The sequence below is a fragment of the Saccopteryx bilineata genome, chromosome 4, assembly GCF_036850765.1.
Source record: "Saccopteryx bilineata isolate mSacBil1 chromosome 4, mSacBil1_pri_phased_curated, whole genome shotgun sequence".
Lineage (NCBI taxonomy): Eukaryota > Metazoa > Chordata > Mammalia > Chiroptera > Emballonuridae > Saccopteryx > Saccopteryx bilineata.
Window position 1 is genome coordinate 104,141,315 of NC_089493.1, and position 1,118,551 is coordinate 105,259,865.

At 38.8% G+C, this 1,118,551-nt stretch overlaps 3 protein-coding genes, 1 long non-coding RNA gene, 2 other non-coding genes and 1 pseudogene across 15 annotated transcripts in view; 5 read left to right on the forward strand and 2 right to left on the reverse strand.

The window, feature by feature from the left end:
• The first annotated feature begins 109,286 nt into the window (after positions 1 to 109,286).
• Positions 109,287 to 208,319, forward strand: ARHGAP5 (Rho GTPase activating protein 5). 4 transcript variants are annotated; one of them, XM_066277683.1, is made up of 7 exons: positions 109,287 to 109,376; positions 120,988 to 124,869; positions 161,060 to 161,207; positions 194,390 to 194,467; positions 197,504 to 197,635; positions 200,372 to 200,477; positions 205,300 to 208,319. In XM_066277683.1, the coding sequence occupies exons 2-7, from the start codon at positions 121,156 to 121,158 to the stop codon at positions 205,625 to 205,627; spliced, it is 4,506 nt and encodes a 1,501-aa protein (XP_066133780.1). In that variant the 5' UTR covers positions 109,287 to 109,376; positions 120,988 to 121,155; the 3' UTR covers positions 205,628 to 208,319. The 4 variants fall into 4 exon arrangements, with proteins under 4 accessions (XP_066133780.1, XP_066133779.1, XP_066133778.1 ...); XM_066277682.1 differs by lacking the exon at positions 109,287 to 109,376 and adding an exon at positions 109,643 to 109,755; XM_066277681.1 differs by lacking the exon at positions 109,287 to 109,376 and adding an exon at positions 109,908 to 110,138.
• Positions 158,559 to 158,634, reverse strand: TRNAT-AGU (transfer RNA threonine (anticodon AGU)). The gene has a single exon. It is a non-coding gene; the product is annotated as a tRNA-Thr (tRNA).
• Positions 208,320 to 219,759: 11,440 nt separating the features above from the next.
• On the forward strand, positions 219,760 to 219,866 carry LOC136336898 (U6 spliceosomal RNA). The gene has a single exon (XR_010731634.1). It is a non-coding gene; the product is annotated as a U6 spliceosomal RNA (small nuclear RNA).
• Positions 219,867 to 373,102: 153,236 nt separating this feature from the next.
• Positions 373,103 to 900,389, forward strand: AKAP6 (A-kinase anchoring protein 6). 4 transcript variants are annotated; one of them, XM_066277686.1, is made up of 14 exons: positions 373,103 to 373,166; positions 483,866 to 484,223; positions 590,430 to 590,681; positions 600,407 to 602,170; positions 628,556 to 628,678; positions 649,364 to 649,460; positions 650,636 to 650,799; positions 735,002 to 735,150; positions 770,526 to 770,646; positions 811,339 to 811,485; positions 814,472 to 814,696; positions 855,227 to 855,442; positions 884,946 to 888,370; positions 893,762 to 900,389. In XM_066277686.1, exons 2-13 carry the CDS (start codon positions 483,900 to 483,902, stop codon positions 888,327 to 888,329), a joined length of 6,966 nt encoding a protein of 2,321 aa, XP_066133783.1. In that variant the 5' UTR covers positions 373,103 to 373,166; positions 483,866 to 483,899; the 3' UTR covers positions 888,330 to 888,370; positions 893,762 to 900,389. The 4 variants fall into 4 exon arrangements, with proteins under 4 accessions (XP_066133783.1, XP_066133785.1, XP_066133784.1 ...); XM_066277688.1 differs by lacking the exon at positions 373,103 to 373,166 and adding an exon at positions 475,460 to 475,483; XM_066277687.1 differs by lacking the exon at positions 373,103 to 373,166 and adding an exon at positions 479,144 to 479,283.
• On the reverse strand, positions 734,075 to 734,999 carry LOC136336207 (uncharacterized). The gene is made up of 2 exons (XR_010731394.1): positions 734,950 to 734,999; positions 734,075 to 734,289 (listed from the first exon to the last, which is right to left on the reverse strand). It is a non-coding gene; the product is annotated as an uncharacterized lncRNA (long non-coding RNA).
• On the forward strand, positions 893,976 to 974,595 carry LOC136335518 (uncharacterized; annotated as a pseudogene).
• A 22,349-nt stretch (positions 974,596 to 996,944) lies between these two features.
• NPAS3 (neuronal PAS domain protein 3) overlaps positions 996,945 to 1,118,551 on the forward strand; it is a 947,754-nt gene continuing 826,147 nt past the window's right edge. For 2 of the 4 annotated variants that reach the window (XM_066277694.1, XM_066277693.1), the window contains exon 1: positions 996,945 to 997,015. In XM_066277694.1, coding sequence (XP_066133791.1) covers positions 996,945 to 997,015 — 71 coding nt within the window. Of the gene's footprint in view, positions 997,016 to 1,001,296; positions 1,001,357 to 1,118,551 lie in introns of those variants that run through there. The other 2 variants (XM_066277691.1, XM_066277692.1) reach the window with 1 other exon arrangement.

Sequence of the window (1,118,551 nt, forward strand, 5' to 3'; positions counted from 1 at the left end):
ACAGATTTTGATATGTTGTATATCACTATCATAAGGTTTGGAATATTTTCTAATTTCCCTTGTGAAATTAGATTTGTTTTACTTATGAGTTGTTTAAGATTATGTTGTTTCATTTCAGAATATTTAGGCATTTTTCAGATATTATTATTTTATAGGTTTTTAAATTTAATTTAATTGTAGTCACAAATTATGCTCTGTAAGATTTCAGTCTTTTGAATGCATTGAGACTTATTTTATGGTCCTTTTTTTTTCCTTTTTAGTGAACATGCCTTGTGCTCTTGAAAAGAATGTGTATTTTCAGGTATTGAGTGCAGAGTTTTCTAAATGAAAATTGGGTCTAATTAGTTGATAGTTTTGTCCAAATCTTCCCTATCCACTATGATTATTTTGTCTAATTGTATCAATTACTGAGATAAGGGTGTTAAAATTTTCATCTACAATGATCTATTTCTCCCTTTAGTTCTTCTAGTTGTTGGAAGCTCTATAATTAGGTAAGCATATGTTTAGAATTTTTATGTCTTTCTGATTGAATTGACATTTTTCTTTTTAATAGATATCCCGTTTTATCTGTGCTATATACTCTTTATTTTGTCTTATATTAATAAACCATAGCAGTTGTCTTATGTTTACTATTTATGATGTGTCATTTTTCATCCTTTCACTTTAAGTTGTCTCTGTCTTTATATTTCAATTGCATTTATTACAGGCAATATTTACTTGAGTTTCATTTTTCAATTTCTTTCTTATAATTGGACATTTAATTAATTTACATGTAATATAATTATTAGTTTCAAGTCTATTATATTATTTTATTCTAGTTGCCTCATATATTCTTTTTTTCTTCCTTTTCTGACTTCTTTTGGGTAAATGGAATACTTTTTAATGTTAGAACACATGATTATCTCATAGATCACTGAGATTTGTTCACTTTTTTAAAAAATTTTTTATTTTTTTAAAGACTTTATTCATTTTTTAAAGAGGAGAGAGAGAAGCGGGGAGGAGAAGGAAGCATCAACTCCCATGTGTGCCTTGACCAGGCAAGCCCACAATTTCAAACCAGTGGCCTCATCGTTCCAGGTCGACACTTTATCTACTGTGCCACCACAGGTCAGGCAAAATTTTTATTTTTCAATTGCTGTTTATATTCAATATTATTTTGTATTAGTTTCAGGTATACTGCATAGTGGTTAGACAATCATATGCTTTACAAAGTGTTTCCCCTGATATTTCAAGAACCCACCTGGCACCATGATTAGTTGTAGGGTGTTTTTTTTCACTTTTCAAATCTATCTCTCATCTCTAAATTAGATCATGTCTATTTACCTCTCTTCAAGTTTACTAATCAATAATCTGTAGTCTCTAATCTGTTACTAAATCCATCCTGTAAAGTTGTTATTTCCTATATTGTACTTTTCAGTTTTAGAATTTTCATTTGTTATTTTCTATATTTGCCATCATTTCTCTGCTGAGATTTCCCATCTATGCACTTATTTTGACCACCTTTTACTTTAAGTCCCTAATATATTTGTAGTACCTCCTTTAAAGTATTTATCTTGAAATTCTAAATCTGGATCCTTTAGGATTCTGTTTCTCTCTCTTTCTCTCTCTCTTTTTCTTTTTTTCTTTAGTTTAGGTCAAAATTTTCTTTTCCTTTGCATTCCTAGTAAGATTTTATAGTAGCCTGGCCATTATGGATGATACGTTATAGCAGAGGTTAGGAATCTATGGCTTGCGAGCCAGATGTGGCTCTTTTGATGGCTGCATCTGGCTTGCAGACAAATCTTTAATAAAAAAATAATAATGTTAAAAATATAAAACATTCTCATGTATTACAATCCATTCATTTCCTACCACTCATGTTCATGGTTGCAGGTGGCTGGAGGAAAAAAATAATATATGAGGCAACTAGAATAAAATAATAGACTTAAAACTAATAATTATATTACATGTAAATTAATTAAATGTCCAATTATAGGAAAGAAATTGAAAAATGAAACTCAAGTAAATATTGCCTGTAATAAATGCAATTGAAATATAAAGACAGAGACAACTTAAAGTGAAAGGATGAAAAATGACACATTATATAAATAGTTGCACAGCTGTCCTCCGGGACAACACCAAATTTTTATTGGATAATGCATAACGTACACAAGTCGTTGTATGGCTTTCATGAAATTACATTTTAAAGTATGTAGCATTCATGGCTCTCCCAGACAAAAAGTTTCCCGACCCCTGCATTATAGAGAGTCTGGATTATATGTTGAGTTTAGAGTGTTGTTTTGTTCTTGTGAGCATTTAAGTTAGTGTTAGATCCTTCTTGGTCCTGTCAATCCCAGTTTTATTTTTTGTTAAAGCAAGGCTATTTGCCTTTGACTTTAGTCTCAGGTGTAGCCCTCACTCTTTGATGTGGTTCTTACTTCTGCAATAGAAACTGCATTCCTAAAGCACTGTTTTCCATGGATTTAAACTAAATTCTAGACCAGAACTCCAATATCTGTTAGTGCTACACATTCTCTGGCATTACCATTGGTGTTATCATTCACCAGCTAGCTCTGTAGCTGTCAGTCTCTATTGGACCTCACTGAATCTTGCCTTTGAAGTGCAACCTCGCCCTTGCCAAGGGCCCATGGTGAATCCCCACACAGATTTTTGGAACTTCTAATCTGCACAAGTTCTTCTCCAGCATCAGGTCTCACAAATTCTAAGTATTTTACCAGCCTGGAACTGTAATCTTTGCCTTATCTGTTCACTCTGCTTTGGCTCTGTCTTCCTATGGTATAGAAGGAATGTACCCATGGCAGAAAACTAGGGCAATTGTGGGGCTTATCTCAAACTTCCCTTTTCTTTTCTTCTCTTTTTCTCCCCCCCCCCCTTTCTCTCTCTCTCTCTCTTTGAGTGAGAAGAGGGGAGATAGTAAGACAGACTCCCACATGTACCCCAACCGGGATCTGCCTGGCAACCCCCGTCTAGGGCCAATGCTCAAATCAATTGAGCTATCCTCAGTGCCTGAGGCTGAGGGTTAGACCAATTGAGCCACTGTCTGTGGGAGGGGAGGAGGGAGAGAGGGAGAGAGGGAGGCAAAGGGCCACTTCCCATGTGTGTTCTGACCAGAAATTGAAGTCCTTACTCAAGGCCAACACTATCCAGAGATCCAACCAGCCAAGGCTCTCTTTTCTTAAGAATTATAGTCTTATGCTTCCTATTTTTCTTTTCCTGAAAACTATTGCCTCATATATTTTGTTCATTGTTATAGTTTACTTCAGTAGAAAGACAAGCCAGGTATCAGTTACTCTGTCATTGTGGGACACTGAAGTCTCTGAACACATTCTCCCAAAACCATTTTGAAATATAGTAAAGAATAAATGCTTGTATATGATGCCTGACAATGTGGAGACCAAGCTACTATAAAGAAAAATATGGCTATTTAATGAATGTTTAAAAGATATTGTAGCTGAAAATGTAACACCATTAATTCACTCATCAAATAGCTAAAAAGTGTTTATGTTTTATACTTGGTATACACCAAAGAAGAATAAGACCACTTAAACCAGTATTTTTGATATCCTATGTCCAAGAGTCAGAAAGAAAATTAGGCAATGAGAATTTGAGATCTTGCTCCCCAGACAATGTCATCAATTTGGCTCAAATAAAATCTTACAAATATAAATTTTAAAAATGAAAAGAAAATTAAGCAGAGTTTTAATGTCAAGAAGCTTTTGTTATACCAGGAAATATAAATCACACCTACAAAGCAAGTTTATTTAACTATTATGAAGGCAAGGCAAAATACAATTACATGCTAAGAGTGGTTGGAACAAATAGGTGAGACGAGCCTGTGTTAAATTCCCTTTCTGGCTGCAGGTGCACCTCGGCATCATGCACGATCCCTTCCCCACACCCACGTCACAGGAATGGGACCAACATTGAATACCTAGCTTGGTGAGTACCAATTCATAGATGAACATTAACCAATGAGATTTCCCTTTAAGAATTTGAATTGAACCTAACCAAGCGGTGGCGCAGTGGACAGAGCGTCGGATTGGGATGCAGAGGACTCAGGTTCGAAACCCTGAGGTCATCAGCTTGAGCACAGGCTCATTCGGCTTAAGTGTGGGCTCACCAGCTTGAGCATGGGATCGCTGACTTGAGCATAGGATCATAAACATGACCCCATGGTCACTCGCTAGCTTGAGCCCAAAGGTTGCTGGCTTGAAGCCTAAGGTCACTGGCTTAGGCCCAAGGTCACTGGCTTGAGCAAGGGGTCTCTCACTCTACTGTAGCCCCTTGGTCAAGGCATTTATGAGAAAGTAGTGAATGAACAACTAAAAAAGCTGCAATGAAGAATTGATACTGCTCATCTCTCTCCATTCCTTCCTGTCTGTCCCTATCTGTCCCTCTCTCTGACTCTCCCTCTATGTCTGTCAAAAACAAACAAACAAACAAAAAACTGAATTGAGAAACTCAGAGGTTGTAGTCGGATAGTAATGGATATTTGATGAGTAAGGCTATGTAGAGTTGGCAATGAAGTAGGCACTAAGGCAATCCAAAGTAATGGCCAAGTTATGGATCTGGAGGAGCAAGAATTATGGTTAAGAATTCTGCAGAGACTAGAGTAGATGCAAGAAAGAGAATAGAACTAGTGTAGAGGCTGAGAGAAAAAAATTGATTTTTTCCTGAGAATTTTCTAGCTATTGTGCTTCTAATATTTAATTTATATAATAGCCCACTGTATCAGTAATGCCCTTTTTACTTGGGATGGTTTTAGTGGTTATTATTTTCCCCCTTATAATGACATATACTCTGACCAGAACATCTACACTACATGAAAAGTGCAGATGTTCAACCAAGATAAAAATTACTCTGGGGTATACTAGTCAAAGAAGGCTTCATAGAGAAGATGAACTTAAGGTTCACATCAAAGGACAAAATACAGTTGAATGAAATACAGTATGGGTAAGCTTCACATGGCTCACAATTTCCCTTTGTAGTTCATACTTACCAATCTTTAAAAATAAATCACTAGCTTAAACTTTGCTTTATATTTTTATCAGTCATTGATGGTTGCTCTTTTATTTGCTCTCCATGTCAACAGATGAATCTTGTGAGGTCTCAAGGTTTCAATCCCCTGTGTCTTACTCTCCTTTGGTTTTATAGGCAAAGAACTACAGTTACAGAACTGCCATTACAACTCTATAGAATTATTTTTATTTTTATTCCATCTTGGACCTTCCCCATGTGTTTATTTTGAGCGTTTGAGATGTAGAATCCTTTAGGGTAGCACTAGCACCAATTGAGAAGTGGAATACTAGGTTTTAATCTAGTTTCACTAATTCACTGTGGCCTCCCAGCACCTAGCCCTGCTCTCCTTATCTGTGTGAGTATTGAAGGTCTTAGTTCTTGTTTCATGTCAAAGTATCAATATAAAATTTAATGAGATTATGTTCCTAAGAGGATGTAATATCTTCATTGTGGTAAAACATCAGAGATTGCAAATCTACCCAGCAATTGTTGCTATAATAATTGTAGTGAGCAATAGAGAATCTAAAGAGAGAAGTGATTTTCTACTTTTTCTTGTAATTATGGAGAGGATTGGGAAGTGAAAAAGAGGGGGTAGAGAAATAAAAGCCAGCCTCACTTTGGCTTAGATGGCATTTGACTTTCCCTTGGAGGTCGATAGAGTTAAGAAGAGTCTTAGAAGAAGTCATTTCTTAGTCTTTATACAGTACTGCTCATAAAAATTAAGGGATTTTTTTTTTTCTAAAGTGAGAAGCAGGGAGGCAGAGAGACAGACTCCTGCATGCGCCCAACTGGGATCCATTCAGCAAGTCCACTAGGGGGTGATGCTCTGCTCATCTGGGACATTGCTATGTTGCAACTGGAGCCATTCTAGTACCTGAGGCAGAGGCCATGGAGCCATCCCAAGTGCCTGGACCAACTTTGCTCCAATGGAGCCTTGGCTGTGGAAGGAGAAGAGAGAAATAAAGAGAAAGGAGAGGGGGAAGGGTAGAGAAGCAGATGGGTGCTTCTCCTGTGTGCCCTGATCGGGAATTGAACTGGGGACTTCCACACACTGGGCTGATGTTCTACCATGGAGCCAACCAACCAGGGCCTAAAGGATATTTTATCACTTCATATTAATTTTGAAATACCCCCTAATTTTTATGAACAGTGTACATTATCGCAGCCTTCTCACTGTCCCCTTTGAGAAAGCACCAGTGAAAACAGCTCTGTTTTAATGATGTTTTCCTATTTGTTGGGATAAATGGTGACATTTGGTGTAATAGTAGGGCAGGGCAGGTTGAATAATTACTTTGCTGTGAAGGGATCCCAGAGAAGAAGGCAGAACTGTAAACAACATGAGACAGGGAAAGTATTAAATTTGCAATGTCCAATGAAGTGAGGGCCTCATTTTGCATGTTTGGGTGGTTCATTTTACTGTGTAGGCAGCATACTGACATGCACTGGCAGAAATATCATGCAAGACTGAATGAGTGATAATGGCCCCCACATAGAGAAAAACTAAGGGCCAGAAGGCAACCAGCTAACATAAAAGTAATTAATTGGTTTACTTTTTAATGGTCTGGCAAGATTGCCTTTGAAAAAATGAATCATACAAATGGGACCATGATGTCAGACAGATTGTCCATTGAGACTTAAGAGACTAGTTCCTGCTATAAATTATGATAATGAGTTAGTTTTTAAAATGTTTTATGAACTTGAGAAGTGCAATGTCAAATTATTTTTCTTCAATCTCTCATTGCCTTGAATGTCTTTCAGAAAATGAAGGGTAACATTTCCTTTCGAAATTCCTTCCAACTTTACTGGCTGTTGCTTTCCCAACCAGGTCTTTCTCCAGGATGGTTTTAGTGCACGATTTTCATGACTCAGCTTAAAAGGAACAAGACCCCATTGTTGGCTTTCTTGTTTTTGCACCAGCATTATTGACAAGATCTGCATAACTCTTGGGAAAGGTCTGTTGTCTAACCAAGCTACTATGGAAACCTGATCCAGGCCATTTAGAAGCCGAATGCCTTTTCCTCTTGAATTTGTTAAAAATTTTCAGGCTGGTCAAACTTCACTCAGAAAATATTCACCAGGGCAGAAGAGTACAGCTTGTTCACCACACTTTGCTTTTCATCTTAAATCAGCTTTGCAAATAAAATCACTGGGCCAGGGGCAGGGGCAGGCTGCACAGCCCAAGGGGTCATTGTAAAACATACGGAATTCTCTTATTTTGCTCCTTATGTTCTGAGTGGGCAGGAATAGAGAGAAGAAAGGGGTTGGCTTGTTTGTTTGTTTGTTTTTTAAAAAAAGCATACCCACAAAATTGATAGTTGGGAAACAAAATCCTGTGTGCCTTTCCTACATCAATAAATAGCTTTATATTCAAGAGAAGAGTTAAAGCTTTACTTTAAAGTTCCAGGTTCTAGCCTGACCAGGCAGCGGTGCTATGTATAGCAGGCATCCCCAAACTACAGCCCCGTGGACCGCATGCAGCCCCCCTGAGGTCATTTATCCGGCCCCCCGCCACACTTCCGGAAGGGGCACCTATTTCATTGGTGGTCAGTGAGAGGAGCACTGTATGTGGCGGCCCTCCAATGGTCTGAGGGACAATGAACTGGCCCCCTGTGTAAAAAGTTTGGGGACCCCTAAATAGAGCATCAACCTGGGACACTGAGGACCCAAGTTTGAAACCCTGAGGTCACCTGCTACAGCGCGGACTCACCAGCTTGAGCACCGGCTTAAGATCATAGACATGACTCCAAGGTTGCTGGCTTGAGCCCAAGGTCACTGGCTTAAGCAAGGGGTCACTGGCGCAGCTGTAGCCCTCCCTACCTCCCAGTCAAGGCACATATGAGAAAGCAGTCAATGAACAACTAAAGTGCCACAACTACAAGTTGATGCTTCTCATCTCTCTCCCTTCCTGTCTTTCTGTCTGTCTGTCTCTCTCCCTCTTTGCTAAAAAACAACAACAACAAAAAGTTTCTGGTTCTAAAGAGGAGCTCAATGGTCTATAATCTGCTGTTCCATAAGCATTTCCCTCCTCCAACCCATGAAAGGTGAAGCTAGAGTCCACGCATTTCTCGGGGAGCCAATACCAGGAGTGCCCCAGCTGTGGCTGGACAAGGACTTTCCTTAAAAACTGTTCAGACCATTTTCTTTCCTTATTCATTGCCAAGTATCCTGAGGCCTTCAAAGAGTACAGGGAGGCTTTGCACTGCCAATATCTTTAGGTATAAATCTCATCTCTGGGAAACAAGACTTGAAAAATTTATAATGTGGTTATTCATCATTTATGATTCATATATATATATACTTAAACTTTATGACGACTCTGACCACAGTCATCTTTCCTGGCACATGGGCCAGAAAGATAGAGCCTGGGGGACATTTCCCATGACCATTGACGAGATACCTCACTATATGACAGCTGGGGACTGGGTGTCTGTGAGTAACAACCTTCTTGTATTTGATTTGCTGGATGTGCTCATGGTGTGCCGGGCAGTGTGTGGAAACTGAGGAGATCACAGCCTTTTCATATTCTCCTCTCATCCTCCTCAGAGGTGATGATACAATCACACTACTCTCTGAGGCCATTGAGATCATTCAATACACAAACTCTACCCCCAATGTTTGCCAGTATTTCAAATTCTTTTCCTCCCAAATCTTTTTAAGCTGGAAAATCAGTGCTATTGATATTATGTTCCTCCCACCCCTTCGCTCAGGTTATGCGAATCATGGCAAAATTGCTGGTGCAAAACAAAGCAAGGGGAAGGGAAGAAGCAAAAAGAGTTTGAACAGTCGATGCTGGATTATCTGTCTTCAGCGAAGCCATTCTGGCCCAGAGGGTACAGCGGAAGTTGGGATATGGTTTGGGCTCCTTCCGAATCCACTTGGGAGAGGGCAGTTTTTCCAACAGTTTTCTTTATAGAATCTAAGATACTGGCACAAAAGGCTTCAAGGAGGTAGTCAGAAAAAAATCTTAGTGCCCAGTGAGAGCGGTTCCTGTGACTGGTTTGGCAGTAGTAGAAAGAGCAACAATTCATGGGCAGTCTGGCTCTGCTTGGTCATGACCACTCCTGGATTTCTGGCTTGTCTTTTTCATTTCTCTCATTGGCTGCACAGCCACAGACACTGTCAGGGAGATATTCTACAGTTTATTCATGTATTTATCCCTCAAATACATACTTAGCACCAGTTTTGTGCCAGTCACTGTGCCGGATGCTGAGGATAAGAGAGACTAGCCATGAGCTCTATACCTCATTGTAAATTTATGAACTTGAAGTTACTTGAACTGGCTTAATAAACGGGGTGAAGATGTAGATAGCAATAACACCTAATACACCTTGGAACTTTTATCTAATTACTTCTGGTTGTATTTTTTTAATTGCTACTTTTAAAATAAAATTTTAAGAATAAAAATCATTCCAGTGCCATGCGGACTTTTCCTGGATGTGATCTTTTCCTGGACTCCTGCTCCTTGTGATAGCTCCTAACAGACTGAACTGGGGTTGGGTTGCATTTGCAGGGATTTGGCATGGTGTTGGTGCCAACTTGGACTTGGTGAACATGTTAAGGACACTACTCTTGTATGGATTTTTGCTGTATTGGCCAAGAGTTTGATTAATGGCTTTAATCACTGTAAAAAAAATAGAAGACTGGATAAAGAAGATGTGGCACATATATACCATGGTATACTACTCAGCCATAAGAAATGATGACATCGGATCATTTACGACAAAATGTTGGGATCTTGATAACATTATATGGAGTGAAATAAGTAAATCAGAAAAAAACAAGAACTGCATGATTCCATACATTGGTGGGACATAAAAACAAGACTAAGAGACATGGACAAGAGTGTGGTGATTGGGGGGGGGGGAGGGAAGGAGGGAGAGGGGGAGGGGGACAGGGAGGGGCACAAAGAAAACCAGATAGAAGGTGACAGAGGACAATCTGACTTTGGGTGATGGGTATGCAACATAATTGAATGATAAGATAACCTGGATATGTTTTCTTTGAATATATGTACCCTGATTTATTGATATCACCCCATTAAAATTAATAAAAATTTAATTATAAAAAAAGAGAATAAAAATCATGCCTTGATTTACTCAGCTGGACTGGGTCTCTGCTCACTGCCTCATGAGGATCTCATTCAGTTCCTCCCAATGACCCTTTGAGATGACTGCTATTAATCTCCGTATTACAGATAAGAACAGTGGAGCTAAGAAAGGTTAAATAACTGTCCAAGGTCACCCAGCTAGTTAGGGGAGGCTATGGTTTGTACCTAGGCGTGTCCATCCCAGTTTGTTACTTTTAGCCTTTACACTCTAAAACAGAAGTTGGCTAACTTTTTTTATAAACGGCCAGAAAGCAAATATTTTAGGTTTTGTGGATTATGCAGTCGCCATCACAAGTACTCTGCCACTGCGGTGGCGAAGCAGCCGTAGATGGTATGTAAATGGCCAAATGGCTCTGTATGCCAGTTAAACTTTACTGGCAGATACTGAAATCTGGATTTCATATCATTTTCATATTATGAAATATTATTTTTCTTTTCATTTTTTTCAACCTTTCAAAAATGTAAACCCCATTTTTAGCTCGCAGGTCATTAAAAAACAGGCAGAAAACTAGATTTGGCAGATGGACCATAGTTCTCAACTCCTGCTCTAAAAGATAAAAATCTCTTATCTGATGATCTTAAACCTAGGAATTTCCCACACACGATGTGTCAGTTAGATTTTGATCCTCATAGCTTTGAGATGTTAGAGCTGAGAAAACTGAGGCCCACAGCAGCTGTTACTTGCTGAGGTCCACTGAGAGGTGGTGGCTGGCCCCAGTCATAGGCTTCTGAAAGGATCATTTTCCAGTCACTCATGGCTGCCCACCTTCAGTAATGCTGAGGGTAGCAATCTCCCAGGAATGCCATCCTGGTCCATGTTGGGTCTCAGTCTATTTAGCTTAGGGTTCTTAATAGTAAAACCTTGAGACCAGAAAGGAAAACAATTCCTGGGTTTGTGAGGAAACTTAAAGAGGACATATGAAGAATTAATTACATACCTTTTAAGCACCTTTGCGTTTGGCATCTGAGCCAAATCAAATAATTATCTCTTGCCAGACCCTTTGCTTTGAATTTAGCCATTTCAGTATATTCCCTCTCCCTAGTCCTTCTTACTGGTGAGAAAAACGAGCCCCCTAGCTGTAGCATTTCTGGTCAGCTGTGTCTGTGAGAGCAGCTCCGCCCAGCAGTGATGCAGGGCCTGCCACGCCAGCTGCACTGTCACAGTCTTTCTAGAATCTGCCTGTCTGTGGTGCCTAAAACACAAAGAATACTCTGTGACTTTCAGTTCCACATTAACCGTAATTCTCTACACTAACATATATCATAATTTTAAAGGACTTTTGGGTAAAACTTATTGATTAAAAACATCAAATAGGCCCTGGCCTGTTGGCTCAGTGGTAGAGCGTCGGCCCAGCGTGTGGATATCCCAGGTTCAATTCCCGGTCAGGGCACACAGGAGAAGTGACCATCTGCTTCTCCACCCCTTCCCCTTTCTCTCTCTCTCTCTTCCCCTCCCGCAGCCACGGCTTGACTGGTTCAAGTGCGTAGGCCCTGGATGCTGAGGATGGCTCCATGGATCCTTCACCTCTGGCACTAAAAATATCTTGGTTGCAAGCATGGACCCAGATGGGCAGAGCATAGGCCCTTTACGGGGGTTGCAGGGTGGATTCTGGTGGGGGCGCATGCGGGAGTCTGTCTCTATCTCCCCCCATACACTTGTAAAAAGAAGAAAAAAGCAACATCAAATAAAAAGGTGCGATGAACCTCTCACTGTCTTTAAAGGGGAATACAAAAGATAAAAGAGCATTTTTGGAGAAGGAAGAGGATAGTGTTTGGAAGGTCAATAGCCTGATCTTCCTAGAAGCTGACCCCTGAGTGACTGTTACGGAATGGGGAGCCGATCACATGAGGCCTGCGTTATATCCTAAGTGAGCGAAACGAGGGAGGGCACTGATTTAGCCTTTGGGAAGCTAGAGACTTAGGTACTATTGTCCTAGTTTGAAAAGGTGATCTGAAATCTGAGCTCCTCTGTATGTAAACAGAGATTAAGAAAGCTGAAGGAGGTGAAGCAGCAAATTCCAGGTTGGAGCTGTTACATGGCATGATACAAACCAAAGTCACATGATTATCATAAATCTAGGAGAGGAGAAGGGGCGAACTGTGGTAGTGATGCAGTGCTAGAGGCAAGATCTTCTCATCCCTGCCAATGAAGTCCTGGTGGCTCCATCCAGTTCTTGCCTCCAAGAAACCTGGCCCTACCAAGGGACCTCTCAACATTCCTATTCTTGGATTGTATAAGATTCCTTCTAATTAAGGTGAGTCTCCTTTACTAGAGATTTGATGAGTGGGTATCTGTTTATACCAATCAGAAGAGGGATAACTAGAACACACATTTATTTGTTCACTCAATATTTGTTTTTAAGATTTGGGGACAAAGACTTTGGTCTTATGGGGCTCACATTCCAGGAGAGGGATAAAGATGCTAAACAAATAAATAGGTGAATATATACTATATCTGATGCTGGTAGGCACATTGGAAAATGTGAAGAAACATTTCAAGGGTGGGGATAGAGGAAATGGCAGAAGTTCTCACTGATAAAGTGACATCTGAGTAGAGACCTTAGAGTCTCTACTTAGAGATAAGGGAGCTAGGCCCACAGAGACATGGGGAAACATTCCAGGCTGAAGGTAAAGGGAGGCATGTGCTAGGTGTGTCTGGCCATCAGCCAGGGGACCTGTGTGGCGGGGCAGAGAGAGTAAGGGTGAAAGTAGCAGAAGATGCATCAGAGAGGCTGTCAAAGGATTCCAATGATTATTATTCACTCACTAATCTTTCTTGAATGCTACTATGTTCCAGGATGCCTGAAAATCCTGGAATCAAGAATTAGGATACAAGTGTTTTCTGTCTTTAAAGACTACAAATTTTACTACAGCTATCTGACACCAAAGTAATCTGTAGCTTGTATTCCATCCATACTCAGAACATGAGGCAAATGAATTAAGAAAAGAAAGCAATTGAGTAAAATGCTTACTCCTGAAGACCAGTATGTTACATGGAAAAAGATGCAGAGTCATAGAATTGCGACTAGACTTCCTCACGTACTTTGGCCTTGCCTGCATGAGGGAGTTGCCTCAAGTTGCCCTAGAAATGCAGCCCTCTCTTCTGTGCTCTCAAAAGATCCAACTGAGGGATTTTATAGCTGTCTTTGGAAATGCCTTCTACAAATCAAGCATTGAACTTGTGCAACTCTTCATGAAAACATGAAGGCTTTCCCTTCAATGTGCTGCTACTACCAAAAATGTCACCAGGCGACCCAATTTCTTCATTCAGATGTTATTTTTAGTGACTGTCAGATGAAGGAATAGTATCATTATGAAGCTGAGAACAAATCCGCTGCATACGCCTCCTCTTTTCATCTGCACCACCCATGGAGGGCGAGAGCAACACTTGGCTGGTTTCTCTCTCAAGAAAATGAAATCTGACTAGATCCTAAAATAGTCATGCTTCAGCCAAGAGATGAATCTGCCTTTTCTCTTCCAGAGAAAATCAAAACTGTCCCCAAATTAAGTTCCTAAAAGCATAATAACTCTGCTAAGTAATGGACTTGAATGTAATTTATCATTCAGAGACAGAAATAACATTAATAACTATAATTTGGATACAACTACTCCTCAGATTTACAATCAATCTAAGAGATTATATTTATTTCTATGTCTTCTATGAAAAGTCTAAATGTTGACCTGTGATCCCTTAAAGAGAATGCATGAAAATGAAGTATTGTCAAATCTCCCACTCTGCTCTTATGATAGACAAATCACTGGTCACCCTTGTCTCTACTGTTCTGCTGCTGTTGGCTGTGTGTGTGTGTGTGTGTGTGTGTGTGTGTGTGTGTGTGTGTGTAGGATTTGGAGAATCTACATTAGAAATCTGCCTTCTGCTCATCACAGTAAATTTCCATTTTCTATTTCATCATTTTTACAAGCCAAGAAAGGCAAAAAGAAAGTTTACTCAGTTGTCAGAAACACAGATTCTTGCCATCTGCTTACTAGGATACAAAAATTGAAATTGCTCAAGAGAACACTTAGGATTTAATGAAAGCAGTTGTTTTCTTTGGATGAAGTGCAGTGCTAGTGCAACCAGGACACAGGTAGAATCCCTTACGGGCCACCTAGAATTGCATACAGATGAAACCTGGCTTCATAGTCAGATCCTCAATCAGTTGTCCTTTTAATGTTCACTCTTGGCCACATATAGGAAGCCACAAGAGATGAATATGGCTCCATGAGAATCACTACAGAGGAAATGGCTCAAAGGGCTGGTCCTGCCAATGGGAAATACCATCTATATGACATAATGACTGACAGTATATTGCCAACACTTGCTGCTTATGTGAATATGAAGAATTCAACATCTGTACATGAATGTTTATTTTTGCAGTATGATTAGTTTCTTTGTATACCCAGTAGTGTCTAGTGGTTAAGATCCTGAGCTCCAGAGTCAAAGAATTCTTAATTTGAAATCCTCCTTCATCTCTTACTGGTTATGTCATCTTGAACAAATTAATGAATTTCTCTAAGCTTCAACTTCCTATCTGTTAAATAGAAGATTAATGGCACCCAGCTCATTATTATGAGGAAAATAAAAGATGATGCTTATAGAGCACTTGGCATAGCATCTCCCATTATAAGCATTCAAGCACTGTTAGCTGTTGTTATCCAGTATTATTTGCTTTCAATGCCTATTGTATCAGGTTGTTGCAAACATTAAATGAGATAATCCAAGCACAGAGCTTAGCACAGTGATTAATTGTAAAGGTTCAGGAAATGTTGGTCATGATTATAGTGATAATGATGATGATAATCAGAGAGGTGGAGTAACTATCCTAAATTGATACAGTTGGCTAGTGGTTGAGTGAGGAATAGAATTTGAGTACAATGGCAGTTCTATACTATGTCTCTATATAAAAGCATAAGCTAAGAACTGGTACTTAAAATTATCTTTCTGAATCTTAATTTCTTTCACTCAATACCAGCAGACAACTTCTTAATATCTGAAAAGGTTGCTTTTCCTTATACTGAAGAATCCAGGTGTTTCTAGAACCACATTTCAAGCAAAAGTCTATTTTTTGTCCCATTCTGCACATCATGAATTAACCACCTTTTCAATTTTCAATAAATTCATTGGTCTTTTTTCATAGAGAAAATTCATCACTTCTGGAAAGCTATTGAATACCAGAGTAGTAGAGAACAACAAAGCTAAGTTGAAATAGGTTGAAAATGAGAAATTCCTATAGAACTCCAGGGTCACTTACAAATAGCAGAAATTACAATTGTAAATATGCCATTATGAAATTGTCAAATGCCAAGGGTCTGCCCTCATTAATTTCCCAGGATATTGGTCTAAGAAACACCTTTGGAGAATTTAGAAAAAAGCCTGAAATAATTAAAAAAAAACAAAACATTAACTTTAAACTATCTCTTGGTATGCAAGTTTGCTACACATTCAAATTTAATCTATCTCATTTTTTTAAAGTTTAAATAAAGAGACACGATAATAAAGGATACTTATTACAGCCAGTGGTAGAGAGGAAGTTACTGTTTTAATCTCACTAACGTATCATTGTGGTTGAAATGTTGGATATGGGAAAAGCACATTTCCTCAGTAATGTTAAAGATCTTTTTTCTTTAACAAATCTTATTTGGAGTTTTAGATTTTATCTTACTTTTTTATATTTCATTAATTATTATTTTGGATTCTCCAATCAATTATTACTTTAGACTCAGGATAACCAGCATTTTTCAAAAGCCATTCTACCTATACTATGTTGGGTCTTCCAGAAAGCAATCATAGATTTCATAGGCGGTAATTCCTGGACTAGATGTTTCTGAAATATTATGGGAATAAACATATTTCTCATTTTGTTGCTTCTTTTTCTCTCCTCAGCAGAATTTCTTCCTCACATTTCATGATAATAAAAATTATTTGAGGCATTCTATAGAATGGGAGAGGAGGATAATGGAAAGAGTTGAGAGAAAACACAACACAAGCAATACTAGATAACAATGAAGTAGGTAGCCTGATGGTCATGTCTTATCATGATTATATGTCAGTGGAGACCAAAATGAAACCTATCCTTCATGTGCAAGGTGAACTCCACATTATCCAAACTGTCCTGGAATTTGGGTAGAGAGGAAGGAGGGGGCTCCCGATTCCTGCTTCCAGTGACATGGCGTGTAGATCAGTGGACCATCCATGTGCGCAGTCCTTGTACCCCTGCTCCTTCCCCATACATGAAACTCAATACCTTTCACTGCTTGCCACAAGCAAGTAAAACAACAGAAAGTCCTCACTTGAGACCTTTGTGTGCACAGCAGACTTTATATAAATATGTGGAGATGGAGGATTTTAGAACCCTGAAACATAACTTCAAACTGAACTAAACACACCCTGGGCCTAAATAGCTCTGCCCTTGCCTCCTGACATGTTGTTCAGCCATCTCACTCTTCCTTTTGTCTCACCTCTGAAGGGCTAATGTCTTCCATTTTCTTATGCATAACCATTAATTTTCCTTTGTTCTTCCAGACGCTGTATTTAGTCTGTCTAAGTGGCCCATATGCTTTTTATACATTTATATTTTTCTCAACAAATAGTTATTGAGCACCTATCCTGTGCCACCACTAAGCTAGGCACTAGGTCTTCAAAGAGGAGCAAAAGAGATACAGCTCTTATCCTCATGGAACTCAGCAATCAGTTCTCTTGACAAAAGAGTATCTGGTAGCGACAGTTATGATAGTAATTCTTTTTAAACCTCGCTATATTATAAATTAGCATCTGAACTTCTTACTTCAGCATGTCATTCACTATTCTGTCATCAAGATGCTAATTTTCAAATGTGTTAAACCCTCATGAGAATGGGGCAGTGGGCTATTCATGTCCCGAGTTTCCAAACTTTAAAATCCACAAAGGGAAAACAAGATCTAGAGAGATATTTAAGATGCTAACTAAATCCAAAGGGGATTATTCTGAACCTTCCCTGAAGGCCTGGACACAGGCCTAGCTGACCTCAGAGCCCTCGGAGAAAGAGCCCTGTCATCACTGCATGGCCTTCTTCTTTGGAAAAAGTACAAGAGAAGTACCCAGCATGTTTGTAGGAATACGGGTCAAAATAAACAGTGCTTTGTGGACACATGAAAACAGCATTCTTTAAACATGTTCAGACCTCAAATTAGAGATGCCCAGGACACACAAGAGTGGAACAAGTGTGAGGGACAGGAGTTTGAATTAGCTCAAAGGGAGCCCTTTCTCTTCTCTTACAAGTGCCATGCAGGTGCAACTGAAAAGCGTTCAATTGGGGGCAGCTAGAGACATGCAAAATAAGAGACTCTGGTACTTGGGACAGAAAGAAGACCAGCAGTCAATGGGAAGATTGTGCTGGCTTCTTATTGGACCTCACAAGCCAAATAGTGCAGGACTTGTCCAATATGCAGATGAGGAAAGAGCAGATTCTTGTTTTCTACTAATGGCCCATAACTACTGTCAAGTAAGAAGCTATAGCAACAGGCAGACAGGGGATTTATTTAGCGAGAGAGTTGGAATGGCTTGTTTCAGTCTAGGCATCGTGCAACCAGCCCATATAGCAGCGTGCCAAGCTCAGCTCTGTCGAGCAGAACCCCAACAGAACCAATGTGGCTGGGAGTCTTTATCAGATACAGCAGGGTGTGACCCCCAAAGTCTCTGCCCAGCTACTTTACCTGCAGGAGTGAGGAAATGCCACTCTCCATAAACCTGGCATTAAGCAGACTACTCACAGAAGTTGGAAAAGTTGGTTTGCCTTCTCCCCCATTATGTTAAAAATATAATAGAATATTATACTTCACAATATATTGCTTTTATAAAATATAATATTTCATTATTAGTTAAATTGTTTTATATGTCTCAACCCCTGAATCTGTGGGGAAAAATTTATATTCCAAGAAGATGGACTTGTTGATCCCTTGACTACCAGTACTGGTCACATGGCTATATATTCCCCAGGAGGAGAAGGTGTGTGTTCTGATTTGGGAAATAGATCATAGTGGAAATGAGTGACAATGCCAAAAAAAGTGTCGCATATGCTGGAGAGGGCTGCAATCATCTAATGTCATCATTTTGGCACTGCCACTACCACACTTGTTCCATCCTGTGCCCAAATGCTGGTGTCATTTGGATTTCAGTTCAGTCACTTAAGTATGATAAACAACCACACAGCCATCTTCTTAAAAGATTGAAAAGCTATGCGTTATTTTAATCTACTTGCCTTGGTCTCTCACAGACATAATCAGCAACAGCCTCTGTTCTCTCTGGACAGACCTGTAAAGAATGTCCGGAGACAGAGATGATCAAAATTGTTGGTCATTAACTTCTTCCTCTTTCATTTTAGAATGGAAATAATGGGCATAAAAGAAGATGTGTAACATCTATCTTTCCTAAAGTGAGATAGAAACTGAGAGTCAAGTGAAAGAACAAAAACTCTTATCCCTTCCCAATTTCATAATACTACCACTTTGGCTATGTAATCCACATGAGAGAGATATAGGAAGCTCCAGTTATATCTAAAATGACAAGTCTTAAGAGTAAAACAGAATGTGGAGGCAAGTGTCCAGGGAAAATTCTAGTTTGTTCCTAAATAACCTAGGTGATTCAGATACAAGTGAGATTTTGCCTGAATGGCCCAGATAACTACATAATGTCCCACAGCAATTGAAAGATTGCTCCAAATGAAGAATGTGAATACAACTGTTTGAGACATACCATGACCAGAAGAATAATTGGCCAATTCTTTGAAACACTTGGTTGCAGAAGAAAAGAATCATGAATGTGTTTCTCAATCCATTACTTTTCTCTACTTTAGTTGAGAATATCACTTGAGCCCCTCCCCCAATCTAGGAGCAATCTAGGAGGCATTCCTCCAAGTGACTGAGGACACGTGTTCATGTGGGGGACATCCCAAGGAAAATCACAGCACTTGTCACAGCTGAGGGGAAATGGCTATTCTTTAACCCAGAGGTTTGCCTGCAGTGAGTGCCGGGAGACTTGCTCTTCTAAGTGAAGCAAGAGATCTCATGGCTCAGGATTGGATTACACTGGTTCAAAATGTGTACCAGCCTCTGACCTGTGGTGGCACAATGGATAAAGTGTCAACCTGGAATGCTGAGGTCGCCGGTTTGAAACCTTGGGCTTGCTCAATCAAGGTACATATGGGAGTTGATGCTTCCTGCTTCTCTCCCTTCTCTCTCTCTGCCTCTGTCTCTCCCCTCTCTAAAATGAATAAATAAAGTTTAAAAAAATTATTAAATGCGTACTGGAAAGGGTGGATCAAACGCTGTCATGGATAGCTGCCTTGCCAAAATTCATATAAAAATGAGAACTGGGTAATCAAACTTGAAGTCACTTCTGGAACTCCAGCCTTAAAATCAAGAAAAGAGCGATCACACCCTGTATTTTGGCAGTTGCCAGTGGGACATGTATTATCAGGAGCTGGAGTATAAAGGAAGCTACTAGCCCATGCAGCCTATTCATAACAGAGTGGTAGGACCCTCCTAACACTTAACACAGTAAAAGTAGCTCTACCAGCATTCACCTAAGATGAAGCTAGGCAGGAATCAGAATGTAGCTGGACAGGTTTCAACATTCCTTCTTTTTCCCTTTTATCCTTTTTAAAGCCAAGCCTTGACTCTCCAAGAGAATTTCCAAGGTACAAAAGTTGAGATTCTATTGACCTAATTTGACATTATAACCCAGTAAAACTCTGGGCTGAAAACCCAATCAAGATGGGCTGCCAATCAAGATGGTGAGGGGTTCATCCTGAGAGCAGCGCTGTTCTGAGCGTGCACACAAAAGGTGTGCAGGCCCAGCAGGCCACTGAGGAGAAACTGGTCATCGAGTCTGAAAAACCACTGGCTGGACCAGGGAGAGAGGGCGGGGTGCCTGCTCACTTTCCTTGCGCAGCTCCACCTTGCACCCCTCAGGTGGGGCGTGGGCAGCGCTGCTGAGGGAGGAGTCCGCCTGCGCACCCGAGAGCTTGGCTGCCGCCAGCCCAGCTTCTACAGGGAGTCATCTGATGAACAAATTCCCACTGGCGTGTTAATGAATGATTTAGTGTGTGCTTTGTTGTCTTCTTCCAGGAGACAAGGGCTTGGACTCTCTAATGCTGGAATTCCACAGACGCTGTTGAACCTAGAAGGGAGTGTTGGCTGAGATTTAGGCCTTTTTCTCTCCCCTGGGTCCCCACCACCATGTCTGACAGCTTTCATGAGAAGGTCTGCCCACTATCAGCCTCCCACTTTCTGTTCTGTCATAGAATTGATCATCAGCTTCCCTGACCCCAGAAGAAGCCATCTTGCCTGGTTTGTTTGTCCAGTAGGAGGCAAAAGGAAAGTAGAGCCTTTTCCAAAGATACCTACTCATCCTCGGAGACTGGGAGGCTATACAAAGTTAAACAGTGTACATAAGCAGAGAGACTTCCTTTAGTCCTGGACCTGGCTGTGTGGAGCCTGCAGTACCACGTGGGGCATTAAAAAATAATGTCGGGATTAATGCCATCTCTTCCCTGTTTGTTCTTCTGAGTCATGCTCCAGGTTGAGCAGCAAGAAAGGCTAGGCTCTTTCTCTTCACTCTAAAGAGCAGCTGATACATAATGGAAATTTTTGAGAAAGTTGTCATCATGAACCAATTCAATGGCCAGGACGTTTCCTGTGAGACCTTTTTTTTTCCCCTCTGGAGAAAGATAATTTCAGGGTGAGAAGCCTGATGTGGTGGGAGGTTGGGTCAGGAGGTTCAGGGAAGTGTTCGAATGGCAGGGAGACCAGGAACAAGTTCCCCTTCATGGCTGTGGCTTTCATATTTTCCCTGAAGTTTTTCTGGACTTTTAACACGAAGACATAAAGGATTCTTTGGGATGTGGGCAGGGCAAAGACGTTTGAACACAGACCTTGGAATTTTATCCTGGCCGTGCTAATAACCTGCTGGGGAAAGGCACATTTCAGTTTCTTCTCTCACATAGAGGTGATCATTCCTGCCCCATATAAATCTTATAAAAATGTTTGACAGATGATGTGGTTAATCTTTGGGTGATACCCAGGTTAAAGGGTAAAGAAATGTGCAGTTAATTCCCAATCTGAATTTATTTTATTTTGATTATTTTTCCCATGACACGTCCATGTTGCTGTGTATTAGGAGGTATTAAAAAAGGCAGCTAGCCCTGGCCAGTTGGCTCAGTGGTAGAGTGTCGGCCTGGCGTGCAGGAGTCCCGGGTTCGATTCCCCGGCCAGGGCACACAGGAGAGGCACCCATTTGCTTCTTCATCCCTCCCCCTCTCCTTCCTCTCTGTCTCTCTCTTCCCCTCCTGCAGCCAAGGCTCCATTGGAGCAAAGATGGCCCGAGCGCTGGGGATGGCTCTGTGGCCTCTGCCTCAGGCGCTAGAATGGCTCTGGATGCAACAGAGCGACACCCCAGAGGGGCAGAGCATCACCCCCTGGTGGGCGTGCCGGGTGGGTCCCGGTTGGGCGCATGAGGGAGTCTGTCTGACTGCCTCCCCGTTTCCAGCTTCAGAAAAACGAAAAATAAATAAATAAATAAATAAATAAATAAATAAATAAAAGGCAGCAAAACTGGGTCTCATTATCTATTTAGTTATTTTTCAAAAGCCTTCCTTGGGGGCAGATGGCTAATGAATGACATAAGAGTAAAGAATATGAAGGAATGTCTTGCATAGAAGATAGGCACTAATTAATCTCTGTTGAGGCTGGAGAAAGAGGAAGAAAGAAATTTGTACTTAAGCAAAAGTGATACAGTGTAGACATAAGGAAGAACTTGCTGATAACAAGCATTTTAAGTTGCTGAAAGAGGCAAGTAAGATCATAATCTTGGCCAATATACAGTGTGTCCGTAAAGTCATGGTGCACTTTTAACTGGTCACAGGAAAGCAACAAAAGACGATAGAAATGTGAAATCTGCACCAAATAAAAGGGAAACTCTCCCAGTTTCATACCTATTCAGTGCAGTTTGATGTGGGCTCATGCACAGATTTTTTAGGGCTCCTTAGGTAGCTATCTCATATAGCCTCTACGGACTCGTCACTGACTGATGGCCTACCAGAACGGGGTTTCTCCACCAAACTGTCAGTTTCCTTCAACTGCTTATCCCACCGAACAATGTTATTCCTATGTGGTGGTGCTTCGTTATAAATGCACCGATATTCACATTGCACTTTGGTCACAGATTCGAATCTAGCGAGCCACAGAACACACTGAACTTTCCTCTGTACCGTTCACATCTCGACTGGCATGGCCGTGGGCTGCTCCACTGTATACACGGTGTTACGTCATCATCTGTGCATGCGCACATGCTGCCACATCATCCTACAGAAACGGAGAGGGTTTTCCTTTTATTTGGTGCAGATGTCACATTTCTGTCATCTTTTGTTGCTTTCCTGTGACCAGTCAAAAGTACACCATGACTTTACGGACACACTGTAGAAAGCAATGAAGTGAGCCAAATTTCCCACAAAGAAAGAGTCCATTTTATCTGAATTAGGTCTGCTTTTTGACATAAACTGGCTTAAATTTCCACACAACCAGCACTCTAACTTGTGGGCTTGGCAATTTTAGAGTCTCTCCCTAGAAACGTTGTTTTTAGAAACTAGAGCCTTTCTCATCACTGTGAAAGCAAACTTACCGACAGTTCTAGGAAGGCTATAGATTTGTTAACTGGGAAGGTTCCTTTCTTCCTATCTTCCTTCTTTCCTTTTTTCCCCCCCTGCTCTTTCCCTCCCTCCCTCCTTCCCTCAGTTTCTTCCTTCCCTTCTCCTTTCTTCTGTTTTTCTTTCTTTATTTCACTCCTTTCCTCCTTTTCTTCCTTCCTTTCTTTTTCCTTCTAAGCCATGCTCACTGCACCTTCCAGAACCATGGTTGGAAAAATTAGATTGCTTCTTGGAATCTAGAATAAAAGGCTTGGCTGAAAATCACTCCTGGGAGGTCCAGAAAAGCCAGGACAGGTGTTCTGATTTGTTTATTCATTCAACAAATATTTATTGAGCAGCTACTACGTGTCAGTCCCCAGAGGTTGAAGCTATAGTATTAGCAATCTTTAAACTGAGAGATAGTCTTGCACATCTGACCTGTGGGCTTAATTGAAGATTAGAGGATGGACTAAAAGATCTTGTGTTATTTCCTAGCCCTGCATTCATACTCATTGATTATTGCTAAAAAAAAAAAAAAAAAAAAAAAAAAAAAAAAAAAAAAAAAAAGTACTCAGAGACATTTTACAAATATTGCAAACATTCCAGCGGCCATACTAGTTTGCCTTGGAATGTCACTAGGATTGTGTGTAGTATCTAGTTTTCTTTTTTCCAGCCAAAGATCCCTTCAGCATGGCAGTGTCTGGCCCTTTCAAATTCTTTCTGGGCAACTGGTTTCTAAATCATTGTATCAAGTGTTTCCTGTGGATAAACCCTTCCTGATAATGGGTTCATCATCTTATCAGGTGAAAATGTAGCAGCACAATTAATATTTGGGGATAAAAATAAATGACTGGCTTCTAAATAGGAAGCCCTGAGTCTTGCTTTAGAGCTTAATACTCAGTGCAAGACCAAATTAAATTTTTTTCATGAGAACTGACAGACTTTACTTGAAACCAACTACACTTCATTAAAACTCTGATAAGAGTCTGCAAAACAGCACAGAAATATGCAGCTGTGGGCTTTCACAGGAAAGGAAAGAATCCTTATATTGTTCAAGTATGACACAATGAGTTTGAAATGGAGTCACTCCATCCCAAATATATTTGGATTCAATGCATTAATTCTCCTCGCCTGCCACCGGGCTCACTTAATGGTGAGAGGGAGGGAGCTACCAATTCTCTTACTTGCTTTAGACTGTACAGGAATTGAGCAACCAAGTTGGGGGTTGGGAAAGATGCATAATAAGGATAAAGTCCCTCTAATAAGAGTCTGGTACCAGGATCAAGAACAGTTTGGGCAGGTAATGTCCAGAGGTGGAGGTAGTGACCAACCTTTTTGACTGCATGAGTGACCCTGCCATTAGACTAGGGAAAGAGGGTGTAAGGCCACTCAGAGGACATCTCCTCCAGGAAGCCTTCTATGATTCTCAGACTGAGTTAGGTTACTTCTTTGTGCTCCCAGATATCTTGTACAGGCTCCTTTATATATAGTTGTTACCACCTTGGAGGGCTGGCTTTAGCTCAGTGGTTCCTTCAAGTCAAGTTTGCTTGTTTGTTTCTACCACCTTCTATTGAATTGTCTACTTTTTCACAGTGGTTACACCACAGACTTTGGAAAAAGGTCACTTGGTTCTGTTGCTAATTAGCTATGTGACCTTAGGCAACTTACTTAATCTCTCTGAGATATTAGAGGTAATAATACAGAGGTCCTTGGGTTACGACAGTCTTGACATATGACATTTCAAATTTGCGATTCTCGCTCCCATAAACACTTTAAAGAAACTGAGATGTGAGTATTTTGGCTTATGCTATTAGCATTGTATTTACGGACGATGTGGGCGCACTAGTTTGGTTGTATGGAAGGATACGCAGTACCATGTACAGTAGAGTATATTTATGTCCTTTTCTTTTTTCTGTGGCTTAGTTGTGTTTTTATGTCCTAGATTATGATTTTGCAACTGTGTTAGGATAGTTGCCTAGTGACTTAGGCAAGGGTGTGTTTTGACTTACACCAAAATTCGGGTTATGTCAGTGGTGTAGGAATGGAATTGGGTGGTAACCAAAGGACCCCCAGTACTTAATAGGGTTGATGTGGGAATTAACTGAGTCCATAAGGGCCTGGCATATACTAATTATTATTATTGTCATCATCACCAATATCATCTTTCTCTCTTGATCATAAATTTCTGATGTAGAGGGTTTATATACTAACAGCTTAGCAGTTAGGATGCTCCCAATAAAAGTCTGTTCAATGAGTTTCATAATGGTAACTGCCAGCATATAGTAAGAGGCTAGACGTGCTTCTCATGGGAGGATAATTTAGCCTGGAGAAAACTAAGAATACCAAAAGTACAAGGAGTCACCTACTTTTCTATATCTCTGCAGTGTCAACAAGAAGTGATAGGAATGGCCTTTGCTGTGTGAGGGGTTAGGATGGGGAGGGTTTCTTCATAAGGAGATGGTATGATGAGTCCAGAGACTCTTGCACCAGATATAAGCTTCCTGCCATACCTCAGGTGTCTCCATGTAGAGGGGTAACTATTGGAGCACGTCTACCAAAAAAAGGTTCCTGATAAAGAACCCAGCATAATGTGTGTAGAGAATGAAGTTGTGGGCTACTGTGCCCTCCTCCACCAGCACTATCTTTGGCTTCTCACACTGTGCCTGTGTGGTGTGCACTCATATGGAGTTCACACTTATGAGAGCTACTAGACACTAAAGATCAGCCGGGTCTGTGGTGGCACAGAGGATAAAGTGTTGACCTGGAATGCTGAGGTCACCAGTTTGAAACCCCAGGCTTGCCTGATGAAGGTATACATGAGAAGCAACTATTATGAGTTGATGCTTTCTACATTTCCCCTGACTTCTCTCTCTACTCTCTCTGAAATCAATAAATAAAATCTTTAATATATATATATATAAATTTTAATTCAGTGAGAGGAGGGGGGGCAAAGAGACAGACTCCCACATGCATCCTGACCAGGATCCACCCAGCAAGCTCCCTGGGGGCAATGCTCTGCCCATCTAGGGTGTTGCTCCATTGCTCAGCAACTGAGCTCTTCTTAGCACCTGAGGTGGAGGCCATGGAGCCATCCTTAGCGCCTGGGGCTAACTTGCTCCAATTGAATCATGGTTGCAGGAAGGAGAGAGAGAGAGAGAGAGAAGCAAGAGGGAGAGGGATAAAGAAGCAGATGGTCACTTCTCCTGTGTGCCCTAACTGGGAATTGAACCTGGAACATCCACACGCTGGGCTGATGCTATACCGAGACAACTGAACCAAGAGACAGAAAGAAGAGAGAGAAAGACAAGAGAAAATCATGGCATTTCTAACCAAATTGTTTCCACAATATTGCCTTTCTTAAAATTAGCATAGCTAGTAGGCATGAAGATGTGACTACTGACTTGGAAATATTTCACATAGCAGTGTTTCCACCAATTCATCAGAGTTGTCGTTTAAGAAAGAGAATGACTGTGGTAGAGTGTCGGCCTGGCGTGCAGAAGTCCCGGGTTTGATTCCCGGCCAGGGCACACAGGAGAAGCGCCCATCTGCTTCTCCACCCCTCCCTCTCTCCTTCCTCTCTGTCTCTCTCTTCCCCTCCCGCAGCTGAGGCTCCACTGGAGCAAAGATGGCCCGGGCACTGGGAATGGCTCCTCGGCCTCTGCCCCAGGCGCTGGAGTGGCTCTGGTTGCAACAGAGCGACGCCCCGGAGGGGCAGAGCATCGCCCCCTGGTGGGCAGAGCCTCACCCCCTGGTGGGCGTGCCAGGTGGATCCCGGACAGGCGCATGCAGGAGTCTGTCTGACTGTCTCTCCCCGTTTCCGGCTTTAGAAAAATACAGAAAAAAAAAAAGAAAGAAAGAGAATGACTAAATCTGGTAATAGATAACTTGGCTTTTGCTGAGGAATGAGACTGGCTCACCCAAGCACAGTGGGCTTCATAATTACAATGGGAGACATTTGTGTGACATGGAGGCAAAAATACAGCTGAGGAGAAGTTTTCATTAGTAAACAGAGAATAGAGAATCTGGGCTCTAGTCCAGGGTCGGGTACTAACTAGTCTTTGGCCTTGGGCAAGTCACTTCACTTCCTCAGGCCTCCGTTTTCAATAGCTGGTGGATAACCTCCAGCACTAACTTTCTAACATATTACAGCACAGGCATATGTACAAATGAAATAGCCAATAAGACATAGCTATTCTCTTTACCTTTTCTTGCGCATTGGAATTATCACCCTGCATTACTCCATGTTTATTCATGTCTAGACAAATATTCAAATGGGTTATAAATCAATTCTTTTTCAAAAAAAGTTTCCCACAAGGAGCAGCAAGATGGCGATGGAGTAGGAGGACATACCAACTTCCACCTCCCAGAACCAAAGTGGATTACAACGTACTTTTAAGACATCATCTAGGAAAACCAACTTTAGATTAAACTAAGAGGACTCTTTAACCAAGGAACACTGAAGAAACCACACTGAGACTGGCAGGAAAACTGGAAACGCGGAGAGGGCTGCCCAGCTCCTGGGAGCAAACGGCAGCCCAGATAGACTCGCGTGGCAGGAAGTGAGTTTAGCAGAGAGGGGAGGGTCCTGAGCCCCAGGAACAAAGCCCCAGCCTGCAGTCCTAGAGCCCGGAAGAGGCATATGGACAGTATTTAGCTGCAAAACAAGTCAGCATACTGTTTGTGAGAAAGAGACAGATTTCTCAGACCCAGGATTCTTCTTAAAGGGACTGCACAGAACACCTCTCTCATAACCATCACCCGGGGCTCTGGGGGACGGGAGAGAGGAGAGGACTAGAGCAGCGGGAAGAGAGTGTAATCTAGGAGGCACAGGGAGAAACACTTTGAGGGACAGCCACCCTAACCCCTGGGATGAGTCATTCCCCAAATCCGAAAAGAAATTTCCCCTGGAAACAGCAATACCAGCAAAGAAAAGCAGGACACCAGCCAAACAAGCTCTCCTGCGGCACTCAGAGCAGAGCTGCTTAGAAGGAGGAAGCTTTCAGGACTACATTATGGAGTGTTAGGGTCTGACGTGCAGTGCACCCCCCCCCCCCCGCCCACACAGCTGAGGATTTGCTGGAAGTCAGGCGGTGGCACACTGCAGACGTGCGGTTCTGTCGGCAAGAATGGGAGCTGGTCCAGCCATACCTGAGGCCCAGCATAAGCTCAGTCTAGCCCGGCAGGAGCATGAGTGAAAGTGGTCAGGCCCAGCTGTGGGCCCGCCTGCAATCCCGTCTGTGGGGGAATGGTGGGAGCCCCAGAAGAGGTGGAGACCCGCTTGTGAGCAAGAGCATGCAGGTGTGCAACCTCACCTGCCTGGCCCACGGAACTGAGGCTTGCGGCCTGACATGCAAGCTGGCTCCACCCGCGGGGATGGGGCGAAAGTCCAGAACAGGCGGAGACCCGCAACTAGGCAAGGGTGTGCAGCCCCGCCTGGCCCGCGAAGCTGAGGCTTGCAGCTGACCCGCAAGCAGCCTCCTCCCATGGGGATGGGTGAAAGCCCGTAAATAGGCGGACACCCACAGTTTAGCAAAGGTGCTTGCCTGCCTGCAGCCTAGGCACAGGGCATAACCCCACCCATGGGGGGTGAAGGCCAAGACCGCTGAGGCTTGTAGACCCAGGCACATGAACACAGCCCCTCCTGTGGAGGAGAGGCGGAAACCACAGCAACAGCCCCAGTGGGCTGGCACTGGAAATGCCCATACCTGAACGCCCTAGGTAGCAGCAGCAGAGGGGGTAGTGGGCCAGCAGACAGACCACACCTAGGAAACACAGAGCCCACACCCATTGGACTCCAGTGGCCAAAACCTTCTTATACACAGATAAAATGAGAAGGCAGAGAAATGCAACACAAATGAATCAAGAGAAATCCTCAGAAAAGGACCTGAATGTGTCAGATATAACCAAATTACCAGATGCAGAGTTTAAAATAATGATTGGGATGCTCAAAGATCTTAGAACAACAATAGATGGCCATTACAAACACCTAAAGACATAGCAAATATAAAATAGAACATTGAAATAATAAAAAAGAATCAGTCAGAAATGAAAAATACAATATCAGAAATGAAGACCACAGTGGAAGAAATTAAGAGCAGGATGGATAAAGCTGAGGATTGAATCAGCAAGTTAGAAGACAAGATAAATGAAGGCATGGAAGCCGAGCAGCAAAAAGAAAAGAAACTCAAAAAGTCTGAAGAAACTCTTAGAGAGCTCTGTGACAACCTGAAGAGAAATAACATCCACATCATAGGGGTTCCTGAAGAAGAAGAGAAAGAACAAGAGATAGAAACTTTGTTCAATCATATCATAGCTGAAAACTTCCCTAAATTAATGCAAGGAAAAGTCTCACAAGTTCAAGAGGCACAGAGAACTTCATTAAAGAGATACCCAAAAAAATCTACACCAAGACACATCATAATTAAAATACCAAAGCTAAGTGATAAAGAGAAAATTAAAAGCTGCTAGAGAAAAAAAAGCTTTCACCTACAAAGGAGCCCACATACAGATAACATCCGAGTTCTCAACAGAAACACTTGAGGTCATTAGGGAATGGCAATAAATATTCAAAGTAATGCAGAACAAGAGCCTACAACCAGGACTACTTAATCCAGCAAAGCTACTGTTTAAAATTGAAGGAGATATAAAAAGCTTTCCAGACAAAGAAAACTCAAAGAATTCACTACAACCAAACCAATGCTCCAAGAAATGCTAAGGGGCCTGTTGTGAACAGATCAAAGGGGGGAAAAAAATAGAGCAAAAGAGGAATACAGTTTTAAAGAATAAAATGGCAATAAACAACTACATATCAATAATAACCTTTAATGTAAATGGATTAAATGACCTGATCAAAAAACATAGGGTAGTTGTGTGGATAAGAAAACAGGGCCCATACATATGCTGTCTACAAGAGACACACCTCAAAACAAAAATGCACATAGACTGAAGGTAAAAGGATGAAAAAAAATATTTTATGCAAATAGAAATGAAAAAAAATCTGGGATAGCAATAGTTATATCAGACAAAATGAACTTTAAAACAAAGTCTATAGTAAGAGATAAAGAAGGTCACTACATAATGATAAAGGGAGCAATCCAACAGGAAGATATAACCATTGTAAATATCTATGCATCTAATATAGGAGCACCTAAATATATAAAGCAGACTTTGATGGATATAAAAGGCAAGATCAACAGCAATACTATAAAAGTAGGGGATTTCAATACCCCACTAACATCACTAGGTAGATCCTCAAGAAATAAAAGTAACAAAGAAACAGCAGACTTAAAGGACACATTATATCAACTGGATTTAATAGATATCTTTAGAACCTTTCACCCTAAAGCAGCAGAATATACATTCTTTTCAAGTGCTCATGGTACATTCTCTAGGATAGACCACATGTTAGGGCACAAAAGTGGTCTCAACAAACTTAAGAAGATTGAAATCATATCAAGCATTTTCTCTGATCACAATGGCAGGAAACTAGAAATCAACCACAACAGAAAAACTGAACAATACTCAAACACTTGGAAACTAAATAGCATGTTATTAAATAATGAATGGGTTAACAATGAGATCAAAGAAGAAATAAAAAATTCCTAGAAACAAATGATATGAGCATACATCAACTCAAAATTTATGGACACAGCAAATGTAGTCCTGAGAGGAAAGTTCACAGCACTACAGGCATACCTTAAAAAGCTAGAAAAAGCTCAAATAAACAACTTGACCCTGCATCTAAAAGAACTAGAAAAAGAACAGCAAGTAAAGCCCAGAGGTAGTAGAAGGAAGGAAATAATAAAGATCAGAGTGGAAATAAATGACCTAGAGGCTAAAGAAACAATACAGAGAATCAATGAAACAAGGAGCTGGTTCTTTGAAAAGGTAAATAAGTTTGATGAACCTTTAACCAGACTCACCAAGAAAAAAAGAGAGAAGACTCAAATAAATAAAATTAAAAATGAGAGTGGAGAAATAATAACTGATACAACAGATATACAAAATATTGTAAGAAAATACTATAAAGAATGTATGCCAAAAAACTAGAAAACCTAGATGAAATGGACAAATTCCTTGAAACATATAATCTTCCAAAAATTAATCTGGGAGAATTAGAAAACCTAAACAGACCAATTACAACAAATGAGATCAAAACAGTTATCAAAAAACTCCCAAAACAGAAAAGTCCTGGGCCTAATGGCTTCCCAAGTGAATTCTACCAAATATTCAAAGAAGAACTAACTCCTATCCTTCTCAAGCAATTTCAAAATATTCAAGAGGAAGGAAGACTTCCAAGCTCCTTTTATGAGGGAAGCATAATTCTGATTCCAAAACCAGGCAAGACAACACAAAGAAAGAAAATTATAGGCCAATATCCCTGATGAATTTAGATGCTAACCAGATCCAGCACTTTATGAAAAAAGTCATACATCATAATCAAGTGGAATTTATTCTGGGGATGCAAGGCTGGTACAATATTTGCAAATCAATCAATGTGATTCATCACCTAAACAAAAAGAAAGAGAAAAACCACATGATAATTTCAATAGATGCAGAAAAAGCATTTGATAAAATTCAGCACCCATTCATGATCAAAACTCTCAGCAAAGTGGGAATACAGGGAACATACCTCAACATGATAAAGGCCATCTATGAAAAACCCACAGCCAACATCATACTCAATGGGCAAAGATTAAAAGCAATCCCCTTAAGATCAGGAACAAGGCAGAGTGCCCCCTTTCACCACTCTTATTCAACATAGTTCTAGAAGTCCTAGCCACAGCAATCAGACAAAAAGGAGAAATAAAAGGCATCCAAATTGAAAAAGAAGTAAAACTATCATTATTTGCAGATGATATGATATTGTATATAGAAAACCTTAAAGTCTCAGTCAAAAAACTACTGGACCTGATAAATGAATTCAGCAAGGTGGCAGGATATAAAATTAATACTCAGAAATCAGAGGCATTTTTATACACCAACAATGAACAGTCAGAAAGAGAAATTAAGAAACAATCCCCTTCGCTATTACAACAAAGAAATAAAATTCTAGGAGTAAGTTTAACCAAGGACATTAAAGACTTGTACTCGGAAAATTAAAAAACATTGATAAATGAAATCAAGGAAGATACAAACAAGGGGAAGTATATACCATGCTCATGGTTAAGAAGAATAAACATCATTAAAATGTCTATATTACCCAAAGCAATTTATAAATTCAATGCAATACCGATTAAAATACCAATGACATACTTCAAAGATATAGAACACATATTCCAAAAATTTATATGGAACCAAAAAAGAACATGAATAGCCTTAGCAATCTTGAAAAAGAAGAATAAAGTGGAAGATATCACACTTCGGGATATCAAATTATACTACAAGGCCATTGTACTCAAAACAGCCTGGTATTGGCATAAGTATAGGCATATAGATAGATGGACAGAACAGAGAACCCAGAAATAAATCCACACCTTTATGGACAACTGATATTTGACAAAGGAGGTTAGAGCATACAATGGAGTAAAGACAGCCTCTTCAACAAATGATGTTGGGAAAATTGGACATCTACCTGCAAAAAAAATGAAACTAGACCACCAACTTACACCATTCACAAAAATAAACTTAAAATGGGTTAAAAAAAAATGTGAAACCGTAAGCATCTTAGAAGAAAACAGAGGCAGTATGCTCTCCGACATCACTCGCAGAAATATAATTACCAATTTATCTCCACGGACAAGTGAAATAAAAGACAAGATAAACAAATGGGACTATATCAAACTAAAAAGCTTTTGCACAGTTAAAGACAATAAAAACAGAATAAAATGACAAACTACACAATGGGAGAACATATTTGACAATACATCTGATAAGGTGTTAATAACCAAATTTTATAAAGAACTTGTAAAACTCAACATCAGGAAGATAAACAATCCAATCACAAAATGGGCAAAAGAAATGAATAGACATTTTTCTAAAGAGGACATACAGATGGCCAATAGGCATATGAAAAATACTCTCCCTGCACTGTGGGGCTCACACACACTCGCACCTCTCACTCTCTCCACACACTCCCTGCACTGTGGGGCTCACACACTCTCTCAACATCACTAATCATTAGAGAAATGCAAGTTAAAACCACAATGAGATATCACCTCACACCAGTAAGAATGGTGCTCATCAACAAAACAACACATGATAAGTGCTGGCGAGGATGTGGAGAAAAGGGAACCCTCCTGCACTGCTGGTGGGAATGCAGAATGGTGCAGCCACTGTGGAAAACAGTATGGAAATTCCTCAAAAAATTAAAAAATTGAACTGCCTTTTGACCGGCTATCCCACTTTTAGGAATATACCCCAAGAACACCATAGCACTGTTTCAAAAGGAGAAATGCACCCCCATGTTTATGGCAGCATTGTTCACAATAGCGAAGATCTGGATACAGCCCAAGTGTCCTTCAGTAGACGAGTGGATTAAAAAGCTTTGGTATATATATACTATGGAATACTACTCAGCATAAGAAATTATGACATCGGATCATTTACAGCAACATGGATGGACCTTGATAACATTATACTGAGTGAAATAAGTAAATCAGAAAAAACTAAGAACTATATGATTCCATACACAGGTGGGACATAAAAATGAGACTCAGAGACATGGACAAGAGGGTGGTGGTTACGAGTGGGCGGCACAAAGAAAACCAGATAGAAGGTGACAGAAGACAATTTGACTTTGGGTGATGGGTATGCAACATAAGCAAATGTCAAAATAACTGGAGATGTTTTATCTGAACATATGTACCCTGATATATCAATGTCACCCATTAAAATTAATAAAGAAAAAGATAAGTAATAAAAAATATTAATTATAAGCCTATGTTGTATAACTGAAACTCACCAGTGAGGGCAACAATTGTTGAGAACTTAGATCAACGAAACTATTTTTAGGAACAGCGTGTTATCGTTGACATTGTTTGGCATTGCCACCACGTGATAAATCTTTTCTAAAGGACTTTTACAGAGATGGAGATGATAGCACAGGGGATATAGTCAGTAACATTGTAATAGCTATGGATGGGGCTAGGTGGGTATTGAAACATCAGGGGGATCACTCTGTAAAATACACAACTGTCTAACCACTATGCTGTACATCTGAAACTAATACAGAGTAATACTGAATGTAAACTGTTTGAAAAATAAAAATACATAAATAGTTAAAAAAGAGAGTTTTCCACAATAAAATTTGCAATAATAACAAAAACACAGATTTCCCAGCCCATGGCATTTAATTCAAGTAATGATTTCTACACTTAATTATTTTATCCAATTATTTAATGAGCATTTTTAGCACCTGTGTGCCTAGTGCTGTCCAAAGGAAGAGGACAGCAAGACTGCTATACTTAAGAAATTACCACAAAATGACAGTTAAGTGAAACAACCTTAGTAGCATTTGGAATCTGTCTGAGGATCTGGCCTGCACGCACATTATGAAGCACTTGTTTACATGAGCATTTCAGCTAAAGGCCACTAGTCCAGGGTTTGTCTACCACCAGCAGCATATAAAATGCTTTCTTCAATGCTGTGTCGTGCGCATTTGTATTGACTTGCCTGAATCATGGCTGGCATAAAATTCTACCACCTTTGTCCAAGGAACAATGCCAACATAAAAGGGAAATTTCCACCTTAAGTCTGAAAAGACAGAGTCTGGGATCCTGATAACTTTAAAGAGGATGATGGGTATCCCCTGTGTGTTGGGATTATCTACTTAATTCCATCTTCTAAGAACTGGTGAAAGTGGTGATGACTAGAGCCCTGGGTATGGAGGATGTCCTTTGCATGTTTTCCTGTAAACAGTTCTCTGCTTTCCTGAAGCTATCATCAGGCATCCTGGCCTCTGTGTGGTTCAGATTTGAGGGGCACTAAAAACCAATGAGAGCGGCCACCAAAGTGAGTGCAACAGGCAAGGATGCTATTCAGGTATCAAATGTCAAAATAACCTGGAGATGTTTTCTCTGAACATATGTACCCTGGTGTGTGTGTGTGTGTGTGTGTGTGTGTGTGTGTGTGTGTGTGTGTGTGTGAAAGAGAGAGAGAGAGAGAGAGAGGTTTTCTTCTTTCCTAAGGATTAGGGAGCCCTGAGGGGTGGGCCCCAACTGAGGGTCAGATATGACTGTGAAAGAAATTGGGCAAATAGCAGCCCTGGCTTTCAGTAGCCTTGATTTACAAAAATCCTCAGGAACTCCTGGACTGAGTCCTTTAGAAAACCGGATAGGGATTTAGAGAAAGATGTATCAAATACTAAATTACAAGAGCTGTGCAGTCCCTGGGAGAAAATTTATCCTTAGGGGAAGAAAAATTCTGGCACAGCAAGCTGGGCTTGGCAATAGGACTTAAGGATCAAAAGGAGTAATGACTCTCAGTTCAGTACGGAGGCTGTTACTTGGAGCCACCCTGGCCCAATTATCTTGGTGTTGTATGCTTGCCCTAAAGAGAAGAATAAATAAAACTGGAAAAGCACAGTTACCAAACTCTGCAATACTGCGGAGCCTAAACATCCTACTGCAGGTTGAGGCCTCTCCCCAACAAAGCCCAACTGACACATAGAGGAATACCATTTCCTTTCTGTGTGGCCAAGCGCTAGGTGGTCAAGGCACCTGGCAAGGTTCTGTCCCCAGAGCAGGGCATCGGCCACAGCAAAGCTGTCAGCCCGCAGTGGCAGAGGCTGGCAGGGTGGGGAAAGGATGCACGCAGAGGCGTCATCTCAGTAGGCATGGGCCCAGTAGTGTCAGACAAGACTACCTACAGGGTGAGGGGCTGAGGAAAGGAGTAAAGTGGATGGTCCTAAAGACCAGCAAAATCCCACATTAAGGACAAACTTGCTTCATTGATTCCTATAGCCTGGAGATAGTTGGGTCACATTTCTTTGGAAATGTGCTTTTGAGAAGTGTGTCAAACACTTATCTTTCCCTTCAGTTAGTCAGCCTCACTTATCTTATTCCAGTGGCTGTAGCAGTCACTAACTCTGCCTGCTCCAGTGGACCTCACACAGGTGCCACCTGACACTATCTGGCGTCATAAGTGCACTGCAAGCCCTTCACCTTTTTCCTGGGCTTTCCCGTTGACACAAAATCATGTGACTGCACTAGGTGCCCATGCATGAGCAACAACCTGGACATGCAAGAGAACTAACAAGCTGATGGTTTAAATCTTTGACCAGTGGGAAACACAGGGCTCTCCCCCAGTGGTGGAGACATTCTTCCAGTCTTTTTCTCCTGTCCCAATACAACATACAACATCTGGGATGCAGTTAATACAGTTTCTTAGAGGATGGCCCTACCAGATGAAGCAAGGTTTGGAGAGCAGATATATGGCTTGACCTCTGGGGCTGGGAACTAAGTGTCCTGATCTTTGTGTCTCATATTAATGATTAGCAAAGAGTATCCACCACAGAGGAGGATTTCAACAACCAGAGGGACAGATGACTGATTCTGCAGATAAACCAGTATCTCTCCTCAGCCACCCCGGTGTTTGTGTAGTGATTCCATAAACAGGGTAACCAAGATAACAAGGAAGGAGCCTGGGCCTGGGCCCAAAAGAATGGGTTCCCTCTCACCAGTACTGCTCTAACACCGACAGTACCAGAAACAGAGGTAGACATTGATTCCTTGATATGACAGCACCCTTTAATGAGGTCAGCCAGCCACTTTGTGGCAGGGAAGTTATAATGGTTCTTTTTACCCTGGCAGACAGCACTTCGTTGCTGTGGGAATTGATGCCTACTGTGCATGTGGGTTTGTTTGCCCTTCACATAGTGCCTCCACCAGCATAACCACTCAAGGCCTTTCAGAATATATTGCTGTGGTGGCCCTCACAACATTACATAAGACCCAGAGACCCATTTTACAGCAACAGCGAAAGAGGTGTGACAGTAGGCACATAGCTACAGGGCCACTCTCATCCAGAAGCAGCAGTCTACTAGGGTGGTGGATGGGCTATTAAAAGATTAACTAAGTTGTCACCTTGAAGAAAATATAAGAGTTGGAGTACTTCTTCTGAATATGCAATATATGTATGAAATAACAGCCAAAATATGGTGTTATGTCCTTGGTGTTCAGAGGTCACAGTAAGGTTTCCATTGAACTTGAAATTGCAGTAACCACCAAGTCACTTCTGGTGGATCAGCAAGCAAAGAAAGAGTTATTGTACTGAATACCATGAGGAGCTGTGGTTGCTTTGCACAATGTGAGCTGGGAAACGTACATCTGAAATTGACATGATTCATGAAGATGGATTTTGGTGCATCCATGGAAAATAGGCAATTACAGAAATCACAGCCCGAAGGCAAAGCAAGAAAGACCTCAGACCCCTTGGGGATGTAGATCTTGATTATACCACTAGGCAAGCAGTGCAGATCAAAGCAAAGTGCTAGCCAAAGTTATAGAAATGTAAATGAGTGGTGAAAGAAAGGGATAGTGAATGTCAATTTTGGCCTTGGGACCAGCTGCAACTCTGGAACTAAGTCGTATTTCCCTAACAATCTTGACTTGGAGCTCTATGGAAATTTCCACTGCCATCACCTTAAGGAAGACCCCATTCTGTGACTAACTGGACTCAGATCTCCCTCTTCAGAGAAAAAGTGAGGGCATCTTGTTCTCAGAAAAAGAGAGGCTCCAGAGTGAGCCAGGAACAAGCAGGCTGCCTGATGCAAAGGGTGAACTATAGTAGACTGTTCTCATCCAGCACTTTTGATCTCTCAGCTTCACTTGTCTCTTGTTCCAACTGTCAGTGCAGCAAGCAGCTTCACAAAGGCACACCCTGACAGCACTTGGCATCACACCCATGCTGAGTACTGCTCACCTGTTACTCTGAATTTCTTTAATAACAAGACATAGGAACTCACAGCAACCCTTATACATGTGCATCCTGGGTATGCTGGAGCATTAACTCTGTAGAGTGAAACCTTGACCAATAGGATATGGGAACAGGGAATAAATCCTTGCACAGAAGGTCTTTTCTGAGACATTGTTTACATGGGTTCATGGAAGATGATTCCGTGATATCAAACAATCGACTGTGGTCAGAGGGGGCCAGCTCAGTACACTTCCTTGAATTGGTTCTACCTCCTTTCCTGTCTCACTTCCCTTGTCCTTCACTCCTCATCCTTGGTGTACCCTCCCTCCTTAAAGAGTAGCATATGAACCCTTGCCTCGGGTTTTGCAGTCTGATGAAGTCAAGCTAAGAAAGTGGTTACCTCTGAAGACAGAAAAAAATAGATTAATGTACAAAAATAAAAATATTCTCCTCCAGAGAGGAAAGGGAAGTCAAAGGTTAATCCTAAGCATAGGAGGACAGCCCATGGTAAAAACTGTCCTGTGTGGGGATAAGATTTGGACTTGAGAACTTGGTATGAAGTAGCAAGAGCTACAGAAGAGTAAGTAGTCTATAAACCTTGCTAAATTGCCACAGGATAGTTCCATTGGAGTTTCAGAAAAATTTTATATAGAATTCAAGAGCAGCAAACACTAATATTGGATTTGAGTTGGCCCATGGTAACCTTGTAAGAAGGTAAAGGTGATCTTTAATAGCTTTCCAGATATTCTTTCTGTATCTTGCACTCCTCCCCTAAGGCATCAGTGCTTATATCCTCTTTTCCCTCTTCCTTATCAAGACCTGTGTAGCTGCACATTGTTTGAAAGTGGTCACTTAAGGTTTGCAATTGAGTGTTAATGACTGATTGACTTTAACCTGGTAGTCCTCCAAGAATCCCAGGAATTTTTTATAAACTAACCCCTTAACAGCTATGTTTCTAATGGTGGAATTTCTGCCATCAACCATTGACTGGCAGAGATAGATTTAATGGTTTTTATTTTTAAAATCACATAACCAAGGCTTACATTTAATTTATGTCTAGAACTTAGTCCAAGCTATTTTCTTTCTATCTCTTTTCAGGTAATGATCTTTAACTATGAGAAGAAAGGGCAAGAAAGGAAAATAAAAAACCTGACTCAGTTTTTATCCCACCACATTATTATAAAAATTTTAATAATAGTTGAAAGTCAGAATAATTTTACATGAGCACCCTTTTACCTGCCAAGTAGATTTTTAAATTAATATTTTACTTTACTTGCCTTATCACATATCTACATACCTATCCATCCCTCTATCTACCCTCCATCTTACTTTCTGATGTATTTCAAAGTAAATTGCTGGTGTCACTACTCTTCCTCCTAAATACTTCACTGGTTTGATTTTCCTCTCATTTAGTCTACATGTCAAGACAAGCAGAAAAGAGTTCAGCAACTGCTGCCTAAAAAATCATTCATTACTTTAGGAATAAGACAAAGTGAAACACATGATGGAATGAATTCAGTTCCTCCTCCTATTGTCTAGAATAATGAGTGGGTGACTCAGGTGATGAATGTTCATTTCCTGAAAACTAAAGTCCTGACTTGTCCTCTTCATAGTTAGAAAGAACCATCAAACATAATAGGTCTTATATAGTCACATGTTATAGTAAAACCAGCTTTCAACTGTTTATTTTAAATACTCAAATCATTTTGCAGGGGTTTTGTATATATAGGTAAAAGTCTTTGAAGCTATAAATCTTGCCTTGGACTAAGTACAAAGTTTGAGTCAGACCAACATAAGTTGCCTGATTGCATTCCTGACCCACACAGATAAATTGCCCCATCTCAATCCTTTTTAAATTCATGATCTCCCCTGGCACCAGCCACTGGGTTTGCAGTTTCCCCACCAAGTGGTCCTTGACCATTTCAGCCCATGTTCTCTCATGCCCACTCAGCACAGCTCTATTTACTATCACACAGTTGAGCACTTACTTATTTAATTATTTTATATAGCACAGTCCTGTCACCCTCCTGGAGTCTAAGTTCTTGGAAGAACACCTGTCTTCTGAATCTTTACCTTCAGTTCTAGGGGGGCTGAAACAATGGTAGGCACACATCTAAGACTTTACAGACCTTAAAGCTTTCTTATATATACTCTCTCATTTAAACTAAATGTATAGTAGTAGACTGGTCTATTTGCTTTCCAAAAACTGGCTCTGGGAACTTTTAAAGCACTTGTCCCAGGATATGTGATCATAGAAGCTAATATGGCCAGGATACTTTCCAGCAAATCCACAGGCAGTCATCATGAGCAGGAACTTAGAGACAGGGCTTTTCTGTGTCCGAGCCAGAATTCAGAAATTCTCTGCTTTTCTTGGGTAAAAGAGATCCAGGGTTTTTCTTTTCAACACCCATTTACGCTGACCTCTTTTTCTGGCTTCTCAGTAAAAGGATTAAGGACTCAGGAAGCATTGGGGGAAAATGGCTTGCTTAGCTGGCGAGGGAGTTTAGGCAAGTCTGACACTGTAGGGTTGAATAGCCACGAAGGAGCTTCCATCGCTCTATTTCTGGTCATTCCACAAACTTCGGTCGCTGTCCAACCCTGGGTCATTCCAGTGACGTGCATAGTGGTAGGTCTATTACATACATTGAGTCAAACTATTCTCTCAAGTAAACACACCCTAGCAGTTAGCAGGACATAGGGTGCTAAAGTCCTGGGGCAATTCATTAACCTTAATTACCTAAATTATTTTTGTCAGCTTCCAGAGGGTCCAATCTCTTCTGAAACTATAGCTCATGGTAGCGTGTTGATCATTATATGTGGGTGTGTAACTAAATAATAAATACACTGATATGCTTTAAATATGAAAACGCATTCAAGCAATAGATGAATGTGCCTTTCTTTCCCCTAAATTTTTCCAGAGAAACTTTCATCTTATTCTGAATTTTATATAATAAAGAAGTCATCTACAAATGTGCTGGAAATATTGACAGTAATTTCACTGAGGTCTGATGATTGGTGACAGCAACTGGGTCTCCTGGCCTATTTCTCACCTGAGCTGGATTTAATTCCAGAACTCAGGTGAGCTATGAAGTGACCCTCTCTTCATTAATCTTATTTTTTTACTGTGATTTTGTGGTGGTTTTGGTGAAGAACAGACTGAAAAAAATCTTTAGGGGCTTATTATCAAAGTTGGATACAGAAGCAAGAATAAAAGGCTCCAAGCAAGAAGCCAATTGTCTAGAGAAGTGTGAGTCCCAGAGCATCCCCATTGTATCTCCTCCTTTCTCCATCATTCTACAAGATCATCGCCTTCAATATATGTCAGAACAGCCTTCCCAGGAGTGCTCTGGAAAACAAAGAAGCATGGAGAACACATTTAAGTGCACCAGCAGAGGAGAGGTGGAGCAGCTTTACCATGCTCTTGGCAAAGGAAGTACCATCTGATATTCAGGGGCCAGTCAGTCCTCCCCTCTGCACCCATATGTGTGCAGCATTGGATTCCAGTCAGAGCCTACACACTTTGACACCTGGAGGTACAAGCAACCTCTACAACCATCTTAGACACAGCCCATGGGGTGCCAGATTGGGACCGCAGCAGCTCACTCAGACGTTTGCATGCAGTTGGCCAGCGTAGCTACAAAATGGTTGCTGTAACTCCAGGCATTGTGACCTCACAAAACCGTTTCTAAAAGCAATTAGCAGAAATGTTCACCACATGACCACTCTGGCTGTAAGGGAGGCTAGGAATACAAGTATGTGCCTATTTCAACCTATGTAGGAAGATGGGGGGCTGTGAAGGCCGGTTGAGAAGCCAACCAGTAGTGTGTGCCACAGTTACAAAAGAAACAATGGCCTTTGTCGCAGGAGAAAGATCCTGGTGCACTAAGGGCTAAAGTGAAGTTTGAGGTCACAGGGCTATTTGACTTACTGCCACTGGGGGGAAAAAAATAAGCTTCCACTCAAGACCAGCCAGAAAGAGCAAAAAAAAAAAATCAAAAACGAAAACAAAAACAAAAAACACAAAACAAAACCAACCAGAAAAAAAACAAACAAACCCAAAACCAAATTAATTAATAAAATTTAAAAAGCCAGCATCCTGACAGTCTTATCTTTCAACCAGTTGCTGGAGTGTCTGGGTATAAGCAGTTCTTATTAAATTATTTATCCTGACATAATGGGGAGGAGATCAGATGCAACTGGTGTGGTTCTTCCTGCTTGCCGCATGGCTTTAACACAAGCTTTCAGACACCGGGCTCCTCAGCAAAAGCAGCTGGAGGTAAATCAGCTCAAATCAGCTGTATTTTATGCTAATTATCAAAATACTACAATATTCATCAAATGGGGACATTTTGTTCCAGTGTTAGTGATCATAAAGTGGAACTCTGGAAAGGAAAGGAGCATATTACATAACAATTTGCTTTACATATACTCCAAAAGAGCCTCTCGGATGCAAGATAAGGTCACAGTCCAAGTGTTCTTGTAAACTTGGCTAGAATCTCATTTTAATAAGCTTAAAGAGACGTCCAAATTGCTACATTACATCCAAATCTCATTTAATTTGAAGCTATTGCTATAATATACTAAAATATACTGCATTGTTTCCTGGGTTTAAAATTCACTTGCACGAAATGTTAGATGTACAATTCATTTGCAAATGACTTGGGCGGAGGGAGGAAGAGATGGGCACCAAAGGGTGTGCTTGCCTTGTGCCAACCAAATAGACCCAGAAGTGAACAATGCTACATCCTTCTGCAGTGACTACTTGAATACAACACAGTATCTTAATGAAACATGACATATTTTTCAAATGTTAGGTGCTTATGTTTTGCAGTTTTATAAATTGCATGATTGCTGGTTTTGCCCCAATTTTTCTTTCTCTCTCTCTCTTTTTTTTTGTCAAGAACTCATTGTATTAGTACTAACAGCTATAGAATACAATAAAATGAGCAGGGTTGTGAGTTGCCATTATGTATTCAGAAAGCAATTAAAGGTTCACTAAAAACAGTCTGTAACCGGAAGATGCTGAGCACACACAAAGCAACCTACCCAGATACGCCTTCTCTCTTCTCGGCCTGGTGTGAGCTATCACCTCCTCTGTCCCTTAATCTCCCTGGACTTCAGTTTTCTCATCTGCAAAATAAAGAACTGGACATGTGAACTCTAGGGTTTTGATAGTTTAAAGTTTTATGAGTCTACACACCTAAATCAGAATTTTAACAGAATCCCACATTATAAATATCAGTAAGTTGCAGACTGACATGCTTTTCCATAGGCCGCTAAGAATATTTAACAAAGCAGACAAAACATTGTATGAGAAGGAAATGTCTTTATTCAAAAGATAGGTGATTAAAGGGGTAAATATTTCTAAATGCTTTGTATGATATTTTTCCTCTCCACTATTTCCTGTATCCACACTGATAAATAATGTTAATATGTGAAGCTCACTGAAGGCATGGAAATAGCCTTGATCAGTTGGATGTTAAAATGGCATTCTCCCTACATTGTGCTTTATGAATAGAAGGCTAATGAAATTGTGCATGTTTCAGTTTTCACTCTGCAGGTTATTTTGTAATAGGGATGAGACCATCCTACCTTTAATTTGGTGTCTTGTTAAATCACATGCATTTCAAAGGCAGGGCCATTCTATTCCACTATTGTCTTATATTCACAAGCAAGTGCTCTCTCTTGTTGATTCTTTTAGGAATCTCTTGTTTCCAGTTAATGTGATGTAAGCCCATATTTTGCACACAGAAGAAAAAGCTATGTATTTCCATAAACTGGAGGTCTTTAAACTGAGATAGGAATTTCCTTTTGGATTTCTATGATTTGCTTTCATTAAAAAAAAAAAGACTTTAAGCAGATTGTTGGTTCTCAACTAACAGGTTACTGGCATTGGATGAGACAATGCTCAGTTTGCATGACTGACCTGTGTATTGCAAGGTATTTGGCATTGCTGGGTCCCACCCACTAAATAACGAAAGAAAGCACCCTTTGATTATTATGACAACCATCCTGCCCCCACACCCATCTCCAAATATCAACTTCTCTGAAAGAGTCCAAAGTGGATGTGTCCCTCTGCAGAGAGACAAGAGATTTGTTTTTGAAATCCCAAAGAGCATGTGTGTTCACATGTGGAGAAATGTGGCTTTAATCATTCCAGCCCATGTCTCTACATGACATACCTTGATGCTGTCATTGCTCCCCAGTGGCAACAATTATATTAAGAGAAAAAGCATAATGTTTGAGAATCACATGACATATAAAAATCATACACTTGTCCTAGATCTTACATAAGAATTAAAGTTTTGTCTTGCAACTTTATAGAGAATGTAGGCTTATTTCCCTTTTATATTCTATAAAATAACCCTTGAGAAGTAAAGATCCTGCATAATAAAAAGCCTGCACAGGAAAATGAGTGAAATTTCTTTCCATGTTCCAGATTCCTCTGCGCCTTCAGGGTTTTGTGTTCTAATAAAATTCAACAAACAAGTATTGGGTGCTAAATGAGAGAGATGCTCTCTTGGGCCTTGGGAATGTAAAAAATGAGTAAGACATATTCTCTGTTTTGGAGACTCACAGTTGTGCCTAGGAAACTGATTTTTGGGTAACCAGGATATAAAATAGTAAGACCACCACATAGGTATGTTTACATACTATGGGAATCAGATTAAAAAAACAGCTGATTTTACCCAGGTTCAGGGGTGTTTCAGGGGAAGAGGGAGACGGGCAGATCCAGGGAAAGCTTCAGAGAGAAGGTATCAAGTGCATTAAGCCTTGGAGGATAAATAGGTGTTTGCTAGGTGGTGTTGGGGTAAGAAATGGAACTTCTAGGCCCTGGCTGGTTGGCTCAGCAGTAAAGACTGGTGTGTGGAAGTCCTGGGTTCGATTCCCAGCCAGGGAACACAGGAGGAGTGCCCATCTGCTTCTCCATCCTTCCCCCTTCTCCTTCCTCTCCGTCTCTCTCTTCCCCTCCCACAGCCAAGGCTCTATTGGAGCAAAGTTGGCCCCGGGCACCAAGGACAGCTCCATGGCCTCTGCCTCAGGCGCTAGAATGGCTCCAGTTGCAGCAGAGCAACACCCCAGACCAGCAGATATCGCTCCCTAGTGGGCTTGCCAGGTGAATCCTGGTTGGGAGCATGTGGAAGCCTGTCTCTCTGCCTCCCCGCTTCTCACTTCAGAAAAACACAAAAATAAAATAAAATAAAATAAAATAAAATAAAATAAAATAAAATAAAATAAAATAAAATAAAAAGAACTTCCAGGAGAGAAGAGCATATACATGGTCACAAAAATGTGAACAAGAATAGAGAAAATCCAGTGTGGTGGACATCGGTGGAAGGGAAGGTAGAAGGTCAGGTAGGGGTGGCAGCATGTAGAAGGCCTAATATGCCAGACTAAGAAACTGGAGCTTACCTGATAGGTAGAAGGGAAGCAGTTTAGGTTTTTTAAGAAGGAAGGTAAAATAATCAGATTTATATAGAAAAGAACTTTGATGGCACTATGGAAGATGCGTAAATGTAGACAAACTTCAACCAGGGATATTAAGAGAACTGATCTTAAAATTTCTCTTCTAAAGAGACCGGCGATGTTCAATAGGAAGAACATCATACTGCATTATGATAATGCCAGGCCACATGCTGCTTTGGGGACTCGTCAAAAAATTGCAGAACTAGGCTGGGAAATTCTGTTGCATCCGCCATATTCCCTGGACTTAGCACCCTCCGACTATCACTTGTTTTTGTCCTTACAAAATTTTTTGAAGGGCAAAAAAATTCAAAAATGAAGAAGATATCAAACAAGCACTGGTTCAATTTTTCATATCAAAAGATAAAACATTCCTTGACAACATTATACAGAGTGAAATAAGTAAATCAGAAAAAAAACTAAGAGGAATTCATACATAGAAGGGACATAAAAATGAGACTCAGAGACATGAACAAGAATGTGATGGCAACAGGGGCGGGGGGTTGGAGGAGGGGGGAGGGGGTGAAGAAGGAGAGAGGGGTTAGGGGAGGGGAGGGGCACAAAGAAAACCAGATAGAAGGTGACAGAAGACAATTTAACTTTGGGGGAGGGGTATACAGCACAATCAAATGTCAAAATAATCTAGAGATATTTTCTCTCAACATATGTACCCTGATTTATCAATGTCACTGCATTAAATTTAATAAAAAGTTAAAAAAAAAAGATAAAACATTTTTCAAAAATGGGATATACAAATTGCCCTCATGCTGGCAAGAAATCAATAATAATGGCAATTATATTACTTAATAAAGTTTGTTGACGGTAAGAAAAAAAACCCAAAAAAAACCAAACTTCACTTCTAAAGACTCGTTTATAAGATTAGGAAAACCAAGTTAATTCAGAGCAAATTAAAAGCAGATAATAAATTTGGAGATTATTCACCAGGAAAAACATTTTTTAAAGATTTTATTTATTCATTTTAGGAGACAAAAGGGGTGGAGGAGCAGGAAGCATCAACTCCCATATGTGCCTTGACTAGGCAAGCCCAGGGTTTTGAACCAGCAGCCACAGTGTTCCAGGTTGACGCTTTAGCCACTGCACCACCACAGATCAGGCCTTACCAGTGACAATTTTAATAATTTATCCTATTCCTGATTTTCTGAGTGGCAGCTCCAACCCTTGTTCTTTCTTAACAAAGAAGGCATGCAGCATTTTTTTACACCCAGTCACCATGTTTGTATGATCTATTTCCACTAACATAGACACAGTTGACTGAATCAGAGATTCACAGTAGGCACAGAAACAGTTATCAATAGCCTGAGTGGACTGGCTCTGTGTTCTGGCCAGTGACAGGTGCCCTTTATTGGGTAAGAGCTATCCCACTGTAAGATCCTCTCAAGGTGTCTGAACATAAGATATGGACAGAGACTTGCAGAAAACACAATGGCAAGGAAGCCAAGATACACAGAGAAAAGCTCACAGAAGCCTATGTAAGGAGAAAGCAGGGGGCACTGGGAAGAGCAGAGGTGCCAGTCAGAAGCAGCGGGAAAGAAAGATGTTAAGTCAGTGTGGAGATGAGTCCCATGGGTGGGATAGCCAGCATTCCTTCTGAGAAGTACCCCTGAGCTTCCAGGATGATTGTCCCACTGTTAGAGCCTTTCTCATCATCTGTGCAATGTTCTAATGCCAAGAGGCTGGCTGTGTGGCTGTTCAGATCCTTTTCCTGCTGTTTCTTACGTCCTTGCATCTCTTTTGAAATAATTCAAATTAACAGAGATAACGTATGTCTCTGTTTCTTGCAAAATGAAGGAAACTCACACAGTTCCCTGAGTGAGATGGTGGGATTTCTTCACAGACAATAATAAAGACACCTTTTGCTCAGTGCTCATTGTGGGCCAGGCACTGTCACAAGAGTTGTGCATGCATGACCTTGCTGACACCCCATGATAACCCTTTCAAACAGATTCTTCCATTATCTCATTTTACAGATGAGGAAAAGACCTCAGAGAGGTGAAATAACATAACTGTCTCTGCAAGGCTTAGAGTAGCAGAACTGGGGTCTGGATCCAGACCCATGGGGCTTTAGAACTGGAGTTCTTGACCATTGAACCTTTGTGTCAGAGATGGCTAGCTGTGCTCCTCAATTCATGCTCCACCTTCCACAGAACACAGTTGTTGCTGAGAAGGCACTGCATTTTCAAACCTCCTTGCTTCTAGAGGAAACCATGTGACTATTATTTGCTAGTGGAGTATGAGCTTTGGTTTTGAGGGTTATTTGCAGGCTGAGTGACTTCAGCTGAATGCATATGATGTGGACAAGGCTCCAGAGCAGTGGTTCTCAACCTGTGGGTCGCGACCCCGGCGGGGGTCGAACGACCAAAACACAGGGGTCGCCTAGGCGCTGAGAACCACTACTCCAGAGGAACAACCCCCGCCGGGGTCGCGACCCACAGGTTGAGAACCACTGCTCCAGAGGAACAACAGAGCTACAGTGTGGAGGAACCCATGTCCCTGAACCATAATGTGGGGGAAAGTTGTTGAACTGGAACATCTATATTGTATTATTACATGAGCAGGAAGTAAACTGAGATTGTGGTTCTATTTGTTGCCACACTCTAATACAGCTGTGCTGCCTCCCTTTCTTGCCTTGGGGGTTGAGAGCAGAACAATAGCTTGAAGTCGGGACCCTGGTGCCTGGAAGGTTGTCCAACATTGCTAAAGGATTGTGGTAACTATCTCAGATTGCACTGTTTTCCCACACTAACAGTAGCTTCCTTTTTTTATTCAGCATAACAGAAAAACCAGAAGGTGTCATAAACACAGAGTATGTTTATAAACACAATGTTCTTATGCCTTCTCAAAATCCTTGAAATCGCAGAAGGAAAAACAACAACAGAGCTTGCAGCCTAGTAGCACCTCATTTGTGAGAGGCCTCCATTCTAGTCCTACTTATATTTAGATATCACTTCCTATTTTACACCTCTGCTTGCCACATGGCAGCCACCTTTGGCGTGAAATCTGACACCTGTTTAATGGGCTTACGAGATGACACAGCTGTTTCCAATAGTAAGTAAAAGAGTAACACACCTAGGAAAGGGAGTGAGACTGGAAAAAAGAAAGGCTAGGAATTTAGAGAGTTCACGTATACTTTTATCCAGTTGTGGACTAGGTCACTGATGAGGACAACTGGGATCAATCCCACAGGGACCCTTACGGGGGACATACAGAATACAGCTCAGAGTTATCTGCCTGATGAATAAAAGGGGAAAGTGTTTACTTACTGATAATCAACCACCCTCTATTGGTCAAGGATGTTAAGACCCCTGTACTTCCAGGTTGTACTTTCCTGAGGGCTAGTTCCAGTAGGTATACCATGCTCAGGGGTCAAAGAGGATACCTTAACGGAGGAAAGGATATGAGGAGGGCACCAGCAGTGTCTGATACACACCTCAGTGCTGGAAAATGAAGGCAGTTTTTGAATCCAATACCTTCTAATAAAGACGCACACTGTCACTGCCTACATGCCTCTGTTCACCTGGCCTGGGGGAAGAATGCAGGTCTGCGTTGCATGTTGGAGCACTGCCTCTAGTTCTAGAATAGCTGCTGCTGGCTACTGGTCCTAGGAGAACCTCTAAAATACAGATACTGAACAAATCCATTATCTCCCAAATTATGTTTAAGTATACAGTCATATTGCAGAAAGTTAATTAAGAGGTATAGCTGGGAAGAAAGGGTTTGTTATCAAATAAGATTGGTAAGTGGAGCAAACAAAGTTATATGAATTTCTTCACTAAAAAATTTTAGTCTGTATAATATACACTATATCTTCAGTATATGTAGGTGTATATAGATATATAATATGTGTGTGTGTATATATATATACATTCAGTCTTTATAGTGTATATTAGACAAGATTTTTTTATTTGAGAAACAGCTCACAGGATTAGATTTCTATTCTAACATTTATTGAACCTTACCATTTGCCAGGCATCATGCCAAGAATGTCTCATTATTATTTCAATCATTCATTTTTATAAAAAAGTATTTGTTGAACTCCTGCTATGTGTACCACATTGTTTGTGGCTCTGGAGATAGATACCTCCATGAACAAGACAAAGTCCTGGGTTTTACATGGGGGTTATGAAGAGAAAAGACAGGAAATAAATAGGTAAACAAATGGACAAAAATATTGGCATGCATGATCTTATCTTATTCTCACAACTAGTGAAACAAGGACTATTTTTATCATGCACATTTTACAAATAATGAGATTAAGGATTAGAGAGGGTAACATTTAAAATGATAGAGGTGGAAATGCCAGAGCAAAGACTCTTTCTGCATTAAAGCCTGCTTTTAAAATGTTTTTGACATCAGGTGCACAGAATTGGATTAATCAGTATCTTGGATCAATTACATACCTTGACACTGACCCATGTTCAGCTCATGCCCATAACCCCTATGGTCTCAACCACTCTGCTCTATTGTCTCTTCTACCATCCTGAAGGTCCATACTTTGCAAAACACTGATTTGAGAAACAAAGTCTGGAGAAGGGATCTTACAGCCCTAATGAGACAAGCAGTAGCAAAAGACTTTACTCATGCACATAGTAGAGATTTGGAAAGCAAATGATTGAGAAGTGACAGAATTGCAAAGTACTACATAATGTCTTGTGAGCTATGCCTCTCAATGATTCTGAATAGATATACATTATTCTCTTCTTACCATAATAATGAAATTTTTTTCTCTATAAATAGTAAATGATGTTTGCGGAAGTTCTTGCAACTTTAAAAATCTAAGGAGTGACTTGTCAGTGGTAAGCTGATTTTAAAAGCCTATACTTTATCTTAACACCTTCCTTTGAAGAAAATTAAAAACCCTGGGCCCAATTTTAATGATCCGTTGGTCTGTGGTATCACTATCAGAAATAATAAAGCAGAGGAAAGAGAATTATACTTTCTGTGTATGGTTTATTGAAATGGTCAGGATTGTGATATTAGAAACAACAAAATAACCTTTGAAGATTTGAACTATTGGTATGTAGATAACGCTTTCTTAAATGCTTTGTTATTTTTACCACTGAAAGACTCCTCTTAGAACTCAACCTTGATCTAATCTGACTTTAAAACTTCCTGGCCAAAAGGAACTTGAGAGTCATAGTTTATATAAAATCCCCACAATAGATGAAAACATCACACAACACACACACGCACACATGCACACACACACACACACTATTCTGTTTAAATAACTAAGTGACTAGATTTAAAAAATAGAAAAAGGAAGCAGGTTGCTCTCCCTGGATGGTTTTACAGTAAAGGGTCATAAACAACAAAAATAAGACAAGACAATCTTAGAAAGATGTCTTTTCCAATCATCTGAGGCCTTTAGAACCTTATCCCTGTTCTCTAGGAAAAACTATCAGAAATTCACAGCTGAATAGTTTCTTCTACTTCCATTAATTGGGTCCTGTTAGTTATGTGTGCACTAGGGAAAGGAATGGGAAGTGGATAGGGACAGGGCAATGGTTGACTGTTCACCATAGACCATGTGTGTTTATTTGTCTTACTGTATCATTTTTTAATAGGGTTGAGGCAGGAATCACCTTTGATTTCTGACTGAGACGCAAGTAAAGGTGACTTAGAATGTAATGTGTTGGCATCATGAAGGGAGAATGTTGAAAGTGCTGACACTTTTATGACTCGCTACTAACCCCTAAGGCAAGCCTCAAAAACTGGTCCTCTGCTTCTCTACAAGAAAGTATGGTCATCCATAAGTATTCTTTTTTTTTTTTTTTTTTTGCATAATCAAGCTTTCATCAAAGGGGGAGTAATTGTACAATATTCAAGTAGAAGATCAAAAGAAATCCATCCCTGTTCTAAACAAGTCATAACAGAAAACTAATTACAAATGATTGCATAACGACAAGGGCAGGGTGTTGGGATAGTGAGATAGAAAAACAAATTATAAAGCAAAGGCCATCTCATTTGGTCTTTGAAATTATTGATTCAGGATTGCTGTGCTCTGATTAAGAGGAGATGAATGTTAAAGTTATAATTCTCATCTTGCACAAGGAGGAAACTATTTGCTACCTCTATAAGAATTCTTTGGATACTTGTGTAAAGTCAGAAGGAAAAGGAAAAACCCGTGCAAAGAAAATATTTGCAACCTTTTTAGAATAAAACCAGAATTAGAACTGCTTTCTAGAAATTACTGGGATAGTAAAGGTTTAGTGTTCTGATTTAGAGGGGACTTAGTCCAACTAGGCCACATATGCTTTTATTCTAACACACTGTCACCAAGCTTAGACCTCCTCAGGGTCAAAAACCTACCTCTAGTCTGAGACAACCTAGTTTTTCAACAGAATGACACGAACAGAATGCTGTCCACTCTCAAAGTCCACACGTGGTCATTAAAAGGAAACACCAGTGATGAGTACAGATGACTAATTTTTCTTTGCATTGACTCATGAAACATATATTGAGTACTAGGTCTTGGGAATACCAAAGTGAACGACTCCTTGTCTTTGTAGAGCTTTCAGTTCAGTGAAGTATGATAGATAAAGTCATAGCAACCAATGTTGTGGTAGTGAATGCGGGAGATACATTGTCTGGGAGAACAGAGAAGAGATGCTTAAGAAGATTTTGGGAAGCCAGTGAAAGCTTTCACAAGTTGCCAAAATACAACGGCTTTGAAAAGGGATTCAGAATTGAGTAAAGATTTCCATTTATGTATGTTGGGTTTTTTTGGTGTCTAAGTACACAGAAATCCCTTCTAGAAACTTACCATAGTTTTCTCCTGAATGCCGCCATTCAATGCTGTGGCAGGTTGAATGATTCTGGCCCTGAGGACCTGTTGATGATCTGTTAAAGAATGCTTCTTTGTGTTCTCCTAAAATTCATATGTTGAAACCATACCTCTTGTAATGGTATTAGGAAGAGGGAGGGACCTTTGAAAAGTTATGAGGATTAGGGTCATAAAAATGGAGCCCTCATGAATGAGATTAGGATCCTTTTCAGAGAGAGATTGCTTCTTCTCTCTGCTTTCTGCCATGTAAGGATACCATGAGAAGTCAGAAATCTGCAACCTAGAAGACAGCTCTCACCAGAAAATGACCATGCTGGCATCCTGATCTTAAAGTTCCAGCTCCCAGAACTGTGAGAAATGCATTTATGTCATTTATAAGCCACCCAGTTTTTGTTATTTTGTTATAGCAGCTCAAGCTAAGATATAGTCCCTTGACTAACTTCACCTAGTTTTACTTTCTTATTAGTCCTATTAGTTCCATTGCTGTCTGAATTCTTGTCCAGACTTGGTACAAGGATAGTGTTATGCACAAGTCCACTTGAAGAGCTTAGCCTTCATCATTGTCTTTTTTTTTCTGAAGTGAAAAGCAGGGAGGCAGAGAGACAGACTCCCGCATCTGCCTGACTGGGATTCACCTGGCCAGCCCACTAGGGGGTGATGCTCTGTCCATCTGGGGCATTGCTCCGCTGCAACAGGAGCCACTCTAGCACCTGAGGTGGAGGCCATGGAGCCATCCTCAGCGCCCAGGCCAACTTTGCTTCAATGCAGCCTTGGCTGTGGGAAGGGAAGAGAGATAGAGAGAAAAAAAAGAGGGAAGGGTAGAGGAGCAGATGGGTGCTTCTCCTGTGTGCCCTGGCCAGGAATTGAATCCGGGACTTCCACACACCGGGCTGATGCTCTACCACTGAGCCAACCAGCCAGGGCCTCATCATTGTCTTTTAATCAAAGCACAATGTCAGCTTTGCCTCTTTTATCATGCTGATAGCCTATCAGCAAACTGCGGCTCACGAGCCACATGTGGCTCTTTGGCCCCTTGACTGTGGCTCTTCCACAAAATACTATGTGTGGTCACTACCTTGATAAGGAATGTACCTACCTATATAGTTTAAGTTTAAAAAATTTGGCTCTCAAAAGAAATTTCAATCGTTGTACTGCTGATATTTGGCTCTGTTGACTAATGAATTTCTGACCACTGGCCTATACTAATCAAATTTAACATTTTTGTCCTTCTATTCTTTTTTTCTAGCTATCATTCCTTTAATACTTTATTACTTATTTCTTCATGAGAAATAGTTTTTATTCAAGGTAGCAGGAGTAGGGGTAAAGAAGAAGCTGATTGCAAAAGTTTTATCTAAGCAGAGATTCACACAAAACCAATTAACATAAGTTCAACAACAAAAAATGTGTCTATTATGTGCCAAATATAGGCAACTTAAATGTAGGGTATATAACTTGACATATATGCAAATGAATGAATGAATGAATAGATGGATAATGGATGGATGAATGGATGGATATGGTTGAAAGAATGGTCAGTCAAGGCAGCTACCTCTACCCTCTAGAACAGGGGACCCCAAACTTTTTACACAGGGGGACAGTTCACTATCCCTCAGACCATTGGAGGGCTGAACTGTAAAAAAACTGTGAACAAATCCCTATGCACACTGCACATATCTTATTTTAAAGTAAAAAAACAAAACGGGAACAAATACAATATTTAAAATAAAGAACAAGTAAATTTAAATCAACAAACTAACCAGTATTTCAATGGGAATTATGGCCTGCTTTTGGCTAATGAGATGGTCAATGTCCGGTTCCATATTTGTCACTGCTAGCATAACAAGTGATATGACACACTTCTGGAGCCGTGTTGCATGCATCCTGCGTCACCGGAAGTAGTACTGTACATGAGCTATGCCGTGCTTTGCGGCACCGCCACATACAGGACTCCAGGAGTACAGGATGCAGATCTCACTGACCACCAATGAAAGAGATGCCCCTTCCGGAAGTGCGGCGGGGGCTGGATAAATGGCCTCATGTGGCCCGCGGGCTATAGTTTGGAGACCCCTGCTCTAGAATCTCATCAAAAGTAAAATAATTCACACAGCTAGTGGAATATATGCCATAACAACAGTTGCCATGTTGTCAAAACCAAGACTGCCAAGTACTGGCATGTTTATGTGGATATTTAAAACTGAGATTGCCAGAGAGCTAGGATTTAAATTCATTTTACCTATAACAACATACAAAATAAAATCTTAAAAGAACAAATTAATTCTGACCAGGAATAGAGGGATGTCTACACAAAGGAGTTAATATGTGGGTTGGTGGTAAAGAGCGAGCAGGATTATTCCATCAATTGACCAAGAAGAGCAAAATATTGAAACAGACACTGTGAGCAAGGGCACAGAGCTGAGTAAGACTGTTACCCAGCAGGGCCGAAGGGTTGCGGTTCTGCCCTGAGGTACTGGCAGATGAAGCTCAAGAGAAGGATGAGGGCAGATGGTGAAGAAGTTTTCGCTCCATTGAAAATTAGAAGCCATGAAGAAGTGGCACTTGAATCCTGAAATAGGAAGAAGAGAAAGAGGTCTGACAACACATCTTGAGCTCCAGAAGACCAAAAACCATGTCTTCTAGTCAGAGGCAGATTAAGGTCTGTTGAGGCCCTGGGCACAGAAGAAAATATTGGGCCCCTTAAAAAAAGAGAGAGAGAGAGAGGGAAAATAAAAATACATGTTAACCATATTTTTAAATAAGTAAAAAATATTATGTACTATTAATGTTAAAATTGCACATATGAAACCAAACTTGGTTTCGTTAGAATAAAGTGTAAAGTTGGGGTTTTGCGGGGCCCTTTAGAAGTCAGGGCCCAGGGCGTGCACTCAGTGTGCCCGCCGTTAAATCCGCCTCTGCTTCTAGTTCAACTCAGTTTCACAAGTAAACATTAAAGTTTAAAGGGAGATTAGAATTAATCTAGCTTGACCAGGTGGTAGCACAGTGGATAGAGTGTCAACCTGGGACACTGAGGACCCAGGTTCAAAACCCCTGAGGTCACCAGCTTGAGCACAGGCTCATCAGCTTGAGTGCAGGGTCACTGGCTTGCGCATAGAATCATAGACATGACCCCATGGTCACTGGCTTGAGCCCAAGGTTGCTGACTTGAGCAAGGGGTCATTGACTCGGCTGGAGCCCACAGGTCAAGGCCCATATGAGAAGCAATCAATGAATAACTAAGGTGCCACAACTAAAAGTTGATGCTTCTCATCTCTCCTTTCCTGTCTGTCTAGTCCAGGCATGGCCAACATACGGCCCACGGGCTAGATCCAGACTGCATAATGAGTTTATGCAGCCAGCGATTAAATTTTTAATATTTTCTGCTACTTTAAAATCTCAGCTACTCAGAAGCGGAAGCATCTTTGATTACTGGAAATCAAGATATTTAAGAAGATAGTGATACACGGAAAAGAATTCCACGTGTGACTAATCTAGGGTTAACTTCTAATAATTGGTTGAATGGATTCACAATATTTCTTTACTTTTTAAAAAATTCCATTGTAAAGATTTACAACTTTTGTACTCATCTGTACTCGATATGAACTGTTTGACATTTAGCTGTGATGTGAAACCCACACTCTTTTGGGCGGAGTTTGCCAGTGAGCACCTAAGGTCAAACAATTTGTTATTTTTGTGGTCAAGGGTGCTGAATCAAGTGGCATTGTAGCATAGACAATAGCTGCAGTTGATAACTGAAAACCTGTCCAGGCTGTTTGTAAAATAAAATAATTGTTTTATTTGCGATATAACTCCTTCAAGCTCATTCTATTAATTAAATATTGTTTTGATTGATTGCAATACAGTTTGGATATTTATATGATATATAATTATATTTTTATAAAAATAATATTGTATATTAAAATTTTTTTCACTTACATTTATTCATAAACAAATTACATAATAAAATTTTGTTTACTTAAACAAATTGTTTTTGCATTTAACATTTTTAAATTTTAATATTTTCTCCGGTCTGTGAAAAAAGTTTTCTTTCTAATCTGGCCCCGGGGGCAAAAACTATTGGCCACACTTGGTCTAGTCTCTTTCTCGTGCTAAAAAAAAAAAAAGAATTAATCTAGTGTCCAGATGCCAACAGCCCTTATCTCCAAATGGGAAAACTTAACATCTTAACTCACATAACTACCAAATGACTCATGTACCACTTAGTGATAGTGATAAAACCAAATTCCTGCTTTGCCACTATAACTATCTCTGGTTTTAGGCAAATTACTTGACTTTTCTAAGTCTTAGTTTCCTCATCCATAAAATGGATGGTTGCCTAACCAGTGGTGGCACAGTGGATGGAGCGTCAACCTAGAACACTGAGGTGCAAAGTTCAAAACCCCAAGGTCGTTGCTGGAGTGCAGGCTCACCAGCCTGAGCACGTGGTCGCAGGCTTGAGCACTGACTCACCAGCTTGAGTGCAGGGTCCCCAGCTTGAGTGTGGGATCATAGACATGACCCCATCATTGCTGGCTTGAACCCAAAGGTCACTGACTTGAAGCCAAACTCACTAGCTTGAGCCCAAGGTTCCTGGCTTGAGCAAGGGGTCACTGGCTCAGCTGGAGCCCCCCTGTCAAGACACATATGAGAAACAATCAATGAACAACTAAAGTGCTGCAACTATGAGTTGATGCTTCTCATTTCTCTCCTTTCCTGTCTGCATTTTTCTTTCTCTCAAAAAAATTTTTTAAAAAAAGGATGGTTGTGATGATTCAGTTATTATATATATATATATATATCAAATGCTAAGTAACATGCCTAATGCATAGGAAGAACTCAATAAATATTAATAAAAATTATTAACAACAAAAATATTAACTACAATACTATCCAAGTTTTCTGACTTTGTTCAATGCTAATTTATGTGTGCCAGTGGTGCCCAATCCTGGCTGGTCATTTGAATCCCTTGGGGTGTTTTGACAGTCATAAATTTCCTGGCTTGTGCTTGGCCTGTGGTGGCGCAGTGAATAGAGCTTCGTTCGACCTGGAATGCTGAGGTCTCTGATTTGAAATCCTCGGCTCACCCAGTCAAGGCACACACAACAAGCAATCAATGAACAACTAAAATGAAACAACTATGAGTTGATACTTCTCATTCTCCTGCCCCTCTCTCTTCTCTCTTTGTAAAATCAACAAATAAAATCTTTAAAAAAATTCTTGGCCAACTCCAAACCTACTGACTATGAATCTTGAGGTTTTTGGAGAATCTGAACTTTTGAAAAGCTCCCTAGATGTTTCTAACAATAAAAACTAGGATTAGAAACAACTTTCCATATTAACTACTGTTCAAACTTTATTTTCTTAGTCTAACAACTTGGAATCATTTTCCATGTTTAGTCCTTTAAATGTAGGCGTAGGAGCCGGGGATGGGAGGAGGGGCAGTGCACATAACACTGGGATCCCAGGAGGTTAGAAACATCTGTGCTCAAAAGAAAGGAGGGATTGGATGGCAAGATTGGAAATGGGATATTCATCACTAGAGGAAATGATTAATTATGCCCAATTTTGCACATACATTTTCATGCCTCTTAATATAACATATGCAAATACATCTTTAATAGCACAACTTGTTTGCCAATGTTGAATACTAAGTGTAAATAATTTCTATTTTTTGTAGTGTTTAGGAAACTTCAATATGGCACTTGCTGGCAGACAGTTGCTGTCTCCTGGATTTAGCAACATAGTAATTATTACAGAAACATTTTTCACTTACTACTAACAAAAGAAGTCTAGACAATTATTTGTGGCTGTCAATGGAAACAGAAGACAGGTAAAGCAGGAATAATTTAAATTTATGGAAAAAAGTTTAAATGCGGTCTATAATTTCCATTTTTTCTTTATTATGTTTTTGTTAATACAGAGTAAAATAGGCCATTAGAAGTTTCACCCTTTCTTTTAAGATCCTAGTTACTTTTTCTGATGATGTTACCAAGAGGCAACATAAGATGGGTGATAGAATAAATAAGAGAGAAAAAATAATCAGAGGCTCTGGGACATTGAAACTAATCACTGAATAACCACCTGTTGATATCCCCCTCTTCCCATCCTCCTCCCCCCAACCTCCTAGCCATTGTTCTCAGTTTGTATAAAAATCACAGAAACTCCTATTTGACCTAAAGATTCATTGAGGCCCACTTTCAGAGTTTTTAATATAGTATATCTAGAGGTAGGCCTAGGAATCTGCACTAATAACAATATCCTCCCTCCCTAATCGACCCATGATATTCATATGGATGGTTCTCAAAAGATACTTTGAAAAACACTGGCAGCCCTGGCTGGGTGCTCAGTTGGTTAGAGTGTTGTCCCCTTATGCCAAGGTTACAGATTGAATTCCTGGTCAGAGCACATATAAGAGTCAACCAATGAATGCATAATAAGTGGAATAATAAATTGATGTTTCTCCCTCTCTCTAAAAGAAAATCAATAAATTTAAAAATAAAAAGTGGAGCACTGGCCTGGGTAATATAGAGCCATGAAACTCAGTGTGTTTCCTGGGCCAGCAGCATCAATATCACCTGGAAGTTTATTAGAAAACAGACTCTCAAGACCCACACTGGGCCTACTCAATCAGAATCTGCATTTTAACAAGATCTCCTGGTGATTCATAGACACATTCAAGTTTAAAAAGCACTGGTCTAGAGGAGGCATCTTCTTCCCTGTACATGCGTGAATCTATTTGTTTTCCCCACAGCCTTTCCCTCCTAAATTCCCTGGGAATGGGGTGGGCCCAGCAGTATGTATTCTAACAAGCTCTCCAGTGACATGATTCTGATGCAAGCTAAGGTTTGAGAACCGCTGGCATGGTTAATGTTATTGGCCTGCATTTGAAAGTGAGGTTTACCAAAATACTCAGTATCTTCTGTTGTGTAGAGCAAATAAGCCAATGTTACCCGATAGAGGACAAATCACACACTCTTGGTCTGTGTTGTCAATCACCTAGCATCAGTAAATCCTACAATACCTCCTATCTCCTGTTTAACGGGTGAGGAGGATGGTTTCACTAATGCAAGTGTCAGAAGCAGTCATCTCTTGTGCTAATTAATGAAATGCCAGGACCTAAGAGCAACCTGGGCAGCCGTGCTGTATAATGGTATCAGGGGATGAGTGGCTCAGACAGTTGAGTTTCAAATGAAAAATAACTTCCTAATCCAAGTACCTTGGAGGTTACAAATTAATATTTTCTATTCTGGTGACTGACCTGCCTGGAATAGCCTGAGTAAAAATATCAAGTATAGGTGACACTCAAGAGAGCCCCTGAATATAAACTGGAGGGGCAATGTGGTGAAAAGGTCAGGGAAAATATGACTGGTTCACTGAGCAAGTCAATTTAAGCTGAAAGCATCCACCTTTGTTTCACTCTTGTTTGAACTTTCCAACAGATTATTATACTCAATGCCTAACCTAATAGCAACTAACTCTAAGTTAGAGGTTTTTGTTTCCCTCTCAGCCCCTCTCCATGTCATGGTCATGGGCTCTCTCTCTGTTTCTCTTTCTTTCCCTGTCTCTTCCTCTCTGTATCTGTTCATCACAGTCTATGTCCTTCTGTCTCTGACTCTTTCTACTTCCTATTCCATCTCGTTAATGAAAAGACTTAAGGTACCTCCCAGGGTTGGGTTTGGGGAGCATGGAGGCAGGGAGTGGATTTCAATATGGACTAAAGCAAAGAGCCTGCAAATAAGGTTTTGTTGGTATAGTACTGTTGATTAGTTGAAGAGTTGCATGTTGTCCTGCTATCTCTGTTTCTTCTTCCTCTTTTTTTAAATTTGCAAGCATTTGTCATAGATTATTACCATGCTATTTCTCAACAGGATTAGAGTACCAGTATATCAAAATGTCAGCGTAAAGACCAAAAGTCAAGCAGATTTGCTGCAATAAGGAGAAGCTGTAAATTTGCAGTCAGTTAAGAAATTCTCGAATTCAAAGTACAAGCCTAGCCTAGCCGAGAGCATTTTTGAATAATTGTGACTGAATGAGTGTGAGGTTAACCCAGTGTGTTTGCACTTTGATCTTGTGCCTTGTTAAATTTCTCAGTTTTAATAATTGGTGCTACTATTTATGCTATGATTCCAGTAGCTATGCTATCAGGGAATGCCTGAAATATAAAATCAGATCTATTTTGCTAATTTCTTTTGTTGAAACTCACATCTGTCCCCCTTTTATTCTTTTGAATGTTAATGATCATGTATCCTGGAATAAGACTTTCTTCTTCACGTATTAATTATAGTTTGGGTGAAATACTGAACTGTTTTAACATTGAAAATATTTGGCAAATAAGCCTGATAAGAGGAATTTTATAATAGTTCTCTTTGTGTCTTCACTATAAGCACAAAGAGATGAAGCACATGGAAAAGACCTAACCTTGGAACTTTAAGTCTTTCAGCAATGCACAAAGGAGTGGAGTCACACGCAAGACAAAAAAAATGATTTCCTCAAATCTAATTATCAAAAAGCAATTCGTCTTGTTTGAGTGTTTCAATCAACGCATCCCTGAAGCCACTTTCTCAATTTGCCCTCCTGTCTGATGTATGGATTTGTGTGTGTGTGTTACCATTTGGAGAACCTCTTAGCATATGGTAGAAAAAATTGCTGTTTTGCTAATTTTATTTCTTAATGACCTACTTCTCTACAGCAGCTTTAGTGGAATGGTTCAAGCTCAGTCTGACTTTTTTGAGTCCTTTACTCCGTGGCAGTGACTCAGCTGAAATAGAACCAAGATGTTTACATGATTGGGTAGGGGTTAGCATTGGCCTCAGCTTTTGCCACTTTGGCGAGAGCTCACAAATTGTAGGCACTCAGAATAAGTGCATCGTTAGTGGGTGTAAAATGTCCTGTGGGTGTGGGAGTGATTTAGAACTCCAAGGTTCAGTGAAGAGAGTAGGACAGGGGCCCAGGTGTCTGAGGGAACAGGATCCAGTGGTTGCACTCAAATGTGACCTTGGTAAATCACTTGACCTTAATTCTTTACCTTAAAATAAGGCAAATATATGCATTCTCCTCTTCTTGAAATGCTGCAAATTATCAGGGCAGTATTTGCCAAGCACAAGGAAATCTTTTCATTTTAAGACAATTATTTTAGGTAATGTTTTGCAAAAGATTACTTAACAGAGGCATCTTCAATATAAGATTCTATGAAAATTGCATGTGTCATAGAGGACATCAGCTCCTGACTGAAGGGATTATTGGCAGAATAATTATTTCATTTCCTTAAAATAGCAAAGATAGTATGAGCTCTTTGGAAATTTGATCTTTTGCAACTCAAGTTGAAACTGTACAAATAATTTAATCAACCAATGTTTTGTAGCTAGGCCAAATGATCATGTTTACCTTAGGCTTCCCATGAAATATGAATACCTTTGGTGAATCAATAAAGCAGAACTCAACTGAGTTCTTTCTATGTAAACCTTAGCTATAGTCCTTGCCCTCCAAAGCTTTGCATTTTAGACCAGAATTCTTAAATAGAACCTTCTATGTTGATGGAAATGCTCTGTATTGGTGTCATCCAATAAAGTTGATACCAGCCACTTGTGGCTATCAAACACTTGACTGTGGTTAGTGTAACTGAGGAACTAAAATTTTAAATTTTACTTTAATTTTAATAAATTTGAATTTAAACAATCACATAAGTTAATGACTACCTTATTAAACGGCCTATTTATTTATATTTTTTTTTAGAGAGAGAGAGAGGGACAGACAAGCAGGAAGGAAGGGAGATGAAAAGCATCAATTCCTTGTTGCAACACCTTAGTTGTTCATTGACTGTTTTCTCATCTGTGCCTTGACCAGGAGGGCTCCAGCTGAGCTCATGACCCCTTGTTCAAGCCAGAAACCTTGGGCTCAAGCCAGCAACCTTGGGCTTTAAGCCAGCTACCACAGAGTCATATCTATGATCCCATTCTCAAGCCAGTAACCCTGCACTCAAGCCAGATGAGCCCACACTTAAGCCTGTAATTTCGGGTTTCGAACCTGGGTCCTCAGCATCCCAGGCTGATGTTCTGTCCACTGCACCACCACCTGGTCCAGCTTGAATGGCCTTTTTAATTAAAGACAAAATTAATTACCATAAAACCATTAGTGACCATCCACAAGGAGGTATATAAAAGATTTCTTGGACAGTGGGGAACTTGAGCTGAGCCTGGTAGGCTCAGGAAAAACAGAAAATGGAAACGAGAACAGCGAATGTTTTGGACAGAGGGAATAATAAACCAATGACCTAAAGACAAGAGGAGCCTGGTATTATACCTGAAAAGTTAGCATGTCCCCTTGATAGGAGGTAAAGGTTCCTGTTAGAGCTGAGGGGGAAAGAAGACTTGTGTGGGGGAGAGCGATGGGGTGGGGTGGAGGGGTCACCTGTCATGTACTAGGCACCTCATATGTATAATATAACTTAATCCTCATAACAAACTGATGAATAGCTACTGCTATTATCTTTATTTTATGCTCTGAAAAGTCATTTCCCTCACGTCACAAGCTATAAAGTAGTGACTGAAGCTTTAGTGCCCAGGCGGCTTTCTCCCAGATGCCACATTTCTTAACAACCTGACTCCACTACAGTGGTTGGGAATTTGGGCTCTGTAGTCATTGCTTTTCTGAATCTTCTGAGTCTTCTGAGCTTGTGACTATGGGCATCTATAAACTGAGGACAGAAAAGGTATATCATTTAAGGTGGTTGTGCAAGGGTTATATACAATGTTGCATGTGGAGCCCCTAGCAGTGCCGGTTACATAATAAGGGATCAATAAATCTTTGCCTAATCTTATTATATCAGAAATAGACTCAAAAAGTGGACAAGAAGTTAGGCCTTGCTTAAGTAGGTATCAGGCAATACTACAGCTTTTTAAATTGAGATTTGATATGTTGAAACTATCATCAAGAGCAAAGGGCAAGCCCTGGCAAGATAGCTTGATTGGTTAGAGTCGTATCGAAGCACAGAGGTTGCTGGTTTGATCCCCAGTCAAAGCACACACAGGGACAGATTGATGTTCCTTTCTCTCTCTCTCCCTTCCTTTCTCTCTCTAAAATCAATAAAATAAACATTAAAAAAAAAAAAGAGTAGCCTGACCAGGCAGTGGTGCAGTGGATAGAGCATTGGACTGGGATGCGGAGGACCCAAATTTGAGACCTCAAGGTCGCCAGCTTGAGCATGGGCTCATCTGGTTTGAGCAAAGCTCACCAGCTTGTACCCAAGGTCGCTGGCTCGAGCAAGGGGTTACTTGGTCTGCTGTAGCCCCATGGTCAAGGCACATATGAGAAAGCAATCAATGAACAACTAAGGTGTCGCAACGAAAAACTAATGATTGATGCATCTCATCTCTCTTTGTTCCTGTCTGTCTGTCCCTGTCTATCCTTCTCTCTGATTTCTGTCTCTGTAAAAAAAAAAAGGGCAAAGGACAAAAAGGAAAAGGGAAGGGAGACTGGAATCACAGAGGCCTCTAAGAGGAAGTTGCAGTCTTAACTAGGTCTACTCTAGAGGCTCACATTCAACAAAAGAAATGCAATTTTATTTTCTCCCAGAAACAAAAGTAATATTGATTGGGGGTAATTTAAAATTTTCAGAAGAGGATAAGGAAGAAAATTAAAATTACCAATAATATCATATCTAAGAGAGAATCAAAATCAGTATTATGTTATATATCCTTTCTATGATTGTATTAATTCCTACATGGGTGTTAATTCCTATTTTAAATTTGCCATATTTACCTACAGTAAAATTTACATTTTTGGTGTACTATTCTATGAGTTTTGACCAACACAGACTGTCATATAGGCACCAGTACAATGAAATTATTAAAGAGTTCCATCACTCTCAAAAACCAAACCTCTCCTCTTACTCTCATCCCAACCCTTGGAGACCACTGATCTGATTTCTGTTTCTATAATTTTGCCATTTCTGGAACATCATAACTGGAATCGTGCAGGTTTTAGCCTTTTGAGCCAGACTTCTCTCATTCAGCATAAGACATCTGAGATCCATCTATGTTGTTGTATTCATGAGTAGTTCTCTTTTTGTTGCTGAGTATCGATACACCACAGTTTGTTTCAGAAGGACATCGAAGTTGTCTCCAGTTTTTAGTAATCTGAATATATATACATATATATATGTATATATATATAGTTTTCTTTTTCTTTCTTTGTTTCTTTTTTTGAGAGTGACAAACAGGAGAGAGCATCAACTTGTACTTGCATTCACTTTATTTTTTAATTTTTTTTATTTTGTGACAGAGAGAGAGAGAGACAGAGATAGGGACAGATAAGGACAGACAGACAGAAAGGGAGAGGCATAAAGTCTTCATTGCAACACTTTAGTTGTTCATTGATTGCTTTTACATATGTGCCTTGATGGGGGGGGCTACTGCAGAGTGAATGACCCCTTGCTCAAGCCAGCGACCTTGGGCTCAAGCCAGTGAGCCCACGCTAAAGTCAGTGACCTTGAGGTTTTGAACCTGGGTCCTTTGTGTCCCAGTCTGAAGCTCTATCTACTGTGCCACCACCTGGTCAGGCTGCTTTCAATTTAGTTGTGTATTGATTGCTTCTTGTACATTCATTTATTGGTGATCAGACCTTAGACTCAAGCTGAGCCAGCAACCCCTTGCTCAACCCAATGATCTTGGGCTTTTCACACTAGCAACCTTTGGGCTTAAGCTGGTGATCTTTGAAATTTTGAGAATGATCCCCTCAACTCAAGCTCACCATGTTCAAGAGCTCAAGAGCCCATGCTCAAGCCAAGCATCTCAGGATTTCAAACCTGCTTCAGGTTGACACTCTACCCACTGAGCCACTACTGGTCAGGCTAGTAATAAGTTTTTATTTCTCTAAGGTAATTACCCATGAATGAAATTGCTCAGTCATATGTTAAATAAATATTTATGAGAACATTTTAATTTTTATTATAATTTCAGAGTGGCTGTTTCACATTTGCATTTCTACTAACAAGTATAAGAGTTCTAGCTGCCCCACATCCTAATCAGTGCTTAGTATGATCTGTTGTTTTAAACCACTCTATTATATATTAGTATGTAACAGTGCTTTTAATTTGAATTTTCCTAATGAATAATGTTGTTGAGTATCTTTAAATGTGTTCTATAGGCTCTTCAAATAGAGAAAATCTATTTCTTCTTTTTGATCTATGCCTTTTAAAAAAAATCTTGCATTGATCAATGTCACCTCATTAAGTTTAATTTTCTAAATAAAATAAAATTTAAAAAATCTTGCCTTATTGCATTAGCCAGGACTGTCAGTATGATGTTGAATAGGAATGGTGAGAGCAGGTACCCTTACTTTGCTCCTGGTCTTAGTGAATTCTTTCACCATTGAGTATAATGTTAGCTGTCAGTATTTTTGTAGATGCCCTTTAGTAGGTTAAGGACTGTCCTTTTATTTCCTAACTTGGTAAGAGTATCATGAATAGAGGTAGAATTTTTTGAAATGCTTTATATGAGATAATCATATGATGATCAGGAATCTGGGGAGTCTAAAAATCTCTGACTTATGGTAGTAACCTTTAAAACTTTAATATATAACAGAGCTCTATTGTTTATACAGAAAGTTTTTCTTCTATTAAAAAATACTTGTGTATCCATGGCTAGATAGCTTGGTTGGTTAGAGCATCATTTGAAAGCTACAGAGGTTGCCGGTTTGATCCTTGGTCAGGGCACATACAGGAATAGCTCATGTTCCTGTTTCTCTCTCTCTCCTTTCCTCTTTTACTGAAATAAATAAATAAAAATTAAAGGAATACTTGTACAGATTGATATAGATGTAGATATATGCATATACGTGGGCTCAGACAGAGAGTATCAGCAACGTTTTGATAAATTTAATTCAGAAGCATTTTTTATTTTGAGATGTTTCTTCCCTCAACAAGTAAGATTTTTTATTTTTATTTTTAAGTAGAAATGTGTTTTCTACTCTAGAAAAATACTTTCAAGACTGATAAACTGTAGGCACCTACTTTAGGCTTATTTTTAGAATTTCAAGAATCTGCTTTTTTTCGAAGTTTTTTAGAAAGTGCAATCTTGTTACTTTTCACATCCTTATAAAGAAAATGGCATTGCTTTATTTTATATGTAAGACAGAACTTGAGATAATGGCAAATCTTGCCAAAGGCCTCAAGGATACTAAGCATGAACTTTTGGAGGAGTAAGATTTGTTTTAGTGTCTCTCATTCCCGGACCAGGATTAAAATGGGTCTTGATCTCTCAAAATGTTTGCATGAGAGGATAAACTTCAATGTTTGCATCATTTCCCCTGTTTTATACTCTCCTCGCATAGGCCACAGCTAAGAATTTTAGAGAAAAGACGCTTTCGGCAAGTGCAAAGTGGTATTGTCATGTTGCTACTGGAGCTGTCTGTGAGAGCCAAGAAAATAGGACAGAATGAAAAGGAAGTAAAATAACTCATAGTGAAACCTTCTTTCTCAGAGGAAGGAAAGCAAACATTGAAATATTGCTTTTTCCTGGCTGCTTATTAAAGAGGAAATTTGCCTACTGTGCTAGAAGAGTCTTTTATTCATCGTTCTGTTGATGTGAAGCATCCAACTTGTTTGTTTTTGTATGCATTATCCATTTTGTTTCCTAAGGGGAGCTCACTCTACTGACAGTGAGTATTCAACAAATTCAGAATTTCTCTGATTAGAAAAGATGTTAATTTGTTTTAATCATTCAATAATTGATATTAGACCAATTCCTTGAAACAGTTCAATTTAAACATGTTTGTTGCAAAGTCCATTCAAATTTCTGAAATATATGGAATCATTATTTAAACAAGAGTGAAAATCTTGTTTTACTTTTAATATAGTTTGTTTGAAATAAGAGACTATTTGGATATTTTGTGGAACTTACATAATTTGGCCACTTTCAGAAATGAAAGTATCTGGGGTGTTGTAAGTTAATTAACTAACATAAATACCTGGAGTTTATAGGTATAGAATTGTAGAGCTACATCCTGCAGTTAAATACCCCACATTCTATTTCCATAAGTTCAAGGTCATTGGTCTAAATTACAATTATATAATTTCTGTTCTGATTGTTGGTGATTGGTATAATTTGACTAATTATTGCCTAAACAATGGAAGTTGGCTGGGACTCAAACCGCAGCAAATGCTTTCTATATGAGAAGAGCAAGGAAACTAAATGTTTTTTTCTTTTGTCATTCATTATGTTGGGCTGCAATTAATCACAAATATTGCACTAGTGGTTATGAAAAGCTTTTTTTATTTTCCAGGATCATCTTTCTCTAACAGAAAAAAGGTAACCCTCCCAAAAAGAAAGTAAATGATCATGTTTAGTGAAACATCATATTGACTGACTAGTTGGCAGAACAGTGGAAAAATCCCACAGGAAATGGTCTGGAGCCTGTGACTTTTATAGTCAATACTCTTCTTAGGGTAAACATTTCTTTTAATGACATAAAAATCCATTTAAATTGAAGTAAAATCTGCCCAACCTTCTTATCTGACCAGAGTCAAGAATAACCATTGCCAGATAAGGGAATAATTACAGGTTTTGTGAAATATACAGTGAAATTGTGTCTAAACAATAAGAAAGGGGAAGTTTCATGCATATGTGAATTCTCTATGAGCATGTATTAAGACTTTGATTTGTTCCTTTTTTAAAAAACAATAAGCGCAATTACAAATTATAATGCTACCCTTTTTTTTGAAAAGGCACTTGTACTTTTAGGCAATTTAATATATTACATAATTTACTAAATCCTTCTTGGCCTTTTCAACCTGTTCAGGTAATTTCTTTGTCTATTTTGACCACAAGCTCTGGATAAGAGAACTTGGTCATTGTCACTTTTCAAAGGCATAGTGATCTATGTGAGCACAGATAACCAAACCTACAATTCAGAATAGAAAAGCTAGGGAAGAAAATAATGGCATTATTTATCTGTGCACTCTAATATATTAGAAATTGCACAGAGTTCTTGGGATTCCTTTGTATCTCTACCAAGGCTGGGGTACTCACTGGTCCCTAGAGGTGGGAAGTGAACTGAAAGGATTCACTTCTGAGCAGGTGCTGCTGGGACATCCCAGGCTCAGACATGGCAACAAATTTCTTCCAAGAGCCTCAAGGCCGTGAGGTTTTCCCAGTCAAAGCAACAACAGTGAAAATTCAATCTGTCTTATGGTCACTTCCCCCAAATTCTAAGTAAAGTTGCCCTATCTTCCCCAACCCTTTGCGAGGAGCTTTATCATTTGAAAGTGTCCAGAGGCTACAAATCCAGGCCCTTGATGTCAGAGAAATTTTTATTAAAAAGAATAACAAATTTTATATCACAAATCTTCCATGCTAGTATCACACTCCGAAATTAATAGTATGGCTTCTGAAGTACTGAATGAAATAAATTGCCTTTGGTACAGCACAATGTAGCATAAATAAAAAAATGTAAGCTCCTTATTGAAATCTTACTTGAATATTTTATGCTTCTCACCTTAGAGATAGTCTCATTTCCTTGGCAGCTAATGACAGGTAGGCAGCGACAAGCTGACTGTTGTAGAGCTGGACTTTGTGGAAACAAAAGAGGCCTTATGGAAGGCAGTCTGTCATACTGTTTACACTTGTCAGATCTGGATCCCTGCTGCATGGGTTAAATTCTTATTCTGCCATGACTAGCTATGACTCTAAGCAAATTGCTTAACTTCTTTGGATCTCAGTTTCTACATTCATAAAACGAAATATATAAAATTATACCTACCTCATAGGGTTATTGTGAGGATAGACCAAGATCACTCATACCAAATACTTGATACATTTTAGCTGTCATTATTATTCATTCATTTCATCATTTTGATATACCTTTCTCTGGCCTTTCAGACATCAGGATTATTCAGAATTATTATTGAGAATTATTTAGCCTACCCAAATTCTAAATGCCTAAACCATATTTCTTTACAAACTACTTGGGTACAAATTGAACATGTTTCCAACAAAGACATATCTCTCTGTATACCCTTCAGCGTTGATAGGATATCCTTAGGCCATAATTATACCCAAAGTTATGTAAGTGGGCCCAGAGCCTCCAAGTAGTGTTCCAATGATTTCGGAAAGTCATAATGATAGCTGAGGTACCCACTGGTCCCTAGAGGTGGCAAGTGAACTGAATATAGGACATATTCTCTCATTGGTCTTGGCAGAAGGAGCTCTGACGTTCTTTCAGCTCTTTTCAGGCTCACAGAACTTTTTTCCATCTAAGAAGATGCAGTAAAATGTGAAAAGAGAAGATGCTTGAGTACCTATATAGCATGATGCCCACATGGTCTTTGAAATCTCATTGGTGGTTTGGTTTTGAAGTTCATATTTTGGGTTAATATATGAATTAGAAGTTGTTGGCTAGAATATTTTTAAGCAAGGAAATAAAGGAGTTACTTTGGTTTTTTTAGTTCATAGCATTTATGAATGTTATTAAAGATTAGCATGGAATATAAAAAAGTGTTTCCCTCAGAATTCTTGACCTAAATAAGTAACCTTTTCATTTTAACTTCTGAGCTTACCTTGCAATACAAGTAAATAGACGGTAGCAATATTATACTCCTCAACTGCAGCAAAAAACATTTTCTCTTTCTCGGATGCTGCAAAATCATAAACTGACGAAGTCAAAGCCAATTTATGAGCTCTTCAAGATCTCACTAAGGAAATAGCTAGAAAATACATAGCAAAAGTATATTTATCTTTATGATACATGCAAAATAATCTCAGAGCACTTCCCTTAAGTGACTCTACTACTATGCTATAAAGACTATGTAAGATTATGAATGCATCGAGTTTACTTAATATGATGCTTTGGGGAACATGGTTTAATTGAAAGCTTTGGAGATAAAACTAGCATCAATTGAGTTGGAAAGTTCCTTTTTAAATAAAAGCTGTTAAATTATACTGCAAACTGCTGGAGAAAATATTGCACACTATCTAAATGTGAAATTAATCTCTCCCTCAACATTGCTGTAAGTGCATCTCAACTTAGTTCATAATTGAGTGAATTGTTTCTTTTGTTTCTGGTGATTCAGAATTCTCATATAATTTTTTTTTTCTTTGTCTCTTTCTGTAACCAAATTCTGCTGCTGGACTAGGTTGTTTGAGCAAGCAAATTAGTGCCTTCTGGGAAGGTATTAATAAGTCACAGAGCAAAGAGGAATATTTCAAGGAAAGTAAATGTACAGTATTCTGAAAGTGCAGTAAGTTTGCTTTATTATTTTCCTCATTGAGTTAGATCTATAGCTTTTTATCAGTGGTCTTCTTTCTCTTTTGTAACTGTGACTTGATTTGTGTGACTCATTTCACTTGTTTAGCTTGTTGCCGTTGACACTAATCATCCAATAAGCTGTACTTTGGGCATTTTAAAACAAGATATAAATCAACAATTCTCAACCTGTATTTTCAAATCCACGGTTGTGTTGATGTAAACCAAAGGCTATTTTTAATTCTTTAAAAACAAACTCAAAGTAGCTTTGAACTTCAAGATGCTATAGAAAATTAAAATGAATGCTTATGTAATGACATACTTTCTAAGATTTCAAATACTGTATACTTGAACAATTCTTAGTGTAGATGCTCAACTACCTAATTGAAGAACTTGGCTGCTAAGCAAACAGCTGAATTGTTTTAAAAGTATAACTTAAGTTATACCTGCTTTCATTTTTGGATTCTCATCCCCTTTCCCAAAAATCACGATATTTAGACTCACTGTGTTGATATGATAAAATTTAGGCTTGACCTGGGGTGGCACAGTGGATAAAGTATCGACCTGGAACACTGAGGTCAGTGGTTTGAAACCCTGTACTTGTCTGGTCAAGGAACACATTGAGAGTTGATGCTTCCTGCTCCTCCCCACTACTCTCTATATCTCTCTCTCTCTCTCCTCTGAAAAATGAATAAGTAAAATATTTTTTAAAACATATATAATAAAATTTATAAGGAAAGACTGCTTCTTACATTTTACCATTGAAATGTTTGGGCTATATATATCTTTATCATTTTAAAAATTGGCTTTCTTGGGCCCTGGCCAGTTGGCTCAGCGGTAGAGCGTCGGCCTGGCGTGCAGGAGTCCCGGGTTCGATTCCCGGCCAGGGAAAACAGGAGAGGCACCCATTTGCTTCTCCACCCCTCCCCCTCTCCTTCCTCTTTGTCTCTCTCTTCCCCTCCCACAGCGAGGCTCCATTGGAGCAAAGATGGCCCGGGCGCTGGGGATGGCTCCTCGGCCTCTGCCCCAGGCGCTAGAGTGGCTCTGGATGCAACAGAGCAAAGCCCCAGATGGGCAGAGCATCGCCCCCTGGTGGGCATGCCGGGTGGATCCCGGTAGGGCGCATGCGGGAGTCTGTCTGACTGCCTCCCCGTTTCCAGCTTCAGAAAAATGAAAAAAAAAATTGGATTTCTTTAGCCAAAGAAAATCATAGATGTTTGATTTTATAAAGTCTTTATTTTACAAATGAGGAAACAGAGTCCACAACATTTAAAGGAATTGTTTGAGTTTACCCAACTATTTAGTGACAGAATTCTCCCAAGAACTTAGGCCTCTCCCGACCAATATTGTGTTCTATTTTTTTCCTGCTATGCCAGACGACCATCTCTTTGGCGTGGCTCCATATATTTAGAATAAAGCAAGTGACAAGGTAAGGGAATAGTAAATTGAGAATTGGCAATTTGGGATTAAGTCTATGACATTATTTTTCAGAGTGTGATCTGAGATTTACCTATATTAATTACCTGGATGCCTATTAAAAATGTAGATTCCTGGACCCTATCCCAGACCTATTGAATCTCAATCTTTCTGGGAACCAGGAATATGCAGTTTAAACAAGCTCTCTAGGTAATTTTTCTATAACACTAAGGTTTGCATTCTATAAGCCAATGATACCCTACACGTTTCACTATAATGTTATTTAATATGTCCTAAATTGTCATAACAACCTAACATATTCCTTGCAGGGGACTCTAAGAAGTGATGCAGAGGAGGCCTGTGTTAGAAGGAAGGGCACTGAATGTGGGTTCCAATCCAGGCTCTGCCACTTCACTGTGTGGGCCTGGGAAAGTTGCTTAACTTTCTGAGACTCCAATTTTTCTTCTTTAAAGAAGAATAATGCTGCCCTTGCAGGATTGCTGAGAGGTATTGGATATAAAATGCCTGGCAGGAACTGGGCCTAGCAGAGTCGAGGCATGCAACTGCTAATTACTGTCATTACTTAAGCTAATATAACTATTATTTTCCATGCCTCTTTCCTTACCTTTTAAAGTAAAAATACACTGAATTCTACATTATTTCAGACCTAGCTACCATTTTGTGGATTATTTCTGTCTTTTGCTCCTCCTCCTCCTCTCCTGTGTGGCTTCCAGCCTACCTCTTAGCCATTTCAGTCTTCATTAGTCACCACCACCAGGAGGAAAGGGAAAATAAGAAATTCAGATGAAAACATTCATTTTTCTTATATATTATTACTTTCAGCAAAAGATTTGGTTTGAGGGAAATAAACTAAATCATTGGCCAAAATAGCATTTGTGTGTGTGTGTGTGGAGGGGGGGTTTCTTAGAGTATATCTATTTTTTAGATAGTTTCTATTCTGCTCTTATAATGGGTAAACATTGCACAATAAAAGGATATTTCTAAATGAATAATTTTAAATCATTCTTCCTTACTTACTTTTTAGGGAAATCTAGATGGTTTCATTTAAGAAAACTCATTAAGATCCTGCAGAGAAGGAGCCCAAGTATAAAGGAGGTCAAATTCCACCTCCCCGGCCATTCCCTTGAGGCGTTGCTGACTTTTTCTAGCTCAGCAGAGGTGGACTGTGTGTGGATGGATTCCTGGATTGCACAGTTCTTGGGTAGGTCTATATTTGGACCTAATGAGAAGGATCCAGTACAGGGCCAGAGATCACAAGTCTTAATTTTCACGTCAAATGCCCTCAGTTCCTTCAAACCTTCAGGTTTTTCTCCATGAAAAGCACTGTGTCCCAGGTGCTGAGAGCTCAGGGTCGGCTGGTTAGAAAGGAGAGCCACAGCCTCTACTACAAGAAATGTGAGACTCTGGTGGTGGTGACAACCCACGCATCACGCAAAAATGAGTGTAGCAGCAGTAAGCAAAAGTTTTCTCTACCTGCTGGTCTGTAGTCAGACTGGCAGGAGGATGGGGGTGTATGTGGGGGGGGGGGGGGCTGGCAACTGCCTGGATACCTGATTTTTCTTCTCCTCACTCTTCATCTATTGCCAGTTCTGAGTCCTGATGGGGCGTCTGATATTCTCAGATGAGCTGATGGTCTGGCTGAGGTGTGTGACACAACCAGTCCTCACTAGAATGGTGTCTCCTTGAGTGCAGGTATTTTTGTTTACTTTATTTGCTGCTCTAATCCCAGGACCTAGAACCAGGTCTGGCATAGAGTATGTACTCAATAAATAATTGTTGAATAAATTAATAAATTAATCATTAGGGTTTATAAATGTTTGTTTAAGAAAAGGAAGAAGAGGTGGGCAATGGAAGAGGAAAATCATGAGATGATTCTGGCATAGTTGAGTCAATCTGATTATCTGAAAGTACCCCTTTCAGATAACAAAAGATATTTCTTTGGTCAAAGGCACATTCGATTTCTGCTACTGCTAGACTCTCCAAACAGTTTTAGGATCTCTCCCTGAGATTACTGATGCTGGTGACTGGTTGGATTGGAAAAATAATAATGATGATGATGCATAACAACAATAGCAGCCACAAATGTTTATATAACAATTAACACTATGTGGCTCATCTTTACAGTCCATTTGTAAAACTTAATGCGTAATAATACAAGTACAACTGCACTTTGTCACAGCAGTGAGAAGCTTGATATAATATAGTTCAAGATCCTCAAGTCACTGGAATACAATGTTATAAATTGATCCCGGAGGGAGCAGACTAGCCTGGTTTCCCTAAAAAGTCACTGTGTTTATGTGTTTGTGCTGATGTGTCTGTGTGTCTGTACATCTAAATGCACAGTCATTTTAGTAATTATCTTGATTCTGGAAGTTGGGTTGCTAGGTTAAGCTATGTGTAAGTTTCACCTTAATACCACATTCTTTTATTCAGTTCATAGTTTTCTGGGAAGTTTCCAAAACCAAATGACAAACGCAAATGACACATGCATCTCTAGAAATTTCCCTTTTAGGAGAATGGCAGTATGCCAATAAAGGTGAATAATAGAGCATACTTCTAAAAAAGAGCCCCTAACTGAGCCTGTATTTTATAGATCTGCTTTTTGACCCTTATTTTGTCCTCTCTGTTTGCTTCTTTAACACTTTGGCTCTCGAAGGCACTTTATTTAAATAAATTTGATGAAGGCAAACAGGAATGAGTGGGATCATTAAATAAACCGTAGTGTCCTTGAGTGTGTCCTCTGTAAAACGGCATGGGCTTTGGAGGAAGACAGTCTTGGGTGGTTTGGATTTCAGCTCTGCCAGTGACCTTAGATAACTTTCTTAAGTTCTCTTTAGCAAAAGAGAGAAAGAAAGAACTGCAAAGGGTTGCTGTGAGAATAATATATATAAAATAAACAATATTTATATAAATGCTCAGCACAATGACATGGCTATATAAAGTATGCATATAATTATTTCCCTTATTACCTGATGTTATTAACGCTGTCAGCATCCTGCACTACATAGGTAGCTCAAGTACCTGGACATCCCCAGAACTATAGTAAATTAAGGGGAAAAAAATACTTGTTCTTCCTTTGTATTTTTTCTTTACTTTCACACAAAAAAACTTCACTTCTGACACTACTGGCCAGCAAATGTGTGGGGTTTCCCCCCACAACAAGCAATTCTCTGTTACATTAGCTGGATATTCTACAATTTAACTCATCTATGATGCTGTCTTCTTGGAGAGAGTGTCAAACACCATAGGTTAAGGGTTCAGTCCCACAGACAGCTCTCATCCCTCTTTAGATGCCATCACAAGGAGTAAGTCTCCAGGTTATCCACAAGTATTGTCTGACTTGACTACAAATCTGAGATTTCCACTATCCACTCCTTGGTTTGGATTCAGTGGTGGAATTCAGCTGGTTCATACTGGTTTGGCAGATCAGATACCAAATTCTTTGTTGAGTTTGGGGAACCAGTTGTTAAAATGGCACTTGTAATCAGGATTTCCTCTAAGGTGGGCACTGGGCAGCCACCCAATGTGGAAATCACAAATTTACATTCCTTACTCTTTTTCAACATTCATCTGTGCAACAGGGTAATCTAAGTGCCAGTAGTAATGTTCATTCAGTCCATAGGTGAAAAATATTTGATAGAACTATGCTTGTAATATTTATTTATTCATTTCATAAAATTCATTATACCTTTGATGAAATACTATATTTTAATTCCCTTGCATTTGTTACTTCAGTAAATAAACATATAATGTACAGAGAAAAGTGTCAACCAGGAGGTGACAAGCTGTCACTTGTTTCAGCTTTGTATCACAGCCAAAATTCCCCCAAGATACTATGAGTGTGTCGATTGGTGTTCCCCAAATGGTGAAACCAATAGGAAGCTAGAACACAATGAACCTATAGAAACATAGATTTCAAGGGTTTAAGGATAAATCACACAGTTGATAAAAGCTGGGATAAAAGCAAAAAAATTTGCAAGTGAAGGTGCCAACCAAGAAGCAATATGGTCTGACTGGGCAGTGGTGCAGTGGATAGAACATCAGAATGGGATGTGGAGGACCCAGGTTTGAGACCCCAAGGTCACCTGCTTGAGTGTGGACTCATCTGGTTTGAGCAAGGCTCACCAGCTTGAGCAAAGGGTCACTCAATCTGCTGTAGCCCCCCCCTCAAGGCACATATGGGAAAGCAATCAACAAATAACTAAGGTGCCGCAACGAAGAATTGATGCTTCTCATCTCTCTCCCTTTCTGTCTGTCCCTCTCTCTGACTCTCTCTGTCACAAAATAAATAAATAAATAAATTTAAAATGCTTTAAAAAAATAAAAAGAAGCAGTATGGAAATATCTTAAGTAACAGTTTTACTATTTTTTGTCAGATATTATTTAATATTTTTCATTAATATTTTAGAACTCTTTCTTATAACATAGTCTAGTTTTGTGTACATCTTTTATTGTTCTTATTTAAGTATTAAATGCATGAAATAATAAACTACTTTTCAGTATATCACTTTTTATACTTAAAACAGTCATTAGGGCAAAGAACCAGTTGTTAAATTATTTAAATCCCACCACTGGTTGGATTAATTTGCTAGAGTGGCTCACAGAACTCAAGGAAACAGATATGTTTACCAGTTTATTAAAGGATATGATAAAGAATAAAGATGAACAGCCAGAAGAGATACATAAGGTGAGGTCTGGGAGGGTCCTAAGTTTAGGAGCTTCTGTCACTGTAAAGTTAGGTGTGTCACCCTCCTAGTATGAATGTATTTGCCAATGTGGAAGCTCTCCAAACTCCTTACTATCGGGGTTTTATGGAGACTTCATCACATAGACATGATCAATTATTACCTCCATTTCTAGTGCCTCACTCCTCTCTAGATAAGTGGAGTGGGGGGAGGGCTGAAAAATCTGTTTCTCATCAAGGCTGGTCTTTTGGTGACCAGCCTCCATTCAGGAATCATCCAAGAATCCACCCAGAGTAAGCTTTTTAGAATAAAAAATGTTCCCAGTGCTCTTATCATTCAGGAATTTACAGAGGTTTTCGGAGCCCTGTGTCAGGGACTGGGGACAAAGATCAATGATATATAGTATTTCTTATTATAAATCACACTACCTCATAGAGCCTGAGGGCAACCTCTTCTTTCTCTCACATGCTGTTGCAGTTATAGGTAGAATTGTATTCTAGCCCAGTGGTCCCCAACCCCCAGGCCGTGGACTGGTACCGGTCCATGGGCCATTTGGTACTGGTCTGCAGAGAAAGAATAAATAACTTACATTATTTCCATTTTATTTATATTTAAGTCTGAATGATGTTTTATTTTTTAAAAATGACCAGATTTCCTCTGTTACATCTGTCTAAGACTTACTCTTGACGCTTGTGTCGGTTACGTGATACAATACATTTATCCATCCCACCCTAAAGGCCGGTTCGTGAAAATATTTTCTGACATTAAACCCAGTCCATGGCCCAAAAAAGGTTGGGGACCACTGCCCACATTCTGCATTGCCACATTATATTAAACACACAAATGCACACACACATTTTTTTATTCCACTCTCTTTTTTGTTTTCTGCTGCCTACAGCAGTGATTTTCAACCTTTTTTGAGCTGCGGCACATTTTTTACATTTACAAAATCCTGGGGCACCACCTACCAAAATGACACAAAATGACACTCTAACACAGTACATATTATAATATAGTTAATAATATAGTTTCTAAATGTATTTATACTCACTTAGTGTGAAACCTGGGCCTGTTTCGATGAACACAAAAGGAATATCCTTGCAGGAATGGTAGAAAGACACACATAAAGCTCTTCCTCAACAGTTCTCAGTCTCTCTGTTTTTAGTTTTTATCGCAGTCAAGCTTGAGAAGCTCAGCTCACATAGATATGTGGTTGAAAACGGGAGCAATGTCAAAATAGTTTTGTTGGCCAGAATGGGAAACTCCTTGGCAACAGATAACCAAAAACTGTCCAAAGGAAGATCAGCAAACTTTAGCTTTAAAGTTAGATAACATTGTGATGCATTGTGATGCATTGTATATCACCCTCTATGGGGGGTCTCTTTTAAAAAGAAAAAGGTCAAATATCTATATACACCATCAGGATAGGCATAACCATGCTTCATCTAGTGGTGGCAACATTTACCTCCAGTCCTGACCAGGATTAGAAACCAGGACCATGGGTAGGAGTAGCAGCTTCAACTACTCACCTCGGCCACACAATGACAAGTGCACGGCAACCCGAGCAGGGACGTTCCTGGGTGTGGATGAGAGGCGGCCTACTATTGGTTCATCGCTAGTGGTCGGGATGAATCCTAGAAGATGATTGGTCAGTGAGCGTTCCCTGTGCCTCCACTCTTCCAGTCGCTGATAGCTGGAGGGATTGTGAGGGGAATGTTTATGTTTGGATGGTGGCAGCTGGCGGTGGGCTGGATAAATAGCCTCCGCGGTATCTGGCACGCGGGCCGTAGTTTGGGGACCCATGTTTAATTTCCCCACGGCACATCTGGCCATGTCTCATGGCACACTGGTTGAAAAACACTGGCCTACAGGATAAACCCTAAGCTTCTTGCTGAAGCATGCAAACCTTCCACATCTAGCCTTAGGCCTGTTGACTCATTTCTTGCCAATCCTGAACTGTTTCTTCAACCTTGACATGCCCTTTTATACCTCTGTGGCTTTGCATATATGAGTTTGGTTTTTCCCCAGCCTCCAGTGCCCTTCCATGCTTCTCCACCTAGTGTATATCCACTATTGCTTCTTTCAGGGTGAAACTCAAGTGCTATCTCTATAAAGCATCTCTGGACTGCCTGAAGCCAAGACAGTAACTTACACCTGTTATACCTTTCTGGCTCCCATAGCTCTTTGTTTATATCTTTATTATAGCTGGGTCATATAGAAATTAAAATTCAAACACACCTAGTAATGCCACTTTCTGGATGTGTAACCTTAGGCGAGTGCTTAACCTCTATAGCCTAGTCTTTGCTTGCAAAATAGAGACAATTTTAGAACCTATCTGACAGTTATTTAAATATTAAATGAGCTACTTCATATAAAACACATAATACAATGCCTAGAACATGGTCTCTACAGGTCTATCTTTGTTAGACTATGAGCTACTTCATTTTTGCATACCCGGTACCGAGCACAAAGCCTGGAACACAGGAAGTATTTAACATAAATTTGTTGGAAGTAAAGAAGGAAGCAACAAGCTACCTTTCATCTATATTAACAAAAAAAAAAGAAGAAAATGTTAAACTGTATTTAAGAGGAAGGCTCATTAATGCTTCTTTTCTTTCACACTTTAGTTAATATTCTTGGATCTTCAGCTATAAAAATGCCTGCTCTTCCTTCCTCAAAAATGCTTACAAGAAACAATATGTAAAAATTACACAGCCTTAAGTCCTCTAGATACTTCTTAGCTGTAGAAACTAAACCAATACTGTCCCCCCAAAAGTGGTAAGATTATCTCATTTTAAGAGTGCATATAAAATATAAAATTAAAGAAATTTGGTAAAATGGAGGTCAGCTAAGACATTCAATAGCATTTATAGAGTTCTCCACTTTCTGTATATTGTGTCAACACTTATGTTTTTAGGAAAGTCACGCCCAATTACCAATTTCTTCCTCTTCTAATCAATTGTTAATAAAATGATATTGTTGTCTTCTTATACTTAAAATTCAAAGCCCAATGATTTAAGACAAACATTGTGTTTTACTGTAATGAACTGTAGCAGCCTATTTCTGTCTGTCTAAAACTGAACTCTGGAAGTGGGGAGTGAGAGTTTGGGTTCTAGTTCAGGAGCAGGTATTGGTAAATCAACTAATCCAGTCAAGTTTATAATTTGCCACCTCAACAGCACTGCTGATTATTTCTTAGATGCTTTATTTTTTTTTATTGATTCCAGAGAGAGAGAGAGGAAATGAGAGAGAGAGAGAGAGAGAGAGAGAGAGAAAAGAATTAATTTGTTGTTCCACTTAGTTGTGTATTCATTGGTCACTTCCCATATGTGTTCTGACTTGGGATCAAACCTACAACCTCAGTGTTTCGGGATGATGCTTTGAAATTTTTTAGCATTATTTAATTTTTCTGCTATTCAAGTTCTTCATTTGCAAAAAGAAGATAAAAATGCTTACATGAAGGCATGAAGATTAAATGTGACTGTTAATGAATAATATACAGAAAACATCTAATATAGTGCTTTGCATGTAGTAGATACCAAATAAATGATATATTTTTTCTCATCAGGATTTTGTTTACAGACCTTGTTTTATTCAGATTAATATGTTTATATATAGGTCTACCTCACTATACTATAGACTCATCCAAGGCAGGACTTATGAAATACTCATCTTTGGATTAATACCTAGCACACTGCTTGACACAAAACATGTGTTTAATAATTATGGAAGACAGGAGGAAAGGATGAGAAGGAAAAAAGAAAGAAGAAAGTAAGGAGAAAGAGAAAGGCAGGGAATTAAATGCTAGGTAAAGTTAGGTACCATAGAACAAAAATCTTTATATAATTATTCAAGTTACTGTATTTTAAATATTTGTTTTACATATTAATTAAATAATTCTAAGAAATTGCCATTATAAAAATGTAGTTGAATACTCCTTCATACATTTTGAATAAAATAAAAATCTGATGTGTCTCCTTTTGTTTTATGCCAACACACATGAACAAGCATTACTGAATAAAAACTGCTTGTCAAAAATATAACTAATCTGAGGTGGGGCTGTGATTTTGATGGCATTTGTCATTTATGCCAGCAAAATGAAAGGAGTGTCACCATGTTTCATGGATCACATGTAGCACTTAGGAAAACTCTGCAATCTACTCATTCTGTGACCTAGTCAAAGTGATTTATCACAGGTAGAAAGCATATGTTTCATACCTTTTTAGTGACATGCTTGATACATATTATGAAATAACACAATCTGTAGAGTATACAGTTGTGGTGCATACCATCAGACATGTTATGTTTTTTGTTTGCATAATTCACTATTTGAAAATAGCTTATCTGCCTGACCTGTGGTGGTGCAGTGGATAAAGCGTCAACCTGGAAATGCTGAGGTCGCTGGTTCTAAACCCTGGGCTTGCCTGGTCAAGGCACATATGGGAGTTGATGCTTTCAGCTCCTTTGTCTCTCTCTCTCTCCCTCTCTCTCTCTCATCTCTAAAAATGAATAAATAAAAAGTTTTAAAAAAAAAAAAAAAAGAAAATAGCTTATCTAAGAGGAACAAATATATGGTGACAGAGAATGATTTGACTTTGGGTGATAAGCACATAATGCAATCAACAATTCAAATGCTACGGAGATGTTTACCTAAAACTTTTGTACTTTTATTGATCAATGTCACCTCATTACATTTAATTTTCTATATAAAATTTAATAAAATAAATAAGTAAACTACATATTTTAAAAATACCTTATCTGATATCAAGAAAAGAACAAAAAGCTGCTACCAATACAGTTTTGAGTCTTCTCAAATAAACTTTCAGTACCTCTCTCAAATGAGTGCTGTAGCTTTAACTTTCTTTCTTAGGTTTCTTGTTGCTGTTGCTGTTACTGTCCTTTTCTCTTAGTTAACAGCTAATAAATACTCTTTATGTTTAATTTAAAAAAATGTAACCATAAAAATATGAACCACATAAAATTATAATAGATAAGAAATTTATCTTTGCATTTTACCTACTTTTCTTGCACTCCTTCCACAGGAATGCATCCTTCCAAGCCTTTCCCATATATTAAATGTATTGATATACACATATATTTTTGGATAAATGGAATCCAGCTGTATATATTTTATTAAGCAACATTTTTTAAAACTTAATATGTCTTAGAGATCTTTTTATGTTAGTACATATAAATTGATATTACTCTTTCTCTTTTTTTATTTTCAGAAATTTTATTTGATTCTTTTTGAAATCTGCCCTTTTTTCCCACAGTGTTGGGTATATTCCTTATTACTTAATTTTTTAAATTATATTTAGTGAGATGACATTGGTTAATAAGCTTATATATCCCTGGCCGGTTGGCTCAGTGGTCGAACATCAGCCCATCGTGTGGAAGTCCCAGGTTTGATTCCCAGCTGGGGCACACAGGAGGAGCACCTATCTGCTTCTCCACTCCTCCCCCTCTCCTTTCTCTCTATCTCTCTCTTCCCCTCCCACAGCCAAGGCTGGAGCAAAGTTGGCCCGTACACTGAGGACAGCTCCATGGCCTCCATGTCAGGTGCTAGAATGGCTCCAGTTGCAACGAAGCAACGTCCCAGATGGGCAGAGCATCGCCCCTAGTGGGCTTGCCACGTGGATCCCAATCGGGCACATGCGGGAGTCTGTCTCTCTGCCTCCTCGCCTCTTACTTCAGAAAAATACAAAAAAAAATTTTTTTAAACTTATATAGGTTTCAAGTGTACACTTCTATGATACATCATCTGTATATTGTAGTGTGTGCCCACCACCTACAGTCAAATCAACTTCCCACTGACACTGAATACTTGGCCCCCTCACCCCTTTACTACTTCCCACCCTCTTCATACCATACTGTTCTCTGTGTTTATGAGTTTCAATTTTATATTCCACATTAGTGAAACCAGATGGTTCTTAGCTTTTTCTTACTGATTTATTTTACTTAGCCTAATATTCTCAAGGTCTATCCATGTTGTCACAAATGGCAGTATTTCATCTTTTCTTATGACTGAATAATATTACATAGTATATATGTACCATCCATACCACATCTTCTTTTTTTAATTAAATTTTATCGGGGTGGGTCTAGTTAACATACTTATACAGGTTTCAGGTGCCCAATTCTACAACATATCTCTGCACATGGTATTATGTGTTCACCACCCCAACTCAAGTCTTCATCCATCAGCACTTTCACCCCTGTGTCTATCTTCACTTCCTGCCAGCAATCTCCACAATGTTGTCCATGTCCATGAAGTTTAATTGTCCTTTTTTTTTTGCTTTATCCCTCCACTTCTCTTACCCAACTACCCCCCTGCCAACAACTGTCAGCTTGCTTTTTCTGTAGAAGTCTGTCTCTATTTTGCTTGTTAGTTCATTTTGTTCATTAGATTCCACATATCAGTGAATTCATATGGTACTGTACTTGTCTTTCTCTGACAGGATTATTTCACTTAAGCATAATGACCTCCACGTTCATCCATGCTGTTGCAGAAGGTAAGGTTTCCTTCTTTTTATGGCTGCATAGTATTCTGTTGTGTAAATGTACCACTTTTTTATCCACTCATCTACTAATGGGAACTTGGACTGTGTTCTGATTTGGGCTATTATAAATAATGCTGCAGTGAACATTGGGTTACATATATTCTTTTGAATTACTGTGTCCTTTTGAATTGTTATTTCCAGAAGTAAGGTTGCTGAGACATAAGGCAGTCCTATTTTTAATTTTTTGAGATAACTCCATACTGCTTTTCACAGTGGTTGCACCAATCTGCATTTCCACCAGCAATGAAAAAGGGTTTCCTTTTCTCTGCATCTTTGCCAACACTTGTTTGTTGATTTGTTGATGATAGCCGTTCTGACAGATGTGAGGTGATATTTCATTGTGGTTTTAATAGCTCCTTTTTATTCTGAAATGAGAAGTAGGGAGACAGAGAGACAGATTCCTGCATGCGCCCGACTGGGATCCACCCGGCAAGCCCACTAGAGGGTGATGCTCTGCCTGTTTGGGGCATTGCTCCATTGCAACCGGAGCCATTCTAGTACCTGAGACAGAGACCATGGAGCCATCCTCAGTGCCTGGGCCAACTTTGCTCTAATGGAGCCCTGGTTGTGGGAGGGGAAGAGAGAGATAGAGAAGAAGGAGAGGGGGAAGGGTGGAGAAGCAGATGGGCGTTTCTCCTGTATGCCTTGGCTGGGAATTGAACCCAGGACATCCACACACTGGGCTGACACTCTACCACCGAGCCAACTGGCGAGGGCTTCATTGTGATTTTAATTTACATTTCTCTGATGATTAGTGATGGTGAGCATCTTTCCATATGTCTAACGACTGTATGTCTTCTTTAGAAAAGTGTCTGTTCAGGTCCTTTGTCCATTTTTTAATTGGATTGTTTGTTTTCTTGATGAGTCTTAAAAGTTCTTTATAAATTTTGAATATTAATCCTTTATCAGATATATTGGTGAATATGTTCTTACATTTAATGGGTTGTCTTTTTGCTTTGTTGATGGTTTCCTTTTCTGTGCAAAAACTTTTTAGTTTGATGTAGTCCCATTTGTTTATCTATTCTCTCATTTCCCTTGTCCAAGGAGATATATCTGAAAAAATATAACTATTAGAAATGTCCAAGATTTTACTGCCTATGTTTTTTTCTAGGATTTTTATAGTTTCATATCTAATATCTGAGTCTTTAATCCATTTTGAGTTTATTCTTGTTTATGGTGTAAGAAGGTGGTCTAGTTTCTTTTTTTTCACATATCTGTCCAATTTTCCCAACACCTTTTATTGAATAGACTGTCTTTACCTCAAGGTATGTTCTTGCCTCCTTTGTAAATTATTGATTGACTATACCACATCTTTTTTATACAATCCTCTATTGATAGACACTTTGATTGTCTCCACATCTTGACCTCAGTGAATAATGCTGCAATGAACATAGGGGTGCAAATATGTTGAAAATAAATGTTTTTAAGTTTTTCAGGTAGATACCCAGAAGAGGAATTTCTGTCTTATATGATAACTCTGTCCTTAATTTTTTGAAGAATTGCCAAACTGTTTTCTATATTGACTGTACCAGTTTACATTCCCACCAGCAGCGAATGAGGGTTCCTTTTTGTTCACAACCCCTTTAACACTTGTCATTGCTTGTCTTGTTGAGAATAGCCATTCTAATACATCTGAGGTGGTATTTCACTGTAGTTTTGATTTGCATTTCCCTAATAGCTAGTGAAGTTGAACAACTTTTCATATACCTGTTGGCCATTTATTTGTCTCCTTGAGAGAGGTGTTTGTTCAGGTCCTCTACCCATTTTTTAATTTAATTATTTGTTTGGTGTTGAGTTGTATGAGATCTTTATATATTTTGGATATTAACCTCTTGTTATAGCTGTTGTTTGAAAACATCATCTTCCATTCAGTTGTTGTCTTTTTGTTTTGTGGGTGGTTTCTTTTGCTTTTCAGAAGCTTTTTAGTTTGATATAGTCCCATTCATTTATTTTTGCCTTTACTTCACTTTGCCTTTGGGGTCAAATTCATAAAGTGTTCTCCAAGACTAAAGTCCATAATTCTAGTACCTATGTTTTCTTTTATATAATTTATGGTTTCACATCTTATATTTAGGTCTTTTATCCATTTTGAATTAATTTTTGTTCATGAGGAGAAACTGTAATTTATTTTCATCCTTTCACATGTGGCTTTCCAGTTTTTCCAGTACCATTTATTGAAGAGGCTTTATTTTCTTCATTGTGTGTTTTTGGCTTTTTGTCAAAAATTATTTGTCCACATACATGTGGTTTTATTTCTGGGCTCTCAATCCAATACCATGCTGTTTTAATTATCATAGTTCTGTAATATAATCAGGTAGTATGATACCTTCAACTTCATTCCTTTTCTTAGGATTGCTTTGGCTTTTTTAGGTCATTTGTGGTTGCATAAAAATATGGTAATGTTTTATTCATTTAAAAAAATGACATTGGGATTTTTATGAGGATTACATTAAATCTGTATATTCCTTTGGGTAATATGATCACTTTAACTATGTTTATTCCTTCAATCCATGAATGAAAAATATAGCCCGATTAAGAGGTGGCACAATGGACACAGTGGTGGACTGGTACTCGGAGGACCCAGGCTCAAAACCCCAAGGTCGCTAGCTTGAGCCCAAAGGTCACTGGCTTGAAGCCCAAGGTCACTGGCTTGAGCAAGGGGTCACTCACTCTGCTATAGCCCCTCAGTCAAGGCACATATGAGAAAGCAATCACTGAACAACTGAGGAGCTACAACGAAGAATTGATGCTTCTCATCTCTCTCCCTTCCTAGTTGTCCCTCTCTCTGACTCTCTCTCTGTCTCTATCAAAAAAAAGAATTAAAAAAAATCTTTCCATTTCACTGCCTTTTTCAATCTTTTTTAATAATGCTTTGTAGTTTTCAGTATATAGGTTATTCACATCCTTTGTTAAGTTTATTCCTAGGTATTTTATGTTTTTGAGTTTGCGATTGCAAAAGGAATTGTTTTATTTCTTTTTCTGATGTTCCATTGTTAGTATATAACAAAACAGTGAATTGTGTGTGTGTGTGTGTGTGTGTGTGTGTGTGTGTGTGTGTGTGTGTGGCAGAGACAGAGAGAGTCAGTAAGAGGGACAGATAGAAATAGGCAAGAAGGGAAAGAGATGAAAAACATCAATTCTTCATTGCGGCTCCTTAGTAGTTCATTGATTGATTTCTCATATGTGCCTTGATGGGCTACAGCAGACTGAGTGACCCCTTGCTCGAGCCAGCGACCTTGGGCTCAAGCTGGTGAGCCTTGCTCAAACCAGATGAGCCCATGCTCAAGCTGACGACCTCGGGGTCTTGAAACTGGGTCCTCCAGACCCCAGTCTGACTCTCTATACACTGCACCACCGCCTGGTCAGGCAAAGCAGTGGATTTTTGTACCTTACAACTTTACTGTATTTGCTTACTATTTTTAAGGGTTTTGGTTGAGTCTTTAGGGTTTTCTATAGGCAGAATCATGTCATCTGCAAAAACTGACATTTTTACTTCTTCATTCATAGCTTGAATGACATTTATTTATTTCTCTTACCTGATTGCTCTGGCTAGGACTGCCAGAAATGTATTAAATGAGAGTGGTAAGAATGAGATTCCTTGCTTTGTTCTTCATTTTAAAGGAAAAGTTTTCAGTTTTTTGACCACTGAGTATGGTATTAGCTGACAGTTTGCCATATATAACCTTTATTACACTAAGATACTTTCCTTCTATACCTATTTTATTGAGAGTTTTAGTCATTAATGGATATTGTATCTTATCAAATGCTTTTCAGCATTTATTGATAAGATCATATAATTTTTATTCTTTGTTTTGTCAGTTTGGTGTATTATATTGACTAATTTCTATATGTCGGTTGAATCATACTTGTACCTCTGGAATGAACCCTACTCAATTGTGATATATTAATTTTTTAATGTATTGTTGTATTTGACTTGCTAGTATTTTGTTTAGAATTTTTGTATCTGTGTTCATTAGAGATATTGGTCTCTAGTTTTCTTTTTTTGTGTTATCCTTGCCTGGTTTTGGTATCAGGTTATGTTGGCCTCATAAAATGTAAGAAGTATTGCTTTTTCTTCAAGTATTTGGAAGAGTTTGAGAGGATAAGTATCAAATCTTTGAATGTTTGGTGGAATTCACCAGTGAAGCCATCTGGTCCTGGACTTTTATTTTTGGGAAGGTTTTTGATGGTGTTTCAATTTCCTCACTGTTGATCAGTTTATTTAGATTTTCCAATTCTTCGTGATTCACTTTAGGTAAGTTATATATTTCTAGGAACTTATCCATTTCTTCTAGGTTATTGAATGTGGTGGCATATTGTCTTTCATAGTATTCTAGTATGATTCTTTTATATCTTTAATATCTGTGGTAACTTCTCTTTCATTTCTAATTTTGTTTATATGAGTCTTTTCTCTTTTTTTCTTAGTGAGTTTAACAAAAAGTTTGTCAATTTTATTAATCATTTTAAAGAACCAGCTCTTTGTTGCATTAAATTTTTTTTGTATAGTCTTTTTGTTCTCTATTTCATTCAGTTTCTTCTCTAATTTTTATTATTTCCTTTCTTCTGATGAACTTGGGTTCTTTTGTTCTTCTTTTTCTAGTTCCTTAAGATATAATGTTAGATTGTTTACTTGGAATTTCTCTTTATTTTTAGATAGACCTGAAATGATATAAATGCCCCTCTTATTATTGCTTTTGCTGCATCCCAGAAGGTTTGATATGTTGTATCATCATTCTCATTTGTCTCTACATATCTTTTGATCTCACCTTTTATTTCTTCTCTGACCCAGCCATTTTTTAGTAGTATGTTGTTTAATCTCCACATATTTGTAGGTTTCATTATTTCCTTTTTGCAGCTGATTTTTAATTTCTTATTCTTTCTAATAGTCGCATGGTTTTCCTTACCATGGTTTTAACATAATTCATTTATCTATTCTCCTTTTAATCAGAAATAAATTTGTTTTTTTTATATATACAACATAAATAGTACAGCAATGAACCTTCTTTTCTATTTACTTTCCATAGAATAAAGTTTTAGAAGTAGAATTTCTGTGTTAAAGGGCACACAATGTTTTAAGGGATGCTTAGAACAATCTATTGCAATATTTAGTAATCATTGTTATTTGGTTATCTTTCCTTGTTTTACACAAGGTTGGATTCCACTTTTGCTTAATTAATCCTTTGAAAACATTGAGATGTCAGCATCAAGAAACTTAGTTAGTTAGATTCTTTTTGTAGATATTTTATTGATTTTAAAATTTTATTGATTTGGGGGTAAGGGAGAGAGAGAAGGAGGAGAAAGATGAGAAGCATCAACTTGTAGTTGTTTCACTTTAGTTGTTCATTGATTGCTTCTTTTAAATGCCTTGACTGGTGAGCTCCAGCCAAGTCAGTGACCCCTTGTTCAAGCCAGTAACCTTGTGCTCAAGCTGGTAAACCCACTCTCAAGCCAGAGAGCTGTACTCCAGCTGAAGACCTGGGGGTTTTGAGTTGGTACTTCAACATTCTAAATCAATGCTTTATCCACTGTGCTACCATCAGTCAAGTTACCTAAAGAAGCTTGAGCCTCTTAAACAAAAGGGGGAAAAGGAATATTATGCTACTTATATTAATTGAATCAGAAAATTTCAATGATGTCATAATACTTGGTTTTCACCATAACAAGATTCTTTTTTTTAATTTTTTAATAGTTTTATTTAGACAATTAATTTTAATGGGGTGACATTGGTCAACTAGAGCACATAGATTTAGAGAAAACATTTCCATATAATTTTTGACATTCAGTTATGTTGTATACTCATCACCCAAAGTCAAATTGTCCTCCATCACCCTTCATTTGGTTTTCTTTATGCCCCTCCCCTCCCACTACTCTCACCCTTTCCTCTTTTCCCCTCCTCCTGGTAGCCACTGCACTCTTGTCCATGTCCATGAGTCTCAATTTTGTGTTCTACCTATGTATGGAGTCATATAGTTCTTAGTTTTTTCTGATTTACTTATTTCACTCAGTATAATGTTATCAAGTTTCATCCACATTGTCGTAAATGATCCTATGTCATCATTTCTTATGGCTGAGAAGTATTCCATAGTATATATGTACCACATCTTCTTTATCCACCCTTCTATTAAAGGGTTTATTGGTTGCTTCCATGTCTTGGCCACTGTGAACAATGCTGTGATGAACATGGGGCTGCATGTGTCTTTACATACCAGTGATTTTGAGTTTTGGGGTATTTACCCAGTAGAGAGATTGCTGGGCCAAATGGTAGTTCAATTCTTACTTTTTTGAGGAACCATCATACTTTCTTCCATAATGGTTGTACTACTTTACATTACTACCAACAGTGAATGAGTGTTCCTTTTTCTTCACAGCCTCTCCAACACTTGTTACCTGTCTTGTTTATAATAGCTAATCTAACAGGTATGAGGTGATATCTCATTATAGTTTTTTTTTTAACAAGTAAATTTTATTTATTTATTTATTTATTTTTTACAGAGACAGAGTCAGAGAGAGGGATAGACAGACAGGAACGGAGAGATGAGAAGCATCAATCAGTTTTTTGTTGCGCATTGCGACTTCTTAGTTGTTCATTGATTGCTTTCTCATATGTGCCTTGACCGCGGGCCTTCAGCAGACCGAGTAACCCCTTGCTGGAGCTAGCGACCCTGGGTCCAGGCTGCTGAGCTTTTTGCTCAAGCCAGATGAGCCCGCGCTCAAGCTGGCGACCTCGGGGTCTCGAACCTGGGTCCTTCCACATCCCAGTCCAACGCTCTATCCATTGCGCCACCACCTGATCAGGCTCACTGTAGTTTTGATCTGCATTTCTCTAATAGCTAATGAAGATGAGCACTTTTTCATATATCTATTGGCCATTTGTATTTCTTCTTGGAAGAAGTGTCTGTTCATGTCCTCTTCCCATTTTTTTATTGGATTGTTTGCCTGTTTGTTATTGAGTTTGGTGAGTCCTTTATGTATTTTGGATATTAGCCTCTTATCTGAGCTGTTGTTCAAAAATATCATCTCCCATTTAGTTGGCTGTCTGTTCATAACAAGATTCATTTTAAAGTTGAGTTCACTGTAAATTTTATATTTCTTTTATCTTGTACCACATCCAAGGGGAGTTTAACTGTTTAAATGTGTAGTCACTTAAAAAGTTATCCTATAGATAAATCTGAGGGGGGAAGGCAAATAGGGAATGAAGTGATTCTCAGTAGATTAGAGAATTGCAACCCAGTTCTATTGAAGCCTTACAAAATGATTGCTGCTAAATTGAGTGTACACTTTCTGATTTCTTTGGGCTTTTTTGAGGGGGGGGCGGTAGGAAAAATGCTTACATTATTTCCTTTGTGTCACAAAAAAGGAAGCATCTAAAAGTTCTGAATTTTTAAGTGTTAAAAAAATGAGACATGTAGGCTAAACAATATGAGCCATGTTTTAAGCTATCTTTTTTAAAAAGATCATAGAGCCTGACCAGGTGGTGGCACAGTGGATAGAGCATTGGACTGGGACATGGAGGACCCAGGTTGGAAGCCTCGAGGTCGCCAGCTTGAGCATGGGCTCATCTGGTTTGAACAAGGCTCACCAGCTTGAGCCCAAGGTTGTTGGTTTGAGCAAAGAGTCACACGGTCTGTTGTGGCCCCCCCAGTCAGGGCACATATGAGAAAGCAATCAATGAAGAGCTAAGGTGCTGCAACAAAGAATTGATGTTTCTCATTTCTCTTCCTTCCTGCCTGTCTGTCTCTGTCTGTCTCTCTCTGTCTCTGTCATGAAAAAAAAAAGGAAGAAAGAAAGATCATGGAGAGTTTTAAGAATGGGATATATCTATCACATCTTCTCAAATGGGAAGTTATAGATAATATTCAAAGAGGATTGAGAAACTAGAGCCATAGAGTTTTGGGATACTATCAGATGACATCTTTTACGGGTTGTTTGGCCATGCCTCCTGGACTCTCTGCTGTATTCTCCCAGTACTCCTACCTGTCCTGAGTGCTATGGTCACAAAGAAAACTGATCTTCTTTATTACTTTATTGCTAAGCTTGTGCCACACCTTTAAAAATTATAAAGTTTTAAAGTAGATATGGAGTCTTTGGAGACCACTGACTCCTTTCTCTTACCCTGAAGCAGTAAAATTATAAGGTGCATTCTAGTAGAATCTCAAGTAATCTCTTTCCAAATGGTTTACTGAGTTTATTTCACCATTTTTTGTTTGTTTGTTTTTTGTATTTTTCTGAAGTGAGAAGTGGAAAGGCAGAGAGACTGACTCTTGCATGCACCTGACGGGGATCCACCCATCAAGCCCATTAGGGGGCAATGCTCAGCTCATCTGGTGTGTTGCTCCTTTGCAACTGGAGCCATTCTAGCACCTGAGGCAAAGGCCATGGAGCCATCCTCAGCACCCCGGCCAACTTTACTCCAATGGAGCCTTGGCTGTGAGAGGGGAAGAGAGAGATAGAGAGAAAGGAAAGGAAAAAAGGAGAGAAAGAAAGGGTGGAGAAACAGTGCTTCTCCTGTGTGCCCCAGCTAGGAATCATACCCAGGACTTCCACATGCTGGGCCGATACTCTACCACTCAGGGAACTGGCCAGGGCTGGTTTGTCTGTTTTTTCTAATTAAAAATAATTAGCCTAACCAGACAGTGGTGCAACGGGTAGAACTCAACTTGGGACACTGAGAACCTAGGTTTGAAACCTTGAGGTCCCCAACTTGAGCCCAAATGTTGCTGGCTTGAAGCCCAAGGTCACTGGCTTGCACCCAAGGTCACTGGCTCGTCTGGAGCTACCCCCCACCCCAGTCAAGGCACATATGAGAAAGCAATCGATGAACAATTAAGTGCTGCAACAATGAGATGATGCTTCTCATCTGTCTCCCTTCCTCTCTGTATGTCCCTGTCTGTCCCTCTCTCTCTCTCTGTCTTCCTCTCTCACTTAATATATATATATGGCTAAGGAGAACAGAATGATTGAATTAAACTCCTCCTTCTCCTTACCCTCTGCACATTGCAGCTCCCTCTCTTTCTTGAGATTCTGGTGAGTCATCACTTCCTTGGTGACTGAAGCCATCTTTGGTACACCCTCACTTCCAGTGGAGAGTATTCTTCTATCATGCTTATTATTATAATTTAATATTGTTCTCTTATCTCTCCCATTAAATAGTGAGGACAGGTGATTTGTTTTGTCTTCATATCTCCAGCACCAAGTACAATATCCAGTACTCAGTAAATGTTAAATGAAAGAATGAATGAATGAACAAATGATGGATTGAATAAATCAATTTCACAAACAGTTCTTTCTTAGATGTTAAAAGTGTATTTCAATCTAGAGAAGATGGATTGATTAAAGATCCCTCTCTATTTTGGAGTCCATATTCAAGCTATAAAATCATTTTACTTAAACTCTTTCAAGTCTTTGTGAAGGGGTAATAAGTTTTAAAAATGAGTATTACATGATTTGGTGTTTGTTAATATTCCAAAATCTATCACAACAGCAAAAGGCATTATATCCACCCATCAACTGGTAATTTTTTTGATTCTTACTTAGCCCAAGGAAGTGATTAAAGAGGTTTGTTGTAAAGGTCTCAGATCAGTTGAACTGGGACAAACTGATTTATAAAAATTTGGATTTTTCAAGGGCATTTGCACCAAGAAACATTCCCAAATTGGTGTGGGATTATATTTAGGTTTGATTACCTTTTTCCTCTTCTTCCTCCTCATTCTCTTTCTCCTTCTTCTCTTCTCTTTCTTCTTTTCTTCTTCCTCTTCTTCCTCCTTCTTTGTTAGATGAGGGTAAGAATGACAATACTCTTATCAAAATAAAATATGCTGTGAAAACTGCTACATAGTGGCATTTGGAAAACATGGTTAAATGTGTGTGCTTTTGTAAGAGTGATTAAACTGAAACTGAAACAGGATTAACAAAACTTCAGGGTTCAAGATTAGCATAGAAATTAATTTCTGAACAAGTAGGTTGTCTTGTTTCATTTAATTGCCTTCTCTGTGATTATGTAAAGCTGAAATTAATTTCTGAACTTTTTTAAGTGTTGAAACTATAATAGTGTTTTTCGAGTTTTGTCTACGCCTAGATTCCCATTTTCTGTCTTCCCATCATGTAATGGCCAGTCAAGGGCTTATTTATATCCTCACATTTCTGACTAGTTGCTTCTGACCCTACTTATCTCATGGAGCACTTTCCATAGCATATCTGAACCATCCTTTTATCAGTGTATTTTTTAAGGAAGATCTTACCCCATCATGCAATCCTGAGAAAACTTTATGAAGAGACTACTCAGTAACCTTAAATTTGCAAGTGCTTAGTCAGGGTGCAAAGCTTGCTCCAGTTTGTAAAGTCAGTCTCATGAATGCATCTATATGCACACAGAAGAGTGGCTATGAAGCAAGGCAACCCCTTCTAGGGGCCTGCAATGTGGCCCAGTCATCCTAATTCATTCAGGAATGAGAAGAGTAAAAAGAAGGAGGAGCCTTGAGTTGAGAGAAGTGTCAATGCCATAATCTTGGCTCTATAGCAGTTTCCTAGGTTTAGGGTCCTTATGATTTGAGCTCCAATTTTTCCTTTTCACTCCCAGCTAAATACCTGGACCGTTATAGTGCTTACTTTGACGCAAGTTCTTAGATTTTTTTACTCAATATAATTTTTATACTTAGATAAAATGTAAACATACTAAACCAGGGGTTCCCAAACTACGGCCCGCGGGCCACATGCGGCCCCCTGAGGCCATTTATCCGGCCCCCACCACACTTCCGGAAAGGACACCTCTTTCATTGGTGGTCAGTGAGAGGAGCACATTGACCATCTCATTAGCCAAAAGCAGGCCTGTAGTTCCCATTGAAATACTGGTCAGTTTGTTGATTTAAATTTACTTGTTCTTTATTTTAAATATTGTATTTGTTCCCGTTTTGTTTTTTTACTTTAAAATAAGATATGTGCAGTGTGCATAGGGATTTGTTCATAGTTTTTTTTATAGTCCGACCCTCCAACGGTCTGAGGGACAGTGAACTGGCCCCCTGTGTAAAAAGTTTGGGGACCCCTGTACTAAACCCTTGGTAAACTGGTACTGGTTTATTCAAGATGATAGTTCTATTGCTCCAGATTGAAAGCTACTCTTCCTCTGAGTACCTTAGGTACTGAGTAGCTCTTAAAACATTGGCTATCCCAAGTTTCTTGGAGTAGAAATGCCTTTATTATTAGACTCCACGTATTTTAAAACAAAAATGTTTTCATGTAATTAGGCTTTAAAATAATGGTACAGCTTTTAAAAAGGAAAGTTATTCTTCTGGCTACTTAAAATATCCACTTAAAGATCAAAATGATCAATAAAAGGAAGAGATGTGTGCATGGCATTTAAATATTATATATGTGTATTTATATATAAAGTCATATTAGTTTTATATATAAACTCACTAAAAGAAAAATATGTTCAAAAGAGTAAAATAAATGCTAAAGATAACACTAAAATCATATTGCTAAAGAAAATTAAATATCAAATAAGGATATAAACATTAAAATTAAAATGTGACTTGATCTTTTAAGATTAAAACATAATAATTTGCCTGACATGTGGTGGCACAGTGGACAAAATGTTGACCTGGAATGCTGAGGCCGTTGGTTCCAAACCCCAGGCTTGCCTAGTCAAGGCACCTATGATCAAGGCACCTACAAGAAGCAACTACTACCCCGTCTTTAAAATAAATAAATAAAAATGGGGGGGAGTATAATAAATTGTTGAAATTTACTAAGAACAGCACTTACTAGCCATGGCTGAATAGCTCGGTTGGTTAGAGCATTGTCCTGAACTGCAGAGGTTGTCACGGTTAAACTCCTGGTAAGGGCACACATCCTGCCTCTCTCTCTCCCCCTTGCTCTTTCACTAAAATCAATAAATAAACATTTTTTTAAAAAGCAGCACTTATTAGAATTCCAATAAATCAGTTACTCTCAAAATTTTTCTGCAAATGTTATTTATATAAGCAATAATAATATTAATATTAAATATTTTAAGGTATAGCTCAACTTCAGCACTTAAAAAATACACACAAACTCTGATACAGCAGCATTATAATTTTTTAATCAGTTTTAATCAAATAGCATAAACTGGAAAGATACTGAGTTAAGAGTTATCTGTAATTAGGACAGTGATAATTTTAGAGAAGAGAATCACCTACAGTGATTATTTCAATAACTTTCTCATTACTATGAAGGGAGCATCAATAAATTGTTTGCAAATTGTCTCTTGCAGAAATAATCTCCTAATGACAGCTCCATTTTAAACTATTTCACTGACCTACTATGTGATTGTTTGGACAGACTTCAATGTTTCCATCTATAATATAAGGACAAATATATTGAAACCTAATTTTTAAGATCTAAATGAAATATAAAATATAAAGCAGTATTTAATTATAAACATGCTGTATATTTACATTGAGTTCACTAACCATAAATGTATAGGAAGATTGATAAATTTTTATAAAAACAACTTTCTTAGCAAGCTTTCTTAAATATTAAATATTGCTATCTATTGACATTTACAACCATATGTAACATTTAAATCCAGTTATGTGTGGTTGCTAAATAAAGGACCCGATATAATCAAAAAAGTTTTAGAGTTCAAAGGATTCTTAAAGAGCACCTAGTCCAACTGCCTTATTTTATAGATGAGAAAATTAAAGTTCAAAAAAGAGAAGACATTTGCTCATGTGTTCAAGGTGTTATCACAGATCAGATCTCCACAACTCAGGTGGGCCATTATTTTCCTTAGAGGGCTGACTTTTGTTGGGACCTTTGAAGATGCATATTATCTCGGAGCTTACGATTTTTTAAATATACAAATGCCACTGAGATTAACAAAGTACACTCATTTAAAAATGATAAGAAAATTTATGGTAGTTTTTGGTTATCATCTTGTAGTTTTCTCATCAATAGATTCTCAAAATACAAAATATTACATGGAAACTGTTGAAAATTTTTGAAGTGAATATTAAAAATTTTGGGAACCATGACATAATATCCCTTCTTATAAATATTAAAATTTTGAATGGTTTAAAATGTCACAAATATTGGGAAAGGATAGTGGGGTTTTTTTGTTTTTTTTTTTCTGAAACTGGAAATGGGGAGAGACAGTCAGACAGACTCCCGCATGCGCGACCGGGATCCACCCGGCACGCCCACCAGGGGGCGATGCTCTGCCCCTCCGGGGCGTTGCTCTGTTGCGACCAGAGCCACTCTAGCGCCTGGGGCAGAGGCCAAGGAGCCATCCCCAGCGCCTGGGGCAGAGGCCAAGGAGCCATCCCCAGCGCCCGGACCATCTTTGCTCCAATGGAGCCTCGCTGCGGGAGGGGAAGAGAGAGACAGAGAGGAAGGAGAGGGGGAGGGGTGGAGAAGCAGATGGGCGCTTCTCCTATGTGCCCTGGCCTGGAATCGAACCCAGGACTTCTGCACGCCAGGCCGACGCTCTACCACTGAGCCAACTGGCCAGGGCAGGATAGTGGTTTTTTACTAGTTACTTTATTATTGTTATTATTTGTTATTATTAATTGCAGCAGCAATAGTAGTAATAGAGGCAGCTGTGGGAATAGATGATCAGTACTATTGATGCAAAAATGAGTCTGAGAGCAAGGGCTCAGACAAGTAATGCAGTGAGACAAAGCAAGCTGATAATCACTCTGTATTGGTATGTACCCCCTGCCACAGGAGCATTATGGATCCTGTGTTCTCATACCAACTGAAAGGTAATCGTTTTGCTTTATAAGCATATTAAGACACAGAGAACATTTGATTTTAATGGTATTTTTCACTTGACAAGAGTAATATCATAGGAATATGATATTAGTCCTTTATTCTGACTTACCAGTGGCACTCCTGACTCTCTGGTTTTAAATATCTCTAGAGAAGATGCACAGCACTATGGTATCAAATTTTTTAAATCAGCACTGTCAAGTCTTCCTTTTTTTTTTTTTTTTTTAAGCAAGAGAGAGAGACAGACATATAGGAAGGGAGAGATGTGAGAAGCATCAACTCGTCGTTGTGGCACCTTAGTTGTTCATTGATTGCTTTCTCATATGTGTTTGACCAGGGGGCTCCAGCCAAGCCAGTGACCCCTTGCTCAAGCTAGCAACTTTGGGCTCAAGCCAAAGACCTTGGGCTTTAAACCAGTGACCATAGGGTCATGTCTATGACCCCATGATCAAGCGGTGACCTTGTGCTCCAGGTTTTTGAGCCAGTGACCTCAGGGTTTTGAGCCTGGTTCCTCAGCATCCCAGGTCGGCGCTCCATTACTGCTGTACCACTGGTCAGGCAAGTCTTCCTTTTTTTTCACCTTACGGCAGTGTAAGCTCATTTCCTTTTGTTCATTCTTACTGTGTCCTTTATATGCTTAAAAATGTTTTTTTCTTTCTCAAGCAAAAGAATCCAAGTTACTTCAGCTCTTGTGGAGCATGTTTCCAACAAATTAGCACACTCAGAAATATTTGTATTAAGTTGTGCTTTGTGAGTAGACGATGCACAGCATAGCACTGAAACCAAACAAAGGAAAGGTTTAAGAAAACATGCCAAAGCTTTCCCAGATGAAATGAGGACCTGGAACACAACCCTTATTACAATTCAACAAACTAATTGCTCATTCACAGAATGTTCTCAGAGGCTCCTTTGCTATTATATCCTGTGTGTTCCATGCTTGCCTTGATGTACTTGCCTCATTCCCATTAACTTTAACGAGTTTTACTGACACATTAAAGAGACTGATCCATGTATGTGGGAAGCTGCAATACACTGTCTTTCTCAAGAAACAAGATGCCACATATGAACTAATCTGACATCGGAATATAGCCAAGGTCTTCCTTAACACATCCTTTTCATAGCAGAATCTATTTGTTTCTCTTTGTATTTACAGTGCTTAGAATCCAAATAAACTTTGCATATAAAAGAAAAACTAAGATCTTTAGGTTAAGAATTTGGCAACTCAGAAACATTTAGTTTTTGTTCAAACAATTAAGAAATAGCTCACATTGCTAAAGAATTGTATTATTTATATTGTACCAACTAATACACATATCAAATATTAATTATTTTTAATTCTTGGATTTTCTAAATTTGTTTAAAAGGGTTGGTGTTTTAAGTGTGTGACTATATTATGATTATTATTTTTCTATACTATTACTACTGCTCCAGCTGCTACTACTGTTAATACCATCAAGAGGACTTATTGAGTAAGAATTCTGTGTTTGCTTGTCTAAAACACCTCCCTTTATCACTTTTCTTGGAATGTCATGCTAAAAATTTAGCTATATTGAAAGAAATAGAAACAGCATATGAAAAAGAGATGGCTTTTATAAAATGGAATTTGAGGAATGTTCTTGTTTTGGATGAGCTGCAGACTTCCAAATTCCACAGAAACCTAAATAAAAACAGTTATGTGCCAGTTAAAACAAGACTTCACTCAGTTTTGGAATGGCCTCTGTATCATTTGGTAATATGGCACTAACCTAAAGATTGCAAAAAACAAAACTACAAGACAACAAATTGACAATAAAAAAGAAAAAGGAGTTGATTCAAAGTGCCTCTAATACTCAGAATATGAATCTGAAAATACCCAGTCATAAAAATTAACCTGAACAAGTTAGTCGGTTAGTTTGATTAAGAAGAAATTATTGCCCGCTTAAGTTTGTCATTCTTCAGAAGATTCTATCTATCTATCTATCTATCTATCTATCTATCTATCTATCTATCTATCTATCTATATCAATCTAGTTTGCCATGTATAAAGTGAGAAATTGTAAATGATGTAGCTATTATAGAATAAAATTCAAAGACTTATTTGCTCTTCATTAAAAAACATAATCTATGGGCCTACTTCACAGTAAAGATTCAATCCTAGGACATGAAAATGAGCTCATTTAAAGTACAAACCATGCCTTTCATGTTTATATTTCTGATTTGAGCACAGACTTTGGCATATAGTGGGTACAAATTGATAGTCGTTGAATGAGAGAGAGTATATTAAAATACTATTCCAAAGAGATGGTCTACCTAAGTTTCAAAACTCTTGTTCATTGTATTCTGACAGTCAGTGTAATTTTAAGAAATGTTGTGAATGAGAAGATATGACTAGTATGTGCAGCATTAAGAAATACCCTATTTTTTAAATTCTAAAAAAGTCTGTTTATGTATAAGAAAGTATATATGAGAAAGTATATAAGAATCATATGTAGAAAGGTATATATGATAAATATATTTTTCAGAAAATTACCCAGGATAGCCACACTATCTTTATTTCTTTTCTTTAAGTATTTGTATGCTTTTTATATTTGAACAAATTTGGGATCAGATTGAATCTCTAGTATATATCGAACTCCAAATAAATATCATATATAAAATAATCCAGAATAAACTAAAAATAACTACCCTATAACCAGCTTACACTTAATATATATCACTATCAAATAATAAGAGTTCTCAACAAAACTAATCTAGAAACTAAAACTAAATAAGATTTGTATCAAGGTAAGACTCAAAAGATTTCTTGGATTTCTGGGTTGTCAGCATTCCTAAAGTGTTTCTACTTTGTATGAAGACTTTTCCTTTTTTTTTTTTTTTAAGTGAGCGGGGAGGCAGAGACAGACTCCCACATGCACCCCCACTGGGATCCATCGGCAAGCCCCCTACCGGGCAATGCTCTGCCTATCTGGGCCACTGCTTTGTTGCACAGGAACCAAGCTATTTTAGTGCCTGAGATGAGGTCATGGAGCCATCCTCTGTGCCCAGGGCCAACTTTGCTCCAACCATTCAGGACTGCTGGAAGGGAAGAGTGAGAGATGGTGGGAGGATGGAGGAGAAAAAGTAAATTGTTGCTACTCCTGTGTGCCCTGACCGGAACTGAACCCAGGACTTCCACACACCAAGCCGATGATCTACCGCTGAGCCAACCCATGGCTGACTTTTCCATTTTCAAATGAAGACATTTCATCTTAGCAATGTCACCAAACACTTGCTTTTTATGTCTTTTTTTTTTTTTTCATTTTTCTGAAGCTGGAAACCGGGAGGCAGTCAGACAGACTCCAGCATGCGCCCGACCGGGATCCACCTGGCACGTCTACCAGGGGGCGATGCTCTGCCCATCTGGGGCGTCTCTCTGTTGCAACCAGAGCCATTCTAGCACCTGAAGCAGAGGCCACAGAGCCATCATCAGCGCCCGGGCCAACTTTGCTCCAATGGAGCCTTGGCTGTGGGAGGGGAAGAGAGAGACAGAGAGGAAGGAGAGGGGGAGGGGTGGAGAAACAGATGGGCGCTTCTCCTGTGTGCCCTGGCCAGGAATCGAACCCGGGATTCCCGCACACCGGGCCAACGCTCTACCACTGAGCCAACCAGCCAGGGCCAGCTTTTTATGTCTTAGGATTGTTTGATAGGGAAGGATTCCCTCTGAGCTACAGGTTTACATAGTGGCATCTCATGTGGAAAATACCTTTGCAAATACTTATTATTGTGATGATTTAGAAATACTTAACTGAATGGTAGGCTGTAGCAGCTGATTACAAAGAGTTAATTGATGAGATGATTGGGGAGAGTAAAGAGTTTTATCCTCAAGAAAATTCAAAGAATTGTTAGTTACCTGTTCCAAAACAAGGCAAACATATAGAACACTGTCAAAGCCAGAACTCTTTCATTAGAATTAGAGTGACATGTGAGGTGCATACCACAGTAACATGAACCCTCGGGCCACACTGTGGATGTATACAGAGTAAATCAGAAGTCAGTATTCAAACTGCAATAGCCTCTTTTTCTTTCTAATCCCTAAATCACTGCAGCACATGATTTATGGGGGGCCAATAAGTTGCCTTGCACTGCAAAGTATTAAAAGGCATGGCAATGTTTCCAGGTATCACATGAAAAGATCACTTTGAAGTGCTCTAAAATTATATTCTCTTTGCTTAAAAGAGTTAACTCACTTTCAAAACACATACTAACTAAAAATGAATTAGGCAGCAAGGTTAGTTGTAGTTATTCATTTTTGATGAAAATGTTTCAAAAGTGCCCAAGGGTTATGTTATTGAGATAGAGATCCCAATTGTCCTGGATCAGGGAGCATATTGCTCATTGTTTAAGAGTCTTTCACCCAGATTTTCTGATAGAATGAGTGTACTGTTTCTAACAACAAAACTCAAATAAGATAACTGGCATGAAACTATTCTGTTTGAAAAAGAAAGCATGGGAAAGAAAGTCTACATAAAGACTATGTATTGCCAATGAAGTAAACTGCCTGTAAGAATGTCCTAGAGGAGAAAATGTTTTACTCAATGATTTTGTATCTTTTACAACATTTTGCAAGTTGCAAAAAGACATATTGAAAACATGCAAAGAAGTGATTCTTGGGAAGTATTGGGAAATAGTCAAATAAAGTCATCATTGAATTAAGAATAAATCTTAAGGATTTTTTTGGGAAAAACGCAATCCAGGAATTTAAGATCCAATGAGGCTCAACTCATTTATAAGGCTAAAAGCTCAATTAAAAACTGGGCAAAATATTGGGATATCTTATCAAAGAAGAGAGACCAATGTCTAGTACGCACATTAAAAAGATGATCAACATCATTTGTCATTAGGAAATGTGAATCCAAACTACATTAAGATACCACTTCATACCCATTAGAATGACTAAAATAAAAAAGACAGACAATAACAAGTATTAGCCAGGTTGTGGAAAAACCACAACCTTCCTACATTGCTGATGGGAATATAAAATGGTACACTTTGAAAAATATTTGGCGTTTTTTACAAACATAAATTTATTATATGACCCATCAATTTGACCTAATGGTATTTATCTAAAAGAAATGGAAACATATACCTATACAAACATTTATGTGTTCATAGCACCATTATTCATAATAGCCAAAAAGTGGAAACAATCTAAGTGTCAATTAACTAGTGAATAGATAAACAAAATGTGGTCTATCCATACAATAAAATACTACTTAGTAAAAAGGAAGGAATTACTGGTGAATGCTAAAATATACATGAACTTCAAAAATCTTATGATGAGAAAAAGAAGCCAGATGCACAGACCACATATTGTATGATTCCATTTACATTAATGCCTAGAATAGGCAAATCCTTAGAGATAGAAAGATTAGTGGCTGTCTGAGGCTGAAGATGGAAACAGGACTGACTAAATGGGTATGAGGGAGAAAGACATGGGAGAGACCATGAGCAGCCTGAATGGGTTACTAAACAGGTTTGTGGGAACCCAGGATTGTTTACACGGATGTTCTGGATTATACTGCTGGTGGTGGTGGTGGTGGTTGGCGGTGGGGGGCAGTGATGACTAAATTGTAGGAGTATAAAGAACTGAGGGTTTAGAAATTACAAGGAAACCTTTTGGCAAAGAAAGTTCAGAGCAGCTGACCTTATAACAGGGATGTTCTAAAAAATCTGGAGGTCCAAACCTAATGAAATAGACTTTGGGAATAGGTTTTGGAGAAATGTAAATTAAGTTGGTTTCAACAGGATAAAGTTTCTTTTTTCCCCCTTGAAGGTTGGAGGCAGGATAAGGTAAGGGTCCAGACAAAACCAATGGAGAAGATAAGAGTAACAGTTTTGTCTTATGTGTGGTGGTAGGTGTGGGTGGGTTTCAAATGAAGTGTGAACCAGAAAAAAGTGAAGTCTGGTCACTGGGATAAAGCTTCAAAATGATTTCAAACTAAATAATGTCATAGTAGCAAAAGGATCATTTTGTGCATGTGGAAACGTCAGCTCAGAGAGATCCAATGACCTCTGAAGGTCACACAGCAAGCAGAACCACAGACACAAATTCAGGTCTCTGGACTCGCAGTTCAGTGGTCTTTCCACTTCAGACTAATTTGTGCCCCAGCATTCTTATGCACGGTAGTAAGACCATTTTTACCTTTTCTTTAAACTGGTTATTGATTGTACTGTGCTAAGGAGGATATAATGGAGGAGAAGCACTAAGATAAATGTCCCAACTCAGAAAAGCAACCCTTAGGTCCCTGGGGTGATGAAAGACATTTTATCATAAACCTTATGGTCCAAAAGAAAGTATCAAAACATGTGAAAAGATCAGCTCACTTTATCAGTATTAGATACACTATCTATTGTCTATACCAGAAAGCTTTTGAACAGAATCTTAGTGTAGAAACAGTTTAAAAATAGAATCTATACCATAAGACCATCAGCTATAGGCAATAGTATTGGCAAAATACATAATTAAAAATAGTGATTAAAGCATAGTGGATAAAGCGTCGACCTGGAAATGGTGAGGTTGCCCGTTTGAAACCCTGGGCTTGCCTGGTCAAAGCCCATATGGGAGTTGACGCTTCCAGCTCCTCCCCCCTTCTCTTTCTCTGTCTCTCCTCTCTCTCTCTCTCTCTCTCTCTCTCTCTCCTCTTTAAAATAAATAAATAAAAAATAAAATAAAAATAGTGATTAAATATAATAAAGTGCTTTTTGTTTGATTTGTTTTGGTCTGTAAAAACTTTTTAAAAAAAAGTAATCAAAGATAATACAATCAGTGGTATTGCCCAGGTCATTTCATTCCATTACATCAGAGGTTGCTGCAGACAGAACCAGGCAATGCCCATGGTGGCCCGTAAAAGTCCAAGAGATAATTAAAAGAGAAGAAAAAGAACAAGAAAAATTAAAAAGTAAAAAGAAAGAAAGAAGGAAGAAACATCTAATGTAGGAGTAAGAGAAAAAAGATTAAAAAAAAGGGAAGAATAAGAGAGGAAATAAAGAGATATATGTAGTAGATAGTTCAATTACTTCAAGATAGTTTAGCTCATCCTGCTTTATACAATCTCAATTTTCAACACCACTATAATCCAAATTTTTATTGCACAATAAATGTTTATTCTAAAAAATTAGAAAATACAAAAAGCAAAAAGAAGAAAATAAACATTATATAGATTAAATCTTTATTAACATGTTGGCCAATAATATTATCATCTTGCTTTTTAAAATATTTTAATAATATTGAAAAATGGAATCATACATCTTTTATTGTTTTATAGCTTGATATTTTTCACAAAAAATGATATATATTTTATGCTACCTCAATAAATATGTACTTTTAAAATATTTTATATATTTGCCTCTACTTATTATTATAATAATTTGATTTAGATGACACATGTAGCTTATTATGAACTTTGGCTACTTCACTTTGTTATATTTGTAAAATCTCAGAATTTCTAATGTAAATGCTTTTTTGGGGGAAACAATAAATAGTTCTTCAGTGTCTCTTCTGATGGGAACCAAAGCTAGAAATAAATGAAGTATATGCTACGGCTGGAAGAGAGTTGGGAAGCCTATATGAAGAAAGGTGAGTATTATTATTCCTTACTATGTAGTAGATATGTTGAAAGAAGCTAGAGAAAGGGAATCAGAAAGAGAGAAACACTGTTCGTTTCCTGCACTTATTTATGCCTTCATTGGCTGACTCCTGCTTGTGCCCCACCTGGGTATCAAACCCACAACCTTGGCATATGGGGAGGATGCTCCAACCAACTGAGCTACCCAACCAGGGCAGAAAGCTTTCTGAAGACAATGCAGTAACATGATTGGGCAAACATTTACCACTTATTGCAGCTTATAGCAATAAGGGATAATGACAAAGCCTATATAGAGAAGCAATTAGATAACCTATTGTTAATTTCAGAAACTTTTAAAATGCACCAGTTTTTAGAATGTTCCCTGATATTTTAGATTCACATTTTTTTTTGTTTGTATTTTTTGGAAGTGAGAAGGCAGACAGACAGACCCAGCAAGCTCACCAGGGGGCGATGCTCGGCCCCTCTGGGCCATTGCTCCACTGCAATTGGAGCCATTCTAGCACTTGAGGCAGAGGTCATGGAGCCATCCTCAGTGCTGGGGCCAACTTTGCTCCAGTGGAGCCTTAGCTGCAGGAGGAGAAGAGAGAGATAGAGAGAAAGGAGAGGGGGAAAGGTGGAGAAGCAGATGGGCACTTCTCCTGTGTGCCCTGACCAGGAATTGAACCCGGGACCTCTACATGTCAGGCCAACACTCTACCACTGAGCCAACCAGCCAGGGCCTAGGTTCATAATTATTTCTTGCTAGTAATTCACACTTATCTACTAGAGAGATGTTATGTGGAGAAATGTGGGTTGTACTTGGAGAAAGAGACCTAACTCAACTTTCACAGGCTAATTCAGCAATTTCTTTAAATGATTTGCATTTTCCAAAGTGATTATCTCAGCTGGTACTTCAAAATATAATCTAAAGCCTTATGTTAGCAATAAGTCCACAGAAATCCATAAAACCTAGAGTGTTTCATATTATTATCAAACATTTGTTGAGCTTTCTACTAATGATATTCTAGTTATTGTAGAGGGCCAAGCATTAATTTAGGATCCCTTTCTAGGGGGGCTCACAATCCAAATTTGACATAAAGAGAATGGGAATAGGAGATATTCACAAAATTTATGTTCTGTGGTTAGTCAAGCAATATATGTTCCTGTTTCCCATTATAATGATCTACAAACGACAATTGTAACTATCACAAATGACAGCAGTAACTATCTCAGATAATTCAGTTAGCAACCTTTGCAATTATTTTTTAGCTTTATGAGGTTAACCTTATTGGGGTTGATTAAACTCAAGCTGTGATCCTTCATAAAAAACTCAATGGAGGGTCCAGATGGCTCAACTATACCTCCTTTTGTGAAAGGAAATAACTTGAAGACGTTTTGTCTAACTAAAGTATTGGTGCTGGGTGGACTTGAATGAATTGTTATTCCTTTAAAAGGAGTCTGCATTACAAATAATCTTTATAAAATACTAATGATTCAAAAATAGAGTTCTGCTTTCAGTATTTCAGTTATGCCCTAGGAACAGAGGGGCATGAACATGACATCTTGAAGCTAGATTCTGATACCATCTTTGGGATTGAGGTCTGAAAATACAATTCTGGAAAATCAGCAGAACAAGACTCTGTGGAACAAAATGCCAGGAAGGTCAATGTATTACTTTCCTACTGTTCCAGACCCATGCTCACAATTACCTAACTCTTGTCAAAATATTTTCTACAGTAACAGCCAAGACATAATTAGCACCTTTTCTTCATGCTGAAAATATCACTGATAGCCATAAAGCAAACTTGGAGAAAACCCTTCAGCACCTTAACTCAGCAAAAGAATTATTGGTATATTTGCCTACTAGTCGGAATGACACCCAATCATACCCTACCTGCTCTCTTACCAAGTCTTAATTGTATGAGATAGGGAGAAAGACAGAAATCTAGACAAGACGTAGAACAAAGTATAGGCTGGGGTAGAAATGAGTTGTGAAATTCAACAAGAAAGTAAGACAATCTTTCAGTGCTTTGGTTATTTAAGTTGTTTTTGTTATTTTCCAACTTTTTGTATTTTGTCTGTAATCAAGGTCATAGTCTGAGGTAGTTTGCTCTCCAAGAGTGTGTTTTGTATCAGACAGACAAAAATGTAATGGTCAATTTTGTCATGAAAAGAAAGTCTATATGGTTTTCTATATGTTCTTGGTTGAGAATGCAAAAGTCAAAATAGTTATGATCAGAAATTTCCAGCAGGGGGTGTAGTTGCTTCTATAGGGTAAATTTTTTTGAAGCTTTTTCATCAAACATCTGCATCTTGTAGCGTTACAAGTGATGGTGGAAGCATGAATTTTGACATTTTTATGGCTGTCATCTGTTTGATCTTAAGAAGGCCATGAATATTAATACTTCATTAGAATGTGTTACAGAAGTAGAAATTCGTTGAGAATATCTAAATTAAAAATCTAAAATGCCTGACTAAAGTCTTATACTACTAATTTTTTCTAAGTAAATAAAGAACAGAGTCTCAGGTGATTTTACTTATCCAGTACAGTAGAACAGTGCTTAATTATTATTATTATTATTATTATTTTAGATAAGACAACTAATTGATCTAAGACGGCTTGGTAATCTTTCGTGTGTGTGTGTGTGTGTGTGTGTGCGCGCGCGCGTGCATGTGTATAACAAGTTATTTATTGTCTCAGAATATCCTTTTAATTGGGGAGGAAGGGCGTTTAGTTATTTCTCTGAAGGCACAGCTCCTGATCAATTTTAAAAGGTGCCATTTTATCCTTTGGTTTTTGTTTTATTTTCTGCTCTTTATTTCCTTTTATTTGTAGATATCTGAGCATTTTCAACCTTACAATCTTGGCCCCCAATTCCCGTTTCCAGATTTTTATTTGGACCAAATACTGTATGCTTCATATTTTTGAGAAGCTCAAATAACATAAAAACAAATACTTATTAGCCTGTTTGTACAGGTAAGCAGCTTTAAACTAATAGTTATAAATAAAGAACAAAGTCCTAAATCACGTTTTTGAATCAAAATGGATGATGTAGAATAACTAAAAATGTCAGCTATGATAATTATTGCTCAAAAACCATGCCTTTTCTAAAAAAAACCCAAAAAGCATATTCTGTTGTCTTAACCATGAGAAAATGAGATTTCAAATCTTTCCCCCCCCTCTAGTATCATGTCCTCATTCTGCATTATCAGTCTGATTTAGAGGAAATGTTTACATATAAAGGAGTTGAACACTATATGTTAATGTTCCCTTTAAAAGCCTTGATTTATTTGACGTTGCTTTATGTTAATTAATACATGTCCATGGTTGTGAAATTTGTTTATTTAGGAATTTTTAAAATACCATACGGTGGACACGCTAGAGTACTTTACATTTCAAAATCAAAGTTATGACTTTGAATTGGCTTCTTGTATTCTCAAGGACTTATGAAACAGAGGTCAAGAAATTCATTTAAGCCTGACCTGCAGCGGCACAGTGATAGAGCTTCCATCTGGAATGCTGAGGTCGCTGGTTTGGAAACCCTAGGCTTGCCCGGTCAAGGCACATACAAGAAGCAACTACTTTGAGTGGATGTTTCCCTCTCCTTCTCCCTCCCCTTTCTCTCTTTCCTCCCTCTAAAAAAAAAAAGGAAAAGAAAGAACTGCTTTTAAATGCATGATCTCTCCAGCCTATACAATCAGTATGAATGCTAGCACCATACTTTGAAGTTCCCACTCCCCCTCCCTAATTTTCTCCTTTATTCTTTTTCTCCTTTTCTCCCCTCGACATTTGCTTGCTTGCATTTCAAGTTTTCTTTAGGTCCTCTTCCCTGCCCATGGCTTGTCACTGAAAGAAAGTAGTACCTACAGACCTTAACCTATTCAGTACCATTCAGATGCAAGAAAGAAGCTCGAGTAAAGAATTTTAGTGACGCCTTTCTAAAATTAGAAAGGTTGAGAAATTAAACATCTCTCTCTTGCTTTTGTCTGTTGTGTTTACCTTTGAGATATATGGAGAGATATAAGGGGAACAACCGAACTTCTACAGGAATTATGTGACAGATTTACTAACAAATATTTTCTAACAGATTTTAAACAAAAGGCAGTTTTTTGTTTTTCTTTATTCAAAGACTGTAAATGTATGTAGTTGGCAGCAGTTGCATTATTATAACACTAAAAAGCAACCCTGGCTAACTTCAGTACGTTATATAACAGAGATAAAGAATAAACTGAATTTAAAAGTCTTTTTATACTTTAACTTTACTGATTATGAACTGCTTTCAATATAGGAAACGAATCTTTCCCCACAGAGAAATTCTAGCCTGAATTACTTACTTCATTTAGAGTTAAAAGCGAATTGGGGTAGATTTATGTTTTTGCTCATTTTTTTTTTTTTAATCTACTGGCAATTATCTTGAGTCTTCTAAATAAAACAGATTCAGATGACCTTGGGAAAGTCACAAGACTTCAGTTTCAGTGGTAAAGGGAAAGGCACTTTTTCTACTGTTCTTTCTACACCAATCAATGCCAATGCCCAGATGAAAAATACACCGAAAGCCTAGGGTACCCCAAACTTGTGCTGTTTCAAAAATACTGAATATATTTAAAGCAGCATAATAAAATCCAGGTTGGGCTGGTAGTGGTGTGAGCAGGGGTCTTTTGGGCCACCCTTATACCCAAATTGCGCTCAATTTCCATAAGAAGAGACTAAACCGAAGGCCTGAAGCCTCCCGGTGCCGCGTCCACAGAGAAAAGGATTCTTCTGGCTCCCATGGAGTTTTGCCTTCTGGGTGAGTACGCCACCAGGTCCCAGGCGGATGTCTGTAGTTGGCGAACGATCCCCAGGCAGAAAGCTGGCTGCACACAGGAGCATACACGCCAGTCCCTGCGAATGAGGTTGGCCGTAGATTTTCCTCCCCGGAATTCTTTAATGCACAGAGACCGGGGGGGGGGGGGGGTATCAAGAATCATTCAGTGCCCACGCGACGTTTCGCAACGGCTAACACAAAGTCAGGTTCCTTTGCAGTATGTAGTTCGCTCCATTTCGGCCAGAAACCGGAACAGAAGGAAAGGGAGAAAGCAAGGAAGGTTCAGAGACAACCGGGCTCAGGACTGCACAGTCTGCAGCTTCTAAAGCGTGGAGGATGGGACAGGGAAGGAGCAGAATACTGAGACAGGAGAAAGCTAGGGAAAAATACTCACGCCAACGGGTAAAAGGGAAAAGGTGAGAAGGAATGGAGTAGAAGAAGGAACCAATGGATGGGAGAGGCGGAGGAAGAAGGGGGAGGGGCAGAAGCCAATGGGGGAGGGAGCCTGGACGCGAGCGAGGACGCGGCTCCGCGCTTGCTCTCCTCCCTCCCACTCCAGAGCTCGCGCCTTCCGCGGCTCCCGGGAGACGAGGGCAGGGGCGGGGCCCAGCTGGGCGCGAGGCGCGGGAGGCGTTGCGAGGTGAGGGCGGCGGGGGTGGGGGGAGTTGTGCGGAGGGAGCGGCGGGCACGCGCGCGCGCGCCCCGCCGAAGCTGCGCGGCCGCTCCGCCCCCGGCCGGGTGTGTGGCTGCGCGCGCGCGTGCGTTCCGGCGGTGCGCGCCGGGAGAGATGCTGAGGTAAAGTTCGGGAGAGGGAGAGGGAGAGAGATCCGTCAGCGTGAGGGAGCCCGAGTGGCCGCCATTACTGAACCCCGCGCGGCGGCCGGCGCAGGGGAAGGGGGGAGGGACGGGGCCGCCGCTGGTGGCGGGGAGGGAGGGAGGGTGGGTTCCCCGGCAGCGGGAGCCGTAGGGCTTAAGGTTTCGGGGCGTGTGTGTTGGGGAGCGCGGGGGAGGTGGCTGAAGGGACGCGGCGCTCGGTGAGCGCGCCGGGGAAGAGGCGAGCCGAGAGTGGAGGAGGCGGCGGCGGTGGCGGGAGCGCTCCCCAGGAATGTCGCTGCCGCCGCCACCGCCACCGCCGGGGCCGCTGCCGCTGAGGAGACGGAGGAGACCGACGCTGTTAGGTAGGACCTTGCGCCCACCCCACCCCGCTCCTGCGGGCCTGCCCGCTCGCCCCCATCCCCGCCCCGCCGGGGACCCTGCCGCCGCCGCCGCCGGTTATAACCAGTTCGAGTGGCTGGGGCCCCGCAGCCGCGGAGGGAGCCTGGCCCCGCGCTCCGTCCTTGCGGGCGGGAGGGGGGGACCGTCGGCGTGAAGGGCAGAGAAGCCGAGGAAAGGGGCGCTTTCTCCACAGGTGACGGGCGGGGGTCGGCGAAGGCCTGGTGTGGCCGGGATCGCGCCGGCCCGCCCGCAGCCCGCTGCCCGCTCGCCTTCACTTGCCGGGGTCTCGGTGGTACGTGGGGAAAGGGAGGTTGCGGTGTCTGTGGGCCGGGTTGCTGCTAATGAGTTCCACCTGGAGGGGGAGAGGGGATGGGCGCTCATCCGCGGAAACACGATCTCGTGCAAACTTAAGCGCGTTTCAGGGGACTCGGCCCTTTCACTTTTCCCCGTCTCCCCCCGTCCGCCTCGGTTCTCTTCGCCCATTCCCCTGCTGCTGCTGAAACTCGGGGGACGGTGTGAGAAGTTGCACTGCGCAGCTAAAACGTGCGGTCCGACCGGCTGGCTGTCACCGGGAGTTTTCGCTGGAATAATACCTTTAGGTTCTCCCTCTGTTTCCACTAAAGAAAAGTATCGGGGTGGGGGCGGGGAGCCGCGGGAGCGCGCGCGCACTTAGCACACAGAAATGCCCTCGCGCCCTCGCAGCCGCCCTCCGCAGCGTTATTGGAAATGCTAGTGAGGCTCTGGGTGTAGCTGAAGCTGGAAGGTGCTGGGAAGTGAAGGCAAACTAGCAGGACGTTTAGTAAAATTTCGAGAAAGTTGTATGGAAGACGCTTATACTTTTACCAGATGACAAAGCTCTAGCTTTGGCCCCTGCCTAATATTATGGGAATTTAAATGTTTTAAAGTTAGACCAAAGTAGGCTTGCAGATGGTGTATACGCGCGTTTTTAAGTTTAAATTACCAAGATGATTTGCTTTTTCCTTTGTGATCGATAGGAAACGATATAATTAAAAGAATGTAGAGGCGTAAAACAGTGAACTATGTCGTTGTGTTTACTGGTCTTGGCTTATGCTGCCTTCTACAGGTGTTGGGGGCAGGTATTCAATTTGAACAATATATTAGGGGGTGTTTACTGACATTGAGGACCTCATGCACTTTAGGGACTATTTCTCTAAATCCCCATGTAAAATTTTTTTCTAACCAAAAATTTGATCTAGATGCAACTATTCAGGAAAACATTTGGTTAAGGTATCAGTAAAGTGTGTTTGGAAATGTTTTACTGTCAATTTCAGTTTGACTTTAATATGATAAAACTGCTCTTTTTTTTTAGATAGGCATTCTGACCATATATGTAACCTACTAGACAGTTTCCAGATTAAGGTTTTGCTTCCATTTTAGATTGCTTTCTCATTTTTGGCTCCTCTTTGTAATTGACCCATATTTCTTATATCTATAGTACAGCAAAGGAAGAGAGTGGTAAGCGCAGATCACCAAAAACTTACATAGGCCTTGGAGTATGGATGATTAAACATACACCATTGGAAAGCTGGTATACCTATGCATGTAACTTTCAAGAAATAGCATTATTGACCTGAAAAACTTAAAGCAGAAATTGGAATGACATAGATGACACTAGATAATCAATGTGGTTGTCTTGTGGAGTCTACATATTTTTACCCACCCCAGCAGGTCTGACTTTATTATTTTTTGTACATTGTAAGAACATTGGGGAATGGGGTGGGTTACACTTTGATATGAGGGAATTGTCACAGAATTATGATATTTTTACCAGTTTTTAAGCACTCTTATTTCCCATTTAAGTTACTTTAGCAAGTTAAAAAATATATGCAAAGTTACTATCTTAATTCTGTCCCATGGTACTTATTCTGAATGTTTTGAAACTCGCCCTACCCCCTTTTTTCTGTTTGAAAGGCAAGTTTAGTACACTTACTCCTTTGGAGAAAATAAATTATTTTGACCTTGCAAGTTAATAGTTTTTAAGGAATGCAATTCCTTTTTTGGATTTGAAGCTTTAGAATAATAGTTTTGTAACTCACATTTTTTAGTTTAAAAGTTATGTCTCATGAAAACTATACTAAACTTTTTCAACATTAGCAAGACTTAACTGCCTTTATGATATTTTCTAGTAGCTACAGAATAAGTTTTAATTGTCACAATTTCAGTTTTTATGGATATTATTTTAAGCCATCTATTTGTCAGATCCATGATTTAGCAAATAATATAACTGAAGGAGCACTGTGTAGTGTTCTGTTTCAGTAATGTCTATGATCCTAAAAGGTGTTTGTGAAATACATTTAAAACATACCAAGGGAATTTAGTTTTTAAAAGAAATGTGCAGTAACTTTGATAAAGTGATCCATAATTTGATGATTTGAGTAATCAAGCTCCTATTTGTTTTAAGTGAAGGTTGTTATAGATTGTTTTATCAAGACAGGAAAGGGTATATTAGAAATTAAAGATATATGGTAAGGATTTTTAGTATTAATTAATTGGATTTCTGATTCTGTTCCTTGGAGTCCTTATGGATTTTTTCTGGGTGTCTTGAGATTTCCTCTAACAACCCACCCATTACAAACAAAGTCAGCTTCTATATTTATCTGTTAAATGTATTGTACTTAAATATAACTCCTTAAAAAAAGAAATCACCTGTGTTAAAAAAAATTGAAAGCCTCTGATTTTGTTACTCTTGAATTCACTATGCCTTTATTTAGCTTAGCACTTACTGTATCCCTGGCCTTGATAAATTAGAGATGATATAGCTCAGGCTTAAACTGAAGAGGTAGTTAACTATAATTTTATCAGTAAATAGTTACAAGTACTAAGAGATGCAGAAAAGAGAACTATTTCTCTCAAGACATCCTTAAGAATTCCTTTTTTTTTTCCCCCCCAAATGAGAAGCAGGAAGCAGAGGGACAGACTCCCACATGCTCCTTACCGGGATCCACACGGCATGCCCACTAGGGGGCGATGCTTCTTTGGAACTGGAGCCATTCTAGTGCCTGAGGCAGAGGCCATGGTGTCATCCTCAGCCCTCAGGCCAACTTGCTCCAGTGGAGCCTTGGCTTCAGGAGGGGAAGAGAGAGAGGAGGGAGAAGGGTGGAGAAGTAGATGGTCGCTTCTCCTGTGTGCCCTGATCGGGAATCGAACTGGGGATGTCCACACATTGGGCCAATGCTCTACCACTGGCCAGAGCAGAAGAAAAATTTGAATTTGGATGTTTTAACTGCAGAAGTTTGAATGTAAGACAGTACACAGGGTTGGTATTCTTTTACTGTTTTGGAGCTTGTCTGTCCATAATACCTGCAGTCAAATAAAATATGTTGTTAATGTTTGGTCATCCCTGTGTGTTTTGCTTCTTAGAATTAAAATTATTACTTGGGGGGAAAATTATACGTAACTAATTTTAGGGTTAAATATGACCAGTGTGTGTCACTTGGTTTGATTCTCAAGCTTTTCATTAATAGTAAAAAGTGAATTTTCATTTTTCTAGCTTCATATTAGATTTAACCTATTTTATTATTCCCGATCAGTATTTTATTAAGTGGCTGGGCACGGTGAGTGATACAGGGAAGTATAAACTATTGCAACTTTAATAGGGCTTATAGCTTTGTTGGGGAGTTAGACAATTTAGGAATAGTTAAATGCCAGTTCAAGGCAGAGTAGAAGAACCATATACGAGCAGTACATACTGCTTTAAAAACTGATATTAAGAGATTTAAAGGAGATAACATTTGGAAGTTTCAAAGGAGTGGGATAAGTGAGAAAAAAGGACATTTAGGTAAGTTGGTGACACTGGACCAAAAGCACAGGGAAGTACAGGATAGGTTGGCAGGTGAGGGAAAGATGCAAGGTAAAAATTTAAGAGCATCAATTTGTACCTTATGAGCTACATTGAGAGATTTGGGGGAAAGTATTAAAACAAGATTAATTGAAAGAGGGAGAAGTAAGTCATGTTTTCATTATTGTCTGTTCTCTTTGCTGTATTTGGTATTGTTAAATGGCCTGGGAAAAACTCCTACCTTGGTTTCTGATATAGTTCAGTTAATTTTTTTTTCTTTTCAGAATCAAGATATTTTTGTGTGTATGTATGTATGTATATATGTATGTACTCATTGCTTTGGCTGACTAGAGAACCAGTGGAAAATTAACATTCCTATATCTGAGAACTTAAAAGGTCCAGATTTCTATTCTTTATTAACTATTTAACTTCTCAGATGTTTCTTTTGAGTATTAAATCAAATGATGTCTTAAATAATTTTCTAAAGTTTATGATCTTAAATGTATTACTAATCTTAATCTTGCCCCATTTCATTTCTGTATTTTCATTTGTTTTCAGGAATAGTTACCTGAAACTTGAGTGATACCACCATTTACTGCTTGGATTTAGTTTTTCATAAAGAATCATTGACTTTCTTTTTTTTTATTTCTTATATCTTGCAGCCAATCACCAAATTCTTGTTGTCTTAGTTTTTTCTTTTTAGTTCAGGTGCTTTAAAACCTCCAATATTTGTCCATTTCTTGGGCTTTGTGCTCCACCAAATCTAAATTTGTGTTACACTTTAATCTATAATGTCTTGTTATTGCTTATTTCAAGATCTAATTCTTCTGCCCTTGAAAACCCTTGATAGTCATATCTTATATCTTCAGAAATAAAAGAAATAAGAAATGTCTCTACTTTCAGAAATAGTAATTTCTACCACTCTACCCTAATCACACACCTGGAATGACTTCTACATATTTAAATCTAAATCCAATTTATTTTTCAAAGTTTACTCAAATCCTTACTCGTTGAAATTTAGAGGTCTGCAGATTTTGGTTTCTGGGCCAAGTCCTCCCTTCTGCCTATGGCTTTTCACATTTTGAAATAGTCAAAGAAACAATTAAAAGAATAATATTTTGTGATATGTTAAAATTAAATGAAATTCTCGTTTTAGTGTCCATAAACACAGCCATAGTCATTTATTTAATTACTATGTATAGCTTTTTTTGCACTATGACTGCAGAGTTGAATAGTAAAAGACGCTTTATGGAACGCAAAACCTAAAATATTTACTGTCTGGTCTTTTACAAAAAAAGTTTTCTAAGCCCTGATCTATTCTGATTGTGCTGATCCTTCGTTTATTTGAATTCCTATTTCATTTATCATTTCCAAAGAAAACACATTGCCTTTGTCTCTAACTATGGTATTATAGTTAGTGGGGAAAGTGCTTTTGAGCCTAAAAAAAATTCATACCTCTTTTTAAAGTCTAAAACCCTTCCTGAGATTTTTACTTTCCTCTTAATGTTCCCATCATTAAGAAAATTGTTAAACCTTACCTAATGTAGTTTGTGTAATGAAAATAATGGTTTCCCTCCTCTGTAGCATGCAGTATTGAATGTCAGATTACTGGAAGGGAGGTGAGCATATTCACAGCACTGGTTTAGTGGGCTTCTGTCTACATACCTTTGTACCCTCAAAACCTTTTGACATGAAGCTACACAGATAGTAGCTAAGCCCAGTAAATACTTAATGAGTTGTTTACATAGGCTGATAAAAATAAAATGACCTTTGGTTCTTCTGTTTTAACAAGAAAAATAAGGAAATGGTCTAAGAAGAGTATAATTTTTTATTTTTGACAATTTTTTTATTTTTTATATTTTTTAAAATTGAATTTATTGGGGTGACACTGATTAACAAAATTATACAGGTTTTAGGAAGAGTTTAAAATAACATTCACACCAAGGCCTGCCTCAGTGACATAACATGTTAGAAGAAAGTGTTGATTAAATAATAGGCTAGGCAGTTAATCTGTTTGGGAATGGTTTAGGTCATTGGTTTTTAAATATTAACTGAAACTTTTTTTCAAGTAGTAAATACTTGAAATATCAAAAGGTAAAGATAGGTAAAGGCAGAGTTATGTTTGCAGAGTAGGGTTTGAGGAGCTTCCAGAGTATTACCTACTAGGACCCTCCTGGAAATACTACCATTAAAGTTATAATAGTTATAATTTGTATTAATGGCAGACTATAGTTCTTGGAGGGGAAAAACTGGACTTTTCATAAGAATATTCTACTGTAATAGACCTTATGGGCCCATAACAGTATGTGGTTTTTGTTAATTGTGACTACAAATGCGACTTCAGGATGGCCTGTTGTTTTAGGATCTAAGTTTGGAAATTGATTTAATTATCAAATATTTGAGTACCTACTATGTTTCAGGCACTGTTCTGGGTGCTGAGAGTATGGTGAAAAAACAAATAGTTTAAAAATCCTAACAGTTTAGTTCTAGAGCCTACCAAGATATGCTTCCAGGTTATCTAGTTACTACATAAACTGGTGAAAAAACTTTTATTTATTTATTTTTTTGGTGACAGAGACAGAAGGACAGACAGATAGGGATAGACAGACAGGAAGGGAGAGAGACAAGAAGCATCAATCCTTCTTGTGGCACATTAGTTGTTCATTGATTGCTTTCTCATATGTGTCTTGACAGGGGTGGGGGGGTACAGCAGAGCAAGTGACCCGTTGCTCAAGCCAGTTACCATAGGGTCATATCTATGATCCTGTGCTCAAGCTGGATGAACCTGTTGCTCAAGCCCTAAACCTCCAGGCTTCGAACCTGGGCCTTCCACCTCCCAATCCTACGCTCTATACACTGGGCCACTGTGACAATTGGTGAAATTTTTAATAGATTCTCTTTTCATTCATCTGGTGATAATCTTGTCCAAAACTAATTCATAGGAATGATGACTCTTTTAATGTTTCTTTCAACATTAAGACTGTGTGCTTGGTCAAAGAAAATATGGAATATGATGGACTCCAACAAATTACAATGTTTAATTACTTAGTTATGTGTTAAAATAACGTTTTCATTTCCTCTTCTAATTTTTCACAGCATTAATAGCTTTAGGAAACCTTTTAGATGAATAAATTACAGGACTTATTTAGTAAACATTAACATATTTTACTTTTTTATTTGCCAAACAATTAAGAATTTGATTTTACTAATATTTATCAGGATTCCTGGATTTATTGAGTAGTTGCTATGTGGGAGACACTGTCCTAGGGTCTTGTGATATATTAATGAAATACAGACATGTGTTTTTGTGGATCTTTATTAAGCCTGAAGTGGGGTGGGGAAAGGGATAGAGGTAATGACAAGTAATAAAGAAGTAAGTTGTATACTAGATAAGGAGTTAAGCAAGGGGAATTTGGTGGAGAGGGGAAGGTATTGGGAAAAGTCAGTGCAAAAGCAAGAACATACTTAATTTACTGTGACTGGAGCAGAATGAGAGTGGGACAGATAGCATGAGAGTAGGTCAGAGAGAAAGGATTGGAAAAGGCAGATCTTACAATGAGTTGTTGAAAGGACTAGTTTTACTTTTAGGAGCCACTGGAGAGTTTTGAGCAGAAGAATGGGAGGCTCTGATTTATATTTTTGTTTTTTTTATTCTTTTTCAAAGTGAGAAGAAGGGAGATAGACCCCTGCATGCACCCTGACCAGGATCCACTTGGCAACCCCCATCTGGGTCCGAGGCTCACAACTGAGCTCTCCTTAGTGCCTGAGGCGGAAGCCATGGAGCCATCCTCAGTGCCTGCGGCCAACTCCCTCCAATCCAACCATGGCTGTGGGAAAAGAGAGAGAGAGAGAAAGAGAGGAGGGGCAAGAGAAGCATATGGTTGCTTTCCTGTGTGCCTTATCCGTAATCAAACCCAGACTAAATGACAAGATAACCTGGAAATGTTTTCTTTGAATATATGTACCCTGATTTATTGATGTCACCCCATTAAAATAAAAATTTATAAAAAAAAAAAACCCAGAACATCCACATGCTAGGCCGTGCTCTACCACTGAGCCAACTGGCCAGGGCCAACATGTTTTAAAAGGAACAATTTGGCTCTTCATAAACTGGGGAAGGGGCGGAGTGGAAGCAGTAAATTAGTTTAGAAGCTTTGGAATAATCTAGGGCCAGAGATGATGGTCAGTTACAGCACTAGGTTGAGGGAGGGTTGGAGAAGCAGGTGGTTGCCTCTCCTGTATGCCCCGACTGGAATTGAACCAAGACTTCCATTCTCTGGGTCAACACTACTACTGAGCCAGTGTTGGTCAGGGCCTATTTCTTTTCTTTATGTTCTTTATATAATTTCTTTTCTCTGTAGTAGATAATTTTCATGTATGTTGGTATATGTAACTGAATATTTTCCCTATCTTGTAAAATTTTAATGTGGTAGAAATTTTGTATTGTTTTTGATTCAAAAGATTGTGAAGAATCTCCATATAAAATTTATAAGAGACTAATTTGTTGTGCCCACATAAATAACCTAATTTAAATTACATGGAATTCTTAAAAGTTGTGTAATGTTGCTGGTATATAAGATACTTCTAAAAGTTTGTCTCAAATATATAATACAAAATTCTTTTGCTTGTTGTTTCTTAAATTGGTTCATTTGAACTACTCTGAAGAAATAAATACAGTGATTTCTGTATTTAGAACATTTAGAAATAATTTGACAGTAAATTATGTCTCTTGAATCTATTAAGAAATTGGCGCTTAGATTGTGTGTGTGTGACAGAGATAGAGAGAGGGACAGATAGGTACAGACAGGCAGGAAGGGAGAGAGATGAAAAGCATCAATTCTTAGTTGCAGCTCCATAGTCTCCTTAGTTTTTCATTGATTGCTTTCTCATATGTGCCTTGACCTGGGACTACAGCAGAGCAATTGACCCCTTGCTCAAGCCAGTGTGACCTTGGGATCAAGCCACCGACCATGGGGTCATATCTGTGATCCCATGCTCAAGCCAGCGACCCCACACTCAAGCTAATGATCTCGGGGTTTTGAACCTGGGTCCTCCTGGTCCCAGTCCAACAATTTATCCATTGCGCCACCACCTGTTATCCAGTGCTATAACTCTGGTGAGGTGGCACTTAGATTTTTTAAAACTCATTTACTTGGCCCTGGCCAGGTTGCTTAATGCGTAGAGTGTCGTCCCAGCAAGCCAAGGTCATAAGTTCAGTCCTGGTCAGGGCACATATACAAAGCATCCAGTAAATGCACAACTAAGTAGAACAACGAGTTGATTCTTCCTCTCTCTCTCTCTCTCTCTCTCTCTCTCTCTCTCTTTCTTTCTCTCTCTTCCCCTTCCCCTCTCTCCCTCTCTCTCTTCTTCTCTCCCTTCCTTCCTTTTTCTCAAATCAGTGGAAAAATTATTTATTTTACAAAAGTGGATTTGTAGATATGAAATAAAAATTGGTCCTTCACCTTAGGTAGTCTGAGAAGCATTGATCTAGTTAAATACTATCATTATTTACACTAACTGTCCATTTTTTCTACTTCCCCTTTTAAATATTTGAATATCTTGCCTGCCAGGCAGTGGTGCAATGGCTAGAGCATTGGCCTGGGACACAGAGGACCCAGGTTTGCAACCCCGAGGTCACTGGCTTGAGCAAGGAGTCACTCACTGCTGTAGGTCCCCCCCCCCACCCCGTCAAGGCACATATGAGAAAGCAGTCAATGAACAACTAAGGTGCCACAACTAAGAATTGATGCTTCTCATCTCTCCCTGCCTGTCTGTCTCTATCTGTCCCCCTCTCTCTCTGTCACCAATATATATATTGAGGGGATATGTGTGTGTGTGTGTATATATATATATATATATATATACACACACACACACACACACACACACACACACACACGGTCTACCGGAAAGTTCTGTCCATTTTTGGAATAAAACAAAATACAAATTTTTCTTACCATCAATAAACTTTATAAAATAATGTAATTGCCATTATTATTAATTATTTCTTGCCAGCATGAGGACAATTTGTATATTCCATTTTTGAAAAATGTTTTATCTTTTGATGCGAAAAACTGAACCAGTGCTTGTTTGATATCTTCTTCATTTTTGAATTTTTTACCCTTCAAAAAATTTTGTAAGGACAAAAACAAGCGATAGTCGGAGGTGCTAAGTCCGGGGAATATGGTGGATGCGACAGGCATGCTTCTGTAGCATTTCTTCCTTGTTGAAATTCGTAAAAATTACAGTGGCGTAAATGAACTTTAATCAGTAGCCATGGGTACACTATGGCTTCACACATAAGACTAACGTGAATCAACTTTGTTTTAGTTAATTTGCTACGTCAGTATGTATACATTAAGTGATAAAAATAGGCACACATGCGCCAAATAAACATGTGCTTGTGTGTCAAAACTTGTGATAGAAACGGACAAAACTTTCCGGTAGACCTTATATTTGAATATCTCAGTTTTCTTTGGGCATGATATTTGATAGATTTCATAGAAGTGTATTGAAACTTATTGAAAAAAAATTTAATTCTAAAATCTTACTAATAAAGTCATAAAAAATTTTATTTTAAAGAATAAGTTTCAAGGAACCAGATTATAAAGCAGGTTTTTAAAGGTTGTGAGGGAGTTGTTAAAGCAACTAGGACATTTTAGTTATCACCAAATATGCCCTTACTGTTATAGAAGGCAGGAAAATTGAGGGGCTAGTTGTTATCTTAAACTTAAAGGAAAGAGTAGAGATGTAAGGTACATTTGGTATATAAGAGCTTATTTTAAAGTTTATGAGATACTAAATTTTGTGTTAGTTATTTTAATTGTTAGAATTGCCTTAAATTTTGAGATCATTTTGCATTTATAACAATAAACCATAGACTAGGGTAATTTCTTAAAATACATGTAACATTATTAACTTGCGTGATGCTTTGTTATGAACATCTTTAGTATGTATATAATTTAATGTGCGTGAGTCATGATTAACATTAGTCCTTTTTCTCCTCTTTCCAGGAAGATGATCCATTTGATCTTGAAGACCTTTCTGCACAGAAATGAGGGAAATACAAAGAACCAAATATAGTTCTGAAATTCAGGATCTGTATTTTGAGATGATTTTATTTTCAGAATGAGAAGTATATCTGGTTACCTTTATGAATGTAGAGACATGAGAAGAGAGTTATGATGGCAAAAAACAAAGAGCCTCGCCCCCCATCCTATACGATCAGTGTAGTTGGACTCTCTGGGACTGAAAAAGACAAAGGTAACTGTGGAGTTGGAAAGTCTTGTTTGTGCAATAGATTTGTACGCTCAAAAGCAGATGAATATTATCCAGAGCATACTTCTGTGCTCAGCACCATTGACTTTGGAGGACGAGTAGTAAACAATGATCACTTTTTGTACTGGGGTGATATAATACTAAATGGTGAAGATGGAGTAGAATGTAAAATTCATGTCATTGAACAAACAGAATTCATTGATGACCAGACTTTCTTGCCTCATCGGAGTACAAATTTGCAACCATATATAAAACGTGCAGCTGCCTCTAAATTACAGTCAGCAGAAAAACTAATGTACATTTGCACTGATCAACTAGGCTTGGAGCAAGACTTTGAACAGAAGCAAATGCCTGAAGGGAAGCTCAATGTAGATGGATTTTTATTGTGCATTGATGTAAGTCAGGGATGCAATAGGAAGTTTGATGATCAACTGAAATTTGTGAATAACCTTTTTGTCCAACTATCAAAATCAAAAAAACCTGTAATAATAGCAGCAACTAAATGTGATGAATGCGTAGATCACTATCTTAGAGAAGTTCAGGCATTTGCTTCAAACAAAAAGAACCTTCTTGTGGTGGAAACATCAGCACGATTCAATGTCAACATTGAAACATGTTTCACTGCTCTGGTACAAATGTTGGATAAAACTCGTGGCAAACCTAAAATTATTCCCTATCTGGATGCTTATAAAACACAGAGACAACTTGTTGTCACAGCAACAGATAAGTTTGAAAAACTTGTGCAGACTGTGAGAGATTACCATGCAACTTGGAAAACTGTTAGTAATAAATTAAAAAATCATCCTGATTATGAAGAATATATCAACTTAGAGGGAACAAGAAAGGCCAGAAATACGTTTTCAAAACATATAGAACAACTTAAACAGGAACATATAAGAAAAAGGAGAGAAGAATATATAAATACCTTACCAAGAGCTTTTAACACTCTTTTGCCAAATCTGGAAGAGATTGAACATTTGAATTGGTCAGAAGCTTTGAAGTTAATGGAAAAGAGAGCAGATTTTCAGTTATGTTTTGTGGTGCTAGAAAAAACACCTTGGGATGAAACTGACCATATAGACAAAATTAATGATAGGCGAATCCCATTTGACCTCCTGAGCACTTTAGAAGCTGAAAAAGTCTATCAGAACCATGTACAACATCTAATATCAGAGAAAAGGAGGGTAGAAATGAAAGAAAAATTCAAAAAGACTTTGGAAAAAATTCAGTTCATTTCCCCTGGGCAGCCATGGGAGGAAGTTATGTGCTTTGTTATGGAGGATGAAGCCTTCAAGTATATTACAGAGGCTGATAGCAAAGAGGTGTATAGTAGGCATCAGCGAGAAATAGTTGAAAAAGCCAAAGAAGAGTTTCAGGAAATGCTTTTTGAGCATTCTGAACTTTTTTATGATTTAGATCTTAATGCAACACCTAGTTCAGATAAAATGAGTGAAATTCATACAGTTTTGAGTGAAGAACCTAGATATAAAGCTTTACAGAAACTTGCACCTGATAGGGAGTCTCTTCTACTTAAGCATATAGGATTTGTTTATCATCCCACTAAAGAAACTTGTCTTAGTGGCCAGAATTGTACAGACATTAAAGTAGAGCAGTTACTTGCCAGTAGTCTTTTGCAGTTGGATCATGGCCGCTTACGGTTGTATCATGATAGCACCAATATAGATAAAGTTAATCTTTTCATTTTAGGAAAGGATGGCCTTGCCCAAGAACTAGCAAATGAGATAAGGACACAATCCACTGATGATGAGTATGCTTTAGATGGAAAAATTTATGAACTTGATCTTCGACCATTTGATGCCAAGTCGCCTTACTTAAGTCAGTTATGGACTGCCGCCTTTAAACCACATGGGTGCTTCTGTGTATTTAATTCCATTGAGTCACTGAATTTTATTGGGGAACTTATTGGAAAAATAAGAACTGAAGCTTCTCAGATCAGAAAAGATAAATATATGGCCAGTCTTCCATTTACATTAATTCTGGCCAATCAGAGAGACTCTATTAGTAAGAATCTACCAATTCTCAGGCACCAAGGGCAACAGTTGGCAAACAAGTTACAATGTCCTTTTGTAGATGTACCTGCTGGTACATATCCTCGTAAGTTTAATGAAACTCAAATAAAGCAAGCTCTAAGAGGTGTATTAGAATCAGTTAAACATAATTTAGATGTAGTGAGCCCAGTTCCCACCAATAAGGATGTATCAGAAGCTGACTTGAGAATTGTCATGTGTGCTATGTGTGGTGATCCATTTAGTGTGGATCTTATTCTTTCACCCTTCCTTGATTCTCATTCTTGCAGTGCTGCTCAAGCTGGACAGAATAATTCCCTAATGCTTGATAAAATCATTGGTGAAAAAAGAAGGCGAATACAGATCACAATATTATCATATCATTCCTCAATTGGAGTCAGAAAAGATGAACTTGTTCATGGATATATATTAGTTTATTCTGCCAAACGAAAAGCATCAATGGGAATGCTTCGAGCATTTCTGTCAGAAGTTCAGGACACCATTCCTGTACAGCTCGTGGCAGTTACTGACAGTCAAGCAGATTTTTTTGAAAATGAGGCCATCAAGGAGTTAATGACTGAAGGAGAACACATTGCAACTGAGATCACTGCTAAGTTTACAGCACTATATTCTTTATCTCAGTATCATCGGCAAACTGAGGTCTTTACACTGTTTTTCAGTGATGTTCTAGAGAAAAAAAATATGATAGAAAATTCCTATTTGTCTGATAATACAAGGGAATCAACCCATCAAAGTGAGGATGTTTTTCTGCCATCTCCCAGAGACTGTTTTCCCTATAACAACTACCCTGACTCAGATGATGACACAGAAGCACCACCTCCTTATAGTCCAATTGGAGATGATGTACAGTTGCTTCCAACGCCTAGTGACCGTTCTAGATATAGATTAGACTTGGAAGGAAATGAATATCCTATTCATAGCACCCCCAACTGTCATGACCATGAACGCAACCATAAAGTGCCTCCACCTATTAAACCTAAACCAGTTGTACCTAAGACAAATGTTAAGAAACTTGACCCAAACCTTTTGAAAACAATTGAAGCAGGTATTGGTAAAAACCCAAGAAAACAGACTTCCCGGGTGCCTTTGGCACATCCTGAAGATATGGATCCTTCAGATAATTATGCGGAACCCATTGACACAATTTTCAAACAGAAGGGCTGTTCTGATGAGATATATGTTGTCCCAGATGATAGTCAGAATCGCATTAAAATTCGAAACTCATTTGTGAATAACACCCAAGGAGATGAAGAAAATGGATTTTCTGATAGAACCTCAAAAAGTCATGGAGAACGGAGACCTTCAAAATACAAATATAAATCTAAAACCTTGTTTAGTAAAGCCAAGTCATACTATCGAAGAACACATTCAGATGCAAGTGATGATGAGGCTTTCACTACTTCCAAAACTAAAAGGAAAGGAAGACATCGAGGAAGTGAAGAAGATCCACTTCTTTCTCCTGTTGAAACTTGGAAAGGTGGTATTGATAATCCTGCAATCACTTCAGACCAGGAATTGGATGATAAGAAAATGAAGAAGAAAATCCACAAAGTAAAAGAAGATAAAAAGGTAAGTTTAATTTATAGTAATGTTTATTAAGATGTTTGTTTTTATCTTAAAAAATTTTTTTTTAAGATAATGGATTTGACATTGGTGAGAACTTAAGCTGCCTTCTGTCATTTTGTAAATAAAATTATCAGCTCTTTAAAAATTTCTGAATGTTTTGTGAGGGAAAATGGTATTTTGTTACTGATTGTATTGAGTTTATGCCTTATCTTATTTGGGGTAGTTTAATTTCATATTCTTCAGCATGAAAATTCTTGGTGAATGTATTCTCTGTATAGAAACTCAGATATAAAGTGATTTTTTTTTGTTTTGTAAGCATTGCATTTGTCTTTTCCATCTGACCTATCAGTTTTGCAATATTAATTTGATGCACCTTTCTCACTAAAGCATATTTATTTTTTATTTTATTTTTTTGTATTTTTCTGAAGCTGGAAACGGGGAGGCAATCAGACAGACTCCCGCATGCGCCCGACTGGGATACACCCGGTATGCCCACCAGGGGGCGATGCTCTGCCCATCTGGGGTGTTGCTCTGTCACAGCCAGAGCCATTCTAGCACCTGAGGCAGAGGCCATGGAGCCATCCTCAGCGCCGGGGCCAACTTTGCTCCAATGGAGCCTTGGCTGTGGGAGGGGAAGAGAGAGAGAGGAAGGAGAGGGGGAGGGGTGGAGAAGCAGATGGGCGCTTCTCGTGCGTGCCCCGGCCGGGAATCGAATCCGGGACTCCTGCACACCAGGCCAACGCTCTACCACTGAGCCAACCAGCCAGGGCCCACTAAAGCATATTAACAGTACAGTAAGACTGCAGTAATTTGTCTTAGAAATTTATTAACTTTTCCAGGCAACTTCTTTGTGGATAGGGGAATAATGCCTACTGACTTACAGAATAGTTTAAGTTTGAATTGTAGAATTCTGTCCAAATAGCAAGTTTTTGTCTGTTATATTTTAAATAGTTACTAATTTAGTATTAGAAACTGAAACATGTATGCTATTAAAGTTGTATTTAGTAGTTTTTATTTTTATTAAATATTTTTTCACAGTGGTACCCTAAGCACCTTCACTTCTAATTATGTTTGACACTTGAGAGTACATAAACTTTTATTCAAGGTTTTTATGGTTTTCAGGTAGGATTCAATAGGTTTTTATTCTACATATTGATAATTTTTTCATTTGGTAACTCCATAGTCTTAATATTTACTGCAGCTGACTGCTGTTTATAGTAAGTCCAATCAATTAAAGATACAGATATTTTGGATAGTTGAGCTACATTTAATAATTTCTGCTCTACAGTTGGGTAGAAGCCATTTTATTTTCTAAGTTTAAGCTGCAGTGTTTCCTTATTTTATTGTTGTTCTTTCGATTAGGAATGTAAACTGTTGAAATAAGACAACTAGATGTACAGCATAAACTCAACTCAAGACACTACTAACTACATATCTCCGGCATCTTTTAAGTCACCGTTATCACTAGTCCTCACTACATATTTTATTACTGCCAAAGTACTTAATTATTTTTCTTTTAATTTTCTTATGTTATAAAACTTATGCTTATTAACAAAGATAACATCCACAATCTTTCTATTTTAAATTGCTTTTATTTTTCTGTTATTTACTATTCTGTTGTTGTTTTGTTTTGAGAGAAGGGGAGATAGATTCCCGCAGGTGCCCCAACCAGGATCTACCTGGCAACTCCCTTCTGGGGATAATGCTCTCCATCAACTGAGCTGTTTTTAGTGCCTGAGGCTGACTCACTGGGGCCAACCCACGTATTCTCACCGCCTGGGGCAACGCTGGAACTAGTAGAGCCACTAGCTGCTGGATGGGAAGAGGAAGAGAAGGGGGAGAGGGAGTGGGAGAGAAGCAGAAACTCTCTTCTCTTGTGTGCCCCAACTGGAATTGAACCCAGATGTCCATGTGCTGTCCATATGACATTCTATCCACTGAACCAGCTGACCAGGGCCTATTTTTTCATTTGTGATCACAAGTCTACTCAGTTGTTTTGCTAACTTTATTTTGATATCATTTCAACTTAGAGAAAACTTATTGAAAGAGTAAAAGAAAATTATATTTCTTGTCACAGAAAAAGAAAGAGAAGCTCTTATATACCTTTCATTGAGATTTGCCATTTGTTTACATTTTGTCCTACTTGCTTGAGCTGTGTTTGTGTGTGTGTTGGTGTTTCTTTGTTTTTTAGCCCTTTAAAATCAAGGTGGAGATATTGAACTTTTTTTTTTTACCATTAAATACTTTCATACTACCTAATAATAAGAACATTCTCTTAAATCACAACAGTACAGATACCAAAATCAGGAAGTTTAAGAATGATGCAGTACTATAGTAGTCTTCGCTTATCTGCAGGAAATACATTCCAAGACTCTCAGAGGCTGCCTGAAATCATGGATACTACCAAATCCTGTATAACTGTGTTTTTTTCTATACATATCTATGATAGAGTTTAATTTATAAGTTAGCACAGTAAGAGATTAACACTAATAATAAAAAAAGACAGTTATAAAATATGCGGTAATAGCCTGAGCAGGCGGTAGCGCAGTGGATAGAGTGTCAGTCTGGGATGCGGAGGACCCAGGTTTGAAACCCCAAGTTCGCCAGCTTGAGCACGGACTTATCTGGTTTGAGCAAAGCTCACCAGCTTGAGCCCAACGTCACTGGCTTGAGCAAGGGGTCATTCGGTGTGATGTAGCCCACTCCACCTCTCAGTCAAGGCACACATGAGAAAGCAATCAAAGAGCAACTAAGGTGCCACAACAAAGAATTGATGCTTCTCATCTCTCTCTCTCTCTCTCTCTCTGTCCCTCTCTCTGTCACATACATAAAATATGTGGTAATAAAAGTTAATGTGAATGTTGCATTGTTGAGTAAAGTAAGGGTACTTGAACATAGCACTGTGATACCAGGACAGTTGATCTGCTAACCTAGCTGGCTGTAAGTGACTAATGATCTGGTGGCATGCACAGTGGGAATATACTGGATAAAGGGATAGTTCGTGTCCTGGGCAGGATGAAGCAGGACAGCAAAAGGTTTCATTACTCAATGTGCAATTTAAAACTTATGGATGGTTTATTTCTGGAATTTTCCACTTAATATTTCTGGACCAAGATTAAAGGGCACTGAAATTGTGAAAAGGGAAGCTGTGAATGGGGGGCAGAGTGACACGACTGCTATTTAATCTACAACCTGTGTTCAAAAAGGTAAAGACAACATTATTAGAACATAGATTTTTTTTTTCTTTTTCTTTTTTTCTTTATTCATTTTTAGAGAGGAGAGGGAGAGGGAGAGAGAGAGACAGAGAGAGAGAAGGGGGAGGAGCTGGAAGCATCAACTCCCATATGTGCCTTGACCAGGCAAGCCCAGGGTTTCAAACCAGCGACCTCAGCATTTCCAGGTTGACGCATTATCCACTGCGCCACCACAGGTCAGGCAGAACATAGATTTTTGAACATTATGAATCTGTGTCCCAGTAACGTCCTTTTTATCTTCCTTCCAGTATACCTAACTTTTATTTAGTTGGAATTAGTGTATATGTATTGATTTTTTACTTAGTCATATTCTTCCATATTGCTCCTTAGTCTTTCAAAATTATACTTTTAGTCATTACATAATTTTCCATTTCGTGAATTGTATCAAAACTAAATGGTTAAGCTTCCAAATTTTAAATTTTGCTGTCTTTTATTGCAGTGGCCAATTAATTTGCTTTAAAGTTTGTTCCTTTTGGATTATTTCTTTAGGATAAATGTACAAAAGGCATGAGTATTTCAGTGGCTTGAAACTAAGAAATTCTGAGCACTGTGAAGGGAAGCAAGGTGCCAAATTTGTATTTATATTCTGAAATTTTTAACACAGTCCTTGATTCCAGTTTATTAATGATAATGTTCTTTAAATTGAATTAAAACTCTTCACATCTGATTTGCCTTAGTTACATAACTATTGATTCAAAAATGCATTTTTTAACTTTTTAAAATCTCTTAAATCTGGATGTGTTTAGCAATTGCGGACATGTTATAATTTAAATAGCATAGGTTTTGTTTTTAGAGTACATAAAGCAGCAGTGCCGTTTTTAGTCACTGGCATCTTAAATTCAGATATTACAGTAATTTGTTTTTAATTTTGTTATTCCTAGCCACAGACACAAATGGGAGTTAATATCAGACCTAGATTCTCTTCCCCCAAACTTGCAAATGATTTATATATTTGATTCAGTGCTTTGTATAATATACCTCTTTCATTTGATGTCAGTCTTGCCTCACTTGTATTGAAATGAGGAGTTGGCTATGAAGTGCACTTAAAATCTGCTCTCTTGATTTTGCTCACAGTCTTCAGCTATCCTACTTTTAGAGCTGTTATAGAATTTCCTTGTGCTTTTATATAACATTGTTTTAATTTTTAGATTAATGTGTTATAATACTGGAACTCTTAAGAACATTGGAGAAATATTTTAGAAGTTTTTATATCTATAATTTTAAAATCTAGTGTCACTTAAACATTTGGTTTGGGGACTTACAGTCTTAAAAAAATTAACATAGGTTACAGTGCAACTTCATAGGTACAGTTTTGTGCCACAGTTATATTTTAGGGCTTTGTATTTATGTATTCACAGTGAAATACTCTAGATCTTTCTATGGCTAGCAGTTACTCGTGGTATGTATTTTTTAAGCATTACAGAAAGGCTGGAACCCTTTAGTGTAGATTAGTGTGTTATAAAGTAGCGCACCTCAGATTCTGAAAGGCACTGTACCTCATTTCATCAAGTTCATGTAGAGAGACACCCAGTCCAGATGAATTTTGAAGAGTTTTGGTACCTTACAACATCCCTACTGGTTCTATTTCCTAAGTCAAATCCTTGACTTAATTTACTGAGGAGTATGAGGCTGTTGTCTAAGGTTATTAACTTATAACATGTAACACAGTGGTCCCCAACCTTTTTGGGGCCACAGACCAGTTTAGTGTCAGAAAATATTTTCATGGACTGGCCTTTAAGGTGGGACAGATAAATGTATCACGTAACCGAGACAAGCGTCAAGAGTGAGTCTTAGACGGATGTAACAGAAGGAATCTGGTCACTTTTTAAAAATAAAACATCGTTCAGACTTAAATATAAATAAAACGGAAATAATGTAAGTTATTTATTCTTTCTCTGAGGACCGGTACCAAATGGCCCACAGACCAGTACCGGTCCGCGCCCGGAGGTGGGGACCACTGATGTAACAGATATTTAACAGACAGGAACAAACCTTGCTATAAAATTGATTAAACATGGTACAAGACAATATTAAAGTAAGAGGACCAATCGCTGCAGATAATAGGATTGTTAGGGTGACTAATTAAACATTATTTGAAAACTAGTTTTCTGACTGTTCAAATTATTTTTTCTACAAACCTTCTACAATCTTCACAAACCTTCTGCAACTTACATAAACCTTCAACTTTCATAAACTTATCCAGAAATAACTGGCCTTCACAACAACGTGCTTTTTCATTTTTCTTTCAAAAATATTTCCATACCTTATACCTTCTATTATCAAAACCATACAATTCCTTTCTAGTCAGAACTCTCAATTTCAAAATCTCAACCTTTAGTGACAATTAAGTTGACTTTTGTTTTCCTCTAGTTTTCCTTTTCCCAAAGTCTGATTAAAAGAGTCCTTAGTTTTTTATATATTCGCCATACATAGACCAACCAGCTTCCGGTTTGTGGTTGGAGTAGGGCCCTCTGTTTTTCTACCTTAGCAGCAGTGGGAGTGGTCAGGATTACAGTGTGTGGACCTAAGTCAGTCCTTGGGTGATATAATGCTGGAAGCGCCTCTTGACAGTCTTTGAACAGTTTGCTGAGTAACCTGTAAATCCTGCAATTACTTAGGGAAAGGTTGGTGATGTTTCTTTTACTATTTGATTCATGCATTTTACTTGCCTGGACTTTTTGGTACCTGTTGGCATTGGTTTCTAATTATTATTGGGTTCCTTTCTTACTGGCCAAATCCTTTTTCTAATAGGTTTCAAATATACATTTGGCAATAAGGGTCCCAAGACCCCACTGGTTCTGGGTGGCATCTATTCATTTGAATTACTATGTTCTGATTTTGAGGCAGACTGGAAAAATATACAATTAACAATAAAATTCAAATAGCTAATGTTAATAAATACTGTAATTAGCATCTTAATACAATAAAGTGACTAAAGCCTACTAGATTATTAAACAAAAATAAAATTCTAACTAATATAACAGGATTCAAAATAAAATTCTTACAGTCAGAAATGTTCTTAACATGTTAATGTAACTTCACTAAGTCTGAGAAATGTCCTAAAGAACAGGAGTTACACATATTCAGGAAAAGTTCACAAGGCATTGGAGTTGTGCTCACATTTCTACACTTTGCAGCTAGAGTTTAAGTCCTAGTGACCACGGCTTCTAGTTGGAATTAGGAGCAGCTCCCAGCCTCCATGGGCATTGAGACAAGAGGAATAAAGGAGACACTATACATTAAATAAAGCAATAAAATCAGTCTGTCAATACCCACAGTAGAGATCTTCAAGGGATAAATAAAACTCAAATATTCAGGCAAGGCATAGTAAATGGCCCTTGTGTTCACAAGAAATGAGATCAGTTTACCTGCTTCTTGGGAGGTGAACTATCTCGTGAATGATGTTGTGAGATGGGGCCGATGGCAGGCCTTGGGCACCTTCTATCCTTCAGTGGCAATTCCCAGCATGCTGGGCAAGGTCAGGTCACAGGTAGCTGGAGCAGGGCTAGAAGAGACTGAGCCCTCCCTCTATGGAGCAAGGGGCAGCTTACCTTCTCGTGTCCGTTTTTCCACAGCGAAGACATTTCCTCTGGTGGGGCCGAGAAGCCTGGCAGGCCTCAGTTCAGTGACCTTTCTTTCCACTCTTGAAGCAGGGCCCTGCTGGAATTCTATGAAGCCCTTTCTGGGCGCTGGAGCCTTTATGAGGGAATGCCAAAAGCTGGTATTTCCAAGCCTCTTAGCAAGACAATGGGACTTCTAAGCAGGACTTGAATCAGTTTGCCACCTGTAAACTAACTGCCTTGCATTGAGCAGCTAAATACAATTTTCACAAAATTACTTTCCCAATAGTGAGTTGCTTTAGCCTATATGAGGTTTCCAGTTTTTCCCGCAATTCCCTGAAAATTCTTTTTACAGTTTTTACTATTTTGGTTAATGCTGTGGGTCTTCCTTATGAACTTTATGTCTTTTACGTAACTGAAAAACTTGGAGAGACTCCAACACCCTTTCTGCCTGTGGGAGAGTGTTGGAACTTTTCCTCATTTTTACACAGTGGGGGCAACAAGCCATCATCCCCAACACACAGAGAGCTTATTTTTAATTTTATTCCCAATAATCCTATTACTTATGATTCTATTACTCCTTCTGGAGTTGGCAATTTAATTTAAGAAACTGCCAATTAACTAGTATGGTCCACACCTACAGTTTGTTAATTTTCTAAATTCCTTTTCTTTCATTTATGCATTTTTTTAAAGCAAAGTTTCAATTTTTAGTACTATCCTTACCCTGTAATTTCTAAATGGGAAAAACCTTTTTGGTCTGCCTGTGGACATTTGAAACTAATTTCTATTCTACATTTTAGTTATTTATCCTTACTTTATTGCTCTTTTCTGTTGCTCTACACACAGCAGGCTGAATCCTAACCTAACAGTGCGCCTGGAGGCAGCGGACTATTTACTGTTTGCCTGCCAGACGGAACAACGATGGAGGGGGAGGGACCATGCTACTCTGCACCTCGTGTCGCCGCTCCGTTTTTCTCTCACTCAAACTGCTTACTTGTTAGTCCTTTTGCTCCAGAGTTTGGAGAAACCCTTTTAATTTGTAGGCTCCGGTTTTCTTTCATTTAAATCGCTTGCTTGCCAGCCCTATCAGTATTGAGCAAGCTTTTAAGCCACTGTGGTGGATTCATTGTTAAATTTAGCCACCGATCAATGTATGGAAACTGATCGGGACAACATGGGTTCCCAATTACTATATTCCAGGCTGTCCTTATTATCCGGGGATTAGAATTCTCGGTTGCTGTTACTTATTACAAAACTGAAACTTGTTTCAGGAGAATCTAAGAATTAGTGCACCAATAAAACAAATATAAAACAGTTAACTAGCACCCGGAATAAGAGGGTATTTGACTGTAGCGATATTAATTATTACACAAGACAAGGGGAAGAAGCCAACCGAAGAGAATATTTTCCTTCAGGGGAGAAGTCAGATAGAGTGCCCAGAAGGTAGATTTTGAGAACAAAGAAAGTCACTTAACAGAGCTTTTAGTCAGAAACTTCCAATCTTGACACAAAAAACTCGAACAGACACATTTAGACATTGAACAAAGGACTTATACACAAGCAATGCTCATCTATTTCAATTAAATAATACCGGATAATTTGATGAATGAAGACAAAGCCTCACAGAGGAGGGGGAAACTCCTCCTCGTGGCCTCTCAGGTGCATGCAGGTCTCGGTGCCAGATATTTCTTAACCAGGGGTTTTAGAAACAGAAACATTAAAATAATGACTGAGATCTTGACAAACACAGACGTCTCTTGGAAGTCTTGGGTTGAGATTAATCAATCCAGGTTAGCTCAGCCTCCACTGATACAGTGCGATGTGAGACTGACTAAACCTGGACGAACTTAACCTCCATTAGCCTTCCTAGAGATAGACGCGTGTCCCCACTTCTGGCGTTCACTGAGAGCACAACTAGAACCCAAGGCAGGACCACTAAAACTTTCCACCAACGTCTCGGTCTTGGAAAGCCTGCGCGAACTTACTACCACGTCTAGTCTGTTTCACAACAGATCCAGTTCAAAACATAAAAACCATAGACTAGTAACAACTGGCAAAGCAGTTTTGAAAGCCCTGCTTACTTACATGGGGGTTCCACATCCCCAGAGTCACAATTCAGCAAAGCCCCCAAATCCACTCTACCTACATTCTAGTCCAACACAGACTATAACAGGGGTCCCCAAACTACGGCCCGTGGCTCCTGCCGCACTTCTGGAACGGGCACCTCTTTCATTGGTGGTCAGTAAGAGGAGCATAGTTCCCATTGAAATACTGGTGTATAAACTAGTTAATCATAAAAACGAAAGCAAGAGTTCAAAGGGAAGCCAGAAAGTTCAGAAAAGCAGAAAGAGTAGCTTTACCTACCTCCTCGATTTTCTGCCAGATTGTCCAAATTGTTGAATTTGGGAACCGAAAGGCGTCTACCAAGGAATGGTCCGGACCCCACAGGAAGACCAGGAGCTCTGAAAAGTCTCAGGTGGCGCACCTCTCCATGAGATTCAAGCAGGGCCAGGCAGCTCAGTGGAGAGTCCAGCCAGTTTGGGGTGTCTTGATCCAGTGACGCGAAACACCGGATCCCGGATGAGCCCCCATATGTTATAAAGTACTGCACCCCAGATTCTGAAAGACACTGTACCTCATTTCATTGAGTTCATGTAGAGACACCCAGTCCAGATGAATTTTGAAGTTTTATTAGAGGAGGAAATTTTAATATGCCAGCTGCATATGGCTGATAGGGGGCATCTGCAAGCCCAAATCATGCAGTGCCAAAAATAGTTCAGGGGCTGTTTATATACCCTTGCTCACATACGGGTGAGGGAGAGCATGACATCATGGTACAAACTGGCAACATTTGCTTAGGGGATACACAAACATTAAAACTCTCAGGGTAACACAATCAAAGATGTTTACACATCTTTCAGGGTTCATCTTCCCTCACTAGCCTAGAGGTATTTTACCCTCAAGATTCCAGGAAGGAGGAGGAACTACAGTCAATGCAAGGTGGTATGTAAATGCTGCCTCCTATTGAAAGAGAAGTTTCTGGCTGGCCGGTTGGCTCAGTGGTAGAGCGTCGGCCTGGCGTGCAAAAGTCCCGGGTTTGATTCCCGGCCAGGGCACACAGGAGAAGCGCCCATCTGCTTCACCCCTCCCCCTCTCCTTCCTCTCTGTCTCTCTCTTCCCCTCCCGCAGCCGAGGCTCCATTGGAGCAAAGATGGCCCGGGTGCTGGGGATGGCTCCTTGGCCTTTGCCCCAGGCGCTAGAGTGGCTCTGGTCTCCACAGAGTGATGCCCCGGAGGGGCAGAGCATCGCCCCCTGGTGGGCGTGTGGGGTGGATCCCGGTCGGACACATGCAGGAGTCTGTCTCTCCTCGTTTCCAGCTTCAGAAAAATACAAAAAAAGAAAAGAGAAAGAAGTTTCTAGGTTAACCTTTATTTTAGATTTAAAACTGAATGACCCATTGTTCTTGCAGGCCTGAAACTTCTACATTCCTCTCTGTCTCCTCCCTAAAAGAGGGACGGGACAGGAAAGCCTGACCTTTCCTCTCAGAATATCAATTTCAATTTTCATCTTTTTGGTGCCTTACAACAAGTGTGCCTAAATATTATTTTCATAGTGTAAACTGAACTTGAGTAAAGTTGTCTTATGTTTCAAATCAGTAAGCATTGACTAAAAACATGCTTACGTGTAAAAAAAAACTTAAAGGGTATAAAAAGTTGAAGACATGCATTTCTTAGACAGTTTAAATATTAGTTTGAGAGAGAATATCCTGTGGTTGGGTCAGGATTAGAAAGTACTACCAGAGCATTTTAAGGAAGCATAATATAATAGTAAGAGCACATGGTCTAGAGCAGGGGTCTCAAACTCAACTCAGCATGTGGGCCGCAGAACAAGATCACAGCTGTTTGGCGGGCCGCACTAGGTCTACAAAAGGCAACTGTTACGCAACACTTTTCTCACTGCCGTTGATAACAAAAAAAAATCAGTACAACAAGCACAATCGCGCCCGATCTCGTCTGATCTCGGAAGCTAAGCAGGGTCGGGCCTGGTTAGTACTTGGATGGGAGAACAAGCACAATCGTACATGCAGTTTACTCAGTGTCACAAAACGACCAGAAACTGTAGTTCGCATCACAACTGCTATTAACTAAGCTAATATCTAGCTAGGATGCTAGAGAAATGAAAAATACAAGTAGGCCCCTAGGCTTACTTAATTTTATCCAAAATATTTTGAACTTCGTGGATTAGTCTGCGAGCCGCACAAAATTGTTCTAGAGCCAGACTTCTGGGACTTACTGTGTAAGGATGTAATTTCTTTGTACCTCTATCTAGGAAAACTGAGATGATCATACTTAGAACTGTTATAAGAAAGTTCATATTGATTTAGAGTGCCTGGAACATGGTAAATTTGTTAAATACAAAAGTATATATATATATATACACACACTTTGGTGATAGTATTAAAGGAATATATGATGAGAGATCATAGAGTGTGTGGAGTTGGTTTTGCAGAACTTCATGAAAAAGATAAATCATCAGTTTTGAGTATGTTGATTGTCTTTTTTTTAAAAACGTATCTGCCAATGTAAATCTTTTTTTAATTTTTTTTTTTACTTTTTACAGAGACAGAGAGTGAGTCAGAGAGAGGGATAGACAGGGGCAGACAGACAGGAACGGAGAGAGATGAGAAGCATCAATTATTAGTTTTTCATTGCGTGTTGCAACACTTGAGTTATTCATTGATTGCTTTCTCATATGTGCCTTGACCATGGGCCTTCAGCAGACTGATAACCCCTTGCTGGAGCCAGCAACCTTGGGTTCAAGCTGGTGGGCTTTTTGCTCAAACCAGATGAGCCCGCGCTCAAGCTAGCGACCTCTGGGTCTTGAACCTGGGTTCTCTGCATCCCAGTCCAACGCTCTATCCATTACGCCACTGCCTAGTCAGGCTGTTGATTGTCTTTTAAGAAGGAAAAATATTTTAAATGGGGAAAATCATTTGTACAGCGGTGTAAAATTGTGACTAAGCAAGGTGAGATATGATAGGAAACTGTCCTAATTCAGGGTATTTTGAAATAGCATTGTATTTATAAGAGTCTGCTGAACTGAAGTGCTAGTCTAAATCCAAAAGCAGTTAGTTGCAACAGGACCTGAGCAGCAGTAAGGAAAGTTGGGTTTAACTTTGGGTTACAAGTTGAGAAGAGACTGGTATTGGCATGAGGTAATCTGGAGAGGAGGCTGATGTGCACATTCAGTTTTAATGTAATAAGAGTATAGAGACCAAATGAGAAGTCAGCAAAGCTAGAAGTTGATTCTTTAAGAAGACTAGAAAAATAGACATCAGCAAGACTCACCAGAAACAGAAAGAGAACATATAAAATAAACATGGAATGAAAAGGGGGGCATAATTACAGATAGATTGGATTAAAAAGATAATAGAGAATACTATCAACAACTTTGTATTTACAATTTAAAGGTTTAAAAACAAACTTGCAGAAAAATATAATTTACCTAGACAAGAAAGCTTTGACTAATCCTGTAACTGTTAAATACATTGTGAAGCAGTAGTTACATCTTGCCACAAGAATACCAGCCCCAGAGACTTTTATAGGAGACTTTTTAAGAAGCCTATCATTTCAGTGTTCTATAAACTGTTCAGAAAATACATAGAAAGTAGAGAACACATTTTTTTTTTTAAGATTTTATTTATTGATTTTAGAGAGGGGGGAGATAGAAGGGAGGGGAGGAGTGTAAAACATCAAATTGTAGTTGCTTCTTACACGTGCCTTGACCAGGCAAGGCAAGCCTGGGGCTTCGAACCGGCAGCCTCAGCATCCCAGGTCGACGTTCCATCCACTGCGCCTCCACAGAACACATTTCTTAATTTACTCTTTGAAGCCATCTATCTTTAATTCTAGAATGTTGGGCAGGTAAAATATATTATGCTCACTTTGTTAAAGATGGCACTGCGCACGTGGAAGCCCGTCTCCCAGGTGATGATATTAGTTGCCCTTATGCTTGGAATGGGCATAATTATATTAATGTGTATTGGGGGTGGGCAGGATCCTTGTAGCCTGGGGCTTGGTTTTACGACTAAGCCTTTCCCACCCTTTTTGATGTGGGGTGGACTTTGTATCAGAGACTTCCCTATTTTGTATATTAGATTAAACAGCGGACCCACAGGTTGAGAACAGCTGGATTAAAGGTTTTGATTTCTGCACTATAAGGTGGGGCAGACCGGGAGTTTACTCTCTTGGTTCCTGAGATTAGCATTAGAAGAGAGAGCAGAGAGGAGAGCAGAGGCTGTGTGGAGGAGGCCAGGAGAAGTAGCCAAGATAGGGGAGTGTTGAAGAAGAAGCCAGTTTGTGCAGAGAGAAGGAGATGGGGAACAGAGGTAAGTAAGTCTGGTGGGCTAGAAGAAACCTTTGATTCTAGGAAACTCGGATAAGTCAGTAGCTTTGTGAGCACTAAATGAGTGGGTTTTGGAGCCCCGTGTGTGTTTTTACTTGCCCACCGGGTGCAAACTAGGATTAAAGCTAATGGCCCACCCAGTTCTTGGCTCCATTGTTTCAATACCGTCTGTCCAAATCTAATGCGAACCTGCATGGGCCAGGTGGCTATGATGGTGGCTGTGGCAACTGGCCATGCATAGAACCAGCAAGAACGGTATAAGAAAGTAAAATGATAGTTTCATTTTAATTATGAGTATACATGAAAAAAGTCATAAATTACAGATCCATAGACTTAACTGTAATTTTAAAGTCCAGTGACCTCTGAAAATCAAGTTTTTTCTTTTTAGAACTTGGTAATGCAACCTGATTTGACTTTTTCTTGTTGGTAAAACCTAATTCAAACTAATGTGAGACTTACTTAAAATCATTGTTCATCTTGTTTAGAGTGAATATTTATATGGTTCACTGCAAAACTGTTTATATATTTAAGGACAGGGTACTGACCCTCATTTTGCTGAGGTTGTTATATAATAGGTATTTTTTTGTACTGTATGTTCTGGCTAACTAGAAATTTCTGAATTCTAAAACATATTTTGCTCCAAGGGTTTTAGATAAGTGGTTTTGGACATATAATAGCAAAAATATCCAAGTGTTTTAACAGCACTTGATAAAATGTAAAATGATGAGAAAGCTGCTGTTTGGAACTTCTTAACTTCCAAAAAGGTATCTACAAATAAACAAGTAAAAGCTATAGTAAGCATCATTCTAAATGGAGAAATGGATTCCCCTTTCAACTAGGAACAAGACAAAAATGTATATATTGTCACCATTTCTGTTCAGTATTCTACAGAGCACAGCAATATGATAAGGAAAAAAATTAAAAGCATGAGTATTGAAATGAAGAAAACAAAATTGTCATTATTGACTGATATGATTGTCTAAGTAAAAGCCAGAAGGATCTACAGATAAATTATTAGTATTGGTAAAAGAGTTAGCAAAATATCTTGATATAAGAGGCATAAAACTGTGACTAAGCAAGATGAGATGTGATAAGAAACTGTCCTAATTCAGGGTATTGTGAAAGAGCATTGCATTTATGAATCTGCTAAACTGAAGAGCTAGTTTAAATCCAAAAGCAGTTAGTTGAACAGGGCCTAAGCAGCCAGGAAAGTTGGGTTTAACTTCAGGTTGCAAGTTGGGAAGAGATCAGTAATCAAAAATTGATTGTATCACTATACATCAGCAATAAGCAACTGGACACTATTTTACAAAAGGCAGTTTATCAAGTGCCTGGAAGTTATAGTATCATGTTCAAACCTCTGGAGAAGTATAAAACTTTATTGAAAGACATTAAAAAAGACCTAAATTAAATGGGTAGCTAGTGCCTTTATGTCCATGAATAGTGCATATTATAAAGAAGTCATTGCTCTTAAAACTGACCTCTGAATTCATTGTTTTCTTCAAAGCGTCAAGGATTTTCAGGAAACTTCACACTGATTGTAATTCATATATGGAAAAGTGAAAAACCTAGAATAGCCAGGACGATTATGAATAAGAGGCAGAGGTGGAGTGGTAATGATGCATGTGTGCTTATTCTATCAGATGTAAAATTTAGTGTTTAAGGCAATGTGGTATTTGCACTGGGATGGGCACATTGACCAATAGAACATAAAAGAGTCCCAAAATCACAGACCTGGCTTGAAGCTGTCCTTCCAACATAGTAGCCACATGAGGTCATTGAGCACCTGAAATGTGCCTGGTCTAAACTGAGATATGCTAGTCTAAAAAGTGAGAAAAGGCTTCCCTAAGAAATGCCATTTTAAGTGAGATCTGATAGATGAATAGAACTTAACTAGAGGACTAGTTGGGTGGATGGAAGAATATTTAATGCTGAATGAATAGAATGTTAGTGTGGTGAGAGGTAACATAGTATGTTTTTTTTAATTTTATTTAGAAAATTAAATAAATGGGATGAGTGATCAGTGAATACATAAGTTTCAAGTAAATACCTCTATAGCATTTGATGTCGATTGTGTTATGAGCCCATTACCCAAAGTCAAATCATTTGTCCCTCTTATAGTATGTGTTCTTAAAGGAGGTCACAGTGGTTGATTATTTATCTAAGGCAGTGTTGGCATAGTTTCTCTATAAAGAGCCAGATAATATTTTAAGCTTTGATTGTGATAATAGCCTCTGTTATAACTATTAAAATCTGCTCTTACAGTATAAAAGCAGCCATAGAAATATGTAAATGGATGAGTTATGACTGTTTTCAAGTATAGACAGCAGGCTGGATTGAGTGGCAGGCCATAATCTTGCTGACTCATGATCTCAGTACTGAAGAGTAGTAGTAGGAGAGACTTGAGAGTAGGGACTAGACTCAGACCTTTTAGGCATTGTTAGGAATTTTTGTTATTTAGCCTAAGAGTAATTTGACACTAAGTTAATAAGTTCTGATAACCCACTACCATCGGAGCAGCCACCTAAGAGTAATTTGAAAATAGACAGTGAGTGGATTTGAAATCACTTGGTTTTAGTGTGGAGAATGGGTTGAGTGACATGGAAAACCAGTTGGGATATTACAGTAGTCAAATGAACCATAGTGAAAGCTTTGAGTAGTTGAAGTGAAGCGGGAGATAGAATGGGATGGGTTTGAGAGGTACTTAAGTTCATAAGATTTGATGATGTTTTGTATATGTGGGGGAAGGGTGAGGATGATGAACAAGGTGGAAAAGGTAGCTTGTTGGTTTCTAGCTTGTGCAGCTTCATCAGCGATGATGCTATTCATGATATATATATATATTAATAGAACATTTGAAATTTACTGGGTTTGGACTTGGGGTGTGGAAATAATTAGTTTTAGAGTTCAAGTGGAGATGTCAATTTGTCAGATATATGAGTTCTCAGAGGAGGGGTCTGAGTTGGGAATATATATATTTAAGAGACATTGAAGTAGTGATGTCAATAGGTGAAGTAACCTAAGAAGTGAAAACAAAGAAGTGCCTATCAGCCTTGAGGAACTGCTGGTGTTGAAAGGCCAAGTAGCATAGACGATTCTTAAAAAACAGTAGGTAGAGAGTAAGTATATAAGAATAAAGCACTTACCCTTTCTTAGGTGGTTCCTTCACCTATAAAATGGGAATGTCAGATGATCCCTGACTTATAATGGTTTGACTTGTGATTTTTTGACTTTATGAAACAATACATATTCCGTGGAAACCATGTTTTGAATTTTGATAGTTTCCCAGATAAGTGGTTGAAATTCTCAGGCACATGGTCACCAGGGTAAACAGCTGATACTCTACAGCAGGGATCCCCAAACTATGGCTCCCTGAGGCCATTTATCCGGCCCCGCCGCACTTCCAGAAGGGGCACCTCTTTCATTGGTGGTCAGTGAGAGGAGCACAGGATGAGTACTGTATGTGGCAGCGCCACAAAGCGCAGTGTCGCTCACGTACAGTACTACTTCCAGTGACGCGGGATGCACGCATCACGGCTCTGGAAGTGCATCACATCACTTGTTATGGCTAGCAGTGACAAATATGGAACTGGACATTGACCATCTCATTAACCAAAAGCAGGCCCATAGTTCCCATTGAAATACTGGTCAGTTTGTTGATTTAAATTTACTTGTTCTTTATTTTAAATAATATATTTGTTCCTGTTTTGCATAGTATGTACAGTGTGCATAGGGATTTGTTCATAGTTTTTTTTATAGTCTGGCCCTCCAACGGTCTGAGGAACAGTGAACTGGCCCCCTGTGTAAAAAGTTTGGGGACCCCTGCTCTACAGCGTACTGTGCTGCAAGTGTTTTGTAGATGTTGTGTTCTGGGCTTAAGGTAGGCTAGGCTAAACTGTGATGTTCAATAGGTTAGTATATTAAATGCATTTTTGGCTTGCGATATTTTCAATTTACAATGGGTATTGGGACGTAACTTCATTGTAAGTTGAGAAGAATCTGTATAATACTTGGAATTGTGCTAGAAATTGGAACTATGTGTTTCAAGTCCCTGGCATATACCAGTGCTCAGTAAATATTATTGATAGTATCCATCAGAACTGAAATATTTCAGTATACTCTGCCTATATTTCAGAACCATCCTTTGTCCCATTTGCTGGATTTGTTTCCCCAACTCATTTTTAAATATTTATATAATTTCTGATCCTGAGCTTATGCATGTCTTCTTTTTTTTCTCTCTCTCTTTAAAAGAAAAGTTCAGCCTGACCAGGTGGTGGCACAGTGGATAGAGCGTCAAACTGGGATGTGGAGGACCCAGATTCGAGACCCCGAGGTCGCCAGCTTGAGCGCGGGCTCATCTGGTTTGAGCAAAGCTCACCAGCTTAGACCCCAGGTTGCTGGCTTGAGCAAGGGGTTACTCGATGTGCTGTAGCCCCACAGTCAAAGCACATTAGAGAAAGCAATCAATGAACAACTAAGGTGTCGCAACAAAAACCCCTGATGATTAATGCTTCTCATCTCTCTCTGTTCCTGTCTATCCCTATCTGTCCCTCTCTCTGATTCTCTCTCTGTTCTCTGTAAAATATAAAAAGGGAAAAAAAAGAAAAGTTCATTCTGTTTACCTTCATTCTTTGATTCCAAGATGGGAACCATAGTCTAGAAATCTTTTCTCAAATATAGAAAATCATAACTTTTGGGCATTAGTGGCATATAAGAAAGGCTAAGAGGTCTGTTTAGTTGTCATTCCTGCCAATCAGAGAAGTCTTTATTTGACTGTCTTTGGTTCTGTACTCCAAAATGAGCTTAGTTGTTAGTTACTGGAAGAAAATCTCTAATAAATTTTTTTACTACAGCCATCTGTGAAAATTATTTTTTTTTAATTATTACCCGTTTATACACACAAACATTTCTACATAGATGAAATATCAAAAAAACACTTAACTATACCGTATATGTTATTTTGATTTTCTCTTGTTTTTCTTTTTTAGCGAGCGTGCATGAGAGAGACAGACACAGATAGATAGGAAGGGAGAGATTTGAGAACCATCCATTTCTCGTTGCAGCACCTTAGTTGTTCATTGATTGCTTTCTCATAAGTGCCTTGATCAGAGGACTCCAGCTGAGCCAGTGACCCCTCCTTGCTCAAGCCAGCAACAGCATGCTCAAGCTGGTGAGCCCGCGATCAAGGGGGGCAACCTTAGGATCTCCATCCTGGGTCCTCTGCATTTCAGGTCAACACTATCCACTGCACCCCAGCCTGGTCAGACTTTATTTTGATTTTATAATCTATTATTGGGGAAAAAAGTGCCGGTTGTGACCTACCAAATTGATTTTGTAACCTACAGCTGTTTGAAAATAGTGATTTAAAAGAATGATGAAATGAGGAAAAAATTTTTTTTAATTTATTCACTTTAGATAGGAGAGTGTGAGAGAGAGACAGAGAGAAGGGGGAGGAGCAGGAAGCATCAACTCCCATATGTGCCTTGACCAGACAAGTGCAGGGTTTCGAACCTGCGACCTGAGAGTTCCAGGTCAATGCTTTATCCACTGCGCCACCACAGGTCAGGCGAAATGAGGAAAATTTTAATTGTATTAAGTTGCCAGTGTTTGATACATTTATTCAATGAAAAGAGGCATACCTTGTTTTAAAAGCTTTTTGTTTTTCAGTATCTGTTCCAGTGCTGTCGGCTTGGTTCAGGTAGTGAATAGTAAAATCCTTTATGAATTTCATGGTGCATTGGAGTAACATGGTATTCTCATGATTTTCATATTCAGCTTTTTAATTTTTCTTAAATTTCAGGTCATGAATTTTTTTCATCCTCTTATATTAGCAACTACCAATTCCTGTTTTAGTCTCAAATGTTTCTTCCAGTACATGTTCTTTTCTTTGTATCGTACTGCTGCTCCCTTCTTATTAACCCCCATTATTAGATGGTGTCTTAGAAGATTCTGCTGCTATAGCCATTGTAATAGGGTTTGGAGCCTATTTGGGTAATAATACCAAAATAGGTCTGTTTTCTTTTAAAAACTGAATAATTATATGTATATATTGAGTCATAAGATAATTTACTAGTAAATAGTTGATACCATGCTATTAATATGATAGAACATTTGGAATGTAGGGAAATCTTAGGTTTAGAATTATTTGACTTCTCTCTTCTAGAACCTTGGTCTTTATTAAGTATAATGCCTTTTAAAAATACTTTTAATCCAACAGTGATGGCCACAGTTTTCTCTTGATCCATAAATTGTTTAGTTATAAAAGTAATGAAATATATGAAAACATGTCAGTGTTAAGCAGCTGTTTTTATAAAAAATGCATAAGATACAGGGTAAGTACTTTTTGTTTTTAGTGTGTATAACTTAACCTCTTGATAGTCATTTGTCAGTGTTCACATTTGAGAGAAACTATGTTTTTGAAAGAATTTTAATTAAGGCTAAATAAAAATTGTATGCTAAAAAGCTGACTATAGAAAGAGCAATACTTACATATCCAGCACAGATAAGGTGGTAGGCTTGCACTTGTTTAATGACCAAGGTCGTTTTACAAAATCTTGAGCTGCTTGGTAGTTTTAAGATTTTCCTTTTTATACTTATTTTTGGGAATACCTTGGTTAGATTTTTTGGCAATTGATGTAGGGTCTCCATTATATCCATTATTACCTGCAGACATTTCCTTAGGGAAGAAAGTGAGGATGATTTTTATAAAGGATGTATGTTCAGAGGAATGAGAAAGCTGTTTTCCCAGACCCCTTGACTAGCATCTTTTCTAGCCGCTGGTTTTGTTTTTTTTTTCCCTCTTTCGTTTTTTTTCCTGAGTTAGAAGATGGGAGCAGTCAGACAGACTCCCACATGCACCTGACCGGGATCCACCCAGCGTGCTCACCAGGAGGCGATGCTCTGCCCATCTGGGGCATTGCTCTAGTGCGGCCGGAGTCATTCTAGCGCCTGAGGCGGAGGCCATGGAGCCATCCTCAGTGCCCTGGCCATCTTTGCTCCATGGAGCCTTGGCTGCGGGAGGGGAAAAGAGAGAGAGGAAGGAGAGAGGTCGGCAAGGGTGGAGAAGCAGACGGGCGCTTCTCTTATGTGCCCAGACTGAGAATGGAACCCGGGACTTCCACACGCCAGGCGGACGCTCTACCGCCGAGCCAACCAGCCAGGGCCTTCTAGCCTCATTGTCTTGAGTTTGGTACTGTATCTATCTATTTCTAACTCCTAACCAGTAAATTCTAGCGAGAGGAATAGAATTATGCAGTTGAATCTAGGCCCATGCTTATCCCTAGGGCTCTGGGTATAATTGACTTTCCCCCTTATTGGGATGAAATTTCTAAAGGATGAAAATCACAGTGTCTACTACAGGCAAGATTTATATCTTGTATTTTTTGCTTTGTTTTGTTTTAATGTTTTTTTTACATTAGAGGAGGGAGATAGAGAGACAGATTTCCATAGGTGCCCCAACCAGGATCCACCCAGCAACCCCATCTAGGTTCGATGCTGAATCAACCAAACTCGAACCAGTTGAGCCACTGGCTATGAGAGGGAAAGAGATATGGGAAGAGAAACAAGGGAGAAGGAGGGGAAGTAAAGCAGATAGATGGTCGCCTCTTATGTGTGTCCTGATTTGGGATCAAACCTATCTGCACACTGGGCCGATGCTTTATCCACTTAGTCAACTGGCCAGGGCCTATATCTTGTTTATAATTGATCTCCTCAGCCTAGCATGGTATATTTTTGTATTGTGATCAGTTGAAATCAGTGTGAATATATGGCTTTGTTTTTTAGTGGTAATAAAAGAATGGTTTATGTGTTTAAGAATTAGAATTTATTTATTTTGATTCAAGGAAGCTCTCATATTCAAGGAAGCTCTCATATTCTCATGTTACTGAATGCTCACTATGCCTAAACACGGTCTAAAGCTAAAGGATACAGGGGTGACAGTTATGGAGTCTGCTCTCAAGAAATTTGGTCTAGTAAAATTGATTTTTTTGAAAATTAAACATTTAAAAATACTTTTAACAAGGTTAGCTAAACTTCTAGTTCTTTCATATCTTCTCATCTCATTTGAAAAACATTTAGTGATGAGATTATTTTCATTTTCATTTTATTTATTGATTTTTAGAGAAAAAGAGAAACATTGATTGTTCTACTTGCTTATGCATTCATTGATTGATTCTTTTATGTATCCTGACCAGGGATTAAACCCACAACAACCTTGACATATTGGGATGATACTCTAACCAAATGAGCTACCTGGCCAGGGCTATTGAGGTGTTTTTAAAGTCACCTTTTCTGTTTATTTCTTCTGACTGTTTGGCTAAATTGATCTACTTCAGATTGATTAGTTATGTGGTGTTTCTAAAATTTCTCAAGTTAAAATTGGTTTCTTTAGTAACACTGGTGGTGCTGGCTACCTCAGTATAATATAATATGAGTATTCTGCCTACATTTTACTATTTGCTATATCTTCTGTGCTGTCCATTTGACCATGAATTACTACTTTTCAATTTCAGATTGAAGTATAACTAGGTGGTCCATTTTTAAAGTATATTTCTGATTCATGTGTTCCACTGAGGCTTAATTTAAATGATTGTCAGTAGTATGCTTGTTTTTAGTAATTTAAAACAAAAGTAAATTTCATAAGTTTAGCTTTCTATTCAAACTTTTTTTTCTTGCCTTTAATAGCATATTGAATATTTAGCAAAAACTGGCATAGCATAAATTATTTTAATTACTCTTATTTCTGTAACTTATTAATTATAATTCTTAGAATGTACTTTGTTCACATATCAAGAAGGCACTAACTACTGTAACATAGAGCAGTGATTTTCAACCCATGTGCTGCAAGAATTTTTAAAACATGCAATACCTAACTATTTTAGTCAGGCACACTGACCTCTTTTCCCTTAGATTGTCAAATTAAAAAATGACAACAGCCAACACAACAGTAGCCACACCAGTTTGAATCAAAATTGTACCTATTTTTTTTGTCAGATTGGCAAAACATGTGTGTTTTTGTTTGTTTGTTTGTTTCTGAAGTTAGCAAGGAGGTAGAGAAGACAGACTCCTGCATGTGCCCGACCTGGATCCACCCAGCATGCCCACCTGTGGGCGATGCTCTGCCATCTGGGCCATTGTTCCATTGCAACCAGAGCCATTCTAGCACCTGAGGCAGAGGCCATGGAACCATCCTCAGTGCCCAGGCCAACTTTGTTCCAGTGGAGCCTTGGCTATGGGAAAGGAAGAGAAAGATAGAGAAGTAGGAAAGGGGTAGGGTGGAGAAGCAGATGGGTGCTTCTCCTGTGTGCCCTGGCCGGGAATCGAACCTGGGATTCCACACACCAGGCCGACGTTCTTCCGCTGAACCAACCAGCCAGAGCAAAAGTATAGTTTTTGGTTTGCCACAAAATTTTAAAGAGTTGAAAATTACTGACATAGAGTTTTGTCTTATTATTATAGTTTTATATCAATTGACAGTTGTTACTATTGCAAAACTTACAAGTAAGTTTATAGGGTTGTCAATTTTATGTGCTTCAGTGTGTGGTATATTACATATATTGTCTTAATATGAGAAAAGTTATTGCAATTGGCATAGTTTTATGATTTCTAGCTCTGTAATATTTTCTTGCCATTTCAACTGATGTTGTGAAAGAGTTCTCAAATAAATAGGGTTTTAATCTCACTGGGTAAAGAGAAATCCCAGTAGAAGGAGAACTGCTTTTTAAAGCAGTAATTTTTTATGTTTCCAATTCTTAGAGTAAAATAAAGGGATGTGACTTCAATGATCTTATCTAAGTTTGCCCAATTAGAAAGTACACCTTGCATACTTCGTATAAAGTAATTGTTTTGAGCTTTTTTGAAATTGTTCTTAGGCTTTAAAACACTGGGGACAAGTTTGGGTATTTTCCTTGGAAAAATACACATGAACAAAATTTTATTGGAGTTTTAAGGGTTTTATATACTTGCTAAAGCTGTGGACTCTTAAGAACTTCTGTTAATGTTAAGGAAGAGAGAGAGACACTAAAATTTCTCTTCATTCTTTACTGCTGATTGACAACCATTAGAGTAACAGAGAGCACCTAACAGATGAAATAGGGGAAGTAAAGAAAAGATGGTTTTAAGAATGAAATACTGGGTATAATATAAAACTTACTTTAACTTGAATACACTTTTAAGATATATATTTGGGGAAGTTGGGAAGAAATCCACCCATTATTCACTTGAATAACTAAGTGTTTTGCTAGGACTGTCTCCAGGTGAATCCAGGTGTATTTTTTGTTTGTGAATTTGTTAATGGCAATAATAAAATACTTGCTAGTTAGATGATATATGTTGAAATGCTTAATAGAAACATACTGTTTTAAAGGTGAATTAATGCTAGAACCAGTGTTGCGGCACTTGATTGCTCATTGATTGTTCATTGATTGCTTCTCATACATACCTTGACCGGGGGCTCCAGCTGAGCCAGTGACCCTTTACTCAAGCCAGCAACCATGGGATCATGTCAGTGATCTCACACTCTAGCCAGTGACTGTGCTCAATCTAGTGAGCCTGTTTTCAAGTTGGCAACCTCAGGGTTTTGAACCTGGGAACTCATCGTCCCAGGTTGACGCTCTATCCACTGCACCACCACTGGTCAGGCAGCTTTTATAGACTTCTAAAAAAAGAATTCAGTTAAACCTTTATGCAGTTTTTTCTCCCATTAAACACTTTTTTTCTTATACTGATGTATTATGATATGTACAGTGCTTATTCCTCTCACCTAAAGTAATCACTTTAGAGTAGTTTTATTACTTTGTAGTTTAATATTGTTTCTCTTATTACATGGTAAGCTTTTTGAGGACAATTATGATTTATCTTTAGTACCATACAGTAGTGTTTCTCAATCTTGAATTAAGTACTGACCTATTTTAAAGTTAAAATTCTCAGACTTCTCAAGACATATTTGTGACCATCTTCCAAACTTGAATTATTGGTCCTTGTTTTAGCACAAAGGTTCTCAACCAGGTTTACTTTTGCCGTCCAGGGAGCATCTGGCAACATTGGAAGACATTTTTGGCTGTTAAAACTGGGATGGGGAGTTGCTACGATATCTGTTGGGTAGTGGCCAGAGATGCTGCTCTATCTCCTACAATAGGATATAGTCCACAACAAAGGATTATACAAACCGAAAATGTCAATCATAATGTTGAGAAATCCTGTATGAAAAAATGTGACTTCAAAGGAAATTCCTGTGAGTTTCTAGAAGTCATTCTTACAAGGCATGTGTGTACCTGCTCATTAGGAAAGGCAGGTTTTTCCTCATATGTCAGAGCTTTTACTTCCCTATCCTCACCATGCTTGGGTAAGAAACATTTTCAGGAAGGAGCTAGTGTGGGCCAAAGCTACATTCTTTGCTGTTGGTTCTACTTAGCTGATCTTTATTCCACTGTAAAATGTTTTCATTGTCATAGTCTTACTTGAGCTTGCCATAACTTCTTAGATTATTGCAATGACCTTTTTTTAAAAAAAAAAATCATTTTAATTTGCGATAATTGTAGGTTGACAAACCATTGTAAGATAATGCAGAGCTCCCATGCATCCTTTGCCAATTTTCCCACAAGGTAGCATCATCTAATATTATATTGCAATATTACAACAAGAATGTTGACATTGGCCCTGGCCGGTTGGCTCAGTGGTAGAGCGTCGGCCTGGCGTGCAGAGGTCCCGGGTTCGATTCCCGGCCAGGGCACACAGGAGAAGCGCCCATCTGCTTCTCCACCCCTCCCCCTCTCTTTCCTCTCTGTCTCTCTCTTCCCCTCCCTCAGCCCAGGCTTCACTGGAGCAAAGATGGCCATGGCGCTGGGGATGGCTCCTCGACCTCTGCCCCAGGCGCTAGAGTGGCTCTGGTCGCAACAGAGCGACGCCCCGGAGGGGCAGAGCATCGCCCCCTGGTGGGAGTGCCGGGTGGATCCCGGTGGGGCTCATGCGGGAGTCTGTGACTGTCCCCCGTTTCCAGCTTCAGAAAAATACAAAAAAAAAAAAAAAAAATGTTGACATTAATGTGATCCCCACAGATTTTGTTTAGGTTTCTCTGGTTATACTTGTACTTGTTTGTGTGTTTCTGTTTAGTTCTATGTAATTTTTCATGTGCAGGTTTGTGTACCACCACAGTCAGGATGCAGAACAGTTCTGTCACCAACAGATCTTTCCTGTTGTCCTTTTATAACCATATCTTCCCTTCTCCTCACTGCCTTTCATACATAACCCCCAGCAACCACTAATTGGTTTTTCTTTTTGTCATTTTATAGTTTTTCCATTTCTAGAATATTATATAAATGGGATCATAGTGTATGTAGCTTGCTGGGATTGATTTTTTTTTTTTTTTCATTCAGTATAATTCCCTTTGAGGTTCAGACAATTTTTGCATAAATCAAGTTTGTTCCTTTTTATTGCTGAGTAATATTGCATGCATGGATATAGCACAGTTTCTTAACCTGTTGAAGAACATCTGTATTGTTTCCAGCTTTGGGCTATTATGAATAAAAGTGCTATGAATAATCAAGTATGGATTTTTATATAAATATAAGTTTTCTTTTCTTTGGGATAAATGTCCAAGAGTGCAGTTGCTGGGTCATATGGTAACTTCATATTTAGTCTTACAAGAAATTTTTCTAGAGTGGGTGTACTATTTTAAGTTCCCACCAGCAATGTATGATATAATGGATCAAATTTCTCCATATCCTTACCAGCATTGGTGATGCAGTAACTTTTTAATTAAGTTTCTGTGTCTCCTGTTCACTCTTGCTTGAAGCTATTCTATTATGTTGCTTTCTGGGCAGTACTGTTAAATAGACATGCCTAATCTCTCGCCCTACAACATAATATTTGTAGTTTCTGCTTAAAATTTGATTCATTAGTTAGGCACCTAAAGCCATTTGCAATGTGGCCCCTGCCTACCTTTCATTATTCGTTTCTATACATACATTTTAGTTCCAGGTGTGTTGACATAGATGTAAAATTGTAGCTATCTCAGAGGTCATGTGATGATTAGATTATGCAAATATTGCCAAGTACCTAATATATAGTAATAAATAAATAGCAGTTTTTAGTAATTTCTAAGGCCTTTTCCTGACATATGGTAGTCACCCAGATGTTTAGATGAGTAAATGACCTATAGATATATTTTAAATTCCTGTGATGGCTCCAACCTCATCTCTTTCTAAGTTCTGCCTTTTTGAAGTCTGTGTTTGAGCCTTACATCTAATTATTTTGACAATCATATATGCTTTTGCATGTGCTACTACTGAAATGAATGGTAGTGAAATGTTTTTTCTTCATAATAGATTATCTGTTCCTTGAGGGCATTTAACTTCCACTGATTCTTGTATCCTACACAATGCCTAGCATGATGCTGTGCACATAGTGCTCAGTTCTTACCCACTGAAAGTATATCACTTTATATTCAAATGAATTCACATAGAGTTGGCTATTTTTCTTGTAATTTTATGATAATCATTATTTTGTTTCAATCCTGATTTTATTAGGTTCAGATATTTAAGCTTAGGCACACCTATACAATGACTCCCATAGGAACAAAGAATTAGGTATAATGAAACTGTTTGCAGAAATGAGTAAGTAAACCAACAGTACTTGGTATATTTATTAACAGAAGTCTTATATGATAAAGGCTTTCTCAGATTCCTGTTTAAAATTTTTTTTTTGCTTCTGTTAGTGTTTACTAGAGCACCTAGATACTGTGCCAGGTCCAGGTACTGAAAATGGGAAAAGTGCATATATTCTTATGCTTCTTACACATTTGCTCTGGAGAGGAAAGGAACAGAGAAAATCAGGATTGACTTCTAGATTTATGGGTTAAGCAATTGGTGGATTTACTTGAGATAAGTGATGACTGAGGGTAAAAGCTTTCAGGCTAGATGGAATCAAGATATCTATTCTGTGCTTTTTATGTTACATTTAAAATATCTGTTTTAACATCCCAGTGGAAGTATAAAAGTTAGATTATGAATCTGGTACTCACAGGAAGAGTTATTAGGATGTTAAAGGTTTTAAATCTATGGTATTAATGCTGCAATGAACATAGGAGTATATATATCTTTATGAATAACTTTTAAAATTTTTCAGGTAGGTACCCAAAAGAGAGATTGCTGGGCCATATGGTAATTCTATTCTTAATTTTTCCATAGTAGCAGTACCAATTTACATCCCAATCAGCAATATTGGAGGGCGCCTTGTTCTCTGCATTCTCTCCAACACTTATTATTACCTGTCTTGTTGATAATAGCCATTCTAAAAGGTGCGAGGTGGTATCTCATTGTGGTTTTGTTTTGCATTTTTCTAGTGTCTAGTGAAGTTGAGCATCTTTTCATGTATCTATTGGCCATTTGTAATGTCTTCTTGGGAGAGATGTCTATTCAGTCTTCTGCCCATTATTTAATTGGATTGTTTGGTGGTGGTGTATGAATTCTTTATATATTTTGGATATTACTCCTTATTGGAGGTGTTTGCAAGTATCTTGTCCCATTTGATTGGCTTCTTTTTTGTTTTGATGATGGTTTCTTTTGCAGTGCAGAAGCTTTTTAGTTTGATATAGTCCCATTGATTTATTTTTGCTTTTTTTTTTTTACCTCCCTTGCCTTTGAAGTCAAAATCATAAAATTCTTTATCAGACAGAGATCCATAGGTTTAGTACATATGTTTTCTTATATGTATTTTATTATTTTGAGTTAATTTTTGGTGTGATGACAGATAGCAGTCTAGTTTCATTCTTTTGCATGTAGCTTTCCAGTTTCCTTCAGTAGATGTTGGATAAAGAAGATGTGATACATATATACTGTTGTAAAGTACTGTACCCCAGATTCTGAAAGGCACTGTACCTACTTCATCAGGTTTACGTAGAGACACCAAGTCCAGATAAAGTTTGAAGAGTTTTATTGAAGGAGGAGATTTGTTAAATATGCCGGCCACATATGGCTTACATGGGGCATAGCAGACTCAAATCGTGTGCGCCAAGTATATTTCAGAGGCTGGTTATATACCCTTTGACTACATACAGGTTGGGGGGGCTTGACAGCATGACACAATCATGAACAAGATTATAACATTTGTCTAGGGCAGGGGTAGTCAACCTTTTTATACCTACCACCCACTTTTGTATCTCTCTTAGTAGTAAAATTTTCTAACCGCCCACCGGTTCCACAGTAATGGTGATTTATAAAGTAGGGAAGTAACTTTACTTTATAAAATTTATAAAGCAGAGTTACAGCAAGTTAAAGCATATAATAATAATTACTTACCAAGTACTTTATGTTGGATTTTTGCTAAGTTTGGCAGAATAAATCTTTATAAAACAACTTACTATAGTTAAATCTATCTTTTTATTTATACTTTGGTTGCTCCGCTATTGCCCACCATGAAAGTGGGAACGCCCACTAGTGGGCGGTAGGGACCAGGTTGACTACCACTGGTCTAGTGTCTATCTCTACTCCTTTGCCTAGAGGTACATGTTAATCTCAGATTCCAGGAAGGGAGGGAGAGCTAAGATCAGTGTAGGGTGGTATGTAAATTTTGTCTCTTATTGAAAGCAAAAGGCAGTTCTTCAGATAACCTTAATCCTTTCAGAGAACTTAAAACCAAATGACCCTAGTTGTCCTTGTATTGTAAGTCAGGAGATTTCTATATTCTTTTTCCTCCATTTTCCAAAGAAAGGACAGGAAAACCTGACCTTTCCTCCTAGAATATCAATATTTTGCAGCTTTTTGGCTAAGAGAGATATTAGTATTTACAAGTTTATAAGAATGACCCAGAAGAGGGACAAATTTATGTTATTAATGAATGTATGAGATACATACATTTTTCTTGAAGACAACTCCAATGTTAACATTGCTCTTTTAAAAATGAAATCATTACATTTCTCATTCTTTTATTTTCAACTTTAAGAGTCTGTTGAAGGCATGGTTATTTTAGTTTTATACCAAGTATGAGAATCTTTTATAGCTGATATTATTCCTTTTTATAAGTTTCATGTTTTTCTCCTCTAGCATAAATTTGTCCCTCTCCTGGGTCTAAGAAAAATGTATGTATCTCATAAACATTCAGGTGAAGATGGCAGGTAGAATGTTTCAAATAAGTTTAGAGTTTGGGAGAAAGAGTTGAGCTGAAAGTATTAATTTGAGGGATTAGCATATGGATGTCATTACCAAAAGGGTGAGTATAGATGTTGAGAAGAAAAGACATCAGGGACTGAGGGCTGGGGTATTAACAGCATTACAATGCTGGCAAGGAGGGATCAGCAAAAGAGACTAATGAGAGAGCGATTGAGATAGAGGTGGTTTTCTGAAAGCTCAATGAAGAGTGACTATTGAAGGTCAGGTAAGTTAAGAGCTGAGAACTAATTATTAAAGAACAATCATTGATAACCTTAATTAGAACTGATTTAGTGGAGTGATGAGGGTGCTAGACTAATTTTATACATAGTAAGAGAGAACGGAAAGAGGAATTGTAGACATCTAGTACAGATGACTTCTGTGGTTTGTCAGCAAAAGTAAGTGACATAGAGCAAGTAACTAAAAACTAGAGGAAAATTGAGACTTTTTAAAATGGGAGTAAAGGTGTGTATATATTTGGTATGAGTCATAGGAATGATACAGGAGAAGGGTGAACTCTGATGACTTTCTACTTTAGTCTGATCTTTTCAATCATATTGAGTTTTACTAAAGAAGGTTTTACTTTTTTAATGGGGTTTCTTCAGTGTCTTTGTATTTTACCTCCTTTTGTCTTGTTTCTTTTTTGATCTTTTATTTCTAGAATCCCATTCTAAATTTAAGAAATAGAGAGGTCTATCTTTTCTTTTTTGCTGGATTGGTTCTTTGAAAGCTTTGTCAACTGCTTTTTGCTACTTAAGTTTCCACCTTGGTATTGTTTGCAGAAGAACCAGCTGAGTATTGTTTTTGTAAATGTTATCGATTATATTATTTATTTGAGGATGTTGCTTAGATGTCCTTGTTGTGTTGTTGTTATTGCTGAAGTGGGATTGCAATTTCTGGAGAGAGCTATACTTCTTTACCTTTTCTTGGTTCTGTTCACTTATACTAATGATAGTTTTTTTTAATATCTGCAACCTTTAATTGATAATGTTTATATTATTTGTGATTGGAATATTTATTTTAATGTGAATGTGCTTTTGCAGACTTGAGGTTTACTTAGGCAGAAAGAAAGACTGGCCATTTGCTTAGGCAGAAGTTAAGATATGTATGACTATGGTAATGGATCAAAGTTGGATTATCAATAATCAGATTAATTTTCTCAGAGGCACACTTATGTAATTGGGGGATGCCATTTCTGACTAACGGTTAATCATAAACTATAGATATACATGACCAAATAACCAGACTCATCTTTTTTTTTGCATTCAGAGAATCTTGATGACATTTAATAGCAAGTATAATTATCTAGCCTTAGATGGTTTAATTTATGAAATAGGTTTTAAATTATATCCATCATTTTAATTGGTATAAATTTATAGCTCTAGATCAGTAACTCTTAGCCAGAGTGGTATATATCATTGGGTAGAGTTACTTCCCAAAGTGATTCTGATACTTGAGAACCATCACTTACAGAAAAAATGAATTGTATACATTTTTATTCATTATAAAAGCTAATACAGTAATGTCTAATCCAGAACTGTTTTGGTTTTTATCTTGGCATATAGACTTTTTTTTAGCAGTGCCAGTTGGTAGAAAAACTAGTAAAGCCACATAAGCTTTTTATGCTGCACTCCCCCAATATATATGAATTATAACTTGACTACTGGGGTACTTCTGTTACTAACTTTATCCCTTTAGAGTTTGTCAGACATTCCATGCTATAAGCAAGCATTTAGTCTTTCATTACCTTACATCACTATCCCTGAATATTGGTGTAACTACAGAATTAAGTAATTTGCCCTTGTAACTTTGTAGACCTTGGAAGATATTCCTTGAGCATATGCCAGAGATTCTGCTTTCCTGTTTTTTGATTTCCTGTCTCCACCCCTCCATCTTAATTTGAGTAAAGAATTCAAGGCTTCTTATATAAAGTTGACACTTTTCTTTTCCCTGTAACCTCAAAGGTAAGAGTATAATGATTTCAGAATTATCTGAGAATTTTTAGATTGGTTTCTGAAGGGCAGTGCTGAAGAGAATTTCTGAAGGGTTGATTGGGAACAGTTAGGACTATCTAGCTTACTTTTAAAACTATAGGTGGCATTGCAGCCTGTTCTGTTAAAATTGTTTCATCTCTTCATTCCTGTTGCTCCTGCCATAAGCTAAGCATTACTATTTTCATAAATTAACCTAAGAGTACTCTTTTCACCATTGCTTTATCTCTTGGAAAACAGTTTGTGCATCTTTGCTTCAGTTTTCAATTTCCTAATCAGAATGGTGCAGCTAGTAGTTTGCAGGCTTGAAAGTACCTTAGTGCTGCTGGGATTGAGAGGATTTAGCAATGTATCCCCACCTCAGCTTTGAAATTATAGTCTCATTTCTACTTCATTGCACATTGTTCTGTTTTGGTTGTCATGGTAATGGCAGGATCCTTTAAAGATTAAAGATCCCCATACTACTTGATTTGGTGGGTTCTTGAGCCAGAGCAAACACTCCAGTGCTTTGATGGCAATGTTCTAGACATCTAGTTATATTGTATGTAATCTGTATCATTGCAGAGTGATAGAATATGAGGATTTAGAAGTTGGATTTCATGACCTCTTGACAGTTTGCTAGGTAGAGCAACTTGAAATTGAAAGTAAGAAAGGACTTAATTAATTATTTAAGATATCCAGAGACTTAGAAGAATACACTGGAGGATCCATCCAAAAGAGAGACTACTCCAGAAAGAATGGGAAATTAAGATGAGGATTGTTTCTTTAGGCATTGAATGCTCTACCTGTGCTCCCTCCCTCACCCACCTACACTTTTCTGATTAGAAATGGAATGTTATTGTCCTATTTGTAAGTCAATAGTGATATTTATAATAAATATGACTAGGTTTGTTGTTTATACCAGAGAAAATAAAAATTTATAGATAAAATTAGACTAAAAAGGAACAAATACTGTCAGTAAAGGTGCTCTAAGGCCCTGGCCAGTTGACTCAGTGGTAGAGCGTCAGCCTGGCGTGCGAGAGTCCCAGGTTCAATTCCCGGCCAGGGCACACAGGAGAAGCGCCCATCTGCTTCTCCACCCCTCCCCCTCTCCTTCCTCTCTGTCTCTCTCTTCCCCTCCTGCAGCCAAGGCTCCATTGGAGCAAAGATAGCCCGGCGCTGGGGATGGCTCCATGGCCTCTGCCTCAGGCGCTAGAGTGGCCGTGATTGCGGCAGAGCGACGCCCCAAGATGGGCAGAGCATCGCCCCCTGGTGGGCATGCCCGGTGTATCCTGGTCAGGTGCATGCGGGAGTCTGCCTCCCCGTTTCCAACTTCAGAAAAAAGGTGCTCTAACATTATGAGTTTCTGAAAACTTCCTCATCTTTCTATGTTTTAGAGATTCTCAACTGGGAGTACAAAATAGAATCATCCCGTGGAAATAGTTACAATGTCCAACTCCAGAAAGACTGACTCAGAATATCCTTAGCCATTGAATTCTAGACAATACTTAGGTTTTGAGATGTTCACTCCCTGATTAAGAACTCATTTTCCCCCAATATTGATAGCAGTTAAACTCTGAAACTTCTTATTTAATTTTGTTTTTCTCTATTGTGAAAAGGTTTGGTTCATTACTTGTAAAAATTATCTTTAAGAAATAGAGTCAGGAAGGAAAAAAATGGTAGAATAAGAAGGGAAAATGATGGAACTAAAAGTTTATGGAATTACATAATTTCATTGTATAACACTGGGGAACAAAATTTTTGTTGCATCCACAAAAACACTTGTTCTTACCTAATTCGAGTGTGCTGATCTCAAATCTGACATTAGTTTTTCTCTGTAAGCTACAGTTTTTTTGCAATTCAAGATTTTAGGTTTTCATCTTATTTTAAAATTTTCAACATTTAGTTTAACATAATGAAGTAAAATGTCTTCTTGGACATCATCTTTGTGAAAATATTAATTTATCTAAATGCAGTAAATACACTAATACACTAAAAGATATGATTGCATCACAATTTGTCCACAATTTCAAAGTAGAACATATTAAAATACGTTTTTGTTTTGTTTTTTTTTTCCATTTTTCTGAAGCTGGAAACAGGGAGAGACAGTCAGACAGACTCCCGCATGCGCCCGACTGGGATCCACCCGACACGCCCACCAGGGGCTACGCTCTGCCCATCCTGGGCGTCGCCATGTTGCGACCAGAGCCACTCTAGCCTCCTGAGGCAGAGGCCACAGAGCCATCCCCAGCGCCCGGGCCATCTTTGCTCCAATGGAGCCTTGGCTACGGGAGGGGGAGAGAGAGACAGAGAGGAAAGCGCGGCGGAGGGGTGGAGAAGCAAATGTGTGCTTCTCCTGTGTGCCCTGGCCGGGAATCGAACCCGGGTCCTCCGCACACTAGGCCGACGCTCTACCACTGAGCCAACCAGCCAGGGCCTTAAAACACGTTTTAATCATAAAAATTTGGGTTTGTCGCTCTTGCGTTTGTGTACTTGTTGAGGACAGTCTCATTTGATGTTCCTGCAATAGTCTGCTCATCACTAACAGCTCCAAGATTTTCGGGAAACTTATCAAGGTGACTTGTTCAGGAAGTGAATCTTAATGCTCATGTTACATCCAATGTCGTGGAAAGCCAACAGCATTCTTTGAACCAGAAGTTCATAGTTTTCTGTTTTTTTGTTGCCAAGGAAGTTCTTTGTAACTGCCACAAAAGACTGCCATGCTGCTTTCTCCTCCTTATTCATCTTCCTGGCAAATTCTTCATCATGTATGAGGGTTCGAATTTGAGGTCCATCAAATACATCTGCTTTTATCTTCTCGGAAGACAAGGCAGGAAAAGCAGAAATAATATGTTGAAAGCATTCACTTTCTCTATTCAAAGCCTGAACAAACTGCTTCATTAAGCCAAGTTTGATCTGAAGTGGGGGGAAAATGATCCTGTCTCAATTAACTACAGGTTCATTCACAATATTTTGCATCCCTACTTCCAGAGCTTCACGTTTCGGCCATTCCTTCTGTGTCCAGTGTTTCTCCTGAGCTTGGTTGTCCCACAAACACAGAAAGCAAGGATACTTTGTGAAACCCCTCTGTTGTCCTAGCAGGAAATTTACCATTTTAAGATCCACACAAATGATCCAGTTATGCTCCTCATACTTCAGACAGTCGAGGACAATTTTTATGTCATTCTTAATCTCGTAAATGAGTTGAATAACCAATTGAAACCGCTGCAGAAACATTACCGTTGTGTAGGAGAACACATTTCAGACTCCCATTTAGAGCTGTCAAGAAATAGCCGCCATTCTGTTGGAGTGTAAGTGGTAACACCAAGCTGGCTGAGAAGACTACTGATATCGTGACAGTAAACAAAGTGTTTGTCTTCAGAAAAAAAGTCCACAAAAATTTGTTCATGCTTCCTGAAATGGGATACTTTAGCTGACCGGTGAAGTACATTCTTTTCTTGAAGCCTGGAGGTTAATAACTCAGCTGCTTTCTTTGATAGGCCCAAATCTCTTACTAAGTCATTCAATTCAGGTTGGCTAAACTGCTGAGGGGTTAGTGACTGCTTGGCATCAGAAGAAGACCCTTCAGATTCTACAACCATTTCCTCACGCATCTTATCAAAATACACTTAATCACCGTATTCACTTTCTTCATCCTCGGAAGAAATAAAACCATTGAAAACTGGAACCGGGAGTTTTCAGGATGTGGGATAGGTCATATTGCTGAAGGAATATTAGGATATGCAATCATATGCTGTTTTTTCTTTTCAATGCCCTTTGTATGGATCAGACAGAAATAACAGTCACTGCTGTGGTCCTTAGGTTCACGCTAAACCATGGGAATACCAAAAGGCATTCCTTTGCATTTTCCTTTTGTCCAGTCATGAAGGATTTCCTCACAATCATGACACACAATATGAGGAGCCCAATTCTTGTCTTGATTGCCAAGGGGAACTTGAAAATAGGCAATATATGCAAGTGTCACAAATGATGAAATATTGCGCCTTTGACGTTGAAGTGTGTAACAGCCACATATATAACAGAAGGTGTCAGGACTATTCTTACGTTTACGCCTACTCGAAGACATGATTCAATCTTAAAATAAGAGGGTGTTTTTATCAGATAATTTTTTACATTTAAAAACAATTACAATTATGTAAAAGTGATGTTTGTAAAACATTAATTACCTTGTAGTTATGTTCAATCCAAGAGACGTTGCCCTTTACTTCAATTTAAAAACCGATGCATGCCATTAACTGTAACAAAAAGAAATTAAAATTGCATACAAACTAGAGCATGCACCAAAAAAACGGATTTCAGATTTGGAATCAGTGATGCAGAAATATTTTATATATATATATATATATATATATATATATATATATATATATATACAGTTCTAAAACCTCATGCAACAGAAAATGAAAAAAAATTTGTTCCCCAGTGTAATCAATAATTAGAGCAAATACATCTATGCCCAAAAACTTCACGTGACTTGTCCCAAAGACCAAATAAAATGAACAGACCACACGAATTGAGCATTACTTCTAGTTTTTCCTTTGCATTGGCACTGAAAAATGATCTTTTCTAATCTCCCTGCCTATCCAGTTTCCATTATTTTCTAAAGGGAACATTTTTTTTCTGCTCAGCTGTTTTTTCTCTATTTACTTTTTTGTCTCTTCATTGCTCAAGTTGCTGCTTCAAGCAAAATTTATTTAATGATTTCCATTTTGGTGGGCATGGTTGGATGTGGCTTTTAAATATTTCTTTTGATACAGATTATATATTTCATTACTTACTGCTCATACTATTTTGAAGAAAATTAATTTTAATAGTTTTAATTTGAATATGTTTTCTTACAGCAGAAGAAGAAAACTAAGAACTTTAATCCACCAACGCGTAGAAATTGGGAAAGTAATTACTTTGGAATGCCCCTCCAGGATCTGGTTACAGCTGAGAAGCCCATACCACTATTTGTTGAAAAATGTGTAGAATTCATTGAAGATACAGGTAGGGTAGAAATATCATTGCAAGAGATTTGATTTAAAATTTCACTTTTGCCGCACCAACAGTCTGTCACATGTTCATGACTTAATAAAGCTAAGTTTTGAAAGAGGCTATGTAGTTCTCATTAGTATTTTCTTGAGTATTAGCTGTAGATGTAACCATCTGATACTTGAAAGAAGTTTTGTTTTCGGCCAATACTGCTTTTTTTTGTTGGATTTCTCTTTAGTAAGTGACCAAGTTGAATGCTAAACTGTTAAACTTACCTTATTTTGGAATTTAAAATAACTTGGTTGTTAAATTATGCTATCTATTCAGGGGTAGTTACGATTTAAATCTATAACTTGAAAGTTTCCAATATTTTAAAGTAATACTGTTGATTTTTATTACTCATTTTACACATGAATTTTTCTTGAAAACTCAACCGTATTTATGAATGTATGAAAGGCAGTTTGGGATGTTACTTTTTATTCAGCAGCACTAGTTTGGTGTGGTTTATATGATTTAAGTTGTATTTTTAAGGAGTGTGCAGATATCCTTACTATTTTAAAAACAAGCCTGGTTTTGTGTTTACTTTGTCCAATGTCAGCCATTTCTGAGGGTTAAACTAGTCAGAGTTGGGGAATAAAGATAGAATATAATTGAGTTTATGTGCATTTAAAATGAGTAAGAGTTAACCATAAAACCTTAGTGATTGAGTGGACTATAGAATTTGATGGTTTGAAAACATGAGCTAATTCTATTTTAGCTTCATTCTTAATGATCTCCTTTAATAAATAAGCATTATTTTAAAAACTAGGACACATATATTTCATCTAAAAATATCAAGCTCATTTTCACTTAGATGTACGTCTTACTTTTTAATCACTAGTCAGCTAAGTTGTGTACATATTGGCTTGTCTGGTGAAAAATGCTGACTTTAACTTTTAATAAAGTGGAAGACAGGGCAATATATGTTATCCACTGGTATTATAGTTGAAATAGCTTCTATCTTTTTTCTTTCATTGTTGTTAATTTTAGAGCCTACTTTTGGATATGCCCTTAGTCATTATTTCTTCAACAGATGTGTAAAAGGCAAATTTCTAGTCTATATTCCCATTCATCTTTAGCCTAGTAGAAATGCAAACGTTCTTATGATGTTAATTTCCTGTTTTGAGCTTAAAGAATTCTCATTTTCAGCCCTGGCTGGTTGGGTCAGTGGTAGAGTGTTAAGCTGGCATGTGGAAGTCCCCAGTTCAATTTCCGGTCAGGGCACAAAGGAAATCAACCATTTGAGATTTCTAAAGCAATAAGAAGAGAAATTACCTGTATTTCTACCCCTCCCCCTTCTGGTGCCCTTTCCCCCCCCCAGCCATGGCTCATTTGAGCAAGTTGGCTCTATGCCCTGAGGATGGCACTAAGGCCTCCCCTCAAGCGCTAAAACCTCTCAGTAAGAGAGTAATGCCCCAGATAAGCAGAGCACCCTCCTGTAGGAGGCTTGCTGGGTGGATCCCAGTCAAGGGACATGTGGGAGTTTGTCTCTCTACCTCCTCGCCTCTTAATAAAAAATAATAAAAATTTTCATTTTCTCTAGTGATATAATTAGGCCTTATGGATATGACTGAGCAATTAGAAAACACTTTTCTTTCGTGGTTAGAAAATTATAGGTAATAATGAATAGCATTTTGGACATGTATTTTTATAATTAAAAATACCTGTTTTTTGAATATTTTGATAGTAGTTGAGTGATTTGGTTTGAGGAAAATTAATGCTTTCCAAGTGTAAGATAAAAGGGAATTCTGGTCCAATTCTAAGCACAATTTGAATTAGTTTATGTCAACTGACAGGTAATTAATATATTTAAGTACTTTGTTAGCAGTATACTGAGGTACCATAAGACCACAAGAATAGTTATATAAAAGATTTAAAACTTTTTTTATTGTTGCATATTGATTTTATTACTGATTAATGCTAATGAGTTTTAGCCAAAATTTCCACTTGATTTAAGAGTTTAATATTGAATTCTCAGCTATCTTCTATATAAAGTTCAACTTGTAGTAATGTAAATATATATTGGATACCTATTAATTAAAAATTTCACTTCATTGTTTATAGATCCTTAGATGTAGTAGTATAAATGAGCAGTATTGTTATAATCAACACTCTTGTTTAAAGAACTAATTTTTTTTAACCAACTTGGAAGAAAATAGTATGGTAGTTTTAAAAATCAACTTTATTGGTAAAATTTACATAAAATAAAATTCACCAATTTTAACTGTACAGTATTAGTTTTGATAATTCTATAGTCATAGTCGTATAAGCACAACCACAATCAAGTTAAAGAACATTTTTGTCACTCCAAAAAACATACAGTATTTTATCATTAAGTAATGTTAACTGTTGGTTTTTTGTAGATGTTCTTTATCAGGTTGAAAAGTACCCTTCTATTTCTAGTTTGCTGCATTATTATCCAAAATGGATATTGATTTTGTCATGTGGTTTTGTCTATATATTGAGGTGATCATATACAATTCTTTTTGAATCTTTTTATGGTGACATATCAATTCATCTTCATATGTTAACTCACCTTGTATCCCTGAGATAAACACCACTTGGTCATAATGTTTTGTCCATTTTGTGCACATATTCTGGATTTAGTTTGCTAAAATGTTAACGATTTCTGCATTCTGTGGGATACTGTAGTTTTCTTGCAGTGCCTTTGACTGGGTTTGGTATCACAGTATGGCTGGCTTTATGTAGATTGTCTATTTTTGGGAAAAGTTTATATAGAATTGGTAATACTTCTTTCTTAAGTTTTGCTAGAATTCACCAGTGAAGCTATATCAGGGGTCCCCAAACTTTTTACACAGGGGCCAGTTCACTGTCCCTCAGACCGTTGGACATGAACAAATCCCTATGCACACTGCATATATCTTATTTTAAAGTAAAAAAACAAGTTGGGAACAAATACAATATTTAAAATAAAGAACAAGTAAATTTAAATCAAGAAACTGACCAGTATTTCAATGGGAACTCTGCTCCTCTCACTGACCACCAATGAAAGAGGTGCCCCTTCCGGAAGTGTGGCGGCGGGGGGGGGGGGGTAGATAAATGGCCTCAGGGGGCCACATGCGAGTTTGGGGACCCCTGAGTTATATATTTGGACCTGGCATTTTGGCCTTTTGTTTGTGAGGAGGGTTTTAAGTATGGCTTAATTTTTTTTATGTTTATTTATTGATTTTAGTGAGGGCAGGAGAGGGAGGAGAGACCAGAACATTGATCTGTTTTTCCATACATGCCCTTACAGGGGGATTGAACAGACACACTCTGCACTTCGGGAAGATGCTCTAACCAATGAACTATCCAGCCAGGGCAATTAAATTTTTTAATAGGTACAAGACTGCACAATTTTTTTTCTTTTTAAATTTTCCATTGCTTGAGAGAGAGGAACAGATGGAAGAAGGGAGAGAGAGAGAAGCATCAGTTCGTTCCATTTAGTTGTATACTTACTGATTGCTTCTTGGACTGGGGATTGAATCTGCAATAAGGGTGCACCGAGACGATGCTTTATCCACTGAGTCCAGGGCCAAGGCTGGTCAGATTTTTTTAAAATTTCTACTTGAGTAACTATTGGGTTTTTGCCTTTCGAGGAATTTGTTCATTTCATCCAAGTTGGCATAATGTTTTATAAAATTTATTTACTCTTTTAATGCCTGTAGCATCTCTAGTGTCTTCTCTTTTGTTCTTGGTATGATCAATCTGTCCTTTTTTATTCTTGTTAGAAGTTTATCAGTTTTCATTAATCTTTTAAAAGAAGAAACTTTGGAGGTATTTTCTCTATTTTTTAATTCATTGAATTGTATTTTTTATTTTTTTTATTTTTTTTCTGCTTTCATTTGGTTTTTTTTTTTTTTTTTTTTTTACAGAGACAGAGAGAGGGATAGACAGGGACAGACAGACAGGAACAGAGAGAGATGAGAAGCATCAATCATTAGTTTTTTGTTGCGCGTTGCAACACCTTAGTTGTTCATTGATTGCTTTCTCATACGTGCCTTGACCGTGGGCCTTCAGCAGACCAAGTAACCCCTTGCTGGAGCCAGTGACCTTGGGTTCAAGCTGGTGGGCTTTTGCTCAAACCAGATGAGCCCGCGCTCAAGCTGGCGACCTTGGGGTCTCGAACCTGGGTCCTCTGCACCCCATCCGACGCTCTATCCACTGTGCCACCACCTGGTCAGGCTCATTTGGTATCTTTATAGTTAAAGTGGAAGCCTAGATTGATTTCAACCAATCTTTTCTACTACAATATTTGTTAAAATTTGCTCAAGCATTATTTTAGGTGCATGCTACAGATTTTGGTATGGTGTTTCCATTTCCATTCAATTCAGATTACTTTGTAATTTCCCTTTGATTCTTTTTAATTTAACTCATTGGTTATTATAACTTTTATTTCTAAATATTTCTCAGATCTCTTTTCTGTTATTCATTTTAGTTTAGTTCTATTGCAAGTGGAGAACAGTTTGATGTCAGTGTAAGTTTATTGAGATTTGTTTTATAATGTAGAATATGATCAATTTTGAAGAATTTTCCATTGATTAACATCTGGGTTATTTCCACTTTTTCACTATTGATAATAATGCTGCTGTGAATATTCCTATACAAGTTTTTGTGTGGACATGTTTTCCAGTTCTCCTGAGTGAATTGCTAGATCACATCGTAGGTAACTATGTTTTAACCTTTTGAGGAACTACCAGTCTCTCTTCCAAAGTGGCTGCACTAATTTACATTCATACCAGCAATATTACAAGACTTCCAAACACATTATTTTTCTCTTTTTTGATTATAGCTATTCTAGTGGGTATCTCATGATTTGCATTTCCCCGATGACAAATGATATCAAGCATATTTTCAAGTGTTTATTAGCTTTTGTATATCTTCTTTGGAGAAATACCTAATTCAGATTCTTTGCCTATTTTTATTTATTTATTTATTTATTTATTTATTTATTTATTTATTTATTTTTGCATTTTTCTGAAGCTGGAAACAGGGAGAGACAGTCAGACAGACTCCCGCATGCGCCCAACTGGGATCCACCCGGCACGCCCACCATGGGGCGATGCTCTGCCCATCCTGGGCGTCGCCATGTTGCAACCAGAGCCACTCTAGCGCCTGAGGCAGAGGCCAAGGAGCCATCCCCAGCGCCCGGGCCATCTTTGCTCCAATGGAGCCTTGGCTGCGGGAGGGGAAGAGAGAGACAGAGAGGAAGGCGTGGCGGAGGGGTGGAGAAGCAAATGGGCGCTTCTCCTGTGTGTCCTGGCCGGGAATCTTTGCCTATTTTTAAACTGAGTTTGTTTTTCTGTTGAGTTTAAGGGTTCTTAATATGCATATTCTGGATACAAGTTTCTTTCCAATAAGATTTTGCAAACATTTTTTTTCATGTGTGGGTTGTCTTATAATTTTTTATGATATCGTTTGAAGCACAAAGTTGTAAACTTAGATATTCAGTTAATTTTTAAAAATTTTTTGACATTGTGCATGGTAACATATCTAAGAAGGTTTTACCTAATCCAAGATCACAAAGAGTTATTCCAATATGTTCTCCTAAGAGTTTTATGGTGTTAGCTTTTGCATCAAGGTCTGTTACCCATTCTGAATTAATTTTTTTGTATGGTGCAAAGAAAGGTTTTAGCTTAATTCTTTTGCATAGCTATCTATTGTCCAAGTACCATTTTTTTTAATTGTCCTGGTATTCTTTTTCAAAATCTATTGACTATAATCATGAATGTTTCTGGACTTTCACTTGTAATATATATGCTTATTCATATATGCTGGGGCATTCTTTTTTCATTATTGTAGCTTTGTAGTAAGTTTAGAAATTGGGAAGTATTCAATCCTCCAACTTTATTCTTCTGGGGATATAGTTCTAGGCTAATGGATTTAAAAATTTTCATTCAAATTTTTAAAGACTTATCATCTGCATGATAACTAACAAACAGTTTGCTATTGTTCTTATTTGTGATCCTGTATGTCAGGGATCGGGAACGGATGGCTCACGAGCCAGATGTGGCTCTTTTGATGGCTGCATCTGGCTCGCAGACAAATCTTTAATAAAAATAATAATAACGTTAAAAATGTAAAACATTCTCATGTATTACAATCCATTTATTTCCTACCGCTCATGTTCATGGTTGCGGGTGGCTGGAGCCAATCACAGCTGTTCTCCAGGACAACACCAAATTTTTATTAGATAATGCCTAACGTACACGGGTTGTTGTATGGCTCTCACGGAATTACATTTTAAAATATGTGGCGTTTATGGCTCTCTCAGCCAAAAAGGTTCCCGACCCCTGCTCTATGTGATGTATTCTCCTTTCTCCCTTCTCCCTCAATTTCCAGCTACTTTTAAAATTATTCTCTCTGGTTTTTAGCAGTTCTATTAAAAATATAGTTTAATGTGTGCCCCCCCCCCCTTTAATACTTCTGCTTGAGGCTTCTGGAGTTTCTTGGATTATTTAGTTTCTAATTTTTTAAATTGGAAAGTTTGGCATCATTTACTGTTTTATTTTCCGTACATCTGCTTCTGGACTTCAATTACATGTGTATTAGACATCTTAAAATTGTTCCGCAGCTTACTGAGGTTCTGTTTCATTGTGTTTCATTTTGATTAGAGTATATATATCTATTGCTTTTATCTTCTGATTTGCTGATTTCCTTTTCTGTATGGTCAAATCTAGTTCCTTTAGAATCTTTTTTTATGTATTTCATTTATTCTACCTATTGTGTTGATATTTTCCTTTACATCTTTGAGTGTACTTATAAAATTTATAACTTTTAAGATCCTTGTGTTACTAATTGTAATATTTCATTTCTGAGTCTGTTTCTTTTCTATCAATTTTTCTCCTGATTATTAGTTGTTTTTTTGCTGTTTTAGGGGTTTTGATTTGATTTTATATCAGATATTTTGAATTTTACATTATTGGGTAGTTAATTTTCTAGTGTTCTTTTAAAGAGAATTGGATTTCTTTGACATTGTAGGCCCAGTAGTAGTGGCCGTCATTGCCGCCAGGCACATGCAGGTTCCCATTAGATTCAGACAGACGGTAATGAAGCAGCGGAGCCTAAAACTGGTAGGCCATTTCTTTATTCTAGTCTCATACCCGGCAGGCGAATAAAAAACACACTAGGCACCAAAACCCACTCATTCAGCGCTCATAAAGCTACTGACACGTCCGGGTTTTCCTAGAATCAAAGGCCCCTACCAGCTCACTAAGTCCCCTCTGGTTCCCCATCTCCTTCTCTCTGCACAAACTGGCTTCTCTTTTAGCACTCTGCCATCTTGACTGCTTCTCTGCAAAAATGTGGCCTCCTCCTTCCTCCTCCTTCTCCTTAAAACTTTTTGGCACAAAACCCCTTCTCCCTCACATATTAGCATAACAAAGCCCCTTCCCAAGCAGTTTCACCTGGCAGCATCATTCACGTGGGCAGCGCCATTTTTGGTGTTTGTTTGTTTGGGGTTTTTTTTTTTTTTTTTTGTATTTTTCTGAAGCTGGAAACGGGGAGGCAGTCGGACAGACTCCCGCATGCGCCAGACCAGGTTTCACCCGGCATGCCCACCAGGGGGCGTCACTCTGTTGCCACCAGAGCCAGTCTAGCGCCTGAGGCAGAGGCCATGGAGCCATCCCGAGCGCCCAGGCCATCTTTGCTCCAATGGAGCCTTGGCTGCAGGAGGGGAAGAGAGAGACAGAGAGGAAGGAGAGGGGGAGGGGTGGAGAAGCAGATGGGCGCCTCTCCAGTGTGCCCTGGCTGAGAATCGAACCCGGGACTTCCGCACACCAGGCCGACGCTCTACCACTGAGCCAACCGGCCAGGGCCGGCAGCGCCATTTTTAACAAAGTGAGAATAAAAGTCACATTTTACAAATTTATTTGCCCAACAGTCATATATTAAGTATTTTGTGAAATAGTATGATTCTTTCTAGGTTTGCTTGTACTTTTTTGTGGATCTAGAGCAGCTTTTTTTTTTTTTTTAGATTTTATTTATTTATTTATTTTAGAGAGGAGAGAGAGAGGGAGGTGGGAGGGAGAGAAGAGGGAAGAGCAGGAAGCATCAACTCCCATATGTGCCTTGACCAGGCAAGCCCAGGGTTTTGAATTAGTGACCTCAGCATTTCAGGTTGATGCTTTGTCCACTGTGCCACTACTGGTCAGGTCTAGGGCAGCTTTTATGCTACTGTTTATTTAGACTTACAATATAGTATGAGGATTTGACCCAGTGCCCTGCCATTAAAAGGTCTTTTGAAAATAGAACTTGAACTGTTCTCAGCCTCCCACATAAGGAAGTTTCCTGTCATACATACATGTGAAAAGTATTCATCCATTTGCTGGGGACTTTTTTTTTTTTTTTTTTTTTAACATTTCTGAGGCTCTTTCTCTATGTAGCTCTTCCTTTTTCTTTCTTTTTTTTTTTTTACTCTACCTTATAAATTCTCATGATCTCATTCTTTCTGAACTCCTGTTTTCCTTCTCTACTCTGGTAGACTATACTGCTTTGGTGGGATTACACCTTTCTGAAGTACTGTCTAAAAACTGTTTCCAGGCGTTAATTGGGGACAAACAGTTTAACTTATGTATTTCATTTTTCTCACTGATCACAGTTCTGAGCTGCGTGTTATCTGAAAACTGTTTTAAATAATGTTCCAGGTTTTAGTTTTTTACTATGAGAGGGCAATTGCCATAACAGTTAATCCTTAAGGTAGAGTCAGGTGGTCCTATAAAAGTTTTTATAATAGATACTATATATTAAATTGTGCTGAATTATTCCTAATGGGAAATGACCCTTGAAATAGTAGTATAAATATAAAGTTGACAAAACGGTACCATATTTCCCTATGTATAAGACACACCTTTTTTTTGAAAAATTTGGAGTTTAAAAACTAGATGCCATCTTATATAATGGTTGTAGATTTTTTTTTTACTTGAATTTCTTGCTTTTTTGAGCTTGTTTTTGTGCTCATTGTAAGTTTTTACTTGCATTTTCCACTTTTTCGCACTTGTCTTTTTTTTTTTCTTCTAATTTCAGGCTCCAAAATTAAGGCATGTCTTATACATGGGGAAATACGGTAATACCTAAGAAACTAGAAAGAGAACATAGGCCTCTTGGGAATTAGGGTGATAAACCTGATATGGGGTTGAAAGAGGACTCAAATGCCTGTCAGATTGCTGTATTAGGGTGACTGCAGGTGGTGTATTGTTAATGAAAGTAGAAATGATAGTATGAAAAGTATATTTCACATTTTGATAATGGATTGCTGTTATGTACATGTTAGACTTAAAGTGCCTGTGGGGTACCCTTATCAAACCGAAGACTTGTTTGAATATGTTATAGTTGTGGATCTTTGAAAAATAGTTTGGTCTTAAGATTTTGGTCATTGCCTTTGTATAGATATTAATATAAGCTATGTGTTTTGTTTTTTGGGTTTTTTTTTTTTTTTTGTATTTTTCTGAAGCTGGAAACGGGGAGAGACAGTCAGACAGACTCCCGCATGCGCCCGACTGGGATCCACCCGGCACGCCCACCAGGGGCGATGCTCTGCCCACCAGGGGGTGATGCTCTACCCCTTCGGGGTGACGCTCTGTTGCGACCAGAGCCACTCTAGTGCCTGGGGCAGAGGCCAAGGAGCCATCCCCAGCGCCCGGGCCATCTCTGCTCCAATGGAGCCTTGGCTGCGGGAGGGGAAGAGAGAGACAGAGAGGAAGGGGGGGGGGGTGGAGAAGCAAATGGGCACTTCTCCTATGTGCCCTGGCCGGGAATCGAACCCGGGTCCCCCTCACGCCAGGCCGATGCTCTACCGCTGAGCCAACCGGTCAGGGCCAATATAAGCTATGTGTTGATGAACCTGAGAAGAAAATGTAAAGTGAGAAGAAAAGTTCACAGTGCAAAATAGGCCATACACAAGAGTAGAGCCCTACAACACTAGGGAGAAGTAATGTTTTAATAAGAATGAAACATAATTATTAACACTGAGTGTACACTTGTCAGGCTACTTAGAAAACATTTTTATTAAGGTGAAATTTGTATAACATAAAAGTAACCATTTTAAAGTATACAACAGTTATCTAGCATATAGTACATGTAGTGTTGTGCAAACACCAACTCGTATAGTTCCAAAGATTTTCATCACCTTAAGTAAAACTAGCTATTAAGCAGGCACTCTCTTTAGTCCTCTCTTGCCCTAGTCTCTGGTAAGCACCATCCTGCTTTCTTTATGGATTCACTTTAGCTATTTCACAGAAATAGAATCATACCACATATGACCTTTTGTCTTTGTTCTGTCACTTCACATAATGTTTTTGAGGTTCATCTATTTTGTAGCATGTTTAATTGTATGGATATATACCACATTTTATTTATTCATTCATTAGTTGGTAGACATTTGGTTTCTTTCCACCTTTTGACTGTTATGAACAATGCTGTATGACTGTTCACATACAAATATTTGTTCAAGTACTTATTTTCAATTTTTGTGGGTATGATCCTAAGTGTGGTGTATGGTGGTTCACATGGTAATTCTATGTTTAACTTGTTGAGGAACTGTCAAATTGTTGTCTACAGTGCATGTACCATTTTACAATTCAACTAACAATATATGAGAGTTCAAATTTGTCCGCATTCTTCCCAAAACTTTTTATATTCTGCATGTATGTGTTTTAATTTTAGCCATTCTATCCCTTTTGATAGGGATTGTATTTTGGTCTGTAGATCACTTTGGTAATTCTGCCATCTTATAAACAGTATTAGCCCTTTCAATCCATGAACACTAAAGGCTTCTTCATTTATTTAGGTGCACCTATATTTCTCATTACTGTTTTGTAGTTTTCAGTGTACAAGTCTTATATCTCCTTAGTTAAGTTTATTCCTAGGTGTTTATTTTTTTGAATGCTGTTGTAAATAGCATTTTTTTTTCTTAATTTCATTATTGGAATGTTTGTTGGTGGTATATCGAGCTGATTTTTGTGTGACGATCTTTTAGCCTGCAAGTTTGCTAAGTTTTTTTTTTATTATTATCTCCATTTTTGGTGTCTGTGTTCTTTGGGATTTTCTGTATGTATCAGGTCATGTCCTCTATGAATAGGGATAGCTTTACTTCCTTTCAAATTTGGATGCCTTTTATTTCTTTTTGTTTTTGCCTAATTGCTCTGACTTGAACTTTTGCAATTTTGAATAGCTGTGGTAAAATCACATTCCTTAGCTTATTCCTTAGCTTATTAGAGGAAAGCTTTCATTGTTTCACGTGACATTATGATGTTATCTGTTTTTTATAAATGCTCTTTAGTATGTTGTAGTAGTTAAGTTCCCTTCTGTATTAGTTTCCTGGGGCTACCATAACAAAGCCCCATAAACTGGGTACCTTAAAACGACCAAAATTTATTCACTCACAGTCTGTGGACTAGAAGTATTGAAATCAAGATGTCAGCTGAGTCACAGTCCCTTGGAGACTTTAGGTAGAATCCTTTCTTAACTCTTCCTCGCTTCCGGTGGAGAGGACATCAGTCCTTGGTGTTTCTTGACTTGTAGCTGTGATACTCCCAGCTCTGCTTTTGGGTTCTCCTGTGTATCTCTGACTTTTAAGGATACCAGTTATTGGCTTAAGAACTCCCTCTGCTCCAGGTTAGTGGTAACTAATTACATCTGCAATGGCTCTGTTTCCAAATAAAGTCACCTTCTAGTTTGTTGAATATTGTTTATTATGCAGACGTGTTGAACTTTGTTAAAGGATTTTCTTTGTCAACAGAGATGATCGTGTGGTGTTTTTTTTTTCTTTCATTCTGTTAACACGATGTTTTATGTTGATTTTATTTTTTTAATTTTGAACCACCCTTACATTCCTGGGATAAATCCCAGTTGGTCATGATGTATAGTCAATCCTATTAATATGTTGTTGGATTCAGTTTGCTAGTATTTTGTTGAAGATTTTTGTACCTGTGTTCATATGGGATATTGGTCTATAGTTTTCTTCTGATGTCTTTATTTTGGGCTTTAGTATCAGGGTAATATCTCATAGAATAAGTTCGGAAGTATTTCCTCATTTAGAATATATTAGTATTTCAATGAGAATTTTCTCTGGTTCTAAGAGTGTGCTATCTTCAAGATTGATAGAGGCATTCCTGTGTTAGAGACGTTCTAAATTTTTTTCTTCATTTTATAGTTTTTCAATTTCAGGCTTTATTGTCAGTGTACCTCCTGCTGATCATCTTATTTTGCTTTTCCAACTTGTAGCTTCTACTCTGATGTGAGTCAGGAAAGCACAAGGCAGAGTTAGCTTAAATTGTGCTTTTGGTTAAGTTAAATGGAATCTGGAAAAACAGGAAATGTTTCTTGTATAAATGAAATAATGTATTTTAGTGCAAGGCCTTTGTGTTGGCTATTTATTGACCTTTTTTTTCCATTTTTCTCAGTTATGATTAGGTGATCAGATGACCAGGGTCCAGAGAGGTGAGGAATTTTTTCATCTCTGTTGGCAAATTTTATATTTGCATGTAAATGTAGTTAATCTGGAGTAGCCCCCCACACTATTATAAATGAATTATAAAGAAATAGAGATTATTTCTAAAGCTTAGAGGTTATATTTCTGATAAGACTGAGTTCAGATAAATGGGAATGAGGTTGTTTAAATATAGGTCTAAAGATTATGTGTTGCTCCAGCACACCAATGATGATGAAATAATTGAGGGGAGGTGGATGAATGAATCTTTGTTTTATTGTTAAGGTGTAAATATAATTTTTAAAACAAAGCCTTTTAATTTAAACTTTATCATTTCTTCTTGATGTTTTGAAGAACTTTTGATATTTCTGAATTCGTTTTTATGTTCACTCCTTTGCATACCTCCTCAACCCCTACCATGTTTTTCACTTGGCAAACATCAACTTTGCTTAAACTATCTCTCTGCATACTCTGTGGTTGGACCAGAAAGTGGATCGTGGTTATAGAAAAACATAAACCATGCATTTCACTTTATATATATGACCACAAATCTGAAGTAATTGTCCCATAATTCCCTAGTCAATTTGTTCTTTTATTTTCATAAAGGATCATTTCTTTTTTTAAATAAGCATTTCTTATTTTATTAAACTTTGAAAAGTTTTAACCTTCAGAAATGTTGCAAGAATAGTATGATTAAACATCCCTATACCTTTCACCTAGATTCACCACTTATTTGCTTTTTGCCACATTTCAACTGTTTCTTGTTTTTGTTTTTTTGCTCAACTGTTTGAGTAAGTTATGGATACTATGACACTTTACTCCTAAATCTTTTAGTTTATATGTCCCCCAAACAAGGACACATTTCCCCCATGTAACCTCAATATAAATACCACTTTCAAGAAATTCAACTTTGATAAAATCATATTATTTGATAGCACGTCTATATTCAAATTCCCTCCACTGTCCCAGTAATGTCTGTTTAAAGCTTTTCCTTCTTTCAATTCAGGATCTAGTCAAGATCATGAGTTATATTTCTTGTTAGCTCTCTTTAATTTTTCTTTAATTTAAAATAACTTTTTAACCTTTGTGTGTGTTTTTAATATGTCTTTTGAAAATTTTAAGCTTTTTTATCCTGAACATTCCTTAATTTTAATTGTCAATTCCTAGTAAGACTCCAGTTAAACATTTTTGTCTGGAATACTACATAGGGCTAATATCTCCTTAATACATCACAGGATGCATTTGGAGACAAATGATGTCATTTCCTAAAGGACTTTTTATATTGCTTTTGAAATTCTGGGCTTTTAATAACCTTAACAGTGTCATAAAGGTATGTGCTTAAAGTTGGTATCATTGACATCTCAATTTAATGATTTGGTTGACCTTGTTCATTCTTCATCTGTAAAAAGGAAATTATATATTAGCCCTTAAAGCATTTCTTTAGATAGTTGTAGTATGCCTGTGTCTAGCAGAAATTCTGTAAGGTTTTCTGGTATATTAATAGTATTTTTATGACGTCTAGCTTTTGAAATACACAGCTCACAAAAGTTTGGGAATATTTTATCGCTTCATATTCATTTTGAAATATCCCCTAATTTTTGTGAACAGTTTATGTTTTTATCTGTTAGCAAGAACATTCATGCCTTTTTTAAGTACCTGGTCATTGAGTCTTAGCTAATGCTTAAAAAAATTTTTTTTTTTTTTTTTTTACACAGCCTTTAGACCAGGGGTGCGGCCCCCTGAGGCCATTTATCTGGCCCCCGCCGCACTTCTGGAAGGGGCACCTCTTTCATTCGTGGTCAGTGAGAGGAGCATAGTTCCCATTGAAATACTGGTCAGTTTGTTGATTTAAATTTACTTGTTCTTTATTTTAAATATTGTATTTGTTCCCGTTTTGTTTTTTTACTTTAAAATAAGATATATGCAGTGTGCATAAGGATTTGTTCATAGTTTTTTTATAGTTGGGCCCTCCAATGGTCTGAGGGACAGTGAACTGGCCCCTGTGTAAAAAGTTTGGGGACCCCTGCTTTAGACCATAATCTCTGTGAGAGTGTAGGCACTCCTCCTCCTAAATAGTGTATAATTAAATTTTTATTTAATACATGTTTTAAAAAGGAATTCCAGTTTTTTGTAAGAACCTTCCTGTTCTTGTGATATTAGTGATATATTAATGTGTAAATCTTTATATTCCAAACTAAAATTAATGTTTTTTTCTACTAATCTAAGAATGCATGATCATTGATTGCTAAAATTGAGAAAATGGAGGTATTTGTGCTACAGTAAGACTTTTCAGATTTTATTTTTTGTAGCAACTAATCTGGTTTGTGCTGAGTCACTAAATCAAAATATAACAATACAGAATTTTGTATTGTGATAATAATGGATGATGAAAGTGATGTACAAGGTATGAGATTCTCTGTGGTTATGACAAGGAAACAAAAGCTGTTCTTGGGTGAAGGCTATCTTAAATGCTTTGATTTTTAAGTGAAATAGAAACATTTTTACCATATTTCCCCATGTATAAGACGCACCTTAGTTTTGGGGCTTGAAATTTGAAGGGAAAAAGTGTTACATAAAGTTATTGAACTCATTTTATTCATCATAAAATTCATACAACTCCCCATCCACGCGAAAAAGCAAGTAAAAAAAAAATCTACAACCACTGTATAGGATGCACCCAGTTTTTAGACCCCAAATTTGGGGGGGGGGAATGTGTGTCTTAATACATGGGGAAATATGGGTCATTGCCATTTTTGTGGTTGTCAACCAGATGATGTATGCCAGAAAATGAATGTTGTTCAAGTCTGAAGAAACACTCTGCCTTGACTCTTCTTGTCTCAGTTGAAATAATTACTTTGTTAATATAATAATCACCTTTTATTACATGTTTACTATTTATACAGTAAACTTTCAGTATGCAATAAAATAAGTAGTAAATAGAATAAACTAATATTCCTAGCTTGCTCAGTTTATGTCCTTTAGGAAGTCACTTCATTTTTCTAAGCTTGTTTTCTTATCTTTAACTAAGGCCTCTTGCCAGTTGTTTTGAAGATGGAATGAAGACTTGGCATGTAATATTTACTTTATGAACTTCTAATCATTATGTGTGAAGGAAGTGAAAAAAGAAAGATTGGAAAAGCTATTGTTGCTTTTTCTTAAATATTAAATATTTAGTAGCTGGAAAATAGTGACGTATTAATTCTGTAAATTTAAATTGTAATAATATACATACCCCCCCCACCAAGTGGTATTTTAAAATACTGGGTTTTTAAAAAAAATTTATTGGAGTGACACTGGTTAACAAAATTATAAAGGTTTCAGGTGCACAATTCTACAGCATATCTCTGCACATCGATATGTTGTAGAATTGTGTTTAAAAGTCAAGTCTTTGTCTAACACTATTTATCCCCCCTATACTCTCCTCCACTACTCTTCCCCTCTGTAGTCTAACCACACTTTAGTTTGCATCCGTGAGTTCTTTCTCTCTTTTTTTATCCTTTTTTGCATCCTCTTCACTCAGCTCCCCCTGATATGCAGCTGTCAGCCTGCTCTCTATTTTGCTTATTAGTTCATTTTGTTCATTAGATTCCACATGCATGTGAAATTACAAGGTACTTGTCTTTTTCTGACTGGCTTATTTTCTTAGCTTATCTCCAGGATTATCCATGCTCTTGCAAAAGGTGTGGGGTTTCCATTTTTATAGCTGCATAGTATTCTATTGTGTAAATGTACCACAGTGAGAGAGAGACAGACAGACAGGAAGGGAGAGAGATGAGAAGCATCAACTTGTTGTGGCACTTTAGTTCATTAATTGTTTTCTCATGTGTGCCTTGACAAGGGGTGGGGGATCCAGCTGAGCCAATGACCCCTTGCTCAAACCAGCGACCTTAGGCTTAAGCTAGCAACCATGGGGTCATGTCTATGATCTCATGCTCGAGACAGATGAGCCCGCATTTAAGCCTGTGACCTCAAGGTTTTGAGCCTGGGTCCTCAGTATCCCAGGCCGCCATTCTGTTCACTGGACCACAGCCGGTCAGTCTGTACCACAGTTTTTTTAGCCACTCATCAACTGATAGGCACTTGGGTGGCTTCCAAATCTTGGCTATTGTAAATAACACTGCAAGGAATGTAGGAGTGCATATACCCTTTCGAATTAGTTTTTTTTGTTTGTTTGTTTTTGGTTTTGGTTTTGGTTTCTTCAGATAAATTCCCAGAAGTGGAATCACTGGGTTGATTTTTAATTTTAATTTTTATTTAATTTTTTAGGTGAGAGGAGGGGAGATAGTGAGTGAGGCAGACTGCTGCATGCACTCAGACCAGGATCCACTCGACAACCCCATCAGGCCAGTGCTCAAGTACAGAGCTATTTTTAGTACTTGAGGCAGATGCTCTCCAACACAGCTATTCTCAGTGCCCGGGGCCACACTCAAACCAGTCAAGCCACTGGGTGCAGGAAAAGAAGAGGGAGGGGGACAAGAAGCCGATGGTTACTTCTCCTGTGAGCCCTGACCCCTGACTGGGAGTCAATCCAGGACATCCATATGCCTGGCTGATGCTCTACCCATTGAGCCACTGGCCAGGGCTGATTTTTTTTTTTTTTTTAAGTAACTCCAGAGTGTAAAATGCACACAGACTAGAAGTAAAGAGGAAAACAATATTTCATGCCAAATGAAAATAAAATATTGTTTTTGATTGAGAAAAAAGAATAGTGCCTTTAGCCATGTTATTTCTGTAGTGGCTTTGTGCCTAAAGCATTACTTACCAGTTCTAAAAGATTTGCTCTCCAATGGTGTTACTTTATCCTTAGAAGCTTGATCTGTAGATACAGCTATCTATATATCTAGCTTTAGAGCAATTTTAGGTTTACTACAAAATTGAGAGGGAGGTACAGAGATTTCCCATATATTCCTTGCCCTCATTTATGAAACCCCTGCCTCATTTCTGTTACTTTCATCATTCATTAGAATGGTACATTTTTTACCAAAGATGAACTTGACCAATCATACCAAGTCCATAGTGTACATTAGGTTGTACATTCTGTGGGTTTGGACAAATGTAAAATGACATATATCATCATTATAATAACATACAGTATTTTCATTGCCCTAAAAATCCTTAGTGTTTTTTGCCTATTCTTTCCTCTCCTTCCCTCAGCCCTGACAACCAACCGCTGATTTTTTTTCTTCATAGTTTTGCCTTTTCCACAGTACCCTGTAGTTGGAATCATAGTACATGTAGCCTTTTCAGATTGGCTTTTTAAATTTAGTAATATGCATTTAAGTTTCCTCCATGTCTTTCCAGAGCATTTTTTCATTATTTGCCCTCTGTGTATCTTGAAAAGGGTATGTGTTAAGGTCTTTTACCCATTTTGTAATAGAGTTGTTCTCATGTAACTGCGTTTTAAGAGTTCTTTATATAATTTGGGTAACTCCATCAGATGTGTTTTGTAAATATTTTTAATTTGTGGCTTACCTTCTAATTATCTTGATATTGTCTTTCACAGAGCAGTTTTTAATTTTAATGAAGTCCAGCTTATAATATTTTTCCACAATATTTTTACAAAAAAAACACAAAATACAATATTGTATCTTTGGTGTTGTATCTAAAAAGTTATCACCATACTCAAGGTCATCTAGGTTTTCAACTGTGTTACCTTCTACAAAATTTCTTAGTTTTGCATTTTTACATTTAAGTTCATGATCTATTTCGAGTTCATTTTTTCAAGGGTTTAAAGTCTATGTCTAGTTTCACTTAACTTGTGCATGTGAATGCTGAGTGTTTGTAGCACCAGTCATTGAAAAGACTAGTTCTGTTGTATTTATTGCCTTTGCTTCCTTTTCAGAGATCACTTGACTATTAATGGGTGTCTGTTTCTGAGTTCTCTGTTCTGTTCCATTGATCTGTTTGCCTATGCTTTCCCCAGCACTATATAGTCTTGATTACTGTAGATTTATAGTAAGTCCTTAAGTCAGGTAGTGTCAACTTCCAACTTTGTTCTCTGTTAGCTTTACGTCTTGACCTTTCTGTATAACTTTAGAGTCAATTTTTTGACATCCATAAAATGCCTTTTGGGAATTGGAAATGCATTGAATCTATAGGTAGTAGGGAAGATCTGGCATCTTGACAATAATTGTGTTTTCTTATCCATGAACATGGAATGTCTTCATTTATTTAATTTTTTAAATTTTATCAGTTTTCTTATAAATATTTTATGTATAAGTTAGATTTATATTAGAGTATTTCATTTTGGAGTATGTTAATGTAACTGAAACTGTGTGATTTTGTTAACCAGTGTCACCCAGCAAATTCTACTTGTTCATTAGTATGTAAAGAAAGCATTTGATTTTTGTGTATTAACCTTGTGTCCTGTATCTTGCTATAATTACTACTTTCAGGAATGTTTTTGCCTATTGATATTCTACATAGATGATCATGTCATATGTAAAAATGATAGTATTCTTCTCCATCTAGATACCCTTGATTTCCTTTTCTTGCCTTATTGTTTTAACGCGGGCATAAAGTGTGATGTTGAAAAGTGTGGTGACTGGGGATATCCTTGCCTTGTACCTGATCTTAGTAGGAAAGCTTTGAGTTTCTCACTGTTATGATGTTAGCTGTAAGGTTTTTTGTAGATAGTCTTTATTAAATTAAAGAAGTTATCCCATATTCTTGTTTGCTGACAGTTTTTATCATGAATGAGTTTTAGATTTTGTTAAAATGTTTCTGATACGATATTGTGGTGGTTCATTACTTTTTAGTCTAATGATGTGATTAATTACATTAGTTGATTACCAAATCAATTCATCTCATCTGAGATGAATCTTACTTGGTTGTAGTGTAGAATTCTTTTTTATATTTCTTTGATTCAATTTGTTTATACCTTGTTAAGCATTTTTGCATCTATGTTCATGAGCGACATTGATCTGTAATTTTTCTGTTATGTGGGACATAAGTTTTTGTGTTTTTTTTAGCATGCGAAAAATCTCAGCCTGAGATTTCTGAACATCCTTCATTGTTTTAAGACTTTAGCGGGCTTACTGAACTATATATAAACTATGTTATATGCAGGATAGTATATTGTCTTATATTACACATGCATATTCTAATGTAAAACACACATTAGGCATTTTATTAATAAACATTATATCTGTTTCAAGTCAAAACATCTCCATAAAGATCTTCATATATCTTTTGCATCAACCAGGTATACCTTTACTCAATTTCAACAAGTTAGAGCCATCTCATTTAGTGTTGATTTCATTCATGCATATATTTTTTTTTATATTTGATTTTGGGTTTAAGTCATCACATCTATGAGAATGACTCTCAGATTTTTTTTAATCTCCAGTGTTATATTCCTGACTGCCTGCTGAATATTTGGATGTGATATCTTGGGCTTATGATTAAAATTCAGTTCATCTTCCCCTAAGCCACTTACTTTTTTATATTTTTTTCTCTTATAATGTCAATGTCTTTCTCCCAGTTATGGAAGCAGAGGTATTTCATTAATGTGACTTTTACTCATTGTGCCCACATACCAGTAATTAATAAGTTTTGCCCTTTCTTTGCAATATCTCTTCCTTCCATCTGCTTTTCAGTCATTACCATGTTATGATATGTCATACCACATTTCTCCTGTTGCTGCTTGTGATCCAGTTGTTTTCCTACCCCAGTTGTCTCCTACTTAAAAGTATTCAGTGCTTAGGGGGAAAAAACAGATCTAAATTTCATAGCCTAGAAATTAATGCTTCTTAAATTTAAATTATTTTGGTTGCAAGAAGTCAAGTGGAAAAATACATATACTTAGTTGGAATGAAGGATATCTTATGAAACCAAGAGCATCTAATCCCTGTGGACTAAAACCCAGGTAGTGTTGTCATCTGTTCCCACCTCCCTCTTCCTCTTCTTCTTCTTCTTTCTCTCCCTCCCTCCCTCCCTCCCTCCTCCCCTCATCTTGTCTTTTCACAAAGCCTAGATTTTTATGTCTTAGTTTTAACTGCATTCTGAGCTTAACCAAATGTCTTTGACTCCCAATTCCAAAATTCCAGAGAGAATCTGATGAGTGTACCATGGTCACAGCTTAGTTCACCAGTTGCCAAACAAATACCAAATTATTTAATTTTTTGATAACTGATTAATGTGGAACATGTTTTAGTGGTTTTAAATGCATATGACATTGTATAGTTTTCTTGAAATATTTTGTCCTTTTTTAAGTGAGAAAGACAGACAGGAAGGGAAAGAGATGAGAAACATCCATTTGTGGTACTTTAGTTGTTCATTGATTGCTTCTCATCTGTGCCTTGATCAGGCAGCTCCAGCTGAGCCAGTGACTTCTTGCTCAAGCTGGTTGATTGAGCCCATGCTCAAGCCCCATGAGCCTGCCCTCAAGCTGGCAACCTTGGGATTTCAAACCTCGTCCCAAGTCAACACTCTCCTACTGCACCACCACCTGGTCTGACTTGAAATATTTTGTCTTATTGTTACCATTTACCTATATACCTCCTTCAGTTGGTGGGAGTGTAAAGTAGTACAACCATTATGGAAGAAAGTATGGTGGTTCCTCAAAAAATTAAGAATAGAACTACCATATGACCCAGCAATTCCTCTACTGGGTATATACCCCCAAAACTCAAAAACATTGGTACATAAAGACACATGCAGCCCCATGTTCATTGCAGCATTGTCCACAGTGGCCAAGACATGAAAACAACCAAAAAGCCCTTCAATAAGTGATTGGATAAAGAAAATGTGGTACATATATACTATGGAATACTACTCAGCCATAAGAAATGATGGCATCGGATCATTTACAACATGGTTAGACTATGATAACATTATACTGAGTGAAATAAGAAAATCAGAAAAAACTAAGAACTGTATGATTCCATACATAGGTAGCACACAAAATTGAGACTCATGGACATGGACAAGAGTGTGGTGGTTACCAGGGGGAGGAAAAAGGAGGAGAGGGAGGCGGTGGGGGGAGGGGGAAGCATAGAGAAAACTAAATAAAAGGTGACGGAAGACAATTTGACTTTGGATGATAGGTATACAGCATAATCAAATGTCAGAATAATCTGGAGATATTTTCTCTGAATCTAGGTACCAATGTCACCCCATTAAAATTAATTGTTTATATAAAATTTAAAAAAATTATATCAAGCAGTAAGAGTACACATCTAATTTTGTAGCAACTAGCCTAAATAAGCTTGTATTAATACCAGTGCTTGAAATCTTTTTCCTACATGTGTTTTTACCTTTTTGTTGAGATAAAAGTCACATAATACCAATTTTAGGTGTACAGTTTAGTGGCATTTAGTACATTCACAGTGTTGTAATTACCACCTCTTTAGTTCCAACCTATTTCATCACTCTAAAGGAAATCATGTACCCATTAACCGGTCACTCACTCCTCATTCATTATTCCCACAGCCTCTGGCAGCCACCAGTTTGTTTTCTTTGTCTATAGATTTTCCTATTCTGGTTGTTTTATGTTAACTGAAATCAAACATGACTTTTCTGTCTGGCTCTTTCATTATGTGTAATGTTTAATCAGCACTTCTTTTTTGTGCCTGAGTAATATTCCACTTTTTTGATATATCACATTTTGTTTATTCATCCACTGATATATCTTTGGTTTATATACACTTTTTGGATGGCTATTGTGATATAAATAGTTCTTCTATGTAGAGTACCTGCTATGAGTTCTTTAAGTTACATGCCTAGAAGTATGTTTAGCTTCTTGAGGAAGAGGCTGTACCATTTTACATTCCTACCAGTAATGTATGAGAATTCTTATTTCTCCGCATTCTCACTTATTTTCCGTTAGTTTCTTATAGTCATCATTAGTGAATGTAGATTGAAATACCTCATTGTGGTTTTGGTTTGCATTTCTCTAATGATTAATGAAACTGGACATCTTTTTGTGTGCTTGCTGGCCGTTTGTATATCTTTGGAGAAATGTCTTTTCAAGCCCTTTGCCAATTTTTATATTGGATTGTTTGGTTTTGAGAGTTAATTATATATTCTGGGTACTACACCCTTATCAATTTTACGATTTGAAAATGTTTTTTCCTAATTTATAGTTTTATCTTTTTGTGATAATGTCCTTTGATGAACTAAAGTTTTAAATTTTGATGGAATTCAATTTATTTTTATTTTCCTCATGTATTGGTGGCTTATCTAAGAATCCATTGCCAAATTCAAGGTCATGAAAATTTTACATCTATGCTTCCCTCTGTGTTTGGTAGTGTTAGCGCTTACATTTAGTTAAAGTTATCAGCGATTAGGGAAAATTGTACTTTATTCCTTTACACTTTAGGTTTCATTTATTTCTTTTTCTTGCCTAATTATTCTAACTAGAACTTCATTATAATGTTTATTTAGAAGTGGCAAAAGCAAGCATCCTTTCCTTATAATTCTCACTTCTGTTTTTCTCCTTTATATTTTACTTATATTCACTTTAATTTTTATCATCTCCCTAGTTCTCCTAGCTTTGAGTTTAGTCTGCTCTTCTTTTTCTGTTTTTTTAATGTTAATCTAACCTTAAAGTTGAAATTATCTTCTTTTTTAAGTATACATTTACAGCAACAGATTTCCTTCTGCTTTTGTTAGGTTTTGGAATGTTATATTTTCTTATTTATCTCAAAGTATTTTCTAATTTTACTTGTAGTTTCTCCTTTGATCTATTGACTCTTTTAGAGTATGCTTTTTTTAAAAGAGTATGTTGTTTAATTTCCATGTATTTGTGAATTTTCTTTTTGTTACCTGTTTCTAGTTTCATTCTTTCGTGGTCAAAGAACATTTGTATTGTTCCAATACCTTTAAATTTATGTAAACTTGTTTTATGATGTAATATCTAATCTGTTCTAGAGAATGTTCCATGTGCATTTGAGAGACATGTATCATGTATATTGTGTTGTTGAGTGGGAGTGTTATGCTTATTTGGTTTAGTTTGTTTATAGTATTGTTAAATATTTTGTTTTCTTGATCTTCTGTCTAGTTTTATCATTATAGAAAGTAGAGTATTAAGGTCTCTTAACTTTTTTTTTTTCACAAAGACAGAGCGTCAGAGAGAGGGATACATAGGGACAGACAGACAGGAATGGAGAGAGATGAGAAGCATCAGTCATTAGTTTTTCATTGCGACACCTTAGTTCAGCGGTTGTTCATTGATTGCTTTCTCATATGTGCCTTGACCGTGGGGCTACAGCAGACCGAGTAACCCCTTGCTCGAGCCAGTGACCTTGGGGCCAAGCTGGTGAGCTTTGCTCAAACCAGATGAGCCTGCGCTCAAGTTGGTGACTTCGGGGTCTCGAACCTGGGTCCTCTGCATCCCAGTCCAATGCTCTATCCATTGTGCCACTAAGGTCTCTAACTTTTATTGTTGAACTATTTCTTCCCTCAAATTCTGTCAAATTTTGCTTAGTATATTTTGGGACCCACCCTGTTATCAAAGTATTCAATATCTGCTCACAAAAATTAGGGAATATTTCAAAATGAATATGAAGCTATAAAATATCCCCTAATTTTTGTGAGCTGCGTATAATGTCCTTTAGTGTCTCTTACAACAATTTTTGTTGTAGAGCCTATTTTTTCTGAAATTAGGGAAGCCACCTAGCCATTTGGTGACTGTTTGGATGGGGTGTTTTCCTATCCTTTTATGTTCAGTGTATCATTGGATCATAGTCAGTGTCTTGTAGTCTTATAAACTTTATATAGTTTCTTTGTTTTAATCCATTTATTTTTGAAGTAATTTCTGAGAACTTAATTTCTACCATTTTCCAGTTTGTTTTATTTGTTAAGCCTTTTGTTTCTTAATTCCTGTATTATTGGTTTCTTTTGTAGGGGTGATATTTTTTCTATAATGCATCCCTTTTGCTTATTTTCTGTTTTTCTGTATACTTTTAAATTATTTTCTTAGTCATTATCCTGGGGATTACAATTAACATCTTAATTTTATAGAAGTCAGATTTTAATTAAAAACAACTTTGCTTCAGTAGTATATAAAATTTCTCCTTTACAGCTGCCTCCTACCCATTTGTAATGCTATTCTCACAAATTACATTTCCGTACATGTATGCCCATAACATAGATTTATAATTGTTATTTTATATATTTATTTTAAGTCATATAAAAACAACAGATGTTATATATCAAAAAATTCAGTACTACTGGCTTATATACTTAACTAGGTAACTAGTTTTACCTTTGTTATTTATTTTTTTGTATGGCTTCAGTTTACTCTCTGATGCACTTTGATCACACAGCCTGGAGGACCTCTATTAACATTTCTTATAGGTCATGTCTACTAGTGATGCACTACCTCAACTCTTGTTTATCTAAGAATGTCTTAATTTTTTCTTCATTTTTAAATGATAATTTTGCTAGGTACATAATTCTTGGTTGATAGTTTCCTTCTCACCTCCTTTTTTTTTTTTTCCCTGAAGAGAAATAGGCTGTTAATTTTATTGTGGATTCCCAGTATGTGATGAGTAACTTCTCTTGTTTTTTCAGTGTAGCTCTCGTTAAATTCATCCTGATTGCAGTTGGTTGAACTTCTTGGATGTTTGAGATGTTTTTCAGATGTTATTTCTTAAAATATTCTTTCCCTCCTTTTATCTGGGAAAGTCTTTGTGCACATATTGGTATGCCTGATGGTATCCCAGAAGTCTCTTAGGCACTGTTTATTTTTCTTCATAATTTTCTCTTTCTGCTCCCAAACTGGATAATCACAATTAACCAATTTTTAAGTTCACTGATTGTTTCCTGCTTAAATCTGCTGTTAAAGTTCTGTAGTGAATTTTTTATTTTAGCTATTATACTTCAGTTTCAGAATTTTTTAGTTCTTTTTATACTCTCTGTGTTTATTGATACTTGTTCAGTCATCATTCTCCTGGTTTCCTTTAGTTCTTTGTCCATGCTTTTCTTTACTTCCTTGTGTGCTTCTCTCCCCGCCCCGCCCCCCCCCCCCCCCCCCTGAGAGAGGCAGGGAGAGAGAAATAGGAATTAAGCTGCTCCTGTGTGTGTACTGACTCTGACTAGGGAATCGAACCAGTAACCTCTGTGCTCTGGACCAGTGCTTCAGCCAGCCAACTAGGGCTTATATTGATAGAGACAGAGAAAGGAAGGGAAAGAGGGGAGAGGAAGCATTCATTTGTTGTTCTACTCTCTCGTGCATTCATTAATTGCTTCTTGCCTGTGTCCTGACCAGGGATCATGCCCACAACCTTGTTACTTCAGGATGACCCTCATAACTGACTGAATTAACTGTCCAGGGCTTCCTTGTGCATTTTTAAAACAGTTGATTTAAAGTATTTGTCAAGTAAGTGCAATAGCTGATTTCATCCTGAACAGTTACTGTTAATTTTTTTGTCTTTGAATATACCATCCAGTTTTTTGTATTTTTCTGAAGCTGGAAATGGGGAGAGACAGTCAGACAGACTCCCTCATGTGCTTGACCGGGATCCACCCAGCACGCCCACCAGGGGGCGACGCTCTGCCCACCAGGGGGCGATGCTCTGCCCCCCCCCCCCCCCGGGGCGTCGCTCTGTTGAGACCAGAGCCACTCTAGCGCCTGGGGCAGAGGCCAAGGAGCCATCCCCAGCGCCCAGGCCATCTTTGCTCCAATGGAGCCTCGGCTGCAGGAGGGGAAGAGAGAGACAGAGAGGAAGGAGAGGGCGATAGGTGGAGAAGCAGATGGGTGCTTCTCCTGTGTGCCCTGGCCGGAAATCGAACCCGGGACCTCTGCACGCCAGGCCGACGCTCTACCACTGAGCCAACCGGCCAGGGCCATACCATCCAGTTTTGTTTCTTTTTATGTCATTTGGTTTTTTTGTGTGTGTTGAAAATAAGGTTTTGCATATTATAATATGGCATCTCTGAAAATCAGATTATCCCCCATTACCAGGATTTGCTGTTGTTATTTATTGGCTGTCTTTCCTTTTTCTGTTTTCTAAACTATATTTGTAAAGTCTATATTATTTGAATGTGGCCACTGAAGTCTGTATTTAATAGCTTAATGGTTAGCTAGTGGTTTTTCAGTTCCTAGAGATGCCTGGAAACAGTGGAATGAAATTCCAGGTCTTTGCAGATAGGTTCTGGGGCACTCTTTCAACACTTAACCAAGCCATTTATAACTGCCTAAGCCTTCACGTTAAGCTTGGACAAAGCCTGTGGCCAGCTAGAGGTGAAAGTTTAGAATCTTGCCAGGCATTTTCTGAATATGCATCAAGCCCTGGGCGCATGCATTATGGGTTTCTTAATATCCTAGTATGTGCAGGAGCTTTTGAAAGCCTTCTTCACCCCACTATTTCTTTTCCCAACATTTTTTCTCCTAGGCTTTTCAGTTTTATCTGTTGCTTGTCTGACTATTGCTCCTTTTCCACATTGCTACTGTAGCCAGTATTTGTGCCTTTAAATGCCTGAAAGAAGCTACCCCAGCCCTGGGAACACTTCAAGTGGAGTCAAATATAGGCAACCTCTTATGCCAATTTTTCCAGGAGCAGCCAAACAGGTCAAAATCCACAGCAGCAATTTTTTTACAGTAAGATTGTTCCCTGTGACACTTTCAACCTGCACCTAGAGTTGCCAGTCTGGGGAGGTGAAGGAATGGTAGGTGGGCAATTTAAAGCTGCTTTCTTCACCAAGCCTTGTTCTGGGGGTTGTGATTTTTTTTAGCAAGATTCCAGAGTTCTGCAAAAGTTGGTTCTGACACTTTGGCAGCTAATTTGTAGCTTTGTGGAAGAACCAAACCAAGAAATTCCCATTTTCATTTCTTTTACTGATGCCATTCTCCATGGACATACTTCATTTATGGTTTATCTACACATCTTAATCTTCACCCTTTGTAATTTATTTTATGACTTACACTTATAACCTGAAGGTATATAGAAAGAAACGGTGAAACCCTTGTATTCTATATGTTAGCAACTTAAAAAAAACTCGAGCATTTTAGAACCTTAGTTATCAAGACTTCTGTGTGGTACAATGGTTATTTACCTAATAAAAGAAAAAAACAGTGATGATTTAGTTAAAAGGTATTTTAAATTTCTAAATGTTTATACTTAATTTTGGAAATTTGGAATAGATTTCTAATGCCTTTATTGTTTATAGGCCCTCAATAGAATCTTTGGGATTTAAGGAATTTAAGTCTAAATAAAACATGGCTAATTCACAATTAAGTTATTGTTTTTATTTTTATTTTATTCACATTATTCAGTTGTTAGTGAATGGAAGGCAAGATTTTTGGCATGGATGATTAGGTACCATATAATTTTTCCTTAGCAAATAATACTAAAGACATAATATGTCAGGATTTCTCAGCCTCAGCACTATAGGTATCTTGGGCTATTTAATTCTTAATTAGAGCCCTGGCCGGTTGGCTCCGGTAGAGTGTCGGCCTAGCGTGCGGAGGACCCAGGTTCGATTCCCGGCCAGGGCACACAGGAGAAGCGCCCATTTGCTTCTCCACCCCTCCGCCGCGCTTTCCTCTCTGTCTCTCTCTTCCCCTCCCGCAGCCAAGGCTCCATTGGAGCAAAAGATGGCCCGGGCGCTGGGGATGGCTCTGTGGCCTCTGCCTCAGGCGCTAGAGTGGCTCTGGTCGCAACATGGCGACGCCCAGGATGGGCAGAGCATCGCCCCTGGTGGGCGTGCCGGGTGGATCCCGGTCAGGAGCATGCGGGAGTCTGTCTGGCTGTCTCTCCCTGTTTCCAGCTTCAGAAAAAAAAAAAAATGAAAAAAAAAATAATAATTCTTAATTAGAGGGGAAGTCTGTGATCTCATCTAAGTGCATTGCATTTGGTGATCATGTTTTTTTCAACACCTTTAATTTGGAAGAGTTCCTGAACCTCTTTTTCCTTTCTTGCCTTTGAGACTATCATCATATTTTTAGCTGATATCTTTGGTCTTCATTGATGTTTTGTTTCTTTTTTTATCTACCATTTCTCTGTGTTTATTGGTTGACATTTTTCTGTATGAATGAACTTTTCTTTTTACTTTAATTTGCATTTGTCTGATGTTTCATTATTACTAGGAATTACATATTTTTGTTACAAATACCACCGAAGTGATGTTCTGTTTTTAGAAGTGCATCATATTTGTTGAGGTAGGATGTCATTTTATTTTAATGCAGGTAATAATAGTTTTGATCATTTGGTCATGTCTGCCAAATTTCTTCACCAAAGTTAAAACTTTGGATTTAATAACTTATTGTTTATTTATATTGATATGGGCTCATGTATTATTATTATTATTATTATTAGTGTCAATGAGCTATAATCCACTAGTGTCCTTTTAAGACCTGTTCCCATAATTTTTTAAGCACTTTTGTACTATCTGGCACAAAGTGTACCAGGCTTGCCTTACACTTTTCCTCATCCAGCCTTGGAATCAGTGTTTTCTCCAAAGAGTTCTGGCTTATTTTGGTATTTGGAAATCATTATTGGGGTTGCTTCAGGACCCTCTCAGCAGACAAAGCTAGGAAATACACAGGGTGGGGCAAAAGTAGGTTTGCAGCTATGAGTAGTAGTACATAAGACAGTTTATCGTTGTATTATTCTTTATTGTATTACTTTCTATATGAACAACTGTAAACCTACTTTTGCCCCACCTTGTAGTATATATATTTGCATATATATACTTATATTATACCATTATATATATATTAAAAACCATGAATTTATGCTGATACCTCCAATTTCAACACCACTAAAATACATTTTAGTTCTAGTTTCACTTTTGTTATTATTAACTCTCTTCTCCAGCAGTGAGAAACCTTGTTCCCTTTTATCATCAGCATACTCATTTTCTCAACTCTAGGATACACAAAATGTATAATGCAGGGGTCAGGAACCTTTTTGGCCGGGAGAGCCACGAACGCCACATATTTTAAAATGTAATTCCGTGAGAGTCGTACAACTCCCGTGTACGTTACACATCATCCAATATAAAATTTGGTGTTGTCCCGGAGGACAGCTGTGATTGGCTACAGCCACCCACAACCATGAACATGAGCGGTAGGAAATGAATGGAATGTAATACATGAGAATGTTTTATATTTTTAACATTATTTTTTTAATTAAAGATTTGTCTGTGAGCCAGATGCAGCCATCAAAAGACCCACATCTGGCTTGTGAGCCATAGGTTCCTGACCCCTGGTATAATGTATCACTCTAGATTGGGAACCTACTAACCTAGAGTTCAGTTATTTGCTCGTGGTTCTTTTCAAAGGGCCAGTTACATAGAGTGAAGTGCACCAAATTTAATGGTAGAACTAATGAGTTAATCAGTTTAATCTACACACCTGTCAAGATATAGAACATTTTAAACACCCTTTATATCTCTTCCCAACTAATCTTACAACTGCCAGAGATAACATCTCTTTTCTGATTCTCCCCCCACACACACACTTTTGTTATAGGTAAGTATTGCATGGTTTAGAACTTCATTTTAATGGAAAAATACTAAATTCTTTTGTGTTCAGTTTTTTTCATTTATCAGAAATTCATTCATGTTGACTATGTCAGTTAAACTTTATAACTTAAAAAATATAACTTTAGTCCATGATACTTTTGTCAGTGGATTTTTGCTCTTTATGTCCATGGATTTCTGAATATTTACTTTTCCCTCCAGTATGTTTTATTCCCTTTCCATGGCCTTATTTTTTTGTAAAGAATAATTATAGTCAGGTGAAAAATTAGAAGGAATTACTACATCATACCTTGAAAAGGCCCTGACATTGGTCCAGGACTACCTTTTTTACAAAATTCTTTTCCAGGTTTTTATTTTCCCCACTGTTGTCAGAAAAAGTATAATGCCTTATAAAATTGAGTCTCTTTCAGAAGTGGTTTGAGGAATTTCCCATTGGTATAGACAATGGCACAAATATTAGATCTTTGTTTCAAATATGTTTATAATTGCTTATTGAAGTATTTTGTGATGGCTACTTTAAAATCCTCATCTGATCATTTCACAACTGATCTTTGTATTATTGACTGAAAATTGTCTTTTCTCATTCAATTTGAGGTTTTCTTGGTTCTTGGTATGATGAATGATTTTAGTTTTATTATTATTGTATCCTAAACATTAAGGATATTATGTTAAAAATATTTGGATCAGCCCTTGCCAGGTAGCTTGGTTGGTTTTAGAACATCATACTGAAGTTCAGAGGTTGTCAATTTGGTTCCCAATCAGAGCACGTACAGGAACAGCTTGATGTTCCTGTCTCTCTCTTTTACTCCCTTCCTCTCTCACTAAAATTAGTAAGTAAAAATTTAAAAAATTAATAAATAAAGGTATTTGGGTCATATTTATTTATTTTTTTATTTAATAATTTTATTTTTTAATGGGGCGACATCAATAAATCAGGGTACATATATTCAAAGATAACATGTCCAGGTTATCTTGTCGTTCAATTATGTTGCATACCCATCACCCAAAGTCAGATTGTCCTCTGTCACCTTCTATCTAGTTTTCTTTGTGCCCCTCCCCCTTTCCCCCGTAACCACCACACTCTTATCAATGTCTCTTAGTCTCACTTTTATGTCCCACCTACGAATGGAATAATGCAATTTCTGTTTTTTTCTGATTTACTTATTTCACTTTGTATAATGTTATCAAGATCCCACCATTTTGCTGTAAATGATCCAATATCATCATTTCTTATGGCTGAGTAGTATTCCATAGTGTATATGTGCCACATCTTCTTTATCCAGTCGTCTATTGACGGGCTTTTTGGTTGTTTCCATGTCCTGGCCACTGTGAACAATGCTGCAATGAACATGGGGTTGCATATGTCTTTACGTATCAATGTTTCTGAGTTTTGGGGGTATATACCCAGTAGAGGGATTGCTGGGTCATAAGGTAGTTCTATTTTCAGTTTTTTGAGGAACCACCATACTTTCTTCCATAATGGTTGTACTACTTTACATTCCTACCAACAGTGTATGAGGGTTCCTTTTTCTCCACAGCCTCTCCAACATTTGCTATTACCTGTCTTGTTGATAATAGCTAATCGAACAGGTGTGAGGTGGTATCTCATTGCAGTTTTGATTTGCATTTCTCTAATAACTATAGAAGATGAGCATCTTTTCATATATCTGTTGGCCATTTGTATTTCTTCCTAGGAGAAGTGTCTGTTCATGTCCTCTTTATTTGGGTCATATTTAAATCTTCTATTTTAGCTGTCCTCTTCTGACAGTGCACCATCAGGGAAAGAAGGCTGCCTTATTACTACAAGGTGGGGGTCAAAGTCTAGGCTTTTAACTTGGTCTCTGCTGACACTACCACAGTAGGAAGGAGAGAGCCCCTTACCTTGGGGGATGGATGGAAGTTTAGGCCCTCTCCTTAGTTCCTGCTGGCACTGCAGGGATATGATGGGCATTTTAGTTACTGCTGGGCACTGGTGGAATCCTAGTCTCCTTACTTGGTCACCCCTGATATGTGTTAGAAGTGGTGGGTTCCATGGCATTTGACTGGTGTAGGGTGATCATAATTTTTTTTTAACAGTTTGTTTTGATTGCTAGGCTGTATCTTTTCTAATTCTTTCCCTAGAGGGAACAGGCTTTTTTGTTGCTTTTGTTATCGATTTTCTCTGTGTTGTTTTGTTTTTATTTTTTGCCTGTGCTCATTGGTATTTCTGGGTTGCAGGCCTCTCTAGTGCCAGGTCCAGGATATATAAGATGTAAAAGAAAACCTAGAGCCTGACTGGTGGTGGTACAGTGGATAGAGCCATTGACCTGGGATGCTGAAGACCCAGGTTTGAAACCCCAAGGTCGCTGGCTTGATCATGGGATGGTAAACATGATCTCATGGTCTCTGGCTTGGCTGGAGTTCCCTGGTCAAGGCACATATGAGAAGCAATCAATGAACAACTAAAGTGCCACAAGTATGAATTGATGCTTCTCATCTCTCTCCCTTCTTGTCTGTCTCTGTCTCTCTCTCTCTCTCTAAAAAAAGAAAAAGAAGAAAACTCTCACTGTCATATTGTTTCTCAAGATCCAGGTCACTAGCCAATGAATCTTCTATTTTCCACCATTCAGAGCCTTTTGATGTTTGGTTTTTTATATGTTGCTTTCAGGAATTTAGTTGTGTTTAGTGGAAGAAATGTATTCTCAATTACATGGTAACTGGATGTCCTAAATGGTTTAAAATAAAAAAGTCTTTTAAGAACTTACTTAAAATGAAATGCTCAAAAGAACTTAATTCTTTAAAATATTCTACCATGGCCCTGGCCAGTTGGCTCAGCGGTAGAGCATCAGCCTGGTATATGAAGTCCCAGGTTCAGTGCTTGGCCAAGGCACACAGGAGAAGCACCCACCTGCTTCTCCACCCTTCCCCCTCTCTTTTAGCTCTCTCTTTCTCTCCCTCCCTCCCTCCCTCCCTCCCTCCCTCCCTCCCTCCCTCCCTCCTGCAACCAGGGCTCCATTGGAGCAAAGTTGGCCCTGGAAACTGAGAATGGCTCCATGGCCCCCACCTCAGGTGCTAGAATGGCTCTGGTTGCAACAGAGCAATGGCCCAGATGGGGGCAGAGCATCACCCCCTAGCGGGCATGCCGAGTAGATCCTGGTCGGGCGCATGCGGGAGTCTGTTTCTCTCCCTCCCTTCTCATTTCAGAAAAGTACAAAACAAAAAAACAGCAAAAAAAAATGAAAAAATAAAATATTCTACCACAGTATTTTTGTAAGTCCCTAGATATACATTTAAGGTTATGTATGTCTCTCTATTCTTTTAGGATTATGTACTGAAGGACTCTACCGTGTTAGTGGGAACAAAACTGATCAAGACAATATTCAAAAGCAGTTTGATCAAGGTAAGGTGATAATTATATAAAATAATTATTTCCCTTAATTCAAATTTCATGTTGGGAAGATTTTCATATGAAAACCTTCTTAGAATATGAATGTTGAGGAGAAAGTTTTTTAAGTAAGGTTAAACATATTTAATAGAAAAGATACTGCAGTCAAGAAACAGGAGAGTTATAAAACTGTTATCAGGATTGGAAAAGTAGCAAATTGACTTATGACACATTGGCATATTTGTATTATCACAGATAGTACTTGAAGTAAAAACAGAGCTGAATTCCTTACACACATTAAAGAAAATTGTTTATGAGATCAAAGATTTAAATGTTTAAAATGAAAACCATAAGTACTAGGGAGAAAAATGAGTGAAATTTTTTTAGTCTTGGAGTAGGGAAAGGCCTCAGCTCAACCTTGAAAAGTATGAACAAGATGATAAACTGGACTACCTAAAAATGTAAAATTCTGTATGAAACAGTGGATTAAACATAAAATCAGAAGAAAAATTATAAACTTGGGGGAAGGTATGGAATATTTACTGTAGATTAAGGAATTTACATCAGATGAAAGCAGCCAACATATAATATATATGAAAATATGTACTGCCTCTTATCAGTTATAAAAAAATGAAAATTAAAACAAAAAGATTGTATTTGTTTAGTTTATTGTCAGACTGAAGAAGATTGTTGGTAGGGTGTATGCAACTGTATTTTGTATACTGTTGGTTGTGAATGCCCTTTGAGTCTCTATTAAAATTCAGGTAGCTTTACTAGAGAAATACAGCTTGTAAATATTTGTTACAGAAATCTTTGTGTAAGCATAGCAAGGTATACTTACAAGGGCGTCATTCTTTGCAGTCTTTTTGTAATATATATTTTTTTAAAAGGAAGGGCGACTGACTACCCATGCATTTATAAATAGAATACTAGAAAACCATAAAAATAATTTAGATTTATGAGTGTTGAAATGGTAAAATGTCAGTTATTAAGTGGTATATGTTTGCCTTACTTTGAAGGAGTATTGCGTATAGGATGTTATTTCATTTAAAAAAAAGTACTTTGTTAGAAAAACTAATCTTTATAATGTGAAATTGGTACAGTTTTACTTCTGGTAATAAAGGAATGGTGGTAGTCAATGCCAAGGCCTCTTGCATTAGATTTCCTGGTTTTGTTTTCTGGTTCTGCCACCTAATTAGTGTCCTAGGGAAGATAATCTTTCTATATCTCAACTTTTTCATATCAGGATGGAGTAGTAAGAGTAACTATGAGAAATAATGAGATAATGCATATGAAGAGTTTGCTATACTAGGCACCATATTAAGTGTTCATTGGGTAGCTGATATTACAAGGAATGTAGCCTTAAGGAAATAAACAATAGTACATAAAAAACATTTATCATAGTGTCTTTATGTTTTTAAGTGAAATATATCTAAATGTTTAGTAATAGAATATTATATAAATTGTTAAATCTGGAGAATATTGTGTAGGCATTAAAATTATTTATGTAGGGCAAAATGTTAATGATTGCTGATTCTTCCTTAAGGATGTGTGTGAGTTCTTAGTACTATTCTTGCAAATTTTCTTCAAGTTTGAAATTACAATTAAAATAAAATATGTTATCCAGACCCCAAAAAGGTTTTGAAAAGTTGCTTGTGAAATTTTTTATTTTTATTTTTTACAGAGACAGAGAGAGAGAGTCAGAGAGAGGGACAGACAGACAGAAAGACAGGAAGGGAGAGAGATGAGAAGGATCAATCATCAGTTTTTTGTTGCAACACCTTAATTGTTCATTGATTGCTATCTCATATGTGCCTTGACTGTGGGCCTTCAGCAGACCGAGTAACCCCTTGCTTGAGCCAGCAACCTTGGGTCCAAGCTGGTGAGCTTTGCTCAAACCAGATGAGCCTGCGCTCAAGCTGGCGACCTCAGAGTCTCAAACCTGGGTCCTCCGCATCCCTGTCTGATGCTCTATCCTCTGCGCCACCGCCTGGTCTACTTGTGAAATTTTAATAACCTTGGATAATGCCTTAAAAATGAAGTCCATTATAAAATATGTATCTGATTTGTTTTTGTATTGTTTTGTTTTCATGTGTTTTAATGATCAGAAAGGGGCTGAAAGAGAACATCCTAAAGTATAAACTGATTGTCTCTGGATGATGGAGTAATATTTTTTATTTTTGTGGTCTATATTTCTACATCTCTTATTATAAGTAGTTGGGGTTTTTTTTAAGCTTTTTTTTTTATTCGTTTTTGTAGAGGAGAGGGAGAGAGAGAGAGGAGAGACAGAGAGAGAGAAGGGGGGGAGGAGCTGGAAGCATCAACTCCCATATGTGCCTTGACCAGGCAAGCCGAGGGTTTCGAACCAGCGACCTCAGCATTTCCAGGTCAACACTTTATCCACTGCGCCACCACAGGCCAGTAGTTATTTTTTAAGTCAGAACTTCACTGTTTAAACTTTTATGTAAAAAAAAATTTAAGTATAACCTGAAAGGTGTAAATTTGATTTTATATGTATAATTCCTATCTTTGTTTCCTTATGACCTCTTTTAAATAGCTTATGTAAACAAGATATTTTAAAAGAAAATATTAATAAAAAGCTAATGTTCTTCAATATACTAATAAGCTTAACAGCATTTTCTATTGTAACAAAAACACAAAAAGACCTTGGCCTGGCCTGTGGTGGCACAGTGGATAAAATGTCAACCTGGAACGCTGAGGTCACTGGTTTAAAAAGCCTGGTCAAGGCACATACAGGAAACAACTACTATGAGTTGATGCTTCCCGTTTCTACCCCCTCTTCCTCTCTCCCCTCTCTCTCAAAGTCAGTTTTTAAAAAAAAGCTTTCTTAGTTTTCTCTTCCTTTATCTCTATAGTTTATCTATAACAACAAATTGTGGGGGAGATATGGATCACCCTGTAAAGAAAGGTGGCTGATGAGAATAGTTAAATATCTTTGGATCCATAAGTGTTTATCTAGCATAATTCAATAATAACTTAAAATTTTATTATATAAATTAGAAATTAATATTTGATTTTTTTGTCTTGTAGATCATAATATCAGTCTGTTATCAATGGAAGTAACAGTAAATGCTGTAGCTGGAGCTCTTAAAGCTTTCTTTGCAGATCTGCCAGATCCTTTAATTCCATATTCTCTTCATCCAGAGCTATTGGAAGCAGCAAGTAAGTATAAGCCTCTTTTATTTTTTTAAAATTTATTTTGTATTTTTCTAAAGTTAGAAGAGGGGAAGCAGAGAGACAGACTCCCATATGTGCCTGACAGGGATCCACCCAGCATGCCCACCAGGGGCGGTGCTCCGCCCATCTGGGGCGTCGCTCCTTTGCAACCAGAACTATTCTAGCACCTGAGGCGGAGGCCATCCTCACCGCCTGGGCCGCTTTGCTCCAGTGAAGCCTTGGCTTCGGAAGAGGAAGAGAGAGATAGAGAAGAAGGAGAGGGGGAAGGGTGGAGAAGCAGATGGTCGCTTCTCCTGTGTGCCCTAGCCAGGAATTGAACCAGGACTTCCACACACGGGGCAGATGTTCTACCACTGAGCCAGCTGGCCAGGGCCTCTTTTTTTTTTTTTTTTCCCCGAGGGGGATGATGGGTTTTGTATATTGATTGCTATGTGTTAACATCAGCCACACACTAGAATGCATAGCTAATAAAATTCAGCTTACTAGCACTTTTTTTAAAGGTATTTTTCTTTATAACATCAAGATATATAGATATACCAGTAAGAATCCCTGGGGTTGGCCCCCACAAATATTTAGTTTCCAAGGTGACTTGGTGCTCCTAGATGTTTGAGAGTTTTGTTTTTCATTAAAACTCAAAGACATTGTAAGAAAATTAAGTAAACTTTTCAAATGAATGTATGTATAATCTTTTTCAGTAAAACAACCTGTATATGGTCTTGAAACATGTATATTTAAAACTTTTTAAAGTCAAATTAACTTTGGCCTCATGTCTAAAGTTCTTTTTTGAAAAGTAAGGCAGAAAAAATGGGTACTTATTCATTATTCATGTTTTGGTATTACTCATTCTGATGTTTGCATTAAATAAATACTCATTTGTTACCTGGAAAAATGACATAGAAGATCTATTTAAGTATTGGTTAACTTAGTGCTTAATCCCACATTGTGTTCTCAGTGGCTAAAATGAGTATTTCTAAGTATTTCTCTTTATTTCCTTTTGATTACTAACCCTCAGAACACTTTACTGTCAGACTACTTTCTTATAATTTTTATTATGTTAAAGTTCATAATTTTCTTTTCATTAAAAACCTCCCTAGCGTGCGGAGGACCCGGGTTCGATTCCCGGCCAGGGCACATGGGAGAAGCGCCCATTTGCTTCTCCACCCCTCCGCCGCGCCTTCCTCTCTGTCTCTCTCTTCCCCTCCCGCAGCCAAGGCTCCATTGGAGCAAAGATGGCCCGGGCGCTGGGGATGGCTCTGTGGCCTCTGCCCCAGGCGCTAGAGTGTCTCTGGTCGCAACATGGCGACACCCAGGAGGGTCGCAACATGGCGACGCCCAGGATGGGCAGAGCATCGCCCCCTGGTGGGCAGAGCATTGCCCCTGGTGGGCGTGCCGGGTGGATCCCGGTCGGGCGCATGCGGGAGTCTGTCTGACTGTCTCTCCCTGCTTCCAGCTTCAGAAAAAAAAAATGCAAAAAAAAAAAAAACCTCAATAAGGCCCTGGCCCGTTGGCTCAGTGGTAGAGCGTCAGCCTGGTGTGCAGAGGTCCGGGTTGGATTCCCGGCCAGGGCACACAGGAGAAGCACCCATCTGCTTCTCCACCCCTCCCCCTCTCCTTCCTCTCTGTCTCTCTCTTCCCCTTCTGCAGCCGAGGCTCCATTGGAGCAAAGATGGCCCGGGCGCTGGGGATGGCTTCTTGGCCACTGGCCCCGGCGCTGGAGTGGCTCTGGTCACAACAGAGCGACGCCCCGGAGGGGCAGAGCATCGCCCCCTGGTGGGCAGAGCGTGGCCCCTGGTGGGCAGAGCGTCGCCCCCTGGTGGGCAGAGCGTTGCCCCCTGGTGGGCGTGCCGGGTGGATCCTGGTCGGGCGCATGCGGGAGTCTGTCTGACTGTCTCTCCCCGTTTCCAGCTTCAGAAAAATACAAAAAAAAAAAAAAAAAACCTCAATAAAAAAACACAGTATATTGTCACAAGGTATAGTTGCCTTATACAGGCTTTCATATGTAAACTGAGAAAATGGTTCAATTGATACCTTGGATTTTCTTAAACAATAGCTTCAGAATTTTCCTACTTAGAAATTTTTGAGGACTGATTTAGAAGTAATCTGTGGCAAATCAGATATTAACAAACTATGGCCTACAGGACAAATTTAACCTGCCATCAGTTTTTGGTAAGTATTTGCAAGCTAAGAATGGTTATTACATTTTTAAAAAGTTGAATAAGATTAAAAGAAAAAGAGTTTTGGTGATCCAATAAAATTATATAAAATTCCCATTTCAAAACTTATTTTAACACAACCACACTCATTTGTTACATATTATCTGTGTCTACTTTTGTGCTATAACTGCAGGATTGAGTCATTGACCCCACAAAACCTAAAGTATTTATATACCATGAATATTAAGAGCCTATCAGCTTTATAAGTATTTGAGTCTAAATTAATATCTAATTATATAAATTGCTTGAGTAAATTGCTAATATGCTATTTCCCGTTTTACTATATCTGAGTCACTTTTTTTTTCAGCGATTAGTTTACTTACAAAAGGGTTTTTGTAATAGATAGTAATGTATATTTAGCAGGTTCTTTTCTTTGTTTTTGTTTACTTATCCTAATATGCTTCAAATACATTCTTGATTTTTTTTTTTTACAATAAGCATAGTAGGAAGCTTTATCAAATATTTTAAATGTATGAGTTTCACAACAAATTCCTTACTACTTTTACAGAAATTCCAGATAAAACAGAACGTCTTCATGCATTGAAAGAAATTGTTAAGAAGTTTCATCCTGTAAACTATGATGTATTCAGATACATAATAACACATCTAAACAGGTATTTTCATTTTTTGTTTTTGCAAATAAAATGCAGTACAAATTTTAAATGTAACTTTATAAATTAGTAATTACAAGATAGAAAAAGGGACATAAACTATTTAAACGTACAATTTAATTTTAGTTTTCTAAATTATTTTTCTGGATTTTTAAAGGTTTTTTCCACCAACTTGTTTAAAGAAAGGTATATGAGTCTTTTAATACATGTAATGATTATAAAAATAATAACAGTTCTCTTTTATATATAGTCTGAAAATTTTAGGTATAAAATAACATTTAGATTATCCATTCAGCCTATTTGAAGTTGGAAAAATTGAGGTTTTCTGCCTCATGTCATATAATTAATAAATGATACATGACTATAATCCAAGTCTTATTAAAAGGTTCCATTTACTTTTTCTATCACACTGTGTTGCTTTTGTGTATCTTGCTTGTTTTGTTAGGATATTTGACACAGTGAAATTTTATCAGAAAACTGGAATTCATATTACTGTCCACCTTGATGGTTACTGAAAATGCAGGACATTGATCCTATATTAACACTATATTAAGCTTCAAGTTTATGCTTTTGTCTAAAGATACTCCTCCCAAGGTCATCCATTAAAGTGAAAGGCAATATTGTGTAATATCTTAAATCTCAGACTGTGGAATCAAACAGGCTTGGTTTTGAAACATTTTAGTTCTGTGGCCAGGCAAATTATTTACCCTTGCTAAGTCTTGATTTTTATCAACTATGAGAAGAATAAAATTCACACACAGTTGTTCTTGGAACTGAATGGAATTATTAGTGTTTGTATTAATTTTTTCAAAAATCTACTCTTTTTTTATTGATGGGTTTTAGAGAGCCATATAGAGAAAAGCATTCGTCTGTTCCACATAGTTGTGCATTCATTGTTCATTTCTTATACATGCCCTGACTAGGAATCGAACCCACAACCTTGGTGTTTCGGAACAACACTCAAACCAATTGAGCTAATTTGTCAGGGCCAAAAATCTACTTTTAATAATATTTTCTACTGATATTTTTATGAACTGAAATTTGTTTTTTTAACTAGTAATGGCAATGTCCAACCAAGTACATTTCAGCCTTTGCCTCTTAGAAGAGAATATTAACCAATATTTAAAGTTTTGTTGCTATCCTTATAGAATAAAATTGTATTAGCGTTTCTAGTACCTATTCTCTGAAGTGTTCCTCCCCAAGAAAATACCAATATACACAGTAGTGCAGTATAATTAGTGGAATTTCCTCTTTTGAAAATTACCATGTAAGTGGTTCATGGTAAAACAGATGTGCACAGAGTTCTATTATAGGAGGCCTTACCCATTAAGGAATATAGAGATGATTTGTGAACATATTATTGTATGTCCTGATTAAAGTGCTGAAATAAGAATTGTACTTCATTACAAAGTACAGGGCCCTGGCCAGTAGCTCAACTGGTTAGAATGTAATCCTGATATGCCGAGGTTGCAGGTTCAATCCCCAGTCAGGGCACATAGAAGAATTAACCAATGAATTCATGGGTGAGTGGAACAATAAATCCATGTTTCTTTTTTTCCCCTCTCCCTCTCCCTCTCTCCCTCTCTCCCTCTCTCCCTCTCTCCCTCTCTTCCTCTCTTCCTCTCTCTCCCTCTCCCTCTCCCTCTCCCTCTCCCTCTCCCTCTCCCTCTCCCTCTCACCCCCACCCTTTTCCTCTTATCCATACCTTCTCCCCCCTTCCCTCCTCCTCCCTTTTTCTCTCTCTCAAATCAGTAAATAAAAAATAATTTTTCAAAGATCATATAAAAAGTATAGGGAAGAGCATGTGCAAAGAATCACCATGCTAGTCCACTATCAATATTATTTTACACACTTAAAGTGTTTGGCTCCAGAGATAACAGTGACACAGGCCAAAGCATAGTTGATTTGTTGAGAAACAGCAAAGAGGAGGCTATGGGATTGAAACAGAGTGAAGGAAGGACAGAGAAAGAGATAAGGGAAGAGAGCCAGTGCCAAATTATATAGGACAGTACTATAATTAACTTTAGTCCTCAAAATGTTTTATAGGCAAAATAAGGATGCTTCATGTATATGTCACCAAGCATACTGGAAATCAAATGGCATTTATTGGGAGTGAGGGGCCGGACTTTCTCAACGAAAATAGCATTGCTTGTTTTTTACTCTGAATGATTATGGGGAGCCACTAGAGAGGAGAACAGAGAAATAACATCATGCTTAAATTTTAAAAGGAATACTCAACTAGATTGTAGTGGCAGCTCTGTGCCAGGTACTGTTGTAGGTGCTACAGACATAGCAGTGAATAAAGTAGTCGCCTATTATATGGAATTTACATTCTGCTATAGGAAATAAAAAATAAATATACAATGGATGATTGACAAATTACAAAAATTAATCTGTGGAGTTAGACTTGGTTATGTTTTCTTTTTCTTTCACTCTCCATATTTAGTGAGTTATTACTTCAATAATTATTTTTTCTTGTTGTTTCTCTACCACTACTTTAGTTTAGGCTTTATCCTTTTTCATTTAGGGAACACGTTTCTTTGTTATTGAGCTCTCTCTCTGCCATTGAACACCTTAAATACTGAAGAAAAAAATCCAAACTCTTTAGCTTAGCGTTAAGTTGGTCTATCTTTTGCTTCTTCAGTTAGGTTTCCCCAATACACATGCCAACTAACTGCCATTGTCTTAAACTAATAGCACTCAATCAGAAGTTCAATTTGTAGCTCGTCCCTAGTAACATCTTAACATAACTCCTTCAGTCTTTTTCCAAATGCAGTCTTCAAACCTGCAGCAACAACAGCATCACCTGGGAACTTGTTAGAAATACAAATTTTCAGGCCCCACCTCATACACAGCCTTCAATTTCTGTTTCAACAAGCCCTCTGGGAAATGACTGATACACACAGAATTTGAGAAACAGAGTTTTGACTGAATTGCCCTTTCTTCCTACCATTTTTTACCAAGGCTCATCACCCTGGACTCAATTCTAACATTACCTTTTAAAGGAAGCCTTTCCTGGCCACCCACACCTCTGATTTGGTACATTTGCTTTGTACTTTTTGATTCAGTAATTAGACCCGATGCTTGTACTCTTGTCTTTTAACTTTACAGGTATTTTCAGAATCTAGACTTGCTTGCTGCATATAAATATCTAAGTGCACTATAATTTAACAAAAGGTTGATTTTACTCTGAATATTGTAATTCATTATCTTAACAAACAGCAATAACTTATATCACAGAACACATGTTTTTAGGGCACATGTTTTACCTTAGATGAGCAGCTCAACTCCTATGTTGGTTTCAGATTTTTTTTTTTTTTTTACAGAGACAGAGAGTCAGAGAGAGGGATAGACAGGGACAGACAGACAGGAACAGAGAGATGAGAAGCATCAATCATTAGTTTTTCATTGCACGTTGCGACACCTTAGTTGTTCATTGATTGCTTTCTCATGTGTGCCTTGACCGTGGACCTTCAGCAGACCAAGTAACCCCTTGCTTGAGCCAGCTGGGTCCAAGCTTGTGAGCTTTGCTCAAACCAGATGAGCCCGTGCTCAAGCTGGCGACTTCGGGGTCTCAAACCTGGGTCCTCTGCATCCCAGTCCGACGCTCTATCCACTGCGTCACCGCCTGGTCAGGCTGGTTTCAGATTTTTTGATGTGCGCCTGACCAGGCTGTGGTGCAGTGGGTAGGGTTAGACTGGGACACAGAGGACCCAGGTTTGAAACCCTGTGGTTGCTGGCTTGAGCATGGGATCATAAGACTTGAAGCCCAGGGTCACTGGCTTGAGCAAGGGGTCACTCTGTCTGCTGTAGCCCTCTAGTCAAGGCACATATGAGAAAGCAATCAGTGAATAAGGTGCTGCAACGAAAACTTGATGCTTCTCATCTCTCTCACTTCCTGTCTGTCCCTATCTCTGTCTCTCTCTGTCACAAAAAAGAAAATGTTTTTTGATGTGCAAATTTAAATATAATATTTTACTACTACCTTGCATACTGGATTGTTTATGTGTAAAATTAAAAGTTTGGATAAAATATCTAAGATTCGTTCTCAGCTTAATAATTTTGAGTTATAATTCAAGATTTGCCTCTAATTCTTGCTTGTTATACGTCTTGGTAGAAGGGCTTACTCACATAATATTTAAAGGGCTAAATGCAAGTCAGTTAATGTTTATTGGTACTTTTATATTTAAATATGTTTATATTTATTGTTGAATTACTTAATGAATTTTAAGGTGGAATGTGTTTCTATGAACTGTGTATTAGCTTTTTCCAAATTAAATTTGTAACAATGTATAAGATATTTAATGATTGAAAAGCTAGTTTTTTGGAATAGTAGAAACTAGTATTTTAGAAAGTTAAAAGTCTTCTGGTTAGAGGTTAGGATTAAGTAATTTTTTCAAAGTTCTTTTTTTTTTTTAAGATTCAGAGCAATGGCATAGTATGATTTGTCTTTTCATCTCTCACAGTAGTCAAGAAATTTGTATATGTAATTAGAATTTCTGTTTCTGTTGGCAGAAACTCATCAAAATTTGTCACATGTCCTTACCCTGAGAAAAAAGTTTTTTCATATACATGAAGTGGTTTCTATAAGTAACTTATAAAACCCCAAGCTACAACATTTTTAAAAGGCTACCTTTATTCTTAGTAAGGGATGGATTTTACTTATGTCTCCTATTGTTGGAATATAGTTGAACAAGAAGAGTTTTAAATGTGAAGTTAAAGGGTAAAACTAAATCATCTCAGATCAATTCCAGCTCTAAGATTTTTAAATTGTAATGAGTTTTGATTGGTTTTCTAACTGTTTTTTTTTCTATTATAATTTTAGGGTTAGTCAGCAAAATAAAATCAACCTAATGACAGCAGACAATTTATCCATCTGTTTTTGGCCAACCTTGATGAGACCTGATTTTGAAAAACGAGAATTTCTGTCTACCACTAAGATCCATCAATCTGTTGTTGAAACATTCATTCAACAGTGTCAGTTTTTCTTTTACAATGGAGAGATTGTAGAAATGACAAATACTGTGGCTCCTCCACCACCTTCAAACCCAGGACAGTTGGTGGAACCAATGGTACCTCTTCAGTTACCACCACCATTGCAGCCTCAGCTAATACAACCACAGTTACAGACGGATCCTCTTGGGATTATATGAATAGGAAGTAATTGCAAACAGCCTGAAAATGGACAAAAAGCAAATCTAGATATGCATGTTTCAGGGTTCAGTATTCACATTCAAAATGATGAGACACTTTCTCTTTGAACTGTATGGTATTCCTTTTTCATTTACATTATAAATCTAAGACCATGTGATAAGCATGACTGAAGAGGTTTAATTTTTATAAACAAAAATAGCTATAAAATACAAAACTGCTGTTGCATGCAACCTTATTGCAATCAGTATATCATTCCTGTGGCATTTTCTGTCACATTATATTGTGAATAAAATTTTTCTATAGAAATTAAATGATTTACAACCACATATATGAAACATTTAATGCTTTTCAGCCTGCTTTATGGCTGGTTTTGTTATTTGATGTGCTAACTTGGGAAACCTAATTTAAATTTTAGCAGTCTGTGTAGATAATTAAAGGTCCAGTTAAGTATTTTATTATTTCAGGCTACTTATGCCATGCTTGGGATGTTGTTTGAAAGAAAGCAAAATACACTTAATGTATTTCTGCACCTTCATCTTTACTGCTAAGTGAACTGTGGATGATTTGATGAGGGGTAAATGAACAGACTCTTGTACACACATACCAAGGACACACTTGTGGCTAAAGTGAATTGATAATGTTGTGCAAAGATAGTTGTCACCAACTCATTTCTTTATGGTCCATAATAAAATAAACATCTTGTATACTGTTAATTCTATAAACAGATGCATGTTCAAAAGATCTATGATGGTCTTGTAATCTTAATCTAATATATTTTAGATATTTTAATTTTTTCCCTCTTGGGAAATAAATACATTTAGTATAGTGTAGAATATTTCATGACATTTTCATATAAGGTTATATAACTTTTCATACATAAACATGGAATTTGTTGTAGAAAATTCTTTAAACCAAACATTTTAATCTAAGACTTCAATTTAATCTGTTCCTTGAATCTATTTTTATGTGGCCCTTAAAAACATATCCAAAATTCATTGCTAATATAGCAATAAAAATACCTTGGGTACTGACAGCCTCTTTGGAGTGTATATATAAATAATTGCAAACTTGTATTCAGATTTTTTTTTCTGTGATATCTTGTACTAAAATCTAAAGTGGCTTTTGCACCATTTTTTTAAACCAGTTTTTTCCTTTGATGTTGGTACCAGATTTGCTATAAGTGACTGCTGCTTCTGGCATTAAACATATTATTAGTGAAGATATACCAGAACACTAAATAATGGATAAAATTTTCAGAAATGGTGGCATAGGTAAATTTTGTTAGGCTTTATTCAAAATTTGTTCATTATCACACCTTGTCATTTTTTTCTGGAAAGAAAAACAAAATGGTTTGTTTTTTATTGCTAGGTTATATTTTGTGTAATGAAGAGAAAATTCTTTGGTCCATGTTGTAATCATCATTCATACTGCAATTTTAAGGTTGTCTTATGTATACTATAGTAAATAGATGATTTTGAGATTCCACACTCCTAAGAGTTTGATTTGCTCCATTTTTTCATAAAATAAATGTTGTCCTTCACAACTATTATGTCCTAGGTATTGTACTTCAAATTTTAACTTCAGAATCAAAATGTCAACATGAACCAGACTGCTATTGAAGTACATGTATATTATAAATTATCTTATTTGTGTTATACTCTTTCATGTTATTATCTTTTCTAAGAAAACAAAGTCCCTATTATTCCTATTGCAAAGCACACAGGAATTAAGAAAGTACAGTAATTTTTAAAAAGAAAAATCTGGTAAATGTAGTCTTCTTAACTTGTTCTATATTACTTATACCTGTTGTCTATATAGCTTTAATTTATAGCTGTCAGTTTAACATTGGCATGTTTGGCAAAGAAAATTAAACTTTAAGAGTTTTATAAACTTTCTAGGTTGCTAAAGAATTTATTTTTCTACTATATATGGTATAGACAAAGGTCAAAACTATGTACAGGATAAAAGTCTATTTCTTTGGAAGTAGGCTGAAAAGAGAATTTTCAGAACTGTTCATGTCTTCAGTTCACTCACTCATAACTTTGCTATTGTAATATGTGAATCCCAGTTTATTTAAGGTATTCTCTTTTATACTATGTTAATTTAACTTCCCTGTGCATTTGGTATCGGTTTTGTTATTAAAATTAGCATTTATAATTTTCTACATTAACTACCTTATACCTTCCCTAATATCTCCACTTTTCTATGCATCTCTAATTGATTTGAAAATCTTTGTAGTGAGTCATTAAAAAAATCTACATTTGGTTCAACTAACCAGTAGATTACAGTTAATTGAAAATTAAAATGCAGTTTAAAGCTCAGTCTGTTACACTGAATTGATTGTTTGCCAAGGGTTTAGATATGTTTTTAAATATTAGAAAAATAATTCTAAGAACAGAATAATATAATTAAACTTTTTTCTGATAAATTACTGGAAGGTTTCATCACTTAGGGAAATATATGAGACTTCTTAAATGATAAAAAGAATATTAGATAGGCATAATTATGGGTAAACATTAAGGCACTATATTTTACAATTTTAAATAAAATTCCATCTATATACATGTTGCCATTGTTTCATTTAAGCTTGTAGTTATTACTATTATACTAATCTAGATTAGCGATATGAAGTGTAGTGGTACTCTCGTTTCAAATTTTCAGTAGATTTATTGGAAGTCAAATTCTGTTCAACAATTAGGATATATAAAAAATTTCAGGCACAATATATTTCTATATGAAATAGTATTTGTTAGTAGTGCTTCCCCCCTTATCATTTACAGTGTAAATACTGTAGGTAATAGCAATCTAACTTGGCTGAATAGCAGCTTTTATTTTCCATACTGTTTGTAAATAATGTAGATGTTTTCTTTGAGGTACTGGAATTTAAATTCTAATTATCTCTTAGTTATAAATGAAAGGGAACAATTGGAATAAGAACTTAGGCCTTAGCTTTACATGGTAATTTTTAGTTTTTTATACAGTAATGTGATGCTTATTTGTCAACTGGATATAAATATATATAATTTTAAAAAGTCAAAAGTTCTTTGTTTTTTGTTTATAAATATCATTTTGGTGCTTCACCCACAGGATGCTTCAGTCAATTAAATATCAGTGAAGCTTCTTCTGTATAAAGAATGCTATGAATAAAACATTAAGAAGCTGTGTAATTTTAAGTTTTAGTTGCCTCTGATTTTTACCATTTCATTGGTAATAATCAACTAGTTTTGTGCATAAAAGAAAATAAAAATTATTTAAATTGATGTCAATATGATAAAAGTTTTATTAGGGAGGTATATTACTGAGCTTTTACTGTACCATGAGAAGAGATTCAAAATTCATTCTGGATGTATACATACAGATGAAATTTATTTTAAAAATGTTCTAGAAAACAAGATTGCTCAGATTTATGACTTAAATGTGACCTGGATCTCATTTTTAAGCTGTGGCTAGACATTCTTTTGAGTTACTAGAAATATGTTGGAGCCTGTTCTAATTTATAGCAGAGTTGCTTACATGGAAGAACATATTTTTGTTTACTCTTCATGGTTTATGAATATTAAGCCACATTTCATGGAACATGTCCAGTTCCTTGGATCTAGTGAGGTCTGTTTGACTTGAATCTTTGTATATGCTTATCTTGAATTTAATCATTTTAACCAAGTACCTTAATATTTAGGCTGAACAATTTCTGATGTTTCAATACTTGTAGGACATGTTTAATTTCCTACAGTATTTGAACTCTTGAAGTTCTCAGTAGCCTTTTCAGTTTATCAAATGTCTGGAAATAAAATTTTCTAAGATTTAATAAGGAAAGGAACTATTCAAATTTGATTTCTTATGGTAACATCTGTGTGTAGTTGGGAAGCTTTATTAGCTCATATCCAGTATCCAGTTATTGGATATGAGATAGTAATGTGATATCTCATAATGTGATAATGGGTTATTGTGTGATCCAAGTATTACGATTTAAAAGAAATTTTTTTCCATTGATTTAAGAGCAAGAGAAGCATCAGCTTGTTCCACTTAGTTGTTTCATTTAGTTGTTCATTCATTGGTTGTTTCTATGTGCCCTGACCAGGATCAAACCCCTGACCTCAGCTCACCATGTTGGTGCTCTACATTGAGCCGTCCAGCCAGGGCCCCTTGATCTTTTAAAATATTTACTATTTAGCCTGACCAGGCAGTGGGGCAGTGGATAGAGCGTTGGACTGGGATGCAAAAGACCCAGGTTCGAGACCCTGAGGTCGCCAGCTTGAGTGCGGGCTCATCAGGTTTGAGCAAAAGCTCACCCGTTTGAGGCCAAGGTCGCTGGCTCGAGCAAGGGGTTACTCGGTCTGCTGAGGGCCGGTGGTCAAGGTACATATGAGAAAACAATCAATGAACAACTAAGGTGTTGCAACATGCAACGAAAAACTAATGATTGATGCTTCTCATCTCTTTTCATTCCTGTCTGTCCCTGTTTATCCCTCTCTGTCTCTATAAAAAATAAATAAATACATAAATAAATAAAATATTTACTGTTTAATTGAACCTCATCATCATCCAGTGAGCATGATAGCATTTTTCCCTCATAATGTTAGTTTTACCTCTGGGTGGGTGTGTGGGTGGTGAAATCCATATTTCTCACATTGTTCAAATCTTAAAATGTTTAATATTAGTCTTATAAATATTTCAGGCAGTAGCAACAATTTTGTAAAGTTTAAAGGTAGTCAAATTTTTGGTTATTACTAAGTTTAATATATAAAATTATAGATCTTGGAATTACTGCTGGCAATTTTGGTTTAGTCATTTTTACCTTAGTAAGGAGTGCTAAGTCTTGCAATGTATGAACTCGGAGTAGTTGTCAAGGAATTTGTAGTTTAAAAACAATATTTGCTTATTCCCACAGTGCAGATTTTCAATTTTATTTGCCTCAAGTGATAAAAGTTATTATGAACAAATTAACAGTGGCTGTCCTGTTTTAATAGCCTAATTTTTAGTTGAGTTTCTTAGTGTTATAACCTAGTTTTTCAAATTTATTTCTATTTTGCATTAAATTTTTTCTAATATAAGTGATGTAGGTTTAGCAATTAATCTATATATCACTTTACTAATTCATCCAGACTAGTTTTAATTATGTATCTGTACTCACCAGATCATTTTCTTAGGATCTTGAATTGAATATTTTGTCCTAATCATCTAATATTTTGGGGTACTTGCTAGTTTTTAAAATGTCTTACCAGTTTTAGATTTGGAGCTCTTAGTTTCCCTTTTCTCTAAATTCTTTGTATTTCATTTTATTCAGATGTCTTTGTAGATGTTGTTTCAGTGAAGCCAATGTATATATTTATTAGTACGCTAAAATTATAAGTAAAATTAGAAGCCATGCACATTATCCTTATTGTTACTATTTTTTTTAGGACTTGAGTTATTTTAAATGTGTCACTGAAAAGATTAAAAACATATAGCTATCTGGAAGAATAGTCTTTAGATACCTTCTCACATTTACTTGGAAATTTTCTTCCCAAATTTATCTTTTTTTGCACTTGGTTTATAGAGAAAGATCATTACTGATAATGTACTATACAAATAAAAACATCCAATTCTTTAAAAAAAAATTTAATCAATTTGAGAGAGAGAAGCATTCATTTGTTCCACACTTAGTTGTCCCTTCATTGGGCACTTCCGGTATGTGTCCAGAGTGGGGGGCATTGAACCTGGAACCTTGGTATCTCCAGATGATGCTCTAATCCACTGAGCTCACTGTCAAGGTTGATCCAGTTCTTTATTTACAAAATAGTTGGCTGATCCCTGGCTTATACTCTTAGTAATATTAAATCTTCATGTTTTATCCATGTGGAATAATTTAATGATAGATTAAGATAGGTAAAAGTAAAATTTTACAAAGGAAGATAGTTGCTGTATTAACCATCTTTCCTGAAGGAATCATCTTTTTTAGTTGAAGGTAATGAGTAAGTGCAGAAAGTTATGTAGAATAGTTAATAGTTTTAAAAAGTCATGAAAAGTATTAAAACATTGCATTTCGTATATAGGACTGGTGATAAAATTGGCCGTAATTGCATCTCTACACACATTAATCATGATCAATATAGTAAAAGAAAATCAATAAATTGTGACAGATTAATGTTTTTAAACTACTAATCCTAAAATGTAAAAAATCATGTCCTTAATGGATAGTCTTTAAAATGTAGGTCTCTGCTTTTGAAGTCTTTTTGGTTGTTTTTATACTATATTTAAGTGCTAAATGAGGCAAATCTTAAAAGAATCAGACTTAAGTTTAAACAAGCTCCTGCTAAAAATAACCATGGAAGTTTTAAGAATGTTCAGGCTTTTGAGTGTTTTTCTGTTTATAGCAATGGTTTCCAAACATTAGAATCACTTGTGGGAACTTTTTAAGAATTATGCTATCCAGAAGCCATCCAATCATATAAATCTCTGAGGTGCAAAAATGCAATTTTAAACTCTTAATTATAGCAAACATAGACTTGATAGTTACTAAGCAATTTTATAATCAAATTGTAATCAAAACTTTTTTCATGGCAGAGAACTAGGCACATTATTAAGGAAAGAATGTTATTTTCTAGAAAATTTTAATTCCCCTTCCCCCTTAATTGATTAAAAGGGGTCTGCCAAAGAAACAAAGAGAAACATAATAAAAGAAATAGGTTAAGGAATTGGAGGAGAGTAATTTGCATTGCAGAATGTTTTGGGGTTTGTTTTTTAATTTATTGGAGTGGCACTGGTTAAAAAATTACAGGTTTCAGGTGCACAATTCTATCACATCTATACACTATTTTTAGTATTCTAATATGACTACATCCTGAAATTTGCAGTTTCCATCTTATTTTTCTTTAATGTATGCCTTAACAAACATTAGGTATATAGGTTCAGTTTTCATATGAGATGTAGGTCACACCATATAACAATATTTAAAAAATGTAACTTTCAAAACCCATATTTTTAAAGGCATCAATGTGATGTGTAAATGAAATCTAAAATAGATTTAGTGTCACGGAGGGTAGGACTATTCAGAGGTTAGTGGAAAATAAACATTTTTCTCCAATTTCCTTTGTAGAAACTGGGCTCAGTCTTGGTGTCTGGATTTGGTTGAGGCAGGAGGACATGTTAAGGGAAAGAGAAACCAGCCATGCTTTATTGATTGATTAGGGCTGGAGTAACAAATTTGAAATTTTGAAAGGCCTTAAAATAATAGCCAGTCCCTGTCAAGATATTTGCTAAATGTTGAAGCTTATTAAAGCTAAAAATTTCTGAGAGGCAGGGCTAATAACTCCCTTGTAGTCTTTTGTATCTGAGGAAATAAAGGTCCAGGTTCTAAACTGGAAATTTTCTAGGCCCATACCCTGGAACTGGGATAATTGTGCTAAATCCTACAAAAAATTTTAACTGCCTAACAGAGAAAAGGGGGAACCCTCTTCAGAGGAAGGAATTATCTCAGAGCCTGTAGTACAATTCTTTTATACACAATATCCAGGATAAAATTTAAAAGTTACTCGATATGTGAAGTGACAATCATGACATAAAGGGTTAGGGGGAGTAAAGTTGATTCTGTAGTCTAGATCAGTGATTTTCAACCTTATTTATCTCATGTCACCCATAAACTAAAATTCTGCGGTAAAATTATTAGACAATCTAAGGGAACAGAGGTCAGTGCCCTTGACTAAGTCAGGTATTGCATGTTTTAAAAATTCATGCAGCACACCAGTTGAAAATCTATCTATTCATAGATCTAGATTGTGGAGTTAAGACAATGACTTTAAGTAATCCTCAATGTGGGGGAAAATGACTAAATGTTGACAAATGAGTGAGATTTTTCATCAAAAATTTTTTTAGCTTTTTGTTTTAAAAGGACATCATAGAACTGGGGAAAAAATAGTCACATCAAGAACTCTGGATGAGGCATCAGAAAACAAAATCAGTGAACTGGGATACAGGATTATCAATAGATAATAACAAACATACTTTCAGAAAGTCTTAACATGTAACTTGGAGTCAGAAAAGAGAATGGGGAGGGAACTATGTTTGAAGAGATGACCAACAATTTCCCAAAATTGATGACATCCTACATATTAAAGCTCAGTCAATTCCAGTCGAAACTAAATGTAAAAAAACTACACATAGGTATTCCTGGCAAAAATGCAGAAAATCAAAGGAGAAAAGACACATTGCCTTTAACTGAGCACCAATAAGACTGAAGTTCATACCTTAATAGAAATGATCAAGACAGGAGACAGATGGAATGACATCTTGAAAATGCTGAAGGTTGGGGGTGATGCCAATGAAAAGGTCCTGGTGAAATAAAAATGGTTCACACTAAAGGTATGCATCACCAATAGGCTTTCAGTAAACAAAAACAAAGGAAAGCAGAAGTGGATCTCAGGTAATTTAACTAGTGTTGTCATTGAAAGTTCCAACTGTTTCATTCCTGAAGAAGTCAGAGCATCTTTTAAGTTCCCTCTAAAACCCACAAAGTTTGGAGTTTTTAACATCTCAGGTAAAAGCAAGTAGAGGCTGTGAGGTCATTCTTTGTCTCTTCCAGCAGCTCTAACTGAACTTAAGACAGCTCAAACCATCTAAGCTACTGTGGAAACGAGTTAAGTATGTGTGGAGGAAAGACTTTGCCCACCAATTAGTATTCAGGTTCCTTTGAAGAATTCATATACAAGATAAACTATGTGTAATAAATGTGAACAGGCATTCATTCAGAAAGGCACATTTGAATATCAGAATTCACACTGGAGAAAAACAATATAGTAACTGGAAAATTAAGTCACACCTCTGAATATCTGCAAACACCCAGGAGAGAAATCTTGTACATCCATTAAATATGGGAGGTATTCACCAAAGGACAACTTATTTTTGTACACTACTGTCAAATTGGAGAGAGACCTATAAATGTATTGAATTTGAAAACGTCTTCCCCTGTAAGTCAATGCTGATTGAAATTCAGAAGATTCACACTGGCAACAAGCCATTTGAATGCAGTGCCCAAGGAAAAGCCTTCATTCAGAAATCACAATTCGGTGTATACCAGTTGCATACTGGAGAGAGACTGAGTGTGGAAAGGCCATCAATCACAAGTCAAACTTGCTTATTGAATGATAACCAGCCTCCAAAATGGTCCCCAAAGGTACTGGCTCCTGGTATTCACATTTTTACATGCTCTCCTACTTCAGTTTTACCAAGTTGGTCTTGTGTGACCAATAGCAAACAGCAGAGGTGATGGTATGTTAGGTCCAAGATTAGGTTAGAAAAGACTGGTTTTCCACTCCTGAGCATCCACTATATCTATGATCTCTCACTCTGAGGGAAACAAATTGTCATATTGTGAGTGACCCTATGGAAAGTATCATATTGTGAGGAACTGACATCTCATTAGCAACTAGAGGAACTAAGATCTACCAATATTACATGAATGGGTGCGGAAGCCATTCTCCTTCCCCAAATGACAGCTTGAATGAAATATCACCAGAGAACTTGACCAGTTCTACCTACCCAGCTAAGCCTTTCCCAGATTCCTATTCCTCAGAAATGTGATGTGTTGTTTTGAATGCTGAGTGGGGGGATAATTTATAACTAGTACAACTGCACATTAAAGTTCACACTAGGGTGGTACTTTGTGAATGTGATGATTGTACATTTCCTTTACTTCCAAGTGACAGCTCCAAGTGTATCAGAAAATTTTCAGTGAAACTGAAACCATACATATATGTACTGAGTGGGAAAACACATAAGTGCTAGGTTCAATCTCCATATATATCAGAGAACTCACTGGAATGAAAAACTATTTGTACTAAATAAGTGAGAACCTTGTGTAAATCTGTTTTAAATACACACCAGAGAACATATATTAGAAACATTATGAATGTACTGATTGTGGTAATTCCTCTACAAAATACCACTGCAACATCAGCAGATTCTCAAAGGAGAAAAACTTGTATTTTATGTATGTGCGTGTTTAGGAAGGCTCTTTGAATATCACCAGAGTAGTCATACTTGAGCCACCATTACTGCACTGACTATGGCCTGGCCTGTAGTCATTCAATGGATAAAGCATCGACCTGGAATGCCAAAGTTGCTGGTTCAAGGCCCTGGGCTTGCCTGGCCGAAGAACATACAGGAATCGATGCTTCCTGCTCCTCCTCCCTTCTCTCTTTCTCCTCTCTCTAAAGTAAATAAAATTTAAAAAAAACTATTTCAAAGAAAAAAATGCACTGACTGTGGGAAAGGCCTTCGAGTTAGCTCCCAGTAATATATCTGAGAATTCATAAAACTAAGAAAGTTGCTTATAGTCAGATAAAATTGCACATTACAGATTTTACATAACCCAGAAAATATATGACTATATATAAATAAAACACTATAAGAACCCTGTTCCTTCTTTACCTTCCTTGTTCCTTTTTTACCTTCCTTCAACAGTATAAAATTAAAAAAAATTTTTTTTTAATTTTTCTAAGAACTTAAAACTTATTTCAGAAAATCTGTTCTTGCTCCAAATTTCAGCAGTGTTGATTTCAATTATACTATTACTCTAACTTCATATGGAAATAAACAATAAGCTTTACAGAGTTATTGAGTAATATACTGGCATTCAAAGATTGCTCACTGACAGAGTGTTAAGTATGAGGCCTTATTTCATACTCTTGGCTCCCATTTATTGTGTGCTGTGTCTTGATTTCAAAGATGTTTAAATATGAAGAAATGTATATTCAAGTGTTTAAATAATTTGGTTATAAAGAAAGGTTCAGTTCTTTTAAATTTTTTTATTTTTCTGAAGTTGGAAACAGGGAGGCAGTCAGACAGACTTCCGCATGCGCCCGACCGCGATCCACCTGGCACGCCCACCAGGGGGCGATGCTCTGCCCATCTGGGGCATTGCTCTGTTGCAACCAGAGACATTCTAGCGCCTGAGGCAGAGACCCCAGAGCCATCCTCAGCGCCCAGGCCAACTTTGCTCCAATGAAGCCTTGGCTACGGGAGGGAAAGAGAGACAGAGAGGGAGGAGAGGGGGAGGGGTGCCCTGGCCGGGAATCGAACCTGGGACTCCTGCACACCAGGCGATGCTCTACCACTGAGCCAACCGGCCAGGGCCCAGGTTCAGTTCTTTTAGAACATACTTAGGTGAATTGGTATTCTCTGCATTAGTCAAAACACAGAAACAGATTAAGTGCAGAACTTACAGCTACATCTTTCAACTATTAACTCAACAATGGAGTTTAGTTTTAGCCTAACACATCATCTATCGCAATAAATGTTAATTTGAATTGCATTGATTTGTAGTTTATAACACAAATCAATATAACCAAAACCAATGTAGTTAAATTTGTTTTTAGTTTATAATAGCTATAAGAATATTTATACAGTTTTATGTTTATATACATTTAAATAATATAACAGAAGTAATTTTAGGAATACTGGAAGTCTAGAAAGAAGTCATTTCTTTAAAAGGGAGATAGGGGTCAAAAGCCCTGGCTGAGTAGCTCAGATTGTTAGAATATGGTCCTGATACACTAAGGTTGTGCGTTCGTCCCCAGTCAGAGCACATCAACCAATGAATGCATAAATAAGTGGAACAACAAATCTGTGTTACTCTCCCTTCCTCTAAGTCAATAAATAATAAAAAATAAAAAGGAAACTGTTATTACATTAAAAAAATAAAAATACAAAGGAGTCACTAATAAAGACCTGTGAGAAATTCTGCTCTAGCTCTTTAACAGCACATTGTTCAGCAGTGCCATGACTCTAAAATTATGCTCTTACACTATTTCTGTACACATCTGATATTTTAGTCATTATAAAGATTTCCCTCCCCAAGGATTTGATCTCTTTTCAACTTTTTTTTTTTTTTTTTTGTAAGTGGCAAACCTTTTCCCTCTTTTCAAAGGATAAAAGGCTTAAATGTGGTCATTCAGGAGTGCGGCTTTCCTGAAGGAATAGAGAAATCAAGTGTATGATTCTGGAACTCTGACCATTCTCCAAATGTAGATTAATCTAACCATATATCTTTTTTTTTATAGTGAGAAAAAGAGAGAAAAGCATCAACTTGTAGTTGCATCATTTCAGTTGTTCATTGCTTCTCATATGTGCCTTGACTAGGGGGGCTCCAGTCTAGCCAGTGACCCCTTGCTCAAACCAGCGACATTGGAATCATGTCAATGATTCTTTGTTGAAGTCAGCACCCCCCCCCCCCAACCCGCAAGCTGGTGAGCCTGCACTCAAGACGGCCACCGCAGGTGTTTTGACCATCAGCATTCCAGGTCAAAGCTCTATCCACTGTGCCACCACCTGTCAAGCTAATCATATATCTTTTAATAAATTGGTTGTAAAGTTTCTAAAGAAAACACGAAGGATTTTTTTTAATAATTTTATTTTTTTAATGGAGTGACATCAATAAATCAGGATACATATATTCAAAGATAACAAGTCCAGGTTATCTTGTCGTTCAATTATGTTGCATACCCATTACCCAAAGTCAGATTGTCCTCTGTCACCTTCTATCTTGTTTTCTTTGAAACACGAAGGATTTTTTATATATTTCTTCAAATCATAAAACTGAACATCAATTTACTATTTTTTTTTTAAGTTAGTAGAGGGGAGATAGTGTGATAGACTCCCACATGCCCCGACAGGGATCCACCCAGCAACCCTGCCTTAAGCCAATGCTCAATCAACCAAGCTAATCTCAGCGCCTGAGGCTGCCGGTCTCAGATCAACCAGCTATCCTCAGCGCCCCGCCATGCTCAAACCAATCAAGCCTACTGGTTGCCAGAGGAGAAGAGGGAGAGAAGGGGGAGAGGGAAGAGAAGCAGATGGTTGCTTCTCTTGTGTGCCCTGACCCTGAATTGAACCCAGGACCCAGTGACGCACTCTATCCATTGAGCTAGCTAGCCAGGGTTACTATTTCTTTTTTTTTTTAATTTTTTAATTTTTATTAATGTTAATGGGATGACATTAATAAATCAGGGTACGTATATTCAAAGAAAACATGTCTAGGTTATCTTGTCATTAAATTATGTTGCATACCCCTCGCCCAGAGTCAGATTGTCCTCCGTCACCCTCTATCTAGTTCTCTGTGCCCCTCCCCCTCCCCCTAACTCTCTTCTCCTTTGGTCCTCATTTCACAACGCACAAGGCTGTGATTTAAGCAGTACGGTTTTTGCGGTAGTTAGGATCAGTATCTTGAACACTAACATTCAGGTATTCTCTTGCAAGTGGGTCTGTTCTGTTTATTTGGATCATAACAGGGTGAGGGTGCGGGGAAGTATAAGGAACTACGAAAATGACTCTCCCTTCCATCCCTAACTGTAATTGTTCGACTCCACCTCTCAGGCCAAAAACATGGGCTTCTGCGTGCTCCGCGCAGCAGCCGGCGGAGACCTGGCTCCACCTCGGCCTGGAGAAAACGCACCTGCGGAAGGCGTGGCCTCCTCCGGCCCGTGCGTCCCCTCCCCCATCACACCGGCACCGGGACTGGAACGGCTCAAGCCCGAGACACTAGTGCGAAAGTTTGCTGAGCCCGAGGGACGTCGAGAGTGTGCTGACGGTCCGGCCTGAGGGGCAAGGCGTTGGGAGGAATTCCCCGCTGGTCTGGTTTCACCAATACCTTGGCAAATGGCCAAGGCCCCGTGTCGCGGGTGAAATATCCGTGATACCTTCTGTATTTTGCTGGGAGGACCAGTGCTCAACCCTAGTGGCCCAGCAGGCCAGCCGACTGGCGGAGAGGCCGCCTAGCTCATGCCAGCCAAGGTGCCTCACGGAACACGAGTAGCCCAGTCGCCTAGACCTCGAAAGAGCTGTGCTGGGCGGCCGGCAGGCTTCGCGGATCCAGCGCGAAAGACAGGACCTACATCCCGGCCTCGAGTCCCGCCACGGGTTCCATACCCAAGCTGCCCCGCGCGCTCATTTGCATGTCCCACCCGACAGGTAAACCAGGCAGCTCAAGCGCAGTTTAGAGATCCTAACAATCAACGTGCTCACCTCATGAAATAACCTTCTTGCATCGAATCCCCCCTAAACGTTTCTAAGTCGTGAGAAGACACGCAATTTACTCACCATAAGTAAGATAGAATAATGTTTGCCACGCCTTAAATATGCTGCGAACGCAGAGAGAACCGTGCTCGCTTCGGCAGCACATATACTAAAATTGGAACGATACAGAGAAGATTAGCATGGCCCCTGCGCAAGGATGACACGCAAATTCGTGAAGCGTTCCATATTTTGTGCATTTGCCCAAAGGGGAAACTGAGGCAGAACACCGTGTATTGCATTGAACTGCAAAATTGCAACTCTTTACTATAAAAGTACTCTTGTAAGGCAGTCTGTGAAATGAAAACGAAGCCGAGCTATTCCTGGGTTATTTATGCCATTGTGTTAACTTGTCTTTTACAAACCTTATTCTGAAATCGATTTATGGTTTTGTCTCAATCAAAAACTCAAATGTACAGGTGAGTTGGCTTTTGTTCGCTACAAGACTGCCTGGCACAGAAATTGCTCAGTGAATCCTTACCTAATAATTTCAACTATTGAGTTACTCAAGGTAATGAATTTTTACTAAAAGAATAAAATTAGTGTTCATTTGTTGTGTCCACTTTGTTAACATTCTTCAGCTGTTTTAGATATGACTGCATTACCTTGTCTCAGACTGCGAACTGCACAGAGGCAGAGACTGTTACCAAAGAGTGGAGGGGTGAGATCAATGTTGGCTGGCGCCTGTGGCAGAGCTACTGAAAACTGGCTGGGAGCGCCAGGCCCATTGAGATCTGCATTCACAAGTCTGAGACCGGTTTTGTACGCCTGTTTTTATCTGGCCTTTAAAAAGCACTCAAATGCCAGCTTATCTAAAACGGACAGATTCTATGATGGGAAATTCGGTCAAAAGTTCATTGCTCAAACCAATTTAATCAATAAAAATAAGGTGGAAGTTGGTGGAGGTACAGCTGCCCCTCAAGCAGGAAGATAGAAGGTTTCTTGAGTCCAGTAGAGCCTGAGCACAAGCCCAAAGGGGACCTGTCAGCTTCCTCTCCAGAGGCCCACGTGAGGACTCCTGACGCCCATTGAAACAGATGTACGAAAACCTAGTACTTGGCGAACCTCCGTGTAGTTCACAACTTCAGTAAGTTTGTTACTAGAAGGGGCCAGCAGGCACACCCACAGCACATTTAAGGCACGACAGGCATTGTCCTCTGTTACTTACGGTGAGTAAATTGCTTGTCGTCCTGCGACCACGGGACGTTTGGGGGGGCGGGGAATTCGATGCAAGGACTTCATCTCATGAGGTGGGTACGTGGATGGTTAGGATCGTTAGGCTGCGCTTGAGCTGCCTGTTTTACCTGTCGGGTGGGACATGCAAATGAGCGTGCGGGGCACCTTGGGTAGGGAGCCCTTGGCTGGACTCGAGGCCGGGATGTGGGTCCTCAGTCGTTCGCTCTGCGTCCGCGGAGCATGCCGGGACGCCAAGCACGCCGAGGCCTCGGCGACTGGCACTTTCGAGGGTTTGGAGAGCCGGAGTGAGGACTCTCAGGCATTCGTGGTGCCGGAACAGCACCATACTTTTACGAAAGTCGTTTCCCACTTCAGTTTCCTCTGATGAGTATCTTAAAAAAACAACAGAAAACACGAAAATAATCAGTTAACCATTAATTATCACAACTCAAAAAGTTAAGGTAGTTCCTTAATATACCTAATATTCACCGTACGTTCACATTTCTTTGATCGTTTCAAAGACACCTTTTATTGTTGGTTTATCAAGAATTCAAGCAAAGTCCCGTTTCCCAGACTGTATTTGGTTGCTTGTCTTCAGCCTCTATTATTCTCTAATGCCATCGCTCCCCCATTTCTCTTCACGCCACTGATTTAGTGGGCAAACTGGGTATGTGCCCTGTGGAGCGTCACCATTCTTGCCTGTGGCCCATTTCTTCCTGATGCTGCTGTTTAACTTCTCTACCTTCCATGTCCCTTGAAAACGCCTAGTTAGAGCTAAGGGCCCAGGTGGAGCCTGGCTAACTCTGTAAGCACGTGCGGTCCCGGGCGGGGCGGGGCGCGGGGGCCGGGGGCGGGGCGCGGGAGAGGTCGCGGTGCGAGGTTTGGGGTGCGAGGTCCAGGCGGCGAGATCCGGGGGGCGAGGTCTGGGGACCGGGGGGGGGGGGGGACGGGAACGGGGCGGGGACCGGGGGCGAGGTTTGGGGTGTGAGGTTCAGGCGGTGAGGTCCGGGGGGCGAGGTCTGGGGACCGGGGGGCGAGGTTTGGGGTGCGAGGTTCAGGCGGTGAGGTCCGGGGGCGAGGTCTGGGGACTGGGGGGGGGCGGGGCGGGGACCGGGGGCGAGTTTGGGGTGCGAGGTCCAGGCGGGGAGATCCGGGGGGCGAGGTCTGGGGACCGGGGTGCGAGGTTTGGGGTGCGAGGTTCAGGCGGTGAGGTCCGGGGGGCGAGGTCCGGGGACCGGGGGTGACGTCCGCCGCCTGATCTCTCCGTTAGTTTCCTGCAAGTCTTTCACTTAATGATTTTAGAATACAGTCGTGGTGGGTGCAGGTAGCGGTTTGTTGGTTGCTGTTTAATGCTTGGCTCCTGAGCTATCACGATGTAAACCGAAGGCGATGGGGGTCCAGGTTCTGTGCTCCAGGGGAGGAAACGGAGGAAACAAGACCAGGAAACGAATGAAGGAAGAGTACCGCTGTGGTTTGAGTCTTTGGACCACTCATTCCATCCCAGTTTGGTGACGTGAGCCAGCAGCTGTCTCCTCACTGCTAAGAAGTTCTGGAGTCACTTCCGGTCGCCCTGAGTGCTGGGTCTCCACCTCTCGCGCAGTGGCTAGACTTTAGCTGCACGTGTGTAGAATCAAATAGATAAGAATAAGAACTCCACCTACTCTCATCTCTGTTTGAACTCTGAATGAATGTAAGCTGATGCTTCTTTTCTGGATATTTTCTGAATGTTGTTGTCTGTCAGGCTATACATTTATTGAAAACCTCATCCAGTAGGACAGTGTGCTAGAGGCAAGCACATTAAAATGTAACGTCTTGGATTTCCTTACTCTTGTTCTCTCTTGTACACAGTTGTCTTTCCCCCTCAAACTCATGTGTTCCCCTACAGTCTTGTCCTCCTGTTTTTTCCCCCTAACCTGCACCCCGCCCATCTACACTGCATACTTTACTAACTGAACATATTTACTCCCTTTGTAATTATATTCATGTCATCACATCACACATTTGCAACATTAAAACACTATTGGCTTCTGCCACACTAAACAATATTTAAGGGTCAATGCTTGCATTTTGACAAAAACAATTCTTGCTCTTAACACTGCTTAAGTATATGTAAATCTCTAATCACTTTCTTATAAGGAGATAGTGTATTAACTCTTTTGGCGGTCATATGAGATAGCTGTTTTTTTCAGTTAATTTTTTGTATCCTGAGTTAAAATTTGACTCATATGAGAAGTCCCAATAGACACTGTAAACAAATTGACTTTAGGAGAGATTGATTTAAAAGATTTTTCTTAGCTTACTAATTTTTTTGTGTGTGTATTTTTTTGTATTTTTCTGAAGCTGGAACCGGGAGGCAGTCAGAAAGACCTCCGCATGCGCCCAACTGGGATACACCTGGCATGCCCACCAGGGGGCGATGCTCTGCCCATCTGGGGTGTCACTCTGTTGCAACCAGAGCCATTCTAGCGCCTGAAGCAGAGGCCATGGAGCCATCCTCAGTGCCTGGGCCAACTTTGCTCCAATGGAGCCTTGGCTGAGGGAGGAGAAGAGAGAGACAGAGAGGAAGGAGAGGGGGAGGGGTGGAGAAACAGATGGGCCCTTCTTCTGTGTGTCCTGGCCAGGAATCAAACCCAGGACTCCTGCACGCCAGGCCGATGCTCTACCACTGAGCCAACCGGCCAGGGCCCTTACTGATTTTTTAACAAAAAGTTTTTATTTTTATGTTCTGGAATATCTGGGCTCTTACAATACATGTTGTCATCATAACTCCAACTGTTAACATTAACAGGGGAATGATACAATTATCCATTTTTTTTAGGTAGCATATAAAACTGTGGTGCATCATCCACTCAATGGCATTTTAGATCCAAAGAGATGTTGTATCTTGTTTTTCAGAGAAGGAAACGGAGGCTAAGTGCATAGTGATTTTTCCAGGGTAGTACTGGCACTGGTCCTACAATCTTCTGGGACCAAATCCATTGATTATTATACTGCACCTTGTAGTATTATAAGGTCACACTATTTACAATATGTGTCAAAGAAAAGAATGAAGATTTCAATCCTGCTGTTTTACAACCACACTTCTGGGTTCTGTTTATTTGACTGCACAACAGAATAGCACACACTGTTAAGTGAAAACTTTTTTTTAAATTCACATAAAGGGAGAACATTCAATGATATGACTCAGTTGAAACACGCAAAAACCACAAATCATCGCCTCTTCAGGAAATTTGCTCTAATTAAAAAGAAGAAGAACTCAACCAAAATCCTCACATCTTCTTAAACAGGAAACAGATGAGTCCCTGAGAACGAGAGCATTGATGTCCAGCTTTGCCTGGTGTGACATTGGTGAATTGCAGCTAAGGAACAGAAGTTGCAACTGGGCTGCAGGTTGTAATCACCATGAGAGCTTTTTAAAATACCGATGCCCAAATACACCCTGAAAGTTCTGATTTAATTGTTTTGTTTCTCTGTCTCGCTCTACTGTGAGCTCTCAGCCTTCACAGGTCTGCTTCAGGCTTGTAAGCATCCTTCTTTTTTCCTCCATGGAACACACTGTTTTTGACTCTCAAAATGACAGAACTTTACTGACTGTCTGCTTTCCTAATTTTAATATTGTTCTCTATTAATTTTGTGATTTGTCTTTGTTTTGTCTACAGCAATAAGTCATTGACCACTGTTGGTGGCAGTGACTGGGTATTTGGTGTTCTGGGCTGACCATTTGATGAGCTCTGGGAATAGATTAGTAATTTGTAGAGATCTAGTCTCTCTTGGGTGAGAGGCAACAGAGAAACTAGTTAGTTTTGCTTGTTTGCCTGTTGTTCATCTATTTGCGTTCAAATCAATTAAGGATGTTGTGTGCCACCAAGGAGAACAAGTCTCTGATATCGGAACCAGTACATTTTTTTTGTCCGCTTCTCTGTTTACTCCTGACTCCTGACTAAAATTTTAGAATTGAAGCTATAAACTGTGTATATCTGTAATTCAGAAAGGTCTTTACCTCTTATTGTATGAATGTGTAATGTTTTCCTACATGTTTGACAAATTAAACTATAAAATATACTAAATTAAAGGAGCCTTGCTCTATTTGGCTTATGAGATATATAAGTGCTTGTATAAATATAATATTTCTATAATTATCAGAAAATGAGGACTTAGAATTTCTAGATATTAAGTGTGCTAGATTTAAAAAGTTTTTAAAAAGAAACCATCCCAGAAACGTTTTAAGATTTTAAGTTCAACTCATTTAGGTAAATCTTTGGCAAACTAGTTTAATTATTTGGTTTAATGAAAACAGCTCTGTCTTCTTTGATTTATCACTATTACATGTAATATAAATGTACATTTTGATTATACTTGTGTATATTTTTCTAAACTTATACAGGTTTACTTACCAAATAAGCTAGTATCATTTCTACTCAATACTTGCTTATGAAAAATATAAGTTTCATATAAGAATGACTCTCTGGGCCAGTCTCACTGCTTCTAACAGTGGCTCTGTATATTTCTGGAATATAAAGTAAGTAGGAGTTTGGTTTGTATACCAAGACCCCAGCTGCATAAAGCATTTACTTTTTTTTTTTTTTGTATATTTCTGAAGCTGGAAACGGGGAGAGACAGACTCCCGCATGCGCCCTACCGGGATCCACCCGGCACGCCCACCAGGGGCGACGCTCTGCCCACCAGGGGGCGATGCTCTGCCACTCCGGGGCGTCACTCTGTTGTGACCAGAGCCACTCTAGCACCTGGGGCAGAGGCCAAGGAACCATCCCCAGCGCCCGGGCCATCTTTGCTCCAATGGAGCCTCGGCTGTGGGAGGGGAAGAGAGAGACAGAGAGGAAGGAGAGGGGGAGGGGTGGAGAAGCAGATGGGCGCTTCTCCTGTGTGCCCTGGCCGGGAATCGAACCCAGGACTTCTGCACGCCAGGCCGACGCTCTACCACTGAGCCAATTGGCCAGGGCCAAGCATTTACATTTTATATCTCTATCTACACTGTGATTTCACCTGCCTCTACCAACTCTATTCATTCACACAACTGAAAGTTATTGTCCTTGCCTTTTATTCTCACTTTTAAAAAATGTACTCATTTTAAAGAGAGAGAGACAGAGAGAAGATGGGGAGGAGCAGGGAGCATCAACTCCCATTTGTGTCTTAACCAGGCAGGTCCAGGGTTTCTAACCCGCGACCCCAGCATTCCAGGTCGACACTTTAACCACTGCACCACCACAGGTCAGGCACTGAAAGTTATTGTTTTGCCAGGAAATTTAAGCTTCAGGTCCACCAGAAAAACTGAAGCTATCCTTATTGAAATATTTGATAATATATCACTGCAAATAAAACATTCATCAAACAAATCTTCCTCTCAGATGTATTTCTGAAGGGGAAAAAATATAACTTTTTAGTTAATTATGTGTTTTGGATATTCTGCATAGATCCCTAGGTCTTACGGTCAGAATTTAAATCCCAGTTCCACCTCTTGGACAACCCACACCCTCTTATGGAATAGGGATAATAATAATATCTGCTGCATTTGCTTTTTGAGGGTCAACAGAAGGATCTATGACAGGGTTAGGGAACCTATGGCTCGTGAGCTAGGTGTGGCTCTTTTGATGGCTGCATCTGGCTCACAGACAAGTCTTTAATAAAAGAAATAATAACGTGAAAAATATAAAATATTCTCCTGTATTACAATCCATTATTTTCCTACCACTCATATTCATGGTTGCGGGTGGCTAGAGCCAATCAAAGCTGACCTCTGGGACAACACCAAAGTTTTGTTGGAAAATGCTTAATGTACACGGGTCGTTGTGAGGTCAAGAAGTAAACTTCCCTCCTTTTAATCAAGTAGTCACCTAGCTAATTGCAGAAACCTTTTTGACAAAGAAGATGGCTAAAAAAAAAAAAGATGAGGAGTATCGTATTTTTGGAATGGACAGAGGAATTCACCTTTGTGGAGAGAGCAGGTTCTGCAGTGTGTCTAATATGCAATGATAAAATTGCATCGATGAAAAGGTCAAATATAAAGCAGCACTTTGACACATGCCACACTACATTTGAATCGAAATATCCAGCGGGGAACAGCAGGAAGAAAGCATGTCAAGAGCTACTGTGCAGAGTGCAAGCTAGTCAGCAGCAACTCCATGTTTGGACCCAACAAGGTGACTGGAATTCGACTAGCTTTGCTAGTGCTTTAGCAATTGTGAAAAATGGAAAGCCATTCACAGATGGGGAGTATGCCAAAACATTCATGTCTGATGTTGCCAGTGAACTTTTTGATGATTTTTTGGATAAAGACAAAATAATCAAATGAATAAAAGATATGCCTCTGTCAGCAAGAGCTGTTCACGATCGTACCATCAGGATGGCAAATCAAATTGAGGCAACACAAGTGAAGGACATAAATTCAGCACCATTCTTTTCTCTCACTTTGGATGAGTCAACAGACGTAAGCCATTTATCCTAGTTCAGCGTGATTGCAAGGAATGCTGTTGGTGACACGCTGCTACGTGAGGAAAGACTTGCTGTTTTGCCTATGAAAGAGACAAGAGGGGAGGATTTATTCAAGTCTTTCACTGAGTTCACTAAAGAAAAAAATCTACCGATGGATAAACTTATTTCGGTGTGTACTGATGGTGCTCCGTGCATGGTGGGGAAAAACAGAGGATTCGTAGCACTTCTTCATGAACATGAAAAGAGACCCATCCTAAGTTTTTACTGCATCCTACAATACATCAGGAGGCGCTTTGTGCTCAGATGTGTGGCGAGCAGCTGGTGAGGTGATGTCATTGGTCATTCGGGTGGTCAACTTTATTGTTGCCCGAGCTTTAAATGGTTGCCAGTTTAAAACACTGCTGGATGAAGTTGGGAATAATTATCCTGGTCTGCTTCTGCACAGCAATGTGCGTTGGTTGTCAAGAAGGAAGGTGCTCAACCATTTCACAGCTTGTCTGAGAAAAATCCAGACTTTTCTTGAAATGAAAAACATCGACCTGACCTGTGGTGGCGCAGTGGATAAAGCATCGACCTGGAAATGCTGAGGTTGCCAGTTCGAAACCCTGGGCTTGCCTGGTCAAGGCACATATGGGAGTTGATGCTTCCAGCTCCTCCCCCCTTCTCTCTCTCTGTTTCTCTCTCTCTCTCTCCTCTCTGAAAATGAATTAAAAAGAAGAAAAAAAAAAGAAATGAAAAACATTGAGCATGCTGAGTTAGCTAACACTGAGTGGCTCCTGAAGTTCTACTATTTTGTGGACATAACTAAACATCTGAACCAACTCAATGTGAAAATGCAAGGCATTGGAAATACAGTCTTATCTCTTCAACAAGCAGTGTTTGCATTTGAAAACAAGCTGGAACTCTCCATTGCCGACATTGAAACAGGTCATTTACTACACTTTGAAAAACTGGAAAAGTTTAAAGATGCGTGCACAGAAAGTGACCCTGCTCAACATCTCGATCTCCAGCAGCTAGTGGGCTTCACATCTAATCTCCTGCAGTCATTCAAAGCATGCTTTGGAGAATTTTGTGAGTGCACTCGTCTTTTTAAGTTCATCACCCATCCACACGAGTGTGCAGTGGACAGTGCCAACCTGAGTTACATCCTCGGTGTCTCCATCAGAGATTTTGAGCTACAAGCTGATGGCCTGAAGGCCTCAGACATGTGGGTGAATAAGTTCAAGTCACTGAATGAAGATTTGGAAAGGCTTGCATGACAGCAAGCAGAGTTGGCGGGCAAACACAAGTGGGGAGAAATGAAAAAACTTCAACCTGCGGACCAGTTGATTGTCAAAACTTGGAATGCGCTTCCTATCTCATGCCACACACTGCAGCATGTGAGTATTGCTGTACTGACAATGGTTGGCTGTACGTATGCATGTGAGCAGTCTTTCTCACATCTAAAGAACGTTTAATGGATGGAAGTCTCAACGCCTGCATGAAGCTTAACCTCACCACGTATCAACCAGCCTACAAAGCCATCAGCAAAACCATGCAGCACCAGAAGTCCCATTAATGGTAAGAAGTACTTTATTCATCATTGGTTAGCAACAGCATAACAATGTTATTAAAAAGAATTCAGAGACTTATTGTACTTTAAAAGTGTTGGTCTTACATAAAATGCACACATTTACTTGTATTTAGTGTTAAACATATTGTATGGCTCTCACAGAATTACATTTTAAAATATGTGTTGTTCATGGCTCTCTCAGCCAAAAAGGTTCCCGACCCCTGATCTATGAGAAATGCTTGGGAAAGTATCTTGTGCATTGCAAAGCTCTGCAAGTGTGTAAATAGCTGTTGTTGCCATGAAAAGCTTTCTTAGCTTAAGGTCTGCAGTTTGAATATTTTTACTTATTAATTCAAGAAAAGCATTTGGGTATTTGCATCACAGGCCCTCACTACATCCTGAAGAGCATCTGCCTACAACTCTTAAACTGAGAATGCAACCCAGTATCCATTGGGTGTTACCTTGGAAACTAGGAGATTTAAAGATATTGGAAAGGAAATAATGTAAATAGGAGGAAAAGCACACTTAAAGCCGATGACCTTTGTCCCCTCAAAGGCTTAAAATATTAGGCACCTACCTGTTTAAACATTCCTAATCATTTTTTTAAATCCCAGAGCTATGTACATTTGGGTTATTGTTATTAAATAAATGATGAAAATGAGAGGGAGAAAATATGTTACACTTTGAGGAAGTTAAAACTTACAAGTTATACTACTTGTATCTGTAAAGTGGTCAGCAATGGGGGAAGGTCATGTGAGGAACCCAGACCCAGGAACTTTGGCTGGAGCCACCCACACTCATGTGCACCAAAAGAAACTTCCCAGGAGTCCCTTGTCCCTTGGAAAAGAGCGACTGTCCATCAGCCAGTGAGATTTCACCACATCATATTAGCTCGACCACCCTACAGACCCTTTAAATATTCCCCACGTGGGTCACCTCATGCAACTTCCCTGGCTTCTGTTTCCAGGACCAGGGAACATTGTCGGGTGGGATGCGCTGTACTAAATAAAGCTTTTACTATTCCACACTTTGTGGCTACACCCCTTCCTTCTTCCTCGAAGGGGCAAAATATCTTACATTTGGTGCCAAAACCTGGGAGGAGTCAGAAGTCCGCAAGGACCGCTCCTCTCTCCTTCCCCTGCGAGAAAGAACCAGGACCTCTGACCTTCCACCCACTTCGGCGCACGGTGTGGTAAGTGCCTCCAGCCTCCTCTCAGTTCTTTCCGCGGTGACTCCCTGTCTGAAACTGCAGCTGCATCAGGGACCTCTTTTCTGTTTTGTTCCGAGTGCGTGTGTGCCCATGGAGACATCCCGAGCACATCCACTTTACTTATCCATCCAGTGGCCAGAACGTGAGTTGTGGGACGCCAATTCTCATCTCTGACCACTCCGAGGACTGAGGACAGCTATGGGGGCACAGGAATCTAAACCTAATCCAAAAACACTCCTGGAGTAGCCTTATCCAAAATCCCTCCCTCCCTAAAGAAGAAGAAACTGTTCTTCTCCACTGTGGCCAGGCCACAGAACCCACTGGAGAATAGAACCAGGTAGCCTCCTGAAGGGACTCTCAGTTTTAACACCCTCACCAATTTATCACCAAAAGAACTGGGAACTGGTTGGAGATCCTTTACATTCAGGGCTTCTAGTTATTCGCACTCCCATCCTAATCTCTGTGCCACCTGCTACATGGCGCAGGCGCTTTTTTGGCCAGAGAAACCTCACCTAAAACCTCCGCTTCTAATCTTTCCTTCTCTGCCAAACCCCAACTCTCTCCCCCTCCTGCCTGACCTCCAGGGGCGCCCCTCTCTCTGGACCCCTCTCTGATCCCTCTGCGGATCTCTTCCCTTCAAGAGCCCCCTCCCCTCCCTTTGCAGAATCCTGTTTCTCATTCACCTGCAAATACCAGTCTCTCTTTCTTCTCCTCCTCTGCTGGCCAGGGGCCCTTCCTTTCTCCACTGTGTTCTTAAGCCCCTCCTCTGCCAGGCCATTCTCAGCCTGTCATGGCCCTTACACCGGTTTGCAGGACACCCAACCCTAATCTTCTTATAGGAAGGCCTGGCCCTGTCCTGCCTCTGGCTCCAGTGTTTCTGGCCGGATCTGGATGCCAGGCTCCCCAGGAACCCCCTTCTCTTATTCTCAACCCTCAAACCCCTATCCAGGACCTGTGAACATGGCATTTAAAGTTTTTAATAATTGCGACTAGTAGGAAAAGGCCAAGGCTGTTTGCCAGACCTGCATGCAGCAGAAGGTAACGCTCCAAACCCAGACTCTTGTGGCAGCCCTGAGGCTGGCAGAGCAACAGGGGCAAGGCACAGGAAGTGCCCGACCCAAGTCCAAGCCACAAAGAGGAATCCCACCAGCAGCTTGCTTTAAATGTGGCAAGAAGGGTCATTGGTCCTGGCAGGGCCCCAGCATGCGGCTGCCCACTGAACCCTGCTCTAACTGCAAGCAGTCCGGTCACTGGTAGAGTGATTACCCCTTTGGGCAACAGGCTTTTCCTCAGCATCTCTACGTGGAGGACAAGGACTCAGATGAGAGGCCAAGCCAGCCAGACAGGCCCATCTCTCAAACTCCTAGACATCATGAATGACTGACACGGCCTGGACTCGGAGACCCAGATCATCCTCACCCACGCTGAACCCAGGGTAAGTCCATCTCATTTCTTGTGGACACAGGAGCTACCTTCTCTGTTTTGCCATCACACTCTGGACTGCTAGTTCTCTCACAGGTCTCGGTTATGAGAGTGGATGGGACCCCTTCCTTTCCCCTTCTTACGCCACTCCTGACATACAATTTTCCCCCTTCATATGTCACTCCTGGCATACAGTTTTGCCCAAGTTTGCTGGCCCTTACCCATCTCCGGCTCACCAAAAGGCTGGACCCTATTACTTCTCTTTTTTTAAAAAAAAAAATCCTTACAGGACTGCATCCGTGAAGTTTCTCCAGTCACAGTCTAACAGATATTCCTCCCTACTCCCCTCAAAGCCACCACCTGCCGCTCTCTCCCTCCCCATGATGCCCCTAATCAGCAGGAAGTAGCCAGATGAATAAGTGGCACCCCTAATTAACACAAAAGATTGGAATGTAAGGTGGTCAGCAATGGGGGAAGGTCATGTGAGGAACCCAGACTCAGGAACTTTGGCTGGAGCACACCGAAAGAAACTTCCCAGGAGTCCCTTGTCCCTTGGAAAAGAGCAACTGTCTGTCAGCCAGTGAGATTTCACCACATCATATTAGCTCGACCATCCTACAGACTCTTTAAATATTCCCCACGGGGGTCACCCCATGCGATTTCCCTGGCCTCTGTCCCCGAGACCAGGGAACATCGTTGGGTGGGATGCGCTGTACTAGATAAAGCTTTTACTATTCCACACTTTGTGGCTACGCCCCTTCCTTCTTCCTCAGCGGGGGGAAAAATACCTTACAGTATCTACTTTTTACCTACTATTAGCCTATTGGTTTTGTCTACAATGCTATCAACAGCCCTAAGAGTCCAAATGTAATTATCCAGGACTTCAGAGAGAAAGAAAAAAAATCATCCAAGCACCCAATAGTGTTTTCACCAAAAACTTCCTCATCCTTGTGCTAATGTATAATTCTGGTTCATGGCTAAACACACAAACTGCTTTTTTTCTGCATCCTTCACTGGCTTCTCTTTGTTATGACTCATAGTTGTTGAAAACCCCAAGCCTTAGTGCTTGGATCCTGCTTTCCTCGTCAGTAACTTTGGGTAAGCTCAGCCATTTGGGGTTTGGTCTATATCTTACCTCTGACTTAGTGGAGGATGTTTACCTCCTCTGAACTCATTTAATCCATATTCCTGGGAGTGTGATTTTGTGATTTAGTAGGACTGGAGAGGAGCCCTGGAATCTGCATTTTAATAGGCAACCAGGGAAATCTGATGTAGAGCTCTGTAGAGTATTACTGTACTCTCTAATTGCTGGCCTAATTTTTACCTTTGATCTTCATCTTTTATCTTGAATTCAGTGAGCCTAAAGCTCACTTTCAGAAGAGATACAGGTTTGTCTTCCCTGTCATAATGCCTAATTATGACATATATAATCAGCAGAGTCTTTGTTCTTCCATCTTCTTCTTCTTTCCTCCTCCATCTTTTTTTCTCTCTCTCATCTAGTCATCCACTAAGTCTGGTTGGCTCTTCCACCCTAGTCTTCATTTACATTACATGTCAATCTCAAGGCCACCCCTCTAAAATCCCCATCCTCACAAACTCACACCTGAACTATCCAAAAGTCTTTTCGTTTTTCTCTTCCTGCTCTCACCTTTTTTCATATATTGACTCTCATTTTGTACAAATGTCATTTTCACCACATCACTCACCTACTCAAGAATAAGTAGCCTTGGCTGGTAGGCTCATCAGTAGAGCATCTGCCTGATATGTGGAAGTCTTGGGTTCTATTCCTAGTCAGGGCACACAGAAGCGCCCATCTGCTTCTCCACCCCTCCCCCTCTCCTTCCTCTCCGTCTCTCTTCCCCTCCTGCAGCCAAGGCTCCATTGGAGCAAAGTTGGCCCGGGTACTGAGGATGGCTCCATGGCCTCTGCCTCAGGTGCTAGAATGGCTCCAGCCACAACAGAGCAACGCCTCAGATGGGCAGAGCATTGCCCCCTGGTGGGCATGCCAAGTGGATCCTGGTTGGGTACATGCAGGAGTCTGTCTGACTGCCTCCCTGCTTCCAACCGGAAAAATACCCCCCCCCCAAAATATATATATATGTGCGTGTGTGTTTGTGTGTGTGTGTGTGTATGTATGTATGTAGTGATTTTTCAGTCACCCATATCAGAATTGAACTTCTGTCCCTACTATTTTATGTTTCTTATAAACTGTGCTCTTTATTATTCCAAAATTGTATTTTTTAGTATCTTAACAGTCCATTAACAGTGCCTACAGTCCATTATTTAGGCATAACTTTTTTACTCTTACATTTGAGTATATATTCTCAAAATCTATTCATTATAAACTTTTATAGATGTAGAATTACTTTGTTAATGGGAAATTTTGATACACTGACTACATTATTATAAATCCCTTTCCACTGGCAAGGGCCAGAGAGGAAACCAAATGGACTGATGAACTGATTGGATGCAGACTTACATTCTTCGGTTTTATCAGAGTTAAACTTCCCTTTGGTGGTTTTCTTAGATTAAATTGGATTTCTTTTACTCAATGAACTTTGACCTTGAACTTTTAGAAGCAGCACCTTTCAATATATTTATTGGTAAAGTTTTTCTAGACACAGGCAGCCAAAATTTTAAGTAAAAATATAGTCAATATTAAAAAATATTACTTGTCCTAAGATGTTGTATACTTACTTAATCTGAATCTACTAAGACAAAACTCTGGCATGTTTTGAAAATTAGAAATAATTACCTAGAGATTCAAGAGCGTTAGATAGCTGGTCTTTCGCATAGCAAATCTTTTGCTCTTCTTATTCCAGTTCTTTGATGTCTCTTGTAGTTAAGGAGAAGCTCAAGTTGGAAATGGTTTAAGTACTTGATAAGTCAACATGTTTCTTTTCAGAGCACTTGTCATTGAGGTTAGCCACTGTCTGCCACCTTGAGGAAGACAATTCTCAGCCTCTTTCCACTACAGCATAACTGCCCTAAGGGATACCCCTCTTTCTGACAATAACAGAGGTGTAATAAATTAGTTCTGAAAGGATTTCTCCCTTTTCTCCTCTCTAGGCAAGGTGGGCATTTGAGAAGTTTCTCGGGTGGTTCTAAAACCGCTGCCCATTTTCCACTGGGAATCATAGCTTTCAAATCTCCTAATTGCTTCTTCTTTAATATAACTAAAATTTATTGCCTTGATTTATTAGTTTTTGAAAGATTTGTGGTAAAATGTAAGTTTGTATTTTTAGTTCTGAAAAAGGTATTGCGATTCTATCACTTTTGCTTCATATAAATATATGCTTACAAGTTCAAGATTGTTATATCTTCTCAGGATGTTTCTAACTTTAGATAGTGTAACTCTATCTCTGCTAATGCTGCAGCATTAATTTTTATATTGTCTGATATTACTCTTCCTAAGTATGTTTTTTTTTTAATATTTGCTAGCCATATCTTTATTTTCAAACCTTTTAAAAGTTATTTTCTTATAAATAACATAGTTTTCTTTTCTTTTTTTTTTTTTTGGTATTTTTTCAAAGTTAGAAGCAGGGAGGCAGTCAGACAAGACTCTCACATGTGCTGGACTGGGACCCACCTGGCATGCCCACCAGGGGGCGATGCTCTGCCCATTTGGGGTGTTGCTCCGTTGCAGCAGGAGCCATTCTAGCGCCTGAGGGCGGAGGCCATGGAGCTTTCCTCAGCACCCGGGACAACTTTGCTCCAATGGAGCCTTGGCTGCCAGAAGGGAAAAGAGAGAGAGGAAGGAGAGGGGGAAGGGTAGAGAAGCAGATGGGTGCTTCTCTTGTGTCGCTGGGAATCAAACCTAGGACTTCCAAATGCCGGACTGACACTTTACTGCTGAGCCAACTGGTCAAGGCTTGTTTGCATTTCTTAAAAAAATTGACCCACTCTCTTTTCCCTTTTTAATAAGTAGTTTAATCCAGGGATCAGCAACCGTTTCTTCTAAAGGGTGAGATAGTTAATATTTTTGGCTCTCTGGGCCATACAGTCTCTCTTGTAATTACTCAGAAATAGACACTGACAATACAGAAATGAATGGGCATGGCCAGATTTGCTTGCCAGGTATAGTGTGTCAACCACTCGGCTTAATCCATTTATAATTTTGTGATTGATAATAATCTGGATTTATTTCTACCATTGTATTTTGTGTTTTCTGTTTACCATCTGAATTACTTACAGCAGTGCTAATTGAGGTTACACATTGTAAAGCTAGTAGCCATGGCCACCATCACAGCCGCCTGGCCAGTGCAGGTTCACATTAGATTTGGACAGATGGTAATGAAACAACAGAGCCAAAAACTGGTGGGCCATTAGCTTTAATCCTAGCTTGCACCTGATGGGCAAGTAAAAACACACACTGGGCTCCAAAACCCACTCATTCAGTGCTCACAAAGCTACTGACTTATCCGAGTTTTCCTAGGATCAAAGGTTTGTACCTCACCAGCCTTATTCACCTCTGTTTCTCATCTCCTTCTCTCTGCACAAACTGGCTTCTCCTTCAGCACTCCGCCATCTTGGCTGCTTCTCCTGGCCTCCTCCATGTGGCCTTTCTCTGCTCTCCTCTCTAATGCTAATCTCAGGAACCAAGAGAGAACAAGCTCCCAGTCTGCCCCATTTTATAGTGTAGAAATGAAAACCTTTAATCCACTATACAAAAAAGGAAGTCTCTGATACAAAGTCACTTATCTGAGGCATAATGGAATTCCTCATGAGAGTGCACCACCCACATGATGCAATCAGTCAAGGGTGTGAGGAAAAGCTTAGTCTTAAAACTAAACCTTAGGCCCATGATGGCGAACCTTTTTATAAAAACCGCCCACTTTTGCAGTGCTAGTCAACCTGGTCCCTCCTGCCCACTAGTGGGCATTCCAGCTTTCATGGTGGGCAGTAGTGGAGCAACCAAAGGGCGCTGCAATTGGCCCACCATGAAAGCTGGAATGCCCACTAGTGGGCGGGAGGGACCAGGTTGACCAGCACTGCAAAAGTGGGCCTGCTTACAGCCTGTCCCCCACACCCAATGCAAACTATAAGCAAGCAAACATATATATCATATTTTAAAACTTATTTGACCAACACACATGAACCAAGAAATATCAGTGATTTAACACAGTAGAAATATATATTTTGACCTGTGGTGGTGCAGGGGATAAAGCGTCGGCCTGGAAATGCTGAGGTCGCCGGTTCAAAACCCTGGGCTTGCCTGGTCAAGGCACATATAGGAGTTGATGCTTCCAGCTCCTCCTCCCTTCTCTCCCTCTCTCTTTCCTCTCTAAAAAAAAAAAGAAAAAAGAAAGACACTGCCTTTCATCAGAAAGAGTGTCAAAAAAAAAAAAAAAAAAGAAATATATATTTTGTTGTGTAAGATCCAGTTGTGTGGGGAGGGGTGGTCTGCCCCACACAGTCATTCAGGAATCCAGGCTCCTTCCATTTTGTGACTCTGTCACTCCCAACATGTGGGTTCTAAGGTCACCATAGAAAGGGAATGAAGAGATAGAGAAGGCACGCCTGTTTTTTAACCACATCAGCCTGAAAGTAATTTATATCACTACTCCTGGCATTTTGTTCATGAGGACTAGACACATGATATTACCTAGAAGCAAGATGGGCCCGGGAAATATAGTTCATAGCATGATAGCCACCTCCCAGCAACAATTCCTCACTGTATGAGAGGAACACAAATCTTTGGTAGATAGCTGGACACTTCTGCCACAGCCACCCGCTTTTCATTTTTATTTTTTCAGCCTCCTGTGGCTGAAAAAAAAAATCTACATACACACACATATATATATATACATATACTCATCATTTTTAAAATTTATCTAAAGCTTATGTTTATTCAGTATCTTTTCTTCTGTTTGAGAAAAGAATCTCTTCATTCCTTCCCTCCCTTATGCAGATACTCCACACATCTTTCTTCTTATTGTTGCCCAGGATTTTATTTCAACTTAAAAAAACCCACAAAAATAATTGTTATTATTATGGTTAAGGATTAAATATGCCATTATTATATTTCTATCAGCTTGTATTTTTATTGTCCTGTAATTGTTATTGCTCCAGTGCATTCTCAGGTTTTTTGTTTGTTTGTTTGTTTTCAGTGAGAATCCCTGGGTGATAAGCTTCCTTAGTCTATTATATCTGAAGATCTGGGTTTAGAAGTCAAGGCGGATAATTATTTTCTGTCTGTATGTGGAAGGTATTACTCCATTTTCTTTTGGCATTGATTGTTCCCAATGATACAACTATTGTCAGTCTAATTGTCATTCCTTCATAGGAATATATCTTTCTTTCTCTAGGAACTTTTACAGTGTTCCATAGTTTGACTACACACTATGGCTGTAGATTTATTTTTATTGATTCACTTTGCCTCAGAGTGTATTTTCAAACTGTGGATTCTTAAATATCTTCAGGTATTGAAAATTATTTAGCCACTAATCCTGTGAATATTGCTTATCTTCCATTAACTCTGCTCTTGTGGAATTGATTAGATATGCCTATTGTTTTTTCAGTTTTTAAATTAAAGTTAATCTTTCTTTTATTTTTGTGAGAATCCCAAGAATGCATAAACACTTTTTGGATATTCTATTATTTTTATTGCATTTGCAATGTTGATTCACTTTTCTTGGTTGTCTTTTTTATTGAGAGATTCTCACTTTCTCTTTCCTTCCTTCTTCACTCATCCCTCCTTGGTGGTCTCTACCTCAAGACTCCTGCAACCCTGTTCAGACCAGGTATCACATGGATGGTGGGAGAGTCCTGCCCTTTGCGCTACTGAACAGGTCACAGGCCTGGTCCTTGCGTTCATTCAAGGGCCGCCCTGCTCAGCTCCTTGTTCAGGTCAGCTTGATCTCAGGACTGTGTTGGTCTCCTCCTGGGTTTGCAGCTTCACAGGGGACTTAACCTCTGGCAACAGCTGAAGTAGTTGTCTCCTCATGGGTAGGGTGAGCAGGTGATACTGGTCCAGCCCTGCTTTCTCACAGTGAGCCTGGCTCAGGGCACTGCCATGTGGAGCATCTTAGTCACCATAAATCCCCGGATTGAAGTCAGCTGGGTCCAAGAAGATCATTATCTTGCTTTAGAGTCCACTTTTAAACATCTCCTTTTTTACATTTTATCTGTTACTTTATGTTTGGAGAAGTGGTAAGAGGGGTGTGGTTCCATTCCTCTTTTATTAGGAACCAACCCACCCTGATTTGCAAGTTTTCCCCTATTCTTTTGGAACCCTTCATTGGTGGTCACACTGCTCAACCCATTTTCTCACCTCCCATCACTGTTGGACCTCCAGATACACTCAGAACAAGAGAGCCTGGATTGCTCTTAGTAATTCTCCTCAGAGGCAGGTGGTGGTGACTGAGCCCGATGACGGGAATGGGTTGGGTCTCAGTGTCTGTGTGAAAATGAGGTTAGGACATGGCTGGCTTGAGTGTCAGTACTGACACCATGTCCCCTCTTGCTTGCTCCTCTTAACACTTCTGCCCTCAGCTAGCCTGGCACAGACTGATGCCCCAGCACAAAGAGGAGTGTGAAAACGCTGCCTTTGATTTGGTCTGATCCAGATGTGACACTTGCTGTCTTTTCTGACACTCTGCCTTGAGCCTAGTTACTTCTAGCCTCCGAACTATGGGCATGGGGGAGCTCTGTTGGCTATGTTGTGCATTATTTCTGAGCATAGGAAGCAGTGAGGAATGAAATTATGCCCATGTTCCACCCAAGCAGTGCACCCACAGGGCTGTGTGAGGACCTTCTACACACAAAGATGTGGGTTAGGCTGTGGTGGTCATACAAGGGTATGTCTCTAGTTTCTTTCTAGGTTTCTCGTCACCTTGGATAAGGTGGTCTATAAACCCCTTCTTAGCTACCCTTAGAGACAGGATGTTGCTGAACTCCACATTGGGGACGCTTTCCTACTGGGATGTAATGAATGGAAGATCAGGCCTGCTGCCAGGTTGTTGTACCACCTGACCACCTGCTGGAAGAAGCTCTGGAGATTGGGCTTCCTTCCTTATTTCATTGTAGAGTTGGCAGATAAGGTTCCAACTTCCCCTTTTATCTGGGTTAAACCTCAAACATCTTCTGCAAATAGTGATGCCCTCAAGATGCCAAGTAGCCAGAGTAGTTTCGGGTCTTTATTTCTTTTCTTTTCTTTTTTTAATTTATTCATTATAGAGAAGGGAGAGAGAGAGTGAGAGAGAGACAGAGAGAGAGAAGGGGGAGGAGCAGGAAGCATCAACTCCCATATGTGCTTTGACCAGGCAAGCCCAGGGTTTTGAACCAGCAACCTCAGCGTTTCCAGGTTGATGCTTTATCCACTGCGCCACCACAGGTCAGGCGGGTCTTTATTTCTTATAGGGACCAGCTTTTTGTGTACAGCGCCACTGACACCTTGGGTCTGGATCTGAACCCTGCCCCCAGCTCCCAGCTGTGCAAGTTTCTGGCCATAAAGGTATTAGAAATCAGCCCCAGGGAAGGAGTTGCCAGAAATCCAGCCCTTTGTATAAAGGGAAGTCATGGTAAATACCACCTTGCAGTGCTGCCAGGATACTCAATATAAAGTAATATCATAGCCTGACCTCTTCTCCAGAGACCCTGCTGTACTAGTGCTGGAGGCAGCACAGAAGCATGTGGTTTCCAGACCAAATGCATGCTTCCTTTTCTGTTGTTGTTTAACTAGGTTTCAGCATCCTTGATACTTTTCATAATATCCAAAACTTGCCAGAGAATTCCTTCAGGGAGGTTTAAGAAATGACAGAATGAAAGAGAGGCTCATTTGTAATAGGAGGAAAAGCAATAATTATGAAAAGGACAGAGGAAGCTAGAGAAAGAAAATCAAGGAAAAGAGACTAGGAACAAGTTCAGTGTGAGGGTTACCATTGTGGCTGGTAGATTTGGGTTGGAAGTCTTATTCTCAGAAATGGCTTGTGCTAGCCACTGTACCTGAATCCAGTTAGCAGGGACAAGGGAATGGGATTCACAGGCAATGAAGAATATGTGTTTCATACGACCAGGGTGCAGGAGTGGGTGAGTCGGCCTAGCAAACCAGAGAGTTGGAATTATGGAGGCTTTTGATGAACTCTTCTGGGAAGGATTTTTCTAGGCTAGACTGAGTTGATCAGTGCAAGGAGTAGGAATGTGGCATTGATGTTTGGAGCAGGAGATCTCTTCCTCATGTGGGAAGCTATTTTCAGTCAGGCACTGAAAGCATTTGAAAGTCTATATATACCTTCCATGATTGCTATGAAGAAAATATCAACCATGGGCCCTTGAACACAGAAGAGCAGTGGTAGATAACATTTCTAGAAAATTAAATGGTCATGGAATTATCAAATTATCTCTAAGACAGCATCTCAGGTAGCTGCTTGCATTTAGATCAGGGAAATCAAATGTAAAGATTTGAATGTCATTGGTCCCATGGGAGAGATGTAGGCATTACACATAAGAACTAGGGAGCAGAGAGCAGGGAGGGGAAGTCTGTAGGTAGATTATAGATTGTATAATGAGGATGGAACTTGAGACCCACCGGAAAATCAGGTTTTCATGAATGTGGCCATTTGGGATGCTGAGAAACCAGAGTCTGGGAGAACTTTCCCACATTATGCTCATGGTTTATTCCATATCTGTTTCACTTTTCTATCTACTTCTACATCTGTTCCCTTTCTTCTACCCCTACCATTTTACCACTTAAAGTAACCCTTCTCTACCATCACAAAAAGAACTCCTGCAATGTTCTATTATGAAAAAAATAACAGTTCCTATAGTATGTTAAGCTTAGTGTATTTCACATGCACCATCTCATTTCATGGTCCCTGCAATCTTGGAGGTAGTTATGAGAAAACTTTCAGGAACTCTCCAAATAGCATTAATGACCCTTGGGCCTGACTATGTAAAGGTGTTTCATCTCATAGGAACAGAGGGTACTAGTTAATTGGGACCACTATTTTTAAATCAGATTGAGGAGGGTTGCTACAAGAAGATCATGCAAAGTCTTCTCTAATGAAGGGGAGATGACTAATACATGCTTTGCTTAGGCTCTTTTTAATAATCAAACAGGTCTGGGAGTCAGGTTTGAATGAAGTGTCAATAGCAAGTCAAGGAATGTTGGTACCTTTCTAGGCAGGGGGAATGAAAAAACATATACCTTGCCAAGTAGGAGTAGGGGTGAAATTGTATAGTTGAATCCACTGAACATACACTGGTTCAGGAGAAGCATGGAAGGCTGAGCAATTGATTTCTCAGTGGTGGACCTAGCTGGTCAATTCGTAGCAAATTTGCTATTCCAACTCTATTTTCCAGCTAAACACAGATGGATCTTTTGGTTAGAGATGTTTTGCTGTCCTTAGAGAACTCATAGCTAAAGCACAACCAGGCACTGTGAGCAGAGACAGTTTTTACTTAATGAGAATCACTTTGATGAAGTTATGTAATCCAAAGTGTCTGATTCAGGAAAAGATGAAGGCAGTGAGAAAGCATAGAGATCCCGGAGGTTTGTGTTAGGGTTTTTAGGGGATAAGTAATGGGATGAAGGAGTAGGAGATGGAGTGGGCATTTGATGGCTTTCACATGGTGCTGATGGGAGAAAGAAATTCTCACTGACCAAAAGATCAAGTCATCGATTCATAGAGCTTGAGGAATGGGTAGAGCTTAAACAAACAAACCTCTCATTGTGCAGATGAAAAACTAAGGCCCCAAGAGATTTGTACAAGGTCACACTGTAAGGAACAGGTGGAATGTCTTCAAACTCTAACTTTACTTATAACACATTAAGTGAACTTGAATTTATTATTTTAAGGTTCCTTTTTTTCTTTTTTTTTTTTTTCTTTTTTTTTTGCATTTTTCTGAAGCTGGAAACAGGGAGAGACAGCAAGACAGACTCCCGCATGCGCCCGACCGGGATCCACCCGGCACGCCCACCAAGGGGCGACGCTCTGCCCACCAGGGGGCGATGCTCTGCCCATCCTGGGTGTCGCCATGTTGCGACCAGAGCCACTCTAGCGCCTGGGGCAGAGGCCACAGAGACATCCCCAGCGCCCGGGCCATCTTTGCTCCAATGGAGCCTTGGCTGTGGGAGGGGAAGAGAGAGACAGAGAGGAAGGCGCGGCGGAGGGGTGGAAAAGCAAATGGACGCTTCTCCTATGTGCCCTGGCCGGGAATCGAACCCGGGTCCTCCGCACGCTAGGCCGACTCTCTACCGCTGAGCCAACCGGCCAGGGCTATTTTAAGGTTCCTAATTCAGTCTTGCATTTGATATGGCCAATGAGTCTCTTGCTTTCTTTTATGAAGACAAAGACTATAGGTTTGCTATTATGTCCTTATTAGCAATGATGCCAGAAGCTCATCATTTTACACAGCAAATAAACTCCTACACATGGTCTGAGAGAAAGGTTGAAATATTTTACATTAAAAATAAAAAATCCTAAACACATTCATGGATCCAATTCTTACTAACATTCCTTTTTTGTTCTACTTCTTTTTATTTTTGATGGTTTTGGGGCTTCCTGGAGTGAATGATGATTTATCTTGCACAAAATAGAATCTGTTCTTGCATCCTGCTAGTTTAAAACTAAGCTAAACAAATGGCAATAGATATAAGGAATGAATCAGACTTCTTGCTAAGAAAGCAGCACATAATTCAGTCCTATCTGGTAGACAAGAAAAATCCACAGTGCTAAGAGTCCATCTCCTTGTCCGTATGTTGGACCTCACTCAAGCTTTTTGTTCATTTGTGGCATGATAGAATTCCTTGCTTCCTTTTCCTCTGGGAGGGGTCTTTAGTAAGACAGAAAATAAAAAAGACTTTGTCAGCACAAAAGTATTTTGACGTTTTGCTATGAAAGGTGGTCAATATTAGCAAGAAAAGGTGTGCTGGAAGTGGTGTTTCTCCTAGACTCTGGAGGACTTAAAATAATCAGGACTCACAGAACACAGAGAAGCTGACTCACAGTCCCCTCCCCCAGAGGTAGAGGGAAGACTCCTGAGGGAAAGACAGGGATGGAATAAATAACAGAGATGTAGATGAAGAGATAAAAAGGGCCTCACAAAGTTCATAGAGAAAGGCTCTGCAAGGACTGAGGAGTTACTTGATGGAAAAAATAAATGACTCTATGTATATTTGTGATCATCTACTCAATGGAAAACATTTATTTTGGTGGTAGGCAATATACCTAAGGTAAAATATAATTTGCTGTCCTTTTTTAAGTGAAGGGTGGCATTACCAGTTAAACTGTGTTGAGCAGATAAAATATATTATGCTCACTTTGTTAAAGATGGCACTGCCCATGCGGAAGTCTGTCACCCAGGTGATAATATTAGTTGCCCTTCTTGCTTGGGATGAATATGATTATGTTAATATGTGCTGGGGGAGGGCTTTCACAACAAAAGGTTTTAAAAGTAAGAGAGATCACGTTGTTCCAGAGGAAGAGTGATTACGTTCTAGGAGAAGCCCATGCTGTAGGAGAGCAGAGAAAGGCCATATGGAGGAGGCCAGGAGAAGCAGCCAAGATGGCGGAGTGCTGAAGGAGAAGCCAGTTTGTGCAGAGAGAAGGAGATGGGGAACAGAGGTGAATAAGACTGGTGAGATGAGAAACCTTTGATTCTAGGAAACTCGGATAAGTCAGTGGCTTTGGGAGCCCTGAATAGAAAAGGAAGTGTTTTCCCACTGTGTGTTTTTACTTGCCCATCAGGTGCAAGCTAGGATTAAAGCTAATGGCCCACCAATTCTTGGCTCCATTGTTTCATTGCCATCTGTCTGAATCTAATGCGAACCTGTATGGGCCAGGCAGCTGTGATGGTGGCAGTGGCTACTGGCTTTACATACTGATACAACAGATATTAACTGGTACTATCAGGTAAATCTGGACATATGGTCACAGACTGTACCTATACCCCTTCTAGAACTCAAGGACATAGGGCAGAAGTTAGACTTACACTTATTCAAAGCACAGTTATTAAGCACTGATGTATCTGGCATTGTGATTGGTACTGAGCATTCAAAGCTGAGCTCTTCTGTTTCTGTACCAGATGAGTTGTTTTTTCTGTGGCTGACACTGTCATGACATCAAAGAGCAAGGCAGAACCTTTACAGTCCAGTTCACAAACTATGCTCCTTCTTAGCAGGGCTTGTGTATATGGCTTCCACCTGGTCTCACCTGCGTGGTGGTGGCTGTACACCCTGAAGCACCATGAGTCAGAGTGGTGTGATTTTGTTCTGCCTCTGCCCTGCATATGCTGATTTTAATCAAATGAATGCCTAATCCTGTAGTGAATCTTATTAAGCCCTTTGCCCTTCCCCATTCCATCTGTTACATGTCTCTTTCTCTATCCTCCAAATGAAATAAGCTTTGTTTTTTTCTCAGACTTTTTTTTCTCTCTTTGTGTTTGATGTCTTTCAGAAATAGGCCTGGAGTCAAGAATGACAATCCAGCTGGAGTGGGTCTCACTGAGGGTTTTTAGCGTCCTGAGTTACTTTCGCTAATGCACTACTTCTCTTACCAGCAAAACCTCCAATTTTGATGGCTTTTAATGCGGTGTTCTGTGGAGCTCCGCAGTTGATTTCACAGACCTTCCCCTTAGAACTGCAATCACTGACTCCCCAGGCTGTAAAAGGCCCTGAGGACACACAGTTATGGTCTCATCTACTTGAATCAGGAGGCTGTGTCCCATCCCTGCTGCAGAGCCCAAATACCTTCTGATGGATGGATCATAATCTTGCTTCAGTGGGTCTTTCTAATCTTTTTGATCGGTTTGAATATTTTACCATTTTACTAACCAAGTCATTCATACACATCAAACCAACTCAACCTGAAAAGAGACCTCAGGGCCTCTATCCTCAGAATAGCAAAAGAGTACAGACAAATCTTCCCTAAGGAACATATTTCTGTTTATTGTAGTTACTCTCCTTGGCAGGTGTAAGGCCAGGAGCCGCCATCGTGGCCATTCACATGCAGGTTCCCATTGGATTCGGGCAGACGATAAAGAAATGGCAGAGTCGGAGGATGGTGGGCCATCCTATTTATTGGTGTCTCACCAAGACAGACAAACCACAAAAGAAGACAAGGGAAAAGCAGAAAACCAGCTTTTCCCATGAAGGGCAAGGGATCAGGGAAGCCCCTGCAATTGTGATAGCAGGAACTGTGTGAGCAAGCTCCTGGTCTGTCCCACTTTATAGTGTAGAAAACCAAAAACCCCTAATCCAATATACAAACAAGGAAGTCTCTGATACAAAGCCACTTATCCGAGGCATAATTTGATTCCTCATGAGAGTGCACCACCCAGATCATACAATCAGTCAAGGGTGTGGGGAAAAGCTTAGTCTTAAAACTAAACCCTAGGCTACAACGACCCTGCCTGCCCACAGTCCGTCCCCCACACCCAACACAAACCACAAGCGAGCAAACACATATATCATATTTACAAACTCATTTGACCAACAGCAGGTATGATAAGGTTTTAGTCTGGAGGAATGAAAAATATTTAAAAGGTGTTGATGGTGTGGCAATTTCCAGATTTGGTTCCCTTTCAGCAAGCACAAGCTCGGACACCTGGGCTCTGTCCTTTTGTATTATGTATTTCATGCCTGTGTCAACTTTCTCTGCTTTTAGCAGAGGAAGGTCCTTAGAGAGGACGCTTCTTGTGTCTCTATCTCTCAAAGCCTCCCTCACTCTACCCTACCCCACCCCACCCTTGTGCTAAATCTATTATTTTCCACAGAGAAGGTAATCGATACATGTTTTCAAACTCAGTTGGTCTGTAAATCAGTAATTTCTTTATTTGATACTTCCTTATCACTGACTCACTGAAAGGTTCTTAGATGGAATGCTGGGGTTAATGTCCTTTGAGTAATAAGGCCATGCCAAAGGTGTGGAAAATAAGAAAGTCACTCCGTGTGTAGTCATATGGGAAGGTTTTACTATCCCAGGTGCAGAACATTCAGGCCCCTGGGGGTGCAGGTAAAATATGGGGTTGATGCCACATCTAGTCTTTTGATTCTCCTGCTTATTGCTATTGCTGTCAACATATGCATAAAAATACTTTGCCATCGATGGAAGGAAAGATATCTTTTACCTAAGAATACTCATCTAAACTAAGGCCCAGGGTCTGCCTCAAAAGAAGCACCCTGATTCCTCAGTTGGCTCCCAAACCAACTTATCTAGTATGTGCTACACCTGAACTAGACAGGAATCAATCCAGCATAAAACACCTAAGGGAATAGGAGACTGGACAAATGGCCACCTGATTCTCTACATCCTATTCCTGTTTATATAGTGTTTCAACTCAGCTGTAGCATGCTTTTCCCCATTTGACACTTTCATGTTGCTTCTCTCTATTAACAGTCATTGGCTTCTGGTTGGGATTCATTACCACCTCTGGGAAAAACTCTGGTTGCCAGGACTTCTATGTGTGTTGTATTTGAGAACAATCCAAACTTCTGACTCACTAAGGGCAGCGTGTGTGTGTGTGTGTTGGCTCTTATGAACAGATGATGAAAGTTCAAGGCATTAGGAAACTTCACATGAATTTCCTAGTAAAGAATAAGAATGCAAAATATAGCAACATTCTCTATTTAGAAAGTAGACCCCTCCTGTTTAGGACTGGGAAGTGAGAAACCTGAGGTAGTATCTTCTATTTATGTAGTGGTAGGCATGAATTTGGAAGGCAAAGAGGCGTTATACAGGGTCAGCCATGTATGGACATGCAGTGTGTGCCCTGCACAAAGCCTGCATCCAGTCAGGAGGGAGGAAGGGGTGGCATTTTGTCATCTGTCTGCCCAGAGGGGATGCCCTTTTGCAATTTTAATAATATTGGGATTTCTAGTCATCTACCCACCAAAAAGAAAAGAAACTATCACAAAAGTTGTGTCTTCATTACCAATGACATTCCTAATTCAGCAAAGATATCCAATATAGTCTTGATTTTAGATAGGTGTTCTTTGCCTAGCTCCATCATTTTGCTGTGTGTGTGTGTGTGTGTGTGTGTGTGTGTGTGTGTGTGAGAGAGAGAGAGAGAGAGAGAGAGAGAGAGAGAGATCAGGGATAACCCAGAAATGCTGACTGTTAAATTTTTTCAGGTTGGCTTTTCCTTCTACCCCTTTTCTGAGTTCCTGTATTTTAAACTTAAAGATTCTATCTAGCAAGGACTGATGCAACACTACAAATAGCTATTGTACTAACAGCAGGGCTTCTGTCTCCTGGGAATTCTTGGTGATCAATGCCAATTGGAGTGACTAAAGCAACATCTGAGAGAACCTACAGAAACTTAGAGTTTTCTAATCTTGAAATAAACAGCCAGTTGGGGCTTCTCTGAAGTGTAGAGATTGGGCAGATATACATAGGTCCTAGATTGGTAAGAAAGGAGGTAAAATATTCTAGTAAAAGTGAATATAGGCCCAAGCCGGGTGTCAGGGACAGCTAGTTTCTTAGTATGGCTTGGACTTAAGTTTCATGAAAGAAATGAAATTTTAGGAACTTGAATTTTTAAACACAGGTTTACGAAATGTAATGAAATTGCAAGTTCAATAGACATGGACTGTGTCTTACTTATTAAGTGTAATGTCAGCTGCTAAAGTCAGTGAATATTCAATGAATTGGATTTAGTTTTCTGAAGATAAGAAGGGAGTTAGTGGAAAGCTCTGATTTGGGTATTTTTTAGTCCCTTTTCTCTATGCAATACTATGATTTTAGGAAGGCCAGGAGGCAAGAGAGAAGGTGCCAAGGCTGAAAATTTGAAAGAGATTTAGTGTGGCTGAACTATAAAATGTGAAGGAGTTCTGGTCAGAGATGAGACTGGAGAGGTATGTGGAGGCCAAGTTATACAGGGTCTCTTCAGTTGGTATAAGGCAGGGGTCCCCAAACGTTTTACAGAGGGGGCCAGTTCACTGTCCCTCAGACCGTTGGAGGGCCAGACTATAAAAAAAAAAACTATGAACAAATCCCTATGCACACTGCACATATCTTATTTTAAAGTGAAAAAAAAGGGAACAAATACAATATTTAAAATAAAGAACAAGTAAATTTAAATCAACATACTGACCAGTATTTCAATGGGAACTATGGGCCTGCTTTTGGCTAATGAGATGGTCAATGTGCTCCTCTCACTGACCATCAATGAAAGAGGTGCCCCTTCTGGAAGTGTGGCAGGGTCTGGATAAATGGCCTCAGGGGGCCGCATGCGGCCGGCGGGCCATAGTTTGGGGACCCCTGGTTTAAGGCATTTGGACTTAATCCTATAAGCTGAGGTGCTACAGAAGGATTTTTAGCAAGGGGTATGACACACTTAGATCTACCTATTAGAAAGATCATTAGGTGCAATAAAGAATGGATTGGAAGAACTCAAGAAGGGACAGAAGAACCAGCTGGCAGACAGCTCACGGTTGGGACATGATGGTTTTTACCTGAACTAGGCTACTAGCAGTGAGAGTGAAGAAAAAGAAATAGATTCAAGAGAAGGAATTAACAGTTCTTGATACTGATTAGATGTGAGGGAATTTGGGTGAGGAGGAGCCAACAGTGAAGGATGACTCCCAGGTCTCTGATTTGGCTAATGATAAAAGGTGGTGCCTTTTGGTAATCACTCCAAATTTCCTGTTCGTAGTGGCACTCCTCTTGATTCTCCAAGTGGCACCTTTCCAGATTCTCAAGCTTTGACCTCAAGTCGACAAACACCTGAGCCCAGATGCTGTCTTGAAATTCTGCAAGTTGCATCTTATGTAAATTAAGATGGCTGCTGCTATTTCTAATGGCGGGAAACAGCACCCATAGCACAGGTCCTCACCTCTCCCAGCCTCTCCTTCACTTATCTCAGTAATGATGGTCAATTAGAAATCCACGACACCCTAGAACAGTAGATTGGATGATGGTTGCTGTGGTTATGAGGTTGCTGGTAATGGCGATCACAGGGCCCCCAGAGGTGCATCCCCCACGGCATTCCACTGCTCCCTGCTCCACCGGCCGGAAGCGAGGTCAAAGATCCTCTAACGGCCTAACCAGAAGTCCCAGAACTTGTTGTTTTGGCCTACAGACCTCCGGCACAGAGTGTTTACACTACAGCAAATGTTTTATCCTCGGCTACTGCACCTGGCCATGCAGGAGCCGAGGATGAAACGTCCTTCTAGGCATGTGGCCCCATATTTCTCTGGTATGTGGCTATGTGTCATCGAAAATGGCTACGCATGTCAGAACTGACATGAGTGTCATAGGTTCGCCATCATGGGCCTAAGGCTTAGTTTTAAGACTATGACTTTCCTAACCTTTTGAGGAATCCCATTATGCTTCAGATAAGTGACTTTATATCAGAGACTTCTTTGTTTGTATATTGGATTAAAGGTTTTGATTTGTACACTATAAAATGGGGCAGAGGAGCCCATGTTGAAGGAGAGCAGAGAAAGGCCACATGGGGGAGAGGAGAAGCAGCCAAGATGGTGGAGTGCTGAAGGAGAAGCCAGTTTGTGCAGAGAGAAGGAGATGGGGAACAGAGGTGAATAAGGCTGGTGAGATAGAAACTTTCAAGTCTAGGAAACTCGGATAAGTCAGTGGCTTTGGGAGCCCTGAGTGGAAAGGGAAGTGTTTTCCCACTGTGTGTATTTCTTGCCTGCCCAGTGCAAGCTAGGATTAAAGGTAATGGCCCACCAGTTCTTGGCTCCATTGTTTCATAACCGTCTGTCCGAATCAAATGCGAACCTGTGTGGGCCAGGCGGCTGTGATGGTGGCTGCGGCTACTGGCTTTACAGGAGATATAAGTTGAAGTACAGATTTGGGGTGATATGATGTAGACATGGGAATAGATGAGTGTTTAGGGAAATACTAACATTTAAGGGCTTGGTAGAGGAAGAGGAGGTGTAAAGAAACCTAACCATAAGTGGTCAGAAAGGAAGAAGGCAAACAGGTATGCAGAGAGGAAGAGAGAATATTTATAAGAGGGAACGATCCAACTTCCAAACATTTAAGTCATCAAATTTTGAGGTCCCCAAATATTTCAAGTTACTTTTGGTCACTATATCCTAGATCAGGAAAAAAAGAATATCCAAGCACTACTATGTGAATGATATAACCTAAGGTCATTGGTTTTTTTATTGAAATATATATAGGTTTTGCTCCTGCTGAGGATTTTACCTAATGCTAAAGAGAATGAGAAAAAATACTCTTTATTTATTCATTTTTATATTTTATTTATTCATGTTAGAAAGAGAGGAGAGGGAGAGAGAGAGAGAGAGAGAGAGAGAGAGAGAGAAGGGGGGAGGAGCAGGAAGCATCAACTCCCAAATGTGCCTTGACCTGGCACCCTGGGATTTTGAACCTGCGACCTCAGTGTTCCAGGTTGATGCTTTACCCACTGCGCCACCTCAGATCAGGCAGAGTCCTCTTTATACATTGTATCGATACAACTACACTGAAAGTAGCCAGCAGGGATATTGACCTATAAATGCTCTGTATGCATTAAGGTAAGTACTTTTTAAAAAAATGCTCTGTCTTTTGGCTATGGTTTAATGTGATGATTGGTGAAAATGGAACTGAAGAGTGACAGGAAATATTAATGGAAAGCATACACAGTCTTTCGGTTTAGAAAGAGCAATGGGTTATATCTGTTCCCAGAGGGAAAGTTTGATGAGTAATGATATTGATATACTTTTTAACATTCTGACAGTGATGTAATGAGTGCTGCTTTTACCTTTGGACAGCAGATTCTGCATTGCTGTCGTTGGGTCTACTACTTCAGGTCTATTTAGAGGGCCACCTGAGGGTATCACGACAGACACATTGCAACGCCTATATTTCTGTTATGGGAAGTGGGTGCTGTGAGAGGCATGCTATAAGAGGCTGTAAGTGGGTGCTGTGACATCAGGGCCAGCTCTCCCTGCAGAGGAAAGAGTGTGAGTTCAAGGTCCTGAGAAGGCACACTTTCCCAAAACATCCCACTCCCCAGATTGCTAATTAAAAGCTGATGATTCACATCGCAATTACATGCCCCTCCACCCGAGTCTGCTCCTAACAGCAAAAATTGGGTCAAGCTCAAACCTTGCTAAGAAAACAGATTGGCTCTTTTTAGTCTTAGCAACACTGAAAACTAAGACAGACTCTGTGGGAAGGCAGATCCTTAGTTACCTCCTCCCCAAGCTGTTGCAGGAATTTAAGACCTCTGCCTGCCAAAGCACTTTAATAGAGTTCTAGTTTTCTTGGGGGTGGGGTGGGGTGAGGGAATGCCTTCAGTGACCCAATATCCTACCCTCTCTGGGCATCAGTATTTTCCTCTTAACAGAGGGGTTTGGATTAAGGGATCCTTGAGATTCTTCAAGGCCTAGTCTGTGCCCCCACCAGCCAGCCTCACCTGCAGAGAACTTGTCCTCAGCTAGGCCCTTCCCTGATGAAAGGACTGCCCTTGCCATATTTATATTTGAACAGGGCAAATCATGATATGTCAGTGTGCAGAGAGGGAGCTTGTTTGGAGTGGGAATTCCACAGGAAGAAGCTTCTAAGCTGAAAATGCTCATACCCTCTGGGAGATGGGAGGAAGACGAAGAGGCCCTAGTTGCTCAGGGGTCTAGAGATCGGAATGGTGAGATTCTGCCTGGCCCTGCCAGTGCGTTGCAATTCCTTGGCCTCCTCAGTTTGTGTTCACCTGTGTGAAGAGACCACTGGTTTAGAGAAAAGGTCTCAGAGGAAGACAAACGTAGCTTTGTTCCTTGGTGGTGCGTGACCGTCAATGAGTTGTTGAACTTTCTGCACCTAATTTTCTTTTTCCGTTAAATGAGGAGGCCTTGTAGGTCTGTGTGAAGATTAAATGAGATAACACATGTGAGTCTGGCATGGGGGGTTCCATCCCCAGTTTTTCTCTTTCCTTTTACCTTTCCTCACATATTCTCCCCTACCTGGACCATTCTCTCCACCTTCCCACACTTGACTAACTCTTAGTGCTCACTGAGGCCTTCCCGCCTGTCCCAACGCAGCAATCTTCCTGCTGACCTAGCATGCATTATTTGGCTTCACAGGCTGGTAGGTGCTTTCTTTCTTAACATTGTTTTACTAACTTTGCTCATCTAGATTGCCGCTCTCTGAGGACAGGAATCCATCAAATACTGGTTATCTTTCTGCAATACCTGGTAAGATGCTAGGTGCATACAAGGGGCCTAAGCAATATTTAAATGATTGAATACAGAAAGAACTAAGTTACAGAGAGAACAAGGGGCCACATGTGCCGTGGTGAAGGCATGAATGCAGGAACTAGCCTGCCTGGGTTTGAATCCTGGTGTTATCAATTATGAGCTCTGCAACTTTAAAAGTTGTTGAATCTCTCTGCTTCTCCATTTTCTCATCTGCATGATGGCTGTGGTGAAAATAATGCCTCTGTTCTAGGGTTGTTGTGAAGATGAAATAAATTAGACCTAAAGAGTGTTTAGATCAGTGCCTGACACATGGTGCTGTGTAAGAACCCAGCATTATTATTTTAAAGAATATGAGTTTAGGATTAGGAAAACTGTAGTTCAAAGCCTGTTCTACTGCTTACTAATTATGTGACCTTAGACAGAAGTAATTTAACTGCTCTGTGCTCCAGTGCCCTTATCTGTAAGATAGAGATAATATACCTGCATTATAAATTGTTGGGGAGATGAATTTGAGATTAGAGCCTAGAACACCGTCTATGCTTAATAACTGGTGGCTGCTGGAAACTTACTTTAGTCTTCCCGAAGCAAGAGTTTGAAGTGACTACATGAGGAAGCACTGCAGTAGCCCAAGCCCTGTTTAGGAAACAGAAAATCCCGGGCTTGCCTTGACTAGGGAGGGTTGAGAGAAGAGTCAAAACAAGGGTTATGTGTGCACTGCAGGAGGAGATAAGGAAGTTACTTTGTGCTAGTTGCTAAACTGTATCACCGAAATCCTGACCAAATTAGGTCATTAAAAACATATTTGGAAGGAGCTAGAGACTTTTGCCCGTGTGAAATTCCAACACAGGTCCATGCATGTCACCTAACTGCATATCTTTGATTATGTAAGGTGTTTCTGTTACAGTGATGCTGCAAGTGTGGATGAGTGGAGATGCGCCATTTTCTACTGGCCAGGTGGGTCTCATTTTCTGAGAAAGTGAAATTTGCCAGTTCAGAGAGAATGTATCAGAAGGCTGCCATTTGGCTTCTTCTTCTTAAGCCAAGTTGAGACTCAGAGAGTTCTAATTTCTATGGTCAGTTTATTGATTCTTACTCTCAAGGTTTGATTTGGTGCTGAATGATGTTTTAGGCCCTCAGGCACCTGTGACCCCTTAACCTCTGTCTGTAGTGAGGGGCTGACTGCTCTCTACTGTTTAGGGCAGAAGGGATCTGAATGGTTTCAGTCAGGAGCCTAACAGGTCCACTGGCCTTGAAGGGAGGTGTGGGAGGGGGTGGAAAGCAAAGGAGAGGCAGGCACTGACTTCTTCCCAAGGCGACTTGGTTGTGTTTGTATCTCAGGACTGGGATTTGAATCTCTTCTCCACTATCCTCTGGATCTGAGTTTAGAGTTTTTGTAATGCAAACTTCTCACATCCCTTTCTTTTCTCTGTCCTTCTACTGAGTCTTTATTTGAATTTAATGCTAAATTCTGCAATGCAATTAATTCTTTGGTGAGGAGCTGTAATATATTACTACCTCAGAATTATAGAAATCTATAAAATTATAGATTTTGCTACATCATCTCACCATCTCATCAATATCTGGTGGCTTCTTTGTTAGCAGTACCAACAATTGGTTTCAAATATCAAGATTAAAGTACCCTTTCCCCTCTTTCCCCCATTACCTCAAAGTTCTTTATGAGTATAATCTTATTTTCACTGTATTCAGGTGGGAGGACTCTTGATCAATTTTATTATGCAGAATAAAATTCAGACATGGGGAAGTTCAAAGAAGGCAGTTAATTATGTTTAGGTGGTAGGCAGAGATGGATTAAGGTCGGTTGAGGCCCTGGGCACAGAAGAAAATATTGGGCCTCTTAAAAAAAAAGAGAGAAACAAGGAAAATAAAAATACATGCTAACCATATTTTTTATTTTTTATTTTTTATTTTTTTTTTTATTTTTATTTTTTTTATTTTTTTACAGAGGCAGAGATAGACAGGGACAGACAGGAATGGAGAGAGATGAGAAGCATCAATCATCAGTTTCTCGTTGCGCATTGCGACTTCTTAGTTGTTCATTGATTGCTTTCTCACATGTGCCTTGACCATGGGCCTTCAGCAGACCGAGTAACCCCCTGCTGGAGCCAACGACCTTGGGTCCAAGCTGATGAGCTCTTTTGCTCAAGCCAGATGAGCCTGCGCTCAAGCTGGCGACCTCGGGGTCTTGAACCTGGGTCCTTTCGCATCCCAGTCCGACGCTCTATCCACTGCGCCACCACCTGGTCAGGCTCATATTTTTAAATAAATAAAAAATATTATGTACTATTAATGTTAAAATTGCACATATAAAACCAAATTTGGTTTCATTAGAAAAAAGTATAAAGTTGGGGTTTTGTGGAGCCTTTCAGACATTGGGGGGCCCAGGGCGCACGCCCAGTGTGCCTGCCGTTAAATGCGCCTCTGGTGATAGGCCTGGCTATGCCCGAGGAGTTTTAACAAGTACAATGCCTAGGTCCCACCCCGATTCAACTAAAAATGGCAATTCACTGGGATAGTGTCAAGGTAAGGATGTTTTAATATTTTCAGGTGAATCTACTTGGCAACCATGGTTGAGGTCACTACTGAATTTAATAAGGAGGCTAGCTTTAACTTTTCACTGTTTGGATGAGGAAATCACAGGAACGATTGTAAAACAATTTAAGAGATGTAGCTTTTTAAATAATTTGCATTTTGCCTAGGAAGGTTTTGGATATCAGCAAGTGCAAGGCTTTGTGTTTGTGTCTGACTCCTCAGGGTGCTGGGACTGCGTGTGACCGGGGCTGCCACCGCTCTGGCCATGCAGGTTCTCATTGAACTCGGGCAGATGGTCAAGAAACAGTGGAGCCAAAAAATGGTGGGCCGTTCATTTATTCTAGCCTCACAACCAGCTTGTGAGTAAACACACACAGGGAAAAGCACTTCCCTTTCACTTAGGGCTCCAAAACCCACTCGCACATTCTCCGGATCCACAACCCGGAGAATCTTCTCCGGTTTTTCCTAGAACCAAAGGCCCCACCAGTCTCAGTCACCTCTGGTTCCCCATCAGCACACCTTCTCCCTTCTCCTCGCTGCACAAACTGGCTTCTCCTTCAGCATCCTGACATCTTGGCTTCTCCTTTCCTTCCTCTTTTCCTTCTAAAAAACTACCTGGGCCCACAAAGACTCCTCCTCCAGCACACATTAGCATAACAATGGCTCTTCCCAAACAGGAATGCAATCCTCAATCAACTGCCCTGCTCTGACGGTAAGCACACAGGTGATTGCCCAGCACTTTTTTTTTTTTTTTTTTACAGAGACAGAGTCAGAGAGAGGGATAGACAGGGACAGACAGAAAGAAATGGAGAGATAAGAAGCATCAATCATTAATTTTTCGCTGCGCATTGTGACACCTTAGTTGTTCATTGATTGCTTTCTCATATGTGCCTTAACCATGGGCCTTCAGCAGACCAAGTAACCCCTTGCTCAAGCCAGTGACCTTGGGTCCAAGCTGGTGAGCTTTTGCTCAAACCAGATGAGCCTGCGCTCAAGCTGGCGACCTCGGGGTCTTGAACCTGGGTCCTCGGCATCCCACTCCAACTCTCTATCCACTGCACCATCGCCCGGTTAGGTATGCCCAGCACAATTTTTAACAATAGAAGTGAGCAAACTCAAATAACACAAATTTTACAAACATATTTGCCCAATACCATTCCTTTACTCAAGTCTCACACCGGCCAATGAGCAAACACGAGGGGAAGACCGCTTCCCCCTCACTCAGGGCTCCCTCCTAGAATCAAAGGCCTCACCAGTCTCAGCAGAGCTTGCAAAGCCCCTCAGCTCTGGTTCCCTATCTGCACACTTTCTCTTTCTCTGCAAAACTGCCTTCTTCTCCAGCACTCTGCATTCTCTCTGCTCTCCCTGCAAAACTACTGGGGCCCACAAAGACCCCTCCTCCTATAAACATTAGCAAAACAATGGCCCCTCCCAAGCAAGAAGGTAATCCACAATTTGCAATCAACTACCCTGCTCTGAGGGCAAGCACACATGTGGCTGCCTAGTGCCATTTTTTAACAATAAAACTGAGCAAACTAAAAAAAAATACAAATTTTACAAACTCATTTGCCCAACAGACTAGAAATGCTCATCCACTAATTAGGACTTTAAAGCACCTGTGTGTTGTCTTTGGCATATGCCCATGTTAACCTTAGTGATTTCCAGTGAGGTTGAGCAGAGTGCCCTAAGGGCTATTCAGAGTTGCATTTTCAGAGTAAAACTTTTCCAAACTACACCCTACACCACATCCCCCAAATTTCTCATTCTGACCAGCTCCTCTGAGGACCCAATTAAGTGATACTGCTGTAGTCAGCCTTGGTAACTAAGGGGATTGTATCTTTTGGGTATATGAAGGCAGAAATTAGGTTAAGAGCCACTTTCAAAAAATATACCCCCCCCAAAATACACACACACACACCCACACCCCTAAAGACCTGACTTGTGGTGGCGCAGTGGGTAAAAGCGTCGACCTGGAACGCTGACGTCACCGGTTTGAAACCCCAGGCTTGCCTGGTCAAGGCACGTATGGGAGTTGATGCTTCCTGCTCCTCCCTCTGTTCTTTCTATCTCTTTCCTCTCTCTGTCTCTTTCTCTCTCTGTGTCCTCTCTCTCTAAAAAAAAAAAAAAATTAATAAATAAAATGTAAAAAATAAATAAATTGTAAAAATATATATATATCTAACACTCTATGAATATGGTATACAGTATTTATCCTTGTTTTTAGAGCTTTATGTTGAAATATCAAGCTAGTTGTTGCAACACACCTGGGACTGGAAATTCCTTGCATTGTATCTGCAAATTTGTTGCACCTATAGTTGGGTTCTGTCCCTTTTATGGGTGGGAGTTCAGAGCAAAAAGGAAACCATTCAGTGAAAGATTTTCCCAAAATGGCACCTCTGGCTGGCTGAGTCTCTCTTGAACCACTTTGCGACTCTTTAAATTTCTAGCTTGGCTGGGTGGCTTTTGGAGCCAGTGAGAATTCTAATCATTAGCATTAGTGAGTTGTTGCTCATTAGCATTTGTGTGGAGTACCCAAATCACACCAACAAAGGGTGTGAAACCCTAGCTTGTAATGGGAGGAAGGGCCAGTGGTATTGTTTCTCTTTGGATTAATACCAGCGTTATTTCCCTTGGTGCAGATCCATTCTTCTCTGTGTGGGAATGTTTCGTGTTCATGCTGTTAGGTGAGAGTCTCATTCGGAGAATTTAAAAAACAAAACAAAACACAGTCTTCTGTTTATCTTTAAAACCCCCCACAAACCCAACAAAATACTATTTGTCATGACTTGTTCAGAAATTTGAAAAGGTCTTCTGCTATATGTGAGGGCTTTTCATGCAGTGTGGGTCCACTAGCCATTCAAGGGAAGAGTTAACCGAGGCCTCAGAGGCTTCTCTGGCAGCCTGCAGGCTTTGTGCAATAGCCAAGCTGGGGGCTGAGAGATGCTGATATTCATTTGTTTGTGTATGAAGCTTTCATTCCCAAAGTCTTAGACATTGCATACCAGGAAAGAGGATTGTGAAAAGCAGGGGCAAACTCAAGTGTTTCCCGGCTGTTCTGGTTGCCTTTGATACATCTAATTCTGCCTGACAGTGTTTGCCACTTGGTTGTCTAAACAGAATTTTCTTCTCTGGTGGTGAGTGGAGATTAATAACTCATGTCCAGCAGTCATCGTATTATCTAAAAGAGTTTACAGTAAAATCTTTAGGTTGGAGGTCACCAGCCCTCTTTTTTTATTGCATCATGCGTAAACTTCACCCTGGAATTATGCAGCTTGATAAGGTCTTTGATTCTGAGAAGCTGTGCAGAGGGATTGTGCAGAGAGGCCCAGCTAGAAATGTCTTCCAGGGCCCAGAAAGCTCTGTCACTTCCTTTTTGTCCATGTCGCCGAACTCCTTGGGTCTGGATATAGCAACAGCACCCCCTAGTGTGTGCTAAATTGAGGATGGGCTCCTGGTTAGCTGAGTAAGGTGAGGTGTTCAGGCTTCACCAAGAGAGATGTGAACAATATGCAGTTTGGCATTTATTGAGCAGTGCAGCTAAATGTAAATATACAACAGCAGCATGTCCTCTAGGTTTGACAGCTGAGAAAGGATAGTAGAGATAACAAGAAGAGAGGGTTTCAGGTTATTTTACAAAGATGTAAATGCTAAGGAGAGCCACAGGAGAGAATCTGGAGGTCACTGGGGAAGGGGGTTGTTCCTATGAACAATTTGCCATTCTTCCATTGGCCATATGTTTGGGGTTGAGGATAAGTAAGGCCTGGCCACAAAGAGCCTCCGTTGCTGACTGAGACTGGGTCTGCAAAGCTTTTATTAAAGAGATAAAACTGAAATTTCAGACACTCCAAGCAGTGAGTGGCTTAAAGGCTCCTAAAGTATAAATGACTGATAGATGTTACCTGAAAACAGAGTATTGATTAAAGGAACTTGGCTTTAGTACAACAGGAGCAGAAAAGGGGTAGAAACAGACTATAGAGAGAAGGGAAGAGGAATACTTCCTTTATTTTATTCATCTAACAATTTATTGTTTTACTGCTATTTAGAGCCAGCTTCAGAAAACTGGAGGTTCAGATGTAAATTAAAGAGAGTCCCTGCCCTCACAGAGCTTATATTCTTTAAAAAAATTTTTTAATGATTTGAGAGATAGCCTGAGAGAGAGAGAGAAAGGGAGAGATCTGTTGTTTCACCCATTAACACATTCATTGGTTGATTCCTGCACGTGCCTTGACCAGGGATCAAACTCACAACCCTGAGTATTGGGACAATGCTTCAACCAACTGAGCTGCCCACCAGGGTGAACTTACATTCTTTATAGTTGCCAAGGGACAGGTCACTATATCTCAGTGTTCCATATTTACATTTTTAAAGAGTGGTTTATTTATAGGCAGGATGTGATTCAGAAAGTATCCTCTCATCAAAATTGTGTCTGCTCCAACCATTCTTTCCTGAAATTTCTAAACCTAAATCCCTTGTTCGTTAAAGATCTGTTTTCTGCCTGGCCAGGTGGTGGCACAGTGAATACAGTGTTAGACTGGGATGCAGACGACCCAGGTTCGAGACCCCGAGGTTGCCAGCTTGAGCGTGGGCTCCTCTGGTTTGAGCAAAAGCTCACCAGCTTGAACCCAAGGTCGCTGGCTCCAGCAAGGGGTTACTCAGTCTGCTTAAGGCCCGCGGTCAAGGCACATATGAGAAAGCTATCAAAGAACAACTAAGGTGTTGCAATGCGCAATGAAAAACTAATGATTGATGCTTCTCATCTCTCTCCATTCCTGTCTGTCTGTTCCCGTCTATCCCTCTCTCTGACTCACTCTCTGTCTCTGTAAAAAAAAAAAAAAAAAAAAGATCTGTTTTCTGAGAGAAGTAGTAATGAAGTCAGATGCTTTCTCTCCACACTTACCATCTGGTAAAAATGAACAACTTGAAAAGACCTAGAGGGATGGAGATTCTGAGGGGTAGTGTTATAACTCTAGCACTGTCAAGTTGTGACCATGGAGAGCTTATTTTTCAAAGGCAAGGTTTCCTCATCGGTAGAAGGAGCTGTATTAATCCTTGTCAAGTCCTTTCTAGCTTTCACATTCTATTGTGTTTGGCAGATAGCCTCTAGGAAAGCACAGAACACGGGGCACCCTTGGGAACACTGGATAATTGTTTGGGGTTGGGTCTGGATCAGATTAGACACTGAAAAAAAGAGGGAAGCATGAAGAAGGAGCGTGATTTGACAATAATATTTGGGCTATTTGAAAAATGTTTCTAAATATATATATATTTCTAGGGTATTTATTCCTGGATTCCTTTTGAGGAGCCACTGCGCCACCTCACCCGCAGGTGTTGTAAAGTACCAAAAGCTACAGAATTAATATTAATATTTTGGGAGGCTTGAAGAACATTTTATTAATTTGGGTTAAGGTGTGCAGAGAAATTGTGAGAAATAGTCTCTGTACTGTGTGATTGGCATAACCAGGATGGCCCTTGGCATTGTATTGTAAATGCAAAGGGGAGGAAAACATGGATCCCCAGACATTCCACCACACCTGTGGGGAAAGGGGTGAATGGCTAGCCAGGTACAGGGAGAGAAAAGCCAAAATAAACCTTTTCTTATAGCAATGAGCCATTTGCGGGCATTTGTCCCCACGGAAACTACCTCTCCCATATGAATGCATATAGTTAATGTGTGTGACTCTGGACAAAGAGATGGCGGATAAACATAAGAAAATATAGGAATGTCTTTTAATATGTAAAGAGACATCTTTCTATCATTGTGTTGACTTGTAAATTTTGTTTTCTCCAAAATGATGTATGGCTTGCAAATTGAACATGGTCCTATCATGTTAAAGGACATATGACTATAACCAATAGTGGTAAAGGGCACCTAATTGCAATTTTTACTTCTGTACTTCCCACTTACAAAACTATAAAAACTAGGTAAAACAAAGGACCAGCGCGCTCTCCCTCAGACTTCTGTCAGAGTTGCTGCCGCTTGGCCAAGCTAGACAATAAAGCTTTGATGTGTAATCGACGAACTTTGTTCGTGTCTTCAATATTTCGGGACCCTCTGGATTAGGCTTAACACTTTCTGACTAGAAATTGCCTAGAAAAGAGGGTGATAATGTGGATATGGTTGTTGCAGATTTTTAAGAGAAGCCCCATTACTTATACTTTTGTAGGTCAAATGAGTTTTGAAAGTCATCTGTACTGCTCATGGTTATAGAGCCAACCCCTGAGCTGTAACTGCTGCTGTAAAGGGTTTCATGGTGTGGATTTTTGTTCTTGTTTTGTGGGGTATTTTCCCTTCGACTTTTCTGTTCAAGTTAGAAATGGAGCACTATAGGCTGATTGATATTCTTTGAATCCTAGAGAACAAGTGACCTACTTACTTAATATTTCAATTAGAGTGTATTTTAGAAAATACTTTTTTCAACTTGACACATGATTTTGCTTTTGTGAAAAGACACTTCAGTAGAGAGACACTTAATTGGTTTTCTTGGTTGTTGTTGGGCAAATAAGTTTTAACAAATGTTTAAGTTTGCTTGCTTATAGTTTGCATTGGGCAGCACCACTGTGTATGAAGTCTGTGAAAGGCTGTGGCAGATTGCAAATTGTGAATTTCCTTCCTGCTTGGGAAGGGCAATTGTCTTGCTAATATTGGCTGGTGAGGGTTTTTTGGTTGCCCCAGCCAGTTTTTGCAGTGGAGCAGGAGTGCAGAGGCAGAGTGCTGAGGGGTTTTGGGGAACCCTGCTGAGGCTGGTTGGGACCTTTGATTCTAGGAAGAACCAGAGAATGCGTCAGGGCTTTGTGAGCCTTGAATAAGGGGGAAGCAGTCTTCCCTGCCTGTTTGCTCGTTTGCCAGTACGAGACTTTAATAAACGGAATGGCCCACTATTTTTTGGCTCCACTGTTTCTTTACCATCTGCCAGAATCCAGTGTGAACCTGCATGGCCATGATGGTGGTGGCCACTGGCCCTACAGTTGTTCTGACTTTGGATACAATATGACTTCTGTATGGCCAGCAGTCCAGCCATCATGGCCGCCAGGAACATGCAGGTTCCCATTAGATTTGGACAGATGGTAGAGAAACAGTGGAGCCAAAAACTGGTCAGCCATTTCTTTATTCTAGCCTCACACCCGGCAGCCAAGTAAAAATACACAGAGCACTAAAACCCACTCATTCAGCGCTCACAAAGCTCCTGACACATCCGGGTTTCCTAAGATCCAAGGCCCCCACCAGCCTCAGTCCCCTCTGGTTCCCCATCTCCTTCTCTCTGCACAAACTCTGCAAAAACTGGCTTCTTCTTCAGTACCCCACCATCTTGGCTGTCTTCTCTCACTCTGCAAAAGCATGGTCTCCTACCTCATCCTTCTTCTTTCTTCTTAAAACTTTTTGATGCAAAACCCCTCCTCCAGCAAACATTAGCATAACAATGGCCTATCCCAAGCAAGAAGGTAATTAGCCATTTCACCTGGCAGCGCATCCACGTTGGCAGCACCCTTTCTAACAAAGTGGGCAAATAAGTTTGTAAAATTTGTGTTATTTGATTTTCCTCACTTTTATTGCTAAAAATGGCCGCTGCTTGGGAAGGGGCTTTGTTATGCTAATGTGTGCTAGAAGAAGGGTTTTCATGCCAAGAAAAAGTTTGTGAAGAAGGAGGAAGAGTCGGCCGCTTTTTCAGGAGAAGCAGCCAAGATGGTGAGGTGCTGAAGGAGAAGCCAATTTGTGCAGAGTTTGTACAGAGATAAGGAGATGGGGAACTAGAAGTGAATAAGCTAGTGGGGGCCTTTGATTCTAGGAAACCCGGATGTGTCAGTAGCTTTGTGAGAGCTGCTGAGTAGGTTTTGGTGCCCTGTGTATTTTACTCGCCTGCCGCGTACGAGGCTAGAACAAAGAAATGGCCCACCAGTTTTCAGCTCCGCTGTTTTTTTACTGTCTGTCTGAATCTAATGTGAACCTTTACGTGCCTGGCTGTGATGGCTATGGCTACTGGCCATACACCCCCAAAATACAGATTTTACAAATTCATTTGCCCATCAACTTCCCTCCTTGAGAAGAGGGAATTTAAAATCCACGGGCTTCTTTTAAAAGGACAATTCATAACTATACCTTTATATGTGCATGTGTAATTAATGAATGCCTTGATTGGGTTTAGAAATAAAAAAAAATACGTGAGTTGTTTGCTAGGCTATTTGATAGCTAGAAGATGTTGATTCTGGTCTTTGCAGTTTATTGGTCATGATTTCTTTACTTCCTCGTCTTTCTCTTTGCAAAGAATTTCAACCTCTCCAGGAAGACCAAAGTACTGTATAAACAGTATTCAAGGATGGAATGCGGGTGGGGCTTTTTATTTGCAAAATTGTTTTCCTACACATGGCTGACTTTTAAAGAAAGAACACCAAGGACCAAAAAAGAGGCAGAGACCTTGGATGGCTTTGGAGTTTTCTATGTGTGTGTTCTGCCATCTGCTGGAAAGGGATCACCACGCTTGGAAAGCTGACTGGTGAAGAGGAGGAGGGTGTGCACTCCTGGCCCCTCCATCCCTCTCACAGGGCTGGGCAGAGTACAGCAAAGTGCACAAAATGTCATGGTGTGCTTGGTTTTCTGTTGGATCACCTTAAATTACAACTAGAGTAATCCCACAGGGATTTATCCACTAGTCTGCTGAGGTCAGGACTAGCCAGCTCAGGCCCAGGGTGCTTTGGGAACCTGCATCACATCCTCTGGCCTCACTCCTGAATCCAGTTTGTTGACTGGGATTGCCTTGAAGTACTTTTCACTGGTTTAAGGTGGAATCAAAACAAACCATTAAATCCAGAGTAGGAAGCAGGGTGACTGCCTTTGTTGTGATGTCAGTATAAGAGGGCCAACTGACCTATCAGAAAAGGAATGCCCTTTTCTGAGATTATAATCCCATTTTTTTGCTGTTAAAATGCCCTTTTACAAAATAATGGTAATAGATGAGACTTATCACTTTAAGCATATATTTACTTGGCGGGAAAAAAAGTTTGCAACTGTAAATCATTCCCCTAATTCTTTAAAAATATTTTCTTGCCTGTGAAATTCCAAAGTCTGGGCAGATGTGGTTTGCCATTCTCTGTGGTCTCACCTTTCCCTTCGTATGACTAACTTGAGTGAAAAAGTGAGATCAACAGTCCTCAATTTTAACTTCCATATTTTCCCTGGCAAATTCTCTGTGGATTTTTCCCTGCTGTGACCCACATAGAAACACAAAAAGAATAGTGTGGTGGAATGAGGATAATAACTCTTCACTAACTGGGTCACTGCTTTATAGATGAATTTTGGTTGTAGTAAGTGCTTGGCCTGGTTTTGCACCCCTTTGGATCATTTTCTTCCTGTGGAGTCTGAATGGAATGTGACCTTCCTGGGCTGGATGTGCCTGTGGAGCTCCCATGGGTGAGACTTAGATTTTTGGCAGTCAGACCCTTAGGGCGACTGGGACAGGATATGGAGGTCCAACCTTCCTGTTTCTTCTTAAAATTTTCTCAGAGGCATACAATACTTCTGAAAGATTTTAAAATGGGAATATGAACATTTTAATATCTATAATTAGTTAAAAGATTCTAGTAACTGAAGTAATGACTTTATTTAGGGTTATAATTACAAAAGAATGTTATCCCCCCTCCAAACATTTAAAAGACTAATTCAAATAAAATTATAAAGATTAAAGAAAAAATAAAAGTGAAGCTATTCTGATTGAGGCAGGTTTGGCACTTGTGTCCATGGAACTTGACTTGAAAATTGCTAGTTTAGAACAACTAAATTAAAACTGATTTAGGGGAAGACATTTTGTTAAGAGGACAGATAGTTGAGATCTGAGTAGGTACAGGCTGGGAAAATAAGTTTGTAACTGAAGCCAGAACACATGGTCTCTTCACTGGAAATAGATGTTCCCAGAGAATAAACTGTTTTGTATATTTATCTGTTGGTAATAACTGTTTCTAAACTGAACAAGGACATTCAAGATTGCAGGGTGTGAGTTTCATATGGACACACACAGAGACTTGTGACCTTAAGGCCATGTGAAGAAGGTGGAAAAATCCTCCCCAGTTAAATTGTTAGAAATATGTCCAAGAAGTGATTGCATAAAAATTTTGAAACTTGGCTGAAAATCCTGGCAGAAGTGTATCATCTGGTAAATATTTAGGACTTTGTGTATATTATTTTCAAGGAAAGGCAATAAACTGTATAAAGTTTTTTATTTCCCCTCCAACAAAAACAAAATATTGCAGGATTGTTAGCTTTTGAATTAGAATTTTGATAAAAAAATGGTTTTTTTTTTCCAATGTGGGGAAAAGAAGTATTAGTTCTGATAGAATTATCTTTTATTGATTGAAGTTACCACTGGATTGAAGTTTGTTATGATTTGCATGTTAATTCAGCAAAGTCTGGACATATGGTAGCTTCATTTTTCATCAACTGGTAGTTAAAAAAAATTTCCTTGCCTGAAAGAGTTTATGAAATTTCAGTATTACCTACATCTTGAAATTTCAGTATGTAACTCAATGGCAATTGAAAATGTGAATTCTCTTATGTCTTAGGAGAACTAGAAAGCAGAAAGATAGACTTGAGAAATAATACTTTAAAAGGGAGCAATCAAAAGTCAAGGCCATGTCCTGGTTTGCTCAGGTCATAACCTTCTATTAATGATATCATCTTGTATTTCAGATGGGCTTCGCATCTGTCATCTCATTTGTTTTCAAATATCCATTAAAGTAAATGGTTACAGTAACCATACACCTGTTATACGACTTGGGAAACAGCCACAGATCCTCATTACTTTCCCGTCTTTCTTTTCCTCAATTTATTGTTCTGTTGTAATTAAGATAATACAGACATCAGCCACTAACTATATGCCAAACACTCTACATGCATTATTTCATTATTTTTTTGTGAACACATGGTATATTTCTTTTTATTTTTCAGATAAGGAAATAGTAGCTTATAGAGATTTTTAAAAAATGTTGCCAGAAGTTATACAGCTAGTAAGTGGTACAACTGGGAACTGACCCAGCTCTGATTTTATGACCTGTACTTGAAACCATTACACCATACTGCCTTTCCAGTAATATGCTACAGAGAAAGCAGCTTCCACGGGCCAGTTGAACTCAGTTATCTATTACTGGGCTCCCAGCCCAGTTATCGTCTGTATGTCTAACATCCAGAAAAACAAGGTTTTGATTTAGACCTCCCCAGGAAGGGTTCTGGAGAGGCAACAGGGTCCTGTTCTCTAGCTTAGTGTGAAATGTCACAGGTAAAAACCCTCTTGACCATGTTTTAAAACAGCATGACAGAGACACAGTAAGAAAATATACAGTCTACACAAGCCTCAGTAAACAGCAGTCCAATAATTGCCCAAGGCGTTAGCAGGCAAGCAGGAAGCTGCAAACTGGACATGCTTACCCAGTGTGTAGGCAGGAGTCATCTCACAGGCTTTCTTCCCATCCCAGCTTCTTCCCTTTTCTGTTGACTCAGGCAGAGTTTCAGCTTTCCCTTACAAAAGATCAAAAGTAAGGCTTCTTGGCTGCACAAATCATATCATCACTGAGGTTTGGCCATCTCTCAGAAAAGATAGGCTGGGTTGCCCTAAAGTTAAACTTTCCTCCCTTGGTATTCCAGGAAATTCAAACTCCACTGAAGGACCTTAAAAGCAAATATCTCCTTCATATCACAGAATGCTTTTGACTGAAAAATTGAATGTACCTGACATCAAGTGCATTCAGCAATTCGGGATACTGTCTAGACTCCCCAGTTTTTAAAAACACATTTGTCTTTTGAATCCCAACCCCTCTCTTCCAGATCCCAGGCCTGTACAAGTGAAATTCTATTTGGGTATAAAGTCTATTCTGAAAAGGAGGTGCTTATTGGACTGCCACTGTTTTTTAATCTTAATAGCTGTCTTGGTGACTTTGTTGATTATGAATTTTCTAGAAGGAATAATTTTGTAGAATACACGTACTCTGGACACTGTTTGTGCAAATTTCACTTTAAGGGAAAAATTGCCTGACTGCACTCGAGTAGTCCCCTGTGGGTCAAATAAGTTTGCAAATATGATATATATGTTTGCTCGCTTATAGTTTGCATTGAGTGTGGGGCACAGGCTATAAGCAGGTAGAGTCCTTATAGCTTAAGGCTTAGTTTTAAGACTAAGCCTTTCCCACCCTTTTAATACTAATATCTTTTCAAAACTAAGCTTTTCCCCACACCCTTGACTGTTGCATAATGTGAGGTGGTGCACTCTTATGAGGAATCACATTATGCCTCAGATAAGTGACTTTGTATCAGAGATTTCTTTGTTTGTATATTGGACTAAAGACTTTGATTTCTACACTATAAAGTGGGGCAGAGAAGCCTGTGCTGGAGGACAGCAGAGAAAGGCCATGTGGAGGAGGCCAGGAGAAGCAGCCAAGACGGCAGAGTGCTGAAGGAGAAGCCAGTTTGTGCAGAGAGATGGAGATGGGGAACAGAGGTGAGTAAGGCTGGTGAGGTAGAAACCTTTGATTCTAGGAAACTTGGATAAGTCAGTGGCTTTGGGAGCCCTGAATGGAAAGGTTTATGGCCAGGAGCCGCCATCGTGGCCATTCACATGCAGGTTCCCATTGGATTCTGGCAGACGGTAAAGAAATGGTGGAGTCGGAGGATGGTGGGCTATTCTGTTTATTGGTATCTCACCAAGACAGGTGTAAAGCCAGGAGCCACAGCCAGGGCCACTATCGGAGCAGCCCAGCCCTTGCAGGTTCGCATTGGATTCAGACAGTCGGCAAAGAAACAGCGGAGCCAAAAACTGGTGGGCCATAGTCTTTAATTCTAGCTTTGCACCCGGCGGGCAAGTAAAAATACACACTGGGCTCCAAAACCCAGTCACATTCAGTGCTCACAAAGCTACTGACTTATCCGAGTTTCCTAGAATCAAAGGTTTCTAGCTCACCAGACTTATTCACCTCTGTTCCCCATCTCCTTTCCTTATCCCAGATACAAACTCTGCCCAAATTGGCTTCTCACTCAGCATTCCATCATCTTGGCTGCTTCTCCTGGCCTCCTCCACGTGGCCTTTCTCTGCTCTCCTCTGCTCTCTCTTCTAATGATTATCTCAGGAACCAAGAGCCCAAGCTCCCACTTCGTCCCCATTTTATAGTGTAGCAATCCAAACTCTTAATCCAATATACAAAACAGGGAAGTCTCTAATACAAAGTCACTTCTCTGAGGCATGATTGGATTGTACCGCCCTACATCAAAAAGGGTAGGAAAGGCTTAATCCCAAAACCAAGCCCCAGGCTACAAGGATTCTCCCTGCCTTTAGCCCACCCCAACACACATTAATATCACCTGGGCAATGGCCTCTTTAACAAAGTGAGCATAATACATTTTATCTGCCCAACAACAGGCAAGCCACAAGAGAAGACAAGGGAAAAGCAGCAAACCTGCTTTGGTGATAGCAGGAACCCAGAGAGAGCAAGCTCCCGGTCTGCCCCCATTTTATAGTGTAGAAACCAAAACCTTTTAATCCAATATACAAACAAGGAAGTCTCTGGTACAAAGTCACTTATCTGAGGCATAATGGGATTCCTCATGAGAGTGCACCACCCTGCATCAAAAAGGGTGGGAAAGGCTTAGTCCCAAAACCAAGCCCCAGGCTACAAGGATTCTGTCTGCCCACATTAATATAATCACGCCCATCCCAAGCAAGAAGGGCAACCAATACCATCACGTGGGCGATGGGCTTCCATGTGGGCAGTGCCATCTTTAACAAAGTGAGCATAATATATTTTATCTGCCCAACAACCACCCACATCATGCAACAGTCAAGGGTGTGTGAAAAAGATTAGTTTTAAAACTAAGCCTCAGGCTATAACGAACTGGCCTGTTCCCACACCAAAAGCAAGCAAACATATATGTCATATTTAAAAACTTATTTGACCAACATTCCACCCCTTTTGCTTGCTTACAGTCTAAAGCACAGGTATTCCTACACAAGGAAATTAGGCACATTACACAAATTACAACATGACAAATTACACAATTTCAACAATTACAAAGATACACTTCACCAGTCCCTAAGCACTTTGCCAAAAGCACAAAATGTCCTCAGACTTCTTTCTAGCCACAGGAAAAGCTTCCCGGGGCAGGGGAGTGCTTCCAGCAAAACAGCCCCCACCCCCATCAGGGTATCTCACATTGTCCAAAATCTGTAAGTCCATCCAACAAAGGAGCCAGTGCTCACTCCGATCATAGTCCAGGAATCAGTCCATGCACATGGGGCCTTAACCACCCCCTCATCCCTGCCATCCTGGTAGGTCTTACACTGTCTCAAGAAGAAGCACGTGGCAATGGCAGTCAGCATTTTCACCTCTGCTCCAGAGAGCATGATGGCATCCACACCTATATCCCAAAATCTCAGAAATACCAGGGGCATAGCAGGTACTCCTTGCTGCTGGGCTTTCACCTCCTGGACACTGCAGATCACAACTCCAGCCCAATTCTCCTCATCTTCCAAAGAGGAACTGGAAACACCAGCTCCTGCTGCCAGAATTGAGCCCCGGGCTGCCGCAGCCTTCTGCTCAGCAGGTCTTGCAGCTCTGGCCCTGTCCTCAGCCCCGGCCTCCTGCTGCACCTGGCTCTGGGAAATCTCCAACTCACACACCTGTGATTCCTTTTCTAGCACTTGCTCCATTTCCAGGTGAATCTCATGAACCTGGTCATCATCCTCTGGTGCTTGCTTCAGCTCCAGGGTCAGCATCTCTTTCTCCCATATTTGCTCCAGCTCCTTCCACTGCTTGGTTTGCAGGTCCCAGGTAGCCTCTTCCACAGAACTCTTGGTTTCCCATAAAAGTCAGCCAGCCTATGGTCCCCTAAAAGACAGACATTGGGAACCATATCAGCAGCCAGTCCTCTACTCCACCGCTCAAAGGTGGTGGCGGCTCCATACCAATCTTTGAATCCTGCCACAGACTATGCCAAATGTAAAGCCAGTAGCCACAGCCACCATCACAGTAGCAGGGCCCATGCAGGTTCCCATTGGATTCTGGCAGATGGTATAGAAATGGTGGAGTTGGAGGATGGTGGGTGTTGGTCAAATAAGTTTACAAATAATGATATATATGTTTGCTTGCTTACAGTTTGCATTGGATATGGGGGGACAGGCTGTAAGCAGGCAGGATTCTTATAGCCTAAGGCTTAGTTTTAAGGCTAAGCTTTTCCAACCCTTTTTGATGTAGGGTGATGCACTCTCATGAGGAATCCCATTATGCCTCAGATAAGTGACTCTGTATCAGAGACTTCCTTGTTTGTATATTGAATTAAAGGTTTTGATTTCTATACTATAAAGTGGGGCATACCGGGGGCTTGCTCTCTCTCGGTTCCTGAGATTAGCATTAGAGAGGACAGCAGAGAAAGTCCATGTGGAGGAGGCCAGGAGAAACAGCCAAGAGGGTGGAGTGCTGAAGGAGAAGCCATTTTGTGCAGAGTTTGTAGAGGGAGAAGGAGATGGGGAACAGAGGTGAATAAGTCTGGTGAGCTAGGAACCTTTGATTCTAGGAAAACTTGAATAAGTCAGTGGCTTTGTGAGCACTGAATGAGTGGGTTTTGGAGCTCAGTGTATGTTTTTACTTGCCCACTGGATGCAAGCTAGGATTAAAGCTAATGGCCCACCAGTTCATGGCTTCGTTGTTTCATTGCTGTCTGTCCGAATCTAATGCAAACCTGCATGGGCCAGGCGGCTGTGATGGTGGCCTTGGATACTGGATTTACAGTGAGCCATTCTGTTTATTGGTATCTCACCAAGACAGGCAAGCCACAAGAGAAGACAAGGGAAAAGCAGAAAATCTGCTTTTCTCATGAAGGGCAAGGGATCAGGGAAGCCCCTGCAATGCTGATAGCAAGAACCGAGAGAGAGCACTGCCCCACTTTATAGTATAGAAATCAAAACCTTTTAAACTAATATACAAACAAGGAAATCTCTGATACAAAGTCACTTATCTGAGGCATAATGGGATTCCTCATAAGAGTGGACCACCTGAGTGACATCAGAGAAATGGCACTGTGAGGAGCGCGACCGACAAATCTCCCCAAAAGTTCAACAAGTTGATCAACTAGAGACAGAAAAATCTGTCCTTGGAGAGTTCAGGAGTTCCACACACTGAAGGCGAAGGTAGGATCAAACGAAAAATTGACTAAATATATAATCAACCTTGAAGGAAATAAGTCGGACAAAAGAATACGCTGCCTTCCTCACTAACCTGAGCAAAGGCTGCTTTCACTTGGAACTGAGAGTTGGGGGGGGAGCTAAGGGCATGGAGGAAGCTAGGCTGCAGCACGGATGTTTGTTCAAGCCGAGGAAAAAGTGTGCCTGTGGTGAATCAGCCCACGCAAGCAAATGCTCATGCGCGCCACGAGCAAACGCCCGCACCACGAGCAGCAGCTGCCAGCGGCGCGCGGGGTGTGCGCCAAAGCGAACTTCCCTACACCCGAGCTTCTCTGGGTGGCCAGGGCGCCTCACCCAGCCATTCAAGCTAACAATCAAGTGTCAGGTGAGGGGCGTGCGGGCAGCTTGCAGTCCTTTCTGGAGCGGATTGGTGGATCCAATTGCTGAAATTAGCTTAACCCACAGTCTGCTCACCTCCCAACTGACCTATGCAGCTCTAATTGACAAGATCTCTCTCAGTTCAGCAAACTAAGACAAGAGGCATGATATTTTTTAGTGCCTCTTGCTAAAGGAGTGGGGGCAACTTCTGATTGGCAGAGCTTTCATACTCAGGGATATACACTAAAAAGAGGGACTTGGCAGATGTTAAGACCTCCTGTACTGCAGGGAGTGACTAGGGCATCTTCTTCCCAGCCAAAACAGGCTACAAAGTGTGGAAAGCCTGGGGAGAGTGGTCCCACAGAGTGCTAGGCATGCTGAACAGGCCTGGAGGCTTATAGAAAGTCACCTTGAGCGTAATTGCTCCCAGCCCCACCTGATTATGCTGGCAACTCTGACTGCCAGAGCCTTACCCAGAGCCCTGCATTGAGTGGGGATAGAGTGGGGATTTGCCAGCTCTTTGAGCCTCATACTCCCCAGGAAGAGACAGTGGCAGCCTCATAGCTGGATCATCAGCCTGCCAATTCAGGAAGGAGAGACTAAGAGAGAGGCTCTGGGAAAATGGACTCTCTCATTGTCGGAGCCTGCAAATGCTAACAAGCCTTGACTACCAACGAGACTGAAGCCTAATATATGACATCACCGTAGAGTCTCATCAACTGCAAATCTCTACCTAAGCATGCCATAGGGGCAGAGCCTGGGGTACAGAGTCACCGACCAGGAAGAGGGAAAGGAAAGAAAAAGGAAGAAGTTAACCTCTCAAAATCAAGAAAAATCCACAGACTTTATAACTTGTTCCACTATTATTTTGTTTCTTTCATCTTCTTGCCTTTATTATTATTATTTCTATTTCTTCCACCTTGGTCCTTTTATTCTCTGCCTGTCTTATTCTTTCCTCTTCTTGAACTACACTACCCATAAGTGTTACATTTTATTTCTTTTCTTCTTCCTTACTCTCCATGAGGGTTACACTCCAAAACCCTTAACTCTCTCTCTCTTTCTCTTTTTGTTTTTTTTCTTTTTTCTTCTTTTTTCCCCCTTTATTAGTTTCTTCTTTTCTCCTTTTACTTTTCCTCTCATTCAATCCTCAATCATGAACAAATTATTTAATTTGGAACTCAAGTTTTTTTTTTTGTGGCATTTTGGGTACTTTTTACTTTGCTTTCTAACTCATTAGCATTCCTACCAACCCAGGATCTCCATTCTATTTAATTTTTGCTCCAGTTAATACAATAGTTATTTTTTTCCCTTTTTCCTATTTCCCTCTTATCCCTCTCATTATATCTCTTAGTTGACCATCACTTACAAGCAAATCATTTTATACTTGACCCAAATTTTTTTCTTTTTTGCATTTTGTGGGTCCCTACTTCCTTTTTTGCCCTTGAACACTTCCCCCCAACTCAGGCCCTTTGTTATAGGCAGTTTTTGTTCCATTTAGCATAATATAATTCACAATTCATCATGATATTTTCCTAAGAAGGAGGGGAGAGAACGGGAAGAGAAGAAAGAAAAGGGGGAAAATAATAAATTATTATCATTTTTTTGTTTTTATTTCCAAGTTTTATTTCCATTTTTTACTTTTTATTCTTTATTAATTCTCATTACTGCTATTAACAAGACCACCATCAGATGCCATTAAGAAAAAGGAAATCAAATATTATGGATACAAAAGATATAGAAGTAGCACAGATAGATGTGGGAAAATCTATGGAAAAAAATTTAATATATTGGAAACCTTGGAGCTAAATGACAGAGAATTTAAAATAGAAATCCTAAAAATACTCAGAGATATACAAGAAAACACAGAAAGGCAATTTAGGGAGCTCAGAAAACAACTCAACAAACACAAAGAATATATTACCAAGGAAATTGAAACTATAAAAACAAATCAAACAGAGATGAAAAACTCAATTCATGAACTGAAAAACGAGGTAACAAGCTTAGCTAGTAGAACAGGCCAGATAGAAGGTAGGATTAGTGACACAGAAGACAAGGAACTTGAGGCACAACAGAGAGAAGAAGAGAGAGATTCAAAAATTCAAAAAAATGAGAAGCCTGACCTGTGGTGGCGCAGTGGATAAAGCGTCAACCTGGAAATGCTGAGGTTGCCGGTCCGAAACCCTGGGCTTGCCTGGTCAAGGCACATATGGGAGTTGATGCTTCCAGCTCCTCCCCCCTTCTCTCTCTCTGTCTCTGCTCTCTCTGTGTCTGTCTCTCTCTTTCCTCTCAAAAATGAATAAATTTAAAAAAAAATGAGAAAGCCCTACAGAAATAGTCTGACTCCATCAAAAAGAATAACATAAGAATAATAGGTATATTAGAGGGAGAAGAGAGAGAAAATGGAATGGAAAATATATTCAAACAAATAATAGATGAGAACTTCCCAAGCCTGTGGAAAGAACTAAAGCCTCAAATTCAAGAAGTGAACAGAAACCGAGTTTTCTTAACCCCAACAAACCTACTCCAAGGCACATCATAATGAAATTGGCACAAACCAATGACAAAGAAAAAATTCTCAAGGCAGCCAGAGAAAAGAAGAATACAACATATAAAGGAAGGCCTATTAGATTATCATCAGATTTCTCAGCAGAAACTCTACAAGCTAGAAGAGAGTGGACCCCAATATTTAAAGTCCTGAAAGAGAGGAACTTTCAGCCGAGAATACTATACCCATCAAAGCTATCCTTCAAATACAAAGGAGAAATAAAAACATTAACAAATATAGAAAAGATGAGGGAATTTATCATCAGAAAACCCCCACTCCAGGAAATACTAAAGGGGGTTTTCCAACCAGATTCAAAGAACAAAACAAAACAAAACCACAAGTAAAAGCTCCACCAAGAACACAATAAAACCAAATTTAAACTGTGACAACAAAAGCAAAAAAAAGGGGAAAGGACAAAGATTAATAGTAGCAAAGGACGATGAAGTGCAGAAACACTCATAAGATAGGGTACTACAATGAATATGGTAGGTACCCTTTTCATTACTTAATGGTAACCACCCTTGAAAAAACCACCACAAAATCACATGACTTAAAAAAGGTAGCAACAGAGGAAAGAAGTATGGAATACAAACAAACAAAAACAAATGATAGAAAAACAAAAGAGAAGAATCAAACAAGATACAAAACTAACAGAAAGCAATTTCCAAAATGGCAATAGGAAACCAACAAGTGTCAATAATTACACTAAATGTAAATGGATTAAACTCACCAATAAAAAGACACAGAGTAGCAGAATGGATTAAAAAGGAAAATCCAACTGTATGCTGCCTACAGGAAACACATCTAAGCAACAGGGATAAAAACAAATTCAAAGTGCAAGGCTGGAAAAAAATACTCCAAGCAAATAATATCCAAAAAAAAGCAGGTGTAGCAAAACTCATATCTAATAATGCTGACTACAAGACAGAAAAAGTACTCAGAGACAAAAATGGTCATTTCATAATGATTAAGGGGAAGTTGAATCAAGAAGACATAACAATCCTTAATATATATGCACCAAACCAAGGAGCACCAAAATATATAAGACAGCTACTTATTGACCTTAAAACAAAAACTGACAAAAATACAATCATACTTGGAGACCTCAATACACCACTGACGGCTGTAGATCAAACATTCAAACAGAGAATCAACAAAGATATAGTGGCCTTAAACAAAACACTAGAGCACCTGGATATGATAGACATCTACAGGACACTTCATCCCAAAGCGACAGAGTATACAATTTTCTCTAGTGTACATGGAACATTCTCAAGAATTGAACATATGTTGGGCCACAAAAATAACATCAGCAAATTCAGAAAAATTGAAATTGTACCAAGCATATTTTCTGATCATAAAGCCTTGAAACTAGAATTCAACTTCAAAAAAGAGGGAAAAAACCCACAAAAATGTGGAAACTAAACAACATACTTTTAAAAAATGAATGGGTCAAGGAAGAAATAAACGTAGAGATCAAAAGATATATACAGACAAATGAAAATGACAATATGACATATCAGAATGTCTAGGATGTAGCAAAAGCAGTAATAAGAGGGAAGTTCATATCGCTTCAGGCCTATATGAAAAAACAAGAGAGAGCCCAAGTGAACCACTTAACTTCACACCTTAAGGAACTAGAAAAAGAAGAACAAAGACAACCCAAAACCAGACAAAGAAAGAAAATAATAAAAATCAGAACAGAAATAAATGAAATATAGAACAGAAAAACTATAGAAAAAATTAATAGAACAAGGAGCTAGTTCTTTAAAAAGATCAACAAAATTGACAAACCCTTGGCAAGACTCACCAAGGAAAAAAGAGAAAGAACTCATATAAACAAAATCCAAAATGAAAGAGGAGAAATCACCACAGACATCATAGATATACAAAGAATTATTGTAGAATACTATGAAAAACTATATGCCACCAAATTCAACAATCTAGAAGAAATGGATAAATTCCTAGAACAATACAACCTTCCTAGACTGAGTCATAAAAAAGCAGAAAGCCTAAACAGACCAATTAGCAGGAAAGAAATAGAAAAAACTATTAAAAACCTCCCCCAAAGTAAAAATCCAGGCCCAGACGGCTATACCAGTGAATTTTATCAAACATTCAAAGAAGACTTGGTTCCTATTGTACTCAAAGTCTTCCAAAAAATTGAAGAAGAAGCAATACTTCCAAACACATTTTATGACGCCAACATAACCTCATACCAAAACCTGGCAAGGATAGCACGAAAAAAGAAAACTACAGACCAATATCTCTAATGAATACAGATGCTAAAATACTAAACAAAATACTGACAAATCTAATACAACAACATATTAAAAAAATAATGCATCATGATCAAGTGGGATTCATCCCAGAATCTCAAGGATGGTTCAACATATGTAAAACGGTTAATGTAATACACTATATCAACAAAACAAAGAACAAAAATCACATGATCTTATCAATAGATGCAGAAAAGGCATTTGATAAAATACAACACAATTTTATGTTTAAGACTCTCAACAAAATGGGTATAGAAGGAAAATATCTCAACATGATAAAGGCCATATATGATAAACCATCAGCCAACATCATATTAAATGGCATAAAACTGAGGACTTTCCACCTTCAATCAGGAACAAGACAGGGTTGTCCACTCTCTCCACTCTTATTTATCGTGGTGCTAGAAGTTCTGGCCAGAGCAATCAGACAATATAAAGAAATAAAAGGCATCCATATTGGAAAAGAAGAAGTAAAGATATCATTTTTTGCAGATGATATGATCTTATACATCAAAAACCCCAAAGACTCCACAAAAAGATTACTAGAAACAACAAACCAATACAGTAAGGTTGCAGGATACAATATTAACATACAAAAGTCCATAGCCTTTCTATATGCCAACAATGAAATATTAGAAAGCGAACTAAAAAAAAAATAATTCCCTTCACAATTGCAACAACAACAACAAAAAAGTACCTAGGAATAAACATAACAAAGAATGTAAAGGACCTATATAACGAAAACTGCAAAGCATTGTTAAAGGAAATCGAAAAAGATACAATGAGATGGAAGAATATTTCTTGTTCTTGGATAGAAAGAATAAATATAATCCAAACTGCCATATTACCCAAAGCAATTTATAAATTTAATGCAATTCCCATCAAAATTCCTATGACATTTTTTAAAGAAATGAAACAAAAAAAATCATCAGATATATATGGAACTATAAAAATCCCTGAATAGCCAAAACAATCCTAAGGAAAAAGAATGAAGTAGGGGCATTACAATACCTGACTTTAAACTATATTATAGGGCCACGACAATCAAAACAGCATGGTATTGGCAGAAAAATAGACACTCAGACCAATGGAACAGAACAGAAAGTCCAGAAATAAAACCACATATATATGGTCAAATAATTTTCAATAAAGGGGCCAATGACACACAATGGAGAAAAGAAAGCCTCTTCAACAAATGGTGCTGGGAAAACTGGAAAGCCACATGCAAAAGAATGAAACTCAACTACAGCTTGTCCCCTTGTACTAAAATTAATTCAAAATGGATCAAAGACCTAAATATAAGACCTAAAACAATAAAATACATAGAAGAAGACATAGGTACTAAAATCATGGACCTGGGTTTTAAAGAGCATTTTATGAATTTGACTCCAAAGGGAAGAGAAGTGAAGGCAAAGATAAATGAGTGGGACTACATCAGACTAAAAAGTTTTGCTCAGCAAGAGAAACTGACAACAAAATAAACAGACAGTCAACTAAATGGGAAATGTTATTTTCAAACAACAGCTCAGATAAGGGCCTAATATCCAAAATATAAAAGAACTCATAAAACTCAACAACAAACAATCCAATAAAAAAATGGGAAGACGACATGAACAGACACTTCTCCCAGGAAGAAATACAAATGGCCAACAGATATATGAAAAGATGCTCATCTTCATTATTTATTAGAGAAATGCAGATCAAAACTACAATGAGATACCACCTCACACCTGTTCGATTAGCTATTATCAACAAGACAGGTAATAGCAAATGTTGGAGAGGCTGTGGAGAAAAAGGAACCCTCATTCACTGTTGGTGGGAATGTAAAGTAGTACAACCATTATGGAAGAAAGTATGGTGGTTCCTCAAAAACCTGAAAATAAAACTACCTCATTACCCAGCAATCCCTCTACTGGGTATATACCCCCAAAACTCAGAAACATTGATACGTAAAGACATATGTAGCCCCATGTTCATTGCAGCATTGTTCACAGTGGCCAAGACATGGAAACAACCAAAAAGCCCTTCAATAGAAGACTGGATAAAGAAGATGTGGCACATATACACTATGGAATACTACTCAGCCATAAGAAATGATGACATTGGATCATTTACAACAAAATGGTGAGATCTTGATAACATTATACAGAGTGAAATAAGTAAATCAGAAAAAACCAAGAACTACATGATTCCATACATTGGTGGGACATAAAAACAAGACTAAGAGACACGGACAAGAGTGTGGTGGTTACTGGTGTTAGGGGGGAGGGGCAGGCGTGGGAGGAAAGGAGGGAGAGGGGAAGGGGTAGGGAGAGGGGTACAAAGAAAACTAGATAGAGGGTGACGGATGATAATCTGACTTTGGGTGATGGGTATGCAACATAATTGAATGACAATATAACCTGGACATGTTTTCTTTGAATATACGTACCCTGATTTATTGATGTCACCCCATTAACATTAATAAAAATTTATTTATAAAAAAATAATTGTATAAAATAAATTTTCTCTTAATGAAAAACCGATTCAGCAAAATTAACTGAAGAATAAATCTGGACTAAAACGAGAAAAATAAAAGAGTGGACCACCCACATCATGCAACAGTCAAGGGAGTGGGGAAAAGCTTAGTCTTAAAACTAAGCCTTAAGGTATAACTACCAGGCCTGCTTACAGCCTGTCCCCCACACCAAAAGCGAGCAAACATATATGTCATATTTAAAAATTTATTTGACCAACAAAAGGGAAATGTTTTCCCACTGTGTATATTTCTTCCCTGCTGGGTGCAAGCTAAGATTAAAGGTAATGGCCCACCAGTTCTTGGCTCTGTTGTTTCATTACCGTCTGTCCGAATCAAATTCGAACTGCATGTGCCAGGCAACTGTGATGGTGTCTGCAGCTACTGGCTTTACTTCCCCCCTATCTTTTATTTTGTTTTCTTGAATTTCAGTTACCCATTGTTAACTATAGTATGAAAATATTAAATGGAAAATTCCAAAAATAAACAACTCATAAGTTTTAAATTATGATCCATTTTGAGTAGTGTGATGAAATCCTGTTCTGTTCCACTCTACCCCACCCAAAAGTGAACCACCTCTTTGTCCAGCATATCCACACTGTATTCCCTTCTTACCTGTTAGTCACTTAGTAGCTGTTTCATTTATCAGATAGGTTCTCAGAGAGAGAAAGAGAGAAAAGTCACAGTCACATGACTTTTATTATAGTATATTGTTATAATTGTTCTATTTTATTATGTTATTGTTAATCTTTTACTGTGTCTAATTTATAAAATATACTTTATCATAGGCAGATATGTATAGGAAAAAATATAGTTTATATAAGGTTTAGTACTGTAGAGCCAGTGGCCGCTTCGTGTCATAACCATGCAGGTTCTCATTGGATTTGGGCAGATGGTAAAGAAATAGTGGAGCCAAAAAATGGTGGGCCATTCCATTTATTAAAGTCTTGTACCAGAGGATGAGCAAACAGACAGGGAAGACCGCTTCCCTCTCATTCAGGGCTCCCAAAGCCCTGATGCAGTCTCTGGTTCCACAACCAGGAGAATCTTCTTCGGTTCCTGGAATCAAAGGTCCTCACCAGCCTCAGCAAAGCTCCCAAAGCCCCTCAGATCTGGTTCCACATTCGCAATTCTTCCTGTCTTTCTCCTTCCTCTCTTCTGCAAAACCCAGGCTGTGGAAAAAAATCCCTTCTCTAGAAAATATTAGCAATACTATGGCCCCTCCCAAGCAGGAAAGTAATCTGCAATTTGCAATCTGCTGCCCTGAGGGCAAATACCACACCCTTTCACAGATTACATACACAGGGCACTGCCCAGGCCAATGCAAAATATAAGCGAGCAAGCCTAAAAAACACATTTTACAAACTTATTTGCCCAACAAGTACTATCTTTGGTTACAGGCATCCACTGGGTGTCTTGAAACATATCTTCTCCTGAGGAGGAGACTACTGTATTTGTTTTAGAAGGAGAAAAGATATTTGTAAGGCCAGGAGGCACGGCCACCACTACAGCCGCCTGGCCCATGCAGGTTCACATTGGATTTGGACAGACGGTAATGAAACAACAGAGCCACAAACTGGTGGGCCATCATCTTTAATCTACCTTGCACCCGGCGGGCAAGTAAAAACACACACTGGGCTCCAAAACCCACTCATTCAGTGCTCACAAAGCCACTGACTTATCCGAGTTTCCTATAATCAAAGGTTCCTAGCTCACTAGCTTCTTTCTCCTTTGTTCCCCATCTCCTTCCTTATCCTTGCACAAACTCTGCACAAACTGGCTTCTCACTCAGCACTCCACCACCTTGGCTGCTTCTCCTGGCCTCCTCCATGTGGCCTTTCTCTGCTCTCCCCTCTAATGCTAATCTCAGGAACCGAGAGAGCAAGCTCTCGGTCTGCCCCACTTTATAGTGCAGAAATCAGAAACTTTAATCCAATATACACAATAGGGAATTCTCTAATACAGTGGTCCCCAACCCCTGGGCCATGGACCGGTACCGGTCCGCAGAGAAAGAATAAATAACTTACATTATTTCCGTTTTATTTATATTTAAGTCTGAATGATGTTTTATTTAAAAAATTGACCAGATTCCCTCTGTTCCATCTGTCTATGACTCACTATTGATGCTTGTCTCAGTCACGTGATACATTTATCAGTCCCACCCTAAAGGCCAGTCTGTGAAAATATTTTCTGACATTAAACCAGTCTGTGGCCCAAAAAAGGTTGGGGACCACTGCTCTAATACAGTCGTTTATCTGAGGCATGGTGGGATTGCACCACCCCACATCAAAAAGGGTGGGAAAGGCTTAGTCCTAAAACCAAGCCCCAGGCTATAAGGATCCTGCCTGCCCACAGCCCGCCCCCAACACACATTAATATTACCTGGGCGATGGGCTTCCACGTGGGCAGCACCATCTTTAACAAAGTGAGCATAATATATTTTACTTGCCCAACAATATTTAAGCTCTTTGTTTCTTTTTCCTTTTGGTTATGTGAACTAGTAAGACTTAACTCTTTAATTACTACTATGCATCAAAAAATCAAGTGTCTTAGTTACTGTTGGGCAAATAAGTTTTTTAGATCCCAAATGGAAGATAATGATGGGCTCTGCATTTAGCAGGTTACGTATGATATCAAATAAAGCTGTGTCCTTTGTGAACACCTCTAACTATAAAGAGACCAAAGTAATAAGAATAAGAAATACAAACACCCTGCTGTGGGTCATTGGGAATGATGGTAAACGAGGCCACACCTTCCACCTCTTGGTTCCCAGATGCATGAATTCTTCCTATTAGAACACAGGAACATGTTAATTCGGCACCTGTACTTTATCCTGGAGGATGGCACACCATCCTTGTAGAGAATTGCTTCATAGTTGGTATTTCAGCTATACCTTCACCAGGACATTTCAATGCTTTATCAGGCCAGTGTCTGATGCAGCATGTGATATGACCAATATCCTTCATTGTGAAGTGGGTTCCATGGACACATGCTATGTTTTGTAGGATTCCATGTCTGTGGAATAGGTACACTATGATCCCTGGATGGTGGTGCTGCTTGAGGCTCTGCAGATATTAAAGGCAAACCTGCACTCAGAATAAGTGTCTACTTCTATAAGAATGAACCCTTGCCCCTTGAAGAGTTATAGTGTCAACTTGCCAACAATTGGCTATTTGGTTTCCTCAAGAAATAGTGCCATAGAGAATTTTCAGCATTGAACTCTGAGGGTGGAAATTCAGAGATGACAGTAGTTAGATTACTGGATAAGTGGGAATTATGTTGTTGTGTCCAGGAATAGCCTTCATCTCTGCCAGTGTGAGAATGTGCCCATCTTGTTAGTTCTGGGTGGTTAATGACAAAAGCTGACTCATGTCAACTGGCAGAGTCATTTGCCTATTTAATTGCTCAGTGTTTATTCCATGGTGTATGCCTTCTGATGGGCATTAACATGAAATACAAAAATCTTCACACTTCATGCTCACAACTATATGTCTACTACATGGATCTTTTTGTCTCTTATCTTCTGATATCTTATCCTTTCAGGTTTCTTGACTAGCCAGCTGCCCATCTAACCTTTTCAGTCATTATAGTAATTTTTTCTCTTGATTTCTGTGCTGCTATCTGGCCTCTATTGCTTTGGGGCCCCATCAACCCTATTAGTATCAACAAGGCAAGATTTGTGATCACCTGTCCTATCATACAGAGTCTCTGGCCTACAGAAGAGAGCCACCACTGAAGTTTTCTTAGTGATGCTGGTTCCCCTCACATTAGCAAATTCATGATGGCCTTGGGAAAATGTTGGTCAAATAAGTTTGTAAATATGATATATATGTTCACTTGCTTATAGTTTGCATTGGGTGTGGGAGACAGGCTGTAAGCAAGTAGAGTTGTTATAGCCTAAGGTTTAGTTTTAAAACTAAGCCTTTCCCACCCTAAATTACTTTCTATCAAAGACTTCCTTGTTTGTATATTGCAGGGGTTGGGAACCATTTTGGATGAGAGAGCCATGAATGCCACATATTTTAAAATGTAATTCTGTGACAGCCATACAACGACCCATGTACATTACGCATTACCCAATAAAAATTTGGTGTTATCCCAGAGGACAGCTGTGATTGGCTCCAGCCACCCGCAACCATGAACATGAATGGTAGGAAATGAATGGATTGTAATACATGAAAGTGGTTTATATTTTTAACGTTATTATTATTTTTTATTAAAGATTTGTCTGCGAGCCAGATGTAGCCATCAAAATAGCCACATCTGGCTCACAAGCCATAGGTTCCCGACCCCTGGTATATTGGATTAAAGGTTTTGATTTCTACAGTATAAAATGGGGCAGAGGAGCCCATGCTGGGGAAGAACAGAGAAAGGCCACGTGGAGGAGAGGAGAAGCAGCCAAGATTATGGAGTACTGAAGGAGAAGCCAGTTTATGCAGAGAAAAGGAGATGGGGGACAGAGGTGAATAAGGCTGGTGAGGTAAGAAACCTTTGATTCTAGGAAACTTGAATAAGTCAGTGGCTTTGGGAGCCCTGAATGGAAAGGGAAGTGTTTTCCTACTGTGTGTATTTCTTGCCTGCTGGGTGCAAGCTAGGATTTAAGGTAATGGCCCACCAGTTCTTGGCTTCGTTGTTTCATAACCGTCTGTCCGAATCAAATTTGAACCTGCATGGACCAGGCGGCTGTGATAGTGGCCGTGGCTACTAGCCTTACATTTGGCATAGTCTGTGGTAGGATCCGATATAGATTGGTATGGTGCCACCACTACCTTTGAGTAGTGGAATAGAGGACTGGCTGCTGTTATGGTTCCCCATGGATGTTCTTTTAAGGGCCGTAGGCTGGCTGACTTTTACAGCCATGCATAAGGAAACTGAGAGCTCTGTGGAAGAGACTGTCCAGGACCTGCAAATCGAGCAGTGGAAGGAGCTGGAGCAAACATGAGAGAAAGAGATGCCAACCCTGGAGCTGAATAAAGCGCCCGAGGAGGCCGACCAGGTTGGTTAGATTCGCTTGAAAATGGAGCAGCAGCTGGAGAAGGAATCACAGGTTTGTGAGTTGCAGATTGCTCTGGACATAGTGAAGAGCCAGCAGTGGCGGGAGGCTGGGGCTGAGGCTGAGGCCAGGGTTGCAAGGCCCGTGGAGCAGAAGGCAGCGGCCTGGGGCTCAACCCCGGCAGCGGGAGCTGATGTTTTCAGTTCCTCTTTGAAGGATGAGGAGAATCAGGCTGGAGTTGTGATCCACAATCTTCAGAAGGTGAGAGCCCACAGCAAGGAGTACCTACTACACCCCTGGTAGGTCTGCAATTTTGGGACATAGGGGTGGATTCCATCATGCTCTCTGGAGCAGAGATGGAAATGCTGACCACCATTGCCACATGCTTCTTCTTGGGACAGTGTAAGACCTGCTAGGACAGCAGGGATGAGGGGGGTGGCTGAGGTCCCATGTGCTTGGACTGATTCCTAGACTACTGCCGGAGTGGGCACTGGCTCCTTTGTTGGATGGACTTACGGATTTTGGACAATGTGAAATACCCTAACGGGGGTGGGGTGGCTTTGCTGGAGGCCATCCCCTGCCCCAGAAAGCTTTCCCCATGGCTAAGAAGAAGGCTGAGGACATTTTGCACTTTTGGCAAAGTGCTCAGAGACTGGTAAAGTGTATCTTTGTAATTGTTGAAATTGTATTGATATATTGTAATTTGTCATGTTGTTGTAATTTGTGTAATGTGCCTAATTTCCTTTGTAGGAATATCTGTGCTTTAGATTGTGAAGCAAGCAAAAGGGGTGGAATGTTTGTCAAATAAGTTTGTAAATTTGATATATATGTTTGCTCACTAATAGTTTGCATTGAGTGTGGGGGACAGGCTGTAAGCAGGCAGGGTCGTTATAGCCTAAGGCTTAGTTTTAAGCCTTTCCCACCCTAAGTGACTTTGTATCAGAGACTTTCTTGTTTGTATATTGGATTAAAGGTTTTGATTTCTACACTATAAAATGAGGCAGAGGAGCCCATGCTGGGGAAGAGCAGAGAAAGGCTACATGGAGGAGAGGAGAAGCAGCCAAGATGGCAGAGTGCTGAAGGAGAAGCCAGTTTGTGCAGTTTGTGCAGAGAGAAGGAGATGGGGAACAGAGGTGAATAAGGCTAGTGAGGTTAGAAACCTTTTGTTCTAGGAAACTCAGATAAATCAGTGGCTTTGGGAGCCCTGAATGTTCAGAAAGGGAAGTGTTTTTGCACTGTGTGTACTTCTTGCCCGCTGGGTGCAAGCTAGAATTAAAGGTAATAGCCTACCACTTCTTGGCTCCATTGTTTCATTACTGTCTGTTCGAATCACATGCGAACTTGCATGGACCTGGCGGCTGTGATGGTGGCCGTGGCTACTGGCCTTATAGAAAAGAAGCGAACTCTTGGCACTTCTATGAAATACATATCTCTGGTGGGCCAAATGTGATGCAAAGGTGGCCGCCACTTCCTGTATATCCCCCACGCAGGAAGCACTACAGAAGCTTCTCTGCCATGGGCAGCACAATGCTGCCTGCAGGAGTGGTGCTGCTCCCCTCCAGTATACCAGCTTCCCTAGCCTCCTGATCCCTTCCTCTATCTCTTGTAGCAACTCAAGCATTTTCCCTTTCCTTAACATGGGCTTTCTCCAGACTGCTAGGTGCCACCCTAAAAGTTTGCTCTTGGCCTGGGGAATCTGCCAGGGTGTTAAATCCCATGTCCCAAGAGAGTGCCCCCAAGTCAATTTATTCTAGCTTATACAGTCTTAGATTCCTCCTCCCTTGATCAAGCACCCTCCAAGTGAAGCCACTGAGGTCCTCTCATGCACTGTTGGGACATGCTAATTCTTGCAGCTCCTTAGGTATAATGTCTTTCCTGTCTTATCAGTTCTAACATGTCACCACATGTTATGCTGTAGTTATTACTTTGCCATCCAGGGAACAAGGTGGGGTGGCCCCTGAAGGTGGCATGTGCTATTTTTGGCACAGAGGCCTCTGTAGTGTCTTCTTATCTAGGGGGTGTGCTAGTTCCTAACAAGGAGAGGTGGGCCAGCTCTGCAGACTCTGAGGGTTCAGGGGAGTCTCTAGAGCCATAATCCTCAGGGGCCTATGCTCCCATATGGGTTCTAGATTTTTCCAATGATGAGTTTTGCATAATTGACCTGCCTTGGCTAAGCATTTCAATGGTTCTGGACCAGTGATGGGATTCAAGTAATTTAACAACTGTTTCTCTGCTCTAAGGACCATTTTAAGTATAAAAAGAGATATCCCAAAAGGTAGTTTATTATTTCATGCCTTTAATACTTAAATAAGAACAATGAAAGAGGTACATAAAACTAGATTATAGGAAAGAGTTTTAAAATATTAATGAACAAATATTAAATAATACCTGACAAAAGACAATAAAACTATTATTTAAGATATTTCCATATTGCTTCTTGATTGGCGTCCTCACTTGCAATTTTTTTCACCTATGGATGGAATGAACATTACTATGGGTGCTTAGAATATGCTGCTGTGCAGATGAATGTTGAAAAAGAGTAAGGAATATAAGACCCTGACTGGTTGGCTCAGCGGTAGAGTGTCTGCCTGACGTGTGGTCAGGGCACACAGGAGAAGCGCCCATCTGCTTCTCCACCCCTCCCTCTCTCGCTTCTCTCTCTCTCTCTCTCCTTTCTTTCTCTCTCTTCCCCTCCTGCAGCCATGGCTGGATTGGTGTGAGTTGGCCCTGGCCGCTGAGGATGGCTCCATGACCTCCACCTCAGGTCCTAAGGAGGGCTCTGTTGCTGAGCAATGAAGCAGGGCCCCAGATGGGCAGAGCATCACCCCTGGTGGGCTTGCTGGGTGGATCCTTGTCAGAGCGCATGTGGGAGTCTGTCTTTGCCTCCCCTCCTCTCACTGAATTAAAAAAAAAGTAAGGAATGTAAATTTGTGATTTCCACATTGGGTGGCTGCCCAGGCACCCATTATAGAGAGAACCCTGATTACAAGTGCCATTTTAACAACTGATGCCTCGAACTCAACAACAAATTAGGTATTGGTTCTGCTGAACTGGTGTGAACCCGCTGAATCCCACCACTGCCTGTGACCCTGCCTCTGTTTCTATTTTGTTCCTCAGTTTATTGTGTTCATTAGATTCCACATACAAGTGGGATCATACAGTATTGTCTTTCTCTTCCTGGCTTATTTTGCTTAGTAAAATATTCTCCAGGTCCATCCATGCTGTCACAAAAGGTAAGATTTCTTTTTTTTTTTTTTTTACAGCCACATAGTATTCCACTGTGTAAATGTACAACAGTTTTTTATCCACTCATCCACTGATGGACACTTGGCCTGTTTCCAGATCTTGGCTAATGTAAATAATGCTACAGTGAACATGAAGGTGCATAGCTTCTTTTCAATTAGTGTTTTGGGATTCTTAGGATATATTCTTAGTAGGGGGGATAGCAGGGTCAAAAGGCAGTTCCACTTTTAACTTTTTTTTAGGAAAAGCCATCTGTTTTCATAGTGGCTGCACCAGTCTGCCTTCTCACCAGCAGTGCAGGAGGGCTCCCTTTTCTCCACGCTCTCACCAGCACTTGTTTGTTGATTTGTTAATAAAAGCCATTCTGGCAGATGTGAGGTGATAGCTCATTGTAGTTTTAATTTGTATTTCTCTAATGATTAGTGACGTTGAGCATTTTTTCATCTGCCTATTGGCCACCTGTATGTCCACTTTGGAGAAGTGTCTAGTTAGGTCCTTTGCCCATTTTTTTTTAAAATTTTTTTTAAAAAAATTTATTCATTTTTAGAGAGGACAGAGAGAGGGAGAGAGAGAGATAGAGAGGGCGAGAGAGGAAAGAGACAGAGAGAGAGAGAAGGGGGAGGAGCTGGAAGCATCAACTTCCATATGTGCCTTGACCAGGCAAGCCCAGGGTTTTGAACCGTTAACCTCAGCATTTCCAGGTCGACGCTTTATCCACTGCGCCACCACAGGTCAGGCCTTTGCCCATTTTTTAATTGGATTGTTTGTCTTTCTAGTTTTGAGTTTTATAAGTTCTTTATAAATTTTGGTAATTAACCCTTTATCAGATGTATTGGCAAATATGTTCTCCCACTGAGTATGTTGTCTTTTTTTATTTTGTTAATGGTGTCTTTTGCTGTATAAAAGCTTTTTATTTTGATGAAGTCCCATTTGTTTATTTTGTCCTTTATTTTACTTTGCCTAGGAGCTATATCAACAAAAATATTGCTATGAGAGATATCTAGGAGTCTACTGCCTATGTTTTCTTCTAGGATTTTCATGGTTTTGGGACTTACATTTAAGTCTTTTATTCATTTTGAGTTTACTTTTGTAAATGATGTAAGTTGGTGGTCTAGTTTCATTTTTTTTTGCATGTACATGTCCTATTTTCCCAACACTATTTATTAAAAATACTGTCTTTATCGTATACTCTTGCCTTCTTTGTCAAATATTAATTCTTAGTTGTCAAATTTTCAGTCAAAAATATAACTGTCCCATTTTTTTCATGCTCTTTACCATTTATTTCTTTGTAGAATTATCCTTAACTATGCTTTTTATTCCTGAAAACTGGATTTACTATCCCTCACAAAAAAAGCATTTATGTTACTATTTTATGAAGTGTGAAACAATTTTTTCTCATTTCAAAAGGACCCTCTCTCCTCATTTTGACCAATAAAAGTTCAAGAAAAATGAGTTCTCTACACACTAAAAAGTCATCTTTAGAAATCAAAATCATAATGAAATATTACTTCACATCCTTGGGATAGCTAAAATAAAAAAGACAGATAATTACAAGTATTGATGAAGCTTTTGAGAAATTGTAAATTTATACACTGCTGGTAAGAATGTAAAATAGGGTAGCCAATTTGAAAAAAACAGTCTAGTAGTTCCTCAGATGTTTAAATATAGAGTTAGCAGCATATAATCCAGCAATTTCATACCTAGGCATGTACCCATGAAAAGTGAAAACATATGTCCACATAGATGTTCATAGCACTGTTTATACCCAAAGGTAGAAACATCTCCAATGCCTATCAACTAATAAATAGATAAATAAAATAAGGCATATCTATAAATGGAATATTATTTTGCAGTAAAAAGATATGAAGTAGTGATATTGGAGCAACATGGATGAACCTTGAAAACATGCTAAGCGAAAGAAATCATACACAAAAGAGCACATATTATATGTAATTCCATTTATATTAAATAGGTAAATTGAGAATATATAAAACAGATCAGTGGTTGCCTAGGGCTGGGCTGGCCGCACAAGGATGGGTAATAGGCCAATGGGGATAGGGCTTATTTTGGGGGTGATTAAAATATCCTAAAAGGGACTATGGTGATAGTTGTACATATCTTAATATACTAAAAACCATTGAATTATACATTTTAAATGGGTGAATTGTGTGATGTGTGAATTACATCTCAGTAAAGCTTTTTAAATTTTTTATTTTATTTTATTTATTCATTTTAGAGAGGAGAGAGAGAGGGAGAGAGAGAGAGAGAGAAAGAGAGAAGAGAGAGAGACAGGGGGGAGAAGCTGGAAGCATCAACTCCCATATGTGCCTTGACCAGGCAAGCCCAGGGTTTCGAACCGACGACCTCAGCATTTTCAGGTCGACGCTTTATCCACTGCGCCACCACAGGTCAGGCTCAGTAAAGCTTTTTAAAAAAGAAAAAAAAATTAAAACAGATTTATCTTCCAATGATTAATACTACTTCTTCATGAAATGCCTATGGATGAGAAGTGTTTTTATATCCTCTTCTTCTTTTTTTAAATTTTTCTTATGTGAGAAGTGGGGAAGCAGATAGACTCCCACATGTGCCCTGACTAGGATCTACCTGGCAAGTCTGCTACTGGGCGATGCTCTGCCCCCTGGGGCCATCGCTCCATTGCTTGGCAACTGAGCTATTTTAATACCTGAGGCAAGGCCATGGAGCCATCCTCAGTGCCCAGGGTCCAACTTGCTTCAACCGAGCCATGGTTGCTGGAGAGGAAGAGATAGAGAGAGAGAAGGGAGAGGGGTAGGGGTGGAGAAGCAGATGGACACTTCTCCTGTGTGCCCTGACTGGTAATCAGACCTGGTACATCCACACAGAGGGCCAATGCTCTACCACTGAGCCAACTGGCCGGGGCTTGTATCTTCTTGATGTAAAATTTCCCTCATTATATCAGAAGTCAGGCTCATTCCTCTGTCTAGTAATTGCTCTTTGTCCTAATAGAATATGTTCTGCTTCCTTTAAGTTTCAAAATAATTCCATATCGCGCTTTTTCTTATGAGGGATAAGGCTTTTTCTTTACTGTTTTGAAACAGTCAACATTTTAAGTTTAGGTGGCATAAATTTTTTAATGTTTAGTTAAATTTATGAATTTTAGCTACATATTTCAAATATATGTAAAAATATAAGTTTAATGAAACCTTACTTACCTATTGCTTAATGTCAAAAATTATTAACTCATGAACAATCTGTTTCATGTAGATCCTACCTACTTCCTTCCCTCTCCCCTCAACAGTTTTTTTTATACATAAAGTTTTATTAATTTTAATGGGGTGACATCAATAAATCAGGGTACATATATTCAAAGGAAACATGTCCAGGTTATCTTGTCATTCAATTATGTTGCATACCCATCACCCAAAGTCAGATTGTCCTCCGTCACCTTCTATCTAATTTTCTTTGTGCCCCTCCCCCTCCCCCTCTTCCTCCTTCCGTTCCCCCCCCCATAACCACCACACTCTTGTCCATATCTCTTAGTCTCATTTTTATGTCCCACCTATGTATGGAATCATGCAGTTCTTGGTTTTTTCTGATTTACTTATTTCACTTCGTATAATGTTATCAAGATCCCACCATTTTGTTGTAGATGATCCGATGTCATCATTTCTTATAGCTGAGTAGTATACCATAGTGTATATATGCCACATCTTCTTTATCCAGTTATATATATATATATATATATATCCCCTCAACAGTTTTTAAAGCAAATCTTAGATATTCTTTTCATCTATAAAGATTTCCATACCAAAAAATAAGCTTTCTTTTTTTTTTTTTTGTCTTTTTCTGAAGCTGGAAACAGGGAGAGACAGTCAGACAGACTCCCGCATTTGCCTGACCAGGATCCACCCGGCACGCCCACCAGGGACGACGCTCTGCCCACCAGGGGGCGATGCTCTGCCCATCCTGGGCGTCGCCATGTTGCGACCAGAGCCACTCTAGCGCCTGGGGCAGAGGCCACAGAACCATCCCCAGCGCCAATGGAGCCTTGGCTGCGGGAGGGGAAGAGAGAGACAGAGAGGAAGGCGCGGCAGAGGGGTGGAGAAGCAAATGGGCGCTTCTCCTATGTGCCCTGGCCGGGAATTGAACCCGGGTCCTCCGCATGCTAGGCCGACGCTCTGCCGCTGAGCCAACCGGCCAGGGCCACTTTCTTTTTTAATAAACATAACCACAAAATCATTATCCTAGCCACAAATTAGTATTACAATCATTAAACAATAAAACTAACAATAGTATTAAATATTATCTAATATTGAAATTTCATGAATTTCCTTGACTGATTATATATAGCAGTTTGTTAAAATCTAAATAAGGTTTAATCATTGAGATGGCATTTCTTAAATATCTTTTAATCTATGATTTCATTTCCATCTCTTTTTCTCTCCTCTTGAAATCTACTTCTTGTTGTTGAAGTAATCTCCACAGTCTGTATTTTGCTGATTGCCTCTTCATGGTGTTGTTGATGAATATGCATCTCTGCACCCAGTTTTTCCTATAAATTACCAGTTAAATTTAGTGGTTGATCAGATTAAATACTTCATAGATTGCTGTTTTGAGTACACCACCAGGAGATACATAAATGTCTGGTATGGTATTCTCCTTTTTGGGGATGTTAGCAACTTGATGATTATTTTCTAGATCTATTAATTCATAAGGCACTCTAAAGGGTGATGTTCTGTTTTTAATTTTTTCTGTTATTAACTGGAATACTTCCAATTTACAGAAAATCTTCCCTTTAACAACCATTAAAGCTCTCTGAGGTACACTTCATAAGGGAAAGGCAAGGAAAGTGCTTGATTCTTTCCCTTTATTGATCAGCTTTAAAAATATAAAGTATTTCTTTAGTGTGCTCCTGTGCTGCCCAGGACTTTTTATTATCTTGAACTTATGGGTTTAAACACATGTAATATATTCTATTCTATTACGGGTATTATCCTTATTTGTACCTAAATTTTTCCATATTTGGCCAGTTGGAGCATTCAAGTTGGCTCCTGGGTCCACTAGATACAACTCTAGTAATGTCTGATGATTTTTTTATAGTATAACCCAGGGATCAGGAACCTATGGCTCACGAGGCAGATTTGGCCTTTTTGATGGCTGCATCTGACTCGCAGACAAATCTTTAATAGAAAAAATTAATAACGTTAAAAATATAAAACATCCTCATGTATTACAATCCATTCATTTCCTACTGCTCATGTTCATGGTTGCGGGTGGCTGGAGCCAATCATAGCTGTTCTCCGGGACAACACCAAATTTTTATTGGATAATGCATAACGTACATGGGTCGTTGTTTGGCTCTCATGGAATTACATTTTAAAATATGTGGCATTTATGGCTCTCTCAGCCAAAAAAGTTCCTGACCCCTGGTATAACTATTTGTTATGGGCTCATCTTTTACATTTCTTGCTCCATACTTGAATTGGCCATATCTTCAAGAAGACCTGAGGTGTTTTTTGTTTTGTTTTGTTTTGATTTTGAGACCACATGTGGATGCTGTGTTATTGTTTCTGATTTGGTCATTATTTCTAGGTCTTTTCAGTGGACAGATATAGGAAATCTTTTTTAGATGAATTATGAACTCATACTTATACTTACAATTCAAAAAACAAGATTTTAACTTAATTTCATTGATCTTATATCCATGGTTTCTTTCTTCTATAAAAATCCCTGTTTTTAACACCAATATAATTACTCATTTTCCTCATCTCACACTAAATACTCACAGTAGTCTGAGGGGAGCATTACTAATGCTACTGTCAACAATATAATTAGTTTATTTGATTCCCGGTCAGGGCATTCAGGAGAAACGACCATCTGCTTCTCTCCCCCTCCATCTCTCTCTGTTTTCCCCTCCCATAACCATAGCGTGAATTGTTTGAGCAAAGTTGGTCCCTTGTACTGAAGATGGCTCCATGACCTCGCCTCAGGTGCTAAAATAGCTCAGTTGCCAAGCAATGGAACAATGGCCCAGAAGGGCAGAGCATTACCTGGTTGGGGGCTTGCCGGGTGGATCTCAGTTGGGGAGCATTTGGGGGTCTGTCTCTGCCTCCCTACCTGTCAGTTAATTAAAAAATATATATGATTAGTTGAAAAGTTTAAAGTTGTTTGCACTTTTTATAATGAGGGTATATACCCAAAAAAATAACCACATATTGATAAATTACTGTGCTTTAAAGTCACTTGGAATGATTTGTTTCTGGTGGTTATACTACTAACTGGACATATATTTAGTGTTTTCTTTTCTACTAAAAATTAAAAAAAAGTCTTTTTATTAAGGTATAATTTACATATTGTAAAATTTATCCCTTTTAATGTGTAGATCTTTGGGTTTTGACAAAGGCATAAAATCATGTACCTTGCACTAAAACCAAAATATAGAAAAATTCATCACCCTTAAAACTGTCTGATCCCCTTTGTAGTCAACCCTCACTCTAGCTCCCAGGAACCAGGTACAAGCTGTTTTCTATCCCCATAGTTTTGCTTTTATCCAGAATATCATGTACGTAGAATCATACAGTATATAGCTTTTAAAAAATATTTTAATTACTTTTAATTTATTGTGTTAACATAGATTCAAGTGTCCCACTCAATATAACTCCCCACCCCCCTGTCCCTCATTACCAGCCCTTTGTCCTCTTCCCTCTAACTCCCTGCCCCCTAGCCTTTGGGATTTGCTGTCCTGTTATCTGTATCTATGTGTTAGGTATATATAATTTCACTAATCCTTTCACCTTCTCTGATCCCATCTCCTCAGCCTCCTTCCCTCTGACAGCTGTCCCTCTAGTCCCTGTGACACCGCCACTGCCTCTATTGCATTCCTCAGTTTACTTTGTTAGATTCCACATATAAGTGAGATTGTATGATATTTGTGTTTCTCTGCCTGGCTTATTTCACTTAGCATAATAATCTCCAGGTCAATCCATGCCATTGAAAAAGGTAAGAGTTCCTTTTTTTTCATGGCCACATAGTATTTCATTGTGTATATATACCATTGCTTTTTAATCCACTCATCCACTGATGGACACTTGGTCTGTTTCCAGATCTTGGCTATTGTAAACAATGCTGCCATAAACATGGGGGTGCATTTCTTCTTTTGAATCAGTGATTTGGTATTTTTAGGATGTATTCCTAAAAGTGGGATAGCTGGGTCAAAAGGCAGTACCATTTTAATTTTTTGAGGAAACTCCATACTGTTTTCCACAGTGGTTGCACAAGTCTGCATTCCCATCAGCAGTGCAGGAGGGTTCCCTTTTCTCTACACCCTCGTCAGCACTTATTGTGTGTTGTTTTGTTAATGAGCGCCATTCTGACAGGTGTGAGGTGGTAACTCATTGTGGTTTTAATTTGCATCTCTCTGATGATTAATGACATTGAATATTTTTTCATATGCCTATTGGCCATCTGTATGTCCTCTTTGAAGAAGTGTCTATTCAGTTCTTTTGCTCACTTTTTAATTGGGTTGTTTACCTTCCTAGTGTTGACTTTTAGAATATCTTTATAAATTTTGGTTATTAACCCCTTATCAGACATATTGGTGAATATGTTACCCCATTGTGTGGGTTGTCTTTTTCTGTTGTTCATGGTGTCTTTTGCAGTGCAAAAGCTTTTTAGTTTGATATAGTCCCATTTGTTTATTTTGTCCTTTACTTCACTTGCCTGTGGAGATAAGTTAGCAAAAAATATTGCTACAAGAGATATTGGAGTTTCCTGCCTATGTTTTCTTCCAAGATGTTTATGGTTTCATGACTTACGTTTAAGTCTTTTATCCATTTTGAGTTTATTTTTGTGAATGGTGGAAGTTGGTCTAGTTTCATTATTTTGCACGTACCTGTCCAATTTCCCCAACACCATTTATAAAAGAGATTGTCTTTACTCCATTGTATGCTCTTTTTTTTTTTCATTTTCATTAGTCTGTATATATCTTTTGATCTCTGCACTTATTTCTTCTTTGACCCATTCATTTTTTAAAAGTATGTTGTTTAGTTTCCACATTTTTGTGGGATTTTTTTCCTCTTTTTTGCAGTTGAATTCTAGTTTCAAGGCTTTATGATCAGAAAATATGCTTGGTACAACTTCAATTTTTCTGAATTTGCTGATGTTATTTTTGTGGCCCAACATATGGTCAATTCTTGAGAATGATCCATGTACACTGGAGAAAAATGTATACTCAGTCACTTTGGGATTAAATGTCCTGTAGATGTCTATCATATCCAGGTGCTCTAGTGTTTTGTTTAAGGCCGCTATGTCTTTGTTGATTCTCTGTTTGGATGACCAATCTAGAGCCGTCAGCGGTGTATTGAGGTCTCCAAGTATGATTGTATTTTTGTCAGTTTTTGTTTTAAGATCAATAAGTAGCTGTCTTATATATTTTGGTGCTCCTTGGTTTGGTGCATATATATTAAGAATTGTTATGTCTTCTTGATTCAGTGACCCCTTAGCCATTATGAAATGGCCATTTTTGTCTCTGAGTACTTTTCCTGTCTTGTAGTCAGCATTATCCGATATGAGTATTGCTACACCTGCTTTTTTTTGGATGTTATTTGCTTGGAGTATTGTTTTCCAGCCTTTCACTTTGAATTTGTTTTTATCCTTGTTACTTAGATGAGTTTCCTGTAGGCAGCATACAGTTGGATTTTCTTTTTTAATCCATTCTGCTACTCTGTGCCTTTTTATTGGTGAGTTTAATCCGTTTACATTTAGTGTAATTATTGACACTTGTGAGTTCCCTATTGCCATTTTATATCTTGCTTTCTGTTAGTTTTGTGTCTTGTTTGATCCTTCTCTTTCGTTTTTCTATCTTTTGTTTTTATTTGGTTGTATTCCATACATCTTTCCTCTGTTGCTATCTTTTTTATCTCATGTGCTTCTGTGGTGGTTTTTTCAATGGTGGTTACCTTTGAGTAATGAAAAGGGTCCCTACCCTGTTCATTGTAGCGAACTATTTTGTGAGTACTTTTGCACTCCATCGTCCTTTGCTACTGTTAATCTCCATCTTCTCCCCCTTTTTCTTTTTGTTGTTGTCACAGTTTAAATTTGGTTTTATTGTGTTCTTCTTGGAGCTTTTACTTGTGGCTCTGTTTTTTTTTGTTCTTTGTATCTGATTGGAGAACCCCCTTTAGTAATTCCTGGAGTGGGGGTTTTCTGATGATAAATTCCCTCATCTTTTCTGTATCTGTGAATGTTTTTATTTCTCCTTCATATTTGAAGGATAGCTTTGATGGGTATAGTATTCGTGGCTGAAAGTTTCTCTCTTTCAGGACTTTAAATATTGGGGTCCACTCTCTTCTAGCTTGTAGAGTTTCTGCTGAGAAATCTGATGATAATCTAATGGGCCTTCCTTTATATGTTGTATTCTTCTTTTCCCTGGCTGCCTTGAGAATTTTTTCTTTGCTGTTGGTTTGTGTCAATTTCATTATGATATGCCTTGGAGTAGGTTTGTTGGGGTCAAGAAAACTCGAAGTTCTGTTTGCTTCTTGAACTTGAGGCTTTAGTTCTTTCCACAGGCTTGGGAAGTTCTCATCTATTATTTGTTTGAGTATGTTCTCCATTCCATTTTCTCTCTCTTCTCCCTCTGATATACCTATTATTCTTATGTTATTCTTTTTGATGGAGTCAGATAATTCTTGTAGGGCTATCTCATTTTTTTTAATTTTTGAGTCTCTTTCTTCTTCTCTCTGTTGTGCCTCAAGTTGCTTGTCTTCTATTTCACTAATCCTCTCTTCTATCTGACCTGTTCTATTAGCTAAGCTTGTTACTTCGTTTTTCAGCTCGTGAATTGAGTTTTTCATCTCTGTTTGATTTGTTTTTATAGTTTCAATTTCCTTGGACATATATTCTTTGTGTTCATGGAGTTGTTTTCTGAACTCCCTATATTGCCTTTCTGTGTTTTCTTGTATATCTCGGAGGATTTTTAGGATTTCTATCTTGAATTCTCTGTCATTTAGCTCCAAGGTTTCCAATATATTAAATTTTTTCTCCATAGATTTTTCCTCATCTAGCTGTGTTACCTCTCTTTCTTTTGTATCCATGATATTCGATTTTCTCTTCCTTAATGGCATCTGAGGGTGGTTTTGTTGATAGTATTAATGAGATTTAATAAAGAATAAAAGGTTAAAAAAAATAAAAAAATAATAAAAAATCGAAAAGAGTTGTTTTTTTAAAAAAAATTAATAATGAAATAAAGAAAAATAAAATAAAATAAAAATTAAAAAAAAAGAAATTATTCCCCCCCCTCCTTTCTTTCTCTCCTCTCCTCTCCCCTCTTTCTTGAGAAAATCTTGTGGTGAACTGTGAATTATAACAAACAATGCCTGTGATGGAGGGCCTGAATTGGGGAAAAGTAATAAAGGGGCAAAAAAAAAAAAAAAAAGAAAAAAAAAAGAAAAGAGAGAAAAAAAGAGGGTATGGACCCACAAAAAGCAAATAAGGAAAAAATTTGGGTCAAGAATAAAATGATTTGCTTTTAGGTGTTGGTTGTCTAAGAGTTATGATGAGAGGAATAAGAGGAAAACAGAAAAATGGGGGGACAAATTAAAAAATTACTATTGTATTTAGTGGAACAAGAACTAGATAAAATGGAGAGCCAGGGATGGGAGCACTGCTAGTGAGTTAAAAAGGTGAAGTAAACTCCCCCCCCCCAAATGCCACAAACATAAGTTTGAGTCCCAGATAAGATAATTTGTTTGTTATTGAGGTTTGAATGAGAGGAGATGTAAAGGAGAAAGGAAGAAACTAATATAGCAAGAGAAAAGAAAGAGAGAGAGAGAGAGAAAAAAAGGGAACCACTAAAAGAAGAAAAAAGAAAGGAGAGAGAGAGAGAGAGAGTTAAGGGTTTTGGAGTGCAACCCTCATAGAGAGAAAGGAAGAGGAGAGAAAAGATAATGGGAGATGTAACACTTATGGGTAGTGTAGTTCAAGGAGAGGAGAGAGTAAGACCGGCAGAGAGTTAATCGGCCAAATTGGAGGAGGAAAAAAAGTATCAAGAATGAAGATAAGGATGACGTCAGAGTAATGGCGGGGTAGGAAGCGATACCGATAAATCTCCCCCAAAACTCAACAAGATCTTCAACCAGAAACAGAAAAACCTATACTTGGAGCTTCCAGATTCTTCGCAATACACCCAAAGGTATGATTGAGTGAAAAATTGGCTAAATATATAACCAAACCCCGAAGGAAATAGGGAGTAAGAAATGCTCCGCCTTCCTCACTAACCTAAACAGAGCGGCTTTCTCTGGTAACTGTGAATATAGAAACTGAGGCGGGCAAAGGGGGTGAATAGATCCAGGCCGCCGCAGCAAAAACGGCCGAACCAGGCTGTGGCTCGGAGATCCAAGCCGAGGAAAATCTGATCCTGTGGCAACCCGGGCAATACAAGCTAACACTCGCGCCAAACCCAAACAAAGAAAGACAAGCGGAGCGGCCATTTTACCCGGTCTCCTGGTCGGTGCGCAGTTAGTGGAAGAGAGATTTCTTCCTAAGCCGCGGAAGTGGGTGCCCGTGTTGCCCCACGGAGAGGCAGGGTCAGAGGCCTTTCTGTGGGCTGAGGGCAGAGTCTCTGGGCAGCCCCAGCGCCCTGGGAAAGCCACGCACGGGAGGGAGTGAGAACTAATCCCAACGGTGGAGATTTTCCGTGCTGGAGGCTGTTTCACTCAGAGGGAACCACGGCCGGCCTCATATCCTGGTTTGCGCGCGCAGATAAGGAGTGAGCGATTCCTCCGAGTGCCTCGGCAGTGCGCGCCCGTGTTATCGCACAGAGGGGCAGAGTCAGGGGCCTTTGTGTGGGCCAAAGCGGAATCTCGGGCCGCCCCAGCGCCTTGCAAAACCCGCGCACGGGGACGGAGCGAGACTCAATTCCAACGCTGCAACTTTTCCCTGCGGTTGGGGATTTCACTCAGAGCGTGAGACTGCTGGCCGGATATCCTGGTTGCAGACAGTGAGTGAGAGTTTCCTCCAAGCGCCCCGGAAGTGGGCACCCGCTTGTGTTACCGGATAGAGTGGCAGAGCCAGAGGTCTTCGAGTGGGCGGAAAGCCCGCCTGATTATGCTAGCAGCTCTGACTGACTGAGCCTTACCCAGAGCCCTGTGCTGAGTGGAAATAGAGTGGGGAGTTGCCAGCAATTTGAGCCTCTTACTATCCAGGCAGAGGCAGCAGCAACCCCATACCTGGACTATCAGGCTACTAATTGAGGAAGGAAAGACTAGGAGAAAGGCTCCAGGAACACGGACTCTCTCACTGTCGGAGCCTATAAATGCTAATGAGCCTCGACTCCCAACGAGAATAAAGCACAATACATGACATTGCCATAGAGACTTATCAACTGCAAACCTCTACCTGAGCGTGCCAAAGGGGCAGAACCCGGGGTACAGAGTCACCGACCAGGAAGAGGGAGAGAAAAGAAAAAGCAAGAAGATAACCTCTCAAAATCAAGAATAATCTGCAGACTTTATAACCTATCCCATTTTATTATATTTGTTCGTTTGTTTCTCTTATCTTCATTCTTGAGACTTTTTTTTCCTCCTCCAATTTGGCCGATTAACTCTCTACCGGTCTTACTCTCTCCTCTCCTTGAACTACACTACCCATAAGTGTTACATCTCCCATTATCATTTCTCTTCTCTTCCTTTCTCTCTATGAGGGTTGCACTCCAAAACCCTTAACTCTCTCTCTCTCTCTCCTTTCTTTTTTCTTCTTTTAGTGGTTCCCTCTTTTTTTCTCTCTCTCTTTCTTTTCTCCCTCTATATTAGTTTCTTCCTTTCTCCTTTACATCTCCTCTCATTCAAACCTCAATAACAAACAAATTATCTTATCTGGGACTCAAACCTATGTTTGTGGCATTTTGGGGGTTTTTTACTTCACCTTTTTAACTCACTAGCAGTGCTCCCATCCCAGGCTCTCCATATTATCTAGTTCTTGTTCCACTAAATACAATAGTAAGTTTTTAATTTGTCCCCCCATTTTTCCATTTTCCTCTTATTCCTCTCATCATAACTCTTAGAAAACCAACACCTAAAAGCAAATCATTTTATTCTTGACCCAAATTTTTTCCTTATTTGCTTTTTGTGGGTCCATACGCTCTTTTTTTTTTCTTTTTTCTTTTTTTTTTTTTCCTTTTTTTTTTTTTTTTTCTTTCTCTCTTTTTTGCCCCTTTATTACTTTTCCCCAATTCAGGCCCTCCATCACAGGCATTCTTTGTTATAACTCACAGTCCACCACAAGATTTTCTCAAGAAAGAGGGGAGAGGAGAGGAGAGGAAAAAAAGAGGGGGGGAATAATTTCCTTTTTTTAAAATTTTTATTTTATTTTATTTTTCTTTATTTCATTATTAATTTTTTTTTAAAAAAAACAACTCTTTTCGATTTGTTATTTTTTTATTTTTTTTAACTTTTTATTCTTTATTAAATCTCATTAATACTATCAACAAAACCACCCTCAGATGCCATTAAGGAAGAGAAAATCGAATATCATGGATACAAAAGAAAGAGAGGTAACACAGCTAGATGAGGAAAAATCTATGGAGAAAAAATTTAATATATTGGAAACCTTGGAGCTAAATGACAGAGAATTCAAGATAGAAATCCTAAAAATCCTCCGAGATATACAAGAAAACACAGAAAGGCAATATAGGGAGTTCAGAAAACAACTCCATGAACACAAAGAATATATGTCCAAGGAAATTGAAACTATAAAAACAAATCAAACAGAGATGAAAAACTCAATTCACGAGCTGAAAAACGAAGTAACAAGCTTAGCTAATAGAACAGGTCAGATAGAAGAGAGGATTAGTGAAATAGAAGACAAGCAACTTGAGGCACAACAGAGAGAAGAAGAAAGAGACTCAAAAATTAAAAAAAATGAGATAGCCCTACAAGAATTATCTGACTCCATTAAAAAGAATAACATAAGAATAATAGGTATATCAGAGGGAGAAGAGAGAGAAAATGGAATGGAGAACATACTTAAACAAATAATTGATGAGAACTTCCCAAGCCTGTGGAAAGAACTAAAGCCTCAAGTTCAAGAAGCAAACAGAACCCAAGTTTTCTTAACCCCAACAAACCTACTCCAAGGCATATCATAATGAAATTGACACAAACCAACAGCAAAGAAAAAATTCTCAAGGCAGCCAGGGAAAAGAAGAATACAACATATAAAGGAAGGCCCATTAGATTATCATCAGATTTCTCAGCAGAAACTCTACAAGCTAGAAGAGAGTGGACCCCAATATATAAAGTCCTGAAAGAGAGGAACTTTCAGCCACGAATACTATACCCATCAAAGCTATCCTTCAAATACGAAGGAGAAATAAAAACATTCACAGATACAGAAAAGATGAGGGAATTTATCATCAGAAAACCCCCACTCCAGGAATTACTAAAGGGGGTTCTCCAATCAGATACAAAGAACAAAAAAAAACAGAGCCACAAGTAAAAGCTCCAAGAAGAACACAATAAAACCAAATTTAAACTGTGACAACAACAAAAAGAAAGAGGGGGAGAAGATGGAGATTAACAGTAGCAAAGGACGATGGAGTGCAAAAGTACTCACAAAATAGTTCGCTACAATGAACAGGGTAGGGACCCTTTTCATTACTCAAAGGTAACCACCATTGAAAAAACCACCACAGAAGCACATGAGATAAAAAAGATAGCAACAGAGGAAAGATGTATGGAATACAACCAAATAAAAACAAAAGATAGAAAAACGAAAGAGAAGGATCAAACAAGACACAAAACTAACAGAAAGCAAGATATAAAATGGCAATAGGGAACTCACAAGTGTCAATAATTACTCTAAATGTAAACGGATTAAACTCACCAATAAAAAGGCACAGAGTAGCAGAATGGATTAAAAAAGAAAATCCAACTGTATGCTGCCTACAGGAAACTCATCTAAGTAACAAGGATAAAAACAAATTCAAAGTGAAAGGCTGGAAAACAATACTCCAAGCAAATAACATCCAAAAAAAAGCAGGTGTAGCAATACTCATATCGGATAATGCTGACTACAAGACAGGAAAAGTACTCAGAGACAAAAATGGCCATTTCATAATGGCTAAGGGGTCACTGAATCAAGAAGACATAACAATTCTTAATATATATGCACCAAATCAAGGAGCACCAAAATATATAAGACAGCTACTTATTGATCTTAAAACAAAAACTGACAAAAATACAATCATACTTGGAGACCTCAATACACCGCTGACGGCTCTAGATTGGTCATCCAAACAGAGAATCAACAAAGACATAGCGGCCTTAAACAAAACACTAGAGCACCTGGATATGATAGACATCTACAGGACATTTAATCCCAAAGTGACTGAGTATACATTTTTCTCCAGTGTACATGGATCATTCTCAAGAATTGACCATATGTTGGGCCACAAAAATAACATCAGCAAATTCAGAAAAATTGAAGTTGTACCAAGCATATTTTCTGATCATAAAGCCTTGAAACTAGAATTCAACTGCAAAAAAGAGGAAAAAAATCCCACAAAAATGTGGAAACTAAACAACATACTTTTAAAAAATGAATGGGTCAAAGAAGAAATAAGTGCAGAGATCAAAAGATATATACAGACTAATGAAAATGACAATACGACATATCAGAATCTATGGGATGCAGCAAAAGCAGTGATAAGAGGGAAGTTCATATCGCTTCAGGCATATATGAACAAACAAGAGACAGCCCAAGTGAACCACTTAACTTCCCACCTTAAGGAACTAGAAAAGGAAGAACAAAGACAACCCAAAACCAGCCGAAGAAAGGAGATAATAAAAATCAGAGCAGAAATAAATGAATTAGAGAACAGAAAAACTATAGAAAAAATTAATAGAACAAGGAGCTGGTTCTTTGAAAAGATCAACAAAATTGACAAACCCTTGGCAAGACTTAACAAGGAAAAAAGAGAAAGAACTCATATAAACAAAATCCAAAATGAAAGAGGAGAAATCACCACGGACACCGTAGATATACAAAGAATTATTGTAGAATACTATGAAAAACTTTATGCCACTAAATTCAACAACCTAGAAGAAATGGATAAATTCCTAGAACAATACAACCTTCCTAGACTGAGTCAAGAAGAAGCAGAAAGCCTAAACAGACCTATCAGTAGAGAAGAAATAGAAAAAACCATTAAAAACCTCCCCAAAAATAAAAGTCCAGGCCCTGACGGCTATACCAGCGAATTTTATCAAACATTCAAAGAAGACTTGGTTCCTATTTTACTCAAAGTCTTCCAAAAAATTGAAGAAGAAGCAATACTTCCAAACACATTTTATGAGGCCAACATAACCCTCATCCCAAAACCAGGCAAGGATGGCACAAAAAAAGAAAACTACAGACCAATATCTCTAATGAATACAGATGCTAAAATACTAAACAAAATACTAGCAAATCGAATACAACAACATATTAAAAAAATAATACATCATGATCAAGTGGGATTCATCCCAGAATCTCAAGGATGGTTCAACATACGTAAAACGGTTAATGTAATACACCATATCAACAAAACAAAGAACAAAAACCACATGATCTTATCAATAGATGCAGAAAAGGCTTTCGATAAAATACAACACAATTTTATGTTTAAGACTCTCAACAAAATGGGTATAGAAGGAAAATATCTCAACATGATAAAGGCCATATATGATAAACCATCAGCTAACATCATATTAAATGGTACTAAACTGAAGGCTTTCCCCCTTAAATCAGGAACAAGACAGGGTTGTCCACTCTCTCCACTCTTATTTAATGTGGTACTAGAGGTTCTAGCCAGAGCAATCAGACAAGACAAAAAAATAAAAGGCATCCATATCGGAAAAGAAGAAGTAAAGGTATCACTTTTTGCAGATGATATGATCCTATACATTGAAAACCCCAAAGAATCCACAAAAAGACTACTAGAAACAATAAGCCAATACAGTAAGGTCGCAGGATACAAAATTAACATACAGAAGTCAATAGCCTTTCTATATGCCAACAATGAAACAACTGAGAAGGAACTCAAAAGAATAATCCCCTTCACGATTGCAACAAAAAAAATAAAATACTGAGGAATAAACATAACAAAGAATGTAAAGGACTTATATAATGAAAACTATAAACCATTGTTAAGGGAAATCGAAAAAGATATAATGAGATGGAAGAATATACCTTGTTCTTGGCTAGGAAGAATAAATATAATCAAGATGGCTATATTACCCAAAGCAATATACAAATTTAATGCAATTCCCATCAAAATTCCAATGACATTTTTTAAAGAAATAGAGCAAAAAATCATCAGATTTATATGGAACTATAAAAAACACCGAATAGCCAAAGCAATTCTAAAGAAAAAGAATGAAGCTGAGGGCATAACAATACCTGACTTCAAACTCTATTATAGGGCCACGACAATCAAAACAGCATGGTATTGGCAGAAAAATAGACACTCAGACCAATGGAACAGAATAGAAAGTCCAGAAATAAAACCACATATATATAGTCAAATAATTTTTGATAAAGGGGCCAACAACACACAATGGAGAAAAGAAAGCCTCTTCAATAAATGGTGCTGGGAAAACTGGAAAGCCACATGCAAAAGAATGAAACTGGACTACAGTCTCTCCCCCTGTACAAAAATTAACTCAAAATGGATCAAAGATCTAAACATAAGACTTGAAACAATTAAGTACATAGAAGAAGACATAGGTACTCAACTCATGGACCTGGGTTTTAAAGAGCATTTTATGAATTTGACTCCAATGGCAAGAGAAGTGAAGGCAAAAATTAATGAATGGGACTACATCAGACTAAGAAGTTTTTGCTCAGCAAGGGAAACTGATAACAAAATAAACAGAAAGCCAACTAAATGGGAAATGATATTTTCAAACAACAGCTCAGATAAGGGCCTAATATCCAAAATATACAAAGAACTCATAAAACTCAACAACAAACAAACAAACAATCCAATAAAAAAATGGGAAGAGGATATGAATAGACACTTCTCCCAGGAAGAAATACAAATGGCCAACAGATATATGAAAAGATGCTCATCTTCTTTAGCTATTAGAGAAATGCAAATCAAAACGGCAATGAGATACCACCTCACACCTGTTCGATTAGCTGTTATTAGCAAGTCAGGTAATAGCAAATGTTGGAGAGGCTGTGGAGAAAAAGGAACCCTCATACACTGTTGGTGGGAATGTAAAGTAGTACAACCATTATGGAAGAAAGTATGGTGGTTCCTCAAAAAACTGAAAATAGAACTACCTTATGACCCAGCAATCCCTGTACTGGGTATATATCCCCAAAACTCAGAAACATTGATACGTAAAGACACATGCAGCCCCATGTTTATTGCAGCATTGTTCACAGTGGCCAGGACATGGAAACAACCAAAAAGCCCATCAATAGATGACTGGATAAAGAAGATGTGGCACATATACACTATGGAATACTACTCAGCCATAAGAAATGATGACATCGGAACATTTACAGCAAAATGGTGGGATCTTGATAACATGATACGAAGCGAAATAAGTAAATCAGAAAAAAACAGGAACTGTATTATTCCATACGTAGGTGGGACATAATAGTGAAACTAAGAGACATTGATGAGAATGTGGTGGTTACGGGGGTAGGGGGGAATGGGAGAGGGATAGGGGGTGGGAGGGGCACAAAGAAAACAAGATAGAAGGTGACAGAGGACAATCTGACTTTGGGTGGTGGGTATGCAACATAATTGAACGACAAGATAACCTGGACTTGTTATATTTGAATATATGTATCCTGATTTATTGATGTCACCCCATTAAAAAATAAAATTATAAAATAAAAAATAAATAAAATAAATAAATAAATAAATAAAAAGAATGAAGATAAGAGAAACAAACGAACAAATATAATAAAATGGGATAGGTTATAAAGTCTGCAGATTATTCTTTATTTTGAGAGGTTATCTTCTTGCTTTTTCTTTTCTCTCCCTCTTCCTGGTCGGTGACTCTGTACCCCGGGTTCTGCCCCTTTGGCATGCTCAGGTAGAGGTTTGCAGTTGTTAAGTCTCTATGGCAATGCCATGTATTGTGCTTTAGTCTCATTGGCAGTCGAGGCTCATTAGCATTTATAGGCTCCGACAGTGAGAGAGTCCGTGTTCCTGGAGCCTTTCTCCTAGTCTTTTTTTCCTCAATTAGTAGCCTGATAATCCAGCTATGGGGTTGCTGCTGCCTCTGCCTGGATAGTAAGAGGCTCAAAGAGCTGGCCACTCCCCACTCTATTTCCACTCAGCACAGGGCTCTGGGTAAGGCTCAGTCAGTCAGAGCTGCTAGCATAATCAGGCGGGCTTTCCGCCCACTCAAAGATCTCTGGCTCTGCCACTCTGTCCGGTAACACAGGCGGGCGCCCACTTCTGGGGCGCTTGGAGGAAACTCTCATTCACTATCTGCGTGCGCAGACCAGGATATCCGGCCAGCAGTCTCACGCTCTGAGTGAATCCCCCAACCGCATGGAAAAGTTGCAGCGTTGGAATTGAGTCTCGCTCCATCCCCGTGCGCGGCTTTTGCAAGGCGCTGGGGCGGCCCGAGATTCCGCTTTGGCCCACACAAAGGCCCCTGACTCTGCCCCTCTGTGCTATAACACGGGCGCGCACTGCTGAGGCACTTGGAGGAATCTCTCATTCACTATCTGCGCGCACAGACCAGGATATGAGACCGGCCGCATTTCCCTCTGAGTGAAACCCCCACCAGCACAGAAAATTTCCACCGTTGGAATTAGTTCTCGCTCCCTCCCGTGCGTGGCTTTCCCAGGGCGCTGGGGCTGCCCAGAGATTCTGCTTTCGGCCCACAGAAAGGCCTCTGACTCTGCCTCTCTGTGGGGTAACACGGGCACCCACTTCCGGGGCTTAGGAAGAAATCTCTCGCCCACTAACTGCGCACTGACCAGGAGATCGGGTAAAATGGCTGCCCCGCTTGTCTTTCTTTGTTTGGGTTTGGCGCGAGTGTTAGCTTGTATTGCCCGGGTTGCCACAGGATCAGTTTTTCCTCGGCTTGGATCTCCGTGCCACAGCCTGGTTTGGCCGTTTGTGCCACGGCCTGGATCTATTCACCCCCTTTGCCCGCCTCAGTTTCTATATTCACAGTTACCAGAGAAAGCCGCCCTTTTTAGGTTAGTGAGGAAGGTGGAGCATTTCTTACTCCCTATTTCCTTCGGGGTTTGGTTATATATTTAGCCAATTTTTCACTCGACCATACCTTTGAGTGTATTGTGAAGCATCTGGAGGCTCCAAGTATAGGTTTTTCTGTTTCTGGTTGAAGATCTTGTTGAGTTTTTGGGGAGATTTATCGGTATTGCTTCCTACTCCGCCATTACTCTGACGTCATCTCCCATTGTATGCTCTTACCTCCTTTGTCAAATATCAATTGACCATAAAGGCGTGGGTTTATTTCTGGGTTCTCTGATCTCTATGCCTGTTCTTATGCCAGTACCAAGCTGTTTGGATTGCTATGGCCTTGTAGTATAACTTGATATCAGGAATTGTGATACCTCCCACTTTATTCTTCATTTTTAAGATTGTTGAGGCTATTCATGTTCTTTTTTGGTTCCATATAAATTTTTGGAATATTCTTTATCTTTGAAGTATGCCATTGGTATTTTAATAGGAATTGGATTGAATTTATAGATTGATTTGGGTAGCAGAGACATTTTAATGATGTTTATTCTTCCTATGCATGAACACGGTATATGCTTCCACTTGTTTGTATCTTCATTGATTTCTTTTTTCAATGTCTTATCATTTTCTGAGTACAAGTCTTTTACCTCCTTTGTTAAATTTACTCCTAGCTCCTTTATTGGTTTTTTTTGTTGCAATAGTGAAGGGTATTGTTTCCTTTATTTCCCTTTCAGACAGTTTATTGTTGGTGTATAAAAATGCCACTAATTTCTCAATATAAATTTATATCCTGTCACATTGCCAAATTCATTTATCAGGTCTAGTAGTTTTTTGACTGAGACTTCAGGGTTTTCTATGTACAGTATCATATCATCAGCAAATAATGATAGTTTTATTTCTTTTTCAATTTGGATGCCTTTTATTTCTTCTTCTTGTCTGATTGCTGTGGATAGGACTTCCAGAACTATGTTGAATAAGAGTGGTGAAAGGGGGCACTGCTGCCTTGTTCCTGATCTTAAGGGGATTGCTTTTAATTCTTGCCCATTGAGTATGATGTTGGCTGTGGGTTTGTCATAAATGGCTTTTATTATGTTGAGGTATGTTCCCTGTATTCCCATTTTGCTGAGAGTTTTGGTCATAAATGAGTGCTGGATTTTATCAAATGCTTTTTCTGCATCTATTGATACAATCATGTGATTTTTATCCCTCCTTTTGTTTATGTGATGAATCACATTGATTGATTTGCAAATTTTATACCAGCCTTGCCTTCCCAAAATAAATCCCACTTGATTGTGGTGTATGACTTTTTTAATGTATTGTTGGATCCTGTTTCCTAATATTTTGTTGAAAATTTTAGCATCTATGTTCATCAGGGATATTGGTCTATAGTTTTCTTTCTTTGTAATGTCTTTACCTGATTTTGAAATGAAGATAATGCTTACCTTATAAAAGGAGCTTGGAAGTCTTCCTTCCTCATGAATTTTTTGAAATACCTTGAGAAGGATAGGTGTTAATTCTTCTTTGAATATTTGGTAAAATTTGCCTATGAAGCCATCTGGTCCAGGACTTTTGTTTGCTGGGAGTTTTTTTGATAATTATTTCAATTTCATTTGTTGTAATCAGTCTGTTTAGGTTTTCTGATTCTTCCAGATTGACTCTTGGAAGATTGTATTTTTCTAGGAATTTATCCATTTCACCTAGGTTGTCTTTTGTATAAGGATCAGCTTCCTTCTGATTAGAGATGACAGCAGCTCCGTAAAAGCCCCAAGCTCTGTAAGATTTGTCTCCACTTTTCAGCTCCTCCTCCTCCTCTTGCAGCTGTCTGGTCTTCCTACAGAGACTTCTGTAGTAAGATTGTACTGTGGGTTCAGACTGGCCTCACCCAACCAACCCCTCTACAGGTTGCATGCTTGGTTGGTTAGGGCAGCTGAGCTTGGCAATACAATGTTAGTGGGACCCCCTACTTCAGGGGTCTCTTGGTCAGGAGCTCAGTATGGGGAATGTGGCCCCTACTCAGAGCTTAATCCCTCAGGCACTGATGTATACTCAAATTTTATTTCTCCCCAACAAGGTGAGCAGCAGGTTCAGACTGAGTGTGGCCAACAGTCCCCTTTGCAGAAGTTCTTACAGCTGGTATGACCCTGGTTCCAGGGAGGAAGACTAAGAGAGTCCTCTTCTGGGGCTGACTGTCTCCCCCCCCCCCGCCAAAAGGTGTCTAAGCCCCTCGACCAGATCCAACAATAGATGTACAAGGACCCACACATTAAATGTCCATGCTCCAAATCTCTCTTCCTTCCCCCTGTGGAATCTAGCCCAGCAGGGCAGGATATCCAGTGCCCAGGCCGGCTGAATGTGAAACTCCACCCTATCAAATGCACATGAGCTGCTGTGCTGGTGCTAATCACAGAGTGTAGAATTCGCCTCAGCTGGGCCAGGTGTGAGGAGCTTTTGCTTAGTATACCACTCTAGTAAGGTTTATTAGGTCCTGAACTGATGTTTTCCACAGCTGGCTCCTGGATGTGCCAGCTCTGGGCCTCCCTGGCAGGAACCCAGGGAAGACTAGTGGGAGACACTGCGCATGACTGGCCCTCACCAACCTTCTTGGAGCTACAAGCAATCCAAAGTTTGTGGCTGTCTCTGCTGGGTCCAGGTGCTCATGGAAACACTAAGCTGCACACCTTGGCTGATTTTTATCCACACTGGGCCTGGGGGAAGGTCTGCTTAAAAGACCAAGATTCTCAGAGTCTCACCTCCTGCAGCCTCTGTCTGCTTGTTGGGCTTCAGCTGCTGAAAAAATCTCTGCTAGAGTCTGGAGCCTGTGGCAATTCAGGGATTAGAAAGGATGGTGGGTGTGGCTCCGCCCCTTGGCCCCAAGTGTTAGTCTGTCCAGACTTTTTTCATAGACCTCATTAGGTTGTGGCCCCAGGAGTCCAGTGGGTGTGGCCTCTGAGACCCAGAGGTGTGGTCTGCCTGCTCTCAGGACAGTTCCCACTGAGTCTCCCGTGAGGTGGAAGCACCATAGACTTCGGAGAGTATGGGGGGGGAGGGAGTTCTGGTCTCAATACCAGAAAAATGAGTCACTGATGCACCCCCTGCTTCCTGGACTCTCAGAACTGCCCATCACCATGGTGGGTAGGAGAGACTCCTGAGGGCCGGGCAGTTGCTTTTCCCCAGGCTGATGGAACATAAAGGGGATGCTCCACCCGAGAAAGATAGTGACTGCAGTACTGGAGAATGACTCAGCACAGGAGTTCCAGTGGCCGGCCCCCACAGTGTCTCTCCCTGGACCTCCAACTTTACACTCTTCTCACACAACTCTAGTCCTCTCAGCTCTCCCTCTACCAGAGCCCAGGGTTAGTGGATTTGAATGAGATTTTCTGCACAGGCCCTTTAAGACAGAGCCTGTGTCTCAAAGAGCTCCGTCTCTTTCTCACAGACAGAAACCCTGGCTTTTTTCACCTCCAAATGCTGTGTGGGCACCTTTTTTATGCTCTGGCGCTCTAGGCTGGGGCTCCGGGCCTGGGTCTGAGCACCCAAACCTCTCAGGGTGACCCTCCATGCCATGAGAGTCCCTCCGGACCTTTAGCTACTGCTCGCTCCTGGGAGCGGGCAGCCCTTCCCATGTCTCTGCCCTTCTTACCAGTCTCAGTGTGGCTTCTTCTGTGATCCTTGGTTATAGACTCCTCTTCATTTAGTTCAAAGTTGGTTTTTAAGATGATTGTTCTTAGGCCCTGGCCGGTTGGCTCAGCGGTAGAGCGTCGGCCTGGCGTGCGGGGGACCCGGGTTCGATTCCCGGCCAGGGCACACAGGAGAAGTGCCCATTTGCTTCTCCACCCCCCCTCTTTCCTCTCTGTCTCTCTCTTCCCCTCCCGCAGCCAAGGCTCCATTGGAGCAAAGATGGCCCGGGCGCTGGGGATGGCTCCTTGGCCTCTGCCCCAGGCGCTAGAGTGGCTCTGGTCACAACAGAGCGACGCCCTGGAGGGGCAGAGCATCGCTCCCTGGAGGGCAGAGCGTCGTCCCTGGTGGGCGTGCCAGGTGGATCCTGGTCGGGCACATGCGGGAGTCTGTCTGACTGTCTCTCCCCGTTTCCAGCTTCAGAAAAATACAAAAAAAAAAAAAAAGATGATTGTTCTTAAATTAAATCGTAATCAAATTTGGTCCTGGTGTTGGCAGTTGAAACGTCCGCCTACTCTGTTGCCAACTTGGAATCTCCTATAGCTTTCTTAGTATGAATTCAGCATAACAAGATTGCTGTTTAAAATTTAATTTTGTTTAAAATGATATAAAATATTTACATGATCCCACAGCCAAATCAACAAAAGTATATGCAAAAGTGTAGTTTTTAGGTTTGCCTTCTCTACTTTATTCCTTTCCTCCCTCAATTTATAGCCATATTCTATATTTTGATATCTATTTTTATCTATCTGAAACCTATTTTATATCCTCCTCTCTCTTCTTAAACACTTAACATGCCATGCACAATTTTCCTAGGTGGTACATTTTAGTTTAACTTACTTTCAAGAACTCAGAATTAAAAAGGCTTAAGGACTGACCCTGGAGGGTTGGCTCAGTGGTAGAGCATCAGCCTGGCGTGCAGGAGTCCCAGGTTCAATTCCGGGCCAGGGTACACAGGAGAGGCACCCATCTGCTTCTCCACCCCTCCCCCTCTCCTTCCTCTCTGTCTCTCTCTTCCCCTCCCTCAGCCAATGCTCCATTGGAGCAAAGTTGGCCTGGGCACTGAGGATGGCTCCATGGCCTCCACCTCAGTGCTAGAATGGCTCCAGTTGCAACCTAACAACACCCCAAATGAGCAGAGCTTTGCCCCCTGGTGGTCATGCTGGGTGGATCCTGGTCAGGCACATGCGGATGTCTATCTCTCTGCCTGCTTGCTTCCAACTTCAGAAAAATACAATAAATAAATAAATAAATAAAAGGGCTTAAGGATTATAATATATTTGACTAATTTCTAGTTTTAAATAGAAATTTTGGGTATGATAAAAGGAATTCATCACTATCTTTCCTTTCTTTCTTTTCTTTCTTACTCCCAAATGTTATGAGTCAGTGCTGAAAATGTCTCTACTGAAGTGTACTTGGATGGTGGTGTTCGTGTTGCAGGTTAGGGTTGGCTAAGATTTCCTGAGTTGTCAGTATCAAAGTGGCCTTGTGCAAGCTAATGCTGCAAAGAACAGCAATTACTGAGTACCTGACTTGTACCAGACATATGCAAAATACGGGGGTTAAGGCTGGGAATAAGTCAGGCACTTTCTCTGGTCTCATGATTGTACAGTTCCCTGAGAAAAGGGTTAGAAACATTTGCCATGTATAAAAGATGGGAGAAGCTGGGTTTTCCTGTTTTCTTTTGTGGTGGCCAAACCCTGTCATAAGAGTAGCGGGAGTAGGCTGCCATTTATCTGAAGGCCCTCTTTGACCTTAGAATATCTCCTTCCCAAGCGTGGTCTGGAGACTGAAATTTCCATATCTGCAATAGTCATTCCCTTGGGCTACCATTATCTTCAGAAATACTTATTTAAATGTATCAGAAAGGTGCAACCCATTAATATATTAGAACTTGTTTAATTCTTGCCCAATGTCTTTAATAGATTTCTAGAAGACAGAAGGGTCCAGAGGAATATTAATAAGAAGATATGGGGAGGACAGCCAGGGTCAGATGGTAGCTATAATAAAGCTGAGGTAGCTGATGTATAGAATGACAGATATTCAAAATGATCTTGTAAGGTTTGGAAGATGGGCCTGGTATTAACAGAATGAACAGATAAAAATAACATTTAGAATTTTTCATCAAAGAGCTAAACACCTACACTGGGTCTAGGATTTGGAGAAGCTGAGGGAAGATCCAGGCAAAAGTAGAACAAGTTGCAAGCCCAACTGCTGCCTCATGAAAATGAGGTGAGCCAGCAAAGGTAAGCAGCTACCTGTGTGAGCTGCAAATTGCTGCTGCATCATTTTGACCCACCAAACCTCCAACAGGAATCTTTTTTTTGTAGCCAACCCTCATCTGAAATATATAGGATAGGGAATTCCGGGAAATGTAGTTCAGCTTAACCAAATTGACACATTTAAAGAGCCACCCAGGTGTGTATTATTGGGACTCTTTGGTGGCAAGTAACAGGTTCCAGTTAAAATTAGCTAAGGAAAAAATAACTGGTAAGACAACAGGGTGACTCAAGTAACCCCGAGCAAGAATGCAGCAGGCGTCTGGAAGACCTAGAAATTAGGAATGGCACACCATCATGATGCTTTCATTGAGTCTCCTTGGCATGGTTGCTTCATTCTTTCCATAGGTGCATTTCCTCTGCCCCTTTGATCTACCTTGTGAGTACAAGATGGCCAGTCCACAGGTCCCATACCTACATTCATAGTTACTGGATGAGGCATCCCAAGAGACTGTGCCAAAATGTCTCTCAGTCTTTTCCTTCTTCCTTCCTCACTATTTCAATTCAAATGTTTAAGTGGACTCTGATTGGTCCAGCTTAGATTTCATTCCTATTGTCAGTCCAGTCAGAACTGCGTGATACAAAATGGCTCCAGGACCAAGATTCACCACTATCAGGGAAGCAGACAGTTAAGGAGAGCTCACTTAACGAGTTTCTAGAATTTGTTCACCAGCCAAATGTTCTAAAATTTGTTCTTAGCAAGCTGTGAAACCACAAGAGATGCCTCTACTTCCTTGTGGTTCTGAGTAGTGCAGTGTGTCTTTGTTTTTCCACCTTCTGATTTCTTCCCTCTTCCGCCTTGTAGTGATCAGAGCTCTGATGCCCCAGTCCCTCCAGGGCTAAGAAAGCAATTGATGTATGACCTTATTACCCTCACAATGAACTAGAATGATCTGCATTTTTAAAGAGAAAGAGGAAAGGGCAATGTAGTATTTAATCTAAGGGAATTAATAGTAATGTCTGGACCCAAAACAACAACAAAACCCACCAAACCAACCAACCAAACTTCAAAAGCCTTTGTAGTAAGTAACTACTTATTTTGATTCTGAGTCGGATAAGTCTTAGGTTTCAGAGAAGCCAAAAGTTCAAAATAAACACGAAGACTGAGCTAGCCAAAAAGTGAGCATTGCCATTGGTTTAGCCCAGATGGTAGTCTTGAAAAGGGTCCTAACATTGGGGCAAATACAAAGATACCATTCAACCTCATCACCACCAATATTCTTTGTTAAACAATCCATTGTTTTGTCTTTACTGAAGGATTGCTTGGAATGATAAATAGCTAGAAACAATGTTACCAATAGTTTAAAATCACCTGAGAAATAAATTTTGTTGTGTAAAGCCAGGAGGCACAGCCAGAGCCACCATCACAGCAGCCTGGCCCATGCAGGTTCGCATTGGATTCGGACAGTCGGTAAAGAAACAACGGAGCCAAAAACTGGTGGGCCATTTTCTTTAATTCTAGCTTGCACCCGGCAGGCAAGTAAAAATACACACTGGGCTCCAAAACCCACTCACATTCAGTGCTCACAAAGCCACTGACTTATCCGAGTTTCCTAGAATCAAAGGTTTCTAGCTCACCAGCCTTATTCTCCTCAGTCCCCCATCTCCTTCCTTATCTCTACACAAACTCTACACAAACTGGCATCTCACTCAGCACTCCGCCATCTTGGCTGCTTTTCCTGGCCTCCTCCACGTGGCCTCCTCCCGCTGCTGGCTCTACTCTCTCTGCTCTCTCATGCTAATCTCAGGAACCAAGAGTGCAAGCTCCCGTTCCGCCCCTATTTTATAGTGTAGCTTCACAACCTTTAATCCAATATACAAAATAGGGAAGTCTCTAATACAAAGTCACTTCTGAGGCATGATTGGATTGTATCACCCCACATCAAAAAGGGTGGGAAAGGCTTAATCCCAAAACCAAGCCCCAGGCTACAACGATCTCCAACACACATTAATATCATCTGGGCGACGGCCTCACGTGGGCACCGCCATCCTCAACAAAGTGAGCATAATACATTTTATCTGTCCAACATGTTGCTCTCTGTGAATTATGTAAAGACTTGGGGTGAGAAGAAGCAATTGTATTGCCTGGATACTGACTACTTATTAGTGATAATTGAGATGATAGCATCATCAGGCCTGTTTCTAAAGGCCAGAAATGCCTATTACAGCATCACTATTATAGACAAACTCTGAAGTAGATGAATTTTGCAGTTTGTGAACTATGCCTCTAAGCCCATGTTGGGCAGATAAAATGTATTATGCTCACTTTGTTAAAGAGGCTGTTGCCCAGGTGATATTAATGTTTGTTGAGAATCGTTGTAGCCTGAGGCTTGGTTTTGGGATTAGGCCTTTCCCACCCTTTTTTGATGTGGGGCGGTTCAATCCAATCATGCCTCAGAGAAGTGACTTTGTATTAGAGACTTCCCTATTATGTATATTGGATTAGAGGTTGTGAAGCTACAGTATAAAGTGGGGGCAAAACGGGATTTTGCTCTCTTGGTTCCTGAAATTAGCAAGAGAGAGCAGAGGAGAACAGAGAAAGGCCACGTGGAGGAGGCCAGGAGAAGCAGCCAAGATGGCGGAGTGCTGAGTGAGATGCCGGTTTGTGTAGAGTTTGTATCTGGGATAAGGAAGGAGATGGGGAACTGAGGAGAATAAGTCTGGTGAGCTAGAAACCTTTTATTCTAGGAAACTCGGATAAGTCAGTGGCTTTGTGAGCACTGAGTGTGACTGGATTTTGGAGCCCAGTGTGTATTTTTACTTGCCCGCCGGGTACAAGGTAGGATTAAAGGCTATGGCCCACCAGTTTTTGGCTCCATGGTTTCTTTACCAACTGTCCGAATCCAATGCGAACCTGCAAGGGCTGGGCTGCTCTGATGGTGGCCCTGGCCGTGGCTCCTGGCTTTACAGCCCACCTCACTGAATCATTCAGCAAATATTTACTGAGTACCTAGTATATGATAGGTACTGTGCTACTCTCTAAACTCTTATTTAAAAAATAAAATAAAATAAGCCTTAGCTTAAGAAGGCAGCTTAGAAGACAATTGATACCCACTCTGTAAAGCCAGGAGCCAAGGACACCATCAGAGCAGCCAGGCCCATGCAGGTTCGCATTGGATTCGGACAGTCAGTAATGAAACAACGGAGCCAAAAACTGGTGGGCCATAGTCTTTAATCCTAGCTTGCACACGGCAGGCAAGCAAAAAACACACATTGGGCTCCAAAACCCACTCACATTCAGTGCTCACAAAGCTACTGACTTATCCGAGTTTCCTAGACTCAAAGGTTTCTAGCTCACCAGACTTATTCACCTCTGTTCCCCATCTCCTTCCTTCTCCCTACACAAACTCTGCACTAACTGGCTTCTCACTCAACACTCTGCCATCTTGGCTGCTTCTCCTGGCCTACACCACGTGGCCTCATCCTGCTCTCTGCTCTGCTCTCTCCTTTAATATTAATCTCAGTAACCAAGAGAGCAAGCCTCTGTTCTGCCCCATTTTATAGTGTAGAAATCAAAACCTTTAATCTTATATACAAAATAGGGAAGTCTCCAATACAAAGTCACTTATCAGAGACATGATGGGATTGTACCACCCCACATCAAAAAGGGTGGGAAAGGCTTAATCCCAAAACCAAGCCCCAGGCTACAAGGATTCTGCCTGCCCACAGCCCACAGAGACACACGTTAATATCACCTGGGCAATGGCCTCCACGTGGGCAGCGCCATTTTTAACAAAGTGAGCATAATATATTTTATCTGCCCAACACACTCCATCTAAGAATGTATTCTAGTGATATTAAATGTTCTATGTTCAAAGGAACCTTCCAACAGTTGTTGGTCATCTCTGAGTGATCTAAGGCTCTTCCATATGCTGTGATGAAACTTGATTCCTATTTCTACAATGGATTCTAATCTGTCACATGAAGAACACAGTCTGATTCCCATTTACACATGACAGTCTCATAAGATTTGCTGGTGTTACCGCCTCTTGCAAGTCCCCTCCAAGGGGAATATCCCCAGGGCTCTTGGCTGTTCCTGCAGTATCACATGAGCACTCCAGTTCCAAGTGTTTCTCTTCAAACATGATGCTCAGAACTGGATACAGCAATCTATAAGTGCAGAGTTTAGTGGGAGTGTTATACTGAGGTGGTAATGTGATCTACATTTGCTTTAATTTGAACATACTGAATTTGGATCACTTAAGACTACAGGGTGAAGCCAGATCTCTCCTACTCTACTCCTGCCATTGATTTCTTGAATTCAAGTATAGCAAATTTGACTGTAGTCAAAGAAGGCTATATTAGTTCTTATTACTACTGAAAAAAATCAGCACAAATATTGTGGATAAAAACAAATTTATTACTTTACAGGTCTATAGGTCAGATGTCCTTGTTGGTCAAATAAGTTTATAAATATGATATATATGTTTGCTCGCTTATAGTTTGCATTGTGTGACAGGCTATGAGCAGGCAGGGTCGTTACAGCCTAAGGCTTAGTTTTAAGACTAAGCTTTTCCCCACACCCTTGACTGTTGCATAATGTGGGTGGTGCACTCTTATGAGGAATCCCATTATTCCTCAGATAAGTGACTTTGTATTAGAGACTTCCTTGTTTGTATGTTGGATTAAAGGTTTTGATTTCTACACTATAAAATGGGGCAGAGCAAGAGCTTGCTCTCACTCAGTTCCTGAGATTAGTTAGCATTAGAGAAGAGAGCAGAGAAAGGCCACGTGGAGGAGAGGAGAAGCAAACTCTACAGTCCTACATGAATCTCACTTGACTAAAGTCAAGATATTAGCAGGGTTGTATTCCCTTCTGACAGCTTTAGGGGAGAATCCATTTCCCTGGATTACCAGCATCTAGAGGGTGCCCACATTTCTTGACTATGTTCCCCTTTCTCCCTCTTCAAAGCCAGCAGTGTTGCATCTCTCTGCCTTTCTTCCATAGCCACATCTCCCTCTGATCCACCTCTTCTGCCCCACTTTTTTATTTTTAAGAACTCTTGGGGTTATATTGGGCTATTCTGGATAAACCAGGGTGTAAAGCCAGTAGCCACGGTGTTGGTCAAATAAGTTTGTAAACATGATATATATGTTTGCTCGCTTGTGACTTATAATGGGTGTGGGGGACAGGCTATAAGCAGGCCAGGTTGTTGTAGCCTGAGGTTTGGTTTTGGGACTAAGCTTTTCCCCACACCCTTGACTGATTGTATGATCTGGGTGGTGCACTATCATGAGAAATCCAATTATGCCTTGGATAAGTGACTTTGTATCGGAGACTTCCTTGTTTGTATATTGGATTAAGGGATTTTGGTTTTCTACACTATAAAGTGGGACAGACCAGGAGCTCAGACACACAGTTCCTGCTATCACAATTGCAGGGGCTCCCCTGATCCCTTGCCCTTCATGGGAAGAGCTGGTTTTCTGCTTTTCCCTTGTCTTCTTTTGTGGTTTGCCTGTCTTGGTGAGATACCAATAAATAGGATGGCCCCCCATCCTCTGACTCCGCCATTTCTTTATCGTCTGCCCGAATCCAATGGGAACCTGCATGTGAATGGCCACGATGACGGCTCCTGGCCTTACAACTGGCGTAGTTTCCGGCAGGATTCAGAGATTGGTATGGAGCCACCACCCTTGATGGGTGGGATAGAGTACTGGTTGCTGCTCTGGCTCCCCATGGCTGTCCTTTTAGGGGCCATGGGCTACATGTTTTTTACTCAAGAGGAAACTGCCCGAGGTCAAAAGCTTCAGCATGAATTACAAACAGAACGGCAGAAAAGGCTGGAACTGGAGCGAGCACTGGAGAAGGAATTACGGGTTCGAGAGTTGCAGTTTACTTTGGAAGCTGAACGTCTTCACCGGCAGTTGTTGGAGAAACAACTGCGGATTCAAGAGCTCGAGTCTCAGCTTCTGACCAAAAGCCAGCAGCCACAGGAGCCTAAATGGTCACCAAAGGAGCAGCAGCATCCGTGCCGATGGATTGGCTTTGAGTCAGCGGGAGCAGGCGCTTGTGACTCCTCTTCTGAGGATGAGAAGGCTCAGGCTGAAGCTGCCATACGCACACTGAGAGCCCGACCAGTTGTCGCCAAGAAGGTAAAAACCCAGCAACAAAGAGTCCCTCAGGGGCAGCCACAGCCTCCTGCCCAGGTAATGGAACACTCTGTGGTCCGGCCCTATACCCAGGCAGAGCTGATGGAGTTGGGGGCACAATTTAGGCAGAAACCTACTGAATCCCTGGTAGCCTGGTTACTACGATTATGGGATATAGGGGTGGATGGCATCATGCTCTCCGGAACAGAGATGGAGAAATTGGCTGCCATTACCACACACTCTTCCTTGAGGCAGCGTCTTCAGAACTGCCATGGCAACCCAGGAGACCATACCCTATTAGAATGGGTGATGGCTGCCATTCGTATGGTCTGGCAGAATGCTGGAGAACTGCCGGGGGCAATGAGTCAGTGGCAGTGCTACAGTGAGTTAGTAAAGGTCCTTCGAGAACTAGGTATGAAGAATGCTGTTTTCAACCCTGGGTCTCGTGGGCCAGACGAAGAAGTGTTTACGGCCAAAATGAGGGAATTTGTCCTTGCTAGCGCCCCGTCAGCCCTTTTTGGGTCACTTGTGGCTATCTTGGGCCCCTATATAGGGCAGCCCATCAATGCAGTTACACAGATGGTAGCAGATTTGGGAGAGCTGGAGGCCGCTCGGGATCATAAAGCAGTGAGGGCTGCTGCCTATGTTTCCCCCCCAACTAACAAGGGAAACGGGCCTGTAAAGGTTACCCGAACGCAGATGTGGGTAGACTTGATTGCGGCTGGAGCAGATAAGGGGAAATTGGATGGCCAGTCTAATAAAATTCTTTTGGAGCTTTGGCGGCAGCTTAAACCAGAACAGAAGTTCCAGCCACTGAGACGAAAGGCCCCAGCAGCTACCAATAAAACTTTTGGTGCGCGCACAGCTCGGTTACAAGATTATATGATAGAGACAGCCGAGGGAGAGGGGAACTCCCAAGACCCATTGTACCAGTTTGAATAGGAAAAAGGCCAAGGGACCCGTCTAACAGGGATGGGCGGGGACCGGAGGCCACATGTGGAACTGGCTATCCACTGGTCCCCTTCCAACGTACAACAGGTGTTGGCCTTGGTGGATACAGGTGCAGAATGTTCCCTTCTCTATGGAAACCCAGAGCGGTTTGCTGGGACCCCAGTGGCCATTGACGGTTATGGGGGCCAAACTGTTCAAGTGAAGCCAATAACTATTCCATTGGGGATAGGGAGACTGCCTCCTAAGCCATATAAGGTGTATGTATCTCCTATTCCTGAATATATTTTGGGGGTAGATGTCTTGCAAGGACTGTGGTTGGAAACTACAGCTGGGGAGTTCCAGCTGCGGATCAGGGTTGTGAAGGCAGTATTGCGGGGACATGCATCACATTCCCCTTTGCAATTACCCATCCCTCGGCGTGTGACTAACACCAAGCATTACCGCCTGCCAGGTGGTTATGAAGAAGTCACAGGGACAATCCTTGAACTAGAAAAGGTGGGGATCATCCGGCCAGCACACAGTCCTTACAACTCCCCAGTATGGCCTGTGCGCAAAGCGGATGGAACCTGGAGAATGACAGTAGATTACAGGGAACTTAATAAAGTTGTTCCCCCTTTGCACGCTGCTGTTCCCTCAATAGCTAACATAATGGATCGGCTAAGCCATGAGTTGGGGACATACCACTTTGTGGCAGACTTGGCCAATGCTTTTTTCTCTATTGATATAGCCGCAGAGAGTCAAGACCAATTTGCCTTCAGTTGGGAAGGGAGACAATGGACCTTTACAGTGTTACCCCAGGGCTATTTGCATAGCCCCACCTTGTGCCATGGGCTGGTGGCTGCTGACCTGGCTAAATGGAAACAGCCAGAGGTAGTCCGCATGTACCATTATATTGATGATATTATGCTAACTAGTGATTCTCTTTCAGAATTGGAGCAAGCAGTCCCTACCCTGCTATCCCATTTGAAAGCATGTGGCTGGGCAGTTAACGAGAACAAATTACAAGGACCTGGGTTATCTGTTAAATTTTTGGGAGTTGTCTGGTCGGGTAAGACAAAAGTTATCCCTGACGCAGTTATAGATAAGATTCAAGCATACCCCGTGCCCACTACGGTAAAACAGTTACAGGAATTCTTAGGTTTGTTGGGGTATTGGCGAGCATTTATACCGCATTTGGCTCAGTTACTACGCCCCTTGTACAACCTTATTCGAAAGGGGGTTCGCTAGGATTGGACTGAGCAGGCGCAAGGTTCATTTGCAGCTGCTAAGAGAGCTGTCAAGGTGGCACAGGCCTTGAATGTGTTTGATCCTCCCAGGCCCTGTGAGCTGGATGTTCATGTAACCTCGGAGGGGTTTGGATGGGGCTTGTGGCAGCGGACAGAGCGCCTACGGCAACCTATTGGATTTTGGTCCCAATTGTGGAAAGGTGCTGAAGTTCGTTACTCATTAGTAGAGAAGCAGCTGGCAGCTGTGTATGCTGCCCTCCTGGCAACTGAGAGTATTACAACCACAACACCAGTTACAGTCAAAACAACATACCCTATAGCTGGATGGGTGAGAGATTGGGCAACTAAACCACGTAGTGGTATGGCCCAAATGTCTACCCTGGCCAAGTGGGGTGCCTATCTGCAACAACGCTGTGCTCTTAGCACTAGCCCATTGAGGGCAGAACTGCAGGAGGTCTTGGGTCCAGTCACCTATGCGACCTTAGAGTCAGGTGCAACTGGGGCTCAGGAGGCAGAACCTGAGGTCAGTCCTTACCAGGAGGGGCGGGTGCCCATCCCCGAAGATGCCTGGTATACTGATGGTTCCAGCAGGGGCCAACCTGCCAAATGGACAGCTATCGCCTTCCATCCGGCCACTGAGACTATTTGGATGGACACGGGTACAGGCCAAAGCAGCCAATGGGCAGAATTAAGAGCTGTTTGGCTAGTTGCCCATAATGAACCTTCACCTCTGGTGATCTGTACTGACAGTTGGGCTGTCTATCGTGGACTGACCCTTTGGATTGCTACTTGGCACATTAACCAGTGGATGGTAATGCACCGTCCATTATGGGGTCAGGCCATGTGGCAGGACTTATGGGAAATAGGACACCAGAAGCAGGTGACAGTATATCATGTCACAGGGCATGCCCCTCTAGCCCATCCTGGGAATGATGAGGCAGATACGTTGGCAAGGGTGCGATGGTTGGAGACTGCACCTGCAGGTGATGTGGCACAGTGGCTCCACCGGCGCCTGCTCCATGCAGGACAGAAAACTATGTGGGCTACGGTTAAGGCTTGGAACTTGCCTGTGTCCTATGCAGAGGTACTTGCAGCCTGTGAGCAATGTGCAGTATGTTCCAAGGAACACCCTCGGAGACCACTGGTGTCACCTGGACAGATCCAGAGGGGTCATGTCCCACTGACACGATGGCAGATAGACATCATTGGACCCTTACCAAAGTCAGAAGGGTACCAGTATGCAGTCACTTGTGTAGATACTGCCACCGGGCTGCTTGCTGCTTACCCCGCTCATAACCCTGACCAGAGGGCAGTCATACAGGCTCTGGACCGCCTGAGTGCTGCATATAGGTGACCGCTGGTCCTTGAAAGTGACAATGGTACCCACTTCACTGGTTCAACGGTGAGGCAATGGGCTCAAAAGCTGGGGGTGGACTGGAAGTACCATGTTCCCTACCACCCCCAGGCTGCTGGCATCATTGAGCGTTATAATGGACTCTTAAAGCAGGGACTGCGACAGGAGGGGGGCACCGGCTCTCTTACTGGATGGACACGCCGCTTATGGACAGTACTCCGGATTTTGAATGAGCGACCTTGACGGGGAAGCCCAGCTCCAGTAGAGGCCCTCCTGCATCGGACAGCTGCCCCTATTTAGTTGCAGATACGCACTAAGGACATTTTACTCAAGCCAGGTTTCGGACAGCAGGGCAACGTGCTCTTGCCTGCTCCAACAGCCCTTCTTAAAGGACAACGGCTTCAATGGACTTGGCCCTGGACTGTACAGGCCCCCCATCTGAGATGGGTGGCCTTGTTGGCACCATGGGGAAAGGGGTTAGAGGTGGACCTCCAGTTAACTCCTTGGGCAACCAGCACCTGGCCACCTAAGGTAGAAGTGTATTATCCCTTGAGTGCTCAAGGGGACAGCATTTTGAAGGGCACCTTTGTAATTTCTTTATGGCCAATAATGAGTTCCCCTATTTTACTACACATAGAACCAGCAGATGCTGGTGTATTGGCCAATAAGGTTTGGTACGCCCGCTCAGGGCGGCCTCTGGTGCTGTCTGCAGATAAAACTCTGGCCTGTATTCTGCCAGAGGGAAAAGATTTGCCTCTCTTGGTGCCACTGACAGCTCTCTCATTTCGCCCATAGTTTTTGATCTGTTAATCCTATTGCTGTAGTTGGTACTATTTCTGTTTATGCAATGTATCCTACTCTTTGTACAGTGACCATCATGGAAGATGCCTGTGGTTTAGATTGTAAAGTGAGCAAAAGGGGTGGAATGTTGGTCAAATAAGTTTGTAAACATGATATATATGTTTGCTCGCTTGTGACTTATAATGGGTGTGGGGGACAGGCTATAAGCAGGCCAGGTTGTTGTAGCCTGAGGTTTGGTTTTGGGACTAAGCTTTTCCCCACACCCTTGACTGATTGTATGATCTGGGTGGTGCAGTATCATGAGAAATCCAATTATGCCTTGGATAAGTGACTTTGTATCGGAGACTTCCTTGTTTGTATATTGGATTAAGGGATTTTGGTTTTCTACACTATAAAGTGGGACAGACCAGGAGCTCAGACACACAGTTCCTGCTATCACAATTGCAGGGGCTCCCCTGATCCCTTGCCCTTCATGGGAAGAGCTGGTTTTCTGCTTTTCCCTTGTCTTCTTTTGTGGTTTGCCTGTCTTGGTGAGACACCAATAAATAGGATGGCCCCCCCATCCTCTGACTCCGCCATTTCTTTATCGTCTGCCCGAATCCAATGGGAACCTGCATGTGAATGGCCACGATGACGGCTCCTGGCCTTACACACGGTCATCATCACAGCTGCCTGGCCCGTGCAGGTTTGCATTTAATTCAGACAGACGATAATGAAACAACAGAGACAAGAACTGATGGGCTATTACCTTTAATCATAGCTCGCAGGCAAGAAATACACACAGTGGGAAAACACTTCCCTTTCCTTTCAGGGCTCCCAAAGCCACTGACTTATCTGAGTTTCCTAGAATCAAAGGTTTCTAGCTCACTGGCCTTATTTACCTCTGTTCCCCATCTCCTTCTCTCTGCACAAACTCTGCACAAACTGGCTTCTCCTTCAGCACTCCACTATCTTGGCTGCTTCTCCTTGCAATGCTAATTTCAGGAACCGAGCCAGAGAGCTCCTGGTCTGCCCCATTGTATAGTGTAAAAATCAAAACCTTTAAACCAATGTACAAATAAGGAAGTCTCTAATACAAAGTCACTTATCTGAAGCATAAATGGGATTCCTCATAAGAGTTCACCACCCCACATCATGCAATAGTCAAGGGTGTGGGCAGAAGTTTAGTTTTGAAAAGATCTTAGTATTAAAAGGGTGGTAAAGGCTTAGTCTTAAAACAAAGCCTTAGGCTATAAGGACCCTGCTGGCTTACAGCCTGTCTCCTACACCCAATGCAAACTATAAGCAAGCAAACATATATATCATATTTACAAACTTATCTGACCAACATAGGGTAACTCTCTATTTTAAGATCAGCTAATTAGTGACCTTAAGTCCATCTGCAAACTTAATTCTCCTATGCCAGTTTACCTAACATATGTACAGGTTCTGAGGATTAGAATGTGGACATCTTTGGGGGCCATTATTCTGCCTACCATGGGGCTATAGCAGCTCCAGATATTCTCCTCTCACACAAGAATATTTTAAAACTGGAAAGGGTGCCATATCTTCTCTGTGTCCCCTTTTAAGAAGGAGGCAGAAAAATTTCTTAAGGGCTCCTTGCTCCCATCAGACTTCCTCAATCATCTTACTGGCTAAAATTATGTCACATGCCATTCTTAACCCAATCACTGGAGAGGAAAATAAATTACCATGATTGGCTTAAGCTAATCAAGATGTATTTCCTAAGGCTAAGGAGAGCCCAACCTCCCAGAAGGCAAGTAGGCCTCTGACAACTAAACTGAGTGGATTAAATTGAGTTTCTGGTAACAAAAAAGACAGAAAATTGCTTTTGGGTATAATTTATCCTGTAATGTCACCATGATAATGGCTTCTAATTATGACCTAATAATGTGAAGAAGAGAGCTATTTAAAATTATTTTTCGTTTTTCCTTTCTATGTTGAAGAGAGCAGAGATTTGGTATATCTAGAGAAAAGAAAGAAAAGTATCATTACATTTTAAGTATATGGGTGTTGTTGGTCAAATAAGTTTGTAAATATGATATATATGTTTGCTCGCTTATAGTTTGCATTGTGTGTGGGAGACAGGCTGTAAGGAGGCAGGGTTGTTATAGCCTGAGGCTTAGTTTTAAGACTAAACTTTTCCTCACACCCTTGACTGATTGCATGATAGGGGGTGGTACACTCTCATGAGGAATCCCATTATGCCTCAGATAAGTGACTTTGTATTAGAGACTTCTTTGTTTGTATGTTGGATTAAAGGTTTTGATTTCTACACTATAAAATGGGGCAGACCGGGAGTTTGCTCTCTCTTGGTTCCTAAGATTAGCATTAGAGGAGCCCATGCTAGAGGAGAGCAGAGAAATAGGAGAGCAGAAAAAGGCCACGTGGAGGGGAGAAGAGGCAGAGTTTGTGCAGAGAGAAGGAGATCGAAACAGAGGTGAATAAGTCTGGTGAGCTAGAAACCTTTGATTCTAGGAAACTCGGATAAGTCAGTAGCTTTGGGAGCCCTTTATGAAAAGGGAAGTGTTTTCCCACTGTGTGTATTTCTTGCCCGCTGGTGCAAGCTAGCATTAAAGCTAATGGCCCACCAGTTCTTGGCTCCGTTGTTTCATTACTGACTGCCCAAATCAAATGTGAACCTGCATGGGCCAGGCGCTGTGATGGTGGCCGTGGCTATTGGCTTTACAGGTGTTGTATCAGTCAGGGTTCAATCAGAGAAATATGCACATGTATATTTCCCCAGCTCCTACAATTACATAAGGTCACATCCCTGTAACAGATCCCTTTGCATGTGCACGCGTTCATGTAAGTACACACATACACAACACACACACACACAGAGGGGTTTGTTAGAGGGATGTGTAATTGTGGGAGCTGGTCAGGCAATCTCAGGAGGTGTCTTCACATTGGATGCTGGAGCTCGTGGACACATCAGGCTGGAAAGGGCAGGTACTTATGGAGTGCAAAGTGCAGGAGAGCGAGAACAAGTTGGAACCACAAGCACAGAAGGATCCCCCAGAATGGGCTGCAAATGTGAATTCTTTTTTTTTTTTTTTAAGGCTTTATTTATTCATTTTAGAGAGGAGATATATAGAGAGACAGAGACAGAGAGAGAAAGAGAAGAGAGGGGGGGAAGGAGCAGGAAGCATCACCTCCTATATGTGCCTTGACCAGGCAAGCCCAGGGTTTTGAACCTGCAACCTCAGCGTGCCAGGTTGATACTTTATCCGCTGCGCCACCACAGGTCAGGCTGCACATGTGCGTTCTGGTTGCCTCTGGTTGATTGAATCTTACTTGGATTCCAGTACTTAATCTACTGAAGATTTATTGCTACTCCTGGCTTTTCTTCCCTACAGTTGGACTTTTTTCCATTTAGGAACACTGGCAAATTTAAACATTCGAATTGGTAATGTTCATTGATTAGGGGCCTGTAATTTAAGGGCTTCATTTTCTGCCAGCAGAATGGGGAAAAAGGAAAGGTTAATTTAACAATTTATGTTTCAGGTGTTATGTTAGGTGGCTCCATTTGTTTATCTTTATTTTACTGTGCCATCTAAGGCTTATGAGTGATTTAAAAACAAACTCTTGAAACATTTGTTTCTTTTCAGAATGATATGCTTTAACAATTTTGTTAATAGTCTGTTTTAGGTTTGGCATTGCTTTTTGGTGACTGGATTGAAAGATTACAGTTAGGATGTCAAAACTTCTCTTTAAATTAAAATTATGCGTTTTGATATAATTAACTGTAGTCATGTTTATTAATCACAATACCCATTATAGCTTATGAAGTATTTTTGGATAAATCACTCACTTTTGGATTAAAAGGAAGGGAATGAAATACATTGAATGCCCAGTATTTGTCTGGTGCATACTGGGTGTTCCCATCTCACTAATGCACATCCCAACCATATGGGGAGCAGCCTCCCATTTACCGTGGAGGAAACCATGTCATAAAGTGGCTCCTCATTTGTCTCAGGTCTCCTGACTGTAAATGGTGGAGTCAGGATTTGAACTTGGTTCTATCAGGGGTAGGGAACCTTTTTGGCTGAAAGAACCATGAATGCCACATATTTTAAAATGTAATTCTGTGAGAGCCATACAATGACCCGTGTACGTTACACATTATCCAATAAAAATTTGGTGTTGTCCCGGAGGACAGCTGTGATTGGCTCCAGACACCCGCAACCATGAACATCAGGGGTCCCCAAACTTTTTACACAGGTGGCCAGTTCACTGTCCCTCAGACCATTGGGGGGCTGGACTATAAAAAAAACTATGAACAAATCCCTATGCACACTGCACATATCTTATTTTAAAGTAAAAAAACAAAACAGGAACAAATACAATATTTAAAATAAAGAACAAGTAAATTTAAATCAACAAACTGACCAGTATTTCAATGGGAACCATAGGCCTGCTTTTGGCTGAGATGGTCAATGTCTGGTTCCATATTTGTCACTGCTAGCCGTAATAAGTGATATGACGTGCTTCCGGAGCCATGACGCGTGCGTCCCGTGCCGCGCTTTGCGATGCTGCCACATACAGTACTCCAGAAGCACAGGTCCAGGAGCACAGGATGTTCTCACTGACCACCAATGAAAGAGGTGCCCCTTCCGGAAGTGCGGCGGGGGCTGGATAAATGTCCTCAGGGGGCCACAGTTTGGGGACCCCGATGAACATGAATGGTAGGAAATGAATGGATTGTAATACATGAGAATGTTTTATATTTTTAACATTATTTTTTTTATTAAAGATTTGTCCGCGAGCCAGATGTAGCCATCAAAAGAACCACATCTGGCTCACGAGCCATAAGTTCCCGACTCCTGTTCTATATGATTCCAAAGTCCATTTTTCTTGTTGTTGCTTAATTAAAAAAAAAAATAAGACTAATCCTTGTTATGTTTAGGTTTCCTTAGTAAAGTTCGTTATGATATACTATAAGATAATACACTGATTTGAAATGAAATAAAATGGCAGGGTGTATATATAGAAGTTCCTCATTTTATTGTGCTTCACTTTGTTGCACTACACAGATGTTGTGTTTTTTACAAATTGAAGGCAAGAGCATCAGCAACAGAAAGATTACTACTTGCTTTATTACGGGGATCTGGAACAGAACCTGCAATATCTCTGAGGTATGCCTGTTTGCACACATACCTATGTTCACGTACACTTACGATCACACACTTTTCTGTTAGGGAGAGGGATTATCTAATCTGACTCGACATTGAAAGTAATTCTACATTAAAAAGGCATGGTGGTAAAATAGTACTTTATCTTTTTTTTTTTTTTATGTGAGAGGAGGGGAGATAGTGAAACAGACTCCCGCATGAGCCCCGACTGGCATCCACCTGGCAAGCCCTGTCTGGGGCCAATGCTGAAATCAACAGAGCTTTCCTCAGTGCCCGAGGCCAATGTTCTGACCAACCAAGTTATCTCAGTGCCCGGGGCTGATTCTTTTTTTTTTTCCTCATTTTTTTAAAATTTAATTAATTTTGTTTACATAGATTCTAGGGTCACCCTGAATGCATCCCCCCTCCCTCCTATTCCCCTCAACAGCTTCCTTGCCCCCCTCCCCACAGCACCCTCCCCCCTTCCCTTCAGGTTGATCCTATCCTATCATCCCCTTTCTCTTTGTCCTCTTTTGCTCTGATCAAAGGGACCCAGGGTTGTTTCTTGAACCACTCAAGCCCCTGGCTGCGGGAGGAGAAAAGTGAGAGAAGGGGGGAGAGGGATGGGGAGAGAAGCAGATGGTTACTTCTCTTGTGTGCCCTGACTGGGAATCAAATCTGAGATGTCCATATGCTGGGCCGATGCTCTATCCACTGAGAAAACTGGTCAGAATCTATCCTGTTTGGTTTTTTTTTTTAAAGGGAATTATTTGTAAGGTGTGTGTTTATATACATAAAATATTGATGTCTACTAATAGCATCAAAATACACTTTTCTTTATTAATCTTATTAAACTTATTAATGACAACAAACCATGATTATTAGTATTCTCATGTAATTCTTTTTTTTTTTTTACAGAGACAGAGAGTCAAAGAGAGGTACAGACAGACAGGAACAAAGAGATGAGAAGCATCAATCATTAGTTTTTCATTGTGTATTGCGACAACTTAGTTGTTCATTGATTGCTTTCTCATATGTGCCTTGACCGCGGGCCTTCAGCAGACCGAGTAACCCCTTGCTGGAGCCAGTGACCTTGGGTCCAAGCTGGTGAGCTTTTGCTCCAACCAGATGAGCCCACACTCAAGCTGGCAACCTCGGGGTCTCGAACCTGGGTCCTCGGCATCCCAGTCCTACGCTCTATCCACTGCGCCACCACCTGGTCAGGCTCTCATATAATTCTTATATCAACTCCAAGAAGTTATTTAATTGTTTGTATCATATTTAGAATTTCAAAATGAACAATGGAACTGAGTACCAAATCATCTTATTCAAAATCCACTTTTGGAAGTTTTCTTTACTTCTGCTTCTCTTTGGTTTTCTGTTCTTATTTTCAATTTACATAGAGCTTTAATACTTTTGAACCACACTTAAAAAATTTCACTTGTGGATAGAAGTAAATATTTAAGACAGTATGAATTTATATTGCTATTTCCTAAACATGTTCATAAAACATATTACCTTATAATATTCCCTTCTTATTCAAACACCTGGTAGCACTTTTTGTGGTCTACAAAGACTGAAGTAGGTTTGGGTAAAAATGGACCCCATTTCTTCTTCCATGTTATGCTTGGCTCCAGTGATGTCAAAAGCTGCTGGCCTGGCTGGATAGATTGGTTGGTTAGAGCATTGTTCTGAAGTGCAGAGGTTGCCAGTTTGATCCCTGGTAAGGGCACATACAGAAACAAATCCATGCCCCCGCCTCTAAAGTCAATAAAATAATAAACATTAAAAAAAAGAATATTCATACCAATTAAGTCGAGTGTTTAAGGTGCAAATTATTTGTATCACAAAACCCTTAAAAAGAAAAAAAAATGTTTTGCCAACTTCGGCTAGTCCCTCATGCTACTTTGGGATTGAATCCAGGCTAGGGTATACTGAGGGATAGAGCTCAACAGTGATTTAGGAAAGTGAGGCTACACACCTGCTCCATTGCTTATGGAGTAAGGGAAGTTGGGTAGACAAAAAGAGACAGGCCTTGGCTGGTTGGCTCAGTAGTAGAGCATCGGCCTGGCGTGCAGGAGTCCCGGGTTCGATTCCCAGCCAAGGCACACAGGAGAAGCGCCCATCTACTTCTCCACCCCTCCCTCTCTCCTTCCTCTCTGTCTCTCTCTTCCCCTCTCGCAGCCAAGTCTCCATTGGAGCAAAGTTGGCCCGGGTGCTGAGGATGGCTCTGTGGCCTCTGCCTCGGGCACTAGAATGGCTCTGGTTGCAACAGAGCGATGCCCCAGATGGGCAGAGCATCGCCCCCTGGTGGGCGTGCCGAGTGGATCCCGGTTGGGTGCATGCTGGAGTCTGTCTGACTGTCTCTCCATTTCCAACTTCAGAAAAATACAAGGAAAAAAAAAAAAGACAAAGTTTGTGTGAGTTGCAGAATTGTGGCTCCAAGAAGCAACAGTTTAAGGCTAAGTTTCTTGGTTTATCTTCTTTATATGTTATATGCAAGGGCCGAGGCACTGCTGGCAGCCCAGCCCGGTCCAATGCCTAGGGCAGAGACACCTGCCACTTGCATAAGAGAAGTGTTTGTCAGGTTGAGGGCCTTCCTTACTCCTGCCACAAGGACTGGAACACTGGATATTAACTTCTTTTCTATAGATTCTGTTCCATTTCTAATTTCTAAACTAGACCTAGGACTGAATTTTCTTTTTTTTTTTCTTCTTTTCCAAGTGAGAGGAGGGGAGATAGAGAGACAGACACATGCACCCTGACTGGGATCCACCTGGCAACCCCTAGCTGGGTGTCCCAGTAGAGACCAAGCTCTATGTCGATCAGGCACCCCTGATTCAACTTCCCCCTGCAGTGGGACACTCTTGCTTATCAGCAGGGCTGGCAGCCTCTTTGAGACTACTCTTGAGGCAGCTATGAGGACGCTACTAATCAGTGCTAACACTAACTGCCACGGGAGGAAAGACACAACCGACACACAGAGTTAATTGCGATAATCACACAGGCAATATTACTCACAAATCCTTTTGGAGTGCCTGGGTACAGCTTAAGGGGGCCCTGTCGGCGTGCTCCTCTCTGCTGGCTTTGGTCAGAGCTCAGAGTGGTGTGGAGATAGTCTACATCAACGTTGGAGTCTGGGCGACTACTACAGCACGGGGCCCCTCAGCTTTAGTACCTTTTCTGGCCAACGCCTTCTAACAGGTGTCAATCTACAGAATTATCAACTCAAACCACCTTTTTGGGAGTTCCTCACAGGGAACCCCCTTTATGTTAATCTACTGAAATGTTTATATCAAACCACTTTTTAAGATGTTCTTATTTACATTAACTTACAAAGTTATGACACCAAGCCACTTCTTATCTACGTATAACTTTACACACATACTAACTGGGCCCTGCTCGAAAGTCAGAGTCTGTCTATCACATCTGCACACACTATATTAATTCCTATCCAGACAGCATAACTTGAACTTCCTTATTTTTTTTTTTTTTACAGAGACAGAGAGAGAGAGTCAGAGAGAGGGATAGATAGGGACAGACAGACAGGAACAGAGAGAGATGAGAAGCATCAATTATCAGTTTTTCGTTGCGACACTTGAGTTGTTCATTGATTGCTTTCTCATATGTGCCTTGACCACGGTCCTTCAGCAGACTGAGTAGCCCTTTGCTCAAGCCAGCATCCTTGGGTTCCAGCTGGTGACCTCGGGGTCTTGAACCTGGGTCCTCTGCATCCCAGTCTGATGCTCTATCCACTGCGCCACTGCCTGGTCAGGCTCCTTAATTATTTTTAATATTATATTTTAATTACTTTTATATATCTTCCATATTTTTGTTTTTTATATTTCTATATATTTAATTACTATAACATTCTATTACTACAACACTGAGGCTGATGCCCTGCCCATCTGGGGCCATGTTAGTGACCGAGCTATTTTTAGTTCCTAAGGCAGAGGCTCCACAGAGCCATCCTCAGTGCCTGGGGCTGATGTGCTCTAACCAATTGAGCCATGGCTGAGGGGGAGACAGAGAGAGAGAGGGAGAGAGAAAGAGAGAAGGGGAGGGGGAGGGGTGAAGAAGGAGATGGTTACTTCTCCTATGTACCTTAACTGGAAATTGAACCCAAGATATCCACACACTGGGCCAACGCTTTACTACTGAGCCAACCGTCCAGGGCTAGAGTTTCTTATAGAAACATGAAGAGCTAGGATTTTTACTAGAAAAGAAGTTAACATTTTAAGATTGTGAATAATTTCCAGGATCATAAACTGAATGCAAAAATTGTGCAAATGATTTGTCTATTCATGGATTTGTCTACTTTGGGTAAATTCTTTGCTTATTCTGGTCATACCAAATATTTCCATAGCTATACACCTAGATTTTGAAAACACTGAACTTTTCTAGGCAGGAACTTTTCTGCTGGGCCAAATCATTCAAATAACTTGCCCTAAATTTGTTTTGGAAGCATATTTATAATGAATAAAAATATTAAAAAATTATAATTTGGCAATGTATACTAAAATATAATCTTTATTCTCTTTCTATGTATACATTCTAATATAAACACATATACTTTGATCTAGTAACCCCATATCAGAAATTTATTCTACTAAAACACTCTGAAAAGTGTGTATTGATATTAGTCATTAAAAACTGCTTAAAAACGTAAATGGAACACTAGTCAGCTGTTAAAATGAATGAAATAGATCTACAAGCAGCTACAGTAATTGAAAAGAGCAAGTAGCAAAAGAGTATATATTATGATCAAATTTTTGTCTTAAATATCTACATATATGTAAATGACACACAGGTATCTTTGCCTATAAAAAAAAGCTAAACAAAAACACTGAATCATTACCTCTGGGGAGGTAGGTTTCAAAAATGTTTCAAGGTTTAATAACTACCATGTGTTTCTTTTGAAATAAAAAACATACTTTAAAAATACTCTATCTCTTTTTTCTTTGCTTCTTCAAAACAAGTCAGGGGACCCAATCAGGGGAAGTATTGGGTCTGAGATCCTGAGGGTATTGATGAATTAGGCCTTGGGCATCCCTGCTTGGTCTGTTTTATCTGAAAAGTCTTACCCTGACCAAATCATCAGGCCTAATTAAAAATGGAAAATTCATGGAAGGAGAAGCCACCATGCACACCCCCTGAGAGCCATTTTTTCCTGGCTCCCTCTGGGTTCTTCCAGTTCATTAGCTAAGAGGCAGTTAGAGAAAATGTGTCCGGCCACAGCTGCTGCCCTCTCAAGTGTAGCTCTGATCTGGTCAGCAAAACCCCTGGTGCAAAGCAGCAGGCTCTGAGCAGCCTGCCAGCCACGCCTGTTGTCTGCAGGTCTACAGGCTGGTCGCTCTCCTCAACCTTCCCCCTCCTTCCTCTCCAAGCAAGCCACTGTGCTATGGAAACATGGGAACTGAGGGGCTTTATTCTTCAGGATGGGGTGTGCCAGAAAAGAGGCACTCAGATCCTGGGGCTTTACTACGGATATTTCAGACCTGAGGGTTTAAAGATGACCAGAGCTAATGGCCTTATTGGGTCAGAAACATCACGTATCCCCTGGCAACTATAATGTATGGTCCAGTAGGGTTTAAATTATAAGAGAACTGCTTTTTCTGTGAACTTGAGGTCCCCTTTGTGAGGATGCTCGCCCTTACCATGAGAAGTACCGAGGGACACAAGACTGAGAACAGGGTCTTATTAATTTGACCGTGGCAGGGCAGGATGAGTTCCATAGCAATTAATCACACAAGGAACACCTGGATTGGGCTCTGATCTGGTGGCAGCCCACCTGACTGTGGAAATGGGAGAGTCCAGCAAGAAGATAGAAAGCTCTACTCAAAAGGGTCTTTCTCTACTTCTTAACTCTAGAACTGTGCTCCCATAAACCATGTTTCATCACAGTTACAAAAATATCACAGTTTACTTTGGTCATTTCCTGACAGCCTTCTCTGTCCCCACTCCTTTTACTGATAGGAGTATATTAACAGCAAAACAGATGGAGCAGGCAAACCAGGCTAGTTCTGTGAGAATAGCCCCTTTCTCCATTTGAGGCCTAATCATTCAACTTTCTTTTTATCCTAGTAAATCTTTTGTTTTCATTATTTTAGTAAGAAACTAATCTTGCATATCTTGATTACTTATATATAATTTTGGTGCCTTTATTGTGTCATTGTAAAACAAAGTATTTTTAAAAACATATTTGTGTACGGATAATTCAAGTAGGGCAAATTCTATTTAGGTAGAGATAAATTACTCTAAAGAAAAGATTCTGGCCCTGGCTGGTTTCAATGGTAGAGTGTTGACCTGGCAGAGTGTGGAAGTCCTGGGTTCGATTCCCAGCCAGGGCACATAGGAGAAGCGCCCATCTGCTTCTCCACCCGCCCCCTTCTCCTTTCTCTCTGTCTCTCTCTTCCCCTCCCGCAGACAAAGCTCCATTGGAGCAAAGTTGGCTCAGGCACTGAGGATGGCTCCATGGCCTCTGCCTCAGGCGCTAGAATGGTTGTTTGCAACGGAGCAAGGGCTCAGATGGGCAGAGCATTGCCCCCTAGTGGGCATGCTGGGTGGATCCCTGTCGGGTGCATGTGGGAGTCTGTCTCTCTGCCTCCCCGCTTCTCACTTCAGAAAAATAAAAAATAAAAATAAAAAAAGAAGAAAAAGAAAAAATTCTGGGTTTATAGAGATAAATTACAATGAAGAAATTAATCTTGTTTTTTTTTCTTTCTTTCAAATCAATGAATTTGCTGCTTGTGGTAGAATCTACTTGAACTTACTAATATCTGTGTTCTTTTCGCCCTGGGAATAAAACTAGACCTCATTTCTTAGCTTCTCTTGCAGCTCTGTGTGGCTTTGCCTGAGTTTTGTCAATGGAATTTGAGTGAAATTTATGTACTCCTCTTCTGGGCCTGACTCATAAAAATCTCCTGTGGGAGCCTGACCAGGCGGTGGCGCAATGGATAAAGCATCGGACTGGGATGCGGAGGACCCAGGTTCGAGACTCCGAGGTCGCCAGCTTGAGCGCGAGCTCATCTGCTTTGAGCAAAAAAGCTCACCAGCTTGGACCCAAGGTCGCTGGCTCGAGCAGGGGATTACTCAGTCTGCTGAAGGCCTATCTATGGTCAAGGCAGATATGAGAGAGCAATCAATGAACAATTAAGGTGTTGCAACAAAAAACTGATTGATGGTTCTCATCTTTCTCCGTTCCTTTCTATCCCTCTCTCTGACTCTCTCTGTTTCTGTAAAAAAAAAAAAAAAAAAAATCTCCTGTGGGAAAATCCACTCCATTTGTCTGCTGAACGGGGAGATTCAAAGACTTGCAGAAGATCAGAGTTACAGGACTGAGGAACCTGAGTGCTGAGTATCTGTGGAGCAGAGTCCCTCTGATGAGCCTTGTTGGACTGTGATGTGAACATAACATACACTTTTAAAGGTATAAGCTGCTGAGATTTGGGGGTTCTTAACTATAGCAGTAGGTCCTAATTTAAATGAGCAATTTTAAATTAAGGTTCAGAGATGCTTTCTACTTTACTTTGTTTTAGTCATAGGAAATACTACAGAAATATTAATATTCTATATTGTTAGGTCTTTATTTAGAAAAAGAGCTAGTTCATGGCATCAAAATTTTTTGAGGCAAGACTTTCTTCTTTCTTTCTTTCTTTCTTTCTTTCTTTCTTTCTTTCTTTCTTTCTTTCTTCCTTTCTCTCTTTCTTTTGCAATATCCTGTGCTATATTTATGGGTAAGCCCTCAGAGACTATTTACACTAGAGTGTTGTTATTATCAAGGGCAAAAAAATTGACTTTCTATGTAGTAAGACTAAACACAAAATATTCACTTTCTTTAATTACAATGTAATGGTCACGGGTACAGGAGTATTATCATTAGATCATTTCTAAGATGCCTTACAGGTACAATGTTCTGATTCTCTAAGTATCAGGAACTGACCAATTAAATTTTATTAAAAGGGAGAGAAAGTTTTAAAGAATAGATTTGTGTAGCTCACATGATAACAGAATATAAGATCTTACAAGTGTGGAAGCTATAGTGGAGCCAGGATCTCAGTCAGAGGAGCTCATGAAAAATCTCTTTAGCTGTCACCAGAGTGACTCAGTTCACTTATGCTCCATCTGCTCCTTGATTGCCAGCGTTTCATTTCCTAGGGGAGAGAGTCAGATGTAGATTGTTTACATGCCTACCCATTGGCCATGATAGGGTGTCAAGGCTGAGAGACCCTGGAGTGCCACAAAGAGGGTGAAAGAACACCCCCAAAAGAAAGGCAGAATTCTAAAGCATCCCTTTAGAAATATAGAAGGTGGTAGCAGGAAATATAGAAGCAAAATGATGGCTGTCACTCTTTGCCTGGTTGTGTTTTCTAAGAAGCTTTTTTTTTTTTTTTTTTAAATTTTTATTTATTTATTTATTCATTTTTTAGAGAGGAGAGAGAGGGAGAGAGAGAGAGAGAGAGAGAGAAGGGGGAGGAGCTGGAAGTATCAACTCCCATATGTGCCTTGACCAGGCAAGCCCAGGGTTTCGAACCGGCGACCTCAGCATTTCCAGGTCGACGCTTTATCCACTGCGCCACCACAGGTCAGGCTGCCTGGTTGTGTTTTCTGATGTGTCATCTTTCTTGTCTAATAAATATATAAAAAGGCACTAGCTAGATGGCTTGGTTGGTTGGAGCATTGTCCTGAAGTGCAGAGGTTGCTGGTTTGATCCCCAGTCAGGGCACAAAGAGGAACAGATCGATGTTCCTGTCTCTCTCTCTCTCTCTCTCTCTCTCTCTCTTTCCCTCTCTCTCTCCCTTCCCTTTATTCTCTCATAAAAAGTCAACAAAATAAATTTAAAAAAATTTTCTGAATACTTCCATTTCTATACTTATCTTAAATATATATTCATATATATTTCATGTATACATATATTGTCTTATATATGTATATATATGCATATTTCATACATATATATGTCTATATATGAAAAGATGATGCCAGGCCGATACATAAAGCTTTATAACTAAAGGCATTATTTATAACTAAATGAGTGAGTTACCAATCATTAGACAAGCCATAGGCATTATCACCAAAAGCTTAAAATATTTTACTATGTTTAGTTGCTTATAATATGACTGAGATTCCTGGGCACATATTCCAGAGGGCTGAGATATAATCATTATAAGCATGTGACATTGTAGGTAATTGCAGTTGTTAATACTATGTTTAAATTAGCAATATTAACAGGTTTAGCTGGGAAGTATCTTCAGATTGATAACAATTTTTAAAGTCACTTCTTAATTTTGGTAAGATGGAATGCTTGGGCTTATTAGCATCTAAGGTGGAAAGGACAATGAGTAAATCATATGAGGCCTGTTTATTGATCCTTGAGTCACTGGGCTCTGAATCCACAGCATCACTGGCTCCTTGTCTGGATTACGTCTGCCCTGTGAAATGCAGTTGCATTCATTTTTAAAAACTCTATTTTGAAATATCTTGGACTTATAGAAGAGTTGTAAAGGGAATACAGAGAATTCCCATATACTCATATACCTAGTTTCCTTTAATGTTAGCATCTTTTATATCCATAGTTACAGTTGTTTTTTAGTGTTTGAACATAAACAGCCATTTAGACTTGAGAGAGACAGATGGATGCATTGAAAAGCATAGGGTTTAAGATTCTGACAGACTTGGATTCAGGTACTGTCTCACACTTGCAAGCTCTAAGACAATGTCAAACAAGTTACTGCTCTGTAAAAATGGGGTACCATCTCTCTTATAGGGTCCTTGTGGGCATCAATCATTACATAAAAATAGAATCATCTTGTAAAGTTTTGGTATATAGTAGATGCTTAATAAATATTCCTATTTTTCTCCCACCTCAATCTCTCACCATGCTCTTAGCTCCCACTCCCCCATCCCTTTTTTTCCCTTTCTTTCTTCATGTTATTGGATAATGTCACTTATTTTGACTTCTAGTTTCCGCTTTTGTTTCTGTCTCCAGCCACATTGCCTTCCCAGCCCTCTAGTTCTGGCATTTTCTGATGCTGGAGGCAGAGATGACCTTTGTGACCTTAATACTCTTGCTGATTTAGCACTAACATTTATCAACCTGACTTTGAAGTACAGAATGTTTCCACATTAATAGCAAGAACGTGGAAAAATTAAAAGGAAGAAAATGAAACCAACTATCAGTTATAGAATGTGTGTGTGTGTGTGTGTGTGGGGCGGCAGTAACCAGACAAGGATATAAACTGAAAAACAACTCAAGCCCCTCTGTACTTTAACACTGGAAGGGATTCCTACTACATGAAGTCAAGACCCTGGATCCAAATAATCCATTTTTGCCAAGTGGGACTCCAATCGTTGATGGGCTCATGTACTCTTGTCATTTACTCTGATGAATGTCCACAGGGAAGGAAACAGTACAATCCTGGCACCATTTCACCTCTCAACAAAAGTCTGCTCAAACCCAGATGCCTGGTAGCCATATGACAGACGCTCCACCCTGAGGAGGGGCTCCCCTCGGGGATCCAGGGGAGGCACTGGTGATTATGCTGCATGCCTGCTTCTGAGCCTAATGGGCAGGCTGGGAGGGAAAGATGAAGCCCTGAACATCTTGGAGGTGACACCCTCTAGGCCATAAGTGCTCCAAATAGGATTTGCCTCAGCTCAGCAGCTGTCCCATGGCAGCAGCCCTTTTGCCATATGGGGGAGCTACATTTGGCATTGAATTGGGATCTGCAGGCTGGTAGAAACCTGTCATCGATGTGAGAGAGTGGGTCGGAGGCCTAATTTGAGAGTGAGAGAGAGAAAATAGGCACTCTCAATCTCTCAATCTCTAATTGCCTCTTTAAAAAAATTAACTCAAGAACTGTTATTCCAGCTTCTAAGCCACAATAAGAGGGGGAGTGAGTGTTCGTTTGTCACCATAAAGGAATATAATAAAGAAAAACAAAAATCAGGGTCATACTGGCAAGGAGTTTCACCAAAAGGAAATGTTGCCCATGGTGGGGGTGGGTTTGCTAGAAGGTCCAGCTGGGGTCATTGGAAGAGTCACAAACTGAAAACATGACCATTGGTAAAGAAAATATAAGCCAGATGTGAGAAAGTAGCATTTCTGTAACAGCTGCACACTCAGATTTGTAGCAGGTCGAAAAGCATGGGGCTGACGCCAGGCAGGGTTCTTGCCTGGGGTGGCGGCAGCTGGGTCATAGGACCAGAGGGTGCCTTCTTTTCCTAAGCCACACAGGAAGAGTGGGCAAAGAGGGATGACCAGAGACCTAATTTGTTATGTTTAAAGATTTGTTCATTAGCATTTAGCATTATAACACAGGAGATATTTGAGCTCTGCAGAAATATAATCATTTTGATTAAGAGATCAGTGTTAGGAATATTTAAGTTTGTACAAGTAGGATAAGTAGTCTTTTATTTTATTGAATAGAATAGAAATGCTAATGTGTCACATCAGTACGACTGTATGGCCTAACAGAAAAATGGCTTAGAAACAAGAAACCTGATTTATAGTCTAAGTTCTATGGCTCATTTGCCTCAGTTTATTTATACACCAATGGGAATGATAATACCAGCTAACACCTCCTTATGATTAGCCTTGGGCCAGTACTTTCTGTATACAGGCACTATTATCATCCTCTTCATTTCATAATGAAGAGCTGAAACCTGAGTTCGATGACTTATTGAATGTCATACAACTAGTAAATGACTATTTGACCCTGGGTTGCCTCACTCCAGAGCTTATATATACTGCTCAAAAAACTTAGGGGATAGTTAAAAATGAATATGATGCGATAAAAAAAAGCATTTGATTTTTTTTTATTAAACAAGAACATCAGAAAAGCAAACAAGTCAAAGAAAGTTGTTTGATTATGCAAATGAGATGCAGTACCAACTTTCATTTTATTGGTGAAAATGCACTATACAAAAGGCTGAAAGTACCAGAGTATCTCTGCATATTCTCCTGGTCCCCTAATTTTTGTGAGCAGCATATATTTATATTCAACTCCCACCATACTGTTCACTATATTTAGGTGACAAGGATGGAATTAGGTAATAGAAAGGAAGAGATTAGTTTTGAGATGGCTGCTAGAATGGAAAGAGACTTCCTTTTGAAGCCTTGTAGCTAAGCTACAAATTACTTTATCTTATACGTTTTGGTTCTGTCATTTAAAAATGAGAATTATAATGCCTATTTTTATGTTTCTTGGAAGAATAAAAATTATATATATATACACACACACACACATACATATGTAATGTTCAATTTGTAGCGGGAACTCAAAAGTTAATGGCTGTCTTTGCTTTCTCCTACTTTCATTTGTTAGTTTTGAGTAGTTTTCTCCTACTTTCATTTGTATCCTAGTTTAGTTATTATGGTATTGAGCACTATGTTATCACTGAGCTATTAATAATAATAACTAACACTTAATGGAAACTTTCCATGGGCTAGGTGCTATTCTAGGCTTTTTACATATATTAACTCATTTAACTGTCACAAGATGAAGAAAATACTCTTAGTGTCCTGATTTTACAGATGAGGAAGTAACATTCACAGACATACAGTTTTGTGACAGAGCTTGGATTTAAAACCATCAGTCTAGCTCTTTTTCTCCCCCATTTTTATTTTGTTTATTAAATTTTTTTAAATTTAAAATTATTTGTATTTTTCAATTATAGTTGACATACATTATTGTATTAGTTTCAGGTGTACAGCCCAGTGATTAGATATTACATAAATTACTAAATAATCATCCTAATAAATCTTGTACCCATCTGATACTAAACATCATTTTTAGAATAATATTGGCTATATTCCCTATGCTGTATTACATCTTTATGACTATCCCTTAACAACCTATTTGTACTTCTTAATTCCTTCTCCTTTTTCACTCATCCTCCCAGCCACCCTCCCATCTGTCAACCATCAAAATGTTCTCTGTATCTATGAGTCTCTTTTTGTTCTGCTTGTTTGTTTATTTTTTTTTTAGATTCAACTGTTGATAGATATGTATTTATTTCCATTTTATTGTTCATATTTCTGATCTCTTTTTTGTTATTCTTCTTAAAGAAGACTCTTTAACATTTCATGTAACACTGGTTTGGTGATGAACTCCTTTAGCTTTTTCTTGTCTGAGAAGTTCTTTATTTGTCCTTGAATTCTAAAAGCTTTGCTGAGTAGAATAATCTTGGTTGTAGGTTCTTGCTTTTCATCACTTTGATGAAGGAACTTTGTGCTATTTCCTTCTGGCCTGAAATGTTTTTGTTGAGAAATCTGCTGATAGTCTTATGGGAGCTCCTTTGTATGTAACTAACTGCTTTTCTCTTGCTGCTTTTAAGATTCTCTCTTTGGCCTGACCAGGCGGTGGCGCAGTGGATAGAGCATCAGACTGGGATGCAGAAGGACCCAGGTTTGAGACCCCGAGGTCGCGCCAGCTTGAGCGCGGGCTCATCTGGCTTGAGCAAAGCTCACCAGCTTGGACCCAAGGTCACTGGCTCCAGCAAGGGGTTCCTCAGTCTGCTGAAGACCCACGGTCAAGGTACATATGAGAAAGCAATCAATAAATAACTAAGGTGTTGCAACAAAAAACTGATGATTGATGCTTCTCATCTCTCTCCGTTCCTGTCTGTCTGTCCCTATCTGTCCCTCTCTCTGACTCTCTCTCTGTCCCTGTAAATAAATAAATAAAATAAAATAAAAGATTCTCTCTTTGTTTTTAGCCTTTTGCATTTTAATTATGATATATCTTGGTGTGGGTCTCTTTGGGTTCATCTTGTTTGGGACTCTGTGCTTCCTGGACTTGTGTGTCTATTTTCTTTATCAAGTTAGGAAAGTTTTCTGTCAGTATTTTTTTTCAAATAGGTTTTCAATTTCTTGCTCTTTCTCTTCTCCTTGATGCACATCATGATGCAAATGTTTTTATGCTGGAAGTTTTCCCAGAGGCTTCTTACACTATCCTCATTTTTTTGAATTTTTATTTTTACTGTTCTGATTGGGTGCTGTTCTGATTGGGTGTTTTTTGCTTCCTAATATTCCAAATCGCTGACTTGATTCCCAGCTTCATCTTTGCTGTGGATTCCCTGTAAATTATTCTTCATTTCAGTTAGTGTATACTTCATTTATGACTGTTCCTTTTTTAGGCTGTGGAGGTCCTCTCTGAGTTCATTGAGCATCCTTTATAATCAGTATTTTGAACTCCACATGTAGTAGAATGCATGTCTGCATTTTGTTTAGCTATTTTTCTGGAATTTTGTTTTGTTCTTTCATTTGGAACAAGTTTTTGTTTCCTCATTTTGACATCCTCCCTGTGTTTGTTTCTATGTATTCAGTAAAGCTGCTGTGTCTCCCAGGCTTAGTAGAGTGACCTAATGTAGTAGGCATTCTGTCAGGTCCAGTAGCACAGCCTCCCCATTCACCTGAGCTGGGTGCTCAAGGTGTGCCCCCAGTGTGGGCTGTGTACACCCTCCTGTTGTAGTTGAGTCTTGATTGCTGTTGACACATCAATGGGAGGGATTTACCCCCAGGCCAATCACTTGCAAAGACTGGCTCTTACCACTGTCCACCAACCTCTGACCATTTTGGAGGATCAGCTGTGCAGGGGCCCATCCCACAGAATAGGACTTACTTCAGCAAGGCTCTGGTGCCTGCTGAGTTTTCCAGTTTTCCCCTTTAGTGTGTTGGTTGTGGGGGTGGTTGGGTGGTGATGCTTCGACATGGTCTGAAGCCGTCCACTGGGCGCACTACCTTCAGGACCTCCTGGGAGGTGCAGACCAAGGTCAGCCACCTCCTGTTTTCTGCCCATTGTCACCTGGCATGAGCTACAAAGAAATCTGCAAATTGCTGCTGCTCGCACTGGGCTTGGAAGGGCCCATGTATGGCCAAGCTGTGAACCAGGCTGGCTGCTGCTAGTGTTGGTTGTGAGGCCATTCAGTGAGAGATATGGGGCACACAGAGGCCAGAGCTGCTTGTTGAGAGACTTTAGAAAAATATAAAGCATGAGCCAAGACAGGTGTTTCATTTGGGAAAGCCACAGGAAATAGCTTAGGTGGGTTCAAAATTTGAGGGTAGGGCTCAGGGAATCACCAGGGCATGGAAAACAGTGTAAGCAAAGTTGATGGAGTCTCAGATATGGCATACTTCTGTTTCTATGGGGGGAGGGCTTATCAAAGGACCAATGGCCTCTGCCAGCCCTTCTGTGTGAGAGAAAGCTGCCCCCTAACTCTTGTCTTGATGTTGAACAATTCAGTTTCTCCCTGTATGTCTCCAATGCCTTTTAATTGCCGCCTCAGTGCTGGAGCTCAGAGTGAGTGATTTTGAGTAATTCTGTGTATGAGCCTGGTACTCCAGCATCCATCCATTTGCCTCAGCCTCCATTTCCACTGGTTTTTACAGCCAGAAGTTATGGGGACTTTTCTTCCCAGTACTGGAACCCTGGTCTGGGGGGCCTGATGTGGGTTTGGGATCCTTTGCTACTCAGGGAGGCCTCCACAACTAAGATATCCCTTCTGATTTATATCTGCTACACATGGGTGTGGGACCAGCCCATTCTGTGTCTCTGCCCCTCTTACCAGTCTTCATGTGGCTTTTCCTTTAATTCCCTAGTTGTAGGACTTCCATTCAGCCAGATTTCATGCAGTTCTGAATAATGGTTGTTCTGTAGTTTAGTTGTAATTTTTATATAGTTGTGGGAGAAATTTAGTACCACATTTATCATCTAATTCTTAATTACTATGCTGTAGTCATAGATTTATAACATCATAGATTTGGAATAAGAAATAGAAGTTTTATAATTCAACCTTGTGTTGCACAGTGAGAATTATGTGCTTTATATTTCTGAGAAATGTTTATTCAGCTTCTGCTTCACAATCTTTAGTAACAAGGTGCTCTATGACCCAATGAGGCAACACTTTCAATTGTTGGGCAACTCTTTGTGAGGGCTTTCTAATGATAAATTGAAACTGGCTTTATCCTTCCCTTCTCCATTGGCCTCCTAGTTTTTTTAGGTACCTAGAACAAGGTTAGCTTGTTCTTCAACATGACACTCCTTTACTACTCTTTATTTTTAAGCCAGTAAATTCAGTGTTTTCTCAATGGTGACTTATCATCCTGGTTGGCTCTCTGACTGTTTCTTTTTCTGTATGGTAGAGTAAAATGTGATGATTATTGTGCAGCAACAGTATATTATTTTTTTCTCAAAGTAGGTTCAGATTGCATCGACCTTTTGGACAACTTTATCACACAGTTCCCTCCCATTGACTTTAGGTAACCATAATCTCTTGTTTATTCAACTTTCCAGGCTGCCATAGCAAAATACCATAGCCTAGGTGGTTTAAGCAACAGATGTTTATAGTTTCACAGTTCTGGAGTCTAGAAGCCCAAGATCAATGTTCTGGTTGATTTAGTTTCTGGTAAGAACTCTCTTCCTGGCTTGCTGACACTCTTCTTCCTACAGTGCCCTCACAAAGCTTTTCTGTGATGTGTGTGTGGTGGGGAGAGAGAGAGAACTCTGTTATCCTTTTGTCTTTATAAGGATACCAGTCCCATAAGATTAGGACCCACTCTTATGACCTCATTTAACCTTTATTACCTCTTTATAGGCCCAAATACAATCTTATTGGGGGTTAGAGCTTCAACATGTGAATTTTGGTGGAGAGAACTCAGTCCTTAGCATCCTGTGACCATAGGGGTATTACTGAGTGCTGGTCACCTGTGGAGAACAAAGAGAAAGGCCCATAGCCACTTAATCTTGGACTGCAGGGCAGTGTGAAAAGAGTCAAAACTGCCTCTCTGCTTTCAAGGGCTGTGGTACCTATCTGTATAATCTTACCAAGCCCCTGAACTTCTTTCTTGGTTTTGAGTAGCTGGATGCCGACAAGGTGGGGACAGAAAGGGAGACAGCTGAAATCTGTTATTGCATCAATAACTCTGAGCTTCAAGCCCAGGGATTTCCCCATTATCTATATTGGGCACTTTGCCTTCCTGCCATAGGAACCAGATGCAGGGAGGACAGGTTGTAAGCTGGAGACCTTAAACATAAGGGCAAAGGGAGCTTTCCCAAGACCTTCAGTGCTGGCAAGATGACTGTGGAGACCTGCCAGAGAAATCCTAGCAGCCCTTGCAGAGAAGCTTAAGTTAGGGAGATTCATTACTCTTGTGACCCAGCCTGCTTCAGCCCAGAATAGAGTGAGGACAGGGAAAACAAGGCATGTGTCCATTAGAATTCTCTAGATTGGAAGTGCTAGAAAATCTAACCTAAAGTACCTTAAGGAAAATGGGAATGTATTGGTTCACATCAAGTCAGGCAGGCTGAGTTTCCAGTGTGGTTTGGTCTAGCTTGCTTTTGCTTTACTGGCTTATTTCGTGGTTTCATATCTTGTACTACCAATTCCAGAGGAAGCCTAAACATGTTTCCTTGGCTCTGACTGGTTTATGTGGCATTCTAAAACTAATCAGTGTAGCCACAAGGATGGATTTTTATTTTAGGCCAATCAGGGATTTCCTTATAGCTAGGTTTGAAGTCAATTCCATGGAAACCACATGACTAATGATTAATGGAAGGTGGTTTCCCAAAGGAAATTTTGGATCTTCTTTTCCAAAGTAAATTGAATCTCTTATAACTTTTGGGTTTGGCTGTTGGACCATAGCAATTTGTGTTTATTACAGAGCATTTGTGACATGGTCCCTAAAACAAATCTTTAGTTAGTATTACTGGAATGTCCCTGAGAACTATAATAAGCTGCCACTTTCTTTTTGTAGTCTTATATAACAACTTTATGTTTTTATATGTTGAAGTATAAGTATCCTCAGCTTATCTCCCATTTATATTTGAGATTTCCCCCATGGTTTTGTGTATTGTGCCTATCCAACCAGAAAAACCCATATAACTTACTGAGTATCTATTGTGTGCCAAGGGATGCTAGATATCGGGGATGTTGCAGTAAACAAGGGAGGGATGGCCGCTGCCCTCATAGGGCTTTCAGTTTTGTGTTCTCGTCTTCTCTTCCAGCTGCCATACTGGTGCTTGCCCATCATGTCGTGTGGCTCAGGAATCTATACTCTCCTTCAGGCCATGGCTGTCCCCACTATTATCCTGGTCTCGCCACACAGAGAGTAGGATCTCCCTTTAATTCTGCACAACATGGCAGAGACTATACTTGCTCTCATATGTACAAGATAGTACTTGTCACAATTGTCATGAATTATCTATATATCATATTTGTTGATTTAATATCTTTCTCCTTAAACTATTCATGAAAGTAACTACTGTATCTATCTTATTTACAATTGCTTTCCCTTGTCTAGTGCAGTGTCTGGAACATAGTAGGCATTCAAATTCCTGAAAGATCTGCTAGACTGTCAGGATTAACAGGACATTTAAGGTAAAGGAATAATTTTAAAAATACAAAGAATAAGTATCCTGGCCCAGAAAACAAAAGTTCATAACCAGACAGCTTTACTGGTGAATCCTAGCAAACATTCAAGGAAGAACTAATACCAATTGTTTTCAAACTCTTCCAAAAAATAATGGAGGAGGTAAGTCTTCCAAAGTCATTTTGTGAGGCTACCATTAACCTGATACCACAACCAGACCAGGGTGCCACAAGAAAACAGTAGTAGAATCCAATACCTTGATGGACATAAATGCAAAAATCCTCAACAAAATATTAGCAAACCAAATTCAACAATACACTAAAAGGGTTATACACCATAATCAAATAGGATTTACTCTAGGAATGCCAGGATGGTTCAATATACACAAATCAGTTCATGTGATATACCACATTAACATAATGAAGGATAAAAATCTTATGATCATCTTAGTAGATGCAGAAAGAACATTTGACAAACTTTACATCCATTTATGATAAAAACTCTTAACAAAACAAGTATAGGGGGAACATACCTAAACATGATAAAGGTCATATATGAGAAGCCCACAGCTAATATCGTATTCATCAGTGAAAAGCTAAAAGCTTTTCCTCTAAGTCCAGGAGGAAGATAAGGATGCCAACACTTGCCACTTTTATTTAACATAGTATTAAAAGTATTAGCGTATTAGGGAAGAAAAAGAAATAAAATATATCTGAATTGGAAAGCAAGAGGTAAAACTGTCACTTTTGTAGATGACATGATATTATATATAGAAATCCTAAAGACTGTTAGAAATAATAAACAGAAGCAGTAAAATTGCAGGATACAAAATCAATACACAAAAATATTTTTTATTTCCATACACTAATAATAAGCTATCAGAAAGAGAAATTAACAATTGTATTTACAATTGCATCAAAAAGAATAAAATACCTCAGAATAAATTTAACCAAGAAGTTAAGTGACCTGGATATTGAAAACTACAAGACATTAAAGTAAGAAAGTGAAAAAGACACAAAAATAAAAACATATTCCATGCTTATGAATTGGAAGAATTAATATTGTTAAGATGTCGATACTACTCAAAGCAATCTTCAGATCCAATACAATTTCTATCAAAATTCAAATGGTATTTTTCACTGAAATAGAACAAACAATCCTAAAATATTTATGGAACCATAAAAGATCCCAAGTAGCAAAAACAATCTTGAGAAAGAACAAAGCTGGACACATCATGACTTGGTATTTATTTATTTATTTATGACTTTATTTATTCATTTTAGAGAGGACAGAGAGAGAGAGAGAGAGAGAGAGAGAAGGGAGGAGCAGGAAGCATCAACTCCCATATGTGCCTTGACCAGGCAAGCCCAGGGTTTTTGAACCAGCGACCTTAGCGTTCTAGGTCAATGCTTTATCCACTGCGCCACCACAGGTCAGGCCATGACTTGGTTTTAAACAATATTACAAAGTTATAATAATTAAAACAATGTAGTGCTCACATAAAACCAGACATATATATCAATGAAATAGAATAGAGAGCCCAGAAATAAAGTCACATGTATATGATCAATTAATTTATGACAAAAGAGCAAAGAATACTCAATGGGAAAAGGAGTCTTTTCAATAAATGGTGCTAGGAAAATTAGACAGCCACATGCAAAAGAATAAAAATGGGCCATTATCTTAAACCCTATTCAAAATGAACTCAAAGGGTCTTAAAGACTTGAATGTAAGACCTGAAACCAGAAACCTTCTAGAAGAAAACATAGGTGGTAAGCTCATTGACATAGGTCTTGGTGATGATTTTTTGAATCAGATGCCAAACACAAAAACAACAAAAGCAAAATTAAACAAGTGGAACAATGTCAAGCTAAAAACTTCTGTACAACAAAGAAAATGATAAAAAAAGTGAACAGCAGTATATTTAATGGTAAAATATTTACAAATCATATATCTAATATGGAGCTAATATTCAAAATAGAAAAAATATAAAGAATTCATACAACTCAATAGCAGAAAAACCAAACAATCAAATTAAAAAATGGGCAGAAGATCTGAATAGACATTTTTTTTCTCAGAAGACATGCTGATGGCCAACAGGTACATGAAAAGATGGTCAATGCTACTAATTATTAGGGAAAGGCCAATCAAACCTACAATGAGATATCATCTCACACCTGTTTGTGGCTATTATAAAAAAGACTAGAAATAACAAGTGTTAGTGAGGATGTAGAGAAGAGGAACCGTTGGTGAGAATATAAATTGGTGCAGCCAGTATGGAAAACTGTATGGAGGTTCCTCAAAAAATTAAAAATAGGACTACCATATGATTCCACTTCTGGGTATTTAACTGAAAAATATGAAATCCATAATTTAAAAAAATATATGCACCCCAATGTTTAGTGCAGCATTATTTACAAAAAGACAGGTATGGAAACAATCAAGTATTCATCATAAAGTGAATAATATTTTGCCATTTGAGACTATCTGGATGAATCTCGAGGGCATTATGCTAAATAAAATAAGTCAGACAGAGAAAGAAAGTATAATATAATTTCTCTTACATGTGGAATGTAAAAAATAACTAGTTAAAAATCCAAGCTCATAGATACTGAACAGATTGGTGGTTGCCAGAGGGGATGGGAGAAATGGATGAAATGTTTTGATTTTTGGGGTTTTTTTTAGTTTAAATAAATTATATATGAATAAAAATAAAATCATGTAATTAGAGTCCAAGATGGCGACAGAGTAGGCAGATGATCCAACTATCACATCCCAGGACTAAATTGGATTACAACTTAATTTAAGAACAATCATCTTGAAAAACCAAATTTGGACTAAATGAAGAGGAGTCTATAACCAAGGATCACAGAATAAGCCACACTGAGACTAACTATTAGAGATTTTAAGTTAAAAAAAATACTCATAGACACAGATGGCAGTATAGTGATTAACAGGAAAAGAGGGGTGAAGGAGGTAGGAAAGGGTAAATGGTGATGAAAGGAGACTTGGGGTGGTAAGCACACAATACAATGTACAGATGATTTATTATACCCACTGATCACAAAAATTAGAGGATCAGGAAACTCTAAGGATCAGAGTGCAGACACTCCAGTACTTTCAGCCTTTTTGTAAAGTGCATTTTCACCAATAAAAGTTGGTTTTATATCTCATTTGCATAATCAAACAACTTTCTTTGACTTGTCATTTTTCTTTTTTTAAAAAATTTTAATTTATTGTGTTTACATAGATTATAGTGTCCCCCCGAATGCATCCCCCTTTCCCTGTGTTCCCCACATCCCCAGTTTTCCCCTCCCACAATGCCCTCCCCCTTTCCTCTAAATTAGCTTTTCTGCTCTCTATAACATTGCATTATGTGTGTATAATTTCACCAATCTCTTTCTCTTTTCTGATCTCTTCCTCTCATCCCCTTTTCCTCTGTCTGCTTTCCCTATGGACCCATTGATTCTGCCTCTGTCTCTATCCCATTCCTCAGTTCATATTGTTCATTGGGTTCCTCAAATGAGTGAGGTCATATATTTTTTTTCTCTGCCTGGCTTATTTCACTTAACATAATAGTTTCCATGTCCATCCTTGTTGTCACAAAAGATAAGATTTCCTTTTTTTTCATGGCCCCATTGTATTCCATTGTATGTACCACAGTTTTTTAATCCACTTGTCCACTGATGGACACTTGGACTGTTTCAGATCTTATATTTAGTTCATTGATCCATTTTGAATTAATTTTTGTGCAAGGAGATAAACTGTAGTCAAGTTTTATTCTTTTGCATGTGGCTTTCCAATTTTCCCAGCACCATTTATTGAAGAGGCTTTCTTTTCTCCATTGTGTATTTTTAGCTCCTTTATCAAAGATGATTTGACCATATGTATGTGGTTTTATTTCTGGGCTCTCTATTCTGTTCCATTTTGCTCATCATCACTAACTATTTGAGAAATGCAAATCAAAACTACAATGAGATACCACCTCACACCTGTTAGATTAGCTATTATCAACAAAACAGGTAATAACAAGTGCAAGAGAGGCTGTGGAGAAAAGGAACTCTTGTTCATTGTTGGTGGGAATGTAAATTAGTGCAATCATTATAGAAGAAAGTATGGTGGTTCCTCAAAAAATTAAGAATAAAACTACCATATGACCCCACAATCCCTCTACTGGGTATATACCCACAAAACTTAAAAACATGCATACATAAAGACACATGTACCCCCATGTTCATCGCAGCATTGTTCACGGTGGCCAAGACATGGAAACAGCCCAAATACCCTTCAATAGAGAATTGGGTAAAGAAGATGTGGTACATAGATGCAATGGAATACTACTCAGCCATAAGAAATGATGACATAGTATCATTTATGACAACATGGATGGACCTTGATAACATTATACTGAATGAAGTAAGAACATCAGAGAAAGCTAAGAACTGTATGATTCCATACATAGGTGGGGCACAAAGTTGAGACTCATGGACATAGACAGGGATGCAGTGGTTACCAGGGGGAAGGGAAACATGGAGAGGGAGGGGGATGGGGAAGGGGAGGGGCTTAAAGAGAAACAAATATAGGGTGACAGAAGATGATTTGACCATGGTTATACAACATAATTGACTGTCCAAATGATGTGGAGATGTTTTCTCTAAATCTCTGTACTCTGATTGACCAACACCACTCTGTTAAATTTAATTGTCTGAATAATAAAAAAACCTACATTTAGGTTATTTCACATTATTCATAAAAAAATTGGTAGTTGTGCCTGACTAGGTGGTGGTGCAGTGGATAGAGCATTGGAACACAGAGGACCCAGGTTTGAAACACAAGGACACCAGATTGAGTGCTGGACCATTTGACTTGAACAGAGGCTCACCAGCTTGAGCACGGGGTAACCGGCTTGAGTGTGGGATCATAGACATGACCCCATGGATGCTGGCTTGAGCCCAAGGTTCTTGGCTTGAGCAAAGGGTCATGGCTCAGCTGGAGCCCCACAGTCAAGGCACATATGAGAAAGCAATCAATGAACAACTAATGTGCCACAACAAAGAATTGATGCTCCTCATCTCTCTCCCTTCCTGTCTGTCCCTTCTCTTTCTCCGCTAAAAAAAAAAAAAAAAAAGACCAAGAAAAATTGGTAGTTGTAACCAAGGGCGCATTTGGATGTCTTTTTTAAAACAAAGATTCCTTCCACCCCAAAGAGAATTCAAGTCCTGTACATGGGCAGATAGAATTGCTTCTAGCATTCAGATGGCGGCCTTCCTTCCAATACTCTCTCCCCTCAGATTTTACCCATCAAGGTTTGGAATGTCTTCTCAGAGTGGCCAGAATTCACATTATCCTTACATCGCTGAGTCTGGTACTAAATAACATAGCATAATATCTTAGCCTCTGAAGCTAGCTAGCTCTTTATATCTCTGACTCTTAGTGGTTGGGATAAAAAAAAAACACTCCTAAAACTGCCAGAAATGTTTGGAGCATAGTTTTTCTTTATTTTGAAAGTCATCTAGGTCAGATAGCTATAATTTTAAAAGCAACTCCTGATTAATTGAAATAGCCTTGAATAGTGGTAAAGTCAACCAAATATAAATACTTCAAGCTGAGCTGTGTTTTCTTTAGTAATGGAAAATAATGTTTCTTGTAGAGAAAGATAAACTTTTAGAAGTTTTTTCTGTTTGTTTTTTCTGCCACCTTCATTGATGGATTGGTCTCGAATTTCTGTGTGGAGTATTTAAGATGACTGGTAAGTGTTCCATAGTTCAATGAAGAAACCATCAGGAGTAAAAAATAGTTTCCAAATGGTTGAGTCAGGGTGTTATGTATTTATTGGTAATAATGGTAAGGATGAGTAATATTATATATTGCTTTAGAGTTTACAAAATGTCTGGTGGGTTAACATTGGATCTGTTTTAGGGACAAGCACTCTGCTCAAGCCCAAGCTAGTAACTCCAAATCTCATCATTGTGATAGGCCTGGAACACAGTTTTGCCTTTTCTCACCCCAGTGCTGCCTCTACTTCTGCTAGGTTACTGTGTTCTCTCTGCCCTGCCACTACCTGCCTCCTGCATTTCTGGAGCTTCTGCTGTACCTGGGAACAAAAAGCCATGGAGAGTCATGAGGAAAGAGCTGACTGTGAGATAACTAGATTAAACACATAACTATTACCTGGATCCTAGTACTTACATAACCATTCTGGCTCCCCATCAGCCATTGATGGCTATTTGCTGTTACAGACCCATATGATGCCACCAGATTCTGTATTTTTCCATTACCTAGCTGAGACCCATTGTTGGCAAATGTTACCTTGGCAAAGTTAGGAATGTAGAATCAGGAAATCTGTTCCTGAGTTGGCTAAGGGAGGCTTTAAGATCTGCGAGCACTGATTGACCTTGGGGATGTGGTGATGAGAAAGAGACGACAGAATTTGCTCTGTGGACACTTTCCTTCTAGCATTATTCCCCAGGCTATCACCCTTGTGAATCCCTTGCAGAGCAGGAGATACCCAGACTTTCTAACCATTGGCCCTTCTGCTCAGAGAACTTTCAGAAAACTGCTCCTCCTCTTGGGGTTTTGTGGATAAGTCCTGCTGGGAGTGAGGATGATGGAGACGCAAAGATCCGACTTCGAGGACCAGGTTCAGTGACACAGATCCACTTTATTCAGGAAGTAAGCTAACTTATATACACAGGTTCACAGCCTATAGGGTGTTACAGCATGTCCTTTATAGCCAATGGCTGAAAAGATCAGGGAGCTGCGTGGTTGGTGCTGAGTCACTTCCTTATAGTGGGCGAGCTTCCTTCCTGGGTGTGCCCAGGAGGGTTCTGGGAGCTGGAGTATTCTCACAGCATTGCATTAGCCACAGCTGCTAGGAATGTGCTCTGTGCTCCACCCACATCTCTCCCTTCTCTTTTAATTAAGGCCACTTGGACTTGATGAATGACAGCTTGCTGTTGTAGTAACTTCTGAATGCTATGCATTATGCAACGGAACCCTAGTAGAACTAAAACAACTATAATACCTATTAAAATATATGCTAATAGATTAGCTGGATTAAACAATGAGGCAAGCTTCTGTAATGTTTGACTAGTTAGGAAATAGAACGGGGGTCTTAAACAGGGGATTCCTCCTAGAGGTCGGGATGTCATTTCCCTCCCATTGTGTTACAGAGACCTTCTAGGTGCCATTAAACACAGTTCCATTTTGATTGTAAAAAATGGATGTAGGTCCATGCACGCCCCCTTCCCACAAAGGTCCCAGCGTCCAAACATGAAACGGATGTCTTGCTGCAGGCTGCATACTGCATATGGTTAAATTCCATCTCTCAGCCTCCAATGCCAAACTCCAAGGTTGATGGTCTGTGCATCTGGGCCAGAGGCAATGCGGCAGTCTCTCCAGGGAATTCCTTCTCTCGGGAGTGTTCTTAGATGTTTGTCATACAGGAACAGGCAAAGAGGTGACCCTGGGAAGGCAAAGTTAGCAGGGCAGGCCCAGCTGTTGGTAGCTAGGGGGAGGAGGGCTTGTAGGCCAAGTATTGAGCCTTGCTTGGTAGTACCATTTTCAGCAAAGTCCCCCGTAGTAAGATTTCGAAGGAGGACCCACCCCTCCAAAGGGACGGTGTTTATTATTCAGAGTAAACTTAAGTAGCATTGAGTCACTGAGGTTACCCCATATAGTGCCGTTCCACTGTTGGGATTCCTGGCCACTGTTGTCACAAGGGAGACTAAGGGAGCAGTTACTGGAATATACTGCTGGAAACTGTGGGCTATTAACTTCAACAGGCATAATTATGCCAGGGTGGGGAAAAGCAGCCCATATGTGGGGGTCTGCCTGTGTCTGGGAGTAGCAGTCACTATAGTACACACAAGCAAGAACAGAGGACCAGGGCCTGGGTGTTGTGGACCGTAAGTGGCAAAAAGCCATTATAGATCCGAGGCTTAGCAAAAGGCTAAGTTTCCCCCTCCATCTCCATATTTGGCTTTGATGCTGAGTATTTGTACCCACTCCACTTGCTTCCTTGGGTTTGCTGGAAGCAATATACATGCCCTTCCTCTTGCTCTTTCTTTGTTTCAGTTGTTGGTAGATTTCACTAATGTATCCTGTTTTTACCTTGGGAGAGTTCCTGTCTTAGCCTTTGATGTGCAACTTTGTATCAGGGTCCTTGATTTGCATATGTTTATATAATAAAGCGAACTGGGGCTATGGGGCACTCAGATACTGCCAGGCAGTTTGAGGAGTTCTCCCAGTCCCATCGTTTTTGTTTTGACAAAATGTGTTTCCTTAATTCCGCACTGTTATTTGGAGCTGCGCTGGTCTGCGGCACCTGGGGGCCCATCAGGGGCCATTCTCTAGGCCTGCCCCACCAAAGCTTCCACATCCCCCCAAGTGATGGAGTGTGCATGCTGGCTGCAAGGTCTTCTTTTGGAGCATTGAGGACCTCTTCCCCTCAGGCGTAGTTGGTGTGGAGAAGGCCAGGGCTGTGGCTTTGGACAGGTGAAGACTGAACCATTTAGTGGGTGCCCGAGAAACCCTGTCAAGCAGGTTGTGGGGTGGGGGGTGGGGGTTCCTGGTATCCAAATTTGCTGAAAAACACAAGCATAACCTCTCCCTTGTGTTAGAAGAGGGTGTAATCCCCACCACTGTGCCATGGCTGGGTCCTTCCAGCGTCATTTCAGAGAGAGGGGCGGGGGAGAGAGAGCGAGAGATACAGAGACAAGACAGACAGAAAGAAAAAAGACACATGGGGGCGTATAGGCTGGCCCATGGGTCTGCAGCAAGAACACGTGTTGGAGTTAAAGCTGGGATAGAAAATGGCGTCTGAGAGGCTGGAGTGGGGCATTGAGCCCCGGCAGGGAATGCAGAAGTAGCAACTTCCGCTTTTTCTGGCAGCAGAGCTGATGGTGGCACAGTTAGCAATTCAGTTGATTTTGTTTCTGCACGCTCAGCCGCGATTTTATCAAACTCTGTGGCTAAACTACTTTCCTCCTCAGTGGAGGGGGGCGAATAGGGAGGTAGGGGCTCCTCAGAGAGAGAGAGGCAGCCTGCAATATCTTTGGCACTGATGGAGGGTCCCCAGGAGGAGCACTGATCAGGCAGGCATGTATCTCTAGCAGGGCAGGAATGAGGCTGAGAGGGAAGGTTTGTCCCCCATGTACTTCAGCTGAACGGACGCACCAGAAAGCTTGGGCCCAAGTATCGGGGTCCCAAAGAGGCTTGTCCCAGAGCCAAGGGTTGAAACCTGAGAGGATCTCCCAGTAAGTACAAAGATCCTTTTCACAAACTTCAACTCGCCTACTCTGCAATAGGGCGTGCAGGGCTTGAGCCTGTGGGGCTCGAGAGTGAGGGAAAAGGTTTCCCATTGCAGAGGGTCACTCACCCATCCCTTGGATGCTGGTTAGGTCCCTGCCCCATGTTAGGCACCAGTTGTGGACAAGTCCTGCCAGGGGTGAGGACGATGGAGACGCAAAGATCCAACTCCAGGGACCAGGTTCAGTGATGCAGATCCACTTTATTCAGGAAGTAAGCTAGCTTATATATACGGGTTCAGCCTATAGGGTTTTACAGCATGTCCTTCACAGCCAATGGCTGAAAAGATCAGGGAGCTGCGTGGTTGGCACGCTAAGTCACTTCCTTATAGCGGGCGAGCTTCCAGTTCTGGGAGCTGGCGTGTTCTCACAGCATTGCATCAGCCACAGCTGCTAGAAATGCGCTCTGCACTCCACCCACAGGGTTCAGACAAGCACGGTTTGTTGTGACCTCGCATTTCCCATTGCTGAGGAAAGAGGAAAGCTCTGGGTTATAGAGAGCTCATCAGGCCTGTGTAGAAAACACAGATTCTGACTTGTTCATTCTCAAAGGGCAGATTTTTCCTCATTTGCACATTAATAAAAATACTCTCCTGTAGTAGTAACAGTGATTTTGATATATCTTACTTTAATCCCTTTGAGTTATTTCATTAGTATGTTTATTTACAGTATGATGTCATTTTGATGTGCTATGTTTCTATGACAGTGCTGAGTATTTGGACAGGTGTGCTGATGTCTTCATAGATGTAATATTTAGTAGCCAGAGGATGTATTTTCCCTTTTGGAATTGATCTTATTGGAAGAATATTTCTTTATATGTGGTTCATGGTCAAGCTTTACCTGAATTTAGCTCTGTTTTCTTTTTGAACCTATACTCATATATATATTATTAAATAAACTTCCCTCTCTATGTTCTCTAAGGGAAGCCACGTGTCAAAAAGGAGTGCAAAAAGAGGAAATTCAAATGCATCTATGCTCTTAGTTACTTTCTCAAACAATGGTTAAAATATTCACCACAGAATGTAAACCTTGCCTGTGAGGATGGATGGAAGACTCCATCAGTATTTTAAGTTTATTTTCTTGGCTTCACTCTGGTCATTCTACCAAACTGTTTGTCTTTTCCTCCAAGCTATCAGCTGGTTCTCTCTTTCAGCTAGTTACCTGGGTTTTTCTGCTGTTTTCCTGATATCTGAATCGTGACGTGGAACCTGGAGGATGGCTGTCTCTTAAGATTTTTTGTTTTTGCATGTCAGTGAAAGTCTAACCTGGGTTGAAGTTTGAGAACACAAATGCCTAGGAATTCTATTCTCTTCAATTATTAAATGAGTCAGGCTCAGTGCTCTACTCAGAATTCTACCAGTTTCTTCTTTAAATAGCAGCATAGAGATTCTGTCTCTGATACCTACCTGTATACAGGACTAGTATGGAGAATGTTGTATTTAACATTCATTAGCATTTAAGCTTCCTCAATTTGCAGGGTTTGCTCAATTCTTATTGACCCAGTTCTCTATATCAGTGTTTATTTGCATGGGAGACTTTATCTTCTTGGTATACAGGTAGATAAACCACAGGATAAGAAGGAATAGTCTGGGATTGCAATGATTGGTACTGTTGCCCTACTACTATTGCTACTGCTGTTATTGGTGCTGCTACCTGCTGCTCTAACAGTGATTACAGCTGATGCTGTTGTGGCTGATTCTGCTGCTGCTCTTTCTGCTGCTGCTGCTACTACTTACCATTCACATGTTCAGTTCTATGCTAGGTGCTGTAGGGATTCAAAAAATCACTGTCAAAGACTTCAAGATCTTTATAGTCTACCAAAGGCTAACCTGAGAAATAACAGCTGGCAAACAAGCATGATAATTACCATTTATTTAGCACTAATATGTGCCAGATGCCTGACATAAATAGCTCATTTAATTATTTAATAATAGTAAGAGACAGGTCTTACTATTAACCCTTTTCAATAGATGAGTATACTGTGTTCAGAGAAGGCAAGTAATGCACCCATGATTGCTCAGCTGATGAATGACACATTTGGGATTTAAACCTAGGTTTTTTTTATTCTCTAGAATTTTTACTATTTTCACTAGGCTGGCCTGAAGCCTTTAAATACATAAAGCACATTCTCCTTTATTATCTCAGGGGATTTCAAAATAGTCCCCAGAAATGGCAGGGTATATATCATGAAAAAAAAAAAAACTGTAACAAAGAATATGAATGACTCTCAGAGCTAGTTACTAGGATTGAGCCTCAGGGCTCCCAATTCCCAGCCCTGTGCTCTGTTTCCCTGTGGAGCAACAGTGTTTTACAGACTCGGTATTTATAAAGCAACCCTGCAAATTAGCACAGGCCCAGAGCCTGAAAATCAGGCTAGGAGGACAGAGTTTGAGCAATTATTAGGATTTTACTTCCCTGTTTACTCTCCATGCCATGTATGTTGTGCAGCCATATTCACTTTCAGCAGCAGCATTGCCTTTACAGAACCTTTGTCCCTTGAGCAACTTTGGCATTCATAGCATGGAAATAAATACCTGGTCTGGTGGCTGAACATTTTGGAGATCTGTGTATTGCTTTGCTCAACAAGAATTTACTGAAAACTTAGTATGTGCCCCTCTCCCACCCCCATCATTTGATTGTAAGTAGTTCCATTTTTTAATTTTTTGAGGGATCTCTACACTGTTTTCCAGAATGCTGTACTTGTTTACATTGCCACCAACAGTGTATAAGGGTATCTCTATATCCTCACTAACATTTGTTATCTCTTGTTTTTTAATTATCAATATTATAGCTATCCTAACAGATGTAAGGTGACATCTTATTGGGGTTTTGATTTGCATTTACTTGATTAGTGATGTTGCACTTTTTTTCATATACCTGTTAGCCATTTGTATGTCTTCTTTAGAAAAATGTCTGTTCAGCTCCTTTACCCATTTTTTTTCTTTTCTAATTTTTTTTAAATTTATTCATTTTAGAGAGGAGAGGGAGAGACAGAGAGAGAGAGAGAGAGAGAGAGAGAGAGAGAGAGAGAGAGGGAGGAGAGACAGAGAGAGAGAAGGGGGGAGGAGCTGGAAGCATCAACTCCCATATGTGCCTTTACCAGGCAAGTCCAGGGTTGCAAACCGGCTACCTAAGCATTTCCAGGTCGACGCTTTATGCACTGCGCCACCACAGATCCGGCTACCCATTTTTTTAAATATAGATTTTATTTATTCATTTTTAGAGAGAGAGAGAAGAGGGGGAGGAGCAAGAAGCAACAACCCCCATATGTGCCTTGACCAGACAAGCCTAGGGTTTTGAACCAGCAACCTCAGCTTTCCAGGTTGATGCTTTATCCACTGAGCCATGACAGGTTAGGCTCCTTTACCCATTTTTAAGTTGGATTATTTGTTCCTTTCTATTGAGTTGTAAGAGTTTCTTACATATTTTGAATATTGACTTCTTATTAGATATATGGTTTGCAAATATTTTCTTCTTTGTTGATTGATTCCTTTGTTGTGTAGAAACTTTAGTTCTATGTTGTCCCAATTGTTTATTTTTGTTTTTGTTGCCTGAGCTTTTAGTACATTATCCAGTAAATTATTGCCAAGACCAACATCAAGGAGCATTTCCCTTATGTTTTCCTCTAGAAGTTTTATAGTTTCAGGTCTTACCCTCAAGTCTTTAACCAATTTTGATTTGATTGCTGTGTATGGTATAAGATAAAGGTCCAATTCCTTTTTTAGCATTGTTTTCCTATTTCTGTAAAAAATGCATTGGAATTTTGATAGGGATTGCATTATTTTGTATATTGCTTTGGGTAGGATGGACATTTTAATAATAGTAATTATTCTAATCCATGAACATAGGATATCTTTCCATTTATTTCCATCTTCTTCAATTTCTTTCATCAATGTTTTTTTTTTTTTTTTTTTTTTTATAATTTTATTTTTTTAATGGGGTGACATCAATAAATCAGGATACATATATTCAAAGATAACAAGTCCAGGTTATCTTGTCGTTCAATTATGTTGCATACCCACCACCCAAAGTCAGATTATCCTCTGTCACCTTCTATCTTGTTTTCTTTGTGCCCCTCCCACCCCCTATCCCTCTCCCATTCCCCCCTCCCCCCCGTAACCACCACACTCTTATCAATGTCTCTTAGTTTCACTATTATGTCCCACCTACGTATGGAATAATACAGTTCCTGTTTTTTTCTGATTTACTTATTTCGCTTCGTATCATGTTATCAAGATCCCACCATTTTGCTGTAAATGTTCCGAAGTCATCATTTCTTATGGCTGAGTAGTATTCCATAGTGTATATGTGCCACATCTTCTTTATCCAGTCATCTATTGATGGGCTTTTTGGTTGTTTCCATGTCCTGGCCACTGTGAACAATGCTGCAATAAACATGGGGCTGCATGTGTCTTTACGTATCAATGTTTCTGAGTTTTGGGGATATATACCCAGTAGAGGGATTGCTGGGTCATAAGGTAGTTCTATTTTCAGTTTTTTGAGGAACCACCATACTTTCTTCCAAAATGGTTGTACTACTTTACATTCCCACCAACAGTGTATGAGGGTTCCTTTTTCTCCACAGCCTCTCCAACATTTGCTATTACCTGACTTGCTAATAACAGCTAATCGAACAGGTGTGAGGTGGTATCTCATTGCCGTTTTGATTTGCATTTCTCTAATAGCTAAAGAAGATGAGCATCTTTTCATATATCTGTTGGCCATTTGTATTTCTTCCTGGGAGAAGTGTCTATTCATATCCTCTTCCCATTTTTTTATTGGATTGTTTGTTTGTTTGTTGTTGAGTTTTATGAGTTCTTTGTATATTTTGGATATTAGGCCCTTATCTGAGCTGTTGTTTGAAAATATCATTTCCCATTTAGTTGGCTTTCTGTTTATTTTGTTATCAGTTTCCCTTGCTGAGCAAAAACTTCTTAGTCTGATGTAGTCCCATTCATTAATTTTTGCCTTCACTTCTCTTGCCATTGGAGTCAAATTCATAAAATGCTCTTTAAAACCCAGGTCCATGAGTTGAGTACCTATGTCTTCTTCTATGTACTTAATTGTTTCAGGTCTTATGTTTAGATCTTTGATCCATTTTGAGTTAATTTTTGTACAGGGGGAGAGACTGTAGTCCAGTTTCATTCTTTTGCATGTGGCTTTCCAGTTTTCCCAGCACCATTTATTGAAGAGGCTTTCTTTTCTCCATTGTGTGTTGTTGGCCCCTTTATCAAAAATTATTTGACTATATATATGTGGTTTTATTTCTGGACTTTCTATTCTGTTCCATTGGTCTGAGTGTCTATTTTTCTGCCAATACCATGCTGTTTTGATTGTCGTGGCCCTATAATAGAGTTTGAAGTCAGGTATTGTTATGCCCCCAGCTTCATTCTTTTTCTTTAGGATTGCTTTGGCTATTCGGGGTTTTTTATAGTTCCATATAAATCTGATGATTTTTTGCTCTATTTCTTTAAAAAATGTCATTGGAATTTTGATGGGAATTGCATTAAATTTGTATATTGCTTTGGGTAATATAGCCATCTTTCATCAATGTTTTAAAGATGTCAGTATATAGATCTCTCACCACCCAGGTTAAATTTTTTTATTTCTAAGTATTCTTTTTGATTTTTTTTGTAAATAAGATTGTTTTTCTTAATTTGGGGCGGATAGTTTGCTAATATATAGAAACACAACTGATTTTGAAGATCTGGATATCTTAATATGTTTGGGCTGCTATAAGAGAAATACCATAGACTGGGTAGCTCATAAACAATAGTAATTTATTTCTCACAGTTGTGTAGTCTGTAAAGTCTAAGGTCACCACTGACAGATTCATTGTCTGTTGAAGATCTACTTCCTGGTTCGTAGAGAGCGCCTGTTCACTGTATACACCTCACATGGCAAAAGGAAGCAAAGGAGCTTTCTTGGTCTTCTTTTACATGGGCATTAATGCCATTCATGAGGCATCCACTCTCACAAGCTAATCACCATTAGAAGGCCACACCTGCTAATACCATCACCTTGGGGGTTAGGATTTGAACATATGAATTTTGAGGGGGGAGATATTTGGTCTATAGCCCTGGATAAGCACCATAAACATAGATAGGTAAAGTAATGCTTTTAATACAATATTTTGTTGTGTTTTTTAAAATGATGTTTCAATGTATATATTGAATATTATGGTATATGTTCTTTCGTGACATCTATAGTTATGACTATTTTAGATTTGCTTTCATTTTTGTGTGTATAATCCTTTTCAAATAAATTCCATGAAACAATAATATTTTGTATTGTAGTAGAATGTTTTTTTGTAATATGTACATTGATAGAATGTTTACTCCAGCAGTAAATAAGTAAATTTAAAAGTGATATGATGCCATTGGTAAAAATGAGAGGGAAAGACTGGTGTTATGTGCAAAAATTCATTATCACCTATGTTTTTAAGTGTTTTTAAGTATGAGTGTGTGTTCAATGCACATATATTTATGTGTGACTGGTGATTTGGGAGTTTTTAATTGTGTATCTTTAGCTGGTAGTAGAGAATGAGAGGAGGAATTAAGTCTTTGATCTTGATAAACTCAGGAAAAGAAACATTTACTAGGCAGTGTACAGAACAAGTGTTTGCTATACAACCAATACTGTTCTGAAAGACTAGAATTTTTTCTGAAAAAGCTTGAAGATGTTTCTATGACAGACATGTATCCAGTTAATGGACTATAAAGCAGGCCGATAGAAATACTCAGGTAGAGTTAAAATAAAACTGATGCTTATGACAGGTTGCAGGATTTCAGCTCTCTCATTTGTTTCATAGCATCCTAGAAAGTAAAGATTACTTCACTAGTGATGTGTAACTCTGTGCTTTATATAGAGTTGACTTTTAAGAATGCATTTATTAAATTGGATTAAGCACTAAAAAAGTTTGTATTTGTAAACAAATCTTTTTTATTATAGCTGCTTGTGACTTAGTTACAATAAACGTTTTAAGGTCTTATTTACTGAAAGAATTTTACCTAAGAAAATAAAATAACCTGGCCAGTTGGCTCAGCGGTAGAGCACTGGCCTGGTGTGTGGATGTCCTGGGTTCCATTTCTGGTCAGGGCACACAGGTGAAGCAACCATCTACTTCTCCAACACTTCCCCTCACCCTTCTCTCTCTCTCTTCTCCTGCAGCCATGGCTTGAATGGTCAAGCAAGTTGGCCTGGCGTGCTAAGGATGGCTCCATGGCCTCATCTCTGGTACTAAAATAGCTCAGTTGCAGAGCAATGGAGAAATCGCCCCAGATTGGCAGAGTATCACCTGGTAGGGGGCATGCCAGGTGGATCCTGGTTGGGGCACATGCAGGAGTCTGTCTCTCTGCCTTGCTGCCTCTCACATAATTAAAAAGAAGGTGTAATTTGTTTATAAATGAGGGTTAGTTATTTTATTAACATTTTTTCTCAGGTAGGGGAAGGAGTATAATTTAAAAGACTGTGTGAACTGAAAATGCTATTAGTTATAAGACACATTTGTAAATAATTTGAAAACGGTTATCATGACCACTACTGCCTTTAGCTCTGATCACATTTAGAAGTTATTTGCTTGCTTACTTGCTTTATCATTTTTTGGTCAAAGGGAGGTAAAATCTTATCATATTTCAAACTCTGGGCTGATAAGAAAAAAGCTGCTAGGAAGTTTGTCTTTGACTGGAATGGAATCAATTTTATTTAAAAAGAAAGAAATTAATTAAGAAGGATTTATTATGAAATTACTTATCCTTAGGAGTGTGCTAAGGATTATGGGGAAATCAAAAGTAGCAGAAGACATAGTTTGTACCCTAAAGCATTATCTACTTGAGTAGAAAAGATTAAGGCCTATAAAAAAAAATCAAATACCCAAACAGGAAAGTCCCAGAAATACTTGGGCAGGGTTTAAGTAGCTCATAAACCGTCCTTCATATGTCTGTCCTGAATGTTATCCTCCCCAACATAAGGCAGCACAATTGTGCTGTGATGAACATGCTGAGGTCACTTAGGTTCATGTCTTCATGACAAATGTTTGTATTAAAGTTACATCTAAATGAAGCAGGAAATAAAATTAATCTAAAAAGTCATGCAAGAGAAAAATCTCAAATTCAGCAGATGGCAAAGAGATTGCTGAACTGGCTGGGGCCTGTTTCTGTGGACAAAGTCACCCTAACGTCTGTTTCAGGTTCTATATCTAGGTCATTATTCAAGATATAACCACCGTTTCTGGGCTTTTTGAGGCTTTTGGCCTTTGTTAATGTGAATTTTGCCTGGGAAAGGACAGAAGACTAGGTCTCAGGCTGACTGGGATATTAGGTCACTGTCATAAACCTAGGAATGTCCAAGAGAAAGACAGATAAGGCCATGCATCTTCCTTGTGAGGAGAGTTGGCCGGTTCGGCCCTTAGAGGGATTTCGTCGCTGAGGTCACGAGCCATTCCAGAACCTGAGCTTTTCTTTGCCCTTCCAAGGAAGCCCATGCTAATGCCGACAACTGACATATTACCCCGTTTCTCTGATGGCATTGTGGGTTAGTTAGGTTTCTCTTTACTGTGATGGAAATCTCAAAACATACAGGCTTACACAGAAAAGGGTACTTTTTGGCTTTTATAACTGACAGAACCAGAGTAGGGCCAATTTCTGGCGCAAGCAGTGTCACCAGGACTCAGTTTCTTTTCTCTCAATGCAGCTTGCTTTCCTCCTGGTTGGCTTTATTCTTAGACCGATTCTTCACTCAAGAATGCAAGACGGGTGAGCAGGTTCAGCTGTGACATTGTTTTACCTTCAAAATTAGAAGGCAACAGTGATTTCCATTAGAATGTCATTGCACCTCATTGGTTTCAGTGAGGTACCATACCCGTTTCTGAACTAATTTCTGTAGGTCAGGGAAATGTAACAAGCTGGTTGGTTTAAGACTGTTCCATTCCTTTAGTTGGAGTCCCACCCAAGGCATATATGTTTAATTGTGGAGGAGGAGATGTCTGATAGAGAATAATAAATCCAAACATTAGGTAACACCAGGAATAGTTGATCTTATATACTATATCATTATTGTGGCTGCAAAGTTCTATTCTGATCACCAACAACTAGTACTTTTCAGACAACAATTTCATTTTTGCTTGGTTATCTAAAGAAAGTATAAGAGATACTGAGCATTTAAGAACAATAAGAGACACAAATGTCCACTGAAGCTTGGTGTCCAAATATTTCTGGCTTCCAAATATTCAGAGAAAGTATAAAAGTATACTGATTTAAGCAACAATGACAACCAGGATGTGGTCATATAGGCATGTGGTTGAAGTGTTTGAATGCTTTTATATTTTGTGAACAAAGGTCAATTTTGAAGCCAGAATTGGACAGTGTTGGTAGAGGATTAATTAAAGTCTTTCTCCTTCTGCATGGCAGTCTGACCTTCCATTAACTTTGCAGATCTGTTCCCCTGGAAACCTGAAAATGATAAAATGTCAACATCATTGCTATGCAACATTGCTTGGGATAAAATTGACCCTTGGTTAGTAAAAATGGCTATCTGGAAGTAGGGGAATTTCTCTGGTTTGGACCTGCCTGTGCTCCCTAAGAAAAGACTATTCTGCCCTTTGGCTTGGTTCTGAGGGACCCCATAGATATTTATCCAATTATATTCTCTGGTGACATCTGAAGTGGGTGATGAGGGAGGGGTAAAACTTGTTGGTCTGGGTTGAGAAAACTATAAATCTTAAGAGGAAGCAATAATTTGGAGCTTCTCTGAGTCCAGTGACTATTATAACTGGGCATATTTTTTGTGGGGACTCAGGAGGTTATGCTTACGAAATTGTTACAAGATACTGGCTCCTTTGTGGAATAGTGCTTTTAAGACTACGCTATTGAACTTGCCTAATGTGTTCTCCTGAGCTGTCATCTAGGGGCCAGATAGAATAGCTCCTGGACACAGTATGGATTGCTGTAAGACTACTGCAGAAGAGTACTGCCTGATGCTGCCCTGCTGGCAAACTCTCTGAGCAGACCAGTGCCCAGTATTGGCTGTGATAGTCTTGTGTGTCTGAATGTTCAGCTGAGCTTAGGAGGGCCTGCTGGTGGTGTTGCAGACATATGTAAAATGCAGCCTGAAACAAGGCTCAGATTCCTGATCCCATGATGTGGCAGAGACTGTATCATTGTGCATTACACCTGGTTTTTCTTCCTTGGGAACAAAGCTAGACTCCATTTCCTGGCCTGTTGAAGTATATGTGGCCATTTGACTGAGTTCTAATGAAGGGAATGTGGTTGGAAGTAAAGAAAAGTACTTCTAGTCTGACCAGGCAGTGGCACAGTGGACAGAGCACCTCACTGGGACACGGAGAACCCAGGTTTGAAACCCCGAGGTCGCTGGCTTAAGCACGGGCTCATATGGATTGAGCTTGAGCCCAAGGGTGCTGGCTTGAGCAAAGGGTCACTCGATCTGCTGTGCCACCCACCCCAGTCAAGTTACATATGAGAAAGCAATCAATGAACAACTAAGGTGCTGCAACAAAGAATTGATGCTTCTCATCTCTCTCCCTTCCTGTCTGTCTGTCCCTATCAGTCTCTATCTGTTCTTCTCTCTGTCTCTCTCTGTCTCTGTCACAAAAAAAAAAAAAAAAAAAAAAAAAACAAAGAAAGAAAGAAGAAAGAAAAGTACTTCTAGATCTGGCCCAAAATAACCTCTCCCACACTTTCTCTAACTGCTGATGAATGCCAAGGACTCCAAGGCTCTAGAGCAGGGGTCCCCAAACTACGGCCCGCGGGTCACATGCAGCCCCCTGAGGCCATTTATCCGGCCCCTGCTGCACCTCCGATAGGGGCACCTCTTTCATTGGTGGTCAGTGAGAGGAGCACAGGATCCATCCTCATCCTGTGCTCCAGGAGTACTGTATGTGGCGGTGCCACAAAGCGCAGCATAGCTCACGTACAGTACTACTTCCGGTGACATGGGATGCACGCATCACGGCTCCGGAAGCGCGACATATCACCTGTTACGGCTAGCAGTGACAAATATTTGTTCATAGTTTTTTTTTATAGTCTGGCCCTCCAACGGTCTGAGGGACAGTGAACTGGCCCCCTGTGTAAAAAGTTTGGGGACCCCTGCTCTAGAGAAAGGTGGAATCTCAAGATAGAGTCCCTGAATAACCACATACAAGGTCACCTGCAATGGGGAACATCATTTAGACTTCAAGTGAACAAGAAACACTCAATTATTGTATTTAGCCAGGATAATTTGGAGGCTTACCTGTGAAATCAATTAGTATTTCCCCAAAAGTTGTTAACTAACAACTAGCGTTCCTGAGATCTAGAAATTTTTCCATAGTAGTCTAAGGGATACAGGCCTGCCACATTTCCAGGAATGGCTTTCAGAGTTTTTAAACTCTAAAAATACAAACACAAGATGTATAGACCATGAGCTAAAGATTTGGAAATAAAACTAGTTTGTTCCTGAAATGGTAAGGATTTGGGTCACAGCTCCTAATTGTAGTAGAGGGGAAAATGTCCAGGAGGAAACATTTGTGTAAATGTTGTTCTGTCTATAATAACATCACCGAATTTCTGCCTTGCCAGCCAGGATGCAGAGAAAGACTGGAGGCCAACTGGGTTGTCCCGGGGATGAGAGTACACTTGTCCCTCTTCTATAGCCTCCAGGCTCCGTCAGGGGCTCAGCGGGGTTCTAAGCTATTGTTGTTCACAGTCATGTTTCTCATACTGTGAGCTGACAGCCAATGGAACATTAGTCCACGAAAAACAGGACTTTATGATTAAATAAATTAGGAAAGTACTATATACTCTATTCCCCCCATGGGAGAATCTCAGTGAATATCATCATAACAGACTCTGAGAAAGTCTGTAATAAGAGAACTTGTTTGTAACATTTTCAGCTTATAACAAATAGTAATACATAATATTATAATATTATTATATTATATTTTAGTAATTATATTGATTTTATACTTTGTTAAATTGTTATTATAATTATCTATAAATAGATAATTTATCTGTACTAAACTACCCCAACGTCTCAGTGGCTTAATTCTTAAAGGTTGATTTCTCACTCCTTGTAGTTCCATGCGGGTTAGTGGGTAGTTGGGAGAGAATAGTGGTGCTTCATGTGGTTGTTCAGGGACCCAGGCTCCATTCACAGCGTGGGGCCGTTATCTTCCAGAGCTTGAGTTCACCACTAGACTCTTTGCATCCAGCTATCAGGGGAGGAAATATGAAGAAGGCACACAGGTTCCTAACCACCTTTGGAGGTGTCACTGTCCCCTTCCACTCACATTCCATCGGCGAGAACTATTCCAAGGTCCCCTAGAGGTGAGGCACTAGGAATGTGCCTAGAAGGAAGAGGAAAACATGGGTATTGGTGAGCAGTCACAGGAGCTGTCACAAGTTTTCCTGCTGTGCCTCAAATATTTTTTTTTGCTCTCTTTCCCCTTACAACATACATATTCACATCCAAAGGGAGATACCCAAGGTCCCATCTAGTCTCTGCATTAAGCAGAAAATCCAGAATTTTTGGTGATGAGAGTTGTTTTCATCAGAGGCAAAATGGGAGACACATGGTCTCTGACCAACAGTAGTCTTCTGAAATCCTTCTACAGGCATACTTCAGATATATTGCATGTTCAGTGCCAGACTACTGCAGTAAAGCGAGTATTGCAATAAAGTCAGCTGTAATATTTTTGCTGGTCAAGGGTCTTGCATTCAATTTGTAAAACATGTAACATCTGGGAGGCACAATAAAACGAGGTATACCTGTAGTCACTCAGGTCTGCCTCAGTTCATTGATCTAGACGTGATTCTACTCTCCAGGAGAAACTTCCTTGTTTACTGTTGCCCATGGCCCTGGCTCTGTGCCCTGAGAGGATCCCTGTTCGTTACCTTCCCTGAACTCATCTGAACTGAGTGGTGAGGAGTCAGGCCTTGTGGGTAGCTGTGTTAGGCTTGCTCACAGGGTTACCAGCTGCAAGCATTTTGCCTGATTGGTACGTGAGTGCGTGGCTGTACCACGTGCTATGGGTGCTTGTGCTCAAGAGAGACGGGGGGATTGAGGATGTGCGGATTGCCTGCCTGCCACTGTGAGGGGCCATTTTGCTATTTGTTTGCCCAAGAGTCAGTTTCTCCAGTCTGTGTGCTTGTTCGCTGTTGTGAGACTTTATTAAATGGAATGACCCAACCCTTTCCACCTCTGCAGTTTTTCTACCATCTGCCAGAATCCAATGCGGACCTGCCTGGTCTTGGCCACCAGCATTACAGGCCTCCTTGATAGCTGTGAAGACTTTTTGCAAGCCATTTTCCAACCATCTTATTTCAGAGTCCAGAATCTGCTGGACCTACAGTTGAGAGCTAAAGATCCTCCAGTAATTGGGATGAGTGGGCTATTAATGACAGTATTAATAAGGTTTGACATTTCTGCGATGCCACTGGTTTTTGAATGCTTTTATATTTGTCATATTCAAATGTTTTATATCTTAAAACAATCTCATGGACAGGGATGGGGGTAACTGAGAAAGGCCACTGGGAAGTCTACTGTGCATTAAGTACTATAGGCCCATTCACAAAGCAAGACAACTCTTCATGACTTGCTTCTGCTTTATGGGTCTTCTTTTTTTACCCAGTGTAGGGGAAACAGTTGTGTTAGACTTGCTCACTTGCACTTTGCGTGATTAATATGTGAGCATGAGGCAGCACCATGTGTGTATAGCCTGTGGAAGGCTACAGGTGCTTGCCCTCAGAGCGGATTGCTTGCCTGCATCTGCGAGGTGCTGTTTGGCAGATCGTTTTCCTGCCACCGCAAGGGGCCATTTTCTTGTTTGCTTAACTGCCCCCCACAACGGGAGATTTTGCTCTTTGCTTACCTGCTACCATGAGAAGTGGTTTTCCCTGCCTGTTGGTTCGTGTGCCATTGCAAGACTCTAATAAATGGGAACGGTCCACTGCTTTTTGATTTTTCTCCCATCTGCCCAAATCCTGGCCTCAGCCACAGGCATTACACCCAGTCTGGGCCATTCTGATATTTAGGCAGTTCAGGTTGTTAAAAGTCTGATGAGGCCTCAGTTTGTGGAGTCATCCATCTCTTCCCACCAAATGACTTGCTTTTGGCAATGGCAATGGAGGCTGAGAAGATTCCACTCATTTTGAGAAGCCAAATTCAAGTCTGGAATACCTGATCCCACCATGCTCTCTTCTCTCTACAGAGCAATGAGATTTTAGCTCTGAAAAGGCTGATAACATTGTTCTAGACCAGTAGTAGTCAACCTGGTCCCTACCGTCCACTAGTGGGCATTTCAGCTTTCATGGTGGGCGGTAGCAGAGCAACCAAAGTATAAATAAGAAGATAGATTTAACTATAGTAAGTTGTTTTATAAAGATTTATTCTGCCAAACTTAGCGAAAATCCTACATAAAGTACTTGGTAAGTAATCATTATTATATGCTTTAACTTGCTATAACTCTGCTTTATAAATTTTATAAAGTAAAGTTACTTCCCTACTTTATAAATCACCATTATTGTGGAACCGGTGGGCGGTTAGAAAATTTTAGTACTAACAGATACGAAAGTGGGCGGTAGGTATAAAAAGGTTGACTACCCCTGTTCTAGACCCATGACTTGCACTCCATCTTCTCCAGAGGCTGAGTGGTTCTCTAGAAGTGCCTTCAGGCCAGATTAGGTAGGGGCTGGGGTTAAGAAAGGTTCATTAGTCTTGGCTTTTGGGTTCCCCCCCCTTTGACCAGGGAAGCCCAGATTTGGTCTGTTTCACTACTAACAAAAACCCCTTGAAAACCATGGTTAATAGCTAAATTCATCATCTCAGTAGATGAGAAACTTGAAGCCCAGAGAGGTTGATTGATTGGCTAAATGTCACAGAGGTGCTCAGTGAAGAACCTAGCATTAATACTGGGTTTTTCTGAATCCCAAATAAATGCTCTTTGCATGGAAGTGGTGTTCTGCTACTTCCCTTGATGTGGCATGTGGTCTGAGATAAAGGGAAGGACTCAGGCTCTGACCATGACTGAGAGCCTGGGCGGCAGGACAGGCAGCTTCACCTCTTGCTCTTGGTCTCTCAATTCCTCGTGAAGTGAAGGGGAACAGTCCCGGCTTCTCATCCAGGCCAGAGCTGCTCTGTGCATGGCTGATGGTGCACCCTGCCAGAATCTTGGCACCTCTCTTGCATTTTATCAGCTCCTGTTTGACTGAGGCAGGCCTGAATTTCTTCTGTCATTTCCCCTGTTCCCACCCCCATGCAGTTGGCTAACAGTGTCATTTAAAATCTCAAGCAGGAGGGGACAACATAATTGTCTCATTAGATTTTGGACTTTTAGAATGTTGTTCTTACCCAGATGTGAAGATGGAGTGCATGGAGATCAGCTTGATTCTGTCTCTATCCAGGTTCTGAAAGTATTAAATGTGTATGAGATGGGGCCATGTCTCCTCCCCTCTAGTTCTCACCACATATTTGTTTTCGCTTAGGACTGGAAAGGAATGATTGCTTTAGATTTGCTTTTCTTTTACTAACTGGAGAAATACCTCACTGTATCCTATTTAAGTGTGGCTTTTCACACAGTTCCAGCTTTTGTGGGAAGAGGGCATGAGTAATTTCTTTCTGGGTGTCTTACTGCTCTGAAGAGGGGGAAACAGAGCCCCAATGTTTGGAATGCCAGTGATTTAGGGAGTTTCTAGCAGGTTTGCTACTTTTTCCAACCACAAGGTTTGATCTCAGAAAAGACCCTTGCATTTGGGCCGTAAGTGGGAAGGGTTCTGCAGGCCAAGGGAAGATGTTAAGACTGGTGTGGTATGGTCCCCTGGATTCTAAACCTCCTTCCACATGCCTATTTGATGTGCAAGTGAGTGCTGGGGCTACTCCGCATGAGAAGGTTCTGTGGTTTGGTGACCATGAGGGTTTCCGCTCAGGGCAGACTTCATTGGTAGCACCTGGAGCATGCTTTGAGCATTAAAGCCTATTTACTTTAAAATTAAAGTGACAGTTCCAGCTGTTTATATTCCATTTTAAATTCTTTCTCTTTTTTTCTCCATGTTTTATTCTTTTGATCTTTGGCAATTGAGCAAAATAATTTTTTGTTGTTGTTGTTAAAAAGGTACTGTAATGCTTTCCGGAGAAGAAAAAGTGATCAAATTGGCTAACCGAGAAACACTGTTCATTTGAGTTTATGTTTGCTCAGTATTAATCTATATCCCACCCCATTCCCCCCTTTCTAAATGTGTAACAACAAAGTAGGAGGTAATTTTTATTCTTTCCAAATTGCCTTCAGGGAAATCCCTTTTAAATCTATGAATTTTAGTCCAATGAGGGATCCTCTTTGGTCTAAATTTTGCATATCGTCTGTTTCCTACAGGGCTTCCGTATTGTCTCAGGCTCCACTGGAAATGCAGCAAGGATTCCTGGCACATCCCAGTTGCCATAGCAACAGCAGTCTTTCCCATAATGAGCTGCATCATCTGAACTGATGTCACAGCATCATGCAGCAGGTCAAACAAGGCATCTCCTAGTATTGCATCCTACAGATGTGCTGTAAACATCAAAAGAAGACGGCGGGAGCAGGAGATGGTGAGTGTTAAATGTCTGGACATTAATTGCATGGCTGTTTTGTTGGTTAGTCTGTGTCTGCTAAGGTGGAGATGGGAGGATGTTGTTTGCTTAAAATGGACTAGGGAAAGAAGGGCTGTTTTCCCTAAATCTGTTTTTCAGTCTGCTGGGTTAAGACAAAGGCCTGTAAGACTCATAAAGCAATCAAAATACATGAAATTATTTCTTGCTCCATCTCTGCCTGTTATTTTTAGTGTTCTCATGGAATTTTTTCATAAGCCTAAGATAATTTTCTATTGCAAAACTCCAAATAGGCTCTAAAATGAATAGTTCACAGTCTTTCAACATGGTAAAGCTATATATTTCTTTTTTATGGGGCAGAGCTAATCGGTCCCCTATTTGCTCTTGTGATTTATGAAATATTTAGTGATTTGCATTATGAAATTCAGTATTTACCACGGTTGGGTTTCAGTTTCACCATGGCAGGGAACGACTGCTGAATAAGCATTTGACATAACCCTGATGTGAAAGGGGATCTATTGCATGTCCAAGACAGAATTTATTAAAAACATGACTACTCAAACCAAATAAAATTACTTGAGCCTTTTGATTTATATGATAGTCCTTCAACCCATGTCCTTCATAGTTGAAGGACTGCTACGATGTTTTTCCATTTCTAGCTAGTCTTTAAAATAGCTGGAGTTCTTTGCAAGCTGACTTGTAACAAGTCTCCTCTCTGCGGCAGTTGCAATGAAGGGTAACCCTGAGGAGAGCCTCTGAAAGTGGCAGTGGTGTTGCTACTCTTGTTTAACTTTAGCAGAATCTGATAAGATGCATAAATAGCAGGGTCCTCAGTGATTGTGGTGAATGCAAATCTCTGGCTCAGTCATACACGCTCAGCTCAATTCTGTAACTCCAGATAAACATGTATCATCTTCATTTCAACTCCAAGCTCTCTCTTTGGGCATCTTCATTGTATTTTTTTTTTCCTAAAAAATGTGGTCTGACAATGTCAGATAAGGAGCAGTGTGTTGCCTTTTGTTTTGGGAAGTGAAACAGATTTCCCTGGTGCAGCTGATCGCTACTGAGGGAGAGAAAAGAGGAGGCACATGTCAGTTCAATGGATCAATATGTCCACTTGGAATCAGGGAGTGGTCTTGTGGCTCAGTGCTGCCAAGTTGATAGTTTTAATTTGAAAAGTCTTACAGGAAAGAATAGCTATCTTGAGTTTCTCTTCTTCTAGTCTGTTTGTTAAGCCTAAAAGAGATGTATCATAGGAAGCAGGAAGGGCAATAATACCTCTAGCCAGCTTGGAGTCTTTTTTTTTTCAGAGTCAAGCATATTGGTCCCATTATGCACTAGCTTGAATGAAAGACCTCAGGTTTTAATTAGTTTGTTTATACACATCACACACATGCTAATCCAGTTCTTAAAGCTTATGAGGTTGACATTCAGCTGTAGGGGATGTCAGCTCAGGCTGGCTTTATTGCAAGCACCTAGGAGCGTGCATTGTTCATTGCCTGCTTTTTGTCGTATAATGTGAACAGAAAGCTCTGCTGTGACTGCTGGGTGTGAACGCAGCTAAGTCAGAAGCTCTAAGGTGACAGGGAGGAGTGCTAGAGGATGACGGGGGAAGGGAAATTGTGTCTAGTGGGTGGATTTGACTGGAGAAAATCACCCAGTGTCCATTAGAATTCTTTTAAACTATTACTTTTAAAGAAAAGCAGTGAAGAACAATTTTTTTTGGTAATGTGAATTCCTAGGAGTAAAAATAACCAAACACATTTTAATGAGATTTTATTTGCTTAATTTTTATTTCTTTTATCTATCAGTGTTCTCAGCTGCTTCATCATGGGTGATTTGCACAGTTATTGGAAGTTGCAAAGCCAGATTCCTTAAGGGCAGTGTTAGAAAAGTGGAGTCATGCTTTGAGAGTGGAGAAGGCGCTGGTGGGTGTGGGCTGCCGCAGTTATCTGGTGGAATATGCTTCCAGTTCAGAAGAGCCTGTAATCTTTTCCTGCTGCTGCAAATGTTGAAAATGCAGTTGCAGTTCCCAACTTTATGCTTTTGTGTTCCTTTTGCTCCAGGAAAACAAAGCCCTAGTAATAGGAGCTGTCATCCTGGTGTTCAGTTTCTTCACAGAGGGCCACAGCCTGTGCTACTCTGATTAGCTGCATGTCTTAATTACTGGCTAATGCTATTTCAGTTGCCTTAGTTTTTTAAAAAAATATATATCCTCAAGGGGTTGACGGGTTGAGTATGGGGGAGGGGAAAGATTATTCTATGGCTGCATTGAGTGGTGTTTCAGTGAAGCTTCCTAGAGTTTAAATAATTTTGTTTCATTGTGATGAATAAAAGATCATCATGACCATATTTACTGTGGCCAACCTTTGGCTATGGAAGCCACACAAGAAGCTATTCTCCACCAGGCTTTTGGTTATGGCTTAATTTACTGAATTACAAAGTTACAAAGAACTTACTTCTTTGTAGTTGACTAAACCATGGTAGGGGGTGATAAAAATAATAATCATAATAATCACAGCTATCCTTCATTCAGTTTTATTATGTATCAAACATTGCACTAAGCATTATATATATCTTACTTAGTTTTTATCATGACATGAGACAGAGTTAATCTTACTTTGTAGGAGTAAACGTTATTATTCACATTTTTTTTTATTTTTTTTTTATTTTTATTTTTTTTACAGAGACAGAGTCAGAGAGAGGGATAGACAGGATGGAGAGATGAGAAACATCAATCATTAGTTTTTTGTTGCGCGTTGCGACACCTTAGTTGTTCATTGATTGCTTTCTCATATGTGCCATGACCGCGGGCCTTCAGCAGACTGAGTAACTCCTTGCTTGAGCCAGTGACCTTGGATTCAAGCTGGTGAGCTTTTGCTCAAACCAGATAAGCCAGTGCTCAAGCTGGCAACCTCGGGGTCTCGAACCTGGGTCCTTCCACATCCCAGTCCGACGCTCTATCCACTGTGCCACCACCTGGTCAGGCATTATTCACATTTTATAGAATAGAAACCAAGTCCTATCCAGGATAACAAATTTGGCTAAGGCCACATAGTTAAAAAGTGAGTGGTCCAAGATTCCAAACCAATGTGATTTGACTGTGGCACCCTCATGTTTACCCAGTCATCTTAGTTTTATAACATCATAACAGAGTCTCCTATACAGATCAGTCATTTTTATCACACTCACCCAACCCCTTCTCATCGTAATTGGAAAATCAGATTTCACATGTCGAATGAAATCCCGATTACAGCACTAAGATGGGTTCTACTGCAGGGTTGAGCAGGAATCTTGATCAGATCCTACTTTGATCCCAGAGCTTTAGTTATGCAGAATTGAGGCTCAGACTTTTTGCCACTACCCTCATTGGACATATTTTTCTTGCAGGGTTTGCATATGGGAAATGCTACACAAATGAGCATGGGGTGATAGAGTTGCACTAAAAACAGGTCTTACCTGAGTCACATTCAAGTTTGTTTTACCTGACTTATCAACTTCATATGTCATGCCCTGCTAGCTTTAAGATGTTTGCATTCCCTGGCAACACTAGGCAAGGACAGAAGAGAAAACTTGTCTCACAGCCGGGAAGGTATACTCTGAATCCATGTCTTGGGTCAAGAAGATAAAAAAGTTATTTTGCTTAGTGTATCAGTGGCTATGTCCAGACACTGGCTATCTCTGACAAGGTACAAGAATGACTTGTGCAACATCCTGGAAGCCTGGTATTTAAGAAGAGCTGATACAGTCATCTCTGCATCATCTTGTCCATCTCCAGCTACCCACGCATAGCAGCATTATTGGGCTCTAAGGGCTGTTCTTTGTTTGAGGGGCTAATGCACACACTGATGGCGCATTGATATTGATTTTGATACGGTGAATACTTACAAATATTATTCCACAGAGCTCATTAGCCTTTTCTAGGTTCTGGGAAGAAGTTAATCTTTGTTCTAGCCTCCTCCAAGGAGGCCCAAGCTCTTGTCTGCATGAGCTACAGGAATGAAAGGCTGATCAGGAAGCAACAGAGTTACAGTGACTATGGGAGTTATGTTCCAATTAGGGAATAAAAAAGCCTGTGGAATTTAAGGAAGTTGGTTGTCCTGCTACATGTCTGATTTCCTTCTCTTTCCATCCTAGAATTAGTGAATGATAACTTGTTTTAATTTTATAGACTCAATTCAATCCAACAAGTATTTATTGAGTATTTACTATGTTCCATACAATGACTGGAACACAGCAATGAATAAGATTGACGCAAATCTTTCTACCACTACATTCTAGAAAGGGAGACAAAAATAAAGTTATATTTAAAGTGAAATAATTTAGACGCAAATCTTTCTACCACTACATTCTAGAAAGGGAGTAAAAAATAAACAGTTATATTTAAAGTGAAATAATTTATTCTCTCTGATACTGTAATACTATTTCTATTTACTTTTATTCCATGTGCTAATAGATAAAGCCATTATCTCTGCACATATGTATAGGTACAGAAGCATATATAGTCCACATATGCTGGTAAAATCATTGCATTGAGTAGTAGTGTTTTGTTTGTTTGTTTGTTTGTTTTTGCTTTTGTTTGGATTGAAATCTTGCTGGGTATAGACAGAGCCAATATGGCATTAGCATTTTGTTAGTATAAGCTATTCTGAAGACTATAACTGTAATCAACCAAAAAGTACATGTCCATTTCAGTTGACATAAACCTGACATATGGAAATATTAAATGTATGTGGCAGATTAGTTAAAGAGAGATTTAAAAATTTTTAATAAAAGCTATTTCTTTCTCAGCTTTAAAAATGGTTTGTCCAGAGAGCCCTGTAGATAAAAAGTCATAGCCAGCATGCCAGTGGAGGCATGTGCCACATAGGGTAAGTGTACCAGTCTCCTCCAGCCATGAGCAGCCTGTCCTAGTGTGCCTTACCAGCATCACTTTAAATGGGAAGCATTTCTCTAAATTATCATATTAACTAATATATTTAAAACTATGATTGTATTTTCTTTTTAAAATTTATTTTTAAAATTTTATTTAGGGAATTAAATTTAACAAGTGACATTGATCAATAAGAGTACATGGGTTTCAGGTAAACATTTCTATAGCATTTGAACTGTTGATTATGTTGTGTACTCATCACCCAAAGTCAAATCATTTTCCCTCACCATATATTTGCCCTTCTTTACACCCTTCCCCCCACCCCTCCCCCATCTCCCTCCCCTACATCCCCTTCCCCTATATCCCCCTCCTCCTGGTAACCACTATACTTTTATCTATGTCTATGAGTCTCAGTTTTATATCCCACCTATGTGTGAAATTATACAGTTCTTAGCTTTTTCTGATTTACTTATTTCACTCAATATAATATTCTCAAGATCCATCCATGTTGTCATAAATGATACTATGTCGTATGATTGTATTTTCTTTTTTTTTTTTTACAGGGATAGAGAGAGAGAGAGTCAGAGACAGAGACAGATAGGGACAGACAGACAGGAACAAAGAGAGATGAGAAGCATCAATCATCAGTTTTTCGTTGTGACACCTTAGTTGTTCGTCGATTGCTTTCTCATATGTACCTTGACCGCGGGGCTTCAGCAGACCGAGTAACCCCTTGCTCGAACCACTGACCTTGGGTCCAAGCTGGTGAGCTTTTACTCAAACCAGATGAGCCTGCGCTCAAACTGGCGACCTCAGGGTCTCGAACCTGGGTCTTCTGCATCCCAGTTCGATGCTCTATCCACTGCGCCACCACCTGGTCAGGAGATAGAATTTTCTTAATAAATATTTTCCAGGTACACATTTACTCATGGGGAAGGTATGTCTGACTTGTGACAATCACTTGCAGATTGATGATTCCTCTTTGATGGCAGTTGCACATACCCAACTCTGAAGATGGGATATGAGCGGGAAAGCTTTTCAGGGGCATATTACTTTTTATAGGACTTTGGCCATAGCTATCGATTTTAAGTATTTTGAATTAACAAGGTAAAAGATTTCTTCCCCCAAGCACACATGGCAACAGCCGCATCCCCAGTTGGTTTTATGACTTGGTGTGGACAAAGGAGAGACTTTCTTTCCTTTGTAAGCCACCAGCCAGGTTTTATTCTGTTCTTCAGAAGTCATGCTCCAAACTCTTCCAGCCATCTTGCAACTGTGTGCTTTGAGTCATAAGGGGAAAGGGGAAACCGTTAGAACAGGGTCTCAAAGTGGGTGATTCATGAGTTGGACCTGGCCTGCAGCTTGTTTGGCATGATTCCTGGGTAGGCCCATAGGCCCTGTGCTTAGAAGGATCCACACTTGATTTAACACATCTTGAAATTCTTATTGATGTTTTGAGCAAGGAATTCTGCATTTTCATTTTATACTGGACTCTGAAAATTATGTAGCCAGTCCCATATCATCCTTTTTATATAAAAAGAAATGGCACACACATCTAAAATTTTTAAAAAAAATTATTTATTTATTTTAGAGAGGAGAGAGAGAGAGAGAGAGAGAGAGAGAGAGAGAGAGAAAGGGGGGTGGAGCATCAAATCCCATATGTGCCTGGACCAGACAAGTGTCAGGGTTCTAGGCTTACCATTGAATTAGATGATGTGGCTCACTCAACCAGAGTGGACTGCCTTAGGTGGAGTGGTATTCTCCAAAGTGGAATGGTCTCCCCAAGCTCCCATTCATTTATCTCTACTGCCGCTGCTTGAGCCCTTTGGGTGTTTGAGTTTGAGTCTTCTACTCTGGAACAATTTAGATAGAAATTGTAGAGCTTAAAAAAACTAAAGGACAATTGTCAGAACAATCTGGAGCAAAGATCCCGTGCTTGGTAGTTCAGAGGCATCCGTGACAATTCAGCGCCAGACACAGTAATTCAAGGGCATTTCTTTTATCGGCGATGGGAAACATATTACCTTACCCTTGAACATATTTGGCAGGTCAAGCTTATTTGTCACCACCATTGCTTTCAGGGGAGAAATTAAATCTTTGCAAAGCCAGCTAATTAACCATCCTATTGGTTCATTGTTTATATTAATTCTCCTGCCCTTTGTTTTGCTATTTGATTACTTTTATTGCCTTCTTTATTTAACTCTGATTTAAATTGTACAACATTTTTATGCTGGCTGGGTATTTCTTTTTTTCCTTTCCTTTTTTTTTTTTTTTAAAGCATTATCCTTTTATTCTCTTTCCTGAAGGCTGAGGGCCTATAATTTGAGGTTATATTACTACAGGAAGAGTTCACATTTTTTCAATTAAAAAGGGAATTCCGGTCAATATTTATAATGAACCCTTCTCCATCAGGCCAGTTCCAGCCAAGCTAATGTTTGTAAGTTCAGATCTGCCATTACTGTTTATACTAATGAGATGCTGGCAACAGACTCCAGGCCCTTACAGGAGGTGAAGCATTCTCACCCATCACGTCACAGTTGGAAGTAGCTGTATTAATGAAGATGTACAGAGAATTGTTAGAGAATTAACACAAATGACCACACTTGCCATACAGGAAAGAGGTAATTTATTATTATTATTATTATTATTTAGTGGCTGAGTATAAACAAGGACCTGACAAATCTAAAAGGAACACTTGTAATCCCTTAGAAGATGGGGTAGGATAAGAACTCACGGCCCTACTCTGTATATTGTACAAGCTGTAAAACCAGCTGTTTCAGATAATTTCACCAGTAGTCAACAATCAACAAATGTATAAAATGTCTATCATGTCCAAGATCATGTGATAAAGGAACATACACTTGCACATTAGGATGCCCCAGGCATGCACGTGTGCGTTACGTGGAGAGCTTATCATAGATGTAACAGTTGTTTGGGCATGGCCTGTGGAAGGTCCCGATTAGTTCTTCTCTGGTGCAGGTATCAAGACAGGGCTCCAGGCACATCTAGGGCTGCCCTCTCTTCTGTTCTTTTCATTCAGTTTCTTGATTTAAGTACTTTTCTTGAACAACTCACTACTTTTTCTGGCCCACTCAAAATTATTGTTTCCTGTGCCCTCCTTGGCTTTTTCAGTTCATAGTGCTCGTAGTTTGTTTCTGTCCCAGCGACTCCCATCACTGTCACCATCTGGAGTAGCTCCGAACCCACCATACTCCTGCCCATTAGCAGTCCCTGGGGCCTCCATCTCTCCCGCCACTGTTTATTTCCTAACACATAGCATAAAAATAGCCCATCAAAAACCAAATAACACTGTAAGTTTGTGAAGTAATCTGCTTACATTTAGCTTTTAATAGTTAATTCAAATATTACACGGTATTTAAACTTTTTTTTTCTTTCTGTGTGAATTAAAAGGGAATGACTTTAAAACTTGTATTACTCACTCTTGTAGGCAGTCTGTGTGGGACATTAACTAGAAATCTAGAAATAGGTCCTGGCTGGTGGCTCAGTGGATAGAGCGTCAGCCTGGCCTATGGATGTCCCGGGTTTGATTCCTAGTCAGGGCACACATGAGAAGTGACCCTCTGCCTCTCCCCCCTCCTTCCCCTTCTTCTCTGTCTCTTCCTCTCTCACAGCCAGTGGCTCCATTGGTTGGAGCATGGCCCTGGGCACTGAGGACAGCTCCTTGGTCCGAGTGTGTGGGCTTCAGGCACTAAAAATAACTTGGTACTTAAGCACTGGCCCCAGATGGGGTTGCCAGGTGGATCCCAGTCAGAGAGCATGTAGGAATTTGCCATACTATCTTCCATCCTCTCACCTAAAAAAATAATAAAAATCTAGAAATAACTAAAACACTGGGACCTTATTGGTAGAAGACTATATGGAAACATGAAAACAGGTGTGCAAATGTGGTTTTACAATAATTTATCCTTTAGTGTTATTAGGACATTGCATGTTCAATTAAAAATAAATAAAAAGGGGTGGGGGTGGGAGAAGGTTGGGCAGCACAGCAAGGTGCCAGAGAGATGACATTTCTTCAGCTTTGGCTAGGAGTGGCATGCAGCTTCTAGAATGTGATAATATACCTGTCTCAGGAAGCAGCAGCTTGCAGAGAAGGAACAGTTCTGAAAATAAAGATAAAAGAAAAAACCCACCATAAAACCAGGTATGATTGCTTGGAGAACTAACAAAGAATCAAAGTGGTGAATTAAGATATTATTGTTTTCACTAATTTAGTAATGAATAATTGATAACATGATTTTTAAGCATTTGAATTTTGACTAAAATGAAAAGGTGTTTAGGTTTAGAGTGTCAGGAAATGGAGTGAATCAAGAAAGCAAACATGGCTGTTGCTCTCACAGTCCACCCACACTGCTGACCTACCTTACCACTAATCTCCTACGTGGAGAATATTAGTCTATATACATACATATGTGTAAAGTGTTGAGTTTTAGGATTTTAAAGCCAAAAATAAAAACTTCTCATTTGAGGCAAGCTACTGCAAAAAATCACTTTAGGTTTGTAATGTGACCTTTACATTGCCATTTGAGGTTCTAGTATCTGAACAGAATCATTTGTTTTGTTTGAAATTGGTAGACCACACTCATTTTGCTATTTCTTGTTTGGGTATCTAGGCATATGTGGTATTTGCACAAGGATGGTGTTAAAATCTAGCATCTGAGAACAGAGAAATATAGCATGCTGGAGACCATGATTTTTATTTTCTGAAAGAATAATAAAAAGTCGGAAAAAATTTGTTTACTCATCTTTATAGCAAATAAATCTAATAATACAAACCAGAGCAAAGAACAAAAAGAAAAACCCTGTAAGTTAAAAATAATATGGAGAAACATGTCTTTTATTAAACTGGTTATGTTACCTTTTTCTTGGTCCTCTGCCTCTTAGCCTGGCAGGGTGGATTTTGGAGCTAGATATATTACCTTTGAAACTTAGCTCTATCATAAAATTATTAGTTCTGTGATCTTGAGTTTTTTAGGTATCATTTTCCCCATATATACAATGGGGAAAATAGTCATTTTATGGGATGAAATGAAATATTTTTACATAAAGTTATTGGCACAAAGGTGGTTTATTAATACAAGTTATAATTATTATTTCACTACTCAGAAGTAGTGGTATAAAATTATTTCTCCCCAGAGAAGAAAGGTAATTTTTCCTCAGCTCCAACCCCCAAATCAAGAAAATAGCTTTTATTAATGGAAAGTAAACCCCTTTAATACAGTTTATTTTTTTATTCAATATTTTTATTTTTTTTTAGTGAAAGAGAGAGAGGGAGGAGGGGAGAGAGAGAGAGAGAGAGAGAGAGAGAGAGAGAGAGGAAGGAAGAGAGATGAGAAGCATCAACTCATAGTTGCGGCACCTTAGTTGTTCACTGATTGCATTCTCCTATGTGCCTTGACTGGGCGGCTTCAGTGAGCCAGTGACCCCTTGCTCAAGCCAGTGACTATGGGGTCATGTGTATGATCTCACACTCACGCTGGTGATTCTGTGTTCATGCTGGTGAGCCTGTGCTCAAGCTGGCAACTGAGGGGTTTTGCACCTGGGTGCTCAGCATCCCAGGCCGATGCTCTATCCATTACACCACTGCCTGGTCAGGCCCTTTAATACTGTTTAAATGCTTTTGCTGTGTTAAGCACATATATTAATATTATCTTTTGTAATTTCCTTTTCTCACTTAATTTTTCTCTGTAGCACATATCACCATTTACAAACTATGTGTTTACTTATGTATTGTTTGTCTCCCCTAAGTTTAAAGCAGTTTGCATGAGGCAGAGATTTTTATTGTTTCCTTTTATTATTAATTTTAATGGGGTGACATTGATCAATCAGGGTACATAAGTTCATAGAAAACATCTCCAGGTTATTTTGACATTTGATTATGTTGCATACCAATCACCCAAAGTCATATAGTCTTCCGTCACCTTCTATCTGGTTTTCTTTGTGCCCCTCCTCTCCTCCAAACTCTTTTTCTTCCCCTCCCCACCCCTGGTAATCACCACACTTTTTTTTTAATTTTTAATTTTTAAAAAATTTTTAAATTTTTTGTCTTTTTCTTTCTTTGTGCCCCTCCCTTCCCCAACCCCCTCCCTGTCCTCCCCCCCCCCCCCATCACTCTCTTTTTTATTTTTTCATTGATGTTCCTTAGCTCCTAGAATGGTGGCAGGCATATGGTAGGTGCTCCACAGATATTTGTTGCAAGAGTGAATGAATTCACAAAGCCCTTTAAGGAAGTAAATGTACTTGTATTCATTATGTAGAAAATGAATTCTCTTTTGCAGTGATGGCTTTCAAGGTTCTAAACACCTTGAGTGATACTTACTATTCTAGGTAGCATGCCAAGAAACCCTTGTGGCTGATGGTTAGAGCATCCTGTGCAATCCAATTGTTTTAATTTTTTTCCACTGAAAGTGGGGATATTGACTAGGCAGCTCTGATGGGCTTCTTTCTCTTCTCTGGGATTTTTATGAGGGAGTGGCATTTTCACAGGTCATTTGAAACATTGGTTCTTCTACTGGTGGGTGTCTCTTTCCATTTCTTTAGTATATTTGAGTCTCCTTCAGGAACAATTATTTATTCCCCTTTTAAACCATGAATCTTAGCTGTAAATCTCAGATTGATTGATGAGTTATAGTGGATTTTTGTAAAAAATCTCCAAGGAAGGCACAAATAGGAAGAATAATATGCTATAGCAGTCAACCCTTTCTTATTGCCATTAAAAGTATTCTAATGAGAAATAAAGCAAAACATAGGCACACAACAATACAGTTGTTTCACCAGAAGAACATACATCCTCAAAAATGAAGAAATAATTAAGATAGCTGATCTTTGCTATTTATTTTGAAATAGAGACAAACTATCTTTTAGCAGTGACTTTCTATAGCTCAATTTTGTACCAAATATCTAAATGTCATGCTTTTGAACTAAGTATTTCTCAGTAAGGTGTGATATTTTTTTTTGGAATTCAAACCATTATGACAGCATCAGCATCCTATTTTTAGAATGCCTCCTTCCTCTTTAAAAGGGCAAAACAATATCCAAAAGCAATTAGACACTGGGAGAAGGCAGTGTTCTGGTTATACCATAATAATAGCAGGCTGAATAAGAAAATGTGATGCTGTTAAATTTAAAAACTCATAGTGTTTTTATTTTATGGTTCTGAAACATATTTAATACATCTAGTTTTAGCAACCTCACCATACTACAAGATAAAAGATATGCCTCATGAGAATTTCCTTACATCTGCAGTTCATCCCACGGCTGTTGTAACACAAAAGGACATTATTGTGTTCAAGTAACAAGTTGTTCTGATACTGTAAAGAGCTCTACACTGTAAGGAAGGAACCTAAGTTTTGGTACCTGCTGACATAATCTTCCTGAACTTTAGTTTCTTTCACAATTAAGCGAAAGTGTTAAAATTAAATGATTTTTTTGTTGCCTTTTAGTTCTAATATTTTATGGTTCACTTACAAGGCTATCTATTTCTTTCAATTATTCAGCTTTGTGATTTTTCTAAGATGTTGTCCCATAGAATATTTTAAATTTTCTTACTGCTCCCATGTAAATGAAGACATTTTAATTTATATACCATTTAAATTTTACACTTGTGTTTTTTATTAGCTTGTGTTTCACAGTACTCTTGGTGGTTAAAGTATAGTCGATACATGCAGTTTCACTTAAACTAACAAATTACTGTCTTTCACAACAGGTTTCTTTTTTAACTATTTGTCTTGCAAATTCATGTATCTTCAATTCGTTCTTTCTCTTTTTATCCATGATTTTCTATAAGGAGCTGAGTGAAAGGAGCTGTGGCCACCCCCCTTTCTCTTTGGCTATAGCCACACTCTAGTCTGTGCCTGTGTGCTGTGTATATGTGGGTTTTCTTTGGCTAGTCCCTTCACCTTCTGTCATCCACTCCCCCAATGCCTGTCCCCTCTGACAGCCGTCAGTCTGTTGCATATATCTGTCCATGCCTCTGTTTCTGTTTTGTTTGTCAGTATGTTTTGCTCATTAGAGTGCATGTATAAGTGAGATCATATGGTCTTTGTTTTTCTCTGCCTGGTGGAATAAAGCCGTATCTTCAATCCCATCCCTCAGGGTAGAGACTGGGTCATCTTCACCCTTCCATTCCATCGTTCCCTTCACTCAAGTCCTGCTGAATCACCAAGTCCTGTTAAGGTTTTAACTCTCTGGGATTTGATGAAAATGAGCTTAGGACCACCCCAAATAATTTTTTATTGTATAATATAGATTTAGGGCATGCTCCACCACCTCCTGGTTTCCCTTTTTCTAAACCATAGAGCTGATATTATTAGACTTTTTCTCATGGAAGGCCCTTACATCCCATGGTCTTTCAAGCTGAACTCTGAACCTGTTTGAGTACTATGAAAGCCTGTATCCAGGACAACCTCAGGTGTCCAGCGTGGCCAGTCACTGTGGTGAAGAGGGGGAGAACATGCCCAGTGTGAGCCCTGCATGGGGACTGCATGAACAAGGGATGTGTTATGCTAGAGGAAAAGACTTGTTTCACTTTGAAAAAAATAACCATCTGATCAGAGAGTTCTAAAATTTGATATATAAAGAAAGTTACTACATACTGACTCAAAAGGATTACATACTGCTGATTTCAGCACCAGAACGTTTTCTTCTTTGCAGGCATGATTCTCATTTGTCTTCTGAAATAATACCAATGGACAGAAGCCAGTTTTAACTCTGTAGCCCACAGCACTGGCATTGTTCACAGTACTGTTCACAAAAGCAAAGCAGCTGCCTTCTTTTCCCCTTGGAGGATTTAGATGACTAGTTCCCATGAAAAAGGCAGGTGGCGTATTGGTGAGTTGGACTTGGGTTCAGTTAGATCTTCTGAGTTCAAATACCAGTCACCCACTAGCTCTGTGCCTGGGGCAAGTTGCCTAACTTTTCTGGGCTCTACTTTTCTTCATAGTGCCTGCCTTGCTGAATGTTGTGTAGTTTAGACACAATGTGTATAAAGCACCTAGCACAGTTCCTGGGACACAGGAAATTCTCAGGAGTGGTCAGTGTTGGCTAGGACTATTCACAATGTAAACGGAAAATGAACTGGTGGACAGTTCCACTGCCTGGCCTTGTTTTAGCTGTGTTTCTGTTTCAATTCTGTTTCAAACCTGTGGGATTTCAGTGGTCACATTAGTCTTGTACCAGCATCTTGTCCAGCTACTCTACTTCTTCCCTAAATTGGACAGGAATAATAACATCCTATGATTAATATTGATATATCACATTTTATTTTTCTTATGTTTCCTTCCTAATTTGGGGAAGATGTTTCCATAGAAAATTATTTTAGGCCCAGTGAATAATAATTTACTGTTAAAACTCTCATAATCTTTTCAAGGGAAATTCCACATTTTAAAATGTACATTTACTTTTTAATATAGATTCAATTCACATGATTGAGTGAATTGAACACTTGGGTATTAAAATTACCTTCACAAATACAATTAACTTCACATTTTTTTTTTTTTTGCAGGTGTTGAATATGTAAGCAGACACAGGGATTAAACATCTACTCTCAGGGGACAAAATTGCTTAGAGGGTTTTACCTGTACAGGTAAAGTTTTGCCTTGGAAATGACTATGTGATTTAGCAATGAAAGGTTACTATTCCATATTCTGTCAGCTATGGTGTAATCTGGCGCCTCTCTCTGAGCTCCAGACATGTCTAGGCACATCTGTTGAATGTCTGCCCTGTGTCTGCAATGAGTTGGTGGTCTGTCCCATCAGAGGACAGGAGTTACTGGCACCAGGTTCAGAAGAGATTTCTGGAGAAAATTCATCCCGAGAGACGTGGAGTGATTCTGAGCCCAGAACGATGTGGGTCACAAGGGGGTGTTCTCTCTTAGTCATTCCCTGGACTCAGGACTGAGTCCTGTAAAAGCAGGGGAGGGGCCAGTGGGCTGTGCTTACGAGTTATTCCACTAAAGAATCTGTACCTCATTTGAGTACAAGATCACTGCTTTTATAGCCTTCAGCAGAGTATACTGTGTAAGAGGAGAAAGGCATGTTTCCCTCGTATCCACGGATGCTGCAATCAGAGGTTTCCAAGTTCTTTTGACTGATAATTCTAATCTGTTAAAAAATATCTAAGCCCTCTCTTGCTTTAGCATATAATGTATTCTATAAGGCATACACAAAAGTAAAAACTAAAAAAGATGAAACAAAACCAGAAACTTGAATATTTTCTTCACACCCTCAAAGGTGTGCCTTTGCATCTCCTATGGGGTGAGCCCCCACCTTGCAGATCACTGCTCTGGAGCATTCGTGGGAGGAGCTTGCTGGGACCAGAAAAGAGCAGAGCTTTCTGGCAAATGCTGCAGTGCATGTGGGCAGCTCTGCCTGTCCACACTGTAATGAGTGTGTGCATAAACGAGACCCTGCTTAAATCTCATGAAATTCTACACACGGCCGTCTTTTAGGTAGCTGGCTCTGGTGAGGCAGGTAGGAGAGGGAGAGAGGTTAAAGAAACAGACCAGCAATGCTACTTCATTTATTTTTCCAGGATGGTGAGCCCTGAGGAAACTTAGATTATACAGATCAAAAATATTTTTGAGACAGTATGTTCATACTGGACTTTAGTGTTTGCCATCAGCTTTCATATGTAATTCCTCAACAACTCTATACAGAATGAAAATTGAGAATGCTTTTAAGCCAGTTTGATTATACCCAATTTTAAGGTTATTTCTGAAATAATAGTAATGACCCAAGAAGTTTGAGGTGGTGATATCTCCTCTTCCACAACCTGGCTATCAAATTGTAATGAATACAATCCTCAGATTAAAATTGACTGTACATAAAGATGGAGGGAGTGAGGACATCCTGTTTTTCTGATATTGTACTGGCTGGCACATACCCCCCACCCTCTGCACTGTATATTTCAGATATCACTTTATAATTTTCTGTGCCCAGAAATAAAGCTTAAATTGTCATACATATCACAGATTATACTGAAGTATTTTTAAAGTAAATTACAGATTTTGTAATATTGGCTTACCATTTTACATTGTAGCTTATGATCTATGATTTGCCCAAAGTCTCTTAGCTGGTGAGGAATGAATAAAAAAATGAACCCAGGCATAATTGACTCTTGATCCTATGTTTTCTTTGTAAAACCAGTGCACCTGACTCTATGAACTTACAGTGCTGGCCTCCTAGGATTGAAGCCCTGTTCCTATTGGCCACTTTTTAATAAAGTCTTAAGTTTAGTTAATAGTAATATCTTAATGTTAGAAAGTAAAGAGGCCCTGGCCGGCTTGCTCAGTGGATAGAGCGTTAGCTCAGTAAACAGACATCCTAGGTTTGATCTCCAGTCAGGGCACACATGAGAAGTGACTATCTACTTCTCTTCTCCGCCCTCTCCCCTTTCTCTCTCTTATCCCCTTTTGTTGGTTTGAGTGTTGGCCTGGGCACTTAGAACAGCTTGGTAGATTTGAGCATTGGCCCAGGACAGGGTTGCTGGGTGGATCTTGGTCGAGGTGCATGCGTGAGTCTGTCTCTCTATCTCTCCTCCTCTCAATTAAAAAAAAAAAAGTAAAGAATTGCTTCTTCTGACTTGGTTCCTCCTGTACCTTTTCCTGAGGAGAGGAAAGACAATCCACATAGGAATTATGAGACTTTGCTTTGGTCTTTATCCCTTTTTTCCTTAAGGAAATTGGGATGTTTTTCAGGGCCCAGAAGACATGTGTGAAACATGTGTCCCTGAGGGCTGCCAGTGAAGTCCAGGGGCTGTTCTGGACAGAGATGCAGATGAACCTAGAGGAAACAGCTAGGTGGAAACATGCCGGGAGCAAGCTGAAAAGTTCCAGGTAGGCCAGACCTGTCTATGCTAGACAGGTGCCAGGAGATTTTAGAAGTTGCATCCTATAGCAGGGATCAATAGGCTTTGCCCAGAAGAATGTAGGCCTGGGACAAAGCAAAAATAAAATGAGTATATTTTGAAATACCAAGAGCAAAAAGCAATTATTCAAAAACAAATAAAAAGATAAGAAGAATGTGGGGAGGCATCTGGTATATCCTAAGCCAGGGTGACTTTTTCATAGTGCTCCTCATTCCACAACTCTGCAAGGCTCAGGTAATGCCCTGAAAGATATGAATGACCTTATATCTCTTACTCATTCCTATTCTGCTGTCCTAAGCCTGTCAATTGGTCCTGGGGTCCTTTCATAGATCCTACTAAGACACAGCTCTGATTCTTGTGCCCAGAGGATTCCTGGCAGCCACTCTAATTAGCCAGAGCACTTGAGATAGAGCCCCTCTTAATTCACCCTTTTAGAACCTTTGCTATTGGTTATTGGGTTCATAAAAGGGACTCTCTAGTACCTATTACTTAATAAGAACCGTGGCATTGGTGTCTGACAGAACAGAAATTGTTTGAAGGGCCTTTTACAGATCTATTGGACAATTGCCATTTTTATACCAATGACATTGCAGTATTTCAAAATAACAGCCATTTTGGGCATGAATTCAAAACTGCACTCTGTAGCTCCAAAGTGAGTTTGGTATATGGGAGTGATTTTTAAAAGTGCCCTTCAAATGTTTCATTTTAATTTAAAAACTTAAAAATCAAGAGACATCTTTTTCCATAGGAGTCCTTTGATTTTATGGCTTTGTGTAGATCCCAAGAAAGGAGGAAAAATATTTTATGGCTAGAAAATGCAGAATCCTGGATCAAAGGCAGAGGAATATCTATCTCTTGGCCTTATATGGTACGGAGTGTCAGAAATATAGAAAGATCTGTGGGCCTATTCAGACTCAATATAACGACTAATAGGATACATTTTGGTTTCGGATTTGAAAGTTCCAAGTTTACTAAACATGTGCATAATAACAATGCCAACACCGATGATGGCTTTCTTCCATTTACTGAGGGATTACTATGTGTCAGGCTCTATGTTAAGAAGTGCTTCATATACACTAATTAAATCTTCCACAAATTTATTAAAAATAGTTGAAGGGACATACTCAGTGCCCACATCTTGGTTCTAAACAGTATTCTTCAATAAGAGTAGTAAAGGCTCTTTGGAGAAATGGCTAATTTTAGGGCTAAAGCAGGGAAAAAATTAGATGAGTATAAATATGGTAAGTGTGAGAAAGTAAGGAAGCACTCTGGAAAGAAAAGAGTAGGGCATGGCAAAGTAACACAGGAGCCAAGCAAAAAGAGCTTCTAATGGCCAAATTTGAAATGATTTGAGCAACACAATAAATAATGTAGTATTGAGTTATAGTTCAAAGTACACATAAATATACCTGAGTATATATTAAAATAAATAAATGATTGAATAAGTAGATAAACAGGGGAGAAGAAACAAATCTTTTATAGAATACTTCCAAGTAATGTATATAAATACTCCTATTTCTAGGAATAGGAGCTTAAACTATCTCTCTACTCCCTGGAGCCAGGGTAAGATTTAGTGACTTACTTTCAAGGAACAGAGTATGAAAAAGGGAAAATAGTAAATTTATAGTGGAGAAGTGTGACAAACACTACCTTAGGCAAGTGATGAAGGTTCACATCAGTGATGTCATGCTGGTATGTACCCCTGGTATGCTGCGATGATAAGGTCACCTCTTCTCTATGGTGTTCTTTCCAAAAAACCATAACCCCATACTAATCATGAGGGAAATATCAGAAAAACCCAGATTCAGTAACATTCTACAGAATAGCTGGCTTGTCTTCCTCAAGACTGTCAAGGTCATGAAAAACAAGGAAAGCTCAAGAAAATCACAGACCAGAGGAGACCAAGGGGACATGACAACTAAATGCAATGCGGTACTCTACAGTGTGTCCTGGAACAAATAAGGAAGTGAATGGAAGAACTGGTGAAGTTTACATAAAGCCTGGATTTAATGAACAGTAATGGACCAAGTCCAGCTGTATACTTTTCACACATGTGCCTTGACAATATGAGATGTTAACAGTGGAGGAAACAGGGTGGGTTATTAGGGAGCTCTCTGTACAATCTTTGTAAATCTAAAATTATTCCAAAATAAAATGCTTATTAAAATAGATAAATGAATAAATAAATAAGTAAAGAAAAAACGGTTTAAAGTTATACAGGCTTATTATTTTTATTGTTATAAAAAGTTACACAGGCTTATTTTTTAAAAGTCAGAGTATTATAGAAAATGAAAATTTAAAAATTTCCTTTTCTTTAAGTAGGAATTCCAACCTCACCTCATGCCAATCCTAGAGGTAGATATAGTTTAACAATTTGGTATAAAATTTCCCAGATATTTGCTGTGATCTATAAGTACATACTTTGTGGTAGCAGAGTGGCGCAGCGGAAGCGTGCTGGGCCCATATAAGTACATACTTTAATGTATAACTGGACTCTTGCTTTTTATTTTGTCCTGTGACTTCTTTTTTTCTCTACTAAATGTTAAATTGTGGACTTGGTTTCAAGACAGAATGTAATAATTTTCCAGGTGATTTTTAAATGTTTGTTAGAGAATATTGCTTTTACAGAGGACTATTAAGTCTACTTAATTTGTAAGCCTTTTAGTTATACTTTTTTTTTAATAGATATTCCTTAGGCATTCCTAAATTGTCATATTGTCCAAAAGTATTGCCTGCTGTGCTCTAAAAATAGTATTTGGTAAACATAGAAACAAAGATTATGAAAATAAAGTTGTTAATCGTTAAAAAAATATAGAAGTAGGAAAGATGTTGTTAGCTGACCACATTTAGGTCATAATTTTGTAGATAGACGCTAACCGAAGTTGTTAGTGATAGAAATCTGTGTGTGTGTAATATATATGTATATAATTTAAAAGCATTGCTGACTCAGGTAGGATAAGAATAATAACTTATGATTGTCTTAGCTGAAAGCCAGAGAAATTACTAATATAAAGAAAGGGTTTCTTTTTTATATGCACCCCTCCTGTAATGCAGAGGAGCTGGGGCTTGAGCCTGGGTCTGCCTTTAGTATTCTGCTGCACTGCCCCTACCCCTACCGGGTAGCCCTGGCAGAGAAGCTGTAGAGTAATACAGTGGAGGGATCTGATTTCTGTGCAACCTGGGGGGCTGTTGTGTGTGGAGGGGGGCTTCAGCATGCTCCTCAGATTGTATCTCCTAGCATCACTGGCTCTCTCCCATTCTCAGCCACATTGTAACAATCCTTTACCGGTGAGCCTCACTGTACCTACCATTCCCAACCTCCCATTTCTCAATAGATAGCTGAGAAAAGTGAAGCAAATGGTAGGAATCTCTCCCATATCCTATCTCCCAGATAGAAATCTACAAGCTGGTACACCCTTTACCTGCTTTCTCTGAGTTTTATAGGAAGAGGCAAAGTGTTTTTCAAAGCATGGATGGGTTTTGATGTCAGGAGAAAATGTACCTTTTCCCCACTCTGTTACTGTAGCTGGGTAACCAGGAGCAATTGCTCGGAACTTTCTAATACTTGATTCTCTATTCTTTGAAATGGACATAATTATATTGTAGTACCTACTTGATAGTACTAGAAGATAACACAGGTGAAGTCTGTTTAGCATGGTAGCTCATACAGTAAGTGTCTCGCATGGTAAATAGCAACAGTAACATCTTTCTGTTCAGATTAAATCTATCTTCTAGGGCTTCCCTAGATCTGAAATTTCTCCTATTGCTCTGGCTCTTTCCTTTATCTATAAATATGCTCAAATAAGAACAAAAAACGCTCCCTTGATCCTGCCTTTATTTCCTATTGTTCCATTTCTCTTTTCACAGGGCCAAGCTTTTTAACAGAGTAGGATAATCTGCTTCCTTTATGTCAGCTCTTAGTCTAAAGCAGTCTGGATTCCATGCCCCTTCCTTGGAAACTGTTCTCGCTCACGTTGCCAGTGAGACCCCCTGAGGTAGACATCTGCTTTTGTTTGCCTGGCATCCTTTTCCCTTCTGGTGCCAGTGTGCCATCTCGGGAGCTGCCTGACCCCGTGGATCCTGAGTTAACTCTCGGTTCAGGCACCCTGCTCTCTCCCAGCCCAAGGGTTGGACAATAGACCCCAAGTCAGACCAAGCAGACTAGCAACTGAGGGGAATGGTGCATGGTGGCATTTCCTTCCGGCTTCCCTGATCCCTCTGGACAGGCTTTTTTCCTGTGTTTTCTATGACTGAATCTTCAGTTTTTCCTGGAAGTAAGTGATCTGCCTCATGTTCCTTCAGTACATTTCTTTTGCTTATATTAGATAGTAGTTGGTTCAGTTACTTACAGCAAAAAACAAAGCAAAAAACCCAAACTGATAACAATATTTTGAAGCTTCTTTGATGTCTCACATATAGTTGACTCCTTCCTCCTTTCATCCTTGAACTTAGCCTATGTTTCTAGTAAAGTTCATGTTACTTTGCTAGTTCAGAATCTATGAATTACAATCATGTATCCATATATACTGCTCACAAAAATTAGGGGAGTTCAAAATGAATATGAAGTGATTCAAAAAGCATTTGATTTTTTTTATTAAACAAGAACATCAGAAAAGCAAACAAGTCAAAGAAAGTTGTTTGATTATGCAAATGAGATGCAAAACCAACTTTTATTTCATTAGTGAAAATGCACTATACAAAAGCCTGAAGGTGCTGGAGTATCTGCATGTTCCCTGAACCCATAATTTTTGTGAGCAGTGTATTTTTCTTTTTCACTGAACTATGAAGTTCTTGAGGAAAAGGGCCATTATTTTATTCATTTATGTATTTCTAGCTCCTAGCATGGTAGGTAAGAACTCTTACCATATAGTTGTTGTTCCCCACAAATATTTGTTGACATACTTAGTGTTACTAAAAAAAAATCACTATTATGTGATTTACGCAGAGAGTAGTTTGTTTTAGGGAACAAGAGCAAACTAATTAGTCTCTTCCATTATAAATTTAGAACAAAATTTTAGCCTCACTGTGTAACATAATTGTACCTCTCTAGTGGATTAACTAGGTCAAGGAACTGTTCTGGTGTAGGAAAAACAAAATTGTAGATTTTTTTTTTTTTTTTTTTGAGAGAGGCTGGGAGAGAGAGACAGAAGCATCAAACTGCTTCTATATGTACCCTGACCAGGGAATCAAACCGGCAACCTCCAAGCTCCAGGATGATGCTCTAATCCAGTGGTCTCCAACCTTTTTTGGGCCACAGACCGGTTTAATGTCAGAAAATATTTTCACGGACCGGCCTTTAGGGGTGGGACGGATAGATATATCATGTGACCGAGACAAGCATCAAGAGTGAGTCTTGGATGTAACAGAGGGAATCTGGTCATTTTTTAAAAATAAAACATCGTTCAGACTTAAATATAAATAAAACGGAAATAATGTAAGTGATTTATTCTTTCTCTGAGAACCGGTACCGGTCCGCGGCCCGGGGGTTGGGGACCACTGCTCTAATCAACCAAGCTATCCAGCCAGGGTTTAAATTGTAGACATTTTAAAAGCTGGTATGAATTTCTGTTCATAAAAGTTCAGCCAAATATGTCTGTTTTAAGGTACTGTTTTAACTAGATATTATTGTCAAAGATTATCTGAGTTTAGGTTAGATTTACTACAAGTGGAAATTTAGAGAAATAAACAAAAAGTCATGAATATTTGTGGGTTGTTACTGTGGACTGATGTGGAAGAATTCAGAGACAGACAGAATTGCTGAGTGGTAAACAATCTTACAGTATGCAGTAAAATCTTGGCTGCTGCTGGCACCTTTACATAAATTAGAATAAGGCATCTCTCCTCAAAACGTTTTACTTTCATCTTTAGTAAATTGTCATTATAGACTGATTTTATTAGAACAGGGTGCTTTCCTGTTATCTTCTGAAAAGCCACCACTAAATATGTAAATCTGTAGTATCTGTGATGTGAACCACCCCACCCCAGCAGTGGTGTTCTTGTACACCTTACATTGTACATGTATGGCTGCCTTAGCCATGGAATTGTATTTAGCATTCCCTCCTTGTATGTCATTTTGCTACCAATTACTTATTGTTTAAAAGCATTAGCTGCACTTTAGTAAATGGGGGAAGAAGCTAACTTTGGGTATATCCAAGTGATTCTCAGGCTACATCTAGACTGTTGTCCCCTATGCAATTGAAACAGGGCACCAAAGAGCACTGTGTTTAGGCTGTTGCTTACCTACCTTGAAAAGCATAGCTTTCATGGGTTCTGAAGCACCACTAGCACTAGCTATGGCTCCAAAAGGGTCCTCCTTCAGTTCCCAACTTCTTGTTCTAGAATTCGGGGCCAGATCTCCAAGGTCAAATTTTAAGGTCAGCATCTCATTTTTGCAAACTCTTATACTTCCTTGGTCCAGAACATGGAATCTCTCTTCCCATGCAAATCCTGTTTTATGCTCAACATAAGAAGGCAGGAAATTATTTGTTCCCTGAATAAAAGTGCATCCTTGCTTATTTTCTCATAAAGAATGAAGTTTTGGATCTAAGAAATCTGCATATGCTTTGTTTCTCTTGTTCTTTTTTTATTCTCTAGGTTTGGTTTCTAACCTGTGTGTTGTGTGGGGGTTGGGGCAGATATACTGTGAGCCTTGGCAATGTACTCTAGCTTTATTCTCATTTTTAACCTCTCAACAGGAGCACCATAGCAAAAAGCCATGATCCCAATAAAGCTGGTAGGTGGATGTAATATTCTGAGGATAGGTACAGCTTGTAGGTGGGCTTACTTTGGAGGCGGAGTGGTGGGTGGGGCTAGTGGAAAGGGAGAAAAGCTGTGGTATGTGGGCCAGATAGGAAGATGTCTGGATCAGTATGAGAAGCCCACTGGGTAAGGATCAATGATCATACAGGCTGTATTTTTAGTAGTGACCAGCGATGACAGAGATGTGAATTGTCATAGGACTAACTGTTCTCAGAGCTCTGATACAAAGTTTCATCAGAGCAGACACCTGCTGAGGCCCCAGGTGCAGATGAGGCCTGGTGACAGGGCAGCTGGCAGGCTGGTCCCAAAGCTAGGGTTGGCTCGGGGGGCTGGCCGTGGATGGATGGAGGCTTCCTTCCACGATAATAACTCAGCTGACACTCCTTGGATTCTAAATGCTGGGTGGGATTAAAAAACATTTGCCTCAGTAGAGCTGCCAAAAAAAACACATTGCAACGAAAAACAAAGCAGGATGAATGGAGTGCTGCAACCAAGCTTCTGAGCAGACAAAAGCAAGAGGGACTGCAGCATAAGGAACACTTGACCCGCTTGAGAGGAAGCGCCTTCTCCAAGGTGGTCTTTAAATATAAATATCTTTCTGTTTGTTCCCTATTTTTCAAGGAAACATGCTCACTTTAGAAAACTGAAAGCACAAAATACACGTAAAAAGCAGAAAAAAAAGGAATACTTTTAAAAGCTATTTACTTTGAAATAATTTTAGTTTTATGAGAATTGCAAAGATAATAGCGAGTGTCCCCATAAAACCCCATATATCTCTCTCTACCCAGCTTCCTCTCATTTTAACTTCAGACATAACTGGGATGTATATAGTCACACGAGAAGATTAGCACTGTAGCACTGCTAGGAACTAAACCACTGACGCCCCTGCCCCCTGATTTTCCTATTTATTTTTCATTAATGTCCCTTTACTCTTTCAGATCCAGTCCAGGATCCCACACTGCATTTAGTCACCATATCTCTTTAGCCTCCTCTGGTCTATGACAGTTTGTTTCTCTGTCTTTCCTTGTCTTTTATAATTCTGATACTTTTGAAGATGAGTGGTCAGGTACTTTTTCAAATATCCCTCGATTGGAGTATGTCTAGCGTTTTCTCATGCATAAATTAAGGTTATGGATCTTGGAGAGAATACCACAGAAATGATATGCCCTCCTCATTACCTCATTTGAGAGGGATCGTGATATCTACACAACTGATTGCTGGGGATTTTAACCTTGATCACGTAGTCAAGGTGGAGTTGCTGTGCTCTTTCTAAGTCCAGGCCACATTCAGGGGGAGGGGATTGTGAGCTCTACCTGTTGGACAGAAGTCTATTAAAAAAACCTGTAGGCATATGTCAAAAGCACCCCCGTCATTAGTAAATTTGGGGGAGGTATTCTGAGGCTATGCCAATATCCTCTTTCTGCCTAACATTTTTTTTTTTGCCACTAATTATAGCATTCATCAATGGATCATTCCTGTAGCAATTGTTCCTGGTGTTATAATAGTGACTATGTTTTCTTCATTCCTCTGCAATTATTAATTGGAATTTTTTAGTAAGGAATGTCAATCCTGCATTTATTTATCTGATCAATCATTTATATTAGTATAGACTCATGAATATTTATTTTATATTTAGGTTAAAATCCAATACTATAGTTATTTATTACATTGCTCAAATTGTTTCACCTTTGGTTATTGAATATATATTTTTGAGAAGCTGGGGAAGGTCGTCATAGACTGAGAACACAGTGTGAACAATGTTCATCTGGAAGGGGAGGGATTTGGTGGGATCAGGGAATTGAGGTTAGGTTCTACTATAAATGTCAGAGGATGGAGTGAATGGTGGTGACAAACGCCAGCCAGGAGGCCAGTGAGGCCAGCACTGGAAAGAAGGCAGCAAACAGCATCATTGGCAGCTGTTTCAAAGCACAGTTAACTCATGAATCACTGGACCATTTAAAGGGATGCCATCTAGAGTTTTGTTTTGGATTCTGCTGAGTGAACGGTGATGTGAGGGACCAATTAGAGTTTTTTTTTTATTGCCTCTGAAATCTTTCTCCTTCCTGCAGGGGCATTTCCAACTGCACTTGTAGTAAGGATGAGCTTCTTATTGGTTTCTGGTAAGCCTGTACATTTTTATGTGGCTCAGTCTCAACAGAGACCAGGGCTCACTTAGGCTACAGGGAAAATTGTTTGGTTTTTTTGTTTGTTTATTATCCTTTGATTGCTGTTTCCCATTCATTAAGGTCAGTAGGGTGCTTCAGTGTTTAAAGAAGGTTCACTTCCGGTGTGGAGGCTAATCTTTGCATTGAAGTTATTAGGGGTTTTGCTGCTGGTGAGCTGCAGGAACCTGGGCAAGTCTTCTCCTTTCCAGATTTCTCAAGGAAATAATTTGCCTACCTCACAGGTCTGCTGTGAGAAATAAATAAGATGATTGATTTTTTAAAAAATCACTTAGCACAGTGCTTGGCCTATTGTCGGTATACTCAATAAGTATGAGAATCAGATTAGAATTGAGAGTCTTTGAGGGATATCTAGCCTGTCCCTCTGCCTATGGACCAGCGACTGCTCCCAGCAGTATGGTTAAATATTTTGTATTTTCTTCTCAAATATTTCCAGACATCTGCACTCCATAATCATCCTCAGCAGTGGTAAAAGCATTTATTAAGAACCACCTATATGTTAGTACTATATGGCTTTTGTGCATTACAAAGGTGAATAAGATATATGTCTTGGGCAACAAGTTTAAATAATATTGTAGGGGAGACAGCTGTGTAAGCAGAATTAAAATTCAATTTATTAAATGCTATACTAGGGGTATGGCAAAGAGATGTGGATGCATTGTGAGAAAAATGAATAGATTGTGCTAGATTCAATCACATCAGAGATTTGGAGAGAAGTTAACATTTGAGATGGATCTCTATCCCAAATAGGAATCAGTGTTTATGTGTGTGTGGATGTATGTGTGTGGGAGACAGACTGGTAGTGGTGACCCAGGGAAGGTGAATGGCATATGCAAAGGCATGGAAGCAGGAACCAACATGGAATGTACTAGTTTAACGTAACTTGAGTGTAAGGTGAATAAATGGCTAGTTGGGGCAGGTAAGCCACAGAGGAGAGGTGAGTTGGAACCATGCAAAGAGTTAAGACTTTACCTATTGAATAGAAAAGTTGCACAATTAGACCTGTGCTTTAGAAAATTATTTTTGCAACTACTTGAAAGGTGGTGAACAGGTTACTGTCAAAGGCCTGGTAAGAAAAGACAAATCTGGTATTAGAGTGTGACTGTGGGGTTGGAGAGAAGAGAGAGTCAGTACTGCAGAGGTATATATCAGGACTTGGATGGAGCAAGGAACGGAAAGATGGCCCTGAGTTTTGTATTGTGTATAGCTGAATAGATGGAATTTTATTATCTGAGATATGGACTACATAATTTTTGTTAGTGTGATGCTAGATGCATGCTCACCTGGTCACTGGAGCTACAGAGCAAAAATGCATAGTCCCCTCTGTCAAAGAATTTACCACCCTAGTGAATACATTGAAGTGCAAAAACCAACTAACCAACCAACCAACCAACCAACCAACCAACCAATTCCCTAATTATAAACAGGTTGATTATGTACTAAGTGATGTGGTAACACAGTAAAACAAGCATTTAAGTCTACCAAGGGGAGTAGAGAAAAGGTTTCACAGAGGAGGAGCTTCCAGTGAAAAGATGAATAGGTGGTTGTTTGGGAGATAAGAGGGCAGTGACAAGTCCATGGTGAGGGAGTAACATTTGATAGGTAAAAAAATTATGAGAGAATGGATTGTAAAGTAAATGGCTGACTTCCCCATTAGGTTGTAAGCAGGATGAAGGTAGGGACCATGTCTCTCTTGCTCAGAATTGTGTCTCCAGTGTGCCAGGTAGGAGAACAGGAAACAGGAGGCGTGGTAGCAGGAAGTCACTTTACACTGGGGTGAGGATGTAGAAACAATAAATCAGGACTGTTCTTTGTAAAAGCTGAGCAGGAAAAGGAGGGGGTGAAAAAGAAGGTGGCAGGTTTTTTTTTTTTTTTTTTTTCTGAAGCTGGAAACAGGGAGGCAGTCAGACAGACTCCTGCATGCGCCCGACTGGGATCCACCTGGCAGGCCCACCAGGGGGCGATGCTCTGCCCATCTGGGGTGTCGCTCTGTCGTGACCAGAACTACTCTAGCGCCTGAGGCAGAGGCCATGGAGCCATCCTCAGCGCCTAGGCCATCTTTTGCTCCAAAGGAGCCTCGGCTGCAGGAGGGGAAGAGAGAGACAGAGAGGAAGGAGAGGGGGAGGGGTGGAGAAACATATGGGCGCTTCTCCTGTGTGCCCTGGCCAGGAATCAAACCCGGGATTTCCGCACACCAGACCGATGCTCTACCACTGAGCCAACTGGCCAGGGAAGGTGGCAGGTTTTGAGGATAGAAATTGATACAGAGAAATGAAATAGATTTGGACCCTCTAGTTCAGTACTGGTTGAGATTCTTCTAGATACTGATGCAACCGCCTCCATTGTAAGGCTCCCTATTACATTTTACCAAAACCAGGGCTCTTGGAAGATCTGACTGGATCATAAGCTGTGGATGCTGTATGGCGGGCAGGGCAGAGTGGTTTATCTGACTGTAGTTTTGCATCTATGACGTCAGTGCCTCTGCACAACCTCTCCCCCTATCCCCATCTGTTGAAAGGCTGTGATGGTGGTGGTGGTGGTGATGGGAAGGATTGGGATTATTTCAGTAAGTAACATAAATAGCCATAATTTTTTTTTTATATCTTTCATACTGGCTGTATTTTTCAATCTTTTATTCATTTGGAGCATGTTCCCCCTCTGCTCCAATACTATCAGTTACCTATCTGACCCACCCCCCTCAGTGACGTGTAGAAATTCCACAGTGTAAAGCCAGTAGCAGCGGCCACCAGCACAGCCACTTGGCCCATGCAGGTTTCCATTTGATTCGGACAGATGGTAATGGAACAATGGAGCCAAGAACTGGTGGGCTCCATTGCCCACCAGTTCTTTTAATTCTAGCTTGCAACCGGCAGGCAAGAAATACACACAATGGAAGAACACTTCCCTTTCCATTCAGGGCTCCCAAAGCCACTGACTTATCCGAGTTTCTTAGAATCAAAGGTTTCTAGCTCACCAGCCTTATTCACCTCTGTTCCCCATCTCCTTCTCTCTGCACAAACTGCACAAACTGGCTTCTCCTTCAGCACTCCACCATCTTGGCTGCTTCTCCTCTCCCCCATGTGCCTTTCTCTGCTCTCCTCCAGTATGGGCTCCTCTGCCCCATTTTATATTGTAGAAATCATAACCTTTAATCCAATATACAAACAAAGAAGTCTCTGATACAAAATTACTTATCTGAGGCATAATGAGATTTCTCATGAGAGTGCACCACTCCCTATCATGCAAGAGTCAAGGGTGTGAGGAGAAGCTTAGTCTTTTTTATTTTTTTCAGAGACAGCGAGAGAGTCAGAGAGAGGGACAGATAGGGACAGACAGACAGGAACAGAGAGAGATGAGAAGCATCAATCATCAGTTTTTCGTTGCAACACCTTAATTGTTCATCGATTGCTTTCTCATATGTGCCTTGACCGTGGGCCTTCAGTAGACCTAGTAACCCCTTGCTTGAGCCAGTGACCTTGAGTCCAAGCTGATGAGCTTTTGCTCAAACCAGATGAGCCCACGCTCAAGCTGGTGACCTTGGGGTCTTGAACCTGGTCCTCCGCATCCCAGTTTGATGCTCTATCCACTGTACCACTGCCTGGTCAGGCGAGAAGTTTAGTCTTGACTAAACTAAGCCTTAGGCTGCAATGACCCTGCTTGCTTACAGCCTGTCTCCCACACCCAATGCAAACTATAAGCGAGCAAACATATATATCATATTTACAAACTTATTTGACCAACACATGGGAAAGGAGATAAGATTTTCACTCCAAGAAAAAGTGAAGAGAGGGCTTTTTGAATCATTTCCCACCACTTACATTCCAGAAGTTCCAGCTGGGAAAGCTACTTTTCTAGATAGTAATTGACAACGTGAACAACAAATCAATACAACCACACTGGTATCCTGGTCAGAACGTTTCCATTTTATCTGTTGCTGAATAGTAAATTTAGGTCATCAGAGATACTTGGACTCTGGAATTGGGCACTTAATTTATAAATCGAATTAATGATAAAATTATAAAGAAAAATAGAATCAGGGGATATTTTAGAAATTATCTAGATTCTAGGGCAGATGCCATACTTTACAGATAAGGAAGATGACACTAAGAGTCTGATCTACGCACCAAGTTAGCAGAGGGAACCAAATGAGGCCCGAGTTCCCAGGCCCACCTCTGACTTCCTGGCTCTGCTGCAGATGACAGGATGCAGTGCTACATTCCCTAATTGCTTCCGGCTGCTCTTATCTCCCCCTAAGCTACAGGGTGGCAGTGTTTGTGTCCAGTGAGTCATCTCAAAACAGTAAAGTTACTTATCTAGTGATTAAGTCATGGTGCAATAGGGAGAGCTCTCTAGGCAGGAGTTTTCTACAGCACATAGGCCTTTCCACTCTACGTCCTCACGCTGGGACCGGGTCTCCCCCTTTTGTAGAGAACTCACAGGGACACCTGCCTTCAAGGGTGTCTGATGCCTCACCAGGACCCTACAACCTGTAGAGCCTTCCTTTGGAATTGACCATAAAATGAGTGCCTTGTATTGTCAGTTAACCTTCTTTGACTACACTGATTCCAGCCCTTTCCTACCTCCTCAGACCAGAATAGCTTCTTCTAGCTGCTTTGGTCCTTAGGGGAGGTTCTTTCTCCTGTGATCTCCCAGGGGTGCTACTGCTGGGGCACCCATACCCAGGTTAACTCTCAGGAGAGAGTCACCAGGCAGTCCTCCTGGTCAGCCTTTCCCATGTCCTCTCAGCAGACAGTGCAAACTTTTACCTCAAACCCCTCCCTGCCACCTTACCTTCTCCCCTGGGGAAGACCGTGACCCTGATTCCATGACATTGTTGATGTAGAATGAGAACTAGTCCTCAACTTCTGTGCCTCAGGTGTGCTTCTTTCCATGCAACTTGCACTCCCCATTTCTTCCTTCCTCAGGAGAGAGATGTCTTAGCCCTGTCTGCAATTAGCCCACCCCCTCTTCCTTCTTGGGGCCCTGACGACTGTGGCCCAATGGTCACTTCCTCTCTCTTCCCTCTCTCTTCAAGCCTCTGTCTTCATTGACCCTTCCCCTTATGATACAAACATCCTCAAGATCTCTACCATTAAAATAACCAAACATATAAGTAAACCCACACACATCAAACAGCAAGCCACCTGTCCATCTCTCCCCATTGCAGCCTTCCTTGTTTGTCCTCCTCCGTGAAGACGCCTCTGCAAAGGCCTCATGCCATTGCTCCCATCCAATGTAGTGGTATGATGCCTAATCACCAGACTACATTATTTCACTTGGTTCAAGTTCTCCTTCACTTAGAGCTGGACACTTGAGCTTAACTTGGTTCTGTTCATCCTCAGGAGTTAAGTATTTGTTGGGCAGTCCCTTCTGGGGTCAAAGTCTCAGGGTGGATTGTCATTCTGTGAGCTGATAGTCTGTTTCCTGCACCACCCAGTGGCCAGTAATGAGTGCAGTGGGATGAGGGGATCACTGTGATCCTTGCCAGATACTCTCTGACTTCAGTCCAAGATCTTTAGAAAACTATTGTGAGAGTGAGACAGTATGTCCTGAGAACCAAGCCCTCGCATTTTTAGAATGTTGACTTTAACTGGCATTGCATATTTTATCTCTTGCTGTGTTTCTTTTCTAGTTACAGTGTGAAATCTTTCTCTCTTCTAACTGTACGTTGGGGAGTAGCAGTGGAAAGTGATGTTAGTCATCAAAACTGTAACAAGCATTTTCATTCATGTTTAGTCTGTTTAGTCAAAATGTTATGAAACTTGAAGTGATCACATCTTAAATTTGTCCTCTAAAAGAAAGAAAGGTTTGTACAAGGTCTTAGTACAACTCAAAGTAAGCTGAGGGAACAAAATTCTCATGCAGTCACCAGGGCGCTTTACAAATCATACTGAGTTCTTTCTTTGTGAAACTCTAGAATATATTCTTGAAAGGGGCCTCCATCATAGTCAAACATGAAGGCATTATAAAGTTTCTTGCAATGGGTTGCTTCAACTCGAACCATGAATTATCCAGAAGATCTTTGGAAAGCTCTCCTGGGAATAGCTGTCTCACACTCCCCTAAGATGAGCTCTTTTGAATGAGAGAGGCCCAGCCACTTCCTCAGACTATGTAGCCAGGAATTTCTTCCCTGTCCAATTAAATCCACAAAACAATGGGACCTCCAAAATATAGATCAGTGTCATCAATTTGTCACCTACAGTCTCATCTCAGAGCCCAAAAAGACTTGTACTTCTATACTAGCGACTGATGCTTGGGTTAAGAATATGAAATGGGCCCTGGCTGGTTTGCTCAGTGGATAGAGTGTTGGCCCAGCGTGTGGACATCCCTGGTTCGACCCTCAGTCAGGGCACATGTGAAAAGTGACCATCTACTTTTTCCCTCTTCCTCTCTTCCTTCTCTCCCACTTCCTATCTCTCTGCCAGTGGCTTGATTGATTTGAGCATTGACTCAGGCACTGAGGATAGCTCGGTTGATTTGAACATTGGCCCCAAACTGGGGTTACCAGGTGAATCTCGGTTGAGGTGCATGCGGGAGTCTGTTTCTCTAGCTCCTCCACCCTCAGTTAAAAAAGAAAAGGAATATGAAGTGGTCAGAAATATTCATGCTCATAGAATTAAGTGGTTGAAAACTTCATCTTCTTGCTTATTTTCTTAAAGTATTAATGGCCCAGGAGCTAAGATTATGAACATAAGTATTATTGGATATTATTTGTTATGAAAAAAATAAGATATTTTTCATCTTGGATTAAAGTGAACAGATTTTTTTTCTTTGCTTTTTATTAAAGGACTACTGATTTCCATATGTAATTATTTTTATTGTCTTTTCCAACAGGAATCGCTTGCCATCAACCACATTCTTATGATTTTAATTTTCTCCTTAGTGACCGTGTCACCTTTAAGATTCTGTTCATTAAACCTTGTTTCTTGTCCTACTTGATCAAGACTCATTTTCTTCACAGGATGTAGAATGGGAGGGCTGAATTCCCAGCGAGGTCTGTGAGGTATGCTTAGGCACAGTTTCTCTACTTCCCTTATCTGCTTAACTATTTTGATCTCTACTACTTTTCTTCTTTGCTACTTATTACTAAAAATAACCTAGTCTAATCTCACATCCCCGCCAAGTCCTCTGGAGTGACCTACTGAGTGCCTCTGGAGACAGGAAACTCAGTGCTTCATAGACAGACAGCACGTTCATTTTCAGGTAGCTCTGAACGCTAAAAAGCCCAAACCTGATGCCCTCAGTTTCCTTCCATTGATTCCACCAAGGCCATATGAGTCAGGTTTAATCTTTCTTCTAGAAATTTGAAGGCAGTTCTCATGTTCTTTATTTCTTCCTGCCCTGCTACCCTCAGTCTCTCTCTTTTCTAAGTGAAACTATTTCAGTTTCTGTTTTGCAGTCTACTAACCCTCCTGATTGCTTTTTTCTGAGCAGACAGGGGCTATGTGTGCATTAACGTGTGGTACTTGGATTAAACATGACCCATCCCAGAGTAAGGCGACTGTCATCCCATTTCATCTTTTCACTGTACCTTTAAGATCACATCAGCTTATTTTCATGAATTCAACAGTAATTTATTAATTGCCTTGCAGGTGGTAGGTCTTGTATGAAGTGCCTGGTTGCTGGGAATATCTATAACTGAAATTAAAGAGAAGACCAACCAGGAAATGGAAACAGAGAGGGAGAGGATGCACACTGATAACTGGAAAGTGTGATGAGTATTGGCCTAGGAGAAGCGCAGTGCTGTGGGTGTGAATAAATAGTGGGAGGACATTTCCTAGCCAGAGGTGTTGGCAAGGCCTCCCAGAGGAAGTGACTTTAAAGCTGGCCCCTAAAGGAATTAGGCAAGAGAACAGAGAGGTGAGAGAGGTGGAGGTGCGGGAAGAAGGAGAATGCACCAAGCAGAAGGAAGAACATCGGAAAAGGCCTAGAGGAGAGAAAGGAACTGCACACAGCACAGTCTGCTGAGGATGAGACTGTGAAGGTGAAAAGGCAGAGATGAAGTAGGAGATATAGGCAGTGCCCAAACTGTGGGCCCCTTAAAAGCTGATCATTCAAAATGTGTTTGAACACCTATATGCTAAGTGCAGTTCTGGGCTCTGGGGTTATGACAGTTAACACGCTCCCCCTCAAACTCCCCCTGCAAACAACCCCAAAACAAAAACATTCAGCCCTCATGGTACCACCTTTCGTGGGTATTAAGAAGTTAAAAAGCTTTGTTGAAGAAGTTTGGGCTTTTCTCCAGGACAGGTGGAAGCCACTAAAAGGGTTAAGTGGGGGAGTGATGTGGTTAGAATCATGCTGTTTAAGGTTAGGCATATAATTCCACCCACTGGGGGGGCACTTTTGAGAATGAAAGTAATTATTAATAAAAAGTACTACTACTAATTAATAATAATAATTATTATTATCCTGGTGCAATAGGCATAAACTAGGCAAAGCAGGAAAGATGAGGACCCTTTTAAAATGTGGGAAAAAGAGACTAAAAGGAAGTAAGACTGGAGGCAGAGACTGGCCCTGCAGGAGCCTAGGTGAAAGACAGTCAGGACAGCACCAAGACGCGCATTGCAGGGGGGCCTGTGGGTGGGTCTGAGAAGCGCTAAGAGGGGAGCTCTGCTGGGACAGTGAATGCAGTGTGGTACCAAAAACCTTCTTCCAGACTGACAGGAACCTGGAAACTGGTAACAGACAAGGCCAATTAGCTCTGTTTCTTATTTCCTATTGTCCTATCTGGTCCACCTCACTTAGTAAAAACTTTTGATGAAATCTATGAGTACACTTTTAGATAGGTACTCTTACATTTTTCTAAACTGCTTCTCCAGTAAACCTGTTTAAAAACTAAGAAGTAGGGGAGGTTAGCCTGATAGGACTTACTCAGAGTCAATGTCCTTTTGATATTGTTACTTCCTTTCCTTTCAAGTGTTGACTTATGATTAGTGCACTGTATTAGTCAGGGGTCTCCAGAGAAACAGAAACAATGGCTATATGTAAATGCAGGTGACCACTGAATAATATAGAGGTTAAGGATGCCAACTTCTGACCACCCTCCAAAACTTCAGTTGTTCCTTGTGTGGGGACTGGTTCCAGGACCCCCTGCAGATGCCAAAATCCATGGGTGGTCAAGTCCCTTAAATAAAATAGCACAGGACAATGCAAAGAGTTGGCTTTTCATGCATTCTCAGCCATGAGTTGAAAATACTGGTTTTTGATCAGCAGTTGGTTAAATTCGCAGATGTGAAACTCAGAGATAGAGGGCTGACTGTGTCTATTTATTGAAAAAAATCTGCATATAAGTGGACCTGCGCAGTTCAAACTCATGTTGTTCAAGAGTCATCTGTATATATGTGGATATTTATTATAGGACTTGGCTCATGCAGTTATGGAAGCCAACAAGTCCCACAATCTTTTTTCTGCAAGCTGGAAAAACAAGAAAGCTGGTAGTATAATTCAGTCCAAGTCTGAAGGCCTGAGAATTGGGGAACTGAAGGTTTAAGTGCCAATCTGAGTCCAAAAGTCTTTGAGTCAGGAGCACTGAGGTCTGTTCACAGGACACGAATGTCCCAGCTCAAGTAGAGATTTGCCCTTTCTCCACTTTTTTGTTCTATTCAGGCTCTCAGTGGATTGCGTTATGCCCGCCACAATGGCGAGGGTGATCTTCTTTACTCAGTCTACTGATATACATACCAAATTTTCTCCACAGACACCCTCCCAGGTACACTGAGAAATAATGTTTTATCAGTTATCTGGGCATCCTTTAGTCCAGTCAAGATGACACACAAATTTAACCATCACATGCACCATATGTTTGTTATATTGAATTAAAGAATCTTCCACACAGATGAGGGAGAGAACTATCCATTTTAAGCATTCAGTTTATTTTTTTAGTGGTTGACCTTCTCCAAAATGTAAACAACAAATCTCATTGTTCTCAATGATTTTTTTGGTCTTTTTTTTTTTTTTTTTTAAGTGTGTGAGTTCCATTTAAATCATAATCACCTAGAACAGCTTAACATTGAGCAAGTAAGCCCATTATTTCTAAGTTATTGTGTTGTGTTCCACTTTGGACCCAGAGCATATGATGTGTGGCGTTTTCAGGATGGGATCAGAGGTTCCAAAATGTCTGTCATCTGTCCAGAAGGGACCTGTTAAAAATGGAAAAGACCATGGACAAATCAGCACAAACCAGAAACTACAGTTGCAGAAGCACCTTGGTGCCAGCCCCCAGGGGAGTAAGATAACCTTCAAACAGAAGAGAGAGAACGTCTTGGTCCTTGGCCACTATCATTTTGAATCTTCTAAAGATGATGCTGTTAATCTGATGGTGGTCTAGGTTCTTCCATGGAATGCTTATAAAAATTGTTGCTGAACATGCTATATATGCACTGTGATTTAAATGCTTAATTACCAGAAATGAACTCAAATAATGACTGAGTTTGATTCCCTACAGACTAGAACTGTTGTTTCCGATGCACAACCATTAACAGAGTTCGGCAGTGTTTCTAATCGCACAGTCCTGAGGCTTAAATAAGTTGCTCATTGATCAAGGAGGAAACCAGTGGCTCTGTCAGTGCTGGTAAAATGGAAGAAGGACTGAGTAGTTTGCATAAAATAAATCTTTTACTTCATTGTTAAGTGATGCGGGGAAGGGAGGATAGTTCCTTAAATCTAAAATATATTACTCTTATGAAAGCTCTCAAAATGTAAACAAATGACTAATTGGTTAAGGATCTGTTTAGGGTTTGTATTTTCTATGCTTACTGGCACTCATGGACTTGGGCAGGTTTTAGTACTGGTGGGACCTGCCTCATTCTTTGAGCATTCTGTCCATAATTGCACCCTCTTTCCTTGTGTAAGAGGAAAAGGAGTGACTCACGATGACTCCTGGTTTTAGTTTCAGTCGATTCCTAAAGGTGCAAAACTGAGTAAACAATTCTTTTTACTTAAACTCACTCTGACTGATATCTTTGTATCTTTTGAGGGGAAGCTATTTGATGTATATGCAGTAATACTGAGAAGTAGAAGATATATATTAAACTATGGAAAGAGAAATCCAGCAACATGAAAATTAACTGTTAAAAATAATTGTTCATCTTGTTTTCTCTGACTTAAAATTTGTCATCAATATATATGAGCCATAACCCCCATCTCTCCTTTCTTTTTTACTACCTATCTCTCTTCCTTCCTTCTAACATATGTTTACTGAGTGCCTACTTTATTTCTGGTACTATAGTATGTTCTGTGAATATACCCCTGCCCCCTGTAGAGGTGATAAGAAAACAGTTGTCATAAGGAAGGACACATGTACTTCTGAAGAGGCTAGCATGCTGAGGGATGGAGAACAGGCTGGGAGTCAGGGGAGGCTTGTTATGTAAATCAAAATGACAATGTTGTTTATTAACTTAACATTTTTCTTTTACTTTTGATGGGTCCTTTGTGTATTTCTGTGCTGTAGAGCAATTCTGAATCACTATCAAAGATTTTTTACAATGGTATAAAGAAATGCACCATCGACAGGCAGAAGAGGAGATGTTTCAGCTCAGTGAACTTGGGCCAATGCAAATTTAGAGGACCAGATACAGTGTTGGTAATTGGATAAGAAGTAGTAGTGATCCAAATCAAATATCATCACCATAAAATAGTCAAATTGTTTTATTAGAGAAAAACTTCTTTACAATAAGTGCAATCGTTAAAAATTATAATTTTTAAGTTTTTTATTTTTAGACACTAGAGATAAAGTAGAGAGAATGGCAAGACTCAGATTTTTGGAATCAAGCATTGACTAACTAATTGACAAGAATTTTTCTGAACATGGAATAAGGTGGGATTAGGAACTCCCAAAGCAATTTTTGGGTAGTTTTGGAGACTGTTTCTCATGAGAACACAGAATAATTAGAAGGAAGTAGAGTGAAAGGTTGAAGTATTACTGCTAATTATTGCTGATTAAGTTTTAGTAGAAGATGGGGAAGTTAGATGCAAACTTTGATAAAAATTCTGAGGGACATTTTAATGTTTCAAGTCTAATGGATCTAGTTCTTTATAATATAAAATTTTATTTTAAAACTTATGGGTTTTGTATAAGGTTATTTTTGGCACTTCTAGAAATAGAGCAAGCATCAGCTAGTCTTAACTGAACTTCTCTTTTACATGTTAATGTAAAAGTCTTTATACAGAATAAAACCCCTTACTACATAAGTATAGAAACCAGACTTGAAATGTGTGCAACCCATTTGGCTTATAACACAACAGCTGTGTACCTCCTGATGTCACAGTAATCCCTGGTTAAAGATGAGGGGTAATAGGAAAAACTCATCATATGGAACAGAGGACAGACAAATTGCTACCAAATGAAGTAAAAGGTCTAGAGAGAGCAACTTAAAACTTTGTACAAAAATAGCACACTTAGTTTGGTGTTCAGTTTAATTCACAGACAGGTTTTGAGGGCCTAGAATGTGTTGGAACTATGCTAGTTATTTTGTATGCAAAGATTGAGAGACATAGTCCATCAAGGAGCCTTTAGTGCAGCTGGGAAAAACACATAAGCACTAACTAACCATAGTTTAACAATACCTGATAAATCAATCAGTTAATTTTGTCTGGGAAATCATCTCAGAGGGGATGTTGCTGTTAAGAACAATTAGATATTTGCCAGACAAGGAAATAATGGAAAGGTCTTCTAGGCAAAGAGAAAAGGATGATAAAGCCTTGGCAACAGAAAAATACATAAGGCATTATTAGGGGATGTTGACTCATTCCATTTGGCTAGTACATAGGGTACAAATTGGGGTTAGGGGGAGAATAGGAGCCTGGAGTGGTAGATTGGAGTCAAATTGTGAAAGGCTAACTTAAGATGTTCAGATACTATTCTGTAAATAACAGGGAAAGTTCATAGTCCTCCCTCCACCAACATTTTATTATGAACAGTTTTTAAACATATAGCACAGTTGAAAGAATTCTACAATGAGCACTTGTACTATTAATATTTTACTAAACTAATTTGATGCATCCCCTTATAATCTATCAATCCATTTTTATGCATTTCCAAACAAATTACAGGTTTCAGTTCATTCCTCTCTAAATACTTCAGCATGACTATTATTAGAGTTCACTGTTTAATATATAAAATTATAATCTTTATAGGTTTTAAAGTTTGAGAATAAGATCATTGATTTTATATTTATGAATATCCCACTATAGAGAATTGATTGGGAGAGGAAACCAAGTTAGAAACCCTCTTCAAAAATCTAAATGAGAGATGGTAAGAATGTGTTGAGAGCTTATGGTAGGACTAGAGAGCTACCTCTTAATTCAAGAGATAACCCAGAAATGGAGTCAATGGATTAGTTGACCAACTCAATGTGTGTGTGTGTGTGTGTGAGGGGGTGTGTGTAATGGAGGGCACAGGCAGGGTTAGGGAAGTATAAAAAGTGAAAAATTGATTCAAGATTTTCTAGCCTGGGCAACTGGGTATTTGATGATGCGATATGTAATACAGGGGAGAAGAGAGGTTAGAAGTATAATGGAAGATGATAAATACAGTTTTGAGCAGGTTGAGCCTAAGGTGCCTGTCGCACATTTCAGTGGGTATATTCAGGTGATGTTTGGAGATATTCTCAGTAGTTATGGGGAAATGCAGAGCTGGCATCAGGCCAGGTAAGCTGAAGCCACCTCTCAGGGAGAGCATTTAGGTAAAGGGAACTAAAGGGAGAACTCCGGGGAGAGTCATTATTTAAGGAACAAGAAGAAAATGCTGAGATAAGAAGGGAGATAGAGAGGAACAGTCAGAAACTAGAAAGGAAACTAAGCCATAGATAGATAGATAGATAGATGATAGATGATAGATAGATAGATAATAGATAGATGATAGATGATAGATAGATAGATGATAGATAGATAGATAGATGATAGATAGATGATAGCTAGATGATAGATAGATAGATAGATAGATAATAGATAGATGATAGATGATAGATAGATAGATAGATATTATGTATTTGCTATTTGCTATGTTCCAGGTATCTTAAATGGTTTATATTCATGGACTTGTTGACTACTCACAACAACTTTATTTTGTAGATAAGGAAATAAGGAAATTCAGGGACAGAAAAGTCATGTATTTGCTAAAGATCTTGCAGTTAGTAAGTGGCAGAACCAGGTTTTGGATTGAAGTTATTCAGATTTACCTTATTATGGTGGCTAAAGAAAGAGGGAATTTCCAGGAGTGAGTAGTCAGCAGTTTACAGTCTTCCATGATTTGACACTGACCTACCTTTCAAGCTTTGTCTTCTAATTACTTGATATTGGTCAATTTGAAGATTCCAAGCGTTTTATACAGGCTCAAATTCTACTACCACTTCCAGAGTGTTTTGTGGGTCACTAGGTACACAAGATGCTCTGTGACAAAGTGTGTTGTGGTCAAGTAAGTTTGAGAAGTGCTGCCAACTCTATTCTCCTTGGAAATTTGCAAGTTAAATTTGCAAGCCCACCTAAGGTATTGGGAAGTTCTGTAGTAAAGAACCTATTTTAACTTTGTCTATCAAGTGTTTACCAAACTTATCTGAACTTATTTGACCTTGGGACACATCCCCTTTTTCCTCATAGGACATCTGTATACTTTCTTCAGAGCTAGGGTTCTGAAATACTCCAAGTGAAACATTACTTTACTTTTCCTCAGGTGGTTTTAGGTGAGACACACTAGCTTTATCTCCCTCTCGCTCTTGATGGCCATAGAACCCATTCTTCCCTGTGATATTGCTATCTGTGCCCAGTACCTCTACTGTGCCCCGGGGGGATGGAGCCCATGTCTGTTTCATTTTGGTGTACCTCGCAGTAACTCTCACATATGTACTAATTTTTCATCAGAGTCTATTCTTTGATAAATAGAATCCACAAAACACAGAAGAAATAAGTCCTTTTAATAGAGAACATTTATTTGAAAGAAAAGATACTAATCTGGTTCAAAACATATGCAAATTTAGACTCAAACCAGGCTTTTATTTGACAATACGGAGAATGTATGTTTTCAGTATTTTTCATTAGAATTGTTTGCTTTTGGGTTCAGTTGAAGGGTAAACTGAGGAAGGTAATTAACATTTTCAGCAGTTTTCTGGCCTAACTGCACATAAGATATACCATGAAGTCCTTGGAAACATCATTTTTCGTGAGCAGTATCTGGTCTTTCCTTATAATTTAAAGGCAGACTTGGATTTTTTTTTTTTTAATGGGGCAACATCAATAAATCAGGATACATATATTCAAAGATAACATGTCCAGGTTATCTTGTCATTCAATTAGGTTGCATACCCACCACCCAAAGTCAGATTGTCCTCTCTCACCTTCTATCTAGTTTCCTTTGTGCCCCTCCCCCTCCCCCTTTCCCTCTCCCTCTCCCCCCTCCTCCCGTAACCACCACAATCTTATCAATGTCTCTTAGTCTCACTTTTATGTCCCACCTATGTATGGAATAATGCAGTTCCTGGCTTTTTCTGATTTACTTATTTCACTTCGTATAATGTTATCAAGATCCCACCATTTTGCTGTAAATGATCCGATGTCATCATTTCTTATGGCTGAGTAGTATTCCATAGTGTATATGTGCCACATCTTCTTTATCCAGTCATCTATTGAAGAGCTTTTTGGTTGTTTCCATGTCCTGGCCACTGTGAACAATGCTGCAATGAACATGGGGCTGCATGTGTCTTTACTTTTTTAGGCTAAATGAGCACACGCCTTATACCCTTTGAGCCGTTTACTGGTTTGATGCCATTATTTCTCTTGCTCCTTCTGACTTACTGGTGTCTGTAGTTCTATTGGTTTCATTTCACTTGTGTATCCTTATATGGAGTTTAATCAAATGTAATGTGTCTGATCTTTCTCTCCTTTAAATTGTATCACACATTCCGCTATGCCATCCTCTGTCAGAGGAGAAATTTCTCTGACTCTCTCCCACATTCTTTTCTGCTTCATGCGGCTCCTAACTCCCACGTATGGATGTCATATAAAAGTGTGTGTGTGTGTGGGGGGCAGAGTGGAGAGAGAGGGGGGTGGAGAGAGAGAGAGGATGTGTGTGTATAAGCCAGAGCATGAAGATCACCAGGAAAGGCCTGGACATTTGGGAAAAATGGCTGCTTTCCTCCTCCACGTTGACCCCACCTGCAGCTCAGCTTTTGTTTATATGTTAATTGGATGTCCTACATCTGGAGAAGAACACCAGAGTCTGTGAATTTGGAGACTGTAGGAATTTTATTATCTCACAATACTTACTTAATCACAATTACTATTTTAAAATGAGTCTAAGATTTTTTAAATGGAAAAGGCAATCCTACTTAGAGTATATATTTTTTATATTTCTTCAATGTGATGAAGAGTGAATTATTAGCCTGGCCAGGCGGTGGCACAGTGGATAGAGCATCAGACTGGGATGCAGAGGACCCAGGTTTGAAACCCCGAGGCTCATTCAGCTTGATAGCAGGCTCACCAGCTTGAGCTCAAGGTCGCCAGCTTGAGTAAAGGGCCACTTGCTCTGTTGGAGGCCCCTGGTCAAGGCACATAGGAGAAAGCAGTCAATGAACAACTAAGGAGCTGCAACGAAGAATTGATGCTTCTCATCTCTCTCCCTTCCTGTCTGTCCCTCTTTGTCTCTGTCACAGAAAAGAGAGTGAATTATTTGAATTTGCATATGTTATGTGGTAATGGCACATTGATCATTATTCAGAGAAGCAACAAGTATGGTAGCCACTTATATTGAAAGTTGTAGATTTATTATATTACATGATTTGCAGTTTGGGAGAAGAAGAAAGTCTTTAGAATCAGATATGGCTGAGTACAATAAAAGAATATTACATTATCGAGAATAATGCTCCGTGCGCTCTCCCTCCCTGGAGCACACCTGTGGCTTTCTTGTTCCCCTCTTCTTGTCCTCACATGCATTACCTTTGCCCTTCTCTCTCCCATGCTCCACGGGCCCTTCTTTTGTCTCTATAACTTGTTTCCTGAGCCTACGCAGCCCAGCTGGCTCACTTCTACTATTTCTGTAACTTTCTAAATAAACTTTCTCTTATAATTTGAAAAAAAATAAATAATTGTCATAATTTTTCTATAGTGATATTATAACATTCAATTAAAATGGCAATATTCTGCATGGTGTGACAAGATTGTATTATCATGGCCACCATATCAATAAGGAGAAAACTAGCATTTAGTACCAATGTTAATAATACTGAAATATTTTGAATAAACATTAGATTTTTTTTTTAGGGTGAACAACTATTATGATGTCATCAAAATGGAAAGTGTTGCAAAGAGAAGAAAACACACTTTTGGCTGAATGCACAGCGAATGCTGATGGTATTCATTAAGCATAAAATAAGAGGAGCACAATTTTCATCTCTGTCCCCTCCCCTACGAAATATCTTCCATGTTTTCAGCATTCCCTTTGAAGTCAATATATGATCTTTGCTTTAATCCATTTTTAAAGCTTTCTTTGAAGTCAGTGGGAGCTCATGCCTGGAAGAGAGGAAAGTGGCTGACGACTGGGATCCTGCGAGGGTGGGGAGACCAGCCTCATCACCACCAGAAAATAGCATTTATCGATTGTGCTCATGTGCATGGTCTGTTGGGCTCCACATCAAAGTGACTTTGAAATTGGTCTGATTCATTTGCTAGTATTATAAAACTTCATATTAAGATGACCCAAATCGGTTACTTCTTTTTAGGACAATGTTTTTATTTCAAATGGTTGGAGAAAAGTGAATATTTATAAATAGAAATAATTATTTTATCCTGACATTCTTATAAACGCTGTGTTTCACCTAAGTGAATTTTCCAGATAACTGAAACTAATAATTATCTAATAAAATAATTCCTTCTAAGATAATTGAAGACTGTAGAATTATTTTCTCCTCTATGAAATCACTTCAAACTGCTTACCTTAAAAACATTTTTTTAATTAAATACTTTGGCGAAAGGTAGCAAGTAAATTGTTCTCACTCTTCCTGCTTCCTTCTTGCCTGCTGCCAGCTGTCCCCTGGGATGCGGGTTGTGTTCTGTTTCTGTCGGGCTCTCTGATTTTACACAGTTGCCTGAAGAAGAATGGGGCGGTCGGAGGTGGCTTTCTGCCTTTCCTGCCAGGTAAGGTATAAAGACTGTCCCTTGTCTCATTTTCTTTTTCTCTCTTCTCATCTTGTCCTCTTCCTCACTTTCTGATCCTTCTCTCCTTGGGTGACCTGTTTCTCATTCTTTTCCCTATGGTCCACTCCCATGATGTCAGCCCCTCCTATGAGCAGAGCATGCCTCAATTGATATCTGGCCCATAGATTTTGATTGTAGGCTTGAGCTCTGCATCTCTGGTTGGATCTTGACCTATTTGGTTCTCAAGGTCTCAAACTCAACACTTTAATGCTGAGCTCAGCAGCTCCTGCCAACATCTTTATTTTCAGTCTCTAGGAGTGGCATCACCTTCTATCTAGCCTGAAAATCTGTGAATTGTGCTTGGCAGCACTTTCTCCCTGTCATTGCACCTCTAATCATGTATCAAACCCTATCATGTCCACCTTGGAAATCCACGATCTGCCCTTCTTTGCACTCCTCCCTGCCCCGGTCTGATCACATTCTGCTGATGACCACAACTACCTCCTCTCTGGTCACTTCCTCATACAAACTTGCCTTGTCATGCTTTCTTTCTAAAATCTGATGCTGACCATGTCATTCTCAGACTTAAGAATCTCCTGTTTGCCTCAGTTGAGCATCTAAAGCATGTTATCACCTGACCTGACTTTCCAGCCCCTTTTCTACACCACTGCCCATTGCTCCTACTACTAAAATTGCTGCTTAATTCACTTGGCAGATGTCAATGTATCTTCCAAGATTAGGTGGAGTTTCTTTTCTTTGCAGCCTTCCCCAGTGTCCTTGGGGAAGTCACCTGCCTTATCTCTGGACTCCCACTCCGCTCTTGCCTCAGAGTATTGGTGAGGTGCCCTGCCATGATCTGTTTGTGTGTGTCTCCTGGTGAGTGCAGTTTATTGTTTATTTTTCTCTTAACCCCCATCCCAATGCCTACCTTACATCAGCTACAAATCAATAAATATTTGATGAATCAATTAGTGGAGATTTTTCATTTACATTTGGGCTCAGAGTTGTGTTTTATGTTATTAGAGATGCTGGCTCAGACATTAAAATAATAAAACATTTTAACAGATTCTCCCTTCAGGAAGTATATAGTGCCTGACTGGGTGGTGGCACAGTGGATAGAGCGTCGGACTGGGATGTGGAAGACCCAGGTTCGAGACTCCGAGGTCACCAGCTTGAGCAAGGGCTCATCTGGTTTGAGCAAAAGCTCACTAGCTTGAGCCCAAGTTCACTGGCTCGAGCAAGGGGTTACTCGGTCTGCTGAAGACCCGCGGTCAAGGCACGTATGAGAAAGCAATCAATGAACAATTAAGGTGTTGCAACACGCAATGAAAAACTAATGATTGATGCTTCTCATCTCTCCATTTCTGTCTGTCTGTCCCTGTCTATCCCTCTCTCTGACTCTCTCTCTCTCTGTAAAAAAAAAAAAAAAAAAAAAAAGTATATAGTTACAAAAGGTATAATATTTTTTATCTCTTATAAGGGAAAACAATGCCTACAACACTGATGATCCAGCAGAAAGACAGAAAGTTTTGGTTAGTGATGTCATAAACCCTTGTACTACTTTCAGAATCACTTGCGATTAACATCCCTATCAAATGAGAAAAATAACCCCTATCACGGCATCTTTTAATGGGGTACCACGGGCAGTCGTCTGCTTCAGAGCTTCTACTTCTACTTCAGCTAGGAGCCTCTTTGTTTTGTTTTGTTTTTAAATTTTTATTTTATGATTTTAGGAAGAGAGGAGCATGGAGGAGTGAGAGAGAAAAGGAAACACTAATTTGTTGTTCCACTTATTTATGCATTCATTGGTGACTCTTGTATGTACTCAGACTGGGGATTGAACCTAAACCCTTGGCATATCGGGATGATGCTGTAACCAACTAAGCTACCTGGCCAGGGGTAAGAGCCTCTTAAAAAGTTTTTTCCTTAGTGTTTTTAGCAAGGCATATAAATCAAACATACAAAACCCCGAAGTATTATTTTTAAAAATGATAATACAGTTGGAGAAACACACAGCCAAAGTATCAATCTATGATAAGAATGCAAACCTTTTAAAAGAAGAAATGTAGAAAATGTCAATAAGTCCTCTTCCTTATGAAGAGGAACTTGGTTTTAATTTCGGTGATGTTTCTGGGCAATGATAAAGACAGAAAATTAACTGTTTAGATAATTTAAAAATTAAGTGGGAGCATCTCACTTTACTTAATAAAATTATAAAAGACACTTCAGTTCCATTGTTTTGGAAAGTAGAGGGAAGAAAGTACCAGACTGAGCTCTGGAGTCGGAGCAGGGGGAGGAGGAGGAGGCAGAGCACAGCCTGGCTCGGAGGGAAGGCTAGGCGGGAAAGCAAGCCCAAGAGAAGAGAAAGTCCCCCCCCCCCCATTGCTCCATAACCTTCTCTTTGAGGTCTATGCTTCATTGTCCCTCCCTCCTTTCTAAAAGTACCTATTCTGGCCCAAACCACCCCCCACTCTCAAGGCTGCCCTGGGTGCTTCAGGCTCTTCCCTCAGTGTCGAACGGCCTCTGCCCTAGACCTCACCAGCCCAGGTCCCAGTCGCTGTGAATCTCACCTCCTTTCTCTCTTTTCCTAGTTGAATGAAGTTTCTGCCTGCTCATCTCCAGTGCAGTGGAGTTCTAACTTACCTTTGGTGTATTATTTAATCCTCTGAGCCTCAGTATTCTCATCTGAGTAATACATACCTCACAAGATTGTGAGTCACTCAGCAGATCCTCAACACACATTCCTTCCCTCCTTTGCTGTTTCCTGCTCTTCCCATTGCCTCACTTTGACCCTGCTGATACCAGTGTTCTCCAATCCTCTCACCAACTAAGCCATCAGCTGGGAATTTGCCTCTGGAGACTGGGAGAAGGGTTCCATAGGGAGGTTCTGAAGTGAGGACATCTTTGTACCAGCTTCAGAGTCAGACATCACAGTGCAGGTCTTGGTCCCACCCTGTACTTGCTTGGGAGCTTAGAACAGGCTCTGTACTCTGTTGGCCTAGTTTATTTCTACTTGATAGTAAGGATTAAATGAGCTACTTAATGAAAAGTACTAGTGCAATGCCGAGCACATTGTAAATCCTCAGTGTATGTTATAGATACCACAATGTGGAAAATATGCTGAGTATCTTTTGACCAATGGAACAATGCCCTCGGGGCCTCAGCTTCTTCATCTTCTCTCCATAGGAAAGTGTATCAGGATGTGAGTGCCAGTGACAGCCGTGTCTCCAGAACAGGCCTTGGATAGATACTTGCTGGGTTCAGTACCTGTAGTAGGCGGGGAATGTGGTGGAAGTGTGTACCGGTTTGATTCTGTGTGTACGTGAAGCAGTGCCAGCGGGGACGGAGGCAGTGACGTGGACGCAGCCCTCTGGGACGGGAAAGGTGGGGGGGGGGCTGAGCGAAGGAGAGTGGGCCCACGAAGGGTGCTGCTGCAGTCACCTGACCATGTTTTGGTATCTCCATTGGCCTCATCCTCTTGTCACAAGATCAGAAGTTCCCTAATAGTAACAGATCCCTACAACCCCTGCTTTATAAAAATGCTGCTTTGCAAAATCATGGTCCACAGAATTAGGATTCCAAAGGAGTCTGGTAAGTATGTGTTATAACATAAGAGAGATAAAGGCCCCAGACTGGAGCCATGGAATGAAGTAGAGAATGGCCTCTGGTCTTGTATTTCTATGGCGTAAGAATGAACATTCTTTTTTATTGTTGAAGGAATATTGACCGTTTATTCAATTATCATTGAATTTGTTATTAGAACATTGGTGAGGCTGGTCAAAATCTAATCATTTTAGATGGCGTAGGAGATGAAAATGATCCTAATTTTTAAAAAATTTTTATTTTCAATTACAATTGACATAACAATATAATGTTAGTTTTAGGTGTACATCCCAAAGATTAGATATTACATAACCTACTAAGTGAATATTCTGATAAATCTTGTACCCATCTGACATGATGCATAGCTATTAGAATATTATTGACAATATTCCCTATGCTCTACTTGACATCCCCATGACTGTTCCATTACTGCCAATTTGTACTTCTTAATCCCTTCACCTCTTCCACCCACACCCCCCAAGCCCCTCTTCTGTCTCACAATCATCAAAATGTTCGCAGTGTCTATGATTCTTTTTCTGTTCTGCTTGTTCATTTTGTTTTTTAGATTCAACTGTTGATAGATATGTATTTACTGCCGTTTTATTGTTCGTATTCCTGATCTTTTTTTTCCCCATAAAGAAGACTCTTTAACATTTCCTGTAATACTGGCATAGTGGTCATGAACTCCTATTGCTTTTTCTTGTCTGAGAAGCTCTTTATATGTCCTTTGATTCTAAAGGATAGTTTTGCTGGGTAGAATGGTCTTGGTTGTAGATTCTTACTTTTCATGACTTTGAATATTTTGTGCCAGTTTCTTCTGGCCTGAAATGTCTTTGTTGAGAAATCAGTTGATAGTCTTATGGGAGCTTCCCTGTAGGTGACTAACTGCTTTTGTTTTGCTGCCTTTAAGATTCTCTCTTTGTCTTGAATTTTTTGCATTTTAATTAGGATGTGTCTTGGTGTGGGCCTCGTTGGGTTCCTCTTGCTTGGGACTCTGTGCTTCTTGGACTTGTATGTCTATTTCCTTCACCAAGTTAGGAAAGTTTTCTATATTATTTTTTTCAAATAGAGTTTCAATTTCTTGCTCTTTTTCTTTTCCTTCCGACACTGCCATGATGCAAATGTGTGTATACTGATAGTTTTCCCAGAGGCTCCTTAACTATCCTCCTTTTTTAAAATTCTTTTTTCTTTTATGATGTTGAGGTTCATTGAGCATCCTTGCAATCAGTATTTTGAACTTTGCATGTAGTAGATTGCTTGTCTGCATTTTGTTTAGTTATATTTTGGAATTTTATTCTGTTCCTTTACCTGGGACATGTTTCTTTGCCTCCTCATTTTGGAAGCCTCCTTATATTTTTTTCTATGTTTTAGGTAGAGCTGCCCTGTCTCTCAGACTTGGTGGAGTGGCCCTATGTGGTAGGTGTCCAATAGGTCCAGTGGCACAGCCTCCCCATTCACTGGAGCTGGGTACTCTAGGTATACCCCCATGTGGGCTGCGTACACCCTCCTGTTTTCATTGAGCCTTGATTGCTGTTGATATATCAATGGGAGGGATTTACCCTTATGTGGGTTGGCTACAAAGACTGGCTGTGAATACTACCATGGAGGATCAAATGTGCAGGGACCCACCCATGGAGAAAGACTTACTTCAGTGGGGCTCTGGTGCCTGCTGAGTCTGCCCCTGGACTGTGTCATTTGTGGAGGTGGTTATGTGGTCCTTCCACAGGGTCTGAAGCTGTCCACTGGGTGTGCTGGCTCTGTGGTTTCCTGGAAGGTGCAGGCCAAGGTCAGCCACTGCTTGTGTTCTGCCTGGGGCCACCCGGCATGAGCTACAAAGCAATCTGCTTATGGCTACTATTTGTACTTGGCCTTGAGGTTCCCAGGAGAGGCCAAGCTGCAATCCAAAGCCATCTGTCACTAATGCCAACCCTGTGGCCACTTAGTGAGAGGTATGGGGAATGCTGAGGGCAGAAAGCATGGAAACTTTGAAACATGAGCCAAGACAGGCCATTCATATAGAAAACCCACTGGAAACAGCTTGGGTGGGCCTGAAGTTGGTGGGGCAAGGTTTCATGGAATCCTCAGGGTGGGGAGAACAGGGATAGCCCGGTTGATGGAGACTCAGGTTAGTGCCCACTTGCTGGCTCTGTTGGGGAAGGGTCAGAAAAGGAGCAATTGCCTCTGCCAGCACTTCTGTCGGGCAGAGAAAGCACAGCTTTCTCTCCACTTCTCACCTTGATGCCAGACAATTCAGTTTCTACTTGTATGTATCTGGTGCCTTTTGAGCTACTGCCCAGTGCTGGAGCTCAGAGCGAGTGAGTCCCAGTATGTCTGTTTGCGGGCACCATAAGAGGAACTGCATGGGACTCTAGCAGTCCTTCTCACTCAGCCATAATCCCTGCTGGTTTTTATAGCTAGAAGTTATAGGGACTTCTCTTCTTTGCACTGGAATCCTGAGCTGAGGAGCATGGTGTGGGGCTGGGACCCCTTGCTCCTCAGGTTGACCTCTGCAGCTGAGATGCCCTTCCCTATTTTTATCCATCGTGGGTGTGAGACCAGCCCCTTCATCTGTGTCCCACGTACCAGTCTTGGAATGTGATTTCTTCTTTATATCCTTAATTTTAAAACTTCTGTTCAACTAGATTTCAGGTGGTTCAGACTGATGGCTGTTCTGTAGTTTATTGAAGTATTGCATTTATCTTGATCCGAAGCCAAAGGTTTGAAACATGTATGTTTCTTAACTTGGGTTCTATCATTTAGAGAAGCAATTCCTGACTTATAGATATACCTTTATTTATTTTTATAGTATATCAAAGGCTCTGTATTTTCCATTCTTCAAAAGTAAAGGAAAAATATGCTGTTTTCTGAAAAAATTGTGAGGCAAAACAAATGTGTGAAAAATGAGGTGTCTGCTGAATAACATCAATCATTATAGGGTGAATTCTGGTGCAAGTCAGTGTCACCTTGGTTTCCTTTCCAGGGGGCTTGGTTAAGTTAGGGGTTGACTTCAGGAATTAAGTAATAACTTCTTTCAGGGATCAGCAAAATATTTAGGTGTGTAAAAAAGGAATTGTCTTAAAGCAACTTGAAAAGAGCACCTGTTATTTAACTACTTGTCAAAAATAATAGATTATAGTCTGGCTACAGAAATAGATCAATATTTTAAAATAAGAAACGAGATGGGTCTGTGTGTATATGTACGTAAAGGTACTATATATGTCATTTCCTAGTCTAGTCAGAAAAGGCAGATGAATTATCTTTCAAAGGCCTGTATTATTTTATGGAATGACTATAGTTTCTGAAATTGATAATTTATCACATACTCTGAAAAATGAGACAGAATATCTGGATTTGGCCAGGCCCAGAAAATCCAGTATGCTTGCCTGGTGACCATGAAGTTACATCAATGGTCTATATAGGGTGAGGCAAAAGCAGGTTTACAGTTGTTTGTATGGAAAATAGTACAATAAATAATAAAAGAAGAATAACTGTATTTTGCACACTTACAACTGTAAACCTATTTTGCCCCACCCTGTAGTTATATAGTGAAGTTATATAATGAAGTTATATCATGTGACGTTTAACATGCAAAATTTACAGAGGATCATTTGGAAAGAACTTGATATATTGTGAGTTATTCTACATGCTGATTCACTTAATAAGCCTAGACCTCTCTGAGAGCTCCCTTAGGTTGGGGGATTGCTTTTGCTTTTTTCCTTAGTCATCTTGGCAAGTATTTTTGTCTCTTATTTAACCCAAGAAAGTGTCATCTGTTCCAATTCTAGAGAAAAATAGTATTACAGAGGAGACAAGTATCAATTTCTAATGTGTTTTCCTAATGGATTTTCAAGGATGATTTTCAAAATGAGCATCTTTTGCCTTGAGAATTTAAACCCTGGTGAAATGTACTCCTCACTTTACCATTAGTTGCCTCTCTCTCTCTCTTTTTTTAAATTAGAGGAGAGGAGAGGGGAGGAGACAGAGACTGACTCCTACATGCCCCCCTCACACTGACTGGGTTATACTGGCAAGCCCACTATGCAGGGATGCCTGTTGCTCCATTGCTGGGGCAACTGAGCTATTTTTAGCACCTGAGGGGAGGCTCCATCCTCAGCATGGGTCCAATTCACTCAAACCAATCAAGCTATGGCTGCAGGAGGAGGAGAAGGAGAGGAAGAGGGGGTGAGGTGGAGAAGTAGATGGTTGCTTCCCCTGTGTGCCCTGACCAGGAATAGAACCTAGGATATCCACATGCCAGGCTGATGCTCTACCACTGAGCCAACTGGCCCATGCCTAGTGGCCTCTCTTATCTGCCCTTCCATACTCCCTCTCCAAACTCATGTTCTCTTTCTTTGCTATTGTGCATATAAGTGACCAGGAGTAGGCAGAAGGACTGGTTCATGACCAGTAAGCGGTCACTAGTAATTCGGTGCTCAGTGCTGGAATTAGGAGCACCTGATTAGGAGTTAGGGCACTGCCAAATAAAGGTTTAGTTTGGGGAAAATACTATGAAACAGCAAAAAGTCTTAACTTGTAAAGCAGGTTCTAGCTCAAGAGGAATTCGGTCATTGTATTCTTATTTTGCTAGCATAATGAAAGGAGTGCTTTCCTTCTAGACTAGGTAAATTCTCACAATACCAGAGCAATAGATAGAGTCTCTAAGGTACAAGTTTTCTCTTGCACTGCCCTATTCTGAAGAATTTTCAGATTTTTTTTTGAGAGGCAGGAAGAGAGAGACAAGAACATCGAACTGCCCCTGTATGTGCCCTGACTGGGGAATCAAACTGGCAGCCTCTGCACTGGTTCGACACTCCAACCAGCTAACTATCCAACCAGGCTTTTATTTGTCGATTGATTTATTGTTTTTGTTTTTGTTTTTAGAGAGACAGAGAGAGGAAGGGAGAGAGGGGGAGTGAGAAGGAAAACATTCTTTTGTTGTTCCACTCACTTGGGCATTCATTAGTTGCTTTCTGTGTGTGATCTGATGAGGGATTGAACCTACAACCTTGTTTCAGGATGACACTTTTAACCGACTAAGCTAACCAGCCAGGGATTCAGGATATTTTGAATACAAGTAGACAAATTCTCATAGGGAGTGGGAGGTAAAACTGGGAAATTATAAGATTGTCACCTCATGTTCAGTTACTGTTGCTTAGTGATACGAGGAGGAGAGAAGCAAGGGATAGCTAGCTGGTAATGGCTACCGACAAGAAGTCATAGAATCGTAGAAGTTTGGTAAGGGAGGGGGCCTCAATACTACTTACTGAGTTTCAGAGGGGTGAAATGATTTCAGGTCAAATACATAGCAGAGACAGGACCAGAACTTCAGCTTCCTGGCCCAGGCTGGTGTTCCTTAGGCTGTTCCAATGTCTGATATACTGATTTAATAGGAACTGGTTTAGCCTGTTTTGTGATAGTACAGCCCTACCCTTTAATGAGCTCCCAGAAAAAGGGAGAACAAAGTCCACATTATTTTTACTTGTTTCGATTTAGGAGGAGTATGATTATTATTGGCAAAGTGCCAAGTATTCCTAAACTCTGAAAATATTTCAAGCTTAAATGTGCTGGGGGTGGGGAGGGATTAGAATAGAGTGGGTTGAGATAGGTGAAGGATTACAGATGATAATGAAAGCCACAACTGCAAAAATTGATTCCATTTATTATAATGGATGCTTATGGAATTAATGGGGATTTTATGAATATTTCTTGATTTGATCAGTTTGGCATTAGGCAAATTTGCAAGGAGTAAATTTGAAATGAGAAATAGCTCTAGGCTGCTTTGTTGGTATTTTGCCTATCATAGTGCCATCATGGGTCTTGCTTTAATAACAAAACTCCTTTAGCCTCCAGATACTCCGAAAAGAAGGTTGGGCCTATTTCAGCAATTTGATAATGATATACCTTTGTGTTTATCCTGCTTGGAGTTCATTAAATATCTGGGATTTGTGGGTATGTATTTTCCATAAGAGAGGACATTTTCTGTCACATTTTTGATGGCATAACAGTCATTGTGAGTTTTATATTGTGTGAGTTGAATTTTGTTGTATTTCTTTAAAGAGTGTTGAATGCATTGTAGCAGAAGTTAGATGGTTTGCCAACCATTTAAACATGTTAGAGTTAAGGTGTTATGGACCCTTCTGGAGTCTCCACTGAATACTTCATATATTTGAGGAAGTTTTTTCTACTCTGGCTAGTGGGAGTTAGGATTCCCAGTTCTGTGTGAGCTTTGGGAATTATTCAGTTTACATCTCTCTTTAATAGCTATTTCCTAGGAAGTTTTCTGGCCTTGAAAGATTTCATTTACTCCATGCACAGATTGTATTCAGCTAAAAACTCAATGTGGCTCCTAGTTATATTTCTTGAGCTTTTTCTCTTTGTAGCTTCTTTCTCTCTGGTATTCTGGAAGCCTTAACAATTTAAGCTTCCATGCTCTCTCCAAACTCCAATTTCTCTCTTCTTAATTCAGCAAGACCACTAGCTCTCTTTGCAGTCCCTCTCCCTGCAGTATATATGGTCTGTAATTTGCCTCCAGACAGAAATCTGGGTCGACCATAGGACTGAGCTCATTTTTTCCCCTTTTTCCAAGAGTCATAGTCATGTCGCTCTCTGTGGCCTAATGACTAAACACCAGGGCTGAGACCAGGGTAAGGAGAGATACAAGGGTACAAAATTTAAGAAGGCATTCACTCTAAGGGTTATGCAAGTGCAGGATCAGTCTTAAAAAGGAATGATTTCTTAACTTTTGTACCCTGAGCACCTTTCTTGCTTCAACCTAGTTCCAGCCCTGATGAAAACAATTTTTTTAATATATTTTATTCACATATTCTTATTTATGGTGGGAGGGGCTTTGCTAATCACCCTCATTGTCCAGAGTGAAAGTCCTCTGGCATCTCTGTATGTTTAACTCAACAATAATGTATGGACATCATTTTACATAAGAGAATTTAGATATTTACCACCCTTTAAAATGATTGCCTGGTATTCAATTGTGTGGATGGATTTGAGAAATTATGGAAAGTAAAACTCATTTCTTAAAAAGTCTCCTCATTCTCAGATGTGACATTAATATAACACTGAAAGTAAAATATGTGAGTGTGCATTAAAGAACTCATTTAGAAATGTGTTTGGTATTGAGTATGTTAACTAAAAAACAAAAATAGATTTTTTATTGTATACTCCTTGATTTGTTGCCTGAATGTGTTTGCCAATCTAGAAGAGTCGCCTGGAAGTAAAACCTGCCGCTGTGGCAGTGTCAGCATGACATCCGGAGCTTGAGGCGGCTGAGCAGTGGAGCAAAACCAGAGTGTTGAGAGACTGACAAAACACATAACAATTCCTATCTTCAGGATTTTACTCAGCTGTTTTTCTTTCTCACTAGATTTTATTTAGAGCAGATAAAGGTAAAATAAAAATATTAAGATTAAGATCTACCTAGTATTTAAAACAAATATAAATGGAGAATAGACTATCTGATATATTTTGTCTTCTTGTCAGTTTAACAACAATCTAGGTATCCAAAAATTTTAGTTTGTTTTTACCAATATTTTAAACTATCTAAATATTGTTTTCTTTTAACTATCATTTGGAACTTTTATGGTGCCTTTTTCATTTTTGAACCAAATATAGAAATTTTATTATTATCAATATTATTAGAAATTATGTAAAACCAATAAAAATACCAGAAGGATATATAGAAATATAATAAAACATTGATTTATATAAATGATAGGATTTGGGATAGTATTTCTTTCCCCATTTTATCCATTGCTTTTTAATGCTGTTATCACATTTTTAGAGTAGAATATTGAATATCTACATTAAAATTCAATAAATTGCCTGACCAGGTGGTGGCGTAGAGGATAGAGCATTGAACTGGGATGTGGAGGACCCAGGTTCGACACCCTGAGGTTGTAGCTTGAGCGCAGGCTCATCTGGCTTGAGTGCAGGCTCACCGGCTTGAGTGCGGGGTCACTGGCTTGAGTGTGGGATATCATAGATGTGACCCCATGGTTGCTGGCTTGAGCCCAAAGGTCACTCACTGGCTTGAAGCCCAACGTTGCTGGCTTCAGCCTTAGGTCACTGGCTTGAGCAAGGGGTCACTCACTCTGCTATAGCCCCCTGGTCAAGGCACACATGGGAAAGCAATCAATGAACAACTAAGGAGACTAAGAGACTAAGGAGCCGCAATGAAGAATTGATGCTTCTCATCTCTCTCCCTTCCTGTCTGTCTGTCTCTATCTGTCCCTCTCCCTGCACTGTCACAAAAGAAAAAAAGAAAATTTAATATATCAGTAAAATATTAGCAAAGCAAATCTAACAATGTATAAAAGAACTATATACACCACAGCCAAATGGGATTTATCCCAGGTGTGCAAGGCTGATTCAGCATTAAAAGATGAATTAATGTAACCTATCACATCAACAGGCTAAAGAAGAAAGATCACACAATCATATCAATAAATGAAAAATAACATATTTGACAAAATTCAACACTCATTCACAATAAAAACTCTCTGAAAACTATAATAGAAATAGATAGGAACTTCCTCCATTTGATAAAGAACATCTGCAAAAAACCTATACCCACAACATTCTTACAGTGATGAACTGGAAGCATTCCTGCTAAGATCAGAAACAAGACAATTACATCCTCTGTCACCACTTCTTTTCAACATTGTACTGGAAGTCCTAGCTAATGCAATAAGATAAGAAGAGGATATAAGAGATATGCTGATTAGGAAGAAATAAGTAAAATTGTCTTTGTTTATGGATGACATGATGATTATGTAGTAAATCTAAAATGAATTTTTTGGATCAAATAAATGACTATAGCAAGGTTGCAGGATCCAAAGTTATTTAAATGTCAATAACTTTCACCTGACCTGTGGTGGCACATTGGATAAAGTGTCGACCTAGAACACTGAGGTAACTGGTTTGAAAACCTAGGCTTACCTGATCAAGGCACATATGGGAGTTGATGCTTCTTGCTACTCCCCTACCTTCTCGCTCTCTCGATCTCTCCTCTCTAAAATGAAAAATAAAAAAAAATTAAGAAAATAAAGTCAATAACTTTATTATATACCAGCAATGAACAAATGGAATTTGCAATTCAAAACACAGCACTGTTTATATTAAGCATCACATATATGAAATATATACATAACAAAATATGTATAAGATCTATAGGGAAAAAAAATCACAAAATGCTGGTGAACAAAACCAGAGAGAAATTAAATAAATGTCGAGGTATTCTATATTTATGGATAGAAAGAACTAGAACTGTCAAGATGTTAGTTCTTTCCCAACATGATTTACAGAGTCAACATAATTCTAAACAAAATCCCAAAAGTTATTTTGCAGATATCGACCCACCAGTCCTGAAGTTTATACAAAGAGAAAAAAGACCCATAACAGTATCAGAAGAAAACAAAGTCAGAAGACTGATACTACTCTACTTCAAGACTTATTATAAAGCTTCAGTAATCAAGACAGTGTGGTATTGGTGAAAGAATAGACAAATAGAATCAATGGAATGAAATAGAAATAGACCCACTCAAATGTGATTAACTGCTTTTTGACAAGGAGCAAATACAATACAGTGGAGTGAAGATAGTCTCTTCAATGGTGATGCTAAAAAAATTGGACATCCACATGCAAAAAAAGAAAAAGAAAATGTATCTAGACATAGATCTTACACTTTTCATAGAAATTAACTCAAAATGGATGAGAGACCTAAATGTAAAATGCAAAACTATAAAACTACTAGAGATAATATAGAAGAAAAAGTAGATGACCTGGTATGGAATGATATTTTAGATACAAAACAATTCATAAAAGAAGGAATTGCTGAGCTGAATTTTATTAAAATTAAAAACTTTTGTTCAGCAAAAGACATTGCCAACAGGATAACTTAAATCACACACTGGGAGAAATATTTGTAAAACATATCTGATAAAGGACTTGTATCCAAAATAAACAAAGAACTCTTAAAACTCATTAATAAGAAAATATACAACCCAATTTAAAAAATGGACAAAATACTTGAACAGATGTGTTGCAAAAGAAGATATACAGATGACAAATAAGCATATAAAAAGATGCCCCCAACATCATATGTAACTAGAGAATGGCAAAATAAAACAACAATGAGATATCACTATACATCTATTAGAATGGCCCAAATCCAGAATACTGATAACACTAACTACTGGTGAGGATGCAGAGCAGCAGGAACTCTCATTCATTGCTGGTGGGAATGCAAAATGGTACAGCACTTTGGAAGACAGTTTAGCAGTTTGTTACAAAACTAAGTGTACTCTTAAAATATAATCCAGAAATTGTGCTCCTTAGCGTTTACTCAAATAAGCTGAAAACTTATATCCATACAAAAACCTACACACGGATGAATATAACAACTTTATTCATAACTGCCAAAACCTGGAAGCAACCAAGATGTGCTTCCGTAGATGAATGGATAAAGAAGCTGTAAAACATCCAGACAGTAGAATATTATTCAGCACTAAAAAGAAATGAGCTATCAAGACATTAAAAATCATGAGGAATCTTATATTACAAAGTGAAAGAAGTCTATCAGAAAAGAATCATACGGTATGATTCCAACTCTATGACATGCTGGCAAAGGCAAAACTATGGAGGCTGTAAGGGATCAGGGGTTAAGGGTTAGATGGAAGAGAAGGATACATAAGCAGAGCACAGATGAAACTACTCTATCTGATAGATACTGTAATGGTGGATACACACCATCATACATCATACCCCACCAAGAGTGATCCTTGATGTAAACTATGGATATTGGGTGATGATGTGACAATGTAGATTCATTGATTATACTAAATATGCCACTCTAGGGCAAGATTTTGATAGTGGAGAGATTGTGTATATGTGGGGGCAGGTAGTACACAAGAAATCTCTGTACCTTTGCTTAATATTCCTTTGAACCAAAACTGCTCAGAAAAAAGTCCATTAAAGAATTCAATGCAAAACTAAAAAACAATTCTTAATATTATAAAGCCAAGTTAAAAGTCTTTGCTTAGTTTCTCTGGAAAGCAGAGCCCAAAACAAGAATTCAGTGCTTTACTTGAAGATGCAAATCAAAGTGGTAAGGATTGAGAGTCAAAGGGAAGAGAAGCAAGGAAAAATGCCAGGATACGTGATGCAAAGCATTATTGTGTTCAACAGCACTTGGCAGTGAGCAATAGCTCACTCATCAGGCAGGTGTCCTTGAAGACTTCTCTGAAAAGTTGTAAGAAAGATCTGCATATTTAAGTATACTATAGTATCTGGAAGTTGAGGAGTAACCCAGTGCCAGTAGGACACTAACCAAGAGACAGTAAAAAGGAAGTGGTTAAGGGAATATGAAGACACGCAGGTTTGTGTTCCAGTGCAGCAAGGAAGAACTGGTGAGGAAAATGTAGAAAGACATGGTAGTCTCATCAAAAGTCAGGAAGGGCAGTGGGCGACTAGATCAGGATCCTGGACCCGTGAGAGAACAAGGAAATTAACTTTGGAGTTAGACCTGATCAAAATCCATGTTCCATCATGTAGCAGTTGTATCACCCTGGGGGAAGTTAAATCGCCTTTCTAAGCCATATTTTCTCAGTTCTGAAAATGAACTGAAATATCACTTTGTAGTGCAGTTTTGAAAAATAAATGTATTAATTTAATGAAATTCTTGCCACTCAATGTATTCTTGCTTTCCTCTATTCCAATTCTGTTATTTTAATTTCACAAAAGCCTATTAGTCCAGTTCTTCCCTAGCATTTGTTTCTAGGGAGATTGGATCATTAGGGAGAAAAAAAACTCATTGTTGTTCCCTAGCTTTATTGGGAAATGAGCCAATAAATTTGAATGCCTAGCATGGCTAAAGGGGAAATCTCATTTTGCCATTTCAGAGAATAAAAAAGACCAACATGTCTCTTTTTAAAAAGTGAGCCATTCATTCTTAGATTACTTTCTTTAGGTACAATTTTACAATCTCTTAATTTTTTTTGCCTTTTATCAAAAATGTGACTTAATTAGCTTGTTAACTTTTCGAGTAAGGACATGAGTAACATAGATAACTATGCATTATGCTCTATCATTGGTGTTTTACTTCCCTTGGAAAGTGCAACTGCACTTTTATCCTCGATGAAAATGCCTTTACTCACCAGTTGAGCATGAGGTTCAGGATTGGTAACAGCAGCTAACTTTACTAGGTAGCCATTTCCAACAGCTTTGGAGTCTTATTAATGCATAAAATCTGTTTTTATTTATCTTTGATTTATACTTACATTATTTCAATGATTAGCCATTTTTTTACTTCTACTTTTTTTTTGTATGTTGCTCAGTAGTATGACACTAATTTGGTTATTTCTCATTTTTTTAATTTTTGTTTTGGAGATGGAAGACTTTTAAACAGGAAAATGGCATCATAGAGAGTATCTAGAGCCTATATTCTGAATAAGGGCACTAATACCCTGCTTCCCAGAGGGTGAAAATTGGTTATTGAAGGATAAAAAATCCCTACTCTTTTTTTTTTAAATTTTATTTATTTATTTATTTATTTATTTATTTATTTATTTATTTATTTATTTCAGAGACAGAGAGTGAGTCAGAGAGAGGGATAGACAGGGACAGACAGACAGGAACAGATGGATGAGAAGCTCAATCATTAGTTTTTCATTGCGCGTTGCAACACCTTAGTAGTTATTCATTGATTGCTTTCTCACATGTGCCTTGACCACGGGCCTTCAGCAGACCAAGTAACCCCTTGCTGGAACCAGCGACCTTGGGTTCAAGCTGGTGAGCCTTGCTCAAACCAGATGAGCCCGCACTCAAGCTGGCGACCTCAGGGCCTCGAACCCGGGTCCTTCCGCATTCCAGTCCAATGCTCTATCCACTGCGCCACCGCCTGGTCAGGCAAAAAAATCCCTACTCTTAATATAGAGTGCACAGGTATACATATAGTATATGTATGGTATATCAGTGGTGCTAAAATTTTATGAGGGTGATTACAAAAAAATGTCTAAAATAGCACTTGAAGGGTGTGACAATGAAAAAAGTTGAAAAACACTGTTGGTTTGTGTGGCTATTTTTTATTGTTTTCTAGTAACAATTAAGTTATATATTAACAGATCAGAGTCAGAGTTCATTGAGTTGTTGGAATAAAGTTTGGAGTTTATAATTATTTGTTATTTTTTATTCCACTACAAATGAATGCCTTCTCCTTTTAGTTTATTTCTTGGCCCTATACTATTTCATTAAAGACAAAACAATACAAAATTAAAAAAACGACCCAGAACCGTTGGTAAGTAATATCAATAACAAACACAAATTTTCTGGTGTCCCTAACCTTTCTATTAGCTAATACTCTTCCCTTTTGACTTTCCAAGGCACCTTTTGCACCACCATTTTGGTATATAGCTTGGCTTTATAGTCTTTTCCTTAGTTCTGTTTTATGGTGATTCTCATCTTCCTAGCTGCAGAGTGTTTTGGTCTGTAGGTACTGGCATTCAGAAGGTGCTCAATAAATATTCATTAATACTTCATTAATTATTAAAATACAGCTCAAAAGAAATATCCCAGAAATGATTAATTTAACTTAAAATCTATATGGAATTTTTTCTAGGGGAGGTGCTTTATTGTAGCTGAGTGAGGAGCCATCTCATGCAAGGAAAGGAGGCATCCTGCCAGACTGAGGCAGGCTTATCTGTATAACTCATGTTTTAAGAAATATTTTCCTCTTCTAGAATTTTCCTCTTCTAGAATTTGAACAAGCTGTCTTTATTTTCCTCAATTCTTCTGAACAAAATTTTATCCTCAGAACAAAAGACTTAAAAATAAATTATAATCTCTATGAGCAGATATAGAATGGTTTCCTTGATATATTAAGTTGTTGCATCAGAACAGTAAGATAAGACGTCTTGCCACACAATCAATTAATTAGCCAAATTAAGAAATTAGGAGTCTTTAATTTGCCGGCTACGTGGACTGCATGGAAACCTAAGTCATTCAAATCAGTGTGGTGGGGAATACAGTTTGGGGCCGGTTTTTATAGGGAAAATTACATACTGACTGAAAAATGGGAAGGGGAGGAAGCATAGCAGTAAAACAAAGCAGTGAAACAAGCTTTCTTACAATGTTTATCTATAGGGTCAATTCAGGGAGAAACATTTTGAGCATCTTGAGAACACTTGCTACTTCACAAAGCTAGTCCAAGGCCACAGTCTGGGAAACCAGCCTCAAGGACAATAGGGAGTAACGTTTTCAGAAAAAAGTAAGTTCCGCTAAAAGTCTCTTTGTTTTAGAGAAAGTTTGCCAAAAATTATTTATGTTACAAGCCTTTCTTTTCTACACTTCAAACTGAAAAATATAAATGACTATCTGTAGTATGGTACCTTTCATTTAAGAAAGACAGGCAAGTGATAAAATATTTGTTAGTGAAAAAAGAAATACTTTTTGGATAAACCAGAAGCAAATGAGATGATAGGAGGGAAACGAGTGTGTGTGATCGGGAAAGAATGGAAGTGGGATACAAGAGATAAAGAGGGACTGACTCTTCTCTGAATGTCTTTCTGTGCTGTAGAACATGTTAAGATTTCACTTACTAAAAAAAAATCTAGGATGTGGGGACACCCAAAATAAAATACCAATAGTAACTATTGAACCCCTTACACATGAATAACATAACCACAGGGAATGGGATGGAAAAGGAAAGAGTTAACTTGCCTGACCTGTGCTGGCGCAGTGGATAAAGCATTGACCTGGAGATGCTGAGGTTGCTGGTTCAAAACCCTGGGCTTACCTGGTTAAGGCACATATGGGAGTTGATGCTTCCTGCTCCTCCCCACCTTCTGTCTCTGTCTCTCTCTCTCCCCCTTTCTCTCTCCTCTCTAAAATGAATAAATTGAAAACCTTAGAAGACAATGTTTATAAAAAAAAAAAAAAAAAAAGAAAGAGTTAACTTGTCGCGGTCCAGCTGCAACGAGTCTATTACAGGGTCTCAAATGGGAAAAGGTATGGAATGGAATAAATGATAGACGGGGACTTAAAGATACACACACACACACACACACACACACACACACACACACACACACGGGTTCAGGAGGACACCACGGCCAACATTCTCTACTGTTCCTTAGCCCTAACGTGCCTGCTCCCAGAAACACATCCACTTTTATTCATAGAAAAAATGTGGTCCATTAGCAATTCAATTAAGTTTCCAAGGCAACTCAAAGACAACCCCCACCATACCATCCAAATCTACTTTACACTAATAAGAAAGTAGTTTCCAGCCTCCTCTGGAGAACATGGGTGAGACAAATGAGAATCAGGTGTAGCTCTTTGTTAACTAGGCAAATGAGGCGGGGTTTGGGCCCAGCACCTCTGTCCAGATTGCAGAAATACCCTGTTTATTTATTTGGTCCCCAACATTAACCTAAGCAACTTTGGGGAACCCTGTTTGACTCTATATTGTAAAGCAGAAGACCAAAAGTACTATACACAAATAATGTTTTCTGGTTATAAGCACATTTTTCCACAGGTGTAGGTTAGCAATTTTGAAATGATTTTATATGTATTCTAGAACAAATAAATATATTGTAGAAAATGAAAACCTACTCTCACTCAGAGAAAGAAAATACAAAATAAGGAGAGAGGGAAGGCTAGAATCCAATCCCTATAGTGGATTGGAATTGGAGTTATTAATATGAACTCGTGGTTTTTAATATATAAACAAAGACATGTAGAAATATAGCTTTTTTATATGCATGGCTTAATATGCATACGTATATTTCCTAGTCGATTCACTGAAAGGGCTTATAATAAGTAAAAACCTAGTAGCCATGAGCACTACTAGCACAGATCTTGGTTTCTAAGAAGCTTCTTCAAATAAAAGGAACTTCAGCAACTCAGAGAAATGGCTGATTCCAAGGTTGAGACAGAGAAAGTATAAGATGAGCCGAGAGCATTATGCCAAATAGTAAGGATGAGCTCAAAAGATTGAGATATGTGAAGCGAATATAGAAACCAGCTTAAAGAAGCTACTACTAGCCAAATTGAAAACAACTTGAGCAACAAAAGGGGTCATAGAATAGAATATTTATAGAATAAAATAAATATCCAAAAATCCATAGTTAAACCTAATAAATAAATGGTGAGAGGGGAAATCTCTTCTTATAGTAAAATTCTAATTAAATGTAGGATAAATGATGGAAATAAAAATACTACCATTTGTCAAATATTACAATAATAATTATTACAAGCAAGAATCATCAATGTATGTTAAAACTAGTGGATAGAAATATTTGCATAGTATCTTTCCACAAAACACAAAAATTTCAATGGGAAAAATAGTAGCTTAGCATTACAGTAGAAAAACTTAGTAGACACTCCTTAACTAAATGATCAAAATTGATATCACTGAAAAGTAGACATATTGATATCATGTGTCTCCTGAAATGACGTATTGAGAAAGATACAATATCACTTTTATGGTATTCTTTTTTTAAATTTTTTATTGATTTTTTTTTTTTTTGTATTTTTCTGAAGCTGGAAATGGGGAGAGACAATCAGACAGACTCCCGCAAGCGCCAGACCGGGATCCACCCGGCACGCCCGCCAGGGGGCGATGCTCTGCCCACCAGGGGGCGATGCTCTGCCCCTCCAGGGCGTCACTCTGTTGCAACCAGAGCCACTCTAGCGCCTGGGGCAGAGGCCAAGGAGCCATCCCCAGCGCCCGGGCCATCTTTGCTCCAATGGAGCCTCGGCTGTGGGAGGGGAAGAGAGAGACAGAGAGGAAGGAGAGGGGGAGGGGTGGAGAAGCAGATGGGCGCTTCTCCTGTGTGCCCTGGCCGGGAATCGAACCCGGGACTTCTGCACGCCAGGCCGATGCTCTACCACTGAGCCAACCAGCCAGGGCCTATTTTTTATTGAATTTATTAGGGTGATACTACTTAACAAAATTATATGGGTTTCGGGTGCTCAGTTCTACAACAAATCATCTATACACTGTGTTGTGTTCACCACCCCAAACCAAGTCTCCTTCCATTACCATTTATTCCCCATCCCCTCCTCTACTTCCTTCAATGCCCCCCAACAGCTGTCAGCCTGCTTCTCTGTGAGTCTGTCTCTATTTTGCTTTTAGTTTATTTTGTTTATTAGATTCCACATATGGGTGAAATCATATGGTACTTGTCTTTGTCTGACTTTATTTCACTTAGCATAATACTCTCCAGGTCCATCCATGCTGTTGCAAAGGGTAAGATTTCCTTCTTTTTCACAGCTGAGTAGTATTCCACTCTATAAACCTTCCACATCTTTTATCATCCACTGATAGATACTTGGGCTTCTCCCAAATCTTGGCTAATGCTGTAACTTCTATGGTGTCATTGCAAAAAAGATGCATAAGCTAAATTTAATAATAAATAAATATCAAACAAACCCAAACTGAGGAACATTCTATGAAATATTAAGCTATTACTCTTCAAAAATGTCATCGTTACATGGGGGAGACATAAATAAATGCATGTGTGACCTGAACTAGGCCCTTGAAGGGAAAAGCAATAATAGTGGGGAAAATTGCAAAATTTGAATCAGGTTCAGAGATTAGTTAATATTACATCAATATTTATTTCTGGTTTTGATAATTGTACTGTGGTTATATAAAATATTAATATATGGGGAAGCTAAGTGAAAAGTTTATTGATATCCTTGTATTATTTTGTAACTCCTTTGTAAATCAAAATTAAAACTTAAAGTTACAATTTGAGAAAAATCATATGTAAAAAACATAAAAAAATTGTAGCAGGGAGAGATTTAAAAACAAATACAGTTTCTAATCTTTTTTGTGGCTATTAGTATTTTTGGACGTGACCAATAATTATCAAAAAGAAGAAAGAGCCATTTCTCTAAAGAAATAGATACATTTATAAACATTGGAGATTTATATTGTATTTAAAGTTATCTGTTTCAACTCTAACTGCCAAAGTCAAATATATGAAATATAAATCAATATTATATTAAGAACATAAATAATAAGATTAAGTGCAGAAATTAGATGGAAAGGAAAGAATAAGTTTTTTCTTTTTAAGCAAAGGGAGGGGATATAGACTCCCCATGCACCCCAACTGGGATCCACCCAGCAATCCCTATCTGGGGCTGATGTTCCAACCAACTGAGCTATTTTTAGCGCCTGAGGCTGATGTACTCTGACCAACTGATCTATCCTTAGTGCCCAGGGCCAGTGCTGGAACCAATAAAGCCACTGGCTGTAGGAGAGGAAAAGGAAGAGAAGGGATAGAGGTAGCAGTAGAGAAGTAGATGGTTGCTTCCCCTGTGTGTCTGGACTGAGAATCGAACCTGAGACTTCTGCATGCTGGGTTGATGCTCTATCCATCGAGCCAACTGGCTGGGGCCAAAAGAACAATTTTTTAAGAAGAAACAAAATTATATTAAAAAACTATATTTAATCAGGTGCCCCAGGCTTCAATTATTGCATATTTAAAATTAATAACTTTTAAGCACTCTCATTTACAGTCATGTTACATGATTATACTTAACACAAGTACATACATTCTGCTTTTTCAACTATGAAATTGACATATGGTACTGTAACATTCATTAAGGTGAGATTTGATCAATATATGAAATTGAAAACCATGTGATAGTATTCTTTCAGGAGTTTTTCTGATGCTCTTCTTGCAAGGACATTTTCTACTGTTATCATCAATAAAATTTACTGAGCATTTATGATGTGTTGAGTGTCAACCGTAAGGGATATATTCTTTGCTTTCTCAAGGCAAATGTTTTAAACTTTCACAGATTTAGTGTTCCAAAGTTGTCTGGCAAGTATGTGCCATTACATTGGGGAGCTAAAGGTCCACCCTGGGACCGTGGGGTGGAGTAGAGTGTGGCCTCTGGCCTTGTATTTTACAGGGTGAGGTGGAACACCCTTTCCCAATCAGCTGAAACAGTACTATTCTTAACTTGGGTTCTGTTATTTAGTAAGAGAAGTAGTGCCTGACCTGCAGGCACAGCTTTATTTTAAACATTAAAGGCTCTATATTTGCTATTCTTAGAACCTAAAGGAAAAGGAGGCTAAAGACGCCCATTTCTGAAAATTTGGGACAAAACAAATTGTACATGTAAAAAAGTTAAATGTCTGCTACAAAGCATCATTCATTATAGAGTAGAGTGGATCCTGGATTAAACCTGGGCCACCTTGATTTCCGTTCCACAGACCTTTGTTACCATAAGTTAGGAGCTGACTTGAGTTTAGTAACAGCATTAACCTAGAGTTGATATTTTCACCTTTTCCCACTGGACACTCAGAACAGATCCTGTTCATACCTACTATATATAATCATGAGAAACCCAGAGATATGTTCTATCTCCAGCAGGCCAAATACACCTCTATCCCCTTTCTCCTCCACCCCTAAAAAGCACATGAGAGTGCAAATGATAGTAGCAGGATTATAGTGATAACCTTGAACCTGCTCTTATTTTTTAAGTGGTAAATTATTTGCATATTTTAGTACTTTATTATTAGTAGCAAGTAACTTTCAACATATCTCAAAACAGTTAGATAAACAGCCCTTGAGCCCCACACTGAACTGGAGAATCCTGCCCCAGGATGGCTCTATTGCAGGGGTCCCCAAACTTTTTACACAGGGGGCCAGTTCACTGGCCCTCAGACCATTGGAGGGCCGGACTAAAAAAACTATGAAAATCTTTATGCACACCACACACATCTTATTTTAAAGTAAAAAAACAAAACAGGAACAAATACAATATTTAAAATAAAGAACAAGTAAATTTTAATCAACAAACTTACCAACATTTCAATGGGAACTATGGACTTGCTTTTGGCTAATCAAATAGTCAATGTCCGGTTCCATATTTGTCACTGCTAGCTGCAACAAATGATGCAAGTGTTTATTGGTTAGTCTAGATCGGGTTGGACATTTAAAATTTTTCATCCTAGAAAATGTCTGTTCGCAGACATAAGTGCTGCCAAAAATTGTTGACATTTTAAGATCATGGTTCCTGATATTAGGATATGTCTCTGATGAGAGAGAGGCATAGAAATTAGGCAAGTTGTTTGACTTGAATGCGTCTTTCAGAGAGTCACAATTCTGCAGTTCAGCCAGTTCTGTTTGGTAAATTGAATCCACATTTTCAATGTCAATAGAAAATGGGTTACGGAAAAGCTGAATGTCCTGTTCATGGAGATGAAGCTCTTTAAATCTAAATTGGAACTCCTTTTGCAACTTTTCCAGTGAATCCACACATACTTCTTTTGGGAATGCAATCAAGGGTTTTTCCGCTAACAGATTTTGAGTTAAGGGGAGATGGCAGAAATTTTCCTCCTTTACTTGTTTAATAAGGAGGTCTAATTTTACTTCAAATGCTTTTACATGTGATTGCATATCACAGATGAACTTCCCTTTTCCTTGAAGTTACACATTGAAACTGTTGGGTAGCTCTGTTACATCTGTCAGAAAGGCGAGGTGCCATTTCCATTCTGCATCATTGAGCTCTGGTACTTCTTTGTTTTTTGAAAGCATAAAAGCTGTAATCTGTGGAAGTAAGTCATAGAAATGTCTCAAAACTCTCCCTCGACTCAGCCAATGGACTTCTGTGTAGTACAGAACATCTTCATAGGCCACATTTAGCTCAAACAGAAATTCCTGAAATTGCCTGTGGTTTAGTGCATTAGTTCTAATGAAGTTAGAACTTCACAAGTTAGAACTTCACAACGTACCACAATTTTCATAACAGAGTCCCACTTCAGTGATTTACTACATAACGCTTGTTGGTGGATGAGGCAGTGTATGGCTATAGGATGAGAATGGTTAAGTTTGTCCATCTCTAGGTTAATGCGAGCAATTACTCCTTTCTTAGGCCCCACCATACTAGGCGCATCATCAGTTGTCACACTGGATAGTTTAGCCCAGTCCAGCTCCAAATCCTTCACAGTTTGGGAAACCTTTTCATAGATATCCTCTCCCGTAGTTGTTCCTTTGATGCTTTGCAGTGCAGCAGGCTCTTCTGTGACTTCGAAATTGTCATTCATCCCACGAATAAAAATTAGAAGTTGTGCAGAATCATGAACATCATTGCTCTCGTCGAGTGCCAAGGAAAAATAAGAAAGTTTTCTCGCAGAGTTTTGCAAATGCTGATGCAAATTGTCCCCCATTTCTTCAATCCTTCGTGTTATTGTAAATCCTGAAAGACTAACTGTACTAAATAAGTCTGCCTTTTCTGTGCACATCTCTTTGGCAACAGAAAGAAGACACTCTTTAACAAATTCTCCCTCCACGAATGGTCTGCCAGCGCACGCTATTAGCTTGGCAACTTGAAAACTTGCTCACAGTGATGAAATATTTAGCTGCTTCTGCTTCACAAAAGTATTTTGCTGAGTTGACAATGAATTTTTCAGTTTTAATATTTTATCTTTTCTCACATCTCCAACCAAACAATCATATTTATCTTTATGTTGAGTTTGATAGTGTTGACGCAAATTATACTCTTTGAACACAGACACTATATTCTGACATATCAAACACACAGCTCTTTCCTTGTACTGCATGAAAAAGTAATCTTAAGTCCACTGTTCTTTGAATATCCTACACTCTGAGTCAATTTTTCTCTTTCTTGGCATCATTGTTTCCTAGGGATTCCAAATTGATAATAGTTAAATACCAATATATATATGCTCTCTGCCCCTCCATATAGGTCCCATGCTCTCTGCCCTTCATGTAGGTCCAGGCCTCCGCCTCCCATGTAGGTCCAGGTTTCTGCCCACAATGTAGGTCCATGCCCTCTGCCCCCCCATGAAGGTCCATGCCCTCTGCCCCCCATGTAGGTCCAGGTCTCTGCCCACAATGTAGGTCCATGCCCTCTGCCCCCTATGTAGGTCCATGCCCTCTGCCCCCCATGTAGGTCCAGGTCTCTGCCCTCATGTAGATCCAGGTCTCTGCCTCCCATGTAGGTCCATACCCTCTGCCCCTCATGTAGTTCCATGCCCTCTGCCTCCTATGTAGGTCCATGCCCTCTGTCCCCATATAGGTCCAGGTCTCTGCCCCCCCATGTAGATCTAGGTCTCTGCCCCTCATGTAGGTCCAGTTCTCTGCCTCCCATGTAGATCCAGGTCTCTGCCTCCCATGTAGGTCCAGGTCTCTGCCTCCCATGTAGATCCAGGTCTCTGCCCCCCATGTAGATCCAGGTCTCTGCCTCCCATGTAGGTCCAGGTCTCTGCCCCCCATGTAGGTCCATGCCCTCTGTCCCCTATGTAGGTCCATGCCCTCTGTCCCCATATAGGTCCAGGTCTCTGCCTCCCATGTAGATCTAGGTCTCTGCCTCTCATGTAGGTCCAGGTCTCTGCCTCCCATGTAGGTCCAGGTCTCTGCCTCCCATGTAGGTCCATGCCCTCTGCCTCTCATGTAGGTCCAGGTCTCTGCCTCCCATGTAGGTCCAGGTCTCTGCCCCCCATGTAGGTCCAGGTCTCTGCCCCCTATGTAGGTCCATGCCCTCTGCCTCTCATGTAGGTCCATGCCCTCTGCCTCCCATGTAGGTCCAGGTCTCTGCCTCCCATGTAGGTCCAGGCCTCTGCCTCCCATGTAGGTCCAGGTCTCTGCCTCTCATGTAGGTCCAGGTCTCTGCCCCCCATGTAGGTCCAGGTCTCTGCCTCTCATGTAGGTCCAGGTCTCTGCCTCCCATGTAGGTCCAGGTCTCTGCCTCCCATGTAGATCCAGGTCTCTGCCCCCCATGTAGGTCCAGGTCTCTGCCTCCCATGTAGGTTCAGGTCTCTGCCTCCCATGTAGGTCCATGCCCTCTGCCTCCCATGTAGGTCCAGGTCTCTGCCTCCCATGTAGATCCAGGTCTCTGCCTCCCATGTAGGTCCAGGTCTCTGCCTCCCATGTAGGTCCAGGTCTCTGCCTCCCATGTAGATCCAGGTCTCTGCCCCCCATGTAGGTCCAGGTCTCTGCCTCCCATGTAGGTTCAGGTCTCTGCCCACAATGTAGGTCCATTTTAAAATCCAATTAAAAAATAAATAAAAAATATACTTACCTAGTGTGGCAGCCGCTGCCGCGCTATGGACCCGGCACCTCAGTCTTCAGTCTGTCAGGCCTAGATACGCATGTCGCGCGCTACAACGTCGCAACGTGATCATCTAGGTAGGACAGTGAGCGCCGAGCGCAATACAGGAAAGAGTTCCTGTATAGCCGCGGGCGCATTATTTCAATTGTAAGAGCCAGAGCGCTTACAATTGAAATGAATCAGGGAACCAGCTGAATCCCTGTAAGTGCGACTGGGGGGGGGGGGGCTGGGTAAAAGGCTGTCGCGGGCTGTAGTTTGGGGACCCCTGCTCTATGGGCTGTAGTTTGGGGACCCCTGCTCTATTGCTTTGTTATACATATGAAATGCTATGTTGTCTATGGTGACTTCTGAAACAAAACTTATACCATGCCTCCACTATTTATCTTGCAAAACCTGTCAGGAGTATCAACCCTATCCCTGGCGTCTTGGGTGGAGTTCATTTCTTTGGCATCTATAGTACATGTATAGTATAGGGATATACATCTATTATTGACCGCTGCACTCTGCATTGTGCTCATTTGTTCACGTGCCTGTCTCTCCGCCTCACTGTGGGTCCTAGAGATGGGGACCCACCCTTATTTATCGTTGTATCACCTTTGCTTAACACTGTGTCTGGCTTAGAGTTTCTGCTTCAGTTAATGTCTGGCTAGCAATGGAAATAGCTCTAGATACATTATTTGTGAATAAAATATGCAATAATTTTCTGAAATGTGTGTTTCTATAATGGGGAAATGGCCAAAAGACCTCTGCTATTCAACAGAAAATTATATTGTTAGGGGTAGGAGAAGAGGGAGAATGATGGGAGGAGAAATAAAAAGTAGTATTTCATTTTCACTGATCTCCTGAGGTTGCCTGTGGTAGTTAGTTGATAAATCTACCTCCAGACTAATTGCCATTCAGTAACAGAGGGTGGAGTTTGTGATTTGGGGTTGCCAGACTCATGACGTTTAGCTCTAATTGCCATGTCAAGAACAGTTGATTTCTTTTCCAAAGAGCATGTTGATTGGGGTCGTCTACCTATCAATCATCCCTTCCTTCTCCTCCCTAGCCAAACCATGATTTCCCTTTGGCACCCACTCTCCTCCAGCGTGGGGCAGGTGCTTGTGGGCGCATCCTGACTCCACTTCCAGGTGAAGGAAATGGGCCTGGTTGGTCAATTCCGTTCTTCCTGCCAGTAATTGTCCCGGGATGGGTTTGTGCTGCAGTTTGGACCAATGATAAAAGAGGAAAGATGTGCTAGAGATCTCTGGGAAATATTTCCCTCACTTTTTTGGGGAGAGTTTCCATAAGAGAGACCTTTCTCTTCCACAGGAGGCTTCTGTGTGCTGGTCTGAGACTGACCTTCTGATGCCATCTCACCTGCAGCCTAAGGTGAAGTTGACCCTCAGATGAAGGCAGAATTTATTATAAACTTGGCCAAGTTTATAATAAAGAAGACCTTTGTGTTATGGGTAAATTCTCACTTTCTAAGAGAATAAGAACTTCTTGCCTTTATGTAGCTTGATTCAGACAAATAATTACTTCATAAATAAGGAAGAGAACTGCTGTTTGAACAAGGGCCAGGAGAGCTTCCATGTTTTCTTTTCAAGCAGCAAATGGTGCTTCTGAACGTGATGGAACTGTTTCTGACTGTGGAGGGAGGGAGTCGCAGCTGGCAGCGGTGAGGGCTTCTCTCTGCCAGGGAGCCACTGCTTCCTGCAGACGTTTCTTTCACCTAGGCACTTGTTCACCCTGAGGCAGGGTTGGACAGGGCTTCTTGGCTTTAAGTCTCCCTTTGCATTTCCTTTGGTGTCAGGTTGGCCAAGTGATTCACCCATGCTGGAAATGCAGAGAAGAAAGAACAGCCTTTCCCTTGGCCAGGAATGGATTAAGAAACTTCAGATTGGATGAGCTTGATTGGATGCAATCCCTGTGATTTGCAGCCATCCTCATGATATAGTCCTGCCTTCAGGCTGCTGCGGGGTCTATCCAGCAGAATGGTGGGGCATCTCTGATTAGTAAATTTATGATGATTACTAAACTGCGGACTTTCACAGGGCAGAGACATTTCTCCAACACAGGAATTAAAATATTTTATTTACCTTTTTTAAAAAAATCTTTTATTTATTGATTTCAGTGAGAGAGTCAGGGAGAGAGAGAGAGAGACAGAACGTCGAGCTGTTCCTGTGTGCGCCCTGACTCAGGATTGAGCCGGCAACCTCTGCACTTTGGTACCATACCCTCACCAACCAAGCTGTCTGGCCAGGGCTGGAATTAAAATTTTATTTGGTAAAAATTGATGATACGTACCTTCCATTTTCCCCTTTATGTTTCTACAAGTTATTAGGAATAAATTTTCAAGGAAACACTCCTCACTTAGGGAGTCAGAGCAAGAAACTATAGTAAGGTTGATAGAAAAGACTCAGATAATCAGAGGTTTGAGTTTAATATGGTAATTTTTTAAATGTTGGCCTTTGTTGTGAAATACTGTAAAATATAAATATTAAGCTGAAAGGTGAAAGTATTGAATATAATAGAAAGGTTTTGCAGAGTAAGACATTTCACAAAGCTTTTTGTCAGATGTTCCCTCCATACTCTCAACAATACCATGGCCAGTCAGTCGGGTAGCTGCTGTCTGGTGTTGACCATGTTTCAGCAGGACAGGGACAAGTCTCTCCTTGTCATTGTAGGGGTGGGTGTTGGGTTCCATTTAAAGCAGGACGTTTGGGGGCTCCCCTGCTTAAATACATACATTATAAAATGCTTTTTGGAGCAGTGAGATTAACCCTGTCCTTCCCTAGCTTCTCTGACAACCTCTGTTCCAGCCCAAGCTGATTTCATATTGAAGTCATACATTCTTTGCTGAGAATTCTAGAAGTTGAAAATTTCCCTTTTGTATGTCTTTCTAAAATCTGCATTTTAAAGAAAGATAGCATTTTGTTTTTTTCTCATATTTTAAATTCTTTCATTTATTTTTAAAAAATAACTTAAAAGCTGCTCTCCTCATACTTCTATTATGTGAAGTTCATATTTGTCATGTCTGCTGACTTTGGCCGTGGTGGCATGTTCCTTCAAGATTTCTGATTTAACAAGCTCTTGCTATCTGTGAGAACCCTGTATGGTCTGGGAACTCATTTTATGTTCATTTCCGTGTTTGGAATTAACTTGCCATTGCAGGTAGTATAAATCCAAATCTCAAACCCACAAGGGGAAGCCCCGTGGTTACCAATTAGCAAGGGAGATATTTTCCCTTAGACTTCTGCCTAAGACAGAGAAGGTTCTTTGTTGCTTCCCTCTGTGGGTAAAATTTTTCTAGTTTCCTGTTCTCGGAGAATATAGCCCTTCTAGGGTCCTGGCTCAACATAAGACTCTCCGTTCTGCTGCCCCACTTTGTGACTCCCCCATGTGTCATTTACATACAAGCCCCTTTTTTATTCAGAATAGCAGTGACCTCCAGAGTAACAGAAACTTGAGTAATGGTTTTTAGTTTCTCTGTGTTTTAGGCCTATGGGGTTTTCCTTCCTTTCCTGAAAGTAAAAAAAGTCTCCATATATTTATGGGCTATCTCTTGAGATCTGATTGACTCTGGACTCGAAGAAGCCATTGAGAATCCTCAGGGAGGCCTCACAACCTGGAAATTCCTTAGAATTATAGAACCCTAGACAGAGTGTAGACTTGAGGAGTTTTCTCTGGTTAATTTTTATTTAAATGTGAATTTAGAGCCTCCGTAGAATACAGGGGGTCCTCGGGTTATAACAGTCTCGACATACGATGTTTCAAGTTTACAGCACTCACTCCCATAAAAATTAAAAAAAATTGAAACGTCAATGTTTCAACTTAGCATTGTACTCTTTTTACACTCATTTTTCCTGTTATTATAGTACAGTGTACAGTACAGTATATTTATGTCCTTTTCCTATTTCTGTGGTTAGTTGTGTTTTTATGTTCTAGATTATGGCTTTACAACTGTGTTAGGATAGTTAAGTTACATAGGCTAGAGTGTGTTTCGACTTACACCAAAATTGCAGGTTGTCACTGTTGTAGGAACAGAACTGTGTTGTAACCCGAGGATGCCCTGTATAGAGAGGTATGGGCTAAGGCAGTCTATGTCCTCTGGCTTTGCCATAATGGGATGAAAACTAGATTTAGAATTCAAATCAAAGTTCAAATCTTGACTTGTTATGTAATATTGGGCAAGTTAACTTAAATTGTCTGAGTGTCCGTTTTCTCACCTGTAAAATAGAGACAATAATAATTCCTGACAGAGTTGCTATGAAAAGTTAAATGGTATAGTGAAGGTAAAAAAAAAATTTGGAACAGAGTAAGCATTTAAAAATAGTAGGTGAATGAAACTACTTGTCATCTTAATAGTTAGACTCTGCTCAATTGCTGATTACTTGACCTGTGTCCTTGACATTGTGGTTGAAAATTCAGCACTCTTTCCACTCTAGTCTAAACCATTGGTTCACAAATTTAAGTGGATCCGAATCACCTGGAATTCTTGTTCAAACACAGATTGCTGTGTACCAACTGTGGAGATTCTGATTCAGTTAAGTCTGGTCGCAATAGTTTGCATTATCCCAACTACTGCTGCTGGTCTGGGGAGCAGGTGGTCACGCACTGACAAGAAATTATGATAGTCCTATTCTTCCCATTGGTGATTGGTTTAGGAAGGGCATGTGTTCTAAATCTGCCGGAAGAGGTATAAGAGGAAGTCTGCTGAGAGCTTCTAGGAAAGGTTACCTCAATCCTGAGGAAAAGAAACAGGAACAACTGATCTTGTTTTTCCTCTGGACATTGTGTCAGGACATGATGCCTTAGAACTGCCACAGGCATCTCGCTTCACCCTGAGGCTGAAGCCAGTCTAGGGTCGAGAGCAGAGCCACGCAAGTCCCAGGGCAGCAGAGTTGCCACTCCGATAGCTCCTCCTTCGCTAGGTACTGCCCTACCTCTGTCATTTCATTATGTGAGATATTGTATCAGAAAAACTTAATAGAAGAATGTAAATACAGTTTGAGTCAGTTTTCTGGTTATTTGCAACCTCGAATATTCTAAGTGATATAGCTATTGTATTGGTATGTTATTCTCCGCAACCCACAGCTACAGAGTGCTAAAGTATTTGAGTTCACTTAAAATAGTGCTTTTATTTCTTTTTTTAAACTAGTAATTTGCTTTGATACTTTCTTCTCCATTTAGCAGCCTGTCCCCCAATCTCACCCAGTCCTCTAGGGATATGCTATAACACTGTCAAAATGGAAAGGAAGCCACTGCTCTGAATGTGCATCTCCTGCTTCATGTGGGACTGCAGGACCTGTTTCTGGCTGAATGCCTGATGATAGTTTTACTAGATGTCTACTTCTATACATTGTTATTATCTTACAACCTCAGCCAATTAATTACTTAATCTATCTCCTTTCAGGAAATTCCAATTTCTAGAATTCCCCAATCAAGTCAGCATTGATTCTACCAGAATTTCAAAATTCTATGTCAAATTTTTGCTGGGAAGAACTGCAGCAAGAATGAAGGCCGCATGATGCAAATGCCTGAACCCTGAATCATGACCAGGACTGCAAAGAAAATAAAAAGGGAGCTCTGTAGGGCGCTGAGCAGGTTCAGCACTTTCCACACGGAGTCTGCGGAAGGGAGCAGTGATCTTTTCCTCTTCCTAGTCTGGACAGCTTCTTTATTTCAAACATCAAGGACTATTGACAGTTGAATAAAAAGAGTGGGGGCTCATAGGATTGCTAATGAGATATAAAACCACCTTGGAATCAAGATAAATTTCTATCAGTTGGCTCCTCTGACCATGGGGAAATGAATGAAGAGCCTCAAGCCAATTTCTATTGATAGGTATCCTTATCATGGTTAACAGGGGATGCATGTTCTAGCTGGATTCTGAGAGGGAAGGGCTTCCAGTGTGTGCTGTCCTCCCAGCAGATAGCTGGGCCAGAGTGCAGATCAGTACTAATGTGGCATGAAGCACACTCTCTGGTAGGAAAATAAGGTTCTTGGTAATTATAGCTCACATTGATTATAAAATTAAAATTTTCAGCCCACAAATTAAGGCAAGTAGTAAAATGAAGTTTTTTGTTTGCTTTGTTTTAGTGAGAAAGACAGAGACAGAGAAAGGGACAGACAGGCAGCACGGGAGAGAGATGAGAAGCATCAATTCTTCATTGCAGTACCTTAGTTGTTCATTGACTCTCTCATATGTGCCTTGACTGGGGTGGGACAGGGGCTCCAGCAGAGCAACTGACCACTTGCTCAAGCCAGTGACCTTGGGCTCAAGCCAGCACCATGGGGTGCTGTCTATGGGATCCCATGCTCAAGCCAGAGACCCCACACTCAAGCTGGCAACCTTGGGGTTTTGAACCTGGGCCCTCTGTGTCCCAGTCTGACGCTCTATCCACTGTGCCACCACCTAGTGAGGCAAATGAAGTTTCTTTTTCTGCCTTACATGGAAATATATAATTGATAAGACAATATAGTGAGCTTAAAACTTTATAGTTATAACTCAGGTGTACAGAAATGATTGGTTATTTTTCTATTACTGAACCTAACTTAGCTCAAGGCCCTGTTTGCTCAGTTGTCTGAGAAGCATTACTCTTGCCATAAAATGAATAATTCTGTTTTCTGATATCAAATGCATTTTCTCACTTCCTCTCCAATCCTAATTACTTTTCTAGACCATATCACATTCTAAGTTTTCTTTTGAAGCCTTGTCTGACAACTCAAGCTAGAAGTAATATTTTTCTTCTGAGTACCTGCAGATGTTATCTTATCTGTTGCTATCTTATTTTGCAAACTTTACTATGTACTTCTTTGAAGGCAGGGACCATATCATGTCTTTTCTTATGCTCTCCATACAAGATTCAACACAGTGCTTTGTAGGTAGTAGTCACTTAATAACTATTAATTCATCAGTTGATTTTTTAAAATTTTTTATTAAAGTATGTAGTACTGTAAACTCAGAAATCATCTAAGAAGAGAGATTTCTTACATAGGACCCAAGGATGGGCATCAGGGCTTCTGCAAACTCCCTGAAATTGAATGCAAAGTAAACATTTTCTGGGGAGAAGGACCATAGCTGTCAGCAAATTCACAGAGGTTTCTTTCTAAATGGTAAGAGTTGCTGAACACGTTTATCCATTTTCTTTCCTTCCTGATAAAATGAGGTCCAAAGGCCATGTCCATGATATCACAAATGGTGCAGGTAGTAAGAGGTCTCTTGTGAGGTTTCAGTTCCCGTTTTCAGTTGTTCCTGAAAGAGAAGCTGAGATTACATGGAATTCATGTACTGTGCTAAACTGATCATATATATATATATAATTATAATTTTATAAATACAAATATACATAATTTATATATGTAATTAAATATATTTTATATATTTAATTAATATATATTTAATTATATACTGTTAAAGGGACTGTGCCCCCAAGTTTCAGTAGAAATGCTGTATGTTGGTGGTTAGATGCGAGGGCTGGAAGCCAGATGGCCTGCACTTTCATCTCAGCTGTCAGTTACTAGTGTTAAACTGAAAATAAAAACCCAACTAGCATTTTTTTTTTGAGATAGAAAAGAATTGTAATACTGGGGTTAGATTCAAGCAGAAACCCAAATTACGGGGTAAAGGCAAGTGTTTTTTATGAGAAAGGGACGGGAAATAATTACATAAATAGAAATAAAGGAATTTCTATTAGTGTTAACAAGTTAAATTACATTTTAGCTATGCATGGCTGGTTACTGATTCTAAACACTGTCTATAATCATCAATCCTTGTGGTCAATATGTCTGCTTTCCTGTTAGTGTTATAAGTAATTATTTTTAACACAGTGTTGGTTTGGCCCAGTCTATAGGTTATTTTGCCTAGTCCAAACATTCCAAAGGTTTAGGAGTAAGATGTGCAAGGCAGGTCCTGTGGAATGGCTATTCTAGATCTGTTTTAAAACGGCTCCACTTATGTCAACGTTTCACACTAGCTGTTTGACCTCGGACAAATTACTTAAACTCTCCGAATCTGTTTCTTCATCTGTAAATAGCAATAGTAATGGTGGTTAATTCCTGGGGTTGCCCAGAGGATTAAATGAGTCAATGATTTTAAAGCATTTAAAATAGTGCCTTATACACATTGTAAGCACAATATGTTAGTTATTATTTTTGTTGTTCAACTCTATCTCTTATTTTCACTAATACAGATTAGTCATGGTAATTGTATCCTTAATGGCCCTTTAACCACCTGGGTAATCACATTAGGGTCAGATCAGAATGATAAATTGCTTTGCAGAAATTATGCTGTTTTACGTTTTACTGGGTATAATCCTATGTGTTCTTGCTTGAGTTTGCTTGCTATTCTGAGGTATAGTTTTCATACAGTGAGACTATTTTAGTCATTTTATAATGGGAGAGAATCAAGATCTTTTAAATTTCAATGAATATGCCTTTTTTCTTAGAAAAAAATATTGTTTTTGTATTTTTCTGAAGTGAGAAATGGGGGCAGACAGACAGATTCCCTCATGTGCGTGACCGGAATTTACCCAGCATGCCTATCAGGGGGTGTTGCTCCGTTGCAACCCGAGCCATTCTAGCAGCTGAGGTGGAGGCCATGGGGCCCTCCTCAGCACTTGGGGCCAACTTTGCTTCAGTGGAGTCTTGGCTGTGGGAAGGGAAAAGAGAAAGAAAGAGAAAGGAGAGGGGGGAGGGTGTAGAAGCAGATGGGAGCTTCTCCTGTATGCCCTGGCTGGGAATCAAACACAGGACATTCACACGCTGGGCTGACACTACCATTGAGCCAACCAACCAGGGCCTTCTAGAAAATACTTTTTGAAAACTATTAACAAAAGTGTTTTTCATTCTGAGAAAAACTTTTGGTAGAGTCCTTCAGTCATCACTTTAGTTGCATTAACTTGGAAATTCAGAGGACGTGGACAGACTGAAGTCAGTACTGTCTGGTATTAATTCTTTCAATTAGCTTTTTGACTAACCCTTTTTAAATGATGAAGGTTTTTTATTAATCCCAGAATGTATAAATTTAATTTACAGAGACAATATGACTGATGACGCTTTAGTTCCTATTTTGAAAGAAGCAGAAAAATAATGGATTTTTGTGAAGGGAAAGGTTGTGCTAAATGAGGCAATTTGTCCAGTGTTATTTTTATGAGGCAACTGGCAAATATGTGAGAGGGCAGGTGATTTGTTGAGACCATGCTGCAGAGATGGCTCAGCTAAGTGCACATCCTGTGATATTTTCCCTGAAAACTGCTACTGTAATTAAACAACGAATATCAACTACTTTATTCCCAGAATCTTAAGATTCCATGGAATTGTAATATATATATATATATCTGTATATGTATATACAGATATATATATATGTATATATATATATATACTTAAGGAAGATAAAAATTTCCATTTGAGTCTAGGATAATGAAGAGTTATAACAAAAACGAGGGTTATGAGGAGTACAAATATATATTAGTCTGAGTCTTGGCAGAAAAAAGTTGATATATACAAATTGGGTAATTTTCAGAGAGTTTAAATAAAACAATTTATAAAGGTATGGGCAGAGTATAGCAAAATGACAAGGATAGTGCAGTATTCTTAGGCTTCTAAGGGATGAGAGTGGTGCCTGTCCACCCCTGAATCTGCACTGGCAAGAGGGGCAAGCAATGATTGTAATCCACAAACAGAGAGACAGGGAGAGAATGAGAGAATCAAATGTGTGGAGAGGGTCTCTGCTAGGAGCTCCAATTCTGGCTAAAGTCAAAGGATGGTGGGAAGGTAAATTGGCACAACCAATGTGGAAAACAGTACGGAGGTTCCTCAAACAAACAAACCCACAAACAAACAGAAAAACAAAACAAACTAAACTAAACTAAAACTAGAACTACCATATGACCTAGCAATCTCACTTTTGATTATATACCCAAAGGAACTGACATCACTATCTTGTAGAGATATCTGTACCACCATGTTCATTGCAGCACTATTTACAATAACTAAGATACCAAACAACCTAAATGTCTGTCTATGGACGAAAGGATAAAAAAAATTGGTATATCAGAACACTATACAGTGGAGTATTATTCAGCCATAAAAAGAAGGAAATCTTGTCATTTGTGACAACATGGACAATCCTGGAAGACTATATGCTAAGTGAAATAAGCCAGACAAAGACAATATTGTATGGTCTCTCTTATATGTGATAAAGAAAAAGAGAGTAAAATAGTTGCCAAGGGCAGGGAGATCAGGGAAATGGGGAGATGTTGGTCAGAGGGTACAAAGTTTCAGCTGTGCAAGATGAATTAATTTTCAAGATCTAATATACAGCAGAGTGACTATAGTTAATATTACCATATTATATTTGAAACTTGATAAGAGAATAGATCTTAAGTATTCAGTCACACACACAAATAAAAGAAAAATATACGAAGTGATAGATAGGTTAGTTACCTCCACTGGAAGAATCATTTCATAATATATACATATATGAGAACATCAGGTCCTGGTGGTGTACCCCTTAAATACATTCAGTGTTTATTTGTGCACCTTAGATGTATACAATGCTTATTTTATGTACCCTAAATATATATAGTGTTTGTCAATCAATAAATAATAAAACTTTGGAAACAAACTCAAAGAATGTTGCCAGACTGGGGAGCATGTGAGGCAGAGAAGTGACAGAACCCCCAGTCTCGTTCTTTCCCACTCCTGATCTCCCCGCAGGGACACGCTTTCTCTGCTCCAAAGAGATGATGGTGTATGCAGCATTTCTGACACCCAGAACAGATAATTTTTAACACTCTTTCCACTGCCCATCTAGGACAAAATTCTTTTCCATAATCATGTAAATAATTGGTCATAATCACTGTTTTCTTGATTCATCCTTAAGTTTTACAATAAGTAGATTAACAATCAAAAAAGAATAAATTACAAAACTAAAGTTATTTAAATTTGGCAAAATCTTTCATGTATGATTTTAAATTTGCATTTATTGAACAGAAACATTATGATTTTATGCTGATTTACTGTTTACACTATGGTTACTGTTTTAAATATTAAACATGTATTAAAAATTCCAGGTGGTAGCCCTGGCCAGTTGGCTCAGTGGTAGAGCATCAGCCTGGTGTGCAGGAGTCCCGGGTTCGATTCCCGGCCAGGGCACACAGGAGAAGCGCCCATCTGCTTCTCTACCCCTCCCCCTCTCCTTCCTCTCTGTCTCTCTCTTCCCCTCCCGCAGCCAAGGCTCCATTGGAGCAAAGTTGGCCTGGGCGCTGAGGATGGCTCCATGGCCTTTGCCTCAGGCACTAGAATGGCTCTGGTTGCAACAGAGCAATGCCCCAGATGGGCAGAGCATCGCCCCCTGGTGGGCATGCCAGGTGGATCCCGGTTGGGTGCATGTGGGAGTCTGTCTGACTGCCTCCCCGTTTCCAACTTCAGAAAAATACAAAAAAAAAAAAAAAAAAATTCCAGGTGGTCACACAGAATGGCAGAATTGATATAACTGAAGTTATGATTCTTCCTCTTGACAATCACAATTCCCAATCTACTGTTTAAATAAGGGATGTGTAAGAACTCTGTGGGCTGGAGGCAACAAGTGGTCCTGTAGCAGGTTTCAATGATTCTGGACCCTTAGAACTTATTCTGGAGAGGAAAGCCTATAGCTGGGTCTCTGAGTGTTGGGCTGACAGTATAGCTAGAAGCATGTTGAATTAATTTGCATATTACAGTATGTTTAAACATGTATTTACAATTTTGTCAAAAAAATGAAAATGCCTAGGAATAAATTTAGCCAAGCAGGTAAAAGACCTGTACTTGGAAAACTCTAAGACATTGAAGAAAGAAATTGAAGAAGATACAAATAAATGGAAGCATATTCTGTCCTCATTAACAGGAGCAATTAAAATCATTAAAATGTTGATGCTATCTACAGATCCAATGCAATCTCTATTAAAACACAAATGGCATTTTTCACAGAACTAGAACAAATCCTAAAATTTATGTGGTTCTACAAAAGACCCAGAATAGTGAAAGCAATATTGAGAAAGAAGAACAAAGTTAGAGGAATTATGCTACCTGATATCAAACTATACTACAAGCCTATAGTAATCATAACATCATGGTACTGACAAAAACAGACACATAAATCAGTGGAACAGAATAGAGACCTCAGAAATAAACCCACACCTATATGGTCAATTAGTATATGACATAGGAGGTAAGAATAAACATATGGTAAAGATGGTCTCTTCAATCAATGATGTTGGGAAAACTGGACTGATACATGGAGACAAGTGAAAATAGACCACTTGCTTACACCATATACAAAATAAAGTTATAACGAGTTGAAGACTTAACTGTAAAACCTGATACCATAAAACTCCTAGAAGAAAATGTAGGTAGTAAAGTCTTTGACATCACTTTTAGCAATATTTTTTGGGGTAAATCTCTTCAAGGAAACAAAAGAAAAAAATAAACAAATGGGATTATATCAAACTCAAAGTTTTTGCACAACAAAGGAAACCATCAACAACAAAAAGGTCTACTGTATGGCAGAACATATTCACCAAGGCCAGATCTGATAGGGGTTAATATCATATATATATATGGAACTAGTAAGGGGTTAATATCCAAAATATATAAGGAACTCATACAACTTAACATCAAAATAAACAAACAACGTGATTAAAAATGGGCAGAGGACCTGAATAGACAGTTCTCCCAAGAGGACATACAGAAGGCTAATAGATATATGAAAAGATGCTCAACTTCACTGTATCAGGAAAATGCAAATTAAAATCCCAATGAGACATCACCTCACGCCTGTCAGAATCGCTATCATCAATAAATCAACAAACAAGTGTTGGCGAGCATGTGGAAGGGAGCTCTCCTGCATTATCGATGGGAATGTAAATTAGTACAGCCACTATAGAAAACAGCATGAAAGTTGCTCAAAAAATTAAAATAAATAAATAAATAATATGGCCCAGCAGTTCCACTTCTGGGTGTTTATCTGAAGAAATCCAAAACATTAATTTAAAACAGTAATTTAGGCCCTGGCTGGTTGGCTCAGTGGTAGAGTGTTGGCCCGGCATATGGAGGTCCTGGGTTCAATTCCTGGTCAGGGCACTCAGGAGAAGCACCAATCTGCTTCTCCACCCTTCCCCCTCTCCTTTCTCTCTGTCTCTCTTCTCCTCCCACAGCCAAGGCTCAATTGGACCAAAGTTGGCCCTGGCGCTGAGGGTGGCTATGTGGCCTCCACCTCAGGTGCTAGAATGGCTTGGTTGCAAGGGAGCAACGCTCCAAATGGGCAGAGCATCGCCCTCTGGTGGGCATACCAGTGGATCCCGGTCGGGTGCATGCAGGAGTCTGTCTCTCTGCCTCCCTGCTTCTCACTTCAGAAAAATACAGAAAAACCCCCAAACAGTAACATATGCACCCACCATACTCATTTCAGTGTTATTTACAATATCCAAGGTATGGAGGCACCCAAATAGCCATCAATAGGCAAATGGATAAACAAGTGATTATACACATATATACACACACACTAGCATATTACTCAGCCATAAAAAATAACAAAATCTTTTTTTAAATTTTCTTTTTAAAAAAATTTATAGATTTTTTTTTTTTTTTAAGAGAGAGAGAAGAAGGGTGAGTAGATGGGGGGAGAGAAGAACATTGATCTGTTTTTGTATGTGCTCTGGCTAGGGATCAAACCCACAGTCTTTGCATATCCAGGATGATGCTCTACCAACCAAGCTCTCTGGCCAGGGCCTCTGTGATTCTATGGACTCTTGTCACCCTATTAAAGTTAATTTTTTAATTTAAAAAATGAGAGGGACATGTCTAAAAAAACCATAGGAGTCAGTCAAAAAGGTTTCCACTGGCCGAATCTGAGACAATTTGAGCTTCAAAATAATGAGATTAATAAATTTTAATTCATTAAGTTAAAACATCTGTGAGTTCACCCTTACAGCAAACAAATGTAATAGAAGAGAATACCAACTAATAAATCTAAGACGAATGATAGCGTTAGAAAATAGCCATTTGCAACCATTTTAACTCTTAGACAAGAATCATCAGTGGAAGATAAAACCAGTGGGTAAGAATTTGTTGAGAACTAGAATATTTACAGTTCTTAAAGGTATCTCTCCACGAGTTTCTCTTTGATTGCAAAGGAAAAACAGGAACTTTACCATCGAGTAACCTGGTGGAACCACCCTAACTATTTAAGTAATTAATCATAGTTAATGTTGCCAACAATTGGACAAATTAAAATTAGTATCATGTGCTCCCTGATACAATACACAACCTCGTTTACATACTGTACTTGAAAAAATGTATAATCTAAGTCTACTCATAAGGAAATATTAGACAAACCCAAATTGAGGCACTTTTACAAAGGAAATTGCTGGTACTATTGTATTAATAAATATTAATGATGTGAAAGACAAAGAAAGTTTGATTCTGGACCAGAAAAATAAAAATTGCTATAAAAGGGCATTTTGGAGACAATTAGCAAAATTTAAATAAATTCTATAGATCAGAAAAAATAAAGAATGAAATCTTGCCATGACAGCATGGATGGACCTAGGGAGTATTTGCTAAGTGAAATAAGTCAGACAGGGAAAGACTAATATTGTACCATATGGAATCCAAAACAAAATAAGTGAACAAACAAAACAAACACATTTACAGATACAGAGAACAAATTAATGGTCACCAGATGGAAGGGGAATGGGTGAAAAAGGGATTAAGAAGTACAAATTGTCAGTTGTAGAAAGAGTCATGGGATGTCCAGCTTAGGGAGTAGTCAACAAAATTGTAATGATGTATGATGTCAGACGGGTACTAGAATTATTGGGATGACTACTGTATAAGGTATATAAATGTCTTAGCACTATGCTATACACTTGGAACCAATCTAAGGCTATATGTCAAATGTAATTGGAAAATCAATTAATGTAACCCCCCCAAAACAATGATGCATTAATAAGAAGTGCATTTAAATGCACAGACATAGCAGGAGGTCTATAAAATTTCTTGATTGGGCAGCACAAGTTAATGCATCACTGATCTCCAATGTAATAAAATTTGATATAAGCCCATTTCAAAAAAAGAAAAATGCTTCCTAGAGCTTTCAGGAAATGCCATCCTGGGATCATTTTGTACTATCCTCTATGCATATTCTCCTTCTCTGGGAGTCTCCACCCCTCTCCCAAATGTCTCCTGTTCATCTGCCTTCTTTTTCTTGCTTCTATGAGTTTAAAGGACATGGTTGCTCCTTTGGCCTTCTTGCCTTTCTTCTCCTCACTCCTTTCTTGGCTACCTCTGTTTTATTCTTTTTTTCTTCACTGGACCAGGCATAAATTTTTTTGGGGGGGGGGACTTTTAGTAATCTATGGAAAAGGTTGTTAAAGACTTCATGTCAAATGTTCAGTTGCTTGGTAACTCAACCAACGTCCTGCCAAGTTTATGTTCAGAGAATTATGCAAAATATTTAGTCCCACTGTGTTCAGTCCTGGGCAGCATCTGTTCACCGGCTCAACGATGTCTGAGGAGATCCCCACACAGGCCCAGAGAGGAGCCTCAGCCCCCACGGAGCATCAAGGGTGCAGGCAGAGGCTGACCCTCTCCAGCCAGGCCTAAGAGCCATTGGGGAGTCTGGCTTGTCCAGATATACAGACACCTTTGAAGAGCAACATAAACTGAATAATCACTGCATGTTCGTGAGGTAGTTTGAAGTTTTTCTACTTCTTCCTTTGGTCTACCTTATGATCTCTCATTCTCATTTCATTTTCTAGTGATTTGCAGGAAACCCATAGACTTAGACTCAAACTCTCTAACTAATGGTACCAGGTAACCTCAGAGCAATATCATAGAATTCATTCTTGTTGTAAGCCACCACAAACACACAAAATCCCTTAGGATTCTGGGTTTGTAGATACCGACCAGAAGGAAACAAGGCTTCCATAGTGGTAGGTAGGATGAATCCAGGTAAAATATTTGGTTTTAATGCCTGTTAGGAGCTGAAGCTCCAGAAAAACACTCTATGGTCCTGCAAAAAGTTCTTTGCTCGACTGTAGATGACATTTACTGCCTAATGATGTGCAGAAAATTTCCATAAAGGTAGGCTCCTGGGCAGTGTCAGGAACCTCTGTTACCCACACAACTCCTCGGTCTTGTAACTCCTCCAAATTGTAACACTGTGGAGATGGAAAACTTCTTGGAGATGGGAAAGCCACAGCATGAATAAAAATTAGTGTTTGGTAGACCAAGCGAGGGGCGGGGAGGGTGGGGGAGCAGGGCCTTCTTCAAGACTGGCTGCCTGGGAGCCAGGATTATTCAAGTAGAAATGAACTGGGAAGGAGGGGAAAGAACAAGTCTATAGAAGGGCACAATAAAAATGTTAATGAGTCTTCAAATGTTGTATTACTTTGTAAAACTAGTCGTTGAATCATTTATAAATTAAGATGAAATGATTGACATGAGTTGGACTAAATCTTAAAAATGTTACAATAAAGGAAAAGGTCTCAGATTAGCTACAATATTTATACTAAGAAGTATTCAGTGTTCAGAGTAACAGATAAGGTGTTTTTCTGGTGATTTTAACTTTTGGGAGCTCATTTGATTTTTCATTTGAATGGATGAGATGTCTTTCTGAAGAAAACAAAAACTCAGGTATCTGTTGCACAGTTTCCTTAAGACTACAGCTAAACTGCATTAGACCTGATTTTAGCCTCTTTTCATAATCAGGTATATTAATTATGTCCCGTTGTAGTTTAAAATGACCTCCAAGTAAGTATATATAGGGGAGGAGGATAATCTTTGTACAACTGTTCTCCTGGCCTTGGGGTAGAAATAAGGATCACTACTGGTGGGTGGATAGTGATGAAGGCTGGATGCTCATGTTCATGGATAGGGTGATGCTGGTGACAGATTACATATGTGGGATGACTGACAAAGCCAATTAAGATAGTTTATAAAACTGGTCTAGTACAAAGATTTTCTTTCCTTTTGAAAATGCTAACTACCAAGTAGATTTGGCTAGCTTTCTAGTTGATTCACAACAGATTCATTTTCTTTAAAAAGAAAAATTGCAGCCATTTATCCTTGGACATATTTCAGGAATCTTGCTTTTAACGGCAATTTCTTCCTGGGATGCGAGGTTGACAGAGAGCTCTGCAGGTTCCTCTCTGCACTGGACTGTACGTTTGGTTAGCAAAAAAGGGTGTTTGTTTTTACATGCAAAATGTACTTTAGATGCAGATTAGCATAATAGCAAAGGTTTTCTTCCTCCTCTAATTTGAAACTGACATTAAAACTAGCAAACAAGGTGAAAGGTAATAAAATTTCAGATGTTCAAACTGTGGATATATCCTTAGGAAAATCCACCTGATCTACCCATCTCTCTTGTTCATGTATGATGAGGTTTTTAAAAAGGTAATGATGATGATGATGATGATTATAACTCTCCCTTGAGTGAAAAACATCAAACTATTTGGAATTTTATAAAGTAACCACTAATTTATTTCCAATAGGTAGACAATATTAATAGTTTAAAAATATTTTTTAATTTTGTAATTCTTTTGGGATTTTTTAGGAAGTATTTTGTTTTAAGTTTAGATCTTATGAAATATAAAATAATTTTAATAGAGAGGTATTAAACCACATTATGCTTCCTAAGTGATTAATTGATGCAAGCACAAATTGCAAGTCGATTTATATTCACCTGTACATAATTTCAGTTAATGTCTGAGAAGCTGATTTTGAAGCTCTGAGTTTGTTGAGAGAGGCATGTCAACTGTGAGCCTAACTATAAGGCAGTGGTTTTTAGCCAGGGGTGATTTTTGTCCCCCAGGGAACATTTGGCAACATCTAAAGACATTTCTGATTGTCATAACTGAAAAGGTGGGAATACTACTAACATTTGGTGGGTAGAGACCACAGATGCTGCTAACATCCTATAATGCACAGGACAACCCCTCACAACAATGAATTATCTGGCCGAAAAGGTCAATAGTGTCAAGGTTAAGATATCCTACTGTAGGATGATACGTGCTGTTTACTGATGGGATATCTTCCCCAACAATATCTTTAGGCCTTTCCTTTAGATCTGATCAGATTCTAACCTCCTGACTAAAGGGTCAAGGTTATGTTGATAGCATTCTGGGTTCTAAGTGGAAGAACAGATGAGATCTAAGCATTCAATAGGTATATGTGACCTCATTTCCCAGTTTAGGGAAAGGTGCCCCTGCCTTCAATTGTGTTTGGCATTTTCTAGTCCAGAGACTTCATTTTACTTTCTCCAGAGAGAGGCGAACTCCCAAGAGAAGGAATCTGGGGATTCTAGCAGCTTTGTAAATTGACTTTCAGACAATTATTCTATTTTTAGGCCCACCTCACCCCACTTGCAGGGGAATACGATGCCGTCAGTTGTGGGGCATTTGGGACCCTCCATCCATAAACTGAGTTGGCTCTGTTTCCCCACTGCCAGCTTTAGCGCTCCCAGATCTGCTAAATCAGTTATTTCCCGCCCATTTGTATTTTGGTTTCCCAAACTCTCTTGCCATTTTTATATCTCTTACTGTTTTTTCTTATGTTTTGTTTGTTTGTCTTGTGATATTTTTGTGGGGTTTTGAGAAGGGGCTGAGGCTAATGAGAGCATTTGACTTTCTACCTTTATAGAACTATAAAATAATTTTTTCTTCTCTAGTATGTTTTTGTAATACTGGCTGCTCCAGTTGCCTGCTAACACCAGGAAATGGCTTTTCTTTCATTGTTAAGAACATAGATTTATTGGGTATCTTGTTTTTTGTGAGATAAGGTCCAGATTGAGTGTTACCTCAATAGTTTCAGTTGTTACTAGAAACAACACAAAATAAAACATTTCCCAGTATTATTTTTAACCTCTGTATTTTTTCTCTTTAACTATTTTATAGCCACTTACTTAATATGTAACATACAATTTTCTCCCACAATATTGATATAAAGCCTTCATTGCCTCACTAATTGCATCATTCATGGATTTATACTCTCACTCATTCCCTGACTCATTCACATGTTCAGTACATGTTAGGAACAGGCCTGCTGTATAGAAAGGCTCTGAATGAAACAATATGTAGGATGCAAGAAGTTTACAATCCTCTTTGCATCTTTTGGAACTAAATGACATGACATGACATGTTTTCATGACAAGGTGGCATACCTCGTAATCTGTGTACATAATGGTAACAAAATACCACTGTCCCCTTTTTTTTTTTTTTCATTTTTCTGAAGCTGGAAACAGGGAGAGACAGTCAGACAGACTCCCACATGCGCCCGACCGGGATCCACCCGGCACGCCCACCATGGGGCGACGCTCTGCCCACCAGGGGGCGATGCTCTGCCCATCCTGGGCGTCGCCATGTTGCGACCAGAGCCACTCTAGTGCCTGAGGCAGAGGCCACAGAGCCATCCCCAGCGCCCGGGCCATCTTTGCTCCAATGGAGCCTTGGCTGCGGGAGGGGAAGAGAGAGACAGAGAGGAAAGCGCGGCGGAGGGGTGGAGAAGCAAATGGGCGCTTCTCCTGTGTGCCCTGGCCGGGAATCGAACCCAGGTCCTCCGCACGCTAGGCCGACGCTCTACCGCTGAGCCAACCGGCCAGGGCCCACTGTCCCCTTTTATACCATCAACTTTGAAAGGAATCGTTGGGCAAGACTATGCATAAAGTAATATGCTATTAACATTTAGGGACTCCACTTTGTCAGACGTCATAGCCAAAGGAAAATTACTGCTTATTTTCCTTTGTGGCTTTACTGAGTCCTTAGGAGATAAAGCTAAAAACTCATTGCTGAATACTGGAAAGGAGCTTCCAGTGTTCACATTCTTCAAGTCACTAGGAAATAATTTCCCTAAAATGAATCAACATATGCCAGTGTGTCCAAAAGCACAGTAGATCTTCAATGATACATGGCAGAGATGATGGTGTCAGCAACCTGCCTTGGTCTAGTCCTATACTTCTTAAGAAATACAGATGCCGTTGGTTAAAGAAAAAAGATGGTAGGATGGGCTAAGAGTAGGTGTAGACAATGCACTTTTGTTTGTCTTAAGAGTGACTTTGGAGGTTATTATTGTAAACAAGGTATCAAGCCTATACTTGCCATTCTACACAGTGTCTCCTAGATTTCTACTGGGAAGCCTGTCCAGGTCCTTACAAACAGATATACTACATTAAATTGTCTGTCTGTCTTTCTTTTTAACAGCTTCTGTCCTGACTACCCAAAGATAATATAAGAATAACATTGAACAAATGAGGCAATGGTCATAGGGACTAAAAACAAAAATTTCCAGGGCAAGTCATTCTTAAGTTCTTATAATATGCATCCAGGGGTGGGGTGGGGGGCGACCTCACAGTCATTGAACCACAAATTTCTCCATTGTTTTCTGCCCCAACTCATCCCCAAAATATAACTCAAGGTGAAGTTCCCTGCCAGCATGCTCTCTGCTGAATTCACCACAGCTTTTAGCACAATGTCTTGATGGGAAAAGAAACTCTTCAGACATTTCTTCACTGACTGTTGGGTGAATCCAAACTGTAAGAACCATTGTTGGATTTTTATGTCCCTAAGGAGCGCAGCCTCCTCGTCATGTGTGGAGTGTGCCTTTATTGATTTTGTCATAGGAAGAAGGTTGAATTCAAAGTGGAGACCTAAACTGACAGGTCTCTGCAGAACATAAAAGGGAAAACCTGGACACCGAGCACCAACAATGCCAGTGTCAGAAATCAGCCATAGATTTGGCTAGCCAGTATCTAGAATGCCAGATGAAGGTCCCAGTCCAAAACTAAGAAAAGGTTGAAAGGGACATAAGCTTATCAAAAGTGGAATGAGAAATACAGAGTTGAAACTGAAAGGCACATCAAACGGGAAAGGAGGTATGACTGGCAGTCCTTCCTTTCTTCGATGCTGGTTGAGTGGACTGGGAGAGCCGAGGTGCTCAGGAGCAGGGACTACTGAAGTCGAAGGGCCAGGAGGCAGAGTAGGAAAGACTTTTTGCTTTTGAATACATGAGGCCTAGAATCTACACTCTTCTTGTGTACAAAGATTACTTGGACTTTTTTAGAACAGTGTTCCCCAAAGTATCCCAAGTAGCCCTAGTTCTGTTAATGCAGAAAAGTGTTTGGAAAACATTGGATTAAACAAAAGTAAAAGTAAAAGGAAGACTCCTAGGAGCTAATGTGTGCTGTCTCTCCTGTAGGGTAAATGCATCAGCACTGTTTCCCAGAGGTGTTCAATCTCCAAACCTTTTCTTATGAGTACTTCACAGAGCCAGTATTATGTGGGCCACATTCGGGGCAATGAGGCTCGGTCTGCTATCAGTGTTCACGTAGAATCTCCACAACTTCTGTTAGGAACATTCTATTCTTCTAGCTGTCAGAGCTCACCATGTAAAATTTTTCAGCTGAATGAATATATTGATATATGTTATCATTATTCTTTATTTACTAAGATGGCTCAAAGAATTGAGAAAATTTTGAACCTCTTTCACTTTCTAGCCATGTTACAAGGAGAGAGTGACCAAAGTGAAATTTCTGGTAAGTTCAGATCTCTATTTAGCTTTGCTCTGTGGAGCAAATGATCTCAAATAATTTACCAGACTAATCTAGTCACCGAGTTAAACTTATCTTTGTTCCCATAACTAAATTTGGATGTATGTTTAGTTTGAAGCAGAAGTAATTATTTTATTTATTTCTAACCCTCTTTGCCCAGTTCAGTTTTAAATAGAATTGATCTAATTACAACCTATGAATGAGATTTAAAAAAAAAAAATTCTAAGTATTTCATGGACACAGAAATATCTGGTGATGTTGGGGAAAGAAGTAAAAGACAAGAAGGAAGGATTAAATCTGCACGATGATGAATTCTTTGAGAGTTGTAATGCAAGATACAGGCAAGGAAGACACTCTATTAGCAATTGGAAGATGTCACCCTGCAGGGTTACTGTATGGAATACACGTGCACTTCCTAAGGTTATCAGTGTAATGATTTTTGTGTGAGCCCACACTGTCTGTACCCCAGTGCCTTAACTGAGCATATACACAATAGGTTTTAAGAATTGCCTTTTATGTTAAGACTTGTAAATTTTTTGCCTAGTTTTGAAAAACAAAAATTAGTGTTATTAATTCAAGTGACTGCTTCATAGTCTGAACCCAAGATGCTATTTTAAAATGTTTTGCCCTTATAAATATAAATACTTTAACTGTTCTGCCCTCATAAAGAGAAATGTTTTAAAGCACTGTTAAGTTACAGTGTTTTACTTGTGTTTGCCTCACAAGTAAACTGAGTTTATATTGTAACTGAGAGTCTGTTATAATATAAACCTTGCTATACATATGTATATATATACATAAATCTTGTCATATTAGAATAGGGTTAAAATATAAATGTAAAATTAAAGGTTTTAAGAACCCAGTGAAATGATTGGCAAATATCTTTTTTTTTTTTTTTTTTTGTAATAGACCAAGAAACTTAGTTTAAAAGAACAGAGACTTGACCCAGCAGGATATTTTCTCATCTGTGTCTCTGGAGATCCCGAAAGGCCTTCGTATTAGGCATTCACTCCTTACCAACCACAGTCTATGAGCAGGCTTGGCACAGGGACCAGGCAGGAGAAACTCTCATCTACATCCCCAAAGACCCTGAAGGACCATATTTGTGACTCCAGCTTCTTCACAGCCTTGGTCTGTCAGTCTTCCAGCAGTTCTGGGGGCCCAGGGACCCAATGGGAGACACCAGGAGCCCAGGGACCCAATGGGAGACACCAGCAGATCCTAAAAGGGCCCTGCAGTTGGCTCTAGCCCCTGTAGTCACAGTTAGGGACCCAGGGACCAGTCCAGCCTGCTCGGGGACCTGGCAGGAGACATGCCTATCCTGCCTCCAGAGCCAGGTGGCAGGCCTCAATCTTGGGCTCTGGAACATGAAATAGCCATGGTCAGGGCCAGTCCTACTCACCCAGGGACCCATCCAGTGATCAGACTGTGGTTGTCCCAGGATCCTGGTAGGAGCAACATCTGTTGCACACCTGGTAATAGGACCTCTGTCTGAGGACACAGCTGTAGACCCTTGTTCCAGCATCATTTACTGAACAAGGTACTAGAGGCAGTCTTATCCATCTAGTCATACCCACTGGATGGAGACCCTGGTAACAAGACTCCAACCACTGATTCTATTGCATAGCCAGCAGCAGCCTCATAATCAGCTCCAGTACAGTACAGTACAGTACAGTATAGCTGTGATTCTGGAGGTGAACCCATCAACCTGGGAAATAGACAAGAGGTTTTCTACTTGCTAGAAAAACTGGAAGTGGTTGTGCCTTCAAATGCACAGACCCCAGTGCAAGGCTACAGGGATCAGTAAAAATCAGGCAAATGTGACAACATCACAGGAGGCTAATAAAGCTCTAGTAACCAACCTCAAAGAAGTAGAGATCTACAATATGCCTGACAAAGAATTCAAAATAAGCTTAAAGAAAATGAATGGAGAGCAAGAAAACACAGACAACTAAATGAAATCAAGAAAACAAGGTGTGAACAAAATTAGTTTAATAAAGAAGTAAAAACCAAAAGAAAGATCCAAACAGAAGTAATGCCTTGAAGGCAAGACTTTCCCAGACTAACAAAAGCTAAGCAAATCCATTACTACTAGCTCTGCTTTACAAGAAATGCTCAAGAGAGGCCTTCAAGTTGAAATGAAGGAGCACTAACAGCATGAAAACATAAACTCCCCAGTAAGGTAAATAAATATACAGCTGAATTCAGATCCTAGTAATATGATGGTGGTAGGTGAATCATTTTCATTTTTAGTATAAAAGGTGAAACAATAGTATTAAAAATAGCTATAGCTACAATAATTTGATAATGGATGCACAATATAAAAAGATAAAGTGTGACATCAATAGCATAAAATGTGAAGGGAAGAGAAAGCTTTCTAAGAGTTGGGTATTTTTTATGAGGTTGAAGGTAATTGTTATCGGCTTAAAATGTACTTATAAACATCTCTAATATGTTTTATTAAGCCACATGGTAACTACAACAAAAAAAACTTTTAATAGTTACACAAAAAATAAAGGAATTAAAGTATACCACTAAAAATATAAATCATAAAGAAAAATACTAAGAGAGGAAGAAAGCAACAAAGGAACTAAAATACAGTCAGAAAACAATTAAGGAAATAGCAGTTATAAGTCCTTACATACCAATAATTACTTTAAACAAATAGATTAAATTCCCCAATCAAAATATGCAAAGTAGCTGAATGGATTAAAAACACAAGATCTAACAAGATCATGCAAAAGGCTCACCTTAAATTCAAGGCTACATATAGGTAGAACGTGAAGGGATGGAAAAGATATTCCATGCAAATAGTAACTAAAAAAGAGCAGGAGTAATACATTCCTCTTCCTTATGAATCTGTCTTCTTTTAAATTTTCATGTTATTTCACACATTTTGGTGGAAGCAGAGAAAAATAACTATATTCTCTCAGCTGCTGGTGCTTTACATTATGTTAAAGCATGAAACAGAACAAAACTCTCTCCTTATAAACTCCAGCTTAATTAAAGGTCATTCAGAATACACTTACTTTGAAAACTGCCAGCTGTACGTTAATGTAATATTCTTGATTAAGTCATAGGAAGTGACATTTCTTGTTGAGGAAACTCATTTAAAGGATCTTGAGTATCCAAATCAATGTTTGAATCATACAGAACTACTAAAAATGATGAATCATGGCAAAGGGGACAATGAATAGAAGCTATGAAAGGAGAATTTGTCTGAGATTCATTGTATTTGGTTACAATGACTAAGTAAGACCAAAATAGCTGTGTCATGTGATGTGTGATACGATTGTGAAGCATTAATTGAAAAATTATAAACTGATGATTTCTAGAGCCTGTTGGAGAAGGACCAATTGTTTCTGAGTGTCACACCAATTGTAACTATTGCTAACAAAACCAGATATAACAAATTAAAAAGCTAGGGACAGCTTTCAAGTATCTGACTGACTTTTGGATGACGGCCACTCCTGGATAATGTTCACATGCTCCGATGATGACCACAGCTAGACTCGGTTAGTGGTAAGTGATAAAATCAAATGACTGGCTGGAGGGGTTTTGCTTTCAATTTAGGCTTTAGCACTCTTATGGGACAGGGGAGAGATTATGGATTGGTCTATTGTAGTGATCAGCATCTTTTGTCCTTTATACTTAAGTGATTTAGAGGAGCCCCTACATTTTTCTTTAAAACTGTTTTTCCATCTTTGCTGAAAGGAAGATCTGGCAAAGCATTCTGTAATATTCAATCTAATTTTCTAGAGTTGATGAAGGCTGTCCTAGGTTTATTTTAGAGAATTTTTATATCATTAGCTCTTACTCAGCAGTTGCTATTATTGTTATTTATTTTATTAAGCAAGAGAATAATAATTTATTAAGAAAGACAAAAAGTCAATGAAGATGAAGATGAATTTCTGCTATGTTGGTTTATCCCTCATGCTTTTATTGTCTACTTAGCATACATGGAACAAAAATATTTATGTCCTTGTCCTATTAACTGCTTTTTGGTAGAAAATATGAATTTTATTTTTCTTTGAAGGTTCACGATATATAACTTTTATTTGTTCCAGGAATTCTTTTTTAAAGTACAAATTCATGTCAGCACAAGTCATACTTTACCAGCCACCTTCAATTTAGATGGTTGATTAGGCAGAAGTGCTTTACAGTATTTAATTAACTCGATGCATTTTAAGCAAAATCATTGTAAAATAGTTGAAATAATTGGATTCTACCTTACTGACATTGTTTCTTTGAAAAGAAGACATGCCAGACCTTTAATTATTCTTTCTGTAATAAACAGCATTCAGAGGGAGGATCTCTGATCACATCAGACCTTTGGAAAATAAGAGCTTTTGCTTTCTCCCATTGCTATTTTTAATCTGACATCGGAATCTTGTAAAGAAAATCTTTTCTGCATGTTTGGGATGGTAGGGTGAGCAGGAAATACTAGTGAATAGGAAATAATGCTTTTGAAAATCCTGGTCTTTATGAGAGTTCATCACCCATAAAATGCTTTCTGTTTATGAAAAAATAGCAATGTGTGTAGTTATTTGATGTGTTCTCATGTTGCAGCATGAACAGTTAATTCAGATGTAACATTAGTTGAAAGATTTGGCTTAAGTTCACTATTGTGTTTCACCTTGATTTAGTTGTCTTTAAAAATAAAAGTTATTTACTCTAGAATATACCTATTTGTGGGACAAATAATAACCTTACCTTCAACTCGATCACTTAATCACCCGTGGCTTTCATAATGAGATCAGATTTAGTTTATGAAAACAGTTCTTTCTTAAAGGGATTATTTGAGTGAAAGAAATATTGAACTAAGTCACAGTGAGCATTTTGTATTAAAAAATACAGTCCAGTGTTTTAGGAGGAGAGTAGACACACTTTAAAACTTAGCGTTTTAATCAAATGTCCTCACTTGGTTTTGTGCCATACTGTCCCAAAAAGCAAACAAAAATAATCATTTTCATTGTCAAATAAGTTTGAGAACTAATGCACTTTCTATTCCTATTTCCTCTTTGGAGATGCTCAATGCGCCTGAGAGTATTAAAACCCTGTATTGCAAGATTAGAACGACAATTAATTTAATATGGATGTTTTAAAGTTCTATGTTTGTACACAAATAGTTAAGAATCAAGCAGTTCTGAGGTTTAAGAAAACAGCAGTAGGACTCTCTTCTTTTCCACTTCCTATTCTCCAGAGGCAACTACGTTTCATCTTTTAGCTGATTCTTTTGGTAACTACCTTCATTTTGAAACAATACGATAGTGGGACTACTTCCTGAGTATTTTTTATCTTTTCCTATTGACTTCTCAGTATGAAAGATGAGAATTTAATTGGCTTGTTCCCCCACCCCACTTTTCTCACTCTCACAGGTGTGCACGTGTACATATGTGCACAAATACAAACCATCACTCCACCCCCAATTTCCTGTAGCATCTCTCTCTCACAGGGCTGCAAATGCACATGCTTGTATGTACATAAACCCGCTCCCACTTTTCCTGTAAAAGTTGTGTGATTTGGATTATATCGATATTTATTATTTATTATTAAGAATAAGTATGCAATTTTTAGCTAAACCACATAGAATAATATAACTCCTCTTCTATTTTTGTGAAACTTTGTATTTTTTCTGGAGTTTATAATATATTTGCTCAGTTTTATATGTGTTTATCTCTAATTCAACCCCCCACTTCTCCAACAGTTGGATAAACCTCTTTTAGGTAGCTATGTTCATTCATATCAGGTTTTCTCTATCAAAGCGGTATGTTTAATACAGTTGTTCTAAGAGTCTTGTGACCTGTCCCAGTGTGGACAGGATGCTTCCCTTGTCTGGTACACAGTGGCTATCCTGAGAATTCACTTCCTCATCACCCTGGGGTCCTAGGTCTCCTGTTTTCTACATCCCATTACTTGCTGTTTCTTGGTTCTCTCTCTGTGCTAGAATATCTAGAGAGACTCTGATATCGTATGAAAAAAATGTTTGATGTTTGTTTGTTTTTGTATACAAAATATCTAAAAATATTTTTATTCTGTCCTAACACTTGATTGTTTATCAATCTGTATTATTCTTGGTATGCAATTCTATACTAGATTTCTTTTTCCTTCTTAAAGGAAACAATTGTCTTCTAGCAGTCAGTGTCACTGTTGTGGAAAACACCTCCTCTGTGTCTCCTCTATTCTCAGTACTCTACCTCCTGCCCTTTAGGTCACCAAATGAGTGGTGGTTTCTCCCACACCAGCCAATTCTCTACCTGAAGATAGTATCAAATCCCACAGTTTAAGAGCTCAGTCCCACAAGACAGTCTCCTTCCCTCTTCTCACTTTAGACACCAATTGCCAGCCCAGGTTGTTACCTGTGCATCTGAGCAACTGACTAGCTATAAGTTGATTTTCTCCTCAGGTTGGATTAACTTGTAGAACCACTCACAAAATGCAGAAAAAACAGTTTACATACTAGACTACCAGCTATTACAAAGGGTATTAAAGGACACAAATAAACAGCCAGATGAAGAGATACATGGGATAAGGTCTGGAAGGGTCCAGAGCACAGGAACTTCTGTCCCTGTGGAGTTTGGGGTGTATCGCCTTTCCAGCATGTGGATGCATTCTTGTTGATCCATCAAGAGGCTTTCTGCACCCTGTCCTTTTGAGTTTTTATGGTGGCTCCATTGAACAGGCATAAATGATCAAATCACTGGCAATTAGTGAATGATTAAACATCCAGACTCTCTTTTTTCCAGAGCTTGGGCTGTGGGACTAACAGTTTCAACCCTTTAACCTCAGTTTGTTCCCCTGGCAACCAGTCCCCATCCTTATAGGCTTTCCAGAACTCACTTCATTAGCATTAATCCTGGTATGGTTGGAAGGGTCTTGTTATGAATAACAAGATTGTTCTTTCACCTTTATGGCTCTGGAACGATTTCAGGAATCAAGGACAAAAGACCAAATACTGCCTGACCAGGCAGTGTCGCAGTGGATAGTGTCCGACTGGGATGTGGAGGACCCAGATTCAAAACCCTGAGGTCACTGGCTTGAGCATGGGCTCATCTGGTTTGAGCAAGTCTCATCAGGTTGGACCCAAGGTCGCTGGCTCGAGCAAGGGGTTACTCAGTCTGCTGTAGCCCCCCAGTCAAGGCACATATGAGAAAGCAATCAATGAACAACTAAGAAGTTGCAATGAAGAATTGATGCTTCTCATCTCTCTCCCTTCCTGTCTGTCTGTCTCTCTGTCTCTATCTGTCCCTCTCTGTGTCTCTGTCACACACACACAAAAATACCAAATACTATAACAAAAGATGCTTCCATTGCTCTTGTGCTTAGGAAACTCCAAGAGTTTTAGGTGCTTTGTGCCAGAAATGGGAGCAAAGACCAAATAATGTATGTTTCGTATTACAAGTAACAATATTACAGTTGCTGCTGAGAAACCCAAAGCAATCTAATCTATGATTCTTTGTGTGTGGGAGGAAGACATTTTTCTCTACCCTCAAGGTTGTTCTGGCTGGTCTGATAATCAATTGACCTGAGACAGATTAGCAAGAGAGAATAACCAAATTTAATACCCATTTATATGGGAACCCCACATACATGAGAGATTCAGAGACAGAAACAAAAAAATGGGACTATAAGACATGCTGAGGTAAGGGTGAGGCAAGGGGTGCTAGGGACTTCAGAGGCTCATTGCAGGACAGACAATAAGAGCAGATGTTCAGCAAATAGAAGTTTTTTTTGCCTTACAGATAGGGCAAGAACCTTGATTCAGGTTCTTTTAGGTAGTTAAGGAACCGGCAGAAGTTTTTCTTGAGCCCACAGCTAAAGTTGCCTTTAGCTCAAAACAGTTCACATACCACAGAGGCACATCTCAGGGTGACTCGTTCTGAACATGTACACTTGTGTATTCTTCTATCTTCAACCAAAGATCATTTTCCCTAATAGTCTGAGACTTCAAATGAAGTGCCTTGATGTATGTCTATTGTTATACACTAGATGGGTGTTTTAATTTAGAAACTCACGTCCTTTTTTTTTTTTTAATTTAGAAAATTAAGTTTAATGTGACAACATTTGTCAATAAGAGTACATAGGTTTCAGGTGAACATTTGAACTGTTGATTGTGTTGTGCGCCCATCACCCAAAGTCAAATCATTTTCCATCACTGTATATTTGTCCCTCTTTACACCTTTGCCCACATTCCCACCTCACTCTTCCTTGGTAATCACTTCATTTTTATCTAGGTCCATGAGTCTCATTTTTATATCTCACCTATGTGTGAAATCATGTAGTTCTCAGTTCTTTGTGATTTACTTATTTCATTTCGTATAATGTTCTCTAGGTAAATCTATGTTGCCGTAATGACAATATGCCATCATTTCTTATGGCTGAGTAACATTCCATTATACACATCTTCTTTATCCAGTCCTCTATCAAGGACACTTTGGTTGTTTCCATGTCTTGACCACTGTGAATAATGCTGCAACAAACATGGGGGTGCATGTGTCTTTGTGTACCAATGTTTTCACATTGTTTTTTTGGATAAATACCCTTTATTTTCTTAAGATATTTTACGTATTTTCTTCTTTCTTTTTTCTTTTGCCTTAAGGAATTCTTATTCTTTAGCTGTTGAACCTCCTGGATTGGTAGCTAATTATCTTACCTTTTCTCTTCTAATTTTTGTTATCTTTTTGCTTTACTTTCTGTGAGATTTCCTCAACTTTATTTTTAGCCATTGTATTTAGATTTTTCCTCACTGCTATCTTGTTTTTAATTCCCCAAAATTCTTTTTTGTTCTATAAATATTTCTTTTTTAAAATAACATTCTGTTCTTGTTTCATAGATGCAATATCTTATCTCTGATTTTTTTTTCACCAAATCATCTTTTTCTTTGCATAATATGTTTTCTTTTGGTTGAAGTTTTTTGTTTGTTTACTTTATGCCTGTTCTCTATATTAGTGTTTTCCCTAAATCCCTGCTAATCCTCGACTGCCTGATCATATTTAGGAGTAGGAGACTAGAAAGCTAATTGAATGCTCTGAATGTGTGGGCAGGTCTATTTACTGTGCATGACACTGTAAATTGATTAGGATGTGCTAATTTCAGTATCTTATCTTCTTAGACTGACTAGATTGACAGAGGAGATCTCTAGTCTCTTAACTGGAGGGTAAAGGCTTTGGAGAGCCAATTGGGCAAGAGGACTGGGGGGCCTCAGCGCTCAGAATGTCTGTGTTAACTCAATCCTCCTTTTTAACAGGTATGTCTGTCATCAACTGTGCCCAATGTTCTTAAGTCCAGAGAACCTTTGATTGAGTCATTCTGGAGAACGAACTTCTAGTCTTCTATCAGAAGTGAGAGTGGAAGCAACCACATAGCAATACAGAATAAGGAAAAACTTAGAGTTCTGCTTTTGAAATATTTTTATACCAAAATTAATGTTCTCTATGCTCCTTTTGGCCCAGGAGGCCAAACTCAAGGTTAAGTGTATAGTCCTCCAAGACTGCCAAGTCTGCCCAAGACTTCTGACATTAGCTGTAAGTTCAAGGGTCCCCAGGGCTATCCTCACTTTGGACCAGCTGGCTATAAATTTGGGGGTCCCCTCAGGCTTCCTCAGATTTGATAATTTGATAGAACAACTGATAGAATTCAGGAAAGTGCTATACTTATAGTTTTATTACAGCAAAAGGATGCAAGTCAGATCCAGCCAAAAAAAGAAATACATAGGGTAAAATCTGGCACTGAGAAAGTTCCAAACACAAAGCTTCCATGTCCTCAGAGATGCGTTACTTTCTTGTTATTGATGTGTGACAGTACTCATGGAATATTGCCACCCTGGGGAGTCAGCTTGAGCCTCACTGTCCATAGTTGTTTTTTTTTTTTTTTGGCTTTATTACTTAGGCATGCATGATTAAATGGTTGCTGTGTGGTTGCCCAAAGCCCCAGCCCTCTAATCCTGTGGTTGGTCTTTCTGCCTGGCTAGCCCTCATCCTGAGTGGCCAGTTTAACATAAACTGTGAGGTGTGGTCTGAGAGGCCCACTATGAATAACAAAAATACTCTAATCAAGAAATCCTAAGGGTTTAGAGGTTAGCTCCCAGGAGCTGGAACAAAGGGCAGACTTCTCTTTAAGTAAATTCTTCACTACACACTTTTCCTTCTCTACTTCCAGAGGTACCTGATTTCACCAACTTCAAAGTACTTAAAGGATCCTGAAGTAAAAGCAGGTTGGTTCTTTGCTTTCTGCACTGCTGGCTTGGGATTTAGCCTTCTTGAATCGGCCAAGGCATTTATTACTTATTCATGTTATTTCCAGCTTCCAAAAACATTGTAACTTCTCTCATCCTTGAATGTTTATATTAAACTCCAAGCCAAAATGTCATTTGCAGCGGTGTTAGTGGGGTTTCTGGAAGAAGCAGAATTAGAGACATATATTCAGTTCACTATTTCTACCCGGAAGTCACCAAGCACTATTTCAATATATTTGTCAGTAGCAACTTTTTATAGAATACATATTGACATCTGGTAAATAAGCACTGAATTAGCAAATATTTCTGTATTTCTGCATTAATACAGATAACTAGTTAATTTAGTCTTCGGAATCTTTAAAGGGCTCATTTTCTTTCTACTTTACATGTTGGGGTTACAAAAGATAAGTAGCTTTTTATCACTTATTGACTGGGGATGAGACTATGGGGATAGAGGAGGATCTTTTAACTTCAGTGTTATCTATTTTTACAATGTTTTAATTAATTTATATTACTTTTTAATTATTGAAAAATAATTTTAGAACAAGAAAAATGTAAAAACTTTGCATAAAAGGATCCTTAAAATTTTTCCACTTCAAATATAGGATGCTAAGGTTAATGGAGAACTAAAAATGGAGAATTCTTTTTATATTTAATGGAGTAGGTAGAACAGCACAGAACTCCTTTAATCACTCTGCTCTGAAAGTCAGACTTGCAACCTCCCCCTCTCTCAGTCCGCCCTACCTTCCTCTCTCTTCTTTCACTCTGTCTCTTTCTCTGTCTTTCTCTTTTTTTTCTAGGCTAGAAAGAGGTTTTTAAGGTCACATTTTATATTAATGAAGTCTGTCTGGAAAAGAGGATGTTGATCCTCTGATAATACTGATTACTCATTTTATTTTTTTGGTAAATAAGAGTACATGTATTGATTTTTCTGTGCCATTCTAGGACACAACTGTAATCCTATTTCTCTTTTTTTATAATCTTTTTAGAGTTCTTGCTCCTTGTGAGATTCATTCTAAACTCCATAATGTGGCGTTCACAGCCCTGTTATCATATGGCTTCAATTTACCTGTAACTTTGTCTGTGTCTGGTCCCCATCAAGTTCCCAATTCCTCTCAACATTGAATTTATTTGCTGAGTCACCCAACTCCTTGGTGCTGAGGTATCTTTGTCTATGTAGTCTCCCCAGCTCCATTCTTTCCTCACCTCTCTTCTCTCTCAGCCCATCTAAATTGTACCCATTATTATGAGCCCATCTCAAATGTTATCCTCTCCAGTAAAGGTTCCCCTTAGCTTTTCTTCCCCAGGATTAGTGCACTCCACTGGGGCCTCGCAGGGTTTTGTTTGCCCAACAGTAGATATTAGTGGGTGAGGGGGTTTGAGGAGGAAAGTGGAGGGAGGGAAATTGTATCTATTAAGTTATAATTTCTTTGATGGTAAATATGATGAGTCATATGTACACATAACACCATATATGTAGTTGATTCTCAGTAATGTCAGTTTGATTTGAAATATTCTTTGTGTTAATAGCATTAACAAAAGCAACAACTATATAAATTATGTATGAGTTCTACAGATCCAGTTTTTCTCAAGATATTTTTTTTAAAGGAAAGGTATCTGCCTAATGCTTAAAGGTGATTATTAGCAGGTTGGGGTGGGGGTGAGAAATATGAACACTCTTTAGTGTTCACTGAGTCCAGGTCCACATACTCATGACCATGGGCACCATTTGCTGCTGACAAGCTGATGCAGCCAAATGAATCTCTAAGTGACAGGTACTGACTACTCTAATGGGGGTGGGGGAACACAGGAGGTATGGTAACTGGCTGAGTCAATCTGCGGTTCCCTGCCACGGGAAAAGGATCTGAATAATCGGGGGAGGGGGGGTTTGAGGGTATTGAGGTAAGAGAAGGGCTTCAGCGAGAAAGACGATTGATGAAGTGTGTTATAGCTGACAGAAGACTCTATGTTCTGGGCAAGAAAATTAGTGGTGATTGAAGGGAGACCAGGGGGAATGTGCATGATCTCTATGTGATTAGCAGGATGTAATCAGCCATCTGCCTGAGGGCACAGCGTACACAAAAGACATATTAAAGTAAGAGAGATAAAGAGAGAGAGAGCAGTAACATCAGTGATAACTCCAAAAATAACTTCTAAATTGTAGAAATCTGTCTGGGCCCCACTGTTTCACTATTTTCATGCTATCTCCCCCCCAACTCCTCTTCCCCTTAAAACTTGAAGTCCTTCTCGCTGATATCCGCTTGCAGGCTCTTCTGTTATGGCGTGAGGATTAGAAAATGAGACTAATCTGTGTTGACTCAGTGATCTCACTAAACCGTGTTATTACAGGTGAGTTCTGGACGGTGCGGGGCTGGGAGGAGCGGACCAAGGAGAAGGAAGAAACACAGTGATTATGGAAACACCCTTAGGAGCACCTTATAAAAGCCGTTCTCTCTTTTATTCCCTAAGTACAAATTTAACTTAATATTTGGCTGAAGCTCTTTGGCTCTTTAAGAACTTAAAGCCATTTAAAGTTTTCCAACTCTTGACCTTACAAGAAGCTAGGAAAGTGGGTAGACAGCAAGATTTAAAACTAGGTGATGACAACATAATCAAATGTCAAAATGATCTGGAGATGTTTTCTCTGAATATATGTATTCTAATTGATCAATGTCACCCCGTTAAAATTAATTGTCTAAAACAAACACACAAAAAACTAGGTGATGAATTAGAACCCCATTCACCTAGATAGACCACAACATTTAATGAAGTAATTTATTAAATATGTTGTGTGTTTGTGTTACTTTCTCAGAGCCAGGTTCCAGAGCCCTAGAATCAGGTACAGGATGCATGTCTTGAGTTCGTTTATTTTTCCTAATGCAGTCAGAGCATGAGAACTAACCTTAGACAAAAATAAAAACATTCCAGTTTAACTGTTTTTTTCTTCCAAAATTCAGTGTCTCTATGAATAGCTTCTGTAAAGAGTGATTATGAGAATATGAAAGAAAAAATGAAGAGGGAGAAAATTGGACACTTAGTGATACCTGACAATTTTCTCTACCTCAATTGTACAACAACATGTGTTCTGTAGAAAGCAGCTTTGTTCATTTGGCTAGAATTATGCTCTAGTTTCTCACTGGCTTTCAAAGAAGTAAGCAGAGCACAGAAAAACTGAGAGTATTTAGGCTTGATGTTGATTCACATAACGATGTCTGCCTCTCAAATTATACATATGACAATGCTCTTGTTTGGAAAGAACCGTTCTTTTTTCTAGGAAAAAAGAGAGAACTTGAGTCTGTTTAACTAAGAATGGCTTTGTCAGCTGGATATGTTAATATAGTACTATTAATTTATTTATCCTGCTTTAATATTGCTCAGTTTCTGGGGTATATAGTCTTGATTTTTCTGAACTGTTCCTGCATGTGCTCTGTCCACCCATTCTTCTCCATAGTGATCCTTGTTTTGGCAACGGTCTCCTTTTCCTCAGCTCACTTATCACTGTTCGTTTGCAAAAGCCTGCCTAAAACCACACAGGCCTGAAGTTTATACATTAGTTTCCTAATAGGGACAGCATGGTAGCCTTCTCTTTGTAAGCGATTTAGGCTCCTAGGAGTGTGTGAAGCTGGTGCCCTGCGGACCTGCCACTGTTCTGCTGGGGCCGGCGGAGCAGCCCTAATGGCCTTTAGCTTGCGTGGCCACAAGAAGTGAACCCGAGGGGGGAGAGAAGGAGGAGCCAGACGTTTAATCCTGAAGGACCTTTAGGGACAAAAGCATTTACAGTGAGTATAGTCGGCAGATTCCTGGCTTTTCTATTCTTTCATTTAAGAGAGAAACTTACAAGAGAGGGGAGAAAGAGGTGGGCAGCTCTGATGCTGCATAGCTGCATTTTCCCCTGCTAGTTCGGTAGAACACATTCCTGATTTAAATGTGTCTTATTCAGATTGAATGCATTCTGCTAATATCAGGTTTCAACTTAAAACGTGTGGACTGTCAGAGAGATGGCAGAACCAGTCCTTGTTAGGAAATATTCTATGGTATGTTTCTTTTATTTCTATAAGATGAGAGAATGTGATTGGAAAATCTTTACTACTTTTAGCTTTTGCACTTTAAATGTTTAATCTTCTTTGTATTTGTGGAAAGGAAAGGATTTGATCTATGTTATTTTTAACAGCAGCTGGGATAAAGCTTGTATTATCTCTAATGCTGGAAAGGTGACCACAGATAAGCATTTGATGGGGGGGGGGGGGGAGTGTCTCTGGATTCCAAAAACCTGGTTGATCACTCCTCTCACACAGCTTTGGGGCCAGAGTTCTAACTGGGTGGGGACTTGTCTGCACTTGAGTCAGTGCTTTCATTTGCACCTTCAGGAGTTGTGTACTGGCTTTTTCTTCTTTTTAATTTCTCTGTAACAAGAAAAGAATCTTATTGCAAGATGTCTGGTAAAAGAAGGACACAAAACCTATAGTATTTAGAAGGATGTATAGATTTGTGCTGAATTTTCTTCTATTTGTTTGCATTCAAATGAGATACTTAATTTGATGGGAAAGCATCTTGAAGAGTCAGGATAAGGGCAGGAAAAATATACACAAAGATGTAACTATAAGTCTTCACAATGTGAAACAGTTTTTCTTTAAATGATAAACTTAAGATATCTTAAATAAGAAGTGACTTTGTGAAAATCAGAAATAGAGATTGGTTATTTGAGGGTGGTCATTTAAATGTGAACTACTAGAATTGACAATTAAATGTTTATAATAATTATTTTCCATGAAAATGGATAATTAATCAAATTTATGCCACTTCCCAGGCTTGCTATGCTATTATGATACATTGGACTCCTTTCCCAGTGGCAGGGGTATGTTAGGGAAAGTAAACAGATACAACTTAAAATAAAACTAGAGTCAAGTGCTTTGCTTTACTTCTCTGGGTTAAAGAAATTCTCTTGTTTATAGTCAGATAAGTTAAATATAGAAATACCACATCCAGGCTGAAATTTTATAACTCAGGAAAATTTTGTTTTGACAGCTCGAATATAAGGTTTCCTTCCCCTTTACTCATATGTGATGCGCTCCAGCTGTAGTTTTGTTTAATGTTTTTATTTTATTCTATTACATATGTAACCACGTCTGTCTGTGTTGTCAATCTTAAATTGCAGACTCCCAGAGGGGATAATTTCCCATATTTGTTCCTTTGGAAAGAATTAGCAACACATAATGTATAAATAATGATTTAGAAAATGCATTTGCATGGTAGTAATTTATCTCCATTAACTAGGACAAACCTATGGATGCCGTTTGTATGCTTTGGTAACACGAAGGCCATTGTTCAGTATGTACACAGCTCTCAGTATAGGCAGGATACTGCCAATAGTTTTGAAATCTCTGGATAAACAGGTAATCACAGATATTTAGGGTCAGCTGGGATCTTACTAATCATGTGCCAATTTTGTCATTTTATAGATAAGGAAACTGAAACCCAGAAATGTAAAGCACCTTGCCCCAACTCACACAAAACTTCACTGTGCTTGCTTGGTGCATGGCTGGATTGTATTTATAGAATTGTATGTTGGGACATAAATTGCATTGAGCCAATTCTTTGGGAGGTATATTCTTTAATTTACAATATGACGTATATTCCAGCACAACTTTCACTTAGGAGTTTCAAAGAAAACTCAATGACCAGGCATCATTTTCAGTTGTGCAAGGCTCTCGGGCAGGGAGCCGGGTGTGAGTGAGTGTGGCTGTAGCTTAAAGAGTTCATTGTACATTGCCTTGGCATTAAATAGATGAGTCTGGTTTCTTAGAAAAGGGAACCACTGTGACACCAGTGTACTCATCATTTACCACCAGTTCTATGACTGTGCATTGGAAACCTGTATTAACCTTTGTTTATCAGACTCCTTCTCTGGGATTGTGATTCTAAACAGATCTCCCAGACAGCAGGGATTGATTAAAATTTTAAAAGTGCTTTGGGAGATCAGAATCAAAGCCTGTCTGAGACTAGGGTGTGGTTTATAAGTAGCCCGGCAACTTGCTCTTTCTGGAGTTTATTGTTTCCAGTGAAAATTTGGTATCTTCTAATTGGTTTTTAAAAGTAGCCAGGTATAGTAGTATTGTTATTTTAAAAACTGTATGCAAGTGTAGTTAAAAATGTAGGGTGTAGATTTCTCCCTCATGTAATCAGGAAGAGAAAGCTGTTAAATTGAAGCCTAAAACCATTCTCTAAGGCAGGTATCAAAGTGATAAACCTACTTTGTGACATAATAGTTTGCTTTTTGTAAATAACTTTACTTTTAAAAATCTATCTCTAAACCTCCTATTTAATTAAAAAATCACCTGATTAATACATTGGGAAGGGGCACCATGCTGTATCTAGCACTGGAAAGTTTCTAAAATAATATGTCATAGGAGTAACTTATATTTAAGGCTTTTGTTAATTCAACAAGTCTTTTAACTGCCTGTGCCCATTCCTGTATGGAAAGTTACATGTTCCTAGTCAAATCAAGATCTTTCTTGATTCTCACCCCCTTCATTTTTGTAGGTAAAATAATTTTTTTTTATAGTGAGAGAGAGACAGAGAGAGGGAAAGATAGGGACAGACAGACAGACAGACAGGAAGAGAGTAAAATGAGAAGCATCAAGTCTTTGTTGTAGCACTTTAGTTGTTCATTGATTGCTTTCTCATATGTAGCTTGACCAGGGGCTCCAATAGAGTGAGTGGCCCCTTGCTCAAGCCAGCGACCTTGGGCTCAATCCAGCGACCTTGGGCTTCAAGCCAGTGTGACCTTTAAGCTCAAGCCAGCAAACATGGGGTCATGTTTATGATTCCAAGCTCAAGCTGGTGAGCCTGTGTTCAAGCCAGGTAAGCCTGTGCTCAAGCCAGTGACCTCAGGGTTTTGAACCTGAGTCCTCAGCATCCCAGTCTGACGCTCTATCCACTGTGCCACCGCCTGGTCAGGCTAGAAGAATTTTTTTTGATATTAAGTGAGTATTAAAAAATCTAAAGACATAATAGGCTACTTTCTGATTATCACATTTAATATTATATTTTGATCAGATGCCTTTCATCTTTATGCGTCGGTAGCTATAAAGTAACTTGAATGCGTAGAACCAGAAAAAGCCTTATTAGAAAAAGAAACCCATTGCCTTGAGTAAAAAAGCTTCTCCTGAAACTAAAAATAATGTCTATTTAAAATGTTTAATGTACAAGATCCAAAAAGTTATTATTTTATAATAAACTGGTTCCAGAAGAAAGATAAATTTCATAGTAGATAATTAGTAAGCCAATCAACTTTATCTTAAAAAGCAACCTTACCTTATTATGAGTTGTTCTTTTTAATATATTAATTAACATTTTAGTGTTATGTATTTAAGAGCAACTTATTACTCTTGAAATTCCAGAGGCTCTAAAAATTTCAGAATGACCAAATACTAATGTTATTGAGGTTGAGAGCTAATTTATTAGGGATATATTCTATATAATCCACAATTTATACTTTTCAGGAAAGTGAAAGTTTGGAATTACTACATCATATCTATTTATCTAACAAATTATAGAAAGGGGCAGTCTTTGCTGAATCCAGCACAATGTTTTTCACTGATTTGAACACGTTACTTCTCATGTTATCCCATCTATTGAATCGACTGGTTATAGTAGTCAAAATGATGTTTGGATGCGTATAGTAAAAAGGCCCCAAATATTAGTGGTCTAACATGATAGAAGTTTGTTTTTGTCTCAGTTAAAGAAGTCCAGGACAGCAGTCCAGGACCAGTGTACAGGAGCTCCTCATTGTCAAGTGGAACCCACGTTCCTACACAGGGCTCTGCCTTCCTCTACCTGCCATACTCAGACGCACCTCCTGGTCTGAGATGGCAGCTGGAACTCTAGCCATGAGGTCCACGTTGCAGGCTGGGAGAAGGAGGAAGGCAAGACAAAAAGAGGACTTCTAATTGAGTGAGCTCCCTTTAAGCAGCTTTCCCACACTTCTACACAGGAGTCCCACTTACGTCTGTTTGGTCAGAACTTAGCCATTTGGCCACACCTAGCTATGATGGAGCTAGAGAATGTAGTTTTAAATTCTTGGCAGGAATAGGCACAGCTGAAAATCAGGCTTTTGTTACTGGGGAATAGGGGAGAATGGATGTTGGGGTCAACAGTGCCCATGGTTTTGTAATCCTATTTGTAGTCTTGGGGCTACCATGTAGAAACTTAAAACACCTCTTTCTGTTTTTGCCAAGAGCTATGGTTTCTTAATTTAGAAATCTGGCTTAATTTAGAAATCCTGTTTCTTCGGCGAAGTATCATTTCTTTATTTGGCAATCTTGTCTGACTCTTGCTTTCTTCTTTCCTCTTGCCTTTCAGCTGTTTGGGAAAGAAGTAAGGTTTAGACTTCTCCATGTTAACCATGAGTGTGACACTTTCCCCTCTGAGGTCAGAGGACCTGGATCCCATGGCTACTGATGCTTCACCCATGGCCATCAACCTGACACCCACTGTGGAGCAGGGTGAGGGAGAGGAGGCGATGAAGGATGTGGATTCCGACCAGCAGTATGAAAAGCCACCCCCGCTGCACACAGGGGCTGACTGGAAGATTGTCCTTCACTTACCTGAAATTGAGACCTGGCTCCGGATGACCTCAGAGAGGGTCCGGGACCTAACCTATTCAGTCCAGCAAGACTCAGACAGCAAGCATGTGGATGTGCACCTTGTTCAGCTAAAGGTAAGGAGGGTTTCTGGGCTCGGGGCTGTCCCAGACAGAATGCTGAAAGAGGCGGTGGCATCTAGAGCCTGAGTGCTGTAATTCTCAGTGAGGATGTCTGGGAAAAAAATAACAGGGTCAAAACATTATGTTTGTAGATAAACATGAGCAGATTTCTCTCCCAGATTTTACTTCATGGTCTGAGTGTCTAGAATAATACTGACCTTAGGGGATAATATGGAACAAGGGGAGAATAAAAGTATCGCAAAGTGTTTGATGAATGGACTCTCACAGGTAAAACATCAAATTGAGCTGCGGTTGTGAGTATGTGGGCTTGATGATTGTCTCCTGTTGGAGGTGATGCTGCCTTTGCGGCCAGCCGTGGATTCTGGCATGATGGGGAAGGAGCGTATTCTCTTATTAGAACGAGTCATTTCATCCAGGTACAATGCAGAACAAAGGTGCTTTTTATAACAACTAATCTAAAATACAGGCATTAAAAAATGTCTGTGGCTTCCAGAGCCCTCAAGGAGCCTGTTGATGATAATAAAATGGAGGTATAAAAAAGAGTGCTATAATAGAGATTGCCTAGGGACCCCAAAATACAGTGAATTTTCTCCTGCCATAGCCATTCCTCTCTGCCAGGTCCCTGAACAAAATATACAGTCAGGTCAGTGACCAGCAAAGTAAGACAGATTTATAACCAATCAGGGCATTGGACCCAAACCCCAAGGTAAATTTCTAGTCAGTTAGGTGAGATCCTAAGGAGAAGTCCTTTACCTAAGCCAGTTCATCCTAAATGATTTTGAAACCGAAGACCAAGCAGATTCTTGGCTCTTAACACTTAAATGGTTTACAGGATGCAGCCGTCAGTCACGGTGAGAAGAGAAGCATGTGCCCCAAAGCCTAAGCAGAGCTGGCTCAGCTTCCTCAGGCTGGTTCAGGGGATTCTGGACCCAGCTGCACACGAGACAGTGTCCGGGAGAGGAAAGGAAAGGATTGCGGGAGAGGGAGAGGAAACAAAAGAGCCAGAATGCCAAGGTGACTGGGCTCCTTACAGGTTCTTGAAAAGGAGACGGCACAAAAGGGTAACAGAGAAATGGCTGGGAGCCAGCTTCAGTGGAATGCAAGCCTGGCTGGTTTCCCACTGTGACAGCACGGAGGGCTGTGTCTGGCCCTGGGGAACCCTGCTCGTGAAATGGAAGTTGGGGGCTCCACTTCACCCCTCTCCTCTGTTTCCTCTAACGCTGCCCTGCCATGTAGTTCCCATAAATAAATACTGGGTTGGGTTTCTAAGGAAAGTTGACTGTTGCTCTCCAAAATCTTCCAGATTTACACAGAAAAAAGTAGTAAATGATAAAGAAGAATGGGGAGAAAATGGAAATCTCTTTAGATGACTACACTAAAAATGTTGCTGAGGGCACCTAATGTGTCGATTTACTTCATTAAATAAATTCCTTTGATAATACTGAAGTGAAAATGAAAGCTTTCATGCCAAATAGAATTATGAGGTTGTTGGACAATCAACCAAGGTTATATTTAGAGTTTGAGAAATCCCCTGCAGGGTGCTGTGCTTATCTTTTTACATTGACGTTGCTTGTCACCTCACCTCAGTGATAAAACATCTGCCCTGTCCACGGTGTGGTCTGTCTCCTCTGCTGAGTAAAAAGCCCTAGGAAGGTGGGAGGTCAAGACAATAATCACATAGCAGTAGTTAATCAATTTAAATGGATGAACTGAAATTTTCTTATGTTAATTTAATTCCAGGGTTTCTATTAATACTTTTTTGATATTTATTTCATCAAATGATTTAACAACTAACATTCTTTTGTAATGTTCTTATACATTCTGTAACAATAGAGCCGAAAGTCAACAACTCTGGTCAGTGAGTTGTGGCCACCTCTAAACTAGGGTTTAATTTTAGTCTCTTAATCTGCTTAAATTTACCCTCTATTTGTCTAATGTTTCTCTATTCAGCCAAATAAGCCTTTGATACTTTTTAAAAAATATATTTTAAAAACATGTCAGCTTTCAGATGTCACACTGATCCACAAGAGAAAAAGGAGGAACTGGATGGTGTTTCATATATGGAAACACAACGAAACAGTCTGGTAGAAGCAGCTCTAGTTGAGGTAAATGCAAAGCAGAGGGGCAGGCCCACCTCGTGCCCGCTGCCTTTGTGAATTACTTAATTTGTTAATTTACAATAAAAACAACTGTCACGGGGATGGGAATGCCATGGCTTTAAGGGACCATTGAGGCACAGATAATTCTAAATATACATATTCATTCTAGTATTCTCCCAAGAGCCCAAACTGCCTTAACTGACCTTTCTGCTTGTGTGTCTAGTGAGTATCTCAAACCTGGAATGCCCATCAAAAAGCTCTTAATGTCCCCACCTCCCTGTGCTCCTCCCTCGGCCTTCCCAATGTCAGTAAAAGACACTGCTCTTTGCCAAGCCAGAGCATGGTTCCCCACCCTGCATATACTGCTATGTCTTTTAACAAGTTCTGAGGAGCCAGCTCCAAAACATGCCCTGAAGCCATTCCTTCTCCCCAACCCTGCTGTCACCACCACTTCAGATCAGGTCACTGCTGCCTGGGTGGCTTTTAGAGCCCCTCTACCACCTGTAGTTTATTCTCCACATCTTTTAAAGATATGACAAGTCCTGTTACTCCCTTGCTTCCTATTAGCTTACAACAAAACCCAAATTTCTTTCTGTGGCTCGGCCTCTGCCAGCTTCTCTGGCCATGTTTCCTGTTACTTTCCCTTTATTCATAAAGCTTCAGGCACATTGGAAATTCCCAAGAAATGTGAGGCTAGTGCTTGCCTCACAGCTTTTCCTGTTCCCTCTGCCTAGAAACTGTTCCTCTATCTTTGCCTGGCAGATTCTGGATCCTCATCAAGCAGTCAGCCCGAGGCGCAGCCAAGTTCTAACAGGTAGAGGCACAAGCCTGGGACGGGGCTGGCAGTGAGGTGCGGCCCTTGCCACGTTTGGTGAAGAACAAGAACAGAGGAACTATCCTTACCTCACTTGTCTACATGCCTCCCATGCCCCTTCACACTGCTTGCTCTGTCTTAATCATTACATACAGTCTCCTCTACCATTGTGTTGCTGTATAATTTTTAAAAAAATTAGTTGAAAAAGGCTGTTAAAAAACAAAATTCAACTGAGTGAATTTAAAGATCTATTTGGCTTTATTCAACAATTTGTGAATCAGGCAACATCCCATCTAGCAGAGAGAAAGGAACCCCAAGGAAGGCTTTCACCAGCAGAAGAGGAGGAGGGGCCGGGAGAGTGGATTGTTTCAGACAGGCGCATCTCACTCTAGAGGGAAAAGGGGTCTGTTAGGTGGATTACCTCTCCAGTGCTGACCAGGAAATTCCAGACTGACTCACTAAGGTTACCGTATTTTTCGCTCTATAAAATGCACCTGACCATAAATCACACCTAGGGTTTTAAGGAGGAAAATAAGAAAAAAAATATTCTGAAACAAATAGTATGTTCAAATATTTAATAAAATACTGTATTTTTCACTCTATAAGACGCATGGGCATTTTCCCCTCCACTTTGGGGGGGGGGGGGGATAGTGCATCTTATGGAGCAAAAAATACAGTACATTCCTGAGAGAAGCTGAAACTGCAATTAGGTTAGGTATAAGTCTCAGTTTGGTGACATGGGACTTAGCACAAGTGACTCCATTTGGGGCCTGTTACTCCATTTTGGGCCTGTTGTCTCTTTTTTAAACAACACTTTTAGAAAATGCTAAGGGTAGGGTGAGCCTCAGGTTTTATAGTAAATGTCACTTTCTCAAAATAACTATTCCTGATCCCTATTCTTAAAACACCCATCCCCTTCCCCAGTAATTATCGAGTCTATTTTGTATAATGGTTCTTATCACTAGCTACAATTATCTTGTTTATATCTTTAGTTGTTTGTGTTAGCCCCAAGGACCTCAAAGGTTTAATTCTCCACTGTATCCCTGTTGCTGAGGACAGGGACCCTGCTTGTTGGGGGTTCAGTTCACATCTGTGGTGGATAGATGAGTCCAAGTTTGTATGGTCCGTGCCTTCTCTCTCCGTACACAGGCTTGCACCAGATGTCATATAAGGAAGGCTGTTTGGCGAGGACTGAATTAGGACAAAGGCTTTGGACAAATCATGGCCCAGGTGTATTTGCATCTTACTGCCCCATCAGGAAGAGTCTGTGGGTGGTTCAGGAGTCTTGAATATCTTTGCTGGAGAGTCTACCTGGGAGAATCTATTCTTCTTTCTGTAGGTGGCTGTGTCTGGTTCCCCTCCCCGCACCTTCTGTTTGACTCATTATTTAGTAAGGGTTTTTATTAATAAGTGCACTCTTAAGTCTTCCAGACTTGGAGCCACTCTTTGTCTTCTAAGGTAACTTTATCTTCTTGGTTATTGTGTTGATCTTAAAATTTATATTTCAGAGACCACTCTTATCAACCTTATTTCCAGCTTCTTAGGGGAAGTTTTAGAGTAACCCCCAGGATGAACTACAAACTACTATTCTAATGTTGCCATGTTAGAGGAGGTGGGCATGATTGTTCTAGAGAGTGAATAAAAACATCTAACCTTGGGGATGACGTCAGAGTAATGGCGGAGTAGGAAGCGATACCGATAAATCTCCCCCAAAACTCAACAAGATCTTCAACCAGAAACAGAAAAACCTATACTTGGAGCCTCCAGATGCTTCACAATACACCTGAAGGTATGGTCGAGTGAAAAATTGGCTAAATATATAACCAAATCCTGAAGGAAATAGGGAGTAAGAAATGCTCCACCTTCCTCACTAACCTAAACAGGGTGGCTTTCTCTGGTAACTGTGAATATAGAAACTGAGGTGGGCAAAGGGGGTGAATACATCCAGGCCGCGCACAAAAGGCCGAACCAGGCTGTGGCACGGAGATCCTAGCGGAGGAAAAACTGTTCCTGTGGCAAGCTGGGCAATACAAGCTAACACTCGCGCCAAACCCAAACAAAGAAAGACAAGCGGGGCAGCCATTTTACCCGTTCTCCTGGTTGGTGCGCAGTTAGTGGGCGAGAGATCTCTTCCTAAGCCCCAGAAGTGGGTGTCCGTGTTGCCCCACAGAGAGGCAGGGTCAGAGGCCTTTCTGTGGGCCGAAAGCAGAATCTCTGGGCAGCCCCAGCGCCCTGGGAAAGCCGCGCACGGGAGGGAGTGAGAACTAATTCCAACGGTGGAAATTTTCCGTGCTGGTGAGGGTTTCACTCAGGGAAACGCGGCCGGCCTCATATCCTGGTTTGCGCGCGCAGATAGGTAGTGAGCGATTCCTCCGAGTGCCTCGGCAGGGCGCGCCCGTGTTATCGCACAGAGGGGCAGAGTCAGGGGCCTTTGTGTGGGCAAAAGCGGAATCTCGGGCCGCCCCAGCGCCTTGCAAAAGCCGCGCATGGGGACTGAGCGAGAGCGAATTCCAGCGCTGCAAATTTCCATGCGGTTGGGGGTTTCACTCAGAGCGTGAGACTACTGGCCGGATATCCTGGTCTGCGCGCGCAGATAGTGAATGAGAGTTTCCTCCAAGCACCCCGGAAGTGGGTGCCGGCCTGTGTTACCGGACAGAGTGGCAGAGCCAGAGGTCTTTGAGTGGGCGGAAAGCCCGCCTGATTATGCTAGCAGCTCTGACTGACTGAGCCTTACCCAGAGCCCTGTGCTGAGTGGAAATAGAGTGGGGAGTTGCCAGCTCTTTGAACCTCTTACTATCCAGGCAGAGGCAGCAACAACCCCATAGCTGGATTATCAGGCTACTAATTGAGGAAGGAAAGACTAGGAGAAAGGCTCCAGGAACACGGACTCTCTCACTGTCGGAGCCTATGAAAGCTAATGAGCCTTGACTCCCAATGGGACTAAAGCACAATACATGACATTGCCATAGAGACTTATCAACTGCAAACCTCTATCTGAGCCAAAGGGGCAGAACCTGGGGTACAGAGTCACCGACCAGGAAGAGGGAGAGAAAAGAAAAAACAAGAAGATAACCTCTCAAAATCAAGAATAATCTGCAGACTTTATAACCTATCCCATTTTATATTTGTTCGTTTGTTTCTCTTATCTTCATTCTTGATACTTTTTTTCCTCCTCCAATTTGGCCGATTAACTCTCTGCCGGTCTTACTCTCTCCTCTCCTTGAACTACACTACCCATAAGTGTTACATCTCCCATTATCTTTTTTCTCCTCTTCCTTTCTCTCTATGAGGGTTGCACTCCAAAACCCTTAACTCTCTCTCTCTCCTTTCTTTTTTCTTCTTTTACTGGTTCCCTCTTTTTTTCTCTCTCTCTCTTTCTTTTCTCCCTCTATATTAGTTTCTTCCTTTCTCCTTTACATCTCCTCTCATTCAAACCTCAATAACAAACAAATTATCTTATCTGGGACTCAAACTTATGTTTGTAGCATTTGGGGTTCTTTTTACTTCACCTTTTTAACTCACTAGCAGTGCTCCCATCCCTGGCTCTCCATTTTATCTAGTTCTTGTTCCACTAAATACAATAGTATTTTTTTAATTTGTCCCCCCATTTTTCTGTTCTCTTATTCCTCTCATCATAACTCTTAGACAACACCAACACCTAAAAGCAAATCATTTTATTCTTGACCCAAATTTTTTCCTTATTTGCTTTTTGTGGGTCCATACCGCCCCCCCCCCTTTTTTTTTCCTCTTTTTTTTTCCTTTTTTTTTTTTTGCCCCTTTATTACTTTTCCCCAATTCAGGACCTCCATCACAGGCATTGTTTGTTATAATTCACAGTTCACCACAAGATTTTCTCAAGAAAAAGGGGAGAGGAGAGGAAAAAAGGAGGGGGGGGGAATAATTTCCTTTTTTTAAATATTATTATTTTATTTTTCTTTATTTCATTATTAATTTTTTTTAAAAAAAAACAACTCTTTTTGATTTTTTATTTTTTTTTAACTTTTTATTCTTTATTAAATCTCATTAATACTATCAACAAAACCACCCTCAGATGCCATTAAGGAAGAGAAAATCGAATATCATGGATACAAAAGAAAGAGAGGTAACACAGCTAGATGAGGAAAAATCTATGGAGAAAAAATTTAATATATTGGAAACCTTGGAGCTAAATGACAGAGAATTCAAGATAGAAATACTAAAAATCCTCCGAGATATACAAGAAAACACAGAAAGGCAATTTAGGGAGCTCAGAAAACAACTCAATGAACACAAAGACTATATGTCCAAAGAAATTGAAACTATAAAAAACAAATCAAACAGAGATGAAAAACTCAATTCACGAGCTGAAAAACGAAGTAACAAGCTTAGCTAATAGAACAGGCCAGATAGAAGAGAGGATTAGTGAAATAGAAGACAAGCAACTTGAGGCACAACAGAGAGAAGAAGAAAGAGACTCAAAAATTAAAAAAAAATGAGATAGCCCTACAAGAATTATCTGACACCATCAAAAAGAATAACATAAGAATAATAGGTATATCAGAGGGAGAAGAGAGAGAAAATGGAATGGAGAACATACTCAAACAAATAATAGATGAGAACTTCCCAAGCCTGTGGAAAGAACTAAAGCCTCAAATTCAAGAAGCAAACAGAACACCGAGTTTTCTTAACCCCAACAAACCTACTCCAAGGCATATCATAATGAAATTGACACAAACCAACGGCAAAGAAAAAATTCTCAAGGCAGCCAGGGAAAAGAAGAATACAACATATAAAGGAAGGCCCATTAGATTATCATCAGATTTCTCAGCAGAAACTCTACAAGCTAGAACAGAGTGGACCCCAATATTTAAAGTCCTGAAAGTGAGGAACTTTCAGCCACGAATACTATACCCATCAAAGCTATCCTTCAAATATGAAGAAGAAATAAAAACATTCACAGATACAGAAAAGATGAGGGAATTTATCATCAGAAAACCCCCATTCCAGGAATTACTAAAGGGGGTTCTCCAATCAGATACAAAGAACAAAAAAAAACAGAGCCACAAGTAAAAGCTCCAAGAAGAACACAATAAAACCAAATTTAAACTGTGACAACAACAAAAAGAAAGAGGGGGAGAAGACGGAGATTAACAGTAGCAAAGGACGATGGAGTGCAAAAGTACTCACAAAATAGTTCGCTACAATGAACAGGGTAGGGACCCTTTTCATTACTCAAAGGTAACCACCATTGAAAAAACCACCACAGAAGCACATGAGATAAAAAAGATAGCAACAGAGGAAAGATGTATGGAATACAACCAAATAAAAACAAAAGATAGAAAAACGAAAGAGAAGGATCAAACAAGACACAAAACTAACAGAAAGCAAGATATAAAATGGCAATAGGGAACTCACAAGTATCAATAATTACACTAAATGTAAACGGATTAAACTCACCAATAAAAAGGCACAGAGTAGCAGAATGGATTAAAAAAGAAAATCCAACTGTATGCTGCCTACAGGAAACTCATCTAAGTAACAAGGATAAAAACAAATTCAAAGTGAAAGGCTGGAAAACAATACTCCAAGCAAATAACATCCAAAAAAAAGCAGGTGTAGCAATACTCATATCGGATAATGCTGACTACAAGACAGGAAAAGTACTCAAAGATAAAAATGGCCATTTCATAATGGCTAAGGGGACACTGAATCAAGAAGACATGACAATTCTTAATATATATGCACCAAAACAAGGAGCACCAAAATATATAAGACAGCTACTTATTGACCTTAAAACAAAAACTGACAAAAATACAATCATACTTGGAGACCTCAATACACCGCTGACGGCTCTAGATCGGTCATCCAAACAGAGAATCAACAAAGACATAGTGACCTTAAACAAAACACTAGAGCACCTGGATATGATAGACATCTACAGGACATTTCATCCCAAAGTGACTGAGTATACATTTTTCTCCAGTGTACATGGATCATTCTCAAGAATTGACCATATGTTGGGCCACAAAAACAACATCAGCAAATTCAGAAAAATTGAAGTTGTACCAAGCATATTTTCTGATCATAAAGCCTTGAAACTAGAATTCAACTGCAAAAAAGAGGAAAAAAATCCCACCAAAATGTGGAAACTAAACAACATACTTTTAAAAAATGAATGGGTCAAAGAAGAAATAAGTGCAGAGATCAAAAGATTTATACAGACTAATGAAAATGACAATACGACATATCAGAATCTATGGGATGCAGCAAAAGCAGTGATAAGAGGGAAGTTCATATCACTTCAGGCATATATGAACAAACAAGAGAGAGCCCAAGTGAACCACTTAACTTCCCACCTTAAGGAACTAGAAAAAGAAGAACAAAGACAACCCAAAAGCAGCTGAAGAAAGGAGATAATAAAAATCAGAGCAGAAATAAATGAATTAGAGAACAGAAAAACTATAGAAAAAATTAATAGAACAAGGAGCTGGTTCTTTGAAAAGATCAACAAAATTGACAAACCCTTGGCAAGACTTACCAAGGAAAAAAGAGAAAGAACTCATATAAACAAAATCCAAAATGAAAGAGGAGAAATCACCACGGACACCGTAGATATACAAAGAATTATTGTAGAATACTATGAAAAACTTTATGCCACTAAATTCAACAACCTAGAAGAAATGGATAAATTCCTAGAACAATACAACCTTCCTAGACTGAGTCAAGAAGAAGCAGAAAGCCTAAACAGACCTATCAGTAGAGAAGAAATAGAAAAAACCATTAAAAACCTCCCCAAAAATAAAAGTCCAGGCCCTGACGGCTATACCAGCAAATTTTATCAAACATTCAAAGAAGACTTGGTTCCTATTCTACTCAAAGTCTTCCAAAAAATTGAAGAAGAAGCAATACTTCCAAACACATTTTATGAGGCCAACATAACCCTCATACCAAAACCAGGCAAGGATGGCACAAAAAAAGAAAACTACAGACCAATATCTCTAATGAATACAGATGCTAAAATACTAAACAAAATACTAGCAAATCGAATACAACAACATATTAAAAAAATAATACATCATGATCAAGTGGGATTCATCCCAGAATCTCAAGGATGGTTCAACATACATAAAACGATTAACGTAATACACCATATCAACAAAACAAAGAACAAAAACCACATGATCTTATCAATAGATGCAGAAAAGGCTTTTGATAAAATACAACACAATTTTATGTTTAAGACTCTCAACAAAATGGGTATAGAAGGAAAGTATCTCAACATGATAAAGGCCATATATGATAAACCATCAGCTAACATCATATTAAATGGCACTAAACTGAAGGCTTTCCCCCTTAAATCAGGAACAAGACAGGGTTGTCCACTCTCTCCACTCTTATTTAATGTGGTACTAGAGGTTCTAGCCAGAGCAATCAGACAAGACAAAGAAATAAAAGGCATCCATATCGGAAAAGAAGAAGTAAAGGTATCACTTTTTGCAGATGATATGATCCTATACATCGAAAACCCCAAAGAATCCACAAAAAGACTACTAGAAACAATAAGCCAATACAGTAAGGTCGCAGGATACAAAATTAACATTCAGAAGTCAATAGTCTTTCTATATGCCAACAATGAAACAACTGAGAAGGAACTCAAAAGAATAATCCCCTTCACGATTGCAACAAAAAAATAAAATACTTAGGAATAAACATAACAAAGAATGTAAAGGACTTATATAATGAAAACTATAAACCATTGTTAAGGGAAATTGAAAAAGATATAATGAGATGGAAGAATATACCTTGTTCTTGGCTAGGAAGAATAAATATAATCAAGATGACTATATTACCCAAAGCAATATACAAATTCAATGCAATTCCCATCAAACTTCCAATGACGTTTTTTAAAGAAATAGAGCAAAAAATCATCAGATTTATATGGAACTATAAAAAACCCCGAATAGCCAAAGCAATCCTAAAGAAAAAGAATGAAGCTGGGGGCATTACAATACCTGACTTCAAACTCTATTATAGGGCCACGACAATCAAAACAGCATGGTATTGGCAGAAAAATAGACAATCAGACCAATGGAACAGAATAGAAAGTCCAGAAATAAAACCACATATATATAGTCCAATAATTTTTGATAAAGGGGCCAACAACACACAATGGAGAAAAGAAAGCCTCTTCAATAAATGGTGCTGGGAAAACTGGAAAGCCACATGCAAAAGAATGAAACTGGACTACAGTTTGTCCCCCTGTACAAAAATTAACTCAAAATGGATCAAAGATCTAAACATAAGACCTGAAACAATTAAGTACATAGAAGAAGACATAGGTACTCAACTCATGGACCTGGGTTTTAAAGAGCATTTTATGAATTTGACTCCAATGGCAAGAGAAGTGAAGGCAAAAATTAATGAATGGGACTACATCAGACTAAGAAGTTTTTGCTCAGCAAGAGAAACTGATAACAAAATAAACAGAAAGCCAACTAAATGGGAAATGATATTTTCAAACAACAGCTCAGATAAGGGCCTAATATCCAAAATATACAAAGAACTCATAAAACTCAACAACAAACAAACAAACAATCCCATAAAATATGGGAAGAGGATATGAACAGACACTTCTCCCAGGAAGAAATACAAATGGCCAACAGATATATGAAAAGATGCTCATCTTCTTTAGCTATTAGAGAAATGCAAATCAAAACAGCAATGAGATACCACCTCACACCTGTTCAATTAGCTATTATTAGCAAGACAGGTAATAGCAAATGTTGGAGAGGCTGTGGAGAAAAAGGAACCCTCATACACTGTTGGTGGGAATGTCAAGTAGTACAACCATTATGGAAGAAAGTATGGTGGTTCCTCAAAAAACTGCAAATAGAACTACCTTATGCCTCAGCAATCCCTCTACTGGGTATATACCCCAAAAACTCAGAAACATTGATACGTAAAGACACATGCAGCCCCATGTTTATTGCAGCATTGTTCACAGTGGCCAGGATATGGAAACAACCAAAAAGCCCGTCAATAGATGACTGGATAAAGAAGATGTGGCACATATACACTATGGAATACTACTCAGCCATAAGAAATGATGACATCGGAACATTTACAGCAAAATGGTGGGATCTAGATAACATGATACGAAGCGAAATAAGTAAATCAGAAAAAACCAGGAACTGCATTATTCCATACGTAGGTGGGACATAAAAGTGAAACTAAGAGACATTGATAAGAGTGTGGTGGTTACGGGGGGGAGGGGGGAATGGGAGAGGGAAAGGGGGAGGGGGAGGGGCACAAAGAAAACAAGATAGAAGGTGACAGAGGACAATCTGACTTTGGGTGACGGGTATGCATCATAATTGAACGACAAGATACCCTGGTCTTGTTATCTTTGAATATATGTATCCTGATTTATTGATGTCACCCCATTAAAAAAATAAAATTATTAAAAAAAAAAAAATCTAACCTTAAGATTAAAATCTGGAAACAATGCAATATATCACACTGTGTAGTTTTTTTCCATTATTTTTTTAAACTGAAAATGTAATTCATATATTTTGCTTTTGCTTCCAGATATTCTTTAGTAAGAAATACGAGAAGCCAGCTGATCCATTTTTAGAAACTCTGCCTTGCCTCGTCCCTGTCCCCCTCTGGATTCAGACTGTGCTGCACAGAAAAATCAGACCAAGAACCTTAAAGATTTTGACTATAGCTGAGACTTCTGGTCTGGATGAATGTGTTTGGGGGCTAAATAGGCAAATTGGGCACCTCTGCTTACTGATTAACAGTCTTCTTAGAGAAAATATTATTTTTATCCTCGACACATGATGGCAGGACAGAGGCTCGGCTAGGACTAGTCAGCCTAAGCTCAGTGGTGTGGCTGGAGGATAAACAGAAGGCTGGAAGTGACTCAGCTGGACACAGCTCCCCAAACAATCCACTTGCGATAAATTCTACTCTCATCTACCTACAGATACAATTTCTGTTTGCTCCTTAATTTTGGCCTGATTCTTAAAATTAGAACGCAGGGACTCACATGGGACCTGGAGGGTTTGCTTGAAAAAAAGGTTTGTATTCTCTCCCCAGCTGGGGGCTGGCATGTCAGATGTGCTTGATGGACTAAAGATGGAGAACGTCCTGGGATGATGGGACTCCTGGGAGAAGATTCACCTCCATCATGGAGCAAGGAGTCTGCCCCAGGCAGGAGGGAGGAGAGGGACTGGTGGTTTGTGGTAAAGTGTGTTCTGGAACAGCCGCTCTCTGGGCGGCATGGGTCCCCAGTGAAGGGAAAGGGCTGCAGGTGTGACTTGGAGGACCTGTCTCAGCTGACTCTCCACCTGGGCTTCTCCTCTCCCCCTTGTTCAGCTGGTGTTAGGGAGGGTGTCTGCTTCCTCCCGCTGTTGGAGCATCACTAGCTGAGCTCTGCCTGAGGTGGCAGAGATGGTACCAAACACGCAGCTGTGGAGTCTGGAGGCTGCTGGCTGTGACAGGGAGCAAGTCAGGGGTGATTCTTGGGTGCATCTAAAATGCCCTAGGATTCTCAGAAATTCTTGATAAAGGGAGTGAGTTGTGAAATCAATTTAGTGAATTAAAGAGCTAAAACAATAAAATAGAACCACACAAAATAAGAATAAAAGCTATTTTGTAAAAAACAGTTTTATGTACTTAAAATATGTAGATATTTTATAGATACTACTCACAAAAATTAGAGGATCAGCGAACGTGCTGATACTCCAGTACTTTCAGCCTTTTGTATAGTGCATTTTCACCAACGATATTAAAGTTGGTTTTGCATCTTATTTGCATAATGGAACAACTTTCTTTGACTTGTCATTTGCTTTTCTGATGTTCTTGTTTAATAATAAAAAAATCAAATGCTTCTTTTCTTTTTAATTGCTTTATATTAATTTTGAAATATCCCCTACTTTTGTGAGCAGTATATGTATGCTTGGTCATCATGTAAAATTTATGTCTTTCTCTTAGTCAGGACCAGACAGTGTGAGAGTTACTGCTTTAGACCACTATCAGTTTTCTACAGCATCTTTGATATGTACTTTAATTTTGGAAAATATCATGTAAGTAAATGTAGCCTGGTGCAAAGTTTTGCAACACCATTGCTTTTTGTACCTTTATGGGATCAGAACTCACGTGAAGTGCCCATTAACTTGGCTACCCAAAAAGTATATTTTAAATCCAAGAAACTGGAAAGTGAAGCTGATTTCTCTGTTGGTGGGTATGAAGATGTTACATTTTAAAATTTTCCCCAAAGTCCAGATTTTTGGCTGGAATCTCTTTTGTTGGTAGATGTGTCTTCTTTTTGGGGTATCTTCTCAGAAAAGCTGGATGCTATTTGTAAAGTGTCTTGAGTGTAGTTTCAGTACAGTGTTTATCAGTAGAGAAGTTTTTCCTATTATTAGTATCCAGATCATGTAAGAATATTTTCTATTGACCAATAAAATGGATGAAATAAAAAGAATGTTAATGCTTGAAAGACTAATTTTAGATGTTTAGGGGAACATTCCAAATATGTGGAATAGTCTATCTCAATTATTGATTAATTATCTCTCACCCCTACATACACACATTCTGTGCTAGAAAACAGGCCAAGTGCTAAGTAAATACTTTTTGACTGTTGAATGATTAACGTACAAGGTGGAGCAAATGTAGGCTTACAGTTGTATGCAAAATACAGTCTATTTTTGTTTTGTTACTTAATTATTGTATAATTTCCCACATGAACAACTGTCAACCTACTTTTTACCCAGCCTATATCTTTTCTCAGGATTTTGAGAGGTACTTAAAAGGTCTGAGAGCTAGCACATCTTTTATACGGGACATGAACACTCTTGGTTAAGAGATGGAAAAATTATCTTTGGCAGTTTCTGACTATTATTATGGAAGATCTTTGGATATGTCTGAAGTTTAGTCACATCCGCTAATGTATTTAGAGCTTGGTATAGGAGCATTAATTGTTAAGGCCACCCAACAAGTCTACCACATTATCCAGCTGTGTAATTTTTAATTAGAAATAGTACCATGGAAAATGAAGAGTATCATAGACTTCACAATTTGAAAGGAACCATAAAAAAGAGTGTTCAGAGAAAACTAATAAATATAAAAAGACTTGGAAATAAGTCCAATGAGAAAAGTCTAACATTAGAGAAACTAGCATTATTTTGATTAGAAAAGTGTTATTGGGATTTGTTACCTAAAAAATGGTTTTACAATAATTGTCAGCATGACTTATCACTGAGTAACAATAGCCATCATAAGTAGTTTTTATGGTTTTGGGGTGTTAGATGTTTGTAGGTGCAACCCACCAGAAGTAGTATATGAGTTAATTTTCCCTTTGCCTAGAGAGTTTTCTGTTCAGTAGCTTCATTAAATTCCTGATATGTACCAGGAATTTTTACTTACAGTATTTTTAGTCTTTACCACATGGACATTGAATCTCAGAAAAGTTGGTAGATGATCAGCTTGGAAGTCAAACCATGCTTTTTAAGCCTCAAATGTAATAGTTTTTTCTACTGTAGTACAATGGCCTCACGCCCCTCTATAGGTGTGAGAAATTTTAGTGACTATCATGTATAAGATAATAGTACTGGTTTTCTTGTACTATATACTTAGGATAAATGAATATGAGGGTGGGGGACTCATTGCTTTTTTAAAAAATTTTTAATTAAGAAGATATAACATATGTGTAGTTTAATTTATCATAAATAGTAAGATGAGGGTTTTGAAGAAGAGATATAAGTGAAATCTCTGGTCCTTTTATTAATTAATAGCTGCCCTAAACTGGGGAGATAACTTGTTTTTTTCTTTCTCTTTATTATTTACTGCTACTTTGTCCACTCTCCCCCCTTCAAAATTTTATATCTCAAAAGAGGGAAAACATGATATAATTAAAAGGAAATGGTACTAAGGTGTGACTTACTAGTATCCCAATATAGATGTTGCTAGAAGAAGAGATGATCATCTTTAATGAGAAATGGTAACAAATCAGTTGGTTCTAGGTATGGAATGTATATAGAGAGAGTTGTAGTACTCGTCTTTGGCTACACACTAGAATCTCCTGGGAAGCTTTAAAGAACCCATTTCCCAGGCCGTGTTCAAGACTAGCTACATCAGAGTCTGGGCTTGGATGTAGGCATCCGTATTTTAAAAGACTCCTTAGGTGATTCCAGGGCATTTAGAGCCGACAGCCCCTGGAAGGAGACTCTTAGTACAGATGGCTTTTGGATACATCTTACTTGTTCTGTGTATTTTTCATTTTCTCCAAAAAGACAGACAGGGATTTCTTCATTTAGGAGTAAGAACTCCTATATGACTCTTTCAGCTTCTTCAGTTTCTTAAGTGATCTCATAAGTCAATAAAATCAATGACAGGGAAGGGAATAGGTCCATGCTAGTCACCAGATCATCTGTTTTAATGTACTATCTTATATTATTCTCTTAAATTATTTTTGTATACAAAAGAAAAACTAAATTCAGACAGAGGAAATGTTTCTCTCTCACTTATTTCTCACAACAACCTTTTGAACTAGAAATTATTTTACAGAGAGGTCCAGGCACAGGGCTGCCCACCTAGAGTTGTGCAGGTTATATATGAATGACCCCACCTGGACAGTTTTCTGTGGCTGCCTTATATAGGCGAGACAGCCTGAGCAAAGTATTCTTTGAATATGAAAGACAGAAGGATCTCTTTCCCTGGAGCCAAGGAATGATGGTTGACATATATTGTTGAGCTTAGTGGAGACATTTTGAAGGACCATAAATACTTTGAATGCCTCAGAAGAGTCTGGGCTTGATCCAGTTAGTCATAAAGACATCTGCAGGCAAAGAAATACACAGTCAAAGCCTGGGTCGTGGGATGAGTTTGTGAGTGTGTGCACAGTAATCTGGGACAGTGAGAGAGAGAGAGACAGTAATGCGGATGGATGTTCTGTAAACGGAATTGAGTGTCTGGGCTTGGGTGGTCAAAGTGGGAAGAAAGAGAATGTCCATCAGACCAGGTAACTGATGCAACCCCGAAGAGGCAGCAGGGAAGCCAGAGCCTTTCTGGCTTATTGCCCTCATCAGGTGCAAACTGAACTGCCATGTCAATTGGCACTTGGTGTTAGAGCTGAGGGCTGTATTTCTCTTTGTCTAAATGTGACTATAATAAAAAGGAACAGAATAGAAATTGCTCCTGTGCTATTTTAGCAGTGTGTAAACTGCTTCCATTGTTCTGTCATACCTTAACGTGCCAATTTTTGTCATTATCTGGATGAGGCAAATATGCCAAAGATATCATTAAATGGAAATGGAAAATGTGAGGTGAAAATGGAAAGTGATCTGCTCTTCTCCTGAGGAAGAGGGCGTGGGAACAGGTCTACCTGAGAACTGGGTCCCAGGGAGGGAGCCTGGCTTTCTACAAATTATGAAGGAAGTCTTCAGTGCTTCTTGCAGTTTTTCCTTTTTCCAGAAACCTAATTTCTGTCAAAAGACCCAATAAAGCAATTTTAAAAATACTCTTAAACATAGCTGCAGCTCAAACTTTTGCCTCTGCTGAGGGAATTAATATTATCACACTGATCGTCTCTCTAGTGGTGGGACTCGGGCATTAGTGACAAGATGAGAATAGAGTCTGAACCCTGGCCGGTTGGCTCAGCGGTAGAGCATCAGCTTGGCATGCGGGGGACCCAGGTTCGATTGCCGGCCAGGGCACATAGGAGAAGCGCCCATTTGCTTCTCCACCCCCTCCCCTTCCTTCCTCTCTGTCTCTCTCTTCCCCTCCCACAGCCGAGGCTCCATTGGAGCAAAGATGGCCCGGGCACTGGGGATGGCTCCTTGGCCTCTGCCCCAGACGCTAGAGTGGCTCTGGTTGCGGCACAGCGACACCCCGGAGGGGCAGAGCATCACCCCCTGGTGGGCAGAGCGTTGCCCCTGGTGGGCGTGCCGGGTGGATCCCGGTTGGGCGCATGCGGGAATCTGTCTGACTGTCTCTCCCTGTTTCCAGCTTCAGAAAAATACCAAAAAAAAAAAAAAGAGAGAGAGAATAGAGTCTGCAAACACCGCCCAGAAAGCTGCTCCTCTGTGCGCACAGCTATGCCCCCAACCTGGAAAGGACTAAGAGCGAAATGTTGTTTTTAAAAATATTTTAACTATTGTGTTTACCTCCTTTATCTTCCAACTGCCCACCCAGATAAAGTCCAAATGCCTGGGCAGAGCCTATAATTTCCTTCACAGTCTGGACCCAGCTGGCTTATTGTTTCTTCTGACATTCCTTTCCTGTACCTCTAAATAGTAGTCAGGTCCTTTCAGAAATCCTTGGAACATGGGGAATCACCTCATTCTTTACCCCAACTTCTCTACCTGGGAAAATCGCTACACATCTTGGAATCATAGCTAAAAATGTCACCTGCCTGGTGAAACCATTTTGAAGGCCACTCTGGGCAGTCCTTCAGTGGGTTGTCCGCATATTTTCAAATGCTGCTTACTGTAGCACGGTGGTGGACACAGCATTCAATTTGAGTTATTATTGCTCTAGCTGTTATGAGGAGCCTTGTTGTTTCTATTCCATAACTATGTATCTCTTTTGATACATTTGTATAACTTTAAAATCTGGACAGAAGAAAACAATCAGTGAGTAATTGGCAGGTCCTTCTTATATAAAGTTAGTTCCCACACCTATGCTGGAAATCTAAGGGCACACATTATTTTCATTTTGTTTGACCTATGACAGGACATCCTGGATACTTTGCAGTTTAGGAATATGACTTGGTAGTAGTGGGTGGGGGGATCCTCACCTCAAAACTCTGCGATTTCAAAAATAATGTATTAATGAACATTTAGAGGAAAAACACATTAGTAATGAAAACTTAGTGCCATTTAAGCATTGTTATTGTAAGAAGACATTAAAAGGTAATCAGGTATTTTAGCTTATTTATTTTAGATTTTTTTGTAATATATATATATATATAGTTTGTTTTGTGAGAGAGATAGAAAGAGACAGAGAGAGGGACAGATAGGGACAGACAGACAGGAAGGTAGAGAGATAAGAAGTATCAGTTCTTCGTTGTGGCACCTTAGTTGTTCATTGATTGCTTTCTCATATGTGCCTTGACAATGGGGTGGGGGGGCTCCAGCAGACTGAGTGACCCCTTGCTTAAGCCAGCAACCTTGGGTCCAAGCTGGTGAGCTTTGCTCAAACCAAATGAGCCCACACTCACACCAGCGACCTTGGGGTTTCGAACCTGGGTTCTCTGAGTCCCAGTCCAACGCTCTACTGCACCACCACCTGGTCAGGCTGTACTATATTTTATAGACAAATGTAGGATTTGTATAAGTGGATACACAAATGCTTCATTATTATAGGAAAATCTATTTAACACCCATGTGGACTTGGTGATTTGCTGGGTTCTGTTTAAAAGTGTTGTTAACTCTACTAGTTCTTCCTAGAGTTTATATATCGTTTGGATTCTGGTCTTTTCCACTGAGAAATGAGCTAGATAAATCAAAATTAATGTAAACGCTGCATGGATTAATATAGTAGCTACATGATATTTTGTGCATATGATGACATGCTTTTCCCTCCATTTCCCTCTCTCTTTTCTGCTTATGATCTACATGAAGCTCTTTTGAATTAGTTATATATTTTTAAATACCTATATTTCTAAAATATTTCTTTTTAAACTTTCATAAATAAAGTCATAGATGTGTAAAAATATATTATGTTAGGAAATAAGGTAAATTTTCTTCTTAGAACTCTTGGTCATATGTTTTGTTATTTTTTTTGTCTTAGGTTTTAAAAATTGTTGGCTTAGATTTTGCTATGGATCTATGAGCAATTACTTTTTTTGTTTGTGACAGGATTATAAATAAAAATACATGTTTTATGACCTTTTAATGTACTTATCCTAAAATTCAGTACATCTTTTAAAATGCAATTCCATAACTGTGTTGCAGGTTTCCAGAACAAATTTATTAGAGCTCACAGCACAAGAATTTCTAAAGAGTATGCAGTTATTTAATAGATTTTATGATCTCTGCTTTTATTTTCAAAAACAAATGTAACTTAGGTTCTTTTGTTTATTTTATTTTGGTCTTTTAAATTTTTTTTATAAATTTATTAGTCAAAGATAACAAAAATTTTATTCCAAACTGCAGCTATTTAAGAAGATGACATTTCTCTTACATTATGGTCCCAGCTAGCTACTGCAGCACAAATCCTAGACTCACCACTCTTCTCATCCACATCTAACTTCACACTGTTGATCTGAGGTGCCACACATGCCTCGCTGTGCCATGCAGCCTGCCTGGGCGCTCTCATCCAGGAAGAGATCCATAATTCAGCACCAGTGTTTGCTGTGTTGTGTTCTTATTTGCTTTTTCATGTTTTTCTAATTTCCTTAAAGAAGTCCAAAAGCTTTTTAAGGAAAAATTCTCCCACTTTTTTTTTTTTTTAATAAAACTGCATTTTTTTGGTCAACTGATTGACTGAATCTTCACATTATCTTTTTTAACTTTCCCTTCTGCTCTAAGTGGCATTAGCATGCCATGGAAACTAAAACTTCCCAGAGATATTTTGGTGAGATAATAAAATGCACTTATAAGCATTTTTAAATTAGTACAACTGTTCAAAAAAGTTTTGGTGTTAAGTCTTGACCAAAACAAGTACAATTTTGCTGAAATTAACTCAGCAAAATTTGACAGTTTTCTTAATAAAGATGAGATGATGAGTAATCTAATTAATTTCCTTCAAAGACAATAGATTTTACTTAATATAACTCAAAGTTTGTGCCAAATTAAATCTCTAAGTTCTACGCAAGTTTTAAAATCACTTCAGTTCTTTTAGATCTTCAGTGTAACACGTGTATGTTTGAGAGAAGTGGACTTTGGAGTCCAGCTCCATCTTGGACTACTTGGCAGCTTAACATCAATTTACATTCATTCTCTGCCCAAGTGAGAGCTGGTATGGAAATATGCTCACTCGTGACATTTCAATAGCTTCTATAGTGGGAGTCTTGGTTTCAAAGGTTAAAATAGGTACACTGATTTATTTAAATAAGTCATAAATCTGTCCGTGCACACTGCTTTTTCTAGTAAAGAAAGCACAGGGGGAAGAACTAGAAATGAAATACACTGACATTTTGATTAATGATGCCCGGGACCAAAGGTCCTCTTGCAAGGGAGGAAAAACATCTATAAATCAGGTGAAGCTGAGTGTTTTTCTTTGTAGTAGGATAGCAACTGTACCTCAACGGCAGCTTTTCTTTGTTCTCAACTGCTTGGAGTAGAACTGGAATCTGCTGTGAGTTCTGTCACTAGCCTTATAATGTGGCCACACCTCCCTTTTCTGGGTCTCCGTTTTCCCCTCTATAAAACAAGGAACCTTCAGGGCTTCTTTCAGCCCTAACGTTTTTCACAAATACCAGGCACACCTTAAGCCAGTGGTTCTTAAAGTGTGCACCAGGACACACTGGTGCGCCCTAGAAAATTTCCAGATGCGCCCTATGGTATTCCAGAGAAATATGTGCCTGTTGGGGACCAAAAAACCAACAGGGTTTTTGGAGTTTAGATTTTTGGGGGGCAGAGGTATGTGTGGAGAATTGGCTGTAAGCTGACAGTCTGCCCAACCCCCCACCTCACTTGCCTGATCAGGTTGCAAAAGGCTGTTAAGCTGTGGTGCTGGAGTGTTTACACTACCCCCCATGTTCCCCAGAAAGACTGGAGGCAAGTTTCTTCTATCCTTTGCTTGCTGTAAAGTTAAGATGGTATGTATGGTGGGGATTTTCTGCATTCAACACAATTAAGAGTAAAAAGAAAGGAATTCTTCAATGTATTGACGAGGAAATGAGAGTTTGCCTTTTAAATATATGCCCAAACATTGAAGAAATCTCTAGAACACATCAGGCTCATGTTTCTCATAAACACAAGAATGAAAAAACTTAACACATTTGCACTGGTACCTGCTGAATTTACTGAATCTTACTAAGAATGTATCTATATATATAAAAAGATAACGTTTTGTCGGGTTTTTTTACATTTAACCCCTCTTTTTCATGAATTCTAAAAAGCAAAACTAAAAATATGTAACATAAAAATGTTTTTTAATGTCAGAATAAATTTAATTTTGTCATATTTATTTCATTTAATTACCATAAAAGCATGCTTGGACTTTATATATTTTTCTTTAATATTTGACTTAATTATTATAACATATTTTTCAGAAATTTGTATATAGTGTGCCTACAATTATTTGTAGGATTTTAATGCGCCTCTACTTCAAAAAGTTTAAGAACCACTGCCCTAAGCAGATGGTAAATTCTGCCACATTTGTGGCTCTTTCTGCATCTGAATGAGGACCCTTCCTTCCTCTTTAAGTTTTTCAAGGCTTTTACTCCACTAGTAGTAATACTAACCAGCTACCTAGCATTTCTGCTTGCTTTCCTCAAAGTGATTTGCATGTGTTATTTTAGTTAATCCTTACTATAGTACCTAGACGTCTGTTGAGGGATTTAAGTCACAGGGAGGTTAATTGACTTCTCTGTGGTCATACAGCTAGAAAATGGTAGAGCTAGGAGCAAAAACTAGGTCTTTCCTTTTTTCCCCCTTCTTTTCCAAGTGAGAGAAGTGGACATAGAGAGACTCCCACATGTGCCCCGATCAGGATCCACCCAGCAACCCTTGTCTGGGGCTGATGCTCTGCCCATCTGGGGCCATGTTCCCAACCTAGCTATTTTTAGCACCTAAGGTAGAGGCTCCACAAAGCCATCCTCAGTGACTGGGGCTGATGTGCTCGAACCAATCAAGCCATAGCTGTGGGAGGGGAAGAGAGAGAGAAAAGGGGTAGGGGGGTGGAGAACCAGATAGTTGCTTCTCTTGTGTGTCCTGACCAGGGGTTAAACCTGGGACATCCAGACAGTGGGCCAATGCTCTACTAATGAGCCAAATGGCCAAGGCCAAAACTAGGTCTTTCTAATCCTCAAGTCTGTGTTAACCTTTTTTAGATTAGAAATTTCTTTGAGAATATGGTGAAAACTGGAATAAACCATCTTCTCAATATTATAGCATACACATATCCAAAATATTTTGCAAACTATTTCAAGAGATCTTTTGAAACCCATTCTCGGGAACTTCAATTTAACTCCTGTTGTAAACTACTATATCATACTGCTCTTTCAGTTTATTTTTCCTGATTTCAAAATGGGAAGATTCAGAGAGATATTGAAAATGCATACTTAATTCCACAGTCTTATTTTAGTAGAAAACACACACTTGGGTTCTTTTTGCATTAGGTTTTTTTACACACATGACCATCAGGGGCTTTGGGGGAGCTGCCCAGTTTTAGGTAGATGGTGGGACTGCAGGAGAGAGCTTCACCTTGAAAAATTAACGTTCCAGTATGCTCTTTAGTGCCTGAATTTCCTCTGTCCTCCACAACAGCTTTCTTTCTATAATTAGAGATAAAGCATTAAAAATAAATATCATTGAAATAAATAATGCATGGGCTTACATTCACATCAAGAATAAATACCAGAGGCTTTCCTAGAAAAAGTTTTTTGATGGAGAAGGCTCTGGGCCCATAAAAGGTGGATGGAATGGAAAGGCTTCAGAAAGAGACCTTGCAATTAACTGACAGTTTTCTACCTCAAGGCTTGAGGACTGTGATCTAATTCAAGCAGAAGAAACTGGATTCTAAGCATATTGGTCATAACTGGTAAAACAGTTGAAAGTACTCTTATAACTGGGTTAGGTTGTCTTCTTGAGTTTATAGGGCATATTGGGGTGTCCTAGTCCCTTTTCTTGATGGTGTCTCATTTAGTTCAAGCTTCCTCAGTGTTCAGAAACACATTAGGAATAATGGAAGATTGATGCCTCAATGGGAGTTCTCCAAATCAGTGACAGCCAGTTGTCATCCTGGTCCTCATACCTTCCCCTAACCCCATTTCTACTGGCTCAGTGCCAGGAGAAAGGCAAAGTGGAAAGCTCCCAGGATGTGGAGACAGCAGGCCTGGTCTGATCCTGTCTCTTATTAGAAGTTAGACACCAAGCAATTCAGTGATTTCTACAAGTCTCCATTTCCTTAGCTATAAATATTTACATCTAAAGGCTATTAGAAAAATCAAGTCAAATCATTCTTTAAAAGAACTTGTAAATCTCTCAGATGCTACAAAAATGTTAGTGGTTCTGCGTATGATTGCAATTTCCGAGTCCACACACTGCTTGCTATTTTTGTGATTGTGGCAGGGTGAGCTGGCAAATGTGCGTATGCATGTGTGTTAGATTTGTGGCAACTGTATATACATACTGCCAATCACAATACACTCTTCTATGACTTGCTTTTGACCATTAAAATATGATACAATAGAGGCTTAATTAATGAGGCCAGCAGGGGTAGGACATTTTTATCTAAAATAATAAAACAAATTTGATTTTATATCATGCAAAATTTTTTTCTACTATGCATTAGTATCCTTTCTCCCCATTTCAAGTGCCTAATACTAAATATATCTAAATCTTAGGATTTAGGATACTGCAGCTGTTGAAGCAATCACTTCATTTTCATAGAATAGAGTAATGTAGATTTAGATGTAGCAAGAGAGTTGTATTCGGATTTACTCTTCCTTAGATATTAGTTTTGGGGAATTGGTTTTTTCTGCTAAAAAGATGGAGTAAGCGGAGGATCTAGTTAATAGAGAACTTTGATTATAGTTTTACTGTTAAGAACGCTCCAATCTGGGCCAATCTGTCCTTAAGAAGGCCTCTTTAGCCTGACCAGGGGGTGGCGCAGTGGATAGAGCGTTGAACTGGGATGCAGAAGACTCAGGTTCGAGACCCCAAGATTGCCAGCTTGAGCGCAGGCTCATCTGGTTTGAGCAAAGCTCACCAGCTTGTACCCAATGTTGCTGGCTCAAGCAAGGGGTTACTCGGTCTGCTGAAGGCCCGCGGTCAAGGCACATATGAGAAAGCAATCAATGAACAACTAAGGTGTCGCAACACGCAACGAAAAACTAATGATTGATGCTTCTCATCTCTCTATTCCTGTTTGTCTGTCCCTATCTATCCCTCTCTCTCTGTCCCTGTAAAAAAAAAAAAATGGCCCTTTAAATTCCAAAAATAGAATTGAGCCTTCTTTATGAACTTGTTCATTATGTCTTGTTTAAAATAGAAAAATATTAAGAAAAACACAAGTGGGTAAGGTGGTTTTATTATTTTAGCTCATCTATCTAATAATCTGGTAGTGGAAAAGTTAATTGACTTGGGGAAAATGTTTTGGATTTGCAAATAAGTTGGAATTTGGAAATATCTGTGAACAAACATTCCTCCTACTTTGTACAGGTCCAAAAGTCAAATAACCTTTAGCTAGTTTGCATGCTTCCCTAAGACTAAATTTTATACTGGATGGATATGAGAAAGTAAGATATCTTTTTTTGCATCAGTGTATTGATATAATCAAAACTTTTGAGTAGAAATCATGAGTTTTCTAATCACTACAAATCTATTCAATGGGTTAAATAATTTATCATCCTTTCAGATAATCTGGCCCTGCTTTCAACACTCCAGGCTTCTATTTTCTGCATCCTTCCATTTATCACTCTTTCCTTCTGGCCAGTTCAGCAGAGCTGGCACAGGGGATGAAGCTTGACCTACAACTATTTATTTGCTAGTATGTGGACCAGTATTCAGGGAACTTGCTAAATTAGCATGACCATGCCCGGTAAGGAAACCACACTGCTGACACAGCAGCTCCTCAGGTAGACCTATTATTGACTAAGTTAGTCCCATATCTTCTGGTTGTCTCCTAAGCACAAGAGGGTTGATTGTTGTTGTTGTTGTTGGTATTTAAACAAAACATTAAATATATTTTTTCTGGCTGTAGAGTAACACAGTCTTAAAATAAATGTGCTGTCTAATATGGTTGCCACTGGCCACATAGAGATATTTAGAGATTAAATTAATTAAAATGAAACAAAACTAAAAAAGAAAAGGTTTAGTTCCTTAGTCTCACCAATCACATTTTAAGTATAGTTGGTGGCCAGTATGTTTCACAACACAGAAGAACATTTCCATAATTGCAGAAGTTGTATTGGACAGTGCTGACTGTAGTTTCAGCCTGTTCTTCTTCCACCCCTTTTCTTGTGGCCATATTTCCATTTAATAATATTTTTATCATATTTTTTTTGTGACAGAGACAGAGAGACAGAGAGAGAGAGAGGGAGACAGGCAGGGAGAGAGATGAGAAACATCAAGTCTTTGTTGTAGCACCTTAGTTGTTCATTAACTGCCTTATATGTACCTTGACCAGTGGGCTCCAGCAGAGCAAGTCACCCCTTGCTCAAGCCAGTGACCTCACGCTCAAGCCAGCGACATTGGGCTCAAGCCAGTGACCTTGGGCTTCAAGCCAGTGAACTTTGGGCTCAAGCCAGCAAGTATGGGGTCATATCTATGATCCCATGCTCAAGCCAGCAACCCTGCGCTCAAATTGCAGAGCTTGAGGTTTTAAACCTGGGTCCTCTGCATCCCACTCCAATGCTCTATCCACTGTGCCACCACCTAGTCAGGCTATGTTATAATTTTTAATGCTGCGTAGTAATCCACTGCCTGACTGTGCCTTAATTTATTTGTCTAATCTGCTAATGATGGGCATGTAGGTTGCTTCTGTTTTTTTTCCTATTATGATATGTATGGTGATTATAATCTTTGAGCATATATCTTATTTTTGGACTTGTCTACAATATTTAATATTAGAATTGTTTGGTCCAAGGCTATGCATGGTTTACATTTTTGTTCATATTTCAGAGCTGCCTTCCAGAATCTGTGTCAATAAACATTCTTTTAGTTAATTATAAAGGGCATTTATATCTACCTGAGCAAGTCACTGAACCTCTTAAAGTCTCCTTTGATTTTTTCATCCAAACAGAAATAATAATACTTACCTTTTACTTTACTAGGTAGTTACTAGAAATAAAATAGTATTTGTGAGTACTTCAAACAAACAAAAGGAAAACTGCTACTGCCATGTATGATACTCTTATTACACTTATACATTGGTTGTAAAAATGGAAGTCCAGGACCCTTGACCCTCTGTGATCTAGTTGACACCCAAAATAAGAAATAATGATGGTGGTAGTAGCAGAGAGAACATGACTGTGAAGACTTCATCATGGGAAAGGAATCTCTGGCTTCAGAAATATCATTTATTGTTATAGGCATAAATACACCAATAAAAAGACAGGATTTTTTTTTTTATACAAAAACATTTAGAAGTGGGATAATTTTTGTTTTAAAATTATAATGGTGTGAAACCTAAGAGATCATCCAACTCCGTTCCTCATTCTGCACATGAGAAAGCAGGGGTCCTGAGAAGTTCAATGGGTTCTCAGCTTCACACAGCTCACAAGGTTAGACCGTCTTCTGACCTCCATGCAGCCTCCTTTCCACCACATCCCGCAGCTCTAAATGGCACAATCAGGCTGTGGCGGGATTTTTGCTATCCTTTTGATGATGTGTGAACCAGCATTGTAATTAGTTCGGCTTGGTAACTTGTATTTATCAGGAAGTTTATTCTTGAAATAAATGCTCATATAGGCTAACTGGGCCATCTGAGAAGGCAGGCTGTCAGGTGCTTATTGGCTTTTTGAAATTTCTGTAGTGATATTAGACTTTTTCAGATTAACTCTTTAGGCCAAATTACACATCAAATTTGTTTATCATGAATGGCATCCAGTTAGATAGCATTCCTTAGAAATTAATTGTTTGGTGAAGCTCTCAGGGTTTCTGTCTTTAGCTCATGTCTGAAACTTGAACTTAATACCGTAATTTACTTTTTGACTTTACATAAGAAGCCATAAGGATGGACATCTTCAAGTTATCTAGAAGATTCCAATCAGCCTGCCAAACCAACCTGAGGCCTGTACTGTCCAAACACACCTTCAAAGTACTTCACTTGTGTATCTGCACCCAACTGCCTCCCTCACGATCTCTCTTTTTATTGGCATTTTTTGAATGTTTAATAGCTGCTAGCAATAAACCCAGAGAAACTAAGGTTGATGACCCTTCTCCTATTGGCATCTGAGTCTTCTAAAAAAACGATAAGATCTCTTAAATTTAGAGAGGGCAGACCGCCTCCCCAGTGTTCTATTCTGGACTGCAACACCATGAAAATGCTTGTCCTTCTGCAGTAACGAAAGCCCCACAAGGTCTCTAGGCAAAGCACAGCTTTTCGTGTTGTCATGCCAGACTCCGCCATCACAGGGCTTCCCGACATGGCAACACCTACTTGATCTTGCACTTGCTGATATAAAGCAGTAGAGAATGAGGTGACAATGTAAGGAGCAATGGTTTGTTGAAGCAGACAAATAAGTAGAAAAATTACAGTGAACACTTGATTTTTTTTATAATAATTTTATTTTTTAATGGGGTGACATCAATAAATCAGGATACATATATTATTGTCCTCTGTCACCTTCTATCTTGTTTTCTTTGTGCCCCTCCCCCTCCCCCTTTTCCTCTCCCATTCCCCCCTCCCCCCCCCCCCCCCCCGTAACCACCACACTCTTATCAATGTCTCTTAGTTTCACTTTTATGTCCCACCTACATATGGAATAATGCAGTTCCTGGTTTTTTCTGATTTACTTATTTCGCTTCCTATCATGTTATCAAGATCCCACCATTTTGCTGTAAATGATCCGATGTCATCATTTCTTATGGCTGAGTAGTATTCCATAGTGTATATGTGCCACATCTTCTTTATCCAGTCATCTATTGACGGGCTTTTTGGTTGTTTCCATGTCCTGGCCACTGTGAACAATGCTGCAATAAACATGGGGCTGCAAGTGTCTTTACGTATCAATGTTTCTGAGTTTTGGGGGTATATACCCAGTAGAGGGATTGCTGAGTCATAAGGTAGTTCTATTTTCAGTTTTTTGAGGAACCACCATACTTCCTTCCATAATGGTTGTACTACTTGACATTCCCACCAACAGTGTATGAGGGTTCCTTTTTCTCCACAACCTCTCCAACATTTGCTATTACCTGTCTTGCTAATAATAGCTAATCGAACAGGTGTGAGGTGGTATCTCATTGCAGTTTTGATTTGCATTTCTCTAATAGCTAAAGAAGATGAGCATCTTTTCATATATATGTTTGCCATTTGTATTTCTTCCTGGGAGAAGTGTCTGTTCATATACTCTTCCCATTTTTTTATTGGATTGTTTGTTTGTTTGTTATTGAGTTTTATGAGTTCTTTGTATATTTTGGATATTAGGCCCTTATCTGAGCTGTTGTTTGAAAATATCATTTCCCATTTAGTTGGCTTTCTGTTTATCTTGTTATCAGTTTCTCTTGCTGAGCAAAAACTTCTTAGTCTGATGTAGTCCCATTCATTAATTTTTGCATTCACTTCTCTTGCCTGTGGAGTCAAATTCATAAAATGCTCTTTAAAACCCAGGTCCATGAGTTGAGTACCTATGTCTTCTTCTATGTACTTAATTGTTTCAGGTCTTATGTTTAGATCTTTGATCCATTTTGAGTTAATTTTTGTACAGGGGGACAAACTGTAGTCCAGTTTCATTCTTTTGCATGTGGCTTTCCAGTTTTCCCAGCACCATTTATTGAAGAGGCTTTCTTTTCTCCATTGTGTGTTGTTGGCCCCTTTATCAAAAATTATTTGACTATATATATGTGGTTTTATTTCTGGACTTTCTATTCTGTTCCATTGGTCTGAGTGTCTATTTTTCTGCCAATACCATGCTGTTTTGATTGTCGTGGCCCTATAATAGAGTTTGAAGTCAGGTATTGTAATACCCCCAGCTTCATTCTTTTTCTTTAGGATTGCTTTGGCTATTCGGGGATTTTTATAGTTCCATATAAATCTGATGATTTTTTGCTCTATTTCTTTAAAAAATGTCATTGGAAGTTTGATGGGAATTGCATTAAATTTGTATATTGCTTTGGGTAATATAGCCATCTTGATTATATTTATTCTTCCTAGCCAAGAACAAGGTATATTCTTCCATCTCATTATATCTTTTTCGATTTCCCTTAACAATGGTTTATAGTTTTTATTATATAAGTCCTTTACATTCTTTGTTATGTTCATTTTTAAGTATTTTATTTTTTTTGTTGCAATCGTGAAGGGGATTATTCTTTTGAGTTCGTTCTCAATTGTTTCATTGTTGGCATATAGACAGGCTATTGACTTCTGTATGTTAATTTTGTATCCTGCGACCTTACTGTATTGGCTTATTGTTTCTAGTAGTCTTTTTGTGGATTCTTTGGGGTTTTCGATGTATAGGATCATATGTGATCCTATACAAAGTGATACATTTACTTCTTCTTTTCTGATATGGATGCCTTTTATTTCTTTGTCTTGTCTGATTGCTCTGGCTAGAACCTCTAGTACCACATTAAATAAGAGTAGAGAGAGTGAACAACCCTGTCTTGTTCCTGATTTAAGGGGGAAAGCCTTCAGTTTAGTGCCATTTAATATGATGTTAGCTGATGGTTTATCATATATGGCCTTCATCATGTTGAGATATTTTCCTTCTATACCCATTTTGTTGAGAGTCTTAAACATAAAATTGTGTTGTATTTTATCGAAAGCCTTTTCTGCGTCTATTGATAAAATCATGTGGTTTTTGTTCTTTGTTGTGTTGATATGGTGTATTACGTTAACCGTTTTACGTATGTTGAACCATCCTTGAGATTCTGGGATGAATCCCACTTGATCATGATGTATTATTTTTTTAATATGTTGTTGTATTCGATTTGCTAGTATTTTGTTTAGTATTTTAGCATCTGTATTCATTAGAGATATTGGTCTGTAGTTTTCTTTTTTTGTGCCATCCTTGCCTGGTTTTGGGATGAGGGTTATGTTGGCCTCATAAAATGTGTTTGGAAGTATTGCTTCTTCTTCAATTCTTTGGAAGACTTTCAGAAGAATAGGAACCAAGTCTTCTTTGAATGTTTGATAAAATTCGCTGGTATAGCCGTCAGTGCCTGGACTTTTATTTTTGGGGAGGTTTTTAATGGTTTTTTCTATTTCTTCTCTATTAATAGGTCTGTTTAGGCTTTCTGCTTCTTCTTGACTCAGTCTAGGAAGGTTGTATTGTTCTAGGAATTTATCCATTTCTTCTAGGTTGTTGAATTTAGTGGCATAAAGTTTTTCATAGTATTCTACAATAATTCTTTGTATATCTACGGTGTCCGTGGTGATTTCTCCTCTTTCATTTTGGATTTTGTTTATATGAGTTCTTTCTCTTTTTTCCTTGGTAAGTCTTGCCAAGGGTTTGTCAATTTTGTTGATCTTTTCAAAGAACCAGCTCCTTGTTCTATTAATTTTTTCTATAGTTTTTCTGTTCTCTAATTCATTTATTTCTGCTCTGATTTTTATTATCTCCTTTCTCGGCTGCTTTTGGGTTGTCTTTGTTCTTCTTTTTCTAGTTCCTTAAGGTGGGAAGTTAAGTGGTTTACTTTGGCTCTCTCTTGTTTGTTCATATATGCCTGAAGTGATATGAACTTCCCTCTTATCACTGCTTTTGCTGCATCCCATAGATTCTGATATGTCGTATTGTCATTTTCATTAGTCTGTATATATCTTTTGATTTCTGCACTTATTTCTTCTTTGACCCATTCATTTTTTAAAAGTATATTGTTTAGTTTCCACATTTTTGTGAGATTTTTTTCCTCTTTTTTGCAGTTGAATTCTAGTTTCAAGGCTTTATGATCAGAAAATATGCTTGGTACAACTTCAATTTTTCTGAATTTCCTGATGTTGTTTTTGTGGCCCAACATATGGTCAATTCTTGAGAATGATCCATGTACACTGGAGAAAAATGTATACTCAGTCACTTTGGGATGAAATGTCCTATAGATGTTTATCATATCCAGGTGCTCTAGTGTTTTGTTTAAGGCCACTATGTCTTTGTTGATTCTCTGTTTGGATGACCGATCTAGAGCCGTCAGCGGTGTATTGAGGTCTCCAAGTATGATTGTATTTTTGTCAGTTTTTGTTTTAAGGTCAATAAGTAGCTGTCTTATATATTTTGGTGCTCCTTGGTTTGGTGCATATATATTAAGAATTGTCATGTCTTCTTGATTCAGTGTCCCCTTAGCCATTATGAAATGGCCATTTTTGTCTCTGAGTACTTTTGTTGTCTTGTAGTCAGCACTATCCGATATGAGTATTGCTCCACCTGCTTTTTTTTGGATGTTATTTGCTTGGAGTATTGTTTTCCAGCCTTTCACTTTGAATTTGTTTTTATCCTTGTTACTTAGATGAGTTTCCTGTAGGCAGCATACAGGATTTTCTTTTTTAATCCATTCTTCTAGTCTGTGCCGTTTTATTGGTGAGTTTAATCCGTTTAGATTTAGTGTAATTATTGACACTTGTGAGTTCCCTATTGCCATTTTATATCTTGCTTTCTATTAGTTTTGTGTCTTGTTTGATCCTTCTCTTTTGTTTTTCTATCTTTTGTTTTTATTTGGTTGTATTCCATACATCTTTCCTCTGTTGCTATCTTTTTTATCTCATGTGCTTCTGTGGTGGTTTTTTCAATGGTGGTTACCTTTGAGTAATGAAAAGGGTCCCTACCCTCTTCATTGTAGTGAACTATTTTGTGAGTACTTTTGCACTCCATCATCCTTTGCTACTGTTAATCTCCATCTTCTCCCCCCCTTTCTTTTTGTTGTTGTCACAGTTTAAATTTGGTTTTATTGTGTTCTTCTTGGAGCTTTTACTTGTGGAAACATCTGGAGGCTCCAAGGATAGGTTTTTCTGTTTCTGGTTGAAGATCTTGTTGAGTTTTGGGGGAAATTTATTGGTATCGCTTCCTACCCCACCATTACTCTGACGTCATCTCCCTAAACACTTGATTTTTACATGAGATAAAAGGATGTATATAATACACATTTTTAGGTGTTTAAAGAATTATTTTTTATTTTACATTTCTCTTTTGCTATATAGTTAAAAATACATACAATCACACATTTAGAATGGATAGGTTTATTTTCCCCAACATAAATGCTTCCGTATGTTGACTCATTTTCTTTCTTTTATTCATATAAAAATGTGTATGCTTTTCTTTATGTTTGTATGTTTGTTGTGATTTTTACCTCATTTTTTAATGACTGAAATTTGTTTTTTATTTGTTTATTTTAGTCTTTTTAGTGGTGTAGCAGCATATGTAAAAAATAACAGCTATACATGCATTCCAAATATAAAAGTGGTTAAGAATTAATTTTTTTCAAGATGTGATAAATGCATGAGAATATTTTATTATAAAGAAGGTGCAATAATAATGCTAAGGCTGGTAGGATCCATGGATATTGGTCTAAATATTATCACAATATCTTTTGTTAAAAGGAACATTCACCGTGCTTTCATTTTAATGCTAAGCAGCCTTTGAATATCATGCAGTGCCATAGTTTTTAATTTAGTAGATCTTTCAAAATAAAGAAAAAAGTAGAAATATTGTTTTTACTTTGCAGAAATGTAGTTCAATTTTGAGTTCAAAAAGAACAAAAGGTAGAGATAAAAATTTTTTATAAAACCAAAACCCAAAATGCAGAGTAAAATGCTATATATAATACTATGTAAATAAATCACCAAATACAACTCTTTTCCGAAGTAAATGTGCAAGACTCTTTTGTTTCATTATCAAATAACAAAGCTATATAGCTGATACCAAGCCTTATAAAATCAATTATGCTCTCCAATTGAAGAAAATAATCTTGATGGATATGAAATCTAAATTAACCAAACTTACCATATGGTTTAATACTGGCTTGCCAAATGGTAAGGTCAAAATTTCTGTTTCAAAATAGGCACCTTAGATTATCATGTGTCTGTGGGAGGCAGACATGGCTGGCCACTACCAGGTTGGAGAACTGGGTCATTGCCATGGACATCAGATACAACTCTTAATGGACTCACTACTTCTTTAGGCTAATAATTATATGTATGTAATCAAGAAAGATATTATCTTACCCAAAGAGAGGAAAAAACACATATTAAGAGATATAATTTAAAAAAAATCAATGGTTTTCAACTTGTGATATATATGGTAAATGATAATCTTCAAACTATTTTGAAAACTTCAAAAAAAGCCTAGTAAAAATTATATATTTATCCATGATATGGTTTCACAGACTGACACTTTTTTTATTGCCTTCTGTCTGAAATTCCATCAATTCCATTAGGTAACTGATAGCTCTTATCTCACATTGGTCTGGGAGCTCTGAGAAACAGTTGTATTTGTCATTGACTAAATGGGAAAATGGAAAAATAATAATTTCTAAATAAATTTAGCTTGTCCAACAGGCACAGTCTTTCAAAACATGGGGTTTATGGTAAAAAAAAAAGGGGGGTTGAATATAGTGAGAGAACTAACAAAAGGGGTTTCTTGGTGAAAACAAGGTTGAAGAACCACTGAATTAATCTATCAAATAGGGCTTTATTATCTACTGAGTAGGGTTGGAGGAAATTCAATATAAAAGTAGGACATTTCATCAAGTGGTGCAGGGAAGGACCTTAAGCCTCCCTGGGGATGGCATTTTTAGCAATATCAGGTGAAGTCATGAGAATTTTACCTGTGTCACAGTTTGGCCCTCCAATGACCCTGGAATAGAGTAGCTCAAAATGAGAAACTCGTCTGGCTATCTGAGAGTTCCGTAATAGAGCAAATGTAAGAGTGCCTCCTCCTCCTCGTTCTAAACACAGGGCTGGGGCAGGCAAAACTCAGAAATTTCAAGACTTTTGCTAATCTGAGATAAACTTCAGGATGTAAACATGTGCTAGACAACAGATTGAAACCAAACGGAAAGGTATTCTGTTATGAATATGCTGACAATTCGTCCCTGTGTGCTGCTAGGGCTGACAGCCTGATAAAGTTCAGGCAATGGTGAAGAAGCACAGACTGGGCCCCGTCTCCAGACCGCATACTTCTCATCTATGTCATAAACATAAAATTTTTGAAGTGTTCCTGTTGGCATTTTCATCTCTGTTCACAGACCATAAACCTTAATTATGTAATTGGGACCCAAGTTATACCAAAATAGAAAATTTAAACATTTCTGTTCACTTGTCTGAAACCTCCTTCCCCCACCTTTGCAAGGCTAACCTGGTCCTCGTTATGGCAACTCACAATTGTTTGCTGTGCTATTTAGGGGTTACATCAGTTTTGCTACAGATATTCCCCAATGATCAAAGTCACATCTTGTTTACTCTGCCTACTTGATAGCAAGTTAGTGTGAGTGAAAACTTTGCAAATACACATAAGTAAATAAAAGAAAGTTAACTTGTTCAGGATAGCAATTCTTTTATTGCCATAAGGCTGTGTTAGCAGCCAAAGGTATACCAAATTTGCTTTTATTTTCTAAAAGGAATAGTTTTATTATAACATAAAGGAAGGAGAAGAGCAGAAAAGTTTACATATTTGGTGGCAGGGAGTTGAAGCTTCTGGTAAGTAGGACACTAGGTCATCTAACAAGAATATGAAGGTGAGTAAAACTGTTGGCTCTTGAGCACAAATCAGGCACCAAACTCTACCAGTGGTCATTGGACTTTTCACCCTTATGGACTGAGAGTAAAAAAGGTCAGTTTCATTTAAGAATGTCCTTGGTTCTGGCCCAGTAGCTCCACTGGTTGGGCCATCAACCCAGCATGCCTAGGTTTCGGGTTTAATCCCAGGTCAGGCCACATAGAAGAATCAACTAATGATGGCATGAATAAGTGGAACAACAAATCGATGTTTCTCTCTCTTTCTCTCTCTGTCTCTCACCCTTCCTCTCCATCTTAAAAAAAATCAATAAAAATGTCCTTGATAAAGTAAAAAAAAAATACATAAGTAAAAGAAATCCAAAGCAGAGAAAATTCTACTTAGAAAAGATAATACTTCAGGTTCAGATAATGAATCTTTATTTAACAGTTCTGTTCATTTTATATATAATCTGATAACTAGGCATTTAGAGTTGTAATATTTCCCTACTGTCCATTTGAAGCTTTAAAATTTTAGTTGTATCAGCTTCTTCAGTAGAGTAAGGGTAAATACTAACTTTATAAAATTCATGGGAAGTAATAATGTTCCCTACTTGCCACAGATGATGGTAGCTGTATAATTATATATGTGTTGCTGATGCTATACTTAGTTTTGTATTCTTATGAAATTTCCTATATTATAAGTAATTGTAAATGCCCTTAAAAGTTTTATTAGTAGTCATAATAGCAATAAAAAAATGAACAACAGAAAAGAATGATTAGCATATAAAATTCCTATTAAAAAACAAGAGAATAAGGAGCTGAATAACATCTTTACAGACACTGAAAGTATGCCAGAAAGATATGCTCACAAAACATGAAAATGAGACCTAATGTTTCCAACTAAGCCTAAAGCAATTAAGAAAATGATAGAAGCTATGAAATAAAAACATGACTCAGAATTAGAACTCAGAAGAAAAGGAAGATGTTTTCAGGAAAGAATTGGAAATAAAAGAAAAAATAATTTCAAGAATGAAAAATTTTGTCCTGGGTTCAATTCCTGGTCAGAGCATATAGGAGAAGTGACCATCTGCTTCTCTGCCCCCTCTCCCTTCTCTCTCTCTCTCTCTCTTTCTCTCTCTTTTCCTCTTGCAGCCATGACTCAATTGATTTGAGCACATCAGCCCTGGATGCTGATATTGGCTTCATGGAGCTTCTACCTTGGATGGTAAAAATAGCTTGTTTGGGAACACGGCCCCAGATGGGGGTTGCCAGGTGGATCCTGGGTGAGGTATATGCTGGAGTCTGTTTCTCTATCTCCCTCCTCTCACTTGGACAAGAAGAAAAAGAAGAAATGAAGACTTTTAAGGAAGGAATAGAAGGGCAAATAAACATAATAGCTAATACCTTAAGAAATATAAAATATGGAAAAGAAGAAATAGTCATAATAGCCCCCAAAGGGAATAGCCCAAATATCCAATAACTGGTGAATAAACTTTTATTTATCCCCAAAATAATGCTACTAATCAATAAAAAGAATAAACTAATTATATTGCATCAATATGAATAAATCTCAAAAACATTATTCTACATGAAATAAGTCAAACACACACAAAAACATTATATGCTTGTGATTCTATTTAAATTATATTCTAAACAAGGCAAAATATAGGGACAATTAATAGATCATTGATTTGCCAGAAATTGGGTTGTATGTGAAGGAGAGGCAGTTAACTGCAAAGAGGCATGAGAAAACTTCCTGGGGGTGATGGAAATGTTCTATATCTTGGTTACATTTCTACTTACATGTGCTAAAGCTTACCAAACTGTATACTTTAAAAGGATTAATTCTACTGTATGTAAATTATACCTCAGTAAAAATAAAGAAGAAAAAGATATGGATTTAAGAGAAGTAGATACAAGCAGATTTTGAAGAAAATTAAACATATGTGTATGAAGAACTACCAAGAAAGAAAGCTAAAACTGTGGACTACAATCAATATTAACATCTCTATTTCATGAAAACTATATTAAAGTAAAATCTTAAAATACAAGGCAAAAAAAAAATCTATCCAGAAACTAAAAACTATTGAACTATAAAAAGAAAAAAATTCTATAGTCATCCAAGGTAAACAACTAAGTCATTAATAAAGGAAAGAATAAAGAATATGAGCTTGTCAATAAATTTTTGTCAGATGATATTTATTTCTTTATTTAGCTAGATGACAATGAAATAATATATTTAGAAAACTTGGGGAAAGAAAATGGAAGTTGAGGATTCAGCCAAAGATCACTTCAAGTATAAAGTCCACAAGCAAACTTGCAAGAAATCAGGGTGTGTTGTTTCCTGAGAATATATGTGAGATAGCATGATTGGAGACATGTCCACGTAAGGACTGCTGGCAGTGATTTCATTGACTGATAAAAACCACAGAAAGAAAGATAACCATATGCAACTCCTGACAAAACTGTACAACACTGTTTATGAACTAGCATTGCCACCCCTCAAAAAAAAAGAAAGAAAGGGAGGGAGGAAAGGAAAGGAAAGGAAAGGAAAGGAAAGGAAAGGAAAGGAAAGGAAAGGAAAGGAAAGGAAAGGAAAGGAAAGGAAAGGAAAGAAAGGAAAGGAAAGGAAAGGAAAGAGGGAGGGAGGGAGGAAAAAATAAGAAAAAAAATCTGCATATGATCACACCTTTAGATCTATCAATTTCCAGGAAACATAAAGGAAAGGGGAATGTGTTAAATGATACTATGGGGTCACAATGAGCAAAACCCAGGATAGACCATCTTACTTGTTCAACAAAATTTCCAAGACACACACACATACACAACCTATAGATTAATAGAGATATGAGCCATATTAACGATATGGACCTTACTGAGGAAATGACATTTTTTTATTTGATAATACTAAGGAATTGATTCTTGTAGGGTTATTATAATGGTATGGTCACTTTGTTTAAAAAGAGAAATCCTTGTCTTTTAGCAGTACATAATGAAATATTTAAATGAAATGACAGGATGTCTAGGATTTGCTTCAAATTAATTTGAGGTGGGTGGGAGTAGGTGGGATAGATGAAGCAAGATTGGTCAAGGGTTGATAACAGTTATTAGAGGTTCATTACCCTGTTCTCTCTGCTTATGAGTGCTTGAAAGTTTACATAATAGAAGATTGTAAAATAGAACAACTAATATTTATATATAATATTTCTCACAAACCTGAAGTGAAACTGTTATTGTCCAGGATAAGAAAAGGGATCTTAGGTGACCCTTTGCCCCAGCACATATGACTAGAATGTTAGAATCAAATTCATGCCTGATCCTTTGACACTATCATTGACTGTCTAAACCTTGTTATCTTTAAAAGCAGATGGCTCTTTCCTTTGGTTGGTTGGGTAATTCTTTCTAGAGTTCTGCTCATCAGTGTGGGTGAGGTCAGAACCCCGGGAGACTGGTCGGTGACTCCTGCAGCATCACACTACTAGTTTTCAATGAGATGCCCAGTCTGGATCTCAGCTTCCCTTCGGGCACTACCCCTTTGTGCCAGGCTCACCTCCTTATTCCTTTCCTTCTATCATTACGTGTTCACATTTCCCTGTTTAATTTGCTTTTAATTTCTATTTTCTTTTTTTCCCATTCTGCTGCCCCCCCCCCCCCCCAGTCTTTCTCCATCCATAAAGTGTTTTTTAACTGTTTGCTGATATGGCCCTTTTGTTCCTGGCTGAGTTGTAGATATTATTTCTTCTTTCTTATTTTTATTCTCTTATTCAAAGAATTAAATTCAGGTGAGTTTAAGGAACTGAACCAGCAAAGAGGACTCTCTTGAGGCAGCCCTCATGAGATAAGAACCCCAAAATAGTATTTGGAATCTAAGAAGACTTGTGATTTTTCTATTTAAACACTAGTGTGACAGGAACTTGGCACCTTGAACAAAGTAGTTACTCCATTAATATTCATGAATGACATCAATGAAGAGGAAATGAAGTGACGTACTCAAAGAGCTCATTTTATGACACAAATATTTCTTGCTCTATGCCTTTTGAGGTTTTGGAGTTAATTTTTATCCCTATAAGCCTTACTTTCTATATCCAGGAAATGAATACACCATACGCTTTTGAGATCATGGTTTTCTCTTTTATGGAGGGCAGATCTTCTTACCTTGTCACTGTAGCACAGAAACATTAGATCGGGGGTTTCTTGACAGCAGGAACCAGTTAATTCAAGTTTCCGCCTCTGTGCTTAGGCACCATGTAATTGTGGGGCATTGCAGGATGTCATCTCTCTAGCTCAGATCAAATGTTCAGGAGGGTCTCTGCTAGGTAGCCCACACACCCGTGCTACCAATGCTTACAGTAAATTGCAAAACGGGACTTTTGTTCATGGTAAATTTTGTTGTCTTCCCACTTCCCATCTTTGTCTCTCTTTACTCTCTCCCAAGTTACTCCACATCCTCATGTATTCCCCTGATGAGAGCCCTTCTATCACCACAGATTCCAAAGACTTGCAATCCCCACATGTTCTGTCTTCTAATTGGAGTTGCTTCCTTTGCTCTAACAGTCCTGCACCACCTTCATTAACATTGTTATTTCTAGGATATTGATCTAAGATGGACCATTTGTTTAAAGTGATTCTTAATAAAATATAAATAATAGGCAGGTTTAGCGAAATTAAATTTTGCTTAGAAGAACGTCTCTTTCTAAATTCTAGAGGAAGAGAATTTTTAAACTCGCTGTTGGAAGAGGTATTCATTAGGCATTCCTCTAGAAAATGTGATGATGACTCCTCTGCTTTGGCACTCCCCCCTGACTCATGGGTGCACCTTGAGAGCTGACGTAGCTTAGGGGAAGTGCTTTGCTGTCCTGCCACCAGACCTTGTGCCAGGAAATGATTTCTAGGCATTGTCTGGTAAAGTTCATCAACTTGCTTTGAAGTAGGCTTATAAAAATAATCCAGGAAATCAATGTGCTAATGTATGACAGATCTTGTGACCACTGAGATTCTCCCCTGTAGTTTAAAGAGAATTAAAAAATGCAGATGTACACAAGTGTTCATAAATTTTTTTAAAACATTACATTATTTAACTTTAAACTGCCAGAGAATTTCTATAGTGTTTCCTAGAAGTAGGAAATTTTTAAGACCTGTCCAGTAATCTATAAACTCAAAGTAAGTTTTGAAATTGCTCAGTAAGAAAGTAGGCAAGATACAGTGATAAGTTAGAATCCTGGCAGGGGAAGGTATTGTCTGTAGGTTCATTGTTACTTGTATTGTAGCACCACCTAGTGTTGATAGAGAAATCAGCTCGTCATAGCCTTCCTCGCTTTCCTTACCTCCCTAGCTAACCCAGACACACCTCAAGTATACTTTTGGCCTTTCAGTCAAAACAATGTTGCTCAAAAATGTTTCTAAGTTATAAAATACAGTTAAATGAAATATTATGTCTTCAGTTACCTAATGATTAGAATGGAAACGTTTATTGATATGTGTGACATATTTTTTTTGCTTTTAAGCTAATGTCTTTTTATTTCCTAACAAAACAACCTGTAGGTGTTGGGAAATTACTGATTATTTTTAACTTAAGTTGGTCTTTCAACAAACCGAAATCTTTAAATGGGGAAACATTAACTGCTCCAAATATATCGATGCCATATGTCCTTTGCACATTCCCTCCTTTCGGCCACCCCCGACAGTAAACTTCACCACTAAAAGAGCCACAAAGCATCAGCTGTATGTTGACATTTGGAACTGTTCTACACAAAGTGCAGTCCATGGACTGGAAGCTTAGGGAACACTTGGGAACCTGTTAGAAGTGCAGAATCCCCGCCCTGCCCCATGTCTACTGAATCAGAGCCTGCTCCCTAGCAAGATCTCCAGGTAACTGAAATGCCCATTAAAAATAGAGAAGCACTGTTTTTAGAAACTTAGCCCCACCTCCCACACCAAAGACTGAACATCAGTCAAACTAAGACTAGTTCAAACCAAGACTAAAGACTCATTATGATTTTTGGATTGACAACATTTTTAGTCTTGGAAAAAGTTACGTGATTTTTCTTGTCTGACTCGTGACTTATTTCACATAAATTGTATCACTGCTGTTGTGGGGACTTACATTAGCAAGCAAACAAAGATGTTAAAGTCCTTTCTCACTGGATCTGTCAGCTTTATCTCTTGGGAAGTATAATCAGGGAGCCATTTAAAGCAGCTGAGAGAAAATTGCCAACTCTGAAATGTTAAGGCATGCAAATGATAACAAAATATTTAAATTTGCCATGTTAGAGAGACTCCATTTGAACAGACAGAAGTCGAAGCTTAACTAATTCCTGACAATTGAGATAGAAAGGAACACTTAGAGATGTATTATTTTTAAAGTTTGAAATTTTAAAGCTTGATTTTTTAAAGTCTTAATTTTATCTCTTTTTCCTCCTTATACATCTAGTAAGTTAGAAAAATAAAAGCAGTTACTGCTGTTTATTTTTTGGTTAATCCTCAATTAGCTCATAAATTTTAACAAATTAACATCATATACAAATCTAGTTAAATCTCCTAAAAACATTTTAACCTATCTAATGATTTCAGACACCTTAGATGTAATAGGATAAATTAGAAGCCAATCTTTCTAGGCACTTAGATAAATTAAAAAAAAATAGTAAACCAAACTTATAAATATGATAAACTAGATGTTTTATACTAAAAATAGTCAATTCTTTTTTTCATTAACATCATAGCTTATATCCATTAACCCTTTAAGTATGGAGTTTTTTTCACATTTGCTGACCCCAGGAGTGCGTTTTTTTTTCAAAAAATGAAATTAGTTCCAGTTCCAGTTTTATTAACTTAAAATCATGTTTGTTTGATAATCAATTTATGGAAACAAGAAGAACATACATTTGCCTTCTTTTAATGTTGCCTTCCACATTTTAAAAATAAATTGATCATACTCTGGATCGTCAGGAGACACAAGGATGTACATGAACGTTCGGTACTACTCAAACGGTTAAGCACTTCAGATTAAAACTTGAAGGCACTGTTATATTTCAAATTCTTTAAAATATTTTTTTTAAATTTCAGTGATAAACAGAGATGATCAATTACAAATCTTACTACTAAATTTTAGAACAAAGTCATATATCTATACTTATTTCTGCATTTGTCTAGTGTTTCATAGTCACCTATCCAATTAAAGGAAGCAGAAGTTATTTGATCTTTGACCAGTGTTTCAACCCCTTTGATGACAGGTATATAGTAAGAGATACTGTGGACTAAAATGCAAAATATGTATTTTCCGATGGCTTTAGGTGACCCCTGTGTTTTGGTCGTTCGACCCCCGCTGGGGTCGCGACCCACAGGTTGAGAAACGCTGACCTAGACGCTATTTCTGAAACTATAGATTACCATGTTGAGCCTTCTTATATATACAGTGTGTCCGTAAAGTCATGGTGCACTTTTGACCGGTCACAGGAAAGCAACAAAAGATGATAGAAATGTGAAATCTGCACCAAATAAAAGGAAAACTCTCCCAGTTTCATACCTATTCAGTGCAGTTCGATGTGGGCTCACACATAGATCTTTTAGAGCTCCTTAGGTAGCTATCCCGTATAACCTCTACAGACTCATCACTGACTGGTGGCCTACCAGAACAGGGTTTCTCCACCAAACTGCCAGTTTCCTTCAACTGCTTATCCCACCAAGTAATGTTATTCCTATGTGGTGGCTCTTCGCTATAAACGCGCCGATATTCACGTTGCACTTTGGTCACGGATTTGAATTTAGCGAGCCACAGAACACACTGAACTTTCCTCTGTACCGTCCACATCTCAACTGGCATGGCCGTGGACTGCTCTGCTGTATACACGGTGTTACGTCATCATCTGCGCATGTGCACATGCTGCCACATCATCCTGCAGAAACTGGGAGGGTTTTCCTTTTATTTGGTGCAAATTTCACATTTCTATAGTCTTTTGTTGCTTTCCTGTGACCGGTCAAAAGTGCACCATGACTTTACGGACACACTGTAGTTGTTAAGTCTTCACTGCCGGTGGGCAATCCAAGTCCATGGCTTTCAAGTGGGACTTAGTTACACACCCAGGGCGTCACTTGTCCTTGGGGTGTAGTCTACTTTTATTCAGTTTTTATTGGAAATTCTTAACATTCTCTCACTCAATTTGAGTAGATGGGATTCTGTGCCCCCCACCAGGGCTGCAGCTTAATTAGTGTAAATTGAAAGCTACAGCTCTATCTAGGATATAAATTGTCTTGGTAGTTTATTATCTGTTTTATCTGCTTCCATTTTACAGTCATTCTGTTGACATTGCCCCTGACTGGAGTTTGGCTATGAATGAAACCTGTACATTGTATTATTAGACTCTAAACATTCTGGGTTATGACTTTTGAACTGGCACAATTATTATGAGTAAACCAAGAACAATAGTCCTTATGAAATTTCTTTCCGACTTCAATATATGGAAGCCTGGTGGATTGCTCCTTAAGAGGAGCTAGAGGTTTGAGAGTGTACTTGTCATAGATTGGATCCCCAGCAGCAGATTCTGAGGCTCTGAGGTTTTCATGCTGGAGGCTTACTGGGTGGGACAAGCTACTGGGAACACACCTATGAGAGGTAAGCGATGTCAAATCAAGTAGGGGCAGAGCTGCATTCCAGTGCAGCTGCCACAGAGGTCTCAGTGAATTCTGTGGGGAACTCCATAGAGTTGGGCTCCCATCCCTTCCCTGCCAGGTTTTAAATCCCCTATATCTGAGCAGGCACTGGATATGGAAAGCCCCCAGGGAAGGTTGTGACCTTGGGTGAGGCAGCTCTGGGCCGTTCCCAGAGGGGGTCTCAGCTGAGAAAGCTGCCAACACTCCAGCCAGCTGGGGAGAGTAGGTGCCTCAGTCAGAAGTGGAAGGGATATGAATGCTTCCCGCAGCAGCACTCACTGGTGTTTTCTCATTATCAGTATTGAAGGGCTGGCCAGAAAAGAATATGGCCTTTAGCCATGGGACCATTCTAGGAGAGACAATGTAACAGTAGACTGATCCCTTTAATGCAAATGAAAATGCCTCTCTTTGCTGAGAGGCACTGTGGAGAATGCATGAAAACATGGCAGCGGTGTTGGCAGGGAGATGGCAATGAAGTTCTCTGAACCAACTGTCTCCTGCAGCTGTGAAGACACACAGCCTGACTGCCAACTGTTGGGCTCATTGTGCTTTGGCTGGATTTAGTTCCTTCTTATGTCAACTTGGAATTCTATGTGGAAGAAAACTGGTCTGGTCTGCCATCATCTCCATCTCTTAGCAACTGAGAGAGATGGAAACAACAGCTGGGTAATTTGATACTGGAAATTTAAAGGTCGTGAAAATGGAATATAATGACTGTTTGTATTATGGAAAAATAAAAGAGAAAATGATGTAACTCTAATGCTTAGAAATGTTTGGAATGCCACATGGGTTACACTGAATAAAAATCTAGTTTAACTGGGTGGACCCCTCTTGTCTTAGAATGATTCAAGTTGAGTCCAGGAGCACTCCCAAAGCCATAGATTTGCCTAAATATAAATTTCTGTGGAAAGTTTGAACTGTAGTGTGAAAAATAGTTTCTATGTTCTGCATGTATTTTCTCTAAGATTGACCTACTGCTTGCTTACCACAGTTTTGAAACAGTAATTCCAATATAAATAGATAAAAGTTTAGAATATATTTTATTTTGCTTTTGGGGGGCAATGGGGAAGAGGACCAGAGTTGAAGATGGAAGAAAATGAGAGGTGGTCCTCAGAGGTGGTGATGTGCTGGCAGCCTGCTTTATACGCTGCTCACGCTGTCTCCACGGTGCACATAAAGCAGGTAATAATGGAATTGCATATTTTAAAATGAGAAAATGAAAAGCCAAGTGAAATTGTTGATAACAAATTGTTTTCCCTCTTCCCTGGGGCCAGTGAAGAGGCCATCTGTTTTTCAAATTAGAAAAGCCAGAAAATGTAGTGTTTGCTTTCAGAAGGGGTCAAATGTCACACTGTAATGAAAATTCCAAAGCTGAAAGAGAGAAGTCAAGAGAGAGGGAGTGCGTGTAGAAGAGCTTGAAATGTTTAATTAGTGGGGTGAGCTGTTTGCTGCTTGCATTCCTGTAGGTTCATAATCCAAGCATTTTGCAACCTTTTGGTAAACCTGCCTGGACAAGGTTCATCTGAAGGGATGTGGCTTACAGGAGAGGGGGACTGAAAAATCTAGTGTTTTACATGGTAGGTGACTGCCTGATCTTGTTTCTCAGAATAACTTGTTCACCTACCACTTATGCAGCTTGCGTCCCCAGCACAGTGGGCCACTGTTTTCTTTTCTTGGTTAGTGGTTCACTTCCTTGCCACCTACTGCTGCTGTCAACATGAGCATCCCTTTCTTTTTTCATCAATGCTAAGAGAATTTAATTCCTTCCACATGAAGTGGTTCCAATTCCTCAACAAGTGGTTTTATGATTTAACAACTTTGAAGAGGTGAAGTACAAATTTATTGAGAACTACATCTCTTCTTATCCATCCACTTCCTTACTTCCCAACTTTCCTAAGACCACACCCATCCAGTTGACAACAAATGAAGCAAAATCATATAAAACTGCTTTTTTTTTGGGGGGGGGTAGGTCAAAGACAGTTAAAATTGGTAATTTCACGTGGTTCAACTTCTATATATACTTGTAAAAGTTCTCTGATAAAAATGAAAAATACTGAGTGACTATGGGGACCATCCTTAGAATTCTCTGAGGAGAAAAAAAATAAAAGATTTCAATGTAAACAGACTGATGAACTTATTTGTAACCAGATTAAATTTTGATGGGCTAGTTATAGTTCATAGACAAAAAAGAGATAGGAGTAGCATCTTTCAGGAAACTAGCACTGCTCCCTAAGGGAGATGAAGATTTGAGTTCCCTTTCTGGGATAGGTTTCCAGTTCACATGTCTTGCATTTATCTTGAAAATCTCTTTGAGCCTGACTAGGCAGTGGCACAGTGCATAGAGTGTTGAAGTGGGATGTGGAGGACCCCTGTTCAAAACCCCAAGGTCACTGGCTCGAGCACGGGCTCATCTGGCTTGAGTACAGACTCACCAGCTTGAGCATAGTGTTGCTAGCTTGAGTGTGGGATCATAGATATGACTTCATGGTTGCTGGCTTGAAACCCAAGGTTGCTGGCTTGAGCCCAAGGTCACTGGCTTGAGCAAGGGGTCACTTGCTCTGCTATAGGCCCCCCCCACCCCATCAAGGCACATATGAGAAAACAATTAATGAACAACTAAGGAGTTGCAACGAAGAATTGATCATTCTCATCTCTCTCCCTTCCTGTCTGTCTGTCCCTACCTGTCCCTTTCTCTGACTCTCTGTCTCTGTAAAAAAACAAAAAAACCTCTTTTATATTAGTACATAATTCATTTTCAAAAATTTGTGATTCCAGATCTCTGTGTTTCATTTCTATAGTTTGTATATATACTCTTTGCTGTGAAAAATAAAACATATATCAACCTTTTTTAGATGAAAACTCTAACTTCCCATTCATTTGGGAAAGAAGTGTGCATTTGTTCACTTCCACAGCTCTAGAACATTTGTTCTCAATTTTATATTTTTATTTGAGATGCAAGAAGTATATTTATTTAAACTAGCCTGATGAACATTATATAACGGAACCGAATCTTGGTGTAGTTCTTTCTTCTTTATACTTTATTTTTAATGCTTGATGAATGTGTGATAATCGTAGTGAATGTTAATTCAGCATATACTATGCGTCAGGTACTGTGCACACATGATCACGTTTAATTCTCACCCTATGATGTGGATCCTTATCCTAAGTCACTTAACATATGAGGGAATTGAGGCACAAAGGTTCAGTTTCTCTCCCAAGGGATCCAAGTTGTTAACGGCAGTGCTGAGACCATCTTGCAGGCTTTCTCCAGACTTGCTCTCTTCATTTATGACAACAGTCTGCCTTCCCACTGACTACAGCTAATTCAGACATCCCCTAAATTATCATTTTTAGTGACTGCATTTGTTGTTAGTTTTATTTTGAAGGTGACATTTGGGCAAGGTATCTTGAAGGACTGATAGCAGGTGTATGTTGACTATTCTATGAAGGTGCTTCAGAAGAGGCACCTTGATGAGTTTTCTCACTGTGTATTCGAGCAGGACAGCTTCTGCCTGCAGCACTAGGATACAAATCCGTGACCCCGAATCCTGACATCTTAATCTGATGAGCCAAGTCTGTGGCCAGAAATTATTTGCAGCTCTGTTAACTACCCATAAAAATGTTTTAAGCCACTTTTAACTACACCATATGGTAATTATCTACCTGTGCCTTTAAATTTTCCTGTTTCTATGCTGAAACAAAAATTCAATATATCATTCCTTAACATATTTATATGCTGTGTCTTCTAATATCTCATATCATAGTTATCATTTCAATGAATCTTTATTGAGAGCCTACTATATGTCAGACATTCTTCTCAACATAGCAATGAACGAAACTGACAAAAATTCTGACCTCGGGCACTACACATTCTTATAGTTATTAGTTTTTAAAAGAGTTGTCAAGGAAAGACCAGAAAAAAAGAGTGGATCTATAAAAGCAACTTCTAGATAGGATTAAGAGGCCTGCAGAAAATCGCATGGTGCCTCCTTAAATTCAGGAGCCCCCAGAGCCAGCTCCAAATCTACTCAGACAAGAGCAAACAGAAAGATGGGGTGGAAGGGGTTTAAGTTGAGCCCTACTTTGTGTGACTCGCCCTAAAGACAAATTGTATTATGATATTTATATAGCAACCTAAGTCTCCTACTGTATTTTAGCCTTATTTTCCATACATAGAGTTTTATCCAGCCATATTCTCACCGAGTCAGATGAAGATTAAAACACTCAGATGTTGGGTCCAAAGTTAAGGATCTTTCTGCATCACAGAGTTAAAAATAATAGAAAAATTTCATAAGTGGAAGCAGCTGAAGAGGGAAGGTGAGCGAGGGGCTCACAGCTCTCCCAGGTAAAGGCTGAGGCTGGCGCTTGCCCATCAACTCTGAGGCAGCTTGGCTCCTGTATGTGTGTGAGGGTCTGTCCTGACAAACTAATTTAGTGCCACAATGCCAAGACAAGTGTGTCACAGAATTTAAGAAATGTCTTGGGGCATATTTACTACTTTGGTCTCCCAAATCAATTTAGTCAGGTCTTTTTACTAATGAAGAATTTTTATTTATAGAGATTTTGCTACAAATGAGAGGCAATTTAAAGTGATGGTTAAGGGAGTTGATTCTTGGAGCCCAACTGTCTGGTTTCAAATTTCAGGCCTGCTTCTGACACAAGGCAGTCCACTGTCCTCATTTTCCTTTCTCGTAAAATGATGGTCATAATAATAGCATCAATTCTGTGGGATTGTAATGAATATTACATTAAATAATATCCGTGGAATGCTTAGAATGCTGCCTGGCCATACTCAGCACTATATAACGTAACTAATGTGATGGGAGTCTTAGGTCCTCCTGTCAATAGGTATTACCTGGCTGGGGTTTAGCATCCACAGTGAATCTTTCACATAGCTTGACAGGCCTAGGGGGCATCAGCCCTAATTGCCAAAAGCAAACTGAGACTCAGAGCAAAGGCATGTGCTGAGTATTGCCACGTATGGAGTTTTGAGTTTTTGTATGCAGCGATTAAGAGCCAGCCTCAGTGAATGTGGTTGCCAAGAAGCATCAGACACAGACATGCATACACACACACACACAGGCCCACAAGCCAAGTCCCAGTGTGATTGCCATCAAATGTGTCAGGAAGGCATCATGCTCAGATCTATGAAACCGAGGGGTAGATTTCAGGGAGATGAGGGCACTTCTGCTAAACAGATGATTGAATGATTAAGTGAATAGTGAGGAGGAAAATTTCAGCTCCAACTGGAGTCAAGATGTGTAACAGCAGCAGCGAACAGCCCCTGATGACAAAGATTAATGATGGACTCAATGTCCTCAGGGGTAGGGGGCAGCCAACTGAGGTAGTAGACACATCAGAGGAGACCTCCATCATCAGAAAACACAAAATTGTGATTTGATGTCAGAAAGAGATAACCAACACATGGAAAACTAGACTTGGTCTGCGATCTATGTCTGTTCAAGGTGCAGGTCAGGGAAAGAAGGTGAATACCAGGGTGGATTTTGCGGGGAGCTCCCAGAATATACAAACTGCATTGTGATGACTACCGTGTTTTGCCATGTATAAGACACACCTTAATTTTGGGGCCAGAAATGTGAAAAAAAATGTATTATATAAAGTTACTGAACTCAAGTTTTATTTATCATAAAATTCATACAACTCCTTTTCACTGTCAAAACTCCCATGTATTAGCTTGTCCTCATCTGTGTCTGATGACGAATCACTGTCTTCAACAATGAGCACAAAAACAAGCACGAAAAAACAAGAAATGCAAATAAAAAAATCTACGACCACTGAATAAGACATACCCAGTTTTTAGACCCCAATTATTTTGAAAAAGGGTGTGTCTTATAAATGGAGAAATACAATATAGCTGAAGAAAGATGATTATGGCTTTTATAGGCGGGAGATGAAGATAGGTGGAGCCTTGCCACATGGTAGAGAAAGAGAGAATGGTTGGGTTAATACAGGGTATGGGAGAGATACATAAATAGGCTTCTTGGTATAATGGAATTCATCATTCACCACAAGAACTCTTGATTTCAACTGCTTTGTCTGCTTTGGCTCAGAATAAAATTAGTATCCAGGGAGGGAGCTAATCTCAAATCAGAGGGCATTGAGAAAAAATATATAGGGAGAAGAAGAGGGGAGGGGAGGGGAGGGGAGGAGAGGGGCGGGGAGGGGAGGGGAGGAGAGGAGAGGAGAGGAGAGGAGAGGAGAGGAGAGGAGAGGAGAGGAGAGGAGACGACTGCCCAGTCCTATTTCCATGAAAATCCAACATGTTAAAAGACCATTAGGGATTTGAAGAGAATGCCTTCTGAGAAAGTATCTCATTGGGTTTAGACTTAAGAGATGTGGGTTATATTAAGTTAGCATCTACTTCTTTGATAGATTTTTAGCATTGCATACAATTGCTTTTAAAAATTACTTCTAGAGATGATGTCAGAGTAATGGCGGGGTAGGAAGCGATACCGATAAATCTCCCCCAAAACTCAACAAGATCTTCAACCAGAAACAGAAAAACCTATACTTGGAGCTTCCAGATGCTTTGCAATACACCCAAAGGTATGATTGAGTGAAAAATTGGCTAAATATATAACCAATCCCCGAAGGAAATAGGGAGTAAGAAATGCTCCTCCTTCCTCACTAACCTAAACAGGGCGGCTTTCTCTGGTAACTGTGAATATAGAAACTGAGGCGGGCAAAGGGGGTAAATAGATCCAGGCCGCCGCGGCACAAACGGCCGAACCAGGCTGTGGCACGGAGATCCAAGCCGAGGAAAATCTGATCCTGTGGCAACCCGGGCAATACAAGCTAACACTTGCGCCAAACCCAAACAAAGAAAGAAAAGCGGAGCGGCCATTTTACCCGGTCTCCTGGTCGGTGCGCAGTTAGTGGGCGAGAATTTCTTCCTGGGAAAGCCACGCACGGGAGGGACTGAGAACTAATTCCAACGGTGGAGATTTTCCGTGCTGGAGGGTGTTTCACTCAGAGGGAACCGCGGCCGGCCTCATATCCTGGTTTGCGCGCGCAGATAAGGAGTGAGCAATTCCTCCGAGTGCCTCGGCAGTGCGCGCCCATGTTATCGCACAGAGGGGCAGAGTCAGGGGCCTTTGTGTGGGCCAAAGCGGAATCTCGAGCCGCCCCAGCGCCTTGCAAAAGCCGCGCACGGGGACGGAGCGAGACGCAATTCCAACGCTGCAACTTTTCCCTGCGGTTGGGGGTTTCACTCAGAGCGTGAGACTGCTGGCCGGATATCCTGGTTGCAGACAGTGAGTGAGAGTTTCCTCCAAGCGCCCCGGAAGTGGGCGCCCGCTTGTGTTACCGGACAGAGTGGCAGAGCCAGAGGTCTTTGAGTGGGCAGATAGCCCGCCTGATTATGCTAGCAGCTCTGACTGACTGAGCCTTACCCAGAGCCCTGTGCTGAGTGGAAATAGAGTGGGGAGTTGCCAGCTCTTTGAGCCTCTTACTATCCAGGCAGAGGCAGCAGCAACCCCATAGCTGGATTATCAGGCTACTAATTGAGGAAGGAAAGACTAGGAGAAAGGCTCCAGGAACACGGACTCTCTCACTGTTGGAGCCTATAAATGCTATTGAGCTTCGACTGCCAACGAGACTAAAGCACAATACATGACATTGCCATAGAGACTTATCAACTGCAAACCTCTACCTGAGCATGCCAAAGGGGCAGAACCCGGGGTACAGAGTCACCGACCAGGAAGAGGGAGAGAAAAGAAAAAGCAAGAAGATAACCTCTCAAAATCAAGAATAATCTGCAGACTTTATAACCTATCCCATTTTATTATATTTGTTCGTTTGTTTCTCTTATCTTCATTCTTGATACTTTTTTTTCCTCCTCCAATTTGGCCGATTAACTCTCTACCGGTCTTACTCTCTCCTCTCCTTGAACTACACTACCCATAAGTGTTACATCTCCCATTATCTTTTCTCTTCTCTTCCTTTCTCTCTATGAGGGTTGCACTCCAAAACCCTTAACTCTCTCTCTCTCTCTCCTTTCTTTTTTCTTCTTTTAGTGGTTACCTCTTTTTTTCTCTCTCTCTCTTTCTTTTCTCCCTCTATATTAGTTTCTTCCTTTCTCCTTTACATCTCCTCTCATTCAAACCTCAATAACAAACAAATTATCTTATCTGGGACTCAAACCTATGTTTGTGGCATTTTGGGGGCGTTTTACTTCACCTTTTTAACTCACTAGCAGTGCTCTCATCCCTGGCTCTCCATATTATCTAGTTCTTGTTCCACTAAATACAATAGTAATTTTTTAATTTGTCCCCCCATTTTTCCGTTTTCCTCTTATTCCTCTCATCATAACTCTTAGACAACCAACACCTAAAAGCAAATCATTTCATTCTTGACCCAAATTTTTTCCTTATTTGCTTTTTGTGGATCCATACGCTCTTTTTTTTTCTTTTTTCTTTTTTTTTTCTTTCCTTTTTTTTTTTTTTCTTTTTTTGCCCCTTTATTACTTTTCCCCAATTCAGGCCCTCCATCACAGGCATTGTTTGTTATAATTCACAGTCCACCACAAGATTTTCTTAAAAAAGAGGGGAGAGGAGAGGAGAGGAAAAAAGGAGGGAGGGAATAATTTCCTTTTTTTTAATTTTTATTTTATTTTATTTTTCTTTATTTCATTATTAATTTTTTTTAAAAAAAACAACTCTTTTCGATTTTTTATTTTTTTTATTTTTATTTTTTTTAACTTTTTATTCTTTATTAAATCTCATTAATACTATCAACAAAACCACCCTCAGATGCCATTAAGGAAGAGAAAATCGAATATCATGGATACAAAAGAAAGAGAGGTAACACAGCTAGATGAGGAAAAATCTATGGAGAAAAAATTTAATATATTGGAAACCTTGGAGCTAAATGACAGAGAATTCAAGATAGAAATCCTAAAAATCCTCCGAGATATACAAGAAAACACAGAAAGGCAATTTAGGGAGCTCAGAAAACAACTCAATGAACACAAAGAATATATGTCCAAGGAAATTGAAACTATAAAAACAAATCAAACAGAGATGAAAAACTCAATTCACGAGCTGAAAAACGAAATAACAAGCATAGCTAATAGAACAGGTCAGATAGAAGAGAGGATTAGTGAAATAGAAGACAAGCAACTTGAGGCACAACAGAGAGAAGAAGAAAGAGACTCAAAAATTAAAAAAAATGAGATAGCCCTACAAGAATTATCTGACTCCATCAAAAAGAATAACATAAGAATAATAGGTATATCAGAGGGAGAAGAGAGAGAAAATGGAATGGAGAACATACTCAAACAAATAATAGATGAGAACTTCCCAAGCCTGTGGAAAGAACTAAAGCCTCAAGTTCAAGAAGCAAACAGAACTCCGAGTTTTCTTAACCCCAACAAACCTACTCCAAGGCATATCATAATGAAATTGACACAAACCAACAGCAAAGAAAAAATTCTCAAGGCAGCCAGGGAAAAGAAGAATACAACATATAAAGGAAGGCCCATTAGATTATCATCAGATTTCTCAGCAGAAACTCTACAAGCTAGAAGAGAGTGGACCCCAATATTTAAAGTCCTGAAAGAGAGGAACTTTCAGCCACGAATACTATACCCATCAAAGCTATCCTTCAAATATGAAGGAGAAATAAAAACATTCACAGATACAGAAAAGATGAGGGAATTTATCATCAGAAAACCCCCACTCCAGGAATTACTAAAGGGGGTTCTCCAATCAGATACAAAGAACAAAAAAAAAACAGAGCCACAAGTAAAAGCTCCAAGAAGAACACAATAAAACCAAATTTAAACTGTGACAACAACAAAAAGAAAGAGGGGGAGAAGATGGAGATTAACAGTAGCAAAGGACGATGGAGTGCAAAAGTACTCACAAAATAGTTTGCTACAATGAACAGGGTAGGGACCCTTTTCATTACTCAAAGGTAACCACCATTGAAAAAACCACCACAGAAGCACATGAGATAAAAAAGATAGCAACAGAGGAAAGATGTATGGAATACAATCAAATAAAAACAAAAGATAGAAAAACGAAAGAGAAGGATCAAACAAGACACAAAACTAACAGAAAGCAAGATATAAAATGGCAATAGGGAACTCACAAGTATCAATAATTACACTAAATGTAAACGGATTAAACTCACCAATAAAAAGACACAGAGTAGCAGAATGGATTAAAAAAGAAAATCCAACTGTATGCTGCCTACAGGAAACTCATCTAAGTAACAAGGATAAAAACAAATTCAAAGTGAAAGGCTGGAAAACAATACTCCAAGCAAATAACATCCAAAAAAAAGCAGGTGTAGCAATACTCATATCGGATAATACTGACTACAAGACAGGAAAAGTACTCAGAGACAAAAATGGCCATTTCATAATGGCTAAGGGGACACTGAATCAAGAAGACATAACAATTCTTAATATATATGCACCAAACCAAGGAGCACCAAAATATATAAGACAGCTACTTATTGATCTTAAAACAAAACTGACAAAAATACAATCATACTTGGAGACCTCAATACACCGCTGATGGCTCTAGATCGGTCATCCAAACAGAGAATCAACAAAGACATAGTGGCCTTAAACAAAACACTAGAGCACCTGGATATGATAGACATCTACAGGACATTTCATCCCAAAGTGACTGAGTATACATTTTTCTCCAGTGTACATGGATCATTCTCAAGAATTGACCATATGTTGGGCCACAAAAACAATATCAGCAAATTCAGAAAAATTGAAGTTGTACCAAGCATATTTTCTGATCATAAAGCCTTGAAACTAGAATTCAACTGCAAAAAAGAGGAAAAAAATCCCACAAAAATGTGGAAACTAAACAACATACTTTTAAAAAATGAATGGGTCAAAGAAGAAATAAGTGCAGAGATCAAAAGATATATACAGACTAATGAAAATGACAATACGACATATCAGAATCTATGGGATGCAGCAAAAGCAGTGATAAGAGGGAAGTTCATATCGCTTCAGGCATATATGAACAAACAAGAGAGAGCCCAAGTGAACCACTTAACTTCCCACCTTAAGGAACTAGAAAAAGAAGAACAAAGACAACCCAAAACCAGCCGAAGAAAGGAGATAATAAAAATCAGAGCAGAAATAAATGAATTAGAGAACAGAAAAACTATAGAAAAAATTAATAGAACAAGGAGCTGGTTCTTTGAAAAGATCAACAAAATTGACAAACCCTTGGCAAGACTTACCAAGGAAAAAAGAGAAAGAACTCATATAAACAAAATACAAAATGAAAGAGGAGAAATCACCACGGACACCGTAGATATACAAAGAATTATTGTAGAATACTATGAAAAACTTTATGCCACTAAATTCAACAACCTAGAAGAAATGGATAAATTCCTAGAAAAATACAACCTTCCTAGACTGAGTCAAGAAGAAGCAGAAAGCCTAAACAGACCTATCAATAGAGAAGAAATAGAAAAAACCATTAAAAACCTCCCCAAAAATAAAAGTCCAGGCCCTGACGGCTATACCAGCGAATTTTATCAAACATTCAAAGAAGACTTGGTTCCTATTCTACTCAAAGTCTTCCAAAAAATTGAAAAAGAAGCAATACTTCCAAACACATTTTATGAGGCCAACATAACCCTCATACCAAAACCAGGCAAGGATGGCACAAAAAAAGAAAACTACAGACCAATATGTCTAATGAATACAGATGCTAAAATACTAAACAAAATACTAGCAAATCGAATACAACAACATATTAAAAAAATAATACATCATGATCAAGTGGGATTCATCCCAGAATCTCAAGGATGGTTCAACATACGTAAAATGGTTAATGTAATACACCATATCAACAAAACAAAGAACAAAAACCACATGATCTTATCAATAGATGCAGAAAAGGCTTTCGATAAAATACAACACAATTTTATGTTTAAGACTCTCAACAAAATGGGTATAGAAGGAAAATATCTCAACATGATGAAGGCCATATATGATAAACCATCAGCTAACATCATATTAAATGGCACTAAACTGAAGGCTTTCCCCCTTAAATCAGGAACAAGACAGGGTTGTCCACTCTCTCCACTCTTATTTAATGTGGTACTAGAGGTTCTAGCCAGAGCAATCAGACAAGACAAAGAAATAAAAGGCATCCATATCGGAAAAGAAGAAGTAAAGGTATCACTTTTTGCAGATGATATGATCCTATACATCGAAAACCCCAAAGAATCCACAAAAAGACTACTAGAAACAATAAGCCAATACAGTAAGGTCGCAGGATACAAAATTAACATACAGAAGTCAATAGCCTTTCTATATGCCAACAATGAAACAACTGAGAAGGAACTCAAAAGAATAATCCCCTTCACGATTGCAACAAAAAAAATAAAATACTTAGGAATAAACATAACAAAGAATGTAAAGGACTTATATAATGAAAACTATAAACCATTGTTAAGGGAAATCGAAAAAGATATAATGAGATGGAAGAATATACCTTGTTCTTGGCTAGGAAGAATAAATATAATCAAGATGGCTATATTACCGAAAGCAATATACAAATTTAATGCAATTCCCATCAAACTTCCAATGACATTTTTTAAAGAAATAGAGCAAAAAATCATCAGATTTATATGGAACTATAAAAAACCCTGAATAGCCAAAGCAATCTTAAAGAAAAAGAATGAAGCTGGGGGCATAACAATACCTGACTTCAAACTCTATTATAGGGCCACGACAATCAAAACAGCATGGTATTGGCAGAAAAATAGACACTCAGACCAATGGAACAGAATAGAAAGCCCAGAAATAAAACCACATATATATAGTCAAATAATTTTTGATAAAGGGGCCAACAACACACAATGGAGAAAAGAAAGCCTTTTCAATAAATGGTGCTGGGAAAACTGGAAAGCCACATGCAAAAGAATGAAACTGGACTACAGTTTGTCCCCCTGTACAAAAATTAACTCAAAATGGATGAAAGATCTAAACATAAGACCTGAAACAATTAAGTACATAGAAGAAGACATAGATACTCAACTCATGGACCTGGGTGTTAAAGAGCATTTTATGAATTTGACTCCAATGGCAAGAGAAGTGAAGGCAAAGATAAATGAATGGGACTACATCAGACTAAGAAGTTTTTTGCTCAGCAAGAGAAACTGATAACAAAATAAACAGAAAGCCAACTAAATGGGAAATGATATTTTCAAACAACAGCTCAGATAAGGGCCTAATATCCAAAATATACAAAGAACTCATAAAACTCAACAACAAACAAACAAACAATCCAATAAAAAAATGGGAAGAGGATATGAATAGACACTTCTCCCAGGAAGAAATACAAATGGCCAACAGATATATGAAAAGATGCTCATCTTCTTTAGCTATTAGAGAAATGCAAATCAAAACGGCAATGAGATACCACCTCACACCTGTTCGATTAGCTGTTATTAGCAAGTCAGGTAATAGCAAATGTTGGAGAGGCTGTGGAGAAAAAGGAACCCTCATCCACTGTTGGTGGGAATGTAAAGTAGTACAACCATTATGGAAGGAAGTATGGTGGTTCCTCAAAAAACTGAAAATAGAACTACCTTATGACCCAGCAATCCCTCTACTGGGTATATATCCCCAAAACTCAGAAACCTTGATACGTAAAGACACATGCAGCCCCATGTTTATTGCAGCATTGTTCACAGTGGCCAGGACATGGAAACAACCAAAAAGCCCATCAATAGATGACTGGATAAAGAAGATGTGGCACATATACACTATGGAATACTACTCAGCCATAAGAAATGATGACATCGGAACATTTACAGCAAAATGGTGGGATCTTGATAACATGATACGAAGCGAAATAAGTAAATCAGAAAAAAACAGGAACTGTATTATTCCATACGTAGGTGGGACATAATAGTGAAACTAAGAGACATTGATAAGAGTGTGGTGGTTACGGGGGGGAGGGGGGAATGGGAGAGGGAAAGGGGGAGGGGGAGGGGCACAGAGAGAACAAGATAGAGGGTGACGGAGGACAATCTGACTTTGGGTGGTGGGTATGCAACATGATTGAACGACAAGATAACCTGGACTTGTTATCTTTGAATATATGTATCCTGATTTATTGATGTCACCCCATTAAAAAAATAAAATTATAAAAAAAAAAAATTACTTCTATTATTTTCCTCTGATTATATGTATAATACATATTCTTATAAAAATGAGAAAATAACAATCAATGTCCCATTAAAGATACTTATTATTACCATTTTTGCTGTATTTTCTTTTTCTAGTTTTTATTTAGATAAATAAAAACATTGGATTCAGACTCCATTACAATTTTATACATTGTTTCTTTAATATTATATCCTGAACATTTTCTGTATCAAATAAATACATATATTTATCTTTTTTTCACAATTCTTGTACTCAGGTAATCCCTAGTAAATTAATTAGTAAGGGATTTGTAGAGTTCTATACTTTCCTTAAGCTGGTATGGTGATGACTTTAGGCCTTATAAAGCCAGTTTGGGATTTGCAGTTTGCCTTAAGCTGTGACATAAAAAACAAGGTCCAACTAGAAGAGAATTGGATCTTAGAATTTGGGTTTGTTTCTGTTAATATTCTTCTTTTGAGGAATATATTCTGACTAAATGTGTATGTCCCAATTCAAAGAAATCTTTGGCAGCTGCTTGTTAGAGAGAGACATCTTGGCTACAATGTCAGATATTTAGAAAAAAGATGCAGTTGAACTATTCTTCAGAGTTCAATGAAACATCACAGCCCCAAGTAAGAGAATGTCGGAGTCATCTTTGAAGAGGAAACAACATACAGTTGACCTGGACCTCTATGTGGGTTCTTGCATTAGTGGGAGATCTGTGTTAAGTCCTAAAGTCTTACAATTGAAACAGTGGCACAATATGCAGAATCCAGAGGCCTTTCTTCTTAAATGTTTGTGCCTTACTCATAGTTGAGGTGCCCATTTATAGTTAGTCATGCTTTCTGATGTTAGATTTCTTTCCATGATTTGTAGATATTTGTGTAAAGCAATTTACATAGCTTTTCTGAAGGAAGGGGAAAAATGATTTTGTGATTTAGTATAAACCAGTGTGGAGCCAGAAGATTTTTAAAAAATCTAAATCACATTTATAATTTTTTTGAATGTAGGTATCACTGTGCTAGGCAAGGTTTGGTGTATAAAGTGATACAAGACATTCTCTCAAGAGCTGGGGGTCAATACATGACTTCATCAGCCCAGGTCTGATTCTTCTGTGTTCCCCCTCAGCCCCTACCCCACCTGCTCAAGCCTGAAGATCTTAGCGGCCTAGGAAAGCGTCTCAATGGTTTCCTGCTTACTTCAACACAAAGACTATTAATTTATATTTTCAGGTTAATGTATGGTAAAGATACTTTAAAATATGAAAAATATTTTTTTTCTGATATACAAGATTGTTAAAATATCAAATGACAGATAAGTGAGAATTTTCATATTTATATTTATATAATTATAATTTTAAAAACATATTGGTTACTACTAGGTAACCCACTCTATTCTTTTTAATTTTATTTATTTATTTTAGAGAGGTGAGAGAGGGAGAGAATGAGAGAGAGAGAATAGAGAGAGAAGGGGGGAGGAGCAGGAAGCATCAACTCCCATATGTGCCTTGACCAGGCAAGCCCAGGGCTTCGAACCGGCAACCTCAGTGTTCCAGGTCGATGCTTTATCCACTGCGCCACCACAGGTCAAGAGATTCTATTTCAGAGTCTGCCTTCCAGAAAACCCATTCTCTTACTTCACATAATATTTAGGATCTCTCTCTGTGTGATTATGTAAAGATGTTCTTTATCTGTTTAATTCTGCTTTGTGATTAAGTAATATATGCACACATACAAATTGGTGAATATGTATCTCCTATCTTTTTTCCGCCTCATAGCTTCTTTCTCCATGGGCAATCATTGTTAGCAATTTCATACATATCCTTTCAGAACAAATACAATCTGCACCATTCTCTTCAGTACACAAACAAGCTGTCACAGACCCCAGCCTGAAAGAGGAAGCCCCCTTTCTTCACTGGTACATTCCCTTCCGGCTACCACACTACTTCTTTCCTTATTACTTACAGCAGGTATCCTAAACAAATTGTCTCCATGTACATTGTCTTCAATTCCTTTTCTCGCACCCTCTGATGCACTCAGGGCGATGTCAGTTTCTATGCTATATTTAAGAACTCATTGTTGTGCGGCTCTAAAGGCCTTCCCTCCTCATCCCAGCTGGGACAATTTGAAGAGTATTCTCAGTTTCAGAGTTCCTGTTGAGTGGACTGATGCATTTGTTGAGATCGCGTTCAACCCAGCTTTTCCCAACCATGCTAACTTTCTTTTCCTTTCTCAAGAGTTTATCCCAAGAGTACTCCCTAATAAACTTCCTGTACACTAACTCCATTTCAGAGTCCGCCTTCCGGAAAACCAATCTGTGACATGCTCCAGTGGTTTCCCATCTCAGAATGCGAGCCTGCAGGCCATGAAGTGGTCCTGGGTGAACTGGCTACATCTCCTACACACTCGCCTCTGTTCGGTTTATTTAGCTCTTCCCTAAGTTCAGTAAACATTTTCCCACTCCTGAGCCTGGGTTTATACCCGGGCTCCTTTTCCTCAGTGGGTTCTGAGCTCCAGTTTTGTCCCTCCAGCCCTGAAGACTGCTAGGAAGTCAACTCGGCTTCTCAGCCTCTTAGCTTTGCTTGTATTGATAAATCTGTAAAGGCCTTGAGAGGGAAAATGGGGCCAAACCCCTCACCTCCCTCCGTTTCTGTTCTCTGTGAGATCTAAGATTCTCAAACCCCTGCTGCCATGGGTAATTCTCTGGTGCCTTCAAACTGATGCTGTTTTGTTGTTGTTCAGTTTGTCTAGTTGTTCTCAGCGAGGTGGTTGTTCTGCATAAGTTAGTCTGCCGTAACCAGAAGTGAAAATCAAAAAGTGAGATAAAATGGCAATTGAAGATACTGTTAAAGCACAGTAGTATCAACAGGCAATAGTGACTATAATGTATGTGTTTGCCTCTGGGAGCAACAAACTACCTCAAATACCAAGAACATCACCCAGCATCCTAGGGGATGTGAAGGTGATCTGACTGTGACATTTGTCACTCCACCAACCTCAGGTTGATTCCGCTCATTTCAAGGCTACCTGGCATCTCCTTTCTCCCTGAAAGCCTCACATACATCCACCCGATACCTCCTGAAAGGTTACTCAGTGACCCATGCCAGGAAATGAGTTAACCACGCTCAACTTCTCTGTTTTCTCATCCACCATGTCTATCTAGTTACCAAATCATGTCTATTATAGCTCTCTATTGTTTCCATAATTTGTTCACTCTTTTCTTTTCCATCCCTACAGCCTTTGCTTAGGTCCAAATGTCATCCTTCATCAAGGTATTGAAAAGACCCCTATACTCATTCCCCTATTGAAACAAAAAATGATCCTTCTAAAATACAAATCTCACCCAAGCTTTTACTACTATGCTTGAATTCCAACAATGACTTTTTTCTTTCTTTTTCTTTTCTTTCTTTCTTTTTTTTTAGCAAGAGAAAGGGAGGTAGAAGGACAGACAGGGAAAGACAGACAGGAAGGGAGAGAGATGAGAAGCTTCAAGTCTTCTTGGCAGCACCTTAGTTGTTCATTGATTATTTTCTCATATGTGCCTTGACCAGAGGGCTACAGCAGAACGAGTGACCCCTTGCTCAAACAACGACCTTTGGGCTCAAGCCAGTGACCATGGGGTTATGTGTATAATCCCATGTTCAAGCTAGCGACCCTGTGCTCAAACCGGTGAGCCCAGGCTCAAGCCTGTGACCTTAGGATTTCGTACCTTGGTCTTCTTCGTCCCAGGCCAGTGCTCCATCCACTGCACCACCACCTGGTCAGGTCCAACAATGACTCTTTATAAGTCATAGAATAAAACTATATATATTATACACCCCCTCCACCCCACCCAGAGCAAATACCGAAGGCAGGCACTGTGCTGTAAGATATGCAGAGACCTCTCCTTGTAGGGGCTGCCCCTTTCTAACACATGACTGGAGCAAATGACAACTTCTTTGGATCTTGGTTTTCTCTTTTACAATAAGAGGAAATTGAACTAGGTTTCCAACTCCACTGACTTTGTGATTATGAATCATTGCCTTAAATGTATTGTGTGCCTTGAAAAATGAAGCTTATATTTATAGTAACACATACATCTAGGTTGTAAAGTCTACATATAGAGTAATATCAAACATCAATTATGTAATTTTTATATATCAACAGTTGATTTTATCTGTACCAATTCATGAGTCAAATGGGAAACTAAATTATGACTTAAATAAATTCTCTTAATTGAAACCCTCCCCAACTAAAAGCTCGAGGAAGTCCCACAGAATTAAGGTGGATTGCATGCCAGCTGTGGTCCTAGACATCCCCTCCTCTGGCTTGCTGAAGTGTGAGGAATTATTTCATTCTCTGGTTCCATCTCCTGGCTCTCTGCTCACTCCCACCCTCACATGCTGGGCTCTTTCCATACTGAGATGTAAGTGTACAATGTGATATACATTGTGAAAGGATTTCCTTCATTGAATTAACATATCACAGATGCTTTTTCTTCCTCATGCTTTCCCCCAAACCCAAGTCTGGTTCTCTTACTTGTCTTTTAGAACTTGGCTTTGTCTCACCGCCTGTAATTTATTTCTGTCTTATTCTGAGGGAGCTATCCCCCTTCTCCTTCTTATTCTCAGGACCCCTTTTGTAGATCTCATCACTGTGCTCCTCAAACTATATTGTAATTATTTACTTATCTGTCTAGATTCAAAGTTTCTTGAGGACAAGGCCATGTTCTTTTCATTTTTAAAATTCTGAGAGCCGAGCATAGAGATTAATATATAATAGATATCAAATAAACAATATATAAATGAATAAATATATCATATTTTACAATGAGAGCTATTAAATTTGTTTATCTCTTGCAGTTAACTTCGTCAGATACCTTTATTTGGATGATGCACACACACACACAAAATAAACTTGGCATGTGACAGACTTATGAAAAATTATATTTGGATGCTTCTCAAATTCTCTGAGGAATGTGTACATTCTCAAATAAGCATAGTTTTCGAGACTAATGTTACAACTTGGTTCTGGTCAGAAAATCTTGTCTTGATCTTTGTCATCCTTCTTCTTTTGTGCTGGCAAGAGCTGACAGCTATTTAAATGAGAATTAAAAATAGGAGTCAGTGAAGTACATGTTCCTCCCCCCCCCCCTCTGCCAAGCTATAACTGACCACAGAACTGGGATTATGTCTTTCTCTCTTAAAAAAATTGTCATAGGTTATGCTATCAAATTCTCAATAAAAAACAGTGGTTAAAAAAGTAATGCTGATGAGATAGATATACCAGTGGTCCAAATTCTTTCACCACTCCTAATAGAAAATATGCTTTTTCTTCCTCTTAAAAGATATTCAAAGACTTTGAAGGTTAAAGTTCCAGCAGTTTGTAGTCATTGCAGTCTGTGATTCAGCCACACTGTGAGCTGGCTTTGACTACTGGATACTCCCTCCTGTCTGTATTATCTATCACAAGTGGAAGAACTCCAGCTTGTGGGGAGTGGGGGCTGGGAGAAAGGGGTCCTTGTATTATAGAGAAGAACTCTCTTTTGGCTTTAGAAAGGCAGGTTCACATTTATCATTGGAACCGACTGACTAGAGCAGGTCTGACTTGAGATTCAAGCTGAGAATGGTCTCTAAGTATATTCTCACTAAAGATTGGACATGTGGTTATTCATTTGTTTATGCTTTCAACAGGTATTCATAGAGTTTTACAATGAGTCTACATGACATCCATTGAGCTCCCTCAGAGCTGCCGGTCGCCCTGAACTAACAATGTCTCAGGAGAGTGGGATATTGGGAGTTGGGTGGTAGTAGCTTGAACCCAGAGACCGGCCATGTGCGCTCTGTTGATTCTGTAACTCCCCAGAATGAATCTATTCAGCAAACACTCATTGACATCTGCTATGGGCCCAGTGCTGTCTAAAGCCAGCTCTAAAAAGGTAAACTTGATACAGCAACTGCTGCCTGCAGTTCCCTGTTTGGGGAGTGAGGGAGGAGGTAGCAAGACCATAAAGACATCGAGCAGGTGGCAACATCTGGGAGCAGTGAGTCTCCTGCCACGAGGTGACTGTCAAAGAGTTTGAAAGAGAAGAGGCACTCAGACTTTCACCATTTTGGTGCTTTCTTTTTGAGCAGGTCAAGGCTAACCATTTCTAACAGATTTATTAACACTTTTATTTATACTTCTCTGAGAACAAAATTGACTAAATCTTCCCATAAGTAGTTCTCAGAAAATCTCCAACCCAGGAAATTCTTCCTTATATCTAATTTATTTCCACCTCTTCCTGGGAATTCATGATTTTCCCCTGAGTTTTGACCTTTCTGGAAACCATGAGAAAGGGTGTTGATGAGGAAGTTGAAAGGTTTGTGAATTTATCCCATGCTGCCTCTGGGAGTCAGAACGCCCAGTGCTGCATGGAGGTAGGTACTCGCCGGTAAGGAGGTAAAGGACGATTCCTTTTGACTGTTTCTTCTTATGTTATTTCTCTCATGATATGCATGTCTACAAAACAGCTGTATTAGCCAGTAGGTGGAGTACTTTGTTAGGAATAGCAGGTCTTAATAGATGTGTACCAGTGAGTAGAGGGGAACTAACATTCATAATTACAAAAAATGTTTAGAGTAATTTTGTATTTATAGCTTTCTCTATAAGAGCCTGGAAGGGAATGAATAATCTTGATTAGATTCTGGGCAGTTCATTTGTTTTTACTGGAACTTGTTGTGGAGCAATATACAATGTGACTGAAAACTGCCAGTCAGAACTTAGAACTGTTTTATGAAACAGCTGTCCATGTTGCTTGCATGCTTCTGTTGCATTATTATTATTCGCAGTGGGTCTAAGCTCTCTTTGATTATTAAAAGGTAGATGTACAGTTTCAATGTTTCTCCTCAGCTAAAGTAAAAACCCATGTAGTAGAGTGTTGAGGAAACACTGCACACAGATTGTACACTTCTCTGATGAGCTTTTTAATTGTAACCAAGCAACTGACACATTAGACGCCTCTTTGCCATCAGCTTACATTCTCTGGGAACTTAGGTCAGTGCCTAAAATAACCCTGCTAATTGTGAGGGGCACATGTGGACTGAAATTCCAGTTAGCAGTCTGGGAGCTGAGGGACTGAGTATTTGAATCCTTACTATAGTTATAGTTCATATCAAGCCTCTGCGCAGTTACACCCAAAGCCTGTAAGTGTTTAGGTATGGAAAGAGTATATGTTGCATTTTATATTTTCTATTTGTAAAGCTGGTTAGCCAGGGAAAGCTGGTTAAACAACAAATTACTTGAGTCACAAGATCTGGGCTATCTGTGCCCTGTTCCAACCTGTTGGTTGGTAGTGGACTAGCTGACAGAAGCAATGACCTGGCCGAGGGACAGGAAATTTCGGCAGCCTGTCTAGGACCCCACAGGACTTTGGACTTCTTCTAGCTGCACGGTTCAGGTAGGAGGTTGTTTATGTGAAATTCTTTATAAGCTGGACAGAGGTCATAAAACTATTCAATTCGAGAGTTGGACCTGAGAGTCTCAAGTGCCTCTCCTGCACACAGCTTGCTATACTGGTGGGCACTGTGTTTCACCCTTACCTTGACATTGTGCCAAACGAAAGTCTTCGTGTTCTTAACTCAAGTGCACTGAAGTTTTAGGACATAAGGGAGACTGATGGGCTTCACACGAAGTGTGATTTATCTGGCATGTGGTAAAGTGCCTGTTTAAAACTGACCTTCTTTTCTGTTTTATTTCCCTCTTCTAGCTCCAAAAGGAGCTATATTTATATTTGTGGGAAATGAAAGAAAAAATGTTAAGCCTTGTAGTGTGTAGTATAGTTTTCATATGTTTTTAAAACCACTTAATAGAGTCTGGGCTTTATCTTTAGGGTAGGATAAAAATCAACATACTTTTTACCAAATAACCTCACTTAACCTTATGTTTGTGCCCCATGTCAGTGTAATTAAGGTAAAAGGCTGCAGTGTTATTGCTTTTCTTGTTTCAGTGCTGACCTACATTATCAAGTATCAAATTTAGTTTCACTTCTAAGTATCTGGCACATAAAATAAGTATGTAAATTTTATAAATGATGCTTTGGAACTTCTACTTGAGTATGTTGTTTGATCCAGCATTTATTCAAATTTCTACATATACTTCATATTATATGACAGACATATTTCTGAAACACATGTGCAAACTGGGTTTTGTAGCTGAAATGATTTAACACATACTTCTAAAGCTGATCACTTTTAAGTCATCTATGTGCGAAATGAATAGGAAGTCATTACTTTAATTATGGCTTGATGGTTATTCTTTGCACATCAGTTCCTTAAATTGAAACACACTAATGTTGCATAAACTTGGATGAATTTCTCAGGAGAAAAAAAACTTCCTTTTAATTAAAAGGAACATGCATACATATGTGTATATGATCACATGAAGCCTTTTGGGTATCTCTAGAAGGATGTTGGTGTGGCTGAAGTTGGGGGTGGCCTATTGGTTATATTGGATATTAAATTTTGCCTTTTGGGGGGTGTTCTGGAGAAAAGAATCTTGGTCTGAGACTTAAGAAATTAAAAAATAAAAGTTAAAAAAAGTTGTACTATTCTTTGTGTATTGTGTCAATTTAAAAAACCTACAAGCTTCCAAATTATTGCTCTTCTAACATTTACATCTATTGCAGTCTCAGGAATTATTTTCTTGAACAGTATGAAATTGCCAATATTTTACAGTTTTGGACCTATAAAAAATGGCAATTTTGTATGGCTCCTTTTAATTTTTAAGTCAACATTAATTGATTTTAATGAAAGTTTGACCTTCAACCCCAGCAAAAGTAGCAAGAGTCAAATATTCTCAAAAGGATGAGAGATAACTCATTAAACACATGATCATCAAGGGTTACTTCCTGTGAATAAGAACAGTTTGTATGTCTTCCTTTCAATTCTTAACTTCGTTTGGTCTTTTAAAAATAACTTACCTGTTTCTGCCAACTGCTTCCTATGGTTTTTATCAGATCCGGTGATTGTGGGCATTCATCCTCAGTGGTTAGGAGTTGATACTTAGCAGGGTTGGGACATCTTGGAGAAGGTTCATCCCTGGGTGGCTTGTTAATGACCAAATGTATATTATATTTCTAGGGTTTCTCTGTATCCTATCTTTATGCTCTTCTTTTTCTCTTTCCTACAGTGATATTGTAGGTCATTGATTTGAGACTTTTCTTCATTTTTTAATAGCAGGGTTTAGTGCTATAGATTTTCTCCTAAGTACTGCTTTAGTAGCAGCATTTATTTTGCCTTGTATATTTATTTTTATTCATTTAAAATGCTTTCTAATTTACCTTTGATTTCTTTGACTCATGGATTACTTAAGTGTATTATTTATTTTCCAAATATCTGGGAATTTTTCAGAGGTCTTTCTGTTACTGTTTTTATTATTTTAATTTAATGTTCATTGTAGCCAAAGAGCATAGATTTTATGACTTGAATTATTTCTTCGAAGTTTCTGAGACTTATTTTGTGATTATTACCTATCATGGTAAATGTGCTATGGGGACTTTGAAATGAAGTATATTCTGCTGCTGTTTGAGACAGAGTACTGAACTGTCAGTTAGGTCATGTTGTTTACTAGTGTTTAAATTTGCTCTTTTTAGCCTGAACAGGTGGTGGTGCAGTGGCTAGAGCACTGGCCTGTGATGCTAAGGACCCAGGTTCAAAACCCTGAGGTCGCTGGCTTGAGCGTAGGGCCATAGACATGACCTCATGGTTGCTGGCTTGAGCCCAAAGGTCGCTGGTGTGAAGCCCATGATCACTGGCTTGAGCAAGGGGTCACTGACTCTGCTGTAGCCCCCTGGTCAAGGCACATAAGAGAAAGCAGTCAATGAACAACTAAGGTGCTGCGGTGAAGAGTCAATGCTTCTCATCTCTCTCCTTCCTGTGTGTCTGTCCCTTTCTCTCTCTCTGTCTCTTGCTAAACTATATATGTGTGTGTGTGTGTTTGTGTGTATATATGTGTGTATATATATGTAAAATTGCTGGTTTTATGTCTATTTGTTCTAGAAAGTATTGAAAGAGAGGTATTGAAATATCCAATTATAACTGTGAGGTTGTCTATTTCTACTTGCAGCTCTATCAGTTTTTGCTTTGTGTATTTTGAAGCTCTGTCATTAGATGCAGCTAGGATTGGTATATCCCCTTTGAAAAACTCCCTTTTATCATTTATAAAATGATTATTTTTCTGGTAATTTTTTTTTGCTCTGAAATTCACATTATCTGATATTAATATAGTTATTCCAGCTTTCTTATAAAGGCTTTTCTTTTTTAGAGAACTTATATCTAAGCTGTTTATGCAAAAATAAACTGTATAACTATTTTATTAATTAAGGTATAAGTAGAATTCACTGATAGTATCTAGATTTCCTTCTATAATTCCATTTTTACAGTGGAAAATTCCTCCATTGTTATGTGATTGTCATTTTGTAGCAAGTATCTTTTTTTTTCTACCCAATGCATAATGTTTATATATTTAATATGTAGCATGGATGCAGCACTGGCCAGTGAAGATGGACGCCAGCTATAAACAATGGGTACAGCCTCACTGCCGCATGCTGGCTGAGTATCTGTCCTGACTATATAACAACCGAGGACTCCTGAGTTAGGTGCAGGAATCATTTTTTTTTCAGTTGTGTCTATAATGCTCCACTTTCTGTAGATACTTTTTATTTTTTTAAAGCATCTATCTGCTTAGAATTCCTAGAGCCATTCAATAATCAAATTAACATGTATACCAACATTATAAAGCATGGCATCTTTATATTAAGGGAGAATTCCATAGGACACTTATTTTTAAGCGTTTATTTTAGATTTTGGTTGAAATTTTAGGTAGCAAATATTTGTTCATTAATTTACCAGTTATTTATTGAGGCTCCTATCGTGTGTCAGCTGTTGGAAATTCAAAGATAGATGTCACTATCTGGTCTCTGCCCTTAAGAAGCTACTGTACTCAAGGAGAGAGGCCTTCTGTGGTTCTAGTACACAGAAGAGGTACAGGGCTGTGTTAGCACTGGAATCTAAGAGGGGACCCTCTGGCCTACAGCATCTCTCAGAAAGCAAGAGCCCAAAATAACTTAATTCACCCAGTTTCAAAAAGGTAGCAACTATTTTATAATATAAATCCTATCTCATTCTTCCAGAGATTTTCGCCATTTTGTCCATGTCTGGGGTTTTGGTGGAGCCCTCACTCTGCCTACCCATGCTCCCTGTAGCATATATTGCCTCATGGTGTGCCTTACATTCTTGGAGCTCAATAAATATTTGTTGAATGAATGAATTAATATTTGCCTCTGTACCAAAAATCAAGCTTTTATTCAGCCCCGTCATGAGCTGGATATTACCCAACGGAAGTGACTGTTGCCAGAAATACTCTATGGCAGCACTTGGGGAAGGCATTTCAGGGATTAAGAATGAGTTGTCATAATACGCCTATATAACCGAAATAGAGCAACAAAATAATTTTGTGTGTAGAGTCTTCTGCATACCAAAAGTAGAGTTCAGAGAGAAACAGCTTACAGCACCTCGGCTCAGGGGGGACTTACATGCCTCTGTTTCCTTTCCTATATAGTGTAGCCTCAGCAGGTTGGCCATGGGAATAAATTCATTTCAGCCGCCATCTAGATCCAAGGGGCTGAGGTTAAGAGGTGAGGCTGGTTTGTCTGCACTCCTGGAAAAGATTTTTATAGGATTTCAAGTACCAAATCAATAATAGTTGGTAGTTAAATAGTTCTAGTCAGTATTTCTCTCCTTTTTCTTGTCAAAGGAGTTTAGAAACTGTTGGGAGCAGTTTGGAAACCCAGTTTAGAAGTAAGGGAAATTTCTAGAGCTGGATGTTGGGTTACATGACTGTGCATTTTATTATTATGGTCTATACTTTACCTATAAAATAAATACTCTTCTGTATATTAAAACATTTCCCATGACAGAAAACACACAGAATATGAAAGAATATTGCTATGTTAAGCATTGTTAAATATTATTCAGTCATTTTTTTTAGCTTAAAAACACAAGACAAAAGAATATATACTTTAAAGTTATTTTTAAAAAGACTGTATACTGTCTGATCCCACTTACATAAAGTATGCCTGACCTGTGGTGGCACAGTGGATAAAGCATCAACCTGGAATGCTGAGGTTGCTGGTTCAAAACCCTGGGCTTGCCTGGTCAAGGTACATATGGGAGTTAATGCTTCCTGCTCCTCCCCTCTTTCTCTCTCTCTCCTTTCTTTCTAAAAATGAATAAATAAAATCTAAAAAAAAAAAAGATCAGAAACAAGAAAAACTAAACTATTTTATTTAGATACTTATGCCATGGAAGTAAAAGGATTAAAAAGAAGCAAGAAGGGATTACCAGAAAGTAACAAGCTTGATCACCTCTAAGCAAAAGGGCTACGGGGAGTAACTTGTCTGTCAGCAATGCTCAATTTCTTCAGCACAGTGGTGGTCACACGTATTCACTTTATGATTATTTAAGATATAAATTTATGATTTATAAGCTTTTATCTATGCAAGCCATATTTTGCAAAACAGAAGATTAAAACACATGGGAAAAATAAAATTAGTGAAATAAAGAGAAAGAGAGAGGAGAGAGAGAAAAAAGATTTTCATTCTTATTCACTTGTTTTAGGCTGTCATCATTATTATTATTTTTTAATTCAACAAGTATTTATTGAGTTACTGTGCATATAAGGCACTGTTACAGGTGCTGAAGATCCAGCAGTGAATAAAACAAAGTGTCTGCCTGCATGACTCAAGGAGAAAAATAGGATATCCTATTTTTATGTGTAAAGAATACATATATATCCTATGTCATATATATATCTCCTGTATATATTTCTTCATAATTATAGTTTAATATACATACTTAAAAATTCTTTTATTATATAAGTTTTAGGTATACAGAACTATAATTCAACATCTGTATTTCCTACAAAGTGATAGCCATTACAAATGTAGTTACCATTCATCATCATACAGTTGACTCTCTTCACCCATTTTGTCTACCCTTCAACCCCTTTCCCTTTTGGTAACCACTAATCTGTTCTTTGTATCTATGAGTTTGTTTTTGTTTTATTTTGTTTGTCTGCTTTGCTTCTTTTAGATTTTACATGTGAGTGAAATCATGGTATTTATGTCTTTCTCTGACATTTCATTTAGTATAATACCTTAAAGGTTTGTCCATGTTGTTGCAAATGGCAAGAGTTCATTTTTTTTTTATAAATGAATAATACTTCATTATATATCAATATATGCATCTTCTTAACTATTCATCCACTGATGGACACTTAGGTTGTTTCTATATCTTAGCTATTTTGAATAATACTGCAATGAACATAGGGGTGTGGATATCTTTTAGAATTAGTGTGCTGTTCTTCTGTTAGATACACAGAAATGGAATAGCTGGGTCATATTTTCTGAGGCATCTCCATCCTGTTTGTCATAGTGGCTACACCAGTTTACAATCCCATGTACAGTGTATGAGGACTTCCTTTTTCCCATATCCTCATCAACATGTTATTTCTCTTCTTTTCAATAACAGCCATTCTAACAGGTGTGATGTGATATCTCATTCTGGTTTTGATTTGCATTTCCCTAGTAATTCATGATGTTGAACAACTTTTCATGTGCCTGTTGGCCATCTATATTTCCTTTTTAGATAAATGTGTATTCAGAAACTTATGTCCATTTTTAAATTAAGTTGTTTGGTTTTTTGTTATTGAGAGGTTGTCATTATTTATATAATTAGAAAACCTGCCTCTTGCTTTAGTTTTTAGATGATGTTTGATTTGGGTATTACATAGTTAGGTATTTGTGTATTTTAATTTGACGTGTTCAGAGGACGTGTGGTAGATAATACAAAGTGTTAATATTAATGCTTAGAAAAAAATTGGATAACATTTTTTGATGCAGTAGTAGTAATATGTGATTTTTGAGATATGCATAATATTATTAATATATTATATATTTAATATCATAACATATTTGTTATCAAGCCAAAATGGATTGCATATTTCGCGTTTAATTTTTTTCAAACATTAACCACTTAAAAAGAGTAAAACAGAGAGACTAGACACAATATTCATTTGTTATAAGGTTTTTATCTTTAACATTCATAGCATATATCTATTATTAAAAGTAAAGCTTGTTGAGTAAATACATATGTACCTGATAAAAATTAAACTTTTCAGTGAGAATTTTTATTTGTGTGAACTGAAACAATATATTTTACTATTATTTATAGATGTTTAACTATATTGATGTGTTCAAGAAATACCTGAGACTCAGGTTTTACTTCTTTAGTATATTTGTGATTGATTGTCTTAGATAAGATTTTTACTTTCAAGAAAAAAAGAGAAAAGAAAGAGAGGGAAGAAAAACTCATTAATGTGTTTTATTAGCTTGATCCCTGGAATTATCAACAGGAAATACAGATTATTCTTAGCAATGATCTTGATTACAAGACTTGAACAAGCTTTGTGGAAAAGTAGATACCCACATACATCCCATGATCTGATCATTTGGCAGATTTCTACAAAGAAACATTATTTATTGATACTATGTGAGAATGAATATTGGAATGTGTCTGAAGGATTCTTGTTACAGAGAAAGAAGGAAAATATAATATCCAACCAATTGCCTTTTCCTGCACTTGTGACATTTAACATACTGAAAATACTTCTCACAAGTCCCTGTTTGGAAGGAGGGCACTGTCACCATTCAAGATGCACAGTGCCTATTGTTTACATTGCTTTTGTCTAGACTATCTATCCAGGTTATTGCTTATAGTGTTTCTGTGTGAGTGCCAGTATTACTTATAATGGCGAAGATTTGCATGGGCATATAGAGCTGAGCAATTCTATACCTCAGTGCTAATCACCACCTGTGGAGAGGCTTCTTTATATTCTCCAACATTATCCTTTTTTCTGCTAGTTTTGCCAAATGTTTCTGGAGTCTAGAGGAATGATGGTCATACCCAAGGGATCATGTCATAATATACTTCGCCCTTACCCCCTTTATCCTCAGTGTGCACAAATCACTTTTTCTTGATCTCATCTAGTGCAGGCACACATGCAGGGGACTTTAGAATGGACTTCTGAAGGAACAGGGCAAGCTCTGTAGTTTGAAATGGGGACAGCACAGCACTGTGGCAGGGCAGCTCTGCCCTATGCATTCACTCAGGGATCAAGGCTCCTTCTAGCTCAAGCAGCACTGTCCATTAAAAATTTAATATGAGCCATGAACATGCATCACATATGTGATTTCAGATGTTTTAATAGCCACATTAAAAAAATTAAACAGAGAAAATACATTTTAATAATATATTTCATTTAACCCAGTTTCTCCATATTATCATTTCAACATGGAGTTAATATAAAAATTACTAATAAGCTTTAAAAAAACTATCTTCTTCATATGAAGTCTTCTAAATCTGATGCGCATTTTCACTTACAGTATATCTCAGTACAGACTAGCTGCATTTCAAGTGCTACCGTATTGAACACAGTTGAGCTATTTTTCCAAGACCTCAGACTCTTTCACAGCAAACAAGGACATGCGAGTGTGCAGAGAATCCCAAAGAAGGTTTGAGGGATCAAGCCTGGCAGGAAACTGTCACTTCCACCCACATTTCTTAGGCCAGTATGCATTCAGATGACCACACCTAACTGCCTGGTGTACCTGGGAAATGTAGGTTACCCCTGTGCCCAGGAGGAATAGGAAGTGGATTTGTTGAGTGCAAAGCAGAGTCTCTACCATAGCAGATAAGGTATTATCATCCACATTTTACAAATCAGAAAACTGAGCCTGAGCTGATTAAAAAGGTAAGTGGGATGCAGGTTATCATTCCCTAGGGCGATACTTCTTCCATTAGACTGTCCTATCTCTTCCTCTTTGTCTCTCAGCCTCCTCTTTAATTCTGTCCATGTAGATACAGTAGTTGCAAAAATATTATGTCTTCAATATTTTATATCATCAGCTTTTCTAGGATGCTTTATGACAGTGTTTTTCAACTGCCAGCTCACCAGAAATTTTGGGCTGGTCTGTGAAAGAGTTAAGCTCCCTCATGTTGTATGAAGATTATAGACACAATAATCTTTGTCTAATTCGCTTATGCTCAGGGTGATTGCCACTTATCAGCCTGCATCGAACAAAATACTATTAAGATTGTCTTAGATATCTTTGGAACTTGTGGGCTTGTTCGAACATTTTTTACACTGTGCAGAACATTTACAAATTGTGTGAGATAGACAAAAAGTGTTTGAACAGTTTATGTAGTATTCAATGCATCGCACATGTGGAGTTCAGAAATCAAGCACTAGCTTGCACTGTGTTGCACCGTCATGCACAGTAAGATAAAACTTTATTCATTGCGTGTTCCATTTCTGGCCAGCTAGGTCACCAGTCCCTAAGTGTAAAAAGGTGGAAAACCACTGCTCTATGACTTAATGACAGTACCTATTACTGCTGTTTTGGAAAAAGACAGGCATCCAGTACAATGAAGCAAATGCGCCTTATTACTGAATGGTTTAACTAATAGTTCTATTCTGAGCACTGCATTATCATTTTGAGTGGGCTTTTTCTTCCTCATTCAAAGCAAAGGGTTATTAAAGTCCTCATCAAGCCATTTCAATCAATATATAAATTTCATTTTACCTTATAATGAGCAGTCTGTTCAGTCGAAGTTTTCAGCTTTTTAAAAATGCTTAGAAGAAGAGTAACAGAAGTGCTCTTAATGGTGAAATTATTGAACTGAAGTGCTTGGATAAGCTGCTTTATTTCTTAGATGGAAGGGGATATTTTAGATGGAGAAATAAGATACTATTCTCCAAAGCAGACTAGCGGTAAAGAATGAGAGTTCTCCATGGACTAGTAATTATAGCACGTGCCCATAAAAGGCAGGTTTTATACACGACAATATAATTAGGCGATGGCCCTGTAGTTCCCATAGCAAACTGGTTTGGAGTTTTTGTTGTTTTAAAATTTTGAATGTAAAATAGATTCACAGAGTTCAAAAATTTAAAAATATTTAAAAATAGCCTGACCAGGCAGTGGCACAGTGGATAGAGCGTCAGTCAGACTGGGATGAGGAAGACCCAGGTTCGAGACCCCGAGGTTGCCAGTTTGAGCGCGGGCTCATCTGGCTTGAGCAAAAAGCTCACCAGCTTGGACCCAAGGTCGCTGGCTCAAGCAAGAGGTTATTCGGTCTGCTGAAGGCCCACGGTCAAGGCACATATGAGAGGGCAATCAATGAACAACTAAGGTATTGCAATGTGCAACGAAAAACTAATGATTGATGCTTCTCATCTCTCCGTTCCTGTCTGTCTGTCCCTGACTATCCCTCACTCTGACTCTCTCTCTGTCTCTGTAAAAAAAAAAAAAAAAAAAAAAAAAAAAAAAAAAAAAAATTAAAAATATACAGAGCAAGGTCCGCCTTTCATCCTCCAATGCAGAGGGCTGACTGACTCCTCTGCGCACTTTCTCTCTTCCCTCTCCCAACCAGGTAGGTGCTTATTCTTGTTTGTTTCTTGAAGATCTTTCCCGAGTTTGTATATTTATTTATAAGCAAACATGAATTTACTTATTTTTTCTCCCATGCTATTCTATACACACTGTTCCACACTTTGCTTTTTAAACTTAACAGGAATCTTGTTATGTCAGAATATAGAGAGCTTTTTTTGTCATCATTTGTTTTTATAACTGTAGTTTCCAGTGAATGAATGTACCATGATTTACTTAACTAGTCCCTCATTGTTGGAATTTCATCTGTTTTCAATCTTCAGATATTACATTTATTGTATTGCAATAAATAGGCTTGAACTAAGTCATTTCACAAAAAGCGTAACTATATTGGAGACATAAATTCTCAGAAGTAGGGCAGCAAGTCAGTATGTATATGCACTTGGAATTCAATAGAAATGGCTAAGTTGCTATCCCAGTGGTTGTACTAATTTATTCTCTAACAAGAAATGTGTAAGTGCCTGTTTCCTACACCTTTACCAATAATTTGTGTTACAAAATTTTTGAATTTTTAACATATAGCTAAAAGAAGATATTCTGGTGTGGTTTAAATTTACATTTATCTTACTATGAGAAAGGTTGAAAAGTTTTTCATTTGTTTAAGGACCATTTATATTACTTTTCTGTGAACTATGTTCTTTCCTTCTTTTACTTTTCAGTTGTGTTGTTGGTCTTTACCTTACTGATTTGTAGGAGCTCTATGTTGACTAGGGGAGTATGCTGTAGGATATGAACTGCAATATATGTATATTTTCTGGTTTGTCAATTGCCTTTTAACTTTGCTTAAGATACTGTTTTCTTCACTACACAGAAGTTTTCTTATCTTTCTATTTTTTTCCATTGTAGTCATGATTTATTTTTCTTTTGATGGATCTGGATTTTGAATCCAGAATGCCTACCCCACTATGAAGTTATAAATAAATAATTTACCTATTTTTATAGTAAATTTTACTTTTTTTTTTTACTTCTAAATCTTTGAAGTAAAGAAGCTTATTTGGAATTTATCCAGGTATACAGTGGAGTCACATTTTTCCCAGATATCTAGCTAGTTATTATTTTTCCCCTACTGAATGATATGCCTCCTTTATCACATGCTCAGAGGCCCATGTGTATGTGAAGGTACTTCTGGACTTGTTCTTTACAAGTGTCTGTCTGTGTTTATGTTTTATTACTGCACAGTTTTAATTACTGAGACTTTATATTTTCGTATTTACTAGACTAGTTTGCCCTTATTGTTCTCCCTCCCTTGTTGTCATTATTTGTTCATTTATATGATATATCTTATCCCCATCCTTCAACCTCTAGCCCCAAAGAAAAACCTGTTCTTATTTGTATTGGGAATCACATCACCTTTATAAAACACCTAGGCAGGGCTACCGTTTTAATGGTGTGGACTCTTCCCATCCAAGAACATGTTTTGTTGTCCCATTTGCTCAGTTAAAAAAAAATTCTTCATAGTGTTTTAAAGTTTTCTCCATTTAGGTCTTCCACATTAATTAAGTTTATTATAAGGTATTTTATCTTTGTTGATGCTATATGAATTTTTTAATTATAGTTTTTTTTGTTTGTTTGTTTGTTTTTGTATTTTTCTGAAGCTGGAAACGGGGAGAGACAGTCAGACAGACTCCCGCATGCGCCCGACCGGTATCCACCTGGCACGCCCACCAGGGGCGACGCTCTGCCCACCAGGGGGCGATGCTCTGCCCCTCCAGGCGTCGCTCTGCTGCGACCAGAGCCACTCTAGCGCCTGGGGCAGAGGCCAAGGAGCCATCCCCAGCGCCCGGGCCATCTTTGCTCCAATGGAGCCTTGGCTGTGGGAGGGGAAGAGAGAGACAGAGAGGAAGGAGGGGGGGGATGGAGAAGCAAATGGGCGCTTCTCCTATGTGCCCTGGCCGGGAATCGAACCCGGGTCCCCCGCACACCAGGCCGATGCTCTACTGCTGAGCCAACCGGCCCCGGCCTCAATTATAGTTTTCAAAAGCTTATTGTTTGTACATATAAGTATTAATAATAATTTTTTTCTCCACTATCTGATTGAATTTTTTTCTTTGTTAGAGTTTTTCGAATATATGATTATATCATCTTCAAATTGTGATAGGCTTACCTTCTCTTTCCCAATAGTCACTCCTCTGATTCCGTTGGCTTTTGCTATTTTTTTTTTTTTTTGGCAACAAAGAACTCCTAGAACTTTGTGGCCCACAACAACAAGGTATGTTTATTGTTCACATTACCTGACGATCACAGGCGCTAGCTCTGCTCTGCATCTTCGTCACCTGGGCCCAGGCTGAAGGAGAGGCTACCTCCAGAAAATGCTGGGCTCCCCAAATCCAGAAGGAAAGAGGGACTGCAGAGTCACTCCATGGCTCTTAAAATTGTAGCTACTTAATTTTGGCTCACATTTCATTGGCCAAAGCAAGCCAAACCTACTATTAGTGGCGTGAAGAAGTACAATCTTTTCAAAGGAAGGAACATTGACTATAAGAGATCAATAATACAATCTACTTTTACCTCTAATTAATTATTCCAGAAAAGCAGCAAATAACATAATCACATCAAATAAGCATAACTCTTAGAGTCCACTAGCTACAAATGTTTAGTTTATCTAGACCTATAATTGTCATTGCTGTATCAGTTAACTCTTGCTGTATGACAAGCCACTCCACTCTATAGCCCTCCACAGTGGCATATAGCAGCAGTAGGCACTGATCTCACAAGTCTGCTGGTTGGCTGGCAGTGGCTGCTAGTGGTTTGTAGTAGGAGGGTTGGCTTCATATATTTCTCAACTTCCTCAAAATAGTGAAATGGCTGAGATTAGGCTGAAGAAGATGAGGGACTTGCTTCAGGCACAAAATTTGAGAAGGTGACAAAAAAACTTAGTGAATCATATTTACTATGATAAATAATTTTTAATGCAATATTTTTAAAAACAAAATATTATCATAAACAAAATATCAAAATTTTAATAAAGACAGGATTAATAACAATGATGGATCAAGCCATATTGGAGCCAGGGCTAAAGGAAAAAATAATAATATAGATCCTGTCATTCTGAACAATTACTGAGAAAGTTTACTTATTGAGTGTTGTATTCAAGGCATTGTTACGTGCAGAATTTATATGTATATCTTCTTTATGAGGTTTAAGCAAATATAAATTATTCCATTTAATTAATCAGTCATAAGGTACTTGTACCAAATAAATATGTGTCTCTTCACAACAGGCCAGTAATATGCACAGTAGTCTGAGAATTCAATTTTAAAATCTCCTTTAGAAACTTCTACATACTTCTTTGAAAGTCCTCAGTGGTACCTAATTTTCATCTTTTTAATGACAAAATGAGTTTTGAAAACAGGCAAAAATGATTTGGTGGCAAGTATTGGGTAAATATTCAGGGTTGTTAGGCAGGGTACTAATCTTTGATCAAAATAAGAAATGTGAAGACATGATATTTATTTTATTTCGCAACTTATGAAGTTGTGCTGCAAGCACTTTTTAAAGTGGAATTCTAGAAACTTCTATGTTACCTGAATTGTTAAAAAAGGCAGATAACTCAACAGAGTGACAGCTTGGAGAGAAAATACTACTTTTGGATATATAAGGGCTAGCATTAATGTAGCTGCTCAGCCACGCCAATGTTTTGAAAGACTGTCATAAACTCATGGTGAATAGAGGAGACTACATAACTTGTCAGAAACTTAATAGAACTCTCCTAAGATACATTAAATCAGCTTTGTAGAGTATAAAGCAAAAGTCATAGTTCTGTTTGTTCTGCTATAGTGTAGAAATTGAAAATAAAGAGACTATGAAGACTAGCCACCACCACATCCATATAATTTGCACCTGCTGTTGCCCCTTGCCCCCTCTGGAGTTTCAGTCATGCCGTGGCTGTGAGAGCTGGCCTTGGCTTTGTGTGCATATATAAGTATCTAGACACATGTAGACTTATTGGCCAGTAGGTGAAGATGGTCCACATCAATACATCTGTGAATATATTAATCACCCAGACCTGGACTCAGGAACACATAAAGACATTCAAATCCAAAGCTGTGTGTCAATATATCAATCATAAAGAATAATTTTATGATATTTGCAACTGTCTTTCATATGTGTATTTCATTTTCATTCTTTTACCTGATAAAAGTTCCCCATATCTTTTTCTGTGTGTATATAAGTGCACACACCCATGTCCACATACACTTCTTTTTTTATTTTTTTATTTTTTTATTTTTATTTTTTTTAGTTTTCACAGAGACAGAGAGTGAGTCAGAGAGAGGGATAGACGGGGACAGACAGACATGAATGGAGAGAGATGAGAAGTATCAATCATAAGTTTTTCGTTGCGCGTTGCAACACCTTAGTTGTTCATTGATTGCTTTCTCATATGTGCCTTGACCGCGGGCCTTCAGCAGATTGAGTAACCCCTTGCTGGAGCCAGCGACCTTGGGTTCAAGCTGGTGGGCTTTTGCTCAAACCAGATGAGCCCGCGCTCAAGCTGGTGACCTCGGGGTCTCGAACCTGGTTCCTCTGCATCCCAGTCCGATGCTCTATCCACTGCGCCACCGCCTGGTCAGGCTACACATACACTTCTTATAAGAAATTTTTTAAATGTCTAGGCACTTCCCCTGAGTTATAGAGTAGGAAGAAACACTGGTGATTAGTTTGGGTAAGTTAAGTAAATATATAGGAGTGTTTTTGTTTGCTTTTTGGCAAAGTTGTTAAGTAAAATTCTTGACCACCTTCTTTCTAGTTTGGTCAGTATTGTGTCTATCCATCCAATAGTTGATGAATATTTGTCAACTATATCAGTCAGTTACAACATCATAGCATTTGTAGAATTACGGGGCATTTGTAGAAATAGTTATAGAAAAGTAATCAGACTTGTTCCAAAATTTGTAATCTACTGAATACTAAAATAAGGTACAGTCCTTCCTGTCAACGGCCATACCAGCCAGTGTCTCAATGTGTGAAAAATAGTCTTGTTTTTTAGGTGTCAGTCTTTGCAATTAGCGAACCAGAAATGTTGGCCTCAAATTGAGTTCTACACTAACAATAAGTAAGAGTAACAGGAAACATCAAGATGAAACACTGGGTAGCTGTGTTTACTAAGTGCTGTGTTCCAGTATCAGAATGTGTTTAGCTGGCTCAGCACATTGCAGTGGTATTTCTTTTCCATTTTCACTTTTTTTTTTCTTCCACACACAGCAAGCTACTTCACTCAGCTGTGAAATATAAATATTTCCCATTGTAAGGCAACATATAATTGAACACTGGGATGAGTATGGCAGGCAAGTACTTTTGGAGATCAGAGGACAGGGAATTCAGTTTGGTTTGGGGGAGGCGCTGTAGAGAAAGGAAGGGGTTAAAGTGGGCTTTAAAAAAAGATTTGATTTGATATAGGGCAATTTAGGCAACAGTAATGTGAGCAAACGACAAGAGCCAGAATGAGTCAGGCTTATTTCAGGGGTGGTCTGAAAATTGTCTCCTTTGAATCTGGGTAGGAGATGAAGCTGGCAAGGTAGACTGGGAGGCAGCTGGTACGGCATCCAGGCCAGAGACCGTGGGTCTGCTGCTAGCCAGCCATGTGTCCTTGGCAAGTCATTGAACCTTTTAAGCTTCAACTACTCAGAAATGATGGTTTCAGGCTGAAAAAGTCTCTAAGGTAGCTTCTTATTTTAGAGAATTCTGTGATGCTTTTATGGTGGTCCTTCACAAACTAAAATACAGGCTTAAATTTATTCTGACATTGTGGAACCTTTAAGTTCTGAGCAAGGGAATCACATAATGAAAGGGGATTCATCACATATGTAAAGGGACATTTATGGGTATTAAATTCAGTAAAAGTGATTTAGACGTATTGGAGGAAGAAAACCATCTCCAAGGCTATGTCAGTAGTTCAGACAAAAGCAGCATTGTGGAAATAGGGATCAAAAGAAGGTGACAGACATGGGGGTGCATTTCTTTTTTTTCTGTCGGTAATACGGTGTCCTTGGGATATATTCCTATAAGTGGGATGGCTGGGTCAAAGGGAAGTTCCATTTCTAATTTTTTGAGGAATCTCTATACTATTTTCCACAGTGGCTGCACCAGTCTGCATTCCCACCAGCAGTGCAGGAGAGTTCCCTTTTCTCCACAGCCTCACCAGCACCTATTGTGTGTTGTTTTGTCAATGAGCGCCATTCTGACTGGTGTGAAGTGGTATCTCATTGTGGTTTTAATCTGCATTTCTCTAATGATTAGTGATGTTGAACATTTTTTCATTTGTCTATTGGCCACCTGTATGTCCTCTTTGGAGAAGTGTCTATTCATTTCTTTTGCCCATTTTTTGATTGGATTGTTTGTCTTCCTGGAGTTTTACAAGTTCTTTATAAATTTTGGTTAGTAATCCCTTATCAGATGTATTATCGAATATGTTCTCCCATTGTGTGGTTTGTCTTTTTATTCTGTTCATATTGTCTTTAGCTGTGCAAAGCTTTTTAGTTTTATATAGTCCCATTTGTTTATCCTGTATTTTATTTCATTTGCCTGTGGAGATAATTCAGCAAAGCTATTGCTGCGATAGATGTTGGTAAGCTTACTGCCTAAGTTTTCTTCTAGGATACTTATGGTTTCACAATTTACATTTAAGTCCTTTGTCCATTTTTAGTTTATTTTTGTGCATGTTTGTGGCAGCATTGTTCACAATAGTGAAGATCTGAAAACAGCCCAAGTGTCTGTGGGCGAGTGGATTAAAAAGCAGTGGTACATATATACAATGGAATACTATGGGGCTATGAAAAAGAAGGAAATATTACCTTTTGCAATAATATGGAGGGACCTGGAAACTATTATGTTGAGTGAAATAAGCCAGGCAGAGAAAGAAAAATATCATATGACCTCACTCATTTGAGGAATCCAAGGAATAATGAGAACTGAGGAACAGAATTGAGACAGAGGAGGGATCAAAGGGACCAGAGGGAAAAGGGATGATAGGATGGGATAAACCTGAAGGGAAGTGGGAGGGTGTTGTATGGAGGGAGGCAAGGGAGCTATTGAGGGGAATAGGGAGGAGAGGGGATACATTCGGGGGTGACCCTAGACTCTATGTAAACACAATTAAATAAAAAAGAAGATAACAGATAAGAGTGATTGTTTATTCAATTTTTATTGATCATAAGAAACTGTAATAGGTTCTGGGGATCCGGTAATAAGTAATACAGAAATGGTCTTTATTAGCATATAACTAAAAATTCTACCAAAAGGAAAACAAAGCTTAATTTATTGATTGACTAACAGGGTATTTATATCTTTAAGAGAATGATACTCCAAAGCCAAACATCCAGCCACAGAGGTTTGGTAGAAGAATATTGTATTTTTTAAAAATGGAATACTATGTGGCATAAAGAATTATGAAACATATTTATTGACATAAAATAATATTCATGATATGCCATTGAATGAAAAACAACACATACATAGAACACTAAATAGAAAGTTATGTACTGCTTTGTATGGAGAGTAGGGTTATTGGTGATTTATTTAATTACAGTTCATTTGGTGATTATTTACTGAGTGCCTACTATGAACCAGGCATTGTTTTGGGCTCTATGGATAAGTAGTAAATAAGGAAGAGATGGTCCCTGATTAATTTTTGTCTTACTTTTTCTAACTTCTTTTTCAATGAACTCATTTCTTCCACTGAAAAAAGTTTCTTGTTAAAGTTATTTTTAAATCTTGCCATTGGCCATTTATGTGGCATATGAGTATGTTTCATGACTGCCTGTACAAGTGAAATGGACAGTACACAGTTATAGATGCTTGTCCTATCCTGTGTCGTCCTGGTGCTTACACAAGGGGAGGTGGTTCCAGGACACCAGCCTCCTGCTTGGGGCGAATCAGGGCACTGCCTACTCTTTGGCAGCGCAAGTAGTCAAAACTCCCAGACTCGGTCTGGCCCCAAGACAAATAGAGTTCCGCTGAAGACATAAGACTCTGCTGGCTTTTTATAGTCCTGAGGGCTAGCTATTCCAGCTCTGGTGTCATTTTACATTTGCTGTATGTTACTTGACACTCCTTTATTGAAGTGGCCTCTCCCGGAAATCTCTGTCATTCCATAAACCCTGGCAACTGCCCTGCAGTGCAGCTGACCTCCCACAGTTTGCAAAACAAAATGTATTCTGGCTCCATTTAAAGGAAGTTTGGGGTGAATTCATGGGTGAGGACTTGGCTGTAATATCTTTGTGGGCAGAGCACCTAACGGGGGATCTAGCACTGGCTATCACCTAGGTTCCGGGGCCCTTCCACAAAAGCCTCTGTGTTCTTTTTCCCTCCCTCTGCCCAGCTGTTCTTCTATGACTACAAATAACCAGGTCTTTTGACTACATCATTGCCTCCTATTTGTAAAAGGCCGGATCTTTGTGTATATGCTGAAGAACAAACCAACAAGCAAAACCCAACAAATTATTAATTTTTGAAAAAGTATTTCATGTTCCTTATAATAAATTATAATATATAAGTAAACATACAGATACATATATGAAGAAAAAAATTACCTATAATCCTATTCCCCAAGAATATTTTTAGTGTATTTTATTTGTATACTTTCTACTCATATAGTTCAGTTATCTAGTTCAGTTTTTATTCTACCACTTATATAGCCTAGTCACAGATCTTAATTTGAGTCTATACCAGTATTGTCCCCTAAGATCGGCCTATTCTTTCTATAGTGAATGAATGCTATTATAATTAGGGGCTGAGCTGCTTTTTTCCATTCCGAGATGGCCCCGTGGCCATGAACGTGTCATGGCAGGGTGCTTGTCCATTTTAAAGCAGCATCTGCTTATTCTTTCATGTCAACTCTAACGGAGGGCAATCACTGCAGTCAAATCTTCATTCTTTGTTGCTCTTTGGTGAAACACTAGGGGCCTTTTTCAATACAGAGGGCTCCACAGGGTCACTGATTATCTTGACCTTTGCACCAACCTAAGGGAGAAATGAGGAAGAGAGGTCCCTCTGGACCATATTATCCTACACATTCATTCTACCCTCTGCTTGGAGTGTGAGAACCTTCTGGACATTTGTGTGACTAATCCTGGAGCACAAGTCCTCCATATAGTGTAAGTGGACAAGCAGTATGGACAGTCCACTTTTCACTAGTTCCAGAAATACATTTTCTCTAGAAATTTCCTTGTTGCCTCTCTTTTATTTGAATTCAGCCCTTTCCAAGCTAGGCCCCTCTGTACCTGATTCTTTCAGTTAACCTTGCTTTTACCTTCCACATGAAGTCTGAATTATAGTCACAAAGATGTGCAATTCTGAGGAAGCAAGAGCTCCCCTGTTTGGGTGTTCCAGGTCATTAGTTCACTCTACTCACAGAAATAGTCTCCTGCTACCCTCTTGTATTAACTATTGATAATTTCATTGTGACTCTATTTTTCTGATAACAGGTCTTTTCTTTCAGCCATTCATTTCTGGCTACACATTTTCTCCTTCCATAGTGTTAAACTGAGTGCTTGCATGCAGCAACTATCTTATTTTAAGTGTCTTAGTCACAATTTTTCCTCCTGTCTTTTCTTTAACTGTAATTGCTTTACTGTTTAAAAACCACTTTATACTTCCTCTGTTTTCTGGGTAAGTAGGTAAAGTCTAAATCATAGAGAAATAATATGTTGTCTTATCCTTGTAAATTTCTCTTATAGTATTGATATTTTTGTACTCTTATTTTCTGTATCTACAACTTATTCACTCCTTTTATTGTTTCTTTAATTTTCTTACTCATTATTAATTTAAGTATACACAGCAGAATTTTCACTAGAAATTTACATGGTATTTTCTGTCTGAGGTTAAATAGGGTATAGGGGCATAAGACTTAGGATACTGTAGGATGGAGTTTACTAATCACGAATTCAATACTGAAAGAAATGACCTGTGGTTCAGTTGCTCAGGGCTAATTTATTGGCTCTGCTTTTCCTTTTGTGATCTTTCTGGAGCCCTTCTCATTATTTAATATGAACAGGATTCTGTTTGTGTAATAAGAGAAAAGAAAGTTCTTCCTCACTAAGTTTATAGTCAGTCTAAGTAAGATTTAAAATGATTTCATAGGTAAAATTAATTGTAAGGTTTGAAAAGTGCACTGAAATTGAATTCATTTCTTAGCTGGTTGCTGATTTCAAAAGTAAAATACATTGTTCTTTTTGGGGCCTGAATCTGTGTTACAGAAATTGTTTGAATGGATCATTTATCTGCCATTGCGGTGTGTCATTGGGACATTAATAATGGATAGTTGCTGCACTTGGTGGTCAGATGCATTATTTTGTTCTATTTTTATTCCCCAAAGGGGCCTCTGGAAAAGGGCAATGAGGGTAGATTTAAAACCACATTATTGGAATTCAATAACTTTCATCATGCTTTGTATGTGTAATGCTTGCTGAAGAGTAGTTTTAATAGGGAGAGTCGGTCACGCATGGAGCAGGCAAAATATCAAAATGGATTCTTTTAACTATGATATAAGCTGAATCCCATGTTTTAATTTAGGCTCTGATGCTCAGCATTAATGTATTATATATATACTGAGGATGAAGGAATGAGCATAGGAACAAAATAAATCCACCCATATAAATTATTTTGTTGATGGAAGTAAACAGAAAAGTTTATATAAGTTCAGTTAGCAAAAGTTATATGTTTCAATAATTCCTAAGCAATTGTGAAGAGCTGAAATTTTAGTTTTGTAAAGTATGCCCACAAGGGGGTACTGAATTCTTTTTAGATGTCTTCATTTCCCTGGTAATTACACAAAGGCTGTAGTAGCTATGAAGATTCTGATTCATAGGGTGTTGAGGTAATTCCTGGAGATAAACACAGCCTTATTTTACCAAGTGATAGGGTCTGTCCTGAGAAGTACCCTCTCTTTTGGACTCGTATATAAATGTAGAAGAAGATCAATGATTTAGTCAGTCATACTCTGGGACAAATCAACCAGATTAAAAGGGAAAGAAGATGGGTGATATTTACATTCCTACTCATTTCAGGTGATCAATATTTTTTCCTCACTTATGTCTTTATTTCAAGTCTGATAAAAAAATTTAAAAATCAAAGCAAAAACAAGAGTTAAATGTCTTAATAACCAGTGATTAATGATATGTTATTTATTTGTTAGTGCCTGGCTAATAGCACCTGGCCACCTGACACAGAGTCCTAAGGGAATGATTGTATGGCTGTGAATGAAGCGACCCGTCTCTCCCTCCCTGTAAAGAATGTCGTGAGTCTGTGGATACTGTTGGTTTGACATTGATATTCAGTCACCTTTTTATTGTACTTTATATTACTTACTGTGCAGTTTGACCTGCATTCCTCGACTATTGTTTTGTCATGGGAAATAGCTTTACTTTTTATTGTTATTTAACTTTTACCTTTTTTTCACAAAGAAAAAAATGAATCTAATAGAAAATTTTTAAAACATGCAAACAGTACATTAAAAATCACTCATAATGCTGTCACATAGAGAAAATTCTGTGAACAGTTCTGACATCTTTTTTTAATTAATTAATTTATTTATTCATTTTACAGAGGAGAGGGAGAGACAGAGAGAGAGAGAGAGAGAGAGGAGAGACAGAGAGAGAGAAGGGGGGAGGAGCTGGAAGCATCAACTCCCAAATGTGCCTTGACCAGGCAAGCCCAGGGTTTCGAACTGGTGACCTTAGCATCTCCAGTCGACGCTTTATCCACTGTGCCACCACAGGTCAAGCAGTTCTGACATCTTTTTTTAGTTCTTTCTGAGTATACATAGCTACAATTTTTACTAGAACTCTTTAACTTACTTTTTCTCAGATAACAATGTCTTGAATATCCAATGCCATTAAATGTATTTTGCAATATCATTTTTAGCATCTATGTATGTTTTTCACCTTATAGATTACCACATTGTGTTAAACCAGTCTCTTCTCTTTTAATGTTTTGGTTGTTAAAACTTTTCACCATTCTATATAACTCTGTAGTAGCATTTCAATAGGTAAATCCATTATTGCCTTAGTAGATATTCTTAGGAGTAAAATGATTGGGTTAATGGAAAGCCGCAGGACCTTTCCAGAAGGTTAATTGATGACTTGCTTTCCCATCTGTCTTACATAAAAAGGTGGCATTAGCTAGATAATCTGGATTTGTTGTCTCATTTACAGTGTCTTAACCATAGCTTCTGAAATTAGTTCTTCACCGGACTTGGTTCTATGGGGTTTCATTTCCTATTCCGGACTCTCAGATGTGAGACTAAAAGCTTGTGTCTCTGATGTTAGCTTCCAACAAACATGTTGTAGGTGTTTAAATACAAATCAACAGCCCAGCTAGTTGCTGTGGATACATTTGTGGGGGAGGAAGACATAGAAATACATCTTTAGAAGCGGTATAATGATCTTAGTGATCTAAATATATGAAGAGTGCATCTAAGAAAGAGGTTGACCTTTCCAGGGTCACACCATGAGTCAGCAATAAAATCCCAAATGAAATTTTATTTTTTTAACTTTTTTTCCCCACTATAATAAGTATTTATGAATAGGCCAAGAGAATGCATTTGTAAATAAACCTGTAAGACTGTAATTTGAAGTTCTCCAAAATTTCAAGAGAATTACTAGAAAATTTTCATCTTGAGGAAATAAATCTAAACTGCTAAAAGGTATTTATAAATTTTTTAGAAAGTAAAATCTTAAAGAACTGAAATGAAGAGAGAGTAGTGGATGATATAGGCAGATGACAATAAGCCTCATAGGAATGTGTGTGTGTGTGCACTGATGGGTGTGTGTTTGCCAGGAGCTGGGAAATAAAAGGTAGAAGCGTAATGGGTTGACCCTACCATGGAGACTGAGGAAAATGCCACCAAAGAGGCTCCTTGGGGCATTAACCCTGGTGTGGGAGGATGGGGCTCTGACCCTCATTTGGAATGATCTTTCCTCCCCAGCCTCTCAGTATGGATCTGTGCCGTTATTTTAGATCTGTGGCAGGGCCACTTGCAGAAGCCAGAGAGGTACTTTTTAGTATCCCCAGGACTGATCTCAGGTCTCCTGATTCCCAATCTCATGTTCATTCTACTACAAGTAAGAAATAACAGTCATGTTACAGGGATTTTCAGGGATACACAAAAGCTTCTGCATAACTAAAGCTCTGGGTATGCATTATGGGAAGGGTGCACAAAATAAAAGAGAAAATTTTAGCACTTGAGAGTAGAGCTCATCCATCCAGCACTGTCTTTATAGATGAGGAAACTGAGGTTCAATGAAATACTGGGCACCAGTAACTAGTACACACCAGGGCCGAGAACTCAGACTTTCTGACCCTCAGCCTGCTGCAAAGTAATCTAGATACATCTTGTGATTCATTTATTCTTTCTCATGATAACCTTCAAACCTCTATTTTCATGGTTCATGAATTCAACATCATAAATTCAACATGTATTAAGAATCTATTTGCATGAGATACTCTACAGTGAAAAATATAAAAGTGCAGGGCTTACCATACAGGAATTTCCTAAGGCAGGCTAGACCTCATAGAAATAGACTGAAATGACACACAGACCACTGAACAAACAAAGCAAATGTGTAATTGCACAACCTTTCCCTATGAGAGGGTAAATTAAGAGATCATCACAGTCCATTGGTTTAAAAGAGAAAACCCATCTTCATCATGGGAAAGCTCTAAACTAATAAGTAATGGAAATCATCCTATGCCCTATCCTACATAGTTGCTATACTGGAAAGTGCTTTACCTGGCACAGTTAGCACTCGTGTGCACAGTGCCGTTTCTTTGGTATATTGCTGATTACCTCCTTCAGCGATTTTTGTCCTTTTGCAAATTCTGTGATGGTCCGCAAAGATTAGGAGGCTCCGCGGAGGCAGGAAGCCTCTCAGGGCATGCCTTCTAAAACCAAAAGACTTTTCCCTCCCCGGAAAAAAACTAATGCTTATGTGGTTTATAGTCACATTTTTATTGAGACTTCTTTTTCCCTTCTAGAAGGGTTTTGCAGATGATAAGTGAACTTAAAAAAAAACCCAAATGTTTACATTTTATAGTCTGAACTGTAGTGAATGTGAGACTAAGGTATAAATTCTATTCTCTTAAAGACCAGTTAGACAAACCAAAGGTAACTTTGCTCTCTTCTGTGGTAATAGAAGCCACCCTGACCAGGTATCTTATATTTACAAGCCCTAGTCATTTGCTTCATGGACAGTATTAGAAGTAGTTTTAGGGTAATATTAGTAGTAGAATTCTGAAAGTATCATATGTATAATGTCAGGTTAAACAAATGAGTTACTGTGGGGTCTTCTAATTCTATCACTCCTGTGTTCTCATAAATTTAAACGTATTTAATGGGTTTTGATCCACTACACTTTTTAACCTTATTGAAACTCAAATTGTCCATTTTTGGTCAGTGGGATACCTTTTGATTTGACTTAGTTGACTATTCTAGTGTTCTTTGGTAGCTTCCTTGCTCATTTTATGTATCATCAGACTTGAAACTGACCATTTTTCTAAGAAGTCTTTGTTTCCTTTAATGGGAAAAAATTTCCAAACTACCATATGGGGAGTAGGGATGCTCATTACTACTGGGTTAGTCATTGTTTATAGGATTTTATAATTAACACAGAGCTAGGGAGTATGAATATTTAAAAATAAAACATCTTTTGAATTCATAACTGATATTTCCAGTTCAAATTCATGGCTACGGGTTTTTACCTACATCTTCTATTCCTCTGTATCCCCTTTCTTCTGTATCATTAACAGTTTCAGGCATAGAGCTTCAAGTACCAAAAATAGTTGATAGCAACTATCAAGAAAGAGCAAGCACCAAAATTAAATGCCCCCTCATAGAAGAATACAATGCTACTTATAGTTTTGTCAAAGAAATTGAACCTGAGACTAATCAGGCCTCAGGACCCGGTTACCAGTCTGTAGAAAGAAGACAGAGGAACCAGCACACTAACTGCTTCATGGGACTGCAGGCAACAGGTCCAAACGGTGGGGAACTCCGCAGGTCTAAAGCCCCAGGATCTTTACTAGATACATTAGACGAAAAAGAGAAGAATATGGATGGAAATCTTTAGGACTAAAAAGACTTAAAAGACATATCAAGTGACAAACTGGCCAAATGTAAAATAGTGCATCCAGACATGCTTACTTGGGTGATAAAATAATAAAGAGAAACAAGAAAATGGCTGCTGTGTGCATCAGGATAATGGTCACTTTTGGAGGGAGGGAGGGTCTGTGATGGGGAGGGACGCAGGGAGGTACCTCTGGGGTGGCTGACAAAATTCTAGTTTTTGACATAGGTAGTTGTTGCAAGGGTGTTTGCCTTATAATTACCTAAGCTACATATTTTTGTGATATTTTGTATCTGTTTTATTCTATAATAAAAGTGTAAAGAAAAAAAAGAGCCCTGACCAGTGGTGCAGTGTATAGAGCATGTCCCAGAGTGCCAAGGGCACTGATTTGATCCTGAGTTCACTAGCTTGACCCTGAGGTTGCTGTTTGAGCCCCAGACAAGGCACATATGAGAAGCAATCAATGGGCGCAGAACTAAATGTAACAATGAGTTAATGTTTCTCTCTCTCTCTTTCTCTTCCTCTCTCTCAAATCAATGGGGGAAAATGTATGAAAAAAAAAACCCAAAAAACAAAAACTAGAAAAAGCATGTTAGAGAAATTCAGTAACCCGATGTTGCCCTAGATATTGTTACAACGCTCTCAGCAGTGGGTAAATAAAGTTGTGGAAAATTGTGTTCTGGGGCATAAAGAAGGTCCATTCTCCTATACAGCTATCTATAATACTAGTGGTGGGCTACCTCTCAAGTTGCTGGAAGGTTTTGTTTTTATAGTTGTATAACAGCAGGTTTGCATGTAGCTCCTATTTCAGTTAGTCAGACTAGATAGATGACCCATTTCTGACTCAGTGTTTTTTTATCGTGTGGTGTCTAAAACCCGGGCATCATGGTGACTTCAGGCTCAAGAAAATGCAAATTCTCTGGTCCCATGTCTCCTTAATAGGAGCAGCGCCAGAATCTGCATGATTAGCAAGCACACTATGGTGTAAGGACCACCACTCACTTCTCTGTCGATTTCTACATGATATCAGTTCTATAAAGATGCTGTGGGGGAAATACAGATCAGAGTAATTTCCAGATAAGCGGTTAAGAGTCAGTGCCATAAGTGTAATTTTCCTTAGTGAATGAACATTTATCTAATTGAGTCACATAGAACACTAAATGTGGATATGACTAAGCAATGGCTCAATTAGAAAAACATTTTCTCCAGTGTACAATAGCTATTGTCAAATTTTCTCTCATATTTTTTTGTTCAGGATTTTTTCCCTCTCAAGTCAAAGCCTGGGATTAGGAATTTAAAGTGATATCTCAATTGCTGAATCCTCTGAAGCTTTTCAAAGAACAATTCTATACTAAAAGAAAAAAGAAAAAAAATCCCTCAAATCATGGAAAACAGACCAGATTTGGAGATGGCCGGCACGGCTAGACAGACCCTAACTGGTCCTTTATCAGCTGAAGGCAAAGGAAGCTTTCAGAGTGTGAGGGCTGCCCTGTGAGGAGTCAGCAGTTCACCCTCCTCTCTCCACCACCTCCTCCACTCGCCAAAATCCACTTGCTTTTCAGCACCTCTCCTACTCAAAGCAGATGATCCTTCTGGTACTTCTGCCGACTCAGTGCTGATTAGAGTGGATACACTTAGGAGAGGAAACTAAGCTAGTTCTTGCTTCTTAGGGATTTCACTTTGACTTGAGAAATATATTATTTCATCCAATTGAATCTAATTCTACAACAGCATTTGAATACTGCCCACGTATATGACATTGTCCTAGCACTGTGATATGATTTCCTGCTTCCAGAAAGGTATGGTCTAATCAGGGAAAGGGATGAGTAATAGCTAATGACAGCAGCATAATCATCTCCACATAGACAATCTCATTTCAGTTCTGAGACTTTCAGAATTTTAGCAATTAAAAAGATAACCATTATTTATATGACCACCGAGTTTTCTAAACTTTGGAGAGAATGTGGTGATCTTAAAAAGTCTCCGCCTCCCTTCCACCATACTCCGTCACTCTCATTCTCAATATGAGAAAGAAGAAACTAGGATAATTAGAAAGTGTATTTGCTAGACCAGCGATTTTCAACTGGGGTGCCACAAGAATTTTTAGAACATGCAATACCTGACTATTCAGTCAGGTGCACTGACCTCTTTTTCCTTATATTGTCAAATTAAGACAAAAACAACAGCCAATACAATAATAGCCATCTGATGTAAATGGATAAAATATACCTATATTTTGTCAGATCAGCAAAAAGAATATTTTTTTGTTGTGCTGCAGTAATTATTTTATGTGTGCCATGAAATGAAAAAGTTTGAAAATTGCTATGCTAGAAGAATGAAAAATGTAGGGGGGCAGTGTACTTTTGGGAAAACAAAAATACCTTGTCATGAGACCATCCATCAGTCTGTGATAAAAAGTTTTTTTGTAGAAAATTGCAAGATTTAGTTCAAATGGTTCATTTAGTATGGGTTTTGTTTTTTGTTTTTGTATTTTTCCGAAGTTAGAAGCGGGGAGGCAGTCAGACAAACTCCCTCATGCGCCCAACCGGGATCCACCCGGCATGCCCACCAGGGGCGACGCTCTGCCCACCAGGGGGCGATGCTCTGCCCATCTGGGGTGTTGCTCTGTTTTGGCCAGAGCCATTCTAGCGCCAGAGGCCGAGGCCATGGAGCCATCCTCAGCACCTGGGCCAACTTTTTGCTCCAATGGAGCCTTGCTGTATGAGGAGAAGAGAGAGATAGAGAGAAAGAAGAGGGGGAGGGGTGGAGAAGCAGATGGGTGCTTCTCCTGTGTGCCCTGGCCGGGAACTGAACCTGGGACTTCCACATGCTGGGCTGATGTTCTACTGCTGAGCCAACTGGCCAGGGTGATTGTTTTTTTTTGTTGTTGTTGTTGTTTTTAAAAAACAAATAACTATGGTGTTTCCTTGATCTATATTTTAAAATATAAAGTACATGTGTTAGGTAAGAATCTGTCCTCAGCTTTTCTAATGACAACACAAATGTGTGGTATGCATCTAGATGGGAAGACGCTTTCCTGTATTCACTCTACAACTGCAGGTCAACAAAATGAGAAGTCATGATGACATGACATTTTGCAGTCAGACTAAAATATGTACAAACAATTACATCTCATTTACTTCTCTCTTGCCTACTGTCTTTAGAACATGACAACTCTTCATTCTACATGTAATGGTATGCTATGGATAAGACAAGGGTTCAAGATTTCTGAAACTGATGGGGAAAAGGAGGAAGTGGGAGTGAGGAGACCTATCTTTTAAAAGGAGGCTTTAATTTTTTTTTTCTTTAAAGGAAACCATCTGAATGTGTTGTGCAGTTAGAGAAATGTAAATCAAGGGTGTTTGAGAAAAACAATGAACTTATATTAGGGGAAGAGAAAGAAACATTATTTAGGGTTGTAGCTGAAGGGAGAAATGCCGTCCCTGACTGTCTGTGCCTGTGGAGTCAGGTGGTAGGTACTGGCAGGGTTTGCTCTGTTTTCTCATTTGGGGATGCCTGTGGGGAAGCAAGAAGCAGACAGAAGTAGGAGGGGCTGCATTTGTGGTATTTCATGAAACTGGGATTCCAAGCATTGCTTCAGTACCTGGGCGAAGAAGTTGGAAAGGCAGGCTTCTTTCCAAATGCACAAGGAGCCCTGGGGTGGTTGGTTTGGGATGCTTCTGCAGAATGTTGATCCACAGACACATAGTTTCACAAGGAAATCTTCAGGATGTTTTGAAAAATAGAAAGGTTGAAAATAGGGATGGTAGCCTCATGATGAGGCAGGAAACATCCTCTCCCAGGGACAATTAATAGGAGCAGAGGAGGTCACATTTGGCATTATTATGGCAAGCAGGAAGGGTACCCTTATTTCTATCCTATGCCAATGACAACTGAACATGCTGGTTAAATATGTAACAGTTACCTTAATGGTCCTGTATCTGTCTAGAACAAATGATACAACTACAAAATAAGCAACAATCTTACAAAAAAAGAAAAGGCACCTTTCTCACATAAATATACAACTATAAAAGAAAAATACTGACTCATCTAGCTAGAGTTTATGTGTAAACAGTCTCAGGCCAACTCAGAGTTTGTATCCGCTACCTCAGTAACCATAGAAGATTCCTGTTTCAATGACAGGCAGCAGCAGGTGCAATTTTGAGACCACAAGGTATCTGGAAGTTTGAGTGAAGTGGGCAGTTGGAAACATAATGTCCTAAGTGAATTTTATGTTGTAATTCTGAAAGCTACCGGGACTACTATGGTGTATGTGAATTAAATAAGAAAATAGACAGTATCACTTACTCAACTTTGAAAATAGATTTTTTTTTCTTTTCTTATATAGTCATTTTTTAAAAATAAATTTTTATTAATGTTAATGGGATGACATCAATAAATCAGGGTACATATATTCAAGGAAAACATGTCCATGTTATCTTGTCATTCAATTATGTTGCATACCCATTGCCCAAAGTCAGGTTGTCCTCCATCACCCTCTATCTCAGCAGTTGTCAACCTGTGGGTCGCGACCCCGGCGGGGGTCGAACGACCAAAACATTGCTCTATCTAGTTTTCTTTGTGCCCCTTCCCCTCCCCCTTCCCCTCTCCCTCCTTCCCATCCACGCCCCCCTCTCCCCGCCCCCGGTACCCACCACACTCTTGTCCATGTTTCTTAGTCTCGTTTTAATGTCCCACCAACATATGGAATCATGTAGTTCTTGTTTTTTTCTGATTTACTTATTTCACTCCATATAATGTTATCAAGATCCCACCATTTTGTTGTAAATGATCCAATGTCATCATTTCTTATGGCTGTGTAGTATTCCATAGTGTATATGTGCCACATCTTCTTTATCCAGTCTTCTATTGAAGGGCTTTTTGGTTGTTTCCATGTCTTGGCCACTGTGAACAATGCTGCAATGAACATTGGGCTACATGTGTCTTTAAGTATCAATGTTTCTGAGTTTGGGGGGTATATACCCAGTAGAGGGATTGCTGGGTCATAAGGTAGTTCTATTTTCAGTTTTTGAGGAACCACCATACTTTCCCCCATAATGGTTGTACTATTGTACTTTACAGTCCCACCAACAGTGTATGAGGGTTCCTTTTTCTCCACAGCCTCTCCAACACTTGCTATTACCTGTCTTGTTGATAATAGCTAATCTAACAGGGGTGAGGTGGTATCTCATTGCAGTTATGATTTGCATTTCTATAATAACTAATGAAGATGTACATCTTTTCATATATCTGTTGGCCATTTGTATTTCTTCCTGGGAGAAGTGTCTGTTCATGTCCTCTTCCCATTTTTTTATTGGATTGTTTGTTTGTTTGTTGTTGAGTTTTATGAGTTCTTTGTAAATTTTGGATATTAGGCCCTTATCTGAGCTGTTGTTTGAAAATATCATTTCCCATTTAGTTGGCTGTCTGTTTATTTTGTTGTCAGTTTCTCTTGCTTAGCAAAAGCTTTTTATTATGATGTAGTCCCATTCATTTATCTTTGCCTTCACTTCTCTTGCCTTTGGAGTCAAATTCGTAAAATGCTCTTTAAAACCCAGATCCATGAGTTTAGTACCTATGTCTTCTTCTATGTACTTTGTTGTTTCAGGTCTTATATTTAGGGCTTTTATCCATTTAAAATTAATTTTAGTACACGGGGACAAGCTGTAGTCGAGTTTCATTCTTTTGCATGTGGCTTTTCAGTTTTCCCAGCACCATTTGTTGAAGAGGCTTTCTTTTCTCCATTATGTGTTGTTGGCCTCTTTATCAAAAATTATTTGACCATATATATGTGGTTTTATTTCTGAACTTTCTATTCTGTTCCATTGGTCTGAGTGTCTATTTTTCTGCCAATACCATGCTGTTTTGATTGTCGTGGCCCTATAATATAGTTTGAAGTCAGGTATTGTAATGCCCCCAGCTTCATTCTTTTTCTTTAGGATTGCTTTGGCTATTCGGGGTTTTTTATAGTTCCATATAAATCTGATGATTTTTTGTTCCATTTCTTTAAAAAATGTCATAGGAATTTTGATAGGAATTGCATTAAATTTATATATTGCTTTGGGTAATATGGCCATTTTGATTATATTTATTCTTCCTATCCAAGAACAAGGAATATTTTTCAATCTCATTGTGTCTTTTTCAATTTCTTTTAACAATGCTTTGTAGTTTTCGTTATATAGGTCCTTTACATTCTTTGTTATGTTTATTCGTAGGTATTTTTGTTGTTGTTGTTGCAATCATGAAGGGGATAATTTTTTTGAGTTCGTTTTCTAATATTTCATTGTTGGCATATACAAAGGCTATGGACTTTTGTATGTTAATTTTGTATCCTGCGACCTTACTGTATTGGTTTATTGTTTCTAGTAATCTTTTTGTGGAGTCTTTCAGGTTTTCAATGTATAGGATCATATCATCTGCAAAAAGTGATACTTTTACTTCTTCTTTTCCAATATGGATGCCTTTTATTTCTTTATCTTGTCTGATTGCTCTGGCCAGAACTTCTAGCACCACGTTAAATAAGAGTAGAGAGAGTGGACAACCCTGTCGTGTTCCTGATTTAAGGTAGAAAGTCCTCAGTTTTATGCCACTTAATATGATGTTGACTGATGGTTTATCATATATGGCCTTTATTGTGTTGAGATATTTTCCTTCTATACCCATTTTGTTGAGTGTCTTAAACATAAAGTTGTGTTGTATTTTATTGAATGCCTTTTCTGCATCTATTGATAAGATCATGTGGTTTTTGTTCTTTGTTTTGTTGATATGGTGTATTACATTAACCGTTTTGCGTATGTTGAACCATCCTTGAGATTCTGGGATGAATCCCATTTGATCATGATGTATTATTTTTTTAATATGTTGTTGTATTTGATTTGCCAGTATTTTGTTTAGTATTTTAGCATCTGTATTCATTAGAGATATTGGTCTGTAGTTTTCTTTTTTTGTGCTGTCCTTGCCAGGTTTCAGTATGAGGGTTATGTTGGCCTCATAAAATGTGTTTGGAAGTAATGCTTCTTCTTCAATTTTTTGGAAGACTTTGAGTAGAATAGGAACCGAGTCTTCTTTGAATGTTTGATAGAATTCACTAGTATAACCGTCTGGACCTGGACTTTTATTTTTGGGGAGGTTTTTAATAGTTTTTTCTATTTCCTCCCTGCTAATTGGTCTGTTTAAGCTTTCTGCTTCTTCATGACTCAGTCTAGGAAGGTTGTATGGTTCTAGGAATTTATCCATTTCTTCTATCAATAGATTGTTGAATTTGGTGGCATATAGTTTTTCATAGTATTCTACAATAATTCTTTGTATATCTATGATGTCTGTGGTGATTTCTCCTCTTTCATTTTGGATTTTGTTTATATGAGTCCTTTCTCTTTTTTCCTTGGTGAGTCTTGCCAAGGGTTTGTCAATTTTATTGATCTTTTCAAAGAACCAGCTCCTTGTTTTATTAATTTTTTCTATAGTTTTTCTGTTCTCTATTTCATTTATTTCTGCTCTGATTTTTATTATTTCCTTTCTTCGGCTGGGTTGTTTTTTTTGTTTGTTTGTTTGTTTGTTTTTCATTTTTCTGAAGCTGGAAACAGGGAGAGACAGTCAGACAGACTCCCGCATGTGCCCGACTGGGATCCACCCGGCACGCCCACCATGGGGCGACGCTCTGCCCACCAGGGGGCGATGCTCTGCCCATCCTGGGCATCGCCATGTTGTGACCAGAGCCACTCTAGCACCTGAGGCAGAGGCCACAGAGCCATCACCAGCGCCCGGGCCATCTTTGCTCCAATGGAGCCTTGGCTGTGGGAGGGGAAGAGAGAGACAGAGAGGAAGGCGCAGCAGAGGGGTGGAGAAGCAAATGGGCGCTTCTCCTGTGTGCCCTGGCCGGGAATCGAACCCGGGTCCTCCGCACGCTAGGCCAACGCTCTACCGCTGAGCCAACCAGCCAGGGCTTTGGGTTGGTTTTTTTTGTGTGTGTATTTTTTCGAAGTTGGAAACAGGGAGGCAGTCAGACAGACTCTCGCATGTGCCCAATCAGGATCCACCTGGCATGCCGACCAGGGGGCAATGCTCTGCCCATCCGGGGCATCGCTCTGCCACAATCATTCTAGTGTCTGAGGCAGAGGCCACAGAGCCATCCTCAGCGCCCAGGCCAACTTTGCTCCAATGGAGCCTTGGCTGCGGGAAGGAGGAGAGAGACAGAGAGGAAGGAGAGGGGGAGGGGTGGAGAAGCAGATGGGCACTTCTCCTGTGTGCCTTGGCTGGGAATCAAACCTGGGACTCCCACACGCCAGGCCAACGCTCTACCACTAGGCAAACCAGCCAGGGCCTCTTCGGCTGGTTTTGGGTTGTCTTTGTTCTTCTTTTTCTAGTTCCTTAAGGTGTGAAGTTAAGTGGTTCACTTGGGCTCTCTGTTGTTTGTTCATATAGGCCTGAAGTGATATGAACTTCCCTCTTATTACTGCTTTTGCTGCATCCCATAGATTCTGATATGTCATATTGTCATTTTCATTTGTCTGTTTATATCTTTTGATCTCTGTGCTTATTTCTTCCTTGACCCATTCATTTTTTAAAAGTCTGTTGTTTAGTTTCCACATTTTTGTGAGTTTTTTTCCCTCTATTTTGCAGTTGAATTCTAGTTTCAAGGCTTTATGATCAGAGAATATGCTTGGTATAATTTCAATTTTTCTGAATTTGCTGATGTTATCTTTGTGGCCTAACATATGGTCAATTCTTGAAAATGTTCCATGTACACTAGAGAAAAATGTATACTCTGTTGCTTTGGGATGAAGTGTTCTGTAGATGTCTATCATATCCAGGTGCTCCAGTATTTCGTTTAAGGCCAACATATCTTTATTGATTCTCTGTTTGGATGACCGATCTAGAGCCATCAGCGGTGTATTGAGGTCTCCAAGTATGATTGTATTTTTGTCAGTTTTTGTTTTTAGGTCAATAAGTAGCTGTCTTATATATTTTGGTGCTCCTTGGTTTGGTGCATATATATTAAGGATTATTATGTCTTTTTTTGATTCAGCATCCCCTTAATCATTATGAAATGACCATTTTTGTCTCTGAGTACTTTTTCTGTCTTGTAGTCAGCATTATTAGATATGAGTATTGCTACTCCTGCTTTTTTTGGATGTTATTTGCTTGGAATATTGTTTTCCAGCCTTTCACTTTGAATTTCTTTTTATCCTTGTTGCTTAGATGTGTTTCTTGTAGGCAGCATATAGTTGGATTTTCTTTTTTAATCCATTCTGCTACTCTGTCTCTTTTTATTGGTAAGTTTAATCCATTTACATTTAATGTAATTATTGACACTTGTGGGTTCCCTATTGCCATTTTATAAATTGCTTTCTGTTAGTTTTGTATCTTGTTTGATTTTTCTCTTTTGTTTTTCTATCATTTGTTTTTGTTTGTTTGTATTCCATACTTCTCTCTTTTGTTGCTATCTTTTTAAAGTCATGTGCTTCTGTGGTGGTTTTTTCAAGTGTGGGTACCATTAAATAATGAAAAGGGTACTTACCATATCTTATGAGTGTTTCTGTGCTTCATCGTCCTTTGCTATTATTAATCTTTGCTCTCTCCTCCTTTTTTTTGTTTTTGTTGCTACAGTTTACATTTCATTTTATTGTGTTCTTGGTGGAGCTGATACTTGTGGTTTTGTTTTGTTCTTTGAATCTGGTTGGAAAACCCCCTTCAGTATTTCCTGGAGTGGGGGCTTTTTGATGATAAATTTCCTCCTCTTTTTTGTATCTGTGAATGTTTTTATTTCTCCTTCTTACTTGAATGATAGCTTTGATGGGTATAATATTCTTGGCTTAAAGTTCCTCTCCTTCAAGGCTTTAAATATTGGGGTCCACTCTCTTCTAGCTTGTAGAGTTTCTGCTGAGAAATCTGATGATAATCTAATAGGCCTTCCTTTATATGTTGTATTCTTCTTTTCCCTGGCTGCCTTGAGAATTTTTTCTTTGTTGTTGGTTTGTGTCATCTTCATTATGATGTGCCTTGGAGTAGGTTTGTTGTGGTTAAGAAAGCTTGGTGTTCTGTTTGCTTCTTGAATTTGAGGCTCTAGTCCTTTCCACAGGCTCGGGAAGTTCTCATCCATTATTTGTTTGAATATATTCTCCATTCCATTTTCTCTCTTCTCCCTCTGATATACCTATTATTCTTATGTTATTCTTTTTGATGGAGTCAGACAATTCCTGTAGGGCTTTCTTATTTGTTTTAATTTTTGAGTATCTTTCTTCTTCTCTCTGTTGTGCCTTGAGTTGTTTGTCTTCTATTTCACTAATCCTCTCTTCTATCTGGCCTGTCCTAATAGCTAAGCTTGTTACCTCATTTTTCAGCTCGTGAATTGAGTTTTTCATCTCTGTTTGATTTGTTTTTATAATTTCAATTTCCTTTGTAATATATTCTTTGTGTTCATTGAGTTGTTTTCTGAGCTCCCTAAATTGCCTTTCTGTGTTTTCTTGTATATCTCTGAAGTATTTTTAAGATTTCTATTTTAAATTCTCTGTCATTTAGCTCCAAGTTTTCCAATATATTAAATTTTTTTCTCCATAGATTTTTCCACATCTATCTGTGTTACTTTTCTATCTTTTGTATCCATGATATTTGATTTCCTTTTTCTTAATGGCATCTGAGGGTGATCTTGTTGATAGCACACAGGTACACTCTCTCCTCGGCTTGAACGAACGTCTGTGTCACAGTTTGCTTCCTCCGCACCCTCAGCGTCCTCCTGACTCTTAGTTCCAAGTGAAAGCAGCCCCTTCATCTTCAGTGTGTGGAACTCCCGGATGCTCCAAGTATAGATTTTTCTGTCTCTGGTTGATGAATTTGTTGAAATTTTGGGGAGATCTGTTGGCCGTGCTGTTCACGCCATCATTTCTGTGACATCACTCTGAAAATAGATTGTTAACCATTTTTACTTGCTTTGTTGCACTTTGATATGGGCTCCAGATTAACCACATTTTCTTTTATACTTACTTGAAAATCACGTGGAAGCTATAGAATGAGGGCTGACAATTGTAGTGCCATGACCTTATGTTACTTGTAATTCCAAGAATCTGAAGGGAATGTGCAATCCAAAACAAGTGTTTATATGCATCTTAATAAGAGACTATACATTGATTTTGTTTTCTGTTGTTATTTTTAAAATTAGCATACATAAAAATTAGCTTTCTTTTTTGGTGTACAGTTCTACAAATTTTAACCCATGTGTAGATTTGTATAACCACCTCCACAATCAGGATACAGAACAATTCCATTGCCTCAAAAAACTCACTCATGCTGTCATTCAATAGTCATGTGCTCCCCACCCTCAGTCCCTGGAAACCACTTATCTATTATTCATGGCTACGGTTTTGTCTTTTGAGAATGTCATATAAGTGGAAATATACACTGTGGAACCTTTTGAGATTGTGTAGTGAATAGATGTTCCATAGTTTATTCATTTACCCACTGGAAGACATTTTTGTTTTGTGTTTATGAGCAGAGCTTCTTTGCATTTTTGTGTATACCTAAGCTTTCATTTCTTTAGTATAAACACCCATGAGTAGAATTGTTGGGTCATTTTGTAAGTGTACGTCCAACTTCATAAGAAACTGCTAAACTGTTTCCATAGTGACGCATCATTTTGCATTCACACCAGCAGTGTAGGAGAGTTCCAATTGCTCTGAAACTTGTTAGCACTTGATAATATTTTATTCTAGTCATTCTAATAGGTGTATGTACATGGTATCCTATTGTGGTTTTAATTTGCATTTCCCTAATGGCTAATGATGAAACTGAACATATTTTTTAATGTGCATATTTGCCATCATTATATCCTCCTAGACTTTTTTGTTCAAGTCTTTCACCTATTTTATGATTGAGTTGGTTGGTTTCTCATTGTTGTTGAGTTTTGAGAGCACATTCTGGATATACAGTGGTACCTTGAGATTCGAATTTAATTCGTTCTGTAACCAAGCTCGTAAGTCAGTCAACTCGTATATCAAACTTCTGATACTGTACCTGTGCACCAACGTGCCAACTAGTGGCAGCTTCCCAAATCATGACTCGTATCTCGGAATTTCTCTCGGATCTCGATCAAAAATATGAACCGAATCACAGTTCATATCTTAAAAAATTTGTATGTTGGTCTGTTCATATCTCAAGGTACCACTCATGCATCCTTTTGTTAGAGATGTGATTTGCAAATATGTTTTCCTAGTCTGTAGTTTATTTTTCATTTGCCTAAAAATATCTTTTGTAAAACAAACATTTTAAATTTTGGTGAAATCATTTTTTTTGTGTGTGGATTCTGTGTGATATGTGTGCCTAAGGAATTGGTGCCAAACCCCAGGTCCATAATTATGGAGACCACACTGACACTGGCTACTCCCCAAATGCTTTCCTTGCCTCATCCTCCTGGCTGTCTCCCACAAGACCTAAAATTCACTTACTTAGAAAAGTGTTCTCCCTTTGCTCTGTACCCCCATGAGCACAGCTATTTCCTTCTCATCTGTGTGCCCTCTGCGGACACTTACCCTTCTGACTGTAATTTTTGTTTCCACCCCTCCCTTCCTCCTAGCAGTCGGGACACTCCAGGGGCAAGGCTCTGGAATTATACACCTTTCTGTACCCCAGCACATGGATCAGTACAGAGCAGGTACTCAGGGCATTTGCTGACAAAACAAATGCTTGTACTTAATTAATCTCTAAAGATATTGTCTTTTTGTGTGTGTGTGAGACAGAGACAGAGAGAGGGACAGATAGGGACAGACAGACAGAAAGGAAGTTGAAAAGCATCAACTCATAGTTGCAGCATCTTAGTTGTTCATTGACTGCTTTCTCATATGTGCCTTGACTGAGGGGCTCCAATCGAGCCAGTGACCCCTTGCTCAAGCTTGTGAGCCCTCACTCAAGCCGGCAACCTTCGGGTTTCAACCTGGGTCCTCTGTGTCCAAGGCTGATGCTCTATCCACTGCACCACCACTTGGTCAGGCAGACATCATCTTTTTATCCTTCATAATTATGAGTTGGGCTAGGGACAATTTGAGTGTCAAAAAAATATATTGTTTGAAGGACATTTTAAAAGTATCTTCAATATATAATTAAAAGTTCCTTAGCCTGTGAGACATCTCTTGATTTAGTTATCTAAATGAGCTTGCTGGAGAATATTTTTTTCTCAGAAGAAAAAAATATAAGAGAATGAATAAAACCCATGTGGAATCATGGGAAATTTTAAGTAGCTAAAGCTTTAGTAGACCGTAGGCACCTGCTAGAAAAGAAGGGAATTACTGTAGTATGAGGCAAAGCAGTAGAGATCTGGGAGAGCAGAGGAGCCCTGAGGTCTGCCCTGCCACCACCAGGCCTTCTCCTCCATCTCTCAGCCTAGGCCTGGGCTAAGAGGCAGCCCCCCCAGGGATGGAAACAGCGAAAGCAAGGTCCTTGGGCAAAGTCAGCGTTCGGGAAGACCAGGAAGTAGATAATATAATCATTCACATATTTTTTTCTATGAAGAAGTTAAGGGATGTTTTTACAATGAATGGGGATATTAGTCAGAAAAGTACAGAGAATTTGGAAGTAGTCAGTTGTGGGAAAAAGGGATTTTTCCAAGGCAACATTGTACTACACAGAAATGAGCCTCCTAAGAAGGCTAAGGATGCAGGATGTGTGCTTGGAGGTGGTTGAGGTATCAGGAATAGAGATGTGGGAGATAAATGGAGTAGATGGTCTCAGCTTGCATTAGCTGAGACCCCAGGCAGTATAGAATACCTGATGATAGTAGTTAGAGGCCTGCTTTTTTTTTGTGCTGAAGGCCAGCAGAGATAACTAATATGGCTACGATTGGTTCCCATGTGCTGATTAATATGGTAATATATTGAATAATTTTGGCTTTGAATCTTTTTTGGACTACATGTGTTCACGGGCCATATTTGTAAGAACTTTCCCTAAGTAGGACTCTAAAGTCTATTTTGTTTAAACTTTTAATCTGTTTCAAGTTTTTATTATTACCAATTTGTATCACTGTCACTAGTTGATTCTTAGGTTTCAAGAACTAATATTGAAGCATTTATTACATTTGTACAATAATTATTATTCAAAATTCAGCACAACTCTCCATCATTCTTCAATAGACTTTTTGGCCTATTTTTATACATTGTTAAATAAAGGGTACATTTCAGTTATTTGAAAACATGAAATTGAATTATATGGAATCTGAAGGCTATGTCTCCAACAGAATGACTGTTTTCATGCTCATCATAGTGCTCAGGACTCAAATGCTATCTTCAAATGTTAGCCTTACCAAAAAATTATAAATAAAAGATCTATAAAAGAAAAAACACTATCACCACTAAAAATGGGTAACTGAGCAGTTTTAGCTGATATCTGTATCGTTTTAATGCTTAAGGAATCAAATTGCTCAAGTAGTAAACATAACTATTGATGCTACTTCACATTGCTGGCTTCTGAGGGCACAGTGGAAATTTGAGAACTTTAAGGACAAGTGCCCCCAAATCTGTATTCCTACTAGTGTTTGTGAGGGAGATTGAAAACTTGATTTTTGTTATGTCTTTGTTAAAATTGTCTAGGTCTTCAAACAAAAGACTATATTTTGTCCTCTGCATCTTTGGGGTTTCTTTGGCATTCCTTCTTAAGAGTGATTCTGCTTGCTAAGTGTGAGATGAACTTTAGATATCCATTATAAATTTAAGAATTAAATTGTGATAATGTGACAATTGTTCCTTACATCAAAGACCCTATGGTTCAGCCTGACCTGTGGTGGCACAGTGGATAAAGCGTCGACCTGGAAATGCTAAGGTCGCCAGTTCAAAACCCTGGGCTTGCCTGGTCAAGGCACATATGGGGGTTGATGCTTCTTGCTCTTCCCCCTTCTCTTTCTCTCTCCCCTCTCTATAATTAATAAATAAAATCTTAAAAAAAAAATAAAGACCCTATGGTTCATTGAGGATGGTTGGGAGTTTCTATGAAACAGATTCTAGCCCATCTTTCTTCATGCTGGATATCTGGGTGATACTTCTATCCTGAAATATTGTGTGCTCAGAGGAGCCCGCCTCTGGCAAAAAGAAGAGCTATCAGCTCACTTGCTGGAATCACAAACAATAAATAAAGAGAACAGAGAATGGCTTTGTGATATGACTTTTCACCTTGGCTGAACTTTCAATTTTGGCACCTAAAAGAATAGAATTTTTGTGGTTTAGAAAAAGATCAACTTATCTGTGTGCTTAAAAGGCCCAGTGCCCAGAAATATGGCAACTATATATCTGAATGAAAACAATGGCCAGCTATCTAACATGTGCTCACCTGACTTGTTGGCCCTACTAAGTAGTGTCAGTTGAAGGAGTGACCTTTACTTTTTTCTTTTTCTTTTATTTTTTTACTGCTGCTTTCCTAAGATAAGGCAAAATAGTCATCATATTTTTCCTTGTTTTCCCCCTGCAGGACATTTGCGAAGATATTTCTGATCACGTTGAACAAATCCATGCCCTCCTCGAGACTGAATTCTCCCTGAAGCTGCTGTCCTACTCTGTCAATGTGATTGTGGACATCCACGCGGTGCAGCTGCTCTGGCACCAGCTCCGAGTGTCAGTGCTGGTCCTGCGGGAGCGCATTCTGCAAGGTCTGCAGGACGCAAATGGCAACTACACCAGGCAGACGGACATTCTGCAAGCTTTCTCTGAGGAGACACCAGAGGTGGGTATTCTCCTGGAAGCCAAGTAATGCATTGTCAAGTGTGGCCAATTGAGAATGTTTTCAGTCAAGAGATGTGGGATAGGAATTCTTTGTAGGTAAGTAAGCAGGTTCTGAGCTGGGCTTTGAATCTAGATATAGTGACCAGAGCCTAAGGCACTTTTAATATAAATTAAATTTAGATCAGAGTTAACTCACACTTACCTGATAGTTCGCATAGATACTACTCACAGCTGGTGTTAATCTGGCTCCTTGTTCCCATATAATTTATATTTATTGCACTTGCTATGAGCCAAGCACTAGGTGCTGAGACTATAATAGTGATCAAAACATGGCCTTTACCTTCAAGGAGCTTAGAGTCTAGTGGGGGTTGTAGACAAGTTGACAGACATTAAGGCCAGACAGCGATAAGTCTATATGATGCCAGTGGAGGACAGAGAAAGGGCACCCAACTCGAACAGAAAGGTTTGCCAGAAGTGAGTCTAATCTGAGACTTAAAAAAGAAACAAGATTAAACTGGTGAACTGAGGCCTGGCTGGTTGGCTCAGTGGATAGAGCATTGGCCCAGCATATGGACATCCTGGGTTTGGTCCCTAGTCAAGGCACACAGAAGAAGTGACCATCTCCTTCTCTTCCTCTCCTTCTCCCCCTTCTCTCTTTCTTCCTCTCTTTCAGCCAGTGGCTTGACTGGTTTAAGCATCAGCCCTGGGCACTGAGGATGGCTCAGTTGATTCAAGCATCGGTCCCAGATGGGGGTTGCCGGGTGGACCCCAGTCCAGGTGCACGTGGGAATCTGTCTATCTTCCCTCCTTTCACTTAAAAATAAATAAATAAATAAACTGGGTAACTGAGGTAGAAAATGTTCTAGACAGACAGAATGTCATGTTCAAAGATCCAAAAGTAAGAGAGAGAATGACAGGCTCAAAGAGCTATAGATAAGACTGGAGCAAACAGTTTAGGGAACCAGTAAAATGGGCTTTCAACTAATAAGTAGGAAAAGGTCAGATCATGAAGATAAAAAGCCTTATTAAAGAGCCATATTGAGAGAACTGGACTTCATCTTTAGGACAACGGAATAGTTTGTTCAGGAGGCTAACACGATTGCATTTTGCATTCATGCTTTAGAATAATCATTTGGATATAGTGAGTCAAATATATTTTATAATTTTACATAATCAATATATTTATATTTTTTTGTACTCATTAAGTGTACTTTAAAGAATTTGTTGTTCCAGCCCTGGCCGGTTGGCTCAGTGGTAGAGCATTGGCCTGGTGTGCAGGAGTCCCGGGTTTGATTCCTGGCCAGGGCACACAGGAGAAGCACCCATCTGCTTCTCCACCCCTCCCCCTCTCCTTCCTCTCTGTCTTTCTCTTCCCCTCCTTCAGCCAGGGCTCCATTGGAACAAAGTTGGCCTGGGCTCTGAGGATGGCTCTGTGGCCTCTGCCTCAGGCGCTAGAATGTCTCTGGTTGCAACAGAGCGATGCCCCAGATGGGCAGAGCATTGCCCCATGGTGGGCGTGCCAGGTGGATCCTGGTTGGGCGCATGCGGGAGTCTGTCTGACTGCCTCCCCGTTTCCAACTTCAGAAAGAAAAAAAAAAAGAATTTTGTTGTTACTCTTGATGCATAGCTTAGAAATGAACACTGTAAATTGGAGTCCAAATGAACTCTTTTATTCCTAAATAAAATTGAAATGTATTATAGAGTGGAACATTGTGCTAGTTAATTGCGCAGGGGCTCTGTGTGTGTGTAGATAGATAAATAATAGATAAAGTAGGTAGGTGGATACATACAGACACACATACCATATATAGATACACAGAGTGCATGTGTACATATATAGTTTCTTGGTTTCTGACACCCAGTTGAGTGCTCCACTGCTGGTTTTATAGAAAAGTGTATGTATTATATAACTTTATAAGGAACTTATTTGAATATGAGATTAAAAGGCTTTATAAGGAGTGTTACATAATTCATTAATTTATTAATGTTTTAGTGGCTCCAACATTATCAGTAAGCAAAACAAAACTCTGCCTATCATAAATGATCTATATTTGATTATTGCTTTCACAACAATGATGCTCTTGCTGTGGCAAATTCCCTGAAGGCCCTGGAAGTTCACGGGAATCATAATTTATCAGGCTCACTTCTCACATTAAGTCATGGTCTTTGTTTTCATTTAGCTTTTCCTATTATGGTGGCAGCAAGGGAGGTGATATAGACTTTGGTAGAGTCCTTGTTTTAATCATAGGATGACTATGTGTGTGGCGAGAAGTATCAGTCCCCAGATGCCATCCCTCCGAAGTAGGATCTTCCTAGAGGATCCTTGATTGGTACTCATGAGCTTATGGGAGACTAAAGAGAATTCCAACTGGCCTGCTCTGCCCTACATCTGGTACTTATGAGGTGTATAATAATGAGGTGGAGATCATAGATGGGAAAGGTTTGTCTAAACTCTGAAGAGAGATTTCTTTAGAAGTCTACCTGGCATCCCCGATCTATACATTTTTGTTGTTGATGTTTTTCCCCGTGTGTACTACTGTCTCTGCCCAGCATTTAGTATTAACAATCCTCAGATTGGTCCATTTTCTACTGTAGAGGGGACACTAGAAATCACTGAGTCAAACCAATTCACGCGACATATTTATTTATTCATTCAATAAATGTTTACAGATCGCCATCTCTCGTTGTAGGATTGGGGATATAGAAGTGCTCTAGGTTTTATTGTTATCATTGTTATTATTGTTTTGTGGAATATGTTTATCATGCATGTATTTGAACATGTATCTTTCATGAGGTGGTATCCTAAGAAATGGTGAAAAGCCACTGAGTCTAATTGTTACCAGATGATGTTTTCATAGCTATGTTGCAAGTTAAGTAATATCCATTATGGTTCTCATAATGTGAGCTCAGCAATTATTTACAGATTTGATTGGAAGCAGTTTCATGCATTTCCATGCTTGAAGTCAGTCTTGTCATAAAGATGCAACAATATGTTGTATAAGGGATAAAGGGATGATGGATTCTTAGCCATCTGCTTTGTGGATATTTTTCTATGAATTGAAACATGGTCTCCATCATCATCCCTGAAGCTATGGCTTCCTGATCCTGTTTGTGTGCCTAGTATGACTTCATGAGAACATTTCAATGACTGCTTAGTTTTATTTGTTTCTGTTACCTCATTGGAATTATGGAAAACCTGAAGGGAATTAGTATAAATTTTTTGGCTTTATTAGAATAAATGCAGCTGTGGCAGATCTGTATAATGAAAAGGGAAGTGGCATAAAACAGCCTGATAAATTAGAACAGTAGATGTTCTTCCAATAAAGGGGAATTCATTCTTCTCTTCTTAGAAGTTAGAGTTCAGAGCCACATTAAAGAATAGGTTTAAAAGTTGAGGACGTGGTAAGTTCTCTCTCTTCCTGTCCCTGCAAAAACAAACTATATGATTTTTATTCATTCTTTTTTTCCTTTTTTTTTTTTTAAACGAAGCAGACTGTATCTTGCAAGCAAATTGGTAAACACCTTAGTGAAACAAAACCAAGGAAATAAATGGAAAACACTTTAGGGCAAAGTTCAACACTGTGTAAAAAATGTGTTATATTATCATGTTCTGTCGTTCAGTTACTGTGATAAGTAAGCATTTTATGTTTATTGTTTCATTTATTAAAAAGGGTAAGGGATATTAAAAATAGCTGCAGTTCATCGATGGAAAAACTGAATTTAAGAGAGGTTAAGTAAATGCTTTATAGGTAAATAAGGATCTAAATCTAAGAATCATTTAAATAAAAGAAATTAAACCAGCTCTTAACTGTTGTGATAATAATTCCTTCCCCTCTCTTCTGTCCTCCCTCCCTCCTTTCCTTCCCACTTTCCTTTTTACTTTTCCTAAATATTTATTGATTTCCTACTATGTAGAAGGCACTAGCCATTCAAGGAATAATTATACATCTTAGGAATCATGTTCAAATTTAATCAGATCCTTAAACATTTCTAGGAGGTAGGCAGGACAGGTGCTGTTAACCTTATTTTATAAATGATATTGTATCTATCTTACGGATAAGAGGACTGAGGTTGGGAGAGGTGAAGGCACACAGGTACTGATAATGATGAATAACATTAACAAAATAGTAAACAGTAAGAGCTTACTACATGCCAGATGGTGTGGTAAGCACTTGACGTAAATGATAATTTCCCTCTCCATGGGAAGACATTGGTCCTTCCAGAGGATTCACACTACAGTGCTTTGTGTGTTCATTACTGTATGTATCACGGGGCAATTTATAGCATGACAAAGTATGTGCTAGGTTTGAATTGCATGAGTGTTGGCACCACATTATAATCATTTCTGTATCTTCCAAAGCATCTAGTTCATATAATTGTATATAAAAGTCTGATAAATTGAATTGCATTAAATAATGCAGATAATTACTGCTTCAGGTAGAGAAGAGGGAGCTATCACTTTAGGTTGGGGAACTGGATTAATTATGGAGATTAATTATTTGACTCATGATTTCAGCCTGTAGAAAATAGAAATTCTTAAGAATTATTACTATAGTGTAAATAAAAATAATGAAAGATAGTTTGTATTTTCCCCTCACCCATCAGAACCTAAACTGTGCTTTGCTTCCTATTTTCCTACGATGACTTGCTCCTCTCAGCCTGCTGCTGCTCTTTGGAATGCATTCAGAATCACAGAATCCGTCATGCAAGAGCTGAAAGGAATCTGGACAAGTGTCTAGTCTTTGTGGTCTGAGGACTCTGGGGGTCTGTGGCATTCTGGGATGAGGTCCATGAATTTATGTTAGTGAACGAAGCCTGACAAACACTGTGTAGTCAGGAAGGAAGGGGAAAAGGGGCATGCTAAAAATTATTTTTACTGTACCTGGAATTAAAACAGTGTAATTCTATTTCCAACTCTCTTCTCAGGAAGAATACCAAATCATGGTACAAAACTGACCTTGAAGTAGCAATGGGCACTGATATGACCTTGGGGTACTTAATAGGGAGATCTTCAAATTTCTAAATTATGAGTATTAAATCTTATGTTCACATGTAGGGTTAAAAAAGGAAAGGTCTAAGAAGGCTTTTGGAACTAGAGCTTACGTTTGCTTAATTATGGGTAAGGAACAAAGCAAAATTTCTTGTTTCAAATTAGGAAAAAAAAAAAAAGGGCAGGGGTATTTCCTTGATGTCTGAGACAAGGCTGAAGCTAGCAGTAAGCTGAATAAGTTACCCATCAATAAAGTGAATAAATGACCATCTGCATAAAATATAACCTTCATCGGAGAACTGCATCATAACATACTCAATGGAGGTATATTTGAGGTTAGACACAACTGGGCAGCCATGGCAGAGCTAATGACATGGCACAAATAAAGGGCAGTCCAAACAACATGCACTCTTCCCGTCCACAGCCACCTGAGACTTTATTACTTACATGCGTTAGAAAGCCGTCTGGGAAAGGGTGGTCCAGAAGAAAGCAATGGGAGTAAACGACATGAGGATTATGAAGCAATACTTTAAGAAATGAAACTCATTATTCATCTGCTCTAGGAACTTTCTTTTTTAAAATTGCTTCTGTGTGGTGAAATATATAAAAATTCTTATGAAGAATACTCTTTAATAACCGACTGAGTTAAAAAATGATTGTCACTTGGGCTTTAGGATAGGAAATAGATATGCCATGTGCTGTTTTTTCTTTTGTTTTGTTTTTCAGGGCAGGGTTTTTTTCACATTAAAAAATGCAGTATGAATTAAAAATAGTTACCCATGAGTGGCAATCAGACATGCACAGAAATAGCTGGCCTGCTTGGGAACAGGCTAAGAGAGGGCTTACTTAAGAGCATTAAGTGTTTTAAGTATAGTGTTTTCTTTTCTAAACAAAGGACTGGATAGGAAGGGGGGCTTAGGAAAAGACTTAGGGGAATGGAGCCACACCCTGTTATCTGATATATGGCTTCGTGTTATATATTTATCTGACATCATTTATTGAGTGCCTGTTATTTATGAGCAAGACAGTATCCTTGGTCGTAAGGTTCTGTGACCACAAAAATGGGGGCCAAATGCTTTCCCAGGGCTCCTGGGTCCCAAGCCTCGCCAGAAACAGGTGGCTGATACTGACAGTCATCTAGTTTTTACCGGAACTCTTATTAAATTTCTTTTTCTTTACCCATCATAGAAACACTTTTCCTTAATGCCTCTTTAATCTCACTCAAGTAGCTGCAGTGCTGTTCCTTTATGATAAATCTGATAGAAATAATGCAAATTTCAACTAGTTAATAATTTAAATACTAGCTAATAGGGTAGCTTTAGAACTTGACCATAACTTATAATGATTTATATTTTTATATACTTTATATTTTTATAAAAAGTGAGTTCTGAATACTAAACAATTAAATTTAAAAAATAATATAATCTGCATTTATTTTTAAGTGATTTATCTATATTTATTATCAACTCAGAATTGACCCCCTTACCTATTTTGAGTTTTTTTCTCTTACAACCTGCCTTTAAATTGGAATTTCTACCATTTCTTTCTTAACAGTTGTATAAAGTGTGACTTTATTTGGTTGCCTCATTCATTGGTGTTTTTTGGGGGGATTCTGACTTTCTTATTTAAAGAACCTGGTCCAGATATGAAGCTTAAAAGCCACAGAATTTCATTTAGATTAATATTGTATTCTTACTTTGTGCAGTATAATTTAGCATAGGGGCACCTCTCATTTTGATAAAAATTTCTCCCTAAATATACTTGAATAGTAAAAATAGTAATAAATGAACATTCATTAAGCACCTATCCACATGCCAGACTTCTGATTTACATATATTATCTCTTTTAGGCCTTGCATAACCCTATGACATGGCTTATTATTTTCTTTTTACAGAAGAAGAAAATGAGGCTTAGTGACATCAAATTACTGGGTCTTGCTCACGTGGCTAATTAGCACTAGAGGTAGAATTTGACTGTGAAGCTTGTGCTTTTTATCACTAGAGTCAACTAAAACTAAATACTCAGAGGAAAAAATTATATGAACACATAGAGACATTCCAAAATGTCATCATTCATTCATTTATTCAACAGATGTGTCTGAGTGCTTGTTCTATGCAGATCACTTTGCTAAGTGTTGCAGGTATCTGAGTGAGTCACCCATTTTCTGTGTGATTTATATTGTTGTGGTGCATACCTAAACTATTGGGAGAAACAAGATAGTTAAAGAATCACAGTAGTGTATATTTAAAGATTGAGATAAATACTTAAAGGAAAAATAAAACAAAACATAGTTTTATGAGAGTCTTTAAGAAAAGACCCTGACTTTGGTAAGGGTTTGGAATTTTGAAGAAGTGCAAACTCGATCTGAGCTCTGAGACATGAGTCCATTAATTATGGGGGTAGTATAGGTGGGAAGCTTTCCTGAGAGAGGAAATAGCATGTGCAAAGGCCCTGAGACAGGAGAAACACAGTGTGTTCAAAAACTGAAAGGCAAACACTCTGGTCAGGTGAAACCAGGGAGGGGAGAGTGATTTGAGAGAGGCATCTTCATGCTTGTTCTTGAAAGGGTTTGGGTTTTTTTTTTAAAGTTTTTATTTTATTTATTCATTTTTTTTTAGAGAGGAGAGAGACAGAGAGGGAGAGAGAGGAGAGAGAGACAGAGAGAGAGAAGGGGGGAGGAGCTGGAAGCATCAACTCCCATATGTGCCTTGACCAGGCAAACCCAGGGTTTCGAACCGGCGACCTCAGCATTTCCAGGTCGACGCTTTATCCACTGTGCCACCACAGGTCAGGCGAAAGGGTTTGGGTTTTTAACCTAACAACAGGAAGCTAATAAAGGACTTTAAGCAAAGAATTAACAGGAAGTAATTTGTAAAGATTACTCTTGTGGCAATGTGGAGAACAAACTGGAGGAAGAAGTGTGTCAGTTTAAAATAACATTCAATGAATCACAGAAAATTATGGTATAGAGCAGTGGTCCCCAACCTTTTTTGGCCATGGACCGGTTTGATGTCAGAAAATATTTTCATGGACCGGCCTTTAGGGTGGGACGGATAAATGTATCACGTGACCGAGACAAGCATCAAGAGTAAGTCTTAGACGGATGTAACAGAGGGAATCGGGTCATTTTTTAAAAACAAAACATTGTTCAGACTTAAATGGAAATAATGTAAGTTATTTATTCTTTCTCTGCGGACTGGTACCAAATGGCCCACGGACCGGTACCAGTCCATGGCCTGGGGTTTGGGGACCACTAGTCTAGAGGTCAGAGTGTTGCCTGAGTCACGCCCCTGTTTAAGGCCTAGCTCGGCTCTTAGTTGCAAGGCCCTTTGCTAGTTATGCACCTTCTTTTGGCTCAGGCTCTGCTTATATAAAACAAAGACAATAATATAGACCATACCCCAGAAGAAAGTTGTTGGGAGGTTTAAATGAAAAAGTAATAGTAGTAATCAGCCATCCCCATTCATAGATGAGGAAACAGATTAGAAAGGTGAAATGAAGATTTTTATCATTATTATCTGGATGTTGCAGAATGAGAGTGTGGGGAAACAAGTGATAAAGGCAAGGTAAAAGTCTGAAGGAAGAGAACATTCCTAAAGCAAAACAAGCAAATGAACAGAAAAATCTGTGGCCAGATGTTGGGATAACCTGGTTGAAAGTCCAGCAGCTACTTGAGGGCCAGCCTCAGTTTGCTCACCTATTTCTCCTCCAGGAGAGTGGAGGTCTGGGATTTAACAGTTCAGTTTCCTTACGTCATCTACTAAAGAACTAGACCAGGCCAGCCTTCCAACTGGTACACATAATAGGATTCCAGGGACCCCTTTGTTCCAAACAAATTATTAGTCAAAAATCTTCTCATTTGCTGTATGATATCAGAAACCTCATTAGAAATGAGACAAAAACTTTGATCACATAATTAAAGTTTAAAAATTAAAAATACTATTATTACTATTTTTAAGCATAGGGGAGTTTCAAATTGTCAATTATAATTAACAGTAAAGGTGGTCACTTGGTACCTAGCATACACAAATGGGAGCAGGGATGGGGGTGAGGTGGCAGGTGGCAGGAATGCATGCGGAGCGGTGGGGGCTAAGATGATAAAGTATTGATATTCTCTGATTTTCTCCAGGATTTCATGTATTTACCTTCAAAAGGGTAAGGAGAGACAGATGCTTGGCTTGAACTGTTTTGTTATGAAGGGAGATGCAGTAGTTCACCTTCCTGTGATTTGTGAATATGTTTTTAACACAACAGACTTAGTACAGTTATTCTACTTTAAAAATATTTATTGAGCAGCTACTATGAGTTAGCCACAGTGGTAGCTGATGGAATGATAGCAAAAGAGACATTTATGGAGATTTTACTCTTACATTAATTTGCCCCCAGAAATTTTATTACTCCAGGATCATTTAGGAAATGTTTATTAAATGAATAATACACTATTTTAAGATAGAACAAACACTGAGGCAAGAATGGGTATTTTGGCTTGACATTGACCATTCCTATCAAGGTTCTATTCTCCAGATTGAAGAAAAATTCTTAAACATTTAAGAACAGGATATTAAATAAAACAGTATAATAGTTGGTCAATATGATATTCTGTGTGTCAAACCAGAAGCAGCTGAAAGTGATGCATTCTTTACCTTAATCGCGGCCTCTGCTGAGATTTCATTTGAACAGCAGTTGAGTGCAGTTGCTGTTCCATTTACTGAAACCTTTGCCATTGTCTGTTTCAGGGCCGGCTTGATTCTTTAACGGAAGTGGATGACTCAGGACAACTAACTATCAAATGCTCTCAGAACTACTTGTCTCTGGATTGTGGTATTACTGCGTTTGAACTGTCTGACTATAGTCCAAGTGAGGATTTGCTCGGTGGCCTGGGCGACATGACCTCTAGCCAGGTCAATACCAAGCCATTTGACTCTTGGAGCTACAGTGAGATGGAAAAGGAGTTCCCTGAGCTTATCCGAAGTGTTGGGCTACTGACGGTGGCTACTGACCCCCTCCCTTCTAATTGCAGTGAAGCAGTTAGTGAGGAGAGGGCTCAAGTATCACTTTCAGCAGATGACGAGGGTGGATGTGAGGAAAACAATGCTGCCACAGTTGAGGAGCAACAAGGCCTAACGCAGGGGCCATCCTCTTCAGAGGAAGCTCTGACAAATACTGCTCAGTCCTCTTCTGAGACTGCGAAACAGGAATCAGGCCCCTCCTCCCAACCTGGAGCAAAGAACCAACCGCCTGTTCCTTGTGAAAATGCCACCCCCAAGCGTTCCATCAGAGATTGCTTTAATTATAATGAGGACTCTCCTACCCAGCCCACGGTGCCAAAACGAGGGCTTTTCCTTAAAGAGGAAACTTTCAAGAATCGCCTGAAAGGCACTGATGGAAAGAAGCAGAGGGTTGATCTCAAGCCCGAGATGAGCAGAAGCACCCCTTCGCTGGTGGAGCCTCCTGACCGCTCCAAGCTGTGCCTGGTGTTGCGGGCCTCCTACCCCGGCAGCCCCTCGGCTGCCAGCCAGTCCTACGAGTGCTTGCACGGGGTGGGGGAGGGGAATCTTGAAAACACAGCCAAGAGTCGCATTAAAGAGATCTCCTCCAGCCTAGGGAGGCTTAACGACTGCCATAATGAGAAACCTCGACTTAAAAAGCCACATAAGACCCCAGAAAAGGTGCCTCCATGCCAAACACCTAACGGGGGGACCGGTTCAGGCAAGCAAATGGAAAACACAAGGAGCTCCAGAGTGTCCAGTGGAGTTCCTTCCCACACTTCCAAGGCCATAGAGGGGCCAGAAACAGATTCTGCCTCTACATCCTCACTTGAGCCTTGTAATCAGAGAAGTTGGAATGCCAAATTACCAGCGCAGTCGGAAACATCCAGTTCACCGCCTTTTACTCAAAGCAGCCACTCCCCGGTTGGCTCAGACAATATCATGTCTCCGGTACCCCTTCTTTCAAAACACAAAAGCAAGAAGAGTTACTCCTCCTCCCCAAGTCACGTCACAAGGAACGGTCAGATTGTGGAGGCCTGGTATGGCTCCGATGAATACTTGGCTCTGCCCTCTCACCTTAAGCAGACGGAAGTGTTAGCTCTGAAGTTGGAGAACTTAACAAAGCTTCTGCCTCAGAAACCCAGAAGAGAAACCATCCAGAATATTGATGACTGGGAACTGTCTGAAATGAATTCAGATTCTGAGATCTATCCAACATACCATATCAAGAAGAAGCATACGAGGTTAGGCAGGGTGTCACCAAGCTCATCAAGTGACATAGCCTCCTCGCTGGGGGAGAGCATTGAATCTGGGCCCCTGAGTGACATTCTTTCTGATGAGGAGCCATGTATGCCTCTCTCTGGTGTGAAAAAATACATTGATGGAAAGTCAGAGAGAGCTTCATCTGAGAAAAATGAAAGACATTCTGCTACAAAAGCTGCTTTAATTCAGAAACTTATGCAAGATATTCAACACCAAGACAACTATGACGCCATCTGGGAAAAAATAGAGGTAAGCTGGATGCTTTCTTGTCTTACCTGATTGTTGGAAGGAATGCTGGGAAAAGTTCAGCCTCACCCCCACCCATTACAGAAATTTTTGCTATTTTTGGTAAACATAACTGATTCTCCAAAGAAAGAAAAGAAGAAGCACAATGATCACTGCATCGTGACAGAGTGTGCATCATTAAGAACTGCCTTTGTCAGTGAGTTAGCTTCATGTACCCTACCTGGCATAGAAGTCTCTGTTGATACTGCTCAGACCTACCATGGTTCCTGATGAATGTGGGCCCCCTGGGGTGGCACACAAACTAAAGTAGAGCAGTAGCTGTGAACACACCGCAGTTCAGGGTTATGTGAACAGAATATTCCAGTCACCCTCTGACTTTTTTATTTGTTTGTTCTAACCCCAGAACAGCTTTCACTCCTCCAATGTTAATATCCTGTAGAAATAGACCGGATGTTTCTAATTTGGGGGAAACTTTTTCTTCAGTCTTCCTCCTCTTTGAAGCTTCTGGCTAGCAGCCATGCTATCTGTACTCTGCACCGTCCACTGGCTCTGGCACAGGGAGTTGGTAGTTTGGGTAAATCTGTTCTTATAGAATGAATGATTAGATGTGGATAAATCTTTGTGGACAGATATCAAAATTCTCAGGGCTGAGCTTGATAGTATAAGATGTGGTTTATGACACCAGATAAAAGTATACAGTAGTCCCCACTTACCCACCGGGGGGTATGTTTCAGGGCCCCAGTAGATACATGAATTTGGGCAGATAGCACCATACCTATCTACTACATTTTTTCCTATACAACATCCCCATGATAAAGTTTAATTTATAAGCCAGGCACAGGAAGACATTAGCAAAATAACTAATGATAGAATGAAACAATGATAACAGTATACTGTACTATAAGTTATGTAACTGTATTGTAACCATCCCTTACTTGCAGTAAATGGCTTAGTGTCACTCATTTTAGGGGATCCCTTGCTGGCATGTTGGTATAGGCTTGATGCTTTCTGGTGCAACACATTACCTCCCGTTGGAACATGCATTCTGTTCGCGTATTCCACCAGCAAGTGTTATGTTCTTTTCCATCCTAACTAAGCACTGTCATGCGCTGCAGCTATAACTTTTGCAGTTTGAGGTGTGACAGCAAAACCGGCATAGATTTCTTTTTTTCTCCTTCACAGTTTCACGAATAGAAGATTTGTTCTTACTCTAAATTTTAGTAAACCGGTATTTGATTTTCGCCCCCTTTTCTTATTAAGTGGAGTATTTTCACCTTTTTACCTACAGAAAAAACTGTGGGGCTTCTCTCTTCGACATGTCTGAATGGCCAACATCACTACTTTTGCACGTTGACCATTCTAAAGTAAAACAGGGGTTACTTGCACACACACACCGTGATCCGAAGACAGTCAGTTTGGTTACTAAGAGGGCTACGATGTGACGAGCAGGCAGGTGTGGTACACAGCGTGCATACACAGGACAAAGGGGCGATTGGTCCAGGCAGGATGGACTCACATTTCATCATGCTCCTCAGAACAGTGTGCAATTTAAAATTTATGAATTGCTTATTTCTGGAATTTTCCATTTAATATTTTTGGGCTACAGTTGTCTGTGGATAATTGAAATCATGGGAGCAAAACTGTGGATAAGGGGGATCCCCTTTAGTACATATGGACAGAATAACCTGTAGAAAGAAAATGAAGGTACATTAAAACAGAGGGAAAAGTTAAATGCAATATATGATAATTGTAACATGTTAATCATTGTTTTTACTAGTATTTATTTGTCAGATCTCACAACAGCCCTAATATTAATACCATTTTATGGATGAGACTGAGGCTGAGAGGTCAGGCAGTCTGCTCTAGCACCATGCTACTACTTAAATGTTCCCGTGCCCCTTCATAGGAAGCAGTCAATAGGTACTGCATGTAAATACGATAGTACTGTGGAGAAGAAATAGTATCAGTGGAGCTGGGAAGTTCTTGTGAAATGCTAAGCCTTCAAAGGGGCTTTGAAGGACGTGCCAGAAGCTAGAGAGAAGGAAGGTGGGCATTTCAGGTAGGAGGGGCATAAACTAAAACGCAGCGGTAGGAATTGGGCATGAGCGTGCTTCGGGGATACATAGAGAACCATCCTGGCTGGAAGGTCTGTGATCAGAAAGCACTGAATGTTTCCATACATTTAATAGACCCAGTTGCTGCAAGACCCTGGCGGCAAGTCTAAGACAATTAAAATTTGTTCACTGGAAAGGCATCCATGTCTACTTCTTTGAAAGGCACTGAGAGAGGTAATATAGCTCACAATAACTAATGTTTCTTGGGCTCTTATTTTGTGCTTGGATTTGTGATAGGAGCTTCTACATACCATATTCTACATACTTAAGTTGTTGGAGGTAGAAATTTTTCAAACAAAGAAGCTAAGGCAGAACATAGTTAGGAGACTTACTGAAGGTCTCACAGCTAGTAAGTGCAGAGGCAGGATTTGAACTCAGAGCCAGCAGTGTAGGTCATGGCCTCTCTTAACTTCTGGTAGGCTTAGTTGCCAGTAACAGGAAAGTGGTAGTGGTGACCAGTCCAGGGATGCTGGCCTGTGGCAGCCAATCTAAGGAACTGCTGTAATGTGGGATGGGCCAGGTTGAAGAAGTGAACAGGTTCCAGAAAACTGGTTGTAGGCCCTGCTTGGCCATTGAAACCTGGAATGGCCTATAGCTAGTTCAGCCCCACTGTTTTAAGCAGATAATGAGCACAATACCAACTTCCAATGATAGCATCCTTTGATTTCATAATTCTACAAAGATGAAGCTAAGTTTTCAGCCTGTAGGGCTGGTATATTTTTAATAGAAGGAAACATTTAGATAGGTAGCTGGCTTGCAGTGGAGGTAAGGCAAGTAATTAAAAAATATATATGCATTGATAATGAGCATATGATGAAACTTTTAAGAGGAAGTGTTTTGTAAGAAGTTGGAATACTGTCCTGAAGTTGGGATGTGAGGTGAAGGCTGAGAGAAGATTAACCCCTTTCTCAGCCTAAACTCTTTTACTTACTTCAGGTGAGAGCAACTGCCAATCCCCAGGTCAGTTGTCTTTGAATATCATACTCTAGTTTTGATCTCCTCCATATAATCTATTCTACCTGAAAAAGAGAACGTAATGAGAGAGAGGACTATTTAACGTCTTCCTGAATCAGGCACCTCCTAGGCACTTCACCTGCCGTGATTTCCTCGTAGGATTCTCCTCACAGCCCCACAAGGCAGGTTGACCATCTAACCGTGGCCCCTTCTCTTTCTCTCCAGCACTCTCCTGCTGGTCCTAGCCGCCATCACCTCCTGCATCGGATTACTGACATAGCCTCCTAACTGATCTCTCCGCTTCCATCCTGTTCCCACTACAGTCTATTCCCAACACAGCAGCCAAAGCGATTCTTTTAAAACATAAATCAGGTCATATCACCTTGCACTGGCGTGCATCACATTCAGAGGTCTTGCAAGAACTGGCTCCGTGATTTCCTTTCTGACCTCGTTTCCGACTGCTCTTCCCCGTACTGACATCACTGCATTCCCGCCGGCCTCTTTGGTGTTCCTAGAAGGAGCTGAATGTGCCCAGCCTTCAGGATCTTTGTCTGTTCCCTTTGCCCGCACCCTCTCCAACAGATGCCCTCATTACTAATTCCCTCTTCTGAGTCTTTGCTCATATTCACTTTTTTAGGGGCCACCTTTTAAAAGATGTAACCTGGCTTTTTTTTTTCTACAGCTCTCACCATATTCTGTCATTTTATATAATTCTCATATTTCATGTTTATTGTGTTTTGTTTCTCTGCCAGCTAGAATGAGAGCTCTGTGAGGGCAGGATTATTTATCTGTTTAGTTTACTAATGAAGCTCATGGACCTAGAACAGTGCCTGGTACATAATAGATACTCAGTAAAGAATATTGAATTTGAATTTCTGTTTTAGAGTGAAGGAAACTGAATTCAGAGAGATGAAACCACTTGCCCTAAGTTGCACAGCTAATAAGTCATAGAGCCAGGCTTCAGGCCTTCTCTGCTATGCTCTTACCACTAGAAAAATCTTGAGAATAGATGAATTCCCTGAGAGAATGAGGACGGATGGAGAAGAAAAGGGGAGTGGCAGCTGAGTCTACAGTTATAGCCCAGTTATGAGGCAGGAGTAAGGGAAAGGCCCAGTGTGAGGATGAGGAAGAGACAGAAAGGATTCTTGGGTGTTACATAAATGAAGGGAGAAGAGATGTTTAGTAAGATGGATGTTTGTCATTTGAGAAAGGGAGATCAAGATGAGTAAGAACAAAGGGTGAAACTATTCTTTAGATTTGTTTTAAAGAGTCAGTGAGGACCTCAGAGGAAAAGGGACTGAATGGAAGAGTGGAGGTAGAAGCTGGACTAGAGATTATTAAGATGTGAGAGAAAATCATTCCTAATAGCCCAGAGAATTGGGATGTGAAAGCAATATGAGACAAAGAACAATAGTTGGAAATAAATAAAAGGGTGGTTTTTTTTATTAAATTAAAACTTATTTGAAAGCAGGAATAATCAAGACTGGGTAGTGAAGAGACCTTGAGGCGGCTGGAGAGAGTGTACAAATGTGGGACAGGTGAGACGAGAAGGGTGGGCGTGTGCAGCTCTGTGAGAGCATTGTGACTGGACGCTGCAAGTTATAAAGCACTGATGAGCACGTCCTGCTCCTGAATCCACATCTGCCAGATGAAGAAAGGTGTGTTTTCTCCTCCCATCATGTCCCAATGTCCCAACATCTCTGAGTCACACAGAGTGCAAGGCAGAAGGCACTTTAAGCCCACTAACAGATGGGGGGCTTCCTTCAGCGGTGGTAGAATTTCTGGGACAGCACCTGAGTGATGAGTGTCTTCAATGCCTTTTAGGTTCCTGTCACTCTCCACTGCTCATATTTGTGTCTTTCCTTTAGTAGGCTTGTTTTATGAATGTGAAAGATTTCTTTTTAATGTATACTTTTATTTGTTAAAAATTAATTTCTTTTAATAGATAATATATTCACATGGTTTAAATACATATGTTTAAAAATATCCAATGAAAACTCTCTCTCATCATTATTCTGCATCCTGAGTTTCCATCTCACCATAGGTGATCCTTATTGCTTTTAGTTCTTATGTTCTTTAAGAAGTTCTTCACAGATATACAAGCAAATGTGAACATTTTTACTAAGCAATATTTTAAAACCTGGGAAAAAAGTTGCAACCTATCCTTCTCCTCAAATAAAAGGGCTTCAGTTAACTCTGTGCATTCTTAAGTGATGGTCCCCTTCCTATTCTGTTATGAGAGTTTAGAATTTGCTCAAATATAGCTGATTTCCTCAGAACCTCGTGTGAATAATATAATTGAGCATCTCAGGTCTAAGTGCTTGCTTTTCATGGGAACTTCTCAATAGTTAAAATTGAAAGTGAAAAACTATATCAAGCATTGAACTAGACTAATTTGTTCTTATAATTCAAAGAATATATAGAACTACCCAGCAACTTCACTTCCAGGTATTTATTTGAAGAAATGCAAAACACTAATTTGAAAAGATATATGCACCCACGTGTTCATTGCAGTGTTATTTACAATGGCCAATATTTGGAAGCAACTTAAGTGTCCATTGATATATGAATGGATAAAGAAGATACGGCACATACATACTATGGAATGTTACTCAGTGCTAAAAAGAATGAAATCTTGTCATTCGAGACAGCATAGATTGACCTAGACTAGGATATTATGCTAAGTAAAATGTCAGATAAAGCAAAACAAATACCATATGATTTCATTTATATGTGGAATGTAAGGAACAAAATGAATGAACAAACCAAATTGAAACAGACTCATAGGTACTGAGAACATTTTAATTGTTGCCAGATGGGAGGGGGGGAGAGGGCTGAGTGAATAGGTGAAGGGATTAAGATGCACAAATTGCTAGTTATAGAAACAGTCACAGGGCTGTAAAGTATAGTACAGGGAATATAGTCAATGTTGTAATAACTATATATGGTATCAGATGAGTGCTAGACTTATTGGGGTGATCATAAGTTATATAAATGTCTAATCACTATTTTGTACATATGAAACTAATATAATATTGTATGTAAGCTTTAATTGAAATATAAAACAGATAAAAAATAGAAACAATGAAAAGAAAGGAGCAAAGGGCATATTTGGAGCAGATGGAATCAAACAGAATGATGAGAAGTTAATGTAGTGTGCTATCCGGATATATGTGCTGTAAGTAAGAGGGATTGACAAACTATATACCTTATGGGCCAAATCTGGCCCAAATGCCTGATTTTTAAACTAGTGTTTTATTGGAACACAGCTGCGCTCATCATCTATGGATGCTTTTGTTCCGCAGTGACAGAGTTGAGTGGTTGCGACAGAGATCAATGACTTGTAAAGTCCAAAATGTTTACTGCTTGGTTCTTTATAGAAAAAATTTGCTGACCCTGCTTTAGAGTGAGGAGGAAGGAAGGGAAATAATTTGTGATCAGCATATACTTTGTGGTTTTGAACTAGGTCCTTTTATTTAATTTTATGGCAACCCCGAGGAAGAGCTATTATTGGTCCTGTTTTACAGATGATGAGTTAAAGGCTCCGATGCTATGACTTGCCCAGAGTCATTCTGCTGCTACATGTGGGTGCTGGCATTCCACCTGGGATGTCAGAGCTGACTTGGCATTCTCCTTGAGATATAGTCAAATACCAGAAAACCTAGATAATAATTCCATATCTAGATAAAAATCTATTTAGAAAACTCGGAAACCACTACTAGATTAGTAAATAAACTGTATAAGTTCTCCCTCATAACCCGAATAGAAATGAGCTGCCTGGTAAGTAGCCACCTGTCCGAGGTAGGTAATTATTGATGCGAGATGAACAGCTGTATGAGTCCCAGTGGAGGCTGGCTGGCTGACTGAAACATAGTGTGGTGCTCCCTCAGTGAAGCATTTCCAGAGCTCTGTCATGCAAGATTCATTTCTCAAGTCATGGGCCCCCTGCTCACACTAAGTTCTCAACACTCATCCTGCAAGACATGACTAGTTTAAAATGGACTTATTGGTACCAGGTTGGTGGAGGCGTGCAGAGTGCTCCCTTTCCTCCCCAGTGATACTCTTTAAATGCCAGAGAATGACATTTCAACTTATAGTTCAATGACTCAGCTACTGTTCACATTTTTATCTCAGACGCACCTATAACCCAATTTTAAAAGCTTCTTTCGAGCCAGCTAAGGATGTCTGTGCACATAAGTTATTTCAGATTTAGTACAGCAAATACATAGTTAATTGCATGCTCTTTGTAACCAGGCTCCATATATATATATGGTTGCATTATAGTCTGTGGTGACAGCACAAAGCAGCCACCATTGCTGCTGCCTGGAGGAGAAGCTGAGAAGTGGTCGGCAATACCAGAATAACATGAATGCAGAAGAGGTGTGTCCCTGGGTTAACTTGGCACCAATTTCTAGATTTCTTTTTCCAAGAGGTAAAATGGTCCAAAGAGGGCCCATCTTGTCTTTTATCCTCATTTTGACCTTATGTTGACACGTCAGTGATACCACACGAGTGGTGGCAGTCATTAAGAAATATCATGTTGACCTGAATTCTCTTTTCCTTTTTTCATTGTGGTAAAAAACACGTAACATAAAATTTGCCATTTTAACCATTTTTAAAGCATATAAGTTAGTAGTGTTAACTATATTCACATCAATGTGAAACAGATCTCTAGAACTTTTTCACCTTGCAAATCCGAAACTCAATGTCCATTAAACAACTGCCCTGTCCCCCTTGTTCCCAGCCCCTGGTAACCTTTCTAATTTGTTTCTATGAATTTGACTACTTTAGATGCCTCAAATAAATGGGATCATGCACTATTTGTCTTTTTGTGATTGGCTTACTTTACTTAGCGTAATGTCCTCAAGGTTTATCTATGTTTTGGCTTATGACAAAATTTCCTTTCTCTTAAGGCTGAATGGTCTTCCATTGTATGTATATAGTACATTTTGTTTATATATTCATCTATGGATGAATATTTGACTTGCTTCCTCTATTGTCTATTGTAAATACTGCTACTATAAACATAGATGTACAAATATCTCTTCAAGACCCTGTTTTTGATTCTTTGGGGTATGTACTCAGAAATGGTGTTTTTATTTTTTTGAGGAATCTCTTTAAATTTTCCGTAGTAGTTCTTCCATTTTACAATCCCAACAAGCATGTAGAAGAGTTTCAATTTCTTTACATCCTTACCAACATTTGATATTTTCTGTTTGGGTATGGTGTTTTGTTTGTCTTTTTGAAAATTACCCATCCTAATGGGTGATATCTCATTCTGATTTTAATTCGCATTTCATCAATAATTACTCATGCACTCATGAGTTGAACATCTTTTCATGTGCTCATTGGCCACTTGTATATTATCTTTGGAGAAATGTGTATTCAAGTCCTTTGCCCATTTTAAAACTGGGTTATTTGAGTTTTGTTGTATGAGTTTTTATATATTCTATATATTAACCCCTTATTATATATATGATTCGCAAATATTTTCTCCCATCCCATAGTTTACTTTTTCACTCTGTTTACTGGGTCTTTTGATACAAAAAGTTTTAAAGAATGATCTAGTACAGTTTGTCTAGTTTTTCTTTTGTTTTCCATGATTTTGGTTTCATATCCAAAAATTCACTGCCATGTCCAATGTCATGAACTTTTTTCTCTGTGTTTTCTTTTAAGAGTTGTATAGTTTTAGGTCTTTAAATTCTCTTTTATTTTATCTTAGTATAATTACCTCTTATGTTTTAAAGATCCCACTCCTGGCTTTCTTGTAGGATAGGATAATGCTTCAAGGCTAAAACTATGTCTCTTAAAGAAAAAACAAACAAACTTGGCTATTCTTTACTTGGTTTGACAAGAATTTAAGCCCCATTGAAACACAGCTGTATCTTTCTTTATTCACCTCAAAGTAATATACAATCAATGTCTGTTATTAATTCAGCTCTCTCCTGCCTTTGATATTTCTGTTATACCAACCATGTGTCATTCTTCCTAGTGGTAGAGTAGTAGTCTGCTCTTTGGTGTTGATAGTGATGTCTTTAGAGCATCCTATCGGATAGGAAGCATTTTAAGGTTATTAGACTCTTCTCACTGGCATTTCATTTTGTATGTGCCTTTCCCTTACACTAACCTCATTTTATCACACAGTTGCTATTCTTTTTCTTGTAACTGAATTCTCTTTTTTACATTTTATTCTCCCATTACTTTTCCTTTTCTTCTGGACTGGATATTTTTCATTTTTTAAAAAAATTTCCTTCTCTAAGAGTATCTTTCATTTCCTCCTCCTAATGCTGTCCTAGAGAGTCTGAGATTCTAAATAGGAAAACACTATGAGTCGGCTCTCCATTACCGTTCAGGCTTGAACTATTGATCTTGTGGTGCATTCCTTCATCTTAGAAATATGTATTCAGAGAGTTGAGGAATTATTTAGATGCAAGAATAAAGAAAACAAGAATTTAGTTTAACTATACAGAAAAAAATTCTTAAAGAATTGGATTATCTTAACTTTATAATTAAAAATGAGATATTTAGAGTCCTGAAGGATTATACATTGAGCATGAATTGTTAGTTCAGATGATTATTCAACAAGAGCTCTAATAGCAAAATGCCATAGGACCTCTGAATACTCTTCTTTATTTATACTATGCACAATCTAGAACTTAAAGAGAGTCATGACAGCATAATTCTAGGCTCTATGCTAACTAAATAATATTTGATAAGTGTCAAGTGACACTTATTTGATAAGTGTCATACCAAGAGAGAACAAAGAAAGGAAGATAGGACCATTTGAGCTGGTCCTTTAAGGAGAATTTAGATAGTAGAGATGAGAGGTGGAATGTCAGTGATGGAAACCTTGACATAAGGCAATGCTGAGGGCAAGAATATTCAAGGTATATTTGGGAAATAGTAAAGAGAGATGCTGGGTATTCTGGAGTAGAGGCTATACCTCTATAAACAATGAAACCTAAAAATACAATAAGATAGAAGACTTTTTCTCCCCTCACATAACAAGAGGTAGACAGGCAGCCCAGGGAAGGTAGGGGCCATCTAGAGCTCCAGGGAACTTCTCCCTGTTGCTCTTATACCATGGTTCTCAAATACTACCTCTTTGTTCCAGCCCACAAAAGAGGGAAGTGGAGAGCACCTAGCTTTCCTTAAAAATATGACTTGGAAATTGCCCACCACACTTCTGTTCATATGCCATTGGCCCAGACTTTGTCATATGGCATCACCTAGTAGCCAAGGAGCTTGGGAAATGAACATCTAGGCTATGGACATTGGAGAGGGAGATGTCTCTCAAACCAACTGCTGGTTAAAATTGAGTTTGTTGAAGGGAAGGGGAATATAAAGTTAGAAAGAAAGAATAAAGCCAAAATATGACATTCTTGAATTTCAAGTGTTTGCCTAGCACAAACATGAAATAAATACCTGCCTAATATATGCATGAATAAAGGAATGAGTGAGTGAAATGTATCATTCAGTTTAAACTTTAAGCTTTAGGCTAGGAGTCACAAGAGTGACTCTAAGAGTGTCAGACAGATAATATAAATAAGTAATACAGCAGGTGTAAGTGGGGAGTGATCGGGACTGAACATTGGAGAGTAAGTGCCTCAGCTCCAGGTGGCTGGTGCATGGAATGTGGGTACTGTGTGACATGATCTTGCAAGTTTTAAAAAAGAGGTAGGAAATCTTTTATGTGACATCTCCCAATTTTTTTTTAATGTTTGGTCTGAACAACTTAAAAACAGGCCAAATAAAGCACATCTATAAGGTAAATCTGACCTTCAAGTCACTAAGTTATAATCTTTGTGAGCATGAGAAACTACTTAAAATGTTGGCCCGGAGAGTTGGTCATTTAAAGAAGGTTAATTTGGCTATGGTATGCTGGATACACCTCTAGCTAAGTGACTCTTGATTGTGGCTGCACATTGTAATCCCTGGGAGATTTCAAAAAAAAAAAAAAAAAAAAAAAAAAAAGAGGGCCAACCTCAGGCTTCTCCCCAGACCAATTAAGTCAGGCTCTGGAGAGCTGGGGATCTTAGAAAGCTTTTCAAGTAGCCTGGTGTGCTGTCAAGGTTGGGAGCCAGTGCTCTAAATTTGAAGGTTATTGCAATAGCCTGCGCATGTAATAAAACGGTCAAAACTGTGGTTTTGGAAGTGGACTGAGGAAAGAAAGAGACAGGTAAAATACACTGTAAAGGACAAATTGATAAAGATATGTGGTTTTTGAAAAATCAAAGAGTGGAAGAAGGGGCTCAAAAGAGTTGAGATTTCAAGCTGAGATTTTTAGGAGCTGGGAGATGTAAGGAATTTAATATATGGTTCCCAGGAGCGTGAAATTAAGATACACAGTAGATGAACGGGAGAAAAGTAAATGCTATCTTATATGCAAATGCTGTGAGCAAATCCGTGTTGAGAATTCCAAACTGACCTAACATTAAAAAAAAAAATAAGTCTAAACAATTCTTTTAAAGATAATCTTTCGTATATTTTACTTGTTGCAAGCCAGAAAAAAAAATACCTTGTGAATTAACATTGCTAATAGATTTGTTGAAACAGTATGACAAGGTCATTGCTCAAGGTTGAGGAACCAAAGCAAACTCTTTCCTGGTTAACACACGAGGAAGGCCTGTTCTGCCTCAGTTTGGTTTCTGCAGAGCCTTAGCTGGGTCTTGAGGCTTTATCAATGTTCATTTACCGCCATCTCGAGGCCACATTCAGTCACTGCATTTGGTCTTTGGCTTCTGAAACATAGTAAGGTGCAGTTTTTTTGTTTGCAGTTTTAAACATTAAGATGAAAATAATTGTTTGTTATTTTCTTAGTATGGAAAGGCTATGTGATTAAATAATATTTTGTATCAAAATGATGATAGTGCCTAATCACATTGGACAGCAAATATTTCTATAGTAAAAATCAAAAGAGGAATCAACTTAGTATTGCATTTTTTAAATCAACTAAAATAATTATTAGAACATTAATGAATTCTTTATTATAATTAAAGCCTAAAGTAATGACTTTGAATTAGTGGTAGGATATTTTGGAAAGATAGCAATTAAGAAAACAAAACAAAACCTTTACATTTATTGTCCACTTATAATGTGTTAAGCAAGATGCTAAGAGGTTTATTCACTCGACACATCAAGAGAAATAATTCCTCTGATGTGGACACCCTTATTGTATCCTGAGGACAAAGGTACATAGGGAAGTTAGTAATTTATTCAAGAATATAGGACTTGAAGACAGAAACTTTGTATTCAATTCACAACTCATTTTTAGTTATGAAAACTTGACTAAGTCACTAAAAGCTTACTGTTCAAATCTCCCAGTCTTTAAATGAAATGTTAATTATGTTTATCATGCCAATGCACAGATTACTGCATGAAATTACAAAAAGCAAAGGCTTGTTGTAAACTCTAAAGACTATGTAAATGCTGGGTTTTTTGTGACTGTTTCTGTGAACCCAGGGTATTAGCATCATTATTGTTACCTTCTCTATGATTCCAGGATATTAACATTAACAATAGTAGAAAGAACTAGAATAGGAATCTTAAGTCTGCCTCTCAGTAGCATGGTGACCTCTGAAACTTAACTTCCTAAACCTCAGTTTTGAAAAATAAACATTAATGAAGAAACTGAATAGAATGACCTCCAAAATATTTCTCAGGTCTATAATTTCAGGACAGGCTGACTATGAGGCATTTCTAAGAGAAGAGCCATTTTTCTATGAAATATTTACTGGAATGTATCACTTGAACGTGGTTGGCTTTCTGTTCTGTGGAATTCTGGGTGAATTCCTCTTAGAAGATCCTAATGGTGAGTGTGAGTCTGTGACATTAAGACCCTGGAGGTATGAAACTATTCATGCTGCATTCCTAGCACTGTAATATGAGAAGAACCAGACATCCTAGAGGAATTTGTAGCCGGCTAGTGTTTGTAAGATGCCAAGAGACCAGGGATAATGGTCACAGTAACCAAATGAGCAACCAGGTAAGAATTAGGTTTAGATTAGCCTGAATTTATAGCAAATAAGGTCAGTCAAATGAAGCAGATCAGAAACATCCACACTGTCAGATTTGCCATTGTGATGTCTTAAAATTACTTGTCAGCACTGCTGTTTGTACTTTGTTCAGATAATAAAGGGAAAATCATCCCAAGGCATGTTGTAAATCAATCAGAGTCAAGGTCACTCATGATGTGAGACCATGTCTGAAGCTGTGGGTCCTACCATATAAGGATTATTGGCCTGGAGTCTGCATGGTGAATAAGCTACTTGACCCAGGCAATGTGCGGCCTATAATCTGAGGCCCGGGTGCTTTTCCTTGTTCAGATTGATGAGGTTCTATGCCTTACTTGTTAGGAAGACAATGATTTTGTCATTTGCCTTCCTTATTTATCCAGCAAATAAAAGAAGTTATTTTCCTTTTTAATGCTAAGATAATCAAACTGGCAAGGTGTCACTTTAAGGGGTGCTCTGATATTTCTGGGTTTTTCTGTAGACTGCTTAGCACTACTCATTTGAGGTGTGTGTGTGTGTGTGTGTGTGTGTGTGTGTGTGTGTGAGAGAGAGAGAGAGAGAGAGAGAGAGAGAGAGAGAGAGAGAAGGAGAGAGAGAGAGTGTGTGTGAGAGAGAGAAAATGGGAGGGAAGAAGGGAGAGAGAGAGAAAGGTGTACGTCGCAATTGGCAGTCTAGTATTCTTCCTTATTCCTTCCTGAACCCATTACCTTATTATAAAAATAAAAATGGTAAATTGAATAAATAAAAATATTTTTGTTTTGTTTTCTTTATTTTTTTTACAGCATAGAGAAGACAATGTGTATTCTTCCAAAATGAAGTTTCATTAAAGCCTTTTTCCTTATCCTGCCCTCACTCAGTTTTGCTTTTATATTATTTGATGCATACCATTGTACTTTAGAGACTACAGTTGGCCCTTGAACAATATAGGTTTGAACTACACAGGTGCACTCCTCTGCAGATTCTATAAGCATACAGTTTGGCTCTCTGTATCCCCCAGTCTTGTTTCTGCAGATTTAATGAACCATGGGTTGAAAACAGTATTTTTGATGTGTGGTTGGGAATCTGTGGATGAGGATGTGGACTTTTGATTGTGTGGAGGTTAGAATTCCTAACTTTCACATTGTTCAAGGGTCAGTTGTATTGACCAGAGTCTCCTTAATAGAATACAGGTCCAATAAAAAAATCATATTGTGCCCACACTTTTATATAAGGAAAATCAGGCTGGAAAGAACTCCAAAACTAGCCTTGTTCAAGGTACCAAAAATGTGAATATTCAGAAAAGTAATCCATGAAACTCTATGGCACAGGGAAAGGTACATTTGGTAGGAGAGATTTTTATATTAACAGATGAGGGGCTTCTCCGGAGCTGGATGGTGGTGGAGCATGGGGCTAAGAATACAGGCTCTCCCGCCATATTGCCTAAGCCCTAGTGCCCGTTTACCACTTATCACCTGTGCTATCTTGAGCAAGTGACCTGACCTTTTTGTGCCCTAGTTTCTTCCCCTTCAAAAATAGGGTTAAAAGTATATCTTCCACATAAAGTTGTTGTGATTATTAAATGTGTTAAAATATGTAAAGAGCTTGGAATAGTGCCTGGTAAGTAGTAAGCTTTTAGTCAGTATTAGCTCCTGTGGTTGTTACTGTGGTATTATTACTACTACAGGAGCAGAGGAGTTAGTCATAGGTGACTCTGGAGTTTTAGAATGAAATGCCACCACCCTGTGCTCTTCTCCCACTTCAGCTACCTTGGTCATTACAAAGCGTCACCTCCTTCATTACCCACAATGATCTGTCTCCCTTTGAATGGGATCTGTGATGGTTGCCCTACATTCCTGCATCCCTGACACGCTGGGCCTCCAGCCTTGACAGATGATTCTCGTCTTGTATTAGAGATATTTATCCTCTAATTGGCCCAAAAATTTTAGTTAATGTATCAATACTTCTGTGAAATCTTAGGAAGTTTAGGTAAGAGAATTTCTGCTATAAATGTCTGTTCAAACAAATACAAGCAACCTTCTAGTTTATAATATTGTCATGCAAAAACCTTATAAAATATGTACTTATTTGTTTATAATTTGTATTTACATATATTATTATATTTATAATTATGTACTAGTGAATAATAATCGCACTGCACTCTTTTTGTGTGTGTGTGTGACAGAGACAGAGACAGAGAGAGAGAGACAGTAGGGACAGACAGACAGGAAGGGAGAGAGATGAGAAGCATCAGTTCTTCATTGTGGCTTCTTAGGTGTTCATTGATTACTTTCTCATATGGGCCTTGACTGAGGGGCTCCATCAGAGTGAGTGACCCCTTGCTCAAGCCAACGATCTTTGGGCTCAAGCCAATGGCCATGGGGTCATGTCTGTGATCCCACGTTTAAGCCGGCAACCTTGGGGTTTCGAACCTGGGCCCTCTGTGTCCCAGTCAATGCTCTAGTCCCTGTGCCACTGCCTGGTGAGGCCCACTGCATTCTTTAACCTGAAGGAAATTCATTACAATGTACTCTGGGAAGTAAAAGGAAGGGACTACAGTAGGTTTAGAACTGATCCTCAAACCCTGGACTGCTAAAGACAAAAACATTTAAAAAGTGGGTTGGAAAGGCAGCAATAGGTTGGGATGATTTGTTGGGAGAAGAGCACGCAGCTGATTTGCAAACAGCTAAACAAATGCCAGTCTTTTCACTTTTTTTGAAAACTTCAGCATTTTAAAAATAGTAATATGTGATATGTAAAGATATAATAGATTATTATTGTTATATATAAACAAATTAATAAATATTTTTTAAATTCCTAAAATGAGTGTTGACAGTTATAATCCACAGAAACAAAAGTTCTCCTGAGTTCCCAATAATTCTTAATTGTCTAAGGAGTCTTAAGACTAAAAGTTTGAGAACTGCTGATCTGCATTATCATACACATCACACTTTGATGATATCACTGTGCTCTGAACTCTATAAGAGAAGAATTTAGGTATTTTATGTGTGAGTTCCAGGCCTTAGTACAATATCTGTTATGTAGTAATCTCTCAATAAATAATTTATTAATAAAGGACCTAATATATATGTGTGCATTGTACACATGGAGTTTGAACAAGAAAGGCAATTTAATCTTTACTCTGGCCAGCCTAATGCTACCCAATGTAACTAGTAAACACAACTTGCTAAAGCAATGGTACTCTAAATTTTGTATTACTCTTAATAACTTACTAAATAATTCCTTTATTTTTAATTCTAGAAATCTAGTCCAAAGGATGTTTAAGAATACTTTAGGCCCTGGCCAGTTGGCTCAGCAGTAGAGCATTGGCCTGGCATGTGGAAGTCCTAGGTCTGATTCCCAGCCAGGACACACTAGAGAAGCACCCATCTGCTTCTCCACCCTTTCCCCTCTTCTTTCTCTCTATCTCTCTTTTCCCCTTTCGCAGCCAAGGCTCCATGGGAGCAAAGTTGGCCCCGGAAGTTGGCCCCTGGGCGCTGAGGATGGCTCCATGACCTCTGCCTTGAGTGTTTAGAATGACTCCGGTTGCAGCAGAGCAACGCCCCAGATGGGCCAAGCATTGCCCCCTGGTGGGCATGCTGGGTGGATCCAGGTTGGGTGCACGTGGGAGTCTGTCTGTCTGACAGCCCCCACTTCTCACTTCGGAAAAATACCAAAAAAAAAAAAAAAAAGAGAATACTTTAAAGTGAAAACTTTAGAGCTCTATACTTGACAAAAACCTGAGATCTTTTGGCTCAGTTGCCTATTGGTTTTGTGTTAACTGTGAAGTACTTAATCTTTCTGAGCCTCAGTTTCCTCCTCTGTAAAATAAGGGGCATTGGACTAGATAGGATCTAAGGGCCTTTTGAAGACTGGGTCTGTGCTTCTAATCTTCACAACATTATTCTCCTTTTCTCTTTACCAAGCAGGTTTTTGTTTTTTTGTTTTTTTAATTAAGGAGAGCAGGGGAGGCAGAGAGACAGATTCTCACATGCACCCCAACTGGGATTCACCTGGCAAGCCCTCTATGGATCAATGCTCTGCCCATCTGGGGCGTTGCTCCATGCTCAGTAAACAAGCTATTTTTAGTTCCTGAGGCTGAGGCCATGGAGCCATCCTCAGCATTCCAGGGCCAACTCACTCAAGCCAATCGAGTCATGGCTCCAGGAGGCAGTAGGAAGAGAGAAAGAAAGGAGTGAGAAAGAGAAGTGGAGAAGCAGATGGTTGCTTCTCCTGTGTGCTGTGACTAGGAATTGAACCCAGGACATCCATATGCCTGGCTGACACTCTATCATTGAGCAAACTGGCCAGGGCCCAAGTAGATGTATTTCAATAATACTATTTCCTGTCTTCTTGGCTCTAATGATAGTATAGCAGCTGAGTTGTTGTTACCTTTTATCGACTCACTGCCCTGAATTTCTCTGGTAGAAAGTTGGCTATTTTATTGTTCGTTCGGCATGATAGACTGTCCACACAGAATGCCAATTTTTTCTAAAAATATTAACTTTGTTATTACATGAAAGAACTATATGGTCCCTAGAAAAAAATTAGAATGTTTAAATAAACAACTCAACAATCACAGGTAATCTTTTAAATAACCTTATCATTCTACAAACAATCCCATCTAACCACTCACATTCTTGTTCCAAATATTTGATTTACAAGGAGGTCTTACTAAACAGGAAAGTATTTAGATCTAATCTAAATATGGGAATATAACAATATTTTCAGCTCTGCACTTTAGTGTTAAGGAGGTAGTGTTATGGACATGTTGGGAAATGTTGTTTATTACAAGTGGTTGTTATTCCCAGCAAGGCTGGAGGAGATTGAACTGTAGGAAAAGAGAGAAGGAATGCAGAGGAGAGAGAAGAGGAGAGGAAGGGAAGGGAGCAAAAGAAAAGGGAGGAATGGAGAACAAGTGAGGAGCGGGGTGAGGAGAGGAGCAAAGAGAAGAAAAAAAGGCAAAATAGTAGTCAGGAAGGGGAGAGAAAAGGAGAACTGAAATGAGAGAGCGGAGGGTATAGAATTATCTGAAACAGGCGTTTGTGATGGGAATGGTTGAAATTGTGTGGCAAAGAGTGGGATTCTCAGAGGCTTGGAAAATCACAATGAGTTACAGTGAATGCTGCTGTTATCCTTTGTATTTCTCTCTGTGAACCTCTTGGGAATAAGTCTGGCTAGAAAATTAGTGTGGTATGGTAGTTCAGAGCTTGGTCTCTGAAACAAAATTACTTAATATCTATTTGATGGCTTTATGACCTTTAATATATTACATAACTCCTCTATGCTTTCAGCCTCTTCATATGTACAGTAAGGAAATTAGTGAAGATTAAATGACTACGTAAGTTATTAGAAAAGTAGCTGATAGATAGTCTGCCCCCAAATGTTAAGTATTATTTATAATGCTGGATATAAAAAAATCTACAATTAAGCCATTGAACTATCAAATCCTAAATTCTAAGGTGTGAGCATCTCAGGTTCTCATTTAGATTCAGAGGCAGATAGAAATGGCCTTCTCCGTTTATCCAGTGTCTCTGGAGGACTGGGGTATTCGAGTCAGGTCCACTGGAGTAAAGGAGGAAAGCTTCGGGGCAGGCAGACGATGCACGAGGACCCCCAGCTCACTCCGGACAGCTGTCCGGAGCCCACACTCAAACCAGGTGAGCCACATGGTCTATTCTCCTGTGTGCCCTGACCGGGGATCAAACCCAGGATGTCCACATGCCAGGCCGATGCTCTATCCACCGAACAAACCGGCCAGGGCTTAATAGTTCCTATTTTTATTAGACTTTGATGATATGTGTTTCAATTGTGTTTTGTCCTTAACATTGTTGATCATTTCTTTTTATAAACCAACAGGGAAGAACTGAACTCAAAGCCTCTAGATTTGTTTGGGGAAACCCTTTGTCATTGGAGAGTTAGGGATCTTTCTGGTTTCCCCTTTTCTCCATTGAAACCACTGTCAATAATATTTGAAGAAACTGGAGACTCAGTTCGATTTATCTTATCCATTCTACATAATCTTGAGTTCAGATTCTATGTCCCTTTTGTATTCTTTCCAACAGACAGCCTTTTACCTCTATTCTGGGGAAATTTTATCGGGAATATTTTTATATTCTGAAGATACCCATCCAACCTTTAGAAAAGAAGTTAAGTATTTCATAAAACATTCCAGTATTTGAGTTTTCTTGTAAAATCAGAGTTAAAACTGCTTTAAACCATTTCATTTTCTCTTCATTTTTCTTCTAAAATCACATATCTTAGCCTTCCTTCTGTCAATTACTTGTATTGGATTGGATTTTCAAGGTAGAAATGCGGGTAAATATGAGAGGTGGTTGAATCCAAAACACCACTTTGAACTCCCTAGCATTTTGTCTTGAACATCTGAGTCTCAGGGGCTCGTTACATACATAGATGTGAGGTCAGGAAAGGCAGATTGCATTTGGATGCTATTGTGCAAAAAGATAATTGAGTCATTTTGTATAGGAACTCTGTGCATCAGAATTAAGCAAAATGGAAGATTAAATATATATGTAAATATATATGTTGGTAGATCTATATATACATATATATATTTATGAAATCTCAATGCATAATTTTGCTTTTAAAATGGAGTTCTAATTTTATCAGTTAAGCCTATATAACACTTCCTTGTGGTAGGAAAATTGCAATTACTTGTTGGTAGCCATTGCTAATGTAATGACTGATTGCAAAGCATGTGTCTCATTTTGAAAAGTTAGACCAGATTATTCTTAAACTTGCAGCTGTTAGTAGAGAAGTGTGACCCCTTCAGACCTACTGATGCTGTCCCCGCCATGTTGCTTTTCTCCTCCGAATGCCCAGAGTAGGTGGTGGCACCTCAGTATGGCGACCTTCCTCATCCATCTCCCTGAGGTACCTGGCACAGTGGTATATGCATAATGAATAATCAAAAATATTTATTTATTTTACTGGATTTATTGGGGGTGACATTGGCTAATAAAATTATATAGGTCTGTGGTGTACAATTATATAACATAGTCTGTGTAGTGCACTGTGTCCACCACCCCAGGTCAAGTCCCCCTCCATCTCCATGTATCCCCCTTTCCCTCTTCTACCCCCCAACCCCTTCCCCTCTGACAGCACTCGGTGTTTGTAGCTATGAGACTGTTTCTATTATGTTCGTTAGTTTATTTTGCCCATTAGATTCCATATGAACATAATAGAAATGAGCTCTTATGGTAGGTCTTTCTCTGACTGGCGTATTTCACTTAGGATAGTACTTACCAGGCTCATCCATGCTGTTGCAAAGAGTAATATTTCCTTCTTTTTTAATGGCTCAGTAGTATTCCATTGTGTAAATGTAGCACAGCTTAAGTGAACGAAATAAAAGATCAAGTTGGAATTTGTTGATTAGGAATGGCTTTTAAAAATAATTTATCAAGCCCTAGTTTTATACCAGGCTTTAAAAATCTGTTTTTTCTTAAAAGTCTCATGTAAACCCTTGCTCGTAGGAGAAGACGCTGAGGACCAGTAGCTCACTTAGTTTACACCGTCAGTAAGAGGTAGGTGGAGCCTGCAGCCAAAGCCAGTTTTGTCCTGATGTAGCAACTGTTCTCTTAATATTATCCACATTGGTTCATGATCATTTTTTTTTCCTTTTCATATACCCCCCCCCCTGCTCCTCACAATTAATTCTCATTTAAATTTTTTTCAACTTCTAATTTCTGCCAGGGACTTAAATTATTAGATTGACTGGCCTTTCATGATTTCATGTGGTGCCAGGAGGCTCTCTGAATTCAGGTGGTGAGTCACTGCCTTCTGGTCCTACAGCACTGGGTAGATTTCCTTACCTCTCAAGGTCTCAGTCTTGTAATCTGTAAAATGGGAGTGAAGTGACACTTGTACCTACTTCACATAGTCTTTATGAGACCCAGATGGTCTATTGTATATAAAACACATTAAAGGGTTCTGGCACATAGTGAGAACTATATGAAAATAATTGTTTCAGCTAGAATTGTTCAGATGAGATAATTCACAGAATCCTTTAATCTTGGACTACTAAAAATGGAATAAGTACTTTTAAATGGTTTTAAAGCTACAATAACAGAGGCTGACTTTTTTCCCCTAAATATAGTGAAAATAGTTTACTTTTGACGCTCTTCAGCAGGTTTCTGTCTGAGGCAGCTAACTTGATCTAGACTAGGTTAGACATCATCGTTCTGTCCACTGCGAAATATGAATCTTTTTCTGGGTGAACACACCCACATCCAGACAGCAAGCACCAAGAGGAAGTGAGCAGTATGGGTCACTGACTTAACTCACCCCTGAGAACCAAGGGCCCTCTCTGTGACCGACCTGAGTCAAACTGCCCCGTAACTGAGCCCTGGTAGAACAAGCTTGTTCAGCCGTGTAACCACCTTAAATATTTGCTTTAAATGTTACGCACATTAGAGCTGAAGTTTATAGTGATTTTTGCTTGCTCAAAAGAAGTTGCTCTCCTTACCCAAGATATATGTTTCTTGTTAAGCATCTAGCCTCATTACAAATCCCCTTTGAGCCCTGGCCGGTTGGCTCAGCGGTAGAGCGTCGGCCTAGCGTGCGGAGGACCCGGGTTCGATTCCCGGCCAGGACACACAGGAGAAGCGCCCATTTGCTTCTCCACCCCTCCGCCGCGCTTTCCTCTCTGTCTCTCTCTTCCCCTCCCGCAGCCAAGGCTCCACTGGAGCAAAGATGGCCGGGGCACTGGGGATGGCTCTGTGGCCTCTGCCTCAGGCGCTAGAGTGGCTCTGGTCGCAACATGGCGACGCCCAGGATGGGCAGAGCATCGCCCCCTGGTGGGCAGAGCGTCGCCCCATGGTGGGCGTGGATCCCGGTCGGGCGCATGCGGGAGTCTGTCTGACTGTCTGTCTCTCCCTGTTTCCAGCTTCAGAAAAATGAAAAAAAAAAAAACAAAAACAAAAACAAAAAAACAAATCCCCTTTGAGAAAAATTAACAGAAAATAGTGAGTGTGAAGGGAAAAGGACTTAGAGCTGAAAGAATTTTACCAAGGCTGTGGGCCTGGAAGAAATGTTGCTTCTCCATTTATGTCCAAGAATGTGTCTCTGGGAATCCTGTTTCTAGAGTTCCGGGTAGTATCATGAGAGAAACAGACTTTGCAGTGAGATATGGGTTCAAGTCCCAATCCTGCCACAGGCAAGCCACTCACATTCTTTGATCCTCAGTTTCCTCATCTGTGAACGAAATATAATCAGCACCACTTCACAGACTTGTGAGGGCAACGCAGCGGCTACTTCCTGTTGTATACACCCCTATTTCCCTTTTAGAGAAATAGTTTTTAATGTCAGTTCAGTCTAAACATTATGTAATTCTATAAAAAAACTACCAATAGGCTTTCAACTCCACAAGGCAGAGGTCACACCTTATTTCTTACTCTATCAGTTTCCTGGCCCGTATCTGGTGCAAGGAGCCTCTTTCTGCTCCTGTCACTCTTGGCAGCGTCACCAGAGGGGAACAGCAAGTACCCTTCAGCTTACAGTTACCAGACTAGGCTTGTTGGAGGAGAGAAATAGGTAGAAAAATAAGTGAAATAATGGGCATCCTTAACCTATCAGGAGAGTATAGTTATTTGCAAGACTCAAATATAAATTTAATATAATATAATCTTTAAATGTATGTTAACCAGCTGAGAGCTCTAGCAAATTATTTTTCACAAACCAAGTATATATTTGCATGCACTTTGACTGTGTTTCTTGATCTTTAAATAGATTGATGCTTCAGAAAGTGTAAAAGTAAGATTTTTTTCCAAAGCACCTCATTAAGGAACTTTCAAAATGCAAATGATTTGAAAGTGGGGATTGTACTACCTGGTGGTAACAGGGCTAAGACTGTTCATTTCTCCCCTGCTGGGGAACCAGGGCTCCTCCTGAGGGTTGGGTCCTGGCTGGGCTCCAGTCATGTTTACAGACTCTCAGAATGTGAATCAAATATGAGGATGGCAAGGGATCCACCCCGAAGCAGACAATGAAGAAGAAGGTGGCCTGTGAGCACTGGGCCTGTGGACTGGGACACCCTTCGTGTGCCGCTGGACAGTTTGACAGGGAGGCCGAGAATGGCGAAGGAGGAGGCGGGAGAGGGGCTGACGAGGAAACGTGGTGAAAACGCCAGGGGAGAGACTGAGCAGGAGGCAGACATTGGTGGGAGGTAGAAAGCCAAAGACTGAACTGTGGCCTCTCAGAGGTGTGTAATTCAGCCAATAGCAGAGAGTGGGATGTGCATAAAATGTGCTTTTTACATAGTGCGATGGGAGCATTGGGTTGTGTCATGAAGAAAATCTAATTTTTATAGTCATCTTTGACTCTTCAGGTAACCCAGAATGTTAGAGAAACAAACACAGGTAGATCAAATACTAAGAAGAGAAACAAAATTGGGTACAGACAGAAATCTGATACAGGCAGAATACATTTCACAAGAAAATCTAGAGTGTCTCCACTCTTTATTCATTGTAAAACTTAAAAAAAAAAAAAAAACCACATTAAAATTGCCTGAATTTGGTAGGCCAGTGTTTAGATATGTTTTATGTTCTGCTGAAATTTTTGCTGCAATGATATTTATCTCTTTATTTCTAATACTGTGCAGCAATGTGTCTTATACAGAATAGACACTTAATTATTAGTTGAAAGAATGAATGAGTGGCCAATAATTGTACTAGTATTTGACCAGTATTTCAAAATGAAATTTTGTACTTTTCCCCATTTTCCTATGTTGTTACCTTAACAGCCTCACTTTCCTTCATTACATCACAAAGACTGAAAATGAGCATCAAATATCTGTTGTATGTGCCCACATGTGAATGAGCCTTCATGTCACATGGCTTGCTGTATTGAGCGGCACTTCCTTGGTCTTTTTAAGAAGAGTATCTCATGATATGGGGACAGTAGACAGTACACTGCTCACTACATGGAGCATTTGCGGCAGTACGCATATAAGTTATCCGGGGGAGGTGGAGAAAGAGCAGGTGACAAAGGTATCAAGAATCAGATGGCTTCCAACTTCACTTGCTTTTATTATTTCTGTCTATATTCTTGTGGCTACACATATAAACAGGAGAGGAGGTAGGAACTAAGATCTCACGAAGAGGAGGAGTGCTTAACTTTTCATTACAAGTTAAGAACAGGGATTTCTCAGGTTTTACTGTGACTGATGAAACTGTTTAGCACTGGCAAGAACAGAGTTGATAAAATGTGCAACAAATGAAAATTGGTGAGGATGGGCTATAATTCCGAGGAAACTCAGAGCGATGCCTTGAAAGGACCCGTTTCCTGTATCCAACAGCTTGGTTTTGCTGTCTAGCTAGGCTATGCAAAGAGGTCAACCAGAGAGGTTCTCCTGGGCCCCTGCTCTGTACCTCACAGATTTCAGCTGTGTGCCATGATTCTGTTAGGAAACCTGAAACACGTTGCTTAATGCTTTTTAGCCAAGACTAACCTTTTATAGTCAGGTACCCATGCAATCCCACACACACACACACACGTATTGTTTTGTTTGCTTGTTTCCTGGAGGAAGAGAAGATATGAATAATAATACTTCAGTTAACATCTCTTTACTATTTGTCTTTTCGGATTTAACCAGTTGTTTCCAAAATAATTTACTTTCTGACTTATTTTTCCCCAAACCAATTTATATATACAGATATAACAACTCAAGTCCAAATTCAATAGTAAATACTATTTAATACTATAAATATTATGAAGTACTATTTTCAACTCACAATTATCAACTATCTAGACTTTGATATTCTGATGAGGTTCCACAGATGTGTTTCTGGAAGTCCCTTTGGTCAGTCCAGGCTATCTTCATTTTTCACAGAATTTAATTAAGAGAATATCAAGAATTAGGACTACATCTCTAAGAGCCTAAATACATGAGAAAGGGAAAAATTAATTACTTGGCATGGATTTCTATTACTTAGAACAAGTTGCAATATGAGAAAATTCGAGATTTTTCAAAAGTATGCGTGTGATTATCCTATGACACTTGACCCAGTAAGGATGTTTTCAAAAGGAAAATCTTTGGAAAGTATTTAGGTACACGGGAAACTTGTGATACGACAGCAAAGGGGGCGATAGACTTACCGGGCTGACAGCACAGCAGAGGACCTCTGCTCTGACTCCACGGGCCTCCGTGTCCGCAGCTCTGCTGTGTTTCTGAGTGTTATTTTTCTGCCTTCCTCTTAACGACTCTTCTCAATACATTTTCTCCTTCTAATAATTATTTTTAGTACAGTCAACTGTTTGAATTAAAGGGTTATGAATCTTAAACTATTATCTGGGAGAAAGCAAACAAAATGTAGCTTCTGAGAAGCATGATAAAGAAAATAAATCTTCACCTATTATCAGTTCGTTCTCAAGATATCTTGTTAAGCATTAAAAATATTGTTTACGATAAATCCAAAGGCAAGTTTGAAAAAGGGGTTATGTTTCATAGAGAAATAAGCATCCCAAACCATGAGTGCAACTGTCCACGCCTGTCTTTGCTCCTTTCGACCTCCAGGTGGTGCTGTTTACCTAGAGATGGAAAGAAGGCACCCAGCCCCATTTCCTTGCCTCGGGTTCATAGCCGGGCTTTCATTTTTCAAAATAATTTCCGTTTCTACAGATGTGTTCTTTTAAATGGTCAATAAATTTTTATAACCACTATTTGAAAAATTGCAAGATTATTGTGATTTGTGCTTCCTAGCCAAGAGTATTTTTTATGGTTGGGACACACCCAGACAGGTGTTTATATTCGTTCATTGGCCCCACTGTTACTACTCTTCCTTGATTCTTAGAACCCAGGCTCAGCCATGGACATTTGGGCTGTCATTAGAACTCATCCACGTCCCTTAAAACACTTTTCTGACTTAACAGATTTCTAGCTCAGTTAAAGCAACTCCATTCTACAAGCTTCTGAGTAAAGAATACCACCTTTACATAATTGTTCTTATCCCCAAAGCCAATGAGAATTCCTAGCAGCGTAGCCTGTTTTTTTGGTGAGGGGAGCTTGTCAGACACCAGTAATGTTTTAATGATTTGAGGTCATCTTTATAACGATACCCTGGAATGCAATCCAAATTTCTCAGAGAAGTGTTCCTACGAAAAAACTGAGGGAGTCATGGACAATTTCTTTCCATTTTGCTAGATTTTAGTGCCAGGAATACTGGAAAATGTATTCCACAGCGTGGACCTAGGAAAGGAGTGTAGTGGTATCAATTTTACCATCGGTGAAGTGTGGAATATTCAAGATTGGCTTTAAAAAAAATAACTGACATGCTTTTATTGTCCTTTTCTCTGCTTTTCTTTTTTTGTCACAGGGGTTTGTAAACAAGCTGGATGAATTCATTCAATGGTTAAATGAAGCCATGGAAACCACTGAGAACTGGACACGCCCTAGCGCTGATACGGGCAGCCTGAGACTGTACCTGGAAGCACACTTGGTAGGCAAGCCTGCGCCGCTCGCTGCTGCCGCCAGCAATGGCGGGGTTTTAATGCACTGCTTGTTTATTTACAGAGAGTATACATTTTATTTATCAGAAGTCGTTATATGCTAACGAAACCAAGTTCTAATGGGCAATCTGCAGTAGCTGAAAATTTATAGGCATTTTGAATAAAACTGTGAAATCTAAATCCTCCATATTTCAAGTATTTTTTCAAAACTTTTTTCCATACAGGTAAGAAATTATCTTAAAAATACCGTAGAAAGTTTTATTAGACCCTTCTCTCTAAAGCAATGATGGAAGGTTTTCTCTTTCTTAAAAACATATAAATGAAAGAGATGATTTTGATGACCATTCTAAGCTTTCTAGAATTCCTGTAAAATTAATGAGCCTCTCATTATCAAGAGGGTCTACTTTATCTGTTCTGAGCTGGGTTATTTTAATAAAATATTTAAAACAATGATCGCCATCATTTTTGCTGCTATGTGGGTTTTCAGCACATAATTAATACAACTGTCATTACACTTGTCCCCGTGCCGAGGGAAGCCATGGAGGGAAGTGGAACACACTTGGATGAATATGCTTCGGAATATGTTAGGAGCAAGAATTATAGACCGAGGGACGTCTGACGAACCTCATGAGGTTTTTACTGAATACTCCAAATGGCCGATATCAATTACGAAGGGGTGGGGACCAAGCAGTGGAGTGTGATAAACCATGAAGAAAAAGCACGTTGTCATAGGAAATGAAAATTCAGGCTTTAAAGATCTCATCTTTATTCCTTTCACCGATAGCATAAAATTGACAAAGGCAGTGAACACGAAACCTTGGGTACCGAACTGTGGGGTTGATTTTCTGCCCCTCTTGCGCACTCAGAATATGGATTGAATAAGCATGGTGTGAGTGTCCTACATGTGTGAGTTCACAGAACTGCCCCCTGTGTTGAGGGAATGAGAGAGAGGGAGGAGGCAGAGGGCGAGAAAAGGGAAAAGAGAGAGAGAAAGAAAGGGAGAGAGAGAGGAGGCTTTAGTTTTTTGGTGTTTGTGTTTTGTAGAGTTTTATATCATTGCGAGAAAACAGTCTCAGAATGCGGTGGCTGCCTGCAGTCTGGACGACAGAGTGACGAATGGTGTGGTAGAGGACCAGGGCTTTCTTCCCTGTTTAGAAAGCTGGGTTGATGGTGTGTAAAAACGCCAGTGACCTAAAATACCTCTCTTGTACATGGGTTTTTAAATACTGCCCTTAATACTCAATTCCCTGTTGAGTAGAGCATTGATTTTTTTTAAAGAGGGCATTTCATAATAGCAAGATAAAGATATTCAGTTCTTTATAATGTAAATTGTATTAATTAGAATGTCAACTTTTCACTGGCATTGTTCTGACAGAAATTCTAATCTGTGTTTAAACAGGAGTATATGAACTTTATTTCACATTAAGTGTGCTGTCTTAATTTCTCTTGATTTAATATTTTATGGAAAACACACATTTAGTTTTTGAGGTCCCAGAGGGCATGGGGACAGAAAGAGGGCTTGAACTCTTTTTATGGAAAGCCAGGCTCAGAGAGTATGAACCAAGCTCTCGACCTCTTTATAACCAGTGCCCCATTCTCAGTCTGTATTACACATCTATATTCCTTACTTAGCAACCCTTTGTTGGCCTCAGCCTCATTCCAGCCCAACACCGTCCACTAGGACTTTCTGTGCTGCTGGTATATTTTATATTGCACTGTCCAAAAGGGGATCCACTAACTCCATCAATCTACTGAGCACTTGAAATGTGGCTAGAGCAACTCAGGAAGCGAATTTTTAGTTCTAATTAACTTATATTTCAATTTAAATTTTCACACGTGGCTGTGACTACCATATGGTGGCCTTATAAATACCAGAACTCTTTACAACTAACCGTAATAATGTGCAGATATCCTTACTCGCCTCAGAATGACTTTCTTATCCAAAATGTGGAAACCATTATCCCCTTTGCTGTGCAGCTCTACATTAGATCCATAGCAGAGTCCTTCTTAAAATATGTATCTTTAAAGGACAAGCTTGTTTCTACCTAAAGATCAACATTTTCTTGAACCACTTTCCTCCGTGCTCATGTCTGATTGATTATATTGGTTTGAACAGAGATGACATGGAAACATCTTTATCACTGCTTTGTAAATAGTCAGAGGTTATGCTATCCAGCTCTGTTCACTGGATATTGGGTCACAATTTCAAATTTTACTTCTGAAATGACGAATAATGCTGTCTCATAGTTACTGAAGACCTACTGTGTGTGGACCACTACTGAGTGATACTTAAAGACAATTACAGACTCACTGTTATACTGCATGCCGTGTCTGTTACTCTAGATACCGCCTGTTGTTTAAACGTCTTCAAACTCCGAACTACTCTGTCTCTCTGAGGATAGTGTCTACATTGTATTTTGATTAATATTGTCATTTGTATTTTTTATTGTACTTCCTTACTTTCTTGCTGACTTAATATTAAGTTATTCTTCTCGAAAGAAGACAAAAAATACCTTACCTTACCAAAAAAAAAGTATGTCTGCAACTAAGCCTACAGATTTATATTCCTTTCTTCCCCTGCATCAGTCATTACTGCTCCTGAGTGAGGGGGCATGTGGTATTTGCAAGATTATTCAGCATGCAGATACAGCTACACGAGTTTCTTTAGACATCGCTATAGACTCTATAATTTAGCATTAAATCAACAGATGTGCAAGCCCCTGAGATCAGTATCTCCTGTGGTTTAATAACGTGTTAGCATAGTTGGCACTCTGCAATGTTTATTGCAAAGACAAACAAATATAAAACAATAACCAAAGTTGTACATTTCTGTTTTGATACTTAATTCAATTATTTTCTATGATGGTAACCAAGGGTTTTTACCAACACAAATCAATTAAAGCTTCACAATACCTTTATGAGGGATGTGAAGGAGCTTTATTTTAACTGTAAGAAATAGTGTGAAATTGCGATGATACATCAATGATTTTCCATGATAATTAATCACCTGCTTGCAACCTGGCTGCTCCTTTCAAAAATACAATTCCTATCTTCCTAAAAAATGACATTTTCAGTGTTTTGTGAGTATCAAACATATTGAACCTTCCTCTTCTTTGAGAACTACTTTTAAAATAGCATTGTATACACATGTTCTTAGATAAACTCCCTTCTTTCTCACCTCTGTCCACTTTTTTTAAACAGCCATATTGATGTATAATTGACATACAATAAATTGTATCTATTTAAAATATACCATTTCACAAGCTTCCACAAATGAATAAATGTATATACCCATAAAACCATCTCCACAATCAACAGAGTGGGTAGATCTATCACCTCCAAACACTTCCTCACGATCCTTTGTAACGTTCCTTCCTGCCTACTGGCCTTTCTGCCACAATCAGCTCTGCTTTCTGTTACTATTAGATTTGTTTGTACTTTCTAGAATTTTACATTAGTGGATTAAAACAGTTATGCACTCTTTCTTTTGGAGGGGGGGGGGAGGTCTAGTGTCTTTCACCCAGCATGCTTATTTTGATGTTGCATATTTTGTTCGTTCATTTTTGTTTCTGAATAATATTCCATTGTGCAGATATACCACAATATGTTTATCTATTTACCTGTTGATGGACATTTAAATTGTTTCCCTCAGCACCATTTTTATTGGCTAAAAAAGCAAAAGTCAGCAAAAACTGCATGTGAGTAGAAGCATCATAAGTAGTTCTTGGCCAACTATTTAGACATGTTTTTCCTTTAAGAGACTTTTTAGTCTTCAGGGTTAGAGAGCTTAAGAGTAAAGCAGCAGAGGCAGACAGCAACTTCTCCCTCGAGAGACTTCACTCCAGGTCCCTTTGCTCCTGAAAAGATAACCCTGGTCCCCCAAGTAGTTTTTATGTGTGTCTAACTCACAAAATGGCCACCACCTCATATGTAATCAGTTGTAGGAAAACAAATAAAAATTTCTTTTTTAAATCTATACCCAAGTAGAGTATCCAGTAGGAGAAACCAAAGTCAAACTGACACCAGAGAGCTGTGTAAGAATTAGGGTAAAGAACCAAGCACAGGGCTTAGCTTAAATTTGGGAGATAAATTTGCATAGGTCATGTTGGGCAAGCATTAAACAACTGCACAGAGATAGCCTTAGTGGGGGTAGTGGGGGGAGCCGCTGGGGGGTGGGTTTGAACAAAATAAATAAAGAGAGGAAACTCGTGAACATAGACAACAATGTAGTGATTGCAGGGGGCTGTAGAAGGGTATGGGGGATAAATGGTGATAGATAGAGACTTGACTTGGGGTAGTGAACATACACACAATACAATGTACGGATAATGTGGAATAAAATTGTGCATGTATAATTTTGCTAACCAGGGTTACCCCAATAAATTCAATAAAAAAGGAAATAACCTTGGAAAAACAACATTCTTAATTCAGTTTGATAAATGAGAAAACATGGGGGAAATGGTGACAATGAGTTTTTGCATATATTAAGCACCCATGAATGCCAGGCAGTAATTTAGGTGCTGGAAATACATGATAAATGAGTTAGACTTTCTTCTTCCAGCAATTTCCAATCTAAGGAAGATGGTCATAGATTAAATGTAGTCATCCACAGACCCAAAAATGGTGAATGTAATGCAATTTTGAGCAGCAAACTTCTTCTAGGATAAGCAAAGTGCTGTTCAGAGCACAGAGACAAGTGTTACTGGTTTTTCCTGAAGGGTAGGGAAAGCTCAGAGAGGTAAATTTTTTTTTTTTCCCTGAAGCTGGACTGGAAACAGGGAGGCAGTCAGACAGACTCCCGCATGCGCCCGACCGGGATCCACCCGGCATGCCCACCAGGGGGCGATGCTCTGCCCATCTGGGGCATTGCTCTGTTGCAACCAGAGCCATTCCAGCACCTGAGGCAGAGGCCACAGAGCCATCCTCAGCGCCCAGGCCATCTTTGCTCCAATGGAACCTTGGCTGCAGAGGGGAAGAGAGAGACAGAGAAGAAGGAGAGGGGGAGGGGTGGAAAAGCAGATGGGCGCTTCTCCTGTGTGCCCTGGCTGGGAATCGAACCCGGGACTCCTGCATGCCAAGCCGACGCTCTACCACTGAGCTCTACCAGGGCCTCAGAGAGGTAATTTGATGTGCACTTCCCAGGCCCCTATATGACTTGTTGGGTAGATGGGGAAGGAGAGGAGATGGGAGGAAATTTTATGGGCCATAAGGGAGGTGTGGTGAGCCACCTGGTGTGGCTTGAGACTGAATTGGAGTTTTGCAGGTTGGGACTGGGTGTAAAGGAGATTGTCATTTCAATGGGCTGAACTTTTCTCTGGGGCCAATGGGAACTCATTGAAGGTTTGATTTTATTTTAAAACAGGAGAATGACATGAATGAACCGCCAATGCCATGGGGGTGGGGACAGCTTGCATAGACGAACTGGATGAAGCCCACACCTCTGTGAGAGAACAAGGGGCGTGATGGAAAGCGGTTTGGGTACAGCACTGGAGGGATATGCTGGCACAGGCAGGGTGTCATGAGTTTCTTTAAATGTATTTTTTGACTAATGTGTGGCTATAGCACAAAATTCTAAAAGTAAATAAGGGAGGAGAGTATAAAAATACAGAAAGTCAAGAGTAAGCCTTCCCCCTTTATCCCCCTAGTTGCTAATTCTCCTCCCTTCAGGCAACCACTGTTTCTTTATAGCAAAGTTATTTCAGGTATTTGAAGACAAGTGTAGATATGTACTTAACTTTGCTCCCTTTATTTATATTATCAGTAATTCAGCATCAGTATAGAACTACATCATCCTTTTGAATGGCTGCACAGTATTCTGTTTATGAATATGTCATAACTTATTTAACTAGCCCTTTATTGATAAAAATGTAGGTTGTTTGCAGTCTCTTTCAATTATAAACAGTGCTTCAGTGAATATCCTTGGATATTTACCATCTTGCATAGTATAATTACCTCCTTAGAATAAGTACTTTATGTGTGAAAATCCTGGCTGAAAGATTATACACATTTAAATTTTTCATATATTGCCAAGTTGTCCTTTATAGAGAGTATGAGTTTATACCAAACAGTACTTTAGAATGCGTACTTCTGCATATCCTTGCTATTGGAGAATGTTATCACATTAGTTGATATTTGTTCCTTCGATAGTTACAGATCGAGTCTCATTGTAGTTTAGTTTGTATTTCTTGTATTTTAAGTGGAGTTGAGTACCTCTTCATATTTTTAGGAGTCATTTAATATATTTATGACTTTTTATATATTAAAGAAACGAGTCCCTTGTCTGTGGTGTGAATAGAAAATATTTTTAGAAGAGACTATTTTGGGGATTTGGTTCCAGAAGAACATGGATATCTCAGTACTTTGAGCATCTAGAATTAGGCAGACCTGAAGACTAGGCTGATAAGCATCAAACAGGTCTCTACCCCTTGCCAAAGCATGTCCGATTCCAGTCCTGTGAAGACCCATATATTCTAGGGCAGGGGTCCCCAAACTACAGCCCGTGGGCCACATGCAGCCCCCTGAGGCCATTTATCTGGCCCCCACTGCACTTCTGGAAGGGGCACCTCTTTCATTGGTGGTCAGTGAGAGGAGCACATTGACCATCTCATTAGCCAAAAGCAGGCCCATAGTTCCCATTGAAATACTGGTCAGTTTGTTGATTTAAATTTACTTGTTCTTTATTTTAAATATTGTATTTGTTCCCGTTTTGGTTTTTTACTTTAAAATAAGATATGTACAGTGTGCATAAGGATTTGTTCACAGTTTTTTTTTTTATAGTCTGGCCCTCCAACGATCTGAGGGACAGAACTGGCCCCTGTGTAAAAAGTTTGGGGGCCCCTGTTCTAGGGAGCTTGCTTTCTTAGTCGTGGGTGGAACAAGCCTAAGGTCAGGGAGGCTCTTGTTGAATGGGTGAATTAAATAATGTCTGAGCAATGACAGAAATGGAGAGGAAGTGGGTTAGGGTAGGCAGGAGCAGATGAAAACAGAGCAAAGGATGAATAGATTAGAGAGAGAAGGATGAACAGGAGAGAGATGTGAGCAGTTCTCTTCTTGATGCACTCTCTTGTCTAGTTAGAAATCTCCTTACCAGCTTCTGTTTCATTTTCCCCACTCTCCCCCGAGGCTGCTAATGTCCTTGATATAGTTCAGGACACCCTGCTGCCCATAGCTGACAGGTCTGACCAAGCCTCGGAGGTATGGAAGGGTGAGGACATTGGCTGGAAGCTTCTCTGTGTGTGGAGTTGGCCCGGTGCTCCAGGGCCACTCCAGGTGTGTGGGAAACCAGGCAGTGGGAAGGGTGCATGTTGGGCAGATAAAATGTATTATGCTCACTTTGTTAAAAATGGCACTGCCCACGTGAGGCCGTCGCCCAGGTGATATTAATGTGTGTTGAGAATCCTTGTAGCCTGGGGCTTGGTTTTGGGATTAAGCCTTTCCCACCCTTTTTGATGTGGGGTGGTACAATCCAATCATGCCTCAGAGAAGTGACTTTGTATTAGAGACTTCCCTATTTTGTATATTGGATTAGAGGTTGTGAAGCTACAAAATAAAATAGGGGCAGAATACATAAGAAATGATGACATCAGATCATTTACAGCAAAATGGTGGGAACTTGATAACATTATACGGAGTGAAATAAGTAAATCAGAAAAAAACAAGAACTATATGATTCCATACATTGGTGGAACATATAAACGAGACTAAGAGACATGGACAAGAGTGTGGTGGTTACCAGGGGTGGGGGGAGGGAGGACATGGGAGGGAGGGAGGGAGAGAGTTAGGGGGAGGGGGAGGAGCACAGAGAACTAGATAGAGGGTGGCGGAGGACAATCTGACTTTGGGTGAGGGGTATGCAACATAATTTAATGACAAAATAACCTTGACATGTTTTCTTTGAATATATGTACCCTGATTTATTAATGTCATCCCATTACCATTAATAAAAATTTATAAAAAAAATAAAAATAAAAAAAATAAAATAAAATAGGGACAGAATAGGAGCTAGCGCTCTTGGTTCCTGGGATGATTAGCATGAGAGAGCAGAGGGAGCAGAGCAGAAAGCAGAAAGAGGCCATGTGGCCAGGAGAAGCAGCCAAGATGGCAGAGTATTGAGTGAGAGGCCAGTTTGTGCAGTTTGACGCTGGAGAAGGAAGGAGATGGGGAACTGAGGAGAATAAGGCTGGTGAGCTAGAAACCTTTGATTCTAGGAAACTCGGATAAGTCAGTGGCTTTGAGAGCACTGAATGTGAGTGGGTTTTGGAGCCCAGTGTGTGTTTTTACTTGCCCGCCGGGTGCAAGCTAGAATTAAAGACTATGGCCCACCAGTTTTTGGCTCCATGGTTTCTTTACCGACTGTCCGAATCCAATGCGAACCTGCACTGGCCGGGCTGCTCTGATGATGGTCCTGGCCACTGGCTTTACAGTGCAGCAACATTTACATAAAAAAGGGCAAGCAGATGTTACAGGAACTTAGTGACCATAGGGGCCCTGTGCTGAAGGTAAAACAAACTGTGTTTCACACAACTCTAGTTAAAGAAAAACACTAAATTATACTCACTGGAAAAATTTCAAACTGTATAAAAGAGCATAAAAAATCAAAGTGGAAAAACTTACCCCCCTTGGGTAGCCAACACAACCATTTGTTATATAACTTTTTTGGGCCTTTTTATGTAAAAGTGCATATGTTTTAAGGATTTTAAATTCATTTTATATATACTATTATTAAATAAGTTTTTAAAAATCTAAACATATCTCAAATATCCTTTTGTTCATACATCAAGATCTACTGTTTTAGCAGCTTAATACTTTATAGTTTGGATGTGCCACAGTTAAATCATTCCCACGGTGATGGTAACTTAAGCTGCCTCCTTATTTATGCTTTTGCAAATAGCCGTGCAATGAGACTTCAGGGTATGTTAACACTAGTTGAGGGAGAGTTTCTTCGTGGTCCCAGTGCTGTCCTGTCCACAGCAGCAAGTCAGGGATCTTATGTAATGAGTCTCTCATACTCTAGGGACAGCTTTTGATATAAGTACTAAAAAAGTGATTTAAGGTTGCTATTTGTGTGTGTACAGAGTTTTGAGTTTGTGTTTCTAGGGGTATCTTTTAAAACCCATATTCCAGAATTTTGTTACTCATTTTAGGATTGATACCTGCAATTTGAGTTGGCTACCACAAGGTGGCACAGAAGCACCAAAATCCTGCAGACAGTGCTTACAATCTTAGTACTCTTGAAGGGTTTCAAAAAGTTTCCCTATTGGGTCATTACCCTAAGTACTTACAAAGTAGATTGGATTAAACTCATAATGTGTCTGGTTAACAAAATCTCAGGATGGATATTTTCATGCATTTATCATCTACGTTTAGATCTTCATGTTATATTTTTTTATTAAATAGCTTCCATTTGTGTCATAAGAAAAACACTATACTTCTCACAATATTTAGCCATACAAATAAATTTTCTCAAATACATCAGCTGTTTTTCTCTTGCTTTTCCTCCTGTCTTCACCTCTGCTCCAGTTTTTATTTCTTGAAGTTAACACGGGCTTTCCTTTTTCCCACTTCCTGGTGCCCACCACTTCCTGCCCCCTTTCTCTGCTGAGAGGACAGGAAGGCGTGGCCCAAGCAGGTTGTACTTCACAAGATCAGCAGCTGCCATGTGCTACTCTTCTGCCAAAGGGAGGCAGCCAGGCAAGCTTCAGAAGCCTGAGCAGTGCATTTGGCTTCCAGCTCCCTCAGCCTCACTATGCAGGGCAGGGGGCCTTGCAGGAGTTTTGGTGTTCCATTTGCTTAGCCTCGTTCATTCCCATTAGTTTAAGGTGAGTCGCTGAGAGGTTAGTAGGAAGAAGCATTGCTTCTCTTTAGGGAATTTGATATACTCAGCTCCTACCCTTGAGTTTCTTCCTTTGGTGGGTTAGGAATGGAAAGGTCTGTTGGGAATTTATAGCGTGCGGGCATTTTGGGGTTGATGCATGGGACAGGAGGCTCCTCTTGGACATGTGAAAGTCCTGGGCCACACTTCTTTGTCACATAGCTCTAATTCTATGTATCTAGGAGTCAAATAGTGTTGTCTCCCCTTTTCAGTTAAAAAGGATTTCTGAACTATTCCAAGCACCTGGGAATATACTTTTTGCCTGATTTAGTCTATAGACTCTAGGGTCATAGTAGTCAGCAGTTCTGACTGTTTTGAAAATTGTTGGTACTCAGATACTGTATTAATTAATTACTTTATTTATTTATTTAGGATATAATAAATGTTTTAAATTAGAATGCCCAGGAAACACTGTATTTATTAAATACTTCCTCTTTAGTGTGGTGCCATGCTAAGCACTGAAGAGAGAGTTTGCAGACTGGCCTTGCACTGTGAGGGTCACACACAGGTTAAAGGATATCACGTGGGGACAAGAGCCAGCACATGACCTAACCCAAATCAGCCCTACCACCTCTCTCTCTGTGTAAACCCCGGTACAGATCCTACTTAGCTACAGTGTAATATGCAAGTTTGGAATTTTGAAACAATTCCTCTGGTATAAATGATATTAAGGTAAAAGTTTTAGGCCTGAAGCAGATCTTTACATTAGCCAGAAAAATGCCTGTCTTGGCTACTGAAGGCTGTTGTAAGGACCAAAGAAACACATTGTATGTGAGGATGTCTCGAGAGAGTCGGACACATCTTCCTTGGCACCTGGGAACGTGCAGTGTAAGAAGCTCAGGTGTCCCCAGAGATGTGCAATTTCTCCCCGCACACCTTTGTGCTTGAGGATTCACCTGCAGCTGTTACCTACTTGAGGGACAGCTAATGTCTCTTTGGTGTCTCCCTTTGACACCCAGCTTTGCTCATGCACAATAGTTACTAAAGATATCTGCTAAGTGAATGAATGAGCATTTATAAAAGCAGTGTAACAACCAATGCAGACAGCAGATTATAACTAATATTATAAGTCATCACACAATAACTGAGAATGTCTGCAGGTTAAATTATTTCCTTTACTATTTCCAAACCAAAATGGACTCTGGTCACAGAGCTTTCTGGGTATTGTATGGTGTGTTTGTAACAAGAAAAACACCCATAGAGGCAAAAATACAAATGCTTTCTTCTGTTTTCAGGATGTAATTCATCCCCTATGGCAGAAAACACAGAAAAATAAAAATGCTAAGATATCAGAAAGGTTAAAAAAAATTCCACAGGTTAACATTACCATTTCAAACATAAAGACTGTATGACTAGACAGGATGTTAATGACTTGACATTAGAAAATTTATTACATTTATTTTTAAAGCAGTTTGGTTTCTCCTTTCAAACGCATGAAGCATGTGGGAGTTGGAATAGATGTGCCCCAGGCTGCTGAAGAAATTTTTAATGGAACTGGAGTCCTTCAGGGATTGTCCTAAATCCACATAATATTCTTAAGTCCCGGTTTATGCATGGGGACCTGTATATTAGCAGTGTACGTGCGAATAATATACTTATATTCATCCATCACCTTGGTGACTCCACATCTGTAGGGGCTGTTGCACATCAATTATTCCACCACAGGGGGTAGGCAGACATTAGGGCCAACACTGACCTCTTTTTCAATCAGGGCCTCACAGCAGTGAGTTCTGGAAGTCAAATGGTCCCTTTAGACAGAACCTCTGTTTAAGAATCCATTTGGCCTAATGTGTCCATGCTGGGAAGTCAATGTGATTACCTGTGCTAGGTGTGGAGGCAGCGGTCAGAAAAACAAATGAAAATTTGGTCACTAAGAGGCACCATCAACATTCACAATCTCTCCCATCTATCTAATTCCTGCATAAAATATTAGCAAAGTCAACTCTGGTAAAATACATGTACCTTCCACAAACAAAAGCTCAACTGTTTGTTTGAAAGAAATTATGATTTGTTGAAAGAGCTGAATTCACTTTCAAATGCTTGGAAATGATTTTATTAACAGATTTCAGAAAGAAAGTCTCAGGAAGAATGAAAAAAAAATTTTTTTTTTTTTGTATTTTTTCTGAAGCTGGAAACGGGGAGAGACAGTCAGACAGGGTCTCGCATGTGCCCGACCGGGATCCACCCGGCACGCCCACCAGGGGCCACGCTCTGCCCACCAGGGGGCGATGCTCTGCCCCTCCTGGGGGTCACTCTGCCATGACCAGAGCCACTCTAGCACCTGGGGCAGAGGCCAAGGAGCCATCCCCAGCGCCCAGGCCATCTTTGCTCCAATGGAGCCTTGGCTGCAGGAGGGGAAGAGAGAGACAGAGGGGAAGGAGGGGGGGTGGAGAAGCAAATGGGCGCTTCTCCTATGTGCCCTGGCCGGGAATCGAACCTGGGTCCCCTGGACGCCAGGCCGACGCTCTACCGCTGAGCCAACCGGCCAGGGCCGGAAGAATGAAAATTTTTGTCTTCATATCTTAGTGCCTTTAGATCCTCCAAGGAAAATAAAGTTTTTATAAAGCTTATCTTGTTTTATCAAAAACTTGGAACTTCTTTCTCAAGAGTACATAGTACTTTTAATTTTTTAGCTTCTGATAGTATACGTGGAGGTGTGTTGCATTTGTCATAATTGATAAATCAATGACAAATGTAGCTGTTTCATTTTGTTGGGGACATACAAAATTGTGATGGTAGCTGACCATTTATTTAATTATGTGCTAAGTACCATATGATGGAAAAGTGAAGTTAAATTGATGATTTGGGCTATCTCAACTGGAGTACAGTTTACATGGCAATTATACCAGGATCATCTAAGTGTAATTGGCAAGTAATTTTGTAAGCAAAAGAACATGACAGCTCATTTACATGGTGTTCACTGAGTAAAATTTGGGGACATTTATCAACCACCTCCAAGTGAAGAGTGATTGCACCATTATCTCCCCAAATACTCTGGGCAGTTTGAAAGCTACATGGAAGGTTTTTGTAAAGAGACTTCATTCATTCGCTTCCTGAACATTTGTTAGGTGAGTGCCGTGTGCCAGGTACTGTGCTAGGCACTAAGGATACAAGAATGAGAGACAACTTCTGCTCTCAAGGAACCCATGGGTGGGATGCAGACACACATCAGTACTTACACAACAGTATCCTATAGACAGGGGCTTGGGCTCTGCACAGGGGCTGTGGATGCTGAGGAGGGGAACCTCGGAGGATGGAAGAGCAGAGAAAACCTCCTGGAGAGGCTGGCACCGGAGATGAATTGTGAAGAACGAATCAGGGCTGAGCCAGGGGGAGGGAGAAGAACCTTTCAGGCAGAGGTCCTGGTGAGAACAGATCCTGGAGAAGTGAGGCACTGGTGTGAGCAGAAACTAGAAGCCGTTCGGGCACATTTCATGGCAGGCCTGGGGCCGGGCAGCAGATCTGCCTGGGATCTTAGAGGGCTGTGTAGGTCATGCTAGGGCTGGGTCCTTATTCTTTAATCTTGGGAAGCCATTGAAGGGCTTTTAGAAGAGGAGCCTCTTTTTCAGAGCTGTTTTGTAGACAGACCATTCTGTGTAGTAAAATGTTTTTATTGGGCTATTATGATATGCAGGGCTCTGTTCTACAGATATTAAGGCATTTCATCCTCACAGTGAGCCTAAGAAGTTGATACTAGCATCTCCCCCTTTACAGAGGCAGATACTGAACACACAGTGGTTGCTCAAAGCTACACAATGGATGACGGAGTAGCCAGGATTTGAACCCAGGCTGTCATCTCCAGAGCACATACTTGTCACTGTTGCCCTATACCTGGTCATAGCCCCTTGACACAATCAACTGGAACTCCATTTATCAATTGGAATTCCCTGTTTATAAGATGCACACCCCACTTCCCCACTAGACTGTGTGCTCGGTGAGGTCAGGGACTGTATTTATCTTGTTCACAGCTGCCTTCTGCCAGGCAAGGACCATGCCTGTGCCTTCAGAGGCATTCCACGAATAAGAGAGCAATGCTGTTTTGAGGGGATCATGAGTGGAGGCTGTCCAAGTTGACCTAGCAAGGGATGGTGATGAAGGTCCGAATCTATGAAGTGTTAGTACGGAGCGGTCAGGATGGAGGGATAAACTGGCAGGGCTTGGTGATAGATGGATGTGTGGATTTTACTGGCCTGCTCTTACAGTGTCTCTGATTTTCCAACTCCTGTGCTAGAAAGATGACTTGGTAAAGGAACCTGAAGCAGAGGGAAGCTCACGCTGCTCTCCATGGGGCTCCTGCGTTCCTGAAAAGAAATGTGGTGGACTCAGGAGGGAAGTTAGAAGCAAGTTACCTGGAGATAGTTAAAAATAGATTGGACACATCTGCCCGGGATGGCTGAGAGATGGAACTGCCCCGGGTAGATGAGCAGTTAGATGGCCTTTGGGATTCTTCCACTTTGGAAAATTTTCTGGTTTAGAATAAATAAAAATTCTCCCAAGCCACCTATCTTTAATTGCCTGACTAAGATAAAACCAAGGTGTCCGAGGACTGGAAAATATCGAGTCCAAATGCCTGGATCTGGCAGGAAACACAGCCTAGAAAGGTTGGATGGCACCCCCAGGGACACACACTGAATGCCACCGGAAGACCGAGCTCCCTGGCCTCTCAGCCCCTGCTCCCCTTCACCCTAGTCTCAAACAGGAGCTCTGTGCCTTGGTGCCTCCTGTGGGCCGGCCTGTGCTGGGCGGTGACACAAAGCCAAAGAGAACCTGGTATCTGCACTTGGGGAGTTCAGAGAGCCTCAACAATTAAGTGCCACTTGTCACCTACAAATGCTGTATTGTACCATTTACTGCATAGAACATTTGGAAAACAGAGAAAATGAGTTTAAAAGTCCGTAATGATTTTTGTTTAGGCCACCGCGTTGCCAGGATTGCTTCAGTGCTTTACAGTCATTCTCTCTAATTCTTACAACTAGAAGTTAGACAGTATAATTTTCATTTTATGTTTCAGAAAGTTAAAACACTGAGAACTCACCCTTAAGACCAGATTGTTAACTCCCAGCCCTACCCTGAACAATTAAAGTTAACATTTTGTTGCATTTCCCTATAGTCTTCTTTGATACACTGGGACTAATCATTTACACAGTTATAATTTTATCAGAGATACAACTGTGAGTCTTCATTTTTTTGGTTGGTAATGTATTCTGTGTATTTTTCATGTGATTTCATAGTCTTCATTTTAATGGCTGTATGTCTTACCAAGTTTTAGTAAGCAAAGAAATGTCTACTAATAAAAAAATCTTTCAGTTCTTGTCACATATGGTGTTTGGAAGGTACATTTTATATTTTGAGCACATCTGGCAAACGTCTATGGATGGCATTGGGGCACTGTGTGGAGAAATATTGCAGGCGCTGCCCCGGACGGGGACGGGGCGTGCCTCTGTGAGGTGCGCGGGCGGCCTCAGCGGAGATGGCCTGAGGCGTAGCAGGTGACTTTTCAATCCTCTGCTGTTCTGACTGAACACACATCCTCCTGCCCTTGTAAAAAAGCAAGTTTTCATTTTCTTAGGATAGTAAAAAATCTTTTGTGTGAAGAAAAAGTGTCATCAAGTGCCTTATTCATCAGCATATATACTATCTCTTTAAAATGACAGTGGGAGTAAAAGTTCATCAGTTCAATATGTCTTTCACATTTGGAGACTCCTGACTAATAACCTCTGGTATTTATCATCAGAGCAGCCAAAGAACTAAATTCTGGCACATGCTGCTCTCACGCACTGAGAAAAACTTAAAAAGACAAAAGATTTTCTCCATTTTTTTCCTTCCATTCATTTAGAAGAAACAGCATATCTTTTTTTAATTAAAAAAAAAATATGAGCATGCAGAAACATCTGGCTTATATTACCAAAGCAACCTCCTAAATAGCCTTCTCGTCTCCAGTCTGCCCTTTTAAAATCAACTATCTACCACAGCCAGAAAGATTTTTCTAGAACACAGAACTGTACCAGTCCCTCATCCATGTTGCTCCATCTTCTTCAATGACTCTTTCATGGCTCTTTGAGTTGTGCAGCTACAAGTTCTGCTGCCCTCGCTCACAACCTGTCCCAGTCACCCCACGCTGCTGGTGGCTTCCTCATTCCTGCTGCAAGAAGGGCTGTCTCCAGGCCTGCACACAAAGTAGTCCCTTTTCCACAAGCTTTCTCCCCGTATGGGCAGAATTGGCTCCCAGCTTGAGCTCCACAGCACCTACCCAGCACTCACCACACTTGTGTAGAATGTAACCCACAGTCTTGTTTGTACTTGGCCAGCATACTTTAAAAAAAGAAATTAAATCTCATTAGACAGAGCATATCACTGTTCAGTTTGCTTAAGGCCCCACTGCTGTCTATTGCACACCAAGCCCTAAGTACACATTTACTCGATGCTGGGTCCTGTGAGGCTACTGGCTCTCTTATTGTACCTGATAGACTATAGCTGCATGTGCCAAGATTTTGTATTAACTTTTGTTTCTATAGGCGTGGCAGAGACTGCTCAATAAATATCTATTGTATTGACTTATGCTTCTTAGTAAAAGCTGAAAAAGACTCAATACTCTTTTTAGTCTTTCTGTTCACAAACATTAAATTCAGGGACCTCAGTGGACCTGGAAGATACTAACAGTATTCCGTGGGGATAACTGAAAGCCTGTTCATGATATGATGCTACTAAGACTGAACCACTTTGGATCTTCACGCCCCTGAATGTGACTGAGGTCTTCCCCACTATTTTCTGTACCAGGATATCCATATCTATTCTTCTGATCCCTCATCAGAATCCTTCTTCTCATCTGTCATAGTTTTGTCCATTGAGACATACATTTCCTTGGGTTCATTTCATACCCACATGATCTCCACTATCCCATCAGGCTGGGCTCTTTGGAAATATGAATGGAATAGCATTAGATGCAGTATTTTATCTGCTTTGCAAGGTCTAATCATGATCTAAATACAATCAGTGTGCTTACCTAAATTTGGATCTGGCCAAGGAATAATGAACCCAGGTCCGTGCAGGCTGGAGAGGCTGGAGGTGCAGTGATGGATATCCATTGGTCAACCACAGACATGCCATCTTTTTGATAATCTAGTCCTTTGTCTCAGTCACTGTATTTTCCATTTCCTTAGTTATTCCCTTCTAGTCATTCACTTAGATCTGCTTTAAAGACACTAAAGAAGAGATGGGTATACCAGGACCCAGTTTACTCATATTTATGGAATGCTACATGATTATTGATTAGGTCTATGGCCCCTGTAAATGATAAAGTTGTTGCCATAAATTAAATCTCAAGAAGAGGCCCTGAATTCTCAAGGAGCACTATCAATGTTCCAGAGGGACTATTGACCATAAGGTATTGGTGAAGAAACATGTTAGTAGCACAAGAATGGAAATATGTCCAAGTATCAAGCTCAAGGAATATAAAAAGGAGACCCTTCTGTCTAAGCTTCGTTCCCTAGGGAAGAGGTGGGGGAAGAATGGGGAGAGCTTGTCACAGAATCCTTTAGCAATGAGAAATTTCATTGACAATTTTGTTAATGCACCTGCTTGGCTGCCTTCTCAGGGCTCCATTGTGAATTTCTTAGTTGATATCATTAATGGTTAAGGGATGCACCTGAAAATCAAGTAATATTGTACTGTTTTGTAATAGTTATATTACTGTTATTTTCTACAACATCAATCTTATCAGCTTATCTTTTCCCTAATAACAAATACCTCATCATTTCCAATTACCTAATCAAATGCTTCCACATCATATTGAGGCAGAACCCGATCCAGCTGCACCTATCCTATACTCTTGGCTTCAATTATGTCAAATTATCCGACCTACTCGTAGGTCCTTAGGTTCTGTTTGCTTCTGAGAGACACAGGCCTAGTGTACCTCTTCAGAAGCTCATAATTACCAGCCATTCAGAAGTCTCTTGTAAGTAAACAGTATCAAAGAGAGCACTAAGCTAAATGTATAGTATGAGGAAATGTCTAGAATAGGTTTCCTCCTAAACGTTGCCACTATAGGGTTGGTCTCAAGTGTTTTTCTTTCCCCTGCCCCCTTTCCCTGAAACACACATGCACCTCATTCTGCACATCATTACTTCAGAGTTGAGGATTTCCACTGCAGTGGCAGAAAGTTGATGCAGTTTGGTTACAAAATAATAGATACTTAATTTTTTATAGATATTACGTTGTGCGATTAACCAGAAGCATCAGGCTTCCCATACATTGCCATATTTTATTTTCTTCAACAAACACCTGTAACTGAAAGAGAAAAATACAAGAAATAGTGTGATCAACCCTTGGGGCCTCTTTCTGTCACGGTTGGCTGAAACTGCTATTTTTTTATGCCTATAGTCAGATAAATTTTGGAGTCAATTTATTTTCTGGGTTTTTTTTTTTGTGAAAATTCCTATCTTTATACCTCAGGACCTGATCTATCTGTTTCTATCTCTTTCATTTGCAGCTTCTTTTTCTTCTGAGCTTTAAAAAGACTCATTTTCTCCACTAAGGAAGGGAGAGCCCAGACTCACTACTGCACATCTGAGATGACTCAGGCTGCACTTCCTTCTCCTAGTAACATGTGCAGGTGCCCTTTTAGGCCAGAAGCCATGCTTTATAGCCTCTAAATTGCTATTACCTTGCACAGTACAGAATAGGCACAATACATAGTTTACACACAAATGAATGAATTAATTAATCAATACCTGATTTCACAATTAAAAATTTTTTATTATTAAATGAGAGGTAGGGAGGCAGATAGACTCATACATGTGTACTGACCAGGATCCACCCAGCAAGCCCCCTACAGGGCGATGCTCTGCCCATCTGAGACCATTGCTCCGTTGCTCGGCAACCGAGCTATTTTAGTGCTTGAGTAAAGGCCAAGAGCCATCCTCAGTGCTTGGGTCCAACTTTGCTCAAACCATTTAAGCCATGGCTGTGAGAGGGGAAGAGAGAAATAGAGGGATGAATAGAGGGATGGAGGAGGGGAGAAGCAGATGGTCGCTTCTCCTGTGTGCCCTGACCAGGAATTGAACCCAGGACTTCCACATGCCAGAGTGACACTCTACCACCTAGCCAACCAGCCAGAGCCTCAATTCCACAATTTATGATTGTTTAACCTCTTTTGTTCAAATTATATTTCAACTGGGACTATATTATCTCAAACTTCTGCAAACATTCTTTTTTGTTTGTTTGTTTTTTACAGAGACAGAGAGAAGGATAGATAGGGACTGACAGACAGGAATGAAGAGATGAGAAGCATCAATCATCAGTTTTTTGTTGTGGCACTTTAGTTGTTCATTGATTGCTTTCTCATATGTGCCTTGACCAGGGACCTACAGCAGACCAAGTAACCCTTTGCTAGAGCCAGTGACCATGAGTCCAAGTTGGTGAGCTTTGTGCTAAACCAGATGAGCCTGCGCTCAAGCTGGTGACCTCGGGGTCTCGAACCTGGGTCCTCTGCATCCCAGTCTGACGCTTTGTCCACTGTGCCACCGCCTGGTCAGGCTGCAAACATTCTTAATACTAAGTTTAGTGCAATGCATACAGCTATGGCTCAGTGTTTAGTGAGAGCAAAGTATGTTGTATATGTTGGAGTCCTATCACAGAGAAACCAAAATTTGGCATGCAGTGTTGCAGAATCTATGGTCATTCCAATTAGTCAAGTGCAGCAATGAATTTTTACCCTGAAAACTAACTGTTGATCAAACAGATTGGTTACTATGATTATTCTCCATTGGACCTCCTGTGGTTGAATCCCTTATAACATTCCAGAGATGGAAAGATATTTGGGAAACCATCTGTGTTTCTTAAAATATTGAAATGGAAACTTTCACCTTTGGAGAGTGCTACTGATACAGTTTAGCAGATAATCGCCTATTCCCACTAACGTTTATCGAGCATTTTGTATGTGACATGAGTTGGAGGTAAATGTGAAACTGGCAGTTCTTTCAAATTGTTTATAATATGGTAGCCAAGTATAGAAATAAAACAGAATGCAGGCTGATAAATTCTACAATAGAAGCCAGTATAAAGAGCAGAGGTAACAGGGTGGGGTGGGGTAGTTAACTCCATGTAAGGTGGTAGGGAAGACACCCTAAAAGAAACGGCTCTGAGTTGGAATTCAGCCATGATAGCAGGTTTTGGTTTTTGGATGACTATCATGAGTGAAAAATGCCCCTGATATGCTTGATTTATTTATTTATGAAGCAATGTCACATTGTAAGGAATAAACTTTTAAAAATCAAATATTTGAAAGGCATTCAATGCCTCAATATAGCACCTAAATCCACCTTGATATTCTATGGTTTACATTGTATCTGAGAAACACAGCTGAATATCTACTATATTAATAGATTTATATATATGCACATAAGGCTAATATAATTTATGCTGCCAATTTTTTATGGTTTCATAAATAGTGCTATTACTAACATTTTTAAAATGTGAAGAAAAGAGCTCATATGTACTGATAGAAATTTAGTGTATTTTATAGAATACTTCTACTTTTGATATAGCCTACGGGATGTGACTTTTCATAAAAACCTAATGAACTTCTAGATTTGTCAGCTGTTTCCAAACAGATGCACTCTGCTAATCTAAGGGAAACATTTTGAGCCCAGATCCTAAATATCAATAGCTTTTAGTATTGCAGATTAGTTTGTCTATTGAGTAAAATGGACTCTGTAGTTCTTGATAAAAAGTAGCATGAAATTTTATATGGATGTTTTATGTAAACTGCCCTGCCAGGATTTGATGCTCATATTTTTCCTTGCAGAGTTTTAAGTTGAATGTAGACAGTCACTGTGCTCTCAAGGAAGCTGTGGAAGAGGAAGGACACCAACTTCTCGAGCTCATTGCATCTCACAAAGCAGGTAAATCCTCCTGAAATATTGCAAGTCTTTATGTCTCCAGACTATTAAGAATGAAGAAGCGTTGCTGTAAATTACTGCATATATTCACCGCCTTATGTATTATTAATATTTACATTATCAGATTGACCTTCAAGATTTATAAATGTTTCATATACTGCATACAATGCTGTGATCCTTATAAGATGAAATACTGCCTCCAAATGGTCTATTCATTTTATTTTGGGTTTGCTGTTCGCCTGAGTTTCAATTGAAATCACATTCCTGAGAACTTCACATTGACATGCTTTTTTGATGTAGGTGCTCTGGAAATAACATTAAGTTAATGAATGAGAATTGTGCATATAGTTTTAATGCATATGCATTAAAGTACTTATAGATATTATTACAGATATAAGGCCAGCAGTCTAGAGATATCTGATTATTTCCCTGCCAATTCACACACATGAACATTTTGCATGTTCTTTGCCGGTCTTTGCATTAGCAGAGTTTTGGCCTTACACCAATTCTTACTCTAGTTTTAATGTATTTATGAGGAACAGATTATAAATAAAAAATAGTTTTGTCATTTGGTTATACTTATCTTGATAGTAAAAGACCATAAGACAGGATGAATTACAATTTGGCTCTGGCTTTGAGCTTACCACAGCTAAATAAGGAAAGAGCAGCATTAATCGGATGTGCTTATGCTGAAGGCTGCTGTCTTAATTCTGGCCTGCACACTGGATATCTCATTGAATTAACTTACCTATTTCCACAGTTCCTTCTGATCATTATTGTGTCTCCACACAGATACACATGGGACCTTTTATTGGGAATGTGAAGCTATAGTTAATATTATAATTTTTAAATATCGTGATTTTTGTTTCACATGTGCTTTTTGGAGGGTTTTGTTTGTTTGTTTAGTCATTATACTGAATCCAAGTCAATTCCAAACCACAAATCTGTGTGCTAATATCATTTTTTGTGTCCTATGCCTTATGCCAAGGCAAAAATTCCCAGTCTCTATTCTGAGTGACAAATGCTAATATGGCAGGCGATGGTGATGTTTATTTAAGTTAATGTTTATTGTTTGACATAAACATCTAATTTACTAAAAATAATAATAACAATAATAATAATACTGGCACTAATGCAGTCAAGTGCGTGACCTGTGCTTTCCCCTTTTCGCGGAGAAGGACTGAAGGACATGCTGCGGATGATTGCCAGTCAGTGGAAGGAGCTGCAGAGGCAAATCAAACGGCAACACAGCTGGATCCTCAGGGCGCTGGACACCATCAAAGCCGAGATTCTGGCTACTGATGTGTCTGTGGAGGACGGGGAAGGGACGGGAAGCCCCAAGGTAAGTAGCTTGAAGTTTGCCTTATTTCCTCTTATTTCTGTTTTCTTTTGAACTAGGCACCACTGAAGTTTTCTTTCCACCCCGAAGGCTTTTTTCTATTGTGTAAACTTTATATATTTCTCTCTCTCTCTCTCTCTATATATATATATATATATGTAAACAAAATGTAATGGCTTAGTTTAAAACAATAAAAAGAAGCTTCCAACTTTCAGGTGTTCTAGGAACAGATCTTTTTGTGAAAAGTGACAGGATAGGAGGGGACGGTATTTGAGGGGTAGAAGAAAGGGGGACATAAAACATTTAGTAAACAAAACATAAAGCATCTTAAACATGAATAATCAGAATGGTTTTAAATTGTTTTGTTGCAACTATAAATCACTATAATCAGTGCAATCACTCAGCTCTGACATCCATTAGCCGCTTGGTTACAGCAAATTAACAAAGAAGAGAGAAAGTGATTCATTATCTCATTCCTGTTAATGACTATCAGATGCATTGCCTAATTAGGGGATGGTCATTGTAGTGGGAAGAAGGTCATATGCTTTGCTACAAATCTTTTTGCTCTGAGTGTAAGTTCTCCATAATGTGCATGCACCGAATACAATAAGTACTTTAAAAATGAGTATCGACATGTTTTGGTTATCTATTTTAGACTTACAAAAGACCCCTTAAAGCATATGCAGTTAAACTTTAAATAAGGCACCTTTTAATATAATGTTCTAAAGGTATGTTGGACTTATGATGTGGAAAATAATTTTATTAATTTGATATTTTTATGTAATTTCTCTGTTCTTTTGTACTTGTTCTTTTCTGAAAGTAAATGCTAAAAACCAGTCTCATACTAGACTCAGCATTTGTAACATGGGGAAAATAGATTTAAGGGTTTCAATCCTGGCATGGTCAAAGTAATTAATGAAATCATCATCAAGTCACACTAACTTAGCACTGTGCTAATGTCTCCAGAGCAAGTTAAATAAACCCTTTGCCCATTTAAACTCACGCTCTTAAGTATAGGCAGAGGAGACACCCAGCCTGCCTGCAATGGTGAGACCATTTGTCCAGCGAAAACCTCAGACAATTTATAGTTTTGGAACCTCAAACAACAGCCTTTAACTTATTTGCTGGAAACAAAGGATGGAAGGATGAGCTCAGTTCCCCTTAAAGAAGGTGCCATGGAGGAGGTCACATTTCAAGAAATACTAGAAGGAAGGAAGAGGAGTGGCTTGGTACGCGAGCACATATTTTCAGGAAGTGATGAGATGGAAGGATCAAAGCTGGAGCCGGTCCCACAGAACAAGATTGTAGTCAGCCATCTTCTCGGGGCAGACGTGGAGGAGCTATCTTAAGGGGCAGACTGCAGGGAGAAGTTCATTGGACTGATGCTTTGACTGGGGTGGTGATGCCAAGAAAGGATACAACTAAACACTCCATTGTGTTTTACTTATCTAACAAAAATACACCGAGTGCTTGCTTTCTAGAAGCTGTCCTGTATGGGATGCATTCTGCACACCCGGCGCTGTTCTACCACACCGTGTGTGTGTGTGTGTTCGCTCCCTTCATTCTCACAACCAACCTGGAGATAGTACTATTATTATCCCCAGTGGAGAAAATAGAGGCCAGAGAAGTTCAGTGACTTGCTGCAGACCACACAGGGACTAAGTCGCAGAGCTAGCTAGGGTTTGAATCTGTGGTCCAAGAGCCCATTTTCATCACCACCTAGAGCACTGTCTCTTGTCCACACAGCTTAGGGTGGGGTACGGGGACAAGCCACTGGCCTCAGTAGCTGTCTCGTGGAGCTTGTCGTGAAGTGGGGAGATGTGCTTAATCTAATAGCCATGCCTTTCTAGGCTGTGGTGTGCTGTGAAAGAAAAGGGAGCAGCCAGGAGCTGAGCTAGAAGGAGAGATTTTGACCAGCATAGCAAGGAGGGCTTCCTCCAGGAAGCAGCATTTGGAGCAGGCCAGTGTGACGAGAGGGAGTAGGAGTATGCAGGCTGAGGAGAGGGGAAGGCTCTTACAGGGAAATGACATCATTGATTTGCAGCGTGAAGACCTGTTCTTGGCTGTGTTGTGGAGCATGGTGGGGGTGGAGTGGGGCGAGGGGGGTGAGTAGGGGGGTGCCAAAGGGAACTGCAGGGATGGTGCAATCACCTAAACTAATAAGAGGCCTATGTTGAAATGAGTAGCTGTTTACCAGGGCCAATTTGAATCAGACACTAAAATCAGCTCATTTTGTAGGGAGGTACTAAGATGGAATAAAGATGACAACCCAGTGAGGAGAAAGTAGGTATCAAAAGAGAGAAATATCAGCATCTCTCAAAAAGAGGACAGCTTGCCCATGCCCTGCCTCAGGTGATCAGAAGCTCCTGGGTGGGGCCCCGGAATCTGTATTCCACAAGCCCCTAAGAAACCACTGTCACAGGCTCTGAGATGACCCTTTTCCCACAGGGCACATTATCTAACACTACCTGGATTTTCACATAACATGAAAGAGGTAAGAATTTAAATATAAGTAGGGAAAATACACACATCCAATTCCTAATGATTTGGGTGCTAAACAAATAACAACAATGAAAACTCTCTCTATTTGCACCATCCTCAGGTGAGAACGTCTTCCTAGGGAAACACCAGTTTACAAAGAATAACTTGTGTTTTTCCTGTTAATAGTATTCTGTTCCAAAGCATTTCACGCCACACTATGTCCATGCTGCATCTACAAGCAGGGAAGAGGAGCACTTTTGTAGGTTTCTACACATATGGAACTGAGGGAGGGGCTGAAAATTATGGACTTTACCTGGTAAAGCCAGCAGAACCCCAGGTCTTCTGCCTCCCAACCAGTTTTCCTTCCTGTCTGGGCTGAATTTTCTTTGGGCAAATGAACTTGTCCATAGTCAAGGGAGAAGGCAGAATCAGGGTTTTTTGTTTTGTTATTTTTTTGTATTTTTCTGAAGGTAGAAGCTGGGAGGCAGAGAGACAGAATCCAGCATGCACCTAACAGGGATCCACCTGGCAAGCCCACTAGGAGGTGATGTTCTGCCCATCTGGGGTGTTGCTCTGTTAAAACCAGAGCCATTCTAGCACCTGAGGTGGAGGCCATGGAGCCGTCCTCAGCACCTGGGCCAACTTGCTCCAATGGAGCCTTGGCTGCAGGAGGGGAAGAGAGAGACAGAGAGAAGGGAAAGGGGAAAGGTGCAGAAGCAGATGATCGCTTCTCCTGTGTGCCCTGACTGGGAATCAAACCCAGAACATCCACATTCCGGGCCGACCCTCTACCTCTGAGCCAACCAGCCAGGGCCCAAAATCAGTTTTAAGATAAAGAAAATGTATTTTTAAATTTAAACTTAAGCCTGACCAGGCGGTAGTGCAGTGGATAGAGCGTTGGACTGGGATGCCGAGGACCCAGGTTCGAGACCCCAAGGTCGCCAGCTTGAGCGCAGGCTCATCTGGTTTGAGCAGAGCTCACCAGCTTGGACCCAAGGTCGCTGGCTTGAGCAAGGGGTTACTCAGTCTGCTGTAGCCCCATGGTCAAGGCACATATGAGAGAGCAATCAATGATCAACTAAGGTGTTGCAAGGAAAAACTAATGATTGATGCTTCTCATCTCTCTCTGTTTCTGTCTGTCTGTCCCTATCTATCCCTCTCTCTGACTCTCTCTGTCTCTGTAAAAATAAACAAATAAATAAATAAATTTAAATTTAGGAATCTGTGAAGAAACCAGAATGATCACTTTTTTTATTTGTTTAATGTTTATGCATCACCTCTCATAGTCCCTTAGGCAATCATGCAGAATAATAGGAGAAGCTCAGATTCTAAAGTCAGACTGCCTGGGTTCAACCTTTGACAATTTTTAGCTATGTATACGTGGGACAGTGATTGCCTTCTCTGTGCCTCAGTCTCCTTATTTGTAAGATAGAGGTAATGCTAATATCTACCCCAAAGGGTTGTGATGTAGATGAAAGAGTTGACAATATCTAAAGTGCTTAGAACAGTGCCCGGCTTGTGGTAAGTCCAAGGTAAAGTACAAGCCTCCATATTCTAGTCTTGGAGACAACTGACAAATAATTATAATAGAACCCGATAAATGCTCAAGTGGAGACTGACACAAAGTTCTTTGAGTACACAGAGAAGGAAATAAGTAACCTGACTTGGAGGTATCACGGGAAGAGTTACAGGGGATTGATGTTTTAAATGGTGGTGGGGGTGATTTTTGCTGGAGCAGAGTCAGTGGACAGTGAGAAGAGCCAATGCGATGGGCTCTGTCTGGAACCTGGAGTCCTGGGGATGGTGTTTAGGCTGGTTACCACAGTCTGCACCAAGGCTCACAATGTGACAGTGACAACAACAACATGACCCTTAATGATCAGTTATTCGAACAATAGTTCATTCTGTGTCTCTAATTGACACTATCCATGCCAGAGTGAGAGCCCTGTACAGAGTATACTTAATATATACTATTTAAACAGAAATGTTTCTTGCCATATTGTACTAAGGAGAGCAAGCTTAAATAGCTTGCCCCAAAGTTCTCTAAGACTAAAAGCTGGATTTGACTTGTTATCTGTCCTGTCAGTCCTGTTTCCATGACTGACCTTGCGCAGGTCGTGAATGAACTGTGCCATGAAATGCATCTCCAAGCATAGCAGTTATGATCATCTATTTCATCTTGACCTAAAAGAGGAACTAAAATTAAAACACAATAAAAAAAATAACTCTAGACTTCATCTTAGGTTTACTTCAGAAGCTACTGGGAACTTGAGAAGCATAATAGAAAATCTAAGGAATATATCTAGGGGGTATTTTTCTTTTTTTACCTTGTTTGAGAGACTGTAGAAAAGGACTGGGTCTTAGAAATCTTGTAAAAAAGGAAGATAGGAGGAAATTCAAAGACTCGGGGAAACTTCTCCCCCAGGACTCGGCAGCATACCTTATTTGTTGTATTTCATTTTTAAAAAAAGTCTTTTCCCAGGACTATGAGATCTTTTATATGTGGAAAAGAGAACAGAATTCATCAGTTCTGGAAACAGAGCTTCAACGTTCACACCCAAGAATTGGAAATATGCTTGTGATTATACATTTTATTTTAGATTGGTGAAATTTTATCATGTTAACTAGGCTTTCCGTATGAGTATGTTAAAATTTTAAATATATGTAGATGGAAGAATTCCAAAACTCAGTGAATATCTAACTCTTAACAAAGGATACATGCTTTTTTTTTTACCTTTCAAGGCAAAAAAACAAAAACAAAATCCCAAAATCCGTAAAGCAAGAAGTTTTTTAAAATTTTGCACATGGCCTTCTTTATATTATTCTTATCCTTTATGGCTTTACTTTTCACCTGGATAGCTTGCCATCGTACAGGTGTCTTAGAATCAAGGCAAAGATTTCCCCACCAAAAGCACACAACAGTGGTAACTTTGTCCTCTTTAAAGAAACAGATACATTTCCAAAACAAAAAATATTTAAAGATATTATTGTGAATTCAGAGAACTTTATAGCTACCAGAGCATCACATAGCCTGGGTTCCAATCAACATCTTGATTTCCTCAGTGAAAAGAGACAGAGCATTAGCTGGTTTGAACTCGAGGGTTGTGCTTATTTTATCTGCCTCCTTTGAGGTTCTCAGATTGGAGTTCTCATCCCTTGGAAATGGACATCAGACTGTGAAGGTCAAAAATAAGAACATTTCTTAAACGTGTCTGCTCAGCCCTACAAATGACAGTTTTAGATATTGGCCAAGAAGGGATGCTGGCATGGCCTGTGACTTGGGTATGTCTCAGACCACCTGGCATTTCTTGAGATGTCGGAAGAGGGCAACTCTAATATTAATGAATATTAATGTACATTTTTGTTTGTTTGTTTACCAGACACCTAACCCGTAACCCAGTTTTTATGCTAAAGAATTGCAGGTAACTTTCTTTAACTGAAGGTAGAGAAAGACGCCATCTTGGGGAGCACCGTTCTGTATTATGTAATGCCTCTTGGATAATAGTACAGCTGGATATCATCATCCCAGAATGGAATTATATTCTGCTTCCAAAGCTTTGGTGGGACAAAGCATTTTCTCTGCATTCTTTTCTTCACTGGCTCAAAAGCTAATGTAGTTAGCATGTTCTTTAATATAGGATCTGCAGAAATGGCGTTAAGGTAATGATTGGGAATTATACTTATGTTTTGTTAGTCTTACATACGTTGACATATACATGACATACTTTACTATCTCATGTGAGCACAAGTATATGTTGTCAAAGGGACCAGAAATGATATAGTAAGTATATATTATGCCTCAAGAAGTAGAAAGAAAGACTACAGGCAAAGGCCTGGCCATTATTTATTGAGTCCTGCCAGAGAGCTCAGCCCAGTGCTGAGCCAGATATGAGGGAAGACATGCTTTTCGGCTCTGTGGTCTTATCATCTCAGTGTAAGCACAGAGTGTAACATCTTGTCTAATGTAGATTGGGCTATCTTACATCTAGAATAATAGATCACCTAGATTCAGATCATCTTAATTAGGATGTTGGCAGATTGAAATGGAATGGGGTTCTTGAGGCCACAAATGAATAGTAAGTACATTACCAGTTCCACCTTTCCTGTGCAGAGTTCTCCCTGAGAGGCAGCATCCCGTCCAGTTACTTTCCGGCCGAACTGTATAAACACCGTCCTGATACGCTGTGCCTAGGGAGAGCCCTTTCTTCCACTGTGGATTCTTCACTAGTCCTTTTTCTGTTATCAGAAGGGCAACTTTTCTTCAAAAGTGTTTTTGAAAGACAGAAACAAAAAGTGAGTTATTTCTCTGAAGATCAGTTGTGGTTACTAAATTTGTGATAGAATAGAAATGAAAGAGAGTTTCTCTACTCTCCTTGAGGCACTTAAATTTGCATATTATCAGATGTATGGGTGAATCCAAGATGAGGAATTATTTTAATAGTCTGCCACTCTAATGAGGGGACTGGAAAATGATTGAGATGATAAAAATATTACTGGGTCAAAGGACACTTAATGGTCAGCCCTATCATCTATATGATAAATAAGACCATAGCTTATCTTGATGTTTCACTTTGATTTCACTTGATTTTTTTACCACGCTTCCATTTCTGGTGGCCTTCAGGGTGGGTAGAAATATTTGGCTCAGAAAGAATCTGGAAGTGAAATTCTTTACTGTTTCTAATCAACACAGGGAAATGTCATTGACCTTAGCAGGTATGTGGTCTATTGTTTTCCTTATTTAGTCCAAGAAGAGTGCCTCACCTCTGAATCTGTAATACCTACAGCTGCAAAGATGCATGGTTTTGGATACAAAGTTACATTCTATGGAGAGCAGTCCTCTTTATTAGAACTCACATTTTGTAACTTAGCCTGATCTATTTTAAAAATAACATATAGTAAACACATTAGAGAGACTTTTTGATATACAGTGGAGGTCAACATTAAAAAAATAGACGTGTTTAAGCACAACACAGAAGGCAGATACAGAATTGCTTCTAAAAAACACTTTGAATTTAATAAGTAAATTTTTGAAAGTGTGAAACAATTACCTCAGTGTGTGATTTACACTTTTTCCCTGGAATGTGTTGTTTCTGGCAGGGGAGTGGGCTGAGCTAGGGAGAGCCCTGCTAAAGGGATTACTTTGCTCTGGCTCTTGTGTTTATTGAGTCACCTAGGACTTCTTATAAAATAGCAGCTTTCAAATGTACACACACCTGCGCTTGACAACTAGAATACTCCAAATGCTTGTTTAACTGTGCTCACACCCATCGCATCTCTCCCATCCAGAGGTCAAAAAGCACTGAGCTGTCCACATTCTGCTTTCTCCTTTTCAGTTGGAATGTTGCCATTTGTATGGTTGTGATGCTAACAGAGATGGAGACATTTAAAAATGTACTGTAGTGCTCTTTGCCAACAGGACTCAGAGAACATTCCCAGTATTACCTCCTACTGCGCCTAAATGAAGGTTAATGTTTTTCAGGAAACAACTAGATCGGAGGTCCTACGGGGCCTGAGCCTGGGGACCCATCTCACTGCAGCTTACAGGCCATTTTGCATTAGGTTGGGGGTGTGTGGCTTCTCTCTTTACACAGCTGATCCTTGAACAACATGGGTTTGAACTGTGCAGGTTCACTTATATGCAGATTTTTTTCAGTAAATACGTATAGTACTATAAAAATATTTTCTCTTCCTCATGGTTTTCTTAATAACATTTTCTTTAGCTTACTTTATTGTAAGAACACAGCATATAATACGTATAACATACAACATATATGTTAATCGATTTTATATTATTAGTAAGAATTCTGGTCAACGGTAGACTGTTACTAGTTAAGTTTTGGGGGAGACAAAAGTTATACATGGATTTCTGACTGTGTAGTTAGGGGGTCCCTAGCCCTGAGTTGTTCAAGGGTCAACTATATACATTTGTCCTGCAGAAGCTAGCACTTTTTTTTTTTTTTTGTATTTTTCTGAAGCTGGAAACGGGGAGAGACAGTCAGACAGACTCCCGCATGCACCCGACCAGGATCCACCCGGCACGCCCACCAGGGGTGACGCTCTGCCCACCAGGGGGCGATGCTCTGCCCCTCCGGGGCGTCGCTCTGCCGCGACCAGAGCCACTCTAGCGCCTGGGGCAGAGGCCAAGGAGCCATCCCCAGCGCCCGGGCCATCTTTGCTCCAATGGAGCCTTGGCTGCGGGAGGGGAAGAGAGAGACAGAGAGGAAGGGGGGGGGGGGCGGAGAAGCAAATGGGAGCCTCTCCTATGTACCCTGGCCGGGAATCGAACCCGGGTCCCCCGCACGCCAGGCCAACACTCTACCGCTGAGCCAACCGGCCAGGGCCAGCTAGCACTTTTTTAGTGTTGGCCACCACAGGGCTAAGCAAGGCCATGGATCTTGCAGAATAATAAAGGGAAGAGAGAAAAAAGGAACCCTTAGGTAAGAGTCTTAGACAAAGGAAAAGAGTAAAAAAAAGAAGACAGGGACCAGAAGGAGAAGAATAAAAGAAGAAAGAATGTGTCAGTGAAGCTAACTGTGCAGGTCTGGTTCATGGACACCAACGCTTTCATCTCTCTCTTATTCTTTTCTTTCTCCAGCTCTGGAAATCAAAACCAGAAAACTTTCTTTACTTTTTTTGGTCATCTGAGATATTATTGTATAACCCTTTTGTATGTGTGTATGTGTGTGTGTTAGCATTTAGAGCACACTTACTATAGTCTAGGATTTTGTCAAGTCTTTTGCCTGGAGTATCTCATTCATTCTTCCTAACAATACTAGCAGGCATAACTCCTCTTATCATTTTCACTTTACTGATGGGAAAATTTAGGCTCCAGATGCATGCTAGAAACTCAGGCTTATTCAGAGCCTTTTTAAAAACCTTAATTGACAGGGTAAAGGCCACTCTCCTTACCCTGTCATTTGAATCCACCTTCTCAGTCAAGATTCATGTCACTGTTTCATCTCATAAATGTTCTAGTTAATTTATCATCCTCCAAATGCATTTCCCTCTTCTTTTCTCTTTGCTTTTGCCCAGGGCTTTTTCCAGTCTCTCTAACTATACTGGTCTTATCTATCTTAAAATCAATAAGTGTTGAATATGTGCCTACTCTGTAATTTCATAACTCTGGAGAGAATAATGTACCTATCCTTACTCACTGCCCAGGAGGGGAGACAGAGACACACATGCATACTTCTAAATTAAGCTGACTGTGTGTGATAAATATTATAACAAAGCACATAAGAGATAGGGATATTGGGGGAGGGGGGCGTTATTTCAGCCTGATGGGACCTGGGAAGCTCCTTCCATCCCCAAGAGTAGATGGATTTTGTGGAAGTCATGAATATTCTGTTAACTTGTTCATAAGAAGTTATGAGAAGGAGAGCATTTCAGGAAATGCCATGGTCAGGAGTATGGAAAAGGGAAACTATGAGAGACATCTAGAGAGTGGTGAACAGTGAACAGTTGAGCTCTTTTTTTTTTTTTAATTTATTTTTCTGAAGCTGGAAACAGGGAGAGACAGTCAGACAGACTCCCGCATGCGCCCGACCGGGATCCACCCGGCATGCCCACCAGGGGCGATGCTCTGCCCACCAGGGGGCGATGCTCTGCCCCTCTGGGGCGTCGCTCTGCCGCGACCAGAGCCACTCTAGCGCCTGGGGCAGAGGCCAAGGAGCCATCCCCAGTGCCCGGGCCATCTTTTGCTCCAATGGAGCCTTGGCTGCAGGAGGGGAAGAGAGAGACAGAGAGGAAGGAGAGGGGGAGGGGTGGAGAAGCAAATGGGCGCTTCTCCTGTGTGCCCTGGCCGGGAATCGAACCTGGGACTTCTGCACGCCAGGCCGACGCTCTGCCACTGAGCCAACCGGCCAGGGCCCAGTTGAGCTCTTTTGAGTATAGAGTGTTCATGCGTTTATGGGAAGGGTGAGGATCTAGTGGAAAATAAAGTCTGAAGAACTTTGAGTGATACACTAGAGAGCTTTGAATATCAGCTGAGGAATTTGTGCTTTACTAGTGTGCCATGACTGTTTTAATGGTTGGAGTTAGCCATAGAAAACAGATGGCAGAAAATAGGGTGAGAGAGGAAGAACTGACAGTGAATTGGGAAACTAGTGCAATAACTAGTATATTATGGAAAAGGAGGTATTGGGATTTGGTGTCGAGGGAATGGAGGGCTGAGGGAAGAGTTAATGATAACTCAGAGGAAAAATATGAGCAGTTACTGTTAACTGAGTTTGGATCATTTTGATAAGAAGCAGTTTTGAAAGCAGAGTATAGGACCTTGATGTCCAATTATATCTGGGTGCATAATCTGGGCATAGATATTTTTGTAACTCTCTACAGGCGATTCCCAAGTATAGGCAAGTTTGAGAACAGTGATGTAGGAAGAGGAGAAGCCTGAAAATCCTCTGGTTATGTGGATTCAATTGAGTGTTGCAAGCCTGAAGCTTCTTAGAAATAACTGTAGCCTTGGAAGCTGATATTGACAAGAAGGGACTACTGTGTGAGAATAAAGGACAGGTTTGATAGAACCTTGAGAAATGCTTAGAATTACTAAGAGAAGAGCAAGGATGCCATATTAAAATTGGACATTAAGTGAGAATCTACATGCTCAACAGAGAAGCCCTCAGCCCCTGCCTCTCAGAATGCTGGCAGCCAGGTAATAATAGTGATGTAGGTCAAAGGAACTTTTCATGAGATAGGGGTGACCTTGGCATGTTTATGGGATACAGAATAGGACTAGTTAAAAAGGGTCTATTGAAGAAGATAGTTTCAAGAAGGATGAGAAAGAAGATGAATTAGCACGATGGTTCAGAAGAGGGAGAGGAAATGAATCAAGGGGAGCTGTGAATTTCAAGAAGAGGGAATCTATCCTATGAGATAGAATGGAAAGAAGAAATGTTACGTGGTAAGCAGTAGTAAAGAGGGAAGAAAGCCAAAAGATTTAGAAAGAAGGAAAATTCACTGTAATTAGCCAGTGGAGCAATTATTTGAGTAGAGGGAGGGCTGAGTGTGAGGAGAACAAGAAGGAACTCAAATACCACCGTCTCAATAGAGATTTCCCACAGTTTCCAGTCCTCAGGATTGCTATCCTTTCTAAACTGAATTTTGGGGCCCTGGCCGGTTGGCTCAGCGGTAGAGCGTCGGCCTAGCGTGCGGAGGACCCGGGTTCGATTCCCGGCCAGGGCACACAGGAGAAGCACCCATTTGCTTCTCCACCCCTCCGCCGCGCTTTCCTCTCTGTCTCTCTCTTCCCCTCCCGCAGCCAGGGCTCCATTGGAGCAAAGATGGCCCGGGCGCTGGGGATGGCTCTGTGGCCTCTGCCTCAGGCGCTAGAGTGGCTCTGGTCGCAACATGGCGACGCCCAGGATGGGCAGAGCATCGCCCCCTGGTGGGCAGAGCATCGCCCCTGGTGGGCGTGCCGGGTGGATCCCGGTCGGGCGCATGCAGGAGTCTGTCTGACTGTCTCTCCCTGTTTCCAAGCTTCAGAAAAATGAAAAAAAAATAAAAAAATAAACTGAATTTTGCATTTGCTATTTGTACCGCACATTTGATGATTAATCACACACAGCCTCGTGACACCCATCTCATTGTTGTCTTCGACATGCATGTATATCTTCTATAGTTAACATCGAAGGTGATTACACTCCACAGCTCCTCAGGGCAGCAGCCGCATCTGAAACATTTTTGTTTTATGGGTTTTAAACTTTATTTAAGCTTATTTAAGCTAAAAGTCTATTTTACTTAATTTTATAATTAAAGTGATATGTAATATTGATGGTTGTTTTATAACATTATTATTAAAGCTGAAGACAGAACTTCACTCTATCTTCTTTTTTTTTTTTTTTTTTTTCCTGTATTTTTCTGAAGCCGGAAACAGGAAGAGACAGTCAGACAGACTCCCACATGCGCCCGACCGGGATCCACCCGGCACACTCACCAGGGGGCGACGCTCTGCCCACCAGGGGGCGATGCTCTGCCCCTCCGGGGCGTCGCTCTGTTGTGACCAGAGCCACTCTAGCGCCTGGGGCAGAGGCCGAGGAGCCATCCCCAGCGCCCGGGCCATTTTTGCTCCAGTGGAGCCTCGGCTGTGGGAGGGGAAGAGAGAGACAGAGAGGAAGGAGAGGGGGAGGAGTGGAGAAGCAGATGGGCGCTTCTCCTGTGTGCCTTGGCTGGGAATCGAACCCGGGACTTCTGCACGCCAGGCCGATGCTCTACCACTGAGCCAACCGGCCAGGGCCATCACTCTATCTTCTCATCCTTCTTGCTACTTGACTTAAGTTGAATAAATGCCATCATCCTGTCTCAGCACCTGCTCTTCCTCTCCACAGTTCTCTCCCATTTCCTTTGCCTCACAGTCTTTAAAAGAGCCATTTTAACCATTCTCCCAGAATGACTAGCAATTTATAGTATCGAAAGGAAAAAATGTTTTATTATTATTTTTATACTTCCTTGAAACAAGTCAGTTGGTTAATTATTTTAATAGTTTTTTTTTAAGTCGTTATTTAAACAGACTTGCTGAAAAAATATACTCTGAATTGGGTCTCTGAAAAAGAGTAAAGGCATCTAATGTGGCTTAGCAGCTGAATAGCACATTGTTTGATGAAATTTGTAGTTTTTGCTTTAAAGCTCTCTAACAAGATTAGGTAAGAGGGAACCTGAAATGGTAAAGGTCTCTGCATTGACATAAACTCATTGGGCAGAACTGAGTCATACTGCTGTTTGAATCTCTAACAAAGTCTAATCTCTGACATATTATATTTGGTGCACTATAAACTGTGTTCATATACACATCCTTCTATATAGTAAATGATGAATGCAGTTCAGTTAATATAATATAGTTTATACAATACTGGACCTCTGTGGTAAATACAGGAGTGGGAAGCTCCGCTTTGTAAAATGACCTGGATCACTTCTCTGGAACAGAGTCTCCATAAAACACACACTTATGTGTGTTTCCAAACCAGCTTGGTCAAATTTATTGTATTTCCCTCCTTTCTTCATTTCATGCCTCTTCTGGCTGTCATTAGATAGATGGGGGGAAATACTGAATTTCACTAGTTTCATCTGGCTAAAACCAGTAAAATCACTAATTTTTGTTGGAAATTTTTGGTCTAGTTGTGAGACCAGAAAGAAATTAGTAAAGTTTCATCAACATATTTAAATTCCGGAACTTAACGGAACCTTCTGAAGTTTGTCCATACTTTGAGGGCTATGCATTTTGAGTTCTGAGGAATTTTGAAAAACTCTTTTTTTTTGTCTCAGCTCTTTTCTCCTTTTCAGGCCCTCATGGCCAAAGCTTTTATTTCATTTCTAACTGAAAGTGAACCAATAAGCACATGATAGAAACTCGTGACGCTGATGCTAAGCAGACTCAATAGTATTGGTGATCCTGACTCTTATAGGTTAATGCCAACCAGCTTAACATGTTGGAATTTTCCCCTTTACTTAAAATTTAGGAGGTTTCAGAACCTGGGCTGCTTTACACTAATTTTTTTTTTTATCACACATTGTTTCTCCTCTTTACAAACTCTTGTAAGAATTACATTTTTATAAAATGGCAACTTTCTGGGCCCTACTCCCATCCTCATTAGTGAAGTCCTTGTTTCAGATGTTTTTTTCTCTCAAGTCAATTAGACTAATTTGACTCAACAGGACACAAAATGTATTTTTCAAAATTATCATTAAGTTGTGCTATTAATTTTTATTGCATTTTAGAATGAAATGAAATCATCTCATTTGTTAATAAGTGAAAACTTTGTAACTATTCCTCTTAACCAGTAATTGAACCTCCTTCCTTTTTTGTTAAAGTTGAGGAATTATTAATTGTATAACATAGAACAAAAACAAGAGTGACGAACAAACACATCACTGGATAAAGATAAATTTGGTGTTCACAGTGTTTTTCTTCCTTTTTAATATCTTTTGTGTTTTATCCAATTGTACAGTAATTTTCAGTTGTATGCCTGCTTCAGACCTTTGACAAATAGCATTTTCTGTCATTATCTGCAGATTCTTTTAGTCTCAGTTGTAAACAAAAAGAACTTAATGACTATTCTTCATTGACTAATATACAAGAAGGAAATTGGGTAAAAGAATTTGAAGATAGAATCTTTGGAAATTCTGTATTTAAGCAGATGTTATCTCACAAGAGCTTCTTTCAATAAATACCTCGAAATAGAAACTCTTGTTGTGTGTACTTTTCCTAGGCAATCAATAGTTCTCTTTCTTCTCATAAATGGTAAAATTGGATATTAGAAAGTACAGGCCCACTTCTCATAAAAGGGAAATGGGTTGGAGATGTTGCACTAATGATGTAATCATCAACAGCTACATCAAGCGGTGGTTATTAAACTCAATTTGCAGGCATGTAGATTGTAGCCAATGGCCATTTTTCTCTTCCCCTTTCCTAACAGCATAACCTATTTGTCCACATGCCCACCTTCTTTTATAGTATATAGTATGAAAGAAGACCAAATCAGTCTTTGAGCTTCAGATCCCTAATCTATAGATAAAACATTTGATCTTGATCTGGTTTGATACTAGTTTTAATGGAAAAGTGATTAGCCAATAATTATTTTAAACTAAAAGTTACTAATAGCTACTACATATAAAACAAAGCAAAGCAGAGTTTCTTGGTTGACTCAGAACCCAGAGGCTTTGCTCCCTGCAGGCTGCCACCTGGTCCCTGTCCCCAACCTCTGCAGAGCTTGCAGGTTCCACGGGACATGGTTCAAAACTAGCCTCCCAGCTTGACATTCTTGCCAGTGCCTCTCCAGCCTCTTTCCATTTGTACTGTAACTACTACCCAGAATGCCTCAGTGATTTTCCATCACTTCCTGACCACGTTTCTTTCTTTCGAGCTTTGTTCTTTTCAGTCTCTTTTGTCGTCCTTTATTACAGCCACATGGGGCTACTTCTAGTCTCCAAAACTGACTAGTCTATCCCTTTTTTCTATGCTTGTCTCATTTTGCTTTTTATTTCTTTGCCCAATCTCACCTTTTTAATCCTTTTAACTCCTACTCAGTACCTATCAAATCAAATAATTCTCAATTTTCTCAATGTTCTTGTAGTATTTGCACCTGCCACATTCTCTTTTGAATTTTGTATTCAAGATATTCTTCAGGTTACATGCTCTCTAAAGGCAGGGACTATCTCTTGTTCATTGTTCTATACATAGCAGTGCTCAGTGTATGTCCCTCAAATACTCCAAAAATACTCGTTAATGAACAACAAATTTACAACAGAAATCAAAATCCTTCAATTATGTGGGTGTTCTTTAGATTATTTCTGTTAGTTCTTTAAATATTCATATCAGTTTTCATATCTATACTCTCTGAGGTTATGTAAATTAATTTAATTTAATTGAAAAATGGCATCTAGGTCAGTTATATTTATATAAGATGAAGTATATATTGAAAGAGTACATATAAGGTCTACCGGAAAGTTCTGTCCATTTCTATCACAAGTTTCGACATGTAAGCACAGGTTTATTTGGTGCATGTGTGCCTCTCTATTTTTATCACTTAAAGTATACATACTGACGTAGCAAATTAACTAAAACAAAGTTGATTCACATTAGTCTTATGTGTGAAGTGATAATGTACCCATGGCTACTGATAAAGTTCATTTACACCACTGTAATTTTTACAAATTTCAACAAGAAAGAAATGCTACAGAAGCATGTCTGTCACATTCACCATATTCCCCAGACTTAGCACCCTCTGACTATCACTTGTTTTTGTCCTTACAAAATTTTTTGAAGGGCAAAAAATTCAAAAATGAAGAAGATATCAAACAAGCACTGGTTCAATTTTTTGCGTTAAAAGATAAAACATTTTTCAAAAATGGGATATACAAATTGCCCTCACGCTGGCAAGAAATCATTAATAATAATGGCAATTATATTATTTAATAAAATTTATTGACGGCAAGAAAAATTTGTATTTTGTTTTATTCCAAAAACAAACAGAACTTTCCAGTAGACCTTATATATATAGAAGTATATATATATGTAAGTATATATAGAGAGAAAGAGAAAGTGAAAACTTTCCAAGAAATCTTTTTAAAAAATGTTTATTTATTGATTTTAGTGAGAGAGGAAGGAGGAGAGAGAGAGAGAGAGAGAGAGAGAAAGAGAGAGACAAGAAATTGATCTGTTCCTGAATGTGCCCTGACCAGAGCTCAAACCTGCATCCTCTGCACTTTGGGACAATACTCTCGCCATTTTTAACCCAAAATGTTTTAAAGCTTTCATTTCATATTTAAAAAACTAAAGCAACCTACTATTGTCTATATTTGGAAATTTGACATACCAGTTGTGAATTAATAAGTGTGGCAGCTGATTTATTACTATAATTTTTAAGCATTTAACAACTTAATAGTTGTTATTGAGTTCCTAGAGAGGACAATCAAATGTGTAATTTCAATAAAATATATCTTTTTTTGTATTTATTTTCCCATTTCCTATAATTGCTATAAGATTATCATTCTTAATAGAATGTGTTTGAAAGTTCCATTAAGTTTTTTAAAATTCCATTAAATTTAATAAAATTTACAAAAGTTGGTGAAAGAATGTACCACTGTATAGCTATTTAGTTTTTACTATTTCATTTTAGTGGCTTAGTGCTTTATTTTATTAATTTTTAAAATAGTCCTGATGGTATATTGATTTGATAAAGTTAATATTTCAAACAAACTGTAATAAGAATACATCATATGATATAGTAATGCTAGTATAGTGATTGACATGATTTGAAAGGAAAAAAATAAGTTTGATAAGTTTTTCCAAGACTAAATGTTATTAATTATTTTTATAACTGGAAAGGAACTGACTTTGAAACTAGAAATAATGATACAGCCAAATGATGCATTCTAGCATTAGAAAACTGAGAGCTTAAAATAGCCCATCATCCATAAGTCATAGGCAAGTGTAAGGTGCTGCCCCTGGGATCACTAAGTCAGAGAGTTCCTTCCCAGCTCCTGTCTGGTCATCTGCAAAGGAGTAATGCTAATGCTACCTCCTTCCCTCACAGTGTTCTTGAAGAGATTAGATGGTATACATGGAAGTAGTATCAGAATTGGATGGTTAACTAATTTATATGTGTTTGCTAAGAAAAACAGATATTTCATACATCCCTAAACTCCTCTGGCTGCTGCCAAAGTAGCAATTTGTTCTCATGTGAGGCTGGGTGGGGGGCAGGGGCCATGGTTTTGTCTAAAATGAGCAGCTTTGAGTGGGAGTGAAAATAAGGAAGAACTGCATCCAAGGAGAAGGTGGGCATGAGAACAAAAACACAGTCTGGAGCAGGGACTGAGTCTACGCCTGGAGGCAGAGGGAATGGGTGTGAGAAGGAAAACTGGAAGTTGAACCTGAAAAGAGCCACTTTGAAGCACCAATATGCAGGACCAGATGATTCCCAACAGGGACCCTGGGTGGTACTTGAGATGGTGGTGGTGGGAACTGTTAAGGCACCAGAAACATCAGCCCCACCATAGGCCATGCCTTCCACACACCATCCTGGAACTCCTGGGCTTCCTCTCAGTGCAAAAATACTGGCCCTGTGCACCCTACACATTCAGGGTGTGCATCTGCCTCCTTTATGGACTCTAGTATTATAGCCTAGGTGATTTAGAGCCTGAGATTTAACAGGTACAGGATCTGAATTCTTAAATTATAATTTTTAATGTTTGAATTGTTATTGGAAATAATTATAATTACCTTGTCTAGGGTCTTTGATGTTAAGATTTTATTAACATTTATCTAGAGATCTACAGTAAATTGCTTCTATGGCTGTGCAGGCATTATTTCTCTTGGTAGGTCTGGTATTTATAGGGTAACTTTGGAAATTTGCCAATTGGCTGGTGATTGAACACTACACTGCCAATTCCTTTTCCACTTCCCACATTTCCCCACTCCTCACCCATGAATTTTGTAGGACTCAGTTTAACTCAGGAGAGGAAAATGGGTTGCTTAAAATGAGTAGAGTCAAGGAATGGTTCTGGCTCTTGCGGCCTCAACTATAGGAGCCTCAGTAAATCCTTTCTGCAAAGTATTTGATGCTTGCCACTTAACTACCAGTGATGCCTCTGAGTCAGTCCCTAGAGATGAGAGGACTGTGACCGCAGTTACCCACAGAGAAGACTCAAAAGAAGATAAACTAAGGAATTTTTTTCCAAGTAGCTTTTTCAGCACGTATGGCCTGGTCTTTAAACTCCCAGCCCGTAAAGGAATATATCCTGTTGTAATGATTTCCGTATCTTGGTCTCCTAACAAGCTCAGAACAGTAAGTGGGCTGCGCTGTCTGTCTGCCCCTGACTGCTCTGACTGTGTTAATCATCATTGGCTCACAGAGGGGCAGATACCCTGGGGATCACAGTACAGCAGAGTCAATAAATTGGTTGGTTTGTGCAACGTTTTGGGAGAAGAGAGTGGTAAAGTGAGTTAACAGTGGCAGCATGAGGAAAAGTAGTGTTGAAAAGACAGACCCCTGTCTGATTGTACTGTGACTTTGAGCAAAAAGATCTTTGTTAAATACAAGCTTATTTTAGTTATTTTCAGTGACAGTAGGAGCTGTTCATCTAGTGCAAATAAAAAGGACGTTTTGGGTTTTTGAGTCCAGGGCCCCGCACAATTGTGGAGAACACTGGAAGCTGCTGTGGTGTCAGGTGGCCCTAAATGACGACAAAGTGCTAGACTGATAGGACAGGTGGAAATACGCTGCTCAAGAAAAATAGTCTCATTTTAATAAGACATGAAATTCCTGCATTTGCCATGATATAATGACCCTGTTAACACAAGAAAGGAAAATAAGGAGTCAGCATGGTTGTTACCTAAGCCCGTCATAACATTTTAAATTGCTTAAAATTGCAGTTTCCTAAAAGGAAGTTAGCATTGTTGTGGGACCCTTTTGTCTACTTGGCAAGACTTGTGATTCAGGCAGCTCAGGGCTTCATTCTTATGGAATTCTGCTTCCCTTTTCCTATGTAAAAGGGTCATAGCATTTTATACATCACCGAAAAATATGAGATGATTAAGGCCAGCAAAATAGGCAGGGAAAAATAAGAAAACATAGCTCTTTCCCTGTGTCACAAAACTGTGGTGAGTACTAAGTAAGACAAACAACTTTATAATTAGACAAAAAATTATGAGGTTATTTTTATTCTAAAAATCACATTAATGGCTTTGTCTGCAGCACAGTTATTACCAATTGCCATTAACTTGTTGGCACAAACAAGCTTAAAATTTATTTCATATTCTGTATGCCTTAATAATTTTATTGAAAAAGTATGGCATTCAAATGGTATAATTAAAACAAGTAGAATAATAAACATATTTATGAAGGACTGTGAATTTATTTGTTTTAAGTTGAACAGATCATTTCTAGCGATTTTGTGAGTCATACAGTAAATAATTAAAATAAATTTAAATTCAAATATTAAAATTTCAATTTCCAGCTTGATAAATATAAGCAAATTATTATAAGTTTGCTTTCAATTCCTGCAAAGCATATTAAAATTAACTTTTCCTCCATTTAAGTAGTGTGTATAACTAAACTTCCTTCCTACTGTGAAACAGTTTCATTTATTGCTGTTTGTAAACTGTTGAGGATAGATGCAGAGTGGATTGGGCTCAAAACTCCTTGAACAATTTCTTTTGAAATAACACTACATACGTTAAGCTCAATTACACATCCAAACAGCCACAGCTCACTTTGGGTAATTTATTCATTGATTGAACATAGTACCCAGAAGAGCCATGCCTGCTGTCATTTTTGTAATATATTATGTTTTAAATATACTCGTGCTCACCCATGCACACCATTAAGGTGTGCATAAACCTGTGTTTTTCTCTCTTGACAGCTATAAATGTTTGTTATTATTACACAAAACATATGTTCATGTTGTTTTTGTCTAAATTATTCTATCTGGGGCTATAAAGTTTTAATGTTATTAGTTGCCCTTAGAATTTTAATGTTTCACTGCTCTAACCTTCTTAGGATTTCTGTGCAATTAAATAGAAACTATTTTACTGCAGCCTGGAAGAACAATATCTTTTTCACAAATAAAAAAAATCTTGCTCCGTTTTCTCTCATTGTGGCAAAAATGTTTGCTTGACAGTTTTTCTTTTGATCTGTGGAAGTCTCACCTGTGGTCATACTTGAGCACCAGCTGCATGCAGAACATTGCTCTTCTCACTCCTGGCATTCGCCGGAGAGGCATGAGTTAAACACCATTTCGCCCAAAAGAACAATTTTTTACCAGCTTTCAGGGGTCATTCCAGGTGCTGTTCAGTTGACTCCACTTGATCTGATATGTGCAGAGACCAACAGGGACCAAATAGGAAGTTCATTATAATTCCAAGTATGTGTCTAACTAGTTTGTTTTCCCAGCTTGGGTCAAAGATAACTTTATTTACAATCAGTGGAAACACTATCACTTGGTAAGCCCTGGACACACTTTTCTATTAGGGCTCCTCTCCTTTCTATACCCAGTTACTATACTTGGTTTAGAACTCACTCTTCCAACCAAATAGGGTTGCAGACTAATCTTGAATTCTGATTTCCCAAGGATAAAATCAATAAATTGCAAATAGTTTTTATTTTATAGATAAAGTGGTAAGGGTATCTTGGCTGGCCTGCTTATAATGCTATAGTTAATGTTGGCAGTGTCCACCCCACCCCAAATCTTTCCGTAAAAAGTGCTGGGGCTGGAAATGTCACCAACTTATAATTGATTCTCAGCTTCATTTTTACTTCTGTGTACCAATCACTCTACTTCCATTGTCATCTTCCTAAAATGCATGTTGGATCACATCAAACTCAAGCTCAAAAGCTTTGCCGCAAATAAATCTGAACTCCTCAATAAGGTGTTCAGATTTTTTCCTGATCAGCACCAAATCACTTCTCCAAGCTCACTGGCCCTTCGTTCTGTTACACAGGCCATACCTCAGGCCCACTCTCCAACACCTTGCTCAGCCAGATGCCCGAGACTGTTCCTCGGTGGGGGGTGCTCTTCTCTGTATTCTGTCCATCCAAACTCTGTTTTGGAAAGTCCAGTTCAAGTATTGCTTTATCTATCAGGCACTTCCTAATTCTCCCTCAGTCAAAATTATGTAATTACATCTGCTACATTTTTTTAAAGTTCCGTTACTGTTTTTTTTTTTTTCTGAGTTTATTGGGGTGACATTAATTAGCAAAACCATACAGGTTTCAAATGTACAGCAGAACAAAACATGATCTGCACACTGCTTGTGTGCCTATCGCCCAAAGTAAAGTCTCCTTCTGTCCCCTTTATTTACATCGGCTACATTTCTATAGAACATGGCTTCTATGGGATTTCTTATATATTTCATTTTATTCATGTTATTGTTGTTCACTAGATTATAGGCTTCTTGAGGGCAAGAACTATACTTCTTTCATCTTTATTTTCTTGCCAATGCCTTGCATAGTATGTAATAGGTACTGCTTTTATTGACTGAATGAATAAACAATATTTCTTTTTTTTAACCTTGAAATAATTGGGAATCACTGAATATTAGGCTGATTTCAACTGATTTTTTATCCAATCTCCCTGCTTTTCTTCAGGTTTTATGTACATTAATATAAAATATTAATATAAAATAGACCTAAAACATATCTGACAGACTTACAGAAAAAGAGATTATACGTCTCCTCAGAGCAACACGTTATGGTAGTGTAAAATAACCTTGTTGACAATTTTTTTGCTATCTGAAAGAACCATCAAATGCTCAGTTCATCCTGTATCTGTCCTCTGAGGAATCAAATATTATCTGGTCTTCATTTTTTGAATAACCTCCTATGAATAACCAATATGAAAATCAGAGACATAAAATGAACTAACTTTGATCTAGGAGTATTGTATATAGCAGCACTACTTAACCTCAGTTTATATTCCAGTTTGACTTGTGAGAAAATTAGCTACTTATAAATCAGTGTTTGATATTATTTTGTTTTTCCAGATTGTGAGTTTGAGTTGGTACAAATATTGGAATTATTTTCTACCCACTTGATCCATTCTTAATTAAGATATATAGTTTCAGATATAATAAGGGCTTTATTCTTTTTCCTTAAATGGTGCCCCTTAAAATAACTTACATTATAGAATGTGAGTTTTTCAGTGCTCATAGGAGCTGAGCTGACTAGAATGTTATTTTAACAGAAACTGAGCAGTCTCTCTTCTTCTTCTTTTCTGGGGCTATGCAAGGTTACTTGGACTCTCAGGAAAGGAAAGCAGGTAATAAAGTTCTTGAAGGATTTGTGGAAGTCTCTCCTATTAAAATCACCCTTTTGTACTTTTCTTTGTCTCTAACACTTCCCAGTTTAACACCATATGCAAAACCCAATTGGGAAGAGACTTAGAAAGACACGTTTACTTCATTTTAAACATTATTTATTTTTTTATTTATGTCTTCTTAGAGTGTCTCAAATGGTGGGGATTAAGGCAGTAGTTAGTGCTTATGAACAGATCTCCTCTGATTTACACCGTTTTAATTAGATACGAATTTTTAAACCAATTATGGTAAACTTTCTGCAGGGCAAAGATAGGGGTATGTGTGTATGTGTGTGTGTGTGTGTGTGTGTAGTGGTGATGGTGGGGGGGTGAGGTTGGTGTGAAACCTGAGTAGCTTTCTCTTTTAGAAATAGAAAAACCTATAATGGAAAAATGCCACATTTGTGGAGATAACAGAGACTAGTAAATCAAGGTGCTTGCTTATAAACTAATCTTTCATAGAGTGCTCATTACTGCTGAATAATTGTGTTACAAGAAACTTTCTCTCTGAGAAAAGGGTCAAGGAGGTCAGTTATCTGGTGGTAATGACCATAGTAGTCATCAGAGGTTATTAATCCTATTAAGAATAGAAATTTAACTGTCCATTGAAGTTTTTATTTAACTGATATTAATTTCAATTCAACTTTTAATTGAGGTGGAACCATCCAAATTCTACAGCTGGGCGTCAAGAAGTAATGAACATAAAATTACATGTTCATCTGATAGGTTGATGGGTCTTTATTAGAATTCAAGTGCCTCCATGAACTGTTATTGGAGACAAAGTGCTCTAAAGTCTTCTGTTTGAATTAGGGCTGGTGAATGATTCCAAGAAAAAATTTCAACTTGGAAAAAGAAAAAAAAAGAAAGAATAATAAAAGGGCAAAAAATGTTTTGATCTGTTTTTTGGTTTTGTTTTTTTTTGCCTTTTAATTTTTTTAAGGGGAAAAGGCCCATTTATATGGCTTGTTCTGGATCCATTTTCCAGGCCTTTAAAACACAATATACATCTACTTTCTTTCCCCCTTCCATCTTCTCTTGTTTTATTCCCCACCTTTTTTATCTCCAACTAAATGGGAATAGAAAAAAATACCCCAAAAGGAGGGGTTCTTTCTTTCTAAATATTAAGGAAGCTCATCTTTCCTGAGAATTCCATACATCTGTGTCACCAGTTCTGTTGGGATAGCAGAACCTATGAGAAGAATAAAATAAACACCTCATTAAAATATTTAAGTTGAGCTAAACAAAAGTGAGAGTCAATGCCAGAACTTTGCCATCCATGATTTATAAAGAAGCTGTTTTCTAAATAAAAATACCCGACCATCTGCAGTTCAGATCTCATGGGGGACTTGGGGGCGGGGTAAATAGTTAGGGAAGGAGTCTTTTCTTTTTCCTTCTCTAGGAACAAAAGAGAGATAAGGCAATTTCAAGTTTCCTAATTTTACCTCTTTGAGCCAAGAAGGAAAGAGCTATGTATGGGTAGTGAACAATTCCATAAACAAAATCACTCCTTCCCAAGACCCCTTGTATTGTCGTAATCATAAACTTTATAAAGATTCGGTGTTAAGTTGGTTAGCTACCATTTTACAGCAAAGAAATTTGCTAAAGGAATTGATAATGACCATTTTTCCTTTGAAAAAGGATTTAACCTACTTTACAATTTTGGTAGATAACCAGCATTTTGTCATTTAGACATGTCACAATACTATGAAAACATTATGCATCATAACACAGTATAACTGTGATTTGCTGAAGTGCTAGTTTCTTAAAAAAGAAAAAAGGGAGAGGGAAACAATTTTTAAAAGGCAAGCCTATATATATTTTTTTAATGTGAAAGCCATTCAACATCCCCCCCGCCCCCCGCCAAGAATTAGTAGAAGTTCTTAAACTAGTCCCACATCTCTGGATGCCAGGGGTTAGTAGGCCTCTGTAAATGTGAGAGCTCACTTCTGAGCTTTGTTTCTCACCACAGAACATACGTATCTGGTTAGAACATGCGTATCTGGTTACGACCTGTTCCAGTGCAGCTGGCTGCATGTGAACATTCAATTGTCGGGAAGCTGGAAGAACTAGATTTTTAAACCCAACTAAACTTCTTCAGAGATCAGAAATGACCTGTTTTGTAAGAATGACAACACTCTGATCTATTAGGTTAACTAACCAAAGTATTGGTTTGGAATAACCTTTATGTGAGACGAAAATAAAACTGCTTTCCAATAGCTAGGTGAATATGAGCATTTCTGTGTGACAACTAGGAGTTTGTTATTCTCATACGTAGATTTCTCTTCTGTGTGCAAACCAAGGCTATAGTTCTCAACTGCCCCTTCAGGTCCCCATTAAATGAAGTCACAATTTAACATGTCAAATTTGGAATCGAAGATCTCATCTCATTTTAAACTGGGTTTAGAGAAGATCTTGTTTTATAAGCTGGTTCAATTTACTTCAAATCATCTTTAAATTGCAATTAGAAATAAGGTCCAAGATGAGAATATAAGCAAGCATCCAGTTCAACATTTAGTAAATGAAGAATTTTTTTTTCAAGTATAAAATGACTGTAATTGAAATTGCCTCATGTTGCTATTATGGAAAAGAAAAGCAATATAATGCATTACTTGCAGAATTTAATGAAAAACCTGTTAATGCAATGGAGTTGGGTATCAGCATTGAATTTATTTTTCTTTATTTATTTATTCATTTTTTAAATTTAATGAGAGGAGGGGAGGCAGAGACAGACTCCCGCATGCGCCCCTACTGGGATCCACCCAGCAAGCCCTCTGCAAGAGGGGAGGAAAAAAGAGAGAGAGAGAGAGAGGAGAGAGAGAGGGAGGGGTGGAAAAGCAGATGGGTGCTTCTCCTGTGTGCCCTGACCGGGAATTGAACCCAGGACTTCCACATGGGCAGACACTCTACCACTGAGCCAACTGGCAGGACTATTTTCTAAGACACTTTCATAGTAATTTTTAACAATAGTTCAGGAAAAAAGGCAGGAGATGCTTTTGGACTAGAGAGACAATATTTCTTTCGAGCTAATGTTACCTGCTAGGACTTAGATGCAAATAATAACCCCAAAGGAAGTGAATTTATAACCTGATATAATGTGAGCCTCCAGTGTTCTTTGAAATTTGAGGTAAAAGGTAAGCATTAAGTCTGTTTGACAGTGTATAATCCTTTTCTGATACAAAGAGGTAAGTCTTTTTAATGGCTTAAATGAGTCATTGTTTTTTCTAACATTAATAGTAATAGATGTTTATTGAAATAACATGGGAACTACAAAAAATGATAAAAAATAAATCAAATCGCAACTATCTTAATATTGAATTGTAAGGATGGCTAATATTCTTATGTATGCTATTCCCTTCTGGTCTTTTTTCTACTACTAATAATTTTTGTGAATTTTAAAAAATTCACAGATTATATAGAGAGATTTAAATTAGATAAAGACATTTTATATTTCATGTTTTTTTAAATTAAGAAATATCCTTTCCACACTTCAATTTACCCAAACAGCATTTCATTTTGTTTGAGAGGTTTGTTCTTATATTTATTCTACTAAAACCTCACACTGTGCTTAAATACCACATTTATTGTTTACCATGTTATTTTTAGAAGATTATTCCTTGAGTACCCTATGTTTGTATATAAGATTAAGATTAGCACTATTTCTGTGCTTATGTAAATAAACTCATGATGTTGTAATGACAGGTTTTATATTTACCAATTTTCCACTTTTCAGAATGCCTTCTAGTATAGTCTATGATTGGATTTCATGATTGAATAGTTTATGATTTTTTAAGATTGAGATTGGTTAGATTTTAAACAAGTTTTACAAATGTAGCAAAACAGTTATAAACACCATATATTACAGTTGTGCAGTTGCACAAAACTAGGAGAAATACACTAATTGATCTCCCGAGAGTAGTAACTGCAGCAGGGAGAGGTGGGATTCTGGTCCTATTTTTCCAGTGCTTCAAAGTGATCGAACCCAGCACTCTAGCGTTTCACCAATAGGATGAAGCTCGTAAGACTGTTTGAGTTCCATTATTAAAAGTAGCCTTAGAATAAGCCACTGAAGTTGCCACATGAATAAGATGTTTAAAATGATTTCAAAATTTACAGCAGCGTTTTGATTGTCGATTTAGGTAAAGGTCTTTAAAAAGCAAATACTGTATAGTATAGTCTAGATATGGTTATGCTGTGAGTTGTCAGTGTTCTTTTATAAATATGGTTATGTAAGTAGATCATTATAATACAAAAGAAGTCTTCTTAGGCCTTGATGACATTCTAATAGCATTCTGTAATATTTATGGAAATGGCATTTTAGATGATGGGGAGTGAGACAACTTTCTCCTCTAATGTTTGAATTTTCAGCATTATATTTATTCCTTTCACCTAGGGCTTAAAAACATTTGTTTACAAAAAATGAGGGGTGGGTTGGGGTGGGAAGTGACGTGACTGGATGTCTGTTTTATAAACCATTAACCATACTTATTCCTCCTTGCTCAGGGAAGCAACAACAAATATTTTTTGAGAATCTTTTTTATTTTTATTTTTTTGACAGAGACAGAGTCAGAGAGAGGAACAGATAGGGACAGACAGACAGGAAGGGAGAAAGATGAGAAGCATCAATTCTTCATTGTGCCACCTTAGTTGTTCATTGATTGTTTTCTCATATGTGCCTTGACCAGGGGAGGGGGGACTCCAGCTGAGCCAGTGACCCCTTGCTCAAGCCAGCGACCTTGGGCTCAAGCCTGCAACCATGGGGTCATGTCTATGACCCCATGCTTAAGCCAGCGACCCCACGCTCAAGCTGGATGAGCCTGTGCTCAAACTGGCGACCTTGGGATTTCGAGCCTGGGTCCTCTGCATCCCAGTCCGACATTCTATCCTCTGCACCACCACCTGATCAAGCTTTTTTGAGCATCTAATATTAAAAATATATTGAATTATCTTTAAACACCTTTAAATAAAAGTTTAGGAGCTTTTGCTACATAAAAGGGACGTAGCTGCCAGAATGACCTGTCAATTTATTTATCTGTTTGTCTATTTATTCTAAAAATATTAAGTATTGAATATCTACCACACATTCCAATATGTTGTCTTCCCTGGACTCTGAATGTTTGTGTTCTGGGAAAACTTGGATTTCCCTAAAAGATTTGGTAGGATTGTAAGAAAGGAAAGAGACAGACCATTTTTTAATTGAATGTCAAGCAAATTTGATCCTTGATGGGAATGTTCTGGTATCAGCAAACTGTGCTCAGATGAAGTGGTAAATTTGCAAGATATGCATCTATGTCTAAGTGTCCAAACAGGAGAGCTCAGTGGGAAGCTGGAACAGGGATCAAAGAACCAGACTGTGGGCCAGAGAAAAATGGCCTTTTGGAAAACTTTGGCAGCTATAAATGACCAGTAAGGATGAGAGACTTAAGCAAGAAAACCAGACAAGTGCAAAACTAAGATTCGGACTTTAGTTTTATAGGTTTAAAAAATTCCATTTACAGGCTTGGAAGTGACTCATTCTAAGAATACCATTGCATCATTTTTATTTGCATATTTGGGGTGACTTGTTTAGCACCAAAATGTATTTAAATTAGTTCATTTTTAACTATCAGTCATTGTAATACATATATCTTATATGTAACTGGAATATTTTATTACATCAGTGGCTACAGAGTCAACAGGTAAAATCATCTTAATTGTAATGCCAATTAGGATAGAAAATCAAGAAGGTATGGACACATGTGTACTGGGTCTTTTTTCTTACCTTTATAATTTAATTTCATTTTAATTGTAAGAAAACAAAGCATTAAAAATTTATATCTATCTCATCAATTTGTAAAACTCTCTTTGACTCACTTTTCAGTCTTTGACAGATTTTAGGCATAGGATGATAAAATCATACAGCATAAGGCTTTTACATAGAAAATACAGAAATAGAACAGCAGTTATTCCCCTTAGGACAGAGCCCTCTATCTGGGGAGAACAAGAGACTTTATCCCCTTCTATGAAGTTTACCCATTTCAGTCTGTTGCTTTAATTTAGAATGACAGCATCGGTAAAGAGCACAGGCTTCCTCTGGTAGAGTGCATTATTGTTCCCACGATTCACTCCCCTTTCCAGTAAGAGGATTATACACCCTTGCCTCCTACCATGTGACCTGCAGGCCTCCTATGGAGGAGGATGCACCCCCTGCCCCGCCCGTGTTGAGCTAGATCTTGGCTATGTCACCTGCTTTTGACAATGGTAAATGAGCAGATGTTTTAAGAGCCATTGCGTGTCCTGTCAGCTCTCTGGCTCTTCCTCGGACACAAAAATCGCATATCCAAATAGGGGCCACTCCTTCAGCATGGGTCCAGCACTGAAGAAGACAGATGGAGAAAACTCTGAACTCACTCACAATAACAAAGCTTACCAAATACAATGACCAAAGCCCTAACCAAGTGTTTTCCCACCTCGCCAAACCAGTCTGCACGTCTGCTCATCTCCCTAATCCTGTCTCTCTCCAGCATTGCTCCTCCTCACAAACATTCCGTGGTTTCTTATTTCAAATTTAAACCTTTTCTATTTCTAAGGCAGCCTACAATCTAATTCACATGTCAAACTTTTAGTTTTACTCCACACAGCCTCTATCACTAATTAGGCCAGTTTCCTCATCGTCCAAGCTCCATGCATATGTTTAGGTCATTAGAGTATCATGGTTAAGTGTGATTTAAGGATTCAGACAGCCTAGGAGTGCACCCTGCGCCCACCATTGACTAGCTGGGTGACCTTAAACCAGTTACTCAAGTTATCTGAGCTTCAATTTCCTTATCTTCAAAATGGGAATAATAAAAGTTCCTAACACACAGGCTGTAATACTAGCAAATATTAAGTATAGAAAGTGCTCGGTGTGGACCTGTCACATTGTCACATAGTAAATACCCAGTAAGTGTTTACTGGCATTATGGTGTTGCCTTCACCTGGGATGTTTTTCTTCCTTCTGATTTATCACAAGTCTAACCAAACTTCAGGTTTGAGTTTAAAGCTCACTTTTTCTGCGAAGGCTTCCCTCACAATATTTGGGTACTGTCTTTATTTGCTCTATATCTTTTCTTCCTGATTTTAAGCTTCTTGAAATTGGCTATGAGTTAAGCGTACTCTGTATCCTTCTTTAGGTTGAGGATATCGTGGCTGTCCAATCTAAATGATTGTCATTCTCTTATTGAAGTTATTCATTTTGAGAGCTAGTTATTTTGTGGGGTGAGAAGACGAGAGTCAGTGTAGGAATGGCTAGAGTGTTAGCAGATACTCCTTTCAGACCACTTGGAAAAGGAGTGACATCTGGCCCTCTTCCTAAGTACCGCACAACCCAAACTTGAAAGAGTCACATAGTTATAACAATAGGTTTGCATTAAGATAAAAACATGTTAAGAATTCAAAGCTGAAGAAAGTGAGGGTCAACCACTAGGATTAGTTTTCAGTGTGGCGCTCAAGAATGACTTCAATATTACTCAGTTTAATTGAGGAACTTTGAAAAGGAAGATCATTCTTAGGTCAATGAAGTGCACGTCCTGCCAAGGTCAAGTTGTCTTATATTATTGGGACTCACTGCTGAGTACTTTATTAATTGTTTTCAAATTGGAAAATAAAGTTACAGCCTTTCCAGGAAACTCTGGGAATTTAGTTCCTTTATTTTAGTGAGAGAACGGGGGCATGGAAGAAGCAGCTTGCCAATTCTATACAACTGTGAAGAATAAGGAATTATGGGAAGCTAGATGTATGTGTCACTGGTCAGAATAAAAATCCTAGCTTTATAGCTTATAACGTGTCTGTAAGTTACTTACAAAATAAGTAACAGGGGCTCTACGTTTGAATGTTTTATTGTCTGTTTTAATTTATGTTACTAAAAAAAGAATCACATGAAGCAAACACATCATAGATTTATTTGTAATTATTAAATTGAAAGTAATTTTAGAAAGTGCTACCTTCAACAGAGAACTCTTATTAATTTAGCTGTGGTGAAGAAGCTATCGTGGAGCTGGGAGCTAGAGTTGTAGCTTAGGTTAGATAAATGAATTAGAACATATTCTGACTGAAGAACATTGGTAGAACTAGACATGGTTACATTCAAGGTATTGATAATTGTAGTGAAGGAAATTGTAATGAAGGATAATTGTAGTGAAGGATAATTGTAATGAATTTTAAATATTTTTATGGGAAAATGATTGTGTTTCACTAGACATATTTTACTAAAAACATAAAGAATATTGAAAACGAGTGATTAATAACTACCTAATTTTTTAAAGCTATGAATATATATGTGAATGTTGTGAGGATATGTGCATCAAGCCAAATAATGGTAGAAGATGAGATTACCTCAAAGTACAGGGTGTTATAAAGTCATGTTTATTAGCTTTGTGATAACAATGTGGCACCACTCAATTTATTCCTTGTTTTATGTTAGGTAGTTCTCAAGAGACCGGAAATCCACCATTAAGCTTACTGATTTATATTCAGATAGTAGTCTTTTTGCTCACTTGTATACAGACTCGTATTTGTAAGGACTTAGTATTTTGCCCAGAGATGTTGTGCACTCACTTGAAAAATTATTTAAAATAAAAATGTCCTTGTATCTGTTAGACATTTTGAATCAACATTCCAAGTAGCTTTAAAAATAGCAGACTTTGAAATGCAGTAAGTGTTACATGTGCAGGAATATCTACACATATAACATAATTGCTGGCAATCAAATGACTTGCCCATCAAAGCAAGCAAATGGTGACAAGTTTTACTCTAAATTCATGGATGCTGTCTTCATTAAGAGTGTTAACTTATCAAAACATTATTGTTGCACTTGGATAATGATAACAAAATTTCCTTAGGTATATGAGAAATTTTGAAAAACATACTTTTGATGTATGAGTTCAAATCAGTACAGTTAAATTAGAAAGAAGAGATGGAGAAGTAAATATTTGAGTTCTATACTGACAGGCACTATGAGTGAAACCAGTGGTTCAAAGTTAGGTTAAGAGAAGCACAGTACTGCCCGTCTTACAGAAGGTTACAGTTGTGTGTGAGAGAGTGACACATGACTCTTGGCTGTGAGTGCAGTGCACAATGGTGAGAAGGGCTCCTATATTACTTGGGTGTGGGGAGGGAAGAAGTTGCATGAGTTGAGGTCAGTGAGGCGGGCAAGGGGCCCACTATGAACAGATTTGTGCTGTAAGTATGACCACTGAGTGTTAGTATGATAGTTAAGAGGCACCTGTGCTAGTGTTTAGCAAGAAGGTGACATAATCAGTTGTGAAATTTAGAAGGTCTTTAACAGCAATAGAGAGAATGAATGGGAGAAACAGAATGGAGTCAGGAAAAGCAGAGAGGAGTGGATGGGTCCGGGAGATGTTAAGGAGGCGGAAGGAGCTTGGCCCGTCCTATCACCTATGGTTACATTTTCCATACCTATAAAATAGGGATGATGACAATACTGTGTACTCCAGATCATTCCTGAGACAATTAAATACTGTAGGAAGCACTAAGCACAGGGCCTGGCATATAGCATAAGTTCAATGAATGTTAGCTTATAATACTGTTACCTGTGATACGGGCTCTCAGTTCTTGAGTTTGGTAAAAAAAATAAAAAATAAAAAAATTTAGAGCTAAGAACTCCAGCACAAAAAGAAGGTTATTTAGCATGAATAGCGATAGTACACTTGAAGAGAAGATTCAAGTGGGCTACTGAGAGCTGCCTTGGCCTTCTAGAAGGAAAATTACAGAGACAGAAGAAGTAAGCTAGCTGGGTTGTATGGACTCAGGAAACAAGTTACGGGAGCAAAAGAAGGGCCCTTGCAGTCCCTGGCCAGTTGGCTCAGTGGACAGAGATCATCCTGGCATGTGGATATCCTGAGTTCAGTCCTAGGTCAGAACACATATGAGAAGCACCCATCTGCTTCTCTTCCACTCTTTCTTCCCTTTCTCTCTCTCTCCCATTCTCACAGCCAGTGGCTCAGTTCATTTGAGCATCAGCCCCAGGCACTGAGGAGAGCTCAGTTGATTTGAGCATGGGTCTCAGACAGGGGTTGCCAGGTGGATGCCAGTCGAGGTGCATGAGAGAGTCTGTCTCTCTATCTCCACTCTCTCTCTTAACAACAATAACAAAAATAATAAAGAAAGAAAGAAGGGCTCTTGGAGACAGGTTCAGGGAGTTAGCCTGGGATGAGCTACCGCTGCCTACTGCTCCCTGGTTGCAAGTTTTGTGGGGACCTTTAGAGTGTGGGAGAAATGAGGCAAAGATACACTCCTGAAGAAAGAAGGAACGGGCAAGCTTTTGAGAGAGAGTTTGTATTCACTAGATTCACTAGCTTAGAGTTTTTAGTCTTTTTTCTAAAGGCAAGAATTTTAGAGGGGGGGGGGTCTCAGTGGAGGATCTAAATAGACTATTCATCAACTTTCCAGGTGTGTCCTTTAGTATGCTTATATATCAAAATGAGCCTATAGGGTCAGTGTCATGAACTCCACTGATTGGTTGGCACTAGGGATCATTGTCATTATATCTGGTCCTGTTGTCAGCCATGGTGTCTCTTGTTCTGGTTTTGTTGCTTTTCTGGGCCTGGAGTTGAAACACAACTGAGGCCTAGATGTTATCTCTGGTTTGACTAAAACTCAGTTCCTGTGGTGAACAAACCTGAGGCTTTGTTTCTAAGATTATTTGATGCTAATCAGAACCTCATTGTCCTGAGGGCTTACTGCTCAAGGGAGTGGTTGTGCAGGGGAGAAGGAGGCTGGGGAGTCAGGGTGCTGGATGAGGCCAGCTTGAATCAGCTTTCTGCCTCAGTTTTCCCATTCCGCTTGCCAAGGAATTCTTCTCTATTTTTACTATTCTGCCTCAGTGCATCATCATACATGATCATAACTTGGTAGCTAATGGTAAGGAAGAAAGAACAGAAGCAACGGCTGACTTCTGATGGTGCACTGGGTGAGAAGCGGTGTGTTCTGAGACAGGTGCTTGAGGAGGAGTCGTCGATTCTGGGGAGAGAAGCCAAATTGTAATGGGTTTAAGAACACAAATAAAGGGTGGAGATTTATAGAAATGACAGGCTACTCTAAAAAGACCTTTGTGAAGGGAAGGAGAAAAATATGATCATAGCAAAAGAGAGTTGCTATTTAAAGGTTTTCTTTTTGTTTTGTTTTTAATTTGGGTTATTTGTTTGTAATATATATGTGACTATGTTTAATTGAGTCAAGAGTCAGGAAATAGTGGCAAGGGAATAATTGGTATAATGAACCCTGAAATCAGGTTAGAAAAAATATAAAGACAAAAGAGAGCTGATATATGGGTAAGGATTAGAATTATTCAAATCACATCTGGAAAGAGTAAATGTATTAATAGCGAAAGGGGAAGGGAGGGGAGAGGAGGGAAGAGAAGGAAAAGGAAGAGGGAAGAGAAGGGAAGGAAAGGGAGTGGAGGGGAAAGAAAGAAAAAAGTGCTGGGAAAATCAGAGAGGTTGTGGTCAGAGAGTGGGACATGGGAGTTTGCCTTCACATTCTAGATGTGGCAAAAATATGGTTATTAGCGTGGGTTGCAGAATGGTTAGGTTATTAGAATTGGAGAAGTGAAAGAACTGAAATATGAGAAGAGTCACCCTCATATACATTGGAATTGTCCAAAGCAGCTGGGGATGGGGATGGAAACAAAGATCTTGAGGCAGGTGCCATAATCCTCAACTGATGAATGGGGAAAAAAAATCCAGTAGTAATGAGCCACACAGAAAGATTTAGAATGAATCTCAAGGGACATATTTCTTAATTAGGAGCAATGGTTTGGGAAAGACTGTCTTTTTGTGTTCATTATGGTTATTGGAGAGGGAAAAATGGAAGATGAGCTAGGAGCAGAACTGCGATGAGAGTCACTATGAAAAGAGAAAAAGGGGCCTGTTTTTGGAGTGGTGGCAAAACTGGCAAAGATGAGAAGCGTGGTAGAACCCACTGGTCCCAAATTTCATCTGACACAGATGAAGGCACTTGGGGGCAGCAGTCTATGGCCTAATGGACAATATATGCAATTCTGTTCTTTATGTGCCTCTTCTTAGTTGTATTTTTTTTTCTGGATCTAACATTTTGACTCTTTTACTATTACCATTTTAGGCAGATAATTAAGGAAGAGAGGAGAAATTAGAACCTAATCAATAGGTGATTGCATGTTGTAATGAAACCTTAAAAATTGTTGTTTTTGTGAAATAATTACTGAAAATAATTAGTATTATCTAATGGCCTGATTCAAGGGAAATGGTACTATCAATGGAAAGACCACGTTTTGTATCTATAATTTTTCTTCTTTATTCCTCCTTCCCTCTCTTTAATTTTTCTCCTCCCTTCTATTTAAAACACCTATGTGTGTAATGTTTTCAACTACCAAAGCATTGTGCTTGGTTGTTGGTGAAATAACATGTTGGATGTTGTATACAATGAACAGAACTAGGTTCCTACTTCTAAGATCATTGTAGATGAAGAGACTGACAGAATATATAGTTATAACAGTAAAACTAGCAAGGAAAAAAAAACAAGACAAAACAAAAAACAGAAACAACCCAATTTAGACTAAAATCAGGGAACATATAGAGGATGGAACAATTAAAGAATATGAAGTGCTTTTTAAATATGCCTTAGTGAGACTTTTGTCCTGACTTGGCAATAACACTTTCTAAATTTCAAAATTTAGATGGCTTCATATGTGTAGGATTTATTTTCATTCTCTACCATCAGCCTGGATAATGGACATACATGCAAATATATAATATTTAAATGCTATTACTGTGGAACAGTTCACAATATATTAAAGTTATGAGCCATCAATACTTATTAATAATCCGTGAAGAAACTTAAAGGAACTATAGGTGATCCAGAAATATCTAGGTCTGTAGCTAATCATTTACTCAGTGAATAGAGATATTTACTCTTGGAGAAAAGGTTTAAGTATATATAAAATTTTTACAGAGAGAATGATACAGCTAATTTCAACTATTTCAATACTAGAACTAATAATCAACTGTGTCTAAATAACACCAGTCATTTCAATAAAAAGTGAAAATAATTCATTTATTCATTCATTCTTTCAGTTAACAAATGTTCACTGAGTACCTTCTATGTGCTAAGAACCACACTAAACTTTTGGGGAAATGATAGTGAACAAAACCAGATAGGATCTGTCCTATTATGAGGCTAGAAGAAGATGGAATGTTATCATATTTTTGCATAGATAAAAGTAAAATTGCACCTGTGAAAAATACCACAAGGGAGAAATCCAGAGTGTTAGAAGAACTTAGAGCTGATTTGATCTGTCAGGGAGGTTGGGCAGGTGTTCACCAAGGAAGCAAAGTAGATCAGAGATCTAAATAATGATTAGGTATTAATAGGTAAAGGTGGGTGGAGTGGGCACTGAAAATCTTTTCTGGTTGAGAGAGTAGTGGTGATTGCGTTCAGTGGTGGTGAGGAGCCACTGAGCCATTTCACCTGCAGGTGTTGTAAAGTACCAAAGGCTACAGAATTAATATTAATATTTTAGGAGGCTTGGAGAACATTTTATTAATTTGGGTTAAGGTGTACAGAGAAATTGTGAGAATAGTCTCTGTACTGTGTGATTGGCATAGTCAGGATGGCCCTTGACATTGTATTGTAAATGCAAGGGGAAGAAAACATGGATTCCCAGACATTCCACCACACCTGTGGGGAAAGGAGTGAATGGCTAGCCAGGAAGAGAAAAGCCAAAATAAACCTTTTCTTATAGCAATGAGCCATTTGCGGGCATTTATTTGTCCACACCGAAACTACCTCTCCTATGTAAATGCGTGTGTGACTCTGGACAGAGAGTATAGGAATGCCTTTAATATGTAAAGAGACATCTTTCTACCATTGTGTTGGCTTGTAAATTTTGTTTTCTTCAAAATGATGTATGGTTTGCAAACTGAACGTGGTCCTATCATGTTAAAGGACATATGACTAACCAATAGCGGTAAGGGGCTCCTAATTGCAATTTTTGCTTCTGTACTTCCCACTTACAAAACTATAAAAACTAAGTAGAAAAAAGGGCCGGCGCGCTCTCCGTCAGATTTCTGTCGGAGTTCCCGCCGCTTGGCCAAGCTAGACAATAAAGCTTTGATGTGTAAACGATGGACCTTGTTCCTGTCTTCCATATTTTGGGTCCCTCCGAATTTGGATTAACAGTGGTTGGAGCAGAGAGCACCAGCAGGGCTGGGCTGTGGGTGAGATCTGGGGGCAAGGAGCAGTCAGACTGCTCCAGGCCTTGTCACTCTTCTTTTCTGTTAAGGCAAAATATACAGGAGGTAAACTCAATTTTTATTCATATCTTTTGGTTTAGTATAGATACATCTTCAGGCAAATGTCTTTTCCAAGAATAAAGTGAAGAAAACATTATTGTCATAATAAAATATTTTAATGAAATGTAAAAATGATAATATTCTTTATTTTTTCTTTCCAGTAACAGTAATATAGCACACTCTTTCAAGAACAAAAATGAGATCTCTAGCTCCTATCTTGTTTATCCTAATCAGGATTAGCTTTATCCTAATCAACAATCTTATATTCAACCTTAATGATATTTCATTAGCTTCTCAGAACCACCTTTCCTGTCTAGGTCTAATTATATCTAATGTAATGTATCTCAACTCACTATATTAAATCATTTAAAAGAAACATTTTAAAAAACATTTTAAAATCACTTCAGAGCTTTGATTTAGGCTTTAGAGAGGATTGAACCTTTTCATTTGGGGGGGCGGGTCCAGTACCTTTCAGTTTTCTCCTCAACATTTCTTCTTTATTCTTCTCATATCTAATCTAGGGAGAGAAAAAGGAACAATTTTCTTTTGTAACAGTTTATAAATATCTACATAAATAAAATACAAACATAAACATCTGTTTTAATCATTCTTAAAATGTCAGTTGTTCAGTATGCTTCACACCATGAAGGAAGACCACTCTTTCTTGCCTGTGCTCACATTAGCCCCTACAGATAACCTTCAGTTGATTAAGAATCTTAGGCATAGCCCTGGCCTGTTAGCCAAGTTGGTTAGAGCATTGTCCCGACACACCAAGGTTGCGGGTTTGATCCCTGGTCAGGGCACATACAAGAATCAACCAATAAATGCATAAATAAGTGAAACAGCAAAATCCATCTCTCTCTCATTCTCTCTCTTTTACTCTCTCTCCCTCCATCTTCTTTCCTCTATCTCTAAAATTAATTTTAAAAAAAGAATAATCTTAAGCACATGAAATAGTATATTTTAATATCCTATTACCCCCAATGAGATCAAAGTTTTAAACCTTATGAATGTTGAGCTTCAAAGAATGTAATTTAGAAATAACACAGAAATAACTTCAGAAAATCCATGTAGTAATGATATAGTACTCTTTTTATTGAGATATAAAAATAAAAATGTACAAACAAAAATCCAAAGAGGTGAAAAAAAAAATCCAAAGAGTTGAAACAGTAAGGAACCGTTAGCTACTGCTATTTCTCTTTGAGGACCTTTTGGTGGCATGCGTTCATAAACCACTGCCACTGGAAGCACTACCTAGAGGATCCTGGGATATCACTCAAGTCACACTGTGGATTTCATTTTTAGTGGGGATACAGGAGAAATAGATTACTGCTCATCTACTACCTGAAAGGTTCTTATGAATTTTCCTTTCAGTAAAAATAATGTTTTGGAGAAGGAACGGGGTGGAAAAGGTGAAGGAACTGGGAAGTACAGATTGATAGTTACACACACAGTAGGGATGGGGATGTAGAGTGCCGCACTGGAAATACAGTCAGTAATATTATATATAATAACTATGTACAGTGCCAGGAAGTTACTGGAAAAATCAGGGGGAGAGCTTTGTAAAATATATGATTGTCTAACTACTATGCTGTACTCCTAAAACTAATATAAAATAATATTGAGTATAACTGTAATTGAAAAAAAATAATTAAAAAAGTAAACTGCATATAGATAAAATGTAAAAAAGTAATGTTTGGGACTACTAAAGAAAAATATGTCATCTCTCTGTGAGGGTGATGAGTAATCAGGTGTGCAGCCGGTTAAGTCAGACATGCTTAGGGTACAGAAGGGCGATCTGATGCAACAGAAGAATATAAATTATATAAATGGAAGAAGTGGAGTACACAATAATGTACAGTACAATAAAGAAAATTAGAAAGCTAAGGCCTTTCAGACAAAGAGGAAGAGAACGTCTGTCTTCTAGGTGAAAAACTGAAGGAATTATGTTAACTGACCTATTGGAGTTGAACTTTGGGGTTATTTCTAAGATTAATGGTCAAAAACAATGACCTCTACTGGATAAACCCTGAAGACTACTGATGGAGATCAGCTGAATTCAGTATAGTCCCCAACTTCCACTCTGTGAAAAATAACAGAGCTACAATTAAAACTTGAATAAAGGGGAGTTTATCTGAGGAGACTAAAAATGGTGTAATCTATAGGTACATCCTTGATAAAATTGTAAAGAGCAGGGCACAAGGGTTTCATTAAGGAAAGTGGGGAACATTTTGTTTTTAGGGAATTATATACTATTTTAACCAGTTGAGAAACAGAGAGAAAAACCAGCATTTTTATGTTAGAAGTTGTTTTTAAAAATGTTCTTATAGTTGGAGACTAGGAAATGGCAAATCAGCAAATAAATGAAGGTATCTTTAAGGAGAAAGGCTGTTAACATTGTTTTTCCAGAAATGCAATATCATTTACTTGGAGGAACAGAAATGATTAATATAGTCTTTTTGTTCAGGGAAGCTATTCCACAAGATAAAAGGCTAGTAATCTAATAACTAGCATATCAGTATTATTTTATTTGCTTTTTTCTGTTTGCAAAATAACTTCAGTTCTATCTTGTTATTGTTGTTATACTTGGCTAGTTATACATCTATGATAAGAGAACATAATTAATGTGAAAAATTATACTGAAATGGTTGTGTTTATTTTGTGTCACTTTAGCAATGCCCCCTCAGGAGTGCTATTCTTGTTTTCCACTTGCATTCAATAATGGGCTTGCAGCCAGTGGCATTGTATTTACACAGTTTTGGTCAAAACAATTTTATCTCTAATAGATTTTTATCTACATCAACTGAAAACTTCTGTTTCTGTTTAAAACTGTAATATAATTTCTTATATCTCTATTTCAGACAATAGAAAAACTTTTGAACATATATGTACTTGGCAGCTATATGCTTTTTCTTTTGCAAAGTTGATTTATTTTCTAAAATAGGGGGAAATGTCCTTAAAATTAGGCATTTGGTTTTTAAATGGGCTTTGAGGAAAGCAACAAATTTGAACACAGTCTATTCCAGTCATTCACTGCAGGAAGGAGCATTTAAAAAATGCTCCAAATGCTGTAACCTTCAGATGATTGGAATTGGTAACAAATATAAATGAATCCCCCACAAACATTAAATGAACCCTCAAAGAACCTTATTTGAGACTATGTAGAGATATATTTTCATTTTGATGCACAAGGATTTACATGTGTGACTGCCTATTAGCATTACTCAGGTAAATCCCATTAAAAAAATGCATATGCCTCTGTGTGTATAAATTTATACATGAAGCACAGTTAAAGTATGTCAGTGATAATACTGTACCATGGGAATACGATATGATGAGGAAATTGGCAATACAATTAAAGTTCACACAGAATTAGAGTTTTTTAATTAGGATAAAAAAAGTTTTCATGGTAATATAAGAGGATAAATCGGGACTTACTAGTTCAACCAAAACAAATGTGTACATTTTAGTATAACTCTTGTGAGGCAAATGTAATAAGGAAGATTAATGCTGTGGATCTCTTGAAAGGGACTCTCTTTTTTTTTAATTTTTTTAAAATTAATTTTACTAGGGTGACATCAATAAATCAGGGTACATATGTTCAAAGAAAACATGTCCAGGTTATCTTGTCAATCAATTATGTTGCATACCCATCACCCAAAGTCATATTGTCCTCCGTCACCTTCTATCTAGTTTTCTTTGTGCCCCTCCCCCTCCCCTTCCCCCCTTTCCCTCTCACTCTCCCCCCACCCCCCATAACCATCACACTCTTATCAATGTCTCTTAGTCTCGCTTTTATATCCCACCTACGTATGGAATAATGCAGTTCTTGGTTTTTTTCTGATTTACTTATTTCACTTTGTATAATGTTATCAAGATCCCACCATTTTGCTGTAAATGATCCAATGTCATCATTTCTTATGGCTGAGTAGTATTCCATAGTGTATATGTGCCACATCTTCTTTATCCAGTCATCTATTGAAGGGCTTTTTGGTTGTTTCCATGTCCTGGCCACTGTAAACAATGCTGCAATGAACATGAGGCTGCATGTGTCTTTACGTATCAATGTTTCTGAGGTTTTGGGAGTATATACCCAGTAGAGGGATTGCTGGGTCATAAGGTAGTTCTATTTTCAGTTTTTTGAGGAACCACCATACTTTCTTCCATAATGGTTGTACTACTTTACATTCCCACCAACAGTGAATGAGGGTTCCTTTTTCTCCACAGCCTCTCCAACATTTGCTATTACCTGTCTTGTTAATAATAGCTAATCTAACAGGTGTGAGATGGTCTCTCATTGCAGTTTTGATTTGCATTTCTCTTATCATCGTGTTGTCCTAACAAGTATCTGAAATCTTCTAGCCCTAAAAGTTGAAAGTAGGAATCAGCCATAAAACCCACCTTCAAGGAAGCGTATAATGTTGAGAAAGGTGTTTCCTGCTTGCCTTACTATCTTCTTTCCGTTATCTTTCATTTTCTTACTCCATTATCTTCCTATCTCCTGCTTTTCTCCTTTCCTCCTTTTTTCAGCCTCCTAATTCATGGGCATGCTTCTCCCCCCCCCCCCAAATATTTCTGCTGTTGAAAAAGGTTTACAGTGGTGGCGCAGTGGATAAAGCGTCGACCTGGAAATGCTGAGGTCACCGGTTCAAAACCCTGGGCTTGCCTGGTCAAAGCACATATGGGAGTTGATGCTTCCAGCTCCTCCCCCCCTTCTCTCTCTGTCTCTCCTCTCTCTCTGTCTCTCCCTCTCCTCTCTAAAATGAATAAATAAAAAAATAAAATAAAATATATATTAAAAAAAAAAAGGTTTACAGTGTTGCCTTATGCCAACTATGTGTCACCAAGAGAAAACATAAAGACAAGAGACATGTCTTTACATAATTGGACATTTGAGCTGTAATGAACTTGATATTTAGTCTTGATTCTCTGCCCAGATCAAAATGATCTGAAATAGAAATGAAAAATGCATGGTTCTTTATTTTTAGTTAGGATTCAATCTGTAGGCTTATGTATACTCATAGTGCTGACTTTGATTATTTTCTCCTTCTTCCTATTTCTCATGGATACATTCACCTGAAATATTAATGAATCCTACATTAGTAGATGATTATATATGTACACACACACATATATATATATACAGAGAGTGTGCATAATATTGACTTATGAAAGCCACTCTGTTGCAGACACTTAACATTAGTTTGAGTGGACCATTTCCAACAGATCACTTGATGTTAAAAGGTCTGACTTAGTTCGGTGATCTGCTTGCTACAGAACGATACAGAGGCATTACAAGCCCAACGTCCACATAGATCTCAGTCTAGATGGAGCTGGGATTGCACTTTTGGAATGTGAAAAGATAGTAGGGGTGGGAAGCTGCTACCTCCCAAAGGCTGTGAAATAATGTCCAGAGAAGTGGTTCTTCCTATTAAGGTCATTTCTCCCGTCTATCAGTGATTGCAGGCCAGCATCAGAGAGGAAAGTAATTTCTAACCTGGCTGGGTTTTATCTGGTGACCTTAGAGCAAAGAAACTCTAACAGAGTGCTGGTATGGAGACATTCATTTGATCTCTCTCTAAATACTGCCCAAGGGGTTTTGTTTCCAGGATGTTCCTGAGAGTTCCACTGGCCTAGGAAGTAAAAGGGGCTTTAAGTACTTGAAATTTTTTTCTAGTTTGCTATAAAGTGGCGCAGAGTCTATGTAACAAGGCCTTGGGTTACTTTAGTTAGCTATTGTGTTCTGGGGACCAAGGTATATATTTATTTTTAATCTCATAGCTTCTCTGTTTCTCTTTGTTTTCTTTTTTCCATTCTCTCTACCACCAACTCTCACATGCTGAAAGATTCATGTTTCCTTAAATATATAAATAATGTTTTAGCCTTCTCACTAATTTTCCCAATTTCCTGTACAAATAGCTCAAAATTTTTTCATATGATTACCCAAGAGAGGCCTCTTTTTTTTTTCTAAAAAGCTGCCATGCTATGAAGCTTCTGGTCTTTGACAGACTAACAGGTGTGTTTACTGTAATTAATGGATCATTCAAGCACAAAAGTTACGAGCCAGTCACCCCTCCATTATGGAATTACTTCTGTGACAAACCTAAATCTTTTGTTATCATCTCCACTGTGAAGCATTCATCAGTCTATTGCTTAGAATGGTGCTATTATGCAGCTAAAGAAAAAGAATGTTTACTTTTGATGGTGACCTAATCTCAGAAGGTTAGACACTACTTAAATGCTTACTCTGTGCAAAGGAAAATTAGGTCATTAAATAAAAACCCAATTATTTATATGTATACGTAGTATCAGGGAAAACTATTTCATGCTACAAGGTGCACACTTCAAAGACCAATGTAGCACTGAGGAAATTTTCAACCTTGAATATTTTATTGAAATGCCATTAAGCAATCGGTACTGTTTGCTGCATTTCCCTTCCCATCAGTGCTGATTGCCAGTATATTTGTGGGAGACCAATCTTTTATACCTGTCCTCCTCCTACCTTGTATACTTCTTGATCGTACTGATTAGCGTGGGTGACAGAGGTGTTCACTCCCTTGTCAATGAGCTCCCATGCCTCAAGCAGGGCTATGTTGAATTCAAGTAACTTTGGCAAGAGGAGTGGGAAGATGGTAAGGGAGGAATGGTTTAAACACAATTCTTGGGACCCTGGCAGAAGGATTGGAGCATGGCAGGGAAGAGTCTTCAAAAACAATCACAAAAGGCTGAACAGCATTTTTAATAGAAAATATATACTTGTTTGACTCCAGTTTTATGCTTAGATGCTTTTAATCTGATATACATTTAATTTGCCATTCCTTGGAGAAGGCATTGATTGTATGGAAAACTATCTGCTCTGTTGCTAACAACACAGGATTGGTTTCAGGGGCTACCACGACGGCATTGTACTTTACTGGTGCCCACCTGGAAACATTGCAGTGCTTACCTCTGGAATCATCTCCAGCATGTTGTCCCAGTAGAGCCCAAGCTCTACATCGATCCGATCCGGTGTCCCTGATTCGACTTCCCCCTGCAGTGGGACACTCCTGCTTATCAGCAGGGCTGGCAGCCTCTTCCAGACTACTCTTGAGGCGGCTATGAGGATTCTACTTATCAGTACCGAGACCAACTGCCACCAGAAGAAAGTCACGAGACCGATACACAAGTTAGTTGCAAGAATCACACAGACAGTTTGTAACTCACAAATCCTTTTGGCGTGCCTGGAAGGTGAAGGGGGCCCCATCGGCGTGCTTCTCTCGGCTGTCTTTGGTCAGAGCTCAGAGTGGCGTGGAGACGGTCCACGTTCACGTTGGAATCTGGGCGACTACCGCAGCAGGAGCCCCTCAGCTTTAGTACCTTTTCTGGCCAACGCCTTCTAACAGGTGTCAATCTACAGGATTATTACTTCAAACCACCTTTTTTGGGAGATCCTCGCAGAGGAACCCTTTTTATGTTAATCTACTGAAATGTTACATCAAGCCAATTTTAAGATGTTCCTAGGGAACCTTCTTGTTTCTGTTAACATACAGAGTTATGGCATCAAGCCACTTCTTATCTGTGTATAACTTCACACACACACTAACTGGGCCCTGCGTGAAAGTCAGAGTCTGTTTATCACATCTGCACACACTATATTAATTCCTATCCAGACGGCATACCTTTTTAAAATTTCCTTAATTTTAATATTGTATCTTAATTACTTTTATATTTCTTCTATATTTTTTAGATTTCTATATATTTAATTATTCTAACATTATATTACTACAATACATTGCTAGACCCACTCTTCTGGTTGTGATTGCCTGAAAGCCTTATTAAAGTTATAGTTTTAAAGAAAAGTGGGCCAAGATTGGGTCTTGAAAAAAACAGAAAAAAGCCAAGTTTGGACATGAGTTTTAAAGTGTTGTAAAGGTTCATTTGAAGAGCTAAGTAACAGTTGTACATCTGTGAACATGTAATATATGGAATAGCTATATTTACATATATTTGGATTTTCCAAAACTCAAATCACTTTGGCATTGAAATGAAAAATAATGGCATTCAACACTAGTATGACAAGTTTCAGAGAGACGTAGAGATTCTAAATTTAGGCTAAGCAACTGCATGGTAACAATTATTTTAGAAATCTGAAGCTGCAGGAAGATCTACCTCAAAATTCAAGTCTTGTGTGTTTTTAAAAATTAGACTGCCATTATTTCTGAAATTTTAATGGCTAAACTAACAACAGTAAAAATGTCCAGGTTTCAGTGAAATATATTTCATAAATTAGCTTATCATTGCACTGATTTAGCATGCCTAGCAGGTGAGAGACAAAAACATGTGTTATCTTCCCTAGGGAACCTTCAATGAATGTCATCCTGGCTTCATATGTCTTTCTTCTCTCCCTTCTTGAACTGATATAAAATTCTAATGTGTGCCCTCTAGTTCCATCTTCACTGAAATCTAGCAAAACCGCTGAAGGTAAGATAGTGGCAATGGTGCATGAAAAAAGCGAAACGGAATACAATGATTCATAGCACACTTGAAGAAAGTTGCAATTGTTAACAGCACTACTTTTGTGTGTAGACAGGTTAAAATATGTCATATATCAGTGATAAAAATAAAGTTATTCATCTTGGCTAGTTTCTTAAAGTTCATGGGAAAGGCACTTAAACTATATTGGTAACTTGAAAATATTTCCATATGTATCTAAGGGCATACCAACTCACTGTCTCCCAAAACAATAGTCCAGAAAGTAGGTGTATGTGCTAGGACTATCAGGAATCTTGACAAGGGTTTGTTTAAATACCAGAAATGGTAGTTATTATTTAAAGCCCTGCTTCTATTATTATGAAAGTGAAATGTGATAATTTTAAGTATAGTAGTTCAGGCCAACTTTCCTTATCTCTGTGTCTTTGTTCTTCTATGCAAACTTGAATCGCGGATGCAAAGATCATTTTGGAAGTGGTGTTTATCGGTCTTTACATCCATGGATGCCAGTGCTTTCAGAAAGGAATGATCCTTCTCCCTAGGCATTTATTCCCATTTTCTAGATGAGGAAACAGAGGTATATGACCAAATACATTTCCTTTTCCTGGTAAAAACAAATAGGTTCTTGAAATCCTGCTCACTTTTATTTTTTCTAGCCCTTCTTTAGCCAATAAAAATGTATAGCCTGTTTTCCTTACCTTTTGCTTAGGAAACCTGAGTAGACTTTAAGTCGCATCTTCACTTTTTGAATGAAGATGTTTGGTAAAAGCTTCAGCCAAGATATTCTTCTGATAATAAGATAGGTTGTAGTTATATCAGTGATTTATAATAATTTTTGAGGAAATCCACACAGTTGATATGAGACTGCTGAAATCTAGCCAATAGATGTTGGCACCACTAGTGTAATTTAGGAATATGAGTGTTAAAAGTTACTATTCTTTTTAGCAGTTGAAGCTCAGAACTTCACATCTATGGAGCATTGGGCCAGTGTGAATTCACTCTGCCCAGCTCTATGAGATATGCCTTTTTATTCAAAGCACGCACATATTCAAAAGCCATTCTGGAATTAATTGAGGAATTCAAAGAATTATATTATCTGCATGACTTCCTTAGTTGTCTTTCTCCATCAGCAGAGTAAGTATGTAAGTGTTCCTTGAAATGGTATACTGTTAAGCTATAAAAATAGGTAAGTAAATAAATAAGAACACCCAAATATATGAAAGCGCATCAAAATAAGAATTTGTGTAGTCTTTAGATCACTATTTCTCTCTTTATTGTCTTCCCATTTAGAACAAACGCAAATGGCCACCATCAGTTGTCGCAGGTGTGCACCTCAGTCGTCACAGGCGTGAGAATTGCATGTATTCCCGTTTCTGTGTCTTCAGTAATGTAACTCTGCATTAAGTCCCAAACTTACTTAGCTAGAGGAGAATTGAGGAGCTGTTTAAAAGGAGACATTTAAAAAAATATATGTTGATTTGTGGTGATTTGGATTAAAAGCTACAATAAAATGTTTCATTCTTAAGATTTGGTTTCCTTAAGATCAGGTTGTAGTTTTCTTATGAATTACTGTTTGCCTACATAGAAATTAGTTTTTTAGCACTGCTTCTTAAATAATAATGGTGATCATTTTTAGAACTGCCTTTTTGACGAGTGTATATGAGTGCATTCCTATTTGCTCAAGTGCCTTAAGCAGGAAGGATTGGACCTTTCTTTCCTATTTATTCCACTTCTCACTCTGTCTTTATCAGGTTTGATATTTAGCAAAAACGGTTTCCAATTGCCTGGGTGTGCTTTGACAGAACTGACAGTAGAAACTGTATCTTAACTTCCTTGAATCAGTGCTGTAGAAAGGCAGCCAGGCATGCTGAAGACAGCTTTCATGAAGTATATTTTGTCAGTGTAAATACTATGAAATCCAACACATTTGGAAGAGCATATTCTGTATTTGTTAGAGTGAATGAATCACTAATGGATTAAGGAGCACAGCCAAGTAAACCTAGACTAGTCATAAGTATATGTGGTCTAATATTCAAATGCAAGAAATTCAATTAAGCTACAGCTCTCCTTAGTTTTTCATTCATGAGGCGGTAGCTCTACTGAAAAAGCAAATAACTAAAAAGTTTCTTTTACCAAAAAAAAAAAAAGACACTGCAGTTTTAAAATATAAGTTTGAAGTTAGTCTTCCACAGATAGCCAATTTAATTATGCTAAAAATGACATTTTTAATTAAACACCAAGGTAAGCATAAATGGATTTCAAAATAATTAATCAAACATCAAAAAATTGAAACCTTTTTCTGCTTGAGCAGCAGAAATGAAAGAACCAGTCTTCGGGTCTCATAGAGATTCAATCTAATTTAATTCTCTGTCTTCTCTAAATAAACATTCCTAAAACCTTTTTTTCATCTGGGGGAATAAGGATGAGAGGGGTAATCAATATTTCTAGCATTTTAATTAAAACCGTTAGTGGAATAAATCCATTTAATTATCAGTTAATGAAATACAAGGTCATTTACCTGACAGGAACTTTGAGGGTGGATTACTAGCTGGAATAAAGCAGAAGAACCCAATGTCACAGCCATTTAACTTCTGTCAAATTTAAGGTTAAAATCCTTTTAGACTGTGTAACCTATTCTCTACCATTTTCCTATTATGTATGCCAATTGGCAGAAGAAGTGCATGTTAAAACTTATTTTACATTTAATTGCACTGCAAACTTTTCATTAAATTTCTACAAATATCTTCCTATTTCTAAGGCAGGAACTAAGAGGCTAAAATAGATTGTGAGGTGATTTTATTTTGTGCTTACCACTTATGAAGTTTAAAAGATATTTGTTTTTCTTACTAAAAGTCATATGCATTATTGCTTCTCTTTTATAAACATGAATTAATTAAATATGTTTTAGTAGTCTGTAAATTTAGGATGCAAATACAGGACAAATACACAATAGTGAACCACTGTACATAATTTATGGTTAATTTTATATAAACTCTTTTGAAGTGACCTGTATTTCATAAGAATAATATAAAAAAGTGAGGGCTTGTCGGTCACTAAACTGCTTTGCAAATTGGTTTGATTAGTAGTTTTAAGTAAGTTTAACAACCAGAGATAAGGCAGAAGAGTGTTGTAGAGAAAAGTCCCTTGTCTGTGATGGAAACACAGGTTTCTCGAAGCAGCACACAGTGTTCACATTGTATCTAGATCACTTCCTGTGATAGAGCCTAGGAAGGGCTCTTGTTCTTTCTTTCTTTAACATAGATGTTGTGATCAATTATCCAGGGTTTGGGGTTTTATTTTAATTTTGTAGATTTGAGTTTGCCTCATAAATTTCAGAGTTAATATAAGGTAACTTGTTATTGGGGTCTCAGTCATTTTCTCTAAAACAAAACTCCTTAAATATTGAGTCCTGCACAATACAAGCAATTATTGGCCTGTGTTGAGTTCGTAGGGGTTTGGATTCAGATCCTGCAGGTACCAAAATCTGCAGATGCTCAAGTCCTTTAGATGAAATGGTTTGCATATATCCACATCTTAACATCTCTAGTTTATTTATTGTACCTAATACAATGCAAATGTTATATAAGTAGTTTAGGGAATAATGACAAGGCAAAAAGTCTGTACATATTCAGTACAGACACATCATTATAGGTTTTACTAGCAGTACATGACAGCAACGATGTAACAATTTTTTTCCAAATATTTTCTATCTGGCTGTTGGTGGAACCTGCAGATGCGGAACCCACAGATGTTAGAGTGCCAACTGTATTTGCATTTTCCTCTGTGGTATTTATCCTGAGGCATCTTAGCTGCATGCTGTTAGAAGCCCAAAGTACCTTGCAGTAGTTTGCCTTTTAAAGACATACTGGTGATCCATTCTAACTTCTAAGTGTTAAGTATAATTAATTTAGAAAAACCTATGTCACTTAAAAAAGAAAAATAAATCAGTTACCAACTCACATGTGTTTTAATCAGACCAGGTATGAAGGTTTAAAAATAGTATAAGCATCATTATTATGCCCTGTTTAGTATTCACCTAGAGTGTGTTAGATTTTTAATACTTTGAAAAAATAACAAAACTATTAGGAAGACTGATTTAGGTAGAATATTTTCAAGAGCTCACTCTCTATTTTATATTCTTTAAAATGTAATCCTGTGACTTGCCAAAGAAGACTGTAACATTTGCTTATTCTAAGCCATAAGATGAGGTGTAGGGAGAAAAAGATACCTAATTTTTTTAACGTTTTATTTCTTTCTTTATTTGTTTATTTATTTACTTATTTATTCATTCATTTACTTTTAATGGAATATATTGGGGTGGCACTGGTTAACAAAATTATACAGGTTGTAGGTGTGCAATTCTAGAATACATCATTGGTATAGTATTGTGTGTTCACACCCCTCCCCAGTGAAGTCTCCTTCCATCACTGTTTATCCCATCTTCACCCTCTTCTGCTTTTCCCCACTCCTGTCGTCATCATAAGTATTTCAACTTTGATTGGAATACTACCTGGAAACAACTAGGGATGGCCTATGAGAACACAGAGGACCTTGGCACTTGTATGGGTTATCTGATGGTCTTCATATTTACTAGTTATAGGAATCTGCCCAGTAGCACCCCTTTGCCCTTTAACATTTTAATGGCTCGCACCTTAGGTGCCCAGTGCCTATATGAACTGTATAGTGTTTGCCTTTTCCATTCCTCCATATTGCCAAGCACTATCTATGTTTTCTATTTTTTTTAATCAAGGCGTTCATGCCTATTGTGTGTGTCACAGCAGCCAAGGATCTTGTACTTAACATACCACTTTCTTAATTGTTTGAATGGCTCTGTGCCATCATGGTGGTGGTATGGCCTAATTGTTGCAGATATGTGGGGTCAATTGTAGTTCTGTGTATGTGAAAGATCTTTCTATAGAGGTTATTTACAACAAATCACTGCAATTTCCTTTTGGTTCTCTTACGTCTTAGATTTTTTTTGTCATTATTATTGACTACTCGTTTTTCTCCCACCCTTTGACAGTCTTCAAAGTCCATTCTAGGTCTTCTCTCTCTATGTATTTTTTTTTACTGGAAATCTACCATTTAGGATTATTTCAACCATTACCCTAAGTAGTGGTGCTCAGATGTATATCCTCACTTCAGTCTCTGACTACTTTACATCCTACTGTTTCATCTTCATATGCTGTTGATTTCTGAAACTTTTCATAAAAACTGCATGTATCTTTCTCTCCTTTTCCACTTTCCTGTCATTGCCCTGCCGGACTTGCCAGGCTCCTCAGCAGTAGACACGGGGAAGTCATTTTCACTGTTCCAGCTTTTATTTCCCAGATGGGAACCACCAGCCACCGAGTACTGTTCACTCTTCCTTGATGAAGTTTCATGAAATCATGCTTTTCTATTTCTCTAGCTGTCACAGTAGCCAATGCCTTAATCTATTTATGTGTGGATTGCTCCACCAGCCCTTACCTGGTTATCTTTTGTTCTCTTAAAAACCCAGAATATAATGGAACTGGATTATTTTTAAACATTCTTTTTCCTTCTGATCTCTATAAAACACAATTTTTTAAAAAAAGGAAATTCCATGCATTATAATCATTCTCTATTGGATCAAATTCAAGATATTTGCCTTTTGTTAAAAGATATTTCCAGCCATCACACCAAATTAATTTTTCATTTCCTGTGACAAAAACTGCTCTCCATTCAAGCTAAAACTCTACCATTCTCCTCTGAGCTAGTTCACCTTTTTCCTCAGTTGATATTTGGGGAAATATTCCTCTATCCGGATGCACATCTCTCAAACTTTTTTTTTTCTTGAGTGAGAAGCAGGGGAGCAGAGAGAAAGACTTTCACATGCCCCCTGACTGGTATCCACCTGTCAAACCTCCTTTGGGGTGATGCTCTGCCCATCTGGAGCCATTGCTCTGTTGCTCAGCAACTGAGCTATTTTAGTGCCTGAGGCAAAGCATTGGAGCCATACTCAGCACCCAGGGCCAACTTGCTCCAACTGAGCCACGGCTGCAGGAGAAGAAGAGAGATAGAGAGAACAAAGAGGGGTAGGGGTGGAAAAGCAGATGGTTGCTTCTCCTGTGTGCCCTGACCAGAAATCAAACCTGGGACATCCACACACTGGGATGATGCTCTACCACTGAGCTAACTGGCCAGGGCCACATCTCTCAAACTTTAAATCATTATTCCCAAGCAATTTTGGGTGTGTTAACATTAAAACTGTAGAAGAGTCACTCTATTAAGTGGTACATGTTTGGTCTCAATTTAAGAATTCTACCATTGAAAGGTACCATATTTGGCCATTTTTCCCCTCTTTTTCTTTTATTAATCTGGAAATAAGGTTTGGTGTTAATTTCCTCATCTATGAAATGGTGATATTTATTTTGAAGAACAAAATGAAGTTGTGAAAGTAATTAAGTAACAGGGTTTTATTTGTTCACTTGCTTTCTCTGGTTTCTGTGTTATCAAAGCTAGAACAGACTAAAGATTGCCTCATTTTTGTTTATGTTCATGGATTGGTATGTTCAACAGAAAAATGCAATAATTGATTTCTATCATTTCACATTCATGTAAATTGAATGAGTAGACGTTTTCAGGTTTCTGCTTGTTATAAACCTATGCAGAATCATAGTAACAGATCAGAAGACTCATGTCTTGGGCCATTTGGGTTCTTCTGCCATGTGCACAAGTCTAATTTGGAACCATTGTACCTTAAACTCTCACTGATTGCTCTAACTTAAAGTCATTATTTCAGATCCTTATTAAACTTCATACTTTCTCCTATAAAATGCCCATATATTTTAGCAGCTATCTCTGTGTAATTTTCTCTTTCAAAATATGTCATGTTCAATTTAATTCTGGTATGTCATTTTCAAGTGGCTGGGGGACTTTGTGAGGCCATTGCAAAATCTAGTTTCATAAGAGGTAGATTCTGAAGTCTGCACCACTGACATTCTGTGCCTGTTTTTCTGACACAGTTCCATAGCATATTTTCATACCCTCGGGGCTGCCCTAGGGGGTATTCTGTCATAGAGTGGAATCGCACTGATCAAAATGAGACTTTTCTCTTCTGTGAGAAAGTGAATTGGAAAGAACCCAGTCACAAATGCAACAAATCAATTGAATAAAAACAAAACCCATAATTCTGTGTGCTTATTAATTAAGAGTGAGAGATACACTTCACTGATAGTCTTTTAGGAAGATACCTTGTATACAACTAGAAATATTATTAAGTTCATATTTTTACACAATACATAAAGGATACAAAATTATATTCTGACTTTTATAAATTTACAAAATAATGTATGTAGATATGCAAACTCATTTTTTTTTAGTAGTTAACTTTTGGTTGTAGAATATTAATGAAGAATTTACAAACTGAAGAGTTGAATTCAGAAAAAAATTATTGACAAAAATACTGTACCAATGGGTAAAATTGATTACCGAAATAGTAGTAACTATCAAGAAAAGCATGAATATGCAGCAGATTAAGAAACAGTTGACTGTGGCAAAGATTACTATCATCAGAAAAATGAATTTTATATGAAAAGTTAGTTTGAATTAAGCTATAAATGCCCTTTTTATAATAAAATATGTGAATTGGTAAGCATAGAAATAACTATGTTTTACCTTGAAGCTTACTATTTAGTGTTCAATTAAGAACAGAATTCAAGTTCCAGTTTATTTCATGCATTGTATTGATAAAATACTTACCTATGGTTTTAATTTTTAGAAGATTCCTACAAATTCGTTGAAGGAACAAAATATCCCACTGATTCTGCCAGTTTTGACACCAAATGTCATAATCTTTATTTAAACAATGTCAGATTCAGTACCTTAGAAAAGATAAGAGGGATTGAAGGAGATGAAGAAGAGAGGGAGAGAGAGGGAGAGAGAGCATGTGTGAGAGCGTGTTGGTGGTTGTAATTGGGAGAAATAACTTATTATTACCCTTTGTTTTCTCATCAATTACTTTGTACCCTGATTATACTATTCAATTCAACAGGTAATCCTTATTCATTCAAAATGGTTTTTTTATTTTTTTTATTTTTGAGAGAAAGGGAAAGATAGGCAAGAAGGGGAAGGAGAAAAAGATAAACAGGCAATAAAAATAAAAATTGTTTCCAGAAGTAATTTATAATCATTCAGAAATGTGTGGGAGTTAAAAAACAAAGCAAGGATGATACTGCTATGTTACTTTATGCCATGTGGATGTGTATATGTCAGAAGTAATCACATTCTGTATTTTTACTCCTTTCTGTTTGTCTTTCAGTTATTTATAGTTAGATAATATTGGTATTTCTTGGTTACCTCTGAGGAATGGTACGTAGAGTTGACACTTTGTATACCATTGTATATATTATACCCTTTTACCCCATAAGATACTACAGATTACAATTTAGGGGGAACAGAATGCACCACCCCAAAATGTGTTACTGTGGATTGTTTTGAGCTGAAGGCAATTAAGACCCCACAGATTCAAGAAAAGCATTTTGCCTCTCTCTTAAATGTCAAAAAGAATTTAGATAGGGGCCTGTACTAGAAGAGACTTATCTGCATGGCATGACAGACACTTGGTTACCGAACATTTGCTCTTCTCATTTTCCTGTGAATTGCCTTGCTCGCCTTTGAAGCCCGGTTTTCCTTGCTCAGGATGGTATATAAGCCTCAATTGCCTAATTGCCTTTGAGTCTCATGTCTTCGTGGGGCTCCCTTACGTATGTAATTAAAGTTGTTTTTCTTCTGTTAATTTGTTGTATGTTAATTTATTTATGTAGTTAGTTCTTTCATTCTTTATGGGCAGCCTTTTAGTTGTTTGGCTTTATGTATTAAAATCAAGTGTGGTTTGAAATATTTTTCTGTCCTGTTCTTGTGAGTGAAAGAAATCCAGTTAGAATTCTGTTGGCTTTTGTATTGTTGTATGTCACTTTACTTACTAGAACAGCCAAAGAAGGGAAAATTTTCCTTCTCAACACAACAAAAGCCTCATTATTACTTAGAGTTAGGGATAGACAGTAAAGTGCTTTTATATTTTTGTACTTTTTTTCCTTAATAGTGACTATTATTCTAAAGCTTTTTTTCAAAAATTAAATATTATTTATTTATTTCTTTTGTTTGAGAGAGAGAGAAAGAAACAGACAAGGACAGACGGACAGGAAGGAAGAGAGATGAGCAGCATCAATTCACAGTTGCGGCACTTTAGTTATTCATTGATTGCTTTCTTAGGGGGCTCCAGCTGAGCCAGCAACCTTGGACTCAAGCCAGCGACCATGGGGTCATATCTTTGATCCCACGCTCAAGCCAGCGACTCTGTGTTCAAACTAGTGAGCCCACATTCAAGCCAGCAATCTCGGGGTTCAAACCTGCGTCCTCAGCATCCCAGGCAGATACTCTATCCCCTGTGCCACCACCTGATCAAGCCAGAAATGAAATATTATTATAAAAAAGGTGAAGTCCACTCCAACTGTATGATTCTGCTAGTTGAATTTCTTTTATCTCCAGTACTTACCCAACGTTAGTCATTAACGTTCTATTCTCCTTCTACCTTTTTGACATCTGTGAGTTATATAAATGCAGATCTGTTCTCAGATATATATATATTTATTTTTAATAAATTTTTATTAATGGTAATGGGATGACTGTTCTCAGATATATTATAGGTAAAATATATAAGCTATAACTCAAGTTAAGGACTAACACCTATAGCATATTTAAAAATTTATTATTAGATCATTAAATAAATTATTTATTTATTTGATTATTTTATAGCTCTTCTTTCCTTTTTCCAGTTTTATTAAGATATATTTGACATATAACATTGTATAAGTTTAAGGTTTACAATATAATTAGCTGATATATGTATATATTACAAAATTAGTACCACAAAAAGATTAGTTAACATTCATACTTAGAAGTTTTTTCTTTGTGATGAAACTTTTAAGGCATACTACTTCTTTAACAACTTTCAAATATACAATACAGTGTCGTTAACTATAGCTATCATGTTATACATTACCAGGACTTATTTATCTTATAATTGGAATTTGTACCTTTTGAACACTTATACTCAATCCCCCTCATAACCCTCCTCCTACCTATCCTAAATCTTTTTAAATGTGGATATCAAATTTTTTTACATAACTCTGATGTGTGAGGCAAGGTTCTAAATGCTTTGGGACAGTCTTTGACAATAAGGAGCTCATGGCTTAGAACAATAAGACTTAAAACAATTGAGCAGATAGATCTCTTGCAAGGCAAGGTGGTCAGTGATACAAAGTAGAAGAATAAAGAAGCAAGTATTGGAATTAGGGAGATGAAAGATGTTTTTGTATTGGCCCTTAGATAGCTTTTTGGTTTTATCTAAGAGAGAGGGTTAGAGGAAATGTTTTATGCAGGAGAAATGTTGCTTGCAAGACTTGGAGGGTAGGAAGTGCTTCTATTTAGGAGCCAGTGATGGATAGACAAATGGCCTGGGGTAGAAGGTTGTGTGGAAAGTAAAGGGAGATGAGACTGAAAAAGGAGATAGAGGTCAGAGTAGGGGAAATCTTTTTACCAGTCTAACCTTTATGTCTAAGTGAGTGAGTTGAACCATATTTTCTCAGATTTATGGTGATCATGTGATCATGTCATAAAGAATATAATCACAAACCTAAAGGAAGTCAATGTATGTTAAATCTGTCTCCTGTAAAATAAATCTGTTTCTCTCAAGATAAGTCTTTCTCTTTTAGTTATTTCAGTTAAAAATCATTAAGAGTTGTTTGACATGAAACAATAAAGATTTAGCTATTTATTGGCAAAAAGAGGTAATAAAAGTAGAGTACACTACAAAAGGAGCTAATTTCTAAAAAAAAAAATGTTATGTGTTTGAAAACTCCAAGCTTAAAAGGCATTTATGAAGCAATATTTACAGCAGGGATGACCATAAAAGTGTATTCAAAGTGAACATAAATCTTTTTATTTTTATGTGAGTTTTATCTGCACATCAAATTTTGTTAATTATCAAGAGTGACTCTATTTAATAATTCTTTCTCCCTCCCAAACTTGTTTTTTTCTCCCATATTAATCTATATGGAAGGTAAGAAAGAGGTTAGGTATGGAATAATTTACTTACTTTTATGACTGTTCTTTGTAATATGATGAATAAGGGACTGTGGTTTCTCTCTCCCAGAGGTTCTTCAGATTTACTGAGTAAGCATCACCTGAATGTACTGTTTAAAACTGACCCACCCCAGAAAGTAGGATTCATTAGGTCCCAAGTGGGCCTCTGAATCTGCGTTTTAATGAAGCCCCAGGCTGATTTTGAAGCCGGTGGTTTGAGAAACACTACTCTCGAGTGAATGGGAGTAAGTCAGGATAGTGGAGAGCAAAATTCTACTCTCAGGCATTTGTCTTGAATATTTATATGCCGTTAAACAAATGGCTCCGTGCTTGGTGCTATATAGGTCTACTTTCGTGTCTCTGAAGGACTTCTCAAAGGAAGGTCCTTTGAACTGAAAACCAGGAAGAATGCTTGTGAGGGTATGTCACACATTTCTAAATCAAGATTGTGTGCTTCTCTCTGTCTCTTACTTACACATTTTCTGAATGAAAAACCAAGTAAATTTAGTGGGTAAAGCGTAGGTAATACTGATATATGGCAACCCTATAAGGAATTTTGTCATAATATGATCTCCAGAATAGAGAAAGAATTTGATAAACGCTCCTCAAATTCATTTAAACAGAATTGGGAGGCACCCTTGCACCTGCTTCCAGGGCACTGCCCTCAGCACTGAGCCAGGAAGACAGCCTGTCTCCCACATGGTCTCCTGGGAGCCCAGGACCTGATTTGCCATGGGAGAAAGGGCCAAGAAATTCATAACAGTTTGGAGAATGGCTTTGCAAACCCAAGGAACATTCATTTCCCAATTTGTCAGCTAAAAAGTTCCGACAGTAAGGTAAAGATACTGGCTCATGCTGACCTTGTGATGGGCTGTGGTGAAGTGGCCACTGAGTGGTGAGAACAGGAGGGAAGTCCTACTCTCTCTGAAGTCAGTGGGAATAAGCCGCTTCAATGTTTGTGACTGCTCAGAACAGCAAACGAGCCTGCCAATCTGAGTGTAACCCGCTAGCTCGTTTTCTTTCACTGCACCAACATTTACTACAATTTCTGTTATTTTCAGTTTCAGTTTTGAATGTACACTCATGAGGGACACTTTTATCGTGGTCACTTGGGTTTTTCTGTATCTAAAATCCTGCCTTACAGCCCTGGCCAGGCAGCTCAGTTGGTTCGAGTGTGGTTCCCACACACCAAGGTTGCAGGTTTGATCCCCAGTCAGGGCACACACAAATCAACCAATGAACGCATAAATGGGTGGAACATCAAATCAATGTTCCTCTCTCTCTTCCTCTCTCACTAAAAACAGTAAATACATTTAAAAAATACTACCTTTCATACAGTAGGGGATCAGTAGGGACTTAGTTGTTTTAATTTTTTGCAATATTATGAATGTTTTTAACGCTTAATAAGGATATGATCACTTTTTCTATAAATGTGTGTTTTAAAGGCTTGCAATGATTCTTTTTACTCTAATTTTATCATGTCTTCGGTCAAAAGAATTCAATGGTGTTCTATATGAGTACCATTTATTTTATATAATAATGAAGCTGTCCTCATTAAAATGATAAAAATAATGTACAGAATATTAATATTACTTGAAATTTGTCACATCTAATTGCTCACAGTAAGGAGAACATGAAAGTGAATTTTATTTATAATAAAAATACACCCTTAATAATTAATTGTTGGTGGTCCAGCCACAGGGTAGATTGACAATAGAGAACTATTCTAACACATTTAAATGTTTAAGGTCAAACAAGACAGCATAGACTATTTTAAAAATGAAGTTTCTTCTAGTTCAAGACTTCAAGTATTAAATGGCATTGCAACTAATATATATTTTCTTTAGTCTCTGGGAAGGACAAGAAGAGGTTAGGAGGTAGGTAGTCATGCTGATAATGTTAGCTCTATATAATCATTTGTTTCTTTATGTATAAGAAAGGTGACAGTCATGGGGATCTTTTCCTGTCAAAGACTTCTGCCCTCCAAGTGATCACCAAAAGATTTTAATGTTTAAAATCTAAAAACAATTGAGTCTAGATTTTCTAAGAATATTCTTTTTCATTTTGATCAGGTTTTCACTCATGTCATATATATCTCCCTGTTTAATATTTTTAATATGGTGTGTGCTTCAAAAGTGATCGCTGTTTTATGATTTACAATCTTGGAGAAAAATAACATAGTAGTCACAACTTTGCAGTTTTTTGTGATGCATGAAGATCAGGTTTTTTAATGTTGGTTAATGCTTTGCTAATTAAAGTGTGCATGTTAATTAAAGCAGAGGCTAATGTTAATTACCTATATTAATGGAATCTCATGTAGCACCTGCCTGAAGCAATGGGTTCAATTTTCAAAATATCTCAATTAAGGATGAAACTTTTGATTTGCATCTAGTAGGGTTTCAATTAACTGCATTGAAAACTTAAATAACACTCTTAGGGGTGCAAAATATCAATGATTATATGAAGTATCGTGGAGTTTGTCAGGCTCATTTATAGAGACACATTTTTTTCAGCCTAACTGTATCTTGTCTACTGGTCAAAATTGTTCAGCCATAAAGACCCAGTGTAAACACCACCTTTTCCGTGAAGTATTTTCCAGTTCTCAATGAGCTATATAGTGCCTATTTGTTGCTTCTTTTATGCCATTCAGCCTTATATTAAAATTGTTTGTTACCTCCCTGTGTCCCTTGCTAACTAGAAGCTCCTTAAAGACATTGTCATCATCCCTTACAAGGGCCAATACACCTGATAAAACATTAGCATGTTTTATCAGTTGAAAATACTCTTTATGTGTTTGCAAAACAACTAAATACATTTATTGACTAAAGTGGAAATGAGCAAACTTTTCACTTTTAGCACATGACAGTTGCATTGTTGCTACATTTATGACTGCTCCAAATAAAGCATAAAGTTACTATTTCAGATTTTATTGCTTTGTCAAATAAAAGAGCTATTTTTGTACATTTCAGTTAAATATGAGCTAGAATGGGGAAGAGGCTGCTTGTTCAAGATAAAATAGTCAGTATTATGAGACCAGACGATGTGTGTTTATGCTGGCAGAGATGATATTAATATCCTTCTTCAGTCCCAGGTTTATAATCTTAACATTCTGCATGCAGGCCTGCTTTTGACCATAAGTACAAATATTTTAAATCAGCTACTCATTTAAGAGAACTGTAGAAATCTTGTTTTATCTTGGAAGATATCACATGGGGTTATCATGGGGTAGACTAGAATCTTAAAATAATGAATTAAATATAAATACATGTCTGGAGACAGGTACATTGTGATTAATATATATAACCATTCTCCTGAATTTACTGTTATGTTTGCTGAAGTCCCAATAATAACTATTCCCATTGGGTCTCTGGAAAGGATTATGAGCTAATGGTGCTAACCTTTTTGACATCTAGTGTAATCATGGTTTCAGAAAAATAGTTTCCACAATTGAAGGGAGAAGTAATCTCCTCAATAAGGATGACAGGACATATGACTGCTGGAAATGAGATGTGAATGGATCCATTAATGAAACGCCATGCAGGCTTAGATGTAATAGTGAGAACTCACATTCTTTATGTCAGAACTGGTTCAACATTAGTTAGTTAGTAGGTGCAATAGGTGCAACAAATAGTTGGAGAAATGTGACAAATATGCAGATGAGACTCTCCAGGCGTAAAGCAATGGACCAGGTCTTTAAAACTCAGAGTGCAAAGTCACAGTCACCACCACGTCCATTCCCCACTGTGGCACCATTAAGGCGGCAGATGGCAGAGCATTAACAGAAAGACATTGGGAACAGCTGGAAAACATCTGCTAGCAAGTGACAACCTAATGGGTATTCTGGGCTTTTTTTAATTGTGAGGAAATCACTCAAAAATCCTGGAAAGAAACTTTGATGTTTTGGGAGGAAGGAGTTGGCTAGAGCATTACATGCTGATTCAGGGATTTGAGAAACTTCTCAAAATAAGTCACTTTGGAGCCTGGTGAAAATATTATGGGGAAAAATAGTTATACAAAATCAATTTGCTTTTCCTTAAGTTCTAAATAAGAACAAACTTTTTAAAAAGGTGTCCATGAGGTTGATGTGAACCTGGAATCTACTTTAGGAAGATAGTTGATTCATCACTAAATTATGAATGCTATTTAAATATAGGATTTTGAGGGTCTATGGAAGGGTTAGGTTTTCACAGGGAATATGGAAACACTAATTAAAGTGCAGTGAGGAAGGTGGAACAGTTAGTGATTCAATTCACTATTTCTCTTCTAATTATACTGCCTTATGAATGGCTTTTCTGGAGCCTAGATGAAATATAAAAATGCATTTTGGCTATGTCTGTCTCTGTATTTCTTCATTTTTTCCCTTTTTACTCCAGCCATTTGTCCTTGACTATCTACTTCTTATTGCTTACTCTTCCACGTTCTCACAAGGATCACCTAATTTCTCACAACCATTCTCTTTCAAAACTCACCACAGAGAAAGTGACAGTTCATTTGGGAACATATTATTTCCTACAGAACATGAACAGTGAAGACAGTATTTCTTTAGTGGGCTTATAGGTAGAATCTGGGTACAGAAGGGGCACTGATGCCTGCTATGTGACTAGGGCACATTACCTCACAAGTCACCAAATAAATCCCTAGTTGCTCCGTGAAGCCTGTGTTGGGATGTGCAAGCCTAGACATTGTAGGAAGGAAAGAGAAATCTGAGTAGGTTCCAGGGGGCCCATGAATTTTCCGGACACTGCCCTGATCTACTTAACATTGAAAGGATTAAACAAGACTGTTCAAAGTATAGCCTTTCAATAAATGTTAGGCTATATTCCCTTGTCTGGCTCCCTCATTAGCGACTGGACTGAATGTTTTATCCTGTTTTTGAGCCCCAGTCTCAAACAAACAAACATAGTGAAAACAAGTAGCAGAACAATTTAGTATATGCAGGATCTAACCTGCTTGTTTCCCAACCCCTGGAGTCCAGCAGAAGGCTGTTTGCAGAGGGCTGAGTGGAATCCAACTACAGAGAAGGAAGCGGGGGGGGGGGGGGGGGGGGGGGATGAGCAAATATTGTTGAGTCAAGATGGCACACATAAAAGCCCTATAGAGGAAGTTCAGAGAACAGTGATAAGCAGGGGTAGAGGGACAGTGTCTCCATAAAGAAATAGCAAGGAGCCTGACCTGTGGTGGCACAGTGGATAAAGCGTCGACCTGGAAATGCTGAGGTCGCCGGTTCGAAACCCTGGGCTTGCCTGGTCAAGGCACATATGGGAGTTGATGCTTTCACCTCCTCCCCCTTCTCTCTCTCTGTCTCTCCTCTCTCTCTCTCCCTCTGTCCCTCCTTCTCCTCTCTAAAATGAATAAATAAAAAATAAAAATAAAATAAAATAAAGAAATAGCAAGGAGACAAAATGAATGCAGAGAAGTCAAGGCCTCAACATGTGCCACAATCCCAGCCCTAAATTTCTAAGTTGCCACAAGACCCCTATGAACTCTGTCATAATGATAGCAAATGTTTACTGCTTGGGGATCAGAAACCAGAATGGGTAAGAAAAAGACCCTTGCAGTGTGGCTGCATTGCTCACTGTGCCCAGGGTGTTTGAAGGGAAGGAGTGACGAGTTGGTTGAGTGGCAAGCTGTACACACGCAAGGTAGTCAGTGCAGAAAGGGAGCACGTGGCAGGGGTGCACAGCCACCAAAGTGGCATAATCAATGTCATTTTGGGTGGTAAAGGAGTGGAGAGTTTTGATGAATCCGAGAATCACAGGTCAAGGTACACTGAACCTTGAAGAAAGTACCCTGCACGCGGACTTGGGGCCACACCCAGCTGTTGCAGTTGCCTTAGTACTGACCAGCTCAGGACCAGAAACTGTGGCTGCAGGACTGCTGGCTAGAGAGGGGACTTGGTGTTTAGTAGACAGGACTTAGAGCTAGAAACCCATGGATCTTCCTCTCATTAACTTTGGACAAACCAATTTTTTTGATTTCTGGCTTCTACATTTGTTCAGTAGGGATAATAATATTTGATCTACCTAAGAACAACACAAGGTTGTTATAATTATCAAATGAGAAAATGTATGTGAAATCACATGAATCATAGAAATATAAATGCAATTTGTTATCAAATTATCAGTATCCTATTACAAGTGATTTCTGATCAAGCAGAGCATTATTCTCAACGATGACTTAAGCATTTATCCAAGTGCCCAGTGAATAGCGAGCTGACTTAGGTGAGAGACAGTAAACCCAGAAGTATCACATCAAATTAACCTGCTGGGTTGCACACTCGTCCAAGTAACAGGACAAGTCACTACTTGTTTTATAGGGAATAGATTATTTGGGATAGAATTATAAAATATAAATATCTAATTATGTAAAATATAAAATATTTTAGTCCATTTTAAATGTCCAATAAAATGATAGTTTTATTTTGGGCCTGGATTCTGACTAAAAAGCAAGATGTTTATCTTTTTAAGTTGAATTTATTAAGGTGACACTGGTTAATAGAATTATATAGGTTTCAAGAGTACAATTCTGTAATGCATCATGTATATATTGTCTTGTGTATTTACCACTCTGAGTCAAATCTCCTTCCATCACTATTTATCCCCTTTTTACCCTTGTTGGTCAAATAAGTTTGTAAATATGATATATATGTTTGCTTGCTTATAGTTTGCATTGGGTGTGGGGGACAGGCTGTAAGCAGGCAGGGCTGTTATAGCCTAAGGCTTGGTTTTAAAACTAAGCTTCTCCCCACACCCTTGACTGTTGCATGATAGGGGGTGGTGCACTCTCATGAGGAATCCCATTATGCCTCAGATAAGTGATTGTGTATCAGAGACTTCCTTGTTTTTATATTAGATTAAAGGTTTTGATTTCTACAATATAAAATGGGGCAGAGGAGCCCATGCTAGAGGAGAGCAGAGAAAGGCCATGTGGAGGAGAAGAGAAGCAGCCAAGATGGCAGAGTGCTGAAGGAGAAGCCAGTCTGTGCAGAATTTGTGCAGAGAGAAGGAGATGGGGAACAGAGGTGAATAAGGTTGGTAAGGTAGAAACCTTTGATTCTAGGAATCACGGATAAGTCAGTAGCTTTGTGAGCACTGAATGAGTGGGTTTTGGAGCCCAGTGTGTGTTTTTACTTGCCTGCTGGGTGCAAGCTAGGATTAAAGCTAATGGCCCACCTGTTCTTGGCTCTGTTGTTTCATTACTGTCTGTCTGAATCCAATGTGAACCTGTTGACTTTGGGTGATGGGTATGCAACATAATTGAGTGACAAGATAACCTGGAGATGTTTTCTTTGAACATATGTACCCTGATTTATTAATATCACCTCATTAAAATTAATAATAAAAAGAAATGCAAACCTGCAGAGGCCAGGCGGCTGTGATGAGGGCCGCGGCTACTGGCTTTATAACCCTCTTGTAGCTCTCCACACCACCTTTCCCTACGGTAATCACAATACTGTTGTCTGTGTCCATGAGGGTTTTTTTTTTTTTTTTTTTCTGAAGCTGGAAACGGGGAGAGACAGTCAGACAGACTCCCGCATGCGCCCGACCAGGATCCACCCAGCATGCCCACCAGGGGCGAAGCTCTGCCCACCAGGGGGCGATGCTCTGCCCCTCCGGGGCGTTGCTCTGCCGCGACCAGAGCCACTCTAGTGCCTGGGGCAGAGGCCAAGGAGCCATCCCCAGCGCCCGGGCCATCTTCGCTCCAATGGAGCCTCGGCTGCGGGAGAGGAAGAGAGAGACAGAGAGGAAGGGGGGTGGAGAAGCAAATGGGCGCTTCTCCTATGTGCCCTGGCCGGGAATCGAACCCGGGTCCCCTGCACACCAGACCGACGCTCTACTGCTGAGCCAACCGGCCAGGGCCCATGAGGGTTTTTTTTAAATCATTTTTTAAATACAATTATCTCTTAGGACAGGTTCTCAAACTCCAAAGTAGCATATTGGAGACAGTCATGCATTTAACACTGATATGAAATAACTTTGTTCCTCACTGTCATCTTTTTTTCCAACCATTTATTTCTATCTCAGAACTCCACTCATACAGATCCCAGTAACTGAAGAAACAGGTGGATTGTCATGTGACATGGTTTATGCTCCAGATTTGTCTGATTATTTCCTCATGATGTCTTATAATTATTTTTCCTATCCCCTATTTCTTAGAAACTAGAAATTTTGTCTGGAGGATGGCTTTGATATAGGTTAAACATTTTTAGCATGTGTACTTTATATGGCGTCTCATCATGTCAGGTTGTCTGCTGTTCGTGATACTGAAGTGGTAACAGCCAGGGACCTTCTTCCTGAGATGAGATTCCTCTTGTAATCAGCAGGCAATCTGTGGGGCAGTTCTTTGACAACATGTGACTATTCAGTTCTCCATTAAAGGTTTGCTTAATGGTTTTAGAATGCACTGATAATTTTTGCTGGAATAAATTGTTTTTGGTGAGATTGTAAAATGGTAGTTTTCGGACTCTATTATTTCTTCTATACTTTTAATGGATACTTTTTTTCCTATAAAGCTTCCTCCTATCAACTTCAGATGAACTACAATTTATTTTTTTAAAAAGCAAGTAAAATACCTAATTTTTCTCTTTAGTTACCAATTTTGTGGGTAATAGTCACCTTCCATAGATAAATTTTTTCTTTCCTTCTTTTGAGTATACTTATAGATTGGTTGATTATTTATTTAATGTGCTACAATCAATTACAGTAATTCGTCTTTTTTGATGCTTAGATTGTCCCAAATTTGCCAAAGGGGAGACTCTTCATGATGGTTCCTGTATTTTTGTGACACATCCCCATTAATTAAGGAATAGTTCTTTGTTTTCTATCACAGGAAGATGTCCCAACCTCACTTTATATCTTTCCTACACCAAAATTTTAAGGTGATTTTAAAAATGATGCCTTTTGCACTTTTTGGATAGAAACAAGCTGTACCAGACCATCTCTGTGCCTCATTCATTCATTGAGCAAGTACTTATTGTCTACTGTGTGTCAGGAACCTATAATATCAAAATAAATCTGGCTCATATTCTATTTTTGGGGAGCTTAAAATATAATAGAACAGAGGAATCTGAATGCCTATAAGGTGGAAAGAGATATATGTTTTATAAATAGAAGGGTAGATCATGTGACCAGCAAATTCAGGTGAGAGGGGAAGTTATTGAGGATGGAGGAATGTGTGGGTGAGAAGTTGCGGGGTTGGGGAGAGCCTGGGAAGCAGAGCTGGAAAACTGTAAACCTGGGAAGGTATGGTTTAGTCTGACATGAGCATAAGTGGGTTTGCTATTGTCAGAAAAGAAAGTCACAGAGGGTATAGGGGAATTGGGCTAGGATCCAGCCATGAATGATGTTTAAATTCTGTGGTAAGCCATTTAAATTTATTCTAAAGAAAAGGACAATCACAAAAGTTCCTATTGTTATTATTTGATTTTTAAATTACAATAATGATGTGAGTGAAGATATGCCACAGGAAACTTCAAAGAGAGGCCTTTTCTCCTATAGGCTATTATAAGGGGCAATGCAATTACACTGCTGCAGGTTGGATTTTAAACAAGCTGGCTATAATGATTAAATACAAGGGCACTAGATATTCCTATGATACATGTCTTACATGCAATGGCAGGATGGCAGATTACTCTGAGGTTTTTTGGCGGGGGTTGTTGTTGCAAAAGCTTTATTGTTTCCATTTGGTTCAGGGGCCCTTCAAAGGCCTCTGGACTCCAGAGGCTTGTTGGCGAGCCTTCTGAAGAGGTCCTCTCCTCTCATAGTCCGGGGGCCAGCCAGCCTGTGAAGCTTAGTCAGGTGGTTGCACACCTTCTAGAGCTTTAACCTCCTTATTTAAGAAGCAGCTGTGCTGTGACAGAGATGGGAGTCTTACTGGGCAGAACCCAGGGCATGCAGATCCTAAAGGGATCTGCCAGAGAGAGGCCGGTGTAGGAGGCCCACAGATTCACGTTGAACGAGTAGGTGGTTGATGGCAGCCTCCAACTTGACTGAGTAATTCTGACAAATCTGGAGCTCATGTTTGATTGGCAGTAAGGAGCTAAGCTCAACAAGCAGTGTGGCTGGTCCCAGAAGCCAAGAATGGCTGAGCAGATGGTTCTGAAGGTTGCAACTGGAGGGGAGGTTGGACAGTGGTTGGAGGCTAGAAGAAGGGGAGTCCGTGGATCCTGGCAATCACCTACAAACAGATTCTGTTTAAAGATGTGAAATATCTCAGACTTTTTTCCTTAATGTATGAAATAAAATTCAAAGAAAAAATTTTAGCACTTCAAGAGTTAAGTTACTCTGCCCCTCTCCCCTTTGGTAACTGACAGCCTGATAGAGGGGTTTTGGAGTCTCTGTGGACTCCTCTCAGTGGGTCTGACAGAGGGGTTTTGGAGTCTCCGTGGACTCCTCTCAGTGGGTCTGACAGAGGGGTTTTGGAGTCTCCGTGGACTCCTCTCAGTGGGTCTGATAGAGGGTTTTGGAGTCTCTGTGGACTCCTCTCAGTGGGTCTGACAGAGGGGTTTTGGAGTCTCCGTGGACTCCTCTCAGTGGGTCTGACAGGGGGGTTTTGGAGTCTCCGTGGACTCCTCTCAGTGGGTCTGATAGAGGGGTTTTGGAGTCTCCGTGGACTCCTCTCAGTGGGTCTGATAGAGGGGTTTTGGAGTCTCCGTGGACTCCTCTCAGTGGGTCTGATAGAGGGGTTTTGGAGTCTCCGTGGACTCCTCTCAGTGGGTCTGATAGAGGGGTTTTGGAGTCTCCGTGGACTCCTCTCAGTGGGTCTGATAGAGGGGTTTTGGAGTCTCCGTGGACTCCTCTCAGTGGGTCTGATAGAGGGTTTTGGAGTCTCTGTGGACTCCTCTCAGTGGGTCTGACCATTCATCAGGCGTTTTCTTTTTCCCTTGGTTCCTTGTGATTTGAACACTTCCTTTCCTATTATATGTTGTTTAACTGTTCTTCCTTACTGTATCTTTGAGAATTCTCTTTCACATTATGGCCTGAAATGTGATATATTTGCCCAACTGTGCCTTTTATCTTAATGACTAAAGTGTCATAGACACCTGGTAAATTTAAATGTCCTCACTTTAAATTAAAATGTGTAACATAAACACTTTATAGTCCCCAGGAGCTTTCTTATTTGTAATTTTTAGACAATCCCAATCTATTTTATAAGCTGAAGAAATTCAGGGGACTGGCCAAAGCATCCCTTTTATGGGTAATTATCCTGCCACGCCTTGAGAAGTCTTTTGAATACCACCATTCACCTTTACTTCTCAGATTGGTAACCTGAGGTGTTTGTCAGCAATGGCCAAGAATCTGTGCTTCCTACCAGGACGTCCCCTCTCCTTGAAACTTCCTTCTGAGACTGCTCATGAGCTTTCACTCAACAACCCATCATTCATTATTTATTCAACACAATTCTGGACATTGGGGAGACAATTATGAACAAGAAAGATGAAGTCCCTGCCCTCGTAGAATTTACATTTCAGTGGAATATGAATCAGAGAAAGCAAATAAGCAAAAAAAATTTATTAAAATAAGCATGTAAATAAGCAAAAAAATATTCAATCAAATAAATATAATTGTAAGATATAGTAACTAATAGGAAGAAAATAAGTAAGACCTGAAAGAGAGAATAATTAAGAGATAGATGATGACCAAGGAAGGAAATTATTTATTTACTTTTTATTAAATTTACTGGGGTGACATTGGTTAATGAAATTATATGGGTTTCAAGAGTACAATTCTATGATACATCATCTGTATATTGCATTGTGCGCCCACCACCCAAAGTCAAAGCTTCTTTCATCACCATATATTTGACTCCCCTTTACCTTATTCTGCTCCATCCTTGTTCCATCTGGTAACCACCATACTGTTGTCTGTGTCTGTGAGTTTGTGTTTGTTTTTCTTGTTTGCTTATTTGTTGCTTTCAGTTTTATATCTCACATATGAGTGAAATCATATGGTTCTTAACCCTTTTCTGTCTGGCTTATTTCACTTAGCATGATATTCTCAGTGTCCATCCATGTTGTAACAAATGGCAGTATTTCATCTTTTCTTATGGCTGAGTAGCATTCCATTGTATAGGTATACCACATTTTTTCTATTGAATTATATATTGAAGGACACTTTAGTTGTTTCCATATCTTGGCCACCATAAAAAATGCTGCAGTAAACATAGGGGTGCATATATCTATGCAAATAAATGTTGTCAATTTTTTTGGGTTATGGGACCTAAAGGATATGAAAGTAATAACCATGTGAAGAAAGAAGAATGAATATTCCAGGCAGAGGGACCCACATGTCCAAGGTTGGAAGGAGCTAGATTCATTAAGGATATTGAAAAAAGCCAAGTGACATTAGAATGTGTGCAGAAGGGTGAGAGCAGCTCAGAGTAGTGATAGGCAGTGAAGGCCAGACAAAGCAAGCCTCTAAAGACTCTGGTATTCTAGGGGAAATATGTCTACAACACACTGATTGAGGCTGAGGTCATACCTTTCCTTTAAAGAGATTGTGAGCATAATTTCTAATACCTATCATTGTCAATAAGGAGCATATAGAATAATGGAAATATAGAATAATAATGTAGCAATCTATTAAAATTTGTCTGTCTTGGACAGTGATGTTTAGGGATCCTTTTATAATTAGTCTTTTGGCTTAAGAGATAGAACTATTTCACTCTTTCACTCTGGTTCCAAAATAAAGAATAGAAAGAGATATAATTGAGGTAAACAGAAGTGAGGAGAAAATAGGAGGCTATAATTGTGTTTATATTGCTTACTTAGAATAGCAGTTTGCCTGACAAGTAGAAATGAAACCATCAGAGAGGAAAACCAATGTGTATTTGTATTTTTTAAGTCCCCTCGAGATGTATTAGCAGCAAGCTACTGAACATTTTCAGGTACAAACTAAGCAACAGTCAAACTTTATAAACTCTAAGTAGCAGCGATGATCAATCTGTATAAAGGTGATATAAATGCTTGGAAATGACTGTTGTAAAGATTTGTGCAAGGTTTGTGTGTGTGTGTGTGTGTGTGTGTGTCTGTCTGTCTGTTGTCTGTGTCTCTGTTTTGGTCTCATATCTACCAGAAAATAGCCCCAGTAGTTATTTATTTATTTATTTATTTATTTAAATATTTGATGAACTTTTAGAAGAAAGGGGAGTGTTGTTGAATATTGTTTTAGTCTGTTTGGGCTTCTATACCAGAACACCATAGACTGGGTGGCTGATAACAGAAACTATTTCTCACAGTTCTGAAGACTGGGAAGTCCAGGATCGAGATGCTGGCAGATGCCATGTCTGGTGACAGCCTGCTTCCTGGTTCATTGTGTGCTCACATGCAGAAGCACTGTGAGAAAGCTCAGAAGGGGTCTCTTTTTTAAGGGCACTAATCATTTATGTGGGCTCCACCTTTCAACCTAATCATTTACCAAAGGCCTTTCCTCATAATACTATCATATTGGGAGGTTGGTTTCAACACACAAATTTTGGAAGGACACAAACATTCAGTCTATAACAAATATGTGAGTCATTTTTGAAGATATTACACCTTCAAACTACAAAAAGAATTTTAAGTCATAATTTTGTTTAAGACCATTTCATTTTGGGTTTTGTGGGCACTATTATGATAACGGTACTTCACACTTATTATATACACTAGTTTTTTCTCCTTGCTCTTCCACTCTGCCTTCATTTTCATTTCAATTTCTCCTTGTTGGGTCTCCTTTCAAGCCGGCATGCATAAGCTAACTTCTGAAGCTTTGTGACCTTTCCTGGCCGTGCAGATTGGGGTCTCACAGCAAGTCTCAGCTTCACATAATCTCTCATTTTATACTCGGGCCCCTAGCAGCCAGGCCGGGATGCGTTTTAGGAATAGATGTGAGAGGTGAACACCCAAGACTTGGGGGTCTCATCCAGGCTCTCCTCACCCCTGCTGTCAAATGAATTTCCACCCATGGCCTTTCTTAAACTGATCTTGTCGATTCATACATGTTAATATTTAAGTGAAGAATATTGAAATTCATGAACTTAGAGATGGGTACCATGTTAAGATGTTAATTCCTGTGAATATTTGGTATGAATTAGTATATCAGATATCTTTCCAATTTAGCAGTTAGCAAGAGTGAGGATGGGGGATGGCATACAAAGGTAGTGGGAGCTTTTGTGCAGAAGCTATTATAGATGGTTTTGAGATTTACTGAAATATTCTTAGTACATGTTGCCTTACTCATAGTAAAAATCCTCTGCTTCCATTAGAATTTCCAAATTAAACACAATTCTCTGTCTTTACATTTTTATTGTGACTGAGTAAATTGATTAATAACCAATATGTTGAAAAGCAAAGGGTTTTTCCTAGAAAAGTATTTTGATATTTCTTACAAATATGGTTTAAAATAAAATTTCTATTACAGATTTTAAAAAGACTCTTGTGATTTTCTTCCTTTTTTATCTTTAAGTATTTCTTACTTATCAGTGAATCAGATCTCAGTATAATATCTAGGTAAAATGTACTTCCCTCCTTTTAAATACTTTTATATTCTCATCTGTTTTTATGGCATGTAACTGCATGTCTCCAGAGGCACACAGCATTTTTATTTTCAAGTAAATTTATATTAGTTACAGTCTCCAGCTGTTTTAGATATAGGATCATTTCCTGTCGGTACTGTTTCCAGGACAATTCTTTTTTCCCCTCACAAAAATGAAAAATGTAATTTAACAAAGACATCCTATAATTGCCTTCATATCTAGCAAGGTATCTAGCAATATAAATACTTATTTTATTTAAAACATCTGTCTACATAATATCTAGTGATTGTCCAGGGTTATGTCATCCTTGGGAAAGGCAGCTGCTGCCATTTTTATTTAATTTATAAGGAACCAACAAAAATGTCTCCTTAATATTGAGTCTTCTGCCATTATGTCTTATGTGAGGATTTTTTTTTTTAATGAGAATAGCTTACCTCTTTGGTGCTTGCAGTTACTTTAGTCTTTTTTAAATTGGTAAATATAATTTTTTTAGTAAAACCTTCCCATGGAAACATTCTGCACGATTAGTACTCTTTTGTTATATATTCATATATCATAATAAGAATGGTAGCATGCTTCTTTACTCGTATACCTAGACCTTACATAGGAATCACATTTCAATTTCCAAGTTCTTTTAGAGTTATTTATCTATAGTCTATTTTCTTTTCATTTATAGTTAAAACTTTAGTCTTTTATTATGAAGTCATTCTGGTGATTAGAGCAAGTAGTTGATATTTTCTTTTTTCTTTTGTGCAAAAAGCACATGGAGAAAGGTGGCAGCTTCTATCAATATAAATGCCCTTTGTCTTAAGGTGATACTGAATGCTGCTCCTAGAGGAATCTATATGTAAACTATTTTATGTGTGTGTGTGTGTGTGTATGTGTGTGTAGCCAAAGATAAAGTGTTTCACTGTTAATAGAACATATCAATTTAGGCTCAGCTGAATGCCAAAAACAACAGACACCTAGGCATGCAATAGTGTGTCTAAATGAGAAAGTTTACCTTTTCCAAGGAAGTAATCAAAATATTCCTTTTTGGAACACTGAGAGTATGAAGGGGAAATGATTATGGTTCCCTACTGACATACTGTTATGATTGACAGGAAAAACCAACACGCATGCCGCCTGAGACGTCTTGTTCAGGAACTTTCTGGAGGGTAGTAAATTGGTGTTGGCACAAACACAAAAAAAGAAAATGACTTGATTCAGCACTTTTCATTTCTAAATCCCCAAACACTAAAGTAAGAAGTAAATATTCATCAAATGATCAAAATTTATATTGATTTTTATTCTACATTAGCAGCTCAAAGTCGAGATTCTTGACAGGATGGATGTCGATTTGAATGATTCTCTTTGAAATGAGGATACAGGCTCTGAGCTGAGTGCTACCGTGCATTCCTGAACCATAGGCCCTGATTATTAGAACCCTAGGAGGCTAAATTTTTAACAGAACAGTATAAAGACACACTTGTTCAGTTCTGTTTTGATAACTAAATTGTTATTATTAGTATGTAAAGTAATTCTTGTTGTTCCTGTTTCATTTCTTTCTATTACCTTCTAAGGATGACTATTTTATAGAATTTCAAAGGAACTGGAGTACACATTATAGTTATAGAGCTAATAGCTGCATTTGCCAGCCTAAATGTACTTGAGAAGGAACTGCCAGTCCTGCAGGGCAGGGGAAGCTAAGATTCTATCTTCACATTATACATCTTTATTTTTTTGTTTCTGCCCGAAAGTAAATAAGGATTTGCTATAGTGAAATTTGGAAGATGGGAATAAGGACACAGCCGTAGAATATAAACACAGACTTGATGCCCGTGTCATTGTGCAGAGATTTGCTAAGGAAACAGTAATGGAGAAACATCGGAATTTTAATCATCCGCTTAGTCGACACAGTGTAATCACACTCTGTTCCCACCTAGCTCATGACATAAAATGCTGAATTTTTAATGACTCTAACTACTTGCATTACAAAGACGGGCTAGGCAGTGGTGGGTGAGGCTCTCCATGAATGCAGTTGTGTGATATATTTGTCTTTATGTGTGTTAGGTGGAGGTGTTGTTGTTAATAAACATGTCATCTATCATTAAAATGGAGGAAGAGGACATTTTTCTTTACATACAAATGCAGAAGAAATAATGAAAATAGTATTTATGCTAATATTTTTGCTTTGTGTAAAAATAGTTACGATTTAACAATTATAATTAAGGAAATAAGAATTTTCTAAATATTACAGGGAATGTTCTTAATAGTTTACAAACAGCATCAAGTCAACAGAAATAAAGATGACCTTTTAAAGATATAAACATAATATATTTTACTTAAGTCAGTTATCTTTTGTAGTCGCCCTGAGTTAGTTATCCATGAATATAAATAGAAGAAAACCTTAAGACGCTAAGGCTAATTTTCCTGGATTTGCCAATATGTTTGTAGAAGTTTTATGCCTTAATATACAAAGATTAGTATATACAGTAGTCTTTGCTAAGTATAATATTGAAGTAGCTTTGAGATTCTTGTTAAAATTTTAATATCTATTTAATTTTTAACAATGGAAAAATATATATTTATATATTTTAACACTTTTATAACTCTCTTATCCAACGACAAACTGTTTCTTTGGCAAAATTTTTGAGGTATAATATTGGTCTTATTCTTGAATGAATATTTTAGCTCCTATTAGTATAATTTTTCTGTTGTTCTAGGTTATACATTCCCTGAGGGCAGGCACCATGTCTGACCCAGATGTGTATCTTGTTCGGTGCTTTTACACATTAGAGATTTCCAAGGTAAACCTGTCAAATAAGTAAATGAAGGCCCTTAATTAACTATACTCCAAAGAAATACATTGTTCTTTAGTCCTATGCAAGTCTATAGGAAAAGGAAGCTTCGACACGCCACTCAGCCATGCACACAGGGCTAAAGGGCAATGTGAGATTCGCCTTCACTGTAAGGTCATGTGTTGTTTGTATTTAGCCAGAATGTAACTAATCATGGATATGTGAATAAATGTCTTTAGAAGGTGCATTTCTGGGCAAAGGAAAAGCACTTTGAATTTAATCCTTCAAGTGAGTTATTTCAGGAAGTTATAAACCACCAGTAATGATGACAAAGGCAAAAATGCACAAAATACCAGGATCTTAGGAGAAAAATAATCTCAACACTATAAAAGTGACAAGTCTAAATCCTGGAGTGAGTATGAAGAACTCTGCCAAATAAAAAAAAATGGAGATTCCCAAGTGTAGATTCTGATCAACCTGAAGTTGTTTCAGAAGGAAGCAGTCTGGGCCAGTTGCAAGAGTGATACTATAGGGAGGAAAGAGAGAAGGTATTTTAAATATTTGTATAAGGCAAGGGTCCCCAAACTACAGCCCGCGGGCCGCATGCGGTCCCCTGAGGCCATTTATCCGGCTGCCATCGCACTTCTGGAAGGGACACCTCTTTCATTGGTGGTCAGTGAGAGGATGCGAATGCATCCTATGCTCCTGGAATACTGACAAATATGGAACCGGACATTGACCATCTCAGCCAAAAGCAGGTCCATAGGTCCCATTAAAATACTGGTCAGTTTGTTGATTTAAATTTACTTGTTCTTTATTTTAAATATTGTATTTGTTCCCGTTTTGTTTTTTTACTTTAAAATAAGATATGTGGGCCCTGGCCAGTTGGCTCAGTGGTAGAGCATCGGCCTGGCGTGCAGGAGTCCCAGGTTCGATTCCCGGCCAGGGACACAGGAGAAGCGCCTATCTGCTTCTCCACCCCTCCCCTTCTCCTTCCTCTCTGTCTCTCTCTTCCCTTCCCGCAGCCGAGGCTCCATTGGAGCAAAGTTGGCCCGGGAGCTGAGGATAGCTCTATGGCCTCTGCCTCAGGCGCTAAAATGGCTCTGGTCACAACAGAGTGGCGCCCCAGATGGGCAGAGCATCGCCCCCTGGTGGGCATGCCCGGTGGATCCCAGTCGGGCGCATGCGGGAGTCTGACTGACTGCCTCCCCGTTTCCAACTTCAGAAAAATACAAAAAAAAAAAAAATTTAAAAATGGAAAAAAAAAAGAGATGTGCAGTATGCATAAGGATTTGTTCATAGTTTTTTTATAGTCCGGCCCTCCAATGGTCTGTGGGACAGTGAACTGGCCCCCTGTGTAAAATATTTGGGGACCCCTGGTATAAAGAATAAGGAAAAAGGCGTGTGTTTAGAGATACTGCATATAAGGTTAAAAAAAAAGACTGTAGTAAGACTAAGAAATTATTCCCCAATGGCAAAATTATTGCCAGAAAAATACAGCTCTCACCTATTACATTCGAAGGATCCCCATGATCGTCCTGACTTAGTGTGGATTCTTCAAAATGAATTATATTAAAATATTTTAAAGTATGAATATACTTAACTTTTAAAATAAATCCTCCTTTCTAAGTTCAATTTCCTAATTAAAGAAAGAAACAAACAACCAAACAAAAAACTATGGCATTATTAATATCTTCTCCAAAAGATCAAATGACTTTTTTTAAATGGGAAATCAGATTTTACTACACTAAAACAAGCTCCTACCCAGAAGACTTAAAACTTTGTTTTGATATGGATTGTGAAGATTATCACACACAAACAGTAGATGAAGTTTCACTCCATATCCTAATTACTTTCTAATACAATATACAACATGTAAGATCACTCTGTTAGCTGAATGAAATGTTACCAAATGATGCTTTAATTAATGAAGCTTTTATTTTCTTCTTTCTTTTTTTCCTAGAGGAAAGCAAACTAGGTATATGTTTTAATAATTTTTATTTCTGTAAAGAAAAGATAGTCTTCTTCCTAAGGGAGACTGAAGCCAATGATTTTAACAATCAAGCTGAGGTTATATAGACTTCAAACTATCTGTTTTATTTCTTAGTATATTTTAAATCACTTCAGTTTTTCCAACAGTAAATTTTATTCAGACAAGTTGTAGAGTGGCTTCATATACCATGTGCTGTGCTGGGTGCTGGGATTATAGCAATGAATACATAGACAAATGTCCCTGCCCTCATGGGGCTTCCAATCAATAGGGTGGGGATGGGGAGGATGTGCAATACAAAATACATTTTGGCTAGATAATAGTGAATATGTATGACGGAGGGTAGGGATCGCTGCGTGTAGGGGTGAGTTGAAGTTTTAAGTAGAAGATCAAGAAGACCTGAATGAGAAGATGACATTTCAGCAATGACCTGAGGGAGATTAGGGACTGAACTGCCATGCAAACAGGACCAGACTGTCCAAGAGAGTGCCTACTGGACCTGCTGGAACTGGTCAACATAGGTTGCAGACTGAGGACTAGCCGCTGGCATAGGGAATGTGGACAAAAGCCCGAGGGAGTGTGTTCAAGAGAAACAGGAGAGGAATTAGACATAGTGTAGATAAAGCATATAAAAGTGATTTTGTTGTAATAGAGAACAGAGAAAAGGGACATTAGCCAGAGGATAGATGATGTCAACTGGTTTCTAGAGATTTCTTTTCCCTTTTATTTTTCTTACATTGAAAAAAAAAATGGGGTTGGAAGGCAGCTGATGTGCTAATGTGGCTAATACAGTAGAGAGGACAAGTTGAGAGAGGAGAGAAGGGCAATTTGCTGTGGGGTGGTAATATTTGTGTAGTTAAGAGGGGATCTGGTGCACAAGTAGAGGGGATTGGTCTTAGAAATATGGACAGTTTGCAGAGAACAGGAGGGGAGGAGGAGAACATGAACCCAGATGCAAGTAGGAGGGTAGATATGGTGGGAAGCTATGAAATACAGTATGAATCTGAGTGACCAGGCAAACCTACAAAGGCATGAATTAAATAAGAGTAAAATTAACTTTATCATTATCAGGATATTTAACAAAGGATGCTAGGAATGCAGTTTTAATGAAATAATTGATCTTTCTGAAATAAATTGGTGCTTTTTAAGATAAGGCATATATCTGTATGATTATAAAAGTGATTATGGCCCTGGCTGGCTAGCTCAGTGGTAGAGCATCAGCCCAGTATGTGGAAGTCTTGGGTCTGATTCCTAGTCAGGGCACACAGGAGAAACACCCATCTGCTTCTCCACCCTTCCCTCTCTCCTTTCTCTCTATCTCTCTTTTCCCCTCCCACAGCCAAGGCTCCATTGGAGCAAAGTTGGCCCGGGGAACTGAGGATGGCCACATGGCCTCCGCCTCAGGTGCTAGAATGGCTCAGATTGCAATGGAGCAACACCCCAGATTGGCAGAGCATCGCCCCCTAGTGGGCATGCCTGGTGGATCCTGGTCGGGCGCATGCGGGAGTCTGTCTCTCTGCCTCCCTGCTTCTTACTTCAGAAAAAAAAAAAAGTGACTATGTGTTAAAACTGTAAAGATTGTAGAAATGACTAAAATTTACTCCCCAAAATTTATCATGGGCTATTTTGCTATTAGACACAATATCTGAGAGAAGTAGATGGTTGGACAATTATTCAGACTACCCAGATCGTTGAATTTTGATCACCACCTAACAAGCCAAATTGAAATAAAATATTTTAGAACATTATGTCTTGCATTCTAAATTCTTAACTTTTAATCTAAATTTGAAGAGTTGAAGAGGTGTATCTCTAGTGATTTGGGCTCTAGGTGCATATAAAATAAAGAGGACAACATGCTATTAATAATAAGCAGCAAAACAATTGTATTAAACCTCAGATGAAAAGGCAGTGTTTCTAACTTTATTATGTGTATTAGTTTGCTAGAGTGGCAATAACAAAATACCATAGAATGGGTGGCTTAAACCAGTGGTCTCCAACCCCCAGGCCGCAGACACCAGTACTGGTCCATGGGCCATTTGGTACCGGTCTGCAGAGAAAGAATAAATAACTTACATTATTTCCATTTTATTTATATTTAAGTCTGAACAATGTTTTATTTTTAAAAAATGACCAGATTTCCTCTGTTATATCTGTCTAAGACTCACTCTTGACACTTGTCTCAGTTACGTGATACATTTATCCGTCCCACCCTAAAGGCTGTTCTGTGAAATATTTTCTGACATTAAACCAGTCCGTGGCCCAAAAAAAGGTTGGGGACCACTGGCTTACACAACAGATATTTATTTCTCACAGTCTAGAAGCTGGAAATCCCAGATCAGACTGTTGACAGGTTTGGTTTCTGGCTTATAAGTGACTACGTTCCTCTCTGTGCCCACTCTTCATCTTCTTAGAAGCACACCATTCCTATTGGATTAGAGCCCAACCCTTGTTACCTTATTTAACCTTACCTCCTTAAAGACCTTATCTCCAAATTCAGTCATATTGGGGTTAGGGCTTGAACATATGAATTGCAGAGGGCACAGTTGAGTCTACATATTATGTTTAAGGTTTCTTAGAGGTTATAATTTACTAATAATATCTCTTAGGCATCTCCCCCTGTTTGGGACACTGGGCTTTTGGCCTGATAGAAACTATTGATTTCCTTCTCAATGCATTGTTCTCAAAGTATGCCAGGACATAGGAGTTTTTTTAGCTTATTTGGGCTAATCCATCAGATGACCATCTTACCATGCTAGAAACGGTAAGATGGAAGAAGGTGAAGGCCATCACAGAGACAGTGGTATCTTCTATTGGCACTTCATTGGACAGCACCTGAATTCTCTAACCTCACATCCTTCAGTCTATCCCCTTCTATTTTAGCCTCTTTGTCCAAATGTGCCAAAGCTCCTGCCATCGGTCTTTGAACATGCCACAGAGTTTCATGACCCTGGGTCTCTGACCAAAGGAATTACTCTGCTTATAAAAATATTCATCTACTTTTTCACCTAAACAGTCATACCCCTATTCCCAGATCTGGCTCAAATGCCTCCTCTTATCAATTTTTCACTGCTCATTCCTTACCTCCAGGCAATTAGTTTTTTTATTTCCCCTTCTTCCCCCATAATCATTTCATTTGGCACACATGTAGTACCTGTTGGCATAGCTCTTTCCTCCACTACACTGCAGTCCCTTGAGAAAAGAGATTATATTTTGTTCCTATTTGTACCCAGTCTTTGGTGCAGTTCTTGACCCATGATAAAGGCTCAGTGAACATATGAGTAATATATGGATAGATGAATGAGTGTACAATTCATTCATTCAACAATTATTTACTGAGCCCCTAATGTTCCAGATATGCCAAGGTGCTGGGAATATAAAGTGGCAAAGGAGACATAGAGAACACAGTTCCTTACAGAGCTTGGAGTCTGGAGACAGAGACAGAAAAAGTATGGGCCAGCAAATACAAAAATGTTAAATTGTGATGTGTGCTGTTAAGGAAATTACCACTGTTCCAAAATAGAGAAAAATAGAGTGGACCTACTTTTGATAGGGTGATCAGGGAAGGCCCTTCTGAAAAGTAGCCAGGCAGCGGAGAGCTGAAGGATGAGATGGCATTAGCAAGAGAATGTTGCAGAGAAAGGCAACAATATGTGCAACGGTCCTGAGACAGGAAGGAGCTGTTTAAAGAACTGAAAGAAGGCAAGGATGACAGGGGCATGGTGATCAGCAGTGAGGTAATTAGGTCAGAGAGGGAGAAATGAGTTCTGAGGGAGGAAGGGACCAAATCTTATGGGTCATGGGAGTTTATTTTTTAGGAATGATTGCAATGTGAAACCAACTGATGTTTCATAAAGACCACTCTAGCCACTGTAAGGCAAGGAACTGGAGCGGCAGGAATGGGTGGAAGAAAATACACATTAGAGGATAATTGCCAGACTGCAGGGGACAGAAGATGCAGGCTTGGGTCAGGTTGGCAGCAATGAAGACTGGGGAGACAGACTGGAGATACATTTTGGTAAATGAAGACAATAAGGAGCCAAAGATAACTTTCAGGTTTCTGACCTGAACAACACATAGTGCCAATTATTTAAAAGGAAAGGTCTAAGAAGAGAACATTTGAGGGAATACAGGGAGAATGAGGATGGAGAGTTTTGTTTTGAACCATTATACCTAAAGTAAATCAAGTAGCAGTGTCAGGGGTTGGTTAAATACATAGGGTGGAGCTCAGAGGAGAGGATTGAAAGTCATTAGCATATTGATGACATTGAAAGGCATAGAAGGGAATATAAAGACAAGAAGTACAGAATTGAGCCCTTAAACAACAACAGCCAGTGATCTCAGGTGTGTTTCAAAAAGATCAGCCAATGAACCATCTATAAAATGGATTTGGGGATGGTGGAGAGAGATGGAGGGAGAGTGATTGAGAATCCATCACATTAGGTTGGCCAAGCAGTAATGCAGGCCCTGGTCAGGCTAAGCGAGAACTGATCCTTTCCCTCTTCTCATCATACATTTTCTTCCATAGCATTCTTATTTCATCTCTCAGTGCCAACCACTGCCTCCAGGTTTGTATTTCATTCGTAATATTTCTACTTGCTTGAATATCTCACTCCTGGGTATCCCACCAGTGCTTCAGAAAAGACTCGACCAAATCCAGCTCATTTGTTCCATCTACTGTAGTATTGCTCTCTTTATGTTCCTACTCCCACTGATGGCACCAACCAGAAAGCAGGAGGGGCATCTGTCCTCGAGTCTGCTTCCTCTTGTTCCTTTTATTTCCCTGAATGAGTAGGTTGCCAAATCTTGTTGGTTATACACATCAGTAATATTATTTAATCAGGCTGTTTCCGTTTATAAAATATATTTCATTTTACAAGTATCCACTGTTCTCAAAATTAATAAAATTCTAATGAATAAAATTATTTTAATCAGAGATTCAGTGTTATTTTTTGTAAGAACTGTATTTTCTTCAGATCTTTCACCTAAAAATTTATCTTTAAACTAAGATAAAGTATGAAAAAAGGTTAAGACAGTTTGCAGAGCGATTTAGATCGGGAAAGCCATTCAACCTTAGCAGAACGATCTACTTTGGTTCTATTTTTATCATCACATTTAGGAATGAATCACTGAAAGCAGAGATAGAAACAGAGATGGATAGGAAAGACTTGGGCCATTAATTCATCTCCCTGTTAGTGCAGGGAAGTTTTTTATGTCAAATGTCTGTGAGATATTGGGCAATGTAAGTCTTAGGTTATAATATTTCAATCATTTTTTAAGGATTATATTTATTGATTTTAGAGAGAGGAGAGAGAGAGAGAGAGAGAGAGAGAGAAAGGGTTGGGGGGAGGAGCAGAAGCATCAACTCATAGTAGTTGTTTCTCATATGTGCCTTGACTAGGCGAGCCCAGGGCTTCGAACCAGGTTTTTTTTTGTAAGGTGACAAATTATCTTTTGAGTTGCTCTCAGCATGTTCTCCAAAGTCCTTTCCACGTATCCTTGTTATATAAGAAGTGTTTCGCTTTTACACAGAAATGGCCTAGGATCTAAAAGGAATAAACTCAAGTTATTTTTTCGTAGTAGTAATGAGTCTGCATTAAGTCAGCATCCCTCTTTATGATCCTCATTGTGACCAGTGGCACACATTTTTGAGATCATGACCTAGAACAAGCAGTGGTCTAGCTTGTTACTGTAGGTTGGTTAAAAAGTAACAGGAAGCTCTAGGGATCAAACATGCCCCTTGGTTCCTTGTGGTGCAGATGCATTATTCTTTTAGGGTTTTCAACAGAATTCTTGGTGTAGGATGACCCCCTCATTATCCCTATAGCTTTGAGGAGGGGCAGTGGAGGAAGGATGGCATTTATTTATTTATTTATTTTTAGTTTTTATTTATTCATTTTTATTATAGAGAGAGGGAAGGAGAGAGAAAGAGAGAGAGAGAGAGAGAGAGAACAGGGGGAGGAGCAGGAAGCATCAACTCCCGTATGTGCCTTGACCAGGCAAGCCCAGGGTTTTGAACCAGCGACCTCAGCATTCCAGGTCGACGCTTTATCCACTGTGCCACCACAGTTCAGGCCGGAAGGATGGCATTTAGAAGAATTACTGTTTTTAAATTCTTTGACTATTTTTCAGTATCTCTCAGTTATCTCATTTATTTGCTCACATAAAATATTGTGCACTCTTTTTTTTTTTTCTTTTTTTTTTTTCTTTCTGAAGCTGGAAACAGGGAGAGACAGTCAGACAGACTCCCGCATGCGCCCGACCGGGATCCACCCGGCACGCCCACCAGGGGCTACGCTCTGCCCACCAGGGGGCGATGCTCTGCCCATCCTGGGCGTGGCCATGTTGCGACCAGAGCCACTCTAGCGCCTGAGGCAGAGGCCACAGAGCCATCCCTAGCGCCCGGGCCATCTTTGCTCCAATGGAGCCTTGGCTGCGGGAGGGGAAGAGAGAGACAGAGAGGAAAGCGCGGCGGAGGGGTGGAGAAGCAAATAGGCGCTTCTCCTGTGTGCCCTGGCCGGGAATCGAACCCGGGTCCTCCGCACGCTAGGCCGACGCTCTACCGCTGAGCCAACCGGCCAGGGCCACTCTTTTGAAAGATATGTTTTGTTCTTTTTTTCTAATCATTGACTTCCTATATGAATATAGGGAGTCAATATAGGTATTATTCCTCCAAGTTCTATGATATCTTGATATCTGCATATCTCTTGGTTGAGACTTGTCTATGTCATTAACATGCTCCATACCTCCCCTTTGAAATCCTTAATAAAGATGCTAAATTCCTTTGTGCTTTCTCACCAGCCACACCCTTTCCCCCCAAACTAAATATGTTCCATGTAACATTACCTTTTGTTTGTAGTGTTTGACATAATTCTTAATCCAGTTCAGTCTATTCTTATTCAAGCCAATTAGTTTGGACAAGTTCACGTGAACTAATACATAGCTATTTAACTGATTTCTGAAACTTCAATTATGTGAATATAGTAATTTAAGCATTTTTCAAAAGTTCTTAGGCAATCCAAAGCATGAATAATTAGCTACTTGTGGAAAGCTACAACATAGGAACTCTAGAATGGTTTGAGATCTTATAAACTACCCATTTCCTTTACAAGGTTCTGATTTGCACTTTTAAGAAGCTGCCACTTTATAATCCCTTCCTGCTGGGTTGAGCCTATAAAACTAGAGACGAGGTAAAAGGCAGCGGTTGGCCCTGGACATGAAGAGTAAGAAGGCTGTGTCTGACTCGGCATTTCTTACATGTTACAGAATTCTGGCAACTACCCAAGAGCTGACCCAGAACTGTGGTGTTTTTTGTTTTTTTTTTCAGGAGAAGACGTAATTAAAGTATAAAGAAGTAGCAGTTTTAAGGTTTATCAGAAATATTAATGGATGATCTTAGATTTAGTAAGTGTGCCAAAAGAAAAGAAGAGTTCCTTTGGTTTGCCGTGCAGGTGAACTCGGCATTGCCCCTCCCTTTCACCGCGCATGGGCAAGCGGACCGCTGAGGACACTTCATTTCCAGGCTCATCTGGAGGACGAGGGAAACCGAAAGCCACAGAGATCACAACAGCTGCAATAAATAAAGCATCTATTTAATACTTTCTCATGCCAAATATTATTCAGCATTCTTTTGTCCTTGGTTTGATAGAAAACAGCATGGTGAACTTACTGCCTCCCCTTTACTACAGTGAGCCCCAAGTAACTATGAAAGGTTTAGCAATTCAAACCTGCATGTAAGCAAAACCACCATTCGCTCTACTTTAAAATTAAGATAATAGTACAGAGAACAAAAAAATATAATAAAGGAAGTCTGTTGTCACTGTTGAAGAGGTATTAGAATTAGTACTAGGTTTTCTTATTCTCTTCAGGGAAGATAATGAGAAGCATTCACAAAATGTGCCCATGCAAATATATGGGTTGGAGGGGGAAATCTTTAAAAAATAAAGGTTACATATGTGGCAATATGAGGAAAAATATTATTAAGGAATTTCACAGAATTTTTATGTAAAGTCTCATCATACAGTATTATGATCTCAGGGATATTTTGTAATATTTACTGAGTCTTCTTAGAGTTCATTTATTCTGGTCACATTTTAAGGGGGAACTTAAAAAGATTCATATCTAAGGTATAATTCTGTAATATGTCCACCTGATCCCATTAAATCCAGCCCCGAAAGGAGCAGTGTCATGGTATGAACAACTCCCCTCCTTTGAGCTGTTTACACCTCACCTGAAATGCATTCCTCCTGGATTAAAGCAGCAATGCCTCTCTGTCTCTCTAGGCCGAGGTTCAGCTCTGCTACCTGGAGGCACAACGGGACGCTGTGGAGCAGATGTCCCTCAAGCTGTACAGCGAGCAGTACACCAGCAGCAGCAAGAGGAAAGAAGAGTTTGCTGATATGTCAAAAGTTCATTCAGTGGGAGGCAATGGGTAGGGAACTATTCTTTTTGTTGTTTTATTCTCACTAATCTCTACTTTTTCAATGACGTGCACTGGTAGGCATTTGGCAGGCATTTCCTCCCTAGCTAACAGACAAGAAGCAGCTCAGCAGACTAGGTAGGCATTTAAGTTCTTTTACATGCGTGCTAGCATCGAAGACTGTGGATTTCATCAGCGTCTGTCGCCTAACCCAGAACTTCCTAACTTATTTATTTATTGACTGATTGATTTTAAAATAGCCTTGTGATTGTACAAGTGTTTGTGTGTCTATTGTGCCTAGAGTATTGGCGGGGATTTTTTTTATCAGTTTATTTTTCAGTGTATTTCCCCCTTTTTAAATTTAACCATTTATTTTAAAGTTTGTCTAAGGGTTTTTTTAAACACCTCACTTGAAACTTGGTAGAACATAATTTTCCTGAAAAATGTAGATGTTTAATAGTTGTTCACAGACCGTGGGCTGGCTGGTTTGCTTCATATAAAGTCAGTTGGGATAATTGACTGACACTTGAATTGTCTGTGTTATGAGAAAGGACCCAGCACCTTCAGTGACCCATCAAGTTTATTCAGCCTGAGATATATGAGTGTATTCTTGTATTATAGTAACTGCTCATCTTACTGAATCATTGTCATGCATTCAGATATTTCCAAATAACTCTAAAATAATACAGACATGTGTGTGTATATATATATATTTTTTTGTCATTTCTGGCTTAATTCTAATATTTAGTAGGTAAATAAGAGTAAGAGAGTAGTAATGAAATTTAATTATTTCATAGTTTTAATGGTGATAATAATTATACTTATAAAAATGGAAAACACAGACCTATTTTACTTTTATACTTGAGCCAGACAACAAAGGAGAGAAACTGTTCCCCCAAGGCTGTTAAATATTAATAGCATCTTACTAGGCTACAAGGTATAGCCCTAGCTAAAGTATTCCCTGAAAAGGCAGGAAGAAATGGAGTCTTTTTAAGTACTTGTTTGCATTATTCTTTTAAGTACTTATAGTTTTGACTGGACTTTAAATCCTCATATATATTTTTGGGATAAATTAGGTACACTGATTACAAATTCTGCCTTGTGATATAATCCAGGGTCTATGAATCCAGGAAAAGGATCAGAGTCACAACTCTGTTTAGAAAATGGAAAATAAACTTTTAAATCTACTTATCTATATAATTTGTTGCTCTTTCAGGATTTTTTTTTATCCACAGACATGTTACGTATATATTTGATTCCTCTTCTATAATTAAGTAGACATTTATTCATAAGAAGAAAACATAGAAGCAAGTAAGAAAGAAAAGGCTAAAACTTGGAGCATGAACAATAAGCCATTTTGAGGCCTTAATGTGCTTTAATTTCTCTAAATGCATAAACAGTCTCCGGTGTATACACAAGCACAAACTTTAGGTCACATGTTCATGTTTTCTAAAAGCCCTGGAGATGGAAAGGGCATCACATGCTCTGACCTCAGATTCCAAAGACCCAACCTGAGTACCTACTCTGGGTTCCACTCATCATAACTGTGCCTTGGGAATTGCTTAGTGAGCAACCGGCATTGTTCAGTGAAGTGGGAGTAGGTGAACTTGCCTGATATCTTTTGTTTATGCTCCTTGAGGTGCTGAAGGCTGTGCATTGTGCAGAAATTTAAGAGTGTGCTGAAGAAAAAGCAGCTATTTAGTACTAAGGACAAAAACCATATACTCTTTTCTGTTTACATACAGAAAAGCATTGTGTGAGAGATGCATGTGGGTGAGGTTATCTGGGGTGTTCTGCCCCCAAGACTTTTTGTTCCCACAGTCAAATCCCTAATTCTGAAACCTTAAGAACATAGCCTTGAAATAATAAAAAAAAAAAGTTAAAAAAAATAGCCTTGTAAAATTATCTGACTTAATGACACATAAACTTTATCAACTGTTTCTCTTGTTGCATAGACTGGTCATTGTTTCCATAAGCAATTGTGGGAATAGTGTGGGCTTTCTAGGATCTTCATTCCCTATGCGAATATCCAATTTACTAAAGAGAAAATTAAGTTGGTGATACAATTCTTACATTTTTATTTTCTTTTCATGTCTACATGTATGCTAAAAAGAGTATATAGTTGAAAAATGTACCAGACTACTCCAGAGAAGACTCAGATGCTAGAAAGGATGATGATCTTACATTTCAAAGAATATTACACAACCAAAATATCACTTAGAAATGCATTTACCGGCCCTGGCCAGTTGGCTCAGTGGCCTGGGGTGTGTAAGTCCTGGGTTCTATTTCCAACCAGGGCACATAGGAAAAGCACCCATCTGCTTCTCCACCCCTCCCCCTCTCGCTTCTCTTTCTCTTTCTCTCTCTCTCTCACCTCTTCACCTCCTGCAGCCATGGCTTGATGGAGCGAGTTGGCCCCAGATGCTGAGGATCCATTGTCTCCACCTTAGGTGCTAAAAAAGATGGCTCAGGTTGCAACAGAGCAAGGGCCCCAGATGGGCAGAGCATCACCCCCTAGTGGGCTTTCCAGTGGATCCTAGTCAGGGTACATGTGAGGGTCTGTCTTTGCCTCCCCTCCTCTCACTAAATTAAAAAGAAATACATTTACCTGCTAGCTTGACAGAAAGCTGTGTGTAAAGGTGATACGTGGTAGCTCATATACAACTATAAGCTGTGTGTCTAGCAGTCATGAATATGTGTGGTTGGAAGATTTCCCCAAATGCATGTGAGGCTCTGTGAGCTTCGGCAACAGAGTTGTTCACCTGTGGGAGATACTTGGCACTGGCTCCTTCATTGCAAAGTGATAAACCATGGCTTCCGGAGGGATAGTCAATGTATGAGTCACCCAACATGATTCTCTGTGAGAGCAGGTTGGTGCTTTTTGATTTGAGCCAATTTAAATGAAAGCGTTCATAGATTGCTTTGTTTCTTTCATTCAATAACTATTCAATGAAGACCTACTATAGCATGGCACAATGCTTTGAACACAGTTTGTTATGAACACTTACATTTTATATATTTTGTAAAGTGTGACCTTTTTTTCCCCAACACCTTTTTTTATTACAAGATTGTCTGATTTCATTTTTAGATGAATTTCGAAGATGCTGTTTAATTCATTAAGTAGCACCCTTCTGCTGTAGATTACAAACCATGACTTTTCAAATGATAGAACTGGGCAGCAGAAGGGCCGGGTGACTGGCTTGTCTAACGTGAGAGTGGGAGATGGAGCTAAGGCCTCAACTCGGAACCCTGACTGGGTGACTGGCTTGTCTAACGTGAGAGTGGGAGATGGAGCTAAGACCTCAACTCGGAACCCTGGCCAGAACGCAGTGAACCATCCATGAAGCCTTGCTTGGACCCTTGATAAATATTTTTCTCTAAAGTCCACATTGCACATATTCCATGCTCTATGAAATTTAAATTATGGTATCTTCCTACTGTGGAGAAGTGCAGGAATATTAAGATATCATTAAAGTTACAAGGAAGTTTGGGCAAAGATATTGCAAAGTAGATTTAAGTGAAAACAAAATTGATTTCATTCATTAATTTGATAAATAATACTATGTACCTTCTTTATGAAATACAGAAATTAAAAGGCAAAAATAAAATGGTCCTTAACCTTGGAGATACTCAAACTCATGATTTGGGAGGAGAGTCATATCTACATGGGCTCAGGGAGTGGGGCTCGTGGAAGGCAGAGCTCAATGCTAACTGTATTGGGAATGAGCTGGAGTAGGTCAGAAAAGACAGCACAGAGAAAGGACTCTGGAGACAATTTTTGAAAGAAGACAAGGTCAAGAGCAGCACTTTTCAGTTTAATCTGAACAAACGCTTATTGAGCATCTACAAAGACAGACCACAGTCTCTGGCTTCATGAAGTTTAGGTCTAACAAGAGAATGCAACATTAAGCTAGTATTTGCTGTGCATTGAGAGAAAAGGGAAAGCATAGGGTGATAGGGGAGCTCAGAGCAAATGAGGTCGGCGCCATGAGACTGGGCTGTGTCTTTGTGTTTGCCATACTCTGATTTGAATCTGGTGCAGTGCCTGGCAAGTGCTAGGTGCTCAGTGAATGAATGGATGCATAAATGAATAACTAAAACTAAGCTGGTGCTTAGAGAGAGGGAGCAAAGCTCTGGAATCATTAAGCTGCTTGCAATTCCATGTGACTGGAGAGTAAGGTAGAGAGTTGGAGGGGGTGTGAAAAGTAAGGCTTGGGAAGAAGGAGAAGTTAAGACCCTAGAGTTAATCATTGAGCTCATGTTTCTTTCTTTCTTTTCTTTTTTTAAAGCCTTTATTTATTGATTTTTAAGGAGATGAACGAGAGAGAAAGGCTTGAGGGGAGGGGAGTAGGAAGCATCAACTCATAGCCACTTCTTGCATGTGCCTTGACCGGGCAAGGCCAGGGTTCTGAACTGGCGACCTCAGCATTCCAGGTCTTCACTCTATTCACTGTATCACCACAGGTCAGGCAAGCTCGTGTTTCTTACCCAGGATAGTGCATCAAGATCCTTGTGGAACTTTTAAGCTAAAAAATGCCTGCCGTCTCCACCCAATGAAAATTCTGATTCAGTAGGTAGGGGTAGGTCAAGATATTGTTATGTTCTAATGCTTATCTCTAGCTGTGAACCATTGTTCTAGTGGTTTTCAAAATATATTCTCTGGACCAGCAGCATCAACATCTCCTGGGAATTTGTTAGAAATGCCAATTCTGGGCCCATTTCAGACCTACTAAATTGGAAAGTCCAGGGTCCAGCAATCTCTGTTTAGCAAGTCCTCCAGGCAATTCCATGATGTACTTTGAGAAATACTGCTTTAGTCTTGGAGATTTTAGGTTAGAGGTGAATGAAGAAGAGATTAAGAAGTACAAATTGGTTGTTACAGAATAGTCATGGGGATGCACAGTACAGCATAGGGAATGCAGTCAATAATATTCTAATATCTATGTTTGGTGTCAGACAGGTACTAGATTTATCAGGGTGATCACTTAGTAAGTTATGTAATGTCCAATCACTGGGTTGTACACCTGAAAATAATATAATATTGTATGTCAACTGTAGTTGAAAAATAAAAAAATTGTTTAAAAAAATTATTGAAGAATGTGGAAACTAAATGAGAAACCATGGTAAAGCCTGATAGAATCAATAAACATTGGATGGGGAGAATGATACTTCATTTGCTGGTTCAAGGATGAGACAGAAAAGAAGAGGCTCTGGGTTCCAGTGACTCTGGTGTTATTCAGCATTTACTGTTTATTGAGTTACTATTAAGTACACACTGTTGTAGGCATTGGGGATGTAGAGACAAAGGGTAACACATGTGTGTAAATCAGGAGAGCCTTCCAGGAGAACTCACAGAGAATGGCTCAGGGTCAAAAGTGATAAGAAGAATGTTTCTCACAGAGGAGGCAGTGTGTACAATCAGCTGGAACCACTAAAGGATGTCCAGCGTGATGGATTGAGAGTTTTTAAACAATGTTCTAGCCGCAGTGTGGAGAATAGATTGGCAAGGACCAGACTAAACAGTACTTAGTTAGAAAGCTATTGAGTCATCCAAGTGGGAAATAGGACCTGAGCTAAGATATCAGCAATACAAACTAAAAGAAGGAAGTTGCACTGTCAGGCCTCAGTCACCGGAGTGGTCACCGATATTTTTAAGAATGTTTCAGGCTTGTGCATTCTGGCAGACGGACATGTCACTCACTGAGGTGGGGAATGCAGGGAAGGAACAGAAGAGGGGAAAGAGCCTAGTATAGTCCCTTTGACGGACTGTGCAACATCTAGGTGGAGATGCCCAGGAAGCACATCTGAAGCTTAGGAATGTTTTGGGCTTCTCAACCAGCAACAAGGGCAGTATGGTGACTGTGGGTAGCAGAGGCTGAGAGAGGTAGTAGCTTACCTTTTGGTAGTCTATTCTCCTCTCTTAGGTGCATATAAAATTATCTTTAAGAATGCTTAAAGAAATAGAAAATTTGAAGAGATTACTAGTAAAGACATTGAGTCAGTAATAAAAAATGTTCTAACAAATAATTCCAAGATCAGATGACTTTACTGGTGAATTCTACCAGATTTGCAAAGAAGACTTGATATTACTCCTTCTCAAACTCTTCTAAAAAGTAGGTGAAGAGAGAACTCTCCCAATCTCATTGTCTAAGGCCAGTGTTGCAGGAATATCAAAATGTGACAAGGGTGCCACAAGAAAAGAGCATTACAGGCTGATATCCCTTGTGAACATAGTTGCAAAATCCTCAACAAAATGTTAGCACACCAAATTCAACAATATATTAAAATAGTCATACACCATGGTCAAGTGGGATTTAATCCAGGGATATAAGGATGGTTCAACATTCACAAATCAGTAAATGTAGTGCACATTATTAACAAAATGAAGAATAGAAATCATATGATCATAGCAAGAGATGCAGAAAAAGCATTTGACAAACTTACACATTCTTTTATGATATAAAGTCTTAGCAAAGTGGTTATTGAGGGAACGTCTTTCAATCTAATAAAAACCAATATGAGAAGCCCAAAGCTAACATCACACTCAATGGTGAAAAGCCGAAAGATTTTTCTCCAAGATCAGGAACAAGACGAGATGCCCACTCTTGCCACTTCTATTCAATGCAGTATAAAGTCATCACCAAACAATTGATGAGGAAAAAGAAATAAAAGGTATATTAGAAAAATAAATAAAACTGTCACTATTTGCAGATGACATGATATTTTATATATAGGAAACCCTAAAGACTTCATTAAAAAACTTTTAGAACTAATAAGCAAATTCACTGAAGTTGCAGAATACAAAATCAATACACAAAAATTGTTGTGTTTCTATACAATGAACTATCAGAAAAAAATAAAGAAAATAATTTCATTAACAAATCATGAAGGATCATGAAGGATAAAATACCTAGGCATAAATTTAGCCAAAGATGTGAAAGAGCTGTATGTTAAACCTACAAGGTATTAATAAAATTGAATTCACAAAAACATGGAAAGATATTACATGTTCATGGATTAGAAGGATTAATATTGTTAAAATGTCCATACTACCCAAAGCAATCTATAGATTCAAGGCAATCCAAATAAAAATTGCAATGACATTATTTTTTCAAAAAAATAGGACAAATAATTCTAAAGTGTGTATAGAAACACAAAATCCTAAATAGCCAAGGCAATCTTGTGAAAAAATAACAAAGTTGGATGCATTACTCTTTCTTATATTAAATTATATTACAAAGTTAAAGTAATTAAGACAGTATAGCACTGGCATAAAAACACACAGGTAGGTCAATTAACAGAATAGAGATCCCAGAAATAAGCTCGTGCATATATGGTCAATTAATTTATGACAAAAAGACCAAGAATATGCTATGGAAAAAGGATAGTCTCTTCAATATATGGTGTTGAAAATTGGACAGTGACATGCAAAACAATGAACTTAATCACTCTTACACCATAAAAAATTAACTAAAATTAATTAAAGAATTAAACAGAAGGCATTAAACCATAAAACTTATAGAAGAAAACATGGACAGTAAGTTTCTTGACATAGATCTTGGTGGTGATTTTTAAACATGAGACCAAAAGCAAAGCAACAAAAGCAAAAATAAATAGGTGGTACTACAGCATAGTAAAAAACTTCGGCACAGCAAAGGAAATCATCAACTAAACAAAAAGACAGCCTACTGAATGAAAGTAAATATTTTTAAATCATATATCTCATAAAGATATCCAAAGTATATAAAGAATTCATACAACTCAATAGCAGAAAAACAAACAATTCTATTGAAAATGGGCAGGAGATCTGAATAGACATTTTTCCAAAGAAGACGTACAGATGATGGCCAACAGGTATTTGAAAAGATGCTCAATACCAATTATCAGGAAAATATAAATCAAAACTACAATGAGATCTTACCTCATATCTGTTAGAATACTTAACAACAGGACTAGAAGCAACAGGTGTTGGTGTGGATGTGGAGGAAAAGAAACCCGTATTCACTGTTGGGGATGTAAATTAGTACAGCTATTGGCCCTGGCCGGTTGGCTCAGTGGTAGAGTGTCGGCCTGGCGTGCAGGAGGCCTGGGTTCGATTCCTGGCCAGGGCACACAGGAGAAGCACCCATCTGCTTTTCCACCCCTCCCCCTCTCCTTCCTCTCTCTTCCCCTCCCTCAGCCAAGGCTCCACTGGAGCAAAGTTGGCCCGGGCACTGAGGATGGCTCTGTGGCCTCTGCCTCAGGCGCTAAAATGGCTCTGGTTGCAACAGAGCTACGCCCCAGATGGGCAGAGCATTGCCCCCTGGTGGGCGTGCTGGGTGGATCCTGGTCGGGCGCATGCGGGAGTCTGTCTGACTGTCTCCCCATTTCCAACTTCAGAAAAATACAAAAAAAAAAAATTAGTACAGATATTAAAGAAAACAGTATACAGTTTCCTCAAAAAATTTAAGAACTACCATTTGATCCAGCAATTTCACTTTTAGGTATTTATCTGAAGGAAATAAAAACACTAACTTGAAGTAATATATGTACCCTCCCACCATGTCCATTACAACGTTATTTAAAATAGCCAAGACATGGAAGCAACCTAAATTTCCATTGATAGATGAATGCATATAGAAATTTTCATATATAAATACAGTGGAATAGCCATTAAAAAGAATGAAATCTTGCCATTTGTGACAACATGAATGAACCTTGAGGGCATTATGCTAAGTGAAATAAATCAGAGAAAGACAAATACTGTATGATCTCTCTTATATGTGGAATCTAAAACAAAGACAAAAACGGAAAAATTAAGCTCAGAAATACAGAGAATAGATTGGTGATTATCAGAGGTGGTGTTTGGGGAGGCAGAGAAATGGGTGAAGGTAAAAAGAACATGCAGTTGATGTAAAACAGACATAGAGATTTTGAATAAAAATATTTTAAATATAAAAAAGTAAAGAATGCTTGTTTGTTTTTTTAAATCTAGATCATTGAAACATTTTGAATTTAGAATCTTCTCTCCTGTATCATAAAAGTCTTCCAAAATAAAACACTACATCATTGAGAAATTTAGGTTACCTTATTGGCAAGAATTGAGGACTATAGTCGACTATTATTTGCTATCTTAAAGCAACAAGTAAAAGCTACTGAGCCTAGATTTTAGAATATATTAGGTCTGCTCAAATTGCTTCCAACTACACAAATAACATTTCTATTTAGGGATAGTTATGCACTTACTATAGTCTAATTTCTTAAAGAGAGCATAATATGTAGATTAAACAATAAAGACTAGAATTCAAGTTGGCACTCTGATACTTCTTAGCTGTATGATTGGAACACTTAACTTCCCTAAAATGCAACATCTCAGCCTGTAATATGGGAATAGCTATCCCAGTCTACTTCACATATAGTTTACAGCATAGAAATATAATAATTGATAAGAAAATGTGTAAGTAGCAGGAATATAGTAGATTTGTGAAAAATCAGTAAGTGAAATACACTATGAGCAACAACTGTGTTGTATGTGTGCTATGAAATGCTAGAAATGAAAAAAGATACAGGACACAATCTCAACAGTTCTCAGTCTAGTGAGGGAGAAAGACACTTGGATACATCTTTATGAAACGATGGGTAAAATTCAAGATAGGGAGTATTATGGGTGTACCTGGGAGGCCTGCCTAATCTACTCTGGCTAGAAGGAGTTAGGGAGGGTTATGGGAGGAGGGAAAAGATACATAGATAGTAGCTATCTTAAGTACACCCATAATACTCCCTATCTTGAATTTTGCCCATCGTTTCATAAAGATGTATCCAAGTGTCTTTCTCCCTCACTAGACTGAGAACTGTTGAGATTGTGTCCTGTATCTTTTTTCATTTCTAGCATTTCATAGCACACATACAACACAGTTGTTGCTCATAGTGTATTTCACTTACTGATTTTTCACAAATCTACTATATTCCTGCTACTTCTCCCAGGAAGAGATACAAATGGCCAACAGATATATGAAAAGATGCTCAGCTTCATTAGTTATTAGAGAAATGCAAATCAAAACTACAATGAGATACCACCTCACTCCTGTTAGATTAGCTATTATCAACAAGACGGGTAATAGCAAATGTTGGAGAGGCTGTGGAGAAAAAGGAAACCTCATTCACTGTTGGTGGGACTGTAAAGTAGTACAACCATTATGGAGGAAAGTATGGTGGTTCCTCAAAAAACTGCAAATAGAACTACCTTATGACCCAGCAATCCCTCTACTGGGTATATACCCCAAAACCTCAGAAACATTGATACGTGAAGACACATGTAGCCCCATGTTCATTGCAGCACTGTTCACAGTGGCCAAGACATGGAAACAACCAAAAAGCCCTTCAATAGAAGACTGGATAAAGAAGATGTGGCACATATACAATATGGAATACTACTCAGCCATAAGAAATGATGACATTGGATCATTTACAGCAAAATGGTGGGATCTTGATAACATTATAAGGAGTGAAATAAGCAAATCAGAAAAAAACAAGAACTACATGATTCCATACATTGGTGGAACATAAAAATGAGACTAAGAGACATGGACAAGAGTGTGGTGGTTACCAAGGGTGGGGGGGAGGGAGGACATGGGAGGGAGGGAGGGAGAGAGTTAGGGGGAGGGGGAGGGGCACAGAGAACTAGATAGAGGGTGACGGAGGACAATCTGACTTTGGGCGAGGGGTTTGCAACATAATTTGATGACAAAATAACCTAGACATGTTTTCTTTGAATATATGTACCCTGATTTATTAATGTCATCCCATTACCATTAATAAAAATTTATTAAAAAAAAAAAAAAAAGATACATAGATAGTAGCTATTAAAGAAAGGCTGATGACAGGGAGGGTGAGGATTTCAAGCACAAGACAGTAACTATGTAAGGGGTGTGTGTGTGTGTGTGTGTGTGTGTGTGTGTGTGTGTGTGTGTGTTGAGGGTTACTATAAATAATAATTTGATGTTATTGAAACAGAAGGGCATGGAGATGTTCCTGGCTCTGCTTGAGAATCCCAAGAGAGTTCTTAGGGACTTCTGCTCTTGTGAAATTCTAGAAGATGCCTCAGTCTTATCAGCCATATACCAGGCTTCCTCTGGCTTTGGGTGAATTTAGACCAGGGGTAGTCAACCTTTTGATACCTACCACCCACTTTTGTATCTCTGTTGGTAGTAAAATTTTCTAACCACCCACTGGTTCCATAGTAATGGTGATTTATAAAGTAGGGAAGTAACTTTACTTTATAAAGTTTATAAAGCAGAGTTACAGCAAGTTAAAGCATATATTTATAATTACTTACCAAGTACTTTATGTCAGATTTTTACTGTTTGGCAGAATAAATCTTTATAAAACAACTTACTATAGTTAAATCTATTTTTTTATTTATACTTTGGTTGTTCCACTACCGCCCACCATGAAAGCTGGAACGCCCACTAGTGGGCGAGAGGGACCAGGTTGACTACCACTGATTTAGACAATGTCTACAGATGGAAATGTAATCGAGGTTGATGCCCTCTATCTAAGAATATAAAAGTAATTCATCCTTAGTCAGTCAAGTTTCAGTGTAATTTTTACTACCAAACCCAAGTAGTATATACAGTTTATTCCCAAGCACAAAAGGCTGAACTAAATGAACTTTAAACAGACAGAAGTTTACAAGTTTGGCAAAAGATGAATCCATTTTTGTTTAAGAAAAAAGCATCTCTGGATCAGTGTGAAAACACATGCACAAATATGTATAAAACACCCTAAAGTGAAATTATATTGGCAAATGAAAACAAAAACATCACTACTTAAAACATTGCTTGATTACAGATCAAATTTGATTCTCTAATGTCAGCATTAAGATACACTGACTGTACCCACCTGGGAAGGGATAGAATCATCTGGATTTTGCTGCTGCTGGGTGAAATTTCTAGTTGAGCAACAGGTTAGAAGTAGCATCTTTGTGCAGCTGAAGCATGAATGTTCACTCATATTCTCTCTCTTTCTCACAGAAACACACCCATAAGATTACCATTTTGATTTCTCTTCAGTGGAACATTGCTATATAAAATAGTTTCTTTTTGGTATATACCAGCCATAAAATGAAGTACTATCTCTCTTATATGTGCTAATGTTAAGAACATCTTGCATATAAATCACAAGACAATCCAAAGAAATCTTATTTCTATCATGCAGTTCTACTTTCTTCTCTAGACTCTTGACCTAACTCAATCTAATTGATAGCTGATCAGTGTTCAATTCAGGCTTTTTTGCCTTTCTCTCATACTGTGGTGTTATTATTAAATTATGATTACAATGCAGCATGCAGTTAAAAGGAGCAAAACGTGTTTGACTTCCTGGATAACTGTTATTCTGGGCACTAAGAGATTATTAAAATAGATATTTCTGGGTAAAAAAAAACAACTCACCTGTAGAAATGTATTCATTTAAGATCATGATATTATACCCTTTTAACATGCAAATGAATTAAGCTAATTTTAGACCTAGAGAGTCTTACACTTTTTGATCTAGTGTTATCCATGCCAGTAGCCAATAAAGGGCAAACCAGAGAGGTAGTGATATATACTTTCTGGGAAAGTATTACTTCAGTTTTAAGAGTAATGTCTTTCATCTTATCAGTGCTTACTTTCTGTAATGCTTTGCAACATTAATAGAGCCCATTGAAGAGGGAGAGGAGTATTGAAAGGAACAATGAGAAGGTACCCTGGATACATCCATTCTACCTCATTTTAATGTGAAGAGCTTAACTGTTGCCTTTAAAATTTATTACTGCCTGACCTGTGGTGGCACAGTGGATAAAGAGTCAACCTGGAACGCTGAGATCTCTGGTTCAAAACCCTGGGCTTGCCTGGTCAAAGCACACATGAGAGTTTATGCTTCCTGTTCCTCCCCTCTTCTCTCTCTCTCTCTTCTCTAAAATGAATAAAGTCTTTTTAAAAGGCTACTTAAAATTTATTCCTTTATTAATTTCCCCATCTCATTTACAGAGGATTTAAGTCAAATCACAAACATATTTATAATAAAATGGAATAAATTTTGACTGACGTAAGTTAGGCAACAGTAAGATATGTGTAAGAAAACAAACAAATGCATGTTCTATGCCTATCCTCAAGAACATTTTCTATGGCTCTAAGCTTTCCACACCCAAAGAAAAGGGTGAAACCTCATCCATCAGAAAATTGATAGTGTCCTAAGATAAAAAATAATGCATATTGGAGGAAAGTCAAATTCTTATGCCATTGAATCCAGAGAGGAATTTCCCCTGTAGTTCTTTAAACAGAAGACTGGCACCTATGCTACTGCATCTCTACAAGAGAATCCAAATTCCCAAGGCATTATTTTATGTAGGCTACAGAAGGGATGTTATGACATAATTCAATAAGAGCCGTTCTGTAACTAATAATGCCTTACAGTCTGAGCATAGCACTCTCTGGGCAGAATCAGCGCGGATGGGTGAGATAGATGAAGTCGTCTTGGGAGAGGTCTTTGTATTAATTCTGTTACCACGCTTTTGTTAGGGATTGGGCAACCCAGAGTTATTTCTAGGTTATTTACCTCCTGCCCTATCCCTGAGAGTAAATATTCTCTAATGCCTATTAAATCTTTGACAACCAGCTAGGCTTAGGGTGGGGCGGTACTTTTACAAAAAGGTGAGCTGCCCAAACAACACTAGTGTGCCAGGAGTGGATCCAGTCACCTCTAACACAGAGACAGTGACATAGAAAGGCTCATGTTTTGTTTTGTTTTTAAACATCACCTTGGCTTTGTCTTCTGAAGTACAGTTTTCTCCTTTGGGTTAGAATCACTACCTATTTTAACTGCTTCAGAATGTTTTTCCAGCCCTTCGGCTAGAACTCAGTGCAGCATATTACCTGAAAATTTAGAAAAGGGTTTGACTTCCAGACAGCCTAACAAAATTCTCTAACTACATTCAGGAATCAACATTGGGATGTCTAATTTTATGGCCAATCTTGGAGGTTATTATTTTTTTTGTTTTATGGCTTTTATTTCAATAATAAATGTTTATGAACAGATGGTCCATGGGTTCATTAGAAAGTAAAGCTAGTCATTAACAAATTTGTAGAGTAGATTTTATTTTTCTTAGACATTTTCACATGTACATGGGTCTATATGAGATTTGAGAAAATTACTGCTGGAGAGAACTCCATAGTCCTTTTTATTTATTAATGGCAAAGGCAGCCTGTTTTTCTCATGAGGAAGTCGCTCATGAATTTTCATTCAAAATAGTAAATTAGTGTCCACACTTTAATATGTTTAGAGTGGAAAGGGATTCTACATGCAACTGTGCATATCAGATTCCATGTTGGGAAAGCTAAATTTTATTCTTTAATGATATGATGATTGAGCAAGGTACCACTATTGCATCTCCCTGCTGTGTTTACATGCCACATGGAGTAGAGGATGATGGGTAATTCTGCTCTATTATTAGTATTTTATTTAGGTAAAATTATTAAACCATATTTTTACAAGGTTTTTTTTTACCACTTCCTTTAGTTTCATTTTTGAAAAACAGGGGCAAACTTCCTTGAGCAAATACTGTGAGCAGTGAATACTTAGTGAATATTTGGGGAAAGAATCAATATACTAAAGAAGCTTGGAAAACTGGATTATTTAATATAAGTCCCAATACAGACAAGCTGGTATTTCGGAACCAGTCTTGTGGTGTTGGTATGAAATGAACCGTTAAACATACAAAAGATGGATTCTTAAGTGCTCCAAAATATATACTACTCAGCCCTAGGTTAAAAAAAAATACACAATTTCCAGGACTTTTAGTGTTATCTTTTCTTTAATCAATAATTTCTGTATTTTTATTTCTTCATTTGGTGTCTGTTTTAATGAAAATTCCTCAGTGGGCCAAGCTGAAACCTCATATATTCATACACACCTCCCATTGATTTCACTTGGGTGAAACTTTATCTTTTAAGCAAAGTTTAAGCTGAAATGTTCAGTTAATGATGCTCACTTTAAATACCAAAGGCTGAATGCATTCATGTATTCAAACACTCAGCTAGTCAAATATAACTCTCATCAGGGTTTAGAGAAAAGATTAAATCTTAAACTATACCAGCCTCACAAATAACATATTGCTACTCAATATGTAGAAAAATGATACTAAATAAGTTTGTTAGTATTTTATATCTGTGCTGAAAGGACCTGAAATCCTTTTAACCTTAAAAAGGCAGAGAAAATGGTAGATAAGATATTGGGAAAAACCTTTGGCATTATCTATAGTAGTTGACCCAAACTCAGAAGTAAACACTAAAGGAAATATATTCAATACATATTTATTTCTCCATTGTTTTTTTTCTCATCTCTATTAGATTCTTAGACTATGGAATAAATACATTATAATTTTGTTTGTCTAACAAAAACTGACTTTGAGTTAGAAGACTTTTTGTCCTCATAACATAATTAAGCTTTCAAACCTCCTAAGATGGGAATGTTATACCCAAGAGAATGTCCAACTTCTTTTTTTGTGAACCCTACAGGTATATAGCAATTTATGGAAAAATTATCCAAAAGCGTAACTTTTCTGAGGGGGGGGTGGTGATGTTTGCTTTCATAGAGTAAAATATGAGTTTCCTTTGTATAATTTCATAGAAAACATAATATGTTCTGAGAGTACCAAAAGGTATGTTTTGAGATCTTTTAACATGAAGGAGATTATATATTTGAGTGAATGAGTTGACAAAAATCTAAACACAATTACAAAGAAAATTTTACTCCAAAAAAATTTTTACTCTAAAAAAGTAGTTCCCACTATTATATTCCTTAAAGGATTCTGAGCTACTTGCCACAAGTTGAAGTCATTTCAGAAGGTTTAAAAAGAACCAACAAAGCACTTCTCATAATTAATTGCTGGTTTGCGGCAAAGTTCTATATTTTATTTCATTCAATTTGGAAAATTTTCAGGTCTTTCTAAGCTGTGAATGAACACATGGCCAAGAATCTGAAATCAGGCTCAAATGTTTTTAAAAAATGTGTTTTTTTGTTTTGTTTTTTTTTTTTTTTGCATTTTTCCGAAGCTGGAAACAGGGAGAGACAGTCAGACAGACTCCTGCATGCGCCCGACCGGGATCCACCCGGCACGCCCACCAGGGGCTACGCTCTGCCCACCAGGGGGCGATGCTCTGCCCCTCTGGGGCGTCGCTCTGCCGCGACCAGAGCCACTCTAGCGCCTGGGGCAGAGGCCAAGGAGCCATCCCCAGCGCCTGGGCCATCTTTGCTCCAATGGAGCCTTGGCTGCGGGAGGGGAAGAGAGAGACAGAGAGGAAGACGCGGCGGAGGGGTGGAGAAGCAAATGGGCGCTTCTCCTATGTGCCCTGTCCGGGAATCGAACCCGGGTCCTCCGCACGCTAAAAAAATGTTTTTGTCCTCAGTATTTTGACTTTAAGAGAAGTTGTTTGGAAAACACTGGGCTGATTCTACACTAGTGAAACAAAATAATGGAACCAAAGATTTGCTCTCTCTCCAAGGAACTCAAGCCCAAATATTCTCAGCTAGGATGAAAACAGACCCAACTGGAGAAGAATGCATATTGTCCCTGTGTTAGATTCACTCACCATTTGTAGGTCTCCAGTGCAGACTCTCTGAGAAGGAGCCCGATGTGCATTTAATGAGAAGAAATGGCTTTTGTTCTGTAAAGAGAGTAATAGGAGGGAGCAGCTAAGTGGATATAAAGGCATGGTAAAGAGCCAGTGAAAAGAGTTTCCATTGTTCTGAATATTTTGTCATCCTGTGTATATTTTTCATTTGTTTAAAATCTATTTCTAAATCTCCTTTAACTTTCACTGGAGAAAAGAGGAGGATGTAAAAAGAATGGGAAGACAATTGAGATGAACTGAAAATCTATTGCCTCTAACCTTTCTAAGTAAGCATATGGACCATTCTCATATACTATACCGAAGGCAAAAATCTTCCCTTCAGAATGAAAGAAGAAGCCGGTCAGTGGTGCCCTCATTGCTTTGGGATTGGCATTTTGGGGTGAGATACTATTACCTCTGTCACGTACTGCTTTTCTGAAGTTATTCTTGCCCCACTAAAGGTTTTTGGTTTCATAATCTATACTCAGTCATTATTCATCAGGTACTATGGTGAGCACTAGGGATGCAAAAGTAAATTCGTTCTTTACCCTTAAATTGTTTAGTCATAATCAAAGATTCTTTGTTATCATTCACATATGGAAAATAAACCAATATTTTTTCATTTCTTTTCCTGACTGATCATTTTTATGAGATGCATACTTTCCTGGTAAGGCTAGAAAAAAACCTGCTTAAAGATCAGTGTTCAGGCTCTTAAATATAATGCTTATAGTCTCCCCTAATAATTAACATTCTCTTTAAGGAATAACTCTTGGCATAAATGCTATTTTTCAGATTTCCAATTCTTCTCTCTTCTTTTAGACAAGTATATTGTCCGAAAGAGGACATAGAGGGCTTACATGATCTTGTGATTCTGGGATGCAATAAGGTGCCCTGTTTTAATGTGGTCTGTGGGTGCAGGCCAGGCTGGCTGGGTTCATTGAAATGGGTCTTGATCTGGATGTTATGAGGTTGTCTCCATCAGAGCACTATAACTGTGCTGTTATCTCTTGTCTTGGTCAGGAGGTATTTCCTGACCAAAGACTCATCTCAACCCTCATTGGTCCATCAAATCTCTAGGTCAGGCTTCAGAGCCCCAGCCAACCTTTTCCTGCTCCCCTTGGAGGTCATTGTGCAATACCTCTGCCAAATTCACCAGCTGAACTTCCAGAAACCTCAGGGGGGTTGGGGGTAGGGTGGGGAGAGAACAGGGTAGCAAAGGCAGTCCTGACCACTCCAGGTTATTATGAGGGCACTGATTAGGATGATCTCTTCCCAGACTTCCTAGCAGGAAATGAAACTGACATACTTGCACTTTTGGCTTCCCTTCAACCTGCCTCACATGCCTTTTCTCTAGGTCTTAGTCCAAAGGAGGGGAGGATACACATCGAGCCCATGCTTCTCTTGCCTTTATTTCTTTCTTATTCCCCAAGTCCACTAAGATGGAAGGGTAAGCTATTTCCTTCTTTTCCCCTTTCCTTTTAATGTTTCCCTTGGCCATTCTCTCCTAATTTGAGGGATGGCATTCCACTTTTCCCTTGTTTTCTTATAGTTAAAACATGAGTGAGTACAAGGAGAGTGAAATGATGACCATGATTCAGGAGGTATTTCTAAATTATTGTGCCTGTCATATGAACAAATGCTTATTAATCATTCTTTGACACTTACAAAATTAATGAAAAAAGCCTGATGGTTTATTTTCCCCTGTTACAGTGGTTTTTGTTTGTTTTTTAGTGTTTTAAAATGTATATTTGCAGATTTCATGCGTATGCTTCAAGTCCTTGCTATTCAAAGTGAGGTCCATGAACAGCAGAATTGGTAGTGGCTAACGTTTTCTAGAAATGCAGGATCTCAGGACCCACCCTAGAAACCCTGAATCAATACCTGCATTTCAACAAGATCCTCAGCCATGCTGTATGCACGTTAAACTTTGATAAGCACTGCTCTAGGCCACCATAGCCTTACTGAAAGTATTGGCTACGTATACTTTTGGCATTCAGTAAACATTTAATAGTCAGTTCTATGTGTCAGCTAGTGACAATCCTTGCCCTTGGGTACTTATGGTCTTAATCAAGGATCTATATAATTATGGTAGAGTAATTAAAGTAAAGTAGGAAATTCTGAGTCTAGTCCTCCATCACCAGGCACCTTAATTTTTTTGACAGTTCTATTAAGATTAAGTTGTAAGTTATGAAAAGTGAATGTTTTTTGGAAAGCAGTTATTTAATGTATAGAGGCCAGAATTAGGTAGTAATAAGATACTTGAAAATGAAGATTCATACCTCAGGCTGATGCTTCACTAGAATGAATTAGGGTTTTTTGTTTGTTTATCTTTTTTTCTTTATTACTATTTTTATTTTTCAATTACTTTTGACATACAATATTATATTATTTCAGGTGTACAACCCCATGATTAGACAATATATAACTTACTAAGTGATCATTCTGATAAAACTCATACCTATCTGACATCTATAGTTCTTAGAATATTATTGGTTATATTACTTATGCTGTACTTTATATCCTCATGACTATTCTGTAACAACCAATTTCTACTTCTTAATTTCTTCACCTTTTCACCCATCCTTTTTACCCCCTTCTATCTGGTAACTATCACAATGTTCTCTATATCTATGAGTCTGTTTCTATTCTGCTTCTTCATTTATTTTGTATTTTAGATTTAATTGTTGATGGCTCTGTATTTATTGCCGTTTTATTGTTCATATTTTTTACTTTTTTTCTTTTTCTTCTTAAAGAAGATCCTGGCCCTGGCCAGTTGGGTCAGTGATAAAGTATTGCCTGGTGTGTGGAAGTCCCAGGTTTGATTCCTGGTTAGGGAACACAGGAGAAGTGACCATGTGCTTCTCCACCTTTCCTTCCCCTTCTCTTTTTCTTTCTCTCGCTCTTTCTTTTCCCCTCCCACAGCCATGGCTCAATTGGTTCAAGCACATTGGCCCCAGGCACTGAGGACAACTCTCTGGCCTCCCACCTGAGGTGCTAAAAATAACTTGGTTACTGAGCAACAGAACAATGACCCAGATGGGCAGAGTATCACCCCATGGAGGGCTTGATGGGGAGATCCTGGTAGGGGCACATGTGGGAGTCTCTCTATCTCCCCTGCTCTCACTTAATTAAAAAAAAGACTCTTTTTTTTATAATTTTATTTTTTTAATGGGGTGACATCAATAAATCAGGATACATATATTCAAAGATAACATGTCCAGGTTATCTTGTCGTTCAATTATGTTGCATACCCATCACCCAAAGTCAGATTGTCCTCTGTTACCTTCTATCTACTTTTCTTTGTACCCCTCCCCCTCCTTCTTTCCCTCTCCCTCTCCCCCCTCCCCCCGTAACCACCACACTCTTATCAATGTCTCTTAGTCTCACTTTTACGTCCCACCTACGTATGGAATAATGCAGTTCCTGGTTTTTTTCTGATTTACTTCTTTCACTTCGTATAATGTTATCAAGATCCCACCATTTTGCTGTAAATGATCCAATGTCATCATTTCTTATGGCTGAGTAGTATTCCATAGTGTATATGTGCCACATCTTCTTTATCCAGTCATCTATTGATGGGCTTTTTGGCTGTTTCCATGTCCTGGCCACTGTGAACAATGCTGCAATGAACATGGGGCTGCATGTGTCTTTGCGTATCAATGTTTCTGAGTTTTGGGGGTATATACCCAGTAGAGGGATTGCTGGGTCATAAGGTAGTTCTATTTTCAGTTTTTTGAGGAACCACCATACTTTCTTCCATAATGGTTGTACTACTTTACATTCCCACCAACAGTGTATGAGGGTTCCTTTTTCTCCACAGCCTCTCCAACACTTGCTATTACCTGTCTTGTTAATAGTAGCTAATCTAACAGGTGTGAAGTGGTATCTCATTGCAGTTTTGATTTGCATTTCTCTAATAGCTAAAGAAGATGAGCATCTTTTCATATATCTGTTGGCCATTTGTATTTCTTCCTGGGAGAAGTGTCTGTTCATGTCCTCTTCCCATTTTTTTATTGGATTGTTTGTTTGTTTGTTGTTGACTTTTATGAGTTCTTTGTATATTTTGGATATTAGGCCCTTATCTGAGCTGTTGTTTGAAAATATCATTTCCCATTTAGTTGGCTGTCTGTTTATTTTGTTATCAGTTTCTCTTGCTTAGCAAAAACTTCTTAGTCTGATGTAGTCCCATTCATTAATTTTTGCCTTCACTTCTCTTGCCATTGGAGTCAAATTCATAAAATGCTCTTTAAAACCCAGGTCCATGAGTTGAGTACCTATGTCTTCTTCTATGTACTTAATTGTTTCAGGTCTTATGTTTAGATCTTTGATCCATTTTGAGTTAATTTTAGGACAGGGGGAGAGACTGTAGTCCAGTTTCATTTTTTTGCATGTGGCTTTCCAGTTTTCCCAGCACCATTTATTGAAGAGGCTTTCTTTTCTCCATTGTGTGTTGGCCCCTTTATCAAAAATTATTTGACTATATATATGTGGTTTTATTTCTGGACTTTCTATTCTGTTCCATTAGTCTGAGTGTCTATTTTTCTGCCAATACCATGCTGTTTTGATTGTCGTGGCCCTATAATAGAGTTTGAAGTCAGGTATTGTAATGCCCCCAGCTTCATTCTTTTTCTTTAAGATTGCTTTGGCTATTCAGGGTTTTTTATAGTTCCATATAAATGTGATGATTTTTTGTTCCATTTCTTTAAAAAATGTCATTGGAATTTTGATGGGAATTGCATTAAATTTGTATATTGCTTTGGGTAATATAGCCATCTTGATTATATTTATTCTTCCTAACCAAGAACAAGGAATATTCTTCCATATCATTATATCTTTTTCAATTTCCCTAGTTTTTATTATATAAGTCCTTTACATTCTTTCTTATGTTTATTCCTAGATATTTTTTTGTTGTTGTTGCAATCGTAAAGGGGATTATTCTTTTGAGTTCATTCTCAAATGTTTCATTATTGGCATATAGAAAGGCTATTGACTTCTGTATGTTAATTTTGTATCCTGCGACCTTACTGTATTGGCTTATTGTTTCTAGTAGTCTTTTTGTGGATTCTTTGGGGTTTTCGATGTATAGGATCATATCATCAGCAAAAAGTGATAGCTTTACTTCTTCTTTTCCGATATGGATGCCTTTTATTTCTTTGTCTTGTCTGATTGCTGTGGCGAGAACCTCTAGTACCACATTAAATAAGAGTGGAGAGAGTGGACAACCCTGTCTTGTTCCTGATTTAAGGGGGAAAGCCTTCAGTTTAGTGCCATTTAATATGATGTTAGCTGATGGTTTATCATATATGGCCTTTATCATGTTGAGATATTTTCCTTCTATACCCATTTTGTTGAGAGTCTTAAACATAAAATTGTGTTGTATTTTATCGAAAGCCTTTTCTGCATCTATTGATAAGATCATGTGGTTTTTGTTCTTTGTTTTGTTGATGTGGTGTATTACGTTAACCGTTTTACGTATGTTGAACCATCCTTGAGATTCTGGGATGAATCCCACTTGATCGTGATGTATTATTTTTTTAATATGTTGTTGTATTCGATTTGCTAGTATTTTGTTTAGTATTTTAGTATCTGTATTCATTAGACATATTGGTCTGTAGTTTTCTTTTTTTGTGCCATCCTTGCCTGGTTTTGGTATGAGGGTTATGTTGGCCTCATAAAATGTGGTTGGAAGTATTGCTTCTTCTTCAATTTTTTGGAAGACTTTGAGTAGAATAGGAACCAAGTCTTCTTTGAATGTTTGATAAAATTCGCTGGTATAGCCATCTGGGCCTGGACTTTTATTTTGGGGAGGTTTTTAATAGTTTTTTCTATTTCTTCTTCACTAATAGGTCTGTGTAGGCTTTCTGCTTCTTCTTGACTCAGTCTAGGAAGATTGTATTGTTCTAAGAATTTATCCATTTCTTCTAGGTTGTTGAATTTAGTAGCATAAAGTTTTTCATAGTATTCTACAATAATTCTTTGTATATCTATGGTGTCCGTGGTGATTTCTCCTCTTTTTTTTTTTTTTTTTTTAATTTAAAAAATTTTATTTTTTTAATGGGGTGACATCAATAAATCAGGATACATATATTCAAAGATAACAAGACCAGGGTATCTTGTCGTTCAATTATGATGCATACCCGTCACCCAAAGTCAGATTGTCCTCTGTCACCTTCTATCTTGTTTTCTTTGTGCCCCTCCCCCTCCCCCTTTCCCTCTCCCATTCCCCCCTCCCCCCCGTAACCACCACACTCTTATCAATGTCTCTTAGTTTCACTTTTATGTCCCACCTACGTATGGAACAATGCAGTTCCTAGTTTTTTCTGATTTACTTATTTCGCTTCGTATCATGTTATCTAGATCCCACCATTTTGCTGTAAATGATCCAATGTCATCATTTCTTATGGCTGAGTAGTATTCCATAGTGTATATGTGCCACATCTTCTTTATCCAGTCATCTATTGACGGGCTTTTTGGTTGTTTCCATGTCCTGGCCACTGTGAACAATGCTGCAATAAACATGGGGCTGCATGTGTCTTTACGTATCAATGTTTCTGAGTTTTTGGGGTATATACCCAGTAGAGGGATTGCTGGGTCATAAGGTAGTTCTATTTTCAGTTTTTTGAGGAACCACCATACTTTCTTCCATAATGGTTGTACTACTTTACATTCCCACCAACAGTGTATGAGGGTTCCTTTTTCTCCACAGCCTCTCCAACATTTGCTATTACCTGTCTTGCTAATAATAGCTAATCGAACAGGTGTGAGGTGGTATCTCATTGCTGTTTTGATTTGCATTTCTCTAATAGCTAACGAAGATGAGCATCTTTTCATATATCTGTTGGCCATTTGTATTTCTTCCTGGGAGAAGTGTCTGTTCATATCCTCTTCCCATTTTTTTATGGGATTGTTTGTTTGTTTGTTGTTGACTTTTATGAGTTCTTTGTATATTTTGGATATTAGGCCCTTATCTGAGCTGTTGTTTGAAAATATCATTTCCCATTTAGTTGGCTTTCTGTTTATTTTGTTATCAGTTTCTCTTGCTGAGCAAAAACTTCTTAGTTTGATGTAGTCCCATTCAGTAATTTTTGCCTTCACTTCTCTTGCCATTGGAGTCAAATTCATAAAATGCTCTTTAAAACCCAGGTCCATGAGTTGAGTACCTATGTCTTCTTCTATGTACTTAATTGTTTCAGGTCTTATGTTTAGATCTTTGATCCATTTTGAGTTAATTTTAGTACAGGGGGAGAGACTGTAGTCCAGTTTCATTCTTTTGCATGTGGCTTTCCAGTTTTCCCAGCACCATTTATTGAAGAGGCTTTCTTTTCTCCATTGTGTGTTGTTGGCCCCTTTATCAAAAATTATTTGACTATATATATGTGGTTTTATTTCTGGACTTTCTATTCTGTTCCATTGGTCTGAGTGTCTATTTTTCTGCCAATACCATGCTGTTTTGATTGTCGTGGCCCTATAATAGAGTTTGAAGTCAGGTATTGTAATGCCCCCAGCTTCATTCTTTTTCTTTAGGATTGCTTTGGCTATTCGGGGTTTTTTATAGTTCCATATAAATCTGATGATTTTTTTCTATTTCTTTAAAAAACGTCATTGGAAGTTTGATGGGAATTGCATTGAATTTGTATCTTGCTTTGGGTAATATAGCCATCTTGATTATATTTATTCTTCCTAGCCAAGAACAAGGTATATTCTTCCATCTCATTATATCTTTTTCAATTTCCCTTAACAATGGTTTATAGTTTTCATTATATAAGTCCTTTACATTCTTTGTTATGTTTATTCCTAAGTATTTTATTTTTTTTGTTGCAATCGTGAAGGGGATTATTCTTTTGAGTTCCTTCTCAGTTGTTTCATTGTTGGCATATAGAAAGGCTATTGACTTCTGAATGTTAATTTTGTATCCTGCGACCTTACTGTATTGGCTTATTGTTTCTAGTAGTCTTTTTGTGGATTCTTTGGGGTTTTCGATGTATAGGATCATATCATCTGCAAAAAGTGATACCTTTACTTCTTCTTTTCCGATATGGATGCCTTTTATTTCTTTGTCTTGTCTGATTGCTGTGGCGAGAACCTCTAGTACCACATTAAATAAGAGTGGAGAGAGTGGACAACCCTGTCTTGTTCCTGATTTAAGGGGGAAAGCCTTCAGTTTAGTGCCATTTAATATGATGTTAGCTGATGGTTTATCATATATGGCCTTTATCATGTTGAGATATTTTCCTTCTATACCCATTTTGTTGAGAGTCTTAAACATAAAATTGTGTTGTATTTTATCGAAAGCCTTTTCTGCATCTATTGATAAGATCATGTGGTTTTTGTTCTTTGTTTTGTTGATGTGGTGTATTACGTTAACCGTTTTACGTATGTTGAACCATCCTTGAGATTCTAGGATGAATCCCACTTGATCGTGATGTATTATTTTTTTAATATGTTGTTGTATTCGATTTGCTAGTATTTTGTTTAGTATTTTAGCATCTGTATTCATTAGACATATTGGTCTGTAGTTTTCTTTTTTTGTGCCATCCTTGCCTGGTTTTGGTATGAGGGTTATATTGGCCTCATAAAATGTGTTTGGAAGTATTGCTTCTTCTTCAATTTTTTGGAAGACTTTGAGTAGAATAGGAACCAAGTCTTCTTTGAATGTTTGATAAAATTCGCTGGTATAGCCGTCAGGGCCTGGACTTTTATTTTTGGGGAGGTTTTTAATGGTTTTTTCTATTTCTTCTCTACTGATAGGTCTGTTTAGGCTTTCTGCTTCTTCTTGACTCAGTCTAGGAAGGTTGTATTGTTCTAGGAATTTATCCATTTCTTCTAGGTTGTTGAATTTAGTGGCATAAAGTTTTTCATAGTATTCTACAATAATTCTTTGTATATCTACGGTGTCCGTGGTGATTTCTCCTCTTTCATTTTGGATTTTGTTTATATGAGTTCTTTCTCTTTTTTCCTTGGTAAGTCTTGCCAAGGGTTTGTCAATTTTATTGATCTTTTCAAAGAACCAGCTCCTTGTTCTATTAATTTTTTCTATAGTTTTTCTGTTCTCTAATTCATTTATTTCTGCTCTGATTTTTATTATCTCCTTTCTTCGGCTGCTTTTAGGTTGTCTTTGTTCTTCTTTTTCTAGTTCCTTAAGGTGGGAAGTTAAGTGGTTCACTTGGGCTCTCTCTTGTTTGTTCATATATGCCTGAAGTGATATGAACTTCCCTCTTATCACTGCTTTTGCTGCATCCCATAGATTCTGATATGTCGTATTGTCATTTTCATTAGTCTGTATAAATCTTTTGATCTCTGCACTTATTTCTTCTTTGACCCATTCATTTTTTAAAAGTATGTTGTTTAGTTTCCACATTTTTGTGGGATTTTTTTCCTCTTTTTTGCAGTTGAATTCTAGTTTCAAGGCTTTATGATCAGAAAATATGCTTGGTACAACTTCAATTTTTCTGAATTTGCTGATGTTGTTTTTGTGGCCCAACATATGGTCAATTCTTGAGAATGATCCATGTACACTGGAGAAAAATGTATACTCAGTCACTTTGGGATGAAATGTCCTGTAGATGTCTATCATATCCAGGTGCTCTAGTGTTTTGTTTAAGGCCACTATGTCTTTGTTGATTCTCTGTTTGGATGACTGATCTAGAGCTGTCAGCGGTGTATTGAGGTCTCCAAGTATGATTGTATTTTTGTCAGTTTTTGTTTTAAGGTCAATAAGTAGCTGTCTTATATATTTTGGTGCTCCTTGGTTTGGTGCATATATATTAAGAATTGTTATGTCTTCTTGATTCAGTGTCCCCTTAGCCATTATGAAATGGCCATTTTTATCTCTGAGTACTTTTCCTGTCTTGTAGTCAGCATTATCCGATATGAGTATTGCTACACCTGCTTTTTTTTTGGATGTTATTTGCTTGGAGTATTGTTTTCCAGCCTTTCACTTTGAATTTGTTTTTATCCTTGTTACTTAGATGAGTTTCCTGTAGGCAGCATATAGTTGGATTTTCTTTTTTAATCCATTCTGCTACTCTGTGCCTTTTTATTGGTGAGTTTAATCCATTTACATTTAGTGTAATTATTGATACTTGTGAGTTCCCTATTGCCATTTTATATCTTGCTTTCTGTTAGTTTTGTGTCTTGTTTGATCCTTCTCTTTCGTTTTTCTATCTTTTGTTTTTATTTGGTTGTATTCCATACATCTTTCCTCTGTTGCTATCTTTTTTATCTCATGTGCTTCTGTGGTGGTTTTTTCAATGGTGGTTACCTTTGAGTAATGAAAAGGGTCCCTACCCTGTTCATTGTAGCAAACTATTTTGTGAGTACTTTTGCACTCCATCGTCTTTGCTACTGTTAATCTCCATCTTCTCCCCCTCTTTCTTTTTGTTGTTGTCACAGTTTAAATTTGGTTTTATTGTGTTCTTCTTGGAGCTTTTACTTGTGGCTCTGTTTTTTTTTTGTTCTTTGTATCTGATTGGAGAACCCCCTTTAGTAATTCCTGGAGTGGGGGTTTTCTGATGATAAATTCCCTCATCTTTTCTGTATCTGTGAATGTTTTTATTTCTCCTTCATATTTGAAGGATAGCTTTGATGGGTATAGTATTCGTGGCTGAAAGTTCCTCTCTTTCAGGACTTTAAATATTGGGGTCCACTCTCTTCTAGCTTGTAGAGTTTCTGCTGAGAAATCTGATGATAATCTAATGGGCCTTCCTTTATATGTTGTATTCTTCTTTTCCCTGGCTGCCTTGAGAATTTTTTCTTTGCTGTTGGTTTGTGTCAATTTCATTATGATATGCCTTGGAGTAGGTTTGTTGGGGTTAAGAAAATTCGGTGTTCTGTTTGCTTCTTGAATTTGAGGCTTTAGTTCTTTCCACAGGCTTGGGAAGTTCTCATCTATTATTTGTTTGAGTATGTTCTCCATTCCATTTTCTCTCTCTTCTCCCTCTGATATACCTATTATTCTTATGTTATTCTTTTTGATGGAGTCAGATAATTCTTGTAGAGCTATCTCATTTTTTTTAATTTTTGAGTCTCTTTCTTCTTCTCTCTGTTGTGCCTCAAGTTGCTTGTCTTCTATTTCACTAATCCTCTCTTCTATCTGACTTGTTCTATTAGCTAAGCTTGTTACTTCATTTTTCAGCTCGTGAATTGAGTTTTTCATCTCTGTTTGATTTGTTTTTATAGTTTCAATTTCTTTGGACATATATTCTTTGTGTTCATTGAGTTGTTTTCTGAGCTCCCTAAATTGCCTTTCTGTGTTTTCTTGTATATCTCGGAGGATTTTTAGGATTTCTATTTTGAATTCTCTGTCATTTAGCTCCAAGGTTTCCAATATATTAAATTTTTTCTCCATAGATTTTTCCTCATCTAGCTGTGTTACCTCTTTTTCTTTTGTATCCATGATATTCGATTTTCTCTTCCTTAATGGCATCTGAGGGTGGTTTTGTTGATAGTATTAATGAGATTTAATAAAGAATAAAAGTTAAAAAAATAAAAAATCAAAAAGAGTTGTTTTTTTAAAAAAAAATAATGAAATAAAGAAAAATAAAATAATAATTTTTAAAAAAAGGAAATTATTCCCCCCCCCTCCTTTTTTCCTCTCCTCTCCCCTTTTTCTTGAGAAAATCTTGTGGTGAACTGTGAATTATAACAAACAATGCCTGTGATGGAGGTCCTGAATTGGGGAAAAGTAATAAAGGGGCAAAAAAAAAAGAAAGAAAAAAAAAGGAAAAAAAAAAGGGGGGGGCGGTATGGACCCACAAAAAGCAAATAAGGAAAAAATTTGGGTCAAGAATAAAATGATTTGCTTTTAGGTGTTGGTGTTGTCTAAGAGTTATGATGAGAGGAATAAGAGAACAGAAAAATGGGGGGACAAATTTAAAAAATACTATTGTATTTAGTGGAACAAGAATTAGATAAAATTGAGAGCCAGGGATGGGAGCACTGCTAGTGAGTTAAAAAGGTGAAGTAAAAAACCCCCAAAATGCCACAAACATAAGTTTGAGTCCCAGATAAGATAATTTGTTTGTTATTGAGGTTTGAATGAGAGGAGATGTAAAGGAGAAAGGAAGAAACTAATATAGAGGGAGAAAAGAAAGAGAGAGAGAGAAAAAAAGAGGGAACCAGTAAAAGAAGAAAAAAGAAAGGAGAGAGAGAGTTAAGGGTTTTGGAGTGCAACCCTCATAGAGAGAAAGGAAGAGGAGAAAAAAGATAATGGGAGATGTAACACTTATGGGTAGTGTAGTTCAAGGAGAGGAGAGAGTAAGACCGGCAGAGAGTTAATCGGCCAAATTGGAGGAGGAAAAAAAGTATCAAGAATGAAGATAAGAGAAACAGACAAACAAATATAATAAAATGGGATAGGTTATAAAGTCTGCAGATTATTCTTGATTTTGAGAGGTTATCTTCTTGTTTTTTCTTTTCTCTCCCTCTTCCTGGTCAGTGACTCTGTACCCCAGGTTCTGCCCCTTTGGCACGCTCAGGTAGAGGTTTGCAGTTGATAAGTCTCTATGGCAATGTCATGTATTGTGCTTTAGTCTCGTTGGGAGTCAAGGCTCATTAGCTTTCATAGGCTCCGACAGTGAGAGAGTCCGTGTTCCTGGAGCCTTTCTCCTAGTCTTTCCTTCCTCAATTAGTAGCCTGATAATCCAGCTATGGGGTTGTTGCTGCCTCTGCCTGGATAGTAAGAGGTTCAAAGTGCTGGCAACTCCCCACTCTATTTCCACTCAGCACAGGGCTCTGGGTAAGGCTCAGTCAGTCAGAGCTGCTAGCATAATCAGGCGGGCTTTCCGCCCACTCAAAGACCTCTGGCTCTGCCACTCTGTCCGGTAACACAGGCGAGCACCCACTTCCGAGGTGCTTGGAGGAAACTCTCATTCACTATCTGCGCGCGCAGACCAGGATATCCGGCCAGTAGTCTCACACTCTGAGTGAAACCCCCAACCGCATGGAAATTTGCAGCGCTGGAATTCGCTCTCGCTCCGTTCCATGCGCGGCTTTTGCAAGGTGCTGGGGCAGCCCGAGATTCCGCTTTTGCCCACACAAAAGCCCCTGACTCTGCCCCTCTGTGCGATAACACGGGCGCGCCCTGCCGAGGCACTCGGAGGAATCGCTCACTACCTATCTGCGCGCACACACCAGGATATGAGGCCAGCCGCGTTTCCCTGAGTGAATCCCTCACCAGCACGGAAAATCTCCACCGTTGGAATTAGTTCTCACTCCCTCCCGTGCGCGGCTTTCCCAGGGCGCTGGGGCTGCCCAGAGATTCTGCTTTCGGCCCACAGAAAGGCCTCTGACCCTGCCTCTCTGTGGGGCAACACGGACACCCACTTCTGGGGCTTAGGAAGAGATCTCTCGCCCACTAACTGCGCACCAACCAGGAGAACTGGTAAAATGGCTGCCCCGCTTGTCTTTCTTTGTTTGGGTTTGGCGCGAGTGTTAGCTTGTATTGCCCGGCTTGCCACAGGAACAGTTTTTCCTCCGCTAGGATCTCCGTGCCACAGCCTGGTTCGGCCCTTTGTGCGCGTCGTGGATGTATTCACCCCCTTTGCCCGCCTCAGTTTCTATATTCACAGTTACCAGAGAAAGCCGCCCTGTTTAGGTTAGTGAGGAAGGCGGAGCATTTCTTACTCCCTATTTCCTTCAGGATTTGGTTATATATTTAGCCAATTTTTCACTCGACCATACCTTCGGGTGTATTGTGAAGCATCTGGAGGCTCCAAGTATAGGTTTTTCTGTTTCTGGTTGAAGATCTTGTTGAGTTTTGGGGGAGATTTATCGGTATCGCTTCCTACTCCGCCATTACTCTGACCCGGAACCGATTTCTCCTCTTTCATTTTGGATTTTGTTTATATGAGTTCTTTCTCTTTTTTCCTTGGTAAGTCTTGCCAAGGGTTTGTCAATTTTGTTGATCTTTTCAAAGAACCAGCTCCTTGTTCTATTAATTTTTTCTATAGTTTTTCTGTTCTCTATTTCATTTATTTCTGCTCAGATTTTTATTATCTCCTTTCTTCGGCTGGTTTTGGTTTGTCTTTGTTCTTCTTTTTCTAGTTCCTTAATGTGTGAAGTTAAGTGGTTCACTTGGGCTCTCTCTTGTTTGTTCATATATGCCTGAAGTGATATGAACTTCCCTCTTATCACTGCTTTTGCTGCATCCCATAGATTCTGATATGTCGTATTGTCATTTTCATTTGTCTGTATATATCTTTTGATCTCTGCACTTATTTCTTCTTTGACCCATTCATTTTTTAAAAGTATGTTGTTTAGTTTCCACATTTTTGTGGGATTTTTTTCCTCTTTTTTACAGTTGAATTCTAGTTTCAAGGTTTTATGATCAGAAAATATGCTTGGTACAACTTCGATTTTTCTGAATTTGCTGATGTTGTTTTTGTGGCCCAACATATGGTCAATTCTTGAGAATGATCCATATACACTGGAGAAAAATGTATACTCAGTCACTTTGGGATGAAATGTCCTATAGATGTCTATTATATCCAGGTACTTTAGTGTTTTGTTTAAGGCCACTATATCTTTGTTGATTCTCTGTTTGGATGACCGATCTAGAGCCGTCAGCGGTGTATTGAGGTCTCCAAGTATGACTGTATTTTTGTCAGTTTTTGTTTTAAGATCAATAAGTAGCTGTCTTATATATTTTGGTGCTCCTTGGTTTGGTGCATATATATTAAGAATTGTTATGTCTTCTCGATTCAGTGTTCCCTTAGCCATTATAAAATGGCCATTTTTGTCTCTGAGTACTTTTGCTGTCTTGTAATCAGCATTATCAGATATGAGTATTGCTATGCCTGCTTTTAAAAAGAAGATTCTTTAACATTTTGTGTAATACTGGTTTGGTGCTGATGAACTCCTTTAGCTTTTTCTTGTCTGCAAAGCTCATTATATGTCCTTTAATTCTAAATTATAGCTTTGCTTGGTAGAATAATCTAGCTTGTAGGTCCTTGCTTTTCATCACTTTGAATATTTCTTGCCAGTCTCTTTGGCCTGCAAAGTTTCTGTAGAAAAATCAGCTAATAGTCTTATGGGAGCTCCTTAGCAGGTAACTAACTGCTTTTCTTTTACTGCTCTTAAGACTCTCTCTTTGCCTTTAAACTTTGGCATTTTAATTATAATGTGCCTTGGGTGGGCCTTTTTCAGTTCATCATGTTTGGGACTCTCTGTGCTTCCTGGACTTGTATGTCTACTTCCTTTACCAGGTTAAGGAAGTTGTCTGTCATTATTTTTTCAAATAGATTTTCATTTTCTTCCTCTCTCTCTTCTCCTTCAGGCTCCCCCATAATGTGAATGTTGGTGTGCTTCAAGTTATCCCAGAGGCTTTGTATGGTATCTTCATTTTTATGGATTTTTTTTTCTTTTTGATGTTTTGATCAGGTGCTTTTGCTTCCTTATCCTCCAAATATCTGATTTAATTCTCTGCTTCATCTGCTCTACTGTTGATTCCCTGTAATGTAATCTTCATTTTAGTTATTGTAATCTCCACTTCTGATTGTTGGGGGGTTTTGTTTGTTTGTTTTCTAGCTCCATTTTTATATTTTCTATCTCTTTGTTGAAGTTCTTACTAAGTTTATCTATTCTTCCCCTAAGTTCACTGAGCATCCTTATAATCAGTATTTTGAACTCTGCATCTAGTAGATTGTTTGTTTCCATTTTGTTTGCTTACTTTTTTTGGAGTTTTGTTCTGTTCTTTTATTTTCAATATGTTTCTTTGTCTCCTCATTTCATCAGCCTTTGTGTGTTTAATGTTTTAGGTAGAGCTGCCGTGTCTCCCAGACTTTGTAGAGTTGCCCTATGTGGTAGGTGTCCCATAGGTCCAGTGGCACAGCCTCCCTAGTCACCTGAACTAGGCCCTCCAGGTGCATCTCCCATGTGGGCTGTGTACACCAACCTGCTGTCATTGAGCTTTGATTGCTGTTGGCATGTCAACGGGAGGGAGTTACCCCCAGGCCAGTCAGCTGCAAGGATTGGCTATGACCACCATGGAAGATCTGCTGTGCAGGGGCCAACCTCACAGAGCAAGACTTAGTTCACTGGGGCTCCGGTGCCCACTGAGCCTACCCCTCGAGTATAGAGGTGGTAGGATAGTGCCCAATGTGGTCTGAAGCTGTCCACTAGGTGTGCTGGTTCTGGGGCTTCCCAGGAGTCGCAGGCCAAGGTCAGCTGCCACCTGTGTTTTGCCTAGGGGCACCCAGCATGAGCTACCAGTGATCTGCAGGTAACTGCTACTTCTATTGAGCTTGGAGGTTCCCTGGAGAGGCCAAGCTGTGAACCAAGGCTGGCTGCCACTAATGCCAGGCCTGGGGTCACTTATTGAGAGTTACTGGGTACACTAAGGTCAGAAGCTGCTTGTTTGAGAGAGATTTTAGGAAAGCTTGAGCATGAACCAAGACAGGCCATTCGTATGGAAAAGCTACTGGAAACAACTTAGGTGAGCCCAAAATTTGGGTGGAATAGGGTCTTAGGGAATTATCAGGCTGGGGCAAACAGTGGGAGCCAGGTTGATGGAGACTCAGTTATGGCATCTGCACGCTGACTCTGTGGTGGGAGGGGGCCTCAGAAAATGAACAACGGCCTCTGCTAGCACTTTTGTCTGGCAGAAAACTGCCCCTCTCCCTCAGCTTCTTGTGCTGATGCCAGACAACTGAATCCTTCCCCATAATGTTCCTGGTTCCTTTCAAGCTGCTGGCCCAGTGCTGGAGCTCAGAGTGAGTGAGTCTGAGTAAGTCCATGCACAGTCCCTTTACGAGGAATGCCTTGGACTCTAGCAGCCCTCTATCTCACTCAGCCACAATCGCTGCTGGTTTTTACAGCCTGAACTTATGGGGCTTTCTCTTCCTAACACTGGAGCCTTATGCTGGGAGGCCTGGCATGGGTCTGGGACCCCTGGCTCCTCACGAGGGAACCTCCACACCAAGATATTCCTCATGATTTTTATCTGCCATACGTGGGTATGAGACTAGCTCATTCCGTGTCTCTGTCCCTCCTGTCAGTCTTGATGTGGCTTCTTTACAGCCTGAGTTGTAGGACTTCTGTTCAGCTAGATTTCAGGCGATTCTTAATGGTGGTTGTTTTGTAGTTTAGTTGTAAATTTGGTGGGGTTGTGGGAGAATGAGAGTCCCGTATTTACCTATGCCACCATCTTGACCAGAAACCCTGATAGGGCTTAGTTCAGTTGGAGTATGACAATACTCTAGGATTTCTTTTAGGGAGATGTTATTTTGGGGAAATACAAGGTCATCGTTTTTCATCTGCACTTTCATTTTCTGATCACAGTGTTTTAGAAGAATCTGGGCTTTACTTATTCACTGGGCTTTCAATAGAGAATCGCATTAATCCTTTTAAGCTCCTTATTCTAATGATTTATTTTGTTGAAAACCATAGTGATCCTCCTTTGAATTTTAATGATTGCTGCCTTTTCAAAGATTCATTGTTTTGACTTCCTGTCCTTACCTTTGTTTCCTACATGTCTGTGGGGAACACCTGTCTAATACTGGATCTGCCCCGGGTTCTCACTGGCTTACCAGAGTCACTCAAGCCTATCTCTGAGTGTTAAGCTGAAATGCTGGCTACTCATCCATGACAATAAATGTAGGATATATGTTTGCATAGATAGGCAGATAGACAGCAGAGGGAAAGATAAATGATTGAGCCATTTCCCAGTGAAATTTATATTTTGGATTTGAAAGTGAATTATGGTTATTGTAGAGAAATAAATTAGTATTCTTTTTAAAAAAATTTTTCCATTGCTTTGAGAGAGAAGAAAAAAGAGAGAAAGAGAAAGAAAAAGAGAGAGAGAGAGACATCAACTTGTTGTTTCACTTAGTTGTTCGATTTAGTGTGTACTCATTGATTGCTTCTCATACATGCCCTAACCGGGGGTTGAACCTGTGACCTCTGGTGTGCCAAGTCAATGCTTTATCCATTGAGCCACCCAGCCAGGGTGAAATTAGTATTCTTAATCATAAATCTATTGGGATGTAGTATCTATGGAAAAAATCTAGTATTTGAGAAAGGAGTTTGAATTTAAGGGTGTTACTCTTACCCCCAAATTCTAAACTGTGTAACTTTCACAAGGCACTGATCTACCATTTCTGAGCCTGTTAAATATTACAGTGCTCTTTTTTTTTTAAGTGAGAGAAGGTGAGATAGTGGGATAGACTCCTGCATGTGCCCCAACCGGGATCCACCTGGGCAACCCCCATCTGGGGCTGATGCTCGAATCAACTGAGCCATCCTCAGCGTGCCCAAGGCAATTGCTCAAACCATTCGAGCCACTGGTTGCAAGAGGGGATGAGGGAGATAGGGGAAGAGGGAGAGAAAGAGAAGCAGATAGTCACTTCTCATGTGTGCCCTGATCAGGAATGAACCCAGGACTTCCACATGCCAGGTCAACACTCAATCCACTGAGCCAACTGGCCAGGGCCAACAATGCTCTTTTTCAGGGACGTAGTAGTAGTCATTTTGTTCAAGTGCTGCAAAACCTCAAAAGGGTTAGCAAATGGATATTGCCATGATAATATGTCTCAGGTAGGAATATCGAAATTACATGTTATGATTTCAGAATCTAAGAAGTGGCAATGTCACAAGCTTGAGTCCTTCTTTTGCCCACTGTGTCACCACACAGAGAATTTTTTTTGTTCTTTTTATAGGCATCACCTAGGAACATCATGGGTTTTCAAGCATATATTATTCTAATATGAGATTTTAACAACTACACTGTATTTATGCATAATACATTTTGTGTCTTATCTTCAGGCTTCTAGACTTTGATTCAGAATATCAGGAGCTCTGGGATTGGCTAATTGACATGGAGTCCCTCGTGATGGACAGCCACGACCTGATGATGTCAGAGGAACAGCAGCAGCATCTTTACAAGGTTAGAGCTACCCTTCTTGCCTTTACCTTGCTGTGGAAGATCTGATTAGCCTGACAAGTCTCTCTCTCTCAGGATATCTTTGCGTTTATTGTATGTATCATGGTGTCTATTAGAATTCTCTTCCCCATCCCCAAACTCATTTCCATCCCTTGTATGCTGACAGGCTGCACCGACATCGTAATTGCAAGAAAGTTCCCTTTATCACATTCTATTTGGTGTAATTCTATAGAAGGACAAAGATTTATCTTCAAGATGAATAGCAATAAATGAAACTGCATTAATAAATAGACTGAAACAAAATGAAGGGTAAATGGAGTGGTAGCATTTAACCAAATGTGTTTTGATTGGAGCACTCAGGTAGATTCTATATACCCCTCAGATATTCCTGGAGAAAGAAGGAAATTTGCCTTTAGTTTGGCCTGCTGCTTTCAGGGTCCAGGACTTGTCCAATTTAATATTTATTAGTGATACATAGAGCAGACGTTGTCATATTAAATCAATACATTTGTATGTGATTTAAGAAAACTGGCTTGGAACTCACATATTGATTGCAGGCAATCCATCTAATAACTATCTATATTGTTTTCCATGTCTGCTAATTCACCCTTAGCCTAGTGCATTTTACCAATTCCACTTAAATAGTCTTAGAAGTTCTTGCAAAAATAACCCTGTGATTTTGACTGGAAAAAAAAATGGTCACAAGATTACAGTGTCTGAAAAAGCTGTTGGGGAGGGTAGAGGGACTTTTCACTGAAATATCAGACTGTAGTAAATCTTCCCCATTTAGGCAATTTTTATTGGAGTAATTCTGACAGTTGTCATCCTTGAATTGCTTTGAGCATATGGCATATTTCAAAGAGCAGATTGTGAATCATAAAAAATAAAATTAATAACTAACCACAGAATCAGCACCAGTATAATGACAAGAAACAGCTACCCTCTAGTTTTTTAAAATTTCTTATAGAATAAGAAGTACATTCAAGGTCAAATAAAAGTTGTCTTCTTTCTTCTTCAATTCTTATCTTTTTATGTTACCTTTCCTTAATATATTATTTTAACTTTTACTTCCTCTAATGAGAAATATTTATTTGTACTTTTTCAGGGTCTGGTCGACTTTAATTAATGTCCCCTGGGAATCATCTTGGTTAAGAAAACATATAAGCTCCCCAGGGACTCAGCAAATGGTGATATTTTACTCCCTAAAGAACTCTGTCCAACATTAATCAAGTTTGTTGACTATTAGCTGTTTCCTGTATGGATAGCTGTCTACATTAACAACAAACTTTCCAATATATCTTCTGGCATAACATATTGTTAGAGTAACAGCCTCAACTTAATGTAACGAAATTGAGGTGACTTTACATTTTATGTCAGGATCAAGAATTACATATGAAAAATGCCTATAAATCTATATTAATTTATAATGCAAAAATATTTGTTGTATTCCTAAGGCTTAGGATAAAAAATCGAGCCAAACAGGAAAATATAATATAAAAGTTACCTAATCATAAGCCATTATCTTAGATTTTATTACATTCATGCTGCCAAATAACATTTTTTCTTTCTGATGCATTTTGTATTTTGCACATTAACCACTGTTTTTTCAGAAACAGTGCCATTCTTTGTCAAAAGCACATCCATATAATTTACATCACAATTAATAGGAAATCACAGAACAAAAAGCGCAGTCTTCTTTTTCTTGTGCTTTCCTTATAAGTGCTCCACCTGAGAATTCTCATTCTGGCACATTGGAGGCCGCGATCCCACCCACCCAGTATGTACTTTTGGTATGTAGTCTTTTTCCAAACGTTTTCCTACTGGGATTCTTTATTTGTGACTCATGCTTTGTCATCTTTTTTTTTTTTTTTTTTTTTTGCTTTTAGGTGTTTAACATATCTAAGTTTTTAGACTAGCATTAACTTTGCATTTGACTTATAAGCCATATTGAGTTAGAAAACAAGGGCAAACACAAGAGGTGTCGAGTTTCTCCCTATATAAATTCCCAAATTATTCCAGAAGTTTGGAAACTTCCAAAGTAATTCTGACAGTATTGACTAAGGGGTAAATTAGAATTTTGGTGGCTTCTGAATTAGAAAAAATGATGGAAAATTAATTTCAGATCTTTGCCAAACATTTTCATTTCAGTGTTTCATTCCTTGGTTCTATTCTGCTTTTTTTGGAATTAACTGAGATGGAGGTCTGGAGCCTACTGATCACAGAGACTCCTGAACGAGGAGAACTTGCAGCTGGTCCCCAGGCCTGCCTGGATTTTCAATACCATTTGAGACTACCTTAATTATTTTCAATCTTTAAATGTGTTGACCCTGATAGATACCAATGCTTTATTACTATTTCTCATCAAGGGCATTATTGACATTTGGGACAAAACAAATTTTTGTTAGTTTGTGGGACTATCCCTTTTGCTACTGGGTATTTATTATTCATTTTCACTATCACTGTGAGAACTCAACAGAACACCCAACCCACTTTACAGTGTTTCCAATCCATTTCAACCTGTCTACAGCATCTGCATTTCTTAAAGCTTGTATAACACCAAGAAAAATACCTTTCACTTTGATTCTATATGTTGTTAAGCAAAGCATCTTATATAGTTATTGAACAGTACTGAGTTAAGAAATTAAGAATGAGATGAGGTTCATGATCCCTGGTATTACTGAAAAGAATGAGGTGAAACTTTTAAGTGAGACCTTCAGCTGAGCATCGGTAGAATCCCAGGAACTACAGGCCAGGCAGAACAGAATCATTATTTCTTTTGTCATAGAATTTGAAATCTTTGTTTTGTTCCTCTAAGGATCTCTCTATAGCAGGGGTTGGGAACCTTTTTGGCTGAAAGAGCCATGAAGGCCACATATTTTAAAATGTAATTCCATGAGAGCCATACAACAACCCATGTACGTTATGCATTATCCAATAAAAATTTGGTGTTGTCCCAGAGGACAGCTGTGATTGGCTCCAGCCACCTGCAACCATGAACATGAGCGGTAGGAAATGAATGGATTGTAATACATGAGAATGTTTTATACTTTTAACATTATTTTTTTTATTAAAGATTTGTCTGTGAGCCAGATGCAGCCATCAAAAGAACTACATCTGGCTCATGAGCCATAGGATCCCAACCCCTGCTCTATAATATTTCAATACTCAACTCCTTACCTGGCATAGCTAATCATGCCCAGATCCCAATTTATGCATTACACAATCCTAGGTTGATCCCCAAAATCCATATTTGGAAATGTTGGCTTAGAGAAAATATAGCAAATGGTACTCAGTGAGAGGGAAGGTTTTTGGGTACTACCTAAACATTAGATATACTAGCTTCTTTGTTTTATACTTTGATCTCTTCTAGAAAACCATCTGACCTTACCTTCTAGATATAGAACTACAGATAAATACCGCAGACTATTCATTCAACAGACATCCTGAGTGGGGCATCTGTTGTGATATCTTAGTTATCCCAAACCAACAAACTATCCAAGGAACTTACAAAGGAGAAGAATTACATTTAACCACAAAGAATACATTTATACAACCTGACATAATTTAGAACCTTAGTATTATGGTGAACTGTAAAGTGGATTTCTGTTTAAGCCATTTCTTGTCATTTTCAGATTGTTAAAAACTTAAGATCATTTTTTTTCTAACTAATTTTAAACTTCAGGGTTCTGAAAGCACCCTGATTCTTATAAAAAAAACTCACCACTCCCATAAATATACCTTCTTCTTTATTTAGAGACAGTGAGCCATACTGCCAATAGCTTTCTTTCCTCCTTCTCTGTCTTGCCCAGTCTCTGAACCGGACCACTATACCTATTTTAATAAACATTGCAGTATTGTCAGCCTGGAAACACAAACCGTTTTTTGTTTTTTTTTTTCTCATTTTTTCCTTCCTCTATCGGAGAATCACCTCCAAGGAGAATTTGCTCCCACTCCCTTACTTCCCTTCTCTTCATTCCGCTTACCTTTTTAAGTAGGACAATTTAATTTGTCAAAAGTAACCACCGTGATTTTGAAAGTTCAGCTCCTATTTGTACTAGAGTTACGAAGCCAGAATTCATAATCACCAGGAGCTGTCACTCTGCTGGTCTTTATGTGCATTAACTATTAATGGAGAAATATTTAAAATCCACTTGCAAAGGAAAAGTTTCATTTTTTTTTTTTTTTCATTTCTGCAGATCAAAGGTGGCATTATTCTTGGGCTCAGGAAGCTCAAGACACCTCCTCCCTCATTCTATAAATTTTCTAGACTGAGTGACCGGGAAGCATCTCTTCAGGCTGCCGCTGCCCCGCCCAGCGCGGCAGACGCGGCTCAGCCTGGAGGGCCCTGAGAGTGTGCCCTGTGGGGGCGCTCACCTTGCCACAAAGCACTGCCCCTTCTCTCCCTGCAGGGCACAGATAACAGTGCCCCTCATAATCCTCCGTGTTGGGTTCCAGAGTCTGAGGGTTAATTTCACGAGCCAGATTTAGAAGTTGCAGTCTGATGATTATTGTTAAAATTGAACAAGGGCTGTTTTCAGATAGTATGAAGCTCACTAAAATGCCCAATTTATAGATTTATTCCTTGAGTGAATGGCTTAGCTATTCCTCATCAATAAAATATTGGATTATGTGATTTTTAAGGGGTTAAGAATAACACTTTTAGCTTAAAAATAAGAAACTAGTTCCCATTTTAACAAAGACCTTTATATTTTCAAGGAATATACAATAAAGATTTTATATTTAATTTTAAGGGTTAGGTATAGTTCTGTTTTTATGAGGAAAATGTAAATATCCTCTATCTTTCTCTATTGGTATCAGCATTCTACAAATATATCCTGTGTTCAAAAGAAAAGACCATTCATTTTGCATAATGCAATGCTCTGCATAGATTAATTAATTATACACACTTACTTTGCTATGGATTTGAGGTGTTTATAAAAATCCATCAGAAAATAATAAAAAATATTTTAAACTGTAAGTATAAATTATAACTGGGGAAATATACAAAGATTAGAGTCTGTTTCCATGAGAAGAGTTCATATGTAGGCACATACACGGCAAGGTTCTATGTAGTTATTAAAGATGACCTCAAAAATCTGAAAACAAAGAGGGAAATATGCTCAACTGAAAATTTTTCTTTTTCCACAGGAAACAAGTCATACTTTCTTTGAAGAAATTAAGTTTATTTTGATCCTTAAATTTGAAAACATTTTCTTTTAGAACTTTTTAATGTAAACGATTAGAATGGTGTGGTAAAGAAATGTCTAACCACTATTTGTTACAAGTAAACCTTAATACTTCTAACAAGTGAATTAATTATTTTTCTCTGATTCCACTGCCAGGTAATAGAGTCTTTGAGCACAGGTCTCACCCAGAGGTGGCTCATGTTGACGATAGTGTGGCCAGGTGGGGTTCACTAATATCCTGGGGCTGGCTCCAGGACATCAATATTATAGACTGGAAAAGAAGAGGCTATTAGTAAAGTGAGAGAAAAATGTAAGCATTGAAGAGAAAAGAAAGCAGTTGAAATTAGTTAATAATAAAGTTAACTAAACAAAAAAGGGTTTCAGGAAAAAAACAAAACAAGAGAAAGGGATAACTTTTAAAGGAGAAAATGGTACTTTGGAGAATTTAGGTATGTATTGAAAGATAAGCATTACGACTTTTAAAAGGCGAACAATTTATACGATATGAAGAGAAACAAGAGTATGCATTATGACTTTTAGAAGGAACACATGCATGAAATAGGATTAGGAATTTTGGGGACTAAGAAATGTAGTGTAAGAGAAGAAAAATGTGATCTAGTTGATTTGTTATTATATAACTATTTATGTCAAAATAATGTTATGGTATGAACCAATCATAGAAAACAGGTTAATCATGCTATCCCTATATTTTATAAATATACAAATTTCAACCATCTCTCATTCATTTTGTTCTCAACTGGCTTGATCTAAATAATTTTAGATGTGGCTTGATATCTAAATGACTGAACCTGAGCTCCTAAAATATAATGTCTGGTTTGTTCATATCCAGGTCACAGTAGCTATGCTTAAAATAGAAGAAATCCATTAATTAAAATTTTGTTCATATGTTACTATATAGAAGTACAAATAAAAAAATTAAACTCTGTTAATTAGGCCTCATGTTGGAATTTCAGTACCAAAATGTCCTACCTTGACTGTTCAAAATGAAGCAAATTACTAGTTATTGAAGCAGTCAAGGTAAAATAAACCAGATATATCAGGCACTGGAACCTAATGATAATTTTTTACCTCTTTCCCCATAGATTGATTGTAGAGCTTAATTGTATGTTCGATTAAAACTCCATTAAGATAAGAAGAATATGCTTACAATCATTATAATATTTCAAAGAACATTATCTAGTCATTTTTTAAATTTTTTTTTATTCATTTTAGAGAGGAGAGGGAGAGACAGAGAGAGAGAGAGAGAGAGAGAGAGAGAAGGGGGTAAGAGCTGGAAGCATCAACTCCCATATGTGCCTTGACCAGGCAAGCCCAGGGTTTCGAACCAGCGACCTCAGCATTTCCAGGTCGACGCTTTATCCACTGCGCCACCACAGGTCAGGCTGTCTAGTCATTTTTAAGAGCCTGACCAGGCGGTGGTGCAGTGGATAGAGCGTCTGATTGGGACGTGGAAGACTCAGGTTCAAAACCCTGAGGTTGCCAGTTTGAGCATGGGCTCATCTGGTTTGAGCAAGGCTCACCAGCTTGAACCCGAGGTCGCTGGCTTGAGCAAGGGGTCACTTGGTCTGCTGTAGTCAAGGCACATATGAGAAAGCAATGACTGAGAAACTGAGGTACCACAACAAAGAATTGATGCTTCTCATCTCTCTCCCTTCCAGTTGTCTGTTCCTCTCTCTGTCTCTGTCACACACACACAAAAAAAGTGATCAGAATGGAAAAACTTAGGCTGTCTCCATTGCTATCTAGAAATGAATTTGTTGCTCCATTTTTATTAAAGTTCAAAGAGTCCTTAGATTAGCTGTCATATTAATTTGAGCTTTGATGAATTAGTGTTTACGATGAGTATTTGAGAGTATCTCTCTTTTTTGAGATAGGGCAAAATTCACCCCGAAAATATTTAAGAGAAGAAAAAGTAGATGGCTATGGTTTCTGAACAATATATAAAACATTGTTCATGCTGGAGCATATGAATCCTATTTGAATTACTTAAAAAAAAAAAAAAAAAAAAGAGGATGTTAAAGAGAATAGAACACCAAGAAATAGTTGGCTCTGTGTGCAGAGGGGCAAGGAGGGAAGCCCCGCCAGCAGTCTCTGGCGGGTGAGCTACTGTCCGGAAGGTGCGCCGGCTCTGAGCAGCCCCGGCTGCATTGTGCTGCTCCCCCTCTCCCTGGCCGGCCTGCTCTGGCCTGGAGTGGATCAAACAAGCCGTGGGGAAAGTCCCCCTCATTTGCATCACTTCTAGACAGCCCTGTCGTACTCTTTGCTGACAGGAAATCACTGTCTTTGTCACCTTTTCTTAGGGCCCTCCTTTTGGCAGAGATGGGCCATGTGACCACGCTTAATCACAACAGGGCTGGCTCAGGACTCAATGGCATGTTTCCCTGAGCACTCCAATAAATAGGGTAGAGGAGTTAGTAGGAGATGACTACATTAATTTTAGAGTGAAAAGATAATTAACACTTGAAGGACTCATGCTACAACCTATGGAATTATTATTCAAATTGAAGTTAATTTATCAAAAACTTGTGAAAACTATCTTCCCTAAATGCAACTGTTTAAAAAAATAAATCTTAAATAGTAAGAGTTGAAAGAAGGAAGAAGGCGGGGAGAGAGGGGCTCTGGGTGAGAGGGAGAGAGAAGAGGGGGAGAAAGGGTGAGGGAAATCATAGCAAGCATTAAGTATGTTTGAAAAAGCAACTTAAATAGGCTAAAACTCCAACGTTTGGGAAGCAGGAGCATGTAAAACGCTTACTTAGATGATATGAATAGGACACTGGCAAACAAAAGCAGCAGTGTGCTCCTAGAAAACTGTGCTTAAAGGAGTTTCCTTGGCAACAGAAATGCAGTTCCAAAAGTAGACAGAACTTTCTTCAGAAAACATACTATTAATAACAACCTTCCAGAACAACTTGGAACAATTTGACGACTTGGCAATAATAATGCCAAGTGTTCTGCAAATTAATCTAACACATAATAGTTATGTTTCCCTTGCCCGTATTCTGCAGGACTCTACCTAGAACTTGTTGCTCTTCAGTGGCACAAATGTAAAAAAATATTTCTAAATGCTGTCATGGAAAAAGAAAACCAAAAGAAATGCTAGTGGCCAACAGTGAGCCAGTGGTTGTATTCAGCCTTTTGGAATTGACAAGAGAACATTCTTTAGCGAGATGAGTTTATTCCAATGAGAGCTACTACATTTAATATCGCCTTCCAACAGAGATGTTTCCACAAACAAAACTTGGTAAAGGGTTAATACCCTGAGACTTGCAGAGATGGGAAGCACATCTTGAGGCCACTGGTTATATAAATGTAACACTTCACTGAATATGTGCTGAGTGTTATTTTTAAAAGCATCATCATTTCTTGTCAACCCAGAGAATAAACTAATCTTGGATCTATTTGACCAATGGGAATCATTTGAATTCTCCTGAAAGCTATATGTTCACCAGCCAAGAAAGACTGTTCCCCTCCTCTGACCTTTCTTGAATCCTTGGATCTAAAGGTTAAAAGTAATCAATATCTCATTGCACTGCTTGGTTTCAGGGTAATAAGTAATAACCATCATGTTAAAATCCAAATGATTACAGATAGCACTTAAATGAGTTGACCTGTTTGGGAGCTTCTATTAATTGTAATCAGGATAATCATTAGAATTTGCTAATAAAATTTAGGATTAAATTGCAAAAATTTCAGCCTTTAACTTTTAAAAAATTACTTTTACTTAATTAAATGTGAATACACAGTATTCCCTCCTGTGTTGAGCTGAGAGATTTAGCTTTAACCTAACACATATTTGTAAATTTATTTCTGGCTTTATAAAATAAATTAAAGGAACATTTAAATTTCTAGTAAGAAAGGATGTTTGGTTCACTGCCACCTTTGGCTCCTCAACTCCTCAATACTGTGTATGTGTTTCAGGTCAATGAATTAATAGAAATGTGTCTCCCCTACTTTTTAGCATTATTTATTTTTAAATTACTTATCTTTAGTGGTTATATTCATATTTGTGCTAATCTGATCCAAAACTAGAAAAAAATTATATACGGTTAAACTTTACAAACAACCTGTGTTTATTTGTTTGGTTTTTTTTAAAAAGTAGCAAAGTTTAAAGATAAAAGCATAGTGTATTACTGACAAAGAAGTTTTAATATAAAAAGGATACATGTTAGGTTTAAAGTTTCATGCAATTACATCAGAAAGGCGGTGGTTAGCATAATAATAACCACTAAGAAGTATATAAGATATATATGCTACTGAATATTTTGACTTTATTAATCATTCTAGTTTTTATAATTTATTAGAATTTTATGCATATATTTCTAAAGCAGAAAAGTAAGGCTAGAAGGGTACGTAAATAATATTTTAGTTATATCAAAAGAAGTCCTGGCACCTGTTCAGAATAAGTGGTGAGCCCTAGGGTGGGAGGAGGGAACTCAAGCATAATGCCTTCACAGATATATTCATTTACCTCCTTCCTGCTTGTCCTTATGCCATGACCATGTCTAAGTAAGGTAGATTTGCTGTTGTTCAAGAGACATCATTTTTGGAGTATTAGGAACTCTCAAATCCAACTATCCTTATTGTTAAATGTCCACACTGCATTAAACCCCATCCTTAGGATTTATTTCTTTGAGGTATAAAAGAGTACACTCTACATATGCAGATATTCAATAGGGGTAGGAGAATAATATTGAATTAAATGCCAATTTCTTTTGTTTTTGGTTTTGTTTTTTTTTTCATTTTTCTGAAGCTGGAAACAGGGAGAGACAGTCAGACAGACTCCCGCATGCGCCCAACCGGGATCCACTCGGCACGCCCACCAGGGGCGATGCTCTGCCCACCAGGGGGTGATGCTCTGCCCATCCTGGGCGTCGCCATGTTGCGACCAGAGCCACTCTAGCGCCTGAGGCAGAGGCCAAGGAGCCATCCCCAGCGCCCGGGCCATCTTTGCTCCAATGGAGCCTTGGCTGCGGGAGGGGAAGAGAGAGACAGAGAGGAAGGCGCGGCGGAGGGGTGGAGAAGCAAATGGGCGCTTCTCCTGTGTGCCCTGGCCGGGAATCGAACCCGGGTCCTCCGCAAGCTAAGCCGACGCTCTACCGCTGAGCCAACCGGCCAGGGCTAAATGCCAATTTCAACACCTAATTTAAGGGGAAGGGCACTGGGAAAGGAAGATGGAGTGGGTAGAGGGAAGAAATCCAGAAAAGGAACAAAGAACAGGTATTGACATCATCATTTTATAAAAAAGGAAGTGTGTGCATGCGTGTGAGTGTATGTGTGTGTTTCTGGTATAAGACAGGAATAAGATAAAGGAAGAAAAAGCCTAGCATTGGCCCAATATTCCTGTTTGACTCTGTTAATGGCCTCTGCATATTATCTTACTTAATGTTCACAATGATCATGGATTATTTTCCCCATTTCAATGGACTCTGAGCCTGAAACACAGAGAAGTTAAGTGACTGGCCCAAAGACACAGAACTAGCTTCTCGGTCAGGTTAGGCTAGGGTTTACTGATATAACAACTCCCAATTCTCAAAGGTTGAAAGACACAAAGATTTATTTATCACACATACATGTTCGACACAGGCTGGCTATGGACTCAGCTTGGTATATTCTTTCTCCAGGGCTCAAACTAATGGGCCAGCCACCCTCTTACACTGGAGAATTTTTTTTTTTTCATTTTCTGTTGCATGAGGTTTTAGAACTGTTTCTATATATTTCTGTATCACTGATTTCAAATCTAAAACCCGTTTCATGGTGCATGCTCTAGTTTTTATGCAATTTTTATTTCTTTTTTGTTACAGTTTTACAGACATCACTTTTACATAATTGTAGTTGTTTTTAAATGTAAAAAATTATTATCTGATAAAAACATCCTCTTATTTTGTTTTAAGATTGAATTATGGCTTCTTCAAGTAGGTGTAAATGTAAGAATAGTCCTGACACCTTCTGTTATATATATGGCTGTTACACACTTCAATGTCAAAGGCGCAATATTTCATCATTTAAGACACATGCATATATTGTCTATTTTCAAGTTCCCCTTGGCGATCAAGACAAGAATTGGCCTCCTCATATTGTGTGTTATAATTGTGAGGAAATGCTTTGTGACTGGACAAAAGAAAAGTGCAAAGGAATGCCTTTTGGTATTCCCATGGTTTGGCGTGAACCTAAGGACCACAGCAGTGACTGTTATTTCTGTCTGATCCATACAAAGGACATTGACAAGAAAAAATGGCATATGATCACATATCCTAATATTCCTTCAGCAATACGACCTCTCCCACAGTCTGAAAACTCGGTTCCAGTTTTCAATGGTTTTATTTCTTCTGAGGATGAAGAAAATGAACATGGTGATCAAGTGTATTTTGATAAGATGCATGAGGAAATGGTTGTAGAATCTGAAGGGTCTTCTTCTGATACCAAGCAGTTATGAATCCCTCAACAGTTCAGCCAACCCAAATTGAATGACTTAGTAAGAATGACATAAAAATTGTCCTCGACTTTCTGAAGTATGAGGAGCATAATTGGATCATTTTTGAGGATCTTAAAATGGTACATTTCGGCCCTGGCTGGTTGGCTCAGTGGTAGAGCATCGGCCTGGCATGCAGAAGTCCCGGGTTCGATTCCCGGCCAGGGCACACAGGAGAAGCGCCCATCTGCTTCTCCACCCCTCCCCCTCTCCTTCCTCTCTGTCTCTCTCTTCCCCTCCCGCAGCCGAGGCTCCACTGGAGCAAAGATGGCCCGGGTGCTGGGGATGGCTCCTTGGCCTCTGCCCCAGGTGCTAGAGTGGCTCTTGTCTCAACAGAGCGAGGCCCCGGAGGGGCAGAGCATCGCCCCCTGGTGGGCAGAGCGTCACCCCATGGTGGGCGTGCCAGGTGGATCCCGGTCGGGTGCATGCGGGAGTCTGTCTGACTGTCTCTCCCCGTTTCCGGCTTCAGAAAAATACAGAAAAAAAAATGGTAAATTTCCTGCTAGGACAACAGAGAGGTTTCACGAAGTATCCTTGCTTTTTGTGGGACAGCCGAGCTCAGGAGAAACACTGGACACAGAGGGAGTGGCTGAAACGTGAAGCTCTGGAAGTAGGGATGCAAAATATTGTGAATGAACCTGTAGTTAAACGAGACAGGATCATTTTTCCCCCACTTCACATCAAACCTGGCTTAATAAAGCAGTTTGTTCAGGCTTTGAAAAGAGAAAGTGAATGCTTTCAACATATTATTTCTCTGCTTTTCCTGCTCTGTCTTTTGAGAAGATAAAAGCAGGTATATCTATGGACCTCAAATTTGAACCCTCATACATGATGAAGAATTTGCCAGGAAGATAAATAAGGAGGAGAAAGCAGCATGGCAGTCTTTTGTGCAAGTTACAAAGAACTTCCTTGGCAACAAAAAAGCAGAAAACTATGAATCTCTGGCTCAAAGGATGCTGTTGGCTTTCCACGACATTGGATGTAACATGAGCGTTAAGATTCACTTCCTGAACAGTCACCTTGATAAGTTTCCTGAAAATCTTGGAGCTCTTAGTGATGAGCAGACTACTGCTGGAGCATCAAACGAGATTGTCCTCAACAAGTACACAAACGCAAGAGCTACAAATGCAAATTTTTGCCTGAATAGAATTTAAATACGTTTTGCGCAAATTTCATGATTAAAATAAGTGTTTTAATATGTTCCATTTCGAAATTGTAGACAAATTTTCATGCAATCATATCTTTTAGTGTATTAGTGTATTTACTGCATTATGTAAATTATCATATTTTTACAAAGATGATGCCCAAGAAGACATTCTACTTCATTGTTAAACTAAATGTTGAAAATTTTACAATAAGATGAAAATCTAAAATTTTGAATTGCAAAAAAAACTGTAGCTTACAGAGAAAAACTAATGTCAGATTTGAGATCAGCACACTCGAATTAGGTAAGAATAAGTGTTTTTGTGGATGCAATAAAAATTTTGTTCCCCAGTGTATTCTTTCAATGTGGCAAAGAGAAAAGAGACTTCTAGAAGGTCTCACTCTGGCTATTAAACCTTTTACCTGAAAGATACATGTCACTTAAAAATCATTGACTGGAACTAAGGCTGTGGCTCCGCCCAACCCCATACTGGATGGGGAAATGAATCCCCACTATAAGCCTGAAGGACAGAAAGCTAGAAATGTTTCTCAAGTTGTACCAGTAACTACCACAAGAAATGAGTAAAAAATAAGGATTTGAACCCAATCTGCTTGGCTCTAATACACAGTGTTTCTTTCACATGCTGCTCACTGTAACCCCATATCCATTTTTCTACAAAAGGTAAAATTTTTGCAGGAACATTATTTTCTCCCTCTGCATGAACTTTTGGTGTAAAGGTGTAGAAAAAAGAAGTAGCTAAATGTTTAGATGGTACATCTGCAGAGAAAACATGGTGAACTTAGGCTAACTCTTTAGCTAATCATCAGGCTATTCTGTGAAGGCCCCAAACCTCCTAGGGCACCTCAGCACCCTGGGGAATGTTGCCATGCTGAGCCTCGTAGGAACTTCCTATATTCTGTCAGATTCAGGAAAGCTAAGGCTGAAAATATTTATGTTGTGGGAGAAGATGCACTAAAGGTTGTGTTGCTCTAGGAGAATTCAACCTCGCAGATCCTGTTATGGCCAAAGGGAGTTGACGTTAGAAGGGCCCCCATGGAAAGATGCTCCAGAGGAATTTCACTGCAGAAAAACTGCTTTTCAGTCCACTAAAGGAAGCAAAACAGTTCTCAGAAATAAGGGCATTCTCAAGCACATTCTTAATAACCTGGGCATTTGTGGAGCTTGTACATTCTCCAGCTAGGCACCTCGGCTACACTGTATCCCAGTGAGGCGTCCTGGGGTTAACCGAGAGGGAAGCGGTGGTCTTCCTGCTGAACCTTGAGAAGCCACAAACACAAGCACACATTTTCTTTTTCCTAAAGCTGGAGGAGAGTTAACCAGAGTAAGACCCTTACTGCTTTTGTGACTGATTTTATTATTATTATTATTTTTTTTTTTTTTTTCATTTTTCTGAAGCTGGAAACAGGGAGAGACAGTCAGACAGACTCCCGCATGCGCCCGACCGGGATCCACCCGGCACGCCCACCAGGGGCTACGCTCTGCCCACCAGGGGGCGATGCTCTGCCCATCCTGGGCGTCGCCATGTTGCGACCAGAGCCACTCTAGCGCCTGAGGCAGAGGCCACAGAGCCATCCCCAGCGCCCGGGCCATCTTTGCTCCAATGGAGCCTTGGCTGCGGGAGGGGAAGAGAGAGACAGAGAGGAAAGCGCGGCAGAGGGGTGGAGAAACAAATGGGCGCTTCTCCTGTGTGTCCTGGCCGGGAATCGAACCCAGGTCCTCCGCACACTAGGCCGACGCTCTACCGCTGAGCCAACCGGCCAGGGCTTTTGTGGCTGATTTTAATTTTTCTTCCCAACTTTCTCAGCTCATAGCCTTTTTAAGAAAGATATCTATCTATACACCCCTTAAACTCATCTGTTCTTACTATTTCAGCTACTTCCCTAAGTAGTTGATGCCATATGCTCATAGATGTTTACATAAAGAAAATTTATGATTTGTGATATCAGCCTTGCCATCTTATTTTAGCCATTGAACACTGGAACGTTTGTGGAAGAGGCACCCATAAGCATTGTTAAGCACATACATTTATGTACACATGTTGGTGGAGCACAGAGCACATTCCTAGGAGATGTGGCTGATGCAATGCTGTGAGAACACTCCAGCACCTGAAACCCTCCTAGGCACACCCAGGAGGGAGCTTGCCCTCTGTAAGGAGGTAACTCAGTGCCAACCAGGCAGCTCCCTGATCATTTCAGCCATTGGCTGTGAAGGAGATGCTGTAACACCCTATAGGCTGAACCCGTATATATAAGCTAGCTTACTTCCTGAATAAATCGGATCTGCATCACTGAACCTGGTCTCCGGAGTTGGGACTTTGCATCTCCAAAGTCCTCACCCCCGGCAGGCCTTGTCCACATACACACATGTGTACAAAGTACTGACTTTTATTATTATTTTTTTTTACAAACCTATCATCAGAATTGTATTTGAATGAAAGATTCTTTGGACCAGATATACTTGTAGTCTCAAGACATTTAAATCTTGCATATATAAATAACTATGTGAATTCCCTTCTGTATGCCAAGTTTTAGTCTGGAGCTCATTTCTATGTTATAAATCTTGGCGTATTGGACTCTGTCGCCTTTACTACAATAGCATTATCCATTTCAATACTCACAGGTGCATTCTACTTGAAAATAATTTGACTGTGAGTTCTTTCTTGTTAAATGAATGCATATTTTTAATAAAGATAATAGATTTGGACTTTTAGACCAAATTTGAATAAATAATTATAATTTTTATTAGACCCCACACTCTAGGAAGGCAGGGTTTATATCTGTGTTGTTTATTATATATCTATCTCTAGTGCCTGGCACAGTATCTGCCACAGAATAGAAACTCAATAGTATTTGTTGAGAAATATTTTTCCAGTAAGGTTTATTCAATAATCTGTTAATTAAATCATATTAATCAGAGCTGTGCTTTTAACTCATTACTTTTCCAAGAAAACAATCCTATTTTCATGCTGTGGTTATTGTGTCTAAATCTTCATAACATCTTCTATATCGTATATAAAAACAAAACAAAAATCTCTCTCTTTGGAAAACCAAAGTATATTAAGGGCAGTTTTTAATACTCAGAGTCCCCTGATTGGCCAGGTTGATATGAGGGAGAGAGACTAGGTGGCAGGGAAAGAAAGATGGAGGGTGGAAAAGGACAATAAAATCTATGTCTGAGACAAATGGTATAAAAATGTGTAATTAATTACCATATTTCTCTGACTAGTTTCAAACTGTAGTATTTGCTGATGTACTTTTATCTTTGTAGACAATCCCAGTATAATTATTTATACATCTGAGGTTAACATGCATCATTTGATTGTGATACCTAAAATAAAACACTATTTTTAGGTAGGTAAACACTAATAGTCATTAGAAATGATAAGTATATCAGCAAAATTTGTTCCTGTACCATAGTTAGTGGGAGAGTTTATTGACACATTCATTGTAGGAAATTGGGTTTGACTTCAGATAACCATGTGTGTCAAAAAATGTAATAATGAAGGGAGTGAGAAAAACAATGAGAGCTTTGGGCTTGGGCTGGTTCTTCAGTGCAAGTCCGTCATGAGGAGGGTGAAGGGGAAGAGACTCTGAAAAACTGACTCATTTTTCCAAAACTATAGTTAGTTCATTCAGAATACCAAAATTAAAAAGTTAAATTTCACTTCTATAATATCAAAAGAAGGCTGAAATTTTGAAACTTCCTCCCACTGCCATTGAAAAAGTTTTACACTCTATACCTTTTTAAAATAATCTTCAAATGTGATTATTTATATTTTAACTTAGAGACTGTGTACCTGATTTTAAGCAATAAAGATAAGAGTAAAAGACGTACCATTTAAAATTAGAATTGGATCAAGATCTGTGATGAATTCACTTCTTGTTCAGTTTGTGTCCACCTTGATATCATTTTGGGTTTACTGGCTTCCCACTAAAACTGGTCCTTCCTCCTCAGCTTTCCTCAGCTGAGACATGCTGAGATTTGAAAATATGTGTGAAGACCTGTCCTCTGTGGGCAATTTTTCCTCTCCTTTTCCTCACTCTCTTCTGCCTGGTGATACTAAAGACCTGATTCTGTGAATCACTGGTTTTTCTCTAAGGCACAAACATGTTCATTAAAACTTAAGTATAAATGAATGTCTTGAGTTGAGCTCATTGAATTCTTTTCTATACCATGGGAATACAGCACAAGAACTCAAATTCGGCTGGCATTTTATAATCCGTGTTTTGATGATAGTTTGAGAGGCTCTGTCCATCCAAATTTGGGTTAGAAAAAGAAATAAAGTATGGAAACACTGCCTGACGCCTTTTTTATTTATAAAAATTTCCAGGGATACCATGTGTAATGCCAGAAATCTCATGTGACAGCCAGCTCTTGTGGGATCTTTGTGCTCACCAAGGTCAGGAAATAGTTCCAGAAAGCTGATTGGAGCTCATAGATTAAAAAAAAAAAAAAAAAAAAAAAAAACTGAAGTGAAGAATTGTGTCCCATTGTCCAGACTGCTGCTCAGACCCATGCCTTACTGGGTGGACATCTCTTCAGGGTTGGGTAATATTTGGCACTCAATAAATAATTTCTGAATTGAATCACTTGCATAATGAGTGTTTTCTTTTGAATCATGCAAAGTAAATCTCTGAGAGATTTTGTACAGTTATTTATTTCCATGGGAAATGAAAATTTTACTTGGAGTTTTAGGACTACAGGTGGCCTAGAAAGAACCTTTATTTAATTTACTCTCTTTGAAGGATTACTTTTCTTATCCATTCCAGATAGGAGAGTTTGTCCTCCATTAAAGATCTTTCCAGAGGGAATTCACAACCTTGCATTAAAATGTTTAACAACTCTCGTGGCCCTGCAAGTCTTCTTATAGCTAGTGTAAATCCCTCTGCTAGGGTTAACTGTCCGGTCAGCCCAAAGCCACGCTCTGTAATTAGACCTCTTCTGTTGTCTGCATAGTCATATTCCTTAAGCTTTTGCAAGTTCCTTTTCAAGTTAAAAAAAGCTTCTTAAAATCCTTTATTTCAGTTTTGTCTATACTCCATCGAGTAAAACCACTCCCATGTTCTTTTGTAGGAGAAAATGTGCTACTATTGAAAGATTGTTGGTAAATCCATGTATGTGAAGGGCTTTCACAAGCTCATTTCTCCATCAGGTTTTTCAACTCTCTTATTAAAAGTTAGTAAAATAGTTCATGGATGGTTTGGAAGAGGAGTGTGGGCCATCTGAAATGGCATGGCTTATGGTATAGTTGGGGAAAAAAAGTTTAAAAAGAAAAAGGAAACGACATAAAAATGGACCAAAAATTCTCTTCCGATTTAGGGAAAGAGCTGCTTTTTCTCCCAGTGGATGCATAATATATTATTTATGTAAGAATGAGCATTATGCTTTTGGCTCATATTCCATTTCAAACATAAACAGTATGACAGTTTCCTTGGCTTATTGTTGTATATGTAGCTATCTATTTTTAATACATTGCTTTTGTCCTTTTTCATGCTTGCTTACATCTGTTGTTATGAAAACTGACATAAAGTTTTTAAACATAAAAGATTGCTGGAGAAAGAGATGGTAAAAGACATTTCAGGGAGTGTGAAGTGGAGAACAGGAGCAGAGTCTCTGTGGAAGGAAACCCAGAGCGGACTCCGCAGGAGACAGGGAAGGGAGGGCCAGCACAGGGGTCAGCAGTATCAGGCAGCGAATGGCCACAAGGCATTTCTAAGGTAGAAGGAACACAGTACATTTCCCACCAAATTATTTTTAGGCTGGCATTTCAATCTTGTGAACTGAGAATAATACCCACCTTGAAAGGTTGCTAGGATTCAACAAGATAATGTACGTTCAGCCCTATGTTTGGTGAATAGTTTGAGCTCAGTACATAATATAGAACCAGAGGTTGACAAACTACAGCCTGAAGGTCAAATCCAACCCACAGTCTGTTTTTCTTTAAAATAAAGTTTTATTGGAACATAGCCAAGAGCATTCATTTATGTATTGTCTATGGCAGTTTTTATACTGTAATAGCAGAGTTGAGTAGTTTCAACAGTGTCCATACGACCTCCATGCCTAAACTATTTACTAGCTGACTCTTCACAGGAATATGCATTCTACAAACTTGAATACTTTTCTAATTCAATTTTACGTTTGTTGTATTGTAATAAAACCTGTTGACTATCATTCTTTGCCCAAGGTTGTGTGTGGGGGTTGCTTTTGTTTTTCTGTACAACCCAAAGTCCACCTGTTTTACCTCCTTTCCAATGTAGCTTAAATGGTTAATTGGTTCATTTCACCACCAGGTGGCCACCTATACTCTATTGTGCTCTGGGACCCAAAGGGAAGCAGAAAGTGCATCTTACACATTTCTTTCAACTTTGGCTGTTTTTCTCCTTGTATTACTTTTCTGTTCTGAAATCGCTCTTTGAACCCTACATTTTGTGTTTGGTCCTGAAACATAAATGCACCATAACCCTCTTAGAAAATGAATTACAAATCAGAGAAGCAGTTAAAACAATAAAAACAAAATTAAAATATTTAAATGTATACCAACACTTATGTCAAAGTGAATTTTTAAAAAGGAGCTCAGTCCCACTCTCCTGTTGGACATATACTAACCAGCAGTATTAGTAGATGTCCTTCCTTAGGAAAAGACAAGGCCACTGCCACTCAGACCTCCAAGTGCTCATTTCCCTTGAAGAGCATTGATGGACTTCATCTCAGTGCCTCAGTTTCTTTATGTTATTTTATTCTCCAGATCCCCACTTTGAGTTTTCTTTTTATCTTATTTTTAAGCTTCTCTAAAGACCAGTGCTAGCAAAAAAGATAGGAAATTCATGTGATGAAACTCTACAGGAGGCCAGATCCCCCTTGGGCAGTGACTCTTCCCCTCTCAGGTTTCATTCTTCACCTGTGAAGTGAGGGGTGCATTAAGGGGCTCTAAGGTCCAATCCCCGTAGCATCCTCTCTGGTGAAACATCATAGATTGTTCTTGTTAGGAATTGATTTAGTCTATAAGTATTCTGGAAAAATCAGAATATTTTTTAGGAATTCAATTTCAAAGCCTAAGAAAGCAAACTTATAAATAAACATATTTTTTTGGAAAACTTTCATTAAAAGTATGTAATTTCTAAATGTCACATTGTTTTTGGTTCATTTTAGGTAGTAGTCCTAAATACATATTATTAAGTTTTCTTAGACCCTTTCTTTCCCATTTTACTTTTATTCAGTGGTAAAAGACTATTTATTTGAGTTCTTAATAGTGTCTGTTGCTAAATCTGTCATGGAAGTCAGTTTTCTCTTCGACATCTTATTTTCCACACATTTTAATTTCCCTACCTTTTTTCTTTAGGCAGAATAATCAAATGCTCCTCAATTTTTTTTTTACAACATAGAACAGATATATTCACTTCCATTTCCATCAAAAAGGAGCCCTTTTATGTCATAAGAACAACCTGTTCTCACATCTGCTGTGTTGCAGTATGTGTACATCACTGGTTTGTGTTTGAATTTTCACTTTGGATGTCATGGCAAATATGGCTAAAGGCATTTAGCTGTTCAAGAGGAAAAGACTATAAAGGTCTCTCAGGTATTTTGGTGAGGAACAGGCTTACATTTGAATTCAGAGTCTAACCTGGAAGACCTAGCAACGGGCAATCACACTATGTATTCCAAATTCCCTATTGGGGCTACTTCTCTGGAGAGCTATTTGGTTAAAGGCAGATTCATTAATATTTGCTTGGAGAAAAATTAAACTACATTCCCCCCCACACACACACTTTGCAAACTACACTAATTAGTATCAAATCCAACTAACAATGTATGAAATTTGTATCACTTTCTGTGTGCCTAAGCATAAAGACATTTCCTACTTTAGTTCTCTTTTCTCACAAATATTTTTTTAATTATGTATGTCCATATGTCCTGATACATATGTTAAAAAATAATGGTCTAATAATTCAACCTTTCCTTTCAACATAAGAAAGAGTAAGGAATGACTCTGTCTGGTATTCGTGACTATGAAGATGAGGCAATAAGCATTTGTTAGGTATTGCTATAAGGTATAGAGAGCAAAATGAAAGGAAAGTTATTTTTTTCTTAAGTAATTTATAATTCATCTTAAAAAGTAAAACCAAAGAACATGAAATAATAGCAAAGAGCACATTGTATATATAGTACAAAAAAAATAACTTCTGGTCTTCTTAGAGCTTCTTCAGAGAGGAAATGAGATTTGAATTGGGCCTTGCTAGATAGAATATAAATAAATGGAATGCAGAAAAGTGTGTGCATAAGAATTCAATATGGGGGGAAAACCTCCAATCTGGGAATTAGTTTGATGTGCTGCTAAGACTTTACCAAAATCAAGAAGACACACTGGGGAAGAGTAGCAAAGCAACGACGAACCCTAATAGCATTCATCCAGTTGTTCAGTGAAAGTCAATAGAAGGTAAAGGTTTTTTCTAATGACTAGTGAATCCTAGATTTAGTGTTTGATTTAGTGAAGGGAAGTTATATACATAAATATCCAAACTAGTGGCATAAAAGAGATGAGAAAAGTTATGCCAAAGATCCCGTTTTCTTAGCATACAACATTTGGATCAAATTTGAACCAACACTTGGATATAATATTTATTATGTAAAAAAAATTGTTCCAGGAACTTTGCATGTATTAGCACATTCAGTCCTTACAGCAACCTTGTGAAAGAAGTATTAATATTATCCCCAGATGAGTGTACTAAGGCACAGGAATTGCATAGCTAGTAAACAATGTGAGCAAAGTTTGAAAATGGGCAAACTTCCTGACCAGGTGGTGGCACAGTGGATAGAGCATCAGACTGGGATGAGGAGGACCCAGGTTTGAAACTCCGAGGTCGCCAGCTTGAGTGCAGGTTCATCTGGTTTGAGCAAGGTTCTCCAGCTTGAGCCCAAGGTCGCTGGCTTGAGCAAGGGGTCACTTGGTCTGCTGCAGCCTTCCCCATTCCCCACTCAAGACACATAGGAGAAAGCAATCAATGAACAACTAAGGTTCCACAATGAAGACTTGCTGCTTCTCATCTCTCTCCCTTCCTGTCTGTCCCTATCCCTCTTTCTGTCTCAAAACAAAAAGAAAGAAAGAAAAGAAAAAGAAAATGGGCCAGCTGATTCCAGGCATGTATTTTCACTTGATTATATTTTATTTATTTATTTAGCCAATCTCATTGATTCACAAATTAAACTGTTTAGCACTGGTCCTTTTCTGTCACCATGTTTATCAAACCTAGTGATTAAATGGTTATGTGTGTATAGGTTTAGAGACATAGTATATTAGTATTACTGGGTAATACCAACATATTTCTTCCTCCTGTTATTAAGGGTAGAGAAAATAGAAGAATATAGTTGATATGTATTTTCTCAAAGATGAGAACAAATATATATATATAATATGTATTGCATATATATGTATTATTTACCTTTCTAGTGGCTCGGATGTGACTTATTTTACTCTTTTAATTAATTTACAATACCTTTTCTCTAAGACACATAATAAAAAAAAAAGAGTAATTTGCAGACTTATTTGCAAATGGGTAACAGGTCAAAAAAATTTAATCCAAATGTCAAGTGTTTTAAACTTGGGAGACTCATTTTTTAATGGTGCCTTTACATAGAGATCTAGAACTTTGTACAAACATAATCTAATTGCTTATTAAAATGTCTGTGGTGGACAAGTGGTGAGCATGTCATTGTCACTATTTTACAGATGGGATGTCCACAAAAATAGGAAATAACTTCCCCCCAGATCATGTGACAGGCCGCCCATTGAGCACAGGCAGACATAACTGCCAGGGAAGATGGTGCCCAGCAAAGGGCTCCCTATCAATGATGCTCAGGAAAAATCCTCAAAGTCAAAGTTTTGGTATCTATTTCTTCTTGAAAGGCTATTCGTTGTTTTGTCTGTAAGCTATGCTAAATGGATACTTCCTGGTTCTTCTGTCTCTTTTTATTCCTCTTAGTGAATCTTTGCAGCCCTTTCGCAAAATTTTAAGTCATTATTATGATGTTTTCTCATCTGATTATTAATGGGAGGTCATTAACTGAAGATATCTCTAGATATCTTCCTCTTCAATATTCTTTATTTTTACATAATTTTTGTGGGCTTTTTTTTCTGTAGATGATATGGTTTCCTATATCTGGTTAAACCTTTGTGATTTTCCCTGTTTACTTATTACTTTCTCTCCATCCATCTATGCATTTTCATCATTTTGTTCTCTAAATTTTCAGTTTTTCCTGTTCCTTACTTTATTAGTTTAGTGACTGGACACTCACACACTCACACACACACACACACACACACACACTCACAGATATAATGTTTCTCTTTAATGAACTATTCTAATAAAGTTTCTTCAATGTTTATAGAAAACTCCTGTACATAGTTTGAAAAATATGCTCAGAAGCAGTTATCATAACCCAAATTTGCTTTTATTAGTTTTAGTTTATACTAATAAATTTTCACCTGTACCTGATCACAGCTTCTTAAAACTGTGATCCGTCATTCTTTTGAATGACAGGTATGACAATCAGTGAGAACTCTCCTATCTGCTCTTTTAGCCTCAACATCAAGCTATTAAAAATCTATTGCAGTTGGAGGGTGAGTCTACACCAAAATGAATCTGGTCATTTAAGCCACAAGGTGGGATTTTTAAGTATGTTTTGACCACTCCAAATTCATTTTTTTTTTTTTGTATTTTTCTGAAGTTGGAAACGGGAGGCAGTCAGACAGACTCCCACATGTGCCTGACTGGGATCCACCCAGCATGCCTACCAGGGGGAGATGCTCTGCCCATCTGGGGCATCGCTCTGTTGCAACCAGAGCCATTCTAGTGCCTGAGGCAGAGGCCACAGGGCCATCCTCAGCACCCGGGCCAACTTTGCTCCAATGGAGCCTCAGCTGCGGGAGAGGAAGAGAGAGACAGAGAGGAAGGAGAGGGGGAGGGGTGGAGAAGCAGATGGGCGCTTCTCCTGTGTGCCCCGGGCCGGGAATCGAACCTGGGACTCCTGCATGCCAGGCTGACGCTTTACCACTGAGCAAACCGGCCAGGGCCTCCAAAGTCATTTTGAATGGCATTCTTGATCTGATTTACATTATACTCCACAGGACCACCAATTTCCTTAGACTTCTGGAGATGTATAAAGATATATTTTTAAAAATTAAAGTTAGCATGGCCTATTTAACTAAACTGAAATTCCTCCTGAAAAGTCTTTTGCTGGGTTTTAACGCTATCTTACTGACCTTGGGCAAGTCACTTAGCTTCTATGTATCAATTTTTAAACTGTGAGACAGAGTGATAATACTTTCTCTTTAGACTTGCCTTAAAAACAAAAAAGAGAACAAAACATTGAAATGACAGTCAAGCTGTCTGAGGTTGGAGTGACAAACAGTGCTTAAAGCTAAAGCCTGAAATCTCTAAAATTTATTTTTGTAAAATCTTTCTCTGGTAAATATGGACATGTGCCCCAAAGGAAAACAATAAGCCAGAACAGAAAGGTTTTTAAGTCTGTGGCAGACTGGTATTGGAGTTGGAAATTGGACCCAGCCTCTTGAATTCTGATCAAATGTTATTACTATGAGAAAACACTGAACTCATAAAAGGTGTCCTTAAATATTTAAAGAGCTCTGTGCCCTTCCTCTTTTCTTTGATACATTTTATAGACCCTTTTTGTATATTAACCATTCCTGGCCATTGGAAAAAATTAACTTTGTTCATGGTTTCTGTGTAAAAATTGAGAGTAAAATTTCTGTTTTGATGTTTTCACCAAATATGTTTTTCACTGAGCATGAAATTCAAAGATAGGTAAGGCAGTCACATACTACTCATTTCTGTGTACTAACACTATACCTGGAATATATTTCAATAGCTGATACATGCTCACCTCGTCTTTATTTCGGAATGAATAAATGTTTCCCACCTTCAAAATCTCAGTCATGATGCTAAGGGTTACAGCGGATAAATGGTGAACAACACATGGCCCCTCACCTTAAGCACTCCATTGCGGGAGCTTATATTCTAATTCTGAAACCACATTCATCCTCATCTGACATGAAAACACCAGAAAACCCTCAAAAGCAGCCAAAGGCAGTGGTTTTTAACCTTTTCACACTTGGGGACCGGTGAAAATAGGAGAGTTATTTCAGGGATCACTAAGGCAGGAATCACCCTTACTATAAGTGAATTCAACTAAGATCACAGGGTTCATCATCTTCATACAACATCAGGTGGTTAACTCTTTTGTGAACCGGCATGAAATTTCTGGCAGACCAGTGCATGGACCAGTGGTTGAAAAACACTGGCTTAAGGTATCAAATACTTTATTATACAGGGATTTGGGTGGTCATCAAGAAAACCCCATGGCATTATGGATCTATTAAGATTATAAAAGTGAAAACCCTTTGAAAAGTTAAAAACACCCTACAAAGAAAAAAGATATGATATGAATGCCTAAAAGGATGATGGCATTTCCATTGTGTTTTGGAAGCAGACAACCCTGGAAATGCTTTGATTGGTTCTGTCCTAACCCCTACTATCACACAGTGAGTTCTGGATATACTTCTCAGTGCTGAAGTCCATAGTCCCTGAGGAATGTTCATTTGCACTAAACTTAAAAAGGTAGTTTTTGATGATGACAGTACGGGGGATAGTGCATTCAGCCTTCATTAGGCCACTGATTCTCATAAATTTCCAAAGTACTCATGTTCTGCTGCAATATCTTTTTGATAAACTACAATGGCTACAGTGCTCTGCCTCTCATTTTTCTTGTCATCCTCAAAGAGAACCCAAAATATTCTCTTTGAAGAAACATTACCAACAGAGTTAACCTAAGAAATATATAGTCTCTTCCTTATGAAATTAATTTGGCTTTATTTTTGAGGTGTGCAACATTTTGGCAACTGCTTTGGTTTAAAACTCTATGTGATTTGGGAAAAGCACGTTTCAGAATGTTTAATTCAATGATACAAAAGGCACTAATGAAATATGCATGTATGAATTTTATATCATATTAGTTCCCTCTTTCTTGAAATCTGAATAAAAGCCAAACATCTGGATTACGTTTGAAAAGCCTGAATTTTCAATTTTCAGAGAGATTCAATCTATTTTGACATTGCACACTTAGCCTTAACATTTACAGTGTGCTATTAACATTACTTGCAATTGTAAAAAAAAAAAAAAAAAAGTCTAGATTTAAACAAACTTGGTGCCCCATAATGCTAAAAATATATCTATATTTGAAATGGTTGCTGCTGCACAATCATAGACAGCCACAGTTTAGGTTTCATCAGCATTTTTATTATAAATACTTGCATTGAACAGTCCTGTAATTCATCTATAGAGGCATGAGGTATGCTTCTATATAGAAATTATCTTATTAAATAACAAACAGCAGCTCATGTATTACTTCATTTGAGAAACTATTTATTCATTGACTTAATGTTTTCTGAAGACTGCAAATATTCAAGGTACTCTATGGTTGACCAAAAACGGCATAGCCCTCATCCTTTGGGAGTTTATGCTCCATATTTAATGACAAATAACAAGATTTCTATTTTTATAGATATTTGGGTACATTGTGGTAGCTAGACTAAAGGCAAGTGACTATGTGCAATCATAATTTTGAGAAGTAAACATGGTATTATTGCTTAATCTCAGTGATTTTCAACTTTTTTATCTCATGGCACACATAAGAAAATTACTACATCAAAAATATAGTTTTAGCTGATTTGACAAAAAATAGCTATAATTTTGATTCATTCACACTGGATGACTGTTGTTATGTTGGCTGTTGTCATTGTCTTTGTTCGACAATCTAAGGGAAAACAGGTCAGTGCCCCTGAGTAAATAATCAGGCATTGCATGTTTCAAAAATTCTTGTTTATTTAAGGTCGAGTTTTGGGGAGGGTGTGAGAAAACATGTTCTATGATTAAACAAGAAATGAAGGAAGATAGAAAAAATGTGACATTGTATTTAAAGTTTGCATAATAATAAGCCTCCAGTGGACCTTAATTTACTACACTGAAGTTTTTACTGGATTTCTTGCAGCATGCAGTAGGTGAATCTCCTTTTGTGACATGAAGAACATCTAACATCAGGGATTTCCCCTTTCTCTTCTTCTTATTTTGTTTTATTTTTTTAATCTATTAAATTATGTTGTAGGGCCCAAGTAAACATAAAAAAAGTTTTGGGAGGCATTTGTTTAGTTTGGGAGATGGAAAACAAAAAGAAATACTTTTAAAACTAGAAACTTTTTAAAGGAGAAAACTCTTCATTACATTAATTGCTGCTCCTCGTGTCTTTTTTCCATTCTACATTGCATACTCTAACAGATATTACATAATTGCATAACTATTCTCACTATGTGCTGACATGACATTACGACAGCCTGATATGGTGCATCATAATGAACCCGTAATTAGAACAGTCATGATGTATTATGGCAATGATCCACATCGTCACTGAAGTGCATTGGAATGCACAGGAAACCCACTGAGATGTGCAGATTTCAACATAATACAGTGCAACCATGAAGTTTCATCGCATGGAGAAGAAATTGCCATTATGCTCACACTGCTGGCAGACAGAGTTATAATACATTTCTTAGCTATCTGTAAGGGAAAGTTCTATGTTGATGGAACAAAATTTTTGAGAGTAGCATTTGTGAAGTTTATATCTTTAAAAAAATCTACATGAAGGATTTAGTTGAAATATGGACTGAACTACATAAATTCTATAATGGAAGTTTCCTATATTTATCAAAAAGGACCCAAAAGGTTTTATGTAACATCTCAAATTCAATGAAATATTTCTCTAAAGTAGGCCAGATTGAAGATGATTTGAGGATTTTCAGTTAAGCTTGGCTTTTCTTTTCATTCTGTGTCCTATCTTGAGTTTGGATTATATAGCTTACATTTTATGTGGTTGTGTCATTGTTTCATTGTTATTCTCCTAGGTTTTTCTGCATGAGAATCTTACATCTAAGTGTTGTTCAAGAGACAGTGTTTCCTTAACTTGGTGATTTGGGGTCTTGGCATTCTTTCATACATAATGTGATTGTTATGGCTGATCTGGTGAATGTGGGCCCAAAGAAGCTCCATTTCCTAAAACAGAGAAAAACTTTAGATCCTATCTTCTAGGCCAGTCCTCATTCAATGCCTCATTAACCCATAAAATATCCCAACCAGGTAGACTTCTGCTCTCTGCCTCAATTAAGGTGACCAACTTTTTTTTTTTTTTAATTTTTTTTATTTTATTTTTTTATTTTTTTTATTGTATTTATTTTTAATGGGGTGACATCAGTAAATCAAGATACATATATTCAAAGATAATATGTCCAGGTTATCTTAAAGTTCAATTATGTTGCATACCCATCACCCAAAGTCAGATTGTCCTGTTTTACAATGAAAAGCAGGACCAAAATTAATCGAAGAAAACAATGTAGTAAATAAACATTTTATTCGGCCTGACCTGTGGTGGCGCAGTGGGATAAAGCGTCGACCTGGAACACTGAGGTCACCGGTTCGAAACCTTGGGCTTGCCTGGTCAAGGCACATATGGGAGTTGATGCTTCCTGCTCTTCTCCCCTCTTCTCTCTCTCTCTCTCTCTCTCTCTCCCCTCTCTCTAAAAATCAATAAATAAAATATTTTAAAAAATAAAAAAATAAACATTTTATTCATTGCAACAATAATACACTATAATATGATAAATGTATAATAAAAACATTTGTAATATTTTATATTATAATTATGCTTACATGCCTATTAATTTTTAATAATAATTGTAATGAAAAAGTACTCATTTAGATAATATGATCTAAATGAGTACTTTTTCATTGAATGAATATTTTTATCAATGTATCATCTTGTAACAATATATTGGAAATATCTGAACAAGAAATATCCTTCATATTGAATTTTACAGCAAGTGCTGCAGCTAGAGTATCAACATTCAATCTTGATTTCTTACTTGTCCAAAAGTCATTAGCAATTGAAAAAACTCTTTCAACTGCTGCATTGGTTCCAGGGCAGCACAATGCAAACTGAACAAGAATAAATAAATTTTCACATGGAATATGTTCATTTTTGAAATGGTTGAATATTTCCACTCATCTTTTATCAATTTTGATGTGTTCATTTTCCCATTGTATTAATTTTTCAGAATTTAAATATACATTCAGTCTTCTAATTTTTTCAAAGAGACAATTGTCATCTATTTTGATGTCTGGCATTTCTTTAGATAAAAACTCAACAAAATTCAATATCTGTCCAATATACTTGTGATGAAGTCAAAAAACACAATTGAAAACTGTTATTTCCCGTGATGTTTGTTTTGGACCATTCTTCAATATATTCAAAACATGTCTGGTAAAAGTTCTGCACTTCTTTGATAAACTTTTCTGTTATGTCCGGATTTGATTCCTCTAAGTCTAACAATTTTCTTTTTATAATTAAAGGAAGACATTTTTCTTCAAAACAAGATTTATATTGAAGGATAAAGTCATAAGACTAACTTCCATAGCTGAAATGTGTTCACCTTCAATCATTTGAACCATTTTGTGAAAAACAGATGCTTGATTATGTACAAAATACATTAATATCTCAGATATTTTATTATTGAAAAATTATTCCAGGATTTTAGGACATTTGTCTAAACTTTAAAAATATGAACGGAGAGGCTCAAATAATGTAGAACATGCTCTATAGCAGGTGTTAGAGCAAGCCATCTAACTTTTGAATATCCCAAAAGTTTTCTGTATTCAACATTTGCTTCTTCACAAAATTGTTTTAAAGTAGCAACACGAATGGTAAAATGACTAAAATGCAAATAAATTGTAGTTATTATTACTGCTACATCAATTTGCATGACACATGATGCTGTGTTGATTGCATTTGACAAAATATGTGCATTACAACCTATTACTAGTATTTTCTTTTGGAATAATTCTTGTAATTTTACATACACATTATTCAGCCCTTTGCGTCTTCGCCTATCAAAATTTGTATTTGTATTATTAGCTGTTAGTGCAACAACTTTGGATTTCAAGTTGTTTTCATTTACTACTCTGTATAGATAGATGGTTTGACAAAATTTCAGAAGTTTCACCCTCAATGGATTCTAAATTTAAAATTTTTACTGGAATGCTCTTGGTAACATTAAGATATCTTACTATTATTGGATACAATTTAATTTTATTATGATTTGATGCATCAGATAAAATTGTTACAAATGCTGCAGTTTCCAAGTCCTCTGTAAGTATCTTGTCACAGTAATTTTTAAATACTGATTTCAAAATAGACTCGCATTTTGTCATGGCACATGAAAATTTTGCATTGTGAAACTTTTTCAAAAATTTAGTTGTACAATCCATACAACGAAAACTTTGATTGTGAATTATGGTATGAAATGCAAATGTTCCCTCTATTGCAGCCAACTGTTTTTCATCTTCAGAATAATTTGAAGTTTAAAAAAAAACTTGTTACTTTACAACTGGAAGCTGATGCATCTAATGATTGCTTATGTTTGTTGGTGGCCAAGTGTTTTGTTATTGCTGCTCTGCCCCCAACTGCAATACAAAATTCTGCACTGCAAATACTGCAGAAAACAATGGTATCTTTCTTTGATATGATGAATGGAAATTTCTTTTTCAATTTATCTTTAAAATGGCATTTTCTCTTTTTTGATTTCTTTATCCCTTAAATGAAATTTAAAATTAAAAATAAAATATAGAGCTACATGAACAATGCAAACATATTAGGAACTGAGAACGTTACATCATGGTAGGCAAATTTTCTGGAAGCTAAATTAGCAAAACTAAATATCAAACAAAACCACTAATTTGGAGTGATATTCGAGTTTATCATTTTCTAGTTTAAAAAGTCTGTTTTATGCAACTATTTAATCAAAATGCATTATTAATAGATATGATTTGAGGTTAGGTTTCTACTTTAAAACTTGAATTTCAGGAAAATACCTGTAAATAAAATTTTACGTATTTGGAAATTATTAAATAATGAATTAATAAAATATGAATTGTGGTTACCTTTCTGTGATTGAATATTCACTGATAAAGAAATAATCATGAGTCTACAGTGTTGTATGTGCCGTGTTGTATTTCAGTAAGAAGTACACAAACCCATTTGCGCGCTCCATATATTGCATGCTCTCTCAAAGTCTCCTGTGCAGAGCGCATGCATCCCATAATCATGTCTCGCCACACTGTACTGATCCTTGATGAATCGTCATGTCAAATGAAAATATGTCACATCACACTCAATAGATCAACTCTACATCGATTGAATACGAACATTTACAGATTAGTCTTCCAATATCAAAAAGGAGGACATGTAGGAGACACTTTTTGAGGAAGGACGGAATCTACAAAAAAAGGACTGTCCTCCCTAAAGGAGGACAACTGGTCACCTTACTAAATACTGCTGGTGAATGGGAATCCCTATTGCCGAAGCTACATTCATATATTCAGTCTTTGATCCCATGCTTGACCTTTGAGGTCAGATGAAATAGATTAATAGTTTCTGTGTAAAAGTTCTCTAAACATTTAAAATCTGCTAACTTTTCCTTTCCTTTCTTCTCTCATTTTCAACTCTTATTTACCCCATTGCTAAATACTTCCAACTTCTTTGGCAGCTTGCTCCTTAGAGAAGTATTGAATCTTCTTTCCTCAAGGGCTTTCCTTTGCACATTTGATACACTGTCTACACTGTCTAGGTCCCTCTTGGAAAATGGAACCCAACCAAAACTGGGACTGCAAGTTTGGGTCTAGTAAATCATAGTCAAGCTGACCTACCTGGTACCTTCTCATTTTTGACCCTGTGTTTGTCTCATTCCAGCCCTAAATTAAATTTCTCTTTTCTTTCTTCTGGTTTTTTTTTTCCACTTACCTTTTACTGTCTTTTGATTCATTGAACCTAAAGGCAATTGAAGCCTAGTCACCACCATTCTTTATGCAGTTTTGGTATTTTAATTTTTTTGTTGGAGGGAGAGAACAGTTATTAATTTTGTTAATAACTCCTACATGGAAACAGTTGGCAGAGCTGAGTATTGGTTGCCCCATTTGGATGTATGTTGTGTTCTGTTATTTTCCATATTCCATACTGCTTCCTCTTATTTCTCTCTCACTGGGATCAAGTGTTGGTAACCATCACATTCTTTATTTCTTTTCTTTTCTTTTTTTTTCTTTCTTTCTCTTTCTTTCTCTCTTTCTTTCTTTCTTTCCTTCCTTCCTTCCTTTCTTCCTTCTTTCTTTTTATAGAGAAAACAGTTGTTTTTATTGTCTAACAGTTGTAGACAATGGTTAGAAGATGATGAAAGACTAAAGATATCTTATTTATGCTCAATTCAGGTCCTTTTTATTAGCAGTTAGGTAGCGGGGTTGTAGAGCTGGCAGGTATTGGCTTTTGAGAGCTGACTACTAAATATTCAAGAATTTTGCCGACAGCAGCAACTCTTGGTAGTTTGGAACCTTGGTAACTTGGACTCTGCCATGGTGGAAGTATTACACTGGGGAAACCAGCGAACACTATAAATCAGGGCTCCTCCCACCCTTTGGCCAGTTTATTAGTATACCACTACCAGTAGGTATTTGAGTTTATGATCTCTGAGCTAAAATATTATTCTTTATTGATGAGTGAGTTTAGTATAATCTGGCATTCTGACTAATGTGCCATATACATATTTTACTTATATATATCATTAATAAAAATATTGAGTAAGACTAGACCAAAAAGGAGCCCTTGGCATAGCATAGCCACTATGCAGTGATCTTTGCATTTGTTCAACAGGTTCTCAGCAAAATTCCTTGTACTTCAGTGTTTCTAAATGGTTGACTCCTTCTACTTATGTTAGGCTTATGAAAATCTAATAGAAGCCCATATATCCGATCCAGGAAATCACATCTTTTCTGTAGGGATTTAAGTCATTAGATTTCGGGTCTACGTTCTTAGCAATTTAATTATGTTTAAAATCTGGTTAGTAGTGTAGTAAATAACTGGTATTGCTACAAAATTGCATTGAGAAGGTAATAGGATTGAATTTTTACACAAGTTGACACTCAATTAAAATTTCCATATATCCAATGAGTTAGCCAGTTCTTGGCCAGGGAGTTAGAACAAATGCTTTCCTCCTAAGCTGATCACTTCAAAACAGGCAAAATTTATAATGAAGTCAAATCAAGACTCAGTGCATCAACTAAAATTTGAGTGTGGCTTTTCAAATACAGATCAAAAGCAAGAAAGAAACTAAAGAGCACCCTTGATATTTCCTGCTTAAATTCCTCTATTTTTTATGACACTGGAGGAAAAATAACACATTAAAACCTCCTTACTAAATTACTGTCCTAAACTAGTAGATCCATGGGGCTTGTTCAGCTAAAAGCCACAACAGACTTTGTAATGCAATGATGTAATCTTGGCTTTGTGTCATTTATATTCAACCTAAAAAAAACACAATTTTCCTGAATAGGCAGGCTGACAACAATATTGTTCGGTGTGGGTTTTTATTTGGATTCTTTCCAAATGGTTCACATGCCTTCACAGTGCTTACATTTTTTTGCCTGAATTCCAAAGTTTTCCCCTTTTACTAGCTTTCTATTTTTCTTTTAAGGTCTCAGTTATGTTTGTAAAACTAACCAGCTCCACCACAAAATTAGGATGTATCTTGCAGAGTGCATTCATTTTACTTTTTGCATATTTTTCCTGAGGTCATGTCAAGGTTAGTTTGAATTCCATCCTACATTAAGACTTCTTTCACAGCTATTTAGCTCGGCAGCCTACTCCCCGCTGGGGTCTGCCCCTTGGGCACGTCAAAGCTTCAGACCTGACAAATCACACACAGATGAAGCTGTACAGTTTTTTAAACAGTTTCATCAGTAACTTTTTTTTCATTTTTACTATCCTCCTTCGTGTTGAGATTTTTTTCCCTCTGAATTACCATTTCAGGAATGTCGATTTCTGTTTGAGACAGTTTGTTTTTACATCGGAGTCGCAAACTAGCAATATCCTTTATTTTATAGTAAATCATACTAATAGCCTTTTAATCAACCAAGATTACAGATTGAGATATCTACAGACCATTTCTGACTAGTATAACTGTAATTCTGTTACTGAAGTCTATTTGTAGCAGGAAGCTTAGTTTTGAAAAGGTAGTTTACCAGAATCAAAAAATGTCAACCATAGAAATGCATCAAGTTTATAACATATTATGCCTTGAGCCCTGAAATGTTTCTCAAATAGTTAGTAATATGCTCTTATCAGTATTTTAGCAAATTGTGAAACTAATGGTGCAACTCCATTTCCTGTTTAATTGATGAAGTTAAAATGGTTGGTTGCTAATGAGTGTATTAGCAAACAATGTCTCCTTTACAGGCTGAGGTAGATTAGAATTTTTTTTTAAGCAGCTTATTATCCTTATTTTTCTATAATGAAAAAAAATACTGACTGCCACAAAATTGCTAGGTCAACTGAAGAAATGGTGTAATTAATGCTATCTTGTCATTTTGGCAATGTCAAATGACTGTATTATAGATTTTAGTTCTCACCCTAGAAAATAGTCTTTTTTTTTATACAAACATAGGCTTTTCATTACAATACTTGAAGATCTGAATTGCAGACTAAGCAGAAAACTTAGAAGTAAGGGGGAAAATAATATTTGAATGATTCTCCTTTCCTCAGTTCTCTTTTACAGTCAGTTCAGTATCGAAGAACCCAGCAAAGAACTCTGTGAAAGGTTTCTTGGTTGAAACTAATTAAAGACAAGTCAAACAAGAGAAAAAAAGGGAAATCAAAGGAATTATATCAGGTGTCCGGATGTTGTTTAGGAAAATTCTTCTTAGAGTTTTGTAATTCTACTCCAGGAAAAAGCTAAATTCTAAAAATGTCCATTTGTACCATAATTTCATATTTGCATTATTTTTGCAATAAGATACCTGGCAACAGGCAAACATGTTGAAGAAATCATTTCTGCATTGGAGTATTAACACATTATGGTGAAAAGAGAGGCTTGTGCTTTTCACGCAGTGCATTTCAGTCTTCAATTAATGTGAAAGCACTACAATGCCTATGCAACTTCTCTTGCCTAGTGGTGCACCATTTATCATTGCAGTTTTACATTGACCTTGACACCCACTTCATTAGAATAAAGATTGTCTACCATTTAGGTTACATTGTTCCTCTGCACAGAGACCCCATGCAAATTTCTGTTCAGATAGAAGAGCTGCGAGGCTGTCAGAGGTCATCTGCATTAAATGATTGCAGCTATTTTCCAACTGCTTCTTTTCATTCTACTCAATTCAGGCTAGGAGGATCAATCAAGTCCTCTGCCTGAAACAGTGGGACTGCTGGGAATATAACTGTTTTTAGTAGTAGTGGGTATGCTCTAAACAGTATTAAATATTTAATATAAACTCATTAAAGACCATGTAAAGGCTTCAGAAAGATATCAAATTTATAGAAAATATATAAGGGGCCAGAGAATCCTTTTAAAAAATAAATGGAAGAAGAATAATCAATTTTATAATTCTAAAGAGTATAATTATAATAGTTCTTAAAATTAGTAAATTTCTTCTGTAGGAGACTTTTCTCTTGACCTTGACTTGGGTAGAGAAGGGGTGAGACAGAAGGCCTCGTGTTCTTATGTAGTATTTTACATGAAATCAGCAGCGGAAAGTTTGCAGTTATTGGTGTTTTTATTTTTGTATCACAACAATGAATTCTGTGCTAAGTATTTGTTTTAAAAGCTTAGGTATTTGTTATGTAAAAGAAATGATTGGAGAAATAAGTTGCCAGGTTTCCCACTTGAGTTTTCTGAGTAATATAATTGGAATTAAATTATTAATGGGAGATACTTTTAAAAAGATTGTTTTATGATCTTCTATTAGGGAATTTGCAATTCATTTTAATATTTGTAGTTTGATTTATATTAAAGATAATGCAATCTATGTCCAATTAACAATACATGGCCAATGTAATGTGATTTTCAGATCATGCAAATGGAATAAGCTAGAAGAGGGGGGTAAAACTCAATTCTTAACCTCAGATGTAATTTGCTGTGCGAGTTCTGGCAATTTTAAATGACATTGCACTTTTTAATTTTTCCAAAGGCTCAGCAGCAAATTTATCCCAATCAGGAAAGCCTATTATTAATTTACAAGGACAATTGTAGGAGTCTTTATAATTTCTCTGTGCAATTATTCGCCATAAATTGCTAATGGTAAAACACAAGGAGTTTGCAAGAAATAACGACTATTATTTATCTCGGGCTTGAACCCTCTTCTCTAGTCTTGAACACCTTCCCGAAGCACTAGTGATATTAGCTCCACACGAAACATCACATACGTTGTAAGGTGCAAGACCCTGGTGTTCTGAAAAAACACGAGAGCTGCTGCAGAGGCGACACTGGCCTCTAGCAGATCCCTGCACTCCGCGTGTACAGCTGAGCTGTGGATTCTGGACTTTCATATAAAAAGACTCTTTGTTCACCACTGAATGGCATTAGGCATGGACTTGTGGAGGGGCCACCATGAAGCCTCACATGAGGAGGGCAAACACTAACCAGAAAACACAACATCAGAGTCATAAACAGATACATCCCTGCATTTTTGTGCAAAAAAGCATATTTTCACATATAATTTTGCCAATACTTTGTTTTGTTATGTTCCTAGCATACACTTTCTTACTGACAGACCAAAATGTATTTTATATTCTTAGTGTATTTATCTATCTATCTATCTATCTATCTATCTATCTATCTATCTATCTATCTATTCTGTGTTTATGGGAAGGTGGATTATGCTTAATAGATAGGTGTTTAGGTATTACTTTGTACTGGAAAAGATATTCAAATATCTTTATTATTATATCTGTCATTCTTATAACTAGATCATTTTCCTTGCTTTAGCTCTTCCTGATATAAAGTCACATCAAGCCCAGTTAAAATATACTATAAAATGTAAATACTCAAATCCTGAAGACACAGAATCTGACAGCCCTATTCTAATAATGGATAAAATTCTTTGGTGTAATTTTTGTTTTTCTCATAGCCAAACCTTCGCTCTCCACTCAGCAATGTCTGGTCTCTTTTCAGCATAACCAACACAAGCACTATACAAAAGTCTTACAATGGATGTCTTAATCTCTCTGTGTGCTTTTAGAGCATTATTTTGAATTCCATCATGCTGCCTTTTTTCTTTCCTCTTCTGAAGTTTTATTACAACAGCAGAATTCCCAGGGAGCTTTGGGGGCAAGGTTCACATAATATAGCCCTGAAGTTTTGCTTAGGTGGAATCTATCCCTCAATCCTGGCCATCCTTTGATTATCTTTCTATTTCAAAAAGATTCACTGGGTAGAGTCTTACCACATTAGCTGTATGTAGTTTATTTTTTATTTTTTTATTTACTAGACGTGAGCATCTATAGCCCTTTCATGATGCTTTCTTTCTCTGACCTCACAGTGACAAGGCATCTTGTTCTTTAACATTGAGGGAGGCAGAAAAATGCTTGAGTTGCTCAATGTGTGCCTTCTATACCAGTTTCAAAATGGCTTATTCTTCTGGTTTCCATGGTGACAATTAACACTGTTTCAAGGCATTGTTCCAGTCTCCATTTGGGCAGAATTTTCGGTGTGATTTTTAACAAAAAAAAAAGAAAAAAAGGTTTTAGGAGGGAAAAAAAGCCTTTAGCATAACTGTCAAAAAAGTTATCTCAATCAAGTCTTCATGCATTTTTTATTATATTCACTTCAGAAATCCCAGTTTTTGCTGTCTTTGTTTTATAATTCAATTTGGGCAGTTGTGCTTTTAAAAAGTAAGCACGGAGTTAGAATTTTCTTAAAACTCCTTTAAAACTTAGTTAAAACAATAAGCTAGTATTTCTCATTATTTTTAGCTGCTTTTTAAGTTTTCTTTATATATTCTATATGCACACACAAGTGGCATTTAGAATAGAAGTGGCCTCTGTCTTTAATTTAAATCATTAACATATCTATTAGGAAGCTTCATTAGTCAAAATTGAATTAGCCAAGCAAGGACACTTAGTAATGTAAATATGGCCTTTCAATAGAGTATATTTTGTTTTTGACTAGACAGAGATGTCCATTGCAGGTACTAGGGGGAAATTAAATATGGGATGCCTGTTTACCTTAGCACTCAAGAAAAGCCATCTGACTAACTTTGCTATTCTCATTTTTGGCTATTGAAGAGTAGTCTGTATCCTAACAACCCTAGACTGCAGGACACAGTGGGGCAGCCTTTGCTAAGTTACTGCTGTGGGTGAAATTAATATGAAGATTAAATTATCTTCTCACCACAGGATAAAGTAGCCCTACTTGATAGGATGATCAAGAGCTGATAGAGTGAGCAGTTGATTCTGTCTAATGCTTCTGAAAAGATGGAGAAAGAGGAGCAAAACCATACTAGCATCAACAAAAATAAACCCTTCTGGTTTTATTACATATGCAGCTTAAGGCCCTAAATCATGTCTGATTCAACTTTCAGAGTGTTTCAAATATTAAATATTTCACCTTAAATTACAGGACATTCCAGTACCTTTCTTGCACTTGTATCGCTACATCTAACAATTAGCTGAATTCTCCTGGCTTATAAAAACTTCAAACTATAAAATTTAAAGGCATTGTCCATCAATCACATCTTTCATCAAGCTGTCTATATAGTAGGGTGCATGGTGACCATGACAGAGAACATACATGACAAATTTTTTAAATGTAATAACCTTTTATACTAGCTATTGCAGTGACTATTTTTAGCACATTTCACAGAGAAAATTATCTTTTGTCTAAAATGTAATTAATTGCTTTTCATATTTTTAATATTACAAGACTATCGTGTTTATGGAACAGATCTAAACTGCTCTTTTTCTTGATTGACCTACCCTGCAGGAGCCACTCAAAGTCAGAGTAAAGAAGGGGATGATCTTGTCCTAAGTGAAAGTGATAGCTGGGCCAGGCTCTCCCAGGCGGCACCACCGAGGACTCCCTCTCTCAGCTAATACACGTGGCATTAACTAACAATTTGAACAATATTCTTCTGCCTCCCTGAAATGCTGATTCCCTCAATATTGTGTCAAAGATAATTATCAAATTAATTATGTAAATCTTTGTCAGCACCATCATCTTTAGATGGATGTGTGATTACATAAAGCAGCTTGCCCTCACCTCCAGTCATCACTCCGACAAATAAAACACTATGTAGGTTTCTAGAGTACTTGTTGAATGTTGAATCCAGAGTCCTCAAGTGGACTCTGTGTTTTCTAAGTGCTGAAGTGAGGTGGTCCTGGTAATTGTCTGTCATTAAAGAATGCAATCAGAATTTCCCATGTAACACAGGCCAAATTCTGAAAGAGCTCTAAAGCAACCCTTAATTTTTTTTATTATGCATATTCATATAATTTTGGATATTCTGACAATCTGATCAGCATTCATTAATACTATGAGATGCTTTAAATCACATTATTAAAAATATTTTGTTCTGTGATCCATAAATGACTAACATTTGGAGAATTTTACATAATACAAATAATGTGCATGTTTAGTGCAAATGAAAGATTAAAATATGAAACTCAAAGTATGCAAACATTTGCACATAAATGCTGAGTATTAACCAAAACAGGGATTTCATGCCTCCTTTTTCTTTAAGCTGTTTCCAATTGTATTTAGTTTGGGATCTTATTTAATATTATGTTCTCAAGTCAAACAGTCACCCAAGTCGTTGGGCATGTTTTGAACTTGCTGATTTGCAATTTTGTTCAGAAAAAAGCTTTTCTTATTAGAGCTGATCAAGTGTTCATATTAACTCAGGGTTATGGCGCAATACTGGCAATAACCTCAATGATCTAACTTTTACTCCTCAAAGAAAGAAATATTGAGATTGTCATTGTATTTTGGAAATGTGCTAAAATTATAAAATATGTTTATTATTTTAACCAGTATCTAGCTTTTCTTCTTAGAGATGTTTTTATGTGTACATTTAAAAACTATGGACAGTCACTTATAGCTATTCATAATATAGCACTTTCTACTATGAAGTTATCCAAATAGTTATTTGAATAGAATCACCATAGTAACTGTCATATTAAGTAGCACCTACATTATCTGTAGCAAACATCTTTTAGGAGAGACTTACTTGGCAGTGTGTTACAATACAATGTATGCTGGAAGAGAGGGTACTCTAGTGCATTGTGATATTTGAGAAAATTTTAAAGTATTTATTAAGGATATTCATTAAGGAAGCATAGATTTATAACCATTCTTAAAGCACTGGTTTTCTTTTTCCTCTCTCTATATACCTCTTCTCTAAACTCACATCAAATTTTTAAATAAAAGAAAAAAAAACCCTGAGAATTCAGAGAACTTATGGGATAAGGAAGAAGTCATGCAATCTTTAGGGATCATTTTATTTGTACCACTCTGAGACTCGTCCTTTGTGGGGCAAAGATCAGAGATGGGCAGCACTCTGGAGTCAAATGTTGCCCAAAATTAACTGTAATATTAACTCGCCTTAGACCATGTATTTTCCTATTTGGAATATTTTAAATTAAAGAACCAATGTAGGTGCAAACTTTAGTTTAAAAAGACATAAATTTCAGTCAACTAAATGGAATACCTTGAATGGTGGTATATGTATACTACATATATATTTAACTATCTTCCACCATATTCCTCCACTACTCAAGTTACCTAGGTTTAGTTTCCTCATAAATATTATTGGAAACAAGAACTTTTCACACCCATGAGCATTACTAATGCTGTGCTCCAAGATTTTCTAAGAACATCTCTCTCACTAATGATATATCTTTCTCTCTTCTTGTTTCAGAGATACAGTGTGGAAATGTCCATCAGGGACTTGAAAAAGACAGAGCTGCTTAGTAAGGTTGAAGCTTTGAAGAAAGGTGGCGTTTTACTACCAAATGATCTCCTTGAAAAAGTGGATTCAATTAATGAAAAATGGGAACTGCTTGGGGTATTTGCATTTTTATTACTGTGTGTAGGTTATGTGTACATTTTTTTTTGTGTAGTGAAGTACTCTGTCTGATTTCTAATGTGAGGCACAAATATCTCTCTCTTTCAATTCACTACCTACATTTCAAACAGCTATTCATGCTATTATGTGGGGAAACACTGCTTTTTCTCTTCTGTTGATTTTTTTTTTTTTACCCTCAGCTTGTCTCCTCTCAGATTTTAATAATTTTGGTTCTTTATACATAAAAAAGTAAGTAAAATATGCCATGTATTATGGGTATGCAGCAAGTCAACTATAATACAGTATATCTGATATACACCAACTGTCATGCTTGAGTGGATGTTAATAGAATCTGTTCTGAAGGCACATGTTAGAGACATTCACTGTTTAACTGTTTACTGTACCCTTCAGGGGGAAAGTGGGGCTGTCACGACAGCTTTCAAGTCACACTACAGCTACCAAAACAAAGATGCAAATTGGACCCAAATCTGAATTGCAGAATTAAATTGGCCTCTGTTTTGTGCCCAATTTCTAGCTCACTTTTAACAAAAGCCAAAAAGAAAAAAAAAGTTTCATGTAATTCATTTCACGCAATGATGGGCTGGGTCTCAGCCAAAGACTGAGATGCAAGAATCTGGCAAAAAGGCAATCTAGAGATTCCGTTACCCAGAGACCGGGATGGCACTGTGCAGGAGACAGGACTGGCCTTTTGTTGGGGGACAGCTGAGAGAGAGAGGTTAAACTGTAGTTTTTCATCAATTTCTCTCCTAAACTGCCTTCACTTCAAATCAAGGGTAAGCTAAATTTGTCAATTACTTAAATGATTAATTATAATAGCTAAGTATGGGTGGTGTCAGTTATGGAAACTAATTTTGCATGCCTTCCATTTTCTGCCTTTTTTTTTTTTAATTCTAAAAGAAATAATACTCCAAAAATATTTTGAATACAAAGCTCTCCGTGTACCTGATGACTTGGAGGGGCGCCAGTGCTCAGTGTCTGCCATGCTTAATCTAGGTGATTAAAGGCTGCAGGTTTAAATCCTTGCTTCTCATCTGAATTCACTGCACTCTCCAGTTGTGCAATGTAACTTAAAACGTTTTAAAGTTTTTACTCTGACCTGTTGTTACATTACTTTTTAATAGTAATTAATGGCTTTACATTATAATATGGAGATTTCCATCAGAACTTACTAAAGTCTGCAGAATTCTTTGATCTCATACAAGAAAAATGTGGTTAGTGTATGACATTTTAAAAGTTGTTACTAAATGGGGACAGCACTTTTATATGCTTGATAGATAAGGTGATAACTTATTTATATAGAAATCGAACCATGTCTTTTTCTAATTTGATAAATAACTAATAATAATCATTTTTGAAAATTGTATAAAGTATGTCATGGATATTGCTTTCTCAACAAAAAATGAAAATCAACATAACATTAAAATAAAAATAGTTATCGTTTATAAATCAGACAACTTAGAAATGGTTGCCATTTTGACAAAAGTATCATTTGAATGCAATATGCAGAGTTTTATAATGATTTAGAGAGAGAGAAAGGTGAAGGGAAGATTTGAACAAAACCTGGTCCACACTAACACCACCAGGCATATGGCTTTAATTGGCATGATTACATTTTAATTGGCATGAAAAAATATTTAAAGACAGGATTTTAACTTCTAACAATAGTAAAATAGAGGGATATGGTTTTTCATATTACTTTCATCTAAGGTGAATAGTGTGGAATGGAAATACATTAGAATGAAATGTCAGTGGTGCGTACAGTTTAATCTGTGAAATTTTGTCCCCTGTGCTGCATATTACTCTGTCTCAATTGCATATTAAACAACCCTATCAAGGCAGGCATTGGCATCTGCTGTGCTGACACAAATTGTGAATTAAATGAAATTGATGTCCTCTGTCGTATATTTATGAAGACGGACCATTCTCTGAAGTATTCTGTTTATGAAGAATTTATGATTGCAAACTGTTCCAGAACAAAAAAGTGGCAATAAATTCTTTTTTGTGACCCTACCCTCCAAGGGCATTGATTTCACCTCCTGCTGCTACTTTTGTTACAGCATAAAAACAATAGCTAAATCTGGATTCCACTGAGGGTCTTCAAATTATCAATATCTGCACCATGAAAATATAAGGGTGTTGGCAAGAAAGACTATTTTTCTGTTACGACCTCCTAAAGATACTATTTACAGAACACTACACAGCAGATGAATGTTGGTTGACTTAATTTTGTGTTTTAAAGCTTATATTTGTAGGTTTAATTCATCATTATAGATTAACTCCTACTGATTCTCCAACAACAAAAAAAGCCCTCTCTGACAACACCTTCATGACATAGGAGTTAATCTAAGAAGGCTTCTAGCATTCTGGGTTGGGACTTCTTTAACATATATTTTGGAAAGTCTAGCATCCACAAATGCCAACTGTAAGGAATTGTGGGCATGAACAATTGCCCGGTCAGATAAAACCAACAACAGCACCACAGAGGCCACCCCATCTTAACAGACCTCAGTCATGTGGTTTGGTGACTTGTACTGAACAACAAAAAAGAAACTTAATTCTCCATGCCTCTTTAGTATATTGATTAAACTCAGATTTCTATCTTCTGAAAATTTTTTGCAGAGAATTTTTTTACTGTAAATTCCCATCATGAGAACTCAAATGAATTTTTATCAGTGACCATGGTGAAATTTTGAGTCAATTCTCCTTTCTGTGGAAGTAAATTATGAGTGAATGAGGTCTTAAACCTCGAATAGTAGTCAGAACAACACACATTGCTCAAGAATTTAAATCCTAAATGGAACACGGAGCTAATCTGAATAGAATGTTAGTTGTAAAGTGGCCGGTGTAGCGGCACACATTCCAGATGGTTCTTGTCACTGGCCCAAGTGTGAGTTGTTTTTGGTACCTACGCTAATCTATGTTTTTATTTTTTGTTGGTGTTTTTGTTTTTAATTTGATGCATTAGAAAACCCTTGGAGAGAAGATCCAGGACACAATGGCAGGGCCCAGTGGGTCGGGTCCACGTGACCTTCTCTCTCCTGAAAGCGGAAGCCTGGTAAGGCAGCTGGAGGTCAGGATCAAAGAGCTGAAAGGGTGGCTGAGAGATACAGAGCTTTTCATCTTCAATTCCTGTCTGAGACAAGAAAAGGAAGGAACAATGAATGCTAAGAAACAACTGCAATACTTTAAGGTAATAAAAAAACAATCAAAGTTGATAAAAAGCTTTCTTTATGGTAGGGATGAAATATTTATCAAGTACATAAAGTATTATACCCATGTATCTATGTATCACTGTGCACTTAAATGTTTCCTTGAATTTATAGACACCCTCCACATTTCTTATATGCCAGCGCCTGTGTGTGTGTAAAGATGAACATTAAGCACATCAAATACACATTGGATAGGGGAAATCTGCTGCTTGCGTGTTTCGTGCATTGCCTGTGGAAGGAGGACTTTGATAAATTAAAAGCAGACCAGTAAACCCTAAAGATGAGGACTTTGAAAGGCAGACCTAAATGTTCTATAAATAATGTGGCTAAAAATACTCCCATAAATCTATATAATAAAAGCACACACATGATTTAACTGAAGACCATTACTGCTAACAAAAGGGAACATAATTTTTACATATGAAAGAATCAACTATTCACAGAGAGAGAAGAAATAAAGTAGAAGAGGTTCCTACATTATAGGCATATTCTGTTGTAGTCAAACGCCAACCTTAGCAATAGAGCTATGTGTGTGTTCACTGCATGTCCATGAAGAGGAAGCATGTCTCCATTTTTTCCCCATGGTTGACACAATATCTATTCGAAAGCAGTTCTGAGTTCAAATGTCTTCTGTTACTGCCCATGCTAGCCTGTATTGCTTGAACCCTTCCAACAAGGCAGTGATTATTTGGGCTCTTGACTGATGTCAGCCTGAGGCTTTGGAGTTGTAGACTATGATTTGATAGCAAGAAACCTGACATGAAAGGTCTTAAAGAGGAGGAAAGGGAAAACTAAGAAGAAAAGAATCTCTTGAGACCAAGCAACTGTGTCTTCTCAAGGCATTCCAGGACCAGGTTTTATTCATGTCACACCTTCTGCCTCGCAGTTCTCTGCAGTCTATCAGGGAGTTTAGTCATAGTCACATGTGGCTCACATTCCCTCTGCCAGACAGGCAGGATCGCCTTGCTCACTGCGTAGTCCAGGAGAAAACACCCTCAAAGGTGCTTCCCAGTAAACCGTACTTCCCAGTAAACTGGCTGTATTACACACCTACAAGTTATTTTGATTGAAAATCTCCTCTTCTGTCATTGAATTGACAAGACCAAACTGGAAATTAAATGCAAGCCTCTTGTCAAAGTAAATGTGTTTTACTCTTTAGAATCTAATATTCAGATGATTTGTTATTTCACCTCTCCTTGTCCCACCCTAACCCCTGCTGTAGGGAGGTGGAGTCTTCAGCTACCTCCTTCTGTGTTATTTGAACTTAATAACATGAATCTTAGAAAACATCCTGGTCATTAGTAGGCAGGATGTTGTGAAATGTATCTTTTCTAGTATCTGTATAGCAGCTTTAGTGAACTGGTTAATGGCCCCAGCCAGTTGTATAACCTTGGTCATGTTTCTTGTAAGATTCCTCAGTGCCTCAATTTCTTCATCTATAAAATAAGATGCTAGGATTTATATCACATGATAATGAGTTTACATATGTAAATTATCATTTCTACTTTTTGTAATGGTGCATTCATAAGGGATAAAAATACTTTTTTTTCTTTTTAATTTTTTAAGTGAGAGGACAGAAGATAGTGAAACAGACTCCTGCATGGTTCCTGACTGGGATCCACACAGTAACCCCTGCCTGGGGCCAATGCTCAAATCAACTGAGCTATCCTCACAGTGCCTGAGGCCCACACTGGAACCAGTTGAGCCACTGGCTGTGGGAAGGGTAGAGGGAGTGAAGGGGGAGAGGGAAGGGGAAAGAAGTAGATGGTCACTTTTCATGTGTGTCCTGATTGGGGATCAAACCCAGGATGTCCACATGCCAGGCTGATGCTCTATCCACTGAGCAAACTGGCCAGGGCCAAAATATTTTAACATAAGCCCAAAGATGTTAATAACAATTGAAAACAATAATAGGAAGTTTACTATTATAGATATTTATATATTTACCATTCTACCCACGTATCTCATAGATATTTGAAAACTTTTTTTTCACATTTGCTATTATTATAAATGAAAACGTGAGCAGTTCTGCATTAATTTGTTGTTTCCAACAGATATTAGCTTTCTGCTTTAGTTTTGTACAGTGTCAACATCATTTTTGACTAGTTTCTAGTAAGAAATATAAGAGTTTAAGAGACAGAGAGAAGTCTCTCCAGACTTCCAGATTATTGATTGATAGCTCCTAGGAGTCCTAGTTATTTGCTGACACTTTCTAGTCATAAGGAGGATATTCACTACACCTAGTTCATTATTTACCATGTGCATATTAGTGCCTGAAAATAATCATAGAATTTTAATTTCAAAAGTACCAGAGACTATCTCATGCTTTTGACTATTTTAATTTTTTCTTCTAAAATATTTTTTCCTTAAAGCATTTATTTATTTATTTATTTATTTATTTTTGTATTTTTCTGAAGCTGGAAACGGGGAGAGACAGTCAGACAGACTCCCGCATGCACCCGACCGGGATCCACCCGGCACGCCCAGCAGGGGGCGATGCTCTGCCGCGACCAGAGCCACTCTAGCGCCTGGAGCAGAGGCCAAGGAGCCATCCCCAGCGCCCGGGCCATCTTTGCTCCAATGGAGCCTCAGCTGCGGGAGGGGAAGAGAGAGACAGAGAGGAAGGAAGGGGGGGTGGAGAAGCAAATGGGCGCTTCTCCTGTGTGCCCTGGCCGGGAATCGAACCCGGGTCCCCCGCACGCCAGACCGACGCTCTACCGCTGAGCCAACCGGCCAGGGCAAGCATTTTTTTATTTTTTATTTTCACTATTTATTAATTGTTTTTAGTGTCACTAACTGTTGTTATATCCACTTTTATTTATTTAGCAATTTTTAAAATAATGTAATAAATTCAGAGACTTTCCTACCTCAAACGAAAGGTAGGATCTTAATGATGATGTACATACACCTCACCTCATCGATTCCCCAGCCCTATTTCAACATCTGCTCTACTCACCTAAGGAAATCATATTCCTCACCCCAAATTCTTTATTCAACTTGCTTTCCTTTGATAGGAAATGATATTTTGATTTTATTTGTTTTTAACTTTATGAAAAGATATCATGCTGTGTTATTTTTAGGATATTCTTTTTAATTTAATATTTATTCATGTTACCAAGTATGGCTACAATTCACTTATTTTGAAAATTGTATAGTATTCCATTGTAAATATATACATGTATCTCATTTAAGGCAAATAGCAACTTCTAAAGTCAGCATCAGGATACTGATTTTGCAGATGTGAAAGAGGTACATAGAGATTAAGTTTTGTATGTCCAAGGTCACTTACAATGAGTGGCAGAATTAGAATTTAATTCTAAGCTGTCTGACTTAATGCCCATACTCTGAACTACTCTGCAAAGTTGATACCTACTGACTGCCTTTCCATGCAGGGTGACTCAAACAAAGTTAAATGTCGTTGTTTCTTTCTGATAGCTTTGTCAGTCACAATCTTCAGCAAGTTCACCAGAATTGTAAATAGCTTCAGCTATTGAAGATCTTGGGAGTTGAAAATATTTGTGTTTTGTTTTACATTTTTATACTAAATCAGTGTAAATTCCTTTGCCACGTGTCACTTCTTAAATTGTGTCACTTTAAAAAAAATTTGAGATTATGGAGCTCTGACAATATCTTTTTTTACAAACAGAAACTCTAATCCTTTCTAAAATTTTGACCTTGTGGAGTTTGATCAGATAAGTTACATGGATCTAACATAATGACACTTTTTTTTTTTTTTTTTTTTTTTTTACAGACAGAGAGAGTCAGAGAGAGGGATAGATAGAAACAGACAGGAATGGAGAGAGATGAGAGCATCAATAATCAGTTTTTCATTGCGACTCCTTAGTTGTTCATTGATTGCTTTCTCATATGTGCCTTGACTGTGGACCTTCAGCAGACTGAGTAACCCCTTGCTAGAGCCAGTGACTTTGGGTCTAAGCTGGTGAGCTTTTGCTCAAACCAGATGAGCCTGCGCTCAAGCTAGTGACCTTGGGGTCTTGAAACTGGGTCCTCGGCATCCCAGTCCAACGTTCTATCAACTGCGCCACCACCTGGTCAGGCGACACTTCTTTTTAACGAAAGCTTTGTGCATGACTTTTGGAATAAATATCTTTCCTACCCAGTATTTTAAATATTTCTGAGCTGTTTACTCTTTCGTACTTAGTATATGATTAATCAAGAGTTCTATATATTACCACATTCATTGAAAGAATAAAACTAAATGTTTATAATATGATAATAATGTAATGTTTATAACCTGACAAAATTAGTAACTACCTATAGAATAAAAACATTTTTACTTACTAAAAATTCAAAGAATTGATGCCCTCTGCCTTTCTAAGTGATAAAGGTGCTCAAGTAGGAGAGTTATTCAAGAACCTTTCTGTGTAGAAAACTTCTGCCATGTTCTGTCTCTGTTTGCGGGTTCCCAAGTGTCTCCTGCCATCATTGGTCACACAGAAGATGGGCTTTAGCTACAGGGTTTGTTTAGCTTAATGATTCTTCATTCTCTAAAATCTCAGGCTTTTAACAGAATCAACACCTTTCTATAACACCCAGAGTAATGCTAGGTAAGGCGTGGTAGACAGCCTAGGAGAGCGGGAAGGAAGGGCGCTGCATACACAAAGGAAACCCTCTGCTTTGTAGACACAACAGTGTCCTTCTCTGAGCTTGGTTTGGGAGGAAAGAAAGGATGTGGAGCTTAGGTTTTTAGGAAAAGGGAAGAAAGCAATTGTGAAATGTATTTTTTCTCTTTAAGGCAGTAAGTATGATAAGTGTGGAATTAGACACAAGGCACAGTGTACCTAAGAAAGAAAACGTGAGGGGCTGGCACAGGGAGAGACAGGAAGGTACGAACCTGAGATCCCAGGACAAAAATGTAAAATTGTCAAGGAGGGAGCACACCATGACGACAGAATGAGGAGAGCACAGGAAGGGAGGCGTAATGATGCCGGTTGGCAAAGGGCCCCCGAGCTGTGTGTGCAGCTTTGATGCCATGGGCTGGAGAGCACCACTCTTTAACGACCCTTCAGTCAGAAAAGAAAGTAATTACTTAATCATATGTTCCTTGTATCCCATAACCAAATTCATTATTTTAAAGACTCAAATTGAGAGAAAGTATCCATTGCCAGCTGAAGGAGCTCAAAGCCCTGGACTGAGCCCAGAACAAGCCTTGAAAGGACCAGTGTAGACCTACCCAGAAGCTTTGTCACCAAGGAGGAGAATGAATGGAATAGATTTGGTAACCTCATCAATGATTAATGCCCCAGACTTGCTTAGCAATTTAAATTTGACCAAGAACGTGTACATGTGTTGTTATACTTAAACCTTATGCTAATTATGTAAGTTGAAAATTATGAGCACCTTCTTATGTGTATTTTTACTTATTTTGATGAATGAAGAGCTTGAGATGTGGAAAGTTAATGTGACTGATATGAATCCACACAAAAACCAGCAGCAGAGACAGCAGAAGCAATGGTCTTTGGGTTTATATTCCAACATTCTTCCATCCCTCCATTCACTGACCCTTAAAAATAAGCATTAAAACATTATTTTACTCTAAATCAAACACTGGCAAACATATTTTGTAAGAGGCCAGATAATGCAATCTCTGTTGCAATTACTCAACTCTGCTCTTGTAGTATAAAAGCAGCCACAGACAACATGTAAATGAATAAATATAAAGTGTTTAATAAAACTAATCTACAAAACTATTTACAAAAGCAGGTAATGGTCAAGATTGGGTCCACTGGCGTTAGCTTCCTGGCCCTGCTCTAGATTACAAAAATTATCATAAACATGAGAATGGTTACTGTTTGCATTTCCTTTAAGGAAAGGAGGCTATACTATGCCAAAGAGAAGCCCTTTATCCCGAATTGCATTCGGAAGAACAAAATGTTCTTTTTAATAATTTTAACAATGACAATGAATACTTACAGAGTGCTCACAAGATGTAAGTCATGTTTTCTAAACATTTTACCTGCATTTGCTTATTTAATCCTCATCATCTTTCTGGGGCAGATGGTTTATTATCCCCCCTGTAAAGATGAGAAAACGGAGGCAGGGAAAGTTGGAGTGAGTTCCTCAAGTTCATACGTCGTTAGTAGTCAGCCCTAGAAAGTCTGCTCCAGAATCTGCCTCTATTTGTAGGCACAGTAGTCTCTAGGTCAAAGATCTATTTCTAAAAAGAGAAAACCCTTTATCCACGGTTTTGCTCTCTGCTGTTTCAGCTACTTGCCAAAAATATTACATGGAAAATTTGTAAGTTTTAAACAACTCATAGATTTTAAGTTACATACTGTTTTGAATATCCTGATGAAATCTCATCCCATCCCTCTCTGTCCTGCCTGGGACGTAAATCATCGCTTTGTCCAGTGTATACACACTGAGTAAGTCACCAGCCCAATAGTCACTTAGTAGCTGTCTGGGTTATCAGACCAATTGTTGTCATAGCACAGTGCTTGTAATCCTTATTTTATTTTAAGTGCAAGAGCAGTGATGTGGGCCATTCAGATATGCCAAAGAGAAGCCCTTTGAGTAAAAAGGTGAGTGCAGTACAATAAGATATCTTGAGAGAGAAACCACCTTCACATAACTTGTATTATAGTATGTTGTTATAATTGTCCTATTTTATTTAGTTATTGCTATTAATCTCATATAAGTGCCTAATTTATAAATTAAACTTTATCATAGATATGTATGTATAGGAAAACACATAATATATATAGAGGTCAAGACTATCCACAGTTTCAGACATATACCAGGGGTCTTAAAACATACCCCCCACATAGATAAGGGGGGTCTACTGTAACTGGTGGCTTACTCTGTTGTTCTCATCTCAGATCTGAATTCTTCACAGCTGGTGGAAGTCAGCAAGTCAGTGTTTTAAATCTTGGAAATTAAAATTTTTAGAGTAAGGTTTTTAAACGGATTTCAAATTCTGAAACATAGGATATTACTAATTACTCTGAAAAGAAACATTACTAAGATACTTTTACAAAATAAAGAGATAAATAAAAGAACTAAACACAGTTCATGTGCTTTAAGAAATATTTTCCAAATGTGTAAATTCCACAAACAAAAATAGGACCAGTCTAGTCGAGACATGTTGAGGGAATTTCCCATGTCCACTATAACCAATCTCAAATGATACTATAAATAATCACACTTCCCAATATCCCACAAAACCCACATTTTTCAGGAGGTTAGGTTGAGAGACAGGAGAAAATATTTTTGAAGTTTTGAGATATGAAAAGGAAACCATGGTTCCTAAAGGTCCAGGATCCTCCTCACTGCTTTGTCCTGGAGCCATTAGAAACTTCGTAATGATGCTGTTGGCAAAGCTGCAAAGAATTGCAGTAATTCAGTCTGGCTATAACAAAAGCATGCAAAATGCTTTCAGAATCAACAGACATCAGGCAGGATTCATTCCTGTCTATATGTCTTAGATAAATTTTTTTTAAATATGGTTATACTGCCATGTATGTTTATCAAAAGGAAATACTGAATTCAGCTTCTATTAGATATTTTCCCCTAATATATATATATATATATATATATATATATATATATATACACACACACACACACACCAATCACCTAACACTTCCTTGGAAGTAATTTAAGTAATTGGATACAATCCAGAATTGCCTTGTAAAAATAATTGGCTGGGTTAAGGTTGAAATTCAAAGATACATTGAAATAAATGTTCACACTACCAACTGTAAGGGGGTGGGAATGGGGAAGACCCACAGGAAATTTTTATAGGTAGTCCCAGTGCAGCTTTCCAAAGTAAAAGAAAATTAAAAAAAACAAAGGCCTAATTCATTCTGAGTACACCTTTTGCTAGACTAAGAGGCAAAACCATTCCTATCAAGTCAGGACTTCTGCCCCTGGTTGAGGATGCAAAGATATAGCCACACACTCATTTCATATGTGTTGTTTCTATTGCTGCTTTCAGGTAAACCAGATTCATGAAAGTTAAAGACTGCCATGCCAATCTAGAAAGGTGAGGGACAGAAAACCAGACAGGGCTGCACTCACACTCTGAAACCACTGTGACGAGTGTTTCTATTCTTAACTGACTTAAAGTTCTTTCCACTGTTAATAAGCTCAACTTAGGAAGACGCTGGAAGAACAGAATTTAAAAGATGTCTTCATGTTCTCCACTTAGATCAGTTGTAGGGTTAGAGTGGTGAATCTGACTCACCATATTGTGGAGACCTAACACGTGGGTTCAAGATAACTGGCTTTATCCTGATGCTACCTATTTATACTTCATGATCTTCTTAATACTTCAGATTTCTTATCCTAAAAATGCAGATAATAATAGCACTTACCTCAACAAAGTGGTTCTGAGTGTTAAATGAAATAATGTACATGAAAGCTGTATGAAATAGAGCCTGCCTAGAAAGAAACTATGTATTTTAGCCACCAGCACTATAATTATTATAGCATAAAGTTGTTCTATTAAGCATTTTTTTAATACTGCAAAATAAGTAGATAAAATAAGTAGTAAACAGATAATGAAAATCCAAAGGGTTTCAATTACATGTGAGTTGTACAATCCATAGCAGTGGTCAGCAAACTCATTAGTCCACAGAGCCGAATATCAACAGTACAATTGAAATTTCTTTTGAAAGCCAAATTTTTTAAACTTAAACTATATAGGTAGGTACATTCCTTATTGAGGTAGCGCCTGCACATGGTATTTTGTGGAAGAGCCACACTTCAAAGGGCCAAAGAGCCGCATGTGGCTCGCAAGCCGCAGTTTGCTGACCACTGATCTATAGGAACTGAATTATCTGTTAGTTAGATAATTGACCTATTACTGAGGACAGTTCTGTTGGAGTGTATCAGTCTCAGGTGCTAAAAATAGCTTGGCACTGAAGCACTGGCCCCAGATGGAGCTGCCAGGTGGATCTTGGTCTGGGACCTGGGCACATGCAGGAGTCTGCCTCACTATCTCCCCTCCTCTCACCTAAAAAAAAAAAAAAAAAAAAAAATTGCTAAACTTTGCCCTGGCTGACATTGTCCCAGAGCATGGAGGTTGCCAGTTTGATTCCCTGGTCAGGACATACAGAAGCAGCTCTATGTTCCAGTCTCTCTCTCTCCCTGCCTCTCTCAAAAAAAAAAAAAAAGAAAGAAAGAAAGAAAGAAGAGAAGAAAGAGAAAAGAAAAGAAAAGAGAAGAAAAGAAAAGAAAGATGCTAAACTTTAGTCTAATCACATTCATTCATTTAGTCATTCAATAAGTATTTATTGGACACCTACCATGTGGCAGGCACTGGCCTGGGCATTAGCAACACATAATACTTACACTCTGGTCTTATTTAAATATTTTGCTATAAGGCATGTTGTTCATTTTTACCCTGGTAAATTGAAAGGTTTTTTAGAAAATATTTTACTTCCAGTATAATGAATAAATCAGCCTCTCGTCAATGCCACTTTTAAAATGAGAAATGACTTGGGTTTTTTCTACATTCTCTATCTTATTTCTCCATTTTTGTTGATATAATTCTTTAAATTTAATTAGTAGCTAATATTATTTTACTAATATAATTACATTCTTTTTCATATTTCAATAATTTCTTTTGATGCTTGTATATTTTAAAAGAAATTTAAAAATTCAGAGTCAATTTATGATAATACTCATTTTGTTTCTCACTATCAGTTTTTTAATATATCATGGGTTTTTTTTCTTTTAAAAATAATTATTCTTATATTGACTACTAGATTGTGTTTATTTCTTTTTTTAAAGTTTTTATTTATTTACTTTAGAGAGAGGAGAGAGGAAAGAGAGAGAGAGACAGAGGAGCAAGAAGCATCAACTCCCACATGTGCTTTGACCAGACAAGCCCAGGGTTCTGAACCAGGGACCTCAGAGTTCCAGGTTGATGCTTTATCCTCTGTGCTACCACAGGTCAAGCTGTTTCTTTCTTTTTGAGAGAGGCAGGGAGAGAGAGAAAGAGACAGAACATTGAGCTGTTCCTGTATGTGCCCTGACTGGGGATGGAACTGGCAACCTCTGCACTTCCAGATGATGCTTCAACCAACCAAGCTATCCTGCCAGGGCTTAATTTTTTAAATTTTTACTTATTGAACTTTTTTTAGAGAGAGACAGAGAGAGAAAGTGATAGAGAGAGGGGAGGGGAAAGGAAACATTCATTTGTTGTTCCATTTAGTCATGCATTCATTGGTTGCTTGCCGTGTGTGTGCCTTGACTGGGAATCAAACCCATAAGCTGGTCATTGCAGGGCAACGTTCTAATCGACTGGGCTAACTGGCCAGGGACTAGATTGTTTTTTAATAATTTTTATAGGAAAAGCACATTTCTAATATATTTCACAAGCCCTTGCATGTCTGAAATATATTTTACTTGACTTATAAACAATAGCTAGGCTGAATTTAAACTATTGCTGTAGGGAGTATAATCTTTTGCCATTAAAACTGATTTTGGCATTTATAGTCATAAAAGGCTAATTTTTTTTTATTTTTTATTTTTTTTGTATTTTTCTGAAGCTGGAAACGGGGAGAGACAGTCAGACAGACTCCCGCATGCGCCCGACCAGGATCCACCTGGCACGCCCACCAGGGGTCGACGCTCTGCCCACCAGGGGACGATGCTCTGCCTCTCCGGGGCGTCGCTCTGTTGCGACCAGAGCCATAAAAGTCTAATTTTTGTTTCCACATAATAACTTTGTTTTTCACTTGTATGTGACAGGGTGTCAGTCTCTTTTCCTTTCTTTACTGGTAACTTGGTGAGTCCTCATTGATTTTGAAAATTTAAATCCTGCTTTAGATCAGAAAGTTTTACCTACTACTGGATAATCACAAGTTCTCCATGTGTTAGGTCCCTCCTTTTGGAAGTCCTGTTCTGTGCATATTGAGTCCCTAGATCTTTCTTTCACTTAAAGAAATCAATTCTTATTTTTATGTCTTTATTTGTGGACTTCAAGTAGAATTCTCAAGGATGAGTTATGTTTCCACAGTACCTAATTTTGCAACTTATTGTCTTCATTGCAATTTAAAAAATCTTATTTAGAAAATTAAATTTAATGGGGTGACATTAATCAATAAGAGTACATAGATTTCAGGTAAGCAGGTCTATGGAATTTGAACTGTTGATTGCATTGTGTGCTCATCACCTAAAGTACCAAATCATTTTTCATCACTGTATATTTGTCTCTCTTTACTCCCCTCCCCCCCAACACCCTCTCTCTAACACCCTCTCTCTGATAACCACTTCACTTTTATCCATGTCCATGAGTCTCATTCTTATATCCCACCAATGTGTGAAATCATATAGTTTTTAGCTTTTTCTGATTTACTTGTTTCACTAAGTATAATGTTCTCAAGGTCCATCCATGTTGTCGTAAATGGCAATATGTCGCCTGACCAGGCGGTGGCACAGTGAATAGAGCGTCGGACTGGGATGCAGAGAGCCCAGGTTCGAGACCCTGAGGTCGCCAGCTTGAGCCCGGGCTCATCTGGTTTGAGCAAAAAGCCCACCAGCTTGAACCCAAGGTCGCTGGCTCCAGCAAGGGGTTACTTGGTTTGCTGAAGGCCCAGGGTCAAGGCATGTATGAGAGAGCAATCAATGAACAACTAAGGTGTTGCAACACGCAATTAAAAACTAATGATTGATGCTTCTCATCTCTCTCCATTCCTGTCTGTCTGTCCCTGTCTATCCCTCTCTCTCTAAAAAAAAAAAAAAAAAAAAAAAAAAAAGGCAATATGTCATCAGTTCTTATGGCTGAGTAGCATTCCATTGTATATATATACTACATCTTCTTTATCCAGTCCTCTATCGAGGGACACTTTGGTTATTTCCATGTCTTGGTCACTGAGAATAATGCTACAATGAACATGGGGGTACATGTGTCTTTGTGTACCAATGCTTTAGAGTTTTTTGGGTACATAACCAGTAGAGGGATTGCTGGGCCATGTGGTAATTCTTAATTTTTTGAAGAACTACCATGCTTTCTTTCATAATGGCTGTGCCAGTTTACCTTCCTACCACCAGTGAATGAAGGTTTCTTTTTCTCCACAGCCACTCCAACACTTATTACCTGTCCTGTTGATCATAGCCAGTCTAACAGGGATGAGGTAGCATCTCATTGTAGTTCTGATTTGCATTTCTCTAATAACTAGCAAAGATGAGCATCTTTCATATATCTGTTGGCCCTTTGTATGTCTTCTTGAGGGAAATGTCTGTTCAGATCCTCTTTCAATTTTTTAATTGCATTGCTTGTTTGTTGCTGAGCTTTGCAAGTTTTTTATATATTTTGGATATTAACTGCTTATTGGAGCTGTTGTTTTTAAATATCATCTCCCATTTAGTTGCCCGCCTTTTGTTTTGTTGTCAGTTTCTTTTTCTGTGCAGAAGCTTTTTAGTTTGATATAGTCTCATTCATTTATTGTTGCCTTTACTTCCCTCACCTTTGGGGTCAAATTCCTAAAATGTTCTCTACGGCCAAGCTCCTATAAGTTTAGTACTGGTTCACTGTAATTTTTAATTCAGCAAAAGTTCTGTTCATCTTTGTACAATCTTTGTTGATCTTAATCTGTTCTATCTTCTAAAGTGCCTACCTCAGCACTATGGATGCAATGTCCTGGTGCATGTTTTCAAGAAATGGATTGAAGTTTTCTAAGGATTTCTTTTTTCTTTTATTAATTCTATTTCAAAAGGAGTCAATTAGTCTATTTTGCTTTGAGTCCTCAAATTGGACCCCCTTTAAAATACAATGTCTGTTAATATATATTCTTCTTTTTTATATCTTTATTTTTAAAGAGAAAGTTTTCTTTTATGAACCAGATGTTAATATAGGTTCACTGAGAGATTCTGTAAGTGGCTCTTTATATAAATATTTTAGGTCTAGACAAAAACTAAGTGGAAATTTTAGATTTTCTTTAGTTTTATTATAATTCAGTAATGAGAAAGTATAGATGATATACATGATATCCCACTATCTGGAATGCTGTTGTCTCTGCATTGGCTCATAGTTCCCTTTAACAAAAAAATCTTCAACAAAAGGCATTTAAAGGAATAGAACTTGTTTAAGGATAGAGGGATTCTAGAACCTAAAAATAAGAGCCAGTTCAAAACTATTTTGGGAGTGTGGATAGAGTTCTTTTTAATTCATTCAACACCATTATCTTAAGCAAACACCTATTTCTCGTGCTGTGCTGGGATACTGTGGTGAATCATCCATTGTTCTCTTCCAAAAGGAAAACATAGTCTAAAGGGATATAGACAAGTCAACAGGCAAGCAAACTAGGATATGGCGTGTGCTTTGATGGTGAGCTATAGAAGTACTCAGTTCTTGGGGAGGAAAGGTTTTTGTGGGGAGAGACAGGCAAGTTCCTAGAGGGTGTGATCCTAAACTGAGACCTGAAGTGAAAGTGGGTGAGGATAGACAGAATAGTATGTATGTGTGTTACAATTAATGAACCTACATTGAACATTATAATCACACCAAGTCCATAGTTTAGATTATGGTTCATTCTTGGTGTTGTACATTTTATGGGTTCAGCAAATGTATAATGACATGTATCTATCATTATGGCCTCATATTGCATATTTTTACTGCTTTGAAAATCATCTGTGCTTTATTCCTTTATTCCTCTTCCCCCATCCCACTCCAATTCCTGAAAACCACATCTGGTCTTTTTACTTCCCATAGTTTTGTCTTTTCTAGATGGTTGTGGGGTTGAAATCATACAGTATGTAGCCTTTTCAGATTTCTTTTACTTAGTAATATGCATTTAAGATTCCTCCATGTCTTTTTGTGGCTTGACAGCTCTTTTATTTTTTTTAGCACTAAATAATATTCCATTGTGTGGATGTAGCATAGTTTATTAAATCATTCACTTACTGAGGGACATCTTGGTTACTTTCAAGTTTTGGAAATTATGAATAAAGCTGCTATGAACATTCATGTGCAAGTTCTTTTGTGAATTTAAGTTTTCAACTTCTTTGGGTAAATACTGAAGAGCACAATCTGAATCTTATTGTGGGAGTATGTTTATTTTATTGGAAATTACTTGTCTTCCAGAGTGCCAGTGCCATTTTGCATTCCCACTAGCAATGAGTGAGAGGTTTGGTTTTTCTACATCCTTGCTAGCATTTGGTATTGTCAGTGTTCCAAATTTTGGCTATTCTAGTGGGTATTTGGTGGTATTTCATGGCTATCTTAAGAGTATAAAAATTTCTAAACTAGGAGCTATCTTGAAGTTGTATTCATTTTGCATGACCTTCATAGTACCAATGGTAATGCCTCAGAGTCACAGGATACTCATGAAGTACTTAGAAGTTGTAAAATTTTATCATGATATGGAACCTAAGATCATTTAGCTAGTTCACCCTCCTATTTCAAAGAAGAGAAAACCACGTCTCTGATAAATTAAATGACTCACCCAGGACAGAACCAGAGCCAGAGCCAGATGGTAGCCCATGTTTACTGAATTCTAATCTAGGCCATAGTCCAATACTGAACCAATAATTTCATGTTAGTCGTCATTGATGTCTTTGCAATTTTCACATCTCAATTTTCCTCTATAAATAGAGATAATAAGCTTATCTTATTTGATGAATAGAAATAAAAAATGATTATCACAAGGGAGCTAATGATTAATAGGAAATGTAGAAATGCGTATTAATACCATGAAGTACTATTTTAAACAGTATTAAGAATACATATAATGAAAAACCAAGCCTACTCTAGCGTTGGAACTCAAAAACTTTACCATCTTTTCTGCAACAGCTTCTCATTTCTAGGGTCTATACTGAGTTCAACTTGGTATAGAGTTTACTATCATTTTTCAGCTTGTGTGTATGTTGCACCTTCATATGAGGAGCTTAAAGAGCTTTACAGACATTAGCTTCTTAATCCTCCCAAAACCTCTCTAAGACAGGGCAAAAGCATAAATCATTATTCCTATCTTGAAAAAAAATTTATCTCTCTTAATTTCACCGATGCTCTAAACTGTTGATTAAATCCTAATTTATACACTGTATATTTAGAATATAAAATTCTCTTCCCCAAAGACATTTTTATTTCTTTTTGAATTTAATGTCATAAGGACAAGTATAAAAATAGATTGACAGGCCTGGTGTTGGGAGCTTCTTTGAGAGGCATAGGCTAGGCGGTGACCCGGTTTCTCTCGTACTCTCCTTTTATCACAATGTTCTTTAGTGCCCTTTAGTCATGACAGGAAAAATAACTTTTAAAAACTGGAGGGGCCCTGGCCGGTTGGCTCAGCAGTAGAGCGTTGGCCTGGCGTGCGGGGGACCTGGGTTCGATTCCCGGCCAGGGCACATAGGAGAAGCGCCCATTTGCTTCTCCACCCCCCCTCTCCTTCCTCTCTGTCTCTCTCTTCCCCTCCCGCAGTCAAGGCTCCATTGGAGCAAAGATGGCCCGGGCGCTGGGGATGGCTCCTTGGCCTCTGCCCCAGGCGCTAGAGTGGCTCTGGTCGCGGCAGAGCGACGCCTTGGAGGGGCAGAGCATCACCCGCTGGTGGGCAGATCGTCGCTCCTGGTGGGCGTGCTGGGTGGATCCCGGTCGGGCGCATGCGGGAGTCTGTCTGACTATCTCTTCCCGTTTTCAGCTTCAGAAAAATACATTAAAAAAAAACAAAAACTGGAGGGACTCATCTACCCCTTCATCTATTTGCCAAGACCTGCCAGCAAGAGAGCCAATGGGTAATTTTCAGCCATGCCACCCTAACTTTCAACAAAATGCTGGTGCCACAGACTTTAGAGCTTTGCAAAAACAACAATGGCAGTTAAATTTTCAATCTTATATGTTTTGCTTAGGCATGTAGTTCTCACTATAAAGATATTTGAAATTAGACTTTGAAGATGTTAGAAAATGACTAAGATGTGAACACAATCCGAGATCAAGTAAAGTTGATGAATGCAAATGATTGCAACAACACATTCGTCCTGACAATTAAAGTGGTTGTTGCCCACAGTTCAGGTCAGTGTAAAGGAAAATAAATTAAAATGATAAAGACAAAATAAAATTATATTCCATCACTCCTAGAAATTCTTCAGAGGAGAAAAGAGTCACCTTGCAACTGAGAGATATTCAAGGTTGTGTTTTATTTTTTAAAAGTTCATCTCAAACCAGCATATGATATTTTTCCTGTCATAACAGAATAAGGGTATGTAATAATTTGATGCCAGAGATAGTAAAGGCTACAGGAGCGTTGATTTTTAGAAAAAGGGTATTAAGGGCATATAAAAGTTACATGATTTACTTGAGATCATTCAAACTAGTTATTGCTAAACTAGGAGAATACTAAATTGTGGGGTTTTGCTCAATCTAAGTTGCTTCTCAAATGTTAAACTAAAACATCTTTCTGCTCAGTGGACTTGCCACCAAAATATTAGATAAGACAAATGAGAGGACTGCCCGACTTTATATTCTGTATTCTTTGGGGAGCAGGCTGGAAAAAGATATGATGTCTCTTCTCAGAAGAAAAGAACTCTTTATTAAAGGAAAACAAGCCTTATTTAAGAAAATGTTGCAAAAAATCATCCTGTACCTCCACTTTGTTTTAGCCACGGGAATGTTAAAGAAAGAAGTTCTTATTACATTTCCTTTTCATGAGTATCCAGAATATTGCTTTGGCCTAAATAATCATTATAGCAATTCACCAGTTAGGTAATATTTAGTCAGCATCTCTCTACTACCTAATATAATAGTCAAAGAGTGTTTTGCTGTTATATATTAGTTAAACTTCTAAATGACCCTGAATGTATGGTTAGTATTACTGCACATCTGGGAATACTGAAAACTGGAGAAAAAAGAGTTGAATTTCCCTGGGCTTCCACAACAAACACAAAGGGAAGAACTAAAACTCCCAGTGGTCCAAATTCACAGGAAAATGTCCTATTTAACTTTAGATGCTATGAAAATAAAATCAGAAACATGAAGTTTATAGACCTGTTTATGCCCCAGCTTCATCTAAATTAGGAAGGAGCAAATAAATGAACAGAGGGTCTTTCTAAAATTGACTTTATGTCCCTAGTATCATTTTCTTCCTTTTTAAGTTATTTTAAGTTATGTTATTCCCCATAGCCTAACTCTCTTCCTGTATTCTTATTTTGTCCCTAGAGTTCTTGAATTCATTTATCTTAGGATTCTGGAATTACAGAAATATTTCTTCAAATACCAATTCCTAGAAGTAACACTCTGAGCTTTGTGATGAGTTCCAGGAATGGCTTCATAGGAAATAAAGAGTAAGTTAGCCAGACATAGGTCTGGAGAGATGGGCTTTTTTAGAAGAGTTGTAAAGAATACCACCTGTGTATGGATAAGAAAGCTAGAAGAATGCCATGCATCAGAGTTGAGTGAGTCATGAAACTAATCAGTCTATTAATTTGTCCTTCCCTGCATGTTTCACGTTATCCCTGGGAATTCCCTTTGGGCCATCTTGCTCCTGTGTTCTCTTGCTCTCCATCTTAATAGTTTTTCATTCTCCAGGTGTGGTCTTTATAATCATCCCTCTTTCATAGATTTAGCGTCATGGGGGCTGTACCTCGTCATAAAGAATTTTCTTCTTCCTCTCCTCAAGACTTTACTGGATACTCCTTTGACTTGGCCAGTGAATACACTAAACCCATTAAAAGCACTGATGAGTTCAGGTACTGGGATTGACAGATAACCTAGAGAAGAAAATCACCTTCATCCATTCCCCAGAATTATTTAGAAATGATTCCCATGGAATCAACTAGAGATAAAAAGCACAGTAGGTATTGTAAATAGATTTCAAAATGTAATAATGTAAAAATAAATGGCAATTAATGCCTTATCTACTTATGAAAGGAGTGATTGTAGGATTTTAAGAAAAGGTATTTTGTAGTATAATGGCTAAGTTGCATTTATATCCAGCAGCCTTTCCCCTTTATTGCTAAAAGTAGCTTTCTATAACTGAGACTGATTTAGCATCTTAATAATAATGGACATGTTTTTAAAAGATTATTGCCAAAAGTGCATTCTTTATTCCAGGGAGAATCTGTAATAGATACCAGCATTTTAGTAATGATACAAGCAATCTGTAAGCTATTATAGTTTTCTTTAGAGTAACTTAATCTTCATATTGTTTGGTATGTCTGGAATTTTAATAGTGTTTTTAATTTAGAAAAGGAAATATATAACATGTTACTAATTACACATGAATATGAACTAAACACATGACCACTGAGCTTGATTCTTAAAAAGTAAACATATTTATAAGTACTTAACCTAGTATAGGGAAAGTCACAAAGAAATTAAAGAGTGCTACATAAGGATATCAACAGCTTTCATGGAATGACACAGTGAGGGCCTGCATTTTTAGAATGGTTATTATATTTTGGTCTACATCTAAAAAATAGCTAAGGGGAATAAAAACACTCCTTTCCAAATATAATTAATATGTTTTTCACCACATGAGGGTAAAAACAAAACAAAAGTGAATATTTATAAAAGGCTGATAACACCATCTGTCCAAGGGTCTTCAAAAATTTGTAGGCCCTGGCCAGTGGCTCAATAGATAAAGCATTGGCCCAGTGTATGAATGTCCCAGATTTAATTCCCACTCAGGACACACAGAAGAAGCAACCATCTGCTTCTACTTCCTTTTACTCTCCCCTTTCTCTCCCTCTTTGTATCCCACAGCCAGTGGTTTGATTGGTTTGAGTGTGTCCTCAGGCACTGAGGATAGTTTGGTTTGTCTGAGTGTGTAAGCCTCAGGCACTAAAAATAGCTCAGTACCCCAGCATTGGCCCCAGACAGTGGGTTGCTGGGTAGATCCTGGGTGGAATGCATGTGGGAGTTCTGCTTCACTACCTCCCCTCCTCTCATCTCAAAAAAAAAGAATTTTTAGTACTAATTAATAGTCCTGGTGGCTTTCAATTATTCAACTTAATTGGTGAGGATACTAGATTGCAAGAAAATATAAGATTTTTTTGTAGGTCAAAGATCAGGCTAATTAAGCCCTAGAGGTAGAAGTAACTTATCTTTGGACCTCACTACTACCTGGATGAACAAAGGGGAGAAGATTTTTCCTAAAAATAAAAGTATTCACTGAAAATATTTTGATTTGAAGTGGCAATAAGGAATCATTTAGTGTTGGAATCTAGACTTAGATTGTCACATACAATTTTAAAAATATTTGGCACACATCCTAGACCCTCTTCCAGGAGCTGATAGAAATGTGCTTAGTGATCAATTCAGGGGGCTTTAATGCTAAGTTTTAAATCTAGTTTTTAAATTAAATAAACCAGTTTGTTATTTTCAAAGAAGTTATAATCTACTTAAAACTGTCATTCTCTGTTTCTGACTTGCAATTAGATGGTATTTCCAAAATGTCAGACTTAGATTCTTTTTCTACCATCACCATAATAAAATCTGACAGCCAAGATATTATATCAATACCTTTTCCATAATTAGCAATAAGGATCCTACCAAGGGTTAACTGGAAAAGTTTCAAAAACATTTTTCTACAAATGGTCCTGATGGGTATTATGCTTTTAAAATCTGCTAATGTAGCAAAGACTCATGACAACTAGGAGACAAATCTTTGAGCAAAACTGTTTGGAAAGAATAGTTTTGTAGTGTATGATGTATGTTATGTAAATGAGCTTATTAGGACTCTCATCTGTTTTATTATTGGTGACCAATTTAATAGAGGCATTTAAAAAACAATATTTCTGCCTGACTCCTAGAAATGAAGAAGATACATTGATATAATTGAGAGCAAATGATTGCATGTCATGCCATTTAATCATGTCATTTTTCAATTGCTATTTTTTGCACTTCACTGCATGCTTATAGAATATTTAGTTTCAATATAGATTAAGTCCCAGGATTTCAATGGAGGGTTCCTATATTGTCTGACATTGTCTTTTGAGTTTGAATCAGTTAAAATGCACAGATGTCATTTACAAATGTTTTCTTTAAAATATGCAAGTCATTGTTCATGCTTCATTTAAGTATTTTAATTGTTTGCTATTTTGAAGAATTACTCCTTTACAATTCTCTGATGGAAATTTTTATTTGCAACACTTATACACTAGGTATAGTTAAGCACATAATTGATTCAAGAATAGAGCTATCAGGACCAAAAGATGTGCTGATCCCTTGTTGGAAACTTTAATAATCACTAGCCTCATGAATGTTTCCTAGCTTTTTGTTCAATCTCTTCTTTATTATTTATATAAATTATAGCTTTCTCAGAAAACAGATTATCCCCCACTGGTTGCTATAATATAAGGTTCTTGAGAGAAAAAGTTTTGTCTATTTTATTCACTGATGTATCTCAAACACTCAGAAGAGTGCCCATTATAATAGGTATTTAATAAATATTTTTTCAATAAGTTTATAAGTATTTTTTCCATCTCTGCTATCATAACCACCCTTAAGAGTTACATAAGAAGCCCCACCTGTGGAGGAGAGGAGGAAACCACAGTAACTGCCTCAGCGGGCCGGTGCCGGCAACTCCCATACCCGAATTCCTGAGGCAGTGGCAGAGGGGGTGGAGGACCTGCAGACAGACCACACATAGGGAAAACAGAGGCCACACCCATTGGACTCCTGTGACCACACCCTTCTTATACACAGACAAAATGGGAAGGCAGAGAAATGTAATCCAAATGAATCAAGAGAAATCTCCAGAAAAGCACTTGAATGAGTCAGATATAAACAAATTACTGGATGCAGAGTTTAAAATAATGATTGTTAGGATGCTCAAAGATCTTAGAACAACAATAAATGGACATAATGAGCACCTAAATAAAGAGATAGCAAATATAAAAAAGGACATTGAAATAATAAAAAAGAATCAGTAAGAAATGACAAATACAATATCAGAAATGAAGACCACAATGGAAGAAATTAAAAGCAGGATGGATGAAGCTGAGGATCAAATCAGTGAGTTAGAGGACAAGATAAACAAAAGCACAGAAGCAGAACAGCAAAAAGGAAAGAGACTCAAACATCTGAGGAAACTCTAAGAGAGCTCTGTGACAACATGATGAGAAATAACATCTGAATCGTAGGGGTTCCTGAAGAAGAAGAAGAGAAAAAACAAGAGATAGAAACCTTGTTCAATCAACTCATAGCTAAAAACTTCCCTAAATTGATGCAGGAAAAAGTCAGACAAGTTCAAGAAGCACAGAGAATTTCATTAAAGAGAAACCCAAGAAACCTACATCAAGACACATCATAATTAAAATACCAAAGCTAAGAGATAAAGAGAAAATATTAAAAGCTGGAGAAAAAAAGGCTATCACCTACAAAGGAGCCCCCATAAGGATGACATCCGACTTCTCAACAGAAACACTTGAGGCCAGAAGGGAATGGCAAGAAATATTCAAAGTAATGCAGAACAAGAGCCTACAACCAAGACTACTTTATCCAGCAAGGCTATCATTTAAAATTGAAGGAGAAATAAAAAAAGCTTCCCAGAAAAAGAAAAAAAAAACCTCAAGGAATTCATTACAACCAAACCAATGCTGCAAGAAATGTTAAGGGGCCTGTTGTAAACAGAACAAAGGGGGAAAAGATTATAATAAAAGAGGAAGATAACTTTAAAGAATAAAATGGCAATAAACAACTACATATCAATAATAACCTAAATGTAAATGGATTAAATGATCCAATCAAAAGGCATAGGGTAGCTGCATGTATAAGGAAACAGGACCCATACATATGCTGTCTACAAGAGATACATCTCAAAACAAAAGATATACATAGACTAAAGGTAAAAGGATGGAAAAAAATATTTCATGCAAAAAGAAAGGAAAAAAAAAGCTGGGGTAGCAATACTTATATCAGACAAAATTGACTTTAAAACAAAGGCTATAGTAAGAGATAAAGTAGGTACTACATAACAATAAAGGGAGCAATTCAACAGGAAGATATAACCATTATAAACATCTATGTACCTAATATAGGAACATCTAAATATATAAAACAGACTGTGATGGATATAAAGGATGAGATCAACAGCAATACTATAATAGTAGGGGATTTTTTTTTTTTTGTATTTTTCTGAAGCTGGAAACAGGGAGAGACAGTCAGACAGACTCCCACATGCGCCCGACCGGGATCGACCCGGCACACCCACCAGGGGTGACGCTCTGCCCACCAGGGGGCGATGCTCTGCCCCTCCAAGGCGTCGCTCTACCATGACCAGAGCCACTCTAGCGCCTGGGGCAGAGGCCAAGGAGCCATCCCCAGCGCCCAGGCCATCTTTGCTCCAATGGAGCCTTGGCTGTGGGAGGGGAAGAAAGAGAGAGAGAGGAAGGGGGGGTGGAGAAGCAAATGGGTGCTTCTCCTATGTGCCCTGGCTGGGAATCGAACCTGGGTCCCCCGCACGCCAGGCCGATGCTCTACCGCTGAGCCAACCAGCCAGGGCAATAGTAGGGGATTTTAATACCACACTAACATCACTAGATAGATCCTCAAGAAAGAAAATAAAGAAATAGCAGACTAAAGGACACACTAGATCAACTCTATTTAATAGATATCTACAGAACCTTTCACCATAAAGCAGCAGAATATACATTCTTTTCAAGTGCTCATGGTACATTCTCTAGGATAGACCACATGTTAGGGCATAAAAGTGGTCTCAACAAATTTAAGAAGATTGAAATCATATCAAGCATTTTCTCTGATCACAATGACATGAAGCTAGAAATCAACCACTACAGAAAAATTGAAAAATACTCAAACACATGGAAACTAAATAGCATGATATTAAATAACAAATGGGTTAACAATGAGATCAAAGAAGAAATAAAAAATTCCTAGAAATGAATGATAATGAGCATACATCAACTCAAAATTTATGGGATACAGCAAAAGCAGCACTGAGAGGGAAGTTTATAGCACTACAGGCATACCTTAAACAGCTAGAAAAAGCTCAAATAAATAACCTAACCCTACATCTAAAAGAAATAGAAAAAAACAGCAAGTAAAGCCCAGAAGTAATAGAAGGAAAGACATAATAAAGAAAAGAGCAAAAAGAAATGACATAGAAGCTAAAGAAACAATATAGAGGATCAATGAAACCCAGAGCTGGTTCTTTAAAAGGGTAAACAAGCCTGACCTGTGGTGGCGCAGTGGATAAAGCGTCGACCTGGAAATGCTGAGGTTGCTGGTTCGAAACCCTGGACTTGCCTGGTCAAGGCACATATGGGAGTTGATGCTTCCAGCTCCTCCCCCCTTCTCTCTCTCTGTCTCTCTCTCCTCTCTCTTCCTCTCTGTCTCTCTCCTCTCTAAAAAAAATGAATAAATTTTAAAAAAAATAAAGGGTCTTTTTAAGAAGAAAAACAAACAAAAAAGGTAAAAATATGAACAGTAAAATGGCAATAAACACATATCTATCAATAAATGAATCTTAAAAAAAAACAAACCCAAAAATAAATAAAAAAAAGAAAGGGTAAACAAGAATGATGAACCTTTAACCAGACTCACCAAGAAAAAAAGAGAGAGGACTCAAATAAATAAAAGCAGAAATGAGAGTGGAGAAATAACAACAGATACAACAGAAATACAAAGGATTGTAAGAAAATACTATGAAGAACTGTACATCAAAAAATTAAACAACCTAGGTGAAATGGACAAATTCCTCGAAACATATCTTTCAAAATCAATTTGGAAGAATCAGAAAACCTAAACAGACTGATTACAACAAATGAGATCAAAACAGTTATCAAAAAACTCCCAACAAACAAAAGCCTTGGGCCAGATGGCTTCACTGGTGAATTCTACCAAAGATTCAAAGAAGAACTAACTCCTATCCTCCTCAAGCTATTTCAAAAAATTGAAGAAGAAAGAAGACTTCCAAGCTCCTTTTATAAGGTGAGCATAATTCTGATTTCAAAACCAGGCAAAGACAAAAAAAGAAAAGAAAAAAGAAAATTATAGGCCAATATCCCTGATGAATTTAGATGCTAAAATCCTCAACAAAATATTAGCAAACCAGATCTAGCAATTCAGGAAAAAAATCATACATCATGATCAAGTGGGATTTATAATGGGGAGGCAAGGATGGTACAATATTTGTAAATCAATCAATGTGATTCATCACATAAACCAAAGGAAGGAGAAAAACCACATAATAATTTCAATAGGTGCAGAAAAAGCATTTGATAAAATCCAGCACCCATTTATGATAAAAAATCTCAGCAAAGTGGGAATACAGAGAACATACCTCAACATGATAAAGGCCATCTGTGAAAAACCCATAGCCAACATAATAATTAATGGGCAAAAATGAAAAGCAATCTCCCTAAGATTAGGAACAAGACAGGGGTACCCCCTTTCACCACTCTTATTCTATATAGTAGTACTGGAAGTCCTAGCTACAGCAATCAGACAAGAAGAAGAAATAAAAGGTATCCAAATTGGAAAAGAAGAAATAAAACTATCATAATTTGCAGATGATATGATACAGTATATAGAAAATCATAAAGTCTCAGTCAAAAAACTACTGGACATAATAAATGAATTCAGCAAGATGGCAGGATATAAAATTAATACTCAGAAATCAGAAGCATTTTTATACACCAACAACGAACTGTCAGAAAGGGAAATTAAGGAAACAATCCCCTTCACTATTGCAACAACAAAAAAATAAAGTACCTAAGAGTAAATTTAACCAAGGAGGTTAAAGACTAGTACTTGGAAAATTACCAAACATTGATAAAAGAAATCAAGGAAGATTCAAACAAGTGGAAGCATATACCGTGCTCATGGTTAGGAAGAAAAAACGTCATCAAAATGTCTATACTACCCAAAGCAATTTATAAATTCAATTCAGTACCAATTAAAATACCAGTGACATACTTCAAAGATATAGAACACATATTACAAAAATTTATGAAACCAAAAAAGAACTCAAATAGCCTCAGCAATCTTGAAAAAGACAAATAAAGTGGGAGGTATCACACTTCCTGATATCAAGTTATACTACAAGGCCATTGTACTCAAAACAGCTTGGTACTGGCATAAGAACAGGCATATAGACTAATGGAATAGAACAGAGAACCCAGAAATAAACCCACACCTTTATGAACAACTGGTATTTGACAAAGGAGGTAAGAGCATACAATGGAGTAAAGACAGTCTCTTTTACAAATGGTGTTGGGATAATTGGACAGCTCCCTGCAAATAAATGAAACTAGACCACCAACTTACACCATTCACAAAAATAAACTCAAAATGGATAAAGCACTTAAATGTAAATCGTGAAACCATAAGTATCCTAGAAGAAAACTTAGGCAGTAAGCTCACTGACATCTATTGCAGCAATATCTTTGCTGAATTATCTCCACAGGCAAATGAAAGACAGTATAAACAAATGGGACTATATCAAACTAAAAAGATTTGTACAGCTAAAGACAATTGAACAGAATAAAAAGACAAACCACACAATGGGAGAACCTATTCAACAATACGTCTGATAAGGGGTTAATAACCAAAATTTATAAAGAACTTGTAAAACTCAACACCAGGAAGACAAACAATCCAATCAAAAAAGGGCAAAAGAAATGAATAGACACTTCTCCAAAGAGGACATACAGATGACCAACAGACAGATGAAAAAATGTTCAACATCACTGATCATTAGAGAAATGCAAAATAAAACCACAATGAGATACCACCTCATACCAGTCATAATGGTGCTCATTAACAAAACAACACACAACAGATGCTGGCAAAGATGTGGAGAAAGGGGATCTCTGCTGCACTGCTGGTGGGAATGCAGTCTGGTGCAGCCACTGTGGAAAACAGTATGAAGATTCTTCTAAAAATTAAAAATGAAACTGCCTTTTGACCCAACCATTCCACTTTTAGGAATATATCCCAAGAACACCATATATCTGATTCAAAAAAAGAAATACATCCCCATGTTTATGGCAGCATTGTTCACAATAGTGAAGATCTGGAAACAGCCCAAGTGTCCATCAGTGGACAAGTGGATTAAAAGGCAGTGGTACACATATACAATGAAATACTATGGGGCCATGAAAAAGAAGGAAATATTACCCTTTGCAACAACATGGATGGACCTAGAAACTATTATCTTAGTGAAATAAGCCAGGCAGAGAAAGAAAAATATCATATGACCTCACTCATTTGAGGAATCCAAGGAACAATGTGAACTGAGGAAAGGAATTAAACCTGAAGGGAAGGGGGGAGGAAGCTGTTGGGAGGGGGGAAAGGGAGATGTTGAGGGGAATACCGGGGACTGGGGATGCAATCAGGTGATACTAGAATCTATGTAAACACAATAAATTAAGTTAATAAAAAAAAAGAACTATAAAAGTGAAAAAGGATACACATTCAGTTAGCTTTTGTTTAGCTAATGTGGTAACAACAATGACTTGACTGGCTTTTAGAATCAGCTGATTTTAGAACTAACTAGTTATACTCATAATAAAGTTATGATCTGATATTCTCAAAAAAAAGAGTTATATAAGTTACTAATTATTAACATATTTTCAGGCTGGAGAATTGGTAGAAAATAGACCTTTGAATGGTGTATATAAGCTGTTGGCTCTCTTTACAATAATTTTATGACTGTGGTCACTTGTGGTTAGAAGTCAGTGGCAGAGATAGTCTGATAATGTAGAAATCTTACCATCTTTTTCAGCTTTCTTATGAAAGGCAATGTAGCCTAATGTTTTTATGAATTGGTTCCGGATTCAGGTTGTATGAGTTAAAATTCTACTTTTGTTTTTATTAGCTGTGTTATCTATGATCAGTTACTTAACTTTTCTGTGTCTCCATTTCCTCATTTGTAAAGCAGTTAGATGACAATCATATATATTTTATAGTACTGTTGTGAAGATTATAATGAGTCAATACATATAAAATACTTTAAAATACATAGCATCCAAATACAAAAAAAATGTTTGTCATTGGTATAGGAGATTAGTGCACAATAACTAAGAATGGTGCTCTAATAATGATTGTTGTTAATATTTTACATTCAAGTAAATCATGATTAAATATTTAAAGGAAACAATGTTATTTTTATTTGGTATTGGTTCAGATACTAATAGTCAACTCAGAATGATCTTTGGCAAAGTACATGAAGTATATTTGATATATCAGGTCTTTCAGTTTTGTACTGACACCGACAATACAATTAATAAAATTTCATAAGATGTATATGTGTATATTTGAAAGTCATCACTGCAATAATTAAACATAACTAACATTCTCCAACTTTCCCATTTTCTCCAACAACTCCTTTTCCATAATAATCATGGTCTTGTATGTATACTTTTCTCTTTATGTTTTATGATATTTCTAGAAGTAGGACAGCTATATTTAAAAAGGCACTGCATTATTTTCATTATATAGAAGAATGTCTTAACTGAGATTTGTAAGTTTGCACTTATGACTATCCCAGGAAATTATGTAGCCATTACTTTTTAAAAAATAAATAAATAAAAGCTCTAAATTTGCATTTGTAAGTGTGTTAATCTGTGCATTGACCCATAATTGCAAAACTATGATAACTGGATGATATTAGTAATATTATAGGACCTGTTGTTATTATACACATTCCCTAAAGGAATGGTAGATTCTCTGATTATAGAATCAGTGGTTGATAATATGTACATGGACTTCAAGTGACTTTTTAAAATAACAGCTTTATTGAGATATAGCCCATATGCCATAATATCTCATTTCAGAATATTTTCACCACCCCCGGAGGAAAGCCCTTACATATTAGCAGTCACTCTCTGTTCCTCAGGACTGCAACCCCTAGTAACCCCAAATATACTTTCTGTTTCTATGTATTTGCCTATTCTGGATTTTTTATATAAATTGAATCATATAATACAGTGGTCCCCAACCCCCGGGCCATGGACTGGTATCAGTCCGTGGGCCATTTGGTACCGGTCCGCAGAGAAAGAATAAATAACTTACATTATTTCCGTTTTATTTATATTTAAGTCTGAACAATGTTTTATTTTTTAAAAATGACCAGATTCCCTCTGTTACATCCGTCTAAGACTCACTCTTGATGCTTGTCTCAGTCACGTGATACATTTATCTGCCCCACCCTAAAGGCTGGTCCATGAAAATATTTTCTGACATTAAACCAGTCCGTGGCCCAAAAAAGGTTGGGGACCACTGATATAATATGTAGCCTTCCATGACTAGCTTCTTTCACTTAGGCTTAATAGTTCATCTATGTTGTATAGATGGTTCATTCATGCATGTATCACTACTTCATTTGTTTTTCTTGCCAAATTTTTGTTATATGAATATACTACATATTTTTTATCCATGTATCCATTGATAGGTGTTTGGGTTGTTTCCACTTTTTGGCTATTATGAATAATGCAGTTATGAATATTTGTCTATATGTTTTGTGTGTTTTTCTTATGTTTTCAATTCTTTGCGCATATACCTAAGAGAGAAATTGTTGGACTATCTGGTAATTTCTATGTTTAACTTTTTGAGAAAATGTCATACTGTTTTCCAAAATGAGAGCACCATTTTGCAATCTTATAAGCCAAGCAATGTATGAAGGTTTTTATTTCCCTACATCCTTGCCAACACTATTTCTGGGTTTCTGTTTTTGTTTTTTTGGTGGAGGGTATTAGATATTAGATAGTAGTATCTAATATTGTGGTTTATATTTCTGTTTCCCTGATAGCTAATGATATTGAGTGTCTTTATGTGTGTTTATTGGCCATTGTATGTCTTCTTTGAAGAAATGTCTATTAAAATATTTTGTCCATTTTAGTTTTATTTTTTTATTTGAATTTATTAGGATGACATTGGTTCATAAAACTATACTGGTGTCAAGTGTATAACTAGAGTTATTCATCTTTATATTGCTGAGTTTTAAGAGTTCTTTATATATCCTGGATACAAATCCTTTATCAGATACATAATTTTCAGATATTTTCTCCTATTTAGTGGTCTCTCTCTTTTTTTTTTTTTAGCAAGAGATAGAGAGAGCATCAATTTGTTGTTGTGGCATGTTAGTTGTTCATTGATTACTTTCTCTGTGTGCCTTGACTGGGGGCATCCAGCCAAACAGTGACCCCTTACTCATGCCAGCGACCTTTGGCTCAAGCCAGCGACCTTTGAGCTCAGGCTAACAACCATGGAGTTGTGTCTATGATCCTATACTCAAACCAGTAACCCTTCACTCAAGCCAGCAATCTAGGAATTTCGAACCTGTGTCCTTAGTATCCCAGATTGACACTCTATGCATTGTGGCACCACCTGGTCAGGTTTTTTTTTTTTTTACCTCTTTATTATTATATGAACACCCAAAATTTTTAAGTTGAGTAAGTTGTCCAAAAGTTGCTTATACTTTTGGTGTCATATCTAAAAAACCATTATCTAGCCCAAGGTCATGAAGATTTACTCCAGTGTTTTTTTCTATAAATAATTTTATTTTTTTAATGGGGTGACATCAATAAATCAGGATACATATATTCAAAGATAACAAGACCAGGGTATCTTGTCGTTCAATTATGATGCATACCCGTCACCAAAAGTCAGATTGTCCTCTGTCACCTTCTATCTTGTTTTCTTTGTGCCCCTCCCCCTCCCCTTTCCCTCCCCCATTCCCCCCTCCCCCCCATAACCACCACACTCTTATCAATGTCTCTTAGTTTCACTTTTATGTCCCACCTACGTATGGAATAATGCAGTTCCTGGTTTTTTCTGATTTACTTATTTCGCTTCGTATCATGTTATCTAGATCCCACCATTTTGCTGTGAATGTTCCGATGTCATCATTTCTTATGGCTGAGTAGTATTCCATAGTGTATATGTGCCACATCTTCTTTGTCCAGTCATCTATTGACGGGCTTTTTGGTTGTTTCCATGTCCTGGCCACTGTGAACAATGCTGCAATAAACATGGGGCTGCATGTGTCTTTACGTATCAATGTTTCTGAGTTTTTGGGGTATATACCCAGTAGAGGGATTGCTGGGTCATAAGGTAGTTCTATTTTCAGTTTTTTGAGGAACCACCATACTTTCTTCCATAATGGTTGTACTACTTTACATTCCCACCAACAGTGTATGAGGGTTCCTTTTTCTCCACAGCCTCTCCAACATTTGCTATTACCTGTCTTGCTAATAATAGCTAATCGAACAGGTGTGAGGTGGTATCTCATTGCTGTTTTGATTAGCATTTCTCTAATAGCTAAAGAAGATGAGCATCTTTTCATATATCTGTTGGCCATTTGTATTTCTTCCTGGGAGAAGTGTCTGTTCATATCCTCTTCCCATTTTTTTATGGGATTGTTTGTTTGTTTGTTGTTGAGTTTTATGAGTTCTTTGTATATTTTGGATATTAGGCCCTTATCTGAGCTGTTGTTTGAAAATATCATTTCCCATTTAGTTGGCTTTCTGTTTATTTTGTTATCAGTTTCTCTTGCTGAGCAAAAACTTCTTAGTCTGATGTAGTCCCATTCATTAATTTTTGCCTTCACTTCTCTTGCCATTGGAGTCAAATTCATAAAATGCCCTTTAAAACCCAGGTCCATGAGTTGAGTACCTATGTCTTCTTCTATGTACTTAATTGTTTCAGGTCTTATGTTTAGATCTTTGATCCATTTTGAGTTAATTTTAGGACAGGGGGACAAACTGTAGTCCAGTTTTATTTTTTTGCATGTGGCTTTCCAGTTTTCCCAGCACCATTTATTGAAGAGGCTTTCTTTTCTCCATTGTGTGTTGTTGGCCCCTTTATCAAAAATTATTTGACTATATATATGTGGTTTTATTTCTGGACTTTCTATTCTGTTCCATTGGTCTGAGTGTCTATTTTTCTGCCAATACCATGCTGTTTTGATTGTTGTGGCCCTATAATAGAGTTTGAAGTCAGGTATTGTAATGCCCCCAGCTTCATTCTTTTTCTTTAGGATTGCTTTGGCTATTCGGGGTTTTTTATAGTTCCATATAAATCTGATGATTTTTTGCTCTATTTCTTTAAAAAACGTCATTGGAAGTTTGATGGGAATTGCATTGAATTTGTATCTTGCTTTGGGTAATATAGCCATCTTGATTATATTTATTCTTCCTAGCCAAGAACAAGGTATATTCTTCCATCTCATTATATCTTTTTCAATTTCCCTTAACAATGGTTTATAGTTTTCATTATATAAGTCCTTTACATTCTTTGTTATGTTTATTCCTAAGTATTTTATTTTTTTTGTTGCAATCGTGAAGGGGATTATTCTTTTGAGTTCCTTCTCAGTTGTTTCATTGTTGGCATATAGAAAGGCCATTGACTTCTGAATGTTAATTTTGTATCCTGCGACCTTACTGTATTGGCTTATTGTTTCTAGTAGTCTTTTTGTGGATTCTTTGGGGTTTTCGATGTATAGGATCATATCATCTGCAAAAAGTGATACCTTTACTTCTTCTTTTCCGATATGGATGCCTTTTATTTCTTTGTCTTGTCTGATTGCTGTGGCGAGAACCTCTAGTACCACATTAAATAAGAGTGGAGAGAGTGGACAACCCTGTCTTGTTCCTGATTTAAGGGGGAAAGCCTTCAGTTTAGTGCCATTTAATATGATGTTAGCTGATGGTTTATCATATATGGCCTTTCTCATGTTGAGATATTTTCCTTCTATACCCATTTTGTTGAGAGTCTTAAACATAAAATTGTGTTGTATTTAATCGAAAGCCTTTTCTGCATCTATTGATAAGATCATGTGGTTTTTGTTCTTTGTTTTGTTGATATGGTGTATTACGTTAACCGTTTTACGTATGTTGAACCATCCTTGAGATTCTGGGATGAATCCCACTTGATCATGATGTATTATTTTTTTAATATGTTGTTGTATTCGATTTGCTAGTATTTTGTTTAGTATTTTAGCATCTGTATTCATTAGAGATATTGGTCTGTAGTTTTCTTTTTTTGTGCCATCCTTGCCTGGTTTTGGTATGAGGGTTATGTTGGCCTCATAAAATGTGTTTGGAAGTATTGCTTCTTCTTCAATTTTTTGGAAGACTTTGAGTAGAATAGGAACCAAGTCTTCTTTGAATGTTTGATAAAATTCGCTGGTATAGCCGTCAGGGCCTGGACTTTTATTTTTGGGGAGGTTTTTAATGGTTTTTTCTATTTCTTCTCTACTGATAGGTCTGTTTAGGCTTTCTGCTTCTTCTTGACTCAGTCTAGGAAGGTTGTATTTTTCTAGGAATTTATCCATTTCTTCTAGGTTGTTGAATTTAGTGGCATAAAGTTTTTCATAGTATTCTACAATAATTCTTTGTATATCTACGGTGTCCGTGGTGATTTCTCCTCTTTCATTTTGGATTTTGTTTATATGAGTTCTTTCTCTTTTTTCCTTGGTAAGTCTTGCCAAGGGTTTGTCAATTTTATTGATCTTTTCAAAGAACCAGCTCCTTGTTCTATTAATTTTTTCTATAGTTTTTCTGTTCTCTAATTCATTTATTTCTGCTCTGATTTTTATTATCTCCTTTCTTCGGCTGCTTTTGGGTTGTCTTTGTTCTTCTTTTTCTAGTTCCTTAAGGTGGGAAGTTAAGTGGTTCACTTGGGCTCTCTCTTGTTTGTTCATATATGCCTGAAGTGATATGAACTTCCCTCTTATCACTGCTTTTGCTGCATCCCATAGATTCTGATATGTCGTATTGTCATTTTCATTAGTCTGTATAAATCTTTTGATCTCTGCACTTATTTCTTCTTTGACCCATTCATTTTTTAAAAGTATGTTGTTTAGTTTCCACATTTTTGTGGGATTTTTTTCCTCTTTTTTGCAGTTGAATTCTAGTTTCAAGGTTTTATGATCAGAAAATATGCTTGGTACAACTTCAATTTTTCTGAATTTGCTGATGTTGTTTTTGTGGCCCAACATATGGTCAATTCTTGAGAATGATCCATGTACACTGGAGAAAAATGTATACTCAGTCACTTTGGGATGAAATGTCCTGTAGATGTCTATCATATCCAGGTGCTCTAGTGTTTTGTTTAAGGCCACTATGTCTTTGTTGATTCTCTGTTTGGATGACCGATCTAGAGCCGTCAGCGGTGTATTGAGGTCTCCAAGTATGATTGTATTTTTGTCAGTTTTTGTTTTAAGGTCAATAAGTAGCTGTCTTATATATTTTGGTGCTCCTTGGTTTGGTGCATATATATTAAGAATTGTTATGTCTTCTTGATTCAGTGTCCCCTTAGCCATTATGAAATGGCCATTTTTATCTCTGAGTACTTTTCCTGTCTTGTAGTCAGACCAGTGTTTTTTTCAAAGTAGTTTTATTTGTAGCTCTTACATTAAGGTTCATAATCCATTTTGAGTTAGTTTTGGATATGGTGTAAGGTGGGGGTCTAATTTATTCCTTTGCATGTGAATATCCAGTTGTCTTACCACCATTTGTTGAAAAGACTATTTTTTCCTGACTTAATTGTACATTATCATAAGCCCTTTAGGAAATAATTTATAGTGTTGATTTTATAAATACTATCTTGTCTAAATTATTACAGCATAAGTTATGTTATATATTTTTTGTACATCTGAACTTGATGTTATGTGATGTGACCTCCTCAGAGAAGCTTTATTGGTGGTCCAATCTAAAATAACTCTCCCCCCCACACCACTTTCTATCATATCATCCTATTTTTTTGAAAGCTGTTATCACTATCTGATATTTTCTTGTATGTTTGCTTTATTTCCAACCTCTCACCACATTTCCCCAACCTCCACAAATTTGAGTGTAAGTGTCACAAAGGTAGAAATCTTGTTTCTTGCTGTTATATACCCACCACTGAGAACAGTGCCTGGCACATAAAAAACACTCACAAGTGCATTTGGATGGATGGATGGATGGATGGATGGATGGGTGGATAACAGAACTATGATTATCATCATATTCCACTTGGACTTCCATTCTGTTTTAAAATGTTACAGAGGTTGTGGTTTCTTTATCTTTTCTTGTGTGAATCCCCCCAAATGTCATGCATGTGCTCTTTTCTCTTTCTTCACCTTTTTGATTTTCAGAAACTTTCACAGCCTGGTTCTAATCCCATGAGTCTTAACCTGTCCACTCCAGCTAGTCATGATCTTTCTCAGGCCCAAGTCAATGGCCATCATTTAGCATGTATATTGATCTCACTGTACATTTGGGTCACATCCTCGGTGTTCACAAAGCACACTCACCTCCCTTTCCTCATTTAAAACTGAAAACAACCTGGTGGGTTAGATCTTATCAAAAACTCTTGCTTTGCTTTGCTTTCTCTCACTCTGAGGAGCCAGTATCTTCTCTTTATAGCTAAATTACAAGCACTTAAGAACAGGTACCGCATCTTATTATATGCATTTTATCCATCAATGGCAATCCTAGTTTATGAAAAGTTTGGTGTTTGGCACATAATTGATACCCAATAAATGTGTTTATTTCTACAAGAAATATTATTCTTTGCCAACTCTGCCTCAAAATAATGATCCCAATCCAACCAGTCAAAAGCATCTTCTGAAAAATCATAGAGGTACCAATATAACCTCTCATATTTCCAACCTGCTGTATACCTTATTTGATCATGACTGTAGGTATTAACATTATCTGTATCTGATGTCTTATACTTTTCAAACAATCCTTGTGGTTTTATTTTAATTATGTAAGCTTTCTGAGAGCAACACTTCTATTCAATTTAGCACAATGCCATATGTGTTAGAGTTTTTCAGTACTAAATGACTTATTTGACAAAAAGCAAAATACCCAAATATGGTATTCAAACAACCTAATGTATCACCATTTTTAATAGTTATATTGAAAATTCTGGAGATTACCAAGTAAATACTAATGTTATAAAGATATCACTAGCCAAAAAGATCTGATTATTGATTAATTCATTTTTTCAGTCATTTGATAACAATTAACAAAATAATCGATCGTTCATGCTATGGTTCCTAGGTTCTTGTGTGTGACTTCAAACTTACTACTTGTATCTTCTATTCCAGAGGTCCCCAAACTTTTTACACAGGGGGCCAGTTCACTGTCCCTCAGACCATTGGAGGGCCGGACTATAAAAAAAAACTATGAACAAATCCCTATGCACACTGCACATATCTTATTTTAAAGTAAAAAAAAATGGGAACAAATACAATATTTAAAATAAAGAACAAGTAAATTTAAATCAACAAACTAACCAGTATTTCAGTGGGAACTATGGGCCTGCTTTTGGCTAATGAGATGGTCAATGTCCGGTTCCATATTTGTCACTGCTAGCTGTAACAGGTGATATGACGTGCTTCCGGAGCCATGATGCATGCATCCCACGTCACCGGAAGTAGTACTGTATGTGAGCCATGCTGCGCTTTGTGGCGCCGACACATACAGTACTCCCGGAGCACAGAATGAGGATGGATCCTGTGCTCCTCTCACTGACCACCAATGAAAGAGGTGCCCCTATCGGAGGTGCAGCGGGGGCCGGATAAATGGCCTCAGGGGGCCGCATGTGGCCCGCGGGCCGTAGTTTGGGGACCCCTGTTCTATTCCATACTTCTAAAAAAGATCTAGTCTAACTAGGTTAATTTTCTTATCTGAAAAGCTAAGTTCTTCTGTTTCCTGTAAACCACTGTTCTCAAAATGTAGTGTGCATTGTAATCGTCTGTAGAGCCTATTAAACTATGTTTCACTGGGGCCCACCCCAGAGCCCACCCCATTCAGAAGATGTGGAGTAACGCCAGAGAATGCATTTCCAGCAAGTTCCCAACTAATGTTGTTTGTCCTAGGGAACATACTCTAAGAGATTTTGCTCTAGAAAATCTGGTCACAGTAGCAGATCAAAAGGATAGTTACCCATCTTATGAAATTAAAATGGTAAAGTACAGAAAATGCAAAAAAGAAGAAAAGAAACACGTGAAAACATGTAAGTTACTCTTGCAACAGGGAGATGGAGGTAACAACTTGACACTATTTAAATTAGAAGAACTCACTTGCCTTTTTTCACTTTTGCCTTCTCTCTTCATATATTTCTGCCCTCTAAGTTGAAGGCAGGTATGTATCATATATGATGATCTAAGCTTCTTTATTGTTTTTGCCACACAGAAGGCATACTCAATAGGTGTCATTAAACAATTGATTAATCTAGAGCAGTGGTAGTCAACCTGGTCCCTACCGCTCACTAGTGGGCATTCCAGCTTTCATGGTGGGCGATAGCAGAGCAACTAAAGTATAAATAGAAAGATAGATTTAACTATAGTAAGTTGTTTTATAAAGATTTATTCTGCCAAACAGCGAAAATCTGACATAAAATACTTGGTAAGTAATTATTATTATATGCTTTAACTTGCTGTAACTCTGCTTTATACATTTTATAAAGTAAAGTTACTTCCCTACTTTATAAATCACCATTACTGTGGAACCGGTGGGTGATTAGAAAATTTTACTACTAACAGAGATACAAAAGTGGGCGGTAGGTATAAAAAGGTTGACTACCCCTGATCTATAGGGTAAAGTCATGTTTGACTTTATAAACGGAATTGCTTCATAGATATTTTTTCTGTTTGACAGATCAGCTAAAGTCACACCACTTTATTCATTAGCTTACCTAACGATGTTACATTAACTTGTTAAATAAAATTATGTAAGAGAGATGAAGATAAATTGCTTTGGAGTTTCTTAGCTAGATTTTATTTATTTATTTGTTTGTTTGTTTGTTTTAAAGAGAGAGGGTACAGACAGGGACAGACAGGGGCAGACAGACAGGAAGGGAGAGAGATGAGATGCATCAATTCTTTTTTGCGGCATCTTAGTTGTTCACTGATTGCTTTCTCATATGTGCCTTGACCAGGGACTCCAGCTGAGCCAGTGACCCCTTGCTCAAGCCAGTGAACTTTGGGCTCAAGCCAGCGACCATGGATCATGTCTATGATCCCACACTCTAGCCAGTGACCCTGCACCCAAGGTAGTGGGCCTGCTCTCAGGGTTTCAAACCTAGGTCTTCAGTGTCTCAGGTGGACACTCTTTCCACTGTGCCACCACCTAGTCAAGCTTTCTCTCTATTTTTAATGTATGCTTGGTTTTGGTGTTTTTTAAATATTCTTTTCCTTCTCATATCTTATTTCTCTATTTGGTTCTTACATTTGACTTTTGTACATTTTGGTTCTTAGTCTAATTACAGTTCTTTTATTGTAAACTTACTTATATCCTTTTGTAAGAGATGACACTTGTTTCATGTCGAGAGTATGGCTATAAAAGCAAATATACTAATTCTATCCAATATATGTGCATTATACATATAATTACTATAGAATGAAAAATGAAGTACTAATAGTAGTAGATAGCTTACCTTTATTGGTGTTAAACTGAAACTGGTGTCAAGAATGATATAACATCACATTTGGCTTGATAATATGAGTGATTTAAACAGTCAAGAAAGTTGACAGAGGAAATCTGGAGAGAGAGAAAATACAATTAACCAAAAGCATCCTTTTGTACAACCATTTGTAAATTAAAAATCAAGCTGACAGTCTAAGTATAAAACAAAAACCTTCAGCCTGTTGGCAACTCTCTTGTTAACATGTCCAAAAAGATGTGTGTAGAGCGTTAGAGATCTTATCATTGTAAAAGAAAAAGCAATTTGGAAATTTATATTTTTACTTTTTTACACTTCTGATTTTTATAGCATATCTGTGACTTTAGTAACATGAGGAAACTGTATAGAAATGTAAATTAAGTAAATAAAGTGGATTATTAAATATTAAAAGTAACATACCAACCAAACTATATCCCAAAAATTGGATTCTGAGATGATATTAAGACAATTACCTCCATACTGACTGAGGTAGCCTTGTCAGAAGAAATTACCTAAAGATTACCAAATTATAAGGATAACTAAACAAAGCCTCTAGAATTTCTTGGACATATTAATAATTGTTATTATTTCTTTTAACTTTTCTTTCCCTCTTTTGTCTTTATACTTTTCTGTGGAGACAATATGACTATGCTTGGGAACCAACATGATTTTATTAGCTATCAAGGAAAATGCTTCAGAATTGGCAATAATAAAAGGCATTCCAATTTTTGCTGTTCCTTCCTTCCTTTTCCAGCTGCTTCACTCTCTTTTACCCGCAACACATTAGGCACTGTCATTGCCCCTGGCTACTTGCTTCTGGACTTCTACCCTTACAACCATCACCACCCAACTTGGACCATCTGGCTCACATAGTTTCCCTGAAGGTTGCTCCAACCCCTCCAATAGCAACTTGCAGAAACTCCAGTTAGCACCTCCCTCTCTGCATTATTCTTGATATTGTCCTTACTTGTATATCCACCTCCAGTAGTTGCTTAACTCCTTGAGAAAAGAAACAGTAACTCACTCTCTTTTGAAAACTACATGCCTGAAACAGTGCCTAGCAGGTAGAAAATGCAATATACATTTGAGAAAGTCCAAGAGACAGGGATAAGTTTGTCTTATTTTTGTGCCTTATTTAAATTGCCTCGCTTGAGTTTCTGTTTAACAGTACTTTTCCCTGAAAATGTAGGCCAAAAATAATTATAATCATTTGTGCCTATGTAGTTATATTTAACATTTCTCTAATGCATAGTTTATCATGGAAGTAATGTAAATTACTAATTCTAAGAAACACTGCTAGCAAATGCACTGATTTTATTTAGTATGTGTGATTATAAATAAATATGTATATATAATGGTTGTCATGGAAACCCATTTATGTAGAAGAATGTTCTTTTATTAATTATATCTCCTAGATATAAAAAAATATTGAAAAACAAGTTGGTCAAATAAAAGTCTCAATTTTCCCCTCCTTTTTTAACGTACTGTTATTCCCTGTGTGTTTATATGGCATCAATTATTAATCCAGACTATAGACTAACTTCTTTGGATATTTAAAGAAAAAATGGCCACTGTGACAATCCAAAAGTCAAATATTGAATATCAGCATTTTTTTTAAAATATACCTTTCAGAGAGAGAGAGAGAGAGAGAATGTATGTGGGGGTAAGGCAGTTAACAGAATTGGAGCAAATGGAAACACCTTTAATTAATTTAGTTGCTTTAGTAAACTTCAAGTTTTATCTTTGAATGTTTGGGGATTTCTCCTCATTCAGCATTGAGCAAATTAATAACATCAGCAAAGAAATTTGTCAGATCTGCTGGTTATAACAGGAATTATATCAGAAAATAGTAATGAACCCTAGGAAAAGGAATAAGGGTAAGTTCAGGAAACATAACTAAAATGCCACCTTGGTATAAATTGAATAATAAAATTCCTAGTCATATTTTGCCATAAATAGAGGTGTGGGAAATTGTCATTCGCCTTATTTAAAATTCAGAAATATTAAGGGTACAGGGTTCTCTCATTACAAATATAATAGAATTCCAGCTATTACTGAGTTAGGGTCATTTAAATGGCTGTAGCATGTACTATATCAATAAGTAGAACATCTGTATGAAATGTCCACCTGCTGATCTACTGCCACTCCATGCACATTTCAATGAACTGCACTTACTCATTTTAAGACTTCTAATGAAGCCTTATCTAGATGAACATTTTAAGCACAAATAGTTTTAGGCATTAAAACTCTCACACTAAATGAAATTGCATTGTCTTGTTTACCCTTGTTGATTAATAAGCAATCTGTTAACTGTTAGAACAGTCCAATTGTGGCAGTAGCAGGAGATTAGTGATTCAGTGATGTTTGTGGATATAATCATCATTTCTCCTGAAGGCTTTGAATTAGAATATCACTTACACACTATCCGTAGGCAAAGAAAAGATATAATATTTTCAGACATATGTATCCACTATTTTGCTTGAATTGTTCAGCTTACGGTCACTGCAGCAATACAAATGCTTCTGGGGGCAAAATGATATTTTGATGCATGCTTATCCTTCTTAAATAGTGTGAATATCTATTAAAAGAAACACAGCACCCAACAAATAGTGCGCTAATAATCCAACATTCTAATTTCTGTTTTCAGAACATTACTGCTTTGTTAATCAAGCTTCGGAAGAGAAATGTTGCTTATCCTTTTCATTTTTTGTCAAATAATAGATGTTATATGTCAAAATTCTTTATAATATTATTTCACTTATCCCAAGCCAGTACAAAACTAAACTGTTGGCTCCAAAATTGTCTGACAGTAAATTTGGAAAAAAAATTCTTTTTGGAGAATTTTTATCTTTTGTGTTTCCTGGGATTTTGAATCAAAGCATATCATCTGGCATTCATATGACCTAATTACTTATTTCATTAAGTTATAAGTTATTAAGCAACTAGGTGTGAATTTGGGACTCAACATTTTAGAAGACAAATTACTGAAAAGGAGAAGAAGGTTGGAATGCAGCAAAATTCTTTGCAATTAGATGGGTATCTATAAGAAACCTCCAAGCTAAAGGTGATGCTGGAGTCCTTCTTGTTTAATTGTTCATAGTGGAGCAGATCACTACAGTCTAAAATTATGGTGGAAGAGTGTGTTTTATGTTTTTGGGACCTCTGCCCTGTAAGTATTCATGGCTTGTCCCTCTCTGTGTTGCAGTCCCTCTGTTCTGAAATCAAGCAGCGACGTCGTGGAGTGGCCTCCATCCTGCGATTATGCCAACATCTTCTGGACGATGGGGAGACCTGCAATCTGAACGCAGACCACCAGCCCATGCAGCTGATCATTGTGAATCTTGAGAGAAGGTGGGAAGCCATCGTCATGCAGGCCGTCCAGTGGCAAACGCGGTTACAAAAGAAGATGGGAAAGGAGTCTGTGAGTGGTTATTTTTTTAAATAAAATGGTCTATCATTTTTCTCAGGGAAAAATAATTCTTTTGGGTCTTAGAACATGTGTTCTTCAAACAAGTGGTTTTGCTAACTAAAGGGATAGCTATCTGCAACCACTAAATGAAACGCCATTTGTCATAACACAGAGATTTATTTGCCTACTAATAAGATGCATTTTAGTATATCTCCTGGTCTTACTTAAAAAGCACATGGGCATTTTGCTTAACCTTACCAAACAAAGGCATTACTTCTTTTCTTCATTTCTTCAGAAATGATACTTATTAATCATACAATACCCCATGGAGACTTTCTAGAAGGTAGCTTACTACTCTAACAGCATATGGAACAGTGAGTGCATTCTGCAGAAAAGGCCATGCAATCAAGTGTACTGTTTACCTTTTTGTTACAGGATATGAGTTAACCTTTGTACAACAATCTCCATTGTTCCTGCCTTCTGATAGAACTGTATTGCTGAGAACTAGCAAGTGTCTTCCTAAGAGTTTTAATGCTTGCAGAGCATCAGAAGTCTCTAAGTGGTCTTTTGTTTGTTCATTATCCCGCCCCTGTGCCATCCTTTTCTTGTGCACAGGGACTTTCACTGTTATATTTCTAAGGCCTGGGACATACTTAAACATAATAGATATTTGACAGATACTTGTTGAATAAATGAGAACATGGTTTATTTAATACTGTTACAAATGTTTCTATAAGATTCTTTCACTTTCATAATACCTTTAACCTTTCCTCTTGTCTGATAGGGACATTGTTCCAGGTTCTAAAAACATGAGGTGAAGTATTCCATGGTATACTCTCTGTTCTTCAGAAGTTATTTCTGAAGGAAATTCTGTATGAGGTATTAGATAAAGTGGTTCTAAAAATTCTAAAAATGTGGGCTACTTTAGAATCAGAAGCTCTAATTCTCTGTGTTTTAGGATTCTCTTCTTTAATCACTTTGGAAACAGCGTGTATAAGAGACCCATCCATCCAGTGCTCTTCATTGTTGAATTCCCATCTGCTTGTGTGATGATTTGATTAGTATTGGTCTTCTTCACTGGTCTAAAGCATCTGCATAGCCATTTTCCACTCACCTTTGCGTTCTCAACCCCCATGTAGTACCTAGGACTTAATAGGCACTCTATAATATTTGTTAAATAAGTGCATTTTCTCTAAGTGATGCTCTACTGTAGTCAGTGTTAGAGATTCATAGGTAAGTAAGATACCCTCCCTCTCCTCAAAGTGTGCTAAGAAAGGTGATACAAGCATACAAATAACTATAATGCTAAGTAATATTCATAATTTCTGCCTTCAAGCTTACAGTTAATACTGATGAAAATATGGAAAATCTTCATAGGATTTAGAAAAATTCAGATTAATGTTTAAATGTCAATTAAACAAACTTCTTTATTACTCTTAACTAGGTAATAAATAATGTATTTCTTTCTTTTATAAAAATTTCAAGAAAGCAAGTAATTTTGTATTAAATTCTGGAGGTCAAAAGAGACAAAGCCCCAAAGCATCTTTCTCCTTTATCATCAAGATTTGAAATGCCTAATTAATTGACACTATGCTTTGTTCTTCCTACACGCAGGCTCTTTGCCTAGACTGACTTTTATTTTGTGTTATCTGTAAAATTGTCTATACTTTTCAGGCTTTGATTTTAATTTTTATTTGGATTTTTTTTTAACTTCTAGTCTCATGCCTTCTTTCTTTGTGAGTTAAAGAAGATTGAGTTTTGCTCCTTTGACTCCTTTCTCTGAAACAAATTATCAGTAATAGGAATAGAGACAAATGTCCCTACAGATTCTATGAATATTAAAAGAAAATAGGCCCTGGTCAGTTGGCTCAGCAGTAGATCATGGGCCCTGCATGTGGAAGTCCTGGATTTGATTTCTAGACAGCGCACACAGGAGATGCAACCATCTGTGTCTCCCCCCTTTCCCCTCCTCTATCTCTCTCTCTCTCTTCCCCTCCTGCAGTCATGGCTCAAATGAGCGAGTTGTCCTTGGGTATTGATAACTTGGTTACTGAGCAATGGAGCAGCAGCACTAGATGGGCTGAACATCAGCCCCAGACAGGGGTTGCTGGATGGATCCCAGTCAGGGAACATGCGGAAGTCTTTCTCTTCGCCTCCCTACCTCTTACTTGATAAAAAAAAAAAAAAGAAAAAGAAGAGAAAAGGAATATTATGTATAATAAAGATCAGAGCCAAAATTATTGAAATTGAAAACAGAAATATAATAGAGAAAAACTCAATTAAGCAAAAGCTGTATTTTAGAAGATCAATGATATTGACATGCTTCTAGCAGACTGATTGGAAAACTATAGATTAATATTCCTTATGAGTATAGATAAAAAGATTCTTAGCAATATTTTATCAGATCAAATAATGACCATGTGAGGTTTATCCAAAAAATGCAAGTAGTTTAACATTTGGAAAAAAAAGTCAATTGAATTCACTATATTTACAGACTAAGAAAAGAAAATTATATGATTATCCCAGTGGGTTCAGAAACGTATTCATCAAAATCCAACCCCTGCCTGACCAGGCTTTGGCACAGTGGATAGAGCGTAGGACTGGGATGCAGAAAACCCAGGTTCGAGACTCCGAGCTCACCAGCTTGAGCGCGGGCTCATCTGGTTTGAGAAAAAGCTCACCAGCTTGGACCCAAGGTCGCTGGCTCGAACAAGGGGTTACTTGGTCTGCTGAAGGCCCACGGTCAAGGCACATATGAGAAAGCAATCAATGAACAACTAAAGTGTCACAACAAAAAACTGATGATTGATGCTTCTCATCTCTCTCTGTTCCTGTCTGTCTGTCCCTATCTATCCCTCTCTCTGATTCTCTCTCTGTCTCTGTAAAAAAAAAAAAAAAAAAAATACAACCCCATTCCTGATAAAAACTCAAAAGCCTAAGAACAAACTAGGAATTTCCTCCACTTTATAAAGGGCATATACAAATAATCTACAGCTAACATCTTAATAGTAAAAGACTGATTGCTTTTTTCTTAAAATCAGGAAAAAAAGGCAGAGATATCTATTTTTATCATTTCTATTAAACATTGTGCTGGAAGTTTTAACCAGTGCAATAAAGCAAGAAAAAGAAATGGGCCTGACCTGTGGTGGCACAGTGGATAAAGCGTCTACCTGGAAACACTGAGGTCGCTGGTTCGAAGCCCTGAGCTCACCTGGTCAAGGCACATATGGGAGTTGATGCTTCCTGCTCCTCCCCTCCTTCTCTCTCTCTCTCTCCCTCCTCTCTAAAATGAATAAATAAATAAAAATAATAAAAGAGCATTCATTTAAAAAAAAGAAAAGAAAAAGAAATGGAACACATGCTACTTGGCAGTTAAGGAACAAAATTATCTTTACTCATAGACTCCATGTTTTTCTATGTAAAAAATTCTGTAGAGCCCTGGCTGGTTGGCTCAGTGGTGGAGCGTCGGCCTGGCGTGTAGAGGTCCCGGGTTCGATTTCCGGCCAGGGCACACAGGAGAAGCGCCCATCTGCTTCTCCACTCCTCCCCCTCTCCTTCCTCTCTGTCTCTCTCTTCCCCTCCCGCAGCAGAGGCTCCATTGGAGCGGGGATGACCCAGGCGCTGGGGATGGCTCCTTGGCCTCTGCCCCAGGTGCTGGAGTGGCTCTGGTCGCAGCAGAGTGACACCCCGGAGGGGCAGAGCATCGCCCCTGGTGGACATGCTGGGTGGATCCCGGTCAGACGCATGTGGGAGTCTGTCTGACTGTCTCTCCCTATTTCCAGCTTCAGAAAAATACAAAAAAAAAAAAAAAAAATTCTGTAGAACCTTCAAAAAAGACCCTAGTGCTAAAAAGGGAATTTAACAAAGCTGTATAATACAAGATCAATAAACAACTGTATTTTATGTATATCAATGAACAATCAGAAATTAAAATAATAAACAATATTATTTATAATAGCAGCAAAAACATGAAGTAGTTTGGGATAGATTTAACAAAAATATGTAAGATGTGTTATACTCTGAAAACTGTAAAAATGCTGCTGAGAGAAACAAGATAAATGAGTGATGAACTATATTGTGTTCATGGATCAGAAGACACAATAATGTTAAGCTATCAATTCTTCCCAGGTTTAGCTACAGAGTTAATGTAATCCAAATGAAAATCCCAGTGATGTTTTTGGTGCAAATTTATAAGCTGATTTAAAAGTTCATATGGAAATGCACAGGAGCTAGAATATCCAAAATAATTTGAAAAAAAATAAAGTTGGAGGACTTACAGCTTCTGATTTCAAAACTTATAATAAAGGTATAATAGTCAAGAAAGTATGACATTAGTATTAAGGCCAAAAATAGATCAATAGAATAAGATAGCTATTTCAGAAATAGGGCTGCACATAAATGGTCAGTTCATTGTTGACAAAGGTAATTCCAAGACAAATGATCCTGAAAGAAATGAATATCCATATGCACAAATATGAAATTGAACTATATATTGCACCATATACAAAAATTAAGTCAAAATGGATCATAGACCTAAATGTAAAATGTACAAACCACTGGAGAAATTATAAAGGGTAACGAGGAAACTTTTGGGGATGATATATAGATTCATGCTCTTGATTATAGAGAGAGTTTTGTGAGTGTATTCAGACATCAAAACATCTAACATCTTACACTTTAAGTTGTGAAGTTTATATTATGCCAATTATATCACAGTAAAACTATTTTAAAAACACATAAGCATATACAGAATTTTACATAATTACAAATGGGTTGATCGATCACCCTGAAGTCTGGCAGTGAGTATCCTTGCCTTGGAGTAAAAATGGGTATTCCTTTGTGAAGGAAATAATAGTGGTAGTGGTAGTAGTAGTAATAATAATAATGATAATAATAATAGCTAACACATATCATTTAACATGTCAGGCACTGTTTTAAGTGATTTACATATTTAGTCATTTAAGATGTCTAACAGCCATGTGGTAAATGTAATATTGTCCCCTCAATTTTACAGAAGAAAAAATTGAGGCAAAGTTTTAATAACTTGTCCAAAGTTATACTCAGCTAGTTTGTAATTGATCTGCCATTCAAACCTAGGCATTTCATCTTAAAGCTATCCTAAATTGTCTAAGATGAAGCCTTTTTGAATGATAGGAATGGTGCATTTACAACCACTTTTCTTAAAAAAAACAATCAAGTAGATTAACAAGACTTTTGTAAATGGAAATTAAATTATTGGATTTTGAAAATAAGTAATCTTATTATCCAATACAATTTAGAAAATTATTGGTTAAATTTCTTCATTATCACAGGTGATATATCAATTGCCCCAAATTAGCCATACCTAAGTGGGCTTTAAAAAGCAGTAATTTCTTATGAGAACATTAACAAAGAGGAGTAAGCAAGCATTTTTTTAAGAGTTAGAAAAAATAGAGAAGAGAGAATTTGGGCTGCCCTGTGAATTGATTGACCACTGACAGCTTATTGACACATAAGGCTTTTTTTCTAAGTACTGGGGGCTTCTTATTAAATTTACACATGCTTCACAGAAACTCCTGACTTCCATGGAATTCATATGAATAAGACCACTTTTCCAGCAGAGATTTCTTTATATCATAAATTAGATTTCTTTTTTCAAATGCCATCTCAAAGATACCTCTCTCTATTGGGCAGGCTCGGGCTAATATAGACCAGTTCCTTGGGGGAATCCACAAAGTTGTTAACCAAAGAAGGTATCTTCATCATGAGGAAATGTATTTCAGTTTATTTTATTTTAATGTGTTAATTTTGTATGTTTGATTGTCTGGCAAATATCCCTCTAAAGACCCAAGTAGTATAAAAGTGTGAATCATAAGAGAATGGGGCTGTTGTGTTACTTGATAACAGTACTGAACGTGTACTGTGTCTTAAGACACTGAGTGACCATTTTTCATACATCATCTCAGTTCATCTTTATAACAACTATAGATGAAGAAATTAAATTTTTAAAAGATTAAGTAAGTTATCCACTATCATAGTGCTAGTAAATAGAGGAAGAAGATCTGATCCATAAATATCTAACTCCAGGACTTGAAGCTCTTTCAGTGCTTAAAAGTTTCATTGATATAATTCCTTGCCTTTTTCCTTCTAAGTCTACTTTGGTTGGTTATCATATCCTGTATTAATTATTTATAGTCTTATTTTTCCTTTTTATTGGAAACTGCCTGAAATTCTTTTTTGAATTGAATAAAAAAAGAATCATATAGACAACTGACAGCACAGTAATTTCTATTTATTCATTATTTTTTATTAGTTTGGTCAGTCCTAAGAATTTTTGCATGCTGTGTTAAAGATTAAAGACTCAAAGCACTGGCTGGTTGGTTCAGTGGTAGAGCATCAGCCCAGCATGTTGATGTCCTGGGTTCGATTCTGGTCAGGGCACACAGGAGAAGTGACCATCTGCTTTTCCACCCTTCCTCCTTTCGATTCTCTCTCTCCTTACCTTCCCTCCTGCAGCCAACGCTCCATTGGAGCAATTGGTCCCAGGCACTGATCCATGGCCTCAGTGTCAGGTGCTAAAATAAATAAATAAATAAATAAATAAATAAATAAATAAATAAATAAATGGCTCCAGTTGCAATGGGGCAAGAGCCCCAGATGGGCAGAGCATTGGCCCTTAGTGGGCTTTTCCAGTGGATCCCAGTCCGGTGCATGCAGGAGTCTGTCTCTGCTTCCCCTCCTCTCACTAAATTAAAAAAAAAAAACAAAAACAACAAAACACAGTTGAAGACTCAAGCTAAATTGAATTTAGTTCGAGAATTCCATCTGGAAGTAAATCCAATGCTTCCCTCCACTCTCATTCATTGACTCTTTTGTGAAGAAAGAATTGGATTCATTGGGAGAAATACATGGATGCAATAAAGTATTGGTCTTATTTGGAAAAAATAAATACACCAAGCAATGAGAAATCACTGAATAAAAAATTTGAAAGAGCAAAAAAGATTCTTTTTAAAAATTGTAAAGTTTGAATAATAAAGTTTAGATTTTAGCCTGCATTCTTATGAATGAATGAAATGCTTTGGATAAGGTTATCATATATCATCAACTCAATAGTTTTTACTTCAAAAGTATTTCTAAAAATAATAAGATGAGTTCTATGTAAAATTTGCTTGGCAAAAAATAAAGGGAAAAATGACAGTTAATATATATATGTATGAAGCGTACATGAAAAAGTACTTTCAAAATGTTGCAAATATAAGACTTTTTTGGGTATTGATTTGGACATCAAGTTTATGATTCTACCACAAGTATGCTGCTCTGCTAGTCTTTGATGGATCTTATACATTATGGCTCCTTACACTCACAACTTTCCTGTTCAGTTTCTTCTGTCATCAGCAGCATGTGAATGAATGCTGTACCTATTTGGAAAGACTCAAACTAAATGAAGATATAAACACATAAGTTAAAGGATAGAAAAACTTCTTATAGTGTTCAGAAATCTGTGAATGTGATTAAAAAAAAAAAAAACACCTGGTAAAGACACAGAGATCATATTCAGAAAAGGAAACGGATTTGACAGTGTCTTGTTTATTGTGATGTCCCCAAATAATGCCCTAATTCACTCCTCGACTTTTTTTGGAGAAATGTCCAGAAGTCTGTCATAAGGACTGAGGACATCACTAACATTAAATGGGCGGGTGTGGGGAGACAACAAACAATACATAGAACAATCTATGGTTTGTTTTCCACAAACACCAGTTGTGTATTCATTGGAAAATACTACATGCTCTAACCATTTTGGAGTGCTCCTCTCCTTCATGCCAGGGACAGATCTCTGTAAAATACCATTATGCTTATAAAATATGTCCTGTGAGGCAGTGGTCCCCAACCTTTTTTGGGCCACGGACCAGTTTAATGTCAGAAAATATTTTCACAGACCGGCCTTTAGGGTGGGACAGATAAATGCACAAAATAAAATTATGTAACCGGTGTAAAAACTGTGGTATTTTTAAATATAATTGTCAAACTTATGAGACAAGCATCAAGAGTGAGTCTTAGACGAATGTAACAGACGGAATCTGGTCATTTTTTAAAAATAAAACATCGTTCAGACTTAAATATAAATAAAACGGAAATAATGTAAGTTATTTATTCTTTCTCTGCGGACCAGTACCAAATGGCCCATGGACCGGTACCAGTCCGCAGCCTGGGGGTTGGGGACCACTGCTGTGAGGTATTCAGCACAACTCTGCTTAGCCTTTTTGAAACCCTTTACGTAAAGAGGAAGAAAACTTTTGTCTTTCTTATCTCAGTTTCCTCACCTAAGTTGTCATATAAGGCAGTGGTCCCCAATCCCCGGGCAGACCGGTACCGGTCTGTGGGCCAGTTGGTACCAGTCCACAGAGAAAGAATAAATAACTTACATTATTTCTGTTTTATTTATATTTAAGTTGGAACGATGTTTTATTTTTTAAAAATGACTAGATTCCCTCTGTTACATCTAAGACTCACTCTTGACACTTGTCTCAGTCACATGATACATTTATCCATCCCACCCTAAAGGCTGGTCAGTGAAAATGTTTTCTGACATTAAACTGGTCCGTGGCCCAAAAAAGGTTGGGGACCACGGATATAAGGCTTCTGAATAGTACTTGCTTTTCAAACAAATGTTTTAAACTTGGATGATCTGGATTCCTTTGAAATGCCTTTATTTCAGCAAGTGTGCCTTTGAATTCTTAGTAAATTTAGGTTTTTAAGTTTTTATTCTTTATAAGAGTATATATATGTATTTCCTTTTGCCCTGCCATTCAAGAGCTCTAACATTGAAAACAGGACCTCGTGTTCAGAAACTCCTTGCACATTTATTGGCCTTGAAAGTATGCAACACATCTAGCCACGTAATTGAAAATAATAAGGCCACAATAAATGGGATGGCCCCAGGGTAAAACACCCAAGGGATTCAATTGGTGTCACTTTGCATCAATGTCCATGCATCATGGTAATTGAGGTAACATAACCAATTACCACATTTTAATTAGAGTTCTAAGAACTTGAGAAAATTTGCAATCATGACACAGCTCACTTTTAAAAAGAAAAGAGTTATGAAAAGAATGAAAGAAAAGGGTGAAAAACCCCACACATGACGTTACCCAGGCTTGTTTCTCACAAGCAGGGGTTACATAAAATGATGTTTTGTGAATCTTCTTTATTTTTTCTATCCCTCAATCTTATTATTTGGTGATGCATTTAAAGAACCAAGTATTTTAAAATGCTGGTTTGTGACTAGAGTAATAGCATTCTTACCCTAATATGACTGATTATTTTAGAAACTTATGGCTAAAAATATTCTCTAGATTGTGGCCTTGGTTTATAATTCCATTTACCATCTAAGTGCTTCTTACCATCGTAATTTAGAGATTCATTCTAAGTTTTAAGCCAGTGTCTGAACACAGTGACACATTGTTAAATTACTTATTTCTCTGGCTCTGGTTGCTAAACAAAAATAGACCTAGATTCCATCTCCCCTTCAAAAAAAATTAAAAGCAGAAAGAATTACTGCATTTAGAAAATAATTTTGACTTGTGGCAATTATTTTTATAAGGCTCAAGTTTAAGTGAAAAACCTCCTGTAAAATTTTAGTGCTGCTACATAATCAAGTAATTATGTAATTACTTGTACTTAATTACTTACAAGAGAGATGGTTGTTAAAATATCTTTATACATGTCAAAAACAGCTTTCTTCTTTAGAGTATTTCTAGCCAAGCCTCAAATAGAAAAAAGCTCTTTTAAAGAGTAATTTCCAATGCTTTTATTTTTCTTTTATAAATCTGTGACCATTTTTCTTCAAATGTATCAAAATGCATTATATACAGGTCTACATGCCCTACCTCCTGTTTCTACTCAAAACAACTGAAAAAGAAAAGAAAGAGAGAAAAAAAAGGAGGGGGAGAGAAAGAGAGGAGAGAAGAAAGAAGGAAGGGAGAAAGGGATAGAGAAGAAAAGAAAGAAACAATTTTAAATTACAGTTGAAGGGCTTGATTTTAAATATAAGATGTATATTTAATGTGGAGATTTCTAGTAGACAGTAGATTTTCAAGAGAAGTTGAGGACTTGCCTTTCTTTGAGCATTGAAAGAAAATGTAACTAAGATCTTGGGCCAGACTGTGCCACTTATTAGCCATGTGATAATAGCAAATTATTTAATTCTTCTATGCCTCAGTTTCGTCATCTGTAAGATGGAGATAACAGTCATACCTACCTCAGGTTATGTGAGGTTCAAATGAAAAGTTCTTTGAATATTTACTGCTAGAGTCAACAAATGTTAGCTGCTATTATTTAGGTTATTGCAGGCACCAAGTCTGATTTATCTTTACAATTGTCTAGAAATTAATTATTTTTACTTAAAGAACACATGAACAATGATAGAGAAGTGAGTGGTTGAGGAAATGCTGTGGTCAACATTAACGCGCATCCTTATCCTCCTCCTTTCCGGTCAGAATTGGCAAAAACTGAACCACTTGAATTAACTCTAGATACAACCCTCTCAGGATTAGTTGATTTCTTTATTGCTCCCCCACTTTCAATTTTATTGATTTTTTTATTCTAGTTTTTGTTATTTCTTCTGCTTATTTTAAGCTTAAATTTCTTGGTCCTTTTTTTGCAGTTTCCTGAAGTGGGAGCTTAGGTTACTGATTTTTTAGATTTCTCTTTATTTCTAATATATGCATTTTATACTATAAATTTCCCTCTAAGCACTACTTTTGCTGCATCAAACAAATCTTGATTGTATTTTCATTTTTAATTAGTTTCAAATATTTAAAATTTTTTCTTAATATTTTTTTAAACTATGTATTACTTAGAAATACACTTTAAATTATGCCAAATATTTTGGTGTTTTCCAGCTAGCTTTCTGTGAATGATTTCTAGTTTAATTCTATAGTGGTCTGAGAGCACACATTGTGTGATTTCTATTATTTAAAAAAAATTTAAGATGTGTTTTGTGGCTCAGAAGGTGGTCTTATCTTGGTGAATGTTCCGTGTGAGTTTGAGAAGAATATGTATTCTGCTGTTGTTGAATGAAATATTTTATAAATGTCAATTAGATCCAGTTGACTGATAGTGCTGTTCAGGTCAACTATATTCCTTGTAGTTTCTGCTTGATTGATATATCAATTACTGACAGAATAGAGCTAAAATCAGGAGTCTTCAGCACCAGTTGAAATCCAGCTATAATAATGGATTATCTATTTCTTCTTTCAGTTCTATTAATTTTGCCTCACTATTTTGATATTCTCTTATTAGATCAATACACATTTAGGATTGCTATGTCTTTTTTTTTAGAATTGATTCTTTTATTATTAATGCCCCTCTTTATCTCTGATAATTTTCTTTGTTTTTCAGTCTGCTTTGTCTAAAATTTATATAGCTACTTCAGCTTTCTTTTGATTAACATTAGCATGGTACATCTTTCTCAATTCTTTTAACCTTTCTCAATTTTTGTGTTTAAAGTGGGGTTCTGTAGACAACATGTACTTGGTTCTTGTTCTTTTTTCTGTTTTGGAAATAGCTATTTTAAATTGCAGGTTATAGACCATCACATTTAAAGTGATCATTAATATAGTTGGAATAGTATATGTCATGTTCGTGACCATTTTCTATTTACTGGACCTGCTTCATTGTTTCTTTGCCCCCTTCTTTAATTTTAATAGAACATTTTATAATATTTGATATTGTCTTCTTTTTTAGCATATTAATTACACTTCTTTCTAGAAAAATTTTAGTGGTTATTCTTGTTCTTGCAATATACATTTTAAACTAATCTAAACTTGCCTTCAAATACTTCAAATTCACATGGATAGTGCTGAAAACTTAACAGTATTTTTAATTTCTCTCTCTCATCTCTTATGACATTGCTGTCATTTATTTCCTAAAACATTGCTACTATTACTACTTTAAATAAACAGTATTTTTAGATCAATTAAAATAATAAAGATAAAATATTTTACATAACCTTCATTACTTTATTCTCTCGTGTTCTCCTTAATATAGATCCAAGTTTCTGACCTATATAATTTCCTTCTTCTTGAACTTCTGTTAACATTTCTTGCAAGGCAGGTCAGATGACAATGAGTTCCTTCAGTTTTTGTGTGTCTGAGAAAGCTTTTATTTTGCTTTTGTTTTGAACAAGAATTTTCTGGATATAGAATTTTAGATTAGTGTTGTTTTTTATTTTGATAATTTAAATATTTCACTCTAATCTCTTTTTGTTTGCATAGTTAGTTTCTGATGAGAATTTCACTGTAATTCTTGTCATTATTCATCTTAGAAGAGGTTTTTCATTTTTCCCTCTACTTTCTTTCAGATCTATCTCTTTGTTTTTCAGCAGTATGAATATATTATGTGCAGGTATAGAATTTTTTGGTTTTTATCCTGCTTCCTGGCTCAGTGTTTTTGCATCTGTCATTAACTTTGGAATATTCTCAGCCATTCGATTTTAAATATTTCTTGTCTTCCATTCTCTCTTTTCTTTCTGATATTTCAATTACACAAATATTGTACCCTTCATCTTAGCCTGACCAGGCAGTGGCGCATTAGCCTGGAATGTTGGGACCCAGGTTCAAAACCCCAAGGTTGCTGGTTTGAGCATGGGCTCATCTGTCTTGAGTGCGGGCTCACTGGCTTGGTAACAGAGTCCCCAGTTTGAGCTTGGGATCATAGATATGACCCCATGATCACTGACTTGAATCCAAGATTGCTGGCTTGGGCAAGGTGTCACTGGCTCAGCTGAAGCCCTCCAGTCAAGGCACATATGAGAAAGCAATCAATCAACAACTAACGTGCCACAATGAAGAATTGATGCTTCTCATCTCTTCCCTTCCTGTTTGGCTGTCTATCTCTCTCCCTCTCTCTAAAAGAAAAAGAAAAATAGAAACAAAAAAAATTGTCTTAAGGTTCTTTGAAGTTTCCTATTTTCTTATCACTTTTTTTCTATCAGCATTTTAGTTTGGAACTTTATTGACCTATCTTCCAGTTCATCAATTATTTCTTTGGCCAGGTCCAGTCTCCAGGTAAGTCTATCAAATACATTCTTCACTCTTTTAGATTTTTAAATTTTTTTCTAACATTTCCTTTTGACTCATTTGTGGAGTTTCCATCTCTATGCTTACATTACATATCTATTCTTGCATGTTGTTTACTTTTTTCATTAGAGGCCATAATAAACTAATTAGTTACTTTAAATTTTCTGTCTGTTAATCCCCGAATTTGGGGTCATATCTGAGTTTGATTCTGATACTTGCTTTGTCTCTTCAGCCTGTATTTTTTTCTTGCCTTTTAACATGACTTGTAATTATTTTGTTGAGAGCTAGAGATGATGTATCAGGTAATCAGAACTGAGATAAATAGGACGTTAGTGTGAGGTTTTATGTTAATCTGGCAATGAGTTGTGTTTAATGTTTGCCATAGCTGTAATTCTTTTATGCCGAACATCAGAGTCCTTTAGCATCCTTGTTTTTGTCTCCTCTGTTACCTTTGAAGTTTCCTGAGAATTCTTTCTCAGATGAACCTATAAGTTATCTTTTAGCTGGAATCCACTGGTGTACTGAAACCCTATTGGTGAAGTGGTAATAAATGAGGGAGGATAAGTGTTTTAGGATTGACTGCTTTGGTAGGCCCATGCACTTGAACTATGACCTTCATAAATGTTTCTTAGCTTCTCCAACCCCGCAGATGAGATAGAAAGACTAACGGGAGTGAAATCAGAGAAATACCCTTCCCCAGGTGAGATAGGCTCACATGAAATTTTTTGCCCTGTCAAAGTAGGCTTGTGTTATGGAGAGTGTTTGGGTATATTTTACAATGGTTACTTACTCTTTTGCTCCCACTATCAGAATCGCAAGAGAATCTTTCTTAGCATTTTACTGTGAGAGCCTGCTGGGGTTCTGGGAAGCACAACCCAGGAAAATGTAGGGTCCTCCTAAAATGATGGTCACTAGAAGTTTTTCACTCCCAAATTGTCCACATGCAGCCTTCAGCAAGTCATTAAAATTACTATTTAAGAGTTACTGCCAGATTTCATCTGTGATTCTCTGGATTCACCTGTGTTTACAGATATCAGGATAACACTTCGCCCTGTGGCTTTAGTCCTCTGATTTTTCCAAGGAAAGCCATATATTTTCAGTTTGGTTAGCTTTTCCTTCTTTTCAAAACAGGAACAATAACTTCCAAAGTTTTTTACCTGTCAGAGCTAAAGTCAGAAGTCCTCAGCATTGGTTATCACGAAGGGCTCCAGGGCTTAGTACTGGTTGCAGAAGAAGGGCAAACGTGATCCAAAACTGTAGGCTATAAATTCAGGAAAAATCCAAGATGCAGGATTAAGGTCAGCAGGGCTAGGAATCCCATATTTAGAAGGCATTGACCCAAAAGGGCCCACGCAAAAGGCTGAAACCCAGACTGAACAAGGGTTGCAAACACAGAGAGCCCCAGGGCAATAAAGGTGATTCCTGAAGGAGTGAAGTCCTTTTTAATACAGAATGTGAAGAAATGGAACTGTTAATGGTGCAAGCAGATTTGGGCTGGAATGTAGCTCCCTGTTTCCCTTAGTAATTCGTATGTGAAATATTGATGAAAAGTCACACTCTTCTTTTCCTGTTCTCCCTATCCTAATTCTAGCCTGTTCCTATTGCCACAGCCTAGTGAGTAGGCTTCTTGCTAGTGTGCTTGTTTCCAAGCAGCTCCTCCAGGCCACCCAGCATACCAGCCCCGTCGGGCTTCAGTGACTGAAATGCTGTGTAATGATACTATCCCACTAAACAAGGACATGTTGTAGCTCCATTTTGCTTGTAAATCAAATTTAATAACCCTCCCTCCATAGACCGGCTCCACCCCAACTACTGTCAACCTAAACAAGGAGGTAAACTGAGGCAAGCTTGGATTACCAGAAATTTAGTTTATTTGGGAATAGCAGAGGAGTTGCAATTCAGAAATGCATGCTCTAGCAAGCTACACATGAGTTTGTTGAGCTTTTGGGATGGACTATATTTATAAGCAAGGAGTGGAAATAGAGGGAAGTCCATTCAGAATACAAACAGTAAGTTCCTTGGCTTGAAGATAGGGAGAGATTTTTGTCAAATGTTCATTGATTAGGGGATCAGTTTCAGTCTTCTGTAAGACAAGCATTTACAGGAAATTAGTGTTTCGGTTCTTAAGTTCTGTTCTTCTGAGGAAGCATGATTCTCTAATTCATCTTTCAGTTCCATTTTAGATTGAAATTCTTTCACAAGACATAAACCTTTTGCCCCAATAATTATGTATCCAGTTAGTTCTAAATAATAAATTTTTAAAAAGAGGCAAAGGATATAATCAAGTGATTTACAAAGTAATAGATACAAATGGTTACTAAACCTATGAATAAATATCCAAATTAAAGAGTAATGTAAGAAATATACAGTAGTGCAGTTTGACAGTTGCCTTTTTTTTTTTATCCATCAGTCAGAGGGAAAATCAGCAACAAATCCCAGTGTTGGAGTGGTGAGGCTGTTTGCAAATTGTCTTAATTTTTAGCCTTCAATATCTTAAAAAAAGAGTTCACACCCTTGGGCCTAATAGTTATCCTTCTTGAATTTACTCTCAGAAAATAATCTCAGCAATTTATATGAAGATGTCTGTTATGTTTTATTCATAAAACTAAACATAATTGGAAACAGGAATTTCTAATAATATTTATTTTAAGTAAACATTTAATTAAAATGGTGGAATATTTAAAATCATTAAAAATCATGTCTTTCAGGTTCTATTAGTTTTACTTTCTAAATAACTCTAAAGTCCATTAGTTTTCTCTAACCTAAGTCCAAGTTACTAGTTAGTATCTTTCTAAAGGGTTTAGGATATTACCTGGCACAGAGAAAGTGCCAGGTTCAATACATGTTTGCTGTTATTATTCTTATTCCTACCTCTACCTGTGCAGAAGCCTCTAACATTGCATTCCCCACATTAACTTTTTGTCCCCTTTTCAATCTATTCTCTACCCTGTAACCTGTGTAATCTTGTAAAAACCATAATCTGGTTATGCCATCTTGCCTGTGTGTCTCCAGACTTCTTCCCAGTCACATGTCCTCCCTCTGTGGGCCGGGCTCACCGCCTGCTGACAGCCTTCACGTGGAGCACACTCCACCGTGCCCAAGCGCCTGTACCTTCTGCCTTCCCCACTCACCCAGACCTGGAGTTCCTGCCCCCCAAAGTCTTAGTATCCTTCAGAAATCAACTCAAGAGCCACTTCCTCTGGCAAGCTTTTCTTGATCTCCTAGAGTAGATCAAGTTCTCCTATTATTTCTTATAGATGGCAATCTGACCAACTAGTCCTAAAACTAAATGTTGTCTGTTTCATTCAATAAGTATGTGTGGAATAAATTTGCTGAATAAATATTGAATGAATGAATGAGGTTGTCTAAAACATTCATAATTATTTAGTCTGCTTATTTACTTTTCTTCCTATATCTTGCTGCTGTGGATTCAGTCTTCATTGACTCACTTTTCCACCTTCTCATATTTTCATGGTTTTCCTAATCAAAGAAACCTCTAATTATATTGTGTATAGCTGACCAACCAGGCACCCTAAGTCAGTTAGAGGTGAGTTAAGATATTAAAACCCTTATAAAAGAAAAGATGTTAAAACCTTTATCCCTTGGTATGTAGGGGGAGGGGACAAGGCAGGATGCAGGACAGAGCAGAGCCTGGGAAAAGTCCAGGCCATTTGCCTGCTGCACTGAGTAACCTGTATTAGTATTTTCTATATGCAAGTCTGTATTAGTATTAGTATTTTCTATATGTTATTTGAAAACAGCTGGGAAGCACTAGTCTAGAAATAATAGGTATTAAACCTCAACAACAACCCCTGCTCATGAAGCAACAGTCACATTTAATTTTTGATTGAAAAGAAAACATTTAAGTGGAAATGCCAGTGGGGTCAAATAATTTTCTTATCCTTTATAAAGATGAGATTAACTCTTATTTTCTTTTGCATTCGGGTCTCATATTTAGGTCTATTTATTCACTTCAATTATTTTTGTTATTTTTTAACATCTAAATAAGTTTACTGAATGTCAAAGAAAAGATTTTATGTTTAGTCATGCAGGGGGTTAAAACTGAAATACCAATATTGAAAAAGCTAATTTTCGCATAATGGAGTATAGCAGGGCGAATGGTACAGGCAGGCCCATAGGTCTAAAATCTGAAAAACTATATCTATTTTAAATTAGATTAAATATTCTTCCCATAGCCAAAATACTATCAGTGTATTACTGCTGGTTGTGCAAGTATTGGATTCTGAATATTTATCCTATTTACAAAAACAATTTGTTGTCCAATTCCAAGGTATCATGGAATTGGAAGGAACTGAAGTACCCTTCAGAGCCTGCTTGCTCTATGCACAGCATCGTTCTGAGATTTGTCTGCACGGAAGTAGTGCAGGACATGATCTTCATTCTCAAGAAATTTGCAAACTGTACGGAGTGGCAGTAAGATAATGTTGGCAGAGATGACACAATAATTATTCCAAACTGTGTTTGGGCCGAAAATGACAGCACCAATTACAAACTAAATAAAAATCTGCAAGATTGTTGATAGGTGAGTTTGTGCTCGATACCTTTATATCTGCTCAGTTTCTCAGCAGAGCTATATAGTAAGGAATGAATGAGTACAAGAATCAATAAATCAATGAATTGATGAATAAATCAACCAATCAACAAATAAAAATATTAAGTGGCATGGTTCTATCACTATAGTAAGAATCAAATAAGAGAAATTACTAAGAGCTAAGTATTCAGAGAAATCTTTGTAGAGCAGTTTAAGACAATTTTGAGAGATTTGGTGAAAGCAATAGAAACCAAATTCATTCATTCATTCAATTAAATATTTATTGAATACCTACTATGAACAGAGGCATAGTGACATAAGTGATCAGGGAATATTCACAAAGCATTTACTTTCTGAAAGTCAGCTTTGGGCGGGCATTAAATTAAATTTCATTCATTTTTATATTACTGGGTTATGCAGTGCCTAAAAAGTCAGAATAATTGAGAAGAGAAAATGGCCACTGAAAGTTGCTTCTATTGTTCATTTTGTTTAATGCAAGGAGTAATGCAATGAAAATATTTATTTTAGCAAGTTTGGCTTGAAAGTGGTGTATAGTATTATCCTGAAGACATTATTGTCCCTTCTGTTTTTAAAAAAAGTCTAGGGGTAGATTTTTTACAAATTTTCATGGGGGTCTACGAGAACGTTTAGTTGCCCTTTTAATAACAAATCTTTTGGGTATATCTCATCTACTTATCTTGCCGTAATGTAATTTCATTTCTTGATTTTGAAGTTGTGGAAATAGAGGACTCTTTCATTATCCTAGTCATAGTAACATTCCAAATGCTGTTGAAAATAAGTCCCTATATAGCCTTTTCCTCACCTGGTAACTACACCTCCCTTAACCTTTATCAAATGATTTGATTTTTTTAATGTTAAAGAACATTTCTTGACTACTAAATGTTAATATTTAACTAACTAGATTCTCTTATATGGCCATGATTTCTTCCCTTTGTTTTTATACTTATGCAAAATTAGGCATAATGACAATTCTAAAAATTAAGTACTAGAAACTCCTAAAACAATTTCATTTCAAGAACACTGTTCGCATGTAAAGAAAAGTCAACTTTGTCCAATTCTGAATAAAGAATTTTTAATTTGGTGGAAGATAAAATATCTTGTTATCTCTTTATTCCTCACCCTATGACTATCATTTGTTAACTGTTACTTTCTTAGCTTTCATATAGCTCTTGTCATCCCCAAGAACTAGAAAAGGAGTCTCAGCAATAAATATCCAGAGAGATGGCCCTTCCTCCCCAGGACACCTATGAACAATTAACATGTTCAGGAATAGGAGAGAGGATAAATTAGCTAAGGACTCTAGCTGTTTGGTGTTTCCTGATGGACTCAACTGGCCTACTGGGCTTACCTCACCAAGGATCCCATTCATGGAACTTAGATTCTTAAAAAAAGACTACAGTTCTCAGCAGAAATTGTCAATGGGTTGGAAAGGGCTAGTTAGGAATTCAAGTGTCTTTGTATAGTAAAGGTTATTCCTGTAAGATCACTGACTCACCTCATCCAAGTTGGTGCATGTTAAATTTGGCTTAACTCACAAAATAGACAAAAACACAGAATATTAGGAGATCCCAAATAACTTGTGCCATTTGGCTTTTTTTTTCCTTCTTGTTTTACAATCTGAAAGAACCCACTTCAAATAAGAGAGTCCAATTTTCAAAAAGCAGTTCCTCCATGTTTTTTTTTTTCTTTCTGAGTGGCACTCATACGGTAGCCGTGGTAAAATAAACAATGATGTGTTGGATTTTGTTTCTTTTTGTCTATATGACATTTGTGTCATCACCGCAGCTCTAATCCATATTCAGGTCTTCATGTTTGGTGTGCAGTAATATGTAAATGATCTCACCAGCTGCATGGAGCAGTGTTTGTTTATTCTACTTCTCTTGGCACTGCGCGGCCCTGACTCGGTGCCAGAACGGGGCTGCTTCAGGGGCGCTAATGCTCCAGGAGGAAGTTCTGAAAGGAAGCGCATGTCTTAAGCCTTCATTCTGTGAAGGAGCAAAATCAAAACAAACTTTTTATTTACTAAAATATCAGTATTATGAATGTAAAACGATATGTTTGTTAAAATATAATGAGCACACTGCCCATCTCCAGGATGCTTGGTGTTTGTGGGTTTTGGAAATGAGGATACAATGCTGAGAAAGCTGGTACATTTTTATTCTTGGAAAGAAAGTTGGTGAAATGAAACAGACAGAGACAATATCTAGAAGTTTAAGAGGGAAAGAAATATTTTAACATGCATATTAATCTCTGGAAACACATGGCATTTACATGCATTTAAAAGTGGACAGCTGTGGCGTTTAAGTGTTAAAAAATTTCATTAATGATGCATAGAGCTATCTACTTCTGCTGGCAGGCCTTTCAGTCTTCAATCTGACACTTCCTTTTTTATCCAGCAAGCTAATTTCCCCTCTTTTGTGAGGAGTAACTGTTTTCACACTGCTGCTTACCCAGCAAGCCTCCTTATTGTTTCATGGTTAATTATCTTCTCCCGCTTCACCTTCCCCAGTGAAGGGAGGGACTATCCTCCTCAGCACTAATGAAAGCTCAGTTTTATGGGTACACTGTGTAAATAAACACAGGGTCTGATCAGTCAACATAATAAATGAGTTCCTAAAGTTTATGGAGTCACAGCTCATCTAGTGATTTTACTGAATAATGAGGGAAAATGATTAATCTGGTGGGAGGGGGGACTTTAATTTTGAGGGAAAAAATGAAGCCTTTATTGCCTTCATGTGGAACCTATCTGCAGATAAACATAAGGGATCTCTGTTTATCCAAGTGTTCCTCATGCTTCCTAACAGCAGCAAAGACATTGCCTGGAATGTCTCGCTTAGAGTAGGCTTGAAAAATACTGTTGATTGGTAGGCGGTGGAGGTCACTTGGCACCTCTTTTCCCTGATTATTGCTATTTATTAAGAAAAAGGAGCAACCAAACTGTATGTAGTCAAACTATGCTCCATTCTGCACTGACTGCTAGAGAAGCAGTAATAAGTCATATGCTACCAGTGTCTAGTGCCCAGAGGAGTCAATGCAGCAGTCTGGGCCTAGGTAATTACCTCTGCTGGCCAGGCAATGCCTCGCCTCTCTGGACTATAAACTCAGCATATTCTCTTAGTTCCAAACCCAAGGACTCATATCTAAAGACTTTGGAGATCCTAGTTATTTTTGGGTTTTGTTTTGTTTTGCACTGCAAAAGGATTTTAAAGGATTAAGGTGATTCTAAACCACCAATACTGTTTTTGTTTAATTTCAAATAAATTCACATTTTGAGATTATTTTTCTTCTAGAATGAATTTTTTTGATTTGGGTTACAGTTTAAATTAAGGTCCTGGCATTTAAAACTCTCAAGAGCTTCCCTCATGAAAGCCCAGGCCCTGAGCTTCTATTCCAGTCAAGGCTGAGTTTTTAATCTAATTGGAGCTCAGATCCTTAATATTTTCCCCTTGAGATCTCAAAAAGAAATTTCCCCCAGGGATTTTACATTTTTGACATGTCTACGGATGCTATCAGAAGTATAAAATCTGTTGGAAATTTACTTCAAAGACTTTTATTACCTTCTAGGAAATCATCCTGAAATTCCAAGTAACTTTTCTTTCTTTCTTTTTTAACTTTTAAAAAATTATTTTATTTATTGATTTGAGAAAGAAGAGAGAGAGCAAGAGAGAGAGAAAGGAGGGAGAAGCAACTCATAATAGTTGCTTCTTGGATGTGCTTTGTTTGACTGGGCAAGCCCAGGGTTTCAAACCGGTCACCTTAGCATTCCAGGTTGGTGCTTTCTCCACTGCGCCACCACAGGCCAGGCCCAACTAATTTTCCATCACCATGTATACCTGTATAGTCTCCAGTTATCTTTATGGAGACAGCAGTGACAGCTCAAGGGAAATGTTACAGCAATTTTGAGACTTACCAGTCCTCCCAAAGTCTAAAAGTAGTTATCATTAAAGGGAGGCTCAAAACAAAGATGTAAATCAAATGAAATAAAATCAGGTGTAGAAATAAGAAAACGAATCATAGCCGACATGCCTGTTAATCATCGTAGACCTTGGGTCAGTCAGATACACTGAGAAAGGCAAGACAGGCTTGGTTGATTGGCATAAATAAGACGGAAGAGATGAAAATGATACCTGCCATTTTTGGTGATTCTTAATTTGCTTAACCAAATTAGCCAATATATTATTCTTAGGTCTTTTGTTTGTTTGTTTTTGTCTAAATGGTGAGATATAATCACATTCTTAGAATTAAAACAAAACCCAAAAATCTCACACCCTATTTATCAGAGAGGAGCAAATACAATGTTGGCTCTGAATGTGTATCTCGTTGAAAGTGAAAAGATATAAAATTCTCTTATGGCTCCCAAATATGAATGAACTGTCATCTGATGCTTAGCTTTTTAGGCAGACCACAGCATGCTGGCAAAGCGCACCCTGTGCATTAGGCTACCTCATATTCATGCCACAAATCTTGTACTGTGTTCATAAAGTTCAGTCTGAACAAGTCTATGTTGCAGAAAAGTTCATGTGTTAGTAAACATTGTTTACAGGAATGTTCACTTCTTCTTTACTACAAATGTACTTTGTAAGTTTAAAAATTGTAAGTTTTTTATTAATGGAAGATCTTTATCATAAAGCAGGGATGATAATGTATGTTTCACTAAGGCAAAGGTGAAGCAAAATTACATCCTGAGGCCCAAAACTTGAATGTTATGTCAACTCCTGACAACCGAAAGGCAAACACCAAACAGCTAGAATAATGCTAGAAAAGTGGGGATAGCTGTTATCATTAGGAGAAAAAAAATAGTTTATGTAACTTGGAATGTGATCTGCTATTGTCATCCAAATAGATTTACCACGGGGTAGATGTAGAAAATGCCACCATTTTAGTGCAGTTTGGTTTTTACAACTTTTTGAGGGTTTTTTGTTTTTGTACTTACTTTTTTGTTTATTTCAGTTCTACATAATACTGATAAGAAGTTCCTTTTATTTATTTGAACTGCATGGATCCATTCATATGTGGATTTATTTCAGTAAATTCTGTAAATGTATTTTCTCTTCTAATTTTGTTAGTAACATTTTTTTTGTAGTTTTCCAAAGTGAGAAGGAAGGGGGGTGGCAGACAGACAGACTCCTGCATGCACTGGTCTGGGATCCACCTGGCATGCCCACCAGGGGACGATGCTCTGCCCATCTGGGGCGTTACTCCACCACAACCAGAGCCATTCCAGTGCCTGAGGCAGAGGCCATGGAGCCATCCTCAGCACCCGGGCCAACTTTGCTCCAATGGAGCCTTGGCTGCAGGAGGGGAAGAGAGAGAGAGAAAGGAGAGGGAGAAGGGGGGAGAAGCAGATGGACACTTCTCCTGTGTGCCCTGGCCAGGAATCGAACCCAGGACATCCACACGCCAGGCTGACACTCCACTGCTGAGCCAACTGGCCAGGGCCAGTAACATATTTTTTTTAGCTTACTTTATTGTAAGGATACAGTATATAATACATTTATAAAATATGTGTTAATTTACTGTATGTGTTATCAGTAAGGCTTCCTGTAACAGTAGGCTATTGGTAGTTAAGTTTTGAGGGAATAAAAAGTTACATGGGTTTTGACTGCATGTTGGGGTTACTGCCCTTAACCCCTGAATTGTTCAAGTATCAACTGGGTATGAGTTCTTGTGTCCAGCTTCTTTCACTGAGCACACTGTTTTTGAGGTACTAGATTTTATAACTGAAAGACGACACCAGCAGGAAAATCAGAAATTTTCCAAGTGGGTTAGCCATGGCAGAGTTTAACCTCAGGACCTTTCCCTAGATCCCTTCAATAGTTCAAGAGACAACAAACAGGTTTTTATTCCTTCAATTCACTCAGTTCATATTTTCTGAGAACCTACGCTCTGCCTGGCACTATTTAGATGCTGGGGCTCTAGTGGAGACTGAACAGAAGGAGCCCCATGGAGTATATATAGTTCAGGGAGGAAAACGCCTACTTCTCAATTGAACTGTCTTTTATATCTGGTTCTTGTTGAGAGCTAAGGCAATTTTTGCTGTTGTAAAACTTGCTTTTAAACCATCTAATGAATTATTTTATTTTCAACTATTTCAGGAATATCCATATAACTAAGACTAGGAAATATATCCATGTTGGTAATCATTTTAGTGATATTTTAAAAATAATTTGATGTTTCATATGTCTGTTTTCTGTTTCTGATTAGCTTCATTATTGAAAAAGAACATTTACTAGAAGTGTTTTGTTTCTGTGTTTGTTTTTCATTTTAGTGAAAGGAGGGGAGGCATAGAGACAGACTCGCACAAGCACCCTGACCAGGATCCGCCTGGCAAGCCCACTGGGGGGCGATGTTCTGCCCATCTGGGGCATTGCTCCATTACAACTGGAGCCATTAGCGCTTGAGGCGGAGGCCATGGAGCCATCCTCAGTGCTCGAGGCCAACTTGCTCAAGCTAATCGAGCCATGGCTGCTGGAGAGGAAGAGACAGAGAGAGAGTGAGAGTGAGAGAGAGAGAGAGAGAGAGAGAGAGAGAGAGAGAAGGGGGAAGGGTAGAGAAGCAGATGGTTGCTTCTCCTGTCTGCCTTGACCAAGAATTGAACCAAGGACATCCACATGCCGGGCCAATGCTCTACCGCTGAGCCAACCGGCACAGTTAGAAGCATTTTGATTGTTTATGTGAGATTGACTTTCAAAGGGTCTTCTGAACTGAGACAAGTTACTTTCAAATTTTGTCAATCTGATAGTGAGCAGTAGTTGATTGATGTATGTGATAGAATTTCACAGACAATAGATTTGCCTTTTATATATTTAAAAAAATTATTTTTAGGAAATAGAAAGTCCTTGAGCTAGGGACCTTACTGAGGGCTGGGCAGGTATCCTTTCTCATCTGGTTATTCCTGAGGGATAAGGCCAGTAAAATCATGCAAAGACAAACCCACACCTCATTTACAGTGCAATGGGAGTGAAAAAGGGCCTAATTGATGTTTATTTCATTGCATGTGGTTATACTAAAGAGTAATCAACCAACCACTAGTTTTAATGCAAACATTGTTAGGGTTATTTAACAGTTAGCCATGCTATTGTACTATCATCCTCTCACTTCAGCCCAGGAGATATATGCTGATAGCTGCCAGTCATGGTGCCCCTGCTATGTGCCAGGCCTCCTCATAGGACTTTACAGACATTTTCTCATTTAAACCTCCCAACAATCTCTAAGGTAGACACAATGTACAAGGGGGTCCTCGGGTTACAACACAGTTCTGTTTTTATGACACTGACGTAACCTGAATTTTTATGTAAGTTGAAACACACCTTAGCCTAACACAGACAGAACACTTGCACTTTAACAGTTCAAAATGGCGTAGGTAAGCGTATTGGAGGATGCTAACGCCTTCACTCATATGCTGCATTACTGAGTATTCTGCTGTGCGCAACCAAACTGGTTCACCCATGTGGTCTGCAAGTATGATGCTAATGGCGTAAGTCGAAACACATCTCAATTTTTTCAAGTTTTAATGGGAGTGAGCATGGTAAACTCAAAATGTCGTATGTCAAGACTGTTCTGACCTGAAGGGCCCCTGTACTGTGATTATCTTGGATAAACCAGTGAGAGAACTGAGACATGTAAATGTTGAGTAACTTGTCCAGGATCACAGAGCTAACAAGTGAGAGAGGGGATCCAGGATTCCAATCCAGATGTGCTTGAGTTTCTAGCCCAAATCTCAAAAGAGTTGATAGTGAACATCATTGCTTTTTACCCACTTTTTTCATCTGTATTTTTTTCTTGATAACTATACGTCAGTTTTTTGCCCAAGTTTTCATAAGAGTTGCATTTCCATTTTCTGAAAACTAGCTCTTTGTTTTAGTTTTTGATTTTTAAAACTTTCTACCTAAGTCTAATTTAGGAAAATAAGTATGCATCTAATGCTCAGACAATTTGGTTGTAGATTTGGAGTTGTGTGCTGGGGAAAATATTGCATTAAAAAAAATCAGAGTGAATATATGAATGTTGGAATTTTCTCTCATTTTAATAGATTTCCCCATATATATATATATGATTTTCTTCCTTCTGTTCATTGGCACTTCAAACTCTGGGTCTGATTTTTGCCTTATGGTAAATATACACCTCTTTATTCAATTACAATTAAAGTTGTTTATGCTTTTATTATTTTTATTTATTTGTATGTTTTTGTTGTATTTAACTTTTCTACAGATAAGTCTTTTCTCCCAGGGCTTTGCAAGTGGTATTACTCAATAAACTTCTGGATCTGGGATAAACAGAGAGCACAAATTGCAAGACCTCCTAATGATCTTTTTATTTTGAGCACAAAAAGTTTGAGTAGAACATTCACTTAATACTGCTCTTATTGTAATTCTTTAAATTTTTCAAAAGATGCAACTTTTTAAAGGAAATTAAAGGAATCCAGAGGTAGCTGTATCAAATCTCTGTTGAGCTGTTTTATAGAATACCAGGTATCTTCACTGCCACTCTTTAGCTAATAACGTATCTTTTTTTTTTTAAGTAAGAGGAAGAGAGACAGAGACAGACTCCTGCATATGCTCCAACCAGATTCCACCCAGAAAGACCCCTACTGGCAATGCTCTACCCATCTAGGGCCATTGCTCGGCAACCGAGATATATTTTAGCACCTCAGGTAGAGGCTCCACAGAGCCATTCTCAGCACCCAGGGCCAACTCACTCAAACTAATTGAGCCATGACTGCAGAAGGAAAACAGAAAGAGAGAGAGAGAGAGAGAGAGAGAGAGAGAGAGAGAAGGGGGGAGAGAAGCAGATGGTCACTTCTCCTGTGTAACCTGACCAGGAGTCGAATCCGGGATATCTACACGCCAGGCAGACCTCTACCACTGAGCCAACCAGCCAGGGTCCTAAAATTTTAAGAAAATTCTAGAAATGCTACCCTGGGAGACCTAACTCAATAAAAGACATACAAGGACCAAAGGAAGTTTATTTGGATATGTATTACTTGCTGCTGTTAGAATCTTGGTTCTTTCCTCCTCCTCTTTCTGCTCATCATCATCATCATTTCTCCAGCCACTTTTAGTTACTTTCTTTGTGTGTATTGTGCTAATATAAATAACTTGCTTCTTGTTTCTTGAGCAAATCTGTAAAGATGTGTGTGTGTGTGCAATTATTTTGGCCCCTTGGGGTAGGCCAAAATTCTGTACCAGTGAAGCAAGTTTATGAATAAAACACCCTTGCATAAATTAACAATTCAGAATTATCTCTGGAATTGCAGACTCTCTATTTGAACCTTATATACTTCTCACTATTCTTTTGGTTTCAGTCAAATACTCTTAGATTTTGTCTCCATCCATTTTTTTTCTATGTGAGGATAAGGGAGGGAAGGTGAGCTGGGCCCATCCCTACCCCCATCCCTTGGGAACCCAGGTAGTCTGACAGCACAGCTCACCTGCTCTTCCTTTTTTGATTTATCATTTTATCAAAGACAGGAGCAATTTTTTTAAGTATCAGAAAATTTCTTTAGAAAAATAACAACAAAAATGCTTAATTAACCTGAACATTATTGACTGTGTTGAGCTATCATCAAAGAGAGTATTCAACCAAATAATCTTCCTACCAGTTATATTACTCTATACATACATCTTTTTTTCCCAAGGACTTTTTAGTTATATAGATATTCTAATGTTCTTCCCCTTGGAATATTTTCCCATGTTGTTGCCCCCATGGTATGTTTTATCTTTGAGGTTAAGTCTTGAGGAAATGAAGATTTTACTGAAAATATTGACAGAATTTAATACATAACAGCAGAGAGTGAATGAGGGCAGAACGAGCTGTACTTTTTTAATATGTGAAGTTTAAAGTCTAACATGAATGATTTACTAATGGATCTTGTCAGATATACCTGGAATTGACTTACACACAAAAAAAATGCAAAAATGACAATAAATTTAAGAGATTTATAGGAAAGAAACAGGGAAAATGATAATATTATATCCAAAAGTTCAATACTTTTCTATGGAAATTTTTCACTCCAACCACTTTATTGAACAAAGGACGTGTTCTTTTAGGTCCTGCTGTAAGTTTTATACTTTCTTAGGCTTGTGTTTGAAAAGCTGATGAGGCAGCATTTGGTCAGAAAAATGACTGTGTCATGGAAGACAGGCCGAGCTCCTGGCATCACTCGGGCTGAGCTCCCAGCTCACACCCAGATGGCATAGTTCCTGCATCTAGTGTGAGCCCCCAGGTTTAGGACGCTCATCGAAAGTCTGTGCTGCTACACCTTAGAGTCAACCACAGAGTTACAAAGAGAGCTCCTTTGAAAAACTAGTTCAATTATTTATTAGCACTTCCAGAGTATAGTGTCAGCCAAGATAGTATTTGAAATTAATATACTATTTGATTATACTGATTGATTGTTCCTGCAGCTAAAGATTTTAACATTCATTAGCCTCACTAAGCGGTCATTAGTATTGCCTTTATCAGCAAGCAAAGAATAAACAGAAATTCTAATAAAAATTCATCACAGTGAATGTGTTCCATACCTAAGCAAGCGTGATGAGTGCCGGTGTACTAAATGAACTGCTGTAACATTGGCAGCAGGAAAGATTTCTGTTATAAAATTTAAAAATATCCCTTAATTAATGTTTACTTTGTAACTGGACTCTTAAACTTAAGTAGGCTACACAGATAATCTCTTACACATCCAGTATAATAAAGGGCTAATGGGTACTTCATACTCAATGTGTCTGTGGTATTCTTTAACTATTAGTGTCAGGGAGGACTGAGCACTTATGGAAGTTTTGCTACTGGTTTGCTGGTGGAGCCATTTTCCCAGTACTGAGGAATAAAGCATTAGGTCTGTTTTCCAACCAGACTGTTAAAGCCAGTCTGAATTGTAATGCAAAGATGCTGACCTGTTACACTGTATGACTCCTTTCTCTACCAACCTTGTCAGGAATCCCTTGTGGTTGTAAGAGCTAATTGAAGGGAATGATGAGAAGGAGAGAACAAGGTGGGCAGGGAGAACCCTTACGAATTGACTCAAGGCCACTCTAGAGCAATTCTATGTGCATTAAGAACTATCGTTACCGTGTGCTGAACGCCTCCTCAGCCCTTCACATGCGTGAACTCATTTTGTGCTCCTAATCATCTTGAAAGATAGTGCTAGCCCCTTTTAACAGTGATGTCAGGAGACTGGTGCTCAGATAACAGCTTAAGTGACTTGCCCAGGGCCAGTCTCTGTCAGAGAGAGAGAGAGAGGCTGAGAAGAGGGGGGCTGAGAGAACTGTGATTAAGGGCCTTGGAGCAGAGCCAGATCTTAAAGAGGCATTGCCCTGAAAGGGAAAGCAGAGGAGAGGAGAGACCAGTGGCTCCACAGGTGGTGGTGCTTTATTCCCCAGGCCAAAGCTGCTTCAAGGGAGAACTCAGGAATAGAGGCAAGAGGGACGTCACCGTCTATGGCTACAGACAGTATTCCAGAATGAACTCCAGAACTGAGACAGTAGCAGGGTGAATGTGTCTTAAGAGATGTCATAGGCTATACTTTTTGGGTTTTTGTTTTTTTACCTTCATTTGCCTGATAGTTTTATCTTCAACCAATCCAAAGTTAAAAGTGTAGAGAATCAATAAGAAATAGTTAATTCCCTAAATTACAATTTGACTATAATAACCTTACATTTTAATCTATGTTATTGCCTCCAGTGACAAATTACTATTGATAGAACAGCCTATTTCAATAATTTTAGATGTTATTCCAGAGAGGGATAGAGCTAATAATTATGCTATTTTTCAAATCTATGCTTGGAGCACATTTCTTTCCTGACTCTTCCAAGAGATTTTGAATGGATAAGATTTTCATGCTGTGTTCCCTGATTCTTCTTTTTCTTTCCTTCCTCCTGCACAGGAGACTTTGAATGTGATTGATCCTGGCTTGATGGACCTAAATGGGACCAGTGAGGATGCCCTGGAATGGGATGAAACTGATATAAGTAACAAGTTAATTAGTTTGAATGAAGAATCAAATGACCTTGATCAAGAACCTCAACTTGTCAGGCCTTCCTTAAAACTTGAAGAGACAAGTGGTGAGGACCCTGGCTATGGAAAAGAGGCAGGTGACCATGGGGGACCCCAGCATGCCTCAAGCGTTACAGCCCCCTCCAGTCCCCACATTTACCAAGTATACAGCCTGCACAATGTGGAACTCTATGATGACAACCACATGCCATTTCTGAAAAGCAACCCAAAACTCACCACCAGCATGACACAGTCTAGTGTTTTAACTAAGAGTCTCAGTAAAGACTCTTCATTTTCATCTACCAAATCTTTGCCGGATCTTCTAGGTGGTTCCAATTTGGTGAAGCCTTGCTCATGCCATGGAGGAGACATGAGCCAGAATTCAGGCAGTGAGAGTGGCATCGTCAGTGAAGGAGACACTGACACCACTACCAACTCTGAAATGTGCTTGCTCAATGTGGGAGACAGGTCCCCTAGTAACCCTGAAACTGAACATCTGGACTTGCAAACGGGAGATGCCGTTAACGTGTTAAAGCAAAAATTTAAAGATGAGGAAGAAGCCATTAAGCTTCCAGATTGCTCTCAGCCATCCATTTCACCAGTGGGTTGTGTAAATGGAAAAGTTGGAGAATTAAACAGTGTTACCAAACATGCCCCTGATTGTTTGGGAGAAGAATTACAAGGAAAACACAATGTGTTTACATTTTATGATTACTCATACCTCCAAGACTCAAAACTCAAATTACCAATGATAATGAAGCAGTCACAAAGTGAAAAAGCACGTGTAGAGGATCCCCTGCTTCATGGCTTTTATTTTGATAAAAAATCCTGCAAATCTAAACATCAGGCTACAGAGTTACAACAAGATGCACCTCCTCATGAAAGAATTCTGGCAAGTGCGTCACATGAAATGGATCACAACTCGTATAATTGTGGTGATGTAGAGAAGACATTTACTGGCATGCAGAATGCCAAACAGCTCTCCCTTTTATCTCGTAGTTCATCTATTGAGTCCCTTTCTCCAGGGGGTGAGTTATTTGGATTGGGCATCTTTAAAAATGGCAGTGACAGCCTCCAGCGAAGCACTTCTTTAGAAAGTTGGTTGACATCCTATAAAAGCAATGAAGATCTTTTTAGCTGTCACAGCTCTGGGGACATAAGCGTGAGCAGTGGCTCAGTTGGTGAACTGAGTAAAAGGACATTAGATCTCCTGAATCGTTTGGAGAATATCCAGAGTCCTTCAGAGCAAAAGATAAAGAGAAGTGTTTCTGATATCACTCTTCAAAGCAGTTCCCAAAAGATGTCCTTTTCTGGGCAGCTGTCATTGGACATTGCATCTTCTATAAATGAAGACTCCCCTGCATCTCTTACAGAACTTAGCAGCAGTGATGAGCTCTCTCTTTGCTCAGAGGATATTGTGTTACACAAGAACAAGATCACCGAATCAAATGCATCATTCAGGAAGCGCCTGACTCATTCAGTGGCTGATGAAAGCGATGTCAATGTCAGCATGATCGTTAATGTCTCTTGCACCTCTGCTTGCACTGATGATGAAGATGACAGTGACCTCCTCTCCAGCTCTACCCTCACCTTGACAGAAGAAGAGCTATGCATTAAAGATGAGGATGATGATTCCAGTATTGCAACAGATGATGAAATTTATGAAGAATGCAACTTGATGTCAGGGCTAGATTATATAAAGAACGAACTGCACACCTGGATTAGACCAAAGCTTTCATTGACTAGGGATAAGAGAAGGTGTAATCTCAGTGATGAAATAAGGGGCAGTAAGGATATAAGTAGTAGTGAGATGACCAATCCCTCTGATACTCTGAGCATTGAGGCCCTTCTAAATGGCTCTGTGAAACGTCTCTCTGAAAATAATGGAAATGGTAAGAATCTATCCTACATCCATGAATTAGAAACAAAGGGTGAAAATAAGGAAAATATTTTCAAAGTTAATAAGGATCCATATGTGGCTGACATGGAAAATGGCAATGTTGAAAGTACTGCAGAAAGACAGCAGGACGAATTTAATGGGATTTCAAAGGCATCAGAAAATCTTGCTTCCACCAGACAGGGGATTTCAGAGAGTGAGCGTGGTAAGTGTAAAGCATTCGTGGATGGCTCAGACAATTCAAACATTGGTGGAAAGGAATTTGTCCCCCAAACTGTTAGCCATTCTCCAAAGAAATGTCAAAACCACCACCATTTTGAAAATCAGAGGCCTGCTTCTTCTCCCACTGAGAAGTCTTGCCCAGAACTGCCCTCAGAAGCCAGTGTTATCAACCAACAGGACTCTGATGTACTGACATCTTCATCTAATGATGCATTAAGTCTGGCTGGGAAATCTGCTGCTTGCTGCCCTGCCCTTGAACAAAATGAAACAGAGAGAAATGCCTCTGCCACTGACAACCTTTGCTGCTGCGACTGTGAGCCAGATGTTTTCCATCAGAAGGATGCTGAAGATTGTTCAGTACATGACTTTGTTAAGGAAATCATTGACATGGCTTCAACGGCCCTAAAAAGTAAATCTCAACCTGAGAATGAGGCAGCTGCTCCTGCTTCATTAACTCAAATCAAGGAGAAAGTGTTAGAACATTCTCACCGGCCCATCCAGCTGAGAAAAGGGGACTTTTATTCCTACTTATCTCTCTCATCTCATGACAGTGATTGTGGGGAGGTCACCAGTTACGTAGAGGAGAAGAGCAGCACTCCTCTGCCACTGGACATGACTGACTCTGGCCTTGACGACAAGGAAGACATTGAATGCTTCTTTGAGGCCTTTGTTGAGGATGACCTCAGTGGAGGCGAGCCCCATTTCCCCAGCGCTCCTCCAGGGGCACCTGCAGGTCCCAGTGAAGCTGCAGGGCCATGGCAAGCCATGGCTGCGTCTGCTGGGCCCAGTGATGCTTCTCTTTTAGCTGATGATGCAGACACGATGGATCATTCAAGTCCTCCTGCCTGGAAAAGATCTGACATTGGAAAGGAAGCGGGTGGTTTACCGCAAGCTACCAGTGTCGGTGGAGGAAGCTCAGAGTCCGTGGCTTCATCAAGGCTGGGCAGTGAGAAAGGAAGTTCAGAGAGCCCAGGGGAGCCCAGGGTGCCAGAAGAACATGCCGCTGCTCCCGCCAAATCTGGAATTCCAGGACCCCCCTCGAAGCCAAAGCAGACCAAGGACAGGGGTGCGTTGCATCCCAGCTCCAAAACTTTAACCCGTGAAGAAAACCTTCAAAACCCTGATGAAGAACAACATAGAAATATGCATAGGTAGAATGTAACCCTCTCCGAGCATGAAAATCATCTCACTGAAAGGTATGTTCAGTTCTCATGTTTTTAATATACATTTAGTAATTTTTAGTACATATATATATATACTAAAAAAGTATGTGTGTAAAGTATGTGTGTGTAGATACACACACACACACACATATATATATACACACACACACACACACATACATACTTAAAATATAAGTTTGAGTCAACAAAACCATGATAGGAGAAAAGACTAGTCAGAATGACAGGTCATGGCAAATATTTATCTGAAGAAGACATTTAGGTGAAAGAAATACTCCCAACAATGCAAGGAACTGTGAAGCAAAAAGGGAAAAAACAGTCACAAATAACATTTTTTGTGACATTATCTTATTACATCATTCTGGCAAGAAAAATACAAAATTTGCGGAAGTAGCTGAATAATTTAGGGCCTCAGAGTCTTGAGTGACGGAGGAAAAGGCGGTTCTCCCAATTGCAGTTATAGCCTCTGATCCAAAGGCACGCACAGTGACAGCGCTCCCCAATTCCGTCTCCCGTGCGCAGAGCGGCCTGCTGCCGTCAGTTCCTGAAGACAAGCAATGATTAGGTTAAGGGCTGAGTCTCCTGTTCTGGGCCTTCCCTTTATGCTTCTGTCTCAAGTAACTATCATCACATTTGCTTCCCCAGTGGAAGGCTGTGCTGTCACAACTCCCAATCACAGCCAGGTCTGAGGATTCAAACAGGAGGGGAAAGTGATGTTGGAGAAGAGGCTCCTGTTTCTCCACAGACACGGGCTGAGAACAGGCCCAGCGAGCAAAGGCAGAAAGAGTACATGACAAGATAATAGCGTTTGGATAAAAACAGAATTTTTGAAATTTGTCTAAAAGTGACAGGTTGATTTTCATCACATCTTTTAAGAAAGTCATCCCAATCTTCATGTTTAATAAGACAGTTATTGATTGATAATTCTGAGGTGATGATATAGTTCTAATAGTGACAGAAAAATTCCGTTATTTCCCATTTCTAAGCCTCAGTGATAATATACTGTCTCAATCAAGTTCAAAGAAAATTTGAACTTTTGAATGGGAGAACTGTTTTACCAAAGTATAAGGTGCCAAATACTATCGCCACCCCCACTCTAGAGCTTAATGCCGTCACCTAGACTTGTGCTATAGGAAGTGAATTACAGAAGCAATCTACCCTAATTTGTTAACTTATTCAAATAACAGTTATTATACTTAACTATGCTAAAGATTATCTTTTTTTGTGGCAGATTGTTTATTTTTTGATGAGCCTAATTACTGATTTTCTAAAAGTAATTTACATTTATTACAAATACATCTTTTAAAATGTGACAGATAAATGTTGTTCCCATAATGTATTATGAAAAAAGTTACTATTTAAAAACACATTATTTAATTTGAAAGATGAATGGCAAACATCATTATTTTTTTCCTGCAACACCTGTGCCCTAGGCTCATTAAAATGTGTGATTCTGTGTAGAGCTGCTAGAAATGAGGAGTGGGGGGGGGATCTATACCATATATATGCCCTAAAAATAAACTTCGAATGCAAAATTGAAGAAAGGCATCCTAGTTACTAATATAGCTCAACTAATTTTCCAGGTTTCAGACTCTTTACAATCGGCTGCAAATGAGAACAAAAGTGGAAGAGAGAGAAATGCATTTCCTGTGAAAGATGTCCCCCCTGTAATCACATTCTCCATCAGTGTGCAGTAAAACTGACCATTAAGAGAGAGTAACTGCTATTCCTTAAGCTCCTTCAGAACATGCTCTGTGAGGACCATTTGTACTGCTGGCTCTGCCAACCTCCGCAGAAGGGCTGGTAAAGCCTGGCAGATTCTTGTTCTCTGAAAGGGGATAAAGGCTTGAAAGCAACATCACTTGGAGCATGAAATCATGTGACTGTGACCTTCAAGTCACCAGTCAGGCTGATCCGGAGCTTGAGAAGCTCTGGCCCTGGAGAAAGCTCCAGGATGCACTCCTTCCTTTTTGATACTGTGGGGATTTCTCCTCTCCCTCCATAGACATAGAATTGACATGAAATGTAAGTGGTGAGCAGCTCTGACCGCTGATGTGGGGGAGTGAATGTGCTGATGCGTGTGTGTGACCCTCACATTTTACAGGCAGGGACAATGTAACTGTCAGCCAGCCTGCCTGCCGGTCAGCAATATTTTGTTGAACCCCATGATGCACTGCCTGGCCCTATCCCAGGCCCAGGCAATGGGAGATGCAGCCAGATTTTGCTTCTGCAGAACTCACATTGCCCCCAAGTGACTCGTTAGCAGCCTGGGGGCATTTAAATAGCCATACTTACCAGTCCTAATCAGTTTTTTTAGTAGTGTGTACACAAAACATCTGGATACCTAAATTTTTCACCAGTCATTAGCATGGTTACCTAGGTATAAAGATTTACATATTGTTAAAATACTACATTTCTTCTCAAAATGTTGACATGGCTTCAGTGCTAAATGTCAGGAATACATAGTACCATAGTAAAATTCTTTGCTAAATATGAGGTTGTATGTCTACAAAAACTTAATTGTTGTCATTGTTCTTCCTGTAAGATTCAAACCAGAAAAATAAAAAGCTCTACTTTTTCTACATTTGAAAACTCTCAATTGGAGTGCTCTTTTTATCAGGATAATAAAATTCAACTTGCTGGTTCTTTTTAGAATTAAGTTTTCAGGTGATGAAATTAGTATGTCATCTAAAAGAGCTATAACTTAGAATAATAGCAATACAGTTGGCAACAAACAGTAACAACATTTAAAGAATTTTTTGAAAAGCTTTTTCCATATACTGTGTTCTAATTAAAAACTCACTAAAACTAGAGAAGCTTTCATGTACTCTAACACAGTATGCATTTGCACCAATTTCCAGGCACACCACTGCACTTTTCACCATTTTCATTTATCTGTCATGTTTCTATAAAAACAGAGAGGTCAATTATAGCAAATCAAATCAAATCAAAAGAAAGGTAACTGAATAGATCTAGAAATTTCTGCCTAATTTCTGAGGAAGCACATAATGTATGTCTGGAGTGCCTCCTAGGACCTGCCTAACAGACGTACTTTACACTAATCTTCCTACTGTATTCTGACAGTTATTTCTTCATAATCCTCATCATAAGCCTCTGATCTTTGGTGAATGCTTTAACCCCAAACTTCATGCAGGATAAATCCTGTAGTATAAAACTCAGGATTTAACTCATCATGCCACCAGTGTAGACTTTTTATTTGTTTCTTTTGGTTTGCTCTGGTTTTCAGCTTTATTTTACTGTGTGTGTGTGTGTGTGTGTGTGTGTGTGTGTGTATTTAGGAAGAGCTGTATTAGGATGTATATTATTTCCTTTAAAACTTTTTAGCTTTTCCTACTTTATTGTTCTGCACATGTTCTAGTTGGTTGCCCATAAGTTTTAGATTTTAGACAAGTACTTGTGTTTTGCATGCTCAAGGATACACATGTAGGGTAAAAAGTGCTGCTACTCAGTTTTGACAAACTGAGAAAGCTGTAAGAGCAAACATTCTCATGTACACACGGCAGATTTTTGTTCTCTTCATTGGCTTGACATTAAGCATGATTCATTTTTTCAATAAAAAATACAAGGCCCTGCCCAGTTGGCTCAGTGGTAGAGCATCAGCCAGTGTGTGGATGTCCCAGGTTCAATTCCCAGTCAGGGCATACAGGAGAAACGCCCATTTGCTTCTCCACCCTTCCCTCTCTCCTTTCTCTCTATCTCTCTCTTCCCCTCCTGCAGCCAAGGCTCCATTGGAGCAAAGTTGGCCCGGGCGCTGAGGATGGCTCCATGGCCTCTGCCTCAGGCGCTAGAATGACTTCGATTGCAGCAGAACAATGGCCCAGCTGGGCTTAGCATCACCCCCGGGTGGGCATGCCGGGTGGATCCTGGTCAGGCACATGCTGGAGGTTGTCTCTCTGCCTCTCTGCTTTTCACTTAAGAAAAATACAAAAAAGAGAAAAAAACATAAACAATATAAATGTAATCTTATCAAATTTACCTTTAAAATCACTTAAATAAATCAAGGTTCTGGTGGATGTGAAGTTTTTTTTTTAATTATCCAACATTTCTGAATAACTAGCTTTGTCATGATAAATAACGAAGATTTTATTAGACATCACCCACCACACACACACACACACACACACACACACACACACACACACACACACAGCCCATCTGTGCCTCAGCCAATTTGGCCTGCCCTTTCCAAGTGGGCCAAGTTGGAAGAATTGATTATCCAGAGAGAACTTACAGATTTGCCTCATCTAAAGATTCCTGACTCAGTGGCCAGATTTCAGATGAGTCATGTCCTCAGCATTTGAACAATGCACTGTGCTCTTTCTTGAGTTACTGCATTATTTTTACTAAACCAAATTGCATTCCATCTGTTCCTGCCTGTCTCTCCCTGTTCTTAAACTTGCTTTCTCTCCCCAACTTCCTGTGACTCCAGCCAAACCACATTAGCTGAAGATTTTCTTGCTCTTAAGCAGATTGTAAGGTTGTTGAGAAAGAGCAAGACAGAGAGTGAGAATGTTTAGTTCTAAAAGGACAATAAAGCATCTGACATCACAATTCAGAACTCAACTTAAACCCAGACACGCAAGAAGCCTGCTTGAGAGTTGGTCAGAGTACCTTAAAAATTGCATCCTGCATTGCCTAGACCTGGAATTTAGTTGTTCCTTACATTCCACAGGTAGCTTTCAGCCACTTAAAAATAGGCAGAACCAACTGAGTTTGGAAAAAAATGTGTGTTCAATCCATCAGATGTACAGAAATAATTAATAATTCTCATTTGCACATTGCTGTCTGTTCCCTAAAATAAATGCATGTGTATTTGAGCTAGAAGCCCTAGTTAAATCCCGTTGTAGGCAAGGGGTTGGGGTTGTCACAATGTTACGAGTATTTCAGCACGTGATAGTAATGGAATTGTTCAGTTCCCCTGTCACACATAGAGTCTCATTGGAGGAAGCGCTAAACCGGAGGGCCTCAGCTCCCAGTCTGTGAGTGACTGGTGACACTTTGCTGACCTACTTGGCATTGGCAGCCTCACATTTTCATAGTGAGCTGAAGCTATCTTGAGTGTTTGAAACGGAGTTCACAAGGAAAAGAGAAGATGAGATCCAGAGAAAAAGTCAAACTTGATAATTTTCCTTGTTTTCTTTAAAACCCTGTTTCTTTAAGCAACTTCATGTATTTTTCACCTTGATTCCAAAACATTTTTGTCAGTAATGTGAACCTCAGGCTATTGAAATCACTTTATATTACATGTATCCTTTTATTTCAGAACACTAACACGTAGTCCCAAAATGGCAGCCTTCGATGGTTCCTTGAAGGTCTGGGTTTTACAAATGAAACAGACACTTCTGAAACGTTTTTTCTTTCTTGTCACTTTTTTGTTTCTTGTAGATAAGTCTTCGCTGCAACTCAGGGGTGGCCTCATACTCCTACCCCGGGCTGGTCTCTGTTCCATCATGTCACTGCCGTTTGTTACACTGACCTCTCCAGAGATGACTCTCCCTTCCCAATGCGGTTTGTCCACATAAGCCTTGTGATCTGGATCTGTGCACTGGTTCTCTTTAGGTGACTGTCTCTGAAGTTCAGCAAAGCTGCTTGTTCGCCCATGGATTCCTGTCCTGAGCTACCTCTACCAACCCTGCCTCTCCAGCGAGACTTTTCTGTTTGCTTCCTCCCCTCCCCACCTGCTCTCTCAAGCACTGCAGCGCACCAAATGGATGGCCCATTAAATCCCCTGTCTGGAATGAGCCCCTGCCAGTACTTGACCAATTTCATGTTTCAATATGAAATTTCTGTAATGGTATGATGCCTCTGTTTATTGAAAGAATTTTACCAAAAAGGGCACTGTCTGTTTAGATTGCAGCAGAGAGAAGAAACACTGGTCTTTCAAAATTAAGCAACTTTTAAAAGCACCATTTTATTTATTTTATTTAAAAAATAATAATCTATGCAGCACTTCAAGAAAAAACTATCTGGTGTTGTATACTATAAACTGGTGACATTCTATTAAATCATGTATGACATTTTTGGGTTTTTTTATGCTTCTTGAGGTGGTAATGAGAAAACGTTTTTTTTAAAAAAGTGTGCCTTGCTGTATTTCTTATACCATTTATTAAAAAGCTGCTTTCATGGTAAAATGAGGTTGATTTGAAAGGAGGAAATAGCAAGGTTAAGATGTGTGAATAATTTCTGTATATATGTATAACCAACTACAAACGTTGATGTATAATGACAGTATAAAATGCTTTCATGTTCGTGATGTCTAGTGATGTGGAAAATATAAGCCTTAAATTCATTAGATTGCATGGTAATTAAAATTGGCATAATAAACATAGCTTATTAGGGGAAAAGGAAAATTAGTGATCTCTTCTACCTGTGTTCTTTACCAAATTATTGCATCTGGTTCTGGAAGAAATATTACATATAGCAGCTTCTAATATGTGTATATTGTATAAAAGACTTAAAATTACTTACACATGAAGCCGTCACAATTTTCAAAATCTTTCTGATCACTATAAAGATCTTGGAACACAAATGATTTAATGCTAATTCCCCATAGCCAGTAAAAATACATCCTAGATTTTTTACTTCTACTTCTCATGAATGGTTTTAATGTTGGATTTCAGGATACCTAGTACATCTTCTATTTATTTTGTATAATTATTTTGAATGTGTTTGATAGAAACACGGTAGAAATGCATAGAAAATTTAACTATTATTTTGATTTAGATTTCAAATGTATTTATTTTGTATAAAACAAGTTAGCTAAAAAAATATTCCATTTGGTTTTTACTGCTCTTGTTAAATGCAGTTTCTAATTTTATTCTAATGCCTACTAAAGTGCCTGACACAGTAGGTATTCAATAAAAATTTATTGAATTAAAATATTGAATTAGGTAAAATGGATGACATTTATCTTTTTGTTTTGAGAGACCTACACTAAAATGTGAACAACTTAGGAAAACCACACATAATATATAATCAATCTATATAAAATTTCAAGAAGAAATAATGTTGTGGATTCATATAGTCACAGAAATGACAATCATTTATTCAGCAGTTAACTAACACCTTTTATCTATAAGACACTGTTCTAGTAGCAGAGAGTGTAGTGGTCACTGAAGGAAGGCCTTGGCCTCAGGAGGCCTAACTACATTACAGGTAAAGAAAGCACACACATGGGATGCAGTAGTTGTCTTGGAGGTGAGGAGAAGAGCAAAGTGGTGAAAGAAGTTCGAAGACAGAAGCAGCAATGAGGGACAAGGAGGAAGGAAAGGGATAGAAGAGAGCAGATAGGTAGACAGAAAATTAGTGAAGCTTATTGCAAGGGTTCTAGGATAAAAGGTAAGTTGAGAGACTTAATCGAGGGTGTTTTAAAAAGTGAAATTGGAGCTTTTGCATGGGATATGCTAGGTAGTAAGGAAATTTTATCAGGTTTTTCTTTTTCACCTGATATTATTTATCATTAGAACTCTATTAGTAGCACACCAAGAACATTTTTTTAAAAAATACTAGTTTATAATTTTACCATTTTAATAACTATTTGTATTATTATGCCCCTTCTAATCTTTTCCATACATTTTTTCCCCTGGCTGAGAGGAGGGGAGACAGTGAGGCAGATTCCTGAATATGCCCCAAACCAGAGTCCAACCAGCAACCTCGTTTAGGGCCAATGCTCAAGTACCAAGCTATTTTTAGTGCTTGTGGTTGACATGCTCTGACCAACTGAGTTATTCTCAGCTCCTGGGGCCATGCTCAAACCAATGGAACCACTGGCTGCAGGAGAGGGAGAGAGAAGAGGTGGGGAGAAGCAGATGGTCGCTTTTCCTGTGTGCCCTGACTGGGAATCAAACCCAGGATGTCCATATGCTAGGCTGACACTCTATCCATTGAGCCACTGGCCAGGGCCTTTTCCATACATATTTCTAAGCTGGTGAATCATTCTAAGCTTTTGAATAATAGTAATTTGTTCACAAAGGATTTTAGGCAGACATTTAGTTGCAGTGTTCAAGATGATTATAGAGGACTATATTAGAGATGAATATCTTCCTAGGAAGTAGATGTAAAAGATAAGCTAGTTTTGAGAGTATAACAGAAATAACAGGGATAGGGGCCTGGGAGGAAAGTGTAAAAACAGTCCTAGCGTCTTTGAAATACCTAAGAGCATTCTGGATCTCTGTTGAAGTATGTCATCATTTTATATACAAATTATATATAAAAATTGAGACAACCTCAGTTTTTCTTGGGTATTAACTATTGCCAAGTCTATATCTATTGATAAGACAGTCAAAGAACCAACAGACCATGATGTTCTATTTACCTGTGATATGCTTGCTCATTGAAGACCTTGAAGTATTGAAAATTTTTGTTTATTAATAATCTATTTGGTGTTAACACCGAGTTTGTAAAATGGCTTTTATGTCTATTGTACGTGCTTTTTCAGATTGGAAGGGATGAAAATAGCCTCAATCTCTTGCTCTATGTAGGTGCTACCTCCTTAGTTACACTTGAATATGGTCACACAAACTGCCTGCACACTTCCAGTGACAACAGGGGTTTATTACCAGTTAAGACAAGCTCTCCCCATATTAGGCATGTCTCTCTGTTAGAAAGCTATTTCTTGGGTTGCTAAAATTGTCACAGTGCCCCCTTTTCCACCTTTAATTTTGCTCACTGGTCCTAATTCTTTCCTGATAAGCTGCTCAGAGAATGTCTACCCCTTCTTTTTCATGGTAACCCAGAAGATAATTGAGACCAGTTACTCATCCTCTCCCAGCTGCTTTGAGTTCTGTTCTTTAATTCCCTCAACAGCACTTCATATGTCATAATTGTCAGATCCATTTCAACCTGACTAAATATAAACAGACAGAATCCTTGAAATTGAGGGACTGTCTTCATCAACATACATGTAGAAAAATATCTAAACATTAAATGGTAAGTTTTCTCTAGAGATATATTAAGATATATGGTTATTCTATTATTGTAAAATTCAATAAATAAACAAATAAGCAAATAAACAAGAATCCATCACTTCCTTCAGTAGCCTATCCCAGTGCTGGAGGCATCTTGAGTGTTTACCTTACATCAAATTCAAACCTAACCTGTTTCCACAAAAAGCAAGGTCCCTCTTCCATTTATTCATTTATTCAGACATTCAACAAACATTCATTGAGTGGCTACTTGTGCAAGGCACTGTGTTTGGCATCAGAGATACAAAGGCAACTAAAAAGTGGCCTCTGCCTACAAAGGTTTACAGTATTTCTTATGAAAGTGCCTTTCATGTCCTTGAATAGAGTGATTTCTTCAAATTAAATGATGACCCATTAATTTTGTTTCCTATCCAGCTTCTCTACGTTTTTAAAAAATCTAGTGAGCAAAATAGTATGTAAAATTATGTGGATCTAGAAGCAGCAAAGTGTTTTTTGTATTTGAAAGTTTTAATTACAGAAAAAATATATTTCAGATTTCTGGTCACTGAATAAATATTCATTTTATGCAACAACAGAATAGCCTAAATTCAGGGCTTTTGAGAAGCTAAGTTTGATGATTTTGTTGTGTTTGGTTTGTTCAGCATAGGTTTTTACTCATTCTATAATTCCTGGACATAAAGTAGATGGAAATAACAAAACAAGCTGAAATGATTTAGTTATTTCTTACAAGTCAAACTATTTAATTTCCAAGTGAAATTGGTATTACTTTAGAATTGTAACGAATACCTTATTTCAAATACTATAATTTTATATTTCAAATTTTTCTAACTTGAACCAACTAAATTTGCAACTGTCTTTTTTGCCATATATATTTTCCCAATTTTTATTTTGAATAATTTCAGACCTATATAAAAACCAAATAGGTAGTAGAATGATATTTGCATGCTCATCAGTTAGATTCATTTACTGTCACTTTTACCACATTTGCTTTTTCTCTCCACTCACACACAAGCACACACAGTGCACACACATACACACACTTTTTTCCTGCAATTGAACCATTAGAAATTAAATTGCAAATCATAACACTTCATCTGTAAATCAGTATATATCACCTACAAAAAAGGACATTATTCCATCCACAATACCATCCTCATGCCCAAGAAGTGTAACATTGATACAATAACATTTAATAATCCATATTCAAATTTCTTCAAATACCCTAATACTGTCTTTTAACAGTTGTTTTTAATCTATGGTTCAAACAAAGATTACAGATTGTTTTTAGATTTTGTCTTATTATTCTTGAACAGTTTCACTGCATTTTTTTTTCTTTGATCCTTTATAACTGACATTTCTGAAGGTTCCAGGCCAGTTTCATAGAATGACCCACAATCTGGGTGTGTCCAGTTGTATTCTCATCATTCAACTCAGGGTAAACTTTTTTTTCAAGTATAGCACATAGGTTATGTGGTATTCAATAGCTACTCTTTAATGGAGAATGAATGAGTCGTTGACATTTTTGATGTGTGCTGAAATTCCCAACTCCTCTTACAGCTCGTGCTTCATTAGTCTTAGGCAGGTCAACAAACTGTAGTTGGTAAGACAAATCTGGCCCACTGCTTATTTTGGGAGAGCTCTGAGCCAAGAATGGTTTCTATGTTTTTAAATGCTTGAAAACATCAAAAGAATATTTCATGATATCTAAAAATTATATAATATTCAGTGTCCATGAATAAAGTTTTATTGGAACATAGCCACACTTATTTGTTTACATATTGTCTTTGGCTGCTTTACACTATAACTGCAGAGTTAAGTAGTTGTGACAGAGACTGTATAGCCTATAAACCCAAAATATTTCCATTTGGCCCATGATAAAAAAAGTTTTCTCATCTCTGGTTTATGGTATTCTAAATTGACACCATTTCCTTAGAAGTAGATAGATTTCTATTTGCAAATTCAATGTAACGTATTAGCACTTGAATAGTTATCTTTTGCTTTCTATATTTTGAGTGGGTAATTTCTGTTTCATGTTACCTTAGTAAAATAAAGTATACTTTGTTTCATAAACCTAAAGATTGTTCTACATCCACAGTTGTTTAAGGATTTAAATTTAGTTTACTTGATACAGCATGGCTTTGATTGATTTTGAGAGTTAATCAATTATAGACTAAGTCATTTGTCCAATCAAAACCATCAGGAAAATTGACAACAGACTAAACTCACTTTAATTCACCATTAAACTCAAATTCTTTCTCTGAATGTTTTTCTAAAGAGTCCAAGAAAATTTAAATCCAGGTCATTTCAGAATCCGTTTTTTATTTAATGTATTTTTTAACCCAAACAAAAGTAAAACCTTGATCAAGGATTGTTTACAATACACTTTCATTTCTCAGGTGTTAGTCACAAATAATCTGAATTTATAAAGGAAATAAGTATTCTTCACAAACTTTGTTGTGGCCAAAGGTAGACCCTCTTATTGAATAGAAGATGTTCAAAAGGTAATAGGCTTCTACATTTTTCCATAATTTATCTTTGACAGCATGACCACCTCCTACTGCCACACGCCTAGACAGGGTCGCTCAAGGGAGGCATTTAGTAGCTACTTCCACCTCCTTAAAAAGCAACTACATACCTTTTGTGTAACAATGCCTATTAATTTGACACTTCATGCATTTTCATTTTCATAGTAAAATAACAAAATGATGTGTGGAAGTCATTCACATAATGTTAAGTTCTCTGAAGCAGAGGCATTTTGTCAATGCCTTGAGATCACTCTGGTCCTTGGTTAATGAGCCCTCACCAAAGCCGACAGTATGCAAAGATTATTTGTACTTGTGTACTGAAGTAAAGCAGGGCATAAAAAGTTGCATAAAGCAACTTTTCTGTCTCTTTTCGGTTTGAACACACACAACTTGGAAGATGTTCATGTGTGAGGCACTTCCAGGCTATTGCCAAGCATTAGAGCAATTTCCAATGAGGAAACATTCTACCCCCTTTTCTCCTACTCATAGAGAGGATCTTAATGCAACTGAATGGAGTGACATTATTCTATGAATAACTCTCAAGCTAATCTAATTCATACTTAAACCAAAAAATATATATTCCTGAATATCATAATATACTTTATTATTAGCTACAAATCCCATGTGACATCGTATTTTAGAAACACTGAAATTGAGGCTAGTGATCTTGATTGAATTAAGGCGCCCCCAAACCTAGGAAAGGTCTTCCAAAGAACAAGAGAATCAACAACACTGTGTGTGGATATACAGCCCCAGGTGGTCCATGACCATGAAGAATTAGATCTTTCTGGTGAGTACATTCTTCGGAAGAAACAGTAAATTCAAGGGAAGCAAAGGTAAAGTGCAACAAAACTTGTCCTCAAATATACACTAGAGAAATGGCTCATTCTGAAGGTTTGGCCCAGGTCACTTTACCCCTTGTTAACTACAGAAACATAAGATACGGAACATCAAGATTTTCTAGATGTATGCAGAACCGTTTTGTGTCTCTACCGTGGGCTGCCCTGTTCATCAACTTTTTAGACCGTGGCATTGCCCTTTCCCATTTCTGCATTTATTTATGGGGAATTTGGACTAGAATCACCAGATGTGAAACTTGGTATTTTTTCCATACCATCAAGACATATAGTAATAGATTTATTAATAAGAACAATTTAATAAGAAATGACACTAAAATTATTAAAACATTTCTTTGTCCTCACACTTAACCTGCCATTTAAAAAAAAATCCCAACTCTCTATAAACAAATGAGCTATTATAGGCATAAAACAAATATTATTCAGCAAAATTTACTCAAGGACTGAAATGATTGAAGGCATTAGGAGCATAAAAACACATACAATCCTCTTTAAACTCCAATATTCTCTCACCACTGGTTTATAAAAAATACTCTAAAGTTTATAGAATGAGTCTGGTTCTATTAGGTAATCAAAGTATATCCTTACACTGTCAGCAATTCAAAACAAATAATTCCCTCTGTATGTGCATGTTTGCTTGCTTGGAAATAAATTTCATTTATTTTAGTGTCTTCTTATATAAAAATCCACATGGCTGAAATTTATCTTCTCATTAAAATAGTGTGAAAATCAAATCAGTCTTCATATTGGTGCTCTTATCCCTGTCTATCTCAAATGACTGATGATGCTTACATCAAGATTTTGAAAATGAAAACTTAACTGTTCAGGAAACATTCTTTTTTCACATGGACACAATTTGCCTCTTTTCTAAATAGTTTTTATAAGTATTTTAAGTTTGGGCTCTTACGAAAGATGTCTTTCCATGTAAAGTATATGAAAAAATATTTTTAGAAAGTAAAATTTCTAATTATTTACAGGTTTAGAGGCATTTTCTATAGGAATGAAATAATATATAATGGGTAATTTTGTCTTTTTTATTTAGATAATTAAATTTAACAGAGTGACATTGATTTTAAAAAAAAAGAGTACATAGGTTTCAATAAATATGTCTATAGCATTTGAACTGTTGATTATGTTGTGTAAACACCACCCAAAGTCAGATCATTTTCTTTTTTTTTTTTTTTTTTTTTATTCATTTTTCTGAAGCTGGAAACAGGGAGAGACAGTCAGACAGACTCCCGCATGCGCCCGACCGGGATCCACCCGGCACGCCCACCAGGGGCGGTGCTCTGCCCCCCAGGGGGCGATGCTCTGCCCATCCTGGGCGTCGCCATATTGCGACCAGAGCCACTCTAGCGCCTGAGGCAGAGGCCACAGAGCCATGCCCAGCGCCCGGGCCATCTTGGCTCCAATGGAGCCTTGGCTGCGGGAGGGGAAGAGAGAGACAGAGAGGAAAGCGCGGCGGAGGGGTGGAGAAGCAAATGGGCGCTTCTCCTATGTGCCCTGGCCGGGAATCGAACCTGGGTCCTCCGCACGCTAGGCCGACGCTCTACCGCTGAGCCAACCGGCCAGGGCCCAGATCATTTTCCATCACTGTATATTTGTCCCTCATTAATTCCCTCCCCCACATCTCCCTCCTCCTAACCATCTCCCCTTGGCAACCACTTCACTTTTATCAATGTCCATGAGTCTCTTATTTGTATACCACCTGTAAGTGAAACCATATAGTTCTTAGCTTTTTCTGATTTCCTGTTTTTCTCAGTATAATGTTCTCAAAGTCCATCCATGTCATAAATGGCAACAGGTCATTATTTCTTATGGCTAGGTAGTATCCCACTGTATATATGCAATTATTTTTTAAGTGAAAACAAACTCTCATTGATTCAAAATGACTGAACACCAGAATATTCTTGTTCACCTAAGAGTCTCATTATTTAAGTCACCTGTGACTTAATGGGAACTCAAATTTTTTAAACAAAATTTAATTTTTGATGACATATCATCAACCTAATAATTACCAATTATTGTTTAGTAATGAGTTATAGAAAATCTGGCTAAATCAGTAAAAAAAAATGGATATTATTTTTTAATCAGTATAAATTAAAATGAACCATTATTACTTGAGTGCTAAGTACTATGCTAAGACTTTGCATACACATTTTTTTTCTTGTGACAGAGACAGAGAGAGGGATAGGGGACAGACAGGAAGGGAGAGAGATAAGAAGCGTCAATTCTTCATTGAGGCACCTTAGTTGTTCATTGACCGCTTTCTCATATGTGCCTTGACGGGGGGGGGGGGAGCTTGCCGAGTACCCCTTGCTCAAACCAGATGAGCTCGTGCTAAAGCTGGCGACCTTGGGGTTTTGAACCTGGGTCCTCTGCGTCCCAGTCCGACGCTCGGTCCACTGCGGCATCACCTGGTCAGGCCATACATAATTTAATTGTATTCTTACAATGCTCTATGATTGGTGATACCCATTTCACAATAAGGAAATTGAGGACTGGAGAGGTAGGCTAGTTATCATTTGTTTCCTTTTCATAAAAGCAGAGTATGCGGGAATAATAGCTTTTTAGAAAGTCATTTTCCATTGAGATAAATAAGAATTATTTTAATGTTCACTTAACATATGTTGCTACATTTCCTGTCTGTACATTTCCTGTTTTCACGCCAAAACTGGAGAAAGGACTTTCAGTTTTAAATGTATTTCTTATAAAAATTCTATTGGAAAAAATGATAGCTACATTAGCACTTGAAAAAGGCCAAAGAAAATTATATACTGTATATAATTATGCCTCATTATGACCTCTGCACATTTTCCAGAGAAGTTAGGTATTAAAAACACATAACAGGAACACCTTAAAGGTCAGAGTCTGATGGAAGAAAAACACAATAGTTAATTATGAAAGACAAGATTAATGTTCTACTAGGAACGTACTTTTTTGGGTATTTTTAAAACTTATTTTTGATAGCACCGTCCAGTACTCGTTTGAAAGATAGTATATAAAGCTCAAAGCCTGGGCAGAATGGCTCTGTGGATAAAGCATCAATCTGGTGCACTAGAGGTTGCGGGTTCAACCCCCCATCAGGTCACATATGAGAAGTAATCAATGAGTGCACAACTAAATGGCACAACTAAATGAAACAGTGAGTTGATGCTTCTCTCTCTTCCTCCCTCCCAATCCTTTCCTCTTTCTTTCTCTATCATGCAATGGGGAAACAAATTTTTAAGCTTTAAAAATGCCTAACCATGGGACATTCCAAGAAAAAGCAAAACTCAATATTAGTAACAAAATATAAAATGGCAGACATGCATAGTATATGAGGGCAACATTTTCTAACAACTACACATGCATATTATTATTCTTATTCACAAATCAATTTCTATGATATATTTATTTTTCTTTTAAATTTATAGTTTACATTTAATATTATTTTGTATTAATTTTAGATGTATAGCATAGTGATTAGACAACCATACACTTAACAAAGTGGTCTGCCTGATATTTCAAGTAACCTGCTGGCACTAGACATAGTTATTGCAATGTTATTGACTATATTCCTTATGCTGTACTTTACATCCCTGTAACTATTTTGTGGCTACCAATCTGTACTTCTCAATCCCTTTGCTTTTCTCACCCAGCTCTCAAATCCCCCTCCCCTCTGTCAACCATCAGTCTGTTTCTGTATTAATTAGGAACATACATCTTTATCATTACATTTTGCTTGAGAAATACTTTAAAATATGCAATTTCCCTACCATCTATTTTGTTTCATATCTGAGAGAAGTGGTAGATCTGAGAGAAGTGGTAGAGAGAGACAATTCTTTACAGTACAAGTAGAAATTAATTTTGATTTAATAAAATAAAAATGTGGGCTTTTCTATGATCCCTAGCATTCTTTCTATGATTTCTGTTCACGTAGGTCTTTTCTCTGCAAAGGTATTCCAGCTTAAAGAGTAGATACTGAGAGCTCAGTTTGCAACAAAAATTTATCTCAAAAATTTTTTTGTCTTTAAGAGATGTGTTCTGAAATAGTAGAGTCATGGATCCTATGTTTTGAGTTTTAACCTGACAACACATCTAACTATAAACAGTTAAAAATAACAAAAGTGGGAACTGATTTTAAACTTTTTATTAGGAAACAACTTCAGATTTACAAAATATTGCAAAAATAAAAATAACATTTTAACTAGGCTCACCTATTAATATCTTAGCTTATTTTATTTATCATTTTCTAGCTACCCATTTATCTATATAGTTTTATTTTTCCCTGAACTATTCGAAGACAAGTTGCACCATGACTTTTTATCCCTAAATATTTCATTGTATTTCTTCTAATAGGGATATAGGTATATTCTCTTACAAAACCATAGTATAGTAATCAACTTCTTAAATTTACACTGATAATATATATAATCCACCTTTCACACTCCAATTTTGTCAATGTTTTCAATAATATCCCTGATGGCATTTTTTTCCTTCTTCAGTGCACAATTTGGATGTTGAATTTGTCATATCACTTTAGCTTCCTTTAAACTCAAAACATTTCTCCAGCCTTTTTCTCTCTTTTTGTGATATTGATAATTTTGAAGAATGGATTCTTCCTTTTACAAGTAGATTATTCCTCACTTTGTGTTTGATCTTTCTTCATGATTAGATGCAGATTTTGCACTCTCAGAAGGAATACTGTGTAGGTGATGTTCTGTCCTTTTTAGAGTGCCATATCTTGAGGTAAATAGTATCTATCTGTCCTTCATTAGTAATGTTAATTTTGATCATTTTGTGGAGAAACACTTTAAAACCATGCAAATACCCTGCCCCTTCTCAAATAATAATTCTTACCTAATCCAATCCATACCAAGATGCTGCAAAATTATAGTTTTCTAACTGTACCATTCCCTCCATGTTTATCAGTTGGTCCCTGGTATTCTACCTTAAGTAAGATCTTTCTCTTCTCCCCTATTTTTTTATCTATTTGTCAGAGGTATGAATTCATCTTTTTCCCTATTACTTTTTATTTATTACTGTACATTAATTATTTTAAAGTTTTTTATTGATTGATTTTAGAGAGAGAGAGAGAGACAGGAACATCAATCTATTCCTGTAAGTGCCCTGACTGGGGATCAGACTGTCAGCCCTTGTGCTCAGGCTGACACTCTATCAACTGAGCTATTTGGCCAGGGCATGTACTTTAATTATTTTATTATTAAGTGAGAGGTGGGGAGGCAGAGAGACAGACTCCTGTATGCACCCCTACCGGGATCCACCGGCAAGCTCCCCTATGGGGCGATGCTCTATCTGCAGCCACTGCTCCATTGCTTGGCAACTGAGCTATTTCAGCACAGAAGGAAAGGCTATGGTGCCATCCTCAGTGCCCGGGGTCAACTTGCTTAATGAGCTATGGCTGCAGGAGGTGGGGAGAGAGAAAGAGAGAAAGGGGGGGGGCTGGAGAAATAGATGATCACTTCTCCTGTGTGCCTAGACCAGGAGTTGAACCCAGGACTTCTACACACTGGGCTGACACTCTACCACTGAGCCAACCAGCCAGAGCCATACTTTAATTATTTTAGTGCTCAAATTGTCCCAGATTTGGCTAGTGAGAGTCTCTTCAATTTAGTTCTTATATATTTTTGAGTTATTTTTTTTAGTTTGATTTAGAAAATTAACTTTAACTTTGATCAATAAGAGTCCATAGGTTTTAGGTGAACATTTCTATAGCATTTGAATTGTTGATTATGTTGTATACTCATCACCCGAAGTCAAATCATTTCCTGTCACCTTATTATATTTGTCTCTCTTTACACCCTTCCCTCCACCTCCTCCCTTTACCCCATTTACTCAAATCTTATATCTTTAATATACCTATTAAGCAATCCCTTACTTTGTGGTATGACAGAGAGTTTCAGACTTATTTTGTACCTACCTGCCTCAATCCTTGAATCAGTCATTTCCCTGCAGAGCATTGGTTCTTTTTAGTAGGAATTGGCATGAAAGGCCAAGATCTGAGTGCTAAGTGTGGGGGTCTTTGCTTCTTGAGTCAACCCTATCTGTCAACAAAGCTAGAAAATACATGAATGTGTTCATCTTTATTATATGTGGCTTAAGTGTCTGTTTGTCGCCGATAGCTTATTGGTTGCTTGCGTAACTATACTAGCCAATGGGGTGAAGTTGCCACGGCTGAACACAAATTGAGCAGGTCAGGGGGAAGGTGAACATTTGTTTGCATTGGAAATCATCTGCTTTTGAAACAATTTAAGGCTGAATGCAAATTGAGCGTGTCAGGGGGAAGGTGAACATTTGTTTGCATTGGCAATCATCTGTTTTACATAAAAACTACGTCTTAAAGTAATTTCTGAAGCTGGAAACAGGGAGAGACAGTCAGACAGACTCCCGCATGCCCCCGACCGGGATCCACCCAGCACGCCCACCAGGGGCGACGCTCTGCCCACCAGGAGGCGATGCTCTGCCCCTCCGGGGCGTCGCTCTGCTGCAACCAGAGCCACTCTAGCGCCTGGGGCAGAGGCCAAGGAGCCATCCCCAGTGCCCAGGCCATCTTTGCTCCAATGGAGCCTTGGCTGTGGGAGGGGAAGAGAGAGACAGAGAGGAAGGGGGGGTGGAGAAGCAAATGGGCGCTTCTCCTATGTGCCCTGGCCGGGAATCGAACCCGGGTCCCCCACACGCCAGGCCGACGCTTTACCGCTGAGCCTACCGGCAAGGGCCTAAAGTAATTTCTTTTAAGAATGCCTCCCAGAAAATACAGCACTGAAGAGGAGAGAAAAGGAGCTAAAGCTGCACAAAAACGGCTTTCTCGACAAAAAGAAACCACTGAGCAGAGAAAGACAAGGCTTGCTTCAGTCACAGAGCAAGTGCGTCTTTCTTGGCAAAATGAGACTGATGAGCATAGAGAAACAAGGCTTGCCTCAGATGCAAGACAAAAAAGCCTGTCTCGACAAAATGAGTCCCTTGAACAAAGGCAGGAGAGAAATGCAAAAAAACGACAGAGTAATGCTGACCGAAATGCAAAAAGGATTAAAACAGTTTCAAACTGAGAAACTTTAATTTTTGAGCATTCCTCTGGTGACATGAATATTAAATGTGAACACTGTCAGTCCTTAAACTTCAAGTTAGAAACTAATCGATTTGACCATGGGAAGAAAGGATTTTCTCAATGTTGCAAGTACGGAAACATTGTAGTTCCACTAATTGAGAATTATCCACAACTCTTGAATAAATTATTGACTAATCAGCATCCAAATAGTAAACAGTACATGGATAGCATTCGATCCACTAATAGTTCGTTTGCTTTTGCGTCCATGGGAAACAAACCAATTGACTTGTCTGGACCAGGACTTTATTGCTTTTGACTTCATGGTCAAGTTTACCATCAAACTGGAACTTTGCATCCTTCTGACGGGAAAAGAAAGTTTGCTCAATTATATATACTTGATCCCTCAGAAGCCAGTTCGGCATGTTTAGAATGGAATAAAAGAGTTCCTGAGACCTTACTTAATGAAATGGGGGAATTATTTCAAGACATTAACCCATTTGCTACTTCACGAAGTTGAAAAAAAAGTTGGCCTCTAATGCTATAGCAAGCAATGAGCCAGCAATCAGCATTGCCATGGTCATTGTCTGTGATTGTAACTTAGATCAAAGGCAGTATAATGTCCAGCAAGCCAACGAAGTGGCTGCCATATTTGAAAACACTGATGGAGAGCCACCACATGAGCGAGATTTAATAATTTACCCAAAGGCTCAACCTGGACAAACTGAATTAAAGCGAATCAGCACATGGGATCCAAATCTTGACCCAATGATTATGCTGTTAAGAAATCTTAACACCAGAAGGGGTTTTTGCAATGGTACAAGACTAGAGGTTCTTTAATTGAAAAATAATGTCATAATAGCTAAGTCTTTGACTGGCTCCTCTAAAGGTGAAAATACATGTCATTCCAAGAATTGATTTGGCTCCATCTCAAAGAGGGTTGCCGTTTCAATTGAGACGTAGACAATTTCCTGTAAAACTTGCTTTTGCTATGACTATCAATAAGTCTCAGGTCCAAACGCTTAAGCGTGTTGGCATTTTTTTACCTGAGCCTGCATTTGGACACGGTCAACTTTATGTTGCCTGTTCAAGAGTTCCTGAAAGAACGGACGTAAAATTAAAAATAATTGATGGTCCTCTGCAAGGCGAGCTTAAAAATGATGGAAAGATCTACACAAGAAATGTTGACATGTGAATTAACATTTTATTATTTAAATCACCTTTATTTATTGAGCTAGCGGTGGCTCTTAAGAAATGTACCGCCAGTGGTTTCCTTCATTGCACTCTACTTTAAGCAATTAAGCAAGTAGAAGGGGGAAACCCCGTGGGGCACTAAGCAAAGGGGCATCCTCACCGCCTGCCCTGGGTAATTCAGTTTGAATTAGCAGACACCTTTGCACAAATCATTTTAATTACAATTTATAATATCTAGAACAGCGGTCATTTCATATGACCGCCGGGCTTTCTAGTACACATATGTCCACATACATACAATTAATATATTTATATAGCAGATAGGCATATTCATACACACATGCATAAATACATTATGTGTATATATGTATGTGCACACGAAAACATATACACACACATATACTTGTTTTAGAATCAAGAGTTCACACCAGTTTTTCCAAATTCAACTCAAACCACAAGATTCTTGCTTTCAGTGGGGCCTCTGAGCCTGCTGGGAGCGATTGAAACTGGTGTTGCTCGCTCTTTGTGTAGCTGGCTCTTTACGTCACTCTCGGAGTGTGTACTGTTGCTTCCAGGTCAGAGGTCAGACGGTCCAGCATGATGTGGGCTAGGGTGCAGCTCCAGATGCGCTGGTCCCGCACCCCTGCGTCTGTGTCCGCGATTGCGGAGGAAGGCCAGCCGCCTCAGAGCAGGAGGTGGAGCACGACCCGTTGGCTGGGCAACCCAGCAGTGGCGCAGCCGCCAAACCCATGGAGAAGAAGACAGGGACAACGAATTTGACCATGAGGCCCCTGAAGAATTGACTTTCACCAGCGCCCAGGCTGAAGCAATAGAAGAGGAGCGGCGGGTTCGGGAGACGGTGCGCAGGGATAAATCACTGCTGAAGGAACAGAGGAAGCAACACAACGCGAGGAGCTGATCATTAAACAAAAGAAAACTCCTTCCAGACACAGTTCTAGAGAAGTTAACTACAGCGTCACAAACATAAAGAAATCACGAGGAAAGTTAAAAGGAGTTTATTTACAGAAGAAAACTGAAGAATGTGAAAAAGGAAGTGACTCCAAGAAAGCTAAAGAAAAAGTACAGCCTATCGGCAAGAATAAGAGCTACTTGGCTGTAAGGCTGAAAGATCAAGATCTGAGAGATTCAAGGCAAGAAGCCGCCCAAACCTTCATACAGAATTCTCTATATGGTCCAAGAACCATTAGAACTACTGTAAATAATTTCCTGTCTCTTGACAATAAGAGATTACCAGTGAAGAAGGCTGCAACTCAGGTTTTGAATAATGGTTGAGGAATCCAGAAGAAACAAAATACCAAGAGATTTAAAAGACAGTGGATGCTCAGAAAGCTGAAAACTTCCAAAAAGTAAATCAAAGCTAAATGAAGAATAAGAACTTTGTATGTATGAGACTTATGAATAGTTAAAATTAATTTGTCTTTTAAAAACTCCAATAAACCACTTATAAATTAAAAATATATATATACCACAAGATTCTTCCTTGACTTCCCTGATTCTATTTATATTTCCCTTTTTCCACCATAAGAACCCTGAATACCAGCAACAGCAACACATTTACTCATTTCCTGGTTAATATAATACATTTAAAACAGTTTCAGAATTGCTTCAGAACCATTATAATAAATCTGCTAAAAAGAGTTCAGGATTCATTTGCAATTTCCTCATTCCCACCCTGTTCAAGATTGTAGGGGTGTGGTCAAATACAATACTTTTTCAAAGTTTAAAATTAGTTTTTTACCAAGCTATTGGCTCCTTTCTCCTCCTCTCCCCTCCCTACCTCCTTCCCTTCCTCTTTGATTTTCCTGGAGCACTTTATCCCGATTCACCTGTCTCTTCATTATACTCCATGCCAACAGCAGGCAACTTCTAGGTATAAAATTATGCTTAAATATCTGCTGTCATCAAAAACTTTCTCTTAAGACTGTTGCCTCTGTACACTGCACAAGACTCCCAGCTGGAGGGGCCAGTACAATGAAATCCACCCAACATTCTGCTGGCCAAGTCATGACAGCATACAAGTGAAAATACGTCTACCCGGAGCAAGGGCCAGATTTTCCTAATTTTGAGAAAAGCACCTACAGTCTAAAAGCAGCCTTTCCTCAGTCCTTCTTTCCAGTCATGCTATCATTGTATCTATCCATTATACACCAAGTGCATATATCTTTTTGAGTTAGTGTTTTGTTTTCTTCACAAATATACCCAAAAATGGAATTGCTGGATCACATGGTAGTTCTATTTTTTATTTTTTGGGTGAACTTTCATTCAATTTTCTATAGCAGCTGTACTAATGGACATTCTCACCAACAATGGACATGAGTTCCCTTTTATCCACATCCTCGTCAGCACTTGTTATTTCTAGTTTATATGCATTGTATATATGCACTCATAATAGTTTCATATGTACTTTAGTATTTCTGTGGTATCAGCTATAACACCTTTTTCATTTATTTTGAGACTCTTTATTTCTTCAGTAAATTTAGGTCAATTTTGTTTATCTTTTCAAAGAACTGACTCTTTTATTGATCTTTTCTATTGTCTTTTTGGTCTCTATTTTGTTTATTTCTGCTCTAATCTTTGTTATTGCCTTCCTTCCACTAGACCTGAGCTTCATTTTTATTTCTAGTTCCTGAGATGTAAAGCTGGATTGCTTATTTAAGACTTTTCTTCTTAACTATGCATTCATTGCTATGAATTTCCCTTTTAGAATTGCTTTTGCTGCATTCCATAAATTTTTATATGTTACATTTCCATTTCAATTTGTCTCCTGGCATTTTTATTTCTTTTTTGATTTCTTGTATAATTCATTGATTATTCAGGAGCATGTTTTTAATCTTTACATATTTGTAAAATGTCCTGTAATTTTCATGTAATTAATGGCTAATTTTATACCACTGTGGTCAGAAAAGATACTTGATATGATTTCAACCTTCTTTAATTTATTCAGACTTGTTTTGTGTGCTAATATATGATTTATTTTAGAAAATGTTTTATGTATGCTTGAGAAGAATGCATTTTATTTTGCTTTGGATGTGGTGCTTTATAAATATCTGTTAAGTCCATCTGGTCTGAAGTATCATTTTAAGGTCAATAGTGTCTTACTGATTTTTTTGTCTGGATATAAATGTAAATAGGGTATTAAATTCCCTAGTATTATTGTAATACTATCTATCTCTCCCTTTAGATTTGTTAATATTTATATATTTAGGTGCTCCTATGTTAGGTGCACAAATATTTACACATTACATATTCTTGTTGGTTGATTGATTCCTTTATTAAATAACTCCCTTCTTTGTCTCTTATTACAGTTTCTGTTTTAATGTCTATTTTGTCTGACATAGCTACTTCAGCATTCCTGGGTTTCATTTACATATAGCTGGGTCTATTTTGGCTTTTTAATCCATTTAGCCATTCTGTGTCTTTTGAATGGAGAATTTAGTCCTTTTACATTTAAAGTAATTATTGATAGGCATGAGCTTATTGCCATTTTGTATTGTTTTCTGGCTGTTTTTATAATAGTTCCTCTCTGTTTATTTCTTTTTGTTGTTATTACTCTCTTTCTTTGTGATTTGGTGACTTTCTCTAATAATATACTTATATTCTTTTCTCTTTATGTTTTATACATTTAATACAGGCTTTTACTTTGTGGTTTCATTAGACTTACATATAACAAGCTATATCTATAATAGTCTATCATAAGTTGATAACTACTTAAGTTTGATCCATTGTAAGACTCAGCATTATTCCTCTTTCCTCATGTTTTAATGTTTTTGCTATTACAATTTACAATTTGTAATTCATGTATCCCTTAACTAATTATTGTAAGCATAGTTGTTTTTACTACATGCTTTTGACTTTTAACCTTCATACAAACTTTATGTGATCAATCATCTATCTTTACTATATATTTACCTTTACAATGAGATTTATTTTTTCATGTGTTCTTATTGCTAATTAGTACCCTTTCTTTTCAGCTTAAAGAGTCCCTTTAACATTTTTTAAAGGACAATTTAGAGGAGATTACTACCTTCGTTAGCTTTTGTTTGTCTGGATAACTCCTTATCTCCCCTTAATGTCTGAATAACTTCACCTGGCACAGTATTCTTGGTTAGAAGCTTTTCTTTTTCAGCACTTTGAATGTATTTTGCCACTCCTTTCAGACCTACAAAGTTTCTGCTGAAAAACTTTCTGATTGTCTTATGAAGTTCCCTTTTATGCAACAAGTTGTTTTTCTCTTAATATTCTCTCCTTGTCTTTAACCTTTGAGATTTTAGTTATAATGTGTCTTGATGTAGGCTTCTTGGGTTCTTCTTATTTGGAAACCCCTAGGCTTCCTACATCTGGATGTTTGTTTTCTTCCTCAGATTAGGGTATATTCCACCATAATTTCTTCAAATAAAAAGAAAAGTTAATTTCAAAAATACCTGAACCTGTTCAAAATGATAAAAAAAAGTGTTTTTAAAAGAGAAATATTTTAAATCTTTTAAAGAAAAATGTTTTTAGAGTTATTTCTTACAGTAAACTTAGATGAAAACTTAAAGAATTTTGAAAATGAGTGATTAGAGGATCCCTTCAATAACTCCTTCTAAGTATCAATACTTTCAGCCAGGCTTTTGACAGGAGATGTATAATAGACAATTCAAAATTGAGATTACTGTTCAACTCAAAGATAATCCATGTTTTTGATTGAAAAAAAGATCTAATGGTTAGATGACAAGGATGTTGTTTCTTTATAAAATAAAAGAACTTTTCTAATATTTTTACTTCAGTGAAGAATCACTTTATCTGTGTAGAACAATGAGCCAAGTGAGCAGTCTCAAACAGATCAAGGGCAATTCTCACAAAGCAATTCAGTGTCTGAACAAACTGGTGGAAATGGCAAAACTCTATGCCATCAGGCAAAAAGAACATGACTATCCGAAAAGATTGTGAAGATAAGAGGTACCAAAGGTTTCTGTTGACCACAAAAGATCCTTAACATGATGCCTATAAAATGTTCAATTTTGAGATCAGCTGCAAACTAAGGTTTAATCAGGTAAATCACAAATTGTGACCCTAAGAAACTAAATATGGCAATCAGTTAAGAAGACTAGTTTAATGTTATCGATTTAGAAGTCAAAGTGTGCCTGCCAAAATTGATCATTTTGGTTTTAGTAGAATTAATATTTAGTAGTTTTCCTGCCATAAGTTGGTCGATAGGTTTTTTTGCCAAAGCCACTTCTCTGACCATCTAGGAAGACATGTCATCAACACATGAGAGGCTCTTGTCTGCTGTGGGTAGGTCATTTAAAGACAACCAGTTTGTTCAGTTATAAAATTAAAAGGAGGTCACAGGATCCAGCCCTCCTTTTAATTTTAAACTGATTTTAATTTTAAACTAGTCTTAACTGATTGCCATATTTATTTTTTTGCCATTTAAAATAGACATTTCATCTTTCAAAAAGAAGGCATTTCGTAACCATGTTAATTTCTGCTATATTGTCCAGCAGTAATGACTCAGAGATATCTATGTTTAGATCATACACTTAGGCTTCTTTATGGATTCAATGACCAAAGAAAAACCAGTAAATTTCATGAAAAGTCTTAAAACACTCTTAACTGACTGAAAGCAGTTTATCTTCAGAAATAGATGCTGCATGTTGATTTCTTATCTCTCTTTTAATTTTCCAAACATATTTTCCCAATCTATCCTCATTCCTCATTTTCTATATTATCTTGCATTATACTTATGTTAACATGTGTTTTATAGCCTAAGTTAGCTTTCTGTTTTATTGGATCAAACAAATCTTTTATTTCATAAATATATGAGTAATCTAATGTTTGCTAAAAAAGAGAATAAATGAATAGTAGGTAAACAATAAATGGATGAATATTTTCTACTTGGTTATTGTTGTGGACCATAAATGGCAAAAAGTCTTTGTAGATTTGAGGCATAGCAAAAGGCTAAGTTCTCCCCACTCCACCTCCATATTGGCTATGATGCTGAGTATTTGCAGCCACTTCACTTGCTTCCTTAACTTGCTGGAAACAATTTACATGCCCTTCCTCTTACTCTTCGTTTGTTCAGATGTTGGTTGATTTCGCTTATGCATGGTAGGGGGATTCCTGTTTATGCCTTGGGAGAGTTCCTGTTTTAGCCTCAGATGTGTAACTTTGTATCAAGGACTTCCTTGATTTGCATATGGCTATATAATAAAGCAAACTGGGGCTATGAGGCACTCGGATATTGCCATCAGCATTGAAGAGTCTTCCTGGTCCCATCCTTTTTTCTTAATAAGTACGTTTCCTTAATTCTGCACCATTATTAGGAGCCATGCTGGTCCGTGGCAGGTTATGATCAAATATAACATTCCTAATCATTCAATCTAGAGACACAGAGAGAAAAATCTGAAGGTCAAAGAACATGGTGAATGTGATTTTTGTCTCTTAACTCAAGAGATTGCTTTGGATTTCTGAAGGAAATTTGGAATCATATAACTCCAGACTTGCAAGGTACAGATTGTTGAAAATGGATGGACTTCATCAGCACTTGTCATAAAGTCACAGACCCTGTCACTTTGGCCAAGCCATTATAATGTTCCAATTGGACTACTCCAACGTTCCTGAGGCAAACCCAAAGAACCTGTAGACAGTCTGAATACTGAAGATGGAATTTCTTAAATTTACCATGTGTGTATCTAGGTGTATTTAGCTTCAAAGGGTTTTCAATTAATTAATAACATATCTGTATTTAAATGCCAGCTCTCTTTCAGTATATTGCACAGCCGAGTCAATGATTTGCCACATTTTCCACCTCATGGTATATATAAAAAGTGATGCTATTATACTCTGGAAAAAACAGAGAAGGCTATTTATGGTGATGGGCATTATATATGGGCCACCATGAGGGCTAAAAGGGTCCAACCCCAGCACAATGGCAACACTGCGTTCTGGTGTCCGACAGAAATAAAATTTGGGAAACTCTAGTCTTTAGTACACAAATTAACTCTTGGAGTAGGGAGCAGTTATCAGGCCCAGTTTTTTATTCCCAGAAATTAGATTTAATTATTCTGCACATCCAAAATAGTGGTTATTTATCCTGTGTTTAAAGATTTCTAGGGGTTGTTGAGAGACTGTCGTGCTGTGGACACACTGTCCTTGTTTTGTTTACCTCGCTCTCCACTATGCATAGTCAGCCTGTTATCTTCTTTTAAGTAAAAGTCAAGGTTTTCATGAAAACGATACAGTCGTCCCTCACAGTTCACTTTTCCCCGTCTCACTGTATCATGGATTTTTAAATTGTATATATCTAATTTTGTATCATGGATTTTTGCTCTATTGCAAGATTTTGCAGTATATAGGTATTTTGATATATTAATTACTTTAATTATTTCTGAAGTAAAATAAGCAAAACAAGTGTCAGAAAGGTAAATAACAGTGTGGGAAAGGTTTATAAGAGTATGGGGAAGGTTTATAAAGCCTTAAAATATATATAAATAATAAAATAAATATAAGGTCACTACTTTGCTGATATTCACCTATCGCGGTGGGTTCTGGAACCTAAACCCCACAATAGACGAGGGACTTGAAAACCTTGAGTAAGTCACTTTTCAGTCTCTTTTCAATTCTTTCTATTTTCCCCTCAGGGCTGGTTTCTTATTTCTTCAATATTTTATCTCTTCTTTCATTGTTTTTTGTTTGTTTGTTTGTTTGTTTTTTCCTGAAATTAGAAGCGGGGAGGCAGTCAGACTCCCACATGCGCCTGATTGGGATTCACCCAGCATGCCCACCAGGGGATGATGCTCTGCCTATCCGGGGCGTTGCTCCCTTGTGGCCAGAGCCATTCTAGCGCCAGAGGTGGAGGCCATGGAGCCGTCCTCAGCGCCAGGGTCAACTTTGCTCCAATGGAGTCTTGGCTGCAGGAGAAGAGGAGAGAGCCGGATAGAAAGGAGAGGGAGAAGGGTGGAGAAGCAGATGGGCACCTCTCCTGTGTGTGCTGGCTGGCAATCGAACCCAGGATTTCCACACACCAGGCCAGCACCCTACTGCTGAGCCAACCGGCCAGGGTCTTATTTTAATATTATTTAAGGTACTTTACTGTGATTTCTCCACATATTTTTTAAAATACAGAAACCAAAAATTTACAAATTATTCTATAAAAATCTGGCCATTACACCATATGTTCATATGGGCTTACTTACATCTTACTGTGGTCCACTGACATTCTCAAGAATTATTCCATTGTAAGTGCAGTTAACTGACAGCATTTATACTTATTCTTAACAAACAGGTGAGAAAATGTGAATAAGGGACTCAAATAATAAAACTATAAATATTAATATCAACCATAGCTGCTATTGAATAAAACACTACTTAATAGTGCTTGACAAATGTTATCTCATTTAATTCTCACAACAACTGAACAAATGGATATATATTAGTACTCCCATTTTGTAAATGAGGAAACTGAGACTCAGGGATACTAGGTTACTTGTGTAGAGTTGGTTTTGGATTCAAGCAGATTGATCTCTGACCACTATCTCTTACTGTCTGTAAGGATAATAGTTCAGAATAATAATGGTCAGACTGATTTGCACTGTGCATATTATTCTTTCTGTAGTTACCCTGATGTAGAAGCAAAATCATGTTTAAAAGTTATATCTACCTCAAATTTCATCCATTACCTCCTTAAGAGGACCAGTACACTCCAAAAGAGTTAGTGGTCTCAAATATGCTTCTAAACATAATTATTCTAATCTGTTACATTTTTTTAATTGAGTTATACTTATCATATAACATTAAATTGATTTCAAATGTACATGATTTAATATTTGTATATATTGCAAAATGACTGCCATAATAAGTCTAATTTCTTTGTCTGTGGTGAGAACTTTTAAGATGTACTCTCTTAACCTCTTTCAAATATAAAATACAGTATAATTAACTATAGTTACCGTGCTGCAAATGCATCATGATGCATTTACTTTGTAACTAGAAGTTTGTACATTTTGACCCCTTTCACTCATTTCACCCCCCCTTCCTTTCACTCCCACTTCTGTTCTGGAAACCTCCAATCTTTTCTCTGTGTCTATAAACTTTTATTTTTGTTTTTTGGATTTTATTTTTAGGTTTCATCTCTAAATGAGATAAGGTATTTATTTGTCTTTCTGACATTTCACTTAGTATAATTCCCTCAAAGTCCATCTATACTGTCACAAATGGCAAGATTTCATTTTTTAATGGCTAAATAATATTTTATTGTATATATGTATCACAATTTTTTATCCATTCATCCATCAATGGACATTTGGTTATTTCCACACTTTGGCTATTGTGAATAGCGATGCCATAAACATGAAGTTGCATATATCTTTTTGACTTAGTGATTACATTTTCTTCAGATAAATACCCAGAAGTAAAATTGCTGAGTCATATAGTAGTTCTATTTTTCCATATTTTCAGGAGCCTCCATTCTGTTTTCCATAGTGGCTGCACCAATTTATATTCCCACCAATTACCTTCACAGTCCGCATGGGTTCCCTTTTCTTCACATCCTCATCAATATTTGTTATTTCTTGTCTTTTTTATCTACTGTTCACAAAAATTAGGGGATATTTCACTGAATATGAAGCAATAAAATATCCCTTTATTTTTGTGAGCAGATTTAGGAGATATTTCAAAATTAATATAAAGCAATAAAATATCCCCTAATTTTTGTAAGCAGTGTAATAGCTATTCTAACAGGTATAAGATAATATATGATCATGTGGCTTCTATGGAAAAATATTATTTATTAAGCAAATGGTTACATAATGCTCATTATTAGTCCAAATATTATTCTAGGTGTTTTATAAATAAAACATATATAAGCCTCTAAAATAGGCACTATTTTAAACGTAGAGAAACTGAGGTCAAAGATGTTAAATAATTGCCCAAAGTCCCAGAGATGGTATGGAAGGAGGACTGAGATCTGAACCTAACACCAAGTGCTTACCACTCTACAATCCTCTTTTGCTTGCTGAACAATATGTTATTTGTAAAAAGTATAATGACTGACCTGGCCGGTTGGCTCAGTGGTAGAGTGTCAACCTGGCGTGCGAGAGTCCCAGGTTCGATTCCCGGCCAGGGCACACAGGAGAAGCGCCCATCTGCTTCTCCACCCCTCCCCCTCTCCTTCCTCTCTGTCTCTCTCTTCCCCTCCCGCAGCCAAGGCTCCACTGGAGCAAAGTTGGCCCGGGCGCTGAGGATGGCTCTGTGGCCTCTGCCTCAGGCGCTGGAATGGCTCTGATTGCGGCAGAGTGACGCCCCGGATGGGAAGAGCATCGCCCCCTGGTGGGCGTGCCGGGTGTATCCCGGTCGGGCGCATGCGGGAGTCTGTCTGACTGCCTCCCCGTTTCCAGCTTCAGAAAAATACCAAAAAAAAAAAAAAAAGTATAATGATTATTTTAATTCTGTTACTAAATTTAAAAGTATAAAGTGTGTGTTTGTTGGTAGGTGTGTAGGTAAACATACTGATACACCTTTTAAAAATTTTTAATGTTAATGGAAACACGCCTTCTTACCCAGAGATGGCTTATTTGTAGTTACATATTTTTCAGAAATCTTTGGTCAAACACCTAGACCTCAAGTTTCAAAGCTACCAGTGCTGTAACATAAATAAGAAGTTACCAAAACCCCTCCTCTAGTTTGGGATATCTGAGTTTTCAAGTGGACCCAAAATTTGGCGCCTTGCTATCTCCAAGGAGCAGAGCCAAGACAGAGCAGAGAGCCCTGAGAATTTTCCCAGACTTCCACATCCTCAAGGGAAACTGAGCGACCTTGAACCTAGAGATGTCAAGTCTGCCTCTGCTTTCATCATTAGAGAGGATATTATTCAGCCACAATATATCTTTTAATAGCAACTACATAAATACATCATGATACTTTTATATTTTCAAATATTGGTCGTTGTCTCTCTCATAAAATGGCTGATTTAAACAAAGAATTTTATCCATGGCACCCTCTATCCAGTTAATTTTAAATAATAATTTGAAAGATATTTGGAATTTCCTTTGTATCTAATTTCCCTATAAGAGGCCAGGGACAACATTTTGACCTTTGTTGAAATCAGCTTGTATTTCAATTTAGGGAAAGAAAAGAGAAATGTTCCTTCTTTCAGCTTATGTAAGCACTTAAAACAAGACAGTCAGATGCCAAGTGGAATTTTAAAAGATACTATATATAAATATAGATATTGCCTAGGTTGGCAGGAAACCTACAGGCAATGCTGCTAAATGAGGGCAAGCTTGATATGTTTTGGACACACATCAATCACAATGGAGGAAGAACACTGGGCGTTGGAGTCACGGGGCCTGGGCTCTCCTGCTCTCTGTCTGTATGTCTTTAAGTGGCGTATCCTCTCAGAGCCTCGGATCCCTCAGTTGTATAATGGAGATGCCAATAATTTGCAAGGCTGTTTTAAATATGAGATATAACAATATAATTAGCCCAGTTCCTGACTCTCCATAAGCACATATATAAAGATGGCATTTTTTTATTATAAAGATCTATGTTCTTATTTACAGTTTTGATGTGAGAAGTTAACAAAGAGAAAGGAGAGATTATTTGGGCATCATCGAAATGGTAAAAAGAAGTCTCAGGTTCCCATTCTTTGCTCAAAAGCTGGTGTCTAATTTTGGGTGACCAGCACATACTAACCCAACATATGACATGCAGTAATATTGGGTCAGATGTCTGCTCTAATGCCATGGCTCAATGTGAGATATTTTATTTAAAACAAAAACACACAATTTTAATTATTAGATAAGTTTCCGTGATGCAGACAAACTTATCCAAAGTAGGCTCATTGTGCATAGGCTTAGAGCTGCACAAGGTGTCACGGGCAGTGTGCATAGTCTGTGTACACTTTCCCAGCTGTAGCCACTGTGATAAATTATATCTCAACCAAAAAACTACTCTTATTTAAAGCAAGTTTGGAAAGAATATTTCTAACCCTTCTTTAATCATATACTTTGATGGAAGAATGTTCTTATGCACATCAGTGCAGCTCAATTCCTTCCAGAAGGACTGACATCTTAAACTGCACTAAACAATGAATCACCTTGTCAAATAAAGTGCAAAATGGAAAACCTGTTACCAAACTCCTCTGATATAATGACATTTACAACAACATGTTTGAGGTGATAAACCGACAATAATAATTATATTTCCTTTAGACTTTTTGATTGTACTTGGAAAGTTCGATGCAATCATACTTTCTTCCTTCAAGAAAATTTTACACCCCGACATTTAATTTCCGAAACTTCAAACCTTCTCTGAATGTGCAAATCACAGTTGGCATTAAGAGAAATCCCCCCCGCCCTTCTCAGGAACCTGGAGTCATGCTGGAAGCATTGAGTTAAAAAATGACAGCTAGAGCACCTCTCTCTCCCTGCAACACAAATTTGCTGGTAGACTCTCTTGAAGAGAATAAAAGCAGAATCAAGGCCATGTGAAACACCAGATGACAGCCACACGCATAGCACTTTTGTATGTATAATCGTAGGTACTTCATTATTCTTAAATGAATAACAATTTCTGGGAATTTTCCATACAATATTCTGAGCACTAAGGAGACTGGATCACTCTCTTCAGGGAGGGGTTCTAATTAATCTCCCTGTGTAGGCCGAGATTTTCCCTGCCCTGAGTTCCCAGGCCGCACAGACACCCCTGGCTTCCTCCAGGTTGGTGAACAGGCTAGCGGACTGGCTCCTGCTCCTGGACAGCAGCGCAGGCTGCCCTCTGGGGGTGGGGCGGCACTGGGTCATCCACCACGTTCCTAAATTCTCATTGCTTCTCTTAATGCTTATGCTTGGTCGCATTCTACATCTCGTTTGCCGTTTGTTAGTAGCTCTGGCTAAAGGTTCAATAGAGAAAAAAAATTTTAACTTTTGACAGAAATGGGATTTGATATACTATTTGCAGTTTCCAGTAATCCACGCTCTGTCTCAGAACTCCCAAGAGAATCAGCGTGGGCTGTATCTTTTTCCCTAATATTTGTGATTACAAAATCTACTTATGACCCAAACAGCTTAGAGATTAAGGGACAACATAAAATCTAAGTCTCATGGAAAAAAATGGGACTTTTATTTTTAGACATAACTGTTTTAGGTGCTCTACTGAACATAAAAATTATATATTTTATATATTTAGGAAGTTGTAATCTTACATAAGTGAAGGATACGCTACATACATAATTTTTTCTCCAACATCCGTCGGATTTTATATAGCCTCCCATAATAGAAATAATACACTATAATATTTCAGACCTAAATTATGAAAAGGGTTTAGTTGCTTATTTGAAATATTTTGCCTACATCTGCATCAACTATTAAACTGCAAATTTCTAGTGATCTGTATCTTATTCTTCTAATGCTAACACCATGTCTTTCAAAATAATCCTTTTCAACAAATTGGTTAATATGAAAATGAATATAAACATTCACATAAAGGACATAAACAATATAGACATCTATGGAGCAGCATTCAAAGAAGGCATGCAGACAAATGTTAAAAACCAGTTAGTAATTAGTATACTACTACTAATTAAACAGAGTCTGTTGTTGGAGACAATGGCAAGAAATAGAGATGCATTAAATTTTATGTTTGTGTTTCCATATTCAGACGAAATCTGCTATCTTTGACCGCTCAGCCGCTGCAAGGCAAATTAGCCAAATGCCTGCTACAAGGTCATTTTCGGTATCCCTAAACTTGTCAATAATGAATGATTGAGTAATCAGGTAGGCTTCCAGCATTACTCGTCAAAGTAACAACATTAGCAAGACAAACAAAATATTTCCAAAATACATCAATACTTACTGTTAATGTCTAAGTATTCATTTTCAACTATAGGTTAGCATTCTAGGTATAACTTAGGGTGCAAATCTACTTTATGCTTTAAATTCTACAAAGCGTCAGTTAAAATAAAAATATATTTATCATAACAATAATAACTGCTATATGATTATTATGAAAGCTGTTAATTTTATTTTTGTACAAATGCAATTGTAAAAAACCCTCAGCTAATTAAGTAAGTAAGTATGGGCAGCTAAACAAACAAAAAACCTTAAAGATGTGTATTTAAGTTTTAGTTAAACTCCATTTACATTACAATTTTGAGAAAATATCCTCTTTTTTGAATTTTTTTCATCTCATTAAGATGAATTAAAAGCAGAATGCCAAATTTCATACCTCGAAATTTCCTAATGAGGCAAAACTTCAGAAAGCATGTGTAATAACACCCATGGTAAGCCACCTCTCATCAGATCATACTGCAGACCACAAAGAGCATGAAGACAAGAGGCCACCCAGAGAGAATCAGGAAGCCCGCACTGCCTGGCTCCCTACTGGAGCTGGTTGGGGCGGCATCATCGCGGCTGCAGGAGCTCTTTCCTGGCTGACGGTGCTGAGAAGCTATTCCTGCGCTGTGGCTTCAGACTCCCCAAATCAACCACTAAAGGTTTCCGTGACAAAACTGTAGGATTAATTAAATTTACTTATTAAAAGATTAGATATTTTTTTAATTGTTTTAATGTAGATGTTCTCTTCCTCAGGAACTAAATATTGAATTTAAGAGTTAGAAATTCAGCACATCGAGCAAGAAGCAAGAAAGGCTTCTCAGAGAAGGCGACTTTAAGCTGTGACCAGACTAAAGAATGGGCCAGCCAGGGAGTAGCCCGGGTGAGGAGCAGTTCTAAGCAGAGACAATAGTGCAAAGGCCCACGGAGCAATCAGCTTCTCACCTTAGAGAGGAAGAAAGATATGGTTGGAGAGCAGGAGGCGGTAGCGAGAGTCCCAGATGAAGAGTGAGAGGCAGGCAGTAGCCGGATGCTAGATAGAGCCCCTCTTCCACTCCTGTCCCCTCCTTTACCATCTCGCCTCCGGGCCCATTCCTCCCCCCCTCAGCATTCTGAAGAACGGTCTTTTTACAGTGTAATAGCATGTTACCACTGCTCTGCTTAGCGTCTGTCTGTGGTTTCCCTTAGCACATAGAATGCCACCCAACCTCCTTGCCAAACTTCTGAGACCTGGCCCTGCAGACTTCTCTAGGCTGCCTCCCCTTCAGTACTCTCTCCCCCTCACTGATAATGACCAGCTGTTTCTCTCCGCTCATTCACACACAAGCTCTGTGACATCTGGCCTGGTGCTCATGCTACTCCCTTCACTAGGCTCCCTTCCCTTCAGCTCTTTGCATGATGCCCAACTCCTTGCTCAGGTTTCAACCTCCACTTTTAGAAGTTTTCTCTGATAACTACCAAGATTGAATCTCCCTCCCCTCCCTACCCCATGCTAATATCTTCATCAGCTATTTTCCCCCCTTGAATTTCTTTTCTTGTTCATTAACTGTCTTCTCCACTGGACTGAAAGCCACTTGAGAGCCGCTGCCAAATTCACTTTCTTTACCACTGCAGCCTCAACACCCAGCACAATGCCCACAATGGTGCGTCTTCAATATATATCTCTTGAATAGGAAATAGGAAAATAAAAATATAAACAACAGGCCCTGGCCAGTTGGTTCAGCAGTAGAGTGCCGGCCAGGTGTGTGGAAGTCCTCTCAGTTCAATTCCTGGTCAGGACACACAGGAGAAGCGACTATCTGTTTCTCCATCCCTCCTCTTGCCCCTTTTTCCGCTCTTTCTCTTCCCCTCCTGCAGCCATGGCTCAAATGGTTTAAGCAATTTGGCCAGGTGCTGATGATGGCTCCATGACTTCAGCTGGAGTGCAAAAATAGCTTGGTTGCTGAGCAATGGAGCAGCAGCCTCATAGGGGCAGAGAATTACCCCGTAGGGGGCTTGCAGGGTGGATCCCCAGAGCACATGTGGGAGGCACATGTGGGAGTCTGTGCCTCTCTGCCTAATAAATAAATACAACAGTAATTCTTTAAGTTACAACCCAGTAGTGAAAGAAACAAATAAATCATATAACAGTAACACATGAAATGAACAACTCCCACTACTGTTACTCACTCTATGCCATACCAATGGTGTACTCAATGTTTTATTTCATTTATTGCCCATAACACATCAATAGGTAAGGCATTACTCTCCTTGTGTATTTTTATTTATTAATTTTCAACAGCAAAGTGTATATTTTATTCGTCACAAGTTAAACTGTTGGTCATATGTTAAAACACCTTATTTCCCTGAGTTGTTTTTTTACAGCATCATAAATTTCTTTCTATCCTTTCTTTTTAATGCACAAATAAATGAAATTTCTTTGTAAGAAATACAGATCAGCAAAAAGAAAAGAAAGTCCCCCAAACTATACCCAAACCAGGAATGTAGAAGTCATCCTTGATTCTCCACATGGCAGAGTCCTACCTGACCTTGTCAATTCCACCTCCTTAATGGCTGCGGAGTCTCACATCTCTCCAACACACTGCCACTGACCTAGGCTGAGATTCCCTCCTGCCTGGCTGAGATCTGTGCCACGCTAAACATGATCCAGCAGCAATGGCATCACCTGCAGACTCATTAAAAAGGCAGAATTGCAGGCCCCACCCTGGACCTATTGAATCAGGATCTGCATTTTAGCAAGATCCCTGGGTGATTCACATGTTCTTGAAAATTTGAAGAGCAGTGCACTAGACCAGGTCAGGAGTGTCTCCCTGTGTGTTTTTTAAAAACAACTACGAAACTAGAAGCTCAGAAGAAGTACCTTGCCCAAAGTTGTACTTGGTAAGTGGTGGAACAGAGCGTTGGTCGTGGAAAGCCTTGACTTCCACACTCAGAACAAAGATTTTTATTTAGTTAACACCTGGGAGCCACTGAAGACGTTTTGAGCAAAGTAAAATAATTCTTAAAATATTTTATTCGCAGTATTCATTCTCAGAATTATAATAGATCATTTGCACTTCCAACTCTGTGAAACTTAAATGGAGCTGATATTCCATTTCCCTCACAGGCGGCTTTGCCCTAGCACTGCGTTTCTGATTCCATCTCCCCAATTAAAGAGAAATGGTTAATTCTTAGAATGTGAAATGCAATTCTGACACCAAAATAACCACAAGGACAATTAAAATGATAAAATCTTAGACTAAATGTGAAATAAAGGCAAACATAATTTCTTTGGAATGTTCGTAATTATATTTACACATAAAATCATGTACTGTGCAAAAATTCATGAGCTCCAATTTTCAGGAAAGAAAATAGCACAATCACTCTAAGCCCTGCCTAAGTGTGTTTTTATCCACATTATTTTTTATACCAAATTTTTATTATGAAATATTTTCAGTGTGCCTGGTTTGGCTCAGTCCCGTTAGACAAAAAGGCCTGCAGACTGTCTTTCCCCATGTGGCTAGATATTCCAGGTTGTGAAGACACAGATTATGTACTTATGTTCTTCTTTCTTCTCAATTATGAATTTAAAGTCTGGGACAAAAAAAAATGTATCCTTGGGCAACACAATAATTTGCAGTTAAATAAGCATTTTTCCAAGACTTACAGAAATAACGGAGCATGCAAGCACAAAGGAAATTAAATTTCAAGCTGTAAGGGCCGATTTGAACATTTTAAAGAGAGGTACAATTCCCATACAGTTATGTGATTTTTCCCCTTTAAAATCTATTCTGATCATTTTTATATGTCATTAGCTATTCTCCACGTTTTGTATAATAAATGTCTAATTCTTCAACACGAGGCCATGTCATTATTTCTTTAACAAAGCTTCCTTTTGTGTAGCAAAACTTTTTCTTCAAGCCTTTTTTGTAGTTTTTCACTTTAAATAATGTAAAAAAAAAATTCCACTGGGATGAAAATCTTTCCAATAATTAGCTTTATTAATGCATAATTTACTTACAATAAAATACATCCATTTTAAGTTTATATTTCAAGGAGTTTTAAAGAAATATATTCGTGCAACCTCACAATGAAGATATAGACTAGTTTAATCAAAGGAAGTGTTCTCTTGTGTTTCCCACCCTGCTGGCCTAGGCAACCATAGATATGTCACTCTAGATAAGCTGTGCCTCTTCTAGACTTGCAGAGAAATAGAATCACACAGTATGTATGCTTTTCAATCTGGCATTTTTCACTGAGCATAATGTTTTTAATATCTATCCATGTTGTTATGTGTGATAGAAACTCATTGCTTTTTATTGCTGAGCAGTATTCTATTGTATGGATTTACTACAATTTATTTACTCTTTCTGCCATTGACATTGTTGTTTGCTTTAGTTTTGGCTGTTTTGAAGAAAGCTACTGTGAACGTTTGTGCCCAAGTGTTCCTGTGCAGATGCTTTTATTCTCTTGGGTAAATGTCTAGGATTGGGATTTCTGGGTTGTATGGTTAAGTAAAGCTTAACTTTTAAAGAAAGCACCAAACTTTTTCCCAGGTGATATCCCATTGAACATTCTTCCCAACAGTGTATCAGATTTTCAATTACTTCAAATCCTTACCAACACTTGGTATGGTTAATCCATCCATGCCAATAGGTATGGAGTAGAATCTTACCATGGTTTTGATGTGCATTTCCTTAGTGACTCATGATGTTGAACTTTTTTATACATTTATTTGCCTTTGATCTCTTCCAACCTTTTTTAAAAATTTTTATTGATTTTAACTTGTTGTGTTTACATAGATTCAAGTGTCCCACCAAATATATCTCCCCCCTCCATGTTCCCCTTGACACTCCCCTAGCCCCCTCTCCCCAATGCCTTCCCCTCTCCTTCCAGGATTCACTGTCCTGCTCTCTATAACTTTGTGTTCAGTATATATAATTTCACCAATCTCTTTCCCTTCTCTGATCCCATCCTCTTATTCTCTTTCCCTCTGACTGCTTTCCTTCTGGTCCATTTGATCCTGGTTCTTCCTCTATCCTGTTCCTCAGTTCACATTGTTATTAGATTCCTCAAATGAGTGAGGTCATATGATATTTTTCTTTCTCTATCTGGCTTATTTCACTTAGCATAATAGTTTCCAGCTCCATCCATGTTGTTGCAAAAGGTAAGATTTCCTTTTTTTCACGGCCATGTGGTATTCCATTGTGTATATGTACCACTGCTTTTTAATCCACTTGTCCACTGATGGACACTTTGGCTGTTTCCAGATCTTGGCTATTGTAAACAATGCTGCAATAAACATGGGGGTGCATATCTTCTTTTGAGTCAGTGATTTGGTATTCTTAGGATATATTCTAAAAGTTAAATAGCTGAGTCAAAAGGCAGTTCCATTTTTAATTTTTGAGGAATCTCCATACTGTTTTCTACAATGCTGCACCAGTCTGTATTCCCACTAGCAGTGCAGGAGGGTTCCCTTTTCTCCACATCCTCGCCAGCACTTATTATGTGCTGTTTTGTTAAGTAAGTGCCATTCTGACAGGTGTGAGGTGATATCTCATTGTGGTTTTAATTTGCATTTCTCTAATGATTAGTGATGTTGAACATTTTTCATCTGCCTATTGGCCATCTTATATGTCCTCTTTGGAGAAGTGTCTATTCAGTTCTTTTGCCCATTTTTTGATTGGATTGTTACCTTCCTGGTATGAAGTTCTACAAGTTCTTCATAAATTTTTATTATTAATCCCTTATCAGATGTATTGTCAAATATGTTCTCCTATTGTGTGGTTTGTTTTTTATTTTTTATTTTTTTATTTTATTTATTTATTATTTTTTTCTGAAGCTGGAAACGGGGAGAGACAGTCAGACAGACTCCCGCATGCACCCGACCGGGATCCACCCAGCACGCCCACCAGGGTTGAGGCTCTGCCCACCAGGGGGCGATGCTCTGCTCCTCCGGGGCGTCGCTCTGCTGAGACCAGAGCCACTCTAGCGCCTGGGGCAGAGGCCAAGGATCCATCCCCAGCGCCCGGGCCATCTTTGCTCCAATGGAGCCTTGGCTGCAGGAGGGGAAGAGAGAGACAGAGAGGAAGGAGGGGGTGGGGGGTGGAGAAGCAAATGGGCACTTCTCCTATGTGCCCTGGCCGGGAATCGAACCCAGGTCCCCCGCACGCCAGGCCGATGCTCTACCACGGAGCCAACCGGCCAGGGCCGGTTTGTTTTTTATTTTGTTCATATTGTCTTTAGCTGTGCAAAATCTTTTTAGTTTGATATAGTCCCATTTGTTCATCCTGTCCTTTATTTCACTTGCCTGTGGAGATAAATTAGCAAATATATTGCTGCAAGAGATGTCAGAGAGCTTACTACCTATGTTTTCATCCAAGATAATTATGGTTTCACATCTTACACTTAAGTCTTTTATCCATTTTAAGTTTACTTTTGTGAATGGCATAAGTTGGTGGTCTTCATTTTTTTGCAAGTATCTGTCCAGTTTTCCCAACACCATTTGTTAAAGAGACTGTCTTTACTCTATTGTATGCTCTTACTTCCTTTGTCAAATATTAATTATCCATAAAGTGGTGTGGGTTTATTTCTGGGTACTCTTTTCTGTTCCATTGATCTATATGACTGTTCTTATGCCAGTATCAAGCTGTTCTGAGTACAATGGCCTTGTAGTATAATTTGATATCAGGAAGTGATACCACCCACTTTATTCTTCTTTTTCAAGATTGCTGAGGCTATTCGTGTTCTTTTTTGGTTCCATATAAATTTGTTGAATATTGTTCTATATCTTTGAAGTATGTCATTGGTATTTTAATGGGAATTGCATTGATTTTATAAATTGCTTTGGGTAATATAGATATTTTAATGATGTTTATTCCTTCTATCCATGAACACAGTATATGCTTCCATTTGTTTGTATCTTCCTTGATTTCTTTTATCAATGTTTTATAATTTTCCAAGTATAAGTCTTTAACCTCCTTAGTTAAATTTACTCCTAGGTACTTTATTTTTTTGTTGCAATAGTGAAGTTTTCTTAAGTTATCTTTCAGGAAGTTCATTGTTGGTGTATAATAATGCCTCTGATTTCTGAATATTAATTTTATATCTTGCCACCTTGCTGAATTTATTTATCAGGTCCAGTAGTTTTTTGACTAAGACTTTAGGGTTTTCTATGTACCGTAGCATATCATTAGCAAATAATGATAGTTTTACTTCTTCTTTTCCAATTTGGATGCTTTTTATTTCTTCTTCTTGTCTGACTACTGTGGCTAGGATTTCTAGAACTATGTTGAATAAAAGTGGTGAAAGGGGGCACCCCTGCCTTGTTCATGATCTTAAGGGGATTGCTTTTAATTTTTGTCCATTGAATATGATGTTGGCTGTGGGTTTGTCATAGGTGGCCTTTATCATGTTAAGGTATGTTCCCTGTATTTTCACTTTGCTGAGAGTTTTGATCATAAACGGGTGCTGGATTTTATCAAATCCTTTTTCTGCATCTCTTAAAATTATCATGTGGTTTTTCTCCTGCCTTTTGTTTTATGTGACAAATCACATTGATTGAATTGCAAATATTGTACCCACTATGCCCCCCAGAAAAAATCCCACTTGACCATGATGTATAATTTTTTTTGATGTATTCCTGGATCAAGTTTGCTAATATTTTGTTAAGAGTTCTAGCATCTAAATTCATCAAGGATATTGGCCTATAGTTTTCTTTCTTTGTGTTGTCTTTGCCTGGTTTTGAAATGAGGATTATGCTCACCTTGTAAAAGGATCTTGGAACTCTTCCTTCCTATTGAACTTTTTGAATTAGCTTGAGAAGGTTAGGAGATGGTTCTTCCTTGAATATTTGGTAGAATTAACCTGTGAAGCCATCTGGCCCAACACTTTTGTTTCTTGGGAGTTTTTTGATAACCATTTCAATCTCATTTGTTGTAATGTGTAAAGTTTTCTGATTCTTCCATATTGATTTTTGAAAGATTATATGTTTCAAGAAATTTGTCCATTTCATCTAGGTTGTCTAATTTTTTGGCATACACTTCTTCATAGTATTTTCTTGCAATCCTTTCTATTTCTGTTGTGTCAGTTGTTACTTCTTCACTCTCATTTCTAATTTTATTTATTTGAGTCCTTTCTTTTTTTTCTTGGTGGATCTCTTCCAATCCTTAACCTGTTTTTTAAACCAAGTGCTTATGTTTTCATTGAGTTTTGGGACTTCTTTATATATCCTTGATAAAATTTCTTTTAACAGATATATTTAATGCAAATATTGTCTTCTAATTTGCAACTTTTCATTTCTTTTTTAAGGGTTTTTTTTAATTTTAATTTTTATTATGTTGACATGGTTTCAAGTGTCCCACTCAATGTAACATCTTCTACACATTGCTTTGTGCCCACCATGCCCCATGCAAAGTCTATTTCTACCTCCCTTACCCCCCCCTTTTACCCCTTTCTCTGTACTCCAACTCCCCCTTTCCCTCTGAGTATTGCTACTCTGTTGTTTATATATATATGTGTTATGTATATATGATTTTGGCTAATTGCTTCACTTTCTTTGATCCTGTCCCCTCTTCCTCCCTGCCTCTGACAGCTGTCCATCTCTTCCCAGTGACCCCGCCTCTGTTTCTATTTTGTTCTTCAGTTTATTGTGTTCATTAGATACCATGTATAAGTGAGATCACATGGTATTTGTCTTTCTCTGCCTGGCTCATTTCATTTCTCGTAATAATCTTCAGGTCCATCCATGCTGTCATAAAAGGTAAGATTTCCTTCTTTTTTACAACCATGTAGTATTTATTCTATTGTGTATAATCTTAAGTCTATAATGTTAACAAGGTAACACAAATACACTGGCAAAATTTGTTAATAAATGAACAGGATGGAGTTACCAAGAATATTAAAATGAAGAAACTCAAGAAAGAGCTTGGTGGCCAGCATTGCAGGAGTCAGAGATAGAAGGAAAATTACTTACCACTTAAATAGGTTTAATAGAATGTGGAACTTTTTTATTTAATTAATTGTGTTTACATAGATTCTAGGGTAACCCCGAATGCATCCCCCCTCCCCCCATTCCCCTCAACATCTCCCTTGCCACCCTCCCTAGAGTGCCCTCCTCCCTGCCCTTCAGGTTTATCCCATCCTATCATCCCCTTTCCCTCTGTCCTCTTTTCCTCTGATCCTTTTGATTCCTCCTCTGTCTCAATTCCATTCCTCAGTTATCATTATTCCTTGGATTCCTCAAATGAGTGAGGTCATATGATATTTTTCTTTCTCTGCCTGACTTATTTCACTCAACATAGTAGTTTCCAGGTCCCTCCATGTTGTTGCAAAAGGTAATATTTACTTCTTTTTTATAGCCCCATAGTATTCCATTGTATATATGTACCACTGCTTTTTAATCCACTCGTCCACTGACGGACACTTGGGCTGTTTCCAGATCTTTGCTATTGTGAACAATGCTGCCATAAACATGGAGGTGCATTTCTTTTTTTCAGTCGGTGATATGGTGTCCTTGGGATATACTCCTATAAGTGGGATGGCTGGATCAAAGGGCAATTTCATTTCTAATTTTTTGAGGAATCTCCATACTGTTTTCCACAGTGGCTGTACCAGTCTGCATTCCCACCAGAGGTGCAGGAGGATTCCCCTTTCTCCACATCCTTGTCAGCACTTATCATGTGTTGTTTTGTCAATGAGCGCTATTCTGACTGGTGTGAGGTGGTATCTCATTGTGGTTTTAATTTGCTTTTCTCTAATGATTAGTGATGTTGAACATTTTTTCATTTGTCTATTTTTCATTTGTCCAGTACTATGTTGAATAAGAGTGGTGAAAGGGGGTTTGTTTTTAATTTTTGTCCATTAATTATAATGTTGGCTGTGGGTTTGTCGTAGATGGCCTTTATCGTGTTGAGGTATGTTCTCTGTATTCCCACTTTGCTAAGATTTTTTATCATAAATGGGTGCTGGATTTTATCAACTGCTTTTTCTGCATCTATTGAAATTATCATGTGGTTTTTCTCCTTCCTTTTGTTTATGTAGTGAATCACAATTGATTTATGAATGTTGTACCATATTTGCCTCCCCAGAATAAATCCCACTTGATCATGATGTATAATTTTTTTTCATATATTGCAGGATCCAGTTTGCTAATATTTTGTTAAGAGTTTTAGCATCTAAATTCATCAGGGATATTGGCTTATAATTTTCTTTTTTTTTTTTGTATTTTTCCAAAGCTGGAAACGGGAGTCAGACTCCCGCATGCACCTGACCGTCATCCACCCGGCACACCCACCAGGGGGCGATGTTTTGCCCATCCGGGACGTCACTATGTCGCAACCAGAGCCACTCTAGCGCCTGAGGCAGAGGCCACAGAGCCATCCCCAGCGCCCGGGCCATCCTTGCTCCAATGGAGCCTTGGCTGCAGGAGGGGAAGAGAGAGACAGAGAGGAAGGAGAGGGGGAGGGGTGGAGAAGCAGATGGGTGCTTATCCTGTGTGCCCTGGCTGGGAATCGAACCCAGGACTTCTGCACACCAGGCCGACGCTCTACCACTGAGCCAACTGGCCAGGGCCTAATTTTCTTTTTTTGTTGTTGTCTTTGCCTGGTTTTGGAATCAGAATTATGCTCGCCTCATAAAAGGAACTTGGAAGTGTTATTTCCTCCTGAATTTTTTGAAATAGCTTGAGAAGGATAAGAGTTAGTTCTTCTTTGGATATTTGGTAGAATTCACCTGTGAAGCCATTGGGCCCAGGAGTTTTGTTTTTGGGGAGCTTTTTGATAACTGTTTTGATCTCTTTTGTTGTAATCGGTCTGTTTAGGTTTTCTGATTCTTCCAGATTGATTTTTGGAAGATTATATGTTTCAAGGAATTTGTCCATTTCACCTAGGTTGTTTAATTTTTTGGCATACAGTTCTTCATAGTATTTCTTACAATGTTTTGTATTTCTGTTGTGTCGGTTGTTATTTCTCCACTTTCATTTCTAATTTTATTTATTTGAGTCCTCTCTCTTCTTTTCTTGGTGAGTCTTGTTAAAGATTCATCAATCTTGTTTACCCTTTCAAAGAACCAGCTCTTGGTTTCATTGATGCTCCATATTGTTTCTTTAGCTTCTATGTCATTTATTTCCACTCTGATCTTTATTATTTCCTTCTTTCTACTACCTTTGGGCCTTACTTGCTTTTCTTTTTCTAGTTCTTTTAGATGAAGGGTTATGTTGTTCATTTGAGCTTTTCCAAGCTTCTTAAGGAATGCCTATACTGCTATAAACTTTCCTCTCAGGACTGCTTTTGCTATGTCCTATAAATTTTGAGTTATTGTTTGCTCATTATCATTTGTTTCTAGGAATTTTTTTACTTCTTCTTTGATTTCACTGTTAACCCATTCGTTATTTAATAACATGCTATTTAGTTTCCATGTGTTTGAGTATTTTTCAGTTTTTCTGTTGTGGTTGATTTCTAGTTTCATGACATTGTGATCAGAGAAAATGCTTGATAATTGATTTCAATCTTCTTTTTTAAATAATTTTTTAAAATTATTTTTTACAGAGACAGAGAGTGAGTCAGAGAGAGGGATAGACAGGGACAGACAGACAGGAATGAAGAGAGATGTGAAGCATCAATCATTAGTTTTTCATTGCACGTTGCAACACCTTGGTTGTTCATTGATTGCTTTCTCATATGTGCCTTGACTGTGGACCTTCAGCAGACCGAGTAACTGCTTGCTGGAGCCAGCAACCTTGGGTTCAAGCTGGTGGGCTTTTGCTCAAACCAGATGAGCCCGCGCTCAAGCTGGCTACCTCGGGGTCTCGAACCTGGGTCCTCTGCATCCTAGTTTGATGTTCTATTCACTGTGCCACCACCTGGTCAGGCTGATTTCAATCTTCTTAAATTTGTTGAGACCACTTTTGTGCCGTAACATGTGGTCTATCCTAGAGAATGTAACATAAGCACTTGAAAAGAATATATATTCTGTTGCCTTAGGGTGAAAGGTTCTAAAGATATCTATTAAATCAAGTTGATCTAGTGTGTCCTTTCAGTCTGCTGTTTCTTTGTTAATTTTCTTTCTTGAGGATCTATCTAGTGATGTTAGTGCGGTATTGAAGTCTCCTACTATTATAGTATTGTTGTTGATCTCACCCTTTATATCCATCAAAGTTTGCTTTATATATTTAGATGCTCTTATATTAGGTGCGTAGATATTTATGATGGTTATATCTTCCTGTTGGATTGCTCCCTTTATCATTATGTAGTGACCTTCTTTATCTTTTACTATAGTCTTTCTTTTAAAGTCCATTTTGTCTGATATAAATATTGCTACCCCAGCTTTTTTTGTTCATTTCCATTTGCATGAAATATTTTTTTCCATCCTTTTACCTTCAGTCTATATGCATCTTTTGTTTTAAGGTGTGTCTCTTGTAGACAGCATATGTACGGGTCCTGTTTTCTTATACAAGCAGCTAACCTATGTCTTTTGATTGGATCATTTAATACATTTACATTTAAGGTTATTATTGATATGTAGTTGTTTATTGCTGTTTTATTCTTTAAAGCTTTATCTTCTTTTGCTATATTCTTTTCCCACTTTGATCTGTTTACAACAGGCCCTTTAATATTTCCTGCAGCATTGGTTTGGTTGTAATGAATTCCTTGAGTTTTTGGGGGGTTTTTTTTTTGTTGTTGTTGTTTTTTTGTCTGGGAAGCTTTTTATTTCTCCTTCAATATTAAAGATAGCCTTGCTGGATAAAGTAGTCTTGGTTGTAGGCTCTTGTTCTGCATTACTTTGAATATTTCTTGCCATTCCCTTCTGGCCTCAAGTGTTTCTGTTGAGAAGTTGGATGTCATCTTTATGGGGGCTTCTTTGTAGGCAGCTTTTAATATTTTCTCTTTATCTCTTAGCTTTGGTATTTTAATTATGATGTGTCTTGGTGTAGGTCTTTTTGGGTCATTTTAATGGAGTTCTCTGTGCTTTTTGAACTTGTGAGACCCTTCCTTGAATCAATTTAGGGAAGTTTTCAGCTATGATTTGATTGAATAAAGTTTCTATCCCTTGTTCTTTCTCTTGTTCTTCAGGAACCCATATGATGTGGATGTTATTTTTCTTCATGTTGTCACAGAGCTCTCTCAGAGTTTCCTCAGACTTTTTGAGTCTCTTTTTTTTTTCTTCTCTGCTCTCGTGCCTTTGTTCATCTTGTCCTTTAACTCGCTGATTTGATCTTCAGTTTTATCCATCCTGCTTTTAATTTCTTCCATTGTGGTCTTCATTTCTGATATTGTATTTGTCACCTCCAACTGACTCTTTTTTAATATTTTAATGTCCTTTTTTATACTTGCTATCTCTTTATTTAGGTGTTTGTAATGACCATCCATTGTTGTTCTAAGATCCCTATGCATCCTGACAATCATTATTCTAAATTCTGCATCCACCAGTTTGGTTATTTCCATATCACTCAGTTCCTTTTCTGGAGATTTCTATTGTTGTTTCATTTGGATTGCACTTCTCTCTCTTCTCATTATGTCTGTGTGTTTGGGTGTGTTGTTTGTAGGGCTGGTTGAGTCTAGGTGTGGTGTTGTCTGCCTCCAATTTTCAGTTGTGTTATTTCTAGGTCTTCTTGGGTTGGCATCAGCTATTATTTGTAATCCACTTTTGGATTTGGGCTGCTTTGAAGTCTTGATTTGTTTGTTTTCTTCTCAGTTGTAGTCTTATTTACTGATCTCAGCAGGGGGCTTATTTGAAAATGTATCCAGGAATGCAGTGGGTGTAACCTGAGACTCTGAAGGCCTAATCTGCCAGTTACTCTCTCTGGGGGCGGGGTGCTCTCTCTGCTTTAGTAGGAGGAGGTGTATCTCAGATCTCCATGAAGACCTGAGTTACTGCCCCTCCTCACCACTTCTTGTTTTCAGCTGTGTCTTGTTGCACTGATTGGAGCTGAAGAGATGTCTGGAGATATATGATCCAGAAGCACTTTGGTCTTGTGTTTTGTGGAAGGATCAACCCTTCCCTTAGCTATGGCCACCTTCAGCACTGGATGAGTCAGCTTCTCAGGTCCTCTCATGCATTCCTCTGCCAGTCACTGTCTGTCTCTCTCTCCCCCCTTTCCTTTTGGAAGATCAGCCAGCCCTTTCAACACACCTCATTCCCATGTCCCCAGGCAAGTGGCTGTGAGCAATATTTACTACTCTTTTCCTTGGAATGAGAGCCCTTCTGGGTTCTCAGCCTCACACCCCCTTTGTTCCTGTAAGCAGGGGAGACTCACCGCTCCTCAGTGCTCCCTACCAGGCTCAGTGTGGTTTCTTCTTTGCTCCTTGGTTTTTGAAAGCTGGTCTTGTAGTCCAGAGTTGGTTTTTCACGCTGATTGTTTCTCAATTACTTTGTAATCCAGTTTGGTGGTGTGAGCTGGGAGTCTGTGCATCTACCTACTCTGCTGCCATCTTCAGGTCTCTCCTTTCATTTCTTAATAGTATGTATTGAATATCAAAAGTTACAAATTTGATGAAGTTCAATTTATGTATTTTTTATTATGATGCATGCTTTTTGTGTCATATACAATAAATTTTCTTACTAAGAGTATTTCAATAAATGTTGCCAAATTACTAAGTGAAAATAAATAATATCTTGGTATTTTTCTGAGATTAAAAGATACTCAGCCCTGGCCAGTTGGCTCAGCGGTAGAGCATCGGCCTGGCGTGCGGGAGTCCCGGGTTCGATTTCCAGCCAGGGCACATAGGAGAAGTGCCCATTTGCTTCTCCACCCCCCCTCCTTCCTCTCTGTTTCTCTCTTCCCCTCCCACAGCCAAGGCTCCATTGGAGCAAAGATGGCCCGGGCACTGGGGATGGCTCCTTGGCCTCTGCCCCAGGCGCTAGAGTGGCTCTGGTCGCAGCAGAGCAACGCCCCGGAGGGGCAGAGCATTGCCCCCTGGTGGGCAGAGCATCGCCCCCTGGTGGGCATGCCGAGTGGATCCCGGTCGAGCGCATGCGGGAGTCTGTCTGACTGTCTCTCCCTGTTTCCAGCTTCAGAAAAATACAAAAAAAAAAAAAGATACTCAGACTTTATTACTTAACAGAGCTGTTGTGAGGACTGAGATCCCTGTGCAGCAATCAGTCTGGTGACTGGGTTTACTACTGTTCAATACATGCCAACTTTTATGTCTGTTTTCAGAAACTTGTATTTCCTCTTTCATAAATTCCTGTACAAAGAAAATATTACAAACATGAAAAAAAATTTATTGATTGATTTTTTTTAGATAGAGGAGAGAAAGAGGGGGAGAAGTAGGAAGCATCAACACATAGTAGTTGCTTCCTGTATGTGCCTTGACTGAGCAAAGCCAGGGTTTTGAACTGGCAACCTCAGCATTCCAGGTCAACACTTAACCACTGTGCCACCACAGGTCAGGCTGAAAATATTACAAACTTGTTAATCAGGAAACAAACTTTTTCCCCCATTTTCATTGCCAAATTACTTTCCCTATGATAGCTTTTTATATTTTTAATTTTTCTAAGTATATCTTCTCTGTGATATTTCCCCTCAGTTTTAGAAAGTTCTTCCTCATCTAAAATCTGTTCTAGATATAAAAATTTCATATATGATGCAACTGGTACCATAAAATTATGTGAAAAAGAAACCAATACCCTGACCAGGTGGTGGCACAGTGGATAGAGCATCAGACTGGGATGCCAAGGACCCAGGTTTGAGACCCCAAGGTTGCCAGCTTGAGCACGGGCTCATCTGGTTTGAGCAAAGCTCACCAGCTTGGACCCAAGGTCACTGGCTCAAGCAAGGGGTTACTCGGTCTGCTGAAGGCCCACGGTTAAGGCACATATGAGAAAGCAATCAATGAATAACTAAGGTGTCTCAACGAAAAACTGATGATTGATGCTTCTCATCTCTCTCTGTTCCTGTCTGTCTGTCTCTATCTATCCCTCTTTCTGACTCTCTGTCTCTGTAAAAAGAAAAAAAAACACAATATATTACTTGGGGACTACTTACCAGCAATTTTAAAATTTAGAACCTTATTTCACATTATAATTCAAAACGAATTCTAGGCTAATTAAAGATGTAAATTTAACAATGGTGCAAAAGTGAAATAAACAGGGAACATGGCACCCATTACCTTTGCCATATTCTGCCAGCTAGAGGCAAGTCACAGGTCCCTGCCACACTCATGGGAAGGGGATTAAATATGGTGTGACTCAGTGGAGGTCACATTAGGGAGTGTCCACCACAAATACAGATACATACTATGACACAGATGAATCTCAAAATCATTATGCTGAGTGAAAAAAACGGATAAAGAAGAATATATACTTTGATTGCATTTACATAAACTATAGAAAATGCAAACTGATTTATAGTGATGTGTCCCTCCCCAAGTACAACCTGGAAATTCAAGGGAGTTATCACCTTGTGGGGAAAAACTTTGGCAACAAGCAACGTCACCCTGGATAAATGTCCCTCGCCTTTGCCGGCCTCTCTCGCCCTGCTGTGTCTTCTGCTCCCCCAGGGTGTTTCTCACTAAAGAAATTTCAAGTTAGCTTTCTGCCTGAGGCTCTGCTTTCTGGGGGATCTAGGCTAAGAATGAAACTACTACAAATAAAATGTTTTAGTATTATTAGTATCCACATAAATACATTCTTAAACTGCTCTTTTGCCACTTGAAGATGTTAATAAGTTAGAACACGACATACTTGTTAGTCACTCCTTTCTGGCTATGAGGAGAAGCAGGGGAAATGAGTAGAAAATGGCAGGGGAAAGTATTAGGGCAAAAATCTGACATTGGCATAATCTTTCCTTGGTTAGCATAACTTTCCAGGTGTGGCCAACTCTACATGGATATTTTTATTACCCAAACAAAAATCTAAGCTAATACTAACAAGCTTATATCAAGACAGTGGGATCTTCCTTAATGTCTCCATATATCAAAGATCCCCAGATCGCTGTATTTGGTCTTCTGTTTTGCAGATGCCTAAAGGCAATGGAAAACATTTGAGGATTAAAAATGCTCAGCTGCCACCTTATATGAGAAATAAGGGCGAATATCAATTTCTGAAGCAACAAATCTAATGATGCGGCATCACTCTGAGCTTACAGGTAAACCTTCATCCTCCCTGAGTCAGCCAGACAAAAACTCAGAGAACATAATAATTCACTACCAACATCCTACAGAAGTTGGAAGTTTTCTGCGTGCTGTGATCAGAGTCGCTCAAAATTTATCTGTCTTGCTAACTTTCTTCAAATTCTTTGGAGTTGCTTCTTCAGTTTAAAATAGACCAGCCAGCAGACATTGTTAAGTTGTAATATGTTATCTCATAGTGATCAAACCTTGATCCAGACCCACTTGTTGAGCTGCTAGAATAGATTTGTTTACCTGTCTATGACAGAAAGTAACTTTAAAGAAATAATACATAGGAGAGGGAACTGGTCTGGAGAAAAGATACGGTAGATTCCAGAAAGGTCTTGGAAAAGGGAAAGTACTGAGTGGATTAGAATAGACTAGGTTGATGAACAAATAGACCTCCACCAAAGCTTAGTGGCATCAGAACAAAGGTCATTTCTTGCTCACAAAACCGTCCCCATTGCTTCACATAGTCTTCCAGGGACCTGAGCTGACAGTGGCAATGCCATTATCAACAAATGGCTTCAACAGTCACCCAGAAGGTGCATCCCAATCAGGCAAAAAAAGACAGTAGCATAGGTGGCACACGTTGGAGGTTTTAAGTTACACTACATTCTACTGGCCAGAACCTAGTCACAAGACCTCACCTAACCTCCCGACAGGCTGGACAATGCTGTCTAGCTGTGTGCTCAGGAAATTGAAGAAAATAGGTCTTTGTAGATAATTTGCAATCCATGAAAAGATGATGCCTGGGTGGGGCTTGGTTTCCAAGATAAGGTATTTTTGAGGCAATATGAGTAACCTGGAGAAATCAGGTGAAAAGTATAGAAGATGAAGTTCAGTATTAGCTATCTATTGTTCTTTAACAAATTACTACAAAATGTTATGCCTTGAAACAACAATAGAATCTGTTTATTGTTTCCAAAGATCAAGAATTCTGGACCTCTTTGGCTAGGGAGTTCTGGCTCAAGGTTTCTTATGAGGTTCATTCATATATTGACTATGGCTGCAGTCATCTGAAGGCTCAGGTGAGAGGGGAGGATGCACTTCTGAGGTGGCTCATGTACATGGCTGACAAGTTGGTACTGGCTGTTGATGGAAGGTCTTTTCATGTGGGCCTCCCTATAGGGCCCCTTGAATGTATCTTCATGGCATTGTCATGGGCTTCCTCTGTAAAGAAAGATTGTACAGAACAAGGTGGAAATTTCATTCCCCTTTATTACCTAGCCTAGGAATTCACCTCTGCCACATTCTATAGCTCACACAGACCAGCCATGGTTAAATGTTGTGAGAAGACAACATAAGGACGTGAATATCAGAAGAAATATCATAGGGTAGCATCTTAAAGGCTGGCAACCAAAGGTTTCAAAGGTCAATTTGAACTAATCCACAATCAACTGTTGTATGTATTAATTAGCACCTCATTGATGAGCTGTGTAAATTAGCTGCACATACTAAAAGTAGACTAAGTCAATCTGACTCAAAGCCTGTATATCCACATTTCTTGGGCATGAATCGACACTTGAAACAAATCACCTAACAATCTTTGAAGTAAGTATCAGGAAAGATTCCCTTGCTCTCTGTTTTTACTTCTTCTCCATGTGCAATGAGCTCATTCTGCCATTGTCACTCTCCCACCTGTCCCTGACTACCTGCCTAGGAATACACTCATAAATTTTAATCTGTAAGCCTCATACTTGAAATTCCCAGCATTCTCTCTTCTTGTAATCCCCTTACCTATTAAAGATTAAAATATGAAATAAATAAAATTGATATCAGGCCTTATTTTCCTGTTTTCTTCCTGAAATTTTTATTATGAATAATCTGGAGTTCCTAAGAAGAAAACTAACACTTAAGAAGCCTGGTTTCCTCTGGCTATGATGAGGTGCTAGATTTACTAACAATTTGGTTATTGTTATATATAGTGTTTGTTATACTCCCACATGTAGAATGGTTAACGAGGAATAAAAAAGATCCAACACTGACATGGTGCCCAGTGGCAGTAATTCTGAATCTAGTACCATAAAGAATATATACCTAGTCACAAGCAAGCTATAAAACAGTCTGGAAAAAAAAAAAACACCACAACTTAACAAACAACCATATTCCAACACATTGGACAATCTGGATGAAATGGATAAATTCCTAGAAACATGCAATCTTCCAAACTGAATCAGGAAGAATCAGAGAACTTAAATAGACAGATTACAGCCAGTGCAATTGAAGCAATAATAAAAAAAAACTCCAAACAAATAAAAGTCCAGGACTGGATAACTTCATCAGTGAGTCTTATTAAAAATTCAAAGAATTAACACCAATTCTTCTAAAACTGTTTAAAAATATTCAAGAGGAGGGAGACACCCAAGCTCATTTTAGCAGGCCTGCATTATCCTAATTCCAAAACCAGACAAAGACATTACAAACACAGAAAAGTATAGGCCAATGTCCCTGATGAACGTAGATGCTAAAATCCTCAATAAAATATTATCAAACCAAATGTAGCACCATACTTATCTAAAAGGTCATACACCATGATCAAGGGGATTTATTCAGGGGATGCAAGTCTGGTACAACATCCACAAATCAATACATATGATACAAGGAATCAACGCTACCTGATATCAAACTATGACAAAGCCATAGTAATCAAAACTGCATGTACTATTATAAAAACGAAATACAGATCAACAGAACATAATAGAGAGCCCAGAAATCAACCCACACCTATACGGTCTTAGTGTTTGACAAAGGAAGCAGGAACATTCAATGGGGTAAAGATGGTCTATCCAGTAAATGCTGTTAGGAAAAGTGGACAGATAATGTGCAAGAAATATTAAATTAGACCACCTTCTTACAACATACACAAGAGTAAACTAAAAATAGATTAAAGATGAAATATTAGACTTGAACCATAAAAATCTTAGAAGAAAACAGTAAAATCTGGGACATTTCTTGTAGCAATATATGTTTTATATATACATCTCCTCGGCCAAAAAAAAAGAAAAGAAAAAAATCTTCACTTAAAATGAACCATAGAACCAAATGTAAGTGCTAACTATAAAAATTCTATAAGAAAACATAAGAGGAAAATATTATTGATCTTTGATTATGCAAAGACTTTTAAAATAAGACATAAAGAGTAGGAAGTATAAAAGAAAAAAATGGATAAAATGAACTTTATAAAAATTAAAAACCATTGCTCTTCAAAAGATAGGTAAGAAAATTAAATGTTAGGCATAGACTGGGAGAAAATATTGCAATATCTATCTTATAAAAGATAGATATTGCAAATATATAAAGAATTCTGACAATTCAAAAATAAGAAAACAACCTAATTTTAAAAAGTGAGGGTGGTGATGGTGCAAAAGACTTAGATACGTCACAGAGAAGATATACAATTGGCATATAAGCGTAGAAAGGGTTTATTAGGCATAAGGAAAATGCAAATCAGAACTACTGTAAGACACCAACCACTTCGTAATCACTATCATGACTAACATTAAAAGGTCTGACAGTATCAAATACTGGCAGAGATGTAGAATAAGTAGAATTCTCATGCATTACCAGTGAAAGTGTAAAATGCTTGGCAATTTCTTAAACATGCACCTACCTCACGATCCAGTGTGTCTACTTCTATGTGTTTGTTCAAAATAAATGAAATATTTGTTCACAAAAAGACTTGTTGATAGCAGCTATAGTTATAATAGCCAAATCTAATAACAACCCAACTGTTCAACAGGAACATGGAAAAGCAAATTGTAGTATATTAATATAATAGAATAATACACATTACAAAGAAATGAACTGCTCACACAGAAAATATAGATGAAACTCAAAAACATTGGTGAAAGAAGTCAGATATAAAAGAGAACAGATTTTATGATTCTGTTTATGGGGGAAGTTCAAGATTAACCAAAAAGAAACGATGGTGATAAATATCTGAAGCAGCCACTGCCTCTGGTAGGGTTGAGAACTGACTGGTAAGAGCACAAGGGAACTTTCTCAAGACCATGGAAATGCTCTTCCGATAGACATGGAGCTATATGCTGCCCCTTCAGGAGATGCCTGCTTGTCTCAGTAGCTGGGAATATTGTACTGAAGACTGTTCAGCAGTCACCCCTTCTCAGATTGCTTCAGCTGTGGGACCCCCCTCATCCAAGGCCATTCCTTTCTGGGGGTGACCCACATCCGATCAGAACAGAGGGAGGTTAAATGCCTGGCTTTTGTGGCCCAGCAGCAAACAGCTGCTTTGGGCCATCCCAGCTTCCTAACTCAGAACTTGCCCTGTGAGGACAGGGCAGGCAGCTGAGGCTGTTGTTGGGCCTGCTTTGTAGCAGGAAAAACTATTTCAGTATAAAACTATTTGTAACAGTATAAAACTATTCCAATATTTGTGGGGAAGAGTATTCTTTTCCCATTATATTGTCTGAACCCTATCACAAATCAATTGACCATAAACATAAGAGTTCATTTCTGGATTTTTAATTTCATTCCATCGATCTCTATATCTATCAAATGCCCATGCTATTCTATTTTGATTATGGTAGTTTTGTAGTAAGGTTTGAAATCACTGTTAGTCTTTTAAAATATATATATATTTATATATTTTTTTCTTTTTCAAAATTGTTTTTGTCTATTAGTTCCTTGTGTTTTTATATGAATCTTAATATGATTGGCAATTTCTCAAAAATTATAAAAGGAGCTGGTTTAGATATACCAAATCTGTAAATGAACCTTGGAAATATTGCCATAATATTTTATAGTTTTCAGTATACATCTTACACTTTTTCTGTTGAATTTATTTCTATTTTACCTGTTTAATGTTATTGTAAATTGAATTATTTCCTCAATTTAATTTTCAAATTTTTTATTGCCAAACACAGAAATGTATATATATAATGAAATGTAATTACTGTATTTTTCCCTCCATAAGACACACTTTTTTCCCCTAGAAGTGGAGGGGAAAATGCCTGTGCGTCTAATGGAGCAAAAAATACGGTATTTTATTAAATATTTTAACACACCACTTGGTTCAGAATATTTTTTTTCTTATTTTCCTCCTTAAAACCCTAGGTGTGTCTTATGGTCAAGTGCATCTTAATGGAGCAAAAAATACAGTATATAAGGATTTTGTATTCTGGAACCTTGCTAAACTCTTTTATTAGTTCCAATAGATTTTGTGTGTGTGGATTCTTTAGGATTTTCTATGTTATTACATCATCTCTGAATAGAGATTGTTTTACTTCTTCCCTTTTCAATATAGCTGATTTTCCTCCTTACTCCCTCCTTTCTCTCTCTTCCTCCCTCTACCTCTCTCTTCTCTCCTCCACTCTTTTTTTTTCTCCCTTCCTTCCTTCCTCCCTTCCTTTTTTCCTTCCTTCCTTCCTTCCTTCCTTCCTTCCTTCCTTCCTTCCTTCCTTCCTTCCTTCCTTCCTCCTTCCTTCCTTCCTTCCTTCCTTCCTTCCTTCCTTCCTTCCTTCCTTCCTTCTTTCCTTCCTTTATCTCTTTCTCCCTTTCTTTCCTTTTCTTGACTAGTTGTCCTGGCTGGAACCTCCAGTATAATGTTGAATCGAAGTGGCAGGAGTAGACATTCTTGCCTTGTTTTTATGATCTTGGGAAAACTATTCAGTCTTTCACCATTAAGTATAATATTTTCATAGATGCTATTTGTCAGGCTGAGGAAATTCTTTTTAATTTCTAGTTTGTTGAATGTTTTTATCATGAAAGGGAGTTGGATTTTGTCAAATGCCTATTCTGAGTTTATTGAGATGATCATATGATTTTTGTGCTTGATTCTATTAATATGGTTTATTATATTGATTGATTTTTCATATGTTCAACCAATCTTGCATTTCTAAGATAAACCCACTTAATCATGGTGTATAATCCTTTTTATATGCTGCTGGGATTCAGTTTGATAGTATTTTGTTGAGGATTTTTGCATCTATATTCATAAAAGATATTGGTCTACAGGATTGTTTTTTTTTTATGATGTCTTTGTCTCATTTGGTGTCAGGATAATGCTGGCCTCTTAAAGTCTTAAAATCTTCAGGATTCAACTTTCCTCTAGGAAAGTAAGAAGAAGAATGGAAGATTCAAATGCATTGGTGGAAGTTTAAATCTCTAAGAAGAAATGTAACATTTGTTAAATAGAAGTTGTAGATAAGATGAAAATATCTACAACTTTATTTATTTTAGAAATATTTTATAATTAATTTAAATACTGCTTTAAATTATTCAATGGAAAACCAGTGCACTTGATAAACTATAGATTCCCTCCCTTAGGCCTGTGTAATCTGACTCTGACCTCTGAAATCACAGCTGATGCTGTTTGCATCTTTGCTTGTTAGGAAACACCCAGCCTGGGTGGCTGTATTTTTCCAATTCCAGTTGCTTCTGCCTCCCTCTTTCCTGAACACTTCTGGCTCCTTGAGTTTACAGCTAAAATATTATTTTAGTGCAGCCATCTCTGACCACTCGGTATCTGTAATCTCCCTGCACTTTCATCCTCTCTGCACATTTCTTTTCGTTACTTCTCTTTATGGAGTGATTTTAATTTTGGGCCCTGTCTTCCTCACTCTGCTGCAAATTCTAGCTGGGGACACTGTTCCATTCTTCCCCTCTAGGACAATGACTGTCATATGTATGTACTCCCGTATGTGGTCCAATGTAGTATAAAGATTGTGAATCTGTAGCCATAACTTTAGTATCTTAGATATGTCACATATCTTCATTTTCTTTAAACCAAGTTAAACCCAGCCTTACACCCAAATCTGTGTGGATGGTGTGAAATGCAATGTTAATTAATGTTGACAGTTAGAGTGGGGGAGGGTGCGCCCACCAACTTTTCATCATCCCCGAAATCCTCAGCTGTGAGTCTCCTAAGTCACACTTGTGACCCCTCTTCACTCACACGAAGCTTTCTACATCCTCAGGCCCCATCCAATGCTGATCCGGGCAGGCACTGCCAGCCCTTCCCTTCTTACTATAAGCCACCTAAAATAATTTCCTCAGTGATAAGAAACTTTTGTAAAAGACAGTAAGAGCATTTATTTCACATTCTTCCCTAATGGAAGTGGTGAAGGAGACAGAAATGTAGGAGGGGAAATACACAAATCTCAATAAACATCTCCAGAAAGTTTTTCTGCAAGGAAAAATAAGTGACTAAATGAATAAGTGGGCTCAGGTGACCAGAGCTAATAATTCACTACTATTGTAACCATTGGTTTTCTCAGTATAAAGACCAGATCTCATCTAAGTCTCTGGCATTCCCTCAAAGTCTCTAGCTACACTGGCCTTTTTCTCTACATACTGAAAAGTCATATGATTCTTCTCAATATTTTATACTAGTCAGCAAACTGGCATTCTCTTCTAGCCATGTTCATAATGAATGGTTGGTCAGTAGCCTTCCTACCTCATCCCAGCTATTCTCATCCTCAGGGAAGTCTTCCCTGAGCCACTAAACGTGGTCAGGCCACCTGTTCTATGCTTGCATGGCACCTGATACATTTTTGTTAGAGCACTTGTCATGGTTTGTATTTATTCTCTTGTGTTACAGGCAGCCCCGGGGAATGAACCAGATAGGTTCTGTAGGTTTGTTCTTAAGTTGAATCTGTATGTAAGTTGGAACAGGTACATTTACCTATTAAATGCATCTCAGACAAATGTTTATCTTAACATAGTATTTATTGCCCTGGCCAGTTGCTCAGTGGGTTAAGAGCATCGTTCTGAAACAACAAAGTTGCCGGTTTGATTCCTGGTCAGGGCACACATGGGAAGCAACACTGGTCTTTTTGTCCTACATATTTGCCTCCCCTCTCTCTTCCTTCCTCTCTCTGTCTTTCTAAAAATCAATGAAAATTAAGCCTTAGCTGGTTAGCTTGGTTGGTTGGAGCGTCATCCCAGAGCACAGAGGTTTTTGGTTCAATTCTTCAGTCAGGGCACATACAGAAGCAGCTTGATATTCCAGTCTCTCTGTCTCAAAAAACAAAACAAAACAAACAAAAAAACCATAGTTATTTTTACCTTTCTGTGAATATAAATACTTAAACATTTTCAAATCAACCTTAAACCATCTTGGATGATGCAAAAGATGATGGACGTGTTGGAGAGGACGGGACTGGTGTTAGAGAATCAGGGTTTGATTCTGCTGTTGGAGTCAGTTTCTTGAAGTAGGCCTCAAGGAGGTTTGCACAGAGCTTTTCTTTTTCTCATTGTAAATGGCCCTGTAGCATCTCAGGCCTTTGGTAACTGTACGGTAAACTTTGGTGAACATCTCTGTATCAGGATATTACTCCTCTATCTCTGCCATTCCCGTTTCAACGAGACAAAAAGCATCAGCTAACTCTTTTGTAGAAAACTTTTTCAGTTCTGGCATTTCAAGGTTCCTATTTTCTTTCCTAAATGCTGTCATCTGCTGCGCTAGTTCCATAAGGTCTTTATTGGTTAGTTGCTAGCCACAAGAGTTGAGTAACTTTGTGATATCATTTTCACTGATGTTCAACTGCAGTTGATTACCAACAACCCTTATGGCACTCGGTTTGTAAGTATGAGCTATATAAGTTGGATGTTGATCACTTGAGGACTTACTGTACTTTTTATTTATTTATTTGTTTTTTTACAGAGACAGAATGAGAGTTAGAGAGAGGGATAGATAGCGACAGACAGACAGGAATGCAGAGAGATGAGAAGCATCAATCATCAGTTTTTCATTGTGGCACTTTAGTTGTTCATTGATTGCTTTCTCATATGTGCCTTGACCGTGGGACTACAGCAGACTGAATAACCCCTTGCTCAAGCCAGCGACCTAGGGTCCAAGCTGGTGAGCCCTACTCAAACCAGATGAGCCCACGCTCAAGCTGGTGACCTCGGGGTCTTGAACCTGGTCCTCCTCATCCCAGTCCAATGCTCTATCTATTGTGCCACTGCCCAGTCAGGCCTTACTGTACTTCTTTTTTTTTTTTTTTTTTTTGTATTTTTCTGAAGCTGGAAACAGGGAGGCAGTCAAACAGACTCCCGCATGGGCCCGACCGGAATCCACCTGGCACGCCCACCAGGTGGCGATGCTCTGCCCATCCGGGGCGACGCTCTGCCATGACCAGAGCCACTCTAGCGCCTGGGGCAGAGGCCACGGAGCCATCCCCAGTGCCCGGGCCATCCTTTGCTCCAACGGAGCCTCAGCTGCAGGAGAGGAAGAGTGAGACAGAGAGGAAGGAGAGGGGGAGGGGTGGAGAAGCAGATGGGCGCCTCTCCTGTGTGCCCTGGCCGGGAATCAAACCCAGGACTTCCGCACGCCAGGCCGACGCTCTACCACTGAACCAACCAGCCAGGGCCTTTACTGTACTTTTTAATAAAAATTAATGTATGTCTCCCATATCGGATTATAAGGACTATTAGGTCAGAGACTATTATAGAATTTGTTTTAATTTTATCCAGAGCTTAGGTCATTAAAGGGCAATAAAAATTTGTAGAGTGCACACTTAAACAAATGAATGAATGAATGAATGAATGGATGTGGGACCCTGTGAACATTATACTTGTAGTATATGACCAAATATATAATATATGATATATGATAAAGAAAAAAAGTATACTCTTTTTTTACGAAGTTTAGAAGATCTTGAAAATACTTTCATAGATGGTAAGTTAACAGTCTAGTTTTCAAATGTTTTATGATTATAGCATCTATATCAAACAGCATTAGTAAATAGTTTCAGAGTTTCTAAGAAATATTTTATATTTTATTTATTTAAATTTAATTTTTCAAGTTGAATAAAGAAAACTGAGACTTGTGAAGAAAAGAAAGTCTTGACATGTCACGAATGAACAAACAACTTCAAAGCCTTACAAACTACAATATTTGTACCTAAGTGCAAAAGTCATCCCTACAAGCACCAAAAACATGTTAAAACAAAAGTAGAGTATCTGATCCAGGATTTTTTTTAGAAGATAGAAACAGATTTTGGAACTAAATAAAAACTAACACAGTGTTTTGATCATTTATTTACTTTAAAAAAACCAGAAACAAAAAACTCAGTTCATATGCACTATGGATTTTCAGTGAAGTCTTCTTAATTTGAAGTACTGTATTTCTTTCAGAATTTTATAGACTTGTCCCAAAAAAGTCTTTTACCAAAAAATTACAAAATTTTACTTCAATATTTTTTCTTGTTTCTAAAAACATGTGTTATTAAAGGACTGTAGTTTATCATTTAAACTCTACGAATGAAAAATACTTAGTTCTATTTCTTGAACACTCAAAGCTTTAAAAAATGCCCAAATAATGAAATTATAATTTATAGGTTGAGTCTTAATTTAGTTCTTAGGGTGCTTTTTTATAATTAGCCATATAATTGCCTTCATATGTGACTTCTCTAATTGGAAAGCCCTTGGTAGATATATCAGAATATGTAAGATACTAGTTTTGTTTCTTTTAAAGATCCTGTCTGGGTATTTCTGCTCTCTACTTTGCAGATACAAGTATATATGTCACTATTTCACGTTAAGGATAAGTGATATTTACGAAGTCCTTAGACAGCTGTTTCTAATGTTCTGCTCCGTGAGTTGTGCTGATTAGCGGCACGTGGCGCGGCAATCACACCCTATTTGGAAGAGAGGCAGGCAGGGCTCTCACTGAGCTCAGGAACACTTGCCTGATCCGAACGCTTGCTGGTAACAGTCTTAAACTATTCTGATGGCTTTCTCCCCCCTCAGTTGACCTGTGAAATGGTTGACCTGTTTGCATTTGTAGAGGGCATTTTGAGCAATACTTAGGAAGCAACTATTATTATTGAGTATCTACTTTGTGCCAGATACCGGGTGGAGCCCTGGAAAAACAAAAGTAAATCCACTCAATGATTTCAGAAAGTTATTTGTATCATTTAATTGTTGCAGTTTTTGTTGTCAAGGAGTTGGTCTTTACCCCTGTGCAGCCTTTTTAGTAAGGAAGATAATGACATTTGTCAGTTGCCAACTAAGTGCCAGATATTTTATACACATTTAACAAATAGTACAATTCTATGCCTCATAACAACCCTCTGGGGTAAGAATTACTTTAGCTTCATTTTGCAGATGGGAAAACTGGGGCTCAGAAGGATTGAATCACTTGCCTATGAGTGAGTGGTAGAACATCACCCTGCAGTCTGGGAAAAAGTCTTTGGAAACTAAGAATTCAAAAGACATGGCAGAAGATGGGTCCACACCTCTCTTGCCGACAGACTGCTCATTAGATGATCAAAGCATAATATCACTGAGGCCCTTAGAGCAAGGGAGGCTGTAACAGCGGCGTGAGGGGAGAAACAGATGCTTTCGCAAATGGCAGAGGGGTAAGCTTGAAAATGAGATCACCCTTCCCAAGTGTGCGACGTTAGTAAATTGTTCACCACTTTTCCCCCTGAGCCTGTGAGTTTTAACACAAGCAGTTCTTTTGTATGACAAGCATGACACCCATTTTTTCTGGCAGTTGTACAGAGTAACTTAATAACAAAAGGATGCAAGTATTGTCTCCAGACGCTAGGCACGCTGTATTTCAATCTAAGTCCTGTGAGTGGTAGCTTATGAGCCACCTCTAATGGTACTGAGCATCTTTCCTCAATCTATATTCACATCAGTTCCATTTTCAAATTAGTCAAATGGAAGCTGAAGTTAGCCAGTCAGAGCTTAACACCTCTGATTTATGGTCAGGAGTATCTTAATAGGATCATTCATTTTCCTTCGCTCGTTCAGAACATCTGATGTTACAAGTTTCTAGAAATGTTCATGTATCCTCTGGTTCTGCAAAAATATAATCTTTATCTCCAAAAGTGACCTTCAAATGAGCAGGAAATGAAAGCCGGCCGTTCTTTTACAGTCACCTTGCCTGGCTTTATTGATATGTCATAATGGAAATCTTGAGAGCCAGAAATCTCAAAATTATTATGATATTTTAATCTTTTTAGGTTAAGTGTAAATGTGAAGGTGTAGGGCAAAAAGCATTAGTTTAGGCCTGGCTTTATGAAGTATCTCTCTCTCTCTCTCTCTCTCTTTTTCTCTCTCTCTCTTGCCCTTTTTCTCCTTGTTCTGTTGCTTTAGAGAGACTATCTCTTCTGCAAATCCACAATCTCTGGGCTTTTATGAACTTGGTCTTCTACTTCTTATACCTTCATAAGTAACTTGACTAATGAAATAGTTTGGAACAACTCTTAAGTGTCCAACCCCTCGACCCATCTCACTGCTGGCCCCTTCCCCTGTCTCTGCTTCCCTCACCTGAGCCCTTCAGCGCTAGGTCCTTTGTTTCTACCACAGATTTTTAAAATATTTGCAGACAAATAAATGTAGCTGCAGCCTGGTTACTAACCTTCTTTCTCACAGGAAGCATGTCTGTTAAGCACATGCTTTGTTCCATTTGAGACTGCACGCACTGAGACAGAGAGGTCAATGCCCAGGGCATTTCAGTTTTTTAAGTAGCATAGACTCACTCATCAAGGATCTTGCTCCAAAGCTAAATAAAGTCTTGCTGTCCTTTTAATTTTGGGCAAGAGCTCTCCAAGCTATCAGAGTTTGACTTTTTATAACATGCACCCCAAAATTTGGTACTCTAAATTAGTCATTAGTTGGAATGAACTCTTAGTAATGAGCCATTTGCTAACCTGGGGTAATCATTCATTCTCCTGAGGCAGAGATAATTGTTGACTACTTGATTCTAAATGCATCTCAAGGGCAATGTAAAGTTAGGGTGAATTAGTGAATTTACAGAGCTGCTCTAGTAAATATAAAAAAACCCTTCCAACATCATGATTTCTGTTTCAGCCTCAAGATTGCCCTAAAATACTTGGTTTTAACTGTGCACTGAACTGAGATGACCAGATATTTTTTTAAATGTCTTCTATCACTTCGCACATACTTTAGAAAATAAAATCGTATTGACTTTATTTTTAATCACTAAATTAATAAATTCTCATTATAAAAAAGGAAAAAAATACAGTAATGTACAAAATGAAAAGTAAAAGCTGCTTCTTACCAAATTCAGTCTCCATAGATACCACTTGAGAGTTTAATTTGTGTCATTCCATGTCTTTTGTAGAAATGTAGATACAAAGGTATGATATTCAAATATAGTTATAATAAATATATTACGATAGTATATTTCTATCCTAATATTTGTAATATGTTCTCATCTTTTTTTCTGAGGGCAGTAGACTGTGGCAGTAACACCAGAAGGGCCATCTTGAAATTAGAAGGCTGATATCTTAGCTGTACCATTGGCCTACACTGAATGGATTGAACATCCGCCACATTATGTTTTAAGGTCTCTGGGAGATATTTTATGATCAGATTTAACAGACTACATAGTCTTCCCTTTAGAAGGCCATAAAATTTCCAGATTATGGGAGCAGATCTTGGGCTCAAGTACTGTATTCAGTTCTCTATTTTAAACTTGATTTTTCTTTTACTACGATCTGTCAGTGGTACTTTGGTTTAGTTCCCTCCTGTGGCCAAGGACTTCTTTCCTACATATTTGTTTTTTAAATTGTATGGTTTTTAAGAAGATGAACTTCCCATCTTTGAGATTATAATAAGGAGCGTTCTTTTATTGTTGAAATTTTCTAGCTGAATTAATGAGATTGTTAACATAAACTGATGAGGCCAAAATGTGATAGCTAAAGAAAAGTAAATCACAAAACTAATGGGAAGTGTCCACAGTGTAGAAAAGTACCTCTTCTGACTGACAATAAACTGAAAAGAGAAGAGTCTATTGACAGAGAAGGAAAGAGGAGGGAGGAATCCCTCATACACACATCAATATGGTGTAAAATTTAAGTCCAAGCAGAAGAGTCAAATTCTGTTTTTTTCTTTCTTTTTAAAAAATGTTTTAAAATTGATTTTAGAAAGGAAAGAAGAGAGAGAGAAACATCAATTCGTTGTTCCATTTATTTATACCATCATTGGTTGCTTCTTGTATGTGCCCTGATCTGGGTTGAACCCACAACGTTGGCTTTTCAGGACATTGTGCCAACCAGCTGAGCTACCCTACGGGGGCCCTGGATTTTGCTTTTAGACAAATTTTATCAACTGAGAAAACAGTCATAAATGGAAGAATGTTTGGGTTTTATTTCCTACTGGTAGCCACTTTAGGTAAGAGATTTTGTTCCACAAAGTAGCATTTCAAAATCTTTGTCCCATCCAGCTAACTCCGTCAGTCCCTTGATAGTTAGAAAATTTCAGTGCAAAATAGCCACACTGCATCTCTGTTTTTAATTGTCTCTTCTCCATTTTATTTCTATTGACTATTATCTAAAGACATGAGAATCAGTTGCTTGCCTTCTCATTGTTAATGTCTGCAAAATCAGTCAAATTTCTCACTTTCCTATAAATAAGGACATAACAGGAGTCTGGTCTAGTTTCGCTTTCTCTTTTCTCCTCTCTTCAAAATCAAAGTCAATAGTCAGCACTTTGTGCTGACATAAATCTTGTTATTGTTTATCCCAACTCACCCTTTCTAATGCTATCAGAACCACGGTGGACATAGAGCCCAGAGATTTGCTCATCTTAAAGCTCTAAGGCGGCACCACTTTTATGACAACAGTAAAGCCTTGAGCTGTCACTTTACCCCTAAGACTGTTATTCACTGTGATTACTGACATTGCTTCCTTGCTCTTTCCCTCCTACTCTCATCCCCCACTTTGATTGTTTGATAAAAATATTTGGAACAAATGAGGTAAAGTACTAACAATTCTCAGTTCTCCGCTGAGCTGCGTAAACCTCTGTGGTGCCACAGAGTCTGTCCTCCACGTGTTGTATCCATACCCTTTCTGAGCGCCCCTTCCATAACTATGGTGGGTTTTCTGGGGGCTCTTAGAACAAGAAGGGCTGAAGAAAAGCATGGCCTTCTTCTCCCTGATGAGGAACTGGCTCTGTTCCCCATGATCCTGTGCCAACTACATGACAGTTTGACCCAGCAGACCCAGGTTCAAAGCTGAACTCGACTGCTTCCAGGTTGCAGGTTCAGGCAAGATGCTGGCTTCTTTGTCCTCCTTCAGTTTCCTCCCTGGAAACGTCCTCTGCCTCACAGAGCTGCTGTAAGGATCAAATGGAATGATATATGTGGAAGGGTGCTATAAACTTGTATCGCACTATAAATACTCAAACTTAAAATGTTTGTTGATTAAAAGAAAGGAGGAAAAACAGTTTGGATATGCAAAAGAACTAGGATTCACCTGCTCAGGCATTTAAAAGTCCCAGTCAAATGGTCTGACAGTTTTTAAATTTAAAGAGAGACATATTAGAATATATCTCTACAAAATTGAAATTTAGAAGGTATTGTCATTTTACATGTGAGAACAATGGTATAAAACATTATGTCACTTGCCCCAGGTCCCTTATTACTTGGAATCAAAAGCTTTTCGATGTTGACAGCCTGGATATTTGTCTCCCAGAAAGGAGAGGATTTATGTGGGAAGTTCATCCTGGGAAAGGTTACATGTTCTCTAATGCAGTGGTCCCCAACCTTTTTTGGGCCATGGACCGGTTTAATGTCAGAAAATATTTTCACAGACCGGCCTTTAGGGTGGGACGGATAAATGCACAAAATAAAATTATGCGACTGGCATAAAAATTGTGGTATTTTTAAATATAATTGTCAAACTTACGAGACAAGCGTCAAGAGTGAGTCTTAGATGGATGTAACAGACGGAATCTGGTCATTTTTTAAAAATAAAACATCGTTCAGACTTAAATATAAATAAAACGGAAATAATGTAAGTTATTTATTCTTTCTCTGTGGACCGGTACCTAATGGCCCATGGACTGGCGGGGGTTGGGGACCACTGCTCTAATGTATGCTCATTTGCATTAACACTTTCCTCAATGCCAGAATGGTATTAACTGTATCTTAACTTTTATTCTATTTCCCTATTAAAATAAATATTTTTTAAAAAAATCTCGTTGTAATAATGCAATTAGAAGCAGGGTTACGGGTTCGAATCCTGACCAGGGCACACAGGAGAAGCGCCCATTTGCTTCTCCACCCCTCTGCCGCGCCTTCCTCTCTGTCTCTCTCTTCCCCTCCTGCAGCCAAGGCTCCATTGGAGCAAAGATGGCCCGGGCGCTGGGGATGGCTCTGTGGCCTCTGCCTCAGGCGCTAGAGTGGCTCTGGTCGTGGCAGAGCGACGCCCAGGAGGGGCAGAGCATCGCCCCCTGGTGGGCGTGCCGGGTGGATCCCGGTCAGGCACATGCGGGAGTCTGTCTGACTGTCTCTCCCTGTTTCCAGCTTCAGAAAAATGCAAAAAAAAAAAAAAAAAGAAGAAGCAGGGTTAATAAATAGAGAAAATAGGGCAGGGAAATTTCCTAAGTGCCTAAGGCAGTCATGCATCTATCTTCAGGTCAAAAGCGTCATTTTTTTTTCATTTTCTTTTTCTTCTAATTCTACATACATAAAATGTGTAAAACATGGGCTTTTAAATGAGGTTTATACAAACACTGTGGAATGATGAGTGTGTTATTAGACTGATCATTTCCATCTAGTCACGGAAGAATGAAGAGTTAAAATCTATTGTTTTTCCTACCCGAAAGGATTAAAAAACATTGTTCACACTTAAAACCTGACTGGGAACAAAGCTTTGGCTCAGTTTTGACAAGCGGGTCTATGTATGAACAAAATAACAATGTGCAGGGTGAATGAGATTTAAAAAATCTTCAGAGTTGATATGTCTTGGAATTTCTAGTCAATTTGGCCTCTGAACCTCTCCAGGAAAATGGCTTAGCCTAACTTCAGTTTCTCAGCCAATGTGGCAAATAATTGATTTTGGAAGAATAATCCCAGAAGCTTTCGATTTATGAACAGGTTAGAGTGTAAGTTAATTGTCTGAAATTTGTATTTTACTTTTTTCCTTGACAGGATTTTGAGAAATGCAATTTGGTTCCTTGACTCGTCTGCAAAAACCTCACCCATAGAAAATCAGGATCTCTAGTGTTCTCTGAGTAGCAGCAGGCCCTCGGGCTTCCTACACATCTTCCGGCCGTGGTGGCGGTGGCATGGGAGGGAAAAGATGCAGAGGACGACGACTCCTTCAAAGAGCAGGTCGATATGTTCGGGGTCCAGTGACTTACCTCTCACGGTTTGTTAGACAAAGCATTTCTCTAAGTTACTCACCATGTGTGACTGGGAACAACGGGTGGTGCCCATGGGATCTACGGGCTTAGGACCACTGCCTCCAGTAACTGATCCTGCACATAGATTGTTCCTTAGCCAAGCATTTATTACTCCAGGCAGAGGCAGATGAAGGTCGGTTGAGGCCCCCGGAGCAGAATAAAACATTGGGCCCCTTATAAAAAAAAAAAGAGGGAAAATAAAAATACATGTTAACCATATTTTTAAATAAATAAAAAATATTATGTACTATTAATGTTAAAATTGCACATATAAAACCAAACTTGGTGTCATTAGAAAAAGATGTCGCCCTGGCCGGTTGGCTCAGTGGTAGAGCGTCGGCCTAGCGTGCGGAGGACCTGGGTTCGATTCCCGGCCAGGGCACACAGGAGAAGCGCCCATTTGCTTCTCCACCCCTCCGCAGCGCTTTCCTCTCTGTCTCTCTCTTCCCCTCCCGCAGCCAAGGCTCCATTGGAGCAAACATGGCCCGGGTGCTGGGGATGGTTCTGTGGCCTCTGCCTCAGGCGCTAGAGTGGCTCTGGTCACAACATGGCGACGCCCAGGATGGGCAGAGCATCGCCCCCTGGTGGGCAGAGTGTCGCCCCATGGTGGGCTTGCTGGGTGGATGCCGGTCGGGCGCATGCAGGAGTCTCTCTGACTGTCTCTCCCTGTTTCCAGCTTCAGAAAAATGAAAAAAAAAAAAAGAAAAGAAAAGAAAAAGATGTCGAGATTTTGCGAGGCCCTTCAGAAGTCGGGGCCCATGCGCCCGCGGTTAAATCCACCTCTGACTCCGGGACTCACTGTTGGGATGCCTTCACCCCACGCATGCAGGGCAGGGTTTGCAAGTGAATGTGTTGGAAGACTGATCTGCGCAAAACCAGAATTTCAGAGATTTAGTCTCTAAAAAACAATTGCTCTTTTCAAAACAAAAATAATGTTGTCAGACTTGAAAATGGCCATTAAAAAAAATCTGTAAGCTACGCTTACTAAAACGTACCAAATTTGAGTTGGGAAGTAAACTGTAATCTTTCATTTTGGATAGAAAAATTATATCATTTAGCATCTTCTAGAAACTTCTTTGTGTTTAAAGAAGGAAAAATATATTCACAATTTAATTTACATGCAATGAAGATTTACTTTTAGCAGATGGTTCCTAAAAAAGGACAAATGAAAATTTACTGGTCTCCAAATGGCTATGTGAAGTTAAATATTAGCTTTATGTAACCTTTTGGTAAAAATAATAATAAAAAAACCCCTTAAGGCTTAGTTCAAATATGTGATGGGGAACAAAGCTTTACATTCACCCCAGCACCTTCTCTTTCTCAGAGACCAAGTCTATAATATCCTAAATAAAAAGGAAATTGATTCCTATGGCAATAATAGCCGACTAAATGAACTTTATAAATAGATGATTACCCTATACCAGATTTGGAACGTGTGCCATTATATCTGTGTTACGGTCCCTCTTAGGCTGTCAGCATGTGCAAACTGGGTTCTTCTCAGCCTCTGGAACGACTTCCTAGGGGGTGGAGGAGGCAGGGCACATGGCCACATATGAAGTCGTCTTATCCCAACATCAGAATCTTTGTGTTTCAGAGTATTAACCAGATTACAGGTCATAATCTGTAAAAGCTCCCCTGCTAGTGCCCTGCTTGACTTCTTTCCAGATGAAATCTCTTCAAACAAATCCTGGATCACAAAGATACTCTGTTTTGTGTCTGGAGCCAAAGAGAAAAAAAAATATGCATATAGAAAGACAAGTATCCGCCAAGGGTAAAGAGCTAGATTGATGAGGTTCTGCGTTTATCACCTCTGGAAAAAAATTGTTCCTGTAAAAGAAGCCAATTGCAACATTTAGGATGAAGTAATTCATCTAGTGATTCTTCTTCCATTTGAACTTTTCATTTCCTTGTGCTTTTTTTTTATGGATGCCCAGTTTGAATGTGTCTAGATAAGGACATGACTTATTTATTGGCACTAAGAGCTTTTATAAATTTAATATAATTTATGGGTTTTTAATTATCCCACTAATTGTTTCTTTACATGAGTTACCACTTTTTTTAAAAGCCAAATTTCATTTGCTTTATGACAGCAAATGAGTTGAAGAGAAAATTAAGGTTTAAATAAAACGTTATCCTACTTGGCATCCCAAATCCATCCTTTGGCTCATAAGATACTCCTGATGAGGGCACCCTATTATTTTTAAGGGGTGCATGAAATGGACAGAATTCAATTGTTCTCATTTATTCTCTCAGCATGCAGACAGGAAGTTTATGGGAAAGCACTCTCAAAAAAAAAACACCACTTTTCATTCTATTCTCATTGGGAAAGTCTGGGGTAAAGCTGCTGAAACCAAGCTTGCTTACTAAACATCCTCAACTTTTCACACACATTCCTCCCCCACCCCCTACCCCCACCTCTGTCCGGCCAGGGATTACTTTTTCACTTAAAGCAGGGGTCCCCAAACTATGGCCCGCGGGCCACATGTGGGCCCCTGAGGCCATTTATCTGGCCCTCGCAGCACTTCCGGAAGGGGCACCTCTTTCATTGGTGGTCAGTGAGAGGAGCATAGTTCCCATTGAAATACTGGTCAGTTTGTTGATTTAAATTTACTTGTTCTTTATTTTAAATATTGTATTTGTTCCCGTTTTGTTTTTTACTTTAAAATAAGATATGTGCAGTGTGCATAGGGATTTGTTCATAGTTTTTATAGTCCAGCCCTCCAACGGCCTGAGGGACAGTGAACTGGCCCCCTGTATAAAAAGTTTGGGGACCCCTGACTTAAAGGATACTTACTAGTATCCTTTAGTTTTTCACTTGTAAGTGGTTAGAACTTGTTTTAGGGCAAATAACCTGGTGACATTTTTTTAAATTCATTTTAAGAGAGAGAAAGATAGAAAGGGAGAGAGAGAGAGAGAGAGAGAGAGAGAGAGAAGCAGGAAGAATCAACTCTCATATGTGCCTTGAACAGGCAAGCCCAGGGTTTTGAACTGGCAACCTCAGCTTTCCAGGTCAATGCATTATCCACTGTGCCACCACAGGTCAGGCTTTAAAATAATTCTAAGAGGACTAGCTTACAACAAAAGGTCACTGGTCTCTAAACAGACTACGCTCTGAGCTGTCCTTTTCCTCGCTCTGAGCTGTCCTCTTCCTTCCCTGGTCACCCTGTAGCCACGTGCCACAGATGCTCACTGGGCGGCCCTGTGCTCCCCTCACCTCCCACTGCCCTTCCTGGTCCAGGCCTATGTTGTTGTGTTCCTATCAGCAAATTCATTCAAAAGGCCTCATTCCTCCATAGTCACCTGTGGTAGAGATGTTAGCCTCCTGTAACTCTGATGACATGTGGGGCCATTGACACCACCTAGCAACATGAACAAGGGTGAGTGAGGATGCTGTCACTCTGAAATAAGAGTTTCCTGTTTCCCTCTCCTCACCATTAGACCTCCAAGGCCCTTCCTCTGCTGGGACCTGCCCTCCTGCCTCTCCACGCCATGGCCATCTTTCCTGGCCTTTAGCCCATGCCTCCATGGACTTTAGCTCCGTTTTCTTTGGGTCCTACTTCCCTGCTCTGATAAAATCTGTTCCCACCCATATCAAGTTCACTTTTTCATAATAGTTTTATTGAGGTATAATTTACAAACAGTACAATTTACTCATTTGAGATATACAGTTTCATAAAACTTTGTAATTACATACCATCATGTAACCTCTGCCACAAGCCAGATCTAGAACAATTCCATCACCCTACGAAGTTCTCTGTGCCTCTGTGGCAGATGCTATGTGACTCCAGCCTTAAGCAACCACTGCTCTACAGGCTCTCATTGTAGCTTTGTCTTTTCTAGAATTTCGTATAAGAATTGTAGAGTATGTGATCTATTGTACTTGAACTATTTCTTTAGCCTAATGTTTTTTAGATTAATCAGCATACTTAAGTGTGTTAATATTTTTCCATTTTTTAAATTTTGCTGAGGATATAGCACAGTATGTTTATTAGTTGACCCACTGACAGATTCATATTGATTTTGCTCCACACCTTCCCTCCCCCCTGATAGTGATTTGGAAGTGAATTTCTTGAGTTTTAAGGTGTCTGCCCTAAAGACTCAACTAATCAAACACATGTGCATTGAAATGTAATAATAAGAAAAAAAAGGTTGAACAACTCAGAGGGATCATAGGATCCTCACAAATGAAGACTACTTTATTGTAGCAATGCTCTCTGAGCAGTGAGGAATTATTCAAGCATAGGAAATTAATGCCGTATAGGAGAGGTGTGAAGTTCATTCAACGTCCGTCCGTCCAACAGAACAAAGGCTGGTCTGCCTTGGTTCCTGCACCCTTTCCACGTCAAATTACTCATTTCCACCACCACCCCTTTCTGTTTCTTTTACTGGCCACTTCGATTACAGGTGAAATGTGTTAAAGAACTTCTGAAGTTATTTAAACATGTGAGCCCCGTGACACTTCCTTCACATGTACCCTTAAGTAGGGTACATCGGTACTAGCGTTTCAAAATCCAATTATCAGTTATTTGAAAATAATTGCTATTTGAATTTACCAGTTCATTTGATAAAAACTGATTGATCTGAGTTGATATAATCTAAAGTTATGACTTCAATAATGTTTTTCAAAATTTAACATGCATAAAATCACCAAAGGTAGCTTGGTAAATGTGAGGTTCCTAAGCCTTGCCTTTTTAGTTCAAAGAAGTTTGGGGCAGAGTCTAAGAATCTACATTTTATAAGCATTCCAAGTGATTCTGAAGCAAGCAGTATGTAGATCTCACTCTGACAAGTGCAGGATTTGCAAAGATCTAATACAAAAGGCTGGTCAAACTGGTCATTTGGCAAACTACCTACATTAGTAAGGACTCTCTCAGTTGTGACAGGAACCCAAATCAAGCTGAATCAAACTGGCTTTCCCAGACAGATAAATGTTGACTCACATAGTTCAAAGATATGGGAGTAGAACTGGCTTCACTGAAGACCTGATGAGCCTCAGGCTTTCAAAGATGTCATCATGACTTCATTTCCCTCTCCATCTTTTGGATGTTTTTTCCTATACTTTTATGCCATCTTCTCAGTTACTTCACTAGAAAGACAAAAGTCTCATAATTGAGTGCTGAGTTTTATCACATTCCCATTCCAAAAATATTTGGAATACACTGAATGGCAGGCCAGATTGAGGTGCCCAACTGCCCTTCTGAAGTGAGTGAGTGAGCATATGTGTGAGTGTGTGTAGCATAAGCTTGTGTGTGTTGAAAGCTGGAGGGCATGGATCAACTTCACTTAACCCTATGACCTGACCATGGGGGTAAGGGAGATTTTCTCCTCCCCCAACAACAACAAAATAACATCTTACTGATAGAAGACAGCCCAAGTCTATGACATTACACATTTCACATAAATACCATATTTCCCCATGTATAAGATGCACCCTTTTTTGAAAAATCTGGGGTCTAAAAACTGGGTGCTTTTTATACAGTGCTTGTCAAGTCATTTAAGAAGTGTGGCATTTCAAATGCCATTAATGGAACTGAGGACGAGACAATATATGAAGACAGTGATTCGTCATCAGGCACAGATGAGGACAAGCTAATGGATGGAAGTTTTTGACAGTGATGAGTTGTATGAATTTTATGATGAATAAAACTTGAGTTCAATAACTTTGTGTAATTCATTTTTTTTTCAAATTCCGAGCCCCAAAATTAATGTGTGTCTTATACACGGGGAAATACAGTAGATGCTAGTAAAATACTTTATTTTCCTCTGATTAGCTATACAAATGGATAATCTTAAATTTCAAACCTCTAATGTGAGAGTACTAACTTGTTTTATGGGAGACTTAGTAAGGTCCTGTCAGTACATGCTTAATAACTATAGTTTAATCTTGATCATTAGCATTGCTGTGGCCAAGTAGCTTTTGGAGGCTTAGCCACTCAAGATAGAAGGGAGGGTGCCTTTAAGAGTGTTTCAGTAGATTAGAGTCTGTTGTATGGTTAGGATTATTATTATTTTTTTTGAATTGTACTTTGTAATCCATAACTTAAACTGCCATCACTAACTATGATAGTGGGGTAAAGAAGTAGGTTTCAGGAAAAAAAAAAAAGTCTGCTAAAATGACCTCATCATTGAGAGGTGAGAGGCCAAGTAGGAGGAATGAAAAACCAAGTAGCAGAAACAATTGAATGAGCCTGGATAAAGACTGTGGGTGCTAAAAGCTGTGAGTACAAATTCAGCCGTGAGTCTGAGAGTGAGAGGTTTCTGATTCATGAGAACCTGGGAAGGTGTGTGCTTGTGTGTGGGGTGGGGGTGGTGGGTTTGCGTGATGACTAATTGGCATTCGGAAAGTCCAGACCCAGATTGATATGGGCAAGAGACCTACAAATGTAAAGGAGTTTTATCAGTAGTATTACACTGTAGAATAATTTCATGAAGGGTGCTCTATGAACAAATCTAAAGCTACGCTAAACAGTATACAAAAGAGAAAATGAAACAAAATAGTGGCATAAAAACCAGCAGAAAATAGGGAGCCCATGACCTGAAAGGTCTCTTTTGACCTCAGTTTTCTATGATCCCAAAACATATGTGTCACCTTTGTGGTTTCTTTCTAAGCAATAACAATCTGAGGTTCAGTTGAATGTCACACATGTCGGCCCCTCCCCCCAGGCTGTCTGACATGGGTTTGCTGAGTCTTAATGGCTTATGACTCAGCAGGTTCAGGAAGTAACAGCAGATGTTTTATCTGTGTTTCTTAAAACTCATGACTAATGCCTCTTAAAATGTAAAGTTTTAAATTAAATGGCCTAAAAAATGTCTAAATATCTAAAATTAGAAGCCAAATACCCCAAAATGACCAAGTTCATCTTAGAATAGACTCAAAATATTTTATAATTTATTGCTTCAAATTTCTAATGTTAAAGTAACATGGCAAAAAAAATAAATAAATAAATAAATAAAGTAACATGGCAAAGTTTGGTAGTGATATCACAAAAATTTTCTTCAGGATCTTGCGATCTGTCATAATTGTGTACTTTAAAAAAATATACATGTATATTTTTAAATTGTGTAATTGTGTATATACATGTATATTTTAAAAACTTTCCCCAATGGACACCATGTGATATTATGTATACATCTGATCTGTTTCTTACATTTTCTCTTAGATAAATTGACTGTGTATCCTACTTAGGGAAAAGGAAGTTCAATGAAACTATAGTAAATTAGATAGCAAGAAAAAGACTTAAGACAGGAATGTAAATTGAAGTGACTTTAAGGGCTGAATATAGGATGACATCAGCATGTTGGCAAGAACTGGAGATACACGGTGAGGCAAGACTGTCTGCTGTTCTGTTCGGGGTGGAACAAATGAAGATGAAGGCCAATGCAAAGCTGCTGCAATAAATACAAGAGTCTAAAATGTGCCCTTCGTGGTTATTAGTGTATCTATTTTCTAGTGCAGAAGATATTACTTAACACCTACAGTTCATATGTCACCTTCCCCCTCCCTCCTGCTTTCATCTCTGTCAGCCCTGCTCTTGCTCTGACCAGCCCCCAACTCCACCAAGATTCTTTTGAGGCTTGTGTTTGGTAATAAACTCCTCCTTTGTCTTTCAGGACTCCATCCTCCTCAAGCTAACAGAAAAATGACTATTTATTTGACCATGAAACCTTTCTATTGCTCTCTTAACAGCTTCTACTTACAGATGAGGGTCTTAAGTTTTCCCAAGAAAGGAGGTCTTCAACAAGGTCCTGCATTTATTTGTATATGTTAAAAAGCAATCCCAGAGGACAGGGTGGGGGAAATAAGAAGAGTGAACCCAGAAAGCAGGAAAGCCAGTATAAAGATGTGTTTCAAATTGATCACTGCCTCTGATGACTGGAGAGACACACCCCTGGGACGTTCGGAGGCACCTTGTGGAAAGTCCTAAGAATTATCGCCCAAAGGATAGAAGAGGGGAGCATGAACCACCAGTTAAGACTTGACCAAGCTTTGTCCTGATCAGTATTAACTCCCTCTAGTTTTAGATTACACATAAGTGAGTGCTGCATTTTATTGTAAGAAAGGCACTGGGACAGAAAGCAGGAGCTGAGGTCCTAGTTGAGCTGGGTGCTGTCAGGCTACACCTGTGAGAAGCTGGTTGGGGCAGCAATTCCTGCAATAAGCAGTGGCCCCCGGGGATATAACGAGAGGCATATGAAGTGCTCTGTACAAGGGAGAGCCAGTGCCTTCATCTCTGCTGCATCTACTTCATTAACTTCAGCGTTTCTTCTGGAACCCATGATATCTCCCTCACCTCAGCTTCCAGCCACCAGTATGCAGTTCCAACCTCCTCAAAGATGGTAGCGCTGGACCTCTGTCTTCCTCTATGGCCTGTGTCTGTCACCATTTTTCATGCCTTCAGTATTTATGGTGATGACCCATTAAATCCCTGGCTTTGCAACTCCTCATCTTCAGGTGTCATTCAACCTCACTAACTCCCAACACAGCCACACCTGTAGCTACACTACTGCCAAGCCTTCCACATGTGCACATCTGGAACATAGGAATCCCCACAAACACACCCACACCCAATATGTAACCAATTTGCTTCCTCATTCTTTCTTCTCTTCTCTTGGTTCCCGCTGGGCCTTCCAATGCTTCCCTACTTCCCAACCCACATCCAGGCAATTCTGGTTTTATTCTCTTCCATACTTGGGCTGGACTTCTTGAAATGAATAATCATGTCAATACTTGTGAGATATTACCTTCCAACCCTTACCAAAAGTTGCTGGAGAAAATTCTCAAAGCGACGATATGAAGACTGCTACAAGTTCATACTTAAATAGCAATCTTATTTTATTCGTGTATCTTGAATCCAAAGACTAGTGCATTCTTTACATGCCTTTTACACATTACTGCAATTCCATCCCTGACCTTCTAAATTCACCTCAGTAGATGCCCTGTCTTCTTACCTCACTGGGAAAGAGACATTACAACATAAGCCCCCTTCACGTCTCTCAAAATTTCCATCTCAAAATTTGTACCTTTACCTCAACTTTTCTTCTGTCTCTGAGGAAAAACTAACCCACCTCTCTGTAGGGCTAATTCTACCCTTTAAGGCTGTAATATCAAAATAAAAGCAACAGCCTCTAATTTGCATTCATTATTCAATAGTTTCTGTCAGCACACCAGCATGCTAGAAGTCCTTCAAATTATAAATGGCATTTCTCTTAATTTGTCACCATCCTGAAACACTAATACACAGCCTACTGCAATGCATTACTCTTTCTTTGTTAATCAAATTTATTCGAGTGACACTGGTAAACATAACTATACAGGTTTCAAATTCTACAACATATCTTTGTACACTGTATTATTGTTCACCACCAAGTCAAGTCTTTATCCACCACCATTTATTCCCCCTAACCTCTACCCAACCTCCCCCACTCGGGCAATCTCCACACTGTTGTCTGTATCCATGAGTTTTCTTTTCTTTTTGTCCTTTTTTGCATAATCCTTCTACCTCCTCACCCAGCCCCACCCACAAAACAGCTGTCCACCTGCTCTCTATGAATCTATCTCTATTTTGCTTATTAGTTCATTTTGCTCATTAGATCCCACATATGAGTAAAATCATATAGAACTTGTCTTTTTCTGACTGGCTTCCCTCATTAGCATAATGCTATCCAGGTCCATCCATGCTGTCCCAAAAGGTAGTTTCCTTCTTTTTTAAGGCTATGTAGTATTTCATTGTACAAATGTACCAACATGTTTTTATCCACTCATCTACTGATGGGCACTTGGGTTGCTTCCAGACCTTGTCTATTGTAAAAACACTGTAATAAACATAGGGATGCAAATATTCTTTCAAAATAGTGTTTCAGGGTTCTTAAGATATATTCCCAGAAGTGGTATTGCTGGGTCAAAAGGCAGTTCAATTTTTTTTTTTTTTTTGAGGTAACTCCATGCAGCTTTCCACAGTGGCTGCACCAGTCTGCATTCCCACCAGCAGTGCAGGAGGGTTCCCTTCCCTCCATACCCTCACCAGCACTTGTTTATCAGATTATTGATGATAGCCACTCTGGCAGGTGTGTGGTGATATTTCACTCTCTCTTTATGTCTATCAAAGTTTGCTTTATGTATTTAAGTGCTCCTATATTGGGTGCATAAATGTTTACAAGAGTTATAGCCTCATGTTGAATTTCTCCCTTTATCATTATGTACTGTCTTTCTTTGTTTCTTATTGTAACTTTTGTTTTAAAGTCTATTTTTTTCAGATATAAGCATTGCTACCCCAACTTTTTAAAAATATCCATTTGTATAAAATATATTTTTTCATCCCTTTACTTTTAGTCTGTGTGTATCTTTGGTCTGAGATGGTTCTCTTGTAGACAGCGTATATGTGGGTCTTGCTTTCCTATCTACTCAGCTATCCTATGTTTTTTGATTGGAGCACTTAAGCTATTTACATTTATTTATTGATAGGTATGTATTTATTACCATTTTATTTTTAAATTACATTTCTCTGTTTGTTTTCTTTCTGTTCTTCTTTTCCTTCTCTTCCTCCTCCTTTTCTTCCCTCCTGTTCCTCCTCCTCCTCCTCCTTCTTCAAGCAGGCCCTTTAACATTACTTGTAATACTGGCTTGGTGGTAACAAATTCCTCTAGCTTTTTTTTTTTCTTATAAGCTCTTTATTTCTCCTTCAATTTTAAATGATATTGGAGTAAAGTAGTGTTTGTTGTAGGTTCTTGCTTTTCATTACTTTGAATATTTCATGCCTATCCCTTTTGGCCTGAAATGTTTTTGTTGAAAAATTAGCTAAAAGTCTTTGGGAGCTCCCTTGTAGGTAACTGCTTTTCTCTTGCTGCTTTTAAGATTCTCTCTTTGTCTTTATCCTTTTACATTTTAATTATGATGTGTCTTGGTATGGGCCTCTTTGAGTGCATCTTGTTTTAGATTCTTTGCCCTTGCTGGACTTGTGTGTCTTTTTTCTTTACCAGATTAGGAAAATTTTTGGTCATTGTTTCTTCATATAGGTTCCCAACCCTTTGTTCTCTCCCTTCTTGTTGTACCTGTATGATAAGGATGTTGTTACCTTTCCTTTCATGTTGTCCCAAAAGTCCCTTATACTATCCTCATTCCCTTTCATTCTTTTTTGTTTTTGATGCTCTGGTTTTTCTACCTTGTTTTTCGAATCGCTGGCTGGACCCTCTGCTTCCTCCAACCTACTGTTTATTCCTTCCAGTGAATTCTTGGTGTCGGATATTGTATTCTTTTCTGAGTGGTTCATTTTTATGGTTTCTATGTCATTTTGTATGCTTGTTATATCTCTGCTGAAGTTCTCACTTTGTTCCTTGAGCATCTGTATAACCATTATTTTAAACTCTATATTTGATAATTTGCTTATCTCCATTTCATTTAGCTCTTTTACTAAAGGTTTCTCCTCTTCTGTCATTCCGTTTCTTCTTTTTTAATTTAATGTATTGATTTTAGAGAGAAGAAGAGACAGAGAGAGAGAGAGAGAGAGAGAGAGAGAGAGAGAGAGAAACATCAATCTGTTCCTCTATGTGCCTTGACTGGGAATCACCTGGCAACCTCTGTGCTTTGGGATGATGCTCTAACCAACTGAGCCATCCTGCCAGGCCTGTTTTCTTTTTCCCATTTTGGCTGCTTCTTTGTGTTTGTTCCTATGTATTAGATATACTATGCTTCTAAATTTTCAGGGTATGTCTGTATGTAGTATGTATTCTGTTGGGTCTAGGGGTGCAGTCTCCTTAATCTCCTGAGCTGGGTGCTCCAGGAGTGTCTGTTGTGTGAATTATGTGGGACCTGCTGTTATAATTGAGTTTTGATTGTTATTGGCCCATTGTGCATGGGATCAACCCTCAGGCTGGCTGACTATGAGGCACTACTTCAACCAAAGTATGCAAGCTGCTGTGTAGGTGCTGACCACAGGAAGCAGAATTTACCTCAGCTACATTTGGTGCCTGATATGATCTCCTTTTGGATATGCTACTGTGAAACTAATTGGATTTTGCTCCAATGATATCTTAAGCTGGTCACTGGATGTGTTGGTTCTGGACCTTTTGGGAAGAAACCTGGCATAGGCTGGCTACCTGCTGCCTCTGACAGACCCTCAGCAAACTGTTTGGAGCTACAAGTGATGCACAGTTTGTGGCTGCCTCTGCTGGGCTTAGGTGTGTGCAGGAAGAAGCAAGCTGCACACCAAGGCTGGTTTTTACTAGCACCAGGCCCAGTGACAGGTCAGCAAAAGTTCCAAGGCGCCTTGAGTTCCACCTTTGGCTGCTTCTGCCTGTTGGCTATCTGTTAGGCTCAGTCACAGAAGGAGCCTCTGGAGTTGAGAGGATGGAGTTAGTGGATCTCCACTGAGAGGGAGGTGCCAGTCAGGCTTCAGGAACACTGGGGAGTGTGGCTCCCACCCCAGAGCCACAGTTCTTGGTCTGTCCCAGATTTTCCCCCTGACTTCAGCAGGGTGAAGCTACTAGGATTTGGATGGGTGGGGCCTCTGGAGCCTGGAGGGAGGGTCTCCAAGCAGGCAGGAGGGTGGTTCTACTGAATCTCCTGTGAGGAGAAAGCATCAGTCAGATTCACAGGGAAGTATGGGGAACACCCCCTTTCAAGGCCTGACAACAGGGTCACTGTCACCCCCTGAATCTGTCCAGATCTTTATTCTTTGACCAGGGCAGCTGCCTCCTCAGTAGGGCCTAATTTCTGGAGTGTAGGGAGAGTGGGAGTCCACAGCATGGGACAATTGCTTTCGCCCAGGCTGATGCACTATAGAGGGAAGCGCTCCATCTGAGAAAGATGACAACCGAGTCATTGGACAATGACTCAGCTCAGGAATCCTCGTGCTGTCCCTCCCCATCCTCTGTTTCTCCTCAGAACTGCAAACCTCAAACTCCCTTCACATAACTCTAGTCAGCTCACTCTGCCCTTTGCCGGAGCCCAAGGTAAGTGACTATGAAAAAGAGTTTGTGTGTTGGCCCCTTAAAAGGGTGCCCACATGTCTGGAGACTCCCATCTCTTTCTGCAAGACAGAAACCTCACTGCCTTGCACAGTCTCTGGGTGCCTCTTCCCGATTCTGGTGCTCTGGGCTGTGGAGCCTAGCTTGGGGTTTAGTCCCCACACCTTTTAGGGGTAACCCCGCATAACTGAGAAACCCATCTAGAACCTCAGCCACAACTCATGGAAGCAAGGCCAGCCCTTTTTTGGTTTCTGCCCTTCCTATCAGTCTTGATGTAGCTTCTCCTATGAATCTTTGGTTATAACGCTCCTCTTCATTGAGTCCTGGGTTGGTTATTCAGGATGACTGTTCCTAAATTTAGTTATAACTCCAGGTTGGTCCTGGGAGGAGGTGATTTTAACATCCACCTACTCCACTGCCATCTTGGATCTCTCTTCAAAGCATTTATCTTTTGCTTTTATTATTTTTACTGTTTAGGACTTGTCTTTAATGAGGGAGTATGTTCCCCAGTACTTTATCTTATGTATCTTTTGTCTGATAAAGGTGGTCACTCATTAAGCACTTTGTACAAATGCCCATTGACTTCATTTATGAATCAGAGCATTTTCTTTAAAAGAAAACATGTGTGTACCTGAATCTCAAATAGTATATACCGGCTTTTCAAAATTCATAACTGGAATGAATTGGCACAGTTAGGATCATCTTGTTTTCCTTTGAATGTTCATTGTGAATGACTTAGCTTCATAGGCATCTTGCACTGCGGCTATCATCCCTAAATTTATAATTCCAATGGAGTACAGTGCCTAAAACTATGTTGATCTAAAACTATGTAGATGATGAAATATAAATATAACCTGTGTCTACACATCATAAACACTCACATTAAAATATGAAAATATAAAAACAAAGATTTGACTGTTTTTTAAAAGCTTTTATAAAGATGTTGACAGCAATAATTTGGGGAATCAGTTTTATAATATATCTGGAATGTATCAAATCAAAGCTAAAACATAAGAATTTAACTAACAATCATTACATTCAAGGATGTTTAAGAGTAATTAGAATAAAAATAAGTTAAACAAACAGCACTGCAAGTCTCCTTTAAAATAGAAAGAAATTTAGAAATATCAATATATCCTAACTTCCAGTGCCATGCAAGAATCTTCTCTGTAACACCTGTGGCAATCTATGCCCCAACAATGCTGCCTTGCCTGATAGGAAGCTAAACATTTAAGGCGCACCTATTACATTTGGAGACAGAGTCCATTTTTTTCAGAATGTCTTCATTACTTTCTTTTACAGGACTCACACAATTCAAATATCTAGGATCACGTTCATACATAAGAGAATCCGCGGGCCAGGTGTGATAAACGGAGTAGTGTGGACTGGGTACAGCCAGCATAGTGAGAAACCAGTGTTGCCAAATCATCCTGTGGTTCAGGAGAATCTGAAAATCCAGATATTTGTGTTAAATCTTGTGTCTTTTTCATGTGAGCAACTAAGTCAAAATATTAGATAAAACTCTATAGAGGAGGGTGGTAAATAAAACAAACACAACTGTGGGCTGCACCTGGCTTGAGACCATTTAGCTTCTTTAACTTTTGAGTTAGATCCTGCCTTCCATTGTGACCTCTGCAAAAGAATGTGTTACACTTACACTTTCATTTTTTAAAAAAAGGTAATTATTTAAGGATAACTATTGTTCTCCAAACGTATACAAGTCTTTTTTAAATTCCTTGAGTCTTTTTAACCAAAAAATACATTCTGTTCAAAAATCAATTACATGTATCAATATTGAGAGAGCGCTGATTTAGAAGGCTCCTTATGCAAAAGACTGATTTCTATTATGATTGTTTTGCTTAGTTTTGGTCCACTGTTAAAATTTTTATTTGGAAACTATGCCTTGTAAGCTCTAGGCCTCCCAATTTTATGTCATAAGCAAATTTGATAAGCATAGCTTCTATGTTCTCATTTGGATCATGAATTAAAACTAAATTGAGCTTTTCTGGATTAAGATAACTGTCTTATGGTAAACCACTAGTCCTGCGCCCTGACCCCCAACCAGCTGGCATCAGTCAGTCTATGATTTTTTAATCTTTTGAAAAATATTCAATCTTCTAAAATTGCAGCAACATCTGAACTACATCCCCCTTTCTTCACAGAAAGATATTGGAGGGAAGTTTGTCAAATATTCTGTCAAAATAGAAATGTGTTGTGTAAATTATTTTACTTATTTACCAATTTAAATTCCGCTTAAAAAGGAGCTTGAGTCAGTACCATCATGCTACACAATACGGGGGCTTCATTCCTATTGTCTTTCACTCAAAAGGCAACTTCAGAGCATAACTCACTCACAGAATCCAGGGTGGCTGGTGCCCCCTGGAGTTGTGCACCTACTCAGCCCTGACGAAGGTTTATTTGGTTATAATATTCTTGGGGCACCTGCATGTGCATGCTAGCTCCTGGTGATCTTGTTCTTAGACTAGACTTAAAAACCAAAACAATAAAACCTGATTACTCCAGAATACTCTCCATTGATAAATATTTTGGTAACATTTGAATTTATACAACAAATTGTAATCTGGTTATGTAATCACATTTTAATCTTAGTACTATAAATGCTACATAACCCCAGAGAAAAGCTAAATATCTCTGGCATTTCACATATATTATTCCCTTACACTTATTAAACACAACTTTTTGTAGTCAAGATTATCTATTAGAACAGAGATTGATGAATACTTTTGTAAAGGGCTAGATCAGGGGTCGGGAACCTATGGCTCATGAGCCAGATATGGCTTTTTTGATGGCTGCATCTGGCTCGCAGACAAATCTTTAATAAAAAAAAATAATGTTAAAAATATAAACATTCTCATGTATTACAATCCATTCATTTCCTACCCCTCATGTTCATGGTTGCAGGTGGCTGGAGCCAATCATAGCTGTCCTCTGGAACAACACCAAATTTTTATTGGATCATGTGTAAGGTACACAGGTCGTTCGTTGTATGGCTCTCACATTTTAAAATATGTGGTGTTCATGGTTGTCTCAGCCAAAAAGGTTCCTAACCCCTGGGCTAGATGGTAAATATTTTTAGGATTTTCAGGTCACATATGGTATTTCTCACATATTCTTTTAATTCTTTTCTAGCAGTTACCAATGTTTTTGTTATTGTTGTTTTTTACGTGAGATGAGGGGAGATTGAGAGACAGACTCCCGCATGCACCCCACCTGGGACCCATCTGGCAACCACTGTCTGGGGCCAATGCTGGAATCAACCGAGCTATCTTTAGCACCCGAAGCTGACTCTTGAACCAATCGAGCCACTGGCTGTGGGAGGGAAAGAGAGAGAGGAAGGGGAGAGAAGCGGGAGAGAAGCAGATGGTCATTTCTTATTTGTGTTCTGACTGGGAATTGAACCTGTAACTTCTGAACACCTGGTTAATGCTCTATCCACTGAACAAATTGGCCAGGGCCTACAAATGTTTTAATCCCTGATAATTTAATAAACAGTAAGTGCCACCTCACTGCTTTTTTTTTTCTTTTTTTTCAGTACTGTGTTCATGAAGTATCAACTTAGTAGACCCTCACAACAGCCCGGGAAATAGGTTGTGCTGCTGGCTTTGTGTTCATAGACAGGGAAACCAAAGCCCAGCAAAGGTTAAGCAACTTTCCCGAGTTTTCATGACAATTTTGCTCTTACAAAGAATTTCTTAAGATTGTATTTTACATATATTAAAGGGTGAAAATAAGTGCAAAATGGACACAGGGAATTGTTATTTATTTCTATATACTGGCCTCAGCCTTTTTCCATTTTTTCCTTTTTACCACAGGGTGCAACTGCAGATGTGTGTGTTTTCACTATATTTTGGAATGATAAACTGATATGAAAATATTTTAAATAGCATGCCAAAACTGTCTTCACTGTGCACAAAATGGACAAAGTCCAAATGTTAGTTTAAATTTCATATTATCTACCAATCTTCCCAGAGGAATCTGAAAGATGGTATTGTTTAAGTCACGTAGTTCTTCTGAATCATTTTTTCTTTGTAAACATTTGGCAATCCAAACTCTGGATTTTTCCATTTAATGTTCAAAGGAAGCTCATTTTAAAGATCGATTTTAATCAGCATATCTGTCACCTCTTTTTTAACCCTCTTTTGCCATTATTTTCTGGTACTGGTGGTAATTTGACTTGCAACTTTAAACTGGTATTCATTTTCTTGTGTATAACTGCAATTCCCTAGTCACCAAGACTCGCATTCTCCCCTCGTTTTCTCTGAAACCAAGTGTTAGTGGTCGCTTTTTTTTAAAAAGCTGTAATTTTTACACTAACCTTGTTTCTTCAATTGTTCTGTTTTTTAATTTGTTTGTTTGTTTGCTTGTTTTTTGTCAGACAGTGGTACGGGGCTGGTAATGGGTGTTAGTTATTTTGAGAATCCGGCTTCAGTGGGGCTGTTGGAAATAAAAGCTTACAGTGATAATACTCCTGCAGGCCTCCGACAGCAGTGGGACCCTAACGGAAAGAGAAGGAGAAGAGGAAGCGCGGAGGGCGCAGAGATAGCGCGGGACTGCCCTCATCACTTCGGAGGCCAGAGGCCAGTTAGAAGCAGGCGACCAAAGGGTGTCTTTAAATATAAAGACATGTCCAGGTCCCTATAAATCCAAGTTGCTGAAAATAAGTCTCCCCGCTCTAGACCAGCTACTGGCCACTGAACGTGAGGACAGCTAAATAACCAAGTATTTCCCTCATCACACGTGTGACACACATTTATGGGAAAAACCACAGGTAAGAGACAATGAGCACAGTCAAATCCTTTTTAGGCCAACACATAACTATTCACATGTTTTATCTTTTGTTGGTTTTCCTCTCCGTAGCTATTGTGCAGCTGTCTTTGTCACTATTAATTGTCCATTAAAAAAAAACATGTTGCAGTTAAATTGTTCATATTTAGCAAGAAACTTAAAAAAAATACTTCTGAGGAAGTTTACCCTTAACTAGAGATGGTTTGTAAATATAAAACAGTGAAAGGAAATAAGTCATATGGAATTTCATACCTAAATCATTTTTTATTTTAATTTGGACAAAGAAAATGTTAGGGAATTATATTTAGGTACTATTATATTCAATTTACAAATCTTAATTCATTTAACATTTTTTAGGCATTCCTTTGAGCTGGACATATTATAGTCCCAATCTTAGTTCTCTAATGTTACACAAAACACAGTTGAAAGAAAACATGTTAAATATCTTGAAATTTTCAGTTAAAAACCTGGATTTTTTTAAAAAAATTATTTATTTATTTATTTATTTATTTATTTATTTATTCATTTTAGAAAGGAGAGAGAGGGGGGAAGAGAGAGAGAGGAGAGAGAGAAGGGGGGGGAGGAGCAGGAAGCATCAACTCACATATATGCCTTGACCCGGCAAGCCCAGGGTTTCGAACTGGCAACCTCAGTATTTCCAGGTTGGTGTTTTATCCACTGTGCCACCACAGATCAGGCCAAAAACCTGGATTTTTAAATGCTATTGCAGATAGCCAGTATTTCAAACTCACGATTGTTTCTAACTCTACTCCCATCCTGGTTTCCAAAGCTTTAAACAGTGGTAGGATTCAAATAATTTAACAACCGGTTCTCTGCCCTAATGACCATTTTAAGTATTAAAAAATGATATACCAAAAGGTAGTTTATTATTTCATGCACTTAGTACTTAAGTAAGAACAATAAAAGAGGTACACAAAACTAGATTATGTTATAAGAAAGAGTTTAAAAATATTATTGAAAAAATATTAAATAATACCTTACAGAAAAAAATAAAACTGTTATTTAATGTATTTCCAAAGACAGCTTGTCACTCCCTGGTTGTTTGGCACTTTTTCTCTTTACATTATATGTTCGTTTACTGAAGTAACAAATATGAGAGAATTAAAATGTAGTATTTCATCAAAGGTGTGAGTTTTATGAAATTATTAAATTAATATTACAAGCATAGTTCCATAAAATTTTTTTCACCAGTGGACAGAATAAACATCACTACGGGCGCTTAGAATATGCTGTTGTGCAGATGAACGTTAAAAAAGAGAAAGAATGTGAATTTGTGATTTCCACATTGGGCCCAGGTGCCATCTTAGAGAGAACTCAGATTACAAATGCCATTTTAACAACCGGTTCGCCAAACTCAACAAAAAAATTAGGTATCAGTTCTGCCAAACTGGTGCAAACTGGTGGAATCCCACCACTGGTTTTAAATCTCTGGACAGTGCTACATTTAAAAATTATCTAATTCAAAATTTTGGTTTTCCTGTCTCAATGTTTTAATTAATAAAATTGTTATTTTTAGCATCATGATATAATCAACAGGATATACTTTCATAAGATACAATAATTAAAAAGTATCACTTGTAATAGAATCGACATTAATTTTTTTTTTTTTTTTTCTGAAGCTGGAAACGGGAGAGACAGTCAGTCAGCCCTCCTGACCGGGATCCATCCGGCACGCCCACCAGGGGCTAAGCTCTGCCCATCAGGGGGCGATGCTCTGCCCCTCCGGGGCGTCGCTCTGCCGCGATCAGAGCCACTCTAGCGCCTGGGGCAGAGGCCAAGGAGCCATCTCCAGTGCCCAGGCCATCTTTGCTCCAATGGAGCCTTGGTTGCGGGAGGGGAAAAGAGAGACAGAGAGGAAGGGGGGGGGGTGGAGAAGCAAATGGGCGCTTCCCCTATGTGCCCTGGCCAGGAATCGAACCCGGGTCCCCCGCACGCCAGGCCAATGCTCTACCGCTGAGCCAACCGGCCAGGGCCGACATTAATTTTTTTTTTTTTTTTTGCACTTTTCTGAAGCTGGAAACAGGGAGAGACAGTCAGACAGACTCCCGCATGTGCCCGACCGGGATCCACCCGGCACTCCCACCAGGGGGTGATGCTCTGCCCATCCTGGGCGTTGCCATGTTGCCACCAGAGCCACTCTAGCACCTGAGGCAGAGGCCAAGGAGCCATCCCCAGCGCCCGGGCCATCTTTGCTCCAATGGAGCCTTGGCTGCGGGAGGGGAAGAGAGAGACAGAGAGGAAGGCACGGCAGAGGGGTGGAGAAGCAAATGGACGCTTCTCCTGTATGCCCTGGCTGGGAATCGAACCCGGGTCCTCCGCACGCTAGGCCGACGCTCTACCGCTGAGCCAACCGACCAGGGCCGACATTAATTTTTTTATAATGTAAAAAAATCTTGATAAAAATAGAATACGGTATACAAAATCAAAGCATGTGATGATTTTATATGATGCTATCAAATCAACACTTAAAAAATAATTTACTCATCAATTCACTCAAGAACCCAGTCTATATGGTTTTCACATTTAGGAACAAATGTTTGATGTTCCCTTAGTTGGTCTTTATTAAGCAAGTTCCATATGCAAGACCCTGATCAGAGTGTGCTCAAATACTTCACTGGAAATGTATGGAGTTCCACACGTGTCCACTAGGAAACGCTGCCAGTCACAGCCAATGAGGAACAGCCTGGAGGCTTTTCCACATTACAAGCCATTTATTGTGTAAAAAGCCTGACCTAACCAGAAATATATGCTTCTATACAGAGTTAGATGGCTATTTAGAAGGTAAACATATGGGTATATCTAGAAATAAATTTTTACATGTAGAGAATGCTAGTAATTGTTAGATACTGGGAAAATTATTTTAAAGTTTTGTTGAAGTATACTGTACATGCAAAAGTTGTAGGCATAGAACTCCATGAATTTTTATAAACTATACTTATATAAGCAGCACCCAGATCAAGAAACAGAATCTTATTAGCACTCCTGAAGCTACTTCTACCACCCTGAGTGTAAATAACCCTTTCTGCCGTCTAACAGCATGGAGCAGCTCTTCTGTTTTGGAACTTTGTATAAATTGAAATATTCTGAATGTACTGTTTTTGCTGACTTTTTTCACTCACCATTTTGTTGGTGAGAGTTAGCCACATTTTATCTAGTTCTCATTTGGTCTTGAATATGCCTTGATTTATTTATCCATTCTGTTGCTAATGTGCTTGGAAGAAATATCTAGTGTGATTTTCACATGAACATTCTTGTGTGTAAGGCCAGGGTTCACCACTGTGGCCATGCAGGTTCACGTTCTCATTGGATTCAGGCAGATGGTAAAGGAACAGTGGAGCAAGAAAATGGTGAGCCATTCTGTTTATTAAAGTCTCGTAAGGGCAGACTGCTTCCTTTTTTCTCTCCGGACTCTCTCAAACTCACAGTGCAAAACAGACCCCCACCAGCCTCAGCACCCCCAGCTTTCACTCAGGGCTCCCAAAGCCCCTCAGCATTCCTTCAATCTCTCTCTCTCTCTCTCTCTCTCTCTCTCTCTCTCTGCACTCTCCAGTAAAATTGGCTGGGAGGGAAAAAAAAAAACCTTCTCCAGCAAACAATCGCCCCTCCCCATGGAGGCAGGCAATCAGCAATTTGCAATCTGGTGCCCTGAGGGCAAGCACCACAGCCTTTCCCAGACTACATACACATAGAGCTCCCCATGCCAATGCAACAATTAGGCAAAATATTAGTGAGCAAATTTAACACACAGTTACAACTTGAAACACATTGGTTTGCCCAACATTGTGCATGGATTTTGGTTGACAGATGTAGGTGTTTCTGTTGGCCTCTTCTTTAAGGAGGTGATGCTGGGTCACAGGCATTCTCGTTTGGATTTACTGGACACTTCTAATTCCCAACAAGGTCATACCAGTCTACATTCCCACTGGCAGCAATTGAGAGCTGGTCAACATAGCTGCAGGCACTTGGTCCTTTCTGTCCCTTTCATTTCAGCCATTCTAGAGAGTATCTAATAACATCTCACTGTTTTCATTTGCACTTTCTTGATGAACACTGTGCTAAATGTAAAAGCACAGAGTTACATTATCAATTCTCACAATTTGTACTGATGAGGAAGTTGCACTTTAGTGGATTTGTGATTTACTTAAATTCACTCAGACTGGATGGGATAAATAGTAGAAACAGTAGGTTTAACTTATTAATCAGGCAATAATAATAGAATTTTAGAGTCAGAGGGTTGTTTTGAGATCATGCTATCCACAAGTTTCTCACAGATGAAGCTGAACCCAGAGAACTGGCTGTGTTTATCACATCAGGCATTAGATTCCATTTGGTTTTGTCTGGTCAAGTACACTGGCCTAGACATCTGGATTTTATTCTGGGTTCTCCCACCTACCATCTGTGTGGTTGAATCAAATCACCTACTTTCTCTGGGCATCTATTCTTTAATGACAGCTATATGAGCTAAAAAAAATTTTATTGAGTGTTTATAGTCACCTAGAAGACAATTATGATAAAAAGTGCAAGTTTCTGTGGCTTATAGCTGACAACAGACTTGAATGGTCTTCAGCTGCCTGTCCTCCCTCTGCACCATGAATGCTGGTCTTCAGCTGGGCTTTGCAGCTGGATGCTGTCCTCCTTTTATGACTCATATTTCAGTCATCTACTGGGTAGCTCCACCTGCATACCCATGGGCACCTCTACTTTACATGTACTAAATCCAACAGGTCTTTTCTCTCCATTTCACTGGCTCTTGACCATGACCCTTCTAGTATACCTGTTCCTCTTCCCGTTTCTGACCTCAGTTAATATCACCTGCATATATGTCTTCTTTGCTCCACTGCATCAGTCCACATATTATTACATCATTAATTATCACCATGCCACCTTCTACTGGAATAGTTTTCTAAAAGAGTTCATAGTTCCAGTCTCTTCTCCCACTAAACTATCCTCGGCCATTTAAAGACTACTTTATCTCTCTATATTCTGATATGATCATGCCATAATCTTGCTAAAATAAAATAAAAACATCTTTGATGACTATGGACAATGAGATAAACTCCAAATTCCATAGTTTGTCATTCAAGGTCTTTAGAATCTGGCACCTGGTTGTCTTGCATAGTTCAGTTTAATTTCCTATTGGTCATTTTGCTTTGCTGCTTCACCTCCATGTCCCACCACAGACCCTATCTGCTCTCCAGCCACGCTCCATTCCCTGCATAAGACATACATGTTCCCATTCACTTTAGAACCTGCAGATCCAGAACGCCCTTTTCATCTATACCTGTTAAATTCCTACTAATGCTCTCATTTATGAAGCCTTCTCTTGTCCTCCCTCCAATTGACCCAGGTCATCTTTACCATCTCATCTCTGCTTTCACATCAATCATCACAAAGTTCTACTGCACTATTTCTCACATGGTACCTTAGTCATTTGTGTGCATCTATCTTCTCTGCTTCTTTAAGCTCCTCCAGCATCAGGACTGGATCCATCCACTGCCTTATCTCCTGTGCTGAATGAACAAGATGCTCAGTGACTATTTCTTAAATGTGTAAATAAATTTATCAAATTTGAAGAAGCCCAAAAAAATAATCTGCCTTTTTAAAATTAAATTTACTGCCGTGACACTGGTGAACAGAATTATACAGGTTTCAGGTGCTTAATTCCACAACACATCTCTGCGCACAATGTTGTGTGTTCACACCCCACTTGATCGAATGTTTGTCTATCTCCATTTATTCCCTCCATATGCTCTTCTACCTCCCCACCCAGCCCCGGCAATGCTGGCCTGCTAAAATGAGCTTGGGAATTTTCCCTCCTCTTGAATTTTTTGAAATGGTTTGAGATGGACAGGTGTTAATTCTTCTTTAAATGTTAGGTAAAATTCCCCAGTGAAGCCATTCATGCCAGGATTTTTGTTTGTTGGAAGTTTTTGGTTGTTGTTGGGTTTTGTTTGTTTGTTTGTTTGTTTGTTTATTACTGCTTCAATTTCACTAGCTGCAATCTGTCTATTTAGATTCTCTGATTTTCCATGATTCAGTTTTAGAAGATTAAAACTAGGCTATCTTTACTAGTGAAATACCAAGATACTACTTTCCTCCTTTGTTATCAACACGCTTGTTTTGTTACTTTGCTTTTCTTGTCATCAGTCTTTTTAATTTTATCTAGGTGTTTGCAATAATATCATTTTTGATACATTTTGTCATCTATTTGCAATGATGATATCAAAAATTGGAAGATTTGTGTTGAACTCCTTGAAACTTTAAATTGACTATTATAAATAAATATCCTGAAATGTAATTTATCTTAAAAATTAGATGCCCAGAGAAATGCCAAGGATAGTGTTTCTAACAGACTCTTTCCAATGCCATCTCTCCAATGCCATCTTCAATATGGTCTGCACCTCTCTGCTACCATTTTGCTGTGTGTAAAACTGGTCCACTAAGCTAATTATGTGATGGTGAACATGTGGTTGATCGTGATGTTGCTTTCTGAAAAATCTGGAAAACACCCCCAAACCAGACATATAAAAAATGTCCAAATACACATTAAAATTAGAAATAACGTATGTCTGTTTAAAACAAACAAAACCCACACATAACTCTTCTCTGAAATATAAAGCCCCAGACAGTTTTAAAGCCATTTTCTAAAAACAAAATATTTAAAAAGAATCATTACTCAGAAATGTGTAAAGTGTTTCTCCTCTTCCTTAAGGTATTTTATGTGGACACAGTCATCACTCAAAAATTTAGCTTTTAATTTAACCTTTAGAACCAAGAATGCTGGTTTTTAAATATGAAGATAAGATTTTTAAATATAAGACTACCTATAAAAGCAGGGCAGGGGCACTCTCAGGACAGGAGAGTCTTGAGACTTTTACAATAATCAGTAAATAACAGTGTACTAGGAAAAGTGCATTTAAATTTATCCAAAACATTTTACCTCTTACAAAATTCCAGATTTTACAAATAAGTTCTAAAAAAGAGATGTGCAGGACAAAGGGAAAAAACACATTTTCGAGCACATCACAAAAGGAAAAATTAATAAGGATTAAACATTTTTTACACTTTGTTCAAAAATGCATATTTTGATTCTGTTCTCACTTAAGTGATGATAAATTATTGTATGAAGCCCACATTAGTTAACTACTTTCAATAGCCACTTTATCCAGGATTACTGGCATTAAATACTAAATTAGCATTAACTGACTGCTATTGTTTATAAATTAATTTTTTTCTGTCTCTGTGAATTGCATGAATTAAATTGTGTAATCTCCTTTTTCTCAAGGGACATGAGGTGTTACAATGAAAATCACTGTGGCCTAGAACCTGAAGATTTAGAAACAAAATGTGATTGCCAGGAAGAGGCTTTGTGACCTTAGATGAGTCACTTGACTTTTGCTGACTCTCTTTTACAGGCATTGATTGGAACTAGATGGCATGTGAGGTCCTTTCTAATTCTAATAGTGAATGACTCTTCTTGGGCCTGTGTTAGACAGGATAATGCCTTATAACAAATTGTTCACACCCACATGGTGTAGATGACAATATTCATTCACAGCTTTGCCCCAGGGCTATGTAATTTCTATCATAATATAGTCCTGAGAGATCGGGTCCATCCAATAACCTTCAGATACCACATTTATTCATTGCATTGATGATACTCTGCAGCTCAGGCAGGTGGAGTGAGAAGTGGCTAGCATACTGAATGCCTTGTTAAGACATGTACACCAGAGGATGGGAAATAAATTGTATGAAGATTCAGGGCCTGTCACATAAGTAAACTTTCAGGGCCCAACAGTCAGAGACAAGCTGCAACATCCCCTCCAAAGTAAAGGAAAAATAAAAACAAATTGCTGCATCCTGTACACTCTACAACAAAGAAGCCCGATGCCTGGTAAGTTTCTGTGGATTCTAGAGGCAACACATTCATACTTAGAAATACTGTTTGAGCCAAAATACCAGGGGACAGGGCTCTGCAGCAGGTCCACACTGCATTTGCAAGCAGCCCTGCTGCCTGGCCCCTATGATCAGGCAAGTTCTATGATTTGAAGAGGTCAGTAGTGGAAAAATATAGTGGAGTTTATGGCAAATCTAGTTGGAGAATTTCAATGCCTCTGGGGTTCTGAAAGAAGTCCAAGTCATCTGCAACAGAGAAATATATACTTTTGACAATCCATCAAGATCAGTCAAGGTGAGAACTGAGGGCATGGGGAATTTAGAGTGGTGCGCAGAGAAGGGCAGCAATGAATGCCAGCTGCAAAGAGGGTTATAGTTCACTGTAGGAAGAAAGCAACTGGAATCCTGGAGGACTGCTCAAATCTCCCTTCAGGAGAGAACTTGCCTCCAGCTGTGAGGGATGTGGCTGGCTGACAGCCTCCAGTGATAGTGCCTTCAGAGCATGTCTCCACTTTTGAACCAAGACCACACTCTTATCTGGTGGTCCTCAGGAAATGACTGAGCACTTCTGCCCAGTGTGGCACTCTTGTAACACACAGCCTGCCCCCAGTGTTTCACAGTCTGAGACTCTCCCTGCCCAATTTGGTTTCCTTTCACAAACTCAAACCTATATCCTGCTCGAAAGGCTTTCCTTGGCCAACCCTGCTTCCTCTCTCTTCATCTTTCACAGGCATGGCCACCTCTCCGCCTCCCACACATCCCAAACCTCCTTCACTCCTGTCTTCACCCTAGCATTTGATTCCCAGTCACAGTAAACTAAATAACTTGATAAAAATTCTAAGGTTGGCTAGAATCCACATTGCCCATCTGCTTCCAGAGCACTTGAACTTTCCTCCAGCTTGGTTTATGCAAATGGTTCACCAGTGCCCCATTTAGGTAAATCAGGTGCACCAGAAAGTTCGCTGCAATAACTCTCACTTTAGCGGCAAAGCTATTGTGCAAGCCATCGCTCTGTGGTGGGCAGGTGATAATTTCACCTCCAGGAGTATTGCCTTTTCTACTTTCTACATTTGTATGAACATAAGCTTTAGTTTCCCTCGCTCCCTTCCTGTTCCACCTTGCAGGAGGTCTCTGTCAAAGGAGTTTCTGAGTTAACAGTGCAAAGGGCACCTATCCCACAGGACGGTGTGCCCGTGAGAAATTGGGCTACTCCGGATGATCAGCCTCGTTTCGCAGCCTTGCACCATGTGTTCCCCATGTTATTCTGGAGTTAAAATCTCCAAATACAGGGTGGCTGAAAGGGACTTTACAGCTGTTCATATGGAAATAATGCAACAATAAATAAATAATAATACAGGAATAAACTGTTTCAGTTACTCACAACTGTAAACCTACTTTTGCCCTACCCTGATTTGCTAGTCTCTTCCTCTGTCTCAACAGTATCTCTGTCAGAACTTTGAAGATATTTCCTTTTACTGATATTGAAGAAACACTGATTTTAAGAGAGGAATCTGGTTTTCTTACCCTCTTATTTTTTTTCCTGCTGGTTTAGTCTTTTCCTTAACTTTTATTAAGCCACCCGTGAGTTCAGAAGGCTGAGAGAATTTTCTTTTTAAAAAAGAAAGCTTGCCTACCAGCCAGTTTTATATTTTTCCCCAAGCACTCAACAGTCTAATCTTTTTCCCATTTAAAATGAGAAAGAGTTTAGAGCAAGAAATTGACTTGGTGTTAGGACAGGAGCTTGACGAAGCTCTAATCTCAGTGACAGCTTTAACAAACCAATCCAGCTCTCTGGCCTCCTACATATTGAACAGGACGGGCCTTGCTCTGCCCTCCAGGTTGGAAAGCAGGTCTCTAGCGCACATCCTCTTCACTTTCTTCCGGCTTTCTCTTCTGCATTTTCAGGATCTTCAGTCATTGTGATATATTCTCTACTCCTTTTAGAAGCAGAAGAATTTAGAACGGGAATCAGACTTTGTTGCCTTTGAAACATTTGCTCTGGTTTTAATATCTGCACAGCACCCAAATTGGTAATATTTGAAAATGTTTTGAAATATTGAGTCTTTAAAAAATATATATTGTTTTGTCTTTTTCCTTTTATAGGAGGAAACTGGTAACATAATTTTTTTTTCAGCTAAGCAGAAGAGACTCTTGCCTCAAAAAAAGTTAAGATTATAATTATTTGTCACATTGTTTGTTGGTTACTGATAATGATCCCGGCCGGTGGCTCTCGAATGTCAGGGTCCATGATAATCAACTGGAGGGCGTTTTGAGACTCAGGTTTCTGGGCTCCATTGTTAGTGTGTGTTGAGTAGATGGGGTGGAGAACCTGCATTTCTAACGAGTTTCCACAGTGATGATGATGATGGTCTGGGGACTATGCTTTGAGAACCATTGATCTTTATCATTGTTATCATTACCCAATAGAAAAAAAAATTGTAAAAACCTAAAAATTCTATGGCCATTACTAATTGAACTAGAGTATCATGAGCATTGTGTCATAACTTAGTGAACTTAATAGGAAAAGTAAAAAAGCCTGATGTATTTTAGGACTAATAATAAATAGGATAAAAACTGTCATTTATCTTCTCAAGCTGATTGGTGGCATTACATTTCTTTGTGTCTTACATGTGGCTAATTATTAGTAAAACAATAACTGGCAACTAAAAATATAAGCTATTTTTGTTGTCATTATTTGTCCTAAATATTTACTATATTCTGTGCAATTTATAAAGTTTTTTCATCTGTAAAAGTGGGGCTAATAATATGTTCTTTATAGGATTGTTATGAGGGTTAAAAAAGAGTGTGTGTACAGAATGCCTAACATAGTGCCTGACTAGTAGCAGATTATTCAGAAATATTAATTTTTAAATTTTTATTTTTTACCAATGTTAATGCCTTTAATTCTTTGTGGGTATTTAAAATACATATATATCTGAAAAAAACAGAGGAATAAGAGAGGGAGGTACAAATTATTTTAATGTGGGATTATTTTCCATTAGATATTGAAGGAATTGAGGAAGTTTTTTTTCTTTTACAAAATAAGAATTAGAATAGAAATGACATCTTCATTGCAGACTAGGCATGTGGTTTTAGACCATTATTGTAAATTCAAATGCTTTGGCTCTGGTTCACACTGTTCCTACATTCATGTGCTAGGTTCAATAACAGGTCTACCTAGATGCATGTTCGCAGGTCAGGTACTCGGCTGCATACTTTATTGTTTTCCTTTTTCGTCCCTATAATGACCCTAGGAAGTTGTCTTTTCCAATTTTTACAGATAATTGTTGAATGCTTTTTCCTCTTATCAATGACAAATCCCGCATGTGAGCAGCAGCTTTGCTTTATATCCTGATGTAGCCCCATAACTTAAATAAACATTGGGCATATAATAGTTGCTATAGGAATAGTTTTTGAAATACAGCAAATTCATGAATCAATGAAAATAAATGAATGAAAGGAACGCTTCTTTGAGAGGTTAAGTAATTTGCCTGAAGTCCCTGGCTAGGTTAAAATCTGGAGGTTCTGAATCAAGTGTTCCGTCTTCTGACCCCTATGTATGCTGCAAGCCCCTAACATACACTGCGGGTCCCTAACAACACTGCAGGCCCCTAATTACACTACAGGCCCCTAACTACACTGCAGGCCCCTAACATACACTGTAGACATAGGTCTTTCTGTACTAATACTAGAAGGTCAGAGTTTTTCTTTACATTTTAAATGGTAACACTGCTGTGTGTAATACTGAAATATGCTTAAAAAGAAATCTGGGTTTAAATAAAAGTTTAAAATAAGCTCAACTTGAAAGTTAAGGGTCTTTGGTAGAGAATGGTTAGAAGAAGCAAGTTATTTTATGGAATATCTTGTCTTCCTGTAGAACCAGAGAGTAAATAGTAAGACAACTGAGGTCACCACCAGCAGGTTCGTTTCATTCTCTAACTGCTGAATGCCTACAGTCATTTCCTCAATGAAAGGTATAATTGAGGCTTCCTAGAGTCCATGCGTGTTCTATACTCCACAAAGTATAAACACAGTGAGAGGATAATCTTAATCCTTGATACCCGCCCCTCATATTCTGAATATTGGCCAAAGGGACAATAGTTGACCACATTACTGTTGCATAAATAATATCTGTGTGTTTTCCTGAGTCTATTTTCTGTCACAAATCAAATGAATATTATACGTCCCAGTATATCTTATACTATAATTCTTTAAAAATTTGTCATCTTCCTTTCAACAAAAGGGAAAACATAATCACATCTTACTCCTATATTCCTTTCTGCCTGTCTTCAGAGCAATCAGAAATGTATCTCTATCAGCTTCATTGGTGCATACCTCAGGACATGGTTCTCATATTCTATAGAAACACTGTTGGAAACTAATCCTCATTAACTTCAATAAAGAGTTTCTTTTAATATTTTAGTTTCAAATTAAATGGGTTAATTTTTGTCTCTTCATTTCAATTGGATTTTGACATTACCCAGCTTATCTTGCTGCCATTCATGGCCAAGTACCAAAATTTTGATCAATAGGATGTAAGGGTAGTATGTGCCACTTTCCAAACATATTCTTTTTTTTTACATAATTAATTAATTTTTATTGATTGATTTTAGCCAGAGAGGAAGAGAGAGTGAGACAGGAACTTTGGTCTGTTTCTGTATGTGCCCTGACCAGGGATCAAACTGGCAACCTCTGTACTTTGGGCCGGTGCTCCAACCAAGGGGCTATCTGGCCAGGGCCCAAAAAATATTCTTTTTTTTTTTTTTTTTTGTATTTTTCTGATGTTGGAAATGGGGAGGCAGACAGACTCCCACATGCGCCCGGCCAGGATCCACCCGGCATGCCCACCAGGGGGCGATACTCTGCCCATCTCGAGCATTGCTCTGTCACACCCAGAGCCATTCTAGTGCCTGAGGCAGAGGCCATGGAGCCTTCCTCAGCTCCCGGGCCAACTTTGCTCCAATGGAGCCTTGGCTACAGGAGGGGAAGAGAGAGACAGAGAGGAAGGAGAGGGGGAGGGGTGGAGAAGCAGATGGGTGCTTCTCCTGTGTGCCCTGGCTGAGAATCAAACCCGGGACTCCTGCACGCCAGGCCAACGCTCTACCACTGAGCCAACCAGCCAGGGCCACCCCAAAAATCTTCTTAAAAGGAAGACTTATGCTCTTCTTTCTCACTCCTGGTACTTCAGTCTTGCTGCCTAAGATGTAAATGTGGTAGCTGATCTCCCTTGACATGGTGGGGCAACGTGGCAGCTGGAGCCCAGGTCTATGTATGATAATATAGAGTACATCTGTTTTGAACCACCTACTTTAAAACATTTACATGAGAGAGGAATAAACTTCTATATTCTATAAACAATTGTTAATTTGGAATTTTGTTACACAAAGCTGAAGTGATTTCATATACAGTGTCTTTTACTTCTATAATGTTTGATACTTCTTTTTAGAAAAAGTTAAAAATGTGTAATCATCATAAGCCAAAATCTTTGGCAACAAGGAAATTTTCAGTGGAGATATTTTGTATGGTTCCACACAATAAAACAAAATAAGATTGACAACATTTTGAAATTTGAACAATTGGTTTAGATGGTTTCCCTCATATAAAATATTATAGTTCTCACTGAATCTTCTTTGGCTATGACCACATAGATCACTTTTTAGGAGGAATCATTTCTCAGTTAAAATAAGTCAAATCAAAATGGTCATGTTATTGTCTTGGTCCCCTACCCCACCCCCAAGTGAGAAGTGGGGGTGGGAATGGGGGCGAGGCAAACAGACTCCCACATGCACCTGACTGGGATCCACCCAGCATGCCCACCAGGGGGCGATGCTCTGCCCCTCTGGGGCGTTGCTCCGCTGTAATTGGAGCCATTCTAGAGCCTGAGGCAGAGGCCATGGAGCCATCCTCAGTGCCCAGGCCAACTTTGCTCCACTGGAGCCTTGGCTGTAGGAGGGGAAGAGAGAAATAGAGAGAAAGAAGAGGGGGAATGGTGGAGAAGCAGATGGGTGCTTCTTCTGTGTGCCCTGGCTGGGAATCAAACTTAGGACTTTCACATGCCGGGCTGACAATCTACCACTGAGCCAACAGGCCAGGGCAGCGTCTTGGTTTTGTGCAAAGGTAAACAGATAACATTTCTATGATGCACATACTTTATTCCTCTGAAATGCAAACACTGCAAAGGTGTCTCTGTGAATAAGTCAGCCAAAAAGCTACTGCGTCTAGAAATTTCATCAAAATATGTCTGAAAGTTGGGATATAATTCTTGGACAAGATTATTTTAAATTTTATATTAAATAACTAATTCTCCAGTAGTATATCATCTATTTGAGTTATGCCTTTGATTATGAATCACTAATAACAAGTAATTATTAAACTTTAAAATGTTGCCTGACCAGGCGGTGGCGCAGTGGATAGAGCGTCGGACTGGATGCAGAGGACCCAGGTTCGAGACCCCGAGGTCGCCAGCTTGAGCTGGGCTCATCTGGTTTGAGCAAAAGTCTACCAGCTTGAACCCAAGGTCGCTGGGTCCAACAAGGGGTTACTCGGTCTGCTGAAGGCCCACGGTCAGGGCACATATGAGAAAGCAATCAATGAACAACGAAGGTGTTGCAAGCGCAATGAAAAACTAATGATTGATGCTTCTCATTTCTCTCCGTTCCTGTCTGTCTGTCCCTGTCTATCCCTCGCTCTGACTCACTCTCTGTCTCTGTAATAAATAAATAAATAAATAAATAAATAAATAAATAAGAAATAACGACTTAAACTTTAAAATGTTGAGTTACTGTTCCTTATTGGTCATACCTTGAGCAGCTGTCCAGGTTACTTAAATAAAATTAATTAATGTAAATATTTAAATTATCGATCATTACCTTTTCTTTTGGATTCTGAGTAGGGAGAGTAAAGATGCTTTGCACAGTAGTTCGCTTTGTATTTCCATTTTGAATAAAACTTTAAAATCCTCCAGCCTGAGAATAATCATAAACAATCAAGAAAATATTTATGGTAAACAATGTTAGCAATGGGGTACAACACTTTTAAAATAGTGTTGCAATGTTTTGCTGATGGTATAATATGATTAAGCTATGTCTATATAAATTATGAACTTAAAGAACATTGATTCCAACAGACCTCCCAGTGAAAAATTTCTTCACCTGAACTCCTAGAAAGTGGTCATCTTGTATTGCTAAATTTTATCTCAAGCAAAGGAGGCTCAGCACCTCCAGAGGTTCCTTCTCTAGGTTTTGAATATTGGAAACTTCTTTCTGCTATGGAACTTAATCTAGGTCCTCATGTGTATTCCCTTTCATTCCTTCTGGAGTATCACTCTGATTTTTGAGTTCTCATCACTTTCTTGGAGAATAGAAGGAAAATTAAGTTCCTGGCCCAAGATCTTCAACATTAAGTATTTACTTTTTTTGCTCAAAACTATACCTGCTTCCTGGACAACAGTATTAAAAAAACAAAGTACCTATTTCTGTTTTGTTATGAAAGCAAAATCCTAAATACACCATTCATAATAATTCATGATTTTATAGCAAGCAATACATAATTGCAAAGTGCATTTTTAGTCTCAAAAAATGCAGCAAAAGGAGAGTTTAAACTTTCCCTTTCCTGAGTGGTTATAATGACAACTTAAGGCATGCATACTATTAAGACAGTAGTTCTCGAAATGTGGGCTAATGACCTTTTCAGGGTGCTCATGAGGTCAAAACTATTTTATAATAAGGCTAAGACATTATTTGACTTTTTCACTGTAGATGGTTGAACTAATAGTCTAAAAACAATGATGAGTAAAACTGCTCAGGTATTAGCATGAATCAAGGCAGTGGCACCAAACTGTACTGGTGTCATTGTATTCACCCCTGCCCCATTCATACCCTGTTTCCCTGAAAATAAGACCTAGAGCAATTTTTTTCAAGCTTAGAAATATAGGCCTCCCCTGAAAATAAGACCTAGTGCATCTTTAATATAAGACACTGTCTTATTTGGGGGGAAACGGGGTAGATTGTTGTACATGGAAGTAGAGTCACAAGAAATTTTTACTGGAATTCAGAGTTTGGCTGGTTATGCTGATGTTTGTGATGACATGACTACAGTATATTAATAAGTTGATTTTTTTGTTCAACAATAAATGTGAATTCTTGTTCATGGAAAAATAAGACATCCCTGAAAATAAGACCTAGTGCATCTTTAGGAGCAAAAATTAATATAAGACATTGTCTTATTTTCGGGGAAACACAGTAGTAAAGATGCCAGTTTTATTTCAGAATGTCCTTGGTGTAAAAGTAAAAATTATTAACTTTATTAAATCTGGACCCATGGACACATATCTTTTAAACACTTTTTGTGATGAAATTGAAATTGCACATAAATCACTTTTGCTGCAGATCTATAACTACCCCCCCCAATAAAAACAAAACAAAGCCAAAAACCATGAGCCATTGTTTGAGTTGCAAGCTGAACTAGCCAGAGTCCATATTATAACTAACTTTTAAGAAATTACTTCTCCTTGAGTGTGGGTGTAATAGCAAAGAAGAATATCTACAATTAAATAACTTGCCCTTGACCATTCAATCAGTGTGCCGCAAAGTGAGGATCAGAATCTAGACCTCCTGTCTGAACACTCTGTCATGAACACTGGAGGTCAGTGACTCTCAAATATGGTGCCTGGGCCAACTGTATCAGTCTGGCCTAGCAATTTGTATAACCCTGCAAGGTCAGGCCCAGAAATATGTGTTTTATTTAGCCCTTCTTGTGATTCTGATGCATGCTAAAGTTTGAAAATCACTCCTCTAGCTGAAGAGATAATAGTGAAATAAAAACAGAATGGTTGACTCAGCATATAGCATAATAAAACCACTTAATTTGCTGTGTAATCACATCCTATCCTACTGAGAATGAAAAATTCAAGTAAAAATTCATCTAGTATGGTTGGTTTTTGAAAAAAAAATTAGTTCAAAGCCATTAGTCACTCCTTCAATCAACCAGACTCTGAATTAATAATTTTACAATTAATATGAAAAGTCAGTGAAGAAAAGAATCCATTGGCCACTTAAGGATGCCTACCTGGAGGAATAAAGTCAAACAAACAACATTTCCACTTAGCCCTAGATGTAATTTTCACTGAAACAAAAAGTAGTATGGACTGCTAGATCTGCTGTACAAGTTCCTATTCACAGCTTAGTAACTATGCCAGTTCTAAGTATGCTGACAGTATCAAAGTAAGAAAACCAGAGCCAACATATGGGACTTCTTTATAATCACAGGTAGATTTAAAATTGATTCATAAAAAATGAGAACTATTTCAACTCCAAAACTAAATCGACTTATGAAAAAATAAGCAAAAGCCATTTCAAGATGTATTTTAAGACAAATTAGTCTTTTGAATATGATGAGAGCACTTAGTCATTTTGTATTTAAGTCTAAGATTAGCTTTAGTTAGATTCTATTGATTTGTGCATATTTTGGAATGATATGTGCCATGATGTGTGACTATTTTAACTTAAAATAAAACCATGCATTTGAGATCCTTTCCCACTCACCAATTTAAAAAAATTCTCCTCCCCTACTGCCTGTTACTGATTTCAAAAAATGGTCAAAGAATTTTTCTCTTTTAATTAAACCTCTTCTCTTTCTAGATATATATTTATAAAGTCATCTGAGAATTAGTTTAGCATAATAGCTTGAGATATTCAGTGTTTGATATAGGTAGTATTAATATAAAAAACTATCAGTACTCTCCTTATATATTATATATGGGCATATATATTATAAATAATGATTCATTGGTTATTCTTGCTTAATTCCTTAGTTTCTCTTCTTGAATGTCAAGAAAGACTGTATTGCTAAGTTTTTGTTATTTTTTTTCTCCTCTGACATTATAGTTTTGCTTTTGAATGGACTAGAGCACATATTAATAGCATGGCAGATTTAGCAGTAAAAGCTTGAGTACCATTGGAATTGAGGAGCAAAGATGAAACTTGTTTTTGAATCAAATACTCAACCCCTCTACAGAATATAAACTCTCTTGCCCAGAATATGGAGGGGACGTTAATTTTAGCTCATGGCTCTTCTTACAATGAAGACTCATCTCTCAGATTGCTGTAAGTTATCACATGGAATTTTTTTAGTAGAAAAAAAGGAATCCCTCATTGTAACATGATCATTTCAATAAAGCAGTCAACATTTCAGAGTAAAGCAGTCTTACCTTATTTATTGCATAGAGCATTTTCATTCTATTCATTTTGTTTTGCTTTAACTTATCCTGATCTCTGTGCACTATTTTATTTTCCTTTTAAATATCTGAGCAAAACAAAGCAAAAATTAGATACAATCATGCTTTGTAGCTCCTCTCTCCTACCTGTCACTGGCAGCTTCTGACAGCCAATAGCAAAAAATCCAAGTCAAATCATTTCATTTTAAGTAGATGGAAATGAATTTCCAGAGAATATTTTTATTATATGAGCAAGAGGCACAGTTATGCACTGACACAAGGATGGCAATGTAACTATGTAATTGTAGTAGCTGTGTGTGCATCATATGTATATATTTGGGGCTTAAACATCATAAAATCTTTCTCTATAGTTCTACATATACTTATATGTAGATTTTAGAGGGGAGAGACTATAAAACAAGACTGTATACAGTTAAATGCTAACTGCAGCCTTTTTTGTTGGATGAGTGCCAGAACAACTTCCAAAATATTTCAAAACAGCTGCCAGCATGTAAAGATTTTAACTGAAGGAGCACAGTAATGAAATCTGAATTACTAATGAGTGAATAGACTTATATTTTGCTTAAGGTCTTTAATGAACATGGAGTTAAGCATATCCAATAAGGAACTTGTCTGACATGCATACAGACCAAACTTCCAAAACTAAACACATAAGGACAAAATTCTGAAACTTATATGCATTCTAAGGTAACCTACTGAGCAAGTCTTTTTGGGTAGTCTGTGTATTTCTATTATAGAAATGAAAGTTTCTGAAGGGCAGGAGCCATATTAATTTCCTTAAATATGGGTAATTGAAAGCTTGGAACTTTGAAGTTGAATGTGCTCATTAAACTCTATTTTAATGTTGTATAGTATAATTGAAGTAGCTTCAGCACATCTAGTTTTAAATGTCTAACAACAGAGCTCATATATTCTTTTGATTGGGAAAAATTTTGCCCTTTGGGCTTCCAAGAAAATCTTGCCCTCCAAATGGGAAGGGAAGCAGAACCACATATTCCTTATCAACTATTTTATAAAATAAGTAGTTAATAAAATCTAATTATTGGCTTTTTCTAGTCATAGTATGGGTATTGAAACAATTAAAGAAGACTGGTGATACTATCTATACATATAATTGATTGTTGATTGTGCAGAAGGACTTCAACTGGAAAAGTAATTTTCTAAAAATTCTGCTCTTTTGGCCAAAGAGAGTTTTCCCCGCTTTGGCATCATTTGGCATATTGGGATGCCTCAGAACCTACAGATCTAGCTTGGAAGGTTGTAACGCACTACTGGAATCCACGTACTGTACACATAAAAGCAGGAACCACTTGCTAGAAGCCTTCAGCAGTTGGTTGGCCAAGATACCAAGTGGCAGGGAAGCGCCAACCCGCAAGGGTCAATAGTTCTGACAAACGCTATGTTGTGGAAAGCCACTGCCTTCATGTATGCTCATCGTCTGCCTGTTTACTAGGCTTTCTTTGGCCTACAATACTAGGGTCCTTGATCTGTGCAGAGAACCTTCCGCAAGCCCTAAAACATTCCTGACTGCTCTAGAATTGGCAGGAACCTCCCTTTGTTTCAACAGGAAAGCCTTCAGAGTCAAGGGATATTTGAGATCTCTTCAAATCCAGCCCTGAGGGATGAGAGGTGAGGAGAGGAGAGTGCAGAGAGGTAAATTGAGTAGCATCGCCTGTCCGCTCTCAGAGTAGCAGGAGGACCCACATCTGCGACCAGATCCTTACAGGGTGGCCTTCCACCTACGAAGGCCCTCCAAGCCTGTCACTCCGCCCCTGTTCAAAGACCTTGTGTTTGGCCTCCAAACAAGTATCTCGGAATGGAATGGCCTTAATCTAGAAAATGACCCATCCCAGGAAGGAGGGAGTCAGGATAGGTCTGACTTGCAGGATCCCTAGTACACGCCACAGATGCTCATTACGATTCTTTTTACGTGCAACATGTGGGGGACGAAGCAGTTTCATATCTCCTGATAGTATCTGCCGTCCAAAGCATTTTCTTTGAGAGGAGAATGGGAACGCAGCTGCGCCGCGAGCCCGGCCAGCCAGAGCCGGTTCCCCCCTCCGACTCCCCGCGCTGTCGGGCGCGGGCGGCTCCTCCAGAAACTGACTCGGGAGAACGCCGAGGGCTCCTCCGCAGGCGCGGGACGTCGGCGTTGGCCGACCGGCCTTTGTGCGGTTTGGCTTTTTCCCGGGAGCCACGCGGATGGAAGGGGACTCCAGGTCTGCGGCTACTGCAGGCGTCTGGCCCCTAGACCCTGTGCGGCGACGCTGGGCTGGTTGGTCTCTGCCGCTCTTGGCCTTGGCAACTTCTGGCCAATTGGCCCTGCTCCTCTAGGTCCCTGACGGGCGGGTGCGCCCCTGACTGAAAGTGTTATTAAGCAGGTGTTTGGCCCCACAAAGCGTTGTGGGCGGAGGGCCGGGGCGTCAGAACCGCGGCCGCCACTCACCGCCAGCCCAACTTGGATTCGGGCAGCGAGCTCAGTGGCCACTTGTCGCCTGGCTGCCAGTTTAGGGCCTTGGCGCGCGGGATAGGAGGGGTGAACGACGTGGAGAAACCAACAGAACACCCGGGTGCCAGCGCGCAAGAGGAGCGGACCCCGAACCCCGCCTCGCACCGGGACTGCACTCTCCGCCTGAACTCGGTCCGGGCTGGAGACCTGTTAGAAAGAGGAAGGAAGTGAGACAACATGGGGTCCAGGGTAGGGGGGTAGGGGAGCCATCTACTCTCACCGCCCCTACCTAGCCAGCGGAGAAGTGCAAGTTCTCATTAAAAAAAAAAGCGCGCCCACACCACAAGCATCCCTTGGCACCCCTTAAGGAAACACCAATGTATCGATGTGAAGAAGTAACTGGGAGAGGCGAGGAAATAAACGCACGTGTTTTCCCTTTTTGTTTCCCTGGTGGTTGGAATTTGCAGAGTTCTCTTCAGTTGTGGCTGCTAATTTATTCGTTTCATCGTTCAAAGGGGGAGTATAGAGATGGATATGGCGGGGGAGGGGTGCACACCCGGATCCTCCTAACTGCACCCACGGTCACCACCTAGCAAGTTTTTCCAAGACTAACACGCCCGCCCACCAGGAAAGAGGAGAGTCCCTTCGTCTAAAGGGAACAAACTCTCCATTGCACAAAAGCAGCTTCCCACCCTCCCCCTCTTTTGCACACCATCCCTCCTTGATAAGCATCAAGTTCTGCAATAGTCCAACTTGAAGTTGGCAACCCTAGCGCTTGCTGCCTGGTGTGCAGAAGACAGGAGGAGAGGGGTCCCGGCTGGGAGGAGAAGCTCTGCGCCCCCATTCCTGCACACGCGGGCTGGGATCCAGGTTGCTGGAAGCCGCGGGAGGCTCGAGCCTGCCTGGATGGTGGTGGTTATTTCTCTAGAGAAAAGAGGGGAATAGAGGAGCGCTTGTCTTGCACTTTGGGTCGGAAGTGCGCCGCGTGTGTGTGTGTGTGTGTGTGTGTGTGTGTGTGTAGAGGGGGCGGGAAAGAAAGGCACCCTCCGCTGCCCATCATTCCCTTGCACCGGCCAAGTCCTCGCCGAGCCTCCCGGCGCATCCTTCCTCCATCACCCCCTCCCCTTCTTCCTTCAGCTGGGCTCGCGCGGCGCAGCCGGAGCAGCCAGTGAGAGCAACATCCTGGAAAGAGGGGGGAGCACCACCGCCCCCCAAAAGGGAAAAAAGGCCCCACCCTGACACGTTTTGCTGTTTGCAAGTCTCTCGCACCCCGTCACCCCCGCACCTCCTCCTCTCGCTCGCGGCCCCCCCAGCCCGCTGCGCGCACATCAAAGCTCCTCTCTGCCGCGCACAGTGGCCGCGGCTCACTAATGGGATTGCAGGCTGGTGCCTGGCTCCGCTGCTGCCGCCGCCGCTGCTCGCGCTGCTGCTGCTGCTGCCGCCGCCGCCGGAGCCCCAGCCCGAGCCCCCGCCAGCCCGAGCCCAGAGCCACCGCGCCCGGGGGCCGAAGCCGCGGCGATGATCCGAATCTTTCCGGATTTCAGCGTGCAGGTGACGGCCGCGGCGGCTGGCGGGGCAGCCGCGGGGGTCCCGGCCGGCGCGGGCATGGGGAGGGCCAGCGCCGCGGCCAACGGCACCCCGCAGAACGTCCAGGGCATCACCTCGTACCAGCAGCGGTGAGTAGTCCCGCCTGGGCTGGGATAGTGCCCCCGCCCCGGGGTGTTGGGGTGGGACTCACTTTGCCTCCTGTTTTATGCGTTACAACACACACGCACATCGCTAGGACTCACTTTGCTTGCCCCTCGTTCTACAGATGAGAAAGAAAAAAGAATCACAAGTCGGATAGGAAGGCACTCCAATGTGCTGGCAAAGTGAAATCATCTTTTGCTCTCTCCCTGGCCCCCGAATCCAAAGCCTCAGCTCCGCGTAGCCGACAACTTGCCGCGAAGTCGGATACACCGCACTAGGTGCTTTTGCAAAGTTTGGGATCCCCGTTCCCTCCAGCGGTCTTCTCTCAGCGCCTCTGCCGGGCGCGGACTCGCGCTGACGGCAGCCGGGCGACCAGTGATCACCAGAGGCTGATTGATCATTTGTTTCCAAACAGAATAGGAACGATTTTCACGTGTAGCTGTGGACTTGTAATCCCTACATGATAGTGTTATCCTGTCACCTGTTACCACAGGGAAATATAGCATAAAACCCGAGTCTCCTCGGCGTTGTTAAGTATTCATCTTAAACGCATTATAATGCAAATACCTAAGATTCAGAGATGCGAGTTAGCAAGCAGATTTTACAAAGTTAGGCTAGGTGGTGAAAAAGAAGCAAGTTTCAAAGTATGACTTGTTTGCATTTCTCCCAAATATTCATAGATTTTTTTTAAAAAAATGACTATGACATTGACAATAAACGTTCTTTGATTCAGTTGGGAAAGAAAGAGAAAAAAAATTTACCACCACCAGTGCCCCAGAACCCTAAAGTTTTTCCTTAAGGACAACTTGTAATGTTCCAAGATTTTATTGGAAAAGTAATCCACAAAGACGTGCTGAGGAAAACTAACAATGTACTATAAAAGGTAAGCTCCCGTTGGTGAGGCTCAGGTTTTTAGAAGATGGAGAAAATAGGAACACATGAAAATGTGAAATTAAATATTTGTGTTTCCCAGATTCTACACCATTAAACATCTGAGAGATTTGCCAATGGCATTTCACTTAAAATATACACAATGCATAATTCAAACAACAGTTCCTATTTTTACCTTGTATTTCAAACTTCATTGATTTGAGAACCTTTGATTTGAACCAACAGTGTTTAAACTGAAAAGGTTAAGATAATCTATCACTGCCATATTTTGTGCCTTCTACCAATGGCCCAGCGACCAGAGCAGATTTTGCATAACACACTGAGCGTTTCCCAAGTTGATGCCCAATGTTGTAAATATTCTGTAGAGGACTTCATTATATGCTCTGAGTAATGTCAGAAGTTTTAAAAAGAGTCTTGAAAATAACTAAAAAAGAGGCTATTCCTTGTCGCAGAGATTTTTTGTTTAAATTATTCTAGTCTTGTTTTACTTCAGTGATTACAAGAACCTTTAATACAAAAGATCTGGGAATCTTTCAAACATAAAAGACTTAGGAAAGAATGAGATTTTAGAAAAGATTTAGAATTTTTTCATGGTTCAGGTATGTTTTTTTGTCATGTATAAAACATTTAAATGACAATAGACTCTGGTGGTCACTTTAACTAGGAAGTGTACAGGCAATAGTCACAATAGTATGGTCTGTGAAGTAGGGATCAAGGGTCAGAAACGTCAGATGGCTTTTGGATGATTTCAGGGAATTCCAGGGAACTTCAATCACCCAAAAAATATAAACTGGGCATTAAAAGAAGTCGTGAATTCAGCCTGTAGGTTTGTTCTCAGAGTGTTGGTGTCCTTCACCATGAAGATATTCTCAGGCCCAATTTTTCTGCAAGTCAGTAGTATCCAGGGGTAACTAACTCTCCATAGTCCCCCACTCCAACACTGAAAGCTCACTGATGTCTTCCACTGTCATCTTTGAATTTGGGCCACTTCATCAAGTCACTTAACCCTACCACTAGTTGTAAAAACTAAAGCTTTAAAAGCAATCAACTCTAAAATTTAGCCTTTGGGATGTATTCTTCCATTCCTTTCTTTTTATATTCTGTCATATTGATAGAAGAGAAGGTGCTAGATGTGAAAAATATAGCCTTCTTTGGTTTCTTCACTTTGATTTGATGACACCTGTTACTGCTTTTAGTTGTAGTTAATTTGGAGACAGGAGAGTGAGTCATGTGGGGCAAGATTTCTGGCAGGTATTTAAAGGAAGGTCTGAGTCAGGAGTTAAGAAGTCCTCTGTCCTCTGGCACCTCATCAGGAATGTAGACCACCAACATGCTAGGCTTTAGGGACTATGAGGGTTAGATTTACTTTCTACCTTAAGACCTGGATACATTACTAAACTGAATGGTGACACATTACCAAAAAAACAAACAAACAAAAACAAAAAAACTTTTTGCATTGAAAACTTTGGGGAGTCTGATGAGGGAGTGACATGGGTGGTAGGGTGCAGGAGAGGGGTTCATGCAAAGAGTGGTCTTTTGGGAGAACACAAGCTTTTCTCATTTGTCCTCTTTGGGCAGAAATGCCTTAGGCTGGCTGTCCTGGACTTGTCCAACTGGCAACTTTCCCTCCTCCTCCCCATTCCCTGTATTTTGGACTCAACACTCTCAAGTTCATTTTTCAATCACTCCATCTTCTCCTACCTGTAGAGTGTACTACAATGAGAATTCAAACACTGTCCTGCAGATTAAACACCTCTGCTATGAAAAACACATGTTTTCAGTTTCCAACTCTCAACTTCACTTTACTGGAATGGTAGGGACCGACTGGGGCCCTTTAAAGATCTATTTTTTTTTTCTTAATTTTAAAGTAAAGCGCAAAGCCTCATATAGGACTGATGCTTTCCTCCGGCCTTTTTTTCATTTATTGAAATGCTATGGGGGTCCTTTCCACTTTCCTGGTTGACACATGACTGACCTAAGTCTCTGCCCCAAAGCTGCCCATACCCAGCAGAGTGGCTTTAGTCAAGAGAACGCTCTGACCAGGGTCTACCCCGGTAACAGGATTCCAGCACTGGCCCTGCACAGAGTGGCGCTTTCTTTTAGGCCTCGCTGGGATGCAAAATGGGGCGTCAGCTGGGCTAGATAGACCAGAGGCCCGTAGTGCGGTCTGATCCTGTCCCGGGTACCGGGAACTGAGTCGGGAGCGGCGTTTGTATGTAACTGCGTTTAAAGTATTGGGGATTCACCTGTGAACCTTGGAGTCTGCAGATACGTCTGTGCGTGAGCAATGCAGACGCTCCGGCTTGGGAAACGCGGCTGAGAACGCCAGGACCCCAGGGTGCCTGTGCCGCCACGGTGTCGGCCCACAAGGCTCTGGGGCTGCTGGTTTGGCCAGCGCACGACCCACCCGCGTTTATTTACGCGGTCCCCGAAGGCGCGGCCGGAACACTGTCCTGCCCGAGCCGGCTCCGGGGGCCTCCCAGTGCCCCAGTCCCTTTCCCCCTGGCTGTGATACTCCCGAGAAGAGAAGTGTTCAAAACTGCAACTGAGTGGCGTTGTTGCGCCAGCAGCCGAGCTTCCCAGTCCCCCAACGAAAGAGAGGGCGAGAGGTAGAGAGAGGGAGAAAGAGAGCGGGAGGGGTGGGGGGGAGGGGGGTGTTTGCGTGCGAGGGAGCGCTTGGGAGCAAAGCAGCTGGAAAATGCCCAGAAATACTTTCACAGCGGTCAAGCAGGGAGCCCCCCGCGTGCCCGCCGCCGCCCCGCCCCCCCGGGCCTAGGCCCCGGCTGCCCCTCGCCGGGAGGCTGTGCGCCCCACCTGCCGCCCGGCCGGCTCCGGGTGGCGGAGGCGGGGGCAGCGGTTCGCGGCGGGGGGTGTGGCGGCGTGCGCCCGTGAGCGCCCGGAGGCGGCGGGGCCCTGGGCCGGGCTGCCCGCGGGGCCGCGCCGCAGCCTCCCCCCGCCGCCGCCGCCGGTCTCCGGTCTCCACGCCGGGCATCTGTCTCGGGAGCCGGAGCGGCCCGGGCCGCGGGGGCTCTGCGGCGCATGGACGGCGGCGGCGCCCGGCGAGCAGGGGGAGGAGAAGGCGCGGGCGGCGGAGGAGGAGGCGACCTGCGGCGAGAGGCACCGGCGGCGCGAGGGGACGGCCGGCCGCCGCCGCGGCTCCGGCCCCACTACTTTTCCGTAGCCTCCCAGCCCCAGCAGCACGGCCGCCGCCGCCGCCAGCTCGGCCAGGGCCCCGCCGCCGCCCCCGGGCCGCCGCCGAGCGCCGCGCACGCCCGCACTCACTCCCGCCGCCCCACGCACACGCACACCCCCCGCCCTCCCCGCACCCCCCACCCGGGGAGGGGGGAGAGAGGCAAAAAGTAAGAGAGGAAAAAAAATAGCAGGAAGATGGCGCCCACCAAGCCCAGCTTTCAGCAGGATCCTTCCAGGCGAGAACGGTAACACTTTTCTGTTTATTGAACCTGCCGCCGAGGCGGCCGCCGCCTTCGCCGCCCTCGCCGCCGCCACCGCCGTGGCGGGGCCCGCTCCGCAGCCGCCTCCTGGGCCGCGAGCCCGCGGGGACCTCGGCTGCCGCCGCCGGCGGAGCGCTCGCTCGCGGTCCTGCGCGCATTGTCCGCCCGCGGCGGCGGCTGCGGCTGCGGCGGCGAGCGGGCTCCTGCGGGGCGGCCGCGGCGGCGGCGGCGCCAGGCTCTCCGAGCAGTCGCACCAGCTCGGCTCGGCAAATAGAGTGACTCGCTGACAGGAAAAAAAAAAAAAAAAAGTGAGAGAGAGAGAGAGAGAGAAAAGAAAAAATAAAAGGAAAAATACAAGAAAGAAAAACAAACAAAAAAGAGAATGGACTGCTGTGTGACAGGGCGCAGAGGTGAGGGTGGGGGCCGGGGATCCCCGGGGCCGCCGCAGGTCCCTTGGCAGCTGCTCTCGAGGAAGGAATGAGGCTGCGGAGCGGGAGGGAGGCTGGCTGGGAGGGAGGAGAGGAGGCGGCGGCCGGGGGCGGGGAGCGCGGGCCGCGCGGAGTCGCGGAGGAGCTGTCTCCGCGCAGGGCCTACCGGCCGGGACTGGAGCGGGACGCGCCGCCGCCGCCCCCACCGCCGGGCTGCGCCTCAGCCTCGGCAACTTGTGGGTCTCCGGCTCTGCCCTCCGCTCTCTCTTTGCCCTCTTCTCCACCCCCCCCCCCCCACGCCCCAATTCAAATAGGCAACCAAACAGCGAGATGTAAAATGTGCCAACAGTTGGAGCATCTATGCCCCGTTAGTTACTGTTCGGGGATCTGTGTTTTAAAAGTTCCTGGTGAGAATTGCATATCCAGGCAAGGGGCTCAGCCGAGCATGTCTGTTTGAAGTTAGTTAAACTAAAGCCAAAGGGAAAGGGAGTCTATCTGTATTCAAAATATCCATCACCGTACTTCCTACTTGAATGGCATTGTTAGGTTTCCAAGTAACTAAGCACCCTCCTCCCCACGTGGTTTTCCCTCCTACAGTCTATGCAGCCTAGTTTGTTTGCAATCTTTTTTGCTATTAATTGGCAGCGTCAATGACATTAACTGTATATTGGTTTGAGCAGAATATCTCTGTCTCTGAAGAGGAAATGCTTCATAGGAAGTATGAAATGCTACCCGCTGATTCAGGAGGAAAACAAATGGAGTTAGATATATGCACCCCCTCCCATACACACACCGCCCCCAGCAGAGACGTTTCTTTCCTCAGGCTTTCGTGAACTTGAAGATGAGGGAAGTCCTTACTTGTAAAATTTAATCATTACTACATGGGCAGTTTAATTTTTGATACAACACAGCATTTAACCTGTAGTTTATATCCAGAGGAAACAGGGAGGTATTTAAACAAGCTATTCATTTAAAAAGCTTCAATTGCACTACTACATATTTCCTTCATACAGTAAGGACTTAAGAATTATCAGGATTAAGGAAATGATTTTGTTAAGTACATAGTAACATATTGAATGTGAATAGCATTTACTTTCTGACAATTTATATAACTAAAATGAACATTTAGTGTTTTTTGAGAATTCACATATTAAAGACTCCTTTTTTTGATAGAAAAATTTTATCAAATGGTAATGAATCATTTTGAAATCAGATAGTTTTTCCCTCCCTCCCTTCCTCTCTTCCTTTCCTTCCTCCCTTCCTCCCTTCCTTCTTCCCTTTTCCCTCCCTGAGTTATGTGGGTAGTAAATGTATTTACTGGGATGGCCCCAGTAATCTCTTTAGCAGAGGCCTATTTGTGTGCCATTTTGGGAATTTCTCTGAGATAAGAATCTTGAAGATAGAATTAATTTCTAGAGGAAACTTCATAGCCTGTGCATGAGCGCGTTCTTTATCACCTGTCTCCATTTGGCATTCGAAGAAGGTAAATCAAAGTGCGCAATTTGTTATTCTGCTCCACTTGAGAGCTGAACTAAATAACACTTGGTCTGAAATTCTGATTGAAGTTGTAGGAGGATATACTATATTTAATTTAATGCCCTTTAATAGCATCTTCTTGTTCAGCTTGGGTGCTGTCATTTTAAAGGTTGGATCTAGAAGGTTTAACCTGTAGGCAGAGGGAGCAGTAATAAGGAAGTAGGGGGCAGAAGGAGCCATGTAGAGGAAGGAATGAAGTTACCATATAAACTAAATACTTCAAATAGTAATAACTGCAAACTTGGCCTGGTCTCCAAACAGTTGTTTTATGCCCTGAGCGTTCACTTCATTTTTAGGGGTTTTAAATGTTCTTAACACTTTAAGTATAAGTGTAAATTCTACACATGTCTGTTGTTTTGGTTTTGTAGTGAAAAATGGGTAGTAAGATGGTTTGTTTAGGAAGGGATTGTTTTTCTTAGTTACTTGCTAAATAGAGGCATTTCATCTTGATGTTCACTTTGAACCTGGAAGTTGTTGGTTAGTGTAGGGAATCACCTGTCTAACCTTGAACCCTCTAGGACATGGATTGGGGAACTTTAGTTAAAAGCCCTTAGTGAATGTTACTTGGATGCAAACACCAAGAAACTGTGAGTGAATGACCTTTGTACAGACACAAAGGAATGCATGTGAATAGGTTTTAGAAAATTAGCCTAGAGGTTCTAGATTGTCCCATCTTTTGTGCTGGTTAATTAGCAAAAGAAAAAGAATGTACTGACCCAAATTAGCCCTTTCTCCATGTCAGCAAGATGGTCATTAGTCATTCTTTCCCCTTATCACCTGGTCTTGCTCCCTTGTAATCCTGTTACCTCTGTTCTGCTTGTGATCAATAAAAGCTAAGGGGGAAGGAAATCCAGTTCTTCTTTGCCTCCTTTGGCAAGCCTCCCCCTCTTCCTCTTGACAGAAGTTTGTGCCTTGAGTAGGTTTTTCCCACAGGACTTTGGTAGTTCCCAGGGGGCTGGAGTACTTACGGTTAATAGTGGTATTTCTTAGTAATGGTTGAACATAGATAGGTTTATAAAAGATGACTTTCTTTGGAAATGCTTTAAATCAGTGTTTTTCAAGCTTTTCCATCTCATGGCACATATAAACTAATTACTAAAATTCTGTGGCACACCAAAAAGTATATTGTATTTTTTGCCCATCTGACAAAAAGTAGGTATAATTTTGATTCATTCACACCAGATGGCTATTGTTATGTTGGCTGTTGTCACTTTTTTATTTGACAGTTTAGGGGAAAAGAGGTCAGTTCCCAAACTAAATAGTCAGGTATTGCATGTTTTAAAAATTCTTGAGGCACACTGGTTGAAAATCGCTGATTGAAGTGATATCCTTCTACTTATTTAAAAAATGGTTTTCAAATAAAAAATTTCATCAAGACGTTTATGGACACTATTCTTTACAAGTACACCAGTAATCAAAAGTTATAGAAGAAAATATCCTTTGAATTGTATTATTGTTTATTTATGAAATATCTGACCTGAGTATATAATACACTAAAATATTCATTTCCTGCTAATAATGTTTAAGGAATAAATTTTGGAAAAAGAAGCTTTTTCTTGATAATGTCTTTGATTAGTCTTTGGAATTCCTTAAATTTCTCTGATTCATACACCCAGAAAATTCCTCTTTAGAGCTTGAAAAAGCAAGTTGAAAACCTCGTACAGGTATATTGAAACTTGTTTGATTTTTCTTTAAATTCTAATAGGCTGTAAATTATGTAGCACTACCACAGAGTTTTTCCACTATGTGGATGTATAGCCAAGAAAATTAGACTGACAGTAGTGTCGAGTTGTGATATGCCCATGCTGGTTTGCAAAGCATAGTCTTGTAGCATGGGGCTTTTGGTTCAAAAGGTAAAGGTGGTGGTGGTGGAGACTTTAGGAGAGGCATTTCTTTCTACAGTGTAAGCTTAAACGCAGAGTGATAAATGATGATATGCGTTGTCTAACACTTGCTTATATATAAATAGCTCCATAAGATTGCTTAAATGATAATCGAAAATATGAAATAGGATGGCCTTCATATCACAAGGCCAAGGGTCTACAAATGGAAAAACTGAAATAATGAAATATTTCCAAGGCAACAGACTGTCAACAAGAACTGTAATGCATGGGCATATCATAGAACCACCAGAGAGGATATTAGATCATATAGCTCCAGAGCCAGGAGTTATAATAACCTTTATTATGTAGCACCCTCCCACATTACAACATCCTTTCACATTTCCAATTTCTAATTTATACATCGCGAAACATATAGCTACTTCAAATCTGTAATATGCAATTACTAGGTTTGATTTATTACAATGAGAATACTTGAATTCAACATTATTTGATGCTTTTGGTAAAAAAATAAATTACATGATGTATTTTTAGCACCTAGTGGTATCTTGAGTAAAATTTTGGTCCCTGTGTCTTTACATATTCTTGAAAATCTGACTTTTATTTTTACTTAGAGTTATGTTAAAATAATCTCTCTCTCAGCAATGAATTGGTAAAAATTATGTTGCAGCTTAAATAGAATCTACAGATTGGAACAGCTTGATACTTTTGTGTATGATATGAAGTTTGATTTTCCCCTGAAATTCTTCCACATGATGGTGGCCCCTCCAGTAGAGCAGTTTTATAGGAATGTCAGAATTTCCAGAAACCCCTCCACTCCTTTGCTCTGCCCCACATCTTAGTCTGGAATCCATGATTTGTTCAAATTGCTTATGTTTAAAACAGGACCTGAAGTCCAGAGTCTCCCCACTCTGTGGTGAGGTGTTCTACAGACCTCTGTAAATCTTAGTTTGTTTTTGTCTTCTTATTTTTCCTGCAGTTCTTGTGATCCTTTTGCCCATGCCAGATGCCACTGGCGAAATTTAAAGAAAATTAAGCACACATGAGAGCAGAAGTAATCACTCTCCTATGTTAGTACATGGCCACTTGTTCTACATTGTAGCATTTCATCACCTAAATTATTGTTATTTTGTTAATTCTGCATTGACATTGGCTTTGATTCTAATTTCAGGAGTTTTATAGACATTTCTTAATTGTTTACAATGGGAAAGGCCGAAACTTAGTGGAAGAGTTAGTGTATTGAAAATTTTAATTGATTAAATACTAATTTTAAAATTTAAATGCTACCAAAGTTAGTCATAAGAGAATGTGTGAAACTTTAAATATTTAAATCTGTACTATGATTAGTTAAGAACTTTCAGGACTTATGGGAAAATTCAGATACGTTTGTTTTGCATTAAATGATGTTAATATTTTCTCAATAAATAGTGCCCTCCCCTTTTCCTTGTTGGGCAGTGTAATAAACCAACTGTAACCAAATGGTGTTTTTACTGCTCTGGACCCCATTCGTGTGAATAGGATGTTTGCACTATTAAGTTTGATAGAACCTTGCATAGAATAATTTGTAGTAATATTAGTAATTCTACAGGGCGTAGGCAGGACATAGCTTGGTAAGAGGAAAGTGATTGCTACTAGCTCTGAAATGACTTAGGGCGGTGACAAGATTCAAGAACTCTTGAAGTTATTGTCTGTATATATTTCTAAAGCATAATGTTTTGGTGAATTAATTGGAATACTCGTGGTCTTCTATACAAAATCATGAGATGCAAAATGAAAATCCCATATTACCATGGCCCAAAGTGGTTGTGGCCCTTGACTAATTATTGATGGGTTCGTTCACTCAGCTTTGCTTATTGAACCTCTACATTGGACCATGGGTTAGTAGTGAATAATAAACCCTGTAAGAGCAGTTGCTCTGATTATAGACTTATCTTTATATTGGACATGAAAAATATTACAGAGGTCCAGAAAACATCTTTTCTGAAAGAGGAAGAGGTGTAGAATTCATAGATGTATAACTAAGGCTCTCTATTGCTTCTGACTTATGTTAGCTTCGTGTTTTTTTGGGGAAAGGCATTCAGCTTGTGAAATATTGTGATTAATGACTATGAAATGATTAGTTTTTAGAGAAAAGAAAAAAGGTGCTATATGAATATAAACTATAGCAAATTTTAAGGAAGGTGTTTGATGGCATTTAAAAATATAAAGAGGTCACATATGACAATAATAAACATTTATTGGACACTATCGTGTTTCAGGCCCTGTATTGAATATTCCACTATAATTTTCTCATTAGTTTCCCCACTGTCCGATGAAAGAAGTGCTAAGCATATCCCATTTATGGATGAGAAAATAGGCTTTTCATTCCCAAGGAAGGTGGTAGAGTTAGAGATGGAGTTCAGGTTTGTTTAGATAGAAATGTGGAGGGGCCTGCATTTTTGGATTTTTGAATTCAGGGATTTGTTTTTATTTTTGTTTATTTATTTATTTTTTCATTTTTTTTATTCAGTGAGAGGAGGGGAGGCAGACGTAGACTCCTGTATAATCTCTGGTTGGGATCCACCCTGCAATCCCACTAGGGGGTGATGCTCTGCCCATCTGGGGCTTTGCTCTGTTGTTCAGCAACTGAGCTCTTCTTGGTACCTGAAGTGGAGTGGAGGCCATGGAGCTGTCCTCAGTGCCTGGTGCCAACTCACTCCAACCGAGCCATGGCTGCAGGAGCTGAAGAGAGAGGGGGGGGGTGGAGGGAGTGAGAGAGGGAGAGAAAGAAAAGAAGAGAGGGGAGGCATGGAGATGCAGGTGGGTGCTTCTCCTGTGTGCCCTGACTGGGAATCGAACCCAGGACATCCACATGCAGGGCCAATGCTCTCTACCACTGAGCCGAGTGGTCAGGGCCAAGGATTTCTGAGTAGATGCTGGAGAGAGTTCCTATGACAGAGAGACCATGTACACTATGGATAGTGAACTAGAACTCTGCTTCTTGGTCCTGCATCAGATAGTTGGCGAGTTTCAGAAATACTGTGTTTATAAAGTTAAAGGAAGAATCAATATTTAAATTACTCTCCCTCCACTCTTTAACATCCCTTAGTTTTGTGAGCAAGCTCCATAGTGATATATATATTTTAGGGCAGATTTTTTACTGAATGATTAGAGAAGAATGTTCACCGTGTGTATAAGCCTGTTTGGTCATAGACTGTCAATTACCAAGGACCTCTTCTGCTCCTGATCCATGCCTCAGAGTATGCCATAGTTTGTCTAAAGATTACAGTTGAGGCATTTTTATTTTGTGCTAGTTTTGCCATCGAGTGTTTAGAAGTACCCTCATAAAGCTTTCTGAGTAACACACGTTAGTGCCTAACTGTATTTCTGTATATTGGGCTATTTCTGGATAAGGACCTCTTGCCAACTTATCTGGCACTGTAATAATGACCGCAAACATTTATATAGCTCTATGTGCCACATACTTTTCTAAAGTTTTACATATATTAATGACCCCATTTAATTAAAAACATAACATGTTTAAAATGGACCACAGTAAATATATAAATGATGTTATCATTATTTAGTACCTCCCCATAATTGTGGCATCTTGAAGAAAAGAAAGTTTTTGGTAATGTTCTTATTTCTTTAATGCCAGGAATGAAAGGGGTTGGTTTGGTATGTGGCAGTTTCTTGACAAAAGCTTTACTTTATGAAACTTTGTAACATCTGATTTCATCCTTAGTAGCAAGTATACTGAATTTGAGGTAGCAGACAAGCATGCCACATTTAGCTGAATGTTTTTGTATATAATATTGTCAGCCAAATAGCTTTTTAAAAATATGTATATAGTAGGAATTTCAGAGCTTGAAAGGCCTAGATGGACAGTGCTTGAATATTTGTAGTTGGATGAGTTGAGTATTTTGCTTGTGCATCTTAATCATATATTCACTTTTATATTCAGAAATATTTTTGTTTACATAAAGAATAGGTTGCTTTATAAATGTTGGAAGGGCCTTATTTAGAGATATGTTCTGCTGAGCTTTTAGATAAAAAGCAGCAGTTGATAGAAAGTATATGTGAAAAATAAGGCCACAAAATTTAAAACAGCATTCAGATCATCTTAAAAGAAATTCCATCTAATTACAGTATTTTATTATCATCAGTATGCTGCTACAGAATTAAAGGGCTCTGACTTGGGTACCTGGGCTGTAACTTAACAAATCTTTATCACATATTTTGGAAAGTAGTGCAGCATAGCATTTTAAGACCATTTTATGGAATTGTAGGTCATTTCAGTAATGTCTCATAAGTGCCAGTAGACTGGGGCTTTTTTATTTGTAAGTTTTAGAAAAAGAATTTTATTATGAAGAAAAATTTAATATTGGATTGAAGACCATCTTTATATGAATATAACTGAAATTAATACCCTCCCACCCCCATCTATAAATTTTCCATTCTGCTATTATAACACTGCAGAAAAGGATACAAATTCTAAAAATCATTTAGAAGAACTTTACTTAGAAAGATTGCAGTATTTGGTAGGGGAAAATGAAAATATTAAAACTTTGTAAAACCTATCTTCCTGTTCCTATAAAATGGAGCTATCAACACATAAGGGTATTTTACTAACTAATATGTATTGCATTGATTGAAGGAGTGTTTTTTCCTACAAAAATAACTTATTCCTCAGGATCTATTTCTGAAAAATATATACATTCTATTCATATAAACAGGGTGATTTTTTACTGCACACAATTTTTATATATGGTGTACATGGTTATATATGAGCCATATATGTGTGTGTGTGTGTGTGTACTGTTTACAACATTATATAAGCCAGATATACCATACTTGTATATATCTACCTAAAATAGGAAAATGTGACAAAAATGTCTTGAACGTATCATAAATGTCTTACTTTACATCGAGTTAAATTTAAATATATGCTGTAGATTGGTGACTTTTTTGTTTTTCTAATGATGTAAGGAAAAGTAGGCTCATCTTTTTTTTTCTTTTGCACATTTTTATTGTTCTGTGTAAATGTAATTTGTTAATCCTGTGAAATTTGTCATAGATAAATTTGCTTGGATTATCTTGTCACCACCGTATCTGCATTCTTTTGTTCATTGCTTATTCATAATTTAACAGTCTGGCAGTGAGCCTTTTTGGGATGCTCACAAAAGATATATGACCTCTACCAGCTGCTACTATAACCTGCAGAATGCACAGCAAGACGTTAGAAACGCGAGGATTCCTCTACTGATTAAAGTGCTCTTCATTTAAAAAGTCTGTTTATAAGAATCTCAGGAATCTTTTGCTACTAGCAGTTTTGAGTTCTCTTTCTTCCTAACAGAATTAGTTCTAACAATTAAATCTTCATTCAGTAATAATTTTTCAGATTATCCAAAGTATGTTTATTTCCTGAATGCTGTTTCTTCTTTATAACTACATACTTAAAATTTTTATATTTGGGGGCTAACATTATCCAGATAATATTTTTGGAGGGGCAGGAAAGAATGGAGAGTAGAGGAATCATCATGTCCTAATTTGAGAAGAAATGGTTGATTTAATCTTACTTGAATCCAAGCCCTTTACAATTTAAAGTATAAGCACCCTATATTATGTAATATGTGGCACATATTAAAAATAGAATGTTACTAGAAGTGTAACCACACCTTTTAGTATTCATTATTCTGCATTAGCTTAGCACGGGAATTTATTCTCATTTCCCTTCTTCTCTCTCAATCAGTAGATCAGTTTATGAGTAATGGCTAGTTTTTGCCTCTTCTGTGCAGGCATATGATTACGGTTCAAAATAAGTCATTGCTAATCCATGCAGTATTGGTTCATCTCCATCACTCTGTTCTGTGATTAGAGCCTCGGGCCCACTGTCTCGCTTTCTGCCCTGATAGTCTCTAACTGCAACCCTTGTTTTAATATAGTTCTGTAGTCACCACTGTCCTACTAGCCCCCCTCCACTCCTCATATATATATCGATTGCAGTAGATTAATATTTATTTGAAGCTATTTTTCAGACTTTGTGAAAAATGTATTCATTTCTCACTGTGAATCTTCCCCTAAAGGGAGGGGGAGAAGGGGATGAGGGATGCTGGTAGATGACTCTTCTGATAGAGTAGAGCTATGGCATTGCCCACCTTCATTCTTTCCTATGGTTAAGTTTTGTGCTTTATACACAAATCAGGTAGTTTAGTTTCCTTTTAGACAGGTTAAGCTGCAATGTTAACAGTTGAACTCTTGTTTATAGCAATTCTAAAATGGCTTTTTATATTTTCCAAGTACATACTATATAGTTAGTGTAACTACCATAATATACATTGATCAGCTTGCATTGAATATTTCCAGACAGACACAAAACTATCATTTTTCTTAACATTAGAATTTGCCAGTTTTACAAGGAGGTCACCTAACAAATTTTTAAAAGACTTTGTTGCAGATCTCAGTAGTCCTGTGTTCCTTTTAATAATTACTTTCGTCTCATTGTAGCCGTGTGTTTGAAAGTGTAGGTCAATGAGGATGATTGCATTCAGAATTTCATGATCTGTGTAGTGGAACAAATGGAAAGCAAAGCCTGTATCAATCACTGTGAAGGGAGGGTTAATTGTTACCGCTTCTCAAGCCTCTGGACAGATAAACCAGTAATGAAATACTTATTGCTCTGGTATGTGAGTGCTAAAGGATGAAACAGTAGAAACAGAAGCAGTCTTCAGAGATAACCAAAAATGTACAGAAAAAATAATAAAGTGGATGAAAGTATGGAATGGTGTCCTGCATTAACTCTCTTAAAAGTAATACTGTTTTTAGCCTCCTCCCTATTTTCTCTGGCAGGTTAAGGCAGCATCATATATCAGCTTGCTACAGCCAAATAAGAATATAAATGGAAAACACTCTGTAAAAAAAAAAAAATCTATTAAAGTACAATCCTATGCTTTATATGAACTCTGTATATTTTATAAAATAATGTTTGAGTTACTTTTTAAGATTTTCTCTTTTAAAAGACTAGTGATGCTACCTATGTTAAATATTATAAATGTACAAATGGCTTAAATTCCAGAATGCTTCAAAGGGTTGTTTTATCTTTGAAGAGATTTTGAAATTATTCGTCTACTGTAGACCTAAGAATAGAAGAAATTGTGAAATACATAAAAAATAAATAAATAAGAATTAGTGTTGCAAAGAAATCATGAGAATAAACACATTTAACCACTTCTTCCATATGAACTTTACATTTAAACATCTCTTAGTTACTTATATGTTGAAATATATGCAAAAATATTTAGCCAAATTGAAGTCTTAGCCCATGACAATCATCTCAACACAGTGGGTAGTTCTGAAAATTAATGAGAATGATAATACTGTAAAGACTGTTCCAGAGTTTGCCCAAATTCATTATCTAAGACTCTTGTTAAGAACATCTCAAAGAATTTTAACCAGGAAAATATATTAATGGTTCAAAAGCATTTTCAAAACTCTGAATTATAGAAGTATAATGGAATTATATATGCAAGAGTTATAGTTAGTAATACAGATAGCAGAAGACATTATGAAGGCATATTTTTCCATAACGTACACTGCTCTTGCATATGGTTTAATCCATAGGGTTTAATCACATAGATTATTTTTTTTTTGTATTTGGAATAAGAAAATCAAGGTTGTTTAAAAAATATAATGGGTTCCTTTCCATTAATGTAGGAAAGCTTATAGCTATAAAAAGTTAGGTATGCCTTTTGGCAGTCATTTCAGATTTGATACAAACAAATGCTGACAAGATAGAACATTCTTAGCAAGAGGAAGGAACTGTTCCACATCTTTATATTTGTCTTTGGAACGTCACAAATTTCCCAAGGCCTGCTTCTATGCAGTACAGTATTCATGTGGATGCACCACAGACAAATGATTGGGGCCCAGCCCTTTCTATGACAGCAGCACCATGCTCTGCCTCATGTGGTTTTGTATATTGTATCATATAAGATAAATGTAATAGTTAATGCTATAATGTCCTTGGCTCAGGTAGTATTTAAAGTGCTACTAAAATACACTGGGGTATAAGTCAGTAGAGAGCCCTAAAAGTCAAGCTTTTCCAAAGGGTGTCAATTTTTGTGTACAGCAGGGCAGGCAAAAAACAAGAAATATTCCATTACTCAGTAATGGATGTGTACTTAAGACAGGAGTCCTTGAATGTGGAGATAGAGCAGTACTTCATGTATGCTCACATGTATAAGATGCACCTTAATTTTGGGACCCGAAGTTTGAAAAAAAAAAAGTATTACATAAAGTTATTGAACTCAAGTTTTACTCATCATAAAATTCATACAACTCCTCATCACTGTCAGAACTCCCATCCATTAGCTTGCCCTCATCTGTGTCTGATGACGAATCACTGTCTTCAACAATGAGCCCCAAAACAAGCGCAAAAAAGTGGGAAATGCAAGTAAAAAAATCTACAACCACTGTATAAGGCACACCCAGTTTTTAGACCCCAAATTTTTCGAAAAAAAGGTACATCTTATACATGGGGTAGTTCTTTGGGTACTAGTAGAACAGTAGGTAATGGCATAAATTCTGGTCACCAGTGTGAGTCCTCTTTTATCTTTAGAGGAAGGTGGACTCGATACAAGTCCTTTAACAACTTAGACTCTGTGTCTTCATTTGTATAGTATTGATTGCTAACATTTCCTTCCAGCTACAAAAATTTATGACTACATGATGACGCAGATATATGATATAAAATAATGAAGTATCTGGTGGATTGTTTTCTAATGGCCTTAACATTTAGTTATTTTTTATTATAAAACTATTATATAATCTAAGATTTTAGATCAAATGTGATGATTCTTGTCATTCAAGTTTCAATCAAAATGTAGAATATTTAAATATTTTTTTCCTATGAAAATATTTTTGGGATGAAATGTCTTCAGTTTTTTAAAATTTTTTGAAGGAAGCTTCTTATTGCAAGAATGTCCAGAGGGACATTATGATGGAAGAATAGGCTGGATTAAGTTATTTCTTTAAAGTGACATTTTATACATGTGACTCAATGTAGCACTAAAGAAAAACAGAAAGTGTTTAACAGTAAATACATTTGTTGGTTAAATTTAATTGAGACAGCAGAACAACTCTGGAAATGTTTGAAAATCAGATGATATACCTAAAAGAAGGAAGTTAATGTAATATTTGATGGTCAGGCAAGAGCATAGGAGATTAATCTCTGAAAAATTTGTGTGTTCATAAAACATTTATAAAGGAATAAATTTCTGCAGTTTTAATTTTGTTTATCAAAGGAGCTTTCTTGCACTTCCTGTCTCTTACTTATAGAGGTGAACTGGTTCATTGTTCTGTAGACAGATTTAAATATTTATGACTGGATAAGATTTCTGCTATTAAATTAATGACTTTAAAAATAGATGTATCGTTTTTATAATTAATGATATTTATAGATACTGCAAGTATATTATTATGAGATAATTCACTTTTTTGATTAATTTTTATATGTATATTCATACATATAGATTAATCTATAGATTAAGAGTATTTATTCCCTAAACCTATATTCTATGTTTAATTATCAATAACAGATTTAGACCACTGATAAATATTTTCCCTTAAAAACTCTGTTCCTCAAAAAGTTAATTTTCCATTTTTCTTTGAAAAGCTTAGAAAAAATTTGAAAGCATGGTGTAGTAGATTTCTGTAACTCCTTTCTTTCCCTCTTCACTCATCAAAACCCTACTTTCTCAAAGCTAATAGGTGTTAGGAAATAATCTGATTAGAACAATTTACAGTTAGGAGAGAAACTTATTTTCATTTTTAAAAGGAACCAGTAATAACAAATCAAATTTCAGTTAATGTGAGTGGAGAATCTTCAGTGTGCCCTTGCCTGTCTTTTCATATCATTCCCCTTTCCAAGAAATACATTAGTCAAAGCTTTGAAATAACTCTTCTGAAAATTTAACATCTCGTAGTGACATTGTTTTAAAAATATATTAATTTCCCTAATTATTGTATAAAAATACATAGTTAAATAGCATCAGGTGGGTTAAATAAATGTGTTTTGCATAGTTTCATTGATAACCATTTTTTTCTCATTGATAACCATTTTTTTCTATCTTGTTAAAAGTCTCACTGTGGTAAGGAGCTACCATCATGTGGAGAAATTTAGAATTGGGTGGTATGTTGTGACACTAAAGTTGAATGTGTCTACTCAGTGCTAAAGTAGAACTTGAATGTGGAATTTATAGACGGTTATAGTGTTCTTTGTAGAAAGTTATCCACAGCAGATGTTTATACTTGGATTGAACCAAATCACAGTAGGCCTCACAGATTTCAGTCTCGCCCCTTTCCCACTTCTTCTGCAGGTTTATTTACCAGGTCTTATTCCAAGTGCAGACATTACCATCTAGCCACATTTTGCTGTTGTCAGCAGCATCTATTCCAGGGGTCCCCAAACTTTTTACACAGGGGGCCAGTTCACTGTCCCTCAGACCGTTGGAGGGCCGCCACATACAGTGCTCCTCTCACTGACCACCAATGAAAGAGGTGCCCCTTCGGGAAGTTCGGCGGGGGCGGGATAAATGGCCTCAGGGGGCCGCATGCGGCCCGTGGGCCGTAGTTTGGGGACACCTGATCTATTCCATACATGGTCACAAAGACTTTTGATGGGTCCTGATCAAATGTGGCCTCTTTTGACTTAAACGGATTTTTAACCTGTGGTCAACTGTTATAGTAGTTGGTGAATGGGCTTCAGGGGAATCCAAGAATCTCCTGAGATGGCATATTCATACATTTTTATCAGTTTCTCAAGGGGGTATATATTCCCCCAAAATCTGTTTTAAGAATTATAAAGAGTCTGACATTTTACCATACTTGCAAGCCTATCGGTGGCCTAGTCGGTTAGCCTATTACAGTTTAATGTGTGCTGCTAGAGGATGCAGAATCCTGGGATCAGAGATGAAAGAAAGTTTAATACAGCAATAGTCCCAGTTCCTACCAGGTGATGCCAGGAGGGCCACATAGCACCTCCACATGCAAGAGGTCATGTATAAGAAGAATTTGGAGCTTAGGGAACCTGAATCTTTTAGAATGGACAGTAGGTATATATGTCTTCCCTGTCCTGTGGAAGGAGAAACACTGGCTCTGCACTCTAACGCTATTCTCTTTACAAACTTGAACATAAAGTCCAGAACAAAGGGCAGTTAGTGCCTTGCATGCAAGATATGCAGAAATGTAAGACATACAGAGACGTGGTCTTTCAATAGTCTGACCCATTGTTGTGGAGAATGAAAGGTGAAACAGTCCCACAGTTGAGAGCTTCTTTGGGCTTAATGCAACATGAAGTTAACTAGTGAAAAAGAAAATAACAAAAGTTTTGAATATGAAATTTCTCAAAAATTGAATATGATGCAAATATATAGTTTTAGCTGATTCAGTAGTGGGTGGGTTCTTATGTTAATATATTCACATTCTCATGACTTATGTTTTATCACATAAGATGTTCGTCCTATTTTGTAAGCACATTCTCTTCCTGGTTTGCTCTTTTTATCCATAAATTTCGACTTGTTAAGAGTTCACTTTGTGTCCTTGCATTATGAAATTTAAGTTACTCCATGGCTCTATAAGATAGTTCTGTTAATATCTCCACTTTATAGATAAAAGTGCAGTTAGTAAAAATATGAAATTGGGCTTAAGCCTCAATCTGTATTGACTTTTACCATATCTGCTTCCTTCTGACATTTATAGATTTATTTTCTTTTTAAATTTTTATTGTATAACTTTTATTTTAAATATTTTTTTTTCAATTACAGTTTATATATACCTGGTGATTAGACATTACATAATTTACTAAGTGATCATCTCAATAAATCTTACTCCCATCTGGCACCATACATAGCTATTAGAATATTATTGACTGCATTCCCTATGCTGTACTCTGCATCCCCATGACTATTCTGTAACAGTTTGTACTTCTTAATCCCTTTACCTTTTTCACCCTTCCCCCCAATTCCCCTCTACTTGGGCAACTGTCAATATATATGGTCTCTGTATCTATGAGTTTGTCTCTATTCTGCTTGTTTGTTTATTTTGTTTTTTTAGATTCAGTTGTTGGTAGATATGTACTAATTGCCATTTTATTGTTTATATTTTTTAATCTTTTTTTTTTTCTTCTTAAAGAAGACCCTTTAACATTTCATGTAATACTGGTTTGGTGCTGATGAGCTCCTTTAGCGTTTTCTTGTCTGGGAAACTCTTTATCTGCCCTTTGATTCTAAATGACAGTTTCTTGGGTAAAGTAATCTTGGTATAGGTTCTCGCTTTTCATCACTTTCAATATATTTTGCCACTCCCTTCTGGCCTGCAAAGTTTCTGTTGAGAAATCAATTGACTTGTCTACGGCCATACCACCCTGAACGCGCCCGATCTCGTCAGAAATCAGTTGACAGACTTATGGGAGCTCCCTTGTAGGTAAGTAACTGCTTCTCTCTTTGCTATTTTAAAGATCTCTCTTTGTCTTTAACGGTTGGCATTTTAAGTATGATGAGCCTTGGGCTCATCTTGTTTGGGACTTGCTAGAATTTCTGGTCTTTTATGTCTATTTACTCAACCAGGTTAGGGAAGTGTTTTGTCATTATTTTTTTCAAATAGGTTTTCAATTTCTTGTTCTCTTTCTTCTCATTCCAGCACCCCCTTGATGAGAATGTTGGTACACTTGAAGTTGTCCCAGAGGCTGTAGATTTGTTTTCTATTTCATTCTTTCTTTTGGGGCTTCTCCATTTTCCCACATTACCTTTCTTCGTCATAATGCTTTCTGTTTTCCTGTACTCTGCTCCTCACTCCATATGGGCCAAGCTGATGCTGTAGGTTTTTTCATATATATTACTTTTTAGTACTTTTGATAGATTTATAGGGTCTTTCAGCACCCTCAAATGATTCTTATCTTCTGATTTCCTGATGACTGTCTTTATAAAGCTAAATGATTACCATTACAACAAACAGATCAACTAAAAGTTTACAGCTTGCACTTAGCATTATGCTAAGGTACTGCATTAAAAATTGTTGTGAGGAAATTATGATCTTGGTTAGCACATTATAATATATAGTTCTACTTTCTACATAGGTTTTATTTATAGCATTTAATTGTGAATAGATTTACATTTTATCAGTTAAGATGGCATAGATAATAATATATTCCTGTCTTTTGCATAGCATTGTGCTTTTGTATATATATACCATAATTTATTGATATGGTTTATTTTAAGGGCTTGGTTACAATAACTTAAGGCTTCTGGTCAGTTCAGATCCAACTATGACTAGGCATTTACTTCCAATCAATGTCCAATGATTTGGTACTTTGCTTTCTCTCTTTTTGGTTTTGTAAACCATTTTTTCCTGATAGGATTTAACAATAACATATTAAGATAATTTAATGGAAATTATCAAAACATAGTTTAATAACAAATAAGACCACTCACACCCAACTACTCTTGACTGAGTACATTTTATAATTATTCTCTGCAATGGGGATGTTTATATAAATGTCAATCAACTACTTAGAGATCATGCTGAAATATAAAACTAGAAGATGCTTTTGAGGAGGTAATGATGGCATATAGAAGTTGTTTATATGTTGAAAAGCAGATCATAGTTCATCATCAGAATCTATCATTAAAATTCTAAATATTTATAACCAGCACAGATGACACTACCCAAAATTATGGGTGAGATGGTGATGAAGAACTAAATTATATTTTTGTTTTTATACTTATTTTTCTGCTTGCATTGTGACCTCTTTGGAAGGGAAGAAATCCGTTTCCTCTCTTTACATGCTCAGTGGTGAAACATGTCTCTGGAACAGAGTTAGTGAATCAAGGAATGAGTGAATCCCAGTCTTAATTATGCCTAGTACATATTTATGTTTCATCCTGTGACTTTCCTATAGCTGTTGAAAATCTACAGTTACCTTTTGCATACCTTAGGACCTCTGATCTAAATAAGAAATTAATAGGGAAAAATAAGAATTTTGTAATTGTAAATATTTACCAGTGCTTAGAAATTTCTAGTGTATTCTTAGTTTCAAAGCTGAATTACTTACATTGTCTGTCCTGGGTTTCCAGAACATTGTACTCCTGTAACTCTAACAGAGAACAGTGTTAGGTTCAAGATGTGTCACAACTCTATTAAGCAAGGCACCAAGAAAATCAATTAGAACCAAATATACCATTGATAGTTTCTTTCCCTCCAATGTTATCACCAAATAGATGAATTCTGCAACAATGGAACATTTCCAATTAGAATTACATTTCAGTCATGTTATAGTCAATCGTAGTTCCATAAAATTTGAATTTTATTAAGACTATATTTCACAAAATTGTACCTATAATAATGTAAGTTGATTAGACCAAAAATTTAAAAAGTCAATATGTAAAATAGAATAGGTTATAAAGGGAGCTGACATTTTTCCAGGGATGTATCCTCTGATAGCACAGATCAGCTATGGCATGGCTTTGTGTACATGGTACCTATAACAAAAATCTTCCCACAGAAAATTGTATGTAAGGCTACCCTGAGTAACCGAGGTAAATTTAGCTTTTTACTGTAATTGATTAATACTACTGTAGTAGTAAACATTGTTACTTTTATATAAACCAGTAGAGGGATAAAACTGATAAACTTGCTTGAACTTAGTATATATAAAGAAATGAAATAATGACTCTAGGGAAAGAATGGATCAGTAGTTCAAATATACTTATTCTTTTCTTTATTCTGAACATTGCTCACTTTCTTCAAAGTGACTTATCTTTGGAAAGTTTTGGCTTTAATGCATATTACCCACATTCAGATTTATTAATGTATATCTTGAATGATTTTAAGAATAACATTTACCTACAGATTTATTAATATCCAGGTGAAGAAACATCCAATTCTCTGAAACCAAAATAACATCTGACATATTGATATATGTAACTCTGTTCACACACCCACCTACACACACACACACACACACACCCTATGCACATTAAAACAGAACTTTCTACCCTATATCACAGTGTTAATAATCAAAGCACAATCTAAAAAAAGCTTTCTATTTGCCCAATTAGAGCACTGGATTCCAGGAACAAATATAACTGTGCATGGCTATTTGGTGTGGTGCCTTAGCATAATGATATTTATTTTGTCCAGATCCACTCTGGCTCCAACTCCAGAAGAAAGTGGTCTTCTACATCCAATATCTATTTAAGAAGATTGTTCTCTTTCAGAAAAATACAGACCATCTCTGGACTGTGTTTGCTTTTTTGGAAAACCTGAGCAAGTACATATGTGTTACAGTAATAATATTATTTTAACAATTACTGCTTATTGTATTATGTGTCAGACACAGTGATAAGTTATAACATATTATCTTAACTTTCTAAACATTATAATTTATTAGTTTGTATTCATCTTTGATAACTTTACATGTTGCTCATTATAAAGATTTATTTTCTGTTCCAGGTATTTATATTGTGTCTTCCAGAAATTTTGAAAGCTGCAAAAATTTCAGTTTTGTTTAACTGAGTCACTCACTTATCGTTTGGAGTGACATTTGTCTTCTTTCAGTCTGGGGGATGTGCACTTCTTAATCCCAAATATGGTGGTAAGATCACGGTAAGCATTATAGGCTTATGGAAGTTCTCGTTTTCTCTGAGTTCTGTAAATTAGGATACTTTGTAGTCTAAATGTAGGAACTCTAGCTTATGAATCTTTGCAGACACATTTGCTGCCCCCTCAACTCTGTACAGGAGAGCTTGTTTAGCTTCCTCATTTTGACTACTCTCCTTTGCTACGTTCCTTTATCTCAGACTCACTCACCATTCCCATAAATACATATACTTCATCAGTTCCCTTGAAGTGGGGGCTTTTCATTTGGAAGTACCACCTAATTGTTGTTTCTCTCTTTGAAAAAAAAATCTGTGATCCTTATTCTCTATTTTGATTTTTATTTATTACCTTATACATTCTTTAAAATAGAAGTTCTCTTTCTCTAAAATAACCCAACACTTTTATAAGTGTTAATCCCCTCTCCCTCCATCCCATGAACCTACCAGTTATTCTGAGTTTTTCTTAGCCAAGTACATTTAGCTTCCTTGTCTGCCTCCAAACCTGAGGCAGCCTGCTGCTACTAAGAGCCGCCTTCAGTCTTTGTCTGCACAACATTGGGGTAGTATTTGGCACTACTGATCAATCCTTTTTTGAGGCACTCTGTTCCTTGTCTTGTGTGATGCCATACTTTTCTGGTGTTCCTCCAAGCTCTCTGCTCATTGGTGAGCATTCTGGCCTGGTTTTCTACTCCCCTCCTTCTCTACTCTGTACAGGAATTAGCTTACCCACGCCATGGCTTTATAAAAGGAAACAGTAAAGAGGCTGACAATAATACCACATTTGTTCATTTAGAGTTTTCTCCTGTCTCTAAACCAGGATACACAGTCATGTATTGGCCACAGATATTCAGATGTTCCTTTGGTACCTTAACTCAAAGGGACCCAGATGTAACTGTACAGTTCTTGGCATGAAATATGTGCTCAGCATATTTTATGTCAAACGAGTGAGTGGGTAAATATGTAAATACCTGGGCAGGAAATGTAGCCTCAATACAGGCTCATGCCAACCTTTGGATAGTGATAATGTTATCTTTCTTAGCTGAATTACTGACACATATACTAGTCTGCATTGACCTTTGAAATTTGTCTTTTCTTTCTCATCTCTCTTTTGACTTCCTGGTTTCCAGACACACTACTTATTTTGATTGATTCTTGAACTTCTTTACTTGTGACTTGATGATTTTATTCCTAAATTTTCCTTTGCTTTTGATGCCCAATAAACCATAAATCCTTTATTCCTAGACCTGGTCTGCTTTTGACAGGGGATTCCTGGTATTTAGTAGGGTGTGTGCGCACGTGGTGTGTGCATGTACGTGCGCATGTGGTGTGTGCATGTACGTGTACATGCTTGAACTGTAATTCTCATAAAGACTCCAGAGATGCATAACAACCTTGAGTTGAGTAATATTAAGGTTGGATAACCAAAATAAGCTAACCTTTCAGAAACTGTGTTTGCATTTCATGAGTAAATGCTTCATATACTTTGATTCTGTTGTCATTTTTGCCATTTTTAAGCATTTTTTCTTTCATGAAATCTGCAGTTTACATGAATTGTGTTCAAATTTCTGGTGGACACAGACTTAATTATAACTGTGATAGTAAAGGATTGAACTTGCTCAGCAAGAACCTTGTGAGATGTATGCAGTGCTGGTTTTAGGAGAATTGGAAACACGGTCTCACCATGGTGTTTGGAAATTCCTGAGTATTTTCAGGTTTGTTGAAGAGAAAACTCTGTTTTCTGAATTCATCGAGTTGTAAGTATGAGTGTAGTGTTATTATCTGTAGTTTATCTCAGCTCAAGTGTACTCCACAAAGAGGGGATATACGGCTGAAATCATCTGTCTTGTATAAACTAGCATAACATTTTAGGAATATTACATACAGGATATATCATGTCTTGTGTCATTTGAGTTTCCATTTACGTGTGTGTGTGTGTGTGTGTGTGTGTGTGTGTGAATAATGATTAATTGTTGCATCGGGCAGACTCGGGAGCTCTTTCGGTCTTTCCAAGTATGTACCAGGGAATTTTGAAAGGAAAGGATGGCTATATTCATTTTATTTTATTTTATTTTTTAAATATTTTTTTAACTTTATTCAGTTTTTTTAGGGGGGGAGAGGAACAGGAAGCATCAACTCTCATATGTGCCTTGGCCAGGCAAGCCCAGGGTTTTGAACCGGCGACCTCAGTGTTCCAGGTCGATGCTTTATCCACTGCACCACCACAGGTCAGGTGGATATATTCATTTTAAGATAGTAATCAAACACATGTAAGAACTTTCAAAGGGAGATTATTCAAAAGGGTTGCTTTACTTTTATGTTTTTCTATTTATATAGTTTTATTAACTTAAATATTTTTTACTGTCATTACCAAACTCATATACAGAGGGCGTCCTTGGGTTATGACACACAGTTCCTACACAGTGACATAACCCGATTTTTTTTTTTTTTTTGTATTTTTCTGAGGTTGGAAACAGGGAGGCAGTCAGACAGACTCCTGCATGCGCCTGACCGGGATCCACCTGGCATGCCCACCAGGGAGTGATGCTCTGCCCCTCTGGTGCATTGCTCTGTTGCAACCAGGGCCATTTTAGTGCCTGAGGCAGAGGCCACAGAGCCATCCTCAGCGCCTGGGCAAACTTTGCTCCAATGGAGCCTTGGAGCCTTGGAGCCTTGGAGGGGAAGAGAGAGACAGAGAGGAAGGAGAGGGGGAGGGGTGGAGAAGCAGATGGGCGCTGATGCTCTTCCACTGAGCCAACCAGCCAGGGCCAACCTGAATTTTGCTGTAAGTCAAAACACACCCTAGCCTAGCACTTGTGCTTTTAACAGTCCAAAATGGCATAGGTAAGCATACTGGGGATGCCAACTCCCTCACTCATATGCCACATTACTGTGTATTCTTCTGCTGTGCACAACCAAACTACATAGTTTGTCCACATAGTCCATAAGTACGACACTAACAGTATATGCCAAAAACAGTCGTGTCTCAATTTTTAGAAGTTTTTATGGGAGTGAGTGTTGTAAACCCAAAACATTGTATGTTGAGACTGTTGTAACCCAAGGACCCCCTGTAATGAGTTTGTAAGAAAAACAGGAAAGACAATATTTATTGTAGAAGTCATGCCTTATTAAATGTTTATATCCTTGAACATTTCTTGGAACAGAAGGAAAGTACAAGTAAAATCTTGTATTAATATAGAGAGTCAGTTCAAATACAAAGGGACAGTAAAGATTCCTATCTCTCTTCCTGTGCCCTCAAGGTAGTTGGCTGAGAGAGCTTCTCAGACAATCACTAAGAACATCACAGTGGAATGTCAAATTATAGACTTTATTTTTTTAGGGGGGAGGAGAGTTATTTTATACCATGTTACAACTTTTATTAATTCATAAATATTGATAATTAAAAGACTTTTCTCATCAGTTAGTCAAAGGCCATATTTTTAAAAAATATTCAATAAAAAACAATATTTGGGTTTTTTGAAATAGAATAAAATTTTTTCTTATCCATAAGTTATTCATATAACATGTAAACGTATGTTTTTAATGTGGAATTAGAAAAAAGCAAAGGACACTTATAAAGCTTAAAGGTGATCATTTAATAAATAGTAGGAGATGGAAACCTTCAATAAGACAGCTTTGTTTAATTGTAAGAAACCAAACGGTGGTGTTTTGTGTTTCTGTTTGTTGTGTCTCCCTAGCACGTGTGTTTCAATGTGTCCCCAACCTCTGGAAGTAGTTAGAGAAATGTTTGTGCTGCTTAATTCCCCTTGTAAATGGTAATTTTATGGTAGTTCTTGAAATAAACATTTTTTTTTTTGTATTTTTCTGAAGTGAGAAGAGAGGCATGCCCCTGACCGGGATACACCCAGCATGCCCACCAGGGGCAATGCTCTGCCCATCTGAGGCATTGCTCTGTTGCAACCGGAGCCATTCTAGCACCTGAGGCAGAGGCCATGGAGCCATCCTTAATTCCCCAGACCAACTTTGCTCCAGTGGAGCCTTGGCTGCAGGAGAGGAAGAGAGAGATAGAGAGCAAGAAGAGGGGGAAGGGTGGAGAAGCAGATGGGCGCTTCTCCTGTGTGCCCTGACCAGCAATCGAACCTGGCCGATGCTCTACTACTGAGCCAACCGGCCAGGGCCAAATAAACATTTTTAAAATTGAAAATATTTTGTGGCTATTTCTGTTATAGAAACAAATATTTAAATCTCAAAGTAATATTTTACTGATAATTTGAAATCTATATATAGTAACGTTTCTCTGAAAAATGTGAATTCATATGTGATGGCAGTGCTGCTGCTTGGCTCCACTCTCACACTTAGTCTGTATAACATGTTGTGTTACAGAGGCCTCTTGGTTATTCCGAGTGAGAGTGTTGTCTGACATCCTGTAGGGCCCCACACTCCATCTTCAGCATCACCTCATGATGGAGGCAGAGCATGGTGTCCACTGCATCCCAGGCAGTGTGCTAAGAGCTTTACACACATTGTCTCCTTGAATTCTGACAAGAACCCTCCCAGGAAGAGAGTACACACCCATTTTATAGATGAGGAACTGTCTTCTCTGTTAATCAGTAGAGCTTTTATTTAAATATTTAGAGAGCTAGCCTGACCAGGCGGTGGCACAGTGGATAGAGCATCGGATTGGGATACAGAGGACCCCGGTTCGAGACCCCGAGGCCGCCAGCTTGAGTGCGGGCTCATCTGGTTTGGGGAAGAGCCCACCAGCTTGAACCCAAGGTCGCTGGCTCCAGCAAGGGGTTACTCAGTCTGCTGAAGGCCTGCGGTCAAGGCACATATGAGAAAGCAATCAATGAACAACTAAGGTGTTGCAATGCACAATGAAAAACTAATGATTGATGCTTCTCATCTCTCTCCGTTCCTGTCTGTCTGTCCCTGTCTATCCCTCTCTCTGACTCACTCTCTGTCTCTGTAAAAAAAAATAAATAAATAAAATAAAATAAATATTTAGAGAGCTGCTTTTTGGTTGTAAATACAAGGTAAAAGAGTGGAGAGAGTGGCTTAGATATTCACATGCAGGACAGCCTGTGGTGGTTACCTAAGTGAAACAAGTTAAAATCATCTGAAGTGAATACCAAACAAATATAAAACCCCTCAAATAAGTTTTATCTGTAGTTATAGAAAAGAAGCAATTAGGAAAAAAAGGAAGCTTTTTCTTTAAAGAAATATTTTTGTACAGGGATGTGTGGCTTCTTGATGTTGATGAGAGACTGTCTCCATTTACATTTAGGGCCTTAGTGGGTTATGAGGCAAGAGGACAGGGTGGTGGTGAGGGGTTTTGAAAATGTCTCCCTATCTATACAGAAGGATACCAACAAAAAATGAGTTGGTTGATCACTATTCATTTAAACTGAAAAATATAAAGACTGAATTTTTATTATTTGAGTTACTAAAACTTAAATTTGAAGCTATTAAGTACTAATTTATTTCAAACTGCAAGTAAGAACAGCATAAAGGTTATACAAGATAAAGTATTTAATAAACCACTAATAAAGAATGAAAATGTTGTCTTAAGAAGAGATTTTGCTTCTAAATTGAACTGTTTTAAGTGAAAACATTAACAAGATAGATTACTATTAAGTGAAATCTAAGACTATACTAAATTTAGGAATTATGCCACAATTTAAAAGTACAGATTTCCTTCTAATTCAGAAGCTACTCATCTCTTCCTTCTGAATGATATTTATGGTTGAAATGGGTGCGTAGAATCGCTTTTCTCATTGTTAGTGGTGATAAGTGATGATCCAGAAGAAAGTCTAGATAAATTTGATGATAAAAATGATAATTTCTGGGGCTAAAGAAGTTACTTTAAAAACGCAAGCAGTTCCGAATGCAAATAAGTAATGGTGACAGAGGTCTTTTCTGTTTGCTGCCCTAAGTCCCAAATTAGCTATCTTTCAGAATTTAAATACAGAATAACATTTGATAAGAGGAGATGTGCCAAGTGGAAAGAAAACAGCCGATAAGGACATTAAGTTGGAATAATGAGCTGCTAAAAAAAATAATGGATCAGGCTGTTCCAAAGCAGTCTGTGGAGCTGGGGGTGTGTGTGGGAGGAGAAACTTTTTAACTGGGTTCTCCAGCTCTTTCAGACTGGTCTCCTTTCAGCTCCGTGAAGTGCTGGCTGCAGAGGGAGGCACAGAGTGGATACTTCTTGTACAGTTGTTCCTGAGGAGGGTGTGCAGAATCTGTACACAGACTTGCTGACCCAGTGCCTTCCAGCTTCCCATCTACCCCTCTCCTCCTTCCTCTGGAAGAATCATTCAAGAGAGAGATGTAGAAGTTAGTGCTATGATTAACTTTGAAGTTAGAATGGGGCTCTCATTTTAATGTTTAAATTAGTTTCATATTTGAAATTACTATTCAGTATCCAGCTAGAACTTAGTAGATGATTCAGTGACATAATGCATGGGAAAATGTCTTATTGATTCTGAAGTTCTCTCTAAATGTTAAGTAATGTGACACAACTACATGGCATAAATGATCACGATGCTCACTATTTAGGATTTTTGTTGCAAAAAAAGAAAAGAAAAGAAAAATAGACTGGGGAGAAGCTATGATTTGGGAGGTCAGGGATGCCATTAATTAATGGCAAATTTAGTTTTTCACTGTCTGTTCTTCCTTGATATACCTGAAAGTTATAGTCAAAGTTTAATTATTTTGCCTTCATTAAAATGTAAGTTCTAAAGTGATCATACTCTTATAATCAAATACGGACAAAATGACTGATATGATCCAAACAATATTGTCCCCAATTAGGAGATTTTCTACAACTCTTTGTTTTACTTTTTACTACACTAAAAAATGAAAAACATTCATTGATTTAGTGCTAGTCCTATTCTAGACTCTGTGCTAAGAATGTTACATGTATTATTCATTCCTTATTCAACTCTATGAGGTGTTATTGTTGCAATTTTATAAATGAGGATACAGCAGGACAGAGAGGTTAAGTAAATTGCCTAAGGCTACACAGCTAGTAACTTTCATAGCCAGGATTCCAGTTTAGGTCTTGAGATGCGAGGTTCCTATTTGATATACCATTCATTCAGCAAATATGCTGAAATACCCTTCTTTATTTTGACCATTAAAAGTTATTTATTGATTTCAGCAAGAGAGTAAGGGGAGAGAGAGAGAGACAGAAATATTGAGCTGTTCCTGTATGCGCCCTGACTGGGGATCGAACCAGCAACTTCTGTGCTTAGGGACAATGCTCTTACCACCCAAGCTATCCAGCCTGGGCATATTTGACCATTTCTTTAAGTTTTGTTTTTTTCTTTATTTAGTTGTTACATATGTACATATAGTATGCTGTAAATAGAAAAGAAGTTTCTTAATGAAGACATTTAAAATTCCGTATGAGTAGAAGGAATTCTGAAGATTTAATGGAAGCATCTATTATAAATCAGATAGCCTATTTATTCTGCCTGAGAAGAAGTTAGCATATTTTAAAAGGTGTAACTAGAGAAGCATAAAGAAACAGCAGTTGTGAAGGTCTATAAAAGTAGAGTAGAGAATTCCTGGTCTGGTAGCTCAGTTGGTTAGAGTGTCATCCTGATCAGAGGTGGATTAAGGTCGGTTGAGGCCCCAGGCACGGAAGAAAATATTGGGCCCCTTTAAAAAGAGAGAGACAGGGAAAATAAAAATACATGTTAACCATATTTTTAAATAATTAAAAATATTATGTACTATTAATATTAAAATTACACATATGAAACCAAACTTAATGTCATTAGAAAAAAGTGTCAAGTTGGGGTTTTAAGGGGCCCTTCAGAAGTCGGCGTCCAGGGTGCCCATCTGGTGCACCTGCCATTAAATCCACCTGTTTTTGATACACCAAGGTTAAGTGTTCTATCCCCAGTAGGACACATACAAGAATCACCCAATGAATGTTCAACTAAGTGGAACCACAAACCAGTGTTTCTTTTTGTCTTCCTTTCCCCCCTCTCTCTAAAATCAATGAAAAAAATAAAAGACTATTCTTAAAAAAGTAAAAGCAGAGTATTTAAAATATTTCTTAGTATATGTGCCACAAAATACATGAAATATTTTGGTTTGAATCACTGGTATTAAAAACCTGAAGGTGATCCAGATTGTTGTCTTGTATATGCATTAAGCTATATTATTATATCAATGATTTTGAAATTTAATGGTGATACATTTTCATGTTTTAAATCACATCACTTTTCATAACCAACATACTTGTACAACAACAACATTTATTATCTAATATAGTTTCTGAGGAACAGGGATCTTGGAGTTCTACCTGGATGGTTCTGGCTCATGGCCCCTCATGAGGTTGCAGTTGCTTGTTGAAGTTAGAGTATTGCTTCCAAGATGACTTAGCTTGCTGGCTATTGAATGGAAGTTTCCTTTTCTTACTTCCTAGGCCTCTCCAAGGCTGAGTGTCCTCACAGTGGCAGCCAGATTACATCAGAGTGAGTGACGGGGGTGGAGGGAGAGGAGAGGAGAGACCCTAGAGGGAAGCTGCAGTCTTTTAGAAACTACTTTTATGAACAATTATAAAAAATAATTACCCACTGTATTCATTTTCTAGGCTGAAGGTCTGTTATAACAAAGTATCACAAACTGGATGCTTAAACAACAGAATTGTATTGTCTCACCATTTTAGAGAATGGCAGCTGAAGGTCAAAGTGTCAGCAGGGTTGGCTCCTGAGGACTGTGAGGGAGAATCCGTCCCATGCCTCTCCCAGCTTCTGCTAGGGGAGCTTCTTCCAGCTTTTGCTGGGGCTCTTGGGTGACCTTCGCTTGTTGATGTACCACCCCAGTCATTGCTCACCGTCGTGCTGTTCTTCTGATATTTCCTTCACGTAAGTATACTGGCCACGCTGGATTAGGGCCCACTGTAATGACCTTAACTACCTCTGCAAAGATCTTGTTTTCAAATAAGGTCATATTCTAAGGTGCTGAGGGGTAGGGCCCCAACATAGCATCTCCTCAGGTAAGACAGATATAACTGCCATCCCAGTGATGACTACCTGGATGTGTTCACACTCACTTCTGCCTATGGGAAACATGGTTTGAAGTGTGAGAATGATTTTCATGGGTTTTTTTTTCTTTATAGCCTTGTTGCTCATGCATAATCTCTAACCAAAATACAACTTTTAATACTTCTTTTATGAAATGGATAAGTTTTAAAAAGTAGGACTGTACATTATATTCAATATATACCATGTGTAATGTCATCAATTCCCTGGGGGAAATACAGGGTGTCCGTAAAGTCATGGTGCACTTTTGACTGGTCACAGGAAAGCAACAAAAGACGATAGAAATGTGAAATCTGCACCAAATTAAAGGAAAACTCTCCCAGTTTCATACCTATTCAGTGCAGTTCGATGTGGGCTCACACACAGATTTTTTAGGGCTCCTTAAGTAGCTATCCCATATAGCCTTTACAGACTCATCACTGACTGATGGCCTACCAGAACGGGGTTTCTCCACCAAACTGCTGGCTTCCTTCAACTGCTTATCCCACCGAGTAATGTTATTCCTATGTGGTGGTGCTTTGTTATAAACACGCTGATATTCACGTTGCACTTTGGTCATAGATTTGAATTTAGCGAGCCACAGAACACACTGAACTTTCCTCTGTACCGTCCACATCTCGACTGGCATGGCCGTGGGCTGCTCTGCTGTATACATGGTGTTACGTTATCATCTGTGTGTGCGCACATGCTGCCACGTCATCCTACAGAAACTGGGAGGATTTTCCTTTTATTTGGTGCAGATTTCACATTTCTATCGTCTTTTGTTGCTTTCCTGTGACCGGTCAAAAGTGCACCATGACTTTACGGACACACTGTAGTTGTTAAAAAGGCCTACTTTTTGGCCCTGGACAGTTGGCTCAGTGGTAGAGCATTGGCCCAACATGTGGAAGTCCCAGCTTTGATTCCCGGCCAGGGCATACAGGAGAAGTGCCCATCTGCTTCTCCATTCTTTCCCCTCTCCTTTCTATCTCTTTCTTCCCCTCCTGCAGCCAAGGCTCCATTGGAACAGAGTTGGCCCGGGCACTGAGGAGGGCTCCATGGCCTCCACCTCAGGCGCTGGAATGGCTCTGGTTGCATTGGAGCAACAGACCAGATGGGTAGAGCATCGCCCCCTAGTGGGCATGCCAGGTGGATCTCAGTGGGGCACATGCAGGAGTCTGTCTCTCTGCCTCCCAGCTTCTCACTTTAGAAAAAAAAAGCCTACTTTTAAGGGTAAAAGTAAGTAACAATAATACTTATTGCTTCCAGTGGACAAAACAGAGGTAATATTTTGTGAGTTCCATTTTGGATCACAGTTTGCTTTTGTATTACAGACTGCCTCCTCAGAGGATGACTAGTATCAGCGTAGACTTCTCTGGGATGGAGTTCATTTCTCCAGTTCGTTCATATTGTAATGAAATCCAGGGTCATGGTTCCCAAACTTTTCATTACTAAGGACTCAAATTATTGTGTTCTTTCTAAACCAATTAAACCCGGGTTCGATTCCTGGCCAGGGCACACAGGAGAAGCACCCATTTGCTTCTCCACCCCTCCGCCTCGCCTTCCTCTCTGTCTCTCTCTTCCCCTCCCGCAGCGAGGCTCCATTGGAACAAAGATGGCCCGGGCGCTGGGGATGGCTCTGTGGCCTCTGCCTCAGGTGCTAGAGTGGCTCTGGTCGCAACATGGTGACGCCCAGGATGGGCAGAGCATCGCCCCCCTGGTGGGCAGAGCATCGCCCCTGGTGGGCGTGCCGGGTGGATCCCAGTCGGGCGCATGCGGGAGTCTGTCTGACTGTCTCTCCCTGTTTCCAGCTTCAGAAAAATGCAAAAAAAAAAAAAAAAAAAAAAATATATATATATATATATTGTCTTGTAAACAGCACTTACTAAGATGTAGTCAGATCTTGCCATTCTTTGTTTGTTAGTGATAGATGTCTACCAGTGGGCACCGGATCTGCCCGAGATGTCTCCTGTAGTAACCACTGCCAGGGTGGTACTGGTTAAAACCAAAGGAACTTGATGCTTTCATTATCTTGATAAGCCTTATTTAGGAATGAATATGAGACTTTTCTTAGCTTTTTAAAAATGTTGAAAATAGTTTATGCTTATTACTACCTTTGAAGATGCCTAAAGGTCAAGGTTTCAATGAAACACACACATGCATGCATGTAGAGCCGTTGCTGAAATCTGCAGCATGAAAGAACAGTTAAATTGAATTCCTTGTAATCACGTTGTTGTTTTAATTAAAGTCTTCAACCCCATAAGTATACATGGTTGCCAAATTTCAAATGAACCATAATAAATCCAGCAGGTTGCCCCTGTTCACTCATTTCTCTTTCCTTTATTAAAATCTCTGCTGTGCCTACTGTAGGAAAAGGGGTAAAAGCAACACTTGAATATATCCCTCACATTTCTTGGTTCAGCAAAATACATTTTTAGAAGCATCTTTGAGATCTGTGAGTTCAGGAGTGGGAAATGGTTAAAAGAAGTGATAGAAGGATTAAGATAGAGTAGCTTACCCCCCACATCAACTCACTGTAGACTCCCCTATACAGTAGAAAACAGGGGCTCCCCAAATGCAGTAGAAAACAGGGCTCTCCTTAACCTGAAATGCTCACCCCACGTTAGTGGGACTGAAGCTCGGTAGCTAGATACAGTCGGGTCAGCACACAGTCTCTCTACAGGTAGGTGCTACCAGAAAGCACCCTTGCAAACTACTTGGATCACATTGCCTTCTGTCTTGTATCTGAGGTAGAGGGCCATTTTCTTGGGGCATTTGGGTAGGAAGAGAAATGGTTCTGATGGCAGTAGTGGGTGCCCCTTCTATGCTATAGGGATGGGAGTGGTTATTAAGATTTGAATTGTCCCTGGCCAGTTGGCTTAGTGGTAGAGTGTTGGCCCAAATGTGGATGTCCCTGGTTTGATTCCTAGTTAGGACACACAGGAGAACCACTCATCTGCTTCTCCCATCCTTCCCCCTTTCACTTCTCTCTCTCTTACTTTTTTTCCTCCTCTCCTACAGCCATAGCTTGATTGGAGCAAGTTGGTACTGGGCACTGAGGATGGCTCCATGACCTCGCCTCAGGTGCTAAAAATGGATCCCATTGCAATGGAGCAAGGACCCCAGATGGGCAATGCATCGCCCCTGAGTGGGCTTGCTGGGTGGATACTGGTCCAGGCACATGTGGGAGTCTGTCTCTGTCTCCCCTCCTCTCACTAAAAAACAAAAACATAAAAGATTTGAATCATGGCATTTTCATCTTAGTATGTAGCATGGAGAAAAGCAAAGAAAGATTACTAGAACACATTCATTTGTTTGAAGTTTTGCTTTGAGCTAACTCCAGAGTCAAGAGATGGAGTAGAGTGAGGGTGATGTCTCTTTTTAAATTTTTAAAATTTCCTCTTTTTCTGATGTACTGTTCATGCTGGCAATGTTTGGTACATAATTTTGCCACATTAAGGTTAACCAGGCATCTGTGATCAGACACCTAACCACAGTCTAAAAAGTTATTTGTTGTTTGAAGAAGTGTTCTTAGTTTGCTATGAAAATGCACTTTTAGGATTTCATTTGTTCATAAATTTGGAAATGCTTATAAATAAAAATCTGTTTACAGTTCTGCAGGTATATTTTGACTTCTGAGGGTCATTTCTATAGCAGGGATACTTAAATAAAGTAACCCTTTGAAGTACTATTATTTGATAGGACATAGGTGAATATATTTTTATTTTCTATAGTAAATTACTTTATTTAAAGTCAAGAACTTGATCAAGTAGATTTCTGCTCCTCTGGCTCATAGTATATTGTTGTGTACATAGATTAAAAGATGAATGTAGAAGAATGGGTGGGTGAATGGTTATATAGAAATAACTTGTATAACTAGAATGTACGCAGGAGCAGTTTACACAAGATTTGTGAGTTTGATTATTGTTGTCTAAATGATGAGGTTATCCTTTATTACCAATAAATTTATTCAATAAATATTAAACTGAACATTTATGATTGCTAGTCACTGTGCTAAGTGCTTTGTGGTGAGCCAAGATGAATGACATGAGTTTCTGCCCCCAATGAGTTTATTTCCAGTGGGAAAAGAGTCATGATAATAACACAAAAACATGAAGCGGACCTTAACTGAAATACAGAGAAAGTGCATTCATCTTTCAGAAAAGTAAGAGGAATTCAGATGTTTGGTGAGATTTGAGTTCAGCTTAGGAAATGTGATGGACAGAAAAGATACGTATCAGAGATGTTTTCCATGGCAGACAACAGAAAAAAAAGGCTAACAGTGGCTTAAACAAAGATTGACTTTAAAAAAGTAATTAGAAGTACAGAGATAGGTGGCTCTTGGCGTGCTGGGTTTAACAACCAAATAGAGCTGATATCTCCCTTGTTCTCTCGGCTTCCTCTTCATGGTTAGAAGGTATCTACTCCCACTCTGTCATGGCTACTCTCAAGGCAGAAAGGGTGGGGGCAAGTGCTGGGACAGCACTTTCATGTTTTTTAAATCTGAAAAGTGAAGGCTTTTCTAGAAGTTCTAAGCTTTCTTTTGCTTGCATCTGTTGGGTCAGGTCAGTACCACATTATCATGGCATCATCCAGATTATACTAGTATTAAAAAAAAAAAAAGGGTCGCCTGACCTGTGGTGGCGCAGTGGATAAAGCGTCGACCTGGAAATGCTGAGGTTGCCGGTTCGAAACCCTGGGCTTGCCTGGTCAAGGCACATATGGGAGTTGATGCTTCCAGCTCCGCCCCCCTTCTCTCTCTCTGTCTCTCTCTCCTCTCTCCCCTTCTCTGTCTCTCTCCACTCTAAAAATGAATGAATAAATAAAAAAAATTTAAAAAAAGGTCAAAACCAAATGAAAAAAAATAAAAAAAGAAAATCTTCTTTAGTGTTATTAATGAGAATAAATATAGAAAGATGCCTGATCAATAAGGTAATCTTTCAGAATTTAGAACAGTGGTAGTCAACCTGGTCCCTACCGCCCACTAGTGGGCGCTTCAGCTTTCATGGTGGGCAGTAGCGGAGCAGCCAAACGGTGCCGGGATTACATACTAATCGACTAACTGTTGACCAGTCAAGATCAGGACAGCAGTCAGACTCTATTACAGGGCATTTGTATTGGGACTGCACCTGACCTCTTTTGTGACCACCTGGCCTGCATATGCGAGTGGCCAGGTACCTGAACCCAGGTCCACACCCACCACCTGATCCGGTGGGCAGGTTATGACCGCTATTGTCACCCAAAAACTAGCAGTTCATCATTTTATTACCCCATAGACAAAGAACTCCATGGTTTGACGCTTCTTTCTATGACAGAAACTGTCAGACAGTGGAGACACCAATTAACTCATATTTTCCTCTCAATTCCCAGATTTTAGGGTAATAGGGTGACATTTAAGAAACCCCCCCTTGGACTGCCAAAACTAGCCGATGTCTTGCTACTTTGCCCCAGTCGCAAAGAAGTGATGCCATTAGCCAACACCCGCTACATAAAATTTTATAGAACGCACAACCACGGATACTCATTAACTTAGTCTCGTCTAGACAAACTCTCACTCAACCACGACACTTGTAACATTGCGACCACACAACAGACTTCAAGTGCATAAGTATTGTTCACATTATGTAAGTGAAGCTAAGTCGTTATGTAATTGAAACTAAAGTCAGTCCGTCATTAGATTTCTGAGAGCAAGCACATGCTTATAGCTTCAAACAAAAGATTGTGAAATATTGTGAGCCCGTGTCTCAAAAAAAAAAAAAAAAAAAAAATGCACGCAGCTATTCGCCAGAGTATCTGAAGATGGGTTTCATAGAATCTGTTGCAAATAAACAACATCCAATGTGTTTATTGTGCCATAAAACATTATCCAATGAGGCAATGAAGCCAGGTCAATTGCGAGAACATCTTTCTACAAAGCATCCAAATGACAAGGACAAGCCCATTGAATATTTTCAGGAAATATATAAAAAATTTCAAAAATCATTCAACTAGCCTGACCAGGTGGTGGCGCAGTGGATAGAGCGTTGGACTGGGATGTGGAAGGACCCAGGTTCAAGACCCCGAGGTTGCCAGCTTGAGCGTGGGCTCATCTGGCTTGAGCAAAAAGCTCACCAGCTTGGACCCAGGGTCGCTGGCTCCAGCAAGGGATTACTCGGTCTGCTGAAGGTCCGCGGTCAAGGCACATATGAGAAAGCAATCAATGAACAACTAAGGAGTCGCAATGCACAACAAAAAACTAATGATTGATGCTTCTCATCTCTCTCCGTTCCTGTCTATCTATCCCTCTCTCTGACTCTGTCTCTGTAAAAAAAAAAAAAAAAAAAAAATCAACTATCATTGCATCATTTAAGAAACAACATACAACCAATGAAGATGGATTGATTGCCACTTATCGCATTTCATAAATAATTGCAGAAAGTGGTAAAAGCTATAATATTGGAGAAACTAATACCCTTTATAAAAGAATTTATCTCAACAGTAATGCATCAGGATATATCTCAAATTTTAAAAATGTTGCCCCTAAGCGATAGCACAGTAAAGTGATGAATTAATGAAATAAATGGCAATTAATGTTGAAAACAAACATATAAGTATTCTCCAAAACTCTTCACTTTCCATGTGGTTGGACGAATCTACCATTGCAGATAATGATGCTTTATTGATGGCATATGTACGCTATTTTGATGAAAACATATTACGAGAAGAAATGCTATTCACAATAAATCTTCTCACAGATACAAAAATTATATTTAATACTGTGAGAACATACTTTACAAAAAATAATATTCCTTTGAATAATATTGTTGCATGCGCTACTGATAGAGCACCATCAATGGTAGGTCGCTATTGTGGATTTGTTGCTTATTTGAAGCAGGAAATGCCAAATGTTTTATGTATTCATTGTGTGGTGCACAGACAACATCTTGTAGGAAAACATCTAAATACAAATCTCCATTCATCATTAACTATAATAATTCGAGCCGTAAACAAGATCAAATCCAATGCAAAGAATGATAGAATGTTTCGGCAGCTTTGCCAAGACAATAATGAAGATTTTATTAAGTTACTTTTGCACACAGAAATTCGGTGGCTGTCAAAGGGTACATCTTTGGCGAGATTTGTAGCATTATATGATAGTGTCATACAATTTTTTGAAAGTAATGATGAGACCAATCTGTGTCAACAGTTAAAAACAGTAAAGAATGATGCCTTTTACTTGGCAGATATTTTCAAGAGATTTAACGATGTCAATTTGCAGCTTCAAGGAGCTAATAAAACTCGTATAGGTTGCCAAAGTATTGTATTATTATTTATTGACAAACTTGAACTACTTCGTCATAATCTATTGAAGAGAGAATTTTATCAGTTTCCTCAATTATCATCTATAAAAGATGATGTAACTCCAGAGGAATTGACAGATTCAGTAGCCACCTCAATGAACTTAAATTGGACATGGAAAAACGATTTGAAGATATTTTGAAATTGAAGGTATATGACTGGATGAAAAATCCTTTTACTGCAAATATTGAAGAGAGGCTGATACAACTTGCCAAGAACTGTTAGAAATTAGATATGATGAAGAAAGTAAACATAAATTCAACAGTGGTGGATATGAAAACCTATGGCAAAATAAAAAAATGCCAGTCTTATAGCCAAATATGTGGAAAATGGTATTCAGTTCATTGATACCTTTCCCTACCTCATATCTTGTGGAATCAGGATTTAGTGCTATTAATCATATTATGATGAAAGAAAGAAACTACTTAAATATTTCCGAAAGGGGAGACCTTCATTTGTTTCTCACAAAAATTGAACCGGATATTCAATATTTAGTTTCCCAGCATCAGCCTCAGGGATCCCACTAATAATTCAATTAACTAATGTAATTTCTATGTATGCAAAGTATAAATAAAAAGATAGATTTAACTATAGTAAGTTGTTTTATAAAGATTTATTCTGCCAAACAGCGAAAATCCGACATAAAGTATTTGGTAAGTAATTATTATTATAATTATTATTATATGCTTTAACTTGCTGTAACTCTGCTTTATAAATTTTATAAAGTTACTTCCCTACTTTATAAATCACCATTACTGTGGAACCAGTGGGCGGTTAGAAAATTTTACTATTAACAGAGATACAAAAGTGGGCGGTAGGTATAAAAAGGTTTCCTACCCCTGATTTAGAAGGTAATCAAGGCCCTGGCCGCTTTGCTTGGTGGTGGAGCATCGGCCTGGCATGCAGAGGTCCTGGGTTCGATTCCCAGCCAGGGCACACAGGAGGGGCGCCCATCTGCTTCGCCACCCCTCCCCCTCTCCTTCCTCTCTGTCTCTCTCTTCCCCTCCTGCAGCGGAGGGTCCATTGGAGCAGGGGATGGCCCAGGCGCTGGGGATGGCTCCTTTTCCTCTGCCCTGGGCGCTGGAGTGGCTCTGGTCGTGATGGGGTGACGCCCCGGATGGGCAGAGCGTCACCCCCCTGGTGGGCGTGCCGGGTGGATCCCGGTCAGGCACATGCGGGAGTTTGTCTGACTGCCTCCCCATTTCCAGCTTCAGGAAAAAAAAAAAAAAAAAAAGGGTAATCAATTGTGATCTCTAGTTCCCTCTATGGTTAGAGGATGGTATTGGTAGAATAGTTTTCTGTTGTACCATACCAGCAGAAACTTGACATAATATTCAGCAATGAACATTTGAATAATTAAAGACTTCTGATAGATGGAAGTATATCAGGTCCTCACATAATGTTGCTTTGTTCAAGATCATTTCATAATAACGATGAAAAAAAAAGTGATTGTTTTGAGTTGGTATATTCTCCCCATGTCTACTTGGGTTTCCTCTGGGTTCTCTGGTTTTCTCCCACATCCCAAAATGTGCATAACAATGGGAACTGGGTGTCTAAATATTCCCAGTCCAAGTGAGTGTTGGTATGTGTGTGAATGGCCCTGTGATGGAAGGGTGTCCTGTCCAGGATGGTGGCCCACCTAGCACTCTAATCTGCTGGGATAGACCCTAGCCATCTGTGACCCTGAACTAGAATAAGTGGATTGGCAAAGAATTATCTTGTTTTTATTCATCTTTCTTAAATGTATATATAGCTCACATTTATTTTAATGTTTAATATTAGAAGTAGTTGGTTTTTTACTGAGAATGTTGGTGATGTTTTGTGCCCAGAAATATACCACAAGAACTCAACTCTTTTGTTTACAACAATTAGCTTATGGTAAAATTGGTTTCTATATGTCATTTAATTTTCAGTGATTGTTTCAAAGAACCTATTGACAACATTAAATGAAGACTTATGGTATTTGAATAAAGAATCTTTTACTTTTAGACTAAATCTCTTTTTTTTAAATTTTTTTTAATAATTTTATTTTTTTAATGGGGCGACATCAATAAATCAGGATACAGATATTCAAAGATAACATGTCCAGGTTATCTTGTCGTTCAATTATGTTGCATACCCATCACCCAAAGTCAGATTGTCCTCTGTCACCTTCTATCTAGTTTTCTTTGTGTCCCTCCCCCTCCCCCTTTCCCTCTCCCTCTTCCCCCTCCCCCTGTAACCACCACACTCTTATCAATGTCTCTTAGTCTCACTTTTATATCCCACCTACATATGGAATAATGCAGTTCCTGTTTTTTTCTGATTTACTTATTTCACTTCGTATAATGTTATCAAGATCCCACCATTTTGCTGTAAATGATCCGATGTCATCATTTCTTATGGCTGAGTAGTATTCCATAGTGTATATGTGCCACATCTTTATCCAGTCATCTATTGACGGGCTTTTTGGTTGTTTCCATGTCCTGGCCACTGTGAACAATGCTGCAATGAACATGGGGCTGCATGTGTCTTTACGTATCAATGTTTCTGAGTTTTGGGGGTATATACCCAGTAGAGGGATTGCTGGGTCATAAGGTAGTTCTATTTGCAGTTTTTTGAGGAACCACCATACTTTCTTCCATAATGGTTGTACTACTTTACATTCCCACCAACAGTGTATGAGGGTTCCTTTTTCTCCACAGCCTCTCCAACATTTGCTATTACCTGTCTTGTTAATAATAGCTAATTGAACAGGTGTGAGGTGGTATCTCATTGCAGTTTTGATTTGCATTTCTCTAATAACTAAAGAAGATGAGCATCTTTTCATATATCTGTTGGCCATTTGTATTTCTTCCTGGGAGAAGTGTCTGTTCATAGCCTCTTCCCATTTTTTTTATTGGATTGTTTGTTTGTTTGTTGTTGAGTTTTATGAGTTCTTTGTATATTTTGGATATTAGGCCCTTATCTGAGCTGTTGTTTGAAAATATCATTTCCCATTTAGTTGGCTGTCTGTTTATTTTGTTGTCGGTTTCTCTTGCTGAGCAAAAACTTCTTAGTCTGATGTAGTCTCATTTATTTATCTTTGCCTTCACTTCTCTTGCCTTTGGAGTCAAATTCATAAAATGCTCTTTAAAACCCAGGTCCATGAGTTGAGTACCTATGTCTTCTTCTATGTACTTTATTGTTTCAGGTCTTATGTTTAGATCTTTGATCCATTTTGAGTTAATTTTAGTACAGGGAGACAAACTGTAGTCCAGTTTCATTCTTTTGCATGTGGCTTTCCAGTTTTCCCAGCACCATTTATTGAAGAGGCTTTCTTTTCTCCATTGTGTGCTGTTGGCCCCTTTATCAAAAGTTATTTGACCATATATATGTGGTTTTATTTCTGGACTTTCTATTCTGTTCCATTGGTCTGAGTGTCTATTTTTCTGCCAATACCATGTTGTTTTGATTGTCGTGGCCCTATAATAGAGTTTGAAGTCAGGTATTGTAATGCCCCCAGCTTCATTCTTTTTCTTTAGGATTGCTTTGGCTATTTGGGGTTTTTTATAGTTCCATATAAATCTGATGATTTTTTGCTCCATTTCTTTAAAAAATTAGACTAAATCTCTTAGTACTACCAGCCTAAAGAATTTGTACTAACAGTTGAAAGATTCCAACTTATCTTTGAAAAAATATGGTTGGTTTTTCCTTCTGTTTCTAGAAGGGACTTGTTTCTATTATTTCTTTCAAATGGCCATGGCAATCTTTGTTAATGTTGTCAATAGAGGAGAATTATAAGGAAGCATCTTTGCTATCTTTAAAACTCTGGAACATCCTGAACTGTGGTGACGCAGTGGATAAAGCATTGACCTGGCAATGCTGAGGTCGCCGGTTCGAAACCCTGGGCTTGCCTGGTCAAGGCACATATGGGCGTTGATGCTTCCTGTTCCTCCCCCCCTTCTCTTTCTCTGTTTCTCTCTCTCTTCTTTCTCTCTCTCCTTTCTAAAATGAATTTTAAAAAAAACTCTGGAACAGGGAGATGAAGCAAAAGCTGATCATCGTTTCTTATTATACTGATATATCAGTTTTCAAAATATTCTTAAATAAATTTTAGTGGAGGGATGTAAAATCCATTGTAGGGAAGAAAGACTAAAGAAAGCAAGAGCTCCTGTGGTTAATAGAGCAAACCAACAACAAACAGGTCTCACATTTAACCTCCGCCTCTCACAGGTGATGTTTTGGAGCCTTTTCCTTGCCCTTGTTGAGGTTGTGGTATCAGTGGTGTCGTGATGTGTGAACTCGGGTTGCTTTGCAGAAAGATCCATTTTGGTGGGGTTTTTTTGTTTGTTTTTTAATTTTTTTAAATTTTAATTTTATTCATTTTTAGAGAGTAGAGAGAGACAGAGAGGGAGAGGAGAGAGAGACAGAGAGAGAGAAGGGGGGAGGAGCTGGAAGCATCAACTCCCATATGTGCCTTGCCCAGGCAAGCCCAGGGTTTCGAACCGGTGACCTCAGCATTTCCAGGTCAACGCTTTATCCACTGCGCCACCACAGGTCAGGCCCCATTTTGGTGTAGGGGGGAAAAAAAAGGAAGTTTTCATTTATGTTTATTTTTAAACTTTGCTTTTTAAAATTTATTTCTTGTTTGTTTTGTAATATACATGTTACATTAGTAGTATTGTACATATTTATAATTTAGAAATAGATAGGTGCATGCATTTTAAAGGCCTGGTCTAGAAAATATTTTACTGATAGTGGTGCATAACCAAAGAAGTTTAGAGGTGCTGCTTAAATGATTTATAAGACCAGAATCCAGACATCTTCTTTTGCTCTTTGTGAGAGTTTATTGTTCCTTAATTATTTTTCATTTAGATATTGACATTTGTCAGTGCTTCTTTTATTAACATACACAGAGAGGATCACTGAAGATGGAGAGGAGGAAAAGACTTTGCACTTTATGTCAGGTAGAAATAACTGTACTAAGGTTAATAACCTTCTCTGACACCTTCAGAGCAGCAAATCTCTGCTGAGGAATCCGGAGGAAAGAGGTGAGGGAGCTTCAGACGGTCAGGTTATGGCCGTGTTGTCACTGTGCGCAGCCACTCTGAGTGCTCAGCATGTCAGAGGCTAGGGAGGGGGTCTTTGAATGGGGATTCCTTTTATTTTTTTAATTAATTTTTTTTAGATTTTATTTACTTATTTTCAGAGAGAGAGAGAGAGAAGGGGGAGGAGCAGGAAGCATCAACTCCCATATGTTGATGCTTGTGCCTTGACCGGGCAAGCACAGGGTTTTGAACCAGTGATCTTAGGGTTCCAAGTCGACGCTTCATACACTGTGCCACTGCAGGCAGGCCAATGTGGATTCTTTTTAGAGACTCCACTTATTTATCTTTATCTTTGAATTAGCCTCTTCCCTTCCGTTCTCAGAGGACTCTTTCCTTATCAAGTATGTCGCTTCAAGATTGAAAAAAAGGCACTATTTTCACTGTATGAAATTATATTTTTAAACATATTTTTAGATTACAATAGCTAAACATACCTACTGTCACCATAATTATAAATCCAGTCCATTAGGTAAACTTTTCATTTTTCTTATCTGGAGCTGGCATCAAGGTTTTATCTTCCTCATATTTTCTATGCTTTAAAATAGACGGTGGGACTTAGAGATGCCATGCTTTCCTATCCTGGGTAGGGGGTGGTATTTGTGGACATTAAGATCATTATTACTTTCTTAAAAATTTCTCTGTCTCTCACACACATACCCACACACCCACACATCCATGCACCATTCATACCATACACACTGACCTAATAGATTTATTCAATTGAATTGTCAAAAGAGCAGGGAAAACATAAAACTTCTGGCTTGAAAAAGTTGAGCAGTTTGTCAATATTGTCATTCTTTTAATAGCCACACAGCACAGGCAATGTCTAAAGATCTGAAACCTACTTTGGAGTCTTGTTTAAAAATATTATTTCTTATTCTAGGGCTATTTTTTTCCTGGTGTTTCTGAGTATTATAGGATAGGTCTGGATAAATTGGAGAGGAATGACAAAATAGGAATGAAAATGATAATAGATATAACTTACCACTAATGATATTTATTGAACCCACATGTGCCAGGCACTGTGCTTGATATAATCTCATTTAATCTTTACAGTAATCACATGATTTGGGTGCTGTTGTTATGACCCCATTTATGGACATGGAGATGGAGATTTGGGGAGGTGCTAAAGCTTGCCAAGAGTCACTGAGTAAATTGAAGAAGAGTCTGGATGCCAGATATGCAAGGTTCTGTTCTTCAGCAGGGTGTGTATGTTCTGTTTTAGTCTTGTGTATGATTGGGAGTTGGGGCAAGGACAGATTACTTTGGTGGAAATAAATATGTCCTACCCTACCCCAAAGGAAAAGCCCTAATACCCAACAAAGAGAAGAACCATGCATTACACAACTCACAGAGCATGATTTTCCTTATATTTGAATGAATGGGACCTCCTGCAGTTCTACAAAGTGGGGATACTGGCTGGGAGCTCTGTCTCAGGTACAGAAAGTTGGAAGGGGGTAATGGATTTAGTGTGTCTATAAATGATAACAGCTGTGTGTAGATCTAGGTGCTAGCAGGCTGGTGGAAGGAGGGCCTCCCAGACTCTGAGGAGACTGGGCTTTCAGTACTGCAGGGACTCACTAGGTATCTAGGTTCCAATCTCTCAGAACATTCTATTTTCACTGTTGAAACCTGTTTTTAATTCACAGATTCAAGACATAATACTTCTGTAGTTGTTTCCTCTGCTGTGTAATGGAAATGATCTTTTTTTTGCATACTAGAGAAATGTTGGATGGATTAGTGAGTAAGGTCTTCAAGTGGTTGGTTGTTATTTTGTTGCCCCTCCCCCCCAAAAAATCCCCACGAAAGGTCAGGTCTGACTATGTTCAGTTTTACATTGATATTTTCTTCAGCCTCTAAGGTGACACCCTTTCAAGATTGTTTAGGTATGATTTTTGTAAAGTTGAGAGGTCAGGAATCCTGTCTATTCTGTTGTGTTTGTACCCCTTTATACCTGGAACATCAAAAGAACTCCATAAATAATTGCTGAGTTAAAATTGCTCAATTCTTCTGAGCTTTATTTTTCCTTATCTATAAAATGAGGACAATAGTGTGACCCACATAAGGTTTTTGTTTTTGTTTTTAATCAACTGAGAGGCAGGAAGATGGAGAGACAGACTCCTGCATGTGCCCCGACCAGAATCCACCCAGCAACCCCCATCTGGGGCTGATGTTCTGCCCATCTGGGGCCACTGCTCAGTAGCTTGGCAACCAAGCTATTTTAGTGCCTGAGGTGAGGCCTTGGAGCCATCCTCAGCACCTGGGGCCAACTTGCTCATTCGAGCCATGGTTGCAGGTGGCAAAGAAAGAGAGAAGGGAGAGGGGGAGGGATGGAGAAGCAGATGATTGCTTCTCCTCTGTGCCCTGGCCGGGAATTAAACCCGGGAATTCTGCACGATGGGCCAATGCTGTACTGCTGAGCCAACCAGTCAGGGCCTGCTTAAGGTCTTGAAGAAGATTATTACATTGGATAATAACTTCAAGAGTTTGATAGTCCTTGCCACATTGCAGGTACACAGTATATGTATGTTTCCTATTCTTCTTCTTATTATTATTATTATTATTCTGCTTATTGCTGATAGTCTCTGAAACATCACTCTGAGCTCTGCTACATAAAACCTGTGTGCCCTGGAATAAACTAGTTGGGCTGTTTGAGTCCCAGTTTCTTATTGTGTAAAATGGGGATACTAATGCCCACTTTGCTGATTGTTGTGAAGGTTAAATAAGATTCAGAATTAACAGTTATTTAGTGCATTTTATGTGTATCACTGAATGATATTTTTTCTTGTTTAACCCTTGCAAAAATCTCTTGAGGTAGGCACTATTGTTTTCATTTTACAATCTAGAACACTAGAGTTTGGAGAGTAAGGGTTTAAGTAGAAGGTCACATAAGTTGTAAGTAGCCAGTGTCTGTCTGATGCCCCTGTCTGTACTTTATCTTTAAAGCCACTTAAAAGGGTCATAACCTTTTGTGGAGCATTTGTGACATTTCTTTTGGTGGGCCTGAGGTTTGCAATACAGTGAGGCACCTTAGCATAATTTGTTCTGCTTTGGTATTTAAATATATGTGGTGGAACAACATTTGAGGAAATTGTTTTTCCCAAATTTTTCTTTGATTTTAAATTTTTTAGGGTTTCTTTTCCAGCCTAAAAAATATAGGTTCCTGGATTTCTTAAATTAAGAAAGAGTAAAACTACATCTCCAAATTTTGGAAAGAGATCTTTTTTTGTGTTACATTGCCCAGTTTTGGGCTTTGAAGTGGTTATTAAGTAAAAGCAGCTTACTACACTAGGAGGTCAGTATAGTTTTAGAATTGTGCCAAATGACTTGCCAGAAACTTTTCTAGAGAAATGACATGATGGTGTCAACTCTGACACAGCTAAGTGGAGTCTGTTTGAGTGTTTAAATTATGCCAGAGGATCATGATTTTGAACATATCACATATCCAGAGACCTGGAAATGAAAACTAACTACTTTATCACTATGTTTTTCTCTGGGTGTCTTAATTAAAAATCAATTTGAGAAACAAGAAGAATCTGTTTCTGCCTTGAAGTATTGCTCCTCTGACAGATCTTGCCGTAAGCCATCCCAAAGTTGTTTGGAGTGTCAGGTTCAGAGTTAATTGAGTTTTCCTATTTACTGAGAAGAGGTGGCTCTTTTATTTTAGTCCGTTGTTCTCAGAGTTTTGAGCTTTGGACAGGTGTGACTCAGAAACCAGGAGATACTAACAGAAGCATCATGTTGTTGACTGAATATTGACTGACAGATCTCTAGTCAATGTACACAGTTTGAAGTGAGAACTGCAGTTATAGAAATGGCATTTGCATTTCCAAACGTGCTCCTGTATGACATAATGATTAAATTTCCCATTACTCGAAATAACCAAAAGGGGGATATTGAATTTTCTTGTGGTGAGCTGTAAATTAGAATACCAAATTGGAAATAATTAAATTGTGTTTTTGTTTAGGTTTTCCCTCTCTGGGTGCTACTATTTCAGAAGAGCACAGATCATGTAAAAGTCTGAATAAAATTCACGGAGTAGCATCAAGGACCTCTGAGCCCAGGAAACTGAGTTTGGCAGTGCTAATTTGTATTAAAGTTGTTGTTGCATGACAGCCGGAAAAAGATTTAATGCTTGCCACCTGAATCAAGGCACGGAACATTGGTTTCTATAACTGCCATGAATTTGAATCGAGGCCAGTATCTCTAAATTTGAAATAAACTGATACTCTGTCTTGAAAGAAGATACAGGCTACTTAGGTTGTGGAAGGTATTTAGAAAAAAAGTATTTCAATTTAATTTTTTAGCAATACACACACATACGCGTGCACACACACTCACATCTTTCAAATTGTTGGGCTCCTCAGCAGCGTGGCCTGTAGTGGCTCTTGCTATTTGAGGTTCACATGGGAGAACTAAGAATGCCTGCTTCCATTTATTACCCACTTTCAGCCAGGAGTTAGCAGGGAGTTTGCACCAGGTCCCAGGTTTGGCATTTCTCCACTTACCATGGAGGAGCTGCTCACTTCATCAGAAAGTCGTTATCCCTCCTGGATGTCACTATGGTTCAGAGTATTACAGTGTTGCTTTAGGAGTTTAGATTTTAACCCAGCCGCCCTGCTGCAGTGAAACCCTAGAGCCACCAGATGCAAAATACATTCACATGCTTTAGCACAGTGAAAGTGATGATGATGACAATTCATATTTTGTATTTGCAAAAACATCTTTCATTTGAAGAGCTTTTATAAACAGAACATGCATCTTGAGACTACTTTATAGAAAGTGATCTTTGGGTCTAATATGGAAGTGAATCCACCTCTGAGGTGAGATGTGGCAGCCATTTAGTTATTTTTAACAGGGTACACATTAAGCACAGTTGTGTCTCTATGCAGTAAGTGTTTTGCTGAGAAACTATATAAATTATGTGTTACATTAAAAATTTCAAACTATTTTTATTTTTACTAAAAGATAACAAGTCTTTTGATTAGAAAAATACTTAGAAGTTGACTAAAAAGAAACCTCTGAGCTATTTTTTTTAAGCCATAAAGGATTCCCATAAGGTAGTGTACAAATGTTTCTCAGGGGTTCTTAGAGCAGGAAACATTACTGCACCATCCTGGTTGGGTGGTAGTGAGGGCTTAGCCACATACTGTCTTGAGGGGCACTACCAAAGCACACTCAACTCCGTTGCACAAATGCAGTAATACCAGGCCAGTTCTCTTCTGTTTACACTTTTCCCCTCTGATCTCATCCATTCCTAGGGCATCAAATAGCATGTGGATGGCCCACTGCCTTTTATCTCTGCTTCTCATGCCTTGCCTCAATTTCTGCTTTATTTTTCTAACTTTCTTCTCTTTCAAGGTATTAGCCCAATACCTCAAATTCCAAAGTAGGATATCCTGTAAAATAATGGCTGGCTCTTACCTGTATGTACTCCTTAAATAATTAACCTCCTACCTCAGTTTCACTCCTAGTATATATGTTCAAGACTTGACAGCTTTTAAGACAGCCTCCTTCTCAAATCCAATTAGTTCCTAAATTTTATAAATTTACTTTCTGCATGGTTCCTTGCATCTGTCCACTCCATTATATAAACCAGTCATTGGGCATTTTACTGCTAACTGCAAAGGAAAGTGAAGAAAGTGAAACCAGAATTGCTCTCCTACCTGCTAATATCACACAGATGGTTGATGGAGGCATAGTTAAAATTATGGGTTGAGATAAAGTTTGTGGGCAACTTGCAGCTTTTCTTTAATTTTCTGTAGTAACAGGAATAATTTAAAAGTTTGGGACGATATAGAAATACTACGTGTCTGGGCTGGCCATTTGTAACTATTTGCAGCACAATATGCAATTATATAAGGTATTGTAAGTAAAGATGAAGGGGGTGCCTGACCAGGCGGTGGTGCAGTGGATGGAGTGTTGGCCTGGGATGTGGAGGGCCCAGGTTCAGAGCCCCAAGGTCGCCAGCTTCAGCACGGGCTCACTAGCTTGAGCGTGGTGTCAAGGGGTCACTGGCTCGGCTGTAGCCCCCTGGTCAAGGCACATATGAGAAAGCAATCAATGAACAACTAAGGAGCCACAACGAAGAATTGATATTCCTCATCTCTTTTCCTTCCTGTCTCTCTGTCCCTCCCTATCTATCCTTCTCTTGAATCTATGTAAACACAAATTAAAATCATAAAAAAAAATAGATTTTTTTTTTTTATCTAAGGGGCAACTTCTTTTAGGTGTAATTAGTAAAAAAAAAAAACATTTCAATGTTACAGAATGGTAGATGCTTAAATGACATATTGCTATTGTAAAGGTGTTGAGGAAGATTTTTGTTGTCCTTAACTAGTAATTATAGTGAATATATTTTCTGTAAAAAAAACAAAGAAATTCCTCAAGTCTTTTCTTTCTTAGAATATGTTGAATGGTGAACATACATGAAAAACTTTTGCTTATGAAATTTTGTATTTTTCTTAAGACAGTGGAAATCCTTCCAGTCCTTACTTTACCAATATAGTGTGTGTGTTATGCATGTATGGATGCTTTACCTTAATGGAATGATTTATTAGATTAAATGATATATTTACATTTCCAGTATTTAGAGGGCAGGGAATTCATTTATATTGAATCATTCATTTTTGAGCTGACCACTTTATCTGGCATTGTAGGTTTTCATTTAATTTTGTTCTTCCAACAATAATTTTAAATGCAGAATTTCCCTTTTTAAATGAAAAATAACATGCACCAGTATTCATTCCAAAAAGCCTTTGCCAAATGCTATAAATTTAAATCTTTGGTTGAAACTATACGATATATTTCGGGTTTCTTTCTTCTTCAGTAATGGCTATAGATTAGTGATGTTGTGTTATACTCATGTAATTTAACACAGCTTATTAAATTAAATAGAATTATTAAGTGTTATACAGAAAAACTGATTCAGAAGAAAAATTGTTTAATATAATGTGGTTTAAAATGAAACCTAACTGACCAGATTCAGTATATATAACACATTATATGTTTTCCCATGTTCTGAAAGTGAACTGCTTATTGTTTAGATATAACCCTGACCTGAGTTAAAATGGCTCAATCTTAGTTTGGCTTGGTTTTAATCCCACTCTATCTTAGAATTTTGTAGGGGTTAGAAACAGAATGAGGATTCTTTTTTTCACACTGTTCTTCAGAGGTCCGCCACTTGGATTGGAATGATATCTTTGTATAACTCTTGCTGCCTTTTTTAGTACTTATAGAAGGTGAAAATTCTCAGAGAGAGTTAAGTAGATGCAAAAAAGGAAAAATTAATTGGAATAAGTAGGTACAAAAAGAAAAGAGAAGATTATAACAGGCATCTGGTGTTCGTTCAATATTTTGTTTTCACCTGTCTTTAGAGATGTGGCCATGTAAGCTCAGCAACTACCTAAACACTATGTTTCAATCCTTTATAAGCCTTTCTTGTGCTGTATTTTACATGGAAATAATATTTAAAGCAGTTTTAAATTCTCTTCTAGTATTTATAGAATCCTTCCAACAATATTATCAGGCAGTTTGGATAACATTGGGATAGCTAGAATACTGTTGTGTTTGTGTTTATTTTTTAGAAATGGGAACTGCTTAAACACACAGACACACACACAGTGGAATTAAAATAATGTCTTTATTGTTCATTCTTAACAAAAGCTCTATTTTCTTTTGTAGGGTGGAAATGGTTGCCGTTAATTATCCTTAGTCATATGAATATTCTTTGAAATTTTGCCCTGTCTTGTCAACTAGTTTCTGGAAGAATGGCCACCAAGTATACAGATCAAGTTTAGTGATTCCAATGTTCTAAAAGCATGGTATCTGATTAAATTGTTAAGGACAATTGTCAAGGGTATTTTCTGAGTTGATATGTATCTTGTCGACCAATTAAGTCCTGGTGTAATGTACATAAAGATGTAAAGAATTTGAGGGTCAAATTATATCTATTTTTTTTGTAAAGAGAGTTTCTTAAATTATGGTGATGATTATTACTTGATATTTATGAGGGTTAGCTGGGCATGACATACCAGAATACTGTCTCAGCAAGATACGCTTATAGTCAGACTTAGAATAAACAAGCAAATAACATATTATTGATAAAGAAAATGGTGAACAAAACCCATCCTGTAGATGGGCCTGGTACAATGGCTTTTATATATGTCCATGTCCTAGTTTAGGGAGGGCTTCAGTGATACATCTTGGAGAAGAGAGGTACAGCAGTTTAGAGAGGCTACTGAAGATATTTGAAAAGTCAGAAACCTACAGTAAACAAATAATATAGTGAGGAAATATTTGGTTATTTAAAGAGTCTACATTGTTGATGTTATGCTATGCCTTTACAAATTTGGACTATTGGTAATTCAAGACTTAATATTTATGCTTTTTAGTTTATATATTGGCTCCAGATATATATCATAGTTAATAAAGGAATTGAGCCTCTTTTAGAATATTCATTGTAGACTTCCTGAGGAAGATATCTTTTCCTCCATGTATATCAGTTAGGGATTGTGTGAAAAACAGAACAAAAAATAAACTTGTAAGAAAGGGCACATCATGGAAAAGAAGAGGAGACAGAAAAAATATCTCATACTTATAGGCATGCAAACAGTTGATTTTTATATTTCACAAGGATATTTAGAATTCGGATTCTGATTATGGATGGCAGCAGCTTGGTTCTCTATAATGCACAGAAATATCCTAGTAGAAGCTATAAAGTTCTATCATGTCATGGGTTGGTGAGCGAGGATGGATTTACACAATCAAGGATATAAATGGCTGTGAGTAAGTCGTTAGTCATAACGTCCACGATTCTTCATAATTGACATGGCTTTCCCTTGTCATTCAGACAGACAGCGGTAAGGATGAGCTGTTGTCATAGCAGCTGTATGAGCCCACACGGACCCCGCCGGGAGGATTCTGAACTCCATGCAGCAGAACACTGCATGCCTCTTGGACAGTCTGGGTGCAGCTGTGCTTTGGGATGTCTTACATCATTTGAAAAATCATGGCTGGAGCACTAGCTTGACATCACCCGCTCTCGTTTGTGTGATTTACAGAGGAGAATACGAGTAATGGGTTTCTTCTCCCAAGTATGAATATATACATATTTTGAGAATAAGATGAAAATGTTCTCATGCCATTGCTTCTGGTTAAGCCTTAAAAAGTATATTCTAATGAGATAGAAAAGTGTACTCTCTTCATGTTAACATATTTTGGATAGACTACTAGTCTACCTTCCAAAGAATCATGGCTATTTGACACACTCTGAATAGGTTTGGATGTAGCTGATTTCCTGTGACCACACAGGGAAACCTCTGTGTGCATTGGTTTATGTGTGTTGATGTCAGTGGGGAGGGTGAGGTTTTTGATTCCATTACTATATGTCAAGTATATTTTTAAAATGTGACCTAAACCTAAAGAAAGGCAATGCTAGCACCAATCAAAGACTCTTGCATTGAAATTTTAAGATATTTTTTTGTATCTTACTGGGAATTTTTAAAAGTGCCACAAGTTGTAAAATTTATTTTGAATTTTAATGTGGCAGTCTGAAAAGTTAGCAGTACTGCTGTGTGAGGTTCAGTGAGAGCAGCTTTGATTGAGCGGGGCTGGGGGTGCACAGGTCTTTAGCAGAGGGTGGATATGATTTTACATTATTATTTTTTTAAGGTGGGGAAATGAATGAGACGTGCATTCATGTTTTTCACCCAGGCCAAATGGAAGACTTTGCAGTGATGTCACCCATTAGGCTGGAGAAGCCTTTCTGCGGAGCTGCCCCGCGGTGCCGAGAATAAGTTATGAATGCTGCACTGTTTTGGCGCAGAGGGCCTTGCTGCGAGCGCCGTGTGCCTGGGCCCCAGCTATTGAGGGGATGCCAGTCAGGGATGAAAACGCCTTTCATGAAACTACAGCTACCTTCCCTGTGACACATGACCGTAAAACAGAGAGTATTTTTAAAACCAATAGTATGAAAATAAGCACAATGCCTTATGAAAGTCAGAAGGCTTCATTTTAAAGGATGCCTGTTGAGTAACTAAAAATATACAGGCTTGTGTCAGAATTCTTATTAGTGAATTGGTCTAAGCAGTTTTTCTTCTCCCCCCCCTTCCCTGTTTGCAGCTCTGATTTCTTTTGCCTTTTGGTTGCAAGTACAAAAGATATCTTCTGAGACAAACGCTGCTGCATGACATCAGGACGAAGGAATGCCGAGCCTGTCTGTCCAGCATGTGTAAAAGCATCAGCTGCTTGAAAAAATGCTTCATTTTTCAGGATGGAATAAAAATTGTGGTGATCCACAAGAGGGGAGGGTTATGTGTAGACTTTTTCAGACTTTTTTGTTATTATTTTCTGTGATCAGAGACATACTAAAACTGGAATTAGATTTTGAGCATTTGTAATATAGTGTTTTTCCTTAAACAGAAGATACTCTGTGGTCTTTATAAAATAATAACAAAAGAACAGCACAGGATTTACGTTTTGTAAAACCTTTAAACTTAAAATTATAATTCTTAAGTATTGACACTTTACTTGTTTAGTTTTATGAATTTATAAGACTAATTATTAAATGATTAAATGAAAAAAATTATTAAATTTTTTTTGTTCTTAGCTATTACCATAACTTAATTTGGAACATTTTAATGAAATTTCCTAAACTTGTTAAAGTTCATATTAATTGAAGTAACAACTAAACATTTTTTTCATGGTTTAGCATATAAAAGAAATGTTTTTTTTTAACTATCAATATCCTTATAGATACATTTTATTATCATTAATTTCACTCTTGGTTCTAACTACATCAATAGAAGAAAATTAAAGTTCTGGAAATTTTTTAAACTAGTGCAATTTCAATAAAATATATCAAAATGCCTATATGTAAAATACTCAAATCAGATTGAAGAAGTTATTAGTTTGGTGATTTATGGTCTATAGATTTAAGAATTATCTCTAAGTATTGGAATTCTTTGTTAAATTATGGCTTAGAGCAGTATTTTTTAACCACTGGTCTGTGCACTGCTCCGCCAGAAATTTCCTGCCCATTTATGAAAGAGTTAACCACCCTGATGTATGAAGATTATAGACCCAGTGATGTTAGTCTAATTTGCTTATGCTCAGGGTGATTTCTGCCTTACTGGTCTCCAAAATAATTCTACTTTACCAATCCCCAAGTATGAAAAGGTTGAAAACCACCAGCTTAAAGTATTAATAATGTTAAAAGGTAAACTGAATCACATTAAATTTTTCAAGAATTTATTTGAGTGTACATTGATTCTATTGGGCAGTGCCAAACCGAAGGTGGTTAGGTGTGCTCCTCTGTCAGGAGCTCAGGACGAGGCTCTGACAGAGAAGACCCAGAAACAAGGACATTTATTTGATAGGCTGCAGCTTAAGCGTTTGCTTATTTGGGAAGGCCTAGTCAACTATTTGTGATTGGTTGTTAATAAGTTTCATCTTCTTGCATTCTAGTGCATTGCCTCTGGCTTGGGTTTTGGTTTGCGTCTGTAGCTACCAAGGCATTAGATCCACCCCAGGCTAATGGCTTCCTTGTTTAATTATTTTAACAATCATTGTGTAAAGATGCTAAAGCTGTTTACACCAAGAAAAGTGTGTGGAGGGATTAGATTTATACCTCCACAGAAAGGAAACAACAGACATTAAGGAAAGGAAAAACTGAGGAGGGAGATGACCGAGTCATGTAGGCTGACCAGGCGAAGGCTGGTGAGCGCTGTGGCTCTTTCTGAGGGCAGTTCAAAGTGCATGTGCTTCTTGGGCAGAAAACTGGGGTTGTAGGAAGGGATAGTTTGCTTACCTAGGCCTTGAGATCATAGAGTAGATGGAGGCTGGCAAAGGCAACTTCTGTCTACTTTTTATATGTGCCTTCTGGAAGTTGAGCCGTTGGGAATGGCAGGAAAATGATGAGACTAGACAAACTTTCACATATTGTTTCATTTCTTGTCCATATGCTCATGAATGGCTTTTTCTTGTGGTAAGAACATAGCCTCCTTAATATTAGAACAAAATGGGGGAAAGTTAATACATATAGAAGATAAAGCAAATATTTTCGATATACTTCTGAATAATTTTCCCAGTTGAACTATGAAGACATTAACTTCTAAATAGTGGGTGCCTCTTTGATGTTCTTTCTTTTAATAGGTTTTTTCTGATAATTTCTCTACAATACATATAATTATTATAGGTACATTATAAAACATTTTGGGATTTTATAACTGTTTACAGCATCCAGACGAAAATTCCTAGTTGAGCATTTGTTATAGTTAACTTGGTGATCATATAACAGAGGAAGAAAACAAACCTGATTATTTTTACTCTTTAAAGCCAGTTGGTTTTGAAATTAAGAAGTATAACTGGTGGTGATATGGAGAGAGGAGAGAGGTGAGCTCAGAGGAAAGAGATGCCAGTGTGTGTAGGGGGTGCAGTACTCCAGGCAACAGGAGGCACTCAGATCAAAGACAGTGTGAATAAAGCAGGGCTTGATAAATATAGTGTGCAAAATTTACAGAAATTCATAACTGAGTGCATGTGAGGGAGAAGGAGAGCCATGATCAGCAAAGGTTTCTGATTCAGTGGATTGGGCTTTTATTTCCTGAAACAGGAAATAGGAAGAGGAGCAGATTTGTGTAGAAGATGTGATGAGGTTGGTTTTGGATGTTTTGAGACTGAGAACTTCCATTAAAAAGTAAAATGGCAGAAACTCAAAATTTGTTGACTAATTCCGAGTATGAAAATAATTGAATGTACTTGGTAAGTGAATGCCTGTGGATGATTGAATGGATGTGTAGATTAGCCATCAATTTATTACATTTCAAATGACTATTATTGACTTGTGTAATTATTTTAAAACCATATAGCACAACAGCAAGCATTCTAGTTATTAACAAAAGCAAAAGAATAAGTAGCAGAAAAAATTATTTTCGCTGTGTAAAACTTTTCAAATAGGTTAAAATGGCTATATGTAACCCTGAAATTAAAGTCAATTAGTCTGACTGCTACCATTTCCCCCCTTCACTGATTGTCTATTTTTGGAATTTAAAAAATAACAGTAGAGGGTTACTAGTAGGCTAATTCAGTAGGAAGAGAAATGACCAATACAAATAACTCAAAATCTAAGAGTGATTATAGTTTTTGAAAAGTTAGTGGAGAATTCATCTATTTGGATTCAAGGTTTGTTCTTGGTGAGATTTATTATGGGAGGCTTGTCGGGATCATGGTTATAAAAATATGCCTGTATAGAGGCATATTTGAGATTATTTTGTGAGAAGAATTAATATTCTTCATGTTCTCCTTGGAAGCTTACTTGGTTAATGGGACTATAATTCCAGAAGAATCAAAGCCTATGTAAGATGTAGTCAACACGAAGGGCAATATCCCCTTCTAAAACTCCCTTAGAGATCTTCTGTCTGGCAGAACCAAGGTTGGCAGGTAGGGATATGTGGCCTTTTGATAAACCAAAGCCTTGATTTCCAGCTTTCTGTCCATCTGCCATAGTTTCCCCAACAAGGCTAGTAGCATCTTCTTTGAAGCTGTGCAGGGTACTGGATAATACCCTTTCAAGGGCAGTAGAGACTGAATGTAGGGTGAATTCTTTCCTCTGGCCCTTCAAAACTATGAAAATAACATGCATCATTCATTTAATGACTATATGACAAAATTTTTCAATGGTATTTACTTTCCTTATATTACATCATCCAGATCATAAACCATGACTAGTTAGTTCAAAGCAATTTGACTGGATTGTGAATGATATCCCTTATATTCAACATTACAAAATATCATTCAGGGTTTTAAAAAAACACTGTTACACCCTCTTTGGGTCCCACAGCAACACCTTCATTGCCTTGTTTATTTGACTGTGTCTGGCACAGGGTCTGTCACTCAGCTTAGTCGACTTGGAAATCTGATGTTGTCGGCACTCAGAGGGCAGATCCATCCTCCCGGGTGGACTCACGTTGACCACATTCATGAAGCTAGTTAAATCAGAATGCCAAATAATTTATTTGCAATGAGAAAATAGTCATACAGATGGAATTCTTGTCTTAGCAAGACTGCATTCTTTTCCAGCATGGCCTGTGAGCATGGAATCGGAATGGAGGAGTGGGATGAGTCAGACCAATAGCCTGGTGTCCCCATGTGCATATGGACTGTGGACTGGTCAGAAGGACAGGACTCCTCAAAGTCTATTAACTGACGTTGTGCCTCTATGTACAGTGCACGAAGGGCACATCTAGCGTTTGTCTCTGTGGTTGAGGAATCCCTTTCTGAGTGTCATAGTCTTTCTTTAGGTCATTAGGTGATACTCAGATCTTGATGTGGCTTAGAAATTATCCTGTCTCGGCCTGACCTGTGGTGGCGCAGTGGATAAAGCGTCGACCTGGAAACGCTGAGGTTGCCGGTTCAAAACCCTGGGCTTGCCTGGTCAAGGCACATATGGGAGTTGATGCTTCCTGCTCCTCCCCCCTTCTCTCTCTCTGTTTCTCCTCTCTGTCTCTCCCTCTCCTCTCTAAAATGAATAAATAAAAAGTAAAGAAAAAAAAAAAGAAATTATCCTGTCTCTATGATGACATTGGTTTTTCTTTACTGTCATATATTTGTTATTGTTATGGTGGACATTTCATAGGTCAGTTTAATTTCTAGATGTTTGGGGGTTGCCAGTGTTCAGCCTGCAGGCACAGGCAGGGTCTAGAACTGAGGTGTAGGGCAAGGTGAGCAGCAAGGGCTGCCTCCCTCCCTGTTTCTGGTCTTAGAACCACACCTGTCATAGAGCCTGATAGGAGGCTGTCCTGAAGGTATCTGTAGTTATTGCTGTTTGAGAGGTAGAGGAGAAAGTAGGAAGTCTGGGACTGCAGTGACCACATTTTCTGAGCCCAATATCAAGGCACAGGCCATTTTATGCCTTCATATGAAGGCATTAAACATTAATGAATTATCCTGATTGAATTGTATGAAATGTACATAATATGATGTTCAGGATGAAAGAGAGGAATGAGTCAAAGATGACTCTGAAATTCTACGTGACTAGAAAAATGGTGACATCAGTTTAATCAAAAAGGAAGCTTGAGTTATGGAGCTGGTTTGGCAAAGAAGTAATTCTCTTGGGACTGACTATGCTGTGTATGAATTGATGCTGCTGTATTAAACTAACAATGCCCAGGGGCCTTTACAAGAGGCTTGTGTGAGAGGACAGAGATGCAGAAGTAGGTTTCTGAGAAACAATTTTGAAGGTTTAAGAGTAAAAGAACAAAGATACTCCAAAGTAAGTATAAAAACAACTTTCAAGGAGGAGAAGGTTGCTGAAAAGTATAATTGGGAAATATGAGGAAGTGAGAAATTCTATAGGAAAACCTAATCAAATGTAATCAAATTCCCTGGTTGGTGTGAGGTCAGGAGATCTAGGAGGTGAGAAATTTAAGTGGAAATTATAAGCAAATGCAGAAAGGGGCAAGAAGATTTTGGACATAAAAATGGCTGCTGAATTTGATAACAATATCATATATGACCAAAGATCCACTTATTAGCAGAAGTGCTGGAATTCACAGATTGTGTCCTTTATTTCTCACTGTAAATTAATCATTCTCTCCAATTAATTTTCAATTAATTTAACTTTTGAATGAATATGAAGTTAGTAAAATAAAAAGGAAATAAAAGCATTAGAAAATAAGAATATTGATACCTCTTTAAGGACTGATATATCTCCATAGCTTCATAGATGTGGTCAAATTTTGATTTAAAAAATCGTGGCTTGAGAGTCTTTCCAGTCTGGTTTTATCAGATACTCTGTTTAATTAAGTACTTTTGTTTACATAAACAGTATCTCAGCTTATCGTAGCCCAGATGGAATTTGAAGAGGAGAATTTTTAAGTTAAATTAATTTCCTTCTGCCCCAGGGAAAGAGAACCAATAAGTTTTCAGAGATGTCTTCTTTAGAGTTTTCCAAGTTAAAGAGGTGATGGGATGAGGGCTTTCCGGGGGCGGGAGGGGAGAAGGAGGTATACGGGAGGGACTAAGATAGTTCATTCATAGTATTTTACTTAAAACATGATAATATGAGTTCCATGAATACCATAAATTTGCAAGTACCTATACTTTTATTTAAATGCATACTATTGAGGAAAAATTTAAATACTTTTGGGATTCTGTGATACTTCTTTCTTCTATCTTTTAGAACAGGTACTTGCAAACTAACTCCGTGGATATTAAATTAATAGCTTATTAACAAAGAGTTAAGATAGGTTAATACAGCCCATAATTCTCTTAAAGCAAATACAAAAAAACCCCATTAAACTACAATAACTAAATCTACTAAATTCTTACAAATTGTATATTACAGCACAGAATATTTTTCCTCCTTGAAAATACTGGACGATGTTAACTTCCATCACCTGGTAGAGGGCTTCTAAGGTGGACCCCGGTGGGGGTGCATGTGTAAGTCTGTCTCTGCCTCCCCGCTTCTCACTTAGGAAAAAAAAAAGAAAGAAAAATGTTTACTTAAATGAATAACAATAATTTCATAAAAAGAGAAGCTAACCTTTGAGCAAGTTTGCAAGATAATTATTTGTTACTAGGTTCTTAAATTTAAAAAAAACTTTATTGGATAGCCATTCTACTATTTGTGTTTTAGATATTTAAGTACTTTGAGTTTCTTGAATCAAGATTCTCTACTTGAAACCATCATCATTTACTAAAGAAGCAAGTAGCCCTTTGGAAAATCATACAGTCAGGAAAAAAAGAGGACTGCTTTCATTGGAAACTGAAGTAGGGCAGCTCAGCATGGGAGAAGGAGTGTAGGTTCAAATCCTGGTCCAGCCACTGGCTTTGTGGTTTTGGGTAAATGTTTCATTCATCCAAGCCTCAGATTATCATTTGCAAGCTGGAAATAATACTCACACAGAGCTTCTTTAGAACAAAGCAGGATGATAAACATTAAGTCTGCCAGGCACCAGAGGATTTCAGTAGAAGATGATTCCGCGTAAGAGGAAAAGCCTGCTGAACATTTTTGCTAGTTGAGAGACCAGCCACGAATTAGAAACCAGCCTTCTGCAGAAGATACCAATAAGGAGCTTTTAAATCTTGTTTTCGGCTCTTGTAATCTCAGCTACAGTTCACTTTTGTCTGCTTCCTTTCAGTCTCACGGTCTTGGTTCACCTTGCATTCAGATGTGGACATTTTCCAAACTGCTTTCCTTGACCCTCTTCTCTTGTTCTGAATTTCTGCGTGAGCTCCAGTGTTCCGCACATCTCCTTCCATTCTCCCCGCTGTCTGAGCTACTGCAAAACTTACAGTGCAGCTCATCTGCATTTCTGGACCAGAATTCCTGAGGACCATTGTACATGTCCATTGGAAATGTTCAGCTCCTCTAAATCAACCCTTCTGAGTCGTTCTGCTCATGAAGGGCTTTCTTTTTGTTGTTCTGGAATCTAGTTAATATTGAACTATCCATCCAGTTAGTCAACCTAGAAGCCTTGGAGTCACAGTTGACTCTTTCTCACGTGGTAGTTCTACGTACTCATTGCAGTTCATTCTGCCAGACTGTCCATTTTGCATTACTGTGGTCCAGCTCAAGCACTGCCATTTTTCAGCTAGACAACTGAAAAAGCCTCTTAACTGCCTCATTCTCTCCATGTCATGGCATGTTTAAAACTTTCAGTGATATATCAGCTTCTGTGGAAACAGCTTGGTTCTTCACCATGAAGTTATCTGACAATTCCACTTGTAGGTATCTGCCTGAAAGATTTGAAAATGAGCTCTCAAACAATTACAAGTACACACATGTTCACAGCAGCACTATTCACAATCTCCAAAAGACTGAGACAGCCCAAATGCCCATCAGCAGGTGAATAGATAAGGTAATTGTGGTATGCACCCAAAATGGAATATTATTCAGCCATTTAAAGGAACGAAGTGGTGATATATATTCAAATGTGGATGGATACCAAAAATATTGGGCTTAGTGAAAGAAGCCAACACAAAAGGTCACATATATTGTATGATTTCATTTATGTGAAGAGGTAAATCTATAAAGACAGAACCCAGATTGATGGTTTCCGGGGCGTTGGGGAATTAGGTAATGGGAAGCAACTGCTTAACGAGTTTGGGTTTTCCTTTTCAGTAATAAAAATATTTTGGAAGTAATAGAGTTTCTGGTTGCCTGCCTCATTCAGTAAATGCCATTGAATTGTTCACTTTAATCTGATTAATTTTATATTATGTGCATTTCCCCTCAACATAAAGAAACCCAACAAACTTTCAGTGGGCTCCCCCTTGTGTCCAGAATGAAGCTCTCTTTCCCCCCCCACCAAGGAATAGGTGCTATTCCCTAACCACTTTGTATTCTTTTGTCATTTTCTACCTTGGCTTATACTGTTCTTCCTGTTTCCTTTCTTGGTAAAGCTCCACTGCATCCTTTGAAGAAGAACAGAAATATCAGAAAGTCCTCTCTGAAATACTCCCTACTCTTGCCACCTACCCAGGCAATAGCAATTCCTCCTCCCCTCCTTGTTCTCAGAGGACCTGCTCACAGCCTGCTGTACTGAGGTTTGCAGTTTTTCTGCCTCTTTTCATCATTTGATGGTCCATCATTGGGCTGGCATTTCATACAACTCATGTCTGTACTCCTTGTGTGTAGTATAGTATGAGGAGCACTGAGGATGCAAAGTTGGCTGTTAAGTTTTATTTTTATAGAGTAATTTTTGCTTCTTTAATTTCAATTATTGACTGTGGCAAAAAAAAGAAATTTCAGTTGAACTTTTCTATTCTTTTATTTATGATAGAAGTACTGTGAGAAATTACATGATAATATAAATATTTCTTGTTTAACACAATTGCATTTTGTAAATGATTATCTAGTGTATATTTTCATTCTGAAGTATTTTTATTTCTATTAATTATAGTTATATTGAAAAATTTATTTGATATTTTAGAGAAGAAACAATTTTAACTTTATCTTCTCACCTGTAAAGATTTCACCCCTCATCCCCGCAAATTACATACTTGGGTAAAAAATTCTGTTAATGATGTATTTTTCTAGGACCAGTTATCCTGTTATTTTGTTCCTTTTCCCCCCTTTAAACTTGTTTAGATTGGGTTTTTGTTGTTCATAGTAAAAATACCCTGAATAATGTCACTTAGTATGTTATAAGTGCTCTATCGGCTCTGGGGGCCCTGACCAGGAGTAAAATACAGACTTTGTCAAGGTGTTTGCAGTGGTTTTGGGGGAAGCAGACAGGAAAGCACAATTACCCGTCATGTGATGAATGCTGTAATTGACATTTACACAAAAAGACCTACTATCTCAAATGAGTGGGGACACAGGAGGTGGCCCAGGTGTGGGGCTATGAGTTTGTGGTAACGAGGTCAGATGTGTCTGGAGAGTGTCAACAGCCTCTGACTTAAAATATTTTTACCAGTTGTTGCCCAGATCAGACATGTGTAAACAAATTTTGATCCATTTGAACTTATTTGCTACCAAATGTCTAGGTAGACCTATCTTAATGACTGTTGCCAAAAGGTGATTTACCAGAGAGCATTTCAGCTCAGATGCCACCAAAATGTGCTATGTATGGTGTTTAGCCTCTGTGTTCCTCCATGCTGCATGATATGTGGTTTCCCAGCTTAAGTGCGCCAGCTCATTTCCTGGTGACACTGGACAAATGAGGGTGCCAGTGCATGATGGTGTGTGCACTTATGTCATACGTGCATATTCTGTGAGTTATTTCACATCTGGTGCAAATGTTTGAGTAGAAGTTTGAACTTCAATTAGTTGAGTTTATGAAGCACTGACAGTGTAGCTCATTATATGAGGCATGTAGGAAATTACAAAGGAAATAGGAAACACAATCTTTGTTCATATTGAGTTTATAATCTAATGAAACAAATATAAATGGAGATACATGATAACAGATAAAATAAACATAAAAGTATAGTCATAACCAGTTACAGATGGATAGAGATATTTGCACTAGTGCTGTGGGGTTGGGAAATGATTGCAGTGACTGTTGTCAGCCAAGGGAATCAGGAATTGTTTTAATACAGGAGGTAACACTTAGGCAAATATATTAAGGACAGGAAGGACAAGGATTAGTGTGGGGGAAAATCATCCTAGGAAGTATGAATGAAAATGAATACAGTGAATGAAGACACAGGAAGTAGGCAGGCTCTTTGTAGCTAGACGGCAGTAAGGTTTGCTTGAAGAGCTGAGATTTTATAGCGCATGGATTTACAGAGAAAACCTTAGAGTAGGCTCACTGCTATAACAAACAATCCCTAAATATTCGTGACTTAATGCAATCAAGGGCTACGTTTTATATCAGATCCAGTGGGAATCTATGTTTGTAGGGTCTCTATTCTGTGTAGTTATTCAGGGTTCCAGGCTCCTTCCAGCTCACTTTAGGTTGTAGGAGTCTTCCGGGTTCTAAGAGTCTTTCCTTAGTCTGGTGGAAGGGACAAAAGGTGGAAGACAGTCTAAGGGAAGCTTATGCAGACCCAGCATGAAATAACACCACATGCATCCTACTGCCCAGAACTCAGGGCTACGCATGAGGCTGGAAAAGTGCCCACGAGAATGAAGGCATGAGTTTTGGGGGACACATAGTAGGCTCTTGCTATGCTAGTGTCTTCTGAATCTACATTACATCTTTATTTTTTACCTGAAATTTAGTTTGTTCCCTCCAATTTGCCTAGTGAGCTTACCTGTCTCCTATTACCTCAAACTCACCACCCCCTCTTTTCCTAGCTTCCTTAATTTTTTTATCAACAATTTCTTTATTCTTTTATTGCCTTAGCTTATTACAGAGTCACTGTTAACCTCCTTCCCTTTTTTCCTTTATATATTTGACAATGTTCCTTCAGAATGCATGTTCAATCTGGTTTTTTGTTCTTGTTCGTCTTCTGGGCATTTGTCCGTGACTTCATCTCCTAACGATTGGCTGGTATCATAATTTTCCTGGAGTTATGTCATCCTAGAATTACACCTGAATGTTGCTACTGGACACTTTCATCTTGCTACATCCTCATTCAGTAATCCGTTCCCGTTCTTTTTGTGTGAGTGTGAATTCCAGAGCCCCGTTATACAGCATCTCTGCTTTCCTGCCTCCCCTCCTTTCCAGCCTTACTCTGCCTACTGAGCACAAGACGTTTCTGCTTCCACTCAGGCAGACTGGTCGTGTTAGTCTCTGCATATAGAGGATGCTAATCCCCACCCTAGACATGAGCTTTTCCTGGAGAATGTGCTATCCAGTACCTTTTTGGAGCAAGCCCTAGCACTTGTCAGTATCATGCACAAACATAGTGGCTTCTAGTAATCTTTGACTTACATATTCCACTCACTCTTGTGGGCACTTAGTCATGGACAGCCTCATTTTGTTATAAAAGTGTTTGTGTGCATGTTTTGTCTCTCCACAGTGATTGGTAAGATCCATAAGGGCAAGGATTATGTCATATATCTTATAATTTCCCACAGTGACTAGCATACAACTAGGCACAAAGTGATTACTCAACAACCACTTGCTGAATGAACCTATTGAGTGGAGATGAAGGCACTTAGGTATGAAGATAATCATTTGGATAGGACTTTTCATTTGATTCAAGAGGCAATTGGGAGCCATTGATGGCTTCTGAGAACAGGAATCAAAAATTACTCTTGGAAGTGGATTCTTCTGGTAGTATATAGGGGCCTGTCAAGTTGAAAATAGACAAATACAAAATGTTAGGGATGGAGTTAAAGAACCTGCTTTGTTCATGTAGAAAGCGTAGGAGCCCTGTTTACAGGATTGGAGGTAGTGGAAGTCTAAAACCAGAGATTTCTGGTAGGTTGTCTAGTTGTGAAACAGAAGACATAAAGGTAAATGATCGGACTTACTGACAAGCGAAAGCAAAGGAGAGAGATGACTCCCACAAAATCTGATAGCAATGCGATATCGATGGTAACAAATTGGGAAGGGGTGATGATTTGAATGAATGTGATGTGCCGATTTAGTGCAAGTTCAGTTTCAGGTTGCAACAGGACTTTCCGATACAGATACCATCGGCAGCATCAGACGTTTGAAAGAGCTCTGATTGCACAGTTAGGAGACTAATAATCTAGTCCTGGCTTTGTTAGCATTGGTGTTTGTGACTCTGTGCAATCATTCAAGCTTTCTGTATATAGGTGGGTGAGGTGAGAGCATTTTCATGGGATGAATTCGTTGAAAAAGGATTCCATACTCAATGAATTTTAGAAATCCTGTATATTTTTCAACATTTAAAATGAATATTTCAAATATACAAAATAATTGAAATACTTTGAGTAAACACCCAGATACCCATCATTTAGATTCAACAATGAACATTTTACTATACTTTATTATGTATCTGTCCACTTGTCACTCCTTTATTCATTCATCATTTTATTTCTTCTCCTCCTACTTCTTATAATTATTATTTATAACGCTAGCCAGGAAGAGAAAGCATAGTAGGCATAGTAGTAATGAACTGTAGGCTTACAGAGTGCTCATTAATTATAAAGAATTGACATTGCTTTCATCTGAATCTGTGCAGTCATCTTTTTTTTTTTTTTTTTTTTATAGAGATAGAGACAGGGACAGATAGGGACAGACAGAAAGGGAGAGAGATGAGAAGCATCAACTCTTTGTTGCGGCTCCTTAGTTCATTGATTGTTTTCTCATATGTGCCTTGACGGTCGGTGGCGGGGGGGGGGGGGTGTCTCCAGCAGAGTGAATGACCCCTTGCTCAAGCCAGCGACCTTGGGCTCAAGCAAGCAGCCTTGGGGTCATGTCCATAATCCCACGCTCAAGCTGGTGAGCCTGCACTCAAGCCGATGACTTTGGGGCTTGAACCTGGGTCCTCTGCATCCCAGTCCAATGCTCTATCCACTGCGCCACCGCCTTGTCAGGCGGTGTAGTCATCTTTATACATTGTCTTATAGCCTGCCTCTAATCCATCAGCTTCATTTATGAATCATCTACTTTGTATTCCACATCTGGTTCATCTCTTCAACTCTGCTTCCAAAATGCAGTATCTCCCCAAGATTTTTCTCATCACCTTCACTACTACACTGTGCCAAGCCACCATTTTCCCCAGTTGGATACCTACTGTCTTGCTTTTCACTTTTGGTCACCCATTCTTTCTTCTTCACAGGGAAATCAAAATTTTTATTTAAAAATAAATGTCAGAACAAGTCACTCTTTGCTAAAAATCTTCCAGTCACTTTAGTGTGGCCTACTAGGCCATGTAGTATCTGTTCCCTTACTCACACTTTGATAGCAGGTTCTACCACCCTTCCCCTTGCTTACTCAGCATGACTACATGTTCCTATCTCAGGGCCTTTGCACTTACCTGGAATCCTCTTTACCCAGATAATTCATGATTTTCATCCTAAATTCCTTTAGGTTTCTGCTCTTAATGTCACTTTATCATGAGTGCTTTTTAGATGACCCTATCTAAAAGAGGTGGGGGTTTTTTGTTTGATTTTTGTTTTGGCCATTCTCTATTTCCTTATCATATTTTTCTTTTCTTCATTGCATGCATTTTTTTTCCATCAGAGAAGATATGATCTCTACATATTAAGGGTCATAGAACAATACTAGGCCCATAACAGGTACTTAACATGTATTTATTGACTATGTAAATGAATTAAAGATAAATGACATAGAGCAGTGGTCTCCAGCCCCCAGGCCATGGACCGGTATCAGTCCGTGGGCCATTTGGTACTGGTCCACAGAGAAAGAATAAATAACTTACATTATTTCCATTTTATTTATATTTAAGTCTGAACGATGTTTTATATTTATTTATTTATTTATTTTTTCATTTTTCTGAAGCTGGAAACAGGGAGAGACAGTCAGACAGACTCCCGCATGTGCCCGACCGGGATCCACCCTGCACGCCCACCAGGGGCTACGATCTGCCCACCAGGGGGCGATGCTCTGCCCATCCTGGGCGTTGCCATGTTGCGACCAGAGCCACTCTAGCGCCTGAGGCAGAGGCCACAGAGCCATCCCCAGCGCCCGGGCCATCTTTGCTCCAATGGAGCCTTGGCTGCGGAGGGGAAGAGAGAGACAGAGAGGAAAGCGCGGCGGAGGGGTGTAGAAGCAAATGGGCACTTCTCCTGTGTGCCCTGGCCGGGAATCGAACCCGGGTCCTCCGCACGCTAGGCCGACGCTCTACCGCTGAGCCAACCGGCCAGGGCCCGATGTTTTATTTTTAAAAAATGATCAGATTCCTTCTGTTACATCCCTCTAAGACTCACTCTTGACGCTTGTCTCGGCCATGTGATACATTTATCCGTTCCACTCTAAAGGCCGGTCCGTGAAAATATTTTCTGACATTAAACTGGTCCGTAGCCCAAAAAATGTTGGAGACCACTGACATAGAGGACATAAAAGATAACATGGATACTGCACTGTTGTGGTGACTTTCAAAATTTATACAAGTAAGCTTGCTGACTTTATAACATATACTGATGTTTAAAATAGCAGAGTCCCCAGGCAGGACATGAGATTGGGTTTGTAAAATGCTGCTGAAGTTGTCCATGGCATTACCCATCTGCATTCCTCAGTAATGAAGAAGATGGTTTGGGGAAAGCCTTGTTTAAGTGAGATGGAAAGCCACATGCTGGGGGGAGATGATGTGAAGTGAGTTGATGGCCAAAGTGTAGGAGTTAAAAAAACACAGAGGAGGATTAAAATCTGGGAGAAAAATACACATTTTTCTTTTTTTTTTTCAAATCATAAAAGAAAGTTTATTTAGAAAGTGACATAGACAGTAGAAGCAACCAAGATGGGCTGCATGGGCTCAGGAAACAACTTACAGAGGCAAAAGAAGGGCCCTTGGAGGTTAAGAGAGAGAAAGGGGTGGTGGGGGAGGGGCGAGGAGAGGGCGAGGGGAAAGGTGCAGCTGAGCTCCCGGAGGGAGGGAGAGTGCCAAAACCTGTATTTTTCTAAGTCAGTAATTGACAGTTTAAGTTCCAAGTAGTCTTAGTATTTTTTAAAGGGGAGCCCTTTTGCATTCAGGTATTGACTTTATTGAGCATAGATGCAAGAATTTTCCTCTATAGGCATGTATCATAGTAATGCAGGAATTCTAATAAAAATAATTTTATTCATAAGTTTTGTTTTCTTTGCTCAATTTAGGACATCAAAATTTCCGTCCTGGATTTTCCATAAATAATTTTCAGTATTAGCACTTTTTAATCCCTTTTAACCACATCCACACAATAAATACTTACCAGTTACTGAGAAATTGGAATGTAAGCTCAATTATGTTAAAAACTAATGGGCAACACTAACACACAGTAACAGTTTCTTTTGCAATATTTATTCTCTTGGTGATAAAAAAAAAATAAGCCCAATAGCCCATTGCTGCAGAAAGAATTTAGCTACAAGTTTATCAATTTGAGCAGGCCAACTGCACAACTAAATGTATGTGAAACTTAACAAATCCCTTGGGGAAGCTGACTGTAAGAATTTTCTAGTCTGTGTCGAGTTACTGAGGTGAGACATGGTGGATTGGACTTAATGCCTTAGGCAAGCACAATCAAATAGAGACAGTTTAAGATTTTCCCGTGTCCATAAAGGCATCTCTGGTGGGTATCTAAATGAAGTTTTCAGAAAGGAATATAACACCATCATGAGCTCTTCCCTGAATATTTTGGTGGGTTATTTTGGTTTAAAAGAAATTCAAATAAGATTTACACAGGGTAAGCTTTGTAATAGTTGGAAGATTTAAGATTGTGATTTGCTTCCTAGGAATACGGGAAAATACAAAGCACTTTTCCTCTTAGATTTTCATTTTCATTTTCAAGGAGAGAATTTATATGCTTTTTATTGGAATTATTTTTAGGTTATAGCAATTTGATTTTGTAGTCTCTTAAAATTAACCCCTCCCCCCCCCCCACACACTCACACACAGAATTTCAGAACAGTTTGATGAAGAAAGTTACTATAGTAGTCAAGTGATTGAGTGGTTTGAATCTGGAGCCTGATTACCTTGCTTTGAATCCCAGTTACACCACCTATTAACCTCACTTTTCTAATTTGTAAAATGGGAATGATATCAGTTTTAGAGTTGTGTGAAGATTAAATGAATTGATAAAGATGAAACATTTAGAATAGTGTTTGACACTTATCACTCAAAGTGACAGCTATATAGCAATGACTATAATGATAATTTTTAGTATTGTGATTCTGTGATCCCTCAGAAAGTATGGTGCAGTTTCTTGGGAGCATGAGTCACGTAGTGTTCCAGTTCTTTACCTTCCCAGTACTCAGCTGGCAATCAATATTGTATGAGAGGGAGGTCTGAGAAAAAATTGGAACCCCTCCCAGACAATGTTTTCCACCTGGGAAGGCACTCCTGAAGAGGACACTCACTCTGAAATCATCCATGTCAGAAAATAGAACCTTTACCTAGATAGGAGAAACAGCAGGCTAGAGTTGAAGTGGGAATTGTTTTAGCTTTTAAGACACTGGAAATCTTCTCAAATTTGTTAAAGCAACTGTACCTTGGACATTGCTTGGCTACTGGGTTTTCAGTATTCAGAGAGTTTTTCCCAATTTTTTCAACCATATGCTTTCAGAATGGCACCTTTGAAAAATCTTCACAGTCACTTCAGTCTTTTGAAGTCCTTTCAGTTTATTCCTGTAGCCTGTCCTCAATGATACTGACATAGTATCCTGACTGTTCTCATGAGACTGACCTGAGGACATCACACTGTGTCACTATCATGACATACTGACTGACAACAGTCTTCCTACAGAAATCCTGCCCCAACCTTGGAAGCATGTGATTCCCTCCTGCTGACCTAGTTGACTGACCAAAAGGCAAGGAACCGTGGACATTGACCAGGGACTTCTCCCTTGACTCCGTGTCATTGACACAGACTCCCCCATCTCCTCTTTCCCTCTGGGTTTGAGGAGTCCCGCTTGCCTCTAATTCTTCCCATGGCTTTTTCCAAGCTGTTGCTTCCTCTTTCTCCCTTTGGAATGTCCCTAATCAGGACTCTTAGAAAAGAGATGGAGAAGAGTCCCTGGGGGAGGCAAGGATAAAGGGACAAAGCCCTGCTTTAAAGAGGGCCACCACATAATTTATGATTTAGCCTGGGACATTTTGAGACAAAAGTAGGGCTTTTAATAATTAATCTAGGAAAACCTGATATAAAGATGGTTCTCCTGGAACATCTGGGTTCTCGGCCCACCTTGGGCCTGGACTGTAGGGAAAAGCAGTTGTTCCACTGTCTTCTTTCCTTGTTCTTTCCATGTAACAGTACAATCAACAATTTAATGCTTAACCCCCCCCCCCTTTATTTTTAAATAATTGCTGGGTGAAAGGTCAGTCGTGACTTACTACAACCTGATCATCTTAAGAGACTAAGCAGTGAAGTCACAAAGAGAGATCTTTAAGATATCTGTCAGTGGTCAATCAGCAAATAATGAAATAATTATTATTGCTGTTATTTTTGATCAAACGATACCAGTAGACTTATTTTTTTCATTTTTTTTTCTCTCGGTAGAGGAGAACAAAATGGGAATTCAGTCTTTTGTACATGTGTTGTCCCTCTTTGTATAGCTTCTATAAAGTTTCATGTTGAGAAATGCTGAAAAAAACCTTTAACATTTACAGTGTAGGGCTGTGGTTGGAAGCAGAGTTCCCTTTCTTCACAAATGTGACATAACCTGGAAAGTTGAGTTGAAATTAATAAAAACATTTATATTTCTAATAAGAGCAAATTCGTCTGTGCGTGCTTTGGGTCTCCTCATAAGTGTTAGATTCTATTAGTGGTTAACTCTGTAGGCGCCAGTTCATTTTACGTGAACATAAAGTAAATAAACTCAAGTTATGACCTTTTTTGTTATCCATTAGGGCTGATTTTCCAACTTTTACAACCAACAACAACATAAAATAGGGTCAGTCAGTGAATGTTGTAGTAATTTTAAGTATATACTAATTTAAATAGATGAAGTTTCTGTTATACGTACCTTCTTTTAAGAGTGAATTGCAGGTGCCATAGAATGAGAAAACTGGGAAGGCTCTTAGCTGGTAACTAGTGTAACCACCCTAGATGACAGAGGGCACAGTGAAGCCCAGAAGCCTCTGCCACATGGCTTGAATCCTAATTGTCTCATTCCGTAATCTTGTCTGTGTGATATTGGTAAATACTATTAGGCTGTGGTGGGTAAATCATTTAAAATTTTTGTATTTTGCTTTGAAATGGCAACCTCCCTCACCAGTCAGGTTTAGGAACAACCTGTTATTTTTTAGTGGAATCCCTAATTTAATTTTTTGAAAAAAATTTCTAAGTTAGAAGTGGGGAGGCGGAGAGACAGACTCCTGCATGTGCCCGAAGTGGGATCCATCCTGCAAGCCTCCTACTGGTCAGTGCTCTGCCTCTCTGGGGCTGCTGCTCCTTTGCTCAGCAATTGAGCTATTTTAGTGCCTGAGGTGAGGCCTTGAAGCCATCCTCAGCACCTGGGGCCAAGTTGCTCCAACTGAGCCATGGCTGCGGAAGACAGGGGGAGAGAGAGAGAGAGAGAGAGAGAGAGAGAGAGAGAGAGAGAGATATGGGGGAAGGGTGGAAAAACAGATGGTCGCCTCTCCTATGTGCCCTGACCAGGAATTGAACCTGGGACATCTACACGCCAGGCCAATGCCCTACCACTGAGCCAACCGGCCAGGGCCCCTAATTTAATTAATTCACTCAGTATCTTTAAAGTTATGAGGGAGCTGAAGTAGATAGGGCTTTATATTTCGTGTTTCAGTTGTAAAATTCAAAAGAGATATGTTTTGTTTAGCCTATATGGACCTTTGTTTTTTGTTTGTTTTAGTAGCAAGTGCCACTACCAATGTCTTCTACTTAAAGCATAATGATACTGACCCTTTAACTTGCACTTTGTAAAACCAGAAAAAGTTCCCCAGAGGAAGGCTATTTGATATTCCAGTGTAGGGGCCAACAAACATTTTTGGGAAAAGGACAGATAGGGAATATTTCTGGCTCTGCAGGCCATATGGTCTCTGGGACAGCCACCCAGCTGTGCTGCCCGGGTACAGGAGCTGTCGTAGATGCTGTGTACCAGAGTGAGCTCAGCTGCGTCCTTCTGATGGTGTTTACACGACAGACTGGCTGGGACTGGCCTGTGGGCCGTAGTTTGCTGATCCCTGTTCCCCTAAATTTAATATTCACATAGGTGAAAACTATGTTTTAAGTTTATTCTAGTTACATAATAAAGAAAAAGTATCATATTTATTGAGGAATTTTATATATGATTAGGATATATGCCTAATTTAATTCTAATAAAAATTAGAGAATAATAGAGAAGCACTAGTAGAGATTATTACTGCAACATTTTTTGTAATAGCAAAAAAGGGAAAGAACCTAATGTTCATGAATAAAGAACTGGTTAAACAAGTTGTGGAAATCTACACAGTTAAAAAGAATGGAGCTCCAAGGACTATTATTGACAAGGAGATTTCTCCCCAATACTAATATCTTGAAGGATAAAAAAGCAAGTTATAGAATGATATATACAATATGATACCATTTATGCAAAACAAGTCACAAAAGAATGCTGCATATTCTCTGTGGATACAGATGTATGTTAGTACATTTATAGATAAAAACCCCTCTAACCTGATGACAGTGAGGATAACTCAGGGGAGGCTCTGGGTTCTGGGGTGTTAGAAGTCAAAGAGAATATGAAACCACAAAAGATTGGAAAATGACATGCAAAAAATGCTAGACATATTCTTACATTTTGAAACAGTATAAAGAATGAGGACTTGTAATTTATCAGTTTATAGGCATGACATTTTTAGTCTTTATAATTTTGAGAGGTCTATGGGGAATGCATGTTGGGTGAGAATTCTACTTCCAGTAGAATAGGTACATGATTTATTTATCACATTTGGCCTTTGGATCTACAGAAGATCTTTGAACATTATGAAATTTGGGAAACTTTATAACTTTGCAAAGGTGGTCAGCACTTTATGAGCTGTATGTCAGTGTTATGGTCTGTCTGGCCTTAGAGATTGACACCTGTGCTAGTGCCACACTTGGATAGGGAACCTTGCTTTGTAGCACTTTACCTTCTCATGTAAAATCTGTGAAGATTTGATGCTCGCCTACCTTACCTTAGTACAGTCACATTGCTTTAAAATGTGTCTGTTATAAATTAATACAGTATGTGAATCCAGACTTAGGATGGGTGATAGAAACCAAAACGATGCTTATTTATGGTTGAGGAGAGGCTCTATTTTCAATCTAGCAAGTGTCTGTTGTAGACCTACTATGAACTTCTCACTGTATTGAAAAAGTTGGTGATATCAGAAAAATGTGAATGGCAGCCTATCTCCTGATAGAGCAAAGCACCTCATTGGGAAATAAGAAGAAATTAGGTAATATTAAATTCATCACGTCTTAAATGTCAGTTTGAAAATCTGATTTATATATATATATAGTAGATCAGGGGACCATATATATATATTAGATCAGAGGACCAGTGTGGGCTGAAACATTTCAGGGTCAGCTTAAGGGAGTTGTGTCTTGGCTTAGGCCTCTGTAAAGCTTGGAATAGTGGACGTAGAAAGGCAGATTTTAAGAAGGAGGGAGCTTGTGAGATATAACTGATTCAGAGAGCAATGTTTGGCATCTCTTCTGAAGAGGAGCGTGGTGTGGTAATAATGACAATGGCATTGACAATATTACCTGTGCTGCTGCTGCTGCTGCTGCTGCTCATGGAAGCACCAGTAGTATAAATAGCATTAATAGCAGTAGTAATAATACTAGGGTATTTTTTTGACCAACAATTTTATACCTGGCAAGGCCATAAGTGTTTTACTTTTACATCCTCACTAAGCCCACATAGTACAACCCTCTCCCATTGTACAGGTGAGGAATTGAGGTTTAGAAAGATAGCATAACTTCCCCAAGAAAATTTAGCCAGTGAGGGCCAAAGTCAGTAGGAAAACACTAGCTGTGTGGCTCCCAATCCCTGAACCTCCCAAGCTCAAGCTGACCCTGAGGACAACCATAATCCACTGCTGGTTCTAACACTGAGTGACCCCCAACTCATTTCCCCCATTGTAAAATAAAAGCACTGAATAGCACAATCTCTAAGATTTATTATGCTCACCCTGTGATCAGTCATCTTGTCAGAAAATGGGGCTAATAATTGTGCTGTGCAGACTAGATAAGAATGAGAGAATATGCAATACAGTGTCAGGCAAATAGTAGACACTCAATAAAATTTTAGAGTCTGATAAATAAAATGTTATCCTCTTATCATCAAATAGTCAAGATAATTGTCTCATCACTTGTTCTCCTGGACATGTCCTAAACTGTGCATGAGGAAGATGTTGCAGGGTTAGCATCAACCTCTCTCTGTATTTCTGTTCAGAGTAGAGAACTGCCCTAAAGATATGGGTCATCACCAGGGAGACTTCTTGTGAGAAATCCTCTTTGTTGAAACTTAACAAAGCCTAAGTGGAAGTGGTTTTTTAAAAGTAAAAACACTCCTGGGTTTCAGGAGTCACAGTGAGAAGTGAACAAGCCAATTCTGCAGACTAATGTCAACCCAGTTTTTGCAAGAAGGCGTAAGTTTATAAATTACAAGATACTGAAGTTCTGCTTTTCCTACTTGTTCCAGTAGTTTTTTAATCCTTGTATCTTAGTTGTGCATGAAAGATAATTGAATTATAACCAGTTATGCTTTTCTTTGCTTTCTCTTTTTGTTTCTGGTATCTTTTCTTCACTTTAATGTTACTTTTATTGTAGACTGTGACAGTGAGGCAGCCTGACATAGTGCATTCATTCCTGTTTTGTGGCAGAGATGTATCAAGAATTCAGGTTTCTAGATTAAAAAGGCCTGAGGTCATGTACCTTTATTCTCTTAAATATTCAAAAATTTTTTCATTCTTTTTTCTTCTCTCTTCCCCCCCCCCCAAGCCTTAGGCTGATTATTTTAAATGAACTCTTATGCAGGACCCCAATATGTACATCAGACAGGGGTGGTCCTGCTCGGGTTTAGTGGGGCCTGAAGCCATGCCTGCCTTTCCCTATGTTTTCGTCTCCATCCTGTGATTCCACCCACCATCGAAGTTTCTGTGCAGGGCGATTACATAGAACATTGTCCTGTTCCTTGCAATTTACTGATGATGGCACTATGTATTTTTAGATCTGATATATAGGACTTATTTTTATCTTCTCAGTAGTAATTTCGGTAGAGGTGGAGAGTGGAAGAGAATTGAGATCTTTTCTTGCATAAAACAAAGTCTGGCCCTGGCCGGTTGGCTCAGTGGTAGAGCGTCAGCCTAGCGTGCGGAGGACCCGGGTTCGATTCCCGGCCAGGGCACACAGGAGAAGCGCCCATTTGCTTCTCCACCCCTCCGCCGCGCTTTCCTCTCTGTCTCTCTCTTCCCCTCCCGCAGCCGAGGCTCCATTGGAGCAAAGATGGCCCGGGCGCTGGGGATGGCTCTGTGGCCTCTGCCCCAGGCGCTAGAGTGGCTCTGGTCGCAACATGGCGACGCCCAGGATGGGCAGAGCATCGCCCCCTGGTGGGCAGATCGTCGCCCCTGGTGGGCGTGCCGGGTGGATCCCGGTCAGGCGCATGCGGGAGTCTGTCTGACTGTCTCTCCCTGTTTCCAGCTTCAGAAAAATGAAAAAAAAAACAAACAAAAAAAAACAAAAACAAAGTCTTCAGTTGCTACCCACTCTGAATATTTAATTTCTAATATTGCATTACTACTTCAGTACTGACCAAGATGTTCTAGTCATAGAAAGTAACTAGAGTTTAATGAGAAATAATAACTCACTAAATACAAGGAACCATGTTTCTTAGAAGGTAAATACAAATCTGTCTTTTAAGTGAGAGTTTTACTTTTCAGATTTAGACCCTGTGAGAATCTTTAAACTATCTCAGGAAAAATGTATGATATTTTCAGCCTTAAAGTCATATCTTTTGATCAACATGTTTACATATAAACAGGCAAAAGCATGACATAACTCAGAGTCTGAATTTTTTGATTAGTATCATAAGTGATGGTATCTATCTAAGTGTTCTTAGGGACTGAGAAAGCAGCGAGGATGAATGAACTCAAAATAGTAAATACTCTTGAGGGGCAGCAAATTCTAACAGTCTGTGCCACTGGGTTTCTGTTTTCCTCACTGATAAGATACACTGACTAAACAAGGAAAGCAAGTCAGAAAAAGCGTCTTATTCTTCAATCAGATTCTCCATATCTACAGAATATATGCAGATCAGATTAGATGGTTTCCTCCTACAACTAATGAAATTGTTTGCTGTTTTATTATAAGTGCTTTATCTCTCAAAGTGGTCTTATATATTCCTCTGGCTATTAAGTTTTTACTGTAGGTTCACAACAAATATTTTAAAATTAGCCAGACTTGACATTCTTATAGAGAAAAAAGTTTCAAAGGGAATTCAGAATCATCTGTTTTGGCTTATTTAACTAGTTTAAATTTAAAATAATGAGAGCTTGTCCTGAAAAGCCAAGATTGCAGTTTGATCCCTGGTCAGGGCACATGTAGGAAGCGACTAGTAAATGCCCAACTAAGTGGAACAGCAATGAGTGCTTCTCTCTCTCTCTTTCTCCCTTCCCCTCTCCCTCTCTCTGTCTTATTAAAATAAATCTATAAAAATTAAAAATAATGAGTTTAAAAGCAAATTTTATACTCTAGGTCAGTAGTCGGCAAACTCAGTCAACAGAGCAACGATTGAAATTTCTTTTGAGAGCCAGATTTTTTAAACTTAAACTATATAAGTAGATACATTGTTATTAATTAGGACCGACTGACACCCCCGTGCGTACCTGCACGCCTGCATGAGGTATTTTGTGGAAGAGCCATACTACTGATCACTGCTCTAGGTAGTTTTATTGTATTTGTTTTGTTATTGTTGGTCAAATAAGTTTGTAAATATGATATATATGTTTGCTCGCTTATAGTTTGCATTGGGTGTGGGGGACAGGCTGTAAGTAGGCAGGGTTGTTATACCCTAGCAGGCGTCCGTGGGCCGCATGTGGCCCCCTGAGGCCATTATTCCGGCCCCCTGCTGCACTTCTGGAAGGGGCACCTCTTTCATTGGTGGTCAGTGAGAGGAGCACTCTATGTGGTGGCCCTCCAACGGTCTGTGGGACAGTGAACTGGCCCCCTGTGTAAAAAGTTTGGGGACCCCTGCTGGGCTTAGTTTTAAGACTAAGCTTTTCCCCACACCCTTGACTGTTGCATGATAGCGGGTGGTGCACTCTATGAGGAATCCCATTACGCCTCAGATAAGTAACTTTGTATCAGAGACTTCCTTGTCTGTATATTGGATTAAAGGTTTTGATTTCTATACTATAAAATGAGACAGAGGAGCCCATACTGGAGGAGAGCAGAGAAAGGCCACGTGGAGGAGAGGAGAAGTAGCCAAGATGGCAGAGTGCTGAAGGAGAAGCCAGTTTGTGCAGAGTTTGTGCAGAGAGAAGGAGATGGGGAACAGAGGTGAATAAGGCTGGTGAGGTACAAACCTTTGATTCTAGAAAACTTAGATAAGTCAGTGGCTTTGGGAGCCCTGAATGGAAAGGGAATTGTTTTCCCACTGTGCGTATTTCTTGCCCGCCGGGTGCAAGCTAGGATTAAAGCTAATGGCCCACCAATTCTTGGCTCTGTTGTTTCATTACCATCTGTCCGAGTCAATTGCGAACCTGAACGGGCCAGCCAGCTGTGATGGTGGCCGCGGCTACTGGCTTTACAGTTATTATGAATGTAATTCATGGTTATATATATGACGCAATACATAGACATATAAAGTTACCTGTGTTCCCATCTTACAGAAATATAACCATTTGAAAATTAGGTAATAGTCTTGTAGATTTTCACTGCATTTGTATTTGAAAAAATGTATGTTACTGCCTTCAGTGGTTAGCTCAGTTGGGCAGGGGTCTCAAACTCAACTCAGCATGTGGGCCACAGAGCAAGATCGCACTAGGTCTACAAAAGGCAACTGTTATGCAACACTTTTCTCACTGCAGTTGAAAACAAAAAAAAAATCAGTACAACAAGCACAATCGGTACATGCAGTTTACTCAGTGTCACAAAACGACCAGAAACTGTAGTTCGCATCACAACTGCTGTTAACTAAGCTAATATCTAGCTAGGATGCTAGAGAAATGAAAAATACAAGTAGGCCCCTAGGCTTACTTAATTTTATCCAAAATATTTTGAACTTCGTGGATTAGTCTGCGAGCCGCACAAAATTGTTCAGCGGGCCGCATGCGGCCCGCGAGTTTGAGACTCCTGGGTTAGAGTATCATTCCGAAATGACAAGGTTGCCAGTTCAATCTCCGGTCAGGGCACTCACGGGAAGCTATCAATGAATGCACAACAGAGTGGAACAACAAATGAATGCTTTCTTTCCCCTCCCCTCTCTCTACTGTCCTCTTTCTTCCCCCCAAAAAAAAGAAAAAAAAGAAAAAAAAATTAAGCCCTGGCCAGATAGCTCAATTAGTTGGAGCATCGTCTTGAAGCGCGGAGGTTGCCTGTTCAATTCCCTAGTCGGCACATACAGGAACAGCTCAATGTTTCTGTCTCTCTTGCTCTACATTTAAAAAAAGTATTTTACCATTTCACAGTGATTTTACTCCTTTTTAAATTAATATATTGTGGAAATCTTTATAAGGTAATATAACTATAATTACAAAGTATTTTGTTGCATAGTATTTCATGCAAACAGTTCTTTATTAATGGGTGTTTAACCTGATTTTAATATTTTGTTTTTATGAAAAATTCTGTGGATATCATTTTGCATTTGTATCTATATGGGTACAGTTACTAGATTTGCTTAGGATAAATTCAAAGAAATATTATAGAATATGCATTTAAATTTTGATAAATACAGTGTTGTTAAGCTGTCCTGCAGAATTTTTGTCATTTCCTTTTCATGTTGGTAGTAATAGCATGATGTTAAAATAAGCTGAAAAAAAATAAAAAAAATTTCACTTTTGTAAATATGTTCAAGTGAAGAACACACAAAAAATCAATCTGAATAGTCTTTAGAGTAGGATCAGTGAAGTGGATCTCACTGCTTACTTCCTATAAGCCATTTCTCAAATCAGAAAAGCAAATACTTTAAAAAGTACCCTAATAATTTTCCTAGAATAGGCAAAGATAGAAAAGTATTAATTTTGGATAATATTAAGATGTACATGGCCATGCTGTTTTGGGGAGGATGTGACTATATACTTTATGGTAGAGGCACAGATAAGGGGCAGAGGGAATTGTATGTCTTATTTCTAGAGTAGATTATTGAAGGGCTGTATTTTATAGTGTTATGTATTAAAATATATAGGAACAATAGTTATAAAGAAATATACATTTGCTTTTTGTTTCTGTTAAAGTAGAAATGTTTGTAATTAGTGTCCTCAATTTAAAATAAACTATTCAAATACCAAAATTGTAATCTGTTATATACTATTCTTTTGAACTAATCTTTATTTATTTATTTACTATTGACGGAGAGAGAGAGAGTCAGAGAGAGGGATAGATAAGGACAGACAGATAGGAAAGGAGAGAGATGAGTAGCATCAATTCTTTCTTTGTTGCAGCTCCTTAGTTGTTCATTGATTGCTTTCTCATATGTGCCTTGATCAGGGGGCCATAGCAGAGTGAGTGACCCCTTGCTCAAGCCAGCGACCTTGGGCTCAAGCCAGTGACCTTGGACTTCAAGCCAGCAATCTTTGGGCTCAAGCCAGTGACCCTGGGTTCATGTCTATGATCCCACACTCAAGCCAGCGACCCTATGCTCAAGCTGGATGAGCCTTCGCTCAAGCCATCAACCTTGGGGTTTCGAATGTGGGTCCTCTGCATCCCAGTCCAATGCTATCCAGTGCGCCACTGCCTGGTCAGACCTTTTGAACTAATCTTAAAATGATCACATACTGATAAGGAAATCATTATTAATACCTCTGTCATGTGATATAACATCTTAAATGACTCTTCAATGGCTAAATGACTTGTAGTTAAATCTTAGTATAGTAATATAAAAATTATATCTGTTCTTCTAGTAAATAAACTTGTTGGTTTATGGAGAGAAGGATTTCTTATTTTAGAAATCTGGGTGATAGCACTCATTGTTAGATTATTTTTTTGATCAGGGCAAATGGAATGGAGCAAATGTTTAGAGAAGGAAAGGACATCAGAGGGCATTAATAAACTGACATCAGGAGGTTGGAGAGTGTAGGAATTTGATTCATCTAGAAAGAGAAGGGGCAGCTCTGCCGCACGGCAGCTGCACAGCAGATGGGAGGCATTCCCCTGGAGCACGAGGCGGGAATGTCCATGGAAGCACTATCCCCTGGACAGGGAGCAGTGTCTGTAGAGGAACTCATACAGTGACTCCAGATACTGCAGTGGTCTCCCTGGAGAAGTGGAAGGAGGATGTATGTAGACCTGCAATGGTTTCCTGAGAGATACACCTCATTCTTGGAGTGAAAATATAATTGATGACTCATGTGTCGAATCTCATTAAACCCAGGGTGCTGTGCAATGCATATAGAGGGGAGATGGCTAAAAGGGACTGAGAAGTTATCTCTCAAGGTCTGGATGGAAAGTTATGAGGCCTGAAAAATACAGGTGGTGTCCTCATCTGTTTTTCCAGTTTTCAGAACTGGAATGAATGGGCTTGATAGGGGTCTCATTATTAGGACCAAGAGGGCTTTAAGTTGAAACTTGGGGCTGGTAAAGGGAAGAAGGAAATGAAACAAGATAAGCAAAACATAGAATGAATATTTAATTAATGAAGAAGAGTGACTAAAGACACAAAATTCTCTAGAAACCATAGCAAAGCATAATTGTGGAGATGGGGTCAGTCTGGTCAGATACCTGTATGTCAGGTATAAAGTGTAGATTTTAAGAAGAAAACTTAATTATGATGTAAGGGGTTCTAAGCAAATCTTGGCCCAAGGGGAAGGTCTAACAATAGGAGGAATGTAATGAAAGGATGTTCTCCCTGCAAGGAACAGATTTTTAAAAAATACAGAACTCACTGTGTATTACATAGGTGTGCACATACAGCACACATACTCAGAAGATTTATATGCATACATAGACATATGTGTGTATTTGCACACATATCTATATATATTCAAGAAGGGAATACACCAGAAATGTCATAGAAATTACCTCTAGGCATTATAGTTTGAATAATTATTTTGTTTTTCTGGCTTTCTGTATTTTCAGATGTCTCAGCGTAAGCATGTATACCTTTGATAATTAAAATAGAATTTAAGTAATATTTATAAATACCAGAAATAGCAAAACACACATTTGTGGAAAGCATTTGGGTGTGGATGAAATAATTAGAAGTAGTTGTTGGCCACCTTTGAAGTGGATATGCGGGCTAACACTTTAATTATTGAGACTCTAAAGCTGTCAAGGAAGTGGGCATGGTGATGCTGGGGAACTTCCTCTCTACAGATGGTCTGCATCTGTAAAATTTATGATTTGTCTTTAAAAAGTCTCTCTAATAATGGAGGAGACAATGAGTAACTGGTGACTCTCAAATTCTAAAATAAAGGAGAATTTGTTGATCAAATCAAGACTGTACACAGGACTGTAACCTGTGGCTTCAGGAAGCAGATTTTTAAATATCTAAATAAAAAGGATTCTGGCTTCTTCAATTCAGGGCCAATGTCCCTAACTGGCCCATAGTAGATCATCTAAAATTATTATTGGTGTGATTCAATGACTTGAGACTTGCAAAGAATGCCTGGTATTCAGTAGACACAGTAATATTTGTGTAATAAATTAATGACTGAAAGATAGGGTCTTTGAGCAAAAGTAGATCATTGGTACAGAACTCTCTAATAATAAAATTCTGATAGCAATAGATGACCCCCAAAAGGGAGAGTGGTCATCCAAAAACACAGAGGTTTTCAAAGTATTCTCATAAAATATAGAACTATAAAATCAGAATTACAGTTATGTTTTTGGAAGCATGAAAAGAAGGGAAATAAAAGCTCCAGCTCATTTTTTTGTTTTTTTTTAAAGATTTTATTTATTTATTTTAGAGAGGAGAGAGAGAGAGAGAGAGAGAGAGAAAGAGAGAAGGGGATGAAGATCAGGAAGCATCACTCCCATATGTGCTTTGACCAGGCAAGCCCAGGGTTTCAAGCCGGAGGCCTCAGTGGTTGAGGTTAATGCTTTATTCACTGCGCCACCACAGGTCAGGCACTAGCTCATTTTTTAATTGGCTGTTTATCTAGAAGATTCCTTAACAGCTTGTTTGCTCTCCTTTGTATTCTGTTCTCTTTTGTGTCACACTTGACCATCTCTGTCTCTGTGACTCTCCTTGGGTTGTAAGCACACTGGGTCATCTCTCTATTTTCTTTGTTCTCATCAAAAATACTTGCACAGCCTGACCAGGCAGTGGCGCAGGGATAGAGCGTCAGACTGGGATGTGGAGGATCCAGGTTCGAAACCCCAAGGTTGCCAGTTTGAGCGTGGGCTCATCTGGTTTGAGCAAAGCTCACCAGCTTGAGCCCAAGGTCACTGGCTGGAGCAAGGGGTTACTCAGTCTGCTATAGTCCCCCGGTCAAGGCACATATGAAAAAGCACCAATGAACAACTAAGATGCCACAACGAAGAGTTGGTGCTTCTCATCTCTCCCGTCCTGTCTTTCTGTCCCTATCTGTCCCTCTCTCTGACTCTTTCTGTCACACACACACACACTGGTTTGCATTGTTTGGAACAGATGGTAGAATGTTAAAAGATGACAAAAGAGTAGAAACACCACTAAACTCTTATTTATTCTGTTTTCTCTATAAAGGATAATGACTTTTCAAATTGTAAAGGGCAGTGCAACCACAGCTGAAAGACCCTGAAAACTTCAAGTAGGTGTAGAGATTCTTTATGAGCTCATGGCCGCTTTAAATTGGTGCAGATTCAGACATTGCCTAAAGGAATTTTCAGTTGGGATTAGGGAACCACTTTTGAAAATCTTTGGAAAAGCCAGGAAAGTGGAGAGAAGAGGCTGTATTCTGATATTCTGAGTAAAGTGGATGCCTGAACTTGACCTGTTTTGGGAAGGCAACTATTAACTGGATGAATGAACTGACAGCACTTGGGAAAACAGTACTCATTAGATAGCAGCAGCCAGGGTGTCAGTTAACTTCATTTCCTTTACAAAAAATATAACTACTGAAACTGTAGGTTAGGAAAATTCCCAAGGCAATAGTGTATATTAGTTTGCGCAAGTCTTTGGAAAGTTATTTATATTATATTTGTGGATATATACGTTGTGTAGTAAAGGATTCATGGGTTTTTGAGTAAATGGTCCCCAAAAGATAATCAAACTGGAGGCTAATCTTTTAAGAGATACTGACTTAATTGGCTTCTGTTCAACAACTTTATCATAGGCCCACTTATTAATGTTCTACAAGGTAGAAAATCAAGAATAATTGCTGATAGTGTGGTAGTGAAGGGTGGCCTGAACTCAAACTCTGGCCCTGTCACTCACTGAATGACCTTGAGCCCTTGAGCAATTAGCAATCCTATTTGTACCTCAGTTTTTTCATTTGTGAAATGGATATAATACACTTGTGTGTGTTGCACATAGAGGGCACTTGGCACTTAACCTGGCACTTGACAAAGACTTTGTAAATGGTAGGAAGTGCCTACTTAGAATTTCCCATGTGCCCGACCAGGCTGTGGCGCAGTGGATAGAGCATTGGACTGGGATGCCGAGGACCCAGGTTCGAGACCCCGAGGTTGCCAGCTTGAACGTGGGTTCATCTGGTTTGAGCAAAGCTCACCAGCTTGGACCCAAGGTCGCTGGCTTGAGCAAGGGGTCACTCAGTCTACTGAAGGCCTGTGGTCAAGGCACATATGAGAAAGCAATCAATGAACAACTAAGGTGTCACAACAAAAAACTGATGATTGATGCTTCTCATCTCTCTCCATTTCTGTCTGTCTGTCCCTATCTATCCCTCTCTCTGACTCTCTCTCTTTATCCCTGTAAAGAAAAATAAATAAATAAATAAATAAATAAATAAATAAGCAAGGGAAGGATTAAAGAAAATTTCCCATGCTAAGCATCTTATACACAAAGAATCAAAGGCTTACAAAGATTAAGTAGCATCAAATGGACAGGAATAAATTTCTTCTAGGTTAGTAATGGACTAATAAAATTAAATCCAAGATCAATAAATGTAAACTAAAGTTCATGAAATTTTTACTTTTGTAAAAAATAATTTATATAAAATTTCAATTGATATCGAATGACTAGGATCCACGTTACATTATGGTTTTAGAAATTAGAAACAGAAAATAAAACTGGTCCTACTGCACTTGGAAAATTTGACCACATCTGGAATATCTTTTTTCCTCGTATTTGTTAAGAGGGACAGATTGTGGAGGATGGACACAAAGGCACATAGGGACCATCTTCAAGAACTAGAGTTAATAAGTTTGAAAAAGCAGGAACTTTTAAGGAAGGGATCATTTGAAAGAAGGTTTGATTTATTTTGTGATATCCAGAAGTTATGGGAAGGCCAGTTTGACCTTTAGATTTTTGCTGACCTTCCGAGCCATTCAAAAGTGGGGTGGTCTTTCAGTGTGGTAAACATGATCTACAAGTTGTGGCAACGGCAGGATTCTCTGAGATACTGTGGAGCGGATTTCCATATCGGATGGGGAAAGATGCCTTTCAATTTTCTTCCAAATTTAAGAATTTATCATTTTGTGTGAAACAGAATCTATTGAAATAATGCATTTTCGAGTGATAAATGTTACTGGTTTAGGGCACCTGTTCTCCTGTAATTGATTTTTTTAAAATTATAAACAGGTTTCAAATATAAGAAATATATTCTTCATTTTAGAAAATGATGACTATTTTAGTGTTATTGGGAAAACCATAATTTTAGTAAAATTCAAAGCACTGAGAATTCTTTACATTAAAGGAAAGGCAATTTCCTCATCATGATTATTGTAAGATCTTTCTTCCATTATGGAAGAGAAATCATTTGTGTTTAAAGAGCATTCATGTTGCATTAAGAAGATGACCTTTCTTTGATGTTTGTGTGTACATAAGGGTAGCTTATAGAAAAATGTAAGAATACAAGAAGTACAAACTCATAAAAAATAACCTCCACGTGAAAAGCCATTTGATATGTATCAAATATTCTCTTAGACTTCATAAGGTTATCATTTTAGAACCTAGATTTTCTCTTTCTTTAAAAAAATCTCTTAAGATTGCTGACTGTGGTATCATCTTGCCCAGATTCATAACATTGTTAGGATTTTGTTGAATAAAAAATGAGTCTGATTTAAGTAGTGAAGTGGGCTTGGCTGGCGTCTTTCCTCCCCACCCAGGTGTCAGGCCAACCCAAGCTGTTTAGCACAATGAAAGTTCTTGTTTGACCATAACTGCACATCTCACTCCACAGGCAATCAGCATTTTAATTAGTGACTCAAAGGAAAGTCATTGTCGTCTAGCTGCTTTATCATAATTGCCAAATAATTTCCCATTGAATAAATAAATAATGTAAAGGAGAACCCTCCCCTCATAATGCTGTCATTAAGCCTTCGGGTTTTTTCACCTCCTCATTTGTATTTGTATTAACACACAGCCCACTTGAAAAGGAGTAATTATAATGGTTTTCTGATGGTAACCTATCCTTTGTAAAACTGGGGATGGTTTCCTTTTCTGTCACCACTTTGTACTGAATGGCTTATTTTAAGGTTTAGATAAAGGAAGCTCATGGTAGCTGGTATCTCTTCAAAGGTGTGTGAAAGTGAATGATTGATTTGTTGTGTGCATCATTGGAACTAGGTAACTTGTATTATGACTCTGATGTACTGTGTAATTGATGCAAGTCCTTTCATAGCATTCTGAGATTGAAATCAATATTCATTTGGAGTGCAACAACTGTAATAAACCACATTTCTTTTGTAAGCAGTGGTCTAAGCTTTGTAAAGGATCAGTTAGGAGTGACAGATTATTGTTTTGGTTGGGCTGGGGTCTATTTGAATAGATGTGAACTATGCCTTCCAAACCTGTTTAAAACAGCTGGTTTTATGAAATTAATTTTTTGATTTTGCTATGTAGAAACTTCTTTTGCTTTTCTTTTATGTGAGTCTGTCCTCTATCCAGTTATAAGCCTGGACCCCATGGGACAGAGTAATAATTGTTTTTATAAATCAGTTGATTTTCATGATCAACACCATAGGTGTTTTATACACATTGGCTAATTTATAAAATCTCCTGTCTTTAGTGTTATCCCTTTCAAATATCGATGACTGGCAATTGGATTTGCATTCTTTGTTATAAATGGATATGCTTTGATGATATTTAGTGCAGAGTAAAACTTTAGATAGCTAAGAGATGTATTTTGAAGAATATGGACTAATATCAGTTCATTCTTATAATAGCTTGTTTATCATTTTAAGTACAGACATGTGAGAGCTGGCATAGTTTAGAGGCCAAGAGGGCTTGTTCTGGGGTCAGAAAAAACCTGAGTGCCAACCTTGACCTTCTGATGACCAGCTGTATGACCTTGAGAAAATGATATAAAATTTAGCCCCAGTTTACTCATCTTCAAAGTGCAAATGATAACTGTAACTTCCCCAGAGTAATGCTGGAGTAATTAAATGAAATAATTAGCATGAAAACATACCACATTACTTGGCACATTTTAAGTACTTGATGAATGTTAGTATACTCTCACAAAAATTAGGGGGTATTTCAAAATGAATATGAAGTGATAGAAAAAAGAAGCATTTGATTTTTTTTGTTAAACAAGAACATCAGAAAAGCAAACAAGTCAAAGAAAGTTGTTTGATTATGCAAATGAGATGCAAAACCAACTTTTATTTCATTGGTGAAAATGCACTATACAAAAGCCTGAAAGTCCTGGAGTATCTGCATATTCCCTGATCCTCTAATTTTTGTGAGCAGTGCACTATAAGGACAATAATCTTGCCCATGTTGGGGGATGGGGTCAGAATTCTTTTCTTTCCACCCCACAGAGTGTTACCACTAAAGTTGTTAGAAAGTACATATTATCAGAGATCTTAAGAGATACTGGTTTTGTATAAGCAAACCCTATTCATGGTTTAATCAGTGCATCTCTATAAGCTTTACAATGCTTTTTTTCCCCTCATTAATTAAGAGCTGAATGTATTTTATTATTATTAACATTCATTAAAGACTTATGATTGCTTATTTTATTTGTCAGTGCTATGTTCAGAATCTTGTGTCTGTGGTTGCTTTGCAGTGACTTAACCATGTTTTGGTCAAAAGTTGGGGTATGTGACTTTGCCCTTCTGAATGCTGACAAAATCCATAACCTTTATATTTTTAATACAGGACTGTTCACAGTTTTGTAGAAAGAAGCATCTATATCTGAGGGTGGCTGTCAATGACATCTGTAGTCTTCCAGGCAGACATAACAAAGTTAGTGGTAAACACAAGTTAAAGAAAAAAGAGGCCACACAAAAACCCTTTTCAGGCTATCTTCTGGGTTGTCACTGTCAAATATGGCTACTATTTAAGATCCTATTTCACATCTCTGACGCAGATGGTTTGACAAGATGCAATCTGAAGGCTTTCGGAAAAAAATCTGTCTGTGGTAGTGTTTGTGTGATATAAATATTACAAGGTCAAATTCATTTTTTTCCAGTGAGACAAAATGTTAACCTTACACTTGGATTCAAAGCTGACCCATGACATCATTTTTGGAATGAATATTTCTTTTCATTGGTAGGTGTGACCCAATCTCCATATTTCTTCTATGTATCTTATTTCCTGATTTGACTTTGAGTCAGAATCACCTTTTTTCATACATGTGTTGGTGTTTCTGCTGCTGGAAATAGATCTGTAAGCTGTTAACAATTATTGTCATTCCTAATACGTTCTAAAAATGCATTATAAAGGTGGATTGATTCTGTAGTTGTATAATAACCTGAATGTGGCACTGGTAAAGTGGATGAAAGAGTATTCAGAATGTGTCCTTTTTACATTAGACATTTAAATCCTTCGGCAGTTTTGAGGTTATAGGGGAACATCTTTTCCTGGTCTTGATATAAAATGTTGACAATATGAGCTTTTGTCTTGAATACTATTTTTTGTTTATTTACAGTATTTATATTAAAGTCAAGAGATTAGATATGTTTGATAATTATGAATATATTTATAGAATAAGTCTCAGATAGGCATACATTCACATCAATTCAGCAAACATTTATTGAACATTTATTATGTATCAGACACTTCAGCAGGGATAAAAAGATGAACAAGACACTGGTTTTTATCTTAGATGTTCATGGTGTAGATAAATTGCAGAAAAACAGATACTTTAATATATTTTAAAAGGAGAGTAGCCTGGTACATCTTTTGGATAGGACAATACAGTAACATACATTTGAGTTCTTACCTTTTAAGTAATCACATAGTGGACAGCATGGCTAAATAGGGTAACAATACCTTTTATTCACTGAAAATCTTGTTCTTGAATACTATACAAAATATTTACCATATAATGTCAAATGTAAAGAAGCCAGTTATAAAACATTATTTACAATTTTGGCTTTAGTTAAAAATCACATACACGTAATATCTATGCAGATTCATAGGAATATAGAAATATACTAATTAAGTTCACATGGACTATTTTGAACGTTGAGATTGATCTTTGTTTATATTTATCTGCAATTTTCAAACTTTTTAATAATGAACATGTTATTACTTTTATAAACAGCAAACACGCAACATAGAAAAAATTATTTCGATTGTATAGAACACAATATCCTTATAGTTTTTCAAATCTAAATTGTAAATCAGATCTAATGTTACCATTAAAATACACCGTTGACAGTGGTTGCCAGAGGGGAGCCGAGATTAGAGGACTGGGTAAAGAAGTGAAGGGATTAAGAAGTACAAGTTGGTAGTTACAGAGGCGTCAGAGGAACCGTCAGTAGTACAGCAATAACTGTGCGTGCTTCCAGGTGGGTACCGGGAACACTGGGGGGCATTTTATAAATTATATGATTATCTAACCATCAAATTGTACAACTGAAACTAATACAAAATAATATTGAATGTAAACCGTTACTGAAAAATAAAACTTAAAAGTTCTTTTAAAACACACACCCTATAGCTATGCTCACAACACCATTTTATTCTTAACCTATTGGTGCACTTCTGAATTTGCTTAGGCACTCTTGAAATGGCTTTTCATGCCCACTAATGAAAATGTGTCTTTATAGATTTTAAAATAAGTTTAGTAGAATAAAAAACAACAAAAAACAAAAAGCCAAGCCCTGACCGGTTGGCTCAGCGGTAGAGCGTCGGCCTGGTGTGTGGGGGACCCGGGTTCGATTCCCGGCCAGGGCACATAGGAGAAGCGCCCATTTGCTTCTCCACCCCCCAACCCCCTCCTTCCTCTCTGTCTCTCTCTTCCCCTCCTGCAGCCAAGGCTCCATTGGAGCAAAAATGGCCCGGGCGCTGGGGATGGCTCCTTGGCCTCTGCCCCAGGCGCTAGAGTGGCTCTGGTCGCGGCAGAGCGACGCCCCGGAGGGGCAGAGCATCGCCCCCTGGTGGGCAGAGCATCGCCCCTGGTGGGCGTGCCGGGTGGATCCCGGTCGGGCGCATGCGGGAGTCTGTCTGACTGTCTCTCCCAGTTTCCAGCTTCAGAAAAATACAAAAAAAAAAAAAAAAAAAAAAAAAAAAAAAAAAAAACAAACAAAAAAAAAAAAAACAAAAAGCCAGACACCAGAGGAGGCCGCTGCCTCCGCAGTGAGCACCAGCTTTCTTGGACTTGAGCATAGACTTTGGGGATCAGATAAATTTGGGTCTGGGTCTTGGCTTTGCCAATACTGGCTATGAGATCCTGAGTAAAGCACTTTTAAGTTTCTGAGTCTTGGTTTCTCATCTTAAAAATGAGAATAGTAAGCTGTACCTTTCTGGCTTGTTGCCAGATTTCCATATATAATCATTGTAACATCAGCATGAAGCATATAGTAAGTGATCAATAAATGTTAGTTTTTCTGCCTAACCTCCTCCAGCCCCAGCCATGGATCCAGTCTGGGCACTGACTAAGTGGTATCCTTGCAAGATGGTCAGTTCAAGTCTGCCAGGCTAGGCGGCACTAATGAACTCCTTTAGACTCTTAAGTTTTCAAACAGGTTCCACCAGGAACTTGACAATATACTGGAGGAAAAAAATATTTGGTATTTTCTTATTTTCTTATTTAAAAGGGTTAAGATATTTTAACCCTTTTTCTTGTTCTCATTGAAGGCTTTTTTCTGATAATATCAGACTAGACTCTTCTCCAAAAGGAATACATTCCAGATCACGTCTTGACTTTAGATAACAAGATATGTATGTCAAGTAGAATTAATTCATGGATATCAGATGGCTATTGTTAAAGGAAACACAGAGCACTTCCTCCTTATCCATCCTCTGTCCTCTGGTTGGCTCCTATGCAGTCAGATCACAGCCTAGCTGATGCTCTTGGTGGGCCCTTTCTCAGACACCTCAAGCTTGGCTATGACCCTTCGGTGGTGTGCTCCTTATCTTGCCTATTTGTAAATATATGTTAACCAACTCTCACTCTTCTTCCTTACCCTCTAGCATATAACCTTCTGGAGGGCAAGGACTCTGTGTGGGACCTTACTGTATCCAGTCTTGAATACAGTTTTGACTCTCAGTTGCTATTCAGTTAACATCTTTTCACATGACTTGTTTGGCCAGAATTCATTTGTGTGTTAATGCAACCTGCATACCAACAGTGGTCCAAATGCTTTTCCTTTTTGTTGCCTCTCTGCTCACTGTGCCCTTCTGCTGTTTTTTCATATATTTCTGAAGAGCTAGGGAAGACTGTTACCTGTCCCCATTTTAGTTCCTCCCCACAGTGGTTTATCATTCGTGATGTGCCTGCTTCCAGTTCATTCACTTCTACTTTACAGTATTCTTCTTGGCTGCATTGTACCAGTTCATCAGACAGCTAGTTTATAATTTTAGTCACTCTCATACCTTTTTGATTGAGTTTGTGAATTAACAATTTACATAAATAAAAATAGATTTGACTTCTTGAATCCAGAACTCAAAGTTCCTCATTCTTTCTCTGTGAGTCTCTTCTTTTTCCCCTGTCTGTACCCCTGAAGCTGCTCTTCTCATCACAGAGTCTAGCAAGGCTTAATCCTTTGCAGCTAAATTCCAGGGAAGTGGTTGGTGTTAAATGTGATGTACTTCATGCCCTTGCTTCCTGCCCGTTATGTGTATCATTTTCTCCAGTTGACCCAGCGAAGGAAGGTTAGTAAAACGTCTCTAATTCCTAGGTCAGATCATAGCCTCAGGCCTGGACCACCAACATTGGCAGGGTGTGGGGTCACTGCCAGACACTTGGAGATACACAGAAGGCACTATTTTTCTTGGGTCGAATTGAATAGTCTTCCTACTCCCTCCTCTTTTAGGAGTTTACATAGATGGAAAATAAGTTTTTTCTCTTTTGGCAAAATAGCAAGGCGTTTTAGAGAAAGACGTGTTTGGGCACTGAGTCAGGAGGAATAGGAATCATTGGGAAAGCTGGAAAAACTGTCGTCTATTCATTTTTCCCTGATTTTCCAGGCCCGCCTCCCCATTTTTTTTAAAGCTGCTTTTTATTTCTGAAGATATATATTGATTCAATGAATTTCAGGATTGTTAAAAAGAATTTTACTTCTCAACTTGCAAACATTTAACACCTGGTTAACTACTTATTCAGGTTAGGTTGAGTTGTTTTTCTCTTATCTCATTCTCTCTTTGTCTCTCTCTTTTTATTTCTTTGTCTTTGGCATGCTATAGCCTAGCTTCCACTTAATTTTGGCAGCTTGGCGATCTCGTTCTTATTTTATGAATGTTCATTGAGGAGAGGTGAACTATATGCCCCCCCAAGCTATCTACATTTGTTTTCTGTATTATATAGTATGATTTAATGCTTGGCTATAAATTACTGTATTACAGATTTCTTTCCCTTCCATGCTACCCTTTAATATGTGAATTTACAAGGGACAGTAGATCTCTCAGAAGCAATATACATATTTTTAACAGTACGTGAGAAGGCTGAACTAACTTGCACTAAGAGTAATGGACTGGATACGAAGGAAATGGGGATTGTCACAAATAGCTGACCTCAGTTACAACCTTTTTCGGTGCCTTCTTTTTTATGTGACATGGTACTATGTCCAAAGTATAGTCATACCTATAAAAGAAAAGAAACTCGCATATATGTTAGTGACTTTTCAATCTAGTATAACCTAGGCTACTTTCACTCAATGCCTAATTGCTAATAAAATGTCACTTTCTCTTTTACAAATTTAAGAAATTTATTGGGGATAAAGGTCATTGGCTCATGCCTTGGACCATCATGTAGGTCACACTTGAGTCTCTGTAGTGAATCTTAGTTGTGCTGTTTTGTGAACACTTAGGTTTTACCTCTTTGGGCCAAAATACATTATATCTCATGAATGTGAGCTTTACTTTTAAAAGAACTTATAGTTTTGAGGAAAAAAATGTGATATTCTCTGAAGTTCAACCTCAAATTCATTGACATTTTCACTTTGTCATTTCTAGGATGTGTTTTGTAATTAGTCCCTAATTGTTACCTATTTTTAAACTGTGATCGAGGGATTTTGATAATTCTACTCTACAGGGGGAAGGCTTACACAGTGGTGGAAATGACACAATTAAAAAGAAAGAATGAGTGAAGGCATCACCAAATAAACACAGACGTGAACTTAATACTAGAAACACCATTCTTCTGCTGCTTTTTTCTTCTTTTCATTCTGGGGTCTAAATGTAAGATAATTTTTGTCATTTAGGATATGTTTTGGAGGCTGGGATTATATTTTATCCCCATCAGAACCTAGTATTGATGGCAGTTAACACTGACAGATAAATAAATAACTAAAATAGTGACTCAGTCTGGCTTGGAGTTGTGTACGGTACTATGGGATCACCAAAGAAGAAATAAATACATTTAGATGGGAAAATCACAGAAGACATCACAGAGGAGGTGATAGGAGAGAGATTTTGAAGAAATAAGAGTTTGGCTGGGTGGAACTGATCAGAAAGTTATTTATCTAGGGAATACAACACATGGAAAGGTCAAACTGAGGAAAGACCTTAGTGATGGAAGAATAGGAAATTGCTTGGTAGGGATAGAATTGCTTAGGATTGAGGGGGCACACAGGAGTTTGGCAAAGCAGCACTTGAAGTGAGTGGGACTGTCTTCAATATGCAGTGGGGAACACTGACTTTAAGCAGAGAAATGATACGATAGAGTCATTTTCTTAGAATAACATTGCTTTTAATATTGAAAAATGAATTGAAAGATAAGGAGTCTTTTAAAGTACAAATGAAGGGGAAACCTTGATCAAATTGAAGGAAATCATCTAATATTCTGGAGAAAACTATTTGTTACATAGGTTCCAGTTTCTTAGAAGAGAGCTCTTTAATTTCCAAAAAGAATGTTTTTTATCAGTCCAATATTTCCATTACTGGTTTTCTTTTATTAAGGAGATTCCTATTCTGGAGGATTTTAAAACATGATGTGTTATTCACTATTTATTACACTTTATAAAATATGAGTTGGAAGGGTAGCATTTCTAGGTTTTTGTTCAGACCCAGCCATTGTGGTCCTGGGGAGAATCGAGGAACACTGAACATCCTGTTGAAATGGAGTCGGGTAATTTCATTTCTGCAGTTGGGAAAGCCCACTCCAAATTGTGAGTGAGTGCTACTGGGATAATCATGGTGTGAAAATACTGGCTGCTGAAACCCAAATGAGAAGAACTGAGTGCTGCCCAGATGATTAATTTTACTGGAAAAAAAAGATATTCTTTAAATATTTGCCCTCCAAATGGATTATGCCAATTTATACATTATGTATTTGTTGATATTGTCAGTATAATGGTGGTGAAATTACAACTTTGAATCAGACTTCCTCAATTAAACTGATGATTCAAGTGGTCTTCACTGTATCAGTGAGTTCTGCCTCCCTTTGGCAATGCTTAATACATGCAAATCTAAAATGCTGCATTGTAGCTTTAAAAATATGCGTATTTTCTGGCTGTTGAAGAAAAGGGAAACTAAACCTGAACACTTGGATTTCAACCACTGAAGCAAAGACAGGAAGATGATTGAATTTAGTCTTAAATTTTATAGAACTACTTAATGGCGAGCACAGTCGCACTCGGTGGTGATTGTTTTCAGTGCTGCTTTATTAAGTTATATAATGGCAGGAGTTCAAATTCAGTGATTGTCGAAATGGTAAATTTAAGGAGTATTTGAGATTGCCTGCCAATATGCAAGTGCAAGGGGTTTCAGAGTGCATAAAATAGTATTTCCACCTTCCCATTTCTGTGGCTTGTTATTCTTATTCAAACAGTTTTTAGGGATTATATTTAATACACTGCCTTAAAAATGTTTTAAAATCTCATTTTATTCCCCAAAGATTTGTTTTTTGCTGTTGCGATTAGACGATGACAGCTAGCTGGCTTTTAAAATTGATCAGGAAGTATTCTGGCAGTCATTCAGTGTTGTAATAGCACTTTAATGGATATGAGCTATTCACCCAGATCAGACTCAATGTCAAAACAGGCGAAAATACAGCTGTCACTCTGGACAACAAGATACTCATATGCAAGCAGCTGCTTAATACACTGTAGAATGGCAGCCTTTAGCATTATTTAAAAGGTGTGTCAGTGCCAGTGTATGAGTGTGTTATAAAGTTGGAGTGTGCCTTTTAGAAAAGACGAGGACATGCATGTATTTTATCTGTAGACTTATTCAGGCATATCCTGTGAAAATCATCTAGGTATGTACTATATAGACAAACAAAAGGGCTTTGTAAATTTCTCCTTTCTTTTAAGAGACCCTTGCTTATTAAATACCTATGAAAATACCTATGCATGTACACACAAATGCACACACACAAATACCTCTTTGACTCTGTCAGTTAAATTTGAGGTCAAAATCGTTAAGTCTCCATATGAGGCTAGTTAATGAAATTCAAATGCTCATCCCTCTCCCTAGCTAGTCAGCTATATTTATAGGACTGATTTTAAGGAGATCCAAAATTGAGGCAAGCACAATTATTGGTTAAACTACTTTCAGCGTCACAACAGTGGTTTGGGGTCATCTCCATTCATCACCTGAAGGACAGTACCTCACTGTGACAACACCAATAACTTGTGATGTTCTGTCACTAAAAAAAAAAAAAAAAAAAATCAAAGCAATTTCATTGATACTAATTTATTTAACTCTTGAGTTAGTTACGTGGAATGTATAGCAGAGGGCAGTTGATTTTCCAGTTTTATGGGTGAGGCAACGAGATGTAGGATGATTGAGTGTCACATGCCTGGTTGTTACTGCAGACTCCATGTTCAGGTCCCTTTTTATGACACAATGGCAGCTTTCTACATTCATAGTTTCAACTCAGTACATTTTGTAAGTATCTGTTACAGGCCAACCATTGTTCTAGATGTTGTAGGTGATAACAAGGTGAGTAAAATAAACATTTTGAACTCATGGAGATGAGAATATAGAATAAGAGTAAAGATAATTTATATTGTATACAAATAGACATAGTTCAAGCTTAATAAATGCCAGAGTAGAGAAGGAAATCAGATGTTGTAAGAATACAGAAGGGGCAGGTGTTAGGAAAGCCCACATGAAGGAGACTCCTCTCTTTAGATGATGTTGGCACCCTTTGAAATAGACAGATAAAGTCTAGATTTTCCCAGGTAAAGCATACAATGTGAGCAAGGACAAAAGTGTATTAAGGTGAATAGTGACTGCTCACAGTGACCAGAATACAAGATAAGTGCAGGAGAATAGTACATAATGTGACTAGGAAAGGGCAGACTGAAACACTTGACTTAATTCTGCCAACAAAGGGGAACTATTGGAAGGTTCTGAGCAAGGCAATGACAGATTGGAATCATGTTTTAGGAAGATTAATTTGGCAGTGGTGCACAGGAGAGATTGAAATGGAAACAGGTACATGAGAAGACCCATTAGAAGATGCTCACAATATCCAAGGGAGAAGGAAATGTAGGATCCCACTAGGGAGGCAGCGGGTCTGGGGGTTTCTGTGTGGAGATTCTGAGTGCATTAAAACACTGTAGCATATGTGTTTAATGCCCACAACTTGACTTCCAGCTGCCAGCATCTTTGCTCCAGGGATTTCTCTAGCTGCTGAAGCCCTTGCCAGGGAATTCACATAGTCCCCAGTGCCTGATGGATATACCATATTTTCCGCTTCATAAGATGCACCTGACCATAAGACACACCTAGGGTTTTAAGGAGGAAAATAAGAAAAAAAACCTATTCTGAACCAAATGGTGTGTTAAAATATTTAATAAAATACCGTATTTTTCACTCCATAAGACACACAGGCATTTTCCCCACCACTTTTTTGGGGAAAAAAGTGCACTTTATGGAGTGAAAAATACGGTAAGTATACCAGTTTCTCCATCCCTTGAATGAGATAATCCTGAGGTACAGTTTACACTGGCTCCCAGAGTTCCTTGGTGTGATCAAGGTCCAGTGGCCTATAGTGGTCATATTTATTTCATATACTACTTATTGACTGCTTTCCCTTCCCTCAGTGACTTCTTAACCCTTCCAATATTCCCTTCACCTTCCAATAAATTATTTACACTCAAATCTCTATATCATGGTCTGCTTCTGGGGATCCTAAACAAATACCAGCCTAAGTCCCAATTCAGTCTTATGAGCCTCTATATATTCTGAATCAGAAACTTTCACTAGCATTAAATTAAAACTTTGGTTTGTACTAGAAATTATAATTTATGTCATTCATAATCCAAAAATAGTTCCGGTGTATCTGTAATCTCTTGATTCCCAAGTCAGGTTATCAGATTGAAAAGGCACTCCAAGCAGTGACTTGACCCAGTCTCTTTGTGGAGCTAGATAAATATAGACTTGAAAAAAATTCAATAGAAAATAGAAATAAAATTAAGCCTTCAGTTGTGGTATATTAATATCTTCATTTCATTATAATAAATATATAGACCTATATGTATATATATGTACTCCATATTGTATATGTCCTTATTAAAATCTGTGAACCAGTTAATGTCCATCGCCTATTAGAAAATTAGTAGATCATGCCTATGGTATCACATCTATTCTCTGACCAATGGTTCATTTGCTTAACTGATGACCACTCTTTCTCATTAAGAGCTATCATATATCATATAATAATGATACCTTCCATATTTGCAGTCCACAGCTATACCAGTTACTTCTAATCACATCCTAGCATTGGCCAAATGCCAAGCCTTGCTTATATTTGCTCCTTTGTTCCCATAGTTAGTATATTGACATTTCTTTCATGTGATAAGTACATATAGTAAATTGTTAAATTAAAACCAAATTATCTTTGTAGGTTCTGTTGTTCATTGGCCCTTAGCCTTTGAACCTTATGCATATTGTACAACTACATTTATTTAATGATATTTACAGACCTTATATAAAAAGCAAAATAGCACAAATAATTTATTATAAATTGAAATAATGATAATTATGTAAATCAGATAATCAGTTACTCAAAAGAAATAAATATGCTTTTTAATTGCTATACTTTCTGTGCTAAGTAAATGGAAGTTTTTCTTCTAATTTGAATGAAGGGCTTCCTTTTATAACATGGAGTTAAAAAAAGGTTTATTTTTGATTCACCTTATTTACCTGAAGGATAAAATTATAGACTTTATCTATGAAAATATGCATTATTACATGAAGTCAGGAGTCAAATTACAATATTGTTATTAAAATACAATTACCTATTTGAATTTTTAAAATGTTTTGTCTTAAAATATTGCAAAAAAAGTTATGTAATAATGTAAATAGTACCTTGAGTCTTTTATGCTCATTCTATTAAGATGTGATTAACTGCATCTATACCTGCTGGTATATTTGGTGTATATACTCAGCTGGAAAATTATAAAAAGTAATTATATTTAATGTGGTAACTCCAGATACTAATTTCCTGACAAATGCAGATTATTGGGCCCCCAAAAGGCATCTTACTTAAATATCACATTTCATGAATCAGGAACTTAAAACAAGGAGAGGGTCATGATTTGGCCAAAGAGGCACCAGGTTGGTGATAGACTACAGGGACACATTATTCATTGTCTTTTGAACCTAGTTCATCACTTCTGTTCTTTGGAAAAGTTTTGTCAAGACAAAGTTACTTTTTTCAAGATCATCTGTCAGTTTATAAGAAGCCAATTTCATAGAGAAATGAAAAAATTAGTCAGGCTGGCTGCTTTGTTAAATCAGTGCCAATCACATTGATCAGATGAATTTCTTTTACTTAATGACTGAACTGATCAGTTATTTTGATAGTTTGCAGACACCTAATGAAAAAGCATCATTTTAAAAAAAGTTAGTCTTATTTTCTGAATGTGTTTAGTGAATTTTGCATATAAATTAAGTCTAGCAAACTATTTAATACACACATAACATTTGCTAAATGGGCAAGCAAAAATCAAGGGCCTTTTAGAGGACACTTTCAAATTGGCGGTGATCTCTTTGGCTTAGTTTTATCTGTGTTATTATTACCAGAAGGCAGATTTTTTTTTTATGGTGCTCGGGCTTGCTGTAGGAGAATAACAATCTCACACCCTGAGATGAAAAACACTTGCTGGTATTTTTTGACATTTCAAGTATTTTCATGTTGTGTTAGAGCTTAACCTCTACTGTGCACATGTCTGATCTCCCCAACTAAATTGTAAGCTTAGTCTTATACATCTTCAAATCCCCAAAAGTCCCAGTGGAGTGCCACATAGTTGCTACTCAATAAATATTTGTTGTTTATTTCAGAGCTCATTTTAATCTTTGAAAATACACATTCAGGGCTTTGAAAATATACATCAGACATTAGGCAGAAACTTGAAATGCTTTTTATCAGTTGGTACAGCATTTTCCAATTACTTTGCAAAAGAGACTGCCAAGGGACATTTTAGAATTGTCTGGGCTACCAATATGGCTTTAAGGATAAACAGACTTTTCATTGACGTGAGCTCTTCTCTTTGTACCAGTTGTGTTTTACCTTTCTTAGCATCCCAGTATTCCTGAGCTTCAGGTAAAGGGAACACTGTTACCTCTATGGAAGTCCCCAGTCCTCTTTGATTACTTCCTAGTACATATGTGGTTTTCATAGAATTGTCATATGGGAGGCTGATTTCACTGTGTGAAGGACGAGCAGAGACTTAGGATAACAAAAGTCAAAGCACCTCGTATTTTCCTGATTTATTTTTAAACTGCCCTGGGAGCCACTTCCTTTTTAATCTGTAGAGTTTATGCATAACCTATAGCCCTTTGTTTGGGTTTCCTAATGTTTGGTTGGAAAGATCCCTGTGCTCTTCCATATCCATAGTCCTCATTTTCCAACTCTGCTTTGAAGGCAAAGAGCTCTGGAAAGCAGAGCTGTCAGATTTGGGAGTAAGGGTGAGGATGGGGTGGACAGGGGGCTACAATCCTTACTTAAGTTTCTAGCAATGGCTTTAGTAATGATGGTGATCCCAAAGGCCACGAGCTCTGGGCCTGTTCTCTGAAGAGGGAGAATTACATTATTAAAGTATATAATAAGTGGTAACAGTTTGATAAGGACAAGGTGCAAACAGAGAACAGTGATCAAGATGATGGAGGAGGTTAACCAGGAAGGGGGAAGACAGTCTCCTGTTTGGGACACTACAAGGTCGATACTATGAAGATGGGCAGAGCATCGCCCCCTAGTAGGCTTGCTGGATGGATCCTGGTCGGGTGCATGCAGGAGTCTGTCTCTCTGCCTCCCTGCTTCTCACTTCAGAAAAATACAAAAAAAAAGAAAAAAAATGTTATCAATATACAGCAGGTCCTCTAATAACATCATTTCATTCTACGTCATTTCATTATAATGTTGATGAGGTACCACAAAAACTTTATATCAATTAACCTGTGGTAAAATTGGTTTTGTTGTATGTCATTTTGCTAAAAGTAACAGACTCTGTTGATGACATTGAGGACGTACTGAATTCGTGAGTTTGAATGTATATTGGAATACCATTTTCTTTTTGAGAGGAGGGGGGATAGTGAGACAGACTCCCGCATGTTACCCAACTAGGATTTACCCGGCATCCCCCATCAAGGGCAGTGATTGAATCAACTGAACTATCCTCAGTGCCTGAGGCCAATGCTCAAAACAATTGAGCCACTGGCTACAGGAAGGGAAGAGAGAAAGAAGTTGGGAAAGGGAGGGGAAGAGAAGCAGATGGTCACTTCTCATGTGTGCGCAGACTTGGGATCAAACCCAGGACTTCTGCAGGCTGGGCCAACAATGCTCTATCCCAGGGGTCCCCAAACTACGGCCCGCGGGCCGCATGTGGCCCCCTGAGGCCATTTATCCAGCCCCCGCTGCACTTCTGGAAGGGGCATCTCTTTCATTGGTGGTCAGTGAAAAGCACAGCGTTGCTCACATACAGTACGACTTCCGATGACGCGGGACGCACGCGTCACGGCTCCGGAAGCGTGTCATATCACTTGTTATGGTTAGCAGTGACAAATATGGAACTGGACATTGACCATCTCATTAGCCAAAAACAGGCCCATAGTTCCTATGGTCAGTTTGTTGATTTAAATTTACTTGTTCTTTATTTTAAATATTGTATTTGTTCCCATTTTGTTTTTTTACTTTAAAATAAGATATGTGCAGTGTCCTTAGGGATTTGTTCATAGTTTTTTTTATAGTCCGGCCCTCCAACGGTCTGAGGGACAGTGAACTGGCCCCCTGTGTAAAAAGTTTGGGGATCCCTGCTCTATCCACTGAGCCAAGTGGCCAGGGCTGGAGTACCATTAATCCTTTCTAAATTCATATTATATGCTAAGATAGGTGGTTGGGATGTTGCCAAATTTCACAGAATTACTATGTGAGTCAAAATATTTGTTGGAGAAATGAGCCCTAATGTATATATTCAAGAGTCTCAAAAGACATATTTCTAATAACAAAAGTTTCTGTGAAATGCCTTGGACTGAGGCCTTGAAGCTATTCAAAGGAATCATGACATGTCAGCCAAACATAAATTGCCAACACAGTTTAACAGGAAGTTCCTATATTACTCTTTACCTCGATTATCTTATCTTAGGAAATGAATTGTGTTCCTGAATGACTATTAGATTGATTATACTTATAGATTCCTAGGGATGCTTAAACTTTGTTGATACCTTGGATTAAAATTAGAGGCAGTTTAGTCTAAAGAAGCATCATGCCACTTGATTTCTCTCAAACTTTCCCCTACCTCTGTGTAGTTTCTTATTTGTTAGCTTCACTTGTGTGAAAAATTGTTTGCTTTTTCCTCTTCTCTGTTTTAGTATTTCTCCAGATCTGAGTATTTTCATTTCCATTGTAGGATATATGTGCTAATTCCCTCTTAGTTTTTAAACCCCTTAGGCAAGGAAGCTTGGGAAGAAATGAAATGATTAAAAAATCTATCAGGATATATGCCTTAGTCGCCATATCTTTATTTCTGTGGCAGACAGCAAAGTGCTTCTCACTTACAAAATAACCATCAAGAAGCATGGAGGAAGGACACCAAAAAGGCCTGCCATGTATGCCTGGCATCAGTTTAACAGAATAGTGATGAGGTGGACAGATGAAATTAATAATTTGAGAAAGTCCCTGTGCTCTTCCTAATATAATCTTGGTTCTCTGAAAAGAGAAAATACTTGTTTCTAAATAGAAAAAAGCAGATGTTCTCCAAATATGCCTGGCCAATTGGGGGGCCAATGGATAGAGCATTGGACTGGGACACAGAGGACCCAGGTTGAGACCCTGAGGTCACCAGCTTGAGCACGGGGTCATCCAGCATGAACATGGGCTCACCAGCTCAAGTGTGGGGTCGCTAGCTTGAGCAAGGGGTCACTTGCTCTGCTGTGGCCCCCCAGTCAAGGCATATATGAGAAAGCAATCAATGAACAACTAAAGAGCCGCAACGAAGAATTGATGCTTCTCATCTCTCTCCCTTCCTGTCTGTCCCTCTCTCTCTCTCTCTCTCTGTCTGTCAAAAAAAAAAAAAAATGTTCCCCAAATGTTTTATATATACATAATATTTAATATAATCTGTAATATATATTTATACACACACATACACTGTAGGGGAATTAGTATATTTTAAAAGGAATAATGCTATCATTACAAGCAAATTATATTCCACACTAGCTGGTAGCATTTGAGGTTAGTTATACTATATGTTGAGTTCAGACTGAGGATAAATTAGTTTTCTCCAATAGGCAAGTAACGAGGCTTCTCTGTTTCCAATTGTTTAGAATCATAAACATCCCACAGCTCTTTTGTTTTTCTGAGCTTATCCAACTGATTTAAATTTGAAGTTAGAAAAATTTTGATGGTTATTGTTAAGACAGCAAACAACATTTTTGTAAATTAATGACATTTATTGGGAACAAACATTAGTGTTAACTAGTTATCTAAGGACAACTTGAGGCAGGGTGAAGTTTGGTATAAATTGATTCCTAGATTTTATTGTGTATGAATGGCGTTTCAGAGCTGAGGAAGACGAATAGCCCATGTGCAACATGGGAAAACAAAATGACATTTTTGGATTCTATCAATATCCCACCTGTGATTCCAAAGATTTACCCATGAGGCCATGACCAGGAATTCTTTGTGGAAAGGTTTATTTCTGTTAATCAACTTCTTTCACTCAGTTATATGTAGCATTGTTTTGACTACATAAATGGTGCTCATTGTGAGATCATTTTTCAGAGCTTGTTGTTTGTACACCTTTTATACATTCATGTTTGCTTTTATTGCATTTTAATAAGTGGGGAAAATGCACTTCCCACAACGAGGTAACCTTTTTTTCTAAGGTACATTCTTGCTACCAATGGAAGCCTAATTTCTAGTATATTCACTCTGCTATAGAAATACTTAATGCCAGGAAGGAGATATTTACTGGAATCCATGAGTCCAGAATTCATCATGATTCAGTGTGAAATCCACTGCCCTTTGCTCCCCACCCCCTTTCAGACTGGAATGAAATGTGCCTTAAACTGAAGTGAAATACATCACACACAGCAACAGTGGGCCCTGGCTTTGCCTCTATTCCTGGTGTGAAATCGATACACTATCTTTCCTCCTGACCTGTTTCGTGACCTCCATTGCAGCTTTCATGCTGAACAGCAATTGCTTTGAACAGTCTGGGTCTGCCACAGCTCACAAATGATTCTCAGCTTCTGTCTAAAACTGGTGCTGATAACAAAGGCTTGATTTTAAATAATGCAGTTGTAGTTGTCTTCTAATTATGAATAACCTGAAAGTGCAAGCTCCTCTATTATTAAACACTTTCAATAGCAGGCACAGTACATGTACAGGCTACATGCAGGGGCCTAGGGCCTTGGAATCAGGCCTTTATATTTCTCTGGCTGAGTTTGGATTTATGGAGAAAGAGAAAGAAATACAAATTATATTTACACATTTTGGTCATTTTCTTGGTTGAAATCTGTTTGGCAACACATAATTTTTTTTTCCAAATAAGGCTGTATTTGTTTTTTTAAGAAAACATTTTTGAACACTAGATTATAAGATCTTGCACAAGAAATAAGTAGTTGACAAATATTTAGCTTCTGATAAAGTGGATTTTACTAATGAAATTTCTGGGTTAGGTAGTTAGGATTCTGACAGACTGGAAGGAGCAGTAGTAATTTGCTGGGAGAGTTCTCTTTCTGATCATTATGTAACTTTATTGGAGGAAGTAGAGGTATGATGGCATTTTAGCCATTTTCATGAGGCTCTTGAATAGAGGAATTTATTGTATCGGGAAAAACAGGCATTGTTATGTGTACTAGGAAAAGGAATGTGTGATTGATGGAATTGCTCTGCTTGGTTTTGCCAGAGTAGAAGTCTAATGAATGAGTGAAATGCTGGGCAGGAGTGGAATTTTCCCAAAAATTTGATCTGAAATAAGGATAACAGATTTGGGAGTACTTTGTGAAAAGTTGTATATAAAATTAGTCATTCTTATGTGTATTTGGTGAGTGCTATTGAAATGAAATTGTTTAATAACGAATGGCTATATTGTCCACAGAATAGTAAAATGTCAATTTCATTATCAATGCTATTTTAGCAGCAGCAGCAGCGCGTGCGCACGCACACACACACACACACACACACACACACACACACACACCATGTATGGGGAGGCATTAGCACATATATGACTATTAGTTTATCCCATGAGTTCAGTGGAATCATGGAAAGAACATTAGGTGGCCTGAACACAGTCAGCTTTCCTTAAGTCTTATAACCTCTTGTCATTTTTATTTCCTCACCTGGGAAAGTGATTAGTCAATGAGGTTATCTTTAACATCCTTTTTACTAGCAGATTTAGGTAATTATAATTTATAATTCCCCTTCGTCTTTCCATAGAACTTATGGTTTCCAATGCTTGTCCCAATGCATCTGACCTTCTCAAGCACCCTGTCAGGAGGCCAGGGCTTGTTACTGTTCCCAGTTTCTTGAACAGGAAACCAAGAAAAAATAGTTTGAGTTTCCGCAGACTACACTGATAGGAAGTGACAGACATAAAACTAGAACCGTGAGATGACTGCAAGTCCAAAGCTTTTTGGGGTGGGAGAACGGCTGAGGATCTTTTATTAATATCACAACTTGAAAGGCAGAGTCTTGCCACCATAGATTCTCCATATTTTTTAATTGTTCAAATGAAGTCATTTCTTTAAAATTTAATACAACATATTAACAAGGCAATCTCTAGTGATTTGTTCATTGTTTTATCTAAATATCGCTTGATAATGTGCTGTCACTGGATACCTTCAGGTCAGTTATTTATAGACAACTGTACTTATAAATGCATGAACATATATTCTTAATGCACCAGTACTTGAGTAAAAGGTGAAAGATTTATACGATCTGAAGAGAAACCAGAGCATACACCAGTACTCAACACAGGGAAATATTTATTTATTTTTACTTTTTAAATCATTTTTTATTTTTTAATTACAGTTGAGTTAGAATATTATATTACTTTCACCCAGTGATTATACATTTTACAACTTACTAAGTAATCATCTTGATAAATTCTGTATCCATCTGACACCATACATAGTTTTTAGAATATTATTGACTATATTTCTTTGTTTTACTTTACACCCCTATGACTGTTCTGTAACTACTAATTTGTACTTCTCTTTTTTCTTTTTTCTTTTTGTATTTTTTCGAAGTTAGAAGTGGGAGGCAGTCAGACAGACTACTGCATTGGCCCAACCAGGATCCACCTGGCATGCCCACCTGGGAGCGATGCTCTGCCCATCTGGGGTGTTGCTGTGTTGTGGAGGGAGCCATTCTAGTGCCTGAGGCAGAGGCCATGGAGCCGTCCTCAGCACCCAGGCCAACTTTGCTCCAGTGGAGCCTTGGCTGAGTGAGGGCAAGAGAGAGATAAAGAGGAAGGAGAGCGGGAGGGGTGGAGAAGCAGATGGGTGCTTCTCCAGTGTGTCCTGACTGGGAATCGAACCTGGGACTCCCACACTCCGGGCCAACGCTCTACCGCTGAGCCAACTGGCCAGGGCCCAATTTGTACTTCTTAATTACTTCACCTTTTTCACCTATCCCTCCAACACTCCTTCCAATATGGCAATCATCAAAATGTTCTTTGTATCTATGAGTCTGTTTCTGTTCTGCTTATTCATTTATTTTCTATTTTTAAGATTCAATTATTGTTAGAGATGTATTTATTGCCATTTTATTATTTCTTTTTTTTGTTTTTTCTTCTCCTTAAAGAAGACCCTTTAACATTGCATGTCATACTAGTTTGGTGATGATGGACTCCTTTAATTTTTTTTCTTGTCTGGAAAACTCTTTATCTGTCCTTTGATTGTAAATGATAGCTTTGCTGGGTAGAGTGATCTTGGTTATAAGTTTTTACTTTGCATCACTTTCAATATTTCCTGCCACTCCCTTCTGGCCTACAAAGTTTCTGTGAGAAATCAGTTCATAGTCTTATGGGAGCTCCCTAGTATGTAACTAACTGCTTTTCTTTTGATACTCTTAAAATTCTCTCTTTGTCTTTAAACTTTGGTGTTTTAGTTATGATACGTCTTGGTGTAGGTCTCTATGGGTTTATCTTGTTTGGAACTCTTTGCACTTCCTTGACTTGTATGTCTATTTCCTTCACTAGGTTAGGGAAGTTTTCTGTCATTATGTTTTTAAGTAATTTTTCAATTTCTTGCTCTCTTTTCCTTCTGGCTCCCCCATGGTGAGAATGCTGGCACGCTTGAAGTTGTCTGAGGTCTGAGAGACTACTCATCCTATCCTCACTTTTCTGGATTCTTTTTTTTTTTTTTTTTTTTTGCTTCCTTATATTCCAAATTGCTATTCTGATTCTTGGCTTTTCTACTCTTCTGTTGATTCCTTGTAAATTATTCTTCATTTCAGTTAGTGTACCCTTCATTTCTGACTGTATTTTTTCTTTTGTTTCCATATTTTTTTTATGTTAAGTTCTAACTTCATCTACTTTCCCCCTAAGTTTATTAAGCATCCTTATGACTCGTGTTTTGAACTCTGCATCTAGTAGATTGCTTGCCTCCATTTTGTTTAGTTCTTTTTCTGGATTTTTGTTCTGTTCTTTCATTTAGGACATGTTTCTTTGTCTTCTCATTTTGGCAGCCTCCCTCTGTTTGTTTCTATGTATTAGGTGCAGATGCTATGTCTCCTGGGCTTGGTAGAGTGGCTTAATGTAGTATGTGTCCTTTAGGGTCCAGTGGCTCAGCTGCCCCACTCACCTGAGCTGGGCACTCCAGGTATGCACCCCTATGTGAGTTATATACCCTCCTGTTGTAGTTGAACCTTTATTGCTGTTGGCACATCAGTAGGATGGCTTTACCCCCAGGCCAGTTGACTGTAAGGACTGGCTGCAACCACCTGGGAGGATCAGCTGTGGAGGAGTCCACCCTAAAGAGGAGGACTTACTTCAGCAGGGCTCTGGTACATGCTGAGTCTGCCCCTTGAGTGTGTTACTTGTAAAGGTGGTTGGAATGGTGCTTTGACATGGTCTGAAGCTATTTACCAAGTGAACTAGCCCTGGGACCTCTTGGAAAGTGCAGGCAAAAGTCAGCCACTGCCTGTGTTTTGACTGGGTCCATCTGGCATGAGCTACAAAGCGATCTGAAGATACCTTCTACTTGTGTTGGGCTTGGAGGTGTCTAGGAGAGGCCAAGCTATGAACCAAGGCTGACAGCTGCTTATGCTGGGCCTGGGTCCCCTTAGCAAGAGTTACGAGGCATGTTGAGCTCAGATGCTGCTTGTTTGAAAAATTTTAGGAAATTCTAAACCTGAGCCAAGACAGGCCATTCCTAAGGAAACGATTTTGGTGGTTCTGCAAGTTGGGTAGGGCTGGGGGTCTCAGGAATAATCATAGTGGGGGAAACAGTGATAGGTTGATGGGGACTCAGATATGGCACTCATGGGTCAGCTTTGTGAGGATGGACTCAGAAAAGGAACAATGGCCACTGTCAGCACTTCTGTCTAGGAGAAAGCTGCTCCATCAACTGTCGCCCTAATTGTAGACAATTTAGTTCCTTGCCATATGTCCCTGATGCCTCTTGAGTCACTACCCCAGCGCTGGAATTTAAAAAGAGTATGTCTGTGCATGGACCCTTGAAGAGGACCACTTGGGACCCCAGCAGCCCTCCTTCTCACTCAGCCTCAATCACTGATGGTTTTTACAGCCAGAAGTTATGTGGACTTACTTTCTTGCTGCTGTAACACTGGCCTGCAGGCCTGGTGTGGGGCTGGGACTTCTAGCTTTTGGGGCAAGGGAGGGGGAAGGCTATGCAGTAAAGATATTCCTCTCAATTTTTGTCTGCCAAATATAAGTGTGCAACCAGGCCATTTCTCATCTCCATTCTGCCTACCAATCTTGATGTGGCTTCTTCTGTATGTCCTTAGTTGTAGTCCTTTGTTTGGCTAGGTTTTAGGAAGTTCTATATGATGATTGTTCTATAGTTTTGTTGTAGTAGTATTGTTTGACGTGGTTGTGGGAGGAGGCGAGCACAGCATTTAACAACGCTGCCATCTTGACTGGCAGTTGACATTTCTCCCTATTCAGGGATCTGTTTATGAATGTGGTAACATACAATCAAAGATGAGTAAGATTCTTCAAAGACCAATGATTTTGTAATGATGATTACTTCTTCACAATGGGATGTAACTTGAATCATAGAAATCAGAAAAATTGAAAATCTTCCACAATCTGTCATGTTTGCTTTCCAAATACGTCGTATTTTCATATTGTAGGCACGTTAACAAGTGCTCTTTAAAAAGTAAATAAAAAAAAATGACAGGATACCTGAGTCATACATAAAGCAGCCAAAAAGAAAGTGATACCAGATATAGAAAAGGTTCTATCATATTTTCTATGCCTTTCAATGGAAAAGTTTAGGTCCCGTGTCCTGGACAACTTTCGACTATGGGAGTGTCCCATTATTCTGCCATTCAGGATAATTCCTATTATTCTAGGGCTTATACATGGCACCTATGGGGACATTCCTACAAGGTGGATTGCCTAAGTAATTAGAAATCATATATGATGAGAAAATGTGCTAACATGGACATTTGTATCTTGGGTGTAGAATTCTGTATTTTGAAGCACCTGTTCTGACCATTCATGGATATACTCCATCACAAGAAGGACAAATGTGTGGACAAGGATTTACCCACCCACCAATCATATCCTTAATTTCTGGGTCATTTGTGAAAATCTTCCTAACATAAATCTATTCAAAGTGATGTGGAAAATCCCTGCCAGAACAAAACCGCCATTTGCCAAAATATTAATAGAATTGAGATAAATTTCTTGTTCTTCCCCTGCTCTATTTAATGATAGGCAGTATTTTCTTTACTCTTTCAACATGCCATTTCACTCAACCGTCGTGAACCCAATTTCAGAATTAATATTATCCTTGATCACACTTTAGCTATTCAATTTTAAAGTTCCAATTTGAAGGCCTGCTATTTCTATTAAGAGTTTTTCCATGAAAGGAATAAATCTTGGCCAGAATTCATGGTAATTCTGTTTAAACAAGTTAAGAAAAGCATTTTATTCACAGTGGTTATTTTGAGACAGTTGAATACAGAAATGAAGGTTCTAGAGACAGAAAGACACAAACTTTTATACAAGGTGATATTTTTCCCTTTAAAGAAGACAGTGCTAATAAATCTTGTTGAATCAAGACCTTGAAAGAAACTGAAAAATATGTACAGATCTCAAATATACCTGAGAAAAGTACTTTATATTACCTTGCTGTTCTTGCTTCATAATGTAGTTTTAGTTGAATGTAATCTCCTCCACTCAAATTTATATTTAAGAAATTGCCACACTGAAAGTTGAAACCATTTTTGTCATTCAGAAGAAGTGGAAGATCAATACTGAAGCTCTCCTATTAGTCAGTATAGTCTACTTTAGTGTTACAAGATTTATGGTAAGAACACATTTATAAATATATATTACATAGCAGTTGTATAGTAAAACCTCAAAATAAAACCTTTTTCTTTTTTTCAGGAGAACGAGGTGGTCTATTTATTGTTGAAATGCTACTCTAAACTATAATTCAGTGATATTTTATTCCAATTAAATTCTCCTTAGTAGTAATCCTTTTTTATGATAAACATAAACTGAATAATACAGGGTATGTTCTCTGCAATGAATTGTTGTGTAACAAGACTTGATGGTAATTCTACCTTTTCCAAAATCTGATATCAGGCAATTTATCTTCCAAATAATACTCCTGAGTACCAAAGCTGAAATGTTTTGGCTTCCACCCAAATCAAACTTGAGGAAGCAGATTCTCCAGAGCATTTCCCTAACTCTGTAAATTTAATTGTTATAATGAATAGAATACATGTGTCAAGATTACTTGCAATTTTACCTGTTTACTGCTGTTCCTAAGACAGAAAGAGCAACACGACAAAGGCTGTTAACTCTTGCTGCCATTTCAAAAAATAAAAAACCACTTAGAGCACATGATAATTAAACAAATAATTTTAAAGGTCCATTGCCAGTTAATTTCAGAACAGTTTAAATTTAAAAATCTATTATTATATCACAAAATAGACTGATGGAAATTTAAAAATCTCTAAATATTTTTCTATGAGGGACAAAATATTCAGATAAAAATATTTGCATATGCAAAAAAATATCTTCAGTACTCCATGTCATAGTATTTAGTCACATTGTTTCATCTTCAATTTCTTCTCTTTCCATTGTGTCTGCAGACATGATATTTCTCTTATATTTGACTTTTGTGCAGTATTTTTTCATAGATAATGAAATCCAGTGTGGTACTTGGATCAAACCAATGTTGGTATCAATGGCATTCATGTCAGAAGCCAGACAGAGGTAAAGTTCATATTATTTCTTTTTGCCACTGATTTCAAAATATGAAATGGTAATTGATTGGGAAGGAGGCCAAAGCTACTATGCCTCTTTACCATGGATAATCATATTAATTTAAATAAAAATGATTAATATTGTTTCTAATGTAGAGTAACTTACCAAAAGTTATTTTTTGCTATTTCCTCCATTTAATTATAGTTATTTTAAAATCTTTATTATTCATATATATTTAAACTATGGTTTCTAGTTAAGGCAACCATTTTATTTTACTCATATTTCTATTAGAGAGCAGAACATGTGCCTTGGAAGACTTGAACATTTCTTCTGACACTTAACAACATTATAACTGTTGAGTGTGAGCAGACAAATCTGTATATTAACAACCATTATTCACTTTCAGTCAATCCAAGAAAGTCCGTGTGGTTCCCAACTTGATTTATTCATGTAGGGTTCATTAAGCCACAAATTTGTGCCAATATTTGGGCAAAACATAGCATATAATAAATTCTTGCCTTCAGAATTCTGATTTCTTAAAGGGTAAATAAACCATTGAAATGAACTGTGGTGAGAACTGTAACAGAAATGAGGACAGAAGAGTTTGGTGACTCAGAAGAGGGTTAGATATACTGTGGATACCTCAAACTCCATGGAAGAGCTAATTTTTTGAAGGATGAGGAGGAATGGAAAAAATGGATAGGTGTTATTATTGGTAAAAAGCTAAGAGGTTGTAACAAAGAGACTATAAAATACAGTAGCTGAAAGAACTTTGAAGTTTATTTCTCTTTGATTGACTAGCCCAAGGTGAGTGGCCCAGTTAAGGGAGTAACTCTGCTTCACAGGATCATTCAGGGCCCAGGGCCTTTCTCATTTGTTGCTCTACCATCAGTGTTATTCTCATCTTCTTGGTCAATGTTGGATTGTAGTTTCTTCAGTCCAAATTGAGGGAAGGAAAAGATATGGAGAAGCATATACCTACTATATTTAGGCCCAGACCTGGTAGTAGTGCTAACCCCTTCCTCTCCATTTCACTGGTGAGAATATAGTCATATGGTCATACCAAGCTGCGAAGGAAGCTAGGTATCTAGTTACAACTCTATTACTATGGTTATTAGTAGATAGAAGCCAGAACCAAGAGCCCCATAAATCATTCTAAACTAGTGTAAAGCCAATAGCCATGGCCACTATCACAGCAGCCTGGCCCATGCAGGTTCGCATTAGATTTGGACAGTCGGTAATGAAACAATGGAGCCAAGAACTGGTGGGCCATTAGCTTTAATCCTAGCTTGCACCCAGCGAGCAAGTAAAAACACACACTGGGCTCCAGAACCCACTCATTCAGTGCTCACAAAGCTACTGACTTATCCGAGTTTCCTAGAATCAGAAGTTTCTAGCTCACTAGCCTTATTCACCTCTGTTCCCCATCTCCTTCTCTCTGCACAAACTGGCTTCTCCTTCAGCATTCTGCCATCTTGGCTGCTTCTCCTGGCCTCCTCCATGTGGCCTTTCTCTGCTCTCCTCTCTAAAGCTAATTTCAGGAACCGAGAGAGAGCAAGCTTCCAGTCTGCCCCACTTTATAGTATAGAAATCAAAACCTTTAATTCAATATACAAACAAGGAAGTCTCTGATACAGTCACTTATCTGAGGCTAAATGGGATTCCTTATGAGAGTGCACCACCCTACATCAAAAAGGGTGGGAAAGGTTTAGTCTTAAAACTAAGCCTTAGGCTATAACGACCCTGCCTGTTTACAGCCTGTTCCCCCCACATCCAATGCAAACTATAGCCGAGCAAACATATATATCATTACTTACAAACTTATTTGACCAACAACTAGGAAGACTTTATAAATTGCTTTTTTTCCATGTAAATCTTTGCTTATGTTTGCTAGAGAAATCTTAGTGTTTTGTAGCCCTCTCTCCATCTTTTAAATCTTAAATTTTAAGTTGTTACTTCCTGGTGTTTTCTTTTCTATTAATCTTGGAGGACTTTACATTTCTGATTTCATTTTTGGTCACTATCACAAATTGATTTAATTCATTGAGCAAGTAACCAAAAGAGCCTAGATACCATGTGTCTTTTAACCATGCCAGATAGCAAACAAGTATTCCTGCTAACAGTAGGATATATGTCATAACCTCAGGTTTTGTTGACATCTAGTACAGATGAGCCTGGCTTACTGTATTCTCAGGATTTAATTTTTGTTTTAGTGAAGAGAGTTATAAGCTAATTCACCTGGGCTAGAGGGCTACAGAGAAGGGTTTCATGAGCAATTCTTATCTGAGTTGATGGATTCTTTTTTTTTCAGCTGAAAATACTTTGAAGTAAGGCTTAACAAAGAGTCTCCAATTAAACCTTAAAGGCTGTGTAGAAAAAGAGTAACTGTAACTCTTGCAAAAATCCAAGGAGGACAAAAACGCCCAGACAACTTGATGAAGGAAGTAGGATTTATTTAGCCGGTCGAGCTGTGTGACACCAACAGAGTCAACAAAACACAAGCTCCCCGAAGTTAGATTTCTCACATCTTATACACCTTTACAGCTTTAGTTTTCACATGACAAATGCCTGATTTCTATGACTTCTTTGTTTGCAGGCCTGTGTGACTTTCCTGTCCTAGGGAGGGGAAGGGGAGAGGAGGCAGGAGGGTCTGTCCTTGATAATCCTATTACTCATTCTTCTTACTGGAGTTGCAAGTTCATTTCAAGGAACTGATAACAAGCAAGATTCACACCCATAGTTTGTTATTTTTAAAAAATTTCTATTTGCTCTTGTTCCTCAGTCCTGAACACTGACTGAGATCACAGGCTGGAGCGTGAGACCTTAGACATTTTAGGCTCTTCTCTCCTCTGTATTATTCTGGTTTCTCCTCCCTCATAACTGCCTTATGAAGAAGAAACATTTGCCCTAGATAGCTCGGTTGGTTAAAGCATCACCCCAAAGCACAGAAGTTGCCCATTGGATCCCTGCTCAGGGCATAAACAGGAACAGATTGATGTTCCTATTTTTCTCTCTCTTTTCTTCTTTTGCTAAAACCAATAAATAAAAATTAAAAAAAAGAAATACTTATTTCTAGAGCCTTTAGACTATGTAAGAGGGAAACTGGGTTGAGTTGGGGATGAATAGTACAGTCTATATACATGGTTGGTCTTAGTCCCCTTATGAGTCTTCCTGAGGTGTGGAGGACCTAGACTATTAAGATACCAACAAAGAACCAGGCCCTGTGCATACTCACTGGTTTTTGGCTTCACAACATGTTGGTCAAATAAGTTTGTAAACATGATATATATGTTTGCTCGCTTGTGACTTATATTGGGTGTGGGGGACAGGCTATAAGCAGGCCAGGTTGTTGTAGCCTGAGGTTTGGTTTTGGGACTAAGCTTTTCCCCACACCCTTGACTGATTGTATGATCTGGGTGGTGCACTCTCATGAGGAATCCAATTATGCCTTGGATAAGTGACTTTGTATCGGAGACTTCCTTGTTTGTATATTGGATTAAGGGATTTTGGTTTTCTACACTATAAAGTGGGACAGACCAGGAGCTCAGACACACAGTTCCTGCTATCACAATTGCAGGGGCTCCCCTGATCCCTTGCCCTTCATGGGAAGAGCTGGTTTTCTGCTTTTCCCTTGTCTTCTTTTGTGGTTTGCCTGTCTTGGTGAGACACCAATAAATAGGATGGCCCCCCATCCTCTGACTCCGCCATTTCTTTATCATCTACCCGAATCCAATGGGAACCTGCATGTGAATGGTCACGATGACGGCTCCTGGCCTTACACAACAGTCTTTGGAATTTTTTTGTTTATTAAGTGAGAAGTGGGGAGGCAGAGAGACAGACTACCACATAAACCCCAACCGGGATCCATCCAGCAAGACCCCTACTGGGAGATATTCTGCCCTACTGGGAGATGTTCTGCTACTGGGGATGCTGCTCTGTGCTTGGTAACTGAGCTATTTTAGCACCTGAGGTGAGGCCATGGTGCCATCCTCAGCGCCTGGGGCCAACTTGCTTGAACTCTTCAAGCCATGGCTGCAGGAGGGGGAGAGAGGAAGGGAGAAGGGGGAAGGGATGGGGTAGAGAAGCAGATGGTTGCTTCTTCTGTGTACCCTGACCAGGAATCAAACCTAGGACTTCCACAGGTCAGGCTGACACTATTGCTGAGCCAACCAGCCAGGGCAGAATTAGAATTTTAAAATGTAAAATATATTCTTTAAAAAAAATTTTGTTTGTTTGTTTGTTTATTTATTTATAGAGGAGCAGTATAGTGAGACAGACTCCTGCATGTGCCCCAACTGGGGTCCACTTGGCAATGCCTGTCTTGGGATGATGCTCGAACTAACCAAGCTATTTTTAGTGCCTGAGGCTGACATGCTTGGACCAACTGAGCTATCTTATCACCTGGGACCACTCTTGAATTAATTGAGCTGGCTGCAGGAGGGGAAGAGGGAGCAAAGGGGGAGAGGGTTATGGAGAGAAGCAGATGGTAGCTTCTCCTGTGTTCCCTGACTGAGAATCGAACCTGGGATATCTATGTGCTGGGCCAATGCTCTATCCTCTGAGCTACCAGCCAGGGTCATAAGGCACATTCTTAACTAGAGTTTGCAATTGAACAATAACAACAACAATAAAAGCTTTACCAGAGGAAATGTTGTAGCTGATGAAAACTAATATCTGTTTTCTGATACTAGTCAAGACAAAGTCAAGAACTAGGTAAGTCCCAAAAGATACACATTAGTCAGCCAGGGAAGAGTCAAGGCCTTTGGAAAAGAGAAACAGCATGTGAGAAGGCATGTGGGCACTCGTGGAGCATGCAAGCTGCATTGGAATGGAGCTGTGATAAGCAAAGGATTGCTATGGACAATGATTTCCTGGGTGAAGCTGCAGAGGTGGGCAAGGACCAGACCCAGATAAGCCTTATATGCCAAGCTGTGAGCTGGAAAGATCTTCAGGACAGTGAGCTAGCAAAACCAACTTTTATTTAGAAAGCCCATTTCTGACAGTGTGGCAGACAGAGTGAAGGAAGGAGAATCCAAGGAGAATATGGAAGTGAAGATCGCTGTGATCCAGATGTGTAACCTGCCTAAACTAAGAATGGCACAGTGAATGGGGAGGTGACTTTGCACAAATATGTAGGAGACATTTGCAGAGGGGTTTGTTGACTGTTTGCAAATGGAAGATGAAGGAAGGGAAAAATAAAGAGCCAGTTCTGGATACTGGTATCTGGGAGAAAGTGTGAGGCTGAGCCCGGAGGTCATTCCAGCAGGGAGTCTGAGAGCTCTTAAGGAGGAGAGGTTGTGGGGTCTGTTTTAGAAAGATCAAAGGTAAGCTCTAAGTCGAAATGTCCAGTGGATAGGTGAATCTACAGGCTTTTGGTTTGAGGGGAGGATGAAAGCCAAGAATAGAGATGTGGGAGTAATCAGCATATAGGTAAAAACTGAAGTAAAATGTAAACTAAATTACTCTGAGAAATGATAAAGTGGTTATTAGTTAAAACAACTTTTTTTTTTTTTTTTTTTTTTTTTGTATTTTTCTGAAGTTAGAAACCGGGAGAGACAGTCAGACAGACTCCCGCATGCGCCCGACTGGGATCCACCCGGCACACCCACCAGGGGCGAGGCTCTGCCCACTAGGGGGCGATGCTCTGCCCCTCCGGGATGTCGCTCTGCCGCGACCAGAGCCACTCTAGCGCCTGGGGCAGAGGCCAAGGAGCCATCCCCAGCGCCCGGGCCATCTTTGCTCCAATGGAGCCTTGGCTGCAGGAGGGGAAGAGAGAGACAGAGGGGAAGGAGGGGGGGAAGGGTGGAGAAGCAGATGGGCGCTTCTCCTATGTACCCTGGCCGGGAATCGAACCCGGGACTTCTGCACGCCAGGCCGACGCTCTACCACTGAGCAAACCGGCCAGGGCCAAAACAACTCTTGAGTAACTCTTATAATGTATTATTTTTCTACTGATACTTTAATAATTCCTTATTGGAAGTAAAAAAAAAATTATTGCCTAAAATATTTCTTAAAGATGCAAGGTTAATCAGCAATGGTCAATTGCTCGGTAATCAGCAAAATAAATGAAATGTGACAGCTGCCCCTCTGAAACTGAAACCCACATTGTACTTGGTGCTGTCTTTCTTACTCAGGACAAGAGCTATAAATTAATCAGATGGAAACCGGAGGCCCTAATATTAGGGAGTAGAATTTGAATGAATCTTAATTTATGCATTTGGAATTGTTAAATGATTTATACCTACAGGGTGTGACAAAATTAGGTTTATAGTTGTGAGTACACAAAATACAGAGTTTAGTCTTTATTATTATTTATGACTGCATTATTTTCCATATGAACAACTGTAAGCCTACTTTTCACTCTCGCTTTTTGTCATTGTCATCAAATGTAAAAAATATTGCCCTGGATATTATTCAGTGTCCGAGTCTTTATCCAGCTCTGTTACTACTTCTCTGGGTGCAACATGGCATGCCTCTTGACCTTTCTGAGTCCCAGTTTCCTCAATAAAAGGAAAGATTTCTGCTGTTTCTCTACCTCTGGAAGCTGTCCAGCTAGGATTCGCTGTATAAACCACTGTTCTTTAATGGAAAAAAGAAAAAGGTTTATGAAATCTGAATGGATCATTTAGAGATGATCATTTTAAATAGAGAACTTGAGCATCCAGAAATATTTGTATCCATGGGGGTCCTGGAACCAGTCCCTTGTGGATACCAAGGGACAACTAAGTTTTTTGGGTAGTGAGAATGTGTGGATTTTCAACCGTGTGGGGGGTCAGCACCCCTAATCCTCATGTTGTTCAAAAGTCAGCTGTATATAAATGTACATTATTGTTGCTCAAAGAGAACTGGTCTTTCTAACTTAATATGTATATAATTCTTTTGATGTTGGAGACTGATTGCTGGAAGTGGACTCAGTAGTGGGCTCAGCACTGTAGGGACATACTGGGGCAGACCATTTAAGGACAAATGGCAGGGCTGCATCATTGCAAATTTCTCTTCCCTTCTCTTCAGATCCCTGAAGTCAGGCTGTGCCTTCCGGCTTAGCTTTTCCCCCAACCCTTGTTCCTGCAGTTGTTGGTTCAGCTTCCTGAGCTGCCTTGACCTTGGAAAGGACTTTCCCCAATCCCCAGTTGCCTGCTGATCTCTACCTACCCTTTTACCACCATTAATAAGAGTGCCTCAAACCACATAGAACTTGCATTTTAATGTCTTTTACTTCTTTGTCTAGTTCCAGATTTGGTAATGGCATGATTTTTCAGCCATTATGGTTCAGAACTATTTTTCTAGAACCCCAAATTAATGGAGAAAGGGAGGTCATAGTAGTAAATAGCCCATTCTGCTGACACACTCGTTTCTGAGAGAGACAGAACACTCAGCGGCTAACAGGTCATGCAGCTCACGTTGAGTGGAAGTTCTAAGTACAGGCTAGTAGCACCCTTGTTCTTATTGCAGAGAGGATACACAGCACTCAGTATGAAGGAAGATGACGTATGTATACATATATGGGTAGGGAGGCTATTGATGGAGGGATTTCAGCTCCTTTCAAGGCACTGATCTACAAAATGTAGATCAAAGCTGGCCTAGGGGTCCCTTTTCTGTGATTACAGATTTCTCAGATCTACTAAGTTACTCTTTATGGTCTCAGTAGCAATGGTGTCTGTGGGCTTAGTGGGTCATGCTCCTGTTGAGTTTCGATAGCAGCTCTTGATAACACTTGCACAGTGACTGACTGATAACTCTCAGAAAATGCTTTTTTACTCAGTAAATGAGAGGACTAGTCATTATGATGATTATTGCCCTTTTTTTTTTTTTTTGCCAGGAATTATTATAAATGCTTTATAGCATCATCCCTAATCCTCATGAAATAAAATTTATCTTCATTATAGGTGAGGGAAGTGAGGCTCAGAGAGGCAGTGCTCCATTTTCAAAGTCACAGAGCTTGAATTTCCATTTAGGTCTGTTTGGTTCCCAAGTTCGGGCTTCTAAACACTAGACAGGTCTCCCAACGTAGGGACAAATGTGTGAATCCTGAAACATCAAGGAGGTAAAAGGACAGAGGAATAGAAAGAGAAATAGAATGGAATTACTTCCCTTGTATCTGATTCACTGGAGTATATTTGTACTAGTTGTTGAAATACTTTCCAAGTTACCTTCTTAGATATTTTGTTTTACCTTAAGGTAAAATATCATTGGCTTTCCAGAATTAATAGGAACTGCAGAATACTTCAGTTGGTGCTGCGAGAGTTCTGTAGGTAACTTCAGATAGAGGAGGGGACAGTCTAATTGGAGATACACTCTCATCATTTGTTAGAAGTCAGCTGTTCCAACACAGGTTTGGCGCTTGAGCTCTGTATTCTAGAACATGGCCACGGGGTGTTTTTTCTGGGTCAAAACACTGTCAGTGATAGGAATTCTCCAGTCTTGAACACATGTCATTTCATCCCTGACTACATATGACCATTCAGGATTCTTCCTTATTTTAATCTGGAATCCGTCTTGTCTTCTATCCATAGGACCTGAACCCTCCCTGGTGGGCTCATAAGAAATGAATAACTTCCAGTTCAACATTTCAAATGTTTGAAGCTCAGGATCTTTCCTGGGTTTTCTCTCTGGTGGTCTTGTCCCTTCCCTGGCCCACCAGCTGCCCTGACTCCTGTTCATTCACTGTGGTGTTCTTCTCCTCCAATTCTGCTCCACCTTATCTATATACCTTTAATGGAGGGGGCCTGGAACCTAACATATTATTGCTAATGCTAACAAATTCATTTATTAAACAAATATATTTGGATAAATCTTATACTAATTAGATCACCATTAGAGCCAATAGATTATAATAAAAGAGAAGTCTATCAAGAACAAGTCTATTACAAGA

What these genes read in the sequence shown, in the direction of transcription:
- AKAP6 (XM_066277686.1), top strand. Translation starts at nt 483,900, where the DNA reads ATGTTAACCATGAGTGTGACACTTTCCCCTCTGAGGTCAGAGGACCTG. An exon ending in TGTACCTGGAAGCACACTTG is followed by an intron (nt 628,679 to 649,363) that starts GTAGGCAAGCCT and finishes TTTTCCTTGCAG; the next exon opens with AGTTTTAAGTTGAATGTAGA. An exon ending in AGCAGCAGCATCTTTACAAG is followed by an intron (nt 770,647 to 811,338) that starts GTTAGAGCTACC and finishes TTCTTGTTTCAG; the next exon opens with AGATACAGTGTGGAAATGTC.
- ARHGAP5 (XM_066277683.1), top strand. Translation starts at nt 121,156, where the DNA reads ATGATGGCAAAAAACAAAGAGCCTCGCCCCCCATCCTATACGATCAGT. An exon ending in AAGTAAAAGAAGATAAAAAG is followed by an intron (nt 124,870 to 161,059) that starts GTAAGTTTAATT and finishes GTTTTCTTACAG; the next exon opens with CAGAAGAAGAAAACTAAGAA. An exon ending in TCAAAAGCAGTTTGATCAAG is followed by an intron (nt 194,468 to 197,503) that starts GTAAGGTGATAA and finishes TTTGTCTTGTAG; the next exon opens with ATCATAATATCAGTCTGTTA.